This window comes from Lissotriton helveticus, chromosome 9 (genome assembly GCF_964261635.1).
Source record: "Lissotriton helveticus chromosome 9, aLisHel1.1, whole genome shotgun sequence".
NCBI classification, from domain to species: Eukaryota; Metazoa; Chordata; class Amphibia; order Caudata; family Salamandridae; genus Lissotriton; species Lissotriton helveticus.
This window is the reverse complement of record NC_136070.1, coordinates 1,095,453,645-1,096,540,248: the sequence shown is the minus strand read 5'-3', so window position 1 is coordinate 1,096,540,248 and position 1,086,604 is coordinate 1,095,453,645. Positions and strand designations below refer to the sequence as shown.

The following is a 1,086,604-nucleotide window of genomic DNA, read 5'->3' as shown; positions in this document are numbered from 1 at the left end:
CAGAGCTTCACAATTCCACTGAATGTGCAGATGAGCATTCAGACATGCACAAAAATGAATTGGTCAAAAGGTTGTTTGATGTAGAGACGGTGTTTACAACAAGGAAGGGTATCCTTGGTCTTCTTGCTACAAAAAATATTTAAAAAGGCCTTGATTACAAGTGCCCTGTTAAATTAAATTTCAATTACCCTGTGAAACCAGCTGTTCGCAATTATAAATGGTCAGATGTTTATCGCAAACAGTAACTATCAGGTGGAATAAAGTTCTCAACCGTGTTAAATTTAGGCAGGTTAAACCTGCAGGACTTTTACAGTTGAAAACTTCCACAGTAAATACTGGGGCATGCAGATTTTATTTCGGTAACTGTCAAAATCCATGTGAACCCCCATTTTATTTCAAAACTTTGAGCCTGATTCACAAAGGTAAACGTACACCTTTATGTAAGTATATTCTTTATAAGTATTCACAAACTGCGATTTAATAGTAACTTTACAACTGTGGAGACTCCTCAGTCTGGGCAAAGTAGTCCTTACATAGAAAGATCTGCCTGTCTGTTTCACTTTGGAGAAAATTGTCTTCTCACATCAGTGGAAATTGCACTCTGGGGCAGGTTAATTAAAAAAAACATTGCACAACACAGCACAGCAACTTAGTGAAATATATTTTGCTGAGGGAAAAACACAGTGCAGCACCATACCTACAAAGGTATTTTATGGCTGTTGTCGTACACTGTGGTGGTGCCATAACACCTGCCCAGCATCAATAGTGCAAAGGTGTGTGTGTGTGATGTCTAGCATAGGATTTGGACTAGAAAGGTACAATTACAGTATAAAATACTATGTTTAGGCTAACTTTAAAACATTTCACTCAATTGATGTGTGACATACAGCAACACATTCAAAGTGGGAAAAGTTTGGAGAAATTATTAAAGGATGAATTATTTTATGGTGTAAAGCCCTGTCTGGCATTATTAGAACATTGGGTGGTTTGTCAAAAGCCATGAATGATTGCATGGGAATGCACACGTATCCCCCATGGTATGCTTCTTAAATGCAAATTACAGCAAAGTCTATTTTTGTTACTTTAACCCCTTTGCGCTGATGACGAGCTCAGCTCGTCATCAGTTGCGCCGCTCGCACGCTGATGACGAGCTGAGCTCGTCATGTAACGCGGCTTTTTAAAAAAAGCCGCGCAGCGCGAAAATCACCGCAACGCGCATGCGGTTAAGAATACTTTCCAATGCAAATGAAGTGTTGGGCTAGAAAGTAAATAATATATCAGCAGTGCACTTATTTATGTCATGTTTTGTGACTTTGCACTGGAGCAATATGTTGATAAATCTGTTGCTACATGTCGCTAAAACATTGGCTTCGCATCATGGTTAACTTGCACCATACACATTGCCTTCCCTGCAATATCTCTGTATCATAACAAGGGTTGCTTTTCCCATTGATAATCTATATTTTATCACTGAACATTAATTATGCCATTTGTAGACAATGATTTCCTAGGACATAAGAACTCGTGTTAGAAATAGGGTTTCTGTTGGGAAGAGGTATGCACCCTGTCCAAGCAGGGACCACAATCCTAGTCAGGGTAAGCTAGATACACACAAAAAAGATAACCTTAACTCACCCTCTGGTAGCTTTCCACAGAGCAGTCAGGCTTTTCTAAAGAGGTAGGGGCTCATTTAAGAGCCCTTGCAACACTTTTGCTCCACCGGTATGTCACTTTTTGTGACGCACCAGCGGCGTAAAAATGTGCCATGCTGCGCCTTATTTACAAAGTGACGCATCTAGCAAGATCCGTCACTTTGTAAACCCCTGTGCCTCATTATACCTGCCTCAGGTATAATGTGTGCTGGTGGGCATTGCCCCGCATCCAAGCCCCGTAGAAGTGGCGCATTGAAATCAATGAGATTTCAGTGCGCCACCTCTAGGACGCTACTGTGTCAATATCTTACGACTGCCTCATGGCAGGACTGACACAGGCCCTTTCACAGGGGACTTGACCCATGTGAAAGGAACATTGCTGGAGTTGCATCACGCTTCTGACACAACTCCAGCAATGCATAATCTTTACGCCAATAGATACGTCAGTAATACTGACGTAACTATCATTCCTTGCGACATGATGCGCCATACAGTAAATATGACGCATCCATCATGTTGCAATAAAGGCACAATGAGAAGTGACGCATCACTGTTTTCATGCCGCGATGCGTCACTTCTCATAAATAAGGCCCGTAATGTCAAGGTCAAGGTGGAAAGGGGTAAAACCAAAGTTCAGGCCAACCACAATGGATGGCAGGCTGACTACAGGACTCACGCGGGTCCCACTGAAAAAGTACTTTGTATTGAGTTAGGATCGAGGTTGAAGTCTCAATGCCTTGGTGATGAAGGCTTCGTTGGCTAAACCCTTTACATGCAGGCACTGCATCGTTGTCAAGTTGCACTGTCCATCGGCAACAAGTTGCAGTCTCTGTCGAAGCTATGTCATCAATCAGTTCCAGCATTGGTATAGATAGAAAGGCACTGCTTCTGTTCTGATTGGCGCAAATCATGTTGATTTTAATGGTTCTGTAGAGCAAAAGTCACCTTTCAAGTGCCCAGGACTGGATTGGCACCACTTGGCCTGGTAGGACTCACAGTCGGGGTCTCAATGCTATTGCATGGTTGAAGGAAGTCTTTGATGGCCCTGAGACTTCAGAAAAGGGGGCAAGCCCTCAAAGTCACTCTGGGTTCAAGTGAGATGGATTCAGTTCTTGTCCTCAGCCGGGCAGAGATCAGCATGCTGCAGGGCAGTACCTCAAAGCAGAAAAATTGTTCTTCCAGAGCAGCAGTCAAGCAGAGTGGCAATCCATGTAGCACAGTTGTCTTTACTCCTGGCAGAAGTCTTCACAGGTCCTATTGTCTTGGTAGGTCAGAGGCCTAGTACATATACCCAGTTGTGTCTTTGAAATGGGGGTGACTTCAAAGAAATGTCTTTAAAGGGCACACATGTCCTTTCTTCCCAGCCTTAGCTCCAGACTATCAGTAGGGGGAAATCAACCTTTGTGTGGGAAACAAGACACTGCCTATTCAGGTGTAACTGTCAGCTGTCCCTCTCTCTTCCTGCTCAGGAAGAGCTATTAGAATACAGATGAATGCATTTGAGTTCTCTGTCATGCCCATCTTTCTTGTGATTGTGGCTGACTAAAGGGAATGCACAAAGTGTAGCGGTCACCCACCCTAGATGTGTATTGGAAACAGGCTGCAAGACACACAGAGCAGTAAGAGCAGAGAAATATCCACTCTGCCAGAAAAGAGGATTTATCATTACAATTTCACTGATTTGAAACATGATGCAGCTACTCCTTTTTATTTTTTTATTTTCTCTTTATAATGCAGCTACTCCTTTTAATCATGAGAGGAGTAGGCCTCACAGTTGTCAAAAAGAATAATTTGGCTGTTTGTCACTGCCATGACATGTAAACCTAATAGTACATGTCCACCCTTTTAGATACACAGCACCATGCCCTTAGGGCTACCTAGGGCCCAACTTAGGGGTGACATGTGTAATAAAAGGGGAGTTTAAGGCTTGGTAGGGGTTTTAAATGCCAAGTCAAAGTGGCAGTAAACTGCTCATAAAGGCCCTGCAATTGCAGACCTGAGACAGGGTTGAAAGGCTACTTGTGTGGGTGGCACAATCAGTGCTGCAAACCCTCTAATAGATTTTAGGTTACAGTCCCTGGGTATATGGTATACAATTTTATAAGGGGCTTATAAAAAAAAAAGCAAATCGGGTTTACACCAATGTGCCCATGTTTAATGGAGAAGCATGTGCACTTTAGAACTGTTTAGCAGTGATGAATTGCTGAGAGTCCTAAGAACAACACAAAGATACAGCAAAAAGAAGAGGTAAGAAGCCAAAAGGTTTTGGGGAAGACCACCTTAAGTAAGATTAACCCCTCAATGAGTTATAATGAATTATCCATCCACTTTTACCTAGCCAAAATGTTTCGACTTTCACCTACGGCCTTACCATTCATCGTCCTTCATCAGGTCGTCACTTAGTTTAGTGTCCCTGCCTATATCACATCAATACATTACACTAAGGGATGCAAATATGTTATGTTTACCTGCTTTGTGTGACTTGGAACCTGCAAAAACTCAAAACAAAGGGCCTCATTTACAAGGAACTGATGCATCTGCATAGATGCGTCAGTTTCCTTGCGCCAGCACGAAATGTCCTTGCGCCACCATGGATGCGCTGTATTTTCAATACAGTGCTCCAAGGTGCAAAGATTAACAGATGCGTCAGAAATTTTGTTGGCACAAAAGTGACGCATTGCTGGAGTTGCTCATGAAAGCGACACAACTCCAGCACTGCACCAAAACAGATAGCTGAGTCCCATTCTAAAAAACCTGCGCCATTCCTTACGCTTGGTCTTAGCAGGCATAGGGATTTTGACGCAGTGAAGGCATAGTGTGACGCAGTGAAATGTTGTAAATTGCACTGCATCAGTTCTACGTGGCTTCTTGCGTGGGCCCACCCTGCATCTCCCTAGACGCGTCAAATTGCAAATGGGCTGCATTGTTTACGCCGCTGCTGCTTCACAAAAAGTGACACAATAGTGGTGCAGATGTGTCACAGTAAGTTGCTTTTCATTAAAAGCAAACACAACCCCCTGAGTACAGTGGACTTGGCAAAACCAGACTTAAAAAACAATAGATTCAAGTACATAGTGTTACTTCTAACAGTACAGCTACAGCACAACAAACTTGCGCTCATGCACATGTTCACGTTCATCCACTGATCTCACTTATCCTGGCTGGCCAATAAGAGAATCAGACAGTACCCAAACGGCTAGTCTGAATGATCCATGTGTGGGCCAGTTTTTGGCTATTTGTGGGCCTGTTTTAAGGTCTGCTGGGCAGGAGTTTACTGCTGATTTCCCTATACAGCATGTCTTAACAAGTTCAAAACTGCACCAATTACTTCTAATTCACAAATGGGCAGGGTCGGCTCCTTCATTGGAGCGGAGGATTGTTGCCCCACTTATGTGTCCCCCAAAGTCCCAGGGATAGAAAAAATAAAATGGTAATTCATTACCATTTCATTTTTTATTGTCCTATCCTGAACCGAGCATCAGGACGGGGCAGACCTGCTCAGTGAGCAGCGAGGAGTGGTGGGCAGAGGGCTGCCTTTTGCACTTGTATAAAGTGTGCATGTGTCTTTGGCCAGCCATCTTGAGTCGCCTAGCCACACATGCACACGTTAAGCCTCTCAACCCAGCTGTCTTAACACAGCTAGGTTGAGAGCAAGTGCAGGCATCCAGTACCCTCTGGACCGGTTACAGAGGCCGCTCCCACCAATCAGGGCACTGCTCACATGCTAGTTAACAGCACATGAGCAGTCATGAATTGGTCGAGGGAGTTTGCTGGGGCCTGCACTGCAGTCCCAGCAGCAGGCGAGGTCGGAGTGAGGAGGACGTCATCAGGATCGGTAAGTGCATTTATTTTTTATTTTTTATTTTGTTTGCTCGCCCCGACCCACACCCTCAGTAGATGCCAGCCACTACTGCAAATTGAGGACACTTTTATTTTTGTGTCCCGGCCTATCTTCAGTCTCAGTCTGACAATGATTGAATGTCATTTATCCGTTGCCCCAGAACCATCCTTCTTACACAAATTGCTGACTGACATGCATCTCTTTCGAAAGACATCTCAATTTTAAATTGTCTGCATGTTTCATGGTAGTCAATTTTCTTTTATGAACAATCCATATGTTGTCAATAAGTCATCAAAAGTCATACACTCATCACCAGAAATAAGTTGTTTCAGTAGTCCATGTTTCCTGAACATGGACCAGTGGGTTTCTTAAGAAAAACACTAATATTTTTCTTCACAAGAGAATCAGCCACAATATTTTCCAAATGGTGTGCCTAAATATAAATAAAGCAATCGAGTATATTTTGCAATAAATCATGACTCCATACTCTACTTAAAATGCGTATCCTATTTCTGTGCTATCTCTAACCACTGGTATGTGGGTGATTATTAAAGTATTTAATAACAAATAATTTAGTATTTATATCAAGGAAAACATTTACATTATCACATCTTATATAATTTACAATGTATTCCTTGCCATATAAATGATATTTCAACAGTTATTAATTGCCTTAGTCTACCACTGACAAATGTTAGTTATTTATTTAATTTTTTTTCCTAGAACTGTTTTGTTTTTCCTCGTTATAATAACTAAAGCTCTAGTTCCTAGTGGAAAAATAAATTACATTAATTAGTTCCACCGTATTTCCTCTTTCAATTTTGTGGATTATTACCATAAAGGAAGGCATGGCAATGGATGGTGTGTGGGGGGGGGGAACCGTATCCCAATATTTCAGGACACCCCAAAATGTATAAACCTGAGATTTTACCTCATGAGGTTCTCAATGAGAAAAAAATTAGTAAAAAGCAAACCCACCCAACCTCAGCTTTGCAGAGTATCAAAACAAAGCAACTGAGACCACTCAATAACTGAGTTCTAGGTAAGGAAAAAGTTAAAAAGATTTATCACAAAAATCTTAAAATCAAGCAGCACAGAATAAATGCTATATAGACTCAAATTGCAAAATAAGTACAAAGTAGGTAAAAACTGAAACCCTAATGAGCAGCAAAATCAAGAAATGATTGGACAGCATACCTAATGGAGTCTCTAGTGCAATGGGAAAGTTCTCTGGCTCAATCTCAAAACCAAATGGTTGTTATACACAATTCTTGCATAGAAAATTAGTAAATAGCACAGATTCAGTATGGCAAGGTCCCATGTAACAGTTATTTGGCAAATCAGAATAATTCATGTTAGCAGTCTTTTCTGTTAGCACTATCCCCTTTCTAAAAGAACATCCTGCTTTTCCGTGTCACTGTCATCCGGAGATGTTTAGAAATAAAAATGCAGCATTTAATAAAGGCTATTCATGAATGTCAAAATCAAGATAATCTATGGAAACACAGTATAAGGCACCATGAATTTTGCAATGTACTTGGCACACTAAAAGGTCTAATAATACTCCTTAGTATTCACGAGTGTTATGAAAACATTATATAAGTTGTCTGCTTTTGCTGAACCTGTTGGTAGAGAAAATGCATAGGGTAACCTGATGATAGGGGGTGAATGCAGGAGTATAAAACAGAGACAGAACCAGCATCCATTATATCTAATGAGGAGTTTTCACCAAAATGTTGCATACATAAATCACATTAATAGACACACTTCTGTACATTATATTATATTATTTGCCACCTAAAATCATAAACTTTAAAAATAATTCTACCAAGGGCTAGTGGTTGAAAAGGCGATGGAGACTGAAAATGTTAAAACGTTTCGTTTTAACATTTTCATTGAAGGAGGAAAGAAGGAAGGGAGGGCAGGGGTGGGCTAAAAGACAGACAGTGATGGAGGAGGTAGGGAGGAGTGGGCAGAAAAGCACAGCCAGTACTATGATCATGTTCTTTCTGAATTGTCAGAATCTAATCAAATGATCAAATGATCTAAACACGCTTCTAGCAAAACCAACTCACATTTACCCACGTGATCAATCTTGGCTTTTCAAAATCCACCCTAGAGTCTTCTACTATCTGCCTTGTCTTCCTATCACGCTTGTATTCAGATGGCGAAATGCATTCCAATGGCAGGCCATCCTCCATTCCCACCATCACATGCATGTTGATTTATCTTATATTTATCAGGAATCATGTTACTATGTTGAATGAATACAACTTTTATCTCACCTCAATACCTTGTCTTCTATGTGTCTCTTGATCTGGAAACCTTTGGCAGAGGGCTTTTGGATAGACACATATGTATGATGAAATTATGTCATTTGAAATAAATCAGTTGTCAGGTTGAAGAAAAAGTAATTTATCATGAATTAGGAAGGATGTGTAAAAAAAGATAGAAAGTCATTTAAGGTTCAGATGCCTGCCAGTTTCCAAAAATCTGAAAAAAATCGTAGACTAGCACTTTTTCAATAGAAAGAACAAAACAAATCCTAGTGTCCTGCCATGACATGATGGACGTTAAATGTGAATGTGACTTCCACAAAATATCTTAAGTACAAGTTCCAAACCTAATTAATCTTGAATATTATTTCAAAACTAAATAACATACAAAGGATTCAGCTCACAGGTGTTTTGCACTGCCTATTCCTCAATGCACGTGCAATATGTGACAACTCTAACATCGATAAGATGTCATGTGTGTGTGTGCAGAGCTGGAGAACTTGAATTTTCCGTTGGTTCACATTAAGCATCAGTCACCAAGGGCTAGATGTACGTACATTTTGTTTAGTGATGTCCGAATAGGGATTGCATCCAATTCACATTTGCTGTTTAGGGATTTCCAAATAGGGAATCTCTAAAATTCAATTAGTTATTTGGAAATTACAAGTAGAAAACGTTGTGTTTTGATAGAAAAATAATGAGGAAACTAATAAATACATCCCCTTCATAGTGTTTAGTAACACACTGAAGAAGGTAGTGTTTGTCAAGAGTGTGTTAGTCATTTTGGATTTTTTTACTGCAAAGAAGCCGAACTATGTCAAGGAAAGAAGGTGATAAAGATCTTGCTGCCAGAAAGCACCAGATGAGGTTTTCAGAGAAGAAGCCAGAGGTCCTTACTGAGAAGTGTCCCAAGAGGTTTTTTTTGGAAAGAGTTTCTTAAGTGTGCCAGGACCCCCAAAAATTGTAATCTGGACAGACAACCTGGACAAGCTTAATTCCATTGGTGCCACACAGCGTGCCATCCCTGAAATACACAAAAGATGGTCTGTCTTAAGATCACAAACCAAAGTGAATGTTCCGAGTCACTAGCCTGAGGTATGTGGGGCAGGTGGATGGCTAGCTCAGCAGCCAGCCCCAACACCTATGGAAACTCTAATTGAGGCAACAATTCAGCCTGAGAGTGTTGCAGGTGTTTCCAATGTTGATCCACCATCTACAACTCAAGATAACAATATAAAATGCACATGTAATTTCCATAGATGTGTAAGTATAATTACTTAATAACTTAATCATAGTGTTGAGAACCTGATCCATGTTTATGCTTTTTATAACTTTCTAATGCATTATGGAAGCTGTTGTAAAAGTGAAAATATGGAATCTTATTTTCAAGTTTAGAAACACGTATGCATTGCTTGAACTTTAAACAATTTTGCATTCAAAGTAGACATTGGTAAGAGAAGTATATTTAACACAAGTGTAATATTGTTTTAAGTAAAGAAAAACACGTATATTAAAGTATGTTTACATATTTCTCACAGACATTCCACAGATAGAGCTTGATATTGAGCAACTTGCCACTATAGGAAATCCTTGTGATATTGAGGATTCCATAGAAAGACATGCCACACAGACACCTCAAGTACCATCCAGAAGAAGAACTACAGGTATACCCATCCCAGATTTTGAATATGTAGCACATTAAACAACCACAGACAGGGAAACCACCCCAACATCCTTGAGACACAGACAGATATGTCACAAGGTGTTTAAGCAGCGTGGTAATGCCACAGCTTCTCATAATACTGATGTTCTTGCAAAGGATCATGGTTCGGAGACATCTCAATTCTTTGGAGGGGCGGAGTTTAGAGGCCTGAATGTTTTCTGTGCAAGCAAGAAATATAAAAAGTGTAAATCACAAATTGTTGTGTATGATCCGTACAATGTCACGCTTGCTTGATGGGTAAGAAAGTTTTAGAAAAATAGTTGAGCATAGTCGAATTATAATGATTAACAATTTTGTTAAACTCACAGAATATGTGGACAAACTCTCAACAATGCAACAAAACCATACAAAGTAAAGGCGAAGGCATCACCAACACATGCTGCAATTTGATATACTGAGTAGATCAATTAACCACATTATCTCCTGGTGCACTGTAAATATCCACATTGAGATGGATCACTGCTGTAGAGTTGTGGTGTATGGCTTAGTGCAGGTCACATCTGCTTTGGAAACTCTGCAAACCTGTATTATATTTGGGGCTGCAGATTTAGGTGTAGGTGAGTATGAAGAGGCATCAAGCCTCAGCAGTTTCTCTGTGTCTGATGTCTCCAACCTTAGGCACATATTCCAACATACATCATGAACAAATGTTAGTGGTACTCCAGAGGTAGATACTGCTGAGAAAAGAAGTGCAAGCAGAGCAAGAAGAAAGCACTGATGTGATTGTTGTATTTTTCATATGCTGCTTACTAATTTGATGCTTCACTAATAAAAGGCTTTTTTAGAGTTTAAAAGCAAGTAAATATGTATTTTTGTATTTATTTACCTTTTTTTCTTTTCACTTACCATAAAAATAATTTTTAATAATATCTATATGACGTGCGCTGCCCTTCATAGCGTGAAAGCCATCCTGTTGGTGTTGTGCTTGTGGTATTCCTTCCTCAGGATCAGATTCTGAATCAATTTCCACATTGTGAAGACCCCTCCTCGTAGCAATATTATGCAAAATGTCACATGTAGCAATGATTTTGCAACATATACCAGGATGGTCCTGGACGGCTTCAACGCTCTTGTGCAGACACCCGAAGCATCCTTTTAGTATTCCACAGGTCCTTTCTATAACAGAGCGTGTAGTTTTGTGAGCACAGTTGTAACTCTGCTCACTCTTACTTGGGTTTAAAAATGAAGTTTAGATCCAAGGCCGTAATGCATATGGCACTGTCTCCTAAAACGTGAAGAAAGCTTATATTAGTATGGGTTATTACTTTGCATGATAAAGTGGATGTCAAATAATTTATAGAGGCTTACCACTTAGAAAACCATAGCCAGAATCATCTCGAGACAGCCTACTATAAATCCCACTGAAGCCCAACATATAGGAATCAGGTGTGCTGCCTGGAAATTGGGCAACATGGTCTGTTAATACACAGGACGCATCACACACAAACTGCATATTGAAGTAAAATTAATTCATTCACAGATGGTGGACAAATGTACACGTGTGTGCTATCCAGACATCCTACAACATTTGGAAAATGTGCCAGATGATAAAATAAGAGTTTGATATGTTGTTAGTCCTGGGGTGATGAGGATCAAGAAACCTATGGATAAAAATGTGACAATGCACTTTGGGACACTCCTCCTGCTACTGCTATTAATTCCTGGTATTTTCCAGAAGCTACAAGGTATAGGCAACACAGTACCTGCAAATGGGGTGGAATAGCACTGCTTCTGTCTGTTGCGGTCTGTTACCTTGGATGTATATCAGCTATTACATCCAAACAACCTGACTACTAAGCAAATACTTATCAAATAAATTCTCTATTTGATCAATAAGTGTTATCCTAAAATCCTCCCCTGTCTCCTGGTCTGCATACTAGCCCAAATCCTCATCATCCTTGCCAGAACATACAAAACCACTACTGTGTAGGGTCCTGATGCTTTTTGGGCAACTTGATATAGGTTGCACCTGATGAATGCCTGTTTTTGATTTGGTGGTAATTGTAGTTCCTAAAACTGCATTGTGTGACTAGTCGCAGTTAGGAAATGCTTCATGCATATTATTTGCAATTCACTATTAGGAAATTCCTATTTGCAATTGCTTATTTGGAATTGCAAAAATAGAGATTGCCAAACAAAATAAATTGCAAATAAGAACCATCAAATTGCCTTTTGTACATTTTCAAAGGAGTTTTCCATTCACAAACTGCCCGAAATATCAATTTGGACAATGTGCAAATACAAATAGTTTTCGTACATCTGGTCCCATGTCTCTGTGTATTTAACAATGTTTTGTCTGTAAATAAATCTGGATGTACACATCAACAAAACATGGGGGTTAATGTGCAGTCACATGGAGCCTGATAGTTTATTTATTTATTTTATTTAGAAGCTTGTAAAGCGCGCGGCTACCCCCAACGGGGGTGTCCCGGCGCTGCCGACGACCAGCAACCAGAGGGATTCGATGAGAGCTAGATCATGGAGAAGTACCAGGTCTTAAGTTTCCTCCCAAACAGAGGCTCAGATGTAATAAATCTAAGATCCATCGGTAGTTGATCCCAAAGTTTGGATGTGACCACAGCAAAGGCCCGGCCCCCAGTCCGTGCAAGACGAAAACGTGGGGCGTGCATCAGGCGAAGATGATTTGATCAGAGGTCCTGTGCCGATTGCGTAATTTTAGGTTTATGTCTCAGGTATGCAGAGCCTCGTCCGTTAAGAGCCCGGAATGCAAGGACCAGGGCCTTGAACTGTATGTGGTAGCTCACTGGTAGCCAGTGCAGTTTAGCCAAATACGGTGTAATGGAGTGGCGATAAGGAATATTACAAATCAGCCTGGCCGCGGAATTCTGCACTCTCTGTAGACGATTAATGAGGTACGCCGGGGCTCCCACATACAGACTATTTGCGTAGTCCAAGTGGGATGTAATTAGGGCATGAACCACCGTTCTCTGTGAATCGAGTGGGAGGAAAGGAACGATTTTTTTTATCATTCGGAGCTTTCCAAAGCAAGATGCCGAAACTTTGTTGATTTGGGTTTTACAGGATAAAGCTGTGTCAAATTGGGAGCCCAAATTGCGGGCAGCTTGTACTGGCTCCGGGGGGGGGTTAAGTTCAGATGGCCATCAAGCATTGACTGGAATTGGAGATTTCTGATTAAAAAATAAGACCTCCGTCTTCTCTGTATTTAATGTAAGATTGTTGGTGGACATCCAAGAGGCGATGTTCACCAAGCAGTGGCGGAAATTAGCCATGTGGCTATCAGAGTGGTCTTTAAAAGAAATCACAAGCTGAGTATCATCAGCATAAAAGACCACTCTGACGCCCCAGGATTCCACCACTTTTGCTAGCGGGGTCAGATATACGTTAAAAAAAGAGGGCTGAGTGCAGAGCCCTGCGGGACCCCCCATGTCAATGGTTTCTTCGTGGAGACATACGGCCTGAGGCAGACCTGTTGTGTTCTGTCCTTCAAAAAGGATTTCACCCAAGCAAGCGGGGTCCCTCCAATGCCAACATCATGGAGACGATCCAGCAGGATATCGTGCTAGACTGTATCGAATGCTGCGGATAGGTCGAGGAGGACTAACATGGCCTCCTCTCCCCTATCCACACACTCGTGAATTGACTCAGACACTTCCAGTAGAGCCGACTCTGTACTAAAGCCTGGCCTGAAGCCCGACTGGGAGTCATGTAGCAACTGGTTAGATTCTAGATATTCGGACAGTTGCTCCTGTACCACCTTCTCCAAAACTTTTGCTGGCTTAGGGAGGAGTGAGATAGGCCGGTAGTTACTGAAACATAATGGATCAGCATCTGCTTTTTTTTAGATCGGTATCAACATCGCATGTTTCCACAAAGAGGGTAAGAGGCCTGATCACAGAGAGGTATTCCATATTTCCAACAAATGATTAATCAGTAACGGGGCCATATCACTCAGAATCTGAGCCGGGCCGGGTCAAGCGGGGAGCCCGATTTACATTTTAGGAACAGAGACAGAGAATATTCTTCAGTCAAGGGTTTAAATGAAGTAAGCACTTCATCATGAGTAATACACATATCTGCAGTTACCGCTGTCCGGTTCTGATTGATTATTGCCGTGATGTTAGCGATCTTCTCATAGAAAAAATCTGATAACCCATCACAAAGCGATTGACTCGTAGCCGTGGAGCAAGCCAATGCTGAGGGGTTAGCAAATACTTTAATAATATTAAAAAGGGTCTTAGTTGAATTTTCGGCCATTTTAATTTTTTCTGCATAGTGATTTTTCATCATGCTGCGCTTGAGTTTATGGAACTCTTTAAGAGCCGATCTGTAGAGGGCTTTGGCCGCCAAGCGCGCTCCAGTTTTTTACATCTGCTTTTATCCTCCCATAATTCCACTGTGAACCAAGGAGCCGAAGGCTTGGATCTTAGGGAGGCAGGATACTGCATTGGCGCAATTTGATCAATAGCGGCGGAAAGATCATTGTTGAATTTTGGATACCTCGTATTAAGGTCACCCGACAGTGGTCCTAATCTACTTATATAAGTTTGTTCCAGGGCCTTACGTGTGACCTTATGCCATTTTCTGCCCTGTTCTCTGATTTCAGATGTCAGATTGGGCGGCTGAGGTGAAGTCACTTCAAACGGGATCAAGAAGTGGTCAGACCACGTGAGAGGCAGAGAGGGAAGCACCTTGAGGTCAACCCAGTTGGAAAAGACCAGATTAAGGGTGTGGCCTGCTAAATGTGTAGGACCCCTGACCCACTGGGTCAAATTCAAACCTAGCATAGAGTCCAGGAAATTGTTGGCACGCTAACAGCTGCTTACATCAACATGAAGGTTAAAATCCCCTAATACTGTAAAATGGGGATGTTTTAGTGACAGATCTGCAATCGCAGCAAACTGAGAGGCCATGGCGTATGGAGGGGTTCCAGGAGGGTTATACACAAGGACACCCGAAAATATAGCAGAGGAGGCGTCTAGGATGGAGAAGAACATGGCCTCTATGGGCCCTACATTGGAAATTTTCCTGGTTGTGATTGTTAAGTGAGATAATACAATGACAGCAATTCCACCACCAGACTTCGACCCCTCACAGTTTATGCCTATTAGTCGATAGCCCAGGGGAATAGCCAATTTGATATCTGGTTTAGAGAAGTCCTTAATCCACATCTCTGTAAGAAAGAGTAGATCCCAGGCCTTCGACGAGAGCAGCAGCCATATGTCACTAGAGTGGCATGGCAGGGAGCGGCAGTTCAATAGGCCTGCCGTGTAGGTTCTTATTGGTTTGGGCTGAGTAGAGACATTTACTTGTAATCGTGGGTGTTTTTTTTATGGCGGTTAAGGAAAAGGTGCAGCTGTTACATTGAAAATGGGGGAAACAGGGAGCCGCAAAGTTGCACCGTACCTGAGGAGTACAGACCCCCTTGTTTATTGCCATGAGCTGAGATCTAGACCAAGTTCGCCTCTGAATAGAGTGGCAGCTGGCAGCGTAACTGCCCTCGGTGCGGAACTGGCGCGGACGGGCGCAGACGGGCTTGCCTTTGGCGCGCCCGCTGCGCCCGTCCGCTGCGCGTAGTGAATACCATGGGCTTAAGAAGCCTAGCCCGCCAACCCCTGACTCCACCCACGAACCCGGAGTGAGGGAGATCCGTGAAGAACGCGCCCGCTACCCTCCACAACAATCAGGGAACGCCAGCGGTGGAATGGGGTAGGGGGAATAGAACAGCAGCTAGGCAAGGTGCAAGTTTAAAACATTAATACACACCACAGCACGATTTTTAAAAGAACTGACAAACCTAAATCGTTTGCCTTCAGTTTAAAATGAACATACAATCCAGCAGCTAGCGCACAATCACCCCTCGAGGCAGCGCGCGTCCACTGCGCGGCGACAAGACCATGGGCTTAAGAAGCCTAGCCTGCCAACCCCTGACTCCACCCACGAACCCGGAAGTGAGGGAGATCCCAGAAGAACGCCCCCGCTACCCTCCACAACAATCAGGCAACGCCTGCAGTGGAATGAGGTAGGGGGAATAGAACAGCAGCTAGGCAAGGTGCAAGTTTAAAACATTAATACACACCACAGCGCGATTTTTAAAAGAACTGACAAACCTAAATCGTTTGCCTTCAGTTTAAAAGGAACATACAATCCAGCAGCTAGCGCACAATCACCCCTCGAGGCAGCGCGTGTCCACTGCGTGGCGTCAAGACCATGGGCTTAAAAAGCCTAGCCCGCCAACCCCTGACTCCACCCACGAACCCGGAAGTGAGGGAGATCCCAGAAGAACGCACCCGCTACCCTCCACAACAATCAGGCAACGCCTGCGGTGGAACGGGGTAGGGAGAATAGAACAGCAGGTAGGCAAGGTGCAAGTTTAAAACATTAATACACACCACGGCATGATTTTTAAAAGAACTGACAAACCTAAATCATTTGCCTTCAGTTTAAAAGGAACATACAATCCAGCAGCCAGCGCACAATCACCCCTCGAGGCAGCGCGCGTCCACTGCACGGCATCAAGACCATGGGCTTAAGAAGCCTAGCCCGCCAACCCCTGACTCCACCCACGAACCCGGAAGTGAGGGAGATCCCAGAAGAACGCCCCTGCTACCCTCCAACATAATCAGGCAACGCCTGCAGTGGAACGGTGTAGGGGAATAGAACAGCAGGTAGGCAAGGTGCAAGTTTAAAACATTAATACACACCACAGCGTGATTTTTAAAAGAACTGACAAACCTAACTCATTTGCCTTCAGTTTAAAAGGAACATACAATCCAGCAGCTAGCGCACAATCACCCCTCGAGGCAGCGCGCGTCCACCAGGGCCAACAGGGCCAAGAACTTGTTTTGTGTTAACAGCATTTTCAAAACCTTACAATAAAATTAAAAAGTGAGTTTGAAAATCGAGCATGTTGAAGACATAAGTAATTTAAACCAGTGTCACCATATGTTTTGCTTTTGAAAAGAGGCCTATTTTGATTGGAAAATGTATGGGATTCATCAGACGAAGAATCTGGTGTATGTTTAAGACAAATTGTGCAACAACAAAATTACTTATTTTTGCCCTTTTTGTAGACTTGGAGTGATACAGTGTTTCATCATTGCTGATTCACCATTTCTCCATCGCAGTACTAAAAAAACAGGACTGTTTTTTGATACCAAGCAAAAAACATGCATTAAAATAGGGAGGAACATATACTTAGGGCTCCTAATTTTATGGTATTTATATTTTTTAACATTGCCATCTGTTTTTATTCATATTTATTTTTTGTCTATCTCCTCATCACCGACCTGCTCTCTCCCCCAGCAGCTCCGCTGTTGTGCCGCTGCCGCTGACCCCTCCTCAACTCTGCTCGTGGGTGTTCGAGGCCATCTGTCTATCTCTGTGTCTGTGCCCATTTTGTGCTGTCCTCATTGGTGTTTGTTGTTGTGCCTGGTTGTTGTGTCTTTTTCCTCTTTTCTCCGCTTTTTGCCTTTTTCCCTTTTTCCCGTTTTCCTATTCCTGTCCTCCGTACACGGTTCTTCCAGCTGCTGCTGCCAGCTACACCTCCCTCCCCCTTCCCTATTTAATGGCAGCCGCTGCGGGGGTTTGTGAGCAAGACCTCTGACCTGGTCAGAGACCTGCTCTCTCCCGGCAGCTCCGCTGTTGTCCCGCTTCACTGACCCCACCTCACCTGTGCTCATGGGTGTTCGAGGCTCTTTGTCTGTCTCTGTGTCCGTGCCCATTTTTTGCTGTCTTTGTTGTTGTTTGCTGTTGTGCCTGGTTGTTGTGCCTTTTTCCTCTTTTTTCTTTTTTCCTGTTTTCCCGTTCCTGTCCTCCGTGCCAGGTTCTTACTGCCGCTGCTGCCCCCACGGCCCCTCCCCCCTGCTGGTTCCCACTTCCGCCAGCTACACCTCCCTCCCCCTTCCTTATTTAATGGCGGCCATGCACAGCAGGTATACCGCGGGTGTGCTGCTGGCACGCCAAAGGCAAACCCGTCTACATCCGTCCGCGACCTGATCAGCTCCAGGGACCCTGGTTCTCTGACCTCCCACTGCTACGACTCAACCACCCTCCTTGCACTCAACTCCAGAAGGAACAACTGTCAGCTGTCGATGCCAAACAATACCCACATTCAGTTCACCAGCAGACACTGTCAACAAGCCTTCACCATCCTCCACACCCCCACGACCGCTGCACCCTCACCAGACACCAGCACCACTGAAGCCCTGAAGTGTATTCTCCTCAACGTGTGCTCACTGCACCGACATGCCATAGAGATCTGGGACCTCCACGACACCCTCTCGCCAGACGTCCCCTTCTTTACAGAAACCTGGACCAACGCTTTCTCCGCCCCGACATCGCCACCGCCATTCCTGATGGTTACAAGATCCAGAGGAAGGACAGCACCACCCCCCAGGAGGAGCACTCGCCATTTCACACAAGAGCTCCCTCTGACTCCCCTTCCACCACCGCACACCTCCACTTCCAGTTTCAGGCCAACCCTGGAACAACGCTTCATGGCACCCTCACCAACAGACCCCCGGGCCTTGAACAAGGTTCACCACTACCAACGCAGACCTCATTACACCCCACGCTATCGCCTCCATGGACTAGATACTTCACCACCATCTTGGACAACCTCGCCATCATTGGACTGAAACAACTCGTCACCACCCCTACCCACAAGGCAGGACACACCCTCGACCCAATCTTCACAGGAGGGAACAACATCCACTTCAGTCGCACCACTCAGCCCCTCTGGACGGACCACCACTGTGTATACTTCTCTTTCAACTCTGCCACTGCTTTCAAACCCACCCCACACCCTCTGAGAAGGAATTGGAGCAATGTCACAGAGGAGCACCTCAACTCCACCCTCATCCACGACCCCCCGCCTCGAACAACGCCAACTCTGCAGTCAAGGAACTACACTGCTGGATCACCAACTGCGCAGACAAGCTCGCACCCCTCTGCACCACCGACACACAACACCCCCTCAAGGCCACCTGGTTCACCACCAACCTCCAAAAAGCCTGACGCTCCTGCAGATGTCACGAGAAACAATGTTGAAACAGCAAAACCACAGACCTGACCCCCTACAAGAACGCCATGACAGAAACCACCAACTCATAAGATCCACCAAGAGGACCTTCATCCGGAACAAAATCCTCACCAACTCCAGCAACTCAAAGGAACTCTTCAGCATCATCCTGCAATTCACCAAGGTCCACAGCGAAGCCACGGGCATCATACCCTCCCAGGACCTCTGCAACAAGTTTGGCTCATACTTCCACCAGAAAATCAAGGACCTCTATGACAACTTCAACAAACAGACCCCACAAACCTCCCTTCCCTCCAGCGACGACAGCCAGCCCACATCACCGTCTGAAATCCGGTCACCACCGAAGATACCACTGCGACCATGAAGAGCACTCACTCTGGAGCAACCACAGACCCCTGCCCGCCGCACATCTTCCACAGAGCCGCCACAGTACCTGAGCTAAAAATGCACCATCAACGCCTCCTTCGAATCTGGCAATTTTTCAGACAACTAGAAACGGGCAGAAGTCAAGCCCTTCCTGAAGAAACCCTCTACAGACCAGATAGACCTGAAGAACTACTGATCCATCTCTCTCCTTCCCTTCGCAGCAAAAGTCACATCAACGCCCACCTGTCAAACTTCATTGAAGAGAACGCCATCCTCGACTCCTCCCAATCCGGAAACTGCAGTAACCACAGCACCGAGACCACCCTCCTCGCGGCCACAGATGACATCTGCACACTCCTCGACCAAGGCCACGCCACGGCCCTCATCCTTCTAGACCTCTCTGCAGCCTTTGACACCATCTCCCACCGCACTCTCGCTGCCAGACTCCACAATGCCAGCATACACGGAGCCGCCCTTGACTGGCTCCGCTCCTTCCTTGCCGGCAGAATCCAAAGGATCAGACTCCCGACTTTTGTCACTGAACTGACAGAGATCAACTGCAGAGTATCCCAAGGATCATTGCTCAGTCCCACGCTCTTCAACATCTACAAGACGTCTCAGCGTGGATGAGCAGCAGCTGTCTGAAACTTATCTCACAGAAGACAGAAGTCCTGTCCTTGGACCCACCCCCTCAGCTTGGGTCAATTCCTGGTGGCCCAAAGCCCTTGGCAAACCCCCCACCCCCACCGACCACACCCGTAACCTCAGCATCATACTCTACTCCTCCCTCACCATGACCCGACATATCAAGGCCGTTGCCTCCACCTTCTCCAACACCTTCTGCATCCTCCGCAACACCTTCAAGTAGATCCCCCCGAAGCCTGAAAGACCGTCACCCATGCACTCATAACTAACAGACTGGACTATGGAAACGCCCTGTAAGCTGGAATCAACAAATCCCTGCTACACAAACTCCAGACCATCCAAAACAGTGCAGCCAGACTTATCCTCTGAATCCTATAACATCAAGCACATCAACCAACACCTATGATACCTCCACTGGCTCCCCGTCAAGAAGAGAGTAACCTTCAAGCTACCCATGCCTACAAATCCCTCCACAACACCGGAACCCAAATACCTCAGCAAAAGAGTCTCCTTCCACGTACCCAAAAGAAACCTCCACACCACCGACCTTGCCCTAGCAGAAACCCCTCACATCCGTAGAACCAGAGCGGGTGGAAGATCCTTCTCTTACATCACAGCCAAAGCGTGGTACAAGCTCCCGGCCAATGTCAGACGCTCCCCTACTCTGCACACCTTCAGGAAGCGCCTCAAGATCTGGCTTTTAAGGTGACCCGGAGCTGCACTCCCCAACCCCCCCAGCGCCTTGAGACCCTCACAGGTGAGTAGCGTGCTTTAAACTCCCTGATTGATTAATTGATTGGTATTTATCCGGCAGAATGAGAGCAGGTGGAATAGCCTTTTCCTATATCGCAGCCAAAGCCTGGAACGAGCTCCCGGTCAACGTGAGACGCTCCCCTACTCTGCACTCTGTGGTACTGAAAATTCTGGACCCGTGTCATAAACATTGTCGAATCATGACGATTTTGGTATCAGCAGACCGAGAATGACGAGTATACTATATACAGGCATTTTCGGCGTACTCGAACGGCTAGATCACCATTAAAGCAGGGATTCCGTCCTGAACCCTCGGGTCCATTTTGTGCATGGCAGCCATTTTGTGGTTGCCCTCACATAGGCTGATGACTAAGGTCAAAACGAGTCTTAAGGACACGTACACCTTTGCTGACTTTTGTGTGACCTGGGCAAGCTGACTCCACTGCCTGAAGCCATAACCTGTTCGGTCAGTTCCTTTCCCAGTGGCCGATCGAGATTATGATCAAGGCACAGCATACCATAAACCTTTCATCACACCCAAACCACGCCAAATCTTACACACACCTGTCTCTTCTTTCTGCTTTATGATCTGCTTTACGAGGAGGAGGTGCCCGATTTTATTAGGGGTCCGTCCGATATCTGATGAAAATGTTGGGCTTTGCCGGGAAATTGGTTATGGGCTGGACTAACTGAAAATGGGCTTGTCATCATGAATCTGCTTTTTCTTTGTTGTGGAAATATGTGAATGGTCAACAGTAAAATAAGGAATGTTTGCCTAAAGCATAATATTTTGTATAAAAAGGGATGGCTGGCTTTGTAAGGTGAGCAGTCTCCTGAGAATATACACTGTGTTGTACTTCTAGGATACCTGTTACTGGCTGCAGCCAATAAATTCGATCTTTGACTTCACCAAGAAGACTCTGTGTTTCTGTAGTCTGGGACAGGAAGGACTCGAAGTCTTAGGGTGTGTTCCCTGGCACCGCTGGGTTCTTAAAAACCCAGTACTTCAGTTGGCGCCCAACGTGGGACGATTTCAGCGGTACCGGTCCAAGCCAGAGGTTCGAGAGGAGCTTCGTGTGAAATTCTGGAGGAAGGCCAACCACTTCATCGACCCCTGTATGTCGTCGTGGTCCGAAAGTCTTTGCTGTGAGGTTCCCCGCTTCCCAACGGCTACGAAGGACTGCTGCCCTGACTATCGCCCTGTCTTGGACCCTTTGATGATTTGTAGAGCGAAACGATAGACGAGTCTTCTGGTGACATCATCGATACCTCAGTTAAGTATAAGTGGAGCGTCTCCCAGTCCTTAGTTTGGTTCTTAGTTTGGGTATCCCCTTGGGATCTTTGATTTGGAACTTGCAAGTACCAAAGCCGAGGGACTCGTGTATTCACGAGACTATCGTATTTCAATAATCCTTTGAAGTTTGAAGCTAGACTAGAGAGCGAAGATGCCTGGTCTTAGCAGACTTGGAAATTTGTTTTGTCTTGGTTGTAATAGGGATTCCCGATTGGAGGACTCGTGTCCGGTTCCTCCGGTTGGAACTCCAACCTATGAGCTCTATGTGAAACACGGCGTAGGCCCCATCACATATAATGAAGTATGGATCCGATACACCAGGAAGGATGGTGTTTTAAAATGGCCACAATATGGCAGTTTTGACACAGAGATATTAGATAATCTAGAGGTTAGACTTTTTAAGAAGAAAGCCCGGCCAGCAATGTTTGACTCTTTCCGCCTATGGCGAAAGGAAGCCAAACAGAAAGAAATTAAATTAGCTAAAAGGAATAAAAGAGAAAAGGGTATCTCGATAATGCAAGCTGCTATGCAGTATAAAGATGACGAAGAGGAGCAAGCGAGTGAGCAGTTGTACAGGCAACGTAAAATGGCAATCGATAAGTGCTATCCAGTTTTGTCACCTCTCCAGCAGGATGCAGCAAAGGAACTTGAGAACGATCCTTTAATGTCACATTTGTTGAATTCACCACCCCCTTATGCGCAGAGTGCTACTGCACCTCCGCAACCTTTAGTTGTGCAACCTCCGGTTGTTGTGCCTCAGATTCTTCCACAACCGCCAGCTACTCTTCAGTTGGCTCTTACTGCTACGGCGCAGCCTCCTCAAGGGCCGCCGACTTTGTTACCTGCTTCCCCTGTACTTCCTACAAGTTTGCCTACTACATCGACTACCTCTTCTGATGTTCCTCCTGTTACTGCCTCTGCATCTGCTTTGCCTCACTCTGTTTTTCCTCCTGTTCTTTCGTCAACTTCTCCTTCGGTTCAACAGAGAATGACCGACACTGTTGCTAGTCTTCTGTATCCTCTTTTTGGGGCAACAAGTATGACCCCTGTTTCAACAAGCAAACAACTGCGTAGTCAACTGCCCGACTCTAGAGAGCGGGAAACATTGAATTATTTGGCACATAAATGGGTTACAGACCCCACAAGGTATGAGCTAGATTCTGTTATGGATGTCTTCCATCAGTGGGAAGAACCGAAACAGAGATACGTTTTCGAGAAAATGTGTGCTTTTCTTTGTGAGGAATTGGAGGAAAATGATTTAGAATGCAATCCACCTGAGCTGTGTCGTGTACGGTACGAGTTTGCAAAAGGCACAATTGTGGGTTCCGATGTTGAAAAAGCAGTTGCGACCTTGTTGTCGTTTAGGAGTGAAGGTGTTTCTCGATCATTGTTTGAGCATGATTCCTCTGTTAGGAGGAAAGCGAGACAATATCCAATGAGAGAGGTACCTCCGGTATGGAAGGATGCCGTTGCAGCTGATGTCGCTAATCACGTCGATGCGGTGGCAGCACATTTTCAGCGTGTTTGGGTACATGTTCCTTGGAAGCGAGCTGAAGTTTTGGCCCTTAAGCAGACTTTGCCTGACCCCCATAAAGATCCCGCAGGGTACTATAAGGAGTTGTCACAAACTGCAGACTCATGTATTATGAATCTAGCTGATATAGACATGTTGTTTGGGAATGTTGTTCCACAGCCTTTATGGGGTTTGATTCGTCACACGGATCATGCGCAGGAGTTAGGTGATACCTGGGTTAATATTGCTGCTGCAGATGGCCGACAAGTTGGTGGTGCTAAACCTGAGCCTTTAGTTGCAGAACTTCCTGGCAAGATCGTTACTTACATGAAGACTTTAATGCCTGCTATGAGAGTAAATTGGGACAAATTGTCTGCATGTAAGCAGAAGAAAGAGGAAACCGTGTCTGATTTCTTCACTAGGTTTGAAGAAACATTTATTGACCACAGTGGTCAAGACATGAGTACAGAAGGTGGTCAACGGTTGTTCGTTGACAAATTTGTGCACAATTTGCTCCCCGAATTGTGTAAGAAATTGAAAGATTCAAAGAGTTCTTGGGCCGTTTCCTCTTCAGCACAGATATTGGCTACTGCGCAGTATTATGAAAACAGAGATAAGGATGAAAAGGATAGAGCAGACAAGAAAACTAAAGACCTGAAAATGAAGGTTCTTTTACAACAGGCGTATCCGCCTCGTAGTAACGAGCGTAATTATCAGCAGCCTCAACAGTTTCAGAGAAACTCGCAAAGGTTTGAGTTTTCTCAACAACGTTTTCCTGTAGGCCCTAATCAGTGTGCATATTGCAAACAAGAGGGTCATTTTAAAAGTAGCTGCCCTGCTCTGTTACAGCGTATGAATGGTGTTTCTAGCGCGCGAGGTCGAGGTACTCCACAAACCTTTAGAGGTAGAGGACGTGGAAATTTCACCCAGAACGCGCGTTCTTTTCCGCCTCAGAATTCAATGAATAGTTTTGATCAGCAGAACAACGCGTCTGGTAGGACGACTCAGTACTATGCTGATGACTACTATGCAGAAGATGAGAATATGGACGGTAATGATTGTTAGGACAGCCATAGACAAAGAGAGGGAGTTGTTTCAGTTCCAGTAGATCAGAGTGGACCTTATGTTGAGGTGATTACATTAGGTGTGTCAGAGCCTTTTCTGTTGGATACTGGTGCTACAAAGAGTTCTATTATGCACTCTAAACTCCCCGGCGCACCTTTGACTGGCGAAACGAACGTTTCAGTAGGTTTTTCTGGCGCCCCGGTCAGGAACCCGATTTCAAGTCCTATGTCCCTTTCTGTTGGACCTTGTGAATTAGAAGCACCCCTTATTTTGACGACAGGTTGTGGTGAGAACTTGTTAGGATTGGACCTGTTGAAAAGATTGTATGCAACATTGTATTGTTCTCCTTCAGGAGTACAACTTACACTAGGTAAGAAAGTAGACTCCCCAATGTATTTGTCGAAGGATAAGCTCCCGACGGAATTGTCGTTTCTTCCTGATGTTCTTTGGGCTACTGGTCCTAATGATGTGGGTCTTTTGGAAATACCGCCATATGTCGTGACATTGAAAGCAAATGTTAAAATGCCACGCATTCCCCAATATAAGATCTCTAGCGAAGGCGAAAAAGCGTTGCTAGTGATCATTTATGATTTGATTGAAAAAGATGTAATTGAGGGGACAAGAGGAAATGTTTGCAATAGTCCCGTTTTGCCTGTTTTGAAGCGTACTGACCCTTCTCAGCCACCTGTTTACAGGTTTGTGATTGATCTTAGAGAGGTGAACAAAATCGTTGTGCCACAATTTCCAGTTGTTCCTGATATCACTGCCCTATTGACTATGATTCCAGCTTCCGCAACTTGGTTCTCGGTGATTGACTTGAAGAATGCCTTCCTGAGCATTCCGATTGCCGAGGAAAGTAGGGATATTTTCGGCTTCAGTTTAGGAGGCCGAAGCTTCCGGTTCAAACGCGCTCCTCAGGGCTACTGTGAAAGGCCATCGATATATAGTCAGGCTTTAAAAACACAGCTTGATACGATTGTTTTACCTGATGGCGCTACCCTTATTCAGTACGTTGACGATTTGCTAGTTGCTGCAGATACTAAGGAGATCTGTAAAGAAGCAACACTGTCATTATTGCGTCATTTGTCCGATTTGCATCACAAGGTGTCCCTTTCGAAATTGCAATATTGTCGACAAGAAGTGACCTACTTAGGTCATCTCTCGAAGGAGGGAAGGAAACTGACCCCAGAAAGAATTCAGGCAATTGCAAAATTGAGTGTGCCGAGGACACAGATAGAAGTGCGCGCTTTCTTGGGCATTACATCCTACTGCAGACAATGGATACCAAATTTTTCTTTGCTGGCCAAACCTTTGGTAGCATTGACTTGTAAAGACATACCGAATCCCCTTCCATGGTCTGAGGATTGTCAGAAAAGTTTTACTGAATTGCGTGATGCATTGTGTTCGGCTCCTGTGTTGGGTACCCCCGATTACAGTAAGCCTTTTACACTGTATGTCCATGAGAAAGAAGGTTGTGCATTGTCAGTGTTGACACAGTCTTTTGGGGACAAGCAACGTCCATGCGCGTATTTTTCATCGACTTTGGATCCGGTAGCTAGAGCGTTGCCGAGTTGCTTGAGAGCCACAGCGGCAGCAGCTGTTTCTATTCGGCAGTCTGCTGGTTTAGTGATGAATAATATGTTGATTGTAATGGTTCCACATGCAGTGGACACTTTGTTAAACAGGACCAAGACACAGCACTTAACTAGTGCTCGATTGTCAGGTTACGAGTTGACACTTTTAGCGAGTCATGTGCACATAAAAAGATGCAACACATTGAATCCAGCTACGTTGTTGCCGATTGTAGCAGAGACAGATGTTTCTGAACAGCATGATTGTTTTCTCAGAACAGAAGAAGAAACGAAAGGGAGAGTAGATCTTAAGGACACCCCTCTTGTAAAGTGTGATGGTACCCTATGGGTGGATGGTTCATGCTTCAAGCTTCCGAATGGTGATACGACTGCGGCATATGCTGTTACGACTTTGCATACGATTGTTGAAGCCGCACGTATCCCACATAATTCAGCTCAAGCAGCAGAGTTGATTGCACTTACAAGAGCGTGTGTGTTGTCAAAAGGAATGAAAGTGACCATATATACTGACAGCCAGTATGCATTTGGTGTGGCTCATACTTTTGGACGATTGTGGAAAGAACGTGGGTTTCTGACTTCGCAAGAAGCCAAAATACAGCATGGTCAGTTGGTGAATGAGCTTCTTGAGTCACTTACCTTGCCATTGCAAGTTGCGATTGTGAAATGCAGTGCACATAAGAAGGTTACTGATGATGTTGGTCGTGGTAATGCATTTGCTGATGAAGTCGCGAAAGAAACAGCAAGAGATTTGATGAGTCGAATGTATGTTGCAGGCCCTGCAAGATGGGTTGGTGACGTTGGAATGTGTGAGGATACGATAGAGAGTGTGAAATCTATTCAAGCTGAAGCTACAGAGAAAGAGTTGCGTCTGTGGAGAGAGAGTACGGGTAAATTGGATGCAAATGGTTGTTGGGTTGAATTGTCAGAACATCAGCGATGGTTATTACCCGATGCGTATGTGCTTGCAGTGGTTACAATGGCCCATGGAATGGCTCACATCAGCGTGAAAGGGATATGTAAGTTGCAGGCTCCAGTATGGCAAAATCCCGGAATCCCCAAGTGTGCAGAGAATGTGGTCAAGAATTGCATGGTTTGTCTGAAATACAATCCTGGTAGGGGAACCCCAACTCCAGCTGGTCATTTTGAGCCTCCGACGTATCCGTTCGAGGTTTTGCAGCTAGATTTCATCCACATGGAGAGGTGCAACAACCTAAAATACGTACTCGTTGTTGTTTGTGCCTTTTCGAGATGGGTAGAAGCATATCCCCTGAAAGACAACACTGCCTTGTCCACAGCTAAAGCCCTTGTTAAAGTGTTCTTCCCTAGGTTTGGAATGCCGAGAATGGTCTGGAGTGACAATGGGAGTGAATTTGGTGGTCAAGTGATGAAGAGAGTATGTGAAGGGCTAGGAATCCAGCAGAAGTTTCACGCTGCAAATAACCCCCAATCAGCTGGACTAGTAGAGTGCTACAATGGCACGTTAAAACTGAAACTGGCCAAAATACAAGCAAGCTCTGGTCTTAAATGGCCCGATGCCCTACCATTAGCACTTCTATCAACAAGAATGACAGTGCATTCGCGAGTAGGACCTAGTCCATATGAGATCGTGTTCGGCCGCCCGGCCAACATATGGGGAGTGCCTAGGCCGACAAAATTCAGTGAAATTGAACACCCTGTACTGCTTGATTATTTGTATGATCTGACAGCTAAATTGCGTGTTTTTCACCAACATGTTCACGATACTCTGCCTCAGGTCTCAGAAGCTCCAGGACACACTATCAATCCTGGTTCGTGGATTTTGGTTAAAAATTTCCAGCGGACAAAGAATGATCATCCCCGTTGGACCGGCCCCCACCTAGTCCTTTTGTCAACGAGATCAGCCGTGCGAGTGGAAGGGAAGAAAAACTGGATCCACGGTGTACATTGTAAGAGGGTCCCTTTGCCTCTGCCGTACGACCGATGGGTCCAGGAGGGTATTGCTGACTCCGAGACTGAGACTGTGCCTCGTTTTCTGCCTTTCAGCGATGCACGTGTAAAAGGAACAATTTCTGAACGTGAAAGTGACAATCTTTTGCAAGAAGCTGTGCCACCGTCAATTCGATTGGACACTACCGAGCCTGAACTCTTGTTCCAAGACCAGACATTACCTGGAAAAAGACGTTATAATCTGAGACCGAGAACTATGGACTAATAAAATTTTCTTTCCCTTGCTATTTTTTGAAAGTGCAGCTCTCTCATCTGAGAAACTTTTTTATTTTTGTTTTTCGAACCACCATCCGGGTTCAGCTGTAGGGTCGCGGGCGACAAGTCTTTGGAGTGCAAGCCGAAGACACAAGGTCGACGGTTCTGGTTGGTTCTTGGGCGTTTCCCTTGAACTGACAGGCGCATTCCTTAGCACGGAACACCCTACCTCCGCGAGCAGCAAAGTTAGAGGATGGAGTTTTTCGAGATGGAGAGACCTGCCAAAGAGATGAACTTCAAAACCAAAATGTACATAATGATGACCAAGAAACGTTTTTTGATATTATGCATTTTCATGTTGCTTAGTGTAATGATGTTTTTAATAGGATATGTTTTATTCTCCGTTCGAGTGACATTTGCACCCACTATACAGCCCATGCCTCCTTCTACTGTTTCCTCACATTCTTTTCACCCTTTACCTGAACATGAGTCCGCTAGGAGATTAGAGTTTATCAATAACTCCTTCGTTCAGCTTTTGCACCAACACCAATTAGTCGTGAACACGACTAACTGTTGGGTGTGTGGTCTTATGCCTCATACTACTGATAAAGGTATCCCTTACCTGGTCCTGCCTTTCAGCCATAATGGTTCCGTGTGGGCATACAGAACCATGTTCATTTATGCACATGAAGTCCACCCCCTACGTTCTGTAAAAGATAATCCAAAGAATAGTGCTCTGGTTAAGGGTATAGTAGATATGATTAGGGAAGATACTTCCTATGAGACTATCCCGAGAGATGAGACACTAGCATATATTGGATGGAACGTGACCGGATACGGAGTTACTCTGAGTGAGAAACAGCGAGCTAAGAGATCCTCCGCGATTTGGATTGTACCCCATCAGGGTCACCTATGTCTGCAAGGTAATGGCAAGAATCCCAGAGCTCAGTTAGGAAAGAGTATCTGCACGGAAACATATGTCTTTGCATCCCAGACTTCCCCTTCGTTCCTAGCAGCTAAGGGTACCTACTTCATCTGTCATGATAGAGCCTACACGTGGTTGCCCCCTGACTTCTCAGGCACATGTTTTGTTTCATTCCTGTTGCCTCCCACCTATACAGCTGCGGCAGATTACCATAAGACAAGGATAGCTAGAGGTGTTTTCAGTAAAGATGACACTGCAGGACAAGAATTTGGAGACTTCTTTAAGGGTTTTCTGCCGTTTTGGGGACCTATGGTTAACAGCAGGAACATAAGGCAATTGACGAGGGTGGTTGAATCCACCGTAGTTGTAACTGCCGGTGCCCTTAGTAACTTGACTGCTGAGCTCCAGTCGGATCGCCTAATGACCCTTCAGAACAGGGTCGCGTTAGACGTCATACTTGCAGACCGAGGTGGGGTATGTAAAGTGATCCAATCGAGTTGCTGTGTTTTCATTCCAGATAACGCTCCAACAGTGTACCAGGCCATCTCCAGACTACATAAGATCTCTGAATCTATTCATGTGCATAAAGGAGATTGGTCGTTGGTGGAGTGGTTCTGGGAACTGATGTACGCCTGGGGATGGGAGATTCTGATGGTCGTTGGGATGATCTTAGCCATCCTTTTCCTGTTCTGTCTGTGCGTACAGTGTGCTCCTGCTATATGTGGCCTCTGTGCTACATCGTGTGTAAGGAAACCTGTATCAAGGTACGAGCTAAGCAATAGGATGATGCTAGTCTGGGACAGGAAGCACTCGAAGTCTTAGGGTGTGTTCCCTGGCACCGCTGGGTTCTTAAAAACCCAGTACTTCAACACCTTCAGAAAGAGCCTCAAGACTTGGCTTTTTGACTGACCCGGAGATGCACCCCCCCAACCCCTAGCATCTTGAGACCCTCACGGGTGAGGAGCGTGCTTTAAACCCCTTGATTGATTGGTATTTATCAGGGGTGGGCGGAATTTGCGTAATCGCGTTAGGCAAATCTCTGCGAAACGGTAAAAAATCTCAGCTAACAAGCAGAAATTCCGCGAGCACGTGGAATTGCTTGTTCGCAATGCTTTTTTCCTGTTCGCAATCGCTGTTTGCGTGCTCGGGGGAAATATCTCGCCAACACGCATTTTGAGCACGCGAACAATCAAAACATTTCACAAAGTCGCGGACTGCAGAGTTTTGGGCAATTTTGCGTTTCCCTGGAACGCTAAATTACCCAAATTCCACGAGCGGAACGGAATTTACCGCCCAGGCCTAGTATTTATCCATGTTAATTTTGTGTTTTGAACAAATAAAGCCATAACTCATACATTTCTAAATGTATGTAACTGATTAATGTGTGTTCACACTTTGATGCCTGCCAGATTCTACCACATTATACTGCCAAATATAATAAAACAATGCAGCCATGTGGAATTATTAGCATATTAGTACAAACATATGTAGAGACGTGCAGTGATTTACAGTAGCGGCTCCTTGAGGGAGTGATGCGGGCAGTGAGGTGGGGTGGGGAGGGGGAGGGGAAGACGGAGGTGGTTATCTTTGGGAAACTATCTCCAGTCTGATCCAGTTCTTGGTGGCCTCCATCAATGGGATCTGCACCCAGTCCAGTTTCAAAGGTTAGGAACTTGGGAATAATATTTGACGATAACTTAAACTTCGTATCCCATGCCAACCAAGTTGTGTCAAAAGCCTTCCATAAACTTAGATTGATAAAAAAATAAACCCATTTTTACCAGAAAGTGCAGGGAAAACATTGGTTAGTGCTTTGGTAATGTCATCACTGGACTACTGTAATGGACTGTTTGCAAATGCACAATGCAGGGTCATCAACGGTGCAAAACGCAGCTGCCAGATTGCTTTCAAGGAACCTTAAATTTCAACCAATTTCACAAATCATCCGAAACTACCACTGGCTGGCGATTAAGAATCGCATAAAATTCAAGGCCCTATGATTGTCATATAAAGCTGCATACAATCAAGGCCCCCAGTTTCTGTCAAAACAGTTAGCTGCATATTGTCCCAATAGACAGCTTAGATCCACTACTGCTTTTCAACTAGTGGTACCACGTACCAGGACAGCGTCCTGGGGAGACAGGCGTTTCGTAGTGACAACAGCCAAACTTTGGAATGCGGTACCACTCCAGATTCGCTCCACCCCATCTTTGATCCAGTTTCGTAAAATGATAAAAACTTGGTTGTTTAATCAGTAAACTTAGCCTCTGTATTCAGCACTGAATCTGTAGCACCGAGACGCCCAAGGGCATTTGTTTGAGCTGTACAAATTTCAAAAATAAATAAAGAAAGAAAGGGAGTTAAGTAAAGAAAGAAATAAATACAACGAATTACATTGGGGAGAGGTGTGGCGCCGCGGCTAGGGTGACTGACTCCGGAATCTGGGGATCACGGTTCGATCCCCGACACTGGCGGCAGATTCGTCCAGCACCATGTGACTCTGGGCAATAGCTTGCTTAATCTTCCCGATGGCCCCCAGCGCCTAGAGACCCTTACGGGTGATTGTGCGCTTTACAAATGTGGATTATTATTATTAATATTGCTCACGCTGCATCGCAAATTGCGATGCAGGATACGCAATGTAATTTGTTGTATTTCTTTCTTTCTTTACTTAACTCCCTTTGGCCGTATGCCAAAGTCTACTACCCCCCACCCTGCCCCTGCCCCGGCCCGACTCACCGCCTACAGCACTCCCTCGAGGAGCCACTACTGGTGATTTAAGGAAATCTCATTCAATTGTTTAACCTCCCCAAGCTTTGAATCTGTATAGCTATTGACCTGACATACATTCATCAATCACAGGATTTAGAGTCACTAAAAAGAATCACATTTTCTGTATTTTACCTCTTTTGAAAATTAATACAGAAAGGAAACATGCAGTTTCTGTTTGTATTTATCTGTAGAAAATCTGTAAAAATTTAAAAGTGGAAGCCTTAGGAATACTCCTTTGTATTCATGTACAAGTCTAAGGCTCATATTTGCAAATGTTTGATGCAAAGCAGCAATGCAACCAAAGTTGTTGTGCTGCCTTACGACAAAGGGATAGAGAATAAAATCTTCCTTTGACACAGTGCGTCAACACCCCCCCCCCCCACTGTGCTGTAGTGCACAGATTCCCTAAAGGGACACTTTCAGTAATAAAACGTGAATGTAGTCTTTTTTCCAGTTCATATCTGTGCTGTACAATGCAGTAGACATGCAAAGTTTGAATGGTAAGGAGAAATAAAAATACTTCTCCTCATTACACCTGCCATGAGGGGATTAAGGTTTTCGTGCAAAACCATGACTACGAATATTAGTAGGAAGGGGTTTCAGTGAAAACTCATGTGTGGTTCCATGTGAACATCCATTTGGTGCCAATGGAACGCCCTTTGAAGCACAAAAGTTCAAAGCAGCTCATATTCCAACATTGTGTTACTTTGGGATACTTTCTAATGCAAATCCTGGTTTGTGTTGGATAATAATTCACACACCAAACACTTTGCGATGGATTTGTGTCACAAAAGTAGCACCAACTTGGTGGAAAGCAATAGTAAATCTGAGCTTAATCCTAGAGAGATCAAGCAGAAAAGATACTACCACTGCACCGTTTTACCTTCAGGTATTCCTGCACTCTAAATTAGCATAACTGTGGAACTTAAGAATTTAGAGAGATAGAATGCAAGTGTTCAATGTATTCTCAGGGCGTTTTCTGCCTGGCAATAGTCAAGACCTTTTCATTGTACTAAAATTATAAATATATAATATCCTTGCATACAGGGACTGTCAGCCAGCACTCTTAACCCCTTCGACGCTCATGACGAGCTGGGCTCGTCATGAGGTAGCCTCCTGCTACGCTGATGACGAGCCCAGCTCGTCATGGAACATGCGATATCGCAAATCCCAGCGTACGGGCGGAATTCCGCCCGCACGCATGCGGTTAATCCATGGATTTGTTGTTATGTTTGTCTTCTGGCTGCTAAAGCATACTGCATGGGGCAATGGTCAATGCACTTTAGCCATTGGCTAACCCAGAGGTCTTCAAACTGTGGGGCGTGCCCCTGGGGTGCTGTGCATGTGTTCCTGGGTGGGAGTGGGGGGGCGCAAATGGGTCTGCAATTACATTCATATGAAGATAGCCTGGACGCGTGAAAGGCGCCTTTCTAGGTTGTCTTCATTTACATGCAGCAGTCAAATCCCATAAAAAGTGTCAGGGCTGTACTACTGAGTGACATGGGGCAGGGTCAATGAGTGAAATTGGGGTCAAAGACATTGCTAAAATGAAGAAAAAATCATCATTTTATTCTTTTTTGTTCACCTTTGGGTAACTGCACATAAAAACAAGCACACACCTCAATGAAAAATATATGTGAGTTAAACTAATCAAAGGGAAATATACTCTTTAACCTTAAGAAACCTCAGTTGGCTAATGCGATCACTTTAGATGTCTTTGTGTGTAACCGGAGAGTCACAGAATTATCTGCTGGATTCATCAAAGACCCGTTTTGCGAGTCTTTAATAGCGATTCATAAGGAATCGCTATTAAGGACTTGCAAAACGGGATTCATGTAGGAATTGCAAAAAATATTGCGATTCCTACATGTTCCTTAAATGCGATTAGCAAATTGCTAATCGCAAATAAGGAATAACTCCCCATGCATTCCTATGGGCCTACAGGCTAATCGCAAATAAGGATGCGATTTCAAGGGTGCAGGGGTGTCCAAAGGACACCCTGTAGCACCCCTGAAATGTGAATTTGCACTGATGTTGTGCACACACATGTCCAAAGGACATGTGTGTGTGTAACATGCAATTTAGAAAAATGCATTTAAATGCATTTTTCTACGTTTTCGTTATTTACCACGAGGTTTGACTTCGTGGTAAATAGCGGTCCTAAATTGCGAATTTGCAATTTTTAAATGTTTCATGAATAGCATTTAAGGAATCTCTAATAGAGATTCCTTAAATGCTAATCCTCGCAAATTTGCGAATTCTTTATTAGCGATTTTTGCATTTGGGAGGATGAATCCCAAATGCAAAAATTGCACTCGCAAAGGGCCAGATTCTCAGAATCTGGCCCTTTTGCGAGCGCATTTCGCTTGATGAATCTGGCTGTATATCCTCATTGTTATTTATAGTGCTACAAGGTCCCAGTCTGTAACAAAAAGCACGGTGAATGTCATTCTTGTAAAATTGTATTACACTGCATAGAACAGGCTTCTGTTTAAGATAAAAAAAAAGCCAGATGTGCAAAATCGCATGTTTGCTATTTCCTAATTGAGAATTTTAGCGATTCGCTATTAGGAAATCACAAACTGCAATGTACAACATTGTGTTCGACACTGTTAGCAATTCACAGTGAGGTCGAAAATGGACCTGCCTCATCAATATTCTTGAGGCAGGTCGCAATTTACGACCCACTGTGCAGTCACAGGGATGGTGGCCTGCTGGGGTCAGCAGATCACCATGCCTGTGATTGCTTATTAAATAAATCAATATTTTTTTGTCTAATGCAGCCCATTTTCCTTAAAACAAAATGGGATGCATTTCAATAATTAAAATTAAAATCGACCTTTTCATTTTTTAAGAGCAGGTAGGGCTCTTAAAAAATGATAGCACCCACATTCACAAAGGGAGAAGGTCCCTTTGGGACCCCTTCCCATTTGCGAATGGGATATCACCTACTTGAAGTTAGTAGTAACTGAGAATGTTTTGTGACCGCATTCCTGGTTGCAAAACATTTATACATATCAGTGTTATTTGGTATTAGGAAGGGATGCCCTAAACACCCCCTTCCTAATACCGAATTGCAAAAGCAAAATACAATTCGATAACAAGTTACAGAGTTACATTTTGGCTTGTATACATGGAAAAATGCATTTTTACAGGTCACAAACGGTCCTATGGGACTGGTGAAATGCTTCGTACATCTGTCCCCAAGTGCTTTAATAAGACACATTTTAGTGATAAGCATATACACTATATCTAGTGTAAATATTTTCATGTGTCCATCAAAAGGGTGCACTCCTTTTAACAGACACAAATATAACCTTGTTAAAGGAATAAATATTGGTCACCATGAAGCTGAGTGACTCCATTAATTAAAATCTACACTGGATCCAAAGCAGCCTTTATATTTGATGAATAACCATTGCACACATTTACATTTCTTTCAGGTAGCCAGCACCTTGGTGCAAAGGCATGTGTTTTCCATAGTTGTCTTCTATCTGTTTCACAGTACATGAGCCCCCCTTACCCTCTGTGAGTGGGCACTGGACCCCAGTTATGGCAGTTTTACTTTGAAAAAGAACATGAGGTTCATTTTCCCTGCTAGCATTAGGGCCGAGGTCACCATTGTTGCGCACTGAACATGGCCCAAGCAACATGGGAGAAGGGGGGCTAAATGTGTTTTTTTGTTGTTGTTTTTTACACAAAGTGGCAGAAAAATCTGCTTTGGGCATCTCGCCCAGAGGTAATGACCCTGCTAAGTGGGCAGAGTAGACTGCCTGCTTTGTGGAGCTGTAGGTATCATTGGTGCTGCAGCGGCATTAGAGGCCCAGGGCACACTTGCTGTGACAATGTTTCTTTGAGCCTTCAAGCAATGGCCCAAGGGAAGGGGAAGAATGAAGCAGAGAAGACACCATGATTTGGGCATCAGGGAGATGAGAGGGAGCGGAATGCTGAGACAAGGGTGGTTGGCCCATAGAGGGCGCTGGAGCGGAGCCCCCCTAACTTAAAAAGAAAAACATGAAGACGTTTCTTTTTGCAGCTATGGCAGCAGAATGAAAACAGACAGACAAACTCACACACTTGTCACTTTGAATGTTTTCATTTCTGTTGTCTGTGTGCTGTCAGGGCTAAGTGCGCATGTCAGCAGTAAAAAGGAAAGTACTATTAGCAGAGTTCAGGTGACTGCGCATGTTTGAGGTGCTCTTTACAGCTCAGCTCCCTTCAAACATTCGCAAGCCATAGACATGCTTCTCATGCCCAAATCTGTGCAGCTTGTCTGAAAAATTAAGCCTGCTCGGTTGGAGAGGCATTTCAGCCCGCTATCCAAGCACCCTATCAGAAGACAGGTTGGAGCGGGGAGACGCAGGTTCAGACCCAGCCCTATGCTGACTTCCGATCGGGAGTTCAACAGACCCACTTGCAGTTGCATAGGAGCACACAGCTCAGCCTGCTAGATACATCGCCCTGGAGTTCCAGCAAGCACTAAAGGTAAACACAACGAGAAGCTGTTGGCCGAATAATATAAAAAGCATTGGATCAATGCATAACGTTACCTTTAACTGCAGTAGGTGCCTTTCAATGTTTCCTGACTCATAGCTTTCTCTCCCTCAAATCATACTCGTGGGATATATTCCGACCTTCAAATCGGAAGACACCGATTTTAATTCCTGCCCTCCACTTGGCTAAATTGTGTGATTCCAGGCAAATGCTCTGCTTCAATTCCATTTCTGCTAATGAACACAGAGGGGTGGTTTATTTTGCACTGACAAGAAACCTGAGTAAAGTTAAATTTATTTTTTTGTGGAGTACTTTTATTTGATATTTACAAAATCCAAAATGATGTGCCCTTTCCAAGCAGACTTGTCTTCACTTTAGTGACACTTCCCTTTTCCTCCTGCCACCGCTGCACCATCCCTTCTCAACTCTCTTTTAGCAAGAAACAGTAAACACCTTTCATGTGTCAGTGCAGTCTATTCACAGATTTGTCAGTGCCATGAACCCCTTGGTGTTTACACGCTCTGCCAAAAACCCTAAATTAAATAATATAAAAAAATAACATTAAAAAGCAATATTCAGGCTGGGATAAGATGTTCAAAAATAGACGTCTATTAAATTTGTATACATATCTGACCTAATGGCCACAGGGTTACACGCTTTTAGAATACTTGTTCCAAATCACATACAGGAAAGGGCAGTGATGCCATGCCAGTGACAAATTGTGCACTTTAAAAATCGTAACATCGTCATAACTACAAATATAAACGAGGGTAAATGCCCAGGTGATATTATTTGGTAAAACGATTTGATATAACATAAGTATTTTGTAGGTCATAACGGTTGCCCACTTGGGCATCTCAGCCTATCGAATAGTAACATGTTTTTTGTTACCTTCTTCAAGGATAATCGACCTTTTAAAGATAAAAGACTTAGTGGATAAGGCAGAATCAACAGATTTGCCTTGATTGTGCAAAGCACCAAATCACCAGATCCAGTTTGTGCACTAAAGAACTATAATGTCCACTTAAAAGAAAAACACTGCAATTACATGTAAAACCTTTTTAAAACATTCTTTCACTATTGAAATACCTTAGAAAAAATGTGTGCACTTCAGTTGTTCTAAAAGGCACCCTAGGACTACACTGCTGGGACAGAGAGTTTTAACAACTCGAAACTTCATCCCCGGGATGCACTGCAAGTGCAAAACTTGCTTTACCAACTCAAAACGTTAGCCTATGGCTGCACAGCTAGTGTAAAAGTGTTTTACTAGTTCAAAAATATTTCCAGGCCCAGGCTGTTTTCAAAGTGTCTAGAAGGAAGACCCCAATGAATCCCTTTGAAGGACATTGGCTTTGTTCACTTCGCTTACTAAATCGGATCTAAGACATGTACTTTCGCCACACCACTTCCCAAGTTCACCAGCCGCCACTGTGGCGGAAAAGGATGATGAGAGATGGGAGGTAGAGAGATGGTGTGAGATGGGAGCTCATGTTGTTAACAAACATCAGTGGTGACAGCAGGGCAGTAGCCATTATAAGTGAAACAGGTGCAGTGACTTTTTTTGCCCAGTGACCCACTCCATCAAAAGTTTTACAATAAAAAAATGGGCATGGGGGCTCATTTTCCTTGTTAGCATTAGGGCAAATGGTGCCTTTGGTGCAAAAAAAGGGGGAAGCATGTAGTAGCTCAATTTATTTCAGAAAGAGTTGTTTCGAGATTGAAGTGAATGTTCAGAGGTGGTGGGGAAGGAGTGAACGAAGAGGCGATAACCTGCTTCTCTGAGATACAGCCATCATTAATGCAGCAGGTGGAGTGCATTGGGGCCCACAGTACCCCAAATATGGGCAGTAGTGTTTTTGATTCATTCTGTTCTTGTTTGATACTGTTGCTTTTTTTATATGTCCCACAATTAGTGTGGATTAGGAGCTACAGAAAAACACCCCAGAAATGACCTCAGGATCCCCGCCCCCTAAATTCATCCCTCCACCTCCCCAAATCCTTGCCATATAGGTTTGAACAGGGTCCCAACTTAAAAACATTTTACTTAGGAGGGGGCTCAGAGCAAAAAAGGTTGAAGTCCTCTGTGCTACCCTCACTGAGGCCTGGCAGCTCCTCCAGAAATAATTTTTACGAAAGCCATGACAAAACAAACCAAGCATTGACAAAGCCAACAGGCTGGCAGTCAACACCAGACGTAGTTGTTTTGCTGTTGCTTGTTCATAACTATGCTAACGGTGTACATTGCGTAATAAAACATTTTAGACACTGATTTGATATCTCACTCATACAAATAGGATTGGACATTTAAAGCTGAAGAACCTGTGCAGGGAAATGAGGAAAAACATTATTTTTGTATTTCTACTGCAGCAACAGCGACATAATTTTCATTTGTCAAAGTAGCTGTATTACAGCGGTCTCTCCTCCTATCCCTTGGTCGGCACTAAGGGAGAAGCGCTAAGTGTGTAAGAGATTTCCACTGAGATCCCTCCAAGCAGCCTGCGTCCCTGGATGGCACTTTTCACTGCAGAGGCGCGCATGATTTATTTCCGCATATTGCGGCTTCTTCCAATGGGACCATCAGCAGGAAGAGCCGCAGAAAGTTATTGAATGCAGTTTTATTTTTCAGATCCACAAAGCAGAACCCTCACCGGGGAATGGTGGGATGCTCAAAGAGCTGTGACTGCTGTAATCTGTTCTGTAAAATCTACATACTTTATACACAAAGGCGCATTTTCCATGAATCAGCAGTGGTTTTATCACAGGATGGAAATCACAAAACGTAAGAGGTATCACGTTCTAGGAGATTGGTAAGTATTATTAAAAAAAGATGTGCACCTTCCCTGCGCTCCTTCCTTCTTACTGTTGATCTTGTTCATCATCAGCCAGGACAAATTTACCGCTGACTAAGTGGTTGATTGGCTTTCATTGCAGTTAAGAGTAGACAGCCCTGTGTGGGCTATTCACCCTTTTTAGAGGAACCGCAGGGCCTCATTTATGAAAAGTGACGCATCGCTGCGTGAAAACAGCGATGCGTCACTGTTCACTGCGCTCTCCCTGCGACACTAACGATGCGTCATATTTACAGTATGACGCATCATGTCGCAAGGAGTTACAGATACGTCAGTATTTCTGACGTATCTGTAGGCGCAAAAGTGACGTAATGCTGGAGTGTGTCAAAAAAGTGACGCAACTCCAGCAATGTGTAGTTTCACATGGGCAAGTCCCATGTTGTTAGTGCTTGCGTCAGTCTTACGCCTGCCATGAGGCAGGCGTAAGATTTTGACGCATTAGCGTCCAAGAAATGGAGCAGTGAAATCTTATAGATTTCACTTCGTCACTTCTATGACGCTTTCTTGCATCAAAACGCCCCCCTTGCATACTAGGGGGCAGATTTATGAAGGTCGTGCGCCGCCGGTGCGTCACTTTTTCCCTAGTTAAAAATGACGCACCGGCGGCGCAAGTCCTTCATAAATCTGCCCCATTATATCTAGGGCAGGTATAATGTGGAGCAGAGGTTTACAAAGTGACGCATCTACCTAGATGCGTCACTTTGTAAATATGGTGCAACAAGGCACATTTTTTACTCCATTGGTGCGTCACAAAAAGTGACGCACCAGAGGCGTAAAAAAATGTCGCAAGGGCTCATAAATGAGCCCCCGCTGTGCTTAATTTTTTTTAAAAAAAAGGATGTGTCAGGCCTCTCATGAGAAGGCCACTGCAGCTTGCACGGCACATTGCCCCGGCCATTCTGCCAATTATAGTAACAGCACAACTACTAACCATCACACTCCTTCCTACAAGTGTGTCAATTCGGATTATTTCAGGCCTCCACAGGTTTAAAAATGGTCTGGGCAGCAGGTAAAAGTGATTTTAATGTATATTGAATTAATATTTCCCTGCTGGTGCGGTCATTTCTAAATTAGCCAGACAGCACCACCTTGTGGCAGACTGTCACAAGCACCGGAAACCACAAGCTCAAATTAAATATTTAAGGCTCGAGTCCTGGGCAAGCAAAATGTCTGGCTTTTCTGTACCTTTTTCTTTGGGTCGGCTAAGGCTTCGCCAAAGCTTTCTCAAGATATTGCTCTACATATATGTAATGTTAATGGGTACCCCTCAAGGGGGAAGAATGCTCAGACACTGTAGTTGCAGGGTGAAAAGGTAATTTATTATCAGAGCGCATTAGAGAGAGCCCGGGAATCGACCGCGTAACGCGCGGGCTCCTCGCTATCTGCCGGGATCCAAAATGGCCGCTGCGTTCTACGTCATCACATCTAGGCGTGAAGACTAGAAAGCGCGCGACACTGCATATCTCCCTCCTTTGTGAACATACATTTCAAACGTAATATAAGTCTCTCTGTCTACCTGCTGGTGGACTTGTTCCCTTCTCCCATCTCAAAGTCTCTGTACTTCAACAGTCTTACCATGGCTCTGCCGGCTCGGGTACGCCTCGCAGGTGTACTGGATGTGTACACAGCAACTTCTTGGGGATTTCTTGCTCCGCTTCTTCCTGTACTCAGGGGAACACTCATTTGAGGTGTTCCCCCGGGACTCCTCGAGAATTCCAAAGTACCGGTATCATTCCCTGTCTCTACTTCCTCTTCTGCCTCTCTTTCTCTATCGCTTCTCACTCCTTCTTCTGCCGGAATGACCTGTGTGCCTTGGGCAAGGGGGATTTCTGCCTGTTCCCTTTCTCTTTCGTTCCATTGCAGTATTTTGTTGCATTTGGACATCCTGTCTAGAGACCAGACCTTCCCATCGCTCAGCAGGGCCGCTCGGTTGTACACTTCTTCCACTTGCATAGGTGCACTGAACTTGCTTTCCCCTTTCCTGCTTAATTGGGCTAGTTTGACTCGAACCCACTCTCCTCTTCCTAACTCTGCCTCCTTGACATTTCGTCTCCTTTTGAAATGTTCCGTATATATTCTTTGCGCCTTTTCCAGATTATGGTGCACTACTGCTGGAGACCACTTGCTCGTGATGCTGCGCTCCTTCCATGCAACATTGTCTTTTGTGAATGGGTCTCGGCCTCTTAGGACTTGGAAAGGGCTGTATCCGGTGCTGGTCAGGGTAATTCTGTACGCCCACAGCATGCTCTGTAATTATTTTTCCCAGGCTTTTCCCGCTCCGATCGCTGTACCGAGCCCATGATGACTCTATTGAATCTTTCGGCTAGACCGTTCCCCGCCAGATGATATATGGATGTGTGCTTGACTTTTATACTATTCCTTCCCATGTACACGTTCCACTTTTCCGACGTAAACTGAGGTCCATTGTCACTTAAGATGGAGCGTGGAATACCTTTGTCAGGATCAGCACTCTGCAGGATTCATTCGCAGCAATAAGCTCCACCTCCGGGCCTCCCAAACACCCTGACAGTAGATACACAGGGTGTTCGAGCGATACGGTGAGGGAAAAACCCCACATGGGGAAAACCCAAGGAAGGAAAGGAGGGGACAGCAGGGAAAGGATGCTGCAAGACAAAATGAAACAGATTAGTACACTTCCTATGTCTACTCTCAGTAAGGTCTCACTAGAACAGATTATCACCTGTAGAAAGTATGAATCAATCTCCAAACGACGGTACTCTTCCCTTTCCTCCTATCCCTACACAACATAATAAGCACAGTTAACACACATGATTATGGCAACACCCTGCACACTATAAATAGTTATGATTCATTGTCTTAACATACCCCCAGAGTGAGATCACTCAAAGTAATGTAATTCATACTGCCAATTGCGTTCTTGCACAGTATTCTGCTACCAGTAACCAGCAGATAAGGAAAGTACTAAACCAAAGCAAAAACTGTAGGGGGCTATTCCAATTCCGTCGACATCAATTGAAGCATTAATATCCAAGAATTTCACATAAGCCTCCTTGATCTCTAACAACCAAATACGGAGAGGTGTAGCGCCAAACCACTTGCCACCCGCTTTGGTAATTGTAATCCAACCCGAGTTCACAATCACTCGTCATTAGTTCATGACGGTAATGAGGAGGTCACCTTCCCCCTTCATTCCGCCACTTGAAGATAAAGCCCCTTCTGATCGGGGCCAACAATCACCAGTCCTGCCCTAGCCAGGGAAGGCATGAAACCAAAAGCAAATCCAGGATCGAGTCACAACCGACTCGCACAGTTTCTGTACATGAGCGCGCGGCGCTCCTTAACCGGAAAGCGAAGGCAAAGATAAAGATTTACAGAGTACAATACCAAGGCACGTAACTCTAGAGCCGCAGCGTTCCAACCAGCGCCCTTCTCCCTGGACGATGCAGGCGAACCTAGAGCAGCCGCTCCCGCTGGAAACACAGAGAATCACTAGCGCCGAGCAACCCGTCCACCTGCGCTAAATCACGATGAAAGCAAGGGTTCATGGGAGTTGTAGTTCCCGGCCCGTGATAGATGGGAACTGTAGTTTGTTAGGCAGGCGCGAGGGCTAATTCCTGACAGTACGCCCCCCTCCCAAGCACCTCCTAGGGCCTGGTTTGGACGGGAATCTCCGATGGAAAGAAGCAATTGCCCTGGGTGCATGTACATTGTTCCACGGCTCCCAAGAATCATCCTCACATGAATACCCTTTCCAGGAGACCAAATACCACAGCACACCCCTGCGCAACTTGGAATCACGAATGGACCGTACTTCATACTCAGGTCCACCCTCTCGTTCCACAGGCGGGGGCGCCCTCCTCTGTGACGTGAGAGCCTTCTTCAGCAATTGGACATGAAACACCGGATGAATTCTCAAAGAGCAAGGCAACCGCAGTTTGTAGGCCACAGGGTTGATTTGTTTCACTATCTGATAGGGACCAATAAAGCGCCGATGGAATATGCTTCTCAACTTAAAACGAATGTACTTAGTGGAGAGCCACACCTTGTCCCCCACCTGAAACTGAGGACCTGGAATCCTGTGCTTATCCTCCCATAGTTTGTACACTTCTTTGGCCTTTAACAAATGTTTCTGCGCTTCCCTATGCACTCTCCTCAATGTACGCATGCGAGCCAATACAGTGGGTTGATCGCTTACTTCAGAGGGGAAAGTAATAGGCAAGGTGTAGGCATCATAACCGTAATTAGCCTTGAAAGGAGACATGCCAGTCGAACTATGCCATGCATTGTTGTATGCCAACTCAGCCATCCATAACAGGTTCACCCATGATTCATGTGCTTCCTTGGAATAACACCTTAGGTATTTTTTCAGGGTTTGATTTAGCCTCTCGTCTGCCCATCTGTCTGAGGGGGAAAGCTTGTTGAGAGAACCGAATCAATCCCCAAAGCCTTACACTACATTCTCCAGAAACGAGCAACAAATTGAGGCCCCCTGTCGGACACAATCACCCTGGGTATACCATGTAATCGTATGACCTGAGAAGCCAGTAACTGAGCTGTTTGCCCTGCTGTGGGGAGATTTTTACATGGTATAAAATGACCCATCTTCGTCAAATTATTGATTACCACCAAGATAGCTGAACACCCCTGATCACAGGGCAAGCCCGTAATAAAATCCAGGCTTATGTTCTGCCATGGGCGAGCAGGTGTGGGCATGGGCATCAGTTGACCTTTCTTTCTCGTATTTTCCCCTTTTGCTCTTGCACACTCCTCACAGCCGTTGACCCAAGATGTAGCATCCTTAACCAACGTATCCCACCAAAAATACCTTCCAAGTAGACTCAATGTTTTAGCAATACCTGGGTGCCCAGCCATGGGTGCTATATGACACCATTCAAAAGCCTTCTTCCGTATCTCAACTGTGGGTAGGTACAAACAGTCACCCTGGAAAGGCAGACCTTTTCTTACAGATCTCCCCGGTTTTTTACAAGCCCAATTCTCCCAGGCCTGTAAAGACCGTGAACTCTGAACCTCGTCCAGGAAACTCTCAGCACGAACCACACACAATACCTTGGCGGCAGGGATAATGGCATGTTGGATTTCTTCCTGCTGTTCATCTGGCATAACTTGTCTGGACAAGGCATCCGCCTTCCTATTGTCTAGGCCTGGTCTAAAGGTCATTACAAAGTTGTACTCAGCAAAGAAAAGCATCCAACGCATTTGCCTTTGTGTCAAATGCCTGGCCGAAGACATGTATTGGAGGTTTCTATGGTCGGTGTATACGGTTACCGCATGACAGGCCTCCCACAGATATTGCCTCCACTCTTGGAAAGCACGCTTGATGGCCAACAATTCTTTTTCGGCTATAGTGTAATTGTACTCAGCAGGGCTCAATTTCTTCGACAGATATGCTACAGGATGAAGCTGTCCTGTGAGTGAGTTTCTTTGAGACAACACTGCCCCTATCGCTTCCTCCGAAGCGCCAGCTTCCACCACAAAGGGATGTTCCAGTACAGGATGTGCCAATACAGGAGCCGTGACGAACGCCTTCTTTAATGTCTGGAAGGCCTCATCAGCTTCTTTGGTCCATGCAAACTACACCCCCTTCCTCAACAACCTGGTAATAGGGACAGCCTTTTGCGAAAACTGGCCAATAAATCGGCGGTAGTAATTGGCAAAACCCAAAAAGCTTTGCACCTCCCGCACGTCCTTAGGGATTGGCCATTCCTGCACCGCCTGGACCTTCCGGTCTGACATCTGTAATCCTTGCGAGCTGAGGTTCACTCCCAGAAACTCCACCTTGTGAACCCCAAACTCGCACTTACTCAATTTCACATACAGACGGTGTTCCCTCAACCTCTCCAAAACTGCTCCCACTTGTTCGGCATGACAGGATTCCTCCTGAGAGTATATCAGCATATCATCGATATACACTACCACAAAGTGGTCCAGGTAGTCCTTCAGAACATCGTTAATAAAAAACTGGAAAGCCGCGGAGGCATTAAAAAGCCCAAAGGGCATCACCAAATTCTCATAGAGTCCAAATCGCGTCTTCAACGCCGTCTTCCATTCATCTCCCTCGCGTACCCTTACCAGATGATAAGCCCCCCGCAAGTCCAAACGGGTATAGATTTTTGCTTCCCTCACCTGGTCAAGCACGACAGAAATGAGGGGGAGAGGATAACGGTTACAGACGGTGTTTTTGTTCAAGACGCGATAGTCCACACAAGCCCTTAAGTCTCCGTTGGCCTTCGCAATGAAGAACAGAGGAGAGGCGGCAGGAGAGCGGGAAGGTTGAATGAACCCCAAGCGGAGGTAGTGGTCAATGTACTCCTTCAAATGGGCTGTCTCAGGGACTGACAAAGCATATACCCTGCAAGTAGGAATAGTATCCCCTTCAACCAGGTCGATGCGACAATCGTACTCCCTGTGCGGAGGAAGGGTTTCTGCTTTAGCCTCACTGAACACATCACTATAGGGACGATATACTTCAGGGAGCTGTACGTCCTTTTCCGCTGCCGTGGCTGCCAAATAAGGAGTGGATAGAACTGCCACATGAGCAGAAGGTCCAGACTTCATATGCGCCTGACAAAACTCAGGATAGAACTCAAACGTTTTGTTCTTCCAATTAACAACAGGATGCCGACATAACCAGGGCATACCTAAAATTACCTCATACTGAGGAGCCGCAATGATATTCAAAGTTAGAAGCTCGGAGTGAACGGTCCCTCGCAGAACAACAGACAACCCTACTTCACTCGTTCTTTCGGTGATATGACCTGATTTTAACGGCTTACCATCTACCGCCAGAACCTCCTCAGGATTCTCTCTCTGAGTACGTGGTAAGGCCAAACGAGACACCAGACCATCATCTATGAAATTGCCTGTTGCCCCTGAGTCCAACATAACCAAAACCTGATGACACTTATGCTCGCATTCTAGCGTCATTCCTATGACCAAATGGGACTCAGTTTCCCCTACCCCAACAGTCGATAGCGAGGTTAATTTCCATTCCGTTCCCCCTTCTGACCCAGGTTTATAGAGTTCCCCCTGCTCTTCTCCAGGTGCAGTGGCGGAAACCGCCACTCTCTTGAATCTACCGATACTTGAAGGCTTGGGTTTGGAGGGACAGTCTCTCACGTAATGCCCCTTCTTCCCACAGTACATACACAGGCCCTGGGTTCTCCTGGCTTCCCTCTCTGCCTTAGACAACGGGGCTCTGAGTGCTCCTATCTCCATAGATTCTGTACTGCCTTAAGTCCCTCCAGAGGCTTTCTGAGAGGGGCAATCAAAATGGAACGTTCCTCTATCCCATCTTCTCCTATTCCCCCCTCTTTCTGTCATGCGACCATCTAACCTTAGTACAAGATTAATCATATCCACGCATGTTTTGGGTTGGAGGTCAACTTGCGCCACCACATCTTTCAAATCCTCTTTCAACCCTTGATAAAAGAGGGACATTCTTTTTTCCTCAGGCCATTCAGCCTCAGCCACTAATCTATTGAACGTGGTCAAATAAGTGATCAACTCATTTTTACCCTGCTTCAACTCCATGAGTTCCCTATCCACACTAAATGAGGTAGCCCTGCGATCAAACACTTTCTCAAATTCGGTTCTAAAGGCAGCCCAGTCTGACAAAATGGGATCGTTGTTTTTGACTAGCGGAACCGCCCAATTTGCTGCGTCCCACACTAGATAGGAGATGGCGAAAGCCACCCTAGAATGAATAGTAGGGAATGAAGCGGGTTTACATGAGAAGTGGAGCAGTATCTGGGTTAAAAAAACCTGTGTTTTACGGGGGTCTCCTGAGTACCATTCAGGCGTGGCCAATGGAATGGGAGGGGGCACGGACACCTGCACTGTAGATGCAGGAGAGGAGGCGTTGAAGGGATTCCTAGACAACTGCTCAACCTTATCTCGTAAGGCTGTTGTCTCTGACTTTGACGAGGCCAGCTCCTGCTGAACCAACACCAAGGCATGCAACACATCCTCCATTGTGGCCCTTATTGCTACCAACGAACCGGGCAGAGTGTAATTCTTGGGCTAGTGATTCTGTCAGGATCAGCACTCTGCAGGATTCGTTCGCAGCAATAAGCTCCACCTCCGGACCTCCCAAACACCCTGACAGTAGATACACAGGGTGTTCGAGCGATACTGTTGAAAGGTAGGACCGATGTCGACCAAGAACCTTCAGTTTTTGCCCGGCATTAGCCGCCTCTTATACCATTCAATATTACCAAACAAAGAGGCAGGCGCTGGAGACAGGAAGGCAGGAAACAGGAGTTTATTCTGACGGAGCAGAACACATCAAATCAGACAACAGGGTATCTTCTCGAGGTGCTCTAACCGCATCTCTGAGGCCTGGCCTCTTATACACAGGTTTATGGCTTTATTGTATGAAACATGTTCTTGTCAATACTTTGAAGTAAGGAAAGGCATCCCCGGAATCCCCGGTCCAGGCCCGTTCCCACACACATCTACAGTAGAGTTCCCACCCCAATCTCAGCGTGTGGTGGTTGTCGCGCAGCTGGACATTCCGCTGGGAATGGGAAAGTGGGTGATCGGTCGGATCTGGAGGTGTGAGGGTATTGATTAACCACCGCTCCTTTGATGTGAGGCGAGGTCCTACTGTAGGGGGCAATAAACTGCATCTGTCGGGCTAGGTGATGGCCTGGGATCAGGCTGGACAATCGGGCAGGGAGGAAGAGGTTGTCAAAAAAGGGGGTGTTCCATGAATGGGATGAAAGAGCGAGGGTGTTCAGCACGGGATTTGGCTCGGAGACAGGGTCGCGTTAGAGGTGCGTGTATGGCCCAAGCAGGAGAGACCGGGGGCTGTCGGGGCGCGGGGGATGCTTGCGAGGCTGGGGAGTGAGGGGGAGAGACGCGCAGGCTATTGGCAGTGGGCAGAGAGGTCATGACACACAAAATGGCTGCCACCTACGTTCGTGATGGGGCCTAAAAGGGACAAGATGGCGTGGCTACTGTTTCGTGATTTTCGCTTTACTTTCAACAGTGGCTGTAGTGAACATAAATGAACGCCGCTTATGTATACCTAATTTTAGTCATTTTCCACAATACGGTGAGGGAAAACCCCCAAATGGGGAAAACCCAAGGAAGGAAAGGAGGGGACAGCAGGGAAAGGATGCTGCAAGACAAAATGAAACAGATTAGTACACTTCCTATGTCTACTCTCAGTAAGGTCTCACTAGAACAGATTATCACCTGTAGAAAGTATGAATCAATCTCCAAACGACGGTACTCTTCCCTTTCCTCCTATACCTACACAACATAATAAGCACAGTTAGCACACATGATTATGGCAACACCCTGCACACTATAAATAGTTATGATTCATTGCCTTAACATACCCCCAGAGTGAGATCACTCAAAGTAATGTAATTCATACTGCCAATTGCGTTCTTGCACAATATTCTGCTTCCAGTAACCAGCAGATAAGGAAAGTACTAAACCAAAGCAAAAACTGTAGGGGGCTATTCCAATTCCGTCGACATCAATTGAAGCATTAGTATCCAAGAATTTCACATAAGCCTCCTTGATCTCTAACCACCAAATACGGAGAGGTGTAGCGCCAAACCACTTGCCACCCGCTTTGGTAATTGTAATCCAACCCGAGTTCACAATCACTCGTCATTAGTTCATGACGGTAATGAGGAGGTCACCTTCCCCCTTCATTCCGCCACTTGAAGATAAAGCCCCTTCTGATCAGGGCCAACAATCACCAGTCCTGCCCTAGCCAGGGAAGGCATGAAACCAAAAGCAAATCCAGGATCGAGTCACAACCGACTCGCACAGTTTCTGTACATGAGCGCGCGGCGCTCCTTAACCGAAAAGCGAAGGCAAAGATAAAGATTTACAGAGTACAATACCAAGGCACGTAACTCTAGAGCGGCAGCGTTCCAACCAGCGCCCTTCTCCCTGGACGATGCAGGCGAACCTAGAGCAGCCGCTCCCGCTGGAAACACAGAGAATCACTAGCGCCGAGCAACCCGCCCACCTGCGCTAAATCACGATGAAAGCAAGGGTTCATGGGAGTTGTAGTTCCCGGCCCCTGATAGATGGGAACTGTAGTTTGTTAGGCAGGCGCGAGGGCTAATTCCTGACAACCTTCTCTAAGGAATATGGTTGTTAGAAACTTCAACACTTTGTCTGAAACCATGTCTTCCTGTATGTCAATCTCCGGCCACTTAGAATACCGGTCCACTAGCACGACTATGTATTTCTGGACTCCCTGAGCATCCAATATTGGACCTAAGATGTCTATTGACAGCTCCTCCCAAGGGTTGGTGGGATTGTCAAACTTTCCCACGGGTGGGCGCATCAAGCTTTGGGACTTGTCCGCTCTTTGGCATTGATCGCACTCCCGCACGTGCCTTTCTATCTGGTTATCCATAGCGGGCCACCAGTACATCTGTTTCGCCCTGAGCTTGGTCTTCACTATACCTAGGTGTCCCTAATGTATGAGGGCAAGCAACGCGGTATAAGCGCGTTGGGAGGAACTACCTTTTCTCCTCTCCCCAAGAAGATTCCTCGGTCACCAACCGATAATTCCTCTCTCACTTCGAAGAATTTCCTGAGCGCTGCCTCTACGCGCTTCTTTTCTGGCCAACCTTTCAGTATGAACTGCTTGACAGCCCCGATGTCCGAGTCGTTCTCGTATGCTTCCTTTCACTCCTGTTCACTTATCACACTTTCGTGATCTTCCATGAAGGCCACCCTGGTATCCTTGTCTGCAGAACTACAAGGAGATTCCTCCATGGCTGAGGCTCGACTGAGGTAGTCGGCCACTTTATTTCTGGCCCCCCGCATGTGTTCTACGTCATACCTGTAGTCCCATAATTTCAAGGTCATCTTGGCGATGCGGGCGGTCGCATTTGCATGTCCGGAAGATGTGAGGACTTTGACCAGGAGTTTGTGGTCAGTTCTCAGCCTGAATCTCGTGCCCCATAAGAACTGGCGGAACTTCTCCATGGCCCAGACTTCTCTAACATCTCCTTTTCTATTACAGCTCCATAGGTGACAAAGATCTGGAGGCAAAGCTGAGGGTGGCCAATTCTCCGTCTTTTGTCTCTTGCATTAGGACCGCTCCCAGACCCCTCTCACTCGCATCTGCCGTTAGTACAGACCTTGCTTGCTGATCGAACCTGCATAGGGGAACTGCTGTGCTGATGTTCGCTTTGATCTTCTGGAACTCTTCCTGTGCCTCCTCCGCCCACTCAATGGTTGTCTTGTCTCGGAGGAGTTGACGTAAGTGGTGTGTCTTAGTGGCAAAATGTTGCACAAATTTACTGTAAAACTCGGCCATGCCCAGGAATGACCTGACTTTTTCCTTGTTTCCCGGAGGTGGCGCATCGCAAATAGCTTTGACATTGGCTTGTTTGGTTATGATGCCTCAGTCGCTAATCTCATGACCTATGTATGTGACAGATGTCCCAAACCGGCCCTTGTCCCACTCCGCTGTGAGTCCGTTGCGTTCCAAGACGTGTAGGACGTTGGATAACCTTGCATCATGGTCTGTTTTGTCACACCCATCACCAAGATGTCGTCTTGGAAGTACTGGACTCCATCTACTTCCTTGAACAGCTTGTGCATAAGTTTTTGAAAGACGGCCGCTGCTGAGGCCAGCCCAAATGGCATCCTGCGAAACTGGTAGCCCCTGAAAGGGGTTATGAATGGCGTCAATTTCTGGCATGTGTGATGTAGGGCTATTTGATGGTAGGCCAAGGTGAGGTCGATGGTGGAGAACCATTTCACTCCTTTCGTTTGTGCTAGCATCTCATCTAATCTTGGTAGTGGGAATTTTTTTACTATTATGTTTTTGTTCAATTCCCTCAGGTCCACACACAGATGTACTTTGCCGTTTGGCTTCATTGCTCCCACCAACGGTGCCAACCACTCTGCACTTGTTATCGGTTCAATGATGCCATTGTCTTCTAGCCTTCGTAACCCTTGTTGTGCCTTGTCTCTGATGGCCAGTGGGATATTTCTCACTTTATGGCATACTGGTTTCGCATCTGCCTTGAGGTCAGTTTTGTGCGTGAATATTGTCAATTTGCCAACTTTGCCTCCGAACACTGTGGGAAATTCTTCCTTAAGTTTTGCGACGTCCGGATATTGCTCTTCGCCGGTCATCAGGACTTGTGTGGGGCCACCAGGGTTCAACTGTATACCCAGGTCCCCTTGGTCGATCCATCTCAAAACTGAGGGACCTTTTTCTGCTACGTATAGTTTATACTTCGCACTCCGTTCCTTGAATTCAAATTTAAGGCTACTGTACCCTACCATAGGAATGGGATCTCCTGTGAATGTAACTGGATGAATGTCCGGGGGTTCCAGGTGGTGTCCCAGCTTGCTTTTGAAGTTTTCGTCCCACACAGCCTGCTGTATTATCGTGAATGTGGATCCTGAATCTGCTACCATCTTGATCGGTACTCCTCCTATCACTAGGTCGCATTGGGGTTTCTTAGAGCGATTGCAGCCGATCCCCAGTATGTGTTCTTCTACGCACAACACGCTGTCTTCTTCTTCTTATCCTTCACCTTCTACATCTGACTCTTGCGTGACATACTTGACTGTTGGTCTTCTCAGCTTGCGTCGACATACTTTCTTATAGTGTCCTACGATTCCACAGAACATGCACTTAGCACGGAAGGCTGGGCACCGCTTATCATAGGCTGAGTGAGACATACTGCGGCACCTGTAGCACGTGTTCTTGCCTTCAGCGCCAGGTTTCTTCGCCAGTGCTGGTTTGGACGTCCATTTGGTCTGTGTCCTCGTGTCCCCTGTTGTCCCTTTGCCTCTTTCCGGTGGTTCTGCCTCAGTGCCTTTATTCACCATGGGCCTGGCGGCTGTCTCCTTCTTCGCTGCCTCCGCACATCTTTTCGATAGCTCTGCTTTCTTCACCATGGCTATGACCTCCTTCAGGGTCGCATCCCCGTTTACCCACAGCTTGTCCTGTATCGCAGAATTCGTAGTGTGCATGACTATTTGATCTTTAATGAATTCATCGTGTAGGGTGCCGAATTTGCACGTGATTGCCAATTTCTTCAAAGCTGCCACGTACTCATCTATGGACTCTCCTACAGCTTGTTTCCTTTGTTAGAAGTTGTATCTGTCTGTGCTGGAACACGTCGTCATCCGCCGCTTGTCGTGGCGTCGGGACTATATTCTGAAACACCCTGATGCCTTCTGGACCTAGGTTATGAAGCAGTATCCTTCTTCTTCTTTTGCTGGGAAATGCTTCTCTATTCTCGTCCTCCAGGGCCTCTAGGTAGTTCATGAAGAATTCACTCCAATCTTCCCACTTCATCAAGGGATCTCCTGGTTTGGGCAAAAAGGGGATCGGTGTTGTGAGCGAGGACGTTTGAGCACACATTTCTGCTCTTCGACCGGGTGGTTCTTCTTCACCTCTGGGACTGCCTGGTGCACTTTGCCTGTGCTGGCGCGTAGGACTCTGTTGCGACGCAGTTCCGCCCCCTGCACTTTGTTCTGCTTGCTCCGCCTGGGCCCCGGCGTACCTTCTATCATCTTAGAACGTGACACCTGCTGACTCTGCGCCTCAACACATGTTCCCTTGACTTGTCCCGCTTCTCACGCGTGGGTATTGGCTTCCCTGCCATGTTTGCCCCATTCCACGTCTGGCGTGCGCACAGGGTGGTGTATGGTGACTTATGCCTTCCCTTACTGCTTGCCGTGTGGGTAGGTTTCTCTGGGTGTGGTCAGTTTTCGTTGCTGCTGCTGCGTTTGGGGTTGCTGTTGCGCGTGGCAGGCTGCCAGCGATTGCCTGTGACTCCTCTGCCCCGCTCCCCATCTTTCTCCGTACCTGCTTGCGGTCTGCTGCTTCCCCTTTGGCTGCTGGAGTGTCTAAGGCCTGCTCCAGTCCCTGGGTTCCACGTGGTCCTCGTGTTTGTCCCGTTTTTTATCCGTATCCCGCCCTCGTCGCCAGTTGTGTTGTTAATGGGTACCCCTCAAGGGGCAACAACGCTCAGACACTGTAGTTGCAGGGCAAAAAGGTAATTTATTATCAGGGCGCATTAGAGAGAGCGCCGGGAGTCGACCGCGTAACACGCGGGCTCCACGCTATTTGCCGGCATCCAAAATGGCTGCTGCGTTCTACGTCATCACGTCTAGGCGTGAAGACTAGAACGCGTGCAACACTACAATATAGGGTGACCAGGCGTCCCCGTTTTGCTAGGACGGTCCCCGTTTTTAACCAGCTGTCCCAGCAAATTTCAAGAAATTTAGCTCATGTCCCGGTTTTTAGAGGATTGACTGAAAACGGTGGGTGTGTTTTTTATGTTTTACAAAGCAGGGAAAGTTAGCAGTTGTTTCTAGAAAGCAATAAAATTAACAGGCAAGCTACTGGGTTTAAAAAATACGTTTTATGTATGTTCTTTCTGCCTGTTCTGTAATTCACTGCTAAGGAGCGCTCTCATCGCTTGAAGTCAAATTGTAGTCCTTCTTCTTTTTTTGTGAAATGTCCCAGTTATTAGCTTTAAAATTCTGGTCACCCTATCTACATATGAACATTCAGATCACTGCATTTTTTTTATACGTCCTTGGATCGAGTCATGGAAAGCATCCACTGAAGCAGCAGAGAGCTGCTCTCTCAGAGTAGTTGGCAGGGATGCTTATTTTCTGAGTTTTTAAAGATTTGAATTGCATCTTGAAGCTGTAAAGTAGACGCTGGCTCAAGTCCTTCTTTGGCTCTGGTTCAACACAGCATAGAAAAGTGGCTTTCCTACTTCTGCTCCTACACCGATAAGCTACAATCAATGATGTGGTTCATGGACAATACCACAAATGTGCATCATTAAACACAGATTAGTAGATTGAGCACTTTGGGGCAGATTTACGAGCTCCTTGCGCCACCGTTGTATCACTTTTGTGATGCAGCGGCGGCGTAAACCATGCGCCATGTTGCACCCTATTTACAATGTGACGCATCTAGGGAGATGCGTCACGTTGTAAATCCCTGCGCCACATTAAACCTGCGTCAGGTTTAATGTGGGCGTTCCGGGGAGGGGGGGGCATTCTGGCGCAGTAAAGCCTCGGTAAAGTGCCTGAGTAAAATCTACAAGATTCCACTCAGTCACTTTTCCAACGCCGCTGCGTCAAAACCATGTGCCTGCTTGAAGCAGGCGTAAGGTGTGAGACACCACGTTATGTATGGGCAGGCCACGTGCATTGCTGGAGTTGCGTTGCGCTTGCGACACGACTCCAGCAATGCGCCACCCTTCCGACGTGAGATGCATCACGCATCTGTTTATCCTTGCGTCACGATGCGCCTCTTAGTAAATGCGGCACATCTGTGGTGGCGCAAGGGTAAACTTGCTTGACGCATCTTACCTGGCTCATCCCTGCTGATTTGCAGGGATGTGCCAGTCATCATAAATCTGCCCCTTTATTTGCTAAAGAAGCCAAGGAGATACTGTCCACATGTCTCGCCATATTAATTAAGACTGGATGTAAATATGCTGATTCTGGAAAAAGCGGGGGGAAGTGGAAGTGATTTCACACAATGGTATCACGATATTTACCCCTAGTACCATTCTTAGTCCCTCAACAATCTCCTGTTTCCTCCTAGGAGTGGACACTGCTTAAAACGCTGTTGTTAACTTCCTCTTTCTCCTGATGCCTTCCAGGCATCCACAGATTTTTTAGAATTTCAGATCAGGTACCACAAATTAAACTTCTCTCTGACTACCCCTCCCACCGGTTTTCCTGAGTCTCCTAGATCATCTCAGAACCATAGTTGCAGCGGAATCCCTCCGTCATTTGTATCGTCCTTCGTACTTAAAGTATTTATTTTACATTTTTTCCAGTTATATATAGTTCGAACCTGGGGAAAGGCCATTAGAGTGCTCAACGTGAGCACCAGATAACCCTACACAGGGTCAGATTCATTTTTTAGGCACAGGAAGATTAAGTGATTGGCCAGGAATCACAATATGCTGAGCCGACGCCGCGGCTTGAGCCTTGTTTCGCACTTTGAAAGTCAGCAGCTCCGGAATCTTTGACATAACCCCTCTACAGGCTTTTGTGAGATATGCAGGGAGTTCTCCATACAGATAAAAGGCATTTCTCAGCCCTGTGGAGAGACAACAAAATCGTTTCCATTTTGTACAGCGATGTGCCAGTCTTGCCGGAAGAGAGCTGAGACTCCTTTTAGTTAATGTTGCTTGTTTGGCACATATCAAATCAGTACACTGAGCAGTGTAAAACCTCTTTTTTCACTCCCCCTGATCACCTCAGACATCCATCCCAACATTATACCCCATATGGGGCCAGATGTAGGTAATTCTATTTTACCACTTATTAAATACCGAATTTTACCGATTCGGTATTTAAGAAGTGGTAAAATAGAGGGGGGGGGGGGTAGGTATTTCAGAATCGGTAAATACCGAATCGTTAAGATTCGGTATTTACAGATTCTGTAAATGCCCATTGAAGCCTTGAAGCCCATAGGAATCAATGGGCAATACCGAATCAGTATTTACCGATTCGGTAAATACCGATTCCAGCAAGGGTGAAGGGGGTGTCACTTTGACACCCTCTAGCACCCCAAATACAGGCATGTGTGCCATGTGGCACACAGACATGCCCTAAGGGCATGTCTGTCTGTCACATGGCATAGGTGTGCATGCACACATGTACATGCACACCTGGATTCGGTATTTTACCACCCAATTGGATTGGGTGGTAAAATACCGAATCTGTAAGGCCTTAGGGACTCTGAAGAGTCCCACCTACATCTGGCCGTTACCGAATCGGTAAAAATACCGATTCTGTATTTTACCTATTCGGTAAATTTACCGATTCGGTAAATTTACCGAATCGGTAAAATAGGCCCCCTACATCACAAATACCCATTTACCGGTCGGTAACGGCCGAAATCGGCCGTTACCGGTCGGTAACGGCCGAAATCGGCCGTTACCGGTCGGTAAATGGCCACCTACATCTGGCCCAAAGTCTTTGGGGACCCAACGCCCAGTAGGGATTCCGGAGCCTGAACTACTTCCTTCTAATAGATATATATATAGGCGGAACAGTCCAATACGTTATATATCAAATCAAATCAAATCAGGGACATTTGTATAGCGCACATATCACTCGGAAGTCTCACGGCGCTTGAACGCTGTTCTCCATTAAGCTTCTGTGAAAGAATGCCCTAATTCCTCTGCTTATTTGCTTTGAGAGGTGTTTCTCCATTTGGTCTCCCCTACAAAACTTACCTTATGGAGTCTAGGGATTAGATGTGAACTGTCTTTCACATTCCAGAGAAGTTTCTCACACTGACTCAGAGGGCAGGTTGCCACCCCTCGTAGAAGGCAAGTCAAGGTCCAATATCTTACCTGAGCATGCGTGCACATTTCAGTCTCCTGGAGAACAAAGGAGCACAGTTACAGCAGAATGGAGAAGTGTGGCATTAAGCAAACATTGCTAACACCACGCTTCTCCAATCTGAAAACGCAGGATGTGCCGTAATAACAAGAATGCGGCGCCCCCCTGCATTTCCCCTAGTGCTGGCGCTGAGTTCAGCTGCCTAGAACCAACACAGGCACCCTTGCACCATAGTGCTCCATAGTGCTTTGTCAATTGGAGGAAAACATATATATGTCAGCAGTTTATAGTCTGTCATTCTTTTGGCTCTGAAGGACAAAATCATACAAGTTTGGCCACCCAAACCTAATAGATTGCAGGAAGATATCCATTGCTTTTGGGAAAATAGACATGAATTGTACATCAATAATGACATGATTATGTGGGGCGACTAATACCTCCCAAGTGCTTAAGGAAAATAATTGTGGATTTGGCTCATGAGGGTTTTTGAAATTTGCAGTAACTTAGATTGGAAGGGTGCACAGCAAGTTGTGTTTGCTTGTTTTTAAATTGATTTTTTGGTTCTCCGCAGGTGACGTCCTAACCCCTTAGGCGTCTTAAATCAGTCATGTAAGTGATTCCAGTAGTTCACTGGAACCATCCCTGAGGGAACACGCAAATCTCCTCTCTGATAGGAGAATTGCGTGTTCCCTCAGGGATGGTTCCAGTGAACTGCTGGAATCACTTACATGTTTGGCTCATGAGGGTCATTTGGGTCATAGTATCACTAATGCAAAAGTTAGGGCTACGCATTGGTTTCCTGGAATGGATAGTATGGCGCCATCAAAAGTAAGTAATTGTATTACATGCTCCTTGAGCGACAAAAGTAAAATCCTAAGGAGGGCATCACTATGACCCCTAACAGTTCCTACTGAGCCACGGGCCATACTTGGGTTAGACTTTATGGGTCCTCTCAACAGTCCCAGATGGGTGGAAAGTTTATGATAGTATTGGTAGACTGTTATTCTCACTGGATTGTTGTCAAAGTAGTCAGTCGCATTACAACCCAGGACATGAATGAATTCTTGTCAGACACCTTCATGACAGAAGGGATGCCTAGACCCCTTATAACAGACAATGCTGTCCAATTAACTTCGGACAAAATTAAGGAATATTCGAAGGATTTTCTATTGTCCACTTCAATACTGCATTGCATTGTCCTAAGGCAAAAGGCCTCAGTGAAAGGGTGAACTGCATGCTAAAAAACTGCATTCATTCAGTGCATGCATCTGTTGTACCTGTGGATGTTGCGGTTAAAAAACTGTTGTGGGTAAATCATACTGCCCTTAATTCAGTTACTGGGGTTTCCCTTTTTATGTTGCTCAAAGGTAGGCTTCCTGGTACTAAGAGATCCCTTAATTGGTTGGAGGGTGGTGAAACAAGGTGGCTGCACGAAGATGTAGTGTAGGAAAAGGTCAGGCAGTACCAATATGATGGCAAGCATGGTGTGATAGATAGGAAATAGAATGTAGAAGATTGGGTGGTGGTAAAAAAAAAACTATTTCTGTTAGAGGTGGGGTCAGTAAGTAACCTAAGTAAGCACCGATGTTGTAACCTTGGAAGACGGCAATGTCTGGTGCAGGGATAGGATCTATAAGTGCAATATTGCTGGGTTGGGGAGCAGTAGGATAAATGAGCCTCAAATCAGATCATTGGTCGACATGAGGGGTAGTCATGGATAGTCAGTCAATTGACGGAGATGTATACCCCGTGTTGCTCCCGGCCAAATAGAGATATCAGCACAGGAGTGAGACTTTCACACTACCCACATGATTATACTGACTGAAAGTGGGCGGTAGATGAAATAAACCATTACATTTTAAGATATTCAGATGAACTGGGTTTTGATCAAATAAACTATCCATGACTACCCCTCATTTCGACCGATTATCTGGAGGTGCTGGACAACTATGGTCAATAGGTTGTGCCGTTTATTTATACTCAGATGGTGAGTCATGGTCTGGTATAATCATTGATAAAAATACTCGGTGGAGCAAGAAATAGAGATTTGCCCACGCTGGTTCAAATTTGAGGCTCATCTAGCCCTATTTGGTGGATTCCACCCAAGAATTTGTGTTTTACTGTGAGCTATTGTGTTTTTCCTGAAGAAGGTGATGGTCATAATATAGCACCCACCGAAACGTGTCAATGCTCTAACAAGGAAGGCCCACTACAAATCTATGTGGACAATGATTATTGATGATAAAATCTCTCAATATACACAATATTTGTTTTTTTGATCCATGCAAGAGTTAGTGGTCGTTTCCAAGACTAGGAACTATTTTCCTGCTTGTTTTACCAACTCTGTATTGTTGCTGCCACAAGGTACTTGTGTTTCTTAAGCCAGTAGACCAAAAACACTTTTTTAAGGTTTAACAATATTGTTATGATTAAATGTTTTTAGAACGGAGTTGTGATTTTTAACATATGAGTTTTAATTTTTGTACATCACAATATATTGAATACATTTGTATTGTCCATTTGATGACTTGATCTCATGGTTTCTATATTCATTGTTTTCACATTGGTGATACCGGGTTCCTAGTGTAAGTGTGGATTAGTGTATGTGTGTTTACCCAAAGCGGGTTTTTGTATGACTAAGGTCTATTTTGGTACCCTTCTCCTTTGGTGTTTGGGGTCCCTGTCTCTTTTCTTGAGAGATTTACTTGTACGTGACCTTGATCCTGTCTTGACAAGAGAGCTGAAGCATCACATGGTAGAATCTCCTCCCTCCCAAAGACTGAGTTGTTTTCAGAGGCTACAAAATGAAATAAGATGTATCTGGGACTCTATGAACCGGGAAACATCCTTTACATCGCTTTGAGTACACCGCGATGCAGTTGCAACGCAGCTGTTACATCGACTTGTGCTGGATAGCGCTATACCTAAGGAATAGTAAGATTTACTATTCCAACACCATCCCTACTGTACGTAGACTGGTGTTGGAATAGTAAATCTTACTATTCCTAAGTCCAGCACCCTCCAATGCAAGTCGTTGTAACGATTCGCGTTGTAAAAACTGCAATGTAACGTACCGCAATCATTTTGTTTGCGTTGTTTCATCACATATGACTATGAACCTCTGACTGGGTAACTAGTGATATTAGACGCTCCGGTCAACTTCTCAAAGGGATTTTCGAGTACAGCTTTGAGCCCAGAATCAGGTATGTCTTCACCAACCAATGCGCTCCAGCGAAGGTACCTTATCACTGACAATCTCAGATGATTGCTCAGAGTTATTGTTGTTTAACAATGTTGGATTATTGGCGTTTGACAGCGAGGTAAGCCATGAACTGATACATATTTGTTTTAAACAGGTAAGATTGTCTTGCAGTCCGGCTCCATTGTTAGTGTAAATCGTTAACAAATGGTTTCAATTTAAAAGCAGAGTTTCCCTTTGTGTCACTGCCTAACTGGAATCCTGTTGTTCCCCTGTGAGACCGTCTTGTGCTCCAGGATTGCCGTCATTGTTAATTCAGGCCACTCGTGACAAGAAGAAATACCTTGGGTTGTACTGTGTCTATGGCCCCTCGTGCTTTTGGCCGCAGTATTTCGCACCATTTGCAACAGCAGCTTGGTCAGGTGTCAAGATTGAAGTTGGAGTTTTCTTCATCTGCTGCTTTTGCTGGCATGTTTTCATCAATTCAATTTGATCTTAGAACGGTTATGGGCACGAGGGAAGGTTCCCAGTTCTAAGATTCAAAAATTCTAAATAATGCCCGCTGCCAAAAACAAACACTGGGCCTAAGGCCAGAACAGGGTGCCTGTAAGTTTTTAAAAGTTCATTAATTCATTTTATTGTTTTGCCAGAGATGAACCGAATTAAAAAGAAAGGTACTCATTAAAATGATCATGTTCTTTTTTTGTTTTTGTTTCTTTTACTGTTGATTACTCAAATAGTCACTGTGAATCCAGTGTATCCAGTATCCCATAACCAGTGAAATGGCACCAATACAAGTTCAACTCAACCCCTTGTCCGGCAGCTGCAAGAGGTATCAGAGCCCTCTTCTTGTAGCGCCCCATGGGGTCATGCACCGATCAGTGCCGCAAAACCTTGAGCCACCGAGTCCTGAGTTGAGTGTGTGACAGGTCTAACCTGGGGCCAGTACCCAACCACCCACCGACACTAATCCTTGCTGCCCGCACCCACCCCCTCCCAACCCCAAGAACCATACGACCAAATACAACAGCCAGCCATTCACAGGTAACCTTTGTGGCCGGTGGCGCTGGTGCTGATGTCGGATGGCGAGCGGAAGGGTAGAGGCATTACATGAAGTTGAATGGGCTAATCAACAGCCACTGCTGCAGCGAAAAGCAGGAGTGTAAGCAGAATGCATGCATTTAGCAGGGCACACAGGTGGGCCGGAACCTGTTCAGCGACACCGCAGGGCACGATACTCCTAGTGACTTCCGCAGTCCAGTGGCGGCTTTCCGCTAAGGCAGAGGAGCATCGCTCCACTACTCCGCAGCAGGAATCATAAAATGATAATAACTTGCCTTCTTACATTTTATGTGTACTTCTGCTGCGGCAGCTTTCTGGCCTGGGCGGGGCTGCTCCAAGGACAAAGGAGCAGGGGAGGAGTGGTTTGCCCACTCCTAAGTGCACATGACTGTTTGTTCAGCCCTCTCGGACCGCCCAAAACAGTCATGCGCACTGCCCATGTTCTCCATGCAGGCTGCATTACATCCTACATGGAGAACATGCCCAAGTCCCCATTCCCTGGCTGAGCACCAATCCACAGGTCTCAGACCAATCACAAAGCATATTTATTGGCTATCCTTAATCCTTTTGCAGGACCGAGCAGGAAGAAGAGAACAGAGTAGAGGCGGTGGCCGACCACCCGTCACAGGTAAGTGTTTTTAAAAAACAAGATTTTTTTTGCCCTACCCCCACCTTACCTGCCCTCACCCAACCACCCGAGTCTGCTAGCAGCCGCTACTGCCACAGTCCCTAAATCTGCAACCGCACGAGTGGGTGAAAGACAGAGGAGGAGGAGCACAGGATCTGAGGACCCACAAAAAGTTGGGTAAACCTTCCACTCTGGTATCTGGTGATCTGCGAACCCAAGAACTTAGCAGGTGTCATTATTAAGTCATCACATCCTGTCAGTACCAAATAGGACCACCTCATCTTCAAGAACTTTCCATTAAGCACCCCCATTCTAGTGAACCATAGTGCCCACACCGTCATTCGCTCCCGCCCCACTTCCCACACATCCAGCCCCAAATGATACACTGGACACATAATTATGGGAAAGAACTGCTGCAGGTTTATTTTCATACAACAAACGTATGACGTTTAGGAGGGTCATCTTACGGGCGATCCAAAGCAGGCAGCCCCTCGCTGTCCCGCCTGCCTCAAGAGCCAGCCAGCACGGTGAGTAGATTCTCTGACGGTGCAGCACATTTGCCGATCCTTTTTCAATACTCCCGCCCCCCCTGTCAGGGCGGAGCGGTGTGGCTCACCCCCGGTCGGTTCAGGCCCCCGACCGCCCGAAGGACTAACGGGGCGCCGTCGTGGTTTCCCGGAACCTCCTGCGGCTCCGGGTCATTGGCTCAGGCACCCTTACTGCGCCAGGCAGAGGTACCCTTACTGTACCAGTCTGCCGTAGAGGTACCCTTACTGTACCCGTCTGCCTCCAGATTGCCCTGTAACTCCGCCTGCAACACAAACACAACATTAAAACATTCCATTACTTTGCGCTGCTTATCGAGCCACTGGCTAAGAGGAAGGGTGGGTGCAGCGCTCGATCTAGCGGGCAGCAGGAAAAGAGGCCGAACCAGGGGCCGTTGGGGCTTAAATATCAGGTACGCCCCCCCCCCCCTGGCAGGTAAACCCTCCCCTGGCCGCGAGCTTAGCGATCGCGGGGGAGGGGCAAGGAGCCATGCATGCCTCCCCTCAACGCCCCCTGATCCTGGCGGGGAGCTATGCCGAATGGCCACTAAGGGGCTGCCTCGCCGGTGTCACCCTGCGTGGGATGCGGGCAGCGGCATAGTGCCCACACCGTCATTCACTCCCGCCCCACTTCCCACACATCCAGCCCCAAATGATACACTGGACACATAATTATGGGAAAGAACTGCTGCAGGTTTATTTTCATACAACAAACGTATGACGTTAAGGTGGGTCATCTTACGGGCGATCCAAAGCAGGCAGCCCCTCGCCTTCCCGCCTGCCTCAAGAGCCAGCCAGCACGGTGAGTAGATTCTCTGATGGTGCAGCACATTTGCCGATCCTTTGTCAATACTCCCGCCCCCCCTGTCAGGGCGGCGCGGTTTGGCACACCCCCGGTCGGTTCAGGCCCCCCGACCGCACGGAGGACTAACGGGGCACCGTCGTGGTTTCCCGGAACCTCCTGCGGCTCTGGGTCCTTGGCTCAGGCACCCTTACTGTGCCAGGCAGAGGTACCCTTACTGTACCAGTCTGCTGCAGAGGTACCCTTACTGTACCCGTCTGCCTCCAGATTGCCCTGTAACTCCGCCACAGCTCTGGAGGAGGCCACCATCGATCACAGAGCCCCCCACTTCCTTAGTTACTTACATCCTGCAGCTGCTAGTGCCTCTTGCACGTCCAGTAGGAACATATCCATTCCCACATTAGACAAGTGTACCCATCTTTATCATAGTACCCATCCATTTTGTCTTGTATTAAGGCATGCCTAATGAAACCAAGGCCTCTCCTTTCCATGAACTGCAGGGATCTGTTGACCCTCCTACGAGAATGCTCTACTGCTGACGGGGATCTCGCCCCCTTCCATTCCTTGCGAGGGACAATCTCGGACCACCATAATTCGCCCGCTCCCAACCTGTTGCTAATCGCTACCATGTCCTTCTGCATGGCCTGAATCAGTGCCCTCCTCCCTATGGTCACTAAGTCGTTCCCCCCAGGTGAACGATGAGGACATTGGGTGGGGCCCCCCGTAAAGCAAGGTGGTGATCCAGCTTGAGCCTAAGGTTGCCCCATCTCATTCCTGGGTGGCCCAACCATACAAACTGCGTCTGTGCGAAAACCCGGGTCCAATCATCATATACCATGTTCGAAATCTTTTATCAAAGAATGTCTTCTACTTACTTTGAGAGAAAATTTCTTTGAATTTGGAGATAGTTTCTATTTACAGGTGAAGGGTGTAAGCATGGGGGCGTCCATGGCACCGTCAATAGCAAATATATATATGTCGCTGTTTGAATCCAAATTTATTCACAACGAAATCGTCCCTTTCTTTGAGTCTGTTTCCCATTGGTATCGATACATTGATGACATCTTTTTTGTGTGGACCGATGGGGAACAGACTCTGGAAGAGTTTCTATCATGGCTGAATCTTGCTGACGCCAACTTGCGTTTCACCGCCCATATAGATAGATCACAGGTGGAATTCCTGGATATATATATTAGAAATAATGATGGATACCTAGAGACAGATTTGTACACAAAACCAACTGCAAGAAATACCCTATTGCATTTTAAAAGCTACCATCCTAGATGCCAAAAAGACAGCATCCCCTTTTCGCAATTTCTCAGGGTGAGACGCAATTGTACAAATATAAAAGAGTATGACACCCAATCTATAATAATAAAACAGAAGTTTCTAGAGCGAGGCTACCCCCATCGTTTAGTTAGGGAAGCCTACAAAAGGGCACGGTTTTATAACCGTGACTCCTTATTTAACACACAGAAACAAAAACAAGATCAGAAATTAGTATGTATAACCAGACATTCCACTTTAGACGCTACCGTCAGGCAGGTGATTAATTCTAACTGGCACCTTTTAAATGTAAATCAGACTGATAATAAACTTGCTAAACTCATGTTTGCCCACCGAAGAAATAAAAATCTTAAAGACCTTATAGTACAATCACGCTTCACCAAATCTATAAACAACCTCCCATATGTACAGAAATCCATTGATGGTACTAATGGAATCCGAGGTACCTCCCGTTGTGGCTCGTGCCAATCTTGCGATCAGATTATCACTGGTGAAACAATAGTACTCAAGGATAGTATTGTCCATGTGAAGGAATTTGGGCTACGTAGGTGAGACCTCACATGCAATAAAGACCCGCATGACAGAACATAGATCTGCGATTAAAACAATGAGATATACAGCACCGTTAGTGAGCCATTTTGTGGAATATAAGCACTCCCCCACAGATGCAAAATGGTGTGTTTTGGAGAAAATCCACACACCCAATGGAAAAGGAGGAGATAAAATAAGAAAGAAAAGGGAAGTCTACTGGATATTTACTCTTGGCACCTTTGATAGAGGGCTGAATAATGAACTTCCCTGGGAGAATGCGATCACCTAATTGACCATTATCTCCCATGCAGACTGCCATTATGCTTCTTTTCTGATCCCGTTGATAGTTAGGATTGGTGTTTGTCATCTTTCTTTTCTAAAGCCTTTATGTCATCTTGAACCATAGAGAGACACCTATTGTGGTCCCTGGACGTGCGTAACTTAAATCTTTGAAGCACATAAGGCTACAAGGAAATAGAGACAATTAGGGAATGGCACGTTTTTTTCTGTATCACAGATTCTTGCTGATACCTTTCCCTTTAAATCATGTTGAGATTACGTGCAGTATATAATGATCTTTTCCTTTAAGGGAGGGAGGGGACATATCGAACAACCTGTTAGAACACGACATATATAAGCGTATCGGGTTCGTACTTTAAACCTTTCTATATGGACGAGTTACCAGAACCACCCGCGACGCTGTTTCTAAGATATCGAAAAAGGTACGCAGCCTGTTGCACTAACTTATAAGTTGCCGAGAGACGATATGCCGCTAAAACATCTTCCAACAATGTTGTCTCTAATCTTTTAACAGCTTAATTAAAGAGGCACATATGCGGGTTAAGCTCTGCGGACTTCCAACTGTAATTTAACAAAAAGCCGGGAGGAGACGCCGGTTTTGACTTGTTTTGTTTATCAGGTAAAGAAACCCTTTGGAGCTCTAAGCAAAACGACTATATGGCTTCTGTTGCTGCCTCGACTATATAAAATATCTCTTAATTATTTCTCCTCAGAACAGCGTAATTACGATCCACGCGGCCCGTTAGATTAACGTATGGTACAACGAGCACGAAGTCCTGCCGTTGTTATTTGATCAAGTCACCCGATTCCTAAAGGTAACTTGATCCAATTTGAGAATAATGGGAACTAGAATAAGGTGTATTGACCTAGATTTCTAAACACCATGTTGTTCTTTTAAATATTTAGGGAAGCGAAATTACGATCTACACTTTCCTTTTGTTTTTTCGTAGGATGTAACTAGCTTGAAGCCCTGCCGTTATCACTTGATCAAGTCACTCGATTTTTAAAGGTAACATGATATATTTCGAGAATAATTGGAATTAGAATACGATGGTTTGATTTAGAATTGTAAATATAATGTTGTTCGTCAAAACAGCTTCCTTTAGGATGCGATGAACAGCACTGTTATATTGTGTTCGGAGGGAACGCTGTAAGCATTTCTCTATAAACAATAGGTAAATCCCCCGTTATTTCATAAATATCGGATTTGTAGATTTGGACTTATTTTCCAAACTATTTATTGGACCATTTTTTTTTCCTGATAAATGATTGTAAGATAACACCGGGCATTTTTTAGAAAATTATCTTCACCGTATGTGTTTGAATAGAAGATTTATTACAAAACACTACGTAGGATGTCAACAGGTATACAAGAATGCTAGAGATACGAAAATGAAATTTAATATTTAAGATCCCTATAGGACATGTATGCTTAAATATCTGGTTACTAGAATTGTCCTTAATCGTCAATTAGGTAGCTATGACATTGTATTCCTTTTTCCATTGTAGAGATTTACTTTTGGTTTTATTATTTGGTATGTCTACAATATAGGCGTACAATCCATTTAGAAATATACGGGGGCAGATTTATGTTAACTGGCGCATCCCCAGGGATGCGCCAGTTAACATGCGCCACAGTGCGCCACTGCTCCGCCACCCATGGTGCGCCGCATTTATGATGCGGCGCACCATGGTGCAAGGAAGTGAGGATGCGTGACGCATCTCTCGGCGTACGGGCGGCGCATTGCAGGAGTCATGTCGCAAGTGCGACATGACTCCTGCAATGCACAGGAGCCACCTATTCAATGCATTGTGCGTCACCCTTACGCCTGCTTCAAGCAGGCGTAAGGAATTGACGTAGAAAGTGGCTGAGTGAAATCTCATAGATTTCACTCAGCCACTTTTAGGAGGCGATCCTGCGCAGGAACGCCCCCGCCCCCTGCGCAGGAACGCCTCCTTATGGCGCAGGGGTTTCCAATGTGACGCAATAGCGGGGCAAGGAGGCGCAAGGGCATCATAAATCTGCCCCACGATCTATATAAGGGCAAACGAACAACTACATGAGAGGAAAAGATAATGAAGATATTTCCATCTGCTACTAAATAATTTCCATTTAGTTCCGAGTTATAAGTAATGTCTGTGTCTGCTTTCTCTACCACCCCCCTCTTTCCCCTTCTTTTTAGACTTTCAAATCAAAACAGGCACTACTTTTACTTATGAATTTGAGCATAAAAATTCTTGATAAATTGTCTCTTCATGTTTAAAGGTAAGATAATCTGAATACTTGCATATAATATTATTAGAAATACGGAGTCTAGGCCCAACATTAACTTTTCCTTGAGCTAAATAAAAAGGCACCAGGAACTCTCTGTCTCTATTCTCCTTACTTTTGTTTTCATTCTTACTGCTGTTGATCTTTGACCTTACATGTCAATATTAACTGATATACTGTTTAATATGTCTGTAAATAATGTAAATAGTATTTTATTAATGTATAGGTTTCTTCTTAAACGGCTCTAGCATGCTGAATTATCAATTATCTGGCAAAAAGAATAGAACACAATCATGTTAATTAATTGTTGTACTATATTGAACACAAGAAAGAGTGATCTAAATTTTTATTTGTTTAATTTTAGAAATATGCTGAAATTGTCCTGATGAAGACACATTGTATGTGTCGAAACGCGTTGACAGACTTCAGTTCCTTCAATCAATTCTGGGAATTATCAATAGTCTAACATTCCCCAGAATACTGTGTACCATTGTGATTGAAAAACCTGCTTTTGTTTTAATGAATTTTTAAAAAAAACGTACTTTCTTTCTATGTAATAATGAACATGTTTATATCAAAAACCTTTTTATAATTAAATTCTATATGCTATCATAGTATATTGTTGTTATTGCTCTTTTTCTTGTGTTTTGTTCTTGTTTATCGAATTTTATTTTATTATAATTTTATTCTGCTAGATTGTCCTTTATTTGTTTGCCTGGGTGTTTTACCTTGCCTCAAACTGCTTTACCCTGACCCAGGAAATGTATCCTATCCAGGGGGTCCCTGTTTTAACTCTAGAAGCTAATCGCTACCATGTCCTTCTGCATGGCCTGAATCAGTGCCCTCCTCCCTATGGTCACTAATTCGTTCCCCCCCCCCCCCAGGTGAATGATGAGGACATTTGGTGGGGCCCCGCGTAAAGCAAGGTGGTGATCCAGCGTGAGCCTAAGGTTGCCCCATCTCATTCCTGGGTGGCCCAACCATACAAACTGCGTCTGTGCGAAAGCCCGGGTCCAATCCTTGGATGCTGCCCACTGTTCCAACCTGGCAACATAAGAATGTCCTATCACCCACATGCAACAGCCTGCTGGAAAAGAAGTCAAATCACTGTTCAAATAAAAAGGGGGGAGGACGCCGTTATAGTTAACACACGTAGTTTAATGGTTTACACTGCACACAATTAACTGCAAAGACGTGCTGGTTAGCCTCTTACATGAATTAGCAAACATAAATTAGCAAAGTTGAGCTGATTAGCCCCTGACATGACTTAAAAACACATCTCTTAGGGAACATTAGGTCTACAATTGCCCTTCGCAGCCTGGGTTCTAGGGGCAAATGTGTCGCTGAAAGCAAGTCGAGCTCCATCGTCCTACCCTCTTGACCCCTTCTGCACCCATCCCTGCCTTGAATGCAGCCGTAGCCGCTCCAATCCTGAAGGAGTGGCTCGAGAATCTCTTCCCCTTTCCTGAAAGACCGGCTTTGGCCAAAGCTGCCCCATGCTGCTCTCTAGCTGAAACCTGGTCAATGGCGCCCCATCTGCATGGATGAGGAAATGCCCCGCTAGGAGCTGTCTGATCTTCAAATGTTCCCTGACCGTGGCGACAGGGCAGTATCTGGGGTCCCCTAAAGCCTGAAGCACTATTGTTGTGCCCCGACCTGCCTGATCTGTCTTGGATCTGCGAATGCGGAGTACTAGGGCGTCTGTCGCGCAGACATCCAGCATATCCAACGCTGCCCCAGTCCTATCTGTCTTAGCTTTAGCTACTAGCTCGCTCACCCTAAAGGCGCCAAAGAAAGCCAAGCAGAGGGCAGTGGAGAAAAGCTGAGTCTCGAACGAGGAATTGGTGACTAGCGGTAAGGTCTCTATCATGCGCTGCAATGCAGGGAATTCTAATGCCGATCTGGTATCAGCGGGCTTAGTCTCCTCACGTGCCCACCCTCTCAGCGCTGCTCTCACCCTGAAGGAGCAAGAGGGGTCCTCACCCCCATTGAGTCTGGTGTCTTGCTTCAGGGCCGCAAGGTGGCCACACACCCAGGAATGGGTCTTGCCAGTCTCATTGGCCCAAACCACAAAAGTCTCAACCTGTTCCTGCAGTCCCAATGATGTCGCTTCTAAGGACTAACACTGTTCTGAAAGTGGACAGTTGGGAGGCATATTTCCTTCGGGTCGCAAGGGCCAGGGATCGCTCGCCCATCATCTTCAGCCGCTCTCCCACCGAAGGAGTCGCCATAGATATGCCCGGAATGGTGTCATCGCCGCCCTCGCCCGCGGCCAGGCCTCTCGGAAACAGAGCCACTGAAAGCGAGAGAGAGCGTCAGCTGCCACATTCTTTACACCTTCAATGTGTCGCCCCCTATACTCTGTGTTGTTCTGCAGTCCCGCCCTGACTAATTCCCTCAGTAGACTCAAGACAAGGGGGCATGAGGGTGATAGCCCATTGATAGCCTGAACTACGGCCATATTGTCTGACCAGAATACTACCTTCCTGTTGCCCAGCCCCCCTGGCCATAAGTATACAGCCGCCACTATGGAAAAGAACTCTAGGACAGTTATATTTGCTGTGATCCCCTTCTTCCGCCATGCATTGGGCCAGCGCATTGCACACCACTCTTCTCCAAATATAACTCCAAATCCCTCCCTACCTGATGCATCTGAGAAAAGACAAAGTTCTTGGCTGCATTCCCAGGGGGCCCTCCAAATCACTGTACCATTGAAATTCTCCAGAAACTCGTCCCACATTTTAAGGTCTGCTTTCAGACCAGGGCCCAGGCGCACCAAGTGGTGCTTCTTGCTTATGTTAGCTGTGGCTTTGGCTAACCTGCGGGAGAAAACTCTGCCAGCTGGTATGACCCGTGCCGCAAAGTTCAGCTTACCTAACAGACTCTGCACAACCCCCAAGGTCGCCTTGTCCTTGCCCAATAGAGTCCGAATGTCCCATTTAAATCGCCAACCTTATCGGCAGGGAGCCTGGATTCACCCTTGATGGTGTCCAGCTCAATGCCAAAAAAGTCAGGACCTGCGCCGGACCCTCGGTCTTCCCCGGGGCAAGGGGCAAACCCAGGTGGCCCGCCATCGTCTCAATGGCCCGCAGAACCTCTGTGCACTCCTGGGTCCCTACCCTGCCGAAAAACAGAAAATCACCCAGGTAATGTGTCGCTTGGGATATGCCATGCGAGGTGGAGAGGGCCCACTGAAGGAAGGAGCTGAAGGCTTCAAAATATGCGCAGGAGACGGCACAACCCATCGGCATGCAGCGGTCAAAGAAGAATTCGCCACCCCACCTAAAACCTGGCAGGTGTTGACTAGCTGGATGCACTGGTAGGAGACGGAATGCGGATTCAATATCAGCCTTTGCCAACCACGCCCCTTGCCAGTCCTTCTAACCATGTCTATCGCCATATCTAGAGAACAGTAGGACACAGAGCAAGCCGCCTCGTCAAGCCAGTGGTTCACAGAGTTGCCTTCAGGATAGGATAGGTGGTGTATCAAACGATTTGCCCCTGACTGCTTTTTTGGCACAACTCCTAACGGTGAGACCAGGAAGTGTTCATGGGGGGGGAGGAAAATGGGCCCGCAACCCTCCCTAGGGCCACTTCCTTCCTGATCTTCTCGCTGACTACTAGCGGGAGATCTCTTGCTGACTTGAGGTTTAAAGCATCCCTGCAACCCAATGGTCCCTTGTAAGGTATCCTGAAGCTATCTATGAAACCCTCGGCTAGTAGCGCTTTCTCCCTCACGAGTGGGTACACCTTATAAGTGGTAGGAAGTTCTGCATGATGATGGGGGAAGGACCCTTGCTGTATAATTGGGGCTGGTCTTGCCTGTCGAGAATTGGTGGTGCCCTGCTGTCTGTCATCATCGTGGTCCGGCCAACACTGACACCCTCATTGGCGCGGAGCGTCTGGTCTGTGGGCCTGGGGGGCGGTGGGCAAGCCTTGGCTGTTTGTGCAGGCAATTGCTGCAGGCTGTGCACCGCATTTGCTGCAGCTGTGAGTGAACTTGCACGCCCTGCCCCAGGTGCACACCCCTCCATTGAACAGTCTGCATGTCCCAGAATTGAAACGCCTAGGCCCTGCCTTTTGGCCCCTCCCCGGCCCCCTCGAAAGGATTGCTTGAACGGTCGCCTAGGGAATTGTTCCCATTTCTTGCTGTCTGTCTCACCCTGTGCTTTGTATGATGTGTCTTTCTTGTCGCTGACTGATCTGCACATGTGCTTGATCCAAAGTTGTATTTCTTTCTAATCCCAACCTAAGTCTGGGCATATACCATTGTCTTCCGAAAATCCTGATCATAGAGGAACCAACCCATCCCCCCTGACTGTCTTGCATCCTGCTGGATGGTGCTAGTGTATTCCATCAAGGCCTCACTCTGGCCTGGGTCTTTCTGTACTATAACTGCAGCTAAGATGTTGAAAGCCTCTGTCCAATTCTCTATTGTTTTCTCAGGCCAACACTGATACCTGGTCTTCTTCTCATCTTCCTTCCTCCCCATCTTTCTCGTGTTTCCCCCGCTGTACTGTGCATGTCAAGATATCGATGTACTCTCGTTTCCATATCCCTTCTTTCGCCGCCTGGGGTACCTGCCATGCTAGTGAACAACGGCCTGAGGCCAGGGGTGCCTGTGTGACTGTCGACTTTGGTACCCCTCCTCCGCCTGCCTTTGCAATCTCAACCTGGACCTGAGCGGCCCCGGTCGGGCCGGGCAGTACCACCTCATCTGGCGCATTTGTGCCTACTGCGATGACACCAAGCGAAGTTGTTGCACTGGGTAGGGCGGGCCCCAAAACCGGTGCCACAGTAAGGTTTGTTATGCCAGTGCTGGGGGGGGGGGGGGGGGGGTCGCGCCGCAGAGCTGGGCGGGCAGCCCTACTGCTGATGTTGCGGGAGCGGCGGGAGTAGGGGCCAACCTACTGGAAGCTGAGGGCCCTTCCCCAGGGGTCAGTGCCGCCGGTGCCACCTGCTGAGCCCACACCTGCAGCACCGATGTTGGGGCCGCTGGTGCAGGAGCGAGTGGCAGTGCTTGTGATACTGTCGTCACATCATCCAAACGTTTCTGAAAGAGTGCCATTAGTCCCAGCGTTTCGTCCATAGCCTTATCCATTTGGGCCAAGTCAGTTAGGCCGGTGGCCGATTCCTGCACCACGGCTGGTACCCTTGCTGGTTTGGGGGCCCGCGCTGTGGGGGGGGGCTGCGGCGTCTGTTTCGGCTTGGCTCGCGGTGCCTCGGCCGGGAAGTCTTTACGGGTTTGTTTCCTGTTACGATTGGACCTCCTCGATTCACCGGTAGAAGGTCCCGCCGCATCGACCGGCGTGGGGGCGACTACGACTCCGGAGTCCTCTTGCCTACGCGCCTCGATAAAATCTTGGGCCCAGGCTGGACCTTTCGCTTGCACCACGGCCAAGAATTCGGCCCACAGCCCCTCCTGTGGTAGCGGGGTTCCAAGGGAGTCCATACTGGTGGCTTCTACCCCTGCGGGTCCCTATGGGCGAAAAAATACGTGAGCTGGTGCGCACCCTAGCATGGACCATAGCCTGGTTGCCCCGGGTTCCTGCAACCGACCCCCTCAATACAATGCACACCGTGTCTCTGTCGCCCTACACGGGATATACCTGTTCTCACTCACAGTTGCTGTCTGTATCCGGGCCGTCCCGTCCTTTCAACCTTCAGAGCACGACCTGAAATGACAAGGTAAAATTAACAGAGCCCGCTCCCATCCCATGGTACATGAACAGGCCATTCCTACCCAACCCCCTTTGGGGCCTGCCCAGTCCCATCTCACGTGCCAAGGCTTTGACACACACGGCCTTAGGTCACATTACGTAGGCAATGGTGGCACTGGTGTTAGTGTTTAAGGCAAACAAACAAATTGGACGCCCTATTATTACTCTAAATTAATAAAAACCCCGGCCTCAGTTAATTCTGTGTACATTGGCGTGCCATTGACGTGCTCCCCGGTAATGAATCACCATGTACGAGCACGCTGGTGGGCTGTGTCCAACTGAGACCGTGCTGGACGCGGGCATGTGCAATTGGCTGGGGCCTCGGTTTGGTTACTATCCGCGCTAACAACGCTACGTTCGCGAATGGAGGACCTATAGACAGACATGTACTTGCAGAGATGAAAAACTCTAGGATAGCCGCGGCCGCAAGCCTGCCCATCGGGTGCTTCACGCGATGCCCGCCCTTGCAAGCGCTCGATCTAGCGGGCCGCAGGAAAAGAGGCCGAACCAGGGGCCGTTGGGGCTTAAATATCAGGTACGCCCCCCCCCTGGCAGGTAATCCCTCCCCTGGCCGCGAGCTTAGAGATCGCGGGGGAGGGGCAAGTAGCCATGCATGCCTCCCCTCAATGCCCCCCCGATCCTGGCGGGGAGCTATGCCGAATGGCCACTAAGGGGCTGCGTCGCCGATGTCCCCCTGCGTGGGACGCGGGTAGCGGCATTCCATTAGTATAACGGGACATTCCACAACATTACAGTGGAGGGTCAAATTGCAGTAAATGTCACATTACCAGTTTAACATATGACAACAGAAATCACCTTTGCAAAATGCATGCCACTGCGAGGCACCACGTTTATTTAGTAACATTCATCACGCAGTCTCATTGATAAGGTCATATAGAGGACACATTGCAGCACATCATACTTGACTCAAATCGACCTTGAGGAATACAAAATACGACATGTATCCAACACTCAAAGAAGCTAGATCGATATTTGGTTTGCAGATTAACCCACAACAAATTTCTTTTAGTGAAATTAAATTCTGTTTTAGCATGTTTCCATTTCCATAATTTCCTATTACACCTTGGTGGTTCTATTTAAATCGATCATTTCAATTATAGCAGAAGCAAAAAAAATACATAGGGGCTTATTTATGAGCCCTTGCGTCACTTTTACGCCGCTGGTGCGTCACTTTTTGTGACGCACCAGCGGAGTAAAAAATGTGCCTTGTTGCACCATATTTACAAAGTGACGCATCTAGGTATATGCGTCACTTTGTAAACCCTTGCGCCACATTATACCTGCGCCAGGTATAATGGGCCTCATTGATGAAAAGTGACGCATCGCTGTGTGAAAACAGCAATCTGTCACTTTTCATTGCGCCCTCCTTGCAACACCAAAGATGCATCATATTTACAGTATGAGGCATCATTGTGCAAGGAGTTACAGATACGTCAGTATTTCTGACGTATCTGTATGGCGCAAAAGTGACGCATTGCTGGAGTGTGTCACAAAAGTGACGCAACTCCAGCAATGTATCCTTTCAAATGGGGCAAGCCCAATGTGAAAGGGCCTGCGTCAGTCTTACGCCTGCTGTGAGGCAGGCGTAGGTAATTGACGTATTTGCGTCCTAGAAGTGGCGCAGTGAAATCTTATAGAACTCCATCGCGCCAAATTTTGAGGAATCAGGGATTTATGCATGCTGCCTAATCAGATATAATTTATTTTGCACTTTGCTTACAACACCCAGGTTATTCCAATATTAAAATGAATACCCCAAGAACTGAGTCATTATGAAATGAAATTAATTTGTACTTGTAAAGTGCACTTATACCCCAACCGGAGTTTCCTGGCGCTGTACGCATACCGCTGTGGAACCCTTCCTGGCTTTTCCCTGTGAAATGTCCACTCCTGGGCACCCCAAAGGTGAAGCCAGGCATCCCAGCGCTGTTGGGGGCGTTGTGGAGATTAAGCAAGCTATTGCCCAGGGTTGCAGAGTGGGACCCATGATTAGAATAGGCACCAAGGCGAGAATTATCAGGTCCAAGGAAATTGAGCCCAAGACCCGCCGAGGGGTGAATTGAGCCCTGGTCCCAGGCCAGACCTTTTCATCAGGGTCTGCCGTTCTAACCATGGAGCCACACTTCTCCACTCCACTTCTCCATTATCCTGATCTAGTGCTGCTGAAAGTTTTCTCATGCAAATGTGTGCCAATCTCAAAGTATGCTATATACAGTGTTTGTATTCTTCACAATTGGAGGGTTAATTCTGTTTGATGTCATAACGTTGGTACTCGCAATATATATAATTCTCTCCTGCCACTTACGTAACCCCACATGTATGATTTGCCTTTTCTTTCCGTCCGCTTGTTATTACCTGACTGCACATGCCAATTATGCTTCGTTCGTATTTTCTTTGTATTTTCCTTTGTATGGTTTATGTCTGGTTGATGCAAAAATGTAAATAAAGTTTCTTTGAAATAAACAAAAGTGTTCTTAAAACTTTATTAAAAGCATCAATTGTTTTTGATTCTATGATCTATCATTACTGGGACACACATAAAAAGGCTACGGGCCTTATTATGAGTATGGCAGCCCTTGGACCTGTCCGCCCTAGTACGAGTGTGGTGGGGACACCGCCTTGAAAAGGGTAGCAGACATGCAGATAGGGCGCCCTACACCGCCATGAAAAGGATGAGGGACATGCAGTCGACTGATTCTAGTCCTGGGGTTTTAGGCCCCTGGAATTGCACTCTTGTTTCTGCATGGTGTGGCATGCACAACATAGTGCATGCCACATCATGCAGGATGTGCAGCAGGCGCTCTTACGGCAGTGGGTGCTATGCTTGTTAGGCTCTTCTAGGATCTGTGAGTGGCTCTGAGAGTTGTTCTGTGAGTGGGTGCATGAGTACCTGAGTGGGTTCTGCAATTTTTTTGCTTTTTTTTCTGCACACTTCTGACCTTTATTTTCCCTCTTTCTGCTTGTTTCTGACCTGTATTTTGCCTCTTCTGCTTGTTTCCGAGCATTATTTTACCTCATTCTGCTTGTTTCTGATCTCTATTTTTCCTCTTCCTTCTCGTTTCTGACCTTTATTTTTCCTCTTCTGCTCGTTTCTGACCTTTAATTTGCCTGTTTCTTTTCTCACCTTCATTTGACCTCGTTCTGCTTGTTTCTGATCTCTATTTTGCCTTTTTCCGCACCTTTCTGTCCTTTATTTATAATCTCTATTTTGTTATTTCTGCTAATTTCTGATCTCTATTTTGCTTTTTCTGCTCGTTTCTGATCTTAATTTAGCTTCTTTCTGCTTTTTACCTAACCTTTTTTTGCCTCTTTCTGCTATTTACCTAACTTCTATTTTGCCCCTCTAATTTGTGCTTTCTGCTTGTTTCTGACCTTTTTTCCTCTTTCTGCTTGTTTCTGATATCTGTTTTGCCTCTTGATGCTCATTTCTGTCCTTCATTTTGCCTGTTTCTGACCTTCATCTATCCTCTTTCTGCTCCCCTCTAATCTCGCTTCTTTTTGCTCATTTCTGACCTTTATTCTGCCTCTTGCTTGCTTGTTTCTGACCTTTTATTTTGCCTCTTTCCGCTAGTTTCTGATCTCTATTTTGCTATTCCTGCTAATTTCTGATCTCTATTTTTCTTTCTGCTCCTTTCTAACCTTTATTTTGCCTCTTTCTGCTATTTACCTAACCTTTATCTTGCCTCTTTCTTCTCATTTCTGACCTTTATTTTGCCTCTTGCTGCTTGTTTCTGACATGTTTTTGCCTTTTTCTGTTTGTTTCTGATCTATATTTTCCCTCTTGATGCTCATTTCTGTTCTTAATTTTTCCTATTTCTGCTAGTTTCTGTCCTTTATTTTGCCTCTTTCTGGTCCCCTCTGATCTCTATTTTGCTTCTTTTTGCTCATTTTTGACCTCCATTCGGCCTCTTGCTGCTCTTTTCTGACCTCTATTCTGCCTCTTTCTGCTCGTGTCTCACCTTTATTTTGCCTCTTTCTGCTGGTTTCTCACCTTTATTTTGCCTCTTTCTGCTTGTTTATGATCTCTATTTTGCCTTTGTCTGCTCCTTTCTGACTTTTCTTTTGCCTCTTTCCGCTAGTTTCTGACCTCTATTCTGTTATTTCTGCTAATTTCTGATCTCTATTTTGGTCTTTCTGCTCGTTTATGACCTTTATTTTGCCTCTTACCGCTCGTTTTGCACCTTTATTTTGGCCTCTCTTTTTCATTGTTTTCTCCTTGCTCTACCCTGTTGGGAACCGCGGGGGAGCCACAATGTTTCCTTAGCCCCCAGTGCCCCCAGGAGCTGGCTCAACAGGGGGAAATATAAGGGAACTGTGCGGATTTTTTCAAAATGCTTTCTAGCCACTGTAAGACCCCTGCACCATGGCTAGTGGCTCAGGGTGTCACTACACAGGCCCCTTTTATTTTTTTAAGTTTTTTTGTGGGACTCTGTGCATACCGAGTCCCAAGACGGTTACCAACACTTCCTGGTTGAAGTGTTGGCAGCCGATCAGATTTCAGCACGGGAACTTTCGGGTCCACATCCATATATATATATATATATATATATCTATATATATATATATATCTATATCGTTTCACCTTTAATATCTCTAAAACTACTGAACAGATTTACACCAAGTCACAAAAAGCATGATCTCTGGAACAAAATCTACCTTTCTGCCAAATTTGGTGTAATTCTGTTCAGCAGTTCGGACTGTAGTTGTGTTCAAAGCCCCTGGAGGAAAAGTCATTCTGAAAACATGTTTTAGGATCCCCCTTTTTCTCTACCCCATCTTGATGGATCACCCCAAAACTCTTAACACCGCAGCTGAACCAACTTAAGGATAAGTTTGAAATATTTCCTGAAGATTCATCAAGTGGCACCAACGTTATTGGCAAAACAAAAAAGACTCTACCTATGGAAACTAGGTCCTAACTATACCTACCAACTGGTGACCGTCAGTAGTTTTTTTTATATATATTTGGCAGTGGTGCAGGCATTCGCTGAATAAACCCGTTTTCTGCACCTTATACCTGGGCCTGCCTTCTCGTCTTTGAATGCTGGTGGCGTTTGCGGATATATATAGGAATTTGGCTACTTAAAGAAGGAATTTCCGGTTATACCATCGTTTTATCTACTTCCTAAGGTCAATAAGTGTATGGACAAACCACCTGGGTGCCCAATAATCTCCGCCATAAACAGTTCAACTGAGAACATTTCAACTTACATTGACTATTTTTTACAAGACAGTGTCAAAAATCTAAGATCTTATGTACAGGATTCTTCAGACTTTGTGCGCAAATTGGAAAATATCACATGGAATTCAGATTGTTTACTCATTACATTAGACGTAACATCTTTGTACACGTCGATACGCCACAATGATGGAATAAGAGCTGTCAGCCATTATTTAAATCAACGGGCGATTAATTTCTCTTCCCACAATACTATGTTAATCTCCATGATTAAGATGTGTCTGGAGCAAAACTTTTTCCTGTTTAACAACCAAGTGTACCAACAGGTCAGAGGGGTGGCCATGGGGGCCTGTTTTTCTCCCAGCCTAGCGTGCTTGCACACGGGCTGGTGGGAGGAACAGGTCCTCATGGGACAACATCGGGCTGCCATGCAAAATCATGTCCCACTATATTTAAGGTACATAGATGACCTCTTTTTGATTTGGCAGGGATCAATGGATGATGCACTTTCTTTTGTGGCAAAATTGAACAATAATGATTTAAACTTAGAATTCACATCTACAATCAGCACATCGTCAATCTGTTTCCTCGACGTAGAAGTATACATAGAATCTAGAGGGTTAGCTACAAGATTATACAGAAAGCCTACAGCAGGCAATACAGTCCTGCATGCAGCCAGTCAGCACCCTCACCATTTGATACGCAGTATCCCCTTTGGGGAGATGCTGCGCATCAAAAGAATATGCAGTACTGAGGTGGAGTGTACTAAAGCTCAGGAGGCGAGTAAATTACGCTTCCTAGCTAGGGGTTATTCAGAAAGTGTGTTACAAAAGGCAATTGACCGCTCGAGAAATATACCCACAGAACAGACACTATTACCCAAGTCACTCCCTAACATGGCTGACACAGCTTCAACATCAGCCCCTCCTAGAATCATTGTTACCTATAGCCGACAGCACAAAGAGATTCGTAAAATCTTTTCCCGCAATTTGAACCTGGTGACAGGGGACCCTGTCATCGGTGATCTAGTGGGTAAAAAACCAGAAATCTCTTTTAGAAAATCTACTTCTATGGCGGACAGATTAGTCAAGAATTATTTAGAACAGCCGATTTCAGATACCTTTATGGCTTTGAGGAAGGGGTTCAAAAAATGTTCGAGCTGCAAAGCGTGCAAACATGGCTGTAATAAGACCCAATATTTGACACCCTTTAAAGATGTACCTGTACCTATATCGAAACAGCTCACCTGCAAAACAGAATTTGCGGTTTATGTGTTGCAGTGCCCTTGTGAGCTCCGGTATGTGGGGAGTACTCGACTGCCGGCTCACAAGCGAATACTGCAACACATAAGAGCTATTAACACTAAAGACCAGTCTTGTCCGGTAGCACGCCACTTTGAAAGTGCACACAACAGCGATCCCAGACATTTACTGTACTATGTCATAGACTGTGTAATGCCACTAAAACGAGGGGGTAACAGAGATGCACTATTGCGGTTGCTTGAGACCCGTTATTTATTAGAATTAGATAGCCGTACCCCCAGGGGTCTCAATGCTAGTGAGGATCTTTACACATGTTTGTGATATCTTTTACAGATGTCATTTATAATAACTATATAGGATCCTCAAAGCTTAAAAGACACTTGTTTATATTTCACTCAAAGGCTGCTAACTGAAAAATACATCTCAATGTAATACAATTTTTTTTTGCTTTTTGCTCTTTTACTATCTGGTCGGATATTATCTTTCATGCAACTAATTATCAAAGGGAGGGGCTCCTCCTTTTTATACTTAAAGAAACAAAATTGCAAAAAAAGAAAAATCTTTTTTATTAATTGTTATTTGCACTTTGCACTTTTTTATAATTTTGCACTATGCTGAAATAGCTGCTCCTTGTCACAACTTGAGGTATACCTATGTTAACTTCTAAAATCAGTACATGTACTTTTTATAGATCCCCACTTGGGGTATATATATATATATATATATATATATATATATATAAGTTTTGTATTTCATATGAAAACAAAAGGTCTCATATGAATTTGCAGTATTATATCTTATATGATATTCACGTATCTATATATTTATGTAGATTTGAATTTATGACCATTAGCAATGTTTTGTACATTTTCCATTAAAGTCTATTGTATTATATAAATTATATAATATATTGAGACATAACTCACTATGAGTTTTATTTTTAGACATAATATGAGGGGAAAAGGGGAAATTATTTATTCGTCCCTTTTTTTCTCTTAGTCTTTCTTTTGTTTCATTGATCAGAAACCTATGACGTTTGCAGGGTGTGTACCATTAGTCCGCCCTTTGTATTTACTATTTATACCTCACCTGTGACTTTGCATTCACATCATGTGATCAAGACTGTGGATACAGTCGAAACGCGTCATGGCGGCATGCTAACCTTCAACTTGCACGAATAAAGACACCTTTGATTTGGCATCAGATTTGGGCTCCACTCTTCGTCATTTATCCAGTCTCAACTAAGAATTGGTGGCGCCGTCGGCGTCTGGCGAGTTTCTGTTCATATATACATACATGTATATATATATATATATACAAATAAATATATCTCTCAACGTTGCTCCTTCCGGACAGCAAACACCCGTGGAAGGTGGCGCACACACCAGCAGAGCACGCTGGCAATTTAATCTTCTCAAAACAGTCCAAAGTAGGTGCGCTCTCAGGATCAAAGATACACAACCCAAAATCAAGATGCAACCAGGTTTATTCCACAACGAGTTTCGACTGCGTCCGCAGCCTTGTTCATGTGTACTATGTGCACAAAATAGAAGGTGTCTATATAACATCAGACCGGGAGTCTGCCAACAAAACAAACAAAGGACACAGTAGTAGCTTACATTGGCAGCCATATTGGAGTGGCGAATACGAACCACAGGTGTTGTCATACATTATTGTATCCACGGTTATATAAACTGGATTAGATTGGATTGGATGGATATAAGTATAGATAGCTATTCATATAGATATATATATATATATATATATATATATATAGATATTACCTACTGGCGGTCGCCAGTAGGTATATATAGTTAGGATTTTTTCTCTATGGGATTTTTGAAAATTCTATGTCTAATAACTTTGGCGTTTGTGGACGGAATTGGCTGAAATTTTCAGGAAAATGGAACATTTTGTTTCTGAGCAGCCCCTGAAAATTTGGGGGGGTTTCGTCAAGGGGGTGCCGAGAAAAAAGGGGGGTCCCAAAACGTGTTTTTAACATTGAGTTTTCCATAGGGCGGTTGGCCTCACTTTTAGCCCGAACGGCTGAATGGATTTGCACGAAACTTGGCAAAATTGTAGGGACTGGTAGCCCGATGTGCCTTTGCTAGGTCTCAATATATGTGCTCCAGTGGATTTTGAGAAATTAACGTTCAAAAAAAGATATATATCTGTAACAGCGGACCAGGCAGCGCTCCAGTTCGCGTACTTTTCGCGTTACGGAGCTTTGTGAAGCGAAGCTGATTGGTTCTCTGGCATCTGTAAACATTCCAAACAGTCCGTAGCGGCCGCCATCTTGTCTCTCGGTAGGATCGAGAGACAAGAGGAGGCCAAAGCGAAGTGGCAAATGACTATAAGGGGACATAGTAGATCCTCCCTGACCCTCTAGGTTTGATGTGGAGGTTTTAAAAGGGCCCCGCGGGGCAAAAAAAAATAAAAATAATAATAATCGAACGGCTGAATGGATTTGCACGAAACTTGGCAAAATTGTAGGGACTGGTAGCCCGATGTGCCTTTGCTAGGTCTCAATATATGTGCTGCAGTGGATTTTGAGAAATTAACGTTCAAAAAAATATATATATCTGTAACAGCGCTCCGCTTCGCGTACTTTTCGCGTAACGGAGCTTTGCGAAGCTGATTGGTTCTCAGGTATATATAGTTAGGATTTTTTCTCTATGGGATTTTTGAAAATTCTATGTCTAATAACTTTGGCGTTTGTGGACGGAATTGGCTGAAATTTTCAGGAAAATGGAACATTTTGTTTCTGAGCAGCCCCTGAAAATTTGGGGGGGTTTCGTCAAGGGGGGGCCGAGAAAAAAGGGGGGTCCCAAAACGTGTTTTTAACATTGAGTTTTCCATAGGGCGGTTGACCTCACTTTTAGCCCGAACGGCTGAATGGATTTGCACGAAACTTGGCAAAATTGTAGGGACTGGTAGCCCGATGTGCCTTTGCTAGGTCTCAATATATGTGCTCCAGTGGATTTTGAGAAATTAACGTTCAAAAAAAGATATATATCTGTAACAGCGGACCAGGCAGCGCTCCAGTTCGCGTACTTTTCGCGTTACGGAGCTTTGTGAAGCGAAGCTGATTGGTTCTCCCGCGTCTGTAAACATTCCAAACAGTCCGTAGCGGCCGCCATCTTGTCTCTCGGTAGGATCGAGAGACAAGAGGAGGCCAAAGCGAAGGGGCAAATGACTATAAGGGGGCATAGTAGATCCTCCCTGACCCTCTAGGTTTGATGTGGAGGTTTTAAAAGGGCCCCGCGGGGCAAAAAAAAAAAATAATAATAATAATCGAACGGCTGAATGGATTTGCACGAAACTTGGCAACATTGTAGGGACTGGTAGCCCGATGTGCCTTTGCTAGGTCTCAATATATGTGCTCCAGTGGATTTTGAGAAATTAACGTTCAAAAAAAGATATATATCTGTAACAGCGCTCCGCTTCGCGTACTTTTCGCGTAACGGTGCTTTGCGAAGCTGATTGGTTCTCCGGCGTCTGTAAACATTGCAAACAGTCCGTAGCGGCCGCCATCTTGTCTCTCGGTAGGATCGAGAGACAAGAGGAGGCCAAAGCGAAGGGGCAAATGACCATAAGGGGGCATAGTAGATCCTCCCTGACCTCTTAGGTTTGATGTACCATTTTGCCAAGTTTGGTGTAATTCCGTTCAGCCATTCAGGCTGTAGACGTATGTAAATGTCCTATGGAAAATTGCATGGGGAAAACACATTTGAAAGTGTTGAAATTTAGAACCAATTAAAATGTTACTTTGGTTTTGTATTTGTGTGTGATGAAAGTTAATTGGTTATGTATATATCTAAAATGAGAGGAAACCACAGCCATTTTGTGATACTACTGTCTGAGGTACATTTGTGAGGAATTTTTGGTGCTCAATTTCTGGTGTTTGGTTTACACAGTACTAACACTTCTCCTACTTTTAAAAAGGTGAGTTGTTAATTTGTAAGGGGAACTATGTTGTACACTTTAAGATAATTTGAAAAATGTTTTCTGTTATTTATTTACAGTCCTTCTGTTATACTAAATACTTGATAAAGTTAGTTTTATATTATGTATTACTAAAAACGATAAATGAAAGTGATTTTTTTTTCTGCAATTTACAGCAAGCAATTTCAAAATAAAATGGCTCACAATGAAGAGACCGTGGCAATTTCTTTTGAATTATCCACTACATTTATTGAAATTGACAGCACCAATAATGAAATATTCTCACAAGGAGGAGATGACTTGAATGATTTTTTTGATCAATCTCTTGATGGCGAATTTATCGAATGTTTGGAGACCATAGAGTTACAAGAATCATCATTGCAGACTTTTCATGAGGAGATTCCAGATGAGATGATTGAAGAGGAAATTCCTGATGAGGACATGTTACTAGTTCTTTCAAATTTTGAAAATTCAGAAGAATAAATTTATATTTAGAAATACAAAAATTGTTTGAGACATTATTCATTTTTAATTTATGAGGTTGTAGCGAAGTGATTGTAGTATAAAATGAGACTTATAGTATAGAGTGGAACATTTTTATGTTACATGGTAAGTTTACTCATATTTACTTCCCTTCTTCCACTATATTATCTCCAATGTGTATTTGACATCTCTTCTTCATCTCCGGCCTCCTTTCTCTCACTGTCTGTCTCTGATGCATCTTATCGCTGCCATTTTGTGTAATTACAGAAGAGAGTAAAATAAAATAGTTCGGAACGTGAAAAGGGGGCAAAGTAGAGTACCCCTCACCCCCTAGGCCTTCTCAGGCGGTCCCAAAAGGATCAGTTTCTGCTTTCCTGAGAGATTATGGTATGAGTTCCATATACCACAATAACTTGCATTACAACATGCAAGATATCTATCTCCTATTACCAACTTTTGGAGATATTCGCGCTAAGCGTGAATATCTCCAAAAACTAACACCTGCCCTGAGCAGTTCTTAGCCATGTTATCCAATGGGAGGTGGATAACATGGCTAAGAGCATTAGCTCGGTAATGCATGAATATCGCTGACTTTTTAGCGATATTCATGCATTGCGGCCGTTTTTTATCGCATTTGCGATAAACCTTGATAATAGCAAGGTTTATCTTCGATAATTTCTGACGATGCTTAGCGGTAAAAAAATTCGTTGCTAAGCATCGTTAGCGAAAAATATCGCTTAACTTTGGAAATATGCACCCACGTCTGTTAACGTTCGATTCGAAGGAAATGAGGAAGTGTTGAAAAACATTGTCTGCGCCATCTTGCCTTTTTTGAAATGCCACACTTTTGTTGTGCACGGCAGCCATTTTAGATGCCTTGACCAGACCCACTCTCTGCACGCTGTCGATTCGTAGCATGGCTCCCCACCCTCGCAAGCATCTTCCCCAGGCACTGCTCACCCCCGCTCTCTGTCTTATGCATGGGCAATAAACCTCCCCCCATCTGCGCTGCTCTTCCCTGAGAATCACACTCTGTGCCCGCCCGACACCTCCCTTTCGCCCTATTCACTACCGCACCCTCTGACACTCCTCTTCTTCTGTGTCCGATTGTCCAGGCCGGTCCTAGGCTATCAGCTAGCCCTGCAGATGTAGTTTATGGCCCCAGCTGTAAAGAATCACCCCTCTTCAAAGGAGTTATAGTAGATCAAGGCCCACACCCGATGAGATCCGTCACACCACACGTGTTCATACTATCTGAAAACCATCCTGTATTGTGATTGGGGAGGGGACCGAGCCTGAAGCGGAAGATTCCAGGGATGACTCTTTGTACATCAAAGTTTTTACAATTATGTGTCACATTAAAAATATATAGCACTCCAACAAAGTAGTAGGAATATAAAACTTTAATAACTTATAAATATATACAACAAAACAAAAACAGTAAAAACATTTAAACAACGAAGAGACCGTGGCAATTTCTTTTGAATTATCCACTACATTTATTGAAATTGACAGCACCAATAATGAAATATTCTCACAAGGAGGAGATGACTTGAATGATTTTTTTGATCAATGTCTTGATGGCGAATTTATCGAATGTTTGGAGACCATAGAGTTACAAGAATCATCATTGCAGACTTTTCATGAGGAAATTCCTGATGAGATGATTGAAGAGGAAATTCCTGATGAGGACATGTTACTAGTTCTTTCAAATTATGAAAATTCAGAAGATGTTGCCTGGGTGCCGCACTGATTTGGGTATCCGGCGTGGGGCGTCCCGGGGGGTGGGTTGTCAGTAGCGGTCTGTTGTGCGAATAGTTCCAAGGCAGCAGAACGCGCTGAAATCTGGATGTCACGAAGGTGATGTCTAGTAAGTTGCCGCCCAGCAAATAACGGCGTGGGGCGCCGCGGGGGGGGGAGGGGGAGAGAGGCAGTCCAAAGTTCCGTTAAAAGGGCAAAGGAAAGAATCGGTGGTTTGAACCATCAGTCAAAAAGGGGAGGGGGTGCAACAATTTTTCCTACCGGGTCACACTGTGCTTTCACCGGAACTGAGGTCTGCAGGATTCTAGTCATTCAAACTGAGGCTGGCGCCAGCATGGGAGCGCCGACGTCCCGCGGCTACAGTTTCGTCACTCCACGGGCGATCATGGCAGTCATTCCCCATCGGGGGTGTCTGCGGGGGTCGGGGGATCCCGCGGCTCCTCTAGAATCTTCAAGGTCGTGGAGGACTACGGTGATGGAGTCAACCAGTGACCGGGCCATTTCTTTATGCTGGGCCCGCTCTTGCCAGGTCGACCGCCATTTTGAGAGTTCGGTAGCTACTGGAGATCGCGGGGTCAAATGAGCGGACGGGCTCAACCCTGCCGGGCGAGACGTTACAGCATCGCCACAGTGGAAGAACCCTTTTCCGGGCGCCTGGAGCGCTGAGGGTGCAGGTGGGAAGCCTCCACCTGGGGAGGCGGGAGAGGCCTGTTCGCACCGTCTCTCCCTCCCAGTGCACCCCACGGCGTCTCGCTTGAGATTTGTTATGGCCGGACCAGGCGATGAGGACGAGAGGGGGGGGGTCGGAGGCATGTGCAAGACATCCCCCCCCCAGGGTTGTTGCAGCAATTATTCAAGAAAGAAGAAATGTCCCGTCCGTCTTTGGGCCGGACCTCCGGTGGATGGCGGCCGGACGCCCTTTGCTCTGGCCCCATGAACGGGTTCCTTGGCTCATCAGCTGCAGCCGGATCCCGTCGGCCCCAGCCCCCGGCCGTTGGTGGCCGGACCGGGAGAGAGTGTGGAGGGACAACCTCCAACTCTCAAGGGCCACCGCGGCCGGACTGGGAGAGAGAGGGGAGGGTCGAGGACACGGACATTCCCCCCCCCCTAAAACTCTCCAGTGTTGTCAATCCCCCTGGCCGGGTCCCGCTGGCCTCGGCCTCTCCTCCGGCTACACCCTACGTGATGATCTCCTGGCCGAGGCGTGGCAGCAGGACCCGCCTTATATGTGTTGCTTCCGGCTGGGCGTAGCCGAAAACCTGTTGCCCTTTGGAAGTTTCTAGAATGGGGCGGATGTCTGCTGACTTCTATCTTTCCCAGTTTGCCGTTATTTGGCCGTGGCAGGCGGTGGGACAGACACGTTTTGGGGCAGTGAGGGGCGATGTTTTCAGGTTTCTTATTACGGGCTTACTTCTAACGTTTCTTGTTTCTAGGACAATAATAGGTTTTATCATTACGTATTGTTATCGTTTCTTTGTTTGTTATTTAATAAAAAGTTCATCAGTGGCCTACTGATTTTCGTTTTCCTATTCTTTTCTTTCCAGGTTGTTTCATGCTAAAGTTTCTGTTAACAGGATACAGTGATCACTTCGTTATTATTGCATATGTCCTTTTCACTAGGGGTGCTCTCTTGTTGGGCCAGATGACCTATCTCTAGTAAATGGTCCGGGTGAAACAGGTGCATCAATCAGTGGGGAGTAGATAGGCATGACAGATTACAACGGGGGAGAAAGGTCCGCATTACGTACCCTTTCACTACTTGCAAAGATTTTCCTACGTTTATTTGCAAACAGGGAATACCTCCAAAAAGAACTAATTCCCAAACAGTCAATGTTCGGACAATCAATCAATCAATGAGGAATGACATAGGTACGACGTGTTAAAGGCTTGCGTTACCTACCCTTCACTATCTGCAAAGGGAGAGAGAATATTCCTATTCTTCCTCGTTTGCAGGCAGAGAAGATCCTTAAGAGAACCAACTTCGAACAATTCAATGCTCGATTCAAACAATCAACAAGGGGTACTGTGAACACAAATGAACGCCGCTTATGTACATACACATTGCTATTTTCAACAGGTTGTTCCTAATGTTTCTATTTTAGCGAGGTCAAAAAGAGATCCCATTAGTGGCCTACTGATTTTGCTCGATTCCTTTTGTTTTTTTACACGATTTTTCGCTATCTGCAAAGACTAAACAGAGTATTGCGACTCTGTGCTTGTTTGTAAATAGAGAATGAACCAAAGAGAACAATCAATCAAATGGAGAGAGAAGCAGGCACGACGGATTACAACGGGGGCAAAGGCCTGCGTTAACTACCCTTCACTATCTGCAAAGAGAGAGTACTCCTAATAGAAATGAGGGGGGTAGCATTCAAAGCAGATCAGTGTGCATAAACACGAAAATGTTTTTACTTACCACGTACTTGACATTCGACAGCTTATGATATTTGCTATTAAAAAAACATTGAAATTCACTGAAAAAACCATAGGTTATAGACCATATATAGTTAGGAATTAGCATTTACAAAACCTTGAAAATTCACTGAAAAAACCATAGGTTATAGACCATATATAGTTAGGAATTAGCATTTACAAAACCTTGAAAATTCACTGAAAAAACCATAGGTTATAGACCATATATCGTTAGGAATTAGCATTTAAAAAACCTTATTTTACTCACACAAAACCATTGAAATTCCATATATAGTTAGTTGCACTAACTATATATCGCGCACCCGCAATCCACTGCTGATGATGTCACATATTACATCATTCATGACATGGTCAGTGACATCACTGATGACATCACTGATGATATCTCATTTGACATCAATGACCACATCACTGATGATATCATTCATGTGACAATACAATGCATCTCCTCACATTTTAATATAACCTCTGTTTCACCCAGTGTTTAATACAGAATATAATTTTTGAAACCATTGACACACCAATACTAGTTACTACATACGCACTCACTGATTCCTACGTCTACACACACCTTCACTCATTCACCCATTCAATCATTCATACATACAATCACTCATCTTTACAACACTATCATATGCACTCATACACCTATACAGACACTCACAGTCTGCCACTCATCCATGGAGTTACTCACACACCTAGTCAGTCCTGTAAAGAATCAATGACACTTGCATTTTCTTGTCTATACAGTTAAACATAGAGCACCTTACATTTTCAAACATATACTAACACATACTTACCTTGTTATACAATCATTGATACAAGTACACATTGATCTGCACAGAGTCACACACCTCCCAGCCAGCCACACACACACTCAGTCTCCCATACAAATACTTGGACAATCAATCAGTAACCCATATAGTTAATCATATAGCTACTGATCAACACATGCAGCAGTTTACAGAACAACAGACATAATGATGCACAAATTAAGACACTTTAGTCACTAACCCATGCACTCAGTGAGACACATTTAATCACTCACTCATACATTCAGTCATGCACCTACTAAATGCTTTGTCCAGACACTTATACTTCCACTCATTCTTCAATATGTAAGACACATTTTAACTTTACAGAAACATACAGTCACTGGATGTTGTCATCAGTGATGTCATCAGTTATGTCATTTGAGATGTCATCAGTGATGTCATCAGTGATGTCACTGACCATGTCATGAATGATGTAATATGTGACATCATCAGCAGTGGATTGCGGGTGCGCGATATATAGTTAGTGCAACTAACTATATATGGAATTTCAATGGTTTTGTGTGAGTAAAATAAGGTTTTTTAAATGCTAATTCCTAACGATATATGGTCTATAACCTATGGTTTTTTCAGTGAATTTTCATGGTTTTGTAAATGCTAATTCCTAACTATATATGGTCTATAACCTATGGTTTTTTCAGTGAATTTTCAAGGTTTTGTAAATGCTAATTCCTAACTATATATGGTCTATAACCTATGGTTTTTTCAGTGAATATATATATATATAGATATATATATATATATATTACCTACTGGCGGTCGCCAGTAGGTATATATAGTTAGGATTTTTTCTCTATGGGTTTTTTGAAAATTCTATGTCTAATAACTTTGGCGTTTGTGGACGGAATTGGCTGAAATTTTCAGGAAAATGGCACATTTTGTTTCTGAGCAGCCCTTGAAAATTTGGGGGGGGTTCGTCCAGTGGGGGCCGAGAAAAAAGGGGGGTCCCAAAACGTGTTTTTAACATTGAGTTTTCCATAGGGCGGTTGGCCTCACTTTTAGCCCGAACGGCTGAATGGATTTGCACGAAACTTTGCAAAATTGTAGGGACTGGTAGCCCGATGTGCCTTTTGTAGGTCTCAATATATGTGCTCCAGTGGATTTTGAGAAATTAACGTTTAAAAAAAGATATATATCTGTAACAGCGGACCGGGCAGCGCTCTGGTTCGCGGACTTTTCGCGCAACGGAGCTTTGTGAAGCGAAGCTGATTGGTTCTCCGGCGTCTGTCAACATTCCAAACAGTCCGTAGCGGCCGCCATCTTGTCTCTCGGTAGGATCGAGAGACAAGAGGAGGCCGAAGCGAAGGGGCAAATGACCATAAGGGGGCATAGTACATTGTCGCTCACCCCCTAGGTTTGATGTGGAGGTTTTAAAAGGGCCCCGCGGGGCAAAAAAAAATAAAAATAATAATAATCGAACAGCTGAATGGATTTGCACGAAACTTGGCAAAATTGTAGGGACTGGTAGCCCGATGTGCCTTTGCTAGATCTCAATATATGTGCTCCAGTGGATTTTGAGAAATTAACGTTCAAAAAAAGGTATATATCTGTAACAGCGCACCGCTTCGCGTACTTTTCGCGTTACGGAGCTTTGCGAAGCGAAGCTGATTGGCTCTCCGGTGTCTGTAAACATTCCAAACAGTCCGTAGCGGCCGCCATCTTGTCTCTCGGTAGGATCGAACAGCTGAATGGATTTGCACGAAACTTGGCAAAATTGTAGGGACTGGTAGCCCGATGTGCCTTTGCTAGGTCTCAATATATGTGCTTCAGTGCATTTTGAGAAATTAACGTTCAGAAACAAGATATATATCTGTAACAGCGCTCCGCTTCGCGGAGATAAAATTATATGTGTATTACCTAGCTGTTGCTAACACCAGTTAGCGACGGCTAGTAGAAGATAGCGACCATCTTGGGCCCCACTTTGCATGTGAGTGATATTTATCACTAATGACATGCAAAGTGGGCATGCCAAGATGTTAGCGACTGGAAACAGTCGCTAACATCGCTATCTCCTATTATCAACTTTTGGAAATATTCGAGATAAGGGCGAATATCTCTAAAAGCTACCACCTGCCCTGAGCAGTTCTTAGCCATGTTATCCAATGGGAGGTGGATAACATGGCTAAGAGCATTAGCTCGGTAATGCATGAATATCGCTGAGTTTTCAGCGATATTAATGCATTGCGGTCGTTTTTTATCGTATTTCCGATAAACCTTGATAATAGCAAGGTTTATCTGCGATAATTTCTGACGGTAAAAAAATCGTTGCTAAGCATCGTTAGGGATAAATATCGCTTAACTTTGGTAATATGCCCCAACGTCTGTTAACGTTCGATTCGAAGGAAATCAGGAAGTGTTGAAAAACATTGTCTGCGCCATCTTGTCTTTTTTCAAATGCCACACTTTTGTCGTGCACGGCAGCCATTTTAGATGCCTTGACCAGACCCACTCTGTGCACGCTGTCGATCCTTAGCATGGCTCCCCACCCTCGCAAACATCTCCCCCAGGCAGTGGTCACCCCCGCTCTCTGTCTTATGCATGGGTAATAAACCTCCCCCATCTGCGCTGCTGTTCCCTGAGAATCACACCCTGTGCCCGCCCGACACCTCCCTTTCGCCCTATTCACTACCGCACCCTCTGACACTCCTTTTCCTCTGTGTCCGATTGTCCAGGCTGGTCCTAGGGTATCAGCTAGCCCTGCAGATGTAGTTTATGGCCACAGCTGTAAAGAATCACCCCTCTTCAAAGGAGTTATAGTAGATCAAGGCCCACACTCGATGAGATTCGTCACAGCAGAAGCGTTGCTATTATCTGAAAACCATCCTGTATTGTGATTGGGGAGGGGACCGAGCCTGAAGCGGAAGATTCCAGGGATGACTGTTTGTACATCAAAGTTTTTACAATTATGTGTCACATTAAAAATATATAGCACTCCGACAAAGTAGTAAGATTATAAAACTTTAATAATTTATAAATATATACAAGAAAACAAAAATAGTAATAACATATAAACATTTTTAGGGAAAAACAACGAAGTAGCGGTCGGCTGTGCGAATAGTCCCAACGCAGCACAACGTCCAGATTTCCGGCGTGGGGCGTCGCGGGGGGTGGGTCATCAGTAGCAAACTGTTGTGCGAATAGTTCCAAGGCAGCAGAACGCGTTGAAATCTAGATGACACGAAAGTGATGTCTAGTAAGTTGCCACCCAGCAAATAACGGCATGGGGCGTCGCGGGGGGTGGGTCATCAGTAGCAAACTGTTGCGCGAATAGTTCCAAGGCAGCAGAACGATGGCACCAAGGTGATGTCCAGTAAGTTGCCGCACTGGTTTTGGTATCCTACAATGCTGCTCCGAATAACGGCGTGGAGCGCCCCGGGGGAGGCGGCGTGAACGGCCTCTCCAGGTGGAGTGTCATCTGTTGTAGTGGGGCGCCCCTTTACCGTTTCAGTTGCCATTCCGTCCGTTTTTGGTCCACTGTGTCAAAAGCCGCAATTCAGCTGAGTTGCGCCCACTCTTGCGGTGCAGCGATAGGCGGCTGTCACAGGACTCTCAAAATGGCGGCAGGCTGTTTCCTTTTTGGGCCTGGTCCACTGAAATGGCCCTGGGACACCTTGGAAATCGGACGCTTGTCTGCTAGGTCTTGGACCTCATTCTCGAAAGCGTCCCCTCCGCCTTGAGAATTCATCAAAAGTTTTGGGGGCTCCGACTCCTGCAGGCTTCTGGTGGGGAGCGGCTGCCATGATTGCTCGCGGAATGACCACGACTGAGCTACGAGATGGTGGTGCTTTCATGCTGACGCCAGCTTCAGTCTGAAACATCCAGAAACAAGGTGGGGCTTTCATCGTTTGGGGAAAAAAAAAAGTTTTCATCCTATGAAAAGTGTTGTTTTTAGGTCACATGATCAAGCCTTCCATCATTAGGAAACCAAAAGTAAAATGAACCAATGAAAAGTTTTATAAACAAGTCACATGACCTGTTATGCGGCATAGGGTGTAAAATTAGGAGAAAATACGTTGGCACGTGAGGCGGCGTCAGTAGCGGACCGATGTGCGAATAGGCCGAAGGCAACACAACGCGCCAAGATCTGGATGGCACCGAGGTGGTGTCCAGCAAGTTGCAGCACTGGTGTGGCCATCCTACAATGCTGAAAGTCGGCGTGGGGCGCCCCGTTGGCCTGTGAGTTTGCGTCAGTAGCGGACCGATGTGCGAATAGGCCGAAGGCAGCACAACGCGCCAAGATCCGGATGGCACCGAGGTGGTGTCTAGTAAGTTGTCGCACTGGTGTGGCCATCCAACAATGCTGAAAGTCGGCGTGGGGCGCCCCGTTGGCCTGTGAGTTTGCGTCAGTAGCGGACCGATGTGCGAATAGGCCGAAGGCAGCACAACGCGCCAAGATCCGGATGGCACCGAGGTGGTGTCTAGTAAGTTGCCGCACTGGTGTGGCCATCCAACAATGCTGAAAGTCGGCGTGGGGCGCCCCGTTGGCCTGTGAGTTTGCGTCAGTAGCGGACCGATGTGCGAATAGGCCGAAGGCAGCACAACGCGCCAAGATCCGGATGGCACCGAGGTGGTGTCTAGTAAGTTGTCGCACTGGTGTGGCCATCCAACAATGCTGAAAGTCGGCGTGGGGCGCCCCGTTGGCCTGTGAGTTTGCGTCAGTAGCGGACCGATGTGCGAATAGGCCGAAGGCAGCACAACGCGCCAAGATCCGGATGGCACCGAGGTGGTGTCTAGTAAGTTGCCGCACTGGTGTGGCCATCCTACAATGCTGAAAGTCGGCGTGGGGCGCCCCGTTGGCCTGTGAGTTTGCGTCAGTAGCGGACCGATGTGCGAATAGGTCGAAGGCAGCACAACGCGCCAAGATCCGGATGGCACCGAGTTGGTGTCTAGTAAGTTGTCGCACTTCTGTGGCCATCCTACAATGTTGAAAGTCGGCGTGGGGCGCCCCGTTGGCCTGTGAGATGGCGTCAGTAGCGGACCGATGTGCGAATGGGGCCAAAGGCAGCGCAACAATATTTTCTGATTTGAAGACACCACAAGGTGCTGAGATGCCAAGATCCGGATGGCACCGAGGTGGTGTCTAGCAAGTTGTGGCACTGGTGTGGCCATCGTACAATGGTAAAAGTCGGCGTGGGGCGCCCTGTTGGCCTGTGAGATGGTGTCAGTAGCGGACTGATGTGTGAATGGGGCCAAAGGCAGCGCAACAATATTTTCTACTATATTTTCGGAGTAGAAGACACCACAAGGCGCTGAGATGCCAAGATCCGGATGGCACCGAGGTGATGTGTAAGTTGCGGACGGATGTGCGAATGGGGCCAAAGGCAGCTCAACAATATTTTCTGAAGAGAATACACCACAAGGCGCTGAGATGCCAAGATCCGGATGGCACCGAGGTGATGTCTAAGTTGCGGACCGATGTGCGAATGGGGCCAAAGGTAGCGTAACAAGATTTTCTGTATGGAAGATACCACTAGGCGTTGAGATGCCAAGATTCGGATGGCACCGAGGTGATGTCTAGGAAGTTGTGCTACTGGTGTGGCCATCGTACAATGGTAAAAGTCGGCGTGGGGCGCCCTATTGGCCTGTGAGATGGTGTCAGTAGCGGACTGATGTGCGAATGGGGCCAAAGGCAGCGCAACAATATTTTCTGACTGACACCACAAGGCGCTGAGATGCCAAGATCCGGATGGCATCGAGGTGATGTCTAAGTTGCGGACTGATGTGCGAATGGGGCCAAAGGCAGCGTAACAATATTTTCTGTATGGAAGATACCACTAGGCGTTGAGATGCCAAGATTCGGATGGCACCGAGGTGATGTCTAGCAAGTTGGTGTGGTCATCCTACAATGCTGAAACTCGGCGTGGGTCACCCCATTAGCCTGTGAGATGGCGTCAGTAGCGGACCGATGTGCGAATAGGCCGAAGGCAGCACAACGCGCCAAGATCCGGATGTCACCGTGGTGGTTTCATAGTTGAGAGGCACTTCATCTGCAGTGGGGCGCCGAGATCCGGATGGCACCGAGGTGATGTCTAGCAAGTTGCTGTACTTGTGTGGTCATCCTCCAATGCTGAAACTCGGCGTGGGTCGCCCCATTAGCCTGTGAGATAGCTGTTCTTTGGATTTGGGCCTGGTCCACTAAAATGGCCCTGGGACACCTAAGAACTCGAACGCTCGATTTTTTTTTCCTTTCCTGTACATGCAAAAAAAGGTAAATGCCCGGTATGTTACACGCTTCATCTGCCACGATGAACTCTCCAGAGGAACCGAAAAAATATATAGTTGTGGTAACTATACCATGCATCGTCATATGGAGAGGTGGCACCAATTAATTATAGTGCTGCATAAAAGAGAGATTTGGAGGAGAACCCCTGACCTGCTAGTACATTCATCAAAGAAGTGGCACTGAGAGCTTCAGAGGCAAGGGAAACGGTCCCAAATATTTAGAAGAACTTTGGAAAGATTAAAATGACATGTTTAGATTGTGGTAAATTAATTTCATGTGGGCAGATGAGTGTTACTCTAATAAATACAGCATATGAACATCATCATAGTCGATGGTTGGTAGAGACATTTTGACTATATCCTGGACCTGCCCGTCCTCGCCCAAAATGGCGCCGGAATAAATGGAACTCGTAACTCCTTGTTGTGTACTGGTTGCAGAACCTTGAAATCACGAGATACGTATGCAGTTTTGAAGCACATGGCGGGCGGGGACGAGAATTGATTGAATATTTCGACATCCCTATTGATATTAAGTTCTGATGTGTTATTGATTACTGTACTGTTGAAAATTCGAATTAACGTCACCCATGGTACTTGCCCGCAAATGTATATCTAGATAATTTTATTGTAACTGGCCCTGTCGTATTTTAATTATAAAATGTACGTCCACCGATTCCGTAACTGTTAGACACCTTAGTTTTTGCAACCTAATGGCCCGCCCGTTACGTTCCTCTACAGTGTAAATGTCTATTCATCATATACGATTACAGTTTGCTCCGTGGCAGGCCCACGTGGTTATAGGCTCGTATTTGTATAATGAAATTTTCACAATAAAGGTTTTTAAAAGAAAACATGGTAGTAGTGTATACATTGGTAAAGTTTTTAATAATAGTCACTGTTTTAGAATCATTAAAAGGCAAGTGAAATAAAGCAGACCAATTACATGAAGGGTAAAAGGTATAATACGAAGGAACGCAGTAAAGATAAATGGTCAAGGGCTGTTGTGTTTTCTATTCCTGCAACATAAAGTGATCGATAAGAATCTCATATTCAGGCGTATCGGCGACTAAGACAGCAGGTCGACCCTCTTTTGCTCAACGGCTCCGTCATGGGACGAAGAAACGCTCTTTTTCTCGAAAAAAGAATATATTTTACTTGCAGGACAGTTGTAAAATTTCCAGGAGAGTACATTAGCCTGGAACATTATAACATATATTTAAGAGAAAATAATGTTCGGAAGTAATTAAAAGCGTAATTTTTAGGTGATATGACCAAGGCTTTCATCATTAGAATAAGAAAAGTAAAATGAACCAATGAAAAGTTTTATTAACAAGTCACATGACTTGTTATGCTTACGTTACGCGCTGCGCGCCCCGGATGACTTCCGGATGCGCTAACGCGGCGCGTCATATGACGCATTACGCGACAACGCAGGTCCAGAATATAGTCAAAATGTCTCCACCAACCAGCGGTCGGAACACAACCCCTTTCAGCAGGCTAAATAGTTCTGTTAAATGACAACAGAAAGGACAGGCAACAAGAACCATCAGTCAAAGAGGGGAGGGCTAGTTCTTCTCTACCGGGTTACATTGGGGCGCTACCGGAACTGATCGAATTGGTAGTCTACAGTGTTTCTGGATGTTTCAGACCGAAGCTGGGGTTAGCATGAGAGCAGCACCATTTCGTAGCTCCGTTGTGGCCATTCCGCAACCAATCATGGCAGCCGCTCTTTATCGTTATTTTGGGCGGGGTGGGTGGCGGAGCCGAGCTGTTTTGCAGCCATCATTGTGTGGAGTTCAGTTCATCTCACTAGTTTTGTATTTGTCATGAGGGGTTGTTCCTAATGTTTCTATTTTAGCGAGGTCAAAAAGAGATCCCATTAGTGGCCTACTGATTTTGCTCGATTCCTTTTCTTTTTTTTTACACGATTTTTCGTTATCTGCAAAGACTAAACAGAGTATTGCGACTCTGTGTTTGTTTGTAAATAGAGAATGAACCAAAGAGAACTAATTCTAAAACAGTAAATACTTGGATAACAATCAATCAAATGGAGAGAGAAGCAGGCACGACGGATTACAACGGGGGCAAAGGCCTGCGTTAACTACCTTTCACTATCTGCAAAGAGAGAGTACTCCTAATAGAAATGAGGGGGGGGGGGGCACCATTCAAAGCAGATCAGTGTGCATAAACACGAAAATGTTTTCACTTACCACGTACTTGACATTCGACAGCTTATGATATTTGTTATTAAAAAACCATTGAAATTCACTGAAAAAACCATAGGTTATAGACCATATATAGTTAGGAATTAGCATTTACAAAACCTTGAAAATTCACTGAAAAAACCATAGGTTATAGACCATATATAGTTAGGAATTAGCATTTAAAAAACCTTATTTTACTCACACAAAACCATTGAAATTCCATATATAGTTAGTTGCACTAACTATATATCGCGCACCCGCAATCCACTGCTGATCATGTCACATATTACATCATTCATGACATGGTCAGTGACATCACTGATGACATCACTGATGACATCTCAAATGACATCACTGATGACATCACTGATGACATCTCATTTGACATCAATGACCACATCACTGATGATATCATTCATGTGACAATACAATGCATCTCCTCACATTTTAATATAACCTCTGTTTCACCCAGTGTTAAATACAGAGTATAATTTTTGAAACCATTGACACACCAATACTAGTTACTACATACGTACTCACTGATTCCTACGTCTACACACACATTCACTCATTCACCCATACAATCATTCATACATACAATCACTCATCTTTACAACACTATCATATGCACTCATACACCTATACAGACACTCACACTCTGCCACTCATCCATGGAGTTACTCACACACCTAGTCAGTCCTGTAAAGAATCAATCACACTTCCATTTTCTTGTCTATACAGTTAAACATAGAGCACCTTACATTTTCAAACATATAGTAACACATACTTACTTTCTTATACAATCATTGATACAAGTACACATTGATCTGCACAGAGTCACACACCTCCCAGCCAGCCACACACACACTCAGTCTCCCATACAAATACTTGGACAATCAATCAATAACCCATATAGTTAATTATATAGCTACTGATCAACACATGCAGTAGTTTACAGAACAACAGACATAATGATGCACAAATTAAGACAGTTTAGTCACTAACCCATGCACTCAGTGAGACACATTTAATCACTCACTCATACATTCAGTCATGCACCTACTAAATCCTTCGTCCAGACAGTTATACATCTACTCATTCTTCAATATCTAAAACATATTTAAACTTTACAGAAACACACAGTCACTGGATGATGTCATCAGTGATGTCATTTGAGATGTCATCAGTGATGTCATCAGTGATGTCACTGACCATGTCATGAATGATGTAATATGTGACATGATCAGCAGTGGATTGTGGGTGCGCGATATATAGTTAGTGCAACTAACTATATATGGAATTTCAATGGTTTTGTGTGAGTAAAATAAGGTTTTTTAAATGCTAATTCCTAACTATATATGGTCTATAACCTATGGTTTTTTCAGTGAATTTTCAAGGTTTTGTAAATGCTAATTCCTAACTATATATGGTCTATAACCTATGGTTTTTTCAGTGAATATATATATATATATATATCTATATATATATATATCTATATATATGTATATATATATATATATATATATATATATATATATATATATATATATATATATATATATATATATATATATATATATATATATGCCTGCTTGCTCCAAACCAACAGCACGTTCCTCAGTTTCAAACGCGACCAGGAAGAAGGAACGGAAGAACCAGGATGCAAGTGAGATTTTTTTATTTGTCACAACTCGCCAGCATAACGTTTCGGCCTACACAGAGGCCTTGATCACATGACGCTATGGCTGGGGAAGGCAGTTTTTAAAGTGCAAGTGCGGGAAAACCAGTGCATTTCATTGGCTGACCAGTCAGAAGGGCTGGAGTATGTAACAATAGACATGGAAAACATACTTGTTCCAAACGCATAGTGGGATAATCCCCAAAAGTGCATAGCATTCACTTTATCACATACATTGGTTTAATCCAATAAAAGCAATATTATTCACCCTATACATGATTGATGTAAAATACTCAATAAAACGGTTTAATATTATTATTTACAAGATAAATAATTGTAAAAGTATTCGAATAAAAAACCACCATATAATGGATTTCATATTAAATACAAACATTTGGTTGATATTTATTTGCAGTGTGATTATTGATATTTGGGTGGACCATCAAGTTTTCCAAATCAGATCACACACCCCCTTTAAGTGAATTCTTTCCCTGTACGGTCTATTGAATCTTTATCATACCACCAACCATAAAAACGTTTTTAGATAAAACATCTAATTCAACACAGGGCAACCAAATTAAAGTGAAGTGTGAGAAAAACAGATTAAATTAAAATTGTTTTTTTATGAAAAATTTATAAAAAACAAGTAATGCCAGATGTTTTATGTAGGTTACTCCTAACCTACAGCATATACTTGAGGTGGCACATACTCTATAGGAACTTAAACAAGGGCGTTTTTACCACTGACCAACCTAGCTGGAAGTACATTTATAATTGGTCTAGTGCACAAAAAGTGAAACAACAACAAACTAGCTTTCTGCACATCACATTTACATTGGACCAAAAAAAACTAAACTCTTGGTTTTTATAGGCAAGTGTGGAAATCTTCCGTAGAGTTGAGGCCCCGCGGTGTCTTACTGTCCATTTCTAGAATATATTTAGTTTCCTATGCTCTCAAGATGCCCTCCCTATTGCCACCTCTCCTCAGGGGACCCACTGTATCAATGGCATAATATCTAAGGAGTCCACTGTTGTTATTGTGGCACTCCTTAAAATGCCTGGCAACTGGGTACGTGGCATCTTTGGTGTTAATTGCCCTTATGTGCTGGAGTATCCTCTTGTGGACCTGCAATTTGGTACTGCCAATATATTGCAGGCCACACGGTCACTCCAGCACATATACAACGTACTCACTCTTGCAAGTCAGTTGTTTATTGATCTTGCGAGGCACCGGGGAAAATGCTGTCATAAACTCAGTTTTACTGACACCATGGGAACATGCTTTACAACTGGAACACTTTCGAAACCCCTTACTGGATGCCATCCAGTTTTTGGGAGGAATCACCTCAGGACTAGATTTAACTAAGGCATCCTGCATTGAATATGCCTTCCTGAAGGTGATTGCCGGTTTGCTGGGCATATGTTCACCAATTACTGGATCAAACCGGATTAAGTTCCAGTGTTTGTTCACTATTTTCCTTAGTGCCCCATGCTGCCTATTGTAGGTCCAAATAAGTCTGGTTGGTTGGTGTGTATTGATTTCAATGGGTTTGTGGGCTTTCTTGTGGACTAGTGCGGCGTCACGTGACAATGCATTTGCCTTGTCAATAGCTGTATTTATTATGGCCTCACTGTACCCTCTAGCTAGAAATCTATCTTTACTTGCTGCCTGTGCCACCTCGCACTGATGATTTGTGCTACAAATCCGCCTGATCAGGAGCATTTCCCCGTAGGGGATACTCCTGATCAAATGCGGTGGATGGTGGCTATCGGCATGGAGTACCGTATTGCCCGCAGTGGGCTTTCTGTACAGTTTTGTTTCCAATTTGTCCTCTTTAATCTCTACCGTAATGTCCAAGAAATGTGCCTGTGACTGACTAATGTCTGATGTGAACGCTAGGTTATAAGCATTACAATTCACAGTTTCAACAAAATTAACTGCCTCTTCACATGTTCCTCGCCAAATCAGAAAAATATCATCGATGTACCTATACCATCGTATGATCTGACTGTTGCAGATGTCACGGTGGTCACCAAAGAGGACCTGCCTCTCCCAGTAGCCCATATGCAAACAGGCATAACTGGGAGAGAAACAGGCCCCCATGGCGACACCCCTGACCTGCTGATAGTATTGATTGAGGAACATAAAGTAGTTATTGTTTAGGCAAAAACTGGTCATAGATAACAACATTTTGTTGTGTTCCAACATTTCAATCGGACGCTGGCCCAGATAACATTGAATAGCTCTCATCCCATCTGCATGCACAATACTGGTATACAGCGATGTTACGTCTAATGTCATTAACCAGTAATCTTTGTCCCATTTAACATCCTTGATCTTTCGTAAAAAATCACTTGAATCTTGGATGTATGATGGAAGTTCGCCAACATATTCTTGTAGAAATGAGTCAATATAGGCCGTGGTATTTTCTAGCAACCCTCCACATGCAGATATAATCGGTCTTCCCGGGGGTTTAACGGCATTTTTGTGCACCTTAGGGATGAGATATATCCCTGGGGTAATCGGGTGATCATTTTTTAAAAATTTAAACTCATCCATGCTGATTAGACCAGACAAACGCCAACCCATCAACATTGAATAAAAGTCAAATTGTGCTTTTCTCACCACCCCTATGTCACAATGCTTGTAGCAGATATGATCGTTTAACTGCAAGAGGGCTTCCTCCATATATAGGTGTCTAGGCCAAAGCACGGCATTGCCACCCTTGTCCGACTGTCTGACTATCATGTTGCCATCTTTTTGAATCCTTTTGACCGGTTTGTAATACTCATTGTTTTGCCTGTAATTGTGCTGCTTATTTTTCAATGTCTTTGTGTACAAAGTCTTGACTTCCTTAATGGCTGCATCGTGAAAAATGTCAATATTGTCATATGCCATGAGAGGTGTAAATGTGGAGCATGGCTTAAATTTGGTCAATCTGCCAATGTTGGTTGTTGACTTCTCCTGTGTGCTTTGAGAGGTAGCCTGTTCCAATCTCAAGGCCTCCATATCCTGCATTAATGGAACATCATTCACTGCAAGCCCCGACCTCGTTGGTATGGTCTCTGGTCTACCTATTGTCGTGCGTGATTTGTTAGTGGCAAAATGTTTCTGCAACTTTAACTTTCTTGTAAATTTAAAAATATCTATTCTTGTATTGGCATAGTAAAAGTCACTCGGTGGGCAAAAAGATAAGCCCATCGACAAAGTACGTATTTCTGATTCATTAAATATTGCCGAAGTAAGATTAATCACAGATAGACCAGTGTCAAGTGTTGTAGACAAATTGCTTACTTCTTTTTGTTGTTGTTCCACCGTTTGTTGTAATTTCTTTTCTTTGGTATTGCGTCTTGCGTTGGATTTCCGCCGCTCTCGTCGCTTGGTACTTTTGTTTTTGAATTTCCCTGCAGTGGTACTCTGGGGCGCAAAGTATCCCGTCTGTCCTGGCGTATGCACTCTAGTTCCTGAGCCAGGGTGTACCGGGTAAACCCCAATCGCTGCTCCCCTTTGGATGCCTCTGACTCCGAACCACTGTCCATGTTCGAACTAAGGTCAGTGTAGGAAGATATATATAATACATTACGCCATCCCCAGGGGGGCACCGGATTCTTGGTGCAAATCAATGTCTGCAAGTCTTTAAAGGTGTGGGTTTTGCGTCAAAATTCATGGCTCAGTGCAGAAGAACCCCATTGCACTACTAATCGAATGCTCCCCTGACCCAAAGTATCACCAGGCAGCGTAATGCACTGCCCTGAGTTACTACTTTTGGGGGGGTTTGTTACAAAATAACGCATGTTGCCATTTGTGTTGCTTTGTAAATACCAAAAAGGATTTTGCCTTGGGTCAGCGTTAAAAAATTAACGCAAACCCGATGCCAAACCCTTGTAAATCTGAGACTAAGTATGTATGTATGTATACATGTGATATTTCTGTAGTGCAAACCATGCCAAAAGGCAGATGTGTAGGGTACAATGTAGCAGCATAAAGTCAACAGGCAAATGAAAAAGTAGCTGGTTTCTGGACTATAAATGAATTGTTATGTAATGTTCTCTAAAGAAGTGCCTCTTCAAATCTTTGCAAATTGGAACAGCAATGGGGTGATCCTGATGCATACAGGGATGTTGTTCCAGATCCTGAATGCATAGAGGGAAAAGGCCTGCTGCCTTGTTTGTTTCTCTTTCTTTCTGGAGCAAAACAACCTCTTACATTGCAATCAATCAGCTTTTTCGTCCACATCGCTGTATGGAAAGGGCCCGTCTTGAAGTGATGGAAACAATCAAATCTACTTTGGGTGAAGGGAAAAGTGCTGCTTTGAGTATGCATGATCTCTCTGTGACTTTTCATATCGTATCTCATACAGTCCTATTCCAGCAGATAGCAGAGAAAGGTATTGACAGTTCAGCCTAGTACTGATTTAATTTCTTCCTTGAAGGAACAGAACCAGAGATTTGGCTTGCCCCTATTCCGATTCTGGGAAGAGGCTTGCGCAGTGTGTCACAGGGCTCTTTTTAGAGCCCTACTCAGCTTAATGTCTATATTTCACTATTAGCCAAACTGATTGAATTGCATGACCTTATGTCTATCTCATATGCTGAGGACATACAACTGCTTCTCACCGTTGATCACTTTGGTTCTGACAAAGCCTTGGTATTTTTTACTTGTTTAAGGGATGTCTTTCATTAGATGTACAAGAGCTATCTTCAGTGCACTGTGGATAACACTGAGATGTCATTGTTTGTGAAGGCCAGAGACCTATGAACCAACCATAGTTGGCTAGAGGATCTTCCCCTGCCTCCTCCTACATCAGTTGCCAAGATTTGGGAGTTAAAATAGGTGATAAGCTGTCTCTGGGCTCCCAAAATTCTGTCAGCAATGGGGACCTGTTTTGGTCTGCTTCAGTCTATGAGGAAAATTATAGACTTTTTGCCATTAGACGCACATAGATCTGTAGTTTGCATGCTGATAACATCTAGGCTAACTATTGGAACTGCCTCTATCTTGGTGTGCCACATTATACGATCGAAAGATGGTGCAAAACTCAGCAGTCTGCTTTTGGTTATTGTTGGACTTGGCACTTTTGGCAGGTTCACCCCGAAACTTTTTGCTTTTGCCTGGCCTGTTTCTGTAACCTGGTGTTGGTGATTTTAGGCCTCTGCACACTTTTTCACTGTGGGCCGGTGTAAAGTGTGTGCGCTCTCTGTGTAGGTGTGGTGAGTGGCCTGCCCTCCCATAGGAATGCATGGGGAATATGTGTGACCATGATAGTTCCTGATGTGTGGGGAGTGCAGGGTCGAGTTTGGTATGTGCGAACTCGTGTGATTAAATGCTGTGCGATGATGTGCGCGGATTTATTGTGTCTAGTGTGGAAGTGCCACTTCTAGAAGTTGGCGTGTCTGTGCAGTGAATGTGAATTGACTGTGTCTGGCTTGTGATTGGCTGGAGCTGGCTGGTGTGCCTGGCCCCAGGAGTCAGGATGGGTCTGCCCCGGTGGTGAATGGAGAGATCTGCATGTTGATGGGAGGGAGGAGTGCACCTGGGACCTGAATAGGGCTGGGCCTTCCCTCCACAATGCTGGCTCCACCCCCTGTGGTGTGTCTGATGTCCCTGACCCACCCTGTGAATAGGCAGAGGGGCTGAGCAAAACAAAGTGCTCAGGAATCAGTTGCATCTGGTTCGCCCCTTGCCTGCACCTTTGGAAACAAAGGAAATGGTGTATAAAAGAGGGGCTTTGACCCCATGAAATGTTCTTGTTTGTGGCCTTGAATCTACCAGGGGCGTGCTGCTGCTGGGGATCAGGGGAAGGCTTGCCTCCCTGGGCCCTGCCGAGCCCCTGGATGCCTGGAGGACTTCTCCTTGGACCCCTTTTGCCTGGCCTGGGAGGGCTGGAAGTCTTTCCCTGGCTAGGAGCTGTATGGGCTCCCTCTCCTTGTCCCTGGACTGGGATTATAGCGCGTTGGGGAGTGCTGGACTTCTACCCCTATGAGCTCCTTCTATTTATCTCTTGAGAGTGCTGTGGCTATGACCTGCTGGGGTTGCGCATTATTTTTTTATTGCATAGCGCTTCCCTTATTGCCCAAGGGCCTCTCTTCGCAGCCTGCTGCATGGCCGCCTATTTTTGATATACTCATTGCAGGTGCCCACCCGGCATTATGCCCGCGTATGTTGATTGCCCAGTGCGCAGCTGCGTCTTCGTTCTTACTTTATAGCTAATGCGGGTGCCCACCCCGCTTATTGGAGTCTAGTGCGGGTGCCCACCCCGCCTCTACCGTTGTCTTTGAACTCGAGGGAGCTTACCCCTCATTTGCACACAGAGGAAGAAAATCGCCGCCGCGGCCCCGAGCAGCCGCTGATGTCATTCTAGGCTGCGCTGGGATTGGTCCCAGCCAGCCGAGACTCCGGGGGCATCACAGAGGTGCCGTGCAGGGATTGGCCCATCAGTGAGGGCTTCCCCACGCTTGGAGGCCGTGCTGAAGAGACCAGCGCCAGGCGGGGATGACGCGGGCCTCCCATGATGGATGGAGAGTCCCGCAAGCGCCACCGACAACAGCTGGGAAGCAGAGGGGGCTCGGGGCACACTGCCGGTGCCTGCCCCCACCTCGAGTAACAAGGGAGAGCCCCGCAGGCGCCAGTCGTCGGAGAGCATCCCCCACATAACCGGTGAGTGAGGGCTGAGGGGGCATCCGTATTCCTAGAGCCAGATGGCTCCCACAAGGCCACTGTTAATTGCAAGTCCCCGTGAGGGGCTTGGGCCATAATTGTATGCCGAGTCCCCAGAGCGGGACTCCAACGTGTGAGGGGCCATTGTTTACTGAGTTCCCCGAGTGGGACTCCAACGTTGGGACACAGTTTGTTTAGGAGTCCCCTTAGTGGGGCACACCAGCCAGAGAGGCCTGTGATTTAGCCCCGTGTTTTGCCCCACAGTGCTTGGGGGGCATACTTGTTTAAGAGCCTCTGGGCTCCAACGTCCTGGGGCCCTAGTTGGTTATTTAAGGAGCCAGGGTGTTCTTTGGGACTCTACAGCTGCCCAGAAAGTAGTGGGCAGCTGCAACGTTTAGGTTTGCGCCAGTGGCGCACCCTTGACTGGCGCTGCGTTTGCAGCGCGCCCTGACATTCTGGACACAGGGCATTTGAGCCCCTTCTTGATGGCCAGTTGGCCAGGGGGGCTGGTATGTGGATAGGGCGCAAGGCCCTAAATGTAATATGTGCTTTAAATGTGGTGCTAGGAAATGTAATGCATCTAGTATGTTTTACGCACCCTGTGTTGATACCTCTAGAGATGGTTTTACCTATGGAGGTTTGTGTTAGTGAGATTGTACTTCACTGTGATTTATGCCCCTAAATGTGAGTTATACTTAGGAGGTAGGGTCTAATGTGTTTAGACTAGTGAGGAGATTGCCTGTATTTATACCGGTGAGGCCTAATGTGATTTATGCGTAATGTGCAATGCATTTATGCCTGTGATACCTCTAAATGGGTTTTCATGCTTAGGAGGTTGTTTTGCCTAGTATAGTTTATACTAGTGAGTTAATGTGTCCCTGCGTGATCTATGCCTATGGTTATTAGTATTGCGTAGTGTGTACCTACCTTTTACCAGTGGTTACTGGTTGTGTTCTACAATTGTTATTTTGTGCTATAGTTACTCTTAGTGCTATTTCTACTAAGTGCTGATCCTGACAGTGGCCCTGTCCTGTGTAAATAGTCCCTTGTGAATATTGCCCGTACCAGTTGGCACAATGTATATTGTGTGATTACTATCTGATGTGTTTTAAGAATGCAAAAGTTATTTTTATATAACCTTGTGTGGAGTTCCTTTTGTAGTGTGCCTGGGATGTTGTTGCTGTGTGCATGCGCAAATGCTTTACACATTGCCTCCGGGATAAGCCTGTCTGCTCGTGCCAAGCTACCAAGGGGGTGAGCAGGGGTTATCTTTGGCGTGTAACTCCGTTGCCCTGACTAGAGTGGTGGTTTCTGCCTGGCTTTGGCGCAAGCCTTAGCCAACCAGAAATCCCAGTTCTAACAGTTATCATAGGGATTTTCATTGGCTACCTGTCAAGAAAACAATTCTGTCCAAGGTGCTGACAGTTATTCATGGAGCCTGTTATATGAGTGGCTCTACTTCTTCCTCATTTCTAGGATGTTGCATTATAACCCTCCCTGAACTCTATACTCTTCAATGGCACTTCTTTTAAATACACCAAGATTTTGCCTGGCTAGGACCGGTGTGTGGTCCTTCTCAGTACTTGCTATTAAAGCGTGGAATAGGATTCAGGTATCTCTTTGTTCAATCTCCCAGGATTCGTTATTTAGAATAGAGCTTAAAGCTAATCTTTTCTCGCTTAGCTTATAGCGGGCTTGTGAGCTTGCCTTTATGGACATAGCTCCAGAACACTTCATGGAGTAGCTATGAACTCAGTATATTGCCTCATTAATTCATTTATTCATTCTGTTACACTTCTTAGTATGAAGTTTCATAGTGAACTGGTTTTGGGAGCGCTGAAAACCACCAGAGATGCACACCCACCGTTTGCATGGTGATTACTCCAGTTATGTACCCAGGCTAAAAGGTGGGTAGAGTGAGCAGTAAGCATGGGTGTAAAATCCGTTCCGCTCGCGGATTTTGCGGATTTTCGACAAATTCGCAATCCGCGAACTCTCACGAATTTGTCGCAAATCCGCACGCGGTGGATTTTTTTGCTTGATGATACAATATTGCGGCGCGCGGCGTGGCGCGCGGCGTTCACTTTCCGTCATTCAGCGTTTGCCGAGTTGTTTTTCTCGATATTTTGCGAGAGCTGCGCCATTTTGGATCTTGCTGCGGAATCCCGCGGGAGTTTGGCGCCCGCGAATACGTAATCGCGGCTTGCCACCACCTTGCACAGCACGCATCGCGAGAGTTCGCAATTGCGAACATGTAGGTGCGGCGGGCAGGAACAATCTTGCACTCGCGAAATAGAGATTTTGCAATTCTGCACAAGAAATCCACCAGCAAACAGCATAAACCTTCAGAAAATGATGATTTTTATCAGAATCACTCCTCAGGTTGACATTTGCCTGCACTTTTTTTTGCAAGGAGTCCATTATTTGGGGGGGGGAAGGAAGTGCCCCACAGTCTCCAGCTTCCTGTTCCTGTCCAGCAGGCTCCTCCCAGTGCTTTCTTCATGTGCTGGTCACTTTCAATTGGACCTTTACCTGGAAGGATTACTTTTTGTGGGTGCTGCTGGATATTTGGATTTGAGGCCTTTTAGACTTTCTTTGGATCACATTTGGATTAGAAATCAACTTTCACAAGTAAGTTTGTTTGGGGCATTACAGTTGCTGCAACTACAATTTTGGAACTTTTTCAGAACATTAAATAAAATATATTGTGGGTAGCCACAGTATCCAGTAGGGCCAGGGTTGGTTATGGGTGCATGATACAACTGTTTTGTTGAATTTAAACATCATTGAGGCCATGGATGGCCTGGGATTCTGCTGATTTTTGTGTTTTTTGTCGATTTTTGGGGGCTGCTGTTGGGGCCTTTTGCCCAGGGGTAGTGGTGCATGGACTGAGTCTGCCTGTGGGTTCTCACTCTCTTTAATGTAAACATCCTGGATGGCATTGGATTGTGGTGATTTTTTTGTGTTTTTCGTTTGTTTTTTGGGGTGTACTGTTGATGTGGACTGGCCATGTCGGTGGTGGTGGTGGCCATCTTGAGTGCTGGTACAGGCAACATGTGCTTGGGGTTCAAGGGGCCATTTTGAAGAGAGGCAGTGTCTGAGGCCTGCACCCATTTTGCCTAGCTTTCATCCATTATGCCCAGGGGTAGTGAGTGGTGCATGGGACTAGTCTTTCTGTTGGATGTCTTCTTGAATGTAGTTCAAGTTCAAGTTCAAGTTCATGCATTTATAAAGCGCACTACTCACCCAGAGGGTCTCAAGGCGCTGGAGGGAGGGGTTTACTGTTTATCGAATAGCCATGTTTTCAGTTCTTTTCTGAAGGAGATGTGATTCTGAGTAAGGCGGAGGTGGGTGGGGAGTGAGTTCCAGGTCTTTGCAGCCAGGAAGGAGAAGGATCTGCCACCCATGGTGGTTTTTCGGATGCGCGGGACTGCGGCGAGGGCTTGATTGGATGATCTTAGTTGGCGGGTGGGATAGTAGAAGGACAGTCGGGTGTTGAGGCATTCGGGTCCTAGATTATAGAGGGCCTTGTGTGCGTGGGTAAGAAGGCGAAAGGTAATTCTTTTGTTGACGGGAAGCCAGTGGAGGTTTTTTAAGTGACCGGTGATGTGCTCTTGGCGCGGGATGTCTAATATGAGTCTCGCTGATGCGTTTTGGATGCGCTGGAGCTTTTTCTGCAATTTTGTTGTAATTCCGGCGTAGAGTGTGTTGCCATAGTCCAGTCGACTCGTGACCAGTGCATAGGTGACAGTCTTTCTTGTTTCGAGGGGGATCCAGCGGAAGATCTTTTTGAGAATGCGAAGGACGTTGAAGCAGGAGGACGATACGGCGTTGACTTGTCTGGACATTGAAAGGGAGGAGTCTAGAATGAAGCCAAGGTTACGTGCATGGTCTGTGGGTGTGGGCGCAGATCCCAAAGCGGAAGGCCACCAGGAGTCGTCCCAAGCTGAGGGGGAGGATCCTAGGATGAGCACCTCCGTTTTGTCTGAGTTGAGTTTTAAGCGGCTCTGTTTCATCCATTCGGCTACTTCTTTCATACCTTCGAGAAGGTTGTTTTTGGCGGTGTTGGGGTCTTTGGTGAGGGAAAGGATTAGCTGGGTGTCGTCGGCATAGGAGATGATGTTGAGATTGTGTTGGCGTGCGATGGAGGCGAGGGGACTCATGTAGACGTTGAAGAGGGTGGGACTGAGTGAGGAGCCTTGAGGTACGCCGCAGATGACTTCGGTGGGCTCTGAGTAGAAAGGGGGGAGTCGGACTCTCTGGGTTCTCCCGGCTAGGAACGAGATGATCCAGTCCAAGGCTTTTCCTTGTATGCCGATGTTGTTGAGGCGTTGTATGAGGGTGTTGTGACAGACAGTGTCGAAGGCTGCGGAGAGGTCGAGTAGAATGAGGGCCACTGTTTCACCGTTGTCCAGGAGTGCTCGGATGTCGTCGGTCGCCGCAATGAGGGCGGTTTCGGTGCTGTGTTTGGCTCGAAAGCCGTTCTGTGAGGGATCCAGGGAGTTGTTGGATTCAAGGAAGGCTGCGAGTTGGCTATTGACGGCTTTCTCGATGACTTTGGCCGGGAAAGGGAGGAGGGAAATGGGTCGGTAGTTTTTCAGTTCTGAGGGGTCTGCTGTTGGTTTTTTCAGAAGGGCGCTGAGTTCGGCGTGTTTCCATATTTCTGGAAAGGTGGCGGAGTTGAAGGAGCAGTTGATGACATCGCGGAGTTGGGGAGCGATGATGGAGTCAGCTTTGTTGAAGATGTAGTGGGGACAGGGGTCAGAAGGTGAGCCAGAGTGGATTGAGTTCATGAGGCGAATGGTGTCTTCAATGGTGATTGGGTTCCAGGAGTTGAGGTAGTTAGTTGGAGGGGTGGGATCTGAAGGGGGTGGGGTGAGTTGGTCATTGGGAGTATTCTTGAAGCTGTTGTGGATGTCGGCAATTTTGTTGTAGAAGAAGGAGGATAGCGCATCGCAGAGGTCTTGGGAGTTAGTGATGTCGTTGGATGCTGCGGGAGGGTTGGTGAATTCTTTGACGATATTGAAGAGTTCCTTGCTGTTATGAGAATTGTTGTCGAGACGGTCCTTAAATGCTGATTTCTTGGTGGATCGAATCAGTTGGTGGTGTTTGCGGGTGGCTGTCTTGAGGGAGGCCATGTTGTCTGAGGTTGGTTCTTTTCTCCAATTCTTCTCCAGGGTGCGGCATGTCTTCTTGGATTTTTTAAGGTCATCATTGAACCAGGGAGCTTTTTTGCTGGATGATTTCGACTGGTGTTTTTTCAGGGGTGCTAGTTCGTCCGCACTGTGGGTAATCCATTGCCTGAGGATGGTGGCCGCTAGGTCTGGGTCCTTTGCTAGGGTGGGAGTGTTTTGGCTGAGTGATGTGAGGAGTTGGTCGGTGGTGATTTTGTTCCATTTTCTTCGGGGAATGGGTTGTGGACGGTTGTGGGTCAGGGTTGTTTTGTAGCTGAAGTGAACACAGCTGTGATCCGTCCAGTGGAGAGCTGTAGTGTGATCGAAGGAGATGTGCTTGCTGGAGGTGAAGATAGGGTCGAGCGTGTGTCCGGCTATGTGAGTGGGGGTGTCAACAAGTTGTTTAAGTCCGAGATTGGACAGGTTGTCCAGAAGGGTGGTGGTGTTGTTGTCGAGAATGTTGTCAAGGTGGTAGTTGAGGTCTCCTAGAAGAATGTAGTTCTCGGAGGCGAGGGCGTGCGGGCTGATGAAGTCAGTGATGTCGTCGCTGAATTGAGATCGGGTGCCTGGGGGCCTGTAAATGAGGGTTCCTCTAAGTGTGGTCCTGGGGTCGGTGTGGATCTGAAAGTGGAGGTGTTCGGCGGTTGCAAGATTGTCGTCAGAGCTGGATGTAATTTTGATGGTGTTTCTATGGACGATGGCGATGCCTCCTCCAGATTGGTCGGTGCGGTCTTTTCGAATGATCTTGTAAGTGTCCGGTATGGCTATGGCGATGTCGGGGGTAGGAGATGCATTCATCCATGTTTCAGTAAGGAAGGCGATGTCAGGTGATGCAGTGTCGATTAGGTCCCAGAGTTCGGTTGCATGTCTGTGGACCGAGCGGGTGTTCAGTAGGATGCATTTCAAGTCGTTGGGTTCGGAGCTGTGTGTGGAGGAAGTGTGTTTGGTGAGGGTCCTGGGACGGTTGAACTTACAAGAGTGGCAGGAGAATGGGCCGTGGGTACGTCCTGGGGTAGCTACGCAGCAAAGTGGGGTGCGTCTGGCGTTGAGGGCGAGGAGAGTAGCGGCATCATAAGTTACTCTGGGGGGTTGGGAGCGGCATAGGGCAGGGGGACGGGCGCTGGGCGCGGTCCAGGCACGGACGGGCGCAGACGGGCTTACCTTTGGCGCACCTTCAGCGAGGCTGCAGCGCGTGGACGCTGCGCGTTGAGGCATTCGACATAAATGGATGTTGGAGGGGGCGGAGCGTGGGAGGGTCAGCTGGGAGGCAGGAGCGAGGCGGAGGAAGGGCCAGGGACCACAAACAAAATGGCAGCAACAACAACAAACGCTGCTTGGGGCACAGGCAGAGTGAGTAATGTGGCGCTAAGAGGGCGATGTCTATTCAGGACAATGCAGCAAGTCAAGCGTATTGTAAGCGCAGAGTCAAAGCGCTATCAGAATATGCAATTGTCAAGCAAGACGCACACAGCCAAATAAATGCCCAGAAGTGCGCTCTAGTGAAAACAAAGTGCCAAATGCAGTTAAGCGCTACGAAATTAAATATGAGTATGCAGTCAAGCGCTATGTTCTATTAAATGAAGTGAAGCAAAGTCAAGCGCTACAATACCAGTAATCCCAGGGGAGGAGGAGGCGAGGGGAGCGACCGTTCGTGTCCAGGGACAGGAGGGTCACAGCTCTTCGTGCGTGCGAGGGCGGCCTGTAGTTTCTGTGGGTGGGAGGGTCAGCTGGGAGGCGGGAGCGAGGCGGAGGAAGGGCCAGGGACCACAAACAAAATGGCAGCAACAACAACAAACGCTGCTTGGGGCACAGACAGAGTGAGTAATGTGGCGCTAAGAGGGCGATGTCTATTCAGGACAATGCAGCAAGTCAAGCGTATTGTAAGCGCAGAGTCAAAGCGCTATCAGAATATGCAATTGTCAAGCAAGATGCACACAGCCAAATAAATGCCCAGAAGTGCGCTCTAGTGAAAACAAAGTGCCAAATGCAGTTAAGCGCTACGAAATTAAATATGAGTATGCAGTCAAGCGCTATGTTCTATTAAATGAAGTGAAGCAAAGTCAAGCGCTACGATACCAGTAATCCCAGGGGAGGAGGAGGCGAGGGGAGCGACCGTTCGTGTCCAGGGACAGGAGGGTCACAGCTCTTCGTGCGTGCGAGGGCGGCCTGTAGTTTCTGTGGGTGGGAGGGTCAGCTGGGAGGCGGGAGCGAGGCGGAGGAAGGGCCAGGGACCACAAACAAAATGGCAGCAACAACAACAAACGCTGCTTGGGGCACAGGCAGAGTGAGTAATGTGGCGCTAAGAGGGCGATGTCTATTCAGGACAATGCAGCAAGTCAAGCGTATTGTAAGCGCAGAGTCAAAGCGCTATCAGAATATGCAATTGTCAAGCAAGACGCACACAGCCAAATAAATGCCCAGAAGTGCGCTCTAGTGAAAACAAAGTGCCAAATGCAGTTAAGCGCTACGAAATTAAATATGAGTATGCAGTCAAGCGCTATGTTCTATTAAATTAAGTGAAGCAAAGTCAAGCGCTACGATACCAGTAATCCCAGGGGAGGAGGAGGCGAGGGGAGCGACCGTTCGTGTCCAGGGACAGGAGGGTCACAATGTAAACACCATTGAGGCCATGGATGGGCTGGGATTGTGCAGAATTTTGTGTTTTTGTCGTTTTTGTGGGGCTGCTGGTGGGGCCTTTTGCCCAGGGGTAGTGAGTGGTGCATGGGCCTAGTCTTTCTCTGGGGTGTCTTCTTGAATTTAAACACCATTGAGGTCATGGATGGGCTGGGATTGTGCAGAATATTGTGTTTTTTGTCGTTTTTGTGGGGCTGCTGGTTGGGCCTTTTGCCCAGGGGTAGTGAGTGGTGCATGGGGCTAGTCTTTCTGTGGGGTGTCTTCTTGAATTTAAACACCATTGAGGCCATGGATGGGCTGGGATTGTGCAGAATTTTGTATTTTTTGTCGTTTTTTGGGGGCTGCTGGTGGGGCCTTTTGCCCAGGGGTAGTGAGTGGTGCATGGGCCTAGTCTTTCTGTGGGGTGTCTTCTTGATTTTAAACACCATTGAGGCCATGGATGGGCTGGGATTGCGCTGAATTTTGTGGTTTTTGTCGATTATTTTGGGGCAGCTGGTGGGGCCTTTTGCCCAGGGGTAGTGGTGCATGGACTGAGTCTGCCTGTGGGGTCTCACTCTCTTTAATGTAAACATCCTGGATGGCATTGGATTGTGGTGATTTTTGTGTGTTTTTCGTTTTTTTTTTGGGGTGTACTGTTGATGTGGACTGGCCATGTGGGTGGTGGTGGTGGCCATCTTGAGTGCTGGTACAGGCAACATGTGCTTGGGGTTCAAGGGGCCATTTTGAAGAGAGGCAGTGTCTGAGGCCTGCACCCATTTATCCTAGCTTCCATCCATTATGCCCAGGGGTAGTGAGTGGTGCATGGGCCTAGTCTTTCTGTGGGGTGTCTTCTTGAATTTAAACACCATTGAGGCCATGGATGGGCTGGGATTGTGCAGAATTTTGTGTGTTTTTTGTCGTTGTTTTGGGGCTGCTGGTGGGGCCTTTTGCCCAGGGGTAGTGAGTGGTGCATGGGCCTAGTCTTTCTGTGGGGTGTCTTCTTGATTTTAAACACCATTGAGGCCATGGATGGGCTGGGATTGTGCTGAATTTTGTGTTTTTTGTCGATTTTTTTGGGGCTGCTCGTGGGGCCTTTTTGCCCAGGGGTAGTGGTGCATGGACTGAGTCTGCCTGTGGGTTCTCACTCTCTTTAATGTAAACATCCTGGATGGCATTGGATTGTGGTGATTTTTGTGTGTTTTTCGGGTTTTTTGGGGGTGTACTGTTGATGTGGACTGGCCATGTGGGTGGTGGTGGTGGCCATCTTGAGTGCTGGTACAGGCAACATGTGCTTGGGGTTCAAGGGACCATTTTGAAGAGAGGCAGTGTCTGAGGCCTGCACCCATTTTGCCTAGCTTTCATCCATTATGCCCAGGGGTAGTGAGTGGTGCATGGGCCTAGTCTTTCTGTGGGGTGTCTTCTTGAATTTAAACACCATTGAGGCCATGGAGGGGCTGGGATTGTGCAGAATTTTGTGTGTTTTTTGTCGGTTTTTTGGGGCTGCTGGTGGGTCTTTTGCCCAGGGGTAATGAGTGGCGCATGGGCCTAGTCTTTCTGTGGGGTGTCTTCTTGAATTTAAACACCATTGAGGCCATGGATGGGCTGGGATTGTGCTGAATTTTGTGTTTTTTGTCGATTTTTTGGGGGCTGCTGGTGGGGCCTTTTGCCCAGGGTTAGTGAGTGGTGCATGGGCCTAGTCTTTCTGTGGGGTGTCTTCTTGAATTTAAACACCATTGAGGCCATGGATGGGCTGGGATTGTGCAGAATTTTGTGTGTTTTTTCGACTTTTTGGGGTGTATAACTGATGTTCCTCTGTCTTCCATTGCTTGTAGGTGCACAAGAGAACCACCAGTGCCACCAAGAAGTTCTGCTGCGGTGTGTGCAGCACAACGTCACGTGTGGCCACAGACAACTCTGCAACTTGTGCAACTGCGGCCTGCTGTTCAGAGTGACATCTGAAGAAGATGGCCCTAAAAAAGTTCCCCGTAGCTCCTCTAGCAAGAAAGATCCCAGAAAGGAGCAGAAGAAGCAAGTTACCAAGCAGACTGGTGTGCCACCCGCCACATTTTTTGGGAATAAAAACAAAAGTACGCCTGCAGCAGCAGCAGGATCTGCTGGGGACCAAGCTGGGAGCAGCTCCCCCGCTCCATTGGGCTCAGTGCCACCACCACCACGCCAACTTAGGTCCAAGCCCTTGAGTGCTGCAGAGGCCGCCAGTATAGTTGTTCAATCACCATCGACCAGTGATGTTGGCTCATCGCAAGAAAGTAGCAGCAATGTCCCTCAATCAAAACAGGTTGTTGTATCTCTTCTGACGAGTGTTGAACAACCACAGCCGCAACAACAATCACATGTGCAAGTACAAGCCCAAGTACATGTGGAAGGAGAGGCGGTGCAAGGAGAGGAGCAAGCAGAGGTGCATGGAGGGGCACAACAAGTGGCCACAATAGTTGTTCCTCCAGAAGTAGGGGCCCATCTGGAAATCGACAATCAAGCCGAGGGATCATTCGAGGAAGCCACTCCTCCTGATGATCATTCAGTGTCTTCCACATCCCGAGCAAGGAAAAGATCAAGGGTGTTGGTGTCTACATCTTCTTCAAGCCCACCTCCTTCTGATGATATGGATCTTACTTGGGAACCAGCACCACTGCCGTCTGAGAGTGAGGTTGAGGAGGCACACCATGATCTGACAAAGGTAGCTAAGCGTAAAAGGAAGGTTGTCGAAACTCTCATAGTTATGGAGTGTGATGACGCTCAACAAGAAGTGGCGTATACTCCTGCTGCTGAAGACTCTCACGACGACGACGCAGTCATCATCACTAACGTCACTGAAGCCCCAGCGGGCATGCAGCAAACAGAAATTTTGACCCTAGACCGACAAGCTGCTGAGCGTGATGATGAAGTCGACGAGGAGGCAATGGGAACACCACAATCATTGATGTTAACTAGTACACCACAACCTACCGCTTCCATATTTCTTACTCGCCAGAAGGGACCTCCATCCACCTCGACCTCAATTAGTGGTGGTGAAAGTGCACAACGTAGTAAAGTTCAGCAGTACACATCCTCCACTTCATCTGGCATTAGCAGCACGACCACCACCGTTATCGCCTCCTCCGGCCCCCACAGACATTTGAAGTCCGCAGTTTGGGACTTCTTTAGTGTTGCCCAAAAAGGGAAAACATAGCCATTTGTAGCATTTGTAAGCTTGCAGTTAATCGTGGTAAGCTTGGTACCAACTATGGGACTGGAGGCCAGAGAGGTCATCTTAAGAGACAGCACACTGTCCAATGGTTGGCGCACCTAAAGGAGATCAAGGAAGCCCGAATTGCAAGTCGAGAAAACGTTGATGTTCTATCTGATGATGACGAGGAGGAAGAAGTGTCACACACTTCACTTACACCCATTACCCCTGTCAGCACACCCCCTGTGAGCCACACTAAGAGTGTGGGACAGAGTGAGACACCAATGCGAAAAAGTTCATCAGCGAGCGTAACTGGGTCGAAGAAGTCATCATCATCATCCCGTAAAATGGTCCAGGGCAACATTAAAACCATGTTGTTTTCAGACGCGCCATATGACCGCAACCACCCAATGGTGCGTCTGTATAACACTAAGCTGGCAAAAATGCTAGCGCTGAATCTTCTCCCTTTTTCTTTTGTAGAAGGGGTTGGTTTTCTAGAATTAGTGGCAGCGCTCTGCCCTAAATGGAAGGTTCCTCGCCGGTACTATTTTGCCCGAGTTGCGGTTCCAGCACTACATGAAGATGTGCTGGAGGTGATTGGGGCAGCTTTGCAGAAGAGTGCTGTTCACACTATACATCTGACAACAGACATGTGGACCAGTGGCGCAGGCACTGATTACATGTGCATCACTGCACACTGGGTCTCTTTTTCAGGGGTTAAAGCAAAGCTAAACGCAGGTGCTGACCTGGACCAAGTTTTTAAAGCTGCTCGGAAACATTCAACACTAGCCATGTTTGTCTTGGAGAAACGTCATACAGCACAAAACATTTTGAATGAGTTCAACACAAAGGTCTTTCACTGGCTGTCTCCAAAAAAACGCGGCATTGGTTATGTTTCCACGGATAATGGTGCCAATGTAGTTAAGGCCATGGAACTGGGTGACTATTTCAGAGTGCCGTGTTTGGCGCACTTTATAAACCTGGTTGTTAAAAAATTCTTGGATAAAGACAGTCCAGCATGCCAGTTAGTGGTCACCTGCAGAAAAATGTGCAACCATTTCAGCCATTCTTTTAAGGCCCGGAAGCATCTGAGGCGCCTGCTACATGAACGTCGAATGCCAGTGAAAGCACTCATCCAGGAGGTGCCAACACGTTGGAACTCAACCTTCTACATGCTTGAGCGTCTGTATGAGCAGTTTACGGTACTCGATCAGTATTTCTTAACACTGGGTACAGCTGTGAAGGAGGACCTGAGGTTAAATGCGGCGGAATGGGAGCTAGTTAAAAGCCTGACAGACATGCTTCGTCCTTTTGAGGTCTTCACGCGTGCAGTCAGCAGGGAGGACTGTAATTTGGGAAAAGCTATCCCATTGTTGAGCATGCTGGAGCACAAACTGAAGGCGGTGTCTTCAAAGTTTCAAAAAGATGAAGAAAAGCAAGAAGCTTTTGTTTTGGCGGAGAAATTATTAGAGCGCCTACTTGGCGATGAACGTCTTCAAAAGATCCACTCAGAACAGCATTACTTTTGTGCTACTATTCTGCATCCACGCTACAAAAAGGCGCTGGCAGGCTGTGCATTATTTCCTTTTAGTGATGAAGATGTTACAAAGTACAAACGTTGGCTAGCCTTGTCAGCCATCAGGTTTGAAAGAGAACGGAAGCAAATTGAAGGAAAAGGCAGTACATCAGCATCAGCAGGCCATCCCCAGTCAAAAGACTCCACTTCTGCACCTGTGGCTGTGGCAGAAGTGACCTCTCAGCCGTTAAAGACACCGGCAACCGCATCATCTGCACCAGACACAACAGAAATATCGGGTGATGAAGAGGATTGGCTAGCTGAGATTGGTTATGGTTTTCAAAAGGTCCGAGCAAAAATTCAGCAAAGTGGAGGAACCGTGGAGAACTTTGTCGATGGTGCAGGACTATCTGAATGACTCAACAGAGGTCTATGTTAATGCTGACCCATTGGCGTATTGGCATGGGAAAAAAGAATTGTGGCCAGAGATCACCCGCCTGGCTGTACATTACTTGTCTTGCCCACTCGCAAGCGTGTCTTCTGAACGTGTTTTCAGTGCTGCTGGTGGCATTGTAACTTGCAAACGGACCCGCCTCTCGCCCAAAAATGTGGAGATATTGACAATGATCAAGATGAATGAGCACCTCATACCACCAGATTTCAAAGTACCAGATTGCACGACGGAAGAAGACGAGGAGGACAGCAACTTAGATGAGGGAATTTCTTCTGTGTTAGGTGACACTGACCTACTCCTGTCTGAATTTGCAGAGTATGAGGACGAACTCTTCTTCCCTGACACCGAGCCCTGAAAATGAGCCAATGAATTCAGAAATTTTCTTTTTCGTACTTATTCACTTTTATTCCTGTGTTTCTGTCTTTCTTTGTTTTGCACAAGTTAATATATTTAAAACTTTAATCACCTGCACTTTTGCTTTTTGGCTGTTTGGGGGTCTTCTACTTGTTTTCGCCTGGGTTGACGGCTCTGGGGCCATTGCTGGGAAGGTCTAATACCGGATAAAACTGGTTTAAACAACATCCATGAGGAAAAAGGTTTTGCATTTTCTGACTTTTCGCTCAATGTAGCGTTTTCGGGGGCCTGTTTGGGGGGCTTCCTGGTGTTTGTGGGTGGGTTTCGGGGTCTGGGAGCACTACTGGGTATGGATAGTTTAGATAGCAAGAAGTTTGAAGGAAATCCATGGAGGCAGAGGGGAGTTAGGGCCTAGCTGCAGAGCGCGCGCTGAGTGATTTTGCAAATTTTCAGAAAAGTGACTAAGTCCACATTTTTGTACTTTTGCTTTTTGGCTGTTTGGGGGTCTTCTACTTGTTTTCGCCTGGGTTGACGGCTCTGGGGCCATTGCTGGGAAGGTCTAATACCGGATAAAACTGGTTTAAACAACATCCATGAGGAAAAAGGTTTTGCATTTTCTGACTTTTCGCTCAATGTAGCATTTTCGGGGGCCTGTTTGGGGGGCTTCCTGGTGTTTGTGGGTGGGTTTCGGGGTCTGGGAGCTACGCTGGGTATGGATAGTTTAGATAGCAAGAGGTTTGAAGGAAATCCATGGAGGCAGAGGGGATTTAGGGCCTAGCTGCAGAGCGCGCGCTGAGTGATTTTGCAAATTTTCAGAAAAGTGACTAAGTCCACATTTTTGTACTTTTGCTTTTTGGCTGTTTGGGGGTCTTCTACTTGTTTTCGCCTGGGTTGACGGCTCTGGGGCCATTGCTGGGAAGGTCTATTACCGGATAAAACTGGTTTAAACTATCATCCATGAGGAAAAAGGTTCTGGCACTTTTTGTAACTTAGGGTTCGTTAGAGTAAGCCCTAGCAGCAGGATTGCATGTGTTTCGGGGTGTTCTTGATTTTTGCAACTGAGTTCTGGGGTTTTAGAGCACTCGTGGGAATGTGTAATTTTTGTTGCAAGTGATTTGAAAAAAATCCATGGTGGGAAAGGGGGATCACTTACTCTGTGAGAGGCACTTAGTGTTGAAAACATTTAGCCATTTACACTTAAAGGAAGAAAATGACACAGACTTAAGTTTCAGGAAAACAAACTTACTGTTAAACCACCACCCACCAGCCTCAAAAGCAGTAAAAAACAGGTATGCTCAGATAAAGTTTCAAAAAGTATATTTGTATAGCCCTAACAAAATAATCTCCCTCAAGACCCTCCCTAACCCCAACGATTGTCTTTCAAAAGTCCCAAAAAGAACCCAACTCCCAAATCCCACCCCCCAAAAGTCTCTAAAAAAGGGGCAAGGGACACTACGGCAGGATGCTGTTCACTGTAGCGGCCAGGGCATCATACTCCTTGCGGAGGGTGGCATGGTCGAAGCGGAGGCCCTCCACCAAGTTCTTATAGGTTAAGACCTCCTGCTCCAGGTAGGACACTCTGAGGGATAAGCGGCGCTGGCGTGCCTTGCAACTCCTGTGGGGGGCAGCTGATGTCTTTGCTGCTCGGCGGTGGCGGTTGGCTTTGGTAGCCCGGCTCCGTACCGCTGGAGCACTGCGCTGGCTGGCAGCCCGTGTGGGCCCGGAGGAGGATGCAGCTGTCGCAGTAGATGTACTAGTAGACTGCGTGTCCTCCTCCTCCAGGGCTAGCAGCCGCCGATATTCTGCAACAGTGGCATCCAGCCTCCGTTGCCGGGCCATTCGAGCCTGCTCCTTCCTTGATGGTTTGTTGGATTTGGAAGGAGCAACTATATAAAGAAAGAAAGACATAGTCTGTAACCAATGCTCTTAAGATTAACACAAAATGATTGAGCAGAAAGTTGTGTCACAGTACAAGTAGCAACTTGAAAGCACAGTACATAACTATTGAGGCCAGTATCTATCTAACCTCCCACTTCTTCATCCTTGGCTTGCTCTAACATTAGTGTGAGTTTAAGGAACAAATTCTACGAGCACTATGGACTTCCATTACAGTCGACTATGACAGTAGTACACCAGTCTTATTCTTCTTCTTCTCTCTTGTTTATGAAAATTGGTATGTTATCTTCTGCAAGCCGGCATAATGCCAGCACAGTGAACTTGCAACCGAGAAAAACAGACGCACACCACTCTGAGTGAGACAGACTTGCATTACTGTACCGGTACAGTACATGCAGGTGGTGAAGCTCATATTTTTCCATTACAGGTGGCACTGAGAATACTTTGTTAAAAGGGCTACTGCTTAATTAATTTAACTTTCACCCTACAGTGCAAATGAGTACTAGAGAAGGAAAAAGAAGAAACTAAATATTCTGATTATCTATCACTTCACATGGGATGTATTTGATTACATATGGGATGACTTTAGGTGCTTTGCTTTTTTGAGTGAACAGTGATACACCCACACATGAATGACGTACTACTACTAAACTAAAATTATTAAGAGAGGTAGGGAGGGTCCACCGTAATAACCGGATATATGCTGTGCTTGCAGTTGCATACAAACTACTGCTACTATTCATGGTAGTATTTGGACAAAATTACAACTTCTTTTCCTTGCCTTTCCTACACTGGAACAGACGTGCGGGTGCGGTGTTACACGCTCTTCAAAGTAACACTTAGTTCAGGGGTCTCCAAACCGGTCCTGGAGGGCCGGATCCATGCCAGATTTTTTGGATATCCCCATTGAGATACATGTAGTTATTTTAAAAATCTGGCATGTATCCGGCCCTCCAGGACCGGTTTGGAGACCCCTGACTTAGTTCATCCAGTGACCGTCTACTCTCTCTAGATACACATATGCTATCTAAGAGTCAGATAGTACCATGATCCAGGCATCCATCCATTCAAAGTATATGCACACATACAGTTTCTGTTTCACCCACCAAGGCTGTTCTCCTTCCACCCATTCTTGCTTCATCATTCACCCAGCCATGCACCATACCATATTCTTCTCAGCCACCTTGGGGACCAAGCAAACACATATCATTCTTCTTTGCCAGTCATCATTAAATTTCTCGTCCTTCCACACTTACTTACACCCTTCTTTCGCTTTTCGTTTTTTTATGTGCACACTAACAAAAGAATCTCTGTGACAAAAGCAGTGACCACAGACATATGCACATAAAATACTGCTTTTCGTTCATCCCATCCATCAAGTTCATCTCAGATCTGATTGGGATTCTTCTTGCCAAAAACTTCACAGCTAAGTCGAAGTACATTTAGAGGAGGCTACTACATGGTTGATACACCCGTGCAGAAAGCACACTCTGCAGGCTTCAATCTCAATAAGTAAGGAATATATAGCTTACCTCTGCCCGCCACCACCGTGTGAACCCTCACAGGCACATTGGTGTCGTCCGGCACTTGCACCGCCTCCTCCCCAGAATTGTCCTCCGAGTCCTCATCCACCACCACCACCTCCGCGCTGGCCCTGCCACCAGATGTTCCACCTACAAAGTACATTTAAGAATGTTAGAATACACCACTCACTACTATATAATATTTGGTCTAGGAATAAAGAAATGTGAAAAAAAAACTGAAAACATTGTAATAATTTGTGACTGTCTAATCTAAAGTAAAACATTTCCTTTTTCCAGGGAAGGCTCAGTGCATAGAGCTATTGCTGACTAGAATGGGAGTCCAATGGAATTGCCAAATGTGCAATCTTAGTTAGCTACACAGACAGACTAATGAGAATAATCTAGTAATACAACAGGGAGTCATAGTCGAGGCAGGATAAGAATTTAGATACAGTCTAGAAGAAGATCAAAGAAGATTTATAAAAAATCGAATGAGGAACGCTAGGAAAAAATAGGTACTCTATATTAAAATGAAAACTTACTGGGGCCACTGCCCTCGCCTGGCCAATCCTGGCCTTCTACAGCAGCAGCAGCCTCCTCCAATGCCCTCTTGTCCCTGGGGGGAGCTGATTTACAATATGAAAGAAAGAAAGACCAGAAAACATGGATGATATTTGTCAACCAAATCAAACATTTCAAAAGAACAATAACAAAATATTTTGGCGAAATAGCAAATAGACAACTATTCCACGGGATATATTGACCGATCTCATGTGGTCTACTACGTTATTGGTATTGCTTGATTTGCAGACCGTCGACTTGGAAAGTTCTTATGTAACTCACTAAACAAACTACTAAAAAGGTTCGCCTAGGCCTGGCAGGCAGCAGTCCGCAGCACGCGAAGTGACAGACAAAGTCCATCGTGATTGCAGATCAGTGAATACTCAAACTATCAATCCACCACCACTATTTCTTCTTATCGCAATGTGTACAAAGGAAGGACTGGACTTGAGTCTGTAGGGGCTGATTTAGAAGCCCCGTGCGGCTCTTTTGCTCCATTGTTGCGTGACTTTTGTGACGCAGCGGCAGAACAAAAGAGGCGCCATGGTGCGGCGTATATTAACAACGTGACGCATATGGGAGATGCATCACATTGTAAAGCCCTGCGCCATCAGGGGGCGTTCCGGCGCAAGTTTATTGCTCTTGGTAAAAAACAAAAATTTGCAATATAATAACACACAGAGCGGGAGAAAACAGAGTAGTGATGAAATAGCTAGAAATAGCTACTACTACTCACCAATCCCGGGGATCTCTACGCCGAGCACGTCCAGCAAGTCGCGTTCCCGGTCCATGAGATCCGTCCAGCGGTGGGTGGCCTGGTTATAGGTGCGCCGGACCCCAGAGTGTTCAAACATGGCCCGGCACACCTTCTCCCACCGCTTCCGGCGCTACCGGATCCCGTAGCCGGTAGCGATCTTGCTGCCTCCCATGATGGTCTTGGGGAGGCGGAGCTGGACGTGAAAGACTAGTGCGGCCACCTCCTCCGCACTAAAAATCTCCCGAGCTATAACTGTCTCCCCCCTCAAACGCCCGCATGGGAGCCGGGCACAGGGTGCGGGACCCTTCCCCTTCGCGGGCTTCTTCCCGGCTCCCTTTGCCATGGTCTGGGCAGAAAGGAAGCAAAATAATAAAGAAGAAATAGAACAGGGAAGAAGAAAAGAAAAGCGTTTAAAAAAGTAGTTTAAAATTAACAAAAAGTAGCAGAAAACACAAAAATATAGAGCTAGAAAAATAGAGGGATAGATAATAAGTAAAATAGATTAAAAAAAAATTCAAACAAGCAAAGGATGGCCGAGATTCAGAGAGGATACAGAGAGCATGCCCAGAACCATAGCAATGAATGAGAAACAAGATGGCCGCGCCCGTTCACGACCGCGTGGGTAAGTTCGCGCGAGATTTTCCTCGCGATCACACGCGAAATTGTACTAGCGAGCCGCACACTTTGCGAGATTACACATAGCGCCCGGAAACGGAATTACGTCACGCAAACAAGATGGCCGCGCCCATGTACGACCGCGAGGGTAACTTCGCAACCGTTGCGCTACAAGCAGCTTGCGAACACGCAAAAAATCACGCGAACAAACACGCCGCAAAAAAAACAAATCGTGTATTTGCATGAATTCGCGGCTTCCGAAATCGATCTCGCACGGATTCGCGCCCCACAAATCGCGCGAAATTGCAGAAAAACGATTTTTGCAAAACTGAAAGCACTCAGCAGGTGCAAAAGTTCAATCTTAACATTAGTAACCATTCACTCTAGTGCTTCCTGAGGGGCCCCTCCAGAGTTCAGTTGCCTATTTGCAACTATTCTATGACCCTGCTCTGACCCTCACAGCAGGCTCATAGAATAGCTACAAGTAGGCCATAAAGGTCCTGTGAAAAAAAATTGCACTGCAACAGAAAGCAAATTACAGATAAGGAAGGAAGCAGGTGCCAGCCAGACTGGAAGTTTAAAAATCAGTGACACATTAATCAACCCCAAATTAATTCATGGCAGTTGAAGCAGGGCAGGTGTGCTTGCTTTTTTTCACCCCCATAATCTACAGTGATAAACCAACCAGAGGGTGGCAGACAGTGATGTACCAGAGGGTGGCATGGGTGTACCAGAGGGTGGCAGTGGTGAAACAGAGGGTGCTGTGAACCTGTGATGATGAACCAGACGTAGAAACAACATAGTCGCGGCCGTTGCGAGCCGACAAGTAAGTTCGCAATTGCGAACTGGTACACAAACCTCGCGAACTGGCAGAAACCCTTGCAAACACAAAAAAACCACAAAAATCCGCAAATTCGCGAGAGTTCGCGGATTTTGCGGATTACGAATCCGTAAATACGCAAGTTCGCGTACGCGAGATTCGCAAAATCCGCCCATACTTAGTCAGCAGAGCCTGCTTGGCACAGTGTACTCTGCTCTTACAATGGAACAAGAAACAGTATGTCAACCCCATACAGGGTAGCACTTGACACAAGCAGTGTACTTGTCCAATAACATCTAACTTATGGACAGCCTGCAGCAGAATTACCTAATAATGAGCACCATGCTCAGTCATTGTATGCTCTAGGTCTCGTTCTGTACCAATAACTCTCTATTTTCCATCACTCTTTTAATGTCTCTAAAACATCAACCAAGTTTCCTCATTTATCAGCAGGCCAAGTTGCCATCCATTTGCAGAGCACTGGCATCGGAAATATCTTGCTCCTATCTTTGTTGCTTTTCCTTCCTCTCTCATGGTAGTAGATTAAATGTCCTAACTGTTTATTAAAAAATATATGAGAACGTAAGTGAGAAACTGAATTCATTTTCCCAAGAAATCTCAGACAGGGGAGAATACTACTCTAAATCCAGCCATAGGATATTTAGGTAAAACGCTTTTCCTAGGTTCTATGCAAATTTAGGATATATGCCAAGAGAACACACAAATGTGCACATGCAACAAGTTATAAATAGGAGTTAGACATGACAGACTTAGGGTGGTCCTCCCCCACATGTTTTGCCTGCTTTCATCCAATTATGCTAGATCTTTCTTCTGTTGGCCTTAGGACTCTGTGCACTTTACCACTGCTAACCAGTACTAAAGGGCTAGTGCTCACTCCCCTAAACATGGTTTGATCGGCATACCGATAATTGGCATATTTAATTTCCCGAAGTCCCTAGTAGAGTGTACTACATGTACCCTGGGACGGAAAATTAAATGCTCCTACCGGGCCTGCAGTACTGAATGTGCAACCCATTTAAGTAGTCCTTTAAACATGCCTCAGGCGTGCCAATGCAGAGCCAGGGTGTGCAGTTTTAAACTGCCATGTTGGCCTAACAAGTTGAACCTTTTGCCAGGCCCAATCCTTCCTTTTTAATACATGTAAGTCACCCCTAGGGTAGCTCTGGGCAGCCCAGATTTAGGGTGCAATGTATTTGAAAAGCAGAACATGTACTTTACCGCATCTCGGAACCGGCACATCACCTTGTTTGCCCAAATACTTTACACATTGCCTTCAAGTTTAGCCTGACTTCTCTATGCAAAGCTACCAGAGGGTGAGCATAGATTAATTTGGGGTTCACTTGTGCCTTACTGTGATTAGTATTGTGGCTACTGCTTGACCATGGCTAACACCCCGGCCAAACAGAAACCCAATTTCTGACAAATACAAGACTAAATAATCCAGAACAGTGCCATCTCCATCTTCTTCTCTGTGACTTAGTATTACCAATCTGATCCCAGCAATAGATAAAACTGGTTGAAAGCAAGTTTTGCCCACTGTGTCTCTACTGCTTTCAGGTTCTATGTGATTTGGCATTACTAAATGTTGTCACACCACAGCAGTTAGCCTCCCGTGGCAGGTATCTGAATATCAGTCACTACTGTGGTTCGTATATAGAACAAATTTAGTGTCGTCTGACCATATCTTGACCATCAATAAGATGCAGAGGGCCATTTAGGGTTTTGCGGAATGGGAGAGCCATCATAAATTGCGTGGCTCTCCTGACTTGCTAAACATGCAATTGCCCGCCTCATTTAGAGTTGAGCAACCACCAAGGTTTTTCCAGTGGAGTCTCAGCCGACTTTGACTTGTACACCCTTGATCTGTTGGTCCAACCAGCAAAGGGTCCCTAGGTTGCAGTGATAGTTTCTCCATTAACCCCAACCTAAATAGGGCAAGGTGACCGTTACTGATTTTCCATGCCTGGGTCCACCATGCCTGATTAAACCTTGCAGGGAAGCAAACAATGGTTGTTATGCAGAAAGAGAAAACTCTACCTCAGGGCCACTACCTTCTTTCTGAAACCAACTCAGACTTTGGGCATTCATCTACGTCTTCAGTGCATCCAACGAAACAGTGGATGCACTGTGAGCATAGTGACCCCCGACATAAAGGCAGAGAAGTATCTAAGTCAGCAGATGGTCCTCCACAGGATTGTAAGCTGAGGTTCTCCACTGACCTTGTGTGCTGGTGAGTCACCCATCAGAGGCTAAATGACCACTGTATTTACTAAAGTCACTCTTCAATCAGTTAAGGACTATGCTATGTGATGTTGGGGCATCAACTAGAGCCACATTATCCATAATGCTTATATTCTTCACTATCTTTTAGAAGAACAGAGGCTACCCAGTGGACCACTAGGAACAAATTGCAATTGTAATAGGTAAGCAACAGAGGGTCACTGTAGGAGAAATCTTCTCAGCATATTAAGTTTGGACATTAATTTGAAGAAAATTAAGCTACATTTTTATTGTAACTGTACAGCCAATGTCACAGTTTTTACAATACATCAGGGGCACATTTTTAAGTGCTGCACTGGCTGATGGGAGTGTCAATGTTTGAAGTGTCTAAAGCTAAAATATATAACTGGAAAATTCTCCGATTTAATACATGACTCGTAGGCAGCATGAATAGGAAATAGTGTGCAAGCACTACGTCTTTCTGTTTTTGCATGAAATGAATTGGAAATAGTGTGCAAGGACTACGTCTTTCTGTTTTTGCCGGGAAACGGGCACTACAACACGGCCGTTTCCACGAAAACCTTAACCACGCATGCATTACAACGCATGTGTGGTTACAACGAAAGCCTTTACCACGCATACGTTTACTACGAGGTACGTAGTAAAGGCATGTGTGGTAAAGGGTACAATTAAAAAAAGGGGGGTGGGATGGCTTCCCCTCCCCAAAAAATAAATAACCTGAAGTCTAGATGTGCAGGCAATCAACGTCGTATAAGAGGAAACGGAAAGAAACTTCCGCTTCCTCTTTACGACGTATGACGTCACCACGGAAAAATACGAGGAGAAGGATAAGCGTGGAAATACCATTCCGTTGCAACGCATGCGTGGTAAAGGCATGCATTACAACGGAGTTCGTTCTAAGAACATACAACCGTTTTTGCCTTGTGTTGTGTACATGTAATGCATTTAATCAGAGAGTTCCAGAGTTATATGTAAGAACTTTAGTCAGCGGCAATGCACAAAACCGGTACATGGATATGCGCTGATCCAATGCAGCTTTTAATGCTATGGCCCCTGTATGCTACAAAGAGTTTTTGCGATATACATTAGCAACATATGTGCTCACAAGGTGAAAAACTGCAGCGACATTTGTATGAATATGTACAAAGAAACAAAGCAGAATGGAGGAAATGTTGATAGGCAATGTGAATGCATTCATCCAACCAGTCTAATCAAAACAGTAAAGTATCTCATTTGATTGCCAGCAGCATCGACGGTGTTTCAACCTCTAAATCAATTTTAGATCATCATCATCAGGACATTTACGATTTGAGCATAAACAGCGTCAATGTGTGAATTTCATGAAGCTGGTGAATGTTCTCGGTTAAACAAATGCTTTCAATATGTTATATAGATATAGGTAGATATAGATATAGGAATGCGGCAAAAGGATCACTGTAGTAAAGAAGGATATGTTGGTAGTGTTATCAGAGTTCTGTGTAGTCAAAGTAATTGGCATCAGGAAGCAGTGCTAATGGTCCATTGTAGTCAGGAGTAATTGTGCTATGACTATTATACAAGAAATTCTGCAACTGAGCAACCATTCGGACTTTTGCTGAGAGGAATGCTCCTTGTGCGGATGAGTAGACTGACGATTACAGTGTCAGCAGCTAACTCAGTGTGAAATAATAATGTATTATGAAAACTGTAACATTTGTTGTATAGTTACAACGAATAAGAAATTTGATTTTGATGGAATCGATATAGAATTCATAAATCTTAAAAGGTTTATATATCAGTAAACTATGCTTGCTCGCACATTACACATTCCCCAGAGCATCAATCAAAAGCTTAAAAACATACATAAGAAATCTTTACATAAGGAAATAGTATTTTTGTATAGATAAGGGCAATCATGGGGAAAAGATAAACTTCTCTCTTGCTAGACATGAAACAAAGCACATTAAGTTGCTTTTATATGTTGAAGAGCCTCAAAGCTGTTTGCCTGTATATGAAATTTTCCTGTCAATGTTCTTACATTTCTATAACATTTTGCTATTACTGTTCCATAACTCTCTATTGCCAACGATAATGGAAAAGTAAACCGCAATATTTATTGCATCCAAAATATGCTGATTAAACCTCTCTGAAATGCAATTATGCCAAGCACAATCCATACACCAGTTAGAATGCAGATTAAATCGGGAAGTCAAATGTTAACAAGTCTCTTGGGCACACATTTCAAAACAGGATAAATAAAACAATTACAACTAGACTGTAAATCGTCCATTTCAGAGATCAGGAGTTCACGGGGCTATATATATGTAACCTGGCCACAGGGTGTTTTTAAATTCCCTTTCAACTGGTAGAATAGTATCCCGTTTATTTGTGAGAGAGGCCCCGTGGGGGTTATCATAATAGAGAATTCCACACCATCAACTCTTGTAACTCCTAACAAACTGCACTTATGTAGGGCTTTGTGCACTAAAGCTGCATAAGGAATAACATCATAGAATAAACGTATTAGCAGAACGTATTGATGCTCGAAGAACATACATCCAGAATGATTTGTATACACTCTAAAGGCAGCCTACATATGTGTTAGAACGTTACATATGTCTGTTTTAAAATAGCCCTCCTTCCAGCATTTCTGAGCCCCATTAAACATTAACATGTTTAAAACCTGCATGTGATTTACATAAAAAAGTCAAACAAACCATGAAAAGTTATTTTCACATTTTTATTTGACTATGTTAACTTTTTGTTTTTGTAAAACATGTACCTTCATTTTTATCAAGGAATATTGAACGGTTATTGCATTACTTATTGTGACGTCTCTTTCATGTTACGTCATTGTGAATTGCACATGCTAATTGGCCCCCACTATTTTTCCTAGTTCTTGTAACCTGGGCTTAATAAATGATTAAGAACAATCTGCCTGCTCACTTCATATGAGTTACAGTGTAGTAAAACATGATTTATTCCTTTGATGATCACTCCTTATTCCTTCCAACATTAAATTAATTGTATTACAAAGCTACATTCACGTGTAATAATTCTCCGGGAAGACAGGATGACAGTGTTGCATTGTGATTCAATTTCATAGCAGACAGCTAGTTAACTTGCTGAGGTTTCAATTAAGGTTTTAAAAATATGGAAAATAATAACGTTTCTAAAGATGGGCGTCTGTCTGATGCACCTACAGCAGATTGAAACCACCGAAGCCGATGCAAGATGGTTGGTTTGGACAACAATGTAATCTTGCCATTGGAGCAAGTTTTATTTCATGATCACAGAGGTAAACATACACTTTTGTGTACGTTTAATGTATTCACAAACCACGATGTATTAGTAACTTTAAGACTGTGGAGACTCTGCAGTCGGGGCGGAGAACTATGCAATAAAAAGATGGGTAAAATGATAAAAATTCTCTAAAATGCAATTATACCAAGCTCAATCCATACACCAGTTAAAATACAGAATAAATCAGAAAGTCAAATATTAATATTTAACCAAGTCCCCTATGCATACAATTCAAAATAGGAAAAGTAAAACAATAAGAACCAGACAGTAAATCATCCATTGCAGAGATTAGTACTACACAGAGACCTTGCTTCTCATGAAGAGCCACTCAACATGGCTTAATCAGGGCAGAAGTTAGGGGAGGATGTAGGTGCACGGGTTTTATTTATTACTATTATTATTATTATTATTACTGCTTTGAGAGACATCGATGCACACAGTGAGTGTGTGTGTTTCTGGTGGTTTCCAGCACACCCATAGCCAGGTCACATCAGACTGGAGACTAAGAAATGTAAAAGAGAAACAAGGCAGCAGGCATTTTTATGAGCAGAGTCTCCACAGTCGTAAAGTTACCAATAAACCATAGTTTGTGAATACCGAAAAAAAGAACAAACTTACACAACAGTTTAAGTTGACCTTCGTGAATCAGGTCCAGAATACAGACCTGGTGAATTCTACTGATTACTTCTGATGTTCCAGCTTTCTTGAGTCAAAAGCATTAGTGAAGATAAAATGCTGGACCATAATTTGCACCCTAATTTCTCTTTGTGTTATTTCAGAGAAAAGGGAAAGCAAAAGGATATAAATTATGGGACCCACAATTGATTACCCCACAGTTATGAAATTAACAGCATTATTTAAGGTTTTGTGGGTCTCCATAACCTCTACCACTGTGGTAGATGAGAGCCCGCCATATTTAGAGATGCCCACCTGTCTGTCAGAGATCTCTGTACTCCCATAGTAGCAGTTGCCCTGGCGGCAGTTTCTCTGAAGGCACTTTGGCTTTGCTGAGCAGCCATCATGTTTTATTCTGCAGCTCAGACATTATTTTTAGTTTTTCTAAAAACAAACTCCCATATCAACTTTTTTGTGGACAGCAAAAGCGACATTTATATAAAAATTCCATATGACTAATGCTCCTTATTATATTTTATTAACTAGGTGTTGTGAGATTGAAGTTTCTATCTATTTTCCAGATAGTTACTGTCACTCATTTATAACATAGCATCTAAGCTCTTGTTACCTTTTTAAATGCAAATATGGGCACACCTTATATTTCAGATAAGTACACTAGTATGCTGTGCCTAACTTTTCAAAGTGCAATTGCTGCTGGCTTACATAGCGTTCAGTCTGGTATTTTAATAAAAAAATGGGTTTGTTTCACTTTTACCTGAAGAGCGCTTCCAGGATCCCACATGGCTGCTACTCAATTAATGTTGCAGGAATGTTTGCAAATGTGAGTTGAGAAAAGCTTCTCTCTATGCATACATTTGGAATTTGACTTTTAGGCAGTTTGTGTCAAGTTGTGCACACATTACCGGTGACTTGTAAAAAACTTTTAATTTACCAATTTAACTGTACATTCACTTGTACAATGGAGCTGTTTAGTCCTTTTTAACTAGACAGAGATCAAAACATGAGATATCCAGAGTTCAAAATTCTAAACAATTCAGGGAAAACACATGGATGGATTTCCCGCTTTGACCCTCTTAAGAAGTAAGCCAGATATAGACTAATCTTCACCTGATAGTTTCCCTTGCTAAGATGATAGAACATTGACTATCCATTGAATTTAAAGTGACACCACCTAGCGAACACTAGAGCCCTCACCTCAGGGGACTGTGCTTATTGTTTGTGTATGCCGTATTTTACTTTGTGGTTGTATATAATTGCTCCTTTTTCCATAAAAGCAAATTTTTGACTGGAAAATCATTTTGAGTGGTGAGCCTGTGGTCAACCCCCCTGCATCTCCCTCCTTCCCAAGGAGCATTGCATTGCTGGACCCATGCTACTACTGAGAGTCCAGTGCTGAAAGGGTACAATGCCCAGTTGCTTAGGGCCCATAGTAAGCCAGGCCAGTAAGTCGGGTCCACGGACAACAGGAATAAAAAAAGGCCTCACTCCCCATAGCTAGGGCCCAGTAGGCCCCATGGCCCTTGTGAGACACAAAGACCTGTTTGCAGTGCCCCGTCCTCAATTGTTGGCCCCATTTTGACTACCAGATGCTGGTTTTCTGACTCTGACTGTGCACTTTGCACTGCTAACTAGACACATTTACATTAATATCACCCTAATGTCACCCCTGGGGGCCACAGGGTAGGGTTCTTTGTAACTATAAGCAGGGGCATTATAAAAGATGTTTTATATGCCACGGTGAGGGAAAAACTGCCAATTTTGTTTCTCCCCATTGTAGCACATGGCCCCGTAGGCTAACATGGGAATATTTGTATTAAAGTATAACTTTTGATATGAGTGGGTTAAAAATATAATTCAAGGACTTCTAAGAATAATTATTAGAAATCCAAAAATTTGGTGCAAGGGTGCCTGTGTTGAAATCACGCTGTTTTGTGCAGGAAAAAACACCTTCCTTCACAAAAAACAACAGTTAACACACCCCTTGGGAGGCATAGGCTTTTGATGCATTCCCACGTTTACAGCATGTTGTAAATCTGGGAATGTGTCAAATGCCATGGGCATTACGTGGGAACAACCACCATAACGCGCATGGTACATCTCCCCATCGCAGTGTGAGGCAATGCAGCGGCTTGCGCCAAGTTGCCTCACACCATATTTACGAGGCCATGAAAAATCATGCATGGTGGCTTTACGTGGCCTGTAGAAATGGCTCTGCAGAGTTCACCGCCAAAGTGTCATTAAAAGTGATGTTCCACCGGTGTACAAGGCTTGTAAATGAGCGCCAAAGGATATCCTGTGGAGGTTGAACTGCAAACTGCAGTGCAAAAGGCAGGATGGGGATGGAGTAGCCAAACTGGTCTTCAAAGGGAGAATGACAGTTTAGGGCAGCACAAAATCACCTCACATTCAGCACCCCCTAACCAGACAAGACCTCCTATAATTAGATTAGCAGAGAGGCTGGAAGGGGAGTGTTAGGGGAACTTAGCCAAGTGGGTTGGCTTAGCCAAATCTAACCCTCCAGGAGAGAGTTTCTCCATTTTGGGTTTTGGAAGAATAGCGCTTTCTGGGACAATAATACATAACACAACAGTTGTCATAAATCTGGGTGGAACCCCATACCCCATTGGTCAGGGGTGCCCTCCCTACTTGTCACTCAGGATCAATGGATAAATATGGGAGAGCTGCACAGCAATTCAGATCCCTGCCTGGAATAATCAAGAGAAGGAGGTCTGCCCTGCAAGAACCCCTGGTCTGAACCCCAAGAGGACTTCTTTCATAAGGACTGCACCTGCTGCATACTTTGGAACTACAGCCCGAAGGACTTTGCCTTGCTTAAAAAGGATTAAGCAGGGACTCCGTGAAAGCAACAGGTACAAAAGAGCAACAAAATCCCCTGCCTGACACAAGAAGAAGAAGGACTGCCTTCTTGGAATCCTGATCTGCACCCAAAGGACTGCACTATGAAGGAATGCACCTGCCCTAAGGACTTTGCCTGGCTTCATAAGGTGTAAGGAGTGGACTCCCTGACAGCTACAGGTTAACAGAGCTCACCTTCACCATCTCCACCAAGACGACTCAGCCTGGAGTGCGGCCAATTGACTTTTTAGGATTTGGCCAAGTGCATTGTGGAAAACGTAGTTCCAGGGACAATTCTCAGAGCTTCTAGACCCTTGGATTTGTGTTGTGTTGTGGACACTTTGAAGATCAAAATATTTGTCAAAAAGCTCCATAAGGTGACCAAGTCATCAACAAGTGTCAAGCCACCAAAGTCAAACCCAGCCTGGATTTCAGGTTCATGCCACTGAAAACTTCGGAGCTCAAGACTTCCAGGATTTCACTGAGGCCTTGTGCTGAGCCATGCAGTTGTCGTCGACTTGAAACCTTGCCTGACAAAGAGCCACGCTCAGCATCTAGAGAAAAAGCTCCAGAAAAAAAGACCAAGGGGCAGATGTATCAAGCGTTTTGCGACTCTCAAAGGCCGAAATTCGCCGAATTTCGGCCTTTGCGAATCGCAAATGGTCTTTTTGCATGTTTTTGAATGTATCAAAAATTAGCAAATTAAGAAATCGCAAAGATTTGCGATTCCTTAATTTGCCATAGCATTTAAGGAATCGCAAATTTTGCGATTCCTTAAATGCTATGTAAGAAGCATTTTTTTTTGCGAATTTTGGTTAAGGAATTACCACCGACTTGTAGTTGATGGTAATTTGCGAAGTCCTCAACAAATGCACAAATTTGCATTTTTTAAGGTGGCATGTGACGCGCACACATGCCCATGGGGCATGTATGTGCGCCATATGCACACATATGTACATTTCAGGGATGCAGCAGGGTGTCTTTCAGACACCCCTGCACCCTTGAAATAATTCTCAAATTGCGATTAGCAAATTGCGAATTCGCAATTTGAGAATTACTTTAAAATCATTCCTATGTCAATGTCACTGTCAAATGCTCTTGTATAGCGCACTTATCACCGGAACGGTCTCAAGGCGCTCTGCAGGAAAAAGGCATTGACCCCCCGGAGCAAGATAAGCATAGGGGACTTTATTTGGGAAAAAGCCAAGTTTTTAGAACCCTTCGAAACTCCAGATGGTTAACAAGGGATAGGATATGGGTGGGTAGTTTATTCCATAGTTGGGGGGGCACATATGAAAAGGAGCGGCACCCATTCCTAGCTGAACGAGCTCGAGGCTGGGCCAACAGGAACCTAGAACTAGAGCGAAGAGCTCCAGATGGAATATACCAGGCCAATTTCTTTATTAAATAGGACGGGCCAATCCCATGTAAAAGTTTGTGAGTTAAACTTAGGATTTTTAAATGACATCTTTGGCGCACGGGGAGCCAGTGCAACTGTTTAAGGGAGGATTTAGAAGCAGACCTGGGAGGCAGGCCCAGCACCAGCCTTGCCGCCGCATTCTCTATAGTTTGTAGTTTAGTCAGCAAGCTCGCATTAATGGAAGCAAATAAGGCATTACCGTAATCGAGCCTACTGACAATCAGTCCCTGAACCAGAGGCTTTCTGGCTTCGACTGGGAGCCATTTGAAATATTTTTGCAATAATCGGAGAATGCCAAAACAAGTCCCAGCCACATGATTGACGTGAGTCTTCATGGAGAGATCCCCATCAAGCATAATCCCTAAATCTCTTACAGCTTCTTTAGGCTCAGGACAAGGCCCTAAATCAGAGGGCCACCAGTCCTGAGACCAGAAGGTCTTGGCCTTGCCAAATAATAGAATTTCGGTCTTACTGCAGTTGAGTTGGAGTTTGTTTTCACTCATCCAGTTTTTAATGTGATTCATACATTGTTTAAAACTGGAGCAGGTCTCCTGAAGGTTAGATTTGCAGGTAATAAGTACCTGCGTATCGTCTGCGTAAGACACAATAGAGAAGCCATAAGATTTTATAATAAGGGCCAAAGGGCGAAGATAGAGATTAAATAATAAAGGGCTGAGGATAGATCCCTTTGGGACCCCAATCGAGAGAGGAGTGGTATCGGATGAGAAAGAATTCATCCTGATATAGGAATGACGATCCCTGAAATAGTCCGCGAACCAGGCCAAGGCACTGCCTCCGACACCAACCTCCCACAGCCGTGCTGTGGGAGATGGTGTCAAAGGCAGCGGAAAGATCCAATAGTACCAAGAAAGCTGATTCGCCCCTATCTAAGGAGAGTCAGATGTTATCCACTATTTCTAGGATTGCGGTTGAAGCCAGATTGTGACGGGTCCAGAAGTGAATGAGTTTCAACATAAGAAGATAAACGTTTATTAACCAGGTATTCCAGGACTTTGCCAAAATAAGGTAACAAGGAAATCGGTCTGTAGTTGGAAAAAATAGAGGGGTCACTGTTAGGCTTTTTAAGAATTGGCCTGACTTGTGCCAATTTCCAGCTACTCGGAAAAGTAGCACTCTCAAAAGAGGTGTTAAAAATACTAGTCATTCCATCAGCCAGCAATGGAAATAGTTCACTGCATTTACGAGGGAGCAAGGAATCATTGGGAGATCCTGACTTAACTTCCTTAAGAGCCAATAGCACTTCAGCTGGAGAGGTAGGCTCCCAATTCTGTCAAGGAAGGGAGCTCTATGATTCCGGGGATATGCTCAGAGTTAGAATGAGCCCCCTCACTTGCGACCACCCTTTGAGGTGAAAGAGGATATGAGGAGTATATTAGCTGGATCTTACTGTAAAAGAAGGAAGCCAATGAGCTCACCCATTCTTGCGAGGGGGCAAAAACAGATTGCTCAACCTGCGGGGTGGTAAACTCCTTAACTATCTTATATAGTTCTTTGCTAGATTGGGAAGCCTTGTTTATTCGTTGCGTAATGTAGAGAGACTTGGCTGCCTTTATATGTTTCATATAAGCATGATGGATTAATTTGTACTTCAAGTGGTCTTCCGGCATTTTGGACTTGCGCCATAGTCTCTCTGCCGACCTACAGTCAGTTTTTTCTTCTTTCAAGGTATCGGTTAACCAAGGCGAAGCAATTCTTTTTAAGTTTACCTCTCGTTCCGGGATAATTTTATCGAGCGAATTTCTGATAGACATTTCCAGTGACATGGCCATTGAACCAGCATCATTGGGATGATTGTCCGGATGCTTAAAGAACCTTATAAACGCCTCAGGTGTCATTTTATGCCAAGGTCGAATAAGCCTGGATTCTTTGTGAATGGCGGTCTGGGGCCGGGAAGGTGTGGGAATTTTAAAATGTATTAAGAAATGATCCGTCCAGATCATCTGCAATGGGGGGTCACAGTACAAGTCAGTCATATTAGAAAATACCAGGTCCAATAAGTGACCAGCTAAATGTGTAGGCCCCTGAACCTGTTGGATTAGTCCTATAGTTTCTAAAGTAGAAATTAGGTTACAGGAATCCACATCGTGTGATAACTCGGCATGAAAATTAAAATCGCCGAGTAAGATAAAATTATCTGTAGCCAACACATGCGAGACTAGTATATCCAGCAGATTATTGACAAATTCAGATTTACCTCCCGAGGGTCTATAAACCAGGGCAGCTCTACCAGCCACCACCGTGTTATATTTTATAATAATTATCAATATTTCAAGTGAATCAGATGACAACGAGTCAATACATGTAATTTCTAGTGGGGCCTTAGCAGCAACAGCGAGGCCACCTCCTCGTTTGCCCACTCTATCCAGCCTGATCAGATGGTATTCACTGGGAAATGCAATGGCAATATCGGGAGAAGCCTGGTTATGAAGCCATGTTTCCGTAAAAAAGCAGATATCTGGCTTCTGGGTGTCTAGTAGGCACCAAAGTTCTAGAGCATGTTTGGGGATAGATCTTGTATTGAAATACAGGGCAGTTAATAATTTGACGTCCATATTCAAACAGATGTTACTAGGTTCTGACGGCTTATAAGACTTAATATCCTCCACAACCCTACACGGGGGGAACTAGCAACCGAAGCATCCGGATTTTTCCTGAAAGGGCAATCCGTTAAGCAGGCTGCCTGGGGGTCTGATGAAATCTGTTGATTTAATAAAAACAATTCCTGGCGGGTATAGCGTAACATGGTAATATACAAGTCGCTCAGGCGACGTGAGAAAGTAAAATCGGCCAAGGGTTTGGGCAGCTGGCAGCGGTCTGGCGCGGACGGGCGCAGATGGGCTTGCCTTTGGCGCATCGCTGCGCGCGTCCGCGCTATGAGGTGGTTTTAAATAGGGAAGGGGCGGGCAGCTCTGATGACGCTGCTGATGCGCCGAGTGCTTCCTGTCCCTCCGCACAAACGGCACAACAGGGACCAGCACTACAGATAACAGGTAAGAAAATGCGATCTTTAGTCACCGCAGCAATTTAAAAACGAAAAGAACAAAAGTGCACACAAAGTTAAAACGCGGTCGTAGTCACCACGATCAGTAATTAAGAGGATGCACGTTCTATGCACACAAACAGCTTATTGGCTTTCACTTTGATGAATATTAACCCCAATCCCACACAATTTACAGCGCTAACTAGACTCACAGCAAGGTTGCCAATCTCGCTGCGCGCGTCCGCGCTATGAGGTGGTTTTAAATAGGGAAGGGGCGGGCAGCTCTGATGACGCTGCTGATGCTCCAAGTGCTTCCTGTCCCTCCGCACAAATGGCACAAGCCGCGGCGGACCAGGGACCAGCACTAGAGATAACAGGTAAGAAAATGCAATCTTTAGTCACTGCAGCAATTTAAAAACGAAAAGAACAAAAGTGCACACAAAGTTAAAACGCGGTTGTAGTCACCACGATCAGTAATTAAGAGGATGCACGTTCTATGCACACAAACAGCTTATTGGCTTTCACTTTGATGAATATTAACCCCAATCCCACACAATTTACAGCGCTAACTAGACTCACAGCAAGGTTGCCAATCTCGCTGCCTCCTGGCCCATAGGAATGCATGGGAAATTAATCCTTATTCGCAAATAAGGAAGTGTAAGGAATCGCAAAAAAAATAGGGATTTTTTTCATACATTCAATTTTGCGATTTCTAAATAGCGATTCCTTAAAAATCGCTATTTAGGAATCGCAAAATGGAATCTTGATACATCTGCCCCTAAGTGAAAGGTAAAAATTTGACTGAGACCTCCCACTTAGTGTAGCTGGCCAGGGCTCAATCACGGTCGCCCTCAAACTTTGACTTTGTCCTGGTGAAGCGTGACCAGATGTCCCATGTTGGCATTAGTGTTTTTTAATTACTAGAAAGTGTTTATTCTTTAAACATTCATATCTCTGATTCCCTACATTGGATTTTTGTTGTTTTGGTGTCTATTTGTTCAGAAAATTTGACCTCTTTTTATAAATTTGTGTTGGAATTTTATTGTGTATTGTGTCTTACTTATTTAATATGTTAGTGTTTTTAAATGCTTTACACACCTGTCTCCTAAGTTAAGCCTGCCTGCTAGTTGCCAGCTACCAAAGGTTGAGCAAGGGTATAATTTATTGAAATCATGACTGAACTTTTCATTGTGTTTGTGCCTTATTACTAGTGGTAGGTCCCTACTTATTACCTCTAATAAGCCACTTTCCAACAGTCCTCTAAAAGGGGTTCTGGCAAATGTAATTTAGAAGCTGGGTCAGGACAAGTCAGTCAACAGTAGTGAATTTACGATGACAGTTTGTCATCTTTGTGGACATCTTTGAGATTTAATAACAAGCCATCTTATTTCCATGCGATGTGGTGTTTCTCAAGGGTCTCTGGCCTGCTCACTATCTATGGCCCTACTTTCAGCCTCAGGACATTTTATGTTGGCTTGGCACCAAGCCTTGTCCATGGGAGGGGTTTCTGCCTTCCATTAGTGATACCATGTGGTCGCTGAATTGGCTACCAAGAAGGCGAGATCCAGAAAGCAAGCTGTCGCCTTCTTTTTGGATCTCCTCTGCAAATCTAAGGCACAGGCTTCCCAGAAGTCTAGGTTTGCTAGCCCGGTAACATTCACCAGCCTACTTAGGACTTCAGTACAGGACTAGGTAGTCACTAACAACCAGCAATACCAGAGCATTTGGTGAAAATCAGCTGGGACAGCAGTGCGGCGTGCACAGAAGACATTATATTGGTTTTAGCAGAGGATAGATGTTTGAAATACATGGGTTTGAATTTAACGCTGTGCGATACAATATGGGGATGTACAATTAACCAGTTCGGCGCTCATGACAAGCTCAGCTCGTCATGAGTTGCGCCGCTCGCACGCTGATGACGAGCTGAGCTCGTCATGTAACGCGGCTTTTTGAAAAACGCAGCGGACAGCGGGAAAACCGCTACCGTGCATGCGGTTAACCCAACCCATTTCTTATCATAGACCACTCGCTCTATTTCAGTATCCCAAGCGTCTGAGAGAGGATAACTCATTTGTAAACAAGAGAAAGCCCAAGTTACAGTACTCACAATGATGGCCAGTGCAACTTTGTTTCGAAGAATTTCAGAATTTTCTCTGCAATCTCACCTCTACTGTTTGCTGACCACTTTTGTGAGGGGCTACTTAATTCACACTTAATCGAGATACTGTAATATATTTACTTATACTTTAGTCTTTATCTAATGAAATGTCCAATATCGACATAACTCAAAGTGTATATATTGCTTTGATGAGCTGTCCATGTTCCGCTGCTTTGGTACTGTGTTTTTATTTATCCGAATTACCCTTTGTAGCACGAAACTGACTGTTACTCTAATTCTTTTGTAGCTTTTTACATTTTATGGACTATTGAGAGGACTTTAGTGTTTTTTTCAGATACATACGAACAAGGCAATATAGATCTAAGGGGATTATTTAGAGTTAAGAGCATGCGGGCCATCTGCCCAAAAATCCTTTTGTAACTGACTGCTTTCTTCAGTCCATTGTAAGTTTGAGATCATCAATGTCATTTGTTTTCTCCACTTCTAATGCCAAAGTTGAATGCCTCCTCTCTTATAAAATACACTTACTTTAACATATTACGAATCAAGACTTACTGGGAATTATAATATTGAAACTTGCATTTTGTGAGGTAATAATTGAATTGGATATCAATTCCAAGTTTCTTTGAAATCATTTAATTAATTTTTCCTGATTAGAAAGAGATATGGGAGGCGCTAGGGGGCGCACAGCGGAATGGCTGCCTGAACTGCAGCTCCGCCAGGCGACCACTAACAATGGGTGATTACACTGCCGAAAACCCCGAGAAACCACTTTGAAAACGTATACACGTGTGTAGGAAGATGAGCTGCACAGTCCGGTGTGCTGAAATACGGAGCTCGTGAGGGGCAAGTTAACTTTTTGTCGAGAGGCATGCCCGGTCCGGTCACTAGCCTGACAAAATGGCCGGCGGAGATTAGCGTACTGGGGACAGACGTGCTGACCGAGGACTGAGATCGGCTTCAAACACCAACAGGCAATTACCGGAGGTGAAAAACTGCAGATTCCGTAAGTACCGCCGAGATGGGTTGCCTGTCCTGCATATGTGCGCCCGTTGGCCTCAGGAGTGACACCGGACGAGTGCCTGACAAGATGGCCGCGCAGGGTCCCGGAGTGAAAATAGTGTTTACATCGCGCCCAGAGTAACGGGTTGAGCGGGACGGGACGATTTGGCTAGCGGATCCGCGAGGGCGCTGCTGCTGGGAGCTAACGCTGGTGAATGCCTATCAATCCACACACTTTTGCCGCCAAAGGTTCTGTATGGGCGTGGATCCGCCAAAATAGCGCTGGTAGCGCACGACACAACAGCGACGTATAGCTCGCAGAGACGGCTGAGGATCCGCGACCAGAGGTCAGCAGAGGGGACAAGACCAAAATAACGGTACTGATTGGCCGTGTAGCGCCGCATCACTGCAGAGGCGACCTGATCGCGGTTCCCCATCGCCCAACAGATCTGGCGGTAGGCTGTAGTGTCCCTACTCATTGATTACGGCGGCGGAGTCGAGTGGAGTGCTTGAGCACCCTGGGAGGAGTATCACGACGACAGCGGCAAGGGTCACGAGGGCGTCGGTGCCCGTTTACAGGAAGGCGACATCCCCATCCACAAACATGGGAAAACCAGATAAGCAGCAGCCCAAGATCTCTTTTGACAACAGGAGAGCGGGGAAGGCCACGGAGGAGGTGGTTGAAAATGGCGACGCGGCTACTCCTATGCCTAACAGCAACATGGAGAAGATCCTACTGGCGATTCAGTCAAACCTGCAAGACATCAACGGTAAGCTGGACAACCTAACTTGTAGGATGGACGGCATGGCTGCGAGGCAAGAAAAACATGGCGAGAGATTGGATGAGGCCGAGACAAGGATTGCGGCCGTTGAAGATGAAGCACGAGCCTCCACCTCCAAATGCACTGGCATGGAGAAACTCCTGGAAGTAATAAGGGCGAAGGAGGAGGATTTGGAGGCGCGCTCGAGGCGCAATAACGTCCGAATCACGGGCCTGCCGGAGACGACCAACACGGGACGGATGGAGAACTACGTCGAAAACTTGTGTAGGGATCTTTTTGGAGCGGAGGCCTTGTCGCCAATCTTCATTGTGGAGCGGGCGCACAGATCGTTGGCCCCCAAGCCGCCACCTGGTGCCACACCTAGACCAATCGTGGCGAGGATCCTGAATTATCGTGACAGGGATACTATTCTCCGACTGGCACGGGAGAAGGGAAAAATACAACATCAAGGCAACTCACTGGAGTTCTACCCAGACCACACGGTCGCGGTGCAGCAGGCCAGGAAGGAATACGCCTCGGTGAAAGCTAAACTGCGTGATTTGAACATAGTGTACTCAATGTTGTATCCAGCACGTCTGCGAGTGGTATGGAGGGAGAAGGCGATCGTACTAGCTACGCCAAAGGCGGCTCAGGACTTTATCAAAAAGGTACAGCGGGAGGTGAGAGCGGAGTCGCATAATGATCAACAGAGAGACTCAGACTGACGCCACCGAAAATAGCTTCGTCCGCCGGTGGTGAGTTCTATTATAACATTGGCAGATGGTTATTGCCACATAACCACTAACGGTTAAACTGGGCGGACCTGCCTGGTACACAGCTCAGCTGAACAGATGATGTCGAGGGTGCGGCACTGGCTATCTGTCTGAAGGGCTAACTCACACTGGGGTTAAGGGTTTTGCTATGCTTCTTTATACTTGTACTCTGTTGTTGATTGAAGCTACAACCTGCGAACTGGTCCGATTTGTGGTGTGTTTACACTAGACATCCAGCAGTGTGGAGGTAGTTTAAGGGCACATAGCCCGTTTGCGGGGATTCTGCCCAGACTATTCGCAGACACATCATGGATTTATGCGCGCAAATGAGCGACAGGGGTGAGCACGTGTAGTGCCTAATGTGACGCAGACAGGGGTTGTGAAACCGGGCGACTACATGCCCGCTACTGCGAATCTCAAATGTACAATTTATTCTCAGGATCCTAACTGTGACAGGACACACCCCGAACGTTAAACGTGAGATGGGTGTGCAGACACCTCTGACATATGAGGTTGTAGTGTTGTTATTCTGCCCATATTTCAGTGCAGCTGCGTATGTTATATCAGGATATGCATGAAAAGTGGAGGGGTGGGAGGTGGAGGATCACACATCTTAAGCAATTACACAGTTTCTGTAATGTCGCCTGCACCCATCTTCTGGGTGTAGAAGTGTGCTCCTGGCGGACCTCCGTGAGGGTAATACCCAACACGAGTTCCTAAGATGGGCACTGTGTTAATGGTTTTTTGTTTAGGGGCCTGGTGCTCTGAGGGGATATGGCTTCGGCAGATTGGGGTTGCTGGAGTGGGCGGGAAATGGGAGGGGGGGGTATTCGTATGTTTACATAGACCGACAGCTCTACATATTGATATGTTAGTAGTTTCTCCACCGGAACTGCCTAAAATGGGCATACCTGTTCGTTATACAGCGGAAAGGCACGCATCAATTGTAACATGGAATTGTATGAAAATGATATGTGTAGCATTAACTGATGTCAATGGGTTCTAGAAATACGGACAGGCGAGGATTGCACATTCTTACCTGGAACATACGGGGGTTCTCGAAGCCTCAGAAAATCAGACAGATATTTGCCAGTCTTACCAGGTGGAATGTAGATATCGCATTTCTGCAGGAATCACACCTTGCACCACACACTCGCGCAACTCTGGGAATGAGGTGGGCTGGATCTATATACAGGGCATCTTATTCATCCTACTCCCGTGGGGTGATAATATTGATCAGGAAAGGGGTCAACTTTGAGGCACAACAGGTCACACAGGATCCCTCTGGTAGGTACGTGTTGGTTACGGGCACATTGAGGGGGCAGCGAGTAACGCTTCTTAATGTGTATGGACCAAACACAGATGCTCCGGAATTCTATAGGGAGGTTTGGGACCGCTTGCAAAAACATGCTAACACGCACATAATCTGTGGGGGGGACTGGAATATGACACTGCAGGACGGAATAGATCGATCTTCTAATTCACTGGAACAGCATAAGCAATCACGACAAATGGTTTGTCACATGATGACAGACTTGGCATTAGCGGATCTCTGGAGGTTACAACACTCTGACACGCCAGGCGCCACACACATAACAGCTTCTCACAATAGCTGGTCCAGACTGGATTACTGGTTGGGTTCGAGGGACTGGGTGCGACAAATACAGGTGTTGCCCCGCACGTTATCGGACCACAATCCGGTTCTGCTACAAGTAGAAATTCCACATTACACCCCTCCCCCCTTCCAATGGCGTTTTAACTCCCGGGCCCTGTCAGACACGGTATATACAGACACCATTAAGAAAGCTATAAAGGACTATTTTGATATAAACACACAGACCACAGAAGACCCTTGCTTACTCTGGGAAGCGTTCAAAGCCGCAATCAGGGGGGTCTGCATTGGCATCACCGTAGGGGTACTTAGAGACATTAGGAGCCAGATCCACCGCTGCGAACAGCGGATGAGAGATCTGGAGTTGCAATATGAGGCGACTCAGGATGTTTCATTGCTGCCTGAGTTACGTGAAGTGCATACAGAACATGCCAACTTCCTGGAGTCTGAAATAAAATATCTGGATCGCCAACAAACGGCTAGAGCCTTTGGAGAAGGGGGTAGGCCGGGGGCTCTGCTGGCTCGGAAAATTTGTGAGGGAAGGGGGCGAGCAGCGATACTCAGAGTTGCATCGAGGGAGGGTGAGCTGCGAACACACTCTGAGGACATACTGCAATGTTTTGTAGACTCCTTTAGCTCCCTCTACCAATCACAACCTACAGCAACAACGGAGGAAATGAATGACTATCTGCATGATGTAGCGATTGGGTGGCTGTCAGATGCGCATAGGGAGTACTTGGCTAGGCCAATAACGGTGGAGGAGGTCACTGAGGTGATCAGATCCTTGCCAAATGGCAAAGCACCGGGTCCCGACGGATACACCACCGAATTCTATAAACAGTTCGCGGACAGTCTAGCTCCTCATTTAGTGGCGATGTATGGCGCCTCCTTTGAAAAAGCGTTGCTTCCCCCATCGCTACGAGAAGCAATGATTATTGCACTTCTAAAACCGGCCAAAGACCCAGAGGATTGCGACTCCTATAGACCCCTATCCCTGATTAATGTGGATTCGAAAATTCTCGCTAAACTACTGGCGGGTCGACTATCCCCCTTGATGACCCGATTGGTCCTCCCGGATCAATCTGGATTTGTACCCACCAGATCCACCGCACATAATACTAGGTCCCTATTTGCACTATCGCATTATTTGCAACCCTCGGTTAAAGCGGTAGCGGTAATGTTAGACGCCGCAAAGGCATTCGATTCAATTGAATGGCGCTACATGATCACTGTCCTAAATAGAATGGGGTTTCCTAAAAGATATGTGCAATGGGTTTCTTTGCTTTATACTCAACCGCATGCAAGGGTCAGAATAAATGGCTATGTTTCAGATCGGTTTGCCATTGAACGAGGTACAAGGCAGGGCTGCCCACTATCGCCACTGCTATTTGCGCTGGCACTGGAGCCACTAGCCTGCATAGTGCGACAGAAATATAAGGAGTCGGCGCTGAAATTCGTGGCCAGACCTCTTCACATATCACTCTATGCTGACGACATGTTGCTATACGTCCGAGACCCGGAAAACAACCTGAATCCACTGCTTAGGGAATACATTCGCTTCGGCAGGCATTCGGGGCTAGCGATTAACTGGGCTAAGTCATCTATAATTCCCCTAACTGACACTACATCATCCTTTGCAGTAGACTTCCCGCTGGAATGGCAACAAGAACCGGTTCGATACCTAGGGGTCATGTATCATAGGGATCCAGATGAGGTATTACGTGCGAATTATGGTGTAGTACTCTCTAAACTGGAGGACAAAATTCAGCGCTGGATTCATTTGCCGTTATCGCTGGCTGAAAGAATAGCAATCGTCAAAATGAACGTGTTGCCCAAATTGTTGTACCTGTTTAACAACATACCGATCACGCCACCACAAACAATATTCCGCCGTATAAATTCCCTGGTGCGGACATTGATATGGGCGGGAAAGCAGGCTCGTATTGAGTTGCAGACGCTTACATTACCATTTGCCCTTGGTGGGTTCAGTGTGCCTGATTTCCTCCTCTATTACCTTTGTGCGCAGGCGCAATATGCTGCGTATTGGTACCATGCGGTCCCATATCTCACACACACGGCCATTGAAGAGGGAGATGCCTATCCTGTCCCCCTCTCTGCAATTATCACACACACCAGGCCACCGCTACATGCACAGGATATAAACACTGTAGACACCACGGTTAAAGCATGGCATAGGCTCGGGCAGTTAGCCCACAAGACCCCGCTGTATGCACCGGCCATGTCATTGCAGCACCATCAGGCCTTATCCGTCACTAGGGAAAAGGTGGGAATGTCCTTGCTGAGCAAGGCTGGTATTGACAAGTTGGGAGATGTGTTTCAGGAGGGCACATTCGTAGGGCTAGACAAATTGCATTATATTCAAAATCAGACTCCAATGTTTCGTTTTACATACTACAGACTGACCAGGGCATTGAGGGAACACTACCCGACATTCCCAACAGAGCCAGAATGCTTTGCACCACTGCAACTACTAATTACCACAACTGATCTTTCACATTTGGTGTCCAGGCTGTATACAGCTGCGCAATCAGAGCTGGCGGGGCACACTCAGAAAGCTAAGGGGCGGTGGGATGCATTAATGGACACACCATTGACAGACGAGGAATGGAGTAGCACCTGTGCTTTGACACAGATACTGACGCCAAACGGCAATTTAAGAATTATCCACTTTAAATTTCTTCACCAAATCTACTACACACCGGCAAAAATGCTTAGGTTTGGATTGCAAGAGGAAGACAACTGCAAGAGATGCGGGAGGGAGGGTGCGGATTTTGCACATTTGGCCTGGGACTGCGCTCGGGTGGCGAGGTATTGGGAGGAAGTCATTGACACTCTAGCGGTCATGATGGAGGAAGAGGTGCAGTGTACACCCAAAATATGTCTACTGGGTATAGTGCCACAATTTAGGGCGTTAAAGCGCAGGTTCTGTGCTATAGCATTGCTGTTAGCGAAGAGACAGGTGGCACAATGTTGGCACAGCCGTAAAGTACCGACGAAGAAAACGTGGCTTCATGACATGAGCATCTGCCGAGACAGACTGCAAACGTATGAAGAGCAACTACCAGCAAAATCTAGACCGAAAGACATTTGGGGTTTCTTAACAAACTACCTTACCTCACTGCAGGACTGTGAGGAGGAATAGCTCGTTTCATATGTAGTTCTAACAGGAGGGTGTATGTTGCGCAAGCCCGAGGCTGAAGGTGGAGACGAATGGTGGACAGGGGAGCAATTCTCACATTTGATGTTTAGGCTGTGAAAGGTAGAGCTGTGAGGTCTTAGTTGGGGTATGTTAAGTTTCTATTTTACTTTTCTATACAATAAAAAAAAAATGTAAGGCTCACATCTGTTAACGGCTAGGAGACCTACGGAAATTTTACGAGGCGGCTCATGTTTGAAATACTGTGCTGTAAGTAATTACGCATACAAGTTATGCCTGAAGATAATACCAACGTGGCGAGCCGGCCCCAGGGTTGTAGGCTCATGCTGTGTAAATTGCTTTGTGTTAATAAAGGTCTTACACAAAAAAAAAAAAAAAAAAAAAAAGAAAGAGATATAACATTCTAAATCCAACCACATTTAGTAGTCTTTTAGTACACAGTACTGTAAGTGACTGTGTAATGTGTACATGTAAATCCTCAGGTCCCTGCATGTGCAATGCAGAAAATAGGCATTACATATTATTGCATCTGTACTTATGTATCTGAATTTACATAGCACTTCATGCCCTTATTGAGGAGTTGAAGTGCATTTAGGATGAATCGCATGTTACTCTGTTGGTTATGCCTGGTTGAATGGTTTTGAGTTTTAAGTGAATGTGTCAGAGGCAGTTTGGTGCCATTAGTGATGACCAGAACGTTTATCATTTTATATTCCCCAAATCATCAGCATGCAGTGGAGTGGGAAATATGTGAGAGGTTGATATGTTTTTATGGCAAGAAATTTTTATTTTTGGTTGGAAGTGTGTGGAAGTGTGAGGAAATTCAGTGTGGCATATGTGGGGACTGTTTTGGTGTTTCGTTTAGTTGGACCAGGGTGCTCATATTTTGTCACTATCGGTGTGTAGCTGCATTTATGCATCTACTGCAGCAAAAAAAAGTGAGCATTAGCCCTTCTGAACAGGAGAATCATTCTCTGTGTGCTAGGTGGAAGAACCCTTTATCATCTCTTGGTGAAGAGACAGATCTGTACCACCTTTCTGAATTCCAGGTAGTCTTGAATGTTTCTTATCTTTGCTGGAGGAAGATCCATAGTTTTATTGCATGTAAAAAGAAAATAATGCCACAAATGTGTTTCCTCTGGTAGAGTGGGACGCTAGTGGAGATGCCAGTCTATAGTGAAGAGATCTGTTAAGGAAGTCTCTTTCAAGTTTTATCTTGATGAATGATGTTTTGTTTTGTTGTGGATGGCCATGTTGCCAATTCAGAGTATTATGATGATGGGGCATAGAGAATCAAATGCTTGGAGGGTTGGAGTGATGTGGCTACATGGTTGGGGTGTAGTAGTCATCTTTGTGTTGCCATTTTGTATTCTTTGCAACCTTTAGAATAGTAAGAGCTTGGCTCCTAGATAAAGTCTGTTTGTATAGTCATGGTCAGGCAACGGTGGTCTCGGTGGTTCTGTGAGAGTCTGTAGGAGCAGAGTAATTTGACAGTGTGGATGTCGAGGCTAACCCATCCGTCTCGCACTATAGGTCAACTCAATCCATTGCAGTGGGCCAATGATGGTAATGAAGACCCAGGATAAGGGGGTAAGCAGGAGAAAGAGCGAAAAACTCCTACAGGCTGGAATTCGGAAAACCAATAATGAATTTTAGAGGCACAGCATGTCTGAGCTGAGCTATCAACTTCAAGGTTTTTACCTCTGGGTGAAAGAACACACTTAATGAAAGGTCGACACAACTTGATAGAAAATAGACTAAAAATAGCAAAGTGCAGGACTTACACGGTGCAAGCTGAAGGGACGCTACATATAGGCCCGATATACCGCAGACCTCCTTCTGGAACTGAAGATGAAATGGCCATGTTGCATACAGAGGAGTCAGGACAAGGAGACAAACTTACAATAGGGTAATAAGGCAGATAATAAAATACAGGAGATAAGGGAACTAAAGAACCAAAGGTAACTGAACAAGGAAGAAAACAACATAGCAGAAGAGACAGAACAGGCAAAGTGCAAACTGTAGGGAATTGCAAAAAGTCACAACAACCACTATTGCCAGACAAGGGAACTCTAAACCGGTGAAGCTGAAAACAAGTTTTGCCACTATTGACCTAAATGTGTGCCTGATTGTGCTTTTTGTTTATTGGCTGGGGCTGTACAAGTGCATCTGCATTGCGTAGTTTTTTCAGGTACTAGTGTGTATTTTACACTGTCCAAAGTGCCATCTCTTCCGAGTTCCCAGTATCCTATGTCCCAAAAAGTTTCGAAACCTAAAGATGGGAATGCTGGTTGAGGGATAATATGTCCGGGGCTAACATGGTGTAGAGATATGTCTTGTGATTCGACTCACTTGGGGACTGGGTAGAGGCTTCAGTTTATGATCACTTTCTTCCTTCAGTCGATGTTGCTGGTGTTGTGTCTAGTCCCTAAAGAAAGATGGCTGGAGTTTGTTAGTTCTTCATTCTTCGCAGGTCATCATACTATCTGTTTTGGAAGAGTTAATTTAAAGGTGGGGTTGGAAATTGGGTTACTGGGTGAGAGCAGCAACAACAGTCTCTGTCAGGGTGAAACACAAACAAACTCCAAATTCACCTGTGCTTTACCCTCTGGTAGCTTGGCCTAAAAGCCGTCAGGCTTAACTTAGAGGCAATGTGTAGAGTATTTATGCACAACTTCAAATAGTAATAAAGTGAAAAACACAACACAAGAAAAATCCCACATCAAGTTAGTAAAACCGAGTAAAATGTAATTAATTATTTGAGGCCACAACAACAAAAATCCAATAAGTAGGAGGCCTGGGCGGTGTTAACCCACTTTTACTCTGTGGAACTATGTGAAGTCATCAGGGCTTGATCCATCACCGTTATTTAGCTCACTGCCCCATCCCAGCTCAGAACCTGGCTATATGCAAATTAGTCTGTCCCTGGCCCAGTGCATCATGGGAACAGGGCAGACCAAACTACCAAGCCAATTCTTCACCAGAAAAGAGACAAGCTACCGGGGACCGGTGTCTGGCATTTCAGCCTCGTCGGCCCGGCTTGTTGTATCGGAAGGGGCACCCAAAGCGCTACCTTCATAGTGAAGGAAGTCTACTGCCTTCACCAGGAGTTAAGCAGCATGAGCGTGGTGATGGCAGCTTAATGTTTAGTGATCAGTAGTAGTGAGTAGGAACTTTATACCCTGTGTCACTGGAGTGAGGCCGACAGGCTAACTCACCTTTTCAAAATTTGCACTGCTTTGGGATTAACTCACCCGTGGCCTACATCAGGTAGATGTAGAGTGCTGCATTGTGCAGGAGTATTTGTGCCTGGGAAGGGTACAGTGCAAGCATGCATCAGTACTGTGCGGTACATGTGAGGTTAGTACATGTACTGAGTTTATGTATGCCTGAGAGGAATACATTACATGAGAGTGGTTGTGCTGTGTAGTGCGCGGGAACTGCAATTACTAGGTGTATGTGTGATTGCGTGAAGTACAATACATGAAGGATGAAGAGTTGTGCAGCACATAGTGATTGTGTGTGCTGGCACTGTGTGTGTTTCAAAATAATACACCCTGGTAAAGACAGAAAAGCTTCAATGCTGAACAGTGTGTGCGGACTTAGTGTGTGTGCTAAATGGATATGTGCATCTGAGGGTACAGTGCTGAACAGAAAATGTGCTATGAACATACACTGAGTGATTGTGCCTGCAATGGTTCATTGTTTGGAGGACCACGTGTTCTATTTTACGAAGCTCAAGCCTGCCAGGTGAAGACAAGAGTAGGAGAAGAATCCCTAGATGCATTTGGGGATTTCTACATTCCTGTGAGTTGGATGGGGATACACTGGAGGGAAAAGGAAGAGTCTTTCTTTACATTTCACAGGATTCAGTGATAGTTCACAAGTAAGGGGCCTGGCACATCTGAGGAATGTAGATGGGACTGATAAGAGAATCATAAAGAGTAGGGTTTGTGGTCTGGGCTTAACCTTTACATGCAAATATCCATGTGTTTGATATCCAGGTGTGAACTCTGGTCACTTCCATGAATTGTGTTGTAGATAATCAGCTTCTGAGTCGTGTCTGCTGTGACAGACATCTTTCATGAAGGAAGATGAAAAGAAGTGCCTACTTCAAAAGAAGCGGAAACTCAATATTAAATTTCAAATACCTAGATCCTAAATCAGATCTGATATCTGAAAAAGGACTATAAGAAGAGGAGGTTGAGTTTGCAAATAGTTGTCATCTGCCAAGCAGCCAGGCAGGCTGCTTGGGAAGCTCTTCAAGACGTCTGCCTGTGGCCAGGCCCAAAGGGGCAAGGCCTGCTAGTTTGCCTGCTGGGAGAGGGGACATCACACAGGGAAACCAAGATAACATGCCCTGGAGCTTAGCCTGGAGCCCCATTGCCTGGTTGCTTGCTTGCCAAGACCAATGTGCCAGATGAGGAAGAGGAGAGCGTTGATGGGAGTGAGGTCCAGTGAGGAGCCCTGCCGATAGCAATCTCTGAGCAAGGTGTGAAGAGAGTAACTGCACACCAATCAGGCCATTGTCTATGTGCAGAAATGCTGGTATCACTGTGAACAAATGTTCGGTTTGTGACTCGGACACAGGGATTGCAGCAGTGACCAGCGGGTTTAATCCACCAACCAGACCTGGCTGTGTCCCAGAGGTTCATAGGACACTGCTGAGGACACCACACCCTTGCCGGAGCTACAGTTGGGACCCAGAGAATGCCACCTCTTCTTTGCTAAGGGAAGAGCAACTTACCTTTTGTGTTCACTGTCCAGTATTTGGCTGGACATTGACTTATTGTTCGTACTTTCTGCATTTGAGTTATGAGCCATGTTTACTGACCTGTATCTACATCCACTCTGAGGGATTCTTGTCTGTTCAACCACAGCTAACACTGAGAGTCAAGTGCAGAAGGGGTACTTGGCAAGTTGACCAGGATCCATAGTAGGTCAGGCCCCGGAGCATGAGGATTAAAAGGCCTCAACCACCCACCACAGTTGGACACAAGAGCCCCTGTGTGCCTTGTTGCCCTCTAAAAGGGATTCGATAGTGCCAGACATGGTTATCAGGTTGTGTGAGGCGGGATGAGAGTCACAAGTTCAGGCAGTCAATCGAATAGTCAGCAGATTTTCATGTGCAAGGTTGTTCTGCTCTCATGTTTTCTGTTGCAAGTGCAAGGACATTTTTCTTGTTAGCTAGCAGATGCTCATTGTTTGAGAAGATAGGTATGGAGGAGACCTGATACACTGTTACATTGGAATCTCGATAATTGGAAGCACGATGGGGAAGCCTGGGACCCAAGGACAACTCAACCGTCTTGGAAGAAGTGCAAGTTGTGGAAAATCACCTGCCGAAGATGTTTGTCCAGAGGAGTGTCGGTGTGTTTTAGGAGTTGTGCATTTTGTATTAGGAACAGTGCCCCGAGGGAGGAAGGCAGATGAGGGAGAAGAGGCAGACGAGGCAGAGAGGGTCGATGAGAGTAGAGAGCCATTAGGAGGGTAACAGAAAGGTTCGATTCTAGGAATGAAGACTTAGACAGATTGACTCTTTTTCCAATGTGAATGCACTTCTGAGGAAGTCTTCACAAGCTGACACCTGTCATGGGGTTTAGGAGGATGCTATGTAGGGATGCCATTTTAGTGTTAGAGTAGGGATAGAACTAACCTACATTTTTCATTTCTGTAATCTGATGAAGACCAACTTAGACATTGGTTCAATTGTTGTTTGTTTAATCTTTTTGGAATTGCTTACTCTTTTTACCTTGCATCGAATTAGGTAATCAGGAGAATGAACTTTGTATTAGTGGCTATGTACTTTTTCAACCTCGTAATGAGGTGCTTGTATGTTCAGTTGTTTTTGGCTTTGTAATAAACCCCTTAAATCTGAGATAGAGTCAGTGATTTTTTTCCAAGTTTGCATTGCAGAGGCTTTTGATGAGGGAGACTATTGTTGATCTCCCTTTTACACTTCTTAGCAGATAAAAAGATCCAGTCGACTGAGATCCTTATAAATGGTAAGATTGGATAAAATAGAGCTAAGGATTGGGCCAATCAGGGGGAAGGCCTTAGTGAAAGGGACAAGCACAACAGGTGGTTGTTCTGCATCCACTGGTCTAGTTCTAAGGAGCTGAGGTTCCTTGGGTAGTCCCACTTTATTATGATCTTCAAGTTGATGGTGAAGATGTAGCAGGTTAGGTTGAAAGATCGGATTATGGAACTGGGTTGTGATAGATATTTAACAGAGCAGTGACACATTGAGTCTTTTAAGGACAATAACATCAGACCTTTAAGAGGGTGCTGCGAGCCCGTGTACCCCCAGTTGGAGGATTAGACCACACAGCCAGAGGGAGGCCTAACTGCCTAGACTCCCTAACCACATAGCACCGGAAGGTGCAGATTTTAAGGTGCCGGTCGATGCAGAGGTAAGACAGGCCTTGCTCGCTCGAGAGTGAAACAGCTCATGCGGCAGACAACTGACACGGCGTATGGGAAAGGAGTGGCAGTGGCACAGAGATACTCCATTTGATAGTGCATAACACAAAGGAACGACAAAGACAGTGCACGCCACTTGCGAGAGGGGCAGTGTCGTCGCAGTAATGGGCAGGGGAGACAAGACCCAATCTAAGCTGTCTTTCAAACAGAAGCGCTCGAAATCTCACGATGGAGCTTCTGGTGAGGACACCAGATCGCAACCCCCAGTGGGTGATGACCCGGACTCGGACATTCGCACCACGCTTAGGTCCATGGAGAAAACTTTGCAGAGTGGCATAGCATCACTATGCACAAAAATGGACACACTTTCATACAGGATGGATAGAATGGCGGGGTGTCTTGATAAACACGCTGAAAGGTTAGACATGTCAGAAAGGCGAATAACGGAGGTGGAAGAAGCGCATACCACCCTAGATGCGGATCACAAACAGCTGGGGAAAGTGATACGAGTCCTGCAGGGAAAGACAGAAGAATTGGAGGTGCGCTCACAAAGATGCAATCTGCGGATTACAGGCCTGCCGGAAACTACATCCACCGGTAATATGGAGCAATTCGTGGAGAAGCTGTTGGTGACTCTGCTGGAAGAGGGAGTCTTCTCCGCAATGTTCATTGTTGAGAGAGCGCATCGATCTCTGGGACCTAAACCACGAGTGGGCGCCCTGCCTAGGCCGATAAATGCGAAGCTAGTTAATTATTGCGACCTGGATGTGGCGCTGCGCATAGCCAGAGAAAAGAAAACTTTGCCGGGTGAGGGCTACGAGTTGTCGTTATATCCAGATTTCACCGCCCGTGTCCAGGAGTCACTTCAACACTTTGTACCTCTAAAGAAGAGACATGGGAATTGACTACACCATGCTATATCCTGCGAAACCTAGGGTGAACAGACAAGGGCGCTCACATATATTTACAGACCCCAAGTCATTGCAGCAGGCCATTAAACGATGGGCGACGGAACATCGAGGTAGCCTGGAAAGAAGGCTCCTGGACGAAGCGACCGGAGGGCCACTGGATGAACAGGACTGAGATCAAATGACTCTGCACACAAGATGAGTAAAATGGGAGGGGGGGAGATTGGGACAGGAGCTCAGATTTGGAACCTAGAGGGGGGTAAGCCGTGCATGTGTGGTCTGGAAAGCGCCCTGGGCTTTGAGCTTATAGGACGAGAGACATTGTAGCCTGAACTATAATAAAGACTCCATGGAACAGGGTGGGGTGTGATGCCCTAGGTGGTAGAGCAAGACAGCAAGATTTTTCACAATAAGAAATGATGGTCAGCACCTGCTAGTGGGGATAGAAGATCAAGTTATATTTTGGCGGGAGTTGGCTGACGGGAACTACTGCAAACCATGGTAATCTACGCAAGTGTGGCTGGGCATGGCTGGGTTTCTCTCTGTTGGGTACTACACCTTATCCACGGAGCTACCTCCACCTCAGAGTGCCTGGCACACCGGTTGCAATTTGAGGAGGGATCGGGAGGGGGGGAATGGTGTAGTACTTTGGGTACAAGCGCGGCCAAGTTGGGGGTGGTCAGCTGTGGGAGGGGATTGGGAGGGTGAAGAGCAGAGTTTCTGACTACGGGAGGTGGGGGACTTTTTTGGAAAGGAATGGGTTTCTTATGGTTTACAACACGCTATGTACATGCACACAGTACGCAAGTGATCACAAAAAGGTTACAGAAGATTGCAGGCTTATGGGCGATAGGCGACACACTTCACCCAAGCACACTGATGGCTGCATATTGCACAAGTACAATCCAAGCTACTGGCGGGAGATAACGGGAGTGTAGAACAGAAACCGGTAGACAGCTTGAGTGCCTTGACTTGGAATGTTAGGGGACTTAATGATTATCTCAAGGTCCGGAAGGTACTCAGTTTCCTACACAGGCACAATGTTGATGTGGCACGTTTACAAGAGACACGTTCCACAAACGAGTGCGATACTGAGAAGTAAAGGACTTATAGGGAACATTAACACCTCAGGATACACAACACACGCTAGAGGCATGATGACCTGGGTAAATCCCAAATCAGCTTATAGACTAGAATTGCTGGAATCGGACCCTAATGGACGGTATGTCATTTCAAGATGTAGGGGCTGAGGGATGGACTTGCTGATGGTCAATATATATGGTCCTAACTATGACTGCCCTGAATTTTTCTCACAGTTAGCATCCACGGTACAGAGACTACAGGGTGCATCAATTTTGTGGGGCGGAGATTTTAACATGGTCAGGGATACAGGTTTAGATCGGTCCGCAGGCCCACACAGGAAACCATCAGCAGCTGTGAGAGAGCGGGACAAGGTAATGATATGCATGGACTTAGAAGACGTATGGCGGGCACGTAACCTGCTCCCAGGGAGCTTCACACACTACTCAGCATACCATAATATACATACACATATAGATTTCTGGATGGCCTCAACTGCAGTGTTAGAAAATATTCGAGCCTGTAAGGTACTGCCGCGTACACTTTCGGATCACTCACCGGTACTACTAACATTGGCTACCCCCAAGAAAACTATACCCCATTTACCTGGCGCTTCCCACCGTACTCGCTGCTGGACCCTGTCTTTAAGGGGGAACTAGCGGAAGCTATAGAAACCTTTTCAAGGTCAATGTAGGATCGGTAGATAGTTTCCAAACGGTTTGGGAGGCCTTCAAGGTTTATATATACGCAGAATTGCAATGACCAAGCATTCCGGGTTATTGAAGGCCATAAAGCAGAGATTGACGGACCTAGAGCAGAAGCTAAAACAATTGGAGGATCAGCAAGGGATGGATGGGGAAGGGGGACGGGAGGACGAAATAAAGGCCCTATTAGAAGAATACCATGAGGCAGCGGATAGTGAGATTAAACATCTAGGCAAATACGCTACAGCTCGCACTTACGGGGAGGGGGGAAGGCCGGGCTCTATACTGGCTCAGATCCTGAAAGCAAAACGAGGGAAGACACTGATAACACAGGTGATATCTGCGGAGGGAGACTTGCTCAGAAGAGGTAAATATTGCCGAGAGATTCAGACAATATTATGCAGATCTTTATACATCAAGGTCAAAGGAAATGGAAGAGGAAATGCAGGACTACCTAGAGCATATAGCACTGCCCTCCCTATCAGACGTGCACAGAGAGTTCCTAATGCTACCAATAGAAAAAGACAAAATATTAGAAGCCCTGGCGGGCATGATGTCAGACATTGCACCGGGGCCGGATGGCCTCACGGCTAACTTTTATAAAGCCTTCATAGATATCTTACTACCCCACTTGGCCACGCTCTTTGATGATCTATGTGTAGAGGGTACGATGCCGAGATCCATGAGGGAAGCGATCCTAGTGGCGATCCCTAAGCCAGGAAAATCACTGGAGGAGTGTAGCTCATATCGCCCATTGCAACATGTGAGGCAAGCTGTTTTAAAGCGGTGGCAGTCTTCCTAGATATGGAAAAGGCCTTTGACTCGGTGGAGTGGGCGTTCATGAATAGTGTACTGACAAGGATGGAGTTAGGGCCATTCTTTTGACAACTTATTGGCACATTGTACCACAGGCCCACAGCTAGAGTACGTATAGGTAACTTAGTCACATACCGATTCACCATCACTAGAAGCACAAGACAGGGCTGCCCACAATCGCCACTGCTGTATGCCCTGGTTGCGGAGCCCCTGGCCTGCGCCCTGAGGGAATACCACAGTCATGAGGGCATTGGCTTCCCGACATATATTATAGTAATATCCACCTATGCATATGACACACTGCTGTATGTGGGGCATCCTGAACAAAATCTGACAGCGGTGCTTCGAGAAGTGGTGCATTTTGGGGCTTTATCGGGCCTAAAAGTTAACTAGGCCAAGTTCAGAGTTTTCCCGATGTTACGGTCACAGAAGAATTCGAGATGGAATATCCACTGCACTGAACTACGGACTCAGTCCGATACTTGGGGATTAAACTGCATACAGACTCTGATACGGTATTACGGAAGAACTACGGCAAGGCCATAGATAAACTGGAGGACGACGTAGAGGCATGGTGCAAGCTTTTCCTGTCTCTGATGGGAAGGATATCAATTATGAAGATGGTGGTTCTGCCTAGGATGCTATTCCTATTCACCAATATACCAAGAGTACTATCACAAGCCTTTTTCCAAAGACTTACACAGTTGATGCTAAAGCTAGCGTGGGCGGGCAAGCAGGGGATGGTTAAATGGCGGGTTCTTATACTGCCTTACAGTATGGGAGGCTTAGGAGCACCGGATTTTGAGCTTTACTATAGGGTGGCACAGTGCTCACATCTACCTGCCTGGATTCACGGTGAGGCAGGAATACCATTCCTGCATATGGAAACACTGTTTGCCGCTCCGCACTCGCCACTGGCTACAATATTCGAAGACCCAGATCCTAGAACCGGCTTCCTTGACTCAATGAATGCTACCAGACATGCATGGCACTGCCTGTTACAACAACAGGCGGGAGCATGGCTATACACAACGTCCATGCCCATAGAGTGGACTCGATGGCTGGCTCCATGCAGGGACAGAGGAGTCATTAGAGCTCTGCAAACGTTAAATATAAGGGTTGCGGGAGATCTCTTTCAAGAAGGAGTTTCAAAAACCTGGGAACAGGTGGTGGGAGGGGCAGAGGCGGCCACACAATTACAGAGATTCCAGTTTTACAAAGTGCGGGGGGCTATGCTAGAGCAGTTCGGAGAGGACATGCAGGAGCCTCCGGGAATCCCTGAGCTAACGTATGTCATCAAATCCAACTCCCCTCGTAAGATAGTAACCAATATTTACAGAATAGCGATGACGCATAGAGTACATGAATGCAGGACAGCCAGGCTGGCCTGGCAGAGGGACTTGCAAACCACAGTAGATGACAAGATGTGGCAGTACTGCTGCTCGAACACACGGCGTGTTTCACTTCACGGAAAGCACAGGTTTATTCATTTTAAATTTCTTAACAGAGTATACTACACACCAGAACGGCTATGTAGATTTGGACTTAGAGAAGAGGTGAAGTGTGAGCGGTGCCGAGCACAGACAGTGGATTTCATACACCTAGCTTGGAACTGCCCTGGTATACTAGCATACTGGGATAAGGTTTTTAGGGAACTGGGGAGGATTGTGGAGGTGGAACTGGCTCCGGATCCAGCACTGGCTTTATTGGGATATACCAAACCACTGCCCAAGGCTGTACGCAGACTTGTAGATATGGTACTTTTAATAGCGAAAAGGGTAGTGGCACTGTGTTGGATGAGGGGCCCGGTACCAACAGTGAAAAGATGGTCGCATGACATGCTATACTGCTGCACACAGACTGAGAATTATAGTGAACTGCTCCCTCCACGTAGCAGACCTAAGATTTTTGGGGGATTGTATAGGATATATCAACAAGGGGAGACTGGGGAGGAGGGTGAAGTCATGGAAGCGCATGCAGGGGAGGAGGATCGAGTGATGAGGAGATGGCAGAGGGTTAGGACGATGGACGTTGTGATAGGACGCCCCACAATAGGAAACGGAAACACCAGCCCAGGGAAAAGTGTACGATGGCAATGTGAAATAATGGTCACCTGGACGGACGATATTGTGATTGGTGGAGGTTGCTGCCTGCCCAAGCTGAGTTGTTGGCTTAAAAGCTGTGTAACCAAGTGATTCATGGGAATGTTTTGTAACCAAGAGATTTACAGGAAAATTTTCACTGAGGGATTGCAAAAGGGTGCCACATGGCGAATGTGTGCTGAAACGTTGTCATGTACTGAACCTGTATAAATAAAATAAAATTTAAAAAAATATATCCAAGTGTGTTATTATCACATAATCTCTATTTAAGCACAACTGACGGTATCAGATAGCGGCTCGGCTGAATGCGTTCCATTTCATATTTTTTTCTCTGAGTATTGTAATCTCAGTTTGCACTGTATTTAATTTTTTCTTTACCTTTTCCTTCCTCCATTAGTTCTAATATTAACAGTAATCTATCAATGTCTACTAAACTCTCCTCTTCTCCTGATTGCTTTAATGCAATCCAGTTTCTTGGATCATCTGCATGTCTTTCACCCCGCTACACTTTAAACGTGTGTGTCATCAATAATGGGAAAAGGCAAAATGGATTTCAATTCAGCTAAGCTCCTGGGTAGCAGAAGTGGTTTATACATGGATTAGTGACAGAATATCGTAACCAAAAATATTATGTGGACAGAATGTCGAGTCAAAAATATTTTGGACCAAAATATAGAGAAGATAAGTACAGCCTTGACAAATCTACTGGCCCACTCACTATGGTGAGTCAGATTTTATAAGGGCAAGCCACATTTAGGGCCCACACGCCCTTTCGGGCGGGCTCACAAACAACAGGTGTTCTGTTCACTCACAAAGTGAAGGAGCATTAAAGATGCCTTTAAATCTTGTTTTTAACTTGTCACATGTATTCTGTGTTCAGAGACAGAGGTCAAAAGTTGTTTACATTTAGAATTTGGAGGATTTTGTACTGTACAAAAAGTACGAAATGAAAGGCTGTAGGATGTCATGGTTTATTCAAAGACATATATTCATGGGAAACAACCATTACAATGCAGTCATTACAACACACTACCTTTACAATGCAGCGGTTACAACTCAACAGCCTTTACATCGCATGCCATTACAACATATGCTATTACAACACATGCCATTACAACACATGCCATTACAACGCGTGTCATTACAACGCATTCCATTACAATGCATACCTTTGCAACGCATGCCATTACAACGCAATATAAGGTTAGTAATGGAGATTTTTTATTTTAGGGTGGGTATGGGTTTTGGGGTACAAGGGAATAGTCATTTTGACCCCTACACTATCCAACACTTTCCCTGCTGTTGCACTCACTGGAGTAGGAATGGTAATTTTTACCCCTACACTATCCAACACTTACCCTACTGTTACCCTACAAGTTTTATGCGTTGCGATGGCATGCGTTGTAATGGTATGTGTTATAATGATAGTTTTTAAAAATGCCGTATAATGGCATGCGTTGTAAAATCATGCGATGTAATGGTAGTTGCGATGTAAAAGCCATGTTGTAAAGGCAAGCATTGAAATTGTTTGCATTGTAATGTCATATTTTCATATAAATAGCTAAAAAGTGAACTTTACTAACATTTTAAAATACATTTCAGTAGTTATGAAAGCTCCTGTTATGTGTGGTTAAAAAAAATATTTTAATAGGATGAAAACAAATCAGAACACTTTACTTGGTGATGTGTAAATGATCAACACGTTTACTGAAACCCAAATTCTACAGATTATTGGTTATACACTATATAGTTTTATAAGTAAAATTGCATGTTCGTGGGAACATTTTGGCCATTTCTATGGAAAATGTGCTGTGCCACATCATGCTTTAGTAATATAGTTGTTAAAAGTGAGCTTTTAAAGATAAACTACGAAACATTCCTGCCCCTGCCCTGAATTGCAATTTTATTAATGAACTAAGAGGCAAGTCAGGGGTCATGTGTACCCAATATGTGGGCTAGATTCTTATTATGCATGGAGCAAAGGTTTAGTCTATTAAATCAAACCAAATAGGTTTTTTTGTACAGTAGGAATGCTGAGCTCACATATTGGAAGTTGCTCTACCCCGTGTTAATAAAGAAAAAGGTGGCTCTGCAAAATAAAATATTTCCCTAGGTATGACATAATGAAAATAGTTTATGGGTCAAGTGCTTAACAGTTAGGTTGGGTAAATTATGCAAGTTACTAGACCTGCAGGTCTTATAACATTTTATTGACTTTTCAAGGCCATGAAAATAGATAAGTATAGATTTACTATTCTTAACCCCTCCTGTACATACCTTGAAGATATATATATATATATTACCTACTGGCGGTCGCCAGTAGGTAGTTATAGTTAGGATTGATTTCCATAGGAAATCCGCAACATTCTATTGGGAATAACTTTGGCGCCGGTGGACGAATCTTCGCAAATTTCTCAAAGAAGATGGCCCGCTCCGCTCTGCTCCTTCCCTGGAAGTTTGGGGGGGATTCGTCAAGCGGGGGCCGAGATAAAAGGGGGGTCCCAAAACGTGTTTTCCCCATGTTAATTTCCATAGGGCGGTTGGACTCACTTTTAGCCCGAACGGCTGAATGGATTTCCACAAAATTGTAGGGACTGGTAGCCCGATGTGCCTTTGCTATGTCTCAAGACATGTGCTCCAGTGGATTTTGAGTAATTTAGGTTCAAAAAAATATATATATCTGGGCGGAGCCTAACCACACATCTGATCTGATTGGCTGTCAGCACTTCATCCAAGAAGTGTTGGCAGCCATCTTGGGACCAATATACATGATAGCACCTCATTAAAAAGCATTGTAGTTAATAGAGGGGTTTAGGACTTTAGTTACATTATAAATCATTTGTTGATGGTACCATACTCATTTTAGGAATTGTGGTGTGTTCTAAGGTGATTTTACCATGTGAAAAAGCCTTCTGCTGTGATATCATGAATCATGTTTGAAAGAAAACTAATATCTCATGATTTTCCCACAGTGGTTTGGAAGGGGATCTATAAGCTAAACTGAAAGCATATTTTCTGTAAATTCACATTATCTTTCTCAGTCATGTGAGAATGAAGTCTGACATTCTCAGTAAAACATGTACATCCAACAAGGACAGAGACTGTCAGTTGATTCCTTTGTGTTCTACTGCAGCCTCCTAGAGTGTTCTAAAGAACAACTAGAGCGCTAACAGTCCTACTTATTACAAAGGTATAGCACACCTGAAGCCATTGTGATGGGAATAAAGTGGCAACTCTTAAAACATTTAATTTAAAAAGGAACAAAATGAGGGGGTATATTATGCCATAGAAAGTATTATTAGTGCTGCAAAAAGAAAAATTAGGGCACATTTTGAGTGACTTCTCAAATCCTCTTCTATTTCATTAAAAAATTCTGACATGCAGTCTCCCAAGATGGCCACCAGAGACAAAAGAGCCCAAATGTAGCCCAAATATCACCCAGATGTAGCCCAAGTATAGCCCAATGACAGAATGTTCCAGAGTGTTCTAAAGAACAACTAGAGCGCTAACAGTCCTACTTATTACAAAGGTATGGCACACCTGAAGCCATCTTGATTGCAATAAAGTGGTAACTCTTAAAACATTTAATTTAAAAAGGAACAAAATGAGGGGGTATATTTTGCCATAGAAAGTATGATTTGTGCTGCAGAAAGAAAAATTAGGGCACATTTTGAGTGACTTCTCAAATCCTCTTCAATTTCATTAAAGAAATTCTGACATGCAGACTGAAACATGCACTTTGAATACCAGCAGCAGACTTCCCTGGTGAGCAGTAGCTTTACTACAGTGATCTAATGAGCAACTAGAGTGCTAACATTCAGAATTTATGGCAAATGTGTGACACATCTGAATGCCTTCTTGATGGAACCAAAGTAAACAAGCATTGAAAATGCAATAGATCTGGCCCTCGTTTAAGTTAAAGTCATTCTGTTTGTAATGAGGTGGCTTTTTAGCTTTGCTTTTATTAGTGTTTTTTAAACTTTCATGTAAATAACATGCATCTCTATGCATATATGTATATGTATGCATGCATTTATATTTGTATTTATATAGATATACAGATTATATATGTTTATATATGTATGTATATACATACACATACATATATATAAATGCATATGCATATATATGCATATATATATGTGTATATGTGTGCGTGTAGAGAGAGGTAGAGAGGTAGAGGTAGAGAGGTAGAGACTAGTAGAGAGAGAAGTAGAGAGAGGTAGAGAGTAGAGAGTGAGTAATAGAGAGTAGAGAGTGAGTAGTAGAGAGCAGTAGAGAGAGTAGCAGAGAGTGAGTAGTAGAGTGAATAGTAGAGTGAGTAGTAGAGAGTAGTAGAGAGTGAGTAGTAGAGAGTAAGTAGTAGAGTGAGTAGTAGAGAGCAGTAGAGAGTGAGTAGTAGAGAGTAGTAAAGAGAGAGTAGTAGAGAGTAGTAGAGAGTGAGTAGTAGAGAGTGAGTAGTAGAGTGAGTAGTAGAGACTAGTAGAGAGAGAGTAGTAGAGAGTGAGTAGTAGAGAGTAGTAGAGAGTGAGTAGTAGAGTGAGTAGTAGAGTGAGTAGTAGAGAGAGAGTAGTAGAGAGTGAGTAGTAGAGAGTAGTAGAGTGAGAAGTAGAGAGTGAGTAGTAGAGAGGAGTAGAGAGTGAGTAGTAAAGAGTGAGTAGTAGAGAGAGAGTAGTAGAGAGTAAGTAGTAGAGAGTAGTAGATAATGAGTAGTAGGGAGTGAGTAGTAGAGAGAGAGTAGTAGAGTAGTAGAGAATGAGTAGTAGAGAGTGAGTATTTGAGAGTAGTGGAGTAGGAGAGAGTAAGTAGTAGAGAGTAGTGGAGAATATTCCAAAGTTTGGCACAGCACCACTTGCATAATAAGTCCAATCAAATCATATCACTTAGAGTCCTTATTGAAGCGCTGAATCTTGGTGTATATTCAAATGCATTTATTTTCCTTAAGTTTATGTACCACAGCCAGCTGAAACGTTTCGTTCTGTACAACAGAACTTCTTCAGGGCGTTCTTATTTCCTTCAAGTTATGTCGGTATCCTGTTGTCATATAACTAGATATTTCTTCCAAATGTTAGACGAGACGTAAGTACATTCTTATTCAAAGTGACTAGGTATCAATTTTACCCACACAATTCGGGCAGACTTGAGTAATTTATAGCATCCTCAAAGTCAGTCTTTCAAAAATTCCAAAGTATAGGACATGATAATCCAAATCCAAATGTTTCTCAAGAAAAGTCATTTTCAATCGTTCTGAATATCGGTGTTTGGGCAGATATGACCCAGGGACCCCCAGTATGCAAGGGGAATTAGTCCCCCCTCTGCAAACGCGCCAGTGGCCTGCGTTGCAGAGAGGTGTAAAAAGGGGCATAGCCTCATTACACCTCTGTGCAATGCAGCCCCCTGGCGCATACTGGAGGTTCCAGGTGGGCTAGTTGGCCCCCAGGGACCCCTAGTATGCAAGGGGAATTAGTTCCCCCTCTTCAAACATGCACGGGGGCTGCGTTGCAGAGAGGTGTAAAAAAGGGTGTGGCCTCATTACACCTCTCTGCCATGCAGCCCCCTGGCGCATACTGGAGGCTCCTGGTGGGCTAGTTGGCCCCCAGGGACCCCCAGTATGCAAGGGGAATTAGTTCCCCCTCTGCAAACGCGGCAGGGGGCTGCGTTGCAGAGAGGTGTAACAAGGGGCATAGCCTCATTACACCTCTGCAATGCAGCCCCCTGGCGCATACTGGAGGTTCCAGGTGGGCTAGTTGGCCCCCAGGGGCCCCCAGTATGCAAGGGGAATTAGTTCCCCCTCTTCAAACATGCACGGGGGCTGCGTTGCAGAGAGGTGTAAAAAGGGGCGTGGCTTCATTACACCTCACTGCAATGCAGTCCCCTGGCGCATACTGGAGATTCCTGGTGGGCTTTCAGGTTTTATATAGTTAGGAATTAGCATTAAAAAAAACTTTGAAATTCACTGAAAAAAACATAGGTTTCAGGCCTTATATAGTTAGGAATTAGCGTTTAAAAAACCTATGAAATTCACTGAAAAAACCATAGGTTTCACACCAGTTATAGTTAGGAATTAGCATTTAAAAAACCTATTAAATTCACTGAAAAAACAATAGGTTTGACACCAGTTATAGTTAGCTGGAAATGTTACTGACATAAAACCATTGAAATTAAGCATGGGCGGATCTAGCGGATCTCGCGTACGCGAATTTGTGGATTTACGGATTTGCAATCCGCAAAATCCGCGAACTCTCGCGGATTAGCGGATTTTTCCGTTTTTTTTGTTGGCGAGCGTTCGCGAGGATTTGTGGACCATTTCGCAATTGCGAACTTACTTTTCGGCTCGCAACGGCCGCGACTATGTTGTTTCTACGTCTGGTTTATCATCACAGGTTCACAGCACCCTCTGTTTCACCACTGCCACCCTCTGGTACACCCATGCCACCCTCTGGTACATCCTGACTGCCACCCATTAGGTTTGTTTATCACTGTAGATTATGGGGGTGAAAAAAAGCAAGCACACCGCCCTGCTTCAACTGCCATGAATTAATTTGGGGTTGATTAATGTGTCACTTATTTTTAAACTTCCAGTCTGGCTGGCACCTGCTTCCTTCCTTATCTGTAATTTGCTTTCTGTTGCAGTGAAAGCAAGCACACCTGCCCTTCTTCAACTGCCATGAATTAATTAGGGGGGGATTAATGTGTCAGTAATTTTGAAACTTCCAGTCTGGCTGGCACCTGCTTCCTACCTTATCTGTAATTTGCTTTCTGTTGCAGTGCAATTTTTTTTCACAGGACCTTTATGGTCTACTTGTAGCTATTCTATGAGCCTGCTGTTTGGGTCATAGCAGGGTCATGGAATAGTTGCAAATAGGCAACTGAACTCTGGAGGGGCCCCTCAGGAAGCACTAGAGTGAATGGTTACTAATGTTAAGTTTGAACTTTTGCACCTGCTGATTGCTTTCAGTTTAGCAAAAATAGTTTTTCTGCAATTTCGCGTCATTTGCGGGGCGCGAATCCGTGCGAGATCGATTTCGGAAGCCGCGAATGCGAGCGAATACACTTTTTTTTTTGCGGCGTGTATGTTCGCGTGATTTTTTTTGTGTTCGCAAGGCGCTTGTAGCTATACGTTTGCGAAGTTACCCTAGCGGTCGTACACTGGCGCAGCCATCTTGTTTGCGTGACGTAATTCCGTTTCCGGCCGCTATGTGTAATCTCGCAAAGTGTGCTGCTCGCTAGTACAATTTCGCACGTGCTCGCGAGGAAAATCTCGCGCGAACTTACCCACGCGGTCGTGAATGGGCGCGGCCATCTTGTTTCTCATTCATTGCTATGGTTCTGGGCATGCTTTCTGTATCCTCTCTGAATCTCTGCCATCCTTTGCTTTTTTTTAAGTTTATTTGATCTATTTTACTTATTATCTATCCCTCTATTTTTCTAGCTCTATATTTTTGTGTTTTCTGCTACTTTTTGTTAATTTTAAACTACTTTTTTAAACTCTTTTATTTTCTTCTTCCCTATTCTATTTCTTCTTTATTATTTAACTCATTTCTGCCCAGACCATGGTAAAGGGAGCCGGGAAGCACCCTGAGAAGGGGAAGGGTCCCGCACCCCGTGCCCGGCTCCCATGCGGGCGTTTGAGGGGGGAGCAAGTGATGCCACGGGAGATCTTTAGCGCGGAGGACGTGGCCGCACTCATCTTCCACGTCCAGCGCCGCCTCCCCAAGACGATCCTGGGAGGCGGCAAGATCGCAACCGGCTATGGCATCCGGGAGCGCCAGAAGCGGTGGGAGAAGGTGTGCCGGGCCATGTTTAAGCTCTCTGGGGTCCGGCGCACCTATAACCAGGCCACCCACCGCTGGACGGATGTCATGGACCGGGAACGGGACTTGCTGGACGCGCTCGGCGTAGAGGTCCCCGGGCTTGGTGAGTAGTAGTAGCCATTTCTAGCTATTTCATCACTAATCTGTTTTATCCGGCTCTGTTATTTGCAAATCTTTGTTCTTTACCAAGAGCAATAATGCTGCTGATTACATTAGGTAAATTATATTTCAAAATCTTCTATGCATTTCAGGTGCACTGCTCTCCTTCTCAGTAGCCTTGCTTGCTACTATGCCTATTTGTTTTGTATTTTGTGTTCATTTCATTGGCCTGAGAAATTATGTATGAGTGTAGTGTAAAGAACTGCGTAATGAGACACTAAGGGTCATATTTTCAATTACCGGCGCATCCCTGCAAAGTAGCAGGGATGCGGCAGTAATTGTGCGCCATGCCACCACCACCCATTGGCCCAAAACGTCACAGAAGCCTTACGCATCTGTGGTGTAAAGGCGGCGCATTGCTGGAGTTGCGTGCCAACGATGGTGCAGCTCCAGCAATGCTCTGGGGTGCCCTATCTCCCCAATGCTGCATCAAGCCGTACGTCGGCTTCAAGCAGGCGCAGGGTTTGAGTCACGCATCATTGTCCTAAAAGTGACTGATTGACATCTTGTAGATTTCCCTCAGCTACTTTTAGGATTCGTTCCTGCGCAGGAACGCCCTACCTTGCGCCGGAACGCCCCCTGATGGTGCAGGGCTTTACAACGTGATGCATCTCCCATATGCGTTTTTTTTTTATATATACGTCGCACCATGGCGACTCTTTTGTTCTGCCGCTGCGTCACAAAAGTCACGCAACAATGGAGGAAAATGAGCCGCAAGGGACTTCTAAATCAGCCCCAACAGACTGAACTCCAGTCCTTCCTTTAGACACATGGCTATAAGAAGAAATAGTGGTGGTGGTCGGTGGATTGATAGTTTGAGTATTCACTGATCTGCAAGCAGGGTGGACTTTGTCTGTCACTTTGCGTGCTGCGGACTTCTGCCTGCCAGGCCTAGGCAAACCTTTTTAGTAGTCTGTTTATTGAGTTACATAGGAACTTTGAAAGTCAACGGTCCGCAAATCAGGCAATACGAATAACGTAGTATACCATATGAGATAGGTCAATATATCCCGTGGAATAGTTGTCTATCTATTTGCTATTTCTCAAAAATATTTTGTTATAGTTCTTTTGAAATGTTTGATTTGGTTGACAAATCTCATCCATGTTTTCTGGTCTTTCTTTCTTTCATGTTGTACATCAGCTCCCCCCAAGGGCAAGAGGACACAGGAGGAGGGTGCTGTTCAGGAGGATGCAGGCCAGGATCGGGCAGGCGAGGGCTCCTTTGCTGGCCCCAGTAAGTTTTAATTTTAATAAAGAGTACCTATTTTTTCCTAGCGTTCCTCATTCGATTTTTTCTAAATCGTCTTTGATCTTCTTGTAGACTGGATCTAAATTCTTATCCTGCCTCGACTATGACTCCCTGTGGTATTACTAGATTATTCTTATTAGTCTGTTTGTGTAGCTAACTAAGATTGCACATTTGGCAATTCCATTGGACTCCCATTCTAGTCAGCAATAGCGCTATGCACTGAGTCCAGTATACAGTTACAAATTATTACATTGTATTTCGTTTTTTTTAACTTTCTTTATTCCTCTTAGACCAAATATTATACAGTAGTGAGTGGTGTATTCTAACATTCTAAAAATTTACTTTGTAGGTGGAACATCTGGTGGCGGGGCCAGTGCGGAGGTGGTGGATGAGGAGGACAACTCTTCTGGGGAGGAGGCGGTGCGAGTGGCGGACGACACCAATGTGCCTGTGAGGGTTGACACGGTGGTGGCGGGCACAGGTAAGCTATATATTCGAAAAGCGAAAGAAGGGTGTAAGTAAGTGTGGAAGGACGAGAAATTTTATGATGGCTGGCAAAGAAGAATGATATGTGTTTGCTTGGCCCCCGAGGTGGCTGGGAAGGAAAGAATATGGTATGGTGCATGGCTGGGTCAATGATGAAGCAAGGATGGGTGGAAGGACAACAGCCTGGGTGGGTGAAACATAAACTGTATGTGTGCATATACTTTGAATGGATGGATGCCTGGAGCATGGTATTATCTGACTCTTAGTTAGCACATGTGTATCTAGAGAGAGTAGATGGTCACTGGATGAACTAAGTGTTACCTTGAAGAGCATGTAACACCGCACCCGCACGTCCGTTCCAGTGTAGGGAAGGCAAGGAAAAGAAATTGTAAATTTGTCCAATACTACCATGAATAGTAGCAATAGTTTGTATTGCAACTGCAAGCACAGCATATATCCGGTTATTACGGTGGACACTCCGTACCTCTCTTAATAACTTTAGTTTAGTAGTAGTACGTCATTCATGTGTGGGTGTATCACTGTTCACTCAGTAATAAGCAAAGCACCTAAAGTCATCCCATATGTCATCAAATACATCCCATGTGAAGTGATAGATAATCTAATTATTTAGCTTCTTCATTTTCCTTTTCTAGTACTTATTTGCACTGTAGGGTGAAAGGTAAATTAATTAAGCAGTAGCCCTTGTAACAGAGTATTCTCAGTGCCACCCGTAATAGAAAAGTAATAGCTTCACCACCTGCATGTACTGGACCGGTACAGTAACGCAAGTCTGTCTCACTCATCATGGTGTGCGTCTGTTTTTCTCGGGTGCAAGTTCACTGCGCTGGCATTCTGCCGGCTTGCATAAGATAACGTACCAATTTTCCGAAACAAGAGAGAAGAAGAAGAATAAGACTGGTGTACTGTCATATTCGACTGTAATGGAAGTCCATAGTGGTCGTAGAATTTGTTCATTAAACTACCACTAATGTTAGAGCAAGGATGCAGAAGTGGGAGGTTAGATAGATACTGTCCTCAATAGTTATGTACTGTGCTTTCAATTTGCTACTTGTACTGTGACACAACTTTCGGCTCAATCACTTTGTGTTATTAATGTTAAGGAGCATTGGTTACAGACTATGTCTTTCTTTCTTCATATAGTTGCTCCTTCCAAATCGACATCACGGAGGGAGCAGGCTCGAATGGCCCGGCAACGGAGGCTGGATGCCACTGTCGCGGAATATCGGCGGCTGGTGGCCCTGGAGGAGTCGGAGGACACGCAGTCGACCGGTGCAACCACAACATCCTCGACTGGGACAGCTGCATCCTCCTTCGTGACCCCACGGGCTGCCAGCCAGCGCAGTGCTCCAGCGGTACGGAGCCTGGCTAACAAAGCCAACCCCCACCGCCAAGCAGCAAAAAGACCAGCTGCCCCCCACAGGAGCTGCAAGGCACGCCAGCGCCGCCTAGGAGTGAGAATGTCCTACCTGGAGCAGGAGGTCCATAGGTACAAGAACTTGGTGGAGGGCCTCCGCTTCGAGCATGCCACCCTCCGCAAGGAGTATGATGCCCTGGCCGCAAAATTCACCAGCACACTCTAGTAGTGGAGTGTCCCTTGCCCTTTTTTTAGAGACTTTTGGGGGGTGGTATTTGGGAGTTGGGTGCTTTTTGGGACTTTTCAAAGACAATCGTTGGGGTTAGGGAGGGTCTTGAGGGAGATTATTTTGTTAGGGCTACATAAATATACTTTTTTAAACTTTATCTGACCATACCTGTTTTTTACTGCTTTTCAGTCTGGTGGGTGGGGTGTAACAGTAAGTTTGTTTTCCTGAAGAGTCCTAGGACTTTAGTAGTACTACCGTCAATCTCTCGTCTAGTCCTAATACTCCATTATACTACCTCCCACCAAACGCTTATCTTACCTGTAATTTGTGTTAGAAATTAGGGCTAGGCCCAGGGCTGGCTCCACGTGAAATGGGGAATAAGGTTGGCGGATGAAATTTCCTCATTGCGGTGGTACTAGTGGTGTGACACAGTGGCAGTTGCATGCCTATGGAAAAAAAGAAAACGAAACCTGGTTTGTCCTTACTGTAGCATTACAACGGTTACGGTACGCTCGAGAATATAGCAGGTGACAGTACACTAGAACAGTGCCACAATGTAGCCTAACAAATGGTAAAGTATTGCAAGTATAACTAGTACTTGCGTTGAATTTATTTGACATTGGCTCCTACTACTACAAGAAATAGTACTAAAGCTGAGTAAGTCTAGAATATATCCTCGTATTCCTTCACCAGCCTGTTGCTATGACCTTATCCTCCCCAGCAAGTGTGTGGAATTATTGATGTCATTTAGTCAGACATCAAGCAAAACCACACAGCCCGGGGGAAGAAGGTTAGGGTTTGGAAAATGGATGGGAATGGGGGTTTCTTTTTGGGTAGGTTTTGTTGAGAGAAGAAAAAAAAAGCACAGCATGGACAAACTAAAGCTAACCAAATGCAGTCACACTCATAGAAGAAAACAATGGATACTGTATCTGTATTCTGTATGTTGTTGGAGTTGTCCTGTTGAATTTGTAAGTAAGTTGCATGCAGCAAACAATTCCTCTTATTAGCGGCACTCCTCCATTCCAGCTGACGCTTCGTCCATCAATGTTGGTGACCACTGACAGAAGACACCCTGTCCACTGCCTGCCTGGCGGATGTTGACTGAAACCCGGCCTGTAATTATTGAACGGAAAACAGGAAGTGCTATTACAATACCACTGATAAATAAATATAAGGTATGTACGCTGTGTGGTGCAAAAAGTCACACTTTGATTTCCCTAATAGACAGTACAATATTTTTGAAATTGCGTACTCTGCCAGAGTCACCTTTTTAAGGATAAATAAGTATGGCCAAAATATTATAGCGGATCTTTCCCCTCAAGGTAGGTGTACTGTAAACTGTGTTTTAGAACAAAATTTGACCTTCCCAGCAATGCTCCCACCAAGACCCTTACTAAAGCCAGTCGCAAATGTAGAAGACCCCCAATCAGATCTCAAAAAACGAGGCCTAGCAGAAAAATGGTGACAAAACGTACTTTAAAAGTAAAAGTAGGCCCAAATACACCCTTACCCACCGTGGATTGTATTCAAACCACTTGCAAGCAAGCAAAAGTATCCATAGCCAGCATCGCTCCAAGAGTGCTCTAAAACCCCAGAACTGAGTTGCAATAGAACACCCCGAAACACATGCAATCCTGCTGCTAGGGCTAACCCTAACGAACCCTAAGTTACAAAAAGTGCCAAAAGGTTTTGCCTTATGGATTTTGTCCAAAACACTTCTATCCGTTATTAGACCTTCCCAGGAATGCCCCAAGACCCGCCAACCCACCCGCAAAAAAGCACGCGACAACACCCCCAAACAGCCAAACAGCAAAATCTCATACTTACAATATCTCTCGGCCTTCGGTCCAAACGCGCTGTGCAGCTAGGTCATCATCATCATAACTCCTGTTTTCCACCACGGATTTCCTGAAAAGCAAATGCAATCAAGATTAGACTGTCGCAGCAGTGCTTCGACAGAGACCCCGCAACCCACCCACAAACACCAGGAAGCCCCCCAAAACGCTACATTGAGCAAGATGTCAGAAGAAATAGCAAAAAAAAGGCTTTTCCTTATGGATTTTGTCCAAACCACTTCTATCCGGTATTAGACCTTCACAGGAATGCCCCAAGAGACCCGCCAACCCACCCGCAAAAAAGCACGCGACAACACCCCCAAACAGCCAAAAAGCAAAATCTCATACTTACAATATCTCTCGGCCTTCGGTCCAAACGCGCTGTGCAGCTAGGTCATCATCATCATAACTCCTGTTTTCCACCACGGATTTCCTGAGAAGGAAATGCAATCAAGATTAGACTGTCGCAGCAGTGCTCCCAGACCCCAAAACTCACCCACAAACACCCGGAACCCCGCCAGAGAGCACCTCAAAGGCAAGCAAGTCAGCAAAAACGGCAAGAAATTTCAGCCTCATATTTGGTCCTAAACACTTTTATCCGTTATTAGAGCTTCACAGCAATGGGCCCAGAGCCGGCAACTTACCCGCAAAGAAGTAGAACACCCCCACAAGTGCTGAGTCTTTCTTCATTGGGCGTAATCCAGCCCTCTGCTTTGAGGGAAATAGGAGGAGGAGGATAGAGGAGCATGTTCTTCTGAACTTGTGAACCTGAGGAATGTAGACTGCGGCACCTTCAAATCAATAAGCAAACAAGTGAAGACAGTTCTGCTGATGGGCTTGTTTTTGGGATTAGGTGATTAAAGTTTGAATTAAATTAACTGTGGAAAACAAAGAAAGACAGACACACAGGAATAAAAGTGAATAAGGACGAAAAAGAAAGTTATTGATTCATTGTCTCATTTTCAGGGCTCGGTGTCAGGGAATAAGAAGAAGATTTCGTCATCATACTCTGCGAATTCAGGCAGGATGAGGTCAGTGTCACCGAACAGAGAACAAATCCCCTCATCTACGTTGCCTTCCTCCTCGTCTTCATGTGGCGTGCTTTCTCGTACTTTGTAATCTGGTGGTATGAGGTGCTGATTCATCTTGATCATTGTCAGCCGCTCCACATTTTTGGGCGAGAGGCGGCTCCGTTTGGGAGTTACAATGCCACCAGCAGCACTGAAAACACGTTTAGAAGACACACTTGCGAGTGGGCAAGACAAGTAGTTTATAGCCAGGTTGGAGAGCTGTGGCCACAATTGTTTTTTCCCATGCCAATACTGCAATGGCTCATCATTAAGAAAGACCTCTGTTGAGTCATTCAGATAGTCCTGCACCATCGACTCAAGGTCCTCAACGGTTCCTCCACTTTGCTTACTTTTTGCTGTGCCTGTGACATTTTTTTGAGAACCATACCCAAGCAAAGTTAGCCAATCCTCTACAGCAGCCACTGTTACTGTTGTGTGTGGTGCAGATGATCCGGTTGCCGGTGTCTTTAACGGCTGAGAGGTCACTTGTGCCACAGCCACAGGTGCAGAAGTGGATTCTTTTGACTGGGGATGGCCTGCTGATGCTGATGCTGATGTACTGCCTTCTCCTTCAATATCCTGCCGTTCTTTTTCAAACCTCTTGGCTGACCAGGCTAGCCAACGTTTGTACTTTTTAACATCTTCATCAGCAAAAGGAAAGAATGCTTGGCCTGCCAGCGCCTTTTTGTAGCGTGGATCCAGAATAGTAGCACAAATGTAATGCTGTTCTGAGTTGATCTTTTTAAGACGTTCATCACCACGTAGGCGGTCTAATAATTTCTCCGACAAAATAAAAGGGTCTTTTTTTTTTCATCTTTTTCTAACTCAGAAGACACCGCCTTCAGTTGGTGCTCCAACATGCACAACAATGGGATAGCTTGTCCCAAATTACAGTCCTCCTGGCTGACTGCACGCGTGAAGAACTCAAAAGGACGAAGCATGTCTGTCAGGCTTTTAACTATGTCCCATTGCGCCGCACCCATCCGCAGGTCCTTCTGAGCTGTACCCTCTGTTAAGAAATAGTGATCGAGTACCGTATACTGCTCATACAGACGCTCAAGCATGTAGAAGGTTGAGTTCCAACGTGTTGCCACCTCCTGGATGAGTGCTTTCACTGGCATTCGACGTTCAAGTAGCAGCCTCCTCAGATGCTTCCGGGCCTTAAAAGAATGGCTGAAATGGTTGCACATTTTGCGGCAGGTGGCCATTACCTCGAACGCTGTACTGTCTCTATCACTCAAGAATTTTTGAACTACCAGGTTGATACAGTGCGCCAAACACGGCACTCTGAAATATGCACCCATCGCCATGGCCTTAACTACATTGGCGCCATTATCCATGGAAACATAACCAATCTGGCGTTTTTTTGGGGACAGCCAGTGAAAGACCTTTTTGTTAAACTCGTCCAAAATGTTTTCTGCTGTGTGACTTTTCTCCAAGCCAAACATGGCTAGTGTTGCATGTTTCCGAGCAGCTTTAAAAACTTGGTCCGGGTCAACACCTGCGTTTAGCTTTGCTTTAACACCAGAAAAAGAGACCCAGTGTGCAGTGATGCACATGTAATCAGCGCCTGCGCCACTGGTCCACATGTCTGTTGTCAGATGTATAGTGTGAACAGCACTCTTCTGCAAAGCTGCCCCAATCGCCTCCAGCACATCTTCATGTAGTGCTGGAACCGCAACTCTGGCAAAATAGAACCGGCTAGGAACCTTCCATTTAGGGCAGAGCGTTGCCACTAATTCTAGAAAACCTACCGCTTCTACAAAAGAAAAAGGGAGAAGGTCCACAGCTAGCATTTTAGCCAGCTTAGTGTTATACAGACGCGTCAGTGGGTGGTTGCGTTCATATGGCGCGTCTGAAGAAAACATGGTTCTAATGTTGCCCTGGACCAAGCATTTACGGGATGATAATGACTTCGTTGACGCAATTATGCTCGCTGGTGAACTTTTGCGCGTTGGTGTCTCACTCGCTCCAACACTCTTAGTGTGACTCTCATGGGGTGTGCTGCTGACAGGAGTACTGGGTGTAAGTGAAGTGTTTGACACGTCTTCTTCCTCCTCATCATCATCAGATAAAACATCAACGTTTTCTTGACTTCCAATTCGGGCTTCCTTGATCGCCTTTAGGTGCGCAAACCATTGGACAGTGTGCTGTCTCTTAAGATGACCTCTCTGGCCTCCGGTACCATAGTTGGTACCTGACTTACCACGACTAACTGCAACCTTACAAAGGGTACAAATGGCGAACTTTTCCCTTTTTGGGCAAACAGTAAAGAAGTCCCAAACTGGTGACTTGAAGTGTCTGTGGGGCCTGGAGGAGGCGGCGATACTGGTGGTGGTGGTCATGCTGCTAATGCCAGATGAAGTGGAGGATCTGGATTGCCCAACTTTTGTACGTTGTGCACTTTCACCGCCACTAATTAAGGTCGAGGTGGATGGAGGTCCCTTCTTGCCAGAAAGAAATATGGAAGCGGTACGAGTTGGTGTACTACTTAACTCCAATGATTGTGGTGGTGTTTCCACTGCCTCCTCGTCGACAACATCATCATCATCACGCTCAGCAGCTTTTCGGGCTAGGGTCAAAATGTCTGTTTGCTGCATGCCCGCTGGGGCTGCAGTTACCTTTATGATGACTGGGTCGTCGTTGTCAGAGTCTTCTTCAGCAGCAGTATCCGCCACTTCTTGCTGAGCCTCATCATCACACTCCATAACTCTGAGACTTTGGACGAGCTTCCTTTTACGCTTAACTACCTTTGTCAGATCATGGTGTGCCTCACTCTCAGACGGCAGTGGTGCTGGTTCCCAATTTTGATCCGTATCATCAGAAGGAGGTGTGCTTGAAGAAGATCAAGACACCACCCTTGATCTCTTCCTTGCTAGGGGTGTGGAAGACAATGAATGATCATCAGGAGGAGTGTCTTCCTCGAATGATACCTCGCCTTGATTGTCGATTTCCTGATGTGCCCCTACTTCGGGAGGAACAACTATTGTGGGCACTTGTGACCCTCCATGCACCTCTGCTTGCGCATCTCCTTGCGCTGCCTCTCCTTCCACATGTACTTGGGCTTGTACTTGCACATGTGATAGTTGTTGCGGCTGTGGTTGTTCAACACTCATCAGATGAGCGACAACAACCTGTGTTGATTGAGGGACATTGCTGCTGCTTTCTTGCGATGAGCCAACATCACTGGTCGATGGTGATTGAACAACTATACTGGCTGCCTCTGCAGCACTCAAGGGCTTGGACTTAAGTTGGCGTGGTGGTGGTGGTGGCACTGAGCCCAATGGAGCGGGGGTGCTGCTCCCAGCTTGGTCCCCAGCAGATCCCGCTTCTGCTGCAGGCATACTTTTTTTTTTACTCCCAAAAAAAGGGGCGGCCGGCACACCAGTCTCCTTGGTAACTTGCTTCTTCTGCTCCTTACTGGCACCTTTCTTGCTAGAGGAGCTACGGGTAACTTTTTTTGGGGACATCTTCTTCAGAGCAGGTCAGAACAGCAGGCAGCAGTTGCACGAGTTGCAGAGTTGTCTGTGTCCAGACGTGACGTCGCGTGACGTTATGCTGCACACACACACCGCTGCAGGACTTCTTCCTGGCACTGGTGGTTCTCTTGAGTCTTGTGCACCTAAAAGCAATGGAAGACAGAGGAACATCAGTTCAGTTATACACCCCAAAAAATCGACAAAACACAGAAAAATCAGCACAATCCCATGCCATCCATGATGTTTACATTGAAGACACCCCACAGAAAGACTAGGGCCATGCAAGTATGCAACACTCACTACCCCTGGGCATAATGGATGAAAAGTAGGCAAAATAAGTGCAGGCCTCAGACACTGCCTCTCTTCAAAATGGCCCCTTACACCCCAAGCCAGTCCACATCAACAGTACACCCCAAAAAAACAGAAAAACAGCCAAAAATCACCACAATCCAATGCCATCCAGGATGTTTGCATTAAAGAGAGTGAGACCCCACAGGCACACTCAGTCCATGCATCACTACCCCTTGGCAAAAGGCCACACCAGCAGCCCCAAAAAAACGACAAAAAACACAAAAAACAGCACAATCCCAGCCCATCCATGGCCTCAATGGTGTTTAACTTCAAGAGGACACCCCACAGAAAGACTAGGCCCATGCAACACTCACCACCCCTGGTCAAAGGGCCCCACCAGCAGCCCCAAAAAACGACAAAAACGACAAAATTCAGCACAATCCCAGCCCATCCATGGCCTCAATGGTGTTTAAATTCAAGAAGACACCCCACAGAAAGACTAGGCCCATGCAACACTCACTACCCCTGGGCATAATGGATGAAAAGTAGGCAAAATAAGTGCAGGCCTCAGACACTGCCTCTCTTCAAAATGGCCCCTTACACCCCAAGCCAGTCCACATCAACAGTACACCCCAAAAAAACAGAAAAACAGCTAAAAATCACCACAATCCAATGCCATCCAGGAAGTTTACATTAAAGAGAGTGAGACCACACTACAGGCACACTCAGTCCATGCACCACTACCCCTAGGCAAAAGGCCACACCAGCAGCCCCAAAAAAACGACAAAAACAACAAAAAACAGCACAATCCCAGCCCATCCATGGCCTCAATGGTGTTTAAATTCAAGAGGACACCCCACAGAAAGACTAGGCCCATGCAACACTCACCACCCCTGGGCAAAGGGCCCCACCAGCAGCCCCAAAAAAACGACAAAAAACAATAAAATCAGCACAATCCCAGCCCATCCATGGCCTCAATGGTGTTTAAATTCAAGAAGACACCCCCCAGAAACACTAGGCCCATGCAACACTCACTACCCCTGGGCATAATGGATGAAAAGTAGGCAAAATAAGTGCAGGCCTCAGACACTGCCTCTCTTCAAAATGGCCCCTTGCACCCCAAGCACATGTTGCCTGTACCAGCCAGCACTCAAGATGGCCACCACCACCACCCACATGGCCAGTCCACATCAACAGTACACCCCCAAAAAACAGAAAAACAGCCAGAAATCACCACAATCCAATGCCATCCATGATGTTTACATTAAAGAGAGTGAGACCACACCACAGGCACACTCAGTCCATGCACCACCACCCCTGGGCAAAAGGCCACACCAGCAGCCCCCAAAAAACGACAAAAAACAATAAAATAAGCACAATCCCAGCCCATCCATGGCCTCAATGATGTTTAAATTCAAGAAGACACCCCACAGAAAGACTAGGCCCATGCAACACTCACCACCCCTGGGCAAAGGGCCCCACCAGCAGCCCCAAAAAAACGACAAAAACAACAAAAATCAGCACAATCCCAGCCCATCCATGGCCTCAATGGTGTTTAAATTCAACAAAACAGTTGTATCATGTACCCATAACCAACCCTGGTCCTACTGGATACTGTGGCTACCCACAATATAATTTATTTAATGTTCTGAAAAAGTTCAAAAATTGTAGTTGCAGCAACTGTAATGCCCCAAACAAACTTACTTGTGAAAGTTGATTTCTAATCCAAAAGTGATCCAAAGAAAGTCAAAAAGGCCTCAAATCCAAATATCCAGCAGCAACCACAAAAAGTAATCCTTCCAGCTCCAGATCCAAATGAAAGTGACCAGGAGATGGACAAAGCACTGGGAGGAGCCTGCTGGACAGGAACAGGAAGTTGGAGACTGTGGGGCACTTCCTTCCCTCCCCCCCCAAAAAAAATGGACTCCTTGCAAAAAAAAGGCCATGCAAATGTCAGCCTGAGGAGTGATTCTGATAAAAATCATCATTTTCTGAAGGTTTATCCTGTTTGCTGGTGGATTTCTTGTGCAGAATTGCAAAATCTCTATTTCGCGAGTGCGAGATTGTTCCTTTCCGCCGCAACTACGTGTTCGCAATTGCGAACTCTCGCGAGGTGTGCTGTGCAAGGTGGCAAGCCGCGATTACGTATTCGCGGGCGCCAAACTCCCGCGGGATCACGCAGCAAGATCCAAAATGGCGCGGCACTCGCAAAATATGATCGAGAAAAACAACTCGGCAAACGCTTAATGACGGAAAGTGAACGCCGTGCACCACGCCGCGCGCCGCAACCAAGCAAAAAATCCGCCGCGAGCGGATTCACGAATTTTCGACAAATTCGCGAGACTTCACGGATTGCGAATTTGCCAAAAATCCGCAAAATCCGCGAGCGGAGCGGATTTTACGCCCATGCTTAATTGAAATTCCCACGTTATAGTTAGTTGGACTCACTATAACTTGCGCGCCTGCAATGCATGCTGATGACGTCACATATTACATCACTCATGACAACGTCAGTGACATCACTCATGACATCACTGATGACACCATCCTTGTGACAGAGTGACAGACCTCCTTTCAGTGTAATGTAACCCTTGAAACACATATTCAAAAATAGAAACTAAAATTTTCAAAAAAATAGAGATACCCATACCAGTTACAACAACCAATTCAGTAATACCACCATCTATATACACATCCACTCATTCACCAACAGTTCTATATAGTCACTCATACATATATTCACTCATCATATGTAGTGAAACACCTTTACATCCTGTTACACACCGACAGTCATCCAAAAGTTACTCACACACATAATCACACATGCAAATAAACTATTGAACATCCATTTATTTGCATATACAGCTATACACACACTACCACCTTACTTCTAAGGAAACTTACACAGACTTACTCTCTTAGACAATCACTTATAGAAACACATACTTGTTTAAACAAGAACTCTTTCAATCTCTCACTCTCACATATATTCACTTATATACATCAATACTCACATATACTAGATTAAAACATATGTAGTTACTGATAAAGACACTAGTGAGACAGTCATTCACTCACTAACACACACATATACACACTCATCCATCCATACAGTCCTGCACATATGCTGTCTTCAAAACACATACAAACAGTGAGTCAGTCATTGATGCATCTATGTGCTAAGTAACACCCCCACCAAACCATACAGACACTCATACTGATACTAAAAAAACATCTAATGACCCATATACACACACATGTAGCTACTCACCAACCCATGCAGCCACTTATACACAAAGTGAAACACTGATACAAACATTTAAATATTTAAACAATACTCGCTAATATATGTATTCACTAAGATACACTTAATAAGCCAGTTAACCAATCAATTTTTAAAAAAAAAAACATCCATTAAAACACTTATTTAAAAATCTCTTCTTCCATCGACCTTTACATATACATATATAAAACATATTTATTTTTCAGAAAGACACTCATTCATTGGATGGTGTCATCAGTGATGTCATGAGTGATGTCACTGACCATGGTTGACAGGTCAGTGACAGCTGGTTGACAGGGAACTGTCTCCAGCTTAATGCCACCAAGACAGAAGTTATGATTGTCGGAAAGAGAGTGGAACTATGGGGCGACCAATGGTGGCCGGCAGAGTTGGGACCAACTCCAACTCCGGTGTCGGAACTGAAAAATCTGGGAGCTTGGTTGGATGCTGGTCTCACCTTTGTGGACCACACTAAGAAAACAGCAGCGTGCTGTTTCGGCCTCCTTAGGGGTCGAAGACCTGTTCTTAAATTTTTCGATGCCCCAACCAGGCAGCTGGTAATCCAGGCAACGGTCATCTCTCGCCTGGACTATGCCAGCTCTCTCCTGGTGGGGGGCCAACCTGGCAGAAATTACCCGCCCACAACGGGTACAAAATGCTGCAGCTAGAGCGATTGTGGGCCTGCCCAGATTCTGTCTGGTGTCAAATGTCCTCCGCTCCTTGCAGTGGCTCCCAGTAAGGAAGCGAATTCATTTTAAGGTCCTTTGCTTGACTTTTAAAATTTTGAAAGGTATAGGCCCCCAAATTATGTCCAGCTTTTTGTCTTTCTACGTACCTACACGCACCCTCCGTTCTCAAGGCCAGGCTCTTGCTGTGGTCCCTAGATTCAGGCTCTGCCGGGCGGGTGGACGCTCTTTCAGTGTTAAAGCTGCGACCATCTGGAATTCCCTTCCGGTTGAAATCCGCCTGCTGGAGGACCTTATGCTTTTTCGGAAAGCCATAAAAACTTTCTTGTTTTAGCCTGTTCTTCCTAGTGGTTTCCCATCTAGTTCCTGTTATGTTGTGTCCTACCTTGTCACTGCGCCAGGACGCCCCTTCGCTGGAGCAGCTGTGCGCACAACAAATATCTATAACATAACATAACATAACATAACAACAAAATATCTATAACATAACATAACATAACATAACATGTCATGAGTGATGTAATATGTGTCGTCATCAGCAGTGCATTGCAGGCGCGCAAGTTATAGTGAGTCCAACTAACTATAACGTGGGAATTTCAATGGTTTTATGTCAGTAAAATTTCCAGCTAACTATAACTGGTGTCAAACCTATGGTTTTTTCGGTGAATTTATATATATATATATATCACCCAGGTACATACAAGTAGAGTGATATATAGTAAAACTTTACTTACTTATGGAAACCTATCTTCATGATATTTTTGTCCTCGATATTCTTGACATGATATATTTGTCCCACTATATTTTTGGTTCCAATATTCTGTCTAAACACTGTTATACACTTTTTCACATCATTCAATGACATCACATGGTTGATCCATTAGCCCTGCTTGGATCCTCAACAGCCTCCAATTTGCTCCTCAAATGGGATCAGAGGCACCAGGGCAATGTCAGGGGTACTAGGACAAGTCAGGGATAGCACATGCATTGCTAACCACCAATGACTCTATGACTCCAGCATTTAAGCTCACTTCCCCTCCCGTCACTGCTGATAACATTAGCAGATTTCAAGCACGCATCTCATCCTTTTATCATCACTCTTAGAGACAAGTCACCAGAAATATTGTTAAACAGTGATAGAAGGGATAAAGTATCCACTGCCATAAATTATAAGGATATTGCAAGTCATTGAGGAGTTTCTTAACCATATAGAAGAAGGAGGTGGTGCGCTGAGTTCCTTTATAAGGATACTAGCAGCCCGTCCCGACGTTGTCCGGGTATGAAATAGAATGTGTGTAATGTGTGTATTTGGCAAGGGCAATTTATTTTAAAATCTCGTGGTAGACAACATTTTTTGTTTCATTAGAATAGGGACGGAGAAGGCCCAGCTACAGCCCTGATTGATGTTAGCAGGCGCGTGTAATTGGTGTAGTGATCCGCCGCCTGAGCCCGGCTACAGCCCTGGTTGATGTTAGCAGGCGCGTGTAATGTCGTTGAATGAGAGAGTTATCAGCCGCGGGTAAATCCGTTTAATGAGAGAGTTGAGTGACAGCGAGTAGGAGAGGCTGCAGTAATTCTCCCCTCAGACAAGCTCATTTGCATGTTCCCCCACTTGAGGCCCAAATGCAGGCCTGTTTGATGTTAGCAGGCTCGTGTTCCCCCGCTTGAGGCCCAGCTGCAGCCCTGGTTGATGTTATCAGGTGCGTGTAATTAGTGTACTGATCCGCCGCCTGAGCCCGGCTAGAGCCCTGGTTGATGGTAGCAGGCGCGTGTAATTTCGTTGAATGAGAGAGTTCAGTAACAGCACGCAGGAGAGGCTGCAGTAACGGTACTTACCAGGCCTTCAGGTGAACGCGTTTGTCACGCCCCAGCACACGGCCACAGCAGACGATCTTCTGATTAATGTACGACCCACATGGCATGAAGGGCGGAATGTAGCACACGCTCCCAGCGTTTCTCATGCCCCCAGCGTGCCCCTTGATGCGGCGCAATTGCGTTCATATGGCCTGAAGGCCGGACACACGCCCCCAGCATTTCTCACGCCCCAAGCGTGCCCCTTGATGCTGCGCAGCAACGTAATTGGCGCTTGTATGTACGACTCACATGGCACGAAAGGCGACACACGCCACCAGCGTTTGTCACGCCCCCAGCATTTGTCACGCCCCCACACGCCCACAGCCCACGATGTGATGGCCGTACCACACGCCCCCAGTGTTAGTCACGCCCCCAGCCCACGCCCACAGCACAACGCAGACACGCCCACAAGGGATTACTTTGCTGGAAAGGTTCTTTTACCTTTTAAATGTATAGAGGAGTTGGCCTAACGGCTAAGGCTCTCGACCTCGGACCTGGGGATCTGGGTTCGAGTCTTGGTAACGATGCCAAACATCCTGTGATTCTGGGCAAATCACTTAATTTCCCCGTGCCTAATAAAAATGAATGTGTGTCCTCATGTAACGTAACTGGTGCTATGTAAAGTGCTCTGATACCTGATTCAGTTCGGGTCAAGTTCACGCTATATAAAACTCTGCAAAAAATATATATATATGGTGGCTGTCTGCATAGCCTATGTCCTTCTGCTGCAACTGCCCTTTCCAACGCTGTATTGGGTGTTGTGATTGGTGCTGTGGTTACTAAGATTACCCGCCTCAAATGTTTGGGCTCTCTCTTTATTTTTTTTATTTTTTTTAAAGAAGTTTTTATTGCGGATTCAGAAAACAGGTCCCAGGTCAGGACAGCCAGTGCACCTGGCACATCATTGAACATAACATCTGGACAGGATATCGTACACAGCCATTCAGCCCACAACCCGAAGGTCAGGCGGCGTGGTATGTCATACAAAGAAGAAAATGCCAATGTGCCCGCCAGGCCTAGATGGACAGTCACCCACAATGTATAGTTTCCGCTTTTTCAACCCCCCTAACAACAACTCCCCTAACAACCCAGTTACAACTAGAGATTTCGGAGCCAGTATCAGTGCTGGATCTATCATGATGTGGACCTATCATGCGTGCTAATGGTGAACAGCTTGTAGGAGAAAGTCCGTGTACCTCACCGACCCCTAAGGACGGGCGCCGGAGACCCTTATACTACCAACCCCTACTAGATCCCAGCGCCCGATACTCCTCGGCCCGAGTGGTGTACCTATCTATCTCTATATGAGTGTCCTGCTCCCTCCCCCCGTTACAGAACTCAACTGCTGCTAGTGCGAGTGTAGCCAAATGGCAATAAAACCCCATCATGACACCACTCAGGAAAATCTACTGTGTAGTAATGCTCCATGTAGTCCTTGCCAGTTATCATTCGCCATCATCCGTCTCATCCCCTACCATATGGTCGCGCAGCGCTTGCACTATCGCTTCCCATGCTCTCGCCATGTCCATACATTTATCATTGTCATTCTTGGTAGCCTGCCGCATTCTAACAATACTTTCACAGCCCGCCCATTTCAACAACTCAGTCTTCCACCGCCCCACTGATGGCCCTTCCTTAGATTTCCAGTGCCAGGTAATCTCCCTCTGGGCCAGCATCAGGCCCAGATCAATAAATTTGCTGGTGATTTTCGTCCTCTTCGTGTGAGGGAACCATAGCAGCAAGCACGCAGCCATGTTGAAGTCCACCTCTCTGTCTGTAACCGTGTTTAGGAGTTCCCCCACCTCATGCCAGTACGGCCCTAGTCTAGGGCACCTCCACAGCAAATGATCTAAGTCCGCTTCAAGTGCCAAGCATCTCGGGCACACGGCATCTTGGACCCGAAAATATCGCGCTATCCTTTCCGGGGTCAGGTAAGCTCTATGGATGACGAAGAAATGTACCTGCTGGAAACGGGCATTCCTAGTTCCCTTCCAGGTTCGCTCTAAAACATGGCCCCAGACCGCATCCGGAATGGGCTTACCTATGCTGTCCTCCCATCTTGCTTTAAGCGCCAGTAGTGGTGCCAATCCCTCGCGCTGCAGTCTATTATGGAGGCAGGTCACCGCCTTGGTAGTGCCCGCGGCCATAACTGTGTATTGACACGCCATGTTTGTCTCCGGTTCCACCAGCCCCCCCTTCCAGTGTCTCTGCATCGCTGCAATCACTGCCGCATGCAGCAGGAAATCCCCGTCCGGCAGACCAAATCGGTCCTGCACCTCCCGGAAGGGGGCTAGTGTCCCTTCAATGTAAAGATCTCCAACCATTTGCAGCCCCAGTTCCTCCCAGTCCGATAGCGGGGACCAATCGCCCCCATGGGGTAGCGCGGTCAGCATCCCTAGCGGGATCTCAGGTGCGTACGCTCGGGAGATATTCGCTCTTTTCAGACTCCTGTTCCAGCAGAGTCTGAGCGTCCTTTCTTCCAGCGTTAGGTCCTTCATCTCCAGTTTCTGTTGCATGACTATGAATGATAAGACATGCCGTTGGATACCCAGCCCCCTATCGACGCCCGGGCCCCTGAATTCCCTGGCCACATGCTGCGTCAGTACCTGTAGTTGAGCTGCCAGATAGTACAATTCAAAATCAGGGACCGCCATCCCCCCCTCCAGCTTAGGCCTAGTCAGAGTCGTCAACGCCACTCTGCGCCGTTTCTGGCCCCACAGAAAGCCGGTCACCAACATCTGTAGATCTTTAAACACTCGCCGCGGTATCCACACCGGTAAGGTCCTGAAGTAATAAAGTAGCCTAGGAAGTGCCACCATTTTCAAAAGCGCCACCCGGCCCAGCACAGATAAGGGGAGAGAGGCCCAGAATTTTACACAGCCCCGCAGCGCGCGTAGGCAGCGCCCCACGTTGCCGTCCAATAGGTTTGTGGTCTCATGGTATATGCGGACACCCAAATAAGTGAAGCTGGAAGGTTCCCAGAGCACTGCCATCTCAAGAGGGGGGCAGCGCGTGCCCTCCCGCAGAGGAAAGACACAGGTCTTGGTCCAGTTCACCTTAAGGCCCGACATATCTCCAAATCTTGATAGCATGGCTACAGCTCCCTCCAGCGCCCGTTCGGGATCGGCCAAGTACAGCAGTAGATCATCCGCGTACAGTGATATATGGTGCGACTTTGCTTTTTGCGTCACACCGCGAAACATCACGCCCGTTCTCGCCAGTGCTGCCAAAGGTTCCATTGCCAATGCAAACAGCAGAGGAGAAAGCGAGCATCCCTGCCTCGTACCCCTATGCACCGGGTAAGCTGAAGAAATTGAAGGCCCCAGTCGCACCCTCGCCGTGGCTGACGAGTACAGCACCCTCGTCCACCGTCGGAATCCCTCCCCGAGGCCGAACTTCGCCAGCACCTCATCTAGGTACCGCCACTCAAGGCTGTCGAAAGCCTTTTCAATGTCAACAGATAACACCACTGGATCATGAGGCGAGCTCCTAGCACCGTCCAATATCTGCAGTAGGCGGCGTATATTCATGGATGTATTCCTGGTAGGGATAAACCCTGCCTGGTCGGCATGAACCAGCCTGGTCATGAGCGGCAGAAGTCTGGCAGCCAAGATACGACTTAGAATCTTGTAGTCCACTGTCAGCATGGACAGGGGTCGGTAGGACGTCACATCCAGCGCCTCCCTGCCAGGTTTCAGCAACGGAACCACCAGCGCCTCCCTCATCGTGTCAGGTAGGTGTCCCTTCTGTCCCGCTTCCGAGTACACTACCAACAGCCTAGGTGCTAATACATCAATAAACTTCACATAAAATTCTATGGGCAACCCGTCGACTCCCGGCGTTTTGTTTTTGGCCATCCGGTTAATAGCCAGTTTAATCTCCGCCAGCGTTATGGGTCCCCCTATATCCTCCGCATCCTCGGCAGCTAGTACCGGTAAAGCGATAGATTCCAGATACGCACGTATTTCAGGCGTGTCCACCGTGAGCTGGGACTCATATAGATCAGTGTAATATGACGCGAAGCGTGATAGGACCACTGACTGCGAATAGGCTATGTCTCCCGTCTCCGTCCGTATGCTCATTATCGGGCACCCCCTAGGCTCCGGATTAGCTAGCCTGGCCAGGAGCGTGCCAACCTTGTCCCTTTCTGCATGCACCTTGGTAATATACAGCTTATAATCGTAGCACCGCAGCCGCTCGGTCTCCCTCGCCACTAATTCCTTGGCTTCAAGCAGCTGCGCCTGTAATTCCGGTCGTTCAGGTCTACGCTGCTCCAATCCCCTCAGCACACTTTCCGCCCTCACCAGGTCAGTCAAAAGCGATGACCGCACATTAGCAAACCTGCCCATGCACACTCCTCTCACCACCACTTTCATCGCATCCCACTCCACCAGTCTTGTCGCTGCCGAGCCCTCATTCTCCCTGAAATAGTGTTCTATGCCCTGCTGGACAGCATCGCTAAACACCGGATCCTCCAGTGTGTTTGGCTGTAGCCTCCACGTGGGAATCACCGATCTCACCTGCTGCCACTGCACCGACATCAGTAAGGGATTATGATCTGAGATGGTTCTAACTAAGTATTCCGTGTGCCTAACCATGGCGGCCAGGTGATCACTACAGAGTATCGAGTCTATCCTCACATGTAATGCATGTAATGCTGAAAAAAAGGAATAGTCTCTCATTGCAGGATGTTGTTCTCTCCACACATCTAACAATCCCCAACGTTCTTGCCACTCCTTCCTCTGGGTAGCCAACCTGCGCACTGTTGAGTCGGTCAGTGGCGGATGGGACCGGTCCAGGTCTACATTAGTGATTGAATTAAAGTCCCCTCCCAAAATGATGGGGCCCGCCAGGTAATGCGCTAGTGAGCTCGTTAGTCTGTGAAAAAATAAGGCCTGGTCTGTATTAGGGGCGTACACACTGCATAGCGTTACTTCCCGACCGTACAACCTCCCCTCCACCACCACATATCTACCTTCCGGATCCACCCGCCTGGACACAACCTGGAACGGTATCCCAGCTCTTACCCAAATCAACACACCCCTGGCAAACGCCGAGTACGTGGTCCCAAACACCTGCCCCCGCCACCTTCTCTGCAGTGCAGTGCATTCTTTGTCAGTCAAGTGGGTTTCCTGCAGCATAGCAATCTGAACACCACGCCGCACTAAGTGGGCATGCACCTTGTGACGTCTCACCATCGTCCTGAGACCACGGACATTCCACGAGAGGCATTTTAACTCAGGTAACGTCTCCATAGCAGTAATGTCTGTTCAAAATCAGCACTAGTTCAACACCCCACACACAGCAGCAGTTGGATCCCCTAACCCCAACTCTCAACAAAATTCCCCGAACCCCTCTCCCCAGGACAGGGCTTAATAACCCAGCTTCAGCCCCGTTCCAAACTGGTAACATAACACACATCACACTACTCTGCGGACTCTACCACAGAAGGCCTTATGGGCCTCTAGAGGGTGGATCAGCGCCCGACCCAGAAACAGCGGAGCCCCCACCCCACACCCTTAGTCCCACATTGTGGCCTTAGTTCCCCCCCTGAGTGTACACATAGCGACCAGAGAGGCCACGGCCTCGTAAAAGTCACAGCTGGGCCGCGCCCTGGTACCTCACTCGTTAAACAGTCCCTCTGCCGTCTGTGGAGTGACCTCCGGACCCCTTGTGCTCTCCACGTCCGATTCATCCCCTCCCGTTTTCAATCCTTCTTCATCAGAGTCAGATCCTTCCAACGTCTTCTCCAGTTGCGACCCCGTGATGATCGCAGTTGCCGCCAGCGCGCTCTTCCTGTCCGCCTCCATTTGGGCCTTCTGCATCGCAATCTTAAGTTTATTCCGTTTCCGAATACGCTGAGATTTTCTGATCCGGAGGGGCTGCTGCGCGGACCCATCGCTTTTGCCAGCGCGGTCAGTTCCAGCACGGTAAAGCTCAAGCCATGCCCAAGCCTCGTCCGGGGTTAGAAAGAAGTGAGTCGTACCATCCAGGATTACTCTCAGCTTGGCCAGGAAGAGCAACGAGTACTGGATTCCCTCATCTCTCAATTCCTTCTTCACAGGCAGGAAGGACGCTCTACTTCTCTGGACCTCCTGAGTGTAGTCCGGGAATATCGTGACCTTGCTGTTTTCCACCTGAAAGGGGCCCTGTGATCGTGCTCTCTGTATCAGGAGGTCCCGATCCTTATAGTGCAGCAACTTTATCACCATTGGCCTGGGAGGTCGACCCAGCTGAGGCGGTCGAGCCGGGACCCTGTGCGCTCGCTCAAGTGAAAAGAAGGGAGAGAGGCCCTCCGGCGCCACCACCGTAGTAAACCAGTTCTCCATGTAAGCCACAGCATCATCCCCCTCAATTTTCTCCGGAAGGCCTACAACCCTTACATTATTCCTCTGATTACGACTTTCTGCATCCTCCGCCCGTTTTTTTAGGGTCTCCAAGCGGCTCATTATATCCACCAGTTTGTGTTCCGCAGTGACCACCGCCGGTTTCAATTCCTGCAGTAGTTGCTCGTTGTCTTTCACTTTGTCAGCGAGCTTCGCATGATCTGCTTTGAGGAGTCCCAGCCCCGTGGCGACCTGCGCAATGTCCTGATGCAGGGATTCTTTCGTGGCAGCGATCGCGTCCAGTATGCTATCTAGCCGTTTATGCAACCGCAGTTCCGGAGTCAGTGCGTCCAAGGGAGCAGGTGCCCCGCCATCTTGGAGTTGGGTAAGCACTTCGGGCAGTCCACCAGTAGCGGCCATCTTGGCTCCCACAACTCTACTCCGGAATCGCTACAATATCGAGTTTTCGTCCCCTATCGTACGGCTAGCCGGTCACCAGAGTCGTTCAGTCCTTGAGGCCAAAGTTCCGTAGGGGCCCACAAATTCAAGGCACTACCAGCACACTCGGCAGGGTGCTATCCACGGTTCCAGGCCTCAGCAGAAGAATGCCAGCAGCCAGTGGGAGGTGCAAGGCAGACGCGGGCTGGTAGCACAGGGGCCCAAATTCAACCAGGCGGCGATTTTCCCCAAGCCGGGTCTCCCTCCTCCAATATGCACCGCAGGGTGTAAGCGTGTCCGGTTCCAACCCGCAGCAGGCAGCCCAGCAGCGCCTGAAGGACACTCCTCTGGCCCCAGTCCCCCCAAGCCAGCGCCCGCGTCTTCTCAATGGGCCATTGCCGCCCCTCCGCCTCCTCAATAGCCAGCGATGTCTCGGGGGAGCGGGAGAGGGAGATCAGCCCCCCGCAATGCAGCACTGCGCCCACCGTCGGGCCGCAGGCCCGCCTCCTCCACTCACCCGGCAAGGGGGATCGTCGTAAGGCCCCAGGGATGGGTCCCAGCTGCGGCCGCCACCACCTCCGTTTATCCCTCCGGGCTCCAGGGGCGCCGCACCCTGCCCGGTCAGCAGCGCAGGAAGGCGGGGGGATGGGCGCTACACCCGCCCGGCCCCCGGACGGCAGCGGCCGCCAGACCACCGCAGTCAGCACCGGAGCAGTCCTCGCTCCGTCCCTCGCCCTGCACTCCGCTCCTCAGCTCTCGTCCGTCCGGAGCCTTCTGCCAGCCGAGCCGAGCCCCGTCAGGCTCCCGGCGCCGCCATCTCTCTTTGTCTGACCACTGCTCCGCCGGGACCCGGGACACGTCGGAAAAGCCGCGTCCTGTCAACCACAGCGCCGCAATCAAGCCCCCCTGGTCCCGCTTCGCCAGGAGCCGCCAAAATGCCACTCAGGGGGTAAGATCCGTGGTTATTTCAGGATGAGTAGTGGGACCTGGTGCGGAGCTGATCGCTCACGCCGCCATCTCGGTCAGCGTCCAAGCCACGCCCCCCTTGGGCTCTCTCTTTATAATATTAGTATGGATGGTACCCCAAGGTGACTTGCAATATTCTTATAATGCATGTTGGGGGTACATTCTCCCACGTAATATGTGGTCACACCATCACCTTTCCCTCAAACCACTTAAAACCTTGGTGTGTAGCTCTTTCCTATGAAAGAGTGAGCATGTTTGCAAACATGAAGAATAGAAATAAAACCTCTAGTGCAAAATTAAACACATCAAAAACCTGTTAGTTTTTTGTTGCAAACAGATATTAGAAACAGTTCAATACAAGTCAGTTTAAAAAAAATATCTACACTAGCTAAAACATGTAGATACATGCAGAAAGAATCTAGCTTTTCTCTACCTATCTAAGGAGTGCAAAAAATAAACGTGTTCTCTCTGTTTGTCATTGTAAGCTCAAAATTAGTGTCAAAAAAAGAAAAGCAACGCTCGTTTTCATTGCTTTCAACAGCTGCTTCAATTATAGCTCCATCATGTTTTGTGCCTTTGGACTTGTAATAATACATCTCTTTGGTTGGACCTGGTCCTTTTTGCAGGTTTATCCCCAAACTTTCTGACTTTTGCCTACTATTTTTCTGACCCTGTTTTTGTTGTCTTTCGGACTCTTGGCCCTTTACTAGTGATAATCAGTGCTAAAGTGCATATGCTCTCTGTGTAAATTGTAATTCTGATTGGCTATCCATGATTGGCATATTTGTTTTACTGGTAACTCCCTAGTAAAGTGAACTATGTGTTCCCAGAGCCGGTAAATCAAATGCTACTAGTAGGGCTAGCTAATGAAGCTCCCCGGAGGACGATTGGAATTATTTTGCAAGCAGTAAGAGACAATGAAGCTTTAAAGAAGGGCTTAAATCACAGAGCCTCTTTGTACAAGATCCTGGTACCACGATTTAAGTGTTTTACTTACGAGATTTATATAACAACTGTCTCTCTGACAAACTTACAGTTCCCAAGACCAAGTCCTAGTCCTGAGGAGAACCCTAGAATGATATGGGGTCCGAAAAGCGTTGGCTCATACTAATGGGTTAAGGGATTTTGGGTGTGCCACGAGGGAATGTTCTTGATTTAATTTTCCCTTTTTAGACAACACCCTTCCCAATTCGACATACCCTTAGCTTTGCACACAGGCAGGACTTTAGGCTGTAGCTTCAGTCCACAAATAATTAAATGTCCGCCTAGTGGTAGTTCAAGCCAGAACTGGTCGCTCTGTTCACATTGTATATTTTGTATGTTAAATGTAAATTTGTCTCAATGTGTTTTACTGTGTTGTTTCACTATTTAATCTATGTATGATGCTTTGAATATTACACCATATGGATTTTGTTTATGTATCAAAACAAAAAGTGCTGAATGTTATATGACATGAAAAGAATGTTAGGACATGCTGTTTCTGAACAATTTCTAAAGGAAAGTTAAATAAATCACACGTACTTTGGAAGTGCCATCCAAGGTTTCGTATCAATATTCATTTACCACCAATGGTCTATGTGGACACTATGTTTGTTTAATACTAGTGGGTCTACAGCACTGATTGTGCCACCCACACAAGAAGCCTTTCCAGTGAGTCTCAGACCTGCCACTTCAGTGTTCGCGTGCACAGTTTTAAACTGCCATGTCGACCTGGCACGTGCACCCACTTGCCGGCCCTAACCTTCCCTTCTTTTATATGTAAGACACCCCTAAGGTAGGCCCAAGATAGTCGAAGGGGCAGAGCGCAGTGTATGTGGCAAGTAGGACATGTGCTGCCAGTTTTTACATGTCCTGATGATGAAATACTGTCAATTTCGTTTTTCACTATTGCAAGGACTAGCTCTCCTATAGATTATCATTGGAGCTGCCTTGTAACATTTTACAAATGAAACTTTCAATTGGGAACAGCTAGAGATTTGAAGTCTGGACTCCCTGAGAGCAGGATTTTAAAATACATGTTTTAGTGAAGATGGTTTTTAAATTGTGTGTTTGAAAATGGCACTTTTAGAAAGTGGACATTTTCTTGCTTTAGCATTTTGTGTGTCTCTGCCTGCTTGTGGAATCAATGTGTGATTAAGACTGACAGGGGTTGTTTGTGCATTCACTCAAGACACTCACACAAAGGGAGCTGAGGTGTGTCATGCATATCCTGATGGGTCTTCCTGAGCTAGAGTGGAGGAAGGAGTTGTCACTGACACCTTTGTAAGGCTCTGTCTGCCTTTCACAATGCTGTCTCCACCCCCTGTAGTGTGGCTGGACCGGGGAGGACAGAACTGGTTCTAGTAAGCAAGATAGACTTTCTTTGAAAACAGACCACTTCAAAGGCTAAGAGTAGCATAAGTAGTGGGACCCTGACCCTAAAACTTTAAAAGACTTCAGGACTAAGAGGTCCCTGCCAAGAGGAAAAGCTGAAGAGCTGCCAGGAGTATTGCCCCTTTTCAGTGTGTTGCTTTGCTGGGTTGGTCTGAGTTGCTGCTTTGGTCTATGGACAGTTTATTTTTCTTTATCCTGCTGAAAAAGATTCTCCGAGGGCTTGAAATAGAGCTTGCCTCCTATTAAGATGTCTCAGGGACACAAAAACTTCACCTACAGTACTTGGACTCCATTGCTGGGACCCCTGAACCTGCCAAGTGGTGCCTATGCCTGTCCTGGGCCACTGGAGGTGTTTGCTGAGCTGGAACTGCTGGAAAAGAGTTGCAGACGCTGTCACCAATGCCACAATCCTGCACCGACACTGTGGTCACCACTCGCTGGGTGAGCGCAGCACCGACCTCGATGACAATGCAACACTGACACCTGCAGAAGCCTGACCTGTATCAACTCAGACTTCATCACAGAGGCCGCTGCCTACACCCAGGCCGAGGGCACCACTCATGGAGTACAGGAAGCACCACCCCAACATCGACCGATGCCAGCACCCCCAGCGCACGGTCACAGAGTCAAGAGCGGACATGAGTGGCTGCCCTACGCCGCACCGTAATAAGGAACTGACGCATCTCCGCCAATGCTGCATAATCACCCCTGCACAGTAAGGAACCAACGCCTCACTTCCTCTGTGGCAGTAAGGAACTGACGCCACCTGGCACAGGCACTGCATCACCTACCCAACTCTGTGCAATGCTATTGTTTGCATCATCACAAAAGGTACTGTTAGTCTGGGGGTCCGTGTGACTCAGTGGCCAGCCTGCGTGCCTCGTGGTCGGCACCGTACTTTAGATTTGTACCTGTCATGATTTTGAGAAAGGCCCAATTGCGGAAAGTTTTATTTTGATGTATGCATGTTGGATTTTTTACGTTTTGGCCTTGTTCTAATTAGATAAGTATTTGCTATTTTTTAAAATTGGTGTGGAGTCTTTTTGTGGTGTTTTCACTGTTACTCTATGTGTGCACAAATGCTTTGCACATTTCATCTGCCATTTAGCCTCGCTGCTCTGTGCCAAGCTACCAGAGGGTGAGCACAGGCAAACTTAGTTGTGTACTTAACTCATCCTAACTAGAAGGAAGGTTCCCAACTTGGACAGGGTTTATACCACTGCCAAATAGAGATGCCCAATTCAAACATTGGTGCCCAGCGGTGAGGTTAAGATTTCCATTTGTGCCTGACATACAGTAATTGGTGCACACTACTACTGAGTGTAGACCATTACGCAACCACATATTATTTTTCTTGGCAAGTTCTGTTTTGCCTCCTGATTTTTGTTGATACTTGGAACTCTGGTGAGTTGCTGTACCTGTGAGGCCTTGACAAAATAGGAATAAAATTCTGGCACCTGTACATCTACACTATGAATGAACTAAAAGTATTTTACAAGGAGAAGTGGTTATCTGTGAAGAGGAGATCCACAAGGAGGTATCTTGAGGCAGCCCTGTATTACTATGGGGAAACCATTTATTCAGCAACACTATCAGATGATTCTAAGGAGGAGGACCTCTCTGAAAGTAAGGACGTGGCCCTGGTAGTGAAACATAGAAAGAAGGATGGCTTCTAAATTGTGAGTGGAAGCTGAGAGAGCTAGACCATGAGCTCAAGAGGGGTGATGCTGAGAGAGCCTTAGCCAAGGAAAAAGAAATGCATGTAGCTCATGAACTGACCATGAGAGAGCTGAAGCTGGGAGCGATGAAGGCAGAGTCCAGCTCAGATGGTGGCAGCAAAAGTGTTGAGCCCAGTACTGAGTAGGAGCTGTCCATGCCCAGAGACTTGGTTCCCAACTTGATAGAGGGGTTGACATACACAAGGGGGGGGGGTCAGGTTTAAGAGGTAGCCGCAGTGGTGTGCAGGGACCCTGAGGTGGGAACAGGCACAGGGAGTCATATTCCTAGTGGAGGGAGGGACACTCCACTGGATATAGGTATAAGTGCCAGGGAGATGTGTTCTCCCGTGGTAGGAACCCTGGAAGTGAAATGTGGAGACACCCCATAAGAGTGTGGGTTGAGTTGCAGGAACAGTCAGATACTGTCTCACCAGTCTCAGAAGGGTGTTGTGGGGTACTTTTGCAAGGCACCAGATGTTGAGGTGAAGGTAGCTTGGTTAACACATGTGGGGCTGTGTGATCTGCCTGTTGGAGTCTCTGTTTTCCAGAGCTATTCCAACACCTGGTGGAGTGTGAGTTATCTGACCCCAGGGAGCTTGCATTGGAGGCAGACCTTTTGGTGGATTCCAGGGGTCTGATGAGGCTTTTGGGAGTGATCCCGAAGGGGTGGCTCAGGTGTTCCCCAACCCTAGGAGGTGGGAAGGTTTGAGGTAGCCCAGGAATGTCCCAGTGTAGTGGGATGGGTGAAGGGACCCATGTCCTGTTTCAGAGGATAGGGGATGGGGATGGGCTGAGTCCCAGGGTGTGCCAACCCCAGTCTCAGAGCATGGTTGGTTCCATGAGTGAGCATGAGAGGGGAGCCTAGTCTGTACTGGGAGACCATCCACTTAGGGGGATCCCTTAGCGTCAGGATAACTGGGGGTGGCTGTGACAAGCGTCCCACTAGTTCTGGTGACTGGCAGCACCCCCAGGTAGGAGGGTGCAGAAGGTCAGAGAGAGTGGTGAGGAGGGGATGAAGGGAGGCAGTCCTCAGTGGGAGGTCCAGTGTGTCAGGGGTTGCCAGCTCTTAGGTCAGAGCACCCCAGGACTGCCCCTGGTGAGGCCACTTCTGGCCTGGTGGATCTCTGTGCACTGTCAGATGGGCAGGAGGCAGGGGACCTACACCAGGCAGACCCTCACATAACACATGAGGAATGCCCAGACTCCCCAGACATCCTGGCTTGCAGACAGAGGTCCAGCTTCAGGCAGACCCTGGGTTGGTGGACCAGGTTCAAGGTGTCCCCCTGTTCTGGAGGTAGGGGTGACTACTAGCAGTGTTCCTACCGTTTTATCTTCTGGGGGTGGCATTCCAGGTGGAAGGGTGCAGAGCCCCAGGAGTGGGCGGGGGGAATGAAGCCTCACCCCTGACTCCTGTCTAGCCTAACGGTAGAGACCCTAGGCTGGGAAGCCAGTTGAAGGATAGCACCCCTGAACTGGTGGGAGAATTGTGCAGGACACTTTCCACAAGTGCCTTGACAGTGCAGGAGTGTGGGGTACCTTTCAACAGTAAAGGGTGCAGGACCCCGGGGGGAGGACAGAGTGTCGGAGAGCCCACCCCAGTCTCCTGTCTAGCTGTAGGGTACATACCCTGGGCAAGTGGACCAGTATCAGGATGCCATCCCAGGACTGGTGGGAGTGAGGGTGGACAAAGGGTGCCAAGTACCTGGGGCTACCGCCCCCACTCTTATATGCCACAGAGGTTAGAGAACCCTATGAAGCCTGAGGCCGGGCTCTCTTCACTGACAGCTGTATTGACCCCTGTGTTCCTGGTGCTCACAGATGCCCCTAGGGTGGCACAAGAGTCACACCCTAGGGGTGGACTGGGCCATAACACTGTGCTGGCCATGGCTGTTCTGTCTGCCTACGGGAAGACATCTGTGAGCAAAGTAAGGTTAGGTGCTGCACAGATGTATCCACAGGTGAGGAGAAGAGTTCTCCATGGTTAGCTTAGTAGGCCCTGAGAGTATGGACAGAGGGATCTGAGGTGTGCCTTGCATATCCTGATGGGTCTTCCTGAGCTAGAGTGGTGGGAGGGGTTGTCACTAACACCTGAAAAGGACTCTGTCTGCCTTTCACAATGCTGTCTCCACCCCCAGTAATGTGGCTGGACCAGGGAGGACAGAACTGGTTCTAGTAAGCAAGAGAGACTTTCTTTGAAACCTGCACGCTTCAAAGGCTTTAAAGTAGTATAAGTAGTGGGGCCCAGAACTTTAGAACACTTCTTGACTAAGAGGAACCTGCCAAAAAGAAGACCTGAAGAGTTGCCAGGAGGAGTACTACCCCTTTGCTGTGTGTTACTTTGCTGGGTTGGCAAGCAGTTGCTGATTCTGTCTATGGGCAGTGGAAAGGATTGGTCTTTTACTTTGCTGAATCCAAGTTAAGAAGATTCTCCAAGAGCTGGAAGTAGAGCTTCCATCTGTTAAGATGTCTCAGGGACATGAAGGCTTCACCTACAGTACCCAGACTCCATTCCTGGGAATCCTGAACCTTCCAAGTGGTGCCCATGCCAGTTTCGGGCCACTGGAGGTGTTTGCTGAGCTGTAACTGCAAGCCCGCATCTCCCTTGCACCATCACAGAGTCGAGAACCGACGTGGGTGACTGCCCAACGTAAGGAACTGACTCATCGATGTTGACGCCTCGTTACCTCCACTGCACAGAAAAGAACCAACACCTCACCTTCCCCTGCAACAGTAAGGAACCGATGCCTCACCTCACATGCGTAGCAGTAAGGAACCAACGCATTAAGGAACCGTCGGCTCACCGCCCCTGGGGCAGTAAGGAACCTACGCCTCTACTCCTCTATGGCAGTAAGGAACCGATGTTTGTATCATCATAAAATGTATTGTTTGTCTAGAGGTCTGTGTGACTCCGTGGCCTGCCCACGCTCCTCGCGTTCGGTGCTGTACTTTAGATTTGTATCTGTCACGACATTGAGATAGCCCCAGTTAGAGGTTTTGCATTCTGGGAACTGTATTTTTGCAACAACCTTGCTATAAGTGATATTTTGATGTATGTATGTTGGATTTTTGTTGTTTTGGTCTTGTTCTGATTAGATAAATGTTTGCTATTTTTGTAATTGTTGTGAAGTCTTTTTGTGACGTTTTAACTGTGTTACTGTATGTGTGCACAAATGCTTTACACATTGCCTCTGTAGTTTAGCCTAGCTGCTCTGCCAAGCTACCAGAGGGTGATCACAGGCAAGCTTAGGTGTGTACTTTACTCATCCTAACTAGAAGAAAGAGTCCCTACTTCGACAGTGTGCACACCACTGCCAACTAGAGATCCCAAATTCTAACACCTTTTAATGGCAAAGTTGAATTTATGATTATAACTTTAAAAAACCTCTCTCTCTGTTCCCCCGGGGCGCGGAGCACAAGATGATCGATTACAGAGACGCACAAATGCCATGGAACATCAAAGGACGGAATACGAACTATGAGACCACGAACTGGAGGATAATCTCAAGAGCTCGAACTACCGCCCGCCCCCTTTTCTTTTCTTTTCTTTCTTCTCTTCCCTTCAGCCTGTTCTCTTCCTTCCTCTTTCACTCATGTATAAGCCTCGTCCATGTATGTAAATTTATATTTTTCTATATACAATAAAGAATTTCGGAAATAAAAAAAAAAAAAAATTCCACTTTTAGAATGTTGGCCTTTTTCTGCTCTTAAACCTTAGGTGCCTGCTTGTTGTCTCCAATAGACATCTAGGGTAGGTGATAGCTGGGCCTGTGCATTCCCTCTAGACAGCCACACACAAAGGAAAGCTTTAGTGTGACTGTTGGGACATCCTGGGCAGAATGGGAGGGAGGAGCTGGGCACAACCTCACACTTACACCTGAATGGGCTGTGTTCTGTCACCACACAAAGGACTGCTTAACCCTTTTTAGTGAGTCTAGTGCCAGGCCAGGAATGGAGGATCTCTGTGCACTTCAAAGCCCCTCTTTGAAGACTCCCCATGTCAATAGCACCACTGGGTATAAAAACTGGACATCTGACCCTACCAACTCAGTACACTTCTGGACCTGTGGATACTCGGCCAGGAAGGACTGCTGTGCTGCTGAAGGACAGCCAACTCTGCTGGACTGCTGCTCTGGAAGAACTGCTTTTCTGCTGTGCTGATCTGCCTGCTGCCCCCTTGCCTGGGTGGGAAAGACAGGATCTATCCCACTTGACCTCAGAGTTGCTTCAAGGGATTGTCTGCTTGCCTCCTGTTGGAAGTTTCAGGGACATCAAAGACGTTACCCTACTCACTAACAGCAACTGGTCTCTGCCATCTGAGAATGTTACCCTTCCAAGTTGTGGCAATCCAGTCCTCGGCCCTTGGAAGTGAGTATAAAGTGCTAAAACCCCAAAACATACATGCATCAACAACGTTGCGTCGATCAGAACTGATGCATCTACCCCGACTCCAATGCATCGCCCATACCGTGAGGACTGAGGGCATCACATTGCCATCTGCGCGGCTCTTCGCCGCCAGCCCTCGATGCATCACCTACAGTCTGCGGCTCGACGATGACACATCCCCAATTTCCGTGGCTCGATGATTAAGCATGACCTGCAAATCCTGTACTTCGGGTCCGATGCATCGCCTCCTGCTCCAAGCATCTCGGCTTTATCGATGCTGCAACTAAGGTACTTTTCAGCAGGACCAACTTGGTTCCTGTATCCGACCAGCGCTCAATGACTGTCAGTCTGAACTTTCAGATTGGACCCGGTCAAGAGCAACCAGATGGCCTTGGTTGCCGCTTTATGCTTTTAAGCATTATATTTCAAGATATTCTTTACAAATTCATAACCACGGTTCTGCTTATTGGATTTTTGTCATTTTTGGTCTTGTTTTATTCAATAGATTAAGTTCTTTATTTCTAACCAGGTGTGGTATATTTTGTGTGGTGTTTTCAGTGTTTTACTTTATTGAGTGTTGCACAAATAATTTTCCACATTGCCTTTTAAGTTAAGCCTGACTGCTCTGTGCTAGGCTACCAGAAGGTGAGCACAAGGTAATTGACTTTCCTTAACTAGGATTGTGGTATCAACCAGAAATTCAGTTTCTAACACTTGTGATCTGTCTTGCCTTTCACCTCAGCTGCTGGCTCAGGCAGCAGGTATTGTGATTTCAGAACTTGTCTGTAATAACTTATAATAGTCTAGTTCTGACGTCTTTTCTTTATATTCTGCGATTGGGTGCATCCAAAGTCACCTATTATATAAAGAATTATAGTTGGGTAACAGGGATTTACAAAGATGTTCTTCACTGAGGGGTTCTGAGTGACGACAAATAGACATTGAGAGAGAAGCTTGACTTTTCTATGATGTCACTCAGACTCCAAGATGATAAATATCCCTGTAATTCACTTTTTGTCCATCTTTAATTCATGTTATGGATGGCCCCTCAAAATCATCTGCCCCTGCCTTTAACCACTGCACAGGGGCAGTGATAGTGGGAGAGCTATACATAACATGCCCTCTCTTCCCAGATCAAATGTGAAAAATAAGTATCTTACCTGCCATCCTGAACCAAAACCCACTACCTTCCTTGCCTTCCTTCCCACTCCTGCAGCTGGGCGTTCTGCTTTCAGTCAAATCAGACAAACAGAGCTGTGCTGACTGGCTCTCAGAGAAGCCAGTCACCTGGCCTGGAAGACCTTTATGACTTCGCAACAGTTGATAACCAGTTTTATTATCAACTGTTGTGTTGTCATAGCAAGATGTTATGACTTTCAGAAACTGAAATAAAGGAGATACATAGAAGAGACATATATAACAAAGAAATTAGAGATGTGCATTTATAAAGGGATTGCAGAATCCCCTATATTGAAAATGTACATTTGATATGCTGAACACCGGACAATACCACTTTTGTTAATGCTTTCTCAAGAGATAGTAGAAGACAAAATGTTTTTTTAATGCTGTTATTTTTCCCCTCAAAGAAAAAGGTGAACAGAAGCAACAGAAGTTAACAGTGAATAAGAAACACGATTAGTAAATCAGGTGAAAGTAAGGCATTCTCACTTTCGGTTTGTTTTCCTTTGTTGAATTTTTTTTTGCTAAAGCACTAACGCTGGTTAATTAGCAAAGGTGTGTTTTTTGCATGTGAAGGGCTCCCAGAATAACAATATTGTTGTTTGTTAATTACATATTTTTCTCAGTTTGTAATATTACAATGAATCCAGAAGCAACAAGGGGTCTTCTGCTTCGACTAGCATAATAATATCTGTGTACAGTGTACAATACATACTTGCTCCAGTGCAGAGCACAGCTTGAGCATAAAGAAACTTTGTTTGAGAGCCTTGTTTGTGGGAAGGAGGGAGGCTTAAGCTCGTAAAGTTCAAGAACTGCTTCTCCATGAAGTCACAAGCTGGGGCTTTGGTCCCTGCCTCACAGCTGCTAATAAAACTGCATTGTTTCTCCAAAAATATGAAGACAAATCCCTAACGCAGTGACTGTCAGCACAGCCACCAGGAGCGAGACACTGTGGGGAGCAACAGGACAGGGTAGGACTGTATCAACAGAGGAGAACCTCTTCTGGTGGGGCCAGCAACAGAAGGTCAGAGGGACATTTACTTCCCTGACAGTTGAAATGCTTGGCCTGTGACATCTTGTTCTATCAAGTGCAGTTACTCTAATCTTCCACAGCCTTTCTCTGGAAGGAGCTCAGCCCACAGGCAGGATATCCATGAATGCAGCCATTGTGTGCAAGCATCGTGTGGACTGCGCGGAGATGCTGCCCATTAGGTGTGTTAAAATGAGTTTTCTCCGCGGTTTGAGGAAAGAGGAGAGACAACTTTTGATCATCTTCCTCCTGATGCTGCTAATTGAAGCTGCTTGCCGGGTGGAATAAGCTGGAGCTGTCAGGGTGCCAGGAGCGGCGTGTTTGCATATTCCCCGGTGCTGGATGCAAAGCGACTTGCTCCACTGGCTGCTCGGAGAGCTCTGAAGAACAAATACCGTTTTCTAAATGCCGACTCCCAAATAAGTCAGGAGTGCCTGCCGTAGCGGGGGCGTCGGTGGAGGCTTCTGTGGGGACACTGCTGCCTAGTGAACTACTCATGACATGGGAGCTGCTCATGGAAAGAAGGTATTGCAACATTTCACATTTAATACGCAAGGAGGTACTGTTGTTGTCATTACCTGTGGGGAGAATGATCAGGGCCGGCTCTAGGGTGGTGCGATCGGTGCCACCGCACTGGGCGCTAACTTGATGTGGGGGCGCCATATTTATCGTTCTGAAAGCCCCCAATGCAACGTACATTGTCGCAGCAATTTTCAGGCATCAATTAAAATGACAACTATTCATTTCTTCCTGGAGAGTGACCGGAGCTTTGTCTAGTGAAAGTTTTGACTCATTACAGCCCAGAGGGTTAATGTGCCTACTGCAAAGAACGTGTCCCATTCACATCACAAAGTGCATATGATATAAATAAGTTACCGCCCTGGTCGGAGATCCTTTTGTTACTTGCAGTTTATAAGTTAAAATCCTAATATAGAGCGATGCGATATTAACTAATTCTAATCACTGATATCTGTTGCATTGACAGTGTGACATGTATAGGACATTATTTCAGTGCATATATTGCTAGATATTGAAGCTAAATAGTTTAATAAACCTCAGATGTTGACTCATTCATATTCATTGATGGTTTATCGATCACTTGTTGCGAGCCAAAGGTGATACCAGGATACACCTAGACGGGTCTGGTGGCTCGGGGAACTAATCCGTCCCATTCAGAGGCCTGTGTTCGACCTCATGGTTACAGGTGCAAATCCCCGCAGGTCCGCTCATCCTTTCATTCATCTAAGGTCGATAAAATGAGTGCCATTGTGTGGGGGTGACAACAAACATCTGTTGTTCACCGCCGAGATTCCTACGGTTGCACATGCCCTTTACAAATACGCGTGCTGTGTTATCTCAATATTAGCAAATCTGCACTATTTTATTGGAGAGGGCTCTTAATAAAGACAAAGTGTGCATGCTGTTCAGTGGACACAGACATATCTTACCTGGATGGCTCAGAGACCTGCATTTATCTTTGGCTCCTGCAGAGTGCTTCGAGTTGCCTGCGCTGCTTTCTCTGGGGAAGGCTACTGCTGATGCCTTCTTTTCTCATCTCCCTGCCGACGCTGGCTCTTTTCGATGGTAGAGCCATTTGATTCCAGAAAGATATATTTCAAACATCCCTTGAGACCGAGCGCCTATTGGAATCAGTGGCGCAGGAGCACAGGTCCCTGCGAGAGGCTCGTTACATCGTTTTCATTCAAGGTCTCCTCGTGCCCAAAAATAAAAACGTCGAATTTATCCCCTTGTAAATGGAAAAATGGTCTCTTGGTTTTCCCTTCAGAAGTTCTGCTGCATTTGTATCCGGCCCTCCTCCCTCATCAGAGGCGGCCGCCTCTGCGCCTTGGGAAATCCTTATTTTAGGTTTCTTACACATTGACACTACACTTGCTCCTTGCACTGGTATTTAGACGTCACTAGACGTGTTTCCTGGTTATGGCATTAGTGTGTACTGCTCTAGCACTGACTGTGTTTTAAATCTAAACAAAGTAAGGAAATGAGAATTCATTATGCAGAATAATATCTGTTCAGGCATAACACCAAGCACCATCGCATTTTGAAAGTGTTCCAGAATTCACACCTACAGTAATGCAGAATTCACACCTACAGTAATGCACTCTCCTATTGAAGCGCTGCTTGAGAAAAAATAGCTCAATGTCTTTTTTTAAATTGGATTACAGACAGATTTTGGTGTTTTGTAAGCGGAACTATTTTCCACATGTAACATGTACTTAGCGTGGTATTTGGGTCAGGCTTTGTTGACTGTTGTCTCATGCGTCTGTTTCAGCCTCCCATGTTCTGATTGGAAAAATTGAGGCCAGGGTAGTGGTGGTCTTAATCACACAAACCCCCTTACCAATCATGCCATTACAACAAAAGTGCGTGGTAAAGGCATGTGTGGCAAAGGAATATGTGGTTTAGAGGCATTCGTGGTTCGGGGTGCGTAGTAGAGGCATCTGTGGTTTAGCCATGCATGCTTTTGCCATACAACTGAAAGGGCGAGATTTTGATCGATACCTTATATCTATTGATCCAAACCTCGATCTGGTCGACTGAACCTTTGTTGCCTGTCTTTGAGGATAACAGTACACCTCTCTGCAAGTTAGTTCACCCAATAAAGGACTCTGCTCCCAAAGATCACAAACAACTTCTAGCTTTCAAAAGTTTATTGTAAAGATATGATAAGCTGCAAATACAGGCATCTCAGAATGAGATTCACGAGATACACAGGTCCAATTACATACATGTGCTCTCGGAAAGCCCTCAGACGAGCAACAGAAATCACTAACACAAGTTCTAAGAATAATAAAGCTATCAGCATAGACGCATATCTCTCCTTCATTTAGGTTGGAGGAAAACGCACAGGTTAGGCTGTCCCTACCCTGCTCTAGATGGTATCCCTACTTAACCAAGTCCCAACCTAACAAAGGTGTCAGCGGTGAATGACCCCCAAGGGAAGTCACTCACTCTAAGTCTCTTGGTGAAAACCTATAGTTCTCCAGTCATGACCCCTCTCTGCCTACCCATCCGCTCTCTAAAGGGTCCTCAGGTATCTGCTCTAACTCCACCCAGGGGTGCTGTCCCTAATACAAAACAGTCAACAACATTTGAGACGCCCCTTGCGAGACGCCCCTCACGTGGTGTAGCTTCTGGCTTTTTCCATGATGCTTTGTATTGGGCCTCATACGTTAGAGTTGACCTTGCTTCTCAGACTCTTCTCCGGCCCGCTGATACCCCTCAAACATTCCAGAACCCTCCTCCATGTCTGGGCCGTCTACTGAACAGACCTCTATTCATTCATTTATAATTGGATCCCCCCTTTTCCTGTGCAGACAGATATCTGCAGCCAAGAACCCAACTCTCATAGACTTCTAAAAAGGCTTGCAACATTTCTCAGCCCAGACATGTACGTGTAAATCAATGTTAAAACATTTCAGGCCTACAATACTTCTCATCATGATTATAGCATTCAACTTCTTCTTTAATTAAAGCATGTTAATATTCTTATTCTATTATTTAGTAAACATCTCTATAAATCATGGCCCATTTAATGCGATGACCAAAACATTAATACAATCTGTGTCGTGAAAAGAAACACCTTCCCTTTTAGCTCTGGCCCTGAGGCCTACCACATTCTGCGTTTAACCGCATACCATCTTATGTTTTAACCGCTACACGACATGGTTCAGAAATAATCACATCTACTAAAATCATATAATGTCACACATTTCTGTATTAGTTCCATTTCTACTTAAATCTCTACATTAGCTATACATTCAGAATATAATTGCAGATACTATTAGCACTCATGGCATTTCTCCTCATGATTTGTGCTTACTACAGATAAGTGTGATGTACTCATACATTTAAGTCAGTTTGCGCTCTCTCAGTTCCCCCCTTTGATGACCTCTCGGGGTCATCACTAACATTTAAACTGAAGTTATTGCTGGCATTCTCTGCGCTTCCAGAGCCCTCAGGCTCCGGTACTGATTATCTTGTATGGCAGCCAATCTCTGCAGCTGCTCTCTTTGGGCCCTTTCTGACCTTCTTGCTCTGTACCATTTGAATACCCTCACCAATCCCCACAATATAATCCCACAGATCAATATTATGATGATAGGCTTTAGGATATACCAAACAAAGCTTTTGCCTAAGGTGGAAAACCACCCTCCAACTGTACTCATTCCGTGGCCCACCTTTTCCCAGACATTTTCTCTACTCAAGTCTTCGATCTCCTTGTGAATATTAGTTATGTTCCTAATAACTTTCTCAAGGGGCTTCGAATTGTCTGGAATGTAAGTGCAGCATTCCTGGACCTTCAAAGCCTTACAGACTCCGCCCTCTTTTGCTAATAGGACATCTAACGCAAGACGGTTTTGAAGAACCATAGCCCTTATCGATTGCATCTCTCCTTCTACCAGCATTAAGGACTGAGCAGTGCTGGCAGACAACCTGTCGACAACTGTTGCCAGTCGTCTAATTTTAACATCATTAAGGATTACTCCCAAAAGAGGGAACATAGCTCCAAAGACATCTCCAACCATTTCTGCATCGCCTACATCCCTCCTTCCCCTCGATGATGTCTTGCCCTCAATGATCACTAAGTCTTGTGCATGATATATTTTGGGGAAGACAATTGCTAAGTAACATGATCCATACCAGTTGTCAGGTAGTCTCACGTAAGCATTTCTTCCACATACAAAATACACATTTGGAATCACTTGCATTCCCTTTAGGAAATCCTTAGTATAGTACTCTAGATTGAAAGCATGTTCACAGTCAACTTCACCCACGTATACATTTTCATAATACGTTTTGGCTCGGTGAAGACATAGCTTTCCTCTCTGCGTCTTATCTAAAGCTATTGGACCACTACTACCCTTTCTCTTGTGTGCCTTCTCTTCCTCGGTCCAATCTGTTTTCCATTGTCCTGATTTTTTCAAAATCTTTTGTCTCCTGTAACGATCATCCACCTGCCCTATGAACTTCTTCTCGACTTCTGACACCTTACATGTCAGGTTATTTCTACGGGCATGTGAAGTATCTAAGGTAATCCAAGGAATGAAGAACTTGGCCAATCTGTCTTCACTCTTCCAGTAGTCCCATTTGTTCATCTGCTTATAATTTGGGACTTCTGGCAACACTGAATCATAATTGGAGAAATAGTATTCAAAACTATCTCTCTCATAAAATATACTAAGCAATAAGCTACATGTAATGCCATATGTCAGCGGGAGGTGATGATATCGAATTCCCTCATCTACAGACGCCGGCAACTGCATGCAGACGTAGCAATCCTTAACCTCCATGGCATCCACGTATTCATATAAGAGTTTAGCATAAGCATTTGACCTAAAGTCTCCTTGGGACTCATCTACGTGTAACCTGCGGGCTTCTGCAGCCAATAACGCTTTCTCTTGAGTGTTTTCCCTTTTCTCACCAGCAACAGTAGGTGTAAGCGTTTCTACAGAATTCACATCAGTTACCTTTACCTCTTCCTCATGTCCCTTTACATAAGAAATTGTTACCACTAAAGCTATTAATATTATCACTCCTACTATTAGTGTACCTATCATACATTTAGCTCTGCGGTTCTGGGTGCCGGCCTCCATTTCGTCAGACAATATGGCTCTCTCTTATCTTAGCAAAAAGTTCTTTTCCTCTCGTTCCTTTACAGTCTCTTTTAATCCTTTTGTCTTTCGAATCCACACAACTGGAGGCTGACAACCTTCTTCGCAAAAGTCCTTTAACAGTTCAATAAAGACAACCCTAGCCCTTCTCCATCAACTCAAGGGAAGTTCCCTAAAATTCTCTGCTTCCTGGGCGCTAGGTAATCTTCTTTCTCTGCTTGCTCTATTTACAAAGTCCTTTAACAGTCTACTATCAGGTTTGTGGTTGCAGCTTCAATAGCATAGTTCAGTATTTCCAAACGAAGATTGTGCTCTTCATGTGCTGTTATCGTTGTACCAAAGTCGGGGAATTGCAATTCTGAAAGGAACATGTGTTTTAACTTGCTGAGGCGGGGAGGTCTGGGGAGCATGAATGTTAGTGACCCTTCTTGTTCGACACCGGGTACCAACAGTCGTATTTCCACGGTGATAATGGGCTCAGAACTGGACACCACCACCGCTCGGATCCTCCCTGTCTCCGGTTTCACAGACATTTGTCGCCAGATATGTCCACTCAGGAGTGGAGTATCTTCTGTTAGGCACACGCACTCTTCTTGACCTTCTTCGGTCCGGTGCTTCAGCGCCCTGAGCACCTTCTTCTGGGTCTGAGTCTTCGGATATCGGAGGAAGGGTTAACTCTGGAGTTGACCTCAGGCTAGAGCTCCTTCTTTGCGGCCAATTAGCTTCTCCACGTGCCCTTCTACTCCTTCTCCTTCTTGTCTGTTCTCGCTCTCTCTCAGACCTGTCAGGGTCTGTCTCGTACTCCCAGCTACTTTCTCCTTCTGTAGCGTCTTCTGTTTCGCTGTTGTACTGACCGTCCTCAGCTTGGTCAGACTCGTTCCCTGCTTCCGCTGGCACCTCTACAGCTTGGCTAGCCCCCTCTATGGCTTCTCGGTCCTCTGCTGGACGTCTATCCGAGAGAGGAGCTGTTTCTTCCAGAGGTGCTGGAACCCTTCGCGTATGTGACGCGTGGATCCAATTGGGCAGGCCTCCCACCTTCACAGCTGTGTTCGTGATCAGGATGATCTGGAAGGGCCCACGCCAACGAATATCCAAGCAGCTTCTTCTCACATGTTTTTTCACCAGGACCCAGTCCCCAGGGTACAGGTCATGGCACGGGCCCTGGCACGCTGGAACCTCGGCAGCCTGCACCTGAAGGGACACAGAACGAATGGCGTCAGACAGCCCCTTACAATAGTCCAGGATCATGTCATCTGTGATATTTAACAGTGCAGTAGCTGGGACAGATGGCAGCCTCATTGCTCTCCCCATTAACACCTCATGTGGTGACAACCCCGTTCTTCTGTCTGGGGTACTACGAAGGCTCATGAGAACCAATGGCAGGGCGTCAGGCCAACTCAGGGTCGTTGAGGAACAAACTTTGGCTATTCTGGCCTTGATCGTGCCATTGATCTGCTCCACAATTCCTGAGGCTTCTGGTCGGTAACTGCAATGCAACTTCTGGTCAATATTTAGCGCTACACAAACCATCTTCACAAGCTCGCTGTTAAAATGTGTTCCCCTATCTGATTCCAAAAAGGCCGGCACCCCGAAGCGCGGAATGATTTCCCTAAGCAGTAACTTGGCCACTGTGAGGGTGTCGCACCTACGTGTAGGGTATGCCTCAACCCATCTGGAGAACACACAAACAACCACTAGGACATAGCGGAGGCGGTTGCACCTTGGCATTTCAATGAAATCTATCTGCATTCGATTGAATGGACCTCCAGACCTTCCTATGTGACTTAGTGCAACTGGTGTTCTTTTTCCTACGTTCAGCTGCTGGCAGGTCACACAACGCTGGCACACTGCTTCTGCTGCTATTCTAAACTTAGGATTGTACCAAGTTTGTCTAAACACTCTCAGCATAGCATCTCTCCCTAAGTGTACGGGACCATGTATGAGTCTAGCCATTGGACTCACCATCTCATTGGGCAACACTGCTCTGCCGTCTGCTGAGACCCAAAAATGGGTCTCACCCATTACACATCCTGCCTTTTCCCATGTTTCTTTTTCAGAATCAGGAGCATTTTCTTGCATGGTTGACAGTTCATCCCAAGTATCAACAGTTTCCAGTATCATGGCTAATTCAGTTCTTACATTTATTCCACCCACTTCCACCTCTGTGAAAGAGTAACCTTGTTCCGCGCAATACCGCGCAACTTCATCAGCATATCTATTGCCTTTCGAAACAAAGTCCTCATTTCTGGTATGTGCGGTGCACTTTACAACTGCGATACTTGCTGGGCATTGCAATGCCTCTAACAACAGGCGCACAAACTCTCCATTGCGAATGGGAGAGCCTGAAGAGGTCATGAACCCTCTTTGAGACCATAACTGCCCGTAATCATGAACTACCCCATAACCATATTGGCTGTCGGTGTATATGGTGACTCGAATTTGATTGCTTGCCAAGCAAGCACGTGTCAGGGCAATAATCTCGGCTACCTGAGCGGAGTGTACTCCTTCCAGGCACCCAGCTTCCACAACTCCAGTAATTGTACAAACAGCATAAGCTGCTCTCAACTGCCCAACTTCGTCTCTTACACATGAGCCATCGACAAAGAAAATTTCGTCTGGGTCGGTCAGTGGCTCATCTACGATGTCGGGTCTGGGTTTGGTGCATAGTTCAGTCACATCGAGACAGTCATGGTCTGTACATTCATCATCATCCTCGATATCATTTGGAAGTGGCATCAAGGTGGCAGGGTTCAAAACAGAGCATCTCTTGAGGGTCACATTCTCTGCAGCAAGAATAACTTGCTCATAGCGCGTGAGCCTGCTGTTGGTCAGATGCTGTGTTTTGGTCCTGGTCATCAACAGTTCAACAGAATGGGGCACGCACACCTCTAACGGGTGCCCCATGACGATATTTTCACATCTCTCAATGCTGACACCCGTTGCAGCAACGGATTTGAGACATCCGGGCAACGCTGCGGCTACTGGGTCTAGAGTAGCCGAGAAATAAGCAACTGGTCTACGGGCATTCCCATGGATTTGGACTAACACAGACAACGCGCACCCTTCTCTCTCACAACAGTAAAGAAAAAATTGTTTATTGTAATCAGGCATTCCCAATGCCGGAGCACGACACAGGTCCTCTCGCAGCTGTAAGAACGCCATCAAACAGTCTTTGTCCCATGGTACCGGATCACTCACCTCTTTGTGCGTCAGTTTTTGCAAGGGCTTTGCTTTCAGTGAAAAGTTCACGATCCACTGTCGGCAATAACCCACCATCCCTAGGAACATCCTGACCTCTCTCTGTGTTTTAGGCGCATTCATTTTCATGATCGCCTCTATCCTGTCTGGTGACACCTTTCGTTTGCCTTTCTCTATTCTGTGTCCCAAGTACTGTACTTCTGTCAGGCAGTACTGCAATTTTCCCGGGGACACCTTGTGCCCATTGGCAGCTAGGTGATTTAACAAAGCAATGGAGTCCTCCCTGCAAGCTTCTTCTGTTTCTGACGCCACAAGGAGGTCGTCTATGTACTGGACCAGAACTGACTTCTGGGGCAGCACTAGACTTTCAAGATTTTTCTTCAAAAGCTGGTTAAAGATCGATGGGCTCTCTGTATACCCCTGAGGGATACGACACCATGTTAGGACGCGATTTTCCAGCTTAAATGCGAAAAGAAAATGGCTTTCTTCGTCCAGAGGGATCGAAAAGAAAGCCTGACAAAGATCGATCACAGTGAACCACTCAGCTTGGAATGGAATCTGAAACAGTATCACTGATGGATTCGGTACCACTGGACAACACGAAACGACTATGTTATTAATCTTTCGAAGATCCTGCACTATCCGAAATTTCCCATTTGGTTTCTGCAGACCCATAATCGGGGAGTTGCATGGACTACCCACGATTTCTTTCAGTATTCCCTGTTTAATCATGGACTCGATCACGGGTTTTATGCCTGCAATCGTTTCTGGAGTCAATTTATATTGGGGTGTTCTTGGGAACTCAGCATGCGGTTTCACTACAATTTTCACTGGGTCCACCCCTTTGACCAATCCAATCTCTTCCCCAGTGAAATCCCATACTTCTGGTGCCACTGTCTCCCTCAAGTCCCAAGGGAGCTCATCTACTGTTAAAGTAGGGTACAGCTCCACACATATTCTTGAGTTTGCAACTTTGAAATCGGCGTCATCATCATTGGTCAATACTTCCACTCCCTGAGGTGTACAATATATAGTACAATTCAATTTACACAACAGGTCTCTCCCTAGCAGACACACAGGACTTGAATCGCAAACCACAAACTGGTGCTCATCGCTGTACTTCCCTATTTTCACCTGTACCGGTTCTGTCAATTGGCTGGTTATTCTCCTGTTTGCGACCCCTACCACCTGTATGGTCTCTCCAGACATGGGCAGGTCTGGAACTGCAGCTGATCTGATCGTGGATCTAGTGGCTCCTGTGTCCACCAGAAATGTCGTAGGGCACCCTGCTACTTCTGCTTCAACATAGGGTCCCCTCTGGTCCACCTCCAAGGCTGCCCCGAGGGTGCAGTCTTCTCTTTCCACTCTCTGTCCGGTTAATGGGTCCACATAATAGCACTCTTCCCCTTCCACAAACAGGGGCATTTGTCTATAGGTCTTACCCATAGTCCCTACTCGAGGAGGTTGCGGAAACTGGGCTCGGGGAGGAGCCCCCCCCCTTTGAGCACCTTTCCTTGGTATGGCGTTCCCCCTCTTGTAGGCACGCTCTGGACCTCTTCCTCCTCTATCTCTTGCTCTCCTATCTCTACATTGTAGGGGCACTCGCGTTTCCAATGCCCCACCTCGTTACACTGGTGGCACCTAGTCGTTTTCTTCAAGGCAGCTATATCTATTCTGGGTCTAAAGGTAGAACTCTCCTCATTGCCCTTGTTCTGACTGTACTGCTTCTTTCCTCCTGTACCTGTTCCTTGCTGCTGTTGCTGCGGTCCCCCCTTTCCTGCTGCCTGCATCTGTACCACCATCAACTTTTCTTTTAGTTTCTTAGCCTTGGAGTCTATCTCATCACAGCAGTACCTGGCATATCTCAATATTTCATCTAGGGGTTTACTTTGCCAACAAATCGAGTGTTGCTGAATCATTAAACTAATATCCGGTCTCAGTCCCAGGACGAACTTGGACACAAATTGCCCTATGTCCTTTGGATCCATTACATCCAAGCCGCTATACTGTTTAAACGCCTTCAGCAATCTCTCGTAATATTCGTGGACTGTCTCTTTGGGTTCCTGTCTGGTTCGGTCTATTCTGACCCAATCTATGTCTTGCATTGGCACTTTCTCTTTCAGCCAAGTCATCACTCTCTCGAATTTTGCCATCACAATCTCGGACGGCCCATTAGTCTTAGCATCTCTCTCTGGCTCCGTTGTGGGCCACTCAGCGCTAACCTTGCATGCTGTCCACAGATCTCCTGGTACTACAATGTCAAACAGCGTGTTCAGATCTATCCAAAGGACCTTTGAGATTTTTACAAATCTCTCCACTTGCTTGTACCACTCCACTGGGTTTTCACGTAATTTGGGGAAGGAGGTGGTAAAAGCAGCTAAATCTCCCCTACTCCAAGGGACATGCACATAGTTCCCATTTGCGACTTCCCGCAAAGGGTATGCCTCTATTCCCTGCAGTCCTGGTGTCATACCAAGCGTGCTTCTCCTGCCGGTCCCTTTCTTGGACCACCTCTCTTCCCACTTATCTAGTGCCCTCCATGTCCTTATTCCAGCGATCAGTTCCCTTATGTGCGTTTTCAGCCCAATCGTTCTCCTCTCATCTAGGTCTCGATCTGTATAATGTAGCCTGTGGTTACCCTGTAATGCTTTGGTTCTTGACAAGTCCACCATATATTTGCCTGCTAGTTCGACTAACTTCTCATGGACTGCTCTCGCTTTTCGAGTAATGTCCTTTGCCATATACAGTATTTCATCCTGTTCATACATTTCCATTCTTTCCAAAGGCAGGGTACCATCTACCATGTCATCCAGGTCTGACCTTAAACTGGTGACATCGAGTCTCTTGGCTTTTATCTCAGCTCGCAATATGTCTTTCGAAGGGGGCTCACTGGTCTCCCTACCATCCCAACTTCGAGCTCTACGTTTGGGCTCGGGAGAGTTAATGGGTGCCCTCCCTTGCTCCCATCTCTCCAGGTCCCATGCTCGGCCATCCGATCTTGGAAGGTGATGGAACACGGGCCTGTTACCCCCACTCTTTCTCTGCCCACTCTCTTCTTCTTCCCTCCTTTCACCGTGCGCCTCTCTGTTATTTTCCCTCTGGTCGCTACTCTCCCTTTGCCTAGTATCGCTCAGTATCCGATACGCTCCTTCCTGGTTTCCCATATTCCCTGGGCTGCGCTCATTTCCGTCATCACAGGGACTATGATGCGACCTCTCACAACTCCCATTCAGTTCTCTGGTGCCAGGTACACAGTGTGGACACTTAAAGCTGTTTCTGTACTCTTGCGCTCTCCTCTCCCCTTCACTGAGTATTGGGCGCGCCACCCCTTCACTCCCGGGGTCCCTGTTTTCCAGGTCTGTTCCATCTCCTCTCCGGGCCCAATGGGTGACTCCCCTACTCCCTCTACAGTCCCACTCCGGGCTGCTCTCCCCAGCCCCGCAGTGAGTCCGAGCTCGGCTGTCCTGACTTTCCCTTTCAGCTTCCGCAGCTATGATGCACTTTTGAGCCTTCACTGCCTCATCCCACTGCTTCATGTACTCATTTAGCTCTTGAAAGGATTTTCGTCCAGATCCCCTCAGATCCATTGGCCATCTAGGGCCCCCGGGATCTCCTCCTGGGTCCCCTGCTGTGTGCATCGGGGTACTCCACTCTCTGGGTATCGGCATCTGACTTGGGGAATTAATCGTATCGTTCCTCCTTGCCTTCTCTGCTCTTTCTCTGTCTTTCCGTACCCGTTCTTCCCCTCTTGCTCTCTCTTGGTCATATATCGATATTATAGGACCTATGGTAACTGGTACCTGTAGTGCATCTGGTAATGGGTAGGATGTGGCGCTTTCCGTTTCCGGCGCTCTTTGTACCACAAACCTCCCGACTACCTGTTGCACCTGACTAGGCTGGGACAGCTCTTTCTTTGGCTCAGGATCCCACTCTGAACTGGGAAGCGGTCTATGCTCTCCTGCATTGCCCCCCTTGTCTCCTTCTGTATGCTCGACCTCTCCCCCTGCTCTATTATACGGGGGTGGCCTGTCTGTCAATAATCTGTTTATCAGGCTGTCCTCTGTTTCGCTCTCATCATCTTCTTCTAGGGGACTTTTATTTACAGGCGCCTCTAACACTGGGTACAGTTTATTTACTTCCAAGTTATGCACTCTCCATCTCTTAGCATCCGCATCCCACCTGGCATCCTGCACTGCCCTTACCGATCGTTTCACCCTTTCTTGTCGTCTGTTCATATTCTTTTCATGCGCTGCCCTAATCCATGCTTCAAGAGCTTCAAACTGGGTTGGTCTAGGCAAGGGTCTCATTGAGGTCATGACTGATTTTAATCGATGTAACACCTCTAATCTGAACGTCCCGTACTTCGGGAACGTCAGTTCCTCATTTCCTTCCGTAATCTTACTCCACTCTGATATCCAAAGGATCGTATGCAGCCCAACATTCACTGCCATATAACGAGCTGGCGTACCCTCCGGCGGGGCTTCTTCCCCTTCATACGATCCCCGCTTCTCTTTTTTAAACACCGCTTTCAGCCATTTAAAACACTTCATAATTATGCGCACAATATCCAGCCTCGCTACTCTGTTTACTTCCTGATGACAATCCACCAATCCTGTCGCGGCTTTGCTAGCTTGGCCTATCGCAGCGCGGTCTTTCTTCGGTCGGCCAATCACTGCGCGACACTTTCTGACGTCACTTTTCTCCGCTTCGCAGCAGCACCCCTCCTTTCTCAACTCGTCTCCCGGTTATGCATGCGTCCCATTCATACACCGAAAAATGACTACTTCCGACCAAGCGGTCACTTCTCTCGACTGTACGTCCACAGTCTATCTGTAATTGTCAACACAACTGACGAAATGTCTATCGTCTCTCTGATAGGTTGCTTACACACACAGTAACTTCCGACCAGCGTCCGTTACTCACGCACTCACTCTTACGGTCCCCCTATCTCGGTCTTTCGGGTGATCAATGGTACCTCATGACCCCCTTCACACTATTTGACAATTACTCTGGGTGTCCGATACACCCGAACCACTTAAGCTCTCCTTGAACTTAAGATTTCCACCGGTTGCGCGCGCTCACAACCTGTTCCACAGTCACTCTACAGACATTCAACTCCGCCAGACATTACAACATAGATACAATACAAAACACCGCAATCTAACACGCATAACCCTTTATACTCACTCTCGACCGATACTGCTGCTTTTTCTGTCTCACGTCATCCGGATCTTCTTCAGCGGGCTGTTCTTCCGATCATCGATCTCTAGGGGCCTTGGGGTAAGCTAACCTGGCCTAGGTCACCGTCCTCAAGAAGGCAACCATCCTCTATAGCTACCAACTGAAAGGGCGAGATTTTGATCGATACCTTATATCTATTGATCCAAACCTCGATCTGGTCGACTGAACCTTTGTTGCCTGTCTTTGAGGATAACAGTACACCTCTCTGCAAGTTAGTTCACCCAATAAAGGACTCTGCTCCCAAAGATCACAAACAACTTCTAGCTTTCAAAAGTTTATTGTAAAGATATGATAAGCTGCAAATACAGGCATCTCAGAATGAGATTCACGAGATACACAGGTCCAATTACATACATGTGCTCTCGGAAAGCCCTCAGACGAGCAACAGAAATCACTAACACAAGTTCTAAGAATAATAAAGCTATCAGCATAGACGCATATCTCTCCTTCATTTAGGTTGGAGGAAAACGCACAGGTTAGGCTGTCCCTACCCTGCTCTAGATGGTATCCCTACTTAACCAAGTCCCAACCTAACAAAGGTGTCAGCGGTGAATGACCCCCAAGGGAAGTCACTCACTCTAAGTCTCTTGGTGAAAACCTATAGTTCTCCAGTCATGACCCCTCTCTGCCTACCCATCCGCTCTCTAAAGGGTCCTCAGGTATCTGCTCTAACTCCACCCAGGGGTGCTGTCCCTAATACAAAACAGTCAACAACATTTGAGACGCCCCTTGCGAGACGCCCCTCACGTGGTGTAGCTTCTGGCTTTTTCCATGATGCTTTGTATTGGGCCTCATACGTTAGAGTTGACCTTGCTTCTCAGACTCTTCTCCGGCCCGCTGATACCCCTCAAACATTCCAGAACCCTCCTCCATGTCTGGGCCGTCTACTGAACAGACCTCTATTCATTCATTTATAATTGGATCCCCCCTTTTCCTGTGCAGACAGATATCTGCAGCCAAGAACCCAACTCTCATAGACTTCTAAAAAGGCTTGCAACATTTCTCAGCCCAGACATGTACGTGTAAATCAATGTTAAAACATTTCAGGCCTACAATACTTCTCATCATGATTATAGCATTCAACTTCTTCTTTAATTAAAGCATGTTAATATTCTTATTCTATTATTTAGTAAACATCTCTATAAATCATGGCCCATTTAATGCGATGACCAAAACATTAATACAATCTGTGTCGTGAAAAGAAACACCTTCCCTTTTAGCTCTGGCCCTGAGGCCTACCACATTCTGCGTTTAACCGCATACCATCTTATGTTTTAACCGCTACACGACATGGTTCAGAAATAATCACATCTACTAAAATCATATAATGTCACACATTTCTGTATTAGTTCCATTTCTACTTAAATCTCTACATTAGCTATACATTCAGAATATAATTGCAGATACTATTAGCACTCATGGCATTTCTCCTCATGATTTGTGCTTACTACAGATAAGTGTGATGTACTCATACATTTAAGTCAGTTTGCGCTCTCTCACAGCCGAAGGGGTCAGGGTACTTTTGGGAAGGCATAAGGGTTTTAGGACTCAGGACAGGGGGTTCAGGGTAGTTTTAAGGGCTGGGACTGGGTTTGGGGGGAAGACTTTAGGAGTGGGGACATGTTGGGGCTCATGGGGGGGGGGGCGAGGTACTTTTTTTAATTGGTGGCAGGATGCAGTGGAAGGGGTTGGGGTCATTTTATGGACAGCCCGGGGAAAGTTTTAGGGCTCAGGGCAGGGGGCTGGCGTTGGGTTCGTTTATGGTAGGGGCAGGGTTTTAGGCCTCATGGCAGGGGAGGGGAATTGGTAGTTTTAAGGGCAGGGCAGGTTTTAGTCCTCGGGGCAGGGGGGCGAGGTAGAGGGATGGAATTTTAGGGCTTAGGTTGGGGACGGGGGTCAGGGTAGTGGCAGTCTTAATCAACCATACCCCTTTACCAATCATGCCATTACAACGAAATTTGGTGGTAAAGGCATGTGTGGCAAAGGAATGTGTGGTTAAGACGCATTTGTGGTTTGGGCTGCATAGTAGGGGCATGCGTTGTTTAGCCATGCGTGCCTTGGTTATACAGCTGGGGCATATATTTCCTTGCTATCTACCCCACTGATTCTCTTTTCTAAGTGCTCTCTCTGCTTATCATTGTCCTCTTCCCCATGCTCCCATTTGTGGTCCCAGTACCTCTCCCATTTTCAAACGCATAGTTATGTCTTTATCTATTTACATATTTATGTTACACCAGCGAGACTGTTGCAAAGTGCTTCTAGGCAGCTTACCCTTTTTTGCATTTCCGCACAATAGTTTTTCACCTTTTTCAACTTTTAATCAATCAGTCTAACACGTGGGCACAGTGACGCATGCAAAATCATAGACGGTCATCTTGGAATGGGTTTTCTGGAAAAGCCATTACCAGATTGAAAGACATACGTGCACACCTGTCATAACATATAGAATAAAAAAAAGCATTGGCAAATCCAGTAACTCAGCCTGTTAGAGCAGAAACCTATTGGTTTTGGAAGTACTTGTTTAATTTTGTGACAACCCTAATTAAATCTACCTGCATTAAACAGCAGTAACGTAGTCCACGTTACCTGTCTTCACAAACATTGGGTGTGAATCGGGGCTTTTTGACTTTTGTGGTGCGTTCTCTTCTTGTATCAAATCTGATGGGAACAATGTGTGCTCATTTGAGCTATTTGAGGTCGCTCCCTTGGTATGCTGAGATAAGAGGAATTCCTGAAGTGGTGAAGTGGTTTATTGTTCTGAATGGGGCAATAGGCCAAGAAGTGGAAACCATGTATTTTCAAAGTATCGCCTTTATCATCATTAGTCCAGCAGCAACTGAGAAGTTGAAACATACTTTACCTTACAAAATTTAAAACCAAGAACAGGGGTCATCTCACATAAATTGTTTTCTGTCGACCGAGCTGAAGTTTGTCAGGGACAAAAATTATTTTCAGTTACCAGTTGTAAATTGCACAGTGCTTCATGTAAGCGCCATATATCACCCCATGCAAAGCATTCCTAATTGTTCTAAATAGTATTTTGATTAAAAAAAATTGTGAACAAAAAACGTAAACACCGCTGATGGGTTCTATCAAATCAAATTCCGCTGAAACAAGCACGTTTATATGATGTGACCTACACTGTTCACAACGTCACTTTCGACGACACGAAATAGACAACACTGAAGTTGTGATGGGACCATTTATAATTAACATTTTTCTACTCATCCTTTTATTCTTTGCAATATTTGGACAGGCCATCATATTTGCATAAGGGCATTTCCTCCACTGGATGAGGTAAATAGCAATTGATATTAGATATTTATGTTGTTATTTTCTATAATGGATAATTTGCCTACATATGTGCTTGAATGTAAATAAAAGTGGCAGGAGAAATATGTCACACAACCTCTAATAGAGCTAATAGTAAAACGTTTTCTTGCTTCCTTTGGGAAATTTAGATTTAAGACCGTAAATAATGGGGCTGTATTATATATAGGGATACAACAGGCATTGGCGCCTCCTTTTTCCATCCTGAGGCACTTTGCTATTACAGAAGGGGCTTTAGTTACTTGTGCAGCCCCTTCTGTAAATGTATTACGCCAGCACAAAATATGGTGGGGCGTGGCCGCATGCAAATGAGGGAACTTTCAACATTACACCTGCGCCTTATTACAGATGTGGGCCCAAAGGCTGAGACAGCCAGTATTGGAATGCACTCTGATTGTGTGCCACATATAGGAAGGCACACAGTCAATTTGCCTCTAATGAGGCTTCTTGGAAGAGGGGAATATGGCCACAGGGGTCCACAGGCATTCACATGCCGATGACTACAGTCATTTACTGCAAACTCCTGCGTGGGGACCCCAACCATCCTTTGAAACTAAGGCCATGTCTCTGCTTACAGTGGAAGGTAAACCGGTGGCTTAAAAGAGCAGGCCCACCTTTCACTTAGGTGCTGTTCACAGTGCAGGAAAGAGTCTGCACCTAGACTGTGAACAACACATTTGCTATAATCGGGCACACTGTCCTGGTTTGTACCCGGTGCAACCAGTTGAAGGTCTGCTTCTGTGCAGACTGGGATGTGTGCCCTATGTGTAATGTTACCCACGGCATGTGTTTTACATTTTCAGATAATGTGGGTCAGTACACTTGGCATTGTGTGCATTAATATTGATGGGCGACTTGCGTCCTTGACACATATTTGGTTGCAACAATTGCAGACACAGGCCTGCAGGCAGTGCACACTATACCCTGGAAAACTATATTCCACTAGGAAAATAATGAAAGTTTAGTAAAATTATCAATTTACTTCTTTGCATATACTTTTATCTCTGCACAATAATTAGTGAATCAAACAATTACATAATTCGTAGAAAAACTTAGGCTAACACTGGCCTGCAAAAACGATATTACTTCACCAAAGAGGGCATTTTTCTGGCATGATAAAAATATGTAAGCACTTTTATAGTATAATATTAGAATGTGGGTCTTACCACATGGTCCAAAAAAGCTGTGGTTGTCTCATGGATTTGGGGTCACTGCCATTCAGGACTCACGACGCAGTTACACATGTGGGATCGGCTTATGTTGAAGACGGTTAGTGGCACCATGTGTCGCCGGTCTTCCACAGTGTAGGCCAGAGGTAGAGGTGAGCAAGAGCCCACAGTCACGTGCATACATTGGTGGCCCCACCGGCCTGCATAGTACAGGTTCAGTGGCACCACGTGTCGCTGGACTTCTATATGCAAATATCCCTCACTGATTGAAGGGTGTCTGGTGCTGTGGTCGCTGCCATGGAATTGGGGTTGCTGCCATTCAGGACTCAGGAACCAGTTACACATGTGGGATCGGCTTGTGTTGAACAGGTTTAGATGGCACCACATGTCGCCAGCCTTCCACAGTGCAGGCCGGAAGCAGTGGTCAGCAAAGGCCCACAGGCACGTGACGTTGACTTGAGCTGCACAGATTAGGCGCATTTGGTCTTCTTAACCCATTATAGTCTTTAACACAATTTGTGTCGCTGCTAATCTTGAATTGTGAACCGTGGTAACCAGTGTAGGCTGCAGACAGAGGTCAGGATGGATGCACAGCCATGTGGCGTTGAGTTGAGCTGCGCAGTTAGTGGCACCTGGAGCACTCAGCGTGTGCGCACCCTGCGATGATTAGTGGTCCCGGCGGGCCGCACTGGGAGCAATGTCTTTTGTCTAATGAATTCTGCCTTGATAAGGTCACGTGGCAATGACTTATGGCGCAGTGAGTTATTAGCACCTGAAGCACACAGCGTGTGCACAGCCTGCAATCATGCGTAGTCTATGCGGGCCGCACTGGGAGCAACGTGTCTTGCGTACTGGAGTGTGTCATCTGAAATCGCCACTGCATCTGAATTGTGAGCCCTGCTGTCCGCACTGTAGATTGAAGGCAGTAGTCAGTACAGACATAAGTCTGTGGAGCTGTGTTGCTGGGTTCACAGGGGCCCTGTGTCGAGGAAGCCCGCGGTCATGGCGGCAGGCACGTGGCAGGGTGAGGGCCACCTCTCTGTAGACGTGTTGGTCTTCCCACAAGTGATCCACGCCTAGAGACTGGCCTATTTATTGATACTCCTACGCTGAAGTGGCGTATGTTGGACTAGCCCACTCTGCTTCCGTTTCCAGGGGGGGACAACACAGCCACATGACCAAGATCTTCCCCATTGCGTGATGTAACATGGATGCGTCTACTGTGCACTACACTGCAAGTATCAATACTATATCTCGACATGGAGAGGTTTGTGCTTTGCATAGTGAGGTCTGTGCAGCATATCACCAGTACACTTGGCATTGTCTGCATTATTATTGATGGGCAACTTGCGTCCTTGACACATATTTGGTTGCAACAATTGCAGACACAGGCCTGCAGGCAGTGCACACTATACCCTGGAAAACTATATTCCACTAGGAAAATAATGAAAGTTCAGTCAAATTATCAATTTAATTCTTTGCGTATACTTTTATCTCTGCACAATAATTAGTGAATCAAACAATTACATAATTGTTTCTACATTTGTAGTGCCTATTCGTAAACATGCATATATTCTCACATAATATATGTCCGAATAAAATTATACATTTGTGTAACTTAGTGTCTCAACAATAGCATGTTTCAAGAAATGCCAAACAAATCTCATGAATGAGCAATGTGAAAAAATCATATGCTTGTAAATTTCATAGAATCCGGAGCCCAATGCATTTCGGGAATGAAGTTTCCCTTCGTCAGGGGCGGTATCCTAGAACATAAAAATGAATTGATATGTTTCTGTGTAAGTGATAATGATAAAATCAAGAAACTTACGAGGGTATCCCTACATAGTAACAATGTAACATATTTGGTTGCCACATCTCCCGACATTCAGCTATTGTGCGGTAGAGGGGCCATGGCATTTTGGGAAGGTCCGTTGTCCTGTTTTGCACTGCCTCGGTGGTAGTGGGGGGGTGGCCCGGGAGGGAGGTTCTGGTGGTGGTGGCGCTGGGTGTTGTGGCCTTGTTGGGTGACGGAGGTGCATGATCAGTAGCTCTATCACGTGTTGGTCTTTAGATGTGGCTGTGAGTTTGGTCCAATTTACGCAGTAGATGGTCGACTTCCTTACCCCAGTTAAAGCTTGTTGTTAATTTGTTACTGGTAACTCGGCCTATCGCCTGTTTTTGGATCGCATTGCAGAATTGGCTGGTCTTGAAAATATGGGGAAGTGGTGTTTTAGTTTTTAGTTTCCACTGGAACGCTTACTTTGCCTATCAATAGCGTTAGTTGTGGGTCTCGTTTGTGGTGATTTTTTTGGGCGGAAGGTATAGATAGAAAACTGGTGAGATTTGCAGTTTTCACCAGGTTGAGAATGAGATGATCATTTAAAAACACAAAAAAATAGGTTTAATGAACATTATAATTAGAAATTAGCATTTAAAAAACCTTTGAAATTCACTGAAAAAAACATATGTTTCAGGGACGATATGGTTAGAAATTAGCATTTAAAAAAACATTGAAATTCACTGATCAAACAATAGGTTTCAAGGACGTTATAGTAAGAAATTATCCATTTAAAAAACCTTAGAAATTCACTGAGAAAACCATAGGTTTCATGGACTCTATACTTAGTTGGACATTTCACTCATACAAAACGATAGAAATTCCCCTGTTATAGTTAGTTGAGCTAACTATAACTCGTGCCCCCGCAATGCACTGCTGATGACATCACATATTACATCATTCATGACATGGTCAGTGACATCACTGATGACCTCACTGACGACATCTCAAATGACATCACTGATGACATCATCCACATGTAAATCTGATGCACCTCATCAGACCATAATACAACACTTGATACTCCCACTCTAAAATACAGACTATAATTTTTGAAGCCATTAACACCCCAATACGGGTTAGTACATATCCACTCACTAATTTGTAGGTCTACACATACATCCACTCATTCACCCATACAGTCACTCATACATACAGTTAGCCATCAATGCAGCATTGTCATATCCAGTCACATATCTATACAGACACTCACACACCGCCTCCCATTATAGAATTATTTACACATTATAGAAATAATCATTCACACTTTCATTTACTCACCTGTACAGTTATACACATACCACCTCACTTATTTAAACATATACTAACACATACTTACACTAATACAATAACTAATACAAGCCCACACTGATCCATACAGGCACTCTCGCAATCACTCAGTCTCACATATAGTCATTTATACACTCTAACACTCATATATACTGCCTTTCCCATATGCAGTTACTCACACATGTACCACTGAGGCATCCATTTACTCACCAAGACACTCATACACACAATCACCCAGCCATACAGCCCTTCACGGATACAGACTTGAACACATATACCCAGTGAATTATCCACTCACACATCTATGCACTAGTCACACCCCTCACCCACCCATACAGACACTCAGGCACCCATACAGATACTCAGACAAGCAATCAATAGCTCATGTAGATCCTCATTTAGCTGATAACCAAACCATGCAACCGCTTACACACCAACTGACAACCTAAACTGTGTGAATGTCTGTATCAGTTGGTAACACATGTATTAAGCAAGACATAATTAATCACTCAGTTATAAAGTCAGTCACACACCTACTTAATCATCCTTCCTCACTTTTATACACCCATTCATTCTTCAATACACCTTGGCATATATATGTAAAACATATTTACATTTTATAGAAACACATATTCACTGGATGATGTCATCAGTGATGTCATTTGAGATGTCATCAGTGATGTCATCAGTGATGTCACTGACCATGTCATGAATGATGTAATATGTGACGTCATCAGAACTATAACGTCCCTAAAACCTATGGTTTTTTCAGTGAATTTCTAAGGTTTTTTAAATGCATAATTTCTAACTATAACGTCCCTGAAACCCAAGTTTTTTTAGTGAATATATATATATATATATATATATATATATATATATATATATATATATATATATATATATATATATATATATATATATTTTTTTTTTCCCCCTAGTGGCAGTCGTCACTGAGTAGTTATAGTTAGTCCTGCTTTTCCATAGACTGAGGGTATTTTGGTTTGCTAATAACTTTGGCCCCATTTGACCAGCCGTGGCCCATGCGAGTAAGAGCACGTGGCGGTGGGGCCTGGTGGAGGGGTATTTCGACAGAAGACAATGAGGGAAAATTAATTATCATATGTCGAAATCCCCCCCTACCTGGCCTCACTGCATTTGATGAATCGTCCCAAAACCTTTCCCCCAAAACAGTTTATCTACCTCAGCTCCTTCCTGGAGAGTTTTGAGTTGATCCGTCAAGCGGAGGCTGCGATAGAGGGGGGGTCCTAAAATGCATAATCCCCATGCATTTTCCATAGACTTCTTTAGAGAAGGCTACAGCAAAATCTGCAGGAAGGTAGAACTTGGTCTTGTGCTTTTTATAATTTGGTGTAAATCTATTCAGTAGTTTTTGGGACATTAAGGGTAAAAAACAATTGTATATTTTGACAGTTGAGTCTGCAAGAATCTCAGAGACAATCATGGAAGCCCCAATTTATTTAAAACCAGGTCATTCTGATTGGCCTAGGGAGCTTTATTTCCCTTGGGCCATCTTGCTCCCACACGAGTCAGACTCCCGCAAGAGTGAGCACTCTGATTGGCTACCAGCAACATGAGAAAAATGTTGCTGGCAGCCATTACTGGACTCGAGGACTTATGGCCTGGTTGTGATTTTGGCGGTCGTGGATCCGGCCGCCATCCCAGCGCCCCGCTGCCAGGAGCGCTAAACTCAATCACCAGCCGCGCGCCAGATTACAAGTAATCTCATGGTCTGGCAGTGCCTATTAAATTGGCACTGCAATGGGACCACCAAAACCCGTTCCAGGACGGCATGGACTTAGAGTCCATGCTGTGCTGGAACAGAGGGTGAATGCACACAGGGGAGCACAACATGTGCCCCCCTGCAGGCACCCCTTGGCCCTGAGGAAACAGGGGGGCCATTTCTTTCCTCACCACCATAGTTTTCATGGTGGCCTCACCACCAGAAAAACTATGGAGGTGAAGAAATATGCTTGGCAGTGCCGCAGCGGCAACGCCAAGCATACCGGAGGCTCTGACCACCGCACCACTATCAGAGATTCCAGATTCCTGGCAGCTGCGGCAGTCTTGTGGAGGTTTGATCATCACACTCAAAATGTGGCGGTCAGACTGCCAGTGCGGTGGTTTCCGCCACTCCACCATGAGTTCCCACCATACTCGTAATCAGGCCCATAGACCCCTGTCCTGAAGTTGTAAAAAAATAAAGATGTATGGTGGCAAGGTAGGAATAACCTGAACGCCTAGGCCTCAGGAGGGTACCCAGAGAGACCCCCCTGGGGCCAAAAAATAAATAAAACTGCAAAAAATGCCACAATTCCTCGAGACGCAGAAAACTAAATGTCAGCCAGGTCACATTTAAAACCTGAGTGCCCATAGGAGCTTAGTCCGAGGATTACTTCATATAAGGGGAGGGGGCTGAGTGGACCATATCCCAAGCCTCCAATGGCCCTGTGGGCTGAAAACTGTTTAAATGGGAAGGGGGATGTGTGGCCTCCCTCCCTGAGCCACTGGGGGGCCTGTGGAAGGCATACCCGGAGCCAACATTACTTTTTATGAAGAGGCCTTCCCAAATCTCTGAATGCTACCAGGGGCCCACCTATAGGGAGCGGGCCATGCAGCCCCCCTCCTTGAGCCTCAAGAGGCCCTGGTGAACCCAACCACGGGGCCATAATTTAAGAAAATTGGGGTTCTTGTGGCCCCTCTCCCAGAGCCTGAAAAGGAGCCCACCTCAGGCACTAAATTCCTTTAAGGGAGAGGGTCCACACAGCCCCCCTCCCTAAGCGATTAATCACCTCGGGACCCCATTCCCCATGCTTGCTCAGATGCTATGTTCTGGTTAGCCTTCTCCCCAGACATAGCAGCTTCCCCACCAGCAGAAGAATGGGCTGGGAAACCTGTTTGCTCTCGCTTTGCAGGCCCATTTTTACATCAGGTGGGAGCAAACACCAAGTCCACTCCCAGCGAGCGGGAGCTTTAAAAAAATGAGTTCCGCCTGCCGGGAGCAGATTTTAGATCTGTTTTCTTGCTCACAGGTAATATTAGTACGCACACAGGGAGCAGCATTAGAAGCTGCTACCTGTGTACTGGAGCAATGCCGGCTCGCGCTGGATGAGGGGAGCTAGCTGCAGGGGTCTTGGTGCCACTATGGTGGGTGCCCTAGGTGGGCACCAGGGCACCCACTTTTTATTGTGCTGGTCCCTGGGTGATGGGGTCTCCGGGCCGAAGAGGGCCCAGGCAGGTGGAAAGCATGCCCCCCTCCTAATAAAAATTGTGCCGGGCCCTAGGGGATAGGCTCCACTGGGCCAGAACTGGCCAGCGAAGGGGTTCAACGTGCCCCTCTCCCCAAACAGGCTTCTCCGGGCCCCGGGGGACAAGGTACTCTTGGCAGAAATTTAAGATGTCATCAGTGATGTTATATATGATGTCATATGACATGTCATGAATGAAATCATTTGTGAGGTATAAGCTGTGCATGGCAGGGGCGCAAGTTATAGTCAGTCCTGCGGACTATAAGCAGTGAATTTCTGTGTTTTTTTAGTTCAAAACATACATTTTATCACTGACATATTCACCTAAATATACAATTATGTCACAACTGCATCTCCATACATGACTACAACACATAGGAGCAATAACTATCTGAAAACCTAGTAAAAAGAGACTATTCCCCACATTGTGTCAAAATGGCCAAGAATCCAGCCAAAAATAACAATAAAGATGCCCTTTTGGAAATCAACAAAAAAAACACCAGAAGACATATTCACTTGCGTAACCACGTATACTGCTGATTCCAACCTGATATGCAAGATTATTAGTAAACACTGGGACATTTTACAGACAGGTAACCTCACAATACCACGACCTAGGTTTGCCTTTAAATGCACTCTCAACATTAAAGATATGCTGGTACTCACAAGTCCCTGATATCTTGGACCAAAGAACCATTTGGACCTTGCCTCCGGTGAGGGGCTAGGCCAATTTCCTTGTGGTTCATGTGCGGTTTGAGGGCTCATCTCTGCATCAAAAGAGATCAAGCTAACTGATAGGTTTACCTGGATACAAAAGGCACATATTAACTGCAATACTTCAATTTGCATTTACACAGTGACATGTCCTTGTAGCAAAAGGCATATAGGGATGACAACCAGACCAGTAAATACACTTATTACTGAACTCCTCAGTATTGGTATATGTAAGAAGTCTAGCACTGAGATGTGTACACATTTTTTAAATCAAGGCCATTCACCTGAAGATATAGGATAGACATGCCGGAAGCTCTTTTACATCTCAGAAAAGGTGCTCTCTTTAAGAGAGAACAAAATTAGATTTTTCAATTGTCAACCCATGCTCAGGGGCTTAATGAGGAGATACCTTGGGGGGGGAAGTGAACCTCTGATACCAACCTTCCATTGATGTGGTTGGCAACCACATGTTTCCTCTTCATGCCTTATTATCGGCAACACATCACACATGCCAACAACTATATGAATCCTCCACATGCTGTTTGAGTATTTTTCCACACTACATTAAAACATTGTTATCTTGATCCTCCATACCATCATTCCCTAGCTATCCATCATTCACCTGTCTCTTTGTGCCCCTCCTTTTGTCCTATGTGGAGTTACATACTTTCACTTACGCGTAAGGATGGAGGCAACCCCTCCCCCGTCCCGCCATTCATTACTTGGGCCCCGGGATTCTTGACTAGCATTGACACCACTATGCAGATGGCTTGTCCTCCACACCCCACTCACCTGTGATGTGGGCTATTTGGCCCGATGCCATGACCAACTGGACCACCTCCATGCATGAGTTGGTCCGTGATGCTAGGCAGCTCCGCCGCATGATACCGCCAACTATGACGCAGTGAGTGGTTCTACATGGCGGACGGAGATTAGGCACCTCAGTCCAACCGTGATGGGCCTCACTGCTCCTCAACCCCATTTTTGCTGCACTACAACATCAGGCCCCACATATTTGAATACACCACAGCCCTGGCTGGGATCATTACACTATGGACATACTTGTCCAATATGGCGCTCAAGCATGCCTGCCAGCACTGACCATAGAGCACACCAATCGCCACCTGAAAGTGAATTACAGTCAAAAGACAGATATCGACAATATCAACCACTGACCTTCCCCCTTGCTCTCACTCCTGAGACGGGGTAGGTCGCTGTGTGCTATCACCAGGACCACGTAAGTATCTCAATAGTGCATGACTTATTTTTTATCAGGTCAGTCGCTAGTGCCTTTTCTAAGTTTGGTTCCAACAGAACGCTTAAGAATTGCGTGTTTCCAGCGCTCACGGGAGGAGGCAGAAAAACTACTCAAATTGGGTAAGTGATTCGTCCTTGATGTTTACATTGTTTAAAACCATATATGTTAGTCACCTGCTTGACACTTGTTTCTCCTTAGTTGTTGTTATCACCTCTGTGTGGCATAATAACGGTTGGTGGCATGCCAAATGTTGTATGCCTTGCCAATAATGTTTTATCTGATTCGATGAGTCCACAATGCTACTTTCCCATTACCATTTCAGGTCAGCCTCTTGGCATCTATTTTTAAGGTACACAGATTTTGGGTACTGTGTGTTTGGATTCCATACATTTCACCTTTGATCCCAAATACTGTGTAGATTACATTCACCTGGCCCACTTATCATTATTGACTCCATGATGGCAAGAAACATGTCGACTTTTTAACTTACTTTTTGCCACCACGGATCATTTTCTCTATTGGTGGCTATCACATTTTTTGATTGGACAAGAAAACTCATTGAATACAATTCTTTCCAGAGATTTGCTTAGTCTACCTTAAGTCACTATTCACTATACACTCACACCTACTTTCACCAATCTACACCCAGGGCCCCACACTTGCACCCTTGAGGGTGCCCGTCAGACATTGCAGCCCTGGGCCCAATGAGGAGCAAGTCCGATGATGAAGCATGACACCTATATGGGTGTGTGAGGGCCCTACTTCCAAAATGAACTATCTCCCCCACCTTTGGTTCCAATATGTCTGGCGTGATACCCTCCCTCTTAGGAACTGCATATCTTTAATTGATTACGTTTAACCAGGAGCACGTATGCTGGACCTTAATGAGCTCTTGGTCCCCACTTGTTGTGATTGAAATTGAAAATGAGTCAAGAGTAGTGTCCCTATTTGCTAGAAAGATATTACCAGACATGCTTATCATGAAAAATATCCTGACCTGCTGTATTGCAGCCTGTTAGATTACATCTTGCACACACACACAATTCTGCCAAACTTCTCAAACCTGATATACAGAATCCACCCACTGCTGTTCTATTACTGGGACACATATGTAGGTCTGCTATTTACCTCCTGATATGCAGCACCTCCACTTTCTTTTCAGTACTGGGACTCACAAACTGTTCAGACATACACCTCAGTCCTGCTATTCAAGAGCAGATACCCAAGTAGAACTCTGCCACTAATCTTAAGCTATATGAGTAATATACACCCCTATTCTTTCAATACTGCCACCATAATCCTGACCTATAGCACGTCATCATATTCCATAACTTCTTGACTTGCAGACACACACACATACACTTCAATCTGACCTAAAGAGCCCACTCAATGTACTTGCATCACAGGAACATACAAGACACCCAGCAATTCACACACAAACGAATCCAGCTGTACTAGGAACCACAAGAAGCTCTGCCTCACACATTAATCTGGAACTCCAACAACCACCACTGCTACTCCAGCACTGAAATCCACATGCAGGTGTGTCATACACTTCAGTCCCTGAATTGCTGCACCCATTCACTGATTTCTAAGCACTGAGACCCACATGCAATTGGTTCTTAAACATCAATCCTGACTTATTGCACTACTCCTGGTTCTTCCAGGAGTGAGACACACATGGAGCTCAGGAGTTTAGTCATACACTTCTATCTTGAGTTACAGCTCTGAGATACTACACTTGCAGGGCTGGGATCAGCAATCCACTCTGCTGCATACCTCAATTCTGATCTGCAGTATTGACCATTGCTATTTATTTAGTGAAAACCACAAGCACCTCTGCCTGATGCCTAATTCACCTGCCAGGGTGACTGACACTGGAATCTGGGGATCACGGTTCGATCCATGGCACCGGCGGCAGGTTGACCCAGCACCATGTGACTCTGGGCAATAGCTTGCTTAATCTTCCTGACGGCCCCCAGTGCATGAAGACACTTGCGTGTGATTGTTTGCGCTTTACAAAATGTGGATTATTATTATTACCGGGTATTTTTCAAGTATACCACAATCCATAAAAAAAGAAGTGTGAATGCCGGCAGGTTTCACCGGCCACTCCTCTTCCAGTACTGGAGCCCATATGCTGCTCGGCCATAGAGCTAATGACGATAATTAGAGTTTGGCAGAAGGGTACTCCATTACAATGTGATGGATATCCTGTCCTCCTTATTACAAGTGCAGTCGAATATAATGTACTTGTAGAAAGGGGATTGGATATTTGTCCCATTTTTTAAATATTTATGACAGAATACCAATCTGCCAACCTTTAAATAGGCCTTAAGTCTTGATCTATAGCACTGACCACTCCTCTTTCAGTGCTGGGAGCAAAATAAATGTATGTCGTACATCTAAATTTTGAGCTGCAGCACCTATAATTAATCTTCCAATACAGTTACCCTCACACAACTCTGTCATTCAGCTTCATTCTGACCTGTACCCCCACCCATTGTTCTTCCATTACTTGGATATCAGGTAGGTCTGCCATACAACTCACAACTGATATGCAACACCTACCCAGTCTCTTCCAGTTCTGGCACCCACTCACAGGGTTGCCATACACAACAGTTCTGACATGGAGCCCTTATCTACTGGTCTTCCAGTACCATGACTAGGGTGAAAACCTTTCTCAGAGACAAATACCAGTCCTTACTTTAGACCTTGAGGTTCTGGGAGGGCCAAGAGAGGGCACTTCAATACAGGTTTCTGTTAACTTAACTGCATTCTTTTTTTACCACGGTAATTCTTCTTGTAGTTGATGTTTTGACTTAATTTTCCGAACATTTGTTTATTGGCATTGGCATGAAAATACAGACTAGGCAATAAAATACTGTGCAACCCTAAACAGGACACAAAAGCAGCAATATCATTCTGCTCAATCCTGACTTGTAGTACCTCTATATATTCCACACGCACCCATAACACCTGAACTTAAACTCCCACTCTTTGACTAAGATGTTGATCCAGAGACATCCTTTTAGTTTAAGCTCAATTTGCTGGATACAGTTCACAGGCTCAAAAGGCTGACTTGAACAGAGTTCCAGGAAACACTTAGCAGAGGAAATGACTGAGGGAAAGTCCATCTCACATAGTTCCTCACACCAGGCAGTGGACACTGAAAGCCTATTTGCCCCACACAGAACTTTTTATACCAAGTCAAGGAGAAATCCCACTTAGTGTATCTGAGATCCTGGATTCTATGGGCTTGATGTACTAAGTTTACTTTACGGTCTCAAAGATCAAATTTGATCCATTGAGAACAAAAAATATTTTTTTACTGTAAAAATCGAAATTGCCATTCAGTAACATGTTGCAGAAACATCTTCTATTATGGGTTATATATGTATACTGTGCTTGGCTCCCATCCACTGTCAGTAACCCAACTGACAGATAACTTAAATACACAATTTAATGGGGAGCCATTAAATAAATCAAATATACAATTTAATGGGGAGCCACAGTCTGCTTATTGAATATATTATACTTCATACAACTTTGCTTGTTACAAAAATGAACTTAAATATAAAATGTAAAATGTAAATGTCATGGTACTTATAGAGCGCACTGTCACCAGACGGTCACCTTGCGGTGTCGCCTATTCGGCTTCCTGGCGCTGATACTCATACCGCTGTGGAACCCCTCCTGGCTTTCCCTGTGAAGTGTCCACTCCTGGGCACCCCCAGGGTGAAGCCAGGCATCCTTAGCGCTGTTGGGGCCGGTGTGGAGGCTAAGCAAGCTATTGCCCAGAGTTGCAGCGTGGGGCCTGTGATTAGAATAGGCACCAAGGCGAGAATTAACAGGTCTGAGGAAATTGAGCCCGAGATCCGCCGAGGCGGAAATCAAACCCTGATCCTGGGCCAGAACTCTGCATCAGGGTCTGCCCCTCTAACCATTGAGCCACACTCCTCCACCTAAAAGATTTTCTGAAATGTAATCTTCCTTCAAAAGACTCCTTTGTATTCTGAAGACTGACTAATTTCATTCACAGAAATACTTCACATTGCAATTTGCTATACAAAAGGCAAAATATTTTCTCTTGAAAAGAAAAATGAAAGTCTCATGAATTCATTCTTGAACAGACACAGTCACAGTCATAAATACATGCTTGATATACAGATACAGTCAACACACGTTTCGCAGAAGAGCAACCACTTCTTCAAGGCTTAGATAAAAAGGGAAAAAGCAAAGAAACCTGACTACTGAGTCCCAAAAAGTCTCATATTCAATGATGTACAAGGTATAATATCAGAAGTCCTTGATGTGCTGCTATTCTAGTCCCTTCGTAATGGCATTATATTGGGATAAGTCAAAATATCGCTCCTCCAAATGCTCCATCATTATCTTCGTCTTATTGCGCTTTGAGTCATCGTTGAGTCATCGTTCCAGAATCACAATTGTGTTTTCGAATAAATACAGAATCAGTATTTGGAAGAGGCATATAATGGGCATTCCTTCAAATACCAATTCTTAAGCATATGTATTGAGGTTTTGCCACCGAAATCCTGTCGCAAAATATTAATATTTTACAACCAAATCAAAATTGGTGGTAACCTTTTGCAAACAGGACTGGGTCCCCAACAGACCTCATCCCCTTTGTGAATGTTGACAAAAACAAGTTGTGTAAGCAGGGAATGGACAAGTATTGCTGGTTGGTTTCCCACCAATGACCAAAACGGACAGGAAAATCTTCATGAGGTGAAACTTTATAAACAGCGGCTTCATTTAATTGAGCACACTTGCTATTGAACTGGGGTATGGGCACCTAGGAGGAGAGACACCTGGTAAGAAGTGGAAATGAGACCTGTTGCCAAAACTAAAGGGGGAAAGGATGTGGCCTAATGGCCAGGTTGGTTGATCTCAAATCTGGGGAACCAGGTTTGGGTCTTGGCAATGACGCTCAACATCCTGCGATTCTGGGCAAATCATTTAATCTCTCTGTGCCTAACAAAAATGAATGTGTCCTTGTGTAAGCACCTGGTGCTCATGTAAAGCGCTCTGATACAAACCTCTGAGAAAAAAAAAACTCAGAAACTCAAGGGGCCTCATAGGTTTGTATCTGCTCCTGTTATATCTGTGATATTCCGCTTTAAGTGTGTGCCTTAAATAATTTTTTTTCTACCAAAGTAAAGCACAGGGTTGAATATTCAATAAGTGCACTGCTGGATGGTTGTTGAGTCCTAACTTTGTGCACTCCACACTACCTCATTGGGAAGTCTGTGACTGCTCACCATAACTACCACTGTGAGTCAAATGCTGAAAGGGTCGTACTTGGCCCAGAGCCACAGCAGGAAGAGCCCCAAGACATCAGAGGCAAACAACCCAGGCCCCATGGCTGAGGCCCAGTAGCCCTGGCTTGCCCCGTGGTCTCCTCAATGATGACATGTCTGAAACAAAGCATGTCTGATATTGAGACTGTCTATAGTGAAAAAAAGTTGGGCAAAATGTTGATTACCAAGTGTATTCAGTTTCTTCATCTGGATGATAAACATGTAATAAGTTTTGAAACTGATATGCATGTGTACCATCTCAGGTCTACTGTGTCCTTTTTTTCATAGAGAAAGGTAATTGGACATTTCACCTGTTCCCAGATGACATTAATCTCAGAGGTCAGTTTTCATAGAGAAAGGTAATTGGACATTTCACCTGTTCCCAGATGACATTAATCTCAGAGGTCAGTGCTACAGAAGTAATTGCCAAACCACATCTACGTGTTGGCATGAGTGCCTGAAACCTTATAGAAACCCTATTCATTGTTGCACTGATTACGGAGCTATGGAGAATATGCTAAGTGATTGCAATAATCGTATGTTGTGACTCGTCGCCAATCTTAATTATCTTTTAACCTTTTGTCCTGTTTGATTTAGAACATAAATCATGAAAAGGGAAAATAACTGTATTGTCAGGCATGAAAGCTTTGGCATTTCCCCTGAAAAGTAAGATCAAAAGATTTTCTAAGGATTGATCAACAAATTATCCATTAACATTAATAGTGGGTTGTTACCTACATCAAAACCCTACATTGAATTAACTATTTCGCCATTCAGCAATTCCTCTAATGTCTTCAGTTCATAATGGAGTTTTGTTTTTATAAATAGGTGATGTACAAAAGTTTTAAAAGCACATTCACCTCCCTCACTGCAGTCTCACTTCAACTACATCATCATCATAGCTTTAAATTTATTTTTGGACTAGGATGACGTTTCTTCTTGTGTTGTACCTGCTAACATTTGAGAAAAACAACCTTATAATCAGTTTTCCTGAAAGAACAGAGCAGCTTAGCAAGGGTTTTGATTTTACTGTGTACAAAACAATAACTCGCATGTTTGTCCTGATGGAGCTTTCAAACAGGAAATCTTTCACACCTGCTTCTGGGATTAAATTGCAGTGGTCCAGTACCATGCACTTGAAATACTCATGTTTCAAAAGCCTCTTTCAGATTGTAGATATTGCTGTACTGACTTAGTAACTTAGGAGAAAGCACCACCCTGAGGCCAAACCCTATTGACTTACCTATCTCGTCAATCACACCAGATCACTTTCAGGCTGACATAGAGTTTTGCTGCTGGCAGTGAACTGTTGACTGTAGTGGGGTTGCGTCCATCGAGAACGCTACTTAAGTGCACCTAAAAAAAGCAATTCTCGATTGAAGACCCTGTTGAGACTAAGAACGGTGGCATGAAGATTGATTTAGTTAGGTACAGCTCAGGGGTTAGAATGGTGATTGCCCATCTGTCATTAAGCAGCACACATAGAAGTGACAAAATGGCATTTCAAGATTGTTTATGTGCATGCAGACACCCGTGCACTATGGTTGCACTATGGCAAGGGTGCCTGCATTGGCGCTACAATGCTAAGTGTAGCACCAGCACAGGGGGAAATGCAAGGCTGCGCCATATAATGTAAATATGGTGCAGCCTTGTGATTCTGAAGTGACAGAGTGAGGCGTTAAGCCATGACAGCTAACAGCCCACTCCGCCACTTCTGTTGTACATATCCCCCAAAATCTCCAGGGCCCTGACTGCCTTTGCTCAGTTCACCATATTCTAAATCAGGCACCAGATCTTGGCTCTCTTGTTAATTATTAAATTGGTTGTGTTGAGACTTCTCTGCTAGAAACATCTGCAACATTTACATTGCCAACATTAAGGGGCAGATTATTAGTCTAGCGGTCCACAGACTAGTGGGGGCGCAGTGGTGGCGGTCTCCCGACCACCCTAATACAATAAGGGCGGTCAGACCACCATTACCCCATCGCAGCCGCCAGTGAACCGCTGATTCCTGGCAGTGTTGCGGTTGTCAGGAGGCAAGAATATGCTTGGCGGGTCCGTCACAGTCCCGCCAAGCATATTACAAGTTTCCTCTCTGCCACGGTTTTCATGGCTGTGCCACTGCCATGAAAACCATGGTGGAGAGGACACAAAGGGGGCCCTACAGGGGCCCCTGGTGCCTCAAGCCCTGTGGATACACACAGGGTGACACAGCATGTGCCCCCCCTGTGTGCTTGTACACCAGTTCCTGCATGGCATAGACTTCACAGTCCATGCCATGCAGGAACTGTTTTTGGTGTTTCCATTGTGGTGCCCATTTTCAGGGCACAGCCAGTGGAACGTCAAAAATAAAGCCCACCAGATAGGAGGAAACTCCTTATCTGGTGGGTGACCCGACCATGGCTTTGGCGATGCAGCAGCCGGCGTGCCCGGCGTCCTACCTCCAAAGTCGTAATAAGGCCCTAAGTGCTGGAATGGTTGAATGGATAACTCAACACTTTAAGCAATGAGAATTGTTTTTGCCAATGACAGATTACTATGCCTATGCTCCAGTAACTATTGGTTGGAGGACTGGAGGATGGGAGACCCTGTCACGTTTAGAACTAGGAGGTCCCAGAAGAAAATTCCTTTAAGAACAGCCTAGTCTTCATTTTTTTTCATTTGAAGAACAGCAAATATGGCTGGTTCCTCCACTGTGGTTAGTGCATTTTTTGGGATTAGTCTACAGCATTCATTCTTAACCTGTAGTCCAGGGACCTCTTGGGGGGTCCGCAATGCCTACTCATGGGATAACGACTAGCTAGAAAATTAAATATTGTCACAGATTAATAAAGTGTTTAGAAATAAAGAACACAAATGTCATAATTGAAAAATGCAAAACATGCTGTAAATGTGAAGGAATTTGAAAGTGGAGCTGCACAACTAAGTTTGGTATCCTCAGATTGATTCCTGGTAGCAATGCAAATGCTTTAAACAGAATACAATATGGATGATGGGTGGCCTCAGTTGAATTTAGAAAAGTCCCAACCTTCCCTTCAATATGTAAATTTAGATTTTTATATTTGTTTGTGAATTTGTAGTGTAGTTCCTATTATCCCAATAGGCTCTGCGCATTCGAATAATACCTTCAATAGTATAGGCCTAGACCAGACGTTAACTAGGTCTACTACTGTCGATATTAGACTTAAAGTTTTGGGTTTGCCAGCTAGCTCAGAGTTCACTAGAAACTTTCTCGAATAGGCAAGGAGGAGTTGAACCTCCCTGGATAGACAAGAAGGGATTTAGTTTCTGACAACCATAGAACATGACAACTTTGCTCTCCCCTAATCAAGAGTGTATCTCTAGAGTCGTGTGAAAACAAAAGACGACTTATTTTACTCAGTCAGTACGTGCATTCTTAGTCTCACCAGATTGTAGAGAAAAGGAAGAGACGGGCATGTTCAATAAAAGATGGTATTTATTGATCAGTCTCTTTTCTCATACAAGAGAAATGGATCGATATTATTGCAATACTTATGGTTAAGTAAAGTGCATACATTAAAAGCAGAAGTATAAAATAATACTGTAAAAACATTGATATGGTTTCTAAGCCATATGATGGTTTAAAATGGATAAAATAGATACATACACATATACATTTGACTAATCGTACTCAACTGGTGTTTCTAACTATGCCTACCCCAGATGTACCTGACCTAAGCCTAATACGTGGGCGGGAATAGAAAGTAGCAGTTTAAGTTAAGTTTGTTTTGCCAAGTGACTGACTAAAGAATTCTCTGCAAGGGGTTATTCAGTTCTGTACCTGGAATCTAGGATGAATGAGGGATGGTATCTCTCGTCTCTGGTCTCGATATTCCAGGCTGCCTGCGAGGGCTACCCGGAAGCGCCGGAGCTGGATTTCTCGGCAGGAGAAAGCAGCGTCTCGTTCTCAGCGCATCAGGAAGGCGGGGCTGCGCCAGCGGGGTCTGCTCTGCTCTGGGCTTCGGCAAGTCTGGCTGCTCCGATCTCGTCACCACCGCGTGTGTTTGCATAGGGCAATATCGGTGATATTTATACCTTTAAGGTGCCGAGATTGACGTAAGGATGGACATAGATACGTCAATAAGGATGTCATATGACCTGGTCGTTAGCACATTCTTTTGCTGAAGTTCTCGGTGAAATCAAAACAATGGCCGCAGGGTTTTTCCCAGGTTGTCATAGGTTTGATTTGTTTTGAGAACTCCGTATGCCTTATCAGGGGCTGGAGGAATTATCGCTTGTCTAATTAGATGGCAAGCGTTATGACCTAATCAGATAACACGTTCCTGTGCCGTAGTGTGGCTTAATCAGATAACGGTTCCTGCATCATGGGGGTTTTCTGCCTCATGGGATGGCTGCTAGTTAACTTGTTAACCAGAATAGGGTCAGGAATAGGGGGATCGATACAGAACCTATAGGAATACATCACACCCACTCCACGCTAACTATGGACATATTTACGAATCTATGCATAGTAAAACATACTGTAGAGTATTGTGTATACCTTACCACCCCAAAATACATAAATGCATTTTGAAATTATCAAATATACGGAAAAAACAGTCACATGTAATATATGCACTCAAGCTGTAGAATAATGCTAAAGTAATCACGCATATCTATACATTATCACTAATTTGTATATGAGAATTTACACATGAAATGGCTCTTAATACAGAAAAAAGTTTCGAGACCATTCCATCACAGAATAAAATAATTATGAACATACCAGCGGGCAGCTAATGTCTATAAAGTATCTAAATATAGAAATTTTAGTTCTCTAAGAATAGTTCTTACTTTAAGCAGAAGATAAGTGTCCCGAAAAATACGTAAAAATATTTTGGGGCTGCTGAAAAAATTGCTGCCCGTGAACTGGAGGGAAAATTGTTCATGGTATTTTATTATTCTAGTTGAAGGCCAAATTCAGGGAACGCCGTGTGCGAGCTTGCTCAAAAGTCTCTGTTTCTGCTCTGGTGAGAACATCATATCATTTAGACTGTCGAAAAAGCTGTCAACAGCTTCCTGGGAGAGTTCCACTAACTCGGAAAAGGATGTAACCATGCATTCGTGCGCATGATTGTCTCCATTGACGTTTTGATTAGTATTGCTGACAGAAGGTCATACCTGATCAATGCTGCTTTCATCTTCAACTTCACTACCCCTTAATCGTAGTGGTGAAGCTTCCACGAATGCCGTCATCAGGATTGGTAGCCGTTGAGGGCAGCACAAAGCATGAGCCTTTATTGGACTCAACAATGTTTCTGCATCCATTGGCGCATCCGATTGTAGCGTCAGACAGGTGTCCAACACGCATTCTTCTCCGCATAGCAAGCACCTTAATACAGGTAAAACACATAGTTGCCACATTGGTCGAAATGAAAGAAACCAAGTCATGTTCAGGTCTCTAAGCCGGGATAGTCCCAGGATTCTTGATATCCGGTCCCGGTATCCAATGGCTAGGATTGTTTCTTCCCTTGTCGCAGGTGTTTTGTCTGTGACATGGTTTGCCATAACGAAATATAAGGACTAGGAATAGGATTCCTGCAATTAGTCCCAAAATGAGGGGAAGTCCGCCAAAAATCGAATGGACGAAATCTGGAAAAATACCCAGTATGGCTTTGAATGGTGTTAATGCCATCGAAAATACTGTCTTAAATACTTTTGAGACTCCACTGGTATCAGAAATATTTAAGATTTCATTCAGGATTTCTGCGAAATGTATGGGGGAATTAGTTGATAACAATGAGTGAATCTCTGCAGTCGTCCTTGCGACTAGGAGATCATACGTTTCTTTTGATGACGTGAGCCTGGTCGGCGTCTGAAGAAGCACTGTTTTCATTCTGCTTAAAGTATCTATTCGAATAGAAGTAATTTTCAAGTTGGGCCATGCCCTTGCCTCCCTGTCTGGAAGGGAGCTGGGGAACAATAAGCGTCCACAGCACTTGACCTTCGCAGTCGTAGTTACGAGATAAGGAGTCCCGGGCATAAGACTACAGCATCTGCGGTCCACAATTAGAACGTAACTCCCATTATAGAGTCTTTGAAAGAATGGTTCTATCTCTGTTGCAGGTGCGCCTAGCTGGTGACATGAAAGGTTATTTGAGTTCCCTTCACAGGCTCCATGCAAACTAATTCCATTACACAGAAGTGTACCGCTCAGTGACATCGCACAATTATTGCCACTAAGAAACACTTTCTGTCCTTTATTACTGACACATGCATGTGAATAGGGCAAGTTCCATGTTGTTTTAATGTACCCTTTTCCCAATTTTTCGTACATGCCAGCCTGTATATATTTTTGGCAGTATTGAAACCTGAAGGTTGATATTGGAATATTAATTATCCCATGTATTATCCATTCACTGACAGGTCGTTCTGACATTGTCACTGGTAATCTCTCGAGTTTCTCAATGCTCAGGATTGTATAATCAGCACCCTTTTGTGCCATACTGATTTGTTTATCAGTAAGGTTAAAGATATTGAATAGTGACGTTGTGTTGATTAAACGCCAAGGCACATAGCCTGAACGCAGATTTTGTAACGTCCAGCCAAGCTGTACAATAGAACGCAATTGGGACTGACCGTGTTGTAATAACAGTAAGTCTTGCGATAATATATCGATTGCTGAAGACACAATGCTGTCCAGAGAAAAAATTCTGGAGGACAGAGTCATTAACCCATTGTCCACTACAGAAAGTGATTTTTCCAAATTAATACGGTCAATTTCCCGTATACTTTCTGCTGTCTCAATTTGAGTCACCTTCCAGGCCTCGTTGTATGCTGCATATACAGAGGCTGCTATGAAACGTTTCTGACGCTGTTTGCGCGGTCCCATAATGAAATCACGCAAGTCAGCACTATCAGTAAGTAAAGTTAGGTGTTGCTTAATTTCTGCCAGTGTGGAAGTTTGTAGCCACTGAAGGCATAATTTGCCCACACTGTAGGTGGTTATTATCCCGGGGTGTTGTCTTTGGGAATATCTAGGGTCTGGCCTGGTCATTTTGAACCCCTGTGTTTTGTTCAGGAATCTGTCTTGACAGTTATTAGTATCTGTGGGCCAGATCAACCACTTTTTCTGTAGAGCTATTGCTGTTCATTGTTGGTTTTGGAATAGACGGTTTATTTAAGTCTTTGATTTTGGCTAGGCCGAGACAGGTAGTTTGTTGAACAGTGTCATTTAAAAATATAATTTGTTCTGGGATCATGCAGGCTCTAAACAAAGATTCTATACCCTGTACTTGCCATTCTTTTGTACCCCAAACACTCTTTACTTCAACATTTTTGTCCCAATAATCAAAACCAAAAGTATTCATTTGTTCAAAGAATGAGTCTGAATATATAAATTTCGTGTTTGTTATCATGGTCTTTGTCCCTGTCTTATTTGACAATTTGAAATAAAATGTTTCAGCATTACTTGTGTTAAAACCTGAAAAGTATGAATATTTGTCATAAACGGTTCTTGAGCTTCCTTTTGGAGGGGTTGCACAATGTTCCCATTGATTATAATTTAAAACATTTCTAGGTTGTGCAGATCTATGTAGAAAATGGTTACCATAGTGGTTATAACAGTACATACTATCATAATTTGTCGAACCCTGCAAATAATCATGTTTTGTAAATTTAGCAGACATCACTAAGTCAGACATCATATTATTTATACTTTCAAAGTCCCAATCATCAGCAAATGAGCTTGCTTTTACAAAGTCACTCAACGAGATCTTAATTTGGTGTGGATATTTCAGGATTTCAACCGGACCATAAATTTCGTAGTCAGTGTTGTCCGATGCTACCCCACCCGGTATAGGATTGGCTGTGAAGTTGACTGAAGAAAGTTCTCTTTTCTCGACGTGTGAAGATGTGTGTGGTTTGAGGATCAAGTTGAGTTTCTGACTTGCTGTGTCCATTTTAGCATATTTTCCCTCAATGAAACGTCCCAAAGTTAGTACCATGATGAGCCAAAGTATGAGGATAAATGCACCAAAACCCACCCAAAATTCAATCCAAGGAGAAATCAGATATGTTTCTTTCAGTTGTTTCAAAAGTACTTTAACTTTATCTTTAAAGGTTTTTGTTGATGGCTGTGTTTTTGATTCACTTAGGTCTTCAGAGGAATCATCGAAGTTTATGAAGTAGCCGGATGCAGTTCTGTCAATTGTTCCAATGGCTTCAGGATTACTGTTTCTTGCATATTCGTTTGTTACTTCATTGTAGGTCGGTGTGTCTCTACTAAATGTTTTTATTTGGGTTGTTAGAGGTCTGAGTTCCAATGCATTGTTGCATATTCCTTGTTGTTTTTCTGTAGGCGTTTCGAATGTGATTAGCCTCTTAGTTTGGACCTCTGTATTTGTAGCAAACCTTGGTGTTCTGCTACTTATCGGGAGTCCACTTGGCCTACTATTTGTTATCGGCCACATGATTGTGGTTTTACCAGGTCGATGGATACAACTCGGTTCTCCTTTTTACCAGCAAGCGGCGGTAGTACAACTGATCTTGTCCCGTTGATAGACAAGACAGGAACTGCTTTTCTGTAAGAAGGCCCAAATTCCTTCTTTACCGCGATCTTTTCTCTGACTAGATCCCCGACTTTTGGAATCCAGACAGGTCTTGCTGGGACAGGTGGTGATTCTTCAGTGGTTGTTGGCTGCTGTTTCAACTTTATGTTGCTCAGGTCTTTTCTTGTTTCGTTTAAGTCCTGCAAAATAGCCAAACGATCTTTGATATCAAAGCTTTTTTCCTTCACCACTGAGTCTGACTGTCGAGGTCTAAGACTAACATCCTAGTTCCAAACAATAATTCGTACGGACTGAATCCCTTCAGAGAATTTCTTGGCAGGTTATTTAGACTACGTTGGACACTTATTAGATGTTTGACCCACCCAGCTCCCGAACCTAATATCCTTTCTGTTATAGATAGCTTTATGCCTTGGTTTTTTCTTTACACCATCCCGTATCCCTCAGGAAGGAAGTGAGAAGAGTCCCGCTGTGCTATGCTCATTTGGCCATGTTTCCCCTCAGGCTGGAGGGCTAGAGTGAAAACAATGGTCAAACGTAGCATGCTTCTAGCGTATATGCCATTTAGACTCGCAAATCTTTGTATAACAGTCCAGACGTCAGCCGAGTGCTGGTGATCTACATTATAAGTGGAAACTAGCCTGTATATGTTAATCGGACGCTTTGCTTTTTACTGTTGATCTTTTCTGGAGTGAAACGACACGGTATTACACCGTTTCTCTCACCACTGCGATTTCTGTTACAGTTTGGGCAGTTTTTTACAAACATGGTATGATGCAGGCTCATGCCTGGCCACCAGTACCTTGATTGTAATTCTTCCACAGAATCTTTTAGTTTGAGGTGTCTGAGACCCTCGCCCATATGTGCGTCTGCTATTAACAAGGTTCTCCTGTCCATGTTTGGAATCACTCTATCCCCCACTCCAGGGATTCGAGGAAAAGGGACGGAGTTTGCATCGATTATGTATGTATAATTGAGTGGATAGTTGATCGGTAGCGCTGAGCAGTCGCCTTTTGATGACATTTTCACCGCCAGCACTGTTTCACCGTCAATATACTTCACTGTACGCTTTTTTCGAGCTACTGAAGCCGATTTAGTTGCTACCGCTGTGGCTGTCTCAGCCAATGAATTCCCTGCAACGTGAACGCCATCACGCTGATGACTCAGTGTATGTATCACGTGAGTCTTTGGTAGTTCTTTTTGTAACAGAACTGTTTGTTCCAAAAGCAGTTTTTGCTTTATTGTTGCACCTGTGTCATCTTTGTAACCGTTTTGAATCCATGTCTGCAAATCGTTGTTATATGATTTGACGCAGTAATATGAATCGGACACTATAAGTGTCGGGAATTCGCGATCCGCATTATCTAGCGCCATTTTCAATGCTATTATTTCAGTCTGTTGTTCTGAATTAGTTTCTACTGAGTGTGTTTTTGTTAATAGAGGTCTTAGATTACCTCCGCGCCACACTTCTTTTGTAATCTCACATGTGGGGTTGTATGCTTGTTCTCCCCAAACGGAGGGTTGAGCATGTCCGTCTGTATAGATTACACAAGCGTATTGTCGTAAGGGCAGAATGTCGATTGGCAGAGGGAATGTTCTTTCATATTCTAGATTTTTCAATTCCTTTAGTTCTGGATCAAAGTAGTAGTATACTTTGTGCGTTGTAATTGAATTCACCCATTGTATCCATTCCGGATTCAATGTTGTTGTTGGTAAATTACACGGTGTTGTTAATGCCTCAAAGGCTGATTCTGCTGTTCTGACTGTGATGTGTCTACCGTCCGCTTGATCTTTTTCTCTAGCTATTGCGGTTTGAACTGCATGAACAATGTTTTCTTTAATGCTGAATTTCTTTTCAGCTTCTGTGTACAAGTGTGATTTGAATGCAATTGGTACCTTTTCTCCCTCATTAGAGGTCAGGTATGTGAATCCGCATCTTCCTGGGATGACTCGAATCACAAGATTGCGTGTGTCATCACGTGTTTCTAATTTTGTTTTAATTAACATGTCTGTTTGTAAGGATCTCAGAATTTCTGTGTGTATTTGAGTCCAATTGGTTCTTTTAAAATCTGGTTTTATTAGATCATAAAGGGGTTTGACCCTTTCTGCGTAATTTGCAATGTATGTTCTTCCGAAATTTAGGAAGCCTAGAATTGACTGTAGGTTTTTTAGTGTTCTAGGTGCTTGGAGTACGGCACATTTCTCTAGGAAATTGTCAGCCAGGCTTTTGCCTTCACTTGATAATTCATATCCTAAGAACAGTACTGTTAGATGGGCAATTCTCGATTTTTTAAAGTTGAATTTGTAACCCTCTGCTGCGAACCCAAGTATTATGGTGTTCACTCTCTTCAAGTGAGTATCCAAGTCATCATCTGTTAGGTATATGTCATCGACATAAGATAATGCTTCGTCATCATATGTTTGTAGTAACTCTGTTACTCTCGCTGAGAATACCCCTGGGCTATTCTTGTACCCCTGGGCTAACCGACAGAATTGTTTTTGAGTGCCATTTATTGAGAACGCAGACAAATATCTGCTCTCTGGTGCTATGTTTTGACAAAAGAATCCATTAGAGATGTCTAATGTTGTTTTGTATTTTTTGCGCACTATGTTATTCATTAGTGCAGCACTATGCGAATTTTGCACTGCAAAAGTTTTGCAACATGAGTTAAGGTGTCTGTAATCCAAAACTAGACGATATGAATTGTCTGGTTTGGAGACAGGAAACAAAGGGTTGTTCATTTGTGAGGTGCAAGTTTCAATCGCCCCCTGGTATTCTAATTGATCTAGAATTTCTTTTACCTGTTTTTTAGCTTCTTGCTTGATTGGATACTGCCTTTGTGCAGTAGGTTGTGATTTTAACTGGATTTTGTGAGGAGGAGAGTCCTCATCCCATCCTACATGATTTTTATATAAAGCAGGAGCTTGAGCTACTGCCCACTTTCTGGCAAGTGTGTATTTTTTATGAATTGGGATATGATTTGAGAAGGCAGGCATAATTATTTCTTCGCCATGAGGGCACTCCCTGACAAACTCTGGTGGCCAGTCTTTTTCAGCTAGAAGAATGTCATAGCCCTTGGAGAGATTATCCCAAAATAGTCCCCTTAAATATTCTAGTCTTATCCCCTTCTATACGTAAAGTTATTTCATATATTTTGTGAGGTTTGCTAACTCTGGTGTCTGCAGTTTCCACTTGAAGATATTCATTCGTGTCCACTGTCTCCAGATGATTCATAAGGACTTTGCGAGCTATGCTCACTTCTGCTGCGCTGTCTAGCATTGTCTGAGCCCATTCTCCGTTTTTCAGTTGTGTCCTCAGTATTCTCGGCATTGTTTACTACCTTGATACTGGCTACCTTCTTTTTTGGAAATTGTAGTTTCTTTTTTAGATGAGCAGATTCCTTGTCTTTGGACTTGGCGTGCTCTTCTCTTTGTTCTGATCGTCCTCTTCTTTCCGATTTCTGCGAGGAAGTCTGAAAAGATTGAGAGGGACGTGTATCAATGTCTTGATATCTATCAGGCTTCTTTATATTATCCCTATTTCTAAGGTTATATCTTTTCCCAGAGGGGTCACTTTGGGGTGACCTGTGTCTTTGGTTTGGAGATTTTTCTCTCCGCCGAGGAGACCTTCCTCTGGACTGGAATTTCTTTTCTTTAGGATTGGATTGTTAGTTTCCATCCCAGCTCTTTTTTTGTGATGTTGAATTATTATTAAAAAATATTTTTCCAGGACTTTCAATCAGTTGTGGTTTTACTGGTATTCCACCTAAACTATCTCTACCTAGTTCCTCATAGGATTTTTCTATAATTCTGGCAATTTCAGCTGGTTGGTCTGCTATATCTGTCTCCTTTAACCTCTGGCGGATCGCCACGTTTGCTGCTTCTCCCTTTATGTTGGCTAATAATATAGCCGAGACCTGCTTGAAGTCTTTTAGTAATTTCATACCAAGAGTTAAAGCGGGTTCTGGACCGTATTCGTCTTGAATTTGTTTTAGCACATCTGGTATTACCGAAATGGATGGAACACCGTGCGTTTTTGTATAGATGGAAGCAAAGACTGTACCCCAAGTGTCACAGTCCTCCACGTGTGGTGCGATTCCCATTGGAAGACAGATAGTCAGAATCCTGTGTTTTTCTAACGGGGTGGTGTCTGGAAACACCGCCTATATTTGGGTGATTTTTTGTGCTAACCAGAATGGTATTTGTTCCCGTTTAGCTGGTACCTTACCTAGGCAGGATTGTATGTTCTGTGGTGTAATTTTATTTGTGTTCCCCTGATGAGGGGTCAGCTGTGGAATTTTAATTGCTGGTTGAATTGTTGAAGTCCGCATCACATATTGGACTAATTGTCTATGTAATTTTATTAATTGTTTTAGCTGTGTTAAAAGCTCTGGTGCAGACATCCCATCGATGTCTGGATGTGGTGTGTATCCGGCTAGAACCGGCCACGTTGCTCCTGGTCTACCTAATGGACCGAGCCTGGTGATGTGATTATTATGTTTTAGGGCGCCATTAAATAAGAGCAGATGCTCTTGAAATTTAAGTGGTACTTCCACCTCCTCGAAAGGAGTGTACCCATTAGGAGGTTCCTCTGTTTTGTAATAGTGGAAGACCTTTGTTACAGCATTAGCTGCTGGAAAGTTTATCCATGTGTAGAATACCTCTGTCTGCCGATATTCGTGTGCCTCTATTACGAATATGACTGTGCCACCACTAGGTGTCAGTCCATTTTCTATAAGTTTTAAAGTTATAGATTTTCTTGTGTTGACCGGGATGATTATTATACCCGGGTCTGCTTCTTGCATAGCAGTATCAGCTGCTGCGAGTTCAGTTGCTATTCTAACTGCCTCTCTTTCTCCTTCACTGTCTGACATTGTACTGTCCAGAAGGTTATTTTGTTTGTTTGCAGATCAGGTTCTTATGGAAACAAAGATTAGATGCACAATATTTTGGAACAGTGTATCCTTCAACGTTGACTACACCAAGGACCATACATAGGAGTTTCCTCCTGCGAGGTCTGGCGGATATTACCTTTTACCCACTCCAGACGTCTTTGGAGTATTATGGGAAAAAAAGGGGTCTGAGTGAAAAAGCACGACTGAGTTACTCTAAATGTCTTACGTTAGTTTTATCGCCTATCCAAACACGTTGGGCGCCATGTAGTGTAGTTCCAATTATCCCAATAGGCTCTGCGCATTGGAATAATACCTTCAATAGTATAGGCCTAGACCAGACGTTAACTAGGTCTACTACTGTCGATATTAGACTTAAAGTTTTGGGTTTGCCAGCTAGCTCAGAGTTCACTAGAAACTTTCTTGAATAGGCAAGGAGGAGTTGAACCTCCCTGGATAGACAAGAAGGGATTTAGTTTCTGACAACCATAGAACATGACAACTTTGCTCTCCCCTAATCAAGAGTGTATCTCTAGAGTCGTGTGAAAACAAAAGACGACTTATTTTACTCAGTCAGTACGTGCATTCTTAGTCTCACCAGATTGTAGAGAAAAGGAAGAGACGGGCGTGTTCAATAAAAGATGGTATTTATTGATCAGTCTCTTTTCTCATACAAGAGAAATGGATCGATATTATTGCAATACTTATGGTTAAGTAAAGTGCATACATTAAAAGCAGAAGTATAAAATAATACTGTAAAAACATTGATATGGTTTCTAAGCCATATGATGGTTTAAAATGGATAAAATAGATACATACACATATACATTTGACTAATCGTACTCAACTGGTGTTTCTAACTATGCCTACCCCAGATGTACCTGACCTAAGCCTAATACGTGGGCGGGAATAGAAAGTAGCAGTTTAAGTTAAGTTTGTTTTGCCAAGTGACTGACTAAAGAATTCTCAGCAAGGGGTTATTCAGTTCTGTACCTGGAATCTAGGATGAATGAGGGATGGTATCTCTCGTCTCTGGTCTCGATATTCCAGGCTGCCTGCGAGGGCTACCCGGAAGCGCCGGAGCTGGATTTCTCGGCAGGAGAAAGCAGCGTCTCGTTCTCAGCGCGTCAGGAAGGCGGGGCTGCACCAGCGGGATCTGCTCTGCTCTGGGCTTCGGCAAGTCTGGCTGCTCCGATCTCGTCACCACCGCGTGTGTTTGCATAGGGCAATATCGGTAATATTTATACTTTTAAGGTGCCGAGATTGACGTAAGGATGGACATAGATACGTCAATAAGGATGTCATACGACCTGGTCGTTAGCACATTCTTTTGCTGAAGTTCTCGGTGAAATCAAAACAATGGCCGCAGGGTTTTTCCCAGGTTGTCATAGGTTTGATTTGTTTTGAGAACTCCGTATGCCTTATCAGGGGCTGGAGGAATTATCGCTTGTCTAATTAGATGGCAAGCGTTATGACCTAATCAGATAACACGTTCCTGTGCCGTAGTGTGGCTTAATCAGATAACGGTTCCTGCATCATGGGGGTTTTCTGCCTCATGGGATGGCTGCTAGTTAACTTGTTAACCAGAATAGGGTCAGGAATAGGGGGATCGATACAGAACCTATAGGAATACATCACAAATTAAGTAAAATATTTCATAATTTGTGTATTTGTGATTTAATGACTGGTTTTTCTGTATTGTTGTGTATTATTGTGACATTCATATCATCGATATCGCCTAAGTCAAGGCCCCTGGCTTCCAGTAATGACTCAGTAGGAATCCCCGGATTCCAATAACGATTCAGAGGGGTTCCCTGGATTCAATAAATTATTAAGTGGGGGTTCACCGAAGTCAAAAGGTTAAAAACCACTGGTGTAGAGGAATTGCCAGGGAGCACAATAGCCACTGCTCTCCTTAAGCCATATCTCAATAACAGCAAGAATTTCTTGGTGAATTGGCAATATTAGTAAAATATCAAGACTCACCATAGCTAATGCTACTACCACTCACTGCTTATGACTTTACATATGACATCACTTATGAAATAGTAAATTATATCAACGATGACATCATTGATGACATCTCATGTCATTTGACATGTCATCAGAGATAACAATGATGTAATTTAACCTACGATGAGCTGTCCTTTGGCAGCTCTTGATAGGAGTTGCAAGTTAGGATGTAGTTCCACATCTCATTGAAGATCTATGAATCTTGTTATAAGAAATTTGATCAAACAGCGTGACACAGTGCACCTAGCAATAATAGCCACTGTTACAGTGCAGCTCAGAATACATGCTGATGTTAGCAACATATTTGGGACCAGTTTTATAATATACTGGGTATTGCATTTTTGGGCTTTCTAATTTGTTCTTGGAGCAGTGAATTCTGGTAATATTTTTCTATTAATTACAATGATGCCACTTGCTCTGAATAAATGTTGATAAATATTTCAGTAATATCATGAGGTTTAAGGTCATACAATACCACCTTGCTGTGACTTCATTCACAGGAAAGGGGCAATGTTGTCAATTTTGCTACTCCTAGAATTTTGGTTTGTCAATATGGATGACTACCAAGCATTGCTAGGTCAATAGGTCTGACCCTGGTAAGACTGATATCTTTTTGCAAACCTGTGCAATAGACATTAAATGCGTAATTGTAATAAAAAGCAAAAAAGGTGTTGTGAATCTGGTTGTAAAAAGAATTAAGTAAACAATTGACCGGTTGAAAACTATAAACATAAATGAAGTAGAGATTGACCAGCCATTGCTGACACTGAAGTGGTCTACTTTTTAGGCTATTGTGCACATGTGCAAGAGCCCAAATCCACCAATCGCAGTGAACCAATGGCTGAAGTCGGCTGAACCATTGTCCCATGCTGTAAACTGTGGTGGGCGGAAGCAAAATGTGAATGAGACTTGAGCAGACCAATGGTGTAAGACCAATGTTTGAAAAGGCTGACCAAAAGCCGAACTGTGTGTATAAATATGAATGATTTTTTGGTGGAAAAGAGGAAGCCAGCTAAACAGTTAAAGCAGACTATTTGCCAGGTCAAAAAATGGTACCTTGTTGTGCCTTTCACATTACAGTTTCCTAGAACATCTGGCCTATATGCAAAGTACCAATAATTTTGGTATGAAATTTCAAAGAATATATTATTATTTTTCAAATATTGGAAAAAATCTTTGTTTCCGTTAACTTTCCTCACCTTTTCATCTCCCCATTTAGATACTTACTAGCTTCTTTGAGCATGGGCATATTATTGTACTACAACCAATCATCTACTTTAAGGTAGGACACAATTAAAACATGATCATATAGCTCAGTCTTTGTGGAGCAGAGCTAATATACTCCGATTAGTCATTTTTAAATGGATCACTTGTAAAGCAAGGTTACACTGATCCAAGATGTTTATGTCTCAGAATATGTCAGCTTGCAAACCTATACATTTATTTCCTTCTTTTCATGCTAGCATCGGACCAGAAGCGGTTTAGTCCCTTCCAGACTTTGGTGCTACCCGCTGGACCCATCTCTGTCAGTAAATTGAGTGACATATGTGCATAAGACAGGGATAAAGCATATCTGGTAAAGAACGATAGACAAGGATTTCTGTTTTAAGAATCACTTAAGAATTGAAGTACATCCTTTTATAGGGTTTTGACAAAGGGTTCACACATTCACTACATTAGTACATGGTTCACATGCTCACAATCAATAGAAATTAAGAAAAGAGCTTCATTTCATAATGAAAAACATTCAAAGATGTTCTCACTAGTCTAATATATGGAGTTCTAGAGCCTTATTTACAAAGGGCCTCAGCACTCGTGGGGGAGGCCCCACAGTAGTGGGGGAGTCTCCGCACTCGGGCGGAATCTCCACAAAGAGATTTCTCATGGCACGAGTGTGGCAGCCCTTTGTGAATCAGGCCTTTAGTGTTCACAGCATCTGTTCTCAGTATATGAAATGTTACTTTGTGATTCAGCATGGGTCCGCTGCTCTGTATTTGGGAAAGTACACTCTGCTCAGGTAGTCAATCATTTCTCAATTAGTGAAGTCTATGAGTCTTTATTATGACACAGAATAAAACATTGGTTCAGAAGATCACATGTTAAACAGCAACCTCACAACAAGGATGAACTAAGAGGCCTGCATTGTCCTAAGTTAAATAGACATAATTGAAGTCTTACTTTGTAAAAAGTGGCATTTTGAATTCTAAGCAATCCACGCTATCAGGTACACGCACTGACAATTAGGTTATAACGTGGGATCAAATAGATGAGGTACATGAAATAGCCACCAGAGCATCAAAATAGTCGGCCCTTGAAAACTTATTAACAACTGAAGCAGTATGCGCCTCCATATGAGTATGAATTATCATTCACAATAAAATGTAAATCATTGTAAATGAGCTTTTATCCGCTTATATTTTTCAGAATTTACAGCTTTTCTCTTATAATAATTATTTAGAATGTTGGTAGACAAGCAATTTTGTCCTCAAACAACAGCTTGTAATTTTCTTAAAATGCACTAATTTTCTATTATTACCTAAATAACATTATTATTAAATATCAGTTTGCCAGTTTAGAGAAGTGAAGTAACTGCCTACTTACATATCATCTTGTCATTTTAATTGCACCAGTCATGTGCGTAGGCAGTCGTTCATGGAGCAGTCATTGACATCAAATGCTCCAGATGTCCTCAAAAATCCAGCAGTGCTACAATGTAACACAGTCCCCATTTGCCCGCCATGCCATAATTTGCCCTTTTCCCAATGTACCTACTATATCATTCTGTGACTTTTTCATCCATGTGCCAAGCGTGTCATCCTTTTTCCATTATCTCCTTACACTAGAAAAGCAGTGGTGGGCCTATTTCACCCATAGCCAGACATATATGCTTTTTATTTTTTTTATTTGAGCATAGCATCTGGTTCATGATAGATTATATACTTAAAAATAATAAGACAGTTTTTGACACAAACAGTTAATCTCATAATCATTCAGAAGACAACCTGCAAAGTGCAAATTTATGCTTTTTACTTAGCAGCAATACGAGAAAGACATTTCCAAATACGCATAAAGTGCAAAGACAGAAAAAATGGTAAAATCACTAAACCTACAATCATTCACCCTATAAAGTGGAAGGTGCAAATCTATAGAAAGCTATAACCACTAATCATATAGTCATTCACAGAACAAACCTACGATCATTCACCCTACAAAGTGCACAGTGCAAATTTATAAAAAGCTAAAGCAGCTAATCCTATGATTATACACAAGACAAAATACAATTTATCTAAATTATATAACAATAATATCAAGAAGCCCTACTAGGCCTAAAGTGCAATATCAATAAAGTGCTAGTGTGCTCTTAACAATAAATTCCTACTTAGCTACTCGCTTTTAACGCAGTAAAATGTAGCTATAACAGCATATCATATACATATACAATAAATAAATCTACCATGTATCTTGGCTAAAAAAAGTGCTAATACCCCTAAAATACAATCACATAAAGATGCACATGTCTCCTAACAAAAAGCTGCTACATTGGTTTAGTACTTCCAGTATTATGATCTCTCTATAATCTTCTCTAACTCATTAAAAAACTTCCAATTATTTTCAAATTTTTTAGTAGCTCCTACCCTCCTGGCGTAGGCTTCTCTAAATTTCCGTGTCCTTTTCATTTTATTAAATCATTTCAGATGAGAGGGAGCTCCCCTAGATCTCCAATTTTGTAAAATTATGGAGCGGGCTACCGAGCTTGAAATAAATGTAAAAGCTGTTTCGGATACAGATTGCGTTATTACCCCATTACAAATTCCGAATAAGGCAGTTTCAGCCTCGATCGGAATTCTCTTTCCGATTGCTTGCTCGATATCTAAAAAAACTGTATCCCAGAAAATCTTTAAGCCCGGACAGGTAAAAAAGGTGTGGTGCCACCCACCTTCCCCCTCAACTTGACATCGGAAGAATTTGTTTTCAACCCCCGGGAATCTTTTACTTAAGGTAGCCGTAGTTAGATAGGAGAGCCATCGCGATAAAAAGGCTATCCTTTTGTAATTCGCAGCACGTATTGATTTACTTCCCAGGCGGCAGACGGACTCCCACTCCTTCCCAGACAGCTCACATCCGGTTTCCCGAATTATTTTCTCCAAGTGATTGTTTAACACAGGGGCTTGTAGTAATTTGTGCAGCAGCCTACACCAATTTCCTACCCCTCTTATTTTAGCCACATATAGAGCAGCCACCAAGTGGTTGGGGGAATTCAGCATACCACTAGCATTTCTTTAACAAGGAAACAATTAGTAAATATTCAAGAAAGGTCGGCTTCTGATGGTTCTCTGCCCTTGCCAATACCTCCTGCCAGGAGATCGGCCTGTTTTGTATTATAAAATGCCTTAACTCAGACAGTCCACAACCTTCCCAAATATTTATGTGTCTTAATTGTAGCTGGATACCGAGACTGGCACATTCTCTAATTTTTAAGTGCTGGGGACCCGACGAGCTTGTCTTTTTATAAAAGGACTGAAGTCTAAAATGATAGCCTTTCAATGTTTTATATCGTGTTTGTTTTTAAGTTTTTAAAAATACTGGGGTTAGTGATCCAATTTCATGTGTCATTGTATCTATTAAAAAGCTGTCTCTAGCAAAATTTGATCCTATCAAGCCAGACACCAACTCTAAACAGGCAGTTTCATAATATGTTCTTAAATGCGGCAACGCCAAACCCCCTTGCTCTGTTGGTTATTGTAAGACATTTAGTTTGACCCTTGGAGCTTTCTTACCCCAAATAAATTTCCTAAATAAGGTATCTATCTCCCTAAAATATGACGGGTTGATTTTTATCGGGACATTAGAGAATAAAAAAACTAGCAGCGGTAATATGGACATTTTAATTAGTGATATTCGACCTACTATCGATAAGGGGAGTAATGTCCATTGTTCCAACAATTTCTTGATCTTACTCTTCATTCTCAAATAATTTAATTCAAATAGTTGATTAAACTGTGTAGATACGTATATCCCGAGATATCTTATAGGGTCAGTTTATGTAGCTTTAAGTTTCAAACAAGGTGGAAAGGAGTTCAAATCGGCATTAAGGGCTTGAACTTCCGTTTTATTTGCATTAATTATGAACCCGCCTATTTTTTTAAACTCATAAAACTCCCTCAGGACTGTTTGAAAATTCACTCTATCAGGAGTCAAGTACAAAATGATGTCATCCGCAAATAATTTAAGTTTAGACATATCAGGGATCGGGGATTGGATAGCAGCATTATTCTGTATCATTAAAACCAAAGGTTCAATAAAAAAAGCAAAAAGTAAGGGCGAAAGTGGGTAGCCCTCTCTGGTCCTGTGGTTTATTTTGATGGATCCTGCACAGTTAGCATTAATAATGATCTTAGCTGTAGCCCCCAGATAGATATTAGGCAGCATATCCATTACTTGTGCAGGAAACCCAAACCGACCAAGGGTAACAAACAAGTTTCTCCAGTTCACTGGGTCAAAAGCTTTTTCCACATCGACCATTACAATGCTCGCCGGAATGCAATTTGTGTTAATATAAACCAGGGTACGTATTAAGAACTGGGTATTAGCAGCCATTGATCTACCCGCTATGAAACCTGTTTGATCTCTATGTATGACTTCATGAGCGGCCTGTAGAAAACATTCTGCCCATACTTTCATCAGAAGTTTATAATCAGAATTCAAAAGACTGATGGGCCTATATGAATTCATGTCTTCTGAATTTTTATCTTTTTTAACAAAAGAAGCAATTATTGCTTCTTTAAAGACAACCGGAACCGGGCCCCCCTCTCGAACAAAATTAAATAAATTTCGCAAAGGAGTAGGACGCTCTTTTGCAAAAACCTTATAAAACTCAATGGGGAAACCATCCTGCTCACAAGCTTTAGCCCCGGCTGTTGTTTTTATAGCTGCTAAAATTTCACAACTCTCCACTTCCTTTTCCAATTCACCAATCCGATTCTCCGAAAGTTTTGGGATATTCATGTTTATAAAATATTCTTAGATTAACTCCTCCTCCACTGAATATTCGGTAGAATACAACCGGCGAAAATGGTCCATGAAGGTTTGAGAAATCTCACTACTATCAACTACTTCTAAACCAGACAGAGTATCCAAGATTTTCAATATTATAGCTGACACATGCTTCTTTCGGGTGGAATTCGCCAAGAATTTACTGATTAACTGACTCTCCTCATAGACCCTCTGCTGAAATAATTGCGAATCACAAACTTCTTCTGAGATAAAAAATTCCTTCAACGCTACTCTTGCCTGTTTGTATTTATTTGGGAGGAACTGGAGTTGGAGAGCATATTCCTTATCCACTTCTAATTGCAATTGAGCTATTTTACCCCTTCAAGCCCAGAAATGTATGTTTTGACTGTAAATCCATGATATGGCTGTTTCCTCCATGACAGTGATGCCAGGATGTACCCCTTTTCCCCCATATGCAAGTCATTCTATGACGTGCCCCTGACCAAATTTGAATTTAATTGGTTACCCTCTGTAATTTTACAGGGAACTAAAATTCAATTTAAGCAATATGATCAAAGGGGGAGGGCAGTCCCCGGTAGTTAATAAGCAGGGTGGAGTCAAAGAACCTGACAGTAGCGGCTCCTGGAAGGAGTGCTGCCGGGCGGTGACTCAGGGTGGGGAGGGGCAGGGTGGGGGTAGTAAACTCCATATTATGGCGAACGGAGGTAAGTATACAGATAAATAAATAAACCAAATTTTGTTGCGCGTGCTGCATCGCCAAATGCGATCCGCTAATGGGGCATGAGGCGATGCCAAAGGCTGCAGCTACCTCATGTCCCACCCAAATCATTATAAATGTCACCCTTGTAACACCTTAGCATACCCTAAAGTGTAGGGCAGTTGAAACAAGTTGCTCATGGGCTACACAGATGGGCACATTCCTGGGGCGGAATGGTCTATTGTCTTCTGCAAGGGTTAAGTTTGATCTCCTGATAAAAAACTATTTAATCACACTCATTTGCAAGAGTGTAAGCTGGCATTTGCCTAAATCATGGCATGGCTTTAAATAGTATTACATGTGGTTTGCAATATATTACATAACCTGAGACTGTGAAGAGACGTCATGTGCGTTTTTGAAGGAGTAAAGCCACCCTGAGGTGTTTGTAACCATGCCCCGAAAGAAAAGAGTAAGTTTCCATGATGGAATAGTACTGGTGTGAATTTGCTTATGAATTATCTGTCAAAACAAGTTTGAAGAGTGTGCCATTGACTGCAATGTGGTTATTGGGCGTGTGAAATATTTCCAGAAACTGGCACTGACAATGGGTACATTGAGCTACAGAATGCTTTTATATGGAGACAAGGTGTCTTCTAAATGCACAGGGAGTGGAGGGTCATCATGAGCTGCTCAAATCTTAGCGCCAAATTTATATTTTGGCGTCCTAATGGAGGTGCTGCCTGTCAAATTGAAAAAATGTCTAGCAGCTCAGCGGACATTTAAAGCATTGGTAGCAATCACGGTCATAGCGGTTCCTGTCAATGCATTGCAACTTTGACGGATAGCTCCATCAACAAGACTGATGTGTACAGCAAACTAATAATGGTTTTCAATTTTCAAAAAGGAAATCTCTAAGCAGAGTATTCTTTTTCAAAATAGAAAATACAGTGTCCCCCTTGCCATCAGAGTTTCCTCCTATGGTCAGGGGGGAATCAAACTCTTTTCAATGCCTCTTACCACTAGGTGTTTCCTGGGGATGATGGGCATTTAACTTTGGTTGTTTGTTCACCCATCTAAACTAGATGGGTGGGCATACAGCTGAACCTCCACCTGCCCTTAATCTGTCGGGCTGACGAAGATGTTTCGCCAAAGCAGAGTCAGAGTAGCTCCCATCGTTGTCATACCTATGGTCCGCCCAATTCTAAATCGCGTAGGCTGACCATAATATTTCCGGGGAGAGAACTTCCTTGCTGTTGCAACAGAGTTCCTTCTCCACTAACATTTAAATCTGGTCCTTTGTCTCTTGTCAGTCATGGCCCACCACACACTCAACAATGGTAATAAATAGCATATTACACTCTGCACATTTCCACATGTATAGTATATATGCAGATGTGCTGAGTGGAATATATTTATAATATGCTATTTATAACCACTGTTGAGTGTTGGGAGAGACCGTGACTCACGAGAGTCAAAGCCTCAAGTGAGTCAAGCACTAACTAATGGTAACAAATTGCATATTATACTATGCACATCTGCAGATGAGTAGCTGTGCTTTACAAACCCTGATTGATTGACTGGCACAATGTGTGTGTGTGTGTGTGTGTGTGTGTGTGTGTGTGTGTGTGTGTGTGTGTGTGTGCGCGCGTAAGCGCACTTGTGTGTGTACATGTGTATGTGTTAAATTCAGCAAACACAATCTCTGTGAAAACCAACGTTCTACTGTGAAAAGTCCCTGTAGTCAGTTTATGTACTTTCAATCAATTGTGTTACCTGAATGTAGGCCTTGTGTAATATTAAGTGAATACTCTGTTTCCCTGATCGATAAGTCTACCAAGGTTTGTTACACAATCCCTGGTAATTGAAGGACAATCACAATATGTTATCCTGTTCTACTTTTCCAATCTAATTTTAGTTTTAAACTAAATATTGCTTTTGTGGAAAATCGATGTTCCCTGCTTGGAGTTATTGCTTTGTTATTTTCTCAATTAATGTGTATGCTTATTGCATTTTGGATGCTGATGCTATCAATATAGGATCCTAAAATGTTCTCATGCATAATGCATCACTGCTCCTAACTTCTAATCACAGCAGAACACACAGACCTAAGCCAGTGTAGCACATTCTGAATAAGAGGAGTCTGGAGTCATGAGGTGGTGGGGAAAAAGGCACAGTGTGACCATAGCATATTCTCCCCTGCCTGCACTCAAATGTACTTGGTGCCCACCCTGGTGGTGTCTGTAAAATGGGGTGGGGGAAGGAGCTTATTGCATTGAACACAAAGAGCACATTGCAAAGAAAATGAGTTCAAGCTGTTGTTAGCCACAGAGGTTCTATACATTTACAGAGGTTCAGAGACGTGAACTACGAGTCTCATGAAGAGTTTGGTGTCATTTTTGTTTTGTTACAGTAATTCTAATTAGTGTGATAAATGGTATCATCAAGACATAGCAGGGTTATGACAGCATTTTTGACACTGGGCATCAGCTCCTGCTCACTGCTAAATTACTACGGTCAGAAATACCATCCACAGTGTTAAAAGCCACAGTTTGTTTTAAGAACTATATAAAACATCAAAAGGTGCTGCACAACTTTCATACAACATTTCCATTTCTGCAACAGTTAAAAAAATATATTTTTGTCAAAGAGCCCTCATTTGATGACTGATTAATTGACCAATTTTGCGATTACAATCTATTGCACGTACAGGGACAAACAAAGCTGCATCATTTTCCCTCCATGCTTTACGTTTGATGGTTCATTATTGGAGCTTGAGAGCAAGTGTAACGCTTTATTGGTATTTGAGGACTGATCCACCATGCATTACAAAGCAGTGGGCTTTGTCTGTTATGCTTTGCTACCATGAGCCACCTGGGCATGGTGATGGGACTCGCCAATAGGAGGTTACGCACTCTTACAATTTCCTTTGAAAATATATAAATAATATATAAAGTAAAGAGCTGACACTGCCAAAGCTGCCTGAAGCTAGAAGCCCGGTAACCGGACTTTTATGTTTAATTCCCAGAGTTCCAAGGCCCTGCTTAGTTTGATTGTGATTTGGGGGAATGGGAAGTAAACCTGAGGGCTGTAACGCAAGGGCTGTGAGCTGAGATGACGAGTTGCACAGGAGCTGTGTAAGTGGCCAGGGTGCTCATACGCGACTTGCCTGTCAACTTGGAGCTGGCTCTTTTAGTTCTTCCAGTTTCCTCTGAAATCTGGCTCTCTATGTGCCCTACGCCTAAGAATCCAACTGCGGCCACCCTGCTTGTTCTGCAAATGATTCTGCTGTGAAGGTAACTGATGAGTCACGAGTAGGGGGTTGGGAGGGGCAGAGTTGCATAGGCCTGAATTAGTTTTGGGTTGTGTTGGACTTGGCCCTTTATGCAGGGTCATCCCTGAACTTTTTTCCTGCCTCCTGTATTGTTTCTGACCTGTTTTTGTAGGTTTTAGGACTCTGGGCACTTTACTACTGCTGATCAGTGCTAAAGTGTATATGCTCTCTGTGTAAAGTGTTATGGCAATTGGCTGTCTATGATTGGTATGTTTGCCTTTGCCTTACTATTAAAGTCCCTAGTAAAGTGCACTATGTGTGCCAGGGCTGGTAATGCAAATGCTAATAGTGGGCCTGCAGCACTAATAGTGCCACCCACACAAGTAGCCTTAAGGAAAGAACTCAGTCCTGCCACTGCAGTGCCTGTGCGCAGTTTGTTAAACTGCCATGTTGTCCTGACAAGTGCACCCAATTGCCAGGCCTTACCTTTCACTTTCTATGCACATCAGACACCCCTATGGTGGGTCCAAGGTACCCCCTGGGCAGGGTGCAGTGCATGTGAAAGGTAGGACATGCACATAGGTGTGTACCATGTCCTGACAGTGAATTACTCTACATTTCGTTTTTCATTGTTGAAAGGCCATATTGCCCATAGGACAGAATAAGGAGGCTGTGTAATATGTTTTTCAGCCTATCTTCCCAAAGGCTTAAGATGGAGAGGTGAAGTTTAGTGTGCCTGAACTCACAATTCAATAGCACATCTTTTTATGAAGGTGGTTTTTGCATTGTGTGTTTAGAAACCATTATTTTAGAAGTGGCTGGGTTTTTGTGTTCTAACATTTCTGTCTGTCTCTGCCTGGTTGTGGATTGACTGTCTGGATTTGAAAGTGATAGGATCTTGGGAATGTCTTGCCCCAGGGGAGGATGTGAGACAGCAAAAGGCTGACCTGCATCTGGGGTGTGGGGGGAGGAGTAACCCCTAGAGGTGAAGATGCCTGGGTTGCTGCCATAAAACAATGGTCCCAACTGAGTGATTGGAAATCCAGACTAATCAAAGGAAAAAGGTGTCACTGGCATGGAGGCACCCCGAACTAGTTAGAACAGGGATCAGTGCCCCCTGAACACAAAGACTTCAAAGATATTGAGGGGTATAACTATGAGAGCTGAAACCCCTGAACTTTGGAAGGGAATGGTGAAATGGAGTGATCAAGACTGTAAAGGATTGAACCACTTTGTGGTCAAGAGAAACCTCTGCCAAGGAAGAAACAGCTGAAGAGACTGAAGGAAAGGACTGACCCTTGCTGTGTATTCTGGGGCTGGCCTGCAGTTTGCTGCTTTAACCAAGGAGAGGCTAAAGGGACTCTTTGCTGTGTGCTGTGTCCCCCTGCTTGAAAGGACTTTGTTGTGTGCTGTGTCCGAAAGTATCTTATCCCCAAGGGCTCGTGGTGAGCTGGCCCCTGCTGCAGAAACTCAGGAGCTCAAAAGTTTCCAGGAGAGTCTCAGTGACGCTGTGTGCTTGTGCTTTTTGCAGCCAGAGACCCTTGTAAGAATTGCCCGGTGATCGTGGGCACCTGAGGTCCAAGCGAGTCTCAGCAACGCTGTGTGCTTGTGCTTTTGCAGCCTGAGTCCTTCTGTGCGTGTCCTTTGTGCAGCCTGAGACCTTCGTGAGGATTGCCCTGTTATCCTGCACCCGGAGTCCAAGTGAGCCTCAGCGACGCTATGTGTGCCCTGTTGCAGCCTGAGATCTTCGTAGCACCAGCATCCTGGCAGCCCCAGAGGAGCTGAGCCACCGGCCCGAGCTCGCCGTTGCCAGAGCGGGACCTCAAACTAACCCCGTCGAGGGAGGGCCTGACTTTTACTGCCCGGAATCCACAAAGTTACATCGGAGGCCCAAGTTGCAGGAAGAGGAGAGGCGAGTGAGTACGCACCCCCCAGGTGACATGTGTCACCGCCTGGGGAGGGGTGCGGGCTCGGAGAGAGATGCTCTTGACCTCTCCCAGTCCTGCAGCGCGAGCCTCTGCTTTGGCTCATATCGCGGCCAGTACTTGCCAAGGAGTGGCAGTACCGGAGCCGAAGTGCGGAGCTGCACTTTGTTTACACCATACCCTTGTGGGGGCATCTGTTGACGGAAGCTGACCGCGAGTCAGTACAAGTGGCGGAGAGAACGCTTAAGGCACCGTGATCGGTGCTGGAGTGTATTATGCATTGCATTATTTCTGCATTACGAACTACCTGATTGTTGTATTATGCATTGCATTATTTCTGAATACCAAACTACCTGATTAGTGTATTACGCATTGCATTATTTCTGCATTACGAACTACCTGATTGTTGCGTACGCATTGCATTATTTCTGCACTACGAACTGCCTGATAGTTGCGTTACGCATTGCACTATTTTTATATAACAAACTTCCTGACTGTTGCATTATGCATTACGCATTGCGTTAGGTTGCATAACGAATTACCTGATTGTTGCGTTATGCATTGCATTATTTTAGCATTAAGAACTGCGTTATTGTTGCATAACAAACTGCATTATTTTTACATTGCAAAGTGCCCGATTCTTGCATTACAAACTGCATAGCATTGCATTAGGACTGCAGTGGTTCATTTAGAATTGCTCATTAATATCGCCGGAACATACAAGGGCTGGCTGGCCTAACAACCGGCCAGGAGGAATATTACAAATACGCATATGTTGGATTTATGTTGTGTGGTTTCATTGTAAATCTTTTTATATGAATATATACTTGTTTTTATGAAACTTGTGTGGAGTCCATTTGTGGTGTCATCATTGGGTTACTGAGAGTGTGGTTGCAAATACTTTACACACTTGCCTGGAAGATAAGCCTGGCTGCTCGTGCCAAGCTACTGAGGGGGTGAGCGGGGGCTATCTGAGAAGGTGTCCTTCCTTTCCCTGACATGGAAGCAAGGGTCCCTATTTGGCCTAAGGAACCTTATGAGTCAACTAGCAACCCCCATGTCTAAAAGGGTGTTTTGAGGCATGCATCTGGGAGGAGGAGTTTGCCTGTTGCCTATTTGGGCTTGTCATCTGGTGACCCTGGTGCAGCTTGCAGCGTGCAGCCAGCAGCCATCAGACAATCCTTTTCGCCAACACTGTGGGCCCAGTGTACTTAACCTGGCTGGCTGTTGTCATCAAGCCTAATTACCTCAATTCAACATAATTTGGCACCCTCTGGTATCTTCTGACATGCTCAGACAAATTACCGAACTGAGTCTTTTCTCTACCAACCTCTTAGCACAACCCTCTTTGGATTATTGCTCATCACTCTTTGCTCTGGGGGGCACCCAGCTGTTCTGGCATGGCCTGGTTGATCGTCGTAGTTTTGTGATAAGCCGGAAGTACCTGAGTGGAATATATGTCATCAATCAATCAATCAAGGGTTTATAATGCACGCTACTCACCCGTGAGGGTCTCAAGGCGCTGGGGGGGAGCGGCTCCAGATCAGTCGAAGAGCCAGGTCTTGAGGTCCTTCCTGAATGTGTGCAGGGTCGGGGAGCGTCTGATGTTCACAGGGAGCTCATTCCAGGTTTTGGCTGCGATGTAGGAGAAAGCTCTTCCACCAGTTCTGTTTCTGTGAATGCTGGGGACTTCTGCCAGGGCGAGGTCGGCGGAGCGGAGGTTCCTCTTGGATAGGTGGAAGGATACTCTCTCGTTGAGCTATTTGGGTCCGATGTTGATGAGGGATTTGTAGGCATGAGTGAGGAGTTTCGAGGTCGATACAACGCAAAGCAAAACAACGCATGTTTTTACAACAATGTTTTTAGTCCGCAAGTACCATCACAACTCACTGTATTAGTACGCGTACCATTAGTTCGCAAGTGTATTGAAATGCAATTAAACTGACATTACAACAGATCCAAATACCCGCATACTGTTACAATGCATTTTTTTAATTAAACACCCGAACACTACGCTAAATCCTAAATCCAAATACACTACCCTACACAACACAAACTCCACAACACTACCCTAAACCCTCTAACACTACCCCAGCACGACTCTCCCCTTCCCCTAGTGCGTTCCCTACACTCTAACACCACCATGCAGAACCACGACATTACCCGCCTCAACCCTAAAACACTACCCTACACTTCACAAACACCACAACACTACCCTAAACGCTAAAACACTACCCCCAGCATGACCGTCCCCTACCCTCAGGCCGGTCGCTACACTCAAACTTTACACTGTACGACCCCCGACACTACCCTAAATCCTAAAACACTACCCTACACTACACAAAAACCCCAACACGACCCTAAACCCTAAAACACTACCCCAAGCATGACCCTCCCCCTACCCCAGTCCGGTCCGTACACTCAAACACTACCCTGCATGAACCCTCTCCACTACCCTAAACCCTAAAACACTATCCTACACTACACAAACACCACAACACTACCCTGAACCCTAAAATATTACCCCTTGCATGGACCTCCCCCTTCCCCCAGTCCGGTCCCTACAATCTAACACTACCCCGCACGACCCCCCGACACTATCCTAAACCCTAAAACACTACCCTACACTACACAAATACCACAACACTACCCTAAACCATAAAAAACTACCTCCGCACGACCCCCATTCTGGCCCCTACAATCTAAAACTACCCTGCACAACCACCTCAACACTACCCTAAACCTAAATACACTACCCTACACTACACAAAACCAAAACACTACTCAAAACCCTAAAACACTAACCCCAGCACGACCCCCCACCTACCCCCAGTACGGTACCTACACTCAAACACTACCCTGCATGACCCCCCCAACACTACCCTAAATCCTAAAAAACAACCCTACACTACACAAACATTACAAAACTACTTCCACACTACCCTAAACCCTAAAAAAGTAACCCCCACCCCAGGCCCAATCGCCCTTACCTCTCTCTCCTGGGAGCAGTGCACGTCGTTGTGAGGAAATGGAATAGCCTCAGTTTCCTCACAAGGATGTGGATAGCCATAACATCGCATGCGTTGTAAAAGCACATCCGATGTATTGGTATGCGTAGTAATGGCTATGCGTTGTTACATTGTATGCATTGTAACTCATGCCATGTAATGACTTGCATAGTAACAGCCTCGTTGTAATGGCTGTTTACCCCTGAGTGTAATGTTAGTATGTGCATATTCCTTTAACCTGTTTGCTGCTGCCATTGGGCAACGGCCGTCGCGAGCACTACCTACGTAGTGCTACGCATGTCCGTTGGCCGACGCGGCCCTGCCCGCACAAGAAATCACCCGCACCGCGCGGAATTTACGCCGCGATTAACGGGTTAAATCACGAGTATGCTTGCTAACTCTTATTCAACAACGCATGCACTGTTTACTCTGGTTATGTTTCCAGGTTCTTTCTCCAGGGTTGCCAACTCCAACTCGCTCAGTTGGAGTTGGGAACCTGTTGAGAAAGGAATGGCAGGCACCTTTCTTCCAATAAAGAAAACTTTGTATTTTTGTACTCCCACAGCCTTCGCTTGCATTAGTTGTGGGAACCCATCAGGGTACATTTTGGCAACAAGTACATTGCAACATTTTAGGAGTCCACTGCCTGCGTCTCCATTTTGCCTGGTGAGGCAAACATATTCCTGTTCTCAGGTCGCTTCCTACGTTCCGGCTGTTTTGTAACCTGCAGAAAACTGGATCCGGCTCATCTTCTGATGGAGCCATTTGACGTCATCAATAATCTATTTTGGCAAAGCCTGTTGATGCGAGCGCCTTACCACATGACCAGACAAATTTGTTTATCATTCAAGTCTGTGTGATGCACGCATGTGTGCTACCCTAGCAATGAGCCAGCATGCCCTTAGCAACGGGTGCTGCGGTGTCTTGTAATACTTGCGATTCAGCAGAGAATTCATTGTTACACAGCAAGAGTGCAAAGACAGGTATTTATTGTATTTACTTGGCCTTCCACCAATTTTACTTGATTTAAAGAATGATTCTGCTTACCTGTACTTGCTCTTTCTTCAATCTTAAATTTAAAAAAAAAGGAAGAAGGGGAGGATTTAATGTACAAGAACCTTATCCCTGCACTCTTTACAAAGCACATTTGGATTTCTCTACAAGCATGAGTAATCTAGGGCAGCTAGTTCACTTGCAGCCTTTTCTGCAACTGCCTGGAAAACCTTGTTTAACATGGAAACCGTGGTTCATGTTCTTTGAAAGCCACTTGGTGGCATTGAAAGTTGACAAATATTCAACGAAAAGGAAATCAGCCATCCTCTTCAATAACTTGGGCACAGAGGGTTGGGGGATTTGCCCAAGATAATTTCCTCTCCTGAACTAGAAGGTTGGAATGAATATTTTGAAAACATAGCAAGGCTTGAATAGAAGTTTACTGAACAACCCAGTGCTCTTTTAGAGCATTTCAACTTTTTCAAAAGGAATCAGAATGTAGAAGAAACTGTGGAAGACTATGTATTGGCCCTTCGTCACATGCAATTTTGGCATCAGTCTAGTAATTAGTTTAACCCCTTCGCTGCGGCGGCAATTCCGCCGCAGCGCTAGGGGGGTGGGGCGGCCGCTCAGCGCTCCCATGCTCGTGACGGAACCGCTCTGTCACGAGCCTCGGGTGCGCTGTGCTTATGACGGAGCGGTTCCGTCACGGCCCCGCCCGCTCAATGGAACGTCCAGCGCAGGCGCGGAATCCGTGACGTGCAGGCGCTCCGAGAGGGCCGTGACGGAACCGCTCCGTCATCAGCACAGCGGATCTGTGGCTGGTGACGGAGCGGTTCCGTCACCAGCATGGGAGGGGTTAAGGGACCAATTTGTTTTTGTTTGCAAATCTGAGAAAATCCAGGAACACCTGTTAAACTGCAGGGATCCAACTCTATCTGAGGTTATAGACTTGGCTAAGGTGATTGAAAGGTCGATTTTTTCTAGTGAGAGGATGACAAATTATCTAAATTCTCACCCTGTAAATGTAGTTCATGTTGCTGACACTGTAAATGTGTTATCTTTTAAGGAGAAATGGAATAAGTATTATTACCAAAAATGATTCTGGATTTTGTTTCAAGTGTGGTTTAAAATTTCACATGAGCAATTTTACAGGTTTTCCTGCGCTATTTAGGAAATGTAAAAAATGTTGCAAAGTGGGACATTTTCAGGGAGTATGTAGAAGCAAAGAAAATACGCGAGTGCACACTATTTATGTAGACTTATCAATTTCATATATTTCATATGATCTTTCGAAAGTGCTTCTTACTGTAGACTCTACTGATTGTAAGAGCACGTCTGGCAAGGGACCCCTGTGCTAAGCAATGGTAGGGGGAGTCATGTTAGAAATGATGGTTGACTCTGGAGCACCCATTACCATAATTTCTGACATGTTGTACAATGTACATTGGGCTAATTCTAAGGTATTGTCACCAATGGACGTTAATCCCAAAGGCCTATGGAGACCAAGATATCATTATGCTTGGCTTCTTTCTTAAAAAACTAGACTTTTGGGGTAGGAAAATAACCAGAAAGATATATGTTGCTCTGAAAGGTACAGTTATTACTGCCTGGCAAGATTTATCAAAATTAGGCCTTATGCTTATTCCTGGTTCATGTGTTCCAGTGTTTGTCAATCTTGCATGTTTTGCTGCAGTTTGTGAATCGTCAGAAGAGGCTGAAGAAATTAAAAGTGTTACAAATGCTTATCCAGATGTGTTTGAATCTAAAATAGGGATGATTTCTGATTTTGAGCACAAAACCAAATTGAAGGCAAATGGTGTGACTATCTCTCATAAAACCAGGCCTCTACCATTATCAGTAAGAGGAGAGCTGCAGAAGTTATTGAACAAAGTGGGTGCAGAAGCTATAATCACTCCCACTGACTCTTCTGAATGGGTCAGTCCTATTGTTATAGTACGAAAAAAAGATGGCAATATTCGTCTATGTGGGGGTTTGCGCACACTTAACAGTAATATACTGGTTGCAGAGGCACATTATTTTTCTCTTCTGGATTTACTTTGAGCTTATCACCAAGTAACACTCGCTGCAGATTTGCAAGATTTAACCACCTTTGTGACCCCATTTGGAGCGTACAAATTCCTTAGGCTTCCATTTGTGTTGGCATCTGTTTCCAATAGCTCCTTGATACAATATTGGTAGGCATCTCAGGTACTCAAGCCAATCAAGATGAAGCGCTCATTTTTGGAAGGCCCATCAGGGAGCATAATTATACTCTACTTAGGGCTTTGGATGTTTAAAAAAAATATGGAATCACTTTAAAATATAACTAATGTCGCCTCCCATCGCAAGAACATAATTATTTAGGTCATCGTGTATCTGTAGATGGCAACAAACCAAAGTTTTCCCTGGTGAAGGCTATTTCAGAAGTACCACCTCCCAAGGATAAAGAGGAATTAAAATCCTTCCTTGGTATGAGCGAATACTACTCACGCTTCATCCAAGGGTATGCCTTCATTGTGCAACCTCACTGTGTCCTTTTAAAGAAAGGCGAGGAATTTGTCTGGGACAACTAAGCAGCTCAAGCCTTTGAATTCATAAAACAAATGATCATTCAGGCTCCAACCCCCCTCTCATAACAAGACTGGCTGCGCGTGTACATTGATGGTTGATGCTAGTCAAATAGTTCTAGGTGCTGTTCTTTCTTAAATGGTGCAAGCAATGAAGGCTCCGTTGTGTTTGATTCTCGCCTTTTGTTACAATCTGAGAGGACGTACAGTAATATTGAAAGAGAGGCATTGACTTGTTCATGGGCAATTGAAAAATGTAGGAGTTTTCTCTGGGGTACACATTTTACACTATACAAGGATCGTAAGCCATTGCGCCACATGTGGAATGGAAATGGTTCAGGTAAAGCTTCTTCAAGGTTGGTTTAACTCCAGGAATACAACTTCACAATTTTACATATGTCAGGAGGACAAATGTCAGGGCTGATTACCTTTCAAGGTTACCATTGACAGATTTAGAGCATGGTGACATTAACAATGATGTTGAATGTGTGGTGGCTATTCTAGATGATACTCTCCTATCCTCGTCTGGTACTATTTCGCAGCTTCAGTGGATAGAAGCTCTAGGTAAAGATGAAGTACTCTTATTGGTTAAAGAGTTTGTAAATAAGGGTTGGCCTAAAGAAAGGTCTTTACCAGCACATTTGGAACCATTTACACAAATTCAAGAGGAGCTTTCAAAATTTGAGGATATTCTTATGAGAAATGATGTGTGTGTTCCTTCAACTTAAGGGAGATAAAGCATTATTGCAGCAGCACATTCCAGTCATCTAGGAGTGGGTAGCACATAAGAAAATATTGAACAGTTCTTTTGGTGGCCATCTTTAGACACACATGTCGCGAATTGGGTTTCGAAATGTACTACTTGTCTGATGTCCAATAAACATTGGGCAACTAGCATGATACTGTGCCATTCAGTAGCGCTCCCAGATGACGTTTGGTCTAAAGTGGCTATGGACTTTGCTGGGCCAGTTGTTATTCTACCATTGTTCTGGTGGACTCTATGTGGGTCTATTTTGATTGTGTTCTGGCTCAGTCTACAACTAATGTCAAGTTTTTGCAAATATTCTGGCCGTAGAAGGTCCACCCAGAGAGATGGTGACAGACAATGCTATCCATTTCACTTCTACACAAATTAAAGGGTTGCTAAAAGGGTTGCTGTCCAAACATTGCATTAAACACCTTCAGGTTACACTGTATTCACCTACATCCAATGGTTTGGTTGAGAGAGTGAATCGGTTTCTCAAGGAAGATGTTTAAAGGCAAGGAGCAAACAAAATCTTTGTGGAAGATTTTTTGAGAGAGAAAATGTGAATATATTCCTTCACACCACATAGCACTACTGTATTGTCGCCTTTCTGTCTTTTAAGGAGAAGGATGCCTGTTGGTGTGAGCTCAATGATCTGGTCAAGTCAAGAGTGTCTCAGACACAAGATAGTCAATGGAAGTACAATGATGATAAGCATGATGTTAGATGTGTAGCTTTTTGTGTAGGTGATTTTGTAATGATTAAAACCCCATATAAAGTGAATAAGAGAGAAACTAGATTTTCTGTTCCTCTCAGAGTGATAGGAGTTGCTAAAGGTTCTCTTCAAATTGATGGCAGAGGGTGGTAGAAATAAAAGGGCAACAGTGAAACGTACTCAATGCTATAAGCAAATGTGGCTCTGATCAGAGCATTGGTGACGTTTAGTTTGCCACTCAATCCGCATACTCACCTTGTTGTCATTCTAGTTATTCTGACACAGCATAATAGTACTGGACAGTGGTCTGCTGATGGGATGGCAGCCGGTCATTCTAGTCAAGAGAGTCTGACACAGCTGAATGGTACTAGAGAGTTGTCTGCTGACGGGATGGCAGCTAATGTTCAAGGTGTGCCTTCTCAGAGGGAGTTGTTTGATGTAAGGGATTGTACAAAGGTTTTACATGTCTCTGGCATCCCTATTGCCGACAAATGTGATGTTTCAACTCATGGTTCTATAGCTATACACACAAAATAGCTTTACCTATCAGATACAAGAGTTATTGCATGACTTCATGTGTAGCCTCTCCAGTAGTTTTGGGTTGCAAAGGAGGGAGATGATGTAGTGTTAGTATATGCATATTCCTTTAAATCACTAGCATGCTTGCCAACTGGTATTCAACAACACATGTACTGTTTACTCTTGTTATGTGCTCCAGTTTCTGTGTTCTTTCTCTATGGTTGCCAACTCCAACTTGCTCAGTTGGAGTTGTGAACCTGTGGAGGAACACAAGACGTGGGCTCCTTTCTTTCAATAAAGAAGACTTAGAATGTTTGTGCTCCTCAGCCTCTGCTTGCATTATTTGTGGGAACCCATCACTCTTCACTGCCAGCAGATGAAGGATTCCACCATGGCATGTCCAGCATAGACACCTCTATTGATCTCAGACCAGCATATCGCTTGAGTTTACCTGGACCACTGCGGACCCTTACAATCAGATGGGGCTTACAAATAAATCTTGGTTGCGGTGGATTCTTGCTCTTGCTTCCTATAAGTTTGGCCAGAGCAGTCAGCTGATGCCCAAACTGTTTGAAAAGATTTGCAAGTCTTTATTGGGATAGATGCCGTAGCCTCATTAAATTTTGACCAGGGTCCAGCATTCAACTCAAAGGCCTTCAGAAACATCATCGGAAAATTGGGTGTGGCTGTGTCATTCTCCTCCCCCTATCACCGGAGGGGAAAGGGGTTGTGGAAACGAACAACCACGACCAAAAGCAGTCTTTAACTTTAACAGCGAGGGTATTAGGTTCAGCTCACTGTTGGTTTTATAACCTACATAGGCTCCAGAGAGCCCTAAACAATCTGCCTGGAAAATCACTGAGTGGTAGGACTCCCTATGAGGTCCTGTTTGAGGTTTAGATGTGGGTACCAGACCTCAACAGTAACAGTACAGTGGCGGGTGAAACACCATTTGACAACAGTGAGCATTTGACTGTTTTACAGGATCTGAACAACTTTCGAGAAGCTCAGAGTAACATCCAGCAGAAACGATATGCCACAGGAGAATTGAAGGAAGCACAGGAACCTCCAGGTTGGATCCCCAAGATTGGTGAATTAGTCAGAGAGAAAATTAAGGAAAAGAAAGAATTCAGGCCATCTTACAGAATGCCTGCACCTTTCATTGCCATTTAAGGTACAAGAACTGTACTTCTCTCTCTCCTTGCTGGTTATAAAAGACAAGAGATTTTTCTCAATAGATCTCCTCAAACCACTGTTGCTGGTTCTACACAGTATGCCAAGAGGACTTTTAGGTGAATATCTGCCTCCGCTCACAACCCTACAGGAAGTCCTAATGGAAGCCTTGATCAATGATGAAGCCTCTTCTCACCTTCAGGGGACAGCTAACACTGAAACATCACTTCTTTCTGTTACATCAACAAACTCTTTGCAAACGTCATGCACAGAAACACAAATTTCAATTCGACAAACAGACAAAGAAGATGTATAGTGCAACGTACCTCCACAAGAGTCTACTCCCAGTCCTCCAAATAATATAGAGCTGAAAAAATAGATCGAACAGCCTCCAGCACCTTCATCAATTTTTTTTAGGTCTCTTCAGATTCATCTGACCCACCACCACTACCTCCCAGAGGTAGATTGTGTGAATTCTACATTTGGCTACAAAATACAGACTTTATCCCACCATGGATATACATTTGGATTACAATTTTGATACTTTTCCTTCTCCTTTGGATTTGTTTTGTGATAATCTGTTTCCTGATTCTCAACAGACAATATCTCACAGAAAGCTCTGCTGTTTAATTGGTGAACTTGGTTTTGGAACCGCATTCTTCTTCACACAAAGCTTGAAGAGATTTTTTACTGATGAACATTTCTGCTGTTCCGGTTCCTGATGGAATTGTTTGGGATAAGGTATCCTATGATATATTTGGTCCTAATGAACCAATTCAAATTCCATATGTATTTAAAATTTCTCTGCATGGTTTCATCACCCCTAGTTCTATCTCTGATGATTAGGACATTGATACAGTGCATGAAAAGCTAGATAATCTGCAGCTTTCAAATGGTTTTAATGATAACGAGATATATGAGGGCATGGCTAATTAGGATAAAATGTTCTGTCTTCACCATTATAATTACCGTTTGCACAGACGTTTTCATATTTTTCAAGTTATACCGCTGACCCACAGTTTTACTTTTACAAATGAACACCATCAGAGGCTCTGAAAACGATGTTCACTAGCACCAAGCTGATATATTCTGCATCCTTCATTTCCCAGCTGTCTACACCTTTGTACTTTTGTTAAGACTATGTGTAGTAAATAGGTTGGCATTAAATCCAGGTTGAGTTGCAAATCCTTGTATTTAGTTCCAGAGATATAACAAGAGCAGACTCTCCTCTACAGCAGCAACCAGTAACTGCCATAGAACAGAACCCACATATCATAGGAAAACATAGAACATAACATTGCAGTGCATTCTACATATAAAAACATTCTAATTACGTATTCTAGAAACACTAGAGCGAAGCTCTATGTACTACACAATGTTAATTTAAAATCCATTTGGGGAAGTCAAGATTGACAGGTTCAGGGAAACAAGTCTATATTCATAGGATGAATTTTACCACTACAAATGATTTTCCTTGGCAAAACTGTGCAGCAAACATCCTGTACTGGCTTAGCTAAGGTAAAAGTTTTAAATGCACCAAATATTTGCACGATTTTCAAACTGGCAACTGTTCACAAATTACACGAAGGAAACACTAGACTTCATGCTTCTTAATGGCTCATGCAATTCTTCAGACACCAATCATAGTGGATGGTTAGTGTGGTCATTAGCTACTAAGGGATGTCAGGCTCATTTTCTGGGTAAGACTGGCAGGTTTAAGAACAGTAGGCCCAACCCACGATACGTGCAGACATAACATTTGGAGGTGGTAACAATTTACAGTGTTGAGAAGTTATGCCTTGACTGGGTAAAAATCTCAACATTGTCACAGGTGAAACAACAGTTGTCCCTCCTTTCTGATGGCATGGGACTAGAGGTATTTTTACTAGGTCCACGATGACGACGTCAAAAGCCCTTTTTGTATGCAATATACAATGAAGTGTGGAAACATTCACAGAAGGAAACTGATTAGAGATTGCACGAAATTGACAGGGCAAATTTAGAAAGGACTCTGGTAGTAGTAGATAATACTATTACTATATATCCCAGAATATACTCTCTGGGTAACATAGTGTCATCTGTAATTGACATCATTCAGACTGACATGTCTTTTTTACAACATGGGCAGTTGTAGCTTAAAGCTTTAATGCTACTGAGTTGGACTTTGCAGACACTTCAGATTGGTCATGTTCCATGGAGACGCCTTAATGCCCCTAGCTTGTTTTTGCCATATAATCTCACCAAAGAACAGTCAGTAATGGTAAAGAAGGACACAGGTTACGCCATGTTACATACAGAGAGGCTAGAGAAACTGCAAGTCACTGTTTCTCAAACACCTTTTGCGAATTGGATAATCCACTGATTCATTCCTCTGCCAATTTCGACATTTCACTTCCAATACTGCTTACAACACCACCATGTGGGCAGTTATGAGGTGCTAGGAGTGGGATATGTACATGAGTCATGGATCTTACCTTTCAAATACTGATGTCAGAATACCAAGACTGAGGTTTTTCTTAACGGGACTGACTGCAAGAGTACCTTCGGACATTCCTTAGTTTGCAGTGAAGTTTCTCCTCATGGTGCATGCAATGTGTCTATATCAAACTTGTCACACTATTTGAAATCTTTCCCAGCTGCTGTGATCCGTCTGGCTTACAGGTTACTCTCAAATAGGAGTTATCTGGTAACGGTCTCTGCAGTTGTGACTTGCTGTACACAAGTACTGTTTCCAGCTGCCCGCACAGTTAGGGATGCAATGCTTTGGCCTTTGATAAAGCTTAGCAATTTGTGCTTTGCCGCTTTAAGCAGACTGAAAGCTTTATTGTTCCAGAAAGATGTAGCCTTAACATTTGTATGGGAGACATTTGATCTTCAAGTTGCAAGGTCCACTTCTGAGATACAGTCTCTACTATGCACTAATTTCCCAAACCATTTTTGGGAGCTACTGAGATGCATTTTTTATGTCTAATACAGCGGGAGCAGTGCCATTTTTCAAGTCAATTGCCTCCGGGTTGGTTAGCACCTTCCCATCATTCATACACTCTATGCTTGGAATCATTTTTGGAGGCATACCTCTTGTCCTGCCTAATTATCGGGACTGTGCTTTTAATTTTTCTAACCCACAATGGATGTCCCACTACAAAGTCAAATGGGGATAGCAATACCACATGCGCTCCTGTGTTGTGAACACATGATACACTGCTTTGGCGCCCTCTCACTTCAGAAACTTAATGACCATTGATTCTTGTCCTTTTGGCCTGTCTGGCTACACTGCATGCAGTCCATTTTCCTCTACTACCGTGCACTTTTGACTGTGCCCTTGACATATGCTTGGGATCACAATTTGTTCAACCCCCAGACATTGCCCAACTGGTGAACCAGTTAACGGCTCACTTGTCCCTTTGTCCCTTGTGCTTGCCGTTGCACCTGAATGCATATTATGAGCCTTTCCTGGGATACTTTGGCTCCTGGTGATCTGGATCCTGGCTCATCACCTGTCTAATCAAGGTCCAGCTGTACCTCCCTTGGCAGACACTGAGTGGAATGTATGGGAACATCTTTGCTCTATAGACCTGATTCGTTGGGTGCCTCTAGGATCATCGTCGGCGGTTGCTGGTAGCAGCAATGTTTTGTCTCCTCCTTGGAACAAATAAACAATCTGGCAGTTTTGAGTTGTGGTAACACTTTTTTAATTTGGACTTGTTTTCACATCCAAAACTGTTTTTAAATTGTTTTATACACTGCCTTTTTAACACATTTAAACAATTTCGCCTTTATACTTTCTAAATATGGCTTTCTGTATGCTTTTATCCTCAAACTGGTATAAGTGTCTTCATAATATAATGAGTTTTAAGAAATGCCATTTTTACATGCTCACATTCTTAAGTTGCCTTTTCTCCCCTTAAACACAAAGACATTTGACACACATTTATTTGTTGCACACACAGGATAACATTTCTCGAACTCAATTTGCTTACGATACCACTTTGTGGGCACTATATCAGGACACCTTGAACACTCTGTACAAAGGGTAAGTTCAGCACACAAGATGTTATTTGCTTTTGGCTGCTCGGCGACAGAGCTATCCTAATAGAATAAACAATAGCGGCCGGACTGGGGTTTTGGCATGGTAACGTGGAAGATGTTATTATATAAATTACATCAAGCCTCTGTTTATTCAGAGCAGCATTTCGCTGGCATTGAGAGGTGGCTCCATTCCGGAATTCCTTATCAGTTAATTCCTGTCACCTCATGTGAGGGATGCTGTCTAGCTCTACACCAATACGGGCAACTTGCTGACACTTACCCACAGGTAATGGGAAGTTAGACCACCCGACAACGATTTGGCAGATCCACTCACTTTAAGCACAATAGGGTAGAAAGCACTAGGTAGGAGTACACTATATTGCAGCACTTGTATGCAAGCATATAGTTTCAGTAATCAACAAAATAGTTGAACTGTTCATCTTTTTGGCCAGTCTCGTAATGAAATCACATTATTCTGTTTCTTTCTAATAATCATTGGAGCACAAGTATATTACTCAAGAATCACAATGCTTTAATAAATATTGAAACGCTTCACTGTGCATTTCTTGGGTATGTCTTTGGGTATGCATAAGTAACTGAGTGAAAGAGTTCTAGATCTGTTACCATGATTTCCTTGGGGGATCAGGGTTGTCATGTCCTGAGGTTGCACATGCATTTGTTACCCTGTAATGTTAGGGGTACAGATGGTGTATTGTGAGCTAGCCGGACTATAGGCCAACATATTCTGAGGGATTACTCAGAATCAGTTTCACACTAGTCCAACGTTTCTGTTGTCCAACAAACGCACAGTTTTATTTGGCAAAGTACAAGCTGCATGACAGTCTGAATGTAGAAAACTTGACCGGGTGAAGGCACCAAACGTACCTGGCCGGTGAGAGGACTTCTCCGGGCGTGAATTTCCCCACTCAGAGCTTTTCCCACCTAAATCAATCGCTTCACTGGGACCTCGTTCAATGCCTATCTAAGGTTGTTAATCCCTTCTCTGATACAGCTTGCTGCCTTGCTACCTTGCCTCGCTGAAGGACTTAGACTTCCAGAAAGACTAAGTCTTAAGGTAAAACCTTTTGGTGGAACCTGGTTGATGTATCCCATCCGCTCTCCATCGCGGTAAGCCTCAAATAGCGCCTATTGCTTCCAGTAGACTTGCATTGGCAATTTCTGTTTTTTAATGCTATTCTTACTTAAAGCTTTAACATTTTATAACTCCAGGCGGCTTCATCGGAACGGAAAACATGGCGGCCGCTAGCTAACGCGGGGCGCTCGTTCCCGACGGTGTCTCCTGCAGAGATGCCCTGATTACTAACTAAGCGTATCGGTCACAGGGTACCTGTTTTGTGGTGACTTCTGGCAGCTTGTGGAAGCGGATTTGGACCTGTGCGGTCCTGTGCGGACAGGCGGATCAGCGGCTGAGTGTCTCACGATCAGGGGTCAAGAGGTCCAGAGACGCCGACTCATACCAGAACGCCAGAGCGCCGCGGTCACAGCCGAAGCAGCCGATGTGTTTGGGGCGGGTTCTCCTTCCTGCGCCCTACCGCTGGAAAGACGCAGCCGTGAAGCTGCGAAGAAGCCGGAGAGTTTTTTCGAGGAGAGTAACCTCGCTGGCTGTGAACACACGGGGCGGTAAGGAGGATCAACAGGGTGGGAGCTTGTTGCTGAAGGGAGAAAAACAGCCTACATCAAAAACCGGCTCTTTAGTTAACCAGGACTCTAACTCTGGGCAGAATTTTGAAAGAGGGTTTCACCCAGTCCTTTCGCCAAATCTGTTTTGCTTTAAGGGTAACCTGCAAGTTCCCCCTATGTAGCTCCCACCCAGATTAATATTAAAGCACTGCCTCAGGAAGAGACCTCGGGAGCGAAGAAGGGATTTGCCGCTGGAACCCTGGGGAAACGAAAGGCGAAGGGGAAAGGGAAAGGGAGTAACAAAGATAAAGACTTAGGAGCTTCTACGGAATTTGGGGATATAGGTCAGTCGCAAATACCCGTTAGAAGTCCAGGGAAACAAACTGTTATAGAGTCAGAGACAGAAGCTGTCCTAGAGTCAACACAACCTTTGACCCAAAGAGCGCCAAGGAGAGGCAAGAGGCACCAGCCACTGTACACCAGCCCGAAGGAATTACCTCATAAGGAGAGTCAGAACACGGGTAGTTCCAAAAAGATTAAAGCCTCCCGGATTACACCTTCATTGAAGTCTTACTTCAAGGTCCTGCCTCAGGTTCTCAATATAAATCAAAAATCTCAGGAGCTGAATAATACGCAAAACGTACCTACCCCAATTGAAGTTTTTGACTCGACACCTGCATTTAGCAACCTCGGGGTGATAGCTGTGGAGGCAATAAGTACGGAGGAGCAGGCAGGTGTCGTTAAGATGGGTGATCCAGCTAAGCAGGCTATAAATATGATGCCCCCGGGGGACCACCAAGTAGCCGACCTAGTCGAAACAGAAAGGGCAGCTGAAGACCCAGATATATGTGCAGGAGATGTAGTAGAAACGGATGGCGATGACACCCTCCAACACATACTTCTTAGTATGAGGAAGGAGATCAGGAATGGGTTTGAGGAGTCAAAAAAGCGCTTTGAGGAATCGAGACTAAATCAGTCAGAGATCCGCACGATGTGTGAGAGTCTGGAGACCAAAGTAGACGGGCTTTTTCAGAGAACTGGAAGCCTAGAGGACACCGTTGGTGAACTCAAAGCAAAACTGGACCATGCAGAAACTAAGATCCAGACCCTACGAAGAGAGGGAGAGGCAGTTAAAGAAAGGGTAGAGTCCCTTGAAAACTTCTCAAGAAGGAACAACCTGAGGCTATTAAAAATTCCGGAGGGGAAAGAGGGAGGGGAGATTAAGAACTTTGTGGCAACCATACTCAAGGACTCCCTTAATCTTGAGGAATCTGTGTCAGAACTGGAATCTGACATACAGAGGGTGCACCGTGACCCCTTCCGCCTCAACCCAAACAGAACCAAACCGAGAAAGATACTGGTAAACTTTCTAACATATTCATTGAAAGAAAAGATATTGAACCTAGCACTTAAGACCAAGACCCTGAAATCTCCAGACTTCCCTTTCGAAGTCAGATCAGACCTATCCAAGACTACATTGGACAGACAATGGGAACTTGGTCAGCGGATGGAGAAGTTTAGAGGACTTGGAGCTACTGCACAGATGCGATTCCCCGCCTTCTTAAAGATAATGTACAATAATAAAATGTACAATATCAAGTCACCTCTCGAGGCGGATGAACTAATAGCCTCCATCAGCCACTCTGCAAAGACCCCCTTGACACTCAGCAGCAGCTAGCAAATAGTAAAAGAGAAATACAAGGGTTAGCAGCGGAGCTAAAGAGTCAAGGAGATAAAGAATCCAGGAACCACGAATAAAAAAATAAAATAAAGGGGAAAGAAGTAATGTGTATCTTGGAAAAATAAAAAAAAAATAAAAAAAATTAAAATAAAAAATAATAAAATTAAAAGGCGGGGAGGAGGGAAGGAAAAAAAAGAATAAAGAGGAAAAAAAGGGAAGAAAAAGAAAGTTAACTGTTAAAGAGGAGAAAGTTAAATAAAAAAAAACGGAAAAGAAAAGGGGGAAAGAAAAAGAAAGGAAAAGAAAGAGGGGAAAAAAAGGGGAAGGGTGGAGGGGAAAGGGGGAAAAAAAAGGGAAGAAAAGAAGGAAAAAAAAAAAGAGAACCCCATCACCGGACCACCCTCTGCCTTTTTTCCGTTAAGTCAACTTTGATAAGAGGATCTGTGCAAGACCAAGTCTTTTTTACAATCTAAGGGAGATCAATAGCAACAACATATTTATCATAGATAATACATAGATAATACAAAACAAAATCAAACTCTCATTACCCATAAAACATCGAGTTTATCGACCGATAAAGGTGATAACGAGGGCAACGGACAGGAGCACGTCGGAGGACGATAATCTGGCAAGACACCCAGCCAGAGTAAGTGGGGGGGGGGGTTTCCAGGGGTGGGAGGGGGGGGGGAAGCACAAAAAAAAAGAAAAAAGTTCTCATATGCTAAATGTTAAAATGTTAAAAAATATGGATCCGAAGGCGCAATACAATAATTGTTTGGTTAAAACAGGAAATGGTAGGCAGACAACAAGTAAAAAAGCAGTAGGGCAGTGGGATGGTAAAACTAGATGACGGATATCGGATTTCTATCCTTGAACGTTAACGGTCTGCGAGTAAGGGCGAGAAGGCACAAAATCTTTCAGTACCTTAGAGACTCACCCGCGCAGATCTTGGCGATCCAGGAGACACATCTAAATAAACAGGAGATTACGGACATTCTTAAAAAATTGAAATGGGTCGACAAATTTGTAAGTACACATCACAACGCCAGTATTCGTGGGACTGCCATCATTTTAAAAAAAGGAGCAAGGGCTCATATTATGGATTGGAAAACAGATGCGAGTGGCAGATGGCTGATAGCTACTGTCCAACTGTACTCAAGATGTCTCACTATTGTCAATTACTACGGTCCTAACCAGGACGATTCCTCTTATCTAAACATAATACAGAACCATCTGATTACCTGCTCGAATCCTATAATATGGTTAGGAGATTTCAATCTAGTGCTAGATCCAAAATTGGATAAATCTCCCAGTTCTAGGGCCGTAGTGCAAAGCAACATGAAGGATACGCTCCGGAGCTGCATGTCAAATCTGGGACTAAACGATCTCTGGAGGCAAAGAGCTGGGAAAACCATGGAAGTTTCCTTCCATAACTATAAGTACAAACACAAATCACGAATCGATTACGCCCTGTTTAGCCTCTCTCTTAAAGACCAGATTAAAAACTTAACATATTTACCTCTGCACTTGTCAGACCACTCAGCTATCCTCTTTTCGCTAAAACTAGAGCAGGGATCCGCTCATGTATCATGGTCCTTTGACCGGACTATATTATTAGAGGAAGAGGAACGAAAACATCTCACATGCGAAACCGTCTCCTTTTTAGAGTGGAATATAGGCTCTGCCTCTCTGGTAAATGTATGGGAGGCCTGGAAAGCGTATATAAGGGGCTGCATTACTAACAGGGCCTCTTATAGGAAAAAGAAATACAGAGACGAGATCTTAAAAATAGAGCAAGATTTGACTCGCTTGGAGGCGGCAGACGAAGTTCCGTCAGCTAATCCAGAGGAGAAAAGAGAATTAAAAGGTAAATTAGATAAGCTATTGCAAGAGAGACTGAATAAACGATGGCAGGCCAGTAAACTCTCGCATTTCAAATATGGCGAATCTGCTGGGAAACTGCTAGCCTGGAAAATAAAAGCTGACCAGACAAGAAATTATATCAAAGAAGTGAGAGTGACTGGGGAAACGACCAATAGGACAACTGATCTTGACATTGGGGAAGCCTTCAGTGATTTTTTTCGAAGCATCTATACAGAAGTGATTAATGCTAACTCTGAGGAAAGCTTCGAATGGCTGGATAAAACAACTCTTCCAAAGCTAAATAGGTCCCAAAGGGAAAACCTCGATAAAGAAATAACAGAAACAGAAGTCGAAAATGTCATCAAACAACTAAAACAGGGAAAGGCCGCAGGGCCGGTTGCTCTTCCAGGGGAATTATACCGGATACTTAGCTCTACTATCACCCCGGTTCTAACGTCCCTATTTAATAATATATTAATCAGGGGCGAGATACCACCTAGCTCCTGGGGGGAAGCAAATATAGCCCTAATACCAAAAGCAGGTAAAGACCCAGCTGAGTGTGGATCTTATCGTCCAATCTTGCTACTCAACAATGATTACAAAATCTTTGCCTCAATCTTGGCTGCACGATTGGGTAGCGAGATTGGATCAATTATCCACGACGATCAAAAGGGGTTTATCAGAGGCCGACAACTGGCTGATTTAACATACGATTTAGTGGGAGCCATTGACATCGCCTCAACTTTTTCTTTACCCCTTGCAACCATGACACTTGACGCCACAAAAGCCTTTGCCAGGGTCAATTGGGCATATTTGAATAAAATAATGGATACATTTCAACTTCGTCCTATATTCTGCAGAGTGATAGGCCTAATATATAATAACCCCAGTGCTTGTCTGTTGGTCAATGGCTCGCGAACAAATCCCTTTAAAATTAGCAGAGGGACAAGGCAGGGGTGTCCCCTCTCCCCCCTCCTTTTTAATTTGTACGTAGAGCCATTTGCGCAGTCCATAAGAGAGGATATTAACATCCCGCACTTCTCTTTTTCCGGGTGGGAGAAGAAAATCGGGCTATATGCCGATGATATCCTCATCTACACAACGGACCCGGCCCTGGCATTCCCAGCGGTTATAAAGAAGGCGGAGGAATTTGGGAAATTCTCTGGATACGAAATAAATGCCGGGAAGACAGAAATAATGACCTGGAATATCACAAATCTCCAACTCCCGGTAAAATCCTCAATGAGATACTTGGGAATAACAATCACCAAAGACTTGAATATTCTGGCTCAAAACAACTTAGACCGGATTTCCCGTGAATCTAAAATCTTGATGAAATCCTGGTCCTTTCTCCCGCTTACCATCTTTGGGAGAACTAGCCTGGTAAAAATGAGCATTCTCCCCAAATATACATTAATCTTCAACACCATCCCACTAACCTTTAAAACTTGCAAAATGCCAACAAAATATCAATTCATTTATCTGGGGCTACAAGTCAAGCAGACTGGTGTGGAAGAAACTAAGAAGAAGAAGAGAAAAATGGGGGCTCGCCTTGCCAGACTTGGAATGCTATGCTTGGGCGTTCCACTTGACTCACTCCAGGATGCTACTTAAGATCCCTCTGGATAACGCAAATGGCAACATGTTTAAGGCAATGCTATTGGGTTCTGACCTTCCGCTGAATGGCTTCTTATTCAAGTTCGGCCACCAGAAATTCTTTTAAAAAGTCAGGCTAAAGTCACTACTCGGCCCCATAAAAGAATGGACTCAAATTAAGTCTAAGGCTGGGATAGGGTATCTCTCCAACCACGCACCGATTTGGGAACTACCCGGGCTCTCACCACAATATTCTAAAACAGTGAAAACGGTCCTATTGGATGCTGGTATAACACGGTGGGGGGAACTAGTGGTAGAAGGATCCCTTACGAAATGGGAATCATTCAAAGCCAGGGTAACAACACCACTCTCCTGGATAGTGTACATACAACTGGCCAGCTGGCTTCGAACTCAAACAAAGAAAAAAACGATACTGGGCCAACACAGCCCCCTAGAAAACAACTTAGTGGAGAAACCCGCGGGAAGGAAGGAAGTCGCACTTTATTATTGGAATATCATAGAGGATGGAGAGAGCGAGTTCAACCTTCCAATAAAACTGTGGGGTGGAGAGGGAGAACCCCAGGTAGAGGACACATGGGTAGAATCTTTCACCCTCCTCTACAAAATCATAAAGCCAGCATGGTTGAGGCGTAATCATTTCTTTACATTACATCGGGCGTATTACTCCCCCAAGAAACTCTCGAAATTCCAACCCGGGAAATGTTGTAGTAAATGCTCTTTCCCAGCAGCCTCAGACCTACATATGTTTTGGGAGTGTCTGAACATCGCTACTTACTGGCAAGAAATCAAGACATCACTTGAATCAATTCTCAGAATCCCTATCCCACTGTCATGGTCTTTAATCATCTTTGGCCTTGACGAGAACATCAAGGGATTAGAACGAGGTTTTCTATACTATGCTATTCTACTAGCTAGATGAGAAATTTGTAAAAACTGGGTTAGTACGAGCTCCCCGACACATGCTGAGTGGCTGTCTTCATTATACGTAACATCGAAGGTAGATCTAGCTAGAATATGCAGTCCTCGTTCTGTGAGATTCTGGGACTTCTTGATTGAGTGGAGACGGTCCAGTTAGCCAACCCTGGGTTTTATGTTGTTGTTTTTTTTCTTTTTTTCCCCGGGTCCGATGATTAGGCCTAAATCTCCTTGTCCAATGGGAGGCACCCCAAGCCCTATTGTTGTCGGACTACCTGCCTACAAATGGCTCGAACGAATGCAGGGTTCTTCTTTCCCTGAGATACCTTGTCTGCCCTCTTGTGTACTAGGTGACCATTTATTGGTCTCTCGGTGTTACAGAGGAGATTGGGTCTCGTGGTTGGAGCGCCCCTGGATTGACTACGTGGCTAATGAGGACAAAAAAAAAAAAAGAAAACAGAAAAAAAAACATTTTATAACTCCAGTCCTTAAATTATGCTCTATTTTTATAAATTAAAGTGGGATTTTTATTGTGTTATGTTCTTTGATTTTTTTAACAATGTTAGTACTTCAAAATGCTTTTCGCATTTTCTCCAAGTCAAGCCCGTCTGTCCTGTACAATAGCTACCAGAGGTTGAGAACAGGTTTAAATTACTGAAATCTTTACTCTAACCTGATAGTGTCAATGTTACTTGTCATGGACTCCCAAACACCCCAACCAATAATCAACGTTCTCACAGAATGCATTTCTGGATTCCTTTTTAAATTAACGTGGCCTGATCTTAGCTACGGGCGGATGAGTTAGCCATAGTGTTTTAAACACAATTTTCTTCTCAATAGGAAACCAATGTAAATGTTGTCTGTAAGATTGTTGTCTAAGACTATAAGGAGTGACACTAGTCTCTCTGTGCAAACTGTAGATTATATGAATTGCAATATTCTGAATCAATTGTAGTTTGGCAATAAGCTTTTTAGGAAAACCAAGGTATAACATATTTGGGTAATCCAGTCTAGAAATGATCATTGCTAGCAATACATGTTGTAATATAACAATGTTAAAGGAGAACTCTTTGCAACTATTTTTAAGAAAAGAAAGCAAGCAAAGGTTACTTTATTCACCTGTGTATTTAAAGTAAGAGCATTCTCTAAAAAGCCTAGATTTTTTTCAATGGTACCTGGAATTTCTAGAGGTCATAGTTCAAATGGGCATAGTCATTAGACCAAGTGCCTTTAGATTGTTCCAAAATGAGAATCACAGTTTTATTTGTGTTGAGATTCAGAGCATTGTTGCTGATCCAATTGGTCACAGGTAAACAACACTTACATTTGCTTATGTGTATTCCATTGGGCCATCCAACTGAATAACTAGTTAAATTTGATCAGCGTAAGTAATGAAAGTGATTCTTAATGATCTTATCGGGTGGGCAACATAGATATTAAACCGCTTTATTCTCAAAGAATAGCCAAGGAGTACCCCGTGCTTCACTGATTTAACATCCAAAAAACAAAAGGCAATTTTTACTACGTGCATCCCGTTGTGTAAATAAGACATCACCCAAATGTGTGATACTAACGTCATACAATTACCTTTTTAAGATATCATACAATATTGTGTCAAATGCAGCAGACAGATAACATGGATACTAGAATCAGCTGAAGACATTTTTGAATCAAGAACTATTGTGTGTTTCCAGAGAAGAACTACAGCCTCGTTGTAAGACGCACTGCCCACTGCTGTAAGAACAGAGAATAATACACACATTTTTAAATGAACTATCTAAGCTGGACGAACTTCAAGGGGAGAGCCTGATTTTCTAGTAGAACAAACTCTTTCACCTGGGTCGAAGTAAGATGACCAGATTCTCTGAGATGCAGAGGTGTTTGATACATGTCTGTGTGGGACTCATTATGATTTACAAAGTTAACCACCTAGACAAAAGACAAAAGACAAACATGTATCTATTTTTCTCAGATAAATAATGTTCAAGACTGTTACAAAACGCTTGTATTGGGTATTTCATTAACATTACATTTAAGAGGCTAAACAAAACTACAATCCTAAAAAATGTCTTTAGTAGAATTAGCAGTGGATTGAATTTGTTGTAAACGATATTTGGCTTTGATTGTCCTGATAATCTTTGGAGCTGATTTAATGTTGCTGAATACAATGTCGTATTTGCATCACTGTAGTATTGTCTGCAAATGTGCTCTCATTGTCAACATTCTCCCTATGAGGGCATGTATTCTGGCAAGAACAGGGTTCGAAGGACTAGAACAATGGATAGGAACATCTTCATAGAGGCCAAAGAACCATGCTTTATTTAGCAGGCTCTCTACCTCATCATTTAAGAGGCTAACATTAGCATAATCATGTAATTTTAATTACCTCAGAGGTCCCAATCGATTTAATTCAATGAGGGACAGACCTGGAATAGGGATCACTCTTAACCCTACCAGCATTGCTGAGTGAAACGAAGATAATGTCAAGAGTTTGACCTTTAACGTGGGTAGGGCAATTCAAGAATTGAGTAAAGCCCATAGTTTTACAAGCCTTGAAGAGATTCTTAGGAGCTTATTTACAAGCCCATTGCGCTGCCGGGGCATTACTTTTATTGACACATATGCAACGCAATGGTCTTCCCCATATTAACATGGCCATGTAAAGTCACCCGGAGTGACTTTTTAGGGCCTTGTAAATATGTTTCCCTTTTACACATAACTCTGCGTGAAAGAGGACTTTCATGGGTGTTTGCTGTGGGTATTCCCATGCAGCATCAATGTAACTTGACACATTCCCAGATTTCCAACATTTTGTAAACCTGGTAATGTGTCAGAATCCTAAACCTCCCCAGGGGAGGCATAAGGAGGCACAACAAGGAGAATTATTTTTATTCCTCCTACTTTTTTCCCTTTCTATGTGTGCTGCATTCTGCAGCATGCATAGAAAGAGAAAAACACCTTTAATGATTGTTTTTGTGCAGGAAGGTTTCTATTTATGCACCGGCGCAGGGGAGAAGGACAGGAATGTGCTGTATTTTGTAGATATGGTGTATTCCTGCCCTTTTATTTTGACACACGGCAGCACAGCATGCATAAAACTATTGTAAACTATTGTAAATGAGGCCCTTAGTGTCTGTTAAAGTCCAATCTGAGGTCACATTTCTATCACTGGATTTAGCCTTAGCCATGCACTGAACTACGGTGATGTGGATGGATGTGTGGCCCTTATAAAGACCTTTTGGTTCTTGGAATTGAAAGAAATTGTGAATCTAGGAAAGATTTCAGAGAATTATGATCTACATGATATTCAGTTATGTTGAGCCCTAACATGATTACTCGAATTGTAGACACTCCGAAATATCTATTTGTATGGGTTCAATCAGTGGGCATTCCCCTTACCCCTTGTATGGACTTTTGAATAAGATGGACAAGAAGATGCCATTTATTGTGATTGTGCTGACAGTATGCACGCATGCTTCCCTGCATCTGACTTCCTTGGATTGTTCAAAGAGAGACAAACATTGCTCACAGGTTCCCAGCTGAACTGTCTCAAAATAAAGCATAACTCAGCCAAATATGGGTTTAAATGAGTATGCTTTACTTCCTGCAGGCACATCAAACAAGCAGTCTGCACTGTACCTTAAAGTCCCATCATGCCAAAACCCATGTAGTCTTCATGTAGTTGCACCCTGAAAACTGCCCTGTTAATTAGACCAAAATTACTGTTGTTTAAGTTTTGCTTTATTGTGTGGAAAAATTAATAAAGACTTTAAAAAACACACTATTTCCATAGTGTGGAAAGCTAGAGGTATGACTGTTGAGCTAACAGCAGGATAACTCTCTCGGTGTTTGTTAAATGCACCCATTATAGTAAAAATGCTTATAGGGTTGGCATGTATTTCCCATGCAGTTAACAAACTGATGAACTGTTATTGGACTTTTCTCATTATCAAAGCCTCTACTTATGAAATTGCTTGTCACACTCCTTGCACAGCTGATGCATTTTAAACGACCCTCTAAGGCGTGGTGCTGTGACTATTAATGCTCACCCACAGGCCTGGAATCACAGTAAAGGAAATGCTGCTCAGTAAAATGTTTCTGAATCCTCCCAGTCCGCCGGCATTGGCTGCATTCCACATTAAAAAGATCAATTCTGCGCTTATCTGCAACCTGCGCTTCCAGAATAGAAATAAAACATTCGGTGAAAATAATTCAACTGATTTTTTATTTTTTAAATGATTTAGGAAAGAGGAAATATCAGAATGCATTCAGTAAATGAATATTTGCACTATACGTTATCGAGTTTTTGAAGCACAGAAAACCGAATCACAACTTTTTACTAGATCTGAAGAGCACTTATAAAAAGTTATGAGGACATTTTAATTACATTTTGTCACACATAAATGGCAAAGCACAGAAAAACATCATTTGCCTTACGTGCCTGAGTGAACCTTAGTCTGGATTCATCTCAAATACTATAAGTAACAGAAATCTGCAGGACTGGTGCCAGGCCATTTGAGACTCAAAGAAAAAAATGCGTGCCTGCCATCCACAATTACTTTGTAAGGAATCCATTTTTATTATCCGACGAAGGCAAGCAGACTGCATTTAGCGCGCATCATGCTCCTCACTGCAGCGGAATGGAACGTGTAGTGCCTTAACCACGAATATATATAAAACTAAAGCACTTCTCTTATGCAGGGGGTCAATACGTGGATCTCATCAAGCAGAGACAGCTCCACCAGTTGATCTTTTTAAAATTTATAGCATTCTTGGATGGTGGCGCATACTGTTCAAAACAGTGACCATCGAGTGCTACGCATAGGAGAAGGGCTGGCGATAGGCATGGGCAGTGTGGGCAGCTGGCCAGGCCCTCGCGCTCAGCTGAAAAACAGGGGGCCAGCTGCACTGTGAAAGGCCACACTTACACAGTTAGCCCAACTGCTCCTCCAGGGCCCCTGCCCCACACAATCACATTACGAATGTGAGATGTCGACTTGCTGGTCAGGGTATGGTGGCATTCCTGGGGGTTTCTGGGGCGGGAGGACCAAACAAAATGGGGCCGGTACAGCAGCTGGGCCAGCAATTATGTTGGCTCACAGTGTCAGGGGTGGGGCAGCGCATCTGTTAAGTACCGACCATTCTAGGTGCCCTTTCTGGATTTTGTTGCTAGGTGACAGAAGGCCCCTTTGTTTCCAGGACCATCCGACACAGATAAGGGGAGGTGGGTGAGGGGTGGAGGGAGCCGCCAGATCAACTGGCTTTTGTAACCTTTGCATCGCCCATAGCAAAGTTTGCTTTGATGTGAATATGCATTTAAAATGTATGTAGAACTGCTGGTGCTAGGGCAGTGTTGTGCAAGATGCTTCACTACTGCTTTGAGGCCCAGGGGAGGGGGACCCCCTTTCCTGGGCCTCGAAGCGCAGGAGCGAGCTGTAAGGTCTAGATTTGAGGGCCGCCTTCCCTGGGCCTTGTAGCCATTACTCCCTTGTTTCCTCTCCTTCCATTTATTTATTCCTCCATGAAATTGACCAAACAAGAAAAACACTTTGCTGGAGATGTATTTTTGGGACATTTTTCTACTGCACAGTGCAGCCTCGGGACGGTGAGAAGTAAAAGTTTCAAAATGTATGCCAGTGAAGCGTTACTTCTATTTTCTTTTCTTTTTTTGAACAACATTGTTTTCCCAGGGTGGAAAAGTGCACCATTCCTGGAGGTAGTGCAATACCTGGTTGATGGGTGGATTGGAAAATAAAATGTGTAACGCGGCTCTGAGTTCACGAATGTGGTCTTTTTCAACCATACTGCTTACGTTTTGTAATGATATAAGTAATGGACATTGAAATGGGCCCCTTCTGGTCCCTGTAGTCCTGTCCTTAACTTTTTTGGCAAAAGCACTCACTGATTTCTGAATAATAAGTACAAAAGCGTTAAGGTAACCATGTTGTTCCTTCCTACATTTCAACATTTCACATGTGTTACTTAATCTTGCATTCCCTAGGAGTGTTTGCTTTTTCCAGGATGTTGTTATTTTTTTTTTTAGGCAGCATGTTACTCTTGTCTTGTGCGTAATTTGAATTGTGTCACATCCAGGTGTTTATAGCGCAGCACAATTGGGTTGTAGTTGAAGGCAGTTCCAGTTTCTCTCAGTAGGGCAGTATGGTGTTCAGGGGGAGAGGATGTGGCACTATCGTCAGAGCTGATGAATATGGGACTGGGGAACCAGGTTCAGCCATCATGACCAGTCCCCCCAAACGAGTCTCTTGAGGGAGCACATTACTGTGCTAGACCATAGAAGCCCTGGTCTCTTAGCACCAGCAGGTGGACCATAGCGGAGGCAAGTGTGGGTTAACCTGATAATGAATGTACTTTATTCGATAAAAACATTTTATCGTAAAAGTCTGTACATCCCTATACAATCGTAATTAGAATTCCATCAATCCATTGTACATACAAGCATACATAGACCATTTAAAAGACAGATAAAAATATATATATACAATAAAACACGTAAAAAATCTCATAGAAAATCTTATGTAAGTATAAAACCTTTAACAGTCCACAGCCGGGGGGGAGGGGGCTGCTTTTAACAGCCTTAAACGAGTCTGCCAAGCGCTACCCAAAAACTTTGCTACCCCGCATACAACCATCAGGGAAGACGTGTCGATGGACAAGACACGTAAAGCCATCTTGTGGCATCTGAGGCCCAACTCATTACAGATTGGTTTTATCCAAGTTTTCCTAGCGGCCTTGTAAGCAGGGAAAGCAAAGAGAAAATGGGCCACAGACTCATTAGGGGCAAAGCAACCGGGGCAAGAAGAGACGGGGGAGCCTGACATTTTCCAACCGGCAGTGATTGCATTCACCGGGAGGGACCCAAACCTCAGCTTTAAGTAGAGAGATCTGCCCCTGGGTTTTCTATAAAATCCAGGAATGGCTCCCAACTCCTCACAGGTTTATGTGACAAAAATTTCTCGGTGAGGGACCCCCATTTACAATTACATAGTTCTTCCTGCTGTACCCAGTTACAATATATCCTTTTTAGTATTTTTTTCGAGGGAGGGCATTGGCTACCCCAGGCTTCACCCAGCCCAAGTTTCACGACCAACTGCCTGAGGTTGCCCAACCACTTGATCTTATTTCCGGTGTTGAGTTTGATTCATTCATCAAGGACAGTTGCGTAGTTAGCCAACTCAGGTGTTCGTCTGAGGCGAGCCCAAAAGAGTAGCGGACGCAGGCAGACTATGTCTTTTAATGCTCGCTTCCCCATATCATGGAGCAAAGGTTTTACAGGAGTAGAAACGGGGAGTGAAACCAAGTCTCTTAGAAATGTATGTTCAGATCTTACTAGATCGACACTGTTCTCCGACACCCATAGCTCTGATCTGTAGATTGCCGATGACAGTGCCTTCCCTGCATACATCTCAAGGGCCGGGGCTATGGGTTTGCTCATAGACTCTCTATGTACTCTTGAGATAGCACCTGATGCTCTCTTATGATTTAACAACATTTTGGCCAAGTGATCTTTCCAGTTCATCCGGCTATTCACCCTTACCCCCAAGTAATCGAAAGAATCTACCATCTGCAATGGAGCACCATTGAGGGAGATGTTGTTCCTGAACCTCTTTGAGGGTGACATGGCCATCAGCTTTGTTTTAGAGGTGTTAATAGTAAGGCCATTCTCATCGCAGAATAAGCTGAAATGATCTAACAACTTTTGGAGGCCTGCTGGGGTTTTTGATAACAGGAGGGTGTCGTCAGCAAAGAGCAGGGTGGGCATTTTCTCCCCCACCAGGACTGGGGCATCGGCCGAGATCTCCCTCAGATGGTCCACCACCCCGTTTACGAATAGGGAGAACAAGGTCGGCGCCATCACGCAGCCCTGGCGGACCCCCCTGCTCACAGCTACCCTCTCTGTCAGCTGCCCATTATCCCCCATCTAATCCTAGCATAATTGCCCTCATGCAATTTCACTATGAACTCAAGAAGGGCGGTGGGAAAGCCAAGTTTTTACAATACCTGCCATAGTTTATGGCGTGGCACCAGGTCAAAATCCATTCTGAGGTCTATAAATGCCAAGTAGAGGCTACCTTTACCTATCGTAACGGTCTTCCAGTACACAGCAAAAACTCTGAATACTTGGTCCATTGTGCCCACCTTTTTTCTAAAACCCGCTTGGAAATGGGAAAGAATACTCTTTTCTTCTAGCCATAACCCCACCCTAGCGATAATGACCCTGCCAACCACCTTTTGGATCACATCAATCAAGCTGATCGGACTGTAGTTGGCAGGGTCATTTCTCTCCCCCTTTTTAAATACTGTCACAACCTCTGCTCCCTTCCACGAATCCGGGACTAGGTTAACCTTGAAGGCCTGTCCATCACAATCCATACTGAATTTCACCTCTAGTCTTGCGGGCAAGCCTATGAAACAGCACATCCTAGAGCACCCGTGACTCTGCCACTGAGGTCACAGGACCCTTGAGAAGGGCTGGATCTAGGGCAGTGTGACCGTTGCTATCGCACCTGCCGCTGACTTCGGGTGGGGGCATATTGTTTGCAAGTATATTCTGTTATTAAAAGCACTTGCTGCCTCCTTCCTGGCCTCCAGCAATTTTTGGCAACAGTAAAAATGTCATGTTAACTCCATTGAATAATGTTCTTTTTAGAGGGAGATGGAGTTTTGTCAAGTGGAAGTTTTGACTCCTGAAAAGAAAGCGCAAAGGGTTAATGTGATGCTGCAAAGAACATGTACCATGCAGATCACAAAGTGCACATAATGTAAATAGATCAGTGGGTTACTGCTTTTGTCTGTGAGATCCTTTTGTTACTTGCAGTTTATAAGTCAAAATCTTAATATAGAACAGTGAGCTATTAACTGTCATCTTAAAACTGCATGCAAACTACAAGGTATAAATTAAAATATTATTGTTATTTCCCCTGCCTTTGATTATCCCAATGTTGCAAAAAGGATTCTTTTGGATAGAAATCAATTCTGGTAATTAAAGAGAACCCCCAACCATGATAGTATGTTCTAAATTCATAGTTTGTGTTTCTCCAGACCACTCACTATTAAATTATACTGCCTACTAGTATGCTATGATTGTTATGTGACTCCTACACCTTGTAGTCCTTTGTCTTATCTAACATTTCCTATACCGTGTTTTGCATACATATGATTGATTGTCTCTGTGTAATGTGTGTGATGTAAAGTGGTCTGACACCCTTCACTGGTATCAGTGGCGCTGTAAATCAGATTAAATGTATCTGAGCGAGAATGTGGATGCGGAGACTTGAAGGGCACTGTTGAGGGAATCTGAGGCAGAGGGAGTGATTGGGCGGCACCAACAAACATTGTCGCACAGGGCTCCAGCAGCTAAAGCTGGCCTCTACCACTTCCTTCGGTTCCAACACCAAATCAAAAATATTGATTTGAAAAAACCTTGAATCTGCAGAATACCTTCAAGTCAATGTATGATTTAGTAGTGGTCTTGGTGGTCCTAAGTCTTTTTTTAAATGTATGTACAATCTGTATTTGTTTGTAATATATGTGTTGTGTTTTTGCACTTATAATTCTGGCGAGTAAAGATCCCACACACAAAAAACAATTGTCCTATGAGTCTTAGCATGTGTGTGTGGGATACTGGTGAGAGGATTTAAATTAAAACAACTTACTAAGTATTAATGTCACCCTTAGGTGGCACAATAATTGCACTGAAAGATAACAGAGCCTTTTGAAATTTGCGATTATATCCATGGTGTGAGGGTTTTTCTATTGTTTAATTTTATATTTTGAATGATCCCACCCCTCATTACCTCATCAGGATCTCTCCCCTTTCTGAGACAACTGGATTTTTTTATCATGCACTCATCTGGAAACAATCATGAAATAGGGAAACATAGAGTAAAAAATATCCATATTTTTGAGACCTGCACCTAACTTTTCCATCAAATGTAATCCATTTAATACAGTTTTCAAATATATGGACTTATTTCACTTGTATATTTATATTTTTGTCCATGTTACTGATATCCACAGTAGGTCTCTTCAGTGATGCCAAATAAGATCAATAGTCCTGCGAGGTCACTTTCTGTGATGTCACTTCTTGTGATGTTACATGTAAATTAGAGGGGCCTCACATTTTCCCTCTCGCCCGGGCCCCAGAAGTTCTAGGACCGGCTCTGAATGGAGAACAGATGTTTTTCAGGTGTTTCTAGGACTGTTGGCCCATTTATAAGGACAAATGCCAACTCTACTGGTGCAAGTTTGAAGCCATCAAGACCCAAGCATAATCTTTCCCTAGGCTTGATTCTACCACAATGTGGCATAGCCAAATATTATGGTTGGGAAAGTCCAAGTAACACTTCTCCCATTCCCTCAATCCCAAAATGGCATAGAATTCTGTTTCACGGAAAGTGCTCTTTAACTGCTATGACTCCCACCTGTCTACTTCAATGGAATAACGTCTGTGAGTCACTGGTTGAAATGCAGCCGATTGCATTGGAGCCAGCTGTCTGCTCAGCTTCTTCTGAGAAGAATAGCACTTATACATGTTCAAATTGATATGCTGATAGCCCCTTCTCTGACGGGTCAGCTACGGTATCCCAGACAGTGATTATGGCAAAGCAGGGCTGGTGCCTGTGCCTGTGCCTCAGTGCTGGCCTAGTCCATGCTACCATCATGGAATCAACTGTGGGTGATAGTACTAGGATCTAATAATGGGAGAACAGGCAAATGGCTTTGGTGCTTTGGCCCTGTGACCCTTTCTCGGAGGAGGCAATTTGGTTTTAAACCTGGGATTGGTAAAGTAGCTGGTGAGGGCATTAGTGAGGACCTTAATTTGAGGGCCATGAGGCAACTGGTGGAATTGGGCAATGAGAGTTCTATTCACCTTCAGTGCTAGACACTTGTCAAAAGGTAACATTCTGGAAGGATGTTCTACAGAATCCCCAGTTCTTGGGGAGGGTCAAAGAACTGTGGCCAGACTATACACTTGATAACATGTTATCATTATCCTCAGTCATTTGTGAAGTAAATATCTGAGGTTTTCCAAGGAAGAAACCTTTGCGGCGCTAGCCCTCTTGGAATGGGAACTGGCTAATTTACCTAGCTGGGATATTTGAGACTAAGGGCCTGATTTATCGTTTGGCAGATGTGTTAACCTGTCACAAACTTAATGGATGTCCCTTCCACCTTATCACAAGTACATTGTATCCTATTGCATTTGTAATAAGGCGGAGGGGATCTCAGTCACTTGTGCGATGGGCCCTAAGTTTCTGGTTACTTCAAGAAGTGGTGGAAGTCAATCACAAACTGTTAACTCTAGAACTTATAATTCCTAGAGCTATTAATAATGAAGGAGTTCGATGACTGATTTGGATTGCCTGATTAGGAATAAATGGCATCTAGATTGGAGTCCATGTCTATCTCTGAAGTAGTCTGAGAGGAATGGTTATGACAAAAAAACTGGAGTAACTACAAACTCCCCAAGTGGAAAAACAAATGAAAAAGAAGAGCTGAGAAACAGGCAGCTGGATTAAGAGGAGACTAATCGCATTTACTCCAGCAAAATAGAACTTTGCCTCAGGTACATCCACTTTAAAGTTCCTGTCACCGACCTGTCCTAACAGTAGCCTCAGTACCTGCCTGTCTGAAACGAGGTATCTTTGTCAACAATTGTTGCGCAATTACAGGCCACATAGTCTACAATACTGTGGTTCTACACATCACAGAGCAACAATGAGAAACCCCCAAATAAACCTCTAATTTGTGATGAAATATTGTGAGCAAGCGCTCATGTGCACAAGATTATGGCTGTCATTGTGATTCTCATCAAACCTATGTACACTTCACCCAATTCGGTGACGTGCTTCTCAAGTGAACATATGCACACATGTGTGGTTGTTCACTTAGAATAGACTAGTGCAAGTTGCTGTGGCTCCAATCCTGACTGAGATGAGCACATGCAAAACTATGGGCAGATGCACAAAAGTATTGGGAACAAGAAAGGCAACTTATTTTATTGAGTTGGTAAAAGGAACACCAGTTAGTTCCAGAGATAGTGTTCAATGCATGCTAGCAGTGCATGCCATTGGGTGTCGGAATGAAAGTACAAACAGTGCAAAACACTGGAATGTGCAAGTGCAATCACAGCAGAACACTGGAAAATAAAGTTTAAAAAATGCAGAACATTGAGCTTCTAAAATAAAAAGCAAGAAGCACGGGACAACGGATATAGGAAATGACACTAAATCAATACAGGACATTGGACTACAGGATGGTATGCTAGCCTATATCTCCTTTTGTTCTGCTGTTTTGGGTCCATTCCTAATTGATATTAAATCATAGGATATAACAGTTTATGATCGTGCCTTTCAAATAGGTATTTCCCCTCTCCCGTATGGGATCATTCTGCTTGCCTATTTCATTTGGGGGAAGGTCAGTCTTGGGGTTTGAACTTTGCAGGCTATAAACGAGAGAGGTCCCAGTCAGAGGAAAAGCTTCTACACTCCAACATCGTCTAAGCAGCAGGAATCATAAAGACAGTCTGGTCTAGTAAGGGCAATCAAGGTTCCCCTTAGCTTTCTTGGCCTGAGTAGTAAGGGAAACTCACCACAGGAAATGTGAGATGTTGTATGTGACAATTTATTTTAAAAAAACAAAGAACTTAAAGGTCCAAACAACAGCTGATTCAATAAATAAATATTGAACAAAAACGTTGCAAAAATGAAGAGAACTGTATAAGGTTTTTGTAGGACATGGGGCTGCCTGTGGAGGGGAGTGAAACCCTATTCAAAAAGCTATCACAATTCCTATCAGGGTGAAGTCACAAGCAAACGCCAAATTAACCTGTACTTAACCCTCTGGTAGAGTGACACAAGCAGTCAGGCTTAACTTAAAGGCAATGTGTAAAGTATTTATGCAGTACTTCAAACAGTAATAAAGTAAAAACAAAACACAAGAAAAATCCCACAACTATTTAAAAAGTAGAATGTAATAAATTATTTGAGACCAAAACGACAAAATCCAATCCGAACCAGGTATGCAATTTAAAGATCTAGGTGAAAATAGTGTAAAAAATCACAAAGCGCCATCTGTGGTTGTCTGGTCGTGCCAGACCGGGACAAAGTCACAACTTCCGGCTGACCGCGATGGAGTGTGGGACGGATACCGGGACTAAGTCAGGCCAGCTGAGCAAAGTGCCTTAAATCCCTGTTGCACAGAGATCTGGTGCGGAGGATAGGTAGCGCAGAAGCAGTTCTGATGGGCTGTGGGGTGTGATGCGTGGTCCTGTGTCAAGGATGCGTTGCACAGCAGCGATTCCTGTGATCTGTGGTGCTGCGATGTGAGGTCCTGGGTTGAGGAAGCATAGCACAGCAGCAGTTCCAAAGAGCTACAGGTTCCTGTTTCAGGAATATGTCACGTTCAGGTGAGAGGCTACCAGGTGATGCATCATGCTGCATCGGTTCTGTTTGGACCACAGCTGGGCTGGCAGAGCACCTTCAGACCCACTTCCAAGGGTCCTGGACTGGGGTGAAAGCACTTTGGGGGTAAGAGACACAGCAGAGTTAAGGCGCTGGGTTAAAGGTCATTGGAGTCTTTCCTGATTGTGTTACTGTGATCAGGAGGCCAGCCAACTAGCCTTTGGAGTCACTCTGGTGGTCCTGGTTTCAAGATGAAGAGTCAGTCCTTCTCACTCATGCAGTAGAACAGCAGGGCAGCAGAGTAGGAGTCCTTGCCGAGCAGCACAGCATTCCTTCTGAGGTTTTCACAGGTCTAGAGGCAACACTGAAGAGCTGGACTAGAGGGTCCATTATTTATTCTTGGGGCCCACTATGAAGTAGGAGATGGTTCTGGAAGTTTACGCCCCCAGAGGTGCTTAGAATTTCCTCTCTCCCTGCCCTGGTCCCAGTTTGCTGGGGACACAAAAGATATCTATCAAACCCCTTTGAGGGTGTTCTGGGCAGAACGTTTTTGATGTGCAAGTGTGGTAGGTGACAGTTCCTACCTCTCATGAAGTCAGAGATGGCCATCCTGCCAACATCTATTCCCCTTTTGTCTTGCTTTCTTTGTGCAATACACAAAGATCAACTGCCAGCTACACGTAGTCATGTGACCCAGGATACAGGCACCAAATGAATGGTACAAGAAAATGCCAACTTTCTTAAAGTGTCATTTTCAGAATTGTGAATCAAAATCCAACTTTACCACCAAAGACGGTTTTAAATTGCAATTCCTTAGACACCAAACTCTATATCCTACCTTCTCCTAATTGAAAGTAACCCCTATTAAATGTAATGTTAGCTTAGTGTTATCTTATAGAAGAGGCAGACCTTGAAGAAGTAAAAAACACATTTAAGAGTTTTTCACTACTGGAACATATAAAAGTTAAAAGTACATGCCCAACTTTTTAATTAGACTGCACTCAGCCCTTTGGGCTATTTACTGCCTACCCCAGGTGGGACCGAGATGTATTAAAAAGAGGGGTTTAGGCCTGGCAAAAGGTGAAATGTTAAAAACTGCACACACAGACTCCAAAGTCAGGCCTTAGACATTTTTTTAGGCTACTTAAGTAAGTGGCACAATAAGTGCTGTAGGTCCTCTTGTGGGACGGGTATGCCCGGACGTGAGTCCCGTGCTCTCCATGCCACTGGAGTCAAGCTAGCCTGGGAGATGAGGGGTGAAATGCTGAAACCGGTCCTAGGATGCTTGTTTCCAGTCCAGGGAGGACCTGGCCTGGCAGTTCGGGCTGGACTGTTGCCATTTGGAGCATGGTCAAGACTGATTTGCATATGGCTGGGTTTAAACTGGAATGGCATGGAGACCAAAATAACTATGGATTTAGGCCCAGATCTCAGTAGTGGGGTGAATGTTTGATATTGTTCAACATTCTGTCCATCAATTTTTGTTTTTGCATTTGTCACCCTGAGTGGGAACGGTGTGCCTAGACGTGGGTCCGTGCTCTCCATGCCACTGGAGTCAAGAGAGCCTGGCTAATGAGTTGAGAAACCCTGAAACCGGTCCTAGGATGCTTGTTTCCAGTCCAGGGAGGACCCGGCCTGGCAATTCTGGCTAGACTGTTCCCATTGGGAGCAGGGTCAAGACTGAGTTAAATATAGCTGGGTTTAAACTGGAATGGCATGGGCAGAAAAAAAACGATGGATTTAGGCAGAGATCTCTGTACTGGGGTGAATGTTTGACAGCGTTCAACATTCTGTCCATCAATTGTTGTTTTTGCGAAGGTCTAGTAGCAGCATTTCATATACAGGCTCAGGGTACATGTAGTACCACTTTACTATGGACTTACTAGTAAATTTAATGTGCCAACTGGGTGTAAGTCAATTATACTATGTTTAGGGAAGAGAGCACAAGCACTTTAGCACTGGTTAGCAATGATAAAGTACGCCGAGTTGTAAAAGCCAACAAAAATGGTAAGAGTGAAAATAAAAAGCTTGGGGATGACCCTGCAGAAATGGCCAAGTCCAACAGTTTCAAATGTTATTGTGCAAGATAAAATTACCCAATTGCAATTAATGGAGACATGAGCATTCAAATTTAGTAGATGTTTAATTAGAATGATATGCTAAGGTGCCAATGTCAAACCACGAAAATCTTATCTGGCATGAATATATGTCATTATAACGCATGTGTTACATCGCATGCCATTACAACCCAGTTGTTACATTGGCCGCTTTGTTACATCGCATACGATTACATCGCAAGTCGTTACAACGACTTGCTGTAGGGGGCGTGCTGGACTTAGGAATAGTATAATTTACTATTCCTACTCCAGTTTGTGCAACAGTAGGGAAGGTGTTGGATTGTAAATCCAACACCTTCCGCCCCCTACAGTAAGTCGCTGTAACGACTTCCGATGTAATCGTATGAGATGTAACAACGCAGTCGCTGTAACAACAGCGTTGTAATAGCATACGATGTAACGTATCACTGACTAAATATCAAGAGACAAAATATAGACTACCCAAAATACAGATTACAAAATATCGACAGACAAAATATTGAATTCATATCTACAAACAGGTAAGTACCAAAATATCGAACCCAAAATATCGTTTATATATATATATATTTTTTTTCTTAAAAATAATGTAAAATTAAAAAAATATAAAAAATAAATAGCTAAAATATACTTAAATATACTTAAATTACCTTAAAATTATTAAATAACTAATTTAACTTATAAAAAAAATATACAATCATATCTGTTAAAACATATATATATATATTAACATAATATTAATACAAAATACACAATATTATTACCGTAGGAAAGCGTAGGGGTAAAAATTACTATTCCCACTCCAGAGAGTTCAACAGTAGGGAAAGCGTTGGATAGCGTAGTAGTAAAAATTACTATTCCCACTCCAAAGAGTGCAACAGTAGGGAAAGCGTTGGATAGCGTAGGGGTAAAAATTACTATTCCCACTCCAGAGAGTGCAACAGTAGGGAAAGCGTTGGATAGCGTAGGGGTAAAAATTACTATTCCCACTCCAAAGGGTGCAACAGTAGGGAAAGCGTTGGATAGCGTAGGGGTAAAAATTACTATTCCAACTCCAGAGGGGGAAACAGTAGGGAAAGCGTTGGATAGCGTAGGGGTAAATATCGACAGACAAAATATCGAATTCATATCTACAAACAGGTAAGTACCAAAATATCGAACCCAAAATATCGTTCATATATATATATACTTTGTAAAAATATCGAATTTCTTAAAAATAATGTAAAATTAAGAAAAAATTAAAAATAAATAGCTAAAATATACTTAAATTACCTTAAAATTATTAAATAACTAATTTAACTTATAAAAAAAATATACAATCATATCTGTTAAAACATATATATTAACATAAGATTAATAAAAAATACACAATATTATTACCATAGGATAGCGTAGGGGTAAAAATTACTATTCCCACTCCCGAGAGTGCAACAGTAGGGAAAGCGTTGGATAGGGTAGTAGTAAACATTACTATTCCCACTCCAAAGAGTGCAACAGTAGGGAAAGCGTTGGATAGCGTAGGGGTAAAAATTACTATTCCCACTCCAGAGAGTGCAACAGTAGGGAAAGCGTTGGATAGCGTAGGGGTAAAAATTACTATTCCCACTCCAGAGAGTGCAACAGTAGGGAAAGCGTTGGATAGCGTAGGGGTAAAAATTACTATTCCCACTCCAGAGAGCGCAACAGTAGGGAAGCGTTGGATAGCGTAGGGGTAAAAATTACTATTCCAACTCCAGAGGGGGCAACAGTATGGAAAGCGTTGGATAGCGTAGGGGTAAAAATTACTATTCCCACTCCAGAGAGTGCAACAGTAGGGAAAGCGTTGGATAGCTTAGGGGTAAAAAATTACTATTCCCACTCCAGAGAGTGCAACAGTAGGGAAAACGTTGGATTGCGTAGGGGTAAGAATTACTATTCCCACTACAGTGAGTGCAACAGTAGGGAAAACATTGGATAGCGTAGGGGTAAAACTTACTATTCCCACTCCAGAGGGGGCAACAGTAGGGAAAGCATTGGATAGCGTAGGGGTAAAAATTACTATTCCCACTCCAGAGAGAGCAACAGTAGGGAAAGCGTTGGATAGCGTAGGGGTAAAAATTACTATTCCCACTCCAGAGGGTGCAACAGTAGGGAAAGCGTTGGATAGCGTAGGGGTAAAAATTACTATTCCCACTCCAAAGGGTGCAACAGTAGGGAAAGCGTTGGATAGCGTAGGGGTGAAAATTACTATTCCCACTCCAGGGAGTGCAACAGTAGGGAAAGTGTTGGATAGCGTAGGGGTACAAATTACTATTCCCACTCCAGAGAGTGCAACAGTAGGGAAAGTGTTGGATAGCGTAGGGGTAAAAATTACTATTCCCACTCCAGAGAGTGCAACAGTAGGGAAAGCGTTGGATAGCGTAGGGGTAAAAATTACTATTCCCACTCCAGAGAGTGCAACAGTAGGGAAAGCGTTGGATAGCGTAGGGGTAAAAATTACTATTCCAACTCCAGAGGGGGCAACAGTAGGGAAAGCGCTGGATAGCATAGGGGTAAAAAATACTATTCTCACTACAGAGAGTGCAACAGTAGGGAAAGCGTTGGATAGCGTAGGGGTAAAAATTACTATTCCCACTCCAGAGAGTGCAACAGTAGGGAAAACATTGGATTGCGAAGGGGTAAGAATTACTATTCCCACTACAGTGAGTGCAACAGTAGGGAAAACATTGGATAGCGTAGGGGTAAACATTACTATTCCCACTCCAGAGGGGGTAACAGTAGGGAAAGCATTGGATAGCGTAGGGGTAAAAATTACTATTCCCACTCCAGTGAATGCAACAGTAGGGAAAGCATTGGATAGCGTAGGGGTAAAAATTACTATTCCCACTCCAGAGAGTGCAACAGTAGGGAAAGCGTTTGATGGCGTAGGGGTAAAAATTACTATTCCCACTCCAGAGAGTGCAACAGTAGGGAAAGCGTTGGATAGCATAGGGGTAAATTTTACTTTTCCCACTCTAGTGAAAATAAATTAATTTAATTCACATAATTATCAATTAATCAATTAATAAAAATTAATTATCAATTAGGAATTAATTAATTAAAAATTAATTAACAATTTATTCTAAATAAATACCAATTAATTAATTAACATATTTAATTAATTATAATTAAATTACTTCCCACCCTATTCCCCTATAAAACCACAACCCGCTACAGAATTAAATTACGCAAAACTTAAATAACATAAAATTAATTACTTAAAATAAATTACAAAAATATATACTTTTTTCACACATATACTAACATACAAAACACAAATTCGATAATATTAAAAATTCGATATTTTTAATAAACTATATTATGTACTTCGATATTTTGACTGTCTATATTTTTAAAATCGATATTACATTACTTACCTTCAAAACGGTATTTTTGATGTCTATATTCTGTCCATTCGATATTTTGTCCATTCTATATTTTGGAGTCGATATTTAGGTTAGTCTATATTTTGGAATCGATATTTTGACCATTTACCGATGTAACGCATGCGAAGTAAACAATCTCTCCCATCTGGCAATATAGACCCTAATCACACTAGAGGATATAATGAGCTAGTTGTTCTCAACCAGAGATTCTGCTTTCAGCTTTATAAAAGTTCTTTGGGACACCATTCTTATACTGAAATGAAGAGAAAGGCCGTGTCTAAACATAGCTCGAGGACCTCTTATATGTCGAGTAGGAGCAGATGGAGAACTTTGGAGATGTGTGAAATCTCAGAGAGGATGAAAATACTTCCAGTGCCCAATGTGAGGATGCTGGATGCAAGATGGAGTCTTTTCTTTTCACGTGGACTTATTGAACCTTGTGTTTATTGCATGGTTGCTTCTCAAGGCTCGTCATTTATCAAGACTCCATGACCTCACCCGTTATTTTCTTGGGCTCCTGCTGAATGAATTTGCGAAGTTCAGGAAGGTACAGAGTAGGACAAGACATTGCTGCATCCAAAGTAGTTGTGCCATTTGCTTAAGAATGTTCCTAGGTTCCTCAGTTGTTCTTGAACACAAAATCTGTTTTTTTATAGTGCAACAATGTAAAGCAAATGTACATTTCTAATGCAAAGATATTCTCAAGCAGTTCTTTTTACTGATTTCTTTTAGCCTGGACCCAGTGACCTCAGTTCATTTGAAATTAGCTGTAGGTGTGTTTCAACAAACTAAATGGGTTTCCAAAGATCCTCCTGGAGCCTATCAGTTAATTAGGAAACCTTTAAATTGGCTACTTGCTTCCTCTGGATCACAATCTCCTCTGCCTCCCAGCAACTTACAGTCTAAATTACAAATGTGCCAGAAGAGAAGCAGGCTATGCCCAGCAGGACCAACTTTAGGTATATTTAGGATCAATTCAGGAGATTATTTTGATACAAACCTAGGACAGTTTCTGTGTGACAGAGATTCAAGATAAAACATTTAAAAAGTCCTGCATTATTTTCTCCAGCAGACATCCGACATAGCACAAGAAACCCCTAACACAACACTCACCCCATTGTATCAAAATCCTTTGAACTGATAGCAGAGGCAAATGGTCAGTCAGGGCCATTTACATAGTATAATTAGGTTGGGCATTTTTTGTGTTTCCTAGCTGTTGACTATAAATGCAGTGATGGTGACCTACAAGGGACTGAAGAGCTTCATCCCTGCATTCCCATTACTGAATGGGATAGCTAAGTTTTAAAGCACCCCATGTTTCTTAAAGTAGCAGGGGGTGCATTAAATAATGTTTCGCTGTTCATGAAGACATTAGGGGAAACAGGCAATTGTCCCCTGGACTAATGCCTGCTTCTTTCAAGGACACCCAATCCGATTACCACTTCCTATGTGCAACTGAGTTACCACCTCCTCCAAGATGTCAATATCTTTTCAATGTTTTATGACTCCAATTACAACGACAAACTGTTGATGTATACCAATGCAATGCACATTTAAGAGGTAATCTCCATTTCATTCCCCATCTTAACTGTGATTTGATACAACTGCCCTACCTGCGAGTAGCACCCACGGAGAAGATTAAAGCACAACAGATTAATAATGGATATGGTCAAACACGTGAGATGCACACCCAAGGAACTTAAGATATGTGTGTGTGAACATCTGATTTCAATCGGTTGATGGACATGATTTATTTTTTGAAACATTATTTTGGCAACATCTTTCAAATATCGAACATTATGTGTTATATGAAGTATTAACATCATGAAGAGAATGTTTATTATTGGAGTTACGGCGCAACAGTAAACATCAAAAGGGAGGTCGGGGTAAAGTATTGTTTTAACTGAGGAATGACCAAATTAGAAAAGTGACAAATGAAGGATTTACGATAAACTTGAAGGTTGACAGACTTACGCAGAGGTGAATTATGGGGAATGTAGGCAGGAGCGATAACAACAGTGTTAATTGAAGGTTTGAGATAGGTTCAGCTTTAAGAGGTAAGGCAGCTGATCAGGTGATAAAGTAGTAGAAAAACACGGCGTGTTGTTAACCGCCGTTAGTGAGAGAAAAATGTTGGAGTAAGAAGGAATGCCATTTCAAGTTGCGGAGGTACGATGTTTTATGAACGATATCTGGGGAATGGAAAGCCGGTTACACGTAGAAGGAGGGCGGTGGTAACTAGGGGTAAAGATTTGTGGTGTCACTTAATGTAAAGGAAGGTGAAAAACACAGGGCAAAGTGGTTTGCTAGAGTAGTTCTCAATTTTTATCACGGAGGTATTCTGCTCCGGGTTTAGAGGGAAAGCGCTGTAAATAGAAACATAGTATGATGTTGCTTGAATGTAAATATAAAGTGTTAAATGATTTGAAGTCAGATTTTAACAGCCACGTTTTTTAACTTTGCAGAGAACCCCTGACGAAGGACTTTATAAAGTCCGAAATGCATTGGGTAATACATGAACTTGCAACCAAGGATGCTTTATGTTTTTTGATGTGCACGGAAAAAGGCCTGGATGGGCATATCCGGTGCATGAGAAGTTGTTAAAACATAAGCAAATCATGTGTGATAAGAACTAAGAAAATAAAATGGCATGAAGTGAAAGTTTTGGATTACATGTAGTAATTATTGTCGAAAGTGAAAGAGCTATTGAAAAGGATTATGCGATAATCACAACAGCTGTGCACCTGGATTGTAGTGTAGTACTGCTCCCTCTGCGATGTGGATTTCTAATGGCAGATTCTAAACCAGAGGAGAATCCTCAGTCTGTGGATTTTGCATTCATTGTTGAAAATTAGTGGTAGGACTCCTAGTATTTGTTGCAGCTTATAAAAGTTGATAATAAACTCCAACTCAAGGAGGACACATGCAAGGTTAGACTTCTCATGGAATTTAGACTTCCTTAGCCGCTAAAATAAGTCACAGAGGTATCTGAATGACTTGCACATAACACATATGAATCAGAACATGATTAAGTGATGCAGACTACTTAGGATATTACCAACTTCTGTTATGATCAAATCAAGAAGCCATAATAAGGAATCAGTATGCACTGGAATGAAAAACAATGCAATCTATGATCATGATAATGTTGATTAAATCACAGTGTTGCATTATAGCTTTGTCATGTGTATATATTTATTAGTATCCTGTGTTGGTCAAAGACCTTCATCTGCTTTGGTATACCTCACGGTCAATGACTGGGTAGAGGTTGAGGGACTTAGAAGTAATGCCTTGATTACTTACCAATAATCTTCATCACTCTTAGTCTTACTTGTAATTGAAAAATTAATTACATACATTGCCCACCCTCCCTGGTACCGTGGCCTATGGCAAAGAACTTTGGATTACAAGAAGTACTGGGAGTATGCTACTCTCTTATAGCACCTAGTTGAGGGTGGGTGGGACAGCTTCCCCAGTGTGGAATCCCACCCCAAGGAGCTTGCATCCGTTGTCAAGATCAGCTGTGGGATTAGGGTGCAGTGGGATTCCTTGACAAAGATTGCCTATGTTCTGCCACTATTCAGGAGCCAACATGACCTCCAGAGATGCAGGAACTTTCACCTCTAAATTCTTTGTGTGTAACGCTCCATGTTTCCGTGGGATCCATCAAAGAGTTCTCAAATGCAGCATTACCCACTAAGCCATAACTGCCGAAGCTGCCATATTACCTTTGAGTTCCCATGATTTGGTGACTGCTGCCTCTTTTTGTTTTAACAAAGACTTCAGTAGGTTCTGAAGATGGGTGACTCACTCCATAGGGAGATATACCTTGCCTTGTTCTGTGTTGAATCTCGCACCTATGGACACGAGGTCTTTCAAAGGTTATAGTTGACATTTGGGAAAAGTGAGAACCAACCTAGGTTGATCTAGCATTGGTACAATCTTTGTTAAGTAAAGATCCCACTTTTAAGTAGAAGGGGCTTGAATTAACCAATCATCCAAGTTGAGTAAGATTGATATCGCATGCAGATGGAGATGGGCGGCCAAAGGAGCCACCACTTTGGGAAACATCTTGGGGACAATTAAAGGCCAAATGGAAGAACTTGGTACTGCCAGTGCTGACATTGAACACAGAACCTCAAGGACTTTTTAATGGGGTTTGAACACTGGGACATATAGATAAGCATTCATCAAATCTGTAGTCACAAGAGCATACTCTTTCAGAATTAAAGGAATGATCCTTTAAGAGTTTCCATTTTGAAAGGAATATTCTTCACTGATTTGCTCAGGTCTTTCAAATTAATCAAACTCCCAAATTCTCTTTTCTGCTTTGGAACAAGAACACAATTGAGTAAATCCTTTGCCAGTCTTCTTTCTCTGGAACAGGAACAATGGCTTTCTTCCGGAGCAGAGACTGAATACCCTCCTTCAAGGCTTCCATTTTTTCTTGGGACTTTGATAAGGAAACATGAACGGTCCCGGGGAGGATCGGGGGAGAGGAGAACTCTATTTGTAGCCCCTCTAAATTATGTCCCAACACCACTTGTTGGTTGTGGATTATTCCCATTTGTCCTGATCATGCCGCTCACTTCAGCAGCCCTTTAAACATGTCTCAAGCCTGCCACTGCAGAGCCACTGTGTGCAGTTTTAAACTGCCATTTCGACCTGGCAAGTGCACCTACTTGTCAGGCCTAAAACAACCTTTTTATTGCATGTAAGTTACCCCTAAGGTAGGATCTAGACAGCCCTGAGTGCAGGTGCAGCATATTTAAACAATAGGGCATGAACCTTTAGGTTTTACATGTACTGGTGGTGAAAAGCCTTGAATTCATGTTTCACTACTGCAAGACCTATCGCTATGATAGGCTAATATTGGGATTACCTTGTTCCAGTTTATAAGTCTAATTTCCAATTGGGAAAAGATAGGAATTTGGAGTTTGGAGTCTCTGGACTCACAATTTAAAATCACAACTAATGGTGAAGTTGGATTTTAAATTGTAAGGCTTTACATGGCATTTTCTTATTTTAACCACTCTGTCTCTGCCTGTTTCTGAATATACGTCTGGGGTAGTTGACAGCCGGGCTTTCTGCATTCCCTCTAGAACGTCAAACACAGGGGTGTGACACTCACATCCTGATGGCCCATCACCAGCCTGATGGGACTTCCTGAGTTAGATTGGGAGAGAGGAGCTGACACTTGCACCTGAATAGGACTGTGCCTGTCTCCACACAAAGAGTTTCATACCCCCATACTAAGACTAGAGCCAGGGCAGGAAATGCAGGGACATTGTGAACTTCAAAGTCCACTTTGAAGTCTCCCCCACTTCAAAGGCACAACTGGGTATATGTACTGGACCCCTGGTACTACCCATTCAGTACACCTCTGGATCTGAGTGCATTCTGCCAGGAAGTAGGACTGCTGTACTGCCGGGAGAGGCTGCCTCTCTGCTGAGCTGCTTAGCTGTGTTGACCTGCTGCCTCTTGTCTAGGAGTGAGAAGGACTGAATCTGCATCTCTACATCCTCTGAGAACTTAAGTGACTCCAATGGCTTCCTGGATTGCCTCTTGTTATGAAGTCTCAGAGGCATCAAAGACTTCTTTAAGTCTGCTTCAGCTGATGGACTCTGCCAACGTTCTGCAGCTGTTTTTCTGCAAAACTCGATGCAGTAACAACTCTGTGCCGATTGGAACTGACGAAGTGCCCTTCGAAGCTAATGCATAGCAGCTTCAAGGACATCCCAGCATGGGTCAACGGCATTGTGGAAACCAACTATGAGCCTTGATGACAACACATCCTATGCATCGTAAGTGGTTCGATGACGACACAGAACGCAACTGCGTGGCTCAACGACAATGCATTGACTGCACCGTAAGGGGTTCAACGATGAAGCAGGACCTGTCTGCAAAGCTGGTTGACAATGCATCTACCTGACTGCGTGGATCAGAACCAATGCATCAAGTCTTTGATGGAGATGCTTTCTTCATCCAGGGTACTTTTCAGGGGGACCTGCATGAGTTCTATTGCCAGAGTGCCCTCCATCACAGTTGGCCTGAAATTTGGATTTACTCTGGTCCAGTGCAACCTCCAACCCAAAGCTACCAGAGGGTGAGCACAAGTTAATTTAGAGTGTGTATCTGACTGACTCTGTCTAGGATTATGGTTCCTGTTTGCACTGGGTGCATACCTCTGCCAACCAGAAACCCAGTTTCTAACATTAGTGATCAGAGGTGAGGATAGGACTTGTGTTTCTGCAGTACCTCACATTAATTTGGTATATACTACCATCCACATCTAAGACTAATTTGAATCAATTGTCGCTGACCACCAGTGATATTTTTCTCCTACTCTCTTTAATTGACATTTTTACTTTTTCTATTTTCTCTCATTGGAATAAATACCTAACGTTCTGCCTCAAATCGCTCGAAGCGGGGGACATATGGTCTTCTTCTCTGTCCAACGAAACGAAAGGAAAACTCTTAATCAAGCAAGCAAAAATCCTTTCAAACCAATCGGACACACAACTGGTGCTTAAGCTCTCTCATGGCGCCTGGGCCGCCAAATTATACGCTCCGAAAACCCTTCCATCCTATCTTGCATCAGCAATGAAACCGTATATTAAACACCAGCTAATGAGATTTCGATTTGGCCTAATTCCACTGAAAGCATACAAGTTTGGGCAAGGATATAAGATAGGAGCCTCCTCCCAATGTCGGTTTTGCAAACGGGGAGAGGAAAACTTAATTCACATTTTGTGTATTTGTCATCAATTGCGGCCACAAAGAATATTCTGGCTGAGACCAATTTGGCTACTTCTAGGTATCAGGACATGCCAAGAAGCACTCGAGGAATGCATGAGGGGGGATTCGCCTCAAATGGCGACCCGCTTTGTCAAATTCATTACCGAAATTAATTCCATGACTTTTCCCTCAGTGCAATGCCTGAATTTAATCCCTGGCAAGTAATCGATTTTTGACTTTCCTTGCCTTTTTACTTTTCCCTCATACCCATTCACTGTTTTAGTTTTTAACAGTCTCAAATGTTTTTACTACCGTTTTTTGTATTCTTGTATATTGCAATGATTTTAAATAATTGTGCAATAAAAACTTTATTATTATTATTATTATTATTTCTCTCATTGGCATTTTTTGCTTTTTCCTAAAATCATTTCTCTGATTAGAGGTCCCATAACTGCACCTGTTAGGCCATATTAACAAGGTGAAAAGTGTCTGTAATAGGGTTTGAGGAAAATGCATCTCTCTTGCTGATACATATACATAGTAAACAGTGGGGATAAACTACTCTGTTTCCTAACACACGTTTTTTGCATTGTAACTGTGCATACTATAGTGTAGGAGAGACCAGTTTCTCTCTTGTGACATGTCTCTAGAATGATGGGTCTGAAAATTAGGGTGTTGAAAGTGGCTTACGTCTCTGGTAGCAGCTCTCCTCAGTATGGCAGGTGTACAAGTAAAGTCTGGAGTTGAAATTGCCTATATGCTGAGACGTCTGTCTTGCATAACAACTATAGAGGCTATGATATGAAAATATATTGACCTCCCAGGTCCCTAGAGTAACATATCTGCAAAGTAGGCTGTGGGTTAAAGCTGTTCTATTTGGACATACCTCTCTTCATACTGATTAATGTGCATTTTAGATTATAACATGGAGTATCCTCCCTCTCATAAGCTGTGTCTTGGGCAACTGATGCCCATATTTGATTTTGGAGACATACTCACCTCTGTTTCAGACGCCTCCCAATGGTAAAACCCATATGTAATAGGGTGTGCACAGCAGCTGATAGGAGTGTGCATTACAGTGTGAAGATGCACTGCCCTCTGTGCCAAGACCTCTCTCTTCTATCGGAGTTCTGTGGTAAATAAATAAATAATACCCTATTTTTGAATGTATAAATGAATAACAGATAGCTCAATAAATAAGAGTCAAAATTCGAGGTAGTAGGAGTTTCGCAGGTTTATTACAGCATAAAGGACAGGAACAGGACAACCTGCATAGGAATAGGATGGCAGGGCCCAGCAGCGCTGCTGGTGTCAGGATCGGGACAAGGGGAACGGATGACTTTTTTAATAACAGTGCATGAGCATATATACATAACGCAAACACATAGCATTACATTGCAGTAGGCGTAGCAGTGGGTGGAGCAGAAGGTGTGACGCGTAGCAGTCGCGAAAGATAAGGGTGAAAAGAGGTGTAACAGGGCGTATACATAGACATGTGATGCAAACGTAACAGAATATGTCATGAATGGGGCGGAAACCATGGAGGGGACTACCTAAGGAGCCGGGACCTCTAACCTGATGGTGCGCGCAAACTAGCAATGACGTATCACTAGGAGAAACTGGGGGCTATGAACTCTGTGCTAGGAGCAGAGACTGAAGTCTGGAGAGTCAGGGCGACATGTACCTAAACAGTATCTAGTATCTGATGTTTAGAGAACATGTTGATATAAACTAGAAGTCAGGAGGGGAAAAGCTAACTTGATTCTAAGACTGGACCATGCATTATTCTACATGTAGTGCGTGATGAAGAATATTAAATGACCATTAAATGCAGTCTTTCTCTTACATGGAGCCGGAAAGGCTAGACAATGACGGAAACTATTGATGCAGTTCAGTAACTTAGGAATGCAGAGAAGGAGGACTGAACTGATAACTGGAACTATAACATACTTTTGGCAGACTCAGAGGCAGAGCCAGGCTGAACCGGGCACTGTGAGGCAGGAAGTAAGTGAAGGGTCGAGGATACAGGTGGGGGCTGTATCGCTCCTCAGCGAGGTTCAGGAGACAGGAGCTGAATCTGGTGTCCAGGCCCTTTTGAGGCCTAGAAACGGGGACTTTACAATGGAATAACGTGCACACTGAGAAACGTGGCAACGTAGCTTTACATAGGCCTGATATTCGTAGTATTCACGAGGACTGGAAACTGGCATATTAGAGATGGACACAACTATAATTGCGTCATTAATCGAACATGGGGAATGCATATGCATATTTAATCATGCACACATAACATATGATGGATGACACGTAGGGACACAGAACATGGCAAAATTTACTTTTCCACATTCCCTCCTTGTCACTACGTTTCCATCAGGAAACATCAATATTCATGATACCATCTATCATTTCATACAGTATCATTTGCTCGTCTCGAATTATCCTGGAACGGGATTTAGAACGGGGCTTGGGACTAGGAATACAAGAGGTAGCACAAATGCCGCAAATCGCAGGGCCACATTGTATACAGAGACAGCAGCTGAATATGATCGCTACTGCAATACCTAGGAAGGACAATATTTTCCATCCCCATGCGGAAATTATATTCCAGAACCAACCGGACCATGTCCAGGTGCCTGGATCTTGGTGTAACAGATGGGCAATTTTATGGAGTCTGGTTATAGCTGAATAAACAGATGGCGCGTTATTTGGAATGAAAATGCAGCAACTAGATCTGATGACTCTACAGGCCCCGCCCCTATCGGCCAGTATGACGTCAAGGACGAGACGATTCTGTAAAACGACAAATCTCATAGCAGATTGCTCTTCAGTTAAATTACCTAGAGCAGAAGCAGTCTCATTTACTACAGCTTCGAGGGTTCTGGTTAACCTACGGATTAGCTTACTATTCTGGATAGGTCCTATAAAGAAAAAGAAACCTCTGTTGAAATCTGTATACTGTTCTAGAGTAGTTTCAGTATAATCGACAATTGGGGACTCCATTCTATGTCTAACGTGTACTAGATGTGTGTTTCTATGATAATCAGGTGGGGCTAGGAAAACTGGTGGCAGTAGGAAGGCAATGTAACAGGTTCCCTCCCAACCGAGGGGCAGACGAACATATGCAGTTTGACCACAAATAAAATAAGAATGACGTGAAGCTTTGAAGATAGATTTCCCACTGTCACTATACTTGACAATAGTAGTACAATCACTATGTCCTACATGTACAGAACCATAATTTCGGACACATAATTCGCCTTTGACTGGTAGTACTGAAATAGCAGGTAAGTCTGGAGTAGTATCAGACTGAACATTCAAGACCATGAAATTCGAAGAATAATTACCTAAATTATACACTTCATTTTCTAGATCTAACCCTGTTCTGTGGGGAAGACCTTGCTTGTCTGGAAAACATGTACTGTTAAGAAAAGACATATCTGTTGAGGATGACGTTAACGTGGACCATGCTCCACACGAACCATTATGTGAGAATGGATAAGGAAAAAGTGGCAGAACTCCCTTCGGTGTCTGGAAAGGGGGGAGTCGACCACACACCCAACAATTAGTGGCATTGCTGGTCTGATGTGAGTAATGTAACATGCGGATGAATGAGTTATTTCGCATAGCGAGGCGGTAAGAGAGTTCATGAGGAGGCAGATCACTAAACGTGTGCTCTACTGTAGCATTAGCAGACTTATTTACATGAAGAACTGGGAAATACAAGAAAAATGCATAACTGGTGCAGGAAATCATAATGCTGAGAAACAATATGAAACATAGAAAAACGATACATCGAATTGAGTTTTGACTAACTCTCTCACCATGGGGGTCTATTTTATACATGTCAGAAACAGTCTAACCGTTTCACCTAGGGGAGGACTTAGACAATCAAACTGACTGACTTATTTTACTAGACCGGAGTTTTAACTTATACTCCTGTTGCGGAGTTTTCTCTAACAGGGGAGGGTTTGTAGCAATGTCTTTTGCGGGACAGTCCTTGAGAACAATGCTTTGGCAATCCTTCAAATCCTGGGAAATGTTCTTTAAGACGGGTTTCAGTCCATTAAATTGTTTTACATGAGAAAGGTGCACCCAGCCTTTGCGACCTTCCAACTTCACGGCTGTACGGGTGGTGAGGAGGACCTGTCGGGGCTCTTTCCAGCGAGGCTCCAGCGGACTTGATCTGTCAAAATTCCTCACCATCACCATGGATCCTGGAACAATTTCATGCGGTGCCACCTCGGTATTGTCTGGAAATGCGGCGGCAACCTGTGAACGACATGAGTTGAGGGCAGACATCAAGGAAGCTAGGTAATCTGTCAGCATATTACTTGAAACATCGGTAATACTTCGGGGTCTAGGAGTACCCCACATGTTAGGGGGGCGGCCGAAAACGACCTCATACGGGGACAGACCTGATCTGGAATGTGCGACCATGCGCATATAAAATAAAGCGACTGGCAGAGCTATTAGCCAGTCCACACCTTTCTCTTTACATACTTTGGCGATACGGATTTTCAGAGTCTGATTATGTCTCTCTACAAGACCGGCTGCTTCAGGATGGCGTACACAATGAAACTTCCACTGGTACCCTAACAACAGGGAAACATGTTTCATCAACTCAGATGAGAATGGCTGACCGTTATCAGAATATACGACTCTAGGGAGTCCATAACGGGGGAAGAACTCACGAACCAACTGCTTGGCAGTGGTCGCGGCTGTGTAATCTGGAACTGGATATGCTTCTGTCCACCTGGACAAAGCGCATACAACTACAAGAACATACTTGAAACCTCGACATCGCTCCATCTGAATATAATCCATCTGGAGGACTTCAAAAGGGTGGTCAGGGGGCTGGAATCCACCTCGTTCCACCGGGACACTTTTACCTGGATTAAACTGACAACATATCATACAGGTACGGACTTTCTGCTTGGCTGCAGCTCGTAAATGCTTGTTGAACCAAATGTTCTGGATACTGTCTAACATAGCTTTTTCTCCTAAATGTGCTGGACTATGTGCGGTATTAATAATGACTTGAACCATAGAGTCGGGGAGAAACCATGTGGCTCTACCCTTTGTTAACCATCCTTGATCTGTCTGGACCCCTCCTTGTTCGGACCATTTCTTGATTTCTTCGGGAGTAGCGTGTAACTGGATATCTATGACATCTTGTGTAGGGTCCTTAACTGTCATGCATGTAATCGGATCTGGAGTGTGTGTCATGTTAACTGGAATGTCTAGAGTCTGTGCTGTGAGCTTGGCTGTGCGATCTGCTAGATCGTTACCTTGAGAAATGGTGTCAGTAACTTTCGTATGTGCTTTGCACTTCATGATAGCGATAGATGTCGGTAAATGTATGGCATCTAACAGAGCTTGAATAAGGAGACCATGCTGAATCTTGGTTCCATGAGAAGTCATGAAACCTCTCTCCTGCCAGAGCACTCCGAAGTCGTGTACAACTCCAAATGCGTAACGTGAATCTGTGTAAACATTAACTTTCAAGTTCTTGGCGTGTATGCAGGCTTGTGTCAGAGCAACTAGCTCTGCTGCTTGAGCGGACAGGGTGTCAATACGGTGTGTTTCAATAACTTCAGTGTCAGTAGTCACTGCATACGCGGCGACTAGTTCTCCTGTACTTGTTCTCATACATGAACCATCCACATAAAGTGTCAGGTCGGGATCTGGTAACGGAGTATCTGTCAGATCTTGTCTTGGCTTTGTCGTAATGTTAACTACTTCCACACAGTCATGTGTGGCAGAATTCGAAGTAACTGATGGTAACAATGTAGCAGGATTTAAAATGTTGCAGCGTCTGATTTCTATGTGTGGCTGGAACAGTGTCAATTCATAACCTGTTAAACGTGCAATTGTCAAGTGCTGAGTTTGTGTTCGGTTTAAAAGAACTTCCACGGAATGTGGAACTTGTACTATCAAGGAGTGTCCTAAGACTATGGAATCACTTTGTCTGATAGCTAGTGCTGTGGCTGCAACTGACTTGAGGCACGCAGGCAGAGCCTGGGCTACAGGATCTAATGTGCTCGAAAAATAAGCACAGGGCTTGTATTGTCCTGCCTGATCTTGTGTGAGAACAGATAATGCTGTACCTTCGCGTTCAGTAACGAAAAGTGTAAAAGGCTTACTGTAGTTCGGTGTAGCTAGAACTGGAGCTTGGCATAGGGCTTTCTTTAACTCATTGAAACTAAGTGTATGTTCAGATGTCCAAGGGAGGACAGTCGATACGGCTGCCTCCTGTGTCGTTAACTGTATCAGTGGCTTGGCTAGAAATGCATACTGAGGAATCCATTGTCTGCAGTAAGAAGTAAGGCCAATAAAAGCACGTACCTCCTTCTGGGTCTTGGGCTGAGGAAGACCCGCTATTAACTGGATACGGTCTGGTGTCAATTGTCTACCCCTCTTGGACAGTAAGTGTCCTAAGTAGACCACTTGCTGGACACAGAATTGAAGCTTAGAAGGGGACACCTTGTGCCCCATCTCGGCTAGGAAATACAGAACTGTCAGTGATGCTCGCTCGCAAGCACGTTCAGAACGGGCTGTGATCAGTAGATCATCGACATACTGGAGCAGGGCAGTGTCAGTTGGCATGTGAATGTTGTCTAGTTGTCTTTTAAGTGCTTGACTATAAATACTAGGACTTTCTGTGAAACCTTGAGGAGCGCGTGTGAACATATAGCTCCTTCCATTTAAACAAAATCCGAAAAGGAACTGGCTGTCTGGATGAATAGGGACACTGAAAAATGCGTTCTTGAGGTCTATGACAGTGAAGAACGTGGCTTCGGAATCAATGGCCGTTAATAGGGAAGAGATGTCTGGGACAACTGGGTACTGCGGAATAATACATTTATTAAGCTCTCGTAGGTCAATCACTAATCGATATACTGGGGGTGCATTTGGATCAGTACGTTTCATGACTGGAATGATCGGAGAATTACATACGTTGGAGTCAGTTTCTACAACCACTCCTTGAGCAATAAGCTCGTCAATAATTTTGGATAAGGCTGCTACAGCCTCAGGTGGCAATCTGTACTGTCTGATTCGTGGTAACACTACACCTGGCTTGAGAGTCACACGATAGGGTGTGATTTGCATGTAACCTACATCAGTTGGACCTTGCGCCCATAAGTGCTGCGGAACATTAGACAGTCTTGAATCAAAATCTCGTAATACATAGTGACCCTTAAAGTCACGTAGGAACAATCGTATTCCCTCTGGGGAACAGCATATAACTGCACCTAACTCTTTCAGTGTTTTAATGCCTAATAGATTTTCTGGACATGACTTAGTAAGTAACAGATCAGTAGTGCGGGACAATGGACCTACTTCTAGAGAAACTGGTTTTGAAATCTCATTTACGATAGGTTTTCCTGAGAATCCAAGGGAAACATTTCTTGAGCCTGAGAGCGGAGCCCCTGGAACTTCGGCGTGACTAATTGTGGTCCTACTTGCCCCTGTATCAATCAAAAACTTTCTGTCTTTCCCTAATACTTGACTGTGAACATAGGGACCTTCTTGATCTACAGGTATCTCGATGAGAGGCAAGCCTACCTCCCTCTCTAGGCTGTTTCATGAATACTGCTGGTACTCTGGATACTCAGACTGTGCATACTGGTACATCTGCTGTGTAACATGCTGTGTTGCAGCGATAGGCTGCGGTGCTGTAACTGTCTGTGGCGCATTCTGTGGCTGAGGAATCTGTGAAACTTGTTCTTGTCTAGGCGGACGTGGTCTTTCTTTAGTCTTACCAGTAGCTATGTTGTGTTTCAGAACTGCACACTCATTTATAAAATGACCTGGCTGTTTACAATAATTGCAGTTCCCTTTAACGGGAGCTGCAGGATGACTGGCTTGATTCGGACCCCTCTTCTGACTGTCTTGAGGAACAGATTGTGCAACTAGTACTTTCATCTTCGTGTCTTTCATACGTTTTCTTTCGTGTTCTTGTTCTTCTCTGATTCTATTCTGGTGGTATTGAAGCATCTGCAACATCTGGGACGGGGTATTAGCTTGCCAGGTACTTTCGACTTTCAAAACTCGATTTTTAATTTGTGGGCTTGAATTCTCGACTAATTTAGTAACAAAAAGGTGAGGGTATGACTCACTACTTGTCTTGAGGCCACTGTTGATGCTAAAGCATTTTTCGAATCTAGAATAAAAATCACTAATATCTTCGTCTTGTTTCTGTTTACAGGCTGAGATTGCATCCCAGTCTTCTTTTCTAGTTGTCAATAATCTAGGTAAAACTTGTATTAATAATTCTGGTAATTCTTTACATTTATCTCCAAGACCGGTACCTGGTACTCGTGCCTTATCTTCAGCTTCTAGAACTGCCCAATCGATCTTTTTCTCCCCCACCTCCCATTCTTTTTCCTTGAGCTTTTCATACACCCCTGCGGGCAGCAGAACCTTTAACATTTTAATTATATCTGGATACGTGTATTCTCCCATACGGAGCATGTCTTTTAATTCTCTATGGAACCCTGCTGGATCTTTGTCATGACAGGGAATTAATTTCTTCATCTCGAGGAGTTCCATCTTTGTAATCGGAGTGTAAACAAACACTCGTTCTAGTTCGCCACCCGTTCCTCTGACTGGGTGGACTTCTCGTAACGGATTCTGTCTCTCCATGTAAAATGGTTTACTTTCTGGGGGTGAGACATGAACAAAATGCGGGTTCAGAAACGTTCTATATTTGTGGCGCTGTTCTAGAATGACACTAATTAAATCGGTACCTAAACCTTTCCATCTATACTGGAGTAACTCGTTCAGGACATCATGTAACGGGCCTGGATCAGAGTGCTGACCCTCATACAAAGTAATGAGGTGCTGAATCATATACATACCCACCAGTCGTTGTTCGGCTGGGGGCATTTTCAGAAACATTTGTGCCACTATTTCTTCTGGAAAAGTGATAGAATCAGTAATCCATCGGACTGCTGATCGGGCTAGTTCTTGTTCATGCATGGTACTTAACTCACTGTAACCGATTCGTGATTTCAGAATGTGATCGGTAGCTTGGAATACTTGTTCTAGAGAACCTTGTTCTGGTGCTGGAGAATGAAAAATAGACTTGTGTTCTAGGCGTAAATGGCGATCTGGAAATCTAGATTTTCCTACATACGCTATTCTGGCGGGATTCTCGTCGTCTAACTCTTCAGGATCAGAGTTACTTTCTTTCTCGCTTACTTGTGCTTCTTTACGCTGTTCGTGTAACTTTATTATTTCTTTACGGATTTTCTTGTACATACTCTCCATAGCACCGACGGTCTTGTGCTTACCCTCGGCTATATTATCACTCCACCTTGTCAGGATTTTCATTTCGGCCGGATCTTTAGACGGGTAATCTTGTTCTCTTATTAGACAATTGATCAGAAACTTTAATATCATGAGCTGGATCTCGGCTTTCCTTTGAGACATGGCCTCGCTAATGCTTTCTGGATCATCCCCTGTACGGATGAAACGATATATTCTGTCTAGATCTTCTTTCATATTCGGTAAGGTGACTAGATACTCGGCCACCTTTCTTACGCGGAATGAATATAAAACCATATTATCCTCGCCTGGGACTGGATCATAGCCGCATTCGGCAAGGGATTTTCTTATTTCTGCTACAGTCTGATGTCTGGGCGTACGCTGTGACGCTTGTGCATGTAATTCGGCTGTCGTTAAACGCTTGTGTGGCGGCGGGGTTTGAGGAGTACCTCCCCCTGCGGCCCCTAAACTAGAGTCGTCTACTGAGGCTCTTCGTCCTGGCAGAGTGGGAAATGGAAATGTAGGCTGGACTTGTATGGCGGGCTGGACCGGGGGTACCGTAACAGGTACTCCGGTGTCTGGAGGAGCGGGAAGTGCCTGATTTACAGGGACTGGCGGAGCGCGAACAGGATTTGCATATTCTGGAACTGTGTCGTCCAAATAGGACGAAATAAAAATATCAGCTGCGGTCTGTTTGTGACGTAGCTTGGTCGGAACTAATGGTAGCGGGAAATTACTGGATGCCTCTGGGGTCGCTTTTGGCAAGCCCTCGGCAAGGAGAGGATACATACCCCTAATAAGGGCATGCCTCTGTCTGTCTGACTGTTCGGCTCTGACTTGTTCACCTATCTCGATTAGTTCTTTTTCTTGTGCTCGTTCTAAGGATTCTCTACTTAATTCTGACTTTCTGATTTCCTTTTCAGTTCTTTTATGAGCTTCTTTGCGCCATAACTCGATGGCATCTTTCTGTGACTGTCTGGCTTTCTTTTTCCATAATGCTTCTTCTACTCGCATGATGCATTCGGCATCCCATGTACCCGATACGGGCCATCTATACTTTTCTTCTAACTGTTTGGTATACTCTACCCATAAATCTAGATACAATATGGCGCTTATGCCATGCTTCTGATACATAAAATGACCTGGACTGTCCCTAGGCGGAACTGGAACTGCTGCTTCCAGCAGACCCTTTCTGGTTTTTAACTGACGTAATTTCGAAAAGAGCGGCATGACTGAACTATAATCTAGACACAATACAATACACAATAAACACGATACTTATTCCCCATTCATACCACGACATTAAAATACATGAAGAACATTTAAAAATAACAGTTCGAACAGAATACTACCTGGAATACGGAACACAGAATACATGAATTTTCTCGAGAACAGAACTGACTAGAACAGGAACTAGATGCACTGCTGAAACAGTACGAAACTTACCGGTCTCATAAAGAGACACGTCAGGACCCGCATCCACCGAAGTGGATACTTCGTTTGTGGGTCTGTGTACCACCAACCCACGGACCAGAGTCAATTAAATTGACCCTGTCTAGATACCACCCCAGTAACGGTACTCACCGGGCAGCAAGAACGGAAGGCCTCGGACTGGACTGGACTGCTACGACGACGGACGACGAACTACGGACTTCAGTTACGGGTGGGCCTCCGGATACCTCGGACCTTGGACTCTCGGCTTGGGCTCTGGTCGGGACTCGCCGCGTTCCTCCACCGTCTCGTTTGGATGCTGGACCGCCTCCTCCGTCTCCTCCGTGGGCCCGAGGGATACTTGAAGCAGAAATATCTGCCGGTGCGCAGAAGAGTTCCGTCACGACTGCAGAGGGTCAGGGGGTCGGCGTGGCTTCACCGACGCGTGGGGAAAGGGCAAGTCCCTATTCGGGCGCCATTATGTGGTAAATAAATAAATAATACCCTATTTTTGAATGTATAAATGAATAACAGATAGCTCAATAAATAAGAGTCAAAATTCGAGGTAGTAGGAGTTTCGCAGGTTTATTACAGCATAAAGGACAGGAACAGGACAACCTGCATAGGAATAGGATGGCAGGGCCCAGCAGCGCTGCTGGTGTCAGGATCGGGACAAGGGGAACGGATGACTTTTTTAATAACAGTGCATGAGCATATATACATAACGCAAACACATAGCATTACATTGCAGTAGGCGTAGCAGTGGGTGGAGCAGAAGGTGTGACGCGTAGCAGTCGCGAAAGATAAGGGTGAAAAGAGGTGTAGCAGGGCGTATACATAGACATGTGATGCAAACGTAACAGAATATGTCATGAATGGGGCGGAAACCATGGAGGGGACTACCTAAGGAGCCGGGACCTCTAACCTGATGGTGCGCGCAAACTAGCAATGACGTATCACTAGGAGAAACTGGGGGCTATGAACTCTGTGCTAGGAGCAGAGACTGAAGTCTGGAGAGTCAGGGCGACATGTACCTAAACAGTATCTAGTATCTGATGTTTAGAGAACATGTTGATATAAACTAGAAGTCAGGAGGGGAAAAGCTAACTTGATTCTAAGACTGGACCATGCATTATTCTACATGTAGTGCGTGATGAAGAATATTAAATGACCATTAAATGCAGTCTTTCTCTTACATGGAGCCGGAAAGGCTAGACAATGACGGAAACTATTGATGCAGTTCAGTAACTTAGGAATGCAGAGAAGGAGGACTGAACTGATAACTGGAACTATAACATACTTTTGGCAGACTCAGAGGCAGAGCCAGGCTGAACCGGGCACTGTGAGGCAGGAAGTAAGTGAAGGGTCGAGGATACAGGTGGGGGCTGTATCGCTCCTCAGCGAGGTTCAGGAGACAGGAGCTGAATCTGGTGTCCAGGCCCTTTTGAGGCCTAGAAACGGGGACTTTACAATGGAATAACGTGCACACTGAGAAACGTGGCAACGTAGCTTTACATAGGCCTGATATTCGTAGTATTCACGAGGACTGGAAACTGGCATATTAGAGATGGACACAACTATAATTGCGTCATTAATCGAACATGGGGAATGCATATGCATATTTAATCATGCACACATAACATATGATGGATGACACGTAGGGACACAGAACATGGCAAAATTTACTTTTCCACAGTTCCCTATAATACAGTATACACAACAACTAATCTCAGTAGGAATACCTCACTGCTGCATGGCAAGTAACCATAGCTGCATAGCAAAATAAGCAGGTTCTCCATTACCAACTCTCTGTAGGATAAAATATGTGCATAGTGCCAATGGCATAAATATACATGTAGTAGCATATTCACAGTCGCTCAACATGGAACCGCCAGTTTTAGTGAATATTGTAATACTATAATACACTTGAAATTTTAAATACATATTAAGGAAAGTAATTTAAAGCAACTTTAAACTTTTTTATTAGAACAATTTAAAAACATTACCAAACTACAACAACTATATTAACAACATATATGAACAACCATAATACAAAGAAAACGAACAGTTTTAAAATACACCATATTGTTTCTAACACTGATAAGCAATACACCCCACTTTTTTGCCTACTGGATTTTGATCTTGGTAGCACTTCTTTTCCATTCTTTCAACCTCTTCAATTTTCTGGTATGTGATGGCAGGATAGATGGTAATAACGTCTCAGTCTCAAAGCAGCATATCTATAAATAACAGTTCACAAAGCCTAGCTCATGCAGTTAGCTTGTGCTTCTGAACTACGCAATTGGACAGGCGCTTTCACATCCTTTCAACCTGAATTCACTGTGCCTGAAGAGTAGTTATTTGCTAAACAACCAATAATCCTGCTTATCTTAACAAGGCTCTTCTTTGCTGCTTATTTGAGCAGATAATTAGTTCCTCAAAGACAAGTTTTAATTTTCCTCCTAACAAAGACAAAAAAACCTGAAAGATAATGTTACATAATGGTCAATAAATGGTAACGGTGATACATCAGTATATTCTCTAAACCTTTCTATAGTTGTCACCCACAGTCACATATATACATTTAATGCACCAGTAACTTGTTATTCTTTTCTTCTGAAAAATTATACAGCCTCATCCAGTGCACTTTTGTTCACAAACACATTTTTAACATGCCATCAAACCTCATTTCATAAAACTTCATAAAGTAACACATTCCTCTTGAGACACCTTTGGTAACAATTGCCACAGCTTTTCACTCTACAAAAACAAATATCACCACACAAACCTTTCACAAAGCTAAAGTACATGGACAATCAGACTCATGAGAACAATACAGCTTGTATTATTACATTCTCTGTATGAAAATTTCAGAAACGCTGCTTCCTTTACTTACAGTTTGTACACTTCATTTTTTAACACAATCTGCAAACCATGCTCAGTGTGTTGTGGGATCGACCCAGCTTCATACAGCAAGGTTCACTCTCCGAAGCCTGCACACAACTCTTGTGAGACTTTTGTGCTATTGTAACTTAATTCTAGGGACCTCGTAGTATGTAGAAGTGACTGGCATCTCTACTGAGAACCCTTTCTTGGATAATGGTTGTCCACAAAAGGGTGTGGGAGGGACAGCCCTCTCCTTTCAAACTTCTCTCTCAGATGACAGCTCTGCATAGTAGGGAGTGTGGATGGATTTGCCTATCCTGTAAGACCTCTGTCTTAGATCATGGGTGTGCATACTAGGCCATCATCTCTCAGATCACAGGGTGTGTGAAGGGACTTGCCTTTCTGCTGAGACCTCACCCTATAACAATGCATGTGCATAGTAGGGTGTGGAGACAGATAGACCTTTCTCTCAAATGATAGGTGTGCATAGTAGGGCATGGGGAGGAACTGCCATCTCATTTCAAACCTCTCTCTCGGATGAAAGAATGTGGGTGGAAGGGTGTGTGAAGGGATTGGTCTCCCTGATAAGACCTCTCTCTTTAATGATAGGTGTGTGTAGTGGAGAGTCGGGAAGGACTGAGCTTTCCTTTCAGACCTCCTTCTCAGATGACAGGTGTGCATAGCAGGGTATGGGGTGGAGCTGCCCTCTCCTTTCAGACCTCTCTCTGAGATGACGGGTGTGTGTAGTAGGGCGTGTGGATGAGCCTTAACACTATTCACAACTCTTTTCAAACCAATGGCAATACATAGTAGAGTCCGATAAACACCACCATCATGTAGACTCCTTCTTACAGTTACAAGTGTGTACAATAGAGTGTATACAAAGATCACCTACTCCTTTCTCCTTTTCATGATTCTGGGAAAGTCGGCCAAGATCATAACTTAAAAAAAAAAGAATTCACCATCTAAATATCAAAGTACTTATCTCTTACACACAGTCCCTGGGTAGTGTAAAAATTAGTTAAAAACAATATATATGTATTTTCTTCACAGTAGTTATCCGTTAGACACCTCATCTCTAAATCTAGGTGGACAGCATGCTTTTCTGCGGCCTACTTACATAACTTTTTTTTACTTCATTTCCACACCTCGAATTTTTACCAGTGAACAGGAATAGCGGGCATTAATTTCCAGCATTCCAACAGCCAACCAATCAGAGTGTTATCTCTTGTGGCACTCAATGGTTCCTCTTACTCCCTCGAGAGTGTGAAAGCTCACAGGAAAAATAGGCCTCCTGGTGATTTTGCACCCTGTGGAAGGCCTGAGGGACTCTCGCGAGCCCAACAGCCAAAATATTTTTCACCCTCAATTTCTAAAAAACTGCTGAACGGATATACACCTAATTACAAAAAACAAACTCTTCAAACCTAGATCTTGCTTCGTGCCAAATTTGGAGCAAATATTTTTAGCAGTTTCTGCTGTAGCCTTGTCTAAAGAAGCCTCTGAAAAATGCATGGGACTTTTTTGTTTTGGGCCCCCTTTTTCTCTGTGCCCACTGGATGGATCACCCCGACACTTCAAAGTAAGGGGCTGATGTGGCTGAACTTTTTTTCTTGAAAGCTTCATGAAAATTTGTCAAATTGGGCAAAGTTATTTCTAAAGCAAAACACACTCCATCCATGGAAATGCAGACTAAACTATAACTACTCACTGGTGACCATCAGAAGGTAATATGGACATGTTTAAAATGCAATAAATAACTATAAATAAATACCCATCAAATTCAAAGAATATGCTTCATATTTTTTCAGCCATATGTAAATGATAAATAAAACCATTCTGTAGAGAAAATGTTATTTCCGCTATTAAAAGCAAAACTGTGTTTCATATTTCCATAAGGTAACCATACTTAGCTACTTATTCCTCCCATTGACACATCAATGACAGAAAGATCATGAGTATATGTAATTAGTTAGCAGCCACTGGACCTAGATTCTTCTCACAAAAAGCGTGTGTGAATGAATGAAAGGTGTTTTGTAGAGCGCGACTGCTGCCCGAGGGCGTCCAAGCGCTAGGTAGAGGGAAAAGTACTCTGAGGGACGGGGGAGAGAGCCAGGGGGGGAGTATTTAATTTCTGCCAAATACAAGCATTTTTTAAAATTGCAAGCGTTTCTCCCGGCTTCCGCCTCAGGAGACAATATCCTCAGTGTGTGTGTAAGGAACAATTTTAAGCAAATTCTCTCCACTTGCCCCAGTTTGACAGCTGCACAAACGTTCATTCTGCTTAAATTCTGCTGCAATTACAATAATCGGATACATAGAAGGCATAAACTGATGAATGGGACAGTAAGTTTTTGAATTTGTATCATATGTCACTGTACATGGTAGGATATGTCTATAGTGCTTAAAGTTTCGTCTTTTTTTCTATTATTTTTTGCATAATGTTTCTGTCATGTCACCTCTGTGGGGGTCACAGAGATGTCAGGGGTGGGTCACAGTGCATTGAACCTGCTGACAAATAGTGTCTGTGTAACCGATATAAAGGCCCAGACTTACTATGAGTTTGATTTGAGTTACATCACTTTTGTGGTGCTGCCCATGTACAGAAGCCTATTTGGAATTTACAGAGCCATGCAAAGTTGATTTGTGTGGCTTTGCTTAGTTTAGTAAATACAAAAGGAACCCAGCACATAGCGTTGTCTTGCGATACTTTGTGTCAAGTAGACTGTCAAAGGGTGGAGCATGGGCGTTACAATGCATCCACCTGTGTATTTTGATGCAATCTACAAAGACTTGTAAGCCTGGGTTTGCACCAAAATGGTGCACCAATCCGAAAGTGGCGTTATGATCAATATCTTTATTTCTCCTCATTACTTTCCCTTTTCATGTGTGATGCATTCTACAGCACTCATCGAAAGAGGAACATGCTCTAAATATTGTTTTTGTGTAGGAAGGTACTCCTTACTGCACAAAAAAAATCCTGATTTCTGTCCAGCTATTCTTTTTTTTTTATATAGCGCGTATTTGATCAGAAGGTAACAGAACGCTTTACCTGAGCATCAGTTGTGTTGCATTTATTTTTGTCAGGCATGGGGAGATTAAGAGATTTGCCCAGTATCACAGGATGTTGAGCGTCCTTGCTGAGACTCGTACCCGGTTGCCCAAATTTGAGGTCGACCGCCCTAGCCGTTGGGCTACACCCTCTCTTTGGTTGGCAGTGTGAGTTGGTGGGGGGTAGTAATTACTTTAATAAACACAATGAGAGCAGTAAAAAGCAGGAGAGCAGAAAGAGACGAAAAGAAATTAATTCTTCATACAGTGCAACGTTAGGCACCATCAGTAAAAGAATACATTCATCTAATCAAAACACAATTGGACTCAAATGCTCCTTGATTGGGACGAAAACACAAATAGGGAGGACAGTAATTGATTCAGGAGCAGAGAAGTGAGAGGGACAAGAAAAACACAGAATCGCGAGCAAAGGATGGACACAAGCGCAAACCAAGTCTACGTTGGATGCATTAGGTCTGTTTGACAAGGGACTGCTGAAGCTGTCTCTAGGTGAGGTCTACAATGGCTTCAAGGTGAGTTCAGTGCACATTGAAAACTTGCCAAATTCCTACAAGCCCATGCATGCAGATCAGCAAATAAGAGCTGGTTCTAAATGGACTGTACACGAGGGAGTGCTAGGGTGAAGATATCATATCAGAAAAATAGAGTGGGGTGAAAAGGGCACCGTACCCAGCAGCAACAATGCACTGTGTGTTAAAAACATCTGATAAGATCAGAACATTCTTGTAGAGAGTTGGATAAACATGAAGTTGCTTTTGAGTGATGAAGACTCAATGTAAGAAGCTAAGTGTCTAAAAGCATAAACACAGCTGGTGATCAGGTGTGTCCGTGTCCTGGAAGGCATGGGGTGAAGCAGTTGTGGAGTTAACAGATGCCCGTCTGTTTCTATGTATACATGTGTTTGTGTTCATTAAAAGCAACGAACTGCCGCACATAGGAGTAAGCAAGAGGGGTGTGTTGGGGGACAGTATGGAGATTCCAGCTGCACAGAGCACTTTTTCTTTTTTGTAGTGCTGCATTTTGGATTTTACAAAAAAAAACATGTAGCTAAGGTAAGATAGTGAGAGAAAAAGGACAAAAAAGAAAGAAAATGACGAGGAGAGATAGAGAGATAAAGAAAAAGGGGCAGGACGAAACAGTGTGCATAAAATCGGGTGGTAGCACAAAATCGTCTGATTTCTGGAGGAAATGATAATTTTGGAGGTGAATGCACCGCTGGAATGTCCTCCACTATGCTACTCCTGGAGAGGAGTACATATTTGTCCCGGTGATATTCCTGCAGTAAAAAATGTCTTCAAGAAAGGGGAGGAATTTCAGATGATGCACCAGAAGGGGTTAGATGTAATAGATGAATTAATATGGGCAACAGACCGCACAAACATATTTTATACAAGAGTAGGCGGCCTACACCGGGACAATATGTTAACCTGTTTTCAGCAGAAATTACATCTCTTATGGGTTATAGGCATTAATCTGTGCATGGTCCTGTGCAAAACAATCACCTTAACTAGCCAGTGAAAGTATGTACAAATCACCCTGCCCGCCTTGGTATTCAGCCACACTTGCTTGCACTCTGTAAAGCAAAAAGAAACTAAACACAAATCCTATTAAATACTTGGTAAAAAAAGATTAACCCCCCATTGCAAATGCAGGGTATTACAAACTTACCACCATGATGTGTGTAACTTAAGATTCTGAAACATGTCTACTACTCTTGGGCATGAAGGGTGTTTCCACTCTTCAGTCTTGTGTGGTGCGAGCATAAATACATTTTCATTTCCTACTCACACAATTTCAACTCTGTGTGTGGGTGAACAAATAGTATATGCAACAAAAATGTAGAGAGTATTGTGTCAGTAGATAGGCAATACTTCAGAATGGATTTATTTTTCAATAAGAATGGTTGAGGTGAGATAACAAACGCTGGTAGGAGGCATCCTACAGAGGTACACACCTTTTAAAAAGATCTACTAATGAGAGCAAAGGAATGAGGAACAACCTTATAATTCTATGGGGACGGGAGCACACTGTTTGGCATACTGGAACAAATTTCTCTCAGATGCAATATGGTAAATGTAGTGCATGATACCACTCTATTTAGTTTACTCCCAAGTATCAAGTGTTCGTCTTTGTTGGCATAGCTGTGCGGAGTATCTCCGGACACATGTTTGAGAGTAACAGGTCAGTGTTGGGGTGCTTGGAAATCTGCTCAAAGTTTGCACATGTTAAGTAGTACTCCCATAGCACAGGAATATCCACTGGATTTTCAGCCCAGTAACTTCAAGACAGAGCCAACAAAACGGGTAGATAGAAGTGCTTAATTTGAGCCGGTGGTTGCCGATGAGCCCCACTGGCAATCTTTTTTGTGGGCTGATACTTATTTTCCTCATCAGACTTTCGCCCAGAGGAAGAGAGAAGAACACACAAGGGGGAGGGAAGAAGGAAGAGAAAGACAGAAAACAGTTACAAGGGAAGAAAGCAGGAACAAAAAAGAACCCACAAGAGTGAGAAAAAAGGGGCACAGAAAGTAGATTAGTGTGAGAAAGGGGGTTGGGTGGAATAAAAGCTATATGGCTTTGATATTTGGCAACCCTGATATCTATAACACCAGCTGCAGGCTTCAGAGCAAAACCTAGGGCCCCTAGCACTTATTGTTTTACAAACCGAGCAGGGAAGAGGGGAACACACAGCCTGGCATATCAACACACATGTATCCTAGATGCATTATGGAACATGCAGTGCTCTCTATCTGTGAAGGACAAAATCAAGAGATAACCAGCAATTGAACTTCCAACAATGGTGAACATTTTTCTACTTGTGAGTAAACTTAAAAGATTGTTATCATGCAGAACATTTGCCATAATATATCTGGGAGAAATGTGGTCTGCTATGCCAGGCAGTGTGCGCCCTCCACCCCTTTCATTGGCTCCTCCTGGGGGATACTGGCTGAGGAGCACCTGTGGATGCAGCTGCACTCTATGGGTGGTACTTCACCGAAAAAAAGACTGAGCTGCATTTCCAAGCACATCTAAACCAACATGTTGGTGTTGATGGACAAAAATCCAGAAAAATATGCCCAGAGATACCTAGCAATAGCTGTGCCAACAGTGATGAAAACCTTGATACTTGTGAGAAAATGTAAGAGACGGATTCACCGCAATGCATATGGGACAAATGTGCTGGTATGCCAGGCAGCGTGGCTCCATTACCCCACACTTATATTTATGGTAAATATCTTTTTTAATCTATGTCTATGATTGGGTGTTGTTTCCTGAGAGCTATTAGGGTTCAAAGAAATAACTGCATTTATTTCAGTGAACCAATTGTCGGTTGTTCCAATTATTTGTCTCCATTGGATCTGGCTTGTTTGTGTCTCACTTGTTGTAGGGACCAGCCTGAGCTGGATGCTCCTCTCAGAGCCCTCCTCATTGTGATAAGGGTTTTCAACTACCATCCACCCCTTAAGCACTCTCTGAGCTTCATTGCACTGTGCAGCAGATACATTGCAACTTCACTGAAATGAGTACAAGAAATCAAAATAACCAAAATGAACTCTGAGCACAAAGAGTCCCATGTACAGCCTCCTTCGGAGAACTTTCAAATGTATGATTGAAAGAAAACTGGCAGTGGTGTGGCAGGACTTTCAGTGACAAGGTCCTGCTTTGTTTCTGATCTCTGGTGTGATCCTGAGCAATTCTCTTAATAGATTTATGTTTAGTAAGTCATAGGTCATTAGGTGCAGTGCACCTTGAAGGATAACTCTTCTGTTTAAGGCTTCACACTGCCAGTCTGTTTAATAATTGCTACAGCACTCCTGTCTGAACCAAGGTTTTATGCAGATGGAACAGGTATACTGTATTTTCCAATATCTGTTTTGAGTAACCTGAGAGATACCTCGGCTTTGTAAAGCTCCTGCCTGTAAAATATGCATACCCATGGGATAGCCTTGCTCTCTGTAGGCACAGAATAAACCTTCTTCTGTGACTTGAGGGATAGCTCCTCTATGTACGTTTTGAGCATGCGATGCTTGTGAAACTTTGGTTTGAGCTTTGCTTTCTGAAGACTAATGTATGTAGGAGTTGTGTATATTTAGGGGAATAAATATGCAGGGACAGACCCTATTATGTTTTGTCTCACACTCCTCAACAATAGCGCTTTGGTGACATGCCTTAACATATACATTGTATGCCTCTTTAAGAGATAGCTTTACTTTTTAAAGCCAATACCTATGGGTCTATGTAACATGTTAGAAATTTCTAGTGTGTGAGGGTTGAGTTCGTAAATTCATTGTCATAATATTCTATTAATTATTAGGACATAGGGGATAAGATAGATTCTGGAAAGATACTACACCCACTTAAAATGTGGGCACTTTAAAACAAATTCCTTTGATAACAGATCCTCCTCCTCTTTAAACATGAAGCATTTGCCCCTGACAATTTACTAAGTCCGTCAAGGGTATGATACACTATTATCAACAATAGGGAGGGATTAGAAAGGTGAGAAGTTCATCTGATGGGCTACAGGCTGGAAGAGCAAGAGATCCATATCAGGGATTTATGAAGTGTTTCCTGAATTTGCAGGTTTTATTCTCTGCCATGACATGCAGGGTTGAAGATGCAAGCTCATTCAAGGAAGAATGTTATTCCAGATTGTTGGTCTGTAAATGGAGATGTCTTGATTGCTGTATTTCTCCCTTTTTCTCCTTGATTTCAAGCTTGACAATGTTATGACTTTTTGTGTTACATTGGTCCAATGTAAATGTTTTCAATTTGATAAGTTGGCGTGGTTGTTCTTTAAATGTGATACAACAGATTCCGAAATTAATGCAGGCCTGGAGAGGTAACCAGTTAATGTCCTTCTGGGTGGGTGTGATGTGGGTGTGTTTCTTTGATATGTTGAAGCAATGGCTTGTGCGATGGTCATCCATTCAGTGAACATGGAAGCTGAGACACCAGCAAACATTGTTTTATTTCCATCCTGGTGGATCCAGGGATAGAGCTGTGGCTTTCTTTCTGGAGTTAGTTTCCGAGAGCTGAGGCTTGCCTTTATTTAAATGGGCAAGTGCATTTCATGCGTTTTCTTTCTTCCTGTGTCTTAAAGGATTGAGAGTGAACGCAAGCGTTACGGTGTGAATAGCAAGTTGGGTCGGAACCCACATGGTATAAAATCAGCCAGCCATTTGTTTGCGAACAGGATAATGTGTTTTTGCTAAGGTTTAATTAAAAGTAGGCTCTTGACAAATTTACAGTAATTATGAAAAGATTGTAATGCACCAACCACACTCCAGAATGGATAAGGCCTTGGTGAAAAAGCAATAGGAAAACACTGCTCACACCATATCTCAATAATTGCACCTCCACCATAGGAACCAGAACCAATATTAAACTACGATGTAAATGACCCAATCCGAGATGTTATAAGACTCTGTCTCATCACATCATCAAAAATGCCAAAGAATCTGATTGTTATCATCAGAAAATTGAGCAGAACACCCTAGGTCTGTCACCCAACCAATATCCTGAAATGACTCCTTTTTTACCTCACTTAATCATGAAAATTTCACCAAAGGACATTTACAGATGTTGGAACAAGTACATTAATGGTGGACCCATGTAAAGCTCAGTCTTCAAGGACATCCTCCCAAAAAGCTGTTGGACTTTCTCCAACAGGGCTCTAAGAAACCATTCTGTAATGATTAAACTCATCTCAAGAGAACTTATAATGATTCACATTAAATCTACAGTAAAAAATGTGGTGTGGATCCCTCTGAGCATTGCAACTACTAGCAATAACAAATGTTCATTTTTAGGCAAACTCTTTTCAAATAAACATCAACATTCATTAAAGATAACCTGGTATTTCACTATCAAAATGTGTTTTGTCTGGACGTGGCTCCGAGACCTCACTGACTGTGACATGGATAATATCAAAATCACTGTTGACTTATGTGGAGCAGCCGCCCTCGTATCTGACTGATCATTGATCTTGGACACATTTTACTGTCTTGTACTCCTAGTGCGTCTTCCCGACATAAATATTCAACAAACAATCCTAAAATCGATTCAATCCTAGCTTTAATACAGGATGCTCACTTTATTACTTTGCCCGACACCCGCGAAGCATTCGACTTTTCAGCAGGTGTACCTCAAGGCTCAACTATTGCTCCGCTCCAGTTCAACATGTATCTCAGTCTGCTACATACCTTTGATATCTTCCTTTAATCTCACCTGCTGTAACTATGCTGATAATATGCAAATCTGTCTAATGCTTACATTTTGTATCTTATCTTGACTCCATCCCATGCAAAAATGTCTAGAAGCAAGTGATCTCTGGTTGCTTGCTAGCCATCTCCAGCTCAATACTAAACAGAGATTCTTGAATCTGGACACTGGGTGACACACCAGTTTAAACCATTTGGAATAGAACCATCAACACAGCTCAAGTCTAATTCTGTAACTTAGTAGTGACCATGGACTCTAACTTATCCATTATACCTAAAAATAAATAAAGTGGCTAAACAAAGCTTCCACGTGATGAGATGCCCGCAGTGGAATCAGCAGTATCTTGGGTTTGTCCAATAAATCCAAGGTAAGATTGTATTTGTGCTCTCACTTCCTGACTATGGCAAAGTGAAATATCTTAGAGCTTGCCTGTCAGTGCTTTGGAAACTACATAGTCTAAAATGTGACTAGCGAACCTCTTCTCAACCTACTAATGTGGACCCATGTTAAGCCAGGTGCATAGTTCACAGGGTAATCCATGGGAATGGATCACTCTTCAGCAAAACCGCCTCATGTATCATGATGCAAGACATCTGTCCTCAACGCTAGTTCTATTACTGACTGGAGACATTTTTGCAGCGAGGGACGCTTTGTGGTGAGAGCAGAGAAGAGACCAGAAAGCCCTGATTCCCTTTGCGCTACGAGTGCGCTGTTGGCAGCTTGTCCCCCCAGCCGCCGCAAAACTACCAGCACAGCGGCAGCAGCGTGGGGGGACTACAATCCCCAGAGAAACTAGCGGGACTGCCACGCCCACCCGCAGCATTTCAGCGCCCGGAGGCGCTTAAGAATCCAGCCCTCCCCTGGGGGAGCGGGAGACATTTTTGCAGCGAGGGACGCTTTGTGGTGAGAGCAGAGAAGAGACCAGAAAGCCCTGATTCCCTTTGCCCTACCAGTACGCTGTTGGCAGCTTGTCCCCCTCACCGCCGCAAAACTACCAGCACAGCGGCCGCAGCGTGGGGGGACTACAATCCCCAGAAAACCTAGCGGGACTGCCACGCCCACCTGCAGCATTTCCGCGCCCGGAGGCGCTTAAGAATCCAGCCCTCCCTTGGGGGAGCGGGAGACATTTTTGCAGCGAGGGACGCTTTGTGGTGAGAGCAGAGAAGAGACCAGAAAGCCCTGATTCCCTTTGCGCTACGAGTGCCCTGTTGGCAGCTTGTCCCCCCCCCGCCGCCGCAAAACTACCAGCACAGCGGCCGCAGCGTGGGGGGACTACAATCCCCAGAAAACCTAGCGGGACTGCCACGCCCACCCGCAGCATTTCCGCGCCCGGAGGCGCTTAAGAATCCAGCCCTCCCTCCGCGTCGCGGGACGCGCGCGGGCGGCACCGGGCTAAGCCCGGGCAAAGGGCGGGCCGTTTTGTGGCCGTTCGGTGGCTGGAGGAGGCTGGGCTGGGCCCACTCCCTAAACATCGTAGGACTTTCACCACGTGATCCAGTAAGTGTGCCACCTCTTTGATATTGAGCATCCCGTTTTGTGTCCTATGTTGCCCCTTCAAAGCTCCTGTTCTTCTTATTGTCACTCTTCACCAAGACTCACCTGGATAGTGATCATTTATGGGGCTTCCGTTCTGGTTATGTCTTAATAATATTTAACCAGCAGCTATTACCGTTGGAAGAGGAATTTATCTAGGGGTTGTGTTTTAACAAAAGACTATCACCAGCAATAATGCCGGCCAATGCAGAAAAAACTGAAGCACTAGGAAATGCCAAGGGCACTTTGGATGACTACTTCAAGAAACCCCATAATGATACAGAAAGGGACTGCTCATTGGCAGAACGTAGGGCTGAGCGACGCCGCTCGGTTGAAGCTATTAAAAACAGACTTTCTGTTGATGTTCTAATACACTCTAACCCAGTAGGTGCAGGCTCTACATCAGGTAATGAGGACGAGTTAAGTACGCAGGGAATCCCTATGCTATTGCGAGATTCGCCACCCCCAATGACACTTATTGATGTCGTGGAACAAAATTGTTCCTCAACTATTAGTAATACTAATGTTATCTTGGATATTATACCTGATACTCCCCGTGTAGTGGTGAGGAATACGCAAAAGACACCAGGGAAACGGGAAGCCGTTAAAATCTTTGGCCCACCACCCAATAAGAGAAGGAGGAGAGGAGGTATGCCTCAAAGAATTAAGATCAGCCACACTGATTTTGGGAAGGGCAATAAGGCCCGTATTACAACTGCTCCCACTACAAAATCTAGACTACCACCCGAGTCAGGTCAGGAGGCCATACGCGAGGTTATACCGCTCACAGATAGCCCCACACTGACTGTATCTGGCACTAGTTTAACATCTACTAGGGATGGCACAGATGAGAAACAACTATCCGCAGTCTCCCTTGGAAAAATTGAACATCTATTCAAGTCATTTACCTCTCCTATACTGGAGAGGCTGAAGAGGATAGAACAGTGGCTAGGGGATTTAGAACACGCAATTACCACCAAAGCAGGTATTTCTAAAGCTCCATCTAACCAGCCCTTACTCCCCGAAGCCGTAGCTCCATCTCCTAGCCTTGTAGCCCAGAGGGATACAAATTCAGTTAGTAAAACAGGGGCAGGTATACATGGTGGGGCGAAGTTGCAAAAAGTAGACCATCAACCCGCTCCACATATACTTAAAGAACTACCGAAGAAGGCAACTACAGTCCATGGAGGAAATAAGTATGAGCATAGGGGGCGGGCAAACACTGATAGATCAGGATTCACTAGGGACCGTCAAGTTGAATAACCACCGGACGCGGTCCCCTTTGTGGTTGCACTTACAGGCGTCCCTATTCTACAAGCGGGCAGGAGAGAAGGCTTTAGCCAATTAAAAAATAAAGCCATGCATTGGCTTAGCCAGTACAGACCGCTCCCATATAATATCAACGGCGACATCGTTCACGTACGCCGACTCTCCTGGCTGGGGAGTAGATAGAAAGATATTGAGGGCGATCTCATTATCATAAATTTTAGAGATCCTGCCGCAGTTAATCACATCTTAAACTGGAATATAAGAACTAATGCTACAACCATTACTCCTTATGATCTAACTTATTTTTATCCAAGACCTCAGGTAACTTCCTTGATGTCTTTAGCCCCCCCCTCCCGTATATGGAATAATCTTCCTATAACATCTAACAATCAACATCCTTGGCAGATTCCCTATCCTATGACCCAAAAAAATGCTTATGGGTGGAACAACATCCCATACAGGGGACATAGAAATAACTACAGTGGATTAGATCACTCACAGGGAATCAGGGGACTGGACCATTTATTGCCATTCACCCCTTTAGAGTATACTAACAGATTCGCAGCACTTTCAGGTCTGGATGACTGCAAATGACGGTCGGGGGTACTTTCAAACAGATTATCAACTTACAGGACCAAAGATAAACAATATAATGTTAGTGCTCAAAGCAATATTCCTGTTCCTGTATATATTACGTCTGAGTTAGACCCCTGTCCTGTCACAGTCCCTTATCCCAAAATACAACCTACTGGGGTGAAAGTGCTGGCAACCCCTCAGTTACAAAATCTGCCTGGGATTATTCCCCCTGAAACAATGGACACAATGAAACCATCTTTTGAGATGTCCACAATTGTAATATCCCCAGCTGGGACTACACTCTGTGATATAACTGAACCAACTCCCTTGATATCTAGGGAAATAACATCCCCAATAACCACGGAAGTTCCTGGTAGCATAATATCATGGAACATAGCTGGTCTGGCCCCAAAAATTAATGATACAGACTGGCGGTCAGTAACTATGTCCCATTCAATTATAGCTCTCCAGGAAACATGGGCTAGGGAAGAATCCCATTTGCTGGGCTTTAAAACGTTTTTTACGCCAGCAATTCCCACCAAAATGGGTAGACACAAAGGAGGGTTGGCTATGTATTTGTCTATCTGTACAGGTCCCACGGTTTTAGGGAGTTTCTTGGATTCTCCTTTTTTCCAGATCTTAAGGGTATCTTGGGGAGCTTTGGAAAATCTAGCCATTATTAATTTCTACAATAACATCCCAAGATCACAACTAGAAATTACAATTAAGAAATTGTCAAGTACCCTTAAGTCTGTTACAGATAGCTGCCCAGGCAACATGGCCCTCTTGTGGGTCGGGGACTTTAATTGTCCATTGTGCCCTAAGAGCTCACAGGGAGTGTGTGGCTGGGAAGATGAATCCATAGGACCAATAAGCCATTTTGCCCACACAACATTAGGAGATATACTTAATAATTTAATGGTGGATCACTCCATGGCATTCATTAATGAGGTTTGCTCTGAGCCAAAATTATTTGCACCTACATTTAACGCAAGGGGGACACGATCAATTATTGACTTTACTTTACTATCTTCTCGCTATGCCTCACTGGTTAATGCCTGGGAGACAATTACAAGTGGCATTAGTGATCACTACCCCATTTCAGTTACCTTTAAACTAAATCTGGATACGCGGTCACTTAATATTCAACGTAACTACGTTTTTAATCCTATTTTTGGCCAGCGTAACGGATTCTGCATTAAATGGGAGAAGGTAATACCAGAGAGCTTCCAACAAAACCTAGTGAATATCTCCCAAAAATAAATTACTAAGTGTTTGACATTAGAAGAGAATGATGAACAAGTCTTGAACTCTTTTAATAAAATTTGTTGTTTAATTAAGCACCTTCTGACCAGAGACTTTCATAACACAGTTAAGAAAATACCAGGGTGGTTCGATCCAAACTGCTCTAGGGCACTGCGGGAACTCAAAAATGCTTTGCATGCTATCCCATTAGATAGAGTTCAGATTCAAGGGGCTAGGCGTAAGTACCGTGCCGCCTTGATTAGAAGGAAGAAAGACCTAAAAGCTGAAGCTTGGGAAGCCCTCCACACAGCAGCAATACAAAAAGACTCTGCTGCCTTTTGGAAGGCTGTGAATGCTCCTTTTTATCAAGAAAGTCAAGGTCCTCGTCTAGATAACGCTATCACGGCCAGGGAATGGGTATCCCACTTCCAGGCCCTGTATAGCAATAAGGCGCTGCCTATAACAGCTTGTGAAATATCATCAGAAGAAGTGGACTCCCCGTTTCCTCTAGACATCCAATTCGAACTAGAGGAAGTATACAAGGCCCTAAGGAAGAGCTCAGCCTCGAAAGCTCCAGGCCCCGACTCTGTCCCGATTGATGTTTTTAAAATGTACCCAGATTTGTGGACTCCTCTACTCACCAGAGTTCTGAATTGTATGACAAAAAGAGGTTTTATCCCAACCTGGAAGGAGGCTATCTTAGTCCCGATATACAAGAAGGGGGACAGGAATGATCCTGCCTGCTACCGTCCCATCTCCTTGTTAGATGGTTTTATGAAGCTGGCAGGCAGGGTCATTCTTGCTCGCATCCAAGACTGGGTTGAGGGTCAGTATGTGTTGTCTCCTTTTCAGTATGGGTTTAGAGGAGGGCGGAGGACAATTGAGCAAGGGCTAAATCTTTCACTAATTATTTCTAAATATATCCATGCAAGGAAAACAAATTTGTATGCGACCTATGTGGACCTCAGCTCTGCTTTTGACTGCGTTTTGCACGACAGTCTTTGGCAGACGCTGAGGGACATTGGGCTGGATAATAAAATAATTGTATATATCAGAGAACTCTATGTGGAGGCAGGTGCCCGAGTTAGATATGGTCAGAGGGGGGAATGTACAGACCTTTTTAAGATTAGCAGAGGGGTAAGGCAGGGCTGCATCCTGGCCCCCCTGCTTTTTAACTTATATATTAATGGAGTGGGTTCTTGCCTAACACACCAGTACTATGATTACCCCGTAATCCAGGGCAAGCCCATTCCTATTTTACTCTATGCTGACGATGCGGCCATCCTTTCACAGACTAAAGTTGGACTCCAGAAAGCCGTACACAGCTTCACCAATTTTATGAACGATAGAGGGTTATGTGTAAACGTCTCGAAGACGTTTACTATGTCGTGTGGCCCAAAAAAACATAGACAACCATGCCCAATTGTTCTGAATAATAGGAAGGTCGAGTTAGCCGACATCTTCTGCTATCTGGGGATCCATTTCGATAGACAAGGCACCTGGAAGCCGGCCGTGAAAGCACGGGCTGTGGCTTTTAATAGAGCAGCCGGGGCTCTCATGAATTTTGCGAAAAAAATAGGAAATAGGCCAGTAATGGAGCTCCTCCGAATATTCAAATCGAAATGTGTGGCCATTGGGACCTATGGGGCTGGTATCTGGGGCTGGCAGCAATTGGAGGAGATCCAGCGAATTGAGAACAGGTTCCTCCGATTCATAACTGCTATGCCAAGGAGCACCACGATATATGTATTACGCCGAAGTTGCTCTCAATTTTATCATGGATACCATAAAACTTGCCCCAGTTTTACTTTGGCACAATGTTTGGACCAATCTTGCCACAGAATTGAATAGACTTATTATAAAGGACTGCTTGAACTGTGATGGGTGGAAAAACATCATATGGCTTATCTATGTTAAGAACTTTGTAGCCGAGATTGGTCATCCCGAATACTTTACGGACCCAGCCTCATTGGAAACTCTCTCGCGATTTACGTTGAAAAAGACATTGCTGGAACACCTGGAAACACAAAGGTGGAAGGGCGTAAGGACAAAAAAATCGGTCATGAGCCACGATGAAGTAACATCTCAGAGGGGTTTACAGTTGTATCTTGTATTAGAACACCCCCTATATCACCGCAGGCTCCTGACTTACTTCCGCCTGGAAACTTTTTATAGACTCATTTCATTCCCAACCTGCAATGACTGGGCGAGGGGAAAAAAGCTGTGTCCTTGTGATGACAAATCATTTCAATCAAACATACATTGCACTTTGTTCTGCACTTTATATAGCCATCCACGACGACAAATTTTAAAGCCTCTATTACTAACTTGGGGCCTAAGGAATTCAAGAGAAGCTAACAATAAACTTAGGTCCTTAGATGAGTGCCTCACTATTAGTACAGTGAGCCTTTTTCTGAACACTATTTTAAGAGTGAGAAAGTCTATTGTCATGGGATAATAAGAGTTAGTGAAATGTTTCTTTTATAATCATATTTTATCTCACTTGTCTGTACTGTTTTTAGCCTTTTTTCTTTTACTCTTTTAGAAGAAGTCAAACCTTAGCAATGTTTAAATTAGAATGAAATATTTGACATTTTAAAACTGTGATTTGTATTTGTATACTTTTATGAATTGTTACTTCAATTCGTATAAAGTTTATTTGAATTTGAATTTGACTGTACATCCCTCCAAAATGACACGAACCTTAGTACCTCTTTCGCCGGTCTCTTTAGCCACACTTCAGACCTCAATGCATGCTCAAATTTGGAGAATTGACAACCACCTACAGTTCACGAAAACATTCAAAGCATGGCTTTCTCCATCAATATAACCAAACGATGCCGAGTATGAACAATACACATTTAATGTGTAAGGAGATATGCATGACTTTGCCTATTGTCATACTCTCTAAAACAAAATAAGCTTGTACTCTGTGCTGCATGCTTCACCACGTTTTCTTATATCCAAGGCCCTGAATTTTAGTAATCAGAGAATCCTGCCTAATGGATTTTCGTATCATGCAATAATTATTTTAGGAGTTGAGTTAGGCAAAAACTTGGTAGACCCAAAGAGATGGAATTTCTTGCAAGAAATCATGGGACGGCTGCTCCTTGTATTGTCTGGGACTACCTTAAGGCATATATTTGTGGCCTGGCTATAAATAAAGATGCGGACAGTTTTGAGAAAGAAGAAGAGCAAATCTTAGAACAGAATGTTCAGCGGTGCTGTGATACCTTACTTAGAAGCCCTTCAGCTTCCAATCAATGAAAGCTCAACCAGGCTAAACAGGTTCTAAACACGGTTTATTATTTAAAATGTAAAACCTCGAACTGTAACTATATGCAAAAGATATACGAAGAAAGTAATTTTACAGGGAGGTTTCTCGCAGGCCACAAGTAAACGGATCAGCATACTGAAATGCCCGGTTACCGGTATCCGAAGGGAGGATCCGCCTAACATAGGGGATATAATCCTGGAACATTATAGGGGCATCTATGGTCAAAAACAAACAATTATTAATGCATCCCTGGACATGGTCTTTTGAGAACAGAATATCTCGGTACTCTCCGAGACCGATAAAGTTAATGTGATGCGCCCCTTCTCTAAAGAAGATGTGGGGGAAGTTATAAGGAAACTCCTGAATGGTAAAACCTGTGGACCGGACGGTCACCAGCAGAATTTTTTAAAGCATTCCCCAGGGTTTTATTGGTGGCCAATACAATCCTAGAGGGAGGCCGATACCAGCATCATTCCGAAAAGGGAATGTAGTCAGCTTTTAAAAAAAGGGGAAGGATGGCCAAGATCCTAACTTATATCGCCAAATCACACTTTTGAATTCTGACTACAAAATTATTACAAAACTTTTAGCGAATAGATTTGATATAATAGCTTCAAATCTGGTCCACTCTGATCAAAATGGTTTTATTGCAGGGAGGCAGCTTGAGACAAACACGCATTATTTAGCCAAAGCACTAGATTACTTTAAGACCAAGAAAATGCCGGCCCTGGTCCTCCTGCTGGATGCCAAGAAGGCATTCAACTTCGTGGTCTGGGAGACTTTATTCCATATCTTGTCCAGGTTCGGTATACCCCCCCAGATCACGGGGTTGATTCAGAGACCGTATCACAATGCAGAAGCCAGCATTATTGTTGAAACCTCCGAGGTAGGACAAGTTAGTGTTAAACAAAGTTGTCCACTGTCTCCTGTTCTATTTGCTGTTTTTATTGAGCCTCTGGCTATTGCCATCTGAGATAATGTAGATATTCGCTCTCCTCTACCATCTGTGGGGAAACGAAAATTATACGCCGACGATATCATGCTAATTCTGGACTGTGATACGGGGGTTCGAGCAAAGGTCTTTGAGATCTTTGCACAGTTTGAATCTTTCAGCAGGTATAAAATTAATAAAAAGAAAACAGAAATATTCTAGTCTGATGTCTTGCATACTGATATCATGTCATGCATAAACTCTCAACCCAAAAATACTTGGGAATTAATTGTTCGGCACGAATTGCTGACTTATATGATCTAAATTTGTCTCTTTGCTTCTCTTGAATGTATAGGATTTATTGCTTCGCTGGAACTCTCTCATGTTAACTATTTGGGGAGGGTTTCGCTGATTAAGATGTCTGTTCTCCCGCTGTTCAATTTTTTATTCTCTGCAAATTCCGTGTGTTTTAACAGCACCTTTTTTCGGTAAACTGGAGTCTATGTTTACGTCTTTCCTCTGGGGGAAAAAAGCCTCCCGAATTGGACTAAGCACTTTATACGAGGATTTGGAAAAGGGTGGGTTAGCCCTCCCTAATATCAGGGATTATTATTTTGCATACTTCGCACAATACATGTCCAGGTTCAAGTCAGAATCCCATACAGGAGTACTTGTGAATTATTTCATGAGCTTAATCTGTATAGAGCACCAGATACGTATACCATTAAAAATTACGAAATCACCAAAACTAGTGCGCTATAAGTGTATGAAGTGGTTCTTTCACAAACCTCAGGATTTTTATAGAAGATATACAATCCCAGTTATAAATACTTTAACCCCCATATCCAAACTTACTTTGGTATTCGTGATTAGAGAATTGTCCGAAATGATTAAAAAATGGGCCAAGGCCGAATTTGGGAAAATCTCAGGCTTTATTGCAATTGATAAGTGGCTAAATATTTCCAAAATGCATGATCTAATTCCAAATGATTTCCTTATTCTTGGGTCCTACAGAATGCTCCACAAGTTACTTGGGGGATCATTATGATGACGGGCGGACTTTGTCCTCCCGTCACCATAGTGGGGAACGGTACCGCTCGCCATAAGGGCGGGGGTCCCGTGGGGGGAATTAGGATGTGCCCGCCACAGTGGAGGGCACATCCTGTAGTTTTAGCATTGTGGCGGGCGGTGCACTCTGCACCGCCCGCCACAATGCTAAAAATGCTTTTATGCATTTGCATATGCAAAGCGGCAGGCACCGCGCGGTGCCTGCTGCTTTGCATATGCAAATGTGGGGGGGTACCATAGGTACCCCCCATGTGCCCCTCGACAGTGGTGGCAACCAGGGGGCCCTGCAGGGGGCCCCCGCAGCAATCCCCGCCTGCCTTTCCGTGGCGGCATTGCCGCCGCGGAAAGGTCTCTACTTTGTGCCATTGTAATATGGCTGGCGGTGTCCTTTGGACACCGCCAGCATAATAATCAATTACCGCCGCGGTCGCAAGTCGACCGCGGCGGTAAAGCGGCGGACGGTCTTTCCGTCCGCCGCTGTCCCCTCCGCCATCCTAATCTGGCGGAGGGGAAAACGAGAGTGCTTGTCGGGCGGATTGCCTCTGCCAGGGTGGCGGTGGCCACCGCCACCCTGGCGGAGGCAATCCGCCCAACATCCTAATGGGGCCCTTGGTATCTGGATCTGACGCAGATTAATGAGTGTAAAAATCTGGCGCTCGCGCTATTTGAAGAAAGGGTAAATAGGAAACCCGTGGAGTGGAGAAAACTTTTGGCACCTATTAAAGGTGCGGATCTCGCTCAGAAAGCAATAATAAAATGAGAAAAACATGAAGGGTTGGAGGTAACAGCAAGAATGTGGACCGAAGTGAATAAACTTAATTTCAGTTCGTTACAGTGAGCTAATTGGCGCCGGAATCTATTTGTTAGCAAATGGCTGCTTTACAGAACCCCACACTTTCTATCCAAGGGTTCTCCTAGTCAATTTAGTCAGTGTTTTCACTGCTCAAATCAGTCGACAGCCAACTGGACACATATCATTGCACAGTGCCCTTTAATTCAGGTGTTTTGATAATATTTTCCGACATTTGGAGGCCGAATGTCTAATTAAACCTTACTCCAACAGTTGGCTGAAAGTCCTGGGTTACGATCCCTCCCTTTGTTTATCTGATAAATGGGTTAAATTATTATATATTGCAATGGCAGTCAGTCGGTCGCTGCTGCTTCAAAGATGGCGATCAGGTCAGGTACCAACAAAATGTGAGTGCGTTCGGAATATGAAGCAGGTCAGAAATAGTGAAGGCTTGTTTGCAATATGAAGTGGGGGGATTAGAAAATTTGAAAAAGTTTGGGAATCATATTTTGATTAAATACTAAAGAGCTCAAAATTTAGATGCATTGTTAATATGATGAAATACTATCAGATGTCTCATATGATGACACATTTGTATACTTTATTGCACTTTAATGCACCACAGACACTTTAGTTACTCTTAAAAAGAAAGTCGATATTTTACTCGGTCTTTTATGGTGAAATACTAACAGAAGCTCTATCTTCTGACATATCTCTATACATCATTCCGATTTGCACTTTAATGCACCATAGGCACTTTAGTTACTTTTAAAATGTGAATTGGTACTGTATCAGGCCTCTTATGATTTTTAGTCCAAAGATTACTCTGGCTTTTATTCTGATTGTGTACTCTTTTTTACTCCTGAATATGCATGCTGTATTTACTGATTGGAAGTGCATTACCTGACATTGACACTGTGATATATGGATGAATTTGTAAATTTGTATGGATCTCAATTAAAAAAAAAGAATGCAAAAAAAGAGGTCAAGCAGGATTAGCAGACAGGGATCAAATAGTGAGCACATAATCAGAATAGCATAGCAAACTTGTATCCCTGAGATTCACAAGAGGTGGATAATGAGGACTTACACATAGCATGGACTAACGTTATCTTAGGACTATCCGCTCATTAGCCCTTCACATTCTAGACTGACCCCCAACCTGAAGCAGGCATTGTCATTATTGTAATCATCAGAGTTAAATTTCTATCTCTTTATTTGTGCTTGTAACTATCTTGTTTTATAGCTACAAACATGCTCTGGAGTAGGATCGCCATGACCTTTGAACGAAATCAATAGAAATGCAATTGATGCAAAATTCCAAGGCCAGCATAACCACCTCATTTGCACACACATCAATTGGCAAACAACTGACTGAATTTATTATGGTTTCCAGCTCATTTTAGTCACTGGATCTGTGCTCGGCACACTTCAGGAGCTGGGATCTTACATATCTCTTTCCACAAAAAACACACTATGGGGTCAATTCCGATCCGGTAAAAAGCACTCCGAATCGTCGTACGGAGCGTTTTTTCCCCGTATGAATCGTACCTGTAAACATCCCGTACGTACGACGTAGTACGATTCGTACCAGGAGCCGTACTCCGTACGAGTCGTACAAGACACCGTACGACTCTAATCTCCGTACGATTCTCCCTCGTAACCCACTGTACACGACATCTGTACGGTTCGCGGCTGGTCTTTGCGACCCAGCAAGTACGATACGTGTCGGGTACGCACCGTACGACCCTTTTTCTACGGGAGCTGAAACAGGTATGGAACGGGCCCCCCCGGGTACGGTGCGTACCCCCCATGATCGCAGGGGTACGCACCGTACCCCTGCGATCATGGGGTGTACGAGCCGTACCCCCATTGTACGATCCGTGTACGAGCCGTACCCCCATTGTACGATCCGTGTACGAGCTGTACCCCCATTGTACGATCGGTGTACGGCTCGTACACCGATCGTACTTGGGATACGGCTCGTACACCGATCGTACATGGGGTACGGCTCGTACACCGTTCGTACAATGAGGGTGCGGCTCGTACACCGATCGTACAATGGGGGTACGGCTCGTACACCGATCGTACAATGGGGGTATGGCTCGTACACCGATCGTACAATGGGGGTACGGCTCATACACCCCATGATCGCAGGGGTACGGTGCGTACCCCTGCAATTATGTGGGGTACGGACCGTACGGTGTGTATGTGTTTGTGTGCTTTTCCGTACGACTCGCCCTTACCTGACGTGGACCGTACAAATCGCGTCCTCATACCCCGGTCCGGATCGTACTCGTCGGGTCATACGGCATGTGTACGAGTCGTACAGTATGTGTACGGGTCGTACGGTTCACGGTTTCAGCCTTGCAATACGTACGGATCGCGACAATTCGGACGGATTCACGGAATACGGATCGTACTTCGCGACTCGGACGGATGGGTACGATTCGTACGGAGAGGGCTCCGGATACAAATCGTACGGACGTTTTTTTTCCCGAATTGGAATCGACCCCTATGTATCTCAATTCACAAATTCGTCTATAATCGTAAAACAATATCCTTTCCTTACAAGAGTTCAGCTTTCAACACCACAAGACAAGCAAATGCTCTGAATGAAAAAAGCCTTATTTCAACAAAAAAATCATGAAATACAGACAAATTTGTATTATTTCAATGAATGTTTTCCACTGAAACAAGTGTTTTTCTTTAATATAAATAAGTGTCCAGTGGTGGCTGGTGGATTTAAAATGTGGTAAGGCAAATATTATACACCATAATGTGTGAGAGCAGCACGCAAGATAAAACTGAAAAAGGAGGGTGCGGGGATTCTCCGCCCGCAAAAAAAGTTTTGAAAAATGTATTGAAATGGGGGGTTTACTACATACCATTAGTCAACTTTTCACTCCAGTGTAAGCAAACAGCAACATCACAATGTGCAGTGTTTTCACCTAGATATAAGTGCACTCATAAGTATGCACTGACATAAGAACACTAAGATCTCAGTAAAAAATGTGTATTTGTGTATGATACCTTCTGCTAGCAATTGCTTTTTAGGTCTCCTCTGAGCCAGCTCATGCACTGTCACCTGCAAGTCTATTGTTCCTTAAGAAAAAGGGCTAAGAGCCCATCCATTGCTTACCATTAGTTGGCTTCCTCATCATTCTCATTTCTTTTGTTTTTGTTCGTCAGTGGCAGGTGGTTTCATTTTGCTGGTTGCTCCAGACACCTTTGGGAGGATTTTGGTTTCACTCCTTTAGATTACACACACACACCTACTCACACACATAAGCACACATGCACTCGCACATAAACACTCACATGAACACATGCACACACACAGGTTCACTCCCGCACATCACATCATTTGGCTCTACATTTAGTTTCAAAGGAAATAAACCCCTCAAGCATATTGTTCCATTGAACCAAAACAATTTCTGTGTGTTATTTGTTCATGTCATTTGTCAGAGGACAGCTCCTGAACGGGGAGTGCCTGTTTGAGTATACTAAGGCAAGCCCAAGCAGCTCGAGGCTAGCTAGTTAATTAACTTCTTCCAAAAGATAAAGAGATTTGCTACCAGGCCAGGAGAGGAAAGCTTATTTGTGAAACAGCATAAACAGGGCCGTAGCTTCAAGGCGGGTGTTAGGAGTGTCACACCTCCCCTAATAAATGTATTAATTAGTAAATAGTTGTGTACAGGAACTTTTAGTCGTGTTTGGTGATGTGTCTGTCAGATTTCGTCTGGAATGTTTAAATACTCACTCAGACAAAAACACACGCACACACTCTCATCTCTGTTTTGAAAGTCTTAAAACACGGCTATTTTACAAAATACTGTGTTTTAAATACCCCCTCACAATCTGCACTCATTTCCCTTCTCATTGGCCCTTAAGCCCCCTAATGCGCTGCTTCTCTTATAATACTTAACATTATGGGGGCGGATGTGGCCTAATGGCTAGAGCAGTCGACCTCGAAGGCGGTTCGAGTCTCGACAACGACGCTCAATATCCTGTGATTCTGTGCACATCACGTAATCTCCCTGTGCCTACAAAAAAAGAATGTGTTTGCAACACAACTGGTGCTCATGTAAAGCGCTCTGATATCTGTTACCTTCAGGTCGAGTTTGCGATTCCCCCTTCAGTCTTGTTGACCAAGCTATGCCCCTGAGCATAAATGTATTTTGCATTCCGCATTTCTCCAAAGTGCACACTACATTTTTTGCAGTGAGATGTCACGTTGAGCTACATTTGTCATTCTAAAGAAATCATTTGAACACCAACCCTTTGACATAAGAGACCTATACTGAATTCCGAAAAGCCCATGCCATGCAGTTCTTGAGTGGCGGCATCGGTTTGGTAGCTAGCCTGCTTGCTGTCTGTCATTACCAGAGGCTTCCATCTTTCACTCATTCTGCTGTGCTAACCGTGAACTGAAATACAGGCTGTCTCCAACCAGCACACCATCCAGTTCTCCAAACCCTTTCATTCCCTTCCTACCTGCTTCAAACTCCTGCTCGCTTTCTGATTCTCACACTTTCTGGTCTCCATTGCTGCTATTACAGAAATCTATTGTTTGTTTAATTCTGTTACTCGTGGACTCCGGCATCATCTCATAGCAACAGAAAGCGATTATTCTCCTGCAGCAACGGAAACTTTCTTCAGTCTGCCTGTACTAGTGATCCTATTTTAATAAGTATTGCCTATGCGAGATCTATTGGCTTTGTCAATTTTTTAGCTGTGTTGTACAGCAGCGCATGCATGTGTTGCATATCTGAAAGTTTAAAAAAATTGCACTACGATGCTGTCAATGCTGGCCACATCATTGCACTTTATTCTATATTTTTTTGCTATCAACAATGCTGCACAGCAGCTGTGCTAGTCCAAAAATTGACAAAGCAAATAGATCTTGCATAGGCAATACCTATTGACTTTGCCAGCGCTTGCTACTGTTTTATTGCATGTTTCAGCCTTTCGGCTACTTAAAAGAGACTGAAGCTAGAAGAAGACAAGCAAACTTCTCTCATACTAAGTGGACACCCTAATAAGAGAGGCAAGCCCCTTATTGTCTACTATACCCACTTATTGCTGTCCTGACATGTTGTACCATTCATCCTATTCATTTTCCACCAAGATACTCAGTGCCTGCTAGAGTGGCAATATAAGTGCCATGCTCCTCTGTGTTTGCAGAAGCCACCTGGCCATTGCCTCCTGTTGTGTTCGTTGTCCTTTCTTCATCTTTTGCCTTGTGTGTGCTTGCCCTTATATGTGCTAATGTCACACACTGCCCACATTAAATACATTTCCATAAATTGTACACACACATGCGTCTTTGAAAGGCTATTGATGATGCTTTTATGTTGTAACTGTTTCTGACAATGCCTCACATTGCGTTTCAAAATGTCTTTGAGCTTTAAAATTGATTCAGGATAAGCAATGAGTGCATACACTTTAAAACCATTTGTTTTTACAATTGATTTAAAGGGGCTGCAGCAAGGGCAGTAAGTGGGCATCAGGCACAATTCACTCCCTAATAAGTGCCTTCTGCTCCAGCCAATGGTAGCTTCCCACGTGCTCCGAGACAGAAAGTGAGGGTTAACACGGCACATGCTGTCGAGATATGAATCTACATGGGAGGTAAAAATGAAGGCCCAGAAACTCATGTGTCAGCCTCACCCACAGGTCTACCTGGATGAAGGAGTTCCATACTAGTGCTTTAATACTCTTTCACCATCGAGGAGCGTGTGCGCACATGCAGGCACTCACACACATACACATGCACACAGCTGGTGGTCACAGCAGTGGCCTCCCTGGTACCAAAACCAGCCCCCATCAATCCAGCTACACAGGCCAAATCCCTCTGCCGTGCTTCAGTAAGAGCTGGGGCCACAATTATTAAAAGTGACGCATCGCTGCGTGAAAACAGCGATGCGTCAGTTTTCACTGCGCTCTCCTTGCGACACCAATGATGCGTCATATTTACAGTATGATGCATCATGTCGCAAGGGGTTCCAGATACGTCAGTATTTCTGACATATCTGTAGACGCAAAAGTGGCGCATTGCTGGAGTTTGTCACAAAAGTGACGCAACTCCAGCAATGTGTACTTTCACATGGGGCAAGCCCCATGTGAAAGGGCCTGCGTCAGTCTTACGCCTGCCATGAGGCAGGCGTTAGATTTTGACGCATTTGCATCCAAGAAATGGCGCAGTGAAATCTTATATATTTCATTGCGTCACTTCTATGACTCTTTCTTGCGACAAAACGCCCCCCTTGCATACGTTATACCTGGCGCAGGTATAATGTGGCGCAGGGGTTTACAAAGTGACGCATCTACCTAGATGCGTCACTTTGTAAATGTGGTACAACAAGGCACATTTTTTACTCCACTGCTGCGTCAGCGGCGTAAAAGTGACGCACGGGCTCATAAATGAGCCCCCTAGTTGCTTTAAATGCTACTCTACCAATCAAAAAAATGCATCTTTCAATAAATTCCAACCACAATGTACCCAGTTAGCACTGCTATGATTCGCCAGTGTGAGCAGTGCTTGTCCTATCAGATGGTAAATAAAGGTACATTATACCTTTCTCAGACCTTCTTACACAACCTCCATCTTCCCACTCGAAGTACTTGCCGAGTTTGGAATCAAATATGAAAACATTTCTTCTTGTTGCACCTCCCCACGCATCCCCTGGGCGATTCTCATAAATCTAGAAATGCGGCAGAAGCCATTGATGTTGTGTTGGAACATCCACAGCAACACCCATGGTACGCCCCTTTCAAGCAAAGTGTTGCGTGTAAAGGGGCCATATTTAAAAGGACTCCAAAAGCCACGCAGGGTGGCTCTATTGTTGCAGCGCTACTCCAGAAATAATTTCTAAAACCATGTCACCTTTCCCTGAAGTACAAAATCATACATTTTCTCATCAGTGGGGCCCATAACACCGCGAGTCACTCACAAAACACTTTCATCCTACTTCATGGATCGGTGAGATTCAAAGGAGAGCTGCTATATCATAGCAGAGTGTCTAAACTAAAACTGGATATTTATACTATTTACACCTGCAGTTTAAATGAGTTTACCATGTTTTTTATTAACAAAACATTTGTTTAGACACACCACCACTGTGGTCGACGAATCTGCTAGTAAAAAATTAGGCATAGGAAAACTCAAGACCAGCTTAATTCTCCATTTATCTAATATTTATTAAAAAGCAAATTTAGCATGGATCTAGCAATGATCACAGAACGCACAGTGTATGCAACTAGGGGAAACCCGCGCAAATGGAACAAAATCTGGGCAGCCTGGAATGCATTCTGCGGAGGGATATGTGAACCATTGGCGGAGACTAATGTAGATAGTTCGGACAACGAGAAAGAAGGGTGAGGGGGATAGAATTAGCCACGGGAAATGATATCACTGGAAATCGAGGCATAATGTACTACTGTCAAGACAAGAACTGTATAATTGTAAGGATTTGGAATGGCTGTCTAATAATTGTCATGATTGTCAAGGCAAAGTTTGATTTAATAAAAACATCTTTAAGAAAAGAAAAGGCAAATTTAGCATGTCTAAGTGTTTATTCACTTTATTTCTTTCTTTATTCAAAAACAACATTTAAAGGAATAAGAGTTTTATCTCAAACAGTTATTTTCATGTATTTTTAGAAAATTCAGAAATAGACATTTTATTTAGATTTCAGAAATGCAAGTATTAGCAAAAGACATACATGCATCATTGTAGGATTTTGCACTTCCTAAATTGCGAAAATTAAGGAATCGCAATTTAGGAATTGCAAAATCCTATGCATCAAGAAATCCTAAAAGTTTTTAGGATTTCTTAATTTTCGGAAATTGCGAATCCTTAATTGCGAATCGCAATTAAGGAATGGCATTACATTGATTCCTATGGGCCTAGAGGCCCATAGGAATCAATGCCGTTTTGCATTTTTTTTTTGCACTCGCAATTTGTTGATGCATTGCAAGGGTGCAGAGGGGGGTCCAAATGACCCCCCCCCTGCACCCCTGAAATGTATTTTAAAGTGCATGTTTCACACACACATGTCCTAAGGACATGTGTGTCTGTAACATGAAATATTAAAAAATGCATTTTTTTGCTTTTTTAAAGATTTTCGCAAATTAACACGAGGGTCAACCTCGTGGTAATTTGCACTTCCTATTTCAAAATTTGCAATTTTTAAAAAAAATGATGCATTGCATTTAAGGAATCGCACAAATGCGATTCCTTAAATGCATTCGCATTTTTAGGAAATGCAAAAAATAGCGAATTTTGAAACTCTGTTTCATGCATCCCAAAAACGTATTTAGGAAGCGCAAACGGCCGAATTTACCGATTCGCACCGTTTGCACTTTCTAAATAGGTTGATGCATGTGCCCGATAGTTCCCAAAATTAGTTTTTTCTCCTAACTTTCCTAACTAAAACCCTCAGCTAGAGTGTATCTATCATTCAAAGAAAATTATTCAGAGTCTTACATCTCAGGAAAATCAGCGTACCAGCAGCATCTCGGGAGGAAATCGAAAATAAGTTTTTTCCTCAGTAAAACCAGCACTTTTTATACCTTTTTCACTAGCTCTATCTATCTAAAAAGAGTAACTTTCAGCCTAAATTCAAGTTCTGATTGGACAATTTCGGGTGGATGAGCATCACCTCATCATTACAATATTAATTTTTCTTCCGTCAGCTAAATTTTTAAAGGTTCTTTGTTTAAGCAATGTCCGGCCTAGTCACATTCCCAATTAGCAACTTCATGGAATCTTCTCACGTTCAGAACCATTGTGCTCATCCTTTTTGGCAGCCATCTGGACTTCCAGGCCACACCGTCCTTGAACTGCCTTCACTTCAAACACAAGCAGCTCGCATTCGAACTCGGACTTGGGCTGCGCATGCTCAGTTCATCTTCTATTCGCAGTTTAATAAAACAGACATGTTTTCACTAGGCCTCACAGGCCAGAATGGGAACTATCTTAGAAACAAACACAAAAGAACGTTAATTTTGGAAATCTAACCCTTCTGTTTACCTTCCCCTTACTAAGGTTTTCCCTATTAGTAGTTACCTAGTGGAATAAGCAACATTTATGCGTAATATGCTCACCTGTCTTCATGTTTTGCCACAAAATATGTAATCAAAAAGCACATTTATGCCGCATTTCATTATCTCAAAGCTGCTTATTAGTTCAAGACACGACAAAATCACATAATTAGTTAATTATGATTGCAACATAAGCAAAATTAGTTCCCACGTATGTCTGTGTAGGTGCAACTTTTTATTCTAGGTTGGTTAATTTCACACATCACTCAATTAGTTCAAGGTATGATTATGGAAGTGTGATTTTGCAAGGGGTACACAAAAATTTGTTTCTCCACCTTGCTCCATCAACTCCCCCCTTTGGTGATTTTATCACCAAATATCTCCCAAAAGTTTGCAAATTTTATCAAACATGTTTCAAGTTCTTCAGATTTGTATGGATTTATACTCTAGTATTTTTTTCTCTAGTCTCTTTAAAGACCTTTTCTCGGATCTCCTCCATTTCTATATCACCTTTTTCTCTCTCTCTCTCGTTTTTCTTGGATTACATTCGTTAATGACTTTCTAACATTCTTTCTTTTTCTGTATATGCAACATAATCTTATCATTAAAATCACTAATATTATCACTGTTACTGGAATTAGTATTTTGCCTATAATTGAACTACCTATTTCTTGAAACCAATGTTTAACTGCTGTGAAACTTTTATCAAGGCGTTCAAGAATACCATCAACCTCCAGTGGTTCAATTTCTACAAGCAACTCTGTAATATTTGTGATGTACGTTTCACGGTTTTGACTTTTTTCTGGAATATAGGTACAACAGTGCTGAACCTTCAAAATTCCACAAACTCCTCCTTGTTTTGCTAATATTATGTCAAGAGCAAGCCAATTTTGCATTACCATAGCTCTCATAGCAATAATTTCGGCGTTTACCATTAAGATTCCACCTGCTGTGTCTGTTGACAAACGATCTACTATCGGTGACAATCTTCGAATTCGATTTGCATTGAAAGATATTCCCACTGTTGGTATCGGTGCTCCAAAAATATCACCTATTATTTCTATTACACTCTCCCCTTTTCTACAACTTAAAGGTTGACCTATCTCATGTATGTCATTAGTACCTCTATCTACATGAAAGATTTTAGGAAAGACCAAGCCCACGTTAGCAAGTCCTGTACCAGTGGTCAGGTAATCTATAATAAGCCTTGTTTCCACAAATGAAATAAATACCAGGAACAACTGGATCTTTTTCCCCTTTAAATCCCCAACCCCCTAGGATTCTATAAGTATCTTTACATTGACTTGCTCCCACAAAATAATTGTCATACACAGTGTTGTCCCTTCTAATACAAAATTTCCCTAACAATGGAGTGTCTATATTTATAGCTACATTCACATTTCTTTCATCAAGATTTTCGTCATCAAATGTCCAATATTTGGATTTCTCATGCTTTACTTTTTCTTTACGTTCATAGGCAATTCTTCTTTCCTTAACCATATCGAAAAATGCTTTCTCTTCCACTCTCATTTTACATGTCAAAATATTTTTAAAAGCATAATCGTGGCTCAATTCATCTATTTCTAAAAAGAATCCTCCCATAACTGTGGCGGGCTTTTTCTTATTCAGTGCATAATCAATTTTCAATTTTGTAAAACCTTCATCTGAATTAGAATAATGATATTCTAATTTTCTTGTTTGATAAGACAGGCTTGCAATCACACTACATGTGACTCCATATGTAAGGGGAAGGTGGTGATATGTCACCCCTTTGGAAACAGATGCAGGTAACTTCACACATACACAACAGTCACTAGCATCCATTGTCCTGACATATTCAGACAATAACTTATTTTTAGTGTAATCACTAATGGATCTATCCTGATGTGTTTCTGGCCTATATACATGCTGCTTGTTAGACTTTGATTCTACATTTTGTTCACTTGAACTGAAATTATGTTTCAATTTCACTAAGCTATGCTGAAAAGGAATGACGACAGCTACGATTATCACTTTTCTCTGTGATTCAATTCTTTACTCACTTTTCCCATTTGTCTTTAGGCAGTTCAGATTCTCTTGACTGCTGTTTACTTCTTCAATTGGAGGCAATATTATATATGTCCATTCAGGTGATTTGTACTTCTGATTTGGTCTTCTCACTCTTTTTGGCCTTTGGACAACTTCTATTCTTTTTCCCAATGACTCTCTTTGACTGGTTATTTCATTAACGTGGTCCTCTGGCTTTCTTTCTTTGTTAACCAGTTTAAATCTCAGTCCATCATTTCCTTTAAGCCAATTATCTCCTTTACAAACTCTTTTTGTCTTAGGCTCCGTGGTGTTATGTTCCACTCTCCAAGCCCTTTTACTTGGACTCTTTCTCAATGAAGTTTCATCTGCACTGTCATCAGTCTCACTTTCAGTGTCTTCAACAGTTTCATTTATGACAAACTTTACGATGTCTTTCCCTTTTTCAGAGTCAGTTTTCTCTTTTGACAGGTTTTTCACTCTGTTAGGAACATCGCCATAGCTAGTACATGGAATCTCATCCTTATCGTGAGTTTTTCCTTCTTTTCCAGTGTCAGGATTTTCGTTCCTGCTTCCAGAGCTTTCAGACTGTTCTTCAGAATTTTCTTGGTCACCAATTTTATCTTTGCTTTGCTCAGTGTCCTTACTGGTGTTATTCTCTACCAATTCTCGATCTTCAGATTGATCTTCAGAATTCGGTACTTCAATAATTTCTCCTTCTCCTTCAGACGCAGAGCTAGCATCTGATACTTCCAGATATCGACATTCCTGTCGATCTTCAGTATCTGGACTTCTCTCTTGTTCACCTTCAGAGTCAGAATCAGTTGTGCTTTCACCTTCTTCGTTTGGATATTCAGGTTCAGGCACACGGATAGTGTGACTCGCATGCACCCATCTCTTTACTCCACCACATTTAACTGCAGTGGTGCTAACCAATATGACCTGTCTCGGTCTCTGCCAACGAGGCACCAAACAGTTTCCTCTGCGGTGTATCTTTATGCGGACCCAATCTCCATGAACTAGATCATGAGCTGGATTTTTCTCTTTCGTGTTCGATTCAGTTCCCACCTGATGGAACACAGAAGTCACCACGTCAGACAGGTTTTTGCAGTAATCCAGTATGATGTCATCATTAATAGTTAGCAGTTTATCAACTGGTACAAATCCTTGTCTCATCACCCTGCCCATTAAGATCTCATGTGGACTCAGTCCAGTTTTTCTGACGGGTATGCTTCTTAAGGTCCTCAATACAAGTGGCAAGGCATCTGGCCACTTTAGTCCTGTTGCCAATCACATTTTTGCAATCCTGTTTTTAATTGTTCCGTTTACTTGCTCAACCACTCCTGAAGCCTCAGGTCTGTAAGCACAATGCAGTCTCTGGCGAATATCCAGTGCTTCACATACCATTTGCATGAGTTAATTCTGGAAATGTGGGCCACGATCAGTTTCAATGGTCACTGGAAATCCCAATCTAGGAATTATTTCCCGTAAAAGCAATTTTGCAACAGTTATCCCATCATTTCTCCTCGTGGGGAAGACCTCTACCCATCGAGAGAACAAACAGATGATCACCAAAACATATGAGTCGGTTACAAGGTTGAAGTTCTATAAAAGCCAACTGCATTCGTGTAAATGGACCTCCCTCCCGTCCTATGGTTCCCAGACTCACAATTGTTTTCCTGTTTGGATTAAACTTGACACACTAGACATCTTTGACATAAGCTTTCAGCAATCATTCTAAAATTTTGATTGTACCACGTCTGTCTGAATATACAAAGCATAGCATCTCTCCCAACATGAGCTCGACCATGGTACATTCGGGCCATATTTGAGATCATGCTATCGGGCATTACTGGTCTCTCATCTTTGTAAATCCAGATTTCATCTTCCTCTCTTTGTCTGCATCCTGCTTTTAACCAGATATTTTTCCCTTCCTCATCAGCTTCTTCCTGCACTTGCCTCACTTCCTGCCAAGTTTCAACTACTGTGGTTAGCATTAAAGGATTTGAAATATGTTCCTTTTCTCTGTCCCTGTTAATTGAGGCCAAGTTTTTAGCACAATACCTTGCAGTTGAGTCTACATACCTGTTACCTCGGGTGATGTAATCATCCCCCTTTTTGTGAGCTGCACATTTCACCACAGCTATTTTGTCAGGCAGTTGAATTGCATTAATCAACATTCTCACAAATTCTGCATTACGTATGGGGGATCCTGCAGAAGTCAAATAACCTCTTTGGGACCACAGCTGTCCATAGTCATGGACAACCCCAAAACCATACTGACTGTCAGTCACTATGGTAACCTTGATTTCTTTTCCCAGTTCACATGCTTGAATCAAAGCAATCAATTCTGCTATTTGAGCAGAACGAATCCCTTTCAGACAAGAAGCTTCCAGTACATCTGCCACTGTGCAAACGGCATATGCTGCACTCAAAACACCCTCATCTGTTCTCAGACACGAACCATCTACGAACATCACATAATCCGATTCAGGCAATGGCTCATCTCTGATGTCTGGTCTTGGTTTGGTACAGTATTCAAACACATCTAAGCATTTTTGATCTCAACCTCATTTTTCACCTCAACTTCCATGGTATCAGGCAATAATGTGGAAGGGTTTACATGTATGCATCTAGAGATTGTCACATTTTCTGCTCCCAAAATTGTCTTCTTGTATTTTGTCATCCTATTGTTGGTCAAATACTGTGTTTTCGTCCTAGTGAGGAGAATCTCCACAGAATGAGGTACATACACCCTCACAGGAAATCCTATCCCTATCCCTTCACTTTGTTCTATTTTGACACTTGTAGCTGCTACTGCTTTCAGACAACCTGGCAACGCTTTTGCAACAGGGTCTAAAACAGCTGAGAAATACGCAATTGGCTTTCTCAGTTTTCCATGTCTCTGAATCAGTACTAACAATGCACATCCTTCTCGTTCACTGCAGTACAATTCAAACTCTTTTTCATAGTCAGGCATCCCTAAAGCTGGTGCTTCACATGAACTCATTTTTAACTGTTCAAATGCTTCCATCTCAGTTTTGGTCAGTACTATAGGGTCTCTGATATCTGCTCTGGTTAATCTCTGCAATGGCTTTGCAATCAGTGAGAATCCACTAATCCACTGTCTACAGTAACCTACCATTCCCAGGAACATCCTCACTTGTCTTTGAATTTTTGGTGGCTGCATCCCTTGTATTATTTTAATTCTTTCTGCAGTGACTTGTCTTATTCCTTTGGCAAACTTATGACCTAAATATTGCACTTCTTTCCGTCAAAATTGTAATTTAGTTGGAGACACTTTATTTCCCTCTTCTGCCAAATGATTTAGCAATGCAACGGTATCTGTTACACATGCATCTTTCGTCTTCAATGCCACTAGGAGATCATCAATATATTGAACCAATACTGACTCTCCAGGCATGATCAAACTTTCAAATGATTTCTTTAGCAACTGATTAAAGATAGATGGACTTTCAGTATACCCTTGAGGAATTCGGCACCATGCCAAAATACGATCTCCGAATCTGAACGCAAATATTGGCTGGCTTTCTGGGTGCAATGGAACTGTAAAGCATGCATTACACAGATCTATTACAGTGTACCATTCTGCATCATGGGGAATTTGATATAAAATCACTGCTGGATTTGGTACAATCGGACAACATGGGACAACTATTTTATTAAACTTTCTCAAATCCTGTACAATTCTAAATGTTCCATTTGGCTTTTTCAATCCCATTATCGGTGAATTACAAGGACTACTCTCTATTTCTCTCAATATGCCTTGCTCAATCATTTTGTTTATCACTGGGGTTATTCCTTCAATTATTTCTGCGGTCATTTTGTACTGGGGAATGTTCGGGTAATTCGCACCTTCTTTTATAGAGACTTTTACAGGATCTACATCTTTCATCAACCCAATATCTTTTCCTGTAAAATCCCACACTTTCTCTTTCACTACCTTTTTTTTAATTCATCAGGTATCTTTTCTCGATCAAACACAGGGTACAATTTATTTTGTTCTGCCTCAATCATGAGCATAATCATTTTATACAGGCTGTCTTCATCTGGGGTTTGCAACTCTATGCCATCCAGTGAACAATATATGGCACAGTTCATCTTGCACAAAATGTCTCGTCCTAACAGATTTACAGGGCTACTATCACACACCACAAATAGGTGCATGTCTTTGAAATTTCCAATTTCTACTTCAACTGGTTGTGTCAACGAAGTTTTAATCTGTCTATTAGCTACACCTACAACTTGGATACTCTCTCCCGAGAGAGGAAGATTTTGGACTTCCACTGATCTAACAGCAGAACGCGTAGCACCAGTGTCCACTAGGAAAGTTATTTCTACATCATTCACTTTTCCGTTCACAAATGGACCAGACTGATCTACCTCAAGAGTGGCTCCAAGCACACACTCTTCTCCCTCTCTCAGGCACCGTCAGAAACTTTCATCTGACACTCCCGCCTTCCTCTTGTAACCCATACTGGGGACTCACATTCACTCTGGACGATCTATTTACCTGCTCGCCTCTGCTGAATCCTGTCTCTGCACTCTATCTCTGTTGGTTTACATTGTGTGGAAGTGGCGGTTGTGGCACCTGACTTTGCTGATTAACTAATCTGCTGCTGTTGTGGTTTCTGTTGAATTACCTCATGCTGCACGTGTGGATTCAATGATGTATTTCTGGATTAACTCTTGGTGGCTACTTACACTCTTTCCTTCAATGCCCTATTCTGCCGCAATTATGACAAGGGAACTTTTTCTTGAGCTCTTCTATATTTCCTACTAATTTCGTTTTGTTGAAATTTCCTTTAAATTTTCCCTGACTTGCATCAGTATTTTTATTTTCCAATTGTGCCACGTGGTGTTCTGCTACCTTCACTTGTGCCCACATAGCTTTTCTTTCAACTTCTTTTGTTTGGCATCGATCTCTTCACTAAAATATTTTGCTTTTCTTAAAACATCATCTACAGTGCTCGATTGCCATCCTCTCACACTATGACTAATCATATCTCCAATTTCTGGTCTTAATCCATACACAAATCGATATATAAAATGACTCATCTCCTTTTCGCTCAACTCTTCATATCCACTGTATTGTTTAAATACCTACAACAATCTTTCATACAATGCATGTACAGATTCTTTCGGTTCTTGTGTAGTTCTGTCTATTTTGACCCAATCTGTTTCTTTTGGCGGAATTTTATTCTTTAAAACCACTATCACTTGTTCATATTTTCTCATTACTTCAGGTGACGGGGCACCTGTTACTTTGTCTCGAGGATATTCCTCCTTTGGCCAATTTACAGTTATTTTACACTCAGTCCACAAATCTGCTGGCACAACTATATCAAATAATCCATCCAGATCAACCCATAGCACTTTTGAAACTTTCACAAATCGATCTACCTGTCGATACCATTCTACTGGTTTTTCTCTCAATCTGGGGAAATCATTTGTAAATGATAATATATCCTGCCTACTCCAAGGGACATGCAAGTATCCTCCTCCAGGTATTTCTCTCATAGGGGACTCATTTGCGACTGTCTCCTTTTCTCTGACTGGGAACGCTAATGTGGATTTATCACTAGCCTCCTCTTTCTTCTTTGCCCATTTCACTCTCCATGTATTCACATCTCCGTAACGGCACAATTAATTCTTTTATTTGGGTTAACCTTCCGGCAGTATTCATGTTTTCAATATCTTTTTCTGAAAAATCCACTCTATAGGATTTCTGCAATGTTTTATTCTTTGCAAATTCTACTTCAAATTCATTTGCCAATCCTTCTAATTGATCATGTACAGACTTCGCTTTCCATGTTATGCTTTTACACATGAACACAAGTTCATCATCTTGGTGCGTTTTTAATCTGTCTGTTCCAATTGTTCCAATAATTAATTCTTCCATATCAACGTTTAATCTAGCTACATCCAGTACTTTGGGTTCATGCTCTTTTAATTTCAGAGTTTTAATCCAATCACTTAATTCTTGCTCTGATGGTCCTACAGGGGTTTGCGTTAAATCTATTTTCTCTATGCTCTTTTCAGGTGTAGCAGAGTCAGATTCTTCTCCGGTAGCATACTTATAGGGTAAAGTCTGATTGAAAGTTAATGCAGGCGGATTTACATTATTCGCTCGTCTGATTTCTGACAAATCTGGATAAATATTTTCCTTCACCATTTGCAAACTCTGTTGTAAAGGGATTGTCAAATTTGGTTATTTTATTCTTTGGTTTTCAAACACTGGAATTACAGGTCCTATCATTACTGGGACTGTTGCTGCTTCTATGTTTTTCGTAAGCTCTTGTATCTTTTCTGTCAATGCATTTGTAGTCTGTATATATTCAGCAGTACCTGCTTGTTCTTCAACTTGTTTTTCTACCCTTTTACACTTTCTCGTTCGTTAATTTGCTTGGGAGTACCGGTAAGTCTTAGTTCTGTTATTGAAGTACTCGGATTATATCTCACTTCTACTCTTTCTGGTACATCTCTAATATTAGAAAATTGCCTTGGGGTTTCATTAATTCTTTCATCTACGGGTGGAGCATTAGGTGTAGTCCATAAAGAACCTGGTTGATACGGTGGCGGTCTCCTATTTAATATTTCTTCTAGCACAGCATCATCTGATTCACTGTCACCATAACCTTCTTTCCCTGCTTCTACATTTTTCCTCTTTTCTGTGCATTTCCGCCCTTCATATTCATCCACTAATCTGACTGGATACATGCCATCACACATGTCAGCATTTCTCCATCTACGCATTCTACTCTCATGTGTCTCTCCCCATAAATTACGAAATCTACCTCTTGGTCTGATATTTCCTTTCAACCTTTCACTTTCCAGTTCATGCATCTCATCTTCCCATTCAATTAAAGCTTCATAGCTAGGTCTTGGGTCATGTTTCATCATCTTTTCTCTCAAATTTCTCAAAACTGCCACATCAAAAGATCCTCATTCTGGGAAAGCTAACTCACCATCATTTCTGGTATATCTTACCCAATTCTCTAACCAAACACACGTATGGTAACCATATTTTGACAACATATAGGAAGCAGGCGTTTTCGGCGGAGGAAGTAATTTTCCCTCTCTTGTGACTATCACCTTGTCCTTCACAAACACATTCTTCAATTTCTTAAACCATGAAGGTTTCTTCTTTTCCTCTTCGTAATAGTAATCCATTTTTCTGTAAATTCCCAGTCTTTCAAAAGATCGCGTACTATTCTGTTGCTGTTCCGTAACACCAACCTATCACAGCGCGGTTCACACTAACGCACCAATTAGAACAAGAAACGTCTTTTTAGTGCTTAACCAATAGTTTAATGCTTTTCGTGATGCACCAATCAGCCTTTGCTCTGTCCTGGTCACGAGGACCAATCCCTGCGCGACACTTTTGACGTCACCAGCGCTCCGGCTCTGTAGCGCCGACTGACCCCTCCTTTATAAGGTTTATCGAGAAGCTGTATTTACAAGATATTCAACTGAATCGGTTAGTAACTTACACAAAACAACTCCATTCATGTTTCACTAAACAAAGTGATATAATTTTCTCAATCACTCAAGAATTCTGTATTTCCAGTAGACAGTGCTTACCTCTTCTCTACCACAGAATTTTACATTCACCGATAAAGTAGCACCACTTCCTCTACTTTACCCTTCTCTCAAGCTCGGGTTAAGCTCTATTACTCTCTCAGCAGTAAGTTTTAAATCAGGAATACGCAATGATCCCTGTACTTGAAGGCTAAGATTTTATAGGCTGTCCTTGCTATGCTTTTATCCTTTCATACGAAAAGTCCCTAAACCAGTGATGTGCGACGACACCACTTGTGATATACGACGATACCACTGCAGTATACGACGATACTACATTTTTTTAAACAGATTATGCGATGAGCGACTTCACTTGCCACACTTCCTCTGCCTGCAGACAGAGTGACCAGCTTCATGCCATGCTCGGAAGCCTTTTCAGGACTGCATGTAACATAATACGAACTCAACAGATGTTAATCATAATTCTGTACATCAAAAACCCTTATATAACGCTTTATACATAATCCTAGCTAATTCTATAGCAACCAATGCTCTGCTACCAAGCTAATTACTGATGCAGCGCTACTCCAGAAATAATTTCTAAAACCATGTCACCTTTCCCTGAAGTACAAAATCATACATTTATCCATCAGTGGGGCCCATAACACCGCGAGTCACTCACAAAACACTTTCATGCTACTTCATGGATAGGTGAGAATCAAAGGAGATCTGCTGTATCATAGCGGAGTGTCTAAACTAAAACTGGATATTTATACTATTTACACCTGCAGTTTAAATGAGTTTACCATGTTTTTTTTTTATTAACAAAACATTTGTTTAGACACACCACCACTGTGGTCGACGAACCTGCTAATAAAAAATTAGGCGTAGGAAAACTCAAGACCAGCTTACTTCTCCATTTATCTATTTTTTTATTAAAAAGCACAGTTAGCATGTCTAACATTTTATTCACTTTATTTATTTATTTATTCAAAAACGACATTTAAAGGAATAAGAGTTTTATCTCAAACAGTATTTCCATTTATTTTTAGAAAATTCAGAAATAGACATTTTATTTAGATTTCAGAAATGCAAGTATTAGCAAAAGACAGATAGTTCCCAAAATTCATTTTTTCTCCTAACTTCCCTAACTAAAACCCTCAGCTAGAGTGTATCTCTCATTAAAAGAAAATAGAAAATTATTAAGAGTCTTACATCTCAGGAAAATCAGCATACCAGCAGCATCTCGGGAGGAAATCGAAAATAAGTTTATTCCTCAGTAAAACCAACACTTTTGTGATTGAACACCAACCTTGCTGGGTGTCCTTTGCCTGTTCGTCTGCTTGCCATCCACCTTTCTGGCCACTCTGCTACACCCTGCAACGCCTCGCGGCCCCCGCTTCGCGGGTGCCGCTCGCAGGCAAGAGACCTTGCTGAGGAGCCACTTCCTGGGTCTACACTGTGCATAGGAGCACCAACGCGCTTCCAGGGACACTGTAGCTGACCCCAAGGACAGAGGCGGGACTGCGAGGACCAGCGTGCTTAGCGGCGCTGATCGGCCGCAGCTGGTCCTCTTCCCGCCCCCTCCTCCAGTTAAAATCGCCACGGAGTGAGAGCATCTTGGGATTGAACACCAACCTTGCTGGGTGTCCTTTGCCTGTTCGTCTGCTTGCCATCCACCTTTCTGGCCACTCTGCTACACCCTGCAACGCCTCGCGGCCCCCGCTTCGCGGGGGCCGCTCGCAGGCAAGAGACCTTGCTGAGGAGCCACTTACTGGGTCTACACTGTGCATAGGAGCACCAACGCGCTTCCAGGGACACTGTAGCTGACCCCAAGGACAGAGGCGGGACTGCGAGGACCAGCGTGCTTAGCGGCGCTGATCGGCCGCAGCTGGTCCTCTTCCCGCCCCCTTCTTCCGCTCTTCCCCCTGATAGGCAGTGAGAGCAACGCGCACGCGGGACGCGCGCGGGGCTAAGGCCGGGGCGAAGACCGGGCAAAGAGCGGGCCGTTTAAGGCCGTTCAAGGACGGCAGAGGACGGCCCTGGCCCTGAACCCCTGTCTTATCACCCTGAATTCATCGACAAGGTAGGCGGAACTGTGTTTTCTATCTCTTCCTCAAACACTGGTGGCCGCCTCCCAGTTATATCACCATCCTCTACTGCCCTTGCGTCACAGATGTCAGCCATGCGCAACAGAACTAGAAGCTGTACTAAAAGAGCCACGGCGGTAGCACAGGTGACTGGACCCATAGATCTCTTTATTTCACGGGTGAATGAGACTATCGACAAAAGCATTGTATTGCTGGAAAAAAGAGTCTCCCTGGATCTCGCGAACGCTAAGCGCTCGTCTTTGGGTTCTCTTGCAAATGCTAAATCACCCTCCCAGCAGCCCTTGAATAACTGTTCCTTACCCTTATCCTTGCCCACCGCTGGCGCATTCATTGTACCGAATGCTGTCGATCTGTCAGTTACCCAATCTGACTCGGATCCGTCTTATGTCGATCTTGAGGCTACCCCAGACCTAGAAGCCTGTCAGTCACCCGGCAAAGCGGAGCCGAGTCTAGATGGGCCAACTGATATGGAAACAGCTCCTGTACTTATTGATTCTGGGGGAAGGGTTACTATCCCTCTAAAGGTTACATCCAAGAGCAAGACTAAGGAAAAACCTAAAGTTAAAGTCAGGAATCATAACCTGATATCACCTACCCCGCAATTGGCGCCAGGTATACCCTGCTGGGTTCAAAATATGGTAACAGATCTTAAACTGGACCTTGAGGCCACAATAGCAGCACAAATTAAGCCTTTAATTTCAAAACTTGACAGACTCACGTCATTAATGCACTCGAAATGGCCTAATAAGACGAATGGGCCAGGGTCTGTTCAGCCGCAAGGGATCAAAGAAGCAGTCCCCAAATGCTTATCTTGTGTCCAGCTTTCTAAAGATGCATCAAATAATGCACAAATAACTATAGTTTCCAGGGATCCAGCTACACTACATCCGTCCCAAACAGGGAATAACTCTGTCCAACCCCCACCCCTATCTACTCCGAAGGTGGTGGGTTCTACTTCGGCTTATCAACATTCTGTTGATGGAAATAAAACTACTACCTCACAAGCAAAAGATGTCGCAGGAAAGTCTATCAACCCTTCAGTTCCTCTCTCGACAAACAAGCCTGAAGGCTTTAAGCCAAAGCAGGCACGCTTTAAGTCAATCAGCCTGCCACCAGAAGTCTCCCCTTTTGTGGTTGTGTTGACAGCTGTTCCCCCACTGAAGGAGGGAGTAAAAGAAACCTTTGTAGAGTTAAGAAATAAATGCGCCCAGTGGCTCCACTTACACAAACCTTTACCTAGTAATATGAGTGGTGAAATTCTTACTGTGCGTAGAGGGGACTGGGTGGGCAGGAGTAAGAAAACAATAGTAAGGGATGTAATTACAGTTAACTTTAGGGATATAGGGGCAGCCAGCTACATATGTAATACACCCAACAGCGGTCCTGCTACCCAAATTAATCCACTCCCTTTGTCCTACTTTCTTCCCATACCACCAAGACCAAATCCTTCTCGCCCTACTTTCCCAAGTAATAGAGGGTCTGTGTATCCCCCGCAACATACCATCAAACCTTGGCAGCAACCACCACATCTTTCATCTTTTCTTCCACACCATGTTAGTCTTCAGTGGCAACAACCTCCCCATTATCCACCACCTTTATATCAGTCTGCTCATCAGTGGCAGCAACCTTTTCAGCTCCCACAAACTGTTAAACCCCAGTGGCAACAATCATGGCAGGACTTGCCTCCTCCTCTTGATCCCTCGTATTCACAATTCGCTCATCCTAACAGATATGGTGTGTTAGATGAGGTAGACTGACTCAGCTTTATTAAAGCTTCAGATTCAAACCTCACTACCACCAATAAGGATATGGAGAGTGTTTTTCCAGCCATACCTTTCCCCACACTTCTTGAATCCCCAATAGCGGCATCGTCAATACCACTTTCGCATACATTAACTAGGGATAGTCCTGATGCTTGTACATCTACCGTCACCCCCAGACTAGGCCCAGATATCAACCTCCAGGAAGATAGTCCTACCTCACCTTGTGTAATCCAGCCAGAGTCGGCTACTGTCGTCGACACTGGTAAGCCTGCGGGACTTTCTCTTATTTCCTGGAATATTGCTGGCCTTGCCAGTAAAATAGGTTCACCCTTCTGGACCAGGTTTATTGGGGAGGGATTAGATCTAATCCTCCTCCAGGAAACGTGGTGTTTGGACCATATCAATATTGAAGGGTACACATCTCACTGCCTTAAAGCTACTAAATCCAGCTCGGGCAGGGCCAAGGGGGGCCTTTTGATGCTTTTGTCTAGCAAGCTGTGTAATTGTACAGTTAGAAGTAGTACGACAGTTGGGACCCACAGTCAGGTAGTAAGGGTGGAGTGCAGTAAGAGTATTGACCTAGTTGTAGTAAATTTCTACAACAATATTTTTGATGCCACTAGAGGAGATATTTTACCACCCCTGGAAAAGGAAATTGCCAAGGCCATGGGCATTTCGAAAAGAAAGGCTGAGGTTATTTGGGCAGGGGATTTTAACTTACAGCCCTGCCATTTGTCCAATGGGAATATCTGTGGTTTTGGAGCGGCTATGAGCAGTCATTGGGGGGGGCCGGGAGCGAGGGAGGATTTTCTCCACTTCCCACACTGCAGTTACGGTTCTACATTAAACAACATGCTAGTTACACTAGACTTGACCCTGTTAAACTGTAACATAAATAATCAGGCAATAACATGCCCCACCTTTACAGGAAGGGACGCAGGGTCATTTATAGATCATATTCTTTTGTCTAGTAGTGGAGACTTTACTAACTTGTATGTAAATGAAGAAAGTCTCAGTGACCATAACAGCATTCGTGTTACCCTCCTAGGGCATGGTACCCCATCAGCTTCAGGTGAAAAGTGTTCTACTGACCTAGTACCCATCAGACCGAAGGGTCTAAGGATTAGATGGACTGGAACTAATTCCAAGGCCAAGCAGAAGGAGGTTCTTACCAGTTGTAAAAACCAAATTAGTTCCTGTCTAGATAAAGAAAGTGACCCTGGTTGCTTATTACTACACTTTGTCTCCATTAATAGTATTATTGATGGTATTTTTACTAAGGCCCCGATATCCAATAGTGGTCCGAAGCAGGGGTGGTTTGACAAACCCTGTATACTTGCCCTCCGAGAACTCAAGAACGCTTTAGGTACTAAACCACGTGATAACGAGGGAATAAAACACCTCAGGTCTAGATATAAAACAGCAATTAATAACAGGAAAAAGGTATTACAGACTGAGGCGTGGGATAAGTTGAAAGAAGCAGCCGAGACCAAAAACTGCAAACTTTATTGGGAAACAATTATTAGTCCTTTTCTCAATAAAGAAGATGTTCCAGAATTAACATCATATGTTGCATGCAGCGATTGGGTCAGTCACTTTTCTAAAATCTTCAATCCAGAAGGGTTATCCCTTGAGTCACCGTCTCCTGAGTTTACCTCTTGGCTACCTCTCCCTTTGGGAATAACATTAGAAGAAAGCCATGAAGGAATCTCTAACAGCAAAGGAGGCAAGGCCCCTGGCCCTGATGGGGTCCCGCTGGATGTATACAAAGATGAACCAGATTTGTGGGCTCCCATCCTGGTGAGGATATTCAATTGTGCGGCAGAAACTAATTTCCCTTCTTCTTGGGGTCAATCAGTCATTATTCCCTTACATAAGAAAGGTAATAAATCAGAGGCTTCCAATTATCGGCCAATTTCCTTGTTGGACGCCTCTGTAAAGGTAATGAGTAGGATTTTGCTCAAAAGGCTAGAAAATTGGGCAACTGATTCAAATATTTTAACTAGAGTCCAATATGGTTTCCGGAAAGGCTTGGGCACATTGGATCAATGTGTAAATTTGGACCTTTTAATTAACAAATATACTGTGGCTAAAAATGGCAACCTCTTTTTATGTTTTGCTGATTTGAGCAGCGCTTTTGATTTGGTTAACCATGCTATTCTTTGGGAGGTTTTGCTTGAAGCAGGGGCACCGAGGGAAATCGTCCATTTCCTAGCTAGACTTTATGAAAAACTCTCCTGTAAAGTCCGCTATGGCACCCTAGGCGAATGCACCCCTTTTTTTAAAGTCTCACGGGGCATACGCCAGGGATGTGTTTTGGCCCCTCTTTTATTTTCCCTCTTCATTAATGGTGTTGACCGTTCTTTGGTTGACATCCCAGCAGACGCTCCCTTGATTGGAGGAAAACCCGTCCCGCTATTACTTTATGCGGATGACGCTGTTCTTTTATCTCGTACACAGATTGGCCTCCAGCGTTTAATTGATAGTTTTATGCAGTTTATCCAAATTAGGAGGCTTCGAGTGAATAAATCTAAGACGTATGTTATGTCATGCGGTCAGGCAGCAAAACAGTCAAAGCATACCTTTTTTCTGGATAAAGATAAATTGACACATGTTAAATCCTTTTGCTATTTGGGAATTACATACAACAACAGTGGGACTTGGACCTCTGAATTTGACTCCATTAGATTAAAAATGCTGCGGTCCACTAGCAGTATTTTTCGATTTGCTTCCAAACTTGGCTCTAGAAGCATTCCAGACATGATGAATATATATAATGTTTGTTGTGTCTCTTCTGCTCTGTATGGGGCAGGTGTATGGGGCCATAGTGAGGGCACATCCTTACAAAAGGATGAAAACAAGTTTTTAAGGAGGTTGTTATGTGTCCCCCCTTCTGCCTCTGTCCAACTGATCCACGAAGAGGTCGGGGTCGAGTTTATTTCTGACTTGGCAGCAGTTCGGCCACTTTTATTGTGGCGTTCTATTTGGGCTAAGCCAGAGACTCGATTCACTCAAGATATTATTCTTGACTGTATAGGTTTGGACCACTCTTCACGCATACAGTGGTTGAGATACATTCACCGCTGGTATCTTCTTCTTTTTAATATCGATGTGTTTCTTGAGCCAGAAGAGGTTGTTTCTATTCCCAAAAAAGAAATTAAGACAACGTTTCTAAATTTTCAAAAGGCAGAGCGTGATAAAATATTTGGTAATTTAACCACCGTGAAATTTTACAAGGATCTGAATTTAACCTCGGGGTTTCAACCTTACCTTGTGTACGTGACTCGACCCTCTCACCAATATGTATTAACCCGTGTCAGACTGGGTATTGTTCACCATCTGGTTGCATTCCCAAACCCGAAAGCCAGATCAGAGACACTCTGCCCGTGTGACAGTACTTCTCGCCAGAGTTGTTGCCATTTTTTACTTTTTTGTAAATTTTTTCATTTCCTTAGGGTAAAATACCTTAAACCGATTCTTATAAAGTATAATATCCGTACCACAAAAACTGCATTGACACTATTATCCTCACTGGAGAATGAGGATATTTGTTTCTTTTTGGCCACCTACATTTTGAAGTGTACAGCTGCCAGGAAAAGTATTGTACTGTAAAATCTTTTATACGTACCTGTCTGTACCCATGTTATACAGCTGCCAGGAATTGTATTATGCTGCTATTACCTTTTACATCCCTGTCTGTATATGTATGTTTCCAAGTTTTATATCAATCTTTGTAATTAAGGTATAATTTTACTCATTGATGTCCACAGTATGTACTGTATGGTCTCCCCTTTCTTTTACTTTTAAATCATTTTTATGCTAGTCTAAAAATGTCCAGAATCATTTTTATCGGAATTATTTTACCGAAATGTACAGCTGCCAGGAAATTGCCTATCAAGTAAACCTTTTCGATTTCCTGTCTGTACACCTATGAATGCTTTGTATTGTCGTAACAGTTTGTTGATTTTAAAGGGAAAGAATAATTTTTAACTGTTGCACACTAGCCGTTTGCACATTTCCTACTCCTTTTCTTATTTGTGTCTATATGGTGATTTAATATTATAAATTATGTATTTTATTATGCTTGTATGATTTGTATGTACAAATCGAATAAAAGCTTTTGAACTGAACTGATACCTTTTTCACTAGCTCTGTCTATCTAAAAGAGTAACTTTCAGCCTAAATTCAAGTACTGATTGGACAATTTGGGGTGGATGAGCATCACCTCATCATTACAATATTCATTTTTCTTCCATCAGCTAAATTTTAAAAGGTTCTTTGTTTAAGCAATGTCCGGCCTAGTCAAGTTCTCAATTAGCATCTTCATGGAATCTTCTCACGTTCAGAACCATTGTGCTCATCCTTTTTGGCAGCCATCTGGACTTTCAGGCCTCACCGTTCATGAACTGCCTTCACTTCAGGCACAAGCAGTTCGCATTCGAACTCGGGCTTGGGCTGCGCATGCTCAGTTCATCTTCTATTCACAGTTTAATAAAACAGACATGTTTTCACTAGGCCTCACAGGCCGGAATGGGAACTATCATAGAAACAAACAAACACAATGAACGTTAATTTTGGAAATCTAACCCTTCTGTTTACCTCCCCCCTTACTAAGGTTTTCCCTATTAGTAGTTACCTAGCGAAATAATCAACATTTATGCGTAATATGCTCACCTGTCTTCATGTTTTGCCACAAAATACGTAAACAAAAAGCACATTTATGCCGCATTTCATTATCTCAAAGCTGCTTATTATTTCAAGACACGACAAAATCACATAATTAGTTAATTATGATTGCAACATAAGCAAAATTACTTCCCATGTATGTCTGTGTAGGTGCAACTTTTTATTCTAGGTTGGTTAATTTCACACATTACTCAATTAGTTCAAGTTATCATTATGGAAGTGCGATTTTGCAAGGGGTACACAACAATTTGTTTCTCCACCTTGCTCCATCACTACCTGTACGTATATATATGGAGCAGTAGGTTAAGCCAATGGGGCTTCAGTGGCCCAAGGGGCTTGTAACTAAGCACCTCTGTAGCTAGTTTGGTGGTCGTTCTCCTTTAGGTAACTGCATATAAACTAACACACACCTTAAATGGAAAAAAATGCAAGTTAAATTATTCAGTTGGAAATGCACTATTTTACTTAATGAAACCGCTACTGGTTAATTTGATCATTGCAGGGATGTGTGTGGTTGTGCAACTGGAGAGCCACTGAATGGAATCCTGATTGGCGCAGTAGGGTTGATTGACTTGTGCATTTTAGTGCTATGAGACCGAGACTTGCAATACACAAAGTATTAGATAGGTTGCCACAAAGTTCGAGAAAAGATTAAGTGATTTAAAAATATAGGTTTTAGTAACACACATTTAGACTGTACCCATTGCAACGATTTTTATGAATGTCATATAAAAGCACACGCTCAAAACTCAGTTGGTAACATCCTTAAAATACCTTTCACAAATAATACCTCTTTGTCATCAGAAAGCTTCAAGTGACTCCATCAATTACAGCTAATAGTGGCTTATAAAGAGCATTTAAATTTGCAGGAAAAACAATTGAACACATTTGCATTTCTTCCAGGCAGCAAGCACCCTGTCAATAAGACTTGTTTCTTTATTTAGCTGCCTGTCCCTCCCTCGGCTTCAAAGCACAAGAGACTCGCTTTCTTTTTCTTCAGCTCAGGTTTCTAAATTGTTGGTATTAGCCGTCCTGAAATGGTTATCTTTTAACAAATAGTAGGAGAACTGTTTTTGTTCAATTTAAAAAGCATGGACATGTCGTGCCCCATCATGCCCTCTGGTTGCAGCTCTGTTATTTCAGTTTGTGAATACAATGTTAAATCCCTCTTTCCACTTTAAAGATTACGTAAAGGAGTACTTCCAGAATGTCCTGGTAGTAAAATATAATTGCGTTTACCATCCTGATGAGTTTAAATGTTCAACCCCTCATATTGAAATATAAATATGGTTCAAAGGGACATTCTAAACAGAGCTTTGATCAAACGTAGCATTAGTTCTTCTTGGGGTCGATTGTTAAAAAAACATAAGCTCTTATTTAGAGTCTGGTGAATGAGTAATACGTCACAAACGTCATGGATATTCCATCCGCCTTATTACAAAAGCACTTGTAATAAAGCAGATGACATATCCGTTATTACAGATTACCCTTCGGGAAAACTCAAAATCCCAATATTATTAAAATTGGTTTTGAAATTTGCACAGTGCAGCAAAGGTATATCTTTTTCCATCTTACAGGCAATAATCACAGAATTCTTTCTTCTTTGCCCCAGTCCATTCCTGGCATATATCACACTGCAGCTTGGTAAAAGCTCTTGGCATGAGTCTCCTTGGTTCAGAAGGATGAGGAAGGTTAATTTCCTCAGTCACAACTTTGCTAGATCTCTGATAAAAAAAAAACATAAGCCAAGAGCTGGTAATGAGAATGTTGCTTGTAATAAAGTTGGGTACGAGCCGTGCAGGGTGTGAGGTCTGCGCAAGTAATAGCTCCACAATCGTCTCCTTACTGGGAACCCAGGGCCATATTATCAAGAAAGGGCGATACCTTTTCGCCGCTTTTATCAGCAGGAAACTGCCGCTAAAGCGGCGGTAATGGGTATGATAATATGCCCTTGTGAATTCCCATAGAAGCCCAGGTTCTGGTGTTAACCTGGGCTTCTACTGGAATTCACAAGGGCATATTATCAAGCCCATTATCGCCGTTTTAGCGGCAGTTTCCTGCCGATAAAAGCGGAGATAATGTACAGCCCTTTCTTGATAATATGGCCCCAAGTATCCTATTGTATCACATGACTCTCAGGATAGCGAAGCAGTCTAAGTCCTACTGTGTGGGCTAGTAATCTTCATTTCCTAGGACACAGTAACACCGCTCAACTGAATGTCCTATCAGTCCTTACCTTTGAAAAAGGAACAGGAAATTTGTTACACACACATTACTAAATACTACATATCAATTTACAAATATATAAATAAGGTGTATGGAAAGACATTTGGTGACATTCTCAAATCACATTTGCCACCTGGTGGGTCAAGACCCCCATAATCACAACACCCAGGGCCGGACTGGCCATAGCGGGCACTGGGCGTTTCCCCGGTAGGCCGGTAGGGTGGGGGATGATTTTGGGCCCCTGGCGGCCGTTTTTGTTACCGGGGGTCGGCGATATCGGCCCCCGGTAATAAAATCGGCCGAAAACAGCCGTCGCAAACTGCTCGGCTGCACTACCCCTCAGCCCAGGGGGAGGCAGCTGAAAAGTTTGCCAGGGACGGTTTCTGTTCCCAGTCTGGTCCTGACAACACCCCTCCACCTGTATCAGATGCAAAATCATAATATATGAGGTCACTTGAAATAAAGCAGGCATATTGGGTTTGTAAAGGGGTCACCATATCAATAAATATAAGGCAAGCCAATCAGCTTAGTCAAAGGGTCACAAAATTATAAGAACAATAACAACAAGTTAACATACTTCCTTTAACCTCAAGGTAAAATGCATACATCAGAAACATAACTATTGCAATATTCATCGTCAATAACGCATTTTAAAGAAAGCATTGCAAATCAATATAAAATGTCAGAGTCTTTATTTACACCCATCAGGCCTCACAATGCAACCATTAGACCCACCACTAGCAGATCCTGAGCTACCAAGTAAAAAGAGCACCAAGCTTCAGCTCTGGAAATGCTTAAACAATGTTGAGAAGTCTTCCCAGACCATGTATCCTGCGACCTGGAGACATGGGGCCTCATTTACGATGATTTTGTGTAGGGCAGCCACCGCGAGTGTTTTTGTTACACTGGCCTACGTCAAATCAAAAGGGCAGGAATCCACCGCATTTCCTAGATACAGTGCATTCCTGTCCTTTGAGCCAGCGCAGGTGCACAATATGGTGCCTAATTCCAATGCAGGCACCCTGTTGTTGGCAGGATAGTTTTTGTGCAGGAAGGGACAGATTCCTGCACAAAAACAATCCATGGAGGCATTTTTCTCTCTCTATGTGTGCTGCACGATGCAGCTCACATAGAAAGAGGAGTAAAGTTGGTGAAATAAACATATTTCTCCTCATTAAGCCTGCCCTGGAGAAGCGTACAGGTTGAAAATCTGGGAATGCATCAAAACCCATGGGTGCGGTGTGGGAACATCCACTGCAACGCAAATGGAACGCCTCCCTGATGTAGTGTAAGGCAACGCAGCGGCTTGCGCTGCGTTTCCTTACACCATATCTATGAAGCCATGAAAAGCCACTCAAAGTGGCTTTGGGTGGCCTTGTAGATATGGGTCAGCAATCCGCGTCGCCGAAGCATCATAAAAAGTGATACACCGGTAGTGCAAGAATTGTAATTCCTTTTAAGTACCTGTTGCTTCATAGTAAGACCAAATTAGATTTTACAAATAAACTGTATTTTGAATAACTATAATAATGAGTCCTTGAATTATCTCCCTAGCTGTTACCATTGCACATTTAGCATTTAGCCCTGTGCGCCCCCCCTCCCCCCTTTTTCACAAAGCTCTGCTGCGCCCAGGACCTGGCCCACCCAGGGTCTTTCTTTGAAAACAAGCACGAGAGACAGAGATTTCTATAACGAATATAGTTGTAACTAATAATTTATTAATATTGCACTTGAAACAATTTTATTTAGACGTTTAGCGCTGTGTATATTGCTGACGTTCAGTTAGGCCACCTTTTAAAAGAGACACCATTTTATTAAAATGCTACTGTTTTGGTGTTCTGCTCATTTTGCTCTTGCTCATTACCACTCTCAACCAATGTCCTCCTGTGTGCCTTCTCTCCTCACAGTTTTGGCGGAGACCAGGATACTGTGATGCAATTGTTTTTCCTGAGAGAGCACTGTTTCTCCTCTCCTTGGAATGTTACCATATGTGTACCCTTATTATTGGTGTGTAGGCTTTCTCATCTCTCCAATGTCTTTCACCATTGAGGTCCCGCAATGCAGGGTTGGAGGTAAAAAAGAATGTAATGGGCACTGCATTCACTGCTCACCAAAATGCTTTGAAAGTTATTAACCCAATAATGCACACCACAAGATACTGGTGACAGTCCACAATGTGTTGGATATACACCTATTCATACACCCAGAGGCTCCCTTATTGGTGAATGCCAAACTCAGAACTGGGGCTAACCTTTTTTTCAGGGAGAATGGCTAGAGATGTGCAGGCAATGTATGGGAGATGTCTTGGCTGGACATGCCCTCATAACCATTCCTATCCTTCAACTTGAATATTGTGACAGAAATACAGACACATGCAACTAGCACACTGTCCTTGAGCCACCTTCCTATTCAATCTGGTCATAATTACATATGTTAGGTCAGTTGCAAAAGTGGTTTCAGGTTCGTATGGGACTCTCATTGAGATACTCCACTCTCTGCTGACAGCTGCTATGCTTCGCAGGACCTTGGGAACCGATTTTTTTGATGAGGAAGGGTCTACTAACTTGTATCACAATGAGGAGGGTCTGCCGTAGGCTCAACCCAAGCTATGTTTTTTAGGATACTTAACGACTGACACCAAAGTGATTGCACCGCTTTGATCTAAGTCCTAACTTCAGGTCTTGGAGGAGTGGACATTCAGACAGTGACATTTTTCACAGTGCAACTGTGACATTATTTTGGTCCACTCCACTCAATAAAATGAAGACATTTTGTGGTTATGACTTTTATTTCACAGCCGGGATGGTCATGCTGCATAATTGTTCTGACATCAAAGAGATGATCTCACACTGGTGGAGGTGGTTTGCCAAATCATTCGCAGGTGCACAGCTTTGCATACATATATCGTGGAAGCCTGCTGTGTCGCATTCTAGGTATGACTGTTTGGCCATAATAATAGCCATGGCAGGCTATGAGGGGCTGATCTAGACTCAAAGATCAGTTGTCTGTCTTTGCCAATGTCTTGTACTCCCAGCCAATTTGATTGACTCGGAATATACTTGCTTGTCAATTCAGGTCCAGCATGGGTGATGTGGGGAGGAGTCCCCACTTTGTTTATCTTGCAGCATATTGGGTGGGCAGACCTATGTGTTACATCTGAAAGGTCTGATGCTTTCCGATTATACTTGTCCTACTCTTTTTATGAATCTCCTTTCCATTGTAGGTTTTCTCGATCCGTCCACCCATTCACCTACTTCAACTCCTGTGGGTTGTGCTTTTGTGAGACCTTCCTTGTCAGACTCTACCTAATCCAGGATGACTCAAGCCATGTGGTTGACTGCTGAATGTTGGGATTGCTGTACTGATTACTAGGGTCCTACACTGCAATTCTAGAAACTGGCAATCTTTTCCCTACTCCTCCTGGGGGCTCCAATTGTGTTTCCTTTTCCTAGGCTTGGGGGGAAGATGGACCTAAGCTGTGCTTTAAGCATAACATGTTGCAGGAAATGTGATGGCAACCATTGTCACAGCTCTCCACCTCCCATTCTCCTGGGTTCTCTGTTTCTTTCCTTTGGTGGGTAGGGAGGAATGGAGGATGGCTTGTGATGATGTGAGCGTTTTAACCACGAGCACTAAAACAGCTGCTGTGACTTACACTATTTTCCTCTGCCTCTCTAGCATCCCTTTCGCTGTTTTGACGAACCGCTCATGATTATGCTTCGTTCGTATTCTTAACGATGTACATTTATTTTGGATTATGCTTTGTGATAAGGAGATTCTTTCTTCATAGTACCTTGTAATGTGAAGGTGTTGATTAATGGCGGTAGAAAATGACTGGTACATAAAATAAATTAAGAGTGTGCAATAAAAAAATAGCAAATAAAGTCACGCTGGGTAGATACTGATGGAGGGCGTTGCTGCACTCCGACTTCAGGGTCCCACCAGAGTGATGTCAGAGCAGCCAGCATCAGACAGTAATGCAGCAGATACTTGGTACCAGAGCAGGCTTCTCCAACTAGTAGCTTGTGAGCTACTGGTAGCTCTCCAGCTTCATGCAAGTAGCCCTCATGTGTGTAGGCCAGCCTACTAAATGTAAGCTTTTGCTTGGTTGACTGAATAGATGTGTACCAAAATTCTGAAGCAAGAATTATGAAATGAATATGTATTTAGTTTCAGAACTCCTCAGCTGAAGTTTTGAGGAAAAATAGATTACCAAAATATATTTAAAGTTGTTATTTGAGTGATAAATCATGCAGCTTTGGAGAGACTTTGTATTAATCTTATTACGTTAGGCCAGGGGCATAGCAGCTATGGCTGTCATGTGTTACTCATGAAAATACATTTCAAATTGCTGGTAATCCTGCATGAGATGGCCACTACTGAAATCGTGTCTGACCTGGTCACTATTGCAATACAAATAATAGTAGATGTGGATGCTTTACTTGAATCAAAAGTGGCCCTATTACAGAAAAAGTTGGAAACCCCTGCTCTACAGGGTTATGCCACAGAATTCTGGGGCACCTCTTAGCAACCTGCAGGAGCCTATCTCTGAAGTTCGGCCACTTCCCACTTGCCCCATGGATATCAGAGACCTACATGACAAGAGAGTTCAGAATGGAAAATGAGTAAGCTGATCACAGACATAGAAGATGGACTACAAACTTGCAGCTCTCATCGAATCTCAAGGCGCAAAATAACATCATCTATCGACATTCAAAATGAACTTCAATGGCAGAGTGCGAAACACTTTTAGTGTTTAGCTATATCAATAGTAAGTATTTCAACTGTAACACACCCTCTTTTCAATACGTTTTTACTGTCTTATTTCACACAAGTTGCCTCACACCATCCGCCACTAACTCAGGTAGTCCTAGTTTTAACTTTACATACTGGTACTTGTAGTTTTGACTTTAACAATAAACTTATATTACTTTAAGAACCACAGTGTATAGAGCACTATGGAGCGGGAGGAACTATTTGAGCCTAACATGGAACAACACAAGAAAAGTACTCTACCTTTTAGATGTCAATTGTGATGAACGGTAGAAGTCCACTTTATATATTATATTATATTATATTATGCCTAAATTTTTCAACTAATGAATTATACGTAATTCAAAATCTGGCATAATAATTTTGAAGCATGCGTTTAGCAAACCCCGTTAATAAACAATTTTACAAAATAAAAAACTTGATTACATATTATTCGTATCTAAATGGAGAACTAGACAACCACTGTGTGGTGAGTCCTTGATTGAAAGTGCCCAGACCGACCTTCTCGACAGATGCCCCTTTCAGTGGTTAGGGACAATCGACCAGCGCTTCTTGGAAACGTACAGCTAGGCAGACGACATGAGGGTGGCCAAAGGACAGTAAATATCACAGAGGGTTCTGAACGAACTATGCAGGCCTCTGGGCTGAGTGGAAAGTATTATTGTGCAGCAAACACATATTTATTGATGGCGATGTTATTATTAAAAGCACAGATGGCTGTGAAACAAACGAGTACTATTTCTGAATTATCAGACTGAATATGGCAGTAGTATTCTACGACCAGATGAGGACGTGAGCTTGGAAGAAATGCAAGGCTTGCGGGAGTGCCATTTTCAAAATTGATTGGCCCAGGGAGATTTTTTTCCCTGTGGCCATCTCGCTACTGTGGGAGTTCAACTGCTGTGGGAGCGAGCGCTCTGTTTGGCTGCCAGCAACATGAGACAATTGGCAGCCATTGCAGGATGTGGGGACTTGCCCCCCTGTCCTGAAGTTAAGAAATAGCATAACATGAGGGGGCAAGGTAGGGATACCCTGCCCCCCTGGCCCTATGGGTGACCCAGCGGGACAACAAAAAAAGCTTTTCCCTGGGAATGGGGTCCCTGGGGCCTGAGAAGGCTGGGGGGGAGGGGCCTTTTAAAAGATTAAGGTTCTCAATTATAATTGTTGCTGAGTATGCTGAGGCACCAAATCACCTACAAACTCTGCCCGTTTATTCCCTCCCCTTCCACGTTAGCAGTATGCAATGGTGTTTACGCCATTTTCCATGCTGATGGACACCTCAATTTACCAAAGTGACCCGAGCGTGTTTCCTGCCGAGTTTGATGGCATGTTCTTGATGCAGGGGAATATGAGGACATCTCCATCAAAAAAGAAGCATTTACTCCATATAATTAAGAAAAAGTACCCTTGTTTGGTGGAGATTCAAGTCTGTCTGCCGTCTTGTTGCCTCCACTATACAAGGATTAATGGTTTTTACTGATATCTGTAGGAAGTCAATCGAGGAATAATCACATTGGCAAAATTGCATGTCTACAAGGTCGATGGAGACATTACCTCGTGGCCCTTTACTCAGTTGTAGTGTACAGAATGCACTAAACATTCACCCATAATTAAGCAGTAGAGAGTACTCCAGTTGGGTAGCCCTCTTATTTAAATTTTGAACCCAGGTGATGGGGTCTCCAGGGCCTAATTAAGCTTAGTTTGGGGAGCTGTGCACCCTCCTCCCTTCATTAACTACTTGGGATGGGGGCCCTGGGACCAAGAAGGCTCTGAGAGGATCGACACATGCCCCCTCCCCTTTTTTTTAGATTTTGACACAGGGGATAGGATCCCTGGAGCATAATTTGGCTCAGGGAGGGGGCTGTCCCCCCTTCTTTTTATTGATTACTCATAATGGGGTTCCTGGGGCACAGGAAGACTCGAGGAGGGGGGTCCGATTGACCCCTCCCCATTGTAATGTACTTTGGCCATGAAAAATGAGGTCCCAGGGTCCTGAAAAGGATCTGGGAGGACGGTGAGAAATGGACTTTAAGTTCTTCATCCCCGGGACATTTTCATACGTGGGAAGGGGCCCCCACATGGCCCCCTCCCCTTTTTATTCGAACTGCCCCCAGGGAACTGGGTCCCGGGGACAATTAAGGGTTGGGGAGGGAGGCTGTTGCCCCCTGCCCTTAATATCTATGTTTTGGCTCCAAGGGATTGGGTCCCGGAAGTCCGAAGGCCAAAACTATGCTGCCCATGCCAAAAGCTGTATTCGGTATGTGGTTTGCAGCCACTGGGGGTTTGGCTACAGGGCCTAGCGGCAGGCCAAACAATGTGGCCAACCTCCCACTGAGCAAGGCCAGAGGCTGCATGCAGCATAGTGTTGGCTGCCTGCGGGGAGCATGGAAACAGGGCCTGGCTACACGATCAAACTCACACCACGCACAACCAAAGCCTGCATGAGGCAGGGGGTTTCCTTCCTCTGGGTGTCAGCCTTTAGGGAGTTGGAAGCAGGGTCTGGCTGGAAGCCAGGCCCTGTGACCAACCCCACACCATGCAACATGACACAAGGTAACTTGAAGCATGGGGTCGACTGCCTGCAGGAGGAGTTGACTGGCTCCGGGTGAGTTAGCTACATGGCCTGGACGCAGGCGAACGGTTGGCTTTACGTATGGTAATAAAATATGACTTTATGTAAAAAAAAAAAAAAGTAGAAATTCACTGAAAAAAACAAATATAGCAAATATAACACAATTATACATAGCTGTGATAAAAAGGATCTGGATTAGTTAAAAGACAAAAACCAAAGGTTAAAGTAACATTATAGTTAGGTGGATATGTCAGTGACAACATTAACATTTTGAACTAAAAAAAACAACAGAAATTTACCAGTTACACTTAGCAGAGATACCTATACCTTGTGCCCCCACCAATGAACGGGACAAAAATTCACTGTGACCTTTTAAATACGAGTTGAATTTGCGGAACCCACTGTGGGTATGAACAATGAAAAACTGTCCTTCAATTACTTAAGAAAGCCACCAAGCAAACTACGAATACCATAATGCATGGCAGTGCTACGAAGCACGGAAGGCAGACTAAATGCCAATTAAGTGAATGAAACACACGTGGGACAGCATCCGCAAAGCCTCCACGCCCAGAAGAAAAAGCAGACAGCTTTGAAACGCGTCGGCGGAGGGAAGTAATTACGGAAGAAATGCCACCTTGCTATGCAAAATAAAAATGGTTTTACCTACCTGCTGTGGAGTGCGTCCTTGCTGCAGAGCTTTTGGAGGAAAATATATATATATATATATATATATAAATTGATGTCCCTCCCATTGTTCATAGAATTTGGCTGTGCCCAGCACAGGCTTAGGCTCCATCCTGGACTTCATTCAGGCCCAGTACCCAACTCCACCCATAGGATACCCAGCCCCCTCAGTGCCCAACTGTCCATGGGCATCCAGCACCCAGAGGATGGACCACCCCCCACAGCGCATTGGCCTTTCCCACAGGTGCCCACCACCCGCTGTTCACAGCCTTCAGTTGTGTGCAACGGTGGGTTGGCCCTTTTAGGACAATCCCCGTTGCACACAGCCATTAGCCTGCACAATGGCAGTTGGCAGCAGGGTATAGTCCTTCTCAGATTTTTTAAATTGTTTTTCGCTACCATGGTACCGGTACTGGTACTGGCCCGTCCAGATCTAGAGGGCAATTATAATGGATGCTGGTAGAATTGTTCAGGGGTTCGCCACATGGCTGGTGTTTGGGCTGGCCCTACGTCCATTCCTCCACCCACACATGCATACATACACTTAAGGTTATTTCACTTATAACTGAAAGAACATACTTACTTGCAAATACAACTTCCACAAGACAGTAAAAACCCACTTTCTAAGTACCTATCTCCAAAGTATTAACTGTGATGTACTTCTCTGTGATCTAATGGTAGCACTATTGTAACAGGGGGCTAGGTCACAGGTTTGTACAGACCAATTGCATGAGTGTAATCCTTCAACAAGCAACACCAGCACAGTGGTTTTGCTAATGGGTTTCTTAAGCTAAAAAAATTCTCTGCAAAGGTTTTGGGCAGGAGTTTCTGAAGCTGCACATATTTCTCTGTAAACTTTGTGAAGTTTCCCTTTACAACTTTGCAACATTCTGTAAGGTTGGTTGTGAAGTGAAAGTTCTTAACATAAACCCTATTTTATAGGATGATTGTCCTATCAATAAGTTGTTCAGATTTTTTTCCCGGCATATCGCTAATTTATTGTGAGAATGATCACTCTCATGATACCAGTTGACGAACTTTGCAGTTTTCACAAAGAGTGACGCTTGCAATCTGTGTGAAATCTTGAAAAAAACGTATCACTTACTTATACCCCATAGTCGATGGAACAGAGAGAAGCAATATCACGCCATGCCATGTCTCCGACATCATTTGCAGTAACCGACTTTTTGTTATGCCCTGGAATCACTCTTAAATGGTGGCGTGACCCAGCTATGCCACAATGCGAAGTTTCACATCGATACAGTGATCAACATAAGGAAACATGCCCGAATAGCAACATCGCCAAGTCCAGGGTTTGTATGCAGGTGTCATCATCCCCTGATACAAATCCTTGGATCACCTGATCTGAAAAAGGAATTGGTTTGGAATTTGAGCTCACATTCGTAAACAGAAAAAAATTCTAAGGAAAGGGAACAAGCTATAGAGTAGCCTTTAGATTCTATTTCTAAACCACGAGGAATTGATTTAGTCATGTTTACTAAATGTTAAATGAATTTTTCAATGGTATTTGTCTATACCGAGTCTAATGACTTGGTGGACTAATGCGTCCATTGTAGGGGCCTCTCGGTCACAGGCTCAAATCCTTGCTGGTCCACTCAGCCTTTCTTCTTTCTGAGGACGATAAAATGAGTACCATTGAGTTAGGTAACAATACAATTCTGTTATTCAGCGCCAAGATATCCTTGGGTAGCATGTGCTTTGTTGTGTTATACTATTTATGGAAAGTAGTCAGAGCATACAAGCCATGGTCTGCAGTCAAACCCATGGGCAGATTTACAAGAAAGTGCTGCAGTGCAGCAGCGCAAACTCTGTGCCTGCCCCATGCTGCAGCACTTTCAAAGCACAGGAATGTGACATATTTACAATAATATGTCGTCGCATTACAGTGCTATCCCCTGCGCTGGCACACAAACAGCTGCCATGCGTCGGCGCAGGCACCCTTGCACCATGGTGCAAGGATGCCTGCATCATGGGGAGATTGTTTTTGTGCAGGAAGGGGCACCTTCCTGTGCAAAAACAATCACTACAGGCATTTTCCTCTTTCAATGCGTGCTGTAGAATGCAGCACGCATTGAAAAAGGAAAAAACGAGGAGAAATTAAAACATTTCTCCCCGTTGCCCCTTGCTACGCCACCCGTAGGGTGGCATATAAGTATGGGCGAATTTTGCGGATCTGCGGCTGCGAATTCACACGAAATCGCAAACAAATCCGCAAACTCATGGATTTTTTTGCGATTTGCAGAAATATTACTGGAGTACTTTCTACTGTCTAATCCAGTAAGTGCTACCTCGTTGGGTAAATATATATGTTAGTGCTTTTTCTACACTACAGCTACGTAAAGTGCCAGAAGAGTTGTCTCCAGTGACCATGTGTGTGTTACTACGTCCATCATAGTGGGTAAATGGCGGGAAGACGGTGCACACTGCTTCTGTGTGGGGCAGGGCCAAACAGCGGGCTTCTATGCGAGTTCACATGCCTCTTGTGTGTATAAAAGGTCAGAGACCGATCAGAGCAGCAGACGAGGAGAAATAAGCTCCTGGCCACAGGAACTGCACAGGGATTGCGCTCGTGAAAGTGAAGCATTGCCAGAATGAACCCTGCCTTTCATTATTTATCCAAGAATACGCCATTGTTTTGTGCGATACCTCTACTCAACTGGAGTACTTTCTACTGGCTAATCAGTAAGTGCTACCTCGTTGGGTAAATGTATAGTCCTTTTCCTACACTACAGCTGCGTACAGTGCCAGAAGAGTTGTCTCCAGTGAGCATGTGTGTGTTACTGCCATCGCGCCGAAGGGCGCAGGGGTCCCTTGAGTGAGCTGGCCCAAAAAAAAAAAAAATCAGCCCGCGAGCGAATTTGCGAATTTTTGGCAATTTCATGAGATTCGCGGATTGCGAAATTGCCAAAAATCCGCAAATTTCGCGAGCGGAACAGATTTTTGGCCCATGCTTAGTGGCATAGCATTCCGACGCATTTCCAGGTTTTCGATTCCTCGTAAATATGGAAATGTGTCAGGTTCCATGGGTGATGCGTGGGAACACCCACAGCAACACCTATGGAACCCCCCATTCACGCAAAGTGTTGCGTGTAAAGGAGCTGTATTTACAAGGACAGGAAAAGGCACGTAGGGTGGCTTTTCCTGTCCTTGTAAATATGGGGCTGTGAAATGCGCTGCCGGTGCATCACGTATAGTGATGAACTGGTGGCGCAAGGGACTTGTAAATCTGTCCCCTGTGTGTAACAGGCATGCACGTTGGCAGTGCACCTAGGCTGACAGCAGACAATTTTGTGTTTGTACAAGCCAAGGCCATAAGTACCCTACCCATAGTCGGCACAGTGTTTGTACTATGGCCATGCCCAAACACACTGGGTACATGGAACCTTCAGCCTAGTCCTGTATTGCACTCTAGTCTGATAGGAAATTCTCAAAGGATTTGATGAAGTTCAATATCAAAGATTTATTGTGACTTTTCAAACTGTTCCTAGTCGATTTAACACAGTGATTCACCTCAGGGTTAACTCACAGGCTTGAGAATATCACATATGTGACCCAATCTCTCTGAAAACAGGTGGATATAATAGAAAAGGCCATTTTGTTTTAAGTGCCATTGGCAAAGCCAGTGGGTCTGGTTAATAACTGTAACTGAAACCCAGACCTATTGCTATTTTAGGCATGTTGTCTTTTTAAATCACTCCTACAACATGTTATCATGGTAGCAAAGTAAACCTAATGAATGCGCAAGGATGATCAGTGAATAACACTGTTTTATATGAAGGCAAAGTTATACAAACAGCAACCACGTCCTAAATAAAACAACCATAAATCAGCACATTAAATGTCAATCATGCCAGAAAGAAAATACAATAGTTTTCATTTTCAATCTACAGTGTGTAACAAAAGAACTATTTAATTGTACATCACCTAATCCAAACTGGAGCATTAGTGGGACAATGTATCCATCCGCAAAATGCCATGGCCCTCCCAAAGGCGAACCATAACAAGCATTTACAATGCAATGGCTCTCACATTTCTGAAAGTTTGAGCTATTGGCATGGTGCATAACAATGTTTTTGTACTTATATTTTTTCGTTTGCAGTGCAGTGATCATTTAGAAAATGGGAGTTAGAGCTATTGGTATTGTGAATATAAATATTTTTGATTCATATGTTCCTCGTCAGTCTAGATATTCACTGAAAGTGCGAAGTTCTAATAAGGTAAGTCATCCTCCCCAGTAGTTATGATTTCTACTGTTCTCTTTCTGTATTTAAGTGATATTTTCAAAGAACAACCATTTTAAATGTACTGTTAATGATGTTACTTGTTTGGAGTAAATTTACACTTGTTTTAGGAAATAGCCAAAAAATAGTAAACCTACTCAAAAGTGAAAAATCACTTAAAAGTGTAAGTTACCTTTGTGAATCAGGCCCTGAGCGATAAAAGCAACCCAAGTACACATATATTATCAGAGTGATGCCTATGGATTTCTTCATCAGAGAAAATATGCATTTGGTGGAGAAAAAAGACCAACAAAGTTGAATGTGTAAATACACATTGATGGAAATTCAAACTCAAGTATGTTGGCCTCGCTGCACTGTGGACAATACACCTGCTTAAGGTTAGACAGCAGGGGTACATATTGACATCTACCACTTGCTTCGATCTCCGGAGATATCAGAAGACTTCACTGGCTGCCTGTTAAGAAACGGGTACAAATCACTCTGTACAGTTTACAAAGCTCTTCATGGTACTGGGCCAGAACATCTGAAGCAACAGTTTCGGTGGTATGTCCCCAATAGACCACTTCTCTCTTTGGGAGCAAAATTGGTAACGGTACCTATCTCTGAAAAAGCCAGCTGGAGAGGTAGGAGTTTCATAGCAGGTGGAGCCAAGGCGTGGAATACCCTACCACTTCATCTTCGAAACAGTCCTGAATTACTGGCATTCAGGAAAGCCTTAAAAACTGGCTTTTTGGTGTATAACTCTGGGCTCTTCAACTATATCTCATCAGGTTGCGTATAGACAGCGCCAGAACACCTTCGGATAGCAGTTTGCGCTTTAAAAATACTTTAACATAACATAAGATAACTTGCACACATTCTTGATCAGTGCACCGGAGAAGCCTAAAATAATTTCTGACTTCTTAAAAGATGTTTTGAAGAGGCTCCATGGTGATGAATTCATGAAATTCAATGAGAAAATTGGCATGGTTTTACATGTTACCAGATGGCTTTCACCTACATGACAATATATTTATCATCTCTACATTTGTTGGGATCCAGAAATATAATTTATATTGGATTTTTTTCACATGCACCGAGGCACTGCAGCTGCTTTGCAGTGATAAGGTGCCACATGAAGTTATATGCCTTCGAAAAAAATTGATAATGTCTCAAGTCAATGGCATTTGATTCAGAAGCGTCATATTGAATTCTATTAAGGACATTTACAAAGCATTCACCTGCGATTTCCTGGTGCTAAAAAGGGCATGGGAAACAGCTCAATAGATACTCAGACAGAAGCTCACAGAACACCATGAGACAAAATATGTTTTTTTTATGTACAGGCCAGGCTGCTAGTTATCTGTCATGATTAGCAGTAACTTTGTAAGGAAGATGAATAAGCCCTGCGGAGCTAGTAAGCCGCAGAAGAATTGAGTTTATTGTTAACCAAGCTGATAAATGGAGTAGGATGAAAAATGGTTCTGCCATTTTAATACAATATTGTGTGCTGAGGCTCACGGTGAAATTAATCATTTAGCAGATCACATTCAATACTGAGGGTTGGCATGCAAAAACCAGAAACACAGTCAATTTGGAAGAAGGCAGAGCAAACATTCACAGAGAGAGTAGAAGCAAAACTGCATACCTTCCCAAGAACAATGTGCAAGTCAATGCTCATTGAAGAACAGCTGAAGAAGCCAGCAGGGGCAATAGTTTAATGTAAAGGCTGTTTTTATTGTAGACAGCCTTCTTCATAAGTGTGCACATCACAAATTGGAAAATAATCAGAGTTTCTTCTACCAGGTCTCTTGTGCAGGCATATATGAAAAGTGTTTTTTTTTCACAAGGATTACAGGTCACAGATGGGCTAGGATAACATTGAACACAATGAGAATTACTAGATCATTGCAATGCTGCTGTCCTAGCCAAAACAATGGTAAACAGTGTAAGTGTCCTTCCCTCAAAATGTCTCTTTTTACCCTGAAATGTCATTCACTACTATTAATGAAAGTTTAAGTTGTTCTGGGAGGAAATTCCAGAAGGTCAGCAGGATGTCTCCTTATGTTAACCCGAAAGAACAAGGGCTCCAAGGTCTAAGAAAAGTAGTGTACTTGCATGGAGGTGTTGTGCATGGAGGGATTGCAGGGTAACACGGAGCGGGTCTATCCGCTCTTGCGCTGTCAGTGAAGAAAGTTGCCAAGAGCTTTGTCTTTCACCATGGCATGCGCAGTGTGCCAGTATGACTGGAGCCTGAGCAAAGAGCCTGCCTGATGGTCGCCCACCTTTGCAAGCATTTTCGAGCTTGAGATGGGCACCGGGCATCAACTGTGTCTCAAAATTTCTGCTTCCTTCGGCCTGGAGGATGTAGGTGGAATCTGAGTATTTTAATATATATGTTGTTTCCACTCAGGTTGCCAGCCTTGATTGCTTTTCTACTTCCTTCCTCCTTCAATGGGTACATATAGTCAGCAGCAGGAAACATGCCTGTTTAAAAAATTGATGCATTAAAAAAGTAAAATAAAATTGTGCACAGCTCCTGCATATGTTACTGTCCTTTTACTCATTCAATAGCATCTTTACTGTTTGCATGTCACCATATGTTTCATGTTTGTCTCTCAAATGCCTTCACCCATCTGAACACTAAGCAGTGTGTTTCATAACGGGATAACCACACATCGGTGGTCTTCACACTCGACATGAAAACACTTCCCACATAGGCTCAATCTAAAAACTACACCATTCCTAACCCAAACCCAACCCTGTGTAGCCTCAGCACCCCACATAGGGGTATTAAGATCTTTATAAATAAGATAATACATTACAATACAAAATATTGTGCTCTAGACAAAGTGCCATTTTGTGGTTAGTCCTAATAAAAATTAAATGTGGGTCTTTTTATTGTAATTTGGCACGATCTCCTGATGGTGTCCTAATATCACCAGTCATCCTCATTATTGCTCTTTCAATTTTTGAAGAAGTGACTTCCAAAGATACACACAATAGTCAAGGGGACAGAGCACATAAAGTGAGCACTGGAGGCACTTCATTAAGACATATGGGCACAGAACATAAAGCAAGCACTGTGAGTGCTACGTTTGTACTCCGGTCCTGATTTAGATATTGGCAAACTGGTTATTCCGTCACAATGATGATGGATATCTCGTCTGCCAAAATATAAATCCCACTATATCCAATGGGATTTCGGCGACCGTCACTGTTGTGACGGAGAAACCCATCCGCCAAGATCTAACTCAGTCCCGCAGTCTCTGTCACAGTTTTGATCTGACTGGTGTCGTTCAGGAGCAGGGCTATTTTACCACCCTCGAGAGCTGGAAATGATTGCTTGTCGAGGGAAGCCTTAAGGTATGTGCTGCTTTTGGCTGGAAATCAAGATATATTATTTGCCATAACTAAAGTAAACAACAGAGCATAACACAAATAAACATAACAACACGCTTAAAACATATCAAGACACATCACAATACAACAATCAAAACAGAGCACAACACAAGGACTGCAGTGCAACACAGTACTAGCATAGTGCAATAATGCAGCAGAAAAACACAAAAGCACAAAAAACAACACAACACCACCATAACAACATGCCACATAAGAAATATGCACAAATGTTTCAGTCAAACAATACTGTCTTCGAAATTCCTTTTCCATCATATGGCGATAAAAATAGTTTGAAGCCCGACTAAATGTTTTGTTATTCGGCACCGCATGAGACAGAGTTACTGATTTGTGCAGTATTGCCCTTGCCAACCTCATCCCCTTCTGCTGTTTGTAATAACTGGTATCCATCTAAATATTAAGCATGCTCATTCTCTGCAAATGGCCTGGAGGCAGCAATTTTGAGGTGAGTCAATACCAAAACCCTATGTATCATCATTATGATACATCTACACACCCATTTCTCCAGCCATTTAAACACAAACACTGTTTATATTTACTTCTAACCACCCACATCTAAGTTCTGCTCTTCCAAACCCGTTCAACTCTCCACCAACAACATTATCCTCGCTGACTATTTAGTTTGTTGATTGATGGTTGAATTTTCCTTACCCTGTGACCATTTTTGTGTTTGTCAAGATGCAAAAGAATAATTAATATGCGGCTCAGCACCTCACACAGCATGACCTTTCTGGGAAAGAACGCTTAATTGTGCTTTTCCAAGCGTTACATATGACTAACCCATCCCACGGGGCCACCTTGAAAGTTCATGCGTGCAGATGCATTATATTACATTCCTTGTTTTCGGGAATAGTCTATATTTATCATAGGCTCAACCTGCAAATACAATTATGTGAGATGGCATTCGTTTTATTTAAATGTAATTATGTGTTTGTTTAACTGCTCTATAAGCATGTTCTTATTACTATTGTAGAAAGTCCTTGCTTTTTTTGTCTGGACCCTGAAAAACTTTCGACTTGTTTATATATGGCGTAGGCTGGATGAAGCGTCATATCCTGTAATTTGCTTCTCATGGGTAGTGACAACGTCTCCCCTGCGATGCTACAGCTTTCATGGACTGTACCATCACTGATCAGCAGGGGTCTAGACCTGCTACAGTTAAGCTCTCACAGAACTTTCTCTGTGTGACTTTCCACATTGAAAGCTAAGACTGGTTAAACAGAAATATTTTATTAATTAATTATCGGTTAAGACGGAAGACACTTCCAAAAACCATTCCAATGTACGCTCGCACATGGGAGCCCATACGTATTAGGGCTCCTTTAAAGTAAAAAAAAACAACCAATAGATACAAGTAAAAAGCATGGAATAAAAACGACGAGGGACTTTTCAGCATGAGTTTGGCTAAAGAGTTCTCACTCAAAGTGCACATAGTCAGATACAAATAGCTTTTTTGGGCCAAAGAACCAATTTATCCCCCAAATCATTTATTATTGGATGATATGGAGAAGTCCTTAAAGTTAGGGTAGCAGTGCTAAATCTACAGTAGATTTCGCCAGTGAAATTTCGTCGTTGATAGGGATCATTGACGGTGGAGATTTTTCTCAGAATGCACCAATTCCACCAGAAATCAAAGTATTTTCTATTGCCTACCACATCTAAATGAGGTTTTTGAAAGTGCCATTTGATGGCTAAAGCTTTGAAGCTTTAGACTGCTCTTCTTGTTGACTTTCCTTTCATGGAAATTATGAAACATTTCGCTCGAGTTGGAGGAGGAGGGCACCAGGTTTTGGGTAAGACTGACCCAACTTCACTTTGGAAAAGTTAACAGAGAGTCTAAAAAGCTCTAACTGGAGTGTAGTGCTGTCAAAATCAGAATTTTCACCAAGTCAATGCAAACACCGTCACACATCCTCCAGTTGTTTTCCATATATTCTCTAAAATTGGAAATTCTAAATTTTGCAGTCTTAGATTACTGCAAGGCAGGTCGGGACCGGCAGATAAAAGTCTTTCACTAGTCCCTTATCGCAGCCAGGCCAACAGTGGAGGCCTTTGAGAGTCTTGTGCATCAAAGCGTGCCTACAGCAGCCTATGACTCCACTCTACAGCTTGGCTTTCCACAGCCTGCAGGTCACATAGGCTTCCATGTTAGTGCTCCAACAGGAGCCAAGCTGCTTTAGGTCTAAAGCATCCGATCTGGCTTCCAATCATTTTTTATTATTCATATACAAGATATTTTCATGAACTTAAAACTTAAAATTTCACAGGCTGTAACAAATGAGTTCAATGGCTTGGGTGCAAAATCTCTGCTGATCTTTATCTACCTCAAATGGGAGCCATGTGTTGATCCGAAGGTGCGAGGGGTGCAATGTAGTGTGTGTATCCCACCAGTGTTGCCCTGGCCCCTGTGAAACAAATGATTGACACTGTAGGTTATTATAGCCTATTTGGAACTAGATCAATGTGGGAAATATCACTGGAACATCTCAGAAAGGTCAATTGCCAATATGGAAGTCAATCCCAGACCTGGCAGTTTTTACTAGAGATTACTGAATTAATAATGCTAAATGTTTCTTCTAGTAAACAAAGTGCCACCGAAATAATTCCAATCGCCTTACCTAGACCTTTCAAATTTCATCAAGATTTTCCCTACTAAAGGAAGGAAATACAATAATTTAAGCACAGTATTAGAAAGATACGGATGATAGGCCTTACTTTGCTAAAACATGCTACAAAGTCTAGGCATGAATGAGATATAGCACAGGAGAGCAAAGTAGTGATTTCTCCATGATCTATTTAACAGTCTCGCCTGGTGTGCAGAGGCTGATGTTTTAAAGCTGTAATCAGGAATATACCTGACATGTATTGTCCTGACAAAAATATAATTACACTGAAAAAATGTTTTTCCGGAAACAAATTCTTGCAGTCATTTAACCAGTAAAATGTTTACAGGTGCTGAAAAGTGACCAATCCTGTAGGATGCTTTTTTTAGAGCATTCTTCCTTTTATGTGGAGCAAAAATCCACATGAGACCAATATACAAACATCTGATCTGTTCTGAGGACAACTGAGGTATTGAAAAAGTGATGGGTCTGGTCACCAGGAACCTATGTGATAGTTTAGTATCGATACACTACTAAAGGATTCTTTGCATTGAAAAAGGCTTTTTTTGTTTAATTTACTTAGGATAGAAAAAGCTTTGGCTAGTTACTGTATGCACACTGGATCAAGGGTGATCTCACCCTTTGATGAACTCATAGTTATGGATTACTTTCCAAAGAATGCTTTGCAGTGTGGTGAATGAGCATGGAGTGAACAGGGATGGACCTGTATTAATGAGATGCAGTATAGTGTGGTGAGTCTCTGAGGGCAGTGCATTGTCTAGATAGTATCCCTAGGAGTCAGTAGAGTGTGCAGGGGTAATTTGGGAAACATCCTTTACAACGCAACTTTTACCACGCAGTGCCTTTACGATGCAACTTTTACAACGCAAACCATTACAACGCATTGCGCTGGGGGGCGCTCTAGGATATGGAATAAGTTTAATTTACTATCCAACACCTTCCCTAGTGTCCACGGGGACTGGAGTTGGAATAGTAAATTAAACTATTCACTATCCAGCACCCCAAAGCGCTATGGGTTGTAAAGGTTTGCGTTGTTAAAACAGCGTTGTAAAGGCATGCATGGTAAAAGCATGTGTTGTAATGTCATACATCCGGGTAATGTACATTGAGTGTATCATGATGAGTTAGTTTCCCTCAGAGCATGGTAACTACAATACAATTCCAAAGGGTTAGTGGTCCTAGGGTGCAGTGCAATGTACTGGTCTAGTGCCCTTTCATTGCATACTAATTGGTTGGGTTAGAGTTGTTAGAATACACTACAGTATGATTGGATATTGGGTGAATATCCATAAAATGCAACAAAGCGGGGTAGGTTATTACCTCTAGGTTGTATGCAGTGTGTTCTTATAGCCTCTAAAGGATGCAGTACAGTTAGTTCCACTATGATGTGGTGGGTTGTTTCCCTAGGTGGGTTAGTGTTTTTATGGTGCAGTGCTGTGTGGTGGATTAATATATGCAAGAGACAGTACATTTGATCGGTTAGTTTGCCTACAGCGTTGTGGAGTGGGCTGGTTTAGTGCTCCAAAGATGCACTGCAGTGGGTTAATGTCCTTCAGATACAATGCATTGCAGTGATTCTGTTTTCTAGACTGGAGTTCATTGAGAGGGGCAAGCACCCTAGGATGTAGGTGTGAGTCATGGGGATTCCAGGATTACTGGGCAGTATCCAAGGTGGATTCTGTAACTTGTCACTGACACCCAGGGCCACAGCTACTATTACACTCCAAATGACCAATAAAGGTATTCCCTCAATGTCCAACAAGCCCTAGTAATTATAAAAGAAATAGGTTTGTTTCCTCACGTAGACGTGATAGGTCAGGTATGCTACCTGCTCTGAGAATGTTGTTAATCTTAGCAGGGGGTTGGGGGTCGGAGGGTCAGAGGAGGGCCCAAGAGGAGGGTAGGTCAGTAGATCATGTTTCTCTGTTCGGTTTGAGAGTGGTAGTGGGGTCCTGGGTTGTGCCTGTGCCCACAGCCCTTGTTCCCTTCTGCCAGCAGTTATAGAAGATGTGGATCACACTGGGTAACACTGGACCACTGTTCCTGCACTCAGTGTGTAGGGGTGAAAAACATCAGGCAACTTGTACTCTGGTGGAACAGTATCCTGTCTCGGATTCTGCAGCTGCGGCCACTGCAGGTAAGAGCGGTGGGACGGTGTGGCCGGCTGGGGGGGATTTCGAGAGACGACCACAAGAGGAAATTAAACAATTAATTAATTTTCTCTTGTGGCCGTCTCTCGAAATACCCCCCAGCCGGCCCCCCGCTCTTACCTGCATCAGCCGTGGCTGGAATTCCCCCCCACCACACTCCTACTGAGGGCCTTATCACTTGATATGGCTCACCATGAAGGTAGAGTAAGGCCCTGGCCTGGGAGACAAGTGGAAATTGACATTTTGTTCTGGATCTGCACTGGAAGCGTAAAGAACTCTCAGGAAATATAAAGCATGTATGGGGAATAAGTCCTGAACATGTGGACTAATTTCTACCACTTTTTTTTGTAGCAAACATTTATTGGGCAGTTAGGTAGTCTGCTACAATTGAGAAGAGCATTTCTGTTTTTTTAATGGATCTATTCTACATACATTTTCTCTTCGCCTAATGTAACTGCTTGCAGCATTGCTTCCGTTTAGTGAATGCCCTACTACCACCATGTGTCTGTTTTAAAAAATACTGATTTGTTTTCTGCCCAAGACTAATAACATGCCATACCTGCACTTTAGTAGCATTTTGCTTAGTAAATTGCCACTCTTTCAACTAACTTAGATTGGATCATTTACGTTTTTTCCAAACTGCTTTGTTGGTTTTGTTATTTGTTACCCACATATCCTTTGACCTCCCGGGCATAATCTAGCGCTTTCTTCTCTTAAATCTGGGCTGGTGACCCCAGAATTCAGTGCAATGCAGTGCGAACGGATGTAATAGACTAGTGTCCCTGGAATGCAGTAAAGTGTGGTGATCTAGTGATGCTAGGATAGAATCCAGTGATTTATTGTTCATAAGCTTCTTGTGAAGCAGTTCTTTCTAATGGGATATTGTTTTCCTGATAAAGTGCTGCTTAGCGGGTTGTGTCGCTTGGATGCGATGCAGTGTTTCTATTACTGTACTAAAAATGCATGCAGTATGGGGTATAGTGTCACAAGGACAAACTGCAATAAGCTATTCTATATTCTAATGGCGCACCATTTGCACCCTTGCACCATGGTGCAAAGGTGCTTGCATTACAGACGGGATTGTTTTTGTGCAGGAAGAGAGCCCTACCTGCATAAAAACATTCCTCAAATGCATTTTTCTCTTTCTTTGCGTGCATTGTGAAAAGAGGAAGTAACACAGGGAGATAAAGATATTTCTCTGCATTATGCCTCGTTATGCCTCGTTCAGGGAGGCATAGCACTTTGATGCATTCCCAGTTTCACTAGCTTTGTTATATCTGAAATATGCCAAAATCCACGCATGGATGCATGAGAACGGCCATGCTCCATTCGGGGAATGCCTAACTGACGCAAAATAATGCAATGCAGACCTATCCCCCGGATGCAACAACAACCCATTTTGCGATTCCTTAATAGCGTAAAATACCGATTCGCTATTAAGGAATAGCAAAATGGAATGCATCAAGAAATCACTAAAGAAATAGTGATTTCTTAGAATTCCTTAATTGCGACTCGCAAATTGCGAGTCGCAATTAAGGAATGCTTAGAGGCCCATAGGAATGAATGGGAAGACAATCTCAATTTGCGAATTGCAATTAGCGAATCGCAAATTGAGATTGGTATTTCAAGGGTGCAGGCTGTCCAAAGGACACCCTGTTGCACCCCTGAAATTGATCTGTGCACATATGTTGCGCACATGCCCTTAGGGCATGTGTGTGCACAACATGAAACTTTGTGCCTTTTTCAAAGTTTTTGCAAATTACCATGAAGTTGTACTTCATGGTAATTTGCGTGCCCTATTATTGAATTCGATATTTTTAAAACGTTCATGCATTGCATTTTAGGAATCTCAATTTGAGATTCTTTAAATGCAAATAATCGCAATTTAGCGATTTCTCCATTTGCGATTTTTGCATTTGGGATGATGAATCCCAAATGCAAAAATACCGGTTGCAAAGGGGCAGATTCTGAGAATCTGCCCCTTTGCGAGCGGATTTTTGTTTGATGCATCTAGCTGTATGTGCTTTGTTACTTTGTTTTTACTAAACTACATCAAAGGCAGGTAAAGTGGCATTGCGTGGCTTAGCAAATCTCTAAATTATTTGTGCGTCAGAGCTGCGCCACAAAAGTGATACATCAAGAGTAAAAATCTTAGCAAATCTGCCCCTTAATGCATTCACCATAAAGAAAGTGTTATACCTGCTGCTGCTTTAGCTGTCAGAGCATATACTAGAACATAGGATTGGGATGCAAGATAGAGCCGATATGGAATTCTGATTGGTGTTCATTCTCGACATGGAGATGCCATCCCTCTAGAACAGTTCGATCAAATGGTGCGCCACTAGAATTCCTACAAGCAGTCTGCCTGAACTGTTCAAGGGTGTATGCGGAGAGGCAACATTTTTCTCAGCAAGAGAAACAAGCATTTACAATGCAACGGTCTCGGCATTGCAAAAGTTAGAGCTATTAGCATTGTAAATGAACGAGTTTAAGGTCTTGACATTGTAAATGACAAGGTCTTTTATTTATGTTTTAAAAACCAAAACATTAATAAAAGTCATTGTCATTTACAATGCCAATAGCTCAAAGTCGCGTAATGTGTATGGCAAACTACAGTAGCCTCCTGACGAGTGCCCTTTCACTTAATTTTTTACAACTGAAAGCCCTGGCATTTTTTTTTTTACAAATTAAGCACGGGTGGTGTCCATGTCTGCATGGCAGTGGTGGTGTCCATGTGTGCATGGGAGTGGTGGTGTCCGTGTGTGCATGGCAGTGGTGGTGTCCGTGTGTGCATGGGAGTGGTGGTGTCTGTGTGTGCATGGCAGTGGTGGTGTCTGTGTGTGCATGGCAGTGGTGGTGTCTGTGTGTGCATGGCAGTGGTGATGTCTGTGTGTGCATGGCAGTGGTGGTGTCTGTGTGTGCATGGCAGTGGTGGTGTCCGTGTGTGCACGGCAGTGGTGGTGTCCGTGTGTGCATGGGAGTGGTGGTGTCTGTGTGTGCATGCCAATGGTGGTGTCCGTGTGTGCATGGCAGTGGTGGTGTCCGTGTGTGCACGGCAGTGGTGGTGTCCGTGTGTGCATGGGAGTGGTGGTGTTTGTGTGTGCATGGCAGTGGTGGTGTCTGTGTGTGCATGGCAGTGGTGGTGTCTGTGTGTGCATGGCAGTGGTGGTGTCTGTGTGTGCATAAGAGTGGTGGTGTCTGTGTGTGCATGGCAGTGGTGGTGTCCGTGTGTGCATGGCAGTGGTGGTGTCTGTGTGTGCATGGCAGTGGTGGTGTCTGTGTGTGCATGGTTGTGGTGGTGTCTGTGTGTGCATGGCAGTGGTTTGACCGTCGTGTCTTCGTTGCGCAGCTGTTTGTTATTGTGCCACTGCTAAATCCGACGGTTTCCGAAGCCTGTGATTAGTAATGGCAGATCCTGCCAGCACAGGGGGCCCCGGTGGGATTCCATGGGGTCTGTGCATTAAGTATATTTAACTTTGTGGTGTGCTGAAAGGCAGCGCGCTGTAGACAGAGGGCTGCAGCTCTGTGAAGAATGTGGTGTACTGTACATGCCTCGTGCCCGCCTGTGGTTCACAAGAAGCTGCTGTTCTCTGTCAGTTTTCACATCATTAAAAGTACTGCTCTTTCCATAACGTTGTGTTACTTCAGACAACAATAGCGTGCGTCTATGGGTTGCACAATTCACTGTGTGTCTAGTGCCGACATTACTAACATGCAGACAGACGACCTAAAAAAAAAACTAGTGCGCAAAGATGAAGTAACCTATCAATGCTGCAAGGTGCTGCCCTTCTAAACATAAAAATGTCTGGGAGAATAGAGGGTCCACATCGGGCTACAAACCTTGCTCTGCTGACTATAGCTATGTATATGTTTGTTAACTCACAACTGACACGATTCTATTGTATTACTTGACTCAGAGTTCTCTTTGTGATAAAAATCAATAAAAATCAGTTTATCACAAAAAAGTAAGGCAAGGGCCTTCACGATACAGTGGAATTGGCAATAGGAATAAAGAAATCGTTTTACGATATGCTACCGCTTTCAGGGTGTGAAATCTGCAGCCATCAAATACTGTTGCAACAAGGAGGAGTTAACAGCTGAAGAGGGAGAGGCTGAAGGTGGGAGGGCGGGTGAGAGAAGAGGCAGCCAGCTTGTTCGTGAACAGCGCCGCGCGCCCCTCTGCAGACTCCCCCTGCATTCCAGAGAGGCGCGCGACGCGATCCTGTCTGCCCTGCGATGCTGTGGAGACAGGACCTGGCCACGCGCACAACGTTATCCTATGGGGAAACGCTGCGCGCGGCCAGGTCTTGTCTCACTTCGGCGTCTCAGACTGCTGAGACGCCGACTATAGTTCTCGGCGAGAACGCGCTTTCAGCGCGTTACTAGCCGAGCCCTAAAAATGCGAGGAATGCTGAGGGTGGGGATCCGGTGAAAGGTAGAAAACGACTCGAAGGCCACAGAGGGACTTACATAATTTAACAGTTTCAGGCATTGGTAGAATACTTCAAAGAAGCACGGAGCAGCCGGGATAAGTCTGCTCGAGCTCTAGTTACCTAAGAAGGGTATACCCAAAACTAGCCTCTGGGACCTGGGTGTAAAACAGTACGCAAGGACAGTGGTCTGCATAGCCAGCACTAACAACAGATATTTCATATTGTGTTACTGTTGAGATCATGGCTGTAAACTGTTTCTGCTGAAATTGAGATTTATAGGCTTTATGAATGAGGCTCATGTGTTCTAAGTAATGTACTGTTTCTGATTGACACTCTATCCCTCAATCACTTCCTTATCCTCACAAAACCACCATTACCCGACCCTCCCCCCTTTTCCTCTCCCTCACCATGTTCCACCTGGGGACATTGTCACATGTAATAATACGAAAATATTTTCATTAAGAGATCGTTGCCCAATGTGAATTAAATACTGAGTATAACAAATACCGGGGGCCTCATTTATGAGGCTGTGCGTCACTTTTACGCCGCCGGTGCGTCACTTTTTGTGACACACCAGTGGCATAAAAAATGCGCCTTGTTGCGTCATATTTACAAAGTCTTAAAGCCATTATCTGACCCAGGGTGGTGTGGAGTGCAAAAAAACGATGGATTTGGGCCCAGATCTTTTGACTGGGGGAGTGTGTGACATTGATCCACATTCAGTCCATCACTTGTTGTTTTTTGCAATTGCCGCCCTAAGTGCGCTGGGGATGCCCAGACGTGGGTCCCAGGCACTCCACACCACTTGGAGTCAAGCTAGCCGGGCTGAAGAGAGGTGTTACCTCGAAACCGGTCCGGTCCTCGGATGCTTGATTCCGGTCTGGGAAAGATATGGCTGTTGTAGTTCGGACTGGACTGTTCCCATGGGGCAACAGGGTCAGAGCTGATTTGCATAAAGCCATTATCTGACCCAGGGTGGTGTGGAGTGCAAAAAAACGATGGATTTGGGCCCAGATCTTTTGACTGGGGGAGTGTGTGACATTGATCCACATTCAGTCCATCACTTGTTGTTTTTTGCAATTGCCGCCCTAAGTGCGCTGGGGATGCCCAGACGTGGGTCCCAGGCACTCCACACCACTTGGAGTCAAGCTAGCCGGGCTGAAGAGAGGTGTTACCTCGAAACCGGTCCGGTCCTCGGATGCTTGATTCCGGTCTGGGAAAGATATGGCTGTTGTAGTTCGGACTGGACTGTTCCCATGGGGCAACAGGGTCAGAGCTGATTTGCATAAAGCCATTATCTGACCCAGGGTGGTGTGGAGTGCAAAAAAACGATGGATTTGGGCCCAGATCTTTTGACTGGGGGAGTGTGTGACATTGATCCACATTCAGTCCATCACTTGTTGTTTTTTGCAATTGCCGCCCTAAGTGCGCTGGGGATGCCCAGACGTGGGTCCCAGGCACTCCACACCACTTGGAGTCAAGCTAGCCGGGCTGAAGAGAGGTGTTACCTCGAAACCGGTCCGGTCCTCGGATGCTTGATTCCGGTCTGGGAAAGATATGGCTGTTGTAGTTCGGACTGGACTGTTCCCATGGGGCAACAGGGTCAGAGCTGATTTGCATAAAGCCATTATCTGACCCAGGGTGGTGTGGAGTGCAAAAAAACGATGGATTTGGGCCCAGATCTTTTGACTGGGGGAGTGTGTGACATTGATCCACATTCAGTCCATCACTTGTTGTTTTTTGCAATTGCCGCCCTAAGTGCGCTGGGGATGCCCAGACGTGGGTCCCAGGCACTCCACACCACTTGGAGTCAAGCTAGCCGGGCTGAAGAGAGGTGTTACCTCGAAACCGGTCCGGTCCTCGGATGCTTGATTCCGGTCTGGGAAAGATATGGCTGTTGTAGTTCGGACTGGACTGTTCCCATGGGGCAACAGGGTCAGAGCTGATTTGCATAAAGCCATTATCTGACCCAGGGTGGTGTGGAGTGCAAAAAAACGATGGATTTGGGCCCAGATCTTTTGACTGGGGGAGTGTGTGACATTGATCCACATTCAGTCCATCACTTGTTGTTTTTTGCATATTTACAAAGTGACACATCTCGGTAGATGCGTCACTTTGTAAACCCCTGCGCCACATTATACCTGCGCCAGGTCTAATGTATGCAAGGGGGGCGTATTGACGCAAGAAAGGGTCGTAGAAGTGACGCAGTGAAATATATGAGATTTCACTGCACCACTTTTAGGACGCAAATGCGTCAATATCTTACGCCTGCCTCACAGCAGGCGTAAGACTGAAAAGGCCCTTTCTCATGGGACTTGCCCCATGTGAAAGGACACATTGCTGGAGTTGCGTCACTTTTGTGACACACTCCAGCAATGCGTCACTTTTGCACCTCACAGATACGTCAGAAATATTAACGTATCTGTAACTCCTTGCGACATGATGCGTCATACAGTAAATATGACGCATCAATCATGTCGCAAGAAGGGTGCACTGAGAAGTCACGCATCGCTGCTTTTACGCAGCGGTGCGTCACTTCTCATAAATGAGGACCCTTGTGTTTTATGCTTTGTTTTGAATATTTGTTTTGATTCTTTACATTGTACTGTCACTTTCTGGGACCACTGTCCTTACGTACTGCTCGACCTCTAAGGCACACGCTGCTCAGCCGGCGTGAGTCCGGAGCTGAATGAGTAGACAGGTGTGAGGGACAAGCTTGATGCTGATTAAGCGGTAGCAGGGTGTCAAATGGTGGTGTCTAGGCAGCACATAGTGATCTGCATAAGCAGACAGCAGAAATGTGACATATCTCAGTAAATATGGCACATTTCTGCTGTCTCTGTTTCATCCAACACAGCACTGCAACTTTCCTTGCTCACCTGCGCTGCATGAAAAAATTGTAAATGTCCCGCTCAATGCGGTTGAGGAGATTGCTTCTTTACATATACTGTATTGTTGGCACTGCCTCTAGGTCAGGGGGCTGGAGTTGGTCCAGGAAACTTTACACAAAGCCTGTAATTTTTTTTGTAACAGTTTTATATTGTGCATACCTGACCCAAAGGTATGGGACACTTTATATGAGCACTAGTCACATTGCACAAGAATGCATTATTTTATTAGGCAAGGGGAGATCAAGAGATTCGCCCAGAATCATAAGCTATTGAGCCAACAGCGAGACTCAAACCTGATTCCCTAGCCCCAGAGTTCACATCTCTGGCCGTATTGCCACATCCTCTGCCAGATTCAGGGGCGTACCTCCCAGTGGTGCAGAGAGCACAGTTCAACAGGGTCCAGAGGTGGAGTGGGCCCAACTAAAATAGCACCTTGAGCCCTGAGAGGGCATGTAAATATTCATGCTGTAGTTTGGAAAGTTAATGAGAAATAGAGAAGACTTTACATTTTATTTTAATATTGTCACATTTGCAGTTCGTTTACTGATAGAGGTCAAATGTCAGTCTAGTCATCTGACAAATTGCTGCAGATACTTTTAACATAGAGACTGGTGCTTACTTTCCTTTCTCTTACTGCAAAGTGTGAGGGATTTTTAAAGTAAACTATGTGCCAATCTTGCTGTTGGGATAGGAAGGGCTAGAGGATGTTGTTGTCTTCTAACATATAGCAACATTTAAAAACCTATAAATGAATTGTATAAATATTTCTAAATAAATACAGTTAGGAAAGCACAAACTTAAATGCCTTTTTTCTAATTCTGAAGTGTGATAGAAACAAACATTTTCATAGGATCAAAAGAAATCAAGACACTTTACTTGGTGATGTGCAAACGACAAAAAGTCACTAAAACTCAATTTTCACACATTATCATGTGCACGTTAAGGAGCTTTAGCAGTAAAACTGTATGCCTCGGCACATTTGATGGCAATCTCAGTTACAAAATGTGCCATCTGTATATGACAGTGTCTACCATACAATGCTTTATTAGCATATCTGTGACAGTACGTTGCTAAATGAACCACCTTGAACATACTACAGCAGTACCTCTCTTATGCTAAATGGGTGTGGCTCATTTGCAACACTAGTTCTTTTTGTGATGCTTGGATTTTTCAGATTCTCTCTGAGTTCAGTGATTGTTCCAGCATCACTTCCTTCTAGGCCATCAGGAGCTCTTACAGCTTCAGGAGTCAGACTCTGAGTAGCAGAATCTACTAAAGAACCTGTGGGGCACTGTGAAGGCCTCATTGCTTATGCATTGAATAGTTGATCAATTTGCATGCTAACATTTGAAAATGGATAGTGCTCCACCCGGCCCTGGCTGACTGCTGCCAGCAGAGGTCCAAGAAGGTATGCCCATGCTGCTAAATGGCTTATGAAGACAAGACAGTCACAGTAATCACTGCTCTCATCCTGATGGGTGGCATGCTGACGAGGGCAGTTAGTAAAATAACATAGAATTATGTAGGGACAGTGCTGGCATTGTTTGTTTCATTTTATGCAGAAAAAGCACATGTAGCTTTAAAACAACTTGTTGGGTTTGCTAATGAACAATTCCTTCCTTTTCAAACCTGAAGTAAGAACAGTTATCCTTCTGAGACTCGTTAAAATTAGCCAGAATCTCGGTAAACATGATGTTGCTCCCAATAGAGAGCTAATGAAAGAGGGGGAACTCGAGCAACTGTTATACACTGTACTATAATAGAGGTAGGTGATCTAACAAATAAGCAGAGAGAGCCAAGTTAAGGGTCTGCCTTGGCTCAAAGAACCAGTCTTGGCTCTAACAGCCCAGGCATGTGCTGAGTGATAGGAACATTTGGCATGGAAATCATGCAACAAATATTATGTAAAAATATTATAACATTTGTTCAACATTCAAAAAAGTATGTTTCTTTGACATGCATTTCACCTGGGTGCATCAGAATAATTCACTGCATTCAGAGGCATTTATTAAAAGGGATCATTTTTAAACATGAACTTAGAAACATTCATGCCCTCACCCCACTCTGACAATAACACCATTAGGGAACTAGACAAGTCAGTTGTCATGTGCACCCTAATTGTGGGCTGTATTCTTATTTTACTCGGAGCAACATTATAGTCCTTTAGGTCAAACACAAGAGAGTTTTGTACAGCACACATCCTAACGTATTTTAATGTTTTCTCTTACACAATAATGAAAGAAATTGGGGGCACAATCCAATAATTACATATGGTCACACAATTTGGTCAAGTGGCAAGGCTGGTATTATTCCCACGTTTTCGGGTCTCACATTGTGTAATTTACCTACTAGTTTGGTATCCCTTTCTCGCTCCTGTTGGACATCAAAGTTTAATGCCTTGTTTTCATTCTTGGTGCAAAATGTTAGAGGGTCGGTAGCAGGCAGGAGCCACAAGAAAGCTCAGCTCGTTTTTGATTTCAGGACTCAAGTGGACCTCGAGCTGAACCAGAGCCGAGCATCTGGCTCAAGCATTCAGTGACTCATCCATCTCTATACTTTACTCCAAGTATTCTATGCCTGAAATAAGATTTATGTGATACCAGTATCGTATGTGAGGATAGCTTACCTTGCACTGCTGATGACCAGCTTGTGCCCGTACTCCATGCTAGAGGAACGTACACTGCATCCAAAAGCTGTACAGTGTGTGTGTGGTGTGTGTTGGTGTGTGTTTGTGTGGGTGTGTGTGTGTGTGTGTGTGTGTGTGCACGCATGTGTGTTTACAAACAGGCTTGGACTGCTGCTGCTTATGCTATCCATTTCCAATACATGAAAGAGAAGCTGGTATTGTTTCTGCCCAGATCAGTATGTGTTCTATGGGTGTAAAGGAAGCACGTACTCCTGCCCGGTACTGTGCCTCTATTATGTGAGGAAATCTTGCAATGCATGTGAGTCGAGATTGCACCCATATACCTAGTGCTGTTATTTAGACTAGTATCAAATGTGAAATGCGGCTTGTTCTCTAAGGGAGGCGTTAATTGGTGCTTCCTAGTGCCATGCTTGTTCCATGTCTGTGAAGGAAGCTTCCACTGGCCCTGAAGTACCCCATTTGTTCCATGTCTTTAAAGAAAACTTGCACTGGTTCTGAAGTACCACATGTGTCCCATGTCTTTGAAGGAAACTTGCACTGGTACTGAAGTACCACATGAATCCCATGTCTTTGAAGGAAACTTGCACTGGTTCTGAAGTACCACATGTGTCCCATGTCTTTGAAGGAAACTTGCACTGGTACTGAAGTACCACATGAATCCCATGTCTTTGAAGGAAACTTGCACTGGTTCTGAAGTACCACATGTGTCCCATGTCTTTGAAGGAAACTTGCACTGGTACTGAAGTACCACATGTGTCCCATGTCTTTGAAGGAAACTTGCACTGGTACTGAAGTACCACATGTGTCCCATGTCTTTGAAGGAAACTTGCACTGGTTCTGAAGTACCACATGTGTCCCATGTCTTTGAAGGAAACTTGCACTGGTACTGAAGTACCACATGTGTCCCATGTCTTTGAAGGAAACTTGCACTGGTTCTGAAGTACCACATGTGTCCCATGTCTTTGAAGGAAACTTGCACTGGTTCTGAAGTACCACATGTGTCCCATGTCTTTGAAGGAAACTTGCACTGGTCCTGAAGTACCACATGTGTTCCATGTCTCTCAGGGACATTGGGATGTTCTTGACTGATGCTGTATGCCTTATACGTGTGAGCCAAGGACACCCTGCACTCTTGCTCCCTTGCCCTATTTATGTGTGTTTTAGGTGTGACCAAAAGACTGTCTTAGCTGTCTCATTAACCTCATGTTTCCTAAAAAATAATACATAATCTTGCTTAGAGAAAATAGGTGTTATGCATCAATTAGACATAATGTTATTCACATTCATACAATTTGACAGTGGATCAGCCCTCTTCAAACACTGGCTTTGTTGCCAGTGTTAGGATCTCAGGTACTCTAAGTAACAGTATTTTCCCTGCTTACTCTGTGTAACTCTGCGCCAAGAGGAGTCCGATCTTGGTAGATATTTCCTGCAATTCACCCCATAGCAGTTTAACTGCAAATTCAGACTGCTAGCGCTAATTGGGAAATGAGAATACCAGTAGCTTCACTGCCAGTCCTACTCAATCACATCTTTCTTATAAAAGAGTATCAGGCATCATTGCTGCAAGCTTCAAAACCATCCGACCATCTTGATACAGTAGTCTGCATAATATATCATTTTTCACTCTTCCAAGATGGCAGCTCATTGTGAAGCTTTACTTTTTAAATTATTTATTGGAGTACATTTCCTTAACGTTTAGTTGGCATCCTTGTTTCTTTTGCTTTTCTTTTTTTGGTTTCTTTATTTATTTTAGCGTATGCTTGCACTACAAATACAACCACCAACTTATTTTTTAGAAAGCAAGTGGGATCTTTTTTGCAAACCTCTTCCCGTAAATGTACACAAAGATCAGACTCGCATAGACTGGAGTGTTGGTACAAGTGTGGCCGACAGGTTAGATAACCTCAGTAGACATTCAGGCTTCAGTGTTTCTTAATGTGAATTGTACTACTGGACAGATGCACCAGATACCAAACTTATGTCTACTATGCTGCCATCTGTCCAAATTATGCTCCTTCCAAGTGAACAATGCAGTTTTGTATGAGCAGTGTGTTTATGTGAGTGCAGGATAGTCACCATGTTTGGTGAGTGCATTGTGAGGGGTGTGCCTGTGTGACTAATAATAATAAATCCACATTTGTGAAGCGCACAACCACCCGTAAGGGTCTCTAGGCGCTGGGGGCCGTCGGGAAGATTAATACAGGATTAACATAGTCTTTTGTGAGTGCAGGGTAGGTGGTTTACATGTTTAACATTAAACCTATTTGAATGAAGTGTAAGGCATATGCCTGTGTGAGTGCAGTGTGAGGGATGTGCCTCTCTGAGGGCAACAGTGGGAGTGTGGGGTCCGTGCATGTTATGTCTTTTTGTACATGCTCTTTACAAGGGCTAAAACTATTGGCTTTGGGAATGTTTTTAGAGTTCTGGCTAATGCAGGGAGTTAAAATTCAATAGTGTGTGCATGAAAATGGTAGTGAGTTTTGATAAGTCAGATGTAGACTTCGTTGAAGGAGGTTAAGGAGTGTAGAGGGCAGCTGACAGACCGAGATTTTGCCTTAGTGACGGAACCCAGTTGCTTTATTTGCACTAAGGCCCATGGCAACCTGTGTAGGCTATTGGCCAGCGTTGTGTTGCGTCACAGCATGAGATTGCTCTGCTTGCATAAATTGGTCAGAAAAAAATATTTAAATCATGGTGAGTCATTACATAACAGATATTTCACTTTCCTGATAGAAATATTTCAAAATGTAATTACATTGTATTTCGTTGACAATTCCTTTTATAAAGGAAAAATACGAATTACCACTAGATGGCAGAGCAGACCTATCCAATGAATGAAAATTGCTTTTCCCTGTTTCTAAAATCAGAAAGGAATTTGTTGCAGTTTGAAATTGTATGTATAACATTGTCAGATGCTAACAATGTGAATTCGTGTAACTCTAAAAGGACAACTGTTTGGGGAGATGTAATGAATTTTGAGGCATTCATGGCAGTATGGTATAGGAAACATTATCTGATTGCACTGTTGATGGTCAGTTAAATTACATAGAGGCAATGTGTGACAAACAATACGAGCGTTGGTATGCGTGCTAATTTACAAACATCACGTTAAATCTGGGGCACGACAATGCTGAAGGAGTGAAGACCGCTAATATCGCTAAAGATTAAGGGGCATAATATCAAGACAGGCGATAAAATTATCGCAGTTTTAGTGGCAGAAAAATGCCACTAAAACGGCGATGATGGGCTTGATAATATGCTCTATGGAATTCCAATTAAATCCCATGTTAGATATGAAGGACATCTAACATAGGCTTCAATTGGAATTCCATAGAGCATATTATGAAGCCCATTATCGCTTTTTTGCCGGCAGTTTTCTGCCGCTAAAACAGCGATAATGTTATCGCCTGTCTTGATAATATGCCCCCAATTGATCTTTTCTGTCTTTGGACCGAACGCATACGTGTTTTTGGCATGCAGGTGTGTGCTGCTAAACACTGATCTTTTCTGCTGATGTGTGAATCATAAAACAATACATACATGCACCTACAATCATTGGGGGGGTCATTGGGCCTTTGGTCTGTCTAAGTATCATTATATATGCAACAGAAGATCGCAACTGATAAACAATGAGCCAGCAGTAGACAATCACTTTAAGATGTTAATAGAACACTCACTCACCAACCTAGTTGGTGACATGCTTCATCATTGGGTTCCCACCAGAGAGGCCGAGTGCCTCCCTGGTGTGCTACTACGCCTGTTTACAGGGAACTGGTTTTTGTGGAGTGTGAGTGTGCAAAAAAGTGAGTGCAAAAATAAGTGATTTAAAAATGCCTTGGTTTTATCCCCCAAAAAAAACTTCATTGGCAGAAAACCAGGCAAATCTAAAAAGGATATCTAGTTCCTGGTTAATTATACCAGAAGTATCCTTAGGTGAAAAATAAAAATGGTTAACATGTTTCTGCCTCTAAGAGATATTGACGAGGTATTCATCAGGACCAAACCACCCCGGCGGTGGGCACGGGAAACATCCTTTACAACGCAACTTTTACAATGCACTACCATTACGATGCAACTTTTACAACTCAAGTTATTACAACGAATTGCGCTGGGGAATAGTTTAATTTATATCCAACACCTTCCCTACTATCCACTGGGACTGGAGTTGGAATAGTAAATTAAACTATTCACTATCCAGCGCCCCCCAACACAAGTCGTTGTTACGACTTGCGTTGTAAAACCTGCGTCATGATGGCATGCGTTGTAAAAGCATGCGTTGTTGTGTCATACATCCGGTGGGCACACACTAAGGCGCACCCTGACCGTTGGTGCTGAAAATATACTGGATAACTCACGGTTTCTTAGTCAATGTCTTCAGGATTTCTGAAAACTGGATCATTGTGAAGCGTGGATTGACCTAACAGCTAGTGCTCACACATTTGTCAAAGCGACGAGCCCGTAGGATTCCTACAAACTCCCTGCACAAGGACCCCGACGATCTTGTGCAGGGAGTTTGTAGGAATCCTATGGGCTCATCGCTTTGATGAATGTCTCATCACATGTGCACATTCAGATGATTTGAGTGTGCTTCATTGTCATGGCTTTTGTACCAGACCTTTAATTTTCATTTCCTTTCTTATAGATCACATTTTTTTATTTCCTTCTCTTTTTATTGTGTGTGTGTGTGTTTCTTGGGGTGCAATGGGGACACTTATGTGCACTTCATCTGGAGTGCTCCACACCTAGGTAGGCTCAACTGGTGGGCATCAAGAAATGGTATTGTACATTGCATTTCATTGTTTTACCTATCCAGGTTGGTAGTCAGATTTAGAAACTGTATGTTTGCCATCTTGGATTCGTGCAGCAATGATATGCTATGCACAATACCATTCCCAGATGGTGACCCACTACTGTTTATTAATTTTACTTCTTCTTTGTTCCAAATGCACGCCACTCACATGTACGGGATACCATTTTTTATTTTTACTACTCTTCTTTTTTAATTTTATTTCATATGCGTGTTTGTGTGTGTGCTTTATTGTTGATGGGTGTTAGTGGGTAAATACAAGAACAACTCAGTAAGTACATGAATTGATGCAGGAGTTCAAGGATGAGTGACAAAGTGCATGTCTGATGTGTTATTCAGTGCCTAAATTGACCAGTGATTCAGGAGGCACTTTCATTTATAAGCCAGACCTGTTGTCATTGCCAATGCTTGCATGACTTTGAAAGCTTTGCGCTCATGATTCTTGATAGGTTTAATAAAGAAAAATGCCTAAAATTGTGATGCGGTTGACTTTGGCACATCTCACACCACTAAAGAAAACTTGAAAGAGCTTAATTGCATTAGCAAGAGTCCTCCCTAAATAATATGGGGAATTTTCTTTTGAAAGGCAAAGCAACCATACAATCTATTACAATTAGACACATATATTCATTACCCTCATGAAGCTCATTGTAGTGGCATCTTGTTCTACAAGCTGTACTTGGTGTTGTCCTGGGAGGGAGGGGGAGAGAGTAGGCAGAAATGTGACAGAGAAGAGTTGCATTGTAATGAAGTCTACCAGTAACTTATTAGCCAAATCCTGGTTTGACCCACTTCCTTGTCAGTCTTCAACAAGTGAGGATTTCATAAGCAGTAGAAATATGGAATAAACATGAGTAACAGACAGTAATACTTATCTATGATTACACTAGGGCTTTAAGTTGGCCGGGTCTCACCGGGTCTGAGCACAATCAGTTTTTTAAAGTGGCCTAGAAACGGGTCTCTATCGGGTTCTGTTTTGTTCCCTGGCACAGGCGGTCAGTTTTTTCCAGACTGCAGTGACAGAAGGCACATTGATGTGTGCTGCTCACACTGCTCACTTCTCACTATGGTGCGCTACTCACACTGCTCACTTCTCACTAGTAGAGAAGTTGCGGCATGACGACACGCCAGATGAGCATTGTAGGGGAAGGGAAATCCTTTCAAGAGAGTCATTTGCTCTCTGGATTTCCCTTCTCTTTTTGAAACTCAGGAGCAGCAGCATTGTCATGGCGTCACCAGGGCTTTAAATTGAAGCTTTTTAAATATATTATATACAAGCCAAAGTTGCTGATTATTTATCTTATGCAACTAAAGTAAATTCTTTATTGTTCGGTTAATTAAAACCATTACAATTTGTAGCATACTACAGCATTTAAAACAGAACTCTTAAAATGTTGGCAAAGAAATAAATAAGGAGAAGGGGGAAAGGAGTTAAAAGAAAGGTTTGTGTTACAAATAGTCCAACCAGTCATAGCAAGATTTAATGCGATGCAGGTTTATCTAACTGCAATGTTCTTAGGTCTCAAATGGGGGTCCGGCAAGTCGCAGCGTGCCTTGTTTTTTCAGTGAAACTGTCCAGAAATTTTACTAGTCTACAGATCAGTTGGGCGTCCGCTGAACATAAGGCCTGGACTATCGCGGATCGGCAATTATGGACTCCCAGCTCGTTGAATTTGTCCTTAAGCCAGTGCCGCCGTCCATGGTACATGGCTGGGCAGATACAGACTATGTGTGTAAAGTCTTGGTTACCTGCACCGCAGAGATCACATTCCGTTGTAACTTGTGGTCTCCATCTAGGTTGGTCTAGTCGCGTGGGTAAAATACCCAGCCTTAAATAGAGGAATTTACGTTTAAGGTGCAACGAAAATGCAGTGTCTAAATAAGGTGCTGGTGCGGGCCTTATGTACGATTTAATAGTCATCCAGGCGTGAGACCGGGTACTAAAAATTATTTTGTCTTTGAGGAGCGAGTGTTTCTTAGCGGTCCTTTTGACTACTTGGTTAAACGAAGGAGCTGGGAGTTTTGTTTCCCACAGTGCTCCGAGCTCAGTTTTCTCTAATGAGAGCTTTAGATATTTTGAGTACTCAGAGTTCGGGCTTGTCTGGATCGCTCCCCAAAGTGCACCATTCATTTTGTTCCCCTTATTCCTCCAGACATGGTACCAAAATTTAATGGCCTCTTATGCAACTAACAACCATTGACAAAACCAATAGTCCTGAGTTGTATGTATGATCGTCCTTGTTGAATCATATATCTGGATGCAATGACAGAAACAGCAAAATACAAGTCAGGCGGCACACTATGCTAAACAGATTTTTAGCTCATGTTTTTTAAGCCACTCCCTTAAGTACATTGGCCATGCCCCTTTGAGAGACCTCCCCCTAGGTTTTACATACCACTTAAAGCCCTGGATTACACAATCTTTCCAGAGACACTCAATTAAACACCACCAGTCAAATAGGTCGGATGGAAAACAACTTAAAATAAGCTGATCATTTTCTATAAAAGTATAAGGAAAAGAAGACTCTTTTATGAAAGTGCCATATCGGTTGTGGAAATATTTAACGGTATGATGTGGGCAATTCCAGGAATATTTTGGTTTTATTTCAATAACCTTTTTGCTCACTTACTTGAACACACAACTTACATTTGTCTCTTTTTCCTAAATAATTATTATGTGTGAATTCTCATAGGCATATAATATTCGTCTTAAAAATGTCAATATCATGTGGTAGCCCCCCCTTACGATGCAAGTCGGTGAATAGATGAATCCTTGCATGTTGCGCCAGGTCAAAGGACTGAATCCTTGTAGAAGTGTATGAGTGCTCTGTATGCCCAAATCTTGTTAGCCCAATAGGTGGCATTGCATTGTACATAGTCTACAGAGGCCAGGGTATGTGTGGGAACATGCACGGGGTCTATGTGTGTATGTGGCTGTAGTGTATATGATTATCTGCGTGAGACACAGGTTCTGCCTGAAGAGAGTGTTTACACAATCTTTACTGAAATTCTGAGTCAGTTTGACTTCATACAATTGATGCAGAGAAGAGAACTAGCAAGGAGACAGAAGAACTTGCTGCTGTGGCATAGAAAGCATAGGACCCATGTCTGGTCACATGCTTGGCCACTTAAGGTGTTACATCAAACACACAAAAAGCAATGGGTGGAATGCTTGCAAATAGTCTAACCACTGGCAATCGCTCGGGTAGTATTCTAGCCCATTGTTTTTTGTTGTTTTGTTTTATCCATGAAGCTACCTGGGATTAGACCCAGCCATATGCAAATCAACCTTGGGTCTTCTCCAGTGAGAACTGCCAAGCCAAGTCCTCTTCAAAATGGACCACCAGCCACTTAATACCAGTTTTGCCTTATTGAGCTTCTTCAGTCATGGTGCTGCTTCGCTCTAGTGGCAAAGTAAGCACTGGGGCCCACGACTTGGCATACCTTTCATCATTTAGGTCATTACATTCAAACATGCAACAAGTGATGGGTGGAATGCTTGCAAATAACCTAACAACTGGCAATCACTCGGCGTTACATTGTTTTTTACCACTCATGCCACCTCACCCAGCCATATGCAAATCAGCCTTTATCCTGCTCCAGTGGGAACAAAACAGCCCGCACTGCCAAGTTAGGTCCTCTCCGAACCAGAACACAACCAACCAAAGACCAGTTTTGGTCTAGTTGGGCCTTTTAATTCGGGTGCGACTTGTTTCCAGTGGCAAATTGAGCAGAACACCCACGTTTGGTCATAGCTTTTGTCATATAGTGTGTTACATTAATTGCACAAACAGGGATGAGAGGAACAACAATGGCAGTGCACAGGATAACATTCCACTCCAATGTTCTTTTGCTCATGATTCACCCCCAGATTTTACCCTCCCATATGCGAGAGGTGGACATGGGATATTAAGCCTCACTAAATCTATGTTGAGGGCTCCCTGAAGAACAGAGAATCATATTCTAGACGAAAAAAAGGAATAATGGATCTAGCAAGATGAACAGTATACAAATACCTTGCATGGCGCACCTTTTATTGGTATATGTAAAAGGTGGAAGGAAAAACGTGATATGTCCATATTTGGCACTGTGAGATCTGCATTAGCATTGTGGGGAGTCTGCCTCTCACTAGGGAGCTATTGCAATAGGAAACATATGGCTTTTGTGATTGAATGTGTTTACTGTTCAGACATCAATAAACTCCATATTCTTAGGCATCTCTTCTGATGAATTGCACACCAGATCATCCTTGAGCATAGAAAAGTGCCTTGCCCTTTCAAACAATTTGAGGCCATTTTGTATGTATTTTGTACAGTGGCACCTATATCAGAAATGTTCCAGTAAGGTGTTTGAACACATTGTAGAAGCTTCTTACAAGGTATTTCAGGATATTTAGATAATTAATTTCTCCCCTTTGTAATAGCCACGATACTCATCATTGCTTGCTGATTCCAAATGGAAATCTGGGAACATGTGGCAGTGAACCTCTCATCTGCTGCACTCTTTCCTTTGTAGTACATTATAAAGGAGACCATCCACTTAGGGAGTTTAAATCAAAATGAAATATGTTGTGGCAACAGCCATGTTTAGCATTATGGGACCCATGGGCTAGTACTTTTGTTCTAGCCTTCGGCCATGTGGCCATCTACTTTGTGGCACTGGATTCAGAGTTGGACTGGCCATTAGGGCAATCTGGCATTGCCCAATGGACTGGTCTAACAGATCAGTGTGCAGGCTGTTTTTTGGCAGTTTTTGGGGCTGTTTTATTACTAAGTGGGCTGGTTTTTACTGTTGATTTCCCTGATATTGTCACAAACAATGCCTGCAGCAAATACACATGCATGCTGCCTCCCATGCCTTTCAATATAACTATACAGCATGTCTTTTCAATGTCAAAACTGGCCTGATTTGCAAATGTGAGATACTTTTTTAGCTCTCTGGTTCGCTAACAGGAGCTGCTTTTATTCTGGTGCCCAGGCTTATTTTTTGTCCCAGTCCAAACCTGACTGGAATCGCATTAGAACTGCTGACAGCATTCCACATCTGCCCTTTCATTATGTGAGGAGACTTTATCTTATAAAAGTACATAGGTAACACCAAACTACCTAATTATGTTACTGATTTATAGTAATGACTACACTACTACAGTGTAATTGTGTTATAAAAATGTAGCTCAAAGACCTCTGAAACTTAGGAAGAAATAGAATTAGGCATGTAAAAGAGATGGATGAAGAGGCATAGAAAACCATTACAGTAAATTAAAAGAAACCAATGAGATTTCATGATTATGTCAATTTTTTCAACTCATGAACATTTGATTGAAAAGGTAGCAGTTCAATGACTGTGGTCGTGTTTTATGGTGCTTAGGTATTTATTTTAATATCTTTTCAAATGTAAGTAGAATGCATTGTGTACTTATAAAGATTTGTAATTGGTTTGCCGTGGCCATGCGCAGTAGGGGCACTGGCCAGGCCCTGCGGTCAAACCCCAAAAGGCAGCTAATTCTTAGGCCTGTGGGCATGTAAGTGCCTGTGAGATCTCCTGTCTGGATCTGATTGGCTCTCTGGGCTTGTGAGTGGGTGTGTGAATGGCTGTATGAGTGTGTAAATTGGTGTGTGAGTGGTTTTTAGGTCTCCGGCTGGGTGTGTGAGTGGCTATATGGGTGTGTGAGTTTTTCTGGGTCTGAGTGGTTGTGTGAGTGGCTGTATGGGTGGGTGAGCAGTTGTATGGGTGTGTAAGTGAATGTGTGAGTGGATGTGTGAGTGCCTGTGTGTGTCTGCGAGTGGGTGTGTTAGTATTTCTATGGATCTCTGAGTGGATGTATCAGTGACCGTATGGGTAAGTGAATGGGGATGTGAGTGGCTGTATGGATATGTGACTGGGTATGTGAGTGGCTGTATGAGTGTATAAATGGGTGTTTGAGTAGCTTTCTGGGTCTCTGGGTGGGTGTGTGAGTTCCTGGGTGGGTGTGTGAGTGGCGCTCTGGTCTCTGAGTGGATGCTCAGTGGCTGTATGTATGTGTGACTAGGTGTGTGTGTCTCTTTATGGGTGTGTGAGTGGTTTTCTGGTTTTTTGAGTGGTTGTGTGAGTGAGTGGTTGCATGGGTTTGTAAGTGGGCATGTAAGAGTGTGGTGGGTGGGTGTATGAGAGATGTGTTAGTGGCTGTATGGGTGTGTGTCAGTGGCTTTGCTCAATGGATGTGTGAGTAGGTGTGTAAGTGGTTTTGTGTGTCTGTGAATGGGTGTGCATGTGGCTGTATGGGTGTGTACATGGCTGTATTAGTGCCTGTGTGGGTCTGTGAGTGGGTGTGTGAGTGGTTCTCTGGGTCTGTGAGTGGATGCTCAAGTGACTGTATGGGTGTGTGAGTGTGTATATGGATGTGTGAGTGGTTGTGTGGGTGTGTCAGAGAGTATGTGAGTGGGTGTATGTGTTCTTTTAATTGGGGTCTGGATCTGCAGATCCGTAGATCCACCACAGATTAACACAGGGGGCTACGCTGAGCAACGCAGTGATCTATGGATCGTCTGGACAAATTCTTGCCCATGAAGGGCCCCACACAGACCCCTCCATACGTCCCATGGGTTCAGGATGCCTCTATCCTGACCCTTTGTATCCTATTTTGACTATATTCCCCACCCCCCCTGAAGAACTGTGTCCCAGTTCCAAAATGGCCAGCCACAACTTTTCTCTCAGGTTGGTGCGAGCCAATCATGGCATTGCTGTTGGTGAATGGATCCACCATGTGGATTCGCATCTCTAGATATACAGAAATCTTTTTTCTTTAATAACTCCAAAACTACTGAACAGATTTTTTACCAAATTACAAAAAGCACTCTTTCTGAACAAAGATGTAGCTTTCTGCCAAATTTGGTGTAATTTAGTTCAGCTATTCGGTCTGTAGTCGCGTTTTGAGACCCCCCTTTTTCTCGGACCCCGCTTGACAGATCACCCTGAAACTTTTCAGACAGCAGCTAAAATGACTGGCACACTATTTTTGAAAATTTTGTGAAGATACGTCAAACAGCGCCAACGTTATTAACAGAAGAGAAAATTTTTCCTATGAAAACTGGTCCTAATTATAAATACCTACTCGTGAAGTAATAGAGTGGTGAAAATAGTAACTATAAGTTGTGCTATGACTCGCGGCCCTGCACAGTTTTTTCATCAATAATTCCATTGCAAATGTTGAAGTGATGTTATCAATGATGTTATAAAAGAAGTCATGATTGATTCTATCTGTGAGGTAATTAGAAGTGCAGGAACTAGGTGGCTTATTTATGAGAACCATATGTCACTTTTGCACCATGTAAAGTGGTAAAGATTTATGAAGCCATGCAAAGTCACCCTATGTGGCTTTGAGTGGCCTCATAAATAATGAGTCAGATGATACAGAGCAAATTGCTGCATCACCTTACTCTGAACCCGGGAGGCGTTCCATGGGCGTCGCGGTGGGTTTTCCCACACAACACCCATGGAATTTTACGCTGCCTCAGATTTACAAATTGATGTAAACCTGGGGAAGCATAAAATCCATACACCTCCAGAGGTGAGGCATAATGAGGAGAAGTATGTTAAGTATGTTAATTGCTCCTTGTTTTTTTACTCTTTCTCTATTCTGTAGCACACATAGAAAGAGGAAAACACTTTGTAGGATTGTTTTTATGAAGGACGGTTCCCCTTCCAATAAAAAAAAAATCTGCCTGCAATGGAGGTAACCTTGCACCATGGTGCAAGGGTGCCTACACTGAAGCTAGGCTTGCAATACAGAGCCAGTGCAGGCAGAAAGGGCATGAATGCAGTGCATTTCTTAAAAATATGGTGTATTCCTGCCCTTTCACTTTGGCTTAGGGCAGCGCAGCACAGTGCTGCCCTAAGCCGACACAAACAAAGGATGGTGGGGTGGGTGAAGGGAACATGGGAGGAGCATCGCGGTGGGTGTTAGTAACAATATATATATTTTTTAAGAATATACCTGAAACAGGCCCCTCCCACGTCGTGCCTCCTATCCTCTTCCTGCTCCCAGCAGCCGCTATGACAGATTCCCATCCAATACCAGTGCTGCAGAGCAGTGAGGGGATTGGCCTGAGTGGGCTGGCTCCACTCAGGCCAGGGAGTCAGTGGGGTTTCACCAGTCCAGCTGTTCAATGCAGCCAGTCTGGAGAAACCTAAGTGCGCATGTGTGTTTTGACTGGACTGAGACGCCCGGCCAAACACACATCCGCACTTAGGTCGTGCACATAGCACTTCTTCTCCCCATCCCATGCCTCGGCCCGCCCCTTCCGACAGCGCTGGCTCAGAGCCAACAAAATAAAAATAAAACAATGCTAGAACATCGTTTTATTTTTCATTTGCTGGCTTTGAGACAGGCAGTGGTACGACACTCCTCCACCCTTGCGGAGGAGCCGCCGCTGGCGCCGCAAGGTGCATTGCTGCACTGCCCTATACAAAAATGCCATAAATGAAGCCGCATGTTCTCAGGCGTCCCTTCTGATGGGTTACACACTGATTATCCTTGAGCATATACATTTGTTTTCCACTGACAATCAATCTGAGGTTCATGTGTATGTATTTGGTACTGTGAAACCTACATCAGCAATGTGATGACTGTGCCTTCTTGATGCCCTTTGACTCAAAGACAAATAAAGCAGTTTTCCATTGAAAAGTACCTTTTGAGCTGGAAAGTAAATATTCTTGCGGTTCTTTAAATCAGAACCAATGTGTTTGTACCTAGCTGATTTCATACTTCCTTACTTCATGTCCTATACCACCTTTACTACTCTTTGGGAATACTTTAATCTGTGGTACCATAATTTACCTGCAGAAAAGCACAATGTGTTTTCTGCTTTGCCCTCTAGATGTCAGTCTTTCACGAATAATACTGCACAGAAATCTGCTATACATAAACTTTCCATGATAAAAGGGGTTTTTGAGCTATCGTGTTAATAATAACTCTGCTTCACAATGCTGAGAATTATAAAATGTAATCTATCACTACTTTCTGTTTTAGAAATCTCTTTACTCACATTGGTTTTAACTCATCACAAGCAGTTTGTCTTGTTCTCACGCTGAATTTGATTTTGCAACTCATATACGCTGCGATAAACTTAAATGGGAGAACAACATTATGCAAGATTCTGTTAGTTCTGACTGTAATATCACCTTGCATAGATTGTTGCAAATGTTTCCCTGCATTCCTTCCTAGAAACCCGAAAGCAAAAAGTACAAAATCGAGAAGCGCGATTCTAATAATTAATACAAATGCACAAAAAGTAATGTAAATAGAAGGATTGCGAGTCTCGAAATGCAAAGGGCGTTTGCAAGTAATACTAATAATAAAAATAATAATAAACATAACAGCCAGTTTTTATAGCCCTATTAAATCGTCGGTGATGTTTAGAACGAAGGCATGTTAGTAAACATCTGTTACTATTACTCTGTTAAATAATATAGAAAAATTCTGCTTCACGGAGAAGCTGGTTCCATTCCCGTGGAACAATGTGGAAAAGTGATTCCAGAAATGGAATGATGTATCGCAGATTAGGTGCTATCTTTGGGACTGTCGGACTAAAAAAAAAATAGTCACACACATCTTACCCCTCACGGGTCTATCCCCAAACCTCCAAATGTAGACTTCCAATTCACTGGGTGCTGGAGTCGGGCATCACCAAGGCCCAAGCTTCAATTCTGCAAAATGTGCCAACTTGGTTTCTAGTATTACCAACTTCATTTATATATCTTTCATCACAGCTAATATATCCCTCGAATATTAAAAATGACTCGACTCAGATTTAAGCCTTCCTGCAAGTGTCACTGGTCACTTGTAACCTGGCCGCACACTGAAGAATTTATCACAAATTAGGTAATTCTTTCATTTATTTTAGACTATCACAGTAGGGCACATTGTTTTCCGACCAACATTAGTCCGTGTTTGTACAGGTTTTATACTAGCACATTTTGTAACATTTGGGCATGTGGCTCCTTTCATTTTGGTGTCTCCCACCACACACTCACTGCCAGACTCCACGATGCTGGCATACAGGGTACCACCCCCGACTGGCTCCGTTCCTTCCTCACTGGCAGAACCCAAAGAATCAGACTTCCACCCTTCCTCTACGAACCCACAGAGATCAACTGCGGAGTACCCCAAGGATCATCGCTCAGCCCTACGCTCTAAAACATCTACATGGCCCCTCTCGCCACCATCGTCAGACAGCACGTACTCCGCATAGTATCCTATCCCGACGATACCCAGCTCATCCTCTCCCTCACCAAGGTTCCATTCACCGTCAGACTCAGCTTCCAGGAAGGAATTAAAGATGTTACATCCTGGATGAGCAGCAGCTGCCTGAAGCTCAACTCGGAGAAGACAGAGGTCCTCATTCTCGGACTCTCCCCCGCTGCATGGGACAACACCTAGTGGCCTACTGCCCCCCGCAGTCCCCCCATGAACCACGCCAGGAACCTCAGCATCGTACTCTACTCCTACCTCTCCATGACTTGACAGATCAACGCCGTCACCTCCACCTGTTTCAACACCATCCACATCCTTCGTAAAACCTCCAAATGGATTCCCGCAGAATCAAGAAAGACCGTCACCCACGCACTCATAACCAGCAGACTGGACTACGGAAATGCCCTCTACGCCGGGACAAACCAGTCTCTGCTCCGCAAACTCCAGACCGTACAGAACACCGCAGCCAGACTCCTCCTCGGCATCCCTCAACACGAACATATCACCCAACACCTGCGGAACATTCACTGGCTCCCGTAGAGAAGAGAATAACTTTCAAGATACTCACCCATACATACAAATGCCTCCACAACAATGGACCCCCAATATCTCAACAAAAGAATCTCCTTCCACATACATACCCAAGAGAAACCTTTGATCCACTGAACTTGCCCTCGCTGAACCCCCGCGCATCTGCAGAGCAAGAACAGGTGGAAGAACCTTCTCCTACATGGTGGCTAAGACCTGGAACGAGCTCCCGATAGACATCAGATGCACCTTCACTCTGCACATCTTCAGGAAGACCCTCAAGATCTGGCTCTTTGACTGAACTGGAGCTGCAGCCCCCCTAACCCCACCCCCAGCGCCTTGAGACACTCAAGGGTGAGTAGTTGTGCTTCAAATCCCGAGTGATTGATTGATCGTGGTGGTAACTTGATTCTCTTGTGGTACGCATGATCATGTTTCTATTAAGCACCTCTTCTTTACTGCATTGGTTCTAAGAGCGCAGAAGAAGTTTAGCAACTTAAATTTTAGGCATGTTCCATATGTGTCTTCATAGGTGGGAGAACACAGTATCAGAGACTTAAGAGTCTTGCAATTGAATATAAATTATTGAGGTTTTGTGAACTTTCCTCCCTCCTCATTTTTGTTTATTTTCCACAGAGGCCCCTGAAGGAGGGATAGGAATCCCAAAAGGCATTGGGCACCTACTACCTCATTTTAGACAGTATGCAACACACCATCGAAAAGATATTTTGTTAAATAGGCTATTTGTTTGTTTTCTAAATGTTATTTTCATATTACATTCTAGAATATAAAACCTGTAAAAAGTGTGTTGGAATGTATCTCTGATAGTCCACATTATCAAAAAAGTAAACAAGCTGATAAAAACATAAGATATTTGAAAAAACGTTTGTGGCCCGTAATTATTGTGTAAAATATTTGTGATAAATTCTTTAGCTGACCGGCCCGGTTACAAGTGACCAGTGACACTTGCAGGAAGGCATATTATTTCTGTGTGATAGGCAGTCATACGCACCCGAACAGCATGCTTAACATATTAATAGTGCAGAAAAATACTCTTACAATAATATCTCCGATCACAGATTAAAAAATAGGTTTGCTCAGTACACATAACTTTATTACAGTGACGACTCAGATTTACCTCATGCTAGACAAGCAATGCTGACACATCATCATGTAGCAAAGTGTTTGAAACAAAGTCAAAATTGGAAACACCAACATTGGCTTTACCTGAACAGTCAAAAGGCAGAATTTCCTCTTTTGGGTCCTCTTAACCCTTTGCCTCTCCCTATCAATTGACCAGACTCCAGGGGCCTGTCTCCGACTCTTAAGAAAGTTCTCAAACTGGGTGTTATCTTTGGTAACAATCTCAACTTTACACCCAATGTGAAAATTAGGGTCTGTTTCAGAATTCAGCGGCAGGAAACCCCATCACACACATGATGGATAACTCACCCGCTGTTTTACGAGTAGATTATTTCCAATGGCACTTGTACTATGGCGGACGGACATCCTGCCCACTATATTATGAGTACATGATATCTAATGGCACTTGTACTATGGAGGACAGACAATATCCCTCCCCCTGTATTATGAGAACATTATATCCAGTGGCATTTGCAATATGGCAGAGGAATATCCGTCACGTTTCTTACAGAGTAACCCATTGAACAAATTATTTATTTATTTATTTATTTATTCAAAGTTTTATATAGCGCGAACAAGATCCTTACAGATATCAGAGCGCTTCACAATGAAAGGGGTAGGGGCAGTAGGAATGAACAGAGGTAATGGGAGCAATGTAGTAGTCACTAACATGAAAGGCTAATAATAACATATATAAAACATATCAAAATACAGTCAGGTAAACAAGTAATATAAGACGGTACAAGTCATTGATCCCACTACAGAGGTGTTTAGGTACACTTTGGGTGTGTGGAAGGCTTATAGCCGTGTTTTTAGTTTAGAGAGAGCACTGAGTGGGGGCACCGGGAGGGTGAAACAGTGACCCAACGTGTATCATATATTGGTTGGAAGTAAGAAAGTAGCGTAGTAGTGTCTCCCTCAAGTAGAGGTATAGTGCCAAAGGACAAGGTGAGCATTGTCACAAAGCAATGCAGAGTCTCTGATCCAACACCTATAACGTTCAGGAGATCTTGGCCAGAAGGATGGTTTTCACCTCTTTCTTGAAGAGTGCAGTGGAGGAGATACGCCTGGTTTCAGGAGGGAGCACATTCCAGATCCTGGGTGCCATTCCTGAGAAGGAGCGCTTGTAAGTTTTCTCTTTCCGGAATCTACGGGGTTTCAGGAGTAGATTTTTTGAGCTTCTGTTGGATCTCGAACCTCCTGATATAGACAACTTTTGAGCGAGGTAGTTGGGTGCATTGTGGTGCACTGCCGTGTGTGTCATAACTGCAATTTTTAGTTGTATTCTGGCTTCAAAAGGCAGCCATTTTAGGGACTTTAAGTCTGGGGAAATATGCGAATGTTTTCTTGAGCCAGTAATGAGTCTTGCGGCAGCGTTCAGGGAGGCTCTTAAGGGTGCTGTTGTGGATAGCGGGAGTCCGCTGAGGGCCACAATTCCGTAGTCTATTCGAGGGATGACTAACGCTTGTACAGCAGTTTGGAAGTCTTCAGCAGGGAGGAAGGGTTTAATTTTCCTCAGTGTGTTGATTTGGAAATTAGCTGATTTTGTGGCTTTGCTGACGTGCTGCTGCATGTTGAGCTTGGCATCCAGTGTGATGCCTAGGGATTTCGCTGAGTCCACGATGGTGGGTTGGACATTGAGTGCTGTTAGGTTGTTGAGCCATGTTTGGGTGGTTGAAATTTTCGCCGGGGGTGAGATGAGAAGGAACTCAGTTTTCAGAGCATTTAGTTTGAGGTGATTATCGGCTAGCCAAGATTGGGTGTTAATAAGCGTGGAATTCAGAAGTTTGATATCTTCCGGGGATTGAAGCTTTAGGTATAGTTGTGTGTCGTCGGCGTACATGTGAAATTGGACTTTAGAAGCTTGGAGCAAGGTGGCGAGCGGTTCCATGACGAGGTTGAACAATGTGGGGGAGAGGGAGGATCCTTGTGGAACACCTAGATCTGCAGGCACAGGTGAAGATAGCACATTGTCGATCTTGAACTTCTGAGACCGGTTGTGAAGGAAGGACGAAAACCATTTGAGAACCGTTCCCGATAGTCCCATTCTAGTGCTTAGCAGCTCCAGCAAGTTCTCATGTTTGACCGTGTCAAATGCTGACGAGAGGTCAAGGAGGATGAGGAGGCAGGACTCATTGCGATCAAGAATTTGGAGGGCGTCATCAATTATGTGTGTCATAGCTGTTTCCGTGCTATGTTTCGCTCGGAAGCCTGATTGATGAGAGTTGAGGAGGTCAAATTGGTCAATGTGTCTTGTTAGTTGGAGTTGGACACATTTCTCCAGCAGTTTGGCCAGGGTGGGGATATTGGTGATGGGCCGGTAATTGTTTAGGTCAGACGGATCAGCTGTAGGTTTCTTGAGTATAGGCGTGACTTGCCCCACCTTGAGGGAGTCTGGAATGAGGCCTTGTTGCAGGGAGCAGTTGATGATTTTGGTCCAGAGAGGGAGGAGCAAGGGGATGAAGTCTTTTACAGCATTAGCAGGTAGAGGGTCTGTGAGGTGATTAGAGGGCTTCAAGGTGTAGAGCAGATTGTGTATTGTTTCTTCCGAGTAGATATCGAAGTACAGCCAAGATGCCATGTTTTTGGGATGAGTGTTAGCCATTCTGGTGTGGTTGGGGAATCGGCTTACATCCATGATGAGGTCATTTCTTATGTTGTCAGTCTTTAGCTTAAAGAAAGCAGAGAAGTCTTCACAGTGTGGGGAGTCGCTTGTTGTGCTATTTGATTGTAAGGGTTGTGCCTTTGTTTGGGTCTTGATTAGTTCGAACAGTTTTCTTGGCCTGTTTTTTGCTTGGTCCAACTGGCGGCTGAAGAAGTCCAACTTTGTGCGCTTTATTTTCCTGAAGTAGGCATTTCTCTTGTTTTTAAGCCTTTTGAGGTGCAGTGCTGAAGGGTCCGCTCTCCAGGTGCGCTCTGCCATTCGCATCGAACGCCTGTCGTCATTGAGTCTGTCGTCATACCAGGGGGTTAGAAGTTTTGGTGGAGACTCTCTTCAGTTGCAGTGGGGCGACTTCATTGACTAAAGTATTCATAGATTCAAGGTAATGGTCAGTCAGTGATTGAACATCCAAGGTACATGAAGGGGGAAGGAGGAGATTGCCGATGTGGGGAGGCAGAGTAGAGGGGTTGAGATTCTTCATGTCCCTTTTCCATGTTTTGGATTTGATTGGTTGAGCCGGGTTAGGTTTAACTTTTTCATTTATAAAGAAGGTGATAATGTGGTGATCTGACCAGTCGCAGGGTAGAATCGTCTCCAGTTGTGTAGAATACTCTTTGGCAATGATGAGATCAAGTATCGCACCTTTGTCGTGTGTTGGTCTATCGCATATTTGGGAGAGGTCAAGCGCATTAAGGAAAGTTTTGAGACTATTCACCACTGTGTCTTTCTGATCATTCCAGATTTACCTCATGCTAGACAAGCAATGCTGACACATCATCATGTAGCAAAGTGTTTGAAACAAAGTCAAAATTGGAAACACCAACATTGGCTTTACCTGAACAGTCAAAAGGCAGAATTTCCTCTTTTGGGTCCTCTTAACCCTTTGCCTCTCCCTATCAATTGACCAGACTCCAGGGGCCTGTCTCCGACTCTTAAGAAAGTTCTCAAACTGGGTGTTATCTTTGGTAACAATCTCAACTTTACACCCAATGTGAAAATTAGGGTCTGTTTCAGAATTCAGCGGCAGGAAACCCCATCACACACATGATGGATAACTCACCCGCTGTTTTACGAGTAGATTATTTCCAATGGCACTTGTACTATGGCGGACGGACATCCTGCCCACTATATTATGAGTACATGATATCTAATGGCACTTGTACTATGGAGGACAGACAATATCCCTCCCCCTGTATTATGAGTACATTATATCCAGTGGCATTTGTAATATGGCAGAGGAATATCCGTCACGTTTCTTACAGAGTAACCCATTGAACAAATTATAAATCAGGCCCAAAATCATGAAATGTTTCTTCTATCATCTACCTTGCTTCAGTATATTCTCTCTTTCCTCTTTTTTCCCCCGAAAAAATTGTTTTGGTTCAAACTTTGGTGGCATCTTGCATCGATTGTTACACGTGTCCCTAACAAAGACCAGAATTATGCAGCACAGTTCATTTGTGGTCCTAGGAGCAAAGGGCCAGATGTACAACCCTTTTTTGCAGCCGCAAACTGGAGATTCTCTCGTTTGCGACAGCAAAAAAGGGTGACGGCATGTACAAATGCTACTTTGCGAGACACTGATTTGCAAAATAGCATTTGCGACTCCCGCTATTTAGAAGGGGCATCCCTTCCTAATAGCGAGCCACCATGCCATGTACGATTGTATTGCGTCCGTATTTGCAACCGCAAAACACTTGGGGCCCGATTCACAGAACTAACTTGAGACTCAATCCTAAACTTACTACTATTTCGGTATTCATAGAATGCACTTACTACTTTTGGCATTCACAGAATGAACTTACTACTTTTGGTATTCACAGAAGTTAGGATTTTGTCTTAAGACAGACTTAAGACAGACTTAAGTTAGGATTTTGTCTTAAGTCTGTCTTAAGTCTGTCTTAAGTCTGTCTTAAGTTTGTCTTAAGACAAATTTAAGTCAAAATCCTAACTTCTGTGAATACCAAAAGTAGTAAATTCATTCTGTGAATGCCAAAAGTATTAAGTTCATTCTGTGAATGCCAAAAGTAATAAGGGCATTCTGTGAATACCAAAATAGTAGTAAGTTTAGGATTGAGTCTTAAGTTCATTCTGTGAATCGGGCCCTTGCAGTTTACCACCTACTTCAAGTAGGTGGTAAACCACTGACAAAAGGGACAGGGTCCCCAGGGGACTCCTTCTCCTTTGTGAGTATGTGAGAAAATATTTTTAAGAACAGGCAGTGGTCCTATGGACCACTGCCGGCCCTTAAAAAATTAAACTGAAAAGTGTATTTTTTCTTTTTTTAATGCATCCCGTTTTCCTTTAAGGAAAACGGGTTGCATTTAAAAAAAAAAAAGACTGCTTTGTTTAAAAGCAGTCCCAGACATGGAGGTCTGCTGACCCCAGCAGGCTACCATCCCTGGGAGTGCTAGCCATTTCTAGCGGGGTCGCAAATTGCGCCAGCCTCTTTAATATTCATGAGGCATGCAATTTGTGACCCCATTAGGAATAGCAAACAGTGTCTGAGACACTGTTATACATCCCAATTTGTGAGTTGCAAATGCAACACAATTTGTGAGTCGCAAATTGGTGGGCCGCGCATCTGGTCCAAAGACCATATCACCTCTTCACTCCGATCACTACACTGTCAATGAAAGTGAGAGCCCAAAACACTGTACAGAAGGAAGGAGGGGTGTGTCAGATTCAAGAGAGGCCATTTCACAGTGCACTGATGCAGACCCATCTTATGGGGCAGTGAATAGCGGATGTGGGAGAGCGAGTAACTAGAAGCTGCCAGATAGGGGTAGGGAAGGTATTTCTGATATCATTCTGAGAATTTCAGAATGAATATCGAATTCTGTGGCAGAAGGTACCCTAGTGAGTGACGTCTCATAAGTACACATCAACGACTCTTAAATTATACTAGTCTAGCCTGTGGTCTGGGGGAAGTGAAAGATCCAGATGGCAGTGACTAGGATGCTACCAAAGGTGCTGGTGGTGTTATCCCATATGATCTCCAGAGAAGGATGAAAAGGCTCTCCTTTTCAACAGTGATCAGCAGTAAGCCACAATAACCTGCACTGAATCTCTCTATGATGTGGCTATGATGCCTGGATAATTATATATGTTATAGACCACCCTTGGCATGATTGGCTGAAGTTGAAAGGAGAATAGTGTAGACTTGGCAAACTCGTTAGGAAGTGAGTACTCTAGACTGACACAATGTCATACCATCTAAGCAAGATGGATGCAGGAGTAAGAACACAAAATGAATTTGAGATTTGAGCACGCTTTTACAAACCAAGAGCGGTGGTGTTCCCTGTGAGTAAGGAAAAAAGTATTCTTAAGGGGGTAAACCTAGTGCTCATCACACAGTGATTTTGGAGGCTCTCTATAATCTGAAGCACACAAGTGCAGCATGAATTTAGGGCCACATGCATCAGGGGAAAAAACAGTCGCAAACGGTTGCGACCGGTATTTTTGCATTTGGGATGCATCATCCCAAATGCAAAAATCGCAATTTAAGTAATCACAACATTGTGATTACTTAAATTGCGATCCCTAATAAAAATTTGCGATTTCGCAAATCGGAATCGCAAATTACTGCCAATCTAAAGTTGATGGTAATTTGTGATTTCTTTGAAAGATGCACTAAGGTGCATTTTTCAAAGTCACCTGTTACACACACATGCCCTTGGCCCATGTGTATGTGCAACATGTGTATAAATTGAAATTTTAAGGGTGCAACAGGGTGTCCTTATGACACCCTAAAATTGCATGCGTAATTTGCGAGTATCTATTGGGTACTTTCAAATTGTGCATGCAATTATCATTCAATCCTAGAGGCCTCTAGGCCCATAGGAATGAATGGGAAGCAATTCCTTAATTGCGACTCGCAATTTGCGACTCGCAATTACGGAATGTGTAGGATTCACAATTTTGTTTGCGATTCCTACATGCATAGGCAACAGCAATTATTTAATTGTGATTCCATGAAGAATCGCTATTGACTATTTTGTTGCATGTGCACCAATGAAAGCAAAGTGACCTCCATCAATGAGGCCCTGGTAGCAGTAGATTACCATTTAGAGTTGTTATCCCTACAAGTGGCCATGTTAAAGGAGGCGGCTATGGAATCTACAGTGACAGAAATGGGGGTAGAAAGAAAGCCACAATGTGAGTTTAGGGGCTTTTACCTTACTGTGACAGATCATCTAAAGATCAAGTGGAGCACCTGGGAGATCCAGCGTGGATCTTAAATACAAATACATATACTTGTGCTGCAGCAGATCATATATTCTGAAACACTATTGCAAATGTTCAGGAAAAAAGATACATTAACACACTCCTTGGATAGAAGTAATATTTCTGGTGGCATGTACAATGCTGCATATTATTGGGAGTTGTATGCAGTCCTGTGTGAGCTCCTGTCTCAGTCCTTGAACTTGCCATGTCTGGGCATTGAGTACTAGTTCCTTTTATTGCACCAAAAAGGGACCCAATTGATTTAGCAAGTTTACATTTGTGCATCTACTCACATATAGACCCACACATACATCTCGGTGCGACTCTCCGCTTGTTGCCATGTACAGTTTCTGAATAGAGATTTCCACCTGTAGATTTAAAATATGTTATGCATTGTAAACAAAATTATGTTTTGAAATAAACTGAATAATTCTAAACATTTTAGATTGTATTAATAAATTGCAAATATATAATTTAGGCATTCGTTATATTTAAGTTTTTTTAACTTAAAATATATAATTATAGTTTAAAATCAGAATTAATTTAGTTTATTTCATATTATTTCCTATGGGATGGTAATGTTACCACCTGCCTCAATTGTTTTCTATGTTGCAGGCTATGTGTGCTACTTGACCTACTTCATGGCGGATCTGAAGAACATGTTGTCCCTTTTTTTTCACTCTTAAGGATATAGTTGAATAAGAGGTGTATTTCGAGAACCCCCCTGTTTAGTTGTATTTAATCCTCATTCCCCCTCCCCCACGTTGCTTTGTCTCAACCACAATTGCTACTAAGATGTATACCTGGTGGAGATCTCCATCACCAGGGTGGACATCTCTGCACAAAAAGAAAGGAGAAGCAGAGATTTCCATCTGTAGGCTTGTGAATTGTATTTTGTGGTCCACAAAGTAGTAACTCCAGAGCACTGCTTTATGTGTTCCAAAATACCTTTAGTGAATCGAGTCCAAATAAACTAATGGCACAGTTAGCCTTTCCAATGCTCTGCTCCACAGACACCTTCAACTGATGACTCAGGGTTAGCTAGGGTTAGGCGGTAATGAAACAAAAAATCAGTAGTTGTTTCCACCACCTCATTTAGAGATAGAGAAATATATGGAAACACAGTCCACGACCATTACCACGCATCCTTTACAGATTTACAATGTACATACTTTTACCACGTATGTCCGATTTCATATTTACTGTAAATGCTTCGTAGTAACTGACATGCAGGGTAAAGGCATGTTCGTTGTTAAGAATACATGGTAATGGTCATGCTGTGCTATGACCGCGTCATAATGGCTGTTTCCCATGCCATGGGCATTATGGTGGGTGTTCCCATTCAGTGCCCATGGAATATGACACATTCCCAAATTTACAACACAACATAAATCTGGAATGTGTCAAAACCGTGCGCCTTCCCAGGGGAGGTATAACAATGGTTTCTTTGCAGGATGATGCTCCTACCTGCCCCTAATCATCTGTGCCAACATTGCAGACACCCTTGCGCCTTGGTGCAAGGGTTCCCCCATTGGGCTAGGCACCGATTGGTGCAGCAGCACAGTGGAAGAGGATAGGAAAGCTCTGTTTCTCATAGATTCGGTATATTCCTGCCCTTTTTTTTATGCAGGGCAGCGCAGCAAAGTGATGTGCAGCGCTGCCCTGTGTCAACAGTTGTAAATGAGGCCCTGATTGCCAAGGTCCACATAATCTGGTCACGTTCAAGTGGTAATTAATACAAGATTTCCTGGTTACAATTGTGATGTTTAGCCACTACCTGGCTATTTCTTTCTTTCTCTTATTTTATATCAAAGCCTAATACTTTGTGCTTAATTCTTTGACATGTTAAAACAGCCCAAAGCATTAAAACATCCAGGCTATGCATGTTTTACAAGATTTGGTGGTGGGAGGGTTTTGGAAGGGGGATGTTTTAATGCAGAAGCAAAAATGAAAACCAGAGCACCCACCATAGGTCAGCACATTGAGACCTTTTGATCCATGTAACTAAAAGTCTTGATTCATTGTCATTTATTCTTGAATTCATTCATCCACCCAATCCTCAACAATCCAATCCATCTATTAATACATTCATTTGGTAAACCATGCCACTATGTCTCCAGTCTCCATCTATCCATCTATTTAATGATTGAATAATGTGTTGTAAAATGCACCATATTTGTAAAAGCTTTCTTGGGAGAGGAACAATCCCAAACCCATCCTACAGTGGTCAGGCTCGCCTGTGCTTGCTCGCTAACTGTAGTATGAGGTTGGTCTGAAAACTTTACCAGGGCTTCTTTTGCTTCCTAATCCAGCCCACTGGGCCTGGAGTACAACAGGCTTTGGACATGACAAAGAAAGTATCCCCCGAAGCGTTGAGGAATACTTAAGAAAACAAAACAATATTGAGTAGTGCAGATAACCCTAAGCATGACCTGGAAATACATCCTAGCAATCTTGTATAAGCTGCCTCTTGGGAAATAGATGCTATTTCTTATAGCAGGATTGTCCTTGCATAGAGAACTCCAATCCCTAAGGGTCCTTCTAACTAGGCAAGATACTCGAAGCCTCTTCTGTTCCACCATCTCCATCTGTCAGATTTCAAAGTGTGGAGCATCAGGTTCTCCTACCAAATGGCCCAGAGGTATGTATGTCCAACACATCTTGCCATGCTGTCAAGGTGACACCCAAAACCTTTTGGGAGAGTTCTGTCCCTCACTCATCGTGCACTAGTTCAGTGTTTGCTGGAATCCACCGCGTGCCAGACTCCACAGAGTCCGCGGAGAATACCAGTAGGTCGAAAATTCTGATGCTGTATTTTTATGTTCACAACCCCCTGATCGGTATGTCTATGTCGAAGAGGAAACATCAACACTAACCTCCACACAATGGAAAAAGACTCCTGTATGTGGGTGGTTTGTCTCTTACAGGGGTTATATGAGGCGGTAGAATGTAGTGATCATTCACAGTGGTGACCTTCATGGAAATGACAGTAGTGCTGGTGAGGTTAGTGGCCAATGACTCTAAAATGTCATGGTCAAGCAGGAAGCAGACATGACTGTGACTTCTAGGGTAATGAGTCACCACCAGGGAGGGAAGATACATGGGACAAAAGAGCTGAATGAGGAATCAGAAGAGATGATACCGGGGGCGTGGCTTGCGCCCGACGAGGACGGCGGCTCTCATGTGAGCGCTCCGGGTCGCTGTGGGATTCCGCCACCTTCCTTAAACCCTCGACGCCTGCAAACGCCACATTTTCGCATCGGAAGCCCAGCGCAGTGCCAGGCTTCTCAATGCGGTGACTTTTGAGCGGCGGAACGTCCGCTATCTTCATTTTCTCGGCGGACGCGGCTCCCTGATTGCCGCGACCGCCATCTTGGATTTCTACGGCTTCAGCTACGCGGCACCCGCTGACAGGACACGAATGTCGTACGAGGAGCCTCCTCTAATGCTGGCCACTCCTGCTCAGCTTCCAGCCTCAGGTTAGCGACTTTGCTGAAAAACCTTTGGGAAGCGCTGCTTTTGTCAGACTTTCACTCGCATTTTCGCTAGAATTTCACATCGGCGGCCATTTTGCGCAAGTGGGCTTCCTCACAGAATCTACATGTAAACGCAGCTTTTGCAGACTCCCTCATATTACTGCAGTACTTTATTATGCTTCTATGCATACATTCTCTCACAACTGGTGATGCACCTCTACAATAAGATGGTGCATTTCTCTCTGCATGCACAGCTTTATTCATCGCCTGAAGAGTTTATTATGCTGTTTACTGTGCCAAGTATCAACACTTCATTGTCATGCTGACTTCCTGCGTGCCTCACTCGATTCTGGGACGTTCCCACCAGTTAAGTGCATGAAGGCTGCTCTAATTGCCACCTAACCCTTAGGCACTTCTGATTTTCAACAGATAGCTTCTTTTCTTCTCCATCTCCGACCTCTGAAGCTTGTATACTCTACCTTACTCAAGTGCTCCTGACCAGACTCTGAGGAATTCACGAGTGTGCGCTGGTCCTTACCGGACCCCCTTCCTCTCAAACATTACCGCTCCTGTATGGAACGGAGAGCAACTCCACGAACTCTCAAAACACCGCGTCGTGTTTTCATCAAAAACTCGAAAGTCTTCTCAGCGTTGGCGCACCTTGAGGCTTCCACAGCGATCTCCACCCAGATGTCACAGTCCAGCACAGAACGACCTACCAAACCTACGAGGAAAGAGACCACGAAGCGCCTCAAAAAGGACCCTCCGTCACCGACTGGTTCCACGTCGACTGTCTCCATGGAGCTGTTATTAGCAGAGATCCGTGCCCTCAAGCCGTTCATGGAAGAGACTAATTCTAAATTGCAAGTTCTCACTGATAATTGGTCTCAAATGGATGCTAGGGTGACCAACGTAGAACATTCTATCACGTCTCTTCAGGAGTCATCCTCCAAAGTGACACACATGCAGTCTCAGCTTTCCTCTCTCCAAAAACAAGTCGAAGAATTGGAGAACCGAAATAGGCGCAACAACCTTCGCCTTTATGGCCTGGAGGAGAATTGTGAAGGGACTGACCCCATTGCCTTCTTCAAATCATTTTTACCTAAACTTCTCCATCTACCTGAAGGCACAACGCTTAATATTCAGCGCGCTCATAGGCTGGGTCGCTTACCTTCCTCTCCTTCCCCCTCGTCACGACCAAGAGGTGTCATCATGTACTTCTTAGAATACACTGATCTACTCAAAGTCATCTCAGCGGCCCGTGCCTCACCTCGTCTCCAATGGTCAGGTTCCAATCTCTTCTTCGCGCAGGACTACGCCAAAGCCACAGCCAGCCGCCGCAAGGCCTTCCTGGATATGCGACCAGAGCTTCGGGCCCTTGGAGCTAGATACGGCCTTTTTCACCCCTGCTTGTTTCGAGTAACTTACAACAACAAGACTACGACCTACGAGGATCCTGTTCGTCTTCGAAGCTTCCTGAATGCAACACAAGCACCTGACATGGACTTTTCTAGTTCTTCATCAGCTTTCCCCCCATGATTTCTCATGGCACGATTTAGATGCTTTACCTAACCTATATGTTTTATACTTATAGCAGTTTGTGCTGTCATTTTCCCTCTGCTAGGTCTCCTAGCGACTTTAATTCCTATGTTCCTTTTTCCGCTTTTCCCTTATTTCTCATGTCTCCTGGTTGAATGTTTATAACATGATTTCTGCATGGCGCAGCAATATAGTTTAAATTAGTACGCGCGCTTATCACGCACTGCTGCATGTATTACTGTTTGTTCATCTCATATTTCCAATGACTCTACTTTTCCAGATTTTCCTCCCACTCTTCCTCGCTTTTCCTGTACTCCTGTTAGTTAGTTAATATTGCTTCCGAATGTTTTTCCTCGCACACCTTTATGTCTACTCATCATTGTTTTGTTCTCCTCCTTTCTTACTACTCTCATGCGTCATTGTTTTCCCCCTTTTTCTTTGCAGGTTTTATGATTCGTATGACGTTTTCCCCCCGACCTGTTGGTTCGCTTGCATTGGACGCTTGCTTCCTCTGCCTGGCGCTCCCCCCTCATTCATTTCCTCGTGCATCCTCCCCCTGGTGATCAACCCTCCCCGTCTCTACCCTTCGTAAGTATGTTCTCCCTCTCCTCCCGGTTGTTCACTTTCCTTTTTGTATCTCTATCATTTTTATGCTCCCAAATTTCCCTTGTCATACAGGTGTCTCACTCTTTTACCTTTCAAATACTCTTCTCTTATTTTCTTCTTTTTATCACACTGACTATTTTTTGGACTACCTTTCCACTCTTCATACATAGTTCGCCTCTGTCTTCCTTTTCCTCATTCTATTCTCTCTTTCCTCCTATTACTTCACTTATTTTTACTTTTTTCTTCTTGGATTTTCTACCTCTACTGCTTCTATATTTTTCTTCCTCACGTTCTCCCCCCTTTTCTCATCTTCTTGCTCATCATTATCATGTGCTGGCGTTCATTGATCTTTTTGCTCTTCTTGCTTTTCTCACTCCTCTGGATCCCTCTCGAATTTTCTTATCCTCTTCTGCTTTTCTCTTTTTCTTCTTCTTTGATATGATATGTCTCTTAAAATAATCACTTGGAATGTTAAGGGCATCAACTCACCTATCAAACGACAAAGAATCTTGTCTCATCTTTCACGTTTAAATGTAGACATTGCTTTTTTGCAAGAAACCCATTTGTCTGCCGAAGAATCTGTTAAGCTGAAAAGAAGCTGGGTGGGTGATGTTTATTTTTCCCCTGGGGATGGTAAACGCAACGGAGTTGCTATTCTGTGTCACAAAGCTCTTTCTTCTTCTATGATTGCTCAAGAGTCAGATACTGAGGGCAGATGGTCTTATGTTAAGCTTTCTATTAAGAATGTTCCAATTTCCCTTCTAAATGTTTACGCCCCTACCGCTGGTGATCCCACTTTCTGGCATTCATTCTCCCAACATGTCACCAGATTCATGGATGATAATTTCATTCTAGCGGGAGACTGCAATCAGCCCTTAGATCCCTTTTTAGACAGGAACTCCAAGGCACATTTCACCCCTAACAAACCTCACAAACTCTTCTCCCACACCATCTCCCAACATAAACTCACTGATGCTTGGCGTCTTTGTAATCCAAATCTCCAAGAATTTACTTTTTACTCCCCTTGTCATCACTCCCAATCTCGAATCGATTACATTTTTGTTACTCACAACATTGCCCAAACTCTTTCTTATGCAGAAATAGGTCCGATCTTACTTTCTGATCATGCCCCTACATTAGTTCAATTGGATCTCTTACCCAAATCGATAGGCCCTAAACGTTGGCGTTTCAACAACTCTCTCCTCCTAGATCCCAAATTTACTACCTCCTTCACCTCTTTCTCCCATGAATTCTTTGCCCTAAACGATAACTCCCCTGTTCCTAAACATACCATTTGGGATGCTTTTAAAGCGGCAGCGAGGGGTTTTATCATTGGCTTTGTTGCTAAAAAACGTAAAGCTGCTCGAGAAGCTACTAAGACCATCCTTCTAGATATTAAGAAATTGGAGCATTCTTATTTTACCTCTCGTTCACAGCAAACTCTAACCGCCCTTATCAACGCTAAGATGAACTTCAACAAAAAATCTACAGATGATGCATCATTATACTTATTAAAGTCTAGTGCCAAGTTTTATGGGGGCAAAAATAAGGCTGGCAAGATCTTGGCTAATTATCTGAAGGTGAAACACAACAAGCTAAACATTGAATCTATTTACGACAATGACTTGAACCTCAAACACACAGACGCAGACATTCTCACTACATTCTCTAACTTCTATAAAACCTTATATTCTTCTGAAACTCAACCATCTTCCCACTCACTGGACACATTCTTCTCCACCATACAAAAACCTTCACATTTTCCACTTGACCTTTCTCAATTGGAACACGATATATCCCAACAAGAATTACTCAAAGCACTTCAAACCCTCCAAAAAGACAAAGCCCCTGGGCCTGACGGCTTCACGGTAGAATTCTTTCTCCACTTTTCAAAGCTTCTTATACCCAGACTCCATTCTCTTATCAGCACCTTCCTTTCCTTGGGTTCTTCCTCTGGCTCCTTTTCAGACGCTCATATCTGCCTCATACCCAAGGAGGGGAAGGATCCTCAATATTGTAAAAATTACAGGCCGATTTCCCTGGTCAATATTGATTACAAAATTTTCGCAAAATCTCTTGCAGCTCGACTTGAACTTCTCCTTCCAGACTTATTGGGTGAAGAACAGTCCGGCTTTGTCAAAGGCCGATTTATCACTGACAACACCAGACTCTTATTTAATATTCTTTCTAAATCCCGCCCTTTGTCTCACCCTCTTGCGGCCATTGCTTTGGATGCTGAAAAGGCGTTTGATAGGGTTGAGTGGACTTATTTGTTTCATACCCTCCAATGGTTTGGTTTTGGTCCTGTTTTTACGTCTTTAATTTCATTGCTTTATTCTAACCCACGCGCAGCGGTTTGTGCTAACGGTCAAATCTCTTCATTTTTTTATTTAAAAAGAGGTGTTCGTCAAGGATGTCCCCTATCCCCCTTTCTTTTTAACTTGGCTTTAGAACCCTTCCTCTCCAAGCTTCGTCAAAACCCCTCCATCCATGGTTATCAACTATCAGATACCCACATCAAACTAGCTGCTTATGCAGATGACATTCTGTTGCTTGTCTCCAACCCGTCTCTCTCCATCCCTGCTTTTCTTACCGAAGTTCATGCTTACTCCCAAATCTCTGGTTATAAACTTAATAATGATAAATGCGAGATCCTTCCGTTAACCAAATTTACATTCAAACCAGATTTTGCCGCCTCCAACTTCACATGGAAACCCTCTCATATCAAGTACCTTGGATTGCATGTTGCCCCCACCATCCCGGATACCGTTTCCCTATGTATGTCCAAATGTATTCAAAAATTGACAGATCTCACGTCCAAATGGCATCCTCTTTACCTCTCCTGGTGGGGCCGCCTAGACACTATAAAAATGATGCTGTCTCCCATTGTTTTATACACGCTCTCTAACATTCCGGTTCCTATCCCATCCAAATTTTTCAAACAGATCACATCTATTTTAACCTCCTTTCTTTGGAACAAAAAGAAACCACGAATGTCCTTGGCGCGCTTGATTCGTCCTAAATCAGAGGGTGGGGTCAATTTCCCTGATTTTCCAGCCTATCACAAGGCGTTCCAATTGAGACAAGCCTCTTTTTGGCTCCAAGACCCTGACACCCCATGCCCATTATGGACCAAACTCGAACGCCTTCTTCTATCTCCCTTCTCTTTTTCTGAATACCTCTCCTTCCCTCGCAAACCCGCATCTGTTTCTACTCCGATTCATAAGTTTACCACAAAAATACTCCTTTCTTCCTCTCATTCACCCCCTACCACTATTGCCGAATTCCTATCCTCCCCCATATGGCATAACACCTTCATACTTATCCGGGACAGACCCTTTTTCTGGAAATCGTGGCACACTCGAGGTTTGCAATGGATTTCCCAACTTTTTTCCGACTCCTCCTTTTTATCTTTTCATGAACTTCGCACCCTCTATGATTTACCCACCTCCTCTGCACGTCAATATCAATCCCTTAAAAATGCAGTTTTATTGAAGCACGATCTCCTAACTCAACCCAACCCTCCTCCCCCCCCATCCACCCTTACTTCTTCTCTTCACTCCTTCTTATGCACTGCACCAAGGGCTACTGCTATTTATAAATACCTTCACGCTAGTAAGACTTCGAGACCTAAATCCAAAGTTGAGGAGGCCTGGGAGCATGACTTGTCTGTCTCTTGGTCAGTTCCCTTCTGGGACAGACTCTGGACCAAACTCCGCAAATCTTCAAGAGCAGCAACACTCACTCAGACTTTATTTTTTATTTATAATAGACTCCTCTTCACACCTTCCGACCTGCACAAACGCTTCCCTAATACTCCTCACACATGCTGGTCTTGCTCATCTCCACAAGCTGATTTATTCCACATGTTATTTTTATGTACTCATGTTCGCAGTTTTTGGCTGCAGGTTTGGGCTCAAGTCAATGTGATTTTCCACACTTCTATTCCTTTTTCCCACACACATATTTTTATGGGTAGCCTTTCCCCCTGCTGGGATGATGTTGAATTGAAGCCCCAAATTGTTGACCTTTTACTTGCTGCTGCTTTCCAACAATTAACAGTCAACTGGAAGGATCTCTCCAAAATTTCTTTCAAAGCGTGGTGGTTTAATGTCTGCCACAACCACAGGCTCGATACCACTCATGTTTTCCCGGCATGTTTGGCTATCAAACGCATGGACTTATGGACCCCAGTTACACTTTATTTGGACTCCTGCAGTAAACGTTTGTTTCATCCTCTGCCTCTGCAACAAGAAGTTCCCAAACCCCCTTAATCGCCCGACACATTCCATTCATTCTTCACTGTATCACTTTCTCAAAATTCTCTCAAAGTTTTTATGATTGCTATATTTTATGCTCATGTATTTTTCCTATGTCTTTTCCTTATTTTTCAATCTGTATCCAGATTTATTTCTTATTACAAATGCATTCGTATACTTATGTTCTTTTTTTTTTTTTCTATTGCTTAGGAGTCTTTAACTTTGTATTCCATTGTATTTTGCTTGACACCTGCTTTTCCTTTTTTTATTATTATCAAATAAAACTCTTTTGAACTTAAAAAAGAAGAGATGATACCAGCAGGGAAAGGAAAGCCATTTTAAATGTTGCCTTTTTTCCATGCCCACAAGGAACAAGCAAAAAGCCAACTCTGACAAATGTGGAAGATGGCCTTGCGGTGCCTTTGCTTATTACGCTCACCCTCAGGCTGGTGTACTTTACCTGTAATTAGGAGTGCTTATGTCATTCCACAGCTTGGTGATGCAGGGACTATTGTAATTCAATGTTGAAATGCTAGCGTCTTGGAGCTAAACTATTACACAACTTATTTGTGCCTTATAAATAAAACATGTACCAATACAAATACTCATGCAAGTGACCAGCGTGCCGATACAACTCCCTTATGATACATTTTCTAGTGCATCTGCCTGTGGGAAGCAACAGTTGGTATGAAGTCTAGTTTTAAAGTTGCAAACATAAGGCATATGTCGTTCCATGACGTTAATATACTGATTTGTAATGAAGCACAAAAGGGCAACACAATATAATGTGCTGAACCTGAGTAAAATAGAAATAATTTAATATCTGCCATTCGGACTCCTTTGGCAGTCACTAGCGTGCATGCAGATATGATCTGACTCAGAGATGGCAGCTACAGGACAGAGCTGGAACGCTTGAATAGGGTACATTCTGTGCTGAGCATTGGCAAGAGGACAGCTGTAGCTTCATAGTCACACTGCGGCCAGATGGTTCCTTTGTGGAATATTCCTGTTTCCTGCAGCAAAGCCGTCTTTTCTGCATGTTCTCTCCATATTTTCCGCCTTTTTCTGGACCCTAGTTTTACTGGTTTGTGAACTCTGTGCACTTTACCCCTCCTAAATAGGAGTAAAGTGTCTGTGCACCCTGTATAAACATGGTTCATTTGGCTTACCCATGATTGACATATTTAGCTTGCCTATAACTCCCTATTACATAGGGTAAGACATAAGCCCAGGGCATGGAAGTAAAAGAACACCTGTGGACTGCCGCACATATGAGGTCATCCGCGGGTTTTTTTTAATTTTTTTTATTTAATTTATTGAGTGTTTTAGAAAGAGCATACATGATCTAGGGTACCAGAGCACTGTACAGTGTAATAGGCAAGAACAAGTTACAATGAGAATGATTTCAAGGATAAATACACCATGGTAGAATATGTACAAGGGTTAGATGCTGGAGAGCGAGGGGAAGAATCATTTCAACACCCTAGAGGGGTTTGGGGATAGCTACTGTCAGTTATTTTCATATCTTTCAAGCAAAAGCAAGTCAAAGTGTTTCTTGAATGAGACAAGGAAGGGGCTTGTTCAAATCTCCTGAGGTAGTGAGTTCCAGATCCTTGGAGCATTTCCAGTATGTGGTGTGGTGTTTCTCTTACTTGAAAATATGTGGCTTTGTTGAATACTCATGTTTCCTGTAGCAAATCTGTCTTTTCTGCATGGTCACCTCATAAATTGTTTGGAACCTAGTTTTGCTGGTTTCTGGACAGGAGGAAAGTGCCTGTGCTCCCCCTTCAAACATGGTTAAATTGGCTTACCCATGATGAGATATTCAATGAAGGAGCATAAGTGGGATTTCTCTTTCTGGAATCGAGGCGGCTCAAGCACTAGTGAATCAGAGCTGCACTGGGAGCGGCTGCCTCCAAAGAGGGTGAGTTTGCTGGCCAGGTATTTAGGGCTCCCTAAATGGAGTGCTTTGTGAGTAATGAAGACTACTTGTAATGTATCAGGTTTCAATCAGAAGATATTTGCGAGTGTTCAGTAAGGAAGTAAAATGGTTAAAGCATCTTGCTCAAGGGACGAGCCTTGCAACATTTTGGAAGTCAAGTGGTGGAATGAAACATTTTTTTCCAGATATCTTAGTTGGTATAATGCACTTTTGGACTTGGAGTTGATATGGGTAAGCATGTTTAGGTTTTTATCCAGTGTTATTCCAAGCGATGAGGTGCAGTCAATGATTTTGGGGATTAATTCCATCTTCAGAGGGTTCAGGTTCCAGTGCTTGACCACTAGCCATGATTGATAATCTTTCAGAGTGCTACTTAAGTGAAGTACATAATCTGGAGATCAGAAGTAAGATTTACTAAGGGTTTTCTTTTGTTGCTCCTGTGTCACGCAAGGCAACACAAGCCCTTAAAGTAGGATTTTTCCGAACCACACTACTCCACCTTGCATGCTTCTCTGTGGTTTAGTAAATCCAGAGAAGCGCAAGGCATCGCAAATCACTGTCTTGTGTTACTTTGCGTTAAGAAGGTGTTCCATGGACCACCTATAGGGGCGTGGTTTCACGGCAAACCAAAATGGCCTCAACCTAGGGCTGCTCCGAAGCCCTCCCGTCCTACCACATTGATCTGCCACAATCATTTGACAGAGAGGTGCAGAACCTGCAAAAGGAACACAAGTGACGCCCGACAAAGCTTCCCCGTGCAAAATCGGAGGTGGTGGGCAGGAGTTTTATCGAGCGGCAACTCTGGGCCTGTAGCTGGAGAAGCCGGGGTCTTGATTGCTGGAAGTGGCCCTCGGGGGAAATGAGGAAGTGGGCATGACCCCCTCCCCCACCCTCAGGGGGTCGATGAAATTCTATCAAGCGGCTCTCAAGCCGCCCGTAAGCCCCCTGCGGCCGTGACGGTGTCGCCTGGTGCACTGGACTGGGGACTGCAGCCCCGAGCGGGCTGCGCCATGACGGCTTCGAAACGCACACATCCGTGCGGAGGGTCAAGTCAACTGCCGGAGGTGTGCAGAGAGGCCCTGCGACCCAGCTACTGTGAACTTGCTGGTGACTGGGGCCGTGTGTATCTTTTGGTGCCCTACAACGTCGACGGCACATTAACAGCCTGATCTGCCCCCACAGACACCTAAGCGGGAGGAGCGATGCCCGCGAACGACTGACCCCAACGTCTTTTTACCGTGATATAGGGTCCGGAGTTGGATGGTGACCGTGATCTTTGGGTGCAGAGCGCACAGCAATAACGGGGCTGCACCCACTGTAGTGGAGACTGCGGGGGGCCTACGGGCCTCCGCTGGGCAAAGTAGGAGGTGAGCTGCATTCATACAGAGACTGGGCAGGGTCGTTGTGAGAGCGGCCAATAGTGATCTTGACCCTACCGGATCGGGCCTCACTAACTGGGACGACCCCCGGGACTAGCGGAGCATGGGAGGATTTCTACTGTGAACTTTTGCTGTAGTCCGTGTGGGCATGGAGGAGTGAGCTTGGAGCGGTCTCCCTACTATACCTGTGTCATTGAGGCCGTCTGCTTGGGGCCACATGAAGTGATCCACCGTGCTCCCCCACCTTTCCTTGGCACACCAGTGGTCCTTGAGTCCGCATTGCAGTGGATGCTCCACATTACCTGGAGGGTGTTTAACAGCTGGCAACGTCCTAGGCCTGGGCGGCGTCTGGTCCGAGTGGCAAACTAGTGGCCCGTGACTGAGTCATCCTCCGTGGCTGTCATAGCCTGCAGAGGTCACCACGATAACTGCAAACAGTGCCTTCACAGCCGGCGACGCCCTGGGTACCCACCTCCATTGCTTGCATCCAATTCCTGGGTTCCATCAAGCATCCGGATACGACGGAGCTAACACAGCGTCATCCACCTAAGTAAGCGACTGGCCCGGCACTCGGCAGAAGACCTCAAGGAGACCTTGCCAAGGACAACTCTATCTGACATTTCATCTGAGTATCCATTCTAAGGGACTACAGGGGCCTCACCATGTCCAGCGCCAAGGGCTCCCGGGCATCTCAACAAAGTAGATTTGACCGATTTACCTGCCCGAAGGCGGACCTTACTGAGAAGAAGGGGGTCAGCGACAAATCACAGAGTGGAGGCGAGCACGACCCCACCGAGCCCACAATGAAGGACTTAATGGCAGCTATCATAGGTGTCCGCATGTCTATTGACACCCTCTCCTCGGAGGTGACGCTGATCAGAGCGGATCTCACAAAATATAGAGAGAAGGTCAAACAGTTAGAGATCACCACCGCCAGTCTTGTGGAGGACACTTCCCAACTCCAAACAAACATTGGGGAGCTTCAATCATTTCACAAATACATGGAGGACAGGCTAGATGATTATGAGGGGCGCCTGAGACGCAATAACATCTGCGTTCTTGGCGTGCCAGAGAAATCGGAAGGTCCAGCTGCTGACCTGCTCATTGAGGAATTGATCTCAACAAAGTTACAACCAAAGGGCCTTTCTAAACTGTTCGTAATTGAGAGAGCCCACAGAGTGCCTGGGGGTCAACCAAAGCCTGGGGCCCCCCCTCGTCCAATACTGGCCCGGCTGCTCAATTATAGAGACAGAGACTCAATCCTCCAAGCGGCAAGGGTTGCTCCTCCAATCCACCTAGACAACTCGTAAATCACCTTCTTCCCCGACTTCACCCGCAGATGCGGTGATGCTCCTTCCTCAATGTCAAGCGAAGGTTGAGAAAAAAAGGTTTCAAGTACGCCATGCTTTTCCCAGGGCGCTTGCGAGTTGAACTTGACGGAAAAACCCGCTTCAGACGTGGCATCCGACTGGCTGGACAGCCTTAGACCCTCGCCGGAACAGGACTCCACCGACCATTGAATCCTGCGCTGATTTCTCACGGAAGGGACTTCGCTGCTTCAAAAACGCTTTGCTTCAGCCGCTCAAATACCTTGAGCCACCAGCCCTCGGCCCATGCTAGTATTGAACGTTGCACCGATCCCTTGGGAACTCTTTTGGTGACCTGAATATCGGACATGTCCTGCATCAATAATCTGCGATGGTAGGCGGGGGGGCCGACGCAGCTCTCAGGCCTCCCCCGTGTGTTTATTGTTCTTTCAGTAGAATAGTTGGGCGACAGGCACTCTGCATTTAAATAACATGGGCAGTTCTAAGCCCGGAGTGCAGGGGAGCAGGGTGGGGGGATGTTGAGAGGGACTGTTGTTTATTTTATATGTTGTTTCTTTGTATTATCTCGACGGTACAATGTATACATGTGACCCCACTAGTGGGGATCTACCTAGCTCAAAATGGGAGTACAGTACAACAGGGAAGTCAAAATCTTAAACTGGAATGTTAACAGGTTGAGGGACAAGATCAAGAGAAGTGTTGTGTTGCTGTATATTAGGAGAAAATCGCCGGATTTCGTTTTACTCCAGGAAACACACCTCGTTGGCAACACATGCAAGGCAATGCACAGGTGGGGATATTCGATAGTGGTAGACGCGGACATCACCTCTAGCTCCAGCGGAGTAGGCATTATGCAAAGAAAGTAATTTCTTTTCTCTCTCACCTCTACATACATAGATGACCGAAGCAGATAGGTTTGCCCTCCCAAAAGCCTGTGATTCCAACATATCACCTTTGTCAATATACGCTCCCCCCGGTATGCAGGGCACAACATTCACTGACCTGAGTGCTATACTCCTTATGTTGCCTGACGGACACCTGGTGCTCGGAGGCAATTTTAACTCAAACGTCTTGGGCGCTTTAGATAGACACCCCCCTCGGACAACCCCTCAAGGCGCGCATGCGTTTTCCAGTTTCTTAGAGGCAATGGGACTGATGGATGGCTTGAGAGCATACAACCCCGATAAGATACAACACACCTTCCATTCAGGGGCGCACAACAGCTTATCCCACCTGGATTATATACTTGTCCCGGCATCGCAGATTACAGATATACATGAAATCCGCCACCTGGCAAGAGGTATCTCCTACCATTCCCCCTCTATGGGTTCATATAGTTTTAGATCATACGCAGGTGGGATGGGTTGCCCCAATAAACCCCTGGTACCTCAAGAACCCCAAAATACAGAAAGGCCTAATTAAAACTATTGATGAATATTTTCTGGAGAACGAACACACAGTGGAGTCACCCCAAACACTATGGGAAGCTTTCAAAATGGTGGTCCGGGGACAGGCCCTTTCCTTGGTGGCGGGCTCCAAAAAAGACAGGGTGAGAGAAATCTCTGACATAGAGAAGAAGCTATACCACCTAGAACAGGATGTCACCTCAGATGCCATGCCTGAAGCCCTCCACTCCCTACGCCTGTGGCAGGAAGAATACCTGCCGTTGGTCAATGACGTGCCAAACTAATGGGACAGGACAGGCTGGGACGGATATATGACTGGGGCGACAAGGCCGGCAAATTGCTCGCATGGCTAGACAAGAGAGAGCAGGCCAGCAGGTTCGTGCCAGAAGTTAGGGGCACTGATTGTTCCTCAGTGACAGATCCCCAAGGCATAGCTAATCGTTTTGCAGCTCACTTCCAAACCGTATGTAGCTCAGTGGCGCCGTCCCCCGAAGCAGACTTTACTGATCTTATTAAAGACATATCTCTTCCGAAATTATCGGACTCAGACTTTACATTCATGGACAGTGTACTAACTGCTGATGAAATAGCTACGGCAATAAGAGCGCTACATTCGGGGAAAGCTTTGTGCCCAAATGGCCTTCAGATTGAGCTCTACAAGCTTTGAGCAGATAAACTGGCCCCCTATCTGAAGTCTATGTTTGAGGAAAGCCTTAAAGAGGGGATATTGCCACATGACCAGAGAATTGCCACTATAGTCACAATCCACAAAGAAGGGAAGCCCAAAATGGAATGTACCTCCTATGTGCCTATATCCCTGCTGAACGCAGAACCCACAATGTTGGCTAAAGTACTTGCCACCAGGCTGATCAAGGTGATAGTCGACCTAGTACATCCAGACCAATCAGGGTTCATGCCTAAAAGAAACACGGCTCTGAATCTGCGCCGGCTACACGGAGTCTTGGGCAGGGTACCGACGATACGAGAGGACGCCGTTGTGGTCTCCCTAGATGCCACCATGGCTTTCGATACACTGGAATGGCCCTATCTCTTTGCAGTACTTGTCAAACTGGGATTTGGGCCAAATTTCTGCCGCTGGATACGAGTGTTGTACAGCTCGCCGCTAGGTCAGGTAGTGGTAAATAACAGAAAGTCTGAACCCTTTGAACTCAGCCGAGGGACCCGTCAGGGGTGCCCTCTTTCTCCCCTACTGTTCGCTTTGGCCCTTGAACCACTCGCAGCGTGGATGCGTAAAGATGTAATGATCCGCGGAATGCGCTGGTCGGAGGAATGGCAGTACCAGATATCCCTGTACGCTGACGATATTCTTTTTATCTTAAATCCCCTGAGAGATCCCTTATAGCAACCTTTGACATATTAGATATTTTTGGGAGGTACTCTGGGTTTCTAGTCAATTGGAAAAAGTCACTCCTGTATGTCCTCTGGGGAACTTCTCCCCCTTTGCCCCAAAACTGCCCATTCCAGTGGTCTCAGACGGCTTCAAGTACCTGGGCATATTTATATCTTTAGACCCATTGGTTCGATACACCAGCAATCTGCTCCCCCCACTGCAACGGCTCAAAAGCAACATAACACACTGGAAGTCCCTCCCGCTTTCGCTACTGGGCAAGGCTGCACTTTTTAAAATGATGTCTTTACCCCGTTTCCTACACGTGCTACAGAACTCATCCGACCTTGTCCCAAACTTGTACTTTAAAGATCTCGAGAGGCTCCTGAGAGACCTCCTATGGGGAGGTAGGCCACGTATTGCTATGAAAAAGCTGACACTCAGTTGGTATGATGGGGGAATCGGGTTGCCTGATATTAAAAAATATTACTGAGTTATACCCGGGGTTCCTGATGAATCGTTGGCTTTTACCCAAAGGGGCCTTTTCGAGTGCTCTATATTCAACACCAAGTAAATATCCGCTCATTGGGCCCACTGCCAACACAGTTAAATTCTGGCACTCTGCTACTAAATTAGTCGGCTGGCAAAACAAGTTGACGATGGCCACACCCTTGTGGGACTCACAAAACCTAGGATATATAGGGAACTCAAAAGGATTTGCTAAATGGGACTTAATAGGGATTTCCCATGTCAAAGACCTTTGGTGCGCTGGGGGTGTGAAACCCTTTGACACCCTACAAACTCAATATGCCATGGCGGATTCCGAATATTATGGGTACCTACAAATCAGACATTCGCTGCAAACAGCTATTCCAGAGGACTCAACTCCGCCGGACACCTCCCCACTAGAGGACAGACTATTGGATGGTCACCTGCCTGACAGGGCCATCTCCCTAACATATCGGAAACTCATCAACAATATTGACAACCCCCTATTAAAATTGCGAGACAAATGGACTGAGGATGGAATAGAATTATATGATAAAACCTGGCAGGAAGCGGTCTCCTCTCCTAAGACGTCGCTATCCCAGCGAGACTCAGACTGGTGTAATTAAAGATCCCCCACAGAATTTATATAACTGGTCCCCAGCTGGTACACATGGGTGGGCTGACAGACAGCTCTTGTAGGAGGGGATGCGCACAACTGGACACATTCATACTTATACTATGGCACTGTGAGCAAATCCAAGAATACTGGCGAAAAATCCATACGGTCATGAGTGAAGAGTTGGGGGTAAAAATCAGATTGGAGGCACCCTGGTGCCTCCTTAACATCTGGGAACCTACTGACCTCAACACCAATATAACAAAATGGTTCACCCTTGGCTGCATAATCGCCAAGATAAATATTGCACAGCTCTGGGGAGCCCCGCACCTGCCCAGGGTCGTAGCCTGGGAGCAAGATCTAGACTGGTGTATGCTGAGGGAGAAAACAGTCTATGTGGCTCGGGGTTGTCCCTGCAAAAGGTCTAAGGTTTGGGCCCCCTGGAACGCATACCGGGGAGATATATGTACATCCCCCCGTGAAGCCGACGATGATGATGACCCTCCATCCCCGTGAATTTCAATGAATTGTGTTGCTGTATTGTGTGTAACCTGATTTTACTGTAAGCCCCAATTGATTCTGTGATTTGTACCTTCATGTTGAGACTGTTTAATATAAAGATTTACAAAAAAAAAAAGAATGGGACAACCTCAACAGAAGAGCACAGCCGAGGTCCCCCAGCACACACCTAGACACTTTGCACACAGGGACAGGACCTCACCGCACAGCACATGACCCTTGCACACACACATGAACACAAAACAGAAATTACATTGTTCACCTCAAGGCACTGGGCAAATTTAAGGTAAGTCCAGATGTGAGGAACGTTCCAACCAGTGCCCCAGGATGCAGCACGTGAGGCTGGGTACACATGGTGCACAATATAGAAAAGCCTGCTGGAGATGCGCTCTCTCGATTACAGTGCCTCTATCAAGCCTTGTTTCCTGCGGTGCCCAACCAATCAGAAAATAGGCACTGGTGCGAGGATAACTCTTTGATGTCTCTGTTCCGTGCTGGGGGATATTTTGTTATTAATAATTTAAAACACTTTCCTTGTCCACTAGCTGTTATATTTTATCTCGCCGTGAAAGTTGTTTTAAAGATGGTCTGAATAAATTGACCTTTATGTTAAAAAAAAAAGGTGTTCCATGGGTGGAGCATGCGTGTCCCATGCATACACCCATGGATTATAATGTAATCCCAGATTTACTACGGTCAGTAAACCTGGGATTACATTAAAATGGTACACCTACCAGACAGAGGTGTAACGTGGAGAAATATCTTTCTTTCTCCAAGATATTTCTACTTTTCACGTGCGCTTTATTCTGCAGCACTCCTAGAAAGAGTAACATGCCTCTAAGGATTGTTTTTGTGCAGGAAGGAATCCATGCACAAACACAATTCTGCCTATAACACAGGCATCTTTGCTCCATTGTCCAAGGTGCCTGTGTTGATGCTGGGCTGCACACATGGCACCTGTGCAAGGAAGGATCAAAAACAGCCCTATCTTTGAAGATATGCAACATTTCTGCTCTTTCACTGTCATGCCATGCATCGCTGCAAGTTGTCTTGCTGCATTGCGTAACTTCTTATTATTCTGCCACCAGATTATTAGGTGAAGGTATAGGTCATCCGCATACAGATGATATGCGACATTGGTTTGTCAGAGTATCAGTGTAAGAAGCTCCATATAAAGGTTGTAGGTGCAACAGCATAGCCCTGGGCAACCCCTTGACTGACCGGGGCAGGGGTTGACATGGAGTCCTTTTATTTAATTTGTTGGATGTGATTATTGAGATATGATGAAATCCAATTGAATACTGTGCCATCAATCCTCACACAGGACTTTAGGGTGTTGAGAAAATTGGTGTGCTTGACTGTGTCAAAGGTGAGGAAAGATCAAGTAGAGCATGCTGACCTGCAAAACATGTGTATATCCTGACCGCAGCACCTCAAAACCTGCTGTAAAAATAAAAAGATTTACCAGGCAGAAAACCTTGCTTTTAAATATTGGCAAGTCATCCCTATGTATGCCTTGTTGCCTACAAGGTAGGGTTTTTGAGATTTCAAAATAAACACATGCTAAATAAAAGTTGGCATGTTTCTTCAGTGACTAGAGTTCAGAACCTATTTTCACTGTCAGGGCAGTAGCTGGATCACTTAAAATGTCAAAATACAGATTAGAAAACTTTAATCTGTAACTTTTGACATGAAACAGTTAAAATGACCATTCAAAGATTATTGTTTATATTTATTATAATTCCAATTTAGTGGCAAATTTAGATTTTTAATAAATATTTAGTAAAAGTAACTGTAAGAAAGTTCTTCTTTCCTGACTGAAAATCCTGAAGGTTGATAGCAGTTGTCCAGCAAGTGCTTGACCTTGAAAAAGTGTGAAAACTGCCCCAAAGCAGGAACAATAACTTAGGCATTGTGTGGCGATAGAATGAGCAAGCATGGGGCATTTCACCCTATCAGCCCCGGGGGGACAGTTGGGGTGGACCCAGGAAATTCAATAACTTGCAGAGGTAGAGGTAAAGCCTGCCAATTCATCGTTTATAGTAAGAAGAAACCTGAAGAAGAAAAGCCTGTCCCCTAAGAACTAAGCCAGTCAGTCTGACTCTGAAACCAGTGGAAGGGAAGCTATCCCCAGAACTGGTATAGAGATGACACAGGGGAGGAGACTGCTCATTTCCCTGGCCACACCTCTGGGTGGACATCGGAGATCTGCACACAATCTACTACTCAACGCAAATACTCATAAACCAATCAATTTTTGTCTGTTTTGTTCTTTTGGGCTAATTGTTCTATGTGGATCAATCATAGTGCCGTTTGTCACAAGCAAAAACTGTTATTTAGGTAACTACCTCACTTAAGAACAGATGTGGAAGCATCTGTATGCCCAATTTCTCCCTAGTCTGCAGAAGCTGTGCTTAGCATGAGAAAGTGCATATGCTTCAAAACACCACTGCACATTGTGCTCACTTCTACCTTGCTGTGTGCTAAAGCACTAATAGCTTACTACAGGTAACACTGAGTGTAGGTGTGAAAGGACAGTGCATTCAATTCACTGCTGTCATACATCATTCCCCTGACCTCAACCACTGAGCATTCACCTATGTAAGAAAGTCGGTTTAATGATATTGTAACTGAAGACAGTAAATATTGCTAATTAGGGTTCTCTGACAAATAATGTCTTAAAAGCCTGACAATGCAAACACGGCAGTTACACAAACTGCTCAAAATGAAGAAATATTTTTGTAAGAGACAAACATTTTCTTCATAAAGGTAGCACTTTGTTCTTTTATTTGCACTTTCACAGTTCTTTATGTCATATTAGGTGTTTTACGGATGCAAGAGTTAGCTGGCATTTTGGACTCATACCAAGTTGCCTGGAGTTCTTTTGTCCTTTTTATTAACTTCTCATGCATTCAAGATTGCCTGTGAAGATAAGGTTGATTGTCACACTTCAGAAACAGAATGGGGTTTGTCTTACCTAGATGCCTTCTTCAACCTTCATTCGAAGTAATCAACCCCTATATAGGTCAATACAACCATTTTTATCTCCCCACCTATGGTTCATTCCTGATTGACTCCTCACTGGGTAGTCTTGTCTGAGCAGCCTTGTCTTTCTACGTTGTCCAGATCTGCCATTTTAATATCTGGGGTTTTTAACAGAGCAACTGTGGAACCGGTCTTTTGCTAACAGTATATATGGAGCGGGCTTTAGGTCTGCCTATTTTCATATTTGATTTTTTTGGCCAGTCTTTTTTGGCCATTTGTTTTGTCAGTCATATTTAGGCTCTGCCCAGTGGAGTTTTCATCTTTCACCTAACAATAACGGCTGCATAGGTGTATCCTTCCACCTCCATGCACATGCTTGTATTGAACTGCATGACACACTACTTAACAACTATAGCCTTTCTAGACACTACTGTGGGCTCTCTCTCATCTGTCTCCCTCTAATGTGATAATGCTGCATATGTTAACATTTCTATGTCAATGTTTATTGTACTAGTCATCAGGGGACTACTTGCTTCATTGTTTCAGTTAACAAAAATATACAAGGCTTTCCTGCAATGTCAAAGTGAAATTGGAGAACCTAAAATGTTGAGGTGTAAGTCAAAAAATAATTTTTTTTATATATTTTATGATGAGCTGCATTGATAATTATTTTTTTCTCCAAATTTCACTTTCTAGGATTCACCATCCATCTTTATTTGCACTAGTCTTGGTCCTTTGACTCACAGGGCCAGATTTACTCTTTTTCACACAACGCAATGCAGCGCAAGTTTGCTGCACTGTATTGCACAAGGAGGAAAACTGAGCACATAGCCATTTCTACCATGATTGGCCTGCTGCTAGTGTCATCACTGGTGCTTGGCCTCAAACAAGACACCTTGTGTGACACACAACCTCACACCATCATGCAAAAATGAGTGTGCATTGTCGTCGGGAATGGGCAAAATATTCCTTTCCACCAGTGGACTTGGCAGAATTTTGGTGACTCCCAGTTCGAGCCAAATTCCACCATTTCTGCCTGTGGCTCCAGCACGGTAAGCTGGCAGGCGAGATTTGGCACCCCATAGCGGAATTTCCAGTCACTAGGAGGACATCAGGTGCATTATGTCTAATGGGGCGGTCACAGGAGGTCACGACTGTTCACGGTCAGAAGGCTGCCACTCGTGTAGAGAATCTACTTGAGCGGGAGCAAATTTTTCAGTGCGGAATGTGCTAAATCATAGCGCAAGCAGCGCAACATTGTACATGGTCTTAACAATGTGGGCTGTGACATGGGTGCCATTTCCCAGCAAGCAGAACCACGCATGCCTTAACCATGCATATGCCTTAACTACGCAAACGTGTGGTTAAGGCAGTGCACGGTTTAGATGTTCAGCTGGGCAGGGAGGGCAACTGAAAGCATCAGACAAAAAGCTCGACGCGGACAGGTAAGAGGGGTGCTGAGGGGGGGATAGTATTTGTGGAGGGGTGGAGTTAGGGCTCAGGCGCGGGGCTGGGATCGTTTTTAGGGCTTAGGGTTGGTGTGGGCTCTGGTTCCCCGAGTTTAGGGCTCAGGGCCCATTTGTTTTGTGCATATAGGAGTTGGCAAGGTTTGGCTAGGCTTGTTTAGGGCTAAAGGATTGTTTCAGTTTTGTGCACATACGAGTTGCTTGGCTGCGATTTGATGTGTTTGGGGTAAAAGTTGTACGTTTTTCCATGATTGAATTGGAATGGGGCTTGGTGAGGTAGTCAGGGACAAGTGGAACTAGCGTCCCTCCAAGTTTGATAAGGATCGGTCAAGTGGAACTGGTATAAAAGCAGTTGTTTCTGAGGTGCTGGTGTCTTATATTATCAAATAGCCCCGTTTTGAAGGTTCTGGATAAATGCATTTGGGTAGTTCTAATTGCTCCAGGTGAAAGGGGTTTCTGTCACTGATGGCTATGGGTGTCTAGTGTATGTGTGATTTGTTTGGGGATTTACCAGGCATATTCCTTTAGCAATCATGACTTTTCAATGAAAATCATTGGAAAGGCATGCGCTGTAAAGGAATGTGTGATTAAGACACATTTGTGGTTTGTGCGACCTCGTTGTTGAGGCAAGCGTAGTTCAGCCATTCGTGCCTCTGGAAATATATTATTCCAGTACACATTTTTATGCCTAGACAAACTCAGAAGGATTCCATGCATTCGATGTGCTCCTTGCATTGCAGCACACATGTAATGTGTGGGTTTTAATTTTTTTTTAGCAATGTCTGCTTTAAAAAGGAGTTAACTTTTGATGCAAAACCTAGTCTGGAAAATCTTAGTAGATTGGATTTTCTTTGATAGATGTTCGTTATTATTGTCGTCAATCGAAGAATATGTACAAAAATAATAGGATAACATCTTGTGATACCTCTTCTTGGTGTGGTTATTACTGAAGACAAACACCTTCAGAGTTTGCCTTCAATAATAACTTAAGTCTAGTTGAGGTAAATTCCAGACTTATTATGAAACAGCCACCCTAACTCCCATCCACATTCTTGTAGCTACCTTTCTCACTCAATCTCAAATGAGTAAATAACACATGCCCACAATTGGTAGTCTTCAAAATACCCTTAATATAAAACGCAAAACAGACAATCTTACCCCTGACTTCACTTTCAGACATATTCGAGAGAGACTTAAAGGTAATGGAGTATCAAAAATCAATTACCTTTGCATGTCATTCAGGATCATCTTGCAAATATGAGCAGTATAGCGATAGGAAAAACCTATTCTATGGACATGGAAGCAAAATAATGCTGAAGCCTTCTTCAAAATCATACACTTATTTTGACAGAAACCTTCCCCAAACTGCTTAAATTTTTTTTTATTTTATCATTCAGGGCCTGATTTTGAGTTTGGCAGATGGAATTCTGTCTGTCGGATGAAGAGCATTACCTATGTCGTCCTCAGGGTTCTCTCCACACTACCTCCAAAATTTAGAAATAACCACTGGTCCTGCGGTCGTCTCTATACAGTGCAAAGAACCACCATTCAACTTTTGAAATTGTTCGTTTTTCAAAAAAAACTCCTAATGTGAGAGTTATTTTTTGAAAAACAAAAAACTATTGACCTCCACAACCTGGAATTTTTCTCCCAGTGAGTGGAGGTCATTATAGTTTTTTTCTTGTCTTTCACCACTAGGTTTTTCCTGGTGCTGACGGACAAGGAAAAAAGGCATTAAACCATCCAGCCTAAAGAGAGCAGATGCTGGAATACACTACATTCAATGGCCCGTGTTCCAATGATCCGTCGAAGGAAGTATTCTGTCAAAGAATCCTACAGGGGCTCTATTGACGGAATACTAAAGGGGCCATTAAGATGGCGGGCGGACTTCCGTCCGCCCGCCACCCTAGCGTTGCTGGGACCGACCGCCTGTGGTTTGCGGTCCCGCCCCGACGATTATGATGCCACCGCCACCGTGGCGGTGGCATTTTCCATTCCCAGCATAATGGCGGGCGGTGCTCAAAATCACCACCCGCCACAATGCTGGTAATGCACTGCGTGCATTGTCATGAACAAGGTGACAGGCACCGCGAGGTGCCTGCCACCATGTCCATGGCAATGCAGGGGGGTACCATAGGTACCCCCATGTGCACCACCCAGATTCCCTGGGGGCCCACAACGGCCCCCCGTAGGAGAACTGCGCATGCCTTTCTGTGGCGGCAACGCCACCACGGAAAGGCATGTTTCCGCCCCATACTAATATGGCTGGCGGTGTCTAGCAGGCACCGGCACCATATTAAACCCTTTTCCGCCCAGTCAACTTGTCATGTCATACTAATGTGGCGGGGGGTAAATGGGTGGCGGGCGGGGAAGGATGTAGGGCGGATCGCCACTGCCATGCGGGCGGTGGCAATCCGCCCTACATCCTAATGACCCCCTAAATGTCCATTGGTCTCTAAATAAGGGGGCAGGCATTGGGATTCCACTACATTTGAGACAGTACCCTTTTCCTCAAGCTTAAAATCAGGCCCTCTGTGGATAGTCTTTTCATATGATGTCATATTGTGTATGTCATTCAACCACGTATCATAAGAGTGGATTGTGGGTGTTTTCCATAATCCTAGGATACTATTGTTTCCACCGCCAGGAAAGCAGCAAACGATCTTCAATTTTGAGAAGTCACTTCCAGGAATGTAGAAATGTTGTGTAGTACCAATGTTCATTAGATGGCCCAAAACCTCCAAAGTGTTTTTCAACGCAGACCAAACTTTCTACTAATATTAAGTCAACATATTACAATTCAATAGTAGGTGCACTATATCACCTACGGTTGCAAAAAATCCAACAAAGAAATCCCATATTAAAAATCTTCCTATTTCTCAGAAGTTAATTAATGGAGAAATAAACAAACTAACAAGAGAAAATTATTTGAAGCACAACCCTTTAAGTTATCAGAGATTGGCGTTACTAAAAAGAAGGAGGAAGAGATTAAAAATCAAGCAAAAAAAGGAAAATGAGGATTCGATATGGATCAAACTGCGGGAGGCGGTAGTTAATGGCCATCCTAGGATATTCTGGTCTCTGATCGGGGAAGGTTGTGGTCATTGACGTAGATCCTTGCCTATCCCGATTGGAGAACAGAAATGGGTAGAATATATTCTGAACTTGTATGCTGAAAATGATAAGGTTATAGCCCCCAACAGGGAAAAAGAGAACAACTCCAGTCTTATTCCTCCCTCGGAAAAAACCATCGAATTGGCCATTAAAGGTATGCGTTCATCTGGTGCAATGGGCCCTGACGAACTCCCTATCTCTGTACTAAAACAGAATAGTGACATCTGGAGTAAGATCCTTTTTCCAATCTTTAGTTTTTGCTTTTTACACACTGTAATCCCTCCCTCCTGGAAGGGTAGTATATTGATACCCCTGTATAAGAGGGGCGATAGAAATTTACCCCAAAACTATCGACAGATTGCCCTCCTTGATGCGATCGGTAAAGTCTTCTCCAAATGCATCCTGCAATTAATTAATAAGTGGGTAGATGAGAATAATATCTTGCCCCTCGAGCAGACGGGGTTCCGAAAAAGGCATGGCACCTTAGATAACCTGACCGCACTACATGTCTTAGCGGAGAAATACATCAAGCTCCGAGGAGGGAGTCTATACGCAGCATTCATAGATTTCTCCACAGCTTTCGATAAGGTGGATCGCCATTTGCTGTGGAGAAAGTTATCGATCCTGGGTATGCCTCCCGCGCTCTTAAATCTGGTTCGGGAGCTTCATTCCGAAACATGGTGCAGAATACTTATGGGAGGTGAAAGGGGTCTTTCTCAAGCTATCCCATCTGCCAATGGGTTAAAACAAGGGTGCCTGTTGTCCCCAATACTGTTCTCACTTTATCTATCTGATCTTCCCCAATCTCTTTCCTTAAGTGATGGTATTGCCCCGTCCCTGGGTGGCAAACCGATAGTATGTCTGCTATATGCAAATGATATACTAATCCTGGATTTGACCCCCACGGGATTGAATAATCGGTTACAAGCGCTCCACGTATTTGCAGAATCCCATCACTTGAGGATAAACGTAACTAAGAGTAAAGTCATGTGTATGGTTGGAAGAAAAAAGCAAAAATTTGGGAACTTTTTTTGGAATATAGGGGGCCTTCGTTTGGAAGTTGTCCAATCCTATACTTTTTTGGGAAAAATAGTTTCCAGTTCATTAAGTGAGAACGCCCATATAACCAATACCGTTCGGAAAACCATGTCCCATGAGATGGGTCTTAATACCCTCTATAGATCTACTGGCCAGAGGCATTTTGCCTATCTATTGGAGGTTTTTAGAGCAAAAATCCCAGCTACCTTACTATATAGCATAGAACTACTTGAAGTGGGGAGTTGGGGCTTTTTAAATACCACAGAGGGAAAAATCCTACGGAAACTGTGTACGGTCAATACTATGTGCACTATTGCAGCTTTTAGACTGGAATTTGGCTTACGCAGTGCATGGGTCCAGGGTCTTGCTGGGGTAGTACGCTGGGTTTTTAGCTTGGCCAAGGGTGAATCGGATACCTTAAGATACTTGATCCGAAAAGAACTTCTTGGTCCCCTAAATGAACACTCTATTCTTGTAAAGAATTTTAGATCAGCAGTTAAACTCCTGAAACTAGATGAATCGACCCTTTTTTCTTTATCTACCTATCAGCTAAAACTGACTCTAAAACTGGCCTCCTGGAACCTAAGCTTTGAATTAGATAAAGGGGCCCTTATCGTCAAAAGCGGTCCGTCTCCTCTTATTAACCATTATCAAATTGGAATCCCCCAACCTTTTGTTTCATGGAATATCCCCCATGGTGTGCGTCGCTTTATGTTTCTCTTGAGACAGGACCTTCTTCCTCTAAATATGCTGTTATCAAAATGGTATGGCTCTTCAGTAAAGTGTAACTTTTGCTACAAATACAACCAAGATGTTAAACACGTGTTATTTGTTTGCCCGGCTTTAAAAAATTATCGTTTAAAATGGTTGAGACCTATTTGTCTAAAACTAAATATTCTCTCCTCTTCTGCTTTCCTCGATGCCATGTATAATCCACCAAATGAGAGATTTTGCTGTATAATTTTTAATTTTTAAAAAAGTTTCTTGAATTTATACTAGATGTATTTTCTCTTTGTAACTTCCTCATAATGAGTCAAATGTTGTTGTTGGAAGATTTTATGTGGACCTCTGCCTAGAGTACCAAAACATAAATAAATAAAAAACTTGGATGTGCACTATATCACAGTCGGTTTCATTATAACTACAGTATCTCCACTGGCGGCTCCTCTGCTTAGGCGGAGGAGCGTCGCCCCACTGCTAATGCAACAGTGAAAAAAGAAAATGATAATACAAGACCTTATAATTTTCTTATCTTTCGGGAGTCAGACGGGGATGACGCCAGAGCAGGGGAGGAGAGGTTTGCACTCCTCTTAGTGCACATGATGGTTGGCCAGTCCTCTAGGGTCGGCCAAACCGTCATGCGCACTTGGCACGTTCTCCTTTGGACTGTGTTGCACAGCCCCCTGGAGAACATGCCCAGGCTCACAGTCTCTGCCTGAGCATCTAAACAGGACACTCAGACCAATCACAACACTGATCCTGTAGCGTAGTGATTGGCTGGGAGAGTCTGGAAGCGTGGGTGCTTCCGGTGCTCCCAGCAAACCTTCCTTCCAGGACAGAGGAGAGACGTGACGCGGCGCAGCAGAGAACCATTCTGAGCGAGCAGCCAATGAGCACCTTCAATGCCATGAATGTGTGATTTTGAAATACCCAAGCTTCAATCTCGCTTTATTAAGGTTTTTTTTTATTTGTGGCTAATAAGTCCTCATAGGTAAATGCAATGTTGAATCAGTGAGACCATTGCTCTTTTAGGTCCAGAGAGGTAAGCTGTGAATAGTAACTACCAGATTTGTTGACAACAACCCTGGGATTGTGTGTTTTGCCTCCACCTGCTTAAGATTGGAGGGTTAGTAATGTGCCAGCTTTCACCCCATGGCCATACTGTCTCTGTTTAATATAAAATAGGGTTGCCTCCTCTTTGGTCATGTGAAGAGACTTTAGATCATTTTTTGCTTTAATTAGTGTTGTAAATGTGCTCATTGTAGTTAGTCTGTGGATTTCTGACTCGAACTGTTGTGCCTGGTCTCTTTTTTCTATGGATGGATGTGATTGTCATCAGCTCTCCCCTATAACAGCTTTGCTAATGCCGATAGTCCTTGCATAGACATTACAGAGATCTCGGTTTTCTGTAAATATCTATCTGGGATGGATCAAACATGTTCTCTTTGTGCAGGTGGTCTATAGCAGAGACAATTTCATCTGATATTGGTGAGCAAAGGGGTTATTAAGTTTAGATTCATGTCTATCTGTCCTGCATCATGATCTGATACTCCATTTTTGGATAATAATAGCAATGTTTGATATTCGACCCAGTGACCAAAACCATAAAATAATGTAATAGTGAGTGTGTGCCATGATTGAAAGAGGTAAAGATGTAGTCCCTCTCTGTAGGGTAGGATATTATGATCTTCTATGAGGTCCCTTAGTATCAGTCTTTCCCCGGCTTTACACAAGTGGTCTTACATTTCCAGAAAGGAGTCCAAGACCAAGTTCCAATCAACTATCAACAATGTTGACCTGGGTATTGGTGTCCTACTGAGCTGTACAGAGTAGTGGAATTAAGAGTTGGTTCCAGGCTTACCAGCCAATGGTGGTGTTATTTCAGGGATAAACCCAACAGCATCATCGGGGTTGTAAATCTGTGTGACCTTTCCTGGAGGAGAAAAGGCACACCAGCAACATGAGGGGTTAGTAATAACCATTCTAGATAGCTCATAAGCCCATTCAGTATAGTTTGCAGCAAAGGGGTTATATTGATACCATGGTCTCTTACTCTTATGGGCTGTGGCCAGGGGTTAAGGACGTCTATCACCTTCCATCATGTTTGTGTAACTCAAAACGTAGCTCAGAAGGAGAGGAACATATACAAGCTACAAAAATGGAAAGAGCATCATTGCCTAAATGTTATGGTTATTTGACAAGCTTGGTGCTGTCAAAGAAAGCATTCTGTCACCTGTTGTGGACCATGTCATGCATTAGACTTCAGGGGTTTGATCCTGTGCACTCTTTGTTGTTCCAGGGGGGAGTTAAATTGTATTTTTGTTACTTCTGGTATAAAGCTGATCATGAAGCTCATCACGTCATCTCTTTCAAAGTTCTTGGGACACACCAACACACATTGTCCTTCCTGTTCTGTCCTCCAACTTTTCAACTTTCCTAAGCGTGCTCCAATGATACATGGCCAGGAGTTGTGCATTAAGAGAAGTAATGTCAGTCTTAATGAAAAAGACACCATTTGGTATTTTAGACATATTTTCTTCCACCAAGCCGATAGTGAGTTCCTTCAAAATTGCTTCAGTAGGGCCCTTCATTGTTGTGGCTAACATACTTGTGTTGCTCTTGTGCCTTTTACCAGCTGCAGCTTCTGTGAAGAGACAGCTGTCTGGTGGGTTTAAAGTGGGGCATCTATGCAGTCTTCCTGCACTCTGTTTATCACTGAGGACCAGAGATTTAAGGCAGTAAGAGTGTGCCAGGAGAGGAAGAGCTCCAGTTGCACCTCTGTGATACGTTAAGAGTAGCCAGGGGAGGGCCAGGCAGCAGAAAAGCCTGTGACTCTTATTATGTGGCACCAGCAAACACACTGTGAAGATAATGCTTGCACATAAAAGGCGTGTATTGTCCTTTGACATGCAGCAATCAATGATGTGAGACAGTCAAGCATAATCTATGGCTACAAAGTACTTCATATCATGATCACTTGTAAACATTTCTGAAAGTGTATCTTTAATTGTCCTTTGTAAGATGGCCACCACTCCGTTGTGGTCATAGTCCTGTTTCTCTGCATATGATACAGGGCGGTTGATCACCGGAGCTGTCCAAGCCCGGTGGTGCAGGCACAGACAGGACAGATGCTCCCACCAACTTCTGTGCCAATGTCAACCCCTATTTTCTGGTAGGAGGCCGCCTAATGTCTCTCCTTCTTAAGGCTCCTGCTGCTTTGCTTGCCAGGTCAACGACTACTGCAGTGCTCTTCTGTACAGGCTCCATACCATTCTCTCCCCCACCAGCTCATCCCTACAGTCCAAGCTGGTGGATTTCCACAGGTGAGGTAGGATTCTTGCGATCTGGAGGGGTTAATCTCCTGCCTGAGTATAACATTGGGGGTGTCTGGCCACATCCTAAGGCCCTCTTATGCCCATCACTCACATCATTTTATTGTAGCATTTTGGGGTGAGGGATCCTCTCATGAAGTGACACAGATCGGTCTTTCGGCTAGAGTTGATTTTTGACGGTTATGCCTCATTTGAGCCAGTCTAAAGTGCTGTGGCAGGCAGACCTGAGAAGAGGTTCACAGAATCACCATCATGCTCCTTGGCACCAGGCCACGTCCCCCGCCAGGCTATGCCCAAGTTGATTGGGCTTTAAGATAAAACAAATGTGTATTTGTGCGGATCCATCCCAATAATGCCCCAGTAAAACCCACTCAAAACAAAGAAACACAAATCGGATCATAAGTGGATTTCCACAGAGGAAACAATACCTAAGAAATGAAATATATGTTTTGTACTGGATAGTATTTACTGTTTCAAAACTTGCTGCTCCTATTCTTTCCGCTGATACCATTTGAGTTATGAAGCGGGAACTACTGGAACCCACACAAGTATCAATCATCTATCCTGGGCTCAGTAAGCGGTTGCAGAGCAAAGTTTACATCATATGACTCGGTGCCTCCTCCCGAATTATTTATATAAAACAAATGAAATGATTTACTATTCTAGCTCAAATAAAGTAGTGTGGCATTTTGGAATCGTCTAGTAGATGATGGACTAAAGTTTGCTTTCATTTTACTAAGGTATTATAAATTTGCCATGCATGCACCCATCAAACCTGATGTGTAGTGTTTTATTGTATTATCGGTAGAGCTATTTGAAAACTCCTCTCAATTGATAGTCCACAAAATATTATACTGGAAGCACTATGCAGTAATATACAACTGAGGTTATTAAAAGTGCCTAAGAAACCCAATAAGTATGAATCAGTTCTCAAAATCAATTCATTTAAATTTAAGTGATTCATTCCTATTAGGTTGGAAGGTTCCATATCTGTACCACAGGGTTGTGTCAGCCATAATTATTTAGGGGTATGTTTTATTTGGAGTCCATGTAAATCACCTTGTGAGTGCCGCAAAGAATGTTGACGTAAGATACATAGATGAGAGTTGATGGATCAAAGTACTGGATTGATTACCATACAGAAGGTTAGCAGTAGTACTCAATCAACTAAGATAATCCATTGTCAATCAGTGCTGATAAAATAAATTGCTAAACTTTATAGAAGAATCAATGAGTCAGAATTGATGTGGGAAAATGAGGGCCAATATTTGGATTTAGGCATCTCATCAGCATGGCCCAAGACTGAGGTCCTTTTTATGAGTATGCCAGTTTTGGTGCATTGATGCTACAAGGCCAAAATCTCCGATTCAGGTCCGCTACCCTGCACCATTCAATTTATTATAGCCGCGAATGGTTAAAATGTTGACATATGGGATCCAAATCTGAGGTTCTGATAAGTAGAGGTCTCTTGGAATTTTCCCAGGTCTTGGGGCTTTAGCCTTTTTTTATTGATCTTATAGCTTCCTCGGTGTTGTGCAATAAAAAACATTGGCCGGTCAATATTGGTATTAAGAACTAACTTAAGTGTACAATAGCCCACCCACACACTGTCTAATTACGTTGTGTCACTATTTTCTGCATCAAGGGTAGTAAAGTGATTGTCCCAAACCTTGGGGCAGGGGGCCTGGAATGAGGGCTTCCACTCAGGTGTTGGTTTGTATGCAGCTGTGAGCTTCAATTTCTTTTTTTATTAATTAATTATTAATTGGTGGATATTTTTTATTAAATAATTAATTGATAATTATGTTAACTGTGTTATTTGTTTTAGGAGTGGGTTGTGGGTTTATAGGGAAATAGGGTGGGAAAGTAGTTTAATTTGAATACATTTAATAATAAGTTGTATATATTAATATTTATTTAATTTTGTATTTATAGTGTTACTTCTGGGGATTCATGTATTAATAATGATTTAACAATTGTTTGTTAATTCATATTAATTAATTAATTAAATATTTTATAATTATTTATGTTAATTGTGTCACTTTTTAGGAATGGGTGGTGGGGTTTACATGGGAATAGGGTAAGAAGTAATTTATTTAAAAAAAATGTATAATCAATTGATAATTAATGGTAATTCATTTATTGAAAATTAACTATGGCAATTGTGTAATTAATTTGAGATGTGGGTTGGGGGCTTATAGTCGTAAAGGGTGTGAAGTAAATTATTTCCAAATAATGAATATGTTGTTAATTTAAAATTAGTTATGGAAATTGTATAATGCCTTTTATGTGTGTGTTGTGGTGTTTATTGGGGTAGAGGGTGGAAAGTATTTTATGTTTTATTAATTAATAATTATTTGCTCATTATGGTTCATTCTTTAACTGATAAATTTTTATGGTTATTGTTTACTTTTGTGTAGTGTGTGAATTTTGGTTTTATAGGGGTAATGTTTGGTCAGTAAATTAATTTTCATATGTTTTCATTGGATTTTTTTAAATAATATTTATTTATTTGATAATTAATTATGTTAATTATGGAGGTTCCATTTTCTTTTTTAATTTAGATGAGTGAAGTGAAATGTGGTGTTATAGGGTAGGAAATAAACAATATTTATTTTATGTAACAATTAATGTTTTTGATTATAATTAAATCATAATAAGTATAGTTATTTATTTGTAATTGTTTTTTAATTTTTTTATAAAATGTTTGCTGGTAATTTTTAGATTTGTTTAACATTAACATGCTTCCATTTTTTTAATATTTTTAGTATTTTTATATATTTTGTGTTTTTAACCTTTTTTTGTCTTGTAGTTAATCTTTTGTTTGTTTTTATTTATTTATTGACTTTATTGAGAATATTTATTTTAACCCTCTGCTATCCAACACTTTCCCTACTGTGTCACTGTTAGACGGGGACCTAGAGGGTCGGCCGAGCACAGTGATCGCACAGACAGGTAACTTCCCCCCCACAGATGGACACCACACAAAGTTCAGGGTAACACCTTTTATAGGCACTTCTGGGAGTAGAGTGGTACGATACAAGGCAATCAGGACACGATGATCCTCTCAATTCTAGTCTCTAGTAGGGGAAGGGGGTAGCGGGGCAGTCTGGGTACCCACGGGTACGGGGGTGTAACGGTGATGGCTCACAATCCTCGAGCTCGGTGTTCGGAGGGGTCAGACCGCGGCAGCGCCGGCAGGTCCCGAAGAGGTCGTAGGTGGCAACGGGCCGCGGCAGCGCCAGCAGGTCCCAACGAGGATGAAGGTTACAACGGGCCGCGGCAGCGCCAGCAGGTCCCACGAGAATGCAGGTTGCAACGGGCCGCGGCAGCGCCAGCAGGTCCCACGAGGATGAAGGTTACAACGGGCCGCGGCAGCGCCAGCAGGTCCCAACGAGGATGAAGGTTGCAGAGGGCCGCGGCAGCGCCAGCAGGTCCCAACGAGGATGAAGGTTGCAGAGGGCCGCGGCAGCGCCAGCAGGCAGGACAATAGTTCACAAGGCAGGGCTGTGGCAGCGCCAGCAGTCCGTCAAGGATGAGTTCGTCGCGGTGTCTCTCGACTCCAGGATACAACTGCCTTCCTGTCCTGGGGCTGCCTCAGTTATAGGTCTGGCGCCCTTTGATGTCCGGACCCTCGCTCTTGGAGGTCGGGAGGTCTGGGATGAGGGAGTCCAGACACCCAGCAGGGGGGTGGAGCCAGCGCCCGAGGAGGCTGGGGGTGCTCGGCACCTGGCGGGGGAGAGCCATCGACACTTCGTACTCCCATTGACCTGCCAAGTGGGCCGTTCACCTCCTGGGTGGAGGGTGGTGCCGGGATGTCGGGGCCTGGCCAGGCCCAGGGTTGGGGTCGGGCTGAGGCCGCACGGCCGCGTGGTGCCGTGTCCAAGATGGCGGCTGGGCCGGGCAATGGTGCTGACGGTGGCCCGGGCCCTGTCCTGCGGGGAGGGAGCGAGCCCTTCATGTGGCCTGTCCAACATGCGTCCCCCCCAGCTGAAGGCGGGGAGAGTCACCCATCTTCTTGGGGACTTTCCTCGTCGAGGCGGAAAAAGCGGGACAGGCCATCCGCGTTGGCGTGGTCTTGGCCGGGTCGATGTTCCACAGTGAAGTCCATCCCCTGCAGGGAGATGGACCAACGTAGTAGTTTCGGGTTTTCCCCCCGCATCTGCATGAGCCATTGCAGGGGTCGATGATCGGTCTGGACCCGGAAGTGGGTGCCGAAGAGATAAGGCCGGAGCTTTTTGAGGGCCCACACCACGGCGAAGGCCTCCCTCTCGATGGTGCTCCAGCGTCGTTCTCGGGCCAGGAGCCGTCTGCTGATGAAAGCCACTGGCTGGTCAAGTCCTTCGGGGTTCAGCTGGGAAAGGACTGCCCCAACGCCATGGTCGGAGGCATCTGTTTGGACGATAAATTCCCGGCTGTAGTCGGGGGCCTGGAGCACCGGGGCGGAGCACATGGCGGCCTTCAGCTTCTCGAAGGCCGCTTGACAGTCTGGGGTCCAGTTGACCTTCTTTGGTTGGTTTTTGGAGGTGAGTTCCGTGAGGGGCCCTACGATGCTGCCATAGTCCCTCACGAACCGTCGGTAGTAGCCTGTGAGTCCCAAGAAGGCGCGGACCTCGGTCTGGGTGATGGGGGACTGCCACGACTGGATGGCAGCGATCTTGAGTTGCAGAGGGGCCACCAGACCGCTTCCCACCTGGTGCCCGAGATAGGGCACGGACCCCTGGCCAATTTGGCATTTGCTGGCCTTGATCGTGAGGCCAGCTCGTTGGAGGGCCTGTAGCACCTCTCGGAGGTGGTGGAGGTGGTCGGACCAGTGGTGGCTGTACACAGCGATATCGTCCAGGTAGGCGGCGCTGAATCCTTCGAGTCCTGCCAGGACCTGGTTTACTAGCCGCTGAAATGTTGCTGGCGCATTCTTCATGCTGAATGGCATGACCTTGAAGTGATAGTGGCCATCAGGGGTAGAGAATGCCGATCGTTCTTGGGCCCGGGGTGTGAGACCGATCTGCCAGTAGCCCGCTGTCAGGTCGAAGATGCTGAGGTAGCGGGCAGCTCCCAGGCGGTCGATTAGTTCATCTGCTCGGGGGATGGGGTGTGCGTCTGTTCTGGTGACCGCATTCAAGCCCCGGTAGTCGACGCAGAACCGGAGCTCCGGCGTGGCGCCGGGGGCGGCCGCTTTGGGGACCAGTACCACTGGGCTGGCCCAGGGGCTGTCTGAGGGCTCGATGATCCCGAGTGTGAGCATCTTGGCCACCTCCTCTTGGATGCAGGCCCGTACCCGATCTGGTACGCGGTAGGCCCGATGGCGGATAGGGGGACTGTCTCCAGTGTCCACGTCGTGTAAGCACCAGGGGGTGACCCCTGGGGTGAGGGAGAACAGGGTGGAGAACTGGAGCAGGAGGACTCGGCAGTCTTGGCGCTGTTCCAGGGTGAGGGCCTCCGAGAGTCGGACCCCGTCCACGGAGCCGTCCTTCTCCCGTGACCGTAGGAGGTCAGGAAGGGGTTCGGAGTCCTCCTCGGTTCCATTGTCGGTTGCCATCAGGAGACTGAGTTCGGAGCGTACAAAGTGGGGTTTCAGTCTATTAGCGTGGAGGACCCGGAGAGGGTTTCGGGAAGATCCCATATCGATGAGATAGGTGACAGGGCTCTTGCGCTCGATTACTTTGAAGGGCCCCGTCCATTTGTCTTGCAGGGCGCATGGTTCGGTGGGAGACATTACCCACACTTGTTGGCCGGGTTCAAATTCGATGGAGGATGCATTTTGATCGTACCACCTTTTCATGTCCTCCTGACTGGCCTCCAGGTTTGCTTTTGCCATCTCTCTGAACCTTCTGGTCTGGTTGCGGAGGGTTAGGAGGTACTTGAAAACATCTGGAGGGTTCTTTAGAGGGGGCATTTCCCAGCCTTCTTTGACTAGGCTGAGCGGGCCTCGCACCGGGTGTCCATACAAGAGTTCGAAAGGGCTGAAGCCGAGGGACTTCTGGGGGACTTCTCGGTAGGCAAAGAGAAGGCACGGTAGTAGCACATCCCACTGGCGACGGAGGGGCTCTTCCAACCCCCCAATCATCCCTTTGAGCGTGCGGTTGAACCGCTCAACCAGTCCGTTCCCTTGAGGGTGATAGGGGGTCGTGAATCGGTAGGTGACCCCACACTGTTGCCAGAGGGACTTCATGTATTTTGAGATAAAGTTCGTACCCCTGTCGCTGACGACTTCCCGGGGGAAGCCCACTCGAGAGAAGATCCCCATCAAGGCTCGACCCACTACTGGGGCTGTTATCGTACGAAGGGGGACCGCCTCAGGATAGCGGGTAGCGTGATCCACCAGGACCAGGATGAAGCGATGTCCCTGTGCTGTTCGGGGGTCCAGGGGCCCCACAATGTCTATTCCCACCCTTTCGAACGGGGTGGTCACCACGGGGAATGGGTGTAGGGGTGCCTTGAGTTTGCGGCCGCTCTTCCCACTGGCCTGGCAGGTCGGGCAGGACCGGCAATGGTTGGATACGTCATTTCTCATTTTGGGCCAAAAAAAGTGAGTCACCAGGCGGTGGTAGGTCTTGTCTTGGCCCAGGTGCCCGGCCAGGGGGACATCATGGGCTAGGTTCAACAGGAAGTCTCTGAAGTGGAGGGGCACCACCAGCACTCGCCCGGCCCCCAGTTCTGCGATTTTCTGTTCGCTGTACAAGAGATCATTGTCCCAATAAACCCAGTGGGCCCCGGTGGTGTCTCCTTGGCTCTGGGCGAGCGCTTGCTGTCGCAATCCCTCGAGGGAGGGGCAGGTCTTTTGCTCCTGCCGGAATTGTTCCTGGGTGGGCCCCCCTTCTTGACGCCACTGAGCCAGGTCGGGAAGCTCGGGGGGCTGTGTGGACCCCTCTGGGGTGGGGTCCGGGTGGTCGGTCTGGAGGAAGTCTTCTTCTGGAGTGATTGAGGGCGGAGGTGCTGCCCATTCTGGTTCTTCTGGTCTAGGGATGGTGCGGGTGGCCATGGACCGGGTGGTTACACACGCCCAGTCCGGGAGACCCAACATCCCCAGATGCTCTCTTCTTTCCACAGCGGCCCACGGGGAGCTCTCGAGATCGTTCCCCAGGAGGCAGTCTACGGGGGCATCGTCACGGACAGTTACTTTCAGCATGCCGGACACTCCTCCCCATTCGAAGGGGACGCAGGCCATCCGACACAGGCTCTCCGAGTTATCTGCCGATCGGACGGGGCAAAGTACGTTTGGTAGGATTTGTTCTGGGGTCACCAGGTGACAGCGGACGGCCGTCACACTGGCCCCGGTGTCACGCAGGGCCTCGGCCTTGCGCCCATTGATGCTCACCCATTGGCTGTACTTCCGAGTGTTGGCGGGCAGGGGAGTCCGCGGGACCATGTCTCTTCCTCCTAGGCATGCCAGGGTCATGGCGGCGGGTTCCCACTCGAACTGCTCCGACTCATAGGTCTCCGTGTCTTCGGAGACTTGTTCTTCTCCCAGGGCGGCGGCCGCCATCTGGCGGGGCCCGGGGGCCTGGTTCTTCGGGCAGGTCGGGTCACTGGCATAGTGGCCGACTCGCTGGCATCGATGACACGTCACGTTAGCTCGGAACCCCGGGCGCATCGGGGGGTTTCCCCGGCCTGCTGGGGCCGGGGTGGCGTTAGTGGGTGCGGCCGGGGCGGCGTCTCTGCCCCGGCCCGGGCCTCCTCCTCCTCCTCGGGGACGATGGTGACCTTGGTTGGTTCTGTTCTGCTCATTCGGCCCACTCCGGGCCACTCGGGTGCTCTCCCACCGGTCAGCCTCGGTGGCGAGCTGCCGGGGTTCAGTCAATTTACTGTCGAGGAGGTGCTGCCTGAGCTCGACAAAGCAGTTGTTGGAGAGGTGCTCCCACACAATGAGATTGAAGAGTTGTTCGTAAGTGGTTACGTTGTTACCCTTGATCCACCCCTCGAAGGCTCGGCTGAAATAGTTCACGTATTCCAACCACGTCGTACCTGGGATCCTGGTGCAGTTGCGGAACCTCTGGCGGTACATTTCGGGTGTAAGTCCATATCGACTGAGGAGGGCGGCCTTCATGTGGTCATAGGACGTCATTTGATGGTCCGGAAGCTGCAGCAGGGCATCACGACCCTCGTTGACGAATCTCCCCCATAGACCGGCTCCCCAGTCACTTCGAGCGACCCGGTGGGCGGTCATGGCAATCTCATAGGCCTTGAACCACTGCTGTATGTCGTCGTTCCGGTGATATTCTCGGACCACATCCTTGGGGATGTGGACCTTCTGCTCGGTAGGACCCGGGGAGTGCGGTTGCTCGGGCACCCCTAGGTTTTTGTTCAGTTTGCGCATTTCTATCTCCGCTAGTTTGCACTCGTGCTCGTATGCCAGTCTTTTTTCTTCGAGGTCTCTCTGTCTCTGTTTTTCCTCTCGCTCTTCTCTGAGCCGTAAGTGTTCTAAGTTTATTTTTTGTTCCGCCAGTTTCAATTCTCCGTCTAATCTGAGTCGTGCCAAGTCTAACTCGTGTAATCTATTTTTTTCCCGCTCTTGGATCTCTTCATGGGAGGGGCCTGTTCTCCGTTCCTCCGTCCGGGTGGTGTTGACTTCCGGGGCTGCGGGGTCCCGGGGGGTTGCGGTATTTGTCTCTGTCCAGGCCTCTAGGGCGTTTTTGAAGTCTTCTTTTGTGCTTAGCCCGGTGGTAGCAATGCCTAAGTCCATGCAAAATTGTTTGAGCTCTCGGTGGTTGTATTCTTCCAGCTTTTCCATCTGGAACTTCTCCGCCGATCCGCTCTCTTTGGTCGTCATTGTGGTTTTAGTCGTAGGGTGAGTTACTGTCTGTACGGTACGCGTTGGTTCGGATCGCGCCGCTAGCCACCAATGTTAGACGGGGACCTGGAGGGTCGGCCGAGCACAGTGATCGCACAGACAGGTAACTTCCCCCCCACAGATGGACACCACACAAAGTTCAGGGTAACACCTTTTATAGGCACTTCTGGGAGTAGAGTGGTACGATACAAGGCAATCAGGACACGATGATCCTCTCAATTCTAGTCTCTAGTAGGGGAAGGGGGTAGCGGGGCAGTCTGGGTACCCACGGGTACGGGGGTGTAACGGTGATGGCTCACAATCCTCGAGCTCGGTGTTCGGAGGGGTCAGACCGCGGCAGCGCCGGCAGGTCCCGAAGAGGTCGTAGGTGGCAACGGGCCGCGGCAGCGCCAGCAGGTCCCAACGAGGATGAAGGTTACAACGGGCCGCGGCAGCGCCAGCAGGTCCCACGAGAATGCAGGTTGCAACGGGCCGCGGCAGCGCCAGCAGGTCCCACGAGGATGAAGGTTACAACGGGCCGCGGCAGCGCCAGCAGGTCCCAACGAGGATGAAGGTTGCAGAGGGCCGCGGCAGCGCCAGCAGGTCCCAACGAGGATGAAGGTTGCAGAGGGCCGCGGCAGCGCCAGCAGGCAGGACAATAGTTCACAAGGCAGGGCTGTGGCAGCGCCAGCAGTCCGTCAAGGATGAGTCTCTCGACTCCAGGATACAACTGCCTTCCTGTCCTGGGGCTGCCTCAGTTATAGGTCTGGCGCCCTTTGATGTCCGGACCCTCGCTCTTGGAGGTCGGGAGGTCTGGGATGAGGGAGTCCAGACACCCAGCAGGGGGGTGGAGCCAGCGCCCGAGGAGGCTGGGGGTGCTCGGCACCTGGCGGGGGAGAGCCATCGACACTTCGTACTCCCATTGACCTGCCAAGTGGGCCGTTCACCTCCTGGGTGGAGGGTGGTGCCGGGATGTCGGGGCCTGGCCAGGCCCAGGGTTGGGGTCGGGCTGAGGCCGCACGGCCGCGTGGTGCCGTGTCCAAGATGGCGGCTGGGCCGGGCAATGGTGCTGACGGTGGCCCGGGCCCTGTCCTGCGGGGAGGGAGCGAGCCCTTCATGTGGCCTGTCCAACAGTCACTCACTGGAGTGGGAATAGTAATTTTTACCCCTCCACTATCCAACACTTTCCATACTGTTGCACTCACTGGAGTGGGAATAGTAATATTTACCCCTCCGCTATCCAACACTTTCACTACTGATGCACTCACTGGAGTGGGATTAGACATTTTTGCCCCTCCGCTATCCAACACTTTCTCTACTGTTTCACTCACTGAAGTGGGAATAGTATTTTTTACCTCTCCCCTATCCAACACTTTCCCCACTGTTCCACTCACTGGAGTGGGAATAGTAATTTTTGCTTTTCCGTTATCCAACACTTTCGCTACTGTTGCACTCACTGGAGTGGGAATAGTCATTTTTACCCCTCTGCTATCCAACACTTTCTTTACTGTTGCATTCACTGGAGTGGGAATAGTATTTTTTACCCCAATACTATCCAACACTTTCCCTACTGTTGCACTCACTGGAGTGGGAATAGAAATGTTTGCCCCTACGCTATCCAACACTTTCCCTACTGTTGCACTCACTGGAGTTAGAGTAGTAAGTTTTAGTTCTCCGCTATCCAACACTTTCCCTACTGTTGCACTCACTGGAGTGGGAATAGTCATTTTTCCCCCTCCGTTATCCAACATTTTGCCTACTGTTGCATTCACTGGAGTGGGAATAGTAATTGTTTCACCTCCGCTATCCAACACTTTCCCTACTGATACACTCACTGGAGTGGGATTAGTAATTTTTACCCCTCCGCTGTCCAACGGCTTACCTACTGTTGCACTCACTGGAGTAGGAATAGTAATATTTACCCCTCCTCTATCCAACACTTTCCCTACTGACGCACTCTCTGGAGTGGGAATAGTAATTTTTACTTCTCCGCTATCCAACACTTTCGTTACTGTTGCACTCACTGGAGTGGGAATAGTCATTTTTACCCCTCTGCTATACAACACTTTCCTTACTGTTGCACTCACTGGAGTGGGAATAGTAATGTTTACCCCTATACTATCCAGCACTTTTTCTACTGTTGCACTCACTGGAGTGGGAATAGAAATATTTGCCTCTACGCTATCCAACACTTTCCCTACTGTTGCATTCACTGGAGTGGGAATAGTCATTTTTTCACCTCCGCTCTCCAACACTTTCCCTACTGTTGCAGTCACTGGAGTGCAAATAGTAATTTCTATCCCTAAGCTACCTAACACATTTCTTACTGTTGCACTCAATGGAGTGCAAAATGTAAGTTTAAAATGTTTTAAATATATTAATATTTTAATTTAGAATATAATGTTTTTATTAGATTTTGTGTTATAGGTATATGTATATTTATATATATTTCTTTGTTAATGTTTATATATTTACAACATTTTAATTGTTCTAAAGTAAATCTACATTTATATATTACATTTTATATATGTAGATTTACCTTTTTATAATTACATGTATTTAACATATTTATTTGAATGTACATTACATCTAAAAAAAAGTTACTTTTATTAAACATATTTTTTATATATAAACATAAAATCAATATTTTGTACATCAATATTTTTTACATCTATATATTTTTTTCAATATCTTTGTAGTTTACATTTTAAAGATAGGATGTCGATATTGTGGAAGTCGATATTTGTGTATGGGGATATTTTTGTACTCGATAATATGTCAGTGATCCCACTTGAGCTTCTCTTAAGGTATGATTTCCCATAATTTCGGAGGGAGAGTGTCCTTTACATGCCCTTAGCCCCTTGTAATTGTCAGAGAAAGAAGTTGCTTTACTACTTTTGGATAGTTCTTAATACTTGGGACTTCTAATTGAGGTATACCCCACTCATTACCTTCCCATTCCATGAGGGACTAAAGACTCATAAGTCAAGTTACAGTCACCAACCGAAATCACTGGACAGTTAGAGTCCGAGGAGTCCAATAAAACATCCAACAAATATAATGCAAAGGATTCACCCTTGCCCTGAACACTGTGAATCTAGATGTTCATCAGTATAATGAACCTATGTCTAGAGCCTGAAATAATGTCAAATATGGCCCGAGGGTGTCTGAAGAATCTGATAGAAGCATTTGAATCTTACATCTACTGGTTTTCATAAATCGAATTAATAAACTTCACGCAGCTCTACCAGCCCTAGACTGAAAAGCAGAAGCAATAAAAGTGTAATAAGCTGGTCTATACACAGGTTCAACAGTACAGGTCTCTTGGAAAAAAACACATATGTGGTGATCGCCCAATAAATCCCCCGAAGTAGGGTCATTCAATTTTGCTTTTATCCCAGCTACATTCCGAGATAGCATCTTTAGCTCAGAGTGGTAGTTGGAAATCAATTTAAAATTACTATCTGAGAACATCAAGGAAGGTACTTCGCTAGTCCTCTGGTCTATTGTATTTTTACTATTTCAAACACCTATGTCTCTACTTAGGAAATACATTGTTAACATTCTCGCTGACACTAATACTTGCACCAATACAGGGAGCCAAGCCCTCCTGATAGTATGCTGTAGGTGTCTTCTGTATTTTTCAAATAAATTCATGGGGATAAGAGGGTAATTTTGCCTATAGTGGGTGTCTCTGCAGTATTGTTGAGCGGTGGGTGCCCAAGTCTCGTTTTTACTAGGATCTGAAATCTGAAAAGGGGATTATGTTCAAATTACATTCTAGAGCCATGGCTAGGGAGGGTATGGAGATCTAGCACGATCATTGCTTCCACTAAAGCTTTACTAGTTAATGTAATTTTAATGTAATCTAATGGCTCAATGTGGAAGGTGTACCTCGACACTGAGATGATGGTCTCAAAGATTACTGATCTGCAACTATGTGCATGCCTTACCCAATGAACAGCTTTATTTTTCAATAATTCTCCATCATCTCTTACAAGGGAATGGAGTTTTGGAAATGTTTGTCATTTAACTTTATCATATAAATCCTATCATATAAATGTCCCTACCTTTATTCCTAAGGATTTTATTCTGTCAGTGTTAATTGTTCCTGGATTACATAGGTATGATCCCCTCAATGGAGTTTTATAAACTAGGCTTTCTCCAACTAGATTTCTTGCTCGCAGTGCCGGCTGGGCTTAGAATTGGTATACCCCTCCTATTGTCACCCACAGTAGGGATCTTATTAGGTGAATTGCACTATCGAGAGAAAGGTGTATCTTGCTTAGTTAGCAATTTGCTGCAGAAAGGTTATTACACCATACACAATTCTTTGAACTGAAGCGGGTATAATTCTCCATCTCCAGTCTATGACTTACCAGTCGGTGTTTTAACCCATAGCACAAGAACCCAGTGAATAAACTACCCTTGGAGACCATTGTAGCTATTTTTAAAATCACACTCACTCTATCCCACCTCTACTCACTACACATAACCCCTCTCAAGATACTCTTAGCTACACGACAGCAACCGGAGAAGACCTCCGGCAAAGAGCCCCATCGCGGGGCCCGTTGGACATTGCAGCATTGGCCCAACGAGGAGCTGCCCTATGATGAAGCATGACACCGCTCTGGGTGTGTGAGGGCCCTTGCTCCTAATTGGAGCTCCCAGTGCAAATACACATTCTTGTTTTTCAGCACCTGGTTATAACTCTCTATTCTCTAAATTCCCCCGTTATCCTTCTCCCTTGTCTCCCGCATAGGAACAGCATACCCTTTTTTGTTTCACAGTCACTTGGGGCCTGTGTGCTGGACCTCCCAAGCCCCAGTCCCTCCTTGTGATATTAAGGTTATTATTATTCTCAGGTCCCAATAATGATAGTCAGTCCTACGCCCTGTTTGGGGTCGGTGGAATAACTTTGAGCATTTAAGGAAGCAGCTACAAAGGGTAGCTGATTTACCAGACTCGTCATCCACAAGATCTACGGTAGAAGTGTTTGCTGTAGAAGTAATAATCACTAATTTGCCTGCATTTATTTTACTGATATCTCTAATAATGCCCTTCAGATCAATGATCTAATTTGAAGTAGACTCGATTTTTCCCTCCAAAATTTCAGGAAGCCAGTCCACTTACTACCAGTCTGGATTTTATGGCCTTGGGGTCTATTACGATGGTGGGCGAACTTTGTCTGCCCACCATCGCCCTGGGAAATGGGACCGCCCACTTTTTTTGCGGTGGTCCCGCATGCGCAATTAGGATGCGCCCGCCGCATTTTTTGCATTGCGGCAGGCGGTGCTGTCAGCAGCACCCGCTTCAATGCAAAAAAGGCATGTGTGCATTAGCTTGCACAACGTGGCAGGCACCCTGCAGTGACTGCCACATCGTCCATGCATGTCCATGTGCCCCCCTCACCCCCGCAACATTCTAGGGACCCACAACGGGCCCCCAACTGAGGAATCTGCATGCCTTTGCCACCACGGAAAGGCTGCTTCCTGCTCCCATTGTAATATGGATGGCGGTGTCTAGCAGACACGCCACCATATTCAACCCTTTTCCACCCGGTCGACTCATCGACCGGGCGGAAAAGCTGCGGACAGTCTTCCCGTCCGCTGCATAATATGGCAGAGGGGAAATGGGAGGCGGGCAGGGGATAATGTCGGGAGGATCGCCACCACCATGCGGGCGGTGGCGATCCCCCCTACATCGTAATAGACCCCTTAGTCTATCAATTTGGGTGTAACTACATATAAATCTATACCTTTGTTTGTTGTCAACACCTGATATCTGTTTTGGCAAACTATATAATGGACCAGGTGCACATGGTTTATATGAAACCTTCACAGCCCACTGAATTTGTCCCAGCCTAGGGCTCTTAGACTTAGCACCATCATATATTGAAGCAATAGTTGTCTGTGGGGTCTCGTGACCACCTGTGTGTAGGGTTTGCTAAAAACTTTCTCGAGGGACCTAGTATGATGACTTGAACATTGCCCCTTAACATTTAGAAACCTTCAACTTCCTCAAACAGTTCATTAATTTAATTTAGGGTACAGTTTTCTGCAGCATGCTTAGCTGATTTTTTTTACTATACCGTCCTATGCGGGATTATTAAATACTTGAATTTTTCCTATTTATTATATGAGACAGATACACTACAGAGTCTGATGCAAAACCTTTATAACCAAGCAATAGAAAACAGTTGTTGTAGCGGGCTTTCTTAATGCAGGACAATAAGTAAATCAAAATATATTCATTCAAATTACAATTTATCAACAATTTATATGAGAACTGTTTAAACACAATGGGATTAAATCAACCTATCAGTTAAAAAAATTTGCTTTAAACTCCTGACCGTTTTTCTTCATCGGTGCAATCAGTCAATGTGGGACTTGAGACCATATGAATACCCTTTTAGGGGTTGCGATTTCTGAATTGCAATTCGTTGTGAATCACAATTAAACCCTTTGGATTTCATTTACCAATTTATAATGGGGGCGCAATTGCCCTACCTCATGAATATTAATGAGGTAGGTTGCAATTTGTGACCTGTTAGGAATCACTGCCATCACAGGAATGGTGGCCTTCTGAGGTCAGCAGACCACTATGTCTGTGATTGCTTTTTAATAAAGCAATCTTTTTGTTTTTAAATGCAGTCATTTTCCTTAAAAGAAAATGGACACAGAATGCGTTTATAAAAAAGAAAATGAAACTGAGAGAGCACAAGTTTGAAAAAAATGTATAAGTACGCCATATTTACAAGCACGTAGTTAGTTTAAACATGTTTTGCACACGAGTGTTTTATATCCAGGAGTGAAATATACAGAGTGTTTTATATTCAGTAGTGAAATGTATAGAATGTTAAGTAGAGTAACTATAATTATAACGGTGTGAGATTAATGTAGAAATGTTGGAATATATGTGAAAACCTCATGTTCTCATGTTAAAAGAATCATGTCCGAATTAAATGTAACTTTAAAATCCAGTATAATGTGTAGGCCTTAGGGCAATTCACAGCAAACCTGAACGTGCTGCTAAATTAATGTGAGATAAGGTTGACATGGGTCTTCCAAATGTACTATTGAACTTAGGGTTAAAAGTATATGCTTTATAGATGTGTTATTTTAGAAACGTATGCTAGTTAAGAATGTTTGCTGTTTAAATCAAGTTAACGTTTTAAGAGTGCAGGGACCTGCTGCATGTAAATCAAGTAGGCCAGAGGAGATAATGTCATGTCGTTTAAATCGTCATGTGCTCGTTAGAGAAGAGGTCGCGAGGTGTCCAGCACAGAGCTTTGAGAGTGTTTTACGACTAAAGATATGGTGGAGTCTGGAATTTGAGGCCCACTGCAGGACGAGCTGTATGCAGGTGCGAGGGTCCTAATCAGCTCGAATGAAAGGGACTTTGTTCAGTGGCGCCTTGCGCAGGCCTGTAGGAGTTTCCAGGAATTTCAGGGGGTATCAGCGCACTGGAGAAGAAGCCTGGGAACCAAGGTCAACTTTAACGAGGGTCTTCAAGAGTACCATCATGGAGTTTGCCGCGCAAAGATGTACCACGTGAGGGGCGTCCCAAGGGGCGTTTCTATTGGAAATGTGATTTGGTATTAGGGAAAGAGACCCGGGAGGAGAGCAGAGCAGATGATTTTGGGAGCCTGAGGAAGCGGATGGGTAGGCAGATAGGCTGATCAGGAGAGACCCATTATCAGAGAAGAGACAAAGAGAAGTGCGTGATCTTCTTAGGAAGTCACCACGGCTGACACCTAGAGGGTTAAGATCTTGCTAAGTAGGGATGTCACTTAGTATAGTGTAGGGACAGACTAACCTTAATTTTCTTTTCTGTAATGACTTTGAGATTGCAACTTATATCTATTTTGACAACCCTTATGGTTTTTGAGCTTGTACTTATTATTTTGTTCTTCAGACTTAGATTATTCAAGAAGTTCATGTTTATAGTGATACCAATTTACCTTTTGAATCTCATTTTGAGAAGTTTGTATCTTCAGTTATCTTTGACTTTATATTAAATCTTTAAAACTTAAATTTGGTCAGTGGTCATTTAGAGTGGTGTAAGTTCTTAAATTGATTGACTTATTGCGAGATTACCTTTTACTCAACGACAGGTACCAACGATTCAGTCGACATAGTTTGGGATTTGGTAAGATAATTAGTAACCAGTAATCCCGCGTTAGCAGTTGGTAGCGGAGTGAGGATGGTTATCTTCTTGAGGAAGGTAATCTAGAGAGGTTAGTTTACCCCAAGGCCCGAGACGCCGAGAGACGAGCAGCGGAAGAATCGTGTGCCGAAAGGTGCAGACGGTGCGAGAAAAGCAGCAGTATCGGAGAGTGAGTATAAAAAGGGTCATGCGTGAACAGATTGCGGTGTTTTGTGTTGTATTTGTATTGTAATGTCTTGCGGAGTTGAATGCCTGTAGTGTGAATGAGAGAAGGTTGTGAGCGCGCGCAACCTGGTAAGCTGGTAACCTGGTAAACGGGTGAACTGGTGAAATCTTAAGTTCAGGCCAGAGCTTAAGTGGTTTTGGGTGTATCGAACATCCAGGGTAGTTGTCGACCATAGTACGGAGGTCACGAGGTACCATTGACCGCCGTGGATCCAAGATAGGGGGAGTGTAAGAGTGAGTGTATGAGTAACGGACGCTGGTCGAAAGTTACTGTGTGTGAGTACCCTATCGGAGAAGGCGATTGTCTGGAAGTAAACGGAAAGACATTTCGCCAAGTTAAGGTGACAACTACAGAAAGACTGTGGGCGTACAGTCAAAGAAAGGTGATCGCTTGGACGGAAGTAATCATTTTTCGGAGTATGAATGGGACGCGTGCATGACCGAGGAGACGAGCTGAGAAAGGAGGGGAACTGCTGCGAAGGGGGACGGGTGACGTCGGCTAGAGCCGCGCTGTGATTGAGCGGTTGGTGTGACGTTAGCTAGAGCCGCGCTCTGGTTGGGCGACTAGAGTGACGTCGGAGGAAAGTCGCGTACGGATAGGCCCGTTAGTGAGAACGGCGCTGAGATTGGTGGATTGTCATCAGGAAGTAAATAAACGCGGAGAAAAGAGAAATCATGAAGTGTTTTAAGTGTTTGAAAGGGATTTTTAAACGTAAACGAAGTGAACATTATTACGGGGAGGAGGCTCCGCCGGAGGGTACGCCAGCTCATTATATGGCAACGAATGTGGGGCTGCATACCATATTGTGGATTGGGGCTTGGAATAAGCTTACGGAAGGGAATGAGGAAATGCAGTTCCCGAGGTACGGGACGTTTAAATTAGAGGTGTTACATCGGCTAAAAGCAACCATGTCCTCATTGAAACCCTCGCCCAGACCAACACAGTTTGAGGCTCTTAATGCATGGATTAAGGCTGCACACGACCGAAATTTGAATAGGCGTCAACAAAGACTGACGCGATCGGTAAGGGCAGTGCGAGATTCCAAATGGGATGAGGAGGAAAAGCGTTGGAGGATACAGACTATTGAGGTGGAGAAAATGTATCCGATGAGGGAGGTGTCAGGAGGAGGAAACCTCATGGAAGAAGACGAGGAAAGCGAGTCGGAGGACAATCTGATAAACAGATTGTTAATGGATAGACCACCTCCGAGAGTTGAAGAAATTGAAGATAGAGGGCTTGCAAGGGAAGATGGAAATGACATAGAGGGATATACACCACTCCCTATATCGGAATGGACACCTATCAAAAGTGGAGAAACACCTCCAAACAACACTGTACAGAGTGTAGTGGGAAGGTTTGTGGTGCAGAAAACGCCAACCACCGAAAGGGCTGAGTCTGTGGGATTACCAGACGCTCTTCAAGTGCCTGTGACCATAGGACCCATAGTTTCGATCTATAACCCTGAGAGAGATAGGGGGGAACAACAAAGGCAATTGGATAGAGAAAGGATCGAGATGGAAAGGAGGAATAATGTGACAAATGCATGGAAACAATTGCCAGGATCAGTAACATGGAATACCCCATTAGACATAACTGTCGGTCCCAATTCAGAACAGGGAGGTCCGAGAGGACCAATGGATCTAAGGGGACCACGGCCAAGATCTTTTTCAGAGTTAAGAGCTGATTTGAGGGAATGGGACGGGTCCATAGTATCTCCAAGTAACAGGACAAGAACAGAACCAGAGTGGGAAAGCAGGGGTAACGGGACTGTATCTCATTTTGGGGCCAGCGAAAGCAGTCAGGGCCGGGAAGGCCAAAGTCAAGAGAATAGAGGGGATGCATGTCCTACAAATCAGAGAGAACAGCCGGAACAAAATACTAGGATTGTAGAATGTGAGGAAATGTCCCGTCTCTGGGGGAAAGGAGGAGATGAGGCGGTACGGGCTTTTCAGAATAGGTTTAGGTGCCTTCATCATACACTTGGGGAAGACGTTCAACATTGGAGAAAGGAGAACAGCGATAGGTCCCGCCACGCCTCGAATAATCAGGAATCACAGGGAAGTAGGGAGGAAAGAGGGAGTAATGGAACATCTTACCCTGCATCCCGTGAAACTAGCCAGGATGGGGAGAGAGAGGCTAGGAGGCATGAAGGAGTGTTTCACCACCCACCCCGAGAAGATGGAAAGGCATGGGACCTAGAGAGATGGGAACAGGGGAGGACTCCCTATAATTCACCAATACCTAAACGTAGATCTCGGAGCTGGGATGGGAGAGATGCGGATGGAGGAGCTAAATTGAGTGTCTTAAAAGCTGAAATTAAGGCAAAAAGGCTTGATGTTACTAGTTTAAAATCAGATGTTGATGAGATAATAGATGGAACATTGCCTTTGGAAAGGATAGAATTGTATGAACAGGTTGAGTTATTGTTCATGGCAAAGGATATTACTAGGAAAGCTAGAGCGTTTCATGAGAAACTGACTGATTTGGCAGATAGATATGCCGTGGATTTGTCTAGGACAAGGGCATTACAGAGTAACCACAGATTACAGTACGCAGACCAGGATCTAGATGAGAAGAGAACTACTGGATTAAAAACACACATAAGAGAGCCGGTATCAGGGATAAGAGTGTGGAGGGAACTGGATAAATGGGAAGAAAGGTGGTCGAAAAAGGGCACGGTTAGACGAAGTACAAATGTGATGACCCCAGAGGGAAGGGTAATGCATATGGAGGCATTCCCTTTGCGAGAAATATCAAATGGAAATTATGTACATGTGCCCTGGAGTAGAGGAGACTTAGCTGCATTCACCAACTCATTTCCGAAGTTGCGGGACAATCCAGTAGAGTGGTATAAGCAGGTAGAGAGGTTTGTTAAAATTTCGAAGGTATTGTGGATTGATTTGAACACGTTGTTTGACATCGTGGTCCCATCTGATCTGTGGACCCCTTGTAAGACTAGTGTTGAATGGCCAAATGCTGAACCATTGAGGGATGCTCGAACAAATGGACCATCTGAGATTGTCATGCAAAAGTATGAAAGGGTAATAGCATGGCTGAAAGATAAGGTACCACCACAGGACATAGATTGGGTAAAAATAGACCGAACAAGGCAGGAACCCAAGGAGACAGTTCACGAGTTTTATGAAAGGTTATTGAAAACATTCAAGCAATACAGTGGACTAGATGTAATGGATCCCAAAGATATAGGGCAGTTTGTGTCAAAGTTTGTCTTGGGGTTGAGACCTGATATTTGTTTGATGATACAGCAACATTTAATATGTTGGCAGAACAAACCACTAGATGAGATTTTACGTTATGCGAGGTACTGCAGTGACGAGATAGATTCTAAAGCCAAGAATCTAAAGGAGAAATTGATGGTGGTGCAAATGCAGTCCGCTGGGAAGGGTGGCCAGCAGAAACAGGGGATGGGACGAAAGCCAAACGGTCAGAATAAGGACAATGAGGAAGGGCAGAGACCTAGGATAGACTTTGCCACTCTAAAGAAAACGACAAAGTGTCATCAGTGTCACCAGGTGGGGCATTGGCGACGCGAGTGTCCCTTTAACCCTGAAAATGGAGAGTTGGAAGTAGAAGAGCAGGTCCAAGAAGTCCCAGTGCAAAAGGTGACAGTCCCAAGTAATAAGGTGGCCAAAGGGGGGACTTCGGCTCCACGGGCCCAATTCCCACAGCCACCGAAGATAGCAGCTGGGGGAAAGGTCTTTAAACAAATGCCTCTGTTTATCGAGGAAGAAAAGTGTTATTACATTGATCCATTGACAGGACAACGGGTGAGCAGTGAAGAGGACTGTACCCTTGGGGCAGTCCTAGAAGTGGATCAGAGAGGGCCATTTGTTGAGGCAGAAGTGGCAGGGTGTCCCACTACGTTCTTAGTGGACACTGGGGCTACCCGATCAACTCTGAGATCAGCGGTGGTTCCAGACTTGCCAATGTCAGGGGAAACTATTCAGGTGGTAGGAGTCGCAAATAAAAGAATGACTAGTCCTTTGACAGAACCAGTGTCTGTGAAAATTGGAAACCACATGAACGAACATCAGTTTGTGGTTTGTGACTCGAGTCCGGTATGTCTGTTAGGAAGGGATTTGTTGTGCAAATTGAACTGCACCATATACTGCACCCCGCAAGGAGTGGAGGTACAGACTACCGACGAAGATGCTACTTTTAAGGTGGCCAATTCGAAATCTTGTGTAGAACTATATCCTACTCTGACAATAGAAGATCTTCCCCAAGACCTACGAGATGCAGTGGCGTCAGAGGTATGGGATTTCACAGGAGAAGAAATAGGATTGATTAAAGGGGTAGAACCGGTAAAAATATTGGTAAAACCAAATGTTGAGTTTCCAAGAACGCCTCAATACAAATTGTCCCAGGAAACGATTGCGGGAATAAAACCTGTGATCGAGTCAATGATACAGCAGGGAATACTGAAAGAAATCGTGGGTAGTCCTTGTAACTCCCCGATTATGGGTTTGCAGAAACCTAGCGGGAAGTTTAGGATAGTTCAGGATTTACGAAAAATTAACAACATAGTCGTTTCATGTTGTCCCGTGGTACCGAATCCATCAGTGATACTGTTTCAAATACCATGTCAAGCAGAATGGTTCACAGTGATAGATCTTTGTCAGGCTTTCTTTTCAATCCCATTGGATGAAGAGAGCAGGTATCTTTTTGCTTTTAAAATGGAAGATCGCGTTTTAACATGGTGTCGAATCCCACAAGGATTCACAGATAGCCCATCCATCTTTAATCAGTTGCTGAAAAAGAATCTTGAGAATCTAATACTGCCACAGAATTCGGTTCTGGTACAGTACATAGATGACCTACTTGTTGCGTCAGAAACAGAGGAAGCTTGTAAAGCAGATTCAATTGCCTTACTGAATCATTTAGCTGAAAATGGACATAAGGTATCTCCGAGCAAGTTGCAGTATTGTCTGACAGAAGTACAGTATCTAGGGCACAGGTTAGAAAAAGGGAAACGTAAGGTGTCCCCAGAGAGGATTGAGGCGATAATGAAAATGAATGCGCCTACAACACAGAGAGAAGTTAGAATGTTCCTAGGAATGGTGGGTTACTGCCGACAGTGGATAGTTAACTTCTCACTGAAAGCAAAGCCCTTACAGAAACTGACGCACAAGGAGGTGAGTGATCCGGTACCATGGGATGAAGAATGTCTGGTGGCGTTTTTACAGCTGAGAGACGATTTATGTCGTGCTCCGGCTCTGGGAATGCCAGATTACGAAAAGTCATTTTCACTCTATTGCTGTGAGAGAGAGGGATGTGCTTTGTCAGTCTTGGCACAGACCCACGGAAATGCCCGTAGACCAGTTGCATATTTTTCGGCTACATTAGATCCAGTAGCCGCAGCGTTGCCCGGATGTCTCAAATCCGTTGCTGCAACGGGTGTCAGCATTGAAAGGAGCGAGAGTATTGTGATGGGACATCCAGTGGTGGTGTATGTACCACATTCAGTTGAATTGCTAATGACCAGGACGAAGACGCAGCATCTGACCAATAGTAGGCTCACGCGCTACGAGCAAGTTATTCTTGCCGCGGAGAACGTGACCCTCAGGAGATGCTCTGTCTTGAATCCTGCTACTTTGATGCCATTACCTACTGTAATAGAAGGCGAAGGATGTGAAGACCACGATTGCCTTGATGTGACTGAACTATGCACGAAACCCAGACCAGATATTGTGGATGAGCCATTGTCAGACCCCGATGAAATTTATTTTGTTGATGGCTCATGTTTAAGAGACGATACTGGTCGGTTGAGAGCAGCTTATGCTGTTTGTACCATTACTGGAGTTGTGGAAGCCGCTTGCCTGGAAGGAGTACATTCCGCACAGGTAGCAGAAATTATTGCCCTAACTCGTGCCTGCATAGCAGGAAACGGAAAGAGAGTCACCATCTACACGGACAGCCAATATGGTTTCGGTGTGGTTCATGATTTCGGGCAGTTGTGGTCTCAGAGGGGTTACATGACCTCCTCTGGTTCGCCCATTCGAAATGGAGAATTTGTGCGGCTGTTGTTAGAAGCATTGCAAGGTCCAGTTGATATCGCAATAGTAAAATGTGTAGCTCATACTAAGAATACAGATTTTGTGTCACAAGGCAACAGATACGCTGATGAAGTCGCACGCTATTGTGCGGAACAAAATTATTCTTTCTCAAAGGTGGAAATAGAAGGTGCAGAAGAAAAGACTGAATTAAGTATGATGTTAGAAACTGTAGACACTTGGGAGGATTTAAGAATAATGCAGGAGAACACACCTGAGACAGAGAAAAAGGCATGGGAAATAGCAGGTTGTGTGCGAAGTGAAATGGATTTTTGGGTTTCAGCAGATGGGAGAGCTGTGTTACCTGAAGAATTAGCTAATCCCATGGCAAGAGAAATACATGGTCCAGTACATCTAGGAAGGGATGCTATGATGAGAGTGTTTAGGCAAACTTGGTATTGCCCTAAATTTAGAATAGCAGCAGAATCAGTATGTAAACGATGTGTTACCTGCCAACAACTGAACGTAGGCAAACAAACACCAGTTACACTGAGTCACATTGGGAGGTCGGGGGGGCCTTTCAATAGAATGCAATTAGATTTCATCGAAATGCCAAGAGTCAATCGCCTTAGGTATGTGTTGGTGATTGTATGCGTATTTTCCAGATGGGTTGAAGCGTACCCTACACGTAGGTGCGATACACTCACAGTGGCAAAGTTGTTGCTCAGGGAGTTGATACCGCGCTTCGGGGTGCCTGCCTCTTTGGAATCGGACAGAGGAAAACATTTTAACAGCGAAATAGTGAAGATGTTGTGCTCCACACTGAATATCGATCAAAAGCTGCATTGTAGTTATCGACCAGAAGCTTCAGGAATTGTGGAACAAGTGAACGGCACGTTGAAGAATAGATTGGCTAAAGTAGTGGCATCCACATCTTTGAGTTGGCCAGATGCTCTTCCTTTAGTGCTCATGAGCATGCGCAGCACACCTGATAGGAGGACAGGTCTCTCTCCCCACGAGATCCTGATGGGGAGGGCCATGAGACTTCCTACAGTTCCAACTACTGCCCTATTGAATATTACAGATGATCTGATCTTGGATTATTGTAAAGGACTGTCTGACGCCATCCATTCTGTGTCCCTTCAGGTGCATGCGGCTGAAGTTCCAGCATCGAGGAACCTGTGTCATGATCTGAACCCAGGGGACTGGGTCTTAGTTAAAAAACACGTCCGGAAGAACTGCCTAGATGTTCGCTGGCGTGGGCCCTTTCAGGTAATCCTGATAACGAACACCGCGGTGAAGTGCGGGGGGCTGCCAAATTGGATCCATGCTTCCCATACTCGAAGAGTTCCAGCACCTCTAGAAGGAACAGCTCCCATCCCAGACGAAAGCCCGGAAGTGGAAGAAGAGTTGCAAGAAGGGATTGAGGCAGCTGAGGGGGTGTCAGAAGAAGTTGGGAACGCAACGGATTCAGAAGAAGAGCGAAGGCAGGACGGCAGTGAGACAGAAGACGCAACTGAAGGAGAGAGCAGAAGTGAATACGACTCAGACTCAGATCCGTATCAGAGCGACCAAGAACCAAGTGAGAGGACAAGGAATAGGAGAATAAGGCTTGGAGCTGCCACTTGGCCAACAAGGAGAAGAAGGCTAAGTTTGAGGTCGGCCCAGGAAGAAACGCTTACTCCTATATCCGAAGACTCAGATCCAGAAGAAGATATCCAGGATCAAGCCGAGGAGGGTCTTAGAAGATCAAGGAGGGTGCGAGTGCCTAGTAGAAGATACTCTACTCCCGACTGGACCTACCTCGTTGCAGATGTCTGGGAGACACAGAACAGGGAGGATCAGGGAAGTGGAACTGATCAGAACTGACCCGATCATCACAGTGCAAATAAGGTTTCTACTGCCAGGAGCGGAGACCGAAAGGTTGCTGACACTCAACATCGTTCATCCTGCTCTCCTGAGTGGAATAAGAAAATTGATTTTAGAGACAGTTGAGTTTCCAGTTTGCTGTTCACGATATCCAATATTGGAGGGAACTCTTCTTCGTTTGGAAATGCTTGAGCGAGTAGTAGAAATGCTAGGAGCGCTTATTGTTGTGGATTAATACCATATTGTGAATGTCTTCAAAGGGGCGCAGAACTGGAAAGGTGAAGAAAGTGATCTTGATTAGAACGGACCCCTTTGTGATTGTGGATGTAGAACTGATAGTACCAGGAGTAGAAATTGAAAAAACGCTAACTCTCAATTTCGTCCGTCCACTTGTCTTGAGCGAAATAAGGAGAATAATCCTAGAAAAAGTTGACTTTCCATGTTGTGGTACGAACTGCCCAGAACCTGAGGGAATGATACTTCGGATGGACATTTATGAAGACGTAGTGTCACTCCTTGAGTCATACATAACTTCAGACGAAAATAAGACTTTTGAAAAGAAATTGTAAACTTGTTGCAAGATAACCTAGCGCCGAGTGGAAGAAGAAAAGTGATAGGGGATTCCTTTTAGTGGATGGAGAAGGGCTAGGGTTGTCTATTCTCTACTGGACTTTGAACTGTTTTGTGGGAATAAATTGTCAAGCTTCCAAGTGTTCAAAAGAAAGACATTGCGAGAAAGAAAGACTTTTGGCTCAGAAAGGAGAAGAAGTGAATGCTGGAAGAAAGTCAAGAACTACACTGTTTGAGAACATGGAGGCTGGCAACCCGAACCGCAGGGCAAAATGTATAGCTGTTACACTTTTAGGAGTAGTGGTTTCTCTTATAATTTTAGTGGTAACTGTTTCATTCCTAGTGGGACACGAAGGGGATGAAACCGCAGTAAAGGAGGATAAGGAAGTATCAACCCCGAAAACTACCATTATTAAAGGGAAGGGAAACATCAATGAGAAAGACAAAGCGTTGTTAGATGCAGAAATAAAAAGGCTTCACACAGATGAGTCACAGGGAAATTACAAGTCAAATGCTTATGCTAAATTGCTTTATGAATATGTTGATGCCATGGAAGTGAAGGATTGTTACGTTTGTATGCAATTACCAGCTTCAGTGGAGGAGGGTATCAGATACCATCATCTTCCGTTGACATATGGAATAACGTGTAGTTTATTGTTGAGCATGTTTTATGGACGGGAAGGATTCGAGTATTATTTCTCGAATTTCGACTCGACATTGCCAGAGGTTCCGAATTTCAAGCATTTGAACAAATGGGACTACTACAAAAGCGAAGACAGATTACACAAATGGTTTATTCCATGGAAAACGTTAGATACTTCACATGCTCGAAGGAACAATCTGACTTGTCAAATATCAGAAGTTGAGAAAAAGTTTATAGCACAGGTAGATACTAGATACAGGAGGCAGAAGATTTTGAAGGCATCAGGACAATGGGAAACAGATTGGACCAAGGAGGAAAGGGCACATCAAAGAAAAGGTAGTATTGGTCCAATTGCTTTGGATAAGGATAAACGGGGAAAACTGTGCATACACAGGAGTTACTCCTATTATGAAAACTTTTATGTAGGTCAAGTCCATTGTGAACATGCCTTTCAATTGGAGTATTACTCTAAGAACTTTTTGAAAGGGATGCAAGCAATTCCAAATGTATATTTTGTATGTGGAAGAAATGCCTATGTGAAGCTACCAGATAATTGGTACGGATCATGCTATCTGGCTGTTGTCTTCCCTAAAATATATCATGTTGAGAATTTAGACACGCCTAAGAAGGAAATATCAACTAGATGGAAACGAGGGCTGGGTGCAGCAGAGGTAGTTGGAGATGTACTAGGCGCTGCATTCCCTTTCTTAGGATTGATAATGAATGACATCGAAATTAGGAGGTTAGCTACAGTCGTAGATAGGCTATCTGCCAGTACTGCAAGATCATTGATGCTGATAGAAGGGGAGATGCAATCGATTAGGGCAATGGTTCTTCAGAACCGACTTGCTTTAGACGTTCTGTTAGCTAAAGAGGGAGGAGTCTGTAAGGCCTTGAAGGTCCAGGAATGCTGTACTTACATTCCAGACAATTCAAAGCCTCTAGAGAAGTATATACAAAACATCACTGCCATACACTACGAAATTGAGGACCTAGCAAAGGTAAATGTGTGGGAAAAAGTAGGTCATGGAATGGGTAAAGTTGGAAGTTGGTTTGCCAACTTAGGAAAGGGTATCGTTTGGTACATACTGAAACCCATCATCATAATAGTGATTTGTGTAATCACTTTGTGGGGATTGGTGCGTTTGTATCAATGTTATAGAGCAAATAGGTTACAGAGAGCTATGAAGAAACAGGAAGAAGAGTTGACAGCGATGCAGGACACTCAATATAAGAGTCTGAAAGCATTAGAGAGTATGAAAAGAGGTGGAACTGCCCTGTCTTCACTTTGAAGGGTTCTACATTTTTAGTGTCTTGGTGATGATGACCCCTGAAGGTCATCAAAGGGGGGACTGAGAGAGCACAAGTTTGAAAAAAATGTATAAGTACGCCATATTTACAAGCACGTAGTTAGTTTAAACATGTTTTGCACACGAGTGTTTTATATCCAGGAGTGAAATATACAGAGTGTTTTATATTCAGTAGTGAAATGTATAGAATGTTAAGTAGAGTAACTATAATTATAACGGTGTGAGATTAATGTAGAAATGTTGGAATATATGTGAAAACCTCATGTTCTCATGTTAAAAGAATCATGTCCGAATTAAATGTAACTTTAAAATCCAGTATAATGTGTAGGCCTTAGGGCAATTCACAGCAAACCTGAACATGCTGCTAAATTAATGTGAGATAAGGTTGACATGGGTCTTCCAAATGTACTATTGAACTTAGGGTTAAAAGTATATGCTTTATAGATGTGTTATTTTAGAAACGTATGTGTCACGGGTCTGACTGTCAAGAGACCTCTGAATATAAAGACTGGTGGTGCGCCACCCACCTTTCACCTTGCGTCTTGTCTCAACAGCCGCAGACATCTACGTGGCGTGAGGAAGAAGGAGACCCCGACACGGAATGGCCATCAGGCGTGAATGTATACGGCTCCTTTAAGGCCGACGGCTGGGATTGTGGAGTCACGCCCCTAGTGACGACAAAAGCAGGAAGCACGGCATCGAGGACGAACGGCGTTTCCCCCGCGGAGGAGATCGAGGAGGAGAGCAGCGCGGAACCAAGTCCAGGAAGAGAAGCAGACGGAAACGACAAGCCAGGAGGCCAACGGTCGGACGAGTCGCCCTGCCACGCGCCCACGGGAGGAGCGTGGCTTAAAGAGGTACGGGGCCGGGTCGCGGGTTGGGTTGGGAGGCGGAGACAGCCCCCGGTGTAACACTTCCTGCAACCAAACCCTTCCCTGAGCACGAGCACCTTCCGTCACTCCCGTTGTTAACTGGAGCACTTCACGGGGTTTGCGTGTCCCTCACTCCCGGTCCTTGTGTGTGTCCAACCAGAGTGCAGGCAGTAATTCGCCTTCTCTTGATTTCCTTTGTCTTTCCGGTACCACGTGGAATCCTGTTGTTGAGACGTATCAAGATAAAGACTTCCACGACCAGAAGGCACCGCGGCATTCAGCGATACCCAGAGACTAAAGACTACTTACCTGTTCATGAAGAAAACGTATATAACAATAAAGCCCTCCTTAAAACCTTTAATCAAAGCCCCAGTGTTTCTCTTTGAGCCTGCCCCTCCCACTCCAGTGGTCGAACCTCCAATCCTTCCTGAGCCCCCGGGACAATTGGTGTCAGAAGTGGGATTCACTTCATCATCCATCAGTGAGATCAAGATGGAGACCCTGATAGACCACCTCATAAAGGGGCAGGAGAAGTTAGAATGGGCCGTGGAGAACCAGCTGTCCATTGCACAAGCGGACCGAGAACTTTTTACTAAAACAATGACCGCACACGTAGAGGGTCTTAAGTCCATACCCTCTGTCCAACAGGCAGCCACGGGCGAAGGACGTGTACACACGCCACATCCGTCAGGAATGGCCCTACAAAAATATGTACCCGGTGAGGATCCTGACGCCTTTTTGGTAAACTTTGAAAGGGCGGCTCGGGCTATGAGCTGGCCCGAAGAAAAATGGCCGTTCTTTCTCGCCCCTCTCCTGACTGCCGAAGCCCAATCTGCATATCAAGCGGCGAATCCCCTGGGGACAACCCCTTATGCGACTATTAAAATGGTCATATTGGACCATCTAGGTTTGGACCAGGAGGCCTATAGAGTCCGCTTCCGCAAAGAGAAAGGGGTTCCTGGGGAAAACCCAAAAACATTGTTCTTCAGGCTAAAAATGGCGGCGGACAAATGGCTTCGCCCTGATGTATGTACAAAGGAAGAAATACTGAATAAAGTCTATGTAGAGCAGTTTATGGAGGCGTTACCATATGCGACCCAGCGTTGGCTCAAACAGCATGTTGGCCTGACAGTAGAACAAGCCATAGAGATGGCATCCCAATATGCCAGGGCCCAACCCAAGTCTATACCGTGGGAACCAGAAAAAACCTCCAAAGGTACTCCTACCATCAAAACGGACAAAAGGCCAAAACCAGTACTCGAGGCTCCCCGACCCTACAGACCTCCCGGTATGATGGTTCCTCCAACAAAAGGACCACAGTGTTTCGAATGTGGCGAGTGGGGCCACATCGCCAGGATGTGTCCCAAAAGGAAGAGCCATGAGGAACCCATGGAGGTGGGGTATCTGCCCCGGACTGTGATGTATTCGGCCGAAATGGGCAGCACGTTTTACGTGAGTATAAAGATGAATGGGTTCCAATTGAAAGCATTGTTAGACTCAGGGTGCAGGCAATCTGTGGTACAGTCCAGGTTCGTAACCCCGGATCAGATGAATCATAAGACTCCCGTGTATATCAGGTGCGTCCATGGGGACGTGAAGCCTTACCCCGTGGCCTCCATCACTCTCACACCGCAGGATAGGGACCCCTGTACTGTTAGCGTAGGGGTAGTTGATTCCCTGCCTGAAGATATGATCCTGGGGACCGACAATCCAGAATTCCTGTCCCTATTTAAGGAACACCTGTCCACAACCAGGAGTGGGGTGCATATACCATCCTACCTATCCCCCGAACCCTGGGTTATTGATCGCAGTTTCAGATTTGCTCAGGCTGAAGACAAATCCCTTTTCAACGCCTGGGAAATCGCCCATAGCTCAGACAATCAGACCGCTCCAGTATTTCCCCGCTTTTTGATCAAAAACGATTTGTTATACAGACAAGCCAACCAAGAAGCAGAAATGCAGCTATTGGTTCCCCAGTCTTTTAGAGAACAAGTGCTATTCTTTACACATGCCCACTTGATGGCAGGACATGCCGGCAAGGAAAAAACCACTGACTGTATCCTGCGCAACTTCTATTGGCCGGGTATTTACAAAGATGTTCAAGAATTCTGTGCCCGGTGCGAGGTCTGTCAACGTAGAAACACACAGCGCCCTCCGGCTGCCCCCCTACAAAGGATGCCCTTAATTGGTGTCCCCTTCGAGCGAGTGGGCATGGATCTGATAGGGCCCCTACCAAAGACGGGGAGAGGCTTTCTATATGCATTGGTAATCGTGGACTATGCCACTCGGTTTGTTGAGGCTTTCCCCTTAAAGAACACTACCACGGCGGCCATCGCTGAAAAATTCGTGGAACTTTTCAGCAGGGTTGGTTTTCCTAAAGAAGTGTTGACCGACCAGGGGACTCCCTTCACCTCAAAATTAATGAAGGAGGTGTGTGCCTCACTGGACATAAAACACTTGAAAACCTCAGTGTATCATCCCCAAACCGATGGTTTGGTGGAAAGATACAACCAGACTCTGAAACAAACACTAAAGAAAATGCTGACGGCGGAAGGGCCCGCCTGGGATCGGCTCCTACCTATCGCCCTTTATGTGATAAGAGCACAAAAGCAAAGTAGCCTAGGGTGCTCATCGTTTGAGTTACTGTATGGGAGGATGCCCCGGAGTCTCCTAGACATCACTAAAGAGATGTGGGAAAACGAAACGTCCCAGGAGCAAAAATCCATGTTGGAATATACCTCTCAGCTCCGAACTAGACTTGGTAAATTAAGAGAACTCGCCTATACCTCTATGGAGCATCAACATGAGAGATACAAGAAATCTTATGACAAAGGGAAAAGATTAAGATCCCTGGACGTAGGAAAATGGGCTCTAGTGCTACTGCCGTCCATCAGTACTAAGAATAAACATGAGTGGCAAGGCCCATATCAGATCACGGAAAAAATCGGAAACACTACGTATAGACTCCGGTTAACCCCTCACAAATCACAAATCTACCACATCAATCTCTTGAAAGAGTGGTTGGGACCCCTACCCCGGGTGGGACACTTCGTAGGGCAGATGGATGTCTCTACTCTAGAACAGTTGGTGGTGAACCCAGAGCTGACTCCCCAGGAAAAGCAGGAGTTAACAGAGTCTCTAACCCCGTATACAGCAGTGTTTTCCGACCTACCAGGAAGGACAGAGTTAGCAGAGCACTGCATCGAAACTCTTCCTGGCGAAGTGGTAAAACAAAGACCATATCGAATTCCCGCAGCAAGAAAAGAGATTGTACGGAAGGAAGTACAGGACATGCTCGACTTGGGCGTCATACGCCCTTCCCAGAGTCCTTGGTCATCCCCGATTGTTCTAATTCCTAAACCTGATGGCACTAAAAGGTTTTGTATGGACTTTCGGGCATTAAATGCTGTCTCGCATTTTGATACGTATCCGATTCCTCGAGTCGATGACTTGATTGAAAAAATTGGAGACGCCAAATTTATCACCACCATTGACCTCACGAAGGGGTATTGGCAGGTCCCCCTTCGGGAGGAAGATAGAAAAAAAACAGCGTTTGTAACGGATGAAGGTGCTTTTGAGTTCACCGTCCTGCCTTTCGGATTACACGGCGCCCCGGCAACATTTCAGCGCCTGATGAACAAAGTCTTACAACCCTATTCACACTTTAGTTCAGCTTACTTAGATGACATAGTCATTTACAGTCAGAACTGGAAGGAACGTTTGAGACACTTACAAACCATTCTGGGAGCCCTACAAACAGCTGGACTACACATCAATGCAAGAAAATCGCGAGCAGCTTTTCAAAGTGTGAAATACCTGGGCTACGTGTTGGGTGAAGGTACCATCGCTCCCCAAAGCGAAAAAGTAAGAGCAATAGCAGCAGTCCCGTTCCCCAATAACAAAAGGGACCTTAGAGCCTTTCTTGGCCTGGTGGGTTATTACAGGCGCTTTATACCAGGCTTTGCAGAGTTGGCAGCCCCCTTAACCAATCTGCTCCGCAAAGACGTCAAGGCCAAGGAATTTAGTAACCCATCGAGAGAGGCCTCACAGGCTTTTCACCTTCTTAAGTCCACGATGACAACGGCTCCTGTTTTGATATCACCGGATCACAGCAAACCATTTGTGTTGTCCACGGACGCTTCTAATCAGGGGATAGGTGCGGTACTATCACAAGTCAAAGAAGGCGTTGAACATCCGATCCTATACGTCAGTAGGAAATTGTTCCCCAGGGAGTGCCGATACTCTACCATCGAAAAGGAGGCCTTGGCAATCAAATGGGCAATTGACAAATTAAAGTACTACCTGGAGGGCAAGCCCTTTGTTCTACATACAGACCACGCTCCCCTGAAGTGGATGCACCGAAATAGTAGCCACAACCCCCGGGTGTTACGATGGTTTCTGTCCTTACAACCCTATGCATTTACCGTGCAACATCGCAAAGGAAGAGACAATGCAAATGCAGACTTTTTATCCCGGGTGTTTCCTCTCCCCGATCGGGAGATGCCAGGGGGGGAGGTGTGTCACGGGTCTGACTGTCAAGAGACCTCTGAATATAAAGACTGGTGGTGCGCCACCCACCTTTCACCTTGCGTCTTGTCTCAACAGCCGCAGACATCTACGTGGCGTGAGGAAGAAGGAGACCCCGACACGGAATGGCCATCAGGCGTGAATGTATACGGCTCCTTTAAGGCCGACGGCTGGGATTGTGGAGTCACGCCCCTAGTGACGACAAAAGCAGGAAGCACGGCATCGAGGACGAACGGCGTTTCCCCCGCGGAGGAGATCGAGGAGGAGAGCAGCGCGGAACCAAGTCCAGGAAGAGAAGCAGACGGAAACGACAAGCCAGGAGGCCAACGGTCGGACGAGTCGCCCTGCCACGCGCCCACGGGAGGAGCGTGGCTTAAAGAGGTACGGGGCCGGGTCGCGGGTTGGGTTGGGAGGCGGAGACAGCCCCCGGTGTAACACTTCCTGCAACCAAACCCTTCCCTGAGCACGAGCACCTTCCGTCACTCCCGTTGTTAACTGGAGCACTTCACGGGGTTTGCGTGTCCCTCACTCCCGGTCCTTGTGTGTGTCCAACCAGAGTGCAGGCAGTAATTCGCCTTCTCTTGATTTCCTTTGTCTTTCCGGTACCACGTGGAATCCTGTTGTTGAGACGTATCAAGATAAAGACTTCCACGACCAGAAGGCACCGCGGCATTCAGCGATACCCAGAGACTAAAGACTACTTACCTGTTCATGAAGAAAACGTATATAACAATAAAGCCCTCCTTAAAACCTTTAATCAAAGCCCCAGTGTTTCTCTTTGAGCCTGCCCCTCCCACTCCAGTGGTCGAACCTCCAATCCTTCCTGAGCCCCCGGGACAGTATGCTAGTTAAGAATGTTTGCTGTTTAAATCAAGTTAACGTTTTAAGAGTGCAGGGACCTGCTGCATGTAAATCAAGTAGGCCAGAGGAGATAATGTCATGTCGTTTAAATCGTCATGTGCTCGTTAGAGAAGAGGTCGCGAGGTGTCCAGCACAGAGCTTTGAGAGTGTTTTACGACTAAAGATATGGTGGAGTCTGGAATTTGAGGCCCACTGCAGGACGAGCTGTATGCAGGTGCGAGGGTCCTAATCAGCTCGAATGAAAGGGACTTTGTTCAGTGGCGCCTTGCGCAGGCCTGTAGGAGTTTCCAGGAATTTCAGGGGGTATCAGCGCACTGGAGAAGAAGCCTGGGAACCAAGGTCAACTTTAACGAGGGTCTTCAAGAGTACCATCATGGAGTTTGCCGCGCAAAGATGTACCACGTGAGGGGCGTCCCAAGGGGCGTTTCTATTGGAAATGTGATTTGGTATTAGGGAAAGAGACCCGGGAGGAGAGCAGAGCAGATGATTTTGGGAGCCTGAGGAAGCGGATGGGTAGGCAGATAGGCTGATCAGGAGAGACCCATTATCAGAGAAGAGACAAAGAGAAGTGCGTGATCTTCTTAGGAAGTCACCACGGCTGACACCTAGAGGGTTAAGATCTTGCTAAGTAGGGATGTCACTTAGTATAGTGTAGGGACAGACTAACCTTAATTTTCTTTTCTGTAATGACTTTGAGATTGCAACTTATATCTATTTTGACAACCCTTATGGTTTTTGAGCTTGTACTTATTATTTTGTTCTTCAGACTTAGATTATTCAAGAAGTTCATGTTTATAGTGATACCAATTTACCTTTTGAATCTCATTTTGAGAAGTTTGTATCTTCAGTTATCTTTGACTTTATATTAAATCTTTAAAACTTAAATTTGGTCAGTGGTCATTTAGAGTGGTGTAAGTTCCTAAATTGATTGACTTATTGCGAGATTACCTTTTACTCAACGACAGGTACCAACGATTCAGTCGACATAGTTTGGGATTTGGTAAGATAATTAGTAACCAGTAATCCCGCGTTAGCAAAACGTTACAGTTTCGTTTTTGAAGATTTAAGAGCTCTTAAAAAATAATTGTTTCAATATTCATAAAGGGGGTCTCCTTGGAGACCCCACCCTTTTTGTGAGTGGTTACCACTACCCTTGAAATGTCAGTAAAAAATTAATGTTTTGCAACCATAATTCCGTCGCAAAGCATACATACATAGCAGAGCAATTCGGTATTTGGAAAGGACTCCATTAACACGCCCCTTGCAAATACTGAATCACTAAACACTAACTGTGATTCGGTAACATGTTTCCGAATACAATTTGTGTTTTGTACATGACGAAAATAATTGTATTGTGGTCAGAAACAACCTGTTTCTGTGTTTCTGGCCATTACAGACCGTACAAATGTTTTTGTATGTATGCCCCAAAGTTTTTAGAGCACTCCAGCACAGAGACAAGTTGCTATGGCCATGCCCTGGCCTTTCTAGGAGATGTTGGGCACACCCTTGGCCCCGGCTTGTCCTGCCTCTGTCCCACTCAGTGGGAGATGATAGAGCTCTTTACAGCATGTGTTGGTGTGAGGGTCCCTCCTCCTTGGGCCCCTCCTACTGCCTGCACAGGATTCTGGGACTGAAAGTTACTCCTTGGAATGTCCTTTATAAAATTCATTCACCACTTTCATCCTCAACCTCCACAGAAAACCCAGCACCACCCCTCACTCAAGGGCCTCCATTGGTTCCATGTCCAGAAAAGCTGCCTTTTTAAACTCCTGACACATTTCTACTAGGCCCTCCACAGCTCCGGACCCACCTACACCAACCACCGCCTGACATTCCACTGACCGACTAGGGAGCTCCGCTTCACCACCCTCGCCTTGGCACACATCTCCTGCATCCATCGGAGCTGCTGTGGAGGTCGTTCCTTCTCCTACCTTGTTGCCAAGTCCTGGAATGATCAGCCCTCCACCTGCGAACTACTTCCATCGAAGAGTTCAGGAGAAGCTCAAGATATGGCTTTTCGACAACGGCTCACAGAATCTCTGTGACTGGAGAACCCTTGGGGTAACAAGCCACGCTATAAAAGACTGATTGATTGATTGATTGACCTCAAGCAAAGACTTTGAATTGTTAGTCATCCTCAGCTGCTCTCGAACCTCCACTTGTGATGCTAGATCATAATTGCTAACGTTCCTTAGCCCTGCCTCCAGCTACAGGTGAACTTCCTTAGGTAAGGCCACACTGAGGACGATGCAGACCAGGGTGCCATGTCACAAACAATTTCATGTCTGCAGAAGGTGAATTTTTCAGTGGATTTGGCCACTTCATGTAAAAAGATGTCTGGCAATGGTAGTTGACTATATCAACTGCTAGAACTGCCAACTGTATTTCAGTTTGTTGTTCAAGCAATGTCAAAGCCAATCAGTCTGTCTTTAATGTGGCACAGCGTGCATACACGGGCATTTACAAACGCCTTTTTACTTGCATTTATCACATTGAAACCTGCCCAATTGTCTTTGCCAATCCTGGGAGAATGGAGCAAAAAAATATTGTTTTCTTTATAGAATTTATGCAGAAGATAAACTGCTGAATGGGACAAACAGAATGATGGTTAAGTACTCTTTTCAGGTGTAAAATAGTCCCTCACGCAAACCAATGGAAGAACTTCTGAAAAAGCAAAATGATGGGTCAAACAGCCAATAGCATGAGGTGAGATAAAAATCCTCCTTAAAGTCTAGCCAACGACCATGAGATGTATTTTTTTAAGAATTAGTAACTATGGGTGATACGACAGTAGTGTTAAGACAAACTTAAAAATATATTGTGGGCGTCATAGCGAGCGCTTCTCAGACAGTCCTGTTAAACCTGCTCCCTGGAGTTGTCTATGCTAGGAGCATCAGTCACTACCAGGGTGGATATAATAGGGATTACAAATGCAACCCTGAAGTAATGAAGCATTAATGGGGAATTGCTAATTCCTGTTCATATTCCCCTGGTTATTCCACATTACTTCCTGATATCTCTCCCAGACTTTTTGGTTTCTTTCAGAACCTGTCACTGACATTTGATATTCACCGAATCTGCAGATTTACAGAAATGTACCACATTACTGGCCCCATCTGGGTTACAGTGGCACTTGTAAACAGTCCTTTAGCCTGTGGTTCCCGAACTGTGCGCCATGGCTCCCTGGGGAGCCATCAAACCTAGCCAGGGGAGCCGCGCACCAAGCATTTTAATGCATTTAATGTTGAAGGGTCAGTTGGTTTCAGTTAAACTAATTAGATTCAAACGTATGATGTTGATGATTCGTAAGTGACATGCCTAAAGCTGTAAATGTAGTGCTTAATTGATGGCATGTCGAAGGAGATGACCTCCATATTTCACTGGATCACCACTTTCCAACACTCCCAAATTAAGCAGAAGATGACTGAATTATTTTGTTCAGCTTGTTAATAGTTTTGTTTTTTTCCAAATGCGTTTTACACCAATGTACGTTATCAGTAAAGTACAGTTGTCCTGTCTATTAAAGACACTAAGGGGCACATTAGGATGGCAGGCGGACTAAGTCCGCTCGCCATCCCGGAGCAAAACGGGACCGCCCACCATAAGGGTGAGGGTCCCGTGGGGGCCATTAAGATGCGCCCGCCACACTGGCGGGCGCATCCTGCATTTTTAGCATTGCGGTGGGCGGTGCTGAAGGCCCCGCCCTCCGCAATGCTAAAAATGCACATCATGCATTTCAATGCACAACGTGACAGGCACCGCGCGGTGCCTGCCATGTTGTATTTTGAAATGCAGGGGGTACCATAGGTACCCTCCCATGTGCACCCCAGGATCCCTGGGGGCCAGCAACGGGCCCCACAATTAATTTCCGCATGCCTTTGCCACGGAAAGGCATTTCCCCGCCATTATGCTAATATGGATGTGGGTGTCTGAGAGAAAAATGCAAGTACTTCAGAGTCCGGGCTTACCTCCACCCTACCCTCCAAAAAAAAGTAAGAGTTGAGAGTCACGGGCAATGCGTCAAGGGAGCCACTGGTTGAAAACATTTGGGAACTACTGCCTTTAGCAGTGGGATGCGCTGCTAACATTAAGAACAATTGAAAATACCTTTGACAGCTTCCACCACCGACACTTTAAAATACTGCTGACACAAAAAAGCAGCATACATGACTCTTGAAGTTAGATAAAGCTTTATTGCTTGACATTTTCAGTTCTAGATTTTGGAATACAGACACGCCCCGAGCAGCAAAACAATCAGACGTTACATCATTTTGTCGGGAGATATAAGTGTTTTGCAGTAAATTAAATAAAGTAATTAATCATACCTTAGATTCTATAGAAGTTATGATTAATAACGAATGCGAATTGGACATTTGTTAGCCTTATCTGCGCGGTTTGAAAACCTGGTACACAGTAATGATATAAAAGTGCTAAACCTCTGAGTTTGTAAATGTGACGTTTATAAATTTGAAGTGCACTCAGTTTTATCTACACAGAATCTTCTTCCCACACTCACATTATGAAGCCTGGTGCTTACTCATAGAAGACGTACCGTTTGGCCTTTCTTGGTCTGACCCTAAGCTTGTCCTACAAGTCCAATAGTTCAGTTCATCATTCATCTGTGTCAAGGTGTGTTTTATTTATGAATAAAGTGATACAAAACGCTAGTTGGAGCATTTCTAATTTTGTACCTGAATAGCTTGTAAAGTGTCTCCATGGCTGACATCCTCAGATGGCTGTGAGCGGCAGTAATGTGATAATCGCCCAGTAATGAGATCTTGAGGCTGGCCTCGGAGTGGCAGCACACTTTTTCTTATTGTTGGTGAGAAGTCAGAGGGCGCGCGCTCCTTTTTTCAGAAATTAATTTCCGCAGACACCTTCTCCCATCAGGACTGGGTTCAGATCTAACCGAGAACAATCTTTTGTGACTTCAGATGTAAAGAGATTGGCAATGAAATGTTAAGCCACATCCCTCACTCCCCAGGAGCCCAGTGCAATATGATAGTGGAGCCTGCTATGTGTTGGAAAGAGACTGGAGGTAATATTATCTTCATGCATCATTTAAAAACTAATCAAAAACTTTACATTCTTCAAGACGTGTACTACCTGAAGACAATAGGAAGTAAGACTTTGTGTGGATCCCTCTGTAGCCACAGGCAAGTAGCAAAAGGACTGACGTAATTTAGTAATATTGACTGTAGACAGTGCCACTGGAATAATACAACAGGGAACCACATTATGCGGCAGGGGTGACTGCATACACAGCAAGGAAAGGCAAATTATGTGGCATAATGCGGCATATTTTGTGACAGTATAACTTCAATATTTTGACATTTTTTCATGTTAACACTATCTGGGCAAGGGTTTGACCTCATTAGTTCCAGTTTAACACCCATATATAGCAATAAGTAAATGAAAGATGGCCAGTCAACTTTTACAAATGGCCTTCCACTGCACAGCAACACACGTCTCTGCATCTTTAGTAGCTTTTGATCTGTTTTAGCTAGTAACATTTTATGGCTCACATCTTAAAATTATACAGCAGATGATGGATTATGAGGCAAATGCGGCAAATCGGTATGCTTACAACATTGTAGTCTCTAGGGCAGGGCATGTGAAGCCACCACATAACTCTCCTTTCCTCCCTCCTGTGGTCATCTGGAACCATGTGACTGTGAAGGCTGCACAGTGGAATATCAACTCACAAAACCTGAACTTCCCGCCAGCAGTGCTGGACACAGCCTTTATCCCTGAGAAGTATCACTGCAAGATACTAGGGGATATTATTAACTCTTGAATGGGTGGTCGGTTATTTTAGGGTAGGATTCTGCACCATGCACGTGCATTAATCCACCCAAAAGATCAGCACCTCACAACAGAGCACACACCTCACATCAGTCACTTCCGGTAGTATCTGCCAAAATCTGACACAAAGACCATGAGCACCTGTCACCCCCCAACAGCTACGGAGTACTACAAGCGTAAGAAGCAATGGAGCAGCACAGACCTTAGTGCTCACAGTCACAATCACGGTACAAAAGGGGGTGGTGATGGACGGAGCATCTGAACCAATCAGACACTCACACCTAGTCAACAGATCTGTACCGCTTTGTTCGCCATAAGTTGGCAGGGTATGCTCAGTCGTGAGTCCCTTGCTCACTTTGCCACTGGATTCAAGCAAGCCTGGCTGAAGACGGCTGTAATGCCAGAAACCGGTCCCAGGAAGCTTGTTTCCGGTCCAGGGAAGGCATGGCCTGGCGGTTGGGGTGGACTGTTCGCATGAGGCACAGGGTCAGACTGATTTGCATATGGCCATGTCTGAACTGGGGTGGCAGAGTGGGCTAAAGAACGGTGATGGATTAAACCCAGATCTGTTGACTGGGTGGGAGTGTTTGATTGGTTCAGATGCTCCGTCCATCACCACCCCCTTTTGTACCGCACAGTCACAATCAAGCACCATAGACACAGCCACATGACATGAGCTAAAAGCTTCTCTTAATGAAATTCCATAGTGGTATTTCGAATGAAGGTAGAATTGGGAGAAATATGTACTTAGAAGATCCCGGAATTTGATGAAAGTGTAACTTTGCAAAACATTGCTTTTTACTGTATTATTTTAAGTTCATGTAAATAAAGTTGTGTTCTTTTTTTAAAATTATATAGCACTAAAAGGAATATCTATTTATTGAATGCTAAAATATATAGCATTGAATGAAATATTCATATATTGAATGCTGAAATGTATAGCACTTAATGGGATATCCATTTATTGAATGCTAAAATATATAGCATTGAATGGAATATCATTTATTGAATGCTAAAATATATAGCACTGAATGGAACATCCATGTATTGAATGCTAAAATATATAGCACTGAATGGAATATCCATTTATTGAATGATAAAATATATAGCATTGCATAGGATATTCATTTATTGAATGCTACAATATATAGGACAGCATGGAATATCTATTTATTGAATGCTACGTATCTATTAACTAATCAATAACTCCACCCACCAAGGGGTGACAGCTTAACCTCTCTGCCCACCTGACAGCGAGTCAAAGCCGAACATTGAGGATCTTGACATGTCAATGAACTGACTTTAAGTGACAGGCGTTTCTAAATATGAAAGCATGCTGTCGATTACAGATGTGCTTGTCTGCATTTACCACACTTTGAGAATATTCACAGAATTCATCTTACCACATGAATATTAATGATACTGAAAGTGCTTGTGAATGGTCCATTTGGTCATCAAAGACCGGCAATGCGAGATCTGCACTTAGCACTAGTGCATCGACAGCCTCAGTGACCGGCAACTCAAATCTCTAGCAACGAACATTGGCAATGCCCAACATGATCGGCACGCTACAGTGACAACCGTCCACTTGCTCAGCCTGCTCTTCAAACTACAGTGACCGCCAGCAATGATGTTCTCCCTGCTCCTCATGGACTCTTCCAAAATGAACAGAACTATTTACCCTGGACTTTAGAAGGTAACTTTTTCAGGGGAACTAACCTGGTCCCTGTATCCAGGCCAGCGCTCCATTGCGGTCAGTCTGAACTTGTGATATTTGCCCAGTCTCCCATAACTAGGCAACCTCAAGTGGCACGTTGTGCTTTTAGGTGCTATACTTCACCTTAAATCTTCAATATTGAATATCTCTGGTTCTATCTATTGGATTTTTGTAGTTTTAATATTAAATAAGTTATTACATTTATTAAATTGGTGTGAGATGTTTCTTGTGCTGCGTTTTTACTTTATTGATGTTAGTGTTTTGGATAAATACTTTATACATTGCCTTTAAATTAAGCCAGACTGCTTTTGTGCCAAACTACCAGAGGTTTAAGCACACGTTAATTCAGTGATTTTAGTAGTTCACCATGACTGGGCCTGTGTCCGTTGCTTGACAAGGGCTCACAGCATCCTCAACCAACAAACAATTTCTCACAATCACAGGCACATCTTTCCAATTCTACCTGCTCAATAACACTGCTGGTCCAAAATCAGTAAGTATACCTACAAAAACAGACGCATAGACGTTTATTAAATCCTTGGGAGATACAAGAAGGCAAAAGAAAAGACAATTTTAGGCTTACCTCTGAAAGAACAGTAGCTTGCAAAAGAGGCAGGTGTCATCTTTCTCAGACAATTGCAAAAGAAACAATTGACGGACTGAATGCTGAACAATACAAACATTCACCCCCAGTCACAAGGATCTGGGTTTAATCCATCATTCTTTTGCACACCACACCACCCCAGTTTGGACCCACCCATATGCAAATCAGTCTTGACCCTGTTCATTATGGGAACAGTCCAGCCCGAACTGCCAAGCCAGGTCCTCCCTGGACCAGAAACACGCATCCTGGGACTGGTTTCAGGGCATCACCCTTCATCAGCCAGGCTAGCTTGAATCCAGTGGTGTAGTGAGCACGGGACCCACATCTGGGCATACTCTTCCCACTTAGGGCGACATATGCAAAAGAAACAATTGATGGACAGAATGCTGGACAATGCAAACATTCACCCCCAGTCACAAAGAGCTGGGTTTAATCCATCATTCTTTTGCTGACCATACCACCCCAGTTTGGACCAAGCCATATACAAATCAGTCTTGACCCTGTTCCTTATGGGAACAGTCCAGCCCGAACTGCCTAGCCAGGTCCTCCCTGGACTGGAAACAAGCATCCTGGGACCGGTTTCAGGGCATCACCCTTCATCAGCCAGGTTAGCTTAAATCCAGTGGTATAGTGAGCACAGGACCCACGTCTGGGCATACCCTTCCCACTTAGGGCGACATGCAAAACGATGGGTGACATATGCAAAAGAAACAATTGATGGACAGAAGGCTGGACAATGCAAATATTCACCCCCAGTCACAAGGAGCTGGGTTTAATCCATCATTCTTTTGCCCACCACACCACCCCAGTTTGGACCCAGCCATATGAAAATCAGTCTTGACCCTGTTCCTTATGGAAACAGTCCAGCCCGAACTGCCAAGCCAGGTCCTCCCTGGACTGGAAACTAGCATCTTGGTACCAGTATGTTATGTTATGTTATATTAACTTTATTTTGTATAGCTCAACGGCTACTCCAACGGAGTGTCCCGGCGCTTTATAGTGGCAGCTCATAAAAAACATAACAAGTATCAGGGCATCACCCTTCATCAGCCATGCTAGCTAGAATCCAGTGGTCTGGTGAGCACGGGACCCAAGTCTGGGCATGCCCTTCCCACTTAGGGCGACATTTGCAAAAGAAACAATTGATGGATGGAATGTTGGACAATGCAAACATTCACACCCAGTCACAAGGATCATTCTTTTGCCACACCACCACTAACTACTGGGACATATAGATACTAAGGAAATGTTACTGAAGTACTGAGCAGCCCTTCATCCCAAAGGATCCTTTCAAACTGCAAACTATCTAGCTATCCAGTGGGGATACCACTGAGGCACAGCTATGGTGATTATTGAGAGGGTCAGACAAAAAAGAACCGAGTGTCCCATTTTGGGGTGGAGTCTTACCGTTAAGCAAGCTACATCATGTAGAATTCGCAACTGTACAAATTTTCATTCTAACATACCCCAGGCTCACTAGTGTAGTGTCAAGAAGGGTCAGCACTCATGTAAGTGCAAAACTGCTATCGCTGGCGGCTCTACCATGTGGGTATTCTGGGTGGTGCACCATCAAATGTTTCTATGCCAGCAGTGGGTCTGAAGTTGTGAAGTACTGCCTTATAGAGGAGGCAGTGTACTGCTCTAGAAAGCAGTGCTCTAGGCCACTGCAGTTGCAAAAAACACAGTTGATGGACAGAATGTAGAACATTGTCATACATTCACCCCAGTACAAGGATCTGGGCCTAAATCCATCGTTTTTTTGCACTCCACACCACCCTGGGTTAGACACTGGCTATATGCAAATCAGCTCTGACCCTGTGCCTCATGGGAACAGTCCAGTCCAAACTACCAAGCCATGTCTTTCCCAGACCGGAATCAAGCATCCAAGGACCGGTTTCTGGCTATCAGCCTTCATCAGCCTGGATAGCTTGACTCCAGTGGTGTGGAGAGCCTGGGACTCACGTCTGAGCATCCCCAGCCCACTCGGGGTGAAATTGCAAAAAACACAGTTTTCACCCCGAGTGGGCTGGGTATGCTCAGACGTGAGTCCCAGGCTCTCCACACCACTGGAGTCAAGCTATCCAAGCTGATGAAGGATGATAGCCAGAAACGGTCCTTGGATGCTTGATTCCGGTCTGGGAAAGACATGGCTTGGTAGTTCGGACTGGACTGTTCCCATGAGGCACAGGGTCAGAGCTGATTTGCATATAGCCAGTGTCTAACCCAGGGTGGTGTGGAGTGCAAAAAAACGATGGATTTAGGCCCAGATCCATCTACTGGGTGAATGTATGACATTGTTCTACATTCTGTCCATCAACTGTGTTTTTGCAAATTTCACCCCGAGTGGGCTGGGTATGCTCAGACGTGAGTCCCAGGCTCTCCACACCACTGGAGTCAAGCTATCCAGGCTGATGAAGGCTGATAGCCAGAAACCGGTCCTTGGATGCTTGATTCCGGTCTGGGAAAGACATGGCTTGGTAGTTCGGACTGGACTGTTCCCATGAGGCACAGGGTCAGAGCTGATTTGCATATAGCCAGTGTCTAACCCAGGGTGGTGTGGAGTGCAAAAAAAAAGATGGATTTAGGCCCAGATCCTTGTACTGGGGTGAATGTATGACATTGTTCTACATTCTGTCCATCAACTGTGTTTTTGCAATTTTCACCCCGAGTGGGCTGGGTATGCTCAGACGTGAGTCCCAGGCTCTCCACACCACTGGAGTCAAGCTATCCAAGCTGATGAAGGCTGATAGCCAGAAACGGTCCTTGGATGCTTGATTCCGGTCTGGGAAAGACATGGCTTGGTAGTTCGGACTGGACTGTTCCCATGAGGCACAGGGTCAGAGCTGATTTGCATATAGCCAGTGTCTAACCCAGGGTGGTGTGGAGTGCAAAAAAACGATGGATTTAGGCCCAGATCCTTCTACTGGGGTGAATGTATGACATTGTTCTACATTCTGTCCATCAACTGTGTTTTTGCAATTTTCACCCCGAGTGGGCTGGGTATGCTCAGACGTGAGTCCCAGGCTCTCCACACCACTGGAGTCAAGCTATCCAGGCTGATAAAGGCTGATAGCCAGAAACCGGTCCTTGGATGCTTGATTCCGGTCTGGGAAAGACATGGCTTGGTAGTTCGGACTGGACTGTTCCCATGAGGCACAGGGTCAGAGCTGATTTGCATATAGCCAGTGTCTAACCCAGGGTGGTGTGGAGTGCAAAAAAAAAGATGGATTTAGGCCCAGATCCTTGTACTGGGGTGAATGTATGACATTGTTCTACATTCTGTCCATCAACTGTGTTTTTGCAATTTTCACCCCGAGTGGGCTGGGTATGCTCAGACGTGAGTCCCAGGCTCTCCACACCACTGGAGTCAAGCTATCCAGGCTGATGAAGGCTGATAGCCAGAAACCGGTCCTTGGATGCTTGATTCCGGTCTGGGAAAGACATGGCTTGGTAGTTCGGACTGGACTGTTCCCATGAGGCACAGGGTCAGAGCTGATTTGCATATAGCCAGTGTCTAACCCAGGGTGGTGTGGAGTGCAAAAAAACGATGGATTTAGGCCCAGATCCTTGTACTGGGGTGAATGTATGACATTGTTCTACATTCTGTCCATCAACTGTGTTTTTGCAATTTTCACCCCGAGTGGGCTGGGTATGCTCAGACGTGAGTCCCAGGCTCTCCACACCACTGGAGTCAAGCTATCCAGGCTGATAAAGGCTGATAGCCAGAAACCGGTCCTTGGATGCTTGATTCCGGTCTGGCAAAGACATGGCTTGGTAGTTCGGACTGGACTGTTCCCATGAGGCACAGGGTCCGAGCTGATTTGCATATAGCCAGTGTCTAACCCAGGGTGGTGTGGAGTGCAAAAAAACGATGGATTTAGGCCCAGATCCTTGTACTGGGGTGAATGTATGACATTGTTCTATATTCTGTCCATCAACTGTGTTTTTGCAATTTTCACCCCGAGTGGGCTGGGTATGCTCAGACGTGAGTCCCAGGCTCTCCACACCACTGGAGTCAAGCTATCCAGGCTGATGAAGGCTGATAGCCAGAAACCGGTCCTTGGATGCTTGATTCCGGTCTGGGAAAGACATGGCTTGGTAGTTCGGACTGGACTGTTCCCATGAGGCACAGGGTCAGAGCTGATTTGCATATAGCCAGTGTCTAACCCAGGGTGGTGTGGAGTGCAAAAAAACGATGGATTTAGGCCCAGATCCTTGTACTGGGGAGAATGTATGACATTGTTCTACATTCTGTCCATCAACTGTGTTTTTGCAATTTTCACCCCGAGTGGGCTGGGTATGCTGAGACGTGAGTCCCAGGCTCTCCACACCACTGGAGTCAAGCTATCCAGGCTGATGAAGGCTGATAGCCAGAAACCGGTCCTTGGATGCTTGATTCCGGTCTGGGAAAGACATGGCTTGGTAGTTCGGACTGGACTGTTACCATGAGGCACAGGGTCAGAGCTGATTTGCATATAGCCAGTGTCTTATCCAGGGTGGTGTGGAGTGCAAAAAAACGATGGATTTAGGCCCAGATCCTTGTACTGGGGTGAATGTATGACATTGTTCTACATTCTGTCCATCAACTGTGTTTTTGCAATTTTCACCCCGAGTGGGCTGGGTATGCTCAGACGTGAGTCCCAGGCTCTCCACACCACTGGAGTCAAGCTATCCAGGCTGATGAAGGTTGATAGCCAGAAACCGGTCCTTGGATGCTTGATTCCGGTCTGGGAAAGACATGGCTTGGTAGTTCGGACTGGACTGTTCCCATGAGGCACAGGGTCAGAGCTGATTTGCATATAGCCAGTGTCTAACCCAGGGTGGCGTGGAGTGCAAAAAAACGATGGATTTAGGCCCAGATCCTTGTACTGGGGTGAATGTATGACATTGTTCTACATTCTGTCCATCAACTGTGTTTTTGCAATGTTCACCCCGAGTGGGCTGGGTATGCTCAGACGTGAGTCCCAGGCTCTCCACACCACTGGAGTCAAGCTATCCAGGCTGATGAAGGCTGATAGCCAGAAACCGGTCCTTGGATGCTTGATTCCGGTCTGGGAAAGACATGGCTTGGTAGTTCGGACTGGACTGTTCCCATGAGGCACAGGGTCAGAGCTGATTTGCATATAGCCAGTGTCTAACCCAGGGTGGTGTGGAGTGCAAAAAAACGATGGATTTAGGCCCAGACCCTTGTACTGGGGTGAATGTATGACATTGTTCTACATTCTGTCCATCAACTGTGTTTTTGCAATTTTCACCCCGAGTGGGCTGGGTATGCTCAGACGTGAGTCCCAGGCTCTCCACACCACTGGAGTCAAGCTATCCAGGCTGATGAAGGCTGATAGCCAGAAACCGGTCCTTGGATGCTTGATTCCGGTCTGGGAAAGACATGGCTTGGTAGTTCGGACTGGACTGTTCCCATGAGGCACAGGGTCAGAGCTGATTTGCATATAGCCAGTGTCTAACCCAGGGTGGTGTGGAGTGCAAAAAAACTATGGATTTAGGCCCAGATCCTTGTACTGGGGTGAATGTATGACATTGTTCTACATTCTGTCCATCAACTGTGTTTTTGCTAGGCCACTGCAGTGGCATGGGGAAAACTGTGTAGGTTTGATGTGCCAGCAATACACATTTGGCTCATCAGACTGCACACTTTATGCCCTTTGAAGCCCTGGAGCGCCTGTGCCCTGTTAGGGAGGTGGGACCTGAAATTGTAGGCTAGAGATCTACAACAGTACCCTGTACGTCAGCATGTCAAAACCAATTACCGGCAATGCATTGCATTTATAATGTGATTAATTTACAGTGCAGATCTCGCACTACAGCCAATCAATATGCAACAAAAATCTTTAGGTGATTGACTGTATTACAGGCCATGGACTGTCAATCACGCTGTAAGGCTTTGTGCAGGACCTGTCAAAGGGCCAGAACTGAGAGTCCAAGATGAGACATCTATGAGAGGCATGGGAGACCGAGCCAGAACACCACCCCTTACAGCCGGGCTGGCTGGTGTGCTCGCACAACTCTGTGTGCAGAGTGTGTGTGTGTGTGTTTCTGAAATGGTGTGTTCTGCCCACCACTGGTTATATTTATGCCCTGGCTTAATGGCATAATGTTGCAACCTCGGATTGATAGTGCCTTCCCCTGATATAATATGTGTCCCTTGTGTGATGGTGGCAGTTCTTGGTATATTGGCAATATCCTTCCCATGATGGTGCTGAGCGCTGACAAACTGCAGGCCCTGGCACAACAGTGGTAATTCTTTGAGCATGAAAGGCATCCCTGTCACAAACTGCTGATGCATGTGCATGCAATGGTTACAGTAGAGTACAGAAGTACTTGTGAGTGACTGATAGAAATGAAAAACTGAGGTTTGTACATCTGGGGCCGCATTATACATGTGGCGCATTTTCCTTCATTGCGCTGGGTTGTCCTTTAAAACGTAGGCCCAGAGCAATGAAGAAAAATGATGAATGCGCTGCCCCCTTAGGGCAGCCACGAAAGCAGCACATCCATGTGAAAACCTGAGCAGCTACTTTGAAGCCGCTCCGTATTTTCACAGTGCAGGTGGCTACCGCCTGCACTTTTAAAGGGGATTAGAGATCCCCTTGCAGGCGGGTGCAATCAGTGACTGCACCCGCCTGAAAGGGGATGTCTGGGGAGGTCCATGGGACCCCCTTTTCCCCCCTCCTAATGGTTGCTCTCAGGGGGCACACTGACAGTGTGTCACCTTTTAGGTGGTACACTGACAGTGCGTCTCCTGAGAGCTTCTTTGCCTCTGCGCCCTCATTGCAACTATAACGTGCCTGAAACCTATGTTTTTTTTCTGTGAATTTCAATGGTTTTTAAATGCTAATTTGTAACTACTACGTCCCTTAAACCTATGTTCTTTCAGTGAATTTCAAAAGTTTTTTAAATGCTTATTTCTAACTATAACATATCAGTTGTGTTTCCTGAGTGGTGGAGAAAGGTGAGCGTGGCATCCGAAACACCTCTTAGCAATCCCACTGTGTGGGATTTACTGGAGGTACCAGGAGTAGTAGTTAGCCCCCATTGTCAACCTTGGGGGCCAACTATCCCTTATATTACCACTAGTAAGTCCCACACAGCAGGATTGTTAACTTCTTATATCAGGCCCACCCATTCCCTGCTCCACTGTGCAAATGTGCCCCCTAGCACGTTGTAAGTTGGGGGATTAAGTCCCCTTGAATCCTGAGGGTCCCTGGGGGCCAACTAGCCCACCAGGTACCTCCAGTAAGTGGTCCGTAATGGACCCACGCATTTCCATATTTAGTGCCCAGGGAGGTAGTGGTCCCCGTCGCATGTGGGGGGGCTCGAGCCCCCCCTCACAGGTTTTTAGTTCTTTAAAATAGAGCCCCGGGGAGGTGGTGGTCCCCGGGGCAGAGGGGGGGGATTAGGACCCCCCACACATTTTTTCCACAGTCCCAGGGATATGGTGGTCCCCAGGGCTGGGGGACTGTGTGCACCTCGCAGTTGTTTCTGAAAGCCCCTGGGAGGTGGCAGTCCCCAGGGCAGCATGGGGAGATTGGGACCCCCCCCCCCACACATTGTTTTCACAGCCCCGGGGAGGTGGCGGTCCCCAGGGCTGCTGGGGCCCCCGCTAATTGATTGGCAGTGCCCCCGGTATCTGGCCCACCAGGGGCATTTTGAAAATTATTTTAAAAAAATGCTTTGTTTGGCCCTGGGGTCCTTGTGGGACCCCCTGAGCAGGCCTAGGGGTCAGGGTGTTTCTACCCTGTCCTCTTTTATTGTTTTTTAACCTCTTTTTTCTGTTTTCTTGTGACTCGGTCCTACCGAGTCACAAGATGGCTACCAACACTTCCTGGTTTGGAGATTTGGCAGCCAATTAGAATAAAGCTTGTGGTCAGGAAGGTTAGCAAACCCTCCTCGGCCACAGATATCGAAATGTTTTCCTTTTCTAATTTCTCAGGATCTACTGAACGGATTTACACCATTTAGAAAAAAGGTCTCTTTCTGGGGAGAGGGGTTGGCCTAACGGCTAGGGCTGTTCCCCTTGAATCTGGGGAACTTGGTTTGAGTCTCCAATGACAGCTGAACATACTGTGATTCTGGGCAAATCACTTAATCTCCCCGTGCCTAACAAAAATTAATGTGTCCTCATGTAATGCAACTGGTGCTATGTAAAGGACTCTGATATCCAATTTGGGTCAAGTTTGTGCTATATAAAACTCTGTAAAAAAAACAAGACCTACCTTTTTGCCAAATTTGGTGTAATTCCGTGTAGCTTTGTCTAAAGTTTCCTGTGAAAAATAACATGGGGAAAACGTGTTTTGGGACCCCCTTTTTTCTTGTCCCCCGCTTGACGAATCACCCCGAAACTTTCAAGACAGGAGCTGACTGGAGCGCCCCACTAGTTTTGAAAATTTCGCTAAGATTCGTCAAACGACGTCAAAGTTATTGGGAAAACAAAAAATGCTATTCCTATGGAAAGTAGGTCCTAACTATAACTACCTACTGGTGACTGCCAGTCGGTAATATATATATATATATATATATATATATAGAGAGAGAGAGAGACAGAGACAGAGACAGAGACAGACATATAGACAGACAGACAGACAGACACAAGAAGGCAAGGTTATACTCAAAGTATAACTGAGGCCACTAAACAACACAGATCAGGAGATAGACAAGAACAAGGTATGATCAAAGTAAGGGGTGTACTGGTATATGAACAAGAGGTTTCTTGGTAGCTTAGGGAAAGCCCTTTGGACTGACACAACAGATCGCAGTTAACAGGAGTCGTACAGCGAAGTCATAGTGAGGCCCCCTATATAAACACTGTTGTACTCAGTGCTAGGTAGACCTAGATTAACAACAACACTGAGACTGGCAAGACTTCAAGGGCCAGGGTGCAGCAACGGAAATATAAGCAAGCCAGAGGTCACACTGTAAACAGATATGGACAGCAATAGGCAGTGGACTGAATTTTGAATGGAACAGAAAACCAGAGTGGAAAGAATAACCAGAATACAGGGTAGCAAGACAGCAAAGAGACAGGGAGAAAGCCAAGATAAGGAGATATGAACAGGGCTTTAGAAATCAAAATCAAAATAAAGTCTGTGTCACGGGCTTTATTTTGCCTAGATGTCTCCAACTCCCGTCAATAAAGCCTGCGAGAAACAGGAGCACTTGACTGCACGGCAAAATACAGCCCGTGACACAAGGCACAAATCAAATGCTCAGACTGTTTGGGATAAAAGAAAAGAAATTCAAACAGCCTCAAAATATATCCCGTAGTAAGGGGCCTTACAAATTGCAATGAGTGCCAGAATAAAGGAATATAATCAGCATTTTACCAAAAAATAGAATAGTGAATCACCTTGCCACCACCCAGAAATATTGGAGATTCAGAACCTGTTTGAAGTTAAAACGCTCACACTTATCAGATTGCACCAAGTCAGATGCCCTGAAGAGAGCCCCACAAGTACCCCTGGGACTCGAAACGTATCTGTAATCTTTTTTTTATCGTTGAGGAACGGTTAATTCATTAATGTAAGCAGCTTTGAGGGCGATGTAGCGCTGACTTCGCCCTAGCTGTTATAACACGGGTTCCCAATGTTTGGCATTTCCCTTAGGACTACATGAACTATTTAGAAAGGGGGTGCCACATGTGTGAAATATGACTGGTGTATTCTCTGTATTAAAGCCGTATTGTTTCATGTGTTAATTGTAGAGTACAGTATCTGTCATGTTCACTTGTTTGTAGTGAATAGTGTATCTTCCATTTCAGGCTTTTTATTAAATTATAAAAAATTATGTATGACATGAACAAGGAAAAGGTTACATAAATAACCAGGTCCAATTAATTTGGATATTAGCCCTTTGTCTGTCTAAGTAGATAGCAACATATAAAAAGGTAGCTAAGTTTCTCATTGTGTTACTTTTAGACAATTAGCATTTTATTGCCTTGGCCATTTGGTGCCCACAGCCTGTCTCTGGGTCACATAACTGGGTGTAGTTGACAGTTGAGCTTTGTGTATTTCTCCTACACAGCAGGACACAATGGGGAGCTTAGGTGTGACTGAATGGGTCATCACTGGCAGTGTGTGAGTGAGAGCTGGACCCAACCCCACTTACACTTGAATAGGCTGTGTCTTTACTCCACACAAAGGGCTGCTAAATCCCCTGTACTTAGTCTGGAGCCTAGGCCAGGAAGGCAGGGCACCTGTGCACTTTGAAGGTGTGCCTCTAGAAGCTTCTCCCCTCTTAAAAGGCACAACTGGGTATAAATACTAGACCTTAGATACCAGCCATTCAGTAAACGTGTGTGGCTGTGGATACTCTGTGAGGAAAAAGGACTGTTGTGCTGCTGAAAGGACTGCCACTCTGCTGGACTGTTGCATTGAAGTACTGCTACCCTGCAGTGCTGACCTGCTGCCCTCCTGCCTTGCTTGGTGAGAAGGACTGGACCTTCATCTCTTGGACACAGAACCCAGCTCAAGGACATGACAGGACATGACAGGCTTCCAACAATCTTGCACTTGCATCTGGACCTGGACTCTGCCAACAGTGAGTCATTCCTGCCAAGTGGTGCCCAGTCTTGGACCCTTGGAAGTGGGCTTAAGGTGCTCTGCCATTCTTCAAGGATCCAGCAGAACCGATATTGAGCGGCGCAAACCCAAGCAGAACCCACGCATCGCCGTTGCTGAGACCATTGCAGACCAACAGAACAGCCGCGGAGCGCTGCATCCTCAGTGCAGACTCTCACATTCTTCGTCGATGGCAGCCTACACGACAATGCTGGACTTCACATCGCAGCCTCGCAGCTCTTTGTGACCGAGACATCGCCCCAACTGTGTACTACATCCTCGACGGTGAACTTTGCATTCCAAGCCCTGACGACAGGATCCTTGATAATAATGCAGGCCCTCGCTTTGCAGACTTGGTGCATCTTAGAACCAACGCATCGCTGCAAATATTCAACACATCTTTGCCTCACATCCTTACATAGCATTGCAAACCAGGATTTAGGGTAATCCGTTCAGCCAGCCTCACAGGTAGTCTGTTCAGCAGGCCGAACTTGGGCCCAGAAGCCGGCCTGCAGTCATCACAGTCAGCCTGAGCTTGTGACTTTGTCCTGGTCAGGCGCAATCAGATATCCACATTTGGCTTGCTGTGCTTTTTGGCGCTATTTTCTCCAAAATCTTTAAAATTTCATATCTCAAGTTCTACAGAATGGATTTTTGTCAAATTGGTCACATGTTATGTATTAGTGGAAGTTCTATTTTTCTAACATGGCATGGGATCATTTTTGTTTGGTGATTTCATGTTACACTTTAACGTTTTGCACTAATACTTCTCACATTGCCCCTTAGTTAAGACTAACTGTTCTGTGCCAAGCCACGAGAGGGTCGAGCAAAGGATAATTTAGGGTTGGCTCGTGCCTCACCCTGATAAGGACTGTGGTTGCTGCTTGACCAAGACTCCCACCCCACTCAACCAATAACCCGATTTCTTACAATGAGAGAACTAGTGGAAACAGAGAATGAGATGGTGGAATACAAATGAGTCAAGAAGGTGTGATAGAGATCATGAATACTGAAGTTGCTGAGGAAGGAGGTACAAAGCTTAAGCAACAATCTAAATCTGTACCAGCTGTGACACATGATAATATTGATATGTTCTCTGATACAGTCTTTAGCGAATTGAGTGATTTATATAGTGAGGTGGGCAGATGTAAACTGAAAATGAAAAAAAATATTGTCAAATTATGGAAAATGGAGTGAGAACAAAAACTGTGTGATAAAAGTGCAAATAAAGGTTGGAATGTGGTGTTGTGGCTGCTAAAAATTAATATGAAAGAGGCATGTACCCAACCAAAGCAAAGAATTAAATCTTTTGTGATTTGTTAAAATTGAGAAGTCTCCTTAAATGAGATGAATATAGCTTCTTGAGAAATTATAGTCCTAAATTACCTATTTTCAATATAATTCCCAAAAGATACAAAAATGCCTTTAACCCTTGGGGTGGCCTAATTGCAACAATAAATTGAAGTGGAAATAATGTATGTTAATGTATGTTAATGATGAGTCTGGACGTGTTAGTGCTATACACAAGCATTCACCGCGAAGATGGCATGAGGGTGATATCAATTATTGTTGCAGTAAGACCCATCAGATTTTACAAACACAATATAATCTTATTGAAGATGATAAGGTGTTGTTTGATCCAACAAAAAAATTCTGTTCAGTGAGAAACTTTTTGAGCAGCAGAAAAGTATAGATATGGGCCCCTGTTTTGCTCCCAGGTTTGCTAATTTCCATATGGTCCGGGGGAGAAACAGGTGCTCAATAGCCCTGAAATATAAGAATGGCCAGCAAACATTTTGTTATGTGTCTGGTACATAGATTACCTTTTCATCATCTAGTATAGCAGAGAAGAACCAGCTAATAACTTTGTGGAGAAGATTAACAGCAATGGCCTCCATTTGGTATTACTAGTAATATCAGTAATGTCGAATTAGAGTTTCTGGATGTAAAAATTAAGATTGAGGTACAAAGACTGACTACCTCCGTTTTCTGAAAACCCACAGAATAGAATAGCATTTTACATGCTAAAAGTACTCACTTCATATGCCTCTCCAATAGAATCCCATATGGAGAACTAACGCGAGCCAAAAGGATCTGCAGTACACATGAGGTGTTCTGTAAGGTTCAAGAAGAAATTATCTCAAGGGGGAGAGATACGGGTTACTCAGAGTAGGCATTGAATACAGCTGAAAGCAGAGTGTAGGAATGTAAGAGAGAATATGTCTTGTTTGGGAGCAAAAAGGGGAATAAGGAGAACAAATACAAATTCATAACTGCATATCACACAGATCATGGTGAGCGCTATATTGAACAAGTGATGGCACTTTATTTCAAAACGATCCTGTTTTAGGAAAAGAAGTAACCAGGAGGCCCGCAATTACCTTTCGGCTGGTCTTTTCTATGAGACGAATTGATGAAAAGTGAGGTCAAGGTGGTGAAGGAACATTGGCTGAAAGCCAAAGAAGGATTTGTCAGTGTGAGCCTTGGCTCCAGACACACCACAGGGGGCAGAGCTAGCATTGTGGAACGCAGGCACAGCCCTATTCAGGTACAGTTGCTACTCCTCCCACCACTCCAAATGTAGATCAGGCCTATTCAGCCTAGTGCTGACTTATCCAGATTCCTGAAGCCACTGCACCTACCCAGCCCCTGTCACTCCAAAGCCAGACAGTCAATCCACAAACAGGCAGAGGCACACAGGTGGTTGAACAAGAAAATAGGCAATTTCTAAAAGTGGTATTTTCAAACACACAATTTAAAAACCATTGTTTCTAAAATATGTGTTATTAAATCCTGAGTTCAGGGATACCAAACTCCATTTTTCCATCTTATCCCTGTGGGAAGATATGCTTGTAAAATGTTACGAAGCATTCCCCATTCTGTCCTATGGGGCAAGACAGCATTTCAATTGTGAAAACCAAAATTGGTAGTATTTCACTATCAGGATATGTTACACACAACTGTACATGTCCTGCCTTTCACATACACTGCACCCTGCCCAGGGGGCTCCCTTGGGCCTACCATAGGGGTGCCCTCTATGTAAGAAAAGTGAAGGTTAGGGCCTGGCAAGTGGGCGCACCTGCTAAGTTGACATGGCAATTAACAAGCTGTGCACATGCACTGCAGTGGCAGTCCTGACATTTTTTTTCATGGCTACTCATGCGGGTGGCACAATCATTGCTGCAAGCCCACTAGTAGCATTTGATTTACCAGCCCTGGCATACTAAGTGCACTTTACAAATTAAATATGCCGGTCATGGATAACCAATCAAAATAACAATTTACATAGAGAGAATATGCACTTTAGCACTGATCAGCAGTGGTAAAGTGCCCAGAGTCCTATAACCAACAAACACAGGTCAGAAAAAAATAGAAGGAAGAAGCAAAACGTTTGGGGATAACCCTGCAAAACGGGCCATTTCCAACAGTTCAGTAAGTGTAAAGCTTGTCAAAATGGTATTAATATTAAGGAGATCAACACACCATTTAAAAGGAAACTCAAGGTCAGAGAGATTTTACGGTATACATGTTAAAATATCCCTGCTTCAAAACCTATATAGGCAGCACTATCGTGCCCTTCCATCAACTCATTCTTTAACACCTTAGGGCTATATGAAACAACAACACAAGTTACCCTGTGGCATGTCATTTTCAGCATCTCCATAATGGGTGTTGTGAAACTGTAGATACAGTGTAACAGATGATGTTCTCAGAAGGCCCCTTGTCCTTCTGAGACGAGAAAAGGAACTAAATAAATTAGAGTCCAAATATATTTTATAAAAGAATACAAAAGGGTAACAAGACCTCAATATTGATGACGAAATGTAGGTTTATCTGTAATATGCTTTCTTTCTAGTTGGATATAGATTGATATGTCGCTGTAAAATTTTAAAGGATTTTAAATGTGTTTTTCAGAATTACTGCCTTAGTGGACAAGATCATGTCATGGATTTGACAATAGGCCTGATTATTAAAAGCAGCAGAGAAATGTGCATAAATGCAACAATTTTAGTGTAATGGGGAAATGAGTTGCAGTATTGCCAATTGAGCCCCTTGGGGCAGTCTTGTTGGTCCCTTTACTCTTACCTCTGGTTTAATCTAATAATTGAATTGGGTGTTAATGTTTGACAGTATGTACTTTAGAAGTACACAGAGCGTCTATGCAAGTAGCCAACATCAGCTTAATTGTTGGCACTAATTGAGGCACCTCAACAAATGTAATTTTGTAAAGATTTAACAGATTTAATTTAGCTATTATTTCGTATATTATAATGCAGGGTTTGAAACAAATTAGGCTAAGTTATATATAGGATTTTATGTTATGCATAATATAGAAGTTCAGATGAATATATTAAATTGTTTGATACACACTGCCATGGTTGATTACCTATGTTGTTGTAGCCGACTTTGCCAGAATTGTCAAGTCAGTCTTGATTAGAAAGTTTGTATATTTCAAAGTGCTTGGATCTTTTTAAGTTGATAAACATGTGAAGATCCCCAATATAAAATGTACATGTTACACAAAATATTGATGTACTAATGAATTATGAAATGTTAGTTTGGGCCGAAAGAATATTACAAAATGGTGCCTGTTCTGGCATAGCAAGGCAGTACATCGTTTATGTTCACAGTATGTTACTATTTGTATTTAAGTTGTAAGAATATGGTGTCCAGTGTCTGCTGTCAATGTCCTGATATTGTGAGATTTTAGTGAAGGTGACATTTGGTTACCTCATATGACTGAGTATCTCCTTGAATGAGGCAGTTTTGAAAAATAGAAGGAAGTTAAATGGTAAAGTGAGGGATGATAATAAGAATAATTATGAGCCACTTGAAATTGATTTTCCGGCTGTCCATAGGTCTGTCTTCCTTGATATTTGTTTAAGGGAATTGAGCTTAAAAGTGCAACATTTGTGCACCATTTTGTAACATTTAATTTGATTAGGATGAGCCACTAACACTCCTGGGGAGAGTCAGGCTTTCTTGCTTAGTACAGGTTGGCCCAGGCCCTGCACAGTACATGGATGTTCACCCCTGAGTGACCCAACTGTATGTGAAACTGGTATGCTGCCTTTTTACAGGACCAGCTATCATGCTAATCTCATATGTGGGATGTTGCCTAGTCCTGTCCAAGTTAATACAAGGGTTGAGAACTGGTTTTATGACCTACAGGAGCACACCAAGCAAGCCCTCTTTTGTCATTGTAGGACTACTGTCCATGCCCTGGGTTGTTAACTTGAAACAATAGTGGCAGCTTACCAATTTCATGAGAATTGAAAGTTCTGAGCAAACTTTTTTTCTGTAGCAGAGAGGAGTGTGTCCTACCGGCCCTAATCAGGTAACATTTCCACCTCAATGTGGGACCCAGACCCTTGTTCTGACATTCTATGTGCATTATCCACACATATGTACATTGTGTATGTATAGCATGTATTTGACAGTGAGACTGTGTGCTATGTGGATAGGTTTGCTGATAGCAGTGGGATCTATTTTGGCTGATCCCTGGTTTGGCATGACACAAGATGGAGAATGAATACATCTTCCTCAGACAGTAGAAGTGTTCTGTAGGCATTCCTGTGGCCAAAGGGTGGACACCCACACATGGATGTGAGGGAGAATGAAGACAAATATGTGTGTATATACATCTCTATATCTCTATCGATAGATAGATAGATCGATAGATCGATAGATAGATAGATAGATAGATTCACTCGGAAAAAACAAAGGTTAAAGTACCATTATAGTTAGGTAAATTTGTTATTGACAACATTAAGGTTTTGAACTAGAAAAACACAGAAATTTACCAGTTATAGTTAGCAGAGCTAGCTATAACGTGTGCCCCTGCCATGAACTGCTTATAACCTCACATATGGCATCACTCATGTCATTTTCTATGATATCATTTATCACATCACTGACATCTCAAATTGCATCATTGATGACATCACTGATGACATCATCCAACCTTCTTTTGTACACATAGCTCCTTAAAAGAGTATACCATTAGAGCTATGAAAGTAAATGCAAAATAGATCATAATAATAGGAAGTGTCTTAACTGCTATTATACATACACGCCCCATAGGTAAAGCAAACTTGTTTTTATTTGCAACAATAACCCTAGGGGTGGGCATAATTTGTGTAATCGCGTTATGTAAAGTCCACAAAATGGTAAAAAACTCTGTGAGCTACGCAGAATTCCGCCAGCTGGCAGAATTGCTTGTTCAGCCCATTCGTGATGCGTTTTTCCTGTTCAGTGATGCTGTTAGCATGCTCGGGGGGAAATATCTCAAGAACTTGGCCATGCTTACTGGACAAAAACCTCTCCTGCACAGCGCAGGTGAACCAAGTCACTTCAGCTTGTTTTCATATGATGAAGGTACTTAGAAAGATCTTGCCCTTTATTCTACCTACCTTAAAAAAGACTGTCATTGCTGCCCTAGTAATGTCTCGGGTTGATTATTGCAACTCTCTCTATCTCGGTACGGGAGAGAAGCAATTGATCAAGCAGCAGGCTATCCAGAACGCGGCCGCCAGGGTTCTTCTGAACCTGCCAAAACGTCACCCCACCTCCCGGGCCATTCGAGAGCTGCACTGGCTGCCAATTAAGCGCAGAGTCCAGTTTAAGGCCCTCTGCTTGGCCCACAAAGCCGTTCACGGAAAAGGATCAGACGATCTGGCCAAACTTCTCCCGCGCTATGTGCCTAACCGAACTCTAAGATCGGCTAACCAAGACCTGGTCTGCGTGCCTAGAATCCGGAAAGTGCGTTGGGGTGGAAAATCATTTTCTAATCAGGCCTCCAAACTCTGGAACTCATTGCCTGTCGAACTTCGCTCACAAGCTTCCAAACTGAGATTCAGAAAATCCTTGAAAACATGGCTGTTCTCCCTGCCCTGATCTGTCTCACATCACCTTCTATCCTACAGCGCCAAGACGCCGCGGCATTCGAGCGCTTAATAAAAACTTCAGTCAGTCAGTCATGCGGTCGCGGCCATCTTGTTTTACTTGTCCCGCCCGCTCATGATGCGTGTTTCCTGTTTGCGAACGTGGATGTCCGATGGCTCATCCGAATGACGTGTTCGCGATCGCACACTCTCACAGGATCGCGCGGCTGTCTACCGAAATCTCGTGGCATACGGATAGGAAAACTCATCGGTGAATGCAGGGATCCCTGTAAGTCGCTCCCGCACATGCGAACGAGCATTTTTAAAGCGCGAACAAGGAATAAATTCCACGGCGCAGCGGATCTCAGAATTTTGGGCAATTCCACGTTCTCTGTGATACAAGGAATTGGCTAAATTCCGCAAATTCCGCGAGCGGAGCAGAATTTACCACCCAGTCCTGATACCGTACACTTCCTGGGTAGCCAAGTTCATGTTAACACACGGTGTTAAATCTGTATACAACTGTTCAGGGAAAACCAAGTTACTGAAGATACTCAATCCCTGTTACACAACTAATGCCCTACTACAAACACTCTTTACCTGCACCATGCCCCTGACAGTCACTGACCCTACATTGAGAAATGAAGTGGATATGAGTAGAAACGTTGGTACTGTTACCAGTGTTTATTCTGTGGAGAAAGTTTACTCTGTACCACAGTCTGTAGACAGTGAAACTATCATGAGAAATACAACACAGAGCATTTATTAGCACAGTGTACACTCTATGCAAAACATGTCCAAAGAGTGACTATTCACCTAAAATAACCAAGTTCTGAAGGTGCTAAAGATCACACAATCTGCAGACTTCATATTCTGGTGAAAACTCTACAGATAGCACATATTCTAAAGCAAAACAAGCACATGTACATTGGTTAGTACCTGGTTCACACTGTCTTTTATGTTAAGTAGAAATGTCATGCTGAGACGATTCTGTCTCAAGGCTGCTTACAAAAGTTAGTATGTAGTACATAGAATCTTTGCCCTGCTTGAAACTTTTTCTGCAGTACCAAAAAACGTGTGTGGAATATAATGAAGAGAAGTCAACTGTCACCTACACACAGAGCTACTCTTCAATACAAAGAATTATAACGTGTTCAATAACTATACACACCGATGGGGCATTAGGAGTACATGCATTTTGCAAACACACTGATAAGCTGGACGCAGGCTGGACAAAATTAGGTAAAAAAGTAATATGGTAGTTACCGCCACCATGTAAACTATAAAACAAGCTAACACACTTGTATGATGTTATTCGTGATTTTATCAGTGAAGTCTTCAATGATGTCATTTGAGCTGTCATGACTGTCATAAATAATGTCATAGAACAAATCATGAGTGATGTTATATGTGAGGTCATAAGCTGTGCACGGCGGTGGAGCAAGCTCTGTTAACTAAAACTGGTGAATTTCTGTTTGTTCTTTTAGTTCAAAACATTAATGATGTCACTGACAAATTCACCTAACTATCACGTTACTTTAACCTTTGCATTTTTTCAGTTAATTTTTAAGGGTTTTTTTAATATTAAAACAGACCTGTTTATCACAGCTAACTATAACGTTACTCAACATTTGATTTTTTTCCGGGAATTTCTAGGTTTTTTATTATGTAAAGTAATATTTAATTACAATATGTAAATCCAACCCCCACATGCAGCCAACTGCATGCTGCTCATGGTCTGCCTGAAGCCAGCCCCTGTGAAGGCAGCCAACCAGACATTGTGCAGGGCTGTCTGTCGTGCACAATGGATGATTGGCCACAAGGCCTGGCCTGTATCCAGATCCTGCAATCAGGTCCTGCAGTGAAACCCCCAGCATGCAGCCACCCCCTCAGTGCACATGACCTCCAGCTGTGCACAGTTAGGGATTGGCCACAAGGCCTTGCCTGCGGCCAGAACCCTGTGTCCAACCCCCAAAGGCAGCCAACTCCTCACTTCACATGGCCTTCGGCCGTGCACACCGTGAGGTTGGCCACAGCACTTAGCCCTAGGGACACCATCCCCCAGGTCCTTTTTTTTTAAAGGGGAGGGCAGCCATTTGGCCTTCCTCCCTCCTGAGCCTCATTCGGCCCAGGGAATCCCATCCCCCAGAGCCTTATTTATTTTAAATGGGAGGGGGCCAAATGCCCCCCATCCCTGAGCCTTAATAGGCCCTGGGGACCCCATTGGTCCCCATCACCCAGGGCCTTTTTTTAAATAATGGGCAGGGCCTGTGTGGTCTTCCTCCCCAAGTCTTAGTAGGCCCTAGGTACCCCATCCCCAGGGCTGTTTATTTGCATTATTAAAGGGGAGGGGGTCCGCGTGCCCCCCAAGCCTTGTTAGGCCCTGGGGACCCCATCACCCAGGGCAGTTTATTTTTATTAAAGAGAGGGTGCCAAGAGGCCTCCTTCCCGAGCCTTGTTAGGTCCTTGGCATCCTATTCCCTAGGATAGTACATGAAAAAGAGGAGGGAGCCATGCAACGCTCCCTCCCTGACCCTCTTTAGGCCCAGGGGACCCCTTCCCCCATGCCATATATTGAAAGGGAAAGGGGGCTGTGCGTCTCCCCTCCCTGAGCTGTTATCTGCCCTGGGCACCCCATCCCCAGGGACCATGGGCCATGTTATCAAGCAAGGGCGATACATTATCGCCGCTTTTATCGGCAGGAAACTGCCGCTAAAGCGACGATAATGGGCTTGAGAATATGCCCTTGTGAATTACCATAGAAGCCAAGGTTAACACGAGAACCTGGGCTTCTATGCAATTCACAAGGGCATATTATCAAGCCCATTATCCCCGCTTTAGCGGCAGTTTCCTGCCGATAAAAGCTGCGATAATGTATCGCCCTTGCTTGACAATATGGCCCAGTGTTTGATAAAGGTAGGTGCCTGGTGCCTACCCAGTAGTACACAAAAAAGGAAGGGTACCTGGTTATCTGTTTCACTGCTATTTATTTTATGCAAGGAAAAACAATGACCATTAAATTAATCTGTTCTTGCTATGTAATTTACATTTTTTTCAGAATACATTGAAACATATTTATAGAAGACATTCATTTCATGCCTGAGATGCAATACAATTCATGTACAAAATGTATAGTTTGGATACATCAACCATGTGAATATATACAAATAAAATAGTGCACAAATATTAACAAAAACAATATAGATTAGACAAAGTGCATGAAATTACACCAGCATAACACAATCATTGAAAGATACCCATTTTGCCACCCAATAGGCGTTTTTTGTGGAGGAGCTTGGGCCACATGGGAAATGTCTCTCTACTCCTTAGTGGTGCATAATACATTGTACACCCATATTATGGAGCATGGAAATTAATAAATTGTGTGATAGGGGTTACCCTAAGAAACTCGTGAAGAGCTGTATGAGGAGAGCACAATGGACACCACGTGAGACCACCCTAGAACGCAAAACTAAACCTGAACTGAAACGACAGGTTTGTGTCACGACATACTGCCCTAATGCCAATCATCTGAAAAAAGTCATAAAGCAGAATTGGCATCTAGTGAAAGATCTGGATGACAGTCTTGTAGATATGCCTCTATTTGCTTTTAAAAAGGAAAATAACATTGCCAACCACATTGTTCGGGCTGCTATGCCAGCATCTAAACCTGCGACACTGCGCCAAATGATGGGGATGCCCCCCATTCTCGGACACCACAGATGTGGCACGTGCCTGTGTTGTGAATCTTCTATTGAGGGTTCATTGTTCCAGCATAACGGTATCTTCTGGAAACACGAATCCTTCAGTAACTGTAAGAGCAAGTTTGTCGTTTATGGCATTACATGCCCTTGTCACCTACTGTACATAGGTAAAACCAACCAGGAGATCCGTCACCGGATCTCGCAACATAAATCGAGAATCAAAAGGAAGGTCGAAAACGCCCCTCTGGTGCTCCACTGGACGCGGATGCAACATGCTGTCAGTGACCTTAAATGGACTGTGATTTCCAAAGTGGAAAAAAATCCCCGTGGTGGCGATCAAAATCTTGCATTGTCGAAACGGGAAGCTTTTTTAATAGTCAAATTTGACACTGCTGTGTCTGGGCTGAATGAACTAAGTGAAATATTTAAATTATAAGCAGGTTTGTTTCACTATCATTCACTCCTCCTATGCATGCAAATTCCGTTTTTTTCTAGTAGACCACTGGAAACCTTTGCGGACCTGCTAATCCGGCCCTGGTTTTCTGTTTCCAAACTGACTACCGGGAAACGTAGTGGGCGTATACCAATTATTGACCTGTATATATGGGCGGTCGCACGGCAGCCCAGCTAGCTAAGGCGCTTGTGCCAGAGTGCTGCCTCCCCGCTACGCCGTCGCCTGAGGTTTTGGACTAGTGATTCATTTGTGAGTATTACTAGACGCATGTCTCGCAGTGTTAGCCATTTACACTTTACCGCCTCGTAACTAACTCTTACCCCGTTGTTTCTACCGCAGTAATTATCTTCAAAATGCCCTCAGCGTGCAGCGCCGCGTTTACGGTAACACGCCTACAACCTTTTTAAATTTAGTCATACCCGTTCCAACGGTCCCCTGACATTTGCCATGTTATATTTTGCAGGGCCTGTGATTCGTTTGTAATCAGCGAGCCGCGTTTGGCGGACCACGCCCTTTGCAATTAACTACGGTAAGCCGCGTTGCTTCCTTCAAGCTTTATTGAATTACTGGTGGGTAGCATTCCAAATGTACTGACGGGCGCAATGTTGGTTCTCCCCCAGGTTCCCCAAACTACTCTAAATAAAGTGTCGGCTACAGTAATTTCAACATTGAATGTTCAGTTTTTCTGGTAAGAAATGTCAGCAGTTACACATTGATACGTTAGTATCCTGAGGCGGTTGCAGTTAACTGAAGCTTTTGCTCCATTACTTTTTTATAGACATCGTGCTTTGTTTTACTCTCATTTCGACGGCGGTTGCACTCTAAAATAAAGGCTCAATAATAATAGGTAAGGACTGTTGCAGCTATTTTAGAACTTCTAGCTCTTTACCAGCGAGAAACCTGCCCTGATTATATACGTGTCCACTGATTTATAGGTACCACAATCGTTCTTCCAAGTGACTCTGCCTCTAGCATAGCATTCCCGCCTACTATCAAGGCAGGTAAGACTATACGTTTTCCAAGTCTTTCATTCTTCAGCCACCCTGATTAGGTCACGTAGGTAACTCTAGTCTGCCTTGATCATTTTCAGGTACAGGTTTTTTTCCCCCCAGCCATGATGCTGTGAATTTGATTATCTGGATGTAATTTCACCATTTGGGTAAGCTGTGGAGGAGGGGGTGATACCTGAGTGAGGAATCTGATGCTGATTCACTGAATACACATCTTGTATAACTTTCCCCCTCAATCTTTCTTTTCTTCTTTTAGATATAACCAAAGGCCCTGAAGAGAATCCTCATAGACCAGTAGGATTCGAAACGCGTAGGCCCATTGCCACTCTCGAGTCTGCATGGGTGATAAGCTCATCTGAATCGCCCTGTTGCTTATCACCACTCTTTGTACATTACTTTGTTCATTTTTTTTTAACAAAAAAACTGAGAATATCTGAATTTGTTTAAGGAATGTACTTTTTGTATATATAATTTTCTAGTAATACCCTCCAAAATACTTTGCAGACCGTGGCCTTCTCCAGCATTCTTGTGCCTGTTCGTTCACTGTAAATATTGGTCACTGTAATATATTGCACATGTTATAATTTCCTGCTGTTCCTGAATGGTTGAATGTCGTATGCTTGTGACATGTTTGATATGATGAAAGATTCCCTTATCTCTTATTTTTGTACTTAGCATGTAATATTGTCTACCTTTTTGAACAAGTTTTTCTAAAATATAGCTGTTCTTTTGAACAAAATAATAAAAGCTACTAATCAGCTCCCAGTCTTGAATTACTCCTTCAGGTTCTGTGTTTAAACATTTGTTAATTATTCTTTTGCATCAGTACTGGCATTTTCATTTTGTTTTTCTTGTTAGGTCCTTGGCATCCTATTCCCTAGGATAGTACATGAAAAAGAGGAGGGAGCCATGCAACGCTCCCTCCCTGAGCCTCTTTAGGCCCTGGGGACCCCTTCCCCCATGCCATATATTGAAAGGGAAAGGGGGCTGTGCGTCTCCCCTCCCTGAGCTGTTATCTGCCCTGGGCACCCCATCCCCAGGGACCATGGGCCATGTTATCAAGCAAGGGCGATACATTATCGCCGCTTTTATCGGCAGGAAACTGCCGCTAAAGCGACGATAATGGGCTTGAGAATATGCCCTTGTGAATTACCATAGAAGCCAAGGTTAACACGAGAACCTGGGCTTCTATGCAATTCACAAGGGCATATTATCAAGCCCATTATCCCCGCTTTAGCGGCAGTTTCCTGCCGATAAAAGCTGCGATAATGTATCGCCCTTGCTTGACAATATGGCCCAGTGTTTGATAAAGGTAGGTGCCTGGTGCCTACCCAGTAGTACACAAAAAAGGAAGGGTACCTGGTTATCTGTTTCACTGCTATTTATTTTATGCAAGGAAAAACAATGACCATTAAATTAATCTGTTCTTGCTATGTAATTTACATTTTTTTCAGAATACATTGAAACATATTTATAGAAGACATTCATTTCATGCCTGAGATGCAATACAATTCACGTACAAAATGTATAGTTTGGATACATCAACCATGTGAATATATACAAATAAAATAGTGCACAAATATTAACAAAAACAATATAGATTAGACAAAGTGCATGAAATTACACCAGCATAACACAATCATTGAAAGATACCCATTTTGCCACCCAATAGGCGTTTTTTGTGGAGGAGCTTGGGCCACATGGGAAATGTCTCTCTACTCCTTAGTGGTGCATAATACATTGTACACCCATATTATGGAGCATGGAAATTAATAGTTGCCCTATGTGGGAAACAAAATGAGAAAGGCCGACGCATTTCTAATCCCTGCGGTGATTCACGGGATTGTCATCAGGGCGTTGGGGCACGGTGTAACCTACAAGTGAAATTAAATAAAACTAATTAAAATGTGGGGAGTCTCCTCTTCTGTACATATTTACAATGTGCTGTTTTGAAACAAGGTACCTGAAGTTGTTGGTGTTGCTTCATAGAAGATGGAAGCTTTCTACACAGGACCTGAAATAGTCAAGGAGATGCCTATCATTTAAAGGGTACATTTTGTGGTATGGTACCTGCAATTGGAGGACTATTTCAAAGACAACTTACATGAGAAGTCAGTGGAGGACGCAGGCAATTGTTTACTTGGACCAATCTTCGACCGACAAATAGCCATCATTCATTAGTATTATGCCACCGGTCATAAACTTCTTTTATATCTGTAAAAGTGAACAGCAAATACCCAATCATATGTGGTAGGTCCACCGTGATTAACACTTTAAGTAGACCATGCGTTTGTCTTCTACACTTACTGTCAAGAGCGTCTTTTTATGTCAGTGTCTTTTGACGCTCGACATTCAAAATGACTTGAGAACGCCGTTTTTTGAACAGATAGTGAACAAAGAGTAAAACGCGGTTAGTGTGTTTAATCTTTCCTGCCGGATTACGCTGTATTGCACAAGATTTAGGGTTCAACAATTCACTTACTTGAATAACGGGCGTCAGATTCTAACTGCGGGTCATCCTCCTGTCCGTTTATTTCGGAACTGGTGACCACGCCGAATGTAGCTAAATAAAGTCGGAAGTATAAGCGGTGTATTTACCGGTGGACCCTAGGAAATGTTGTTTATTTAAAACAAGTTTAGAGTTGCCTAGTTCATAACGTGTGAATTATGTAGTTTTTATCAGCTTCTGCAGGCCGCGAATGTTGCCAACAGACAATTTTAAAGGACTTCATTGCGCCATGGTCTCCATTGTGAATGAAAATTCCGAAGTCATTTCAGCACCGGAGGTACATGCAATCTATTTGCTAATGTATTATGGGAACTGTGGGGCATATTACCAAGGGCATTATCGCCGCTTTAGCGGGACTTTTTCCCGCTAAAGCGGCGATAATTTTATCGCCCTATTACCTAGCTGTCGCTAACACCAGTTAGCAACAGCTAATAGGCGATAGCGGGCATTTATGGGCCCACTCTGCATGTCAGCGATAATTTTACAGCGATATTCATGCATTTCCCACGATTTTTACCGCTTTTGAGATAAACCTTGATAATATCAAGGTATCTCAGCAGTAAAAATCATCGGAGCGCAGCGATATTTTAATTCCCGCTAACCAAGCTTAGCGATAATTATCGCTATAGCTTGGTAATATGCCCCTAAGGTTTTTAATAAAGACCAGGTGGCATACGACTCGTCCATGTATAAAACAAATTATAATTTGGGGATGTTATCACCAAGGAATTTTTCGTGCAACTGCATAAATAATGGGTTTTAAAGTACGATTATGAGCCTGAGTGAAAATTCAAATGCAACCTCCCAATTGAAAGAATTGAAATTACTAGAAACCAGCATTAGTCAGTGTGGTTGCAGGCCGATTTGGCAGTGTGTATCTCAACAGAGGACTCAGGGCAGTCGGTCAAGGTGACTATGTCAACTCATTCAAACCATCTACCACACAATTGTATTTCATAATAAGGTACGTTTCTTTATTTCTCAGGAGTGTGTCAACCTCTCCACCCCTCTGTGGAATTTTCACTGCGGACAAGAAAGTCCAGACGAACTCCTTTTCGGAATGATGCTTCTCCACGAAGTGAGCAACCAATGGTGCTGTCAGTATTCTTTGTCTGATTCTTGATTTATGTTGCGTCATTCTCTGGTTGATTTGTTGTGTGGTTTTGCCGATGTATAATTTAGGACACAGGCATTTGATGGCATATATGACGTTCCTGGTTTTGTAATTTGTAAATTCATTGTGTTTCCACTTGACATTGTTGAACACAAATTCAGAACCCTCTATGGTGTTGTCACAAGCAGAGCATGAACCGCATTTATGATGGCCAACGATGGGAGCCAGATTCCATAATGCTCGCAAGTCAGGCTGCACTTTATTCTTGCGGATATCAGCGCAAATGATTTGTTGACCGATACTCTTATTTCTTTTCATGGCAAATAGCGGTTTTTCGATCGGACAAATCAAGCCTGTTAGCAGGTGCCAATCATTCAGAATGATCATTTTAAATGTGTTGGTATGACGGCAAAATGTTGACACACTTACTAATTGATCGAATGGCTTCTTGATCTTTTGGATCAATAATTCTTCTCTAGGAGTGTACCATGCCCGCTTGGTTGAATGTTTCAACATCTTCTTCGGGTACCCTCTCTCTTTGAGTTGTTCACAGAGTATATCAGCTTGAGCGATAAAAACTTCTTTTTGTGCACAATTCCGTCGTATTCTTAGAAGTTGACTGCACGGTAGAATATATTTCAAACTTCAGGGCACCCATCATACTCTCACTGGTGGCTGCAGGTGAGCACTAATGCCTCCAAGGCCGCAGCTAGTTCCCCTCATGCAGCACGAGCCAACAATGCTTGTGGCCACAGGGAGCAGCTACTAATGCTGCTCCCTGCGGGCAGGAGCAATATTTTGATCTGTTTCCCTGCAAGCATCAGCGCCGGCCGGGAAACAGTTCAAAAGTACGCTCCCACCAGGTGGGAGAATTTTCAAAGCTTCCACCGCTGGAAGTGGACTTGGTGTTTGCTCCCGCTCAGCAGAAAATTTAAAAATGCCCCTGCCACTCGAGACCAAATGAAGGTTTCCCTGCCAGCGCCACGGCAGGCAGGGGAACTGCTATGTCCCGAGGGTGGGATCCCTAGGACATAGATACTGAGCCAGCCGTGGGGGAGGAGTCAACAGGGCCATTAATGGCTCAGGAAAGGGACTGTGTGATGCCCGTACCTTGAAGTTTTGGACCCCAGGGCTGGGCTCCGCGGAACCTTTGCCCGGGGCCTTTGGAACTCACCTAGAAGGAGTGCTGAGCGCCCCCTCTCCCAATATAAATAAATGTCAGGTCCTGGGGTGGGCTCCCTATGGCCTCTAGAGGCTCAGAGAGGGGGCCAAGCATCCCCCTACCCTTTACAAATACAGCTGGGTGGCGGGCTCCGCAGGGCATAAGCTTCATAAAGGCAGCCTGGCTGGCATTTTGTTTTTGTTAATGTTAATGTTAGTGATATTTATAGAGCGCACTGTTGCTCAAGGGCATCCTGGCGCTATTTTTGTTTTTATTTCTATCCTGTAGCAGCATTTTATGTAGATTTTTAATATTTTTTGGTCCAAGGGGGTCATTCCGGTCCCCCCATGGGGTCTAGGGGAGCAGGGTATCCCGGGGGGTCTCCTCCATTAGGGCAGTGGAGCATCGCCCCATAGCTTTCTGGCAGTGCGAGAAAGCAGAAGGGTTTGGTGGCGGGAGGGTGAGCAGGGGAGGAGTGGAGTGGTATGCCCATTCCTGAGTGCGCATGACTGTTTTGGTCAGTCCTCTGGGGCCGACCAAACCAGTCATGCGCACTCTGCTCTTCTCCATGCAGGCTGCATGGCCGGGCTATAAGCCCCTGGCTGGGCTGCGTTCCGGCCAATCACAACGCTGCTTGCAGCATTGTGATGGGCTTAGGGGTGGAAGCCTGGCTGCTTCCTGTCGGAGGCAGGAGTGCAGGAGAGGAGCAGAGGAGCAGAGGCACCGCGGGACCCGGCAGGAAGGTGAGTTACATTTTTTTATTATTAAATGAAACCCCTCCCCCATGTGACCCCCCTCACCACGCAATGTGTACAGGAATTTATATAGCGCAAATCACCAAGCGGTTTCTAAGCGCTTGCTTAGGGAACCCGTCCTGGTATTCCCCTGTGAGATAACCCCGGCAGGGTATCCGCAAGGTGAAAGCCAGGCATCCCGCCGCGAGGGGCCATTGTGGAGATTAAGCAAGCTATTGCCCAGAGTCGCAGAGTGTGAACCCGTGAATCGAGTAGGCACCGGAGCGAGAATTGTCGAGTCCATGGACATTTTTTTTTTTAGGACTCAAGACCCCGCTGAGCCGGGAATTGAACCCTGGTCCCGGGCTGACCTCTGCTTCCAGGTCTGCCTCCTCTAACCAGTGAGCCACACTTCTCCCCAATCCCCCTGCCCTCTCAGCCGTGAGTCATGCCAGCCATGGCTGAGGGTATCCGTACCCTGCTCTCTTATGTTATTGTAACTTCAGGGAGGAGGACTAAGTCTCCGAGCCTTGTAATGTCTGCCTGCGATGATTTTCTCATATTGCTGGCAGCCAATCAGAGCTTATGCTCCCGCTTGATTCTGACTTCCACCGGAAGCGAAATGGCCCAAGGGAAAGTAAGCACGCTTGGCCAATTTTTAAATTGGTGCCCCTGTGAGAGTCTCTTGAGACTTTCGCGGCCCCAATCAACCTGAATTATAATTGTTTTTCATCCTTAATTTCTCCAAAACTACTAAACGGATTTACCCCAAAACACAAAAAGCCCGTTCGGCGGACCATGTTCTAGCTTCCTGCCAAATTTGGTGTCATTCCATTCAGAAAGTTTTCGCTGTTGCCTTGTCTAAAGATGTCTATGGAAAATACATGCAGATTTTTCATTTTGGGACCCCCTTTTTTCTCAGCCCTCCTCTTGACGGATCACCCTGAAACTTTCCAGGAAGGAGCTGCGGTTAATGAACTTTTTGGGGGAAAGTTTTGTGAAGATCCGTCAAACGGTGCCAAAGTTATCAGCAAACCAATAAACGCTTTTTCTATGGAAAAGCAGACCTACATAATGGCGACTGCCACTAGGTAATGTACATGGGAAACAACCATTACAACGCAACTTTTACAACGCACTACCATTACAACGAAACTTTTACAACGCAAAAACCATTACAACGCATGTATTTACAACGCATGTTTTTACAACGCAGGTACCTTTACAACACATACCATTACAACGTAAGTATTGGTAAGTATATAATTATATTTAAAATTTTATATGTTTGGGTTTTTTTAAGGGGTATTTTTAGGGTTCAGGGTCAGTTTTCAGTTTTTGGGTAAAGGGGTATTTTTAGGGTTCAGGGTCAGTTTTCAGTTTTTGGGTAAAGGGGCATTATTAGGGTTCAGGGTCAGTTTTTAGTTTTTGGGTAAAGGGGTATTTTTAGGGTTCAGGGTCAGTTTTCAGTTTTTGGGTAAAGGGGTATTTTTAGGGTTCAGGGTCAGTTTTCAGTTTTTGGGTAAAGGGGTATTTTTAGGGTTCAGGGTCAGTTTTCAGTTTTTGGGTAAAGGGGCATTTTTAGGGTTCAGGGTCAGTTTTTAGTTTTTGGGTAAAGGGGTATTTTTAGGGTTCAGGGTCAGTTTTCAGTTTTTGGGTAAAGGGGTATTTTTAGGGTTCAGGGTCAGTTTTCAGTTTTTGGGTAAAGGGGTATTTTTAGGGTTCAGGGTCAGTTTTCAGTTTTTGGGTAAAGGGGTATTTTTAGGGTTCAGGGTCAGTTTTCAGTTTTTGGGTAAAGGGGTATTTTTAGGGTTCAGGGTCAGTTTGGGGTTTTTGGGTAAAGGGGTATTTTTAGGGTTCAGGGTCAGTTTCGGGTTTTTGGGGTACAGGGGTATTTTTAGGGTTCAGGGTCAGTTTTGGGTTTTTGGGTAAAGGGGTATTTTTAGGGTTCAGGGTCAGTTTTGGGTTTTTTGGGTACAGGGGTTTTTTAGGGTTCAGGGTCAGTTTTGGGTTTTTGGGGTACAGGGGTATTTTTAGGGTTCAGGGTCAGTTTTGGGTTTTTGGGGTACAGGGGTATAAGGTAAAAATAAAATAAAATTACATTTAAATTAAATCAATTAAATTAAATTAAATTAAATTATATTATTTTCAATTATTTTAAATTTAAAAAAATAATATATACTTACCAATACTTACGTTGTAATGGTATGCGTTGTAAAGGTACCTGCGTTGTAAAAACATGCGTTGTAAATACATGCGTTGTAAAAGTTTTGCGTTGTAAAAAATTCGTTGTAATGGCATGCGTTGTAAAAGTATGAGTTGTAACGTCATACATCCAATGTACATATGTATATACATATGTGAATATTTTGCAAATGTATTTGCAAGCTACATAGTAAATATTAACACTTTTTAGCCTCATTTCATTTTTTCTAACTATTTTAATGAGTTCACATGGAAGAAATCAGAATGTTTCCTGGATGCAATTCAGGGCAGGTGTTTACAACCTTCCACTTTCAAACCTTCCAGCTGCCAAGGGATATAAGCACTTTGAAGGTTTGGAATGAAAGTTAATATGGGCTAGTCATCCAGCCCTCAGAAGGATCCCATTCTGAGAGCAATACATCCTGTCCAGCGTGTCCATATATAATTGTTTGCCAGAAGTTAACTAAATTGAGGTACGCTGGGCCTCTCTGTTGTACACTGATGGTCTTAATATGTATTGATGGGTGGTGGCGTGTGTGTGTGTACGTGCCAGCGCTTCCTTTTTCCCTAGGTAAATATTTGCAGAATGTAGGCCAGAACTATAATCGGGTTGAAGCACTAACTTCTCTATTAAGAGTTATCATTCCCCAATGACTCCTGCATTAACTGACCTTGTTTCTGTAAGGAACAATTGTCCATGGAATTATGTAACGAGGCAACATTCAGATCTGTTGAAATTGAAACAGGTCCCTGGGAAATGTGGTGACATTTCCAATTAAGGGAAGCTCTGCACTTGAAACACAGGAGGGATCAAGGACAGGATGACGTCGGAGCAGAGTGGAGCGCGCGTGCCGTAAGTCACTTTACTAGATACAAGAAGAGAAGAAAGGATGACCTTGCTGCTGAAAGACAACAAAAAAACACCGCTTCTAGGCTGACACACTTTTCTAAGGGAGCTTTGAAAAATAGGACAAAATGGTGGGTGTTTAAGTGACCTTTTATTATTATTTTTTTTTGTAGCTTATATTAATACCTTTAATTATCTTGATGTATACTTTTGCTTGTTATTTTCTTTGTCTTACTTTGTAAGCTTATGTCATATTCTTTCAATAAAATCTTTCTGAACTTAAAAAAAAAAAAAGTGACCTTTTTAGCAATAGCACGGTTGCATATTTCAAATCCCGCACGTAAACTACTTGTAAGAATGTGAGCTCTGATTTTTTATACTTTTTCGCGGAAAGTGTGTCATTTTCAAAACGGTGGCATCTATTTTAATGTGATTATGTACACAATGGTATTGAATGTATTTATTCTGGGATTTGTTTTCAAACTGAAAAGGCAGCATTTGCATGAGTAATGCATGGCAAATCCGTCTTTATCCCATTTATCCTGGCAAAGTGTGTTCTTGATTAAATGTCATCATTTTAGTTTGGCCTTAGGCTGTAGCTTGACGTACCCAAATGGTACACAAACATTGGACGGAGTGAGCTATGGGACCGATTGTGAACTCGGCGGAACAGTAAAAAGAAGCCCAGTAATCGTGTTGTATGGAATTTTTAAGAAAAAAACGAAAACTCAACTTTTTGTAATCCTACAAGACTTTCTAAACGATTTTATGATCGTATACTCCACGTTCAGTTATTCTACACTAATCTTGCTTCCAATGAGCACCTCCTCTGCAGAACAATAAAAGTAAAACAATTGCAAATAAACATAGTCATTCTTTTAATTAATTCCAAAATGTGTAAATTGTGGGCAATATTCCATGACAGCAAAGGCTGCTGGGTAGTGTAGCGCCCTCCCCATTCCGGAGCATGCAAATAAATACTCCATACATGGAGCTCTTTACTCTGTAACATACTTCTTTATTCCACAGAATACAATCAGACACTGCCTTCTGATTAGGCCATAACCATACCTTAACACCTCCCAGCAAGTTACAGAATTCCTCTGTTGAGTCTGCCCAGAACCACAAGGGTCCTAGCACACATAGTCTCACGATACCACATATCCCCATTTTTTAAAATAAAAAATATAACCAACAGTTACATCATAGTTCTTCAATAAGTTGTGGAGAAGCTTGAGGTAGTCGGCCATATCGAGTTGTATGAGAAAGTTGAGGTGCACTCTGATTGTGGACAAATGGCACAGGTTCTGATGCTTGATCTGGGCTATCAGGAGGAGTCACCTCATTCAGGATTGCAGGAGCTGGCTAACATCGAGGTAGGTGCTTTAATCACACCCTGGAAGATTTGAAATGGCTTATTCTGGAGAAAATAAAAAACCCCAAGGATGGCAACACTGACGCTATTAGAGCTAAAAGAGAAGTGTTCTGGATTTTTTATCTTGGGACGGCTGTCTCAGGATTAAACGAATTTATACCCTGGGAGAATGCCATTCATTGAATGACCCTGAGATGTAGCATCTCTTTCTGTTCTCTCTCATCCATCTAGTTTTTCTGTTTGCAATCTATTTTGGAGAGAATCTTTGTTTAAGTTAGAGTGTTCTGGGTCTCTTTATTGCTCTTAATTGCCTCCTTGTACCTCTAGCTGATTCTTATTTATTCCCTATTTTTCTTTATTGTGTTCATAATATTTGGTTTTCGGTTATTACTTCATCCCTGGTGTTTTTATTTTGTATTTTTTTGGTTTCTTAATTCTTTTTTTCTTTATTTATCATATTTCATTTTTCTGTCTGCCCCACCTCTAGTGTTGAATGTTTTGAACCTTGCCGTGTGGTCTATCTACATGTATACCTCCATTTCAGCTGGCTCGGATAGTCTGTTCTCACTGTCTCCCACGTTGGAGCTGTTTATTTTTTGCCCTTCGTCTCTTTTCATTTCTCTGCGTTATCGTGGTAGTCCCTCTTCGATCATGACGGCGCCCAGGTGCTCTGCATTTCCCCTGGAACACCTGTATATAACTCCACTTCCCTTTCCGGTTTTCCCTTCCGACCTACCGTATCACAGGCAGGTGAAGGAGTCACCCGGTTCCGTCGACCCAGGACACCTCTTTACGTGCACTGCCGGGCCGTTTTTCAGGTTAGTGTTATCGGATCCTGAGTTCCCCCCTGCGGGCCCCGTGTGTTCCATCCCCTCGATCCGTCTTATCACGCTATCTTTCCCTTATTATTCCCACTTTTTATTCGTATTTAAAATCCCTCTGCCGTTTCTGTCCCTACAGGCCCCCTATTCCCCGGGATTGAAGCTGGGCCTTATCATGACATTTCCGGTGTTCGTCTCACCTCATCCTAATGATGGCTCAATTTTGCTGTCTTGAGGTAGGTTGCAGTTCGCTGTGTGTTAAGTCTGCTTCATGTTAGAGTCACGACCTTTTCAAGAGTTGTGTAGCTCATTATGGCTTTTTATTGCTTCACAGGTCATCTTTCACTGTCGGCCCCGGGGTTACTAACTGCTCTACATCAGTGCTTGCTATTCGTTTTGAGGTAGTTTTGCCCTTCCTTAAACCACAATTACTTCATTTTTGTGTTGTCATTATGCTAGATGTTTAGATGTGTTACCCCTGTTTTTATTCTTATATTCCTACTAGATACTTGGAATTTATTTCATGGTATTGCTTTTATTCCTGGTTCCCTCGTACATTTGGATCCCTTGTGGACCTATTCTAATATGCGCTATTCATGACCGATGAAACCCTGGGATTGTGAACCACATATATAAAGGGGCTTCGTTATTGTTGGGTATTTAGGTAGGTTACCATTATTTAAAAATTCTTTGTCTCTGGCTACAGGTGTACCAATTTTTGGGCAACCGACTTATGCTTTTTCCTTTAATTTCTCTTTATCCACTTATGTTTATTTTGATATTCTTGACACACTTTTCTTTAATCCCTGAATATTCCTTTCTGGTGCTTTTAAAATTTGGGGATATAAGGATAGTTTATCTTCATTGATGTGCATGCCCCTGACTGATTGAAACCCTTTTGTCTTGCTGACTCTAGTCTTAGACTAGTATATGTTTTAATTATTGAAACAAATAATTTTCTCTCCCGAATTGCCCTTTATTCTTCCTTTTTGCCCACAGAATACCCACCCACAGCTTTGCTGCTACTAGGACCGCTTGTCAGGACCGTGTCACAGACATTATCTATTCTGCTTGTCTGTACAATATTTGAAGTGCGCCCTGATGAAGGAAGCCTTTATTGGCACTTGTCCGAAACGCGCGTCGGCGCTTTTCTTGTCCTTGTGTGTAGTGATATGGATGTGAATGTCTGAGTATGAATTTGATTGTATAAAAGGTATGTTTGGATGTATGAGTGGATTTAATTTATTGTCCGGTTTGAAGTGTTTTTGCGTGTCCTAGTTTTTAGACTATTTTTGTATGTTTCTGATTATGTATATTTTTTCCAAATGTTATGTATTGTTCAAATGGAATCACTTTATTTATTATCCAAAAAAAATCGTGTTGATTGTCAAAATGAAAATTAAAAACTTTTTTTGAATATATTTACTCTCTTTGTGAATTGGTGGGTATTCTGTTAATATTTATTAAACTTTGATTTGTTCTATTTGGGAAACACCCCTTTCATGTTGTTCTCTCATGTTCTCGCCCTGGCGGGTTGTTCCCCTGTTGTAGTTTTTTCCTAGATTCAGGGCCCCTCTTCTGTTTAAAGAAGAGTCTGCCCAGAACCACAAGGGTCCTAGCACACATAGTCTCACGATACCACATATCCCCATTTTTTAAAATAAAAAATATAACCAACAGTTACATCATAGTTCTTCAATAAGTTGTGGAGAAGCTTGAGGTAGTCGGCCATATCGAGTTGTATGAGAAAGTTGAGGTGCACTCTGATTGTGGACAAATGGCACAGGTTCTGATGCTTGATCTGGGCTATCAGGAGGAGTCACCTCATTCAGGATTGCAGGAGCTGGCTAACATCGAGGTAGGTGCTTAAAGTGTGATGAGTCCTGTGTGATGGACATTCTGGGACTATGCGCCATCATCAAGTGTCCTTTGCATGTCACAACCCTCAGAGGATTGACAGTAAAACAGAGGGTTGGTTTTTCGCTCTCGTTTCTGCTTGACCAGGACCCAGTCACCTTCATCGAAGACTGTTTCCTGTCTGACTGGAGCTATTTTATTCATCACCCGGGCCTGCTTTAAACAATTTCAAGGAAACAAGTTAGAATACTGTCAAAGCAGGATGACATAGCGACTATAGAGTCCTCCAGCAGCAATTCTTTGCTACTGAACTGCAGACCTTTGCCAGATTTAAGAATGGCGCAGATACCCCATGCTACAAAGATGTCATATAGCCTCTCATTGACCTTGTCATTGGTTATTGATGATAACTCCTCTGCTAAAGGACAGTGTGAATACTCATCAATGACTGCCATGAGAAAATGTCAATTTCCTAAGTGCCCACAAAAATCAACTGCCACTCTTTCCCAGGCATGTGCAGGAAGGTTATACATTGTCATTGGATGCTGCATCACATATGGGGAAAGGCAGTTGCAAAGATGGCACTCCTTTAGTTTCCTCTCAACTCGCTCATTTAGGTGCAGGAACTATACTCGGTCTCTTAGGACTCAGTTGGTGGCTAAAATGCCATGATGTCCTTCATGGTCTAGTTCAATTACTTGCTGCCTTATGCTCTCAGGTATGATGATTCTCAAGCGTCTCAATACAACACCTTCTCTGGTAATGGACAGATCATCCTGCACTTTTTTGAATTTTTGAAATTCAACATTGTTAGCAAAAGGTTGAGTACTCTTCTTCAATGAATGAGTTTGAATAATGTCTTTGAGGATAAACCTGTTGTTGTCAGCATTATTAGCAGCAATAATCTGTTCAATGGATAGGGCTGCTGGCGTGTTGGACCTCCCAATTAAGTTGATGTACTCCTCCGCCATTTTGGATGTCGAACTGTGACGATTTAGCAGTACTCGTGAAAAGTAATCAGCAGGCTTCTGTTCTTTACATGCCTTGTGTACAATTGCATAGTCATACTCTCACAAATCCCATATCTCTATACAATGGGACATCTTGGCATTTGGGTTTCCAAAAATAGTGAGCAACGCTTGGTGGTTTATAACAATAGTGAAATGTTTTCCACATAGAAACGCATGAAAATGTTTGCAGGACCACACTACAGCCAAATTCTCCTTCTGCGGCTGAGAATAGGCATGATCTGTGTCAGACAGCTTCGACTGGCATAGGCCACAATACGTCTCTGAGCATTCAGATAACCATTATGTTGAGCAAGTATTGCCCCCAGCCTCACCGGGCTCGCAATCACATATGAATGCAGTATGTAACTTGGGGTCAACATAGGCCATTTTGGTTGTATTCTCAGTTTTATTCTTTCAAAACTTTGTTCACATTCAGGAGATCACTGTAAAGGTACATTTTGTTTTGTGAAGACTCTCAATGGGGCACTCACAGTAGCAAAGTCATGAATGTACCTTGAGCAATAGCTGGCCATGCCTGCCTTAGAAGGACTGCAGCATGGTGACATATATATTGTAGTGGGCAAATAGCTGACAGTGTTGGCATTTTATCTGGGTCAAGAATCATTCCCCCAACAGAGATATGTACCCGAAGAACTTTATTTTGGACTTGTAAAAGTCACACTTTGCTGCATTCAGAGTGAGACCTGCGTCCGCAAGTAGCTGGCACACTGGTAAGGGCCTTGTCATGCCCCTTTTGTGTTGTCCCAAATACCAGAATGCCATCAATGTAGTTAAAAGTATGAGTAACAGGTTGAATTGTTTTGGCGTATAACATTTCTGCAGCCGACTACACTCCAAAACTCAACTTTTTATATCTGAACAGCATGAGTTAAAAAAGTAGCAATGTCCCTACAGTTCTCTTCCTGCATGAGTTGATGGTATCCTTTGCTCAGGTCAAGACTGGAGTAGACTTTGGCTCCGTTAAGCTGCATGATCATGTCCTCTTTGTGTGGACCAGGATGTCTTTCTCTCTCAATTGCATTTTTGGCTGGCACATATCAACACAGATGCACATTCACCCCCACTGTTCTTTTTTGGCACCACCATTATGGGTGAGACACAGGGTGTAGGACCGGTGGAGTGCTCAATGATGTAATGCTTCAACAGCATTTCCAGTTCTTTTTTAACAGCTTCTTGCAAGTAAAAAGCAACTCTGTAGTGCCGCTGGGCAACAGGAAAAATATTTTCGTTAATATGAAACTGAACTTTCATTTTCTAAAGCCTTCCCATGCCATGAAACAACAATGGTAACTGGCTCACAATTTCACATTGAGTATGGAAGTTATAGTTGAGGGATATGATTACTATGTCTGCAGCAGTGCAAAACTGAGTAAGCATGACCTGGATAGAGTTCCCTGCAGAACGTCAATTGGCGCTTGCACTGATGTTGTTTTATGTCGCATGGTTGCTATGAACGATCCTTAACTCTGCAATCGTTTGGCGGCAGCCCACATGTATACCAGACAGGCTGTTAACTGTTTCGACTTGCATGATATTAATTGACGAAACCACTGTCTATGAGAAATGTTATGGGGCAACCGTTGACTATTATTGTAATTTTGGGTCAGGGTCCAAATATATTCATTATTTTGGGAGGGGCGTGGCCACGGAGGCGACTGAGATGGCCGCCTCCGCTTGAAGCTCCGCCGGCTGGACGCCTGTGTACAGACATCGCCATGTAGCTGCGTGTGTCTTAGGCCGCCACAATTCGCCATCCTGTAGCTGACCGGCTTTTCCACCTACTGGCGCGTGTGCAGTCCCCGAGGATACCGGGAAACGGAGTTTAGGCGGAGGGGAAAGAGGGCCCTGTGCCCTTGCGGTGGAACTCCCTAGCGGCGCCCGGCTGGTGAGTGGCGCCGCGCTTGCCGCGTCCCTGTCGCTTAGTTTGCCCCACGCGGCGCTCTCGGTGCGCCCGGTCCTGTGCCCTTGTCCCTGCCCCCCCCCTCTGCTGCGGCGACGCGGCTCTGGGCCCCAGGAGAACCTTTCCTGCCCTCGGGCCTGGGGGGCCACCGCGAGCCGGGGCCTTGAGTTGCGGCCGTGGCCGCTGGGGCTCGGGTGCTGGGCTGGGCGGTCTGTGGTGCTGTGGCGGCCCCGCCCATTTGCCTGGATGTCCCTGCGGTCTTGTGGTGCTGCATAGCTCATCAATTGCGCCCATACACCCGAGGGTGATCTACCCACAGGCACTGGCTCCTCCTGGATGTGCATCTTGTTCGGCCCCATCATTATCCTGCCAACTGAGCACGCTGGCCGCCCCCAGGATAGGTTGCTGGAGCCTTGCCTCGTGCCTGTTTCTGTTCCTGCGGGGCAATATTGATGGTCTGGGCATCTGCCCCTAAACCAGCCTAATGGCCTTCATACTACCAAATTCACTGTAATAAGTAGCCTGGTGCCGGGGACAACTCCTGTCCAGCTGCTCGGGGTGCCCTTGACCTCACCGCTGTCTGTTAATTGGTCCTTGCGCATCTTCACCATCAATTGCGTGGTGTCCCCCGCGCCAGTGATTGTCTCCCTTACAAGTTGCGCTGCTCCGGCGAGCCTCCTGCGCAGCCATCACTCCTCTTGGCTGATTGGTGTCCTCGCCCTCTGCCTTGTTGCCACATACTCACTTCTTGCTCATCTGCTTGCCCACCATGGGGAAAAAAGATCCCAACCAGCGTAAACTTTCCTTTGATAAAACTTCCCTCCTCACCACGGACGCTCCCCCGAGCTCCACATCGGGTGCGATGGGATCAGCGGATCGCAACGAAACTACCTCTCTGGTCACGGCCATGATGACGGAAATGAGGGCGAGTTTTAAAGCATTGGATCGTCGTTTCGACAGCCTGGAACAAAAAATGGCGGACATGGGGTCCAAGATACAGGCCCACGACCGTCGGCTGGATGTGGTGGAGTCTAGGGTCTCCGACATTGAATCGATCTCTTCGTCAAAAAGCTACTGGTCGAATTGTTCGGCAGGGAGGTGTTTACACAGGGGTTTGTGGTGGAGCGAGCCCACAGATCCCTGGGGCCTAGGCCTGGTCCTGGTCTGCCTCCTCGCCCATCATTGCCCGCCTTATGAATTTCCAAGATCGAGATGCTGCCTTCAGGGCGGCACGTGAAAAGGGGGAGATACAATGGCAGGGCAGCACCTTATTATTCTTTCCGGACTTTACCTTTATGGTCCAGGAGGCCCGTCGAAAATACACTGGTGTTAAGGCAACGCTTCGTAATTTAGGCCTCAAGTATGGGATGCTTTATCCAGCACGTCACAAAGTGGAGGTGGCCGGCAGATTCCGCATTTTTGAGACACCCGCGGAAGCTCAGGAGTTCTGCCAACAGTACAAGAAGCAGGGATCCAGCTCTGCTTCTGCGGCTGGCTCGCTTTCTCCTGCCCAGGGAGACTCGCAAAACAGTGTAGAACTTTTTACAGAACTTGGGTCTGGCTAAAGATACATTATTGTAATCCTCTTGTCTTTTTCTTGCAGCTACGTGAATATATACATTTTTGTCATTTGTATGTTCTGACGTACGGGTATGTCTGACCGGCGCAGCGTTGCTTCCTCCCATGGAGGATGCCTTTGTTTTTTTTAATCTTGGGGTTTCCTTTCTGGTTATGCTGTATTTCCTTTCTATTAATGCAGTGACTAGTACATTGGTTCTTATGTTGTTACGAGCATTGTGGGTTTGCCTCTGTGGGTTTGCTGTGAGGCTGGGTGGGGGGTGTGGGGGGGATTTGTTTTGTTTATTATTATTGGTTATCTTCACAGTTTGCATTACGCATCCGAGTCCCGAAAGGTTGGCATGCAATCTAGAGCAGTAGAAAAGTGGTTCCCCAGATGGCCAAGCTAGGTCTCCAGACTGGCCCATCTGGGCTGGTCTTGATGTCTTGGAATGTTAGGGGTCTGAATGACAATAGGAAATGCAGACAGGTATTTAATTACATCGCTAGGCATAGGGTTGATGTTGTTTTCTTGCAGGAGACACATCTGGCCCCTTCTGATTCGTCATGTCTTGCCAGGAACTGGGGTTCCCATCAGTTTTTCTCGCACTACAGCAGATATTCAAGGGGGGTGGCCATCCTTATTCATAAGCGAGTACCATTTGCTTTGTCTTCTGCCATAGAGGACAAGGAGGGCCGTTACCTGATTGTTTCGGGATCCCTTTTGGGACACAGGGTCACCTTAGTGGGAGTATATGGTCCTAACATGGACACTCCATCCTTCTTTCAAGACCTCCAAGTAAAACTCCTTACACTTGACACTGGCTTATTGATCATTGGTGGGGAATTCAACCTTCTACTGAACCCGACCAGAGATAGTACCTCATCCTCGCCTGATGCTAAAGCCAGGTCACGCTCCATCCTGATGGACTTATGCACTCACTTCTCCCTCATTGATATAGAGTCACAAATGCACCCACAACTCCCAGACTATACACACCACTCCGGATACCACAACACCTGGACCAGTATTGACTACTGGCTCATCGCTCCGGGGGTCGCGGATTGGGTGGAAGACCTTCTTACCCTCCCGCGCACACTTTCGGACCATTCTCCTCTATTGCTGAAATTGAACATTCCTCGACTGGGTGGGTATGAGAGGCAGTGGCGCTTCCCTGGGAGGGCTTTGACTGACCCGGTGTTCACAGAGGAGATACGACAAGCAATAGAGGACTACTTCGAAATAAACACGGGGTCTGTGGAGTCTTGGGCAACTTTGTGGGAAGGATTCAAGGCGACCATTCGTGGCGTATGTATCGCCAAACATGTGGGGGCTTTGAGGGAGATCAGGTCCACATTGTCCCGTATTGAAATAGACATTTCAGCTTTAGACAACGAGTTATTTCTTAACCCATCTCGAGAAAACGAGGCGAGACGCCTGTCTTTATTAGTGGAGTTCCGTGAGGAGGCTGAAAGGGAATTAAAGTTACTGACCACTCAACACACCGCACGGCAGTACGGAGAAGGGGATAGACCCGGTAAATTATTGGCACAATTACTCCAGCCCCACGCCACCCGTCATATATCACGGAAATTATAGGCCAGCGGGGAGAGGTTCTCCGCTCCATGCCTGAGATATGTGAAACCTTCTTATCTTATTACAAGGAACTGTACACGTCCACTCTGTCTGGGGACCTGGCGGACCGGGGCGCATATTTAAATGAGATAGCGATGGTGTACCTGGAAAAGCATATGCAGGAGTTTTTGGCATTACCTATTACCCCAGACAGTATAAACGAAGCCATTGATGCACTTAGGGGTTCGTCTGCTCCCGGATTAGACGGCTTTTCAGCCGACTTTTACAAGGCTTATAAAGAGGAACTCGTTCCCCGACTGGTGGAGGTGTATGCTGAGGCGCTCGAGTTGGGATATATGCCGCCTACGTTCAGAGAGGCTGTAATAATTCTTATCCCCAAGCCAGGCAAGGACGCCACTTTGTTTGGCTCATACAGGCCCCTCTCTTTATTGAACCTTGACTATAAGATCTTGGCCAAGGTCATTGCTATTCGGCTTTCCCTGTTGATGGAGTCCATAATATCTTCGGCACAGTCTGGGTTTATTCCTCATCGTTCCACCTCTTTGAACTTAAGGACCCTGTTTTCGGTATTGCACCGCATAGACCCGTCTACTCCGGCTGCCGCCATCCTTCTTGACGCGGAGAAGGCATTTGACTCATTGGAATGGCCATTCTTCCTAACCATCATGAGGCGAATGGGTATGCCAGAATGTTTCGTTTCTACAGTCGCCTTACTGTACACTTCGCCCACGGCCAGGATACGCCTGAATGGCACCATAACGGAACAATTCCCCTTAACACGCGGCACGCGACAGGGATGTCCGCTGTCCCCCCTACTTTTTATCCTGGCAATGGACCCCTTGGTCCGCCATTTCCAGGAAAAACATCTGTTTCGTGGCCTCCAGTTTCTAACTGGTCCACTCTTGATCTCGCTATATGCGGACGACACGATTCTTTATGTCAGAACGCCCCACATCAACCTGGAACCTCTTTTGTTAGAAATAACTCGTTTTGGCAAGTTTTCTGGACTACGTATTAACTGGCATAAGTCACTCATTTTTCCACTTACCCCCTGTACCACTGAGTGGGCTTGTCCGTTCCCGCTCGAGTGGTGCAGCGACTCGGTCAAATACCTGGGGATACATGTCCACCGTGACACTGTGTCCATCATCAGGCTGAATTATGGCAAAGCCTTGGACTTCTTGGAAGACCAAATTGATCGCTGGATCCTTCTCCCGCTATCTATGGTGGGAATGATTGCCATAGTCAAAATGATTGTACTCCCTCGATTTTTATATCTATTCAACAACATTCCGATACCCCTCACTAAGATATTCTTCACGCAGCTGCGTTCACTGCTCCTGCGATTGGTCTGGGGGGATAGGAATCCGAGAGTGTCGTGGAGGGTGCTCACTCTCCCACATGAGAGAGGTGGCTTGGGAGTCCCTAACTTCTATTTGTATTTTCTAGTCGCCCAATGCTCGTTCGCATACTCCTGGTCCACCCGGATGCCCGTATATTATACCTAAAACCTGAAGCGGACCTGGTCCTACCCGGAACGCTCTCCACTGTCCTCCCTAAGGGGCTCCCCGAGACCCACAAGACATACAAACAGTGTCATCTACCTGTTGGGCGTGGGATAAGGTGCGCAGACTTCCCGGCCTGGACAGACTGTACTCTCCTGCTCTTCTTCTGCCCAATGCAAACTGGCTTCCTATTACGGGAGAGGCAATAGTCAAACACACCTTAACCAAATTTCATATCCACTCTATTGGTGACCTTTTCCCAGAGGGGCATGCATTTTCCATAATGGAGGACCCCCGTTTCTCTGACCGCTCCTTCATGGATTCCTTTGTGCTGACCAGACTGCGCTCCATGTTGCGTGCATCGTTTCCCACATTTCCAATCGCCCCTGAAGAGCCCCCCTCACACTTGTAATCCAGCACCCCTTGGGGTCACACTTAGTCGCTAGATTGTACCGTTTGTGCATCGCGGCCCTTCCCGCCTCAGACACTAAGGTTCGCAAAGCTTGGGAGGAAGATTTGGGAAAGACCATATCGGACGATCAATGGGCTCAGTGTTGCAGGGCCACGAGGGAAGTCTCTATAAATAGTTGTCTCACAGGATAGACCCTGGCCGACCCCATCAATGCCCCAAGTGCAAAGCCCCCCACGCCGACTTTGCCCACCTATCTTGGACCTGTCCTCTGTTGCATGCATATTGGTCCCAGGTACATCAAGCCTTTGTGAAATGCTGGTTATTCACCTGATCCCCACCCCCGAAGTGGCATTGTTGGGATATGTTTCCAACTTTCCCCAAACGATTCGCAAGCTTGCGGCATTGAGTTTTCTATTGGCCAAAAGGGAGATTGCATTGCTCTGGTGCGCCAGGCGACCCCCTAGTTTGAAGTCGTGGCTCAGGAGCATGGCATTTTGTAACATCAACAGCGTTGAGTATTCAACACTGGTCCCGACCCCATCCCGTCCTGTGGATATTTGGGGCCCCTACCGTTCCTACATTGCCAAGATCACTACCGCCCAGCAGTCTCAGGCGGAGAATAATATAGACCCAACGGGAGTGGGCTGAGGAGATTTATTGCCTGAATTATCGTGTGTATGTTCCTTGATTATGGTTGGGTCATTGTATGGCCCCTGGCTCTTATTGATTGCTTGGCAGCAGGATATGCACGATCACGTCATTCTGTCAGTTCAGTCCTCAACTCCTCCCCCCTGTTTGTTTGTCCTGACTGCTATGGTGAATCTGGACCAGTCAGTGGTCCACAACAAGTCCAGTCGTTTCCTTAGGTTGAGGACCCCCCACGACGCAATACGATTTGTAGTTCTTACTTGTCATGATGCTCTCTGCTGATATGATATGTATGCCTGCTTTAATCTTTGTAATGCAATGTTCATGCTTTATTGTGAAACTCATGATGCAACCATGGTTCTTTTTTTTTGTTCTTTTCCTAATTTGGAAATAATAAATAAACTTTAAAAAACAAAAAATATTCATTATTTTGATTTGTTGGTTTGTCTTTGTCCTTTGTTAGTTTCTGCAAGTAGTCAGACCTATATGTGCATGTCATTCTTCTGTCAATACCATCATTGCACATCCATCTTCTTCACTGGCACTTTATAATGACATTTAAGAGCCTTTGTTGGACGAACTTGATGATGATTACCTTTATATGGTTTCTACTTGTCGTTAATGATGTCACTTTTTGGCCTTGTGGGCATGGTTAGAAAGCTTCTGAAACCTTCTGGGTCCATTGTCTCATCTTGCTGTGGCGCAGCTGGTTTCTCTTCTGCCTTCAAAACTGTAATGAAGGTTTTTTTGCTGTGTATCTGCATCTGTTCCTTCTGCAAGCACCAGCCTTGTGCTTGACCTTGAGGCGTCATGCCCGCTGGGAGGTCGTATAGCACTTTTCTCATCATTGTTGGTGAGTGATATTTATGTTCCTCGCACCTGGTTGTTTTTGCTGTCTTCTCTTTGTTTTGTTCGAGTTTTTTCTCCATATTATGGCACAGCTCAATATCGCTCCTTTAGAATTACCAGCAAATTCTGTGGGCTTTTTGAATGTGCTCCTCTGTAAGACCTTCAATTTGTCCAACTGCTGTGTGTGGGGTGGAGCAGGGCTTCAACTCCACATACGTCAATTTCAGGCTGCTTTCCATCCACTTGGGGTGCACGTGGCATGCACGAGCAGTTTGATGTACCATTGCAAACTCTCATGGAGAGCAGTCTAATTTCTACGGTGCATACATCCCCTGCCCATTGGCAGAGGTAGCGTCCTGCAAATGCAAATGTATACACCATACAAGGAGATTTGTAACAGACGTATTTATTCTACAGCGTACAATCACACACTACATTCTCATGACATCATATCCTTTAATAACCACCTCCCAACTAGTTACGGAATTCCTTTGTTGAGTCCGCCAAGAACCACAAGGGTCCTAGTCCACATAGTCTTTACAACACTACAGTAATCAAACATTTAAAAAGATGCAGTAATGTAGTAAAGGATGTGGAGTAAATGGTGTATTTTAAAATGTGTAAGTCTCCGATCACGAATGTGAAGTATGTTACCCTTGTTTTCACGGTTTGGTCGAACGAAGTTTGGTCGTTGGACCCAGTATTGGGACATAATTGAGTTATTTGTATTTATTCCGCATGGTCTGAGGCTTGTGGGTGGGTGTGTGTGGGGTGGTGGGTGGGGGTGGGATCTAGGGGGATTTCTCATTACTTTCTCAGGTTCTCAGGTTCAAGTCTCCTGAGGCAAAATAGCCGGGAGTGTGTTTTTTTTAACTGTAAATTCTGTGTTTTTGTGATTTAAAACTTACCCTTCATTGCCACTGATACCTGCATCTCGAGGGCGCCGTGTAGCGGATTTAGCGCTCACGTGACCCCCTCCCTCCGGCTTCCTCCACGGCTGGCCACGCCCACCTAGAGTCCACGCCCCCTTCCCGCCCTACTTAAGCGCTGAGCTGCTAGCGCTCGCTGGGTTCAAGTATCCTGAGGCAAAATAGCGGGAGTGTGTTTTTTTAACTGTAAATTCTGTGTTTTGTGATTTAAAACTTACCCTTCATTGCCACTGATACCTGCATCTCGAGGGCGCCGTGTAGCGGATTTAGCGCTCACGTGATCCCCTCCCTCCGGCTTCCTCCATGGCTGGCCATGCCCACCTAGAGGCCACGCCCCCTTCCCGCCCGACTTAAGCGCTGAGCTGCTAGCGCTCGCTGGGTTCAAGTCTCCTGAGGCAAAATAGCCGGGAGTGTGTTTTTTTAACTGTAAATTCTGTGTTTTGTGATTTAAAACTTACCCTTCATTGCCACTGATACCTGCATCTCGAGGGCGCCGTGTAGCGGATTTAGCGCTCACGTGACCCCCTCCCTCCGGCTTCCTCCACGGCTGGCCACGCCCACCTAGAGGCCACGCCCCCTTCCCGCCCGACTTAAGCGCTGAGCTGCTAGCGCTCGCTGGGTTCAAGTCTCCTGAGGCAAAATAGCCGGGAGTGTGTTTTTTTTAACTGTAAATTCTGTGTTTTGTGATTTAAAACGTACCCTTCATTGCCACTGATACCGGCATCTCGAGGGCGCCGTGTAGCGGATTTAGCGCTCACGTGACCCCCTCCATCCGGCTTCCTCCACGGCTGGCCACGCCCACCTAGAGGCCACGCCCCCTTCCCGCCCTACTTAAGCGCTGAGCTGCTAGCGCTCGCTGGGTTCAAGTCTCCTGAGGCAAAATAGCCGGGAGTGTGTTTTTTTAACTGTAAATTCTGTGTTTTGTGATTTAAAACTTACCCTTCATTGCCACTGATACCTGCATCTCGAGGGCGCCGTGTAGCGGATTTAGCGCTCACGTGACCCCCTCCCTCCGGCTTCCTCCACGGCTGGCCACGCCCACCTAGAGGCCACGCCCCCTTCCCGCCCGACTTAAGCGCTGAGCTGCTAGCGCTCGCTGGGTTCAAGTCTCCTGAGGCAAAATAGCCGGGAGTGTGTTTTTTTTAACTGTAAATTCTGTGTTTTGTGATTTAAAACTTACCCTTTATTGCCACTGATACCTGCATCTCGAGGGCGCCGTGTAGCGGATTTACCGCTCACGTGACCCCCTCCCTCCGGCTTCCTCCACGGCTGGCCACGCCCACCTAGAGGCCACGCCCCCTTCCCGCCCTACTTAAGCGCTGAGCTGCTAGCGCTCGCTGGGTTCAAGTCTCCTGAGGCAAAATAGCCGGCAGTGTGTTTTTTTAACTGTAAATTCTGTGTTTTGTGATTTAAAACTTACCCTTCATTGCCACTGATACCTGCATCTCGAGGGCGCCGTGTAGCGGATTTAGCGCTCACGTGACCCCCTCCCTCCGGCTTCCTCCACGGCTGGCCACGCCCACCTAGAGGCCACGCCCCCTTCCCGCCCGACTTAAGCGCTGAGCTGCTAGCGCTCGCTGGGTTCAAGTCTCCTGAGGCAAAATAGCCGGGAGTGTGTTTTTTTTAACTGTAAATTCTGTGTTTTGTGATTTAAAACGTACCCTTCATTGCCACTGATACCGGCATCTCGAGGGCGCCGTGTAGCGGATTTAGCGCTCACGTGACCCCCTCCATCCGGCTTCCTCCACGGCTGGCCACGCCCACCTAGAGGCCACGCCCCCTTCCCGCCCTACTTAAGCGCTGAGCTGCTAGCGCTCGCTGGGTTCAAGTCTCCTGAGGCAAAATAGCCGGGAGTGTGTTTTTTTAACTGTAAATTCTGTGTTTTGTGATTTAAAACTTACCCTTCATTGCCACTGATACCTGCATCTCGAGGGCGCCGTGTAGCGGATTTAGCGCTCACGTGACCCCCTCCCTCCGGCTTCCTCCACGGCTGGCCACGCCCACCTAGAGGCCACGCCCCCTTCCCGCCCGACTTAAGCGCTGAGCTGCTAGCGCTCGCTGGGTTCAAGTCTCCTGAGGCAAAATAGCCGGGAGTGTGTTTTTTTTAACTGTAAATTCTGTGTTTTGTGATTTAAAACTTACCCTTTATTGCCACTGATACCTGCATCTCGAGGGCGCCGTGTAGCGGATTTACCGCTCACGTGACCCCCTCCCTCCGGCTTCCTCCACGGCTGGCCACGCCCACCTAGAGGCCACGCCCCCTTCCCGCCCTACTTAAGCGCTGAGCTGCTAGCGCTCGCTGGGTTCAAGTCTCCTGAGGCAAAATAGCCGGCAGTGTGTTTTTTTAACTGTAAATTCTGTGTTTTGTGATTTAAAACTTACCCTTCATTGCCACTGATACCTGCATCTCGAGGGCGCCGTGTAGCGGATTTAGCGCTCACGTGACCCCCTCCCTCCGGCTTCCTCCACGGCTGGCCACGCCCACCTAGAGGCCACGCCCCCTTCCCGCCTTTAAGATCTCCTATATTAATGTGTAACCCCAGAACGCGCAGCGGACGTGCGCAGCGGGCGCGCCGTTTGCGCGCCGAAGGCGCGCCTAAGGCAAGCCCGTCTGCGCCCGTCCGCGGCCGGACGGGGCTAGGGGCACGATCCCATGCCAAATTCACATCATACTCCCCTGAGGAGCTTACCACCCTCCAAGGCCACTGGCCTCTCTCAGGAACCGTCCGCAGGCACATCGCCTCATTAGGGCTTGCCTCCTCTTCTATTCCTACATTGCCGCCTTCCGGGTTGGCCTCTCCGCCACATGGCTCTCCCCCACCTGACCCCCCCCCCCTACTCCGTCGCTATCTGTTCTCTTACTCAACACCAGGTCAGCGGTCAAGCACCATCACGAGCTGTTTGTCCTGCTTGATACTGAGAAGCCTGACTTACTGCTCTTGACCGAAACCTGGTTTTGTGATTCTTCCCTCCCCGTTCTCTTGGCTACCCTCCCCCTTCCTATGTTGCCCTGCGCGCCGATCGTTCGGCGGGCAGGGTTGGAGGTGGTGTGGCGTTAATCGCTCGGTCTGATTTGAATTTTCAAACCCTCCCCTCTCCCCCATCCCCCTCACTGAGTTCCTTGTAGCTCGTTCCCTCTCCTTCTCTCCCCCTATTACTTTACTTCTAATGTATCGCCCACCCCAGTCTTCGTCTCTGTTCTTACCGGCATTTCAAGACCTGCTGGCCAATTTGGTGGTCAACTACGCCTCGGTTCTGGTGCTAGGGGATTTTAACTACTGGCCCTCGGACCCTTCTGAGTGCACCGCTTCGAAAGAGTTCACAGAATCTCTTTTTTCTCTGAACTTTGTCCCGCACATAACCATCCCCACTCATTCGCACGGTCACATACTTGACCAGGTTTGGTCCCTCAATCTTCCAGTCTCCTCGGTGACTATATCTCCCTGTCCCTGGTCCGACCATGCCCTTATTGCTTTTTCCATCTCTTCCAACCCTGTATCCAAAGCCCCACACGCCAAAAATACCTGGGCGCGGAATTGGAACAGAGTCGATTTCCTTTCCTTGTCCTTTCTGCTTCGGAATTCCACTCCAACCCTTTCTGGTCTTTCATCCGACTCCCAAGCCAACGCTATCAATACCTGGCTGACTGGAGGTTGTGACTCAGTGGCTCCCCTGCGTCACATTTCCATCCGGCGACCCAAGGATTCCAACAGGTGGTTTAACGACCACCTAAAAGAGCTAAAACTGACCGCCAGACAGGCAGAGAGGCAGTGGAGAAAAAGTTACCACCCCTCACTAAAAACCCTCTATCTTACATCACTTGCCGTATATAAAACTGCAATTCTCTCCGCCAAAACCTCCTATTTTTCTACAAAAATAATGTCAGCCGAGAACAAACCTAGGGAAATATTCGGTATAGTGAATGACCTGGCCTATTCCGACAGAGCTTCACCCCAAATCCCCCCATTTCAGTCACTATGCGACCAACTCAACATTTACTTCTTGGAGAAGATCGATACCATCAAGGCCAACATCCCCCCTCCTTCGTCTGCCTTTGTTGATCCCTCCCCTCCCACTGTTCAATGTCACCTTACTTCCATCCCCCCCTTACTGAGGCAAGATTCCGGGAGATACTCCCCAAAGTAAAGTCGGGTTCTCCGGCAGACATCTGTCCGGCACAAATCCTGCTACAAATGTATTCCTCTTGCCCTGAATCCCCCATTACTTTCCTCAACAACTCCCTTGCGCAGGGAGTAGTGACCCCTGCGCTCAAATCAGCCACCATAGTGCCTATCTTAAAAAAGCCTGGCGCTGACCCGTCCATCTCAGCCAATTACCGCCCCATTTCCCTGCTGCCCTATCTGGGCAAGGTGCTGGAACGCCATGTCACCGCAGTATTCAGCACCCACGTAGAGGTTAATGGGGGACTGGCCTCCCGCCAGGCCGGCTTTCGCCCCAGGCACTCGACCGAATCAGTTGTGGTCTCAGTCCTGGACAACCTCAGGAAGGGTATGGATAACAACAAACATCAGGCGCTGGTACTCCTCGATCTCTCCGCCGCCTTTGACACGGTGGACCACACTATCTTACTGTCCCGTGTCAAGGCGGCTGGAATTGAGGGATCAGCCCTGATCTGGCTTTCCTCCTTCCTGAGGGACCGCACCCAGGCGGTTCGGCTAGGAGACTTCACGACCACTCCACTCCCTGTCACCTGTGGTGTTCCCCAGGGCTCCTCTCTTTCCCCTCTACTTTTCAATCTTTATATCTCTCCTCTTATTTTCGCTCTTCAGCAGCTGGAGGTCACCGTGTACAATTATGCCGATGACCTCCAGCTCATCTTTGACCTGTCTTCTTCTCCTCTCTCTGTTTCCAACTTCCAGTCTTCCATGACATTCATCAGGGACTGGATGAACCACAACCATCTCAAATTGAACCCGGATAAAACCGAGTTGGTTCTCACCGGTGGTTCTTCCAGTCCCTGGAATTCTCTCTTCTGGCCCCCCTCTCTTGGTCCCTCCCCCACTCCTTCTACCGCGGTCAAAACACTGGGTGTTAAAATGAACAACCAGCTCACCCTTCATTCACAAATCAGCGCTGTAGTCTCCTCCTGCTTCCTCACCCTCCGAACCATCCGCACTGTTTCCCGTTTTTTTTCCCCCCAGGCACTCAAGTTGATCATGGCCGCACTGGTGATATCGCGGCTGGACTATGCCAATGCCCTCTACAACGGCATCCCAGCATACAGCCTGCGGAGGCTCCAGATGGTCCAGAACCAGGCGGCCCGGTTGGTCTTTGGTCTCCCACGATATCATCACTCCACACCGCTCCTCAGGGAGCTTCACTGGCTTCCTGTTAAGGAACGCTCCCTTTTTAAGACCGGCTGCATGGTCTTTCAGGCCCGCCAAGACACTGCTCCTGCCTTCATCTCCTCGTTAATAAAAGAATACGTCCCCACTAGAGAGCTTCGCTCTTCTTCCAAATCTCTCCTTCAAATCCCACGTTTCAAACGTAAAAAGTGGGGTGGAACCAACTTTTCTACCTTAGTCCCCACGTTTTGGAACTCCCTTCCTGATCACCTTCGTTCTGCCACCCACTATCTTTCTTTTCGTAAAGACCTAAAAACGTTCCTTTTCAAACAGGCTTTCTCCGTGTAATCTCCCTTCTTCTCTACCACAGGTTAATTTTGCCTCTGTTGCCGAACTCCCCACTAGCGCCAAGAAACCGTACGGTGCACGCTGCGCTCTATAAATGTTTTAAATTAGAAATTAGAATTTCTGATGATGTCTATTGTCAAATCTTTTATCTGTTGGAATGTTCGGGGTATGGGGACTATCACTAAATGGCATAGAATAGCTGCACAATTACACCGTCATAAAGCCCACATAGTATATTTTCAGGAGACTCATCTGGTACCCTCCGAAACTATGAAACTGCAAAAAAGATGGCGAGGTCAGTTTTATGTGACTGCATTTTCTGGCTTTTCTAGGGGGGCTGCAATATGGATTCGGGCGGGGATCCCTTTCTCCCTTAGGGAGAGTAAAATTGATGACCAGGGTCGGTTTGTCCTCCTTCTGGGAGCGTTAGATGGTAGGCAGGTAGTTGGGTTCTCTATGTGCTCTGAATTCTGTCCAAGAAGCATTCTTAACATGGGTCTCTAGAGCACTTGCAGACTGGTCCCACTTCCCATGGGTATTGTGTGGAGATTTAAATGTAGTATTTGATGTAAGTCTTGATCACTCTCATCCCCCCTTATCTAATACTATAGCGAGGTTGCAGTCTGGAGCCTTAACAAGATGAGCACAAGGCTGGAATTTATTGGACGTATGGAGGTTCTTGCATGTAAATATGAGAGAATACTCCTTTTATTCTTACCCACGCAAGTTACACGCGCGTTTGGATTATTTCCTTTGCTCTCCAGACTTATATCCTTCCATTACACAGTGTGAGTACCTGAGCAAGACTATATCTGACCATAATCCCATAGAATTATTGCTGACCTGAGGCCGTTCACCCGCTCCTATTCCAACGTGGAGAATGCAACCTATACAATTGGAGGACCAAGTGTATTGGGCCACTTTGGCTGCAGCTATCCATACATATTTTGTAGAAAATGAGAGTATTGTCTCGTCCAGATCCTTTCAGTGGGAAGCCTTTAAAGTGACTGTTCACGGGGTAGCCATGGGAACTTTATCGGGTTCGTGGAGAGAAACGATCAGGGACATAACAGACCTGGAGAGGGACTTGCAAACTCTGGAGGTGGCAGCCCAGAGGAGCACTGAAGGCGTAGAGCCATTGCAGTCCGCCAGGATTAAGTATGCTAAATTACTGGAACGCTTACGAGTGATAGATTTTAATGCCTACACACTGTGTACACACTCCGAGGCGGATAGAGCAGGCACATTATTAGCACAACTGATTAAACCCACGGTGACTCCTACTCCCATTGTAGCGATACGTACAGTTCATACCACATTGGTTACCTCTCAAGATGCGATCAATGCTGCATTTCAGGAACACTATGCTCGTTTATATACCGCTCCCCTCTTCGATATGTCAGCTCCTACAACCTCCTTTCTGACAAGGCTCCAACTTCCCACTGTTTCTGATTCGACCGCAAAAGACTTGGCAGTGCCGATTACTATTGCAGAGATTCGTATGGCTATTAAGGCATTGGCCTGTAATAAAACGCCGGGCTCAGACAGCCTCTCTGTGGCGTTTTATTCAACCTTTGCTGATACACTGATTCCTAGGTTATTGCAACTTTATACATCCTTAGACGACTGTGAACCGACTGAACTTCTGTCTTCTAGACCTCTCTTGATGCTTAATACAGAATACAAGATACTCAGTAAGGTTTTAGCATCACAGCTACATCCACTTCTTCCCCGATTAATCCATACGGATCAATGCGGATTCATCCCCCAAAGCAGTACCTCTCTGAATATTCGTCGGCTCGGCTTCATGCCCTACTACATGCGGCAAAACAAGAAATGGGGGGAGAAGGAGGGTAAACTAAACTAGGTCGGCCTCCAGTCTATATCAGAAAATCATGGCCCCAATGATGAAGCATGTCACCGTGGGGAAACCCCGGTGAGTGAGGGGACTCTAGAAAGAAATTTTTCTTTCTTATCATGGCAAACACTGTTAAAATTTAGCAGTAACCATACACACAAACTAGGTCTCCGAACCCATCACATGGGTTCCTGATTTTCTTTTTCTACTACATGTGGCGTCAGAAATTTCACCTCTTGCTGGTTCCTTGTTTTTGGACGTGTGCCAGGGCTTTGATACCCTGAGCTGGCCTTATACGCTAGCTGTATTTTCCAAATTCGGCTTGCCCCAGTCATATTGTAATAGGATCAAATTGTTGTATACTAGCCCCACTGCTCGTGCTAAGATGGGTACGACCATCTCTCCCTCTTATACTATCTCTCAAGGAATGCACCAGGGCTGCCCCTTGTTCCCCCCGCTCTTTGTGTTAGCCCTCCAACATCTTGTGCAATATCTGCATCGTTATGTTCCCTTATGGCATCCCCTTGTGTGGAGTTATTCACTCTGTATGCCGATCATATGTAATTATATTTCCGAAATCTAGATGCCAATAAACACACTATAGCCGCTGTCTTCTCTCGTTTTGGGGATATGTCTGGCTTATGCCTTAACGCCTCTAAATCAGTCCCCTTCTCCTTCTATATTACTTATACTTCTCCCTATTTACAATTTGGTCAAAAGCAATTCAGAGTTGAACCTGTTACTTTTCAATATTTAGGAGTTTACTAATATAGATCCAACGCAGATACCATAGATGGTAATGTAGTGTGCACCATTAATTCACTACGTTCCCAGATTACCTTCTGGAATACGTTACCATTGACGGTGGCGGGCTGCAAAACGGTTTCTAAAAAGGTTATGTTGCCCCGACTCCTTTATCATTTTGTGAATCTTCCAGTTGTCCTCCGGACTGGATTTTTAAAACCCTCGACACTTTGTCGTCGTCTTTGATATGGGGGTGGGCAGACACAGATTAGCGTTGGCTAAGTTGCAACTACCTAGTGCTGCAGGGGGAATGGGGGCACCTGATTTTAAAACATATTGTATAGTTAGTCTATTACTGTGGATGGCATATTGGTTAGCGGGTTAGAAATTATTTGAAATTGGCACTCCCCTGATTTTCTAAAACAAGGAACCCTTCAATCATTATTATGCCCGGGTGAGAAGAAGCTGTGTGATCTTCCTTATCTACTGCATGTTGCACTTAATTATTGGAAACAAGCTCATAAATGAGCAAAACTGCCATTTCCGTACGCCCCAAACATCCCGCTCTGTGGATTGCCTACCAGGCGTGGGATAATATCAATGAATCGGATAAGAGGGTGGACGCAGGTGGGTGTGGTGACAGTTGGTGAGTTCTTCTTGGAGGGCAATCTGATGTCCCACGAAGAGTTTGTACGTACTTGTTCAGTGCCTGGTACCTTGTTTCTCACTCATGCAGCAATTGTACACTTTATTCGGAAATATTGGTTCATAGACCAGGGAGAGCCCTCAACTTTTCAATTATTGAAATCACTTCACGTTATGGGACACGGCCGACACTTGGTACGATGGCTCTATCGGGGTTTGAGGGAGCATTTAAATACCCCGTTATCGCATCTCAGGCAGAAATGGAACATGATATTAAGGCATGAGTTAGACGACAGAGAATGGGCACTAATGTTAGAACACCCTCGGTGAGTCTCTCGTAATTGCGTTTAAAAACAGTTCAATTATTCATATTGCATAAAGCGTACCTGGCCCGACAACGACACAAAGGATGTTCCCAAATGCGTCCTCGGTATGTCCAAGATGTAAGGCACGAGAGGCTGATTTTATTCATATGCTATGGTACTGAAGGAGTTTTGGTCGGAGGTTGTCCAGAGTCTGACAGAGCGCACACCATGGGACACAGTTGAGGCATGTTTCCTGGGGCTCTTCTCCCTCCCCAAGGAGGCGAAATTGTTACGTCGATTTGCAGGCTTACCTCTGATGCGGGCCAAACGAATGATTACGCAGCGCTGGAAGTCTAATTCAGCGCCCCGTGAAGGCAGATGGCGTGAAGAGGTTATCAGGTGGGCGGTTGCCGAGAGGGAGGCTTTACCACATGAAGAATATAGGGGCTGTGAAAACAGCCAATTTTTTTTGATTGGGCGCACTTATATGAACTATTTAAAGCTGACGCAGGGGATGAGTTGGAGGACTCACAGTTTACAGTGCAGGAAAGTGGAGAAGATGTCTGATTGCTGTCTATGTATTGCTTATGTTCCTTGTTTCTCAATTTTCCCTTGCACCTCCCTTTCCTTCCCTTTCTCCCCCTCTCCCCCCTTTCCTCCTTTTCTGTTCTTCCCCTTCTGAAGTCTCCCACCATCCCTTACCCAGTGGTATCAGACATGACGGTCACCGGATACAGAACATCTGTTGGGTGTAATGTCTTTGTAGCGGAAAAAGGGCTTATTGTTTGTGTGGGTGTTGTTCGGGGTGGGATTCAGTGGGTGGGGTTTAGAAGGGTACTGCGACTTGTCGATTATATTTGTGTCTTTATTCAGTATACAAGTAAAAAGTATGCACATTGATGTTTTATATTGCTGTTGTACTTAGTAAAGAGTTGTTTAGCCCTTTACATGTTGTAACTCAGGATACATGCATGACTAATGTTATCTTGTTATAGAAAAAGTAAACAAAATGATTAATCTTGATTATGTATATGCAATTATCTTCCGCAGTACTCAATAAAAATATTGGGGAAAAAAAAGTCTACGATCAGTAAAGTACTTTTAACATTACCACTTCAGTCTAAGAAAAGACGTATGCAATAAAAAGGTGTGTATCACTTACAACGCAACTTTTACGTCGTAATGCTGTTACAACGCAGCTATTACAACGCAGGATCCATTACATCGGATGCCATTACAACGCATGGCATTACATAGCAGATGGTATTACAACGCATACCATTACATCGTAAGTATTGGTAAGTATATAATTTTTATTTATTTTATTTAATATTATATAATTGATTTAATTATTATTAATTATAAATAAAAATAAATAAAAATATTTATTTATGTTTTTAAATATTATAAATTAAAATTAATAAATTAAGTAATTTTTTAAATAAGTATGAGTATAGGAGTATATGTTTTGGGGTACTGAGGTATATGTTTTGGGGTGTTTGGGTATTTTTAGGTTTTAGGACAGGGTTTGGGTTTTGGGGTACAGGGGTGTTTTTAGGTTTTAGGGTTTTGGGGTACAGGGGTGTTTTTAGGTTTCAGGGTAGGGTTTGGGTTTTGGGGTACAGGGGTGTTTTTAGGTTTCAGGGTAGGGTTTGGGTTTTGGGGTACAAGGGTGTTTTTAGGTTTCAGGGTAGGGTTTGGGTTTTGGGGTACAGGGGTGTTTTAGGCTTCAAGATAGGGTTTGGGTTTTGGGGTACAGGGGTGTTTTTAGGTTTCAGGGTAGGGTTTGGGTTTTGGGGTACAGGGGTGTTTTTAGGTTTCAGGGTAGGGTTTGGGTTTTGGGGTACAGGGGTGTTTTTAGGTTTCAGGGTAGGGTTTGGGTTTTGGGGTACAGGGGTGTTTTAGGTTTCAAGGTAGGGTTTGGGTTTTGGGGTACAGGGGTGTTTTTAGGTTTCAGGGTAGGGTTTGGGTTTTGGGGTACAGGGGTGTTTTTAGGTTTCAGGGTAGGGTTTGGGTTTTGGGGTACAGGGGTGTTTTTAGGTTTCAGGGTAGGGTTTGGGTTTTGGGGTACAGGGGTGTTTTTAGGTTTCAGGGCAGGGTTTGGGTTTTGGGGTACAGGGGTGTTTTTAGGTTAAATTAAATTAATTATATTATATTAATTACATTTCTTAATTAAAATAATTAAATTAAATACATTATTTTAAATAATTTAATTTAATTACAATCAAAAAAATATTTAAATTAAATTAATTTAATTATATTAATTAAATAAAATTAATTAAAATTTTTATTAAAATTAATTTAAATAAATAGATTTAAATTTATTAAATAAAAATAATTACTATTTTAAAATGTATTTTAATTAAATTAATTAAATTAAATTAATTAAATTAACTTAATTACATTTTTTTTAAAAAGGTATACTTACCTATACTTACGATGTAATGCCATGCGTTGTAATAGCATCTGCTATGTAATGCCATGCGTTGTAATGGCATCCGATGTAATGGATCCTGCGTTGTAAAAATTCCGATGTAACGGAATGCGTTGTTATAAACAGCGTTGTAGTGACACCAATCCAATAAAAATACTGACACTGAGTCAGAAAAAAGTATAAACCTAGAATTTAAGAAAAATGTATATCTCATATCGGTACTTGCATTATAGAATCTACAAAAATAGATTTTTTAAAGGTACTCATTTAGAGTCATTCACAAAAATCCAAACTTTATACATGAAAATCAGCAAAAACATCATAGATTTCCTATGCGTCTGTCACCCTGTACATTCAGCTTTTTCATTAGCATAAACGGATGTACGTTGTTACAACGCAGGTTGTAACAACGCATACCTTTACCACGCGGCCGCTACAACGCAAGTCGTTACCACGACTTGCGTTGGAGGGTGCGGATTTAGGATTTTTATAATTTTATATTCCAACACCAGTCCCCGTAACAGTAGGGAAGGTGTTGGAATATAAATTTATAAAATTCCTTATCCCACAGCGCCCTCCAGCGCAAGTCGTGGTAACGACTTGCGTTGTAACGGCCGCGTGGTAAAGGTACCGCGTGGTAAAAACGTCGTGGTAAAGGTTGTTTACCGCATAAACCATGCTGGTTGATGATGATTTTTAATATGTAAATGCTTGCTCTGCACCCCCATTAAATTTATATAGGGGTGTTGTTATGTCAACCGAATTTTCAATCATTCTCCATTCTTTTGTGGTTCTAAGAGTATGTGAACAAAACGAGTGTGCAAAACTCGTAGGGATGTTGGTGATTACACACATGGTGCCTAGTGCCTTATTATGATGGCTTTGCGCATAGGCAAACACATGCTTTTCGTTGTGAAGTATTACAAGTTCAAGTATATAACTCAGAATATTTCGAGGTTTTGTTTGAACATTAAACATCATAACCCAGAAACACAGAAATGCAATCTCTGTTCATGGTTTCCGACTTATTTAAAGTTTATGCAATATTTCTCAGAAAATATGAGTTATATTCTTTGAACCTTAGAAATCTAACATGCAAAAAACAGATGCTCATGTCTGTGTAGAGTAATCGTGCTTTGGCCTCAGATGTACTAAGTAGTTTTACAGTCACAAGCACACTGATTCAGCCTTTGTGACCAGAAAAATGCTTTCATCTGGTCATAAAACACTGAAAGGTTACCAAGAGCTGTTCACAAAACCTTTGTAAATTAAACAAAAAAAAGTTTCATAGAATCTTAAAAGATCACTGCCAAAAGTTTACCTTCAAGCAAATAGGACTTTATTTTTTTTGTAAACAGTTGCTTTATTTAGAAGGGATAATACTTGTGTTGATCTGCTGACCAAGAACAGGCCATCTGTGATGGCCTGTTCTAGTGAATTGGAACTTGAAACCCACCTCAATAATATTCATGCAGTATATGGGATTGCAATCCACTACAATTCAGAAATGCTGGTCACAATTTATGATCAGTATTATTTTAACAGTTATTTGTACATCTGGTCCAAGGTTCTGAATTTGTGTGTATCTTCCACCTTCCCGATTCTGATTTCCCTGTTAATTCCCTGGGACCAGAACTATTCCCAATCTTATACCAGTTTTTTCCACTGTTGAAAATCTGTTGTTAGAGTTGATTGTCCAAAGTGAACAGTTTTTACTTTTGTGTGTAATAATCCAGGCATCCAGGTTCAGTAAATCCACTTCCACATCTATGCTCAGATTAGGAGAACATGCAACAACTTGGAGATTATTTTTCTTGAAAGTGTTCTTGGGAGACGGAAGTAGAATTCTGATGAAAATTCTAAAAGATCAAGTCCTGCTTAGAACAAACGTTAATAGTATAAATTACCTTGAAGGGTTATAGAGCTATATTTTCACGCACCTTATTAGAGTCGAAAAAAGGGAATACTTTGCTTTACCGTAAGTACTATAGACCTATTCACATTGAACATATACTATATTCGAGGTAGTGGTCGGTGTTTAAGAAAGTAATATGATGAACATTTCTTATATTACCGTTTCACAAAAAAACATCTTCAATGTATATCAGATCCAGAGAGTTTTTGCTCACAAAAATAGAAGGTAGTAACTTTCTTAGAGAAGAGAATATGATGTAATGAAAAGTCTTTCATTACACTCATTACATAAATATGAAGAATGTTTCAGTTTCAGGACTATTAGTATTTCACTAAAAAACAGAAAGAATGAGATGCAGAAATATTCTGAAGGTTTATCATTTGTGTGTGTTAGATTATTCTATGTTATTATAAGGGACTGAGGTTATTGTCTTGTCCTTAGATAAACATTCTGACCCCCTTTTGACAGTGCCCAGTAGAGTGATGAGCCAGAGTGATGAGCCAGAGTGACATTGTCTCTGTTTGTTTGATTAATTAATTCATTGGCATTTGTAAAGTCAATCCGGTGCTATTTGTGAAAAGCAAGAGATGACCAGAAAAATCTAGTCAGTCTGTGAAGAAAAAAGGTGTGCCTTGAGATGTTTCTTGAACATCAGATAAGAAGAAACGAAGTGAAAAGTGTATGAGGATTTATTCAAAAGTGATGCAATGAGGAAACAAAATGAGCAGCCACCAATCGTTGATTTATTTATACAAGGAATGGAGAGCAGGCTGGCAGACGGCACCTCAGAGGGCAAGCGGGGGAGTATCTATAAAACATAGTTTTATACAGGTGCTGCCCTGATTATAGAGATTTGTACAGATAAGACAGGATGGATTCATGTTTTTTGGCCATACAAAAGGCAAGCTGCACAGTTTTGAATTATCTGGAGCCTATAAAGCTGTTTTTAGGTAGTCATAGGAAGACAGAATTGCTGTAGTCTAATCTAGAATGATTGTGGCCTGTAGAATAGTTTTCCAGCAGTCCCCTAGGAAGAAGATGAAGGGTTTTCATTAGAACTTTACGGAGGAAAAGTACAAAGAAACCTTTTTTGAGATACACTCCTAAAACAAAAGGTTGGTATCAGGAGGGATTCTCAAGTTTCTGAGAGCAAAAGTGTGGGGAGGATGAGGTGTTAGCTCTTCTTGCCATCAATTTTTGTTCTAGATGGATGTTTCACTAAATTGAAGACCTTTGGTTTTAGAAGAATTAGTCTAAGAGGAGGTTGGTTTATCCAATCCACTAGTCTAGATATACAGTATCTGAAGCTAACTTGGAGAGTAGACAGGTTCCTATCAAGTCTTGTGATGAGCTGAGTTTTACCAGCGTAAGAGAAATAGAAGAAAACAAGCTCCTGATGTTAGATTGAAAAGGGGTGATCACATTGATCTAGACATAGGTAGAGAGAAAAGTGTCAGTCATTCAAGGCCATCTCTCACTACTTTTAGAAGGCATTGGATTAAAATGGGGTATGAGGCATTGTAAAAGGTGGCTGACAGGTCTTGGAGGAAAACAATAGCAGAGGTGTCTGAGTCCAGGTAGAGACAAATCTCAGTAGTGCCATGAAACCTCTCCGGTGTACGTGCGCTCTATAAATTCCATTTTAACATAACATTTTAACATCAAGTGAGATAAACAGCACCTATTATGAGTTTCTGAGGAATAACATTCAGATTTGTGGTGTTTAACGCACCAAACTCCCCATGATACAGTAAATACCACATATTTTTCCTGGTTACTTTTGATAATTATGGGATGCGATAAATAAATTCAAACTCATAATTCCTCCCCATCTGTTTAAGGGGTTTAAGCATGGGTCTGAATATAAAGAGGAACTTAACCTGTAATCAGGGTCTAACACTGTTTCAACCTGGTTAATGGTTAACAAGTGAAGTCAACAATACGTTATTCAACTATATAAAACCACGTAAAGTCCCAAGTGCAAAAACAGCATTAAAAAGCAAGTAAAATCAATGACAACATTTGACCATATATTCTAATAAAAAAATCCATTTCATAAAAATAAACATGTAAAAACACATACCATGTTACCAACATTCCATAAAACCTATATAAGTATGTCTTCAAATTTCATGAAGCCAACCATACATGCACAAAAGTTAAAACAATTATCATAATACTGAAGGGATTTAAGATGAGAATCTATAGATAATGAACATATAGCTATTATGTATGGTTGGCTTGGATACGGATAGGTGGGAAACATTGAGCACTCTGGTGGGATTGGGACTATAAATTGAGCGCTTTCGGACACTCTGGCCTTACTCTGTGTTGGGCGGTCTTGGAGCGGGCCGCCATTCTAGTGCCCCACTACAAGACCGCCAAACACATAAGTAAACCGGCTGCCGTATTCCGACTGGAATCCAGGTCAGGATGTCCTGCGGTGGGTGAAACACTATTGCATATTCCTGTACAGGAATTGGGGGTGCATGCAGATAGGTGGGTACACCATGTGCATATATTCCCTGGCACAGAGGCAACAAGAGGGCCTTGTAAGACCCTCTTAGTTTCCTCACCGCCACACTTTTCATGGCAGGCTCACTGCCATGTAAATGGTAGCGGTGAGGAAGCTTGCAATATGCTTGGTGCTGCTGCAGCGGCACCCCCAGCGTATTATGGCCTCAGACCGGTGCGCCACCGTCGAGGGAGTTTGGATCTCCAGCGGTAGCAGTGGCCCAGTGGCCATCTAACAGCCATAGTCAGAATATGGCGGGTGGACCCCCATCACGACTACTGAGTTCCAATGGACTGCTGTATTCGTAAAAAGACCCTTAGACAGGTGCATGCTCAGTGGTTAAGGTCATGAGATGATATCAAGATGTGCAAATGTTGAACTTTCAATTCACATTCCCATAGGGTATTAATGAAAATTGAAAATGCAAAACAGTTTGCCTGAAGACTTCCTTGGTGAGTACTGTGGGCAAGGGATTCCCGAAGAACATTTATTTACTTATTTTTGTAGTTTTATAAAGTGAGAACAAGATTCAGATGCGTATCAGAGTGCTTTATATGACAGCAGTTTCATACTGCATTTAGCAGTTTACATAATACTAGTTTCCATAGCAATGGTCCTAATCATATCACTGTTCAATTTGCATCTCATTATTGAGGAACAGTATCCAGAGTGCAAGACGTACTTCATGTTTATTATGAAATTGAAAAAGTATTCCCAGAAGTCCCAGACCTTCATATTTCATGTGCTGGTCTTCTTTATAGATCAAGTAATGTGGCTGCCAGAGGCTTGAGGGGCTTTGTATGGAACTAAAGCAATAGCAAAGCTGAATGGGGCATGGAGCCAAAATGTGTCCCTAAAACGTAGAGGGTGTTGGGTTACTAGCTTTACAAAGATTAATGTTAGAAAAAGCTTACATTTAAGAACGTTAGGGTTGCATAATCAACTCATTAATTTCTCAATATAATAATTAATACAGCATTACAGCTCATGAAAGCACACATGACAGATACGAGATATATAGACATATTTGATGACAGTGCCCTGCACAATTTACCCCTGTATTCAGAGCCCGCATGCATGATCTTTGGCGTAACCCAGATTGTTTTGAGCATGAGGAAGGGCCTTCAGCAATGCCCCATGCTCGTTCCCTTGCAGCCTTCATCCCATTGTGACCTAACTCTGTGTGCAGTCATTCTGTGGGTCACCCCCCATATCATGAGAGCCCACCAGCCTCTTCAAGGTGCTGATGGGGGGAGGGGTGTTGCTACTGCTCGCATCCTTCACCCAGATAGATCTGGGTGAAGGATGCAACTTGAGCATGAACCCCTATTGTTAGAGCTAACTGTGCACATCCTTTTCTTCGGTATCAGGAATAAAATGCAAAAATGAGAAATATAATTTGATGTATTCACTATAGGACTTTATCCTAACATCTTAACATCCAAAGCAATGAAAATATCGATGAAATAAAAGACCTGGGCCTTGATTAAGGGTGATGTAACTTAAGCTGAACAACAGATTAAATTCCACAACCTGCAATTCTGATCGTTTCCAAGCCTAGAATGATCAGGTGTGTGAACTCCACACCCAATAATTCCGGGTCTGGAGACACCTGACCTATCCTTGTTTCTGCAGTGGCTGAAGTTGTGGGCTACAGCACAGCACAACCCCTACCCAACCTCAAGGTCGACTGGGACAGAAAATAGGTTTAATAGAGAGAGCACAATCACATTAGCACTAGTTAATAGTGGTAAAGGGTACAGAGCCTGAAAGCCAGCAGAAACGAGGTCAGAAAAATGGAGGGAGGCAGGCATAAAGTTAGGGAAGATCACCTTAAGGCTGTTAGGTCTAACAATGTGGAAGACTGCATGTATTTGAGCTTGTTGCAGACAATGCCTGTATTAAATGTCATAGAAATCAACAATAAAAGTGGTCCTGCAGACCATAAACAGGCCCCAATACAGCCAAAAAAAGGCCACCCACTGACCTTTTAGACCAGACCCATAGTACCTACCTAATTACCCAATATGCAAGTCCGACCCTGCCTAATCCCAGTTGTAGCAAGGGGAGAGCAGACACAGCTCCCACCGGATAGGCTGAGACCTGCCTTTATCACTCCCCGCCCCCAACTTCACTCTTTGATATATATCATAGTAATAAATGCCATTATAAAGGCTATCATTAAATATCTTTATAGCCTTGTTTCAAAGTATGCACTAACATTTATATCTATGAGGCTGTATTATCACTGTATGGATATACAGGTTGGGTTTTTATGTACTCCTATCCTATTTGGGAAGTCAGGAACCTGAGGTACTTTTACTGCTTTGTGAGAGATGGCAACACTCACGGGCACTTTTCGTTAATATTTTTTTTTTATATGCTAGCCGCAACCTGCAGAGCATTTTCTGTCTCCAGAAATGGTGGTAAGCAAGGACAGCTGCAGGCAGCTGTCATGCACTCCTGATGACATGGTGAGGATCCCAAATACAGCATTGGGGTCTGCAGTGTACCGGTGTCATTGTCAGTAGACAATTAGTTATGGTCATCAGGGTCACGTCCTGTTGCGTCTGAGACTAGAATACCAGGGTGAGCTATGTCAGGAAGGACAGAGCCAGAATGGACAGTGTTTGTATTCAGTGCAGGGGGACATTTCCAGGATGTGTATTATCATGTTTTGCACAGTAAAAGTTGGCAATGTGTGTATGTGCGCGTTGCAGCAAGGTTTGCAGAGAAATGTGCTGTAGTGCCAGAGGGCATTGCATATGAGGACTGGGAAGGTTGCAATGCTAATGTGGGTAATGGCAATGTGTATGAAGTGTTAGGGTTTGCAAAACTAGGGAATGTGGTGCTATATGTTTGTCTTTGCCATATTTTGCATAGTTTTGGTGCCTGTAGGAAGATGAAGATTCCACCAATGTATTTCTTAATGTAGTTGGGGATGATCAGCTAAATGTCCCAGCCTACAGTGAAGCATTTTACTCTGTAAATAACTTTGCATTTTCTTTTTTGAATGAAGAATGGGCATTTGCCATGGATGGTCCTGTGGGCACCTCAGAGATTCTTGATTGAGGAGTATCTGACTGCTGGTGCCCACTAAAGCACTCGGAAGGCAGGTGACATGTGATCCTGTAGGCTAAGGAGTTCAAGTTGTTTTGCTGATGTCCTTTATATTCTTGCTTTCTTTGTAAAAGTAAGATGAGGTACCCTATGAGGCAACCATTGAGTAGCCTGGAGAAGACATGAAAAGAGTTATCATGACCTGTAACTTCCATACCAAACCTAGATGATACAAGATGGATTGATGATTTGCAATGTGTGGAACAAATTTCTAGTGACATAGTTCATTTTGGGGGACCAGTGAAAGTCTGGCATCCATGATCACTCCCTAGTTTGTTATTTTAGTTGACGTTGCTAGTGTTGTCCCTCAACAATGGCATAGGGTGGATGGAGGCTGGTAGCTCTTCCATTATGTGCAGGTTAGAAACTTTGTTTTGGAATAGTTCTGTTAATGGTGATTACTCAGCATCGCTTGGTTGACAGCTCTGAGGAAGTCATCTAGACCCAAACTGAGTCCCTCTGGTTTTCTGGCAGTTTTTAGTGTAGCTGTAGCAGGTTGCTTCATGGTACTTGATTAGATCTGGTAGCAGGCTGAAGTAAGTGCTGAAGGGGAGGATGTGTGATATTCGAGCCCTGAGGAACACAGTTTTGGTTGTGAAAGAAGGCGATGTAAAAGGTGGCATCAATATCATGATATATCTATCGGAGTGGTAAGGGGATATCCAAGATAGAATGGTTCCTTTAATAACAAGTTCCTTTATTCTTAGTAGAGGGGGTGTTGGTGGACCATGGCAATAGCCATGAACAGGTGCAAGAGATGAAACGGTCATTCGAGATCAATATTGAATATATTTGTGCCTCTACCATGAAGGAATCCTACAACTTGTTTTCAGGAAATCACATGTCCGGTTGAAATCAGCTCTTTTGATGCATTTTACTCAAAATTAGCCTTGGGAGATTGCTAAATAGCAGGTGAAGTATGCTAGATCGAGGTTATTCTACAAGATGACAAGTCTGACGTAGGATATTTAATATTATAGGTAAACATTCTTGATGGGCGTTTTCAGCTGGACATGGATATGATGGTCAGCTTGCTTCCTCTGCCTTTTTCTTTGACCATTCTCTTGAACTAGGAGACATTTAGCTGATTGAAGGGTGACAACGTCCAATGTCTGCCAGTGGTTGTAGTTGCCACAAAGGTCTAGATGACAGGCATTTTGCTCCTGAGGTATTGAGGCATAATTTTTACTTTCAAAGGAGATGGCATTGAGGAGCACAAAAAAGCGATGCGCAGGATGCTTGAATTAATCTCAGGCACTCGAAATTACTTCCGCCTCATCCTAGTTCATCATTTGTTTTGCCTACGGTACCACCTCTGACAGGACCCGGTCATATGCAAATCAGACTTGGTCTTGTTCCATTAGAAGCAATCAAGCCTGAACCACCAGGTCAGGTCCATTCTGAATCAGAACACAAGGATCACCAGACTGGTTTTCATCTATTTGCACCTCTACAGTGAAGCTTGGCTTCAGTGACATCACAGTGATTGTTAGTAGTTTAGACTATTTGGAAGCATTCCTTCCATCACCTTTTCTGTGTTTGGTGTGGCTCTACTTGTCAGTATGGTCTCTGTGCTGATGGTACATGCCTCAGTGTGCAATGTAGGGGTGTGCTTTGTCAGAGTGGACTCTGTCACAGCTGATGAAGTCTACTTAGACTTACTTCATCAGTGAATATTGTCAAGATCTGCAGTTCATGATCAGTGATGTCAGTGTGCAGTGTCAAGATGAACAGTATATTCTGCAATACCAGGGTATGCCTTGTTACAGTATACAGTATTATTATATGCAGGGTCAGCTTGTCTAGAGCCACAATTGACAAAGGGAAATTTCAATAAGGATTGTTACTGTGCAGCATCTGGGAGACCAATATCAGTGTGCAGTGTCTCATTCTGCAGCATCAGAGTTTATTGTTGGATTGTGCAGTCTCATGGGGTACATTTATAGAGTATGATCTATTGGCAGTTTCATTTTTCTATGGAAGTAAAATTATTTTTATGAAGCCATTCACCTTGAGAAAATAGTGCTTTTAAAAATACGTTGTGTGGGTGCTTGCAGGTCAAAGTCTGTTTGTGTAGGGAAGAGGGTCTGTATTTGTGAGTGTGTCTGTATGTGTAAGCATGTGTGTGGAATTGAGAGTTAGTGACAGATAGCAAGCGAGATTAAGTATTAGTAAATGACAGTGTGAGTGAAAATAAGTGGTTGAGAGAGTGACTACAAGAAAGTAGGGTTGGGTTAACGAGAATGAATTAAAACAAGCGAAAGTGGGAGGGAGTGTTAGAGAGTGTGAGTAAGAATGAGAGTGAGTGACCATGAATGAATGCATAAGAAGGAGTGAGTCAGAGCATGTGGGAATAAGTGAGAGTGAATGAGAACGAGCGTGTAAGGGTGAGTCCAAGTGAGTGTGTGTGTAAGTGTGTCAGAGAAAAATGCATGCAAGTGAGTGGGATAAATGAGTATAAGAGGATGTGCAAGAGTGCGTGAGAATGACTGAGTGCAAGTGAGTGTGGATGTTTGAGAAAGAGTGTGAGTGAGTGAATGTAAGGGATGTATGATAGTACAACGCGATCATTTTGATCGCGGTACTTTACATTGCGGATTTTACAACGCAAGTCGTTACAACGACTTGTGTTGGAGGGCGCGGATTGAGGATTATTATAATTTTCTATTCCAACTCCAGCCCACGTAACAGTAGGGAAGGTGTTGGAACAGAAAATCACAATATTCCTTAACCAAGAGCGCCATCCAGCGCAAGTCGTAGTAATGACTTGCGTTGTAATGGCAGCGTGGTAAACGTCGTGCGGTGTAAACACTGCATTGTAAACGACGTTTACCAATGTAAGTGAGCATGAATGAGAATGTGGTGTTAAGTTTATGAGTCTGCTGATGAACCTGACATGCTTAAGGTAATTCTAAGCTGATAAAAGCACAGCAATAATAAGTATGACAGGCACCTGTGACTAAATGTAGGCCCTGGCATACTGGAGGTAATTATTGGCATATGAGGCACACATTGAAGAATGTTGGCACTGATATACTTGTCGAAATTCATGTAATGGAGGCATTGGTAGTATCAGAAATGGACATTTGCCTTTGTTGTCTTATATTATTCGTACACTTGTTATAGAACTTAAACTATGCCAATTGTTGTGACGTCGTCAGGGTTATAGTCTTGAGACAATATTTCCTGAGAATATTCAATGTCAAATTTTGTATGATGTCAATTCTTCTGATGTCATTAACATTAAAGGATCTGTGATGTCACTTTTGCTACCCCTGGCATTTTGGTAAATCAATGTTCATGGAGTTATGATGTCTCAGGGGAAAAGACCACTTCTGAAAGTTAATAATAACTTATTTTTCATATACCAATTCATACCATATGACTGTCTTTTAAAATTACAGCACAAAATAGACCTTATAATTTCCAAATATAAGGATACACAATTTAGCAATCTTAAAAGATGGAAGGCTGAGTTGGCCTTGCATACGTGATGAAACATGCAGGGGTTAATTACTAATGTTTTGCACTGGATTTGCATCACAAAAGTAATACAAACAAGCACAACGTTTTCATGTTTAATTTCCTTTTGTGCTGGAAGTTACCTGGAGGCAACAGAAAGCAGTGCTCTGTGCTGCTTTGCATTACTTTGCTGCAGGGGGTGTTCCCTGAATGGTAAATGGGTGTTCTTGTGCAACTACACATGGGTTTTGAGGCAAAACCCTATCTACTTTTGGACCCAAAAAATGCCTTTTTGAGTTTGCCATTTACTTGGAGAAATACTTTTAGTTCTCCAAACTTCAGACTTTGCATGTGTTCTGCACTGTACAGAACACATTCCAAAGTGGGAAAAGGTTTAAAGTTTGTCTAAGCATAGTATTTTGTTCTGTTACCCTTCCAATACAAAAACTATGCAAAACTAACACAAACACCTATGCACTATGGTGCTAGACAGCCTGATTGTGCACAAGAACCAGGGAAAGAGCAGGACAGTATCACATTTTAGTAGATATGGCACTTTCGTGCTCTCTTTTTCTCACGCAAGACACCAACTTTTTTGGTAAATCTAACACCCAGTACCAAAAATGATAATACTGTGTATTTTTTAATTTTTACATGGCACTAGGAGGTATATTTACAATGCCTCGTCTGCACTTTTACACCGCCGGAGCATCACTTTTGTGATTCTCTGAAGGCACAGTGTGCCGACCCATAATGACAAGGCCACATAAAGCCACCCTGAGTGGCTTTTCATGGCATTGAAATTATGGAGTAAGGCAATGCCCTAATCTGCATGGAAGAGGCGTTCCATGGGTGTTGCTGAGGGTGTTCCCACGCAACACTGATGGTTTTTGACACTGCCCCAGATTTACAACATAGCATAAATTTGGAGCAGTGCCAAAACCAAGCCTTCCCAAAGCAGAAATGTTTGTATTTCTCCTAGTTTTTTTCCTCTTTCCATGTGTGCTGCATTCTGCACCACACATAGAACGAGGGAAATGCCTTCTTTGATAGTTTTCATGTAGGAAGATGTACCTTCCTGCACATTCTCGATTATGCCAACAACACAGACATCCAAGGAGAACATTGGACCCCATCCCCACATCCTCACTTTGATGATCAATAAATACTCTGGCCCGAGAATTCTTGACCATTCATTCAGAGGTCTAAAGTTACTCTTGAGGAATACAATGCGGGTTCAATTTTACCAATCAGGAAAACTGTCTTTTCCTTTTTCTAGCAGGTTTTCCTTTGCAAATCCCTTCAAGTAGTACCTACAAATGTTTGCGTAAGGAAGTTCCTAATCAGAATGTAACACGCACTCAACTCAGAATCTAAAGTAGGTGGTAAACATTGCCCCTGATTTTAGTTTTTCTGCGGTGCTCGGTATGAGCCCAATAGTGTGAAAATGATCATGTTTAGTAACAAAACCACATAGTAAGATTCTAAAGGCTTCATTCTAGAACTTCAAAACACCAAATGCGTTCAGAAACAAGCACTAACAAAGCCAGTTGGTCTGGCTTTGAAAGCTGGCGTAATGGATACATACTCGCAATGAAAGTTTTAAATTAAAGATAAGCACCGCATAATTGTTTCTTCTTCTTTTTATTGCATTTTTTCAAAGTGACCACACACAATGATAAATATTACATGAACTGTTACTTATTTAATATCACTGCACAGTGTAAATCGAGACGAACCCTCTTTGCAATTGCAGAAAAAAATGGAAAATTGCATCAAAAAACAAGGGTGCAGCGTTTTTGGGTTAGCAAAACAAGTGCTTCTCCTGATGGTATGGACCAAGTAAGAAGGATTACATGGCTTACACTGCTTGAACACGGTTACAGGTTACATCAAATGTGAGTGTATGACCACTGGATTGTTGTGACACTCCAAGCACCCTTCAAAATACATTTTATGAGCATTCTTGTGAATAGCTGGGCAGATAACAGCATTGTGACCTACTCCAGAAAAATGCCCGCTGTCTATCCCTTCGTTCCGACCTTAATGACAGCCAAAACATACTTGAGATAACATCGCAACTACAAGCAGGTAGCTGCGTTTTTAGGTCGAGCATTCAAAACCTCTTGTATATACTTAGTAGATACTTACACATGCTTTGTGGGCTCTGGAGATCAGCCCTAGGACCTGTCTGTTTCCACCTAAGGACTTTTTTTTCTGCCTCTATTTAACTGTCTTGATAGAAAACGACCAGTAGAGGTCAGTAAAATACCAGAAGTGCTTTCTGCTTGTTCAACTGCCTCTATTTAACTCTATTGATAGAAAACGACCAGTAGAGGTCAGTAAAATATCAGAATTGCTTATTGCTTGGGGATTTTTTTTTCTGGCAACTGCCTCTATTTAACTTTCTGGATAGGAACGATCAGCAGAGGTCAGTAAAATACCAGAATCACTTTAGCATTCTCTAGATTCCAGTCCATAGAAATTGTCTTCCACGAGCACCCATAGACAATAATATTTTTTTCAATGCTTCTATTTTTAGTGATATGACCACCGAAGGTCCTGATTTTATATTAAAAACAGAGCTTTGCACTATACCATTTCCCGCTGAAAGGCAATATTTCTCTTCATGTGTTCTCATATCTGGCATGTCATGCAGTGTGGTGCTTACTTTCCCTCCATGTTAAAGAACAGTAGATGTTTCAGCACCCAGGTAAATGTGCTGCATAGCTAAATACATATAGGGTCCCAAAGGTGAGACCGATTGCATTGCAAATGCTTGTTTTCTTTCCTTACCACAGCACTTTTTAGCACATTCCGCCCGACAACACCGTTCTTCTACCAGTGATACCATTAAACTGTTGTAACACTCCATGTCCATATGCCTGATCTCATGATGGCACCGCTGAGTGAACCATTTGTATCGATTCTGGCCTGATAAACAGCACAAAAGTCATAAAAGCTAATGTTACCCTGATTTCACAGCGCAATCATACTAGCCAACACCACCAACACTGCTCTTCTACCAGTTACTCAAATGCACTGTTGAAATCCACCGCACATGCTGACAAGCAGATTTGCCTGTTCTCAAGATGACGCTGTGGAGCATGGGGTGTGTAGAGATTCCGGCCTGATAAACAGTACAAAAGCGAATGTCACCCTGACTTCACTGAGCAATTTTGGACCTGAACTAACATATGTCCACTTATCCTGCTAATTCTAAACTCCCGCACCTGTGACGACCCCAGGTGCCTATTCCTGTACCTCATGTGAGTATTTCTGTTTCTCCTCCAGTTTTAATAAAAAAAAGTAAAATAGTTTAAGACTTCCTCTTTGCTGATAAGTGACTGGAATCTGAATGTCGGGAGGCCTGTCAGGTCGGCTGCTAGACTTCTGCCTTGTCAATTACGCTCCTGTATCACCAAGTTGCACAAAGAGATTATGACACACAACTACAAAAGAGTCCTCTAAACTCAGCGATAACCTGCCTCTAGGTCTGCTAGGTCCCGTCTTCGACTGCAGGTCTGTGAATAATGGTTACAACAGTAAAATCTCATTGTGCCCAAACAAACACATCGGAGCTAAACTAAAATTTCAGGTCACTTTTCCTGCTGACCATTCTGTTATCCTCTACGCACCCCAGGCCTCATGTGGTCGCTGTTTGGCCTTCAAACTAGGGTCTGGTCCTCCTGAGGTTCTCTACCACTCGTGAATCTGCTGGGGCCTAAATCATGGCAGAAAAAAACTCCAAAATCATCACTAAAATGATGCATGGCTGATCACCCATCTTCAGACTTGCTGATAAAAAGGGAAAACAGACATTAAAACTACTATAGAAATGATCTTAAAAAGACTGGCTGAAGTCCATCATCTAGCCAAGTCAACCAAAACAAATATGTACGCAATGCAACTAGAACTAAGTACTATAAGAGCAAATTTCAGTATTATTAGCGTCAAACTTTCAGATGCCGAACAGTAGATCAGCGTTGTGGAAGACATATCATTCAAAGTCGAAAAAGAACTCAAAACCCTCCAAACATCCACAAAAACCCTCAACAAAGAAGTTGCGGAAGTGGAAGTCAGGAACCACAGAGGCAATCTGCATATCTTTGGCATCCTGGAGGGATGGGAAGACTCTGAGACCTCTTGCATCACATTCCTGGAAAAATGTCTTCCACAAGCCATTGGCATAGCTTTCGGCAAAGGCTTGAACTTTAACATGCCCACTGCATTCCTTCATTCAAGCCAGCAAACAAGTCAATCACACAGCAGATCATCTGTAAACTGCTCCACTTCCAGCACACTGAGTTGATCCTTAACTACATGTGCAAGCATAATCATATCTTCTGGAATGACCCAAAAACAAAGTAATATGTTTCCCCGCTGTGAATAAAAAAAACGGGGTCATAATGGTCATCTGAAAGAACTCTAATCTCACTCTAATATTTCATTTAACTGGTGATGAGGGCACACTAGCGTACACAAAATTCTACCAGAATGGAAAATACAGTCCCCTCATCAACCTTAATGGCCCAAACGCTGATGTGCCTGACTTTTGGGAAATACTGAGTAACACCCTAAAAAATATTCCTGGAGATGACCTAATGATATTGGGTGGAGATTACAATGTCCCCTTTGGCTTAACTCTAGACAGACAACCGGAAACCCCACGCCACTCTTCAAAATCTCACAAGTACTTGTTAAATATCTGCAATAGATTTAACCTGAAGGACTGTTGGAAACTCATCACCCTGACACCAAGGATTACATCTTTTTCTCATTTCTACACTCCTCATACTCGAGAATTGACTATTTGCTTTTATCGACCGCCTACACTCACATCATTGACCAAAGTGACATACTCCCCCGACTAATATCAGACCAATAATGTATATCTTTGACAATCTCAGGGACTAATACTAAACCCAAAAACAACATTTGGCATTTCAGTGACGAATCTATAAAAGACGACACACACAGATCGCACATAGAATTGACTATACTTAATTACATCAAAGAAAATAAATCACCTGATATCACAGCCCTTATCTTTTGGGACTTATAAAAAGCAAAAATCAGGGGCACACTGATAGATATTTAAGCGAAACTAAACAAAGAACATATCAATAAGAGAGGCACTTTGGAAATTGAGATTAAGAAACTTGAAGCTCTTCACATCGCGAATCTTGAGCCTAGCACCCTCACACTTCTAATGAACAAAAAATATGAATACAACAGACCATTAAGTGAGAAGGCAGGGGTCTGGATCAACAAATTCAAAGGCATAACAATCTGTGAGGCAAATACATAAGGGAAAATGCTTGCATCTCATCTGAAACAAGCAAAACCAAAAGCAAATCAACTCCATCAAAGATAAACTGGACAACATACAAACGGACTCACAAAAGAAACTAGACATGTTCAAACAGTTCTTTGAATTTTTATACCAGGATGACCCTCAGCCCTCGCCCCAGTCCTGCAGACCCTAACTAGATAAATAAATCTACCACAGTCCTTCCAAGAAGACAGAGAAAAACGTAACTCTGACCAAAGTGCATAAGAAATACAACTAGCAATTAAGTCCTTTAAGTCAAACAAAGCCCCAGGCCCGAATGGCTTTACAGCAAATTTTTACAAAACATTTGCATCTTCATTAATCCCCACATTGGTAGATCTATTTTACCACGTTGCAGAACATATATCTGCACCTGGGGCAAGAAGTCAAGCTACCATAATAGTCCCCCCAAGGACTGCAAAGACCCAAACTTAGCAAAAAACTACAGGCCTATCGCCCCAATTAATTTAGATGCCAAGATATATGCCAAAATCTTATCCAAACATCTCAAAGGTAGGCTTTATGAAAGGTCACATGTCTAATGATAATACCCTACTACTTTGCCATGTGCTAAAAAGAGACAAAACAATGTCCTCTGATACAGTGCCCATCACACTAGATGTCGAAACGGCATCTGATAAAGTCTTGTGGGGTTTTCTTAAAGATACCCTGTCAAAATTCAATCTTGGCAATGACTTTATCAAAATGGTTATGGGCCTTTATAGCAACCCCAGCACTAGAGAGAGGTCAGGAGGCATTATCTCTTCATCTTTCAAACCAGAGAAAGGGCACTAGACAGGGATGTCCTCTCTCCCCTCCTTGTTCATCCTTACCCTAGAGCAACTCCTCTACAATATACAGAATAACAATTTAATATCAAGTGTTAATTACAACAACATCATAATTAAAGTAGCGGCATACACTGACAACATTCTGATTATGACAGATATTGCTTGCCCATCCATTGTAGCACTTTTTTTTAGAATTTTATATAGCGCAAACTCCACCCGAAGATATCAGGTATCAAAGCGCTTTACATGAACACCAGTTTCGTTACAGACGGACACATTCATTTTTGTTATGCACAGGGAGATTAAGTGATTTGCCCAGAATTACAGGATGTTGAGCGCCGATGCCAAGACTTGAACCCGGTTCCCCAGCTTCGAAGTTGACCGCTCTAGCCGTACGATCACATCCTCTCCCCTATTGATAGTTATGCTCTGGTTGCAGGCCACAGCCTCAATAGAGACAAATCTGAAGTTAAGACCTAACTAGCAACTGCTCTAAAGAAAGCCTAGGAAACTCAGGTCTGGCATGGCAATCTGGCTACCTAAAATATCTAGAGATAGAATTTGAATCTGACCAAATGGATACCCTACAACACTATGGAAAAAAGACCCTACAGAAAGTTCAGAACCTTCTCAATAGCTGGAATCCCTAAATCATTACGTAGTAGGGATGCATCGGGACTATAAAAATGATGATCACATCTATAGTAAATTACCTTATATCCATACTCCCACTTACCCTCTCAGATGCCTTCCACTGCAAGCCAAACAAACTTTTATGCAATTTTATTTGGCAAAGTAAAGAATGCAGAATCTCGATCAAAAAACCACATCTCCCTACTACCCTTGGAGGAGTAAATCTGGCAAATTTTGGAATCTACCAAACAGCCTTTCTGGATCCATGTGGTGTTACCCTACACTGGACTACACTCCATCCTGGCTCCTAGTTAAACAAGCAATTCTAGAAGACCCTCAACCCATCATGCTTCCTTACCAGCTAAAAAAATTCAAAACACTAAACAGGCATTGCTAAAACTAGATATACGGCTGGATGTTCCAATAAAGTCCTCTAACATGTTATGTGGAATAATACACTATTCAAGATCGAGGGCGCCCAAACCCAATTGGAATTCTTTGTCCTTTGAAGACACCCACTTTTTGTCATAAGTAAGTCCTAAAAATGACAAACTTTCCCATCAGAGAGCTCCATATCCAATTGCACCTTAAAAACATGGATTTGTTCGATTTAAACTTAAATACTGTATGTCAAGGCCAAACCACTTTCCCAAGACCATTCTCTTCCTCAACTTATTGCTGTTGCCAACAGAAGTGGTCACCAGATCTCAAGATACTATAAACTCTTACAACCAGCCACCACGTGACTAAACCTAGGCATACAGGAAAAATGGGATCAACATAACTCTATATGCCAAGAGAAGTGGAACTTGATTTGGAAATCAGTCGTTTTGTCACAAAATCATACCAGCGCTTTCCGAAACTAAGTTCTGGCTCCTACAAGGAATTTTTTGGACCCCCTCTCCATAAAATTGGCCTCAACGATGACCCAACGTGTTGGAACTGTAATAAAGAAACATGTGATTTCCCGCACTTTATCTTTTAGTCCAGCGCTATCAATACGTTTTGGAATAGAGTATTCAGGTTTCTCTCAAACCTGTTTGGCCTTCAGATTAAATTCAAATTTCAGTTTATCACTGTGGAGTTTCTAGACTCTTGCCTAAGTTCCTCCAATGATGCACTACTTCTAGACATTCTCCTAGCAGTTGCTTGTAGGTCAATCCTTACCCATTGAAAAAAACACTGCATCCACCTCCTTCAAGTCATGTTTGAACTGTGTTACACATGTGAGAGGTGCTGAAAACATTGCCTTACAAGACACCCCTCGGAAATTACAACATAGATCTTTATGGGGAACTGTTGACACCTCCTTCACTAACAGTAAACCCCCATGAGATCTCACCCTCAATATGCATCCTACCCCTCTACTGCTTGTCTTCGTAAAATTATTCGTAATCACCTCTTTACGTTATCCCTATCACAGTGAGTTGAGCACATATCCCTCTTTGCGCCTACGATCCAGCAATATTCCAAGAACTATGAGCCATTGTCCTTATCTAGTGTCTCTAAATATGTTATTATGCAAATATGTAATGATCTTAAAGTTTTTTACATACATTGTTTGTATATTTCACAGTTAGAGTGTTTTTACTGTATCATGTCATAATATAGGGCCATATGTATCAACATACCCTTTTGCGATTTCTTAATAGCGATTTTTAAGGAATCGCTATTTAGAAATCGCGAAATGGTATGTATGTAGAAAATCGCTTTTTTTAGCGATTTCTTAAAATTCCTTAATTGCGATTAGCAAATTGCAACTTACCACCAACTAGAAGTTGGTGGTAATTTGTGATTCCTTAAGGGCATTTTGGATTTTTTTTTCCTTGATACATTGCTTTTAAGGAATCGCAAAATTTGCGATTCCTTAAATGCAATCGCAAAATAAGGAATGGCAAATTTTGCGATTCCTTATTTTGCACCCAAATTTTTTCATACATACCATTTTGCGAAAATGGGTTCGCAAGCACGAACCCATTTAGCCTTCATACATATAGCCCATAGTTACTTGCAATGTATATGATTCATCACGATCCTACCACACTGATTCTCTTCTGCCAATTGTGTTCTCCCACATGTATGATTTGCTTTTTCTTTGTGTGCTCTTGTTTTGTTTTTTCCAGACTACTCATGCAAGTTATACTTCGTTTGTATTTTCTTTGTTTTATCCTTTGCTTGCGTTGTTAGGTTCATGCAAAAAATGTCAATAAAAGTTATGAAATGAAAAATAAAAAAAGATTATCATTTGAGAAATCAAGAATGGATTGGAATTCCACCAAAAGTGTATCCTTAAACTGTGATAACATGCATTTAGCGATGATCACAGATTTCTTCCCGTCTTAGAGCCTGATTACAAGTTCATTGGTTAATTCGGTCTGGTGTGGAAACCGCTGTTTACGTTCAGGTTGGAATTACTAGTTTGCACGTATTTCACACATCCGATAATTATCGTATGCATCAAATACCTCAAGCGTTACTAAATTTCATCAGATCAAATCTGCCAAAATTTACTACAGTCGATATGTACGTACGTTGTTTACAGTACCATGCGGATTTTCCTACATTAAACTCCAAAATCCCATTTTATTTCCCACAAACTCGTGATAGGTCTTTTTTTTCGCCACAATAAATAGTTAACACTTTGGTATTGTTATTTATCAGATGCGATAAGTAGCGCCTATTCTTGTAATTAGGGTGTGCGTGCTTTGCTCTCCAACTATACCCAGGACAGTTCCTCTCTGTGCCATTCATGGATGTCAGGGGGTCACTGGCTTTCCAGCTTCGCAAGTATTAACCCCTTGCCTGCTGCACAGTGGAGCTGTGCTCATGACGAGCTGGGCTCGTCATAACGGCTGCGCCACTCCCCCGTGAGGTGAATTCCACACCTGTGCGGACGTTCTATGGGAGTGGGCGGAGTCATGACGAGCCCAGCTCGGCATGAGCACAGCTGCATTGTGCATCATGATGAGCTGGGCTCGTCATGAGCACCGCTGTGCCACGCGCGGCCCCCCTCCCCCCACACAGGAGGGAAATTACACCCGCGGTTAAGGGGTTAATGACTTCCTACTTAGATTTTGTTGCTTTACGGCTCGTTGACAGTATCCTAATTATTTTGTCAGATTTTTTTCTCCCTGCTAGCATGGATTTTTGGTTCCGTTTCTGAAGTACTGACAATATGCAGAGCTTGTTCATTCTTCGAGGCAGATTTACAATGAAAGTGACTCAGTGCATTCTGCAAGTCAATTGGCTGCGCCACACTGAGTTACTTTCCAAAGCACAGGGATGTGACATATTTACAACAATATGTCGCATCTCTTAACGTCCCCCTGCGCTGGTGCACAAACTGCAGCCATGCGCCAGCGCAGGCACCCTTGCACCATGGTGCAAGGATGCCTGCGTTGTGGGGAGATTGTTTTTGTGCAACAAGGGGCACCTTCCTGCACAAAAACAATCACTACAGGCATTTTCCTCTTTCAATGTGTGCTGGGGAGGCGTTGCATTCACACACATTTCCAGATTTACAATTCCTCGTAAACCTGGATTGTTCCATGTGTGTTGCGTGGGAACACCCACAGCAACACCCATGGAACGCCCCTTTCACGCAAAGTGCTGCGTGAGAAGGGGCCATATTTACAAGGACAGGAAAAGCCAAACAGGGTGGCTTTTCCTGTCCTTGTAAATATGGAGCAGTAAGGTACACCACCAGTTCTGTAGTGTTGTCCCAAAAAGTACCCTGGCATGCAGGACCTACGACGATTACGGATAACATATACTGTGGGTCTGGTGGCAGACTGACTCTGTACACCCCCTCCGCATATATTAGCCTGTGGTTCGCATTAGCTAGCTCACAGTGCCACTAGAATCTCCTGTTATCAGAGAGATTAGTTTGTGCAACTTTAGAACACTATAACCTCAGACTTGTGGGAACAATATATTACTTTTCATCCAATCGCTCATGCTTGCTTGTTTTTGCTCTCAGAGAGATACAGAGAAGAAACAGCCGAACGTGTTTACAATAAGAATTTATTGTACCGTAGTTCTTCTCATGTAGACTAATTGAGCTGTTACGACTGTGACACAGTAACAGAAATATAGAACCAACAGTACAGTGAATAAAAAGAAATAGTATTGTTCTACCATTTTGCAATAGTCACGAACATATACATGAATATGAAATGCATTTATAACATAAAGTGCGTACTCCTAAGATGCCTGTCTAGATGCACCTAAGTGTACCTAGCATGTGAGTAGGTGCGAAAGAGCTAATGAGCCTAAGAGCCTAATAGCCTAGAATCTAAGAGTCAAAAACCCCGCTAGGATTTAGTCGAACCCCTATACCTTAATAGTGAGAGTGTGGGACTCCGTACTGGGCTTGAGTTGGACACCCCGCAAGGGATGGTTAGACCACTGTCAGCTGGAGCGATGGCATGTCGGAGCCTCAGCGTCTCTGGTCAGTGTGTCAGCCTTGAAGTCTTGGTTCCCTCCTGCTTACTGATAGCAAGAGGTGCTGTATTTATACAGTCTATGTATGTGTGTTACCCATTGTCCAGTATGAGGATGACGTTTTGGGGGTTAAACCTAGTGCGTCGATGGGAGAGGTGAAGTGTACCTCCTGAAGAGTGTACTCATTAATTATTCATATGTGCTAAGGATGACGTCTTAGCAATATCGATCGGGCAGAACCCACCCTCGTCATGAACTAGGTGAAAGGTTTAGTCCATAAAAGCTGCAGACCTTATAAGGCGTTATGTCCATACAAGGCAGTCTTTCCTTATTTGGAGGTATGTCCTTATAAGGCTCGTTCATATGAAATGACAATTGCTGATGTAGGGAAAGTGTACAATGTTCCCTGGACCTATATTAGGGTGCCGATATGAGACATGATAGTACGTCACAAAAAGCGATGTACTGGTGGCGCAGGGGGCTTGTAAATCTGCCCCTTTGTTTCCAAGTACTGCAAGTGTTTGTCATTACATTAGGGTATATAACACTTCCCTATGCGGTGGCCTATTAACTCAGGCATCTTTGACCAAATTACAAACATTAGGGCCTGATCCACAGAGCTCAGCATGAAAGAGTCGCACATATTCTCCCTTAGGTTTCCTTGAGTGGACATTTTCGAGTTTTGGGGGACTCACAAAGAACATCAAGAGTGCTACTGAAAATCACAGGTATTGATAAATTGAAGAAAACAGTAAAGTGGGAAAGTGGTCCCCCTCAAGAAAATCGGTCATGGAACATTTCACCTACCAAAGATATGTGACCGTGAAGTACATATTGGTTTTTTTCTTTGTGAATCTGACCCTTAGTAATTATCAGTTATTTGAAAATTCTGGTATAAAGTGCTTGCCGTCCTTTGTGCACTTTCGATTGTGTAGCCTTTCGAGTTCTCCCAAAGAATATCTTGCACTCGTAAGACCCTTTGCTTTCACCTTTCCTCATATTTATCAGTCCCCATAGATCTTTAAAAGTCCTCCTAACATGCCTACCATTTTTCGTCAGGCATTTTACACTAACGAAGTATCCTTTAACCTTTTCTGGTAGCATGAGGAACATGTACTGTCATTTACTGTTTGTGCAATGTAAATTGTAACAGCCAATTCCATGCTTGAGCTCCGACCCCAACGCTCACACCTTCCTAGAATATGTCTTACGTATCTATAGGGTTAGGAGAGAGAGAGAGAGAAACAGAAAAAGGGAGAGAGAGAGAGAGAAACAGAGAAAGAGAGAGTTTGCATGTGTTTATTGTCAAAGTGAATTAAAAACACGAGTACCTACATGGCGATGCTACCCATGTATTGATGTGACACGTTGTTTTAATAAATTAACAATATTTATCCAGGCATGTAGGGCGGCGTTCGACCAAATATAAATTTCTTTTAAGCTCTATTTATTTACTTGCACTGATTGACTCTAGTGGACAAACCTGCTGTCAGCATGGGTGTAATTTGAGGGCAGTAATGCACAGTTAATTGTTCTGAACTAAGTGTGCTCTGTTTGAGAAACGTATAAAGACCGCTTTGCTGAACTCACGGTATTATGTTGCTAGGCAAAGCCAGAAATAATTAAATGGAAAAGTAGCTGATGTTAATCGGATAGATGGGGAGGAAAGTATGCAACATGCGCGGTGTATAATATTGCTCATCGTTTACAAAAGGCACGGTGTAATCTCAGAATTTATGAAAACCTCAAATGCTGAAAACATGACTTACTAAAACAACAATTTTCTGGACCAAACCCAAGAGCTTAGCAGCCGCTGCCTCTGTGTTGTTTGTTTGAGGTAATCTCCCTGCTTGGCTCTGGTGGTGGGAAAGGAGAGAGGCCAGCAGCAATGGAAGCTCATTCTGCATCCAGGCCTGTTACCGGAAACACATCACACACAAGGTAAATTGACTAAATGAATTGGGCTCAGAGGCTTTAAGGGCGTGACACCAATGTTTAGATCTCAGATCATTTGTGTGACAACATATAGGAGAGCCGTCTTTCAAGGAAAAGCTTTCATGCAAGTTATAGAACCTGTTGGGACGCTGCCAAGGAATTAATTGGACGAGGTGTGCAAATGTATTTAGCCTTATAGTGTCAAAAAATGATAAAATATGTGACATATGTTCCATGTTCATGTTCCAAGCCTTAAGATGTGCATCTAGTCAAGCGGACACCATTTCAGCTCCAGCTGCAGTAGGAATAGGCGCCATTGCACTAACCACAAAAAGCACACAGATGCAAAATACCTATTCCATGGTGTAGACATTTAATCAAACTTTGGTCTGATGAAAATGAAAAAAAGAGTATGTCACATGGGTTGATGGCCACCGTAGAAAACGACAGTAAATGGAAGGACATAGGCACAGGTCAACCTGACTGCAACTGTCATTCAGTGATGAAGAAATTACATTAGCAAGCAATTCCAAAAGTGGAACACATTCCAGATTTCTTTACTTCGTGTGTGATAGCACAAATATCTTATTCAGTTTGGGAAACTTATATCTTGCGGTGTTCTGTTGTTTTTATGTTAACAGATTACTTTGACCTGGAGTATTTCAGTTTACCAAAATTGGATACTGCCAGGTCGTTTGTTAAAACTTTAATACAGCTCACTAGTTTGTAGGTGATCTTCTGTGCTTCCTAGAAAACTCCTACATTCTAACAGCTTACTATCTAGCCTGAAGGTAGACATTTCCAGTTTTTAGATAAGGATCTTGTGAATGTGTACCGATTTATCATGCGTCACTGACATATTACGTGAGCATACGTACAAAATGAAGCAAAAAGCTTCAATAAAACACATTAATGCAGGGGAAACAACATTTACAACGCAGTCATTACATCGCACTACCCTTACATAGCAGTCATTACATCGCAACATCCTTTACATCGCATGTCATTACAACGCAGGTATTACATCGCAAGTCATTACAACGCATACCATTACAACGCATAGTACCATTACACTATCCGACACTTACCCTACTGTTGCATTCACTGGAGTTAGAATAGTAATCTTTACCCCTACACTATCCAACACTTAACCTACTGTTGCACTCACTGGAGTAAGAATAGTAATTATTACCTCTATACTATCCAACACGTACCTTACATGCAATGTAATGGTATGCAATGTAATGGTATGCGTTGTAAAGGTATAATGCGATGTAATGGAATGCGTTGTAAAGGTAGTTTCTGGAAATGCGATGTAATGGCATGCGATGTAAAAGAATGCAAGGATGTTGCGATGTAAAAACTGCATTGTAAATGTATGCGTTGTAACGTCATACATTCTGTAATATTATTTTTTATGCAATTTCTTGAAAATATAGGTGATGTACATGCTGAGTACAAATAAGCATATACATGTTATTTATGAGTTTTGTAAAGTACATCATCACTTTTAGGAATTTTGAAAAGTGGTATGTGTCTCTTTTTGGTTACTTTAGATTTCTTTTAGAGGAAAAACATACAGGTTAATAGAAGCAAGGAGACACTGGGAGTCCAGTTGTGTGTCGTGTGCTGCCATTCCCAAAATTCTTCAATCACAAATGTGAAAAATAGTCTCCGAGCACTCAATGAATCAAGTTTAAGTTTGTAGTATCAACAGTTATTTTCATTGTTTCCACAACAGTTTACAAACTTCACCCTGTGTGCTGCTAGTGTTGCAGCAGACTTCTTTCCTTAGGGCTGGTCTTGTCGTGATGTAACAAGACAGGCCTAATGATATTGCAGGTTTTATTGTTTCTTGAACGCTCCAACTTTAGTGTACATGCCAAAGAAAAGCCAGTGAAACAGCGTGGGAGTACACTTCTGAAGATACTACGGCACACCTTTAAAATATGCACCTCAGACTGAACACACGTTTAGTGTGCACGTTCAAGAAACTGTAAGACCTAAGATAACATTAGGCCTTTCTTGTTGAACCAGACCAGCCTTGAAAAAGTCTGCTGCAACACCGTCAGTATAGACGAAACACATGTTGGCGAGGGCAAAGTTTGAAAACAGATGTGAAAATTAAGAACATAACTGTTGATTCCACAACTCAGCCTTGATCCATTGAGTGCTCAGTGACTGTTTAGACATAGAAGTCCACGGACCAAGGCTACTGGAAGCATTCGGTCAGATTGCTAATCTGGTTGATGGCTTATTAAAAACTAGTGCGCCCACAAGGAACCATGGCAACCCTCGATGGTTTGATAAAGACTGTTCAAAAGCATTGAGGGAGCTTAAAAGCAGCCTTAAACTCAAACCAAGGGACCCCCAAAAAATTAAGGCGTGTAGGGAGAAATATAAGAACGAGACCAAGAGGAGGAAACTCGCTCTGCAGGGAGAAGCGTGGGCAGACCTAAGAGAAGCAGGGGAAAGAAAGGATTTAGCGGGTTTTTGGAGAATCATCAATAAACCCACTTTCCAGGAAAACGACACCCCGGAGATAGGGTTTAACATCCTTCCAGAACAGTGGGTCACTCACTATAGGGGTCTGTATAACCATGAGTCAGGTACCCCCGTGAAGCGACCTGAAATTCCAACTCAGGTTTCAATGGTTGTATTCACCATCAAGGAGATTACTGCTGGGATAGAGGGTCTGACCAGAAACAAAGCCCCTGGCCCTGACGGAATCCCCCCGACCTGTTTCTGAGCAGCATAGATCTTTGGGCCCCTTTAATGACCAGGGTTATAAACACTGCTATCACCTGTGGATTGCCACCGTCCTGGTCCAAAGCTATAATTGTGCCGATTTTTAAGAAGGGCAAAAGGGACGACCCTAAGTGCTATCGTCCTATATCCCTGATTGACGTATCGGCTAAACTCCTGGGTAGGGCGATCCTCAATAGACTGTCCGAGTGGACCGAAGAAAATAATATCTTCTCGGACACTCAATATGGATTTAGGAAAGGGAGGTCCACCAGTGATCAATGCCTGAACCTTTATATGCTGACTGCCAAATACACCAGGGCTAGTGATGAATCGATCTATATGGGATTCATAGATTTGGCAGCGGCATTTGATCACGTCAACAGGGAGAAACTGTGGGACATGATGTCCCACATGGGGATAGAGAGTGGCTTAATCAACATACTTAGGGAACTGCATAGTGACACCATGGCTAGGGTTCGTTTTAACAGGGAGGTGGGGCTGACCGACTCTTTTCCCTGTATGAGTGGAGTCCGGCAAGGCTGTATTCTTGCCCCTTTTTTGTTCTCCCTTTATATTAACAATCTGGAGCAGTATCTGTTAGGTTTAAAGACAGATTGCCCAAGGGTGGGGTCGCGTCATATTCCTGTTCTGCTTTACGCAGATGACGCGGTCCTGATCGCACGCACACACAGGAGCTTACAAATCTTGATTGATGGATTTGTTAAGTTCATGGGTGCCCTAGATCTCTCTGTTAACCTGGGTAAATCCTATGTGCTCCTGGCTGGTAAAAAAACTTCTTCAAAATTCACTTACACAATAGGAAGTCATATAGTAGAAGAGGTCAAAACGTTTCCTTACCTAGGTGTAACTTTTGATGGTACCTTACGGTTTAACTCCCTGGTGGAGGAGCGTTGCTCTAAAATGATCGCTGCTAATGGGGCAATAGCAAGCTACGGCAGGAGGTTAGGTAGATGGAGCCCGGAACAGGTGATGAACCTGTACAGCTCCGTATCATGCTCTAAAGTAATCTATGGGGCAGAAGTATGGGGCTTCGTTAATACCACTAGAATCCAACGGGAGGAAAACAAATACCTAAAATCCATCCTGAGGGTACCCCCAAGTACTGCTGCCTGCATAGTACACAGGGAATTAGGGAGGCCATACCTAGATGATTTGGTAAAACTCAGGCCAATCGTGGCCTGGCTAAAAATCTGGGTTAATCCTGATGCGTCTCTAAGCAGAGAAATCTTATCGGATTGTTTAGAGAGGGACAAATGTATGCAAATTCCCTGGCTCAATTACGTAAAGAACACCCTAGAGGAACTAGGCTTTGGGAATCTCTTCACTAACCCTGCAACAATTGTAGCCCAGCATAAGATGCAAGTAAAGAAAATCTTTCTATTGTTGAAATGTCAACGTAGAGCTGAGGCTGAAGGGCCTAAAAAGACAGTGAGGGCCCACAACCTGGTGAAGAGCGTTGAGGGAATGGAGCCATATTTGTACCTTATGCACAATGCACAGGATAGATTCTTGATGTCTCGTTTCAGACTGAACCTACTCCCATTTATGTTGGCATCACCAGCAGGGTTTGCAACATCAATTGATCAGAAGGGATCCTGCGGCTGCGACAATAGGTCTCCGCAGGATTCCCTTCACTTTGTTTTACTCTGCCCTTATTTTATAATGCCCAGGCGCAGATTTCTTGTAAAAGTTTTAAAACAAGCTAAACTGGAACATGCCAGGGAGGCATTAGTCTTTTTACAAAAAGCATCGGACCCGTTTACACTGTGTTGTATAATGAATTTTATTAAGGTAGCGGTCCGTTTAAGGCTAACTAGGGGTGATGAATGATGTGTTCCCGATTTTATGTTCCCAAAGTGTTATATTCTTTCTTCGCTTGTGTTCTATGTGAACACTAATATTTATGTATCAGGATCTTGAAAATGTTTATTGACTTTTTATTCATGTAATTATGTATGTGCTTTTATGGTGATTTTTAATCATCGAATAAAGATTCCTTGAATTGAAAATTGAAATTGAGTGCTCAGTGACTGTTTTTCATATTTGGAGTTTTCCATCAGGGGAAGACCTGGTGGCTCTTTCTCCTTCTAGAGCACCAGATACTTGTGAACATTCAAATGCTACTAACTTTGACATATTGCATACTTTGGTGTGCACCCTGTGTCCCTAGCCACCACTAGATTGAATTATTCAGTTCAGTTCAGTTAGTCTTTATTCGATTATGAACAATCATAAAAGACACATGTACAAAACAGCATTAAAACCAAATTTGTCTTAATAAAACATATAAAAATATCAAAAGATAAAACTCATTAAAATCCAGTTATTTGTCTAATTCCAAAATCGTATAGGAACTTTTATCATCAAAGATAAATAAAATCATACTGAAAAAATGAAACCTCAATTAATGTGGCAAAATTAGTCACAAGGATATGGCATATGTTAGCTTCTTTAGGTTGGAAAAAGACACCAGAGCTCCAAAACACCTATTACAAGATGGCAAAAAAGGTATTAAAGTACATACATGGTTACATAATGCCCTGTATCCTAAACCTTCTTATGGCCCATGTCCAGCTCCATAATTTTGCCATGGCAACAACTATGAGTGCGCTGGTGTCAGACTTTAGTATACGCAAAGCCAGTTGAGAAGACCTTGTTCCCATTTGTGCACAAACTGGCTTAAGCCATTTTATGCGAGGTGCATTATATGCAGGGCAAACAAAAAGGATGTGCAGCAAGGTCTCTTCCACACATGGGCAAGAGTGGCAATATAAGTCTAAGTCAGTCCCCCAGTTTTTCGTGAACGACTTTATGGGGAGGCTTCCCACTCTAAATTGGTGGTATAGCTTCCTGTCCCCATAGCTTGTGATGGTGTCCCAGTAGGCCTCCAATCTATATTCCATTTTATGATCCAAAAAGAGGCCTGTTAAGAAATCTCCATTCACCTGGGAAAAGGACTTCTGCCAAACCAACTCCCTGTATAGGGCTTTAAACTCCATTTTTGAGGGGAAAGAATTCCACTTCTGGGTCCAGCCATAAGTGGTTAAGGCTCATGTCCGATAGAGTTACCTTGATCTTGTGTAACCATGGAATTTTGTTGGATTTATCAGCTTCTCTGATATACTTAAGTGCCTGCGCACAAGGAGCCAACTCCGGGGTAGTCCAGAGCCGTCATCAATAGGTAAGAGGTCTTAAACCCACTGCCTCTTCAGAAGAAGTACACCCCAGATCGATCAATAGCGGCCTTAATGGTGTGGACTGCGGGAGACCAGTCAATGCCCTAAAAACCTTATTCTGTACTTGAACTAAATGTGATAAGTTTTCAAATCCCCAGAGTTCAGCTCTGTAAATTAATGAGGCTTTAACCTTCCTTTGATAAATAGCCATGACCGGAGCGACTGGTTTGGTTAGTGATAGACGATGTTCTTTTAGGAGGGCCCCCACTAGTTGATTATGCTTTACCACAAATAAATCCATCTGTGGCTTCCAATTTAGTCTTTTGCCTATTATGACCTGTAAGTAGGCAAAAGAGTCAGTTTGTTCAAGGGGCACATTATTCTTTTCTACTCTGGCTTTGACAGATTTACTTCTGTGTAAAACCATGAACTTGGTCTTATCAACATTGACTACAAGCTCATGGTCATCACAGAAAAGAGCAAATCAGTCGAGGGCTCTTTGCAGACCCACTTGAGTTTTAGACAAGATTAAAGTATTGTCTGCAAACATTAATAAAGGCACCCTCGAACCAGCGAGATTGGGAGCATCCATGGGATAGTCAGAGTAGTAGGAGACCACTTTATGGATGTACAGGGAGAAAAGGGTAGGGGCTAGGACGCACCTCTGTCGCACTCCCTTGTTTACCAAAAAGCGTTCTGTTCTCTCCCCCTGTTGTCCTCATCTAACTTGGGCATAGGTAGAATCATGTAGTTTGATGATAAATGTGAAAGGATCTCTGCGTGCATCGCAGCTTTGTTAAGAGTGTCCCAAAGTTTGTTGCGGGCACTAGATCAAATGCAGACTTAAGATCTACGAATGCTGCATAGAGGGTGCCCCCGCTAAGACCACGGTGTTCCAATACAACATCATAAATCTAAAGACTTGGTCAGTAATACTGACATGGGAGCGAAATCCTGCTTGATAGGTGGATAATATCTCATTATCATCAATCCGCCCATTTACCCTGCTTAACACTAATCTGGCCACCAACTTTTGCATAGTGTCAATAAGACTGATGGGTCAATAGTTGGATGGGGAGGCTCGGTCCCCTTTTTTATATATTGGGATTATCTCCGCCCCGTGCCATGATTCTGGGATGGGGGCGCCTCTAGCTAAGCCATTGGCAAGAATAAGGATATATTTCAGCCAGTTCTCCCAGTCAGATTTGAATATATTTGCCGGGATGCCATCCGGGTCCGGGGCTCTACCGGCAGCCACCCCGTCAAGTGCATATTCTATTTTTAGAGGGGTAAAAGTTATTATTCCCTCTGAATCTACACACTGGAACTGTCCTGGGTCATATGTGCTAGAGGAGAATTGTGTCTAAAAATATGTGACACAAGCTTCTGGTGGAACATTATTGGCAGGTTGCGGACTGAGGTGATAACTTCCCCACTTAATTAGATGCCAAAATCTACACCAGTGTTTCCCATTACATGCAGCTAGCAACTCCTTCCATCTATTTTCATCATGGGCCTTTTTTGCTCGTTGTTGGATAACCTTGTATTCAGATCTCCTACTCCTTACCTCCTGAGTAAAACCTGCCCTTATTGCACTGGACAGTGCCCTGTAGGCATTCCTACATGCCCCATTATACCATTGTACTGCCTTGTGCCCTGTACCCCTAATGCTTTGCACTCCAGGTTTGACAAAGTAAGTTCTAAGCTTGGTAAATAGAGCCTCATGGTGTACTGTAAGGGCTGATAAATTATCCTCATTAGGATCTAGTTGCCAGAGGGCTGCAAGAGAGTCTTCAAGTGTCAGCTTGATCTGAGATACCGTGGCCTCATACGCGACAATCTGACCCCATTTTAACCTGCGGGAGTTGTTGGACACAATCTCATCTGGTGGTACATTGCTCAAACTACCACCCCTGTTCTCAGGGAGAAACACATCTAATGTCAGGAGAAGATAGTCGTGGTCGCTCTCTTGTCTATTCATGACCTCCATGTCCCTCATCCTTTGCCAGAGTTCTAAATTGATGAGAAAATAATCAATCCTACTTTACCTTGGCCCACTACTATAAGTAGGTTTGCCTTTGGTGTCTGATTTAGATCTTCCATTAACTGCACGGAGCCCAAACTCCATTGTTAGACTTTTGAGCTGGAGCACAACTTCAGACCATTTCTTAACTGGGGCGAGCGTTAATTACGGGACACCCCAAACCGCATCTTCAACACTAGTGAGGTTCCCCTCTTCTAACCCAAGCGGCTCGAACGTGCAGTTAAAGTCCCCCGCAATGATCTTGTTACAGGGCCCATTAAGGGTTTTCAATAAAGGAGTCCAATATTGAGATGGTCGGCGAGGCCTTTCCGCCTACCTGCCCTCTGGCATAGACATTTATAAATAAACACTCAGACTCATGCTCGGGGATTATCCTAATGACCTGAATATCTGGATTATCAATCGCTATCTCTTTGACCTGGAAACCAGCCTGTTGTCTCACCCACATTAATAGGCCCCCAGAAGGACGCCCTTTGCTACCAGAAGTTGCAGGCTTGCCAAATGCCAGATAACCTGGCCGGAAAATCCACTTCAGAATTATTCAATCCCAACCCCTGTTATGACCTGTTCAGTTGAAACTGGTCCATTGTTACCCCTGCAGTGCTGAAATAAGATGAAATAGAGTCTCTCAAGTTAGGGCGTTCCAAGGTCCAGGCCAATAATTTCCTAGATATCCACCTCCGAGATGTAGACCAGCCCATTGGAAGTTGCAGATTAGAGTGTTCAGCTTCAGAAACCACTGACTCAGAATATTGAGCAGGAAGTGTTGAAGAGTATACAAAAATGTGGGTTGAAACATCATTTTATATAGGCTCCACACAAGATCGGGGTCTCTGGCAGTACAAAACCCCAAGTATTGAAAACTGAGTCTTCAAACCTGAATGAAGGATTGCCATTTAATGGTGCTGTAGTCCCCTTGAAGAGTCATCAAAAAAAACTTTTTCCAATGTACCTTAAGGCCAGATGCTTACCTATTCAAGGACAGAAGGTCCAGGGCTCGAGGGCCAGATAGATGCGGGTTAGTCAGAAAGAGAAGGACATCATCGTTGTAAAGGGCTATCTTGTCCTCTTCACACCAATACTCTAGCTAACCCTGACCTTCGGTGTCACAACAGATAAGACACGCCAGGTACTCAATGACAAGGGAGAAATGAAGTGGGGAGAGTGGGCAACCTTGCCTGTTTCCCATACAAATCTGACAAGGCTAAAAAATATACATTTCTTTGGACCCAGGCCATTGGGGCAGTGTAGAGTAAACATACATAAGCTCAGTATCTAGAGCCAACGCCCATACATTCTGGGACTTTAAACAAGTAGGGCCAGTCCACCGAATCAAACAACTTCTTGAAGTCAATTAAGAGAAGGGTGCACGGAACTGGTAGAGCCTCAACATAGCCAGAGCTGCCTGAACTCTCCATATACACTGCCTAGTGCTGCTGCCGGGCATGTAGCTAATCTGGTCTGAGTGATTCAAGACAGGAAGGGCTCCCTGTAGGTGTATGGCGAGTATTTTAGCATAAATCTTGAGCTCCACATTGATCAAAGAGATCGGTCTGTAAGAAGAATACCGCACAGGTGGTTGCCCAGCTTTCAGGAGGACCCCTATTGTGGGCACATTTAGCTCTGAAGCCAACTGGCTGGTGTCTAGGGTCTCTTGTAATACGTCCAGGAGATAGAAGCCGAATGGATTGCAAAATTATTGGTAAAACTCTAAGAGCAACGCAGCCGTCTCATGTTTTTCCCCTGCTTCAAATCTGTAACCACGTCCATAATCTCCTCTTGCGTTAGTGGCTCGGCCAGGTCTCCACAGAAAGACGCTGGGAGTCGCAGCAGTGGAATATCATTGATAATGGAGTGATCTTGTTCAACTAGAGGACAGGGATGGCAAGAGTAAAGCCATAAATAGCAATTGGCAAATGTCAATGCAATCTCGCTGATGGTGCAGTTATGAACATATGGCAACTCTATGATTTCGGGAACAATCTTTGAAGTCTGGTCTCTAGTCGCCAAGCAATATAAAAGCTTGCCATTTCTGTACCCCATTTGTACATTCAGTGCATAGATGCCCTCTAGCATTGCAGAGCCTCTTCAAGCGAGAGGTGCCTCAGTGAGGTTCTGAGGATGTGCAATTGCCTATCCAGGGCCACCGATGGAGCACGTAGGAGCTATTTCTCCATACTCAATATCTGGGTTTCTAATGTGGTTATTTAACTTATTTGAACTTCCACTTTACATCAAGAAAAGCTCTGCACAAAGCCCCTGATGGTAGCCTTCCTGGCCATCCATAGTGTCCCTGGGGAAGCGACCGTCCCCCTGTTATGAGCAAAGTATGCTTGGAGTTCAGACTGTAAGTATTCCAAGGACTGGGCATCCACCAGATGCCAGGCGTTGAGCCGCCAAATGGGGCAGAGTGGGATGCTCCATCGCCCTAGAGAAGTGGTAATAGGAGAATGATCTGCAATGCCCCGAGGAAGGATCGTAACATCAGACAAGTGCAGAATATCAGTTGCAGGGAGTAGGCGGAAGTCTAAGCAGGAGAGCATTTTATGTGCAGCAGAAGTGTGAGCAAATCCTTTGTCCCTGGGGTGTCACACCCTCCAAGGTTTGCGAAGCCTCATAGAGTTCAGCCAGGCTGAGAATTGCTTGACACAGAAAACATGGTGTACCAGAGGGCAATCTGAACAGTCAATAGTAAGGTCAGGGAGTCATTAATGTTCCCTCCTATTATGGCAATACCATGTGAAAACGCAATGTTCAGTATTTTAATCACATCTACGGCATGGACAGGGAGATGAAGAGGCACATAAACACTCAAAATATTATAGTACTGTCCTTCTAGGAGACCTTCCAACCTCAGAAAGTGGCCTTAGTTGTCTAAAATAGTGGTGGTAACCATCAAAGGGAAGGCCTTATTTGGAGTGAAGGACAACCCCAGGAGCCACAGGCGAATCCTGCATGAACATTCGATCAAACCCATATCGCTTAAGAAGAGGACAGTGGGCCCCCAGCAAGTGCATCTCTTGGAGGAGCAGTATGGCTGGTGCGAAACGTCTAGCATATCAGAGAACATCGGTCCCCTTAACATTCCAAGATAAAAGCCAATTATGTGCCATTGAAAGCATGTGGATGCGTCATATTGTTGTTAATATGACGCACCTGTGTGCGTTAAAAATGATGCAGCTGGGAGCAGCAAAATGGCTTGCATCGCCATGTAATTTTCTTGTAAATGAGGCTCTATGTTTATTAATTAAAAGTTAATAGAGTATGCAAAGGTAGGCAGAGAAGAGGTGACTTCAAATATGGATGTATGACGGTACGACGCAGGCTATTACCACGCGTACCATTACAACGAGTGTTTTACAACGCAAGTCATTACCACGACTTGCGCTGTAGGGTGCGGACTTAGGAATAGTTTAATTTACTATTCCAACACCAGCCCCGGTGGATAGTAGGGAAGGTGTTGGAATAGTAAATTAACTATTCCTTGTCCTTGAGCACCCTCCAGCGCAAGTCGTGGTTACGACTTGCGTTGTAAGAGACGCGTCGTAATGGTAGCACGGGGTAACATCCGCGTCGTAAAGGATGTTCCCCTCCAAATATTGTACACACAAGTGGCAACACTTGGATAGCCGTAGCTTTACGATTGGGGGAAGCATATTATTCCATCACATTTAAGAAATCAAAGGATTTGCGAACACTAAAAACCTTAGTACGAGGCCCCTGGTTCTCTGTCCCAGCAGCAGTGTAAAAAGAACTCTTGACTTTTTGTGCTCCATCTAAAGTCATGTGGTCAACCTTGTGCCCTGCTAACCAGAGGAATATGTCTGGCAAAAATGTAATTACATCGTGGCGGCCCCTTTAGTGAAATAAAGACCAGTTTAGACATGTTTGATGCAGCAAGTGTATGTCTTTTTTTTTTATTCAAATCATTTTTATTGAGGAAAAAGGAAAACAAAGAGAATACAGTACAAAAAAGCTTCAAATACATAGATTGAATCAGATGCGTTGCTCGACAACAATACACAAAACTGAAAGAAAATCAAATCACGCTTGTCTGGCGCTGCCTGTAACAGGACTACATGAGGATAATTACACAGACAAAATAAAGAAGTAGAAAAAAGTACAGTTACATGACAATCCAAGCTATCAATAATGAGGTCAGGCTCAGGACTCCGCAGTGAACAGGCCCGTCACGGGACTATATAGCATGAAGTATTACATCACGGAGGATCAAAATGAAAAGAAGACCTATCAAGTGATTTCCAGAGTCTCTTATTGGAAGGTCGCCAGGTGGCAGATTGCAGCGCCGGATTATCTGCTCCTCTCAGGAAAGAGAGCCAATCCTGCCAAATTTTAAAGCTGACTTCTGATGTGTTTTTCCATTTACACAAAATCACCTTACACGCCAGTGTTAGCATCAAATCCAAGAGTTGGCGATCCTGTGCGTTCGGTAATTGTGGATCGAGAGCTCCCAATATAACATATACAAATTCCCTCACAGGGTTGAGATTGAAAACATGGTGTACGCAGTCAAAGATCTTCCCCCAGTTGGTCTGCAGGGAGGGGCAGTGAAAGAGCATATGGGCGAGATCACCAATCCCTGACTGACAATTCCAACAAGTGGGGGTATCTCTCAAGTGGCACTTAAAAAGTCTATCCGGGGTCCAGAACGTCCTATTCAATAACATATATTTAGTCTGGGAGAGGATTGGGGACACCTTATTGGATAAGGCAGTTCTATGGATCATGTCCCAGTCAAACCCCACCCCAGTAGAGTTGGGTTCTGTCTCCCATTTGAGTTCAACCTGTCTGTGGGATTTCCTGGGCAGAGGGAGTAGGAGCTTATATACTTTAGAAACGAAGTGGCCAGCGGATATGAGACGTGGCAAATGGGTCACAAGCCAAGGTGTGTGAGGGACAAGGCCGCGGGCTGATATGATGGCTTTTAATTTCAAGAATCCGTAAAAGTCCATGGGTATTAGGTCATGTGTTGCATGTAAAGTCGAGAAAGGAAGGGGCTGTGTCCCCTCATATAGGTCTGTTACCATGTTAATGCCTTTCTTGGACCAGGATTCCCAATAGAGAGTTTTGCCATCAGATTTAAGATAGGGGTTTCTCCATAGGGCCATAAACGTGGATTTTCTGATTGTTAAGTTAGTGTTGTGGGTCTGATCGAGTCTTAACAGAGCTCGCCTGGTATTCAACATAATATATTTTGAGTGAGGCAAGTGAGACAGATCCATGGTAAGCAGGGTCGGCAAAGGCGCATGAGTGATGATAGATTTCTCAATGTTTAACCACATTGGAACATAGGATGGGGAGTCTACCAGCCATTGCGCCCCCTGTTTGCAGAGGAATGCTGTTTGGTAATTCCTGAACGAGGGAAGACCCAGGCTGCCCTTTTCTTTCGCTAGTTGCAGCTTTTTCAGGGATATCCTGGCTTTCTTGCCCTGCCACAGGAATCCGCCAAACAGTTTATCCACCTTATTGATGAAGTCATCAGTGAATGTCATAGGGAGCATGCTGGCCAAATAATTCATCAGCGGGGTGGACATCATTTTAAGGGTTTCTGCCCTGCCCCACCAGGAAAGGAACTTGGGTGACCACCCGTCCAGTAATGAGGAGATCTTTTTTAGGGTTAGTTCCTCATTGATTTTTAAAGTGGAGATTAGATCTTTATCAAAATCGAGTCCTAGATATTTAAAACAATGTGGTTGCCAAGTAAAACCTGAGCTTCCAAGGATATCTCTATTACCAATGTTATTAAGGAGTTTGACCTCCGTTTTGTCCGTGTTCAGTTTGTATCCCGAGACCCGGGAAAACTCATCGATGGTTGTCATAAGTGCGGGAATGGCCTTATCTGCTTTTCTGACATTATAAGCACATAATCCGCTAGCAAGTGTATGTCTAGTCCCAAATCATGCTTTCCCTGCGACGCTGCTTGAGGGAGAGCTCATTTAACTAGTACATTTCTTTTTACAGGGCAATGCTAGATCAAATTCTTGTGAGTCAGGCTTCCACTTCGGTAGAGGTGATAAACCCCCTCTAAGCCATGTACTAAATGATGTGAGCCGTTGGCTGCGAGAGATACTGTCTGCGCCCTTGTGTTGTTAGCTCTGTTGACATTGATTGACACGATTAGCTGTGCTCTTCTTTTAACCAGATTTGTGGATTAGTGGAAGTAGGTGTGAAATGCTAGGTACTCTGAAGGTTTAGTTAATTTCACTCTGGTAAATAACAAACATCACACTTCATCCTATTTTATCGGTGCCCACCAAACTCTGTTGCAGGTTCCACAGGGGTCGGACCTGCTACCACCACTTACTAATGTGTCCATTCAGTCACCACTTTTCTTCATTGAATATGCCCATGACATGCAATAATGTTGTTGGCCAAGACTATGGAAGCTAGAACAACTGGCTGGTCTTTCCTGACTGGCTCGTGGGACTTGGCAGATGGATGTGTTGGCATGTTAGTCAGCTGGACCCAAGGAAATGAAGATAATGCTAGTCGTCAATCTAGTTATGTCTATTTAGCTCTTGTGTCTTGCCAGACTTGGATGATCCTGTAGAATTTGTGTAAAAATCTGATCTGGATTAAACTGTGATCTGTAGTCCTTCAAATGACACTTATGGTTAAGATGTTTCTCCCTGTTAAAGCCTTCTGAACAAGACGGATAGACATTTTCTGGAAGCCCAGAGCTACCCAATACTCATTTTATTAAACTATCCTGTTGTGCCCGCTAGAGAGCAGTCCTGAATATTTGTCTTCCTAAAGTTCTTCTGGTCAAAAAACAGATAACCCCTTTTCTGCCTATGATATGCTCAACCCATGAACTTACCCCAGATTTATCCTGGGGTCCCCCACCTTTCTAGTAAGGTACTGCAACCCTAAGTAAGTATTGATCTGGGTATAATTTTATTACTTTTGCATTAATGCTTCTACTTAACTACGCAATAACGTTTGCGGACACATCAGCAGAACCGCTGGGTTTGCATGTTTTTTATGCTACTAAGTTTCTTTGTCTTGCGGGATCAATGATAAAAACTATCATCTGTGATTTATGCAGCGTGTAAATTTATACGAATCTGGTGCCCTTGGCTGCTATAATAAACAATACAATTAAATAAAGAGTTGCGCACCATAAAACCTGCAGACATCCGCCACAGTCCCAAGTTCAAGCGACTCCTGGATGCCGCTTCTCAAGAGTAGCCCTATAGTCAATTAGAAGTCCAGTGGGGTTGCAGCTGCTACACCTGGGGTGACCTTTGATACCCCACAACTGATCTTCCTACTCTAGGCCATGGTGTCAGGGTCTGACTAACGTGCCTGCCTAGAGGATAGACTACATCACCCAGAATGCCTTGCATGTAGTGGGACGGCTTTAGAAAGCATATAGTCCTATGGATACCTGCAATTGGTGCTCGTGATTTGTCCAATGAAAGCTGTTGTTAGCGGACGCCCTGTCCCCGCGGAGCTGCTGGGAAGGTGTGGTTCGTTTTTGCTCTGTGGCTGTGGAGCAAGTTTGTACTGAGACGATGATGACAGTTACCGGCTGGTACTGTCTAACAGTTTTCCCGCGAGGCGTGTGAGACGCTTGGATTGCCCCCTCCTTGCGGTAACATCTTGTTTTGTTTGCTGAGTGACTCCGGAGACGCCCAGATTGCCCCCTCTGGTTCACTCACAGGACGCGGCCAAATAACCGCGTTGCAGACACCGGCTGGTGCTGTGTTTCATGATAGGCGCGTGAGATGCTGGGTTTCACCCTCCACGCTCTTTATCTTTTCCTTTGGCTCTTTCTTTTGGGTGTTTGGTGGAGACGCTTGGATTTCCCCCTCCACTTTACACCGAGACTATTTACGGTTCTCTCGGCTGAGAGCATCCTACAGGAGCCGCTGGGATTGCACCCTCCTGTTGTTTGTACTTATTCTTGCTCCGATTATTCCTTTCATGCAGGAAGAGCCGGCTGGCTACATTTAAGTTTGGTTTTCTTATTATTTATGAGGAACAGTGGTTGCTGTCTTATTCGACTGATCAGGAACTTGGAGAGAGATTGATCTACCATTAGTACGATTAAGAATACCTTTACAGCTCCCTTCTTTTGGCACCTGCCTGAGGAAGAATTCAGCAGAGGGAGGGGTCGCTTCCTGAGCCTTATCAGGTCCCTATCCCTGCTGTTCCTATTCCTACCTTTTTTCCCTCGCCTGATTGCCTTTGCACTCTGGAGGTTTTAGATAATCAGAGTGCAGGGACGTCTGGAGGTGGACCACATTTGAGCATCATTCCGACCCTGAGGAATAGCAGCCGTGACACATGGTGGCCATGAAGCTATTGTCAGACGCGGAAAGTAAACAGAATTAAACCTTAAGGTGCTCTCAGTGTACCATGGATGCTTGATGTCAATTTATTTATCTCTGGACTATTGATGGCCCAGGTGAATCTGGACACTGTACCTTGAGTGATGTTACACTAGTTTTTCTTACAAAGTATATCAACAGCAACCTCGCCTGAGTTTTGAACAGGTCTGTGATCTGTGCCATGCAACATTTTCCATAAGGCATTTTCAGTATATTCCCTCTGCATGAAAACATTGACTTATTTTATTTGTATTGTTTTCGACTCTTGTGACCTCATTATGTGTACACGTAGAATGACATAAAGATGGTAAATGATAAATTTGATGCACTGCATCAATCAATATATCCATATAAATGATTTTCCATAGCAAGCAATGCCTCTGAGATGCGGTTGATATCTGCTGGAACAGCAGTACATGAACTTCTTTTCAGTAAGTTTGTATCGCTGCATGATCCGCATCACGTCCTTGAGCAGACTCTGTAGTCATAGGAACGGGTAGCAGACAATGATTGATTGCCGTTGTAGAAGAAAAAAAAAAGTAGAAAAAACGCCCACCGCTTCTACTTGCTGTGGAACAAAAACATACGGAAAATGTTAAACTTTTACTGCAAAACAATTCCGAGATATAATTATTCTGCAGGCTGACAAAGGGCAGCAAACAGTGTCTCTATGGTTAAGCCCAAGCATGCAAATCTAGTTGTGTGCTTCTAAAAACACTGAGCACAATCGACCATCAGCCCATTGTCAGTTTGTTCATACCCTAAACCCATGGCACTCATGCAACAGCCCATCAATCTGAGTCAATCTGCAGACTCAGAAGGCAACATATTCAGCGTGTTGAAAAAACTCCAAAGGAACAAAAACAGCACTTAATAAATACATTCTAAATGAATAACTTCAGGAAAAGCAATAGCCCTAACTGGGAAACCCTTGATGCAACCAGTAGAAATATATAATAGAGCTTAAAAAATCACATGGTTTGGACCAGAGCAGCAGATTGAATGGTAGGTTAGCTTCTGCTAAAATTTACACCATCTAAGGGGCATATTATCAACTGCCAGCGATAATTATCGCTGGCCGTACAATTATCGCTGGCCGTACATAGTGATATTAACATTATCGCTGGCTATCGCTGAATATTATCGCCAATATAACGCTATATTTACAACGCATAGCGCTATGGCAATAATATTTCAGCGATAGCGGTGTTTTCAATGGAACAGCGCTGGTTTTCCAGCGATGTACCATTGAAAACAGCAATAACATTGCTGATACGACCCTGTGGTCGTATCAGCATAATCCATCTCCCATTTAAATTATGCCTCAGTCAGAATTTAACAGACGTTAAATTCCTGCGGTAAGGCTGAGGTAGCGCGATTTTCTTTATCGCTGCACCTCCGTGTTAATATCATGAAGCTGCCTTCACAATAAAAACGTGCTGTATTCACAGCCACGCCTTCTTTGCATCTAATTAGCGAGGTGAGTCTGTGAAAAAACGGGCTCTACGTCAAGGAAACACGAGCTAGCGTGTCCTTGATGATATTGCGATATAATTATTGCTGCTTTTCGCCCAAAAACGGATACTAAAGCGGCGATAATTCACGTTTTCACTGTACAGTTGGGAAATGTTTCCTAGAAGGGTCCCCAACTACTCTGAGGAGCACTTTTTGTGAAATTGCAATGTCAGCTGAGCCACCAAGTCATAAGCATCCTAGTTGGCATGTAATTGTTTTTCAGAAACAAACCTCAATGCTGGGATTTGTTTCTGTAAAATAGATAAACAATGTCTGTGATGCACTGGAGGTTTTCTCCAAGAGCGTGAGGAACATTGTTGCTTTTTTCCTGTTTACAACTGGCATGCCTTGCAAGGTGGCCCTGACAGGAAAACAACAGCAACAACACAGAGCCTGCCCTGGACAGGGTGTGCCTTCCGCTGTCATGGCAAAGATGATCCTATGGTGGTTGGCCTGCTGCAAAGGGATTTTCTATAGTGCCGTTGGTTGAGGCCTCGTCCTAGAAAGCTAATTGTCCCCACCTCTGCCTGAGGCGGGGAAACTGAGAGTCAGGCAGACAGCAATATTGGGACAGATGTTGCAATATCGTTTGGCTCCAGTGCTTTAAATGGGCAGCTGCTGTCCTTTAATGAGTACCTGCACTTCTTTCATTTGAAGGGGAGAGTACCAGCACTTCTCAGCACTGCTTCAATACATTACAATGAATGAGTACAGGCACTTCTCAGCAGTAAACATATACCCTAAAGAGAGAGTACCAGCACTTCTCAGCACAGCTTCAATACATTACAATGGATGAGTACTAGCACTTCTCAGGAGTAAACAGATACCCTAAATAGAGAGTACCAGCACTTCTCAGCACTGCTTCAATACAATACAATGGGTGAGTACGGCACTTCTCAGGGTTAAACAGATACCCTAAATAGAGAGTACCTGCACTTCTCAGGAGTAAAGAGATACCATAAATAGAGAGTTCATGCACTTCTCAGCACAGCTTCAATACATTACAATGGATGAGTACTGGCCCTTCTCAGCAGCAAACAGATACCCTAAATAGAGAGTACCTGCACTTCTCAGCACAGCTTCAATACATTACAATGGATGAGTACTGGCCCTTCTCAGCAGTAAACAGATACCCTAGATAGAGAGTACCTGCACTTCTCAGGAGTAAAGAGATACCTTAAATAGAGAGTACATGCACTTCTCAGCACAGCTTCAATACATTACAAGGATGAGTTCCGGCACTTCTCAGCAGTAAACAGATACCCTAAATAGAGAGTACCAGCACTTCCAGCACTGCTTTCATATGTTACCATGGATGAGTACTCAGGAGTAAACAGGTACTCTAGAAAGAGTGTACCTGCACTTCTATGTTTCCTTTTAAAGCACTGCTCGGCTCTAAATGAAACCCTAATAATGCTCTGCACTGAATCGTTTCACATTGGGGTAGCAGGGCTACCTAAGAATAACTGTCCAGCATGCATTTATACAAAACATTGTGCCTTTGCATAATTTCTTCAAGAAATTCAACAAAGGGTATCAATTGATGCCCATCGCAATAGGCAGCCACAGTGACTAACAGATGTGGGATAAAAAAAATATCCTCCATGTAGAGCACGGAGTTTGTTAGTAATGAAACAAAAATAAATATCTGCAAGAGCTCTTTCTGTTGGTCAGGGAGGAAGAAATTACTGAAGATAACATTAAATAAAATCTCTGCAAGTACAGGATCACTTTGGTTCACTTCGTTTGGTCTTAGTGAAAGATGAGACATTTGTCTAAAAGTGCTGAATAACTAGCAGCAGCAGTTTAAACCAGCCCGACACTGCAGGAGGCTTTTACTAGAATGGCGCTTTGGGGGCAAGGTTGGTCCCCAGCAGTCTGTACAGTTTCATGTAAACAAACATCCTAAATAAAAAATATATACATACATACATACTGAGGGTCTTAGGATCAAACATCTTAATCCACTGGTCCGTTCAAGTGCCTTTCAAATTTTGCTCCCTCCCACTACATTATGCAGTAATGGCAGGGCTCACTTCAGTAATTCGCTCTCTTGTACCTTGAATGAGGGCATTTTTCCTGATCACATGTATACCTAAAAAGCTGTGCACTTCAGCGGGAGGGCTGGTAAATTCATAATTTACTTTGCCAATGTTTTTCTCTGTTAATTCTTTATACCTTTTGTATTTTCTAAATCATATGTTTGTTTAAACTTTATTCCCAAGAAATAGTATTCAAATCCAAGAGTTTCAGTTTTTTGCCAGTAATATTCACATTTCCTGTTATGTACATTGAAACAAATAGAGTTTCTAACCCTGTTCTAAGTTCACCTGCTTTATAGTCAGCACCTATACTGTTCTATTATAAATATATGAGGTGCATCATCAGCAAACTGATATGCATTTGGGCGGGAGACTTTCACTTTATAAACTGGAACATGAAGGGAATGCGTAATGCTAGCAAGCGCTATGCTATGCTCGCTTATCTAAAGACACAGGGATACATATTATGTTCCAACAGGCTGGAATCTCCTGGCTATTATTTGGGGACTTTAATTGCGTAATTGACGTGCTTATAGACAGATCATTTCCTCTGCTCCCACAGCACCCAGTCATAATCCAAGTCACAAAGGGTTATGGTCTGACAATGCCCTACCCAGGAAGTCTGCATGTGTCACTGAGCGACCAAGTGACATGGAGCCCACATCCTGTTGAGTCTGACATGTAAACCATGTGAGGTACAAAATGGCAATTTAAACTGCGCACACAGGCTCTGAAATGGAAGGCCTGAGTCATGTTTAAAATGCTCCCTAAGTGGGTGACACAATCAGTGCTGCTGGCCCACTAGTAGCATTTAATTTACAGACCCTGGGCACACCATGTTTTAAGGAGAGAGTGCAAGTCTTTTACCACTGGTTGGTAGTGGTAAAGTGTGCAGAGTCCTAAAAGCCAACAAAAACCGGTTCAGAAAACAAGAGGGCAAAGGCCAGCAAAAACCAAGTCAGTAAAAACAGGAGGTTTGATGGCAAAAGGTTAGGGGAAAACAATGCCAAGGATGCTAGGTCTAACATTGGCTCAAATCATGCCTGTTCCCCACCTCCCTAACACACCTGAGGTGCATTTGAAAATTATTGGCGGGATACTACAGTGGCAGGGAAGCATATTTCACGATCTGGGTATAAACATTTACCTTCAGGAACAGGATTTGCAAGATAGCAATGTCATCAAGACGATGACAACCCTCCACAGCCAGATGGCCCTATGGAGGACGTTGCCGCAGTCGGTGGCGGGCTGTGTTCCTCTTTCCAAAATGGCTGTGCTCCAGCGGTTACTGTGCTATTTTAGCAATCTCTCGTTTTACCTCCAGGTGAAATTCTTTTGCACCTTCAACAGCATTCTAAGTGAGCTACTCTGGTGCTATGGATGCCATAGAATGGCCCTAGTAGAATTGAGGCTCTCTATGGGTAAGGGGTGCCCTGCATTTTGAGTATCATTACTGAGCAGCTCAGTTGCAGTGGATGTGTCACTGGACGGCTATATATCAATTAGAGGGCACAGTCACAATGGAATCAACATATAGACTGGCACAGGTAACACAACTTTTCCTCCTGTTGACAAATGTTTTGCCATCTAAACTCACAACTGTTGCGTGCAGCACACCTGTGTATATCACAAGTTTTTTTTCTCGGATTAATTCTTTTAGAATTAATTACAACCCTGCCAATGAAAATAGCTTTTGGGAACTAGTCACTGGGACACACAAACTTTAATTTTTCAAAGGTATAACTTTTAAATGCCATGCACCCTAACTTTGTGAGTGACAAGGCGCACTTAGGGGTGGCATATTAATATTGAAAAGCAGAGAAAATAGTTATTTTGACACAATTGACAGCAGGGTTTTAGACTACTGCTGTCAAGCTACACAGGATTGGCTGAAGCCATGTTTTATATGCCTACTCTGTGGATGGCGCAGTAGGTGCTACAGGCCACATTCACAGGTAGCATTTAACTTCCAGGACCTAGGTTTATTTCCTATACCATATAGTAGGGATGAATCGGCAACTTAAATATGACTACCAAGGGTCTACCAATTTAACCATGTTTAAAGTGGGAGCACATGCACTTTACTCCTGTTTAGAAGAGGGGAATTGACAGAGTTTAAAAATCATGATAGAGAAAAAGGCAAAAAATTGAGTGTGACCATGCAGAAAAAGCAAATAGGTTACACAAATTCTGTGTTGCGGTTTTTAAGATTAATTATCTTCGTACTATACTTTCTATTGAAGAAGTCAAACGGCAACGTGTCAAATCTAGGCGGGTGAGAATTTGGCTGTTTGGGGGCTTGCAGTGAGAGTGAGAGCTGGGCCGGGATCTACTAAATGAGGTCATGCTTAAGTGGGTCCTGGGAGGAGGGAGGGGTGCTGGTTGGTTGTGGGCAGGGATAGCTCGAAGTAGGAAATGGATGGCTAGAGTGAGAGCTGTAGTTTATAATGCAACATTACCATAAGAGAGTATTTCTCATTACGATTCCTAAGATATCAAACATGAATTGGTTACCTGTTCCCAATTGGAAGTTACAGCCTATCACATGTAATAATGTAACTCGAATGTTCTCTTATGGGACAGGTAGGCCTTGCAATAGTGAAAAATGTAAACGTTTTTCACTACCAGGATATGTAAAGCTTAAAAGTACATGTCCAACATTTTAAATACACTGCACCCTGTCCTGGCTGTGCAGGGCCTAACCTAGTGGTGACTTATATATATTTAAAAGGAAGGCTTGGGCCTAGCAAAAAGTTTATTTTTTCCAAGACAAAATGGCAGGTTAAAAATGCACACACAGGCTGCAGTGGCAGACTTCAGACATGTTTAAAGGGCCCCTTAAGTTGGTTTCACAGTCAGTTCTACAGCCCACTAGTAACATTTACATTACTGGCAATAGGCGTAGCAAAATTCCTGGCCTGGGCGTGGTAATAAGATTACGTGCTGCTAAAGCCTACTAGCTAATATGTATTAATAACTGCCTCCTTTAATGATGTATGTTCTTTTAAACTTTTTTCACATGATTTTTTTAATGTATGACTACATATTTTAGATCTTATTAGCATTCGACTTTTCATGTTTAATACGCTCTTAATTAACTGTTTTTTATGTTTAATATTTATTGTACTATGGTTAGGAAGTTGCTTTTATGACTCAAAGTCGAATAAAGCTTTGAAATGAAATGAGTAACATTTAATTTGCAGGCCCTGGGCACAGGTAGTTCCATTTTAATAGGAACTTGGAAGTAAATAAAATGTGTCAATTGGGTATAAGCCAATTCTATGATGTTTTAGGGAGAACGTACAAGCACTTTCACACTGGTTAGCATTAGTAAAGTGTGAAGTGTCCCAAGAACAGCAAATAGCAGAGTCAGCAAAACAGGAGGGTTTAAGACAAAACGTTTATGGGAAAGAGACACTCCAAGGATTCCAGGTCTAACATCATCCATCAAAACCTTTTAGAGGATGCCTTTCTACAAAAGTTCTGTTTATTAATATCAACCATTTTCCTGAACTACCCATGCTCTCCCCCCCCCCCCCCCCCCCCACCACCACCTACCCAAGCCTCGCACTCAGAAGCAGTGCAGGGAATGCTGATGCGTTTCACCTGAATACCTCTGCAAGTGCCAAAGTTTCCTTTCTGTATCCAAGTTCTGGCTGCATTCTGCAAATTAAGTGATCAGGCGAAAAATACTACCCAAGACACAGGATGGATAATATTATAATGAGTGTTCTTTTTTACATATCGCCTGCTGTCTCCAGATATCAACTGCAGCACAGGTATTTTCAGCTGGCAAGATAATAATTTCGTGTGCTTCTAAAATAAGAAAGGCCTTGTCATGCAGAAATTCTGGACAAATATTGCTTAGCAACCAGTGACATTAAGAAAATAACCTTCAGGGAGCTGTGGAGAAATACAAAGGCTTTTTGTTATTCCAGCGAACTCTAGAGTGTAGGTGGAAATGGTCGGCTAATGTGCATGCCGACAGGAGTCTAACGCATGAATGCTGCTTCAAAGCCTTCGGAGCCCTAAAGAGAAGTGCAGTGTTTCTCTTCGTCTACTTCGTGACTTGCATGGTAGGGAGACCAAAAGAAAGGGAAGGAAACGCTTATTACATGATGTACTTAGCTACTTCCTCTTGTTAAAAATGCACATCCGCAGAAAGTTTCTCTCTCCTCTATTATCATAAAATCTCAATACTTCGAATCATGTATTCAGTGCAAAAATATTCGCTTATCATAAATTGTCATCATATAATAATAGTGTTGGGTGAAAACATATTGTGCACAGTTGGTACCTTTCATACAAAATTAGAAGAACAGCTTGCATCCAGCATTTATGCAAATGGCCTGCTTACTTACTGGTGGTCTTCCTAACTTATTTAAAAGCACCTTGTGCCACCGATACGTTACTTTTTCGCATTTAAAAAGTGATCCGCCAGTGACACACAGGGCTTATTCACAAGCCCCTTGCGCCGCCGGTGCGTCACTTTTTATATGTGAAAAAGTGATGCACCTGTGGCGCAAGGGGCTTGTGAATAAGCCCCCTACATGCCCCTTGCACCGCCAGTACGTCACATTTTCGCATTAAAAAAGTGACCCACCGGCGGTACAAGGGGCTTGTAAATAGGCCCTCTTGCACCACTGGTACATCACTTTTTTATTGCGAAAAAATGATGTACTGGCAGCGCAAGGGGCTTGTAAAAGCATTGTGTCCCAATTTAAAGACAATATGAGTGGTCCTGAAGCTATCGACTTCTCCTACTCTAGAAAAACAGGAAGCCACCCCGTGGCACTTCCTGTAATAACAAGTTAGGGGAGCTGGAGAACTAAATGTAAATGTAAATGTATGTATACTTGTAAAGCACACTGTTACCCCATCACTCAGGGCGTCCTGGCGCTGTATACCGCTGGGGAACCCGTCCTGGCTTTCCCTGTGAGAGGGCATCCACAAGGTGAAGCCAGGCATCCCCAGCACTGCTAGGGCCGTTGTGGAGATTAAGCAAACTATTGCCCTGAGTTGCAGAGTGGGACCCATGGTTAGCGTAGGCACCGAGGCGAGAATTATTGAGTCCGCGGACATTGACCCAAGACCCTGCCGCGTCGGGAATTGAACCCTGGTCTCGGGCCGACCTCTGCTTCAGGGTATGCCGCTTCTAACCAGTGAGCCACACTTCTCCACTAGGACTGTGACAAGGAAGACTAGGACTAGGAGTATTAAATATTACCACTAAAAGTTGGTCATTGCCTCTGTGTCTGTCTCCCTCATCTCCTGAAGGCTTAAATAGCCACTCACTAACTACATAGAGTTAGAGTTGAAACTGGTAGGACTAACAAGCCTCCATCCGTCACAAAAATCTAAAACCTTAAATGAATCACAAGAGGAAACTTTCAAACCCTGGGTTGTACACCAACTCTCAAAATTACACTAATGATTGTAGTATACATTTCAGGTCGAAGCCTTCCTAAATTGTTGAATACACAAGCAACCTCAGCTGAAAAATTCAAGGCATGAAGGTTCAATCTCTCAAGATCCATATACTCAGCAAGATGTGAGTTAGGGATGGCTCTGGAAGACAAGAACCGTGAGAGGAGATGGGAAATTATAAAAACTCATTGAGGCTGGATTGATATCTCCAGGAGTAGACAGCACCATGCATGCCATTTCCAGTACTGATCTACCAGAAGCATGTCTGCATAATAATCCTAGAAATCTTAGGTAGTCTCAGAATCAATGTATTCGGAGGTAAGTGGACAGCAGACCACAGGGCCACTCTCCAGAAAGCATATCCACTCCTATGCTCTTGACAATGGAACTGAACTGCAAAAGGTTGGAAAGCAAATCATTTTCCTGAGTTGAAAAGAGATGCAGCAAATGTCTGCTGAATGTCTCCACTATCTGCTGGAATAGAGATAGACTGAGACAAAGAAATATTGATTAGGGAAAGGCGCTTCCTATGTGATCTACAGGCGCATTCTCCCTCCTCAAAAGGAATATTGCAGAAACAGACAGAAGATTCACTTCCACCTAGGAGTATATCTCCTGGGCTAAGATCAACAGTTTTGCGACTTTGGTAACTCCCTGGTCGTTGCTATATTATCAGACCACATGATTGTTAGGTGGGTCTGACTCTAACCACCTGATTCTTGGACAGGGGGGTCAAATGGAGTAAGGTCAAATGAACTGCTTTCAGCTCCATCCACCTAGATGAGTATTATTTTTGACTCACACCTAGAGGCTGGGTCGACCTGTCCTCTAGAGTTGCGCCATACCCCAGAAAATGTACCTGGGTTGTCTGAACCATTGGAGGAAGATGATCTTTAGGAGGAACCCTGCTTAAATTGTCTTGAATAAGCTATCGAAGAATGAACTGAGTGCTGAATTTGTTGTCATTAGTAGATCTCAGAAGTGTACAATGTTGACAGCAGAGGCTAAATTTGAAAACAAGCCAAAGGGAGGATGGTTAATCTTGAAGCCATATCCCCCTGAGCTCTCAACCATTTTCCAGGGGAGAGAGATGTACTGCCAGGGCGATAGGACAGATGGGATACCAGGTTCTGTTTTCTTGCTGCAGGAAGAAAGACCTGACCTAAGTCTGTTTGGAAAATGGTCACAAATAATTGATGATTTGAACCAGCAATAACTGTGATAGTTTCAAGTTAATCAAGAAGTTGTAATTTAGAAGAATACTGCAGACTTGAAGTATGTGCACACATCCCTTTAAGAAAGGAGAAGACATCTAATTCCAGAATCTAACTATCTGAGTATTTAATGTTCTATCTCCTGCCCCATACAACAGACTCTCATCGGATGAACTTGTTTTACATACGGATTCATTTCTTTGGTGGGTGAGGCTAGCAATCTTTTAAAAATGTGTTGCCTAGTCTTATTTAGGCGTATGGGTTAACATTTAGATCTTGAACTTTGACCTTTCAAGCACCTTGAACCAGGTGAGACAAGTTCACTCAGAACAATGTTGGCCACTGCTCCCATTCCTTAATTTTGGATCACCTGCATTTTGGAAAATATTCTTTCTAGGTGTACTGAAGATAAGAGCATTACAATAGTTTACCTTGTCCCCAATAATCGCTCTAACATTCTTCCATCTGCAGTCTACATCTATAAGGTAGGAGTTTGCCTCAGCAATGTCAGGATGGAAATGGGCCTGAAGGTACTTTGCCAGCCCATCTGTGAACCCAGCAGAACCAATGCCTCACCTCTCCTGCGTGGCTCAACACCCAGCTAAACCGATGTATCACAACTCCTGCATGGATTACACCAACACATGGAATTTGCATCACCCATTGCAGCTCTTTGGAACATCTACTCTTAACTGCATCGCGACGCAAGGACACATGGATATTGCATCTCCCAGAGCCATTCTCCAGAACTGCTGCTGCGCCTCGCATCTCCACACAAGGACATCTCATCACCCGTCGCATCTCCCCATGACCACCGCCACTCAGTACATCTTTTCGCCCAGACCTCGCACCGCTTCAGCTGCACGATGCATCCTCTATGCGGGACTCCACATCTCTTTGCAACCAAAATTAAGGCACTGTGTTCAGCAGACTGAAGTGGGTCTCTGAAGCCAGCCCGTGCTCCATCGCGGACAGCCTGAACTTGTGACTTTGTCCCGGTCTAGCGTGACTAGATATCCACTGTTGCCGCTTTGTGCTTTTTGGTACTATATTCACTGAAAGCTTTAAAAGTGCATATCTCTGATTCTCCTGTTTTGATTTTTGCCATTTTGGTCTTGTTTTATTTATTAAAAATCTACTCTGTTTTTCCAATTTGGTGTGGGACTTTTCTTGTATTGTGTTTTCACTTTATCACTGTTTGAAGTGCTGCACAAATACTTTACACACTGTCTCTAAGTTAAGCATGTCTGCTCCGTGCCAAGCTATAAGAGGGTTGAGCACAGGTTAATTTGGGGTTTGCTTGTGAATTCACCCTGACAAGGATTGTGGTTGCTGCTTGTTGACCCCCATCAACCAGTCACCCAATTTCTTACAGAGTGGAATTCTTTTCTCTCCAATTTGAATGGACTCATATATTTCCTTTACTTTCTTGAACACATTGTTAGGCATGACCAGTTTGCCTCTGTATCTGCATGTGAAATAAAGTGCAAGGACAAAGGTCTCTCCAGTTTTGCAAGGGTCACACCCCAAGTAAATGAGGAAAAGCTCCTTGAGATTTCATGGCTGTAAAATGTGCACCAGTACAATCTGTTTTACATCAAAGGCTGCTAAGGCATTTGCAGCCCCTTCTATAATGCAAACATGACCCAAGTGCACCCTTATGACACATACGTTATAAGGCCACATGTGTAGAAAGGCGGCAACATTGTATGAGTCTTTCAGCAAGAAGGGTTTAACGATGCCTTTTATGTGTGTGCCTATCGTATACTGGCACTTTCTGATTAGGGACAATTTTCGTGCATGGGAAAAAGAAAGTTAAAGGACACTTGATGTTATGGTATATTACAGAATGGTAATGTTTAACCTGCTTATCACACTCACCAAAGTTTCTCGGTGGCTAAGAAAACTGTACAGAATAAGTACAGATCGAAAAAATACACAAATCGTGATTTGTTTTATTTAATTCACAAACAAAATGTAATTTTAATGGGAAGTTTGGAGCTTTACATTTTTTTCATTAAAAGAGGAAGACATATGTTAAACTGTAGCTTATCACTTTGTCTTTTTTCCTCCTTATGCATGCTTTTCTTTGTGGGAACATACCAGTGCTTCAATTGGGTCCTCCAGCCGTTCATACTAGATTATGGTTGCTGTACTTGCACTGCTCCCAGAAATCAAGCTAAGGATAGGGAATACATTTTAACCTCAATTTTAAACTCCTTCACATTTAGAGAGCCTTTTACATTTTTCAATTTTCAATTTTGTGTTATATCTATATATAGTTAATTTGTCTGCTAATATTATTTAATTTACTAAAAAGTCATGGCCCCTTGAAGAGATGTCACGGAACCCCACAAGTCTATGGACCACAGGGTAAGAATAGCTGCTTTATGCAAAGGAAAGTCTGAGGAGCCAATTACTAGTCATGTGAATCAGTATTACCAGATTGGATGCTGCTCTAGCTGTCTGTGTTCCTGCAGCTGGGATTATTTTGAATGCAGGACTCGAATTTACATGAAAGTACTTGGGAAAATTGAGTGCAGATGAAAGTACTTGGGAAAATTGAGTGCAGAGCTTCACTGGAACTCAATCAATGGCACAGGTAAGCCACAAAAGAATACCCCTATCTGACAAAAACCTGCCATGCCCTCAGATGCCCTCAATAACTTTCATCCCGCATCCCTTACCTCCACCCGACCTGCAGCTATCCCTCCCATTTTAATTTACCACCTTCTCAACTAAGGCGGTAAATGGCAGCAGAGATGGACAATTTTTCTGTTTAGAAGGGGATCTGCTTGTCACGTGTAATCCAGTAAAACTTGGTCAACATTATTCTTCATTTTGGGCAGAATAACTCATGATTATAGTGTTTTGGTGCTGGGATGCTTTCCAAAAAGTTTCATCTTTCAGATATAGGATTTTTAAAGTGCATTGGCCACTTCAACGATTGTCCTGGCGCTATAAAGCAAATCTGACCCTTAAATAACAATGAGACTAGAAAGCCGAATTAAAGAGTCAGGTCTAAAGGAGTCTCTTGAAAGTCACAATGTCTCTAGAGATGCAAAGCTAAGCTGGAAGTGCATTCCACTCCCTGTCGGCTAGATAAGAAAAGGAGCATTCTCCCCACTTTTTTCATCTAAAATGAGGCATCGCTGCCAACAAGGCAATGGAAGAATGCAGAGTGCTGGTTAGTAGGGAATGTGTCTATTGGACTAGGGACTGAAGGCCATTAAGGTAGAATGCTCTGTGTGCCAGGACTAGACCTTTAAATTCAACCCATTCTTTTAAATGCAACCTGTAATGTTCTTTTCAGCCTTGTTGGGTATGGGCTCTCATAGGAAGACGAAATAGGAGTCTGGCTGCAGCATTCTGCACCAGCTGTAACATCCATTAAAGATATGAGCAGCTTTAGTGTAATCCAGCCTTGATGTAATCAAGGAGGGGATCAATGTCTTTTGGTGCAGCACGGGAAGGAGGTAGAGACATTTTTTCAGCACTTTCAACAAGCCAAAACATGTGCCTACCACCACTGCTGCCTGCAGGTCAAAAGAAGTTGTGCTGTCAAATATAAGCCCATGGTTACAAGCTACAGTAGTGGGTGGGGGAGGCGGGGGAACATCCTTTACCCAAATGTTGTTGTCCCAACTTCTGGTTACCCGGAATCACTGCACCTAAATCCAGTCTACTTGTAAACGGACCATCAGTAGAACATGACCATTGAGTGGAACTGCTACAAAATCTTTGTGTAGCTTTAATACTTAGACGCAAATGTTCTCTTAGTAACAATATAAGAATACTGTTTGAAACAATCTTACTTTTAGTGATAATCGTGTGTGTTATATTTCAGCTTTGTAAAGTCAAGCAAAGCCTGATTACAAAGGGTAATGGAATGCAAGCAGATATATTTGCTCAAAGCAACCATACAAAAGATACTTAGAAAAGTTCAAATTGTTGATACAGGTACATTTGAAGCTTATCATTGATCAATCAGTGACCAAAGTGATAATCTCCAAAGCTACATAGATCAAACAGTGGTTGAAGGTGTTTATCGCAGTGCAACATTTGGTGTGGTAGCCACGGATCCTGAGAACAATAAACATGCCATTTGTATTGGAGTTGCGACAAAATGTAAAGGCCCGGATTTGTAATGACTTTGCACCAGCGCAGGCATGACAAAAAGGGGTTCATGCTACATAGTCTTCAGAGTAAAAGATATTTTGCACCAGAAAAGTGACATTTTCACAACAAACAAAGAACAGTGTCACTTTGCCTTAAGTCGATGTTACTGGAGCACATTTTTTTAAGGAACCAATAATACGAATTTATTGTGTAGTTAGTTAAAACCATTACAATTTTAGCGTAAAATCATCAAGTGTGACAAAATTCCTATTTACATTTTAAATTTGTTAAAAGTTAAAAAGTTCATTTCAACTTCTTACATAAAACCTTGATCATGGTGTATCTAATTCCAAGCCAGCACATTTGAGTTCAAAATGTGGATAAGTCTGCTGGCTGCTTCACAGTGATTGTGTTGAAGCTCTGAGTCCATACTAATGATTGGAAACAGTTCTTAGCACCAATCTGAGAATGTACATCTAAAACCAGAAAGGAAAGTGAACAATGTGCAAGTTGATACCAGAAAACAATCGTCCTCAATTACAATGTCATTTACATTATCGCAGGGCCTTTTTTGTTTTGTTTTATTCATTTTTATTTATTTTTGCTGCCAAGTGGTTAATGTGCAGAAGTGCAAATGTGCAAATCAATGTAACGCATGATTGAAAACACCCATAGGGTTGTTGTAAAACCCAACCAACAAAAGTAGCCAAATCAGACTTTCTGTGCTTAAAGTAGGTGCAACCAAGGGGAAGTGTGTTCATTTCTCAAAAAGAAAAAGAGCACATTGTAAGGCTACTGCAGTGCACAGCACGCATGTTCTAAGCTTATCCACGCTTAGGAATTTTCCACTTAAAGAGTATGAATCCAGTACAAATCCAATGCCAGGCAGCGCACCTTCTCCTCTGCACCATGGCACGGGGCTGTGAGGCCTGTAAGACACCCTTGTTTGCAGGGCCATACGGGCCGCAGCGGGCACCAGGCGTTTCCACGATCGGCCACAAGATTGAGGGCCGGTTTGGGACACGTGGGGGCAATTTTTGGTACAGGGGGACAGTTTTGCAGCAAGGCTGCAATATCGCCCACCTGTACCAAGAGCAGCTGCAGTGATTTCCTCGCACACCACGCCCTCCACCCCATATTCCCCTCCCACTCACCCACCAGCCCGTAGCCGGGTTGACTCAATAGCCAGGGGCGGTTTGCGTTCCCATCCGGCCCTGCCCGTTTGGCTGCCAGAGCAGGGAAGGCGGCAGCAGCAGGTTATTTTAGTAGATGTGTGTCTGCACTGTGCTCACCCCTTGTGCAATGCAGCACAGCAAATGTGGATCACGTGCTGCGTGGTGTTAAAAATTGGTAAAATTGGCCTGAGTTCGAATGCAAAGGGAATTCTCACTTGGATTTACCTTCTGAAATGATACAAAGATAGGTAAGATAAATAGAAACTACTCCACAAACTAAGGTATGCAGAAAAACTGGTTCTTCTGCCCTTTGGGCATGGAAACCTGCGATACATAAACAAACATTTGCTTCAGAATGACAGTGCGCAGGCATGTTAATGCAAAACTTTCTCAGGTTTTTAATCTCGCTGGCTGTGTTTCACTTCCTTGGGACTGCAGCCTGCTTAGCAGCCAGCTAAATTCACTTCAGAGATGCAGGAACCGAATTCTTAACAATCACATTTTATCACTGTATAGATTGTCCCAAGGAGAGAAGGGAAGGATAATTGAACAATCATGATGGTGAGAAATGAACATTTATGCGGTATTTGAGAATATTGGTAAAAACAGGTGAACCTTCTCTGGGAAGAAATTTCAGAGCATGCAGCAGAACATCTAGCATTAAGCGCATTTTACGATGACGCTACAAAAAGATGATTTACAATATTCTGGAGAGACAGAAAAACAGGAACATGTCTAATAGTGGTCTAAAGGGCCAGGTACCACTTTCTGCAATGTAAATAGTTCACAATACGTGGTCCCTTTGACTAGGCTGCTTCACACTGTACCTTGGTCATCACATGGTGACATGAGCTTTCTGTCATGATTCAGGCCTTATTACAGATGTAATACCGTCAGTGGTAAATAACCACTGCTGTGAGAGTACTACTCAGGCAGATAGTACACAACATTTTCTGGTTTCATGAGGTAAAACTGGTGTTTTTAGGACCAGCATTAAATCTTGAGCTGCTGGTAAAAAAGTTCTAGAGGCAATTAATAGAACTGTAATGAGCAGGGGCATTGGAAGTAACTCGGTGTCAAAAGCATTCATCTGTTTCATCCCAAGTGTGTAGTGGCTGTACTTGAAATTCATTTTCAAAAGGGGAAGATGGCTCTTGCTTGAACAGTGTTTTACACCGGCACAGGCCTGATCTAATTTTCGGGAATAAATGTTATAAATGGACTATTTTTCATTAATGAGAGTTAGTGCGAATGAGCTTGCTACAAAGTAAAGTTTAACCACTGACAGTAATATTATTACAAACGAGGTAATATTGTATTTGTTATAACACGTTACATCACCGAAAATCTATGCATAATTATTACTAACAAAACAATGTAGTAATTCTGCAACATAAATGCTTCATATGCAGTTTATTCCTCATATACTGGTAGACGGCTCCCATTCTAAGAGTAACAATGCACTTCAATATAGTGAATGTGTTGTTTTTACGTTACTCCTGGATTTAGCAAGCCATGAAAATAAGGTAGTTAACCACGTGCGTGGTGGGGCTTGACTCAGTGGTCAAAGAAAAGTATTATGTGATCTGAGCTTGGAGAACCTAGTAAACAAAATGCAAACTGCAGTATACACAAATGTCACATATAGGACCTTATCATGATGTCGGTAGGACCGCCACTGAGAGGCCATCGGTGGCAGCCCCACTGACCTCCAGGATAGCAGTTCGATTGCTGCATTATGATGCAGTTGGTTGGACGCAGTGGTCGGAGGGACAGACCGATGCCTCTGACAGGCTCAAGGAGCTTGTCGCAGTGGCTGCCAGACCGTAATCCCTACAATGAAGGCAATGGCTGCGCAGGCACTGCCGTAGGCATTACAATGTCCTATTTCCCACAGCCTTTTCATGGGGGTCCCACTGCCATGGAAAGGCTGTCGGGAAGGGACTTAGGGGGGCCCTATGTGGACCCCTGTCCCCCGTGGGCCTCCACTATGTGGCCAGGGGGAACATATGGTGCCTTCCCAAACATCCATGCTCTACATGGTGCCAGGCACAGGGTGCATGCATGTTTGCACACATACCTTTTACCACTGCGGCTTGTGCTATGACCCTTTTATGGACCGTAGCACAAGCCACAATAGTAAACTGCATGTTTCCAATCGCCTTCACAGTGTTTGTACCATAATATGGCGGGTGTTTTCAGTCTACTGTTTTCCCCCACCCTTTCTGACTTTAGTTTGTTAGTTGCTGCCTAGTAGCCTACATCGCCTTGATGACGGGATCGCTTGCCATTGGTGCCCTTACATGGTGGCACTAAAGGATGCTGTCTGCTTAGAGGTAATGGAGGACCTTCTGTCAATGCCCTGCAAGGACGCTGCTTGCTAAATTAATCTACTATAGCCATGTTTTTCATTTCTTCTTTTTGATGGCGAGGTTCCATACTTTGGGGCCTATTAGGATTGCGGTTTTTCCGCATCCTCCGGGCTGGCGGAAGCCACCGCCGGCCCAGAGGATGCGGAAAAACCGCAGCGGACCCACCAGAGACCCACCGCCACATTAGGATGGCGGGTCCTGGTTTCCGTCCGCAGCAATTCCGCCGCGGTTGGCTTACAACCGCGGCGGAAAAGCTCTAATATGGTGGAGGTGTCTCTCAGACACCGTCCACCATATTAGGAAATGCTAGAAAAGATGCTTTTCCGCGGCAGATTTTCCGCCGTGGAAAAGCATGTGGAACTTCACTGCGGGGGCCCGTTGCAGGCCCCCTAGGTGAAGGGGGGTGGGGGGTGCACATGGGGGTACCTAAGGTTCCCCCCTGCATTTGTATGCAGAGATCGGCAGGCACCGCGCGGTGCCTGCCGCTTTCTGCATACAAAAGCAAAGTATGCATTTTTGACATTGCGGCGGGTACAGCTTGAAGCTGCACCCGCCGCAATGTTAAGGATAGAGGATGTGACCACCACCCTGGCGGTCACATCCTAATCTTCACGGGGGGAACGCCGCTGCCCATGCGGACGTTCCCCCCTACTCTATGGTGGCGGACGGACTCAGGTCCGTCCGCCATCATAATCGGCCCCCTAGTGTGGAAACCTTATTATTTTAATTCAATTTCATTTACTTATTTTGCGTTTTCCATTGCGATTTGGGTTTAGGTATATCTTTTTTGTATATGGCACTCAGCAGTTCCGGAGCTCTATTTTAAATTGGCTTCTGCCTTCACTTTCCTGTTTTTTGCTTTTGGGTATCTCTGTCTCCTTGACTGCGTTAGCATTTTCTATTGCTGCTCCCACTGGGCAGCATGCTTACGGCCGCCACATATACAGCCATGACAGCAGCCTCCCAAAGGCAGGCTCTTTTGTGCTTTGGATAGGCTTTGTGCGCAGACCACTGGCTGCTCTTCTATCCCCTTCAGCAGTCCACCTCACACTGAAAGCAGAGAGGCACTCCTAAACCTACAACCGAATTACCTCTCCAAGGTCAGCTCATCCTCCATCTACTGGGCTAACAAAATACTGCCCGGGTCTCTCACTGTCCTATAATCAATCAATCTTTTCAGTCCTCTCCTGCTAAATGGAAGAACTCTTCACATGTATGCTTAATAATATCCGTTCCTTCCCTCCCTAAACAGAACATTTAATAACTGACCAAATAGCAGTTGACAATCTGGATATTTTATTTTTGATTAGAACATTAAAATGTTGGGAGCTACAATGAAAATAATAGAGTGCTGGAGGGGCAAGATGGCCGCTAGTGGGTTGTAGAGCACAGTCGCACTCTACTCCCTCTCCCGAATAGGAGTATGAAGAAGCAGCCCTGCGACAACTATGAGGCGAATATGCGGGTGATCGCGAGGATTACAAGGAGGCATCAAAAGGCCATCAGCACCACAGGACTCCACGTTCAATATCAATTTTTTTCGGCATTTAACATTGTGAGAGAGTGCTGGTGGAATCTATACAGCAGCCTGCGCATGTCCCAACGAGTGAGAGGCGAGAAGGAGAAAGATAAAGAAAAGATGGTACCGGCGGCAATCAGCACAATCAAGGCGCTGGGAACGGGGACTATCCCCAAAATGCCGCCACCAAGCAAACGATCGACCCCGGCTGCAAGTGCTGTTCAGAAGGCACAGCAAAGGAGAGCCGAGAGAGAAAGGAAATTGGAGACTAGGGCGGCCCAAAATGAAACGCCGATTGCAACACAAGGATTAAATAAAGACCCTGCCATCTCCGGGCGCAACAACAGATTGATGGCTGCCAAAGACGTAAAGGACCCCAACATGAGACAGCCTACCTTGACGGAGTCGTTTAACACGAAAGCAGCAGCAGGAGCAGCTTCCAGGACTCCGGCGAGGCTTTCCCCTGCCGAGAACGCTGTTGTAGATACCGGCATAGGTGCCGGCATAGACGCGGGGGGAGAGAGAGCCGTCCTCGAGGACGTCGGTGTCTTGGTTACCGAGCAACCAGAAATGACGGACACAGTTTGCACGCTTCCCGCGGACACATTGGAAGCGGGGGAGACGGAGACGGAGGACATGAGCAGAAAACAGCGGGTGAGCAGAGCTACTGGGGGAGGGGGGGCGGAAAATACAAATAATGCCCAGATGTTAGATGCTCTGTTGCAAGTGGATGCTGAATTAAGCAATGGTAAAAGACAAAAGCAGTGTGAAAACTGGGGGAGCCTGACAAGTTTGGACTCACAAAAAGAGCGCGAAGGGGATACATTATTTTCGGTAAACGAGGGCTCGGACTCCACCTCGAGCGAGGGGGAAGGTAAAGACTCCACAGAGATCAGCTCGGACTCAGAGGGGAGTAGCGAACTTAAAGATAAAAATACACAGAAAAGGAGAAAATCAACAACAAAACGAGGAGGAGGGAGTGGAGGTTCCCCAGTAAATACAAATAGAAAACTCCTATGTGATTATTCTGCAACCCCAGTGTGCACCAGGACGGCACGCAAGGAGCAAGAGCATCAGGAGGGGGGAACAACACGCTACATTGGATTTGATGTTTAACACATTAAGACAAATGCAGGCTGAAGCCAGGGCAGAGAGTCGGAGAGCCAGGCATGACACTAAGAAAATACAGGCATCAATCAGGAAAATGAATAAAAAGTACGAGGAGGTTGAGGAGCGAGTGGAACAGGTAGAGGAACGGACGGGCAGACTCGAGGATGAGATAACGGATTGGCAGGCCTTTAAGATGGAGCAGGCCAAAATGGTGGAGGATCTTCAATAGAAAATTGAGAATTTTGAAAATCGCCAGAGGCGAAGTAATGTGAGACTTCTTGGACTAGAAGAAGGGATTGAGGGGCAGGATGCAAGAGGCTATGTTGTTAAGTTGTTGAAAGGTGCCTTCCCGGAAGCCCAGTGGCAATGGGAACTAGAGGTCCAAAGGGCACATAAATTTCCTCTGTCAATTAAAAAGAAGCGGGATGGGGGCAGGATAATTTGCCGAGAGCTATGTTAGTGTTTCTTGGAAACTTTTTGGCAAGACAGGAAATCATTGAGAAAGCCAGACCAGACTCTAAAAAATCCTTTCAGGGGGTAACGTTCTTTTCAAGGCCTGATTTTTGCCACTTAACTGTGGAGAGGCGGTGGCGACTCAGGCAACTAATTGCCCCCTTTCAGCATCAAGATGCAGAGGCCTACCTAATGTTCCCAGCAAAGCTAAAAGTTATCGTAGGAGGACGTACTAGGATGTTTGTTTCAGAAGTGAAGGCAGGGGAATTCTTAACTGAACTTACTGAGCCGCACAGGGGGGGAGGAAAGAAATGATAAGGTAAAAGGGAAAAAATCAAGATACTGTTAGAAGACTGGGGGCACAATACAGATTCGGGGCAGCGGGGGTAAAGAAAGGGATTGAGTAATAATGGGGAGAGGGAGGCGACACTACAACACATAGTAGCCACACATAGGTCATGTCTGACCTATTTGCCTGTGGAAGGGGGGGCGGGGGGAGGCGGGGGGAGGCGTGGGGGAGGGGGGAATGGTGGTGTTGGGAGTTGGAAAAAAACAGCACAAAATGACAAAAAACACAGAGAAGAGAATGCTTGGTTAACTACTTTTAAAGGTGGTAGCACCAAGATGGTGATTTGGAAGGAAAGTCTCAGCAAGTATAAATGGCATTAAGGGTTGTCTCCATGAACATTTGTGGTCTTAATAACGGAATGAAAAGACAGAAGGTGGCTGCCATGCTAAGAATGCTTAGGCTGGAAATAATATGCCTTCAGGAGACACATATAACAGGGAGGGAAAAATACATGCTGGAGCAGATGGGGTTTGATGTCCTTGCTCACACAATGCAAGAAACTAGGACAAAAGGGGTTGCTATACTGTCTAAGAAAGGAGCTGTTAAACTTAAAAAGAAAAAGGAGGATCAAGAGGGGAGATGGGTTATCGTGGAAGTGGAAACACATGCTGGATGTTTTACAATTGTCTCTGTATATGGCTCCAATGATGATGATCCGGAGGTTTTTAAATATTTAGATATAGAACTCGCATTGTGGCCAGAACCTGTATTATGTTGCGGAGATTTTAATGTTAATGGCCTGGATGGGCTGGGTTCGAGGGGTGGGGGAGGCTGTGCAGGTCGGAAGAGGAAAACATGCAAGGCTATACACAATTTGGTGCAACACAATGCTATGGTGGACGTGTGGGCGAAGAACAATCCAATAGGGACAGGGAGCACCTATTACTCAGCACCTCATAGAATGGTTGCCAGGCTAGACTACTTTTTTATTTCAAACTCAATAATAAGTGGAGCCCAATTAGAATGACTGCCAAGGATAGTTTCGGATCACAACCCGCTGGTGTTGACCCTGCCACTGGATAACAGGGGTTGTAGAAAAAGCAACACATGGACTTTTGAGAGAGGATTGCTGAGGGAACCAGGATATATTAGCCACATGCAGGAATGGATTCCACAATTTTGGGAGATTAATAGGAACTCAGCTTCAGCTGACATAACTTGGGATGCGTTCAAGACTGGAGTTAGGGGGAAACGTTGAGTTATACATTACAGAGGACCAAGAAGGAGAAGAACAGGATGGATAAGAGGCTGATAGAATTGGGGAGGCTAGAAGAACGTATAATTATGGCTATAATCAAGCAAGAAGCAATAGAGGGGATATTGCTGGAAATAGAACTGAATAAAGCAGAGGCAGGGAAAGTCTGGCGCCGAAGGCGGCGGGAAACTTTTTGGCTACAAAAGAAAAGTGTTATGAATATAACAAAAGAGTAGGTCACCTATTAGCAATCCGGACTAGGCAAAACTTAGCAGCAGGCGAAATAAAGGAAATTAGAGATGCCACAGGAAAGGCAGTCAATAAGGTGGAAGAGGTGCAAGAGGTTTTTAGGAAATTTTATGGAAATCTGTATGATCAAAACATATATAATACAGATCTGGAGATTACGGAGTATCTGGCAGAGATACCACATCCAATGTTAAGTACAGAGGGGAAACTGAAATTAGACCTCCCTTTAACCTTACAGGAAGTAGGTGAGGCTGTGACCAATTTACCATCGGGGAAAGCCACAGGGCCGGACCAAATTCCGGCAGAATTTTATAAAGCCTTTTGGGATATAATGGGGGAGGATATGCTGGAAACTTTTAGGCAGGCACAGCTAGGCAGGGCAGTCCCACACTCTTGGGCAGGGGCGGATATCATAGTGATATTAAAGAAGGATAAACCGCCACTAGAGCCAGGGTCTTATAGGCCAATTACTCTTTTAAATGCGGACGCAAAAATGTTCTCCAAATCACTGGCGCAAAGATTGAGCAGGGTCATTGAGGGATTAGTCATTACCTCTCAACACGGATTCATTCCAGGGAAAGGGACAACCCAGCACACCAGACAAATGATTACCATCTTGGATGCCGCGGAGGTTGCAGGAGACCCTGTCGCGGCCATATTTCTTGATGCAGAGAAGGCCTTCGACAGGGTCTCCTGGGACTATCTGTGGAACGCCATGGAGTGGCATGGGATAGGCGGGGGCTACATCAAAGCAATTCAAGCCTTATATGAACAGCCAACGGCAAGGATAAGAATTAATAGAAGCTACACAAAGGCAGTACAGATAAAACGTGGGACTAGGCAGGGCTGCCCAGCATGGCCCCTGCTGTTCGCCTTATATCTGGACCCTATGCTAAGGAGATTAGAAAGCAAAAACAACATCTCTCCGGTTAGGTTGCAAGGGAATGAGTATAAACTTTTCGCAAATGCGGATGATGTGGCTATTGTAACATCGAAACCAGGGAGAGCGATAATTGAAATAGAGCAAGAGGCAATGAATTTTGGAGCGATAGCTGGGTATTTGATTAACAAAGGGAAGACTCAGATAGTGCAGAACAGTTTTACAACACACCAGGATGTTAGAGTAGTACCTGAAGCAACATACCTTGGGATAAAAGTGACTACAGATTTAGATAGCCTGGTGAGAATAAACATGGAACCACTATTATAAAAAGTAAAAAGAAATACATAAAGGATCAATAATTTACACTTGACTTTAATGGGTCGCATAAACGTGATCAAAATGATCACGTTCCCGAAATTTTTGTATTTTTTTAGAGCGATACCATTATTTTTTGATCATGTATGGTTTAGTAAGCTAGAAGTAATACTCAATAGGCTTATCTGGGCGCAAGGGAAGACCAGAAGAGCTTATCGGTTTATGGTACTCCTGAGGGAAAAGGGGAGATGGGGGGGCCACAGACTTCAGACTTTACTATTGGGCAGCAGCCCTGCAATACTTTCAAGGGCTCATAGGAGGAGGGGGAATTGACCAACGGGATGGGAGACCTGGATTCACGAATGTATATAGAGCACTGATGGGGGGGAATGCTGAGAACGGCTTGTTAAATACGGTTGATTATGGTTACTTTAAACATACCAGGTTTAAGACTCTACGAGCAGCTTATAAAGTGTGGAAGGTAGTGGCAATAAAGCTTGGAATAGGCAGATATAATAGATACACCCGACTGTACACAAATCATTCATTTCCAGGAGATATTTTTAGAGATACAATTATGAAGGAATGAGATAACAAGGGGATCAAGAAGATAGGGGACTTATTGGATACTAAAGGAGTGGTTTTGCAATTCCAGGAAATACAAAGGAAATATGAGATAATGGGTAACAATTTTTTTAAGTACCTGCAGATAAGAAGCTCTCTGGCAAACAAAACGGGAGGCCTGTTAGGGTTTAACCACTGCAGAGTGATGGACTGTATTGAACGGAGTAACCAGTGTACAATCCGGCAGTTATATGCGGAGCTATATGTGTTAAAAAAATGATGATAGAGAAAAATACGCCAGCAAATGGACGGAGAAAGTGGGAACTGGCCCCAAGGGATTACAGACATCTTTAGACTTAGGGAGGACAGTTCTATGCTCAGCGACGCTACAAGCGCAGCATTACAAAACACTGTATTCTCTATATCACACTCCGGCCAGAATTGCACAGTGGGGGGGATACAGGAATAACTTGCCCGCGGTGTGATTCAAGAGATGCGGATATTGTTCATATGTTCGCGCAATGTCCACAATTGCATACAGTAAAGGGGGCAATTGAGGAATTCTTGGAGAATTCACTGGGGATTAAGACCAAAATGACAGATGAATTAATAATGTTAGGGGTGGCGGCGGGTGCAGAGGAGCTCCCTATAGAATTTTTGTTTATGGTAGCAGCGGTATATCGGATTGGTATTGCAAAGGCGTGGCTAGATAGGGTACCACCGACATTTCAAACATGGATAGCCAGGTTACTTTCCACATATAACCTGGAAAAAGCTATATATGAAAAGAAGGGTAGAAGGGCGAGAACAATGGGAGGAAGGATATGGCAACCATTAGACCGGTGGAAAAAGAGGGCAGAATAGTGGAGGGATTACAGGGCTAGGAGAGGAAAGGATATGTATTAAATGTACTGTATCAAAGTATGTCTTCATTTCTCTGGGGGGGGGGTTAATATTACTTGCATTATATTCTTATTGTATTCTTTTCTGTATGTGCATTTATGCTGTAACCTGTGTTGGAAAACAAAAAAAAAAAAAAGGAAAAAAAAGAAAATAATAAAAAAGAAAAAAAGAAAATAATAGAGTGCTCCGGGCTTCTAATGGCTGGTACAATCCCAGAGCTCCAACATTCCAATGTTTGTTCACAGATGTTGCTGTAAACAATGGCCTTGCAGAGCCCCGGGGGATTTAAACCCTTGGGCTTCATGAAGCCTTTGTTTTACAAATTAGAACATTCTGCCCTCTAGGGGTGGAATGTTCTAATAGCCTTAGAGCCCTCCGTAGCAGGCTCAACTGTCCACTAAAAGCCTGCTCTCTTGTTAAAGGTTAATGCTGGAGCAGGCCTTTAATGGCCACGAGAGCCCTCTATAGCAGGCTCTAAGCCTATAATAAATCCTAGTAATGTGAAACCCCAGGTCTACATATTGCACTTGCAGTCCCAATTTCCTTTAAGATCATCTATCTCAACAGGCACACTAAGTTCGGTAGAAGTTTATCCTTCTAAAGAAAATGTTATGTGTTTACTTAGACTGAGTTTCTGGTGATTAATACCAAGGTCTCCCTGGCATGCAGGCACGCTTATTTCCTTGTTTATCACCCTCCAAGGCATGCTCATAACTTTGGTCTTAAGTGTGCAGGCCAGGCTTGCTGTCCCTTTTGCTCTTCGATCTTCCAATGTTGTGGTGAGAGGTGAATTCAACTTCTCGAATGATATATCTGATTGATCAACTGAATTCAATATGATCGATGACTGTTACTTCTGAGGTCTTAGTTAAAAAGGGCAAGGGCCTGTCTCTAAGGCAGGATACAGGACTGAGCTGATTTTTCTCTTCTTTTGAAGAGATATTCTTGGCAAACGGCCTCCTAATTTGGCAATTCAGTTTGTCCTTCTCATTGAGCTTCTCGTCTGTGTTAAGACCCACTTCCCAAATACTGGAATAGGTACAGCATGGCCTAATATCATGGCGTAGAGACATTTTATTTCAGTAGCAAGCAAATACTATATATGAGCACCTGATTTATTTTCCAATTCAACTCTCTTTATTTCCTCGATAACTGAGGCACTTTACCCTATTCAATTTCTTATTTTTCACATATCAATGCAACTCACATTCATTGGCTCCGCAGTTTACTTCTAGGCCTGGAACTAACTTTAATTACACCAGAGTAATCAGAGTAATTTCAGTCATTCTGTGTCATTTTTTGGCGCAGAATGATCAACAATTACACCCACTTGTGTAATTAAGAGTAATTTGGGGGAGAATAGGCAGACAGAAAGATAAATAGCGTGCGGGAGAGGCAACTCAAACTGCTGCTCATGTTGTTTAGTGTAAAATGTATCCTTGCATCCATTTTAGATTATCAGAAAGGAGACACCTCATAACTTGGGTAGACGGTCAGCAGGGCCAGTCTGGCCGCAGCAGGCATCGGGCGCTTTCCCGGGAGGCTAGAAGGGGTGGGCCGGTTTTGCAGCAGTGGGGGCTGTTTTTTTGTTATTGGAGGCCGGTTTTGCAGCGGTGGTGCAATATCGGTCCCCAATATCAAAAGCAGCAACTGATTCCCCCACCCCTCCCCCAGCCACAGGGCTGGTCTTACAAACTAGCCAGAGCTGCTTTGAGATCCCAGTCTAGCCAGACAGTTGGTGAAAGGGGTACTCACTGACTGATATCATGCCCACTGTATTTCAAGTGCCATAGGATTTAATGCGCCTGTAATTCAGCGGATGGAATATCCATCATGTTTGTGATGGAGTATCCTACCTGTCAAACTCTAGATCAGGCTCTCAGATGAGTAATCGTAGACTAAATAAATCAGGATCAATGTAGTTTCATGCCCAATAAGGGCACCAGGCTTAATTTACAATGGCTGTTTGGCTGCTTGGGAACAGAATGGTGCAGAAGCCAACATCAGTGTTTACCTTGGACACATCCAAGACTTTTGATACCCTGTAGAAGCAATATATGTGTGGAGTGCTGGAAAGGTTGGAAATGTGACCACATTACAGACAATGAATCCAGTTACTCTATAGGTGTCTGATGGTCAGGGTAAAAGTACAAAATGATTATTCAGACCCATTTAGGCTTTAGAGAGGCACTAGGCAGCGGTAGCGGCGTCTGCTCTCCCCTATGCTTTTTGGTTTAGAACTGTAACTCCAAGTCTGTGTTTATTTGAGAGGACCCTCTTATGCAGGGACTGAGATAGGAAGAGGGATGGGTGGGGAGAATCTCATGTATGATGATGATATGCTTTGGTATAGGGCCCTGTAAATTCGGCTGTAAAGGCCCACTTGCTATCTCTACAGGAGATCAGGAGAACCACAGAAACTTTTCTGGCTAGGAATCTATATATCCTCCTAGACAATTTTGGGAACAATGTCAACCATTGGAGATCTTCCATTATCTCTGTACGGATGCAATGAAAAGTTTAAAATGATAACCTTGCCAAGTTCCTTTATGACCTCCAAAACACACAGTTTAAAATAAGCCTAGAATTCTAGGAAGCTAGAGGCAGAAATGCGGCTATTACCCTGGAATGGAGAAGCAGCATGGATTGCCCTTCCTAAACATTTCAGAGGAGTCTACGATGGGGGCCTACCACTCTGGGATGAAAAGTAGTACCATTGGGCATCACAGCTTGTAGTAGTTCATGAATGAGCCGTTGCACCAGAGAGCTGATGGAATTGCAATGGGAAGCAGAGGGTTTACAAAGCTAGCACACTTAGGGGGTCTACCCACACACAAACAGCTACAGTTTAGAGGGCAAGAACTAGACACCTAGGGTGGTAAAAGGTCAACGATATACTCCAATGGGATAGCCACATAGTTGCAAAGGTTGGGAAATTTCCAGGATACATTTGTTGGGAACAAGTAGGTATAAATAAGCTGGGAGACGTACAGAAAAACAGAGCTCCAGTTCCTCGGCACTCTCTAAAGGCGGGTTACCAGATTGCTCAGACAGCTACCTGCAAGTGAGACATGCCCTGCCATCCCATGTAGCGATAAGAAGGATTTCTAATGATGCCTCCCCACTGGAAGAATGGCTCCTCATGGAGCCCCTCCGTAAGAAGGACATCTTATTGGCATATAGGAAAATTATTAATAATTTCCCCAATGTCCTGATAAGCTTAGGAGGAATAGGAATAAGGCATTGGGGTAACGGCAAATGAAGAGTGGAGAGAGGAATTAAGAGACCCCGGAGATATAGCGATTGGAACAGGATTTAGATTAGTTAAACTACACATCCTTCCTAAATCCTAGTGGTGTAACAAAAAACTATGGGAGCCCCCTGCAGACTGTGATGAGGGGACCTCTGAGTCTCATATACCTTACAGATATTCATTGTTCTTGGGATGAATGGGGGCCCCTTAATGAGATAATGGCCTCTTGAAGAGTTAAGGGCCCCACTGCTCCACAGGGGCCTTTGTTATGCCCCTGCTTTATCATATTATCACAGAAGTATGCTTCAGAAAATTGGGACAATAACAACAGACAACTATGCAAGAGTCTGTAGTCAAAAGGGTACTTTCCTTCATATCCTATGGTCATGCACAGATATAAGGCTTTACTGGTAGGGGCCTGCTTGCATAAGTCACTAGGGGCCAGATGTAGGTAAATCTATTTTACCGACACTTAAATACCGAATTTTACCGATTCGGTATTTAAGAGTCGGTAAAATAGATGTACCGAGATGTAGGTAAATCCAGATGTGGATTTACCGATTCTTTAAAAGTCGGTATTTACCGATTCGGTAAATACCGACCTGTAATGCTCCATTCATTCCTATGGGCTTTGAAGCCCATAGGAATGAATGGGGCATTACAGGTCGGTATTTACCGATCGGTAAATACAGATTTTTGGCAAGGGTGCAGGGGGTGTCACTTTGACACCCTCTAGCACCCCCAAAAAAGGTTCGGGGGCCATATGGCAGGCAGACCTGCCCTAAGGGCAGGTCTGCCTGCCATATGGCACAGGTGTGCATGCACACATTTGCATGCTCACCTGAATCGGTATTTCACCATCAAATTGAATTTGATGGTAAAATACCGATTTCTTAGGCCTTGTGGGACTCATCAGAGTCCCACCTACATATCGATTTTACAGAATCTGTAAATTTACCGTTCTGTAAATTTACCGACCGGTATATTTACAGATTCTGTAAAATTACAGATCGGTAAATTTACAGAACGGTAAAATTACCGATTCTGCCCCCTACATCTCAAATTCCTTTTACCGGTCGGTAACGGCCGAATTCGGCCGTTACCGACCGGTAAAACCCTACCTACATCTGGCCCTAGAGCTCCAAATTGAGGTATCAAGAGATCATCCAAATTACTCAAGCTGAATATCTGGGAAGAGGGAGGCCTTCCAAAATAGAGACGATTGCCCATCACTCTAGACCTAATAGTAGCAAAAGGGAATGTGACCAAGAGTTGGGGGGGGGTTGATTACCTCCAGAGCTAGCCGAGTGGCAAGTGGATTTAGATTGGCGATGTTTGCTAAGAAGCTAACCTATGAAAGGAGAGTATACCCGAATAAATGGAGGAAGATTTGGCATTCATGGCAAAATCACACTGGGGTAGTGTTGACAGTGGAAATTATTGAATGGGCATTTGTATGAACAGCTGACTGATTTATTAGCATCTCATAGGCCATCATAAAGTCCCTTAATTTAGTAAATACAGACTTGAACATGTGGAAATTATTGAATGGACATTTTTATGAACACTGTTATGGACACCTGACTGATTTAATAGCATCTCATAGGCCATCATAAAGGCCCTGAATTTAGTAAATACAGACTTGAACAATAGACTTGACAAATTGCCTTTCACATTCATGGAAAAGCTCTGTATTCAACATAGATAGCAAAATCAGTTGCACAGTAAGTATACATGCCTTTTATGGCACTTTTCCCATGGACATCCTTATGGACACCTGGGAGCACCTAATATACTGAGTAAGAACCTACTGGCATTCTATGCATGAAGTAAGAATTGGCCAACTAAATGAACGTTAGTGATTATGGTAATTCTGCCAATGTATCCTTTTGAACGCTGCAGAATATACTTTAACAATGATTTTTACACTAAATTGTTCTTTTTCTGTTTTGTAGTGGTTTTATCAACATTTTGCAATGATATTAATTAATCATACAATACATTTGAAACTGAAAATATTGCCTATCCATCTGTATCTTTGGGCTAACATTTGGAGACTTATAATCCTGCCGCCAATAGTTAGTCAAAATCTCAAGAAAATGGGGCCCAGATTTATCAAGGGCTTGTGCTGCCCTTGTGTTGCCCTTGTGTTACGCAAGGTGATGCAATGCAAGCCCTTAATTCAAATTTGGTAAGCCATGCAGAGCCACCATGCATGGCTCTGCATAGCTTAGTACATCTGGAGTAACGCTATGCACCGCAAGTTGTACCTTGTGTTACTCTGTGTAGGAAAGGCATTTCATGGGTGGAGCATGGCTGTTCCTATGCATCCATCCCTGGTTTTTGGTACATTCCTAGATTTACTAAGATAGTAAACTTGTGAATACGTCAAAATGCTATGCCTTCCCAGGTGAGACAATTACGAGTAGAAATATTTTTATTTCTACTTGTTATTTCCTCTTTTACAAGCACACACAGGAAGAAGAAAATATGTATGAGTATTGTTTTTGTGCAGGAATGTATACCTTCATGCACAAAAACAATCCTGCCTGTAACACAGACACCCTTGCACCATGGCGCAAGGGTGCCTGAATTGGCGCTTGGCAGCCACATGTACGCCCTCGGAGAAAGGGAGTAGAAATGCGCCATATGTTAGTGTTGGAAAGTGGATTAATAGTAGTGGCAGATATGCATTTACCACTGGCAATAATGCTACTAACACACTGTAGGGCTCAGAACAGGTCTTAGAAAATTATTTCCATACTCAACCCTTGGTAGCTTGGCTGTGAGCAGGCAGGCTTAACTTCAAAGACAGGTATATAAAGCAATTAAAAACGTCAATTCAGAAGATAATTAAGACACCACACACAATAAAAATCCAACACCAATTTATAAAAATAGGAAACAGTTTTCATCTTTAAAATGACACCAAAACTAAAAAATCTACTGTACGGAACCAGAGGGATGGATTTGTTAAGATTAGTTACTTTCTAGTGCATAGAAACTAATAGTGCCACGTTTGGACATTTGATTGCTTTTGTCATGGACAAATAAACATTTAGCAATTGTTCTGGAGGATTTCTCACCAGACTTGTGCAGCCTCCTCCAGCAGGCTGAATCCTGTTAGGATCTCCTTCCCGAAGTTCCTCTTGCGGTTCAAAGTGTCCAACACCCAATCCAAGGGTCTGGAATCTCCAAGAGGGTCCTTGAAAGTTTGGGACTTCAGTACCCACAATACACTTGGACGAAACCCTTAGAAATCCACTGTTAGTACTTCAGGCTGAGGATTCTTTATGGTGATGGTCCAGGTGAGCTCTGTTAACCTGTAGCTTGCAGGGAGTCCACTCTTTAGTCCTTTTGAAGCAGGTTTGATCCACAGACCTGTAGTTTCAGATGGTGCAAAAAGCACAATCTTCAGAATGCAGGGCCAGGTGAATGCACATCAAACTCTTCAGCATGGGCACTTCTGGTTCTCTTAGGTTTCAAAGCAGATCTGAGAGGCACTGCCCCACTCAGATACTTATTCAGTGTTCTCTGGGGTCAAGCAGGAAGGCACTCCTGTCTAATGAGGTTCAGGCCAACACCCCAGAGCATGACCACTTCCTCCAATGTGTGACACAATGTTAACCCAGTAAGCACTATTCCTCCAAAATTCAATTTATCAGGATTTTCAGCAGAGGCAGCAGAGCTGACTAAACCAGCCCACAAGATGGCTTCATCTGCATAAATCCACTCCCCTTACATCTGGGAATTCCTTGTTAATCCCCCATCTGGCTGCGGGGCAGAGGGGAGGGGTGTAAATAAAAACTGGTTTCTATAGTGTAGTTCCTATATTCCCAATAGGCTCTGCGCATTGGAATAATATATCCTATAGTTTAGACGTAGGACTGAGGTCAACTAGGTCTCTATCGAATATATTAAACTTAATAGTGAGTGCCAGCTAGCTCAGAAGTCACTAGAAACATTCTCGAATTCACAAGAAGGGATTAGTTTCTGACAACTGCATAAACATGACAACTTTGTTTCTTAAGAATAAGAAATGTATCTCTAGAGTCGTGGAAACAATAGATAAGAATTTCACTCACTCAATCGTGCATGCTTTGTTTCTACAGAGTTGCAGAGAAATAGAGAGACGGGCGATTTGAATAAAAAGGGTTTATTGAACAGTCTTCTTTCTCATGCAAGTAAAGTGAACTGCTACAATCGTAATGCAGACTGCAAAGTATAATGCGTACAGTGAGAACAATATTATAAAATAATACTGTAAGAGCATTGGATGGTTTCTAAACCATATAAAAATACATACATAAATAACAATGACTAAAATACTCAACTGGTGCCTCTAAAATACGCCTACCCCATGCACCTAACCTAAGTCTAGTACGAGGGAAGAAATAAGTGTGGTGTTGCATAGGTTTAGTTTTCTTTGCCAAGAATCTATCCAATATTTCTCTTAGGTTCTAATCAGCTCCATACCTTAGTTTAGAATGAAGGAGGTCTGGTATCTCTGTCTCGGGACTCGATTTCCCAACACCCCGCAAGGGGAGCTTGGAAACATTGGAGCTGGATTCGCTGCGAGAGAAAGGACGATAAGTGCTTCAGCTGGAGGGTCGGCTTCCTTCTGCACTTGCTGTAGCGAGCTGCATTGGGTAAGTAGATAGTCGAACTGCTCCGAACCACCGTGTCTTGCTAGGGCAAGTGAAGGCATATTTATACCTTGAAGGTGTCTAGTTTGACGTAAAGTCGGGCATGATAACGTCAGGAAAGAACCCCTAGGGAAGAGTAATTCTTTGCAAAGTACATGATTTCTTGGACAAATCAATATTTAAGCAAGGTGACGTTGTGACGTTTGGTACGGGTGGAAGTAGCCATGCCTGTATTTGGTCTGCATGTGCTATGTCTAAATAAGGGAATGATTTCTATGCCTATATTAGGGCAATGTGAATTGTACCTATATAAGGGCATGAATCGGGAAAATTCACTCGGAGCCTAAAACGCTACACAACACCCACTCCACTATTATGTACAACATTACTAAGTTCTAAACACATTAAGACATATCTAAACATGATGTGTTACAACCCCCAACCAAAATACAAAAAATGCATTTGAAATGGTTGTACACGAAAAGAGCATCTGTGCTGTACGCATTTTAAATGTTTCATTCAAAGCATATAGTATGACATTGGAAATGCTATCAGAATGAATCATGAAAATACATTTATGAAATGGCTCTGAAATACAGAAGAAAAGTCGAGACTATTCAATGACAGAATATATAAATTGTTTGAGTGTGGAAAAGGTCAAATGTTGTCTTTTGGAAGTATTCCAAAGAATTCTAGTTCTCTATGAATAGTTCTACTTTAAGCAAATTAATTTGTGCCAAAAAATGAAAAAATACAAATTTGGAAAAACAAAAGTTTGATCATAGAAAAAATAGAGTTCCAAAGTTAGAAACTTGTTTTGAAAAATGAAGGTCGAATTCAGAGTCTCTCAGAACACTGTGTGCCAATTTCAAAAGTCAGTGTCATTGTTTGGAGAAAACATCAAATCTTCTAAGCTGCTAAAGAACTCGTCTACGACTGTAGGTGAAAGTTGGACTACCTCGTTAAGCAGATCAATAGCACATAGATGCGAAGCATCGCCATCAGCGTCAGTCGCATTAGCAATGTTCGAAGTAGATGGTACTTGTTCGCCTGTTGCACCACGTCTCTCATCGTCAGCATGTTTCATCTGTGAGATCTGAACGAATGCCGTCATCAGGATTGGTAGCCGATGGGGACAACACAGTGCATGAGCCGTTACTGGTCCAAGCAAAGTATCAACTTCCGTTGGCAGGACTGATGGGAGTGTCAGACAGATGTCTAGCACGCATTCTTCTCCACATAGCAGGCATCGCAGAACAGGTAAGATGCAATCTTGCCAGATTGGTCTGAATGATAGAAACCACGTGGTATTCAATTCTCTTAAACGAGTAAGTCCCTGAATCTGTATTATGCGCTCACGACACTTCATTGCCAGGAGAGTGTTCTCCAAGGTGATCTGGGTGTCAATGGTGACTTGACTTGCCATATCGTAGCAGAAGAAACAAAAATAGTATCCCTGCTACGAGTCACAAAATGAGAGGCAGGCCGCCAAATATTGAGTGCACGAAGTTTGGAAAAATACCTAGGACTGCTTCAAAGGGTGCTAACAGTCCCGAAAAAACTTAAATACATGTACAATACCACTGGAATCAGACATGTTTAGGATACAACCTAACACTTCTGAGAAATGTATAGGGTAGATAAAAGGGCATGTATTTCTGCCGAAGTCCTTGCAACTTGCAGATCATACGTCTCTTTGGACAAGGTCAGTGGCACAGTTTTTTGTAACAGAATGGCTTTTATTCTGCTTAGAGTATCAATTCGTATAGAAGAGATGTTCAATGAAGGCCACAACGGCGGTTCCCCGTCTGTCTTGGTTTTAGGAAACAATACTTGCATACAGCAAGTGACCCTGGCTGACACACTTACGAGATAGGGTATTCCTGGCAACATGCCACAGCAGCTGTGATCATTCAACATAATATAACTTCCATTAGAAAGCTGCCTAAAAATGGGATCAATCACTGCAGGTGGAGAACCTTGCAGGTGGCAGGATAAGTTGTTTGAGGAACATTCGCAGGCCCCGTGTAAGTTAATACCCTGACATAAAAGTGTACTGCTTAGTGCGTTTTTGCAGTCTTTACCACTAGGAAATACTTCTTTTACCCCACTCCATCTGTGTGTATATGGTAAATCCCAGGATGTCTTGATGTATTCTTTACCCAACCTTTCATATACGCCTGCTGGTATATATTTCAAACAATACTGAAAATGGAAAATTGTAACAGGCACAGTGATAGTACTGTGTATTATCCATTCTGTCGCTGGCTTCTCAGAAACAGTTAATGGTAATCTTTCCAGTTTTTCAATGCTCAGCACCGTAATGTCTGCTCCTCTTTGTGCCAAAGTAATGTGTTTATCTGTAAGGTTAAATTCAGAAAACAATGACGTGGTGTTGATTAGACGCCATGGCACATAGCCAGAACGAAGATTTTGTAACGTCCAGCCTAAAAGCATATAGAACGCAATTGTGACTGACAATGTTGCAACATGACCAAGTCCTGTTCCATTATGTCTATGGCATAGGATACTATGCTGTCCAAAGAATATATCCTGGATGACAGAGTCGTTAACCCATTGTCAACTACAGAGAGAGATTTCCTGAATTAATACAATCAATTTCTCGTATTCGTTCTGCAGTCTCTGCTTGCGTAATTTTCCAAGCCTCATTATAAATAGTATAGATACCGGCGTATATAAAATGTTTATGATGCTGTTTTTTTAGTTCCTTGTAGGAAGTTCCTTAAATCAACGCCATCTTTAAGCAAATATAAGTGTTGTTTTACCTTTTTAGTGTAGATTTTTGTGGCCATTCAAGGCACAGTTTTCCTGCACTGTATGATGTTACTATCCCTGGATGTTGTCTCTGGACATATCTTGGATCTGGCCTAGTGAATGTGAACCCTTGTGTCTTATTCAGGAATCTATCTTGACAGTTGTTTGAGTCTGTTGGCCTGATTAACCATTTTTTCCAATCAGGATCTGTTCTGTTTTTAAGTAAAATAGTATTTACGTCGACCACCCCCTCTGTAGTGTTCTTACTATCAGGTGTAGGTGAAGCTATGGACGGTTTGTTTAAATCTTTTATCTTAGCTAAGCCAAGACAAGATGTCTGTTGAACAGTGCCATTTAAAAACATTATTTGTTCAGGGATGATGCAGGCTCTAAATAAAGCTTCTAGTCCCTGCACCTGCCAGTCTTTTGTGCCCCAGACAGTTTTTGTCTCAATATTGTCTTTCCAAAAGTCAAAACCTAATGTGGACAGCTGCGTATAAAGGGCTGCAGAATACATTTTCTTAGTATTAGTCAACATACTTTTCATTCTTATTAATATTTTTAAAGTAAAATGATTCCGGATTTGAAACATTAAAACCTGAAAAGTATGGAAATTTGTCATAAAATGATTTTGAGCTACCCTTTGGTGGCGTAGGACAATGTTCCCATTGATTACATTTTAGTACATTTCTAGGGTTTGCAGATTTATGCAAGAAAGTATGACCATAGCGATTATAACAATACATTTGTTCATAATCTGATGAACCTTCTAAGTATTCATGATTTGTAAATTTTGCAGACATTTCTAATTCTGACATCATATTATTAACAGTCTCAAAGTCCCAATCATCAGAAAAGGTACTAGATGAAACAAAGTCACTCAAGGAAACCTTGAATTGGTGTAGAATTTTAAACAGCTCTGCAGGACCAAAGATGTCATAATCAGTTCTGTCCCAAGCTATACCACCAGGTATAGGAACTGCTGTGATGTTCACTGATGACAAGTCTCTTTGTTCACGGCGAGATGATTTGTGTGGCTTGATGTTCTTACTTGCTGTGTCCTTTTTACTAAATCTCCCATTTATAAGCATTCCCAAAGCTAATATAAGAGTCAACCAAAGTAGAAGAGAAAGTACACCCAACACAATCCAAAGTTCAACCCATGGTGAAACCAGATAAGTCTTTTCCAGTTGATGGAAAAGTTCTGTAGCTTGTTCCTTGAAAGTTCTTTTAGTTGGCGTTGTTTCAAGTTCACTGGGATCCTCGGAAAACGTATCAAATTTAATGAAATAGCCAGAGGCAGTTCTATCAAATGTAGGGATTGCATCAGGATTTGATGAAATCGCTGGAGCTACTTGATTACTTGTCATATTAGTATAGTCAGATGCTATATCATTGTAGACAGGCATTTCTTGATGAACTGTGATTTGGGTCTCAAGAGGTACAAGTTCCATGGCTTTGTTGCATAGTCCTTCTTTTTTGTACTACAGATTCCTCTCAGTTTGAACCTCTTGGATAGTAGCCAGATTTGGTTGTCTGCTACATCTTTGGAGTCCACTTGGCCTAGTACTTATGATCGGCCACATGATGTGGTTTTATCAGGTCGATGGACACAAACCTGTTCTCCTTTCTTCCAGCAAGGGGCGGCGGTAACACTGTTCTTGATCTGTGAATTGTTAAGACAGGTAGTGTTTGTCTGTATGAAGGCCCAAATTCCTTCTTGTCCGCGATCTTTTCTCTGACTAGATCCCCAATCTTTGGTATCCAGGCAGGCCTTGCTGGGACGGGTGGTTCCTCTTCAGTGGTCGTTGGCTTCTGCAATGTGTTGCTTTGTCTTTTCCTTGTTTCATTCAAGTCCTGCAAAACAGCCAAACGTTCTTTGATATCAAACGGTTTTTGTTCTACCATCGAAGTGTGACGATCAAGGTCCTGGACAATCATTCTAATTCCAAAAAGGATTTGATATGGAGTGATTACCCCTGGAGAACTTCTTGGCAGATTGTTAAGACTATGTTGGACACCTAATAGATGTTTGACCCACCCATCACCCGAGCCTAATACCCTAGCTGTTATAGATTGCTTTATGTCCCGATTCTTTCTTTCCACAACGAAATTTCCCTAAGGATGGAATGGACTAGAATACCGCAATGCAACGCCCAGATTGGCCATGGCCTCTTTATAAGCCTTTGAGCTAAACGCAGGACCCTGGTCAGAATGTAGAGTGCCGACTGCGTATGTGCCGATAAAGAATCGCAAATCTTTTATAACAGTTCGAGTGTCAGCCGAGCGCTGAGGCCACATCCAAATGAATCTTGAGCATGAATCCACTGCGACCATGATATATTTATAGTTGCCATCCCTCTGTAAGGGACCACAGTGGTCCAGGTAAACACAAGCTAATGGTTTATCTGAAATTAACAGGGGCGTCTGCGCAGGACGTTTCACTGTAGAAATATTCATCTTTTGGCAGGTTTCACATTCCAAAACATAGTTTCTGGTTTGTTTCCTCATGCGTGGCCATCAGTATCTCTGTTTCAATAATGCCACTGTGGCAGAAACACCTGCGTGTGCAGAAGTGAGTCCTTCATGTGCAGCTAAGATTAGTCCTAATCTATGTTCCATGTTTGGAATTACCCTATCCCCCACTCCAGGGATTCGAGCAAAAGGAACATTATTTGCATAAGTTATGTATGAGTATTTGAGTGGAAAGTCTTTTGGTAATGTTTTATTATTATTATTATTAAGCGTTCTTATATAGCGCTTGATTACCCGTAGGCATCTCGGCGCTTGCCTTGGGAACCCGTCCTGGTTTTTCCCTGTGAGATACCCGTACTGGGCATCCCCAAGGTGAAAGCCAGGCATCCCGCCGCAGGGGGGGTAGTAGTGGAGATTAAGCAAGCTAATGCCCAGAGCTGCAGAGTGTGAACCTGTGACTCGAGTAGGCACCGAAACGAGAATTATCGAGTCCGTGGATATTTGGGCTCAAGACCCTGCCGCGTCGGGAATTGAACCCTGGTCCCGGGTCTGACCTCTGCTTCAGGGTCTGCCGCCTCTAACCAGTGAGCTTACCACTGTCTTTGCTTTAAGCATTGACAGCTAGCATTATTTCGCTGTCTATTTTAATTTTTGAACGAGTGATTGCAGCTACGGAAGCCGTTTGCACAGCTGCCTTCACGGCTTCATCAGCCAATGAATTCCTGGCAACGTGAACGCCATCACGTTGATGACTCAGTGTATGGATCACGTGAGTTTTTTTAGTTCTTTTTGTAACTGAACTACTTGTTCCAAAGCAACTTATGCTTGATTGTGCCACCTTTTGTATCTTTGAAACCGTTTCGAAACCAGTTCTGCAAGTATTCATTGTGAGATTGAACGCATTAATAGGAATCGCACACTATGAGTGTGGGGAATTCGCGATCAGTATTTTCGAGCGCCATCTTGAATGCTTGCAGCTCAGCTCGCTGAGCTATACAATCTCCTAGAGATTGAGTTTTTGTGACCATAGGTCGGAATTTACCATTGCGCCAGCGACCTTTAACGATCGCACACGCAGCACTATAAACTTCTTTACCCCCAATTGCGGGCTGTGCTGATCCGTCTGTATAAATTATACATTCGTACTGTTCTAGAGGCAGAATCTCAGAGGGCAGACAACATTCTTGTTCGTATTGTAGAAATTCTTGTGTTTTCAAATATGCTGGTCTCTCTTTCTCTCACACACAAATGCTTTCACACACTCTACCACCCTTGGGGTATATGGTAGCTGACAACAGGACAAACAGATCTCAGTTGAGAGTTTAAAGGAAGATTAATAGATCCTATAACCCTTTTGGAGTTTCTCACTGAAACAATCTTCAACACGCAAACTCAATTATCATGTCCAAAGGGATTGTACAATAGATCATGTGTGAAACACCAGCTTTCTAATTTGATGGATGTTCATTTAATCAACTTTTCCCCTCATATAATACAAACTGATCAAATACAACAGCAACAAGAAGGATGTTCAGAAGATGATTAATGTCTCTTAAGCCCAGTGCAATGGTCTCACTCAGCCAAGTTGAATTTGCCTCTCCACACAGCATCCTCAATTTACAACACACGCTATAAGTTTACAAAACAGTGATTAATGGAATGCTTGAATTAATCTCAGCCACTGGTAATTACTTGGGCCACATCCCAATCCATCATTATTTTGCACATTGTATCACCTCAGTTTGGACCCAGCTACCTGCAAATTTGTCTTGGCCCATCACCAATAGGAACAGTCCAGCCCGAACTGCCAAACCTGGTCCTCCTTGAATGAGAATGCAAGCAAGTTATGGGCCCTCTCGCCAGGTACAGCTTGTCTCAAGTGACACACTGTGCATGGGACCCATGTCTGGGTATGCTCACCCCACATAGGTATACAAAACAGTGATGAATGTAATACTTGAATTTATCTCAGCCAGTGTTCATCACTCACGGCCGCATCTCAATCCATCATTATTTTGCACACCATGTCACCTCAGTTTGGACCCAGATATATGCAAGTCAGTCTTGACCCTGCTCCAGCAGAAACATTCCAGACAAACTGCCAAGACAGGTTCCCCCTGAACTGGAAAACAAGCAACCTCAGACCAGTTTTGTCCTAGTAGTTATGAGCTCATCAGCCATGTACAGCTTACTTCCAGTGACACAGTGTGCATATCACCCACATCTGGGCATACCCGTCCCACTTAGGGTGACACAATAAGTATACAAAACAGTGATGAAAGGAATGGTTGAATTAATATCAGGCAATGATGATCACTGGGGCCGCATTCCAAACAATCATTATTGTGCACACCATGTCATCTCAGTTTGGACCAAGATATATGCTTATCAGTTTTGACTCTGCTTCAATAGCAAAGCGAGGCCACCAAAAACATACTGTACTCGGCAAAACCGGTGCTGGGTTGCTTGTGTTCGGGTTCAGTGAGGAATTGGCTTGGCAATTCAGGCTGGACTGTTCCAAATTGTAATTAAAGGCCTTTGTTAATGGTAAAGTCCGATTTTTAATCACAGTTTTGAAGATGCCACTTTTAGAAAGTTGCCATTTTCCTGTCCCAACCATGTGGTGTTAGCTGTCTGTGTCCTGGGTCATATGACTAAGTGGTGTTAGCAGTTTGTCTTTGTATAGTGCTCCCAGACAGCGAGACAAATGGAAACTAGTTTTTGGGAGGATGGGCCACTCTGAGTTAACAAGGGGTAGGAGCTTTCACCTATCACACTTGCACATCACAAAGGCACTGCCTGAGTACACTCACAAAGGGATTTGACACTAGCATTTTGTGCTCCCAGTCAATCTGGAGCCAGAGCAGGTATTGCAGAAATTCCAAGCACCTCAGGGGTATGGAAACATTTAGAAGTTTCTCCTTCTTCAAAGTGGACATCAGGTATAAATATTAGACATCAGACCGCAACACTTCAATACACTTCTGGACCTGTAGACTCTGCCAGGAAGGACTGCTGTGCTGCTAAAGGACTGCCACTCTGCTGGACTGCTGCCCAGAAGGACTGCTGCCCTGCTGTGCTGGGCTGGACTCATGCCTGGGTGAGAAGGACTGGACCTGCACCTCTAAACCCAGGAACCAAGAATGACTCTAAGGGCTTGTTATCTGGCCTCCTGATCAAAAGCATCAAGGTCAGATCAGGCATCCAACAACCATGAACCCAGCTCCCGGCCCCTGCCATCTGCGAGCCCTGCCCTCCTAATTAATCGCACCCCAATCCTGGACCCTTGGAAGTGGGTCTGAAGGTGCTCTGCCAGCCCATGTGTGGATTGGGCATTACCAATGCATCCCCTCTGCAGCGCATCTCCCACAGAACTGGTGCATTACCTCTGATGCTTGTTGCATCACCCTTGGAAATGATGCATAGCCAAATGCAGCCCATTAGACCCGTCGCTATGCCGTGCATCACCATGAAAGGACAGTTCCTCGTCCCTTGCAGCCCATCAGAACTGCCATGGCGCGACACGTATTCATATAGCAGAACTAATGGGACCCCCTCAAGATTAAATTAGGCCAGGTTGTTCCCTAAACCTTCTGCTGTGCGATGCATCCTAGACATGGGACTCTGCATCTCTTTGCAACCAGAATTACGTCTCTGGTGATTTTCATGATCTTCCAGCTACCATTGTATGTCAACCAACTGGGATTCATGTGCCTCCAATGGTACCCGAGTGGCAGCAAGGTCTGTCTCTGTTGTGGTAACGCTTGTTTCAAGCTCTGTCAAGCATTCCCCAAAGGTGTTGCACACCTTAGTGAGTTTGCTAACCACCCTTTGGACTTTCCTTAATGCAGTCTGAGCCTTACGGCTATCTTGACGTGTGATGCATTAAAAGTGCCTGATAAATAGCATCCAGTGTAGGGGAATCAGAACGACCGGTGTGTAGAGTTCCTGGAGGGGAGCAGGATAGGCGTTCTGTGGGTGAATAGTCCCAAGCTAAATCCTTGCCCTCTAAAACTCACCAGCCAGCCTTCTTGCCCATCTTTCGAGCTGTCAAAGCACGGCTCCTCTTGCCCTCTTCCATGTCACTGTCATTCTAGCTGAGGTCGGAAGAAGAGTCAGACCCATCCACTGACCACTCGGCCCCATCGGACAGCGATAAAATGCAATCGCTCTGCTCATTTTCCAGGTCGCATTTACCAATCTCTGCCCCCCCCCCCGCTGTAGCCCTTGCTGTGTAGAGCTTGTAGACTGATCATGAATTGCCAAATCAGGGGAATTATAGTTGCATACATCGGGTGAGGGTAAGCTCAAGGGAAAAAGCCTTTGAATTTTGGTATTAATACTAGGATTATGGCGCCTTCTAGGTAGAGTTACACAGGTTATATAAGGGTTTGTAACATTGATATGGGAAGGTGCTGTAGGGTGTAGAGAACCACAGACCTCTACAAACTTTGAGCCTAAACCCAATACACAAGATACTTCGCTCCCCAGCACACGTCAAGTTTTTAAACAGGTTTCCCTATTTATGATTAGGAACAATGCATTATATCATCATCATGCAAAATAAATTATGAACAATTCCATCCAGTTCTTTTTTCTTTTCCATTTTCTTTCCATGTTCTTGTCCTTTAGTTGTCAAACGCCACAGCCAACACGTGTTTCGTTGCTTTTTTTCGGGGGTATGTTCCCGCGACTTTCTCAAAGCTAAATGCTTCAAATCCTTAACTTTTGAATTGTGGTGATACTTCCAACCCACATTGGGGTTCCACTTCATGCGACGTGTCCACAAATTCCCGTCCAATTCGCATTATCCTCTCAATAACAATTCAGGTTTCTTCTGTATGTATCCACGCGAAACAACACGCCGCTCCAGTCTGTTACCGTGTTCGGTTGCAATTGTAAAAGACCAGAACACGAAAATAAAATGGAAAAGAAAAAAGAACCGGATGGAATTGTTCATAATTTATTTTGCATGATGATGATAAAATGTATTGTTCTTAATCATTAAATAGGGAAACCTGTTTAAAACCTTGACGTGTGCTGGGGAGCGAAGTATCTCGTGTAAGCTCAAGGGAGCAAGGCTCAGAACAGCCCTCAAATGCAGATAGACTACATCTTGGACCCCAATCGCAGAGAGCCCCTCCCCGCATTTCCTGTATTAAGGGCACAATTTGCAGCCTCCTCGACCATCACAGTAGATGGAGCAGTTGGGCCCCTCTTTCCCCTTCCCTTTGTGAGGGCTGGGGACAGGGAGAGAGAATGCACTGACATACCTTCATCCTGGTCGAGCTTTTTGCTATCCAGAGTCCCGGGTTTGTCCATATCCTTAGGCGTTTGTGGTGCTGTAGTTGAGATGTTTGGCTGATCTGATTCACTTGCTCTGGGCATTCCCCTCATCTGCAGGTCTTGCCTCCCTGCTGACCTCCTTAGGAGATCAACCACCGTAGGGTCAGTCGGATGTGAGGTAAGGTAAGTATTTATTTGTTGATTACTTAAAATCATTACAATCAGCAGAGTACACATACAAAATAAAATTAGATTAAAAAGATGCCGCTATGGTGTACATTTATATCCAAGCAAAATCTACAACTAAACCCTAACATAGTTTATTTGGCTACAAATGATCATGCAAAAATAAAGTACATTGTGCCAGCAGCTATAGTTTACAGTATACAATACATTACTCTAAAAAAGACTTTAACCCCTTCGACGCTCATGACGAGCTGGGCTCGTCATGCAGTAGCCTCCTGCTACGCTGATGACGAGCCCAGCTCGTCATGAAAAGGGGCATTTGCAGATTTCCGGCACAGGGGAAAAATCCCCATAGCGTTCAAGGAGTTAAGATAATGGTAACTGCAAAAATAAAAAAACACCCAATAAAATAACATTTAAAACAACTTTAGCAATGAAGTGCAATTGTGCTAATAAACTTTTAGCAGCAGAAACTAAAGTACCTTGTGCTAGCAGCTACAGTTGTCAGTGTACCAAAAAACTTTAGAATAGTGAAAGATACATAAAAAGAACCAACCATAATAAAATTGCATTAGGAACGACATTGGCAATAAAGTGCATTTGTACTAATAGACTTTAGCAATAAAAATAGAATGCTTAATGCTGGCAACTTTAATTTACAATATAACATAAATCAGTCTAAAAGGTACTTTATAACAATGTAAGCAGAGACAAAAAAGAAGAAGTCCTAGTAAAATACAATTGTTCAAACCTCAGAAATGGTATGTGTTTCCGCTGAGCAGACTTTTACTGTTTTAATTTAAAGGATGCCAGCACTATCCCTAAAAACATTTAATAGCAATATAGCAAACAGCAACAGTACACTTGGGCTAGTAAACCTTAACGACTATGATTTAAAGACAGTGCCATAACCCATGAAATACAGTACAGCATTATAAATAATTTTCGTATCGTAAATATCTTCACTTCAATTGTCAATATTACAAAGTTTCTTTTCAACTATTAAAATAAACGTAACAAAACGGGAAATAGGATGGGTGGTGGCTCCATTTAGACATAAGATGATGGCGTTTCTACAAGATCTTACCCCCAGTTCATTGAAGATAGACTTTAATATAGTTTCCGCTCCTCTAACAATTTCGGGCATAAAGTTACTATATGCACTAAGGTTTCCTCACAAGAACCACATAACCTACACAATTTAGAGGGCCACTTGTTTTCCCATTTTGGTATTCCATCTTTAGTCAGATATCTCCCGAACCGTAGTAGCATAAATGTATTCTTAATTAAGGCTTTTAAATGGAACAACATATATGGTTGGGGAATCAGTTTACCAAAGGAATTTGCAATTGACCATGAGTGTTTTTTTTCCCTAAATTCATCTTTATCTATTATAGTCAACAATAAAATAGCTGATTGGTTAATTGATTTTTTTATAAACCACTTTACTCCTGATTTCATCTTCTAGGTTTGGACAATCAAAATTACGTAGACACTCATTTAAGTGTGTTTGCCAACTACTCGCGTATTCACCTCTCATCATCTCATACCAACACTGATTTGCAAGGGAACCCTCTTCAGCACGAGACAATGACAATAAGGTTTTTAAAAATGTAGATTGTCGGGCCAATATTTGTCTTTTTAGATCAAATTCTAGTCTTATATTGGCACAACTAATATATATGTGAATCCTAAAAACTGATTTATATATTCTTATTTCAATGTCATCCAGATTTTCGCGTCTTTGCCGCAGAAAATAATCGAACCGTTATCCAAAGATGGAATTAACTTTGCTTTCATAACTTTCAACAGGTGATCGTAATTTGGGCATGATAGCTTATCTCTCAATATTCTAAAAGCAAATGATAGTGATGTTCCCTTAGCTTCAAGGTTATTAAAATGCTGCCTAAATGACATACTATCGTCAAATGTGATTCCTAAATATTTGTACGATTTTACACATTCAATGACCAAACCATTGATATTCCATTCTTTCATTCCTAATTTCTTTTCTCCTACGGTCATTATTTTTGATGTGGTTTACCTGTAGCCCTGCCTCTGTCCCTCCTCTCTGGAGAAGGCTCCGCATCCTGGGTCAACGGAGTGCGTCGCACACCTAGCTGTGGAGTCGACCCTCCTGCGATCTCCCCCTTCTGTGCTCCGCTGGCAACTTGGGGCCCCATTCCTGCCGTTGATGCCACAGTATGGCAGAAAATGAAATCTGAATGTCTCAGAGTGGCCTCTGCAAGGCACCTGAAGGAAGAAAGGCATCCCAAAATCAGCGCCACTCGAGATGAGTTCCTGGGGGTGCAGGAGTGTCCGTGATGAGTGTCAAGGTCCGTTAGTTAGAGACCACGGGTCAGCGTGCTGCTGTCGGCCACATTCGCGAACGCCATCTTGCTTCTCTCAATCATGGTAGGCATGAACTTTGTTCTGGTCTAAAGAAACCAAATAACCACAGTTGTCACATGGTGCTTTTTGTCACTCTTTTCACTGAAATCTTTGAATTTGCATATCTCCAGTTCTACTTATTGAATTTTTATCTTTTTGGTCTTGATATTTTAATTCTAAATTGGTGTGGGATTTTTCTTGGGTTGTGTTTTCACTTTATTACTGTTCGAAGTGCTGTTTAAATACTTTACACAATGCCTCTATATTAAGCCTACCTGCTCTGTGGCAAGTTACCAAGGGATTGAGCACAGGTTAATTTTTTGATTTGCTTGTGACTACTTCACCCTGACAAGGGTTGTAAATGATGCTTGAGTGGGGTAACCCAATTTCTTACCAGGAGGCACTCTAACAAATTATGAAGTCTAATTTGATATTTCTTGCCTTAGAAGACTCTCTCTACTGAAGCCATTGTTGACTGTCTGGCTTTGATAAAGGATCCTAAGAACTATAAGGAAATCATATACAGAAAAATGCATTTGTAGGAGTGACTCCAACAATGTTAATTTTGGAATCCTTTGGTATTTACCAGATAACAGAAACATACTTATTACTGCGGTATAGGCCATCAATTGGAACTCTTCAGCCATCTCTGTCCTGGGCTTTTCTTTCAATCTGACTCCAGGTGTAACCCATCTCCTTGCAGTCAGCCCCACGGCCTAGGCACCAGGTGTTTATTGGCCTTCCTAATTTGTTTGTACCTTGAGGTTTCCAGGTGAGGTCTTGCCTGGTAGTGTTTGAAGCGGGCTTGCGGTAGTTGTGACCTATCCATCCTCAGCATCTTTTCAGGATTTTTTTATGTGCAGGGTGTTGGAAAGTCTGCTCCAGTAGAAAACAGAAAATTGCATTAAAATTAGAACTGTCTAGACACAACTATTTTATTACAATCTTCATATTAGGTTTTGTAAAGGGTTCACTCAAAGAACGCTGACAGCTAACTAACCTTAGACAAAATGTTATGTTTTATCCTAAAAATGAAGTTTGCACTCATAGCTATGGCAATCCTGGAGTCAAATAATGTACCCAAATATTGTATTTTGTCCGGTTTATTTTCATATAAGGAATTAACGTTTTAACAATGCTTCTTTCAATTATGAATTGTGCTGTATTATGTTTCTTCTATGCTAAAATTGTTACGGATTTAATTAACTAAACAATAAAAAAATCAATCAATCAAACAAAATTAGAAGGCTGTAAATTGTGTGTAACCAATAACAGATCTGCTTTTAGAAAGTGTACATGCTCAAACTATGTTATGTGCTTCAAAGTCGTGTTACACAGCCATAATAAGTATAAAAGAAAGAAAGAAACAGGTTTAAACAATTAGATTTTAGCTAAGTTTAATTCTATTTTTCTTCCAGAAGCAATATTGCCTTCAGTCCAAGTTTCATAATGAGAATGGCAGGAACATTATTAATGGCTCTGGTAAGTGCAAAATAAAGATAACAGCTGATGACTCATTTCAAGCCAAGAAGCAGCATGTTTTGATCCCATGAAAGGAGTGAGCTCTCCGTTTTGTCTAGGCATTGCACGTATATGCATGTTTAGCGCCATAAACTTTGAGTCATCCATTTGTCTTTACTTTGAATATTTAGACAGCGTTTATTCATCTAAGTCTGAAAGTCCTTTCTATTACAGAATTTGATATAAGGAGATGTACAGAACAAAGCAGGGCAGAACGGAAGTAGGTTGTAGAGCATTTGCTTTGTTAAAAAGTCAGGCTTCCTGCTTTGTGAAATGAAAATATTTCAGTCATTTTCAGTCTGGCTGTGCACTGCAGTTGTCTGCCAGAGATAATTGTGTGTCTACTCTACTAAAACAATATACAGGCTGTCCCCTGCAAAGTCTATTACTCTTTGACCACATAATACTGGTTGGCTTATCATTCCTTCATCTATGGAGCGTTTCCATTGCAATACATGACAGGCAATTTTACATCTTTAAAGAAAAACACAATCATCACAGTTTCTGTCACATTTAAAAACAGAAACAATAATGTTTTACTGCAGTAGGCTTTTTTTAAAGAATTTTTCAGAACTTGTGTGTGATCTTGACCCTAACACGGCTGTCGTATTGTGCAGTTCGCTTTTGCATTAGGACGAACTTTAAGATTGCCTTCCTGGAGTTGACTGGGAAAAAAAAGCTATGATCCAGCAGGACATTGACCTGACCATCTTTGGGTCATGTGTCCTGATGTAGGAGACTAAAGCCCTAAGCTTCTCCAGTGGAGAGGGCAAAAAAAGGCTGGTAATTAGACTAATTTAAAGTAAATGTGATGCTGCCCCCTTCAAGAGAGTAATAGGAAACTATTTTAATATTTTTGCATTTCGCTATTTTCTATCAGGATTTCTTCGTGCAAAAGCAATTGCGCCCCACCAAAATATTTTCACTCTGGTCCTGGAATTTTAACAAGTAGAGTCTTCTGGTGGGGTTCCAGAGGAACATGCTATTAGGAAGAAAAGAATGGGATTATATTTATATGAGGGTAAAAATGCTTTAAGAAAACGACACTGAAAAATGTAGTCACCATTTGGCTTTTTTGACAATGCACCAGCACTAGGGGGCAGATGCACGACCGGTTTTTGCTGTCACAAACAGGAATTTGGCCCGTTTGTGACCGCAAAATAGGTCAGCCCCATATATAAACCATACTTTGCGAGTCGTTAACCTATTAAAACATGGTTTGCGACTAGCTATTAGGAAGTGGCATGCCAAGGGCATCCCATGCTCTCCACACCACTGGAGTCAAGCTATCCAGGCTGATGACGGCTGATAGCCAAAAACCGGTCCTTGGATGCTTGATTCCGGTCCAGGAAAGACATGGCTTGGCAGTTCGGGCTGGACTGTTCCCATGAGGCACAGGGTCAAGGCTGATTTGCATATGGCCATGTCTGACCTGGGGTGGTGTAGAGTGCAAAAAAACGATGGATTTCGGCCCAGATCTCTGTACTGGGGTGAATGTATGACATTGTTCTGCATTCTGTCCATCAATTGTTGTTTTTGCATCAAACAATAATGCATCATCAAGCCAAACACCCACAGCAAATTTCAGCTGGGAAGGAGACCCGAACATCCTCAGCCACCACTGGTCATCCCAGACCTGAGAGTGCTTCCCCAGCAGGAGAATTTCCATTTTATTGGTATTCAACTTCAGACAGAATGCATCAAATTAGTAATGGTGGTCAAACAATTCTGGAAGTTGACAGCACCCTCTGCAGACATCGCTGACAGAGAGACAATAAGCTGACTATCATCTGCATAGGATACCTGAGATTTCACCACATTTGCCAGTGGCCTAACATTGATGTTAAAGAGGGTGGAGCTTAGGGCCGAGCCCTGAAGGACACTGTGCTCTAAACGTCATTGCAAAGATGAGAAAGGGGGGATATCCTTAATAGTCTGAAACCTGTTAACAGAAGCTGGCAATACATCCTTTGAAGAAAAAGACCATATTTACAGATAATTTGTGGACATCATTCTCAAATTAAACTTTCAAGGCCTGTATTAAGCCTTTGTCTATTAATTTGACTCATCATCATGTGATATCTCATTCTGCATCCAAATCTCACAATATTTGATCCATGCAAGAAGTGTTCTGGTATTTTTTCTAACTATTCTATAGTAGATATTTGATGAGTTCGACAGTTCTAAATAACAAAATAATTGATGCATGTTGTCTGTCTCAGTTTCATACTTTCTTCATTGAATGAGTGCAGAAGTATCCTATGTATGTCATCACCTCAATCGTGTCATTCTTCCTCTCCCCTGTTGCTGCTGTCTATCTAGTGCCATGATGGCTCTGTGATCGAGCACTCTGTAATTTCCTTCCATGGACTATAGACCATATCCTCTTTCCTGTGAGTGCCAGCACCTTATGTCAGGGAAGGTGAGAGTTATAGGTAGCCTGTACATAAAAGATGCCACACTTGAGGCTATGAGACTCAGCTAGCATTAGGGCTGGCCATGCCCCCAACAACAGTCTTATCAACCTGATCAAAGCCTAGGATGGACACATGAGTCAGAGACCCTTTAGCTTCTCTATTCCTCATCTCCCTTAATGACCTAGGACTTGCACAGTTAATAATTGGACAAAATCATAGTAAAGGTCACAACATAAATGCAGCAATTGCAAGAGACAGCTCTAAATCCATACAAAACATCACTCTGGTTGTCTGGTTGGATCACTACTCAATCAAATTTTATTTTCTGCAGGTCAGCTATTCTTCCCATTCCCATTAAATATCTACTCTATATAAACAGGCCCAAACGGATGTATAACATTACAACGCATGCTTTTACATCGCATGCCTTTACAACGCAAGTATTACAACGCAGTCCATTACAACGCATAGTGCTTTGGGGTGCTGGATAGTGAATAGTTTAATTTACTATTCCAACTCCAGTCCCCGTGGACACTAGAGAAGGTTATTGGATAGTAAATTAACCTATTCCCTATCCTAGAGCGCCCCCCAGAGCAATGCGTTGTAATAGTTTGCGTTGTAATGGTTGCGTTGTAAAGGCTCTGCGATGTAAAAGTTGCGTTGTAAAGGTTGTTTACCGGCCCAAACTATCAATTGAGTTTTACTTAAAGAACAGCTAAGGACTCAGGAGAAATCCAGCCCAGACTGCTTCCAGATGTTTAGTACATCGTGTAACACCCAACAATCAACCAATCTGATGACACAGATATCCAGATTTCAATAATACAAAGGTCATTGTTTTACTTTACAACTAAAGTTCTTAAAGCAACACAGAGGTAAATTAGAATCCATGTGGAAGAAACACAAGTGGTCAGCCATCCCTTCTTAATTGCCATGGAGCCAATAGGTTATACAAACAAGCCATTATTAAAGTTAAACAACTTCTGATTACAAAAAAATAATCAATTGTATTAACATTGGGAACCACTCTGCTAAACTCAGCTGCCTTCATGTCACACTATTACCCACCTGTGATTCCCTCAGAGGAACTCTGCACTAGCATCAATACATTCCATTTTATTAATCTTTTTAAGAAATGACCTACGATCTGGAGGCAAACCCTCAGCTATGGCAACCTTCACAATCTCTATTTCGTTTTCTTATATTGTCTTATCTATGTTTACTTCCTCTACTTTAGATATGAAGGGAATTCTTAAAAACCTTAATTCTACTGACTCACGCATACATTTTGCACCTCCATGGTTGTTGAAAGAGTATGCCCCAATGTTTGGCTCTCAAAATAATTTTCTGATTAGTGCTTCATGACTTGATGGTGTTGTACCATCTAGCCGGACAGATAGTATAACACCACCATTGCTATGAAAATGAAAAACAGAAGTTTGGATCTCCAGAAGGAAATGCCTCTTTTTGCATAAAAACCAGCAAAGTTTTGGACCTAAACTGCTGGTTTTTTGAGAGTGCACTGAGGACTGCAAACCAGACCTCAGTGTCAGTTTTTTTTACTAAGTACAAAGTGTTTAATTGTCTATTCCTAATCAGTATAAGCTGACATACTTATAAGCTCATAGTATATGGTACCAACAGTACCCAGGGCATGTAAGTTATAGTTAACCCTGGGCGTAGTTCGCGTAGCCGCACTCCGCGACGCTACGCGAAGACGCACTTGCACTCCGCGAGCTACACGTAGCTCCGCGGACATGCGTAGTAGCTTGCTAGACCCGTTCGCGCGCCGTTTTTCGTCTTCGGGAGCGCGGTGCGCGTGTTCGGGGCGCTGCCTGCATGCTCGAGATAGCTAGCGCGCTAAGTTACTCAAAGAGGTTTGTCCCGCCCGCTTGCGTTCCCTTATTTCCGGTTCCGGGTCACAAGTAACGTGTTCGCGTTGTGTTAGACATGTTCGGGAACTCATCTTCTCGTTCGCACTGCCAAAGTGCGTGATCGCGTCAAATATCGCGCGAACTTACCGCGGCGGTCGCGACGGGCGGAGCCATCTTCGATTTCACACTCTGGCTATGGTTTTGGGCCTACTTTAGCATCTAACTCCTATCTCTTCCATCCTGGTCTTTTCACTCAGTTTTTCTAACTTTCTTTACTTATTACCTATTTCTCTCTGTGCCTAGGTTTATATTTCTCATTTTATTTTTACTTTTACAACTTTTTTTGCAACTTTTCTCTTGTTTTATATTACTTCCTTCTTTTACCTTGCTTCTTCCTTCCCCTACCTTTTTGTCTTCAACTTTTCTTCTCCCCTCCACCCAGAACCATGGTGAAGGGTGCCAGCAGCATCGGCGGCTCAAAGGGCAAGGCGGCTGTGCCGAAAAAAACCCGGCTGCCTTGCGGCAGAATGCGCCCCGCAGGAGTGACGCCCCGCCAACTTTTTGGGGAGGAGGAGGTGGCTGCCCTGGTCTTTTTTATCCAGCGCTACCTCCCCTTGACTTTGGCAGCAGGCGGCAGGCCCGGCTCCGGCTACCAGCGCATTGAAGAGCGTCTCCGGCGGTGGGCGAAGGTGCGCCGTGCAGTCTTCCGCTGCTCCGGTATCCGGCGTACCCACCATCAGCTGTCCCACCGCTGGGCCGACATTTTGGACCGGGAGCAGGACCTGTTGGACCTGCTTGGTGTGGAGGTTGTGGGTCTTGGTGAGTGGCTACCCCAAAAATAAAGTGTGTATATATATTATATATATATATATATATATGTATATATATATATATATATTATATATATAGTTTTATATATATATATATATATATATATTATATATATAGTTATATATATATATATATATATAGTAGTATAAATATTGTTATTGTATCTTTGTAAATATTGGCAGAATAAGTAACGCGATGACTGTTGCTCCTAGTTACATTTCCGATGTATTCCGGTATATCTACTGTAATTGTATGACAGTGTATGACATGTCAACACATGGCCAGGCCAACCACAGAAAGTTAATACAATGAACTCAAGCATGCCTACACACTAACTACATGGGGTACTAGGGTCAGATATTGGCTTAAAAATTAGAAACATTTTAAATTCCACAAACAGAAATTCCACAACAGACATTGCTATTGCATAATGAACATAATCCAATGCCATCCATGATGTTTGTTTACAAACTGGAATAAACATTTAAACACAGACTACAGAAACATGATTGGACCCATGGGTACCTCTTTATGTAGCCTGGATGCAAGTTAAAAAAAATACAATTTGGGACCTCATGAAAGTACAGGCCTCCATCAATAATTTAATTCCAGGATTGAATACTGTAGTTGAAAAAAAAATCAAATCAAACAAGCACAAGTCTACATCATACTTACTCATACATTACACAAACTTACTTGAAAAAGAGAATTCCAATTCAAAAAGTCCTCATTAAATCCAAGATAAATCAGTAATGCAGCCAACACAGACAGAAAGTGATCCTTCCAGCTCAAAATCCAAAGGAAAGTGAGCACCACATGGACAAAGCACTGGGAGGAGCCTGGTGGACAGGAACAGGAAGTTGTAAACTCAAGAGCCCTTCCTCCTTACTCTTCAAAACAAGAGTAGAAACAAAAAGAGGGCTCCTTCCCCCCTAAAAATAAAGCCAAAGGTACAACTTTAGGGTTTTTGCTTTTTTTTCCTAACCAAAATGGTCATTTATTATGGTTTTAACATGCTCGCGAGTTATTCTGTGCAAGAATGCAGTTTCTGCGTGTTCGGCAACTCGATCTTACCAACAAGCATCCTCGCGCATCCTTATGACGCTATCGCGCATCCAAATGACGTTATCGCGTTCGCACAGTCGCACGGGACTGTGCGAGAGTGTTTCCAAACATGGTGGCACACGCGACCAGGAAAAAACGAACGCAGGACGAAGGTAAGCCATTGCCGCGCACGCGATAATGTTATTCAGCGCGCGAGAACTACGCTACGCACCGGATCGCGGAGTAATCGACAGCTACGCGTTCTCCGCGGAACGCGGAGCTGCCGAAACTCCGCAAGCTCCGCGAACGGAGCGTAGTTCTTCGCCCAGGGTTAGTTATAGTGTCCACCTAGGGCTGTAGCACTGATTGAGCCGCCCTGTGTGTGACAAAATACAAACTGGTTCCCAGTCTACAACTGCAGCCTGGAAGTGCAGTTTTAAAACTGCTAATTCGACGTTGCCATTTAAACCAATGAAAATGCCCCAATGTCCCCAACAATATATATAGGACTCCCATAAAGAAGCCCTATAGAGCCCTGAGGATGGAAGGTGTATATTATTAGGTAGGCCACATACTTTTAATATGTCCTAATAGCAAAACTTCCTAATTGTTGTTTTTGCTATGAAAATGTTAGTGGCCCCATTAGCTAATACAGAGTTACCGGATGACCTCTCAGTCCGGCTAACTTCTGAGTAGGACTACTAAAATAGGTGCTTCAAGGTACAAAGTAAATCATGGCATTAAACCCGACTTGATGCCCAAATCAAATTTAATGATACTTCTAAGGAACGGCAACTTTTAGAAAGTTGCCACTCTATTGCATAGTCTGTCCAGTGGCCTTGCACAAATGCTGGCGACTAAACAGCCTTCTGCCCTACATGGGGTGGCGGTGTATGAATGACTCCCAGTGTCAAGAACCATAGAGGCCAGCCACAGAGGGAGGTGTCACCGCCTCCTTGCAGGAAGTCAAACGGGGTGTTAGCCCAAAAGGCGAGTTTCAAAGGGTAAGCTGCCTTCTGGTGGGCAAATGGTGATCACACTCATGGAGGGCTGCCTCTTTATTCAGTTAGAAAGGCTGGTGGTGGGAACAGAGAGAGGAGACACAAGTTGCTGAACCAGTTTTTCCATGGGTATGTATTTCACAGGTAGCCATACTTATAAGGTGGGCTACCAAGCTCCCACCGTCCAAGGAAGGGGTGTCAGACTTCTTGGGAGTGTGCAGAATAGTGCACCCTGGGATTGCTAGATGTCACACATAGTTGGACCTCATCACAGCACAGGAGGGATCCTGGTAGCCCATTGGCTAATGACAGCATCATCCCCCAGGGCACTTTCTGGGCATAGATATTGTAGTAACACACTCGCAGCGGTAAGTGTGTAAAAGCTTCTTTAATCATAAGTACATGTATACAGCTTCTCAGTAACCTCCAGCTTGCTCAACTGACAGTAATACCTAGAATTCCCCAGTGATGCCATTCTATTGTATCACTAAGTTCTACAATAGAAGAAGGACATTTCCACACATCTTCCCACCTTACAAGCGATTCCATTACAATGGATAAAGAAAAATTAATTGGTGAAGAAAAAACAAAGGGACATAAACAAACAATGTAGAGATTCCCACAATAGAAATTCAAAAGAAAAACCACTACAATGTATTCAGTCAGATTTGGAATATTAGCCTTACACAGGTTACCCATACTCCAATCTTTTCCGTCATCCACTTTAAAAACTCTCTGCGGCTGAGAAAACTTGCTCTCTTCTTTCCTAACGAAACCCATCCTTTTCACAGCAACCCAATCACCACACTTCATTCCAACATCCTTCACACCCTTCCTCCTATCAAAGCTTGTCTTGTTGCCAATTAAAAATCTGTTCCTGACACCCAATCTTTCTATAGGACTCAAAAAGTCCATAGCCAACTTTTCCCAAGGTCGATCAGGGACCTTCACACATCCCAAGGGAGGTTGACAAACTACTCTACTTTTAGAACTGTTGCTACATGCACAGCAATCTTTTACGACCTCCTCCCCCTCTCTATCCATTTCGGGCCACCAAAAACAATGCTTTAATCACCTTTTACTCATGCTCCTCCCTAAATGTCCTTCATGTACAAGCCTAATAAGTCTTCCTCTCAACACCTTGGGTGGAACAATCCGGTTGCATCTCAAGACTTTAAAAACTTGAATACCTAACTGATCTTTCACCTTAACATACTGTTTCAACTCTTCACTCAAAGCTGAGAAATCTTGCTAACCACTACTTATACCATTTTCTCTCTGTACTCCTCATCTGTACCCAATGCTTCAGCCCACTCTTCGTGCCTCAAAGCTAATTCCCCGTCAACAAGAGTAGACAAGGAGTCCACTTCAACCATGAAGGAAATCTTTTCTTCATCATCAATAGTCATGCGCGACAAGCAGTCACCTATCACATTCCTTTTTCCTCTGACAAAGTCAATCGTGAAATTCATATCCATCCTTTTCCGTTAGTCGCCGTGTTTCGAGTACTTGTCAATTCTGATGCAGTATAGCGTTTTATATCTATGAAAATAATTCCGGAGACGATATAAGACTATACTTATCACTAGATCCCGTTTATTGCCATCTTTGAGGGATATCATACATCAGACATCGAGCCGCATCTCATCTATCGATCTACATTCAAGAATCCGGTTATGCCTATTTGCTCGCTCTCAATTTATTTACCCAGTTATAATTTTAATTAAGCCTTGGCCGTACCTGTATGATCGACTGTGAACTTTGAGGGCTATGCATCTAGCTACAAGGAATTAGAAACAGAACAGTGATTAGTATCGTACTATCAGAAGCATATAGTCCATACAATAAATCAAAGTAAGAAGAAGTGTTAGAAGTTCCACATCTTGAAAAGTTAAAGTTACTAAGTGGCCTGTCCTGAAGAAGGCGCTGGTTTGCCGAACCGCGTGTCGATATATTTTTACCTCTGTGCCACATTTATTTTTTAACTCTTTGTGTGTTTTTATAGTGTTTAATTTTTGATATTTGTGTATTATTTGTTAAATGAATTGTTTTAGCTTTTGACCAATCCATTTGTTTTTAACCTTTGATCTTTTTGATGCATTGTTAATAAAAACTGTATCTTACTCCTTTGAAATTGGTTGTTCGCTCATGTATTATTGAATAGACAAGTAATAACAATTGCCTAGGTTGTTTCTCTACACTTGGTTTATCCCTGACCTAGGAATTGAACTATCTATTGTTCAGGGGGTCCTTGTTTTTTACATTGAGATTTGGAATATTAGCCTTACACAGGTTACCCATACTCCAATCTTTTCCGTCATCCACTTTAAAAACTCTCTGCGGCTGAGAAAACTTGCTCTATTCTTTCCTAACGAAACCCATCCTTTTCGCAGCAACCCAATCACCACACTTCATTCCAACATCCTTCACACCCTTCCTCCTATCAAAGCTTGCCTTGTTGCCAATTAAAAATCTGTTCCTGACACCCAATCTTTCTATAGGACTCAAAAAGTCCATAGCCAACTTTTCCCAAGGTCGATCAGGGACCTTCACACATCCCAAGGGAGGTTGACAAACTACTCTACTTTTAGAACTGTTGCTACATTCACATCAATCTTTAACAACCTCCTCCCCCTCTCTATCCATTTCAGGCCACCAGAAACAATGCTTTAATCTCCTTTTACTCATGCTCCTCCCTAAATGTCCTTCATGTACAAGCCTAATAAGTCTTCCTCTCAACGCCTTGGGTGGAACAATCCGGTTGCATCTCAAGACTTTATCAACTTGAATACTTAACTGATCTTATACCTTAACATACTGTTTCAACTCTTCACTCAAAGCTGAGTAATCTTGCTAACCACTACTTACACCATTTTCTCTCTGTACTCCTCATCTGTACCCAATGCTTCAGCCCACTCTTCGTGCCTCAAAGATAATTCCCCATTAACAAGAGTAAACAAGGAGTCCACTTCAACCATGAAGGAAATCTTTTCTTCATCATCAATAGTCATGCGCGACAAGCAGTCAGCTATCACATTCCTTTTTCCTCTGACAAAGTTAATCGTGAAATTCATATCCATCACAGACAACAACCACCTAGAGATACGTGGGGTAATGTTTCCTTCAGAACCCTTACCACCTTTAAAAATGTGCAAAATTGGTGTGTGATTTGTCCTACGCATGATGGGCAGTCCCCAAAGGTAAAAGCAAAACTGAATCATTGCCCAACAACAGGCTAAAGCTTCTCTTTCGATATCAGAATAAGACCTTTCAGCACCCTGTAGGTGACGCAATGCATAACCAATCACCCTTTCTTCATTATCAACTCTCTAGGTCAATACAGCACCCAAGCCCACATTGCTTGCATCAGTTGTCAGCATAGTCTTCATTCTAACATCAAAGTGACCTAAAGTAGGCACACAAACCAATGATTCCTTAATATCTTTGATGCTAGGCTGCAGACATATCTAAAATGGTGAAAACTTTCACGTCTCCCATTACACTTAACATTTCTGCAATATTGGGAAGTGGTTGACCATCAACCCATATGTTCTTATTTTGGTCTCTTAAGTCAATACAGAGACTAATGTTGTTGTCGTCCTTGGGGGCAACTACAATTGGGGCGAGCCATTTAGAGGCCACGAAAGGCTCAATGATCATATTCTCTAACAATTTATCAAGTTCCTTTTGAAGTGGCTCTCTCATTAACAATGGATTAGGCCTAACCTTATGTACCACTGGAACAGCTCCCTTCTTTAAAATGATACGGTGAGTAAATGTTTTCAGCATAACCAATTCATCAGTAAATTCATGAGGAAATGATAACATCAGCTTCTTTCCCCATTCCAAATCAATATCATTTATCTGGAGATTTCACTTTTAATTTCCCTATTTCAATCTCCTTCATCCAGACCACAGTGTTCTCCATACTCCTAGATATTTGTATTGCCTCATCCAACGTTGTATCTAAAGATAAAAGTCTCGCTTTAACCTTCTTATCTCTGATACATCTCACACTTTGGTCACAAATTAGAGGTTCTGTCAAAACTTGGAACTCACATGTCACTGCCAGACCACGTAATGTTGCTACATAACTCATAATGTCCTGATCATGAGCTTGTGATCAACAAAATACCGTATGTCTTTCAAAAACTACGCTTAATTTGGGTCTAAAGGTTTTTCCAACATTTGTAAGGACATGTCATAAACATTTACAGGCTGACCATTACCACCTCCTAAAGAAACTTCAGGAAGATCGTCATATATTCATCTTCCTTCTGTTCCCAAATAGTGCAACAATATGGCTTGTCTTCCCAAAGGACCATACTTGTCTCTGCCAATAGCCACCATGTAGGTGAAAAATATACTTTTCCATCTTTTCCAAGGTATACTTGATTCTCCTGGAACAGCTAAAAAACTGGGCGGAGCAGCCATTCCTTGTTCTGCCATACCTGCAACAAATTTGAAACAACAAATTACCACAACTAACCAAAAGAATAAAATACCACAACAAGCTTAAATAAAAAGTCAAAATAACAATTTAAAATAAATATCTAAAATAATAAATCTGTAGTTGGAGTTTTTCTTTTGTTTCTGCAATTTCTCTCTTATATATATATTTTTCCAGACAGCAAAACTTTATTGGTATTGCGGTGTTATTAGTAAAGTCTTGTTTCTAGTTTGCCATAGATGTTGCTAGCGAAGTCTCTTCTATCTTTTTATTGCTAGCACAGATGCCATAGCACAAACAAAGGAAGACTGGCTCACACAAATACACACTTGTGCGTGAGTGGAAGCAGGAACAAAAGTAATGTCCCTGCTGTTGTCAGCACACACGTAGCACAGCAGAATACTGGCCGACAAGGTAAGTCGACTTGAAACGTATTATAAACTCAGTTCCGCATTGGACGTCTTGAGCACAGCGGCACAGGGCTCGTGACCTCCACTTCAATAATCCTGTTCGGGTCTCGAGCGCTCAGCACAGAACAGCACTCGTGTACTCCAATTCAAGCAATGCAGGTCTCATCTCGAGCGCTCAAGCACCGAACGCAGTTCGCTCCTTCCACCCGCTCGAGACACCACAGCCAACGGCCAGCGCATACGATAAAGTGAGAAGTGGCAAATCTCCCAAATAAAGTAGACCAGACATTCTTCATCTTGTCAAACGCCATAAAATGAATAAATAGAGCTCAATCCTGTCGACAGTGCCATTCTTCACACATATCCTCTCACTCATGCTGACAGTAATGGAAAATTTACAGTGGTGAAAACACTCAGATTCACCAGAAATTTAGTAATGTTGGTAGTAGGCAGTCTCAGGTGGAACTCTCTTCCAAAAACACATATAATTTGAAGTAATTCACGGTTCCCAATAAAACGAAATTCCTCAGCAGCTCTTGAAAACAAACTGCTTTTCCAGGGGTGGAGGTTACCCTGTACTCTGCCCCCTGCGCAGATCACTCATCGCCAAAATCTGTAGAAACCACACTCATAGCGGTAACTGGGTAGAAGCTTCTTTATTCATACGTACATGTACACAGCTTCTCAGTAACCTCCAGTTTGCTCAACTGATAGTAATACATAGAACTCCCTAGTGATGTCATTCTATAGCATCTCTAAGTTCAACAATAGAAGAAGGACATTTCCACACATATATCACCCCTGGTACCCTGAACCTCAGATCACAACAGAACTGGAGTAAGATCAAAGGACTGCCCTGGTCACCCCTGGACCTGGCAAGAGACTGATGGACTGCATCTGCTGCACCTTGGGCTACCAAAGAGAAGACTGTGCCTATGGTTGCTGGCTTGTGGAAAGGTTGCTCCCAAACCCCAGGCCAAATAAGTGACTTCAAGGGTCAGTAGGCTGACCCCTTGAAACCAGCACCAGGGCCATCAAAGCTGAAGTAGCCCATCCAGGCAAGTCAGTAGTCGCATTTATTGAATCACCACTGACCGACGATGGGCAACCCAAGAGACCAATCCTTGATGGCCAAAACTTTCACTGAGTCTGCTGTTCTCTTGAGTGTTGTCTGAGTCCAGATTGGTCACAATAGATAGAAACCAGCCTTCTCCAAAGGAAACCGCTGGACCCACTATGTACAGAGATCAATAGCCCAGCTGCAGCGTGCCTTCTACTGGCTCAAAGAGGACTTCTAGGAACACCGAACCTGTGGAAAAAGTCGCTCCACCATACCCAAGGGCTGAGAAATATTGCAAGGAGAATGCCTGTCAACCGCACAGCACCTAGAGCATCTTTCAGCATCCTGCATCCCTAGCATCAGGACCACTCCATTGAAGTCTATGGCTGTCTTGATGTAAAGTGTGGAACTGGACTTGAGACTGCTTTAGTGACCAAGCAAATGTAGAAATACTCCTTATTGGCCCCCCTGACCTTCTCCCTGTTGCAATTGATCACCCAACTCAGGCCGGAATAATCTAATACAACTCTTTCAAACTTTTCAAAAGTTTTCAAACTTTACGGTTACCTTGCCTATTTGTGCTTTGGACCAAAAAGCTGAGATTTTTGTTTTCATAAAATATCTATATATCCAGGACCCTATAGTGGATTTTGCTTATCTTGGTGTCTAAAAAGCCATAAAATGTCATCAATTTTTATAAATTGCTGTTGGATTTCTTTTGTGATGAGTGACTTTCCAATTTCGTTGTTTGGTGCTTCTACATGGTTTGTACTAGTTCCTTTGTTTAAGCCTTCCACCTCAAAACCACAGCTGCACTGGGTTGATCTAAAGGTTTTACAAACAAGTCCGAATGGACCCAAGACAGTTTTGCGAGTGCATTATTTGGTAATAATGCACAACCATACCTTATAATACACCACAATCCTCACAATCTTTTCTAGTGTCTGTTCAATTACCAACAATCTGGTTGTCACCAAAATTATAGAAAAAAAGGTTGCTTGGCAAGTACAACAAATTATGGAGGAACTAAAGTATCTCTCTATTCTAAGGAGGATATAGACAGCATAATAGCATTAGCTTCTATAATGGTGCCCTAGGTTGGGCTGACAGGAGTTCATGTGCCCTACTGGACATATTAGACCTTTTAGCATCGTTTGAAACTGTAAAACACTAGCTTATACTACTTAGACTAAATGTGGTGGCATTTGATAGCCTCACAGCTATTAACTGGTATATAGCCTTCCTTAACATAGGACACAGAAAGTTTGTTCCAGCTCCTTTGACATCTCCAGCTACCTCTTGCTGTGGAGTTTCCCAAGGTTCCCCTCTAACACTGATCCCTATACTAATGATAAAGCAGTAGCACCCCATGCTGGTAAGACCGGTGAAGCAGGGTTCGGCGGGGATTCGACAGATGACCACAAGGGGAAATTAAATAAATAATTAATGTTCCCCTCCTCCTCGTCTGTTGAAATCCCCGCCATCCGGCCCACCGCCCCACTGCTCTTACCAGCACGGCCCACGCTGTGAGAAAGAGGTTTATATCCACATTTCCAAAACATTTAGCACATTCTACACCTAGCAGAAACGTCTGAACGACATTAAAATCAGGTTGAACCAAATCCAGCTGTAGTTAAATGGTACTGAAACTGAGTATTTCAACTTTGAGTCAGAATTTGTGACAATGTAAATGCCCACCATTGTTTAGTTAATCTGCTATCCTCACCACCTATGTAAAAAACCCATGTTTTATATTTGACCAGGAATACTCATTTCACACACAAATTGGAAAGATAGTAACTGCTTCTTCCAAGTGGTCAAATTAGCCCAGTATTCTCCTGATGTCAGCCCAACATAAAGCCTTAGTGGTAAATGCAGGATTAAATTATAGGTTGACCAGTTATAATAACCTGTGTCTGGGACTTCTATCTTATGCAATTAATAGACTACAGAGGGTCCAAAATGCTGTAGTCAGCAGTTATGTGCGAGTGAAATGTCAGCCTAACTATAACCTCCCTGTAACCTTTGTTTTTTGCAGTGAATTTTTAAGGTTTTTTGCAATCATATTTCCTAACTATATCGTCCCTGTAACCTTTGGTTATTTCAGTGAATTTCGAAGGTTTTTTAAATGCTAATTCCTAATTATAAAGTCCCTGTAACCTTTGGATTTTTCAGTGAATTCCTAATGTTTTTAAAATTCTGTTTCTTAATTGTAACGTCCATTTTTTTAAGTGAACCTCTAAGATTTCGTATTTTGATTCTATAATTGGATATTGTGTATTATATTTATATTATATACCACTCATTTTTTGATTTGATATGTGTTTATCACAAAATACATTAATAACTGGTTTGATTTTTAACAATTTTATTAGTTGACACAACACTGTCACATTTACTGTGGAGAATCTGTGATCAGTAATGTATTTCACATACAGAAAAATACACTTAAAGAAATTTTTTAAATAAATGTTGTCTAAATATTTAATAGGATATTGTGATCTGTGATCAATAAAGGCTAAAACCACTGTTATACTGTTAATACTACGTAACCCTACCTCACCGAGCCTGACGATATGACTATGACACAAGCCAAGCCTATGCACCTCCTAAGGCTAATGTCACAGGCGTTAGGAATATATTTATCTAATCACCCCTGATAGCATATCGCCTACTACCTCATATATGTTTGTTGTTATAATTGCTACTATAATGTCAATCTGTAATTTGTAATCTTTTTATGTGAAGCGCTCTGATACCCACGGGTCTTGTCCGCGCTATATAAAACACTATAAATAAAATAAATAAATAAAATAAACTGTTACAAAATAATTTTATATTCGCAGTTGCTGACGTTGTCGCAGTGATAACAGTAGTCACGACCGTGTGTTTTGTACAAAGTGTAATGCATATATATAGACATATTCTACAGTATATTGAACAGTAGTGCCTTATTAGTGTACTTTTTAAACTCATGTTTTTGTAGTGAATTTCGAGAAAAATCTTCTTCAAACACTATTTTCCGTTTTCTCAAAAGCAGCGGATGTCGGTAATCGTGGATACCGCGTGTTTTTCAACAACTCTGAATATCACATGACCAGGAAAGCAAAGAATATCATGTGTGTTCACGATGTATTCAGAGAAATCTTAAAACAACGGGAGTCCAAACCTATATCTAGTTTCATTTTCTTTTAATTTAAATACTACACAACAGTTTATTACATAGTCCTGAGTTGCAAATTAAAGCTTAACATTGCTTAAATTGTGTCATCACTCCTCAACTTTAAAAAAAATGATCTGTCTCTTTAACACCGTTCCCCCAATACACTCATAGCTCAAGGAACCTAACCACCCATTCGAACCAGTAGGTCACAAGTTCACAACACATTCTAGAAGGAACATGCTACTTCTAAATGAGATACAGCAGGTGTGGTTTGCTCCACAGAGTCAGAAGCATATCCGTGTCTGTATTACATTAATTTTTTTAAACAACATTCAATAATAAGACGTCTTCCTAAGGAATCTAGCATACTACCTAATTTTATTCACTTTCATGCTGACAGCATCTAATGAAATATGTATATATATAGGTTTTTAAAACACCTCCATTCTAACTGCTGCTCCTTTGGAAAACTACCTCATTCATCTCCAGCCTTCTCCTGACTACTATTGTTCCTTCACTTCAAAATACTTAGGGAGAGATTTACACGCCCCTTGCATCACTTTTGTGATGCCGTTGTGTCACTTTTTGTGACGCAGCAGTGGCGCAAACAATGCGCCACGTTGCGGCCCATTTACAATGTGACGCATCTTGGGAGATGTGTCACGGTGTAGTGTCATGCGTCACATTGTACCTGCGTCAGGTATTATGTATGCAGGGTGGGCATTCCCACACAGGAAAGTCTTGTAGAAGTGATACAGTTAAATCTACAAAATTTCACTGGGCCACTTCTAGGACACCACTGTGTCAAAACCCTAATGCATGCTTGGAACAGGAGTAAGGAGTGTTAGAAATTGGGGTCCCTAGTTGGCAGAGGTAGGTACCCTTTATCCAAGTAGGGAACCTTCTTTCGTAGAAAGGGTAAGGGAGTTACACTCCTAATATAACCCATGCTCACCCCCTTGGTAGCTTAGCTTGGCACGAGAAGTCAGTATTATCTCAAAGGCAGTGTGTAAAGCATTTGCACATAACCAACAGTAATACAGTAAAAACACTACAAAAGCAAACCACACAAGTTTAGAAAAATATCCAATATTTTTATATATTCAAAACAAGACCAAAACGATAAGAATCCAACATACAGTACTTAAGAATATATAATTTGCAGAAATAACTCAAAAACACAGTTCTTCCGAGTAAGTAGCTCTGCCCGGGGCTACCGCGATGCTTAAAACAATAAAGTCTAACAGTTCCAGCCAACCTCGTCGATACGGGCCAGCTGAAGTGTGGACAGACTCTTGAAGAGTACCTCTTTTATTGTGGCTAACACGTTGGTGCAAGCCGGGTGCGGCAACCATCACGGTTGCATTGCAAAATGGAAGTGGTGCAAGGTGCGGCGCAGGTAGCTGCTCGATGACGATCGTCCAGACGGCGTCCGTGAGACCAAGGCTTATGGTGCGAGGTGAGGTAGTGCTCGCAGGTTGCGGTGCAGGCGAAAGAGCCGGTTAGCGGGAGCTGGTGTCGGTCGGCTCAGACTGCTGTGTGGGACGAGGCAATGCGCTGTGAAACTTACGAATGGTGCCCCAACCATGATGCGGTCACGAGTGTCGAAGTCAGCAGGCAGAGACGGCATCAGTGAGACCAGGGCGGCAAAGTGAAGCGAGGCGGTGCAGAGTGCTGTGCGCACAGGTCACGGTGCAAGCAGCAGCTCAGTGGTGGTGGTGTCGGTCATCGTCAGTGATACCAGGGTTGCAGTGCGAGATGCGGCGGTTCCGTCTGTGATGCCTTCAGGACATGGAGCCAGCAACTTCAGTGATGGAGTCAGTTGCTTTTCCCTTCGACGTGGGAACTAAAACAGCGGTTCCAGAAGCGGGACCCAGAAGTTGGTGAAGTCTTTGCAGTCCCTGAGACTTCAGAACAGGAGGTCAGCTCTACTTCAAGCCCTTGGAGATACTCAGCACTAGTAAAGAAAGTTCAGTCCAGTCCTTTCACTGCCCATGGCAGAAGCAGCAACTGCAGGCCAGCCCAACAAAGCAACAACACAGCAAAGGGGCAGTACTCCTCCTGGCAGCTCTTCCAGCTCTTCTTCTTGGCAGGTTCTTTGATTCCTGTGAGTTCTACAGTTCTAGGGTCTGGGCCCCAATATTTATACTCAATATTCCTTTGTTCTCTCAGGCTGAGAGTGTCTGTGCCTAGTCCAAATCAGTTTGGTCCTCTGACCCAGCTTCCTGGCAGGGGTTGGAGACAGCATTGTCTACATTAGACCAGGACCATTCAGGAGCAAGGAAATCTCCTCCCACTACTCTAAATGCAGCCCAGGTCCATTCAGCCCAGTCCTGACTCTTCTAGGAAAGGCAGAACACACCTCAACCCCCCCCCAGTGGCTGTCTGAAGAGAATGTGCATCCCCAGCCCTTTCACTCCAAAGCCAGAAAGTAAATCCACAAACCCAGCAGATGCACACATGATGGCTAAGCAAGAAAATACCTACTTTCTAAAAGTGGTATTTTCAAACACAGAACATAAAAATCATCTTTCCTAAAAGATGCATTTTTACATTCTTAGTGCAGGCATACTAAACTCCATTTCTCTTTCTTGTATCAACATGAAGTTATGCTTATAAGATGTTATAAGTAAAACTCCCTTTCTACCCTATGGGACAGATAGCCTTTGCGTAGTGAAAAACAGAATGCACTGTAATTCACTACCAGGACATGCTACACACATCAGTACATGTACTACCTTTAACATACACAGCACCCTGCCCACAGGGGTACCTTGGGCCTACTTAGGCGTGACTTATATGTAAGAAAAGGGAAGATTAGGGCATGGCAAGTGGGTGCACTTGCCAGGTCAAATCGCAGTTTACAAACTGCACAAATGCATTACATTTACCGGGCTACTTCTGTGGGTGGCACAATCAGTGCTGCAGGTCCAATAGTAGCATTTGATTTACAGGCCCTGGCACTCTCAGTGCACTGTACTAGGTACCTACCAGTAAATCAAATATGCCAATTATGGAACACCAATCCATAACACAATTTACAACTGGAGCACTTGCACTTTAACACTGAACAGCAGTGGGAAAGTGCACAGAGACACTAAACCAGCAAGAACAGAGTCAAAACCAGGATGTCAGAAAGCAAAAAGACTGGGGAAACACGCCAAAAGATGCCAAGCTTAACAAGGAGTGATGCAGCACAATAAGTGTAGGCCTCCCCATGCATTGCTGGAATTGCGTTGTGCTTGCAACACACCTCCAGCAATGTGTGAGTTTTGTGCCAAACAGATGCGTCCGAATTTTGGACGCATCTGTCAATCATTGTGCCATGGTGCGCCGTATTGTAAATACGATGCATGCATGGTGGCACAAGGGTTTCGCATGCAGGTGCACGGAAACTGACGCATCTCTGCTCTAACGCAGAGATGCGTCTGTTTTCTGCCCCTTAGAGTATGGATTGTGGGCCACAGCTATACCTATTGGCTAAAGAGGCTGCAAAACAGAGAGGTATTGACAGGGGTTTGGGTTTCCCAAATGTGCAGATTACTTGGTTTGGCCAGAGATGGTTAAAGATTCACCAGTTGCTGGCTTTGGCTAAATCCATTGTGGATTCCCAAACTTCTCACCTCATGATTGTGCATGGTGGTGGCAATGACCTATGCACATTGACTGGGGTAGGGCTGGAAATCCTAATGAAAGAAACCTTTGTAGAACTGATGTCGCTTTTCCATCAGACTATCTTGGTGTACTCTAATATATGCCAAAGACAGAAATGGAAGTGGTCAAATCATTTCTGTCCACAGATTGACAAAGCCTGGAAACTTGTAAATAAAACTGGTTCTGCATTCCTCAGAGACCACTGCCTGGGCTGTATCTATAACAACAATCTGCGTTTTGACATGCATGGAATTTATAGAACTGGTTGAGTGCACTTTACTGATCTAAGTAACCTGAAACTCTACATCCGATCTTATGTATAGCAGCCATTTACTCACTACTAATGCAATGCTCTTGTCAGAGCCACCCTAGTAGATGGCACTGGCTTTCGTCAGGGTGTTGGCCCCTTTGTTGTAATCCTAACCCTAATTGGGTTAATATTACCTTATGATCTGTATGTTATTTTCCATACACTTTGGTTTCTCCAGAATTTCTGTGAGGCAACCACTTCACGAGTTCATATAAAATTCTCTGAACCCGGGACTCTGTGGGGACATGCTCTCGCCGTCACATAGTCACGAGAGGCACCAGAAGTTCTGCCCCCACCAGTCGTCCTCCGTTGATATCGCGAGAGCATGTCCCCACAGAGTCCCGGGTTCAGACAATTTTATATGAACTTGTGAAGTGGTTCCCTCACAGAAATCCTGGAGAAACCAAAGTGTATGGAAAATAACCTACAGATCATAAGTAAGTGGTTCCCTCACAGAAATCCTGGAGAAACCAAAGTATATGGAAAATAACCTACAGATCATAAGGTAATACTAACCCAATTAGGGTAAGGATTACAACAAAGGGACCAACACCCTGACGAAAGCCAGTGCCATCCATGTGGAGGCTTAGAGTTGGCAGAAACATGTTGGTATCTGCAGTGGGGATATAGGGATCGTCACTTTCCCTTTATACCCGTTTTCTTAGAGATTTTAATCCTTCCAGGGGCCCACAGCCAGAATAAAAATATATATGTGGACCCTTAGGTTGCTTTAAACTAAAAAATACTGCACTATATTGGTCCCGCTACAGAGGGGATGCAAATGTCCCCCTCTGGCCTTATTTGTCTAGTACGTCACGTTATTTTTTCGTGCTGTATGTGTTTTACTACACTTTCTAACTTCCTTTAATCTCACCACTAATCTTCATCTATACAAAAAACATGCGGTCCATCCAGTGTGTTGGTCTGCACCTGGGTGTATGATGCGGCCCAATGATGAAGCATGACACTGCAAAGTGTGTGAGGGCAGTATTTAGACACGTGCTGTCCCCCCCTCAAGGTCAGATAAACACTGGACTGACGTGGTTTTTGGTGTAAAGTTACATGTATTCTTTCTGTCGTAAAAACAAACAATTTTTTCTGTGCCTTATGTATTAGTACTTCTCTGTTGTGTGAGTTGACATTGATAATAAGGGAACCAGAGAAGTCTTAATACCTTGTCTCTCCTGGTGTGTTTTTCTGTCCAGTCAATCACAGCATTCCTGTTGGCACATGCATTCGCGATTACTTGCAATACCATTGTGAAATATCCGTGACCAGAGATATTGCTATAATTTTTGCCCTACATTTCACTAAATCTGCTGAACCGATTTACACCAAATAGGCAAAAGGCACTTCCTTAATCCACCATATACCTCCCTGCCTCATTCAGTGTAAGTCTGTTCTGCTGTTCAGGCTGTAGGTGTGGCTAAATGTTTCTGTAGGAATTAACATTACAAACACCCCCTTATTTTGCACCCCAAATTCTCAGTCCCCACTGCATGGATCACCTCCAAACGTCCCATGACAGCCAGAAACTAGCTTGATACTTTAATGGGAACATTTCATGAGGATTGGTCAAACAACGCCAAAGTTATAGGCAAGTCAAAAAATGATTTTCCTATGGAAAGTTGGTCCTAACTATAACTACCTACTGGCGATCTATATAGCAGTTATACATATATATATGTCAGGCCCTGAGTCACAAAAAGTCGTAAGATAGCATTGACTGTCGGGCTCTATTTGGCTGCCCGCTGTGGGATATCACTATGACTAATGTCGTCAGGGTAAAAGTAATGTGATGTGACTTCACTTCCTTTCATGTCATAGGCATGTAAAATAATATGTGATATCACATCTGCTACCTCTGTGAGTGTGCTTAATTTTTATGGGTGACTTATTATTGCTTTTCATTGATTAAGCAGGATCAGGTAAGAACTGTGGGTCAGATATAGTAAGCATTTTAACAGTTGTAAAGGCATTGATTCTGCATTTGCAACTGTTAAAATGCTTTTTCTTATATACTCATCCCATTTTAAGAGTAGGAGAAGTTTTTCAGGGAGGAGGAAGGCGGGGAGCATGACGGCCGGAAACTAATGGCCGTGACGGGGCTCCTCCCCTGTGTGTGGCGTGTCTGAATGCTGAGAGCTACTAGCGGCATGCCGGAGCGGCAGTAACTTTCCTGCATTTTCTTTCTGCAAACCTTACTTGCTTCATCCTTTTGGTTATTTTCGGATTTCTGTGCAACCTCGGCATCTTCTGCTGACGGCATTTTTTGCCTTAAATTGAAGATCACGGATGGTTGGCGAATTTCTGAAACTGGCATGGTTCCGGGGACTTGGAGCAGCCAGGGAGTGGCGGAGGGATCCAAGGCGGGTTTCCCTTACCGGATGGGCGACGCAATCGACATGCTTCCATATAAAGTTGGTAAGGGCGACTTCCGGTAAGATTGGCTGTAAAACGCCAGTTGGAGGCAATTGTCTTTGGAGTGGAGGGGGTGATGAGTCACTGAATGTGGGGCAGGAGAGTATTAAGCCGTTCAAGTGCTGTGGGGAGGATAATATTGTGGCAGATAGCAGGGGACGAGTGAGGACACAACCAAGCTCCAAGGAATATCTAGACTGCGGAGGGCATCTCGTATCAGTTCCACTGGGTGTGACATTGTGTGTACCACTGTGTCTAACACAGGATCTTTGCAGTGGGAACTGGGAGCAGGTCTGGGAGCCCTGCATGGATGAGAGTGTCAGTAACTGTGCCAGTCCGTGTTTAAGTAAAGCTTGCTCCCCCCCAAAGATACCCACTGTCAAGGCAGGAGTAAGTCGCTATACTTTACGGAATCGAGCTGCAAGTATAGTGCCTGCGCCTCAAAAGCCATTCGTCTCTCCACCAATAATACAAATTAACGCCACATCCCGGACAGGGAAGGCGAGTCACAGTAGTAACCACAGCCCTTTGGTAAAAGTGAGAGGGGAAAAAAAAGGCAAAAGGTACTGTATCGGTTGCCTCTAAGGTTACCCCTTCCTTACAATCATTTTATAAAGTCCTTTCGCTGTCTACCACAGATAAAGCGGGAAAGATGACTTCTAACAGTACTCCAACAGGTATAGGACCAAGTATTGAGGCCAACACAACGACTATGACCACCCCCTTGCCCTCCCAGCCAGACCAACTACTTCAGCCCTCGTTGTCTCCAGTGGAGGATAGGGTCCATCCCTTAATAGAACTTTCAAATAGTTTCTCTGCCTTGGAGATACAAGACTCCAGCAGGAGGACGTAAATAAGGGGAAAGAGGAAGATGGTCCCCAAATAATTGAGGAGGGCGTACATACAAGCACCACTCCATCAATAGTGCTTAATCCCTTTATACCCAGACATTCTGCTGGGTATAAAGGAGGACATGGGGAAAAGATTCGAAGAGATAGGGAAAAGATTTACAATCTCAGAGACCATTCAGGCATCCTGCGAGGTGATGGCCAGGAAGGTGGAGGAGGTTTCATCATGGACAGAGGTCCTAGTAGCAGAGCTGCCCAGGATCAAGGAGGCGTTAAGCACCACTTCAGCCCATATGGACAAGTTGGTGCAGCAAAATCGAGAGATGAAAGACGACATCGAGAGGCTTGAAAATCATGCCAGAAAGAACAATTTAAAACTTCTGAATGTTCCCGAGGATATTGAAGGTGGAGATATTAAGACATTTGTGGTGGCATTACTTAAGACTACAATTTTGAAGGACTCCACCGATTCTGATTCGGCCCTTCTAGTTGATATCCAGAGGGCCCACCGGGATCCATATAGACGAAACCCAGAGAGAGAGCGCCCCAGAAAGATTCTGGTGAATTTTCTGACATACTCCACTAAAGAAAGGATTCTGTCCACGGCCTTAAAAAGTCGGGGCCATAAAGTCAACTTCCTTCTCCAGATCATTCTCTTTCACAATTCGTTCGGACATCTCACATACAACTGCTACTAAGCAATGGGAGATGGGCAAGAGACTTGCAACATTTAACTATTTGGGAGCCCGGGCCCAGATGCAATTCCCAGCATCACTCCGCATAAGGTGGAATACCACATGTACAATATACGGCAGATTGAAGAGGCGGATACCCTTACTGAAAAAATCAGGACATGTAGTAAAGGGGGTGGTGGTGAGGCTGCAGAATAGATTCGGTAGCAGATTCTGGAGGAGGCAGGGGCCTATAAGGGGCCTGTAAGTAAAGGAAGGATTTAGTATATTTGAATTATTTTTGCCTTCTTTAAAGTGGATTCATTAATTTAGACTATTGGTTTATAGTTCTATTTTGGTAGGAGGCAATGTTCACTGCCATCAGGCATATTTAGTTTGTAATCAATAATGTATCAAATTTAAACACACAGGGTGGGGGAGCACCCGTCTAAGGGCGTATGCCCAAGAAGAAAGGGAGGGCTCCCCAAGGGGGGTGGGAGGGAACAGGGGAGGGGAGCAAGGGGGAGGTGGGTAGCACGGATGGGGTAGCAAGGGGAGAAAAGAAAAAAAATAGTCCTCATTTCATCACAACTTTCAGAAATTTCCTGATGACTAGATGGGGGTTCAGTCGGTTGGCTAAGAAGGGAAGGATGGACACTATAAATGGCCCACAATAAATTAACCTTCATTTCATGGAACGTAAATGGGCTTCGGTGTTCTAGGAGAAGGAGATTGATAATGAGTTTTTTGGAGCAATCTCAGGCTAAGGTTATCCTCCTTCAGGAAACCCACCTTAGTGCCACTAAAAGTAAAGAGATCTTCGGAAAGATAAAATGGATAGGTGCATTCTGTTACTCTTGGCAGACCGGAGAAAATAAGGGAGTTGCAATTTTAATTAAGGCCGGGATCAGGGGGTCCATAAAGTCAGTATTTACAGATCAGTCAGGGAGATGGGTTCTGGCGCAAGTTGATTTCAGTGGAAGTGTACAGACTATTGTCTACCATTACGGCCCAAATATAGATGACCCTACTTGGTTACTTAAAGTCCAGTTCAACATAACAGGGGTCCCCTCCCCTGTGATCATAGGGGGTGACTTTTACGTCCTTCTTGATCCTCTACAGGATCGATCTAATTATAGTCAGCATGTTACTACCCCACGCTCCAGACGCGCCTCGGTTAATATGATGCACGAGGTGGGTCTTATTGACCTCTGGTGAATTAAGGGAGGGGGGGACTGCACCTGGTTTTACGTATTTCAGCAAAAAACATGGGCATGCCTCAAGACTAGATTATGTCTTGGTAGACAGGCTTAATTATTGATGATCAGGGAACTATATCATGCCATCAGGAGGATATGGAAAAATATTTACTCTCTTCATTTTCTAAATTATATGACGAGGAAGAGAGCTCACTTGATTCGGGCAACACCTTACGGTGGTTGGAGAGTAAAGCGCTGCCTAGACTAACAGATCAAGGCCGAGACATCCTCAATAGTCCCTTTACTGAGGAAGAGATCGGTGTATATAGTAAAAGCATAAAGAACAATAAAGCGGCTGGCCCTGACGCCCTTCCCGCAGAGCTGTATAAGGTATTACAGGATATTCTGGTGCCACGGCTTTGTGAGTTATTTAACTATCTTTAGAGTCCGGTGGTTAAGGCACCCCCTTCTTGGAAGGAATCCACAATTGTGCTTATTTTAAAACCGGGAAAGTATCCCCTTAAGGCAGATTCCTTCAGGCCTATCTCCTTGCTAAACGCGGATTATAAAATCTTCACAAGCGTTTTGGCAGGGAGATTGGCAAAGCTAATTCCGCAACTTTTTAGTTCGGATCAAAAGGGGTTTGTCTCCGGAAGATATATACATGATTTAACCCTTCAGTTGATTGGAAGTATAGATTTAGCGGTGACACGGTCGGAACCCTTGGCAGTGGCTGCGTATGACGCTGCGAAGGTTTTCGACCGTGTCAACTGGGGCTTCCTGTGGTATGTATTGAGCTCAATGGGCTTTGGTATAACCTTCATTCAGGCACTATGGGGTTGTTATGAGGGTGCATCCGCTGCAATATTATTAAATGGTATGTTAACATCACGCTTTAGTATAAAGAGAGGAACTAGGCAGGGGTGTCCCATTTCACCCCTCCTATTCGACCTCTATATTGAGCCTTTGGCACAGGCGTTGCGGTTGGATGATCAGGTCACACCCTTTATTTCTGGAGATTTTAGCAGTAAGGTGGCACTATAAGCTGATGACTTGTTAATTTACACAAGTAATCCGGCTGAAGTCCTTCCTAGAGTGGAAAAGATAATGAAAGATTTTGGTAAATACTCTGGATACATGATAAATAACCAAAACACTGAAATAATGTGCTGGGGGGTTGATAATTGGGAGGGAGCCAGAAGTAGTCAGTTTAGATATCTAGGTATAATAATAACACCGGACCTTAACACCATACTACAGATCAATATAAAGAAGGTGGCTAAGGATATCGATCACCTTTTTCTGAGATGGCAGAACCTTCAGCTTACAATATATGAACGTATTAATTTGGTTAAAATGGTAATTTTACCGAAACTGACATACCTCTTTAATATGATAAAACTGACCTTTCCACATAAAGCTTTGGCTAGAATCCAGGGGAAAATAGGTAGCTTTATCTGGGCAAATAAAAACTCTAGGATCTCATGGAAAAAGTTAAAAAGAAGATTGTTGAAGGGAGGCCTTGCGCTCCCCGACATCCTCTGGTATGCCTTTTCTTTTCAATTGAAGAATATCCGATGCCTCCTTACCAGCCCCGACGATTCCAACTGGGGGCGGATACTGAATACAATGGTGGAACAAGAGGGCGGCGGGCCAGGTTTTCTCTATAAATTTGGCGCGCCGAAATTTTACAAAAAGGTGCGTCTGAAGGTATTGAAACATGCACTTTCAGTATGGTCCAGAGTCAAGGGGAGATGGGGCATAAAGTATTATTCAGACCTCGCCCCAATCTGGGACTCCCTGGGTCTGCCGCCATGTCTTGATGACAGTCTCTCTCTCCCCATCAGGAGAGCAGGTATAACAGTATGGTCAGACATAGCAACATCAGAGGGGGTTCTCCCTTGGGAGGTCTTGAGATCGAAAATAGGGGACTCTTTCTCTAGATTCAAGTATATTCAGATCTGTTCCTGGTTTACCGCTGAGAGAGAGAACATAGGTGGAAACTGGGCTATTGAGTCTGCTCTTCAATCTCCAAGCCAAATGAGGAAGGAAGTGGGACTGTGGTATAGGAAAATGTTGGAGGAGGAGAAATCTGAGGCCCCTCAATGTATCAAATCTGGAATTCCTCTAGGTTGGAGGAGGCATCGGCTGTTCTTTATGATAGATCTCTTCACATCTTGTACAAATATGTTAGATCAGCCTCTCTGAAGAAGAATCATTTTTATACCATCAACAGGCTTTATTATACACCATAAAAGATTGCTAAGTTCGTGACTCCATCTCCATCCTGCTCAAGATGTGGGGTAGTCGAAGCAGATCACATACATGTGTTTTATGACTGCCCTTCTTTGGGTCCCTTCTGGTCTATGGTCGAGAAGGCCCTGGAGGGCATTTTTAAGGTACAAGGGTCCTTAAATTTAGTTAGAGTTGTTTTTGGGATGGACACTGATCTTTTTTGTTTATTAAGGGGGGCACAAGTAGCGTTATTCCTCAGTCTTATTATAATTGCACGCAAGGAGATATGTAAATTATGAAAGGATACCAGTCCTCCTCTATATGAAAGCTGGCTACGGGCGGCATTGAGCACTGCACGGCTAGATTCTGGTTTGGCACAAAATGTAAATAGCACGGTGTGGGATCCTTTGTTGGAATGGGGAAGAGAAATTAGGCTGGTCTAAGGCCCTGCCAGTCCAATGATTACACTAGGCCTCGGAATAAAGGGGCAGGGCTGGTCAGCCCAGGCTATTACAAGAACGTCAGCCCTGGGCGCCCACGACAGAATGGGTTGAGAAAGTTTATTTGCACAGCTTTTGGTGGAATGAGGACAAAAAAAAAAGGAGATGTTTTTCAGATTCTAAAATGGAATTTCGAGTGGATATCGATTCTGAATCAGGAAAGGTCACGTTGAAGGCATCCCTTCCAAATTCTGAATCAGTATCAAAGTATAATAAGTGTTGGAACTGAAATGCAGTTGCAAAACATTGTTTTTTGCATGAGTGGCAACCTTTTTGTAAATTTAAAGGGTCTCCTTATTTATTTGAGAGGATGAGGTTGTCCAGAGGATAATTCCCTCACCTTAAACAAACTTGAAAAACAAAATATTTTTCTTTTAAAATGCAATCACATTTCCTTTAAAGAAATTCTACTGCATTTAAAAAAAAAGTTCCTTTATTAAAAAGCAAGCACAGACATGGTTGCTTCTGATCCCAGCAGGCCACCGTCACTTTGATGACACTCACTGTGAGTCGGACTTTGCAAACTATCTCATTAAGATGCATGAGGTAGGTCGGATTCTGACCCACGACAATCCGGGAATTTTAAGAACTGCTCAAGTGATTCATGAGCCAGTTCTTAAAATTCTTTACTGGTCATAAATATATTGTTTGCAAATTGTGACTAGTATTTTGCGACTAGTAAATACTGCATGTGGCCCTTCTTGTCTTCAAATGAGCTGCCTGGAAGAATAAATACTGGTAGGTGAAGGCTGCTTAGATTGGAAGTGCATTTCACATATTGCTTTTTAGGGCTCGGACTCCTCCCCAGTGAAACTGGGAGGAGTTTCGAGAACTAATGTTAAAGGAGAAAAAAAAGAAGTATCTCCTAGGGCCTTGGTGAGAGGAATTCCACACATTCCTTAGGGTTTTCTGTCATCTGGCCAGTGATTCGTCTTCCTTGTGTTTTCGTTTTAATAGGCTTGAAGTGATAGGGTAAATGTAGTTTTGTTCCGCCATTTTGGGCATATTTCGTTCGTGCTCGCGCAAAGAAGTACATAAATTATAATTAGGAGCTGTCAGGGTGCCTCCGTTAGTGAATCCAGATGGCCGGGCGCGTTCACAATTCTGCAGCGCTCAGCGCGCAGCTTCCTTGTTTTGTTAGGCACGGTGAGATTAAGTGATTTGTCCAGAATCACGGATGTTGAGCGTCGTTGCCGAGACACGAACCCCGTTCTTGTTTTGAATGGGACGAGCAATTAGAGGGTGGAATATTATTGTGATCTTAACGAGGCTCGTTAGAGCTAAGGAGCTGCAGGGGGTGCCGTGTGTACGGGGGTAGATAAATGGGCACCACTGGAATATACACGCCGGGATAAAAGCCCCCTGGCTGAGGCAGTTTACACATGACTTGCACGTACTTTCACTTCATTCTGCCCATCTGAGCATTAATAGTGTCGGGGAAGAAAGGAGAGATGAGATCATTTGGAAGCTGCCTCCCGGAGCCGGCGACCCCGGTGTCTGCGTGCGCGCGGCGGACCCCGGGGTGGCAGAGGGCACCGCTCTGCCCCTGCTGGGAGCTCGCAGGCGCCCCTGCACTCAGCGCAGGACACCCCTCCCCGCTGTTTGGTTTAACCCGTTGGTGTCCCGCGCCGCCCATGCCCTTTTTGGCCACCAGTGGGGCTGACAGTGTTGATCTTAGCGTGATGTCTCTTTCCAGCTCTGTCAGCTGGCAGTGCCGTGTGTCTGTGCGCGCTACGCCGACGCCTCTCCCAGCGCTCAGCCCTCACTCCAGCTCAGCTCAGAGTTACACTTTTAGTTTGTTTTAGCCGCTGCTGCTGGAGTTGTTTTCGTTGCATACGTGCAGCCAGCTCCAGCGTCTCGGCGTTTAAGGACCGGCGGCTTAGAATCGGGCTGAGACGACTCTAGCGGAGGCAGAGACTTCATAGCACGCAAATAGTTACATGTGGATGAAGTGTGGCTAGCAGACACGTGCACACCTTCTTTATAAACACCCCAGATCTTTCCATCACACACAGTACCCATACCGCACACATTCAGAATCAGGGACGCATGCACCCCTCCCCCCCACACACACACACACATACACAGGGAGACCCACACATGCGCACACAAACAGAAACATACAAAAACACAGCCACACACTGGCCCACACAGGTGTCCACAAATACGCAAACATCGACACTGTAACAACTCAGGCAAACACATCCACCCCCACGCACACAGATGCCCACACATGCCGAAACTCACAGACGCAGAAATGTAGGCACACACAAACACGCTGACAGACACACAAGCCCTTAACACAAGGGGGCCGATAAACATAAACACACGGAACCAAACAAACATGCATCCACACGCAAACCCGACAACCACCCACACAAACGGTCAGACACACACAAACACGTGCCCTACACAGTCTGACTGCCCGCTTGACTTCGCTGCCATGCAACTCTTTTTGCCAGGAGGTATGCCGCTTGTAAGCAGACTTAATCAGCCGCTCGGGCCGGCAGCCCTTTGTCGGGTTTCTGTGGCTGTGGGGGTGTGATGTGCAGAGATTTGCACGGGTCAGGAGCGCCTTTCCAGCCGCACCGTGTATATTTAGAGGGGACTTTTCCTGGTGTTAAAAAGTGTACACTCTGAATGGACCCACACACAGTAGCAAACAATGGCGGCATTGTGGGTGCATGTACAACGGGAGGAGTTTCGAGATCCTAATGTTAATGAAGAAAAAAAGAAGTATCTCCTACGGCCTTGGTGAGAGGAATTCCACACATTCCTTAGGGTTTTCTGTCATCTGGCCAGTGATTCGTCTTCCTTGTGTTTTCGTTTTAATAGGCTTGAAGTGATAGGGTAAATGTAGTTTTGTTCCGCCATTTTGGGCATATTTCGTTCGTGCTCGCGCAAAGAAGTACATAAATTATAATTAGGAGCTGTCAGGGTGCCTCCGTTAGTGAATCCAGATGGCCGGGCGCGTTCACAATTCTGCAGCGCTCAGCGCGCAGCTTCCTTGTTTTGTTAGGCACGGTGAGATTAAGTGATTTGTCCAGAATCACGGATGTTGAGCGTCGTTGCCGAGACACGAACCCCGTTCTCCAGCTTCGAGGGCGACCGCTCTAGCCGTAAGCCTACATCCTTGCGCTTTCATCCTTTTGGGATCGGGAAATGTATTACCAATTTATTGACACCGCTTTGGAGCAACAGAGCACGGTACAGAGCGCTAAAAAGAATGTGTTGCAATAAAGTTAAACGTACATATATATTTTTAATACAATACATTTTTTACAGGTACGCAACAATGCACTGCAAGGTTCACGCCTCATAAAGATGTTTATGTGTATTTCGAATAAAGTGCCTTTTGTTTTTTTCACCATTTCTTTGGCTTCCCCCGCTCGAAGCGCACTCGGGAATGTGAAAAAGTGTTCCTGAGACTCTGGCACTCGAGCGGGCTCCAAGCCGGAATCACACAGTGTCAAATATGACATCATTTTTTATTGCTCAGTCCTGCGGCACGTGAGCTGTGTGCGCGAGAAACCTCATTCCAGCCCACGGACACACGAAAAGTAGTTGTAAGAGCTGCGGCCATCATTAGCGGACACTTGGACCCTTTCTCTAAGAACAGAAAGTAGCCGTGAGAGGAGCGCCGGCAATTACTTCAGAGGAAGAGTTTGGAGCCGAGAACAAGACTTTCACTAACTCCTTGGATGGCGACAGAAGGGTTTCATACACTAGACACACATATGTCTGGAGGTGTCACAGTCCATACGTGGAGATGGACACTTCGCTGTTCTTCATTCGCAAAGATTAAAAGAAATACGAACTTGGCTGCGACATGAATGGCGGAAACGGTCGGGTGAACACAGTTCGTAAGAGATCCGTCCCGTGAAGTGCACCAAACGCGTTCTGGAGAAACCCTGTCCTGAGCCACTCAACAGCGGCGTGGGGATTCGATTCGTTTAAAAGAATATTTGTCCGACGTTGTGATTTTTCCTTCGGCTTCTGTGCACAGCATATAATACCATCTTAATTCAATATATTTAGTTGTGACTGTGTAGTTCATTGTTTGTGGACGATAGTGAAGTTGAAATATCTAGAAAAGAGAATTTTGTACATATATAAATATAATAGTGGTGGACTGTATGGAGTATGATCGGACGCCTGAAACTGCAGCTGGTGTGTGAGTGCCGGCTCTTGTGACACTGTGTCTGTCTCCTGTCGGCTCCTCCTCACACGGTGCTGTGGCTCTCGTGACTCTGTGTCTGGCTCCTGCCTGCTCCTCACACAGTGCTGTGGCTCTCCTGACACTGTGTCTGTTTCCTGCCGGCTCCTCACACGGTGCTGTGGCTATCGTGACACGGTGTCTGTCTCCTGCCTGCTCCTCACACGGTGCTGTAGCTCTCGTGACACTGTCTGTCTCCTACTGGCTCCTCACACGGTGCTGTGACTCTGTGTCTGCCTCCTACTGGCTCCTCACACGGTGCTGTAGCTCTCGTGACACTGTGTCTGTCTCCTGCCTGCTCCTCACACGGTGCTGTGGCTCTCCTGACTCTGTGGTCTGTCTCCTGCCGGTTCCTCACACGGTGCTGTGACTCTGTGTCTGTCTCTCACTGGCTCCTCACACGGTGCAGTGACTCTCGTGATTCTGTGTCTGTTTCCTGCCTGCTCCTCACACAGCGCTGTGGCTCTCCTGACACTGAGTCTGTCTCCTGCCGGCTCCTCACACGGTGCTGTGGCTTTCGTAATTCTGTGACCGTTTCCTGCCTGCTCCTCACACGGCGCTGTGGCTCTCGTGACACTGAGTCTGTCTCCTGCCGGCTCCTCACACGGTCACACGGTGCTATGGCTCTCTGACACTGTTTCCGTCTCCTGCCGGCTCCTCACACGGTGCTATGGCCCGGAATACCAGGAGGACCACCCCCCCCCCCCCCAGGCCGGAGTGGCGGTGCGGCGGTGCAGAGTGGCGGTGCAGAGTGGCAGTGCAGAGTGGCGGTGCAGAGTGGCGGTGCAGAGTGGCAGTGCAGAGTGGCAGTGCAGAGTGGCGGTGCAGAGTGCAGAGTGGCGGTGCAGAGTGGCGGTGCAGAGTGCAGAGTGGGGGTGCAGAGTGGGGGTGCAGAGTGGGGGTGCAGAGTGGCGGTGCAGAGTGGGGGTGCAGAGTGGCGGTGCAGAGTGGCGGTGCAGAGTGGCGGTGCAGAGTGGCGGTGCAGAGTGGCGGTGCGGCGGTGCAGAGTGGCGGTGCAGAGTGCAGAGTGGCGGTGCAGAGTGGCGGTGCAGAGTGGCGGTGCAGAGTGGCGGTGCAGAGTGACGGTGCAGAGTGGCGGTGCAGAGTGCAGAGTGGCGGTGCAGAGTGGCGGTGCAGAGTGCAGAGTGGCGGTGCAGAGTGACAGCAGAGTGACAGTGAGTGCAGAGTGACAGCAGAGTGACAGTGACAGCAGAGTGACAGCAGAGTGACAGTGAGTGCAGAGTGACAGCAGAGTGACAGTGAGTGCAGAGTGACAGTGAGTGCAGAGTGACTGTAGAGTGCAGAGTGACTGTAGAGTGCAGAGTGACTGTAGAGTGCAGAGTGACTGCAGAGTGCAGAGTGACTGTAGAGTGCAGAGTGACTGCAGAGTGCAGAGTGACTGCAGAGTGCAGAGTGACAGCAGAGTGCAGAGTGACAGCAGAGTGCAGAGTGACAGCAGAGTGACAGTGAGTGCAGAGTGATAGTGAGTGCAGAGTGACAGTGAGTGCAGAGTGACAGTGAGTGCAGAGTGACAGTGAGTGCAGAGTGACAGTGAGTGCAGAGTGACAGTGAGTGCAGAGTGACTGCGGAGACAGTGTGTCAGGGTGCACATTGTGTGAGTGTGCAGAATGAGTGTGCAGGGTAAACAGTGTGTGACTATGCAGGGTGACATTGGGAGTGTGCGGGTGAGCAGTGTGTGAATGTTACGGGGCAGTGTGTGAGTGTGCAGAAAACACCACACACACATACACCACACACACATAACGCACACACAAACCACACACCTCAGTCTCTCAACACCACACACTTGTCACCACTCAACACAACACACTCACCACCACACTCACTCCCCAGGCTCACCCCCACAGACTCACCACCACACACTCACCAGCACACAGAAAACAACACACACAACAACACACCCCCAGCCGTCAATTAATGCTTTCACCATGCACAAACACCAACAACCATCATCCATCTGTGCACGCTTTTACCAAGCACACACCCACCAGCCGTCAGTGCACCCTTCCACCAGGCACACACACCTCCAGCCGGCAGTGCACTTTTCCACCAAGCAATCGCAGTATGGTACACTTTACTTTTAAACATATTCATATAAAGCACAGCATGCCACTATTGGTAAAATTACAATTCAACAAACATACTTCCACTACACACCACATGCAGACACTCCATAACACATGGCAAAAAGACATTGGCATTTACAATGCCATTAGCTCAAACTCAAATAAATCCGAGCCCGATTGCATTTCTAATGCTTGTTATAAATGGGAACCAAAAGTCTGTGCAGGCACTGAGTTTATAATTTCCGGAAAAGTGGCGCTGGTGGAGATTAGAATCTGCAACTTAATGTCCTGTTTTCTAAAGCAAAGCCCTTAATCGTTCAACACACCTTCAGCTCAATCAATTGCCACTCATCCTGCCGCAGCCCACGCTGAATTTGCTTTCGCCATTAATGGGGCGCTCATCCGTGCCGCAGCAAGTTCTCTTTTGAAGCGGATTTTCTGTGGATTCTTGCAATAACGTGTTTTCCCCTTTCAAACTGTCACCTACAGTCAGAGCATGGGAAAAAACTTTGCTCGCCCACGAGCTCTCCCATATATAATAAACACTTTCAGTGTGTCTCATAATTATGCTGGTTGTCATGGTGAATCACCTATGATCGGAAGATGAGAACATGAAGTTGTGAGGCGTTTCCAGTTAAAGGGATACCGTCTAAATCCGCAGACTGGGAGATTGCTTCCAATCGGGTGCGCGTGCTCTGTTGATCAGCCTCTTCTGCTGTGCGCGTGGTGAAGGTGCACGTGAAATACGTCATTCAATGGCACCTCCATTTTCCCTTTTGGATAGCTCTGAACATGGGGCTTGGCAAATGGATTAGTTGTGAATGACTAAACAGAAAGCAGGAGCATATGAAATTACAGAGACAACAAATATATTTGTCGCTGTCACCCAAACATCCAAGCTCTCAAAGAGCACTGAAGAATTTGCAAAGTGCAGCACACAAAGATCCAGATTTTCAAGCATGTCACGAAACACAGAGCAGCACCCAAAGTTTGGGGGGGTGAGCGGAAGAGCAGGAAAGCGTCATATCTACTAAAATAGGGTACAGTACACCTGTTCGGCGCACAATAAGACTGCCTGGTTGCAAATATGCACCCGTCCTTTGCACAATTGTGCAAGGATATGTGCGGGATGTTTAACACAGGTTTGTACAAAATACAATGCCTAGACAAACTTTAAAAGTTTTCCTACTTCGGATGTGTGCTGTACAGTTCAGTACACATGCAAAGTCAGAAATGTTTGGAGAAACAAAAGCATTTCTGCTTTTTACACCTGCCTCAAAGTGGTATTATTTTTAGGTGCAAAATCATGTCTACTATTGTTAGAAGACAGGACTTTCATTCCAAAACCGTGGGTGTCTGCATGATAACGCCCATGTATCACCCAAGTATCCCCCTTGATGCGAAGTAATGCAAAGCAGCATGCTGCGTTAAGTTACTTTCTGGCAACTTTCCACCGCAAAACAAGTTATGCCCTGAAAGTAAATTCAAAATAAAAATCTTGTGCCTGTTTGTGTCACCTTTGTGACTCAAGCCTGGAGCAAAATGTATGTAAATCTGCTCCCAGAGAAACGAAATGTAATGAACCTGCAATGGATATCTGTGTTTACATCTCAGTGCAGGGCTCAGGAATCCTCAGCATTCAAAGATGAATTTAAACCCATGCTTGCCGGTGGGGGCCACTGACATTCATTTTTGTGAATCAGCACTTATTTTTGCATCAGTGGCGTAACAAAACTTGAGTGGGCCCCCATGCAACGTACTGACCAGGCCCGGACTGGCCGTTGCGGGCACCGGGCAATCCCCCGGTGCGCTGCAAGGGTGGGTGTTAGACCTGACACCTTTGGCGTGGTTCTTCCCCCATCTTTTTGCCTCTGACTCATGTGTTTTTGATGCTGTGCTGGATTTCGTTTTTGCTGGTTTAGATGCTTTGGACACTCTGCCACTGCTGATCAGTGTCAGAGTGTAAGTGCTCCCTCTGTAAATTGCCATATTGATTGAATATACCTGATTGGCATTTTTGTATCACCATGAAGTCCCTAGTAAAGTGCACTGTGTGTGCCAGGGCTGGTGATGACAGATGCTACTAGTGGGCCTGCAGCGCAGATTGCGCCACCCACATGAGTAGCCCTAAAAAGGACTCAGGCCTGCCAGCGCAGGGCCTGTGTGCAGTCAGTGACTGCCTGTCCCCCTGGCCAGTGTCACCACTGGCTGGGCCTAACCCTTCCCTGTCTGTGCACATCAGTCACCCCTATGGAAGGCTCAAGGTACCCCCCTGGGCAGGGTGCAGTGTATGGATAAGGTAGAGCATGTACTAGTGCAGGTCACATGCTCTGGTAGTGGGCAGCAGCCATTTTGTGCTCTCACTGCTGTAAGGTTATCTTGCTCCATAGAGTAACATGGAGGAGGCTGGTCCCATGGGATACCAGCCTATCTCCCCAGAGGAACAAGATGGGACATGAGTGAAAGATATCCCTGAACTCAGAATTTAATGACACATCTTTTAGTGAAGGGTGTTTTTAAATCCTGTGTTGGAGAATAGCACTTTTAGAAAGTGGCTGTTCTCTTGTCTAAACCTTTCTGTGTGCCTGGGTTTGTGGAATGCCTGTCTGGCCTGGGTGTGACAGGGGGGCTGCAGAGCCCCCGGAGGAGAGGGTCTGAGGCAGCCCGGGGATGAAAGGGCACATCTGCTGCCCGGGAGGTGGGAGGAGATAGCGCCTGACAGTGCCGGGCTGTGCTTGCCTGCCCACCATGCTGGCTCTCCCTCCTGCCGGCCAACTGACACCTCTGACCCTGAAACTGACAGGAAGAAGAAAACCAGAAACACCTCAGTGCTCCGCAACCCCCAGAACTGGTTTAGACCGGGCCCAGGGCTCCCTTGCACAAAGACTTCAAAGGACTTCAAAGACATTGAGGGGTATAAGGAAAGGACCCCTGACTACAGAAGTTTAGATTCTAAGATTCTACAATCAAGGAGGAACCTCCGCTGGAAGAAGGACGGCTGGAGAACTAAAGGAAGACTGCCTTGCTGTGTGCTCTAAGGGCTGACCTGTTCTGCTGTCTAACTGGAAGCTGAGGAGGAGAAAGGGACGTTGCTGTGTGCTGTGACCCTGCCTGCTTGAAACTGCCAAGACTCTGCTGTGTGCTGTGTCTACAACTTGAATCTCCAAGGGCCTGAGAAGAGCTGGCCTCCTGTTGGGAACCCAGGGTTAGAGGTTCCTAAAGCTTTGCCAAAAGCAGCTGCAAGATCATGCTGTGGTGACCTGGGACGCGTGGTACTCGACTGGGGAGCGTGAGGAGGGGATTGGTGTGCTCATCGGCACATTCCCAGCGAGGGTCGGAGGCTTGTGGTGCCTCCCCTCGTGAAATCCGCTCCCAAGGGGTTGTGAGGCCGAGAGGGGGGTCTATTCGTGACCCGCGCCCTCAAAAACCCTTTGCCGCCAAATCACCATCGCGGCCCAGGGCCAGGAGTACCCACAGAAGATTGCCAATCGTTGGGGGAGCTGAAACGGCGAAGAACGAAGCCGCCGCGCTCCCATTGGTGGAGGGAGCCGAGCCCCCTCACTAACGCCGCGACGGGATTGGCCCGTGCGGCGCTGCGTCATCAGCGTTATCGTGCGGTGATTGGTTGCTGGAGCGGAGCGTCATCAGCGAGGCCGCGCTGCCATTGGTTGGCGGCCTCACGTTCAGAGGGGCTCGTCAGGAGAGCCACGACGGGATTGGCTGCCTCGACTGAAGCTGCCGAGGAGCCGAGGAATCGCCGTGATCACCGCCGGGGCCGGGGAAGACCGACCTGACCTCGCCGAGGGATTCTGCAGAGTGCTCCAGCCCCCGGCCTGCCGTCTCCGCTCCCCGCTGCTCTCTGGAGGACCGAGAGAGGGTGGAGAGCGTCCGGAGACCGGCCGGGCCAGAGCGCGAGTGAGCGCTGGAAGGCGGGGAGCGTCTGAGGCCTGAAGCGATACCCAGCAAGGGGAAGGGAGTCCCCCCTCCCCCCAGCATTCCAGTGAGGCGCGCTTGTAGCGCGAAGGGCCCCTGGCATCAGGGGCTGATCCTTTCGACCTCGTTAACGCAGGCATTGTTTTCCTTGCTCGTTTGGAGAGCTACTTGAAGGCTGATTTGAGAGACTTGAGACTGTTTTGTTTTTGAGAACTTCCTATTTACAAGTACCAACATTAAGATTAAGTGCAACCTATTATTGAAAAAGTGATCATCGTGCAAATGCTTGATTTACTTGCTGAAACTAGATAAAGATATATATTTTAATAAAACATACTTACCTGTGTGGTCTCAGTTTGTGGTGGATTGGGGATTACTGTTGTGTTAAGTGCAAATGTTATCCACATTGCCTCTGTTTAGCCTAGACTGCTCGTGCCATGCTACCTAGAGGGTGAGCAGGGGTTATCTCAGAGGGTTATTCCTTCACCCTGACTAGAAGCAAGGGTCCCTACTTGGTCTAAGGTACTTACTTCTGCCAACTAGAGACCCCCAGTTCTAACATTGTTGGACAGCGGTGCGGATTTTGAACTAATAATTGCACTCGACCGGCAGTGATTTCTTGTACATCACTAGTCTAGTTTAGCAGCACAGGTTGCGCAAGATTTTTTCTTTTTGGTGAAACCTTTTAGTTGAAAAGGTTAGGAAGCATCATGTCTCAGGAAACGCCAAGCGTGAATGGAGAAGTAGAAGTGGAATTTGAAATCCAGGAGTTGTTCACCTATAACAAGGAGCAACTGAGAAAATTCTGCAAACGGCTTGAATGCCCAGTAAGGGGCAGCGCAAACAAGGAAGAGCTACAGAAAGCTCTGAGGGCCTGGTGGGAGGCCAAACATGGTGATCCAGAAGCTACTACTGGAGAGGAAGGCGCACAAGAGAATCCTTTTTTGCCCAGTGAGTTGCCAGTGACGAAGGCAGTGTCTAGGACTGGCAGCAACCACTCCGGTAGGATTATTTCTCCAGAGGAGCTGGACGAGAATCAGAGAGCTAGGGCCCATGAGATTGAGCTTTTTAAGCTCAGAGCGCAAGCCGATGAGAAGAGACTGCGCCTGGAAGTTGAGAAAGAGGCGCAGGAGAGAGAGGCGCAGGAGAGAAGACATACTCTCGCTTTGGAGGAGAAGAAACTCCAATTGGCTCATGAGTTTAGCATGAAGGAGTTGGACATCAAATTTAAAAAGGTGGTGTCCAGTTCTAATGGTGGCAGCGCACAACCGGTACAGGCGGGTAAGGTATACATACTAAAGGATCTGGTACAGAATTATCAGAAGGGTGAGGATATTTATGCGTGGTTCAGAGCGTATGAACTTGCCTTAAGGATGAATGAAGTGCCTGAGAAGAATTGGGGGGCAGGATTGTGGAAGCATTTTGAGGCCTCTGGGAGGGATGTTTTGGCACCCTTAGAAGCAGCAGATGCTTTATCCTACCCCGCTATGAAGGAGGCTTTGTGCCTCAGGTATGGGCTCACTTCAGAACAGTACCGCCAGAAGTTTAGGAACTTCAAGAAGCTTGATTCAAGTACTTGGGTGGAGTGTGTGAGTATGTACACGCATGCACTGGAAGGTTGGATAAAGGGCAGCAAAGGTACTGATTATGTGGGGTTGTGTCACTTGATTAGTAGGGAGCACTTAAGTAGTTTATGTGTCCCAGAGCTGCGCCAGCATCTTTTGGATAGCAAGTTAACTGATCCCAGTGAGCTTGCTAAAGAGGCGGACCGGTGGACTAGCACCAGGGTCCACAAGGGAGTGGTAAGTACCCCAGCCAAAGGTGGACAGGGTCCCCAGCAGAAGAGTGGGGGGGACACGGGTAATCAAAAGGAGTCTTCTAAAGGGCCCCAAAGTAGTTCCCAGGAGAAGGTGTCTCAACCCCCCAAGCCTAAGAAGTCCTGGCCCCATAAGGGCACGCAGGACAAAAAGACCCCATTTACTTGCTATTCGTGTAGGGAGGTGGGGCACATTGCCCCCAAATGTCCAAAGAAACCTCCAGCACCCTCTGGTGCTCCCGCACCGGCGTTAGCCAGTGTAGCATTGGGAGGGGATTTGATTTCTAGTGGGGAGAAGGGGTTAGCATTGATGACCCTTGTCTCTCTAGGAGACCAAGAGATGGCCCAGGAAACTTTGCTACCCCAGAACACTAAGAAATACGGGCAGAAGGTGACCATCAATGGACAGGAGGTAGAGGCTCTCAGAGACACAGGGGCCAGCGTGACATCTGTCAGGTGTCGGTGGGTGTCTGAAGAGAAAATTGTTCCCAAGGTACTCCGGCCTGTGGTGGCAGCTGACAGTTCAGTGCGCTACTGCAAGTTGGCAAAAGTTCCTATTGAATGGGGAGGAGTCTCCGGTATTTTGGAAATTGTTGTAAGTGATGCATTGCCTGTGGACTGTCTATTAGGTAATGACCTGGAGAGCTCCCCATGGAAAGAAGTGGAGCACAGGACTCACTTGGAGATGTTGGGTTTGCCTGCGTGGATCTGTGTGTCCACCCGTGCAATGACAGCCAGAGAGGGCGGTCCAGCAGAACTGGAGCCTGGAACCATGGCCCAGGAACCTGCCAAGAGAAGACGGGGTAGAGGGCGTGGGAAACCGGCCCCCACTGTTCCCACGGTCCAGGAGGAAGCAGACTTGGAAGGGGATGCCCTGGAACCTACAGGGGAGCAGGTGGCCGAACTCGGGGAAATGCCTGAGCTGTCCCAGTGGCAGCAAGAGGGTGGTCCCTCCAGGGAGGAATTCTGCCAGGCTCAGAAGGAGTGCCCTTCTCTTATTGGTGTGCGGCAGCAGGCTGCAGACCAGGCAGCAGGCCTGGGGTCCAAGGAGCATTTGATCTACTGGGAGGATGACTTACTTTATAGTGAGCCTAAGTTCGCTGAGCCCGGTGCAGCCCGTGTGCTGGTAGTACCGGAGTGCTTCAGGAACTTCCTACTGGGTCTGGCTCATGACGTGCCTCTCGCAGGACATCTGGGGCAAGACAAGACCTATCACAGGCTTGTCACCCATTTCTACTGGCCCCAGATGAAGACGCCTTTTGTAAATCTTGCCAGACGTGTCAGGCCAGTGGCAAGAGCGGAGGGAAGCGCGTGGCCCCCCTCCAACCCTTTCCCGTGGTGAGCACCCCTTTTGAGCGGGTGGGCATTGACATCGTGGGGCCCCTGGACCCCAAGACGGCCCTAGGCAACAGGTTTATCCTGGTCTTGGTGGACCATGCCACTCGGTACCCGGAAACCATCCCGCTCAGGATAGTCACCGCCCTAGTGGTGGGCCGTGCCTTGATAGGAATCTTTTCCCGGGTGGGATTTCCCAGGGAGGTGGTCTCAGACAGAGGGACTAACTTCATTTCTAGGTATATGAAGTCCCTGTGGGCGGAGTGTGGGGTGACATACAAATTCACCACTCCGTACCACCCTCAAGGAAATGGGTTGGTTGAGAGATTATACGGCACATTGAAGGGCATGATTATGGGCCTGGAAGAGCCCATGCGGCGGAAATGGGATGTGTTGTTGCCATGCCTGTTGTTTGCCTACAGGGAGGTGCCTCAGAAATCCTTAGGGTTCAGTCCCTTTGAGTTGCTGTATGGCCACCCTGTCAGAGGGCCTCTGACTCTGGTGAAGGAGGGGTGGGAGAAATCCCGTGGGAAAACCCCTCAGGATGTGTTCAGCTGTGTGCTGGCCATTCGCAACCAGACCAAGCGCTTCAGGAAGCTCGCTCAAGAGAACCTGGAGGCTAGCCAGGAGGAAATGAAGAGGTGGTATGACCAGAACACTTCACTGGTTGAGTTCCACCCTGGTCAGAAAGTGTGGGTGATGGCGCCAGTGGAGCCTTGTGCGCTCCGTGACAAGTGGTCTGGGCCATATGAGGTGGTGGAGCGCAAGAGCGAGGTTACCTATTTGGTTAACCTGAAGACTCCCAGGCAGCCCCTGAGAGTGCTACATGTGAACCGCCTCAAACCCCACTTTGAGAGGACTGAAGTGACTATGCTCATGGCTACAGATGCTGGAGGGGAAGAGGATAGTGATCCTCTCCCTGACCTCCTGGCAGTCAAGGAGCGAGATGGGTCAGTGGATGGTGTGGTCCTCTCCCCCACCCTGACCCCAGAGCAGCAGGAGGATTGTTGCCAAGTCTTGGGTCAGTTCGCCCCCCTGTTCTCCCTGACCCCAGGTGTCACCAAGTGGTGCGTCCACGATGTGGACACTGGAGACAGTCTGCCTGTGAAACCGAAGTTTTACAGAGTGGCTGACAAGGTCAGAGCCAGCATCAAGGAAGAAGTTTCCAAGATGTTGACGCTAGGGGTTATTGAGCCCTCCAGCAGCCCCTGGGCTAGCCCAGTGGTCTTAGTGCCTAAGAAAGCTGCTGCCCCCGGTGGCACCCCAGAACTTCGGTTCTGCGTGGACTACCGTGGGCTCAATGCGGTCACCAAGACTGACGCGCACCCCATCCCCAGAGCTGATGAGCTGGTGGATCGGTTGGGAGCTGCCCAGTACCTGAGCACTTTTGATTTGACTTCAGGGTACTGGCAGATTGCCTTAACTAATGGAGCCAAGGAGAGGTCAGCATTTTCCACACCAGAGGGGCACTTCCAGTTCCGTGTCATGCCCTTTGGGTTGAAAAATGCCCCCGCCACATTTCAGAGATTGGTCAACCAGGTGCTGGCGGGGCTGGAGCAATTCAGCGCAGCCTACCTGGATGACATTGCTGTGTTCAGCTCCACTTGGGAGGAACACCTGCAACACCTCACTGAAGTGTTGAAGGCTCTGCAGAAGGCAGGCCTCACTATCAAGGCCAGTAAATGCCAGATAGGGCAGGGATCTGTGGTGTACTTGGGACACCAGGTGGGGAGCGGCCAGGTGGCGCCCCTACAGGCAAAGATTGATACCATTCTGGCTTGGGAACCCCCCAAGACTCAGACTCAGGTGAGAGCCTTTCTAGGTCTCACCGGGTATTACAGACGGTTTGTCAAAGGGTATGGCACCATTGTGGCCCCTTTGACAGAGCTGACATCTAGAAATCAGCCCAGGAAAGTGAATTGGACTGAGGCCTGTCAAACTGCTTTTGACACCCTCAAAGCTGCCATGTGCACAGCACCGGTGCTTAAGGCACCTGACTTTTCCAGTGAGTTCATTGTGCAAACTGACGCTTCAGAGCAAGGCGTGGGAGCAGTACTCTCCCAGATTAATGATGAGGGCGGAGACCAACCAGTGGCTTTCATTAGCCGGAGGCTAATCCCCAGGGAACAGAAATGGAGTGCCATTGAAAGAGAAGCTTTCGCTGTGGTCTGGGCTCTGAAGAAGCTGAGGCCCTACCTGTTTGGGACTCACTTCCGTGTTCAGACCGACCACAGGCCCCTCAGATGGTTAATGCAGATGAGGGGTGAGAATCCAAAATTGTTGAGGTGGTCCATTTCCCTACAGGGGATGGACTTTACGGTGGAGCACCGCCCTGGTACAGAACACGCCAATGCTGACGGTCTGTCCAGATTCTTCCGCCTTAGTGATGAGGACTCCCAAGAGGTTGGGTAGTTCTCCCCACTTTCAGCTGGAGGGGACACGTGTTAGACCTGACACCTTTGGCGTGGTTCTTCCCCCATCTTTTTGCCTCTGACTCATGTGTTTTTGATGCTGTGCTGGATTTCGTTTTTGCTGGTTTAGATGCTTTGGACACTCTGCCACTGCTGATCAGTGTCAGAGTGTAAGTGCTCCCTCTGTAAATTGCCATATTGATTGAATATACCTGATTGGCATATTTGTATCACCATGAAGTCCCTAGTAAAGTGCACTGTGTGTGCCAGGGCTGGTGATGACAGATGCTACTAGTGGGCCTGCAGCGCAGATTGCGCCACCCACATGAGTAGCCCTAAAAAGGACTCAGGCCTGCCAGCGCAGGGCCTGTGTGCAGTCAGTGACTGCCTGTCCCCCTGGCCAGTGTCACCACTGGCTGGGCCTAACCCTTCCCTGTCTGTGCACATCAGTCACCCCTATGGAAGGCTCAAGGTACCCCCCTGGGCAGGGTGCAGTGTATGGATAAGGTAGAGCATGTACTAGTGCAGGTCACATGCTCTGGTAGTGGGCAGCAGCCATTTTGTGCGCTCACTGCTGTAAGGTTATCTTGCTCCATAGAGTAACATGGAGGAGGCTGGTCCCATGGGATACCAGCCTATCTCCCCATAGGAACAAGATGGGACATGAGTGAAAGATATCCCTGAACTCAGAATTTAATGACACATCTTTTAGTGAAGGGTGTTTTTAAATCCTGTGTTGGAGAATACCACTTTTAGAAAGTGGCTGTTCTCTTGTCTAAACCTTTCTGTGTGCCTGGGTTTGTGGAATGCCTGTCTGGCCTGGGTGTGACAGGGGGGCTGCAGAGCCCCCGGAGGAGAGGGTCTGAGGCAGCCCGGGGATGAAAGGGCACATCTGCTGCCCGGGAGGTGGGAGGAGATAGCGCCTGACAGTGCCGGGCTGTGCTTGCCTGCCCACCATGCTGGCTCTCCCTCCTGCCGGCCAACTGACACCTCTGACCCTGAAGCTGACAGGAAGAAGAAAACCAGAAACACCTCAGTGCTCCGCAACCCCCAGAACTGGTTTAGACCGGGCCCAGGGCTCCCTTGCACAAAGACTTCAAAGGACTTCAAAGACATTGAGGGGTATAAGGAAAGGACCCCTGACTACAGAAGTTTAGATTCTAAGATTCTACAATCAAGGAGGAACCTCCGCTGGAAGAAGGACGGCTGGAGAACTAAAGGAAGACTGCCTTGCTGTGTGCTCTAAGGGCTGACCTGTTCTGCTGTCTAACTGGAAGCTGAGGAGGAGAAAGGGACTTTGCTGTGTGCTGTGACCCTGCCTGCTTGAAACTGCCAAGACTCTGCTGTGTGCTGTGTCTACAACTTGAATCTCCAAGGGCCTGAGAAGAGCTGGCCTCCTGTTGGGAACCCAGGGTTAGAGGTTCCTAAAGCTTTGCCAAAAGCAGCTGCAAGATCGTGCTGTGGTGACCTGGGACGCGTGGTACTCGACTGGGGAGCGTGAGGAGGGGATCGGTGTGCTCATCGGCACATTCCCAGCGAGGGTCGGAGGCTTGTGGTGCCTCCCCTCGTGAAATCCGCTCCCAAGGGGTTGTGAGGCCGAGAGGGGGGTCTATTCGTGACCCGCGCCCTCAAAAACCCTTTGCCGCCAAATCACCATCGCGGCCCAGGGCCAGGAGTACCCCCAGAAGATTGCCAATCGTTGGGGGAGCTGAAGCGGCGAAGAACGAAGCCGCCGCGCTCCCATTGGTGGAGGGAGCCGAGCCCCCTCACTAACGCCGCGACGGGATTGGCCCGTGCGGCGCAGCGTCATCAGCGTTATCGTGCGGTGATTGGTTGCTGGAGCGGAGCGTCATCAGCGAGGCCGCGCTGCCATTGGTTGGCGGCCTCGCGTTCAGAGGGGCTCGTCAGGAGAGCCGCGACGGGATTGGCTGCCTCGACTGAAGCTGCCGAGGAATCGCCGTGATCACCGCCGGGACCGGGGAAGACCGACCTGACCTCGCCGAGGGATTCTGCAGAGTGCTCCAGCCCCCGGCCTGCCGTCTCCGCTCCCCGCTGCTCTCTGGAGGACCGACAGCGGGCGGAGAGCGTCCGGAGACCGGCCGGGCCAGAGCGCGAGTGAGCGCTGGAAGGCGGGGAGCGTCTGAGGCCTGAAGCGATACCCAGCAAGGGGAAGGGAGTCCCCCCTCCCCCCAGCATTCCGGTGAGGCGCGCTTGTAGCGCGAAGGGCCCCTGGCATCAGGGGCTGATCCTTTTGACCTCGTTAACGCAGGCATTGTTTTCCTTGCTCGTTTGGAGAACTACTTAAACATAAATCAGTGACCATATTTTTGAAGGCTGATTTGAGAGACTTGAGACTGTTTTGTTTTTGAGAACTTCCTATTTACAAGTACCAACATTAAGATTAAGTGCAACCTATTATTGAAAAAGTGATCATCGTGCAAATGCTTGATATACTTGCTGAAACTAGATAAAGTTATATATTTTTATAAAACATACTTACCTGTGTGGTCTCAGTTTGTGGTGGATTGGGGATTACTGTTGTGTTAAGTGCAAATGTTATCCACATTGCCTCTGTTTAGCCTAGACTGCTCGTGCCATGCTACCTAGAGGGTGAGCAGGGGTTATCTCAGAGGGTTATTCCTTCACCCTGACTAGAAGCAAGGGTCCCTACTTGGTCTAAGGTACTTACCTCTGCCAACTAGAGACCCCCAGTTCTAACAGTGGGGTTCCGGTATTGGGCTCTGGGGGCCGTTTTTGTTACAGGGCTTTTTTTGCAGCATAGCTGCAAAATCGGTCCTGTAACAAAATCGGCCAAAAACCGGCCCCGCCAAAGATCTCGGTCGCACCCCCAGGCGGCCAGCCGAGCACTTTGCCAGGGTCGGTTTTGGTTCTCAGTCGGTCCTGGTACTGACAGGGGCCCCACACACTCCGGACCCAGTCCGAAGCTGTATGGCCAGAGGTAGCCCCCCCCCCCGCACTGCGTGGTCTGCGGGGGGCTTTTGTAATGCCACTGTTTTGTACATCAAAGGTTTACCAAGAGCATGAGAGGGAAAACACAAAAAGCAGAAAGACGGAGGAAGAGCAAGACAGAAAAATTATCACAAGAAAAAAAACAGGAATCTGCAAGAGTAAGATAAAGGGAGGTGAATTGTCTTGAAGTGAATTAAAAGGCATGAAGTGGTGTTAAGTCTTGGCATTTGGTGTGCCCGCATTTATTTACACCAGCGGCAGGTTCCTGTGCAGAGTTTTAGGCACCAGAGCTCTTTCTTTTACAAATTAAACACTATTGGGCTCTGTCATGATGGGGTGCACTGGTCAGCACAGAGTCAATCACCTGCTTTTATGCACCTTATGGCTGTAAAGTGAGCTAATTCATCCTGAAAATATTCTGAGTTAGAGCTTCATTTTTACAAAGTACAGCTTGAAAATCGTAAGCAAGGATTGCATCTTTCAGTTTCCCTGCAGTGCTCTCTAAAATAGTGCATGGACCTGGACACATTTCGAGTCAAATGAATGCACTTTACACTCTGCAGGAGCTTGATATAGTAGAAGCAGTGCTTTGTGCTAAACCAGTGCAGACCTTCATGCAATCTCCTCAGGGGCCATACTGTGATGCTCGGCACAGAACCAAAATTCTAACATAACTCGGAATTTCTATGAGTTGATGCATGTACTTTTTGTACTGTACAAGTTGGAAACAGTGAGATGAGATTGCCTCTTTCTGTTTCCGACCAGTTCTGTCTAAAGTTTTAGTATTAACTCGGAGCAATTCTGGGTTATATATCTGTGAACTTTTAGACACAAAAGGCAGTATAATACATACAGCGCATTTTCCTTCATTGCGCTGGATGCACTTATTAAAAAGTGCACGTGACTCAATGAAGGAAAATATGGCATATGATGAATTTGCTGCCCTAAGGGCAGCACATTCAAGTGAAAAATGGAGTGACTGCTGCAAACCTGTTCCATGTTTCACTATGCAGACGGCAACCCACCTGCACTTTGAAGGTTTGGGTATAGATCCCCTTGCAGACAGATGCAGTGAGTGACTGCACCCACCTGCAAGGAGATATCTGGGGGGGGGCATGGAACCTCCTGTCTCCCCTCCAGAGGGCTGCCACCAAGGGGTGCACTGACAGTGCTTCACCTTTTAGATGGTGCACTGTCAGTGCGCCTCCTGAGAGCTTCTTTACCGCCGCACCTGCATCTGTAATACGGCGCTGGTGCACAGTATTTGCATGGGGCACGCCCCAATACAAATGAGGGATCCCCTTTGATGAAAGTGCTGGTGCTTTATGTGCACCAGTGTTATTGGTAATACAGAAGGGGTCGAACGTGCGTCTGCCAGCCCTTCTGCAATGCTAAAGTGCCCCAGGGGCGCAAAGCAGGTGCAAATGCCCGTGTATAATACAGCCCTACAAGAGCAAAAAACAGCCACTTGGCTCTGTGCATAGTCACCAGAAGAATGGCCCTTGGGCCCAGATTTTGCATCAGGGTAGAGTCACTTTTTTTATAGCAGTCATGGTGCAAAATCTGATTTGGTATTTACAAAGTCTGATTTGCGCGACTTTGCTTGACTTTGTGAAATGAAATGTAGTGCAAGGCAGCACATAGTACTGCCTTTTACTACCTTACCTCGGGGAGGCATTACATAGTTAGAGCATGAGCATTCACATGCACACACTTCTGTATTTTGAAGTAAACCCATATTTACTAAACTCAGTAAACATGGGTTTATGCCAGAATGGTGCACCTCCCTAAGGATGATTTAACAAGGAGAAATATCTTTTTGTTTCCTTGCTACTCCTCCCACAACACACACAGAGGTACGCCTGAGCTAGGAGAGATCACACAAGTTAATCCCAGCTTGAATGTTTTATTGTCATGGTGTCAGTTTCTAAAGAAGATGCAAACTGCTACTATTGACAGCCATCCTTCAATATTTTCACACAAAGCCATTAGCTTTTCTTTTTACAAAAATATACACAGCATATGTTATCTACTCGGTGTCACTGAAACTTGTGCTAAAATAACTTGACAACTGGATGAAAATGTTTTCACTTTTATCAAATCATAAACTCAATTATTCATTTAAGAGAAGCAAATACCTATGGCTTACAATAAATCTAAATAGCATATACATGTTTTCCCCATTTATGCTGTACATGTAATATTAGTGCTATTAAAAACACAACATGCTTAAAAATCCCATATAACGTCACACATATTTTGTAATCCCTGATATAGTTGAAATATAAATAACATTAAGAGTGTGTAACGTATTATTGCAACCTATTGAGTCATCAATTTGTGTTTTGTCCTTGCCTGACAGATACACCTATAGGCATGTGTGGCTGCAGTGAAATGTTTGCATGTAAAGAGATTTGAAGTCTGAAAGCACCTTGGAAATTGTAAAATTGACAATGTCCCTCGTTCAGGGTGCAACATGAACGTTAAATAAACAATGTACGTGTGTGTTTGTGGCCGACTTTAGGGTGGTGCAACCGGTGTTGACTTTGGTGGGGGGGTCCTGCGTTTATAAATAACTTATGGCTTTAAAAAAAATGTGAACTTCCTTGAGCGTATGGAAATTTTCAGGCAAAAATAAAAATGTAAAGATAATTCTAGTGGTTAAAGTTACTGTTACTGCTGGTGAGAGTCAGGGATTTTGTCTAGTGGCAGTTTTTACTCATAAAGTAGGACAGTGTGAGTGAACTATGAGTAGCACTTTAAAAAAAATTAAATGTATGTCACAGATGGGGAATGGAAAGTGGAGGGGCATCTTTAGAGAGTGGTAGTGTGGGAATTTGTGGAAAAAAGACTGTTGCGCCAGGTGTCTGTGAGCGTGGTGGTGGTTGTGTGTGTGTGCATGTGCATGCACATGCTACAAAATGAGCTGTGCAATGCTGTGCACCTGGGCATTTCCATGTAAAACAGCAAACATAATTTGTCGCCCAAAGTGTACCCATGCAGAATCCCCAACAGGTGAAAAATCCACTACACAGTTAGATGTTGTGCCAAAGGCCGGACCCTTTGAGCTTCAAATTGCTAATAACTCTGAAAATCAAATTGCAAATTGTGTTTTTTGCGCACCTAAATTTCACTCATAATCACAACAACCTTTGGCAATCTGGGTTATTTGTGATTGGTCAAAGGAGAATAAATAAATGTCTTTGCATGTTAGGCTGAAACCTCTAGTAACTCAGTTAAAGGTCACGAGTCAAGATGGCATTGAAGGGAAAGCATGCAAAGTTTAAACTAGGTTAATTGCGTAGATCAGCAAAAAAAAAGATACTATTAAACCATCCATTTCTCTGTTGTATTTTCTAATGTTATTTTTGTATGATACTTTTCTTCAAAGCATTTCCATAAGTCGGTTTTGTTCTAAAGAAAAACATCTGTGTTCTATTGTAGTTGCTCAGTTCAAGTGAGTTGTGCGCTGAAACCAAAGTGTCTTGCTCAGCAACTTTAGTTTTGATACCCTTTGGGGCTTTAGGATGCATTTCTCAGTATTCCGAGCTACTTTGCCATGGTAACATAATTCCCAAACTATTGTTTACACGCTGTAGTTGAGCTAAATTTGTTTATTCGAATAATGTTAATAATGATGACAACAATAATTTTAAGAGAAGCATAACAACAGCAATAATAACTTGTTTTTAAATAGTGCTTGGTGTTGCAATTTGTTTTATTTTGTAGCACTATAAATAAGCGTGGTTACTTAACTCGGAGGCACTTCAAGTGATAGCATAAATGTAGGTGGCATAAAAACAAATGCCAAGACAGTGTTTATACCAAAAATACAGGTGGAATTTATTTCTACCTGGTTAAGGTAACCCTTTAGAATATTCAAACGTGGTTAACAAGCAAAATGTGAATACAGAGAACTTTTAGATTAAGTAGTGCCTGAAACTAATTAGTAATTCCAAGCAATGATTGTGTAGGCAATGCTGTACACTGAATTGTGGCCTAACGGCTAGAGCGGTCAACCTCGAACCTGGGGAACCGGATTCGAGTCTCGTCAGGGACGCTCAACATCCTGCGATTCTGGGCAAATCACTTAATCTCCCTGTGCCTAACAAAAAGGAATATGCCCGTCTGTAACGCAACTGGTGCTCATGTAAAGTGCTCTGATTCCTTTGGGTCGAGTTCGGGCTATATAAACCTCCCAAAAAAACTCAGTGGTATGGTCTATGGTATTTACAGTTGATGCATAATACTAGTAAGGCTCAGAAAAAGCTGAGACCTCAACTAGGCTAGCTGTATTCTAGTGCTTCTTCACTTAAGTACAGATTTAGGTGGCGAGTGTTCTATGCACTTCCTATCACCTTAGAATCTATCCTAGCTGCCCACATATTGCCTTGTTACTGGAGAGAGACTGCTCTTGGCATTCAATATATATCAACCAGCGGCGTAACATAGGCACCCGCAGCCCCCGCGGTGCAGGGGTGCGAACTCCAGGGGTCTTCCTCAGCAGAGTACCCTGGCCTAAGATCTGATTGAGTTCAGAGGGGGACCCCTCCATGTAGGGGGGGGGTGGACAAGGCTTGTTATGCAACTATTGTCACATGGATAGTTGGGCTCATGTCCTGCCTCACTGAGGTCCAGGCGGTCATTTTGCACATATGGGAATCAGACAGAAGCTTGATTGCATTAACATGTGGAGAAACATTCTTTAGAGGCACAGTTATCATGTTTCCTGCTTTTCCCGGAAAATAAGCAGTAGTTAAAAAATCTGCACTAGAATTGGGGTGGCAAGGTGACGGAGGACTGAGGTGGCTCAGCACAGGGCTGGCAGCACTACCAAAGCGGGTGTCTTCCACTGGAACCGGACGAAGATGAAATGTACATAGGGCCATCTTTAGAGTTTGACATACTGGCTACTCCATCACAAACAGGATGGATATCCTGTTTGCCTTATTACAACTGCCAAAGGATATAATGGACTTATATTACAGTGGACAGGATTTCCATCACTTTTGTGATGGAGTGGCCCCGGTATGCCAAACTCAAAATCAGGCCCATAATATCCTGGGGTAATCGAAGGTGAGGGGTATATATCTCACCTAGCAATTTTCTTCTGTTTCTCTTTGAACTTGTTCTCATCTCGCTCCTTCCCTGATTCCAGACTAAGGGATCTATTATGATTGCGTTTTTTCCGCATCCTCCGGGCCGGCGGAAGCCACCGCCGGCCCGGAGGATGCGGAAAAACCGCAGCGGACCCACCAAAGACCCACCGCCACATTAGGATGGCTGGTGGGTCCTGGTTTCCGTCCGCAGCTTTTCCGCCACGGTTGGCTTACAACCGCGGCGGAAAAGCTCTAATATGGTGGCGGTGTCTCTCAGACACCGTCCGCCATATTAGGAAGGGCTTTAAAACATGCTTTTCCTCGGCGGGTTTTCCGCCGTGGAAAAGCATGTGTAACTTCACTGCGGGGGCCCGTTGCGGGCCCCCTAGGTGAAGGGGTGGGGGGTGCACATGGGGGGTACCTATGGTACCCCCCTGCATTTGTATGCAGAAATCGGCAGGCACCGCACGGTGCCTGCCGCTTTCTGCATACAAATGCAATGTATGCATTTTTACCATTGCGGCGGATGCAGCTTGAAGCCGCACCCGCCACAATGGTAAAAATTGAGGATGTGACCGCCAGGGTGGCGGTCACATCCTAATTGCACAGGAGGGAACTCCGCAGGCAATGCGGAGGTTCCCTCCTGCTCTATGGTGGCGGACGGACTCAGGTCCGTCCGCCATCATAATCGGCCCCTTAATACCTTCAGTCTTCTAGGGAAACCTTTGGGTGAAAGCAACAGTCATCTAGCTTGTCCCAAGAGTTTGGGCACTGAGCTTAATCCTCACATTCTGTGATCTAGTTAGCCAATAGAAAATATTAGAATATGCTATATTGTTAAATCATAGTATTTTCTCAAATGTGAAATATAGAAGACTACTTTTTTGGCTCTTCCACCACTCATATATGAGATGCCTCTTAAAAGAAATGAGATATTCAATAAGAATGACAGCTATTCTCCGTGATGCGGGTCAATATTAGCTGACATTGTCATCTGTTTGTTAGATGTCCAGAACTAGAGAATATTTGGGGTGAAATTAAACATATAGTGAAATCAAGAGTTCACTCAAATTAAGCACTAGAGGACATGTTTTTTTTTATTTAGAATGAATTCATCTATTAAAGATCTCTCCTCTGAGATCAGAACAGTATTGATGCTTGTGAGTGGTGAAATTGGAAATTGACAGACACCGGACATCTAACTTTCCACCCAGCTTTACACTTTGAATAAAGGAAGTTAACAAAGGTAGGATGGAATTAAAATTCGTCTACATGAAATCTGGTTAAATTCAGATTGTGGAAGAGGATAATTGATTAGTTGGAGTAGTGGCACTTATGAAACATGTTCTTCACAAAGCCTTCAGAGATACTTTCTGGCTTTAAGGTTAGCACCCAGTGAGATGGGTTTATTATTTTCCCATTTTGGAGTCTGAGGATTACAAAATGAAGCTGCTGTGGACTAACCTATGCTCTCAGTGGTTGCACCACTTACCAAGGTTTGGATGAGGATTAAGAAAAAAAAGGCAATCCATCATTCCTATGTCAATTCATCCAAACTAGCGGATGTAACCAGATTGCCCAGTTACGAATTCCAAAAAAGCAAATTTAATAAAACGGCCCATGTTTATAACATACCCTGTGCTATCTAGGTTATAATGGAATTATGTCATAATGTTCGAAAGGCACACTGGCAAAAATGTTAAACTTGTTAATATTGCACTACTGTTTGGCATGAATGCCGAACTCTATTCGTACCCTCTTCATATTTGCTTTTTTCTTAATTAACATACTACAGCTTTAAAAATTAAGACTGAATGACAGTGGAAAGCAAGTATTCTGCCACATTTCTTTGGATTGTGTGGAGAAGTTAGACAAATTATACACATGGATCTGGCAATCGCCTGATGAGATCAAATAGTCAGGAAAATGGGAGGAGATTGAGAACAAATTGGGCACAGACAAGGAAGAATGGGGGAAGGCAAGATAGGACTGGAGATCCTGGCACCTCAAAATATAAGATTCAGATTGTTTTCATCTGGGTCTGGTGTGTTGAAAATGCTGTATCATTCATTATCTGGTTTGCACATTCTTCTGTTGTCTATGCTTGTCGGATCAACTGGTGAAATGTATCTATAGCGTAAATATATAGATGTTTGACAAGGTCTGCCACTATGATTCCGAGGATGCCCAGTGAGGTAGGTTTATATTTGTTCCCATTAAAATGCAGGGTTTACATGATTTAACAGATGTAGATTTAGACGCGGTATTCTCAAATGCGCATCCACAAAAAAGAGGGTACCTCTTGAAATACATAAGAGGATTTGTTTAAATGTGCATTGAATGCAGAAGCATGCTATGCACAGTTACGATTAGGTGCTAATAGGTGGCTTTTAATGCAGCATTTCACCACAGTGTTGTAAGAGCAAAATGTCCAAAAACACTAACGCATAATAAATGCAGTCCGGAGCAATGGCAGGTGGAACTGCACAGCTTCATTCTCCACAGAACAGGGGTGCTTCCAAGCTGTCTGAGAAGCATAATAGCAAGTGTTCACACATAAGAAAGCTACACACTCCACTTTGGTCCAGGAAATGAAATGGAGGACACTGTGGAGGTGATGACACATTCTATTGGACGAAAACAAAATTAATAAAGAGATGTTCCAGAAAAATGCATTACTTTACTTAAAAAGATCAATAAAAATTAAATTAGTTGGAAAATACAGTTTATATGTTCAATAGTTGAGTGGGTGGATTTAAAACATAATGTGGCATGGCATTTGTTAAGTTGAGCAGATATTAAGGGAATGTAAAAATATATGTGCGAGCACTCACCTTTTCAATTTTTGGTTCAGAAATGTGTTATAATACTTGTGCCATAAAGCTATAGTCCAAATTAATGTTAGCACTACTTGACTTTTTTTAATTGTGGGTGTGCCATTCCAATTTGCTTCTGCTACACAAGACTGACAAATCTGTACATTTGGGTCCCCGATTGAAGAAATTAAAACACAAGTCACAAACCTTCCAGTGCTGACAAATCAATTTATTGAGAAAGATTCTCCTTAGTCACTGGTCTAAGGGAAATCTTTCTCGAAGAGCGTTTCTTTTTTTGTGGAGAAACAGGACTCGTGTTGTAGAGTGTATATAAGGAAAATCACACCAGAACATGGACTGCCACAGTAAGAGGCCAAGGAAATGTGAACATTGTGGAGCAGTTAAATACATACATATATTCATATATAGTGCACAACACAGTCCACACACCTCCAACCACTTGCAGCACCATTCAGCAGTGTGCTAGTGCCGCTCCAAATATCACTGCACAAAGTTCCTTTGATTCAACAACAGCCAGTGTTTGTGTAGCTGGGAGAGAAGCAGGTGTCCATGCCTGTAACTTTCATCTGTCTGTAAAAAATATTATTAAAGATGAAACAATTATTGTTCAGACAGTAGATGATCATGTCTAGGACAATTTCTGTGTGTAATAGGAGTGATAATGGTCTTGCTCATACAAATACCTGCATGTGTGCACTCCCTTTTCATGTTTAATACATGTATATAAACTGTTCAAGCAAATACTGATTAAAAAGAAGCCATTTTCTTAGTAAATCCCCTCAATGATCGAACGAAAATGGCCCGTGTCTTGTATATATATAGGTAAAGATGTGACAAAGGGATATATGTAGTGGTCAATATACCTAGCTGTAATTTCAAGAGGGGAGGCAAATGAGGAGAGAATGGGCCTCCCTGAAGGGTTGATTGCATCCTTGTGAAGTTTTGGAAACAAATATAGAAAAGGAATTTTTGTTTGGTCACATTTTAAGAATAGGTGTTCCTCCTTTCTAGGAGCCCTCTTTCCATTCTGCTAACATCTCTAAAAATGTGCAGTTGTATTGGGTAATCTCTTGCAATTCAACCTTTGAGAGCCGGTATGGTCATCTAACTGCTTCATACCTTCATGTATGTACTTCTCAATAGGGAATACCACTACTTTCCTGTCTTTATCTGATTGGAGGATTACAATTTCTTTATCAGATTTAAACCGGTTAAGAGCTGCCCCTATTCCGTGGTTAAGTGTTCCTCCCAAATGTGGGCCTAAACCTGATCTTTTTTTAGATCCTGTAGGAACCCCTTCTAAAAGACCACAATTGCTTCATATGAGACATTGGGTGTGAAAACAGATTTAGTATTGAACCCGCTAAAACAAGCGCACATCAAATTTCAAAGTATCCAAGTTAATGATTGGATCTACATGTCAAAAAGTATCAGAGTCAACAGAGGAATTGTGTGTAAAGTTTTTACACCTCTAATAATAAGGTTCGCATAGTATTTTTGTGTTCTTACTCTCCCACTAGTGATACGTTTTTGTTCAAATCATTTCTTGAGTTTCAATTTTCTCATGAATTGGAACAAATCCATCCTACTTTGAACATAGTTAGACGATGGGCTGAATGATAAACCCAGTAGTAGTACATCTATCTCTTTTTTACCTAAACACCATTTGGGAAGGTTTACCACATTCATGCATTACTTATTCATTGTGCTTCTTTTTGCTCCTTGTTATCATTCCAAGTGGAGCATTGCTGTCTTTCCTTAATCTGATCTTGATTTTTAGACCTATTTTTTCTCTGCCTCTTGACAAGTTTATTCCTTTTTTAAATTCGGTTCTTCCCCTGTTGAGCTCCCCAAAAAAACTTCCACCAACAGTTGGTTGTTCTCTTGTGAGTGATGAATCAGAAACAGCTGATAAATTGCTCACTGAAGCATCACTTTCTGTATTTATTCCAAAGGTTTTACTATTGGTACTACCACATAATGCCATATTTGCTGTGTCTTATTTGTACATACAATTATATTTTTTATTGAAGGTCAAGATCCTTCCTGCCTGAAAATTCTTAAAATCCTGTATGAATTGATGTTGCTTTTTGTATTTTTCTATTCTCTTCCACTTTGTCAATACTTTTTTGCATGTCCACCACAGCTAGGTCAAAATCTTCTTTGGAGTCTTAACTACTCCATACACAATTTTCAATATCCTCTAATAATCGTGTTCTTTCCTTAATGAATATTTAATCAGGATACGCATCATCACAATTGAGCAATTTTTAGTGTTATCATTCCATGCCTGTAGCATGTTCGGGGCAGAATCTTCATACATGGCAATTGTGAGAATTCTCAGCCCCCTAAAGACTTTTTCTACATCTATATATTTTTGCAGTGATTCTACTTCCCACAATTTTGACATTTCTTTTTTATACAATTTCTCCAATTTGTCATATTTTATTCATTTTGACATTGGTGCTTGATTTGTAATGCCACTCTGTTCGATTCTTCGTTTCTGTGAAAAAAAGTTTATTGGATGCTTCTTTCCGCCTGGCTTCAGAAAGGGAAGTCATTGTAAATCATAAAGTCAGGTGCTCATATATACTATTGCTCCTTAGTTGTCCATTTTAGAGAAGCCTGCCCGCAATCTCACAAGGAGGCTTTGCTTGCTCAAGGACAATTCAGCGTTTGTTTCTTGTGTTCAAAAACGCACAATCAGCATATAAGTATATGAAGGGCAATGTATTCACCGCAATGGAGTCAGCCACAGTCCACGGTTCATCTTGGTAGTCAGAGTCCTCCGAAACTCAGTCCGAGAAGCTCCTCAGTTGGTGCATCCACCGTCACAATCCCTCTGTAAACTTGTGTAAACTTCCTCCGATCAGAGGAAAAATCCATGCAGCTGGTTTGTATTCAAAGACAATAGTTGGAACCAAGCTTCACAGTTAGCTACATAAGACATTGGTAGGAGGAAAGTTCGTGCTGGTGCATCACTGAGGGAAGTAACCCACATACCCAACAATTTGTTTTGTTTGTGGTGCTGTGAGTCTGGTGCAACATTTCAATGAAGGCATTTTTCATATAAGTCTCTCTGTGTCTAGCCTTGTGAGGGGGCAAAGAATAGAAGAGATGCTCTTCCGGGGCAACGGTAGTTCCTAACAGCTTCTGTACAGGATGCTGAAACTCTAAATTTACAAACAACCACATCATAATTACTGTAATGATAATAATGGAGTCAGCCGCAGTCCACGGTTCATCTCGGTAGTCAGAGTCCTCCGAAACTCAGTCCGAGAAGCTCCTCAGTTGGTGCATCCACCGTCACAATCCCTCTGTAAACTTGTGTAAACTTCCTCCGATCAGAGGAAAAATCCATGCAGCTGGTTTGTATTCCTGCAGCAGTGTCCTCCGACACCCGCACCCAACACTCCAAGGGTGTGGCAGATGATCAAAGAATGATGCGCTCAGCTGGATACTTCAATGTCTTGGTGGAAATAATATTGTGGTGGGAAATAGGCTAAAGTCTGGCTGGACAGAGGGAACCTTTTAGAAATAGCAGAGAACACAGTCCCAATACCTTAGACTACTTGCAAACGGAGCCAAACTTATTAGGTAAACAGAAAATGCTTGTCCTATGTAAATGTGGTCTTAACTATGACTAGGTAATATATATAACCTTTGCTTTTTCAGTGAATTTCTAAGGTTTTTTAAATTTTATTTCCTAACTATAACATCCTTGTAACCTTTTGTTTTTTCAGGGAATTTCAACTGTTTATGAAATGTTATTTCCTAAGTGCAACTTGTTGAGGTTTAATATCTGTGAAATTAGCATCCTGTCAGAATGAATCATGCCCTGCGCATTTAACCAAGAAGAGGCATCCAATTTTTTTGCAACATCTGTACCCAACAGGAGTACTTTCTACTGGCTAATTACTGAGTGCTACCTCATTGGGTAAACGTATAGAGCATCTCCTATCACACTCTTTAAATCTCACTGTTTCAGTTACTGAGGTGGAAACTTGCTCCCAACTGTTCTACCCACCCTTAGGGATGGAAATTTCAACGATATCAAATGATTTGCATAATTTTAAAATGAACTAAAAAATGGTTCAAAGGTTCATGAAACTTGAGGAAGATTGAATGTTTGGTGGCTTGACTGGAATCAAACTCTGGGCTTGATCAACTTGAAGAACTCTATGGTAGGACGGAAGTCTGTGATGCTGGTAATTAAGGAAGTAGTACAAACCTGCTAGCCTTTCCTACCAACACTGCTTATCACAGGAACAATGACCTGTGAAGTTTCAGACTGCTTGCTCATAAAATCTCAGCAAGCTTGGACCTAGTTTTTTTTATTTTTTTTTAATGAAAATTATTCCATACAAAATGGGTGAAAAAGTCAACACAGACAGTACAAAATAAAATTACAATTTAGTACATTTCATTACATGATGATTTCATTGCCGCTTTAAGTCAATATTTTGATATTTTACAAATGTATTTACTTGTCCTTTATAACTCTGAATGCGGGAGTGTAATTAGTCACATTTTCAAATTGTGACCATTTTCACAGACCCGCATGAAAAATGTAGAAAGATGGCCACTAGCTTCAAAACTGATTCTGGGTCATTTTGATCTGGGTCGATTGATTCTGGGTCATTTTGATCATTTTGATAAGTCACACAGGCCCTGGTCTCCAGCACGCTGGACTACGGAAACGCCCTATACGCAGGAACATCAACCAAGCTCGTGAGACGGCTGCAACGCATCCAGAAAGCCTCGGCACGACTGATCCTCGGCATCCCCCGCCGCAGCCACATCACACCCCACCTGAGAGGCCTACACTTGCTCCCCGTCAACAAGAGGATAACCTTCAAGCTCCAAATCCACGCACACAAGGCCCTCCACAACACCGGCCCAGCATACCACAACAGACGAATGAGCTTCTACGCCCCTACCCGCAAGCTCCACTCCACTCCGCCGGCCTCGCCCTCGCCACAGTCCCCCACATCCGAAGAACAACCGCCGGTGGCACATCCTTCTCCCACCTCGCCGCCAAGACCTGGAAGACCCACCCCACAAACTTACGGCAGACCCAAGACCTACTGGCCTTCAGAAGACTCCTCAAGACCTGGCTCTTCGATCAGTAGCAGCAACCCACCTCCCAGCACCTTGAGACCTTCACGGGCATGTAGTGCCTTTAACAAATGCCCTGATTGATTGATCAGACTTGTTCTAAAACATAAATTTATTTCTATCCCTCACCGTCTGTGTGCAGTTTTAAGGATGGATTTCCTAAGTAAGGGCATCATCAGGCCTCATGTAGCGAAATTGTTATATTTGAGATCTGCCATCTTTGACAATAGTTTGGGAAGCCGGCATTTATTTGATTACTTTTTGTTTTTACTAAATTATAGGACAACCACCCAGGAGATACTACAGTCACCATTCTACAATTTCAGGGATCACCAATAACATTTGTTTATTATATGGTGCCATTGGTTCTAGACAGTACAGTTACAATAATACTTAATAATTCAGCAAATTATTCGATCGATTTGAATTATTGTAAAACCGTGTCATCAATTCTTCTTTATGGTGGTTAGGTTTGGGCTATCTCCTACTATGATTACCTCCCTCGCATAACACTTTAGAAACATTGCTCCATTCTTTCATTATCATACCTGGAAACAACTGAGACTTCCTGCCTCATTTCACTGTATAAAATGAGAGTGTAGTTGATCCCATATATCCCTTGTCTCGATGATGGGCAGAGTAGAGGCATACACCTCTGCCATGACATTACTACTTACTGCCCATTATGCCAACTGGCATGTACGGCAACAACAATGAACCTCCACCGCTGTCTGTCTTGGGAAAGTTTCTGTATGCTGCCCCAGCTATGGATCAGGGTCTGCATTTCTGTTTTTACAGTCTGCCTTCACTTCTGTGGGCCGGTGGAGAGATTTTCTTGTGATAGAATCTTGTTCTCTTCTGATAATGTGCACTGTCCAGCTCTCTTTTTCTCATAATGATGGTATCCATGTTCTCTTACTTGCATCTGGTGAGCAGTTTCTGGTTGGAGATGGTTCGTGGCCAGAAATTTTGTATTATTATTCTCAGGTTACTGCTGTGGAAGCCTGACAGCTTGGTGATGTTGCTTTTTGTCAGCTGCCAGCATTCTGAAACATACAAGAGTGTGGACAGAATGCATCTCTAAGCCTCAGCTTGGCCTTGGTACTGTACTGAATGGCCTCCACGCATTGTTCAGCATCCTGAATGCATTGCTAACCTTGTTCAGTCTGCTATTGATTTCACTGCCTGCCCTCCATCATGACTGATTGTACAGCCTAGGTAGGTGAACATTTCGGTCTTGATTAGGTCCTATTCATCCACCATGAGTGGAAAAGGGTTTGGGATGTTGAGTGGCATGATTTCTGATTTCTTCGTGTTGATCTTCAGGTCCACTTGCTGTTCATTGATGTGGGGGAGAGATGCATTTTCCTGCATATGCTAGTGTTTGTGAGAAAGCAAGGTTAGGTCAATGTTCTCTAGTGTAGAGAATAAGATCCATCTGATGCTTCTCCTTTGGTCCTCAGTTTTGTGTCACATCACCCAGATGATGACCATGTTGAAGAGTAACACTGACATCATGCATCCCAGTTTCACACCAGTATTGACTTCAAAGCTATACTCACTATCAGTCGTGGCTGGAAACAGTAAAATATGGTGAGACGCGGTGCCCAAAATACTTCCCTTCTATGTTGCACTTGCTGGCCTCCGAACAGTCCAGTGTGTCTCTCCTTGGCAGGATCCTGGTGTCAACAAGAGGGAAAGGGAAGAACATCCTTCCTGTTTGTGGAACATGAATCCAACCAATCCTGGAGCTGCTCTTAGGCTGTTTCCAGAATGAAAGCAGCTCCAGGATTGGTTGGAGCAGGATAACCCAGCACTCATTTTGAGGCTGGAGGCCTGTGCCAGCAATCCCCAGCCTGTTTCACAGCCCTTTAATTGCTGGGTCTACAGTGCGCCTGGAGGGCTGGCTATAGCTAGATAGCTGGCCAATCTGATATGCCCTCTGTAGACCAGTGCAGTCATCCTTAGGCCAGGACATGTAATTCTGCTCCACTCGCAGAGTTTGCAGAGTTTGCAGAGTTTGCTGAGTTTTTCCCGCTCCGCGTAGAGCATGGAGTTCCGAAAAACTAAGCGTAGCAGAGTGCAGCAGAGTTTTTCCTCTCCCGTGGCTCACAAACATTAAGTTGGCAAGCGCCAGTGAGGAAAATCTTTCTCCAGACCACCTCCCGGCTGAGATTTCTCAATGCGGGTGGATGCAGCTGGTCGCTAACGCTCACATTGAGAAACCTCCTGCTCACGTTGAGGAAGCTACTACTCGAGTAGAACATCTACTCGAGCGGCTGAAAGAAGCAGCACCCCTCTTTCTCTGCATGTGGTGCTGTCCACGCTGAGGCAGAGATTGTGGGTCACTTAGCGGAGTCAAAGGCCTTCCCAGAATCAATAAGTTGATGTATAGCTGTTTCTGCCACTCCGAATGCCATGCTATTACAGAATATAAAATCCTTCAGTGAATCAGTTATCTCGGACATGAAGGATTCAAAATTATTCTATCGGGCTATACTTACCAATAGCCCATATGCGTTTACTCTGTAATAATAAGTCAGTCGGCAATGGAGAAAGTTCAATCGTTTATTCATCAAATACAAGCCCTGGCAGGGGAGCCTCAGTCTACACGACCCTCGGAGGTGCGCAGAGGAGACTGATTACATGTTTAAAATACAAAGCATATATACGTTTCATGCGTTCGAGATGACACCCTACAAGGAAAGATACAACTTGTCAGTAAGCCAAGAGGAATACCCATATAAGGCACAATTGATTGCTAGTAGCCTAGGCCTAAGCTATTCCGGGGGCAGGTCAGTAAGGTGCCTCCCTGTCTATCTGTGGCCCAGGGAGTACAGGAACGGGCCCTGCTAGAATGTGTGCATCCCACAAGAAGGGCAGATGTGACCTTGGGTTTCCTTGAGCTACCGGCTAACAACTACAGTAGGCGGCCTGGCTGCCGTCATAGTTCCGAGCAGAAAGCGTAATCACGTGATTTCGGGGAAACCGTGCTTACACATAGAGAAACGAAACACAATGGCTCTGGTTATACCAATAAGAACCAACAAGAAAAAGTGAACCATCGGTTGATAGGCGATCACAGTACATTCTGACGATACGATTATATAATTACGAGGTTATATTGAATATATTAGGCCAATAATGCGTGTTATCAAATTTCGATCCCAACAGACGGCCCTTTTGGCCTACTATAGCCAATATACCCAGATTTATTCTACGAAAACCCCTTCATCGATCTGCATGAGGTCTGACACCTCCTTTTGGATCATCTGCTTCTCAACCTTGACTTCACAAGAAAAGTTCAAAGCAGATGTTATCCTGGTTGCACAAAATGAGCAGCAGGCCGGGCCACATTGGAGACACAGGCAACACGTAAATATTACTCCAAAATCTCCAGCCAGCACCATGAATATCTTCCAACCCCAGGTAGCTAAAAGGCCCCAGAACCAACTGCTAAGGGACCAGGTGCCGTTATCCACATGTGCTTCACTGGCTAATCGATGTAGTTTCTGTATAGCAAGATGTATGGTAGGGGCTGAATCAGGAATAAACACACAACAAGAGCTGCCAATCACATGACAGGCTCCTCCCCTATCTGCAAGGATGACGTCAAGAACCAACCGGTTCTGGAGCGAAACAAGCCTCGTCGCTGCAAGCTCCACAGTAATATTAGTTAAGATCCCAGTAGTAGTCTGGACCACGTTCTCAACTATTCGGGACAAGCGTCTAATACTGCGACTATTGAATATAGGTCTCCAAAAGGGGGTAAGACCCTTCGCAAAATCTTCGAATTGCTGCAGGGAGGTATCTGTTTGATCAGTACTGTCAGTGTCATAGCTCCTAATATTTCGGCTAACCACTACCCCTTTCTGAACTAACTGATGGGTTCTATGATAGTCGGGCGGAGCAATATACACAGGAGGGTAGAGGAACGAGAGATAGCAACTTCCTGCCCATCCCCGTGGGAGCCATGTGTATGCATTCTCACCACAGACGAAATAGACATCTGGTAGAGTAATCATAGGTGGGGTACTATATTCCTGTAAAGTATAGGTGTAATTACATCTGCTCATTCCTACCTTAACATGACCTCTTCCCTGTATGCAGAAGGGAGAGGTAGTATTAATGATGGGGATCGGCAAGGCTTTGTCATTCGTAACATTTCTTTCTTTAATATGCTCGAAGTACATAGTGTCATTAAAAAGTTCAAAATCCTGCATTTCCTCCATTAACCATGTAACATTCTTATAATCTGTATATACATTCATGCAAGCATTGGGGTCCAAAGAGCCCTCTCCCCCGTTTCCTGCTGCATCAAATCCCTGATGTTGTTCTATATACTTCAGAATGGCTTCATAATCTTTCTCAGTATATATTTTCGGTTTGGCTACATAATGCGAATACATCAAAGACAATAGTTGGAACCAAGCTTCACAGTTAGCTAAATAAGACATTGGTCAGGAGGAAAGTTCGTGCTGGTGCATCACTGAGGGAAGTAACCCACATACCCAACAATTTGTTTTGTTTGTGGTGCTGTGAGTCTGGTGCAACATTTCAATGAAGGCATTTTTCATATAAGTCTCTCTGTGTCTAGCCTTGTGAGGGGGCAAAGAATAGAAGAGATGCTCTTCCGGGGCAACAGTAGTTCCTAACAGCTTTTGTACAGGATGCTGAAACTCTAAATATACAAACACACACATCATAATTACTGTAATGATAATAATGGAGTCAGCCGCAGTCCACGGTTCATCTCGGTAGTCAGAGTCCTCCGAAACTCAGTCTGAGAAGCTCCTCAGTTGGTGCATCCACCGTCACAATCCCTCTGTAAACTTGTGTAAACTTCCTCCGATCAGAGGAAAAATCCATGCAGCTGGTTTGTATTCCTGCAGCAGTGTCCTCCGACACCCGCACCCAACACTCCAAGGGTGTGGCAGATGATCAAAGAATGATGCGCTCAGCTGGATACTTCAATGTCTTGGTGGAAATAATATTGTGGTGGGAAATAGGCTAAAGTCTGGCTGGACAGAGGGAACCTTTTAGAAATAGCAGAGAACACAGTCCCAATACCTTAGACTACTTGCAAACGGAGCCAAACTTATTAGGTAAACAGAAAATGCTTGTCCTATGTAAATGTGGTCTTAACTATGACTAGGTAATATATATAACCTTTGCTTTTTCAGTGAATTTCTAAGGTTTTTTAAATTTTATTTCCTAACTATAACATCCTTGTAACCTTTTGTTTTTTCAGGGAATTTCAACTGTTTATGAAATGTTATTTCCTAAGTGCAACTTGTTGAGGTTTAATATCTGTGAAATTAGCATCCTGTCAGAATGAATCATGCCCTGCGCATTTAACCAAGAAGAGGCATCCAATTTTTTTGCAACATCTGTACCCAACAGGAGTACTTTCTACTGGCTAATTACTGAGTGCTACCTCATTGGGTAAACGTATAGAGCATCTCCTATCACACTCTTTAAATCTCACTGTTTCAGTTACTGAGGTGGAAACTTGCTCCCAACTGTTCTACCCACCCTTAGGGATGGAAATTTCAACGATATCAAATGATTTGCATAATTTTAAAATGAACTAAAAAATGGTTCAAAGGTTCATGAAACTTGAGGAAGATTGAATGTTTGGTGGCTTGACTGGAATCAAACTCTGGGCTTGATCAACTTGAAGAACTCTATGGTAGGACGGAAGTCTGTGATGCTGGTAATTAAGGAAGTAGTACAAACCTGCTAGCCTTTCCTACCAACACTGCTTATCACAGGAACAATGACCTGTGAAGTTTCAGACTGCTTGCTCATAAAATCTCAGCAAGCTTGGACCTAGTTTTTTTTTTTTTTTTTTTATGAAAATTATTCCATACAAAATGGGTGAAAAAGTCAACACAGACAGTACAAAATAAAATTACAATTTAGTACATTTCATTACATGATGATTTCATTGCCGCTTTAAGTCAATATTTTGATATTTTACAAATGTATTTACTTGTCCTTTATAACTCTGAATGCGGGAGTGTAATTAGTCACATTTTCAAATTGTGACCATTTTCACAGACCCGCATGAAAAATGTAGAAAGATGGCCACTAGCTTCAAAACTGATTCTGGGTCATTTTGATCTGGGTCGATTGATTCTGGGTCATTTTGATCATTTTGATAAGTCACACAGGCCCTCGTCTCCAGCACGCTGGACTACGGAAACGCCCTATACGCAGGAACATCAACCAAGCTCGTGAGACGGCTGCAACGCATCCAGAAAGCCTCGGCACGACTGATCCTCGGCATCCCCCGCCGCAGCCACATCACACCCCACCTGAGAGGCCTACACTTGCTCCCCGTCAACAAGAGGATAACCTTCAAGCTCCAAATCCACGCACACAAGGCCCTCCACAACACCGGCCCAGCATACCACAACAGACGAATGAGCTTCTACGCCCCTACCCGCAAGCTCCACTCCACTCCGCCGGCCTCGCCCTCGCCACAGTCCCCCACATCCGAAGAACAACCGCCGGTGGCACATCCTTCTCCCACCTCGCCGCCAAGACCTGGAAGACCCACCCCACCAACTTACGGCAGACCCAAGACCTACTGGCCTTCAGAAGACTCCTCAAGACCTGGCTCTTCGATCAGTAGCAGCAACCCACCTCCCAGCACCTTGAGACCTTCACGGGCATGTAGTGCCTTTAACAAATGCCCTGATTGATTGATCAGACTTGTTCTAAAACATAAATTTATTTCTATCCCTCACCGTCTGTGTGCAGTTTTAAGGATGGATTTCCTAAGTAAGGGCATCATCAGGCCTCATGTAGCGAAATTGTTATATTTGAGATCTGCCATCTTTGACAATAGTTTGGGAAGCCGGCATTTATTTGATTACTTTTTGTTTTTATTAAATTATAGGACAACCACCCAGGAGATACTACAGTCACCATTCTACAATTTCAGGGATCACCAATAACATTTGTTTATTATATGGTGCCATTGGTTCTAGACAGTACAGTTACAATAATACTTAATAATTCAGCAAATTATTCGATCGATTTGAATTATTGTAAAACCGTGTCATCAATTCTTCTTTATGGTGGTTAGGTTTGGGCTATCTCCTACTATGATTACCTCCCTCGCATAACACTTTAGAAACATTGCTCCATTCTTTCATTATCATACCTGGAAACAACTGAGACTTCCTGCCTCATTTCACTGTATAAAATGAGAGTGTAGTTGATCCCATATATCCCTTGTCTCGATGATGGGCAGAGTAGAGGCATACACCTCTGCCATGACATTACTACTTACTGCCCATTATGCCAACTGGCATGTACGGCAACAACAATGAACCTCCACCGCTGTCTGTCTTGGGAAAGTTTCTGTATGCTGCCCCAGCTATGGATCAGGGTCTGCATTTCTGTTTTTACAGTTCGCCTTCACTTCTGTGGGCCGGTGGAGAGATTTTCTTGTGATAGAATCTTGTTCTCTTCTGATAATGTGCACTGTCCAGCTCTCTTTTTCTCATAATGATGGTATCCATGTTCTCTTACTTGCATCTGGTGAGCAGTTTCTGGTTGGAGATGGTTCGTGGCCAGAAATTTTGTATTATTATTCTCAGGTTACTGCTGTGGAAGCCTGACAGCTTGGTGATGTTGCTTTTTGTCAGCTGCCAGCATTCTGAAACATACAAGAGTGTGGACAGAATGCATCTCTAAGCCTCAGCTTGGCCTTGGTACTGTACTGAATGGCCTCCACGCATTGTTCAGCATCCTGAATGCATTGCTAACCTTGTTCAGTCTGCTATTGATTTCACTGCCTGCCCTCCATCATGACTGATTGTACAGCCTAGGTAGGTGAACATTTCGGTCTTGATTAGGTCCTATTCATCCACCATGAGTGGAAAAGGGTTTGGGATGTTGAGTGGCATGATTTCTGATTTCTTCGTGTTGATCTTCAGGTCCACTTGCTGTTCATTGATGTGGGGGAGAGATGCATTTTCCTGCATATGCTAGTGTTTGTGAGAAAGCAAGGTTAGGTCAATGTCCTCTAGTGTAGAGAATAAGATCCATCTGATGCTTCTCCTTTGGTCCTCAGTTTTGTGTCACATCACCCAGATGATGACCATGTTGAAGAGTAACACTGACATCATGCATCCCAGTTTCACACCAGTATTGACTTCAAAGCTATACTCACTATCAGTCGTGGCTGGAAACAGTAAAATATGGTGAGACGCGGTGCCCAAAATACTTCCCTTCTATGTTGCACTTGCTGGCCTCCGAACAGTCCAGTGTGTCTCTCCTTGGCAGGATCCTGGTGTCAACAAGAGGGAAAGGGAAGAACATCCTTCCTGTTTGTGGAACATGAATCCAACCAATCCTGGAGCTGCTCTTAGGCTGTTTCCAGAATGAAAGCAGCTCCAGGATTGGTTGGAGCAGGATAACCCAGCACTCATTTTGAGGCTGGAGGCCTGTGCCAGCAATCCCCAGCCTGTTTCACAGCCCTTTAATTGCTGGGTCTACAGTGCGCCTGGAGGGCTGGCTATAGCTAGATAGCTGGCCAATCTGATATGCCCTCTGTAGACCAGTGCAGTCATCCTTAGGCCTGGACATGTAATTCTGCTCCACTCGCAGAGTTTGCAGAGTTTGCAGAGTTTGCTGAGTTTTTCCCGCTCCGCGTAGAGCATGGAGTTCCGAAAAACTAAGCGTAGCAGAGTGCAGCAGAGTTTTTCCTCTCCCGTGGCTCACAAACATTAAGTTGGCAAGCGCCAGTGAGGAAAATCTTTCTCCAGACCACCTCCCGGCTGAGATTTCTCAATGCGGGTGGATGCAGCTGGTCGCTAACGCTCACATTGAGAAACCTCCTGCTCACGTTGAGGAAGCTACTACTCGAGTAGAACATCTACTCGAGCGGCTGAAAGAAGCAGCACCCCTCTTTCTCTGCATGTGGTGCTGTCCACGCTGAGGCAGAGATTGTGGGTCACTTAGCGGAGTCAAAGGCCTTCCCAGAATCAATAAGTTGATGTATAGCTGTTTCTGCCACTCCGAATGCCATGCTATTACAGAATATAAAATCCTTCAGTGAATCAGTTATCTCGGACATGAAGGATTCAAAATTATTCTATCGGGCTATACTTACCAATAGCCCATATGCGTTTACTCTGTAATAATAAGTCAGTCGGCAATGGAGAAAGTTCAATCGTTTATTCATCAAATACAAGCCCTGGCAGGGGAGCCTCAGTCTACACGACCCTCGGAGGTGCGCAGAGGAGACTGATTACATGTTTAAAATACAAAGCATATATACGTTTCATGCGTTCGAGATGACACCCTACAAGGAAAGATACAACTTGTCAGTAAGCCAAGAGGAATACCCATATAAGGCACAATTGATTGCTAGTAGCCTAGGCCTAAGCTATTCCGGGGGCAGGTCAGTAAGGTGCCTCCCTGTCTATCTGTGGCCCAGGGAGTACAGGAACGGGCCCTGCTAGAATGTGTGCATCCCACAAGAAGGGCAGATGTGACCTTGGGTTTCCTTGAGCTACCGGCTAACAACTACAGTAGGCGGCCTGGCTGCCGTCATAGTTCCGAGCAGAAAGCGTAATCACGTGATTTCGGGGAAACCGTGCTTACACATAGAGAAACGAAACACAATGGCTCTGGTTATACCAATAAGAACCAACAAGAAAAAGTGAACCATCGGTTGATAGGCGATCACAGTACATTCTGACGATACGATTATATAATTACGAGGTTATATTGAATATATTAGGCCAATAATGCGTGTTATCAAATTTCGATCCCAACAGACGGCCCTTTTGGCCTACTATAGCCAATATACCCAGATTCATTCTACGAAAACCCCTTCATCGATCTGCATGAGGTCTGACACCTCCTTTTGGATCATCTGCTTCTCAACCTTGACTTCACAAGAAAAGTTCAAAGCAGATGTTATCCTGGTTGCACAAAATGAGCAGCAGGCCGGGCCACATTGGAGACACAGGCAACACGTAAATATTACTCCAAAATCTCCAGCCAGCACCATGAATATCTTCCAACCCCAGGTAGCTAAAAGGCCCCAGAACCAACTGCTAAGGGACCAGGTGCCGTTATCCACATGTGCTTCACTGGCTAATCGATGTAGTTTCTGTATAGCAAGATGTATGGTAGGGGCTGAATCAGGAATAAACACACAACAAGAGCTGCCAATCACATGACAGGCTCCTCCCCTATCTGCAAGGATGACGTCAAGAACCAACCGGTTCTGGAGCGAAACAAGCCTCGTCGCTGCAAGCTCCACAGTAATATTAGTTAAGATCCCAGTAGTAGTCTGGACCACGTTCTCAACTATTCGGGACAAGCGTCTAATACTGCGACTATTGAATATAGGTCTCCAAAAGGGGGTAAGACCCTTCGCAAAATCTTCGAATTGCTGCAGGGAGGTATCTGTTTGATCAGTACTGTCAGTGTCATAGCTCCTAATATTTCGGCTAACCACTACCCCTTTCTGAACTAACTGATGGGTTCTATGATAGTCGGGCGGAGCAATATACACAGGAGGGTAGAGGAACGAGAGATAGCAACTTCCTGCCCATCCCCGTGGGAGCCATGTGTATGCATTCTCACCACAGACGAAATAGACATCTGGTAGAGTAATCATAGGTGGGGTACTATATTCCTGTAAAGTATAGGTGTAATTACATCTGCTCATTCCTACCTTAACATGACCTCTTCCCTGTATGCAGAAGGGAGAGGTAGTATTAATGATGGGGATCGGCAAGGCTTTGTCATTCGTAACATTTCTTTCTTTAATATGCTCGAAGTACATAGTGTCATTAAAAAGTTCAAAATCCTGCATTTCCTCCATTAACCATGTAACATTCTTATAATCTGTATATACATTCATGCAAGCATTGGGGTCCAAAGAGCCCTCTCCCCCGTTTCCTGCTGCATCAAATCCCTGATGTTGTTCTATATACTTCAGAATGGCTTCATAATCTTTCTCAGTATATATTTTCGGTTTGGCTACATAATGCGAATACATCAAAGACAATAGTTGGAACCAAGCTTCACAGTTAGCTAAATAAGACATTGGTCAGGAGGAAAGTTCGTGCTGGTGCATCACTGAGGGAAGTAACCCACATACCCAACAATTTGTTTTGTTTGTGGTGCTGTGAGTCTGGTGCAACATTTCAATGAAGGCATTTTTCATATAAGTCTCTCTGTGTCTAGCCTTGTGAGGGGGCAAAGAATAGAAGAGATGCTCTTCCGGGGCAACAGTAGTTCCTAACAGCTTCTGTACAGGATGCTGAAACTCTAAATATACAAACACACACATCATAATTACTGTAATGATAATAATGGAGTCAGCCGCAGTCCACGGTTCATCTCGGTAGTCAGAGTCCTCCGAAACTCAGTCTGAGAAGCTCCTCAGTTGGTGCATCCACCGTCACAATCCCTCTGTAAACTTGTGTAAACTTCCTCCGATCAGAGGAAAAATCCATGCAGCTGGTTTGTATTCCTGCAGCAGTGTCCTCCGACACCCGCACCCAACACTCCATAGGTGTGGCAGATGATCAAAGAATGATGCGCTCAGCTGGATACTTCAATGTCTTGGTGGAAATAATATTGTAGTGGGAAATAGGCTAAAGTCTGGCTGGACAGAGGGAACTTTTAGAAATAGCAGGGAACACAGTCCCAATACCTTAGATTACTTGCAAACGGAGGCAAACTTATTAGGGAAACAGAAAATGCTTGTCCTATGTAAATGTGGTCTTAACTATGACTGGGTAATATATATAACATTTGCTTTTTCAGTGAATTTCTAAGGTTTTTTTAATTTTATTTCCTAACTATAACATCCTTGTAACCTTTTGTTTTTTCAGGGAATTTCAACTGTTTATGAAATGTTATTTCCTAAGTGCAACTTGTTGAGGTTTAATATCTGTGAAATGAGCATCCTGTCAGAATGAATCATGCCCTGCGCATTTAACCAAGAAGAGGCATCCGATTTTTTTGCAACATCTGTACCCAACAGGAGTACTTTCTACTGGCTAATTACTGAGTGCTACCTCATTGGGTAAACGTATAGAGCATCTCCTATCACACTCTTTAAATCTCACTGTTTCAGTTACTGAGGTGGAAACTGGCTCCCAACTGTTCTACCCACCCTAAGGGATGGAAATTTGAACGATATCAAATGATTTACATAATTTTAAAATGAACTAAAAAATGTTTCAAAGGTTCATGAAACTTGAGGAAGATTGAATGTTTGGTGGCTTGACTGGAATCAAACTCTGGGCTTGATCAACTTGAAGAACTCTATGGTAGGACGGAAGTCTGTGATGCTGGTAATTAAGGAAGTAGTACAAACCTGCTAGCCTTTCCTACCAACACTGCTTATCACAGGAACAATGACCTGTGAAGTTTCAGACTGCTTGCTCATAAAATCTCAGCAAGCTTGGACCTAGTTTTTTATTATCTTTTTTTTATGAAAATGATTCCATACAAAATGGGTGAAAAAGTCAACACAGACAGTACAAAATAAAATTACAATTTAGTATATTTCATTACATGATGATTTCATTGCCACTTTAAGTCAATAATTTGATATTTTACAAATGTATTTACTTGTCCTTTATAACTCTGAATGCGGGAGTGTAATTAGTCAAATTTTCAAATTGTGACCATTTTCACAGACCTGCATGAAAAATGTAGAAAGATGGCCACTAGCTTCAAAATTATTCTGGGTCATTTTGATCTGGGTCGATTGATTCTGGGTCATTTTGATCATTTTGATAAGTCACACAGGCCCTCGTCTCCAGCACGCTGGACTACGGAAACGCCCTATACGCAGGAACATCAACCAAGCTCGTGAGACGGCTGCAACGCATCCAGAAAGCCTCGGCACGACTGATCCTCGACATCCCCCGCCGCAGCCACATCACACCCCACCTGAGAGGCCTACACTGGCTCCCCGTCAACAAGAGGATAACCTTCAAGCTCCAAATCCACGCACACAAGGCCCTCCACAACACCGGCCCAGCATACCACAACAGAAGAATGAGCTTCTACACCCCTACCCGCAAGTTCCGCTCCACTCCGCCGGCCTCGCCCTCGCCACAGTCCCCCGCATCCGAAGAACAACCGCCGGTGGCACATCCTTCTCCCACCTCGCCGCCAAGACCTGGAAGACCCACCCCACCAACTTACGGCAGACCCAAGACCTACTGGCCTTCAGAAGACTCCTCAAGACCTGGCTCTTTGATCAGTAGCAGCAACCCACCTCCCAGCACCTTGAGACCTTCACGGGCATGTAGTGGTGTTTAACAAATGCCCTGATTGATTGATTGATTGATTGAAGACATACTTTATTTTAAAGCGATACCTATCAGACTTGTTCTAAAACATAAATTTATTTCTATCCCTCACCGTCTGTGTGCAGTTTTAAGGATGGATTTCCTAAGTAAGGGCATCATCAGGCCTCATGTAGCGAAATTGTTATATTTGAGATCTGCCATCTTGGACAATAGTTTGGGAAGCCGGCATTTATTTGATTACTTTTTGTTTTTATTAAATTATAGGACAACCACCCAGGAGATACTACAGTCACCATTCTACAATTTCAGGGATCACCAATAACATCTGTTTATTATATGGTGTCATTGGTTCTAGACAGTACAGTTACAATAATACTTAATAATTCAGCAAATTATTCGATCGATTTGAATTATTGTAAAAACGTGTCACCAATTCTTCTTTATGGTGGTTAGGTTTGGGCCATCTCCTACTATGATTACCTCCCTCGCATAACACTTTAGAAACATTGCTCCATTCTTTCATTATCATACCTGGAAACAACTGAGACTTCCTGCCTCATTTCACTGTATAAAATATGAGTGTAGTTGATCCCATATATCCCTTGTCTCGATGATGGGGAGAGTAGAGGCATACACCTCTGCCATGACATTACTACTTACTGCCCATTATGCCAACTGGCATGTACGGCAACAACAATGATCCTCCACCGCTGTCTGTCTTGGGAAAGTTTCTGTATGTTGCCCCAGCTATGGATCAGGGTCTGCATTTCTGTTTTTACAGTTCGCCTTCACTTCTGTGGGCCGGTGGAGAGATTTTCTTGTGATAGAATCTTGTTCTCTTCTGATAATGTGCACTGTCCAGCTCTCTTTTTCTCATAATGATGGTATCCATGTTCTCTTACTTGCATCTGGTGAGCAGTTTCTGGTTGGAGATGGTTCGTGGCCAGAAATGTTGTATTATTATTCTCAGGTTACTGCTGTGGAAGCCTGACAGCTTGGTGATGTTGCTTTTTGTCAGCCGCCAGCATTCTGAAACATACAAGAGTGTGGACAGAATGCATCTCTAAGCCTCAGCTTGGCCTTGGTACTGTACTGAATGGCCTCCACGCATTGTTCAGCATCCTGAATGCATTGCTAACCTTGTTCAGTCTGCTATTGATTTCACTGCCTGCCCTCCATCATGACTGATTGTACAGCCTAGGTAGGTGAACATTTCGGTCTTGATTAGGTCTTATTCATCCACCATGAGTGGAAAAGGATTTGGGATGTTGAGTGGCATGATTTCTGATTTCTTCGTGTTGATCTTCAGGTCCACTTGCTGTTCATTGATGTGGGGGAGAGATACATTTTCCTGCATATGCTAGTGTGTGTGAGAAAGCAAGGTTAGGTCAATGTCCTCTAGTGTAGAGAATAAGATCCATCTGATGCTTCTCCTTTGGTCCTCAGTTTTGTGTCACATCACCCAAATGATGACCATGTTGAAGAGTAACACTAACATCATGCATCCCAGTTTCACACCAGTATTGACTTCAAAGCTATACTCACTATCAGTCGTGGCTGGAAACAGTAAAATATGGTGAGGCGCGGTGCCTAAAATACTTCCCTTGTATGTTGCACTTGCTGGCCTCCGAACAGTCCAGTGTGTCTCTCCTTGGCAGGATCCTGGTGTCCACAAGAGGGAAAGGGAAGAACATCCTTCCTGTTTGTGGAACATGAATCCAACCAATCCTGGAGCTGCTCTTATGCTGTTTCCAGAATGAAAGCAGCTCCAGGATTGGTTGGAGCAGGATAACCCAGCACTCATTTTGAGGCTGGAGGCCTGTGCCAGCAATCCCCAGCCTGTTTCACAGCCCTTTAATTGCTGGGTCTACAGTGCGCATGGAGGGCTGGCTATAGCTAGATAGCTGGCCAATCTGATATGCGCTCTGTAGACCAGTGCAGTCATCCTTAGGCCTGGACATGTAATTCTGCTCCACTCGCAGAGTTTGCAGAGTTTGCTGAGTTTTTCCCGCTCCGCGTAGAGCATGGAGTTCTGAAAAACTAAGCGTAGCAGAGTTTTTCCTCTCCCGTGGCTCACCAACATTAAGTTGGCAAGCACCAGCGAGGAAAATCTTTCTCCAGACCACCTCCCGGCTGAGATTTCTCAATGCGGGTGGATGCAGCTGGTCTCTACCGCTCGCATTGAGAAACCTCCTGCTCACGTTAAGAAATGAAATGAAATGAAATGAAAAAGGATTTATAAAGCGCATGGCTGCCCCGGAGCGTCCCAGCACTGAGAGTGCAATAGAAAAACTGAGGGGAGGCCAGGGGGTGAAGGGAGTGAGGAAGCTACTACTCGAGTAGAACATCTACTCGAGCGGCTGAAAGAAGCAGCACCCCTCTTCCTCTGCATGTGGTGCTGTCCACGCTGAGGCAGAGATTTTGGGTCACTTAGCGGAGTCAAAGGCCTTCCCAGAATCAATTAAGTTGATGTATAGTTGTTTCTGCCACTCCGAATGCCATGCTATTACAGAATATAAAATCCTTCAGTGAATCAGTTATCTCGGACATGAAGGATTCAAAATTATTCTAGCGGGCCATACTTACCAATAGCCCATATGCATTTGCTCTGTAATAATAAGTCAGTCGGCAATGGAGAAAGTTCAATCGTTTATTCATCAAATACAAGCCCTGGCAGGGGAGCCTCAGTCTACTCGACCCTCGGAGGTGCGCAGAGGAGACTGATTACATGTTCAAAATACAAAGCATATATACGTTTCATGCGTTCGAGATGACACCCTACAAGGAAAGATACAACTTGTCAGTAAGCCAAGAGGAATACCCATATAAGGCACAATTGATTGCTAGTAGCCTAGGCCTAAGCTATTCCGGGGGCAGGTCAGTAAGGTGCCTCCCTGTCTATCTGTGGCCCAGGGAGTACAGGAACGGGCCCTGCTAGAATGTGTGCATCCCACAAGAAGGGCAGATGTGACCTTGGGTTTCCTTGAGCTACCGGCTAACAACTACAGTAGCCGGCCTGGCTGCCGTCATAGTTCCGAGCAGAAAGCTTAATCACGTGATTTCGGGGAAACCGTGCTTACACATAGAGAAACTAAACACAATGGCTCTGGTTATACCAATAAGAACCAACAAGAAAAAGTGAACCATCGGTTGATAGGCGATCACAGTACATTCTGACTATACGATTATATAATTACAAGGTTATATTGAATATATTAGGCCAATAATGCGTGTTATCAAATTTCGATCCCAACAGACGGCCCTTTTGGCTTACTATAGCCAATATACCCAGATTCATTCTACGAAAACCCCTTCATCGATCTGCATGAGGTCTGACACCTCCTTTTGGATCATCTGCTTCTCAACCTTGACTTGACAAGAAAAGTTCAAAGCAGATGTTATCCTGGTTGCGCAAAATGTGCAGCAGGCTGGGCCACATTGGAGACACAGGCAACACGTAAATATTACTCCAAAAGCTCCAGCCAGCACCATGAATATCTTCCAACCTCAGGTAGCTAAAAGGCCCCAGAACCAACTGCTAAGGGACCAGGTGCCGTTATCCACATGTGCTTCACTGGCTAATCGATGTAGTTTCTGTATAGCAAGATGTATGGTAGGGGCTGAATCAGGAATAAACACACAACAAGAGCTGCCGATCACACGACAGGCTCCTCCCCTATCTGCAAGGATGACGTCAAGAACCATCCGGTTCTGGAGCGAAACAAGCCTCGTCGCTGCAAGCTCCACAGTAATATTAGTTAAGATCCCAGTAGTAGTCTGGACCACGTTCTCAACTATTCGGGACAAGCGTCTAATACTGCGACTATTGAATATAGGTCCCCAAAAGGGGGTAAAACCCTTCGCAAAATCTTCGAATTGCTGCAGGGAGGTATCTGTTTGATCAGTACTGTCAGTGTCATAGCTCCTAATATTTCGGCTAACCACTACCCCTTTCTGAACTAACTGATGGGTTCTATGATAGTCGGGCGGAGCAATATACACAGGAGGGTAGAGGAACGAGAGATAGCAACTTCCTGCCCATCCCCGTGGGAGCCATGTGTATGCATTCTCACCACAGACGAAATAGACATCTGGTGGAGTAATCATAGGTGGGGTACTATATTCCTGTAAAGTATAGGTGTAATTACATCTGCTCTTTCCTACCTTAACATGACCTCTTCCCTGTATGCAGAAGGGAGAGGTAGTATTAATGATGGGGATCGGCAAGGCTTTGTCATTCGTAACATTTCTTTCTTTAATATGCTCGAAGTACATAGTGTCATTAAAAAATTCAAAATCCTGCATTTCCTCCAATAACCATGTAACATTCTTATAATCTGTATATACATTCATGCAAGCATTGGGGTCCAAAGAGCCCTCTCCCCCGTTTCCTGCTGCATCAAATCCCTGATGTTGTTCTATATACTTCAGAATGTCTTCATAATCTTTCTCAGTATATATTTTCGGTTTGGCTACATAATGCGAATACATCAAAGACAATAGTTGGAACCAAGCTTCACAGTTAGCTAAATAAGACATTGGTAAGGAGGAAAGTTTGTGCTGGTGCATCACTGAGGGAAGTAACCCACATACCCAACAATTTGTTTTGTTTGTGGTGCTGTGAGTCTGGTGCAACATTTCAATGAAGGCATTTTTCATATAAGTCTCTCTGTGTCTAGCCTTGTGAGGGGGCAAAGAATAGAAGAGATGCTCTTCCGGGGCAACGGTAGTTCCTAACAGCTTCTGTACAGGATGCTGAAACTCTAAATATACAAACACACACATCATAATTACTGTAATGATAATAATAAAAGCAACGAATGCCACCTTCACTCTGGTGGACCATCCGGAAAACAAATGCATATTATCCACATATCGCCGAGGGGCTAGTGGCCTTTCATCCTCCATTGCGAATCGTGCAAAAGGAAACATGCTCTCTATAAGTCCAGATCTAACTCGGTCCCTCTCTATAAGTCCAAAACTATCTTTGTATCCACAAAGCGCGCACGCCACCAGAGGGGTTCTTCTTTCCTGTGTCCGTTTAGAGCCTCACAGGCAGACTCTCGTCATCCATCAAAAGGAAAAGACGGCAAACAACTTTCTTTATCCTGTAGAACAACCGCAGCCCTCAACTCAGTCTTTCTTTCTGAACAGAGCTACTGAACACAGTGTTCCAAGCTCTCAACGGGTTCAGTCCAGTGCCTCGCTCAGTACCCCAGTGTATCTATCCGATGTTTCTCAAATTAAGTCTTTCCCTAATTTCTTCCACGAGAGACTGGGGTACCGCGCTGTTTTCGGGGCCGCAGGTCGTAGTTAAAGTGACCAGGCTGCTCCTGGTCAGAAAACAACTCGGTTGCAAGGGCATCTGATACATTCGAACTTGAAGATGCACCAGAAACAACGGCCTCCGCTGATTGAGCCGCCGCCCTGTCACCTGAGGGCAACGCTTCACTTGGCTGTCCCTCTTCTCGGGCTTCTGAAAAGGGTACAAGGCTCTGAAGCGACTCTCCTTCTTGGCTTGGAATTCCTTCGCTGTTTTGTAAATCAAAGGGCAAAGGGAGCGGGAGGCGCTTCAGGTGGCTGGCATGGATCCAGTGTTTGCGTCCATGCACCTTCACAGCCGACCTCGTAGCGAGTATGTTCTGGTAGGGGTCAGGCCACTTTGGTTCCAAACTTGACTTCCGTTGATAGTTCCTCACCAGAACCCACTGGCCTGGTTCCAACCGATGTCCTGGACCCTCTGGTAGCGGCCGCAATGTCTCGGATACCTGTTGATGAATAGAATGCAGATCTTTAGTCAAGGCATACAAGTAATCTGTCATCAAAGGATAATCGATATCTCTAAAGGATCTGGGCATGGGGACTCCCCACACATTGGCAGGACGGCCAAAGATTACCTTGTAGGGTGATAACCCCGTTCTTGTGTGGGGTGTTGTTCTCAGGGACAATAATGCTAAAGGGAGGGAATCAGGCCATCTCAATCCGGTACTAGCACAAATTTTGGCCATCTTCAGTTTGAATATACCATTATATTTTTCAACTAGACCAGCTGACTGGGGATGCCTGGCAGCATGAAATTTTTGACTAATTTGTAAACCATCACAAACACTCTGTCCCAACAAGGAATTGAAATGTGTCCCGTTATCAGACCAGATAATCCGGGGCAAATAGTATCGGGGAAATATTCTTTAACCAAAGCTTTAGCAGTTGCAACTGCGGTGGCCTCTTTAGTGGGGTAGGCTTCAACCCATTTACTGAAAGCACAAACCACCACCAGTACATATTTCAAATTGTTCACTTTCTCCATCTGTATATAATCAATTTGTAAAACTTCAAATGGCAGAGATGGCGGTGCAAAATTTCCACTCAGGACAGATTCTCTACCTCCTGAGTTGTAATGCAAACACACAGGGCAATACTTAACCACATGTACTGTAGTTTTAGGAATATTTGGGTTATTCCAGACTGGGTCCAATACTGCACAAATACCTTTCGCTCCTATGTGTGCTGGACCATGAGCCATGGTCACTACAGCATATACCAATGCATTAGGAAGTAACCAACGCTGTTTCTCAGTTCGATCTATCCAACATTCATTCTTATCCAGTTGTCCCACTTCCCGTTCTCATCTCTGTGCCTCATCTGGGGTAGCTTCTTTCTGCAACTCTTTCACGCTTTCAATGGTATTGTCAAACACAGATGTTTCCGCCACCCACCGGGCTGAAGCACTGGGGAACATGGGAGTCATCCTGGTTTGCGCTGTTTCCTTAGCTACCGAGTCAGCATAAGCATTTCCCTTTCCCGTAGAATCAATGATTTTCTAATGAGCACTGCATTTAATGATGGCAACTTTTTCTGGTAGTGTTAAGGCAAATAACAAACGATCAATTAAAGGACCGTGTTGAATTTTCTGGCCATGCGTGGTAAAGAAACCCCTTTCCCTCCACAGCCTCCCAAAACTATGGGCAACGCCGATGGCGTACTGGCTGTCTGTGAAAATATTTACTCTCAAGCCTTTACTGATCTCACAGGCTCGTAACAAAGCTATTAATTCAGCTGCCTGAGCTGAGTGATGTGAAATCCTAGCAGTTTCCACCACCGTTTTTAGGGTTGTAATGGCATATGCAGCTGTGGCAGTACCATCTGGTAATTTAAAACAAGAACCATCAACATACAGCTCTCCTTGGGGGTCTAGTAAAGGGGTATCGGTTAGATCTACACGCCCTTTTGTTTCCTCTTCAGTTCTAAATATACAATCATGGATATCATCCTTTTTATAATTGGAAGGGAGGGGCAATAATGTTGCTGGATTCAATGTAGTGCATCTTTTAATTGTAATGTGGGGTGCAAACAATGTTAGTTCGTATCCTGTTAAACGAGCACTTGTAAGGTGCTGGGTTTTAGTTCTATTTAACAGAATATCCACAGCATGCGGTACCAAGACTGTGAGTTCTGTATTCAAAACTATACCTTCTGATTGCCGAATGGCCACTGCTACGGCTGCAGTAGCCCTCAGGCAACTGGGAAGGGCTTGTGGGACCATGTCTAGTACTGATGAAAAGAAAGCACAGGGTCTCTGTTTCCCACCAAAATCTTGTGTCAATACTGAAAGGGAACAACCGTCCACCTCGTGCACATAGAGTGAAAAAGGCTTCCGGTAATCCGGGGTACCCAAGACAGGTGCAGAACACAAAGTAGATTTCAAAGAGTCAAAGGCTTCTTGACATTCATCCGTCCAGGGTAGGGGTTCATGCACATCTTTGGTAGTCAAATACAACAAGGGTTTAGAGAGAAGTGAATAGTTAGGAATCCATTGGGGACAGTAAGAGGTTATGCCAAGAAAAGCTCGGACATCACGTTGAGTACGGGGTACAGACATATTAGTAATTACAGATATTCGTTCTGGTGTTAGTCGTCTCCCCGCTTTCGACAGTAAGTGGCCAAGGTAGGTCACTTCCTGTTGACAATATTGAAATTTAGAGAGGGAGACTTTATTTCCTTTATCAGCCAAATGATGTAACAATTTCACATTGGCTTCTTTGCAGCCTTCCTTTGTATCGGAGGCCACCAAAATATCGTCCACATACTGGATAATTGCATTACCCGCAGGCAATATTAATTCATCCAGGACTGCTTTCAGAGCTTGGCTATATATGCTGGGACTTTCTGTATAGCCTTGGGGTGCACGCGTAAATCTAAAACTTCGGCCTCCTAATGAGAATCCGAAGATATGTCTGCTATCAGGGTGAATTGGAATACTAAAGAAAGCGTTCTTTAAATCTATTACAGAAAAATATTGGGCCGTAGGGGGAATCATCGTAAGAATCGTTGTAATATCCGGCACCACTGGGTATTGAGGGACTACTATCTTATTGACCGCTCGAAGGTCGATCACAAAACGATAGGCAGTCTTATAATCAGGGGCACCATCAATTGGTGTCTTTTTCAGAATCGGCAAACTTGGACTATTACAAACGTTAGCAGCTGTTTCCTCCACCACCCCCCTATCAATGAGGTCGCGAATGATATGCAACATGGGCTGTTCACCTTCTGGTGAAATCTTATACTGGGGAATGCGTGGCATCTGTGCATTTGGTTTCAATGTTATTGACACAGGAGCTATTCTTAACAGACCAACATCGGTGTCCCCTGTCGCCCACAGTGCCCGAGGGATGGTAGAGAATTCAGGGGGCAAGGTCTCATTTTTAGCAAAGTATTGAGTCTCTTTCACAGGATGTTTCTGTATTGTCAGGAAAACACCATCAGGGGAACAATAAATACGTGCATGTAATTTCTTCAAAATGTCTAACCCTAAGAGGTTTTCACCACAATTAGAAGTTAGGAGAAAGGGCGTGTGCATGGAGATGGGACCTATCGTAAAAGGCAGAGGTTTCGAGACGGGGCTCACTACCGGTATTCCAGAGAATCCTACTGATACATTATTTTGGCCAGACAGAGCTGCCCCTGGGACCAGTGTATGGGCGACTGAACTACTCATCGCCCCAGTATCCACTAAAAACTTCCCTGATGTACCCAACAGTTCTCCTTTTACATAAGGTCCCTCTTGGTCAACTGGTACTGTAATATGGCCCCCGCTCTGTCCATGGCTGTCTCATGCATATTCCCGCTCTTCATACCTGTCATCCTGATAAGTCTCATTGTAGTATTGTCTGTTCTGAGGGTCAGGAAAATAATTCTTATGAGAACCTTCATGTCGTGACTCCTCCCTTCTCATGCTATTGCGATCTATGTTCCCTCGACCTCTACCTCGCCCTCTACTAGGTCCGTTTCTTGCCAACAACAGAGGGCAATCCGCTCTCTAACGTCCTTCCTCTTTACAATAAGAACATTGGTTTATCCCAATATTTGGAGGGCCTCCTCTACCTCTTCCTGACATCTGGCCTCTTTGAAATGAGCCTCGCACTCCTCGTCCTGAATTTTGCCCTCTACTGACTTGCTGCAATAGTACTCTTGTTTTTAGATCTTTAGTCTTTTTCTCTGATTTTTCCTTACTCTCATTTTCTCGATGCTCGTAATATTGAGCCATACTCAGAATAACGGAGGGTGCAGCCGTAGTCCACGTACTTTCAGCTGATTGGAGGCGGGTCATAACCTCCGGGAGCAAATTTGTAACAAATCTATTTACAATCAATCGAATTCCTCCCTCTGTAGAGAGGTCCTGACCACTAAAATCTATGAAAACTTTCTCAAACCTAGTAAAGAAATCAGACACACTTTCATCCTTTTTCTGTTTACACGCTGTCAATTTATCTCAGTCTACTTTTCTAGGAGGGAGAAGAGTCTTCATGTATGTAACAATTGTATCTGGTACTACTAATATTTCATCTCAGGGTTTTTCACCTGGCTTTCGTTCCTTATCCCAATTTTTTAATTGATCCCACGTACCTTCTTATTCGGGGGACATGGTCCGTATCATGTATTTGTCTCCAGATATCCACTGGAATCAGGAGACCAAAGAACAGCTCGATATCAGCTATGGTCATGATGGCGGAGTTGGCGGCTTCGGCCAATTCTTTATAATAAGCTGTAGGGTTTTTATGGGGGTCAGGGGGCTGGGCTTTTAACGTAAGGACCTCACTTCGTTTCCAAGGGGTGTATAGCCATTGTTCCTGAAGTCTAGCGTCCACTCGTGCTCTGGTGACATTGCCCCCGTTATCCTTTATTTCAGGTAGTTCCGGGAAGAAAAGAGGATGCACCTGTCTCATGGGGTGCTGGGCTCCCCATTCGGCACTCTTTCGGTGCATCCTTTCCCGATAATGCAAAAGCGTCGTCACATTCTGATGAACTTCTTCAATTTGGAGATGGAATTTATGAGCATGATCCCTGATGTCACGCAGTATTTAAGGAGGCAATCCTTCCTCAAAACACTGTTCCCATAGTGAAATCAATCGGATCGCCATGCTCTCTAGAGCCAGCTTCTGTGCAACGGGTTCAAAATCCTTCATAGTACTCCAAATGTCCTCTAAAGTATAAATAGGATTCCGCATTCCCTGGGATGCCTGAATTATAATAGCTCTCCTTTCCTCCTGTCCCAACAACGACTGAGTGAAAGCTCGCTGATCACTCACGTCAGACAACGGTCGTTTGGGCGTGGCACCCGGACTAAGTGCATTTCAGAGATCTAAAGTAGTCTGAGTCGGAGGGGAGAGAAACACAGGGTGCAAAGGAGAAGGGACAGCCGCATCCGGCTGAAGGGATATTAAGGGTGAGGTAGTTGGTCGAAGAGAAGTAGGGGAAACTGGAACATCAGGTCCCGATCTACCAACTGGGGCCGTGGCGACCACCCCCGTCTGTGGTTTGACGGCCAAAACGGCTCCCGTCTGGTCAGCTCGTACCATAGGCACGGCTGGATACAAACCCTGCGAGGCATAAGGAGGAGGTGGTCGGGCTTCCAGCAATTCTTCTAATTCATCTCCTGTCTCTGGTCTAGCCACATAGCTTTTATCGGTCTCCAACCGAAACTGCCTATCCATCCGTTCAATATTTTTTCCCACCTTTTCTTTATCATACGCTACTGCTTTCTGAGTGACTGACCCGATTTCATCTTCCCCAGCTTCTCTTCTCGAATTCATCGTCTTTTTGCTTCCTTCAACCATAAGTTCAAGGAATCAAACATTGACTGACGACTTTTCTTCATAAATAATTTATTCTGTATATAATTGATCTTTTTCTCATCAAAAGACCCCGTAAGAGGCCATTGTAAATCCGAATGATCTTTTGTATATTTGTTCCAAAGAGTATTGAATAAAATCGTCTGTAAACCATGTTTGACGTACATATCAAAACTAGGGCTGCCCTCGGGAGGGGCAGGCTGTCTTTCTTCAAGCCGTGTACCCTTCCGACAACAGCACCCAAAACATATTTTGCTAAAACAAGACATTTTGATGATACTTACACGTTGTTTAGTCACAAAATCTCAAAACACACACATACTTGGACGTGTCCTTCGCATCATTCACTCATACACCTCGTCATTCAATGGTCACAATAAAGTGTTGTAAAATAGTGCAAGGCGAACACCTCTCAGAACTTATTCTATGCAAATGACGTCTTCAAATACGAACAGAGCCTGTCGACTCCTATTCGGGGAATCAATTCAAAAGAATTCCAGACCAACAAAAATTCTCACCAAAGGGAACAGCCGTCAGACTGTCCTGAGAGCATCTGATAGGCGAACCACGAACTCTCTCACAGGCCATCCCATGGTCCTGTTCTCGTTGGGCCGGGCATCTAGACACGTCTCCAGAACCCTAGCTTACCCAGCTCCCAGGGCTTTCCCAGAGAGAATTCGGCCGAGCGAGCAACGCCGTACTCTGCTAAGGCATCAGATGTAAACTCAATTATTCACCAAACAAGTCCGTGGGGTCTCTACCCGCGCAGCCCCTTCGCCGCAACGGTAGATCCCCAGATTCCCTCGTGGTCCGGCTTCCCCGGCCACCTTCAAACAAAAACAGTTAACCGTTATTCAAAAAGAAACACTTCCTCTGAGTGATCCTCATCCAATCACAAATATCACTCACCTGGTGCACTCAGGTCGATTGCGAATTCTCCACTGCCGACACCTAGACAGACCGACACAGTCTGTTCTTCTCTCGGGTTAAGCCCGTAGGACTCCGGCGTAGGGTCTTCAGTAGCTGGGAGGGATACTGGGCTCGAAAGTGGAACGGCTTGCTTTCATACCACAAACGGGTGTCTCGAATCAGGATCCTCTTTCTGTCCACCCACTTGGCCAGAACTCCTCCTTGTCCCGTCACCCCTGTTTACAGGAGGAGACGACCCTATCGCGGAGTCCCGGCGGAGTCGCCAACTGAAGGATTCAAAATTATTCTAGCGGGCTATACTTACCAATTGCCCATATGCGTTTACTCTGTAATAATAAGTCAGTCGGCAATGGAGAAAGTTCAATCTTTTATTCATCAAATACAAGCCCTGGCAGGGGAGCCTCAGTCTACACGACCCTCGGAGGTGTGCAGAGGAGACTGATTACATATTCAAAATACAAAGCATATATACGTTTCATGCGTTCGAGATGACACCCTACAAGGAAAGATACAACTTGTCAGTAAGCCAAGAGGAATACCCATATAAGGCACAATTGATTGCTAGTAGCCTAGGCCTAAGCTATTCCGGGGGCAGGTCAGTAAGGTGCCTCCCTGTCTATCTGTGGCCCAGGGAGTACAGGAGCGGGCCCTGCTAGAATGTGCGCATCCCACAAGAAGGGCAGATGTGACCTTGGGTTTCCTTGAGCTACCGGCTAACAACTACAGAAGGCGGCCTGGCTGCCGTCATAGTTTCGAGCAGAAAGTGTAATCACTTGATTTCAGGGAAACCGTGCTTACACATAGAGAAACGAAACACAATGGCTCTGGTTATACCAATAAGAACCAACAAGAAAAAGTGAACCATCGGTTGATAGGCGATCACAGTACATTCTGACGATACGATTATATAATTACGAGGTTATATTGAATATATTAGGCCAATAATGCGTGTTATCAAATTTCGATCCCAACAGACATGGACCACGCCATCAATGCATGGCGACTCTTCTCTTAGCCATAAACAAAGCAAATGCAGTAAATGTGAGTATCGAGGTAGGTCTGTCCTCATCATATCCTAACAATGTAAAACGTGTGAGAGTTGCAGAATCAAATTTTCTATCTCAGGCATAGTGGCAATATCTCACTCCAGAAGAGTACCAATCCAAGACACCTCCAAGCCAGGGACAGGAAATCTGTCTGGAGGGATACACAAATTTCAAGAGATACACAATCTCTTGAAATTTGGCTGATAATAAATTAGTATAATAAAGCCTGTGCATGAATGTATAATGTACCACTCTGCGTCTGCTATTGAGAGAATCTTCTATGATTGAAAGCATCTAAATTACTTGTCTACATCTATAAATGCCAGTTCAAAGACTGTCTCCCACATGCTGCTAATACTCCCACAGGACCTAGCATCCCACATTGCTTTGTGTAGGCGTGACACAACATGTGAAGGCCACAGATTAGACGGTAAAGAGCATGTTTCCCCTAGAAATTATGGTTATTTACTCAGGAGAGTGCTCTGTAGATGGTGATTTAGAAAAGTATTTTTAGGAAGTGCAATCTATCCTTTCCCTTAATGTTTGGCAGACTTATAAATTGAACTTCCTGCAAGGGTAAACATCCTTTATAATGACTGCGTTACAACACAGTACATTACCCAGCATTTATTACTTCGCAAAAACGTTTACAATGCAGGGCTTTACACCACAAACTATTACAACGCATTCCCCATTACAATGCCCCAATGGAGTTATAATATTAAATTGAATTGTAAAGGATTATGCGTTGTAATGGAAAGCGTTGTACAGCCCTGCGTTGTAAAGGTTTGTGCGGAGTAAAGAATGTGGGGTAATGTACTGCATTGTAAAAGTGTGCAGAGTAAAGAGACATATTCTCCTGAAAGATATCTCCAAGTACACTTAATTCCAGTCCATCATGCAGGCCCATCACCCACAGAGACACAATCAGGAGGACAGAGGGGTGATTAAAAAGGGAATGAAGCAGAGTATACAGTTCATTCCATCCCATTATTTTAGCCAGTTAGCACCACTCCCAGTAGATTTGTGCTACTGAATTTATTTCAACTGGTAATCTGTTAAATGGGAGCCATAGCACAATTTTAAGGAGGAAGAAACAGCACTACATCTTTTCCCTCTGTCAAGTGTGGATGTGGGGAAAGGGACTATATCAAAAATGAGCTAACTGTGCCTAAGACACAAGGTGATATAGCTTGAAGAGCTGTAAAGCTTCCAGCTCTGTATGGTAATATCACATCTGCCATATAATATGATGCTGCTTACCTGCCCTGGCCAATTTTATCTTGAGTGATTTTAGATAGCTGAAACTTTTCAGAGAAAGTGCCATTGGAATATTGTAATATTGTAATTTAGGCAGGATTAATTTCTTCACTAGCACAATATAGCCAGCAAGCAAGAGCAGAAAAGGGGTCCACTGATTTGCATGATCTGATATTTTCAAGGATATATCTGCCTGGCATAAGTCCCTATTAGTCTGGTAGACCTACACCAGTCTTAAAGGATACTAATCAGGTGAAAAAGGTTTTTGCAAGATTTATGCTATCCCTGTTAATGAGGGACAATGACTTGTATGAATGACATAGAACTAGCGACCTTTCAGGTTTTCAGAGATTGGTAAAGGTAGTCTCCCGTATAGAGGGCCTAAGTGAGTTTAAGTGCACTTCTTCTAAGTGCATTGTTTAAAGATGTCGAGCAATGATGTTTATACATTTGTTGTAGAATTATATAGGCAGTCCGTCACCATCACTACCTTGGGCCCGTCTACGATACATACTGCTGACAACACCTTTATTTTGACTATGATTATTGATGAGCCTAGTTGCTCACATTGTGCATTTTCAAGCCACATTGCAGTAGCCCTTTGAAGATATTTGTGAATTTATTGTACAACTCTTTCCCCCTCTATAAACCTTACCAGTGTCAAATGTACCTATAAACGTGGGGACAAATGTACTAACCGGCATTTGCAACCGTTAAAATGCTTCTTATGTACTAATACCTTTTTAGGAGTCGGACATTTTTTTCCGACTCCTAAAATAGAATTGCGAATGAATGCCAATTCTGCATCTGTAAGGGGCATGTTGTGGGCATCCCATCCAAATAATGAATTGGTATCTAATGCAGCAATGTTTTGCAACCAAAATCAGGTCACAAAAAAATATGTTTTACCAACACCTCAAAGGAGGTGGCAATGCATTCCCAAAAAAGAAGGGGATGCATTTGGGACCCTTCCCCTTTATGAATGAAAATAGAAAGTGTGTTGAAGAGTAGGCAGTGACTCACTGGACAACTACCAACACTTAAACCAAAAAAATACAAGTAAACTATTCGTTTTAAAAGCAGGTCCTTTTAGGAAAATGGGCTGCACAGAAATTAATGTTTGCTTTATTGAAATGCAATCACAGACAAATCAGACATTGTGGTCTGCTGAGCCCAGCATACCACCATCCTTGTGATGGACTCCAACCATAGTGAGCCACAATTTGCAACCTACCACATTAATATTCATTAAGTTGGTCAGATTACAACCCAGTACAATTTGGATTTTTAAGAACTGACCTAGTTGCACAATTACTGGTCACAATTGGAGACCGGTATTTTGTGCCCAGATATTCATACATATTCTGAAAAGTACTTCACTCTTTCTAACACATCCTTGTTTCTGTTATTCTGGAGTGTAACTCATCCATAACAGATGCCTCCTGAGTGCACTCATATCGTTCCTCAAGTTGATGTATAAGGCCACATCTCAGAACCCTTGCATTAGTAGAAATACATATTTCCCAAATAACCATCATAAAAACTTTTCATCCCATAGCATGGGACAATCCTGTGTTTATACCGGACTACCACATCTAGCAAAGCACCAGACGGGCATCTCCAGTGTCAACTTAATAAAGACTAAGCAGAAAGTTTCACAGTCAGTACAACAAGGACTAGTTGGGAGTACATTCTGGCAATATATTGTGCCCTTTTCTCTCGGTTTAACACATCTTTCACCATCAACCAGAGATCTGTTCTGGATGATTTATCATGAATTTACTACTAGAATGTGAAGATCCTGTCATTGACATTTCTAGTACAGCACACATGTAATAAATAAGGTTGGAACATCAACACCAACTCTCCTTCATAGCTGCTCATTGAAGCTTGAACAACTCACTGGACATATCTACTCTAGAGTCAAGTGACATTGATTCCCACCCCTCTCCAGATGACAGAGGATGGATCCAGTCTCCAAATATGTAAAGCTCACCCTGCCAAAACATTTAACTTTGCAGTATGCAACATACATATGGGTTGCTCATTTGCTCAAGTTTATTCTCGACTGATGGAAAGGTTCTCCTGGCTACCTGCTCAGATTGGGTGAAGTCAGGATAGAAATAAGGTGAAACATCTGAATAGGACAATTCCCTCTTTGTGCATGCAAGTTTCTGTACAGTATGGCAGCCTCTGTTGTTCAACAGTATTGCTATGATAAGTATCACTGGAGTCCCTGGGACAGAGTCTGGCACCTGAGAATGATGGTCGCTTCACCACAAAGTTGCGCGAGAAGCTAGACTCATTACAGAGGTCAATAAGCATTTTCTCGGCTAAAGTTTCCATCCATTCTGTAGCGGTCAACTCTGGAACCCCAACAATGCAGATATTGGCCCAATGAAATCTGGCTTCAATAACTTCATATTTAATAAGTGGCAAGCTGTTTTCCGTTTTCAATTGTTTTTCATTTGTACCTGACAAATTGTCCTTAGTGTCTGAAATGTGGTGCTCCATCATATTTACGAGAGAACTATGTTTGTTGGGCCGCTCCTTCATGAGGTCCATACAGTGCAAAAGGAAGTCACTTGCGTGGGTGATTTCAGATACACAGTTTTGGTATCTAACAGGAGAGATTACACACCCAACTTCTTCATGATTGCTGAAGTTGATTCATGTTCCCCCCTGAGAAATGTGCTAATTATCAGTTGCAGTTGTGGGCTCCTTGGGATTAAAGGTAAAGTTTATCCTGTTTCTGATCACTCTTCCCCATTCTTACTTAAGCAACCATATAGAGGTACTAGTTCACTCAGGAGAAGCTAAGTCCTCTGAGATGTAATAGCAGTGGCCACAATAGTGGATTTCCAAGCCAGTCAAAGCAGAAACCTCTGATCTTACTCCTTCAACGCTTACAACTTACCAGATTATGAGTCAGCAAGTAAGAACTCTTACTACCACCATCAGGCAGCAATAGTGCTTATGGACAAGGGTATTGACTTGTAGTTCTACAATTCCCTAAATCTCTAACTCATGTATTGACTTGGTGTACAGGACGTACACCTGCGCCAACTGGAGCTTTGCATTAATCGGACCACTAGAGCCCAGACGCATACCACTTAGCAGAGGAAAACAGTTGCATCTTTTACCCAGACAATTTTAGATTAATGATTCATTAGTACATGAACCCTGCCATTTACGCTTTGAAAATCCACAATTTATTAGCCTGTTCAAGGTGATCAGCATAATGAGGCAATTATGAATTCAGTGCTCTGGAATGAGTAGTGTCCATTCTAATGAGATGATAGACAAGTGGCCCGTCCCAACTCATCTGAGCTTCTGTTTTGCCTCTTTCACAACTCTGTCTACAGGAAACCCTTTGGCTTCCAATGATTCCGCAGGCCCTATCCCGCCTATCTATTGAGACCTCCAGTCTGCACCATTCTGGCTGCAAGCCTCTTGTCAGTCATTTCTTTCTATGCTGTTCGATTCTGTTAAGGGCAATCAGTGCATAATGATGTAGACAAAACTGGCCACAGATCTGGTGTGTAGCTCACAGACTTGCCAGTAGCTGCATTTCCAAAGACCAAAGCAACAAAGAGAATGAGGCTGAAGCCTCAGTCTTGATTGGAGAGCTCAGAGCCATCCATGACTATGTCCTTCAGTTTTCCACCATTCTTATTTCACAGCAGTCTATTCAGGAGATGTGATGGGCACCCATTTAGGAGATGTGATGGGCACCATTCTTATTAAGAAGGCCTAGGGAGAATTACATGAAGTTAACTATCATAGATCCAGGCTTTCTATTACTCCCACCCAAAATCACTCTTTGTAGTTATCGAAGCCAAATATTGAATAGGTGGCCAAGTTGATTTGTAGCATTTCCTGAGTACATCTTGAGCTTCATTCAAAAGTTCAGTAAAGAGTACCAATGAGCTTTACCTTTAAGGACTAGCCTGCTTGCAAAAGATTTGATTACTACAGCCAAACCTTCTAAATCATTTATGGGTGGAGTAGACCGAATACTTGAAAATTGGTTGCACAAAAGCAGGGCCTACCCTTCTACTGTCTCTTACTGTGCAATTTGAGTCAAATTATGTTATTTGTCTGCCATGCCATGCCCAGAGAATCAGCCGTGCAATGCAACCTTGTCCAACTTTCCATAAACTCTACTCAACCTGAATAGGACATAGACCGAGATTGACCTCAGAGGAAAATTTGGGTAAGGGATGGTGACAAACAGAGAAATCCATTTGCTGTCCAGCAGGAAGCCCCAGTCTTCAGAGACAGGTAGGTTACAGGAACCTGAATGACAATAATATAACTGATAATATAAAAAATAGCATTTAGATAAATATTGTATGTTAAATACAAATTTGTTGATGTAAAAATTATCTGGCTTAACAGCTTTTTCCGAGCTTCAGCCTGTAACTTACTCTCTGGGAAAATGTATTTTCTTTCAATCAATTGTTTGTTAACTGAATAAATATTTGATAATTAATTATCTAAATATGTATCATATACCTGATTATGTGTTGCATTTTAATCAATAATAACAATGATAAAATGTGCTTTATATTTATTATTGATTTTAATTGTGTTTGTTTTACTTAATTATTATTTTAACATTATTATAGTTTTATTAATAATGTATTTTATATTTTTGGAGCGGAATTTGTGTTTTGTTTTGGGTAGGAGGGAGGGGAGTATAGTTATTTTAAATGTTTATATTTTCTTTCAATGTGTTTGTTAGACCTGACATCATTGGTGTGAGTCTCCCTTCCATTTTTGATGGATTGCCTCCTCTGTTTTGATATGTTTTTGCTGGATTTATGCTTTGGGCACTGTGCCACTGCTAATCAGTGCCACAGTGCAAGTGCTCCATATGTTAAATTGATGTACTGATTGGTTATTCCACAATTGGGTTATTCGATTTACTGTCAGCCCCTAGTACAGTGCACCCTGTGTGCCCAGGGCTTGTAGATCAAATGCTGCTGGTGGGCTTGCAGCACTGGTTGTGCCACCCACAGAAGCAGCTTGTAAAGTATGTCTCAGGCCTGCCATTGCAAGGCCTGTGTGCAGTCTAGCACTGCCATGTCGACTTGGCCAAGTGCACCCACTTGCCAGTCCCTAAACCTTCCCTTTGCTTCATATTGGACACCCCTATGGTAGGGCCAAGGGCAGGGTGCATTGTAAGTATAAGGTAGGACATGCTCGGATGTGTGTAGCATGTTCTAAAAGTGACGTACAGCCATTTTGGCTTTTCACTATTGAAGGCTACCCGTTCTCATAGGCCAGAATGGGCAGTGAAGATTATTACATTCTTATAATCCTAACTGACTCAGGGAACATGGTAGAAATTCTAATTTAGTATGCCTGAACTCAGAATAATAAAATACATGTTTTAGTAAAGTTTATTTTAATATTCTGTGTGTGCAAATACCACTTTTAGAAAGTAGGTATTTGCTTGCCTAACCATTTGAGCTCACCTCTGCTGAGTTGTGTATTCCTTGTCTGGGTTTGTGTGTGACAGGGCTGGGGAAATTCCAGGAGACAGTCTGGGACAGCCCAGTGGTGAATAGGGAGATTTACATCCGGATGTGAGGGGAAGAGTGCACCTGGGACCTGCATAGGGCTGGGCCTTCCCTCTACAATGCTGGCTCCACCCCCTGTGGCTTGTCTGATGTGTCTGCCCTGCACAGTGAAAGGAGAAGAGGAATCCTGTCAACAGAGTGCTCCAGAGCTGTATCTTTCCTCCCCTGTGCTGGCTCCACCTCCTGTGGGGCGGCTGATGTCTCTGCCCTGCACAGTGAAAGGAAGAGGAGAGTCATGTCAATAAAGTGCTCAGGAACTGGTTTGAACTAGGCAGAGGCCTCTCTGCCTTCAGAGAACAAAGGATTTTGGGGTATAAATATTGGGGCCCAGTCCCACAGACTTTAGATCACTTCTGGAACAAGAAACCTTTCTACCAAGGAGAAGAACCAAGGAAGCTGCAGGAGTTGGACTGCCCCTCTGCCAGTGTGCTGTTTGCTGGGTTGGCCTGCAGTGGTTGCTTCATTGCCAAGGGAAAGGAGAAGTAACTTTGTAAGGACTTTCAACTACATAACATTCTCCAAGGGCTTGAACTGTGCTTGCCTCCTGCTGAAGTCTCAGGGCCAAAAGACTTCACCTCCAGCTCCCTCCTGAATTTCCTTGCTGGGAATTCTGACTCCAGTCACTTGCGTGCCGCTGGGAGCTGGAAGCGCGACGCATCGAGAAGAAGCGTGTCGCCGCCGCAGCTGAAATCATCGCAACGCCGGAGAAGCGAGCCTTCGTCGCATCTCCCTGGAAGCGTGTGCTCACCGAAGCTGCCTGCTGTCGCATCACCGGAGAAGCGTGACGCCATCGAAGAGTCCCCATCACATAGCCGGAGAAGCTCGTCGCAGGGCCTGTCGCGGCTCCAAAGTACAGAGTCGTCGCAAGGTTGCCAGGGCGTCATCGCATCGTCATCGCATCGCCACATCAAGGGCACCATCTTCTCGCATCGTAACTGGATCATCGCATCATCATCGCATCGCGGCGCAACAGGTCGAGAATCTGCGCATCACCTCCGCACCGGTAAGGCTCGCGATGAGTCCCCTACTCTGCGCAAGCATTGAGGAAGGACGCAACCGTTCCCCCAGGTCACGGAACCGACGCATCTCCCCTTCTGCGAGTCCTTTTGTTTACTTTGCGTTACGCATCCAGGTACTTTGTTGAGAACTTTGTCGCATCTACCATCAACTTGAACTAAGAGACTTTAATCATCTTTTAAGTAATCTTAAGTGTAGTATTGTGGATTTTTGTCGTTTGTGATCTTGTTTTTAAGTCTATATAAAGAATACTTATTTTTATAAAACCTGTGTTATGTCCATCTGCAGTGTTATCACTGTATTACTGTGTATATTCACACATGCTTAACACACTGCCTCTGAGATAAGCCTGTCTGCTTGTGCCAAGCTACCAAGGGGGTGAGCAGGGGTTATTAAGGAGTGTAATCCCCTTATCCTGACTTAGAAGTAAGGGTCCCTATTTGGACAATGGTGATAACCATTGCCAACTATAGACCCCCAGATCTAACAGTGTTAAATATGTTTTTACATTTAATTGTCTTCATTGATATAGTCTATGTATTTTATTTTGAATGTTTTGATAATTTTATGTTGTTAAGTATTTAAATGTGTTTGTTCAAAATGATTAGGAGTTGGAATGGTATATGTGACCCTTCCTAAGTGCAATGCACTCTGCTCATGCTAGAGTGGGAGTAGTAAATCTAACCTTTGTAGAATCAAAAGCTTTTCCTATTGGTGCTTAGATTGGAGTGGGAATAGTAAATCTAACTCGTCCAAAGCCTAACACTTTCCCCACTGTTCCTTAGATTAGAGTGGGAATAGAAAATGTAACCCTTTCATAGTTCAAGACTTTCCTTATGGTTGCTTAGATTGGAGTCAAGAGCAAATTTAACCCTTCCACAGTTCAATTATTTCCTTGATTTTGAGTACGTTGTGGTGGAAATAGTAAATGTAGCCCCTCCAAAGTCCATAACTTTCCAGACTGCAGCTTAGATTGGAGTGTGAATAGTAAATGTAACCCCTCCAAAGTCCAACACTTTCCCTACTGTTGCTTAGATTGAAGTGGGTATAGTAAATTCAACCCGTCCAAAGTCTAACACTTTCCCTACCGTTGCTTAGATTGGAGTGGGATTAGTAAATTCAACCCCTCCAAAGTCCAACACCTTCCCTATTGTTACTTACATCGCATTTGGAAAAGTATATCTAACCCCACCAAAGTCTAACACTTTACCCTGCTTTTGTTGAGGGTGTGGGAATACATCTAGCCCCTCTAGAGTCCAACACTTTTCCTGCTTTTGAATGTGTTGGCGTGGGAATAGCCCTGCCCTGCTTTTACTTGCAGTGGAGTGGGAATCTAACCCCTCCAAACTCCAACACTTGCCCTGCTGCCACCATATGATCTAACTTCTTAAAGGTAAACTGGCTTCAAGTGAGGAATCTCTGGCTCACCCTTTGTACCTTAGCTTAAGCAGCAAGGCTTTCTTCAGACATATGAAGGTGGTGCTCCTACAAAAAACACCAAAGCAACAAAAGGACTTAACATTTTCAACCATGTTAGATAAAATAAATGTAATGAGAAAAATGCCAAAAAATGAAGAAAGCTGTTTGTAAGGATGAAAGGTTCCAGCAAAAACAAAAACGATTCAATTCAGAACAATACAGAAGTGAAAAACCAGACCTAAACACCCTTTACGTAGCTAGGTAAAAGTTGATGGTTTATCACAGTCAAACGTTTTACCTTCAGACTTACAAACATTTTTGAAGGTCAGAAATGTTCAGTATAGGAAAGTAGATCTTGTAACTAAGAAAGGGGCCAACAGTTCAAATACACTTGCTGGACCACTGCCCAGAGATAAAGCCAAAAAAGCTTCTAGTGGCAAAAATCTGTAAAATGAAGTCTTTGAGGATTCAGGATTTTAAGGATAGGTTTGGCAACTTGTTATGATCCTCCAGAGTTTACATTTTAATGAAGAAAAAGTTTCGTAAAATAAAATGTCTTGATTTTGAAAGTCTACAAACCCTTTGGGAATGCTGCTCAGACACCAGGTTCAAGGTGGAAGAGGTCTCCTTCCAATTCTTATTTAGGTTTACGTGTAAATGTTTAATTCTGAACGCTTCCTGAGATTCTCTGCAACCGTACCAATTTCCTTTGCCTCCATAGCCTTGTGCACTTTGTTTGTACAGTGCAGTTGGCATCTGTTAGAGCCCTCAGGCAGCGACTGGGGGCCTTTCTACTTTTGGTGGGTTAGCTTTAAAAGGAATTTTTCCTTGTTCACACTAATTTCTGAGATCTTCTATTGGTACTACCTGCATAAAAATCATTGTCCTGAATCCCCTTGAATCTTCTTGAAGCCAATATTGACCTTCAGGATGCCATCACTGTAGTTTGATTTACAGGGCTACTTTAGGTTTTGTTCTGCCCACCCCCCTCAGTTCAGTATTGTCCAGATATACAGCTCTGAGGGTGTGCTTGGCTTCCATCTTCACAGTCTTTTTATCCTTCAAGAGGTATCAAGAGGCTGCTCCTCCACTCCAGAGGAGAAACAGGCTAACTTTCTGAATATTTGCCAGACAGCTCTCATCTATTTAGAGCACGCTACTACTGTGTCCATATCGGGTAGTCTTTTTATGAATTTTGGTTCTATGTAAGGGGGGGGGGGTCCTGATTCTGGTTAAGATTATAAAATGTGTAAGCTCTAAAGTCTACAGCCGCATTGAAATCCCTGCTTCCCCTACACCCCAAAGATGTCAGGCTACTTTCATAGGAGTTTTGCATTCTGTGCCCTGCTGAATTTCTTTTGGTCTGTCTACTTTTTTTTACATTTTTTGTCCATAAACCAGTAAGTTTCTGTATCATGCGCTGTGTGTTGCAATTGAATCCTTTATTCAATCATGACGCTAACTGTTTGCTATGTTTTCATACGAAAAGCAGTGCAATGGGGAAAATGTATACTGTGGCGATGCCCAAGCTATACCTGTCTGATGAGCCTCTATCAGGGCAAACCCTGTCCTAGGTTGCTTGTGTTTCGCTTCTATGTGGACCAGGCCTGGCAGTTTGGTTTGGACTGTTCCCATAAGGAGCAGAATCAAGGCTGATTTACATATATCTGGATCCAAGCTGAGGTGGCATGGTGAGCAAAAGATCAATTGGTTGGAATGCTACACTGAACGTTTGCCAGTGGTTAGAAAAATTGCAAGCATTCCTTCCATCAAATTGTGTGTGTTTTTGAATGCCCTGATGGCATACCCTCCAAAACACCTAGTCATGTTTCCTCTAAACAGGGGGCCCGATTCACAGAACTAACAAGACCAATCCTAAACTTACTACCATTTTGGTATTCACAGAAGGCACTTACTCATCAATGAGTAAGTGCCTTCTGTGAATACCAAAATGAGTAAGTGCCTTCTGTGAATGCCAAAATGAGTAAGTGCCTTCTGTGAATACCAAAATGGTAGTAAGTTTAGGATTTTGTCTAAATTTAGTTCTATGAATCGGTCTAAAGTTAGTTCTGTGAATAGGGCACAGTGTCTCACTGCTCCTCCTCTCTCTGGGTCAACTTTGATCTGCACTTTCATTACTATGTTTGATGATATATTGACAAAATAGGACTGGTAGTTGGGGCGTTGTCTTTTATAGGCTCACCTAAGATGGGTGCTTATATATAAATGGAGGAGTAAAATATTTGTTTTCTTCTTACAGTGAGTGTTATTTCTCTTTCAGCTCCACCTAGACAGCTCGGTGGGGGTCTCCAGGAACAGAAGTAGTGCATAGGGTACAGACTGTGACAAGGAAGAGAAAGTTGGTGCCCATTCATATTTTCTTCTGTATTACCTATAAGATGCATCATATCTTCCCAAATCAGAATGGCATCATACGTCTTTAAATACCCTCCTCTGCTGATGATATCACAAGAATTGACATGGCACCAACTTTGCTGTCTATTGACGCACCGCGGAACACATTTCACATTCTTACTGGGGTCTACAGGCCCCCATGCAACTATTTTGTGATCCTTCACTGATCACAGATGATAAGATTTACATTTTTATTTTATCACTGTGCTTCCAGAGTAAGTTCTCCCTCTAGTGCCTATCCTCTCAAAAGCAACCAGCCCTCTGTGCTGCCAGAGTGACTTCTCCCTCCAGCACCTATCCTCTCAATAGAAACCATCTCTCTCTGCTGCCAGAGTGAGTTCTCTCTCTAGCACCTATCCTCTCAAAAGCAACAAGCTGTCTGTGTTGCCAGAGTGAGTTCTCCCTCTATTGACTATTGTCTCAAAAGCAAACAGTTCACTGTGCTTCCAGAGTGAGTTCTCCCTCTAGCGCATGTCCTCTCAAAAAGCAACCAGCTGTCTGTGCTGCCAGAGTGAGTTCTCCCTCTAGCGCCTGTTCTCTCAAAATCAACCAGCTGTCTGTGCTGCCAGATTGAGTTTTCCCTCTAGCGCCTGTTCTCTCAAAAGCAACCAGCTGTCTGTGCTGTCAGAGTGAGTTCTCCCTCTATTGACTATTGTCTCAAAAGCAACCAGCTCACTGTGCTGTCAGAGTGAGTTCTCCCTCCGGCGCCTATCCTCTCAAAGGCAACCATCTCTCTGTGCTTCCAGAGTGAGTTCTCCCTCTAGCGCCTGTCCTCTGAAAACCAACCAGCTCTCTGTGCTGCCAGATTGAGTTCTCCCTCTGGCGCCTATCCTTTCTAAAGCAACCAGCCCTCTGTGCTGCCAGAGTGAGTTTCCCTATATCACCTGCCCTCTCAAAAGCAACCAGCTCATTGTGGTGCCAGAGTGAGTTCTCCCTCCAGCTCCTATACTCTCAAAAGCAACCAGCTCATTGTGGTGCCAGAGAGAGTTCTCCCTCTAGCACCTGTCCTCTCAAAAGCAACCAGCTTACCGTGCTGCCAGAGAGGATTCACCCTCTAGCGCCTATCCTCTCTCTGTGCTGCCAGAGTGAGTTCTACCTGTGTTTTTATCTTCTCAAAAGCAGCCAGCTCTCTGTGCTGCCAGAGTGAGTTATCTCTCCCACACCTATCCTCTCAGAAGCAACCAGCCCTCTGTGCTGCCATAGTGGGTTCTCCCTCCGGTGCCTTTCCTCTCAAAAGCAACTAGCTCTCTGTGCTGCCAGAGTAAGTTCTTCCTCTAGTGCCTATCTTCTCAAAAGCAACCAGCCCTCTGTGCTCCAAGAGTGAGTTCTTCCTCTAGCGCCTATCTTCTCAAAAGCAACTAGCTCTTTGTGCTGCCAAAGTGAGTTCTTCCTCTAGCGCCTATCCTCTCAAAAGCAACCAGCTGTCTGTGCTGCCAGAGTGAGCTCTCCCTCTATTGCCTATTGTCTCAAAAACAACCAGCTCACTGTGCTTTCAGAGTGAGTTCTCCCTCTGGTGCCTATCCTCTCAAAAGCAAGCATCTCTCTGTGCTGCCAAAGTGAGTTCTCCCGCCAGCGTCTTTCCTCGCAAAAGCAACCAGTTCACTGTGCTGCCATAATTAGTTCTCCCTCTATTGCCTATTGTCTCAAAAAGAACGAGCTCCCTGTGCTGCCAAAGTGAGTTCTCCCTCTATTGCCTATTGTCTCAAAAGCAACAGCTCACTCTGCTTCCAGAGTGAGTTCTCCCTCTGGTGCCTATCCTCTCAAAACAAACAGCTATCTGTGCTTCCAGAGTGAGTTCTCCCTCTAGCGCCGATCCTCTCAACACCAACCAGCTCTCTGTGGTGCCAAAGTGAGTTCTCCCTCTATTGCCTATTGTCTCAAAAGCAACAGCTCACTGTACTTCCAAAGTGAGTTCTCCCTCTAGCGCCTGTCCTTTGAAAGCAACAAGCTCACTGTGCTGCCAAAGTGAGTTCTACCTCCAGCACCGATCCCTCAAAAGCAACCAGCCCTCTGTGCTGCCAGAGTGACCCCTCCCTCCAGCACCTATCCTCTCAAAAGCAACCAGCTGTCTGTGCTGCCAGAGTTAGTTCTTCCTGCTGCGCCAACCTTTTCAAAAGCAACCAGCTCTCCGTGCTGTAGAATGAGATCTCCCTCTAGCGCCTATCCTCTCAAAAGCAACCACCTCTCTGTGCTGCCAGAGTGAGATCTCCCTATAGCGTCTATCATCTTAAAAGCAACCATTTACTAAAAATAACAAAAGCTTTAGGCATATAAACTTGTCTTCAGAAGACATAAATCATGTGTGAGTTGCAAAGGAGTCTTCAGGGAGTGCAAGTAACAACATGAAGACACCAGGTGCTACTCCAAGCTCACACTATAAATTAGCCAGGACCTGTTAAATACCGTTTTTATGTGGACGCTGTCCTCGTCATTAATTATTAGGCTGAAATGCACACGTTGTTTGGCTCACCTTGTGGTTTTGCAAGAGTTTGGTTCATTATTTTACTGACTCTCTGTCTTCAATTTCCCCTAGAACATATATACTCAAAGTACGGCCGGGGGGGGGGGGGCGCATGTGGTCCTCCTGACCTTTAAATGCAGCCCCCTGGTCAACAGAAGCACTGGGCTGCTGCTTATTGGACTCATCCCTAACAATAAAAGATTTTATTTAATGGTTAATTGGTGTTAAAGGAAGTAGCTATGGAGACCTGCACCACTTAACTTAAAAAAACACCTTCATTTATAAAGACGTCTTGGAGCAAAAGTCTATTTAATTAACATGCAGGAACATTTCATCTTAGTACATAATATTATATTAGTGCATTGAGAATAATAATTTAAAAGTGATAGTTTTCAAATATTCATTTAGAAATATGCATGTTTTCACCCAGGCTGACAACAATGCCAATAGTGAACTAAAAAGAGGCAAGTTGGTTGTTATGTGCATTCATTGGGTTCCTGTTACACATGAACAACATTATAGTTTGTCAAATCAAACACAGGAGAAGGTTGTGTACAGTACACTTCCTGAAGTCATGCATTTCAAGATCCTCTTATATGTGATCATGAAGAAAAATTAGGGAAAGTGAAAAAAAACAATTGCCTAGGATCACACAATTTGCTAAAGTGCAGAAGCCGAGATTAATCCCAGGTTTTCTGGTTACACGTTGTGCAATTCAGCCACTAGATATACATGACTCCCTTCCCCTATGCCCACCTTTTGCCAATCCCACCCTAGCCCGCCTCCGGCTGGTACCCGTTGGCATTATTGTGGCCCTCGGTCACATCTCAAACCAAATATTTTGGCCCCAAGAAAATATTTGTGAGTACCCTTGCACTAGAAAAACAGAGCACTTTCTTTATGCTGCAAAACAAATTAAGGACTCTCAAGTTCTAAAAACTCCTAGGAGTGAGAGCTAATTAGCATATTTCATAATATCAAGGAAAGTCATGTTTTGACACTGTTAACATCAACGACAAGACAAGAACTGACAATGCCAAAGACTCATTAACGAAGCCACACCTCTTACAACAGGAGTGCAGCAGCACTACCCTCATTAACTTAAGTGGTCTTTATGAGGCCACCGCCTGTGGTTGGATGCATTTTTGAGCTCTAAACTGAGTCACATTCAGAGATCAGGAGCTGGACCTCACCAGGTGTGACATTTAACCTTCTGTGAGTGAGAGCTCAACCTAACCGCACAATGTGTGAGTCTCACTCACAATGAGTGAGGTATCTGTAAAATACATGTTAAAAATGGTGAAAGTTCAGCCTACTTATACGTTAATGTGTAAAAAACACAAAAACAAGCTCATATATTGGTCTTCTGGAGAGTCAAAAATACCAAAGACCAAAAGCATGTCTGTCTCACTCTGTGATCATGGCTGCCACATCCAGTGCAGCAGGACAGTGCAGCAGATCTAAGCAGCATTAGGTGTGAAGAAGAACATGCACACAAAAGCACAAGGTGCCATCACAACAGCCTCAAGGACTGGCTGTGGTAGATCAGAGCGTGTCTGTCAGGAGGGGAGGGAAGGGCAGGAGCTGCCGAACAGCCCGCGGAGTCACGTGACATGCATTCTCCCTCAGCTGAAAAGATCTCGGCACGAGTGAGAGAGCTTCGCGGAGGCTGCCAAAAGTCATGCTCACTTGCAGAGTGGGCTAGGTACTGCAGGAGCCGGCGGCGGGATCGGACGGTCGAGCCCCGGGAGCCTGCCTCGCCATGTCTCACCGGCTGTGGGATCAGGTGAGGGTGCCGGCCGGAGCGGCGGGGGCGCACCGAGCCATGTTGGTCAAGTCAGGTAAGCAGGTGCCTTTGCGCAAGCCTCCTGTTATGATGTGTGTGTGTGTGTGTGTGCAGCCGGGCACCAGAAACCCGATCTGCCTCCGAGAGTGGACATTCCATCCGTGACCCCTGGGCACTCCCCGCGCATGAATATTTGCAAAAGGCGGATGGGGATTTAATTAAACCCGTGGCATAAACAGAACTCAGACAAGTGCGCAGGGAAAGGACCCCCTTATCGCTTGCTGGTTATTTCTCCAGTGAGGGGGGTCTGTAACTGGCCCTTTTTCTTTTTACCATCTTAGATTTTCGACAGCCTTCTTTCAGATTCCCAACAGGCTAACATGCAAAAGGTGTCGATCACAACTTTACCTCCTGGCGCGCTGCCTAGGTACAGTACCCATTAAAGGACCCTCCCTCCAGGCTCTGCAGGCAGCGCGGACACGAGGTCAATAAAAACATGTCACCGTAAGATGAATGTGCAATCGGACCGTAGCTGTTTAACTATTTGCCTAGTGCGGCTTTGCATCGCCTTAAGCCAGCCTGTGATTTCTATTGCCATAAAAAACATGGGAGGGGCCGCACTGAATCTGCGCATTTTGTACAGTTCGCCGGCCGTGGCCGTGTTTGGAGGGGATTCGTTTTGACATTTGCATCTCTGCGATGTAACCTGGTTGCAAAGGTTTGTTTCTATGCAGGGTCTGAGCAGGAAGCAACCGCGGCAGTGTGTGAATTAAGCGCGAGGGAGAGAATGCCCGGCACGTGCACTATGAAGGGTATGTGCCGTAGGTAAACACACTGGGGGCAGCCCCCGGCCAGACGCGGGTGATAGTGAGGACCAATGCTGGAGGTTTAATTAGATGTGCTGTCAGTAACAGCTCCGGCCAGCCCCGCCCCCTCTGCGGGTCAGGAAATGGAGATTACCGCAGTGCAAAATGACACTTTAATAAGCTCAAGTTGCCAAACAATACATTAATCAGTATGTTTATTCAAATATATCCTTTCTTTTTAATAGCGCTAGACAAGTACGGATATTTTTTTTGGGGGGGTGGGGGTGTTGGAGATTTATATAGCGCGAACTGGACCCAAAGTTTATAGACAGAGCGCTTCACATGAGCACTAGTTGCGTTGCAGACGGACACACACATTTTTCAGGCACAGGGAGATTGAGTGATTTGCCCAGAGTCACAGGATGCGTCCCTGCCGAGACTCGAACCCGACTCCCCAAGTTAGAGGTGGACCGTGGACCGCTCTGTTATCCAGATGTTTCTACCTTGAGCTACCTGTTGCCCCGTGGCGGCTGGGCATTTCACTGACTGTGGTATGCAGTACTGCAGTTTTTACTGTGAACACCATTTGTTGTTTTTCTACTGTGGGTGGCATTTCCAATGGCACCGTTCTGTTAGTGACGCTTTGCAGACTCTCTGAATGCTGGCATTGAGTTAAAGTCACTGCACATTTTAGTAGCTCAAACCTGCTGCTTCAGGTGACGCACTGCCAGATCACAATTTGTCAAAGGGATTTGGAGCACCCTGCTGACACCTCACAGCTGAATTACCTCATGCATCAAGATCACAATTTGTATTTGCAAGAAATCACAGGAACTGTACACGGTGAGGTACCTGAGGCGTTCTCATTCTGGAAGCACAGTGCTGATGGATTAACCATGCCCCCAGGCCCACCTGCATGCCTGCCCAGTGGAAGAAAATCTGTATCACTGGCTGCTTTTAATTAACACCGCCATTAAATCATGTTCAGTCAGAACAGATAATGTCCGCTCGTCTCTGGTTTAAAAAGCCTTTCTCCTCAAGGTTAAGGTTTAGAGCTGGGTGATAACGGCACAGCCTCATTCTAGCAACGAATTAATTTATGTTGAACCAAGTTCATAATGGCTAAATAATCACCAGTATCTCATTGTGCAAATCATAACTGCTGGATGGAATATAACACCAAATATGGACTAATAGCAGTCTGAAAATGGCTCTACGTGTAAATAAATCTAACTTGTACTGTACTATCCAGACTGAGTTATTGCTGGCACCCTGTGTGGACTAATGAGATTAGCTCTGCCACTTTAATGTTTACCTGAATTCTAGGTTCACTGGCGAAGACAAGAAGTTGACTGAGAAAGTGGGTTTGCTTTTTTGGCCTGTGATAGGTCACATGTGGGATCAGAGTCTTATAGCCCTACTCCCACAGGCTGTTGGGCGCTAACAGCTCTTTATTTGCCCCTCCTTTCAATAGGTGTCCTCCCTGTCAATTAGCGTTTTCATAATTGCAGAGTGGGCTTCTAACAGAGGTTAATTCCCCCTGCAGGGGGCAATAATGTTTACTTATATTATTTTAAAGCGAATACTTCTCATAAGCTATCTCTGCAGCTATAGGAACAGAGTGAGATGAACTGTATCAGGGCTGGCAGGCCTGCTCTACCACAGGCTGGAATCATTATCATCCAATACTGGCATCATGCCACATTTCATGAGTAATTCATTCTCACAGATACTGATACTAACTTACAGAAAATAACTGATCCAGTTCAGGCATATACAACAGATAGGGCAACCTTGTATACCTAGATACCAAATTATTGGTACAGAAAAAGGCAATAGTTCCTTTGAAGTAGTGATAGAAATCATTGGATTTAGAGTTTAAGTTTACAACATACAGTCAATGTTAATACAATAATGATAGATGACCAAGTAAGATTAGATTCAATGCAGGTGTTGTTTACGAGTGTCTCCTACAAGTGAAAGCAAGAAGCTATATATATGGACAATAATAGTAGTGTTGCAGTGCTCAGGTGTGTAAAATATGCAACCACAGTAAAAAAAAGTTGCATATGATGTAGTACTCTGATGGTTGTCTATGTTGTCGGCGGTTCCGCCCAACCGATTATGATGTGACCGAACACTGTTTGGTCCTAGTCCTATTGTTTCCTATGGGAGCTTATGTTCCGCCCGACAACACAGGCTCCAATGGTGAAATGTGGTGTGTGTGTAAAACCCTTTGCCCTGTCGCGGGAACCCCACCATGCTAGCCACACAGTACAGGGTTTTACAGGCGGGTCCCTTAGGTACCCCCTCAGCCCCAACCAGAGGCCTCAGGATGAAGGGAGCCCTGCTAGTGGCCCCCAAATTCACCTTTTGACAGCCGTTCCGTGTCAGACAGGCCGACTCAGAAAGGCTGTCGGAAACGCTGTCCATAGAAGTGTACTATGCGATTCCGAAGAACAGAAATTCTCCAAGAGCCAGTCGGAACCGATTCGAAATGACTGCGCAGTTTACAATCAGACCACGAACATCATAATTGGTCGGGAGGATTGTAAACCGACAGAGTCGGTCAGAAGGGTTTCTACACGGTTGAGGAGATTCCGACTGTCGGCAGGAGGCTTTCCGTCCCATATCGTAATGAGGCCCTACATCTTGGAAATTATAGGCGCAAGGAAGCACTTAATATCAATCACAACAAAGGTAAGGGTATGTTGAATTTATCTTCCTAGTGGAAGAAGAAACTGCTTTTAATGAGCATCATATAAATTAGTGAGCCTGCTTGGCAGTGTCATTGTCACGATGGGGACATTTCTGCCTACATCAGAGGGATAATGTAGACAAAAGTGTTGTGGTGGAGACAGTGGTTCAGGAAACAAAAAAGCACATGTAGTTCATTGATAAAACTAGATAAACTGTTCTGTAGTTGTATGTCTGGTAGGAGCTTTCATTCGGTAGATCTGCCTATGGGCAATTTGGGCCTTCAGATATAACTGAGTGTGGGCAGCATAGATGGTTTAGATGAGTTGTGGTGCAGCGGCCTGGGCAGCTGACTTTGGAGCACAGGGTTCACGGTCCGATCCCTGGCTCAGGTGGCAGCTCAGCACCATGTGACTCTGGGCAATAGCTCACTTAATTTACACAATGGCCCCCAGCGCCTTGAGACCCGTAAGGGTGAGTTGTTCGCGCTTTACAAATACGGATTTACATTTACATGATTTGTTTGAGTGATGAGGACTGAAATCAGTCACTGAACTGCTTTATGCATAACAGGTATGCATTGATCTTGCTAATGAATATGCTGTTGGAGATGAGCCTACAAATAACATGTTTGACAATGTCTAGCGTTTTCTTCTTTATGTGGGGTGGCAGTGGTTTACATAAGTTCACGAGGCATTTAGCCCTCTGTGAAGAAATCACTGGTTGGAACAGGGAAGCAGCAGTCTGGTGCGAGATGCTCCTTTTTAAGGGGCTAGACTCATTGTAGTGGAGGTCAAAGGGTCACATGGTGTTGACCACAATCTTTGTAATCTCTCCTAGTGCCTCCATATGAAAGAAGACACGTGGTGACTATATGAAGGGAGAGCAGAGTCTGTGAGCCCTAAGAGGGGCTAGATTGCAGAGATGTGCCATTGTTTTTTGTCATTGTGCCATTTTATTTGAATGAGCTGTTGATAGTAAAACTGTTTTGGATGCTGTAGCTGAACATGGTAAGAGTTTAGTGTTTTGTATGTTAGACATCCAACTGAAATCATATCTTGGTTGTTTGGGTCTTGAGTGAAGTGTAGACACAACAAAAGTACCAGACAGAAATGAGTGCCCAGTTAATTTTATCTCTCCTACTGCATATACCAAATTCTGTGTAATATAAAAAACATACATGGAAAGATGAGCAGAGAAAAGGAAGTGCACTGGAGCACAGTCACACAATGCATAATGCATGGGTGTTCAACGAAGTTACAGGAGGGACAGATGCATAGTACATTTTCTGATTGACCACTATGTAAATGAGCTTCATTTTGATTAGCTGTATGTAAACCTGACATCTCGCTTCAAAATCTGGTGTGGCTCCTTCCTTCCCTAGAATAGGGAATATCAGACTTGGAAAATATTAATGAAAAAGATCTTAAAGAACACTCTAAGGAGAAAATGAGAGTTTGTAAGATAAACACACCAGCCTGATACATTTGTAATGGATAAGAGACATAGGTACTTTAAATGATAAAGTGGTTTATCACGTGAGTAAACCACATCCCATTCTTTTAAATATATCTTAACCCTCTGCCTCAGTGTAAACAATCATCAAGTGTACCTCAGAGTTTACCCCCTCTTGTCAGGGATTTGTTACTGTATAGCTAGGTATGCGCTCTACAAATGCTCCTCCATACATACTACTGGAACTCATTACAGTGCCACAACTGTTGCCTCACACTGGGTCATAATGAATACATAAACAAATTATGACTAGGACTCCCGGTTTTATGGTATTTATATTTATATTTATATTTGTGCAATTTCCGCCTGTATTTATAGTTATTTTTTGCTAATTTTATCTGTATTTATCCATATTTATTTTGGGTTTTGTGGAAAAATTTGATGAAATTAGTACACTTCCACATTTATTTAACCGATAAATATGCACTTATGCTTGAATGTCTGACAGATTTCAATGCTGTGAACACCCGCAGAAGGTAAATCAGGGCACTTATATGAAAATATGCAAATTTCAGTATCAACCTTGTGCATATCTACTGCTGTTGAAGCCTCTTTAGTAAAATTCCTTTCCTTTTTAACCCCCTTAACTATCAATCCACACATCTATTGACCTGGCAGTCATGGCAGACAGTATTTAGAACTACTCAAAAAGCAACCCAATTTTCGTTTGTATCCACATTTAAAAATAAATACAGACAAGAAAATTAATGTTTTCTGTCTGTATTTATCTGTAAAAATCAGTAAAAACAGAAAACAGGAAGCCTTAATTATGACCAAGTGCATGCATGTTTATGGAAAAATGACTCTCAAACAAAAATATGATTATAACCTATAAAACACAAAACAAAATAAATCACATTAAAAAAGCATGTAGATCCTCCAGTGTCACATTGGATTTTGGTTACGTCATTCTACCTGTCTCTGGTGACGTCACAAAGGGAGACACAGTTCTGGTGTATCATTTGCCAATTAGCTTGTGTTTTTCCTCATTGCTAATTGGCTCTATGGAGCACACGCTAGCCTGAGTGGAATTATTGTGTTTTTTAAAGTAATTTATTACATTTCCTTAATTTGAAAGAAGAAAAAATTACAGTTTCAAGAAGGACACCGATAACTAATTGTTTGTAGGTAAATTGCTTATTAATAACTAACAGCTTTAAAGTGTAATTTCCTTTCATGAGAACAAGATTAAAAAGAAAAGGAAACAAAGAAAAATAGGCAAGAAATAATTAGAGCTATGTCATTAAGAGTAAATTCTAATGTAATGCACCGAGATGTCTGATTAATAAAAAAAAACACCTTTACAGGGTTCACTGATAGAATATCAGCCCCCAAAATATCCCCATACAAAAAAATCGAGTTATAAATATAGATTTAAAAAATATTGACATCCTATATTTATAATGGTAAGTACAAAAACATCAAAATAAAATCAATGAAAAAAATATAGTTGTAGAAAATATCGATTTTAATATATATATAAAAATTATATTAAATATATTAAATAATAAAATTAACTTTAAAAAATAGATTAGATTTAATATACCTTTTAACAAATATAACAAATACATTTAATTAACAAATGTAAACATACGTATATAAAATGTAATATATATTTATATGTATTTAATTTAAAACATTTAATAAACTAATACTTTTAATTTATTTTATAATTTGATATTTAAAAATGTACAAATAAATATATATATATATATATATATATAAAAACATACACTAATAACTTAAAATCTAATAAAAAACATTTATAATAGGTTAAAACTTTTAACTATTTAAAAGTCTTTAAACTTAAAATTTCCACTCCAGTTCCAGTGAGTGCAACAGTAGGGAAAGTGTTGCATAGCGGAGGGGTAAAAATAACTATTCCCACTCCAGTTAGTGCAACAGTAGGGAAAATGTTGGTTAGCAGGGGGGGGTACAAATTACTGTTCCAACTCCAGTGAGTGCAACAGTAGGGAAAGTGTTGGATAGCAGAGGGGGTAAAAATAACTATTCCCACTTCAGTGAGTGCAACAGTAGGGAAAGTATTGGATAGCGGAGGAATACAAATGACTATTCTCACTCCAATGAGTGCAACAGTAGGGAAAATGTTGGATAGCAAGGGGTAACAATTACCATTCCCACTCCAGTAAGTGCAACAGTAGGGAAAGTGTTGGATAGCGAAGGGGTAAAAATGACTATTCCCACACCAGTTAGTGCCCAGTAGGGAAAATGTTGGATAGCGGAGGAGTACAAATTACTAGTCCCACTCTAGTGAGTGCAACAGTGGAGAAAGTGTTGTATGGTGGAGGGGTAAAAATTACTATTCCTACTTCAGTGAGTTCAACAGTAGGGAAAGTGTTGGATAGCGTAGGGGTAAAAAATACTATTCCCACTCCAGTGAGTGAAACAGTAGGGAAAGTGTTGAATAGCGAAGGGGTAAAAATTACTATTCCCACTTCAGTTACTGCAACAGTAGGGAAAGTAAAGTGTTGGATGGCGGAGTAAAAAAATGGCTATTCCCACTCCAATTAGTGCAACAGTAGGGGAAATGTTGGATAGCGGCGGGGTTAAAAATACTATTCCCACCCCAGTTAGTGCAACAATAGGTAGAGTGTTGGATAGAAGAGAGGTAAACAATACTATTCCCACTCTAGTTAGTGCAACAATAGGGAATGTATTGGATAGTGGAGGGGTAAAAAATACTATTCCCACTCCAGTTAGTGCAACAATAGGGAAAGTGTTGGATAGCAGAGGGGTAAAAATTAATATTTCCGCTGTAGTCACTATCAACAACTACACAAAATACATTTTAAAAAAACAAAAAAAAATACATATATATAAATATTAAAAATTAAAAAAGATAGAAACATATTAAAATGTTATAGATATAACAACTACCTACATTTTTTAAATTAAATCTATTTAAAAATAATTTACAAATGACTATTTTCAATTAGATATTATTTATAAACAAAAACATTATTACATAAATGTTTTTTTATTTCCTACCCTATAACACCACACATTTCACAACACACATCTACATTTAAATAAAAATGTACCTCCATAATTAACATATTTAATTATCAATTAAAGAAATATTATTAATTAAAAAAACAAATTAAAACAGATAAAAATTAATTTACTCCCCCAACATTACCCTATAAAACAAAACCCACACACAAAGAAATAAACAATTACCCTAATTAATTATCAATTGATGAATTAATATTAATGATCAACTAATTATGAATTAATTAAACATAAATTACTTTCCTTCCCCTACCCATATAAATCGAACTCCCATCTAAAATTAATTACACAATTGCCATATTTAAAATGTAGTTATTAATTAGCATTAATTAACAAATAATTATAAATTAATTAAGAATAAATTACTTCCCACCTTTTACCCCTTTAAACCCCACCACCCGCTCCTAAAAAAAGGACACAATTAACGTAATTACCAATTAATTAATTATTAATAATTAACCAATTAATAACTAATTAATAATCAATTACTTCCCACAATTAACACTATAAAATCCATATTAAATAAATATTAATACATAAACATAATAATTAATTTATTATAATTAAATTATTTCCCACCCTATTCCCCTATAAACCCACAACCCACTACAGAACTAAAAAACGCAAAATGTAATTACAATTTAATACATATATTAAAAACAAAAACAATACTTATACAAAAAAAATCACATATATTTAAAATACACACTAAAATACATAACACTAAATAAAAAATCCATATTTTAAACAATTTTTTTGCAAACGATATTAATGACTTCGATATTTAAAAAAAACATATTTCTGACCTTAAAGTCGATATTCTTGACCACAATATTCTTGCTGTCGATATTTCTGTGTCACGATATTTCCAACACAATATTTGTGTAAGTCGACATTTCCTACTCGATATTCTGTTTGCATACCTTTTACAGGGCACAATGACTTAATATACCCCCTGTAGCAATAATTATAAGCCATCTGAAGTTTAGAACATATGGCAATCTGGTATAGTCTTTCATGCTTTGGAGGTCACTAAAATTAGTGACAATGATTAGGATGAAAGTGACAAATATTTTCATCTGCAAAGGTTCTCTAAAGAATGCATACCTAAGGTACGCAGCTAATAAGATCACATTATTATATGGTGCTTCACACTGCACCTCTGCCATTTCAAAGAGCTGTAAGTAACATGTCTTTCTAGTATCCAGTTTAATGATGCTCAGTTTAGCAACCTCCAAGGCATGCTAGGACTCAGACGCATGACTCATGCATCACTATATACGTCAGCAGCAGGCTTTTAATTCTGCGAGCCATGCTGACTTAATTTTTATGGCTTTCTCTAGACTGAAATGGCCACTCTAAGAGCCGTTCCTTATGTGCTTTGGGTCTTCTTGCAATAGTTCCCGCCAGGCCGGATGAATATTTATGGCAGATCTATTTGAGCAATTGTGTCCTTTGATGCATTTCAGTCTTTTTGGTGTTACTTTCTCGTTTTTCTTTGCAGGGTGTTATAAATTGCAGATTCCTACACTGTCACTGACATTCCATGCCACCTTGTGAGAATCCCATTCTATTGGACCACCAGTGTTGACATACCACTAGACGTCATTGCCTTTCCACTCTTTGACCATGTCTGATCTTGTATAGTGCCCTTTGACCAAGTGATGCTCTATGAACCAATTACAAACTTCTAATGTTCTCCTTCACAAATAGTAAAGTATGTTTGTGCTGTTATGGTGTACATCTGTGTGAGATCCTAACATTGCAGGCTGTTGGGAATGGGCGTTGTAGCACAGTTCTGTGATGTTGCACTGGTTTGCGTGGTCTGTAGCATGAGCTGTCATGTAGGTCTACACTGGGGTTCCCAAACGAATAGCTCACAAGCTACTGGTAGCTCTCTCTAGCTACTCTTGAGTGGCTCCCATATGTTCAACCCAACCTAGTAAATGAAATACATTTTTGTCTAAATTAGGCATGCCCCCAAAATTGGAAAGGATGTATTTTAAAGTAAAAGTAAAATATCTGCATCTTCAGAACTGATAAGCCGGACTTTCGAGAATAAAATTGATTTAATGCTGATAGTTAAATGGTAACTCATGATGTGCTGTGGGGTTTTATTACTCATATTCTTTCCTAGGAACCCGGGGCACTGCATGTATGACTGCTATGTATGTAAAGGTATTCAGAATTAAACAGATATAGCTGTTTTTTACATCATTTCGGGTGACCTTTCCTGCTGGTGGCTCAGTGGACTAATGCGTCCACTGCAGTGGCTTGTGTTTGACCTCATGGTCACAGACGCCAATCTAATGTGAGAAAGGACACTTGTAACTACGTTACATTAGGTTTCTTAGATAGCCCTCATAAACGCTATGTCAATTTTCGTTGCGGTCTATATCGTTTCTCCGCCCCACATAAGCGTAATGGCATTTATAATCGGGTCATCTAGTGTGCTACATGCCAGCCTCAAGCCTGAGGCAACCTCTGGTGTGACGTAGTAGTGTCTAGAGATGTGTGCAGATACCCCCACAATGAAGGTTGTAGTTAAAAGACAAACTTACATCCAAACAACTCCTTTAATAATAGCATGCGGTTTGCTTTTAAAACAAATGGGTATACTCTTAGATCAAGTTACTAGATCTTCGTATATCAATTCAAACACAAAGTCAACATGTTTCTGCTCCTTATTGCCCTGCCGGGTCTATGGAGCATTCGTCAGGACAGACACAACACAATAAAATTCTACTCACACCTTTTGTGTAGTATTCAGTGGTCTTTTGTTACCCACTTTTGTTCAAAAAGGTTCAGAGGTGAAACATTTTCTCAATAACGGGGGTATATCTAATCATGTTTCATAAATCTTCTATTTGAAGGGTTTAGCACTCATTCATGCATATTTTATTCACACTCTAAGAGGCCCATTAGTATGTCGGGCGGATTGCCCCCGCCAGGCTGGCGGTAGCCACCGCCGGCCTGGCGGGGGCAATCCGCCCGACATCCACTCCCGAATTCCCCCCGCCATATTAGAATGGCGGGGGGACCGCGGCGGAACGGAAAGACCGTCCGCTGCTTTTCCGCCCCGTCGCCTTGCGGCCGGGGCGGAGAAGGGTTTATATGGTGGCGGTGTCTATTAGACACTGCCAGCCATATTAGGATAGGCATTTGGGAATGCCTTTCCGTGGCGGCAATGCCGCCACGGAAAGGCATGCGGAGTCCCCCTGCGGGGGCCCGTTGCAGGCCCCCAGGGACTCCGTGGGGGTGGGGGTGTACATGGGGGGTACCTATGGTACCCCCCTGCATTTCAATGCACAACATGACAGGCACCTCGCGGTGCCTATCATGTTCTGCATTGAAATGCACAACGTGCATTTTTAGAATTGTGGCGGGCGGTGCTTTCAGCACCGCCTGCCGCAATGCTAAAAATGCGTGAAGCGCACGCCACTGTGGCGGGCGCATCCTAATATGTAGAACAGGACCCCCGCCCTTATGGCGGGTGGTCCCATTCACCGGTAGGATGACGGGCGGACAAAGTCCGCCCGTCATCCTAATGGACCCCCAAGTCTCTACGGAAATCATCATGGTGAGTCACATGAGGAGAAAGTGTGGACGAGATCAAATTACCTTGTTTTTTGTCATTTGTTAGAAAAAGAGGAAGAGGAAGGGGGAGGGACAGATGGTTTCTGATGTTATCACCTCCTCTATTGTCACCAATTGATTTAAGATCACATAGTATCTATAGCCATAATTATGTGTTGTTATTACGCTGAGTTATGTTAGGCCACTTTAGCATAAGGTTTCTATTTTGTCGGCGAGACCTTATTGTTGGTGCTATTACAACGTGACTTCTAAGGTCCAGGGAATCTATATTGCTGGGCTGTTTTTTTTTTAAAAACCCAATGTTGGTGTCGCCAAACTCCTTAATAGCACCTTTGTTTTCGAAAAATATATCGCTGGTTACCGCAGTAGATAAGTTAATGGACTGTCTCTCAACAGCGTTAGTATACTTTGCTAAGTGCTTCTTGCAAGCCAGTTCATTCAATTACCTTGTTAGCGTGAATCAAAAGCAGGATTATGATGACGATTCCGCGTCCAGGGGCAGAGCCAGCACTAGACGCGGAATTCGCCTTTCCTTGCGGGTGAGAATGGCGGGACAGAGATTACAAGGATACCGAAGCATACAGACGGTAACGTTAACGGCAGTCTGTTGTGCTTTCTTTTCTCGCAGCCTGGGACCTCGAGTCCAGTTCCCCTAAGAATGAGAAAAATTCACGCTAGCAAGGTAGTTGAACGAACCGGCTTGCAAGAAGCACTTAGAAAAGTATACTAACGCTGTTGAGAGACAGTCTATTAACTTATCTACTGCGGTAACCAGCGATATATTTTTCGAAAACAAAGGTGTTATTAAGGAGTTTGGCAACACCAACATTGGGGTTTTTTAAAAAAAACAACCCAGCAATATAGATTCCCTGGACCTTAGAAGTCACGTTGTAATAGCACCAACAATAAGGTCTCGCCGACAAAATAGAAACCTTATGCTAAAGTGGCCTAACATAACTCAGCGTAATAACAACACATAATTATGGCTATAGATACTATGTGATCTTAAATCAATTGGTGACAATAGAGGAGGTGATAACATCAGAAACCATCTGTCCCTCCCTCTTCCTCTTCCTCTTTTTCTAACAAATGACAAAAAACACAGTAATTTGATCTCACCCACACTTTCTCCTCATGTGACTCGCCATGATGATTTCCGTAGAGACTTAGAGAGTGAATAAAATACGCATAAATGAGTGCTAAACCCTTCAAATAGAAGATTTATGAAACATGCTTAGATATACCCCCGTTATTGAGAAAATGTTTCACCTCTGATTTTCATTACAGGTAAATTGAACCTTTTTGAACAAAAGTGGGTAACAAAAGACCACTGAATACTACACAAAATGTGTGAGTAGAATTTTATTGTGTTGTGTCTGTCCTGACGAATGCTCCATAGACCCGGCTGGGCAATAAGGAGCAGAAACATGTTGACTTTGTGTTTGAATTGATATACGAAGATCTAGTAACTTGATCTAAGAGTATACCCATTTGTTTTAACAGCAAACCGCATCCTATTATTAAAGGAGTTGTTTGGATGTAGGTTTGTCTTTTAACTACAACCTTCATTGTGGGGGTATCTGCACACATCTCTGGACACTACTACGTCACACCAGAGGTTGCCTCAGGCTTGAGGCTGGCATGTAGCACACTAGATGACCCGATGATAAATGCCATAACGCTTATGTGGGGCGGAGAAACAATAGAAACCGCAACGAAAATTGACATAGCGTTTATGAGGGCTATCTAAGAAACCTAATGTAACGTAGTTACAAGTGTCCTTTCTCACATTTGATTTGCGTATCTGATTTGGGGAACTGATTGGACACCAATTCCTCCTCCCTATCTCTGATTAGAAACTCATGGTCACAGATTCAAATCCCGGTGGGTCCACTCAGCCTTTCATCCATCAAAGGTCGATAAAATGAGTACTATTGAGTTGGGTAACACGAAACATCTGCTATTCAGCGCCAAGATGCCTACGGGTGAACTTGCGCTTTACAAATACACATGTTATGTTATTATCTGAGATAATCTCTGTCAGTAATCCTGCATGCAATTGCCACTAATGGAACCTGGGCATTTTTCATATATGTATAATACTTAGTTATACAGGTTTTCAGCGGACCCTCTTCATCCATAGGTCTCTTGTCGTGTCATTCAGATTGTTGTTCCACCCATAACTGAATAAAAAGTAGATATCCCTTTCAAGCTATAGCCGTGTATTTGTACTTCTTTTTGAGCACATCAATTCAAATTTCAAGAGAGTATATGTTGGGGCTAGTACGCAACACAATTAAACATTTAAAAACAACTGGAATTCAAAAACCACTATCTCTGTCCCTTTTCCCATCCAGGGATACGTTTTATTAACATGTATTTATAAACCACAGATTCATATTTAAAAACACATTAATCAAAAACCTTGTACATAAATACAATGATTAAAATGCATAAATCATTCAATTCCCCTGGTCTGTATACAACTTGCTAACCGTCTATTCTGTATATTTGTTCTATGCGCTGCTCTAACGTATGCAGCATCTTTTGGAGTACCGCTCTATAAACGGGTCAGGGCTTTACAGCGACACACAGTCCTACAATTACAACGAATCTATACAATTTACGTTTGCCACAACTTACGACAGTGAAAATAATTGTTTCAGCAGATCAGTAACACATAGCTTTGGAAGAATGGGCGTGTAAAGAATTTTAAGTACAGGGGGATACTTCAAATTTTTTTTTATCAAATAAGAGTTAAAGTAGCCTAAAAACAAGAAGGAGCTCACTTCTGGTAAATCCAATAAAGAAAATATATGATATTGTCCTTGACAGTCATTAAACCCCTGCAGGGTAGTAATGTGGGTCAGTGGAGGTCATAGATCCTGTTCCCCTGAGGGATGACCTCATCAGCCCAATTAAGTTAAGAGATTCCAGGAAGCACAGCGCGCATCTCTTAACCTACATTGGGGCAGGCACACCAGTGGCTCAACTGTATGCTGTGAAACGCAGAGCGGCGCCATGTTCTTTCTCCTACCTCAGCATTTCTGTTTGTTTTTACACAAACTTCCGAAGAGGGAAACAAACAAACTCTCCCTGGGCCTAATACACCTTTCACCCTGTACATGGTGCCACTGAGGGGTTTTCCTGCCTGCAACTGTCCTAGGCAGTGGAATTTAGAGACAGCCTCTCTGCCCTTCATAGCAAGGGGCGACCGTCTGTATGACCTAGTGGCACATATCAATCACAAAAAGATCATGTGAGGTCCAATTAATGCCAGCACACCTCATTGTGTAGATAAAAAATATTTCTACACCACCATCAGTCCATGTTTTTTTTGTCTTGAAAAAGACCCGGTGCATTGGGTCGGAACATGTTCTGAGTGACAGAAGCCTACATTGCTGCTGACATTTGATGGCAGTCTGCTGGTGACTTTGGAGAGCAGATTAGGTGAGTAAAAAGAGAGCGAGAGAGAAAGTGTGTATGGGTGTGTGTGAGTTGCACTGCTGCTTCACTTAAAATTTCTAATTTTAGGCAGGGTATAGTAAACCCTTAGATTTCCTCGTGTGTATCTGGCTGTAAACTGTGCTCAGACACTCTATCTTTTGTTATGAACGTTGGGTGCGCTTAAAAATACATTTAGCTGTATTTTGCCTGTGTAATGTGTTTGTAGCAAAAGGTGTTCTGTTTAATTTTATAATGAAAGAGCCGCAAGAGACAGTTGTTTCTGGATTCCGATTTGTATAAATTATTGACCGGCAGACATTTTATTACTCAAATACTACCCTATTAGAATATGTCTTCTCTATCATCCGTGCTACAGTGTATATGTTAGAAGTTTTTGTATTATTAACACATGTTCCAACATTTTAGAAGAGGAAAGGGGAATATTGATAAAATAATCATCTGGGGAATGTATTTCCTCCACTGATTTCTATTCAAGCAAATGCAACTCTAGGTGGGAGACAGCAAACATAAAGCAGTTTTTGGCTTAAAAAAGTTGGGAGTCCCCTTTCTTAATCGGGTCTGGTGCCATATATGTAGTAGTGTTTACCTTCCAAGGAATACTAATTATGTTGGGGAAATTAAACCACAAATGTGATCTGCATCAAACTGAAAATAACCCTCCAGACTGCAACATGTGGAGGTTGACCAGCCCTATTGTACTGCCCCATTTAGGCTGCATACTGGGCTACAAGCCAAATGCACTTCCTTCTAGGGGCAATGGCAAACTACACTACATAAACAATAGTGGCATTAACAATGTCCTTTGCAGGGCAAATAGATAGGGAGGCCCACCACGCTGCTCCTTAGGAATTCTGTGTTGCTACATGGTACTGCACCTTAGGGCAGCAACCTACCTCAGTGTTCGACGCTACCTCACCACATTTCACTATACCTAGCTGCACTTCTCCAGACAGCTTTATCCTAGGGTCACTAACCAATCAAGCTGCTTCTTAAGGATACCAACCAACAAAAACTGCACGCCATCGGGGGCACATTAACTCACTGCACTACTTTGTCTCCTATAAACACGACCACCCATGATTAATTCTATCAACACTAGCTCACCACACTGCACTGCATATAGTGGTAGTTCCACACCAGAATACTCTGAATCCTAGGAATACCAACCACCCAAACTTCCTTTTACAGACACATACCCATTATTTGGTATCCTAGGGGCACTAACAAGATGCACTGTGCTGCATCATAGGACACTAACCCTTTCCGGTGCTCTAGAGTAGTTTACTGCACCACAATCTGGAAATAATATCAAACTTTACTGCATGAACCTTAGGAACACTAGCAGCCAACTAACAAAGCACCTTATGTGTCATCCTATAGCTGCAGCCTACCACACCTATCAGACTGCAATGCAGGAATTCTTAGTCACTGCCCTGCACTCTAGGCAGAGTAAACTACTGCACAGCACTTAAGGCTGTGGACATTAACCCTGTACAACGCAGACCCCTTAAGTGCATTAACCCACACACAGCACTGCATCCTATTACACTAACTATGATGTACTACATTGAATTTTATAGGCACTAGATCATGATTCCATACTGAAAAATGACACTTGATAAATTAATTGCACCATTGATGCTAAAATGTTACACTCCATTCTATTTTAGGGCTAGTAGTCAGTTGGAAAGCAGTCCTGTTTTCGGTGGACGGGAATTCAGAGGATTTACTACCAGGCTGGGCATGAAGCTTTGGACAATAATACTGCTGTATTCACACACTAATGGCCTAGTGAAGCAGTTTTTGGCTACACTCACAAAGACACATCAAGTTGCCAAGATCAGTTGCTGCTCCATCTCTGAGAAACTCTGGCAGACTCTACTTAATTATAGAGCCACGTCTCATGGAATAACTGGTGCCTTTCCTTCTCTTCTTAACACCAGACTCCCTTATCTTCCTGAACAGTCTGACTTCCAATTACCAAAGAGGTACAATTTTTACAGACTGTTCTAAAAACCAAGATCAATGACTATGCACATACCTTACGTTGAGCTCAATCCCCAAGCCTTTTCCAAGGAGCCCTTTTTGTTGAAGCACTCACAGGCATGCCTAAACATATGGCCAACATCTCCGCATAATCACTGACCTCAAGGGGGCCACGATCAATGCTTGGTGAGATGGGCACACCATTACTGTAACTCCTCTTATTTTCAAACTCTGCATCTTGAACTTGTGATGAAGAATTGGCACCTCTGCTGACAGTTGCAAGGGTGACAATGTAATCAACCCAAACATGTCAGGGAAGCTTCATGTGGGCTCTAGTGATTGACTGTTAATTGTTTCAGCCTAATCCTCTTTTTTTCTTGACTTTAGCTGTTTCTGCCTCCCTCCTCATTCTTCTGGATCTCCTTCTTTTCTCTCTGAACCTTGTTCTGTCATTTCTGCTTAACTCTCTCTGTCTTCAAGCTGACGTTCTCGACCCAAGTGACACGTCAAGACTGCTGTGCGCCACATCACAGTTATGGACTGACGTGCAAATATATTGATGTTGTGAGTGGATGAAGCATCTTGGCCATGCCCACTTGACCATCCCATCTCCTTCCTCATGCGCAGTGACATACCCGTGGCTGGATGGCGGTTGGGAATGGGTCAGTAGATTCTCAGTGCCACCTTCATTGGGCCTATTGTATAGCCTGATGATTTCCCTGCACTGCCCATGCACACAACACGAACTGAACCAGCTGCAAGCTCAAAATACATAAAGCATTCACTTCATAGATGTTGTCTGCTCCTGCTTAAGTGGTTCTTACAGCACATCCGTTTCTGTGGATTTCACGGATTCTCCTTTCTTGTGAAAAGTGTTGTTATCTGGTGTTTGTTGCTGTGTACATTGGGAGTGTTCTTTTATGGGGCTGTACGAGACGCTTCAATGTGTCTGCCTGCCAACTTGTCATAAAAAAACTGTCTGTCAGCATTTTGCCTGCTGCTTTTGTTGCCTTGATTGCCAAAAACAACACAACTCCTCTAGAAAAAGGTTTGGTGTTAGTTTGCAGCCCGGAGGGCGCCAGCTAACTCCACTCTGTGCCTTTTTCCTGCTGCAGTACAGAGAGTACAAAATCCTTGTATTGCTTGGAGGTTGGCTGGTACTGGTGCGCTTACGCTTGTGAGTGGTGTGCAGTTGTTCCTCTGCCTTTTATAGGTTCTGTGCCATTTGCTTCAGTGTCTGCTGCTGGGTTTTGTACCTTGTTTATGTTCTTGGGAATGCTGGTATGTGTGGGGCGACATTGCCTTTACCCTGCTATCTTTTTCCATCGAAACAGTTTGTTGCCATTCAGCATGCCTGTGCTGCTGTTGTGGGTTGCTTGGAACAGAGCTTAAAGAACGAAATAGTTGTCAAGTGAGGATGTGTGTTACACCGTGAATACACAGCACCCACGCCTGCATTTCTCCTGCTTTATAAAATGAAACCAAGCATCCTGCCATCGCTTTAGCTAATGCAACTGTTACTGTGTCTGAGATAAAAGGAGTTTGTCCATTAGAGAGGTTGTTTTCCAATGCTATATCCACATCTCCCCCATCATCGCCTGGAAATTGTCACAGCTCTTTAGTTGGTAAAAGTGGCACGTGAATCATGTTTCTTGTTGTTTTTACAACAGTGCTTTATGTAGGGCTGGCTTTAGTGCCTCCACACTGCCACTCGGAAACGGATTTGGCAGTTTGATGACTCTGGTGTTTTCCCTCTGCCACTTTCTTCAAAGAAAACCTTCAACTCTTTCTTATTAGGATGCTGGTGTTGTTGTTGTTCACAGATTGGTTCCTAGAAAAGGAGTAGGGCTGCCGCTGTGACTGCTTTTCAGTGAATGCACCTCAAGGAATCACCTTCTGTACACTGTATCTTTTTTTGCCTGATGGTGCTGTGCATAGACCTTCAATGTATCTCCCTGCCGGTGTATGTATTTTCATGCTGCTGTGTGTCTACAACCCATTATGTAATAAGAGCTACTAATATTAGTGATGTCATAGTGACCACCCCATCCAAGATTGTCAGCAGTGATCACATCAGTGTATTAGGCAGGATTTCCAGAACTAATGTAAACAATCCTTTTGAGAATTTTAAATGACTATACATGGGTAATACATAAAAGCTATAGCTGCAATGCCCCTGGCATTAAGGAAATAATATGAGTAAGCAAATACAATAAGATGATGGACGGAGTTCTGAAACCTTTCAGACACTCACCCCCTGTGACTATTAGATCTGGGTTGAATCCATCACCGTTCTTTAGTTTCTTTAGCTCACTTCGCCACCCCAGTTCAGCCCCAGCCATATGCAAATCAGTCTTGACCCCGTTCCTCGCAGGAACAGTCCCACACGAACTGCCAAGCCAGGTTTTCCCTGGACCGGAAACTAACATCCTGGGACCAGTTTCAGGGTAACACCCCACATCAGCCAGGCTAGCTTGAATCCAGTGGCAAAGTGAGCAAGGACCCATGTCAGGGCATACACTGCCAACTTAGGGCTAAGAAGAAAACACAATAAGATGAAGGACTGTCTACATTAAATCTATCAAGTACTGGTTGCACTTTCCAGACACTGCATTTCGTGTATACACAGCACTTCGTTTCAGTTCTACGGTTCTGCATGAAAATTTTAAAAGTGACTCATTGAATTTACCTACTTATTTCACTCCATAGCTGCCACTTCTTAAGGTTACTATGGTGCCTCTTTCCACACAGAGATGAGAGAGAGGTAGAGGCTTTAGAAATATAGATATTAGCATAGGGAAAACTTTATTCATAGCGTTATTAGACAGGTAGAACTCAGAATCAGGGGGAGATATAAAGAGAGGTCTATGAAATGCAGGGGAGTGTGAGAGACCTAACACATATTAGAGGGACCTCTGAGATATGGGCATGAGAGTGAAGTGTAAAATACAGAGATAACAGAAGCTCAGAGACACAGAAAACAGATACAATGCGTTGAGACAGAGAAGAGAAATCATTTGATGCACAAACATTCGAAAGAGGGAGACATCAGTGACTTGCACATCTGTAGAGCCAGGAGAGGTGATTAAAGGAGAAAGAGAATCTTAAGAGACAGGAATGAGAGACCAGACCACTGAGGCACAGATACATGACAAGGAGGTAGAGACTTTAAAGACATATGTGCTTGAGAAAATAATGTAGAATGATGATACAGATTTGGTATGGATCTCATCTCCAGCTGGTTAAAATAATTCTTATGTTTATAGATGTGGCAACTAAACTTATATCGTCAAATTCGGTTGGCTCTTTTGCCGCTAATAACCGTAAGGAGAGCTACAGGGAGATTTTGGATAGGCCGGCAATAGATGTGATTAATACTGACCATTGAGAGCGACTCTTAGCTGGATCTGTGGAAGCAATAGTTCTGGTCTGAGTTTAATTGGGAATTGCAGCCTTATCTAATAAGTCCAAATAAGGAAGGTCCTAAATAGTTGCTTCACTTTAGAACAGTGATTGAAAAATTTAAAAATATATGATTCTAAGAGGTGTATTTCTTAGTAAGCTATTAATTAATGTAAAATTGTGAAATTAATGTATATCCCGGATATTATGGTTTGATTCGTTTTTTGACTAAGTCATAATGAATGGAAATCCTTTGGCACCTTAATCAAGATTTAATGATTATATTGTCTCCCGTAAAGAGATTTTTGACACACACTAAAGTGAGAAAAAAACTGACATTGACGTTTTGTTTCACACAGCATTTTGTTGAAAAGGGCATTGCAGTATTTTTGGGCATTATTTTCAGGAGGGACAGTTATAGCGCCCTACTTCATTTCACAGATCAGTGGAATGCAGTGGCATTTTGCTAGGAAGCTCTTTGTCTTCTCTGACAGGAATCTTACGGAATCACTGGAACAAACCACACAATGCTGTGTGATCGGTGTGGCCATTTCTTTGTTTGGGTTAATGTGATAGATGAGAAGGAAACAAAGGAGGAAGGGAACACACTGCCTCACCTCCCAGCACTCAGTTCGCTAGGATGCAGTATGGTAGATTTTGTACATGGTAAAACTTACTTCAGTAAAAGTCGATAGTTTTCACCATGGTTGGTGCAGCCAGTACTGTGTATCGCTAGACATGTGTTTCGTATAACTCCCTAAAAACAAAAAAAAATGCTGGTGTAGGCTTTGGTTCTACAGGATTTCACTCCCAGCAGATGTGGGAATAACCCTCCTCCAACTCCTGTGATACCAAAGCAAACCAAGTAAGTAATAAGTTTCACTAGGACCGTCAGGAGCCTCCTACTTAAAGCTCACATGGGGCTGACGCGCAGCGGACGCGCGCAGCGGGCGCACCGATGGCGCGCCGGAGGTGCGCCAGAGGTAAGCCCGTCTGTGCCCGTCCGTGCCGCGGCCGGGACTAGGGACACTACCCTTAGCCATTTCCATCAGGATTTACACATTTCCAGGGACATGCTATACTCACTGCAGGTCCAGGATAGCTGCTGTCAAAATACTCTACGAGTAGACACCTGGAGGGGACCTATATGTTGTAAACACTGTAAAGCTGAGCTGAGCCCGCAGATACATGCTATTACACCTAACGGCTCAAAAATTTTCCAGGGTGGACTCATTAACGCTAGGTCAATGGTTAAAAATGGAGCGCATATACACAACCTAATTACTGAGAATGATCTGGATTACTTGTTCGTTACTGAGACATGGCTTAAAGCCTGGTCTACCCCTGATGTTGTCTTAGCACTACCGCAAGGGTACCACATCCAGCGATTGGATAGACAGATACAACGTGGGGGGGGGCTTGCCATCATCCATCGCGACTCGATCAAATGCACTACATTTGATCTTCCAGATATCAAGGAGGCAGAAAGTCTAGGTTTTAATCTTCATATACACAACACCACAACTTTCACTCTGTCAGGAGCACTGATATATCGACCTCCTGGTCAACAGAAGAAAAACTTCCTAGATAGTTTGGCTGAGGTGATTAGCAACCTCGCCCTCAAATTTGCCAATTTTACTGTTTTAGGCGATCTAAATCTCCACCTTGATTCTGACTCTGACACAAATGCGTCCTGTTTTAAAGATCTTATAGATATATTAGGGTTGACCCTATTGACACGGGCCCCTACGCACAGGGCAGGACACTTATTGGACTGCGTATGCTCGAACCTAACATCTCTAAAGGTTAAACCGCCCCGCCCCCTAACCTGGACCGACCACATGTTCATCCTATTTGACCTCTTAGTGGAAGGAAAGGGGATCAAAAAGGGTTTCCCTAAGGTAAACACCAGTATGAAACATGACTGGAAGAAAATAAGTAAGGACCCGGATTTGCAGCAGAGAGCTGTGGCACTTAAACCCATTCGGACGGGCATCACGGAGGTAGATAATAAAAATTTTAATCACTGGCTTGAGGAAATATGTGGTCCCCCTAAGGCCACAAACCCCAGCAAACCACTCCATAATAAAAAATCGGCACCTTGGTTCTCACTCTCCTTGAAGGAGAAACACATAGAAGTTCGAAAATTGGAGAGAACATGGCGCCGTTTATATAAGGAAGAAGACCTCAGCCAGTATAAAGAATCTAGGAGGCAGTACCATGCTCAGATTAAAACTGCTAAAAAAGAATACTACCTAAAAGCAATTGATTCTTCTAATAACAAACAGAAAGAGATTTTTAAAGTGGTCAATGATTTTATGAAACCAAGGTTCCTCCTATCAGAGATTCCGCCCTCCCTTACTTTATGCAACTCGATTGCGGATTTCTTTGAGCAGAAAATACTAAACCTTACCAAAGGCTTCTCCGAACAGCCCGCTGTCATGGCAGCAGAGGACCTTGAAATTGCCCCTGGAGTAGCACAATTCAGTGATTTCCTGCCTATTAGTTTAGAAGACTCACGTCAATTGATCCTGTCCACTAAATCTGGTTCTCCCTTTGACCCCTGCCCCCCTATGATGCTACATGCCCTAGTAGACACAGTTAACCCCATCATAAATAACATTATAAATTCATCTCTATCCTCTGCTGAGATTCCCTCGGAATGGAAATTGGCGGCAGTAAAACCCCTGCAAAAAAAATCTCTGCCAGACCCATCAACACTCTCCAACCTCCGCCCAATTTCCCTGCTCCCGATGCTTTTTAAAATGACCGAAAGGGTGGCGAATAAACAGCTGACCAAATTCCTGGAGGACGAGGATATCCTGCACCCTAATCAATCTGGGTTTCGGGCCTCACACTCAACGGAATCCGCCCTTCTGTACACCGTGGAGACACTGAAGACCGCCATGGATCAAGGGAAGAAGGCCGTCCTTATCCTACTTGATCTATCGGCGGCCTTCGATACGGTGTCCCACTCAATACTAATCAGGCGATTGAGGGCAGCTAGGATTGGGGGCACCGTGTTGGACTGGCTGAGGAATTTCCTCGACCATCGTAGACAGGTCACGGTGTTAGGAGATTACCGCTCTGAGGAAAAAGTCACACAAACAGGGGTACCGCAGGGCTCCAGTTTAAGCCCGGTACTGTTTAACGTATACATGATCCCCTTGATTGAGCTGATTTCGTCTTTTAACATCAGTACTATATCATACGCTGACGATACTCAGCTCATTCTAGTGCTAGACAGGGAAAATGGAAAAGCAGAGGAAAATCTAAAAGCCTGCCTTACCGCGATTTTCATTTGGATGCGGGACAATCATCTAAAATGTAATGCCGGGAAGACCGAAATCATACCCTTCGGCCCCCAAAACCCCTTTTCCCCTAGCCTATGGTGGCCACTGGGGGTGGAGTCCCCTCCGGATACCATCACCACGGCCCGCAACTTAGGGATCAGGTTTGACAGTGCCCTATCTTTCAAACAGCAAGCAGGGGCAGTGGCAGGGTCCTGTTTTAATATCATCAGAGGGCTTAGAAAGTTTTTTGATGTTCTCCCTCTGACAGCCAGGAAGACGGTGACAGTAGCACTTGTAACATCTCGCTTGGACTACTGCAACAGCTTATATGCAGGATTAAATCGATCCGTCCTGCATAGGTTGCAGGTTGTCCAAAATGCTGCTGCCCGTCTGGTCCTAAAATGGCCGAGGAGGTCATCTGCCTCGGCTGCTCTCAAGGCCCTACACTGGCTACCCATTCACAAACGCATACTGTTTAAAATCTTAGTGATTACCTTCAGGGCATATCACCAAAAAGGACCCAAATATTTCCTTCCCTGGTTTAAACAGTATGCACCAACACGCTCCCTAAGATCAGCCAACATGAATTTGTTGCAGACCCCCAAATTCAAACTCTCAACTAGAGGAGGGAAATCTCTCGCAACACTGGGCGCAAAAGCTTGGAATAGACTCCCTCCCAACTTGCGCTTGATCTCTGTTGAGAAGAATTTCCGTAAGGCTCTGAAAACTTGGATTTTCAACCTTTCAGACTTGGCCAGTATGACTCTGGTTTAGACACAGCGTTCTGTTTAGAGGAGATGGATGTGTGAGCTGACTTTTCCGGCCTTCCACCTAGGCTACGGGCTACAAGCGCCAAGATGCTCCTTGGAGTGACAGTCGCGCTATAAAAGTGCATACTTACATTACATTACATAAAGTATAAGGAAAGGAGGGTACGTTGTAGTGTGATAAGGAAGACTGTGGCTCGTAATATTAAAGATTACCAGTTAGTAATCTGAACATTACCTCCTCATCTATCTTCCTTGTCCCAGTCCTTATGTGTACCCAGACTGTCTTCCTGTTATACGGCAAACATTTCAGAAATAAAGATTACTCAATCAAATATATGTTACATAATGTTCATTTATTAGGTTATTCAGCCAAAACTGCAGGAAAGAACCTTTGAATTAAAAGCTGTAGATTTAGACCCACCCAACTGCAATCTATAATGCGATACAAGAGTATTTGGGGAAACCTAGATGGCCGTATTACAAATATCTTTAACAGATACTCTCTTGTGTGCTGCCCAGGAGTTCGAAAGGCGGCAAAACCTTGCCAGTCCTAGGATCTAAGGCCTGGAATAAACTCCCCCCACTTCTCCGTGCCATAGAACGGGAATCTGAGTTCCGAAAGGCACTGAAAACCTGGATCTTTAATCTCTCTGACACCTGTGCCAGAGCATTAGTATGATTTTCTTGGCTTGACTACGGAAAGCAGCCTGACCAGTGTTGAGATTCTCCTGGTCAGTACTGGCGCCAAGATGCTCCTTGGAGCGATAGTCGTGCGGTATAAATATTTGTTTACATTACATTACATAAGACTTTTGCTGACTCATCCTGAACTGAATCTTATACGACTGATTCAAACCATAAGCCACATACACAAGTTGTTTTATTCGTCCCCTTAAAGGCTCCTATTGATGTTTTTTCAAACAACATCTTCATCTAAATGAAATGAAGATCCTACCTTAGGTAGAAAAGCCGGATCAGTTCCCAACTCTATCTTATCTGGGAAAAAAGTAAGAAATGATTGATTATCTAAAAAAGCTCCAATTTCTCCTAAACATCTTGAACATGTGATAGCGACTAGAAAAATTAACACCAGGGGTTCAAAAGCAGAACTCTGTAGTGATTTGAGAACCAAGGATAAACCCCAAGATGGGATGGGAAAATGGATAGCAGGTCACCTGTAAGAAATACTCTTCAGTAACCTATTTACAAGCCATTCTACTTCCAAGAGAACTTCCTCTCTGAAGGCCTTGATCACTGCACACTAACTACATAATGTGAAAAAAGCCAATCATAGTAAGAAATCATCAATAAGGAAGTATAAAATCAATGTAGGGGTGCAAGTGGAGGGATCTAATTCTTTGGTTCCATACATTTAAAAATTCTTCCAATTTTTAGAGAATTTGTTGAATATGGAAGATCTTCTTGACTCTTGAACAAGCAACCACGTCTGAACAACCTAGTTCAATCAGACTCCTCCTTTGAACTTTCTAACCCACAGCTTAAGCTTCAATCAGGAGGATTCTGGAATTCAAAGTTTACATTTTTTTTTTACAGTTTTATATAGTGCAAACTAGACCTGAAGATATCAGGTATCAGAGCGCTTTACACTAGCACCAGTTTTGTTACACAAGGACACATTCATTTTTTGTTAGGCACGGGGAGATTAACTGATTTGCCTAGAATCACAGGATGTTAAGCGTTGATGCTGAGACTCAAACCCAGTTCCCCAGCTTCGAGGTCGACCCCTCTAGCAGTAAGGCTACATCCTCTCCCCAAGAGAGGATGGCTTGCCACTGTTAGATACATGGGTCTCCGAGGCCTGTAAGGGGCTACCAATATAGCCTGAGCATTTTCCTGCCTTACATTCTTCAATACTAAGCGGATTAGAGAAAATGCACAAATCAAACATTTTGGCCAGGAAATCACAAAAAAATCCAGAGCCCAGGCCTTCTGTGACAAACATGAGAGAAGAATTTTGGAAGTCACATATTCTACTCCATTGCAAACATATCTGTCCAAGGAAGACTGAACTTGTAGATTATCTGATGGACTATTACAGTACTGAGAGGTGAAATCCTGATAAATTGGTTCACCACCCCATTCTTCCTCCTTGGAAGATAAATTGCTTTCAGAGAGAGAAGACTAGACTCCACCCAATTCCCCATTTCTTTTCCCAGAGCAGCCAGGGTCCAGGCTACTATTCCCCCATGATGGTTCACATAGGCTAGGGCCATTTGGTTGTCAGTCCTTATTTGTACTGCCTGCTTATAAAGAACCCTTAGGATGGCTACCAAAAAAAGATCCTCAATTACAGCTCCCCAGCCCCTGAAACTGGTATCTGTTGTAATGATATTTGCATTTGGCATCAAGAGTGAAATACCCTTCTCCAGATTGATTGGATTCCACTACCCTGTCTTATTGAGTCTGTTAGAGGAATTATCTACGTCTTAAACATGTGTCTAAGGATTCCAGTGTCCCAATAAATGCTGGACTAGTGGATATAGGTGAAGATTTGACCAAGAGTGATAGCTAAACAGGATGCCACCTCCCTCTGAACTCCTAGCTATTCTCTTGGAGTAGGACAACTACTATGTGGGAGATTTGAGAGGTGGTGTCTAAACTTCTCCTCGCTTGAATTTTGAACAAACACCTTGGATTCTGTTTGAAAAATTGTTCTGATGTACTGCAGTTTCTGTTATGGAAGAAGGATGCATTTCTTCAAGTTCAAAAGGAATCTGCAATGCTGGAGAAGGCTGCATACCATTTAAATGACCTTCCTGGGCCCTTGATAAAAGATGATGCATTAATTAGAAGATCATCAAGGTACAGAGATAAATGTATACCCTTATCATGCAATCTTCCTCTCAGAGGCGAACAGTAGAACTCTAAATTGAAAATACCTCCCTAGATGAAAACATGAAAAAAAAATTGAAACTGTTTGTGAAGAGGAATATGTAGATATGTATCTAACAGAACCAGAGAGGCGAGAAAGTCTCCCCAGACATATCAAAGGAAGAATCATTTGAAGAGTTACCATTTTGAAGGATCTGAGAAAGACATAACTGTTCAGCTTCTTGAGGTCCAGGATTGTTCTGTATTTTCTTTTAGCTGTTTTTTCACCTCAAAGACTATAGAATAATATCCCTGTCCACATTCCGCCTAAGTTACTAGAATTATGACATTCTTCTGTAATAAGTCCTGGATTCCTTGCAGAATTGCTTGAATTTTTGGAGAATTTTGAGTTGCAGGATTTAAGGTGAAAAAAGTGTTATTGCGTTTCCTGAAATTCTGTTTTGCAGCCATATCTGTTTATGCCAAGCACCAAATCATCTGAGATCAATTCTCTCCATTTGCTCAAGAAAAGAAGAAGCTGACACCCTACCCGCTCATAATATTCTGGATTTCTGGGAAGCAAGTTGAGGATCCTGATGGCAAGGATTGTGGCTTCTCTGAGGAAAGAGCACCACAGTCATGCCCCCTGTAAAAAAAGTGGTTACTGGTTGTGGGGGGCGAAACCCTTCTGAAGCAGCAACCACAAATCTTCTCAGGGTGAAGTTGCGAGTAACTCTAAAGTAACCTGTGTTCAACCCTCGGATAGCATGGCACTGAGCAGTCAGGCTTAAGTCAGAGGCAATGTGCAAAGTATTTGTGCAACACTTCAAACATTAACACAGTGAAAACAAAGCACAAAAGGATCTTACAACAGATTTAGAAAATAGAGTAATTTTCAATAAAGGAAACAAGACTAAAATAACAATAATCTAATCAATGGAACCGTCCGGAGATATTCAGATGCAAAGTTTTAGTAAAAATTGCTCAAAAAGCACAAAGCATCAACTGTGGGTATCAGGTTGCACCGGGCCAGTACAAAATCACAAGTTCAGGCTGAATGCCATAGAGCGTGTGTCAGCTACATGGACCCAGTTAGGCCAGCTGAACTGTGAATCTTAAATCATGGTTTATGGACCATTGCGAAGATCCCCATAGCATTTACCGAACTAATCCATTGGTTACAAGATGCAGCAAGGCTGCAGTGTGATGTCCTGCATTGTCATAGAAAATCTCATCGATAATGGCTTGCGATGCGCAGTCCGTTTGCAAGGATGTGTTGCACAGTTGGGGCGATGCATTTGTTCCAAGGAGCTGCGAGGCTGCAATGCAGAGTCTGACGGTGTCGTCAAAGCTGGTGTCAATGATCGATGTGAGGCTCTGCACCGAGGATTTGTTTCACAGCAGCGGTCCTAATGAAGTGCCAGCCTGTGATGTAGCGCAGGTCTTTGTGATGGATCTGATCCACATGGCAGTGAGTCGGTTTTGCTCAGGGTTGTGCCGCACAGCAGAGGAGATGCATCTGTTCTGCTCAATCAACAGAGGCTGACTAGCTTCTTAGGCCCATTTCCAAGCAAAGGTCAAAGACTGGGGTGCCATTTGGAAGGGTAGACTCACAGATGGCAGATTCCAAGGGCAGGGTTGTTAGAAGCCTATTGTGTCTCTGAGGCTTCAGATCAGGAGTCCAGCCAACTAGCCCTTTGAGTCACTCTCTGGATTCAAGAGGTACAAGTCCAGCCCTTCCCACCCAGGCAAGAGGCGGCAGGCAGCAGGTCAGCACAGCAGGGCAGCAGTCCTTCGGAGCAGCAGTCCAGCAGAGTGCAGTCTTTTCAGCAGCATAGCAGTTGTTCTTCCTAGCAGAGTATCCACAGGTCCAGAAGTGTAGTGAAGAGTTGGCATCTGAGATTTAGTATTTATACCCAGTAGTTCCTAAGAAGTGGGGAGAAGATTCTAGACGTTTCCATGTGAAGTCCCCAGCCAACTTGCTTCCACTGTCGTGGCTCCAGACTAACCACGGGAGTATGAAACCCTTTATGTGGAGGCAGGACACAGGTTTTTCAAGTGTGAGTAGGGCTAGGGAGAGCTCCACCCTCCCATCCTGCCAGTGATATCCCATCTAGGCACAGCTAAGGTCTCTGTTGTGTGTGGTTGTCTAGTAGGAATACAAAATGTCCAACTGTCAGCTACACCCAGTCATGTGACCTAGAGACAGGGTGCAGGCACTATAAGGCTAAGGCAGGAAAATGCCAATTTTCTAAAAGTTTATATTATATACTAGGGAGTTGGGCTCTATCCCTACCAACCAGAATAAGTCCCTTCAATTTGATTATATAACAGAAGAGTCTGGCTACAATAATTTATAACCACTTATTGTGAAAGACCCAAGTCCAATTAATTCATTTACATGGTCTGTGTATTTATTACACATGTAATTATACAATTATTCACACATTCAATTATTGTAGTTGGAGACATGTCCTACAGGACAATTAACCTCTTTTTCAATGAAGACCTTTGGAGTCAACAAAAATTACCAACAAATATGTACAAAAACATGTATAACTGGACTTAGAAACATTTATGAAAATATATGGACTACTACATCATCATAGACAAATAACAAAACATTAACAACCTAATAGAAATGTTTTAAACATAATAGCATTTATGAAAACAGTATGACACTACCAGTCTAACATGAGAAATACACAATAATTTGCCCATGTGGGAAAATGTACATTTGAAAAGCGAATCAAGAAATTAAACAACAGATTGTCCAGCATAAATCTTGGATTAAAACAAACATAACTTCAGCACCACTTGTCAGCCACTTCATGAAAGAGAATCATACAGAAAAAGACTTCAAAGGGACAGTTTTAACTGCCATTCAGCCTAATTCTAGAGGGGGCGATGTTAAAACAAGATTGATGCAAAAGGAAGTATATTTAATTTTAAAATTAAATTCAGTCAATCAAAGTCTGAATGAGATGTCAGAAACCAAAAGACTGCAATAACCAAAAAACACACACATGCATTGTGATACAATAAGTTCCACTTTTACATTGTTAAAAACTTCAAGTACCATGAGGCCTTGGCACGATTCGATCTTGAGTGATTAACCACATGTCTTGGGAAAAACTTCTCACAAGAAATGCCGAGAACGAATAAACAGATTTTTGTCTAACTCGAGACTGAGTGGTTGGCCACGATCACTGGTTGTTTACACACGGTAGATTGAAAGAAAGTGAGACTTTGTTTTGTTTTTCTCCTTGCAACAATATTGCCCCAAGTAGGAATACAATTACATCACCCGGTAACTCATCGACAGCAATGAACGCGGTAGCAATAATGTTTCAAGTCACTAAAAATAACGGGAGAATACATCCAGCAGTGAGCTGAGCGCTTACTCAATTGTATGAATTAATGTGAAAAGGAGCTTGATCATGCTAGTCCTATGATTAAGGATACATGAAATTCACACTGTTCAAATTTACTTGAGCAGGTCTCAGTGAGTTCTAAGTTACAAAAAAATAATTTGCTTATTACAGATAAACAAATCAAGTGCACTCTTTCAACCACGCTGGCCAAGAAGAGAGAAGAATTGGAGAAAAGCTGTCTGCCCCGATACTATGAATAGAGGTGCAAACTTTCACTTTATGACAGCATAGATTCAACCTCACATGAAACGTGCAAGTCTAATATGGCGACTATATTATTTACAGTTTTCAAATCGGCTCTAAATTAATGGCCTTCCATAAGGACACAAAGAGACACAACCATCTTCGTGCTTTTTCGTGAGAAAAGAATTGAGGTAAATCATATCTTTCGAAAGTTGAAAATGAAATTGAACATGAATAGGAGTGGAAGTCAGCTAATTCATTGTATATATCATTTATTCCACAGAAAACCTTCAGTCTAGGTCCTGATGAGAATCCTTAAATTATAGGGGCACGAAACGCATCAACGAAAAAGGCTAGGGCAAAAGCAGAAGATGTTCTATGACGCCTAGTGGAGCACAAAATCAAAGCACCTACTCCACTTTCGATCATTCTTGCAAAAATCCCTGAGCAAGTTACAAGAGGGTCATATAAATCTTATAACCTGTGACATATTCCTCTGGTTTTTACAATCTTGTTAGACTGGTCCTGTCATATTATTTTTATTAATGTTATTATATTTAAAACATTTCTATTAGGTTTGTTAATGCTTTGTAATTTGTGTATGATGATCTATTAGTCCATATTGTCATAATGAACAATGGTTCTATGTCCAGTTATATATGTTTTTAATATATTTGTTGGTAATTTTTGTTGTCTCCAAAGTTCTTCATTGAAAAAGAGGTTAGTTGCCTGGGGCATATATCTCCAACTACAATAAATGAATGTGTGAACAATTGTATAACTAAATGTGAAATAAATACACAGACCAAGGTAATGAATTAATTTGACTTGGGTCTTTCAGAATAGGTATTTCCAAATGATTGCAGTCAGGCTCTTATGTTATATTATCAACTTTCTAAAAGTGGCATTTTCAAAATTGTGATTTCAAATCCAGCTTTACCATAAGTTAGGATTTTTCATTACAAATCCAAATACATCAATCGGTAACTGGAAGCCTTCTCTCATTTGGAAATCACAGCTTATTTAAGGTAATAAGGTAACTCCAATATTCTTCTTCTTGAGTGATAGGCCTTACAGTAGTAAACAACGAATTTAAACCTTTTTCACTACCAGTACATGAAATATTAAAAGTATATGTCCTACTTTTTAAATACACTGTACCCTGCCCATTGGACTGTCCAGGGCCTATCCTAGGTGTGACTTATGTGTATTAAAAAGGAAGGTTTCTTTTTCTAGGTCAAAATGGCAGTTTAAAAACTGCACACACAGGCTGCAATGGCATACCAGAAACATGTTTAGAGAGCGGCTTAAGTGGGTGGCACTCAGGTCCCACTTGTAGCATTTAATTTCCAGGCCCTTTGTACATGTAGTACTGCTTTCCTATTTTACTTATAAGTAAATTAAAATATGCCATTTGAGGATAAGCCGTTGTTACCATATCTCAAGAATTGAGCACATGCACTTTAACACTGGTTAGCTGTGATAAAGTGCACAAAGTCCTAAAGCCAGCAAAAACGAATTCAGAAAAAATGGAGGAGAAAGGCAAAAGGTTGGGGGAAGAACATGCTAAGACTGACAGGCCTAACGCCCCCTAACTTGAAAGGGCTGAAAAGATCCTCTAAATGCTCTTTGGGATCCAAAAATTCTTTTGTTAGGAAACAAACTTCTACAAGTGGGTGTGCTAAAGTAATCAACTTCATATCTTCTGCTGATCTGACTTAAGGAGGTGACTTAACATGGCCTTTTGAGCTGCATCTAATTTGCATGAATGCATCCATATATGTCTTCCCACAGATAAGTCTCCTCAGCAGAGGCTGAGCTAGATGCCAAAGCACTTAAAAATCATAAGAAATGTCCACAAAGAACCTGAACTGTTGTTCCATTGCAAAAAGTCCTTCTACACAGTCTGCACTCTCTGGTATTTCACATGTTAGGGTTTCAAAATCTCGTAACAGAGACTGGACTGTGTAGTGGGCATAAGCAGAGACTCTTAATGCAAAATCTGACGCTGCATAAACTTTTTACTGCTGCATCCACCCTTTTATAAATCATATCTGATGGGAAGACATCTTCAGATACTATGGAGCCATGTAATGCTAATGCTGCCATCAGAGAGTCTACTTTTACTGAAGAAGGAAAACTCTTCCTGAAATTTCCCCAACTGATCTTGCCTAGATAGACACTGTGAAAACGATGGCTTCTCAATGTCCTTCTATTCTCTACTCTGATATCAGCCTGAACCGGCAAGGAATAAGGATCCTTTTGCTTATACTGCACAGAACAATCTTGTTCACTTTTGGAATTTTCTAGAAAACTTATTTTGTCTAATGTGGTTAAGCAGTTCATTGGAGTCTGAGCCCTGTATAAAACAGCCTCACTGTTCAGCATCATCAGCAGCCACATCTTTGAACCCAATCTAGCTGCATGTAAAGAGGTTCCTTATTCTTTAAAGCAGCCGCAACTGCTTTTAATCTCCAGTAGATCATGGGTGGAACGATATGGCTGTCTGATGGCTTCCTCTTGGCCCGTAATCTCCACATCATCGTCTTCCTCCATATGACTTTACTTGGCGCGAGCTTAGGGGCTCCATGCAGACCAGAATTGAACACTAAATTTCCGTTAAACATTTTTATTCCTGTGAGTGGTTGTGTAGGCAGGGCCCGGTGCACTGCTTTGCCCAGGGGCCTATAATGCTGTAAAGATCGCCATCCGCCCTTCTTTCCTCCATGGTAGGTAAATTCTAGAACTGAGGAGTCTCCAAAATCGCCCCTCTTTATCTGAACCAAATCTCACTCATGAAATCACATGAGAATTGGTGGTTTTAGATACATTCAATTTCTTTTTTCACTCAGAGGAATATCTTCTGCCAGGAGCAGTAAATAAAACCCAGAATAAATAATCTTCACTGGGAATATCCTAAAAGAAATGCAAAACAACAGATTTCACTTAAATAAGATAAACAAACTAGCCAATCATACCTATGTTACTCAACAGACTAAGGAAATACACTTTGCTTTCCAGTGTTAGCCCTATTTAAAAGTGCTCTTTAGAAAAGGCACGCTGTACCTAACTCCTAAAGAAAACGGATGTATGTCAGTACAACGCGATCTTCTAGATCGCGGTACTTAACAACGCGGTTATTACAACTCAAGTAGTTACGACTTGCGTTGGAGGGGGCGGATTTAGGAATATTATAATTTTATATTCCAACACCAGTCCACGTAACAGTAGGGAAGGTGTTGAAATATAAAATTACAATATTCCTTAACCAACAGCGCCATCCAGCGCAAGTCGTAGTAATGACTTGCGTTGTAATGGCAGCGTGGTAAAGGTCGTGCGGTGTAAACACCGCGTTGTAAACAACGTTTACCAAAGAAAACATCAATGAAAGCCTTAACTATTAGGCTAAAGATGACTCTCCTTGATTGGCAGCTCTTAAGGGAGACACATTAACCGTTCTATTTGGGAGGATGGTACCCTGGCTTAGTCTTCAATAAACTTTTAAATAAAAATATAGACACGTGTGTCAAGCCCAAAGCATATATATATTGAAAAAAGAATAAAAACGTACCAGTCGGGGGCACAGGTCTTGTCAGAGACAAAAGATAAAAGGAGTTGGAGGAGGGTTAGTCCCTCATTTGTATCAATGTGTTACGATGTGTGGTCTGTACAACCAAACCATAGAATAGCATTGATTTTTTTGTGTCGACGTCTGAAACAAAAGCCTCATTAGTAAGGACTCTATGGTGTATGCCATGGGTACTCGCAAACATTTTACCAAGGTCTATAAAGTGTGGTCTGTGATGTGACCAAGGGCCACATTGATGCCAGCAGGGTGGCGTTTGGGGTGTTGGCCGTTTGACAGTGAGGTAGGTGTAGGGGAAGTAAAACATAAATATCTAGTGGCTGAATTGCACAATGTGAAACCAGAAAACCTGGGATTAATTTCGGCTACCCCACTTAACCAAATTCCATGATACTAGACAATTGTTTTTACCTTGAAATACCCCACTTAACCAAATTGCATGATACTAGACAATTGTTTTTACCTTGAAATACATGGCTTCAGGATGTGCTCTGTACAGAATCTTCTCTTGTCTTTGATTTAAAAACGATAGTATTGTTTGTGTATAATAGAAACTCAGTTCATTGAAACAGTGCATATAACTGAAAGGACTCTTAGTTCACTACTGGCTTTGTTGTTAGGGTGCAGGGAAGAATGAATGTTTCTACATTCATTTCTAAACACCATCTTTTAAAAAAATACTTCTCAATGTACTGATATAATCTGATATACTAAGGTGAAACCATCCTGCATGTTAATGAAATAAACCTTTTACATTTTAAAGAGGTTTTATTACATTTTTACAGTTTTGCTGCAAGATATCTTGAAAAATGAAGGCGTTCCTATAGTTAAGGGTGCAGGACAACGTAGTAACTTACTTTCTTTAACTACAATTAACCAGTGAATTGACTCTTGGCTATCTATTTTACTTCTTTTATTAGTGCTGAATCGAGTAAACAGCAGCCCAGTGCTGCTGTTGACTACAGGGTCGCACGTGAAGGTCAGGAGGGCCGCATTCGCCACCCGGACCATAATTTGGGAATCACTGGTGTATGCTATAAAGTTGGTTCCCACTGTTTGAAGCCTGCTTTCCATTTTATAGAAGTTATGTAGATAGCATTTGCACAAAATGTTTGTTAGGATCCATTTGAATGAATCAACCTGAATCAAGAAAAATGTTTCTATGATACAATTAATTTAGTGCACCCCTTCGTATATACTGTTTTGGAAAATGTACAGTAATACTCTAATTGTAGGTTGTGTATGAGACACTTTAATTTACGGTATTACTACAAATATACCTCTAAGGCCCTGATTACAAGTGCAGGGCTAAATTCATATTCCCGTTTATACAGTAGTTTGCACAGGGACGAGAATTATTAGTAGAATGACATTTATCACATCCTCCCAGTTATCCTCTTATAATTCTTTCCGGTAAAACCTGCTGAAACCTATTGAGGGGAAATCCCAGAAATAGGGAAAAAAAATAAAAATTTGATGCATGTAAACTTGCAGTAGGATGTATGTACCACATTCAGTAAATATCTCATAATTGTATTTACCACCCCTGTAATTACCCAAACCTTTTCTACACAACTTGCAGGACCGGACTGGCCTTAGCGGGCACCAGGTGTTTCAACTGTGGCCTGCCAGGTTGGGGGGGCGGTTGTAGGCCCCTGGGGGACAGTTTTGGTTACTGCGTGCCTGCAATATCGGCCCCCTGTAACAAAACCTAACAAACAGCTCAGCCACACCAACCTCCTCCCCCCCAAGGGGGCTGGCGAGCAGTTTGGCAGGGCCGGTTTCTGTTTCCCAGTCCGGTCCTGACAACTTGTAATCAGGTCCTACATAGGAAATGAGATGCTGAAAAAGCAGTCTTTCTGCCAGTTTTCATAGATCAATTTGCAGCTGTCCCTACTCCGGGGAATCCTACCATTCCTGAATGAATCACATAGATTATGATAACATTGTGCACTCCCGACTTCTAAAGAAACTCCTCAACACTTTTCACAGGCTCCAAAATGAAGCTGCCAAAATGTTATCTGAAGTTGTGAATACAAAATGCACGTAAAAATAGTCTTGAAAACACTCCACTGGCTCCCAGTTAACTGAAAGATAGCATTTAAAGCAAGCTTCTCCAACAATCAGCTCTTGAGCTACTGGTAGCTCTCTAGCTACCTGTAATTAGCTCTCCTGAGTACATCACTGCCTACTAAATAAGAACATTTTGCTTGGTTGAAGGAATGTATGTATGCCAAAATTGTATATTCGAGATAAACATGTATTTTCATAAGTAGATGTTTGGCGAAAAATGGCAGAATTTCCAAAATATATTTAAAACAGACTTTTGAACGATAAATCATGTGGGAAGACTTATTTTAATAGTATTACTTTCAGACCAGGGGCTCCGCAACTGTTGCTGTTATGCATAACCCATGAAAAGGCACTCCATATTGGCTAAGCCTTTTTTATATTACTGCTGGCAACCCTGTGTGATGCACTGAGGTGATTACTGCTAGTAATCATGCATAAAGTGACCAATAATGTAATCTTCTCTGAGGTGGTCACTTTTACAATACTAATAATGATGGTAGCTCGCAATAATTTTCATTAAATATAAGTAGCTCCTATTACATAAAAGGCTGAAGCTCCCTGAATTAAAGTAATTTTGTAGCAGACATTGCCTCAAAGCGTCTAAGCTGTACTCCAAAACTACTGCTTGGGCACCGTTCTATCCTGATACGGAGTCCTACTGGCTAGCTTCATAACTGGCATAGTGCAAACGCTGAAAGCACCTAATGAGACTCCTGCGTGTTTTTTAGAATGGCTTATATTGCAGACTTAAGGGGCTATAATAACTCTCAACATGGCCAACATGGTAAGGCATTCATCCACGGCATGTAGTATGCCTGGCACCGCGCTCATCAATTGCTTCACTCACCCAGTAGGATCCATCTTAAGGCGTCGATGTGGAGAAACAAGGCTCTATAGGGCACACATGAAGGTGGACTCCAAATGTTAGACTTGCGAGAAACCGGACTGCAATATTGTGCATGTCCTCTGGGATTGTACAGTTATTTCCCATTACTGGAGCTTGGTTTGGGACACGTTGACTAACACTCCGGAAATCTACCATGCACCACAGCACCCAACAGATAGCTCGCCAATGCTGGAGCAAAAATCACCAAAAACCAGCTAAACGCCGCCCTCGCCCGAAGCCCACCCGTCGACCCCACCGACCTTGACACCGCCGCCCCTAACCTTAGACAGTGGGTCGACGACTGCGGCAACACCCTCACCCCGCTCAAGAAACCCTCCAACAGACACACCAACTAGAAAGCAAGCTGGTTCACCTCGGACCTCAAGGCTTCCAAGCAAACCTGCCGACAACTTGAGAAGAAATGGCACCGCGAACAGACACCGGACAGCTACACAGCCCACAAGAGCGCCATCCGCAGACACCATCACCTCATCAGATCTGCCAAAAGGGCCTCCTTCAAAGACTGCCTAGACAACAATGCACACAACAGCAAAGAGCTCTTTCATCATCGTGAAGGAGCTCTCCAATCTCAGCTCCAATACCAATGACATCCTACCTTCACAAGACCTGTGCAACGCCCTCGCCACCTTCTTCCATCGCAAGATCGCAGACATCCACGACAGCTTCAACACCCTCACTGCCCCGACAATCACTGAGACCAACGACCTCATGACCACCATCCTCACCTACCCCCTGCTCACCTGGACCAACATAAACGACGCCGACACTATGGAAATAATGAACACCATCTACTCCGGCTCTCCATCAAACCCATGCCCACACAACATCTTCAACAAAGCCAGCTCCACCATCGCACCCCTTCTCCGCAAGGCCATCAATATCTCCTTCGAGACAGCGATATTCCCAGAAGGCTGGAAGCACGCCGAAATCAACGCTTTACTCAAAAAACCCAAGGCGCACCCCAAAGACCTCAAGAACTTCCGACCCATCTCCCTGCTCCCAGATGACATCAGGATCCTACTAGACAACGGCGAAACCGCAGCCCTCATCCTCCTGTACCTGTCAGCCGCCTTCGACACTGTCTGCCACTGCACCCTACGCACACGCTGGAATCCAAGACAAAGCACTAGACTGGACCACCTCCTTCCTCTCCAGCAGAACCCAGAGCGTCCGCCTCCCCTTTTCGTTCTGAAGCCACCAAGATCATCTGCGGCGTACCCCAAGGCTCTTCCCTCAGCCCGACACTGTTCAACATCTACATGGCACCACTAACTCACGTCGCCCGACTCCACAACCTCAACATCATCTCCTATGCCGATGACACCCAGCTGATCCTGTCCCTCACCAAGGACCTCCTCACCACCAAAACCATACTTCAAGAAGGAATGAGAGCCGTCACAGAGTGGATGAAGATCAGCTGCCTGAAGCTGAGCTCATACAAGATGGAAGTCGTCATCCTCGGCTCCACTCCCTCGGTGTGGGACGACTCCTGGTGGCCGACCACACTGGGAATAGCACCAACACCCACCGACCACGAACGCAACCTAAGTTTCATCCTCGACTCAACACTCTCCATGACGAAGCAGGTCAACGCCGTCTCGTCCTCCTGCTTCAACACCCTCCGCATGCTCTGCAAGATCTACAGGTGGATCCTCACCAAAACTAGAAGAACGGTCACCCAGACCCTCATCAGCAGCAGGCTAGACTACGGCAACACCCTCTACACAGGAGCCTCGGCAAAACTCCTGAAACGACTACAACGCATACAGAACGCCTCTGCACGCTTGATACTCGACATCCCTTGCTGCAGCCACATCACACCCCACCTAAAAGACCTGCACTGAATTACCGTCAACAAGAGGATCACCTCCAAGCTTCTCACCCACGCACACAAAGCACTCCACAACACCGGAACGACATACCTCAACAGCCGACTCACCTTCTACACCCCGAACCACCAGCTCCGCTCTGCCGACCTCGCCCTCACCACCGTAACCCGCATCTGAAGAGCAAACACTGGCGGCAGATCGTTCTCCCACCTTGCCGCCAAAACCTGGAATTCCCTCTCCATCCTCCTACGGCAGACCCAGGACCTACTCACCTTCAGGAGGCTACTCAAGACCTGGCTTTTCGAGCAATAGCAACCCCCCCCCCCACACCCCCAGCACCTTGAGACCCTGACGGATGAGTAGCGCGCTTTACAAATGCTATGATTGATTGATTGATTGACCCTGGGTTTAGCGCCACATTTGACTAGCTGACTGACCTTGCTACTTGACATCCCAGCATTCCCGGACTTGACGCGCCACAGAGAGCGATGGCTGGCCACAGCCTTCGCCATAGTGAAGGTTGAAATCTTGTGCTATTGGAAATCAGCCATGCTGCTGTCTTAAAGTACATGGCTGTCTGATATGTATGAAATGGTCACTTATGAAAAACTCAACTATAAACTCAACGACCTACTACAAAAGTTTGAGGAAAACTGAGATCCCTTCCTCAACATGGAGCTAGCTGTTCCCACAACACCAACCAGTTCTGATTTCTCTAATGTTCTCAGTACTTGGTCTAAGAAGTAGGCTACCAGTTGGGCAGCCAAGAAGCCGGGCTCTACGTATTTTCTTACCCACCCTGTAAGAAACTGGCTCTATATATACTACACCAAAATGAGGTATAGTGTGTATAGAGACCAAGTAAACCCAGAGGTAGGCAGAGGTTAAAGTTAGATAGAACCTTATTCTCTACTTGTGGTAGAGTGGTCGAGCAGTAAGGCAGAACCAGAGGACAGTGTTAAGCATTTGATGTACACACTCAGTCAGCAAATGAATTCACACACTCAATAACTGAACTCTAGGCCAATTGTGTTTGTATAAAAATATATACTGTTGTTTTATTTTTAAAACCAAGCAAGCCTGGCACAGGTAAGCATTAAATACTTTTAAGTAATAAGTTACTGGATATAGAACAGTTTGAAAATGCAATATAAATTGTACTTTGTTTGATTTACAGGATGCAGTAGGTTGCAACAGTTAGCAAATACAGTACATTGAAATGAATAGGCTTTTTCAGTAAATTCCAGGTAAGTTACTTTGTATGTTACTTTTCTTACTCAGTGCTGGATACCTGGATTCAGCACTGGGACATTGCCTGTAAACAGGTAAGTAAATACGTTTTGGTTATTTGTGCGATTTTTAAAGAATATTTTTAGATTTCAAAACTCCACACAGAAACTTTTTGGAAGAAAATTGTCAATGTTATCCTATGGAGGAAAAACAGGTTATTGGTTCACAGGTAGGTAATGAACTGTGGGAGTTAAGCTTCTGGGGTTAGACTCAGGGGTCCCCCAGGGTCAGCTATGCACTGTTGTTGCACCCTCAGCTGCACTAGGGTGGCCGGGTGCAGAGTGTTGAGGCCCAATGTTATCCAATGGGGGATAGGTGGCCTCCGATTGGCAAGCAGGCCGCTTGGTTGTGGGACCAAAGCTCCTAGGGTTAAGGTCAGGGCAAATGGGGAAACAAAGTAACACAAAAGGTGCACCCTCAGCAGCACTGGGGCGGCCGGGTGCAGAGTGCTGTTTCGAGGCCGGGTGGCCTGTTGTTTTCAATGGAGAACCTCTGGTTTGCAAAAGCACTGCAGGCATGGAGACAAAGGATTTCTGGGTGCGACCACCACTTGGAGAGGTAAGTTGGGAAGTTAAGGACTGGTTAGGCCCGTCGGTTTGGGCACACAAGGCCGTGGGGTGTTGGGTGCAGGGGTTCCTTTTGGAGTTGGATCTTCTTACCAGCTCCTGGTCGCAGTTAGGGGGCCTTCTGGATTTAGGCTGCAGGCGTCGGCTGGAGGCTTGAGGCAGGTCAGGGATCGCTGGGGTGACATCCACGTGGTGTTTTTCCACTCGAGCTCGGGCCGGGTTCGGCGGGTGCAGAGTGGGCTGAATTTGTGGTCCCTGGCTGCTGCCAGAGGTTGCAGTTGAAAAAATCCGGTGTTCACGGGAGAAGCGGTCTTTGTAAGTGAAGGTAGGCAGGTCCTCTGGGGTTTTTGAGGTTGCTGGCTGCAGGACACACCGGGATTTCACAGGAGCAGGTTCGAGGGGAGACAGGCCGGTAGGGCTGGTGCCAAGTCAGTGGGCGTCTTCCTCTGGTTAGCTGGCTGCACGGCTGTTCGGTCCTTCTTTTTCTTTTCTTCTTGTTGATCTGAGGAAGCAAGGTTCATGGTGCCCCCTAAATACTAGGGGTAGGTAAAGGGCAGGGACCAATGGGTCCCTTCCCTGGTGTGGGTACACCCCCTATCATGCCTCCCTCCAGTAGGAGGGGTGCAGGAGCCTGTCTCTGGTTGGCTAGGTCCCTCCATCCTCAAGATGGCAGGGACTCAGAGTTGTGCTTCACCTCACCTTCCCCACCTGAGTAGGGGAGTTGGCAGAGGTGGGCACACCTCTTTCCCTCACTTGTTTTTCCCACCGGCTCTCCTGCCCAAAGTGGGGGGTGTAGAACCAGTGGGGACCAGTTGCTAAAAGCAGCAAATGGTCTGGGGAAGCTCACAAAGGCGGCATGCCTTTGAAGCTTCCCCTTCTTGAACCCTGCCCATCCTGGGGGAGGAGGCTTGGCACCTCCTCCCAGGATGTGCATTGTTTCAGGCCCCTGAGAGCAGCAGGCTCTCGACCCAGGGGTCCAGCAACATGTCTGTTGCTGGCAGCCTAAGCAGCCATTTAGTCAGGGCTTTAGGAGTTGGTCGAGTTTCAGGGGCATCTCTAAGATGCCCTCTGATGTGCATTTACATTAAATCCCACACTGGCATCAGTATGGGTTTAATGTGCTGAGAAGTTTGATACCAAACTTCCCAGTTTTTAGTGTAGCCATTATGGTGTTGTGGAGTTCATAATGACAAACTCCCAGCACCATATACTCTTAATGGCAGCACTTATTTATTTATTTATTTGCGGGTTTGTATCGCGCTTGAATCGACTCCCTAGGGAGTATCTCTGCGCCCAAGAAACATAGCAGACACAGTTAGAGATGGGACCGGATGGAGCTAATTTTGAAACAGGAAGGTTTTAAGTTTCTTCCTGAACATAAGATGTTCCGAACACTGCCTGAGGTCTAGAGGGAGTTTATTCCATAGCGATGGACCGGCCACGGAAAGGGCTCTACCTCCGTGCCTGGCCTTCCTTGCGCGGGGCACAACCAGTAGGGATTGGTTGCTTGACCTGAGGGAACGTGAAGGGGTGTAGGCTATAAATTTATTTTTGAGGTATGCAGGACCTAGTCCGTTTAAGCTTTTGTGGATTAGGCAACAGATCTTAAACTTAGTCCTCTGCCGGACTGATAACCAATGTAGTCTGTCTAAAAGAGGTTTAGAAGCAGACCGTGGAGGGGCGTTTAAGACCAGGCGGGCAGCAGTATTTTGCACCACTTGGAGTTTTGCCAATACTCCCTCATTTACGGATAGTAACAGGCCGTTACAGTAATCAATGCGGCTCAGAATCAGGGCCTGTACTAGCGTTTTCCTGACTGAGTCTGGGAGAATGGGGAATATTTTCCGTAGTAAACTAATTACGTGGAAACATGATCCCACGACGTTGTTGCTATGTTGTTTTAACGAGAGTTCCTGGTCTAAGCGGATTCCTAAGTTTTTTACAATTTGTTTGGGTTCGGGGACTGGACCCAGATCATGTGGCCACCAATCTGGGGTCCAGAGAATCTTAGCCTCCCCGAACAGCATGACTTCGGTCTTGCTCACGTTACACTGCAAGCAGTTAGATGACATCCACTGTGCCACTGCTCTCATGCCTTGTGAGAAGGAATCCTTTACCTCGTCGGTCAAGGTTTTAAAGGGAAAAAGGAGCTGTGTGTCGTCCGCATAGGATACGGGGACGAAACCATATGCTCGCATAATTCCAGCCAGGGGTGCCACATAGACGTTAAAACGGGTTGGGCTCAGGCAAGAGCCCTGTGGCACCCCTTTGGAGATCTCCACCTCCGCCGAGCGGTAGGCACCCATGGTGACAGTTTGGGTGCGGTTGGATAAGAAGCTTCTGAGCCATGTCAGGGCTTTGTCTGTTAGACCGATGTTTTCCATTCGGCTAGTCAGGATGCTGTGTGACACCGTATCAAATGCTGCTGACAGGTCCAACAGCACCATGATAACAGAAAGGCCCCTATCTTGATACATGTGCAGGTCGTCCATGACTGATATCAGGGCTGACTCCGTACTATGTTTAGGCCTAAAGCCGGATTGTGAATAGTCCAGTCCTCCTGTTTGTTCGATGTACATGGATAGATGGTAATTCACATGTTTTTCAAGGAGTTTTCCAAAAAATGGAAGCAGGGATATAGGCCTAAGGTTGGACTGATCTGTCCAAGGGATAGTTGTATTTTTCCTAATTGGTCTGACCAGAGCCCTTTTCCACCCTCTGGGCAACACACCGGTATTCAGGGAAAGATTCACCAGTGTCTGAATCGCGGGCCCTATTTCGGAAGCAATCATAGGCATGATTCTTGCTGGGATGGTGTCATCTGGGCAACCACTCTTTATTTGGGATATGATAGATGCTACCTCCTCAAGAGTGATTGCGGGAAATATGGCCAGGGGGTGTGGGGTGGAGACCGGATATTCCTTACTTAGTGGAAGAGAGTTGTTTCCTCCGAAGGACAGGTTTGCGTTAGTGATTTTTTCATAGATGTTATCTATTTTTTTAGTAAAGAAGTGTGAGATGTCGTCACACAGTTGCTGAGATTCGCACTCCGAGCTCTCGCAGGCCACTGGTTTAGTAAAGGATTGTAAGATTTGGTATAATACCCTTGGGGTGCTTCCCGCAGCTTCAATTTGGGATGCAATATGGGTTTTGCGAGCCCTACGAATGGCTTTGTGGTATATGGAGAGGGATTCCCAGAAGCGACTTCTGTCATCATTCTGGTGAGACGATCTCCATTTCTTCTCAAGTTTTCTGGCCGTTCTTTTTAGGGATCTTAAGTGTTCAGAAAACCAGCACTGCACTTACAGTGCCCAGGAATGGCTGATTAAGAGCCCACCCAAAGTGTTCTTAGGGCAGGAATGGACTTGGGCACTGTAGGGGCACAGAGTTCATGAACCTGTACCCTCACCACTGGCATAGGGCACCCAGCTAGAAGGGTGACCGATGTATGCGAGGGCAGTGGTTTGTGGCCATGGCACAAAGGGATGTGTGCCAAGTCGACTCTTCACTTTGTTCTGCACCAAGACACATAGCCTGCAAAGGCAGTGTGAGAGTGTCAGGGTACAGGGCCTCAAAGGGTGGCACAATAAGTGCTGCAGCCCTTAGAGGCCTTCTCTGGTCACAGTGCCCTGGGTACCTGTGGTACCATTTACCAGGGACAGACATGTGGCAGAGATGCCAATTGGGTTTAAGCTTCAATGTAATTTTAGGGGAGCAACATCGGCCCTGGGTACCTGATTAGCAGGAGCCCAGGGCACACTCAGTCAAAGAACATCAGCAAATCAGCAAAACGTGGGGGCATACCATGCACGAAAGAAGGCACTTTCTCACATACACCCTGCCCCTTATCAGCCTGTTTCCCCTCATTCTACCTACCTACCCAATTGGGGAACTTGCCTTGCACTAGCCCCTCTACATTATGGAGAGATGTGTTCATTTTCGTCTCATTTTCATATTTATAAGGTATTATTGTTTCTGTGGGATGATTAATAATGCACCTTGAATACTTCATGTATATGTTACATGATTGTTGTGTGTTAAAAAAAATAATAAACAATTGAGATTCAAAAAAAGAAATAAAGTAATTTGTAGCATCCAGGGGATTTCTGAGGCATAAGACAGGATACCTGTGGAAAACTGTCCTCTACTTGGGATTGGCAAAGGCAAACCTAATCTGCAAACTAGACTTCAAAGACAGCAAACAAAGCAGCAGATCTTTAAAGTGAATTTTCTAGACTGTGAAATTCATTCAACCAAAGCCCAAGAACAGAGTCCAACTGCATTTGTCTCAGGCCTAAAACGGAATGGTCCCAGCTCCGTTAAAACCAAACTGCTTATCTGTAAGGTATCGTTTTAAGAATACTGGATTGGAAACCTCTGTTTACCTTTTGGAATCTTAATGCCATTCCGGCATCGTAGCATTCTTTAGCCCTTGCCGCAAAACACTGTGGAGTATCCAAAAGGAGACATATAGTGCTCCATAAAACCTCTATACAAATGAATAAAACAATAAATGTAAAGTTTTCAGTTAGCACCAGCTTTTTTCCAATTCTAGCGGGCATACTACTAATGTGGTATTAGCTCATGTGCAATGAGATAACACCACACCAAAAGCATGGCAACATTTCACCTTACTTTTTCACAGATACAATCTGTAGTTAGATCCATGATGGGGCAAATTTATAAAAATATCAAGCAGGATTGTTTTTGTGGAGGAAGGGACACCTTCCTACACAAAATAATCCCCTGTGGCATTTTCCTCTTTCTATGTGGGCTGCAGAATTCATCACACACAGAAAGAGGAAGAAACGAGAAGAAAACAAGATATTTCTCCTCGTTATGCCTCCCCTGGGAATGTGTAGCATTTTGGAGCATTCCCAGGTCTACCAGTGATGATAACTCTGGGAATGCCAAATCCAAGGGTAGTGAGTGGGTACACCCATGCTCCACCGATGTAACGCCACCTTGGAGCAGAGTAACTCAACACAGTGATTTGCACCACGTTACTCTAGATTTATCAAGCTACGCAAGCTGGCCTTGCGATAATTGATAAATCTAACTTAAGAGATTTGTCACTCTTGGGCATCGTTGCATGGTGCAAGTGCAACTCAGCTCTTTAATAAATATGACCCTTGGTGTGCGGTTGTATTTCACAAGCTCACTTCCACCTATTACGTCAACCGCTAATGCTGTGGATGTCTAACAAAAAAGTAATTGTGCTGGAGTTGTTCAGACACGAGAGGTCCACAGAGTCATGCAGACTTTTATCTTCTTTGCACCTTTTTGATTGATTTATATCTGCCCATACAATAGACTCATAATTATAAAATGCATTGAAACGTTTCTACTGTTTAATGGCCAAATACCAATCCCTCTCTTATTGTAACTTGCTGAACTGCACACCATTTCTTAATAAATTATCTTTTATTTTTTACAACTCACGTGGAGGCCTCATGCATATTTGCAGTCCTCTTACATGTTTATGACATTAGATATTCCCCATGCATGTTTCCATACAGTGTACATGCAATTTATTTGCTCTCCTTTGCAGAAGGTAGTTTGTGAGACCTTCTGAGCCTGTGAGATTGGCTGGGAAAGGATCCATTAAAGTTGGAGTTACCATGGAGATAGATTCTGTTTAGTATTTGTTCTCTCTGGCAGACAACTGCTTCATTAGATCACATGTCCTGTAAATGTCAGTTTCTTGGAAACGAGCGCTGAAATTCTGAACGAGAATGAGCTAAAAATATAAACCTCGGAGTACATATCTGCATGTTAAGATGCTTCATGCAGAGCTAACGATGAAAGTGGATGAGATCTCCAGAGGATGCTATATTTGGCGCAGTTGTCAAGAGATGGGTGGATTTGAGGGGTGGATGGATGGATCGGACATTAGAAGATAGACTGATTGTTTTTCTCCTTTTATTTCTTTGTGAATATATAACATTTCTAATGTACATTTTGTTTTCTTTAGAGCTTCTTTGCATTATTGCAAACATTTTAGAACATGTATTTCATTTTCAATAGGAGCACTATGCCTTATATAACATCCTGATGTTTTAGAGCTCATACTATGAATGTTGCTACTTGTGTGCATTAATTAGTCCTTTCACACACAATGATCACATTTATTCACTGTCTTCAGTGAGGTAGTCCTCGTCTAATTTATCAAGGGCCTCATTATGAGTTTGGGCATCCTGCACCATCAAACCCATGTACAAACCGCAGCCAGATTAGGAGTTTTCTCCTCTCTAGTGGGCGTGTCTTTGGCGTTCTCAGGGTGGCGCCTATTAAACAGTAGGGAAAGCATTGGTCTTCGGAGGGCTCTAATTTAGTATTGCTACTCCTGTCTGTGCAATATTAGGGAAAGCGTTAGACTTCAAAGGGGTATTATTTACTATTCCCACACCAGTCTGTGAAGCAGTAGGGAAAGTACTTCACTTCAAATCCATAACATATTTGGATAACCCTATTAATATACAACAAATATAAATCTCTTAATATGAACATTATTAATGAACCCAATTGTTTTATTTATATATTACTTAATTACCTTCACACACTATACCCCCCAAACCTAGCATATATAACTAAAATAAATAAGTATAACAGAATTAACAGAATAATAATCAAATAAATAAATAATAAAAAATTAACAGTTAATTGTTAATTATTGACTAACTTTCCACCCTACACCCCAACAAACACAGGAGCCTAGAAATAAAATTTGAAAATGTATAATTACTGCACAATCTGCAAAATTATCATCAATAAAATATTAATAAAATAATAATTATTGGTTAATTCATAATATCTTAATTAGCTTCCCACCCTATACCCTTACAAACTCAGCAGCCAGAAACTAATATATAACAAAAAGTTATAATTATTACACAATTTACATAATTAATAATCAAATAATAAATAATAAATGAATAATTGTTAATTAATTATTACTTAATTAACTTCCCACCCTGTACCCCTACAAACCCAGCGGCCTTCACTTAATGTATAACTTAAAAATATAATTATTGCACAATTTAAAGAATGAATAATACATTAAATAATTATTAATAAATAATTAATTGTTAATTAATTATACTTAATTAACTTTTCACCGTATATCCCTTCAAACCTAGCAACCCGCTACAGCACTATAAATTAATATTAGCAATTAAATGAAAAATTATAAATCACTTAAAATTGTAAACTATATTTAACAGTATTATTAACAATTATTCAAACAATAATAGCACATAAAATTAATTTATGAACTAAGGCCCACATGCATCAAGCATTTTTGGAGTCGCAAACGGTGCGATTCCTTGAAATCGTCCGTTTGCGAATGCAAAAGTGCTGTTTGGGATGCATCATGCTATTTTAGAAATTGCAATTGTTTTGCAAATTCTAAAATTGCGATAGCACATAAGAAATCGCAATTGTGCAATTTCTAAAATGCTATGCATCATTTCTTAAAAATGTGCGATTTTACAAATTGGAAGTGCAAATTACCACGAAGTTCAACCTCGTGGTAATTTGCGAAATTGTTCAAAAATGCATTTTTTAAACTGTTAAGTTACAGACACACATGTCCTTAGGACATGTGTGTATGTAACTTATACTGAAAAGGATATTTCATGGGTGCAGGGGGGGTCATTTGCACCCCCCTCTCCCCCCTTGAAATGCATTGATGAATTTCGATTTCAAATTGCGAATTCGCAATTCCCATTCATTCCTATGGGCATTTTGGCCCATAGGAATGAATGGGAATTGTGAATTCGCAATTGAAAATTTGCATTTTTTATGCAATTCGGTAAAAATAGCGATTTTTACCGAATTGCAAAAAAAAAGCTAAAATATTCATGCATAGGCTTTTGCGATTTCTAAATTGCGAATCGTTATTTTTCGCAATTTAGAAATCGCAAAAGCCGATATTGATGCATGTGGGCCTTAAAGACAGAAAGATAATTAAAAACAATATTTTTTACGACTATATTCTTGAAAACTATATTAACATTAATAATATTCTTGGCAATGATATTACTTACCTCATAAAATCGATTTTCTTGACAATGATATTCATGCATCACAATATTTTTATATCACAATAGGTTTTGAGGTCCTTCCTGAACTGGAGCAGTGTAGGAATTTGCCGGAGGTGGAGGGAAGGTCATTCCAGGGCTTGGCTGCGAGATAGGAGAAGGACTTTCCTCCCTTTCTGGTCTTGTAGATGCGTGGGATAGTGGCCAGAGAGAGGCCAGCTGATCGGAGGTGTCTCTTGGGTGGGTGGAAGGAGAGGCGGTTGTTTAGGTATACTGGTCCGATGTTTTGGAGGGCCTTGTAAGCTGTGTGAGGAGCTTGAAGGTTATTCTTCTTTCGATGGGGAGTCAGTGGAGATCTCTGAGGTGTTGTGTGATGTGGTTGCGACGGGGGATGTCTAGGGTCAGTCTGGCTGTGGCGTTCTGGACGGTCCGGAGTTTGTTAAGTAGTTTCTTGTTGATCCCGGCGCAGAGGGCGTTGCTGCAGTCCAGGCTGCTACTGATGAGGGTGTGCATGCCAATTTTTCTGGATTCGGAAGGGATCCATCTGAACATTTTTCAGACTATGCAAAGGGTGTTGAAGCAGGCCCGAGGATATGGTGTTGATCTGGCTGTTCATCGTGAGCGATGAGTCAAGTATGATGCTGAGGTTTCATGTGTGGTCCGTTTGGGTGGGGGGGTTCCGAGGATGGAGGGCCACCAGGTGTTGTCCCATACGGAGGGGGTGGAGCAAGCATGAGGACTTCTGTTTTCTCAGAGTCGAGTTTCAGGCAGCTCTTCGTCGCGACAGCTTTCATCCCCTCTTGGAAGTGATGCCAGGTTCTTGGTGAGGGAGAGGATGAGCTGGGTGTCATCGGCAACGTTGAGCCTGTGATTTCTGATGATGGTTGGAAGGGGGGCCTTGTAGATGTTGAAAAGGGTGGGGCAGAGGGAAGTTCCGTGGGGCACTCCACATCTGGTCTTCATTGGTTCCGAGAGGTAGGGCGAGAGTCTGACTCGCTGGGTTCTGCTTAGTTTATATTTCTGTGGAATTAAAGGAGTACAATTTCACCTAACAACTCTGGGAAGGCATTGTAAAAAGGTCCTCAAGCATTCTCAGGCCGGCCAAACAGTCATGCGCACTTTAGCATGTTCTCCATGCAGGCTGTGTTACAGCCTGCATGGAGAACATGCCCAGACTCACTGTCTGAGCACTGAACCACTGTGCTCAGACCAATCACAGCGCTCCATTGCAGCATTATAATTGATTTAAGAGAGCTAATCACAACGCTGCATTGCAGTGTTGTGATTGTCTCAGGGGAGCCTGGCCTTCGGCGTAAGAGAGATGATGTGAGACAGAGCTGCTAGGAGGTAAGTGATTTTTTGTTTTTTTTAGAATGATACCTCCTTACCCACTCGCCCCCTCACCCACCACTCCAGATCCATGCTGGCTGCCACAGGAGCCATCTAGTACACAAAATATAATTGGCTAAGCCAGTAGATTTACAGTCAAGATCTTTAGGCTTTGCCAGTTCTTGTTTTAAACTAGTGTTTCACAAGTACATCTTGGTAGTGGAAATTAAAAAATAACAAGGTTCATCACGCACTGGGAGAAAACTAAGTATGTCAGTGACATTGCCTTTTTGTTTTCCAAACACAAACTTCTGCTTAGGGGGATTGTTGCAGGAAAACAACAACAACATCTTCACCATTGATGCACACCTGTCCCAATTGCATTGATTATTTTTGCCAAAATTGGTGCTTCATGTCATTGGGAGCGTTTTCAGTGAATAAAAGCTGCCAAACGTTATGTTATAATGTTAGCTGTTTTATAAAGCGCTCAAATCTCCCTGGGCATCACGGCGCTGCCTAGAAGTAGTATTCTGAGGATTAGAGAACCAGGATTGAGAATGGATATGTCAGTTAAAACAAAAACGCTTTCAGCTGTTTACTAAAAATGCTGTAGCTCGTAATTTTGTGCAGAGCTGGGGGAGCTCATTCCAATATCTATGCGCAAGATATGAGAAGGCTCTACCCCCGGAGCTGGTAAGACGAATTTGAGGAACCTGAAGGAGATCAAGGGTGCTAGATCTGAGTTTCCTACCGCAAGTAGAGGGGGCCTCTTTCATTCACCGCATTATCTGTGAGATAACAGATTTAAATAAATAATTTTTTCTCACTGATAGCCAGTGCAGTTCCCTAAGCAATGGAATCAAGGGGGAAACTGCAGGACGATTTAGAATCATTCTAGCTGCGGTGTTCTGTACTACTTGGAGTTTGGCCAGTAGGGTCTCTCCCACGTCCGCCAACAAAGCATTACCGTAGCCCAGACGACAAATTACCATTGCCTGGACTAGGGTTCTGCGGTGGGGGTAGGCATGTAGGGAAGGATTTTTCGGAGTACCCGTAAGTTATAGTAGCCTGAACTGGTGGTGGCTCCAATGGGATCCTTCATGGTCAGAGCCTGGTCCAATTGTAGACCTACGTTTTTTACTGATTGTTTGGGGGTGGGGGCTGTGCCCAGCTGAGCAGGCTACCAATCGTCCGACCAGATGTCCGTGGCTTTACCCATTAACATAACCTCCGTTTTTTCTGGGTTCAACTGGAGACAGTTTCCTGTCATCCAGTTGGAGATTGCGAGCATGCCAGTGGCAAAATTGATTTTGTCAAGCTCTGGGTTTGATCCGATGGTAAACATAAGCTGCGTGTCATCAGTATATGATATGATCTTGAAACCCGCCCGCTCAACAATCCTTGCCAAGGGAGCCATGTGTATATTAAAGAGAGTTGGGCTTAGACAGGAGCCCTGCGGGACGCCCTTGCCGAAATGCATTTTCGCCGAGGTGCAAGGTCCTAACATGACAGTTTGGGTTCTCTCAGACAAGAAGTGTTGAAGCCACTTCAAGCCTGTCCCTTGGATACCACAGGAGAGCAGTCTCTCTGCCTGCTTTGAATGGGAGATGGTATCAAAAGCTGCGGAGAGATCTAGGAGAATCAGTATTACTGAGCCTCTTGCATCGTCTTCCTGAGTGAGTCGGTCACAGCCAAAATGGTGGCCTCTGTGCTGAAACCTGGCCGGAAACCCGACTGCGATGGATCCAGGATATGATTACTTTCCAGGTAAGAACTTGGCTGTCGGTTGATAATACTTTCCAGTTGTTTACCCAGGAGCGGAAGTAAGGAGATGGGACGATAGTTGCCAAGGATTGAAGGGTCTGCAGTGTTTTTTTTTAGTATTGGGTGTACAAACGCCTCCTTCCAGATGGTAGGGATGATGCCAGTTTGAATGGAATGGTTAAATAAATCTCAGATTACGGGGGCACAGCTCAAGGTTAGAAGCGCCATAGTTTTTGGCGGACAGAGGTCTGATGGCGACCCAGATTTGGCAGCAGCTAGGCCTTTAGCGACCTCCTCACTTGAGGTTGGTTCGAAGCTGTATAGGAAGCTTGTTGCTATCTAGTCCTGCTCCTCAAATTTGGTAGGAGATACAAAGTCTGGAGGGACTAGTGGAAGGAAATTCTCGTAGATTTTAGATATCTTCTCATTAAAGTAGGTCGCCAGGGAGTTACAAAACTCCTGGAATTTCACTGGCGACTGTCTACAGACTTTAGACCAATCTGATGGACATAGAATTAATTTATTGTGCCAGCCACCAGTGGGCCGACGGGGGCAATGGCATTGCCTCCACTTCCCCATCTGCTTTGCAGCCTACCATCCATGCTCCAAATGAGCCGCTTATACCCTGAAAATAAGTTCAGGGCTGCATTCTGACCCAGAGGCATGACACAGGCCCCCGCAGCCTCTTCAGGAGCAATCCCTAATCCATCACCCTCCCCATTCAGCAAAAGGCCAATGAATATCTGTCAGAAATAGGTGAATTAGGTGCCCTCTTTGCATTCTGCAGGGGGCACCAACATTGTGCGTTGCACCACTGTTCTGAATCTGTGGAAACAGATGTATCAATGTAAATCGGCATTATAATTTGGGGTGCTAACTAGCACACCCCTGCAAATTTGCCTGGTAGATTCTGGCTGGTCAAAACGACTAAAAATTATCAGGGAAAGGTCAGTAAAATAGGCAAAACATGCAAAGTTTCGGGTGTTAAATAGCTAATTTGTATGTTATGCCTTGTTCAAGTTGAAAAACCAGAATAGAAGGGAATTACCACACTGAGTAAATACCTCACCTCGGGGTAATGGTATTTATCACGCGAGACAGAGTGGAAGTTCTTTGACTAGGTAACTTACATTTCTCATCTTCACATTGGAAGAATCAATACTTGTGCCCCAGGCAAGGAAACTTGTCCAACCAGGATTTCAAGATTCAAGTCACGGCTTCTGCTTCCCCGTGTCGGAGCTGGCAGCATAACAACCAGCACAAAGATGTAAACACATTTGCTGGTCATGCAGAAATATTGGCTCCTTAGGAAACAGCAGGTCATCCAGCCTGGACACCATGTGGTAAGGAAGAGAGAAGACAACTGCACCCTTTCCAGTCCAGGGGGAGGAGAGCTGCAAGACTGAGTTCAGGAATGACCATGCAAACTGATGAAGTAGGAAACTGCATCATTAAAGGACAGTAATGATTAACTAAGTAGAACTATTATGAAACATGCAGTGTTCTAATTATTTATTAGTGAATATATAATTCATACGAGCAAGGCCTTAATGGGCATCTATCTGGGCACTGCTGGCAATGTGTAACTATGCAAACTTAGCTGTGAAATCACTGCATGGTTTCTGTACTTGATTTCTATTTTTAATAAATAAAACGTACAGCAACAATACTTATTATTATTTTATTACTCATCTGATTTTTCTTACCATGTGTGTTCGGGAGTATATGGCTGGAACTTTGTAATAGATAGCGCAGGACAGTCAAAAGCAGCTCTTCAAAATGACTGGTCAAGGCATGCATGTACTGCCTGTGGGCAAACAAAGCCAACACAAGGAGATAATGTTCAGAGCACTCCGTCCATCATCTCCTTGTGTTTTCCTTGTACTGCCTGTGGGTCAGCCCTGCAAGCCTGGAGTGAGTGGCAGTTTTTCTGACATTATCCATGGAGAGAGGTGCACTTTTACAGAGGGCCCTCACCCTGCCAGGAAGGACTGGGTCTGCGGGACCTCTGGGCACGACAGCCAGGGACTAGGCATTACCAAACCACCAGTGGTAAGCTGAGGCTCCTTCCTTGAGGCAATTCTTTCTTGAGACTCTCCATGCCAAGCAGCCTATCTTTGCAAGATGCAGGTGTGCAACGAAAATAATCAGCCCTGTGAGAAAGTTACTTGGTATAGGGTGGATCTTAGACTCCTAAAGTGTCTTCATCCTGAAAACATCTGCCCACACCCATTGCTGAAATCATGCCATTCCTAATTAGGGATCCTTGCAGAGCTTAATGCCACAGCTGGATCTGAGAGGAACACTGAGGGAACTATAGCCACACTGGTTTGCAGATGAGCTTTGTCTTACTGTTTCCTAATGCATGGATTGGTGTAGGATTATTCTGAGACTTTACCTCCACCAATGAAGGATTGAGGTGTCTCTGCTCTGAATAGAGTGAAAGGAGAGAGGTTCCATAGAGATGTGGGTGATTTTTATTGGATGAGTTTAATCTTCTTTAAAACCCAATTATTTGATTACCCACATTTTTATTATTCTTACACCAACAACAACTTTAACCACACAAATCGTGATATGAGCAGAACTGCCTTGTACAGCCGCTTGTGGTGCACTAGCAACATTCACCACACCATGTATGCACATATATGTCTTGCATGCATTTGCTTGCTTGGAACTTCAATGTCGAGACTCCAATTTGGTTCAAAATTATGCTGCTCTTTATTATAACTCAAGAACAATCACATTAGCACAGCTAGGATAGCACTAAACGTGCTTCCTGTCTGTCAACTAGTGATACTCACGTCCTTGTGTCTGGTTAACAAAGCCTTGTGGCAAGCACGACCATCTTTACTGTCTACCTTTAGGGTTATTCCTCATATTGCACTATGCATTGGGGTGTTATATCCACTAGGAAGTTCATGTAGGAGGTAAAGATTTTTTCATTCAGACTGCGCTACTTTGGGAAATGTGTCTACTTTTTCCATGAATCCAGTCAGAAAGTCTGTAGGTAATTTTCCAGTATTGGTTTTCTTACAGCATCAAGAATCCTTTCTTCTCCCTCTGCAATGTTTTTGTTAAAAGGATTTTGTTTCATGGGAAAACCATATGTAAAGTATACTTGTCACTCCTTGGTGGTTATTTGTATATGCCATTATTTGGATGTTCATCAGGTAAATGTTTGGTGGCCAAATACATGGAGTATTTGTGTCCATCTTTAGAGCATATTGGAAGCCAGGTACGATTCCAGATTTTCTGCATCATTTACTCACATGATGGAAATTCTACATGTGTAAATGATACACATTGGAGTACCCCTGCAATCGTAAATTGAGTGTGGATTTTCAGGGGCTCTGATCAACCTAATAACATTTGTAAATTTACCCTGCACTAAGGATTAGCCATGAAGGAGCAGATTTCTGATTTAAGGCTTGCCCTATTTCAATATTGTCGATAGTTATTTATTTTCCTTGGGAACTCAGCAAGACCATCCCCTTCCACCATTTCTACCAGGGCAGTGATTATAGCACTGGCCTTGGATTCACAGAAAACATGGACATTTCACTATAGTCTGCGATGTGAACTAAATGCCACAGTACATGACGCATTGCTCGATCACTGGGTCACGTAGGATCCCCCCCAGGCAAAAGCTTTTGTAAAAGCAGGGTGCCACATTCCTCAGAGCTTTACGGGCAAGCCAGGGATCAGTGGCCTTTTCGTCTCTCCGTCCAAACTCTCCACTGTTCACCGTAGACGACAGGGAGAAGATACAGAAGTCAGAGGAAAGGGGAATTTGCAAAATGGTTGTATGACGTTACAACGCATCGCATGCCTTTACAACACAGTTTTTCCATTGCAACATCCTGTAAATCGCATGATTTTACATTGCATGTCACTACAACGCATTATTAGAAACCACCTTTACAACGCATTTCTTTACATCGCATTATAGATTTACAACGCATACCATTACAACGCATACCATTACTTCGCATTTAAGATAAGTGTTGGATAGTGTAGGGGTAAAAATTACTATTCTAACTCCAGCGAGTGCAACAGTAGGGTAAGTGTTGGATAGTGTAGGGGTAATAATTACTATTCTAACTCCAGTGAGTGCAACAGTAGGGTAAGTGTTGGATAGTGTAAGGGTACTATGCATTGTAATGGTATACGTTGTAATGTCTTGCAAAGTAATGCCTGCGTTGTAGTGACATGCGTTGTTATGGTATGCGTTGTAGTGACATGTGATGTAATGCCTGGGTTGTAATGACATGTGATGTAAAGGATGTTGCGATGTAATAACTGCGTTGAAATGGTAGTGCGATGTAAAAGTTGTGTTGTAAAGGTTGTTTCCCTTGCAAAAGAAATAGTACCAGCCGGATGATTACTCATATGCTGCAGCCTGGCGATCTTCACCTCTCTACAATGATTAATTATGTAGAGATCTGGTGCTTTGGTGTCAGAGAAGCTCTTTAAATAAGGAAAATGTGCGTTTGAGACTGTGCAGATCTAGAATGAAACACAGCCTCATTTATATGACACTTTGTACCTGTGTATGGCCTCTTTCTTATATTACATCTTCCAATAATGTCTTATAAGGAGAAATGAATAATACTACATGTTAAATAGAGATCATGTAAGCAAGTATAATTCCGTAGTCTTTTTTCATTCATAGATAAAAGATACGCAACCACAGAAGGGGTACTTTAAGTATTGACTTCACATATGAAAGAAAGTGTTAATTTCTCACTCAAACTGCAGCTTCAGAGAATTTCTCAGGAAGTCTTAAAATGCACAGTCCATAATTCAGTGTTCTGCCTCACCCTGGCATTGTTTTGAATTGATGTACATATTGCACAACCCAGGTAACTCCTTGAGCACTCAAGCAAACTTTCTTAAGATACATACGGTTTAGAGTACATAATAAATTCCAGGAAATTCAAGATCAAAATCAAAGTGCCAAATCCAAGACAACTCGTGCGGCACAGGGCTCCAAAAATTCAAAACTCGTTTGGAAATAAGACTAAGGTATTACCTTGACGATGACATGGAGATGTTGGGATGCACTGCTGATGGGTCATTTGGACTGAGCTTTTATAGTCTGCTTGCTCAAGATGGCTACCCCTGAGTTCCCACAGACTCTGACAAAAGTTAATTGCTTATTTCCTAGCTCAATAGGGCTTCTCCTGCAGAAGCGGCCAGAAGTATTTCTACAGGCAGCTGAGCTTGTAACAGATTCTGAATTTTTTTAGCACTTTTATGCTGATTTCAATTTCTCTGATAGTGTAGTAAAGTAGACATCAGTGTGAGTTAAGGGCACTTTCAATATGGCCAAGAGTTTGTCATATTTCCAAATGCCCACGGATTTGAGTTTGCACAGCTGTGACAATGACCATTTCCACCTCAGCTAGACAGGGCAGTGAAGAGAAGACTTAGCTGCTGCCTCGGGGGCATCATTAAAGGGCAAACAGATTATCAATAAAAGTTCCAAAACTGCCTCTGTGTTGGGTATGACGGGCGTGTACACCTGACCAGTATCATACAGACCTGGTCTATATTTTAGTGTTCAGTTTCCATGCCTGCAAAAGAATGAACAAAAACTGTGACATTTGTTATTTTTTACTTTTGAAAGCTATACCTAAAACAGAAAACACATGAAGAAGTCACTCAAAACGTATTTCAGAGATGTCTTAATTATTCGTTAATGAGTATTAAATCAACCAGGGGAATAATTGCGATTTCAAGAAATAATGCTGATAATTTTTCACACATTCTTTTTCACCTATCAATCAGCTCTTGGTCGTTCAAGAACAGCAAAACGTAAAAAAACATGGCTGGTAAGTTTTTATAACGAGAAAGGTGCCATACAAGTTACTTTACCTAGTGAGTAAAACGTGCAAAGTCCCTGCTTCGTGAAGCTCGGGTCTCCCAGGAAAAAGGGCTGGGCGGTCTTCATAAACCTTTGGATGCTGTTACTAAATATTCTCTGGAGCCTTTTTCAGTTCTGGTTTTGACACGTTTATAACTGCGCCATCTTGTTAGTAGCTTGGTTCACTGCGCCTCAGGGAAATGCGTAATTTGTTAGGGCTGATTAGCATCACTTCATGATTCTGTCTGCGAGGCAGAAGATAAAATGTAGTCTTTCAGATGTAAAGTAGCAAATCTCTTAAACATGATTTTCCTGTAGGCAGCACCTGCAGCTGGCTACAGCGGCTGTAATGTACTTTAAACCGCAGCTACCAATGAATAATTTTGTCCTCTGTGCTAAGAGCTGTGTAAGAAGTAAGTACGGAATTGGTGGGCGTTTTTATGATAGTTAGTGCCCTGTGGAGCTGTTCGGCGCATGCGCGCGGTTCGTCCATTGGGGCGTGGGGGCGTAGCCCCCCCTGCCCGAAGCCGCCCGCAGCTCCCTCGGCGTTTTTCAGTTAAGACGGTGACAACAGTCATGACTGGCAGCATTTAGAATCTCTCCCAAAAAAGCCAATTTCCATTTTTATCCACATTTAAAAATAAGTTCAGACAGGAAAATAAATGGTTTTCTGTCTGTACATATCTGTAAAGATCAGTAAAAACAGAAAACAGGGAATCTTAATTATGTATTTCTTGTTCAGAGTCCACCCAGAACCATGAGGGATTAGTGCATTTAACATTAATATGCTACATCTCCCCTTTTTGTAAGTAAAAAGTGTTAGACATCACTAAAATCACATTCCCTCAATTAGTCAGCAAGATGCTCGCACTTGTCTGACGGCTCGGGTGATCCAAGGTGATTAAGGTCACCCTGATTGGGCAACGGCGACATAGGCTCAGGCACTTGAGCCAGACCTTCAGACGGGGTCGCCTCACGAATGGTTTCAGGAATCGTTAAGTGTTGCGGTAGGTGTTTAAAATGTGATGTGTACTGAGTGATGGATTGTCCAGGACGATGTGCTATCACCATATGTCCCTTGCACACCACGAACTGTAAAGTATCAGCGGCAAAAGCAGTGTCCATTTTCCATTTTCATCTCTGTTTAACCAGTACCCAGTCTCCTTCGTCGAAGACTGTCTCCTGGGCGTTAAGACGCTGGTCTGAATACGTTTTCATTTCCCTTATCCGAGTTGCTCGGGTGTCTCGATCCATGTCAGTATTCACTGATCAATCCTTGATTCATTAAGGTAGTTTTTTCTAATGGCTCACCCAAATATCAAGGTGGCTGGACTCTCACCAGTTGTTGAGTGAGGAGTTGTTTGATAGGCCCTGAGGTCCTGGCGCCTGGCTTGGTTCAGATCGATTCCTTCTATGGACTCTTGCTGACTGAACCTCTTGAGGGTGCCCATGAACTGTTGAACTACACTATTGGCTTGAGGCCAGAGGGGTGTACTCGTTTGGTGTTTAAAGGTGAGTCAGACAAGAAATTCTCTAAACTCTTTGCTGTTAAAGGGCGGCCATTATCAGATTTGAGGATTTCGGGGATACACCACTTTGCAAAGATGTCATGAAGCCATTCTATGACTTTGTCATGGTTGTCGAAAATAGGTCTTCCACCAAAGGAAATTCAAATATTCGTCTATGACTACATTGATATGGTGTACATTTGCTAAAAGCCCAAAAAAGCCAACTGCAGCCCTCTACAATGCACGGGGACAAACAATTCTAAATGTGGCATGCCTTCCGCTCCTTCTCGACTCGCTCATTTAGCTGAGGGAACCACACTCAATCTCTTAAGGCTGTTTTGGTGTCTACTATACCACTGTTTCCTTCATGGGCCAGCTCAATGACCCACTGTCTTAGGCTATCAGGCATGACGATTCTCGATCCTTGCAGTAGTACACCGTCTTGGGTGATTGCTAACTCATCCTGTACATTTTTTAACTTTTGGAATTTAATATCCGCAAAGAGGCCTGGTACTTATCCTCCATGATTGCGTGGTAATAAGTTCTTTGATTATGATCATGTCTTTATCTGTATTGGTGGCGGCAGTGATCTGTTACACACACAGAGCCGTTGATGTGCATCTATCTCACAATAAAGATGAAATATGCTTCAGCTGTCCATGAGGTTGAACTGTGACGAAGTAGTAGGCCCGCATGAAAAGTTATCGGTCTGTTTTAATCCTTCCCTGGTTTGTGCACAATCTATTGTGGTACTCTTGCAGTCTTAATCTTTACCCCCACCTCTCGATGCGAGGAGACATTTTAGCCTTCGGGTTTCCTAAAATTGTAAGCAATGCCTGGTGATCCGTGATGAGCATGAACCATTTTCTGTAGAGGAATACATGAAAATGCTCACATGCCCACATCACAGCCAGGCTCTCCTTCTCTGGCTGAGAGCAGGCACATTCTGTTTCAGGCAGGCTTCAACTGGTATAGGCCACAATATGTCTCAGAGCATTCGGATGGCCATTGTGTTGAGCAAGGATTGTCCCTACCCCTACCAGAATCGCATCAACTGTTATTTCAGTATGTAACTTGGGGTCGAAGTAGGCAATTTCAGTTGCATTCTCAATCACATGTTTAATGTGTTTGAAGCCCTGGTTGCATTCCGGAGACCACTGAGGTGGTATAATTAATTTAGTCAGGTCTCTTAATGGGGCACTTACTGTAGCAAATTTGTAAATGTATCATGAGCAATAACTGGCCATGTCTTAAAAGGATCTCAGCATGGTAACATCCTGGAGCAAGGGGGCAAGTGGATGAGAGTGCTTGCACCTTGTCTGGGTCTGGAGTCATTACCCATTCGGAGAATATGTGCCTATAAAACCTGAGTTTGGTTTTGTGAAACTCACACTTTGTGACATTCAGAGTGAGACCTGCTTCAGCAAGTAACTTACACGCTTGGGTAAGGTCTTTGTTGTGTTCTTTCTGTGTTCTCCCAGAAACCAGTATGTCATCACTTTAATTGAAAGCATTAGTAACAGGTTGGATTACTCAGCAAATAACATCCTGAAATATCTCAGCAGCCGAAGATACTCCAAAAGTCAGCCACTACATCTGTACAAACCAACTTGAGTCAAAAAGGTAGTAATGTACTTGCAGTTCTCCTCCAATTCGAGTTGATGGCATTCGTTATTCAAGTCAAATGGGAAAGCACTTTGTCTCCATTCAATTGCATGATGGTGTCCACTATGAGCTGACCAGGATGTTTTTTCCCTCAATGGCTTTGTTTGCCTGGTGCATATCAACACAAATACACACTGCTCTGCTACTGTCCCTTTTTGGTACTACTACTATGGGTGAAACCCATGGCGAGGGGTCTGTGGTGCGTTCAATGATGTAAAGTTTTAAGAGTGCCTCCAACTCTTTCTCTACAGCTTCTTGCAGATGAAAAGCAACGATGGTGCTGCTGAGCAATAAGGTGAACATCTTCATTGTTATGAAGCTGTACTTTCATTTTCTTGAGTTTTCCCTGGTCATGGAACAATGGTGGGAATCGGCTCATAATCTCAAACTGAGCTCAGAGGTTGTAGTTGAGGAATATCTACCCCGTGTGAGCAATGATGGCAAAACTGAGCAAAGAGGGGTGTGTAGAGGCACAAGGGATAGGCTGTTAAACTTTTTCACTGGCATGATATTAATTGACGCACCACTGTCTATGATGAAAGTTATTGGGTGTTCACTTTTTTTTTTTAATATTTATTTTTATTAAGTATAACACAAGAGTAGAAATATACATATCGGGCATCGTCCAATGGAACATATAACAGTGAACGGGCAGATCAAATACGAGAATACACAACAGTTATAGGCATCTGAAAGACATCAATAGTAAATTAGAGATGAGATAAAACAATACGGTACAGATAGCCTCAAGAAAACATCATCGGATCCCGTCCACCCAGAATACAGAATATGAGAGTCCAACACTCGACACCCGGATATGAGGATTCAACGATCAGGAGAATATGCCACATCTCTTGTGAAGAAGGGAAAAGGGACACAGAAAGGTCATAGAACAAAATAAAGGAAAAATATAAAACCCCACCCCCAACCCCCCACCCTACACCCCTGCAAATGGCTACGACCTAACCCCACTAGCAGCGTGCCTGTCGCCCACTAAACTAACCCCAAGGAAGGGAAAAGACGGAGGAGGAGAATCGTAGAAAACAAACACACCCACGGTCTCCCGTGCCCCCCGCCAGAAGCAATCACCCCGAAATATAGTCAAACCAACATATAGCAAATTTACAGACCAAACGGGGGAATGTAGCAATGCACCACCCAACTCCCGTCACGTTATAGGTACAATCCCGGCATCGAGTCAAGCTATATTATCGAACCCAAAACTCAAGTTCAACCCTGGCCAGTACGGTACTTCACGAGAGTCTTTTCCACTCGAACCCCCATTTCAATTGAAAATGCAAAACGAGCGTCAAAGTACACGGTGGTGGTACAGGCTCGGCAGACTGAAAGATAGTCACGATTTCCACAAAAGGAGCAAAGGATAGTGTCAAGAGATGTCAAGTCTTTCCAACAGCCACTGAGGAATTTGTAACGGCACAGAGGACTGTCCATATCCAAATGAGACGGCAGCAGGATTGAGCAGGGAACGCTAGCGACAAGCACGGGCTCGCTAGCTGTGAATTGGGAGTCAACAAAGCACAGTAAATCCAGGTTATGCCCGGGGACCTCGATCTCAGGCGTACATTGCACCGCTGGTACCAGAGATGGAAGAGAGCTTAACGGAGAATCATAGACCGGTCCCCAAATACCGTCCACTTGCATGCTCAGTGTCTGGAATACATCGGTGATCTGTGAGTGGAGCGCCTCAATGGCGGCCATGACGGCCTGCAGCGATGGCGTACCTTCCATCCGCCCCATCCCCTCTCACCAAGAGGCAGAGCTGGAGTCGTACCCCGGAGGCCGGCCTCTCCGGGGCAACAGGTCACGCAAATCCAGCAATCACAGTGGGCGCTCTCCGTCGTGTAGGATCGACATCGTCGCCAGTAGCGAGGGCCCCGGCCCGTCAACCCCGGGAGGTCAGCAGGGTCTCCGGGCATCGGACCCCTGGACACGGCAGCCGGTGCGATACGCTGTTGTGTGCACGGTGCAGACCGTTCACGATGCCACCATCCGAAAACAAACAGGTTACGAGACACTCAGGGGGACCGGGCTCAGTCCAGGTCCAGCGGCCGTTGTTGATCAACTCCAACCCGGATGAGCTAGAAATCGAGGCCCCGGCTTCCACACGATGGTAGGCCGAGAATTGGAACACGGCATATCTTCGGCATCCGATAAGATAAAAACCTCAGGATTACACCTTTAGAAGCAGAAATACTTCATGAACCCGGGAGTCTGGTGCGAGTTCAGGATTAATAGCAGGATATACGAGCTGCTGGCGGAGGTCGGCAGAGCCGGGAGCTTACGCGGCCATCTTGGTTGCTAGCGTAGCTCCTCCTTCTGGGTGTTCACTTTCAATGTGATTTTGGAACACTGTCCAAAGGAAGTATGTCTCTTGTTTGGTGATTTTTCCATGAGCTGCGATCTTCTTTAAATGCAACCAACCCCACATGCGGACACCATTCTTTGGTAGATTCTATCCGTGCACACCCATCTTCTTTGCTAGTACTTGATAATGAAGTTGAAGAACCTTTGTATGATGAACTTGACAGCGATTGGTTTTGTCTGGTTTCTACTTCTCATATTTGATGTTGCTTTTTGGGTTTTGGGGGCGTGGCTAGAATACTTCTGGAATGTTCTCACAACCATTTTCTCTTGCTGACATGATGCACTTGATTTTTCTTTAGCTGGGCGCATAGTTATGAAATGGTTCTCTTTCCCACAACCTTTGCAGACTTGTCCTATGGCAGAACATTTACCTTTGTGGGGCATAGCTTCATTTTCTTTAAAGACGAAGATTCATGTGCATCGTGGTTATACTTGTGCTTGCTTTTCATAGTCAATGCTGATTCATTGTGTGCTGTTCCTGCTTCCATGTTAGTAGCTTGTCGGTCTGCTCGTTATTCTACTCTTTGAGCCATCAGCATTTTCTCTAGACCGTTTCTTACTCTCAGCATGTGCTGTCTAAACAAATCTGAAAGTCGGCCATCAATGACACTGAGGCACATGGCTTCTTCGTCGCAGAACTTATAATGTCTAATGAGTGGACCAAGTCTTTCAACAAACTCTTCCATTGTTTCACCAACCTGTTGTCGAGCTTGGTTGAAAATGTACTTTTAATAGTCGACATTTGGCATTGGATTGAACTTTGCCTCCAACACATCTTTTACCTTTGGCCACAATGTTACATCATTGGCAACCTGGCTTGGCAGTTCGGGCTGGACTGTTCCCATGGGGCACAGGGTCAAGACTGATTTGCATATGGCTGGGTTCAAACTGGAATGGCATGGTGAGCAAAAAAATGATGGATTTAGGCCCAGATCTCTGTACTGGGGTGAATGTATGACATTGTTCTGCATTCTGTCCATCACCTGTTGTTTTTGCAATTATCACCCCGAGTGGGACGGGTATGCTCAGACGTGAGTCCCGTGCTCTCCATGCCACTGGAATCAAGCTATCCAGGCTGATGAGGGCTGAAAGCCCGAAACCGGTTTTTGGATGCTTGTTTCCAGTCCAGGGAGGACCTGGCTTGGCAGTTCGGGCTGGACTGTTCCCATGGGACACAGGGTCAAGACTGATTTGCATATGGCTGGGTTCAAACTGGAATGGCATGCTGAGCAAAAAAACGATGGATTTAGGCCCAGATCTCTGTACTGGGGTGAATGTATGACATTGTTCTGCATTCTGTCCATCACCTGTTGTTTTTGCAATTATCACCCCGAGTGGGACGGGTATGCTCAGACGTGAGTCCTGTGCTCTCCATGCCACTGGAATCAAGCTATCCAGGCTGATGAGGGCTGAAAGCCCGAAACCGGTCCTTGGATGCTTGTTTCCAGTCCAGGGAGGACCTGGCTTGGCAGTTCGGGCTGGACTATTCCCATGGGGCACAGGGTCAAAACTGATTTGCATATGGCTGGGTTCAAACTGGAATGGCATGGTGAGCAAAAAAATGATGGATTTAGGCCCATATCTCTGTACTGGGGTGAATGTATGACATTGTTCTGCATTCTGTCCATCACCTGTTGTTTTTGCAATTATCACCCCGAGTGGGACGGGTATGCTCAGACGTGAGTCCCGTGCTCTCCATGCCACTGGAATCAAGCTATCCAGGCTGATGAGGGCTGAAAGCCCGAAACCGGTCCTTGGATGCTTGTTTCCAGTCCAAGGAGGACCTGGCTTGGCAGTTCGGGCTGGACTGTTGCCATGGGGCACAGGGTCAAGACTGATTTGCATATGGCTGGGTTCAAACTCGAATGGCATGGTGAGCAAAACAACGATGGATTTAGGCCCAGATCTCTGTACTGGGGTGAATGTATGACATTGTTCTGCATTCTGTCCATCACCTGTTGTTTTTGCAATTATCACCCTGAGTGGGACGGGTATGCTCAGACGTGAGTCCCGTGCTCTCCATGCCACTGGAATCAAGCTATCCAGGCTGATGAGGGCTGAAAGCCCGAAACCGGTACTTGGATGCTTGTTTCCAGTCCAGGGAGGACCTGGCTTGGCAGTTCGGCTGGACTGTTCCCATGGGGCACAGGGTCAAGACTGATTTGCATATGGCTGGGTTCAAACTGGAATGGCATGGTGAGCAAAAAAACGATGGATTTAGGCCTGGATCTCTGTACTGGGGTGAATGTATGACATTGTTCTGCATTCTGTCCATCACCTGTTGTTTTTGCAATTATCACCCCGAGTGGGACGGGTATGCTCAGACGTGAGTCCCGTGCTCTCCATGCCACTGGAATCAAGCTATCCAGGCTGATGAGGGCTGAAAGCCCGAAACCAGTCCTTGGATGCTTGTTTCCAGTCCAGGGAGGACCTGGCTTGGCAGTTCGGGCTGGACTGTTCCCATGCAGCACAGGGTCAAGACTGATTTGCATATGGCTGGGTTCAAACTGGAATGGCATGGTGAGCAAAAAAACGATGGACTTAGGCCCAGATCTCTGTACTGGGGTGAATGTATGACATTGTTCTGCATTCTGTCCTTCACCTGTTGTTTTTGCAATTTTCACCCCGAGTGGGACGGGTATGCTCAGACGTGAGTCCCGTGCTCTCCATGCCACTGGAATCAAACTATCCAGGCTGATGAGGGCTGAAAGCCCGAAACCGGTCCTTGGATGCTTGTTTCCAGTCCAGGGAGGACCTGGCTTGGCAGTTCGGGCTGGACTGTTCCCATGGGGCACAGGGTCAAGACTGATTTACATATGGCTGGGTTCAAACTGGAATGGCATGGTGAGCAAAAAAACACTATGGATTTATGTCCAGATCTCTGTACTGGGGTGAATGTATGACATTGTTCTGCATTCTGTCCATCACCTGTTGTTTTTGCAATTATCACCCCGAGTGGGACGGGTATGCTCAGACGTGAGTCCCGTGCTCTCCATGCCACTGGAATCAAACTATCCAGGCTGATGAGGGCTGAAAGCCCGAAACCGGTCCTTGGATGCTTGTTTCCAGTCCAGGGAGGACCTGGCTTGGCAGTTCGGGCTGGACTGTTCCCATGGGGCACAGGGTCAAGACTGATTTGCATATGGCTGGGTTCAAACTGGAATGGCATGGTGAGCAAAAAAACGATGGATTTAGGCCCAGATCTCTGTACTGGGGTGAATGTATGACATTGTTCTGAATTCTGTCCATCACCTGTAGTTTCCACAATGTTACATCAGTCTGTGAGATTTTCCTTGGCTTTTCTTTCACTCCATCACCGGCAAGGTTTTTCAAATATTTGATGATCTTTTTTGCATTTTTTTACACTTGCACAACTATGAATTCATTGAATGTTTTGGTCTGCACAGACCATTTGGCACCAATGTTCTGCTGCTTAGAAGTGTCAAAAAGGCAGTGGTGGCTTCAGGGATAAGGTTGCATTTTTGTATTTTACGCTCCCCTCTGCCGCCGTTGTATCGGCACGTGCAGTTCGGGTAATAACAATGCAGGTTGGCTCTGAAAACTCCTTCAAGCAGAAGTTGCCTTCAAAGCATGTGTCGCAGTATGCTTCATCGCCTGTGACAGTGAGTAATTTCTCTGTTTCTCGTACCTTGCTGATGGGATCATTATTTCTTGTTTTGTCTGATTAGTTGCTCTGTATTTAGTGCGCAGGACAGCATCTCTGTTGACCACCTTTGCAATGGTTTTTGGCGAGCTTTTTTAATGTGCTCCTCTGTAGGGCCTTCAATTTCTTCTGTGGCATGAGTGGACTGGTGCCAGACTTTGACTCTACATGTGCCGGTCACAGACTGCTTTGCATCTATTATGGGCACATGTGGCACACACAAGTAGTTTGCTGTATCATTACAAACTCTCAGGGAGGGCAGTCTTGCTTTCCTTGGGCACATATCATCTACTTGTCACCAGCTGTAGTGTCTTCCCCAGCCTTGGACAATACAGATGAATAACACCACACTACAGCTGCAGTCAAGCATTACTTTATTCCTTAGCATGCACTCACACATTGTGCATTACATCATACTTCTCATTAACCACACCCTAACACTTCCCCGCATATTATTTGTTTCCTATTCACAGTCTGCCCAGAACCACATGGGTCCTAGTGCATATAACATCAATTTGCTACACTTTGAAGTGAGTTACTTGAAACCTACAATTTTCATGTACAAGAATAACATCTTTGGTGATCTGTCATAATCTTAAGGTTCAATCAAATAGTAGGAGGATAACAATTACATAGCTACCTTTACCTTGTTGCCGTTGGTGCTTTCCTCAATGCAGTTGTATTACATTGTAATTTTTAATTACCATTATAAAACTACAGAATAGAGTTTAGAAGTATTAAAATCTCTTATTCGAAAACTTGAGGAAAAAAGGCAACCCTTCTCCTTGGCTGTAAACTGGTCTGGCCCCAGAAATTAGATTTTAATGATTCTTTTACGACAAAGCACTGCTCTAATGTTTTAATGTCAGGGGTTGTTGAAACTCAATCTTTTTCTCTCACAAAATACGTAGTATAATTTTTGTGAAAGTTATTGCAAGATTAAACATACTTTGCAAACTCTTTAGAGGCCCGGTATTTAACGCAAAATTTGCACACTTCGAATACAAAATTCATGCAACATTATTGGGGAATGATTCAAGCACACATTTCTCATGGCTGCAGCAAACATCCGTTTCACACTTGCAGCGATGATTTTCTGATTAACTAACGGCCAGATTCATGAAAGGGCCGTTTTGCGAGTCTTTAATAGCGATTCATAAGGAATCGCTATTAAGGACTTGCAAAACGGGATTCATGTAGGAATTGCTAAATAAATTGCGATTCCTACACATTCCTTATTTGCGATTAGCAAATTGCTAATCGCAAATAAGGAATAACTCCCCATTCATTCCTATGGGCCTAAGGCCCATAGGAATGAATGGGGAGTTATTCCTTATTTGCGATTAGCAATTTGCTAATCGCAAATAAGGATGCGATTTCAAGGGTGCAGGGGTGTCCAAAGGACACCCTGTAGCACCCCTGAAATGTGAATTTACACTGATGTTGTGCACACACATGTCCAAAGGACATGTGTGTGTGTAACATGCAACTCAGAAAAATACATTAAAATGCATTTTTCTAAGTTTTCGCTATTTACCACGAGGTTTGACTTCGTGGTAAATAGCGGTCCTAAATTGCGAATTCGCTATTTTTAAATGTTTCATGAATAGCATTTAAGGAATCTCTAATAGAGATTCCTTAAATGCTAATCCTCGCATATTTGTGAATTCTTTATTAGCGATTTTTGCATTTGGGATGATGAATCCCAAATGCAAAAATCTGGCCCTTTTGCGAGCGCATTTCGCTTGATGAATCTGGCTGTAAGTCCCTTGTGGATGAACATTTTGCGAAATAGCACCACTGCAAAATGGGAAGAATTTTCATGAAATTTTTCAACATGAAACACACACATTTTGCAACATTAGGCCTATGTAATAAATATGTCTCACCTGCCTTGTTTATATTCACACTACTCTTATGGAAGCTTGAGCAACCCATTACCTACCATTCAACCATTGTATCAAAAGTACTACGTGTCTCGTGGCCTTTTTGGTGTGTAGATAGGTGAGTGAGTGAGCAAGCAAGCAAGTGTAAAAGTAAGCAAATCAGTGATTGGTTGGCTCACATCATGAGTACATTAAGTATATTACACCAGAGGCAATAGGTACCTGCAACTAAATGTCAGTATAAAAATGAGTGTGCTTTAGGTAACCTTTAGAATTTGTGATTATTTTTTAAACATTTATGGTTTTTGCAAACATCCCAAAGCAGTTGGGTCCAGATGTACAAAATTCTTATTTTGCATTTTCTAAACGGAATCGCTATTTAGGAAATGCGAACCAAAGGGTGCCTCTGGCCTTAAGGGCCCCCGTGGAGGCACCCCGAAATTCGTAGTGAAGATGTAAGTGCGCATATGCTCTAGGTGCATATATCCTCTTCATGTCACATTAAAAAATGCATTTTTAAGTACGTTTTAATTTTGCTTACGGTTACCATCGACTTTGAGTCGATGGTAATAGCAAATTCCTAAATGCCCAATCCGCATTTAGGAAATGCTTTGTACATGTGCTTTAGGAATCACAAATAGATAATCCTTATTTGCGTTTCCTAAATCGCGGTCCCAATTTGCGATTTTTACCGGGTAGAAATCGCAATTTGCAACTGGTTTTTGGCCTTTGAACATATGAAAAGGTTTTTGTATTTCTTAATTGGCCGAAATATTAATTTGGCCAGTTAAGAAATACAAAAAGCTTTCCAACATCTGGCCCCCGGTCTCTTATGTTGCTGAAATTCAATTCTATGTCCAACAGTAGATTTGGTGCAATATTTTAATGGTGTTAGCAGATTGAATGCAATCGGTCAGCAAGCAACATCCAAGGATGCGAGCTCAGTAGTGATGTAGCAAGCAAAAGAGTGTTGTACAGAGTTCCCCAGTGGGAGCTAGTGATGTCGCTCAGTCAATTTTCTCTCTCAGTTATGGTGGCGGGACAAGTGCAGGGTGTAGACCCTTATCAGAATTTTAGGATACCTCACACAAGTCACCGACAGGCCAACACCTGTTGTCCCAGTCGGTGTCCGTCCAGCGTCATCATTGGTATCCTGCTCCTACGGCAGGCTGGCGGTGCAATGCCCGTCGGGCAGCCCGAAGGGCCGCACTTTGATGGAGATCTTTTATTCCGAGCCAGCGGGTGTATGTGTGTGAGGGGCCTAGGGAGTGCAATAGTGAGCAAGGGGGTGTGTGTGTAGAATTAAAAGAAGTCAGTCGAGTCCATTAAGAATAACTTTAATGATCAGGCTCGCTGCTTTGTTAAAATTAAGGGGTATTAAGGAGTGATAGGCAATGAGACCAATCCTTATTCAACCCTTCATGTGAAAATGGTCGACATGTTTCTTGCCGTAAGGGCAATTCGTCAGGACCTTAGTGCTCATATAATTGCTGGGTGTCTACTAGATTGAGAAGACCCCCATATACGACCTGAATAGTATCGTACTGGAGTGGTTCCAGGCGGGAAACCTACTGGAAACTGAAAAATTGAATAAACAGACATACATGATGTTAGAGTATGATGGTGACAATTTACATCAGCAGGTGCCTGTGTATTAAGGTGACTTGACCGTGCATGTCCCGTGAATCCAAACGCTATGTCATCGCAATTTGAATGGTACTGTGAGAGAGAGGTGATTGATAAAACCAGTGCGCGTGGTCGAACACGCTCTGTGTGTGAGTAGTCATGCTGTAACGCTTAAAGCATGCATCTCAGTGCAAAGGGCGTGACTCAAGACTATGTAACTTGCCGAGTCCGGTATGCACCCAGTATGCCGGGCCATTAGTGATGTAACGCCCCAACCCAGTAAGTCGGTAAGGGCGGCCCGTGTATCCATTACAAAATTATGAATATACATGTATGCAGACTGAATAGTTCAGCCAAACAATCCCGAAAAAAGGGAGAAGAGAACGCAGATATAAACACAAACCATATGCATAAGAATCAGAACGCTCAAATCCAGTCCGACACTCTGTCATTAGCTCAAGGTCGGTGTTTGCGTGGTGATCGCGGTCACCGGCATGAAGTCTAAAAAGCACAATACAAGGACAGTGCCCTAATTGACGTGTGCGCGTGAGTGCGAGCAATGTCAACAATAATGACGATGCGCTTACCCGCTAGTGTTGTTCCGGGAGCCTCACGGGCTGTCCATGTGGGGCCAACTGCGAGTGAGGGGTTCCTGAGGGGAAAGTAAGGCAACCCGCGGAGTTAGCAGAAGTAATAACCACCTTCACGCAGCGTCCCTCGTGAAGGGGATCCGCTGGGTGGTGGCTGGCCGGGCGTCTAACAAAGAGCGCGCGGTCTTTTGTGAGTAGCTCCACACCTTACCTCAAGCGTCGCTGAAGGCAGGCATCTCAGCACCTACCCGTCCCACGGTCGCAAGTAGCAGGGACAGCCGGCAGGTTGCCCGGGAGTCTTCAGTCTAGTTAAAGAGAGATCGAAATCGAGCGTGCACCCAGCGGGGGCGTGTCCCACTGGTTACTCCACCCCGGCATGCAAGAGTGAAAAGTGAGAAAGGGTTAGCTCGAGGCAGCAGCTAGAATGCCCTTCAATGCGGGGGCCATTTTGGAACGTATAGTAAAAGCTGATTTGTTATCTCAGTACTCATTAAGGAATGGACAATAAAGTCCCAAATCATGCCTATCTGGCGAGGGCAGTCCAGGGCACCCCTTCGTTCAGTCCCCGTTCCTCGCACTGTAATCGATGTACCCATCTTTGTTCAAGTCGGAAGAGGGCTTGTTGATTGAAGTTAGGTACACACTCTAGTACTGCCCACCTGATGTTTTCTGGGCGATGTTGATTAGTTTTGCAGTGTTCATACAGTCTAGTGTGTGATTTTTGGCACCGAATGTTGCTGTTGTGCTCCATTATACGTTGTTTCACCGGACGCATGGTCATCCCGATGTATACCAGGTCGCAGGGGCAGATCAACACATAGATACACTTGGAACTATTGCAGTTAGTATGCTTGTTCATTGTCCATGTGAAGTCGCCAGGGAGTACAATGGTCTTGCCTTGGATGGTTTGGGGGCAGACAACGCAGGACCCACAGCGATAGTGTCCAGTTACTGGGGGAAGGTCCCAAAGAGTATTGGCAGTCTGGGTATTGGTCTTCCTAGGACGGGTGTGGATCAGCGTGTCCTTCAAATTAGCCGTCCTCTTAAAAGCAAAGCGAGGACGTGGAAGTTCCAACCCCACAGAATTGAGAAGGTCCCAATGTGAGGTGATCGTTTTTTTGATGAACGAGGAGTGTTTCGTGAAGGAAGTCACACAAACAATCGTGTCCTCTTGTTCCTTGGGGTGTATTTCCAGCAGGGCCTCCCTGTTGTTGTTGAGGGCTCTCTTAGTGGAGGTTTTCAAGAGATGAGTGGGGTAACCCCGAGCCTGGAGCTTGGTCTGCAGGGATCGGGCTTGCTGTTTGTAATCAGTAGTCGAGCTACAATTCCTCCGGAGGCGGAGAAATTGGCCGAAAGGTAAATTGTCCCTGAGGGATCTAGTATGGTGGCTGGTGTAAGATAATAGACTGTTCCTATCAGTATCCTTTTTGTACAGAGTGGTACTGATGGTGGTAGGTTGTGATGTGCCAGAATATAAATAATTTCTTGTCCTCCTCTGAAATGTTCAGCCCCTTGTGTGAACCATGAAGAGGGTCATGGGGCCAGATGTACAAAATTCTTATTTTGCATTTCCTAAATAGTGATTTCATAGGAATTATTATTTAGGAAATGCAAAATGTTATGTACAAAATTTGCAATTTCCTAATAGCAATTCCTACAGAGTAGGAATCGCTATTAGGAAATCGCAGATAGGAAATGCTATTACATTTCCACCTCTGGGCCAAATACGAAATGGTTTCCATTTCCTAAATTGCGATTTCCTACTAGGAAATCGCAATTTTGGAAATCCAAACCAAAGGGTGTCTCTGGTCTTAAGGTCCCCCTGGAGGCCCCCCAAAATTCGTAGTGCTCCTGTAAATGTGCTCTTCATGTTACATTAAAAAATGCGATTATTAATTGCTGCCCGATGGATGTCCCCTGTGCCTCCCACCCTCTCAGGGTGGCAGCGAGCAGGGCCGGACTGGATACCGGGCAGTTGTGTGTGCTGCCGTGCTGGGGGCTAATTTCGTTGATGGGGACCTGCGTGTGCAAAACGAAATTCGTTTTGCTTTTTCTATTTCAAATCGCACGCAGGTCCCCATCAACGAAATAAGCCCCCACCACAGAGAAATTAGCCCCTAGCTCGGCAGCACACACAACTGCCCGGTAGCCAGTCCGGCCCTGGCAGCGGGAGTAGATTGGTGTGCTCAACAATTCACTGTTGATTATCACAGCTCAGGCTTCTGTTACAGATATTATCTGTACCTCTCCCACACTTCCACAAAGCTGAGTAGAACCCTCTGCTTACGCACTAGAATGACCCTATACCTTCCTGGGCTGAACCCTCTCTTTCATATGTTCTAGCATAAGTGTTGAGACTATATAAGGTAGTCAGTAAATGGGTCTTGCTTTCATGATGAAGTGGGAATCAGCAAACAGATTCGCTATAAGCTTCCTGCGGTCTCTAAGTGCCACAATGAATAAATGACCTTCTATCCTTTACAGATGCATACTTAAGTCACACCTTGCTTTTGAGTTTGAGTTTTCACCACACATCTTAAAAAATCGAAATCTGCTATGCAGCACATAAACATATTCGAAATATATAGTCAGTTTATAAACAATACTAACAACATTTTAAATTGAAAGTGCGTTTTCCCCAGTATTCACACTCAAATATAAAAGACCTCCACAAGACTTTGGTTTTGGCGAACATTGCCCCTTCTGGATACGATTGGCACTGGGTTAGTTGGGTTGGCCAACATTTGACAGGAACTACGAAGATGTTTAGCAAGTGGAACCACCTATATATTGGGCTAATAGGAAGGTGTATTCTCATTAAAAATATTATTTTGCCACATTATATATATCTCTTTCTGGGCATACCTTTGTAACAACCTAAAGCCTTTTCTCACAGATAGAGGCCTTGTGGCAAAATTTTATATGGAGATATAAAAAGCCTAGGGCCAGTATACAACGGCTCCAGAGATCACAGAAGGGATTTTTTTCGCTACCAGACTTTGGAGTATATTACCTAGCGGCATTCATAACTCACCTTACTAAGGTTTTGGGGTGTGAACCATGGGTGGTAGGTCGTTTGCTTCCGGAATATCTTCCCTGGGGGCGGCGGATTTAGTCCCACATAGTGGTATTGCTGACACAGTGTATACGGGAGGATTCGGTTTAAGACTCTGAGGGACTTTTATTCTATATGGGCCTAGCTGAAAATGCGATTTCTGGACATCACCTTTGTCAATACATGCTCTTATTTAAGTTACAATCCTAACTTTCCTCGGCAAGTACATGAGAGCTTTCCTGAGTGTTGCCACCTTTCTACACTGGGTTATTTTTATGAGGGCGGCTGTTTTGGAAATGGCCGTTTTTGCAGGGTTATCCCCAAACTTTTAGTTTTTTCCTCCTATTTTTCATGTTTGTGTTGGCTTTAGGACTTTGGGCACTTGCCCACTGCTAATCAGTGCTAAAGTGCATATGTTCTCTGTGTAAATTATGATTATGATTGGTTATCCATGATTGCCATATTTGATTTACTGGTAAGTCCCTAGCAAAGTGCACTTAGTGTGCCCATGGCCTGTAAATCAAATGCTACTAATGGGCCTGCAACATTGATTGTGCCACCCACATGTGTAGCCCAGGAAAAGTATCTCAGACCTACCACTGTAGTGTCTGTGTGTGTAGTTGTTAACTGCCATGTTGACCAGGCAAGTGCATCCACTTGCCAGGCCCCAACCTTCTCTTTTCTTACATGTAAGGCGGCCCTCAGGTAGGCCCTAGGTACCCCCATAAGCAGGGTGTTGTGTATGTGAAAGGTAGGACATGTACTGGTGTGTGTCACATACTGCCAATTTCGTTTTTCACTATTGAAAGGCTATCTGTCCCAGAGGATAACGTGGGAGTTGTGTTGTAACATCTTACAAGTATAACTTTCCATTGGGACAAGATAGAGAAATAAGGTTTAGGCTGTCTGAACTCTAAATTATGTGTTTGAAAATGCCACTTAGAAAGTATAACTTCAACAAATGATGGACGGGATGCTGAATGATTCAAAAATTCTCTCCCAGTCAGGAGATCTGGGTTACATCCATCTTTCTTTTGCCCACTATGCCACACCAGTTTGGATCCAGCCATATGCAAATCAGTCTTGAACCTGTGCCTCATGGAAACAGTCCAGACAGAACTGCCAAGCCAGGGCCTCCCTGGACCGGATAGCTTATAAAGTGATCTTGTTGGCCAAGGTCTAACAACGGCCCGACCCCTTTTTGCATATGGCCACCATGTGGAGATGACAGCTTGGGGTTAAAGTTACCTATTATTTTGGAGATGGTGCAATGGGGTCTGCATACAAATGGGTTGCCTCTTGGATCAAAATGGGCTTATCCGCTTTGACAAGCGTAAAGCCGATTACTCGTTGACAGACTCTGACAGCATTCAATATTTGGAGCTGCGACACTGGATGATGATGCCAGAGAACAGGCAAGCGGTAGGAGGACCCATCCTTTTGAGAGGTGGATACTTCTAAAATCGATTATAAAAGCCTCATAACTGAATTATATGCCTTTCTGAGCTGGGAGGCTTCCCAGACAAGGTCCAAGGGGCAGACACAATGGGAGGCAGAGTTGGGAAGGATCCTTTATACCAAAGAATGGGAGGATATCTTCTAGTGGGTACACCACACGATACATAACATTTCAGCAGCGAAACTGGTTATAAAAATGTCTCTTATTGGTACCTGAACCCTGCGCGACTCCACAAGTGGAAGATGGGGAGCTCAAAGGAATGCTGGCAGGGATGTGGGAAAACTGGGACCCTCCTCCACCTTCTATGACATTGTCCAAAACTCACCCATTACTGGGGCCAAGCACTAACCGACATTTACACTGCATTTAATACCTCGTACCCAAGGTTCCCAGCATAAACTATCCTTGGGCTCCTGAACCTCCTGACATACCCTTTGTGCTCCACCCGGGGAAGGCAAATAGCTATAGCTCTAGGGGTGGCCAGCAGGTGATTCTATCACTTTGGGGTACCAATAAGAAGATTCCCGATCATACCTCTTGGCTACACAAGCTGTGGTTCATCCTTGGGATGGAGAAACTGTCCTTGTCAGTAGACCCGAGCTGCACCTCCTATCCTGGTTGATGGGCACCCAATATCCAACTTCTTTCTTCTGAGTTTAGAGAATTAACTTGCCCGACCTACCTATGGCTGCTCCGCGAACTGTTAGGTCCATACCACTGACCATATTGCTGCTGAATTACGGAGGAGTGGAAGAATTGGGGGGTTGCTTGATGGGTTGTTTTTGTTTTTTAAACTGCCTGACTTACACTGCTGGCCCAAGGGTTGTAAATGAACAGCTCTGTCATGTGTGCTATGTATCTTGTTTATCGCTGCCAGCCTTTGGTTTTCGGCGAACAGCTAGATATTGTCCTTGACACTCTTTAATAAACAGAATTGTTTCATAAAGTTACCTCTGACGATATGAGATGCCCTTAATGTTCTTTCTCATGCCGTTTTGAACATCTCCTGGGTCAAAACGCACCAGTTTAAATGTATTAATGATTTTCACTATACCCCGCATCACTTATTCATTTTTAATTTTAGGCAGGATTCAAAGTGCTTTCGATGTGCAGGAGACCAGGTGGAATTTGTTCATAATTTTTTACCTGCCCTGCTATTGCCTATTATTGGCAGACAGACTTCCGGAAGCTTAATCGGCTCTGCCTCATTACATTAGGTGGGGCCCAAAACTAATTTTTCTAGGTCACTCACCTCATATTCCTGCTCAACTGGGAGGCATTTACTTCTTCGCTATTGCATTAGTATGATTGAGTTTGGACCGCCATTGCTTAATGGCCCAGTTTCCCAATCCTATGCTCTGGTTGCATGAATTCATCAACACAGGACTTCTCAAGAGCAGGATTATCAATACCGATGAGTGACAAACTAGGTTGAGGAAGATATGGGACCCATTGAGGGGACTTTGTGCAGGCCTTGAGTCTTTTTTCATCATAGTTATCTTCCTTCTTTTTGTTTCCTTTTTAGGTCTGTGCCTCTCTTGGTTTATTTCATCCAGCTACATGACTCATGATTGTGTCAATATCTAGTTTTTCATATTTTTTCTTTATTGTAAGTAATAATTCTGGAATGTGGTAACAGTGTATTTCATCTAACAAGAAAAAGACCTTAGAATAAAAAACTTTTTAAAAAAAGGATTTTTATCTATTCCCCCAGAATAGCCAAGAATAGTCAGTGAACAGATTGACAGGCAAATCCAGCAATGGGAGTCTGCTTAATCCCCAGCTACAAAAATATGTTCATGACTTGAGGAAGGAGCAGTTGGGCTGGAGGTAGGGCATGGCCAAGTATCCTGAGTATATAGTAACTTGATTGTGGTATATAGACACACCTTTTGATTGGGGTTTGGGTCTAAAGGAGAGTTTGATAAGTTTACCAAGAAAATGAATGATAACAACTTGAATCTATCTTTTATTGTATCTGCTGGTAAGCAGGAGGCATCTTACTTTGATATTGGAGCATTAGTAATGGAAAACACAGATACACACATCCCTGTTCAAGAAGGATTTTGCAGTACCTTTCACTGCTTGTTACTGTTTGATCTGAGTAAGAAACAGCAGAACCTTTGGGGGACTGTTGCCTTTGAAACATAACTGCGGTCGCAGCCGGACCCTGCCAAAGTGGTGGGGCGGGCTGAGGATGGAACTGGGAGGGGGAAGGAGGGTGGGGGAGGGTCGGAGACTGTAATAAACAGAAAATCCTTGAGCCAGGTATACAAAACAGGATAAGTAAAAGATAGCAAAGTCCCACAAAGGAGCAGCCTCCCAGTTGCTCAGCCTGCATCCACCAACTGCCACTCCACACATCTCCAGACCCCCAAGCATTCCGTGACATCACACACAACCAACATTCCAAACATCATCAAGCACACCAGCACTCATTCTGGCTAAGCAGTAGGGAAGAGACAGCTAGGGATGAGGAATGGCAACACGTAAGTTATAACAGAGATAAAATAAAAAAATAAAACTTACCTGATCACCACCACCTTCATCGTCTGCTGCATCGCGCTCTTCTTGCTTCTGAGACAGGCTCCCAGACTGCACTGCTGCCAATCATGAGGCTGCAGAAAAGCAGTGTCATGATTCACCTGGGTCCTATGATTTTGCTCTACCAGGCAGACTGGGAGCCTGTTCCTGATTTCTCAAGCCCCAGCAACGCTGCTGGGGCCCGAGAAAGCTTCACTGCTCATGAAATGTTTGGCCGGCCTGAAACAGCCAGCCAAACACCTCATGCGCTATGAAGGGACAAGGGAGTGCACTACCACTCCCCACCACTCCCCCAACACAGTGTCATCCCCCTGTACCCGCCCCCCAAGACTCATCAGAGTCCTGGGGGCGGGTCCAGAGGGATTAAAATAAAACGATAATAAAACGGGTTAGAAACCCGTTTTATTTGTGGGTGGTGGCAGGGGGTTGGCGCTCCTCCCCCCTAATGGAGGGGGTCATCGCTGCATAACTGTAAGACTCAAGAGTTTCTTTTAACCCGTTCCGTGCTTGCGTCGGCCAACGCCCACCCTTAAATGCTATCATGAAGAAAGCAGTGAAAAAGCAGCATGGATGAATTGTTTTTGAGAGGAAGCTCCATGTTTAGAGAGTGAAGATAGTAAAGATATGATTTGATTGAGAATAGAATAGAGCAAAGAACATTTTAGTATCCACTGAATCCTAAACAAACAGTGGAATTTGTTAAAATTGGATCCGGTTATTGATGGCAAATTATCCAACTAAGTTGTGTTAACATGTAGAATACCCAAAACATTGAAAGATGACTTGCCACCCAGTCACTAACAAAGTGTGAAAAAGGGAAGTGACTGGCTGCAATAACCTTTTGGGTTTAACCGATGCAGGAAATACAAAGCACTTATGGGCTATACATACTACAATCCAGTGCTGAATGTTAATAGGAATGTTTTCAGAAGGCTTAATTGTAAAACAGACTAGTGCAATTGGAGGACCAGTCCATGCACCCCTCTCAATTTGAGCAGGTGAATAGCGGGTTCATGGCCCATCACGATCCCCTTAAAAAGCTGCAGGGATTACCTGATGCCTTGCCAATTTCAAATTAAGGTGCAGAATGATAATATAGATATTGCCTCCACCTAAGTACAACTTAAACCTAGTGGACAAAAGGAAATGGATGATTAAGGCATGGCTAGTCAGGCACACATTATGAATATTTATTGGTCATATTAGGCAAATCAGTAGTTAAGGTGGAAAGTATGAGGCTCATGGGGACATTATCAACTTATATATGGTTACAACTCAAACATGGCACATGGAGGTACTTCTATTTTTCATCTTTAACATGATGTAAACTTCACATCGCATAGAATAATTACAATACTGAAAATAAGGCATATGCAACGCTTCTGTAGAAAAGATAGTTATTGCTCACTGCCAACGCACTGATGACTTTGATATAACAATTAAAAAGCTTGTATTCAGTTGATGGCTATGCTCATTATGCAGAGGAAATGTAATTCTACGTTGTGTGAAATTTGCCATTGTTTCTGGTACTAATGTATGGCAGAAAAGGTTTCAGAAACTCAATTGGCTGTAATCAGGACAAATGGTGTACAGCTAACAAACGGGTCAAAGGGATATGGAAATCAATAAAGGGAAACTCAAGATCATAAAAAGGCTCTGCTAAGTAGAAGAGAGTCTTCAGATAGATTATCTCAGATGGCCCAAAGAGGGATTCTGTGTGAACCCCCCTCCCCCAGATCTTTACGCTGGCATTCTATGTGTTTGGATATTATGTGGGTATGTAGCAAGGGGCAGATTTAGTAAGAATTTGTTCAATGCTAGACAGCAATTCAACCTGCTGCACTGCGTTGTGTGGCAGGGAGAGAGCAGAAATGTCACATATCTACTAAGATATGATGTATTTCTGCTCTCTGCCTGCGCTGTCGCACTGTGTTCTGCCTAGGGGCAACGGAGGCACACTCACCCCAAGGGTGTCTGCATTACGAGTAGGATTATTTTTGGGCAATAAGGGGAAACCTCCTGCACAAAAACAGTCCTATGAGACATTATCCTCTTTCTACTTGTGCTACAGAATGCAGCATGCAAAGAAAGAGGAAGTAACAAGCAATACTGATATTTCGCCTTTTCTACACCTCACTTGGGAAGGCATACCATTTTGATGCAATCCCAGGTTTTCTCACCTTAGTGAATTAGTGATTGCGTCAAAATCCATGGGTGGATGCATGAGAACGCCCATGTTCTACCCATGTAATGCCTTCTCAACACAGGGTAACAAAAAACACGATTTGCACTTCCTTGCGTTACTCTGGATTTAGTCAAGCAGAGCCACGCAAGGCCGCTTTGTGTTGCTTAGTAAATCCCCTTTAAGGACTTGTGTTGCATTGCATCAACTTGCTTGACGCAAGGGCAACACAACCCCTTAGTAAGTCTGCCCCAAAGTGCATAGTAGTAACACTCCTTGTGTGATGAAAGTCTTAGTCCATGGACCAGTGAGATGCATTTTGTTTGACATGATGGAGAGTAGATATAGCTTCCCTACTCAATGGGAGTGTAGTAACTGCATCTCTGTGTATAAGGGGTGGAGACCCAGAACTGAAGTGAGAGAGAATCGAGAAAAGACTACCCTCAACAAAATCTGTAAGATCCTTTTTAGCAAAGGGCTACTGATTAGGTATTCTTGAGTGATGACATAGGTTCGATGGTAGACGTAAGGGGTAGGTCATAGGTTACTCTTGTTACAGGTGGCAAAGTTTATAAGCAGGGCTGATGTTAGAAATGGGGTTTCTGGTTGGGTAGGGTATGCACCTAAGCCAGGCAGAACCCACCACTCACACTGAAGGTAACCCCTGCTTACCCCCTTGGTAGCTTGGTAGGGCAGTCAGGCTTATACCAGAGGCAATGTGTAAAGCATTTGCGCAACACACACACACACCAGTGACACACTGGGTCCGCCACAAATAGAGTAGAGACTCCGCACAAGGTTATATAAAAATATCCTTTGTATTGCACATAAAACACATTAGACCACAATCATATAAATCACTGCGCCACTAGGCGCTTGCCATGATCGTCACATAGATCATAACTCATTTTGCCAACTAGGCAATAGTCATAACACTGCAATTGTCATAAACATACCAGTGGGTGCAATAAAGCACATACTTATAAGTTGCCTATGCTACACAAACATCATGAAACACCAATACTGTACCTATTAGGCAGCTCCTGCAGCAGGAACACGTTTTTACATGGCATCTCTTTTAGGGCAATAAAGCAAATACTTATAATGTGCCCCTATCATGCATGAAACCAAAATGCAGTAGTTAGATTCACATAACCCACTATATATCACTGTACATAAATCTGCAGTAGATAACTCCCCAGAATACCAGCAAAGGCCATAGTCATTCACATAACAGTTAGTGCTCTTAAATTAAAGAATTATAAGGTGCACATGTAATCAAAACATTAGGCATAACCTCACAGAGCACTGAAGTTAATACTCCATGCGTTGCACAGGTCATAACATCATGCAAAATACCCTCATGGGGCATGAGATGCAATAGGTCAGATTGGGGACAGACTCCCTAAATCCACACATTTCGCTGCACCTTATGCCCAGTGCTCCCACCTTCTCATCAGGGCGGGTTCCTGTCCTCTTCACTACGCTTTGGTGACTGGGCACAGGAACCGTAGCTCCCAGAATGCAGAGCAAGTGCCCAAGTTGGTGGGGGAAACCTCAGTGGGTCTTACCCGTGCCGAACTGGAGCCTGCAGCCTGCAATGGCACAGCAGGGCTGCTGCTGCAAGGAAAACGGCCTCAGCCTGCGAGAAGAACTTGCCGGGTTCCTCGCGCAGCTTCTCTAGGGGACAGGCAGCTGCCCGCATCTGTGCTGCACAGCCATAAGCTCAAGTCCCTGCTCCATTTCTGGCCAGGCTGCATCACTCCTGCTTCGTCCCGGTTACCAGGGAGGACCATAGGACTGAACGTAGTCTTCCTTTCGCTTCCTTTAGGTGCATGGCTGCGCGTAGACCCGGTGTGGCTGGGGCAGCCAGGGATGAGCTTTCCCCTTAAGCGCCTCCAGGCAGTTCTGGCGCTTGCGTTACCTTCGACTCTCCCCGGTAGTTGCTACGGCAATGGGGGCAGCTACGGGAATGCCTCCCTCTCGCAAAGCAGGAAGGGGAGCAGCCTCCAGGCCACCTCTGCCTCCGCTTGTCCCGAGCTCCTCCCAGAGCTTCTACTGCTATGCCTCACAGGGACAAGGTTTCTCCAAACAAAAGAAAAGAAACCACAAAACCACTGAATGGAGCGCTTACTCTGCGCTACTTGCGGGCATCACCACGCGCTGCACAAGAAGCGCTCCCCACGCACTTTCTGCAGGCGACAGGTGCTTGGGCTGTCTTCTTTTTCCATGGGGAGAATACAGCGCTCACCACGCGCTGTTTTGGTAAACTGGGGTAAAAGAACAATATTGTTTTCTCCCTGCTCCAGATAGGAACAACTACTGCAGGCCGTCCTATCCCACACCAATCCTCACACAGCTTCTCCAGCTGTCCTCCCAGGCAGGTTCTTTTAAAGCATAGCAAGTATCCTTCTGGAAGTCTTTTATCTTCCTGAGACTTCCTGAGACTTCCAACAGGAGGCAAACACACACAAGCCGTTGGAGATTCTTCACAAGCAGGATGCCACAGCCGGGCCAAAAGGGTCAGTCCTTTTCCTCCACCACAGACAGAAGCAGCAACTGCAGGCCAACCCACCCCTCACTCAGAAAAAGTAGCGCTCCTCACACAGTCCTTCTGCTCTTCTTCATGGCAGGGTCCTATTGTGTCTTAAAGTAATCTAAAGTCCTGGGGTTTTAGGTGTAATACTTATATCCCAAAAGGTCATGGTTCTCTGTGTGGCAGGGTCTCTGAACCCTGTCCAAACCAGTCCTGTTCTCCCTGGTGCGGTATGGCCACAGGGGGCGGAGACAGCATTGTGAAAAAGGAGACACAGTCTATCCAATTGGAAGCAAAACTCCTCCCACCACTTTAAATTCAGACCAGGCCTATTCAGCCCTGTGATGAGTCACCCAGGCAAGGCATGACACACGTCAACCCCACTAGTGACTGTCTAGAGTGAATGCACATCCCATCTCCTGTCACTCAAACACCAAACGCTGAATACACAAACAGCCAGAGGCACACAGAATGGTAAAGTAAGAAAATGGCCACTTTCTAAAAGTGGCATTTTCAAACACAGAATTTACACCAGTACATGTCCTACCTTTTACATACCTCACCCTGGCCATGCGGGTACATTGGGCCTAACTTAGGGGTGCCTTACATGTAATAAAAGGGAAGGTTTTGGCCAGGCAAGTGGGTGTACAACATGGTAGTTTACATCTGAGTGCACAGACACTACAGTGGTAGGTATGAGACACATTTACAGAGCTACTCATGTGGGTGGCACAACGAGTGCTGCAAGCCCACTAGTAGCATTTGATTTACAGGCCCTGGCACACACTGTTTACTTTACTAGGGACTTACCAGCAAATCAAATATGCCAATCATGGATAACCAATCATTGTGACAATTTATACAGAAAGCATATACATTATAGCATTGATCAGCAGTGGTAAAGTGCCCAGAATCCTATAGCCAACGCAAACAGGGTCAGAAAAATAGGAGGCAAAAGGCAAAAAATTGGGGGATAAACCTGTCAAAAGGGCCAGGTCTAACAGCTGCCCTTTTGTCTGTGCCAGATGACTACTCAGAAAGGCTGATGACAACCGATTGGTGAAATCTCATGCCTCATTTTGTCTTTGTTTTTGATACTTCTGCTTGTAGCCAGCATTATTGCTAGAGCCAGCACAAAGGTCTGTCTGAGTGACAGACAAAAAAAATCATATTTGAAAGAGAAACACCCCAAATCAGTTCTGAAACGTCAACAATGGATCCATATCAAAATGTCTCTAATTTCTTACAAAATGTATCATAGTCAATGAATAAAAATCTGTGTGAGTTTATTTTCTTCTTTGTCTTTGATGCCTACATGTCTTTTGCTGAGGAAGTGGGAAAATTCATTCATATTCCAATGGTATTCAGTTCAATTAAATATAGACCCATTTCTTTGCTTGTGGTTTCTCAACAGAATACATCAGCTGATGGCCTGACAAAGTACCGGCAATCAAAGGAAGGACTTTATACCACCTGCCCTATTTGGAGTTAAACCTGAAAAGAAAATAATGGCCCCATCATCCCGGAAGAAAACTCCCAGCATGTGGGACCATTCGTTTTTTTTGTTTTCAAAAACAAACTCCTGCTTTGGGAGTTTGTTTGGAAAACAAAAATTTTTTTTAACTTTGCTAGCCGGCCATCATGTCTGACTGTACTGTCCTTAAAATGTTTTGTGCATAGATAGGAGCCACCATGACAGCGGTTCCTGTTAATGTCTCTCCGTTCTTGAAACTCTAAATTAAGCCTATAGTTTTTCTCATTTGTGTCATGAGATTGCAATGAAGTCTCTCAATTGCACTGTGTTGGTCACTTCTTAAATGGCCCCATGCAGTTGTTTCTATTTTGATTCAAACACCCTAAATATTAGAAGTCTCAATGTTACTGGGCTACACCATTTTCATTTCTGGTTTTCGCTTTTACAAATCATTCTTTTCATGTGTTTTAGTCTGATTTATTTAGTTGAACTTAACCAAAATTAATAATTCCCAAAATAGGTGTTCTCATAGCGTGGTAGCTTGGAGTCTTTTAGTTAACTTAAATCTGCCCTTGGTACGTTCCCATGGCTTTGTTTGTAAGAGCAATAATATGGCTTACGAAGAGTAAACAGCTTTAACTAGTCTTGCAAATGTTCTAATTATCTTTATCAATTAGTCACATGTGCAGTTAAATGTAAAGAAGTAAGAGCCTTTGTGGAGAAAGAGACAGTTCCCTAAAGGGCCTTCCAAGACTCTTTGTCTTGACCCATGGTTTAATGGAGTGTTATTCTGTGGCATGTCTGTCAAAATAACTTGGGAACATTCAAACATTTGGGACCTTTAGACCTTAAAATTAGTGCCTGCATCCAACCCCGTTTTCACACTAAAGGCCTCATGTCGCAAAATCACATGGTTTGTGGCCTTCAAGGACCATTATGTACAAAACCCTTTCCATGAATTGGAAATCTGTTACGACTAGTAAAAGGAATTTTGGGATCCTGGATTGCAAATAGGAGGGCTCAACAGAGTGGTTTCCTCCCATCTTTTTCTAAGTAGGAAAGGAACTTATTGATAGTTTGTAACAAAAATTGCTGTCGCAAACCATTGATGACTTAGCACCCCTGATTAGGACAAGCAGTTGGCAGCCTCGCGGGTGGGGAGGTTCCCAAAAACTTCCAGCCAAACAGTGCAGAATCTCCATAATTCAGCCAACAGAAGGTAAATACTGACGTTTTCTACTGGTTAAATTGTGAAGATTTTTTGCTATTTGCACGGTCGCCAGTCAGACAGCACAAAGTCTGAACTATTTAGTCAGCACCCTGTTAAATATTTAGGTGTTCCTGCTATTTGTACAGCAGCCTGCTGGACAGTGCAGAATCTCTACTATTTAACCAGTGGCTGGGTAAATAGTAAAGTTGTTCCGCTATTTGTGTGGCCACCGGCCAAACAGTGTAGAATCTCTACTATTTTGCCAGTGGGCAGGTAAATAAGGACATTTTTCCGCATTAGCATGGCTGATGGTCAAACAGTGCAGCGGATCTACTATTTAGCCAGAGGCCTTGTAAATAATGACGTTTTTCTGCTATGTGCTTGGCTGTCAGACGATCAATGCAGAATCTATACTACTTAGCTAGCGGACGTAAAGTTTTTCTGCTATTTGCACTGCTGTTCCTCAAACAGTGCAGAATCTCTATTATTTAGCCAGCGGTCAGGTAATTAGTGAAGTTTCTCTTCTATTTTCAAGGCTGCCAGCCAAATAGTAAATCATTTCTACTATTAAGCTAGTGGCCGAGTAAATAGCAGAAACAATTCACTATTTACCATAAACCTGGGTAAATAGCTGATGCCCTTTTTTCTTATAAAAAAGCACCAGACCCTTTAATGAACGCTGGATACTTTACAAAAAAAGATTCCCGTTTTGGAATGCAAAGACCTGTGATGGAGGTCTGCTGTTTCTTGCAAACCATGATCCATGTGTTTGTAGCCAATCACAGAGGGTTGCAAATTGCAATCTCCCCAATTAACGTTCTGCAACCTCCTGCAGATTTTGTGATGCAACCTATTAGTACCTAAACCAGCTCACAAATAGTGCATAATTTGCAACTGTTTTTCCAGACTGTGTTTTAGTACATTGTCTCTTAATTATTTGGGCCACTTTCATGGCTCCGTGATTGTTTTCCATGTTGACCTGAGAGCAAGCGCTTGAACCATTGACACAAGGTTTGGCACATTTAGCCAATACCTATTGGGGATTTCTATAACAAAGTATGCAATAAGCTACTGATGGGAATATATTTTTTGTTGAACTTAAAAACACTTCATTAAGAACAATTTTATTGTTAGCATTTTTTAGCCTGGAATCCCTGTAGTTGCTTTTTCCAAACGTTTCTCTCAAATTTATCAAAGCTTAAATGACACTTTCCCATCGTTACTTCTTTGAAATGTATCGAGTTATCAAAGAAAACTGAGACAAATAGCTTAAAAAGACATATGTTGTCCTCTTTACTTCTAGATAACATCAATGAGTAATGACAGATTATATTAATTTGTAAGATTTAATATGCAGATTGCACTGGATTCACAGATGTCGCATTATTTAGAATATGACTACTTTTTATTCCGATGCAGTTTTGTATTAAAAATGTGGAAGGCCATTTTGACTTAAGTAGTCGATGAACAGAGATTCTCAGGGAGAATTTCAGGCCTGTTATGTGTGGGGTAATCCCTATTTGGACGGGGACACTCTGCATGCCAATGAGGCGATTCCTATTTTGTTGAGTATGTTAAAGTTACAGAACAAGAACTTTGACAAAAGTCCAGAGCATATACCACTCAGGAGATTGCATACCCCTTGTGCCAACTTCGGTAAACCTTTCAGGGGAAAAAAATATAAGGATTTTCTTTCCTGGTGGTTGGCTATGTAGAGACAGATTACCTGTTAGAAGACGATGCACCTAGTAGTTTCTACCATTCCAAGAGGGCCTGCGGAATTGTGATATGCAGGGTAGACACTTTGGACCTCTTTACGATGTCCGACGGAAGGCCACCCGACAGCTCATCAATGGCGGTCTGCCCGACATTGGAGGCACCTGTCCAGCCATCGTATTAGGATACAGGCAATCTGACCGAGGCCTGCAGGGGTGGCTGGGGGGGGGGGGATTCTGCTTCGCCGCCACAGGGCTCAGGGAGCCCGTCGGGCGGTGGGCGGATCATAATCCCCAGAATGGAGCTCAGGCACTGCAGTGGGGATTATGATACACCATTCCGACAGCATTTTTATGTTGTTTCTTCCGCCATGAAAAGGCTGGTGGAAAGGGTCTTTCAGTGCCCCTAGCAGGGCCCCTTTCCCTTGTGGCCCTACGCTATGGGCCCTGGTTTGCACCTGTGTTGCCCCCCTAAACTTCCATGCCTACAGCATGGTGCCTGCCACATGCTGCATAGATATTGCAAAAGTGTATTTTTCCTACCGCTGTAAAGGCTGTCACATCAAATTAATGGTTTTAGGACCACCAACTCCTTGTCGAGCAGTCCCGTTTTGGCTACAATGCTGGTCAGATGCTCATCCGACCGACATCGTAATGAGGCCCTTGATTGGGGCAAGTTAAGGCCTTAGGGCACCACCTACCAGAAGAGTTATATTACTACACAATAGTCCCCAAACACCCTAGAAGGCAAATCCCTATTTTGCATGGAGCCTTGAGAGCCCTAATACTTATCCTCATGCCTACTATAGTCACAAGCTATAGAGCGAAACCTATGTTGGAAACTTTTGTGCCACCAAAGGTGGCAGTTAGAAACTCTGGGATCACAGAACATATCAGTAATGTTTTGCGAATTACCATATCAGATGATTAGGAAATTTCCCCTGCAGGATCAGAGAAGGAGTTGAACAGAACTACTAGGGAGTCTCAAAGGCAGCCGGTAATGTACATCATAAGGCCCTAAGAAACAAAATATTTAAAGAAATCTAGGCCTTCTTAGAGAACCATGTTCAGTGGCTAAAAATTGACTTCAATGCTACAGAAAAGCCCTGATTTCGAATTTTGTGTTAATAGAAAATTCAGTGGTGCAAATGCCGATGTGGCGAGGCATATTCTACTCATGGGTTCTCTTTTGTATTTAGAATTTACCCTGAAATTGGAGGATTTTCGATTACTGCCCAACATTAAGTCCCTCCAACTAAATCATCTGCAATTGACTGAGCTATAACCTTCCTCCAAGTCCATCTGACAATATTTGTAGACAATGCATCTTGCAATTTTCTGTGCACTTTATAAATATTCAAGAGCAAAGTTCTTAGTGCCACTATTGCACACACGCAGTTTTAATTCACATTGTGAAGGTTTTAGATTTTTTAATCAATTTTGAAACCCATGGAATTTGTCATGCCGTGATAAGTTTAATTAGAGAAGCACTTTCATGAAGCGGTATGGCTAGTGCTCTTTTTGTGATGTTCGGGTCTGGGCTCATTTAGCTTATTTTAATGTGATGAAGTATGTTGCTGTTTTAATTGACTAACGGGATGTATTTAATTGTTCAATTTATTGTGTTTTAATCTTTTATGGTTGGGTAAGCCAAATAAAGATTTTTGAATCTGACTGAGCTATATAGCTACAGCTTTGTTCAACTTTCTGTACTCTGGTCAATTTTCAGATGTCTACTCTGCCAGACACTAAGGATCTCATTAGAGTTTGTTCTTGTTCCTGGCCCAGCAAACGTGCTGTTTCCCAGTTCTCTCTAGAGTAAGGGAAACACTGCCAAGGTTCAGGTCCCTCCATTAGTGTGACTCTTTGACCTGCCGCTCCATCAATCAAAGGGTCGCTAATTTAACAGTCATCCTCCCTACACATGGCACGAATAGACAACAAGCATTGTCAAAGCTAATTGGTCGCTTCCATTTAATGTGCTGAACTATTGACTTTGCTAACATTTGTTTTCACTGGTGCTTGTGTGTTCTTTATCTTTCATTTTTACTTTACAGGTCTAAAAATCGGTGTCAGACATTTTAGAATGGTAAAGTAACAAAACCAAAGTGGCTGCGAGTGTATCAGGACACATGCGTCTATATGGTGGCCATCATGCAATGGTCTTTCTTCCAAGAAAAACATTCATAGATTGACACCATGTTCACGCATGCATCACAGTGCATGTGTTGCATGCATCATGAAGCACCTATGCCATGTTGTCTTTTTTTTACTTTACCCTTCCAAACGGTAAAGTAAAAATAAAAAACAAAGGTTTCAGTTGCACAAAAATATAAGCAAGTGGCCCACTACCACTTTGCAACTGCAGTGATAGCGAGAAAAGGTGAAGGAGGTGATGGTTAGCAGTGGCGGGCGCCATAAAACTCAAGTGGGGAGCGAAGAAGGGGAATGGGATTAGGGAAATAATTATATTTTTTTAAACGTATCTGTTTTGCCGCTGAAGCTGCCGGCCGCCTCGGTCCTCGGTGATGTTGTCCCAGCAGTCCTTGGGACACATGCACAGGCTCTCCACCCAATCCCAGTGCTGCTTTCAATAGCATGAGAGTAGTGCCAGGATTGGTCTGAGTAGCTTGGTTTACCGCTCAGACAATGCCTAGGAGTCTGTGCTGTTTCTCCAACCTGGCTGTGCAACACAGCTGGGTTGGAGAAACCTAAGTGTGCATGATAGTTTGGCTGGCCTAAGACAGCTAGCCAAACCATCATGCGCACTTACAGTGTGCAGTACTCCTACCCTGCTGTCATCATAGCCGGCCCACCCTTACCTGGCTGACTCTTCGGTGGAGAAACTAAAATGCTGAGCAATTTCCCCTGCTAGTGTGGCGGAGCATTTACAGCCACCACCGTAGTGGATGGAAATCCCGCTGGCAAAACTCTAAAAAAACATAAAAGATTGTGCATGGAATAAATATTAAACAACAGTCTGCACATTGTGTACTTATTGCACAGAGAACTTTCAAACATAACTAGCCCTAGATCAAGGCAAATACCTTCTTTTAACCTGTATTTTGAACTCGTTATGAAACCCCTGCCCTGCACAAATACAACAACCCCTCTTTAGCTGAGAAAGAAGAAGCTACAATCAAGTTTTTTTCCACTGTCTGGGAATATAGCCAATCTATTTTGGAGATTTCTTTCAACAACAGTGCTCACCCTTGTTTCAATCTGGTCAGCGCTGAGGCGGCCTGTATCCACGGCTGCACCAGACCCATTGAAAGTGCCACAAACAAAGCCGCCTCTCGCAGAGAGAGGAAGCCTAGTTTCAGGAACCTCTGGACCGAAACTATGGGAGCACATTTGCCGGCATACAAATGAAAGGCTCTATTCTGGTGATACAAAAGGTACTTTGGGCATAGGAGAAGCTCGTAAGAAATTAAGGATCTCTCTACAAAATTAGTCACTCATGTTCTTAACAAGCCCTGCTTGTTCCCTTGAGCAGTACCATAAATTTTGATAGGTCACGCTTCGTTAGATCATTTATTTAACATGTGTCATAAGACCCGTTTTTTTACTTATTTCTATTTATTTGTTTTTTTCATAGCGCATACATTTTCCAATATAATATTAGATCGCTTTACATGGTAGAATTATTTAACTATAAATGGATACTTCACTAAATAATACTTCCGAAGTTGACAGCTTTAAGAGAAACTCAGTGCTTGGCGTGCTAAGGTGAGTTGGATATGTTTGTAGTATGGTGTTTTTCTTTCTTTGCTATTTCAACAAACTATGCTCCACCTGCTATACCCAAAAGAAGGAAACACTTGATGCCCTCATATTTAGGGTTGTCCTGAGAGGGGCTGTGCCATACAGGTTTAGGGACCTGCTTTAGAGGCTGCAGGCTTTGCGAAGATGCCCTCCATGGTGCCCAACTTGCCCTATTGGGAAACTGGGTATGCTTCTTTTTAGGTTTCACCTACAGCGCAAATGCTTTGTCAGTGAAAGCTATTGTTAACAAAATCAGCACAAAAACGGGCTTAAAGCCAGCCCATTACTTACCAATACTGACCATTGGTTGGCCTCCACGCCACTCTTGTTTCCTTGCTTCTTACTGGTCCCGCCTCCTGCTTCCTGCTGGCTGCTCGCATCCACCCACATTATTCCCAGGCTTCTGTCCCTGCTGTGGAGCATGGACCTATCACAGCTTCCTGTTTGCGACCAGTGTCCTTCCACTAATCCAGGTACTGTTTTTCTTTTACTGTTTGCCATGCACTCTATGAGAGTGAATGGAACTGTATGACCCCCCTCCCCACTTTGTGTTGCTTGTCCCCCGGCCCTGGCTGAGCTCTTTTTTGTTTTGCCATTTTATTTAGCACCAACGTGACCCAAAGGTATTGGAGCACTTTTAAAGAAGCTCCAGTGACATTGCACAAGGTCAGATTCCCGCTTGACCCTCCACCCTCTTAACACACTCCATGCTCTTTTTTTCACAGTTATACACCACGCCAACTTGAACAGAAGGTATGGGGTGCTTTTCATGGGAGCACAAGTTACATCACACAAGGTCATTTTCATTATTTTTTTTGACATGGTAAGATTAAATAATTTGCCCTGAGGCACAGGATGTTGAGCCAATGCTGATACTTGTCAAATAACTTTATTCGGTTATTTAAAAAAACAACCATAAAAGCATTACAAACAAAACATATATTATCACATGATTACATAAATAGGGTTTTTAAAAAGTGAGGGAAAATGACTTGGTTGTATTTGGCATTTATGATTATAAGATTAAGATAGCACATTTTTACAGGCAAGGCATACACTTTAGTGGTAATCAGACAAGACATCAGGGAAGTAAAAATAATTAGGCTAAAAACTATATCAGTTGCAAGAGTAGTTAGCCCTCCATACTTTTTCTGAATTTGAGTGCCATTTTCAAGAAACTACACACAAATAGAGCACAATCCCACCCTAACATCTGCAAATAATAGAGTGCTGGTTTATATTGAGAGAAGTGTAGTTTTTTAAGACAAGGTTTTAAAAAGAGCCTACGTGGCGTTTCATAAAATGGGCAAAAAAAGAAAAAGTGTTCCAGATCTTGCGGAGACGTTTCGTCGCAGCCGCAAGCCGGCAACACTTGTCCACGATAAGCTCCCTTTGGCATAGCCAGCAATAAGTGAAATAAGTCCAGCCTAAATCTTGTCAACAGGAAACGATCATAACCAGTCATTGGCCATGACAGGTACGGTTCCATAACCATTGTTGTTTTTAACACCACGTGTTTACGTACGCTTCCCTTCATTATTTCACCAGCCTCCCTATCTAGATAGCGTAAAGTGATAAAGGCCTTTTTTACAGACAAAACATCCTGTTTCGTGATAGAATTGGGGTTTTGGAAAAGTTCAGGGCGCCCAATTTCCCTAAAACAATTGTTTAAATAACTTAACCAGGGGACCTTAAACCTGTTTTCCCATGTTAATGCTTCCCTCAGTATTAGCTGGGTGAGGGGGACATCACTGTTTGTCCAACATTGTAGCCAGCATACTAAGGGTTTAGCTGCTATTTTGTCGCATAGGAATGGTACTCCTAGCTCCTCATGTACGGAAAAGTTAGCTGTTCCAACGGGGACCCTTAATATCTTTTTGAGAAAGTTATTTTCCACTATCTCAAGTGCCCCTAGTGGGACATGTCCCCATAGCTCACCTCCGTAGGATGCTATGGCGATGCTCTTAGCCTGGTAAAGTTTGAGTAATGCTGCCACTGGGCTGTTGCCCATTTTTCTTGCGAAATTAAGTATGGCAGCATTTGCCCTAATTACCTCTCCCCTTTTTTTGGACTACAGGTCCCCAATTCATTTGATGGTCGAATAGGACCCCTAGGTAGGAGAAGGTTTTAGTGGTAGGAATTTTTGACCCGTTCACGTTTAAACAGTCCGGTTTTTTACTGCCTTGGCCAACCTTCATTACGAAGGATTTAGAGTTATTTATACTCAAATCACGTGATTTCATAAATGTAAAGAAGGAGTTCAGTAATGTTTGAAGGCCATTAGCAGTTCTAGACAAGAGGACTGCGTCGTCCGCATAAAGCAGGACTGGCAATCCCTTGCGGCCGATATAGGGATAATCTGCTCCTGTGCTTAAAAGGTGCTCTTCCAGGTCGTTTATGTATAAATTAAAAAGGAACGGGGCTAAGATGCATCCTTGGCGGACACCCCGGTGCACACTGAATTCTTCTGTCACTTTTAGATCCTGTGTGAACCGGACATTTGCCCTTGTGTCAGAGTGCATATCTGCCAGAAAATGTATTATATTCTGCTCTACGCCCATTTTTGCCATGGCAGTCCAGAGGCCTCTGCGGCTCACACAGTCAAATGCAGACGAGAGGTCCATGAACGCCATGTGGATTGTACCTGCACGGGCCTTAGTATATTTCCCTATAATTAGATACAGATTCAGACACTGTGTAACGGTGGAGTGGCCAGGTCTGAAACCGTATTGAATGGGGGATATTATTTTATTTTCGTCAGCCCATATGACCAGTCTATTTAAAATTACGCCCCCCACTACTTTGACAATAGAGTTAATTAAGGATATTGGTCTATAGCAGAGGGGGCTATTGCGGTCTCCTTTCTTGAACACGGGTACGATGGTAGATACCCCCCAAGACTTAGGGCATCCAGAAATCACTGCCGCGTTTATTACTGAGGTGAGGACTGGTGCCCATAATGAGCTGCAGGATTTAAAAAGGTCCGGTGGTAAGTTATCCGGTCCCGGAGCCTTATTGCTGGTTAGCCCTTCAATTCCTTTCTCGACCTCGTTTATTGTGAAGAGCAGTAATTTTTCCTCTGATGCAGTGTAAGTGCGTTCTGCCTGTAATTCGTTGCTTTTAAAAATAGAACTAAAATGATTAACCCACTCTTCTTCTGGGATATTTGTGCCCATTGAGAAATCAATTGGGTTATCGAAAAGGGGTTAATTTATAATGTACCAGAATTTTGCACTATTTCTTAGAATTTCAGGGTCTAATAAAGACTCCCATGCGTTTTTTTTTACCTCTATTTTACGGGTTGCGAGGGCCTTTTTATGCCTAGCACGCACAACTTTTATTAGTGCCTTATCTCTGGGTTTAGTTTTTAATGCCGCCTTGAGCTCACGGCTAACCTTGGAACAGTCTTTGTCAAACCATTTCGGGTTGTTGTTTATGCTCCCTCTGGTTGTCACCGTTAATAATGATCCTACTTTAATTGCAACTCCCTCAAAGGATGCCAAGATTTGTTGTGGTGTTGATGCGGGTGATGTACATAATGAAAATTCAGTGCTACAGGTCTTGTTGATGGATTTATACAAGTTTTCATGATTCACCATTGACCATTTTAAGCGACGCTTCCCATTTATATGTTTTATGAACCCACGATCCATGTGTGGCTTTCGCTGTTCAAAAATTCCCGCATCCATTGTAATACATATAGGATTATGGTCACTATAAATACTCATTTGGATTTGGAAATTCAGGACAGTATTGGCAAGGTCAGCAGATAGTAAAATGTGGTCTATGTATGAACCAGTGGTGTGACCTTTGAACGTAGGAATAGAAAAGAGAGTTTGGTCCGCCACTGTTGACATAGCAGAAATTAAGTTGTTTTCGTTCAATAGTGAGTTCAAGTTTGTTCCACGCCGTGTGTGTTCAAAGTGGAAACCTTCCAGATCGTTACAACCTAGTTGGTTAATGGTAGTCTCTCCTGGGTTTCCGCATGGATGAGTGTTTAAGTCACCAACTAGTAGCAACTGGCGGGACAATCTATTCGCATTTTCCCTCAAAAAGTCACAAAGAAATTGGATATTACAATCACCCGAATAGTTAATTGCATTGTAAAAATTAATCAGTGTATAGGTAGTATGTCCCCTCTTCAGCTCTAGAACCTGGATATTTCGATTACCAGTGTGAAACTCAGATTTAGAACATTTAAGAGCTAGATTGACGTAAATTGCCAAACCCCCTTTTGCTCTCCCACTGGTAGAGGGTTCTGCCGGGATAAAGAAACTCTGGTAGCCCTCAATATGTACGTTTTTCCCCACCAACCATGTTTCCTGTAAACAAATTATTGCATATTGTTTAACTAAAGACAACCAGCCGTCATCATTGTACTTGTTACAGAGCCCAGCAATATTCCAAGATAACAGACTTTTGTTACAATGTGGAGATGGGAAAGAAGTTTCAATATTTATTTCTTTGTTAGATTTTTCAGGTTGGATAGCTGGTATTTCCCTTAATTCTCTGACTTCCAGTCCCTCCCCAAAGTTGTGTTTTATGTCATTAGTTAAAGAATTACATGTGTCTGGTGGGTTGGTAGAACAATTTCTCTCGGCTGGCGAGGCAAGTAAATCATGAGTATGTTAATTCATCACGATTGGATAATTCTCGTACCTTGATTCAGCGCCCTGATGTCTATAATTACCAGCGCTAGGGGGAAGGGGTGTATCAGATAGTCATTCTACCCCATCCAAACCTCCCTGTCCGTAAAGGGCGTTAAACTTGTTTGAGGTAGGGATGTTGTACTGATAGTTAGAATGGGTGGGATGTTGGTGTTCGTATTGATATGTTAATTGGGGCCTAGCCCACCTATCTATACTATGGCCCCACCTATTGTCCAACGCAACCATACCCCAACCATTTAGTGTGTCATTCCTGGTTGATCTTAAGGGAGCATGATTTATCTTAGGGTAAATCATGCTGCGTTGTTTTTTTCCAAAGAATTCTAAGGTGAGAGGGACAATAGTGCCTTTCCTGCGCTGAGGGGGAAATATATTTTGTAGGATGCTTGGCAATGTATCTGCGACTGTAAAATTTAAAATTACACAGTCACCGGTAAACCTTTTCGGGTTTTGTCCTATCCAGGGTACCCTTCTCGCTGACTTGACTTCCCCTGCTAACTGCTGTTTCCCATGGGGGGCCATCTGCATGTTGCCAGATAGCCAGTGAAGGGCCTTGCTTGACAATGATGTAGGGGTTTCTAACTGACCGGTAGTCAGAACTGGAACATTTGCGAGTACCAGAACTAACGGCGCGGCTTCTTCAAGGAAGTGTAGAGGATCATTTTTGTTGTTTCTTAATATTTCAGCTAAAACTGGAGGGGGGTCAACACTTAACAGTGAGGGATTATCATTTGCTTCTGGAATGTCACTGGGTAATTCGGGATGTACTAGTCACACTTCCCTCTACCCCAATCGTATTAAGTTATTTAGTGATATTGGTTAAGTTGGTGACCATGGTTGACAGGTTTGTTAACTCATCAGTTAGTATTTTCTGGGTCGTGCCCACTTTCTTCACATCAGTGCAAAGCTTATCAAGTCTGGCCACCACCGGTTTAATGAAAGCCTTGAATTTGCTATCAATCATGTCCGCTATCCTGCTTAGTAAATCATCATCAGCTATCTGTTTGGTGCTGTCATCCCATTTTCCCATATTCTTGTCCCTGGTTTTTGGAGGTGTTGCAACCCTCTTCCTCCCTCCTCGATTTAAGTGTGTCTTTCTGCATTTCCTAATCGCCCGTGCGTTAGGCGCTATGGCTGGGGGATCTTCAGCTGCACTATCTACCTGTGTATCCAGGTGTATAGAGGAATCGTGTGTGGCGTCATCGTCAAACTGAGACTCGGTGTCGATGACATGGGCTGAGACTTTATCAGGCTCTAGGGAAATGCTATGGTTTTGAGACTCACTGTCATGAATCTCGATATTTTGGGTTTGGTTTCCTATTTCCTGAGATATAATATCTACCCATGGGGAGTTAGGTGAGGGACTTATGGGGTGTAAAATTGGAGATTGGCTTAAGCCCAAAGACTGTCTTCTGTCACTATTTATCTTGCTTACTACATGGACCATATAATTATCCATGGTATTTTCTACAACAGTAATATTCTTTTTCGGCATTCTGTCTGAGAATATTGGGAGCACAAGTTTTAATCCGGACAGTTACCAACAACAAATGTACTAAAAGTAAAAAAAGAGAGAGTCTAGTCAATAATGCAGTGTACAACAAGGTACAGGTGGACTTACTTTAACAAAAGAACGTTCTACCAGTGCGGACAGTATAACGTGCCCAGTCCAGTCTCTACCTATCTCGGACTGTCCGCCCTTTGTCCGGGCTTCGTCCGGCGTCCCGCACGCGTCCCGCTTAGCCTGGGGGGTGTGGCTTTATAGGAGGAGTAGGGGCGGGAAGAAACTCCAGGTGCGCTGCGGTGATCCTGCGCGGAACCCTGGGTCTCACAAGCCCGGCCCCTGTTTCAACGGCCTCACGCACTCCTGACAATATCTTCACCCTTTCCACAGGGCACGGCAGGCAAGGGACTAAAAAGCAAGGACACAAGGTCTGTGAACAGCTACGAGCGGCTCCCGCGGAGCGGGGGCCGCGAGCTGTTATGAAGGCAGAGGAGGGCAAGGAGGAGCTGGCAATCAGGGAGGAGCAGGGGCGGGAAGAGACTCCAGGTGCGCTGCGGTGATCCTGCGCGGAACCCTGGGTCTCGCAGTCCCGGCCCCTGTTTCAACGGCCTCACGCACTCCTGACAATATCTTCACCCTTTCCACAGGGCACGGCAGGCAAGGGACTGTTCTTGTTGTGCTTGTTCTCGATAATCAGTTCAGTGGTAACAGCTTCCTCAATGGAATGTAGAAAAAACACAGGATAAAAGGATTTGTTTCTGTACACAATATCCCATAATGCACTGTCTTCCTTGTGCAAGTCTCCTTATAGATCCAGGGGAAAAAACTCTTATTTTCAGAGAAAAACCCCTCTCAATATAGGCAGGGTATTCATAAAAACATACTTCTATTCTATATTATAGTGGCCACTATAGTTTTCCATCAGAAACTAAGGAGAACACGATCCCAACTAGGCTGCTCGCGTTTTGGCCCGAACTCCACATAACGATGTGGAGCAACTACAAAAATACAGGAAAAGCGCTAGAAATCGTGCTTCACCGGCAAGGAGAAAATGGGCTAAATCAGCCAAAAGCCAGTGCAAAATACAAGCGGTTCTTATTTCAGAGTCCTGAGGCTCCCATTAGCTTCATGAAAGCCCCAAATGCAAACCGTTCCAAAAACACGATTTTTTGGTCCAAAAAAAGACTCAGATGCAACAGGGAAGGTGCAGTGCTCCCAATCCAGCGGTCCAAAACAAGGTTCCCAAGATGCAACAGCTTCAGGAACAGGTACGCCCAGCACGTCCACCAACCAATGCTGATACTCAAAGCAGGTTCCCCAGTTAAAGCAATCCCAGGTCCCGAGAAGGATGCCCTCTGGGACTGAACCTGAATGGTGAAGTCCAGGTAAAGAGAGACTTGAGCATTTTCCACAGCAAAGGGGCTGTGGCTGTGTGCCTGTTCCTGAAAATGTAGCTGTCAAGCTATCACTGGATGGGATGTAGTCACCGGCATGGGCGGTCGGGCAGGGACTATATGTGTGTGCTCCAGCGCATAGAACCGGGATAGACCCTCCGGGCCACAACCTTCTGTAGCCAGTCCTCCAGAAAGCCAATAATGGATTCACCCTGTACCTTTTCCAGCATGCCATCAATCCTGATATTGTTGCGACATGCCCCTTCGTCCTGATCATCAATCCTGGCCTCCAGCGTGTGCCTCATTTCTGTGATGTGGCGATCCATGCTCGCCATCTCTAGTAATAGGGTTTGGAGGGAAGGTTCAAGGGTAGACGGCTGAGCCAGCATCTTCTTTGAATCCTCTCGGATAGGGCCCAATTCCACTGCTATTGAGTCAATCTTAACCTCCAACCTCATCCCAGAAGCTTCGATCGCTAACATCAGCTTGTCAAACTTGTCATTGAATTGGGAGACCATGTTGCTCCAGACTCCCTGCTACATCCCCACTTGGGTTGTGCCAGTTGAGGCATCGTCCTTTAGTATAAGGGAACGGCCCTGGTGCAGTAGTAGGAAGGGAGGCCGTCCACCACAGGCAACAGTTATCAAAGTATAACAACATATAGAGCTTCCACAGCTTCCGTGTTACGATGTAAACCAGTAGGGATCAGCACAGTCTTCATGGAAGGCGGGGTGTATACCAGCAGGCACAGGTAGGTACATCTCCCCCTCTACCCTGTGCTTTCCAGGCACTGACTTAAATCTGGCCCCCACAACCTGTGTGCAGTTCAAGAGACGGCCGTCCTCAAATCTGCACCAGGCAGAGCAGACAAGGTGGTCATAAGCCGATCACTGCCCACAGTCAGACCAGTGACACCCTCCGTCAGGCGTGCCACTTTCCTACAGTTCCAGCAAGCTCTGTGGGGGTGTCCATCAGACTCACAGAGGTAGAACTGATGATGTGTACCAGTAAGGCATCACTGCCTTGTAATCCATCCTTATGAAGAAGGGCAGGGGAGGGTGAGCAACTCCGACAGTCCCCTGCATCTCAGTAGTGTACCAGTAGCTCAGGCTCTCATGCATTGTGCCCCCTTCACTATTCACCCTGAGTGCTAGGGGCGTTATCTACCCTCCAGCCAGCCCCATGCAAAAAGAACAATTGATGGACAGAATGCAGAACAATGTCATACATTCACCCCAGTACAGAGATCTGTGCCTAAATCTATAGTTTTTTTGCTCACCATGCCATTCCAGTTTGGACCCAGCCATATGAAAATAAGTGTTAACCCTGCACTCAATGGGAACAGTCCAGCCTGAACTGCCAGGCCAGGTCCTCCCTGGACTCGAAACAAGCATCCTAGGACAGGTTTAGGATAGCTTGACTCAAGTGGCATGTAGAGCCTGGGACCTATGTCTGGGCATACCCGTCCCACTCGGGGTGACAAATGCAAAAAGAACAATTGACGAACAGAATGCAGAACAATGTCATACATTCACCCCAGTACCGAGATCTGGGCCTAAATCCATTGTTTTTTTACTCGCCATGCCATTCCAGTTTGGACCCAGCCATTTGCAACATGGCTTTAAGTATAGAAAAACAAAGCACTGTGACACGCTCAACATAGGCCGCGCTGCTGTACATCTTGTCTGAATAAACACAGACAAGGCAAATAGAACTCCCATAAACAAAACCCACTGGCTTTGCAAATGCTTCTTGTTATTTACTCTTTCACATCCAAATTACAATAATAGTTCCCTATTACTGCTAATAAAAGAATATATAGGCTAGCATATTTATTCCGGAATTATGGGGTAGCCAAAAATATACTGTGTGAACTTTGACCCCTAATAACACCACAGAAAAGGGTATTTGCACAAAAGGAAATCATCCACACTGGACAGATAAAGTGCTGGAAAAAGCTCCATAAAAAGCTTAGAGTTAATAAATAACGTGAAGCACTGGGGAACAGGTGCATCCCATCGGAGTTGCTGAATGATGCCTGTAATTTCCTGTGCCACAGATTTTCCACACCATTAGGTGCTTGCGGGGGTCAGTGTATGGACTAGGGAGGTGATTATACAAAAAAACATTATCTATATCCTCTTGTGTGCTACAGGCTCAGGAACTACTCATTTAATAGGTGACAGCATGAAGAACACAGGTGTTGCTGGGAAAACCGCGAGGGTTTTTTGTTTTTGAAGATTTGTTGATATGAAATGTGAATGTCATGATTTCACATCAGGCATGGCTTGCCATCCATCTTTTCTGAAGGCCAGAAGCAAGCCAGTAGAAAAGAAACCCTCCATTCGACTGGGAAGTGCCTACTGTGCATTTCAAACATTATTTGCGTACATATGTTTCAGAGGCCAGATGGGATGCGTAGGCACGCCATCTTTCAGATGCAAATGGCCTCGGCGTGCTCCTCTCTCTCACGCTGGGTTATTTAACAGCTGACTCATTGACACGTTGCCTACTGTACATAAGGAGCAGCTTGCAATCACTGCCAGTCACCTATTGATATAATCATTGCACAAAATCAGCAAATGTATTGAAGCATTTTTTGTGGAGCAGCATGTCTCAGTATGCTGTGCTCTTGCAAAATGTTTAGCTTCGAAAGTCAGCGAGCCGTGAAATAAGTATTGCTTATAATTAGGGCTCCTGGTTTTTTATTTTATTGACTTTTCCATCTGTATTTATGTTTGCCAATGTTATGTGTATTTATCGATATTTATTTTGGGTTTTATGACAAAAATTAAGCTGAAACTACAATATATTTCCACATTTATTTAACCGATAAATGTGCACTCAGCTTTAATGGGCGAAAGGTATCAATGATATGAAAACCCAAAGAGGATAATCACTGCACGCAAATGAAAACATACACATTTTAGTATTAACCATGTGCATATCTGCTGCTCTTTACTAAAATTCCTCTATTTTTTTTAACCACCTTGCCTGTCAATCTGCATAGCTATTTGCTTGGCAGCCATGATTGGCAGAATTTAGAACCACTCAAAAAAATAAACTATTTACCAGCCGCGGGCCGTGGAGGGAGTTACGGTGGGGCAGGGAGGCGGGGAGGGTGAGGGGCAGGGTGGAGAGGGCTAAAAACTGGCACCTGGATAATTACAGGTAAGTAAACAATTTAAATAATAAAACGAATTTCGTAGCGCGCACTGCATCGCATTTTGCGATGCAGCGCGCACTGCATCGCATTTTGCGATGCAGTGCGCGCTACGAAATTCGTTTTATTATTTAAATTGTTTACTTACCTGTAATTATCCAGGTGCCAGTTTTTAGCCCTCGACACCCTGCCCCTCCCCCTCCCCGCCTCCCTGCCCCACCGTAACTCCCTCCACGGCCCGCGGCTGCTATTTACATTTCTATCCAAATTTAAAAATACATACAGACAAGAAAATAAATAGGTTTCTGTCCGTATTTATCTGTAAAAATCAGTAAAAACGGAAAACAGGGAGCCTTATTTATAATTCGTCATGCCTTTCGATGAGGTGCATTGATGAAGAAACTGTAAGATGGTGCCAACCACCAGTCAGAACGCTTCTACGGAACAAGGGTTACCATCAAATGAGGCTATCGTTTACAGGGAACATCTGCTCATGCGCCATCCTTGTTCCACAATTACAGAATTCTAAATGAAACCTCGGTGCTCGTGTCGGCTTACGTGTCTTGGGAAGAATTCTTCACCATACATCTCTGATTTGTCCACCTGAAAGCAAAAATTACTGAAACGTTAACCTGGTACTTGTTTGGCAATACTTGCAAGGGTTTGTTTTAAACCTGGAGTTAGGGACATAGTTCACCAGTGGTGCTGGTACAATTTTCAGATCGTTGTTTCTGACATCAATGTTACATCACTGAAGTAATAGGGACTGTGAAAAATGAAAAGTATTGAATATTAATGTATTTTTTTATATATTTATCTTAAATGCAGAACAACATAAAATATGCTACAGCACTCTTAACTTGATTTTGAAATGAATCTTTCATTAATTGAAGTCGATAAAATTAAATTACAAATATTTTTCTGAAGTTTAAATGAAACACCTAAAGAAAAACAAAACATCTATTGTCCAGTAATAATTATTAAACATGATGTGTCAGATTAATTCAAATTCATTTAGCTGGATTTTAATGTAATGCAAATTATTGGCACATTTTGTTTGCTCAATTCGTGATTTGGTATTAAAATATATTATAATAAATATGTACAGTTTTTTATATTTTTTAACATTAAATTATATCTATTTATATTTTTGTGGAGTAGTAAACCTACTCAAATGTAGGAGAGAAATGGGTGGAGGGGGTCAGGTTTTAATTTAAATTTGTTTTTCTGCTTGTGGTCAGCAAGAATAAGTTGTGCTTTTTTGTGATTTAACAGTACTAAATTGACATCCGCTGATGGATTTTTTTTACACATAGCTTGAAGATGATGATATTGTTGATGCTTAAACTTTGTACATACAATTGTGAGTCATCTGCATTATAAATGTATTGGGGGACTACAGATCCTGAAAGTTCCTTATGTCCTTCAACGTTGAACACTTCTCCCAACACCTACTGTTGAGTTATATTTAGTTCTTTATAGGTGTGATAAACTGGATCATTAGTTGCAGTGGATGGTACTCCTCTTCAAATAGTATTGGCACTATTCCTGACTAAGTCCAGTTAGGTCTCAATAGTTTAAACTTGAGCTCAACCTTGGTAGCTGTAGCACAGAGTAGTAAGTACATAACTTAGGAGAAAGGTGTAAAGCATGTGTCAGTACCCAAAACAGTTAATAAGTTAAAAACACAACTCCAGTTTATAAAAGTAGAGAACATTCCGATGAACACATATTCACCAAAACAACAAAAGTGGATATAGGGAACAGGAGATATGATTTAAAAAAGTTTTAGATGTTTTTAGCACCGAAACGCCCAAAGAGCCAACAAGGGATGGGTGGTCATGCTAGAGCACGTCAGACGTTAAGGCCACCTGCGATGCAGAGCAGGTCAGATACATGTACCAGTTTCAGTCCTGTGGAAAGTGTACGTTCTGACTTAGAGTTTTTCTTTGAAAAAATCCTCATAGATGAGGCCGTCAGCAGGTCAAGGTGTCAGCTGGAGCCAAACAGGAGATTCTCGACCTAAGCTTGCTGAAGCACAGGACTTCGATAGGAGCCTCAGCATTGGGGGGAGGTTCGAGGCTCTCGATATCAGAGGTGGGAAACTTCAGAGCGGACTAAATCCGAAGATCATGCCCTGGAAGATATCAATGGTGGTGGGGTGCTGCTCTGCGTTGGGCCTAATGCAGACTTCTAAATTCCAACTTGGAAACATTTTTGGGAAGTCAGGATGCTTTCAGCAGAAAAAACAGCAAGTTTAGTCCGACAGCAGGTCAAGTCGGCAGCTGCGGTTTGGCAGCGGTCTGGTGGTAGCCTTTGTTCTTTTGGCAAAATAACTTGAAAAAGTTTCTAAGTCCCAGATGTTTGGGATAGGCAGAAGGAGTACACTCTGACTCTTATTAAAGGGCCCCAGGACCTCAAGGTTGCCACTTGGGAGTCAGGACTAACTTCAGCGGAAGCCGCCAGCAGGGTCCAGTTCAAGCCAGTTGGAACTGGTCGTTTGGGCTCTTCAGGAAGGTTGGTATCTTGCAGCTTTTATGTCCCTGTAATTTAATACGTCATTCAACTTACCCAGTGAGTCTACTCCTCAGTCCTGGGAAACAATTAGAAGCAGCACCAACTCCAGGGGTCTCTCTCCACAGGTTCAATAGCAGATGCAGTCTTTCTTCTGTCTTCTACGGGTCCAAAAGGTGTTCTGAAACAGGTATCCAGAGGTGCCACCTTATGTTTCACACTGGCTTGTGGGTGGAGGAAACTCCCTGTCAAATAGGGGAAAGTTCCCAAAAGTAACCCTACCCAGTTTGACATCATTCCCTGAGGTTGGCTCTAAACAATCCCACAGTGCCCTGCTCTTCCAAAATCCAACATAGCATAATCTTCCTTCTGTTTGTCAGTGCTCTGGTTGGTCACGCCCCTGAGCTGTGTCTCAGGAAATGAGAACCAGTTCTGGAACAGGTTTTCCCACCACTAGGTTTGGTCCCACACTTACTTCTTGGACAATGGCAGGGGCAGGCCTAGGTATGAGTTACCTCTGCCGTGACAAGGTATGCCCCTTTCTGGGCACATTCCCCAGGCCACCCTGTCAGGAGGAGGTCACACCTCTTCCCAGCCAAGGCTCTTTTGTTATCTTTCATGGGAGCCATTCACAATTCCCAACAGGCTGCCAGGTTACAGTTGTGAATTAACTCTGAAAAAACTGAACATGTGAATGCCAACTTTCTAAAAGTGATTCAGAAAAGGGGGGTGGTGATGAACAGAGTGTCTGAATTAAGCAGACCACTCTTACCCAGTCCAAAGATCAGGGCTTGATCCATCACCGTTATTTAGCTCACTGCCCCATCCCAGCTCAGAACCTGGCTATATGCAAATTAGTCTGTCCCTGGCCCAGTGCATCATGGGAACAGGGCAGACCAAACTACCAAGCCAATTCTTCACCAGAAAGGAGACAAGCTACCGGGGACCGGTTTCTGGCATTTCAGCCTCGTCGGCCAGGCTTGCTTGAATCCTGATGGAGCAGTGAGCAAGGGACTCATGTCTGAGTATACCCTGCCACACCTATAGTGGCCAAAAACGATTCAGAAAAGGGGGTGGTGATGAACAGAGTGTCTGAATTAAGCAGACCACTCTTACCCAGTCCAAAGATCAGGGCTTGATCCATCACCGTTATTTAGCTCACTGCCCCATCCCAGCTCAGAACCTGGCTATATGCAAATTAGTCTGTCCCTGGCCCAGTGCATCATGGGAACAGGGCAGACCAAACTACCAAGCCAATTCTTCACCAGAAAGGAGACAAGCTACCGGGGACCGGTTTCTGGCATTTCAGCCTCGTCGGCCCGGCTTGCTTGAATCCTGATGGAGCAGTGAGCAAGGGACTCATGTCTGAGTATACCCTGCCACACCTATAGTGGCCAAAAACGATTCAGAAAAGGGGGTGGTGATGAACAGAGTGTCTGAATTAAGCAGACCACTCTTACCCAGTCCAAAGATCAGGGCTTGATCCATCACCGTTATTTAGCTCACTGCCCCATCCCAGCTCAGAACCTGGCTATATGCAAATTAGTCTGTCCCTGGCCCAGTGCATCATGGGAACAGGGCAGACCAAACTACCAAGCCAATTCTTCACCAGAAAGGAGACAAGCTACCGGGGACCGGTTTCTGGCATTTCAGCCTCGTCGGCCCGGCTTGCTTGAATCCGGATGGAGCAGTGAGCAAGGGACTCATGTCTGAGTATACCCTGCCACACCTATAGTGGCCAAAAACGATTCAGAAAAGGGGGTGGTGATGAACAGAGTGTCTGAATTAAGCAGACCACTGTTACCCAGTCCAAAGATCAGGGCTTGATCCATCACCGTTATTTAGCTCACTGCCCCATCCCAGCTCAGAACCTGGCTATATGCAAATTAGTCTGTCCCTGGCCCAGTGCATCATGGGAACAGGGCAGACCAAACTTCCAAGCCAATTCTTCACCAGAAAGGAGACAAGCTACCGGGGACCGGTTTCTGGCATTTCAGCCTCGCCGGCCCGGCTTGCTTGAATCCTGATGGAGCAGTGAGCAAGGGACTCATGTCTGAGTATACCCTGCCACACCAATAGTGGCCAAAAACGATTCAGAAAAGGGAGTGGTGATGAACAGAGTGTCTGAATTAAGCAGACCACTCTTACCCAGTCCAAAGATCAGGGCTTGATCCATCACCGTTATTTAGCTCACTGCCCCATCCCAGCTCAGAACCTGGCTATATGCAAATTAGTCTGTCCCTGGCCCAGTGCATCATGGGAACAGGGCAGACCAAACTACCAAGCCAATTCTTCACCAGAAAGGAGACAAGCTACCGGGGACCGGTTTCTGGCATTTCAGCCTCGTCGGCCCGGCTTGCTTGAATCCTGATGGAGCAGTGAGCAAGGGACTCATGTCTGAGTATACCCTGCCACACCTATAGTGGCCAAAAACGATTCAGAAAAGGGGGTGGTGATGAACAGAGTGTCTGAATTAAGCAGACCACTCTTACCCAGTCCAAAGATCAGGGCTTGATCCATCACCGTTATTTAGCTCACTGCCCCATCCCAGCTCAGAACCTGGCTATATGCAAATTAGTCTGTCCCGGGCCCAGTGCATCATGGGAGCAGGGCAGACCAAACTACCAAGCCAATTCTTCACCAGAAAGGAGACAAGCTACCGGGGACCGGTTTCTGGCATTTCAGCCTCGTCGGCCCGGCTTGCTTGAATCCTGATGGAGCAGTGAGCAAGGGACTCATGTCTGAGTATACCCTGCCACACCTATAGTGGCCAAAAACGATTCAGAAAAGGGGGTGGTGATGAACAGAGTGTCTGAATTAAGCAGACCACTCTTACCCAGTCCAAAGATCAAATAAATAACTTTCTAAAAGTGGCTTTTTAAAAATAGTAATTTAAATTCAGACTTGACCATTACATTGGAGTTTGAATTCCTATTAATTTTGGCCACTCAACCATTGTTCTAGCTATTCCAAACTGAAGTAATGCATTACAGGGTGTAATAATGTAACCCAGTGCTTCTCTATGGGAGAGCCAGCCTTGCTGCAGTGAGAAATGACTCTGATGATTTTTCACTTTCAGGATATGTATATCCTAAGAACACATGTCCTACGTGTTAAATAGCATGCATTTTGCCCTATTGGTATTTAGAGCTTACCTTATGGGTGACTTACAAGCATTAAAAAGGAAGGTTTGGGCATGTTTAATGGGTGGCTTTACCATATTTGAATCATAGTTTTATAACTGCCATGTTAGGCTGCTGTGGCATGCCTAGAGTCTTTTTTTATATGGTAACTTTAGTGGTGGCACGTTAACTGCTGCAGTCCACTAGGGTCATTTAATTTACAGGCCTGACACACGAGTAACCATATGTTTGGGATTTACAAGTAAGTTAAATATGCCAATCAGAGATTAGCCAATTGTACACTCTTTAGGGGTCAGATCACATGCACTGGGTCTGGTTAGCAGGGTCCCAGTCCAAGACAGTTGAAAAACTAGCAACATGAGTCCAAAGATTATGGGTTGATTATGCAAAGAGAGGCTTTCCTTATATCAGGTAATTAGTGTGGCCTTCCACCAATTCTGGTGCTATCATTTTATGCACTGACTGTGCATCATATGTGGTCCTTGTTCATAAGTGATATGATCAGTGCTGCAATTTGAGATGTCAGCAGGAATGTTATCAATAATGTAATTTGAGATGTCATCAGGGAATTGTGTGAGGTCATGAGGATTGGATGGTAAAGTTGTACATTTTGGGTTGTCCAGCGAATCTGCATAAATATATATTGATAGAGAGAATAAATAAAGGCTAACCGTGCAATATGGTCCACTAAACCAAGTGGTTAGTAAATATCATCAGAATGCTGAGATGGCAATAAAGGACTGTATTATACAAGTTACCCATTCTGGGCCTCATTCACGAAGGTAAACTTACACTTTTGCATAAGTATACGATATGTGAATACCCAACAATCGTAAACTTACACAAAAGTGTAAGCTTACCTTTGTCAATCAGGCCATGAGTATTGTTTATATCAAATGTATATTTTGGGCTAGTGAGCTTGAAAAAAATGTTTTCTTCAAAATACAGATAACAATAGGCCTGCGTTGGCTCCTCCAGTAATGCAGAGAAGCATCACCCCACTGAGTTCAAAGGAAAAATACAATGATAATAGTGCAACATTAATAACATTATCGTTTAATTTTTTGTACAGTGCCCGAGCCAGGTTAGGGCGGGGCGGGGCTTGCCTGTCCTCACGGGGAGGAGGAGTGGTTGCTGCACCATACGTGTGAATTACAGTTTGGCCGGCCATCTTGGGCCGGCTAAACCGTCGATGCACTAACTGTCTTCTCCACCCGGCTGTATTGCAAGGCCGGGTAGAGACTACGCTATGATTTCACTAGAATCCCTCAATGGCATTACTAGATTATGTCACTCAGTTTCCAAATATTTATTATCTCTATACACGAATGTTTAGAAATTCACATAAACCTAACTTCTTTGATGGCATTGCTTTCTATTTGGCAGAATATTATGTGCACTGTGCTTGTGCTATGGATGCAAATTAAAAAGGTCTACTCACCGTGTCTATGTTAATCGTTTCAGCTTCCATGTACTCAGGGCTCCCGAGGGAGCCGCCTGACATTGGGGACATCATGTCACATCCTGACTACTTGGAAGGAAGCGGTGAGCTGATCAAGCCCAAGAAACTCATAAACCCTGTTAAGGCATCAAAGAGTCACCAAGAGTTACACAGAGAACTTCTGATGAACCACAAAAGGTGAGTAAGAACACCCTTCTTTTGAATTTGCTCCATCTCTAGTTGCAATAGACGCCCATCAGATTCAGCTAAAAGATAGAAGAATGTGCTGCATTAAAAAAAAAAGAAAACCGTTTCCATTGTCTTACTATTAGAAATAAGTCATCTGAGTACTAACTCGAGAATAAACTGGAAGAATATTGTAGATGCAAACAAACCAGAATAGGTAAATATAAAATAAAAGCACATTCCTGCTCATGAGACTAACAGGGTCAAATGGAGCACAGTAAATGATCTGTCTTTAGCAGTTCACTAGATCCAGCTTTAGGGGGCAGAATTCCATTATTGTCATTTACCGTGATGTTGTCTCACGTTGTAATATTTCTTCCTGTATTCTTTCAGCAGGGGTCTAGCCTCCTCTCCAGTATTTACTTGGAATTGCTTATTATTTGAGACTGCAATCTGTTGTCCTTTATTACTGCTTTCCTCTGTTGTTACAGCTTTTTGCAGTACCCCTACATTACCATTAGTTTTATGGGAATAAAGGCCAGCCTGCAGAAGCTTTAGTGGTGCTCTGACACACCAAATGACACTTGGCCTGAATGAGTACAGACTGGGTAGCACTTGGAGTGGACATGATGCGTTGGAGTGGGTCAGAATTGATTCCTGTCAATCTAAGGCTACTTTGAGGAGTCAAAGCCTACTAAAGCCTGAGGCTAGGGCAGGAGAAGGTTTGTGGTATGGCCTGCCATCTGCACTTGGGCTATGAGTGCAGTGTTGTTCAGTCCAGGGCAGGCACTCCCTGATGTCTTGAGACATTATGACTGGTGAGCCACAATGCTTGACTATTTCTCAGAAGGCACTGCATTTAAGCCTGCAAGTCAGTTCTCACAGGATTGATCTTAATTGCTGCCTGGGGCCATTGATCCTTGCTACTGACTGAGGCCATTGATGCTAGTTACTGTATGGGATGTTCATTACACCTGGTCCTATTACTCCTCCGTACTACCTATTGCCACTGATGCATATAACTGCCTCCGCATTGATGATTCCCGAAATTAATTGGAGAAACTGATTCCTGTCAACGCGTTTCGACACATACATTGTGTCTTCATCAGGACAATTTCAGCAAAGTTCTTTGGACTTGAAAGAATGAATTTTCTGGAATTTAAAAAGTTCTGACTTGTAAGGATGAAAATTTCGTCTTTATTGCTTTCATGCACGAAGCAATATTCACCGAATCCTCTGTTTAATGCGGTGGTCCTAACGTGTTCTTAATCTGATTTTTAAAAAACACTTCTCATTTGTGAAGTTCTGCACTTAAAAATTATGCGTTTGATGGAAACAACTGATGAAAGCAGCTACAGACGCCGGATAAAACAGTTCATGGAAAAGGTCTCTGCTACCACTGCCCTGATAATAGTGCCTTTCAGATGTGATTTACGATCTGGAATCTTACAATACTTCGTTAGAAGTTGACACGGCAAGATTTCACACACAGAATTGTGTTTTCTCGGATCTCCTAGAAGCTGGATGTTTGGCGATACCAACGAGCTACCAGACGCCAGAGGTATCGCCAAACATCCAGCTTCTAGGAGATCCGAGAAAACACATTGTAAGATTCCAGATCGTGCAGAACTTCACAAATGAGAAGTGTTTTTTAAAAATCAGAATAAGAACACGTTAGGACCACCGCATTAAACAGAGGATTCGGTGAATATTGCTTCGTGCATGAAAGCAATAAAGACGAAATTTTCATCCTTACAAGTCAGAACTTTTTAAATTCCAGAAAATTCATTCTTTCAAGTCCAAAGAACTTTGCTGAAATTGTCCTGATGAAGACACAATGTATGTGTCGAAACGCATTGACAGGAATCAGTTTCTCCAATTAATTTCGGGAATCATCAATGCTTTAATATTTCCCTGATTACTGTATATCAATTGGATTGAAGAATTGTCTTTTTTAAGAAAAAACTTTTTTTAAATATTTGTATCATTGAATATGTTCATATCAATTTTTATAAGTACAATTACATTTTTCATGTTATCATAATTTGTTTGAGTTTCTTTCTCCTTATGCTGTGTTTTCCTTCAATTATATGTCCTTTTGCCAGATAATTTGTTTTTAATTTGCCTGGGTTTTTACCTTCACATATTATTGCTTTACCCTGACCCAGGAAATGTATCCCACTCAGGGGGTCCTTGTTTATTTACTAGACTTTAGCACAGCTACATTCATAACTTCTGGCAAGAAACTGTTCAGGAAACTTCTCAACACTGATATATTCACACTGGCTTTCAACTGAGCTCAGCATAGAAGAGGGATCATCACTGAAGAACACAGAACATTCTTTTAACACTACTCAATCAATCACAGTGGTTCAAATTACAGAATATCAAGCACGGTTGCACACTCTACTGATTGGACATCTGCCTCCTTTTTATAAATGTGAATTTTTGTTCACTATCAGTGTTCTAAAGTAACCAAAATATAATCACTTTATAAAACGACTAAATAAATAATAAATAGTAATCGGGTGAAGGCAGGTTAATGAGATGTGGTTGTTGCATCTTCCACATATTTATCAATCCACACTTAGTAGCCATTGGTTGATTGTTACAGTCACCCATTTGGGATTCTACTAACACCTCAAATATAGCTGTTTCATTGGTCCAGTAATAATAAAAAAACTACAGGAACAACCCGTAGACCTAGCCTGGAGATGGATACTAGTAATGGCAACAACAATGTCCAACAAGGTATTATTTGCAAGGACATAAAGAGATATTGGGTGATAGACCTAATATTCAATATCAAATAGGGAATGGATCACTTGACCCGAGTAACCAGGGTTTGCAACACATTGATTAAAAAACCCTCATTCACGTATATAGGTCAGTGGCGGTATATCTTGGTTCTCCGGCAGATTTAAAAACGTGACAGCATCATCATAGGGATTAATTTTGTATGCTTACCTCCGTCCGGAGGATGAACCACTGGTTATTGCAGTAGTCATCAGAAATAAGTGAGTTTCTAGTGAAGTGAATTAAAAAGATGGGCCTCGTATCTCCTAGACAGTCTTTTAATTAGTCGGTATGGCGGTGGCGATCCGCCTGCAGAAAACCTCCGCCCGCACTGAATTCTCCCCCGCCACATTACCATGGCGGGGGGGGCGCCGGCGGATGGAAAGACCGTCCGTTGCCGCCACGGAAAGGCATGCGGAAATCACTTACGGGGCCCGTTGCGGGCCCCCAGGGATTCTGGAGGGTGGGGGGTGCATATGGGGGGTAACTATGGTACCCCCCTGCATTTCAAAATACAACTGGCAGGCACCACGTGGTGCCTGTCACGTTGTGCATTGAAATGCATGATGTGCATTTTTAGCATTGCGGCGGGCGGTGCTTTCAGCACCGCCCGCCGCAATGCTAAAAATGCGGGATGCGCCCGCCCCACGGGACCCCCGCCTTTATGGCGGGCGGTCCCGTTTTGCATCTGGATGGCGGGCGAACTAAGTCCGCCCGCCATCCTAATGTGCCCCTTAGTGTCCAAAAAATAGATCGACATGTTTCAGCCCTTCTAGTCGCCCATGCGGATCGGTAGGGGCTTTCTTCAGGACCTTAGAGAAGTGATGGTGGCTATGTAAATTGACACAGCAACCAGAGTAAACAGGTTAAAGTTCACTCGTCATTGGAAAGGTTTTGTGGTACCTTAAAGCCCGTGATTGTGGGCTTCTACAGGGTTTTACCGGCCGGCACATTAGACCTGCGGTCGTCAGTCCGAGCGACTTGTGCTCTCTCTACTTACGGCGCCCTGGATATGCCAAAGAGCAAAATAACTTTAAGAGCATATAAACCAAGAAAGATAAGAATACTGTGTAAACTGATGGAAAGTTGCTACATATCTCAATAATATAGGACCTAAACGAAATAGTCAACACATAAAGAAACAGTTGCATATGTGCTCAGCGTGAAAGGGGTGAACACACAGTACTAGTGAGTGAAGTAGTCAGCACGAAAAAGTAATCAAATAGCATGGTACAGTGACAGACTGTCCAATTTATTCTGCAGAGTACGTAAAATGAATCAAGTCCATGTAATTCTTTAAGTTGTACTCTGCAAGGAGGAGAAATTCCAAGAATAGTCTTTGTTGTTATTCTATCAACAGCGTTTCATTCCTTGGTGTATTTGATGGCTCATCATCAGGACCAAAACAAGGTCAGCGGAGCACATGTGGGAGTAACATGCCTCTGCACTGTTTAATATATATATATATATATAAAGAACAGTCAAATTCAAATCAACTGTATTCGGATTTTTACAGAAAATCCATAAAAAGCACAACAAAACCAAATAAATACGTTTAAGTGTCTCTCCCATAGCCAGCATGACATTTTGTGAATACAATTTGCCAGCATAAAACTGGAAAAGACATACATATATAATAAAAGTGTTACATTAAAAATCTCGCACATAGCCAGTGTATATTATAAATGTAGTTTGCCGACATAAAAAGTAATAGTCAGAATTCATTTCTGCAGTTTGAAAAATACAAAATTTGAGATGTAAACATGTTCAGTGGAAAACAATTTAAAAAAGCTTCTTATAAAACCAATAATCATGTAATACTGTGCAAAGGGCCTCATGTTATTTTATTCGAGGGGGAACTTTTGTTTAGAGATAAAAATCCTGGCTCTTTCTTAATCTACCTCATAACAGTTACACAGCCTTTCTAGGTGACTCAGTGATTTACTCTTCCTAATTGAATTCTTAATAAAGGCAGCAATAACATAACAAGTGTAAATATCTGACAATTTTCAGAGAAAATCGAAGGCCAACTGGTGGTAAATGAGACCCTGTGTTAAAAATGAGGGTCGAAATACTCTTAGTATAATATCTTTATAAAATTTGCAAAACAAAATAAAGTGCATTGTGGATTGCCTAGCTTTTCCATCACATGGGCATCACATGGGCACATTTGGGAAATGCAACAGTGTGATGGAGTAACTGAAAGCGTCTGATCAAATCAAATCTGTCCTGGTTATTATCATGCTTATCAGATAACCTTGTACCCTTGTTGTATTGGGCCCTTACAATAACTCTCCACTGTGGCCTTAGGGGCATATCATCAAGAACGGTGTTAAAATTATCGCTGGTTTAGCGGCAGAAAACTGCTGCTAAAGCTGCGATAATGAGCTTGAAAATATGCCCTGGAGAATTCCAATAGAAGTCCAAGTTCACACCAGATTATGGACTTCTATTGGAATTCTCAAGGGCTTATTATGAAGCCCATTATCGCCGCTTTAGAGGCGACTTTCTGCCGCTAAACCGGTGATAATTTTTAAGGCCATTCTTGATAATATGCCCCTTAGTTCTTTTACTTAATTCTCTGTGGGCCTACCTTTTTCATAGAAAAATGGTACTTTATTCTTTCTTACTAAACTGCAAGATACTAGTGGGAACTCGGACACCACAGTTTTCCTCCAGTTCCTTCAATAAACCATTTATATATCGAAACCAAGGGCTTTTTTTCACACTGGTTAAGTTCTAGACATTTCCTCATGATGTCTTTAGTAAATGTTGTGCCTTGGTTGGTTTCTTTCCTATTTCCTGTTTTCTTTCTTTCTTTCTTTCTTGCTTGCTTTCTCAAAGGCAGAACACTATCAGCCAATGGCACAAGAATTGGCTTATTAGGTCCCTTTTTCCACTCTCTCTCTTCATCCATTAGCATTGGCTAAAGGCAAAAATGGTTTATGGTGTCAAAAAAGCACACATTACCATAATATTCCCTAGCACTGAAGGGAACTATTTTGGTGTGGATATGCTCCTTGTAATAGGACAGGATCCCATTGCTCATAGTGAAGTCAGCCTTTGACTGTGGGGTAACATGTTGCACCTTAATGCATGCTTGTGTGGGTTGGAGAAAAATGTGAATTGCACAACCATAGAAAAATGGGTTAAGTGTGGCTGAAAACTCCTGTAAATGATTACGTCATACACACAATTTTAGTAAAATCAAAAGACCTTTGCTAACTCAGGCCTAAAAAGCCAATTCTTTTGCCATTGGCTGCAAGTGTTCTGCCTTTGAGAAAGCAAGCAAGAAAGAAAGAAAGCAGGAAAAAGGAAAGAAAAAAAGGAAGGATGGAAATATGGAAATATGGAAAGAAGGCAATAAAGAAAGGAGGCAAGGAAGAAGGAACAGAAGGAAAGAAAGATGTCAAGAAAGAAGAAAGATTAGAAAAAAAAGAAAGAGCAAAGGATAGAAAGAAGGAAGGAATGAAAACAAGGAAGGAGTACAAGAAGGAAATAAAGAGATAACAGAGAGTAAGAGAACAGTAGAAAGAAAGAAAGAACAAAAGAAAGAAAGAAAGGAAGGAAGCATGAAAGAAAGAAAGGAAGGAGGAAAGAAAGAAAGAAAAATGTAATGAAGAAAATAGAGAAAGAAACCATGAAAGAGTAAATTATAGAAAGAAAGAAAGAAGCTAAGGGAGAAAGGAAGCAAGTAAGACAGTAAGAAGTAATGAAAGGAAAATAAAAGCCGGAAAGAGTGAAAGAAAAGGAAATGCAAGAAAGAAGAAAAGAAGAAATTAAAGAAAAAGGTAATCAAGAATGAAGCAAATCAGAAACAAAAGAATGCAAGAGAAAAGGAAAGAAAGAAGGAATGAATTAATGAAAAGAAGGAAAGTAAGAAAGAAAGTAAGAAAGAAAGAAAGAAAGTAACAAAACGGAAAAAATTAATGACAAAAAATAAAGAAAGAGGAAAAAAGGAAAGAAAGAAAAGAAAGAAAGAAGAAATGAAAGAATGAAAGAAAAAAGAAAGAAAGAAAGAAGAAAGTATAGAAGGAAATAAACAAGAAGTGCTGCAAATTAAACACAATAAACACTGGTTTTCTTTCTGGGCAAAGTTTTATTAGAGCACCATTAGTGAAATTCAGCTTAGAATAAATGTGTTTTGAAGAATTGCCTGCTTATGAATTCACATGTATATTATTCAAGCGTTGGACAATTCAAAGTAATACATTAGAAACAAAAACATTAACACAAAAGAAAACTATCTTGTGTGTGAATGTGCTCCTTGTGAAAGAGCAAAATGCAGTCACTCAAAGTGAAGTCATCCAATGGCTGAAGTGGGCTGACCCCCTGCCTCATTCGGTATACTGTAGTGTGCAGAAGCAATATGTGAATAACACAACAGACCAGTGGATGAAGAAAGTTGCTGATAGGCTTTTAAAAAATATATATTGTATACGCACACACACACACACACTTAAAAAAAAATCAAAAGTCTTGGCTAATGCCAGACCGAAAAACAAAGAAGGAATCGATGGATGAAGAGAGAGAGTGGAATAAGGATGTCTTCACTCAACAGCTACATCAGATTTTGCTTAGCCCTATAGAACAAGAGACTGAAATAAGATCCAAAGTACAGATAGTGTTGGATATCAGGATAAAGGAAGAGATAAGCCTAAATACGGACACAAAAGGAAGCGGAAAATAGTAAAGTAGATTTAACCTGTAAGAATCAATCACAAAAATATGGTTGGCGAAGTTCTATGTAGTTTTAAGGTATTAAAGAAAGAAATAATTTTAAGGCTGCTAAATGTTTAACAGTAGCTTGACGTGAAGCAGAAGTGGGACAGTATGAATGTTGTTTGGTGCTTTAGATAGAATCTCTCTTGCGCCAGCTTAGGTTTCAACATGAATCACGAATCAAATATTGTGCATATCAGAATGCTCAAACCCAGTGTTGGTCCAGGAGGAAAACAGCATGCTGCAAAAGCCTGGCCCTCATTTGCATGTGGAAGATGTCATGCAGTTATAATCCAATTTAAGCCCAGGGGTTCTAGTGCCAAGAATACTCATTATGTTCACTTCACAGATGTGTGGGAATTTGTTGTTAACCAGTATATATTAAATGCTACAAGGCTGGCAGTGTGCTGCTTATGTGGAAGGGGACATTTTTAACCAGACTTTTGTTTTGTGTTTGCATGTTTTGCAGATATTTTATGATATGGGGCACTGGGTCTACTGCTGTATGTTGTTCAGTGATTTCTTAAAGAAAGAAACCCAAGGCAGACAGATGCATTTGTACAAAACTGTTTTCCCCCACACACAGACATCCATGATCTTCAGTCAAGAAATCCAGTTTCATAGAATCTGTTCTGAGACAAACAAAATAGACTACTGTCTCTCCACCTAATGAACAAATCAATTAAACAAGGTTTTAAACGAACTAGGCAGTAAAATATAATATGCCAGGAAAATACTTTCATAAGATCAGTTTTGATCCTGTGGTGCAGTTTCAAAACAACATTGAAGCAAATTGAATATAGTAAAAACGTTCAACTCACCCAGCAGATTCAAAGTAAGTTCAAATTAGAGGCATAAATTCTAGCATGATTTGAGAATTACATTGATGAACACAATTTCTGGGCTACCTGAAGTGACTCACAGATTAATTGACTCCTTCAATAAGATTTACTGCCATCTATTTTCCAGATTCTCTCAAACTGTAAACCTATTCTCACTTCAGTTTCTCCTGCCAAACTCTCATTTTTCTGTGTGTAAATTGTGTTTCCTCTGTCAGAATATTTCAATTTTAATACAGGTTATTTATTTTCTGTCAAAAAAGTCAAAACCATCAAACTTTCACTTGCTGTACCTACCAATCAACCCCTCTTTCATGCCCTCTCCAGAAAACCTCCCAATAAATGAACCAATTTTAAGACAATAACTCTTGAGTTTGTTGATGAACACTATTACCATATTGAAACCCTATAATCATTCCTATGACCCCCTTCTTACTACACAGAGGTTTCAAGCACCCATATTGTGTCTTAACACACACATTTAACTAATATCTTAGTAGTGCTTGGTGGTCTTTTTGGACTGCCTCAAATCTGGACACATCACACTGGCTCTGAAGAAACGTTCTCAAGACCCCAAATGACTAAACACCTTAAGTCCCACCCCAGGCCTCTCTTCATTCGCTAAGGTACCGAAAGCTGTGTTGAGACACAACTTAAACATTTTATCAGCACAAATAGTCTCATTGATGATTTTTAATCTTGATTAAGAGGATACTGAAGCTCAGCAGTGACCATGCAGCAAGTAATTGATGTAGCCCTGTTTATTGTCAGTGGTGATGACTAACCCTGGGCGAAGTACTACGCTACGCTCGAGTAGTTTGCGAAGTTTGCGCTACTTCGCACTACGTGAATTGCACATAGCACAATGCAAACACGCGTAGCGTAGTGGTCATATTTTGCTTGCTCGCGGTACTCAACTTCAAGTTGGCGACAGCGAGCGAGCAAAATGACATCCCGGCGAGACTTTTTCCTCGTTCGCGATCAGCAACATCAAGTTGCCGATCGCGAGCGTGGAAAATAAACCTCCCGGTGAGATTCTCAACGCAGGGAGGTCAGGTTTCTCATTGTGAGTGGTCGCGTATGCTCGCGAACGCTCGCGATGAGAAACTACCAGTCCGCATTGAGAAAGCTGCTGCTCGAGTAGAAATCTACTTGAGCGGCAGAAACCAACCGCTTGCACTGTGCAAGTTGCAGTTTGCACTGATGGCACAGTGCGGACAAGCATCCAGCACTGTGCAATCAGTGCGAACAGCATTTTGCACAGTGCACTACGCAGTTCGCGTAGCTCGCGTAGTGTGAAGTGCACTTCGTGTAGCTACGCGTAGTGCTATTACGCGACCTACGCCCAGGGTTAGTGATGGCTTCAACCTAATAATGTGTCTTGTTGTGCCTGCTGCCTTAAACTCATTGAACCACAAAATGCCACTGGAAACTCTGGAGGAGTGTATAGGATCAGGGGGAAAGATCCTTTAGTGATGTCCTTCCTTATTTTATATCCCGTCCTAACACATTCAAGATGTAAACTCTGTACCAAATTCTATCCCAGACCTCCTAGGGATGTGCCAAGGTTCCATTCTTGCTCCTCTTGCTCACTGCCTCTTGAAGATGTTCCCCAAAACACCAATAACTCACCTGAACATCTCTAGCATAACTCACCACTAAAGAGCTCTTCTCCAGAGGATATAATAGATTTATCAATGACTTCAGGTATATACAAGAATGCAGGACAAACCTTTTTACAGGAACATCGCCTGCCTTCTCTCAGAAATGAAAAAGACTGCTGAATCTAGCGAACATGTTGGGAATTAGATCTCCCAAACTATTAAGTGTCTCTCTGACTTTTGGTTTTAACGTGTTATTTAACTATGTACATTACTGTTCAGATGTTAAGAGAAACAATCGACCGTTAAATAAAGAAAAAAAAACTCCCCAAAAAAACGGAATCTTGTCAATGCTTAGTTGTACTAATTTTCCCTTCCTATTCTACCGCTCCTTTTCAATCGTGTTTTCACTCTAACTATCTTAGACTGCAAACTTGGTATCATTGACATCTTTAATTTCCTTGAATCCTTTCTCAACAGGAGGCTCTGTCTTTTACAATTCTTGTTTTCTTCAGATTCAAGTGGCATCGGCTATAATGAACTTGTAATATGGGGGACGGCATACCTGTCACATTTGTGATGGAGTAACTGTAGGAAAGTAGGATCTGCTTCTATAGTTACCCCACCTTTTGCCTGGTGCTAAGCTGTTATTGACTAATCTAACTGGGAGCCTGCTAATCAGGACCCCAGTCTTGCTGCTTTCTCCCTCAATTGTTATGTTCAGTACTTAGGTACATCCCAGATTGTATACTGGGGTACCCTTATAAGTCCCCAGTATATGATACTAAGGTACCCAGGCCATAGGTACCACTGAGGTCCCCCATGGGCTGAAGCATGCATTATGCCACCCATGGGAGACCATTCAAAATGGAACTACAGGCCTGCCATTGCAGCCTGTGTAAGCGGGTGGTAGCACCCCATACTAAAGAAATAGCTTTCCTATATCTAGTGTCACTGCACTTAAACCCTATAAGTCATCCCTATAGCAGGCCTTTGCAATCCTGAAGGCAGGGTGCTTGGTTCTAAGTGAGAGGGTACCTCTACATGATCAGGACATTCGTACAGCCTACGGAGTCCATTCTCCCGGGTTGTCAGTGAAGCAGCCATAGACCACATAGAGGGGCACCGCGTACCTACGCTATGACCATCTCGAATTGACTGCAACAAATCCTATCATGTTTAGTATCAAACATGTTGGAATCATACCCCCACACTGAAAACAGTGTGGGAGGTATGATTCCAAGCACTGGAAGAGCCCTCTGTTAGGCTCTCCATGTCCCCGGTATCAGTCTTCCAGACCAGCACAGCACAAACTGGTTACTGCCGACCAGATACACGATTCTGCCTTCCTGCTGCTGAGCCAAGCACATGCAGGGGAAGCCAGAACAATAGGCATCCTTTCACAGGGAGGTGTAACCACCTCCCAGACAGGATTTAGTGTATTAAGGCAGGGTGGGTGCGCTTGCCAGGGCCACTTAGTCTGCACGAGAGGCACATTTGGTGTCCCCATGCATAATCCAGTTCAAACCAGCCCTGGGAGCCATTGGCTCCCGCTCTGGTGCAAAACTGGACAAACGTCATGGGAGTAACCTCCCACCTGTGCAGACCCTCCCCTGGGAGGGTCCCCTGAATTGTCCCAACCCTTTCAGCAGAAGCACTTTATCACTGATTAGCCCGGGAAAGGTCCACAGAGTCCGAAAAGCCAGCAGAAATGGGTTTAGCAAAGGAAGGCAAGGGAAGTCAGAAATTTGGGGTGGCCCCGCAGAAATGCCCAAGTCCAACAGAGACATTAAAATGGTATCTCCAACTACCTAGCAAACCAGAAAGGTTTGTAGCATCCACCTTATGTAGAAGCTGCCCATGACAGTTTTCGTAGTGTGTTTTCAGCCATTCACAAGGATTCACATAGATAAACTAACCTCAAGAATATTAATTATGCAGGTTGTTAGTGTATCCTTGCAAAATCTTTACACACTGCAAAAAAAGTAATTTGGGTTGTATTGCAGACTCTGTGCAAACACAGTGCTGCAACATGACTTGGCAAATAATATACACCTGGTCCATAATTATGACATGTTCCTTTCTCAACCTAATGGGTTTTTCTGGTGAAAAAATGGAATACATCTATTTAGGTGAATTTAACATGAACAAGCAAGAAGTGTTTATAGAATGCTTTGCAGTTACGGTATGGCTCTCCCAGCATAACTGATGCATAAAGAAGGATTTTTGATAGAGACTTCTAGCCACATATGTCTCCCCTTTTAAATATTACCTAGGCATCCGACTGGATAAGGGAACCTTTTCCATAGTACCTCTGTGCACCAGAGGTTTGCACCAAGTGGCTCCACACTGACGCCATTCTACTCTAAAAGTGATGTGTAGGACTTATGTAGGCCCGATTCTTGTGTGCTGACATCAGTTCCTTTCTTTCCACACCACCAGACATGGGTCCAGAATGGCCCTCATCTCCTGAACTTTCAATTGCCTAATCTCGTCTGAAATTTTCTTTTGTGCAAGGGAAATGTCATCCCCTTAGACAACAGGGTTGTAAACCATGTAAGGACTGTTGCAGGCAGATGTTTTTGACAGATCTCCAGCAGGTTTGCTTGTGGTGTCTGTGGTCAGGCCATGACTCCAAGACATGCGGAAACTGTGTTTCGATGAATGTGAAGGCCATGAGAGGGCGCACGGCAAAACCTTATATATTGCCAAACACAAGCCTCATGACCCTAACAAGTCCCGCTCCAAATCCAAAGCTCAATCCCCTCCTAGAGTTGATTGAGAGACTCTACAGGCCAGTTTTTATCACACTCCATGTCTTCCACTAAGCATAAAACACACAAGAGTCAAAGCGGAGTTCCGCTCCTTTGCACCATTCAAATTCCCCTGATGAAGCACTTGGGCTGACTTGAGAGCTGATTCCACATCTGGTTCTGGCAGAACTCAAGTTGTTGGGGACTGCTGCTATTCTACATCAAATCAAGATTTGTGCACATCTATGCTCTAGCTCTTTGGATCCCTACTGACTCCCTCTTTCGTGCCTCTGGGCCAACAGAGCTGTGATGCCTTCCCTGGCAGGTTTGCTTTCAGAGCCAGCTGGACCCTTTGACCCACTCCTTCCCTCTTCATCAATTCCAATGCTGCACCCGGCATCCAGAACCACACCAGACCCAATCAAATCGAGGCTAACTTCTCCACCAGAAGAGGTGGACCCAATTGTCCTTTCAGCCACCTATTCAATGCCAGTCATACTTTGACCGAAATCGCACCCAAATCTGACCACAGCACTAGTTTCTGCTCTCACATTACCACCAGGCAGAAAAAATTCTCCACATTATCATGTTGGGGCCAATTCTGATAACGACTATGCCCAGGTTTGTGCTGAGAATAGTTGGTATGAGGACTTGCAGGTCGCTAGTGGGTGAGAAACCCCCTCCCCCCCCCCCTTCCCCCGGATATAGTTCTTTTTTCTCCTCCCGGCTCTGTCACAGAAGAATCTGCCTCCTATTCTGTGGTTATATATAGGGCAGCTTAAGTCCTCAACTTCCACCTCCCCACCAAGGAGGTCAAAACCAACAGAGAAACACAGCGCCATGTTCCGGAGCGGAGATGGTGTAAAACCAATAATGGATCCCAGAAATCTATCAATTTATGAAAAGTAGACAAAAATATGAATTCGGCAAGGGGTTATTTGTCCAGATCCTTCAAGGCTTTCCTATAGAAACTAACAGTTGAAATAAAATAATATTGAAATTGAGTTGAAAAAATCCAGCCATTTGTGCTTACGTTTTCACCTGTAACTTCTTCTAACTATAGCAGATTTTTTGAAGCAATGTACTGTTACTTTCGATAGGGCCCTTCTGGTTGCAGAAATATATAGGACTTGTAGGTTTACCAAGAACCCAAGGTATCCAGAGCCAATAACTGAGCTGCGCCTTGCAATGGTGCGCACAGAAGATAAAAGTGAGGAAAACATAATTTTCTTTAGCTAAATTTGAAGTTTGCAGGGGAGTCTGGGTAGAAAAACGTGGGAGATCCATGCAAGCCACACCTCCCTGGACTCTAAAGGGTGTCTAGTTTACAGAACTGTCTGTGTTTGGTAGGTTTCCCTAGATGGCCACCGAGCCAGGGACTAAAAATGCAGCTGACTCCCTCGCAATTTTCAAGTCTCCGCAGTATGTTTTGGGCCATTTCCTGCTGCGGGCACTAGGCCCACCCCCACCATTTTTGTCAAGAGACCTGGGGGAACAACGAGTGATAGAAAATGTGTGTTGTCCTGGTGATCCCACAACTTTCCCCCATAGAAAAGTGAGGAAAATTGGATTTTTTAGGTAAATCTGAGATTGGTAGGGGATTCTGGTTAAGAAAACATTTACGGATCAATGCAAGTCACACCTCCCTGGACTCCCCAGGTGTCTAGTTTCCAGAACCATCTGAGTTTGGTAGGTTTCCGTAGATGGACGCCGAACCAGGTCTTTTGTGCTAGCTAGCGAGGCATCTGTGTTTTAGGTCCTGGGCTTGGCAGCCATATAGGGAAACCTACCAACACCAGACATTTCTGAAAACCAGACACCTGGCGTAGTCCAAGGATATCTGGTTTGCGTGGATCACCAAAAATTGCCTGCACCAAAGGGATATCCAGTGCATGTGCGCGGATGTTCGGAAGCCGTCCGACGCACATGAGCACTGTTGCGTCCAACGGTCCCGGCAGTCAGACACATGCAAAGGGTTAAATGCCATTTCTGCTAAGGCAACATTTAATAAAGCATTTATATCACATCAGTATCTAAAACAATACTAATGGAGAATCAGCATAAAAGCATTATGGTAACATATAAAAACATGCATTGACCAAGCCAATATACCTGGCCTTGGCAGACCTTTTTTGTCTTTTTTTGGGTCAGCCCTCTTCATCTGTTGGCCTATACAACTGAAATTCAGAATTTGCTCCCACCCAGGCTCTCTTGCGTGTGATTGGCATAATTCTTCCTGATTACATGTGAAAATCCACCTAAAAAGAAGTGCAATTCAGTGCCTGCGTTGATGGGCCAAAACATTACTTTGACAATGCTTTATTTGCATTCTTGTTGTTTTTATATGTTCTTAGCCATCCCCGGATCTTTAAACTGTCTTCTGGCTACACTAATTCTATGCTTTTGTTAGCTTTATTACACACCAATAAAGATCATATTTTCTTGTGATGTGAATTAAAACTAAACATTTGTTTTTGTAGCGAGTGTAGGTACACCTGCTTGCTGTGAAATACCTGTTCTGGTATATACAAATTATAAGCATTTGTTTTGGGGAAAAATTGTACATTTTTACTAAAGGAAATGGCTACCTTGCTTAGGTACCGTGTATCTTCTTTATATTTTCTGGACGTATGCAGGGATTAAAAAAAATGGCTTGGAGCATAAATATAGAAATTCAAATAAACACCAGTGCAGAACATTCAACAGCATGATTGGTTAGAGCCCCTAGTAAATTGTGTTATTACTGTCAACCTATCTTGTACTCTTTATTTTGTTGGATGGGTAGAAAGATAAGCTGAGTCATTAGTATTCAAAACTGATCTGCAGCTTTATTAACCCACTGTGGGGTATTCGCAAGCTCACAGTCTTAGACATTAGACACTCGAGAGGTGGTAAAAAAGATTGATTTATACACAGAAATGTTGGAAGAGCACAGATTGGATGTCTACTCCTTTCCTCCTTTGAGCTCTGCCCCTCTAAGCACCCCACCCCACCTTGCTCCAGGTGGAACTGTATGTAAGTGCTGGGCAGTCAAGTAGGCAAAAAGTCAACCCCACAGCCACAGAAACTACTTGCCGTCACAAATCAATGGGGGTAGGCACCAGAACACACATTACCTGCTTAGGCAACAGTACTCAGAACTGTGAGCCATCATGCGTGTTGGGGTTAGGGATTGTCTCATTACGTTGTGAGTGGTGGTCTGCTTTCTTGTGATGAGATGGAGACAATTGCTGACTCTAATGGACTCAGATTCTGGTTCTTGCTACATATGGGAAGCAGTGGATATGTCATCTAGTGACCAAACCATTGCACAACTTGCTGCCCAGTTGATGTGTAGGGCTGGCTTACAATCAGTCGCAACCGGTGCAGGTAAGGGCAGTGGGGCAGTGGAGCGTGGCAGTGCATGTCGGGGGGAAGTTGACAGAGATGACAGAATAGGTTTTATTGATTTATTTAATTTTACCTATTCCGTTGTCTGCCGACTCCCCTCCACCCTGCCCATATCCACCGCCTCACCCCGCTTACCTGCACCGGCCGCGACTGGAATTAAGCACTTAAAGCAGAGGGAGAGGTGGGCAAAAAAGCATGGGAACTCTGCTCTGGGGTGCAATGTGGAAGGTAAGCATTAACAGTACTGGAACTGTAGCTTTTTAAACAAAAGTATATGAGGTGTTACTGTAAAATTAAAAAGATTGAAATCGTTATTCCCAGTAGATCCAACTCATTTCAACCATTGCTTTATAGTAGAAAAGGATGGGCACCCCCTCAAAATAAATGTTACATTTCCCAAAAAAACTACCTTACAGATGTAGAAAACACCAGTGATAAACTCTACATCACGAAGACAAAAGAAAACATGACTAGTTGTTTTTTCTTGTCCAATCTGATAGCAGAAATGCACTCAAATGCACAATTGCTCTACTACTGTGTTTCGTCTCAAGACTGTGTTTCGTCTCAAGTTTTGGCAAAGTAGTTTGTTGCCAGCTTACCGGTGTGCCAGTGTCTTCTTCAGCCCAGAACAGGAGATGAAAACATTTAAGTAAACTTTTCTCTGCCTTGCCTCTCTCTCCGGAGCATGACAGCATAATTTTGTCAGGACTTGATGGTTCATATGTGTGCTGATGGATCATCAACCCACACAAAATTAAAATATACAGGGCCATATTTATCAAAGGGTTGTGTCGCGTTCGCACCATGCCAAATGATGCAAAAGTGCTGCAATGCCTAAGATGCGATTTATAAAGTCGGGGAAGGCCCCCTTGCGTGGCCCGAGTAGCTTGATAAATCTGCAGTAACTCAACACAGCGCAAATCGCTGCATTGCGTTACTCTGCCCCAGGGAAGCATTACATGGGTGGTGTGTGGGCGTGTCCCTTGTGAACGTTTCCTTGCTGAAATAAAACCTTGAAAAATAAAACATGAATGCAAAAAACGCATATGGTAATCCAGTAACTCGAGTATCTAATATACCATAGTAATTTTTAGCATACAGTGCTCACCTCTTTAAAATAAATTTTGGTTTTTGGTGTGACACTGTTTTTTAACCAACCCCCCTTTTTCGACTGCTCTATTCTTTATTCCTCTGCTGTTGTCCCCGAAATTCCTGGACACTTCTACAGTTACCAGAGGTTGCCTCGGGCGAGGCAGGCACACAGCACGTCATTTGACTACCCAATGACTACGCCATGACGCTAGATAATGGGGCGGACAAAAAGATACACCGCATCGTCTAAATCAAAGCGTCTATGAGGGTTTTCAAACTTAACCAATGGTTATGGTAGATACCAGTGTCCATTCGCATTTTTGATTGCTATAGATTCTATTCAGGGGAACTGAATGGACTTTGATTCCTCTTCCCTCCTTTCTGATGAATGCAAAAAAAGCACTGCAGTACATTTCGATCCCTTAATTTACTTAAATGTTGGACAAAGTTTATAACATGGCTTAGCAAGTTGAATGGTGCCTTGCTGTCTCAGGTTGTAACTCCCTTCAGTGGTCGGGAATATTCATTGCTGTAGCACTTTGTGAAACAAATCTAAGGTGCCTGTTCTTGGGAAGTCAGATGTTGAAGGGAGATGGGGCGCAACAGAGCCGGCAATACTCAGCTTTCTAAGCTGTTAAGGACCTTTGCCCAACATTAACGTAAATTAAACGGTATCAATGTAGCACATTTTATTAATGTATTTATGATCTGATAGAGACTTTAAGCTGCAGATTTCTTACCTTAAAATATTCCCCAGCTGTCAGACAGGATCCGAAAACGTTTGGTAAGCACTACCCCTGCGTCCCGGTTGGTGGCTTTGTTCAGCTCTGCATGGCCACATTGGCCATACACCTCATCTTTGGATGGCCCGGCTCCACTTGAGTGTCCTTAGGTCTCACAGTTCTGGGTCAGGCTTATGCTGATCTTCCAACGATGGGTTCACCCTCTGCACCAGTTGGGCCCCCGGGATCCAATAATGGATCCGAAGTGGTGCCAGTCATCCAACCTTGACCTTCCCCAGTACCAACTCCAGTGACAACACCCCCAGTGCCGCCGACGCCCAGCAGTGGTACAGCCCCATCAATATTCCTGACTTCTGTATAGAGCCGGTTGGGCGTCATCGGACATCGGCACTGACCTGGGTCATACTCCCCATATCAGAGCTAGTGGCTAACTATTATGACAGGCCTGGATTGGGTGATAAGTAGGGGGGTATGCGGACCCTTATGGTTGCCAAAAATCTTAAGATCCTGAGGACACCTGTTATGAGGATCTGGTGGATGCCAGTAGATTGGACACCTCCCCAAACACTGGCCGGGTCTCTCCCCCTACCGTGGCTATGGAGGAGGGTGCCTCATTGTAGTGGTGCAGAGAGTGGCTGAAGTCCTACACCTTTCACTACCCTCAGTAGCAGTCAAGATAAAGATCTTGGTGGAGGTGCTTCAACCAGGAGTTGCCCCCACTGACCCATTACATTACTTTAATTGAATGAAGCCCTTACTGACGTACTACTTGGGGCCTGGTCCAAACCCTGCACAGGAGCACCTGTGAATAGGATAATTTCCCACTGCCATCGCCTGCCCCAGGGGACACCAGCCTGGATTCCTTTGGGAAGAGGATGTTCTCTTCTGCCAACCTGGAACTGCAGTCAGTGAACAACATGTTCCTCTTGCATCAATACTCCCATATGATCTGAACTCAGTGGTGCAGGTGTTGCCCATGGTCTCAGAGGAGCCTGAAGACATAGTCTCCCAGGAAATTGTTGATGGGAGAAATGCAGCCATGTTCACTAAAAAATGTGGGCTAGACACGACAGACTCGCTTGGCAGAGCAATATTGTCTTCAGTGGCCTTTAGGCACCACACCTGGTTGAGGACCGCTGGCTTTTTAGGCAATTACCTTTCCTGGCTCCCCTCAGTTCAGTGAGAAGGCAAACAGCGCTGGATCGCTTTTAGGACAGAAGGCTACGGTCAGGTCCTTGGGCCTTTCTTTGGCCCACGCCCACTCCAGTCTGCCTTCTGCCCCTTTTGCAGCCTCAGAAGGGGTTTCCAACCACATCTCTACACTCCTGCCCACCACAGCCAGCAAGTTTTGCAATCTTTTTGTGGGCAAGGACGATGTTACCACAAATCATGTTAGACAGGCTGCCAGAAGTTGGGCCAGTCCACCACCACTCTGGCAGCCACAGCCTCCAAACTCCTTCAGTCTGTCCTCTGAATATCATGTTTTAAACTTACTAGGGAAACCCAAATATATAAAGGCACCAAGGGTAGTTTATCTTATAAGAAACAAGGTTCCCTAAACACTAGATAAGAAAAGTAATACTCTGGGAGCAAAAATAAAGCCCAGGAAATATCCAATCAATTGTTTTAAAAAAATCCTCCTACCCTCACCCCTTCCCTTGTTTTTACAGGTTCTTATTTTGATTAAACTTGCTTCCATATTAGTTTATGTATCCAGGCCAACACTCTGTTGTCCCGATGATGATCCCAAATGTTTAGTGGATCGAAACATTGTCAACCTAATCAGTCTGACCCTTTTGAGTACGCAAAATTGATTCTTGGGTGAAGCAGTGATGTGTTTTACAGAAGTGAGACTTTGATCTACTTTTTCTAACTCAACTAGTGGTGCACCACAAATAGTACCCTCATCAGAAGCAGGTTGTGGTTGTCTTTCCCACTGCCTTCTGGTGCCCAAGAAGGATGGAGGCCTTTTTTCTATTCTAGACCTGTGCCTTCGAAACCTCACACTGAAAAAGGAAAAATTCAAAATGCACACACATGCACAAGTTTTGTTTGCCATGGACTTGGGAGGCGCGATGGTGGAGCTGGACTTGCAGGATGCCTATTTGCACATCTCTGCCCTGCCTAAGCACAGATGATATCTGTGATTCACAGTAGACCAAGAGCACTTTCAGTTAGCTGTGCTTCCCTTTGGCATTACCAGCCCCCCTCAGCCGATCACCAAGGTGATGGCGGTCGTTGCAGCACACCTGAGGAGGACGGTCATTCTAGTCTTCCTCTAGTTAGATGACTGGCTGTTGAAGGCAGGCTCACCTCAAGGAGTTGTCTCCCACTTCCAGACTATGGGGAACCCTCTGCATTCTGTGGGGTTCACTATCAACATGCCAAAATCACACCTGACTCCCTCAGTGCAGTTGTGGGCCTATCCTCCTGAACAGTGAGTCCAGGATATTCAGGCTATGATACCAATGTTTCAGACTCTATCCTGGATTTCAGTGAGAATGACCCTGAGGTTGTTGGGCCTCATGGCCTCCGGCATCCTGCTAATAACACATGTCCATTGGCATGTGCTGGCTATGTAGTGGGACCTGAAGTCTTAGTGGGCGCACCATCAGGGTAATCTCTCTCACATGGTCCAGATCTCAGAGGGAACTCACAAAGATCTGCAGTGGTGACTAACAATTTGCAATTGGGCCCTTGGCAGACCCCACTCCCTTCCCCATTCAGGGCTGTCTGTAGTGACAGATGCATCAATACTGGGCTGGGCAGCCATCTGGGAGAGGTGGATATCAGAGGATTGTGGTCTCTGGTGGAATCCGGGCTCCACATCAACCTATTTGAGCTTCGGGTGATCTGGCCAGCATTGAAATCCTTTCTTCCTTCAATCAGGGGAAGGCTGGGACAAGTGTTCACGGACACCACCGCAATGTTGTATGGCATCAATCCTCTGGTGATCTAAATTAACTACAAAGGGGCAGATCCACAAGATCTGTGTCAGGGACTGGAAGGAATTATTCCCAACAGGAATTCCCACGCTTTTCCTTGGAAGGGCATCGTTTTGGCTCATTAGTAGAGAGAATGGATGATGGAGGTGAATATATTTTTCCCCTTTTCTGGAAAGAAGCCTACAACACAGAAGCCTGAGAACTGAGATAGCAGTGAACGTGCAAGCCACGTTTAGAAAGATCTTTAACAACAAATATAGGCAGTGAGAGGGCTTCTGCTCCACAACTGTAATCTTTGAAGGTAAGAATTCCACTTAGCCTGTCTAAGCACTTTCCAGTATTTAGCCAGCTGAATTTGACAGTCTTTTTTTCTCTTCAGCAGAGTAAGTGCTCTTCAAGTTTCTGACCAGTGTTAGCTTCTTCACTATTGCCAACTACTCCGTGCACCTAGGCAACCAGAAAATACAGAGTCAAATATCTAAATAGCGTCTTTTGGTAATTTGCAAATCTGATTGGCAAGTTTGTTATTATTTAATATTTTTCTGCCTCACCTATTGTCCAAATGTGTACATTTGTGATGATTTGGCCCTCTCTTATCTAGACATAGACAAATATGTTGTATCTGTAGAGTGCTAGAGGACATCATCCTCTGGCCATGAGAAGAAACAGAAAGGCTAGTATAATGTGGGGTACACAAAATAAGGTACAAGAATTTGCACTATCGATAGAGGCAGCAGAGTATTGAGAGATAGGTATTCCACCAGAATATCAACTACACAATGTTTTGGGGCAAAAATACTATGGCAAACGTATTGAGGACGTGAAAGACATGACGGTAAGTTTATAGGTAAGCATAGGTGTCCTATATTTACCTCTACATTTATGTACCTCGATAACATATATAGCTTCAAGGTACATAAATATGGATTTACAAATAGCAAATCTTTCCTTACCTATATACACTTACTGTCTTAATATTTTGGTCATCCATATCCTTGACACAATATTTCAGGTCCGCATTATGGGGGTCATTAGGATCGCGGATTTCCCGCATCCTCCGGGCCGGCGGATGCGGGAAAACCGCCGCGGATGCTGGAAAGACCCACCGCCAAATTAGGATGGCTGGTGGGTCTTTGAATCTGTCCGCCGCTTTTCCGCCGCGGTCGCCTTCCGACCACGGTGGAAAAGCATTAACATGGCTGGCGGTGTCTATCAGAGACCGCCAGCCATATTATGATGGAGTAGAAAGTATGCTTTTCCACGGCGGCTTTTCCGCTGTGGAAAAGCATACGGACCTTCACTTCGGGGGCCCGTTGCGGGCCCCCTGGGTGAAGGTGGGGTGGGGGGTGCACATGGGGGGTACCTATGGTACCCCCCTGATAGGTACCCCCCTGCATTTGCGTGAACAAAGCGGCAGGCACCTCACGGTGCCTGCCGCTTTGTGCACGCAAATACCGTGCATGCATTTTTCACATTGCGGCGGGTGCAGCTTGAAGCTGCACCCGCCGCAATGTTAAGAATAGAGGATGTGACCGCCACCCTGGTGGTCACATCCTAATCTACATGGAGGGACCGCCGCTGCCCCTGCGGACGGTCTCTCCTACTCCATGGTGGCGGACGGACTCAGGTCTGTCCGCCATCATAATCGGCCCCTATGTTTGTCTTCGATATCTGTCATATAACCAAGAAATAAGAGGATTTCACAAGGAAGTAGAGTAGAAATATCAAAACTAGCCTGTACATCATGAGGTGTAGGTGGGTATCAATCTTCCCACCCAAGTTCATGGAGAAAGACGCAAGAGATAAGTGGCTCATGATCACAGCTTGACTGAGAATCCAATGCAGCCCTGGCAATTTTGTCAGAGCAGCCCCTCACCACCAGGGGGATGGGGAGGGGCTGATGCAGGTGTGAAGCACTGCTGCTTTTGTTACTGGGGGCCGACATTGAAGCACCACTTTAAAACAGGCCCCAGTAACAAAACCGGCCCCCACCGCTGCAAAACCGGCCACCACCGCAGCAAAACCGGCCCCTACCTGTCGAGCCTCCCAGGGAAACGCCTGATGCCCGCTACGGCCAGTCCGGCCCTGCTCTCATGATATCTTACTGTGTCTGGACGAGGAAAGAGGTGACATAAGATCCTTATGGTCACGTCTGCGGAAGACCCCACCCATTACTTTAGACGTCACAAATGTGTATACACATGTATAATATCATAATAAATATTTGTCTCTTTTTTGGAACATGTGCATGTATATTAATAAAGCCGCCAATGATTTAGTACATCTCATGTGCCGTTTGAAAGATGGTGTGTAAAGGGTATTTTAAGAGATGCTTTTGTTCCGCTTTATGTTTTCTGACTAGGTGCGATTTGTTTAACTAGAGATTGAGTTCATTTGTATTCAATATTTACTATTGTGTGCTAATGAGCACGAGGAAAGAATTTATAAAATGTGCACATAGTAACTATGGTGCAAGGTAAACAGTGGTGTTTAGCGTAGGAAATATTTAAACATCATTTGTTTTGTGTTAGAACGCTTGATTCTGTACAGGTAGTGGGTTTCACTGAATATGTAACCATTATCGGTGGCTCCTGCAATTTGTAAAAAAAGATATATGTATTTTTGGTGTATTTAAAATTGTTTTTGTTTCTTTTTATACTACATGCACCAGCAGTGGCTACATCAGAGAACTTTACATAAATTATAATGCACAGTTCCACTTCCCAAAAATCTTAATGCTATTTGCAAAAAAGCTCTCTTTATGAGTGTGAAATACCAATGCAAGTTGCTTAAAAGAAAGAAAAGAGCCTAGAGATGTGGAACCTCATTTCAACTGGACTGCAAAGACCAATTTTAGGGCAAATTCAGGATAATAATTTGGGGCGCTAATTGCAAACCTATTGGATGTCTTACTGCAAAATTTTCACCACATAAAACCATTTTCAAATCGTGACCGTAACTAAAACGCATTTATAATTTTTGCACTTCAGCGATGGAAAAACACGCACACTTAGGCCTTACCCCGATTCCAAGGTGCAAAACTCAGAATGGTGCAGTAAATGTGTTTCCAGTAAACACCTCACTCAACAGCATAGGATATCCCTTATGAGTAGTAGAACCCATACATATTATGCCCAGTCCAAATGAGGGCCTTAAACTGACAAATAAAGTCCACCTTTTCGTGGCTCGTGGCTTCTTAATAACAAAGAGTGATTGCCCCAAATTCCTTAATTCTGGATTCTGCAAAATTATTGCACATTCAAGAAGTTTCCCCATGCACATTTTACCAGGTACTACCTAGTGAAATTTGTATGATAAATAGATGTCGATAAGGTGGAAAATGTGCAGTATGTATGTATGTATATATTTATTAATTGATTCATTAAATTCATTGCAATCACTGCGAGCATCCTAATATAAAAAATATTGAAACAATACAAAAGGCCATATGTTAAAATACAATACTATGATGATATGAACATACATCTAACGTTACTATATACCAGCAGTAAATCTTTTCCAGAAGTTAAACCCAAGCAGTATCTGAGTAATTAAAAAGGAAATCTCTCAAAAGCTCAGGGTGCCTATTAATAAACAAGTAAAATGAGCATTGCCTTCACAATGGGAATAATACAGAGATGTACATATTTGAGAAAATTACCACGTCAAATCATAGGCAAAGCATTACAAAAAATGTGCAAATGTGCTAAAGCGCATATTGATATGTAGATTCTTATTCATTTCTTGAGTGGTAGAAAATGAGTTCCATCATATGTACAACATTGCTATTGCCAATGGTAGTGTAACCAAATAGTCATTACCCATAGTTTCATCCTTGTAATACAGTATCAAAATAAGTCTCAAAGGTACATTGTGCATTTAAGTAAGGAAATATTCTAACCATTGCCTAACAATAATCTCCTCCGTCTGTTTGCTTGTGACCAGGCGCTGTTTAGCAGTAGGGCATGTGCAAAACATTCACAGGAAATGTGCAAAATATGATAAAGTGCTTACTGTTAATTCATTCACTTTGCACTTATGCATGCTCAATTCAGAAAATCTGTTAAACTGATAAACCACTGAATTTCCAGTAAAAGACATATTAAAATAAAACCAACAGGTTTTTTTTCTGCCTCGGTCAAAAATGTAACAAACCAGCAAATAGGTGGAATAGATTTGTCAGAAAAACATAAAATAAGTGCTTGATGGCATGTTCTTACCCCTGATTTTAAAAAGAATGGTTTTGGCGGGCACTTAATAAACTTGAACAAACACATATTATATGCAATAGTTGTTTCCTGTGGAAAGCTAAAGAGCCTGCAGTCACTACTTGGCCATATATGTAACTATTTCGGAGTCCCATCTTCAGTTGGATAAACACCAAGGGGCCGATTTCGATGTCCGTCTGACATCAATCTGGAACTGGGACCGACCGACCTCCTGTCGACGGTCCCACCAGCAATTAGAATACGACCGAACACTGTTCGGTAGCACTCCTATTCTTTACAATGGGAGCATGCATTTCGACCGGAATGCATTCTCACATTGTAAAGAGCAGAGGTGAAGTTCATCCCAAGGTGCCTGCCACCAGGTGTACGGATCAACCCTCGGCCGCCATCCGGAGGCCTTGCACCCATCGAGGCCCTGCTGGGGTCCCCAAAGTCGACTTCTCACAGCCTTTCTGTGTCGGAAAGGCTGGCACAGAAAGGCTGTCGGCAGGCCCGGACTGGCCATAGTGGGCACCGGGCAATCCCCTGGTGTGCCGCATGGGTGGGGGCCGGTTTTTGGCCCCTGGGGGCCGTTTTTGTTACAGGGCCGTGTTTACAGCATAGCTGCAAAATCGGTCCTGTACCAAAATCGGAAAAAAAACGGCCCGGCAAAGATCTCGGTGGCACCTCCAACCCCCCCCGCCCCCCCCCCCCGAGTGGGGAGGGGGGCGGCCGAGCACTACTTTGCCGGGGCCGGTTTTGGTTCCCAGTCCGGCCCTGGCTGTCGGAATCTTTCATTGTAATCCCTCGGGTGGAAAGAGCCTTCTTGAGATTACAGGAGGCTTTCTGAATGGCAGACTGGCTCCGAGCCCGTCGTAAGCCATTCAGAAATCCTGTTTGGATTCATTTCTGACCAACTCCATCAACATGGGTCAGCCGGAAATGAATCAAAACAGGAGATTAACAATGCCATAGAAACGGCCGAGGGTCGGAGCCATTTCCTACTGCATCGTAATCGCCTCCCATGTCTTAACTTTTGAAATCAATCTTGCACACATGAGAAGTGTAGTCAAATATGTCTGCATGCCCAAAGTTTTGTAAGAGTTCATCACTGACCAGGCACGCTTTTTGGCTCTAATCGCACCTTTATCCAAATGAACTAAAAGAGTTCTGTTGATTGTTTCAAAAGGCGCCTAATGCTTACGGCGTTCAACTGTGTCGGCCTTTGAATCTGTAATCTGGAAGGCTTGAAGAGACTCTGACATGTAGGCCCATGTGTGCCAGTGCCGGCGGAGTTGTTGATTTTCTGCCAGCACATATTTGCAAGGGAGCTGGGTTCAAATATAAACAAGCTATGTCAACATTTAAAACGTGTTGCTTGTCGGGCTAAAGCCTGCTTTGGGAGGCCAAACTCTAATTCAATTTGGGATCTTAAAAACAGATTTTACAGCCTTAATTTGCAGCAGGTCCAATATGTTGGCATCTGTCTTTCGAAAGACAACTGAGTCATAAGTAAAAGCTGGAATTAATTTAGCTGACATTATTTTCATGCCGTGATCATAGGATGAGCAAAGATATTAGTAGCATTTTTAACTCTGAGTGGGTTAAAATGGCCTCTGAAAGAGATCTTATTGCCAAACAAAACAACATGGTACTTGTAGCTTTTGACTAATTCAGTTGGTTTCCCTCTTGAGTACCAGGACTGTGATCTGACAGGAGATGCTATGAGTTGACTTTATTTTCAATTTCTTGATGTTAAGCTCAAGATGGTTGAGTGATATATATTCATCAAGGGAATTGATTAGACACTGCAAACCTATGGATGTCTGACTAATTAGAAAAGTATCATCTGCATATTGCAGGTAAATTATAGGACTATTTGCTAGATTAGGAGAAACGGGAATTATTTTTCCAGTTGCTGATTAAGATCTATCATAAAGGGGGGACGAGCTACGCTAGCAACCAAGATGGCCGCTTAGCTCCCGGCTCCTCCGACCTCCGTATCCTGCCAGATGATCCTGTCGATAATCCTGATTTAACGCCCGACCTCCGTGTAGATGAACCGATGCTCACTCCGATGGTGCAATTCGGGAAACTTAATTTACCTGGGTGACAGAGCTGCGTCGACTTGAAGTTTGCGGTCTAATCCAGCAGGAGAGCCGGGGCCTCGAGTTTTGATCTGGCCGTGTCGTAGTTGAACAACATCGGCCGTGAGAACCAAACAGGGTCCGGTCTACCGCAGTGAAGGTTTTTTCTTTGCGCGATCTCGACGACGTTCATTTTGCCTGAGCAGCATCGAGGGAGGAGTGTCTTGGCACGACAGTGGCCGGGGGTGGAGGTCCCTGACCCGCGGACCCGGTTTGGTCCGGCCGGGGTTCGGTGGGTCAGGGTCTTCGCTCGCGGAAGCGAGATACATATTGTTGCCGCAGTACCCGATCAGTCACCCTCCGACGCCATCCGCTCCGCTCCTGCCTGTTCCCCCCGGAGAAACCGGGGTCCCCGGGGGAAGTGTACATGATCGGTGTTGAGCGTGGAGAAATGGACCGGACGGAGTGTGAGCCATCGCTGAAGACAGTATTGGCAGCCATCGGGGCATTTCATTCACATGTGGATGACCTGATTCACAAAATGATGACGGGCTTATTGGAGATGGAGTGCGTGGAACCGGACCCTGTTACATCTCAGGTATTGCCACAAGATACGATTGCAATGATGACCATCTTCATTCTGAACGAGGACCCCGTGCGACAAGAGGAGCTGCAGCCCTTGGTTGGTCTCTTGGAAAATCCCGAACCCAGTGTTTTGAACATATTGTCATATCTACCAACATCGCTGACTTTGGGAGAATCGATTTGCGTACCCCTCCCGGAGAATCCTGTGGGTGACTATTCTAGGACTTCTGTTCCAGCCTTTCCCTCTTTAGTGACTCTACGATCTTGGAGGGAACTACATTGGGACTATCCGTCCATGAAGGAGTGTTCCTGTGCTGCTGAAGTTCTTGAGAACTTGCTGACTTTGAATTGTTTTGTACTGCATTTGCTCAGACTCTTTTTTCACTCTGATTCTCCTGTTGAACTAATGGTCCCACCGGGAGGGGTTCACATAATGGTTCGGAAAGGCCAGGGCTGAGAGTGATTGACTGTAGTTGGTATTACGGCCTTAATGGATGTAGAATTCGTGGCTGTTGGTCCCACGGGAGGTTGGGCGGTGCATCACGGCTCCCCCTAATTTATTTTTTGTGATTTCAGATATTATTGACTTTTCATCTTCCACTTTTTCCTCTTTTCTACTTTTAGAACCTAGTTAGTTGGGGCGACAGGCACACTGCTAGTGGGGGTTAGGCGATAGCCGTATGCAGGGGTGCATGGTGGGCGGATGGGTTTATTGTTTTCTTTTTGTTATCGCTCATATGGTTTTCCCTTTTTTTCAATCTCTTTTTAGTTTTCCTTTACTAGTAATATTGGCGAAATATCCTGATGTTGTTTTCCTTTTAAATTCTAGTGTCTGGTTGCCATGATTCTTCTGCTGTTTTGATTTATGGGTGGGAGGGTCTTGAGGGTCCGCATTTAAACTGTTTATCGTTTGTAATGTTGCAAGTCTTATTTCGTGCTCATTAGCGCGGACCTCTCAGGGATTCTTCTGTTGCTCCACGTCCATCCTGTTATCGTACCTGTTCACCCGATTATCAATGTATGTATGTATGGCACCGGATATGTCTATTCCTTTTTCCTTGTTTGAAAATAATAAAAAGATTTATAAAAAAAAAGATCTATCATAAAGGGATTAAATAAACCAGGGGTAAGTATGCAGCCCTGTTTTAGGCCATTCAGTGTTTCAATATTCCAGGTAGGACATGTTCCATCGCCAGCCTAAACTGGACCCAGGTGTTTATATAAAGGCGTATAATGAGGTTACATAATTTTGGTTGCGCACCCCATGCAACTAACTATTGCCACAGCAGGGCCCAAGGGACTGTATCGAGTGCTGCTTTTCTGATCGATAAAATAGATATAAAGTTTTTCCTTCCTTAATTTGGTGGTCACTGCCAGCGGCGTTAGGGCAAGCAAATTGGTAGATGTCCATTGACCCTTAGGAAATCCAGGCTGATTCATTGGAATAAGGTGCACTGCAGCTACCCGACTGTGACAGCACCTCTCATAGATCCATGTAGCTAGCATGGGCCTTTCAAACCCTGTTGCTACAAGTATCACAGGTCTGGCCTCCATTCTTTTTTTTTTTGGGGAAAACCTTTATTTGACATTTCAACCAAGTACAAACATGGGCCTACAACCCCCAGGGCCAGCCGCTAAGCAGTTGCAACACAATAAAACAATCAAAACCCAGACTCAGCATCCCGGGGAGCAGATTCGCCACGTCCAATATACGTACTGGTTGTAAACATATCAAGTTGGTAACAGGATAAAAAGGTTCCATTTTATAATATAAGATAGAAGGATCAGGTGCCATACAATATCTCAAGTTGCGAAAAAACGGGGGGGGGGGCGAAATAGCACATGTGCACAGCTAAATCATCTTCGTGTAAGTCAGCGGCGTTAAAACATATTATTAATGGTAAGCGAGCGTACAAATACAGTTCACGCCAGCTGAGTGCCCGCCCAGTAGCACTGAAACATCGCGAGAATTGAGGCACATATGAAACAGCAGAGATGGCCATAAAATTGAACCCATTACACTGACCCGGAAAGGAAGAAAAGAAAAGGGCAAAGAAAGATAAGAAAAAAAAGGCCATAGAAATAAAACGAAAGCAAAACACCCATCCCCCAACCTCCCACCCTGCACCCCTGCAGATGACTACGGCCTACCCCCCAGCAGCGTGCCTGTCGCCCAAGAACTGAGACCCGAAATATAGAAAGACCCAGAGAAAGACAGAAAGAAATTAAACCCCGCCCAAAGAGGGGAAATGGAGGAGGGCTATCTTCTACGTGCTCCCGGTCTCTCCCCCCCGCCCTAACAAAGGGGTCCCCCCAAAACTGTCACATCTGAATAGTCCAAACTGAAAAAACATCCCGGGGGGAACCACCAGCCCTGCCCCGGACTCCGTTAAGCTAATGAAGCAGTCCCGTTACCGATAAGACCACAATGAACAACCCAAACAACAGTCTCAGCCTTGGCCCCGTCGATCGAACTCGCCGAGTCCCTCAGACGAATAAAGCCCCATCATCAAAATGTCAAAAGATACATAGAAGTGGTCGGAACATAGTTCAGTAGATGGAAGAAGAACAGTAGATCCCAAAGTAAGCAGCTGGTACCGGCGATGTCCCTCCCCGTCTCCGAAGCCAGGCCTTATCACATCCGCCATCTTGATATACCGACTGGGGAGGGGGTTCGACACAATCCAAAACAATGCACAGTACCAATTAAAAGGTTCCAGGATAGGGACAGCAGTTGAATGTTCCGACAGCTGCAAAACCGGGGATTCCAAAAAATTAGTTAAGTCACCGATCACAGCCCATTCAAGGAGATCCACTTCTGTAGGGGCAGGCACAGCTTCCAGCACTGGGTCTAATTGCGCCACTAGGGCGTCGATCAAGAGACAAGCTGGCTGCCGGGTCTCGGGCATCGAGTCAGGATCCGGTCTCAGTCCTTTAAGTCCATCTGCCGCCGACAACAGGCCGCAGGGCTGAGCTGCCACAGTCGCCTGAAGTGCCTCTAGGGCCGCCAGCACCTCCCGCAATGACGGGCCCCTTTGGGCCTGCTCCGCCTGGTTCCATATTTCCTCAGGCATAATGGTCCCCACGGAGAGGCGCCTTCTCCGGGGTGAGATCAGCAGGAGCAGTACTGTGCGGTGAGGGACCAACCGTCAGTATGCATTAGTACGCGACGAGACTCCAGCCCAAGGTGCGCCGGCGATGCAAGTGCCGGGCCTCCTGGTCAGGGACCCCCGCGACACCGCACCGTGCGTCACTCGTCTCCTCACCTACAACACAACACCAGGCTGCAGATGATAGCAAAGCAATCCAAAAATTTCCGAAAGTTCCAGAGACCGGACCCTGACGCCCTCAACAGTCCGCTGTTGTTCAACTCAGACCCGGCTAAGCCACCACTCGAGACCCAGGCTTCCAGACTGGGTTAGGCCACAAATCGGTCCTCGACGTTACTCAGCTCCACAATGTCAGAAAAACCCCGGGATCACACCATCGGAGTGCGGATTAGTTCACATACACAGATCCGGGGCAGGAAATCAGGATAAGTGACAGGATCTTGGAGCGCAAGACGGAGGTCAGCGGAGCCGGGAGACTATGCGGCCATCTTGCTTGCTGTCGTAGCTCCTCCTTCTGGCCTCCATTCTTGTCTTTTACTGCCTGTCAGTAGCATCCCAATCCTGAGCACCTCCCGCTGTGTGGTTTAGGGAGGTCTCCACACGCCCATCTGCTCACTCTGGGTCTCAGTGCTTCCTCTCTCTCCCACTTGCACCTCTTTGCTCACTCCAAAAACCAATGCTTCATCTACCTCCAACCTCTTAGGCTTAGGGACACCTACCATCAGTGCAGCTCACCCTTCGCAGGACTTCCTCCTTCATCGCCGTCTTCCTCCTTGCTGGCCTCCACATGCAGCCCTCTGGATTCTTGGGGAAGAATCATGCAGAATCAGGAGCGGTCCATCCAGGCTCCCTTGCTGTCACTTGCATTTTAGAAAATTAAAAGAGAATTCCTTTCATCCCAAAGCCCCACCTGATTTCACACTCCCAGACAGTACACAAAGTACAACACAACTTCAGATGCACTGCCACCAGACCAGCAGACAAACAGCCACTAATGCACACAGGCTAACAAACATACAAACACCCACTCACAAACACCAAGAGACATATATACAGCATTATTGATTGCAAATCAATACACGCTGTTATGCAGATCCATTCACGCATTGTGCCGTAGACCTACAGATTAAATACATTTCGGTAGCATGGGGGACAGATCATATGCATTAGGGTGCAGAAGGGGAGCTGAAGGTATGGTGTGTCAGGAGACCATAGCTCTGTGTTCCAGATGAGCACTGCATAATATGCATCAGGAGAGAACTGGTATGTGTACAGTTCTGCTGCAGTGACAATATGCACTGGTGAGACACATAATTGCTGTAAAGCAATGGTCACATGGGGAAGCTCACATGAGGCATTTTCTGATATGCAGAAGAAATATGGTGAAAAGCAGAGGGCCGGGCCTTGATTCCTGGCAGCAAGGGGTTCAATGTTGGTTTATACTCTCACATGACTTTTTGCTCAGACTCTGATATGTTTTTCCCCACTCTACTCCCCACTTGCCTGTTTTTCACCTCCGCACTCCTGCTGCAGTCTGCTGTGCTTCCACTCCCAATAAAGCGCCATCTTTTCCATCCAACTCCCATGGCCTTTTCCTGCCAGCACTTTGTATGGGAGGTCTGGTTTGTTGCAGCAATGGTGCGTGCCTTGATCACATGAACACACCAAGGAGCCCAATCCAGATATACTTGTACCCACAAGATAGGCACAGCACTTCCACACACAAACCAAGCACAGCAGGGCAGCAGGAATGTAAGATTCCCTCATGCTCATGCTACTGTGAGTTCCCCGACTGATTGACTTCAGACGGCATAAAGAATGATATGGGGGCAGTACATAGAATATTCTGGAGCTGAGGAAAGGAATAAAACCTGCAGGAAAAACGTCTGTGTTACAAATGTTCAAATAAGGTCTTGCCAGTTAATGGTCTACAGATCTGCTGGGCACCTTACTTGGCTATTGTCTCAGTTGGCGTTTTGCAACCTCAAAAGGACGTTTTAAATATTTATTAAACACCTTTTGCGACGGCAATTGTCTCTTTGATGTAGACAAAGTGCCCAGATACCCCTTGGGGTAACAGTGTTGCACTTTACAAATGCCATTTGATTGATTTATTGTGACTCATTCCAAATCCCAATTATGAAGAGGCATAAAAGGGGCATCCTCTTGCAATTGCAATTCAGTAAGAGATGTAAAAATGCTACCAACCTCTGAAAGGTGATGGTAAGTGCTGCGCAAATGGTAAGTGTGGCCCCCTTGGACAGATTCACCTTCATTCCAGGGGGAAGGATGGGGGGAAGGACACTGCCTGTCCCCCCCTAGCGCTCGTTAGGTCGAAGCACGACCTGCTTCAATGCGTAAGCATTGTTGCAGTCTGCTTCGACAACTAATGCTGCCCGTTATTGGGAATGTGGACAGGAAAGGGTGCACGAACGCAGAGTAGCTCAGTTTTCACCTCGTGAGCGCGCACGGCGCCGTGCCCCTCTCCTGCCTCCTTCCCTTGCGCAAACACTCTACACTCACGCATGCGCACATACACAGCCATACACAGGCACACACACACTGCATACACACACTGCATACACACACGCAAACCCACGCGCACACACACACGCACAGACACATTCGAACAGACACACGCACGTCCACCACCCCCCCACCCCCACCACTTACCGGGCTCTTTCGGCGTGTTCAGTGTGTAATCTACGGCAGCGCTGGTACCAGGGGGCAGGACTTCACTTCCGGGGCTCCCTCCAGCACCTGGGAGCCCCGGGCTGCGGAGAGGCCATCAGTCGGCCGGCTCCACTTCTTCCTCGGCGGCGGCGGCGGCGGCGGGCGGGACTTCCTGCCGGATTGCAGGCCCCGCCCCCGTCTCAGGCAAAAGTGCCTGACTTCCGTTTTTTTTTATTGGCTATGAGGCCATCGAGAGGCTTCGTTGATGTCAGTAGCCGGAAGATCCTGGTTAAGTTTTGTAATGCGTCGGCGTTGCAAGCCGCCTTTGGGACACTTCAGCGCGATGACGCTAGCAGGCAGTTAGAAATGTGAAAATGAAGACAAGGGCCGGCACGGGTGCAAACATGCGCGGCACTTGCAGTGCAAGGGCAGCCGAGTGAACTCAGTATCGTACGTGCCCGTAACTCCACCAGTTGGCATCACGCCAGCTTTCCTTCCAAAGCCCAAGTCCAGGAAGGGTTGTGCAAACGCTAAGAGTATGGGCAGGTGGTACCTTTAGTGTAGTAGTCTGGATAGGTGCTGCTACGAATGAAGAAAAGGCCAGGTCGGCGCCAGATGAGAGATTCGTGATAAATGTTATAGTAAGCAGCGATAATGCTCCCCTCGGAGCAATAGGACACAGAGACGAGGGAAGAGCGCCCACTGGAAGAGACCCCTTCCCTCTGAGAAGAAACGCTCGGGGGCGCTGAGAAGTGGAATACCTGTGGGGTAGGTGTCCGGAGTCCAGGCGGAAAAATTAACCGTATTCAAACAGCTTGTGTTGTTGCGAGCTGGGGTGGGTGGCGGAGGTGGGGGCTGGAGTGCATTGAATAAGTTTCAAGGCACTATGTCAGGTAATATTAGTTTAATGTAATAATGTTCATCGTAGGTGTACTCCACTTGCGTCACATTGTATCATTAGGCGTACACACTCCACTCACCCCCTCACGTCCCCATCCAAACCCCTTCACTGCTCGCTCCGGGGATTCAGCCCCGTAACTTTCCAGAAGCACAATGGGTTAAAGTTCAGGAACTACTCTTGGCTGAAAGTTAAGCGCGACGGTTCTGGTTACGGTTTTGTGGCTGAGACAAACTTAGCATAGCCATGGGAAGTGTTCCTGTGCCTGAGTGTCTAGCACTTATTGCAGTATTATACCTCAAATTATACTCTGTTTTCTCTTATAACTGCACACTTGTCACTTTCATTTCCTCTTGTGCCCTTTTGACTACCTCATGTATTTTGGTTGCTCACAATTTTTACTCAAGTATTTTGTTTGCTCACGATTGTCACTATTACCTTATGTAAGTAACGTATTATTTTGCAATCTGTTCTTTTGTAATGTTTCTCATTATGTTTCATTTCTGTTCCTAATGTGAAGCGCTCTGACGCCTTCGGGTAAAGTCCGCGCTATATAAAAATGCATAAATAAATAAATAAAAAGTGACCACTGCGGAGGGGTCGATCACATGACCCTTCACTGACCTGTCCCTTCAGCCGCGAGGTGGGGGGCGAATCTGGTACCCCGGCAAACGTCCCTCTGGGGCGCGAGGGAGGCTCCATAGCGATGCATCCCTGGGGGAGAGAGGGGGGGGGCCACACGAAGCCCCTATCATGGTGGGCGCGTGTCATAGGCAGTGGAGCTGACAGAGCGCCAGTGCCCAGGGTGTCGCTGTGGGGGGTCTGCATGGAGGTCCGAGTGGGAGAACAGCTACGAAGCGCTTTATTAACTTCCAAGCGCATCAGTCTGCCGTTTCAAAGCCCGGCTGCTTATGTCTCCCAGTTTTAATGGTGATCGTTTTACTGGTCCCGGAAGGATAAAAGGGTGAGTCAGCCTTGCACGGACCGTGAGATCAACGGTTGTGTTCAAGGCACTGAGCGCTTGTGTTTTTTGCGGGCACCTTGCCGCGCGGGTTGTGTCCTTTGCGTGCATGTCCTGGGGCTCAGGGGCGTAACACAGGCCCCTGCTGCCCCCGCGGTGCGGGGGGTCCCTCACCCTCCAGGGGGCCCCGTGTCACTGTCGCTTCAGAGCTGCGCCCAGAGGCCGGCACTTTCGAGGCATGGAGCCCTTGCAGTGCTGCCGTGTTCCCTGGCACTTCGAAGCCCCGCTTCTTTCCGCTATCTGCTGCTATCGACGGATTCCAGTCGCCACTGAGGCGGCCGCCATATCTCTCGCCTTGATACAGAAATATGAATTTATCAGGTGCAACAAATAGCGCCAAATACTTTTGTAACCCAAAATGAGTCCTAACACGCATAGTACGGTGCTTTCCACACCAAAAACCGCAGGGCTTACATTTGCAGGTTAGTTCTTCCCTGCTAAGGTTCCTAAGGCCTGGCCTGCCGATGTTTACTGGGGTAACTGCGGGAAGTTCTTACTGCACACATTGTCGTTATTCGATGTGTAGTGTACCATAACTGGAGTTATTGCACGTGTCATGGAAATAACACAGCCTTCCATAACCAGGGCCTACACGCCTTAAACTTCTATAAATGAATCGACCTCAGTCCAGCACTCCTTTGTTTTCCTATAACAAGAACCTCTTGTTTTACTTTATAGTGCACTTAACTCGTCTTCAGCCCACACAGCCCCTGGCGGCTCTCAAGCCCTCCTTCCCACCCCCACATAGCCTTCAGTGCGCTATGACAGCCCAGGCACAGACTGCTGCCATGCGCCCACCTTCAACTTGGCGCTTCCAAGGAATAGACCTACGTTCTTTGCAAATTCACAAGCAGTCTTGCGGTGTTATGCTTCGTTACTTTAGCATTTGTGAAGCGCAGTGTTTGGCTTCTTGGCGCTTTCCTTGGCTTTTGGTCAGAAGTGAATATGGGCTACATTGTAGTGCTTCTACTGGCTTTGCTAGTCTGGCGGTGATGAGGAGCTGCAGCTAGGCAATGGTCAGGTCTTCTAATGTCTTTATTTGTTTCGCAGCTATTTCCAAGTATATCACCCTGTCAGCCAAAACTGGCAGAATCTCACTTATTTTACAATAACAAGCAATGTATTCTTGAAAATTCTAGTGTAAAATCATATATCTGCGACTGGCCCTGTTTGGAATGTCACAGCGTGAACCAGTAGCAAGTGTTTTCTCTTGCAGAGTTGGCACACCACGAACACTTGGGGATTGCTTGGCCACAACCCAGCATATTGTTCCATGTTGTGCTGTCTTGCAACCCTTGCCAAGTGCCAGGGACTGGCATCTGTGCCCTGCAGCCAGGGTGTGGCTGTTAGCTAGGCTTGTGAGAATCATACAGTGCCCAATGCAGTGACCGCTGGGTGCATACGGTGCCCAATGCAGTGACCGCTGGGTGCATACGGTGCCCAATGCAGTGACCGCTGGGTGCATACAGTGCCAAATGCAGTGACCGCTGGGTGCATGCTGTACCCAATGCAGTGACCGCTGGGTGCATACGGTGCCCAATGCAGTGACCGCTAGGTGCATGCTGTACCCAATGCAGTGACCGCTGGGTGCATGCTGTACCCAATGCAGTGACCGCTGGGTGCATACGGTGCTCAATGCAGTGACCGCTGGGTGCATACGGTGCCCAATGCAGTGACCGATGGGTGCATACGGTGCCCAATGCAGTGACCGCTGGGTGCATACGGTGCCCAATGCAGTGACCGCTGGGTGCATACGGTGCCCAATGAAGTGACCGCTGGGTGCATACGGTGCCCAATGCAGTGACCGCTGGGTGCATACGGTGCCCAATGCAGTGACCGCTAGGTGCATATGGTGCTCTGGACATTTTTGCTCACTTTGTAAAACAGGTGCAGCATAGCCCGCCATCTATCGCCCTCACTCTATCTATCGCCCTCACTCTATCTATCGCCCTCACTCTATCTATCGCTGTCTATCGCTGTCTATCTACAGCCCTCACTTTATCGCACTCACTCACTCTATCTATCACACTCACTCTATCGCCCTCACTCTATCTATCGCACTCACTCACTCTATCTATCGCCCTCACTTTATCGCACTCACTCACTCTATCTATCACACTCACTCTATCTATCACACTCACTCTATCTATCACACTCACTCTATCTATCACACTCACTCTATCTATCACACTCACTCTATCTACCACACTCACTCTATCGCCCTCACTCTATCTATCGCACTCACTCACTCTATCTATCGCATCACCACAGCATCAGTCAGGGTCACCACAGTATCAATCTGTGCAAACATTCAACAACAACTGGTTCAAATATATTCTCTCAATGTTTCAAGCTTTATTACAAATGTAACAAAAAGATGTTAATGTTTCACTTCTGTTCTTGGATTTTCGTCACAATAAAATACACTGAACATAATCTTCACAAAAGTTATTTACAAAAGTTTAAGCTATTGCCATTATAAATTACAATCACTTTTATTTAAGTATTAATTATTTTAAAAAAATTCAAAACCATTGTTATTTGTAATATCAATACATCTAAGTCACGTAAATCCAACATATTGCATTACAAATGCTATAGGTGTCACATTTGAGAAAGTTAAAACTATTGGCATTGTAATTGACAAAGCTATACATTTTGCTATTTTCAAAACCAACACATAAATAAAAAATCTGTCATTTACAAGACCAATAGCTCAAACTTTCCTAATGCGAGACCTATTGCATTGCAAATGCTTGTTTTCTTTTCCAAACATGAAACATTTATGGTTCTTAAAGCCGCAACGGTTTTTTAAGAAACGTGGGATGCTTTTGGGAACGCAAACACAAGAATGGTGGTCTGCTGTTTCTTGCAGACTACCATGCCGAAGTTTGGAGCTTTGTATGTGTGCGTGAGAAGTTTGAATTGGCTGTGCTTGTGGATGGGGAGCCAGTGAAGCCTACTGAGGTGCAGCGTGATGTGCGTGTGGCATGGGAGGTCGAGTATGAGTCTTGTAGCAATGTTCTGGATGGTCTGGAGTGTGTGTGTAGGAATTGTTTGGAGTTTCCGGTGTATATACAGCGTTGCCGTAGTACAGCCTGCTGGTGATGACTGCTTGCATGATGGTCTGTATGGTGTTCTGAGGCAACTATTTGAAGAACTTTCACAGCATTCATAGGATGTAGAAGCAGGAGGTGCACACTGCGTTGACTTGAACAGTCATGTTGAGCTTGTCATCTAGGATTATTTATAGATTTCTTGCCTAGTCTGCAGGTGGAGTCCCCTGGAGCGGGCTCATTGCCAGACACCAGTACTTCTGTCATGTTGGAGTTGAACTTCATATTCATAAAACAAGGGGCAACCCAGTAACACTGGGACCTGGGCACTACAATAATATAGAAAACAATTTGGATCACTTGCATCAATCAAATTGTAATGCTTTCCCTGTGAATAGCAATTGCGTGATTGCTAATGAAAAGATGAGCCCCGGCACACACATCTGATCTGCTTGGAACTAGTCATATGGAAAGCATTATAGTTTGATTGATAAAGGCGATCCAAATTGGTTTTGGGCTACCACTGTGTTCACTTGGCGTGGGTTAGAAGTTGGATAGGTTGTTATAGAGTTGTTGGGAGGCAGCAATGTTGTTGACAGTAGCTGAGGGGGAGGTGAAATCCTCGACATTTGAGAAGAGCTCCACGCAGCTGCTGGATCTTCCTTGAAGCGGTCCATTAGTGCTTTTTTCTTGGTGTATCTTTTGTGCTGGTGATGGCGTCTGGGTGCAGCCTTGTTGGGAGTTCTGCTAGTTGTGTCGTGGCAGGCTCTCCATTTCCTTTCTAGCTGTTTATAGTGTTGTTTGGTGTTTTTGAGGTCTTCTGTTTACCAGCTGCCCTGCTTGTATGATGTGCTATGCTTGTCAGATTTGATGGGTGGGAGGCAGTCCGCACAGTTCTTGATCCGGTTGTTGATGCCCTTGTCAAGGTTTTCTATGGGACTAGGTTGATCCGTGCTGAGAGCGCTGAACCAGTCTGCTTCTGTGATTTTGCCCCAGCTGTGGGTTGGAATGCTGAACCATGTAGGGGTGTTGACTTGAGGTGTGTTGATTTGAAAGTAGATGATGGAGTAGTCAGTACATGTGAGCTGTGTGATGGAGTTGTATTTGATGCTCTCACTTTTGGTGTAGATGGGGTCCAATGTGTTACTCTATCTTTCGAGGAGTGCTGTGGAGCAGAGGTTGCTTCAGTCTTCCAGGTGAAAGTTGAGGTCACCGAGGAGGATGTGGGCTCTGGAGTCAATCATGAGCGGAACAGCGAAGTTAGTGATGAGGTTGGTAAAGGTGGCTAGTGGCCCGGGTGGTCGTAGGCGACGGTTCCATTCAGGATTAAGTTTTTGGAGATTTGCATCTTGAAGTAAATGTAAATGTAAATGTAAATGTAGAGGTACTTGTATAGCGCACGACTACCCGGCGGCCTCTCGGCGCTTGTACGAATACCGCTGAGGAACCCTTCCTGGCCTTTCCCTGTGAAGTGCCCACTCCTGGGCACCCCCAAGGTGAAGCCAGGCATCCTAGCGTTGTTGGGGCCGTTGTGGAGATTAAGCAAGCTAATGCCCAGAGTTGCAGAGTGGGACTCATGATTAGAATAGGCACCGAGGCGAGAATTATCAGGTCCTAGGAAATTGAGCTCAAGACCCGCCGAGGCGGAAATTGAACTCTGGTCCCGGGCCAGACTTCTGCATCAGAGTCTGCCGCTCTAACCATTGAGCCACACAACTCAGGTGTTCATGGATGGGTGGCATTCTCCATGGATGATGTGCATTTGATTGACTCCTTGTAAATGATAGCGAGTCCTTCTCCTAGCTTGTGAAGTTCGTCCTGTTGAGCAATCTTGTAGCCCGCTGGGATTGCCATGACAATGTTGGGAGCCGATGAGGGGTTGAGCCAGGTCTCTGATGAAGAGAATGTCGGGTGCGTCACTACTCAGCAGGTCCCATATTTCGGTTGTGTGTTTGCTGAATGATCATGTGTCGAGAAGCATGCATGCAAGTGGGTGTTGATGTGCAGGTTTGCTGTGCCATGTTGCGTATGCTAGTGCTTGTGTAGAGTGTGTGTTGGGAGGGGGTGTTGAGGGTGTTGTTAGTATTTATGTGGGGGTTGTGGGTGGGTGGCAGCTGAAGAACCAGCAGCGAGTGCAAGTGAAAGCTTTTATCATAGTGTGAGGAGCAGCGTGGCAGCATTTGGGGGAACAGCGTCTGGGGTCTGGTGACCTAAGGAGTGCCGTGGAGTATTGCTGGGTGGTGATCGAACCAGGGTTTCTTGTGCTGGTTGCTGTTCATATGCAGATGGGGACACACTGACCTGCCTTTGGCGAACCAGTGGTGCACCGGCTGCACACATCCGTGTTGCAGCTGAAATTAAGTAGGTCCTTGGAAGGGGGCTAAGTACAGGGTGCCTTGATATCATTTCCTGTAATAATGGGTGGTAGGAACTGAAGTCCTCTTGCTTGTCTTCTTTGTTACAGCTTAACAGTTGTGCAACATAGTTTAAGAGAGGTGTCCTGTGATTTTAACTGTTTCAGCTTCCCATAACGCAATAGTAAGTAAAATGCTTACCAGTTCAGCCTTGTACGGTGATATATGGTAAGCCATGTGTGGGAAGAGCAAATGTTCCAAAGCTGAAAAAGCTAGTCTGCATTCTTCCATGGTCGACAGGGATGAAAAGTGACCTGCCCAGGTATTCTTGGTGTTTAGGAGAGGAGCACTGGTCAGGAGGTCATCTCCACTAACACGCATTTTTATTTGTGTTTACTTATCATGGGCACTGTCATTCATCATGGGCACTATGTTTTTCATTTATCTTCCACACACACATCACAGATACATTATAAGGGGCCTGATCATAATAAATAGCCTTGGTCCAGCACCCGGGTTTCCCATGTGCAGGAACACCGGACCTGAATATACCAGCTAGAGCTAATAGCACGCAAAATGACATGGAACATTGGCTGCCATTCTCATATTTTATCACACTTTGGCAATACTTTTTATATTACTTGCACCTTGTATTTACTGTTGGCACTGAGTACATTTATGTTTTATTGTAATGATTTTTCTCATTGATAATGAATACATCTATAACTAGAGTTAACATGGCAGATTGTCCATCATTTTCTAACTGTTGTATGGCTTATTGAGTATACCACTTTAAATATATCACAATTCTTTCATTTCTACACCTGTGTGATTATGGTTGTTGTTTATAGCTTTAGGCCCAGGTTTCAGTAGGCCTTTGCAGGGCTGCTGTTGTAGCTTGTTTCCATGTGCCCCAGTATTGACCAGCATCTGCAATACAGATCTTGTTGACAATGTACAAACGCCATGATTGCATTGGGTAGTGGTTTGTCTGTCTATGTTTAATGGCACTGTAGAGTACGCGATTTAGACTATGCTGCACACCTTATACCAAAACTAATAACATATACCTTAAAAAAGTACTAACAATGGTGTTAAAATGGCTCACTTCTGCCACCCGGTCTTAAACTCAAATTATTGAATTTTGCATTCCTGTAAACTAACATTACCCTCACCGGTGTAGGCCTTTTTTTTATGAATCATTCCAAATCAGGACTGGCATTAGGAACAAAAATACCAGCCTCATCTAAGAACAGTATTGTTGATATTATTTTAAACCACCCTCTGTTTTTGTATATTGACGAGTGTGATATAGGAAAAGAAATTAATAGGAGGGGAGGGGGGCGGGTGCACATGTTGACAAATAAGCCAAGAAAACATTTTTGCACAGCGCCAAAACAGATCGAAATTGATATATGTAATGTGCTCGCTTCAAAAAATACAGGATCTTATATTTTGGTGAGGGTTTTAAACAGCTTAAAAGGCCATCAAAGTAAATTGATGAGTGATAGGCATATCTATCTTTCTAAGATATCAGACATGTATCAGTCACAATAATGTGTGGGAGAATTTACGTTATTCCCATTGATAAGGGGAACATAGGCTACAACAGAGTGACACTTAGGCCTTTGCGTTAATTCCAAGGTCTATTAATAGCCGTACCGTAACCGGCATTTATATTTCCACCCGTTTTGCACGGTTCAATGTCATTATTTCGAATCCGTTAATTACCTTGAGATTAATTGCAAGGAAATAATCTCCTATTAATCAATATCGGGGGCAGGTGTTTTAAGCAAGACCACTGGACTTTTGCGATGTTGTAGCTGCTGCGTTTTCTGCATAGTTATGGTTTTGCCATATTTGGTACATAATACATTATCTGCATATTTTAACAAAAAATTGTGTCTAGCTCATAACGGATGAAAAGTTACTAAAAACACAGCAACACGGTTTACTGGGAAGTGGAAGGCCGTTTGCAGTGGTTGGCTGCTTACCTTTTTGTTGCTTATTGCTGTATTACTAGTGAGGCAAACAGTAACAAAATAATAAAGTAATAATATCACAACATGTGCCGCATCACATCACATAATCTGCCTGTACTTGCCACATAGTTTAGTCACTCCTGCCACATGATTTGGGCTTCCTCTACCGCATAATTCTAGTGGTCCTGGTTTTATGTTATTTTCACATAAATATTGGTTGAGTCATTTTGTTTTCATTTTCTATTACATTTGCTGCTGTATACTGTAGATGGCAGTGTTGGCTCAATTATAGAACATGGGTTCTTGTATTTCATGTTGAAATGTTGTCAATGTGTTTACATATTATCATATAAGTTAGTCAATGTGGAGGACGTACACCCTTGCCCCCTAATTATTTTTCTTTACACCTTTATCATTGTTTACCTCCCCATGTTGTATACATTTGTTATTTAATTTCTTAAATTGGTTAACTAACAAGGAAGTCCATTTTAGTCCTTTTCCCCTAAATTGTTTTATATTACTAAAATTCGATCTCCTCCTACTAGTCCCCTTGGAGATGGTTTCTACATCCCATTATTTTTTATCCAACATATTTATGATTCAGTGTTACTGTTCATCTTGACAGTAAAGGTGTGTACGAAAAAGACCAGTCTTTTCGTACACACCTTTACTGTCAAAACTGAATAAAAAGAATCCACCTGAATGAACTTTGGATTCATATCACAACAAGACTTGTTTCCTTCCATCTGAACGTGACCTTTTCTGCTCTTTATACTGGTTGTTCACATGAACTCTACTTTCCTGCATGTGTGCTTAGGCATTTTTGTTGTTGTTCACGCGGTGTGGTCTGTTCCACACCTATTCAACGGGTTATAGGGCTCATCCCCTTGCCTTTAGCACCATATTGTATTCATATGCTTCTCTTGTTATACCCAATAGCGTCTAATTGCTGAGCGCCAAAACAATCCCTGAACTAAAAACCCTTCCCAGGTGTAATATTATTTTTCATCTCGGTCCTGGTCCTTATAGTTTGGTTTCTCCAGGGCCTTATTCTCCTGGACATTTTCCAACTAGCTATTCTAGTTCTGATCTTCTTGATCCTAGTCATCCTTGTCTTTCTTGCTCTTGTTCTTGTCCTTTCCTTGTTTTCTAGTCATCCTAGCCCTTCCTGGTTCCTGGTTTTTGGACCCACCTGGCATTATTCCTGTCTGGTGCTCTTCTCACTGGTCATCTTGTCCTGGCACTCCTCTTCAACTACATCCAATTCCTATTATGGCAGGTCCTGGTCCTGCCGGTTCACTTGATCCATCGATGTCTTGTGTACTTGCCCTTTTAGTCCTTGTCCTTCTGGGTTAAATTTATACTGCCCCTTGGCTTTGTTTTTTTTCCTATTGGCCATGGTGGTATTGCACCCACTGGCCTGGCCCTATTGTTCCTAGTTCTACTTGTTTGGATACTGTTGAGCCTGAAATTCTGGTGTTTAGTCACCTAGTTTTTTCTGATTCTGGTTGACCATAAGCTTATATCTGATTCTCCTCACTCTACTCCTGGTACCCAAGGCAATCTATCTGTTTCATTTGGTACTCTGAGCCCTAGTTCCCTAGATCCCGATCTTCATGGCCCTCTTAGCCCTTTTTCCAGTCCTTCTGGTCTAGATAATTTTCGTCCAGCCAGTGCTTATTCTGGTATTCCTGGTGCCCTAGGCACTAGCCCCTTAATTTTCCTTTTTAATTCTGAGACTCTAATCTTCCTAGTCCCTTGTGCTGCTTATCCTGAACACCTGGTCTCACAGGTCATTGTCCTTCTAGTCCTGATCTTCATAGTCCTCCTCAGTCTGTTTGTGATTCTCATGGCCCTGGTTCTCTCAGTCCTCTTGCTCACTGTTCTTTTGATTCTGTAATATGCTGTCCTGGTTCTTCACTGATCATCCTATACTTTGCTAGTTCTGATGGTCTGGGACCTCATGTTCATGCCTTAAAACTTACCAGCCCTACCCTTCCTGGTCCTGTCTATCTGGTCATCATTCCCAGATATCCCTACCCATGGTTCTCTGGATATTGCTTCTTTTGCTTCACAGGCTTCTGGTCCTGGCCCTTGTCATCCTCCTCATCCTAATTCCCTAGGTCATCCTGGCCCTGCTTCCCTGGTTTATTTAATTCCCCTGGTTTTTGTGTTCCTAATCCTTCTCCTCCTGGTCGCCCGATTAATGTAGTCAAGGTTGTCTTAGTTTTGGTATTCCATTGGCTGGTTCTCCAGTAACTATGGTTCTGGTCCCACTGGCCTTGGTTTCCCAACCCCTCCAAGTGCCCTAGTCCTTGTGCCCCATCCTAGTCCTACTAGTAGTCCTTGTCACCAGGTTTGTCTGTTTCACCTTCTTCTTGTTCATCTGACCATGGTTCCCTCCGTCATGGCCCTCATATTGTGGTCCTCTTGCATCTGGTCTTTCTTGTCATTTTACCCTGGCACTGTCCTCCTGGGCCCTCATGACTTTCTAACCCGGGTCCCACTGGGCCTTGACTTAGTAGTCCTTACTGTCCCTCCTGGTCCTGCTGAATTTGGATATCCTGGACCTGCTATCCATGGTCCTCCTTGATTTGAAATTAGTGGTCCTGGTCATCCTTTTACTGCTCCTCCTTTCCATTGCTCTCCTGGTACTGGTCCTCTTAGATCTATCCACCTGGATCTGCTACTCCTGGCCTTTGTCCTCTCTGTCCCACTGGTACTTCACTGTCTCTCAGAACTCCTATACCTTCTCATCTTGCAGATCCAAGCCCATATTTTCCTCCTACTGCTTGCCATCTGCAAACAGAATGACAGTTCAGGTTCTTCCATAAGAAGCCGAAAAGTAATCAGCTCTCAAAAATCATCAAAAGGAGGATCATGAATATTTTTCAAAATGTAGTCTCATGAGTGAAGAAAATATTTATGTAACTTGCATTAAAAACATACTCTTTATTCTTTGCAGACAGCCAAATACTCCCAGAATACATCTCAAACTATTTGTGTGCCATGTTATAAATATGGCTGCTACCCTTTAGGGGTTGTGTTTATGTTTACAATTGTTGTGGCCTGATAGTGCTAAAAGGAAACTCATGTCCTGAAATGCCATCTAGGGGCCAGGTTTATGGTTGAAATGCAATGTCATTGCCAGTGATATTCTCTAGGGGTTGCTTTTATAATTGCAGTCTTATGACTAGAAAATGTAGAAAAAATGCAAAATGCATAATTAGTTCCCCATAATGATGACAATGATTACTGCTCACAGTATATAGTTTTATTAGCATTAAAAAAGTGCATTTACACAGGAGTATTGTTTTGGTGATTGCATTTATGTGTGAGAGGATGTTTTTAACATGTGATTTGTTGCCCTTGAACCATTGAAAAACTAATAGACTCACCTGATATGTTTTTGTGATCTCTTTAGGGGTCCAAGGTAACTATACAATGTCACCTATGGTATTTCCCTTCTGCCAATGTAATATTTGTACATTATTGCTAAGTATTTAGGAGTGTGTGTGTTTGTGTGTGTGTAATAAATGTACTGCTCATTTCCTAAAGAAAAACTACTGACTTGACAAACATTTTTTGAGTGTTATTAGTGTGTTCCAGTGAATGGTGATTACTAGCCCATATCACCTCCCCTGAGTGGGCCTTGGACTGCTCTGCCTCGCTACCCTGAGGAAGTCACGTGCTACAAAGGGGTGCTTGGTTCCCAGTAAGGACAATTGTGGACCTGTTACTTGTTCAGGCCACACAACTAATAACCCAATTCCCTACATATTAAATGTAAGATTGTTTCAGGGTGTATGCAAAGGGTATAATAAAAAACTGAAATTAGTGGAAGATGAAAAATATGTTTGAGGAATACTCAATTAATACCCTGGTGGAGCTTTGAGGGGCTAGACAGTGACTTTTCCATTTAATTCATTGGCATTATGACAATAACCAGTTCAGGACAAAGCCTTTCAGCCTTACCCATTCCATGAGGATTTTTAGGAGAGTGCAGTGAGGCGCATTGTTGAAGGTCACTGACAATATTAACATTGCTCTAGATATGTGATTTAAATTCAGACAAGGAATGCAGTTGACATAAAAAACATTTTACTGACTCATTTAGAGACACGTAAAATGCTACTATATATTGATTAATAGCAGAAACTGGACAAATGAAACTCACTAATTCCAGATACCATTTACAATCCCTGTTTAATTTCCTGGTAGGAAAATGCGGCCTGCTAATCATTTATTTAAAACAGTTACACAGGGTTGAATGCCAACATACCCGAACTGCAATAAAGGGATTGGATACAAAATATCTCAGAAAGCTTTCATATGAGGTAGACTATAGTGAGAGAGAGTAAACAAAGGCCACGTTGAATAGATAGGATGTACACTTAGTAGCCAACTGAGCATGCAAACAAAATTGCCAGTATGACAGCAAAAAATCCATAACATACTGTAAGGAGAAGATTTTACAGTAAAATTTCTAGCCAAGTCCATTGCATAACAGAGACCCACCAAAGAAAATAGATGTTCCAATATTGAACAGATCTGTATAAGAAATATCTGAAAATTAGATTAAAATAGGAATGGTCTGCTGGCAAATGTCTCTGTTTCATATGAAGCCAGCAAATCAAAATCAGCCCAAGCTGGGCTTATTCTTAGCCCATGTTACATGATCTCATATTTAAAACTGCTCCCTTTCAACAATAATATTAGGGACACCCACTACTTTGGCTGTTTCAACCACAGTTTAAACACCACAAGACTCATGTCTCCTACTTCTGTAGAGTTACTCCTTTTCTTCTCCCCTTCCCACATGCAGATTTAGTAAAGTGTTAGACATTGAGTCTCTGGTTGGTAGAGGTTTGCACCATGTCCAAGTAGGGACCACAATCCTGGGCAGGGCAAGTCAGATACACATCCTAAGTCAACTTGTGCTCACCCTCTGGTAGTTTGGCATAGAGCAGTCAGGCTTAACTTAAGAGGGAATGTGTAAAGTATTTATGCAACACTTAAATTACAATAACACAGTGAAAACACCACAGAAAGACTACACACCAATTTAGAGACATAGAGAAGACCATAACCACAAGAATCCAATAAGTAGAACTTAAGATATTAATTTTTAAAGAATAAACTGCAATATAGTGTGAAAAAGTCCTTAGCGCTTAGGAGTTACTTGAGGTCACGCTAGACTTGGGTGAATCCAAAGTTTCAGGCCGACCGTAATGAAGGGCAGGCCAGCTACAGGACCCACATATGGCCTGCTGAAAAAGTACATTGGATGGAGCAAGGGTCGGCGGCGAAGATTCGATGCCTTGGTTCCGATTCACGCAGTCGGGTCAAAGCTTCGAAGTCGAGCCTTGCAGTTGGGTTCCACGTTGTCATCAAACCCTTTACAATGCAGGCGCTGAGTCATCATCAAGCCTTGCAGTCAAGACCTCGGATCAGTGCTGCATTGTCGTCAAACCTCACAGTCGGGTCCTGCGTCGAGCCACACAGGGATGTCTTCGGATTGGCACTGCGTCAGCATCGAAGGGTACTGCATCAGTTCCGATCAGCGCAAAGTCGTCCCTTCATCACTTTTTGTAGGAAAACAGCTATAAAACCCACTTTCAAGGCCCTGGTCTGGATTGGCACCTCTTGGTAGGGTAGGACTCCCAGTTGGCCGAGCCCATTCTGAAGCAGAGATGAAGGAAGTATTTGATGACCCTGAGACTTCAAGAACAGGGGTAAGCTGGAAAGCCCTTTGAGAAACGTATGTTCAAGGATGTAAAGAGCAGGTCAAGTCCTTCTCACTCCCATTCAAGAGGCAGCAGGCTAGCACAGCAAAGCAGATAGCAAAGTGGCAGTCCCTCCTACAGCACCACAACCAGCAGGCAGCAGGCCAACACAGCAAAGCAGTAAGCAGAAAGGGAGTCCCTCCTACAGCATAGCAGCTCTTCTTCCTGGCAGAATGTACTTAGTCCCAACACAGTTCTGATTGGGTAGTGTCAGGGGTGCAGTACATATACCTGGCTGTGCCTTTGAAGTAGGAGAGACTTCCTTTGAAGAGCAAAAGGTCCCTGACTTTCCTGCCTTGGCTCCAGACTCACTACAGGGTGGTATGCAGCTCTTTGTGTGGGGACAGGTACCGCCCTTTTCAGGTGCAAGTGTCAGTTCCTCTCTCCCAATCTACCTCAGGAAGGCCCATCAGCCGAGTGATAGGCCATCAGGATGCAAATGGCAAACACAGCTCCCTTTGTGTGTGACTGTCTAGAGGGAATGCACAAAGCCTAGCTGTAACCCAAACCGAGACCTTTATTCAAAGACAAGCAGAGGAACAGAATGGTTAAAAGTAAGAAAATACCAACTTTCTAAAAGTGGCATTTTTAGACTTACAATTTAAAATCCGACTTTACCATGAGTTTTGATTTTAAATTGTTAGTCCAGAGACACCAAACTCAAAATTTCCATCTTGGAAATTACACTTATAAAATGTAACAAGGTAGTCTCAATGTTAACTTATTGGAGAGAAAGGCCTTTAAGTTGTGAAAAACAAACGTAATAGTTTTCACTACCAGTACATGTAAAACATAAAAGTACATGTCCTACCTTTTAAATACACTGCACCCTTCCTATAGGACTGCCTAGAGCCTACCTTAGGGGTGACATATGTAATAAAAGGCAAGGTTTGGACCTGGAAAGTAGGTTAACTTGCCCGGTCGAAATGGCAGTTTAAAGCTGCACACACACGTTCTGCAATGACAGGTCTGAGGCATGTTCACTAAAGTTATTGCCACAATCAGTGCTGCAGGCCCATTAGTAGCATTTCATTTGCAGGCCTGAGGGCCCATACAGTGCATTTACTAGGGACTTACAAGTAAACAAACGAGCCAGTTGTGGTTAAGTCACTGTTACCATGTTTAAAGTCCAGAGCACATGCAGTTTAGCACTGGTTAGCTGTGGTAAAGTGCCCAGAGTCAAGACAAATGAATTCAGCAAAAAGGGGAGGAAATTCTCAAAAGAGTTTGCGGGTGACTCTGCAGAAATAATAATTTCCAACATTAAGGAAAGCACCTTAATTCAGATGATATGCCCTATGCAGAAGGGATATACTAGAGGTAATTTTTTCACCTAGTGAATTCTGAACCTTGAGGTCCCAGATGCCACTGGGTACAGTAGTTGTTTCATTCCTCCATACAGTACTCATATTAAGATCTCAATATCCACTTTCTCCCATTTTAAAGCATTAAGAAAGCTTCCTCTTTATTAACAAACAACAGGGAATATTATCAAGAACTGCGATAAAATTATCGCCGCTTTAGCGGCAGGAAACTGCTGCTAAAACGGTGATAATGGGCTTGATAATATGCCCGTGTGAATTCCCATAGCAGCCAAGGTTAACACCAGAACCTGGGCTGCTGTGGAAATTCACAGGACATATTATCAAGCCCATTATCACTGTTTTAGTGGCAGTTTCCTGCCGCTAAAGCGGCGATAATTTTATCGCCGTTCTTGATAATATGCCCCAACATCTTTTGTTAGATTGGTCTACACTGCTCAGGATCTCAGTAATTAACTTTGTCCCACACCATTGGTCATAAATTAACTCCTTTGCCATTTTAGCTCTGTTATCCCCAGGACCTATGATAAGTCCACAGGTTGACCAGTAAGCCTGGCAACTTTGCCATGCCTTCAAGTTTCGTTCCACTCCTTAAGTAAGGATACTGTGCCTTTAATTCCAGTCCCTTTTTTTGCACTACTACCTATTGAAATTAGTTTACCGAAAAGAAGCCTTTTGCCTCTAAGATTGAAGTACGTGTAGCAAATATTTTTCAGAGATAATGCAAACTTAAGATTTGCTCGATTTTGCATATGTAACTCAAATACTTTCAGGTGAACTTCATGTCATAAACATCATCTGGCCAGTTTTTTTTACAGATTGACACGCTGCATTAATTATAAAAAATAATATATGTACATATATATTAATAAGAGTGTCTTATGAATCGATGATTGGTGCTGGCAGAATACCCAGGCTGCCAGTCTTGATTCCGATTCATGCCTTTTATGTCTCCCACCCTACGCTTGCTGTCTCTTTATCTCACTCATGTTGGTTCTTCCTCTCTTTGTCACTGCTTTAATATATTTTGCTTCCTCCTTCTTTCTTACGTTTTCTTTCTTGTTCTGGGGCAAATGTGATGATGAAAAATAAGTCATGTTGTCCAAAAATGAATGCTGAATTAGCACTGTACCAAAGGATGTTTATTATTGTAAAGCAACTAAGGGCCCTATTTGATGTCGGTCGGAAAGCCTCCAACCTGTGGTCTGAGGCTCTCTGACCGACATCTTCGGTTTCACTTTCGACCACCGTTTTACAACGACGGCGGTCGGAAGTGAAACCGGCGGTCATTCTGGCTGGCTTCATATGAGCCCAGTGGCCAATCGGAACTGGCACGTAATCCCCTAATGACAGCATTTACGCCTCGGGATTACGATGTCGGTTTCCCACAGGCTTCTCATGTTGGGCTTTCTGACATAAAAGCCTATCGAAAAGTGACTTTGGGGGCCCCTAGCAAAAGCAGCCTCCGGTTAAGGGCCTGGGGGTCACATATGGTGCCCCCTATCAATCCCTGCACCGAGTGGCAGGGATGAACAAAAACTCCCATTTCTCTATAGGAGCTTGTGCTGCGGCCTGTTTAAAGTCGCAGCACAAGCTCCTGTAGAGAAATGGGAGTAAGCAACTGCACCATATGCTTTTAATGTTTCCTTTACATAGGTAATCCATTTGGGATGTGATAGTGTCCCTTGGTACCATTTGTGACCTGGGAATGACCTGTAACATTAGGAGGAGGAGAATGTTTCCTAATATATGATGATACTGTACTTCAAATGGCATATATGACTCCTACACAACGTTACTTTTGAGGTGAGAGCCACCCCATATGGGTACACGGTTTGGGAGGCAAGGGGATATATACAATCTGCTGCATGAAATACGATTCAGAGTCTTGGTTGGCTATATAGTCATCATGTTCGGTCTGTATATGTATGTTTATTACTCTAAATGAATGAAGACTTTAATTGGCACTTTCATTGGTGGAAGTTAGTCTATTTATATGTTTATGTATGGTGTTTTATCTGTGTTCTCTTCTGCGCTCTATACATATGGAAATGTATTTCTTTTTTCTGGGATTTGAAATTTTCATGTGTGGCTTAGTTATAAATGATAGGTAAATGGTCTTTCACGTCTGTGTTTGTGCCCACCTATCTGATAGGTCCAATTTCCATGGAATGCATTGAAACTGGAGTGTGTTGTAACTTTTGTTTATACTTGTTACTATGATTATGTTTGTGAATTGTTTGACTAATTTGTCCAATTATGTCATGTGTATTTATGGCAACACAAAGGCCTCCTTAGTTTAGTCATATTAAAAGGAGTTAGGTTCTTGTAAAAAAAAAAAACTGGCTTTAAATAATGAAAAATGCAAATTTAATTTACTTTCCAAAGAATAATTCAGGAGTTGCCAAGAGTATTGTGAGAAATTCTACTTGATTAGATATAGACAAAGGTGTGGAAGTCCATCTGTCTACCAGTTGGTGCTCTCATACAGAAAGACTGAGGTTAAATCTGTGTATGGAGCAGAATCTGAATTATCAAACGTTTGCAACAAGATAAGGATTGAAGTAAGACATTGTTGCAGATTGGAATACATATCTAAAGGCAAACAAGAAGAATGTAGCAATCGGTCATCAACAAGCTACAGCAGTCAAAATATATGCCCTTTAAATATCTCTTTGTAGATAACTATCTAAGTGCATGAAGCTCACTTTTCTCTCAATTGAAATGCAAGTAGATGTATGTAACAATACAATGCGTAATCAACTCTCTTCCTATCAGTGATTTATACTATCTCTAATGTAATGCAGATCCGCAGTTTGTAATAGTTGGTTCTGGCCTGTAAACCTTGATATGACTGGAAAGGGTCCATTTGTCAATGCCTTGTAAACCCCCCATGCATGCAACTCATGTATCTCTTACTAGACATCACAAATACTGTAGTGTCCATAAGAGTCAGATCGTGAGAGCTGGAGCCCTTTAGGGGAATTGTACTTTTAACTTTTAACTTGTGCGACCTGTTTTTAAAATTGTGCTCACATTTCGCTAATTTCCACAGTTGTTGGGGGGACTTTAAAGTTGCCTACCTGTATATGTAGTTCTTCTCGTGTTGCCCGCCCTATTCTGCCGCGTCCATTGTGGGCGTTTGATGCGGAGGGTGAGGAGCCCATCACTTCCGGGTTGTTAGGAAGCAGGGGAGCGGTCTAGTTGCACCTTCTGGTTCCCTACATAATGCAGAGAGGTCAGCGGCCACGCAGCGGACACGCCGAAAGGCGCGCCCAAGGCAAGCCCGTCTGCGCCCGTCCGCGGCCGGTCGGGGCTAGTGGCATGAACCCCTGCCCAAAAACCTTCGGGTGACCAGCCAAGGATACAATACTCCAAAGAGTCCAAAAAAGATTTGGAGAGTATGTGCCCACGTATGGAGGAGGCCTGTAAGCATGGCCTGTGGTTGGAACAGGCTCAGCCTAGGTGTAAAGTTTGTCTATTTAAGCCTATGGAAACCCTGGGGAGCGAAAATAAAGAGGAAAAACTGAATATGATACAAGTGAACTGTCGATCCCTTAAGAAACATAAACTTGCAATTTTCGATCTCCTATATGACCATCAGCCTGATGTACTTTTTCTAACAGAGACTTGGTTAGATGGGGAGTCCACCCCGGAAATTCTGGAGGCACTCCCCCATGAATATGGTATATTGAGAATAGACCGTGGTAAACAATGGGGGGGAGATTGCTATGTTGCACAAATTGGAGGTGAGGTGCACCCTAGAAGTGGTGGACATCAACAAGAGCAAAGCAGGTTTCTTTTTCATCAAATATGCACCTAATCTGACTATAAATGGCTATTTGATTTATCGTCCACCGGGGCCTGCACTTCAATTTATAGACAGCCTGACTGAGACGATTGCGCAACCTGCCGTGCGCTATAAGAAGCTCCTAATATTAGGTGACTTGAACCTTCATTTTGAGGAGGAAGGAAATAGGGAGGCTCAAGAGGTGATAACCTCGATGGAGTTATTCAAGTTGAAACTTAAATCATGGCTGCCAACTCATAAGGCGGGACACCTTCTGGATCCCATCTTTGCGAATTGGGAGGAAGTGGAAGTCCAGACCCCGGTCCAGGTACCTTGGTCCGATCATTGGCTGATTCACTTTCATACTCATGCTTTGCCCAAAAGACCGGTGCAAGGTAGATCGGTTGCGCAAAAACGCAGACAGTGGGGGAAATTAAATCAGGCCGAGCTAGAATGTGCTTTGAGGCTCAACTGCCCCCCGCTGAGAGAAAGCCTTGACGAGGCATGGAAAATATATGAGGACTGGTTGACCAACGCCCTTGATAGGGCCATGCCGTGGACGAACAATGCCCCAGTAAGGCGTTCTAAGACGGCGCGGTGGTTTAATGCTGATTTAAGAGCAGCCAAGTCCGCCTGTAAAGGTTTAGAACGTGCTTGGCGCAAAAACCATGAGGAGACGGCCAAGTTGACCTATAAGAAGAGTATGAAGGAGTACCATGGCTTGATAAGAAGAACTAAAAGAGAATTTCTAAATCAAAAAATTGAGCAGGCAGAGAATTCATCTAAGGAGCTTTTCTCCATCTACAAGGAGCTCACGTCACTTAACCGGACCCTAGCGCCAGACACTTATTCTAAGGAGGTCTGTGAGGCTCTGGCTGACCACTTTGTAAATAAGGTAGAGACAATATATAGGTCTTTCCAGGGGTAATCAGAAGAAATATCCAGAGGACGAGCTGGTGACATAAGGCTCAGGACAGACATGAGCCTCACTCAGTTTGTTGTCCCTCACCAATTAGAACTGCTCAGGATAACCCGCAGTATCCAATCGGGCTCGCAATGGACGTGGGGCGACCAAAGATCTTTAAGAATCTATTGGAACTTTTGATAAGTCATATAGGACACTTGGCTGAGCTATCCTTTCGAGCAAGCTATGTGCCTCAAGATTGGAAGACAGCACAGGTCATTCCGATTAAAAAGAAGGCCAAACTTAATATATTCCATCTGGATAACTTTCGCCCTATCTCACTGCTACCCTTCTGTGCCAAAGTGGTGGAGAAAATTGCGAACGCCCAGTTGGTTAAGTATATGGAGGAGAGCAAACTTCTACATCCCTCGCAGTCAGGCTTTCGAGCTAATCACTCCACGGAGACGGCTCTGCTTTTCTCCATGGAACTGATACGCGAGAAAGTGGACGAGGGACGGATGGCCGCACTACTGTTGTTAGACCTTAGTGCGGTGTTCGATACCGTCTCTCACCCCATATTATTGGCCCGCCTCAGGGAGGCTGGAGTTGCAGGACCGGCCCATGCATGGCTATGTTCATTTCTCGCAGACAGAAGGTTTCAAGTCCACTGTCCCCCTTTCAAATCTGAGGTACGCTCACTAAGACAGGGGGTTCCGCAGGGCTCTATTTTGAGCCCTACCTTATTCAATCTTAATATGGAGCCCCTTGCAAAGCTGGTGGAAGCCTATGGGATTGAGATCGTGTCTTACGCGGATGACACGCAACTGGCGGTTACACTTTCCCAATTCCCAGAAGAGGCGGCAGCGAACTTTTCCGCCTTTCTTAGGGAGCTGGCAGGTTGGATGAATAACAACTACCTGCGCCTCAATGCGAGTAAAACAGAGCTTTTGGTGATAGGGAAGTTACCATCGATATGGTCCTCAGCGTGGTGGCATACAGAACTGGGGCCTACTCCGATCCCTGCGGCGCAGGTGAAAAATTTGGGAGTACAACTGGACGTTAATCTGTCCTTTGAAATCCATACGAGAGGGGTGGCGGGCAAATGCTACGGCATTTTAAAAAGCCTAAGAAAAACTCTAGACTTACTTCCTGCTACCAGTAGGAAAACACTAATCAACACTTTAGTCATTCCCCACCTAGACTACGGGAACTCATTGTACATTGGTCTGAGTAAAAAAGGACAGCACAGACTTCAATGTGTGCAGAATGCGGCCGCGAGGTTGGCATTGAACCTTCCCCGGAAGTCTTCCGGGAGGCATGCCCTTGCCTCTTTGCACTGGCTTCCGGTTCAAGAACGAATTGTGTTTAAAACAATGTGCATGGCACAGCGTATTGCACATGGTAAGGGCCCTATATACCTTCAAAAGTTGCTAACCAAGTACCAGCCGAAGCGGATGTTGAGATCCCTGGGGAGTATGCTCTTCCAGGTCCCGCGTATTTATAGAGCACGGATGGGCGGCCGCTCGTTCAGATACCTGGCCAGCAAACAGTGGAACTCTCTGCCAATTGAGCTCCGTATGGAACCTTCCGAACTGAGGTTTCGTCAGAAACTGAAGACTTACCTGTTCCCTAAGTTGGGCTAAGCTCTGTCCTCTCTTGGCCCTCTGCTCTCACTAGATCACTATTGTAGTTCGCCCAGTTCTGTCTTCACAGCGCGGGGACACACTGTTCTTTGTGTAACCAGGCGCTTTATAAGCTTTGTTATTATTATTATTATTATTATTATTATTATTATTAAGAGGTACATAATAGTAACTGTGATGAGTTGCAAAAAGAATGCATAATGTTGCTTCACAAATAAATTCAAGTTTAAAGGTTGTCAACGCAAAAATCTCTGTTGTTATTATATAAACAAACAGTTCAAGCATTCTCAAACAAGCTTAATTCAGAGTTTGTTCCGTAAACATGTTGACCCCCAGAATACCTCTGTAATTTACTTCAGCAACTGTTAATAAGATAGGTTTCCACAAACATGAATGGAAAATCCATGAAGAAAAGGGTTCTTGCTGCAGTAACATAGCAACTTGATTGCCTAGCAAGGATGAAATTTAGCAAAAGGAAAGTTAAACCCGATAATCCAAGATGACCGCTGCTGTCTGCAAACAACATGACAGTTCAGAAAATCTGGAATATGTAGTTCATAGGCAAGACGCCATCACACATTGGCGCAACTGGACCTTAACTTTGGGGGGGCTAAGACTCCAAGAAGGGCTGGCCCTAGCACTTGTTACGCACTGTGAACCAGTCTTTTTTGGCGCCCCTCCCCCATTTCCTCCTTCTCCTTGAATTCCCTCACTACCACTCGCCCACAATGCACCTCATCTTTCTATAGCCCCTTTTTGCCAAACATTTTTTTTAAAAATGAGGGCTAGTCGTAGTTTAATCGCACTCAGTTCTGTGATCTGCATGGGACACATTCTTTGTAGCAGGCACATTAACCCTCTGCACTATGTGGGTGACGGGAGTACCCATGTGAGTGCAAGGTGAGCAATGCAACAGTGTGAGAGTAGGGTGAGAGGAGTGACTGCAGGGCTGGTGAGGTGACTATATGAATTTGGGTGCTGATGTAAGTGCAGAGTGGAATGAATACATGTTTGGTTAGTGATGGGCTTGTTTGAGTGAGATTGCAGAGTGAGCAGTGAGGGGGACAGGTGAGTAAAGTGTCACATGAGTGAAGCAGTGGCGGCTACTCCCCTAAGGCGGATGAACGTCGCCCCACTGCTCAAAAGGAGAAATAAAATGATAACGTATTGTTATTATCATTTTATTTTCCCTATTGAAGTCAGTGGTAGGGCAGGGCAGCGCTGGCCGGAGCAGGGGAGGAGTGGTATGCACTCCCTAAGTGCGCATGAACTGTCTGGCCAGCACTCTTGGGCCGACCAAACAGTTGACGCCCACTTTGCATGTTCCTACCAGGCTCCATTACACAACCTGTTGAGGAACATGCACAGGCTCCCTGTTCCAGTCAGTGCGCCAATCCACAGCGCTCAGACCAATCACAATGCAGCATTGCAGCTTTGTGATTGGCTCAGGGGAGCCTGTGTGCCCAGGTGCTTCCTGCTGCTAGACAGGACAGAAATATGAAGACGATGGAGGAGAGGCGGCAGCCAGCCGGCCAATATAGGTACGTTTTTGTTTTTTTAATTAGATTCCTCTCCTCTCCTCACCACCCCCCTCTGGTAGCAGCCACTACTGGAGTGCAGGGTGAGTAGTGTGCTTGTGTGACTTCAGGGTGAGGTACAGGGTGAACAGCCCAAGTTCATTGTGATTGCAGAGTGCTCACTGTGAGTGCAGAGTGAGCGGTGTGCTCATGTGACCATAGGGTAAGTGGAGGGAGAAAAGTGTGAGTTTATGGCGAGTGGTATAAGTGCAGTGTGGTCATTGTGAGTGCAGGGTGAATGGTGTGAGTGCATGGTGATCAGTGTGAGTGTATGGTGATCAGTGTGCGTACATTGTGATCGCTATGAGTGCAGGGTGAATGGTATGAGTGCATGGTGATCAGTGTGAGTGCATTGTGATCGCTGTGAGTGCAAGGTGAGTGTGAAAGTGAGGGGCGAGAATGAGGATTGAGTTGTGTGAATGCAGGGTGCATTCCCAGACACTTGAAGTAACTCAGAATGTTATTGAGGGCTGGCGTAGGGTTTCAGATATAAGTTAAACTATTGCTATTATAGCATTGGTCAGGGTCCGGGATGGACTGGCCGTATCAGGCAGCGAGCGTTTCTCGGGGGGCCAGAAGGGTGGGGGCTGTTTTGGGACTACTGGGGGCCGTTTATGATAAAGGGGGCCGGTTTTGCAGCAGTGCTGCAACATCGGCCCCCTGTACCAAAAGCTGCTGCAGTGATTTCCACGCGCACCCCCTCCCCTCCCAGCTGCCGGGCCGACTCAATTGCCTTGGCCAGTTTGTGCTCCCAGTCCGGCCCTATTTAGGGATCGAGGGTGGAAGAAATAATTATTGTGCTCATCTTGCAACAAACTTCCAGTCTTATGACTAGGGTTGCCAGCTCATTATATTGATGTCCCAGGCTGTACAAAAATAAACAGTCATCTAAAGCTTATTTTCAGCACTTATCTGTGCATACTTGGCACAGCAAATATAAAAAGATGCATTTTTAATTGTGTTCTAGGGCTGCCTGAATGATCCATGACTGATAATTAAAGGGAACAAAGACAGTAAAGTCACATTATAAATGAATACATACTTTTTCATTTATAACCCTATTTAGTGTCAAGACAAGGTATTTGCAGGTTCTTTAAACCACAAAACCACAAAAGGCTGGCATTTGTCTTTTTGCAACCTTACTCTATATTCCTTTTCATGAAATGCATTCTTCCACTACGGCAGTAAATGTAAAATACAAATGTGAGAAATAGGCAGAGTGGGGACCCAGGGGGTACTGGAATCAGGAAAAAAACTAAGCCTCTGTAACCAGTTCACAAAGGTATGTAAATATGCAAATGGTCTTTAAAGACCTGTGAAAAACTCGGGCGTGCTGGAGATAAGACTCCAGACACTGCACATCCGAGCCCCCAGCAGCCCGGGCTGAGACAAGGGAGGGAGGGGGGCTGAAGCCCTTTTAGCCCTATGGGTTTGCGCACCTGCTATCACACAACCTGCTCTCCATGAGTATGTGTTCCTCTGCCAGGCAGCGCTGATACTGTGCATAGAGCCAGCCCTTCCTTGACCGCTGCAACCTACACGCAGAATGGCAGGGTCGGTCCAAAGCCTGATTTGCATATAGCCATGTCCGAACTGGGGTGGCAGAGTTGGCTAAAGAACGGTGATGGATTAAACCCAGATCTGTTGACTGGGTGTGAATGTTTGATTCGTTCAGATGCTCCGTCCATCACCACCCCCTTACGTACCGGCTTGACCGGGACAGCACCCTGGGCTGAAAGAAGATGTGGTGTTTGATGTGGGGGCGAGAGTGTTGCGGTGAGAGAGCAGAAGGTCTGAGGAAGATGAGAGAAGGGCAGGGGTTTGATGGGGTGCTAACAATGACGCTGAGCTACATTAAGGGCTGATTTCAAAAGTCTTTAATAGGACCCAATTGAGACTAAGTGGGGTGGACGAGCTCCACCTTTCATAACATTAAGTCAGGCTGCTCTCTGCTGCACCCCTCAGAATAGTGGGTGCCCCGGGCCAGCGCCCAGCTTGCCCATGACCAACGGCAGCCCTGCAGGATGGTACTTAGCAGCGTATCTTTGCACTAGTTAGAAAGCATGCCTCCAGACCTGTTTCCTGACATTGGCTTTTCATTATCAAACCATTTTAATTGGTGCAACGCGTGTATTGTTTTATATCTTTTTAATTATTTGTTCCAAAAAGTAAAAAATAAACACAAGTTCCACATAAATATACAGATAATAAACAGCAAGCTTAAATCGAAATTATAATAGATGTACATTGTATTATTACTTCACAAAGCTACACTGCAGTATGCAACAGTAATATCAAAATCCATAGGTTATAACATAACCTACATGATATATCTTTTATGTGTAGAACTCTGTTTCCAACTGTTTCAATATGTTCTCAAATATATAGGTTGTTCTCCCTTCATTAAAAATCTTATCTGGTGATGCGTGGGAACATGTCAATAATCCATTCATCCTCATTTGACGAGGTTATCGTTTTTTCATAGTCTCAAAATGATATTCTTCGCAGTCAAGCTTTCCGTAGGGTTTAGATGAGTAAATCGATGTTAATGCTGAAATGTGCCAATTTGATGCTTCAACCTTGAAAGTGGTTCAGCAGCGCAACCTAGTGGCAGCGAAATTGTAGTTCCACTTTGTGCAAAGTGCGTTGTGTAATTTTGTTTTATTAGCTCTGATAAAGGTTCATTTTAAAAATGTGTTCAATGCATTTGATAGTTTGGAATTTGTTCACTGATGTGAAGATAATAATAGCAACTTTTATATAACGCGTAGTAGCTCTGCCGTTTCATAGCGCTGCAGTGCAAGCCCATAAGAGTTATGATTACTCGCTTCTTTGATCATTGAAGTATAAACGGAAGAGTAAGTTTTACTGGTGCTCGACCTCATCACGCAATTGTCATCCAAATGCAGATGGCAAACCAGCAGTGCCATTTGTCAACACTTTTTCTGATATAGCTTTTCAAACGGAACAATATATATTTAATTCTTGCCTAAACCTTAGAAATTACCCCTTTATATAGAAATGCTTCAACCTGGTGCCAATGTCCCTGTGTTTATGGCACACAGGCGTAACGAAACTTGAGGGGGCCCCCCTGCAAACTACAAGGAGGGCCCCCCCCCCCATTCTCCGTGCCAGTCTAGAGCTCTCAGGCCAGCAATCTGCCATACTGCCAGGGATGCGGGGCTATTGTTACGCCACTGTCACCAATACAGTCGTTATAAGTAACACTGGTTGGTGGAGTTAAAGTTTGGGCTTAGTTTGCCAGCAGGCTTTCATAGGTGGTGGTCCATTCATTACAGGGTCCCTGCCATCAGTAGGCCGGGACAGTTTGCCCAATTTTAGCTGGGATTCCTGATGCAGACTCCTGTCATGATATACAACATCGGGCCCAGTTAGTCTCTCCCTTTCTGTCAGTCAGTCTTTCAGTCAGTGACTCTCTGTCAGTTTCTCTCAGTCAGTCAGTCTCTCTCTCTCTCAGTCATCCAGTCTCTCTCTCTCAGTCAGTCTCTCTCTCTCTCTCTCTGTCAGTCTCTCTCTCTGTCAGTCTCTCTCTGTTAGTCAGTCTCTCTCTCTCTGTCAGTCAGTCTCTCTCTGTCAGTCTCTCTCGCTCTCTCTTATTCTCTCTCTCAGTCAGTCTCTCTCTCAGCCAGTCTCTCTCTCTGTCAGAGTCTCAGTCTCTCTCTCTCTCTCTCTGCCAGTCTCTCTCTCTCAGTCTCTCTCTCTCTCAGTCAGTCTCTCTCTCAGTCAGTCTCTCTCAGTCAGTCAGTCTCTCTCAGTCAGTCAGTCTCTCTCTCCCAGTCAGTCAGTCTCTCTCAGTCAGTCATTCAGTCCCTCTCTCTGTCAGTCAGTCTTACTCTCTCTCAATCAGTCTCTCTCTCTCTCTCTCTCTGTCAGTCAGTCAGTCTCTCTCTCAGTCAGCCAGTCATTCTCTCTCTAGGTCAGTCTCTCAGCCAGTCAGTCTCTCAGTCAGGCAGTATTCAGTCTCTGAGTGAGTTAGTCAGTCAGTCTCTACTCTCTCTTCACTCTCTCTCTCTCCATTCTCTCTCTCAACTCTATCCACTCTATCTCCACTGTCTCTCTCTCTCCACTCTCTCTCCACTCACTCTTTCTCCACTCTCTCTCTCTCGCTACTCTCTCTCCACTCTCTCACTCTCTCTCCACTCTCTCTCCACTCTCTCTCCACCCTCTCTCTACTCTCTTTCCACTCTCTTTCCACTATCTATCTCCACTCTTTCTCCACTCTCTTCACTTTCTCTCCACTCTCTATCCACTCTCTCTCTCCACTGTCTCCCCCCACTCTCTCTCTCTACTCTCTCTCCACTCTCTCTCTCCACTCTCTCTCTCCACTCTCTCTCTCCCTCTCTCCACTCTCTATTTTCTCTCTCTCTCTCCACTCTCTCTCTCTCCACTCTCTCTCCACTCTTTCTCTCCACTCTCTCTCCACTCTCTCTCTCTCTCCACTCTCTCACCCACCCTCTCTTCACACACACTCTCTCTCTCCACTGTCTCTCTCCACTCTCTCCGCTCTCTCTCTACTCTCTCTCTCCACTCTCTCTCTCTTTTCACTGTCTCTATCCACTCTCTCTCTCCACTCTTTCTCTCTCTCTACTCTCTCTCAACTCTCTCTCTCTCCACTCTCTCTCTCCACTCTCTTTCTCCACTATCTCTCCACTGTCTCCCTCTACTCTCTCTCTCTACTCTCTCTCCACTCTCTCTCCACTGTCTCTCTCTCCACTCTCTCTCTCAACTCTCTCTCTCTCTACTCTCTCTCTACTATCTCTCCACTCTCTCCTCCCTTTCTCTCCTCTCTCCACTCTCTCTCCCCACTCTCCCTCTACTCTCTCTCTCCACTCTCTCTCTCCACTCTCTCCACTGTCTCCCTTCACTCTCTATCTCTACCCTCTCCCCACTCTCTCCACTGTCTCTCTCCTCTCTCTCTCTACTCTCTCTCCACTCTCTCTCTCGCCACTCACTCTCTCTCCACTCTCTCTCCCCACTCTCTCTCCACTGTCTCTCTCTCCATACTCTCTCTACTCTCTCTCTCCACTCTCTCTCTCCACTCTCTCCACTCTCTCTCCACTGTCTCCCTCCACTCTCTCTCTACTCCCTCTCCACTCTCTCTCCACTGTCTCTCTGTTCACTGTCTCTTTCTCTACACTCTCTCTCCACTCTCTCTCCACTCTCTCTCTACTCTCTCTCCACTCTCTCTCTCCAATCTCTCCACTCTCTCCTCTCTCTCTACTGTCTCTCCACTCTCTCTCTCCACTCTCTCCACTTTCTCGCCACACTCTCTCCACTCTCTCTTTCCAATCTCTCCCTTCTCTACCTCCACTCTCTCCACTCTCTCTCCCCACTCTATCTCTCCACTCTCTCTCTACTCTCTCTCCACTCTCTCTCTCCAATCTCTCCTCTCTCTCGCTCCACTGTCTCTCTCCACTCTCTCTCTCCACTCTCTCTCTACTATCTCTCCACTCTCTCTTCACTCTCTCTCTCTCCACTCTCTCTCTCCAATCTCTGCACTCTCTCCACTCTCTCTCAACTCTCTCCCATTCTCTCTCACAAAGTAGTGTGTGTTTTAACAAGAGTGCTTACCTGAGGGCAACATTTATGCTGCCTCCTCCCTTCTCATATGAGCATTGGCCTGGAGAATGCTGTCTCTGGGGCCCCCACCCCACCCCATTCTTGTCCTCCTTTCTCAGAGGCTGTGCCCTGTGGGGAATGCTGTCTCTGGGGCCCCCACCCCAGTCCTTTTTCCGGGCCTGGCGCACTCTGACTGAAGAGAAACAATGTAACTTGTTACATTGCTTCTCTTACGTCCTGGGTCAGCGATGAGCTCAGAGCAGGCTGCAGACTGCAGCTGCCTGAGAGAAATCCTGATTTACAAGACCATTGCACCATTGGTGTGTAAAGTTTTGTGACGCACTGGCGGCGCAACCTGCTGCACTATATTTACAAGGACATGCAAAGCCACCCTGCGTGGCTTTTAGTGTCCTTGTAAATACAGCCCTTTTACACACCGAACTTTGCGTGAAAGGGGCGTTCCATCAGTGTTGCTGTGGGTGTTCCCATGCAACACCCATGGCTTCTGCCACAGTTAGTTCCAGATTTACGAGAAATCGTAAACCTGGAAATGTGTCAGAATGCTACACCTCCCCAGGGGATGCGTTGGGAGGCGCAACAAGGAGAAATGTTTTCATTTCTCCTCATTTTTTTCCTCTTTCTATAGGAGCTGTATTCTGCAGCACACACAGAACGAGGAAATCACCTCTTGTGATTGTTTATGTGCAGGAAGGTACACCTTCTTGTACATAAACAATCACAAGAAGTGCAGGAAGGTGTCCCTTCCTGCACATAAACAATCATTGAAAATAATTATGTTTTTCAACTTCTAAGACGTTTCAAAATGCCATTTCTGATTGTTTATGTGCAGAAGGGACGCCTTCTTGCACATAAACAATCATCCCCATGACGCAGGCACCCTTGCATTATTGCGCAAGGGTGCCTGTATCAGCGCATTGCAGAAAAGTGTGCGCCAGTGCATGGGGTAGCAAAGGGCAGGGCCGGACTGGCCATAGCGGGCATGGGCATTTCCCCGTTAGGCTGCTAGGGTGGGGGCCGGTTTTGGGCCCCTGGTGGGCCGGTTTTGTTACCGGGGGTCGGTAATATCGCCCCCCGGTAACAAAATCGGCCAAAACCGGCCGTCGCAACCTACTCAGCTGCACTCCCCCTTGCCTCAGGGGGAGGCAGCCGAGCAGTGTGCCAGGGCCGGTTTCTGTTCCCATTCCGTCCCTGGCAAAGGGATCCTTCATATCGTTATAGATATGACTCCTCCCTGTGCTTCGGAATTAACGCTGCACTACTCAGCCAAATGACTTGTGGCACTGCGCTGTGTTAATTCATTGTATATTAGGCCCTATGAATGTTATACTAAAAAATGTTTGGAACGTGAAAAACCAAATCCTCACTGCAGGAATAAAGTTGCAGAGTTATTGTACTTTCTTTGAATTTTGCTTTCAGGCACTTGATCCATTGTTCACATAACTTAACTTGAAGCAATGTGATACTAAGACTGGTGCCCAATTGTGACATGACATCAATTTTGTTCTTCTCGCAGAGGCCTGGGACTTGATAGCAAGCCGGAGCTGCAGAGAGTGTTAGAACACAGGCGGCGGGATCAAATGATTCGACAGAAAAAGGAGGAGACAAAACCACTACCATCCCCCTTTGAACAGGAGCTCCTGAGGAGGCACCAGAGACTCGACCAGGTACTTCCAGGTCTGGTTATGAATGAGTAACCTCGTCTGTGTCATGCTCCTGTCTTTGATCTACTGCCCACCTACTATTCCCACCCATTGTTGACCAACCATGGCCTTGATCAATAGAAATGATCCTGCTGTGCAAAGGGAAGTTTTGTTTCATATGTATTAAAAACTTAGTGCCTGGTTCAGAGTTTGGCGGATAGGTTACTTCGTCACAAACATGAAGAATATCCCGCCCTCCTTATCAGAAGTGTGTTATATTGTAATGTACTTATAATTAAGCAGATGGGATATTTCACACATTTGTGGCGGAGTAACCTGTCCCCCATACTCTATAACGGGCCCTAGGTTTTTTTTATATGTTGATTTGCATTAGCTGGTAGCATTGCTAAATTACAGCATTTCATCCATGTTTTAAAATATTAGAGACATTTGCAACTACCCTCAGAATTTATCAGAACTGCAGTTACAATAGTAAATAAGTCCCATGGAAAAATTTCCCAAATTTACTAAAACTGGAGGTAGTATAGTAAATTCGACTTCCCAGCACCCAAGAAAAAACTTTGCCGTCCTGAGGGCACAACAGAAGGCAAACTGATACAGTGACGGTGTATAGTTTTGTACTTTACAATCTAAAAAATTTCGTTTTTGAAATTATATTTTACCTCTAGTTTTGTTCTGCATAAAGTCGTGCTGTTTGATTTTCTACTAGAGACAGCATTTGCCCTGGAGGCTTACTTCTAATGTCGTTTAAGTGTTGCATAATTGTTTACATTTTCAATGCTACACACCTATAAACATGAGTCATGCTCACTGGTCTTTAATAATAAAACAAAAAAAGCATCCTCTGCCAAGTAGGTGCCTCATGTTGAAGGTTCTTACCGGTCTTTCCTACAGCAGGAGAAACAGCAATGAGGCACTGGAACTTTCATTCTGTATGATACAATTGACCTATGTCTTAAACAACTACTCATGCTATTTCCATTGGGTAGAGTAGAAATGTTTAAAAAATGAACATATTTGTTAAAAAGCTCCATGTTTAGACAGAAAGTCCTTTGCATGGTGATGGAATTGCACCCCTCCCCAGAGTGCCCCAACTGTACTGATGTCTGAAGTGCTAACGCTGATTTTTGTTGTTATGGGAGAACATGGATGATGTGTGTGCGTAATGACATAGGCCTATCTCACGGATTGCAGTCTTGTTGGACTGGGAGGGGCACCGAACGAGCTCCACTCATAGTGGTAAAAGGCTACTGTCTTTACTAGGAGTCTCGCAGCATGAGCGTGGTGGTGGCATATACAGTGTAGTGATCAGTAGGAGTGAACATGACCTTATTACCTGTCTCAGTGGAGGAAGGTATACAGGTTCGCTCATTTAATGTTCTGCTGCTGTGTGTTTATGTATGATCTACATCAGTTTGGTGTGTTGTGCTGCACCGTCCATGCATGGTATATATGTGTTGGGGGCAGCCGCGGCCAGCAGTGGGAGTACCTGCAGGGCGGTGATGTGGGGAGGGGGAGGGGCAGGGTGGGGGGTAGTAATGTATGGATTATGGAGCTTCCCAAGTAAGTAAACATTTAAATAAATAAAACTAATTTCGTTGAGTGCACTGCATCCCCAAATTCAATGCAGTGTGCGCAACGAAATTCTTTTTATTTATCTAAATGTTAACTTACCTGTAAAACTCTGTAATCCATACATTACTACCCCCACCCTGCCCCTCCCCCTTCCCACGTCACCGCCCTGCAGGTACTCCCACTGCCGGCCGAGGCTAGTTGGGGGTATGTGTACCTGTGAGTGGCACAACCTGGGATAATGCAGTGCTGTGCAATTCATTTTTATTATTTGCATGTGTTGGGTGTATGTGTGTCTGTGAATGGTACAACACATAAATGATGTATGCTGTGCAGCACATGTATGCTATGTGCATATGCTGGATATATGTGTGCTTGTGAATGACTGGGTGGAGGAATCCCCAGACAGATTTGTGTATTGCTGCATTCCTTAAGCTGGATGGAACACATTGGAGGAAGGGAGTACCAGCCTCTGTAGTCCACTTCAAATGGTGCTCTTTGATTCAGAGAGAGAGAGGTCACTGGAAAGGGGGCTGAGTACATCTCAAGAAGGAGATGTGGCTGATAAGAGAATTATAAATGCCCTGGGTTATCCTTTTGATACACATATCACTGTGGCTGACATCCAGGTGTGAACCTCGGGCCACTCCATGGCCAGTGTTGTGGGGCTATCAGTTTTAGAGTTGCCCCGCCTGTGACCAGGGCTGAGGCCCTGGGTTATCCTTTTGATACACATATCACTGTGGCTGACATCCAGGTGTGAACCTCTGGCCACTCCATGGCCAGTGTTGTGGGGCTATTAGTTTTAGAGTTGCCCCTCCTGTGACAGACTGCTTTCTGAAGGAAGGGAAGAGGAGAGGAAAGGAACGGGCACTTCCAAGGGGAGCAGAGCTGCAACATAAACTTCAATGTCTTTGTCTTTAAATCACATTTGGTGTCTGGAAATGGCCTATGCGAGGAACAGCAGCTCTGCAAGACTTCTACCTGTGACCCTTGTGACCAGGACTGAGGGACAAGGTATGCCAGTCTACCAGCCGGAAAAGGAGAGGCCTGGAGGGAGTGCGGTTCAGGGGGGATTCCTGTTGATTGGGTTCTAGTAGTGAGGAAGCGACTGCTACACAGATCTGGTCATTGCCTGTGCACTGGCAAAAGTTGACCATCTCGTATGCCAGGTGGAGCCACTGTGAGTGATGTTGCAGCGCCGATCAGCCCATAGCCCATCTTAGGAGCTACATCAGCGACATCGTATGCTAACTGGGGACTCATAAGATTGCTGCTGTCCTGACTGATGACCAGCACCAGGTGCACTGCAACTCCTTGCCTCACTTTCCTCCCACTTGTGGGGAAGACCCCAGGAAGACTCAAAAAAACTTACCAGCATCAGAGGAGCATCAAGGACTCCCCAGCTGCTACCTCCGCAAGACTATGTGTGAGGAACTCAACTACACAGAAGGTTATCGCAGTGATCAGGAAGGACTCTCCTAGCACGGGAATACATGCAGGAGTGACTTGGCTCATCTAAGTAAGTTTGAGTCAGTGTACGGTTGTGGTTGTGATATTTAGTGGGTTTTACGACACGGTCACTGATCATATACATTTTTTTAATGTAGATTGAACAGTATATCTTCGTCTTGGTTTGACCAGCAATTCTAGCGTTGCTTTATGATTTGTAAAGTAAGTGCTCTGGTTGATTAAAGATTGCTTGTTTGACGTTTTCGCTCCTATGATGTGGTATGAGGCAGGAACATTCACTTTTATATTCGCTTAATTTATAGCAATTGGAAGATGAGGTCAATTGTCAGTTTATTTGGCATTTTTAGTTGGTTGTTGTCACCCAGGGCCGGGTTGTGTAACCTAATTAAACAGCACCATGAAACACAGTTATCCGAGGCAGTGTACACTTATGGGCACCATGGAGCAGTTTGTATAAAGATGACAATGGAGGACTTATATTAGTTTCTAAGATATCATGTAAGGTGGAGGCACTGACCTTGGAGTAACAGCATGAAATAAAAGCATGAATCTATTAATTAATCTTCGGGTGAAGGGTATGCACCTGAGAAGCGTGCATACATTTATATTGATTTATATTATGTAATATAGTGAAACCTATATATTAATTGTTCATTGTAGAGTTCCCCTTACGAAGGAATTCCGGAAATGCATTGGGAACACGGCACAGAAAAAAACTCATGTTAAATGCATAATGTCCAAGGAAGCAATACAAATACTGTACAGCACAAATGACACGTGAAGTGTCAACAAGCACGTGATTACTGTTGTTTTTGATTAAGTTATTTATAGTATTGAGCACATGGTTGCACGGTACCTACATTGACTAATGCATTAGGCATAAAATGTTTAAATATTGAATTTGTGATTGACATTTTTTCAAGTATTATTGCACCATATGTGCAAGAGTAGTGCACCTTTTTGTATGTGACAGAGTCTGTACACATCCATTTGTACATAATTTAAACCTGACAAGAGCGGGTCAGGAAACAAGTTGGCACACAACAGACGAACATTATTGAACTGTAGATTACTTTCATCACTCTGAAAAACACAGGTGTGCAGGTTATACCCATAGTCAGCATTTTCTTGTGCCAACCATTTGGTGCCTGCGGGCTGTATCTTGAGTCACATGACTGGGTGTGGCTGGCAGGTAGTCATTGTGTATTGCTCCCTGACAGTGAGGCAAAGAGGAATATGTGTTGGCTGGGTGGGCCATCTCTGAATTTCATAGGCTGTCACCTACCACATTTGCACATGTTAGATCTGGGGGTCTCTAGTTGGCAGAGGTAGGTACCACTGTCCAAATAGGGACCCTTGCTTCTAGTCAGGACAAGGAGATAACTCTCTGAGATAACCCCTGCTCGCCCTCTAGGTAGCTTGGCCTGAGCAGTCTAGGCTAATCAGAGGCAATGCGTAAAGTATTTGTACCAACACTCACAGTAACACAGTGAAAACACCACAAACTGATTCCACAACAGTTTAGAAAAATAAAGGTATTTATTCTAAAACTACACAAGACCAAAACGATAAAAATCCAACATACACGGTTCAAGAATATGGTTTCAAAGAGTTCTTAAGGTTGCGTTAAAGTTCTTCAAGTTGCGGTAAAAATAAACCACAGTTGCGTGAAAAGTTCACAGTTGCGTCACGTTTACTCACAGTACCTTTAGTTGCAACAAAGTTCCAAAAGCAGAAGCTGGTGCGGTGGAAAACAAGCGATGCGTTGCTCCTGAGACCCTGGGGAGGCGATGCGACAGCCCCGCTGCAGCAGCGGGCGTGTTGCGACGAATCCGGTCTGTATGGGGAGGAAGGCCACTTGTATGGATTCCGGTGCGTAGGTTCCGTAGGAAGTCTGTTCTCGCAAAGGCACGATGCGACGATCTCGTAGGTGCTGCGACGATCTCCGGGGCGACGATGCGCGGTCCAGCGGCGATCCTTTCTCTCGCAGCTCCTCGATGTGATGATTCTGCGACGACACTCGCAGCGACGTGATGCGGTCCGCAAGCAAGCGGTGCGGCGTTCTCACCCAGCGACGACAGGCTCTGCGACGATACTCGCAGCGATGTTCGATTCTCCCGCACCGGTCTGGTGCGTCCCGCAGACGGAGGATGCGACGTCTCTGGCAGCGGCGTCAGGCGCTGCGACGATCTCGACCTCCGTAGCGGCGGGAAACTTCTCGCACTGTCGGGGATGCGCTCCGCAAGCGAGCGATGCGACACTTTTCAATTTCAAAAGTCTCTCAAGCTTTAGTCTTAAGCTTCCCAGCACAGGTCCAACCTCCAGAGGCCCCACAACTGGATCAAGCACTCTAGGAGGGACAGAACTCACTCAGCAGAGTTCAGGGAAGCTGGGGGTGAAGTCCTTTTGTTCCTGGGACTTCAAAACAGGGAGCCAGCTCTTCTCAGGCCCTTGGAGATTCCTTTCAAGACAGGGGACACAGCTCACAGCAAAGTCCTTCCCCTCTCCTTGGCAGCAAAGCAACAGCAGGTCAGTCCAGCAGAGCAACAGCAAGACAATCTTCCTTCTTCAGGGTCAGCTTTCTCCTTGGCAGAGGTTCCTTCTTGATTTCCAGGATGATCTAATTTTCTGTTGTCAGGGGTCCTGTACTTATACCCCTAAAGTCTTTGTTCTCTTGGTGCATGTGGGCCCTGTGCCCGGTCTGAACCAGTTCTGGGTGGATCCTGAGCACTTTGTTTTGGTGGCTGCATCTTTCCTTTCAGAGTGAGGGGCAGGGTCCTCAGCCGCCCAGCAGGGGGGTGGAGCCAGCATTGTGGAAGGCAGGCACAGCCCTATTCAGCCCAGGTGCTAACTCCTCCCACCACTCAAGTCATTCAGCCTAGTGCTGACTCATCCATCCTGCCGGGGAGTTCCCCAGCCCCTGTCACTCACAAACCAGACAGTCAATACACAAACAGGCCCAGGCACACAGAAGGTTCAGACAAGAGAACAGCAACTTTCTAAAAGTGCTGTTCTCAAACACAGGATTTAAAAACAACCTTTCCTAAAAGATGTGTTATTAAATTCTGAGTTCAGGGATACTAGATACTTATGTCCTATCTTGTTCCTATGGGAAGAAATGCTGTTAACCACTGTAGCCAGCATCCCCCATGTTAATCTATGGAGCAAGATAGCCTTACAATAGTGAAAAACGAAAATGGCTGTAATTCACTACCAGAACATGTTACCTGCACCAGTACATGCTCTACCTTTTACATACACTGCACCCTGCCCAGGGGGGTACCTTGGGCCTTCCATAGGGGTGACTGATGTGCACAGAAAGGGAAGGGTTAGGCCTGGTCAGTGGGGACACTGACCAGGAGGCCATGGCAGTTCTAAACTGCCCATAGGCACTGCAGTGGCAGGCCTGAGACACCATTTTAGAGCTACTCATGTAGGTGGCACAATCAGTGCTGCAGGCCCACTAGTAGCATTTGTCATCACCAGCCCTGGCACACCCAGTGCACTTTACTAGGGACTTCATGGTGATACAAATATGCCAAACATGTATATTCAGTCAGAATAACAATTTACACAGGGAGCACTTACACTCTGGCACTGGTCAGCAGTGGCAGAGTGTCCAAAGCATCTAAACCAGCAAAAACGAAATCCAGCACAGCATCAAACATACAGGAGGTAGAGGCAAAAAGATAGGGGAAACCACGCCAAAGATGCCAGGTCTAACACGTGTCCCCTCCAGCTGAAAATGGGGAGAACTACCCACCCTCTTGGGAGTTCTCTTCACTAAGGCGGAAAAACCTGGACAGACCATCAGCGTTGGCGTGTTCCGTACCAGGGCGGTGTTCCACCGTAAAGTCCATTCCCTGTAGGGAGATGGACCACCTCAACAGCTTTGGGTTCTCACCCCTCATATGCATTAACCATCTGAGGGGCCTGTGGTCGGTCTGAACACGGAAGTGAGTCCCAAACAGGTAGGGCCTCAACTTTTTCAGAGCCCAGACCACAGCAAATGCTTCTCTCTCAATCGCACTCCACCTCTGTTCCCTGGGGAGTAGTCTCCTGCTAATGAAGGCTACCGGCTGGTCTCCTCCTTCCTCAGTGATCTGTGAGAGTACTGCTCCCACACCATGCTCTGAAGCGTCTGTCTGAACTATGAACTCACGAGAAAAGTCAGGTACCTTGAGCACCGGCGCTGTGCACATAGCAGTTTTCAGGGTTTCAAAAGCAGTTTGGCAGGCGTCAGTCCAGTCAACTCTTTTGGGCAACTTCTTGGAAGTGAGTTCTGTCAAAGGGGCGACAATGGTGCCGTAGCCCTTGACAAAACGCCTGTAATACCCGGTGAGTCCTAAAAAGGCTCTCACCTCTGTCTGGGTCTTGGGGGGCTCCCAAGCCAGAATGGTATCAATCTTGGCCTGTAGGGGCGCCACCTGTCCGCTCCCCACCTGGTGTCCCAAATACACCACAGATCCCTGCCCTATCTGGCACTTGCTGGCCTTGATAGTGAGGCCTGCCCTTTGCAGAGCCTTCAACACTTCGCAGAGGTGTTGCAGATGTTCCTCCCACGTGGAGCTGAACACAGCAATGTCATCCAGGTATGCGGCGCTGAATTGCTCCAGCCCCGCCAGCACCTGGTTGACCAATCTCTGAAATGTGGCAGGGGCATTCTTCAACCCAAAGGGCATGACACGGAACTGGAAGTGCCCCTCTGGCGTTGAAAATGCAGACCTCTCTTTGGCCCCATCAGTTAAGGCAATCTGCCAGTACCCCGAAGTCAAATCAAATGTACTGAGGTAGCGGGCAGCTCCTAACCGATCCACGAGCTCATCAGCTCTGGGGATGGGGTGTGCGTCAGTCTTCGTGACCGCATTGAGCCCACGGTAGTCCACGCAAAACCGGAGTTCTGTGGGGCCACCGGGGGTAGCAGCTTTCTTGGGGACCAAGACCACTGGGCTAGCCCAGGGGCTGCTGGAGGGCTCAATCACCCCTAGCGCCAACATCTTGGAAACCTCTTCCTTGATGCTGGCCCTGACCTTGTCAGCTACCCTGTAAAATTTCTGTTTCACAGGCAGACTATCTCCAGTGTCCACATCATGGACGCACCAGTTGGTGACTCCTGGGGTCAGGGAGAACAGGGAGGAGAACTGACCCAACACTTGGCGACAGTCACTCTGCTGTTCTGGGGTCAGGGTGGGCGAGAGGACCACACCATCCACTGACCCATCCTGCTCCTTAACTGCCAGGAGGTCAGGGAGAGGATCACTATCCTCTTCCATTCCTGCATCGGTAGCCAGGAGCATGGTTACTTCAGACCTCTTAAAGTGGGGTTTGAGGCGGTTCACGTGCAAGACTCTCAGGGGCTGCCTGGGAGTCTTCATGTCAACCAGGTAGGTTACCTCGCTCTTCCTTTCCACCACCTCATATGGCCCAGTCCACTTGTCTTGGAGCGCACAAGGCTCCACTGGTGCCATCACCCACACTTCCTGCCCAGGTTGAAATTCGACCAGAGTGGTATTCTGGTCATACCATCTCTTCATTTCTTCCTGGCTTGCTTCCAGGTTCGCCTGAGCGAGCTTCCTGAAGCGTTGTGTCTGGTTGCGGATGGCCAGCACATAGCTGAACACATCCTGGGGGGTTTTCCCACGGGACTTTTCCCAACCCTCCTTCACCAGTGAGAGAGGTCCTCTAACAGGGTGGCCATACAGGAGTTCGAAGGGACTGAACCCTAAGGACTTCTGAGGCACTTCCCTGTAGGCAAACAACAGGCATGGTAACAAGACGTCCCACTTACGTCTCATGGGCTCCGCTAGGCCCATAATCATACCTTTCAGGGTCCGGTTGAACCTTTCAACCAGCCCATTTCCTTGCGGGTGGTAAGGAGTGGTGAACTTATAAGTTACCCCACACTCCTCCCACAGAGACTTCATATACCTAGAGATGAAGTTGGTACCCCGGTCGGAGACCACCTCTCTGGGGAACCCCACACGGGAAAAGATCCCCATCAATGCACGGCCCACCACGGGTGCTGTGATTGTCCGGAGAGGGACTGCTTCCGGGTACCGAGTGGCATGGTCCACCAAGACCAGGATGAACCTGTTGCCTAAGGCTGTCTTGGGATCCAGGGGCCCTACGATATCTATGCCCACCCGCTCGAAAGGGGTGCTCACCACTGGGAAGGGCTGAAGGGGGGCCTTCAGCTTCATTCCAGTCTTGCCACTGGCTTGACAGGTTTGGCAAGATCTGCAAAAGGAACCAACGTGCTTTCTCATCTGGGGCCAGTGAAAGTGGGTGACAAGCCGGTTTAGGGTCTTGTCTTGCCCCAGATGTCCTGCAAGAGGCACGTCATGAGCCAGACCCATTAGGAAGTTTCTGAAGCGCTCGGGTACCACCAGCACACGGGCTGCACCGGGCTCAGCAAACTTAGGCTCACTATACAACAAGTCATCTTCCCAGTAGATAAAGTGATCTCTGGCTGCTCCACCTGCTGCCTGGTCTACAGCCTGTTGCCGCAGACCCTCGAGGGAAGGGCATTCTTTCTGCGCCTGGCAGAATTCCTCCCTGGAGGGACCACCTTCTTGCTGCCAATGGGTCAGCTCAGGCAATTCTCCCAGTTCGGCTACCTGTTCCCCTGTAGGTTCCAGGGCATCCCCCTCAGGTTCTGCTCCTTCCTGGACCGTGGGAACGGCTGGGGCTGGTTTCCCGCGCCCTCGGCCTCTTCCTCTCCTGGCAGGTCTCTGGGCCACTGTTTCAGGCTCCCGTTCTGCTGAATCACCCTTACTGGCTGCCATAGCACGCGTGGTCACACAGATCCACGCAGGCAGACCCAACATCTCCAAGTGAGTTCTGTGTTCTACATCCTTCCATGGAGAACTCTCCAGGTCGTTACCTAACAGACAGTCTACAGGCAAGGCATCACTGACAACTACCTCCAAAAGACCAGAGACTCCTCCCCATGCAAAGGGAACTTTCGCCAGCTTGCAGAGGCGCACTGAACTGTCAGCTGCCACTACAGGGCGGAGTACACCAGGGATGATTTGCTCTTCAGACACCCACTGACACCTCACGGATGTCACGCTGGCTCCTGTGTCTCTCAAAGCCTCAACCTCCCTCCCATTGATGGTCACCTTCTGCCCATATTTCTTAGTGTTAGAGGGCAGTAAGGTTTCCTGGACCATCTCTTGGTCTCCTAGAGAGACAAGGGTCATAACCGCTAACTCCCCCCAATCACTAGAAACCAAATCCCCTCCCAAAGCTACACTAGCTAACGCTGGGGTGGGGGCACCAGTGGGTGCTTGCTTCTTCTTGGGACATTTTGGAGCTATGTGGCCCACCTCATTGCAGTGATAGCAGGTAGGTGGGCCCCTGTTGTCTTTATTGTCCCGCCTGCCCTTAGAGGGCCATGGCTGCTTAGGTTTGGGGGTTTGGGATTCCTTTCCCTGGGAACTATTTTGGGGCCCTTCTGAGAACTCCTTTTGGTTACCCTTGTCCCCCCCACTCTTCTGCTGGGGACCCTGCCCACCTTTGGCTGTGGTACCCACAATTCCTCTGTGGACCCTGGTACTGGTCCAGCGGTCCGCCTCCTTAGCAAGCTCAATGGGGTCTGTCAGCTTGCTGTCTAAAAGATGCTGGCGCAGCTCTGGAACACAAAGACTACTCAAGTGCTCCCAACTGATTAAATGCAACAACCCCTTAAAATCAGTTACTTTACTGCCCTTCATCCAACCTTCCAGTGCACGCGAGTACAAATTCACACACTCCATCCAAGTCTCAGACTCTTTCTTCTTGGAGTTCCTAAACTGCAGTCTGTACTGCTCTGGGGTAAGGCCATACCTGAGACATAAGGCCTCCTTCATATTGGGGTAGGTCATGGCACCTGCTAATTCTAAGGGCTCTAGAGCACTCCTCCCAGATGCCTCAAAATGTTTCCACAGGCCCGCCCCCCAATGCTGATCAGGCACACCATTCATCTTCAATGCAATTTCATACGAAGTGAACCAGGCATAAATATCCTCACCCCTATGGTAATTCTGTACCAGGTCCTTGGGAATATATACTTTACCCCCATGCACTGGCTGCGCGCTGCCACCATTAGAACTGGCATCCACCTCCTTGGCTTTAAGATCCAGTTCTCTCATGCTCAACTCATGAGCCAAAAGCAATTTCTTCTCTTCTAAGGCGCGGGCACTTTTGCTCTCCTCCGCCGCCTTTTCTCTCTCTTTATCCATTTCAAATTGCTTCATTTGCATTCTCATTTTCATGACTTCCAATTCATATTCTCTTACTCTCTGATTTTCTTGTAACTCTTCTGGGGTGAGGCCCCTATCGGAGTGGTTGCTGCCAGCTCCTGAGCCTACTCTGCCCACTGGCAGATCTTTGATTTGAAAACCATTTTCTACATCCACATCATCTTCTCCCTCTTGTGCCTCCCAATGGGCCATCAAGATTTTCTGCAGCTCCTCCTTTCTGTAGGCGCTTTTTATGGGGCACTCAAACTCAAGGCAGAATTTCCTAAGTTGCTCAACTTTGTATGAATACAAATCTCCAATGGCAAACTCCATCTCTACTTCTGCCTCTTTACTGGGTGCCTTCCCATGCACAGACATGATGTGTTGAAGAGTTACTCAAAAATAGAAAAATCAAAACCAAAAACCAGTAGTATGCGGTGGCGTAGTGGTCTGCACTCACTAGTGATGTACACCAATTACTGTGGGTCAAGTACAAATACAAGTTCAAATCCCACCGCCTGACCACCAATGTTAGATCTGGGGGTCTCTAGTTGGCAGAGGTAGGTACCACTGTCCAAATAGGGACCCTTGCTGCTAGTCAGGACAAGGAGATAACTCTCTGAGATAACCCCTGCTCGCCCTCTAGGTAGCTTGGCCTGAGCAGTCTAGGCTAATCAGAGGCAATGCGTAAAGTATTTGTACCAACACTCACAGTAACACAGTGAAAACACCACAAACTGATTCCACAACAGTTTAGAAAAATAAAGGTATTTATTCTAAAACTACACAAGACCAAAACGATAAAAATCCAACATACACGGTTCAAGAATATGGTTTCAAAGAGTTCTTAAGGTTGCGTTAAAGTTCTTCAAGTTGCGGTAAAAATAAACCACAGTTGCGTGAAAAGTTCACAGTTGCGTCACGTTTACTCACAGTACCTTTAGTTGCAACAAAGTTCCAAAAGCAGAAGCTGGTGCGGTGGAAAACAAGCGATGCGTTGCTCCTGAGACCCTGGGGAGGCGATGCGACAGCCCCGCTGCAGCAGCGGGCGTGTTGCGACGAATCCGGTCTGTATGGGGAGGAAGGCCACTTGTATGGATTCCGGTGCGTAGGTTCCGTAGGAAGTCTGTTCTCGCAAAGGCACGATGCGACGATCTCGTAGGTGCTGCGACGATCTCCGGGGCGACGATGCGCGGTCCAGCGGCGATCCTTTCTCTCGCAGCTCCTCGATGTGATGATTCTGCGACGACACTCGCAGCGACGTGATGCGGTCCGCAAGCAAGCGGTGCGGCGTTCTCACCCAGCGACGACAGGCTCTGCGACGATACTCGCAGCGATGTTCGATTCTCCCGCACCGGTCTGGTGCGTCCCGCAGACGGAGGATGCGACGTCTCTGGCAGCGGCGTCAGGCGCTGCGACGATCTCGACCTCCGTAGCGGCGGGAAACTTCTCGCACTGTCGGGGATGCGCTCCGCAAGCGAGCGATGCGACACTTTTCAATTTCAAAAGTCTCTCAAGCTTTAGTCTTAAGCTTCCCAGCACAGGTCCAACCTCCAGAGGCCCCACAACTGGATCAAGCACTCTAGGAGGGACAGAACTCACTCAGCAGAGTTCAGGGAAGCTGGGGGTGAAGTCCTTTTGTTCCTGGGACTTCAAAACAGGGAGCCAGCTCTTCTCAGGCCCTTGGAGATTCCTTTCAAGACAGGGGACACAGCTCACAGCAAAGTCCTTCCCCTCTCCTTGGCAGCAAAGCAACAGCAGGTCAGTCCAGCAGAGCAACAGCAAGACAATCTTCCTTCTTCAGGGTCAGCTTTCTCCTTGGCAGAGGTTCCTTCTTGATTTCCAGGATGATCTAATTTTCTGTTGTCAGGGGTCCTGTACTTATACCCCTAAAGTCTTTGTTCTCTTGGTGCATGTGGGCCCTGTGCCCGGTCTGAACCAGTTCTGGGTGGATCCTGAGCACTTTGTTTTGGTGGCTGCATCTTTCCTTTCAGAGTGAGGGGCAGGGTCCTCAGCCGCCCAGCAGGGGGGTGGAGCCAGCATTGTGGAAGGCAGGCACAGCCCTATTCAGCCCAGGTGCTAACTCCTCCCACCACTCAAGTCATTCAGCCTAGTGCTGACTCATCCATCCTGCCGGGGAGTTCCCCAGCCCCTGTCACTCACAAACCAGACAGTCAATACACAAACAGGCCCAGGCACACAGAAGGTTCAGACAAGAGAACAGCAACTTTCTAAAAGTGCTGTTCTCAAACACAGGATTTAAAAACAACCTTTCCTAAAAGATGTGTTATTAAATTCTGAGTTCAGGGATACTAGATACTTATGTCCTATCTTGTTCCTATGGGAAGAAATGCTGTTAACCACTGTAGCCAGCATCCCCCATGTTAATCTATGGAGCAAGATAGCCTTACAATAGTGAAAAACGAAAATGGCTGTAATTCACTACCAGAACATGTTACCTGCACCAGTACATGCTCTACCTTTTACATACACTGCACCCTGCCCAGGGGGGTACCTTGGGCCTTCCATAGGGGTGACTGATGTGCACAGAAAGGGAAGGGTTAGGCCTGGTCAGTGGGGACACTGACCAGGAGGACATGGCAGTTCTAAACTGCCCATAGGCACTGCAGTGGCAGGCCTGAGACACCATTTTAGAGCTACTCATGTAGGTGGCACAATCAGTGCTGCAGGCCCACTAGTAGCATTTGTCATCACCAGCCCTGGCACACCCAGTGCACTTTACTAGGGACTTCATGGTGATACAAATATGCCAAACATGTATATTCAGTCAGAATAACAATTTACACAGGGAGCACTTACACTCTGGCACTGGTCAGCAGTGGCAGAGTGTCCAAAGCATCTAAACCAGCAAAAACGAAATCCAGCACAGCATCAAACATACAGGAGGTAGAGGCAAAAAGATAGGGGAAACCACGCCAAAGATGCCAGGTCTAACAGCACATCACAAAGACTCTGCCTCGGCACACTCACAAAGAGTTTCACACTTGTGTCTTTTGCCCCCAGACAAGTCGAGCAGGTGGGTAGGAAATTCCAGACACCTCTGTAGGGGAAGGGCTCTAGAAGCTTCCCCCACTTCAAAATGGACATCAGGTATAAGTAGTGGGTTTCAGACCCAACTCCACAGTACACATCTGCACCTGTGGAAGACTCAGAGGAAGGACTGCTGAGCTTCTCTGCTGCCAGAAGAACTGCTGTTCTGCTTCCCTGCTCCCTGAGGTTTAAGAACAGAACCTGTATCCTGAACCCAGGGCCACTAGAGTGACTCCAAAGGCTAGTTAGTTGGTTGGCCTCCTGAGCAGAACATTCTCCAAACACCTTGAACCCTGCACCTTGTAAAGTAGTGGGTGCTAGGCTCACATACTTAGGAAACAAAGCACACAGACAGTGTGTACGGTACTTGCAACTGGCCATGGGCACGTACTCCCAGCCCCTTTAATTTGCAGGGTCACTTGACCGGTGATGCCTGTGATGGGTGGGTGTAAAGTGTATTAAATCACTCTCCAGAAGACTAGAATGTGGTCCGCATGACACTACATACCTGGACTCTGTATTCTGTGAGTCCTGCCACTAAATGGTGCCACCCTCGTCCTGAACCCTTCCAAGTGGGCCGGAAGGTGCCCTACCAGTCCAGCTGTTGTCCTAAGAAAACCAACAAATTACGACACACTGCCTCGCACCTCCACATTTGAACCACTGCTGTACAACACATCCCCGACGCAGGACCCCGCAGCTTTTCAGAACCATCGCTGTGTGACACATTCTCAATGTAGGACCTCGCATCACAGCCCTGCAGCTCCTCAGAACCGCCACTGCTTGACATGTCCTTGACACAGGACCACACATCACAGCCCTGCAGCTCCTCCGAACTGCCGCTGCAGGAATCATCCTCGACTCAGGACCTCACTTTGCGGCACTTCGGAACTGCTGCTGCACGATGCATCCTTGAAGCGAGACCTCACAATGCTCTGCAACAAGGATTTACGGTATTTTGTTCACGGATTTAACTTGGTCCCTGTATCTGGTCCATGCTCCATCACAGTGGCCTGATCTTGTGACTTTGTCCTGGTTCGGCGCAACCAGATATCCACAGTTGGTGCTTTTTACTTTTAAGCAGTTATTTACAAAATCTATAAAATTGCATATCTCTGCTTCTACTAATTGGATTTTTGTTGTTTTGGTGTCATATCATTTAGTACATTTTATTCTATTTTCCTGAATTGGTGTGGGATTTTCCTTGTGTTGTGTTTTTACCTTGTTACCATTTGTGTGCTGAATAAATACTTTACACATTGCCTCTAAGTTAAGCCTGACTGCTGTTGTGTCAAGCTACCAGAGGGTTAAACACAGGTGAATTTGCTTGTGTTTCACCTTGACAAGAATTGTGATTGCTGCTTGAGTAACGTTTTTCCACCCCATCAACCAGTAACCCAATTTTCTACACCACCTATTGCTTCTTTAGTTGGATTGATGGATCCTGGACTGCCATTCAAATGCCTCAGCCAACTGGAGGCTGCATACTACTAAGTCCACAGATGCTCTGCACCACCCCCTCCACAACTATCGCAGATTCAATAGCATGTGTTAATGGCCACATACACATGCTCATCTGTGGCAGAGTGCATACATGCAACCTCTGCAGTATTCCATCTTCTTGCGCCTCTCGCCTCCTCCAGGTTCCATTTATTAGTTCAGCTTATTTTCATCTCAAGTAATTTCAACCCACCATACATATCTACAAAAGGCAATAAAATCACTTCATTATATGGGGTGTCCTAAGGCACAAGGACAAAGTGGTTTTTCCCAAATGTCTTTTTAGGTCAGGCCTTTAAGAAAGCTTTCTTTACCTGTCTTGCCACACTATTGTTTTTATAAAAACAATACACATTGAGGGTATTTTGATCAGTGGGCATCATCCATTCATCTGTTAAATCCTCACAATTTGCGTTCACCCACCCTACAACAATGCATGTGGCAGTGAGTCAGCCCACTTTACCGACAGAACATGCCGAGAAAGATTCACAACCAGCCTACTTCACACTTAATATTTTGCTCCATACCTAGGGCAATCTTCTGACAACATAGGTTTTATGCATATTGATTTGGAACAGATGTGATGAAGGGTCAGCTCAAATAACTCTGTAGAGCTGAGACATGAACCTCTGAGAAATATTGGGCATATCTTTATGTGCCTTTACTATTCCTTATCAAGCTAATCTACAAGGCAACTATCCAGTTTGAATATGATGCACTTGGTGAGATTTGCTATATGGTGTGTTATTACCACAATTATCAAACATTATATTCTGTGTGATTACATTTCTTGCATAAATGATCAAGGAATTATTTTTCTCACTATATATTGTCATACTGATTCTAGGGATCCCCTTCTTTGGTTTCTTGAAAGTATTGTTAGGGGTTTTCATGTAACTGAAATTTTTTTTGCATAATCCAGATTCAATAGGGCGTTATATTATTCTTGACAGGGCTGAGAGACACATTTCTACTGTTCTTATGGGCAGTGAATTTGTGAGGCAGGTAGTGATGGATAAGGAGTTTTCAAACATTGTCAATTCTGTATGTTTATTTTTTTCATAAGCTTCCATCGCATTATTGGTGTGGAATGTCAACTCCCACTATTCTCCTCAGCGAGATTTGCTTACATCTAAACATTTGTGTAAAGAATTGATTTTGTAAGTGTAAGAACAACTTTTGGGAATTGTAAAACAAATTTTTACCTGTTAAAAGAAGCTGGTATAAGTTATACTTAGATGTTCAAATTGATTTGTGGATTGGACTCTTGCAACATCTCATTTACTTCCATAGACTATTTTCTAGGAGTAGTTGTAAGAAAGAATAAGCGAACACATGAGAGCCTTAAAACAATAGGATGAGAGACACCCCAGATGCTTCAGTAGCTGATGCATGATGATTTCTGACATTGTGATAATTCACATTAACGCCTAGGGATTTCCTTATTGGTTTCAACTTATTTATCACTTGAAGTGAATATGCAACATATGCTTGTATACATTAATGTTACCGGATATTGGTTCTAATTTCGGTTGAAATGATATGCCCATTACAATTGGGACTGTTTTCTGTATTTTTTTAGCCCTGAGTAAGTTGCAAGGTGCTCCCCATAGCGACGAAACACAAAAAAGGAGAGGCCAACAGGCTGAAAAATAAAGAAAAACCATCAACATTTCATTATTGTTGATATTTATAGATGTTTGTACTCTGACATTCATTGTAGCATGTGCTTGAGGATGGACTGCTGTGCATTTTGATCTTTGGATCAGAAAATGTGGGCGAGTTGGGTGAATTTCCCCACCTTTTAAAGCACTGCAACTAAGACAGGACTTTACTAAAGATACTGTTGGATCGATTAGTGAGCCCCAGAACCATATTAAAACACCCTTCTTCAGGTTCCTCGCGAAAGACTTCTTTCAGATCTGCTGGTGCTGCGGGTCTCTGCCATCTGTGAGTCCTGTCCTTGCATGAGGTGCCCCCTCCAGTCCTGGGCCTCAGCGGTGGGTTCTACAGATTTTTTCTGTAAAATATACACAGTGACCCCTTTTGCGCTGATTGGAACAGACGCAGTGCCCTCCGACGCAGTGCCAATTCGACAACGACGCAGGTTTCGCATACGACGTTCAACGTTAACACAGCATTGATCCAAAGATGCTGATGTGAGGCTGAACTCCAAAAGCATCGACCTGACTGCGTGAATCGTAACCGACGCTTGGAGTCCTCGACGCCGATGCTTGGCCCATGCAAGGTACTTTTTCAGCGGGGCCTGCATGATTCCTATAGCTGACCTGCCCTCCATCACAGTCGGCCTGAACTTTGGAATTACCCCAGTATAGCATGACCTCAAGTAACCTTTTAGCACTATTGACGTCTAAGAACTGTTTTTGAACTTTATCTTTAAAAATTCATATCACGCCTTCTACTTATTGGACTTTTGTCATTTTGATCCTATGTCACTTAAATAAATATTCTCTAATTTTCTAAACTGGTGTGGAGTCTTTTTGTGGTGTTTACTCTGTGTTACTATAACATAAGTGTTGCATAAATACTTTACACATTGCTTCTTTAGTTAAGCCTAACTGCTCTGTGCCAAGCTACCAAAGGGTGAACAAAGGTTACTTTAGGTGGTTGTGTATCTGACTTACCCTGACTAGGATTGGGGTCCCTACTTGGACAGAGTGCATACCTCTGTCAACTAGAGACCCAATTTCTAATAGTGGGGAACAAGCGTAAAAAGTAGTTTTTGTTGTATGGACATTTGTGGGATCCTGAAATATACTATGTTTATATGTGTTCTATTTTTTGGATTGGACAAAAGTGGTTGAAAAGTATATTCCAATAGTGCGAAGTTAAAACTGTTAAGAAAGACCTCCTCCTGTGCTTGGCTTCCCATGAAGCCTCCCTGAAATTTAACCATGGAGTATATATGGAGCTTCAGAACAAACCCTTTCAACAAACTCTTGATAAATGAATAGAAAGAACTGGTTAAGTGCTCTGTTACCCATTATTTATAAGTACCACAAAAAAAGAAAATATGGCAGGGATGTAATAGGTATATAGATGGTTGGGGAATTTCTACCTTAAGAATCCTCTGTCTATTGCAATATCATCTGTGAAGGCTTCCCAAAGAAGTAGATCTTTAAACTCATACAAGACAAAACAGCATTTACAACAATGGGTTTGACCTTGACTAGTCCTCCCTTTGAAATGTGGGCATCTGGGGCAGTGGCAGAGGACAGAGAGACCACAGCAGAAGGGGGTAGAGAAAAGACAACATAAATTAGTTGAGAAGATAGCATAGAGGGCAAGGGAGCAAACCAAAGAGACACAAATAACACAGCAGAACCTTGGAATTACCGTAAAGAGGAAAAATGGGGCACCGCTGAGGGGACAGAGAGAGAACAGCAAAGGGGGAGGGAGGCAGTAAAAAGCACCATAGAATGGAATGAATAGAGGATAGTAGAAGTGAGCCAGAAGAGGACAGTAGAGGTTTGCTGAGGCAGGACAGTAGAGTTGTGCAGAGTGAGCACAACATAACGGGTTGCACAAGCGCATCATAGGGAGGGTAAAGGGAGCACTTCGGAGGGACACTAAAGTGAGCACAGCATAGGGAGAACAGAAAGCAAAGCAGGCAAAGTCAGTCTGGTAGGTTACTACAGAAGAACCCTGTTCCCTAAAATGAGGTACAGTGGCATACATAATGGCTGAAGTTTCCATTACGCACATCTGGTTATGGGTATTTTCTTTGCCTGCATTTTATTGTTATGTAATAGAAATAGAATAACTTTGATTCTCAGACTCTCCACTCTTAGGTTTGGCATCTATGTAGAAATTGACAATGAACAAGGGGGAAAATATAGAGGAACTACTACTAAATCTCCTGATTCAGTGACCCGAGTTGGTGTGGCTACACGCTGATGCTCTGAGTCAACAAGTATGTGATTAATGCCTCCACATCTACAGAAAATATAGAGGTCCCAGGGAGGGGAGAGTGGGTCATGACCAGCCTTGGACTCCACTGTGGTAATGAGCAGGTTTCTAAAGCAAGTAGGCAAACAGTTGTGGGTGTAAGGCAATAAGATGGTGGCTGCTCATGGCTGGGATGGCCGTCAACTATCACATGCCTTATAGAAGCACTTTTCTTATTGAGGGACTCCTTGGCAGTTCAATCAGCCACTGGCAGCTTTCTTTTGCGGGCACTGAAGGTGATAAGATATGGGGCTCTCTTTTTGACTCTGTTCCTGCTGCTTTCACTTTGACCATGGTGTTGTGGGGTCTTCACTCACGGTGCCATGTACTGCCAGATTAGGACTCACTCCCCAGCAACATTTTTGCTCAGTCTGCTCCGGCAAGTAGAAAAAGGGTGTAGTAGTCTGAATCCAGCCCTGTCCTTGATTCCCCCTTCCTGTGCTGCCTCTGGGTCCCCAGAAGAGAAGCTGAGGATGCCAAATTATGGTGTTGCTAAACCCTCTTCACTTCGCAACAGATCTAGCAGCACCGTGCCAGGCTCCAGTCATGCCCTTGGCACCATGCTCTATCAACCCAACTGCACTTTAGGGGCACACACGGTGCCTTGAACTGGCAAAGGACTGCGAGGGATTTAAACATCTGCTGTACACCAATATAGGAAAGCTAGGCCATACAGCCTTCATGTCACACTCCCACTAACACAACCATAGGTGCTGCGCCAGCCGTCGGGCCACTCTCCTGATCATGTAGAGCACAAGTTGCTGCCTGCGCCAGCACCATGGAGCTGTGGCATGGAGTTAGAAGGTGTCCTTCACACTGTTTGGGGAAGCCTGGGAGGTCTGTAGTAAGAGAACTGTAGTGGTCCGGGTGGCATCAGTGAGCCACACCTAAAAAGACAGGGAAAGGACACAGACTTTCTCCTGAAAGCAATTCTGGAACAAATGCAAACACCCTGCTCAAAGTGGGAACAAACTACCTGAGACTAAGGAAAGACCCTATGATGATAGTGCCGAGAAAAGCTTTCAACCACAAAGCCAGACTGATGACCACCTCCATTCCTCTACTCTTACTGAAAGAGCCAAGGTACAAAGGGACAAACGTGGTTCTCTGTCCCGTGGCATAAATGGAACAAGGCAATGAACTTTTTTTTAAGAATCCTATAAATGTTGAGGAACACTGGCTGCATTTGGGTCAGATTAGTTTTCCAAATACTACAAAGCAGTGGCACCAGTCCCTGCTCACCTAGACAGTTAACATAAAGTATACAAAAGAGTGCTTACAACACTTGCGAGGTGAATTTCTTGAGAAAGGAAAATGTAAGAATTACTCTCTGAAACCATTCAAAAGGTAGCCCTTATTAGTATTGTAGGGCTGCAATATAGAAGTGCCTACAGAGCTATTTACAAACGTTACTTTTTCAATTGTAGTTGAATGTTAAGTCTGTGGGTTTCAGGCTCAAAATAATCAGTCTATCATCTAGCCACGAATTGCAAATGCTGATTTGATTTCTGAGGCAACATGTTTTCATATTTAATATCAATCCCTTTAACTTCAGAATGGCAGCACATCTCCCTGTGTTTGCCTCTTTACCAATAACAAATTCAGCTACAGCTCCCAGCGTTCTTTAATTGGTTTAAATAAAGCTCATTACTTAGGATATGCTGTGAATCACATGTTCTTTCTCCAACATGACAGTCCTTTACCTTCACACTAGCCTTGGGAAAAACCTGATGTTATTGAGTGTTGCATGTGGACAGGATGTACTTTCCACACCCTTTCATAAAGAATACGTCTTAATGAAAGAATAGTCATACCTCTTGAATGGCCTTAAGCAGATCAGGTATTTCTGATTTTAATGTCATTCTAATAGAAGAACAGGCTCACGTCGAGTACTGAACCCAGAACACCTGAGGCCCTTGGCATCTTTAGACAGGTGCTTCATGGGATTCTTCGGGTGGCCCACAAAAGAGAGAGAACACCAGCCGGGAAACATCCTGTCCATCCAGATCATAATTGGAAAGATTAGTAGCAAGATACATAATCAACCGAGATAATTCGTTCATCACTGCTACAGTGTACACCTGCCTGGATACAATTATAGATTCATAAACTCAACCTTGATTTGAACTTCCACTGTATTGTTGCGGAAATATTAGTCACAGAATTCATTGTGTTAAAAAGAAACAGTTTTTAATTAAAAGCAACATAAAGGCTACGTTTGAAATAGAAGTGGGCAAGGCACTAAAAGCTCCAGCCAGATGCCTGGCTCTGACTCATCTCAAGCCCAAAACGGACCCTCGAGCCCAAAACGAGCTGAGCTCTAATGTGACCATCTTCGTGGGGTATAGGGAGTGTGAGAAACTGGATTGTTGGTTGAGGGTGGGTGTGAGCCATTCTCAAGCAACAACCACAATCCTTGTCATGATGAACTACACCAGTCACTAAATTAACCTATAACCGTCTGATAACTTGGCACAAAATCAGACCAGCTTAATTTAGAGGCAATGCGTAAAGTATTTATGCAGTATACAAACAGCAATAAAGTGACAACACAACACAAGAAAAATCCCACACTAAGGTGCCCATTATGATCGCGGACGGACTTGAGTCCGTCCGCGACCATAGAGGAGGAGGGAACCTCCGCATGTCCTGCGGAGTTCCCTCCTGTGCAATTAGGATGTGACCGCCACCCTGGCGGTCACATCCTCTATTTTTAACATTGCGGCGGGTGCGGCTTCAAGCTGCACCCGCAGCAATGTTAAAAATGCACGCATTGCATTTGCATGCACAAAGTGGCAGGCACCGCGCGGTGCCTGCCGCTCTGTGCACGCAAATGCAGGAGGGTACCATAGGTACCCCCCATGTGCACTCCCCACCCCCTCTTCACCCCTGGGGGCCCGCAACGGGCCCCCAAACAAGAATCCGTATGCCTTTGCACGGCGGACATGCCGCCGTGTAAAGGCATTGAAATACAGACATCCTAATATGGTGGACGGTGTCTGAGAGACACCGCCACCATATCAGGCCTTTTCCGCCGCGGTTGTAAGCCAACCGCGGCGGAAAAGCAGCGGACCTAAACCAGGACCCACCAGCCATCCTAATGTGGCGGTGGGGCTCTGGTGGGTCCGCAGAGGATTTTCCGCATCCTCCGTGCCGGCGGAGGCTTCCGCCGGCCCGGAGGATGCGGAAAATCCTCCATCATAATGTGCCCCTAATTTTGGAACATAGAGTAAAATGTAATAAATTATTTGACACAAAAACAACAAAAATCCAATCAGTAGCAATGGAGATGTACAGGTTTAAAGATTTCAGGTAAGTGCAGCACTTAAAAGCACAAATCGCAAATAGCGGTTATCTGGTCATGTGAGACTGGGTAAAAGACACAAGTTCAGGCCGACTACGAAGGAGCACAGGCTAGAAACACGCACCAGGTGATTCCCACTAAAAAAGTCATCTTCCCAAAGTCCAGCATGAAGAGTCCAGTTCACGGTGTAGGAGGCTGTGAAGAGCAGCAAGAGCATTATGGATGGTCAGCACTGTAACACGAGGTGTAGGCCAAGTGTAGTAGATACTCTTCGCTGTAGCGCAAAGATCCTGTCAGGCATCATGGATGGTCTTTGTTGGAGATTTGTGCTTCAGGTCGTCGCTGGTGGTCGCTGTAGCGCAAAGAGTCACGTGCAACGGGGTTCGCTTTTGCGGGTGGCACGGGTGAAAAGTTCATGGCGTGAACAGGTTAATTCGTGGTCCGAAGAGACCAGAACTTTAGGATTATTCCTTGTCTTCAAGCAGTTCAACTGATGCCACACTAAAGGTCCAGGACCTGAGGGACATCTCTTCGGGATCTGGAACTCACTCCACCAGAGGCTAGAAGGGCTTAGAAAGGTCCAGTTGCCGGTTTTGGCAAAAGGCCAGCTGGGCAGATGCAGGGAGACATTTGGAGCTTGTTGTGTCCCTGTAGCTCTAACAGGAGATCAGCCAGCTGACGCTTGAAGTCACTTCAGCCTGGGATGAAGAGTGCACGTCCAGTAAGCACAGGTGTCCTTCTTCAGTAGTATATACAGTTCCAGAAGTGCCTTGAAGACTTGAATCTGAGCGTCCAATATTTATAGTTGGTGCCAGCGTTGTAGTGGGAGAAGCTTCTGGAGTTTCCACCTACAGGGGTTTCTGGAATTTCCTACCTTCCTGCCCTGGTCCCAGTCTGTCTGGGTGTGCAGTAGGTTAGTGTGATGTATTTTGCATGTGAGCTGAGCTAGAACCTTTAAAATGCAAGTATGGTAGGTGACAGCTCTGCACGCCCATTCTACCAGAGATGGCCCATCCTGTCAACACCCAAAACCCTCTATTGTGATACTGTCTGGGAGGAATACACAAAGGCCAACTGCAAACTACACCTAGTCATATGACCTAAGGACAGGCTGCACATATTAAATGTTCTAAGGTAAACAAATGTTATCCTATGGGAGAGGTAAGCCTTGCAATATTGAAAAAGTAAATTAGAGAGTTTTTCCCTACCAGGACATGTATATCCTAAAAGTATGTGTCCAATATTTTTAATATAGTGCACCCTGACTTAAGGGCTGTGTAGGGCCTACCCTAAGGGTGATTTTTATGTATTAAAAAAGAAGGTTTAGAGCAATCTGAAGGTCTACTCTGCCAGCACAAAATGGCAGTTTAAAACTAAAACAACAAAAGATTTACGCTGTTCCCTGGGGAGTAAGAAAGAAAGAGGGCGTAACCGAGCCCAACAAGATGTGGGGGGAATACCCCTTCCGTAATTAAAACCCTCACACACCCAGCAAGCTAGGTGTCATGCTTCATCATTTGAGTTTTGCTCCTCGTCAAACTGGCGCTGCAATGTTTGACGGGCTCCCATAAAGCGGCTCTATACCGGAGATCTTTTGTTCCTGCCAGTTGGTGCATGTGGGTATGAGGGTTTTAGGGAAAGTGTAGACGTGTGTGTGAAAGTGGGAATTTCAAAAAAGTTAGTAAATCCACGGGAATTTTAATGGTGTGGTTCACTAATTTATTAAAAACAGTGAGCAGGGGGGGCGTGGCTAGCAGCCAACGATGGCGGCCGCAGCTTAGGGAGGCTCCTGCGGTAAGGCGGCTTCCCACATAAATCCGGCACATATATCCTGTGCAATTCTTCTGCTTTCGGGGCAGAAAGGGTCCGGTGGCCGTGCGGCGCCCCGAGTGCAAGAGGCGGAGAGTCTGAGGCTCCGATACGGTCGGAGTTCCGAGGCGAGAGGAGGGGCCTGGTAACATCCGGACAAGCAGCGCTGTGTCCTGAGGACGGTGGCCGAGCGGAAGTGAGGCGTGGCCGGGTGCTGACGCCGGAAGTGGCGGCCCCCCCCCGGCGCCTCGCGGACACAGCGAGCGGCAACATTCCCTGGCGAACCTGCAGACTGACGGAGGGCGCCCTGCTGGCGCCGGTAACTGAAAGCGGCTCCGGAGACAGGGAGGTGGCCGGGAACGGCGCAGCGGCCCGTGCATTGGCCCACCTGGGACCCGAACCGGCGGACCATCGAAGGGCGGGCTCGCCATCCAGTGACCGGGAAGAGGCCCCGGAGGTGTGCGGGGCAGGGATCTGCTGGGGGCCACGACTCCTGAGTGGCGCCGGGGTCTTCCCCCCCCCCCCCCTCCCCCCCTGCGTTCTGAAGCACCGGGCGGCGCTGGTGGTGGCCGTGCGTCGCCCTCATTACTCCGGCGGCCCTGTGGAAGGTATCCCCAAACGTCGGAGCCTGGGCAAGAAGGGCAGGGGTCCAGCACTACACGTCCCGGACTGCGACTGTATATTACCGGGTGGTCGCTAAGTGTGGGGGTCATTTCACCGGGCTATATCTTTGCAGCAACTGATTATAGACCCTACGCGACCAGTGCCAAGTGCGAAGCAACCATATAGGGGGCGTACATCCTTCACCTGGCCCGAATCCAGCGACGACCCCGGCCTGCACACGCTCTAATTGCTGGTGGTACATTATGGCGCAAAGGGGCCCCAGAAACAGTTCCACGCAAGCGAAGTTGGACAAATTTGCCTACGACAAGCACCCCCCCCCCCGCAGGAACAACGCAGGCAGCCCGGGAAGGGGGCAGACTCGGAGGGAGCGAAGAAAGCCACACTAGAAGACGTCCTGACGGCGCTGGCTCAGGTGCAGGCGACGGTGGGGGCGACGGCGACAGAGGTCACCCTGATCCGAGCGGACCTCCAGAAAATCAATGAGCGAGTGAAGCAAGTCGAGGTTGTCACCAAATCACTGGTTCAGGATGTCTCGGACCTCCAGATTGAAATGGGACAGCTACGGGCGGACAACAAACTACTCAAGGAGAAGCTGGATGACCAAGAAGGGCGCTCACGACGGAACAACGTCCGCATTCTGGGAGTGCCGGAATCGGAAACAACTGGAGCGATGGACCTATACGTGGAGGACATGATCAAGAACAAATTACAACCTAAGGGCCTGTCGCATTTCTTTTCTGTGGAAAGGGCACACAGAGTACCGGGGGGAAAACCGAAAACGGGGGGCCCCCCGAGACCGATCCATGCAAGACTCTTCAACTTTAGAGACCGTGACGCCATTCTGCAGGTGGCTAGGGTGGCGCCGGCGATTCAGATCCAAAACTCTAAAGTGTCATTCTTCCCGGACTACACAGCAGAGGTGTCCCGGAGACGGAGGACTTTCCACGAAGTGAAGAGAACGCTCCGCGAAAAAGAATTGCCCTACTCTATGCTATTTCCGGCCAGGCTCCGTGTGGTAGCTGACAAAAAGGTCTGGTTTTTCGACTCCCCTGATGTGGCCAGGGACTGGCTGGAGGGCTGGCACACTGTGAGCAATAATCGGAAGTCCAACAGGCACAATAAGGCCCACCGGGCGGACAGCCGGACAGGCTCGCAAACTTCAGGAAGAGGGGGGACGGAGAGGTCCCCAGCCCGAGACCTCGTGGAGAATGAAGGGAACGAACGCTCGGAATGAGACAATGGGGTCACCCTGACTCTTCACCTAGGAACTATTGCTTTATAGCTGCAACTGGACGCTGGCCTGCTTTGTCCTGGAAGTAAGCAGGGATGCCGCCTGCCGGGGGAGACACTCTCCCCCTTACACGCAAGTACACTGGTTTGGGGAGGGGACAAGCACTCTGCTAAGTTGGGGGGGCGGGCAGTTGGAAGTCCCTTAGGCAGGGGGGCAGGGAGGGGGGATTGTTTTGAAGTTGTTTGGAACACATATATATGGTCGAGAACTGTAACACACCACTCATGTGACATTTTGGAACGTTGGTTGAAGCGGGGAGGTGGGGGCTGCGATGTAAGAATGCGCATTGCACAAATTAGTGACGTTAACGAACGCATATGGCGGATGACCCTACTTTTAGACGGGGGGACGTAGACCCGGATTCCCGGGGATCCCCGTTAAAATTAATGACATGGAATGTACGGGCGCTGGGGGATAAGATCAAGCGGGGACTGGTGTTGCTCACACTCAAAAGGCTGAAGCCCGCTTTAGCGATGCTGCAAGAGACGCATTTAATGGGTGGGGCGACCAAGGCCATGGATCGGAAAGGGTACAAAATGTTGGTACATTCGGAATTCTCGTCCGGGTCCAGGGGCACCGGTATCTTACTACTGAAATCCTCACAGTTTATTCCACTACAGACTAAGGTTGATGATCTGGGTTGCTTCGCCACAGTGCAGGGACAGTGGGAGGGTAGACTCATTAATCTAGTGTCGGTATACATCCCCCCTGCACTCCACTCGGTACAACTCCCGAAATTAGCTGAATTCTTACTGGCCCTTCCCGAGGGAGAGGTAATTCTAGGGGGTGACTTCAACGCCATTATAGACGCACAGTTAGACCGGTTCCCGGTGGGCGGCCCCGCTGGCAATTCCTCACACTTCCAGCGCTTCATGTCTGCCATGGGTCTCCTTGACATGTGGAGAAGCTCCCACCCCCAGTCCCGGCAGTTCACTTTTCACTCCGCTGTACACGGCAGCCTTTCAAGAATTGACCATTTCCTTACCCTTGGCAACAGCTCCCATCACATAGACACCATAGACATACACCCCAGGGGTGTCTCTGACCACTCCCCGATCACCCTGGAGATGTCCACTCACGAGAAGGTGCGCAGGCGGATATTCCCAATACATGCTGCATACTTAAAGATCCCCAGGGCCCGTAAGGCCCTTAAGACAGCAACAACACATTATTTCACTGAGAATGTCAACTCCGTGAGTTCGTCGGAGGTACTATGGGAGGCATACAAGACGGTATTTAGGGGACAAGCGGTGACCTCGATCGCGGGTCACAAGAAAGATAAAGCCCTGGAACTCGCTGACTTAGAAGTAGGCTTACAGAAACTCACAATGACACATGAACGGCAGCCCACACCGAGCACGGCACACGCACTCAACATCCAGCAACAACTCTACACGGATCATCTGAGGACTCAGGTGAAGGGCCACATTGCTGACACTCAGAATAGGGTTTATGAGATAGGAGATAAGGCGGGTAGGCTGCTGGCCTGGCTCGACACACGAGACGGCGGCTTTAGGGGCATCCAGCAGGTGAGAGATAGTCGGGGTGTGGTACACGCTAGCCCCGAACTCATAGTGGAGGCGCTGGCGTCCCACTTCGAGGGGGTGTACACCCCTGAGCGGGAAGTGACTTCCGCAATGGCCAAAGAAGCACTGGAAAGGATAGAGATCAGGACGCTGTCGGCAGAGGCCACAGTGGACTTGGAGGCAGATATTACGGCGGAGGAGATACAGCTGGCGATTAACGCTTTGAACCCGGGAAAAGCACTTGGCCCAAATGGCATTCCTATTGAATGGTACCAAGCGAAGCCCGAATTACTGAGTACCCATCTCTTAACAATGTACACAGAATGTCTAGAGAAGGGGAGGCTCCCGCCTGACCAAAGACTGGCCACTATTGTGGCTATCCCCAAGCCCGGGAAACCACCGGAGGATTGCGCCTCCTATCGCCCCATTTCGCTGCTTAATGCAGAAGTTAAAATCCTTGCCAAACTTATAGCGTCGAGGATTATGCCACATCTGGCCGATCTTATACACCCAGATCAGTCCGGGTTCATGCCACACAGGAACACGGCACTGAATTTGCGCCGACTGCATGGGGCATTGGCAGGGGCAGGGGCACTCACATCGCCGGCGGTTGTACTGACCCTTGATGCCAGGATGGCCTTTGACCTGGTGGAGTGGAACTACCTGTTCGAGGTCCTGTCCCGTATGGGCTTCGGCCCCAAGATTATAGCCTGGGTGAAACTGTTGTACGCCGTCCCGGCCGTACAAGTGGTGGCCAACGGACATATCTCTCGCACGTTCCCTCTGGGAAGAGGCACTCGCCAGGGATGCCCACTCTCACCGCTGCTGTTCGCAATTTCGCTGGAGCCCTTGGCCACCATGGTACGGACCTCGCCACTGTTGACAGGGATTAGCTGGGCGGGGGGCTGGGAGGACCGGATATCCCTCTACGCGGACGACATGCTGGTATATCTCACTGACCCGGAGCAAGGTGTGCCGGCCCTTCTTCGACTATGTGACGGCCATGGGAAAATCTCTGGTTACACCATCAACTGGGCCAAATCGGAGCTGTTTGTCCTGAGGGGCCCGGCTCCGGCGCTGACCACGGACTGCCCTCTGAGGATTGCGGGTTCCTCCTTCAAGTACTTGGGCATCCATGTCACTGGGGACCCTGCGGAATTCATGGACAAAAATTTGACTCCCCAAGTTGAGCGACTGAAGCAGGATGTAAAATTCTGGGCGGGGCTGCCCCTCACGCTGTTGGGGAGAGCTGCTCTATATAAAATGAAGTCTTTACCCCGCTTCCTATATGTACTCGAAAATACTCCGTACCCCGTGAGCCCTAAGTTCTTTCAACGGGTGGCGGCACTGGTGTCCAACTTGATGTGGGGCAACCTCCCGCCGCGTATCGCGCAAACTAAACTACATAGAGGGTGGTATGACGGCGGGATAGCACTCCCCAACTTGACGATGTACTATTGGGCGGCGCAGCTAAAACCCATCAACTGCTGGTTGCACACCCCACAGTCCGAGCCTGCATTCCAGGCAGACAGGGCGCAACTGGGCTTGACCAGCCTACTGGCCCCACTGTATGACCGTACAAAGGCAAATAAATTGGAGGGACCTACCAGGCTAACCACGGCACTGTGGCATAAGGCAACCGCAGCATTGGGCTGGAAGGGAAGAATTACGAAACTCACACCGCTTTGGGACTCCAAAGTCTTTGGCACTCTGCGAACCAGCAGGGGCTTCTCCCAGTGGGACACAATAGGCATATCTACAGTTGGGGGACCTTTGGGAGGGAGGCGCGGTACTCACCTTTGACAGATTGCGGGAGCTGTTCGACCTTGGAGAGAGGGAGTTATACAGGTATATCCAGATCAGACATGCACTGCTAGCGGTCATTCCCCCCGACAGTACATTGCGGGAGGCATCCCCACTTGAGGACCGGCTCCTCACTGAATACATGGTTGAAAAAGCGACCTCCCTAATATACCGTAAACTACTTAACAACCTACCAGACCCACTGATTAGGCTCAAGGAACACTGGGAGGAAGAAATCGGGGAGATGGACGAACATGAATGGAACTTGGCGATTGCATCTCCTAAGGAAGTGGGTATCTCAGCTCGACTGAGACTTGTGCAATTGAAAGTCCTACACAGGGTCTACTACACTCGAACCATGCTCCATCGCATACACAGAACGCAACACCCTTTCTGCCTTCGTGGATGCGGAGAGGAGGGAACCTTTTTTCATACTGTGTGGGATTGCCCGCGTGTCCAGGAATTCTGGAGACAGGTAATGCGGACGATCTCACAGGCATTAGAGATTTCACTGCTGCCTGATCCGAGGCGGTGTCTCCTGAACATATGGGAACAGACAGATGTTTCCAGGCAGGACCAAACATGGGTAACAGTGGGGTTCATGGTCACCAAACGGGACATAGCACAGAAGTGGGGCGCGGCTGATACACCTACAACGACACAATGGGGTATTAACATGGACAGGGTCATGGTGACGGAGCGTGCAGTATACTCCAACAGGGCCTGCCCGGGGAAGTGGAATAGGGTCTGGTCCAAGTGGAATATTTACAGGGGAGGAATTTGCGAACCCTTAGAGGAGGAAGAGCTGGATGAGTCCGATGGTGAGGAGGAGTTGGGCTAGAGGGGCACGGAAGACACATTAGAAGTGGGGGACGGGGGGTGGTACATGGAGTATATGTCACATTAACACACTTAGGTCTTGCCCTTGGCGTTAAGAGAGAGTGACCATAGGACTGTTACTCGGAAGAGCATACACACATCTGGTACTTGGGTGGGAGGTACATAGACACTGGTGAGAGGGACTGACTGTAGGGGGGATATACCACTAAATAGCGAATAGACCTGTTCACCCATAATGCACGATCAGTATGTGTTTCTTTTGGTTGATTGTTAGGCTTTTGTTTCTGCAAAAAAGAAAAAAACACAAAAACCTCACTGATTTCCTAAACACTCCACTAAATGCACCTTTTCTATGTAGCGGTAACCAACTAATGTACGGAAATATGTCAACATGAGCTACGTTGGGCATTACTGCATTCTGACGATGTTGTGATAATGGCGGCCAGCCCGATTGGGTTGTAGGCCAATTGCTGTGTAATCTGTAAGGTGCAATAAAGGTTTTTAAAAAAAAAAAAAACAGTGAGCAGAATGTGACACGCTAGTGCTATGATCCAGCAGTGTCTTAATCTACCTGAAGGACGACATGTTTCATGCTCCGAAGAGCAATTTGTCAGGACCTAAAAATCAAGGGGTGGGTGCTACACAGCAAGGGAAGGGGGAGATACTACCTTCCACTTGGTTAAATCAAGGCAGGCCAGGTGGTCCTGCAGTCTCTAAGTGGGACCTAAGAAAGGGCGACAAAAAAGGTACATCTTAATGCCCACAGTGCATACTGTAATCAAACTAGGTCACCACCGTTGGTTACTTGCTCTTTCATAACAAAAGTGGTTGGTAGAGGGGGGTGGTGTTGGGTTGTTTCTGTATTAAATAGTATAAGTGCCTAGTAATTTACTCTGGTCAAGACAATGCAATCGATCCAATGTAGGAGTAAATATGGGCCAGGTGTAGTGACTGAATCGGGGGTCACGAGAGGCTACAACTGTAAAAAAGAGATGAAAAGTTTTCTGGAAATCTCACCCTACTTAGACATAAGAACGGCTTCAACGGTCGTCTCCTATGTGCTTGATACCCTAAGGTTGAGGTACCTAAGTGGGGGGGAGACAGGAGTAAACGTAGTGGTTAAGATAGGTTGTGACCGAGGACTGGCCGTTAGGTAACCAGAATGCACTTGGTCAACATGAGGTGAGGAAGCAGCGAGCTTAAAGTCACGCATCCCCGGGGGGGCAGCTCAGTCTCCCATTCAGCAATTGAAAAGATGTGCAGAAGCGCCCCACACAATCACGCGGACAGCGATACCACCCGGCCCTGCTCGTGGTGATGGGGCAGTGGGAGGGCGGCAGCGTGGCCACACAAGATACGTGAAGCACAACGACTCACCCGTGGCCGTCAAGGAGTACAGATTGCACCGGCGGCAAAAACATGTGCAAGCTAACACAATAAACCAGCCTCAACTGAAAGTAGGCGGACTATGCGAATGTCCAAACAAGGCCTCCGAGGGCGGAGAGTGTCAGAATCTTACCTGTCCGCAGTCCGGACTTGCCTGTAAAACCTACCCGCACGTCGGGGGGAGGAAGAGAGACCGGAGAGGTGTCTCAGTGGCAGCTTCCATCTTTTGAACGCTCTCGGACCAAATCTCAAAGCCCCCGTCACGTGACGGGGTGCCGTCAGGAAAAATCGCACATGCGCGGTAGCGTTCAGAAACGGCCTCGGAAGGGCACACAAATGTGTCGGCCATTTTGTAATGTATTCAGAGAAACCCAAGGGCTGTGTGCCAAATATGTCTCTGGGGGTGGAGGAAAGAGAACATATGGAATCATGATCATATTTAAAGGGATGCCAAAAATTCGGAATTGAGACATTGGGAGGGTGTTTACAGCCGGGGTGGACTCCGGCAAGGGAAGGAGACAAGGATGATACTGTCAATAACCGTGAAAATTTAAAGATGTAAAGGCCTCAGAGACCCCTCCTGGGCTACACTAGTTGTGTAGTTGACTGTGATGTTGGTTATTCTATGGGTTAGTTAACCAGTGTGGATGGCAGTCAGGGAAGCTAGGACCTATAGGGTGATAAAGGTACTAGGCGAACCACGTCGGGACTAGGTGTCCTCAAGTGGTGTATGTTCTGGGTCAACACCTAGAAGCGTTTGGGTGAAGCAAGAACACACAAATTCATGAGGGTAGTTGGGTGTCTGAGTCAAGTCATGAACAGGCAGCACCACGGGATGGAGTCATTGAGACCAGTGCTGTCTGTGGCCAAGCGGTGGACCCACCTCTCTTCGATTCTAAAGAGTGCCTGGTGTGTGATCTGCTTGTGTGACTCTAATATAGTCCATTTTAGGCTGTCTGCAGAGTGGTACATTTCCAGACAGTGTGTGTAAAGTTTGGTGTGTGTTTTGTGGCATCTAATATTGCTTCTGTGTTCGGTGATGCGTAGCTTCACTTGCCTCATGGTCATTCCCACGTATCTCATCCCACAAGGGCAGGTCAGAAGGTAAATGCACCTGGGGGTGTTGCAATTCGTGTGGTGCCTACGGTGCCAAATGAAGGTCTCAGTGAGTTGGATCTTTTTGCTGGCACTAGTCTGGCCACACACTGAACAACCACCACAAGGATAGTGGCCTGTCACAGGAGGGAGGTCCCACAGGGTTCTTTGTGTGCCTAATTCTCTGACCCTGGGTCTCGTGTGTTCAAGCTGATCTTTAAGGTTGGTGGTGCGTTTAAAGGCGAACCTTGGACGGGGAATGGATAGGTCACAGGAGTTAACAGTGCCCCAGTGTTTGTTAATGATCTTTTTTATGTGTGTGGGACACTTGCTGAAGGGGGTCACACATGTGATGGTTTCGGATTGTTCCTTGGTTTTGGTTTCAAGGAGCGTCTCTCGTGGGTTGTTCATAGCCCTTTTATAAGAGTTTTGGACTTGCCTCTGTGGGTACCCTCTCTCCTGAAGTGTGTTTTGGAGGTGTTTGGCTTCTTTTTTATAATCCTCCAAGGTAGAACAATTTCTCCGGATACGGAGGAACTGTCCAAATGGAAGGTTATCCCTGAGGGATTTCGGGTGATGGCTGTTGTACAGGAGGAGACTGTTCCTGTCTGTCTTCTTCCTATGAAGATTGGTACTCAGACCGTCTTCTGATAACCAAATCCGTAAGTCAAGGAAGGGGATGTTAGAGTCTGAGATGTTGCACGTAAATTTGAGGAAGGGATTCAGTGTGTTGATCCACTCACAAAATGCTTGACAGGTGTTGAGGTCACCCTTCCACAGTATCAGGATATCATCGCTATACCTGCGCCACAGGGACAGGATATTTTTGTAGGGGTTGTCATCACCCCAAATGCAGGTCTCTTCGAAGGTAGCCATGTAAATACAGGGCACACTGGGGGCAAATGTACTACCCATCGAGGTTCCCTGTACATGGTGGTAAATCTGGGCCTCATATTCGAAGAAATTTTCAGTGAGGGCCAAAGATGCACAGTCCATGATAAAGGGAATAGGAGTGGGAGAGGACCAATCGTCTTTTCGTAGGGCCACTTCTACTGCCTCTAGGGTAGCTTGTTGAGGGATATTCGTATACAATGCCTCTACATCAAGTGTGATAAGAAGGTCCACCCCGTCCCTCCCATTGATGTTGTTAATCAGGCGTAAGACGTCTCTAGTGTCCTGGAGAAAGGAAGGTATTTTTCTCACTAGGGGTTGTAGGAACTTGTCAATGAATTTGGACAGGGGTTCGAGTAACGACCCAATCCCCGATACGATGGGCCTACCGGGGACTGGTGAGGTGCCCTTGTGAATCTTCGGTAAGGTGTAGAAGTATGGTATCCTAGGGTTATCAGATACCAGAAAGGAAGCCTCATGTGGAGTGGAGAGGTGTGGCTCACTGGTTAGAGGCGGCAGACCTGTAAGCAGAGAACGGCCCGGGACCAGGGTTCAATTCCCGACGCGGCAGGGTCTTGGACCAGGGTCAACGGACTCGATAATTCTCGCCTCAGTGCCTACTCTAACCAGGGAACACACTCGGTAACTCTGGGCATTAAGCTTGTCTCATCTCTACAACGGCCCCCCACAGACGCCGGGGATGCCTGGTTTCACCCTGGAGATACCCAGAAATGCACCATCTCACAGGGAAAACCAGGACGGGTTCCCCAGCGGTCTACAGCGCCAGGACACTCGGGTAGAGTAACAGTGCGCTTTACAAGTATCCCACATTTACATTTACATTTACATTTACATTTACATATGTTTGCTGCTCCACCTGTTAGATTCGCCTTCCGTAACCAGAGATGTGATCTGGGCCGCGAGTCTGTGCTCAATGTGTGGCCAGACTAGTGCCAGCAAAGAGATCCAACTCACTGAGACCTTAATTTGACACCGTAGGCACCACACGAATTGCAACACCCCCAGGTGCATTTACCTTCTGACCTGCCCTTGTGGGATGAGATATGTGGGAATGACCATGAGGTAAGTGAAGCTACGCATCACCGAACACAGAAGCAATATTAGATGCCACAAAACACACACCAAACTTTACACACACTGTCTGGAAATGAACCACTCTGCAGACAGCCTACAATGGTCTATATTAGAGTCACACAAGCAGATCACACACCAGGCACTCTTTAGAATCGAACAGAGGTGGGTCCACCGCTTGGCCACAGACAGCACTGGTCTCAATGACTCCATCCCGTGGGGCTGCCTGTCCATGACTTGACTCAGACAACACCCGACTACCCTCATGAATTTGTGTGTTCTTGCTTCACCCACGCGCCTCTAGGTGTTGACCCAGAACATACACCACTTGATGACACCTAGTCCCGACGTGGTTCGCCTAGTACCTTCATCACCCTATAGGTCCTAGCTTCCCTGACTGCCATCCACACTGTTTAACTAACCCATAGAATAACCAACATCACAGTCAACTACACAACTAGTGTAGCCCAGGAGGGGTCTCTGAGGCCTTTACATCTTTACATTTTCACAGTTATTGACAGTATAATCCTTGTCTCCTTCCCTTGCCGGAGTCCACCCTGGCTGTAAATACCCTCCCAATGTCTCAATTCCGAATTTTTGGCATCCCTTTGTATATGAACATGATTCCATATGTTCTCTTTCCTCCACCCCAATAGACATATTTGGCTTACAGCCCTTGGGTTTCTCTGAATACATTACAAAATGGCCGACACATTTGTGTGCCCTCCTGAGGCCGTTTCTGAACGCTACCGCGCATGCGCGATTTTTCCTGACGGCACCCCTGTCACATGACGGGGGCTTTGAGATTTGGTCAGAGAGCGTTCAAAAGATGGAAGCTGCCACTGAGACACCGCTCCGGTCTCTCTTCCTCCCCCCGACGTGCGGGTAGGTTCTACAGGCAAGTCCCGGCTGCGGACAGGTAAGATTCTGACACTCTCCGCCCCGCGGAGGCCTTGTTTGGACATTCGCATAGTCCGCCTACTTTCAGTTGAGGCTGGGTTGTTGCGTTAGCTTGCACATGTTTTTGGCGCCGGTGCAATCTGGACTCCTTGACGGCCATGGGTGAGTCGTTGTGCTTCACGTATCTTGTGTGGTCACGCTGCCGCCCTCCCACTGCCCCATCACCACGAGCGGGGCCAGGTGGTATTGCTGTCCGCGTGATTGCGTGGGGCGCTTCTGCACATCTTTTCAGTTGCTGAATGGGAGACTGAGCTGCCCCCCCGGGGATGCGTGACTTTAAGCTCGCTGCTTCCCCACCTCATGTTGACCAAGTGCATTCTGGTTACCTAACTGCCAGTCCTCGGTCACAACCTATTTTAACCACTACTTCTACTCCTGTCTCCCCCCCACTTAGGTACCTCAACCTTAGGGTATCAAGCACATAGGAGACGACCGTTGAAGCCGTTCTTATGTCTAAGTAGGGTGAGATGTCCAGCAAACTTTTCATCTCTTTTTTACAGTTGTAGCCTCTGGTGAACCCCCGATTCAGTCACTACACCTGGCCCGTATTTACTCCTACATTGGATCGATTGCATTGTCTTGACCAGAGTAAATTACTAGGCTCTTATACTATTTAATACAGAAACAACCCAACAACCCCCCCCCTCCCAACCACTTTTGTTATGAAAGAGCAAGTAACCAACGGTGGTGACCTAGTTTGATTACAGTATGCACTGTGGGCATTAAGTTATACCTTTTTTGTCGCCCTTTCTTAGGTCCCACTTAGAGACTGCAGGACCACCTGGCCTGCCTTGATTTAACCAAGTGGAAGGTAGTATCTCCCCCTTCCCTTGCTGTGTAGCACCCACCCCTTGATTTTTAGGTCCTGACGAATTGCTCTTCCAAGCATGAAACATGTTGACCTTCAGGTAGATTAAGACACTGCTGGATCATAGCACTAGCGTGTCACATTCTGCTCACTGTTTTTAATAAAGTAGTGAACCACACCATTAAAATTCCTGTGGATTTACTAACTTTTTTAAATTCCCACTCTCACACACACGTCTACACTTTCCCTTAAACCCTCATACCCACATGCACCAACTGGCAGGAACAAAAGATCTCGGGTAAAGAGCCCCTTTATGGGAGCCCGTAAAACATTGCAGCGCCAGTTTGACGAGGAGCAAAACTCAAATGATGAAGCATGACACCTAGCTTGCTGGGTGTGTGAGGGTTTTAGTTACGGAAGGGGTATTCCCCCCCTTCGTTCCCCCCACATCTTGTTGGGCTTGGTTACGCCCTCTTTCTTTCTTACTCCCCAGGGAACAGCGTGAATCTTTTGTTGTTATAGTTCCAGGGCCCGTACGCTGGACCCCATTAAAAATTGCCCTTCCGAATCCCCTTGATTGTTAATTAGTTTAAAACTACACACATAGGCTGCAATGACAGGCTGGAACATGTTTTGAAAGGCTACTTAAGTGGGTGGCACAATCAGAGCTGCAGGCCCACTAGTAGCATTTAATTTACAGGCTCTGGGTACCAGTAGTACCTATATAATAGGGACTTACAAGTCATTTAAATGTACCAACTTGGTGTGTGCCACTTTCACCATGCTTAAAGGAGAGAGCACACGCTCTTTAGCACTGGTTAACAATGGTATAGTGTGCAGAGTCTTAAGGGCAGCAACAATGAGCTGAGGAGGAGTGAATGTAAAATGTTTGTGGGAAGACTACCCAAAGGCTGACGGGTCTAACAAGGAGTGTGAAATGAAAGGCTGCAGAATGTCAGATTTTTTTTAACATGTAATAACATTTAAATGTATGTAAATTAGCTGTCCAAATATTTCAAAATATGTCGGTAGTTAGGAAAGCACAAATGAAGCTAATTTTTGGGTATTCTGAAGTGTGATGCAAACAAATACTTTAATAGGAGCAAAACAAATCAAGACTTTTTTTACTTGGTGATGTGCAAATGACAAATACAAATATTTGTGGAAACCCAATTTCCACGCATTATAATTTGTGAGCTATATCGTTCTGTTCTGTCAGTAAAACTGGGTGTCAGTGCGAGTTTTGTGGTCATTTCTATGAAAGATGTGCTGTCTGTAAATGACGGTATGGTACCACACCATGCTTTAGTAATATATGTGTGGCAGTGTCCTCCAAGTGCACCACTGACTACATACCACACCCTGCCACTCCGCTACTGAACGATCGTTACTCATTTGCTATATGTGTTCTTGGTGAGACTTTTCGATTTTTCACAATCCCTACAACTTTGGTGATGTATCATTGATGGTAGCTACCCCACTCTGAAAATTGTTTCAGCACCACTGAGAACACATCAAGGTTGAATTACTGAAATGCAGAGGGCCAATGAACGTGACATCATATACCCTTTGACCCTCCCCAGAGGAGAACAGCCATTACAACGCGGGGATTACCCCGCACTGCCATTACAACGCGGGGATTACAACGCAAGTCGTTACACCGACTTTCGCTGGAGGGCGCTGTTGGATAGGGAATAGTTTAATTTTCTATCCAACACCTTCCCTACTGTCAACGTGGGCTGGAGTTGGAATAGAAAATTTAACTATTCCACTATCCAGCGCCCTCCAGCGACGACTTTCGTTGTAATCCCCGCGTTGGAATGGCATACAACCCTCCCCAGATTACCCTTTATCCCAGGCTTGGCTTCTGAGTAGTCTCCTTTTTGCTTCTCAGGTGTGAAGGAAAGAGAAAAAACTGTGGAAACTGCTCAGAATCGACAGGACTGTAAGAGCCCTGTTTAGTTTATGTTACTGTCACCGCCACAATGATCCCTAAGACCAGAGTCTGCAAAGAGACTGCGAGAAATGCCAAAGATCAAGGCAGAGGTATCACTTGCAGCCCCTGTTGCCCTTAACTGGCATATATATAGGTGCAAACAAAAAAAACAATGAAAGTGGAAGGTTTGCACACTGTCCAGCCAGCAGCCCTCATGACCTCTCTCGAGCGACCATTCCCGAGGCTGAGGTAGCTCCATGTGAAATGCAGATTTTGCAGAATGTACTATTGGCCAGTGGGGGCAAAACTGAAACAATTGAGTTGTAGTTGAACATTTATCAAAGGATAATTAAGTAATTTTAAAAAAGTAAAACTCGGAATTCAATGCATGAGCACCCACATCTCAAAATATTTTTTAACTACAACTCTGATCTTCTCTTTGATGAAATAATGATTGTGTTTTGTGGTGGTTTATGTATGTTATAGGTAGGGATACATTTATGCCACTAACTAGAACAGGGGCATCCTACAAAAAAAGAGTAATGTGTCAGGATGGCATGGAAAAGTAGCATTTTTGATAACTAGGACCATATCTTCATGTAGGAACACTTTCTGAGCAAGGCAGTAAATTCAAGAAGAACTGTTTCATTGTGTATAATGCTGTTTAAATAGTTTTAAAGCACTGTAGCAATTATTCTCAAGTGCAGTAAAACAACAAGGTGATGGATGAAATGCTTGAATTAATTACATTCACTGGCAATTGCCCGGGCCACCGACCCATCCATTGTTTTTAGCCCACCATTCCTCCTCAGATTTGACCCAGCCATATGCAAATCAGTCTTGACCCTGCTCCTCGTGTGAATAGTCCAGCTCGAGCCACCAGGCCAGGTCTTCACAGATCCAGAACACAAGCAATCTGGGACCAGTTTTGCCCTGGTTGGGGCTCTTCAGCCAGGTAAAGCTTGGTTTCAATGGCACAGTAAGCCCGGGACCCACATCTGAGCATACCCGGCGCACTTAGGGCATAAATGCAAAAAACAAGATGATGGATGTAATGCTTGAAATAAACTCAGCCACTGGCAAATACTTGTATTTCAAAAAACAATGGTCCCAAGCGTTAGAAAGAATAGGGCAATCCAGATGAATATAGACCAGAATTGGAATCTATATTTTACTGTCCAGCCGGACAGACTATTAATAGCATAAATAATAATATATATAAAAAAATTAGTCAGAACAATTTACCAAGCGGGACACAACCTGTGTCCAGCTATCACAAATACAAAACCAAATGACATACATACAAAGGCAAAGAAGGCCAGTCTGTAAATATTCCACAGTTATAACCGACAATGATATGAAAAATACACTTTTCTGTGCTCCTTCTAATACAGTATTTCAATCATCAAGTGTAACAATGTCGACGACGTTTCGATCTTTTAAATTTAAGATCATCATCAGGACTTATAAATGGATGCCTCGATGTTAAAACAGGGGGACAGGGTCGTCAAAGGGATAGATATGTATTTTTCATATCATTGTCTGTTATAACTGTGGAATATTTACAGACTGCCCTTCTTTGCCTTTGTATGTATGTCATTTGGTTTTGTATTTGTGATAGCTGGACACAGGTTGTGTCCCGCTTGGTAAATTGGTCTGACTAATTTTTTGATATATATTACTATTTATGCTATTAAAAGTCTGACCGGCTGGACAGTAAAATATAGATTCCAATTCTGGTCTATATTCATCTGGATTGCCCTATTCTTTCTAACGCTTGGGATCATTGTTTTTTGAAATACGATATACCCCCAAAGGTCCCAGACCAATTGCTACTTTTGGGTCCCCTTGTTTCTTGTAATGACTGGCAAATACTTGGGCCGCACCCCAATCCATTGTTTTTCGCTCCCCATTTGCTACCTGAGTTTGGACCCTGCCATATGCATATCAGTCTTGACCCTGCTCCTCATGGGAACAGTCCAACCTTAACTGCCAGGCCAGGCCCTCCCTGAACCAGAACACAAGCAACCTAGGACCGGTTTCATCCAAGTTTGGGCTCTTCAATCTCCAGTGGCACAGAGAGCCTGGGATCCACGTCTGGGCATACCCGGCGCACTTAGGGCGTCAAATGCAATAAATAAAACAAGGTGAATGATGGAATGCTTAACTTATTCTCAGCCCTGGGTGAAACTGGTCGTGGGTTGCTTGTGTTCATATTCAGGGAGGACAGACTTGGCAGTTTCGGCTGGACTGTTTTGATTGGAACAGGGTCAAGATTGAATCGCATATAGCTGGGTTCAAACAGTGCTGACATGTTGTGCAAACTATCCATGGATTGGCATGCGGGCCAATTAATTTCCAGTGGCTGAGACTTATTCAACCATTGCGTTCATCACTTTTTTGTATATTTTAGTATGTCACCCTAAATGGGAAGGGTAAGCCCAGACATGGGCCACACGCACACTGTGTCACTGGAACCAAGCTGTTGGTGATGAGCTTATTACCAGGGTGAAACCGGTCCTGAGTTGCTTGTGTTCCTGTTAAGAGTAGACCGACTTGGCAGTTTCGGTTGGACTGTCCCGATTGGAGTAGGCTCAAGATTAATTTGCATTTAGCTGGGTCCAAACTGAGGTGACATGGTGTGCAAAATAACAATGGATTGGGATGCGACTCGAGTAATTATCTGTGGTTGACATTAAATCCAGCATTCCATTCATCACTTTTTTGTATACTTTAGTGTATCGCCCTAAGCAGGACAGGTATGTCCAGACATGGGTCCAGTGCAAACTGTGTTACTGCAACCAAGCTTTAACTGTCTGATGTGATCATAACTAGGGATAAAACAGTCCTGGCTTGCTTGTGTTCCGGTTCAGTGGGGACCTGACTCAGCAGTTCGGGTTGGACTGTTCTGACTGGAGCGGGGTCAAGATTGATTTGCATATAGTTGGGTCCAAATTGGGGTGACATGGTGTGCAAAATAACTATGGATTTTTGTATACTTTAGTGCAATCATTCTCAAGCCCAACTTTATTTTGCTAAAACGTGGAAAGAAATTCTGTTCTTCTGCGAGACTCAGTCTAACAGGCTTTTGGCAAAATAACAGAGTATTGCGATCCATACTGGCAGGTGCAGGAGAAAACAGTTACAGTGGTAGAAAGTAGTGAAATTTTACTCATATTAAGTGAAGGTTTATGTCTAGTATAAGTCTTCAGTGTTTCTTTGAGATATATTGTGTAGCTCCACTACTTGTGGGTAATTGAAATATCTATATTTAGGTCCCTTACCAGCCTTACCACATGGGGCAACGGGCACTGCCATTTTTGATTTAAACTGAGATTTATCACAATTCTTTCATTCAGTAATCACGCTGAGCTCAAATGTTTCTTACCTACGAGGTTGGTCAATCTAATCATTTCCATACTTTCTTTTGTAGATTGAAAAAGATGACGAGGAAGGTAAAGAAGGCCTTGCACCGGAATTTATTAAAGTTAAGGAAAACCTGAGAAGGATTTCAACAATCTCGGCTGATGAGAACCCAGAGTAGCTTCTCACAAGATATCTTCAGATGTGTAGACGACTGGTGGCTCTACTACCTGTACACTGACATCTATGTATGTGGTTAGCCTCACAGCCATGTCTTTGGGTCCGCTTCTCGATATTAATGCCTGCTTCGGTAGAAATGCACAGAAGGGCTCCAGTGTCAGTGAAATGATACTTTGAAATATCAGACAAGTATTTCACTGGGTAGGGTATCACAAGTGACGACATGAAAGACTACTCATTAGTTCTTTGCAGAGTGTCTCAGCGCATGCTAACAACACCCATTTTCATTAAGTTTGTGTAATCCTCTTGTGGGCTCTGTGACTTATAACATGTGTTTAAGGGAGGGGCACTTGTGATGTAAAGGAAGAAAAACCATCAAGTGAACCTGGCAAGAGCAATTTATTAAGAGCTGTTCAACTGTGGCTTTGTCTCATATTTTGTAATATCTTAATATCCTCAGGTGTATTTCTGTAGAGCTTATGTCTCAACTGTAGAAGAACAATATGGTAACTTTGAATATGTCGAGAAAACTCCTTCCTGAACAGTCATGCAACATGTTATTTTTCTAAGTTGGAGCATGTGGCAATTGTTTTTAACGGAGCTAAAGGGTGTGTGGTCCTTCTTTTAACTTTTACAGCCGAAACATTCAACCTTACAGCTACAAGTGTATGCAGACTTCTTTGAATGTAATGGTCTACTACTGAGTCCTGGCAGTCGAATGCTACCCAAGGAGCAGCCAGTGTTGGGAAGGCGGAATCTCCAAGGCACTTCTTTATCCAGCTGCATGCCCTACTTCTCCTACAGCAGAACAAAGGGGAAGCACTTCTCTGGTATCTACCTAAAACCAGACCTTTGCACTTCTAAGTAAAGTTTTTTCTTGGTGGTCTCAAAAGACATTAATCACTCCAAGAACTTGGCACTTTCTAATAAAATAACACAAAATAACCCACTGAACCTCTTGGTCATTAGTAGACTTTATGTGCCTTTGGTCAGCCGAACTGATCCATAAAAAAAGAATGTATTAGACTCTATTTACTGGGAACGTATTTATATAAAAAGTCAAAAATGGCTGAGTTAATAACCGTTTAATCCTATTGTCACACCAGTACCTTTTACACAGCATCTATTATGCTCCACTAAGGTGGCCCAGCCATTGAGGATACACTCTCATAAGCTTGAAAATGGGGAATGATTGACTTGCTGGAATCAATCTTTTCTTAAACTCTGATTAATAATGTGACTAATTTCTAGATTAAAATGTAGTTACTATCGCAGACACTGACTGAACATTGCAGCAGCTCTTCATGACCATAAGTCCCAGTTGTGTATGTACAAGTAGAGTATGCTTTTATGATTTCCTTCTGGCTTCTACTGTATGCACTTCCCACCTACAATCATCTTGAACCATTACTTCAATCATCCTCATCATCGTCGAAGATGTAAACAGATGTCATGTTTCACAATGAAACCATGTTGGCATAGCAGAATCTTCAGTGCAATTTGTTCTCACTGCTGAGATGTAAAATTAGGCATCAACCTTCTACAGAAACAACCCTGTCTCTGTATCTCTTGAACGCTTATTGTGGTCATATCATGTCCTTTGAATTGGAAACACCGAACTATGGGGCATATTAGCAAGAACCTCGTTAAAATTATCGCCGGTTTAGCGGCAGGAAACTCAACTCTACATACTACAAATGCTCTTTAACGTTTATGCACATCTACAATACACAGACCTACACAATGCATTACTGTGCTAAATATAAACCATATATTTCACTAAAAATTAGTTTAAAGATAATAGAAAGGATTTATTAAAATTAGGAGTCCTTTCCTTCCAAAGTAGCTGTCTTTTTCGCAACATTCTCTAGTTTTTGAAAGGGTCAATTTGAAACATTGTAGACCACTAAGAGACATCAAAAGCACTGCTCAAACTCGATAGCCGTTATGTCCTTGTTACAAATTAAGTCATCCTCTCATATATCATCCAACAGTATTTAAACTATCCAGTGTGAAAAGTAAACAAAAACCGCCAAAGTATTCGACTCGCATCAGTATTACATTTTCTCAGTAGGCTAGGTAACACGCTTTTATCAGGCTCACCACTTTGGAGTTGATGACGGGCTGGTATTATAAGAAAAAATGACTTTCTTCCCTACATAGATATCAAAATAAATATTTTACATTGGTATTAACTAATTAAATTTTAAAAATACATTGTTTTAAGTGTGAACATGTTTATTTCATTGAATTTCCTACCATTTGTCAAAGTACCTGCATTTTCAAAACCTATTGGTCAGGGACATTTTAAACAGATATTGATACAGTATTGGTTGTCCAAGGCTTTTGGGACCTTAGCAGCTAATTTACGCGTGTTATGCTCATTTGGGAGGTACCCAAGGAGGGTAGATGATCACCACCTACTACATTCACCTCTGAAAGCGATTGTTACAAATGTTTTGTGTTTTATTTTTAGTCATGTTAGGAAACATGGATGAAACAACTGTGTGTAACTTTGAAACATTCTTCTTGCTCCAGTAATTGCGGAGGAACAATCTGTTATGATCTTATACTGCAACCTGTAGTGAACAGAAATTAGCTCTACAGAAGGTCTAAGTGTGAAATCTGAAAAGGGATGAAGTGGGAAGTAGATATTATTGTTAGATCAGGTAGGCAGCTGTTTTGATATTATAATGCAATTTTTAAGACGTGTCTAGGCTAATGCGTGCTACAAATTTCAAAATAGGATAATTCTAGTTTCTCTGTATCTCTGCAATCGTGGTTGTTTGCTCTCCAATCCATACAGCTATATGCAGTTTTTGATACTTTAAAATATTAAAATCAATACCTTTGATTAGATCAATTTGCAAAAACGAAATTGTGGATAGACAGTCTTCAGCTGTGATACTTAAACCTGCAAAACCGACCTAACATTCTTGTGATAAAGATACTCGTTCAGGCTTTTACACATAGGACATCGAGACACCAGAGCAGTTGAGAACAGAGGTCTGGTAAAAGGTCCTGCGCTTCCACGTGGCAAGGCAAGCCTGTAAATTTAGGACGCCACCTTGTGGTTGGGCCAAATTACCACAAATGGCTAAAAAAACACCTTTTTCAGTACATGGAAAATGCACCAGCAAGCAAAAGCTATTTTCCCATGAGCAGCGAAAATCCTTGTCCCTTTCCACGTGGGATTCGTCAGTATCTGGTTTTCCGCACGACTGGTGATCTGACACTGAATGAATGCCACTTCCTTCAATGTGAGGACCTAGATGATTGACCTATAAGCAAGCGGGCGGGTGGATATTATTATTGTGTATACACCCTGGTATTAGTGGAGTGGAAGAGTCATCAGGCTCCCACATCAGCTGCATTTGCTTGCGAAGATCAACTGTGCGCAGTAGATAATCCTCAAGAGGCGGACCGTATGTCCCCCCTCTAACAACAGTGTCATGTTTGAACTGCAGCATATAGCCCCATGGTTGGCATCAGCAGCACCCTCCCATTCATTCCAATTATTCAACACAAGTCACGACCCTCTGTGGTTTGCATCCATCTTTCAAGCATAGACATATGTATATTTGTTGATTATAACATAAGAAAGAACATTTTAGCCCTGGCATAAACTGTACATATGTGCATAGATCACACATTGCACAATAAAAAGAGGCCCTCAGACAATTCTCTGGATTTTCTTTTCCCTTTTCTGAGCTTACTCAGTATACATTAAGGAGCTGTGTCCTGCCATGAGAAGCATACCAGCGGGCATCGTGGGTGGCACTATGACTTATCCTGCGATACTGATCTCTACACATGCCTCTCTTTAATGAAGTCGTCCCAAAGGTTAAGCTGTACAAATAAGGTGAACTTTTGCCCATACAGTATTATTACGTGTTAAAATGATAAAAAGAACAATGATACTGCCATAGAATGTACCACATTATGAGGCATAATTTGCCAATTTTTGCTGCATAATTGAGTCAACACGTGTGCATAAGTTTGTCCTCCATTGTCATACAATTCCTTTGGCCAGGTGGCCTAATCATAGGTAAAATCACCAGTCTTTTCTGATATTAAAAAATTGTGTCTACACACAGTCAGCACAACGATTATACGCTTAACGATTTATTTTCCATGTTGCTTATTGAAAGATAGGTTGGGATGAAAATGTCACAATACATAGGATTTGGGCCCTGATAGAAATGTGAAATTATAGTATCTGAAAAACAAGATTTTATTATGTCTATAAAATAATTCTTAATCATACATGTTAGATGATTGCCCTCTACCAAGTTTCAAGGCTATCGCTCATCATTTACTTGTAGACACATACACTTGCTCACATACTCATTTACACAATGACTCATCTACTCACCAGCTGAGTCGGCCAGCTCTTAATTCACACAGTGGTTACATTTGTTATGATGCAGAATAGGCAAACACTGAGCTGGGGTTTAGGATCGGGTCGAAATCCTAAAGTTTAATCCATGAGATATGCCACATCTCAGGGACTGTTTCTACCCTGAGCTGGACTTTCGCCCATCCCTTTTATGCCAGAGGAGTATAGGTCACCATGTTGAAATGAAAAAGATGTGGAAGCTGGTGAGATCCGTTATATAAATCTTTCACACCCTAGTGTCTACATAATTAGTTGCTTATTTTCCTCATGCTATTTTTATTTTATAGGGAGATATGGTGTCTTGCTCTTCATTAGCAGGTCCTCTTCTTGTAATGCAGATGCTCATGTGCTAGACCTCTGAAGTAAGGGGTCAGATTTTTATGAGCAGAGGCACCCTTTTGTGTGGGTTTTCTCGGCAGTCCTAGTGGGCAAGCTAGCAAAGAAATGCTGTGAGTCTTATAAGATTGAGAGATTCTGAACTATACCCACCATGTTTGCACGCCGATCATGCATGCACGGTATGAGACTGAGCAACAGGTTCGGCCATATTTGAGTCAGGCAGCGTCATGCACCCAAGCATGCATAGGAAGCTGTCCAACAGCTCCTGCCACAATGGATGACAGAAAAAAATAAGTGCAGAAGGATACACTTACGAAGATTCTGCATCACGTGAGAGAAAATTGCCATTCCTATTTTCACCAACATTCATTTTTATGGAAAATGAACCACTTTGGCACTAATCTCCTTTAACATTGATCCTTGCTTGTGCACTTTAGAATTCAATGCAAGTGGAAAGAGTTGGAGAGGAATCATTTTCTGTGTCTTTCACCAACAATTTGTTTCCAGATTCCATGTAACTTGATCTAGGTCTTTATAGCCTAGTGCTCAACTCTTTGGTGACTCCAGGCAAGCAGTTCTCAGAGACCAGCTAACATCGACAATGAGTTGGTGCTAAAAAGCATTTCTGCCATCGCTTTAGCCATGAAAGACAACATGCACTACTCAGTCTCTTTTGAAAGACTGTGCTGCCGCACTTGAAGCATTATGTGTGAGTTATTCTGTTTGGACTTACTATCTACCATGGAGCAACCTGACACCTCTCTGAATCCTAGCTGGATACCAAGAAGGTGTTTTAGCTTCAGGCACAACTTTTTCTGGCCAATGCATCAAATGACTTTGGGACAGGTACTCAGAGCAAGTCCATAAGAAGGCATTATTGAAGTTGGCAAATGTTGTCCAACTTTTATGTGACTTTCAACTTAAGGAGACAAAAGCATGTCCATCACCAGAAAGATGTCCAGACTCTTATAGCACATCAGAAATTTCAGACTGGAGTGTCTCTTATTCATACTTGTTCCCTAACAGTCTTTTCATTCATATTGTTCCTTTCTTCACTGTAAGTATTGGAGGAGGAGAACAGCTTCATTTATACATGCAGCAGGCCTCGTTGTCAACAGCAAAACTCTTCATCTGCTTCGCAGTTGTCATCTTTCTGTCACTGACTAACAGATGTTGGACATTATTTCAAAGGAGTGCACTATACAATTTCAACAGATTTTACGAGATTCAAGCCATCTCAATATATTGATCCAGAGATTTTACAGAGCACTGCTCCTGAAGAATATTTAAGTAATGGTATAGAAGTTGTAATAATTACATTTGCCAGATGAGATAATGGCACTGGGTTCTGTGTAATAGTTTTTCTAATGAAGAAGGAGTAGGAGTGTCAGGTAGTGATAGACATGATAGGTCCGACAATGGATGCTCAAAAAATGAATCCCCGGATAGAGACCAGTCGGAAACTTCTTCCCTTGATGTGAAATAGGGATGTCCCAAAAACATTGGATTTGAAGGAGATCTGGCTGTATGTTCGGGTCCTGAAATTACACCAGATATTTTTTGCAATTTGCTGTGAGAGGGGCCAGTTATCCATTCCAGTTCCAATAACAAGGGCTACAATCCTCATCAATAATTTTCACAAATGGTCTGGGTCCTCTTGTGGATAGTTCTAATTATTTAGGAATAGTGACCAATCTCTATTTAGATGACCTGCCTCTTCACTCTCCCCTACTCCTCCCTACTATTTCTCTCTAGATTTCCAGAAATGGTTTGCTACTTGCCCAAGAGTCAAGTCTTCCTGCTAAACATACATATATCTGATTCTTAACTAGTCCTTAGAATTCATATGGGCAACACTCAAGGTTTGGAAATGGGCAGACCCCTTTCTTCCAGCAAGGTCTGAAAACTCCAGAAAAGTCCATGTCCTCTCTCAATAACCGAGCAACCCTCCTGTCACTCATTGATTGTATCTTTGTTTTTGGCTGTGTACCGTGTTACACTTTCTTCCAACTCAATTCATGCTTTACAAATACCTGATTCATACATAGATTGGCAGTGCTGTTAATGGCATTAAAACTGTGGACTGACTAGCAGTATGAGGACACATGGTAGTAATGGCTTTGGTTGTTTCCTCTGCAAGACTGCATTTAGGCCCACTACATCTGCTTTTCTTTTGGGACCATGCCAGCCGCGGGCCGTGGAGGGAGTTACGGTGGGGCAGGGAGGCGGGGAGGGGGAGGGGCGGGGTGGAGGGTGCTAAAAACAGGCATATGGATCATTGCAGGTAAGTACACAATTTAATTATTAAAACGAAATTCGTAGCGCGCACAGCATTGCTTTTTGCCATGCAGTGCGCACTACGAATTTCGTTTCATTAATTAAATTGTGTACTTACCTGCAATGATCCATATGCCTGTTTTTAGCACCCTCCACCCCGCCCCTCCCCCTCCCCGCCTCCCTGCCCCACCGTAACTCCCTCCACGGCCCGCGGCTGGACCATGCATTGATGTGATGGCCCCATCCCACTGACCTGCATAAAGGGCTTAATTGTTCTCTCTCTCGTTAGTGGTCTCTTCTATCGATGCCATTCCACTAGTTTGGGTGAACGCACATTGGTGAGTATCAATGCAGGGGACTAGTCAGGGAAAGAAAAGGTGTTGTGTTCCAGTTGGAGAGCACTCACATTTATTTATAAAGCACGTATGCAAACGTTGCCTCTCGTTGCTGAAAATTTGACCAGATTAGTACACACAATACTACAGCAGTGTACCACATCAAGGGGCAGTAGAGATAATTATCCTGAGTCTCTCAAAGATGTAGCCTTTTAGATTTACTTATCGTAAAGGACAGGTTTCTATGTTCATCAGCATTTTGGTGTCAGGATAAGAGAATTGTTGGGCAGACTGCCTCAGCAGTGCTTCCAAACCTCTCAGGAATTGACTTTCTGACTCAAAAATTATCAAGGGGTTTGTCAGAGGCTGAAAATTCCCTGGCTCTGTATGTTTTTGTCCTGGGAGTGTTCATTTCTCCTATAGTTTTTCACACATCTTCTGGGGCAGATTGGCAAAGAATCTGTTGGTTCCCGTCCCCACTAGACAATAGTTGGTCTGAAACAGTTGCTACCTTAACCTACCTCTCTCTCTCAAGATCTTTTTCACAACACCTACTTCTTGGTGTGGAGGTTGAGAGGATTGGGGTCCAATGGCACAGGATTCAAGGGATTTGGGAGTGTCTTTTTTAACATTTTAGCTGCCCAGGTACAGGCATATTTTCATAATTGAAAACCATTTCAGAAGTGGTTCATCTCTGATTTTAGATCACATTACATTTCCGCTTATTCATGCAGTCCATTCTGTGGTAGACTTTCTAACTGGTATTTATTTATGAGCCTGAATAATCAAATGGGCAGCCTTGCAGGCCTTTCAAGATCCCTTGAGAGTTGGTAGTGAGATTACATCAAATTATATTTAGATATTCTGTCTTCTACTTTCACTTGAGTTAGACAATTCATCCCGGAAATTGCAGGGTTCACTTTTGGATTAAGTGTTTGTAGTTAGAGCATTGCAATCTCATGCTTTTGAATCCATCAACAATGTTGCAGTAACATTTCTCTCAGCTGCATCAATTTTCTCCAGCCACAAAAACTGTTATGTCCTTATTTCCCCCTAATTCAGCTTGCCCTGAGCAGGAAGAAGCACATTTTCTATATTTGGAAAAAGATGATGTGCTGTTACTTGGACACATTTTATTTATTTCGGTATTCCACTTTCCATTTGGGTTCAGCCCAAAAAAGCCATACGTCAATTTAGGTGGCTTGATTACTTTTGATATTCATGATTACAATAAACTAGCCTTGGTCCCTCTATCACTTGTAATTCAGGCCACAATAACTAAAGGGTGTGGCCTCCTCTGGTAGAAGATGCATGTAGTGTTTTTTTCATAAAATGTGTAGGGCCCCAATCTAAAGGTCCCTCTGTAATTTTCTGTCTCAGTATTGTGTTCAGGTTGAAATCGCCTCCGTTTAATAACCTGTTAGTATTGAGTTAATTCATTTCAATGTATGTTTGTATTGGATATGTGTCTTAAGCAAAATTGTGTCAAAGAAGGTGCTCTTATTTTCCTAACGAAAACCCTTGGAGGTGTCAATCCAAGATTTTCTGCTCAACAGACATTAGGTGGTACAGTTTGTCCATTACTAAATATGTAAGGCCTGGGTTGACAAAGAGGGGCTTTCAGGTATTTCCCTAGTTACTCACCAGTCATCATCTTTGGCCATTGTCTTACTCTTTCTACTTGAAGTCACTTCACACCTTCATCCCTATCTGCTTTCTCGAGTTTGTCCTCGAGCCACGAAGGTCTTTCCATCTTGTTTTACTAAACAGAAAAGGAACTGGTAAGCAAGGAACAGAACAATAAAGGAGCCAGTCAAAATCAAGAGAAGAGGACTCACACAGAGGAGTGTGCAAAGTGGAAAATAGACAAACTCTCATATTGGTGTGGGTGTGGAGATAGGTAAGACCCTTAAGCATAAAACAACGTAAATAACCCTGATTTACTAGCTGCTATCACAAGCCACCCGGACATGAGGGAATAGGTAATACATTTTCAGTTTGTGGACACGGCCATTCAATAGTTAGGCTTTCTTAAAACATACATTTCAGGGTTTACTCTCTTTTAGTTGTTACAGAAAAAATCTCTAAATGCATAATTTTACGGAACAAGTTTTAATGTATTATTTGTGCTGCACCCATCAACACGTATGGCTGTATATTTACTGTAAATCCCAGCTCCCTTGAGTTGATCTGTGCTACAGGAGCTCTCAACAAATTATCTTTGTCTACATAATGCTCTATGCCAGGCATGCCTTCTCAGTGGCAATCTTGTAAAACTATAAGTGCTTGTTGCAGTGTGGTTTGCTAGGCATAGCATGCTACATCAGAAAAACAGACATCAAACCACTGTAGTCCACAGCTTTTCTTCTACTTCTAACTGTAGATCTTCTAAAAGCCTTGACTTTTGATTGAATGTACTAATTGTTCATATGTATGAGTGCCATTTATGACTATGTATCTTAAAGTTTCAGAAGATTTATGCTTAAGTTAGTGAAGCTATTTTTCATCATGCTTTAATGAGGATAATGTAATACTTGAAATCATATCAGTCTCATTCTTTCACACTCAGAATGATATTACCCATTCAAAGAATTTATAGTTCTGAAATGACAAACTTGGATTATCTATTTTTGTAACTCTTGTTATGTATTGAGCTTTGAAAATTGCTTACTTTTATGTAGAAAAATAAATTACTGTTTCATGTGACAAATTTGCCTCAAGTGGTCAAGTCAATGAGAAAAGACAAAATTGCAACTGAAATTCAATTATGTATCAGTTATGTATGCTGTGTTTGTCATCTTTTAATCTCAGGAACCTAGTTATTGTATTGGGAGCTGAAACTCCATAGTGAAGATTATGGACCTGCCTATGAATTTGGCGGACAGGGTTACTACGTCACAAATGTGACGGATATCTTGTCCGCCATGTTACTATTCCATTATATCCTAGGGAACTTGTAATATGACGTACAGGATATAATCCATTATGTTTGTGATGGAGTATCCCATCCGACAAACTCGTAATCAGGCCATATGTTATGTTATTTTGTGTTATGTTAGGTGTATTTGAATAGTAAATACCTCACCTGGGAGGGTATCCTGACATAACATATTGATGTGATGTTTAAGGAGTTGAGTGGTTCTCTTCCTCTCCTTGTGGTGTTCAGATATGTGTTTGTCCTTATTTAAAAAAATACTATGCCACACCAATAACTTAATGTACTATAGTTGCACTATTCCTTTAAGATGATAGTAAATGATTAGTTATATTAATGATTGCCTACATTAATTAAGCAAACATCTGCAGTTTCCCTTGTGTAATCTGGTGCTTCTGAATGTCCTACCTTTGAACAATTGCAACTTGATCATGCATGTATTTATTCCACCTGAGCTCTAGACAACCCAATATCCCAGCCTTATTCCATATCCGCTGAAATCAAACAGTGCCCACGCACACCATTCTGCGTTTTCTTATGAGCAGTCCTTTTTAGAATTATGCTTTCTAGCCCGATAAGCCATCTTTTGAGTCTAATTTCAATCTTCACGTCCATCATGAGAAGTCACAGCAACCTGCACTCTGGAAAGTCCCTTTCTGTGTCCATTTCTGCTTTGAGGAGTCACATTGAAATCTTCTATCCATGATAGATCCATTATAAAATCAACTCAAACCTGTAGAGCATCACTGAAGGAGCATTGTAAGTGCCATCAGTACCTTCTGTAGTTAGACAAGCTGATCCCTCAGTCTATCAGAAGCAGTTATCAAATGGTTTCCTGCCACCTGCCCCTACAAAGTTGGACTTATCACCACACACAGGCCACAGCACAGACAAAAAGTACCACAGGATGCACCCAAGCTTCCCTGATTAGTCTCCCCTCCTTCCAGCCAGTTGGTGGCCCTATTTGCATCCAACACCCTTAGCAAAGCAGTTGCTCAGGCGTCCTCAGCTGGGGGTGAAGGAAGACAGGGATTTTACACTTTGGGGCCTAGAAGGGCCTGGAGCTTAAACCCCTGTCCCTTCAAAAGTCTCTGACACTTGCTAGGCATCACGACGCACTCTACACTTAACATCCCCATAATCACACCCATATTCGGACAGCATAAAAACACTACACACAGGTAGCACAACTCACCATATTCGACTAATCTCCACTCAACCTAAAACTACAAAACACACTCTCCAACGCATGCTCATTATTGCACATTCTAAAGTACTTCATGATAAGGGCATCAAAGGCCTCATTTCACAGCCTTTAAGCACACTTCATCACAGAAACATTGCCTACTGCACATCCTCACACATCCTATATTTTCTTGTGCCAACAGGCTGCAGAATTCAGTGTGCAGACCACTCTCCTAAAATGGGGGAAGCTTTGAGGTCATCAGAGAATTATCCTTGTCCTACATTCTAGATAAAGAAACAAGTCGCAGTAAAGGATCTCATCGGATGTATGACGTTACAACGCATACTTTTACAACGCCTACCTTTACAACGCGGTTTTTACATCGCATACCATTACAACGCATAGTGCTTTTAGGCGCTGGATAGTGATTTATTTAATTTACTATTCCAACTCCAGTCCCCGTGGATAGTAGGGAAGGTGTTGGATAGTATATTAAATACATTCCCTATCCTAGAGCGCCCCCCAGCGCAATGCGTTGTAATGGTTTGCGTTGTAAAAGTTGCGTTGTAATGGTAGTTCGTTGTAAAAGTTTTGTTGTAAAGGCTGTATACCGATCTCATCATATGTCACTTCCCACTGTCTGCAAGATGGGCATCTGCCTTCCACAGACTCTTTGGATAGAATATCAAACCATTCCCATTATCCTGCTTCATGGTCAATCAATGCAGCAAGGCCAACCAAAATGAGAACAACAAACCTTCTCCTTCGAGAACGTATCAATTATAAACCCTCAACATGAACTTTGCTCCTGCGCCATTAACACTACAGTGATACAACTACGTATCTCAACAAATTCAGCATATGCCTAGAAAGCCACGTCAGCCTCTATGCCCCAGTGAAAACACAGAATTAAAAATCTAATCTATTGGCAACCTGGTGTTCTGATGGCCATGCTAACAACAAGCCCATCATTTGTGAACAGGAAAGATAGTAGGAAAAACCAGATCATCTGATGAACTCGTAATAATACATTTCATCATTCAGTATGCAGAAAACCCATCACATAAAACAACTTCATCAATGAAGCACTCAACAGAAGCAGAGTACTTTTCAAAATGATCAAGCACTGCTCTAATCCTCGTCCACACCCACATTTGCCACATTTCACCAACAAGTGCACATTTATCTACCTTTTTTCAGTGACAAAATATATACAATCCCCCACCACCTATTCAGACTCACATCATCCTACAATACTTACTCTTCAGCCTCCTCTTTAACACAGACCTCACTGACATCATAAACTTCCTCAAAGGTGACTCCAACAATTGGGCTCTATTGGTAAAGCTCAATTATCTCTACTTGCCATGATAGAAATCTGACTTTCTCAAGGGGTCATTCAAAAGACCTCAATACTGGGCTAGATCGTCTCACTGCCAAAGAAACCAATACTAAACCTTTCCATCTATTTGCACATCACACATCTATTTGTCATCATCAAGGTAATTGAAAAAGCTGTCTCCTTTCTCACCACCTTCATGATTACCAATCATACTTCACATCATTCTTCAAATCTGACTCAGCTACCCTAGCAATAGTAGACAATGCCACCCTGACCACATACATTCATGATCCCTTCTAATACCTTTGGATGGCGTGGTACCAGAATATTGTAGTCAGAATAACGTCTGAGATAATTATTGTGCCCCAAAAATTGTTTTTCGAAATGTCACTCCATTCAAGTTAACAATGGCAAATCCACACCCAGGGGAATGATCTTTTTAAAAAAATTATATTTAGGACACAAGCTTTTTCTCAGATGACATTTCTTACTATAATATTCTGACATACAACTCTTTAGGACCCCTCTGCTGCCTTCCACACCGTTTAGTTTCCCACCTTTATTTACACTCGCTTGTTGGAATTGGAATTCACTGGCACTTTCTCCATTCAGTTGTCCTACCGATCCAATCCACATAATTTCAGATATGTTGGTATCTCAAGATCCCAGTAACTCTCTGTCACTTGCAGAGTACCCCAGGGCTCCATTCTGTCCCACATCATCTCCATTCTCTGCATGGAGTCCCTTGAAACCAACTCATCAATATCAACAGCACAATTCACTGATACACTACCAGCAGACATGCTACTTGAAAATCACTCTGACAAAACAGATTACCTCCTACCTTCTGGAAAAATGTAGTCAACAGCTATCAACGAAAACCAATTCACCTGGATTTACCCACAATGTTGACCCTTCTCTCAAGGAAGAGATCATCAAGAGGACCAAGGTGTCCCTGTAGCATCAGTCTGTACTATAAAAAGTCTAATGCTTGGAGAGGGAATCCCCCTCCCACATATATAGCACCTTAGCGAGTGCTTCACATTTTTACAATCAACACACTCACTTAAGTATAGATTGCACCATCACTTATTCAATGGTCCTGAGGAAAGCCAGTTTTACTACAAAGGCCTGGCTGAAACATGTAGACCACACCTGGATGTAGGAGGTCCTAATATATACTCCAATCACATCCAATTGCCTTTTTTAATGCTAACGGAGGCCCTGTTATTAAGACTAATTATCCCCTCGGGTGCTGGGACCACAGTATAGCCTTTTTAAATCTCACTTTCACGTCACCCACACTGCACACTCAGCAACATACCAGCTCCGCTGTATCCAGGCATAGTAGCACACCGGGACACATTCGGTGTCACTGGGTGGGCCCGATGATGAAGCATGCCACCAACTAGGTTGGTGGGTGAGGGCTTCGTGAAGAAACCTAATGGTTTCCACTTTGTCATACAGTCCTGAGTCCTGTAAATCTTCACAAATAGGCTAGCCCTCTCTGATTAACATATAATACTTGGGGAAACGGACTAGCTACCTAGTCCTCTCTCTCTCCTTGATAAACTGCAAAAATCAGATATACAACAAGCCATCAATAATGCCATCACAAATATATGTGCATTATTAAATGCATGCTACATGATCCCACATCAAATAAATACATATTGCCTGTAATAAAGATTAGACTTTTTCACATTCTATAGAAACTAGACTCAATTCTTTTTCTAACCTAGCACAGTTACTGATTGTAACCCATGACTTTACCTAATTAAATAAACCAATTCCTCAGTATCTACATGTGCCTTTCCTATCTACAAGTACTTACTAGTTGCAGGTATGTCTACATTTCCAGAAAGAGCCTGAGCGCTTTCCTTTTCGAAGACCCCGATGGTACGAACTTATTCCTCCATCCCAGCCTGTTTTTTAATGTCTCTGCAGTTCTGATTGTTCACCCAGAGATGGATTTTGCTCTTTTCTGGCTGGAATTGGGGTCTTGGCTGGGATTAGCCTGGTGTTCTTATTATATATCAGTCTGCAATGTGCAAACAAGGACACTTTTGAGGGCTTTGCTTTCATTGTTTATGTTTAGGGGAGCTTGTGATGGGGGGGGGGTAGCTGCCTTTTCATGAGCATTTACTGGAAGCGTTTTCTTTCATACATTACATGTTTTGTTTCAATGTGACATTAACACATAGGCATGCACGTTATTTGTAGAGAAAATGTGTGCATTCACAGTTCGATTGACCAGAGCTAATGTAGGCCTGCATTTAAAAATGGCTAATATTGGTTGCCATCTTACTTTGCTACACATGAATATTCTATTTCTAGGTGAAACTAGCTGGGCAGAGGAGAGGGACATCCTGGTTCTAACTTAGGAGGACGGGGTTTCTAACACAAGTAATACGTTTGGGAAGAGTTATTTCAGATGTGTGGGCCAGGAAGAATTACTCTTTTCTTGCTTTTTCTCAAGCCCTTTGTCTTCTTGCCGGACGATGAAACATAAGGTAGGTTGCTATTCTGAACCAAGGGAATACAGCCATCGATTTTCCAGAAGACCAACTGGGTCTCCTTCCTCACAGGCCATCCAGCTTGCTGATTCATTCCATGACTGACAATGAAGTTGCAGAAGCTCTTCCCAAAATTCTTCTCCAGTCTGATAAGCTTGAATATTTTTTTTTCATCCCACAAGTGGGCAAGTGCCAAGCCAGAACTTAGAGGCAGGCGCAATGCTGAGAAAGGAATGCTTTGTCACTTCTAGCAATACTATCAGCACCATTCTTCGTCTTCATAAGGCCATCAAGGAGGTATCATAATTGTATGACAAGACTTGGACAAACCCTCAGGGCCCACAGTTCGGTGAAATGACATGGTATGATTCAACCTTTTTCCTGCGAACTCTTGTCCGATCCTCGGAGTTGACCTCCCCTGCAACTCACTGTCCTCTTCCGTACACCTGACCTTCATCCCCACTCCCACCACCCCCCTTCCACTTTCCCTTATCTTTTTCCCTTTTTTTGTTCCTTCCTATCCTCTTGGTCTTAGTGAAGAGACTTGCTGTTTCAGGTCAATCAATTAATCAGTAGATTTGTAGAGCTCTACCTGTCAGACGTGAGGGTATTCATGTTTTGGCAGGGTCCAGTTCAATAGCTGAATAGCCAGGTCTTCAGGGACCTTTGGAACTCTGGAACAGATGGGGCGGTCCGTAGATGAAAGGGTAGCTCATTCCATGTCTTCACTGCCTGATATGAGAAGGAGCGACCACCGTATCTGCTCTGTCAGATACAGGGGGTGAGAGTCAGAGAAAGGGACATGGAGCAGAGATGTCTGGTGGGCTGATGGAAGTTCAGGCAGTGGTTCAAGTATTCAGGTCCACAGTTGTATAGGGCCTTGTATGCATGGGTAAGGAGCTTGAACTTGCATCTTTTCTGTACAGGGAAGCAGTGGGGTTCGCTAGAGTAGGTGGTTATGTAGGTTTGTCTAGGGAGATCCTGAACGAGTCTGGCTGCGATGTCCTGTATGGTCTGTAGTCATCGGAGGAGGTGAGCTGCAATCCTTGCAAAGAGAGGAATGCCGTAGTACAGTCGGCTGAAGATGAGGGCCTGGGTGAGTGGACATCACAATTGTTTCTGGTCATTTCACTCTATGAATACATTATGTACGTGTATTCCTTTTGCTTATACTAGTTTGAGCATCTCACTCCAGGTCATTATGGACACAGACTCAAGTCGTGAAATTTACACCTACACATCTTTGTTGTCAAAAGTTGAATAGTAGGGAAACACAACAACAATGCCCAGAATACATCAGGCTGTCACACAGAGATGTTGGACTCAAACAGTGTCTGTAATGACCTGACGGGAGATAGTCATTGTAGCCTGTACTCAAATCCATCAATAAAAAAATAATGTAAAAAAATGTTTTGTATGGAGGAAGTAGAAATTGAGGCATCTGCCTCACCTCAAATAGATTCTATGATGTAAGCTTTCCCAGGTAGGAATTCAAGAGTGTGTAAAGAAGCTATGCCTGCTTTTACTACCAACAAGTAGGTGTAGGGAGTAGTAGAAAAAGTGTTATGCTAACCTGAACCAGGACCTGCACATTCCCTCTTGATGGTAATTCAGAGTTTGATCGTCTAAGCCTGTTGCAATAGCAACTCCCATTGTGGTTCCACTGATGGCTGATATTTCTTTTGAGTGCAGCCGAAGTGTAGCGGGATTACATCTTGTTGAGGAGCATCAGTGGCTGCACAGCATTTGTTGTGGACAAGTGATTGGTCACTCATCAGTTCAAAAGAGCCTATCATTGCTTGTGTTCTTAAGTTGTGTTCTTCCTAGGGAGCAATTGGACATCTTCATAAAGAAGTCAGGTGGCAATAGACAAACAGACCCTTCAGCATTATCATTCCACCAGAACAGATAGGTAAACCAACAGGCATACCTTAGGTAAGGACACTTAAGACATTTGTAATTTATGGCATTTTAAGCTGTTCCAGTGGGTGAACAACTACTTTTTAGCAGCATAGTGAGTCCGTCGCAAATGTTGCACAGGGGCCACATCACCTGGATAATGAAGTGCATATGCATTTTACCCAAAGGAGGAGGGTTTGATAGAGATTTTAAATTGAAAAGAAGTCAATCGAAACCATGCTTCACTCCACAGTTAGAACTATGGGGCATATTAGCAAGAAACTCATTAAATTATCGCCATTTTAGCGGCAGGAAACTACCGCTAAAAAGGCGATAATGGGCTTGCTAATATGCGTTATAGAATTCCAATAGAAGCCCAGGTTAGATGTGCAGGACATCTAACCTGGGCTTCTATTGGAATTCTATAACGCATATTAGCAAGCCCATTATCGCCATTTTAGCGGCAGTTTCCTGCCGCTAAAACGGCGATAATTTTAGCGAGGTTCTTGCTAATATGCCACTATATGTTTTGCAACATTGATTGAGAAAGCTAATCACGTTATGTTATATGGTATGTTATGTTGCATTATGTTACGTTACATTACGTTACGTTATATTACGTTGATTTGTAAAGCACACTATCACCAGGGAGGCTATCCTGGCGCTGAGCAGGTGTGGGTGTATCTCCACATTGGGCCTCGTGGGACTTCTCGAAAAGCCAGGACTTCAAGTTCTTTCAGAATTCAGGAAGTGAGAAGGATTAGTGAGAATGTTGATTGCTAGGATCTCAAAGACATGTTTTTAATTAATATTAGTTTAGTGGTCTACTCCTCCTTTAGAAAGGCTCACATATTAAACTCAATTATTTCAAGCTTTGAAAACGTTGGCTTCACTTCTAAAGCAGACAAGCTCAAACAGATACACTCTTTGCAAATCACCAGCCAGTCAGAATGTAACCAATCAAATGTAGGTGGGGTGTGCTGCTGGTTTTAATTAGTTGAGTTATGAAAAACTAAATGACAGAGGGCCAGATGTAGGTAAATCCCATTTACCGATTCTAAAATACCGAATTTTACTGATTCGGTATTTTAGAATGGGTAAATGGTATGTAGGTATTCATTCGGTAATTTTTACCGGATCTGTAAAATTCGGTAAATACCGATTCGGTATTCTCTATTCATTCCTATGGGCCTGCTGTCCAGACTTACAGACTTGAAGAAGGTTTATATTGGTTGGTCCGAGTGATTTAATTGAACAGCTAAGTGTGATGCCTTGATCCAAAACACCCTGGACACGGCATTGCTCTCCAGTTCACAAATGACCTGACAACCTTCTTTACTATGTGCTACTTTGTATAAATGGGATTTAAAAATGAGGAGTACTACCTTTAAAATGAATTCAATCAATTCTGAAGTATGACTAAGGGCAGGACTTGTTTAAAGATTGAAAGATTAGATTGATTCAAGAGCTAGAGGGTTAGACACATAATATTGGTAGGCCTAATTACGAGTTAATGACTATATTGAGGGAAAATCGGTACACAGGAAATTCCAATATCACTATTGACATGGAATGTCCGCGGCTTAGCAGGTTATGCTAAACGACACCGGGTCTACCAGTATTTACAGAGATGTAAATCTCTGTTGCGCTCCTCCAAGAAACCCACCTGACTGCACAGACACTTACGTCAATGCGCAAGCAATGGAGGGGCACGATAATGGGAACCAAGTACTCCAGATACGCAAGAGGGGCCATGATATGGGGGCACCCGGGACTCCACTAGAAGTACTTCACACCTGCATTGACCCGGACAGACGTTAGGTGATACTGGAAGGGGTACTAGATGGCTCATCGCTATCGCTGATCTCACTTTATGCTCCTAACTCTGGCCAATCCATATTTCTAGAGTCGATGACACCAACTCTGCTCCATGACCCATTAGCACCAGCATACTGGCGTGGGGATTACAATTGTATCCCAGACCTTCACATAGATTGCTCACGCACCCCACTCCCAGGTGCTCAGTCTATCACCCAGTCACAACATTTAGAGACATGGGCCACCAATCTACACTTCCAGGCTGCATAGCGCTGAATATTCCCAACCCACAGGGAGTACTATTATTACTCAGGACTACATGATTATGGCCCCCCTGCTCACGCTGATCGAGTCACATGGGATTCTCGTGACATCCTACGCTGATGACACCCAGCTTGTCGTCACTATCGATAAAAAACTTCCGGATACTGCCACCAGATTCCAAAACTGTCTGTCAGAAGTCTTTTCTTGGCTTAACCTACATCATTTAAAATGCAACAGCGCCAAAACAGAAATAATTCCCCTAGGTAAAGGCACATTCTTTTCCCCCAAAGACTGGTGGCCTCATAACTCCGAAGCACCACCAAGTGCGGTTGCCTCAGCCCGCAACTTGGGCGTTCAATTTGACGCTTCCCTCAGCTTCGATGAACATGTGCGCATTACCGCTGGGCGCTGTTTCAGTCTGATCAGGCAATTAAAGAAGTTTTTTAATTTTCTGCCTATCACAGCCAGGAAATCAGTCGCGGTGGCGCTTATCCTCTCCCGGCTGGATTATTGTAACGGCCTCCTAGCAGGCATCAAGAAGTCTTCTTTGAAAAAGCTGCAGAGTGTCCAACATGCAGCAGCCAGGCTTGTCTTGAAACTCCCTCGTAGGTCCTCAGCCTCTTCAGCTCTTAACACCCTTCATTGGCTGCCCCTCCACAAGAGAATCTTATTCAAGCTCCTAGTCACTGTATTTAAAGCAAACAGGGGCTTGGGTCCATCCTATCTGATCAAGCGCTTCCAGCACTATACTCCTATCCGTTGCTTGAGGTCTTCTGGCGCCAATTTCATCTCGGAACCTCGCATAAAATTAAAATCCAAGGGTGGAAAGACCTTCTCCCTTCTGGCGGCCAAGGCATGGAATCGCCTCCCCCCCAACCTTAGGCACGCTCCCTCAGAAAGCCTATTCAGGAAATTTCTGAAAACCTGGATTTATTCTCAGTCTGACTCCTCAGTCCTCGCAGCCATTTGAACCATGCCCCCCTAGACGACCTTCCATGTGCTCAGCGCCAAGATGCTCCCTCCGGAGCGAAAGTTAGCGCTTTACAAATGTCAATAAATATCAAATATCAAATGAGAATAGACTTAATCTATTGTTCACACAACTCAGGGTGCCCCATGCGGAATACCTCACTCGTACATTATCAGATCACATCCCCCTACAACTACAGTAGACGTGGGGGAAAACTGAATCCAGAATTCCTACATGGTGTTTGATCCTGGAGGCACTCAACGATATCCCCTTATGCACCTCCCTGTCACAAAATATCACATCGTATTTCCTAGAAATTTAGGGCTCCGCCTCCAGTGCTAGGGTGGAATGGGATGCATTTAAAGGGGTCTTACAAGGTCACACTATAAAAGCAGTATATGGTGCCCGAATGTCCCTTACCAGGGAACTGGATGCCCTTGAAACGGATGTATGACGTTACAACGCATACTTTTACATCGAATGCCTATACAACGCGGTTTTTACATCGCATACCATTACAACGCATAGTGCTTTTAGGCGCTGGATAGTGATTTATTTAATTTACTATTCCAACTCCAGTCCCCGTGGATAGTAGGGAAGGTGTTGGATAGTATATTAAATACATTCCCTATCCTAGAGCGCCCCCCAGTGCTATGCGTTGTAATGGTTTGCGTTGTAAAAGTTGCGTCGTAATGGTAGTGCGTTGTAAAAGTTTCGTTGTAAAGGATGTTTCCCCTTGAAACAGAAATGTAGCGATGCAAGCACATGGCACCCGCTGGCCCACGGATCGTGCCTACCTTAGCCCAAGCCAGATTGTCAGACAAAACGACGTTGGATCGGTTGTGTGCTCTAGACTACAAAAAGTACCTAGCCAGAAGACATGCAGATGGGGACAAGGCAGGCAGGACACTAGCAAGGCTGCTGAAGACCAAATCTTCTCAAACACCCATTACAGTCATTTATAATCTGGAGAGTCGTCTTGTTAACACACAGACCAAGACTAACATGGCCTTCTGCCAATATTACACCTCCCTATATAGCGCTCCTCCATCATACGACACAACGGAATTGCAGCTCCCCCGGATCCCACAGACTCAAAATGCTGCCCTGGAGTCCCCCATCTCGGAAACCGAGATAGCAGAAGCTATTCAGCAATTGGCAAGAGGAAAAACCCTGGGTTGCAATGGATGGCCTCTAGAACTGTACACGTCATTCGGTATGGAATTGGTCTGTTGCCTACATTGGGTGTACACCGAAGCTTAGGATCGGGTCTATTGCCACCCTCACTTCATGAGGCCATGTTAGTGGGGCTATTAAAGCCGGACAGGGCCCCGCTACAGATGGAATTGTACCTCCTTCTGTCCCTCCTAAATACAGATTACAAAATACTAGGCAGGGTGTTCGGCAACAGAATATTGGAAATAACATAACCACTGGTGCACTCTGACCAAAACGGTTTCATTCCTGGCAGGAACATGTTGTAAATAGATGAAGATAGATGACAGGATACTTATAGTTGATTACATGTAGGTTTATTCCAAGATACAGCTGAGTACAAACCTGGCCAGCTGACCAGACCATCAACTGACACAGGTAGAACACTCTGGTGCAGGTTAGAACACTCACAGGTATTCTGGGAGGCTGAGAAGGTGAAAACACTAAGGAAGGGCTAATGACTACTGTCAGCCATATTACAAGAAGAATCAATATACAACACATCTTCCTCCTTTACAGAAAAGAAATTAAACAAACATATAAAATAAAGCTTAAAGTATGGGAGACAGCAACAATGATATTAAAGACAGAAAGGAGATCTAAGACGACTTGAACTAATTTTAGTTCATGCATGCAAAGGAGCATTTTGGGGCAAAGAGTGTAAAAGTGAAGTGTGAGGTGAGACACAACACTCAAAACAACTAATAGGCATCACCACTACCTACTCCCCGTAGACTGACAAAACAAGAAAAGATAGTCCACTCTCTCCAATACGTCTTTGACCAGCAAAACAGAAAGAGACAGTCCACTCTCTCAAATCTGTTTCCGTCCACCAACACTTTACGCTCTGGGTTGAAGATAGACAGTTCAACGTACACCTTCGTGCTTTACAAATACCACAGTCTTAGATCAAATTTGAGAATTCCATAGATAGATACTCTTCAAGATTACTGAGTGCAGTATTACATGCGATGTAAAGAGATTGAAATTTGTTTTGAAATTCTCGCTTCAAAGGGTAGAAACATAGCCCTAGATGTGACGAGCTTTGTCACTTTCTTGACAACTGTCCACCCTTGGTGTTGATCCTGGGACCTTTGTCCCTGTTTTAGACTTTCCGTCACGCTCTGTCCTGAGACCTTTGTCCCCGTTTTGAATTTACTATCCTGGCTCTGTCCTGAGACCTTTGTCCCCGTTCTCGTAACTTGAAAGCTTAGTTTCTATACCCCTTACTTCTAACTGCAGTTGGGTGATAATAATTCTTTACTTCTTGTTGCGCAGTGCTGCCAGGGATGAGAAATGGACTCACGGTTCTTTACTTGCTTTAATTTCCTTAGACTTTTAGTCATTCATCCAGTTTCATGGTTCTTTTGATAATGTTACTGGCAGCAGATAGTGGACCACAGTGCGTTCTCTTCGCGAGGTGTAGCTCAGGCTGTGTTAGATGGTTTTCTCTCTGGTCTGGTCAGCAGAAAACGTCGCCAAAAAATGTTGTAAATAGATGAAGATAGATGACAGGATACTTATAGTTGATTACAAGTAGGTTTATTCCAAGACACAGCTGAGTACAAACCTCGCCAGCTGACCAGATCATCAACTGACACAGGTAGAACACTCTGGTACAGGTTAAAACACTCACAGGTATTCTGGGAGGCTGAGAAGGTGAAAACACTAAGGAAGGGCTAATGACTACTGTCAGCCATATTACAAGAAGAATCAATATACAACAGAACACCAGCCTCACTATTATTGGAATGGGAACGCACTGCAGGGGAACCGACATGGATCACTTCCCTAGACATAGAAAAGGCATTCGATACTCTGGGATGAGAGTACTTGAGGGCTGCTTTGGAGGGTTACGGAATAGGTCCCCAGTTCCTACAATGAATCAAACTCTTATACAACTTGTCGCAGGCGCGAGTCAAGACAGACAGCATGATCTCTGACTCCTTCAACATTGAACGGGGAATGAGGTAGGGGTGCCTCCTACTGACGATTATTTTTGTGTTGGCAATGGAGCCCCTTACCTTTGCATTACATAGCCATTGCTTGATTGGGGCATCAAAACACACGGCCAATGGCACATTGTCTCACTCTAAGCTGACACACTGATATATCTCAGGGGCCATTAGACAAAGTTACATGGCCTCATGGAACTGCTAGATCCCTAAGGTCTCTTTTCTGGTGTAAAAGCGAACTGGTGAAAATCTCTCCTGTTCCCAATGGTGCCCCAGACTCCTGAACAAAGAGCGGACCTATAACAAGCCCCACTTATCTGGTCTACAACTCCTTCAAGTATTTAGGAGTTCAAATATATCATTCACAGACTGACCTAATTGATGGTAATTTGGACAGGATAATTGCCAGCGCCTGATCCTCCCTGATGTTCTGGCCTGTTCTACCACTTTCCCCCTTTAGCCATATCTAAAATGTTACTACTTCCCAGGCTGCTTCGCAGCTCTTTATTTACTATTGCCAGGTAAACTGTTCCACAACTTAAGAACACTCCTAACATTTCTAATCTGGGGTAAGACCAGAATCAGAGTTGCCCTCAAAAAATTCTAGAAAAACACCACTGGGTACGGACTCCCAAGCAGCAAGGCCAAGTCACAGCCTAACGTAATATAATCAACAATTTGCCAATGCTGCCAACACTCTTTCACCAATAGCTTAGTTTCCTTCCTCACTTTCAACTAAAACATAAAGCGAGCGGCTTCTTATTTCCTTGAATCAATCTGAATTATTTATTTTTCTTTTTACTTCATAGAATTTTGTTTGTTCAACTTTTTACAAAACACTTTTTGCAATTTCAATATAGTACATAACATACAAAATTATTCGTTATTTGAAAACATTTTCATCTCTTAAAACACTCCCTTTCTCTCATTCATACAAAAAACTTGTGAGTGAACCACTTGCATACATTATCATACACTCTAATAGACACCACAAAATTAACAAAACTTTTTTGAAAAACTCATGCACTGTGAATACAATGCTGCCATAGATATCAAGCTAGTATATTTTTCAGTTCATTTATACAGATTTTTAATCATTCCTAATCTTATGGCATATTATCCATTCGGTCTACGCGTTTCGAACTCTATTTATTCTTGAGTTCTCATCAGGACCAAACTGTAAAATAAAGAAGGGGAAACCTTAATTAGGATTCAGTTCGCTATCATCACAGAAACTACTCGGTAGCTCAACATCCACCGTAAGCAGCTTACCTCGTTTATTAGTCACCGTTACTTGTGAGCTATATGTAAAAGAGACGACGCTGGACAACCTAAATGACATCAAGAATACTCCTTTAGTTCTCCTACAACGCATGCATTTTATCACAAAAATATTGCCTGACTTTTAAGTTACTCACCAATGTTGCTTGGTGACCCTGTGAATGAATAATGTGGGATGTCAGTATGTAGTTTATATATTTTTCAATGCTCTATGTACAAGGTTGGTGGATGTTTGTTTCTCACCTTTATTTTCAGGGGATCCCGAATTCTTAAAATTGATTTTTGTAGTGATGTAGTCTCTGTGGGGGCAACCACATTTGGTTTGTATTGGTTAAATGCTCAAGTACCTTGGTATGCAGTAAAACACAAAAACGGCGAGTGTTTACCTTGTTTAATGAGACGCCATGACTTGGAGCCAGCTCGAAGACCTGTAATGGTAGAGCAATGCGTCTGTGTTTATATTGCTCATGATCATGTTGCATGATACTACATTTATTGCTAGATTAGGCGGCCGGGCTCATTGGTTCGGAATTTACCTTATTCTTCTTTGCGGTAATGACTTGTACGCCGGCTCCTTGGGATCCGTGTGTGCACCGGTCGGCATCTAATCGAGTGCGCATGCGTTCCAGTAATGAAGAAAACGTTCCCTCGGGCCTCAATATTGAAGCTAGTCAAATGTGAGCGCCATTTTGAAAGGTGGTGGCGTTCATATTATTCAATGGTTTTTCTTATGTAGTTTTATTTGTGGTTTATGCATCATTGCTAAATCCTTGTGATCTATGAATTTTTTACATGGATTTATGTTGCGAGTGTTGGATGGTTTACAATGCAGGACACATACCCTCGGGCCCCAATATTGGAGTGAGTCAAATGTGAGCGCCATTTTGAAAGGTGGTGGCGTTCATATTATTCAATGGTTTTTCCTATGTAGTTTTATTTGTGGTTTATGCATCATTGCTAAATCCTTGTGATTTATGAATTTTTTATTTTTTGCATGGGTTTAGGTTGAGGATGTTATGTTCTCATCAGTTGTTTAAATTGGTTCTTGTCGTTCTACTTACAGCTTATACATTTCAGATAATTCGTTCAATCCCTCCATCGCAGAATTGAATCTCACAATCATCATTGCTTCATAGCGGGATAGTTTGGCATCCAAATCTCCGCCTCTCTTGTCATTCTCCACCTTAGTAATGACAGTCCAACGTAAATCAGTTTCGGTATGGTTTTTTAGCTGCCAATGTTGGACTAGGGGAGCATTGGGAACCTTCTTGATGTCATTTAGGTTGTCCAGCGTCGTCTCTTTTACATATAGCTCACAAGTAACGGTGACTAATAAACGAGGTAAGCTGCTTACGGTGGATGTTGAGCTACCGAGTAGTTTCTGTGATGATAGCGAACTGAATCCTAATTAAGGTTTCCCCTTCTTTATTTTACAGTTTGGTCCTGATGAGAACTCAAGAATAAATAGAGTTCGAAACGCGTAGACCGAATGGATAATATGCCATAAGATTAGGAATGATTAAAAATCTGTATAAATGAACTGAAAAATATACTAGCTTGATATCTATGGCAGCATTGTATTCACAGTGCATGAGTTTTTCAAAAAAGTTTTGTTAATTTTGTGGTGTCTATTAGAGTGTATGATAATGTATGCAAGTGGTTCACTCACAAGTTTTTTGTATGAATGAGAGAAAGGGAGTGTTTTAAGAGATGAAAATGTTTTCAAATAACGAATAATTTTGTATGTTATGTACTATATTGAAATTGCAAAAAGTGTTTTGTAAAAAGTTGAACAAACAAAATTCTATGAAGTAAAAAGAAAAATAAATAATTCAGATTGATTCAAGGAAATAAGAAGCCGCTCGCTTTATGTTTTAGTTGAAAGTGAGGAAGGAAACTAAGCTATTGGTGAAAGAGTGTTGGCAGCATTGGCAAATTGTTGATTATATTACTCAAAAAATTCTAAGCGCCAATCACGGAAGGTGGCCTAGGATCCCCTAACTACAAACATTACTATGCATCCGCACAGCTACAATGGTCAATACGAAGGCTGGCAGATCGCAATACCATCGAACTGAGAGGTAGGGCATCTAATCTAAGCCAAACCACGATGCTGGAGTGGATGAATGGCTCTGAGACAGCGATTCCGAAGAATCCAGGTACATATTTATGTCCACGACTCACAGCTACTGTACCTGTTATCTATGCACAAAGCATGCACCGCCACCCTATGCCCCTACTTGCCACGAGGGATACTTCCCGGCTCTATTGCAAGAACCATGCATCCAGAACTGATAAACTGGAACGCAGCTGGGCTAACGACACAGGGCGATCTGTTCATCGATTTGACTCTCAGCGAATTTGAAACTATGGTAGATGATTGCGGCATATCCCCAGGCTCATTCTTATTAAACACATCGCTCAAACACCAGATATTTAGGACATGGGGTCACAAATATGCCGATCCCACAACATATCGCTTACTACAAACATTGCTAACACAGGGCACAGGTAGGAGGGCAATCACTATGATATACAACTCCTTGAGACCAGACACTGCACCCCGTGTAAACACCACTTTGAGAATACTGGGAAACAGCATTATCAACCTCAATAAGCGACAAACAGTGGAAACATGTGTAGGTTCCTAAAGCTATTATCCATAAATGCCAAATTAAATATACCCAACTTAATTATCTTCATCATACATATCTCACTCCAAAAAGGCTAGCACAAATGTACGCGAATTCTCCTGACATATGCCCACGATGCCACAACCCGATGTCACATTTATACACATGGTATGGACATGCCCACATCTGACAACATGCTCGATTGAGGTAGCCGCCACATCCTCTGAAGCCACGGACACAATGATTACAGTACAGGGCCCATACTTTTTGCTGGGCCTAACCAAACACAGCGCACGTCACAAAACCATCAGCAAATTCCTGGACAAGCACTAGGACTTGCCGTGCGAAATCTGTCTATGACCTGGAAATCCAACACAGCACCACCTATACATGCATGGATCATGGACTTTCGAGGGGAATTGGTGGCAGAACAGGAGCTGACACAAGGCAATATGATAAATCACCCCACTGCCACTGATCCCCCAGACTGGCAATAGTACCTAACGGTACATAGAATCAAAGCTGATCGTGCTTCCTCTGACCCGGTGTCACCGCAAGCCTAACTTAATACTTATAGGCAGCCGGTCCCCCCCCCCCACTGGCTTCACCCACACTTCCATCAGCTAATTCTTTTCCCCTTCTTCCCTCCCCTCGCAACCTACTTGTCCAACCAGGTTGCATACACAATCTAGTTGGGCCCATAAACGCACAAGGGCAGATCGATTATTAGTCCCCCCGCATGCAGACATGATCAGCTCGGCACCCACCGTCCACGAACTGCCTCAACACACTAACACTAATACAAAGTTATGGTCAGCTTTATTAGATCATCAAGGCGTTCGGTCTTGTGGACGACAGACGCTAATATGCTCAAAGTTATATTAATATGGCCCTCTGGTAAAGGAGGTGCACACTACCTGCCACTATGTATACTGCATCACTCAGTGTGACTCTCGATGAAAACGTATGGCGATACCTACGCCTACTGGCACTTGTTAAAACCACTGGCTGAATATATGTGGAGTGTAGCTCTGCACTAGGAAGACCTTGCTATGTGTATGTCACTTCTTACTAATGTAACATCTGAGGTTTGATCATCAACTTGGGCTATGATATGCAATACTTCTGTTTATGCATTTTGTATTTTGTATTTTGTATTTTGTATTTTTATATTCTGCATTTGGCATTCAGCATTTTGTAATTTGCATTTTGTAATCTACTTATTTTGTATCATGCTCATGTCTATGCTTCCTCTGTGATTGATGTATGTACTCGTTCATGTAATTCTTTGAGTTCACCATTGCCACTTTTATAGTTTCTTATTCTTTATTCAGTACATTCTGTATCCTCTGTATTGTCAATATTTCTTTTTGATTACTGATAAAATGTTATGTTAATAGTGTTATATGGAATTACAGGAGATTACAGCGGCATCACTACTAATCCTACAACTGTACCAAACATATAAGTTGTTATGTTGTAATATGTTGTCACACAATATTATGCATAACTCCCACTGTTTCCAGGACTCTGTAAACTAAATGGAAAATCAATAAAGACAAAAAAAACAAGCACAAGGCATTAGGGATGCATGCAATTAGTATTGTGTTGTCCGCATAAAGCAGAGGTGGCAATGGGGCGCTGTTTATCCTGGGAACATCGGGAGTACTCAAATTAGCTGGGATCTGAGTTTATTGATATCAAGAATAAATAACAATGGTGAGAGCACGGAACCTTGGGAACCCCCCAGCCTATGCTTATTTCATCCATTACTTCTCCATTTTGCCCGAACCTGGCCCTAGCATTGGTGTTTGTGTGTACTGATGCTAATAAATACATTAACTTAGTATCTAATCCCATCTCGGAGAGGAGTTGCCATAAATGTGTTCTATTGACACAGTCAAAGGCCATTGACAGAGCCATAAACGTGAGGTATAAAGCAGATTCCTTTGCCACTGTGTTTTTACCAATAACTAGATTCAAGTGCAGGCATTGCTCCACTGTGTCAATGCCAGAGTGAAACCCAAATTGACAAACATTTAAAATATTGTTATCTGTTACCCCTTCTAGTACCCTATTGTAAAGGACTCAACCGCAAATGTTTGTGGAATGTCAAGCAGTGAGATGGGGCGATAGCAATTTGGTTTAGAACTGTCCCCTTTTTTTAAAAAATTGGACAATCTGAGAACTAGCCCAAGAACTTGGTAAATAGGGGATGGTTGGTTAGAGAGCACTCGTGATTAAGCCAGCGCGGGGTTAAAGATGACGGTCTAGGGGGTTTGGAGATCCTAGTGCATAAGGCAATGAAAGAGTTAACTATTGTCTCTTGTACCACTGCCTCTTCTAGACAACCCATGACCAAATCAATATTTTTAGAGATTACTTTCCCCAAAAATGTAAGGGGATCCGGTAGTTTCCAGTATAACCTGCAGTTGTTTATTGATGGAACTGGATTACAAAGCCCTGCAGAGGTTTAAATTTCCCCCTGAATGGAACGTCAAGAGCAATTTCTATAGGATTGTGATCCCCAAAATCTGTACCAATAATTCTACCATGTAAAGAAAAATCCACCAAATTTGGAGATATAAATATATATTCAATCACTTATGAACAGGTCCTCCCCGTAAGTAGGCAGCCCTGGGTCATTGATGCCAGCAACATCCAATGCGTTAAACAAATTGGAGGAGGCAAGGAAGGCTTCCAGTTCTCTGCCTCTGGAGTCAGGTCCTCTAACAGTGCTGTCTGTGTCCCGCTGTAAATGTTAGACAGTTTTGTATTAAAGTCCCCTGCTAGACATAAGTGCTTTTAAGTGAGTTCCTATCCACTGTGGCCGAAATAAAATCAAACAAGTCAGGGAAGCTATCGTCGGGCATGTTCACAAAGTCATTATTGAAAAAATGTATAAGACTGACCATGTCATAAGTGATGTAATTTATTTGTGAGGTCATAAGCAGTGCATTGTGGGGGCATAAGTTATAGTTAGCTCAGGTAACTACAACTGCTGAATTTCACTGGTTTTGTATGAGTGAAATCTGAGCCTAACTATAACGTCCCTGTAACATTCGTTTTTTTCAGTGAATTTCTATGTTTTTTTAACTTTTTAATCCTAACTGTAACCTGTCTCCTTTGAGAGTGGGTTTGTGAGTCTGTGAGTGGGTCTGTGAGTGCCTGTGTGTGTAAGCGGGTCTGTGAGTGTATGTGTGCATCTGCGAGTGGGTGAATGAGTGCCTGTCCCTATGTGTGAGTGGGTGTGTGAGTACCTGTGTGAGTGTGTACATGGGTGTATGAGTATGTGTGTGTCTGTGAGTGGGTCTGTAAATGCCTGTGTTAGTTTGTGAGTGGGCCTGTGAGTACCAGTGTGGATCTGTGAGTGCCTGTGTGAGAGCTTGTGTGAGTGTCTGAGTGGATATGTGAGGGACGTTGTAGCTTTGTGAGTTATGTTATACTAAAAAGGTTTAAGAAGTGCACTTTTACCCAAAAATTTGCATCTTTGCGCTAGTGGCAAGAACTCTCAACATTGTCAATAATCAGAATACAAAAGTGAACCCATCTTTTAAGGGGTACCAACCTGCTGGTCCAAGGAGAAAACCCACATTTTCAGATCCTTTCTACATTTCAAAAGGTTTGGTTGAGCTTGTAGATGGTCAGATTCCACCATTTTGCTGTTTTCTTTATTCTGGGTATTTACACTGAATTAGCTGAATTAGATCTTAAGGTACGCGGGGGAACGTACCAGTGAAAAAGTTCCTGCAAAAAAGTAGACCGTCATGATGTAGACCCGTATGCTCCCAGCAAAGGGCTTTGAACTGGACCCACTCCCAAATTGGAAGCCAATGAAGTTCCCTAATGGATTTGGAAACTTAGCAGAATTTTGGTAATATCAACCGAACTCTTGCTGCCACATTTTGCAGAGTCTGAAGTTTATTAAGAAGATGTGTTTGACATCCTACAAATAGTGCATTACAATAATCAATCCTTGATATTGCCAAGGCAATGATTACCGTTTTCCTATGTTCTAATGGTAAGAATGGTAAGATCATTTTTAAAATCTTTAACATAAAAAGCATGAGGAGGTCACCCAGTTTGAATGTTCTATGAAGGTTAATCTGTTGTCAAAAATGACACCCAAATTTCTCACCATCTGGCTGGAGTTGGCAGCAATCCCAAATTAGATGGCCACCAGGTGGAATTCCAAAAGGTCGGTTGTTGCCAAATGTTAACACCTCAGTTTTGTCGGAGTTAAGCTCAAGAGAGTTCAGTCGTATTCACTTTTGCAATACTATTAATGCATGTGCTGAACTGCAAGCCAACTTTTTCTGGATTGGATGAAATTGCTACCACTCGCTGTGTATCAACAGCATCGGAACAGACCGAGAAACCGTGTGCTCTAATCAGCTGAATAAGTGGGGTGATGTATGCATTAAAAGAGTTGGACTTAAGAAGGACCCTTACGGGACGCCACAGGGAAGTTTACAAGGAGTGGAGGTATATCTTGCAAGCATCACTACTTGCTCTCTATTAGTAAGAAAGGATAATATCAATTCAGAGCCTCTCCTTTTATGCCTATTTTCTCAAGATGATTTATTAATGCAAGGTGATCCACTGTGTCGAAAGCTGCCGATGGGTCTAATAAAATTAAGGCCGCATTCTCTCCTGCATCAACAATGGATATGATCTTTTCTGTAGCTGCCAGGAGAGCTGACTCTGTGCAGTGTCCAGGCCTAAAACCATGGTGTGTGCAATCAAAACGATTATTGGGATCTAAAAAGAGATAACCTCTTTATTTATTGCTTTCCCCAATATTTTTGCTGTTAATGGCAAACGAGAAATGGCCTATAATTTTTAACATCAGAGGAGTCCAGAGATGCTTTTTTATGCTTTTTGAGTGCCTGTGTGGGTCAGTGAGTGGGTGTGTGAGTTCCTGTGTGGGTCTGTGGGTGGGTATGGGAGTGTCTGAGTGGGTGTTTGAGGTGCTGTGTGGCTCTGTGAGTGGGTCTGTGAGTGCCTGTGTGGATCTGTGAGTGGGTGTCTGAGTGCCTGTATATGTCTGCGAATGGGTGTGCTAGTGGTGCTATGCATTTTGGGCATTTGCATGCTTAGTGTATTTAAAAGGGAGAACCATGGGCTCTGCTCTCACCAGGAGATAACAAGAAAGGAAGAACTCATCACAGTCACTACACATCAGATTGTGCTCCAATAGATCAACAATAAATTCACCTCATTAACATTTCATATTGTTTTACAATGTGGAATACAAGAGAAAACACACCTCCGATGTCTTTGTCAAGCCCAAGAAGTTAGGCTTGTTTGTGCTTGTATTTGTAAGTGCTTCCCGTTGAAGTTTCATTTCTGTGAAATCAGCACCAGGGCCAGAAGCGAATCTCATTTTTTTCTAGAAGAGTCCACAGTTTTGCATAAAATGTCTACCCAACTGGAGTACTTTCATTCGGTTACTTAGTAAGTGCTACCTTGTTGGGTAAACGTCTTGTGAATATTCTACACTACAGCTGCGTAAACGACCACGAGGTGTGCATGTAACTTCGGCAATGTGATTGTTCTTTAAGCGTCTTCATCCTCCCATCTGTGACAATGTGAATCCTTGTCATGAGAAGACAACAAGACTACAAAGAGGTGAATCTCCACCAAATAGGGGTACTTCCCCTTAACTGAATGATGTAAGTGCTTCGTTGTTTGGTGGAGATATCCTCGTTTCCTCTGCATCAATAACGTGTCACCAAAATCTGTAGAACCGTCTCGAGGGCCTTTTGTTAAGCTGTCCTTCAACTCGGCAAAATTGAGCACTACAACTAGGAAACAGCAAGAAGTAAGCCAGTAATTAATTGACCATAAACAGGTCTGTCTATGAGAAAAGCTGGTGCGTCACTGAAGAGTGATCCCATTCTCAGCACAACTGAACGACCTTCTGTCACTAGTTTCCCTTCCTAGCCCATCCAAAACCGCACATCACTGGTGCAGCAACACCGTCCCTGTCCCCACCCAAGAATCCAATCACAAGCAATAAGATAGCCCCTTGTGAGGAGAAATCCTAGTATGGTAGTGAAAGAACACAGAAGGTGAAAGGACAAGCGGAGCCACAAATTCCAGTATCTCCAGCCACAATAAGGGAGGATCCCACCATATTGAAGTAAGGTCAGGCGAACTGAGCATGTTGAGGTAATCACTGGGACAGTGGCAGCTGGCATCTACAGGGAGGGGGCGGTTGTCTGCACAAAAAAAATAAAAAAGAATAAAAATGTAAATGAAAGCGACGCCACGTCCTCCAGGTCCTCTCCTCACCACTGGAACTGGAAGTAGCAACTCCCTGACCAACTGGACCCGAACATCACATCCCTCCTCAACATTGGACTACGTCAGATCGTGACCAAGCCCATGCACTCAGCAGGACACACCCTCGACCCCCTCTTCACTACAGGAAACTCCATCACCTTCAGCCACATCGCCAAACTCCCATGGACCGACCATCGATGTGTCCACTTCACCTTCAGAACACCCACCATCCACAGACACCAGCACCTTCTCCCACGAAGAAACTGGACAAAAATCACTGACGACCAGCTGACCTCCTCACTCAACAATTCCACTCCTATCATCGCGGAAAACGACTACCCCAACGCAGCAGCCCGAACCCTGCATAGATGGATCTCGGACAGCGCCAACACCCTATCCCACAATTCAACCACAATACAACAACAATTCACATGCCAAGAAAGCCAGATGGTTTACCACCATACTTTGAGAGTCCAGATGCACTTGCCCCACCTCGAAAAGGCCTGGAGGAACACCAAATCCACAGAAGACCACAACAACTTCAGAACCTCCACCAATGCCCACCATCAACTCATCAGAGACAAAATCTCCACACACGGGCACAACAACAAGGAACTCTTCAGCATCATCAAGGAGTTTGCCTAACCCACCAGCGAGTCTACCGACATCCCTCACTCACAAGACCACTGCGACAAACTGAGCAGCTTTTCCACCACAAAATCACGAGCATCTATGACAACTTCGACGAAGACAACCAACACACTGAACCCTCACCAACCACCCCCCCATTCCCGAAAACCAGCGATTTACAACTGGACAGCCCTAACCACAGAAGACAATGATTTCAATCCACTTAGGGACCCCCACGGACCCCTGCCCCCAGAACATCTTCAACAGAGCCATCAACTCCATCACACCCATGCTCTGTCACACCATCAACCGCTCCCTGGCGACCGCCTCTTTCCCCGACAACTGGAAAGACGCTGAGGTCAACCCACTCCTGAAGAAACCCTCGGCGGATCCCACCAACCTCAAAAACTACAAAATCATCTCCCTGCTCCCGTTCCCAGCGAAAGTCATCGAGAAAGCCATCAACAGCCAATCCGCCACATTCACTCAAGAACACAACATCCTCAGCTCCTCCCAGTCTGGCTTCAGAAAAAAATCACAGCACGGAAACCACCCTCCTAGCCGCAACAGACGACATCAGCACCCTACTGGACACAGGAGAGACAGTAGCCCTCAGAACGAGGTAGCCGAATGGATGAAGAACAGCCGCCTGAAACTGAACTCAGACAAGACGGAAGTCCTCATCCTGGGATCCTCACCCTCCGCCTGGGACGACTCCTGGTGGCCCCCCGCCCTAGACAGCGCACCCAAACCAACAGACCACGCACGCAACCTGGGCTTCATCCTGGACTCCTCCCTCTCCATGACCAGACAAGTCAACGCCGTCTCCTCGTCGTGCTTCAACATCCTACGCATGCTACGCAAGATCTTCCGGTGGATCCCCAACGAGACCAGGAAGACGGTCACCCAGGCCCTCGTCACCAGCCGACTGGACTACGGCAACTCCCTCTATGCCGGAACTACCGCCAAACTCCAGAAGAGACTCCAGCGGATCCAGAACGCCTCAGCACGACTCATCCTGGACATCCCCCGTCGCAACCACATCTCCGGACACCTGAGAGACCTGCACTGGCTCCCGGTCAACAAGAGAATCACCTTCCGTCTCCTCACCCACGCACACAAAGCCCTGCACAACCAAGGCCCAGGATACCTCAACAGTAGCCTCAACTTCTACGCTCCCAAACGCCAGCTTCGATCGACCGGCCACGCCCTCGCCGCCGTCCCCCGCATCCGAAGAGCCACCACAGGGGGAAGGTCCTTCTCCTACCTCGCCGCCAAGACTTGGAACTCCCTCCCGACCCACCTCCGCCTGACCCAGGACCACCTCGCCTTCAGGAAGCAGCTCAAGACCTGGCTGTTCGAGCAGTAGCGGACCCCCCCCCTCCCCTAAGCGCCTTGAGACCCTCCGGGTGAGTAGTGCGCTATACAAAGGCTTTGATTGATTGATTGAAAACCACCTCCTCGACCTCTCAGCGGCATTTGACACAGTCTCCCACCAGGCCCTAATACGCAGACTCTACGATGCAGGAATCCAGGACAAGGCCTTTGACTGGATCCGCTCTTTTCGCTCCGACAGGATGCAGTGGGTCAGACTCCCAGATCGGGAGGCTGCTCCTTCTCCTTCCTCACGGCCAAGGCATGGAACGCCCTTCCACTCCATCTCAGACAGACAACATCGCTCCCCATCTTCGCAAGAAACCTCAAGACCTGGCTCTTCGACAGACCCCCTCCTTGATGGAATGGAACCTGTACCCCCCCACCCCTAGCACCTTGAGACCCTTATGGGTGAGTAGTCACACTTCAACAAACCCCTGATTGATTGATTTACCAATCAGGGCGCTGCTGCAGTGGCCTCTCTCGACTCTCCAGAGAGCTCAAGGGGCCTGCACCTGCTCTAACCCAGCTGTCTTAAGACAGCTAGATTAGAGCTGTTTTAAGGTGCATGTGTGGCAGGCAATCGCAAGAAGGCTGGTCAAAAAGACATGCACACTTTAAACACATAGACAGTCATCCTTCCTCCCTGCCGAGTGACATGCTTCTGTCATTCAGCAGTGGCCCCATCCTCGTCTTGACGCACTGTTCAGGACGGCAAAGAAAAATATAATGGTTATGAATTACCATTTTATTTTTCGGGGGTTTGGGGGATTTTAAGTGGGGCGACGCTCCTCCGCTCCAAGGGAGGAGCCCCCTCTGCACTGGGAACGAGTATTTTCACAGCAAGGAAAGAAGAACACAAAGGGGAGAAAGGAGTGCATGAATGGTGCGGGGGCAATTTTTTAAGTGGGGATGCTGCATCATTAAAGTCATAGGGATTGTGAAAATCCTAACTATTACAGAAAGAACAATTGTAGCAAATGAGCCACACTCATTCAGCAGGATTGTGGTAGAGGAGCAGTAGGTATCAAGAGGTACATTTGTAGCACATTGTCTCGAATATATAACAAAAACATGTAGTGGTAAGGTAATGTCATTTACAAAGAGCATGGTTTCCATTGATATTGCCACTTAAATTTACATCAAATATGTAGTTTACTGCTATGAATATACAATGCACAATTAATACCATGTGGACATCGAGCTTCAGTGCATGGTTATCATTTGCTCATCTCACAAGTAAAGTGTCTCAGCTTGTTATGATCCTATTAAAATCTTAGTTTCCGTCACACTTCAGAATTACGAACATCTAACATACCACATTTGTACTTTATTTGCTTCTGGCATGTTTTGATATATTTGTGTAGTTCATTAAAAACTATTTACATTTTGGTGTTTATTAAAAACATTTGTCATCTTACAGCCTTTCCTTTTATGCTCCCTGTGTACACCCCCAGCATTATGTCATTTGGTTCACGTTATAATTTAGGAATAGAAGGGCCTCAGCGATTCTGACTGTGCTGCACAGTAGAGGCATAAAGCCTATAAGCTCAGAACATGTGCGAAGCAATGGAACAGGAGGCGGAAGTACGTTAGTCTACCTTCATAGAGGTGTCAGAAGCGGTTAAGAAGTTCTTTATGACCATTACGGTATTACCTCCACTACTCCATTGGCCATTGCTCCAGTCCATCATCTCAAGGATGATTCTGATATCTCAGACCTCTGCTAACTAAGCTGAGGAATTCCTCTTTACCTTCAGGATGCATTCCATTGGCATGGAAATTTGCCAAGGTTACACCCCTCTTCAAAAATGTCATTGGATCCCAAGATGCTATCTAACTATCAGCCACTTTCTCTACTGCCAATGTACACCAAACTAACTATGAAATGCTGATACCCAAACAGCTGATAGTGTTCCTGAAATCAAATGAAATCTGACATGTAAAACAGCCACGTGTCCTTAATGGCAAGATTATGGACATGGTTCTCAGTAAGGTGATAGATTAGATTAGACAGATCAGAGATAGAGGTGGAGTGTGTTACATGATTTTACTAGAACTAACAGTGGAATGTGCTACATCTTACACCCCATCCTTCTCAGACGACTACAAGAAGTGAGTATGGCAGAACAGTTCTCAGTTTGTTTATGTCTTTCCTTCAGGATCAGGCCCATACAGTAAGACTTGCGGATTGATGCTCCCAAAACCATTACAACAGGGGAGCCTCAGGGCTCGGTCCTGTGTACCAGCCTCTTCAATCTGCATGTTATCACTTTATCACATCTGATTGAATCCTTTGATGTCTCTTTTTTATCAACGCCAATGATAATCAGCTAAGAATCAGACTGGAAAAGTTTGGCACCAACCTCAAAAACTGCATATATGAGGTGGCCAACTAGACGGACTACAACTTTCCTCACTTTAAGTGGTGGCAACAATTAGGTGATTGTGTTTGGCCCTGATAATGTATGGGTAACTGAAGATGGATGGAGAAGTTAGGACCTCGGCCAGCACCTGTACCCTATGTTCAAAATCTAGGGATAACAATTGATAAAGATCTCAACAGGGAGACATATGTAAAAAGCACATGTGACACAGAATCTCAGCTGCTCCTTATACATAGAAAGATTCTTCCTCTCATTTCTTATTCTTTCAGAAAGTACTTAGTACAAGCCCTCAATGTATCATGCCTGGAATATTGTAACATAACGCTATTCGGTGCCTTAAAATATCTCAATTCAAAAAGGGGGGTGGTGATGGACAGAGTATCTGAATTAAGCAGAACACTCCTACCCAGTCAAAAGATCAGGGCTTGATCCATCACCGTTTTTTAGCTCACTGCACCATCCCAGTTCAGAACCTGGCTACATGCAAATTAGTCTGGCCCTGGCCCAGTGCATCAAGGGAACAGGGCAGACCAAACTACCAAGCCAATTCTTTACTGGAAAGGAAACAAGCTTCCGGGGACCAGTTTCTGGCATTGCAGCCGTCTTCGGCCCGGCTTGCTTGAATTCTGATGGTGCATTGAGCAAGGGACTCACATCTGAGTATACCCTTCCACACTTGTGGTGGCTAAAACGATTCAAAAAGGGGGGTGGTGATGGACAGAGTATCTGAATTAAGCAGAACACTCCTACCCAGTCAAAAGATCAGGGCTTGATCCATCACCGTTTTTTAGCTCACTGCACCATCCCAGTTCAGAACCTGGCTACATGCAAATTAGTCTGGCCCTGGCCCAGTACATCATGGGAACAGGGCAGACCAAACTACCAAGCCAATTCTTTACTGGAAAGGAAACAAGCTTCCGGGGACCGGTTTCTGGCATTGCAGCCGTCTTCGGCCCGGCTTGCTTGAATCCTGATGGTGCAGTGAGCAAGGGACTCACATCTGAGTATACCCTTCCACACTTGTGGTGGCTAAAATGATTCAAAAAGGGGGGTGGTGATGGACAGAGTATCTGAATTAAGCAGAACACTCCTACCCAGTCAAAAGATCAGGGCTTGATCCATCACCGTTTTTTAGCTCACTGCACCATCCCAGTTTAGAACCTGGCTACATGCAAATTAGTCTGGCCCTGGCCCAGTGCATCATGGGAACAGGGCAGACCAAACTACCAAGCCAATTCTTTACTGGAAAGGAAACAAGCTTCCGGGGACCGGTTTCTGGCATTGCAGCCGTCTTCGGCCCGGCTTGCTTGAATCCTGATGGTGCAGTGAGCAAGGGACTCACATCTGAGTATACCCTTCCACACTTGTGGTGGCTAAAACGATTCAAAAAGGGGGGTAGTGATGGACAGAGTATCTGAATTAAGCAGAACACTCCTACCCAGTCAAAAGATCAGGGCTTGATCCATCACCGTTTTTTAGCTCACTGCACCATCCCAGTTCAGAACCTGGCTACATGCAAATTAGTCTGGCCCTGGCCCAGTGCATCATACGAACAGGGCAGACCAAACTCCCAAGCCAATTCTTTACTGGAAAGGAAACAAGCTTCCGGGGACCGGTTTCTGGCATTGCAGCCGTCTTCGGCCCGGCTTGCTTGAATCCTGATGGTGCAGTGAGCAAGGGACTCACATCTGAGTATACCCTTCCACACTTGTGGTGGCTAAAACGATTCAAAAAGGGGGGTGGTGATGGACAGTGTATCTGAATTAAGCAGAACACTCCTACCCAGTCAAAAGATCGGGGCTTGATCCATCACCGTTTTTTAGCTCACTGCACCATCCCAGTTCAGAACCTGGCTACATGCAAATTAGTCTGGCCCTGGCCCAGTGCATCATGGGAACAGGGCAGACCAAACTACCAAGCCAATTCTTTACTGGAAAGGAAACAAGCTTCCGGGGACCGGTTTCTGGCATTGCAGCCGTCTTCGGCCCGGCTTGCTTGAATCCTGATGGTGTAGTGAGCAAGGGACTCACATCTGAGTATACCCTTCCACACTCGTGGTGGCTAAAACGATTCAAAAAGGGGGGTGGTGATGGACAGAGTATCTGAATTAAGCAGAACACTCCTACCCAGTCAAAAGATCAGGGCTTGATCCATCACCGTTTTTAGCTCACTGCACCATCCCAGTTCAGAACCTGGCTACATGCAAATTAGTCTGGCCCTGGCCCAGTGCATCATGGGAACAGGGCAGACCAAACTACCAAGCCAATTCTTTACTGGAAAGGAAACAAGCTTCCGGGGACCGGTTTCTGGCATTGCAGCCGTCTTCGGCCCGGCTTGCTTGAATCCTGATGGTGCAGTGAGCAAGGGACTCACATCTGAGTATACCCTTCCACACTTGTGGTGGCTAAAACGATTCAAAAAGGGGGGTGGTGATGGACAGAGTATCTGAATTAAGCAGAACACTCCTACCCAGTCAAAAGATCAGGGCTTGATCCATCACCGTTTTTTAGCTCACTGCACCATCCCAGTTCAGAACCTGGCTACATGCAAATTAGTCTGGCCCTGGCCCAGTGCATCATGGGAACAGGGCAGACCAAACTACCAAGCCAATTCTTTACTGGAAAGGAAACAAGCTTCCGGGGACCGGTTTCTGGCATTGCAGCCGTCTTCGGCCCGGCTTGCTTGAATCCTGATGGTGCAGTGAGCAAGGGACTCACATATGAGTATACCCTTCCACACTTGTGGTGGCTAGAACGATTCAAAAAGGGGGGTGGTGATGGACAGAGTATCTGAATTAAGCAGAACACTCCTACCCAGTCAAAAGATCAGGGCTTGATCCATCACCGTTTTTTAGCTCACTGCACCATCCCAGTTCAGAACCTGGCTACATGCAAATTAGTCTGGCCCTGGCCCAGTGCATCATAGGAACAGGGCAGACCAAACTACCAAGCCAATTCTTTACTGGAAAGGAAACAAGCTTCCGGGGACCGGTTTCTGGCATTGCAGCCGTCTTCGGCCCGGCTTGCTTGAATCCTGATGGTGCAGTGAGCAAGGGACTCACATCTGAGTATACCCTTCCACACTTGTGGTGGCTAAAACGATTCAAAAAGGGAGGGGGGGTGATGGACAGAGTATCTGAAATAAGCAGAACACTCCTACCCAGTCAAAAGATCAGGGCTTGATCCATCACCGTTTTTTAGCTCACTGCACCATCCCAGTTCAGAACCTGGCTACATGCAAATTAGTCTGGCCCTGGCCCACTGCATCATGGGAACAGGGCAGACCAAACTACCAAGCCAATTCTTTACTGGAAAGGAAACAAGCTTCCGGGGACCGGTTTCTGGCATTGCAGCCGTCTTCGGCCCGGCTTGCTTGAATCCTGATGGTGCAGTGAGCAAGGGACTCACATCTGAGTATACCCTTCCACATTTGTGGTGGCTAAAACGATTCAAAAAGGGGGGTGGTGACGGACCACCCCCTTTTCTGAATTAAAATATCTCAGCCACCATCTTTAATTACTGCAGAATGCAGAAGCCAGACTGATTTGTATCTGAAAAGAAATACACCAATCTCAATCCATAAAGACAAATTACATTCGCGTCCAATAAATAAAATATGTATGTTCAAAGACTGGTCGAACGTCAGCTTTCCCAATAAAGCAGGAATACTTACCTCCTCTGTGTGGTTTCTTCGAGGGGACAACTCTCTTTTGAATTGATGTATTACGGCCAGTCCTACCGTGAGGAAACCCCGCTGTGATTGTCGGCCCCATGCTGGCGCCTAGGGGCGCTTTGCTGTTGATGGAGAGAAGGCTGCGAGGAAAGTTATAATGTGCCGCCTGGAGGTTACAGGGCACACTCCCAACCCACTTGGGATTCATTGAAGCTGAATTGAGTAACGCACCACGACTCACTTGAGGAAGATTTGGGAGCACTACAAGAACCAGCAGGCAGTGCGCCTGGCAACGCCCACTGAGGCGGGACTAAAGAACTTTAATTGGTGCCCCGTGCAACGCGATGTGATTACCAGAGAATGCCTTTGCCCTTTGAAGAAGTGCGTGTCAGCACGAAACGCGTAGGGCGCAAAAGACTGGGCGAACGTCCTGTATTCCATGCGGCAGCTTTCCCGATAAAGCAGGAATACTTACCTCCTCTGTGTGGTTTCTTCGAGGGGACAACTCTCTTTTGAATTAATATATATATATATATATATATATTTTTTTTTTTTTTTTGCTCCAAAGTGATCCTCAAGCCTAGCGAGAGCGCTCGACAGTGTGTGCTCAGCCCAGGGGTCGGATCCAGACCCAGGGAAATTTTAACAAACAAAGGAGGCGGCACATCAGGAATTGTTTTAAGTCTTTTTAATCAAGACTTCACCCCACCAACGCGTTTCAGCCAACACTGGCCTTGCTCACGGTTGGTTAGTCCCTCTTCAGTGTCAGTATATGTACTATCCCACAACTAGCCATTTAGGAGGCATTGTGGGAATTGTAGTTACAATAATAAATTGTGAAAAAAATAAAAGTAAAAGAAAGACAATTGTGTGCTTTTTAAGTAACTGCACATTAATGACAGATAGTTCACTGGGGCTATATCAATGTAGTTCTCGGTATAGTACCCAAGTCCTGCATGCATGTTCTTCATTATTGTGGCGATATTCCCAATTCATGGTATAGTACCCAATTATCATAATGAGAACATATTTCATTCAAGATGAACGTGCAGATCCTCTCCAAAGTTCATCCCTTTAGGGTGTTTCGTTCTGAGTCTGACTATCATGCGTGATTCCATTTGTCGCAGCCTGCGGACCACATCACCACCTCTCTCCATTTTGTCTAGCATTCTTGCACCATAGAAATGCATTTGTCTCCAATCTCCATTTTGGCAGATGCTCATGTGTTTTGCTGTCGCATATTGCATATTGGAATTCTTGACTGCTCGGATATGTTCCAAAATTCGTTTTCTTAACATACAAGTTGTACATCCCACGTACTTCAATCCACATTTGCATTCTATGATATATACAACATTCTTTGAAGTACATGTAATCTGTTGTTCAATTCTCATTGAATTTCCATCAGGTTCCTCAATCACTTTCATATTTTTGCCAATTTTGCATGCTTTGCAAGAGTTGCATGGTGTAAACCCTTTTCGTTGATCTTGCAACCAATTCTGCTTTTGTTTTTCTTGGAAGTGACTTCGAACCAGCAGATCTTTAATGGATGTGTTCTTTTTGTATGTTATTAGCGGTGTTTCGCCGAGAGCTGTTCCAATGTCTGGATCCCCAGACAGTAAATGCCAGTATTTTTTCAATATGCGTGCAATTTTTCCACTTTCCTTGCTGTAAGTTGTTATGAATCTAGGAGGTGTGTGGGTTTCAGTTTTTTTAGGCTGTTCCATTAGTGTTTGTGTCCTTGTTTTCAAATCAATCTTTCTTTTGCATTGTGTCAGTACTCTTTCTTTATAACCTCTTGCTCTGAATCTGCTTTTACTTTCCTGTATTACTCTCTCCGCTTCTTCCGGCACAGAGCAATTTCGTTTAAGGCGTGTAAATTCTCCGTAAGGTATGCTCCGTAACAGGGATGTTGGATGGAAGCTTGTTCCGTGGAGCACACTGTTCGTGGCTGTTTTTTTACGAAAAAGAGTGGATTCCAGTTTGTCATTTGACACATATATTTTAGTGTCCAAAAAGTCTATTTCCTTTTTGCTCGTGTTACATGTAAACTGTAGACCAATTTCATTTTGATTCAATTTGTTGAAATAAGTTTGGAATTGATCATTTGTACCGTGCCAAATAATGAACAGGTCATCGATGTAACGCACCCACAATATTATTCGATCCAAATCATGTTGGTTCTCCTCGTTCCACGCCACAGTCTTCTCCCACCACCCCATTGTGATATTTGCATAATTGGGAGATAGAGAAATGCCCATGGCCGTGCCACAGATTTGTTTGAATAACTGTTTGTCAAAGAAAAATACGTTGTTTCTCAGGCATAAGTCAATCATTTTGATTAGCATTTTTGAATGTTCAAAGTAAATGATGTTGCGTTGTTTCAGATAATATTCCACTTCTTGCATCCCGATCTCATGACGGATTGAAGTGTAGAGTGAGACTACATCGATAGTAACTAGCAAGTATTCTGGGTTCCAATCTACATTCATTAGGATTCTCAAAAAATCCCCCGTATCCTTGATGTATGAAGGAAGACTTTGTGCAATAGGGGCTAAAAATTTGTCCACATAGTTAGAAATGTTCTCATATAATGACCCACAAGCTGAGACAATTGGTCTTCCTGGCGGATGGTTCAAAGTCTTGTGAATCTTTGGGAGAAAATATATACAAGGTGTTACTGGATGGTCAATTGTTAGATACTTTTTTTCATCCTCATCTATTAGACCTTTAGCGTGCCAAATTTCCAGGTATTTTTGTAATTCTCTCTGCATATTCACATATGGGTTGTTTTCCAATTTTTGATAATTATTTTCTTGGTTTAATTGCCTCATAGCTTCATTTACATAGTCAGATGTTCTCATCAGCACGATATTGCCCCCCTTGTCCGCTGGCTTTATAGTGACTTTGTCATTTTTCATTAGTGTTTTTATGGCTTCTCGCTCTGTTTTTGTGAGATTTTCACGTGTCTTGTTTCTTACTTTAGATAAGTTGTCAATTTCCTTTATTATGGCTTCTGCGAAGAGATCGATTTTGTTACCAGGAGATAATATCGGATAAAATCTTGATTTCCTTTTTAAGCCAGTGGCTGGTCTCTCATCTGTTGGGATTTGTAACTCTTCCAGCAATTCCGTATCTGATATCGATGTGCCACTTAGGTCAAATAGTGATTCAAAACTGTTCCTCAAGTCTGGTATGTCTGCAATGGTGTTGAACATGATATCATCTATGTCCTCTTCCGCAATGTTGTGAGTCTCAGTAGATTTTCCTGCATGTACTTTTGCTAATTTTAACTTCCTGATATACTTATACAGCTCTATTCTTGTTTCTGTATAATCAAAATGGGCTTCTGGACAAAATGAAAGTCCCTTGTTCAAAACACTTTTCTCAGTTTCCGTTAATCGATGTTCTGAAAGATTCACAATTAAGTTTGTTTCAGTTTGAGATTGCGGAGGGGGTACTGACGTTTTTCGGCGTCTTGCCCTGGGCCCAGGCGGCACATTATAACTTTCCTCGCAGCCTTATTCAGCTAATACTTTACATATTTGATAAACAATATGTATTTCTGATGCCTGGAATGATCTACCGCTACTACTAATACTAGAACTACTAATGCTGCTACAGTCATTACTACTACCCCTACCTGACATTGCTTCACTTTATAAATAATATAAATACCAACACAAAAACTACAATTCGTAGTACTTCTATTAATACCACCAGTATTAGTCAGTCTACTACTGTAGCACCAGGGTAATATAACAATACTACTGCTACTACAATTTCTAATAAGTCTACTACTACCACTGTCTATTATTGTATTATAGCAACTAATGCTACTATTACAATTTCTAACAATTCTTCTACTAATAGTAATACTATTATCACTATTGCTACATTACTATTGCTAGTATTGTAAATACTAATTAATTAATACTAACACTGTTCCTTTTCTATTACTGCAACAAATAATAATAATAATAACAATATTACTTTTAAGAAGAAGACAACCAAGAGCAATGTTCTATTATTATTAGATGCTTCAGAGCTGATGGATCATTCTACTTATAGCTCATAGAAGGCTGTGATACATGCTGGAGGAGGCTCACGCTGGCACTGAAAACCCTGCAGACAGAAATCCTCAAAACGCGACATTGTTGAAAGTCTGACTCCTCAGTTACCCAAAGCCGCTGAATATGATCGGACCAATTATCAATCATGTGCATCAAGGCATATAGAAACTGCAGGCTTTCAGCATCTCATTTACCAGGATAAGTCCTATCATCAGCAATGCAATCTACTTGGAGCGTGCTTGGCCGGCTCCTGAAATGAGCCTTTGTCTGCATGCTTTCCAAGAGTGCCCCGCTAATTCTCCGCCAGGTAAAGTTTATGTTCATCTGATAGGTCTCGGGTGTCATAAGACCATGAGCTGTCTCCATCTGATAGCAGGAGTCACTGGATACATTAAATCTTATTAAATGCCACCATCCTTCAACAAAACATACTTATAACCTGGCGGCCATTTTAATAACCATATTGAAACATAACATGGCCGCCATCCAGGGCAAAACGCCAGATCTAGTTTCCTCATGCAGAAAGTGGACTCTGCTAGAGGTGTGTCCGGAGCAGGGGTATTAAAAGGGCCCTGAGGAAGGTAGTGATGAGCGCGCTAGTCAGAGGGGAAGCAGCAATGAAGCTCATGTTGGCCATATCTTTGTTTGCAGTGCTTTCAATGCTTTTTGGTCAAACGGATTCAGGTAAGAGTTTAGAATAATCGTGGTATAGGGGAGTGGGACGTATAGGAATGCTAGAGATCCCTCTAAATGTCAAGTGTGAGACGAATTTAAAATGTATTTAGCATTGATTGGAGCCACCCAGGTTTCACCCCTACCTTTCATAATTTTCTAAAATCCGTGCCCTGGGTGAATGAGAGCAGGGTGGGAGCCTCAGGGGGTAGGTTTAGGTCGCTTTGGCTATCTTTGGTTTTACTTCTGTTCTAGTTTTATCCATCTGCCATCACGCTTTGAATATATGGTAGACCTATCTATAAGAAAACCTTGAATTATAAAATTGTATTTAGTCAAGTTAGTAAGTTGATTTGTCAGCGTTCATATCCATCATACATTTTTAGCTCGAGTCAGATACAAAGTTTTTTGCAAGTTCAGATACAAAGGACCTCAACACGTCTCGTCGTGAGCAGTAAACGTATATAAATGCAATTTCAATACGATACAATTGACACACTTTTTATTAATCTATTGCAAATAACCATGAGGATTAGACAATATCAACACATTTAAATATCCATGAATACAGTTCCCAAGAAGAATGCAAGCAAGCAGTCATCAGCAATTTAAACAGCATCAAATAAAATGAGACGTGTAATAAGATATGGCGTCACTATCGCGGAAAACAAAACATACTGTCACTACTTCATGTCTTTGACGGTAAGTTGAGGCAGTGCTTGGTACAAACGACTATCACCAATCAAAAAAGGCCTGAGAAGGTGGTAATGTGTGGCAAGTATGTATTTGTTTTGCGGCATCTTGTGAAGGTAATATTGTCACCTGTCTTTTTATGCTGCTTTATTTTTGTGCTGTAATAATGCAATGTGAGTTTGATGTGTTGTACTGAGATTGTTGTTATGTTCTAGTTTGACTGTTTGGTGCAATGTGCCCTGTTATTTTTTGTGTCATTATGTTGCTCTGTATACACTGTCATCAGGATTTTGATTGTAATCATAAATCCCTCTTTCTGAACCTGCTGTCGCCAGCTGTCTTGTGGTCACAGGTCCTCTCCCAGGCCCTAACCAAACTTTCTCCATGCATCCTCCACTGTAACAATAACCCCTTCTCCATGACTGCAACTTGTGCACCTTGCACCTCTTTCTCTTCCCAAAAGTAAATCCTGCCATCTCCCAAGCGTAATCTCTCTGGTGGGCCCTGAACCTATGACCTATGACATATTACAAAACCTGGATGCCCACCCATGCGTGCTTCCCTTGTGCTCAACTGCATTCTTTTTCACACCATATCCCTTCTGTAAGTCCCCTATCTGTATACAGTAATGTGGTTCTCTGCAGGTAGGTAGAAATCATACAGGTACACACACACACACACACCCACGCGCACACACACATACAACCAGAAACACACACACACACACACACACATAATGTACATCTGTTTGTGAAACTAGGTAGCACTGCACTCAATCAACACAACTAATAGACATACAATCACCTTGTTATAGGGCGACCAACACATTACCTGTCAGCATGGACAATAGTTTAAATCCTGTTTTTCATATGCAATCCTAATGCATTCTAGGTTCTGTAGTTGTTTGCCTGCATTTTGCTAATCAGACTAAAAGTACTTGATGGCTTTGTTTGCCAGATAACAACTCAGGACAGGGAGCAGTGCCCGTGAAGACAAGGTGTACTGTTTACACCCTAGCTTTCAGGTTATATAAAATGAATGTCTGTGGACAGACATATGTAGCTACTTTGTTTGAAGAGAATACGTATTTTAGGTCATTCTAAAAAATAACTGGAATTTACTATTCAGTGGGTCAAAAAACCTAGAGCCTTATTTATGAAGGTCTTGCGCCGCCGGTGCGTCACTTTTAAAATGGGAAAAAGTGACGTACCAGTGGCGCAAGGCCTTCATAAATGAAGCCCCTAGTCTTAGTACCAGCTGCCTTGTTTCCAAAAATAGTAACTTAGCCATGTAAGTTTAAGACTCTAGGGGGCAGATGTATCAAGCCTGTTGCGGTTCGCAAAGGCCAGAATTCTGCGAATTCCAGCCTTTGCGAATCGCAAACGGCTTATTAGCATTTTTTTACATGTATCAAAAAATCGCAAAGTAAGGAATCGCAAACATTTGCGATTCCTTATTTTGCTTAAGCATTTAAGGAATCCCAAATTTTGCGATTCCTTAAATGCGATGTATGTAGGTTTTCGAAAATGCGAATTTGGGTTAAGAAATCGCAAATTACGACCAACTTGTAGTTGGTGGTAATTTGCGATTTCTTTTAAAAATGCCCTATTTGGCATTTGTGAGGGTGGCATGTGATGCACATACATGCCCATAGGGCATGTATGTGCCCCATATGCACACACATGTAGATTTCAGGGGTGCAGCAGGGTGTCTTTGAGACACTCCTGCACCCTTGAAATTATTCTCTATTTGCGATTAGCAAATTGCGAATCGCAAATTGCGAATTATTTCACAATCATTCCTATGGGCCTTCTGGCCCATAGGAATGCATGGGAAATTATTCCTTAATTGCGAATTCGCAAAATGCGAATTCGCAAAAAGGAAGACTAAGAAATCGCAAAAAAATAGCGATTTTCTACATACATTCCATTTTGCGATTTCTAAATAGCGATTCCTTAAAAGTCGCTATTTAGAAATCGCAAAATGGAATCTTGATACATCTGCCCCTAGAATCCTAAGAATTTTCGGTAATATTAGTAAACACAATGTTTGTCCTCATTTTTTTACATGTATAAAAAATCGCAAAGTAAGGAATCGCAAAAATTTGCGATTCCTTATTTTGCTTAAGCATTTATGCAATCGCAAATTTTGCGATTCCTTAAATGCGATGTATGTAGGTTTTCGAAAATGCGAATTTGGGTTAAGAAATCGCAAATTACCACCAACTTGTAGTTGGTGGTAATTTGCGATTTCTTTTAAAAATGCCCTATTTGGCATTTGTGAGGGTGGCATGTGATGCACATACATGCCCATAGGGCATGTATGTGCGCCATATGCACACACATGTAGATTTCAGGAGTGCTGCAGGGTGTCTTTGAGACACTCCTGCACCCTTGAAATTATTCTCAATTTGCGATTAGCAAATTGCGAATCGCAAATTGAGATTTATTTCACAATCATTCCTATGGGCCTCGTGGCCCATAGGAATGCATGGGAAATTATTCCTTAATTGCGAATTCGCAAAATCCGAATTCGCAAATAAGGAAGACTAAGAAATCGCTAAAAAATAGCGATTTTCTACATACATTCCATTTTGCGATTTCTAAATAGCGATTCCTTAAAAATCGCTATTTAGAAATCGCAAAATGGAATCTTGATACATCTGCCCGTAGAATCCTAAGAATTTTCGTTAATATTAGTAAACACAATATTTGTCCTCATTATCCACATTTTCGTACTATCTCTGTCCTTTACTTTCCTTAGGGAATTGGTGCTGTAGTGGCATAGCATAACAAAGCACAAATAATACATCATTTAACATCTAAATGTCACTCTCTACTGTCGTGGTATGATGACAGTGTGTGTCTTGCTCTACTCATGGAAAAGACAAGTTAAAGGTTCTCAGTGTCCATGCTTGTTGATTATTGTGAAATAACAAGACATTACAGCTCCAATACCTACCCCGTTCTTGTTGTGCCCTGTACACTGGTCTATGAGTCCTACTTCACCTACTAGCCAGGATCAGAGGCTCTAAAGAGTTTCACCGCCCAAGCTTCCTCAGGCTGCCAGGAGGCCCCAGCATGACCCTGAGTCGGTCTTAGGAGATACCCCCACAAATACAAATAAAAAACAACAGGACTCAAAAAAGTGTCACTGAGTCAGTCTTCTGCTCCAACTCTCAGAATCACTATGGACTTGACAAACTCTCTCTAGCCCGATCCAGACAAAACCACTAAAGGACTGGGAAAAGTCTTTGCAGCAATGAATGTGGTAATATTTTCCAACACACCCTATCTGGCATAGTGGTATCGCATACCTGGCTTCAAACTCCACGCACAACACTGCATCACACTGAGAAAATTTATGAAAAAGATGTGTACTGCTCTCATGAGATGCAGTGCTTACTTAAGTCCTCGTTATGAGTTGCCTGCTATTTCAATCAATCAGGAGTTTGTATAGCACAGCTACTCACCTGTGAGGGTCTCAAGGCGCTGAGAGGGGCTGCTGATCCTCCTGGGTTTGGAGGTTCAGTCGAAGAGCAAGGTCTTGAGGTCCTTCCTTAATTGGGTCACCGAGGCGGATTGCCTGAAGTGGAGGGGCAGGGTGTTCAAGGTCTTGGCCGTGTCCTCCGGTTCTGGTCATTTGGATCCGTAGCTGGGGCGTAACAAACGCCCCCGCAGGCCCCGCGGTGCGGGGGGGGGGGGGGCCCACTCCCCTCAGTAAATGAAGGGGGCCCCTGCCCCCCATAGCTCTTCTGAGCCTCTGCGTCTGAAGCAGGTGCAGGCTGCAGCCTGCTCGAGCCCCCCGCCCCCCTCCCGCTGACTGAAGGGAAACAATGTTTCAAGTGACATTGTTTCTCTTCAGTTAGAGCACGAGGCCCGGTGGGGGCCCATTTGAAGCAGGTGAAATCTGCTCTATGAGGGTACAGTCGTGGATCAGGGGGGGCAGTCTCAGTTAAACTGTGGAATCCAAAATTGTGCACATGAGGCAAACCATTGCGCCTATAAAAGGGCAGTTTTTACGAGGGCGCTGGGGGCCATATTAAAAGTGTCCGGGTAACTACATGAGGGGCCACAGAGACTTGTGCTCCCCTCATGTCACATGGACTGCGCAGTCAAAATGTCAACGTGCTCCAGCCTCCGGGTTCAAATGGACATTGAGCATATTTCAGTTAAACTTTCAGGATTGCTATCAAATATGCAAATAATCTCATTTAAAATTAATCGTGTGAATTCATTTTATAGGTAGTAATTGTGGATACGCTGAAGACCTGACTGGATTTACTCTTCAGTGAATCCACAAGTCAAGCCTTAGTCTGGATTGACCCTGACGAATCCAGGGGCCCCTCCTCGGAAGCGGGGCCCTCGCAATCATCTCCCTCATAACTGCCCCAGTTGTGTCTATTACAGACTGACAACACACTGAGCTCATAGGGGCCCCTCCACTAAAGCCTTTCTGAGTTCTCCAGGAGTACCACAGGATTTTACAGGCGTACTACAGGAGTAGCCCAGGAGTCCTACAGGAGTAATACAGGAGGACTACAGCAGTACTACTGGAGTACTACAGGAGAATTACCGGAGTTCCACAGGCGTACAACAGGAGTACTACAGGTGTACTACCGGAGTACCACTGGAGTTCTACAGGAGTACTACAGGAGTAATACAGGAGTACTAAAGGAGTACCCCAGGAGTCCTACAGGAATAATACAGATGTATTACAGGAGTCATACAGGAGTAATTCAAGAGTACTACAGCAGTACTACAGGAGTACTACATGAGAATTACAGGAGTTCTACAGGCGTACTACAGAAGTACTACAGGTGTACTACCGGAATACCACCAGAGGTCTATAGGAGTACTACAGGTGTACTACCGGAATACCACCGGAGTTCTACAGGAGTAATACAGGAGTACTACAGCAATACTTCAGGAGTATTACATGAGAATTACAGGAGTTCTACAGGCGTACGACAGGAGTACTAAAGGTGTACTACCAGAGTACAACCGGAGTTCTACAGGAGTAATACAGGAGTACTACAGGAGTACCCCAGGAGTCCTACAGGAGTAATACAGGAGTACTACAGCAATACTACAGGAGTACTATAGGAGAATTACAGGAGTTCTACAGGCGTACTACAGGAGTTATATAGGAGTACTACAGGTGTACCACTGGAGTTCTACAGGAATACTACAGCAATACTACAGGAGTTCTACAGGCATACTACAGGAGTAGCGCAGGAGTTCTATAAGATTACTACAGGTGTACTATCGGAGTACCACCCGAGTTCTACAGGAGTATTACAGGAGTACTACAGGAATACTACAGGAGTACCGTAGGAGCGGGGGCATAACTATCGCCCCGGGAGCCCACGCGGTGCAGGGCGGCCCCACTCTCTTCAGTAAATGAAGTGGGCTCCGGCCCCCTCAGCTCTTCGGTGAGCGTTGTGAGAGAGGCTTGCTTTGCTCTAAAGCAAGCCTCTTCCCCTCTAAAGCAGGTGCAGGTTGCAGCCTGCTCTGAGCCCCTCCCGCTGACTGAAGAGAAACAATGTATCAACTTACATTGTTTCTCTTCAGTCAGAGCCCGCCCAAAGGATGGGGGTGGGGGCCCCAGATACAGTATTCTCCAGGGCAAAGCTCATATGAGAAGGGATGTGGCAGCAAAATGGTGCCCTCAGGTAAGCACTCTTGTTAGAAGCACCATGTGGGCTTCCGCGGGGGGAGGGCAAGGGGGGCCGAGAAGGGTGCAAGGCAGAGGGGAGAATGGTGCAAGGTAGAGAGGAGAAGGGTGCAAGGTAGAGAGGAGATGGGTGCAAGGCAGAGGGGAGATGGGTGCAAGGCAGAGGGGAGAATGGTGCAAGGTAGAGAGGAGAAGGGTGCAAGGTAGAGAGGAGAAGGGTGCAAGGTAGAGAGGAGATGGGTGCAAGGCAAAGGGGAGAAGGGTGCAAGGCAGAGGGGAGAAGGGTGCAAGGCGGATGGGAGAAGGGTGCAAGGTAGAGGAGAGAAGGGTGCAAGGCAGAGGGGAGAAGGGTGGAAGGCAGAGAGGAGAAGGGTGCAAGGCAGAGAGGAGAAGGGTGCAAGGCAGAGAGGAGAAGGGTGCAAGGCAGAGAGGAGAAGGGTGCAAGGCAGAGGGGAGAATGATGCAAGGTAGAAAAGGGTGCAAGGCGGAGGTGGAGAAGGGTGCAAGGGGGAGGGGGAGAAGGGTGCAAGGGGGAGGGCGAGAAGGGTGCAAGGCAGACGGGAGAAGGGTGCAAGGGAGATGGTGATGAAGTTAAAAATGTGTCGTCCCCCCCCCCCCCCCGGAAACATTTCTGCAGACGCCCATGGCAACGCACACTGCTTTGTGAGAGAGAGTGGGCGAGAGTGGAGAGAGAGTGTGGAGTGAGAGAGAGTGGAGAGAGGGGGACAAGTGTAGAGTGAGAGAGGAGAGTGAGAGAGAGTGGAGCGAGAGTGAAGCGAGACAGTGGAGAGAGAGAGAGTAGAGAGAGAGTGTAGAGAGAGGGTGGAGAGAGAGTGGAGAGAGAGTGAAGAGAGAGAGTGGAGGGAGACAGTGGAGAGAGTGGAGAGAGAGAGAGTAGAGAGAGTGGAGAGAGAGAGTGTGGGGAGAGAGTGGAGCGAGAGCAGAGAGAGAGTGGAGGGAGAGAGCAGAGAGCGAGTGGAGAGAGGGTAGAGAGAGAGCATGGAGAGAGAGAGTGGAGAGAGAGTGGAGAGAGAGTAGAGAGAGAGAGAGAGAGTGGAGAGAGAGTGGAGATAGACAGTGGAGAGAGTGAGAGTGGAGAGAGAGAGAGAGAGTGGAGAGAGACAGTGGAGAGAGAGAGTGGAGAGAGAGAGAGTGGAGAGAGAGTGGAGAGAGAGAGTGGAGAGATTGGAGAGAGAGAAAGTGGAGAGAGAGAGTGGGGAGAGAGAGTGTAGAGAGAGTGAAGAGAGAGAGTGGAGAGAGAGGGAGAATGGAGAGAGAGTGGAGAGAGTAGAGAGATTGGAGTGAGAGAGAGTGGAGAGAGAGTAAAGAGAGAGAGAGTGGAGAGAGAGTGGAGAGAGAGAGTGGAAAGAGAGAGAGTGGAGAGAGAGTGGAGAGACAGAGGAGAGAGAGTGGAGAGAGAGAGGAGAGAGAGGGAAGGGAGAGAGAGAGTGGAGAGAGTGTGGAGAGAGAGAGAGAGTGGAGATAGAGTAGAGAGAGAGAAAATGGAGAGAGAGACAGTGGAGAGAGAAACAGTGGAGAGAGAGAGACAGTGGAGAGAGAGTGGAGAGAGAGACAGTGGAGATAGAGTGGGCAGAGTTGAGAGAGAGAATGGAGAGAGAGAGATAGAGTGGATAGAGAGTAGAGACTGACTGACTCAGAGACTGAATACTGACTGACCGAGAGACTGACTGAAAGAGAAACTGACTGAAAGAGAGAGAGAGAGAGAGAGAGAGAGAGAGAGAGAGAGAGAGACTGACTGACAGAGAGAGACTGACAGAAAGAGAGAGATAGAGAGACTGACAGAGAGAGAGAGACCGACTGACTGACAGAGAGAGAGTGACTGACAGGCTGACTGACTGACAGACTGACTGAGAGAGACTGACTGACTGACAGAGAGACTGAATGACAGAGAGAGAGAGACTGACTCACTGAGAGAGAGAGAGAGAGAGAGAGAGAGAGAGCGAGCAAGAGAGAGAGAGACTGTGATGGAATTGGGGTCACAGTGTGTATGAAGCTATGCAATGCCTCTTAAGATTGCTATTGTCTACTAATATAAATGTATTATCAAAATATGCTCTTTGTAGTTACATCTGCTTTTGAAATACTGCATTGTCGCTTTGTCTAATGTTTTAAAACGGAAACGAGAAGGAGCAGTGGATGCACTTTTGTCAAAACTGAACGATGAGTGGGCCCGATGTTGTATATCATGACAGGAGTCTGCATCAGGAAACCCACCTAAAATTGGGCAAACTAACCCGGTCTACTGATGGCAGGGACCCTGTAATGAATGGACCACCACCTATGATAACCTGCGGGCAGACTAAGCCCAGCCTTTAACTCCACCATCCAGTGTTACTTATAACGGCAGGATTGGTGACAGTGGCCTAACAATCGCCCGCATCCCCTGCAGTATGGCGGGTCGCTGGCCTGAGAGCTCTAGACTGGCACGGAGGATGGGAGGGGGCCCCTTCCATGTAGTTTGCAGGGGGGCCCCCTCAAGTTTCGTTACGCCACTGATCCGTAGGACGGAGGCCAGGGCGAGTTGGGTGATTTGGTACAGGGATACTTGAGACCTGGAATCCATGACTGTGGTCAGTATCCAAACACCAATTTCCAGCAAGTATGACTCTTTTTTCCTGGAATGGGGACTAACTTCCCAGACTTAAATATACTGTGTCCTTTTCGTGGCAGTATTCCACGATTGAGAGAAAAAGCCTCTGCTGACATATGCCTCCTGCTTTGAGGAGGCAAAAAGTATCAGTCTGCGGCCACGGGTTGGGGAGAGGGAACTGGTAAGCTTGCATAGGCTTTCTGTCTGCCCAGGGACAGAATAAGCGTTGTCTCCCCCCTCGTGCTGCAGCAGGTGTCAAATAGGGACTGGGCTGTGCAGCTGACCACAGCCCATGTCCCTGCAGCACCAAAGTTAGGTCCAGTGTTTTTAGGCCCGGACTTTTCGTGTATTTAGTTTGCAGACCTGATAATTCTGAACCCAAAAAAGACATGCAATTCTGAGCTGCTAAATTCCACTTGGAGTTACCGCTCTGGGTGGGATACTACAACTCATAATGTGGCCTACATGTCTGTTTCACAGCATGTGACATTGAGCAACAAACCCATCTTCAGTAGAGCTGCAAAGAGGGAGGTGCAATAACAGCCCACTTGTCCCCTCTAACACTCAGTATCCCAGGTGGTCTTATTTAATTAACAGTATGTGTTGGAGTTTTTTATTGCCTGGAACTAGATGGTTCTCATGAGAGGAGTGAAACCAGTAATTCATCCCTCACTTCTGAATGCCTGAGGAATTAATGAGACCTTCTGATGCTTTACGCCAAATGGCAGCTCTTCTCTCACACATTTTTCAGACCATCAAAATCACTGCTTAATTTGAGGCCAGCAGCATTTATTTTGGGGGACCATCACTATGTTTCTGCATTAGATATTTACTGAGAGCAAGAAAGGGAAATAGACACAAAATGGAAAGACGGGGAAGAGAAAGACAGAAAAAACGTCTCAAAGGGAGAAAGCAGCAACCTACACAAGTGAGGTAAAGTCGCAGGGAGTGTCTGGTAGTGAATTAAAGAATCATAAGGTGGTTTAAGACTACAACCTTGGTATTTGGCATAGGCTGTGGGCTTCAAAGCAGAGCTTCGGGCACCGCACTCATTGCTTTACAAATTAGGCACTGATCAAATGTGAGGATGTTCCCCAAGGGCAAAATGCGCTTGTTCTTAGAACTGTGGTAAACCGTTTCGGGGCAGGTGTCTTCTCCACTAATGAGTCAAGTAATTCATGAAAAAAGCACTGAAAAAGAACTTCATGAAGACCTGAGCTCAAGTTTCCTGGAAGCTATTACCTCCACCACCCCACTGAGGTTTTAGCCACTTCTTGATTGAGTCGTGGGATTAAGAAATACAAGTGACCTGTTCTCTAGCAGGTGGATATTAGTTTATAGGTGCCTACATTTAATAAATACACTGTCATTCATACATACATACATACATACATGCATACATATGTGATTGTACAAACATGCCATCCAATCTTGCATCAGTCTTGTTTAGGTAACTTTTTCATACTGAACTCCAAACTGACAAATGTTCTTTGAGGTTTCAATCCAAGGAGAGTCTACATCAACCCTGCTATGGTAAATGCAAATTCAGCTGTGTTGAAAGGGGTCCTAATCAAATAGAAATAAGAAACCAAATGGATTTATATAATTCTATTCCGAATTTAAGTTGCTCATGCAGTCAATATGATGTTTGATTGTCACTGTATTATACACAGCAATGCAAGGTATTTTCCACCATTGGGGTTCTATCTGACAGATTCATAAAGTTAGATTCAACTACATATCACACAAAAGAGGACGGAGAAAATGCTTGCAATTTGTTAACCACTGGTAATGACTTGGGGTAGCATTCAATCCATAATTATTTTGCTCACCATGCCACCTCCAGTTTGCACTTATCCATGTGCAAATCAGTTTTGACCCTGCTCCAATAGTAACAGTCCAGCCCAAACTTCCAGACTAGGCCTCCCCTGAACTGAAACACAAGCAATTCAGGACCGGTTTTGCACTGATTAGGGCTCTTCAGTCTGTTGTAGCTTGGTTTCAGTGGCACAGTGAGCACTGGACCCACGTCTGAGCATACTTTTGCCACTTTAGGCATCAAACACACAAAAGGGGATGGGGGGAATGCTTGAAATTTGTCTAATCATTGGCAATCACTCTGGGTAGCATTCCAACATTTTCTTCATATACATATTGACATGTATGTCTTTTTAACAATTTTATTTTGAAAGTTTCACATATAAACAAGCCAAATACTGGTGCAGGCCTTCACTGACCATACGTACAGATATTCACTGAAGCAGATATGAAATCGTGTTTCGTGTTGCAAAAGAATTGTTATGCTATTCAATGGGAATTTACAATTATGATTGGCCACTTGGAATTTTGCATCCAAAGATTATGAATTTTTGGAATTGCAAAATTGGATGTGCCTGCCATTAAAATGCAATTACAATGCAGTACAATACTCACTCCTATACATTTCTGTCCAGAAATCTTGATCATAGTTTCAAACCTCTAGTTCATGGTTATGTGATCGCCAAGAAAGCACCGCAGTCTAGAATTGTGTTTGCATTCAAAACTAAATATGTTTATCACAACTAAACATGAAAAATAAAATTGAAGATATCCAAGATTGCAACCTGGCCAATATTTTACCGACATGCCTTGTATTGTTTGTGTCATGACTGTTAAAAAATTGAGAGAAAGCAGCAAAGGTTAGTATTTTCCTCTTTGAAATGTAAATTCAAGATGGCACATATAAGTAGCAACGTGAAGCGTATTTAAGGGTTGTCTAAACTATTTCTAAACGAATAGCAAAAAAAGAGACATAGTAGTCATAATAAAAAGAATCCACAGAATTTAAAAAAAGTTTTATTAAAGTACCAGCCTCAAGCCAATTGTACCACAGAATATTGGGAATGGGATTTTTGTGGTATCCTAATATCATAGACAAATTGAAAAAATATCAAGGGACATATAAAAAACCAAAGAAATACTTTATTTATTCTGTCTAGAGAAATGTTTTTTTTTAATAAAAATGTGTTTCAGATCGCAGAGACCGATGTCGCTGAATGGAGTGTCATTAAGTGTAGTGGCATATACAACAGTGGAGGAGAGTGTCATACAGTGTAGCTTTGTAGTGTGTAGTGTAGACTTGACAATGTGTGTTTTGGTCTCCTCCTTAAAGGTTCTCAGTGTCCATGCTTGTAGACCAAGTGAAATAACAAGACATTATAGCTCCCATACATACCCCGTTCTTGCTGTGCCCTGTACACTGATCTGTGTGTCCTACTTCGCCTACGAGCCAGGATCAGAGGCTCTCCAGATTCTCACTGTCCAAGCTTCCTCGGGCTGTCAGGAGACCTTTGCATGGCCCTGAGACTTAGGAGATACCCCCACAAATGTAATAAACAAGGACTCATAAAAATGTCACTGAGCCAGTCTTGTGCTCCAACTCTCAAAATCACTATGGGTCTCACAAACTCACTCTTGCCGCATACAGACACTACACATAAGGACATGGGAACATTCTTTGTAGCATGGAATGTGGTAATCTTTTCCAACACACCCCTATCTGACATAGTGGTATCTCATACATGGCTTCAGCCTCCATGCATCACACTGGGAATTTTACGAAAAATATTTGAACTGTTCTCATGGGATGCAGTGCTCACTTAAGAACTCATTAGGAGGTGCCTGTAATTTGGTGCAGGGATACTCGGCGCCTGGAATCCATGATTGTGGTTGGTTCCAAGCACTAAATTCCAGCAAGTATGACTCTTTTTTCCTGGAATGGGGACTAACTTCCAGACTTAAATATAATGTCCTTTTCCTGGCAGTATTCCAAAATTGAGAGGAAAAGCAGCTGCTGACATTTCCATCTGCTTTGAGGAGGCAAAAAGTACCAGTTTAGGGCCACAGGTGGAGGGGGAGAGGGAACTGGGAAGTTTATCTTGGTTTTCTGTCTGCCCAGGGTAAGTTTTGTTTCTTCCCTCGTGTTAGCTGCATGGGGTTAGACAGGGACTGGGCTGTGCAGCTGACCACAGCCCGTGCCCCTGCAGTTCCAAAGTTAGGTCCAGTGTTTTTGTCCCCAGACGTTTCATGTCTGGAGTTTGCAGACCTGATCATTCTGGACCCGAAAAAGACATGTAACTCTGAGCTGCTTCATTCCACTTGGAGTCAGTAGCGTAGCATAGGCCCCGGCAGCCCCTGCGGCGTGGGGCCCCCAAGTTCCAGGGGTCCCGCTCAGCACAGTGCCCTGACCTGAGAGCTACTGATTTAGACAGGCGGGGAACCTCCGTGTACCTTGAGGGGGGCCCCTCAAATTTCATAACCCAACTGCTTGGAGTTACCGCTCCAGGTGGAATACTGCAACTCATAATGTGGCCTACATGTGTGATTCACAGCATGTGACATTGAGCAACACAAACCATCTTCAGTAGAGGTGCAAAGAGGGAGGTGCAATACAAGCCGGCTGGTCCCCTCCAAAACTCAGTATCCAGCGTGGTCATTTTGAGTTAAGAGTATGTGCTGGCTTTCACTGCCTGGAACTAGATGGTTCCCGTGAGAGGAGTGAACCCTGTTATTTATCCCTCACTTCTGACTGCCTGAAGAATGAATGAGACCTTCTGACACTTTACACCAAATTGCATCTCTTCTATTACTCAATTTTTAGACCATCAAAATCACTGCTTAATTTGGGGTCAGCAGCATTTATTTTTGGGGATTATCACTTATTTATACTATATATATATATATATATATATATATATATATATATATATATATATATATATATATATACATATATATATATATATATATATATATATATATATATATATATATATATATATATATATATATATACTGCATTAGATATTATGAGAGCAAGAGAGGGAAAAACACACAAATCAGAAAGACGAGTGAAGAAGAGAGAAAAAAGGAAAAACCGTCACAAAGAGAGAAATCACCAACCTACATGAGTGCGATAAAGTCGCAGGGCAGCGTCAGGTAGTGAACTAAAGAGGAATAAGGTGGTTTAAGACTACAAGCCTTGGTATTTGCCAAAGGCCATGGGCTTCAAAGCAGAGCTTCGAGCACCGCACTCATTGCTTTACAAAGTAGGCACTGATCAAATGTAAGGATGTCCCCCAAGGCCAAAATTAGATGTTCTTTGAACTGTGGGAAACAGTTTTGGGGCAGGTTTCTTCTCCACTACTGACTCAATTAATTCATGAAAAAAGCACTGAAATAGAACTTCGTGAAGACCTGAGTTCACGTTTCCTGGAAGCTTTTACCTCCACCACCCCACCGGGGTTTTAGCCAATTCTTGATTGAGCCGTTGGATTAAGAAATACAAGTGACCTGTTCTCTAGAAGGTGAATATTAGTTTCTAGGAACCTACATTCAATAGGTTCACTGTGATACATACATACATACATACATACATACATATGTGATTGTACAAAATGACATTCGATCCTGCATCAGTCTTGTTTAGGTAACTTTTTCATACCGAACTCCACACTGACAAATGTTCTGTGCGGTTTCATTCAAGGAGAGTCTACATCCGTGGTTCCCAAACTATGCGCCGCGGCACCCCGGTGCGCCGTCATGAGTTGCCAGGGGCGCCGCGCTCACGTTAGGAAAAACAAGCTTATTGCAGCGATTTCTTAACGAGCTCCGTGGAGCATGCTTTTTTACACTCACACTGATGCAGGTGGTACAGTTGTAAAACGGAGGTTGGGCAGAAGATCGGCAGGGCATTTGATTATCATTAATTATTAATCAAATGCCATGCCGATCTTCTGCCAACCTCTGTTTTAGACCTGTATCACCCGCATTATTTTTAGTGTAAAAAGGCAGACTCCACGGAGCTCATTAAAGACTCAGAAAGCGGGCAACCCTGGGAGGCCTCATCGTACTTCCTGACATTTTGGTAGCACTATACCCCTCCTCAAATTTGGAGCGCTGCAGCACCGACATTGCAATACAGGGCTGTGCCCCTCCCACAGAAGCATTCTGAGCAGGGTATCCAACTTGGTAAAAAAGGCACCTGGGGGCGGGGGATCACTGACACATGTACTAAGGATAGGTGGTGGGGTGGGTTGGCACTGAGTTAGTTGTCTCAACGTATGTTTATTACAAATTTGAAAATGAAGACATGTAACTTGTTCTGTGCTGCAATGTAACCTAAGTTAATTACTGAATGCTGAGCATGTTAATAAAACAGATTTTAGAAAAAGGCATCTGGGATAAGGTATGAATGAATGTATCGGCATTTCTAAAGCTCGTGGTTACCTGAGGGCATCCCAGCGCTGCTAACAGTGCAGTCAGAAAAGCTCCGAGCGATATTTAGGAAAAAAGAACGGTTATAATTTGTTTTCAAAAGATCAGATAATTTGGTTCAAGACGGGTCTGAAGGGGAAGGTGGTATGAGCTATTCAGTAACACAAAAAGGAATCTAGGCAATGTAATCATCGTAAAAATAGCCATCCTGGCAAATATGGAGAGCAGCAGCATGTTCAAGTGTCTAACATTTTTCTCAAGCGCTTTTACCATTGGTCCCTAGTTTGCCTCACATTAGGTTTCAGCTCCTGTTGTCACCCAAATGCAAAGGTACTTGAACCTATGGGGCTCCCGCCTAAGCAGCAGAGGCAGCTGCCCATCTGACATCCTGCCAGCCATAGGAAACAGCAGAGATTTACCACAATTTATCGTAAATCCAGAGTATCTCACATAAAACATAAATACTGAAGATATCCCACAGTCTGGTAAGGGATTGGGCCGAGTTCGCAAGGTACAACTGTATGTCATCTGCATAGAATGAGATCCTCTCTTCCCAGTCCATGCCTCCAGTCCATCCCCATATCTGTGCATCAACATACAGGGAGGCAACATACTCATATTCCAACCTCAGCAACTCTATCTCCAAATCCGACAAGTGCATTATCCTTCTTCTCTTCTCCCCCCCCCCACTATGATCACTCCCCCAATCGTGACTGTGTATTCACTTCCCACTGACCCTGTATTATCTTTGAAATATTGCTGTGTAGCCCTATCTAGGTGTTTCACCTCCTGTTTATTCCCAAGTCCCCAGGCTGCCATCCTCCATTCACTATGCTCTAGTGGTCTATTTGAAGTCCGAGAAACCTGCAGGAGGGAATGCTGAGTGATCCCCATGCTAGATACCTAGCCGCTGTGAACCTATGCATGGCAACCAATGGTGTCAGGAAGTAGTCTAACCTAGCAGAATATTGTTTGTGTTGGAGAAGAAAGAATAGCCTCTCTCCTGTCCATGTAGAGAGGGCTGAATATCTCCCAGCCAAGTGCTTGTGTGAACACCTTTAGCATCCCGTCTGTCACCTCTCACTCTGGTTTAGTGTTCATCCTGTCCAAAAGAGATTTCAGTACTGGATTGAAGTTGCCTCCCAGCACCTCAAGGGGTGGGGGGCATGATTACCAGCAGTCGGCCCGATTTTGCAGTGTCCCTTTCTACAATACTGATGGGGCATACACATTCATCAGAATCATGTCTTCACATCCCCATACCCCTGCACCGCTGCATATTAGCCCTCTGCATCTGACCATGTACAGGTGACATGGAATGTTAGTAATTTTTCAATACAAATTACCACACCTCTGCTGCCTCATCACTGAGGACATGCTGTCCTCTGTCTCGTGCACCTAAAGAGCTTCAAATGGTTGCCTCAGAACACCAGACGGACCTACATGCAAGCACTCATCACCAGCAGGCTGGACCACTGCAGCACTCTCTGTGCCGGAATCACTAAAAAACTCCTTCGCAGACTCCAGACCATCCAGAATACGGCTGCAAGATTCAAACTCAACTTCCTACGCCGCACCCACATCACACTGCACCTCAAGAAACTTCACTGGCTCCCTACTTACAAACACAGCCAGTTCAAACATTTTACAAACACATACAAAGCCCTACACAACACATTAACAGAATATGTATCGTTTCTCACTTAACAAGTTTTTATTAAACAACTGTTATATTTTTGTTTTGTTATAAATTTGATTATAATACCTTCATTGTTCGTTGCATCAGAATTAATTTACGGAAGACAACACGAAGTACTACCGAGGTCGGGCTTACATCCCCTACCCCCCCGCCCACCGGTAAGAAAATGGTGGGGAGCCACGGCCAATTGCTAATTAGGTCAAGGGAGCCACAGGTCAAAAAAGTTTGGGAAACACTGGTCTACATTAACCCTGCTATGTTAAAATCAAATTCAGCTGTGTTGAAAGGTGTCCTAGTCAAATACAAATGAGCATTCAAATGAATTTATATATTTCTATTTAGAATTTAATTTGCTCATGCACTCTATATGATGTTTGATTCTCACTGCAGTATACATAGCAATGCAAGGCATTTTCCACCAGTGGAGTGCTGTGTGACAAAATCGTAAAATTAGATTTAACTACATATCACACAAAAGGGGACAGAGAAAATGCTTGCAATTTGTTAACCACTGGTAATGACTTGGGGTAGCATTCCAATCCATAATTATTTTGCTCACCATGCCACCTCCAGTTTGCACTTATCCATATGCAAATCAGTTTTGACCCTGCTCCAATAGTAACAGTCCAGCCCAAACTGCCAGAGAAGGCTCCCCCTGAACTGAAACACAAGCAATCCAGGACCGGTTTTGCCCTGATTGGGGCTCCTCAGTCGGTTGTAGCTTGGTTTCAGTGGCACAGTGAATAAGGAACTCATGTCTGAGCATACCTATGCCATTTCGGGCATCAAACACTCAAAAGGTGATGGGAGGAATGCTTGAAATTTTTCTAATCACTGGCAATCACTCAGGGTAGCATTCCAAAATGTTCTTCAACTACATATCGACATTCATGTATTTTTAACAACTTTATTTTAAACGTTTCACATATAAACAACCCAAATACTGGTGGTGCAGGCCTTCAACAACCATACATGCAGATATTCATTGAAGTAGATATGAAGTCTAAAATTGTGTTTGCATTCAAAATAAAATGGGTTTATTCCAACACAACTACACATGAAAAATAAGAAAGGTGCAACTAAAATGGAAGGCATCTAAGATTGCATCCTGGCCAATATTCTACTGACATGGCTGGTATTTTTTGTGTCATGACTGCTAAACAATTTGAGAAATCAGCAAAGGTTAGTATTTCCCTCTTTGAAATGTAAATTCAAAATGGCAAATATAAGTAGTAACTTTAAGCCTATTCAATAGTTATCTAAAGTATTTCTAAATGAATAGCAAAAAAGAGACATAGTAGTCATAATAAAAACTATCCAAAGGATTTAAAAAACATTTTTATTAAAGTACCAGCCTCAGGCCAATTGTACCACAGAATATTGAGACTAGGAATAGTGTAGTATCATAAGATCATATACAACATGAAAAAATATCAAGAGACATATGAGAAACCAGAGGAAAACTATTTAATCTGTCAAAAGAATTCCTTATATTTTGTAAATAAAAACGTGTATCAGATCATAGAGTCTGATGTCGTTGAGTAGAGAGTCATTAAGTGTAGTGTTGTACGGAACAGTGAAGGAGAGTGTCATACAGTGCAGCGTAGTAGTGTGTAGTGTCACAGAGTGGAGAAGAGTGGAGTGGAGCAGAGTCAAGTGCCATACGGTATAGCAGGTCTGGACTGTGAGCGCAAACCAGCCCTGGCTATTGAGTCGGCCCGAAGGGGTGGCATGCGCGTGTGGAAAACACTTTTCTTACAGGGGACCTATATTGGAGCTATGCTGCAAAACCGGTCCCCGGTACAAAAACAGCCCCTCAGGGGCACGAAAAAGGGCCCCATCCTGGCAGCCTACCGGGAAAACGCCTGGTGCCCGCTACATCCAGTCTAGCCCTTGCGTATAGTGTTTTACAGTACAGTGGCGTGGACTGCAGCACAGTGGAGAGGCCTGATGTAGACTCAAGTAAACTGTCATAAATTGGAGTGGCATCTTGTACAGTACATAGGAGTGTGTGTCGTACAGTGTTGGAAAGTGTTGTAGAGTGGAGTAGAACATTGTACAGTGGAGTGAAATGGTATAGAGTGGAGTACAGAGTTGTGTAGTGTAGTGTTAGGCCATAGAGTGGAGTACAGTATTGTAGAATGAAGGGGTGTAGAGCAGAGTATCATACAGTGGTATGGAGTGGAGTAAACTGTTGTGCAGTGGAGTACAGTAGAGTAGAGTTCAGTGTAGTGGTGCCGCATAGCGTGGAGTTGCATGATCTCGAGTAGAGTGGCGTGGAATAGAGTAGAGTGGATCAGCGTAGCATACAATGCAGTAAAGTGGTGTAGAATGTAGTGGTGTGTTGTTGAGTGGACTAGATTGGCGTGTAGTAGAGTGCCATCAAGTGTTGCAGAGTGGAGTACAGTGGTGTGTGACAGAGTGAATTGATATATATTGGAGAGGCATGGGGTAGAGTACAGTGCAGTACAGTATGGTAGAGTGGAGTGGCATAGACTGTCATAGAGTTGAGTGGCATAGAGAAGCGTACGGTAGAGTGGCATAGAGTGCAGTAGTGGTGTGCAGTTGTGTGTCTTAGAATAGAGTGGAGTAAAGTGGGGTAGAGCAGCGTAGAGGGAGTTGCGGAGAGAGTTGTAGAATAGAGTAGAGTGTCTTAGAGTTGCACAGAGGAAAGTAGAGTGCATTGACAGGAGTACACTGTTGTACAGTAAAGTGCTATAGAGTAGAGTATAGTGTGGTAAGGGTGAGAAGTGTAGACTGCTGTTGAGTGGATTACAGTGTCGTTGAGTGGAGTATATTAGAGTTGTGTGGAGTGGAGTTTAGTGGAATGGAGTGGAGTGGCCTGCAGTGGAATAGCATAGAGTGGAGTGGTGTAGAGTGTAATGGGGTAGAGTGGAGTGGCATACAGTGAAGTGAGGTACAGTATAGTGACATACAGTGGAATAGCATAGAGTTGAGTGGCGTACAGTGGAGTGGCATAGAGTGGAGTAGCTCAGAGTGGAAAATCATAGAGTGAAATAGCATAGAGTGGAATAGTGGAGAGTGGAGTGGTGTACCATGGAGTGGTGTAGATTGGAGTGGCAAAGAGCAGAATGCCATAGAGTGAAGTGGTTGATAGTGTAATATGTACAGTGGAGTGCCTACAGTGGAGTGGTATAGAGTGGAATGGCATAGAGTGGAAGAGTGTGGAGTGGTGTACAATGGAGTTGCGCATAGTGGAATAGCGTAGAGTGGAGTGGCATAGAGTGGAGTGGAGTGGCATAGACTGGAGAAGCATAGAGTGGAGTGGTATAGAGTGGAATAGATTACAGTGGAGTGTTGTAGAGTGGAGTGTGTAGATTGGAGTGGGGTAGAGTGGAGTGGCATAAAGCAGAATGGCACTGAGTGGAGTGGCGTATAATGGAATAGTGTGGAGTGGTGTGGCATACAGTGGAGTGTTGTAGAGGGGAATGGCATACAATGGAATAGTGTAGAGTGGAATGGAGTTGAGTACAGTGGAATAGCGTAGGGTGTAGTGGTGTAGAGTGTAGTGGCATACAGTCAAGTGGTGAAGACTGGCATACAGTGGAGTGGCGTACAGTGGAATACCGCAGAGTAGATTAGAGTGGGGTAGAGTGGAGTGGTGTAGAGTGGAGTGGCATAGAGTGGAACAGCATACAGTAGAGTGGCACAGAGTGCACTGGCATAGAATGCAGTGAGGTACAGTGTAGTGGCATACAGTATAACAGCATAGCGTGGAGTGGTATACAGTGTAATGACATATATTGGAGTGGCAAACAGAAGAGTGGCGTAGAGTGGAACAGCGTAGAGTGGAGTGACGTTGAGTGGAATGGCGTTCAGTGGAGTGGCGTATTTTGAAATAGTGTAGAGTGGAGTGCTGTACAGTGGACTGGTGAAGAGTGGAATAGCGTACAGTAGAATAGTGTAGAGTGAAGTGACGGAGTGGATTGTGGTTAGTGTAGAGTGGAGTGGCGTACAATGGAATAGCGTACAGTGGAGTGGGGTAGAGTGAAGTGCAATACAGTGGATTGGCGTAGAGTGGAATAGTGTACAGTAGAGTGGTGTAAAGGGTAGAGGTGTAGAGTGGAGTAGTGTAGAGGGGAATGAAATGTAGTGTAATGGCATACAGTGAAATAGCATAGAGTGGAGTGGCATACAGTAGAGTGAAGTACACTGGTTGGCATATAGTGGAGTGTACAGTGGAATAGCGCACAGTACATTGGCGTACAGGTGGAGTGACATACAGTGGAGTGGTGTATAGTGGAATAGCGTACAGTAGAGTGGCGAAGAGTGGAGTGGCTTATAATGGAGAGGCATAGAGGTGAGTGAGGTGATGTGTAGTGGTGTGCATTGGAATAGAGCATAGAGAGGAATAGCATAAAGTTGAATGGCATATAGTGGAGTTGCCTACAGTGGAATAGCATAGTATGGAATGACATAGAGCAGAGGGGCATACAGTGGAGTATGCAGCCTGGAGTGTTGTAGAACTTTAACTGCTGCTAAGTTAGAAAAGACTTGCAACATATTAACAAGACAGTGTCCACATTCCTTTGGGATCATAGAATGTTCTCTATTTGTCATTTGAACATCAACTATTTAAAAACAGCACTATATCATCCAAATGGTGTACATCTTATTAATTATGGAAACCATATCTTCCTTCCAAATCTGAAGTGTTGGTTAATCCAACATATCTAATAATATTTAGTTTTCCAAACAACCTAAGGCTTTATTAAAAGCCACACTATACCTTGCATAATTACATTTTGTGTTGGGAATTTGTTTGAATTAATATTACCCGTAACGTAGTACTTCCTAGATACTACTGTGGTAGAACCATGGTACTTTGTAAACATTTTCTAAAGAGTATAAACCTATACAACTCATTTCACTTACCACAACTCACTTTGTTACAGTGGCATACTTATTGCTGTCTGTCCACCATAATTTATCTGTTTTATTTCCTATGTAAAAACCCAGCACACTCACATTGTGCTGTAATCCAGATGGCTGCCTTTTCATTTTAGAAGGGCTTTGATTAACCAATCATATTGTGTTTTGTCCTACAAAAGATGGCGGGTGGCAGCCATTACCCCACTTATCACTTAAGTCTATTGGATTAATTCCACAAAGAAAAGAAAATTTAGGTCCACAAGTATGATGGACCAGCCACCAGTCAATCCTCTATTAGGAAATCACCTTGCTCCTAAAAGTATTGAAATATTACTTAGCAATCCAAGTCCAGTCATCAGTACCATAATATTAATCAAGTGTCCATGTTTCTATGTGATATCACAAAGATCCTGGATTTGATTTCTATTTGATTCTTTATTAACCGCTTCGCCATGGCAGACATTCCGCCGGGGTGCGTCCGAATCCGACGCGTGCGCAGATCGGACGGACCCCGCCCGTCCGACGCACACGCCGACCGTGACTTCGGATGGCATGGGGCTGTCCAACGCATCGAAAAGGTTAAACATCTTCTCATAGAATTATATTGATTATAGTTATAGCCAATGCAATTTAGTCCCCCCTTTGGGACTTTCATCAGGGCTACAACAATATATATAGAAATGTGTCTTTGCAATCTGTTGATATATATTTGAAAAACTATATAGACAACATTAAAAAGCAAAACTCACAATGCCAGTTTTGGCAATAATTGACAAAAATAATACAACATGCAGAATACCATTCAAATAGGTAATTGAATATCAGAATGATGAAATGATGAAATTAGGTTGTATTGGTGACATGTCAATATACAATGCTCATCATTTAGCAGCAAATTGTAAATACAATTGTTGTAGCCATGAAGCAGTCTCATGGCGGACTAAACACGTTGGCTATGGCTACAATCAATGTAATTTTATGAGAAAATGTTTAACAAAGAATCAAATAGAAATCAAATCCAGGATATTCATGTTGTTACATTGAAAAATGATGGTTGATGAATTACCTTTATTGTTTATATTTAATTAAAACCATTTACAAAATTCATGTTTAAAAATCAGATTCAATAAAATCACATCCAATATTGTAATAAATATGTAAAGCTTCAGTTTTTATGTTTATTAAAGATTAAAAATTAAGACGGATGGGAGTCTTCTTGGTCGAATTGCCCTTGGCTTGTATACTTCTTTCATCTCAATCGACCAATCCCAGTGTGCATACTTCTTCCATTTTATTATCTACCATATTTAAAAAGTCCACTCATTTTCAATTCAACTGCTGGTCATCAGAGTTGAATCAAGCTATCACAGCTTGTCGTCTTGTGCTAATTCCCCGGCATTAAATTCAGGTTTAAGTAGCCGTGCCCTTTCTCGCTTTAAGTGCAGACAAGAACAAATCAAATTAGCCATGTCCTCCATCCCATTTCTACACAGACGACAATTCGATGTGGATTGTGCCCTCTGCCATGGGGGGATGTGCAGGATGGATGGCACCTTTCCTAGTCTGTGTTTGAGGAATTTTTCTTTTATGCACCGAGAGTACCTCAAACTGAATTAAAATTGTAACCTGAGTGTTTTGTAGCTACCTATAGTCATCCATGCGCGGCTCCGTTTTGCAAAGGTGGCTTTGTCGTCTCTTAGCGAGAGGGTCTTGATTGTTCTGCGTACTAGTTTTTTTAAAAGTGAATGCGAGGTTGGTATGGCCCAGAGATCGGTGAGCCATATAGTTATGAGACTGCTTTTTAGATAGTTCCTGGCTGGCCTTTGTGAGCTAAGCTGTAGTTCCTTCCAGAGTAAATGGTTTAGGGAGTTCTCAGGGGCATCCTTTATTGTGTGCCAGCTAGTTAGGTAAGCTCCCTGTCTTGCTAGCTGTTGGTTGGTGAGTCCAAAGTCCAGCCTGATCTGGGCCGGAGATGCATATATTGGAATGTTGAAAATGGTCCTGTAAGCTCTCATGATGGTACTGTCAAGAATTTTAGAAATAATCGCTCCCTCTTAGAGCAATGATTCCTGTTGGTAGAATTTGTGCTTGAACATTCTGAAGTAAGGGAGAGAGTCTAGGACCTGTCAGCTTAGATTTCAGTTGTTTCAGAGTTGTTGCTAAACCCAAGCCTTTTCTTGGAATTGATTGGAGTTGGTTAATAAATTGACCGCTGTTATCAATGTTTATGCCTAGATATTTTTTGTTTTTAACATTATGAATTCTGACATTTCCCAGATGCCAAGCATAAGACCCTTTTTAGGTTTATAGTATTTTTATTGAATTTTATATTAGGCACATAAATGAACCTTGAAAACAACAAAGAAAAACTGTTGATTAACTGTATCCCTCATTCACCCACCTCCTTTGAAGAGTATAAGACCCTTTTTAAAGATCTTTTTATGGACATAGTTTTGGTCTTGTCGAAATTTACTTCCAGGAACATTTCTTTAGCATAGCTCTCTAGTGCATTTAGGAGGAGCTATAACCCTACTTTCGTGTGGCTAATCAGGATCCGATCATCCGCATAGAGTATGCTGGACAAGGCCTTACCTCCTATCCTTGGGGCATGTGCATTGGATAGGTTTAGGGAGCACACAACCCTGTTTGATACCATTGGTTCTGTGGATGCGCCTTGATAGATGACTTCCTTTCCCCAATTTAATCTGAACCCAGGTGTTAGTGTGTAGTTGTATAATCATTTTCAGGAGAGAGTCCGGAATAGTCCAACCCGCCAATTATTTCCACAGCCTTACCCGATCTATGTTGTCAAATGCGGATTTAAAATCTATAAAGCAAAAGTGTAAAGACTGATCTATAGCTCTTCCTTTATCAATAAGGAGTGACATTATTAGGATGTTAGTGGCTGTGCCAGTTGATTTACAAATTCCTGTCTGGTTGTATGGAATAATACATTAAACATGGACAATTGCTTCACATTATGTGTTGAGTATTTGGTTCTGGTGAATGGGCATGGAGTGCGGAGTTTTATCCAATAATATTGTGTTTTGTCATCGCCATGTATCGCAGTACTTACACTGTAGTACTGTGGTACTACAGGGACATCAAATATCACAACGTTGTCCTGCCTTATAACTTAACTACTGGAAAAGAAATACACTTCAAATGCTAAAAAGGATCATCTACACCCCCTAATTATGTTCCTGGCAAATTTAATTAAAAACGTGTAGCCATTTTTGCACTATGCGTGAGTACAAAGTCTATGGAAAATGCATTGGTGCCCAAACCTGTTTTGGGACCCCCACTTTTTCTTTGCACCCCTTGGCCAATCGACGTAAACCTTTGCATCCTCTGCCAATGTAGAAAATGGAATAAGTCTCTAAAGTTTTATTAAGATTCATCCAACAAGTACAAAGTCAAATATCAGAGGAATTCCTATTTCTGGCAAGGCTAACTATAACTACAGAGTGCCTACTGCCACTTTGTAATACATCCTCAAGGTACATATATGTGGAGATAAGTATAGAAAATCTATACCTACTTTACCTTTCAATATCTTGGCCCTCGATATTCTGTCTATGATATTAAAGTCCCAAAATATTCTGTACTTGATATTCAGGAGGCAAACACATCAGGCAATTCCAAGATCTCAAAACATGGAAAAATAGCTGCTTTATTTTCTCTCAGAAAGATGGCAATCCTCCTGTTGTGTATCCCCGGTGGACAGCTGAGCTCCTCCACCTAACATCTTATGAAAGCAATGCTTCCTTTATGTGAAGGATAGCACAGCATGATCTATAAAGCATCAACATTGTAGCTAGGGAAAAAAGAGAATACATCGCTGCAAAAGAACAGATAATAAACAATAGATCAGACCTGTCCAACAAGTAGCCAGTGAGCTACTGGTAAAGCTCTGGGCACCTTCTAGTAGCTCTCATGTGTGCAGCCCAGCCTACTAAAATTAGCAGCTTGTGTTTGTTTGAAATAATACATGTATACCAAATTGAAAAGCATGTCTTTCACTTGAATTAACACACTGGGAAAGTTCATTTCTATTTTGTTTTAGACCCTGTACTGTTTGGCGGGTTTTGTGTTTTGCAAGATCTTATGCCATAACGGGGAGCACTGCTCCACCTTGTCCCTGTGATGGTGTTTTAGAACAGTCTTTGTTACATTATATGTTCTTTTGTACTTATTTTAACTATGCACGTAAGCACTTTCTCAAGCCATTGCTAAAAGCCCTTGGTCACCGTAGGTGTAGAGAGGCCTTATATCACCTTCAATTGCAGAACCCTCCAAGCATTTGCTTTAGTGTATGCTCTTTCTTAAAAGCTGCTATTAGAGCCAGGAGAACAATGGAGGGCTGATATCACCCCCAGGTTGAGGAAATCGCCTATTGTTATCATTGCCATTTGTGCTTTGTGTGGTCAATCCCTAATTATCATGTATATTGGATTTGTAGATTCTCTATGACTCATGTACTCAACAACTGTATAAACACTTAAGAGACTATTTTATTGACAGCTGTTAACCAGCTGACTGGGGAATTATGCTGTTTAATTGTGTATTTATTGATGTTTTTAATCTCGATGGATTTCTATGGGTTTTATATCTACTTTTATTTGTCTTTTATTGCCAGCCGGACGAATAAAGATCTTTTGAACTTGAACTTGAAAAGCATGTATTTGAGATGACAAAGTGTGCATTTGTAGAACTCCCAAGCTGTTTCTTGAAGAAAAATTGTTGAATTCCTAAAATATGTTTAAAGCTGATAGTGCAGTGATAAAACATGAAACAGTGGGGAAAAATTACTGATGTTATTACCTTGGTTTCCGGTCTTATTGCTACTATGTCTGTTACGTATTACCTACGTAGAGCCAACCACTGTGTGACGTGGTCACTATTACAACACTGACAATGTTAGCAGCTCAGATGATTTTCAGTGAACATAAGAAGCTCTTATTGCAGTAAAGGTTAGAGACCCCTTACAATAGGTGCTCCATTTAGTGTGCAACATATACTGGTCTGCTTACCTCCACCAGGTGCGACAGTTTCATCTGATGAAAAACGAAGCATGTATTATGCCTTAAGAAAAAAAAAAAAGAGGCAAATAGTCATTTATTACTTTATTTATTAATGTATTCAAAGTTTATAAGACCTGGCAAACAAATTTCAGACCTTGGTACATTGAACCAGGGAGGGAGAAACGGGACAGGGCCAAAAGGTATAAATATGTAAGACAAGGAACAGTTATGTACTAAGCTTAAAAATAACCAGTTAGAACTGGTATGATTGGACACACGAGAAAACATATGCTTTGAGTTTCTTCTGTGATTTGATGTTCAATCCGGCTGTGCAGTTGAGCGGAAGTATGTTGCACTGAATGGATGCTTGAACTTCAAGCAGCGACTGATTTATGCGTTTTTGGTATTGAGGTTTGGCCATAGACATCTAGAGTAATATTTGGCTACTGAATTCTAATGGTAAGCAGGATTCTACATTGATTGATCTCACTTGGTGTATTCCTATTTTGTTGATCATGATTACTTCCTTCTAATCTCCGAGGGAGGTCACGCCCTGTAATTTGTTATTCTTCTACGAAGGCACTTTTATTGTATTTGCATTTTATAACTTGTAAAATACACCAGTCAATTTAATGTGAAGTTGGATCTTTTATTGGCAACTCTGCTTCTCACTTTGCCAGCTCATCTTTAAAACAAATCTCCCAACTGTCCTTACTTCAAACTCCCACACCGCAATTATTCCACATTCTACCTAGTGATGTAAGATACACTCCAAACATGGAATGTATCAACACAACATAACTGTGTCTTTACTGTGTATTCACTCCTCACCCCTGTAAAGCTCTCTGATATCCTCACGGGTCATGTTCACGCTAAATAAAACTTCATAAATAAATAAATAAGCAGAACCTGAATTGTGAAACGCCTCTTGAGTGAGACTACATCTTCAAAGGGATATATGCCTGCATGTGTAACCAATTCAGATTGTTCAATGGTTGTTTGTACTGTTCCAGTGGTTGTAGGTGAAATACCTTCTTAGCTGCTTAATTTTTATAATGTTGTGATTTGATGAGTTGAAAGGATGGTCGGTCTATGTACAAGGTGAGAGGGTTCTCCTCTCTCACAAGAAATCAACGCCCTGGTCATAACTGTTCTGCGAATATGGAATAGACATGTATAGTGTAAATAGGTTGAGATAAATGACCACTTTAATGCATACCTAATAGCTATCAGTAGCTCTTCGAACCCTCAGAAGCTGGTTTGCCAAGAGGGTAGGTGCAATGCCAAGGACTGCACATAGGTGCTTCCTATTGAATATCATAGAACATGGCTTCTGTTGAACAGCAGGAACCCTGGTCAGTTCTAGTGATGACATAAAAAAGTGACCTCCACAACGCCTATCAATTGCCACATTGGAGTCGCCCCTTACTGCACCGATTAAATTTATATTTCCCATTGATAAACACTGTGCCATGGTAAAATGCAGTGGGCGTGCTCCTGATGTCTTCCCTCTCTTTCTTAGCTGTCATGGATAAGTCTGATTCTTCGGATTTCCTGAGGAAAATACGCAAGAGGCGTGACGATCGCTCCTGCACGGGAGGCAAATGTGCCCTTGAGGACGATGGCGATGTCTTCGATGATAGAGCTTTTGGGGTTAGTAAATATTATAATACGACAAGCCTATAAGAACTCAATATCCAACTGAGAGAAATAGAAATCAATTAAAAGTGCACCTAAAGCGTTTGAGAATACAGACAAAATGTGGCAGGGTGCTGTGGTGTCTTTGCAGATGTGGTTGCTGTTGCATTCGAGCATGCTGTGGGTGTGTGCCTTCTGACTGTCTTTACTCCAGCTTCCCCCTATCTCATTACTAAATGAGCCAACAGCTGCTTAGATCTGTGCCCCTGGCAGACTACTGCTGGAGGTGGCCGTCTCCTATTGATGCTAACAAAGTTGGACATCTTGGGGTAAAATTCGTGACTGCCCCCCAGAGGGCGGAGTAGCAAACACTGGAACCATTAGAAGTCCGAGAAATTACATTATGTGTTTTTACCATTATTCCATGTACCGATGGAAAGGGCCTGCCATACTTCTCAAGTAACTTATTTATTTTTGAAAGCTGAGGAATGAAGATACTCCTTTAACAGTAGGATGAGAGGAAACTGCTCTACCACATGCCAGCTGAGTCTCTAGATGAAGCAGTTTTGCAGGTTTAACAATTGTCTGGGTCAGTCTGAGATCACCTATTTAATTGCACGTTACAAGACCAAACCACTGGGAAAGGTTGGGCTCAATGAACCATCAATTTACATTTTTTGTAGCAGTGTTTGACGCAGATTGACCCACTGCCAATCTCTTGGTTTTGCCAATATTATTTAGTTTTTTATCATACAGTCTTGTTCATTTTTCTTGCACCAAAAAGCACACATTGGGGCAGTAGTCTATGGCACTAAAGGAGACTACTTTGTTATGGAGGTGCACATTGTGCAAGAGCAGGATGCCATCACGCACAGTGAAGTTAGCCAATGGCTGAAGTGGGCTGACCCACTGCCCCATGCGTTATGCTGCAGTGGTTGGAAGAAAACTATGAATCACCAATGGATGAAAAGAGCTGATTGAAAGCCCTAATAAGTAAGTTTATTATATATATAGGGGCATATTACCAAGGGTGGCGATAGTCAATTATCGCCGGTTTAGCGGCCATATTAGGCCGCTTAGCGGCGATAATTCTATCGCCCTATTAACAAGCTGTCACTAACTGATGTTAGCGACAGCTTTTAGGCGATAGCGAGCAGTTTGGGGCCCGCTTTGCATGTTAGCGATATTTATCGCTAATGACATGCAAAGTGGGCGTACCCAACCTGTTAGCGACTGAAAGCTGTCGCTAACGTCGCTATCGCCTATTAGCAAGGCAGGCGTAGCGATGGAAATATTCCCGCTATCGCCAAAAACCAACACCTGCTCAGACCAGTTCTTAGCCATGTTATCCAATGGGAGGTGGATAACATGGGCTAAGAGCATTTCGTCGCTAATGCGTGAATATCGCTGTATTCTCAGCGATATTCACGCCTTTCGCCGCTATCGCTGGATATTTTAGCACAATGGAGAAAAACGTTGCTAATAGCATGTTTTCTCCGCTAACATATCCAGCGATAGGCAGCGATAAAAAATTGTCGCTAAGCCTATTTAGCGATAGTTATCGCTACTTGTTGGTAATATGCCTCATTGTTTTACTAAAATCATTTCTTAGCGAATGCCAGACCTAACAACTCTACCTTACCTCAATATGAGGAGAACTCAGTGGCTACAAATTATTTTACTATTTCTTTCCAAAGCTAGTGAGGAACATGAAGCATGATTTCCAAAGGGACACATCGTTAGATACCCACAGGGATGAGGATGTCGCATAACACACAGACTGCATATATTACTCATCCAGTCTGGAGGCCTCTAATGAGTGAGTGAGGAGTCCCAATGAGTTACTTTTCGGAGGCTAATTAATATGTTGTCCGGACTACACTGTAAATAGTTTCCCTAAAATGCATATCTGTTCTGGACGGCACTGTATATATTTTCACTAAAATGCATATTTTCACTGCATATAACCTTTATTTATGTATTTTTCCCCACCTTCTACGTTAGTAATGCAAATAGGATCGTAGTCAGTAATGAACCGGCAGCGCTGGCCTGTCCACTTTATCGATTCAGTTAATAATGCCCCTTTAGAGCTTGACAACCGGAATGACCCCTTCCTCAGGGGAGACGTTCACATGTCCGGCATGATCATTCACTAAATAAAGGCTCAATTGACGTACTTCCCTAGCATGAGTCAAATTCCTGGTGCTTGTGAGTGGTTGTATGAGAGGCATCAGGACTGGCAGTGACATATTGTTGTCATACTTATGCAGTAAATTGCAACCGATTAAATGATATACAGGTTAGACCTGGATGTGACGTCTTCAATGAATGGGTGCGGCACCCCCTTTAGATGTTTTCAAGTATTCCTGAAACTGTCAGCAACCGGGGTTTATTTATTCGCGTGTTTTTTTTTGTTACCAACATTTTGGGTGCCACTTGCTGCGATTTTCCTAGGTGAAGGTCTACACAACCTAAATCTCAGTTTTGTCAATGTAAGAAACTATATTGAATATGTCTTTAAAATATATTTATTTATAACACAGCCTGAGACCCTTTCTTGCTGTTAATGTTCTGGTTTTTAATGTGGATTCCTACAATGTGAAACATAAATCTAGTTATGTGAGGTTGAATTTATCACTGGTTTCGATACTTAATTTCCTAATGCATTTTTTAAAAGGATAAGCTAACATTTCCTTTCTTTTTGCTTTCAAAGGAAGAGCTATTGCATTTTTACCTTTTTAGGACCCTGTTACAACGCATGAACCTCCCCGGAAAACACCAGGTACTTTTTCAATAGAGCTATGACTTTATGAATAAACTCTTCAGTTAATGACAGTTCTTTCAATGGTCATATTATCCTAAGATATTGTTTATGGTTATGTTTATGCTAAGATATTGATTATGTATTCTTTATGTTATGTTATGCAATTATATGGTACTTCATAGTATGGCATGGCATGTAATATTAATGTTTATGTTTTTAATCTCATGCTATGTTATGTTACTTAACATAATACCTCTGGTGTCCAAGGTGTGTCAGCACATTTTAATTTAATGGCGCCATCATACGGTCATCATATATATATCTTTTCTCGAAGGAGTTCCTGTGATATTCAGCGCTTATGCCAGAGGCGCTCTCCAGAGGCCCCAGCATCTCAAAGTTGGCCTTGGTCTCACTGGCATCTGCTGTGGCGGACGCTTTACAGTTCCAGGGTACTGGATTACCAAGGCCCACCCCAGGGTCCAGGAGGAGATGGGGCAGTGACAGAGTTACTCAACTCTGCGCTGGGCGAGATTGGATCACTGGTCTTGCCCCCACCGAACAGAATCCTGTTTCACGGAGGTTGATGCGGTCTGGGGAACCAGGGGGACACTGCAATTCACACCACATGCAGGGGATTTGGCCGGATGATATTGTGACGCCATTTTCCGCAATAATTACAAGTTAATAACCCGCCTTTCTTACCTGGATCCCTATTGCATTCTGGGAATTGTGGTGCACATGTACCGAGAGCACTAAGAGTGGAGAGAAGGGGGGCGGAGCTTGCCGGCGTCGATGGCGGACGCCTGACTCTAGAGCTCCGAGCCATCGCCCGAAATATCCTGCTATTATCCTGATTTACACAGACCTCAGGGGCTAGAAATTACACCCCCGTTGACCTGAACACCTCTGTTATCCTGTGGCCGAGCATCTCCCCCGGCTCTTCTTCGGCAGCCCCCGGGACATGCGGGGAGGGGTGGCGTCACTAGGCCCTGAAGCCGCGGCTCTGGAGTGCTCCCTGCCCGCCTTGCGTCACCCGACGTGCGGCTCTTCGGCGCGGATCGTGCCCGGCGAATAACCAGACTTCCAGGACCGGCCCCGGAGACCGCAGCGGAACGAGCGGAGGGAGGCGAAGGCCTGCCCCTCCAACCCCCCCACCTTCAGAAGACACTGCGTAAACGTATACTGACTATCGCTGCTGGGGCTAGTCTTGCTCCCTGCTCTGCTTTTACCAGCGGTCCTGCCATCTCCCTCCCCCTGAAAGTCCGGAGGCAGTGCTGGACTGCCTGTGCTTCGTCTCCTGTGTGCTGACCAGCGGCGTTGCCCGGCGGGGGACGGAGACTGGTCGGGGGTCTCTCTCCATCCTTCTACGACGGCCCTGTTCGACCCCGGCTCCAGAACTTTGCCCCGAAGCTTCTGGAACATCACGCCACGAGGAGCGGCCATCTTGTTGTCCTGCACTGCTGCGGCCTAAAACTTACCTCGATTCGGTCCTACTGGGTGAAGCTGCGTATCTGCTCGGACCTGCTCGACTCTTGGGCCTACTATTCAGCATCTCTCCACGAGTGTGGAGTTCCCTCACTGCCCAGCTGTGGACGCCTGCGATGGGTAAAGGCGACAAGTCGCAGAGCAAGCTCCCCTTTGAGAGCCGCCGCACAAAACCTACAGACTCCGCAGACCACGACGGTGCGGCTATGTCCAAGAACACTGATAGCACGATCTACTCCAATATAAAAGAACTGCTGATTTCTATGGAAAAAGGCCTCCAGGACAGTATCACATCTATTGGCACCAAGATTGATACGCTCACATACCGGATGGACCGCATGGCGGAGCGCGTTGATAAACACGCTGAGCGCCTAGATATGGCCGAGGGGCGCTTAACCGAGGTGGAGGAAGCGCAAACGGAGTTGGACAAGGATCGTCAACAGATCAGGAAGATACTTCAGGTGATAAGGGACAAGTCGGAGGATTTGGAGGCCCGCTCACGCCGATCCAACATACGGATCACAGGGATCCCGGAGACGACTCAGACTGGGAAAATGGAACTCTTTGTCGAAAAACTTCTCCGCCTGCTTCTTGGGGACGACGTCTTCTCGCCAATGTTTATCGTGGAGAGCGCGCACTGCACACTGGCTCCGCAGCCCCAACCGGGACTCCCCCCAAGACCCATCATCGCGAAGCTACTAAATTATAGAGACTGAGACACGGCCCTGCGGATCACCAGAGAGAAGGGGTCCCTGCAATACGAGGGCTCAACAATTTCCATCTATCCTGACTTTACAGCCAAAGTGCAGGAAGAACGTAAGCGATTTGCGCCATACAAAGAACAACTGAAAGACCTGGGGCTGGACTATGCCATGCTCTACCCTGCGAAATTGAGGATTAACCGACAGGGACACTCACACTTCTTCACGGACCCCAAAGGCCTGCAGAAGACTCTAAAAGGGTGGTTTAAGGAACATCGGAAGGTTCATGGCACCCAGGCGGAGAGCGACAATAACAGCAGTCACTTGGATGAACAAGAGTAGAAGGGCGGGCTGGCTTGCTGATCACTACTCGGAACAGCACTTACTGTTTGACACCCTGTGGCCGCCGTTCGTGGCTGCCTGACCCTGCTGGGACGCTGTTCCCTGCCCCAGCCCGAGGGTGCCCACTGCACCGGCTGACTGAACGCTCGGACACAACTCCCTGGTGAGTCTACTCCTAACTGTGTGGGTCTCACATGCTGCTCTATGACTGTTTTGAACTGTATATGCTATCTATGCACCCGCGGTTGGGTACGGGGGTGGATGTTGTACCTCTATCCGTTATGGCCTTTATACGGGGGCGGTATGCTATCTAAATTGTTTGGTATGCTATTGCGAAGCTGAGGACTGTTATGAATACGCTGCAGGGCGATGGCGCTAGGGGCGGTCTCACCCTAGCGATATCTCTGTGTTAACGACTGTCACCTAGGCAACCTCTGCCCCAGCCCTGTTTGCTTTCCTCGCTCCCTTAGGAGCCTCCTGTTGCACAAGGGACTGTTCTCAGTGTTGGGATTGCCATGTTAGGCCAAGTTGGGATTGGTCTACTGTGGGTGGGGGGGGTCGGGGACGGGATTGTTTAACTACTCAAGGTACAAGACGCTTGCCTCCTACTCACGTAGTACACGTAAGACACACACACGCGAACTCTCACAGGATGACGCTTGAAGCCTGTCCTTATGGCGGCAGAGACGAATAGCGCAGATCACACACCCCTGCCCAAGCTCAGGATTCTAACTTGAAACGTGCGAGGGCTCAATGATCACAGGAAGATAAGGAGAGTCCTGAGTTACCTACAGCGTCATCATATTGATATTGCGCTGCTCCAGGAGACTCACCTCCCGAATAACAGCGGGATGTTAAAGTGTAGAGGCCTGGAAGGCAACATAGCAGCTGCGGGTTTCACTTCTCACACCAGAGTAGTGCTGACCTGGCTCAACCCAAAATCCAAACTGACACAGCAGGCTCTAGAATCTGATCCCGAGGGGAGATATGTCATATCTAAATGCACAGGCCTAGGAATGTCCCTCATTATCATTAACACTTACGGCCCCAAATTTGACTCACCGGAGTTTTATCGTGATATGGAGATCAGAGCGCGCCATCACGAGCCGAACCTGCTGCTCTGGGAGGGAGACATGAATCTTACGCTTAACCCGGAGCTTGACAGCTCATCGGGGCCCCATCGCGAATCAGCGGCTGCAACGGCATTGCAGAGAGCTATGACTTGCCTAGGCCTCGAGGATGTTTGGAGGTCCCGATTCCCACACCAGGGAGGCTACACCCACTATTCCGCATATCATGACATCCACACCAGAATAGATTACATGTTGATACCCTCGGGCAGACTAAGTGTGGTTAGAGATTGCAAGGTGTTACCCAGGACACTGTCTGATCATTCCCCTATACTTTTGAAACTGCTGGCGCCTAACAGACCCATCCCCCCTTTCACGTGGCGCTTCCCGCAATACTCGTTGCTAGACCCGGTGTTCAGAGGGGAACTGGCGGAGGCCATAGACACCTTCTTTGAGACTAATATAGGCTCGGTGGACAGCTTCCAGACTGTCTGGGAAGCGTTTAAAGTGTATATACGGTGGGTGGCTATCTCGAAACACTCCGGGATACTTAAATCAATCAGGAAGAGACTGGCTGACCTAGAGGTGCGATTGGGGGAATTGGAACGAAGACAGAGAGAGCGAGCAGACGGACAAGAGATGGCTGACATCAATAGGTTACTGACTGAATAGCACGAGGAAGCGGACAGGGAAGTTAAACACATGGGGAAGTACGCCACGGCCAGAATCTACGGGGAGCGAGACCGCCCTGGTGCCTTACTAGCCAGGATCATCGGTGGGCCTAGACACAGACACTCAGTTATAGAAATCCAATCACCCGATGGAGATCTCCTCTCTGATCCCACTGAAGTTGCGGGTGCTTTTAAGACCTACTACTCTGACCTGTATACGTCTCGGGGTGGAAACCTTGAGGACGACATAGATGATTACCTTGGTCATATAGATATCCCTATGCTGTCTAACTCTGATAGAGAATTCCTTATGCAGCCGATTGATAGGGAGGAGATCACGGATGCCCTGTCTGCGATGAAATCGGGCAGCGCCCCTGGTGCAGACGGCCTAACGACTGCTTTCTATAAAACTTTCATAGACCAGCTCCTCCCTCACCTATCAGCCCTTTTTGATGATATTTGCGTGGAGAGCCATATGCCAGACTCCATGAGGGAAGCACTCCTGATTGCCATACCGAAGCCAGGCAAGCCCAGGGAGCATTGCAGCTCGTACCGGCCCCTTTCCCTACTAAATGTTGACACTAAGTTGTTTGCCAAGGTTTTGGCTACTCGACTGGCCTTACTGGCACCTTCCTTGGTCGCCCCTGAACAGGCGGGGTTCATTCCGAGCAGGAACCTGACATACAATATTAGGACCGTACTGGGGGTGCTACAGCACGTTCGACAGGATAGGAAGGCACTAGCGGTATTCCTTGACATGGAAAAGGCCTTCGACTCTGTCGAATGGTCATTCATGAGTAAGGTTCTGACTAAGATGGGCCTGGGACAACCGTTCATGCAAATGATGGGTGCACTGTATTCCCGTCCTCGAGCTAGGCTCCGACTTAATGACTTTGTAACTGACTCATTTCCCATTACAAGAGGTACGAGGCAGGGATGCCCGCTATCGCCGCTGCTATATGCTCTCGTAGCGGAACCGTTAGCCTGTGCCCTGCGGGAATACCATGGTGCTAGGGGTGTGAGTTTTCCCACCTATCAGATAGTGGTGTCTATGTATGCGGACGATACCTTGCTCTATGTCCGAGACCCTGACAATAACCTGTCGCCTGTCCTTAGGGAGGTTGTCCGATATGGAGCCCTGTCTGGTCTAAAAGTCAACTGGTCCAAATCGCTAGCATTCCCCCTGACCCCCAGTACACACCTAACCACCATGGAATACCCACTCCAATGGACAACTGACACGATCAGATATCTGGGGGTGCACCTACACATAGATCCAGAGACCATGTTTAGAGCGAACTATGGCACCGCGTTCAGCAAATTGGAGGATGATGTGGATACTTGGTGTAAACTCCCCCTTTCCCTACTAGGACGGATTGCCATTATGAAGATGGTGGTGCTCCCTAGATTCCTTTTTCTGTTTTCCACTATCCCAATGGTTCTCCCGAGAGTATTCTTCCAGAGGTTGCAACAATTACTGACGAAGCTTGCCTGGGCGGGGGGCCAGCCGCGTGCCAAATGGTCACTGCTCACTCTACTCTACTCTATGGGGGGCCTCGGTGCACCCGACCTCGAACTGTACTACAGGGTGGCACAGGCTGCTCACTTACACACTTGGGTACATGGAGCTCGGGACATACCACACGTCATACTGGAAACCTTATTCGCCAAGCCTCTCACACTCCCTTACACGATTTTTGAACCTACGGACCGTAGGATTGGCATACTTGATTCTGTCACTGCTACCAACCATGCATGGTCCAGACTCCTACATATCCAGGCGGGTGCGCTACTGTATTCCCCCATTATGCCTATTGACTGGGTGCGGTGGTTGCCCCCTCTCCGTGAGAGGGGGGTGGTGGCTGCCATGCTGGACCTTAACATCCGGACAGCGGGAGATCTCTTTGTCGAGGGAACTGCTAAGACCTGGGACCAAGTGACCACAGACTTATCGTCTCCCACCTTGCTAGTGAAATTCCAGTTTTACAGACTCCGACATGCGCTCTCCGAGCTCCTGGGGGAAGACATGGCGGAGCCTCCAGAGGTGCGGGAGCTCACATATGTACTTAAAGCTTCCTCCCCCCAGAAACTACAGTCTAACCTGTATTCACTATCACAAGCACATAGGGAGCACACATACCCTAAATCGCGGTTGGCATGGCAGTCAGAGTTACACATGGCTATAGACGATGTCATGTGGAGGTATTGTTGCACTGCGACCAAGACACTCTCACTGAATGGCCGGCATCGGCTTATACATTTCAAATTCATAAATAGGATTTACTATACTCCTGCCAGACTTCATAGATACGGCCTGAGAGCCACGGCGGAATGTGACAGTGCCATGCCTCTGATGCGGGGTTCCTCCACCTCGCTTGGCTGTGCCCTGGGGTAAGCGCCTTCTGGAATAAGATCTTCACTGAAATAAGTACAGCGGTAGACTTCGACATACCCCCTGTCCCGGAGATGGCCCTACTGGGCTTCACGAAGCCTCTACCTGTGTCAGTGCGTCACCTGGTGGGCATGGGATTGTTAATAGCGCGTAAAGTGGTTGCGTGTTCCTGGATGAGGGGTCCTGTTCCAACCCCTACACGATGGGCTCGTGAGATGGTGTACTGCTGTACGCAATCTGAAAACTATTGTGAACTGCTTCCCCCCACTAGTAGACCCAAAAATTATTGGGGACTTTACCAAACGTACCTGGCACGCCGAGGGGAAGAGACGGTAGCCACTGATGAGCACTAATGGTTGTTCTGGGGACTGGCCCTGAGTTGCTTAGTACTGTCTGGCCCACCCCTGATGGACGCTATGTGGGACATTACTGCCTCTGATTATTCCTTGCTTCAATCTCTGTACTTGCTGTGATGTGAGATCTGATCGCCGCCTGCCCTGCTTATTGGGTTGTTGGCTAAACGGCTGTGTACTCCCTTTAACGTAGTAGGAAGACTGATGAAGGTTAAGCGGATATTCCTTTGCCTTGAGATGTGGGGGGAGGGGGGATTTGATGTACAGTTTTGGGGTTATTGTTTGACTCCTCTCTGAAACTTGCAAAATAAACTAATAAAGTGGAGAGAAAGGACACTGTTCCCGAGGGCGGGGCAGACCTGAACCAATCATCATGGGGCCAATATTTAAATACACGATGTTACCTTTAACTGCCCTTAAGACTTTTGGCGCTGAAGAAGCCATATGTGATGCCGAAATGCATTCGCCTGTTAAGAAGCATTTGATGGAATAAAAGTGGTCTCCCTGCTTACCCCTATGTGGCCTCTGCTCTTTTCTCGAAGGAGTTCCTGTGATATTCAGCGCTTATGCCAGAGGCGTGCTCCAGAGGCCCCCGCATCTCAAAGTTGGCCTTGGTCTCACTGGCATCTGCTGTGGCGGACGCTTTATAGAACCAGGGTACTGGATTACCAAGGCCCACCCCCGGGTCCAGGAGGAGATGGGGCGGTGACGGAGTTACTCAACTCTGCGCTGGGCGAGATTGGATCGCCGGTCTTGCCCCCGCCAAACAGAATCCTGTTTCACGGAGGTTGATGCGGTCTGGGGACCCAGGGGACACTGCAATTCACACCACATGCAGGGGATTTGGCCGGATGACATTGTGATGCCATTTTCCGCAATAATTACAAGTTAATAACTCGCCTTTCTTACCTGGATCCCTATTGCATTCTTTTAATTGTGGTGCACATGTACCGAGTGGTGCACTACGAGTGGAGAGAAAGGACACTGTTCCCGAGAGCGAGGCGGACCTGAGCCAATCATCATGGGGCCAATAATTAGATACAGGATGTTACCTGCAACTGCCCATAAGACTCTTGGCGCTGAAGAAGGCATATGTGATGCCGAAATGCATTCGCCTGTTAAGAAGCATTTGATGGAATAAAAGTGGTCTCCCTGCTTACCCCTATTGTGGCCTCTGCTCTTTTCTCGAAGGAGTTCCTGTCATATATATATATATATGTATATATATATATATCCATTCGAAATCCAGTACACGAGAAAAAGGAACTCACTGGAGCCGGGGCCTCGTATTTCAGAAAGACGCTTTATTTTCAACGGGTGCCCAACGCGTTTCGGAGTTATTTCACTCCTTGATCACGGGAGAGAGAGAGAGAGAGAGAGAACCACTCCCATTAAGATAATAATATAAGGCCTGATTTATTCACGAAGGTTAATTTACACCTTTGTGTAAATTTAAAATTGCTTGCCATTCACAAACGCATTTTGCAAGTGGTATCTTTACTACAGCGGAGTATCCACCCATAAATAGATAGGACTGTCCTACCTTTTTATGTGCAGAGACTGTGCAGTTGTAAAGATACTACTCATAAAATACCTTTGTGAATAGCAACCTATCGCAAACTTACACAAAAGTGTAAGATTACCGTTGGGTATCAGGTCCTAAGTAAAAAAAACACAAGAACACTTCAATTACAAATAACACGTTCATACATCGCAGTTTAGGAAAACCGAACACTTTCCAGCAAACGATCTTCTGAGTTCGTAGAAAGTCTGTCTAAAAATGTATTTATTCTTTCAACTCCTAATTTTGTTTAACAATAATCTACCAGAAAATTCACACAAGAAAATAAAGTATGATATTCCAGTTCAGGATATGGCCCAGATAATCTAGACAACTGTATTTATCTGGGTAACCCATACCATGGTCCTTCAACTTTTCCCAGCAGCACACAGTTAGCTCTAAGATACATGCACATCCATAAATTCATTGAGATATTGCTCTGGCTGTGAGAAAAAGGTATTCAATAAACAAGCACTGACAAAGTCAATAGGGCCAGCTTTTGGAGTGAAAGAGTGTTTGGTAAATGTTGGGCAACTTTGTGTATGTTCCCCACAGCAGTTCTAGAATAAAAAACATATGATAAACTTCTTGGCCTACAATAAATGGAAAGCTGGTAGTAGGACCTGTGCCTTAAAAAACGTCATTAGAGAAGTGTGTTATGAAAAGTAGGAAGTTTATATTGTATGCGGTCAATTGAAAAGCCATATTGTAAAGGAGATACATTTGATACACAGTGCGAGTCATTGGCAAGATATTTCATCAATAAGGTGGAACGTACCTTTGAAAAAGTCTACCATGACAGTCCTATCCCACTACATACAAGACCTTCCACCCATATCTTCTAAAGACATGGATGTCTTGTTGGCCAAGGTAAAATCAGGCTCTCCTGACGATCCATTAAAACCTGACGTTTCCAGGAAATTTCACGACTGCATTTTGACTGAGGACCAGGAGTTGATAAACAGGTCACTCCAAACGGCGGTGATCCCCAAGTCATGGAAAAACGCCAAAGTTATCCCTTTGTTAAAAAAACGACACTTGATGTGTCTCTGCCAGAGAACTTCTGCCCAATTTCTCTGCTCCATACTCAGCAAAAATTATGGAGTCCTATGTAAACATCGCTCTGCCCAAATTCCTGGAAGTAGATGAGATTCTGGACAGGTCACACAATGGCTTCCAGCCCAGACACAGTACCGAATCAGCACTACTTGCAGTCACAGAGCAGCTAAGGGCCACTTTGGATGAGGGCATCTCCAGTGTGGCCTTTGACACTGTCTCACATAAGATTCTGCTAAACAGTTAGAGGAGACCGGGGTCAAGAGCACGGTCCTGGCCTGGCTTGTGTCCTTCCGGACCAATCGCTCTTTTCAGGTCTTTATCCCCCTTTTTTGTCCAATGTCTACCCTCTCAGCTGTATTGTCCCCCAGGGCTCTACCCTAAGCCCCACGCTATTTAACGTATATGTCCGCCCGTTGACCCTCTTGGCCGAAGCACGGAACATCGACATGGTATCATATGCCGATGATACCCAACTGGTATTCACCTTTTCCAATAACCCCAAACAGGAGCAAGCTAAATTTCAAGAGGATCTTTTGGCCATCTCGGACTGGATGGACAATGCCCTCTCATTTGAGAGTCAAGCTCAAAAAGTGGCAGGTACTTGCTTCGGTCTCTTACACGGCCTGAAACCCATTCTGAGATTTTTCAATGCATCCATCCGTCAGCCGATTGTCCAATCTGTTGTGCAGTCTTGACTAAACTACTGCAATGGGATCACACTCGGAGTGAAAAAGACTGTAACCAAAAGACTCCAACAGGCATAGAACATGACTGCTCGCACTCTTTTTGCCCTCCCGAAGCACTACCATGCCTCCAATCTGCTTCGTCGACTCCACTGACTGCGGATAGAGCAGAGAGTACAGTTTAAGACTCTCTGTACTAAGCACAAGATCTTGCATGGCCAAAGCCCCCAAATTCTACAAGAGCTGTGCTCACTGTATGTTCCGACTGGAGCCCTGTGCTTCGCTGATCGGCATTTAGCCTGTACCCCCAGATCACGCAGGCTGAGAGCAGGGGGACACTCTTTCAGGGCTATGGCACCCACCCTATGGAACTCTGCCGCTCTTGCTGCTCGGGGCACATAGGATCACTGGGCGTTTAGGAAACTGATTAAAACCTGGCTTTTTTCTAACCTTTAGTTATATCCTTCCCGATAGCCACCTGTCTGTCTCAGCGCTGGGAAGCCCCGTCCTGGGGCAGTCATGCGCTTTATAAGTATACTTAACATAACTTAATAATTCCATCATTTCATTTTCCTTCATTTTATCATAATCAGATGATCATTGTCTAAGGCATTGATCATGTACGGCGATCCGCTCTCGCTGGTGCTCAATAGACTCATGAGAGGGTTGAAACGTCGTCGACAACTGAAAAAGGGAGAGCACCTGCGATCTCTAATTTGTCTATGAAGAATTAAATTTATTATACCTCCAAAGGGGTCCCCTTTTAATTACCAATAGCCATTGCCTCCATTCCTTAATAGCACTACGTTTATTGCACTGTTTTGGTTATGGTCTCTTCACTCTGGTCACAAAGTGACGTCAAAATTGTGGAAATGTATATAAGTGTAAATACACAATGGGAAATACTTATATGTCTCCCTTTTACTTGAAATACTGTCTATGCAAAATAAATTATACTCACTTCGGCTGAAGGGGGTAAAGCTAAAATAATTATTCTGTGGATTTCTACAAAAACTTTGCTACAAAAGTGATAGGCCTAATTGAATTATGGTTCAATTTTTCATTTTTTTCTGCCTCTGTTTAAGTCACGCAAGATATATTATTCCTTGCAAAAACTATCAATCTCAAACACATAAATGCCTATTGTGCTGGGTGCTGGCATAGCAGGTAGGAGAGGACATACCCTCACTCCATTGAGCGGAAAGAAGGTAGATGATGCAACCCATTGCCCTGTATATGGCCATGTAGTTTTTATATGGACCCCATTGTGCATGGGATTTGATTTGATTTCTCTGGCTGAAGGACCATATTTATTTTTTTGTTTTCGAAGAAGAGTTGAGGTAATGAAGACAAAAAATTACTTCCAGAAAATGGTGATCTGCTTAGTGTGCCTCGTCATTAATCCTCCCTCTGCTGGTTTGGGACCATAGGGTTCCAGGCTCTAGACAAGGAGGGTAACATCACATGAAAATATCTGAATCATAAGCAATGTTGACTTATTTTAATCCGTCATATCTGATTCTTCATTTCTCATCAATCGCAATCTACATTTTCCTCTTCTTTCCTTTCAGGCACAATACAGTAAAATGATGGATTCCGCTTCCGAGTCTAGAATGATGTCCCAGGTGAGCGCTTTCGCTTTTTGGGTAGCACTATATTCAAAATGAAAGTGAGTGAGCTTTTTTCAAGCGTGGCCAGATGTTTCATTCGAAAGGGTGAGGCTCATTTAAGCCAACATGTTTCGATATTTCAGTCACTGTGGCCATCGGCACCCCAAGTGAGGATTCACTTAAGCCCCATGTTTAATTGAATAAGGATCTGTCACTGCTTAGAGAAACCCCCACAGCCCTGGGAAGGTTGACAGTCTGGAGAACTTTGGAACATGGGACACACAAGATTTGTTGAGCTCTGTGACGTGATGCGTAGAGAGCATGATGGATGCAAGCGTCGACTCCTCCTTCTGGGCGGAGTCAGAATCCAAGGAACTGGGTGATCGTTTGGAAGAAATACACCTAAAACCAAGGCAGAGGGTCAAATGAATAACTTGGGATGTGGGCTGCAGCCAGTGCTTAATTTATTTTAAAAAACGTGCCGTGACCAAAGCTCTACTCAGAAGTCTGCAGTGCACCGAATACCAAGCCTTATCGTTTTAAATCCACCACCACCTACTCCCTACCTGTTTATCTAACTCCTGCTTTCGCCCATGGTGACTGTTCCTCTGTCTTTCTGAGTTGTGTATTTTTCTCTCTCTTGCTCTCTGCAATTATCTGATGTGGAAAATAATTAGTACCAGTGGCCCCTACTGGCAACCACCAACAAACTAATCACTGGCTGCTGCTCAATACACTACAGCTAGACCTCATTCCAGGGCCAGCTCAAGCAAACAAGAAGAGGGAGAAGGGACAGGGGAGGAAGGAAAAAATACAAGGCATGGGGATAAGGAAGCAATGGGTGGAGGAAGAACCAACCTCTGATGGAGGGAAGGGAACGATCCAGCATGCACCTTTAAATATAAAGGGGACTAGAATTGAATTCTTGATGAGGATGAACAACCATGCATTTATCCTATTATGTTAATAGTTAGTCAATCCATACACAAATACAGCAATTTCATCATATTTCTTCATTAGCACTGTAATGCAGATATTGCACATATTGTAGAACCAGGCCATATAATAATTCAATTAAAATGGGATGGCGTCCCTTTCAAACAAATTTTGTTCTCCTCAAGGGGTTATGTTAATCTCTTAATCCCAGAACAGAAATACAATCCAACATAAGATTAAAGCTGTGAAAACAGGCAGCCAAGATTCAGTTTATCCCGCGGGTGAAATAATAAAGCATGATCACATTCTTCACTGTTGTCTCCACCCTTTCCCAATTATGTCTTATTCTTGGGAGTTCCACGCGCAGTCTATGTGTGTTTCAGTGCACTTGAAGGGTAGACTCTGATTTTGCCACAGCTTCATTTGAGCTGGTGGTTTGAGGTGGAACCCATTGGCCCTCATTTTTGGGAGACCATAACATATGTTTCCTCATGAGACTTTCACCCAGAGCAAGAGAGAGAAAAACACATAAGAGAGAAAGAAGGAGGAGGAGAAAGATGGGAAAACAATGACAACTCAAGGAAGCAAGGATGAAAAGGAGCATGATAGAGACAGATAACGGCAGGGAGTGTTTGGTGGTGAATGAAAGAGGCATAATGTGGAATCAAGTCTAAATAGCCTTGGCATTCAGCAACCCTAGCCACGTGCTTATGGACAACCTTTGGGCCCCAACATGCATTCTTTTCCAGATTAAACACTTGATTTTGCAATTGTACCTCGGATATGTCATGTGAAAGAAATTATTTCTCTATGTCACTCACTCTTTCATGCTGAGATTCGGGCCATTTGTGAACCATACATTATTTCCCTTGCTTCATTGCCTTGTCTACCGTTTACTGGCCCAGCTCTTCGTCACTACATTCCTCTTGCATCAGTAGTTGTTAACATTATGTTAACTATATTCATTTCTGTCTTACTAGGTGCACTTGCCCTGCAATCACCTGATTATTGTCTCCTCTGTTGTGGCACCAGACTTCTGCCATAACTTTAACATCTCTGTGGCTACTGGCTAAATTCCGGCATTCATGTAGCAAGCTATAGTAAAGTAAAGAAGGGTTGATAGCTAACAGTCTTTTGGCTATGTCATTGCTTGTTTTGTCATAGTTTTTGTAAGAACCATATTGCTGGGGAAGCTGCTGGGCCTTCATCAATCTGAAAAAAACATTGGCAAAAAGCTAAGATATTGTTTTGGTCTCCAAAAACACATTGACGTAGTAGTTGTTGGCACTGAAGCAACTACTTTGTGTGTGGCTGTTCTCCTAGTAAAGTGAAAGGATGCTACCAATGGCTGAAGTGGGTCCACCCATTTCCACATGATGTATACTGTAGTAGATAGAAGTAAACCTTTAATGACAATAACATGCCAATGGATGAAGATGACTAGCTGAAAAAATGTGTAAATCAGCATATTATAATTTTATTACACTCAAAGGTTCTTGGCTAACGCCAGACCTAAAAGGCCTACTGCTGATCCTTGTGAGTTAAAACATTATCATTCTATTTCTCTTTTCCCTGTTTAAATGAATATTCTGGAGAAGATTCTGCCCAGGATGAGATCAGACTCACCCTGTATGGTGATTAGCAGGAGAGATGGCACCAGGGAAAATATTTGACGCAGTCATTAAAGTGTTTTGCATTGAGACTAACATCTAAACTCAAAACTGTGGGAGCAGGAACAGTTTCAAGAGAAATGCCAATATCCTCAGGCATAATTTAGGGCCAATACTATGAGGGACTAGTTGTTACTTTCTGGGGTTCAGGTTAAGGCAAAGAGATGGCACAGAAAAGAAAAGGTATCCCATAATGCGGTCTCCAGGCCAAGGGAATAGGAGACACAACAGTTATAAGCTTGTCTATTGCAAAGATAGGTTCCAAAATAAAGCAATACACGAAGGTCAAGGCCCCTAGTTTAAAATCAAGTGCATCAGAATGCACAACACACATTCATATCAGAATCAAATAAGCACTGGCAATGTCAATAGGTCTAGCTTATGAATGAAACTGCTTCTTGTGTCACTGATGGGTTTAAGCACTCAATAGGTCATTATACATGTACTTTCACTGGCTTTGCACTGATGCATCCATCCATTGATCCATTTACTGACTCAATCGTGCATTTACCCTCTGACACAATTGCTATAAAACACAGGCATGCAACATATATGCACAATAAATGAAAAGAATACTAGTAGACAAAAGAACACCTGCTGCTGTCTAAAAACAGCTGGCATATGCTGCAGTAATGAAAATAAACAGCACTGGATGTCTGCCTTGCAGAGGTATTGTAAATAGTCTATAATTGTTTTAAAGTTCCAGCATGGCCGCCACATTTTGAACTAGTGTATTGGCCATTTTGGATTGGTAAAACCATGATACACTATGACAACATCCATTATAGTCTCTTAGTTTAGATGAAGTGGCCATTAGTGCCAATATCGGCCCAGCCCAGACCTTTCATCATACAACACACCACTCCACCAATAACCGACACAACACAAGTTTGATGGAGAAAGTTGTTGCAGTTTTATTCGCATATACATTATGCTCATGTTGGGTTATCTTACGGGTCGATCCAGAGCAGGCCGCCTCTCGCGACCCGCCCACCTGATGAGCCATAACCCCCCGGGGTGTTAACCGCGGGGGCGTTTGTCAGTTTCGGAGGAAGGTCTAACCCCTCCCCTCGGCGGACCTCTATTCCGCCCCTTGCTCACGCCCCCCCCCCCCCCTCGGAGGGCGGAGCGTAGTGGCAACCCCCGGTTGCTCAGGTCTACAACCGACCGAAGGACTAACGGGGCGCCGTCGGTCCTCCAGGATCCATCACAGCGTGGATCTCCCTGGGGGATAATTCTGCTCTCGCACCCACCGGTGCTCCTGTAGAGGGTACCCCTCTGTACCTTTCTGCATTGGATCGCCCTGTAACTCCGCCATGGCTCTGGGTGTGGCCGCCGCCGCCCCAGAGTCCCCCCACCTATTAGCTTCCTATTAGTGCAACCTGCTGCTCCTAGTGCTTTCCGCTATATCAACCCAAGATCGTCATATCATCTGGGGGAAATGAACCCCGTCTACATCAAAGCAAACAGTGCATTTGGCAAGTAGCAGCCGAGCCTGATGAAACAAGTTCTCCTAGGATTCAGGCTACTCCCAAGTTATCGGGCGACACTATCCAACTCTCATTGGCGCCAAGGACCTATTGCACAACAATTGCAATCACCGGCCTCTTTCAGTTCATGCAAGGACAAGTCTGCTCTCTTCCTCAGCACCGCCAAGCTGGCATGCAACCAAACTTCCTTCTCCCTTCTGCCGCCCTCCGGACAGGGAACTGAGCCAGTGATGCCCATGAACTTCACAATAACTGCCAGCTGTGCTTTGCAGGTGTCCATCAAGTGTGCCACCCCCCAGACTGTTCCTATTCCATACCGCTGGCTGACCAGCAACCAACACGCCCCTAACAGGTAACAACGCCACTGCCACTGATATGGTATCCCTTGTCTAGCATGTGGCCTTACACCCTTACTTAGACCTACTGGGGACATATTCACCAACAAGGTCACGCCAGGCGGTTCATTCCCTTGCCGCCGACCCTACTGTAGGCTAACCAACTCCTCGCATGTTTAGCCTCGCTGGAAAGACATGTAACTTCCAACCCATGGGAACCTAATTGTAAGACATTCACCTCTCAACTATGTCTGCCAACTGCGTTCTGTTGTCGGCTTAAAACACTGTGTAGAGGATCTCCTCATGTTTGACACTTGTACAAGACGTCCCCCTGTGCCTGGCCTTCAATGGACCCTAAGAAGCTTGTAACAAGCCGCCTATAGCACTGTATCTAAGTTGGCAACTAAGAGAATTAATCCTTCCTCGCTCTTACTTCCTGGGATGTGCACACTGCCAGAGGAATCCTTACTATAGTACCTGAAAACAACTAAGTAGATACTATCTAGGTGAAAGCTACCCGAACACCTAGCCACGGGCCCTCCACTGCGTGACAACCCCTGTTTGTTGATTTTAGCTGTTAGAATTGCCTGGTCCCTAACGAACCCTTCACGTAAAACTAGCCAAACCAAACGCTAACTTGGCCAACTAAGAGCCAACATGTGTCCCAAGGATGTCACAGCGTAGGGCAGGATGCTGCAGTTAATGTGATGCTTATGCCGGCCCACTAATCTGCAGGGCTATCCAGCTTGATCAGGTGAAGTGCTGTATATTGCCTGGTGTATAGCCACTATGCCAATTGCCTCCCTGTACTTTACAAAAGGAGCACTTCACTTACAACAGTCGATGTTGCTTAGTTGTGATTCAGTTGCATCCAAGTAAGAAGCTACCATATCGCTTTCTTGCGTAGCCCAACTCGAGCTAGCCGCCCCAACATGGCTGCCCACTTCTCCCTGCCCTGTGAGACCATATCCTATCGGTGCACTATGAATGGCATGCAAAGACTATGACAGACACTTTCGTGTTAGAAGGAAACCATGGAGAGGGGGGAAACCTACTATCTCTGACAATACCCATTTGACCAGCAAGGAACTCTAAGCAGAACCTGGTTAAGGCTGCTTTAATGGGATATCCCCCTCTTGAAGAGTGCATGCTTGAGACCGACATATAACAAAATTGGGAGTCAGGTGCCCGATATGGAAATGGACTGACGTGGCAGTTGCTGTACAAAGAACACATTCCATTATTGCACATGGGATGTATGATATGCCCAGACACTGTCGTTGATTAAAAAGACCCGCATATCAACTGTGTCAAAGGGGATGTAAGAAATGCCACACTGTTTCACTGCTTTCCAAGAGAACACCCCGTTAATGCCTAGTGAATAGAGAATTGCCAAGGCTCAACAGTTGTTCTAAATGCGAAAACATCCCAATAATGTACAGGAGCTACCTGCCCTGCTCACGTACCAGCTGATTACCACTGTACTGTTACTATGGGGCATGGCCTGCGCGCCCCAATCCCAGGGACAGGAGTGATGCCTGGGGCGAAAATAGGTGTCCCAGACCCTGGCTCACTGCCCCCTTAGTGTGCTATGACCCTTATACCTGTAGATGGGTCAAGTGACACCCCCATGTGGGCCGAGCTGTTCTCCAGCACAATTCGTACCTAACACATCCATTAGAAGCCCTGCCCCCTCCCCATCATTAACCTCACATTACCCTGTAATGAGGCTGGGGCCAACAATGTTCCCCACGCTACCAAGGCTGACCCTTGTTGTCAGTTCGAGAACTAGATTGACCAATTACAATCTCGTAAGGAGTTGGGTGGGCAATAACTTGCGTACCTCCAGGACAGAGGCAGAAGTGAAGTGTTGTGTCTTGACACTAAGTCATATCGCCAAATGCTGAGTCGAAGTGACCGGTGCACTTTGTTCGAGTGGAATATCACAACAACCACGTTCCCTAACCACACTATTCAGTAACACGTCCCAGGGCCCTTTCTAAATTGTGAAAGGGGGACCCAAAATTAAGCAAGGTCGATACCCCTTGACTAAGGCAAATCCTCCCAGTGACTTGTGAAGCGAGAGCTGCCAATGGTGCAGTCTAATCCTTCTACTTATAATTGGTACTCATTGTACCCTGCACGCTACACTTGTATCTGTAAAACCTGTTTGCTACCTCTGACATGGTGATTGCTTCCTGTCCTAGCACGAGTGCCACCAATGCTTACGTAACTGTAGTTCTTGTGTTTGGCTGACTGCCCTTGTCCTGCAGCCATATACCTCTACTAATCATGTACGCTATTTAACTTGCACCCTTGCCACCTATTCCTCCTGGAATGCACCGTTACATAACCCATGCTAAAATGAAAGGGTGCACAAGTTGCTCCTGTGTAACACTTCTGTCCTTAATGTGAAGCGGCTGAACACCTACGAGTAGAATACGCGCTAAATAAAGGCAAAATTAAAAGGGAATATGAAATAGAGAACTGCGGCGGGCTGCGAAGCGTGATGAAGCCTCGAACCCAGTTCCCCCGCATAACTTGTTAATCGTGCACAACTATGGAACTATCAGCGACTCACAGGTAGATGCAGGCCCTGGGGAAATACGTGGGCCCGTGACATTACACTATACTACGAAATTGACCCCTTGTAAAATATTACCACCCGGTCCCTTAATTAACTGTGGCACCAATGGAGCGGCCCCCTGTACCAGCACAAGGCCGTCCGCCACGAGGGTGGCTAGAAGGTGTCATACACGAGGTCATGGCAATCCTGAAAAGATGCGGCGAACAACGACCGCGGAGGCCCGCAACCGCTAACCTGGGAAACTAGCGATGCTGCACATGGCATCGAGCGCGCTACGGGCAATGCCATCGGCGTCGGAGAAAAGAAAACTTCCCCAAAAAACGCTACTTCCGTCCAGGGCTACTATACTCCCTATGCGCCGCAGGGCGGGTGCCTAATAACTATGAGAGGACGTTACGTTGCGACCCAAAAACCACCCAAGGAAGGACGCAACTGCTTGTACATAGCCTCCCCACTTGGGAATGCGGTAACTACCATGCCTGAGCAGCCAACCCTGGTCCGAGTGATAATCACAGTCCAGGGCGAGACCAGTTGCATTGAAATGTTGTTACTATTTCCGCTGATATTTCTTGGTGTGGCAGCTTCCTGCACTCGCCCCTGCTATTCCTTAATATTTGTACATAACGAAGTCACACTCAAAGGATACAGCCGCGGCTGATGCTCGAACCCTGTTCTCCTGCTTCAGAGTCAACAGCATTATATGTAGGGCCGCCTCCACGCACCGGGTAGAAGTCACTTCCAGCCCGACGAAGAGGAGTCTGTATCAATGTTCTACTATATTGTGAGAGAACACGGCGTGCGCACCGCTACGCCAGAAATAATGCCGAAATGCGCATACTGGGACCGGGGAATCTACAAGAAAAGCATTGCGCTTCTCCCTGGTGACGACCGGCAACTCGGCCCGCAGGCCGAGCGGTACATCACAAGGAGATGGTAAATAATTCCAGAGGGTGTAGAAAGGAACACAAGTCCCTAAGACCCAAATCGTAGCCGACCTAAATATGAGCCCATGTGAGTCAGCAGCCTACCTACGCGCAGTAATAGCGTGTCCTGCCAGGATCGAACAATAACGTTGAGAGACAACGAGACGGCGGAAAACCCGGTCACCGTACCCCTTTCACTCCCTACGTACTGAATGGGCTGCATCGCCTGAAATCGCCCCGGACCATCTCCACGCACGCGCCTATCATAACAAATAGCGCTTAAAATTGGCTGTCCACAACCGCAAACTCCGAGGGTGGGACCATGATGTCACGCTGCCCCTCAAAATGGCCGCACCTGGACGCCATTAACCTCTATGCATCGGACTCCTAATGCACCTCAAAATGGCCGCACCTGGACGCCATTACCAAACGGGGCAAAAGAGAAACAATCATCCCAAAACAGGACCAACTCTGTACTCTGTCCCCGAGTCCCTGCGTCAACCCCCTATTGGGAACTTGCATCAAGCTGCCTGTTGATTTCCAAATCTGACACCCCGTTGTTATGCCAGGACAAGCTCGCCCCCGTATGCTCGGACACACATGATACATAGAAGGAAAGCTAGCCCTGAAACGTACTAGCTAAGACACTCCACGATGTGTCCCGTAACCCTGCTTAGCCAGCCATAGGTGCTCAGACGCCCGGCATTCCCCAATGCCTGGACGCCATACCGAAATTGCACGAAACACAACCTTAACATGATTCCCCAGATGGTATCCAAAACTGCTGTAATGTCTTGATACCTTTCACACTAGAAAATGGACTGTAGCCTCCAACCTTACTCGGAACCAGCTTCCAGGGACCACGGGCATACAGGGAAGCTTGAGCAGATAGAGCACTTCCAGCAACCTAAATTGGTGCAGGCCCCACCCCGGGCTCTTTAATTTACTTGCTCGGACCAGGAGTAAGAAATATGCACGAGCGCCGCAAGCTGCATGCAAAGACAAGGAAGGGGTGCCGGAGACGCCCCCCCTCCGACATACTGAAAGGCCAGTCGCGCACAGGTACCCGCCCTGTCCCGATGCAAACCGTGCCCGCTCCGAAGCCAAGACAGTAAGGCCCCTACAAGCTTCTAAATGCAATCACCCCCCACATGTCTAAGGCAGCGCCATCGTCAGCAAAAGAACCCGGGGGAAGGGCTCTTCACGCTGTGTACATCAGCCACCCGCCCCAGAGTCGAAGCAACACGGCTGAAGGCACACTATCTCAAGCACAGCAAGTACATATCGCACAAGCCAAAGTAAGAGCAAATATGACATAATTACAATGAAAAGAACTTCCTGGCGAGCAACTTTGCAGCACTGTATCCATTAAAAGCCGGCCCACTGCCACAGCGAGATAAACCAAATTAACCTTGCGTTTTCCGTCATGATGTGCGATCCTACCGACTCATCTTGATGAAGTCCTGCAGTGATAGAAATTGAAAATAATCAATACTTCATACCCCCCCACCACCCCACACTGCCCCATCACTCTATCTCTGTCGACCTTCCCTTTGCTGTTCTCGTGCTGAAAAACAAAACAACACATAAAATTCCCCAAGCCCGCCACCCCCCCTCGCAAAGAACAAGGGCGCCCGAGAGGAGGAGCGAGAGGTTGATTCAGCGCGTGCGTTACAAGCGTGCGCGCTATCCGACCAGCGGCCAAGCGCGACCCCGGAAGGCCAGCGGGTGATAATCGCGCTAACATAGCAGGTGCCAACCTTCTCCTCCTGCTGTCCTGCAGAAAGACAAAACAACAGCGTCAAATGCCCCCCCCCCGCAACTCCCCCTCCCCCTCTCGCATCTGCATTGCATCTGGGAATATCAAGTCCAACATCTGCACCCAAATAAAACATAACCTGATACCTAACGCCCCCATCCATGAGTGATCACGTGTGAAGTAGACCTTATGCAACCAAAGGTGTCAGGATTGGCGCACACGCTCCTACGTGTATACTTCACGCTAATAAATGCATATTAGCATGCACGCGCGAGTGCGCGCAGGAAAGACTGCCCTCCGGCAGATATAATCGCCGAGCTAGTCCAGCGTGGCCCCCAACCACGGGGACAAGAGACCAGCAAGGCCACGATGCCGGAGCAGAGAGCGGGTGCAAGGCAGGAGGGAGAAACTCCTGGGGGGCCCGACCAGAGACGCTGCCCCCTCCCACCCGGCCCGGGGATCGAGGGAAGGAGCAAGGGGCCCGATGCCCGGCCACCCCAGCGGCCCGCAGACCCAACGACAGCCCCAGCAGAAGGAGGGGCCCGGGGCCGGCGAGAGCCGAATCACAGCACGGAGAGCTGACTGCAAGGCCGCGGGGACTCAGCGCCGGCCAAGAAACTGCCCCATGATCATACCCGGTGAGAACAGTGGAAGGCTGTGTGCAAGAAATGCGGTCGCTCACCAGAGGGGGAGAGGATGGAAAGGAACCATGGGCGAGGGGGAAGCCTCCCGCCCGCTCGAGAAACTAGCGAGGCCCCCAGGAAAACCCGGACCCCCTCCCCACACGAGAGCTGAAACCGTCCGCCCTAGCAGCGTACCTCGCCTCACACGGCACTGCCCTCTCCCCCACCCGCCTGTCACCGAATAAACAACGCGGCCCTGCAGAACGGCCCCCCCCCCCCGCACTCCCATTCGATACACCAAATCAACCCCCTTAACCCTGACACATTACCCACCACATCCTTCCTCACCTTGTACCAGAAAAGGCAACGGGCAGTCACCCGCTCTGTGTCCAGCCGGGGAGGGCGAGGGTCAGCGCGAGGCAGCGGCCAGCAAACAAAGAGGGCACTTGACCCTCGCCCCAGGGCTAAATAGTCACCCCTCCCCCCCAAGACACAGGAAATGACATCACGGGGGGATCAATGATCCCCCCAACCACTAGACCGCTCAGGGCTGTGCCATCCTATGGCACTAAGGGTGGCCGCCCTCGTAGGTGGCCACCTTTGGTGTCCCGGGGCAGCCAATCAGAGGGATGACACTTGATTAACCAGGGGCGGCTCTCCGTTAAGGCATAGAAGCAACCTGTTGCGAGTTTAGCGGGATCACACAGAATAATAAAATGGTCATTACCATTTTATTATACTGAGTGCCACTGGCCGCGCTAGCTCAAGCGTGATGGTGGGGACGGGGCAGATAGATTCCTGCGTGTTGCAGGATGACTGCTCAGTGCGCATGACAAATTTTGCCAGCTGACTACAGCCGGCCAATCTGTCATGCACACTTCAAAGCCTGCAATCCCAGTGCACAGGCAATTAGCCTTTTAAATGGTGTGAATCAAAAGTTAGAATTTCATGTTCTTACACTTTTTTTCTTGGTTCAACTATGTTTGTGAGTTGCATTCGAAAATAAACATCCAATGGATTCTATGCGCTTACAAATAGAATCTATAGTTAATCACAAAATCTATATTTTACAACGTAATTGTGTTACACATTCGTTTTGTACAGAAACACCTTAAGCTTATTTGCTGGTGTTACCTTCATCTGTTTCATGTGATGCTTACACCTTATTTCACAAATAAAGTTGAATTAAGTCATTAATCCTTTTTTACTTGCTTTAAAATAGAATTTCATTTATTTACTACTTCGTATAATGTTCGTATCTTCCTTGAGGCCATGATGAGAATGTATCAAGAGGGTGGTACAATAATGTCACTGGGTCTTTTTGTGTTTTAAGAGTATGCTTGTATGGTCTCTGTGGACAAAGGTGCGGCTTTAGAACACATTAAGGGCATTTTTTTTATTTTGTTCCTGCAGTCCTGACACGTTTCTACATGCTATATTTTTAGAGCAAAGCTTTATGCACCCAATAAGATAAGTTCTACTGAGTAAATGCTGGGCCTTATGCGTAGCTTCAGAAAGTGGGCTGACCTTATTTGAAAGTTAATGAATACATTGCACATTTTTTTAGCAGTACTCGGGAGTTACTCTAGTGTGAAGGTTCTACAATGAAGCAATAACCTTTTGTTTCACATAACTTGGAGGATTGTAAAGTGCTACCCTCACTGTACAGCATCTCTCACAAATGCTATTTGAGCATGACCCCATGCTCTTAGAAATACACTTGCCTGGTGCAGTTCCTCGTGCATTTACCTGGCAGCTCCCACCTGGTGCGCTGAGAGATCAGATGTTCCGACATGAGGTACAGGAGGCTATTGTTGAATTTTTAACCCTCAATTTCCAATCGGTGGACACCCCTGCAAATGTATGACGTTACAACGCATACATTCACAACGCCTACCATTACAACAAAACTTTTACAACGCAGGATCCATTACAACGCATGCCATTACAACTCAGATGCTATTACAACGCATGCCATTACAACATAAGTATGGGTAAGTATTTTTTTTAATTTTAATTAATGGGAATGCAATAGTAGTGTAAATGTTGTATAGTGTAGGGGTTAAAATTACTATTCTAACTCCAGGGGGTGTAATAGTAGGGTAAGTGTTGGATAGTGTAGGGGTTAAAATTAAATTAAATACTTACCCATACTTACGTTGTAATGGCATGCGTTGTAATAGCATCTGCGTTGTAATGGCATGCGTTGTAATGGCATGCGTTGTAATGGATCCTGCGTTGTAAAAGTTTTGTTGTAATGGTAATGCGTTGTGAAAGTTGCATTGTAATGGCTGTTTCCCCTCCCCTGCCACCTTGTGGGAGGGTTTTAAAGGTGGTCATTTGTGGGTCTATATTGCCAAACAGGCTGGAGTCCTCAGGGTGATCCAGGCATGCCTTTGGCATCTAGAGGAGGTGATCCATGCATTGGATCTGCATTTTTTTAGTCTGGTGAGACAGACTTGCTGGCATCTATCCATAGTAAACTGTTGTAATTCCTGGAGGAAGCTCTCTGAGAAATCTGGGTAGAGAAGCATGAGCTGGGCCCTATGAGGAAGGTGAGAGAGCCGGTAAAACCTTAGCTAGGCTCTTACAGAAACCTTGGGTGAGTGACTATGTGGTCAACTGCTAGGCGACCACCAGAACATACTGATGGGTACTGTTGCAGTTCAGCGCACTATGGCTGATTTCTTTGCCTCTCTCTTTAGTCCTCCTCCCAGCATGAAACACCCCCCTGGATTTAGCCTCCTACTTGTACTCCGTACAGCTCCTCTGGCATGTGGCGGGCCATCGCCTCTGCTTAAACAAACTCTTTACAGGGGAGGATATCATTCAGGTTATTGCAGGGCTTCCCGTTGACGGCTTCTTTTACAAGAAATTTGCGCCCCCCCCCCCCGTGGCTCCCCACCGCCTCGACATGCACGAGGAGTCTGCACGCACCAGCTCCTTTCCCCTTCCCTACGCAAAGCACTCATTGTAACTATCCTAAAACCTGATAAAGACCCCAGGCACTGTGAGCTTTACAGACCCCTTTCTATAATAAACGTAGACAACATACTTCTGTAAAAACTCATTGCCTCGCGTCTTCTTCCCATTTTACTCCAGATGATCCACCCAGATCAGTGAAGCTTTGTGCCAGAAGGATCTATGGCCCACTACCTACACACCTTTTTAATTCTCTTCTCCATGCTATTGATCCGCACTTATTGGCAGCAGCCGTGTTTCTGAATGCCTCCAAGACCTTCGACTCGCTCGAATGGCCCTACCTTTTCCACCCCCTCAGGCACTTTGGAGTGGGTCATAAATGTATTCATCTCATACGACACCTCTACACCTTGTCTGTTGCCTGTTTGAGGATCAATGGCTCTATCTCGCCCCCTTTGAGATTGCTTGCAGCACACGCCAGGAATGTCTGCTGTGGCCTAAACTTTTTGTTATCGCAATGAACCGCTTGTGGACCGTTGCATCAACATCATTCACACCGCAGCCTTACTTTTCTCCCAAGGCAGATTCTTATCTCTCTTTATGTGGACGATATTACCCTATATGTTTGAGACCTGTCAGACAACCTGGACCCACTCCTCGGGGAGTTTACGCAATTTGTTGGCATTGCGGGCATCACTGTCAATTGGACTAAGAAAATCATGCTTCCACTTATTGAGACTACAGGGCCTTTTGCTTCTGACTTTGCATTTTCATGGACGCACAACTCTGTTTGCAATATAGAGGTGTGGCTCAGCCAGAGCACGGATGAGCTGTGGCGGGATAGTTATGGCAAGCTGATGACGTGGTTTGAGAACCAGGTGCCTGCGTGGTCTAAAATGGGAAACATCCTTTACAACGCAACTTTTACCACGCAGTGCCTTTACGACGCAACTTTTACAACGCAAACCATCCCAACGCATTGCGCTGGGGGGCGCTCTAGGATAGGGAATACGTTTAATTTACTATCCAACACCTTCCCTAGTGTCCACGGGGACTGGAGTTGGAATAGTAAATTAAACTATTCACTATCCAGCACCCCAAAGCGCTATGCGTTATAAAGGTTTGCGTTGTAAAAACCGCGTTGTAAAGGCATGCGATGTAAAAGCATGCGTTGTAATGTCATACATCCGTCTAAAATACATTATCCTTAACCAGCAGACTGACTATCGTAAAGATGGTTGTCCTTCCCAAATCTTTATACTTATTCATAAACCTGCCTCTCCCACTACCGGCCAGCCTCCACTGCCACCTTTACTCCCTCCTCAATTCATTGGCCTGCCCTGGCGTGACATGGGAAATCCTGATCTTCCTTTTTAACAGGGTGGCCTTGAGACACCCAATATGGAATTATAATTTCTCATTGACCAGGCTCACTTTGCGCATTTTTGGCAACAACCTATCCATGTTCAGCCCCACACCACCCCCGAAGTTGACCACATATCCCCATGTCTGCTTCAGATGATTTTCTATGGCCCCCTGCGCCGGGTACGCCAACGGGTGGATACTGTGGCCTGCACAATTCTGACATGGGATGGACTGAGGAAGAGAGCTTGCCTCGACCATATCTTTGCTCAGTCTGTTCCAATCTTGTGTCAGTAACTACTTCCTATGGCCTCGGAGACCGGAGTGCGATCGCAGCTTTGCAGGCTGCAGTTGTTAATGTTAATATTATTCAAACGTATAAAGCTCACTATCACCCCAAGGGTATCCTGGGGCTGATATATACTAGCTCTACTATGCACAGAGGTTACAGTGAGGATAGCACTAGCTATAAATGATGACGATCTAGATTACACTTTTGGGATAGAGCAGGTCTTTAAATTCTTTCTAAACTGCAAAAGGTCTTCTATCTGTCTAAGACTGGTCAGGAGTTCATTCCAGAGTCGAGCTGCTGCAGAGCTAAAGGCTTTTCCTCCCATTTTTGTTCTTTTAAACCAAGGAATTTTTATCAACTTAGCTGAAGATGATCGAAGGCTTCTTGTAGGAACATACCATTCGAATTTGCTCTGCAGTGGCTTGAGCCTTATACCATGCTGAGCTTTAAATACAATGCAAAGCGATTTGAATTGTATCCTCTGTAGCACTGGGAGCCAATGAAGCTCTTCAAGAGCCAAGGAGGCTGATGATCGACGTGATCTCATTAGGGCTAGCTTAGCAGCTAGTATCTGAATTCTCTGAAGTCTCCCAATCAACTAAACTCCTTTGGGGCGGCATACCAGGATGGCAGCTTTTTAACCTCCCAACAGGTTTTCCAGGAGTCCTTGGCACCCCTCCTGGATGCCATGATTTATCACCAACTCCGAGAGTCCATGCGTTGCCTCCATTCTACATTTCCCACTCCCCCCTTGCTCCTGGTGCTCGAGGAGATGCTGAATAATCCCTCACCCCATAGACTGATTATACATATCTACGCTGGCATGCAGCGCACAGTTCCCTTCCGGGTTTCCGTCGCCTGATCCATTTCAAGTTCCTACATAGAATTTATCACACACCTGCACGATTGCAACAAATGGACCTTACAGAAGATTCACACTACCGAAGCTGCACCATGTGCTGACTTTCTTCACCTACCATGGAATTGTCCAGAGAGTCTCATCTTTTGGGCAGAAGTGCTTAGAAGCATTGCCGAAATCACTTGCCCCTCTCTTGATCACACACCCCTTGTAACCTAGCTGGGCTATGATAAGGAGGTACCCTCCGAGGCCTGTAGACTGACTGTTATGTTGCTCTTGTTAGTGAAGCGTAGGGTTGCAATGCACTGGGATAGATGAAGAGCCCCCATCAGCAGTGCCTGTTGCATAATGCAGCGCTTTGCCAGGAGATGCTAGATGTGTTTCGGGAATTGATGCCTGCTCGCTCTCGCCCTAGGGACATATGGGCTCCCTTGACTGCTTACCTTTGGCTACATGAGGAACTGAGAAGGAGCAACTCTGGGGATCCCTCATAGTTTCATGTCTGATCACCATTTTCTCCTCTCACTGATGCGTTGTCTTCTGACTTGACTGACCGGTGTTGTTGTCGTGAGAATCCTACTGTTTGGGTGCTGTAGTCCTGCTCCCTAATGCCACGTGTGGGAGGACTGAGTGGCATTGTTACTGGTTGTTTTTCCTTTCCCCTCTTCCTTCTCCCCTTTCTCTTCCCTTCTTGTCCTTCTGTCTCTCCACTATTGCATGCTTACGCAATGATGACTACTGATATGAGGCCATGCATTATATTTGTCTTGAACTGCATTCTGTGCTGTTGATATCAAACATTGCAAAATTCAATAAACACAATTAAAATCCAAATTTCCACTGCTTGTGGCATCTTGATACTGAATAATCGGTATTTGTTGATATCCAGCTCATTTTATTGACCTCAGAAAGATGAAATGCTGAATGGACGTGCTGAGATTGACTTTGACAAAAAGCATTTTAAGATGGCAGCCTATGAGTATGATTCGGTGCGCATTCATCACCTGCCGTCTTTGAATGCTTTTGCGTAATGTGTAAAAAAAAACTTTTCAAGATGGCTTCCAGTGCCTGTACACATGCGGTCATTCTTTACCCTTTTAAGGTGGCTGACGCATTGTTTACAAATGTGTCAGCCTTCTTGGAATGATAAAGTTAAATCGACCAATACCAAAGGAAATAGGCATTAGCAAAGCTAATAGCTCTGTAGCAACATATGTGCCTATTGGCTTTGCCAGTGCTAGTTATTTGTGTAAGCGCATTCACCCCACAGTCGCATTCTCGCTCCAAGTAACTCTTAAGTGGCTTGACAACATTCTAAATGATCCCCTTATAACTGCATGCAGATGGTAACACAGGTGATCACTCCATACTCCATTTGGATCCTTTCTAGTTGGTGATAACGTTCCCTTTAATCTATATTTCAGTGTCATTTCAACGTTACTGAATGTTCTATTCTCCTTCCTCTTTTCTTTTCTAGTTAAAGGGCAACCTTGTTTCTGTTATACCCCAATTGAATACCTTACCACTTCTTTGTCGCAAATTACCAGATATTTTATTTCCTTTCCATCTTACAAGCTTGTGAAGAAGAGGAAAATAAAAAACACCCAATAACATTATTTCAGAGCCTCTGTGTCACAGTGAATTGGAAAGAGCACTATAGACCTACAATATTTCACTTTAATCAGTTTTTTGTACTGCTGAAGTTGAGGATGCATTTAATGCATATACATTGAAATTTTACATTAAAAAGTACACTATAGAAAAGTAATTACTGATAGTATAGGATATTTATGCAAACCCTCTATCAGAAATAATGTTGACTAATAATATACCGATTCATATAATGTAGTATGTAAACGTGCTTACATTTTAAGACTGTGATAAAGTGTGCATTAACAACAAAAATAGTTCTTTAACTTTAATTTTCTTTCCCAACTCTGCAGGAGCCGTTGCTGACTTCTCTTCCTCCAGACAGAACATCAAACTAGAGCTGAGAGGTTTCAGCTTGAAAGGATCTACCGGAACAAAGCCTTTCCATTGTAGAAAAGTAGAACAAATCTCAAAGCATAGTGTGACAATGTATTACTGGTACTTACTTTAACCAATAAAGCGCAAAGATAACTCTTACCTTTCATGGCTGCTAACACTGAACCAGAGGCCTGAGTATTAACACTGAACACAACTTCTGCGACTGTCAAGAAGCTCAGCGTATTATTGAAAAAATAACTGAAATAAATGTTTACACATAAACTACTCAAAATGTACATTATATAAAATAGTTGACATGTTGTGTGTGACAAAAACTGATTCATATTAGTTAGTTCTGATCACATTCTTTTGTTAGGAGTGGGGGCATACTGCATGTATGGCCTCAATGATGGAAACACTGCATTTAAAGACATCAGCTTGCATTTGCGCTTACCTGCAAAGGAAAATGTCTGAATCGGGCATGGGGGGGGGTCAGATTTAGTAATGTTTGGCGCAATGAAGCAAGACAAATTGCTGGGCTGCGCTGCGTCGAATGGGGAGGCCAGAAATGCGCCATATCAATAAGATATTCTGCATTTCTGCTCTCCCTTTGCGATTGGCGCAAATGTGGCTTTTGCGCACCAACGCAAGCACCCCTGCCATATAGTGCAAGGGTGCCTGTATTACCAGGGGCGTAACACAGGCCCCTGCAGCCCCCGTGGTGTGGGGGGCCCTCACCCTCCAGGGGGCCCCGTCAGCACCGCACTTCTGCTGGGGGGCTCTAGATTTAGCCACTGTGTATTACAGCCAGGATTGTTTTTGTGCAGGAAGCGACCAGTAGACCCGCCGGTGGCTTTAGCAATGGATAATAATGCAAAAAGGGTGCACAGATCATGCGTGGTAAAGCAAGCTGGAATGACACCTGATTCATCAACACTAGACTTGGAAGTAGTGGCTGCATCCTGTTCGCTAGTATCTTAGCTAGGATCTTTGCATCAGTATTAATTAAAGACAATGGCCGGTAGGACTCGCAGTACTCTGGTGCTTTGTCAGGTTTCAATAGTGCAATAATTAAGGCTTCTCTTAAAGAGGGGTAAGGTCTGTTTAGTGTACGCTTTTTCATATAACATGGAGGTGCGGTGCCAGAATGTGAACAAATTACTTGTAGAATTCACCGATCAGACCATCCATACCTGGAGCTTTACCATTGGAGAGAGAGCGTCTGGTGTCTTTGATCTTGTCAATCGTAATAGGCTCTACCGATACTCTTTGCTGGCCAAGAGATAACCACACCAGGGCCACATCCTCTAGGTATTCCGCTACATGTTCGGCCGGAGTGCAAGGTATTGTATAGGCAGGTGTAGAAGTCCATGAAGCTAGTCAGTATGGCGGGCGGGTCGTAATGGTCTGTACCCTCAGGGGTGGTGATCTTCACAATGTGTGTATTTGCCCAAGGCGCCCTCAAGCTTGGCTGCCAGACTGCGTGCCGAGCAACCTCCCTCCCCATACATTCTCGCTATGTGATGTTTAGATAAATATTGTAGTTCCTTGGATGCCATATCATTAAAATTTGTAATTTCCTCCCGAATTGCAGAAAGGGAGGTGGGCGATCAGGGCCGGACTGGCCATAGCGGGCACCGGGCAATCCCCCAGTGCGCCGCACGGATGGGGGACGGTTTTGGGCCCCTGGGGGCCGTTTTTGTTTTGCCGAAAACTGGCCCCGGCAAAGAGCTCGGCGGCACCTCCAACGCCTCCCCGAGTGAGATGGGGGGGGGGGGGGGTATGAGCACTTTGCCAGGGCCGGTTGTGGTTCCTAGTCCGGCCCCGTGGGCGATGATTGGTTGCATAATCACCCTCCAAGGACATTAGTGTATTTTCTATATTTTGCAATTGTGTGCGTACTGCCTTTAAGAAACTTGCCTGTGTGCGAATGCAAATTCCCCTGATTGTAAACCTGAATTCTTCCCACAACATATTTATTCCATCCACAGAGCCAACATTCTTATCTAAGTGCTCGATAATAGCTGAGCGTAGCCCCTCTCAGAACAAGGGTCCAGGACACCTTCATTTGAATTGTGCTGGGCATGAGTGGGAATTGAAATCACAAGGTCCTGGGCAGGTGTGTGACATCAGTCATCCAAGCACAAACCTTCCGGGTTTCTAAACAAAAATCTGGATGAGACCATGACCCATGTACAGACAAGGTGAATGGGCCCTCCTGTCAGGAGGGATTACGGAGTCTCCAAAGTTCCACAATCCCATATTTCTCCATTCCCACCCGTATAATTGCCATCTCAGTCCATCATGGCCGATCGGTCAAGTATGAGATCCAAATAGGTATGATGGCATTTGGTGAAAAAGTCTGTATTTGGCACCAAATTGTCATGTAAAAGTTGGGGTTATCTATGTTAGGCCCATATGTATTCACCAGAGGGTTACAGATGTGGTGCATAAACTACGCTGTGCCATCACATATCGGCCTTGCTCGTTCATTTTGGAATGAGTGACTGTAAATGGTATTTCTTTTCTTATTAAGCCACTGTATATTCCATGTCAGAAGATCTATGGGCCATATTATCAAGAAAGAGCAATACATTATCGCCGCTTTTATCAGCAGGAAACTGCTGCTAAAGCGGCGATAATGGGCTTGACAATATGCCCTTGAAAATTCCCATAGAATCCAGGTAAACACCAGAACCTGGGCTTCTATGGGAATTCACAAGGGCATATTATCAAGCCCATTATCGCCGCTTTAGTGGCAGTTTCCCTGCCGATAAAAGTGGCGATCATGTATCGCCCTTTCTTGATAATATGGCCCTATGTGTCCTCAGGTCAGGGCGCTATTGGCAACTTATGAATAATGACTGCACCGAAGGTCAGGTCGAGTGATGTACAAGGTACAGATTCAGCATAGCATTGAGCAGCACATTAATGGCAACATAAGCAATAACAATTAACCCTCCCCTCCACCCCCTTCAGCATCTCAACCATGCCAAAGGCAATCCTGCAACATAAAAGAAAAGAAATCATTAACAAAAACATGAAATTATACATCCCAGCAATCATCATCTTGCCAAAAATCAAGAACATATGGGTGTTCCCTGATGGGGCCACCAGAGTCCCAGTTCCCCTCCACATGTCCAGAGGTGGCTTGGAAGGACAACAATATACTGGCTAGTGTGGTCGATCGGGGAGTGCAGGGCAGGGCATATTGCTTGGGCAGGGCCTATTTCAGCCCTGCTTAAGACCTACTCAGGGTGAGCAGAGAGGAGCCGGTGGGGAAAATGTCCCAACAGTCTGTACAAAGTCACTTGCTTTCATCCTCCATATCATCTGCAGACTGTTTGTCGCGGTGATGGTTTTAAGAAACTCCATTGCTACCCTGGGGTTCGCAAATATTTTCTGAGTTCCACAATGGTCCACACGTAGACACACTGGGTAGATCATAGCATAGGTTACTTCTGCGGTTTGTAGTTTCTTATTGACTGTGAGAAATTCATTCTGGGCTGCCTGCACCGCCGCAATGAAATCTGGAAAAAGGCTATGTGGTTGACCTGGTAAACAAGTAGAAATGGGGCAGGGCTTTAGCTGGCAGAACTACAGCAGAGCAGGAGCAGAAATGGGCTGGCAGCACTGGAGATGAGCTGATAATAGTGGGAAAGACCTGATAAGGGCAAAGCACAGCTGGAGTATGTGGAACTAGAGCTGAGCTGTCAGGAGTGGAGTAAAACAGAAGCCAAGTATCCAACAGCAGGGGCAAGCTAGAGGAGTGTAATATATTAGACATCTGTTAGAAAAGGGGTTGGTCATACAGCAATTGTGTTCTTGTTTGCTGTCCATCTTAAAATGGATTTTGTGTTTCTAGCCATTTTAAAATGGAGCTTCACCAAAGAAGAGTTGAGCTGAAGCTTACCACATCAGTGCACACACTGAATAACAACACATATTTTCATAAACCAAATAAGCATCAATCAAAAAAGGGATACCAAGTACTACTCGTAATTACTTCTGCTTAATCAACCCACAATAAATTACAGATTTAACATAGCTGCTACCTGTACCTATAAGTCATAGCAGGCTCTCAGGATGCTGTATTGAACAGTTGTTAACCCTTTCGGGCTGTTTCAGTCAGGTAACAGAATCAAAATGTGGCTCTGTACTTTGCTGACTTATTATATAGTTCTACTAGTTCAATTAGGACATTGACACCCATCTTTCAAATAACACCGAATCACTTCATCGACCAGGTGTCTACCACCATCTTCAGCACTAAACTAGTTAATTTAACAGGCCCGAATTCTGAAGCTGTCCATCAACTAATACACTCAAGTCAGACAATATGGAGAGTTTTGTATTAGGTGAAGCTCCTGTTTGAAATATAGCTCTGCTATTTTGACGTAAAATACATTTGCCTGGTGGTTAAGGACCACTGGACCTTAGGTGAGTGAAGAACCTTTTGTAATATTTCCTACAGTGCCTTCCTCGTGTGGATTTGTTAATAAAACACTTTAAACATACTCCATTTCGGATATGTTTCTTGATGAAGAAAATTGAATGGGATGGATTTATGATTTAGTTAACTTAGGTTTAACTAGCTTGATATTTATTTGCCTTCACTTGCCTCCTAGATTTCCTTTATCTGGTATTTTTCCTAGATTTCCTTTAAATACATATTCTCATCAGCAACATCAATATGCCTAGTTTGAATGGTATCTTAGATTTCTTGAAGGATGTGACAGCCCATTGGGAGTCAATCATATGTATTGTCATGACTAAGGGGCTAATTTAGAGTTTGGTGGATAGCCCGATGACACACCAGGTCAGCAGAGGCTATGGTCTCCACTACTCTGGTGGAAGATAGCCCACCAAACTTAGTGATCCTCACAAGGCAAGTGAGGATCTCTGGGCCTCCATTGATTCTACAGCCACAGCAAGTTTCCTAAAGTAATTGAAACTTTGCCAAGGTAGATGCCTTGTTTGATTTCCCCACTTAGCAAAGTTTCTCTTTTCCAATAGCAAAAACCCAAAACAGAAGTATGCTATTTAAAAGCAAAATAAGTGTGTACCATAGAATACCTGGATAAATTGAATATTCTGGTGGGACCAGTTCCCGAATTTTGCAGTGCGGCAGTTTGAGAACGAGAAGTGTGTCTCTTTTTGAATACTTTTAGAAAGTTGGCATTTTGTCGACCCCACCATCTGGAACCTGCAGCCTGTGTCCTAGGTCACTTGACAGTGATTAGCTTGGCAGTTGGGCTTTGTGTTTTCCTCCCAGATAGTGAGACAAATGGGGACTAAGTGTTGGCAGGATGAGTTGGGCAGAGCTGTTCCCTGTCCCACTTACATTTCAAAAGCTTGCCTCTAGCACACTCACAAAGGAACTTGACACCAGTCTGTTGCCACTCCAGGCTATTTGAAGCCTTGGCTCTATCCCAACCCTAAAAGTTGGGACTTGGAAAATATTTCACCAAAAACTGTCCTGAGAACCGACAGAATACATGGACCTACCTGCCTACCGATTCGCCCATGGTGAAATGCTCATTGGCCTCACTTCACAGTAGCTCCTGATATGTTCTTCTCTGTGGCAGAAAATCCTGTTCAGTTGGTCCTCGAAGCAACGGTATCCGGCCTCATGGAGCTCTTGTCAGCTACAGCTTGCAGCCTCATCCCGCTAGTGATTTTTGACTTCCAAAAAAGTGACACAATCCGAACTTAAAAATCATCACTGCTATTCTGTCCAGCTGGTCCCCACTGACAACGCCTCCTCCTTGGACACCGCTGTCCGCCTTGCCCCGCTGAACTTTACCTTCTCAGGAAATTTCCTCAAAATTCCTTCTATATGCAAAGATAAGCAGAGACTGGGCCTAATTTACTTCATGTTTCATGTAACCATACAGCGCTCCATCGCTGTCAGCCTTTACTTTTGACTTTGCCCCGGTCTTGCGCGATTAGATACCCACAGTTGGCACATTGATCTTTTAGGCGCTATTTAACACTTAAAAGTTACAAAATTCATAACTCCGGTTCTACTGTTTCAATTCAACTTATTTTGGTGTAATTGTATTCATAAAAATGTACTCTATTTTTCTAAATTGATTTGGGAGGTTTCTTGTGTTTTCACTTTATTACCTTTTGAGTGTTGCATAAAAACTTTATACAATGCCTCTAAATTAAGCCTGACTCCTTTTGCGCAAAGCTACTAGAGGGTTAAGCCCTCCGCTCAACCAATAATCCAATTTCCTACCCAGGTGTTATCACATTAAACCACGACTTTTCAGCTTTGCTTTGCCAATGCTTGTTTTGGGTTTTTGGCTGCGGGACTCAGGGTGATCTGTCATTACTACTGATCCGTGGACACAGCTTCATAATTGAAAAGAATGAATTGAAATGACCATGTCTTTAGTATTTTGTGAAGACTACATGGTTGTGAAAATTTCTTGTCTGACTGGAGACTGTTGTTCCAAAGCTTTTGCAGGTTTGACTGAGAAAGTTGATCGTTCAATTTGAGATTGGTTGAATAATGAGATTTTGATAGAGAGGTGCGTTTCATTTGAGTGTTTGTCTGGGTGCTATGTGCAATTTTTTCTCTGCCTAAAGTGAGTTTTAGTCCATGTAAGGCATGGTGGGCTATGGATGGGATTTTTTAGGGAAATTCTTCTTACAATAGGAAGCAGGAGTAGGATCATTGGTCCGACTGCTATAGTCACAAAGTAGTAGATGCAGCAGATGTCTTGATGCAGAGTACTGGGTCTGTTGTAGCTACAGAAGCCTTTATTTTTCCCCAGGATTGTATGTATGTTTAGCTTGTGGAACCTGGTGGGTTCTTCTGTTGTCACTGGCCTGTTGGTTCACGTGGTACATTTACAATGATGGTTGCAATACTCATCCTAGCTGGATTGAAAAAGCCATTTCAGTGCTTGCAAAAGGTTGGGCAATTTGGAAGCTCGGCCTGGGTATCCTGTCTATAGTAGGGCCTATGTGCTAACAATGTGCAGTCAATGGGGGAAACTGTGGATCCTGCAATTCAGGATTGGACTATTTTGTGTTAGGATTTCGATTTTAAGGGGCATTTGTGAATGGAGGCTTCTACTGGGGGAGTATGTGCTGGTATTTCTCTGGCATTTAATGGGTTACATTCAAGTGCATTGCTATTTTCTCACTGTGCTACTACACACCGGGAGCAGCACTCAAATGCAATTCAGTCTTTGGGCTATATGCACATCTGTTTAAATCTGCCTCATCAATGAGGGAAGCTTGTTTTCCATGGCACAGCAAGCTACCAGACCCACACCAGGGCATACCCATCTCACTGAGAGAAACATAAAAGTGATAGACTAGGCAGATTAATTCCAGTCCATTATGTTTTTGCTCTCTGTACTACTACAGACAGTGGCTAGACTTATCAATATATATCACTATTGGCTTTTCCCTGATAGGCACAGTCTGGATCACACTGCTAGGCCACATCTTGTGTCTACTCTAGTTGTGAATAGTGCTTGCTAGGCCACTTTTTTAAAGTGTGAAGGGTATCTCCTGCTCCTCTAGAATTTATCCTAATGCCCTCTGGAGCTGGGGTGCAAATTTACCATGCAGTGCATTTGCTGCTAGAATACAGTTTTCAAACTTTGCCGGTTAATAGCAATGCAGCCATTTACAAACCAGTTTGAGATTCTAGTATTGTGGAACCTAAAATTCAATAAGACCTGAATGTATAGTCCTTAAAAGGATGATGAAGAAAGAATGAGACAATATTTGAAACACTTGTCACCGAGATTTTTGGACCATTTTTAACAAAACACATATGTGGGAATTTCAACCACCAACATTAAGTGGAATTACACAAGGGATATTCTCACAGTTTACATATCTCTTAACATCCATGTAACTTGCAAAGTGTTTATAAGCAAGATGGAGTCTGTTAAGAGTCAATGTGGATAAACATTTGTGGTATCATGCCTAGCTTATGTTACATCACGGTTCCTGGCCCATTTAAATTAAGAAATGCTGGGATCACTTGTGTGAGGAAAGATACCCTCGATTGGAGACACACACGCACTTTTTTGTTAATTCCCTAAAAAGGATGAAGCCCCACACAATTTGGCATGCTTCATCATCTGACCTCTCCTCACCATGGAAACAATCAGTTTACACATGGTCAGGCTCCTCCAGGGGCTCTTTAAGAAGGAATGCCTACTTAACATTCAAATCCTTTGTGTACCAAAAATCCTTTCCTAATATGGATTGGGGAGGTGATTTGAGAAACCTTCAGTCATCACTCCTTGTCATGATTAAAACCTAAGTAAAAGGGTACTGTGTAATGCAGAACCCCAGTTAGGTTGACATGTTTTTGCCCTATCTCATAGGCCCTGACAGGTCCGGGGCATCAGTCAGGATAGGGAGGACCCCACAACCCTAATTCTTCCCCTTTCTAGGATAACTATCTAATCAGTCTGCCAATAATATTTAATTCAGTCAATTTTGCTTTCTCTTCCCTCCTCTTGAGAAAGCACACCGGGTCTGACATACAACATCGGCGCTGACAGAAAAGAACAATAATAGAGTCCTAGGTCAGATTGTAGTATATTAGAAAGGATTGGGCTCTGAAAGAAGTGTTAGATTTGTTAGTTTAAAAAGAGTTTGAGAAAACTCTGGATGGAAGTAAACTGACAATGAATGCAAAGTGAAGGCAATGTGTGCATGTGAATAAGACTCTTACATAATTAGGGTCACCTGATATATAAGTTCCGAATATTTAAGGTGATGACCTTTCCATACGAGAAATATATCACCTTCATTTGAAGGGTACAGTTCTTCTGCAGTGCTATATGTAGGTAGAGTAGAAAACCCACAGCTGTTTCCACCCACACCTGTACTTGTCAGAGTATCTCAAGGATCAGTGTGTGACCTCTTCCTTTTTTCTCCCTACAACATTTGCATTAGTGACTTTATCTCTTTGTTTGCTTTTCTTGCCATCTATATGCTGATAACACCCAGATCATTTTCTCATTTACTACTACTCTCTCTTTCTCCACTTCACGTTTCCAAATGTCTCATTGCTACTTCTAATTGTTCTCTAGGGTCCTTTGTGTTAAACTCATCAAACCCAAGTATCTGTATTTTCTTTCTCCATTTGCAGTTATGCCCTCAACAACTCAATCCACTTCCCTTGTGACACACTGACCTACACCTGAATTGCTTAAAACCTTTGAATTTTCCTGAAAGCCTGAAAACTTTGAGTCACTGTAGCTTACTCCCAAGTCCTAACTATATGAAATATCTGCTCCTCAATTACGTTCCCCACGACAAAACCAAAACACTAATCAATTTAGTGTGACCTAATAATGTAGACTCCTGTAATGATTTACAGGTGGGTCTCTTCCGCTTCCTCTCACTGGGGAATGCTCTAAGCTTCACCACTGGAACCCCAAACAACGTCCCAAACAAAACAAATCTACCCCTGCTTATTGTCACCAAGTCAGCTGGCTGCCTTCCAAACACTTCTTCTACCAACTGCTGACACTCCATTTCAAGGTTATAAATCACGTATCTCCAGAGTACCTTTGCAACTTCATAACCTGGTGCATTCAGACCAGCAACCTTAGGTTCATCAATCAAATTAAAAAATCACCCAACCTTTGAAAATATAGATCTAGACTACCATAATTACACCTTCTAGGGCCTCCTCTATTAGAACTCAAATTCCCAGCAGTAAGAATGTGCACCTTACTTCAGGACTTTAAAATAGAAATGTGACGTCATCTGCTGCTATTAGCTAAGTAAACAAAAAATCACCATCATTAGAGGTATACATGTATGTCCATTACCTGTCTTCACAGCCCACTCAAAAATAGAGGCACCTGAGCTCATCATTGTTAATGCTCATATTTATTTTATTTGTTTTGTATCATGTCAATCTGTTCACGTCTGTCCTATGCACCAGAAATATTCTTATGTACAATAGTTTCTGATTTAAATGTGTTTTTTTCCAAACAATACATTGGATATGACACAAAATATGAAGATAACTTATTACTTTTTGGATGGGCAAGGAATAAAATGAGGGGACAGTAATGTTAATCACTAAAATTATGCATTTTTATAATCCTGATTCTATCGCAGCAGTACTTGGATCACTAGACATGATAACAAAGAAATTTGGCATAGATGAAACACTGCAGCCTGATTCAGTCTTGCATTGTATAACTGCTGAATAATACCGATTTAGTCCATGATGTTAGCTCATGTAGGTGTTTAATTATCCCTACAGTCATCACTTATTATGGTACATTTTAAATGATTTTACATAGGCATGTTACACGTTAATTAATATTGTCCAATCTCAACTACAGCAATTTTTAGAACAAAAAAGTTCTTTCAATATCCTATTGGTAAAACATAGCAGAAGAGGAGCCATTCTGAAGGATATAACTATGAAGGGGTGACGGAGACTTTAAACCTTAAAAGCCATGCTGAAAGTATTATAAATCAAAGAGCAATTAGTGTGAAGAATGAACATCAAGGGGAAATACTGCCACATACACTCATGGCAGTGAGATGCCCACAATAGGAATTCCCAAGTCATCGTATTTCTTCCATTGTAACCTATGCCTCTTCTTTCCAGCTTTCAGTGCAGGAGAGGTACCACTTGACAACATCTCTCACCTTCTTTGCTATTCTTAACACTTTTTAAGGAAATTTCTGTTTACCCTGTACCCTCCCTGTACACACCTATGCTCATATGCTCATATTGTACTACAATCGCGTCATTTTTACTAGGAGGTGCCGGGGGAAACTGTGTATTATTAAAAAATGTTAGCAGGGTAGGTCCCAGCCATGTCCTTGTTCAGGTTTTCATGGGCAGACAAGGATCCGATCTAATGAGTTTCTGTTTCCTTGTATTACATTTAAACATTTAAACATTTCTTATTTGAAAGGCACAAACATCCAAAGCCTTCCAACATTTAACACTCAAAATTGTTTTATTAGATCAATTTCGTGAACTATGCAATTGATTTCAGGGATTTTTATGCTTGTAAATATAACTATGAACCAGATTGCAGTGCACGAGCAGAGCTACATGTGGGTCTTAGTTCTGGAATATGAGGGAGTGCTATGGATTAGTACGGAAGTGCCCCTAGAAACCTCTCTCATGTGTCAGTGAGGGAAGAGCATTGATTGCTGCAGAATAAGGTGCATAGCTTAACCCTGTGATAACTGCAACAGTTTAAGAGGATCACATGAACTATACCAATGTTACCAAACACAGAAGGCAGCACTGAAGGAAACAAAAGCCTAGGGCAAGAAACAAGGTGTCCTTTAGCTGTGGATTCTTATTTTAACCCTAGTGGTGAATTTGAAGAGGCGTGTACTCCCAGTGCTTAAATCTCCATGGTTTTACAGGTCAGGATTCAAGTGCAAGTCCTGGTATTACATTTCAAGAGATGCTACAGGCCATTGTTTGGCTGCATCGTGCAAGCTTTTTGAACTCATGAAAGGCTTCTTATTCAGTGCCTGGGTCAGTCAATGGTACCTGGGAAGTTAATCATGATTAATTAATGTTTACTTCTAGTGATCAACCGCTATATGTATCAACAAACCATTTTGCATTTCCTAAATAGCGAATTTTAAGGAATCGCTATTTAGGAAATGCAAAATGGTATGTATGTACAAAATCGCTTTTCAATAGCGATTCCTTAGCATTCCTAATTTGCGATTAGCAATTTGCTAATCGCAAATTACCCATTCATTTCCATGGGCCAGGAGGCCCATAGGAATGAAAGTGCAATTTGCATTAGCAATTAGCTAATCGCAAATTAGGAATTTTTTCAAGGGTGCAGGGGTGTCTCAAGAACACCCTGCTGCACCCCTGAAAAAGACATTTGGGGGCATATGGCGCACATACATGCCCTAAGGGCATGTATGGGCGTCATATGGCACCTGTGTTTTTTTTCATAAAAGCTTTTTGATAAGAATTCGCAAATTACCACCAACTAGAAGTTGGTGGTAATTTGCTAATCCTTAATGGCATTTTTTCCATAATATTTGTTTGATACATTGCATTTAAGGAATCGCAAAATTTGCAATTCCTTAAGTGCAATCGCAAAATAAGGATTAGCAAATTTTGCTAATCCTTATTTTGCATCAAACTTGTTTGATACATTCCATTTGTCTATTTAGCATTCGCAAAGGCCGAAATTCGCAGAATTTCGGCCTTTGCGAATGCTAAATAGCTTGATACATATAGCGGCAAGTCTCTTGTTTACCACCATACTGCACATTGAGTGTCAAGAGACTGATTTAGAGTTTGGAAGACAGGGTACAGTGTCACAACAGCAATGGAGTACCCTGTCCACCACACTCTTCATCCGTCCACCCAATTATAAGTCAGGCAAACAGCCAGGTTTACACCAACAGAGTAATATGTTTTACTCTATCAGCATAAATCTTCTCTGACTACCCGAGAGAGTACATGCCAGCAGATGTAAGCCATCTGACCGTCTGCCCCATTTAAAGTCGGCGGTTGAATGACTATTTTTTATTATCTGTAACCACCAGAAATATACTGGCAGTGGGAGACTGTAAAATTATGTTTAAAAAAATGGTGTTGGGGCCATTAGTTTTACTTTTCCAAAAACAAATTCATGCGTTGGGAGTTTGTTTTTAAAACTTTTAAAAGGTTGGTACAAGAGTCCATCACCAATGTCGGATGCACACCAAACTTTTAAATGGCTTTGTAAGAACTGCCATGATGGGGGTTCATACAAACCAAAAAAGTTCGCCACTAGGCCGGCTGTGGACTCTAAATTTGGTAGGCGGATTAGAGGCACCTTTGCCACCCTGACTGCCTCTACTCCATCTGTCAAACTCTAAATTGGGCAAAGTATTCCTACATGGCTCTTCGCTGGGGCTGCTAATTTAAAGTTTTTTCTAGTAGGAGTTGGAGAGTTTTGAAATCTGATTCAGTAAAACACAAAGCCGACTTAGTGAGATCAATCCCATGAGACCCATTTACCTAGCTAATCAAGTCAGAAGGTTTGCCATTTTTTAAACATTTGTTTGCTGATTTGGCAATCTATTTTCTTCTAAATATGCCTGCAGCTATATGCACAGCTCACATATATGCTGTGTGTATTAAAAAGTTCACTAGCTGCCCCCAGGCAATGGCTGCCCAAGACAGATCATGATAGCACCCTGGTTAATATATGGTTGATACCTAAACTAGATGTTATCTGTGTTAGTAACGTTTTTGCTATTTTATTAATCTTGAATACATTGATTTTTTTTAAAACACTATTAGTAGTGTCACTACCTGTGATGTCATCAGGCTCAAGAGTCATGTGACATCACTCCCTGTGAAGTTCTTTGCAGAGGGCAAAGGGTCTGTGATATCACTTTCATTACCACTGGCATTTTGGTGAATTACCATCTACGCAGCTGACGCACAACCAAGGGCTACAATCAATGACGGGAGCCTGTGTGTGATGAACGAGAAGCTGGATACATGGTGGAGGATTTGCTTTACAATCTCTTTTAAGTGGTGGATGTTGGATGTATTGTCCTGAGCTAAATTTGTGTTCCTTATCTGTAAGGTCTTGTCCTCATTGTTCAAGATTATCACATACTGTGACATGGGAAATGCTCACAGTATAAATCTCCTTCTCATCAGTTTGTTTACAACATATTCAAACGTCTGCTTCCAGGAGATACCTACTACAAAGTGCAGTGGTTCTAGGAAGGCAGAGGTGCTTTAGCCTTTAAAGCACTTTAGAATGAATCTAAATGCCCTCATCAAAATATGATTCTAAACAGACTGATTTAGACTTCCAGACAAGCATATTTCTCTAATAGTCTCTGCGCATTGGAATAATATACACTATAGTTTTGGCATAGGACTGAGGTCAGTATGCCCCTATCGAGTACATTAAACTTAATTACTTTGTGTTCCAGCTAACCCAGAGGCTACGAGAAACTCGTTGTAAAACAAGAAGGGAGTGGTTTCTAGGAACCGCATAAAAATGACAAATTTCTTTCCCTTTAGAATCGGAACATGTCTCAGGATCGTGGAAACAATAGATAACAGTTTTACTCAGTCGATCGTGCATGCTTAGTTTCTTCAGAGTTACACAGAAAGAGGTTGATGGGCGTTTCAATAAAAGGACAATATGCAAGATATATTACGTACAGTGTAAGCAGTAGAAAGAAATAATACAGCAATAGCATTGTCTTTTAGCTATGACACATATTCATGTACATATACTTAAATAACAAAGGCTAAAATGTGGATACTCTTCTGATGCTTCTAAATAGTTCTACCCCAGTGTACCTAACCTAAGTGTAGTACAAGGTAAGAAGTAAGTGCTGTATTCTATAGTATGGTAAGATATAGTTTGGTTTGCCAAGAGTCCCTCTAGGTTCTAGTCAGCTCCATACCTAAGAATGAGACAGGTGGGATTCTCTTTCCGGGTCTCAAACTCTAACACCCCGCCAAGGGATACAGAAAACTGGAAGCTGGATTCTCTGCAAGCAGGGATGACAGCATCTGGTCAGTGCGTCAGGGCGGGATACGGTCTCTTCCGAACTTGCCATGGCGAGCGGTATCACGTCTTGCAGCCGCGCTTTG

The 1,086,604-nt window shown here is 44.4% G+C and overlaps 3 protein-coding genes across 6 annotated transcripts; all 3 read left to right on the top strand.

Moving 5' to 3' along the window:
• The first annotated feature begins 202,077 nt into the window (after nt 1–202,077).
• FAM107A (family with sequence similarity 107 member A) lies at nt 202,078–966,833 on the top strand. 3 transcript variants are annotated; one of them, XM_078661506.1, is made up of 5 exons: nt 202,078–202,481; nt 644,861–644,924; nt 856,622–856,796; nt 921,776–921,926; nt 964,509–966,833. In XM_078661506.1, the coding sequence occupies exons 1-5, from the start codon at nt 202,458–202,460 to the stop codon at nt 964,617–964,619; spliced, it is 525 nt and encodes a 174-aa protein (XP_078517632.1). In that variant the 5' UTR covers nt 202,078–202,457; the 3' UTR covers nt 964,620–966,833. The 3 variants fall into 3 exon arrangements, with proteins under 3 accessions (XP_078517632.1, XP_078517633.1, XP_078517634.1); XM_078661507.1 differs by lacking the exon at nt 202,078–202,481 and adding an exon at nt 304,096–304,119; XM_078661508.1 differs by lacking the exons at nt 202,078–202,481; nt 644,861–644,924 and adding an exon at nt 747,105–747,292.
• LOC144783226 (uncharacterized) lies at nt 485,351–490,988 on the top strand. The gene is made up of 2 exons (XM_078662315.1): nt 485,351–487,154; nt 490,308–490,988. Exons 1-2 carry the CDS (start codon nt 486,018–486,020, stop codon nt 490,662–490,664), a joined length of 1,494 nt encoding a protein of 497 aa, XP_078518441.1. The 5' UTR covers nt 485,351–486,017; the 3' UTR covers nt 490,665–490,988.
• A 44,178-nt stretch (nt 966,834–1,011,011) lies between the features above and the next one.
• Nucleotides 1,011,012–1,072,143, top strand: LOC144783224 (uncharacterized). Of its 2 annotated transcripts, none has more exons than XM_078662312.1 (5): nt 1,011,012–1,011,090; nt 1,039,452–1,039,582; nt 1,042,281–1,042,349; nt 1,054,220–1,054,273; nt 1,071,960–1,072,143. In XM_078662312.1, exons 1-5 carry the CDS (start codon nt 1,011,024–1,011,026, stop codon nt 1,072,002–1,072,004), a joined length of 366 nt encoding a protein of 121 aa, XP_078518438.1. In that variant the 5' UTR covers nt 1,011,012–1,011,023; the 3' UTR covers nt 1,072,005–1,072,143. The 2 variants fall into 2 exon arrangements, with proteins under 2 accessions (XP_078518438.1, XP_078518439.1); XM_078662313.1 differs by lacking the exon at nt 1,011,012–1,011,090 and adding an exon at nt 1,017,424–1,017,445.
• The last annotated feature ends 14,461 nt before the right edge of the window (nt 1,072,144–1,086,604 follow it).

Excerpts from the sequence above, each read along its gene's own strand:
- FAM107A (XM_078661506.1), top strand. The coding sequence starts at position 202,458 with ATGGGAGCTGCTCATGGAAAGAAG. Across the intron at positions 644,925-856,621 it reads GAACATTATTAATGGCTCTG|CTTCCATGTACTCAGGGCTC; the intron begins GTAAGTGCAAAA and ends TAATCGTTTCAG. Across the intron at positions 921,927-964,508 it reads GGCACCAGAGACTCGACCAG|ATTGAAAAAGATGACGAGGA; the intron begins GTACTTCCAGGT and ends TTTCTTTTGTAG.
- LOC144783226 (XM_078662315.1), top strand. The coding sequence starts at position 486,018 with ATGAAGAAAACGTATATAACAATAAAGCCCTCCTTAAAACCTTTAATC. Across the intron at positions 487,155-490,307 it reads AAATGGGCAGCACGTTTTAC|CCGCAGACATCTACGTGGCG; the intron begins GTGAGTATAAAG and ends TTGTCTCAACAG.
- LOC144783224 (XM_078662312.1), top strand. The coding sequence starts at position 1,011,024 with ATGAAGCTCATGTTGGCCATATCTTTGTTTGCAGTGCTTTCAATGCTT. Across the intron at positions 1,011,091-1,039,451 it reads TTTTGGTCAAACGGATTCAG|CTGTCATGGATAAGTCTGAT; the intron begins GTAAGAGTTTAG and ends TCTCTTTCTTAG. Across the intron at positions 1,039,583-1,042,280 it reads TCGATGATAGAGCTTTTGGG|GAAGAGCTATTGCATTTTTA; the intron begins GTTAGTAAATAT and ends TTGCTTTCAAAG.